The following is a 1,115,934-nucleotide window of genomic DNA, read 5'->3' as shown; positions in this document are numbered from 1 at the left end:
CCCTTTCACTTCCTGTCATATCTCCAGGAAGTGACAGGAAAATTAAGTATTTTTTTCTTTAACAATTTTAACACTATCTGTAATTTAAAAGAGAAGTTATTGGCTTTAAATTCACGTTGACTGCAAAAGGCTAACCTCTGAATTCTTTAATTAGGCTAGGCTCAAAAGAATAAGAGGAACAATAATATTATAACAATAATAATATAATAAATATCCCCCATAGTGATTCGAAGTGGACTCTGATGCTTTAAGAATTTCAGTCAACTACCATGGTGCTCTTGAGAGCTCAGGTGGTTCATTCCCTCTTCCTATCAGTGTGTATCTGCCTGCCTATACGAGGTATGAGTAGATGGATACACTGAAGTCTGCAGGAGTCCTGCATGGTATCCGCGATCTGCGATCTGCTGATCACTGGTAAAAAAAAAAAAAAAAAATTACTGAAGTTCTTTCAGAATCCGCTTGCTTAAAATAAGTTTGAGGCCAAGACCATCCCCCCCCCCCCCCAAAAAAAAACCGGAGCCTGCAAAGTAGCGCACCCTCTTTCAGTTGATTGATTTAGTAATTGCAGGTTCCTGCAAACATCTCTCTGCCCTTACATCTTTATGGGCTTTCAGTTGCAAAACCAGAGGAAGTAGCATTGGACTGCAAAGTGTACTTATTAGTCTGTGAATGAATGTGGCTGTGCACAGCTGCACAACATGTGAAATTGACAGTGACTGCTGGGTAGTTCAGCCCCTTCACACTGTCACAAGAAAGGAGGGGGCGTACGTGCGTGCACTCTGCACCATGTTCTATGTTATACCCTAAATAAGGGTGTATCGTCTAACACAGTGAAAAATGTGAACTTTGTGTGACTCTCTTCCCTGTACTCCTGTTTTAGTGATGCATACTAAATCCCTGTACTCCTGTTTAGTATTGTGTACTAAATTATATTTTTTGTGTCCTAATTTGGGAATCTGTAGAACAAAACAAAACATTTTGTTTGTCACTTAATTACAACAAGCAGCAGTTTAGCTAAAGCTGTTACAGAAAACACTGTCACTTTCTAAGTGTAAAGTGGGAATCAGTTTTTAGATGCTGTTCAAGTAAGCACAATATCAGACTTCAGCTACTGTTGAATTTTTCATGCAAATTAGACTAAATGCACACACTCAGATTTTTGGATATAAAATTCATATGAAATACACTGTGTGTACAATGAGTAAGTGGCTTTAACATTAGACCCATGGGAGTGCTAGTTGAGAGAGCAACCTCAATAGAAACGTGTGCCAAAAAAGTCAAATATCTATGGATGGCTAGACAATACATGATATTTGCAAGCCATGTAACTGATTTAAGATTGCAGCATATAAGCAATGATGGAAATGGCTGAAAACAAAACCTTTCCACATTACTTTTGGAAATTTAACATTGCACTTACTCAGGAGCTGGTCCTAGAGCCAAGCTGTAGAGAGCAAGTAGACCTGTAATTTGTCTATGAACTATGATCACTGCAAAATAGTACATTGTGTTATCCTATTGTAGTTTAGGTGCTATTACCTTGTCAGAACCATTGACGTATCTCGGCATAGTGCCTACATATACTGTCAGAATGTTTATACTGAAATATAAAATATTGTATGTATGGAAATATGTAAATCTGTGCTTTGGGAGAATTACAATTTCCTACAATATCCAAAATTATTTTATCCGTGCTATTTTGAGGACCAGTAACACAAATGAATATTTAAACTATATATATTTATTAACTAAAGATATAGTGCATAATTTAAATCTGGTACAATTCGTGATAAAACAAATAATTGATATACTTCTATAATCGGAGATACATGATGGTTAAATGTTCAGATAATATTTACATTATATGACAAGGTAAATTCACAGCTCTCATTTAAATCATCCTGGTATATTTAATATCTGGTAACTTGTAAGATAACCTTCCCGTGATTTCCACAGACTCTAGTAAATAGCTTGTGTTTACCATGACGCTGTGTTATCTCTTCGGAAACACAAACAGATCTCTTGCTTACTACTTATATGTGTACAGATCAAAGACCATTTTTGTACGCCAGCTCTGCAATGCAGACAAGCTTATTTTAAATTTAGAGAGAATTTATTTTCACAGACATCACCCTAAAACCATTGTACAACTGTTAGCATTTAGCTTTTTAAAGACAAACATAATGTGTGTATGTCTTCTACTATTTGGAATTTAATTATTTCATACTGCAGTTAAAAATAACCAACTCCCAAATTATCTTTGCCAAGTATATTTAAATGGTTTTAGTTATGTGTATGTAAAAACCTTCATTACCAAAAGGTAAATAAACAAAATTATACATTACCAGTATTTAAGAGTTCTTTCTGTTTGAGATGCAGGGTCCCCCATGAGTGACCTATTTCACCCCCTACATCTTTGCATTCACTCTCTCCTTCCAAAGGTAGAGAGATAGCCTTCAGAGATAGTGAGAGCTCTCCCATCAGCGACCCTCCAAGATTCCTTCCAAAGAGATAAGATCACCTTGTGCTCTCTGCAACTCCTTTTAACACTCCCAAGAAGTGGGTGTGCATCTCACTTTACTACGTCACTGATGATGTCATATGATGCTATGTTTAGGTAGGCTGCTATAGCAACCAAGGATGTGGCCATCTTGATCAATGCCAATATTAACCTGTAGGGACAGTGTTGTATAAGGAATGACTCCTATTTTACTGGGTCACCGAGGCCGCATAATAATTTATGATCCCTTTTGATCTAAACCTTGAAAAGCACAATAGATTGTCTGATGGTGTCAACAATTGTCAAGTTTCAGCAGACAATCCGGCTATTTCCCGATTTATGATTGAGATAAGGTTTATGATCAACACTAATGGTTTGGGAAGTTCCCTTGAACTATGCCGGAATTTAAGTTAAGCAGTTGCTAATACTTTGAAGCTATGATAGGATATTATACTTGGGACCCTTGTTACAAGGATGTCTATGTATTAAACAGGTTTATATATGGACATATAATTAATACATAGATATACCGTGCAGATGTATTTATAAGGAACATTATTTTAAATAGACGGTACCACAGTAATTATGAATCGGACCCATGGCCTTAATATATGAAGACAATACCAGTTGTTTGGTGTCATGCTGTGCATGGCATTTCATTTTGTTTATCTTACTGGGAGTCCAAAAATGTTTGAGTTACAACCTGGGAGATGGCACAGCCAGACTCCTTACAACCTAAGAACAATGTCTAGTCATGCCTTGGAACCCAATTTAAACTTTAACAGGGAAAATGGCTGTCCTTCTGTTCGTAATATACATGAATAGGAACGAATGCAAAATATACAATATGTGACTTTATATGTATTCTTTTAACCCCAAATGTTCCAACAACCTATTGTTGCATTATTTTATACTTTTTTTTAATCCTGTGCCTATTAGATAGTCATAGACATTGCATAAAGGATGTGTTTTGCTGAATCCATTTTTAACAGGGTCTTTTCTCTGAGAACAAAGAGAAGTTGATAAATAATGCCATAACATCCTTACTCTCCCAAGAAGGAGACCAAGCAGCATCGAATCCAGAGCTGGAAAGCCAGTTCCAGGCAGTCAGGCGATTAGTGGCTTCAAAAGCTGGATTCCTGGCCTTTACTCAGCTACCAAAGTAAGTAGATAATCAGCTTGTCATGATAAAAATCCGTCTTCTGCTGCCGTACTTACTGCCAGAAGCCTCACTTAATGGCGTAGGATGTGTTATTTATTATTTAATATGTTGGTCTTCAGAACATCACTCAGCTCATCCTACAGAGTTTTCCCCTTAATGTACAAATCCTGGCGGTGTGTGTTTGGGAGTCAGTATTTTCTGTGTCACGCCAGCATACAGAAAAACTTTAATGGCACTGCAGATATTGATGTAGTTGCTATAAATAATCTATAGATGGATCCTGAGTTTTCAAGGTTACTCTTGATGGTCACAAGTGTCTTTTTTTCCCTGTGGAATAAAGTGTATGTAAAGGCATAACCTTCTTCTTTCTTTTTTTTTATAGTTTTGCATAGAGTGAGAAAGGGTCAGACCCTCTGTCAAGTTTTTGTTGTCTCTGTTGGAAAATAGACCCCTGTATTTTGCTGCCAAACCAACTGCTAAGGCCTGTGCTTGCAAGCTCACTGAAAAACATCACAAAAGGTCCAGTTTATTTCTAGTCTATTCACCTTGTGACTCAAGCCCTGATGAAAGGGGCGCTCTTGGACCCATGAAGCAAAGAGTCGAGAGTCGGGCTTTACCTCTTCATATGCAATCCTTTACTATATTTAAAGCGGATCTCCGCCGGAAAAAAAAAATATTAAAAGCCAGCAGCTACAAATACTGCAGCTGCTGACTTTTAATATTAGGACACTTACCTGTCCTGGAGTCCAGCGCAGTCTGCAGCAGGGGACGAGCGATCGCTCGTCACTCTGCTGCCCCCACCGCCATCCTCAGTGAGGGAACCGGGAAGTGAAGCATTGCGGCTTCACTGCCCGGTTCCCTATGGCGCATGCGCGAGTCGCGCCGTGCTCACTGGTCCCCGCTGTGTTCTGGGAGCCGTGTGTTTCCCAGAACACAACGGGGGGGGGGTGTGATATCTGACGTTCTGCCCGCAGTCTACCCGCAGACTGTGTGGCCGCAAGTGGGTGAAAATGCCTGTCTTAGACAGGAAGTGAGAAATTCAGACAAAGAAAAAAAAACATTTAGAAGGGAAAACAAAGGAAAAGGTAAGTGAACCAACAATGCACTAGCTTAAAGAAGCTGTAAAGGTAAACACATTTTTCCCAAAATAGCTTCCTTTACCTTAGTGCAGTCCTCTTACCTCATCCTTCGATTTTGCTTTTAAATGTCCTTTTTTCTGAGAAATCCTCACTTCCTGTTCTTCTGCCTGTAACTCCACACAGTAATGCAAGGCTTTCTCCCTGGTGTGTGTCTCCCTGAGTGTCGTGCTCGCCCCCTCCCTTGAGGGGGCGAGCAGGAGAGTCAGGACGCTCTCTACGTTGCAGATAGAGAAAGGAGCTGTGTGTTAGTGGGCATCCTGACTCTCCTGCTCGCCCCTCCCCCCTCAAGGGAGGGGGCGAGCACGACACTCCACACCAGGGAGAAAGCCTTGCATTACTGTGTGGAGTTGCAGGCAGAAGAACAGGAAGTGAGGATTTCTCAGAAGCAATAAGGACATTTAAATGCAAAATCGAAGGATGAGGTATGTGAAGGAGGACTGCACTGAGGTAAAGGAAGCTATTTAGGATTTTTTTTTTTTTTACCTTTACAAGGAACCTATTTAGAAAATAAAAAACAAACCTTTACAACCCCTTTAACTTTGTGTGGCTGAAAACATGTCAGGATATATGAGTTCTAAATAAAATTGTTTTACAATATTTTACTTCTGATAAGGATTAGCAAATATGCGCCCATTCTTGAAGCGGTAATAAATCCAAAAACAAAAATACTACTTTAAAGCAGTAATATTGAAGTAAGTATACAGTGACAAAAAAAGTATGTGAACCCCTTGGAATTAAATGGTTTTCTGCAGTAATTTGCCATACAATAGGACTGATACCCATTCTGCCATTATAGAGAAGTCACATAGCGTGCTCTATAATTATGGCCAAAGTTTCCTTTAAGACTTCATCCCCAATGATTGTTTAAATTGGCATATACTTGTCAAAAAAAGGGAAGAAGACCAAGTGCTTCACATAGTGTAAAACTGAATTAACCGTAAATCATATGCACCCACAACGTATAGGGAATTAAACCGCACTGTCACCAATACAATCTAAATCGACCACAAAAACTTTCAGGGACACTTCTGGGAATGTGTTGACGACACGGCATGTAGCTCCAACCAATTTGTTTAGTCACATATGACGTCTTCCAGGGTTAATTTAAATGCACATCTGTATACATGTAGTGATCATTTACCACTTTGAATTTGCTCACTATAATCGCCACAGTATGGCGCGATACAGTGTTTATATACAGATTTCATATGCATTTACATTTTATGTTGGTGTGTACATGCATATTGATTGCCACATGGTTTTTCATATTTGAGGCAGTTTTTTATTCTAGTTATTTGTACCATATTTAATCCATAATTTACATGGTTTCTGCCTTTTTCCTTTCCCTCTGGGAGATTTTTCCAGGTGATGTGGATCACAAGGTGGTTATTTGTTTAGCGTGGTTGGTGGGAAATAGTGGGGATAGGTGGGAGGAAGAAGGAAGGAAGGTCATGGGGTATCGGAGCTTATTTAGAGATTTTACTTCTAGGTACAATAAATGACTATTTATTTTTGATAGATGATTTAGTAGCCTTAAGCAGGTGTTGTTTTTTTCACAATTCTTTTTTTTTTTATATAGTCAATAAAGACATGAGGAATTAGAATTGTTTGTGTAATATTAGCTTAAAGTGGTAGTAAACTCTTGGTACTAAAAATCCATTGAGAGGCAGGGTTTTTATAACAGAAGAGACCCTAATTGTCTCTTCTGTCATAAATGCCCCACCTGCCTGTCAGCAGGTGATGTGATCTGAGCCACACATGTGCAGCTCAGACCACATTTACAGCCCGCTCTGTGAGTTGCGGAGTTGTGACTCATGTGCGCATTCGCAGGAGTGACGTCACATGCGGCACTGTCATTCAAGCGGCTGAAAATTAGGAACACAAAAGAAAGACTGGATGAAAATAGGAGCCGCCCGAGACCCGGGCGTGTCCACCTAAAATAAAGTTACCATGGTCTTCTATTTAGGATTTCAACTTATTGATGTTGGGAAACTAATAGGTAGATTCACGTAGATTGGCCTAACTTTAGGGCGGCCTAGCCTAGCCTTTTTAGGCTACACCGCCGTAAATTAGTTAGGCTAGTAGTGATTCACAATCTACTTACCTGCTAATCTACGACGGTGTAGCCTAAAACGAACGGGCGTAAGGGCACCTAATTCAAATGACTTGAAGGGGGGCGTGTTGTATGGAAATGAGGCTTGATCTCACGTTTTTTTTACGTTTTTTGACACTGCGCATGCGCCAGGCGACTACATTTCCCAGTGCGCATTGCGGCTAAGTAGGCCGTACGGTGTTACTATCGGGTATGTTTGTAAAGAAGTGAATCTGACATTGGCCAAATATTCTCTGCAACTGAACCTTTTGACGTGAAAAAAAAGTGATGGATTCCCCACCGGTAAACGTTTGGAGAAAGTTACATTTACTGCTTTATAAATCTGCCCCTAAGATTGTAATTACTGTTTTGGCTCTATTTATTGCTTTGTATTTGTGCAACATTGTTTTATGTCTTTAATGTTAAGGTTTCGGGAGCGTCTTGGAGTAAAAGTAGTGAAGGCACTGAAGAGGAACAATGATGGTGTTACCCATGCTGCTATTGACATGCTCTGTGCACTTATGTGTGTAAGTTTAGCCCATCCTCTGTCTATTGTCTTATATCTTAAACTGAAAGAATACACTAGTGATGATGGTAAATGACAAAAGCAAAAAGATATATAAAGAGGTTTTCTTTTATTTTATTTTTTCTCCATTTCCAGAGTGAGAATGAAAGATGCTGAGTTTACAGTTATTTTTCTTATGCCCTCTAGTTTTCAAACAGCTAAGCACTTATTTCCATCTCTATCCACTCTTTCCTGCTACTGATTGAGTGACACAGGACTGTCAAGGTTGAGGTCCCTTTAACACGAGGCTCTAATTGACAGCCTGGCTTCACATTTATCTAGTTATAAGCTGAATAATATTAGGTACGAGTTTCTGTAAACATCTCTTCACATGAAAAGTGTTAAAAAAAAAAAATGGTGAGGCTGTTAAAGGCCTCATTTTATGCAGACAAAGTTGGGTGCGTTTCAGGAGCTAGGTCTCTATTTTTCTGTCTGCAAAGTTCTATTTACTCTTATTTATATGAAGGATTTGGCAGTTGTTAGAATGTGACCTGCAGATCACAAGTTCCTATCATGTGAAACTTCCCCCCCCCCCTTTTTAATAGTCTTATTTAACCAGTTTGTTCTACAAATGTCTGTATGAAGATAATCTCTTTTTCATACCATTATGATCAAGTGTGACATTTGTGCATTTAAAGGCGATCAGTGGGTTTCGCTAAACCATAAGGTTTTTGACTAATGTTTTTTGATTACTTCTTTTGCAGCCAATGCATGACGACTATGACCTAAGGCAAGAGCAACTGAACAAAGCATCCCTTCTCTCTTCCAAAAAGTTTCTGGAAAACTTACTCGAAAAATTTAACTCTTATGTGGTAAGAAGATCTATAAGATGTATGCTTTTGTTTTTTCTTTTTTAAAATAGAATTTCTTTAGAAAAAGGAAACTGGAGTATAATAAAAATGAACATTGTTATTCTGGGTTATGGTGGACCCAGGAGAATTAAACAACCCAAAGGTTTCTTAAATGTAGGGATTTCATTACAAGAAAGTCCCAATCTCATTCCTGGATATAGTTTTTTTTTTTTTTTACATTTATGGAGAATATAGTGGAAAAGCAAATTCAACCTCTTGGTTAATTAGAGCACTCAAAACGCCAAGAAGTGGAAAAATATCAAGCTGCAGTTAGAGTTCTCACAGTTAAAGGCCTTGAGAAATTAGAAGCTGTTTAATAAATCTGATAAATCAACCCTGCCTATAACTGATATGTCACATCTAGCTGGAATGGGCCTATTATAAGGGCATACTTCCTTTCTCTCGAAAAAACCTCATCGAATTCCTGGAAACCTTTTTAAGTTCTCAATGAGGGTTCCTCCAGTGATTGTTAGGGGTTCCTAATGAGCCATTTCTGAACCCCTAATGAGCAATTTCTGCCTCTAAGATAAGTAACCGATTTATTATAGCCATTTGTGAGGAGGGATCCTTCCTACTAATGACAAATGTAAGGAATATTTTTCCTACTGACCATCACACTAATGTACTATGAACTCTAGATATAGTAATTGTTAGCAGGGATTACTTAAAACCCTAAAATTATTTCAAGGGTTCCTCCTTGTTCAAAAGGTTGAGAGACTGCTGTCTAAACTTTTGCATTGATAATGATGTTATAGTAGCATTTTTCAGCTAAATGTGAATATCTGCATGACTGCAAGGGCTCACTGAGAAGGCATGACCGGTGGGGAGTGAGCTGTCGGGATGCTTGACCAGTGACTATCTGATTGACAGAAGAATCTTCCATCCAACTCCTTCAACTTTTATATCAAAGTTTATCAAGCTGATATAGCTTACATTTCGAGGCCCAATTTTAGTTTGGGGCTCAGTGGATTTGTTGGCTTACTTTAATTTTTAGTTTGTTTTGGGTGCTGAAAACCCAGTACCGAGAACAACCTGGTGCCAACAACTGACACTTTGGAAATGTAAACACATACAGTGGCCATCATGACTAATGATAATTTCCCCAATAGGTGCACAGATGGCAACAAAACCTCTTTCTGCACATATATTCAAAACTAGAATTATTTTTTTAGGCTAGAGTTCTTTTCTAAGTAAAATGCGCTGTCCAATAACTGCATTATTGTATTTATTTATGTCAGCATTCACCTGCCTGCATAGTGATTAATCATTGTATCAGCCTGTAAGAGCACCTCTATGCTAACCTGTGTCCATGCGCACACAGGCATTTACAGGCTTATTATAAGAAGTGTGTTTACAGGCGGGAAAAGCCCATCAAACGCTCATTCAGGAGAGGGGCTGAAGAGCAGAATAAAAAAATGCAGTACACCCCTAAATTTGTGTAAACGCTTGATGGATTTAATATGTCAGCATTGATGTCAGGATGCTCCAATACCAGTACCAAGCATTTGTACCCAAATGCTCCCAATACCGAAACCAATACTTTGCGGTGTGATTTGTGTCAATACAAAATGAATGAGTGCCAATCGCACTGCAAAGAATTGCATACGTGTTTAATGGCAATGTGGTGGGATTTCTGTCTGAATCTCATTCGACTTCCCCCAAAATGTTAGAACTCACAGTACATATCTGTCCAAATGCAAATTATTCTACATAGGTGGAAAAACAAACCAAAGAATTGGAAAAAATACTGCGCTGAACTAAAACAAGTGATTGAGAAAATGTCTGCCAGTACCAAAAAATTGGTATATGTTTGTTTTTGAAACATTGTTTTTCACTCACGTATTTTGCACATATATGTTGTATATTTTCCCAATTTTTTTATAGATATTTTGAGTATCCTCAATATTAATTTTCGAGCGCTGTACCTCATATTTAAACAATCTTCATAGGTGTCCTGGTCCACCAATTAAATCAAATCATGGTTGCTGCATGTGGCTGCTGCAGGTCTGGAGGAGATATAGAGGCGATCCGCCCTCAAGCTGACATCAATAGGACCCTATACCCACGGTGTTCTGGAACTTCTCCTTCAGCCCTGTGAGCACTTCCAGCGGCCCTGATTTGCTATTATCGGCGGATCGGGACACCTATGTAGATTATTTTGCATGTGGCCATATATGTACTACGAGTTCTAAGCAGTGGGGAAAATCGCATGTGATTCTTTGCAGTGCATTGATATTAGTATCGGTACTTGGTATTGGCAAGTACTTGACCAAAAGTATCGGTACTTGTACTTGCTGATAAAAAAAAAACGATATCGGTGCAACCCTAGTCTAAAGCCAACTTGAATGTATTTATTTCTTGATTTTAATCAAAGTGTAGTCAAACTTGATGAACTGACAATATAAATTGACAAGTGTGTGTGTGTGTGTGTATATCTATATAATGCATACACACATTAAGGTCCATATACAGTATCTCAAAAGTTAAGTGCGTACACCCCTCACATTTTTGTAATTTTTTTATTATACCTTTTCATGTGACAACACTGAAGAAATAACACTTTGCTACAATGTAAAGTAGTGAGTGTACATCTTGTATAACAGTGTAAATTTGCTGTTGCCTCAAAATAACTCAACACACAGCCATTAATGTCTAGAGCCAGCAGTTTTTAGAGCTGCTGAAAAGAAACAGCAACTCCGATTGTAGGCGAGCGGGAAAAGGGGTGATATGGCAGCTGGTAAATTGGGCATATAATTGTAGACACTTTTTTTGAAACCAAAACATGATTTCTCTTTAAAATTTGTAGTTCTTCCACACGGATTGTGACCTTTTGTTTTGGTCTTTATTTGGTGTATAGAGTTACGGGACTGGTGCTCTGGTTATCAGCTCACTCCTGGATTTCCTCACCTTTGCGCTGTGTGCCCCATACAGCGAGACAACAGAAGGGCAGCAGTTTGACATGCTACTTGAGATGGTGGCATCAAATGGTAGAACACTCTTCAAACTTTTTCAGGTATTGCTTCATTTTCTTTTTAAAAAAACTACTTGTATTCTAATCCATGCTGTTTATTGATTTAGTAGAAGTGTAGCATTTCTGTGGGCTTACAGACACTGATGCCATTTTTAGGATTAATGTTATTAATGTCATCACTGCCATAATCTGGTTCTGAGATTAAGACCAAAATTACCCCCAGGGTAAAATACATACAGGGATTTTAGAAATACTGAGTAAACACACCACATAACAAAAATGTTTTACCAATAAAGTTGTATTGGGCATATACTGTATTTATTGGCGTATAACACTCACTTTTTTACCCTGAAAATAGAGGGTAAACTGTGCCTGTGTGTTATACGCAGGGGGCTGTGGAAAGTTTTTTTCCCTGAAACTTCCCTCTTAGGCTGCATTCACACCTGAGCGTAGGGCGTTCGGTCGTTTTTTCGGGCGTTTTTTTTCGCGCGTATTTATGCTTATTTGCGCGTTTGCATACAGCGTCGTGCGACGTTTTTGTACTTTGGCGTTTCTTATTTTAGCCAATAGGAAAAATTATCATCTTTTCATCACTTGTTGCTATGTTGGTAGATTTTTTTTAATCTTCTGCATGGGCGACAAGTTCTATTGATTAAAGCGACGAAACGCCCTTAGCAAACGCCCGTTGTCGCGCGATACGCTCAATACGCACGTTTCCCATTACTTTCTATGATGAAAAAAAAACGCTCAAACGCCGCTGTCGCGCGATTCGCGCGACAAAAAAAGGTCCGGGACTTGTTTGAGCTTCGCGCGACAGGCGTTTGGGCGTTTGGGCGTTCAGGCGTTCAGGTGTGAACAGTCACCATAGGGAATAATGTTAATTCTCCCCTCTGGCGTTTGTGAGCAGTGCGCTTCAGGCGTAAAAACGCCTAGGTGTGAATGGGGCCTTAAAGTTAGGGTGCGTGTTATACGCCTGTGCGTGTTATACGCCGATAAATACGGGTACATACAATTATACAATAGGTGCTAATATCAAAATATGTCATATCACATCAAGTATAATACAGCATAGGTATTCACTCCACTGGTAATACTAACCAGCAAAAATGCATGCATAGGTACAGTGAGCACCACTTAATCATATGCATTCAGTACCTAAAATGGAATAATGAGAAAGATAGCTGAGCCAGACCCTGGGGAAAAGAAAGGAGGAAGAAAAACCCAATGTTTCAGGGGTGTAAGAACCCCCTTTCTCAGAACCTCCTACCTAGGGGTGCAACTGATCACAGTTGATCCGTGATCCGAACGGGTCACCCCCTTCGGATCGGAACACACTGTGATCCGCAGATTGCCGCCACTCCGTAGCTAGGACCAAGCCGCAGCCTTTCCTAATGTTATGGCCGCGGCTCCGGAGCTAGGCCGAAGCCGCGGCCTTTCCTAACGTTATGGCCGCGGCTTCGGCCTACCTCCATAGCCGCGGCCATAATGCTAGGAAAGGCAGCGGCTTCGGCCTAGCTCTGGAGCTGCAGGAATTGCATTAGGAAAGGCCGCGGCTTCGGCCTAGCTCCGGAGCCGCGGCCATCTTGGTACACCCGGCGGCGGTCCTCCTCTGTTTACATCCACAGAGGAGGAGCCCGCACTCGTGGGACACACGCTGGGAGTGTCTGTACTGCCCGAGGGGGGTCTCTTGCCCTGAGAGGAGGGGGGGGGGTCTCTTACCCTGAGAGGAGGGGGGGGGGTCTCTTGCCCTGAGAGGAGGGGGGGGTCTCTTGTACTGAGAGGAGGGGGGGTGTCTGCACCGAGGGGGTACTATAGTTGGTGGGGGTGAACAGTGGGGGGGAGATGTGTATATTACAGTGGGGGGGGGGGGTTTGCCGATCCGAAAAATGATCCGATCCGTGACTCCTGATCCGAGGAACAATCCGAACCGTGAGGTTTTTGATCCGTTGCACCCCTACTCCTACCTAACTTACCAGCTGAGCACATGCTCTTCCAAAGGATGGCTTGTTAAAAATTCACAATCCAAAATATAAACAAAATGACCATGATTAGGAAAGGAGCCATGTGTACAGCAGGTAAGTGTAGTAGAAGAAGCAATTTGCACCCGATTTTAGACACTGTACACATGTTTAATACAAATATATATAAAAATAAAGCCATAAACAATACATTTAAACCGCAGAGGGAAAACCCCTCTCTATACCTGGACATTTACCATGCAATCAGACAATTCAATCTCTGCACAATCTTGCACGGGTTCATACAGACTGAACATTATGAAGACTAACCTATGCAATTCTATCAGTTAGCAACTTATCAGGCCGTTCAATCTGATTATACAGTGTATGGCCAGCTTAAGTTTTGTTTGGATTTTTTTCCCTGTTCTTGGCTGTGTAAATTATTTCGAATTCCGAAATTACAATAAGTACAATGTCCGCATGGATATGTACCTCCATGGTGTCTAATAAGTGCGTAACCAATTAATGACTTTTTCTAATATTCCGTGGTCTCTTTACAAAGGGGGGGCTCTTTAAATGCATCTGTCTATTTTGGATTGCTACTCGGAACATGCCAATGTTTCTTTATAATTTGATGCACCTGGGGAGAACGAGATGAAAAGGTTAATATTGCTGATTATATGCCTCAATGTTTCTTTGCTGCAAAATTTCAGACGCTAGTTTCTAGGTTTTTGGAATGCTTTCTCTAGTGCTTCCTGTAGTACATGTTTCTCATAACCTCGATTTATATGAAATCCTTCAGCATCCTACCTGCCTGATCACACTACATTGTATCTGAGCATGCTATTCTCTGTGAATTCTTATAAACGGACTATATGGCAACCCACATTTTAGATCCTCTGGAAACATTTTCTATGCAAGTATGTATTGCTGTCAGTATGTGTTTGAGTGTTTACATTAGTGTGTACACCATTTTCCTGTTTCACAAGAACATCCAAAAAGCGTGCATCTGCTTTACTGTGTTCCAAGGTGATGAGATCGTGGGGTGACATTCATCCAGCTGTGCCCTTAAATCTGCCTCTGTACTATGCCAGATGAGAAAGATATCATGTATATACATGAGCAATATAAGGGCATGTCCCAGGTACAGTGGATTGCCATATACATAACTCTCCTCAAAGTCTGCCATAATAAAAAAAACTTTGCATACCTAGGGGCTGCATTGGACCCCATTGCTGTGCCTTGGCATTGCTGGTAACAAACCACATTGAAGTAAAAGTAATTCTTTGTCAGAATTTTCTAAAAGCTCTAGAGAAAGAACTCATATTGAGTGGTAGAGACCTACCATTCAGCCCTTCCTTGCTACGTATGCAACACCTCTTAGGTAGTGTTCCTATATGGCTAAGGTAAAAAAAAATATGGTGCTGTATAGCAGTAATTGATATATACTTTCCACCCTGGGAAGCTGAACCTGCAGCGGTGCGCCAAAATAAAACGCCTAAGTATACAAGAAAGTGCATGTGAAAATGCATCCCATTATTAGTGTGCAAGATTTTGTTTGAGTATAGTTCAAATTTAGCATGCTGTGTGTTTATATGCAGACTTTTCTGATATGACTGTGAGGTTTATTTACTAAAGCTGGAGAGTGCAAAATCAGACTCACTTCTGCATAGAAACCAATCGGCTTCTAATCTCAGTTTGTTCAATTATGCTTCAGTAATAAAACCTAGAAGCTGATTGGTTTCTATGCAGAAGTGAGCCTGATTGTGCACTCTCTAGCCTTAGTAAATAACCCTCTATGTATATTTAAAGTGGTTGTATACCCTCCTAAGCTACTCTCACCTACAGGTAAGCCTAGATTAAGGCTTACCTGTAGGTGTTTGCAATATCTCTTAAACCTACACGGTTTAGGAGATATATGCAGAAAGGAATGCGCCGTAGACAACGGCGCAGGTGCACTGACCGTGCAGGGCTTGTTTTCTGTAGATGCCAGTCCCACGCGCATGCGCGGGAGTGACGTCAACGCCGCTCCGGCCAATCACAGTGCCGGAGCGACGATAACAGGAAAGAAGCTCTGAGGGGACATTGCGGCGGCGGTGGTGGACAGGACCGTGGAGGACTTCGGGAGCTTCGTTCTCAGGTAAGTGACACATAATGAGCTAGTATGATGTGCATACTAGCTCATTATGCCTTTCTCTTGCAGGTTTTGTTTTAAAAAAAAATTAAAAAATTTGACGGTTTACTTTCACTTTAATTGCACTGACTATGTCAGCCGTTCTGTACTATGTACTGCTCTGTGCAAAATGTTGTTTTTTTATGGTGAAAATTAGTCTGTTATAACACACACTTATGTTTTCTTGTAGCATCCGTCGATGGCCATTATAAAAGGAGCTGGTTTAGTAATGAAGGCTATCATAGAAGTAGGTATTTTAGTAGTTATTGAGAAATGCAACAACTTTTCAGTCTGACATTGTTATGATACAGATATTCAGTTTGTTTTTCATTACTGCTGAATTTCATGGGTCTCTAAGAGCCATGTCAGATAGATAGATGATTCTGCCACTGGCAAAAACCTCACCAGTGGTAAAATCGCCCACCTCCACGAATGAAGTGTTTTCCTACATCTGACATAGCCCTAAGGGTCGGTTCACACTACTGCATCTTTAAAATCGTGCGATTTTATCGTGATTTCGCAGCCACGATTTCAGGGAATGCCAAGTCTATAGAGCTGAATTCGCATCGCACACGAATCAAACTTGCACAGGACACTTTTTTAACGCAGCTTAGAGTCGCAACGCATTGGTGTGAACATCACTCATGGGAAAATATGTTGGTAAAATGACTTGCGAATTTGAGCAGTCGCAATGGATCAAATTCGCAATCAGTGTGAACCGGCCCTAATACAGAAGACAGGTTGGCTTTTATACGTTCAGCATCCCAATCATGAAATACATGTATCAAGTTGAAAAGGGCCACAATTCAAATATTATACCCATAACTTTTTTAATTCATAACCGATTTATAGCATACTAAACATTGCACTAATTCAAGTGGTAATTGCTGGAAGAAAAACAAATCCAGTTTTTAAATATTTTGCTTAACCACTTCATTACTGGGCACTTAAACCCCCTTCGTGCCCAGACCAATTTTCAGCTTTCAGTGCTGACGCATTTTGAATGACAGTTGCGCGGTCATACAACACTGTACCCAAATTATATTTTTATAATTTTTTCCCACAAATAGAGCTTTCTTTTGGTGGTATTTGATCATCTCTGCGATTTTTATTTTTTGCGCTATAAACAAAAAAAGACAGAAAATTTGGAAAAAAAAACACAATTTTTTACTTTTTGTTATAATATCCCATTTTTTTTTTTTATGTTTTTCCTCGGTTTAGGCCGATACGTATTCTTCTACATATTTTTGTTAAAAAAAAAAAATCGCAATAAGCGTATTTGATCGGTTTGCGCAAAAGTTATAGCACCTACAAAATAGGGGATAGATTTGATTTATTTTTTATTTTTTTACTAGTAATGGCGGCGATCTGCGTTTTTTTTTTTTTTTGTCAGGCCCGCGATATTGCGACGGACATATCGGACACTTTTGACACAAATTTAAGACCATTCAAATTTATACAGCAATCGGTGCTATAAAAATGCACTAATTGCTGTATAAATATGACTGTCAGGGAAGGGATTAACCACTAGGGGGTGAGGAAGGGGTTAAATGTATTACCTGGGTGTGTTCTAACTGTGTGGGGGAAGGGGACTGACTGGGGGAGGTGAACGATGCTGTGTCCATATGTACAAGAGACACAGATCGGTCTCCTCTCTCCCTGACGGGACGTGGAGCTCTGTGTTTACACACAGAGCTCCACGTCCCTGCTGTCACCGAAGATCGCGTGTACCCGGCAGACATGACGGCCGCCAGGTACACGCATCGGCTTCCCAGCGATGCGCCAGCACAGTGTTTACCCGCTGCGCGCCCCCCAGTGGCGCTCGCGGGTAATGCACAGTAAAAGACGTCCACTCGGCACTTGAGAGCCGCGCTGTAGACGTCTTTTGTCTATAGCGCGGATCTCAAGTGGTTAATAGCAAAAGTGCCTTAATTGTCAAATTGTTTTTTTTTTTTTCCTTTTTTTTTTTTTTTAAACTTTGAGCAACATACTGAGAATAAATTAATTTGTTATGTGTATGCAGTTACTTCAATATTCCTTTTTTGTTTTTTTAAGGAAGCCGACAAAGAAATTGCAACAAAAATGCAAGATCTTGCTCTCTGTGAAGGTGCCTTACCTCGACACTTGCACACTGCCATGTTTACAATAAGTGTTGATCAGAGAATGCTTACAAACAGGTGGGTAGAACTGAGGAATTTGTTTGTTTTTAACTGCCTCTCCTGCTGTTTGTGACTGCAGAGAGTCATTACACATTGCACTTCCCTTTCAAGTAGATCTGATATAGAGCATTTTCTTTTTGCATTCAGAACTCTCTGCACCCCAAACCACCACTAGACAGTGACATGTAGCAGAAAAAGGAAATTGCTTATAAAAGGACATGGAATACTTTGATGTACCAATTTCCAAGTATCTAGTTTGTCAGGTGACTCGAGCGTGGAGCTTAGTCATTTTTCCATATTTTATTTTTTCATTTTTCCATATTTTTTATTTTAGTAATACATGCAGATCTCCCATCTTCTGGAAGGTCATGTGATATCCTAGGGCATTCTGTTTGCAGCAGTCTTCAGTACTCAAGGAAGCTGTACATGTGTAATGATATCGGCATTGCTTTCTGCAGTATTGTAATTCAAGCTAAGGCTGACATGGTGATACATTAAGCTACATTTTACTGTAATATCTTACATTGTGTACGTTTTTTATAAAAAAAAATGTATATATAAAACTATTGTTTTTCTCCATTTTTATTTACATTGGACTGTGTTTTTCAGACAGTTGAGCAGACACTTAGTGGGTCTTTGGACAGCAGAAAATACAACATCTTTTAATTTGCTCAAGCGCATTTTGGTAAGAGAAGTTATTCTAACTTTGTGTATGAACGGTTCACTTCAGATTCTTTTGTGAATTTTACCATGGTATTTTGGTTATATATTATGGTCATATTTACTGGATATAGTTAGTATATTGTCTGAAAATGCCTTTGACGACTTGTTTTTTTCAACTTCCCAGCCCACAGGTTTGCTAATATACCTGGACAGTAAGGATCCAGTACCAGAAAAGGATATTGATCGAATGCATATCAGGGATAATTTAAAAATTGCAACTGTAAGTTTTTATCGCACATTTCATTTTAATTGTCGTGTAGCTCTGTTGTAATAAAATTGCAACAGGGCTCAAGGTTTCAGAGTGATAGAGAGGATCCAATTAGTTTCAATTATATAGAGCGCACCTCATCCCGTAAAGTAATACGTGAGAACAGAGAAGGTAATGGGATTATAACGGGGCTAAATTAAATGAATTCTAAGTATAACAAATACATTTTAATGATTTATTAAAATATCATGAGAAATTATACATCGCATGACACAGAACTTAAAAACATATGTAGTATATCAAACATAGAATTTCAGGGTCGCTGGAGGTCCCAATAGGAGTGGATAGCTGATCAATTAGGATGGTATCACCCAATATATTTCGCCTAGTACAGGCTTCCTCAGGGGTTAGACTAAGACCAGTAGTGGGTAGCCAGCTCTACCAACAATAAAAAATATAGCATGTAAGACAAAATCACATACAATATTATATATTTAGGTATTTAAACCGAAATTGTTGGCTTTCTTAAAGAAGACGAATGCTGACCTGCCGCCCCGGATGGGGAGAAAACAATCTCTAGTCCTGCCAATAATTGGGACACCAATGTGTTCCACGCCCAAATTGGGTGTGGGACCCTAATCCCCAAGGTATTGAAGCCGTGTAGGGGCAGAGGCTCAGCCATAGGAGGAGAGAAGGAGACCCAGCTGTAGGGAACACATAACATCTAATGAGTATTGTGTTCCAAAGTTATTATTCAGATATATGTTTGTGAAAGATCCACACTTACTATGTTTAATAGTTTGTGGACACCTACGGAGACAGCCAGAAAATCCAGATCTGACGGTTCACACGCAGGGATGGAGTGTATCTAATCATCCAGCTTTACAATATAAGGAGAGGCACATAAAGGAGTAAAAAAGAAAAAAGAGGAATATTCAATCATTGTTGATATATTTGGGTATGATGAAACAGACAGATCATGCCATGTAGTATCATTAAGCCATTAATTAATTGCTTATCAAGAAAGAAATAGTAGGTATATATTGTATCCAGGCTAGGAAATAGCACAAGGCTGGTCAGATAAAGATGAAGAAAATGAGGAGCTGATAGCGCTATACTAAGTAGGAAATGGCATGAGGTTGATACCTGAGCATGACATGGATTTGGAGAGGCTGTCCCCGTGTTCCAGTGCAGCAAAAAGGATGGACAAGGCTGGCTCCTTAAATCTCACCCCGCACGCCCGAGCGTCTGACGTCATCGGGCGTGCGCGGACACAGCAAGGCGTTCATGCGCATGCGCCAGTGCAGACTGAGTCCACATAGCCTACAAACCCCAGGATCCTTAGCGATGGTACAGCATCAATTGACGCGGATCCCTGACGGCATAGAACGCCCGCAAAAACAGCAAACGGGCATTCAAAACTGAAGCCCTTGGGTGTCCATACGGCTGAACAAAAACGCCCCTAGTGGTCACAGCATGAATAGCAAGGAAAAGTAGATAAATAATCTTAAACTGGAATCCCTATAAATTGGCAGGAAAAGGTAGCTAATACAAATGATATGGTAAAAGCCTTAAAACTGTGCAGAAGATGGAAATTGAATCATCACCTTAATCAGGGATGGCAGGGCAGCATAGGGTCCTCATATAAGCGAAAGCAAAAACCCAGAAAAAGCAAACAATTCATTCATTGAAAGACATGTTCAATACTTTTTTCATAAGTTGAAAACCATTTTTTTTTGTGCCACATACAAGCAGCTAATTAAACAATCAGGTTAATTTCTAGAACATATGAAAAAAATCCTCATAATAGCCCCATAAATACAAAGGGATAGGGAAGGGGAGAAACATTACAAGAAAATTCCCTGCCCCTGTCCTCTGCTATTTCTTGTAATGTTTCTCCCCTTCCCTATCACTTTGTATTTATGGGGCTATTATGATGATTTTTTCATATGTTCTAGAAATGAACCTGATTGTTTAATTAGCTGCTCGTCATTCCCTATATCAGGGAACAGACGATCAGTGTCACTGCCACACAGAAGAACGGGGAAGGTGTGTTTACACACACCTCTCCCCGTTCTTCAGCTCCTTAGACCCGATCGCGGGATACCGGCGGAGATCGGGTCCGCGGATGCGGTCACAGAGCTTCGGACCGGGTAGCGCGCGCGACCCACTGCTGGGCTCTTAAAGGCACGTGCCTGTGCCTAGCCGTGCCATTCTGCCGACGTATATCGGCGTTAGGCGGTCCTTAAGTGGTTAATATCAAAGATGGGGCATTGTTTACTCCCATTGACACCAGGACAATATTTACCCACACTGGCCACAGTCTAGCCCCCCTAAAATCTGGAGGACAGTAAACTGGCCCTTCGTTTAAAAAGTTTGGAGACCCCTGGTGAATATGTAAATCTATTGTGTTGCAGCAGTAGTGAGGGACAAATGTTTAAGGTGTTAACCGTTATGGGTTGTCCTGCAAATATTAGTTTTGTAGTGAGTTAGTTTCATCTCATAATATAGTTCTAAAGCAAATTATTCTTGTTAATGATTTACTGTCCCCATGTATTATGGTAGGATCACACCGAAACGTGAGAAAGGTTAGTTCCGTGTGCGTTTCCTGCGCAGCACTCAAAACATACTGCCTTTTCTGATCTGCTGCAGGTGCCAGTGTAGTAATAAACAGCACCCCAAACGAGGATTGTAAATGCAGTTAGTTTGCAGGCACCAAATTGCATTGTACCGCAGTAGCTTGTAATTTCGCGCGGCAAGTTTTTTTTAATAGTAGTGCAGGCGCTATTTTTTTTTCTGTCTCCCAGTATGATTTCCGCCAATTCAAATGGGTTGCAAGATCTTTTCGCATGGGAAAGCGCAAGCACACCTGTGAATCTAGCCTTGTAATTAAAAATTAGTTTATATACGTATTTATTTTTTTGTGTATGACTGCCTTTCATTAGGACCAATATGGACAATTCAACAAAGTCCCTGAGTGGCAAAGGATTGCTGGAAAAGCTGCTAAGGAAGTTGAAAAATTTGCCAAGGAAAAAGTTGACTTGGTGTTGCTGCACTGGAGGGATAGGATGGGAATAGCACAAAAAGAGGTATGTTGTGGTATAAATGTGAAAGGTTGTGCTAAAATGAAATCTTTAAATCCATTTTGCTGCTAGGCTCTATTTACATCAGTGTGATGAAAACCAAGTCCTTTGCCATGTTCAGTGACAAAATACTGGATTATGGGTGAAGTTAAACGATAGGAGTCTGTAATCAGTGAGCACTGTTTAAGTCTACCATCCTGGAGGCAACCTGAATTTGTCAGGAAACTTGCTAAGAGTAAACAGAAGAAAACAAAACAATATGGTTCACTAAAAAGGTATGTAGGATAGTAAGGAGAAAACAAAACTTATATACGAGATTCATTAAAACAAAGTGTAGATGATAGAGAAGTGTGTAAAAATAAATAAAAAGAGGCCAAACACATTATCAAGTGCTGCCAATCTATTAATAAAGGAAACAAAAGGTACATCAGTGAATAGTAGAAAAAAATACAATGGGATCCTAAAATAAAAAATGGACACTTACATTGAGGGAGACCTGGATGTAGCAATCAATTGCTTCTTTTCAATCTTCTCAGAAATAAATTGCACTAAAAAAAACAATTTGCGGGACAATATTGGTTCTAGTAATGATGATTCATTTTCAGGTGGCAGAGAAACTGGCTCATTTTAAAGCTTAATAAAGCAAATGGGCCCTGATGGTATTCATCCCAGAATTTTTAGAGAACTTAAAGGTATAGTTGTTGGACGATAAAGAGATCTCTTTAATCAATCTCTTCTAACAGGAGAAGTTCCCCATGACTGGCAGACGGCTAATATTGTACCTATCCACAAGAAGGATATAAAAATAGAATTTGGCAATTACAGACTAGTGAGTTTAACATCACTTGTAGCCAACTTAATTGATGACTTAAAAACACACAATTTACTGGAACCAAAGCAGTATGGCTTTACTGAGGGCCGATCATGTCAGACTAACCTGACTGAATTATTTGATTACGGTATATTGCCAAATTTTTGGATCAGGGTGGAGCTTAACCCCCGGACCATATTGCTGGTCAAAGACCAGAGCACTTTTTGCGATTCGGCACTGTGTTGCTTTAACTGACAATTGCGCGGTTGTGCGACGTGGCTCCCAAACAAAATTGGCGTCCTTTTTTCCCCACAAATAGAGCTTTCTTTTGGTGGTATTTGATCACCTCTGCGGTTTTTAGTTTTTGCACTATAAACAAAAATAGAGCGACAATTTTGAAAAAAAAAATATTTTTTTACTTTTTGCTATAATAAATATCCCCCAAAAATATATAAAAAACACTTTTTTTCCCTCAGTTTAGGCCGATACGTATTCTTCTACATATTTTTCGTCAAAAAATCGCAATAAGCGTTTATGAATTGGTTTGCGCAAAAGTTATAGCGTTTACAAAATAGGGGGTATTTTTATTAATATTTTTTTTTTTTACTAGTAATGGCGGCGATCAGCGTGTTTTTTTTTTTTTCGGTACTGCGACATTATGGCGGACACTTCGGACACTTTTGACACATTTTTGGGACCATTGGCATTTTTTTAGCGATCAGTGCTATAAAAATGCATTGGAGTACTATAAAAATGCCACTGGCAGTGAAGGGGTTAACACTAGGGGGCGGGGAAGGGATCAAGTATGTTCCCTGGGTGTGTTCTAACTGTAGGGAGGTTGGCCTCACTAGTGGAAATGACCGATCTTCTGTTCATACATTGTATGAACAGAAGATCAGCATTTCTCTCCCTGACAGGACCGGGAGCTGTGTGTTTACACACACAGCTCCCGGTCCCCGCTCTGTAACGAGCAATCGCGGGTGCCCTGGCGGCGATCGCGTCCGCCGGGCACGCGCACGGGGGGTCGAGGGCGCCCCTAGTGGCCTGCGCGAGAGCCAACGTTATATTACGTGCTCTCGCGCAGGGGAGCTGACCTGCCGCCGTAAAACGACGGCGACTGGTCAGCAAGTGGTTAATTTCAGCAAGGCACATAATGATTTCATTAAAAAGAGGGACGATTGTTTAAAAAAAAAAATTAGGGACCGAACTGTTGGGTTGTTTAGTGGATTTTCAGGTGGCTAAAGGGTAAATACCAGAGTGTGGTTGTAAATGGGGTTCATTTGGAATGGAGACCCGTCTCTAGTGATATACCACAAGGCTCTGTACTAGGCAATGTTCTATTTAATCTAAAAATATATATGTAACTAAGGGTTTGGTTGGCAAGGGATGTCTTTTTGCTGATGATACAAAGGTGTGTAATAAGGTTGATATCCCTGGAGGTGTATGGAACATGATTTGGCTCTGTTGGAAGATTGGTCAAAGCATTGGAAACTACAATTCAGTGTTTCTAAATGTAAAAAAATAAAATCTCTTGATAGACTACACGATTAGGGGTACAATGTTGGCCAACACAACAGAGGAAAAAGATTTAGGAAGACTTGTTTCAGATGACTGCAAAATAAGCAAACAGTGTAGCTAAAAGCAAATAGATGATCTCAAACTAACAGGAGAATAGTTCAAAAAGAATCTTGGTATTATTTTACTGAAAGAGTAATCTTTGGAATAGACTTCCAGCAGAGGTAGTGAGTCGGTGAACATTAAGTGAATTCAAACATAATCTATACTCAGACAAAATATATATATATTTTTTTAATATATAAATATGAACAGAAAATTAAACAATTGGGTAGACTCCATTTAACCTCTTTGCTCTTTTTTGTGCTGCCACTCTTCTGTGTTTCTATGACTCAAATGTTGCTCTATAGATCCCTGTTGTCGTGCCATAAAAAGAGCCAATCTGTGCATTTGATCTTTGATGTAAGGGATACTTGCATAAATTGGGATAGGGCTGTAGCACTGTCTCGGGACGGTATAGTTATATAGGCACAACAGCAGTATTCTTAGGTCCTTGAACAGCCTATCCTGATCCTTAATAAAAAGGCACTGATATTTTCTGGTATAAACAATGGGAGAGTACTTCTAAGAGTAGACAACTGTATATCAAAAACCATATACCGTATTTATCGGCGTATACCGCGCACTTTTTTCCCCTTTAAAATAAGGGGAAAATCGTGGGTGCGTGATATACGCCGATACCCGCTTCCCGCACTCAGTTTGAATGCCTGCACCGACATATACCGAGTGCAGTACACTCGGCTACATTCGGCCAGGCTCGGCTTCGCTCGTGCTCACGCATAAATGTCAGAGCGTGAGCACGAGCGAAGCCGAGCCTGGCCGAATGTAGCCGAGTGTACTGCACTCGGTATATGTCGGCGCAGGCATTCAAACTGAGCGCGGGAAGCGACGATTCGATGGGGAGACAGCGCGGGAGAAGCCGGGAGGACACCACCGAAGCCGCAGACGGACGCCGCGCAAGACACCAAAACTGTAAGTACTAAAATGTTTTTTTTTTTTACAGGAATTAGGGGTGCGCGCTATACGCCGGAGCGTGCAATACCCCGATAAATACGGTATATGGTTCTGCTCACAAGTGTAGAAGGTGAGCTGATCTGTATCGTGCCTTACATCTCCTCCTTGATACAGGACTGTGACCAATGGTTGTATATTTTTAGAGATGAGAAATATCACAGATGTGTCATCCCTACTCGTTAATGCTGATTTTTCCAAGTTTTGGTGGGTCCTGGTTGCAACATAGTTCCTAACTCGGCCTGCTGGCCCCAACTATTACACTGTAGATGCTAAAGTCCACAAATATTAAATATCATCAGGCTTGGGTAGGCTGATTACTCATCTGTGTGGTATAAAATGATAATGCTAGCAGCAATTCTTGGAGGAATAATACAGTATCTTACAAAAGATTTGATTTATCTCCTCTGTATCTACAGTATCTGACAAAAGTGAGTACACCCCTCTCCTAACTATTTTATTATATCTTTTCATGTGACAACACTGAAGAAGTTACACTTTGTGCTACAATGTAAAGTAGTGAGTGTACAGCTTGCATAACAGTGTAAATGTGCTGTCCCCTCAAAGTAACTTGACACAAAGCCATTTAATGTCTAAACCGTTGGCAACAAAAGTGAGTACACCCCTAAGTGAAAAATTTCCAAATTGGGCCCAATTAGCCATTTTCCCTCCCCGGTGTTATATGACTGGTTAGTGTTACAAGGTCTCAAGTATAACTGGGGGGCAGGTGTGTTAAATTTGGTGTCATCACTCTCATACTGGTCACTGGAATTACAACATTGGCACCTCATGGTAAAGAACTCTCTGGGGATCTGAAAAAAAAATTGTTGCTCTACATAAAGATGGCCTATGCTATAAGAATGCCAAGATCCTGAAACTGAGCTGCAGCATGATGGCCAATACCATACAGCGGTTTAACAGGACAGGTTCAACTCGGAACAGGCCTCGCCATGATCAACCAAAGAAGTTGTGTGCACATTCTCGTGTCAAATTCAGAGGTTGTATTTGGGAAATAGATGTATGAGTGCTGCCAGCATTGCTGGAGAGGTTGAAGTGGTGAGGGTCAGCCTGTCAGTGCTCAGACATACGCTGCACACTGCATCAAATTGGTTTTCATGGCTGTCATCCCAGAAGGAATCCTCTTCTAAAGATGATGCAGGAGAAAGCCTGCAAACAGTTTGCTGATGATAAGCGGACTAAGGACATGGATTACTGGAACCATGTTCTGTAGTCTGAGAGGACCAAGATAAACGTATTTGGTTCAGATGGTGTCAAGCGTGTGTGGCGGCAACCAGGTAAAGTGTACAAAGACAAGTGTATCTTGCCTACAGTCAAGCATGTTAGTGGGAGTGTCATGGTATGGGGCTGCATGAGTGCTGCTGGCACTGGGGAGCTACAGTTCATTGAAGGAAACATGAATGCCAACATGTAAAGTGACATACTGAAGCAGAGCATGATCCCCCTCCCTGGGCCGCAGGGCAGTATTCCAACATAACGACCCCAAAGATACCTCCAAGACGACCACTGCCTTGCTAAAGAAGCTGAGGGTAAAGGTTATGGACTGGCCAAGCATATATCCAGACCTAAACCCTTTTAAAGCATCTGTGGGGCATCCTCAAACAAAAGGTGGAGGAGCGCAAGGTCGCTAAAATCCACCAGCTCTGTGATGTCATGGAGGAGTAGAAGAGGACTCCAATGGCAACCTGTGAAGCTCTGGTCAACTCCGTGCCCAAGAGGGTTAAGGCAGTGCTGGAAAATAATGGTGGCCACCATTTTCATTTACTTTTGTTGCCTAGCGGTTTAGACAATAATGGCTGCGTGTTGAGTTATTTTGAGGGGACAACAAATTGACACTGTTATACAAGCTGTACACCAGGGGTGGCCAACCAGTGGCCCGCGGAGCCCTTTGATGTGGCCCGCGGAGCCCTCTGATGTGGACCGTGACCTCCTGCTTTGGAATGGCGGGTTGGCAAGCCCAGATCACAGGTTGCCCACCCGCCATACCGCAGCATTAGTGTTGTGAATGAAGCTGGTGGTAGAGGACGAAAGCGTTTGTAGAGCAAAGCCCCATAAGCCGATGCGTCCTCTACAGTGCCGGCTTATGCCACAGGCGGAGTCTATGGCAAAGTTCAGCAAACCCACAGGATAAACATAGGTGCACTACGCTGCACTCGCGGTGTGGGTAAACCGCAGCACGTTAGTGTGAAAGCAGTTTTGGGCCCTTTTCACACGATCAGCCCGACCAAATAGGACCCTCAATTCACCTCTTTAGAGCGACAGATGTCCGTTTACGCCCACCTACCTAAAATCTGAAAAACAGAGGGGAATTCATCCCCTTCGATCTGGGTCAGTGGGGCTATAGAGTAGCCGTGACCTGTCATCGGCCCGCTCTGCTCATTTTGGCCCGCGACTGATTACCTGATTGCCCCTGCTGTACACTCATTACTTTACTATGTAGCAAAGTGTAATTTCTTCATTGTTGTCCCGATACCACTTTTTTAGGACCGAGTACGAGTAACGATACTTTTTTTCAAGTAGTCGCCGATACCGAATACCGATACTTTTTTTAACACTACAACTATTCAAATGAAAGCTGTGATGTTCCCGCACGCCGTTTAACCCATGCGGCGGCTTTCGATGCGGCGGGGGGGGGGGAGTATTCTATTTAGGTATCGGGGGTATTTGCCCGAGTACGAGTACTCCCGCAAATACTCGGTATCGGTCCCGATACCGATACTGGTATCGGTATCTGGACAACCCTAGTTGTCACATTAAAAGATAAAATAGTTACAAAAATGTGAGGGGTGTACTCACATTTGTGAGATCCTGTATATCTGGTATTTATACTTAATGGGAGAAAAAAATGCTTTTAAGCCACCAGCATAATCATGTAATCTATTTTCTCTTATGTAAACTTGACTATATGGCATTGTTTTCCTTTCATATTTTTTACTCTTTCATTATTATTTTTTTTAATTATTTTAATCAACCATCTCAGGATAGAAATCTGGTGAGTAGATTTATTTTTTCTTATCGTGTTTGTGTTGTGTGCTTCATGTATTTAGTTCTGCCAGTATTTTATTAAAAAGCATTGCGACTTCTGTGTTAATTGGTGGATTCTATATCTGTTTCCTGAAATTTCTCACTGCATTAATCAGTCTAGATCAGTCTAGTCAGCTCTAAATGGCGGTTTATGGCATATATGAGCCTTAGCCAAACCAGTGTCTCATAGCACATGTGAGGCCCCGTACACACGTCCGAGGAACTCGACGTGCCAAACACATCGAGTTCAGTGTGGAAGCCGCCGAGGATCTCGGCGGGCCGACTTTCCTCATTGAACAACGAGGAAATAGAGAACATGTTCTCTTTTCGGCCCGACTCGTCGGCTTCCTCGCTGAAAAGTGTACACACGACCGAGTTTCTCGGCAGAATCCAGCTCCGACCGAGTTTCTGGCTGAATTCTGCCGAGAAACTCGGTCGTGTGTATGGGGCCTGAGTCTTATCTGCTTGCAGTATATGCAAGTTTCAGCCGTGACCAACTGGGTACTGCACATGTGAGTTTTAGTTTTGCTGTTGTTGTAAAAAGATTGTGACTTTTGTTCTCACTACTGTAGTAGTCTGCCACCTGGAATTAAAGCAGAGTTCCAATGACATCTTAATTAAAAAATGTTTTTAAACATTTGCTAAGGTGAGAACATTTACATATAACACTCAAGTCTTTTGGCAACTTCATCCCCCGATGTCCAGTTTAATATAATAAATAAACTTTTATTATTGTTTCCTGGCCATTCCCATATTTCTTGTGGGCATGTGAAGCCCATAAGTTTGTTTCGGTATACTGTGCAGCATTCTCGTGCATGCGCAGTAAATGTCTCACGTTGCCATCACAACGGGCAGCGGCATCGTAAAAGTTCCTGCCCCGTTGTAATGGCAACGAAGATAATCAAAACACTAACAGACGGAAGATTTCCTCTCTTTTTAAAAATGGTGCCAAAATCTGCCTTTTCTCGCGTCACTTCCGGTTTTAAAGTAACACGATTCTAGCCCTCGGCGATGCCCACTAACTCCTGGGAAATGACACGCATCTCCCAGGAGCAGTAACAAGCAGAGGCGTCGAGGAAAGTGACGTCAGGAGCCGCAGTGAGGAAGGGGAAGATTTGAAGGGACCACATAGTGACACACAAAAAAAAAAAATATTTCTCTGTATAATTTTCTGCACAGTAATGAAAAAATATTTTTATGGGTTGAACTCCGCTTTAATGTAGCATATGGAACTATGTTCTCGAACAGAGCTCTCTGATCTATACCACTTTCTCACTTCCTCTGGTCCACAGTCAGCTTCCTTTCTGCCTCAATTCATCTCCAGCATCCCTTCCCACAGAACATGCCTCGTACAGACGAGAGGATATCCGCTGGAAACGGTCCGCCGGACCGTTTCCAGCGGATAAATCCTCTGGCGGATTTGGATCTGATGGCTGTACACACCATCAGATCGAAATCCCTGCGGAATACATCCGCGGTGACGTGGCCGCGACGATGACACGGCGACGTGCGCGACCCTGGAAGGTAAATACTTCCACGCATGCGTCAAATCATTACCACACATGTGAGGGATGGGAGTGGACAGACTGATCTGGTGAGTCTGTACAGACGACCGGATCAGTCCGCTGGACTGGATTCCAGCGGATAGATTTCTTAGCATGCTAAGAAATTTTTATCTGCTGGGAATCCGTCGGCTGTATTTTTATCCGCTGGGAAATGTCCGCTAGGCCGTACACACGACCGGATCTATATTCTGGAACTGATCCGCGGATCAATCCCAGCGGATAGATCCGGTCGTGTGTACGGGGCCTAAGAGGATCTTCACCCTAGAAAGAAAAAATGTGAAGTTAGCTGCTGTCTTTAAATAAAAGCACACTTACCTGTCTAGGGATCCAGCGCTGTCCTCACCCGAGCCAATACTTGGTCGGTCTTTCGATCCCTGGCTCCGGCATGTTAACCATGGAAAGCCATCTGTGACTCCTTTTGGCTTCACAGCCAGTTTCCACTGAGCATGCGCAAGCAGCGATGCACTTTGATTTTTCCCAGAAGGCTGCTGGCAAGGAGGGGGGCGGGCAAACCGACCCGAGCTGAAATGGGAGTGGTTACATATCAAAACTAGGTACCGTTATCTGCCCCCACCCCCCAAAAATGGGCCAAATGTGGTAGAGAAGGAGGACATTAGGGAAAGCGCAGTCAGCAACAGCTCTACCTCCCCAACCACAATCCTGTTTCCATTTGCCTATGTAGACCCAAACCCTCTCTCTCCCCCCTCTGTTTCTGCATCTTCTTTCTTTCCTTGTGGTCACCGATCAGCTCCCACATTTATTTACTTGCGATCTGCTCCATATGGTACTGTCGGCAAGATGAAAATAATCTGCTAAGGGATGGAGCTGCTAGTGTCAGCTGGGGTAACTGGCAATGTTATGAAAGCTGCGGCAAGAACATTTTAGAACTACATTTTGTTTGTGTTTTGTATTCAGAATTTAACCCAAAAGCCTGTTATCCTTCGAAAAAGACGACAGAGAATAAAAATTGAATTTAACTGGGAACTTTTCTACTACAGGTAAATTGTACTACATTTAAAGTGCTAAACAATTTAGATGAAGTTATTTTCCAAAAAATATGTATTTGTTATAAATATGTATTTGTTCTAGATATCCAGTAAACTTTGAATGTGGAAGTCTGCTTTTAATATTAAATTATACTAAGCGCTTCTAAGCTGAACAATGTAGCTTAAGCTGAATGTAATTTTCAGGAAAACAAACTTGCAATAATGTTCTACATGACATATACTGTACATCAGGCATACACACAGCATAAAGCCTCTTGCACAGGGCATCATGATTTATTGGTGTTTACTCAGGAACTTGTGACGCCTGTGCTCCAGGGACCAAAAAATGTGTGTAAAGACCTGGGTAATGCTGAGCATAGGCGAGTAAAGGTGCGTAAGCGTATGAGTAAAATTCTTCTTCATTGCCTGTATTGTAATATACTCGCTTATGCTGCGTACACACGGTTGGAATTTCCGGCAAAAAAAGTCCGATGGGAGCCTTTCATCGGATATTCCAACCGTGTGTATGCCCCATCGGACTTTTTCTGCCGGAATTTCCGAAGGACTTGGATAGAGAGCAGGTTCTCTATTTTTCCGACGGAAATTCCGATTCTGAGTTTTTCCCGTTGGAAAGTCCGGCCGTGTGTACGCGGCTTTAGGCTTCTTGCACACTGCAGCTTGAAAAAGCTCAGTACATTGTTTTTTTTTTTTTTTTATTTTTTTTAATTTTTAAATATATTTATTGAAGGGCAGTACAGTACAGGTTATTGCCTCCAGAACATCCTGGGGCCAGTATTAAATACATACAATGCATACATACAATGCATGTCAAGGTATTCATGTCAGATAAACAAAACAACCCATGGGAAAAGACTAGGTTACCCACCCACTTCGTATACCAACCAGTACATAAAAGCATGTATCCCCTCAAAGTGCACTTATCTCTATTACCAGTCCCGACACCCCCAATGGGAACAAACTGTGTCGGGGACAGGATAAATCTGTAGATCCAGGAGATACAGTCTAAAATACTGAACTCATCTCGCGGCTCCAGAATAACAGAAGTCTCCAGAGTCGCTCGAGAGCTCCAAAGTGAGGGGATTAATACTAACATCTAGTAGCTCCTTCTTTCCCGAGGAATCCTGACGATACCTACCGAGCAATACAAAAACTGCAGCCCACTGTTTGCAATGTGCCTGTACACGCAGGCATGTAAAGAAGTGCTGCGTATTCTTGAATGAAAAAAATAATTGAAAAATCTGAGCATAAATATTCATGCATTTTTCCTAGGATTATATTGTGTGCATATACGAGCAAAACAAATGCCTGAAAAAACGTCCAAAAAACGGGTAATAGGCTAAAAAAAATAATAATAATTCCTGGCACCTGTAAAGAAAAAAGCATAATGAGATAGTATGCACCGCATACTAGCTCATTATGAAATACTTACCTTGGAACAAGGCGTCGGTACCGCTGCCCGTCAATGCCGAGGGAGATGGCATTTCCCCTCGGCGTGTCTTCCGGGTATCGTGGCTCCAGCGCTGTGAGTGGCTGGAGCCGCAATGTCGTCACTCCCTTATTATAGGCTTACCTGTAGGTAAAAAAATACCCTATACAACCGTTTTAAACATCAGTATGGTGTGCAAGAGGCCTTTATACTCGCGTAAACATATTGGGGCCTCTTGCACATGGTACTGATGTTTGAACATCTGCTTTCTTGGACATATTTTTTGGTGCTGCTTTTGCGCGCATATGTGCACTCGCACAATACATTCTTAGGGAAAATTAATTAATACGTATCCCCATATGCACGCATTTGCATGTACCTGTGCAAAATACTGATCAGGAAAGCAGATTTTTCCTTATTTTTTTTTTACTCAAAAATGTGTTTGTTGTTTTATGGTCCTGTAACCAATAGGCTGCATTTTATATCAGTAAAAGCTTTTTCTCAAGCTGCAGTGTACAAGAGGCCTAAACTAGTAAACACACAAGTAAATTACTGCCTCCAAATATAAAATGTTCTATTTATGTTTTACTGCTCTGTGCTAATCAATGTATTACTGATCTTTACTCAGCTGTGTACAATGTAGACAACAATGCATTTCATTTTAGATCAGTAAAAAGCATTTGTTTTACTCCTGTGTGCAACAGGCCTAAGTCCTATGACTTTTTCCTATGTACAGAATGCCCAGTATGTTGAATAGCCAGTTTCCATGATTTTTTGTAATGTAGGCATTTCACCATAGGGGATTTAAAGTGTAAGTTCTTTGGCATAGTGTTTTGTGGTTGTGTGATTTGTACATTTTCAAATTGGTATTATGATTACAAATTTAAATTCTAGATTCCATCAGGATCATGCAAGGTCAAATTTGATCTGGAATTATAAAACCAGGGAAGAGTTAAGAGACACACTTGAGGCTGAAATGCGAGCATTTAATGTGGACAGGGAGCTTGGAAGCTCAACCGTGATCTCTTGGAACCACCATGAGTTTGAGGTAATATTGTGACCCACTTGCTGAACATCTCTACGTTTGGTGGCGGAGTAGTATGGATTATTTTTATAAAGCAAGTAAGCATATACTTGGCTTACTAATGTTGTGTTAATTGAGAAAATTTAAAGTGTTTGTAAAGCTAAAAAAAAATCATCATGTTCCTTGTTCTTTAACCACTTGCTTACTGGGCACATATACCCCCCTCCTGCCCAGGCGAAACTTCAGCTTCCGGCACTGCGTTGCTTTAACTGACAATTGCGCGGTCGTGCGACGTGGCTCCCAAACAAAATTTACGTCCTTTCTTCCCCACAAATAGAGCTTTCTTTTGGTGGTATTTGATCACCTCTGCGTTTTTTATTTTTTGCGCTATAAACAAAAAAAGAGCGACAATTTTGAAAAAAATTCAATATTTACTTGTTGCTATAATAAATATCGCAATTTTTACAAAAAAAAAAATTTTTTTCTCAGTTTAGTCCAATACGTATTCTTCATATTTTTGGTAAAAAAAAAAAAAATCGCAATAAGCGACTGGTTTGCGCAACAGTTGTTATAGTGCCTACAAAATAGGGGACAGAATTAATATTTTTTTTAATTTATTTTTTACTAGTAATGGCGGCGATCTGCGATTTTTATTGGGACTGCAACATTATGGCGGACACGTCGGACACTTTTGACCCATTTTTGGCACCATTCACATTTATACAGCGATCAGTTTTATAAATATGCTCTAATTACTGTATAAATGTGACAGGCAGGGAAGGGGTTAACACTAGGGGGCGAGGAAGGGGTTAAATGTGTAGCCTAGTGAATGCCCTAACTGTAGGGGGAGGGGGGTGACTGGGGGAGGTGACCGATCTGTGTCCTTATGTACAAGGGACACAGCATCGATCTCCTCTCCCTGACAGGACGTAGATCTGTGTGTTTACACACACAGATCCACGTCCTTGTCTGTGTAACCGCCGATCGTGGGTGCCTGGCGGACATCGCAGCCGCCAGGCCCGCGCATCGGCGCTCGCGCGCTCCCCAGTGGCTGGAGGCCGTATATAGACGGCCTCCCGGTGCATTGCCACGAAATGAGATTTGCCATCGGATGAGATGGTCCGCCTCCATCACATCCTATTGGCTCACTCCTGTCACGTGACATATTTAAACGTCAAGTATTGACGCGAACATCAGTCTCAGCTAGGCTATGATAGGGAGAGGATCTCCTCTCCCTGTGATATCTAAAGCTGCACGGAGCTGGTGCACGGAGCTATTTGCGTAGTGCTGCGCCTGCGCACTACTACTTTACCTGCACCCGATGCTCTACTTTCTGTTCCCCGTTCCCTGAGCCTTAACGGGGGACGGGGAGTAGAGCTGCGGTCACGGTGTGTAGTTAGCACTGGCGGGAGGCACGCTGACAGCGCTATCGGGCATTGGGATCCCGATAGCGCTGTGGATCTATCGCGCTCGCGGGGAGGCATGACAGCGCTATCGGGCAGAGGGATCCCGATATCGCTGTAGATCCCGAAGTGACATTGTAATGAAGGAGAACATTTATTAGCCTGACATTGTAATAAAGGAGAACATTTATTAGCCTAGTAAATGTATGAGCTTCTGTGGCACGATTCTGCTCTCGGAATCGGGCCACAGAGGCCATGTGAGCTCCGTGCACCAGCTCCGTGCAGCTTCAGCTATCACAGGGAGAGGAGATCCTCTCCCTATGATAGCCTAGCTGAGACTGATGTTCGCGTCGATACTTGACGTTTAAATATGTCACGTGACAGGAGTGAGCCAATAGAATGTGATGGAGGCGGACCATCTCATCCGATGGCAAATCTCATTTCGTGGCAATGCACCGGCAATTGGGATCCACACTGTGGCCGTACAAAGTCGTACGGCCGGCAGGAAGTGGTTAAGACAGGATAAACTGTACAGTAATCTTGCAATATTATGTATTACACATAGTGCAATATCTGGTTGATCCTGCCTGTTGCTGTTAGTAAACTGACCATGCTAGTCATGGCTGCCGATCCATGACAGCACGGTCAGTTTATGTCCATCATCTAGCTTTCTGTGCACCTTCTCAGTATCGCCCTCTTTTCCCATCCCTCCCCTGCCGTATCCGTGCTCTGTGCAAAGCCGATCATCTCCCTGCCTCTCTGGAGAAAGGAGGAGAGAGGGAGATACAGACATGCACAGAGAGCCAAATCACATTCCTCTGCTGATGATCAGCTCCTCCTACTGGAGCCCCTCTGCTCAGGAATGATAATAAAAATAAAAACACGTGACTGCTCAGAATCGGTGCTTTATAAAGTTATTGATCAATTTTATTAGAAAAAAAAAAAAGACAGCGTTATTGCTATTAGAAATATTTCAAATGTGCTGCTATGTCCTTTTGTAAGATATGATATACAGAACAGATCACTCATTCCTAAAGCCCAACTCCCAGATAAAATGTACAGTTTTAAAAAGACTTGATGAGAAGTAATACTTTTTTTGTCTAGTTTTTATTTCTGTTTGCAATCTTGTTATGGAAAGATGCCCTTGTTTCCTGGCCCTGTGACAATAGGACAAGAAATGAGGTGAACTGTAATAATAACCCGAGGTTATAACCCCTCCTACATTTTACTGAAAGGGGTGTTTCTATCCATAACAAAAGGGTTATGCTGCCATCTTCAGGTGATTGGACAATGGCAAAAGAATCCCTCTCTAGGCATAATTCTTCACAGTTAGGCATAGCTTTGCTTTTTTTTTTTTTTTTTTTGCTAGTGTATTAGGTAATGGCCATGCCGGTGCCATCTCTGCTCTTGATACATATTTTCCTGCTAGAATTTTTTCAGGTGTCTAATTTGCGTACAGGAGACTAGCTTATCAGGATCTGTTGCCTATGGCTTATTGCCAAGAGGAATAGTACCTGAAGTCTGCTTTGAACACGCTGGGATGACTTGTTATGTTATCATTCGACGCTGGACCCTGCATTGCAGGACCCTGTACGGATTCTCTATTGTCTGGGGGATTGGTTAGGGTGCTTTACAGGTTCAGGGGGTAATCATCAGCTGGGGGGTTGTGTCCCTGTAAGCCGTAAGGCTCTATTGACATACCTGCAGAGATGGGTAAAGTTTGGGGTCTTGCAGAGTACTAGGGGAGGGGCCGAGAGAGATGTTCCTAGTCAATAATGCCTTTGTTCTTATTCATAATTCCTGGCTGCTCTTGTTGTTATGCTTGAATCACATCTTGTCTTGGGTGGAACGTTGTCCCTGCTCTGCCCGCCGACCACTTTACTAGGATAAAGAATTGGAAGTCAGATATTTTCAGCCATTGACTGACTCTGTGGAAGTGGGCACTTCACCCAAAATTGTTCAAGGAACTCTGCAGAAGAGGGAGAACCACGTATGTAGATCTTATGGTGTCCAGGACCAATGCAAAGCTTGGAGAGATTAATATCCAATACCGTGGACCCTGAGCATTTGTGGTGGATGCTCTGGTGACACCATGAGATCAGTGCTCTATGCCTTTTTATTGTTAGAGCTTTTACCATGTTTGCGTCATAGGATTCAGGGGGAAGCCATTCCAGTGAATCTGATCACCCCGTCCTCGCTCAGGAGAATGTGCTATTCAGACATTGTAAACTTGTCAGTGGACGAACAATGGACTCTTTTGGATCAACCCATTCTCCTGTCATAAGGACTGCTGCATGAGCTTCTAACCTGTACTGTTTTGGTTACTTGGGTCCTGTTGGCTTCTTGCTGTTACCCCCCCCCCCCCCCCCCCACCAATATTCTGTCTTTTGAGATATCCTGCATGTCCTAATGGATATGAAGATACTTTGTCCTAGGATGTACTACATGGAAAGGATTTGCAAGTAAACCAACAGTTAAAAAAAAATTCCAGTCTGTTTACTGACTGAACAGATTTTCCATCACTTTCTCTTTTCTGCTGTGGAGATGCAATACAAAAAAAGCTACCTTGGGCTTTGTCCTCCCTTCCTTTTGTTTAAAAGAGAAAAGGAAAATACTGTTTTGTCTGTAACTGGACTTTAATTTATTTAACCGCTTGCTGACCGTATAACTTGCATATATGGCGGCAAGGCGGCTACCTAGTTCGTGATCCTGCACTTCCGGGTCTGGGGCGTACACGTGCCGCTGCGCGGCCTACTCCTGCTATAATTATACATCGTGGGAGCGGATCGGCCGTTACGGCGGAATCTTATGTCTGCCGGCACCCACCGATTCTTTATACAGGAACACAGCAATGTAAACAAGTCAGATTGCTATTCTTTTAGTACAGAAGATCTGGATCCTGTGTTCCTGTATACAGAGGCAGACCAGCAATGTAAACAAGGCAGATTGCCATTCTTTTAGTACAGAAGACCTGGATCCTGTGTTCCTGTAAAGCAGGAACACCGATCCATGCCTTCCACTAGTAAAAGCACCTCCCACACTACACTGAAACACCAGCTAGGCACACAGTTAACTCTTTGATCGCCCCTGATCTTAACGCCTTACCAGTCAGTGTCACTAGTACAGTGACAGTGCATATTTTTTTTAGCACTGATCACTGTATTGGTGTCACTGGTCCCCAAAAAGTGTCTGTGTCTGGTTTGTCCGCCGCAATATCTCAGTCCCGCTGTAAGTTGCTAATTAGCCGCCATTACTAGTAGACGCTATAACTTTTTTGTGTAAATCAGTCAATATACCCTTATTGGGATTTCTACCAAAAATATTTAGGAGGATACATATTGGCTTAAATTTATGAAGAAATTATGATTATTTAAAAAAAAAAAATTGGTTGTGTTTTATAGCAGAAAGTAAAAAATATTGTATTTTTTTTTTTTTTTTTTTTATATATCTCAAAAATTAAACCACAAAGATGATCAAATACCACCAAAAGAAATCTCTATTTGTGAGGAAAAAAGGACTTAAATTGTATTTGGGTACAGCTGTACAATTGTCAGTTAAAGTAACGCAGAACAGTATCGCAAAACAATGGCTTGGTCATGAAGGGGGGTAAATCTTCTAGAGTTCAAGTGGTTAAACCCTCTAGCACAATTTAAATAACAGAAATGATACTCCTGTGATCCAAAGTCTCCCTAATTCTGCCTCAGAAATAGACTTTAGTATACTTCATGTGATAATGCATACTACTTTGTCACAAACTTTGCACTTTTTGTATTTTGGAGATCTTAATTAAACTTCTGGCACGTTGCTGAGTGTGTGCATTATGTTTATTTTTGTGTGTGTGTAGAATTATGTATATGTGCAGCAAAGCAGTGATGTATAATTTTATAAAGCACAAGTTGACATATCCTCTGTCTTGTATTAACCTGGTGTGTCTTTTTGCCAGGTAAAATACGAGTGCCTCGCTGATGAGATAAAAATAGGAGATTACTATTTACGTCTTCTTTTGGAAGAAGATGAGAATGAAGAAAACAGTGTTATAAAGCAATCGTAAGTACCCACATGCTGGATATTTTTAGTAGTTGTGTATTCTGATTCCAGAAATGTCCATATAAAGCCTATTTTTGCATGTTTTGCTGCAGGAATGAATTTTTCAATGAACTCTACCACCGTTTCCTCCTCACTCCGAAAGTGAACATGAAGTGCTTATGTTTACAAGCCCTGGCCATTGTTTATGGCAGATGCCATGAAGAAATAGGGCCCTTTCCAGACACAAAGTACATCATTGGAATGCTCGAGAGGGTAAATTTGTTTCTTGTGATAATGCAAGCAACAATCATAGCATTCTTATTCCCATGGTCCTGAACCTGGCTTGAAACTTCTCTTGATGAATTGGACAGACAATGAGATATTACAGGCTGTTTCATTGTGGAACCTTCAGATACATCTTGTGGGATTGCTGAAAACTGTTTGTCCGGAGCCAACCAATTAATTTGTTTACATGGCTATTCCATTGGGAAAAAAAACTATGGCTCCATGCACACTGGAATAAAAAAGTTTGCTTCTACAAGAGTTTTGTGTTCTGCCTGTAGAAGAAACTCAATGTTATCCTATGTGTCCATACACATTAGGACGTTTACAGGCATATTTTTGAGAACAACGTTTAGAGGCAGGAAAAAAAAACCTTCTCATTCGCGTTTCTGACAGAAAAAACGTAAAACTCTCCTAAACTCATCTAAACTTTGTACAAAAAATGCTCTATATGGACGTTTTTTACTCCAAAAAGAACAGACGTTTTTTTAAGCCCAGTGTGCATGGAGCCTATGAAGTGCTCCTAAACACAAGCCAATAGAGTTCTTTAAAAACATTTGCTATGTCTTTTAATACCTTCTTTTTTTTTTTTTTTTTTTAATACCTTACCCCTAACAACTCCCATTTGTTATTCAAACCTCACCTTTTTTTCATTTTCTTTCCCTTTACTTTGTATTTTTTCTTCTATTTCCTTTTGCCCCTGCTCTTCTGCAATTTAACGTTATACCACCATCACAACTTTCAGCCCTTAGAAATTACACAATAAACTGTTTTCAAGAACACAAAGTTTTACTGCGAAGTTACAAAAATTACAGAGCACCATCTTGTGCAAATTTTTTTGCCAATATATTGATGATATAGGTTACTTGTTGGAAAACACTGAGTACTTGATTCCAGAATATATACTTTATCCACAATCTAGAACTGTACCGGCGGTCCCCGCGGTAACAAACAAGATGGGGACTGTAGGCTTGTTCTTAAGTTGAATCTGTTTGTAAGTTGGAACAGGCACATTTTTAAGTGCAACTCCAGCCAAAAAAAAAAAGATTTTTAAGCTTTTTGGATAACATAGGGAAGGGTTAACACCTCTGTAACATTTTTTTTTGCTGTCTGTTCAGAAGATTGCACCTCACTTTCTATCCCAATGACAATTGGATTTAGAAAATTTTGGGTTGTGGAAACAAGGTACCTTTTTCCTATAATAACCCTTATAGGAGTGAATTCCCCTTCCTAGGGTAGATTTCTTCTCACTTCCTGTTGTCTCCCTCCATTTGTAAGTAGGAGTCGTTTGTAAGTCAGGTGTTTGTAACTAGGGGACTACCTGTAATGGTAAACATACTATGTTCAAAACGCAATAAAAAATTTAAAATAGGAATAAATCCTGTTAATTTTAAAGTGTAGCAACATCCGCAAAGTGTCTACTTTTTATGCTCCGTTACTGGACATTTTGATGGGCAAAGCTCTGATACTTTTTGAAACTTGGCTGTTTCTTCAACTTTTTGACTTTTAAAGCTAAAGCCCCAATAACAATGTAGACGGCTATGGCAAGCTTTGGGATTTTTCTTTGCCAAAGTAAATTAATTATATATTTGATCTGTTTTAAATGGAAAATCTGTTTCTTTAAAAGTATATTGCAATTTGGCATTTGCTTAATTTTTTTTTCTTATTTTAGTGCACAGACAGACTAGAAAGGGACAGGCTCATCTTATTTTTAAACAAGCTGATTCTTAATAAGGTAAGTGATCAGTATTTGGTGTTGAATATTAAACACCTCTGAGCTTTCTTAATGCTATAATGTTGACCTTAGGGCTAGTATCGATCAGGCTTTGGTGGCCAAATACAGCATACTTTTGACATCGGTCTGAGACACCTGAGATCTTTTAGGATTCATTGACAGCTGCCTTTGACCTGCAAGTCAAGGAGAGGAAGGGGCGAGGTGACGGAAATTATTCTCCAACCGATACAAATGGAAAATATTAGCTCAGTCTGATGGCTTGGGTTCCGCAGCTCTCCAGAAAACCTTCCTATGTAGAAGGCAGCCAGCCAAGGGGAAATAGGTTGGGCCCTGGAATGTGTTGGTTGTATTTTTTTTTTCATTTTGGTCATTTGTGGAATAGTGTTTTTTTTGGTTGGGGTACATGTTCAACCTGCATTTGACCTGCTTCAAACTCTTTTTGCAATAACATAGACGTGCATGGGGAGAGAAGCCGTTCTGGAGCAGATAAAACCCATCAACACTGATCCTGTTAAGAAAGAAAAACCTCTCGGGTGTGGAAATCTTCAGAATAAATGCTTCCCCCAGGACCACAGGTGCAGGCAATGCATATGAGATTGCAAAACAAAAGAAAGGATTCTTCTGGACAGCCGCACTCTGAACAAAAGTTGCCTTTATTGTAAAAATCCAAGATGGAAAAACAGCACTACATGTCACAGCATACCGGCAGAGTTGACGCGTTTCACACTGTATTTAGTATTTAATCATAGCTATGATTAAACACTAAATACAGTGTGAAACGTGTCTGTCCTGGCAGTATGCTGTGACATGTATTGCTGTTTTTCTATCTTGGGTTTTTACAATAAAAGCAACTTTTGTTCGGAGTGCGGCTGTCCAGAAGAATCCTTTCTTTTGTTTTGCAACACTGATCCTGTTGAAGTTTTGTTTAAGGTTTGGTGAGTTTTTTGTAGCTTTTGAAAAGCAGAACTACTTTACAATTTCTTGACAATCTCTTGAGGGAGTTTGTTGATCGGTTCCCATCCTTTTTGTTGGATTATTTCCTTTTATAAAATGCAGTAGGAGGAGATTGAACACACAAATGTTATATGTAACATATGGACAAGAACAGACACAGGAACTATGTCTGAGAGATCTTGCTTTTAGAGTATTTTGGTTTTACAAAAAGCCAGGCAGTGCCCCAGCCTATGACTTTCCACGCATAGTAAGCTGCAGATGTAATTCTAAATAGTGTTAAATAGTTGTCATATGGAACAAAGTGTTTTTGGTAAAATGCAAAACTAATGGGCAAAGAAAAGTTTGTACAAATAAGGCATTTTGAGCTATGACAGGGTAATTAGTCAAGTAACAATGCGCTGTGTACGGTTAGCAGTCCAAAGGCTTGGTACACTAAAGGCTTGATTACACTAATGCTACAGACGTTGCTGCTGTAAAATACAATTGTTATTAGGGTTGTCCCGATACCGAGCATTTGCCCGAGTACTTGTACTCGGGGCAAATGCTCCGATACTTCACCCGATACCTGGGCAGTCAGGGTGATCAGTGCTGTGGAGGAGTTGCAAGCACTGGTCACCCTGTATAGATTTAAAAGTCTGACAGCCACAGCCGGTCCTTTCTCTCAAACCCCCGCCGCGGCTTTCATCGGTGATCTGTGCTTCTCTACCACACACGATCACTGCTGACTGTCCCCTATCCTCCTCCAGTCCACATCCATCCTTCTACATGCTGCTCCATGTCTCCCTCCGTGCATCTGTCCCCCTCCATGCTGCTCCCTGTCCCAGTCCATGCATCTGTCCCCCTCCATGCTGCTTCGTGTCCTAGTCCATGCATCTGTCCCCCTTCGTGCATCTGTCCCCTCTTTTCTACCCCTCCGTGCTCCAGTCCCCCTCGGTATCTCAGGATGGAGAGCGGAGGTAGGAGCCGGTAAACCCGACTCCTTCGTTTTCCGAATGGACAGAGTCAGTGATCACTGACTCTGTCTATTCACATAACTGAAAAATTGAAACCTCCTGTGATTACGATGTCTCCGTTAATGAATGAAGAGAAGCCGCTGTCTTCTCTCCTTTCATTTTCAGTGCAGCAGAGGCTGCTGAGAAAGGGGAGATGTCAGAGATCTGTTAAGACCCCTGATATCTCACCATAGCCCCCCAACAGGGCTGATAAAAAATAAATAAATTGCAATAAATAATAATAAAAAATAATAATGATAAAAAAAACACACTGACACTGTCTCCCCCCCCCCCCCCCAAAAAGAAGAAAGCATTGTAAAAAAATAAAAATAAAATGTAAAAAAACATTTATGAAAAAAATACTGACACATGTGCCACTTTCACATAAGATTAAATTAAAAGTATCGGTATTCGGTATCGGCAAGTACTTGGGGGAAAAAAAGTATCGGTACTTGTACTCGGTCTTAAAGTGGTATCGGGACAACCCTAATGGTTTTGATTATAGTTTAAAGAAGCGGTCTCTGACCTTTTCCTTCCCTTCCAGAAAAATGTGAGAGATGTGATGGACTCCAATGGAGTTAGGATCATGGTTGATCTCCTTACCTTGGCACATCTTCACACCAGCAGAGCTACAGTTCCACTTCAGGTAAGCAGATTATCTTTAATGTTTTCACAGTTTTTTAGTATTCTTTACTTTGTTTAAATTAAAGCTGCCCAGTTTAGCTGTGGCCATCTGAATTTCGATCAGCAAGTGGCCGTCCCCGCTCAACAAGTAAATTTCTGTCAAAGGGACATGCTGGAAAACAGCTTAAAATAAAACAAGCTATGGCCAACTCAAGACTTATGTCACACTGGTGATTCTGTAGCATTGATTTGTATCCACTACAGATTAACCTTTTTTTTTTTTTTTTTTTTTTTTTTTTTTTAGGGCATTTTCAACATGTTGCACCCCAAATATAGATGTAACCTTGTGCAAAAAAGTGAATTTGGCCTTTAACCAAACACATTGCAGGTGTAGCTTTTTGGTGAATGTGTTCTTAACAATGATTGATTCGTCTGCAGCAAGCGCTTGGTGAATTTCATATTTAAAGGATATCTCCACATTTGAACCGGGAAAGACAAAAACTCTTCCTAACAGCCTCCCCTTGTTCTTTCTCCTTTGCACTTATTTGTATTTGTTTCCAATCATCCCCTGGCCAATGAGGGTCCTTTCTTCCCAGGAGTAAGAGGAGACTCTTTGGTCAGCACTATCATATGACTGCACTGACCAGTGACTGGGGGCCATTGCACAGATTATGCTCCTGGGGCTGTAAATTAAGTTTTCAAGTGTACAGACCTGTACACTGCCAGTTGTGGGTGGTAGATGATTGAAAACAAAGATGTGCAGGCAGGCTGTTGCAAAGAAATTGTTATTTTTTCAGGTATGAAGGTGGACATACCCTTTAACCACCACAGTATCTGATACTTTCACCTCCTTCCTGACCAGGCCAATTTTCGGCTTTCGGTGCGCTCACAATTTTAATGACAAATATGCAGTCATGATTAAGGTAGAAGAGGGGAGGGAGGGTGCTGCGATGTTATAGAAGAGGAAATGTAATACCGCTGGAGGGCTCTGTGATGGGGGGGATCTGTTATGTAGGGGTCTGTGATATGGGGGGATCTGTTATGGAGCGCTCTGTGTTGAGGGAGTCTTTAATGCAAGAGATCTGTAATGGGGATCTGTTATGGAGGGCTCTGTGATATGGGGGAGCTCTGTGATATGGGGGAGCTCTGTGATATGGGGGAGCTCTGTGATATGGGGGAGCTCTGTGATATGGGGGAGCTCTGTGATATGGGGGAGCTCTGTGATATGGGGGAGCTCTGTGATATGGGGGAGCTCTGTGATATGGGGGAGCTCTGTGATATGGGGGAGCTCTGTGATATGGGGGAGCTCTGTGATATGGGGGAGCTCTGTGTTGGCGGGAGCTCTGTGATATGGGGGAGCTCTGTGTTGGCGGGAGCTCTGTGTTGGCGGGAGCTCTGTGTTGGCGGGAGCTCTGTGTTGGCGGGAGCTCTGTGTTGGCGGGAGCTCTGTTAATTGGAGCTCTGTGTTGGCGGGAGCTCTGTTAATTGGAGCTCTGTGTTGGCGGGAGCTCTGTTAATTGGAGCTCTGTGTTGGCGGGAGCTCTGTTAATTGGAGCTCTGTGTTGGCGGGAGCTCTGTTAATTGGAGCTCTGTGTTGGCGGGAGCTCTGTTAATTGGAGCTCTGTGTTGGCGGGAGCTCTGTTAATTGGAGCTCTGTGTTGGCGGGAGCTCTGTTAATTGGAGCTCTGTGTTGGCGGGAGCTCTGTTAATTGGAGCTCTGTGTTGGCGGGAGCTCTGTTAATCGGAGCTCTGTGTTGGCGGGAGCTCTGTTAATCGGAGCTCTGTGTTGGCGGGAGCTCTGTTAATCGGAGCTCTGTGTTGGCGGGAGCTCTGTTAATCGGAGCTCTGTGTTGGCGGGAGCTCTGTTAATCGGAGCTCTGTGTTGGCGGGAGTCTGTTAATCGGAGCTCTGTGTTGGCGGGAGTCTGTTAATCGGAGCTCTGTGTTGGCGGGAGTCTGTTAATCGGAGCTCTGTGTTGGCGGGAGTCTGTTAATCGGAGCTCTGTGTTGGCGGGAGTCTGTTAATCGGAGCTCTGTGTTGGCGGGAGTCTGTTAATCGGAGCTCTGTGTTGGCGGGAGTCTGTTAATCGGAGCTCTGTGTTGGCGGGAGTCTGTTAATCGGAGCTCTGTGTTGGCGGGAGTCTGTTAATCGGAGCTCTGTGTTGGGGGGGGGGGGGGGATCTGTGTTATGGAGGGCTCTGTGTCGGGGGAGTCTGTTATGGGGGGTTCTGTGTTGGGGGGGGAGTCTGTGATGAGGTGATTCTGTGCAATACTAATAAGTTTGTTGATTAAAATTGTTCTTTATTTTAAATATTGTATCGTTGTTTACCTGTTTTTGCACAACAAATAAGATGTGTGCATAGGAATTTGTTCATATTTTTTTTCAAACTATAGTCTGGCCCTCCAACAGTCTAAGGAACTGTGAACTGGCCCCCTGTTTGAGGACCCCTGGTATATACAGTGATCCCTCGGTTCACGAACAACTCGGTTCGTGAACAGAAGAGTTCACAAAAACTGGCCTTCATGATGCTGTTTGTTTACTCAGGTTCTCTAACAAACCTCAGAGGGCTTCACAAAATTTATACTGAGATTAACCACTTGACAACCGGGCCTATTTTGGCACTTCTTTACTTCATGTAAAAATCACAATTTTTTGCTAGAAAATTAATCAGAACCCCCAAACATTATATATATATTTTTAGCAGACATCCTAGGGAATAAAATGGCGGTCATTGCAACTTTTTTTCCTCGCTTGGTATTTGCGCAATCATTTTTCAAACACCTTTTTTTGGGAAAAAAAAACGGTTTCATGAATTAAAAAATAACAAAACCGTAAAGTTAGCCCATTTTTTTTGTATAATGTGATAGATGATGTTACGCCGAGTAAATAGATACCTAACATGTCACGCTTTAAAATTGCGCACACTCATGGAATGGTGCCAAACTTCGGTACTTAAAAATCTCCATAGGCGACGCTTTAAATTTTTTTACAAGTTACTATTTTCGAGTTACAGAGAAGGTCTAGTGCTAGAATTGTTGCACGCGACGTCACATGTGGGGTTTGAACGGCGTTTACATATGTGGGCGGGACTTGCATGCGTGTTTGCAAGCTACCGGGGATAGGGGCGTTTTAAAAAAAATATATATATATTTATTTATACTTTTTATTAAAAATAACACGCAATTTATTGTATGGTACTTACAGGAACATACAGGCAATCAGGCATCAAAACACATAAAAGATCCGTGGCTCGTAGCGTACTTGTATCAGCCAGCCATGTTACTTTTACCTACGGGCTTCACTATTGCCGTTTCTTCTCTGCATTTTTTTTGCTTTTATTGATGAACGCAATGCATACCTTTTGGATCTTTGTGAATTTTGGGATGATCTTTCACCATTGATGTCGCCTGTGTATAACCGTTTTTCACCTATACATCCTGTTGGGAGCGAGACTGCCACTGATCTACACTTTATTTGATTTCATGCCCATAATGGTGTTTTTTCTGGTAAGCAGATTGTTTGCACAGTGGTGTGGTGTGTTTCTGTTGTCTGCACACTGAAGTTTGGTGGAGGTCCTAGATTTCAACTTCGTTGATGAACACATTCACTTTGGACTTTTTTCATTATATTGATTTAATTTATTTATATTCACTGGAGCGCTGCACTATTGGACTATTATATTTTATATATATATATATATATATATATATATATATATATATATATATACACACAGCCATGAGGCCAGATAAGCAATCATTTCTGACAGTTCTCAGCTGTGATTGGCTACTGTGATTGAACCTGTACCATGTGATCAGTACTGTACATGTGATCGGTCACACTCTGGTGATCTGCTGCACCGGACACGGCTGTTCCCGGACCACACTGCTGCGGGCCCCCCCAGTGTTTATGGGTGCAGTACTTTGCAGGCTGCTGTGTAAAAAGAATGAATACACACTTTTGTTTTGATCTTCATGAACATATTGAAATACTTTTTGTTCACCTGACTAAATTTTTTTGTCCCAACTGTAGTAAGGAATATATTCAAAGCCATATACATTTTTTTTTTTCTTCAGAGCAATGTTATTGAAGCAGCTCCTGATATGAAGAGAGAAAGTGAGAAGGAGTGGTATTTCGGTAATGCAGACAAGGAAAGACGTGGCCCTTACAGTTTTGTTGAGGTAAAGTATAAAAGATGATTTCCAGATAATACATTTGGTGACTAAAAAAAGAAAAAAACTAGGGAATAATGTATGTAAAGGTTCCCATTTATTCACTTGTTCTGCAATGATGAAAACATTGAATCACTTATTTTAAGGATTTAGAAAGTACAACAGATGCTGGCGTTGTAAAGATTACACATAAACAATAAAGTGACAGAGGCAGTAGGTTGAATGTGATATGTGCATGGGATGACCATTATATTGTAGGACGCAACTAACTTTAATGAAATGCAAAACGCAAGAAAGAGAGGGAGCCTAACTTGGAAACAGAGAAAGACCTGGAGGGAAAAGGGATCAGCTGGGTTTGGTGAGGAGGGGTTTAGGGCCAGGATTCTCAACAGTCCTGCATGAATTGAAGGAGGTGGCGGTCAAAGTCGGCTGGTAGGAAGTATGTAACCCATGTTTTCCAGACACTGTGAAACTTGGGCATAGTGACTTGCAACTTGGTTGTTGGCTTTTTACTTTTTTAAGTAATAACCAGTGTAACTAGTGCCCTGTACACACGACCGTTTTTTCCGACGGAATTCCGTTTAAGCTGTCTTGCATACACACGGTCACACCAAATTCCGACTGTCAAGAACGCGCTGACGTACAACACTACGACGAGCCGAGAAAAATGAAGTTCAATGCTTCCGAGCATGCATAGACTAGAATCTGAGCATGCATGGTTTTTAGTACGTCGGAATTGCATTCAGACGAGCGGAAATTCCGATAAATTGAGAACATGTTCTCTATCTAATTCCGTCGGAAAAAGTCTGATGGGGCACACGGACGGAATATCAGATGAAAAGCTTCCGTCTGACTTTTTCCATCGGAAACTCTGCTCGTGTGTACAAGGCATAAGATTTGACCTGTCACATGTAGATTTTTGTAGAGCCATGCATTACCAATGGTCTGTTTTGTGGCCATCAGAACGCGTGTCGTGAGTGTAACTTGGTGTAAATATGGATTCACAGGAAGCAGTTATTGGAACAGAATATGTAAAAAAAAACTATACTTGCAACCCATAATTTTTGGACAGTAGAGCAAGGGATGTTTCTCTGGTTCTAATATGTTTCAGGAACATGCAGAATTTGGGTAACCTAATACAGTCACCATGGAATATGTAAATGCAAATGTTGACTGTTCAAGAGCATCATGGGAGGTGTGAATGTTTTCAAAATCGCCCTGTTGGAATGTACATGGCAAACAAACAATTTGCGATTCTACTACCCTTAAGTTGTAATCCAAATATGAGATAAGCACCTGTGCCAAACTACAGCCTCCATAAGCTGTTTGAACCAGACATCCAATTTCAGCTAAAGTGGGCTTTAGTTATAGCATGAAGTTTGGTGTATTGGATCATTTGCTTCTGATGGAAATGTAATTACTTGGTGTGGGAATTATTATGCAAAATGCATGGACATCAATATTTGTATTTTTTATGGACATTTGGTTGTCTTGGCGCCATTTTCCTTTTCTTTTTAGAAGTACATTGGTGGAAGGTAATGTTTTTGTTTTGTTTTTTTGTAATAAGGTGGGGTTTTCACACACAACATTGGTGCTTGGGTGGTGATGTTTCAAACAACTTCCAGTTGACACTTCCACCTGCCCTTTCTGCCGAGAATCCAATAAGCATGTCTGCTCCTCGCTACCTGCTTCTCCAGAGACAGACACAGAACACCAGTCAGAGCCTAGGTTATAGAGGCTTCTTTCCTGGGCACACAAATACCCTCTCATTCCATCTCCATTTCGTAAATACTCAACAGGGGTTCCCTTTGCTTAGCAATGGTGGAGACAAGGCGTATAGGAGTTGAGAAAAATAGCGTAATACTCGAACTATAGATGGCACCAATCAAAATGATTGGAGCCAGATCCCATAATAACATAACTCCATTTCTCTCATTTTAGTTCTCTCACAGGCAGACAACATATGGCCTATCTGACTAAGTCTGGTTTTACTGCAACTATGCCTGATTTCTTTGGGGAAACTCTTCCCTTCTGAAGTCCTCGCTCTTCAGGGCCCAAAAGTTCATTTCTGTCTCTTCCCTACCTGCTCCTCCTAACCTCTTCAAAAAAGATATTGTGGAGAGTGAGGTATACACAGAAGAGGACCGAGCAGAGGAATCTTCACCTTCTCCACTCAGACACAAGCTAAGGTTTCAAATAATATGCTTTCTACTCTGATCTCACATATTGATGTGATGCACACTATCCTTTTTTTTTTTTTTCTAAAAACAAAAACAAAAAAACACCAGAATCTCCTCGGTCTACAAAAGCTCTTCTTGACACTTTAAGACTGGCAAAAATTAAAAAGACCTTTCCTCTACTGATGCAAATTAAAGCGGGGGTTCACCCTAAAAAAAAAAAAAAAAAAATATTTTATTTTTTGGCGCCGTACTCAGTTTAATCCCGTAGTTAAGTTTCAGACTCCCCGCGGGGAATGGGCGTTCTTATGCAGAGGGAACATGATTGACGGCCGGCTATGGCGCGTCACGCTTCCCGAAAATAGCCGAAATAGGACTTGGCTCTTCACGGCGCCTGCGCAGTCAGCTCCTAGTCTGTGCGCAGGCGCCGTATAGCGCCATGAAGAGCCGAGTCCTACTCCGGCTATTTTCGGGAAGCGTGACGTGCCATAGCCGGCCGTCAATCATGTTCAATCATCAACGCCCATTACCTGCGGGGAGTCTGAAACTTAACTACGGGATTAAACTGTGAGTATGGCGCAAAAAAAATAAATAAAGGCATACTGTAGCTCACGCTAGTATGCTCGATTTCATGGTAGAAACTTGTTTTTTAGGGTGAACCACCGCTTTAACTGTGCCTTGCATGAGGACTGGCCAAATCCTGAAAAGTTGTCCAGAAGTACTAAGTTATATCTAATGTAAAGGGATTTATGAAAAATGGTCTGTTCTGGGGTTGTCTCCACTTGTCAGACTGTAGCTTATTAGACTGGACAGAAGAATAGAGATCATAATCTAGGTTTGAAGATCCTGTTCTCCTAGAATAATTGCAATTTATGCCTATGGCACTGCTATTTTGTGTTGTTGCCCTGGAGAACGTCATTCGCCAGGTCTCTAGGATAACACCCCTGTCTTTGCACATTTTGTCTTTTGAGCCTGCGTCTAAGAAGTGTCTTTTACATTTGGTAAATCATTTATAAATTTTTTAAGGACTTCACTTTGTGGAAATTACTTCTACCCCACTAAAAACAACCTAAACCTACTACTACGGCTTACTACCGCTTTTCACCGAAAAGGGTTCCTTCACTTTTCCCTGACATTCTCCTCTAAGTCAGTGTTGAGTGCATCCTCTTACGTTGCAACCCTCCAGGCCTACTCAGAAACGCTCTTCACAAGGACTGGGCACTGCCACTCTGGAGTGGGGCTACATCTGTTGGCCTTCGCGCCTGTCTGGATCAGAAACATTCTGGATGCAATCTGTTGTTTCCAGGGGCTACAAAATAGAATTTCTATTCATGTCTCCCTCCTCTGTTTCTACTCCAATCTGCTAGCTTCACCTCAAAGACTTGTGGGCTACCCTGAATCAACTTGAGGCACTTGAAAGGGTTCAAAGGGTTTTGCTCAAACGTATTTACTGTTCCATACCGAACAATAGTTCTGTGTAATGATATCACTACTATGGTGGCAGTGCTCAGCAGCTGCAGGGCTTTGGGATGTCTACACAAGCGAGTCTTTTTAAAAGTTACGTGCACGTAATCTTATAAAAAGATGTTTGCTAAAATGACTGGTCTGGCAACAGGGTCTCTTTAAAAAGGCTTAGCCCTGAAAGTAGAAGAGAAGAATGTGAAAATGCTGCAGCATGTCCTTCTTTCATTCAGCTGTATTTAAACTTTAGGGCTAAACTCTTCATTTTCAATATTTGCCCTGGTGCTTTAACTTGCTTTGATTTGATACTTGGTTGTTTTCCTTTTAATACTGAGACGTCTTGGGTTCTCCCGACATTGTTTTGTGGCAATGTTGTGTAATTAAAGAGGGGGTATCACTGGATAAAAAAAAAAGCTTGTTCAACACCCCAGAGGACTTTGTATGCATAACATTTCTCCCCATTTAAATGATGTCTGATAGCTAGCCCCTCCCACTTGCTGAGATATCTGACCACACTGATCAAAGGAGAAAAAATTCTTACTGACAGCTCAGCAGAAGGAGGGGGCATGACAGGCAGTGCACACAGAGCCGGACCCATGTCCTGAGCTGGCAGACAGAAAATCATTCTGCTTTGCAGGACTGTCTCCTTATCTGTCCTGTTGCAAGAAGTCCAGTCTTGTTATCTGGGGCACAGAGAGGGCAGAAACGGTGTCGTCATGTATTGCAAATGAAGAAGAGCATTTATTCCAAAGAGGCTAGTGTAGTTGCCAGTGTGTCCTGTTGTCAGCTTGTGTTTTTGTGAATGAAAGTGCTCTTCTGCAGCCACAATCATTCACAAAACAAGCTGACAGTTTACAGTTTCTGAATAGCAAGCACCAGGTCCAAACTCTGTGTGCATTAAACAGAAGAAATAAGGAGGCATGGTGCTGATGGCTGAGCCCGTTTTCCCACCATAGTTTTAGGGTTCAGGGGGAACTACAGCCAGTAATGACAGAAAATAAATATTTTTTTATACTTGACATCCGCTGCTCAGATTTTAATGGGACTGTGATGTGTGCAGAGGGAACCCCTGGGAGATTTAACAAGCTTTTTTTTTTTTTTTCTTCTACTTAGAATACTACTTCTTTAAGGAGTTGCTCCTTATAGATCCCTTTATAAAAAATATATATATATATTTGTGCAGCAAGGATAACGCAGTCTTATTTTGATAGATGCAAGAATTCTGGAACAATGGAGTACTAACCTCGAAAACGCGCTGCTGGGCCCAGGGAATGGATGGTTGGAGACCTCTGCAAGTCATACCCCAGCTGAAATGGTGTTTGCTGGCAAGCGGTCAAGCTGTCCTAAATGAAACTGATTTGGCCACTTTAATTTTAAATATGCTTATCACTATGTGTTCATACTTTCCAAGCCGGTAAGCCGCTGCAGATATTGTACATTGTAATCGTTTTAGAGAATTTATTTCATATTTTTGTCTGTTTACGTGTGCATTGTCATTTAGCAAAAAAATATCTTTGGGGATAAGGAAGCTGTTTGGATCTCAGGTCATTTTGATTACTCACATAAATGTAATGTGTGAGCTTTCCTTGTTTACCATTGGGAACCCAATTCTGCAATTATGTTGACCAAGCCAACCTGTGCACAAAAGCGACATAAAGGACATGATGCAGTGCAAAGCTTAATCTTTGCAGAATACTTGTATTCAGTACACCTTTTCTTTTTCAATACTTTTATTGTTTTTTTTAAGAAAAAATAACAGTAATAGGCTGTACATAGCATAAAACTATACAAAATGGGTTGGTAAAATAGTTCTAAAGAGTTACAAACATGGATAAGGTGGGGACTCGTGTAGGAGAATACAAGGTGTGAGTGTCTTAGGTACTAGATTGTAATCATAATTTAGATGTTAGCTAAGTAATATATAGTGAGGTTTTGGGGAGATAATGGCGTTATTAAAAAGTTATATTATGCTATAGTGGGAGTAAGTATGAAACAATGTGATTGGTGTAAATTGTTTAGTATAATAGGAGTGAGAGGAGGGAATGAGCATATGACAGAAGTAGGAGGATATAGGAAAGAAGAGAAAAAGGAAGAGGAGGGAGTATAGAGGGGTAGAGATTGGAGATAGAGAAGGGAAGGAGGAGCCAGGAGAAAGTGGTAAAGGTGGGTGGGGAAGGGACTAGGAACAGAAAGAAAGTTAGGAGTTCAGATTGATACGAGAGTTCGATCAAATGAGGGATTAGAAAGTATGTGATCCAGGGTCCCAAATTTTGGTGCACTTTAGGTCGGTTGTCCTGTTGAATGGCCTTCAGTTTTTTCCACAACATGCAAAGGTGCATTTGTAATTTTAAAAGAGAAGTATGGTCAAAGCTCTTTTGGCCATACTTCTCTTGTGGGTCACAGGAGTACATTTGTGCTTTTCTAAGACCCGATGTCAGAGTTAATGTCAGAGCCACTTGTCAGGGTCCATCCAGATTCCTGAGCTCTGGTGAACTCCATGCCCGAGAGGGTTAAGGCAGTGCTGGAAAATAATGGTGGCCACACAAAATATTGACACTTTTTGGGTCCAATTTGGAAATTTTCACTTAGAGGTGTACTCACTCTTGTTGCCAGCGGTTTAGACATTAATGGCTGTGTGTTGAGTTATTTTGAGGGGACAGCAAATTTACACTGTTATACAAGCTGTACACTCACTACTTTACATTGTAGCCTAGTGTAATTTCTTTAGTGCTTGTTTGAAAAGATATAATAAAATATTTACAAAAATGTGAGGGGTGTACTCACTTTTGTGAGACACTGTATGTATTTTATGAGTGTATTTAGCAGTTTGCCGGGAGTTTAAACGGTCTGTTGACAGTTATATCCGTAGTATCGCATTTATTTAAGTCTCCTGAAAGTAGTCATTTTAAAAGTAGTTAGATCTCTCAATAGCAAAGAGATTTAATTGCCCTATAGCCCTAGCCTCAATTATTCGGATGACTGATGTAGAACCTACATGCAACAAAGACTGACTGAGTAAAGTCAGAATTCTGTGTATTTGTTCCGGGTCAGTAACTGATTTGCTTTAATTTCATGGGTTTGTTTTATTTAGTGATCAAGACAATGCCATTATTAGACCTTTACCGAAGGTGAAACGACTGCTGACTGACAATACTTGCCTTCCCCACATCACACAGGTCAGTAATACGTTAGCTGTGGATCATACCAAAGATAAGTCTTTCCAGCTTGCTTGCTGTTATGGGCTAAGTTGCTGTAAACCATCTTCCTGCCAAAAAATATCACTTATGCCGCGTACACACGATCGGTTAAACCGATGAGAATGGTCTGATGGACCATTTTCATCGGTCAAAACCGATCGTGTGTGGGCGCCATCGGTTATTTAAACATCGGTTAAAAAAAGCCAACTTGTTTTAAATTTAACCGATGAATTCCTAACCGATAGAAAAAAAACGATCGTTAGTAGGGACGACCATCGGTTAAAAATCCACGCATGCTCAGAATCAAGTCGACGCATGCTTGGAAGCATTGAACTTCGTTTTTTTCAGCACGTCGTTGTGTTTTACGTCACCGCGTTCTGACACGATCGTTTTTTTAACCGATGGTGTGTAGGCACGACTGACCATCAGTCAGCTTCATCGGTTAACCGATGAAAACGGTCCATTGGTCCGTTCTCATCGGATGGACTGATCGCGGGTATGCGGCATAACTGTTTAACTTTGTTTTTGGGGGGTTGAGGAGGGCTGTACTGCAGTCTCCTACCTCAGCTGAAACCATTCATTTTTGTGTCTCTCATAGCTTTTGCTTACGTTTGACCCAATCCTGGTAGAGAAAGTCTCCATTTTGCTCTATCACATCATGCAAGACAACCCCCAGCTGCCTCGTTTCTATCTCACTGGAGTCTTCTTCTTTATAATGATGTATACTGGCTCCAATGTGCTTCCTATAGCCAGGTAAGTGGGTGAAGGACTGTTTACTTCCAGTATATACTTTTTTTTATTATTATTTATTTATATGTGTGTGTGTGTGTGTATGTATGTATGTATGTATGTGTGTGTGTATATATATATATATATATATATGTGTGTGTGTGTGTGTGTGTGTGTGTGTGTATATATATATATATATATATATATATATATATATATATATATATATGTGTGTGTGTGTGTGTGTGTGTGTGTGTGTGTGTGTGTGTGTGTGTGTGTGTGTATGTGTATGTGTATATATATATATATATATATATATATATATATATATATATATATATATATATATATATATTTAATATGGTTTGTGAGGGGAAAAAAAAGACGAGGAGACACCATTTCAAAATATTGCAACTGAAGAATGCTTGTTGTTCATGCATTGATTGTAACAAATACATTTTAACCAGCTAATCCTCCATTAGATATATCTTGCCTATTTTAACACCCATTTAAAATAAAAAAACGCCACCCAATATAATTGTGTTATACTGTTAAGCCCCATTTGATTGATTCAGTATCTCATTTTCATTTATACAGTTATACTTCTTTTAAATTGGTTTCATTATATGGTCTGTTTATATTAAATCATATTGTCACCCTGTTAAATAGCACAACATTGTTTTCAAAGGGTTTTTGTATTTCGTGGTAATGTATTACTTACTGCTTTAGGGTAGGTTGTTCTCCAAACATGTATAAAGTATGATAATAGGGACACTGGAATGACAGTTTCTCCTTTTTCATCGTACAATAGTCTTACTAGGTATTCCCAAAATTTCTATTTTCTTTTTTTTCTATTTTACAGCCTGTTTTTTGGTGGTTTTACTCCCATCCAGTGTTTTGATTTAGGATATTTTGTTCCCTCACTTTCTATCTAAAGGTTTAACCCCTTCCCACTGACATAACACTTATGAGGTGTCACTTGATGGGGCTTTTTTCTGTGGGGTCGCATATATAACGTACCTGCCTTTGTGCTGGGAGCGTGCTCCCAGCACAGAGAACCGGGGTCTCCCACTAACGATTGGAAACCAAAACTCCAGATTTCTGGTTACCTTATCACTGTGATAACTTCTGATTGGATATCACAGTGATCGGTCACTGTGCAGCCTGCCCTTGTGTTTTTCTCTCTGTGAATGGATAGGAAAGATAGATTGTATCTTTCTCCTGCAGGAAAGGAAAAAGTGTGTAAAAATAAATACATTATAACAAAAAAATAAAGACCTGAAAACAAGCTATAATCCACCTGGATGCACAGAGTAGTTGTGATGATATGTAAGATTTTACTAACACATGTCAAGGTTGCAAAATTGTGCTTAGGCATTAATATTTGTTTTACCCTTGAAGGGACGAGAAGGGGTTAATTAGACAAAAGGTGAGGAGAAAAGTTGCAGCAGGGGCAGAAACTAAAATAAAAAGCCATTGGTGCCCCAGCCTTCCTTAAATGCTAGCCATAGACCTTAAATTGTTAATTTGTGTTTTCGTGAGAGCAAACAATTTTGCCATGATGCTGTGCAAACTGTTCGCTATATATATAAATCCTGTGTAATAATAATGTAATCGCTGTATTGTGATTGAAAACAAACAAACTGTCCAAATGACAGGTTTTCAAATTTTTTTTATAGTGTATGGGCACCATCAAAAAAGTGTGTATTTTTTCTTTCCGTGTTGCTGTTGGACTTTTTTTGGCACTTCGTATCTGGTAACATTACAGTAGGACATGAAGTGAGGGTATATTTCTCCAGCCAAACTACCAATAAAAACATTTGATGAAATCACGTGATTCTAAATCCTAAATCTTTCCAGAATTTTTAAAAATTTTATTATTGTGGGTAGTTCTCCCTTCCTTATCAAATGACCGGTCCTTGTATTGTAGTTGTATTGTGTATATAAAAAATATATATATATATTTTTTTTTTAGTTTTGGAGAGTGGAGAGGGATTAAAAATGCATTTCCATTTGTATTGCTCTCTGTCCCCCTGTTGAGGAGATTCACCCTCTGTATTTGTCCTGTTTACCATTATCGTTGAAAGTGAATGTAAATGAAAATACCCACATTTTAGGTTGTCCCCAGAAAAATAATAGAGGGACACTATTTTTTATATTTTTTTTTAATCAAATTTTTCACATTAACAGGGTAATAATACGAGGGTTAATGATAAGTCTTCATATGATATACAGTGACATAAAAGAAGTATTAAAACATGAACTCGGAGGATATTCAGCCACAAAAACAAAGTCGCGTAGTCAAATGAGTCCTAAGCATACACACACATTTTCTGTGGGTAATAACATCAACTAAACATAGGGGGTTTCTAATCCGAGCGGGGCCACCAAAAACTTTAGAAAACCCATGTGTTGTATGAGGAACGGGAAGTGCGAGAGAGATGGGAGGATAAACCAGTACAGGTCATCCCATTACCCGGTCACCCCTAAAGGGATCTAACTGTGAGCGGGAGGGAACCCTTAGCAATTCTAATTGGTATTTAGCCAGGTATGGTTCATCAAGAAATAATTATATGGTTTCCCTTATACTTTAGGATATCTCTCCAGTGCATATGGTGGTGACAGACTCTCGCCTGGCCCTCCAGCGTTTTACACTGTATGAGAGTAGTAATAGGGAGCGATATGTGGATAGCCTGTAACTTGGATGTGAGATCAAGTATTGAAGTAAAGGTTGAGTATAGGGACGATGGGGAGGGGAGGTAGGAGTGATGTATGTCTTACATTGCTTGGTGGACAGCAACCCGGTCTTCCCCTGCTGGGGGCATAAGAGCGACTTGGGGGGCGTCGGCCACCATGGAGTCTCTGTAATATGTCCAGCATGCCCATGTGGATTGGGGGGACACTAGTTATAATGACCTGGGGGTCCCCACAGAATGCCCTTAATTTGCAGGGATTTGCTCCCACTTCTCATTTAATATGGGACAGGAAGTAAAGGGAAATCTACGCAATGGGACACAGATGGCAAAAAAAAGAAAAAAAACTGAAGCCTCGTACACATGACCGAGGAACTCGACGGGCAAAACACATAATTATCCTAGTCGAGTTCCTTGTTAGGCTGTCTCGGAACTCGACAAGGCAAGTTTCTCCATTCCCGTTGAGGAAATAGAGAACTTGCTCTCTTTTTGGCTCGTCGAGTTTCTCGTCCGTTTCCTCTACGAAAATTTACACACGACCGGTTTCCTCTGCAAAAAAATATCTCCCAGCAAGTTTCTTGCTGGTTTTTGCCAAGAAACTTGGTCGTGTGTACGAGCCCTGATAGGGTATAACCCTTCCTCCCTTGCTCTATCCAAAATGAAAAAAAAGTTTTGCCTATAGTTCTACTTTAAAGCGTTTGCAACTGGTGTACAAGTCTGGGATTACAAGTGTAGTCCTCTCTTTTGGCTCGCTTTGGAATCTCTGAGAAGTATGTTATGTGTTTCAACCCCAGCATGTATCAAAAACTGATTGATTTATATTTTTTATGTAGCTGTAATATTTTTTATTTTTCTTATGATTCGTTATAATGAGATTTTAATTAGGCTTGAGCATGCTGAATGGTGTTACTAAATGTTGTCTCTTGTGTTTTCTTTTTTAATTATGTAATTATTTATTCCTCTTTTATAAAGGTTCCTGAAGTACACTCATACAAAACAAGCTTTCAGATCAGAAGAGGTCAGTATTTGTTATGGAAATGCTCTGACTTTTGAAAACGTGTTAGTAAATAGGACATTATTTACTTAAAGTGTTACTAAACCCAGGACTCTGCATTCACTATATCTGGTCTCCCACAGTACACAGAAATGAACATATTTTGGTATATATAAACTGCTAAATACCCTTTCTCATCGGCAGTATATAGCAGTCTTGTGACTTCTATCAGTGTCCGGCCGAGCACTGGTTAAAGCTTTTGGAGGAGTTTTCATTCTCCTGTGACCGTTTTATGAGGCTGCATGACTCCTAACTTTCTGTCTGGACAGTGCTGATTGGCCCTGTGCTGCTCATATACACCCTCCCAAAAATAAAAATTCTCTAGCAATACACGCCAAACTGAGCACGTGCAGAGTTCCCTCAAGACTCTACTAGCAGTTGGATTGGGGACAGTAGGAGTAGGGGAGCATCAGAGAAGACAGGATCAAACACATTGGGCCAGATTCAGGTAGATCCGCGCAATATTTGCGTGGGCAAAGGGCAACGATTTTTGCTCTGCGCCCACGCAAATATTTTGATTTGCCCGCGATTCACGGAGCAGTAGCTCCGTAAATTGCGCGGGCGCTATGCTAAATAGCCCGGCGTAAGGGCGCCTAATGTAAATGATCCCGCCGGGGGCGGGAATCATTTAAATTAGGCGCGCTCCCGCGCCGAGCAAACAGCGCATGCTCCGTCGGGAAACTTTCCCGACGTGCATTGCGGCAAATGAGGTCGCAAGGACGTCATTTGCTTCTAAGTGAACGTGAATGGCGTCCAGCGCCATTCACGAATCACTTACGTAAACGACGTGAAATTTAAATTTCACGAGCGGGAAGGGCGGCTATACTTTAGCATTGGCTGCCTTTGCTATTAGCAGGAGCAACCTTGCGCTAAAGTCGCCGTACGGAAACTCCGTATCTTGCGTGCGCAGGGCCCGCGCAACTTTTGTGAATCGGTGGTAGTATGCAATTTGCATACTATACGCCGATCACAATGGCCGCGCCCCCTAGCGGACAACGCAAGAATGCAGCCTGAGATATGAAGGCATAAGGAGGCTTATACCTGTCATATCCTAGGCTGCAGTCCGCTTAGCGATGTTCCTGAATCAGGGGCATTCGCTACGCGGGAGCAAAACAGCGCAATAGCCTCTTGAATCTGGGCCATTGCGTATGATTAACCCCCTTAGGTTCCACAGTGAGTATAACGAGCATGATTTACTGCACATACAGACTGGTTTTACTGTTGTGGGTTTAGTAACACTTTGAGGGTTATTTACTAAAGAAAAATCCACTTTGCACTACAAGAGCACTGAAAGTGCACTTGGAAGTTGAGTCGCTGTAGATCTGAGGAGGACATGCAAGGAAAATAAAAAACAGCATTTTAGCTTCCACATGATTGGATGATTAAATCAGCAGGGCTTCCCCTCATTTCAGATCTGCCCCTCAGATTTACAGCGACTGCACTTCCAAGAGCACTTGCAGTGCAAAGTGGATTTGCCTTTCGTAAATAACCCCCTTTGTGTTTTAGAAATAGATCCTTCTGTCATCCCAACAAAATGATAGACCACACTCAAATTCTTGCTTAGACTTGTAGACTTATAATAAATATTGGATGTATGTCAGAGCATGATCATCTTGTAATCATAAGACAGTTGTCAAGCACAATCTCATCCATACAACACTGGAAATTTCCTGAAGGGAGTAGGCAATGTGTTAATTGTGTTTGCTGCTGTTTCAGTGTCCAATTTTAAGCTGGAAGCTGGGGCAGATCTTAAGCTGACCATACAGTATACAATTATTCAGTTTTAATTTAGATTTACCGTCCACTATATAGTGCCTGCTTGTGTGTGTACAAATGAAAGTGTTTGTTTGACCTCCTATTATATGGTTTTGATAAATTTAAAGGAAAGTTGTGCCAAAATTGTATAATGTATGGCCAGCCTTGGACCAGTCTATATTACTCACCTACAGTGTGGTCTGGAGAGAGTACAAGGCCTGACTGTACTGTTTGGCAGTTGTGCTCACAGCACTGATAGCAGAGAATTGGAAGTCCATCCGAAACTTCACAAGTACCTCCATAAGCAACACTGGCACTTTTTGCTAATGCACTTAACATTGTGCAATGTTGGTTTGTTCTGCTATATTGGTTGTCTTCATAATTGAATGGCAAACCTGCAAAAACAGAGGCCCGGATTCAGAGAGCAATTGCGCCTGCGTAACCATAGTTACGCAGCGCAATTGCTTACTTGCGCCGGCGTTACGAATGCTCCTGATTCAGGAACATCGTAACGCCGACTGCACCCTAAAATCTGCGTGGCATAAGGCTCTTATGCCACGCATATCTTAGGCTGCATTCTTGCGATTGCCGCTAGGGGGCGCTCCCATTGTGCTCAGTGTATAGTATGCAAATTGCATACTAACAACGATTCACAATGTTGCGCGAGCCCTGCGTACGCAAGTTACGTCATTTCCGTACGGCGTGTTTAGCGTAAGGCTGCCCCTTCTAATAGTAGGGGCAGCCAATGCTAAAGTATACCCGTCGTTCCCGCGTTGCGAAATTTGAGTTTCACGTCGTTTGCGTAAGTGTTTTGTGAATGGCGCTGGAAGCCATTCACGTTCACTTGGAAGCAAATGACGTCCTTGCGACGTCATTTGCCGCAATGCACGTCGGGAAAGTTTCCCGACGGAACATGCGCGCTACGCTCCGCGCGGGAGCGCGCCTAATTTAAATGATTCCCGCCCCCTACGGGATCATTTACATTAGGCGCCCTTACGCAGGGCAAGTTTACACAGCGCACACGCAATTTACGAAGTTACTGCTCATTGAATCGCGGGTAGCGCAGGAAATTTGCGGGGGCGCAGGGCAAAAACGCTGCCCTGCGCCTCCGTAAAAAAGGGGCAATTCTACCTGAATCTGGGCCAGAGTTCATCTGCAGGCATTGCTGTGATCAAAATCTAAATATTAAAGCAATGATGAAAGTAAGGAGTTTAAGGAGACAAATTAACCAAATGATTCCCTTTAGCGTATAAGTACCTGGCAGTATATAGTTTATATCAAGTACGTTTTTTGGGGGTTTATATTAAGTCTGGCTCTTGGTGATTAATTAATCACATTATTGTATCCATTGGTAAAAATACATTTCTTGTTACAGAGCAAAGGGCCTGATATATTTCAGCGGAGTATACTTGGCCATATTCTTCCTGAAGCTATGGTGTGCTATCTGGAAAATTACGAGTCTGAGAAATTTTCAGAAATATTTCTTGGAGAATTTGATACTCCAGAGGCTATATGGAGCAGTGAGATGAGGTCTGCACAATTTTACTACAGAAAGTTTTGTTGGTTTTTTTTTTTTTTCTTTCTGTATGTAATAATCCTGGGAATTGTACCTAACCATGTATAGTAACAGAATATTTTTATTTTATTTATATTTTTATATATATATATATATATATATATATATATATATATATATATATATATATATATATATATATATATATATATATATATAGTGAAACTCCTCCGTTTTAGGGATCCTCCATGGTTCACTTATGTATGCTTCTTCCTGTTATTCTATTTTCAGACGTCTCATGATTGAGAAAATTGCTGCCCATTTAGCTGACTTCAGCCCTCGACTTCAGAGTAACACAAGAGCACTTTATCAGTATTGCCCTATTCCAGTAATCAACTACCCTCAACTGGAGAATGAGTTGTTCTGCAACATATACTACCTGAAACATTTCTGTGACACGCTCAGGTTTCCTGATTGGCCCATCAAAGATCCTGTAAGTCATGTTTACCCAATCTGTTTTAGTTCTGTGTGTTCTTAGTGCTCGTTCACAGTACCGCGACTTGGGATCCGTCTTGTGTCGCCCGACATGAGAAATTACATTAAAGTGAATGAGAGCCGTCTTAATGCACACTACTGAAGTCGCTCCGACTTCTGAAAAGGTTCCTGTACTACTTAAATTTTAAACATTAGATTAAGGCTAATTGTGGGAAGCACAATCGGGTGTTTTTTTTTTTAAATCAATGCAGTACTTACCGTTTTAGAGATAGATGTTCGCGGCTTCCGGGTATGATCTTCGGGACTGGGCGTTCCTATTTGATTGACAGGCTTCCGACCGTCGTATACAGCGCGTCACGAGTTGCCGAAAGAAGCCGAACGTCGGTGCGGCTCTATACGGCGCCTGCGCACCGACGTTCGGCTTCTTTCGGCAACTCGTGACGCGCTGTATGCGACGGTCGGAAGCCTGTCAATCAAATAGGAACGCCCAGTCCCGCAGCCCATACCCGGAAGCGGCGGAGAAGATCTATCTCTAAAAAGGTATGTACTGCATTGATTTAAAAAAAAACCACCCGATTGTGCTTCCCACAATTGGCCTCAATCTAATGTTAAAAATTATTTTTTTGGGTGAACCCCCGCTTTAAAGGTGACTTCTAGGCAACTTGTTTTCAATGGAAGTCGCCTCCAAAGTCAGATCAGTGTCTTAACTGAAGCAACTTTACAGAAAGAGAAAATGGTTTTCTCAGGCAAACCCCTCCCACAGAGCTGATTATTGTTTGAATGGCCACTGGCAAAGTTGCCTGTCCTGGAGGTGACTCGAAGTTGCCTCGCAAAGTCGTCCAGACTTTCATGTCGCTGTAGTGTGAACCGGCACTTATAGTGTTTGTATTGTTGTTTTGGTACTAAAATTGATATGAATGACACAAATGTTATTAAATGTTTTCTGCACAGGTAAAACTGCTAAAAGACACCTTAGACGCATGGAAAAAAGAAGTGGAGAAAAAACCTCCAACAATGTCAATAGAAGATGCTTATGAAGTTCTTGGCCTTCCAAAAGGGCAAGGACAGTAAGTTACAAATGTTAAATCTCAGTTGTATTGTGGAACATGAAGGTGTTATGTGTTTGCAGGGCTGCCACCAATCAAAAAATAAATTCTCCCTGATACTAATATGAGATGTCTCTGTTCATGTTTTAAAGCTTAACTTCAAGCAAAAGATTTTTTAGTTATGGATAGAGCAGGGATTCATTGGATACTGTCAGCTTTTATTGCTCTTTGTCCGTATTGGGGAGATTTATTTGGACTTTCGTCAAATGTTTTCAACAGTAAGAAAGGCACAATTTTAGTGAATGAGGTTGAATTGGGGGTTTCAATTACTGACAATGCATTTATTGTTACCCGTTTCTTACACCCCCATTTCTTGTATGGGCTTCTAGGGGACCAAAAGTTGGGAAAAATCTTCCCGATGGACTCGCAGACCAAACTATAGGCAATTTTTTAACATTGATATAATGTCATGCAATTGGTTTGGCAGAACCAACTTTCATGCCGCGTACACACGGTCGTTTTTTGTGATGAAAAAAAAACACGTAATTTTTTCTCATGAAAAAATACGTTTTTAAAACTTAATTTTAAAAAAAAAGAAGTTGCCTACACACCATCGTTTTTTTCAAAATGCTCTAGCAAAGCGCGGTTACGTTCAGCACGTACGGCGGCACTCTGTTGCATTCAAGCTCGCTTCATAACTTGCTTTTGAGCATGCGTGGGTTTAAAAACGTTGTTTTAAACGTCGTTTTAGCTACACACAGTGATTTTTTATGACACAAAAAACGACATAAAAAATTGAAGCATGCTCGAATTTTTTTTTTGGTCGTTTTTCAGAAGACATAAAACAACGTTTTCCCCACACACGGTCATTTTAAATGACGTTTTCAAAAATGACGTTTTTTTATCACAAAAAACGACCGTGTGTACGCATTAGTGTTTCACTTTGTTCTTTTATCACATTTTCCAAGCATTGGGAACTTGAAATAGTGTGTTATGAGGGAGAGTTTCAGATCAGTGTGTTGATATACTGTAGATATTATATCTTTAGATAAAGCATAACAAATTAATTTATCACATCAATGAAATTATCCAATAAATGGCTCAGCTTCTTTAGTATGTTCTTTTATTGTAAAATGACACATTATTTAAAGAACAAAATACATGTTAATACTTATTTTTTTTTGTTCTAGGCAAGATGAGAGCAAAATCAGGAAAGCATACTTTAGACTTGCACAGAAATATCATCCAGACAAGAATCCCGAAGGAAGGGTTTGTATTTTATTTTGACCTCCTGCATCTAGTATAAAACCTCTATACTGCTAACCTATCTTAACTACTACTGCTCTCCTACTTGTATCGCCTTATGGACCATGGTGATTTTTACATTTCAGCTATAGATCAATTAATTGAGCTATAACTTTATAATTACTTATTATAATTTTCTTCTGCAAAATGATATATATATATATATTGTAAAAAAAAAAATCTGGACAAAGATTTTTAATGGTTCCACTGTAAATGTTCTCCAAAAATTACTAATTGTTTTTCCTTAAAGTGGTTGTAAACCCACTATTTGGACTTTTACCTACAGGTAAGCCTACAACATGGCTTACCTGTAGGTAAGGATAATATCTCCTAAACCTGCACGGTTTAGGAGATATTACCCCCGCAATGCGGGCGGCGCATGCGCAGGGGGGACTCCACGGCTGAAGGACCGGCATCGCCGGACCCTGCCGATTTTAAATCTCCCGCGCGCACGCGCGGGAGTGACGTCATCGCCGCTCCAGCCAATCACAGCGCTGGAGCGGCGATACCCGGAAGCCACGCCGGAGCAAGATGACATCCTGCTCGGCGTGGACCAGGTAAGTGGTACACACCTCGTTCCGAGGTAAGTATTTCATAATAGGCTAGTATGCGATGCATACTAGCCTATTATGCCTTTTGCATTGCAGGTTTGGGGGGGAAAAAAAAAAGTTTATGCGGTTTACAACCGCTTTAACTGATTACCTTTTAAAAACCTTTTGTTATGCATGATGTTTAAAATTATATTGGGGTTCATGTACATTTTTTTTTTTTGCAGGATATGTTTGAAAAAGTTAATAAAGCTTATGAGTTTCTGTGTACAAAGTCAAGCAAAATTGTGGATGGACCAGACCCAGAAAATATCATTTTAATTCTTAAAACTCAGAGCATACTTTTCAAGAGGCATAAGGAAGGTAAAATCCTGCATCTAATTTGTTAAATATAGATTTAATATAGATGCAAAAAGCGTGTGAGTGTGTATGTATATGTGTGTGTGTGTGTGTGTGTGTGTGTGTGTGTACACACACTCACAGGCACTCAAGGTGGTGGAAACAATCCCCAGAGACTTTGGCCATATCAACATGATAGCATCACACAGTTGTTGCAGATTTGTCAACTGCACATTCAAGATGCAAATCTCCCGTTCCACCACAAGCCAAAGATGGTTTGAGCTTTGTGACATGGTGCATTATCCTGCTGGAAGGAGCCATCAGAAGATGAGTACACTCACTGTAGTCATAAAGGGATAGACATGGTCAGCAACAATACTCAGGTAGGTTATGGCATTTAAACGATGCTCAATTGAAACTTAGGGGCCCAAAGTGTGCCAAGAGAATATCCCCCACACCATTATTCTACCACCAGCAGTCTGAACAGTTAATACAGGGCAGGATGGATCCATGCTTGCATGTTCTGACCCTGCCATCTGAATGTTGCAGCTGGAATCGAGACTCCTCAGACCTGGCAACGTTTTTCCAATCTATTATTGTCCAATTTTGGTGATTCTGTGCAAATTGTAGCCTCGGCTTTCTGTTCGTAGCTGACAAGAGTGGCATCTGGTGTGGTCTTCTGCTGCTATAGCCCATCTGCTTCATGGTTCGATGTGTTGTGCATTCAGAAATGGTATTCTGCATACCTTGGTTGTAATGAGTGGTTTGTTCGAGTTACTTATGCCTTTCTACCATCTGTTCCCATTCTCCTCTGACATCAACAAGGCATTTTCGTCCACACATCTGCCACTCGGCAGATATTTTCTGTTTTTCGGACCATTCTCCGTGAACTCCGTGAAGAGATGGTTGTGGGTGAAAATCCCAGTAAATCGGCAGTTTGTGAAATATTCAAACAAGCCCGTCTGGCACCAACAACCATGCCACATTCAAAGTCACTTAAATCCCCTTTCTTCCCTATTGTTATGCTCGGTTTGAACTTCAGCATGTTGGTTTCACCACGTCCAGATGCCTAAATGCAGGTAACTACACTATAGAAATTCCTCTCATGCTCTGCAGAGAAAAATGTCACTGTTCCCCATCCATTTTCACGCAGATTTCCAAAGCCGCTGTTCGACACATATGGTTCGGATGTGGATTTTCAGAGCCAGCGGCCACCAGTGTCTTTAACAATAGATGGTTGTTAAGAAGCGGGCCAAGAAGCCGACTGCCGCGTCTTTAACAACCAATGACTTATCAGCTGTCAGGGGGTTCCCCATTAAAGAAAGAAACAAATACAGTTATCACATCTAAGAATTAGTAAGCTGCAAAAGTGTTTGCTTTTGGGTTTATTATGGCTTTAAATCGATTGGGGTTTTTAAGCTGACATGAAAAATCCTCTTGCATGGTCTTAAGGTCTTTTATGTTATACATGCTGTAAAAATGTTGTGACCATTGAACAATTTGTTAAGAATTTTTTTTTTTTACTTTTCACGTTTATTAGACCTTCAGCCTTACAAATACGCTGGCTATCCCATGCTCATCAAAACCATCACCAGGGAGACTTCTGATGATCAACTCTTCTCTAAGTTGTCTCTGTTGCCAGCCTCCACTGAGCTGGCATTTCACACAGTCAACTGTTCAGCCCTTAATGCAGAAGAACTCAGGAGGGAAAATGGCATAGAGGTACAATATTATTATACAACTGTAAACTAAATCAGTTAACCACTTCTGCACTGCTGTGTTGTAGAAAAACAGTGGGGAGGTGAATGTATATGCCTGGAGAGAAAACAATCAGTTGGCCAGTGTGCCTGTGAATGCCAATGATTTGATCAGTCATTGAAACAGCCGAGATCAGCCATGATGTACAGTGCCAATCAGAGTGACACTCTGTACCTTGTGACTGCTGTGAACCAAAACCAGTCATAGCCATCACAAATGTAAACACTAGTAGTGTTAACAATACTTCAGCCTGTTTACAATGTAACAAACAACCTTCCTTCATTGTGAAAAGGCTGAATGTTGGTATACACAGTAGAAAGGAAGATGGAATGTGAACATGGGAGATGTTAAAGTGCAACTAACCACCAATGATTTTTTTACGGTGGTGGTGGGTTTAAAGTGCCCCTGACCGGCAATGCTCAGATTTTTTGGGGAGGGAAGGAGTCTGGGTGTTAAAGTGCCGCTGGCCATCAATGATTGTGGGGTTTCTTAAATTAAAGGTACATTTGGGTAAAATTTTAAAGGACTCTGACAACAAATGATTGTGAGGTGGTTGTTGTTTTTTTTTTTTTTTTTTAACCCCGCTGCATATTAAATACCTGTAAAATGCTATCTGCAATAATTTATATCAAATTTGGATACAGTGTTGCATGGTCAAGTAGTTGGCAGTCAAACTATCACAGCCATAAAAATGGCCTGGTATTGAAGGAGCTTTGAACTTAATAAGAACGTTGTTTTTTTTAAAAGTGTAGTTTCCTCTCCTTTTTTTTTTTTCTAATAATTTTATACTTCACACTGAATCACTGATTCTATACCAAATAAATAGATAGATGTGTTGAAAATGACATCCGATCAGATTGTAACAAGTGTGTTTACAGGTCTTTGATTGCTATAATGCTGAATTGATGATCAGATTAATGAAAACTGCTTTTAAACATGAACTTCATTTGAACATTGTTTTAGGTACTACAAGAGGCTTTTTCACGCTGTGTTTCAGTGTTAACTGGATCAAGTAAACCAGATGACATGGCTGTGCAGGTAACAGAAAATTAACACTAAACCTCTACATTGTAGTGTTCTAGTTTCACATAAGGGCTCAAGTACGCAGGGCAGTTGAAAACGTTTTCTGAACGCTGGAAACATAACAGCTGGAAACCGACGGTGAAAAATGTCAGTTATACATACCGAGTTTATGCAAGTTTAGAAGCGATTATGAGCATTTCAGGTTAGAAGAGTTATTTTAAAGACAACTTCAGGAAACCCTTCCAAATGCCCACAATACATGAAAAACAATTAAATGAATAAACTATTACATCCATTGTGTGAGAGAAGAGAGCAGCAGCAGCAGAGAGAGCGGTGTTCTATGTATATAGCCATTTTATTTTTTGTGTTTTAAACATGGATCACATCATAAGCATGTGTGAGGAAATTCTCCTGATGTTGCTGAGGCTCCAAAGACGTAGAAAAGCATGTGACCGCACCAGAGTCTGTCGCTACTGGTTCATCCTTTGATGCAGGCTATAGCATGTGGTGAAAGTTTTTTTTTTCAACATTTTTATATGTTCAAAAATTATCTGAAATGTTTTTCCCTTTAAAAACGCTTATAAATGCAAACACGCATAGACGCTGTTAAAAGCATTTGGCGTTTGAAATGATGCTAAACGACAGTCCTGAACGTGATTTTTCTGCTTTCCAAAAAAATGCCTGTAACCGCAACTGCCTCTAAACTCCTATAAACTACGGAGTAGCGTGGAGACTGACATTATTGGTTGCTTTTGATTATTGCTGTATTGTTCATGTATATAAGGTCAAGCTGTCTTATAAATGTTAAAGGGGAAAAAACTGTGCTGTTTTACACACCTCACACAAGCTGCAACTCAAAGTGAAATACACACAAACAAATACAAGGAACAAAAGAAGCTGCGCTTCTGCATAAATATACAAATAAAAACAAGTTCATGGAGATCAATCGGATGAATCCGATCGAATAATAAGCAAGTCAATCAAACTAGATCAATGGGTGAATGAGCACTAATATTAATCAGCACACATTGTAGTCCATTAGTCTTCCAAGAAAAAAAAAATGTATGATGAGACACCATGTGATGAATCTTCAGTGATTTAAGAAACAGTGTGAATCCACCACCACATAGAGTGCAAGCTTACCAGCTGCACAAGCTGTCTAAGCTTGTGGCTAATACCAAGCCAGGGCCTCTGATCTTCCCAACACCTCTGGTGGTCAGCAAGCCAAACGTTCCTGCAGACTTGATGTAAATCCAGCGGTCAGCAGACAGCCACAAGGATGACCTCAGTATGGGAGTTATGAAAGTCGAAAAAAGTAAGGATAAAAGAATCGCCATCTGTAAAAACTGGTGATATTTATTGTATTAAAAACCTATGCTAACAAATACAGGATGCACAAATAGAAGTGCCTTTAAAAAAATCCGGCTTGCAAATGGTACAAATAGTACAAACACACCCATACAAACGGGACGTGAAACAGCTCGGTGACGTCAGCACGTTGCTCCTCCCTACACGTTTCGTTACTAAGCTGAAGTCATCCATGGGTCTTGTAAATGCCTTCCTTCAACAACCTTCTTAAATATTTTATTCCAGGACCTTCAGTCCTAATGAACTCCATAATTTGTATCAAAATGTTGTTTTTTAAATTGTTAATATATTGTATAAGGCAAGTTATTTTGTTTGACTCTTCAAATATTTATTATCAGGTGTGTGCACATATATGCAAGTGTTACAGTGTTGCTGCTCAGTTTGAAGAATGCAGAGAGAAGATTATAGAGATGCCAAATATCATTAAAGACCTCTGCAGAGTTTTGTATTATGGCAAGGTGAGACTGTACTACTTTATCCTATTAAACGCTCTGTCCAGGCTTAATAAGCTTCAATGTCTCTCACTTCTTATTTCTAAACAGGCCAGAACAGGGGTAGGCAACTTTAGATGGGTGGCGATCTACTTGAACAACATGGGAGAAGTCAAAGCTCACCGGCACAGTGTCGCCCAATGTTGCCTCCTCACCGCCTGCTTTAAACCTATATTTGCCATACTACTCTGCTGCAATTGTGTGCTTTTCACTGCAATTATTGGTTTAAACCAGGCAGTAAGAGGCAGCATTTTGCCTCCTCACTTAGGATGAGCTCCAGCGTGTTCGCATAGTACACGTGCAGAGCCCGCCAGGAAGTCTGCACGGCGCTGTGCTAATCACAGCCAGGGAGACATTTCCAGATGCTCGGCTGCAGAGATCGGGAAATGTCTCCCTGGCTGTGATTAGCGCAGCGCCGTGCAGACTTCTTGGCGGGCTCTGCACGTGTACTATGCCAACACGCTGGAGCTCATCCTTACTCCTCACCAGTAAAACAGTCGGATCACCTTTCAGAGGAGCAGCATTGCCTACTGCACTTGTGAATGAGCCCTTGGTTACATTTGGCGACTGCACCCCCAGGGTTCGTTCACACATGAAGTTGGGGGGGATGAGAAAGCTTTGCATATGAGCCACTATCTTACTACCCGCAAATTCTACCACCTTTAGATGCTGGGTACAATCCTTGCTTGCATTCTTATTGCTTTCAGCAGATGATAACGACCCATTCAAGTGAGTGGAGCCACTCTGGAAATGCCCTGCAACTATGTGCAATGCACGCAGTTGCAGCTTGCTAGTGTGGAATCAAATGGGGTTAAAGCAGGTTTTGTTGTGAGGAGGCAATACAACTCCTCCACACCATCTATTTTAACCTCATGGTCTCTCTACTCCACAAGGTTGCAGGGTGCTTGCAAAGCGCCCCCATTCACTTGAATGAGTCAGACTTAATGGGTGCTACACCTGCCAAGCATGGGGTATATAATTCCTGCTATGGCCGTGACATGTGTACACCCCGACCAGCTAAAAACAGGGCTCAACTATGAGGGTTTTAGAATATCAAAAGGCAATGCTTTAAAGCCTTTATAGGTTACAAGTGTAGAGTTACACAGGAAGTCTGGTGCTAGAATTATTGCTCTCGCTCTGACATTCGTAGCGAAACCTCACCTGTGTGGTGCGTGCAGGACCTGCGTGCGCATGAGCACAGGGGAGCTTTCATTATTATTATTTTTTTTTTTTTTTTTTTTTTTTTTATTGTATTTACATTTTTTTTACTGTATCCCTATTTTTAACTTTATTATTATCAAGAGGGATGAACCCATATCTCTCCTATGGTCTACAAAGCATCTGATTAAACTGAGATTGGTTTAACCACATGCTATACAAGCCGTTAACGGCTTGTCAACAAACAAACTGAAACCAGCCAGAAGTGACTAAATCCTCATCGTTTATGGTTTCTGGCAGCACAGATGAGAGGCGGGAACTCCCATTCCTGACACTTTTCTCCGTGAATGCGATCCAAGCGGCCACATAGTTACTAACCCCCCCCAGTGGGTTGGAAGAGCCAGGTAAAGTCATCACAAGGGGATCCGCCTGTAAAAGTGATCAAGCCGCCCTATTGCCTGCTCTAAAAAAAAAAAAAAAAAAAAAGTACCAGGATCATGGTATAACCACTTCAACCCAAGACTGTATCTATATATATATATATATATGGCCTACGAGCTGGAGGTGGTTAATCTGTGGATAAATATTTAGTGTATTTATTTTTTCACTTTTTTTATTTTTTTTTAAGTGTGGGGGAAAAGGAGAGGGTATACAGTAGTTATGGTTAGTAGAGAACTAATCTAGACCCGATGCAGCTGTCCCGCAGCAGATCATTTCCAGTCAGCCTGCAATAGATCGATAGCAGTGATACACTGCTGTAGGGATAGGCTGCACAGATCAGCTCTGCCTGAGCCTGCATATTATATTTCTGATCTAAACAGGACAGACACATTCTGTTTACCTTTGCTTTTGACGCATGTGGTCTGTGGAAGCATTCGAAGCTCAGGAATTGATCTTTTTAGTTCCTGGAATTGTTGCTGGATACCAATTGTCACCAGCTGGCTGTTGAACGCTAGTATAGGGTAGGGGGTTGTGTGCCAGCAGAAAAAACCTCCGCTTCCACTCCGTCAGACATTCATCAGAAGTAACAATCTGGCAGTTAAATTTTTTTTTTTTATACTGCAGTCAGATTGTAATGTGTATGATCAGTTTTACAAAAAATCGTTTCAGGTTGTTTTATGCTGTCTAGGTCCTGTTTGGGAATATTTTCATTTACTCCCTGTATTGGGGATGCAACAGGAAAATAGGAGAAAATCTTCCCAAAATTTGGGGGAATTACCATCTTAAGGCAGTTGTCTCCAGGACATTTGCACCCACTGGAAGATTTTTACTGTTGGACAACTTTGAAATTTAGCATTTATGGTACTTTCTGTTTCGGTGACATTGGTCACCAGGACAAATGCAGGGGTGAATCTCTGTAGCCGAACTGCTAAATAGAAAATGTGTTCAATGGGGACCAGAGGCTTGTAAAGAGTTTTGAGAGACGACATTTTTATTTTTTAATGCAAATGTGGAATTGGGCTTTAAATTGGTTTCCAAATACTGATGAATTATGGGTATTTCTCTTGTTACTTTAGTGTTTTCCATTTTCTTGAAATCTATTTCTGACACTGAAATGCAAAGTATTGTGCACTTTTTTTTTTAAAGCAAATTTACTACGTGACATTAATATCACTGAAATAATGTGTTTTATTCACCATAAAAATATATTTGGTTTTGTTCCCAGAGAGTCCAAAGATTAGCAACCCAGGCCGTAGAATGCGTTAGTTCCTTTGCTGTGGATTACTTTCTTCAGACACACTTGTACCATGCAGGGATTTTGTGGCATTTACTTATTTATCCTTTCAACTATGACTTTACCTTGGAGGAGAGTGGTATTCAAAAGAATGAAGACACTAATCAACAGGTACTTTTATATAATGTGGCCTGTTCAGAAAATGATTTACATTAATTGTGTTTTTAGAAGCAAATGCGTGTACTTTTATTTTTTTTTTTACATTATCTCTTTGGCCTCTGATTAGTGCATTATTTTTGTGTGTATAACAGGAAGTTGCCAATAGTCTCGCCAAGCTCAGTCTTCTTGCAGTTAGCCGATTAGGTGGTTATTTACCTGGAGAGCTGACAACGCCAGAAAACCCAACAATACAGAAGAGCTTGGCTGGGATGCTCACCCCTTATATTGCTCGGAAGCTGTCTGTGTCTTCTCCTGCAGAGGTATTGTATAGTACATGTCTGTAGAAGCATCTATTGTCTAATAAGCACCGTTCTATGGATTATATTGCACATGAGTTGTATAGGTCAACTTTTCCATCATTTTCTCCAAGCAGAACTTGTAGACACACACCCTGCTTTAACTGTCTTGCACTGCTTTACTATTTATTTGTATTATCGTTGTTTATTTTTACACGGTTTGTGATTAGCTCAATAATAAGCTTTGATAGCATAATGTTGGTGTGTTCCTTTGTCACACTGTTCCTGAAAATGATGGGCAATTCCTTTGCATTTTGCAATAGCTGCCTGAGTCACACGTAGATTTTATCTAAACTTAGGCCTCTTTCACACGTACCGATCCCGCTCCGTTTTATCCCCGCTGAGCCGGCAGATGACAGGGCGGTCCCTGCACACTGTGCAGGGACCGCCCTGTTAGATCTCCGCTCTCCTCTATGGGGGGATCGGATGAACACGAACCATCTGACCGTGTTCACCCGATCCAATCCGCAGACGGATGAAAAAATTGGATTTTCCTCTGTCTGCAGAAACGGACCATAGCGGGGACCGATGAGATCGGGTGTCAGCGGATGTTCATCCACTGACACCCGCTATCCCATAGGGATACATGTATGTCCGTATTTCATCTCAAAATTAATGGATGAAATACTGTCCGCACGTGTGAAAAGGGGCCTTAGAACTGTTGTTGATGTTTTGCAAATAGATATTTTTAGTAATTGTTTTTAAATAACAAACCTGCTATACATACCTGCTCTGTGCACTGGTTTTGCCTCCTTCTGGGATCCCCCACCATTGTTCTTGGTTCCTTCTCTTCTCTGAGTGCATGATGGCAAGCTGCTTGCTGTGGGGACACTCGTGAAGGCTTGATCGCGAGCCTTCTCACAGGTGTTTACTGACAGAAGCAAGACCAAATGGATCCTGCTGTTGCCAAGTCTCCTGTGAGAAGAGGTGCTGCAAATGGGCACAGAGCTGCATTAAGATCAGGCTCAGCGTAAGTGTTTAAGGGGGGTGCGCCGGGGGAGTAGTTTTTGTTTTGTTTTTTTACCTTAATGCAGAAAATGCATTAAGGTAAAAAAGAAAAAAAACGTACCTTTTAGCCCAGGTTCACACTGGGCCGTGGGAATGAAGCCGTGCAAGTTCAGCTGAACTCGCACAATTTCACTCCCGCCTGTCAGTTCCGATTTCTGTGCAGATGTCAATATAAATCGCGGGCCGAAATCGTAAAAAGTAGTACAGAACCTACTTTTTGAAAATCAGTGCAGTGCCGCAGATGCGGCGTTGCACTGATTAGGACGGTGTAATTGCCGACAAATGCCGCCGATTTGACATGTCAAATCGCATGTCAAAATGCAGCAGTGTGAACAAGGGCTGGCAACCACTTTAACTGAAATAATTAATATTTATGTCATAGCTTTGACAGAGTCGATCACATCACTTTGTATGTAAGCATGTTACATTTTGTTTTAATTTCAGATACTTAAAATGCTGAACAGTAATTCAGAAAGCCCATACCTGATATGGAACAATGGCACAAGAGCAGAGCTGCTGGAATTTCTTGAATCTGAACAAGAAAGCATGACACGAAGGGTAACACACATATATACACATAAGCATATAAAAAAAAGGCAATTTTTCAGACAATATTAGTGGTCATGCAAAAGTAAAAAAATCTCAGGAAAGTCTAGTCTATAGTGCAAGGTTATATGTTAGGAATAGATCTTTTAAAACATGTCTCCCTAAATAAGCAGTATCATCTTGCAGAGAAAAAAGAAAAAACGTTGCTTACGTCGGGTCACAACGTATTTACATAAAACACGCCCCCATCACATCGATTTGAATTGCGCGCCCTTACGCCGCCAAAGATACATTACGCCTCCGTAACTTACGGCGCGCATTCTTTGAGGATTCGAAAAAAATAAAATAAGTTACGGCGGCGTAGTGTATCTTAGATACGCTACGCCCGGCTGTAATATGCGCCGCTGTACGTGGATCTGCCCCTTTATTTTTATTTGCTATGTTTTATAGCAGAAAGTTAAAAAAATACATTTCTTTTTTTTGCTTATATCATAAAAAATAAAGAATGCAGTGGTGATCAAATACCACCAGATGAAATCTATATTTGTGTGAAAAAATCTGTATATAAATTTCATTTTGGTACAGCGTTGCATGACCGTGAAATTACCAGTTAATGTGCCGCAGTGCTAAATAGCAAGAAATGGCCTGATCATGAAGTGGGTAAAACCTTCCGGAGCTGAGGTGGTCAGTCAGCTGCTGGCTGGGTTTTTTCCCACCCGCGGCACATGTAAACAGAAAACGCAGGATGCTGGTGACATCAGCACCGTTATACGGATACATGCCCATATTTAGCCAGTGACATCGTCTAAGTATGGCCATGTTTCCATATAAGGGCTCTGATGTCACCAGCATCGTGCCCCTTTGTTTACGTGTGCTGATGGGCACGGAATGACACGACGCACAACTGAATGGAGTAAGAAAAAAACAAACATGATTTGAATGTTAAGGGAAAAGAGAGTAGCCGCTCCAGGTGGGAACCCAGATGAATATCCTCCGTTGCAGACAACTCAGGTGCAGGCAATGCACTTAGCAAAGCAGGAACAAAGACTGTCTCTGGACAGCCGCACTCTGAACAAATTGTAGCCTTTGTTAAAAGGACAGCACTACAAATCACAGCAAAATAAAATAAAACCCGACGCTGACGCGTTTCACACTGAAATTAGTGCTTAGCCATACCTAAGACTAAGCACTAGTTTCAGTGCAAAATGCGTCAAAAGTCGGGTTTTATTTTATTTTGCTGTGACTTGTAGTGATTTCCTTCTTTTAATAAAGGCTACAATTTGTTCAGAGTGCGGCTGTCCAGAGACAATTTGTGTTCCTGCTATGATTTGAATGTTCTGATAGAGGGGAGTTTAAAGGACACTAAAACATCTCTAGCCTGTATCATCTTATCGAATTTTGTCCTGCTTAGTTACAGGTCTTTGACCTTTAATCATGGATTGCCTTAAAGCTGGCCATACCCTATACAAACTGAACGATTTCTGTACAGTCTTTTAGACTTATCAAAACTTTATAATATGAGGACAGACCTAACCAATGCTTAAAATGTGTATCCAATCAGGCAGGCCCTCATACTGCACAGTTGATGACAGATCTGAAGGCGATTGTATAGTGTATGGGTCACCTTTTTGGTCTTTCAAGTTTAGTGCAGCATTTGTTTGTCTATGTGGCTTCCTGTCTAGCTACTTTATACTAACACTTTGTTTACGGTATACTTTTTTTTGGTCTGTTTCTGACTTTTTTCAGGGAGAATGTGATAAAGGCTATGGAGCCGACTTTGTTTTCGGTGATCATGCCAAGGAGCTCATTGTCGGAGAGATTTTTGTACGGGTATATAATGAGCAACCCACATTCCAACTGGAGGTGAGTTCTTCTTGTCAACTTAAGATGGTCAGTAAACAATATCGGTATGTTTACTGAGATGACATATTTTAACTAGAAAAAAATCATTCCATTGTAAAATATAACATACAGGGAAATATTATACAATATTCTGTGTAGTGCCAAAAAGCTGTAAGTTTGTGAATTATTTTTAGTGATTATGATGTACACATTAAATCCCTTACATTTAATTTGTTTCCTTGTTTAATCTTTTTATTGAACAGTATATAATAACATCAATTTGAAGTTTACAGTAGCGGATGGGACTTGCACTCACTCTAGACACAATAAACAGAAAAATATACTGCACAAACAAATGGCATAATGACACATAGATTCATCAGTAATGTTCTACAGCATCAAATACCAGGAGCGTTAAAGCGGGAGTTCACCCATTTATTAAAATTTTTATTTTTTCCCCTTAGCTTCCTGCTCGTTCGGTCTAGGGGAATCGGCTATTTGTATTAAAATATGATCCGTACTTACCCGTTTTCGAGATGCATCTTCTCCGTCGCTTCCGGGTATGGGTCTTCGGGACTGGGCGTTCCTTCTTGATTGACAGTCTTCCGAGAGGCTTCCGACGGTCGCATCCATCGCGTCACTCGTAGCCGAAAGAAGCCGAACGTCGGTGCGGCTCTATACTGCGCCTGCGCACCGACGTTCGGCTTCTTTCGGAAAATCGTGACGCGATGGATGCGACCGTCGGAAGCCTCTCGGAAGACTGTCAATTAAGAAGGAACGCCCAGTCCCGCAGCCCATACCCGGAAGCGACGGAGAGGATGCATCTCGTAAACGGGTAAGTACTGCTCATATTTTAAAACAAATAGCCGATTCCCCTAGACAAAACGAGCAGGAATCTAAGGCTAAAAAGTGCCCTCTAAGGGTGAACCTCCGCTTTAAAGAGGAAGTAAACCCTCTTGTAAAAAAAATTATAAAAATGACAACCTGCAAGACCACTGCTGTAAAGTATAGGAGGGTTTAAGTCTGCTTTCTGACTGTTCGCAGACCAGCCTCTGCAGTGCCTAAAAATTGAACTGAGCATGTGCAGAGCAGAATGAAACCGTGTATTACTGGATATTAAACAGTATAGACACTCATTTTAAATGTTTTACATAGCTATAACTGCAAACAGGGCTGCTGTTAAGAAATCAGGGGGCCCCATACAGCCTACTTGATAGGTCTCTCTCTCTTCTTTTTTTTTTTTTAAACAGCCCCGTTGGGGGGCCTTTGGTGAAATATCAGGGGTCTAAACAGGTCCCTGATGTCTCACATTTAAAACAGAGCAAGGGACTGAGGAAAGAGATTCCCCAGTTTCTTTATTTGCAACCTCAGCTGCACTGGACGGTGAATGAATAAGAAGCGCTCTGAGGCTCCTTGTTTATTCACAAACTGAAGCATAGAAAACACAATTTACTATGCTTCAGGGATGAATGGACGCAGCGAGTGATCAGTGTCAATTGCTCACTGTGTTCACTCAGGAAAAGAAGGGGCTAGTTAATAAGACATATTCATCACATCTCTCTCAACATCCCCCTGTGTGCCATCAGCAGCTGCTGGGAGGAGAGGAGAAAAACTGGCAATGCTGCAGGGGAGGGGGGCACACAGGAAGGCCCAGACAGCAGGGGGGTGGGGATGCAGATAACTATCCTTCTGCAATGCAGTTGGAGGAAGAAAAAGGGGGAGAAGCCAGCAGAGCTTCAGGAGTTGGCAATAAGGCAGTAAAATCGTCGCTTCTGTTGGCAGGTGCCCAGACCCCCCTTTTGAACTGGCAGCGGAGGGGGGAGAAGGGAAAAAAGCAGAGCTTCCCCTTTTGGGTGGAGCTCCGCTTTAAGAGGGTGGACAGCGGCAGTAGGTAAACATGGTTGCCTATGCAAGTGACCAGGTGGATCCAACAAAACCCCCACCAAACGAATCAATATACTGTATAAAGCAAAGGGGTTACAGCACAGTAAGTATACACATATAGCAACTTCAGCCATCCCCTACACTTTAGCGTTGCCAACCTACACCATGCAGTAGAAATAGAGGTATGAATGCTCAGGTCCTAAGTGGCTTCATATAGACAACACATGTATATCTATCTAACATGCATTTTCTGTGTGTACAGGTCCCAAAAGCTTTTGCAGCAAGTCTGCTGGATTACATTGGATCTCAAGCACAGTACCTCCATACACTAATGGCGATGACCCAGACCGGCAAGGTGGAGTCTGATCAGCATGTAGACCGACTGCAGAGGGTTGAAATGGCTCTGGAAGCACTTAGGAATGTCATCAAACACAACCCTGGTAGGAGGGCATTTTTCTTTGTTTTTACGGACTGAGGCTGCTCTGGATAGTTTATTTTTTATTTTTAAATAAATGCTTCTAGTTATTGATCTAGGAAGCAGTAACTGTCTCTCTATCCTGAACTATAATGCTGAGATTGCAGTGCAGCTTCAAGTCTTGATATGACCACGCTTTACATGTGTGTGTGTGTGTGTGTGTGTGTGTGTGTGTGTATATATATATATATATATATATATATATATATATATATATATATATATATATATATATATAATTATATATATACACACACACACATACACACACACACACATTATATATATATATATATATATATATATATATATATATATATATATATAATGTGTTCTTGTAATTTAAGTTTTCTTTCTTTGGTGATGAAGGACTAACAAAACAATAGCAGCTTATTGCACAATGTTATTGCACAATGTGGCAGTTTCTAAAAAGGGGAAACAGTTTTTTTCTTTTTTTTTTTTTTAAACATGCTGGTTTGTTCGTCTTACTGAACTTTGTTAAAATTACATCAGACTTTCTAAACTAACAATGCTACCACATAACGGACACATTTTATTGACTACAAATCACCTAAACCTAGCTACTGAGCCCATGTTGGTATTGTACTGTGCATGCACAAACCTTTGTGTGAATGCCTGGCAGTACAAACATCAGTCGGCATACAAAATTCCATATAATGGTGCTTTGAAATGCAGAATTCAGTCGTATTGACTTTCCTATGGCAGCATGATGTACAGGATTTGTTGCATATGCTCTTTAACTTGATGTATGTGCAATTCATTGATTAGCAAACATTTTATCCTAATGTACATAGAGAACACAGGCTGGATATTAATAGGCCCTGGGTTATATACTGGTACCTTGAGGTGATGGGGCACGCCACTGGGCATCCCCCTATAAGCCTACCTCACTTTGAGTTTTTTTCCTAGTGTCCAAAGGTGAAGGGCCCTTTCTTCCTTATAGGAAAATAACTCTTTGCCAAGTTCACTTTTAGAGCATGTTACACTTATTTTTAGGGTCCAGTGCCTCCCCCCACCCCCAAATCATTCATTCACAGAAATTTGTACAAGTCCGGTCTGTTACCATTGTTGGCTTGTAGTTCAAAATGAACTACAAGGGTGCTGATGAGCGCCCTCATAGTTAATTGACACTTCCTCCAGCTTTTTAACAGCCTGCAGAGAGATACAGGCAAGAAAGCTGGAAGACATGTCTGCAGGAGCCTGACATAGCACCCGCAATCCACTGATCATGGGAGCAATGCTTTGCAGGCTCCTGATGATAAAATAATAAATTCAATATAATAATGCACATTCTTTTCATGCAAAAATATGTGCACTTATGTTTTTCCCAAAGGTGAACTTATCCTTTATTTTACCTTTTGGATTATTATTTTTTCGGGTGTTTTTTTTTTTTTTAGTGTGTGCATTCATTTGTGATTCTTATAGGAACACATGACATAAAAATTATTTTAATATTCATTTACAAACTGTGACTGCAACATTATGAATAGAACATCGGTGTACATTTGCCGAGATAGTTTCATGGCTCCCAATATCCTACATGGAAGAATATTTGTGTTTGCTTACATATGCTGCTATGCAATCCAGTTGTAACCATGTGTTTTTTTTTTTTTTTCTCTGATATTTATTATTTTTTAATCAGCCTTATTTTTATTTTTCAGGATCAGAAACTGAATGTATTGGCCATTTTAAGTTGATATTTTCTTTACTGCGAGTCCATGGAGCTGGGAAGGTTCAGCAGCTTGCACTGGAGGTAACTGAACACCATTTGAAGTAAACCTGTTGCTTTCATATTTCTCTCATGACAGATTTTCTTTAAAGCTGGTATTAAAGCCAAGACCATAAATATATTGTAGCTTACCAATGAATAGATGTGATGGCTGCATTAGTTTTCTTCTTCTTTTTTAGGCTCCCCCCCCCCCCCCTCTGTTTTCACCTGGTGATCTGGCCAGTAACACATTTCCTATATTAGCGTGTCACCACTCTGGATGAGGGAGCAACTGGAATACCTTTGGAGAGCAGCATTGTCAATCTGGGGGGGGAGGGAAGTGTTAGATATACTAGCAAATTAAAGCCAAACTCCAGTTAATAATTTTTATAAGCTATTACAGCAGTTTTGTTCTTTTGAGATAAAGGTTTTATATGAATAAATAAAAACAAAATCATTAGCACCACTGGCGGTGCGTCCATAGGGACGCAAGAGCGCCGCCCCCTCTGGCTCGCTCACAGCCAGTAAAATATATAGATTCATACACTGTATGAATCTGTATATTTTCTCCGCTGCCGTCCACTATTCAGCTGGCCGGAAGTTGAGCGCCGGTCAGCTGAATAACGGCAGCTGACTGGCTGTGTGGAAGTGCCTATCAGGGCCAGCGGCCCTGATATGCTGTCCGAGTACAGCCCTGAGGCTGTCGTCGGCTTCCTGAAGCTCATCCTTGGGGCGTACCGGCCGTACGTCGAGGATAAGACTGACAGGCGTCTCAGCCAATCAGGTAATCTGATTGGCTGAAGCGTCATCGAGGGCGGGACGAGGGACATCGAGGGACGTAGAAGCCATAAAGGTAAGTGCCGGGGGGGGGGGGGGTACTGGGCACAGTGGCTACAAGTGGGGGCATAGTGGCTACAAGTGGGGGCACAGTGGCGACAATTGGGGGCACAGTGGCGACAATTGGGGGCACAGTGGCGACAATTGGGGGCACAGTGGCAACAATTGGGGGAACAGTGGCAACAATTGGGGGCACAGTGGCGACAATTGGGGGCTGTGTTTGATGGCATAGTGGTGACAATTGATGGCACAGTAGCTGCGTTTGATGGCATGGCACGGTGGCTGCGTTTTGATGGCACGGTGGCTGCGTTTTGATGGCATGGCACAGTGGCTGCGTTTTGATGGCATGGCACAGTGGTTGCGTTTTGATGGCATGGCACAGTGGCTGCGTTTTGATGGCATGGTGGCTGCGTTTTGATGGCATGGCACAGTGGCTGCGTTTTGATGGCATGGTGGCTGCGTTTTGATGGCATGGCACAGTGGCTGTGTTTTGATGGCATGGCACAGTGGTTGCGTTTTGATGGCATGGCACAGTGGTTGCGTTTTGATGGCATGGCACAGTGGCTGCGTTTTGATGGCACACAGGCTGCGTTTTGATGGCACGGCACAGTGGCTGTGTTTTGATGGCACGGCACAGTGGCTGCGTTTTGATGGCACAGTGGTTGCGTTTTGATGGCACAGTGACTGCATTTGATGGCATGGCACAGTGGTGACAATTGATAGGTACAGTGAGGCTGCAATTGTTGTTTTTTTTTTTTTTTTTTTTTTTCGTTTGCGCCCCCCCAAAAATGTTGAGCACCAGCCGCCACTGATTAGCACCCCTTCTGGTGTTAAATGGTTTGTCTCATCTCGCTGATACAGTCTGTGGAGAGCTTGTTCTTTGGAAAAACAGACTTACTGGCCAGGTTACCAGGGGGAAAAAGGGGGCCTACTAAAGAAATCAAATACAGCCACCACATCTAAGAATTGGTAAGGTACAGGAAGTGTTTAATTTTAGGTTTAATGCCACTTTAATCAAAATGCCACTAGTACTACCAGTAAATACAATATGTCATTTTGGGTATATATACTTTATTTTTTTTCTTTGCTTTCCATTGAGCTACTACATGGAAATCTAGAAGCTCTGTGAATGATCTCTGATTTTTATCAGCATACATAACCTTTTTAATAAAGTCTTTTTGTTTGTGACAGGTGGTCAACATTGTCACCAGTAATCAGGAATGTGTAAATAACATTGCAGAAGCCATGGTACTATCCAGTTTGTTATCACTCCTGCATTCATTACCAACAAGTAAGTACTGCTGTAGCATTTAGAAGTCTGGCAGGCTACAAACTTAAACTAAAAGCGGATTAAAGTGCATCCGGAAAATATTCACAACGCTTCACTTTTTCCACATTTTGTTATGTTATGGCCTTATTCCAAAATTGATTAAATTCATTACTTTCCTCAAAATTCTACAAACAATAACCCATAATCACAATGTGAAAGAAGTTTGTTTGAAATCTTTGCAAATTTATTAAAAATAAAAAAACAAAAAAAATCCCATGTACAGAAGTATTCACAGCCGTTGCACAATACTTTGTTGAAGCACCTTTGGCACCAATTACAGCCTCAAGTATTTTTGAGTATGATGCTACAAGCTTGGCACACCTATTTTTGGTCAGTTTTCCCCATTCCTTTTTGCAGGACCTCTCAAGCTCCATCAGGTTGGATGGGGAGTGTCGGTGCACAGCCATTTTTAGTTCTCTCCGGGGATGTTCAATTGGGTTCAAGTCTGGGCTCTGGCCATACACTATACGAAAATTCGGCCGACATTCGGTCGATAAGAAAGATCTTTCGTTTTTCGAACAGTTAATGGGCACAAAATCGATAATCGTTTGAACGTTTTTGAGCCAAAAAAAAACAAGGAAAAATTTGGAAATTTTCTGCCGAACAAACGATAAATCGGAAGGTTAATGTGTTTCATGTCAACTTTCTGTACTAGGTATATGTAAAAAACAAAAAAACATTTTTTTTTTTTTATTTATGTCCACTGAACGATTTATTGGTCATTACATGATGGCACTATCGTTTGTGCTCATGACCGAACTTTCGTTTTTCGAAAGTTTGTTTGGACGATTTTTCGTGGAGTGTATGGCCAGCAAGTCTGGGCTCATTTACAGAGTTGTCCCTTAGCCACTTCTTTGTTATCTTAACTGTGTGCTTAGGGTCGTTGTCCTGTTGGAAGATAAACCTTTGCCCCACTTTGAGGTCCAGAGCAAGTTTTCATCAAGGATGGCTCTTCACATTGCTGCATTCATATTTCCCTCAATCCTGACTAGTCTTCCAGTTCTTGCTGCTGAAAAACATCCCCACAGCATGATGCTGCCATCACCACTTCCAGAGATGAAGATTGCCATTTAGGTCAGAAAGTTCAATCTTTGTTTCATCAGACCAGATAATTTTGTTTCTCATGGTCTGAGAGTCCTTCAGATGCCTTTTTGGCAACCTGCAGGTGGGCTGTCATGTGCCTTTTACTGAGGAGTGGCTTCCATCTGGCCACTCTACCATATAGGCCTGATTGGTGGAGTGCTGCAGAGATGACTGTTCTTCTGAAAGGTTATCCTCTCTCCACAGAGAAAGAGGAGCTCTGTCAGAGTGACCTTCAGGTTCTTGGTCATTTTGCTGACTAACACCCTTCTCCCCCAATCACTCAGTTTTGCCGGGCGGCCCACCCTAGGAACAGTCCTGGTGGTTTCAAGCTTCTTCCGTTTATAGATGATGGAGACCACTGTGCTTATTGAGACCTTCAATGCTGCAGACCATTTTCTGTACCCTTCCCCAGATCTGTGCCTCGATACAATACTGTCTGGAGGTCTACGGAGAATACCTTGGACTTCATGGTTTGGTTTGTGCTCTGACATGCACTGTTAACTGTGAGACCTTTTATAGACAGATGTTTGCCTTTCCAAATCATGTCCAATCAACTGAATTTACCACCGGTGGACTCCAATCAAGTTGTAGAAACATCTCAAGGATATTTTAGTGAAAACAAGATGCACCTGAGCTCAATTTTACGTGTCATGGCAAAGGCTGTGAATACTTATGTACATGGGATTTATTTATTTCTTTTTTAATAAATTTGCAAAGATTTCATACAAATACATACTTATGTTGTCATTATGGGGTATTGTTTGTAGCATTTTTAGAAATATAAGGAATTTAATTCATTTTGGAATAAAGCTTTAACCTAACAAAATGTGGAAAAAGTGAAGCTCTGTGAATACTTTCAGGATGCACTGTATTTATAGATACAGAATCACGCTCCACATTTTTTATTTAAAGATGTGACACAGATACAAACAAAAAGACAACTTCGCATTGCACAAAGATTGCTACGAGCGCATCAAGTACATCAATCATACATATCAATTGCATGTGAGTGGAGGGAGCTACTTGAGCAGGCTCACTCCTTTAGCTGAAGTCTAATACAGGGTAAACAAAAACTTCTGTGCCCATCACTTTTTGTCTTTTAATTGAAAAAGAGATATGGAAAAAGGGAGAGAAAGGGAGAGAAAGAGAAGGCGAGAGGTCGGGATCCTCCATCTAGGATCCCCCTCTCACAGTGCTTTCACTTGGAAAGATTCACCAGATCAGGCAACATTTGCTAACAAATAACAACATGTCTTTCAATGGGGAATTGATGCTTATTTTATTGCTCACCTATTTAAAACTTGGTTCTCATCACATTCGCCACAGATTTGCTGAAAATGTTTGCTTTGCCAGTCTGAAGTAGAAAATTGTATTTCACGTCAATGTTTTTCTCCATTTGGAGCTCTACTATTCAGGAGTTCTTAGAGTTAATCCTGCATTAATTTTAATATTTTCTTTCAATGTGTATGGTAGAGACCTGGGGCCAGATCCACAAAGAAGTTACGGTGGCGTATCTATTGATACGCTGGCGTAATTTCAAAATTCCTGCGTCGTATCTTTGTTTTGAATCCTCAAAACAAGATACGACGGCATCTCGGCTAGATCCGACAGGCGTACGTCTTCGTACGCCGTCGGATCCAAGATGCATTTTTTTGAGGGCCGCTAGGTGGCGTTCCCGTCGTAATCCGCGTCGAGTATGCAAATGAGCTATTTACGGCGATCCACGAACGTACGTCGGCCCCTCGCTTTTTTTTCGCCGTTTGCGTTCGGCTTTTTCTGGCGTATAGTTAAAGCTGCTATACTGAGGCGTACTCAATGTTGAGTATGGCCGTCCTTCCCGCGTACAATTTTTAATTTTTTACGTTGTTTGCGTAAGTCGTTCGCGAATAGGAATTTGCATAGAATGACGTCACCGTCGTAAGCATTGGCGGGTTCCGGTTTAATTTCGAGCATGCGCACTGGGATACCCTCAGGGACGGCGCATGCGCAGTTCCAAAAAAACGTTGTTTACGTCGGGTCACGACGTATTAACATAAAACACGCCCCCATTAGATCCATTTGAATTCCGCGCCCTTACGCCACGAGAGATACACTACGCCGCCGTAACTTACGGCGCAAATTCGTTGAGGATTCAAACCAAAGCAAAGTAAGTTACAGCGGCGTAGCGTATCTTGCATACGCTGCGCCCGGCGCAGATGTATGTGGATCTGCCCCCTGGTGTGGGACAATTTAGACATTTACTGGATACCTTGTTAAATGTAAAACATTCGTTTTTTTATCCAGGTCTTGGTATATGTTAGAGCTGCAAGATTAATCGTTAAAAAAATTGCGATCTCGATCCAACCACACTCACGATCCAAGTGCAGAGCAGTCAAAGACAAAAAAAAAGCTGGCAAAGTGTATCACAACATTGCATAGTGCTGAAAGATAAAAAGAAATATTGTATCATTTGGTTCTTTAAATTTAGATCAAAGGGTTGAAGTTCGGTCTGCAAATGAGGCAGGATAACCACTTAAAGACTACGCTTTTTTTCTGAAACTTGTTGCTTGCAAGTTAAAATCAGTATTTTTTCCTAGGAGATTACTTAGAACCCCCAAACATTATATATATATTTTTTAGCAGAGACCCCAGAGAATAAAATGACGGTTGTTGCAGTATTTTATATCGCACTGTATTCGCGCAGTGGTCTTTCAAACGCAATTTTTACACTTCAATGAATCAAAAAACATTAAAGTTAATGTGAAAGATGATGTTATGCAGAGAATCGTGATCTTTATTCTAAGCAAAAAAAATTGTGATTCTCATTTTATCCAGAAACGTGTATATGTGGAATTGGTCATATTCTGTATAAATGACTTGTGACATTTCACAGCCGATTCTTCATTTGTAAGCAGTTTCTGCATACACCAGCATTTTAAAACTGCACTGTTAATTCAGTTGGCTTAATTCAATCTCCATGGAAATGTGTCAAGACACATCTTGATTGTCCTAGAACAGGATGGGAGGTGTTGAAAGTATGTGGTACATTTAGCTTTAATAAGTTGAAAAACATCTTCAGTAATAAAGAACCGTTCACGTTGAGACAATCCAATGCTTCCAGATACATTCATTTTAATATGTTCTATATGGGGATTGCTATTTTGAGAAATGACTCTCAAATCAGTGCTGAAGGGCATGCATGCTGGACTCAGCTTTGCCTTTTTCATGCTTTATAAAAAAGAAAAAAGAAAAAACATAAGCAGAAAGAAAATTTAAGTTTGTATTCCAAGAGCTGATTTTATGCTAAACACACAGGATCAGCTTTGTGCCTCTTTCACATGGGCATACAAAATGCTTTTGCAGGTGTACAGCTTTGTTTTTGCTTTTTTGTTTGTTTTTTAAACGGCCATGCACATCAGGTGTTTAGATGATTATTTTAGAGGCATAATATATATGTGTGTATATATATATATATATATATATATATATATATATATATATACACACACACACACACTAAAGCTGCGTTCAGATAGGAGCTTGGGAGCATGATTTATGTGCATGACTGTATTCCAGTGGCTAGAGTGAATAAATATTCTAGCCAGTAAAATGCATTTATGCGCAACACCATACTCGCATAAACACGTGTGCATATGCAACATTGGAGGCATCTATACATACATACACATATATATATATATATATATATATAAATATATATACACACACAGACATACAATATTTCCTAACTTTAAAAACTGTGTACTTGAAGTGAAATGGATATCTAGTGGCAGACTAGGACAAAGCAACTAACTTTTTTTTTTTTAATACATTTTAGGTCGACAGCTTGTTCTTGCAACTCTGTATGCCTTAACGTCTAGTACAAAAATCATCAAAGAGGCTATGGCCAAAGGTATGTCGTGGGATACTTTCTACAGAGATGTTAGTCCATGGTATCCAGGTTTTGAAGATTTATTCCTGAAAATGTTCCTATTTTGAAAAAGTACCATAAAAAAAGTTTTTTCTTTCACGCCACTACACTCAACACCTTCCAATTTATTAATATTTTATTTGCCGTTTTAAAAATGTAAATTCGTTTTATATTAAATGTTCTTACTTATAGTAAGTAAGCATGACATAATTAAGTTATTTTTTTTTTTATATATATAATTTTTTGATTTAATCATTCTGTTTTTTTAGATGGGCCATTCATCACAATCATGTCTAAAAGTATTTTTTATTAATTTTTTTTTATTAAAACTATTTAAAAAATTACTGTTTATTGGAAAAGAGTCTGACTGACATGTTGTGTACCCTGGCTATAAGAAATGGCACACAGTTCCTCTAATTTATGAGCTTCCAGTGTGAGGCACGGTCTTAAATTTTACCTTGGTGTCTGTATGAGGTAAATGCTAGGGACATTTTTGTTTTATAGCTTCCAGAGACCCAAACATTTCATGGCAATCATTTATTGTTTATTGGAGTGAATGTATATATTAATGCTAGCGACCTACAGCACTACCAGAATATTCTTCACATTTTCATTCTTATTGTTATGCCATCTAAGAAATCTGTGGTCATTTGTATATCATTCTATTGCACTTTATTACAAGGAACTCTGGTTTTATATATAAAAAAAAAAAAGATTGTTTATGGACACCGTTTGAAATCCCAGTGAACTCCTAAAATAATACATTGTAATTAATTATCTAAAACATACATTTGAAGCTAGTGCTGGGACTTTGATAAAAAATGTTTGTTTTAACAGGAGCCCTAATCTACTTGTTGGACATGTTTTGCAATTCAACTCACCCCCAAGTACGAACACAGACGGCAGAGTTATTTGCCAAAATGATAACTGATAAACTTATTGGTCCTAAGGTGAGTAAATATATTACCCCGTATGAAAAGAGCTATTCTCAGTTTGTAAATATGATGTAGAATATATGTTGTCTTGGACAATGCCATATATGAATGCCTACATTCATATATGGCATGAGGGCATGGTAGAAACAACGGCTGTGCAGGAGACACAGAAGGCAGCCGTTTGCTGACACCAGCCTGTCGCTGGGTTCTCCCTGCTGGAAGCCAGCTGCTTCTCCCCCCAATAGCCCACTGCTTCCACTGTTACAGATGGAGAGAGAAGCGAGTAAGGAGGGGGAATCAGTGGGTACAGTGTTGTGATTGAGCTGTGCAGGGGACACAGAACCACGTTTTTTGCCAGGCACCCAGTATGGGGGATTCATGTTGGCAGAGTGGCAGGTCCCGGCTGAATCGGTGGATAGGAAAGGGGGTTATTTTTTTTAAATAAATTACTAGTCAGCAACTTGTAGGCTGCTGATCATAGCTATTCATTAAATTAGAGGACTATTCTGGTATATAGAAAAACAAGGAGGTAGGTGAAAAGGTTTCCCAAATCGATTAGCAAGGGCTCACAATCCCATTATAAGATACATATAAAACAAAAAGCACATATAAGGTAGAGAGAACTTCTCTTCCAAATATAGGGATTTTTACGTGAGATGCTAGTCGTAGTATTAAGGTAAGCACACCAAACACATAGTTTAGAAATATATCAAAAAAGTTTAATTTACATATGAAAAATTTTCATATATAACAATAGTTGTATGGATATGACCACAATAGTTACAAAGAGTGAGAATAGAATATAGTATACAGATTGCCGACTAGTTTCACACTATCGTGCTTCGTCAGGGCTTGCAACTTAATCTTTCTGAGTTTAGTGGTCAATTCCGTCAACAACTGAACCGAAACAAAAGTATAAGGACGCCTTCCAATAACTCCCAGCGGAATGGGAGACAGCAGAGCCGGGCAATAGCCAGTGAAAGCCAGATTCAGCTGACTGTAAATGTGCAGGTAACAAGGTGCTAGAATAACCAGCAAGTACCAAAATTTGGGTCTTGAAACCAAGATTGAGGCACGTGGGGGCTAACAACAGCTCTCCCAGAGGTCCAATACGGCTCCGCTGCCGGTTATGTATCCTATAACCCAAGATGGTATAAGTTCATGAGCTTAAAGCAGAGTTGGTAATGCAGCCAACGAAAGGCAATAATGACCTTGCCAGCTAGAAGCAGTTCCATTATGTTGTATGCCTTAGGTTGGTGGCACAAAAAGGGTAAAAGAAAGAATTGTTGCAGTCATGTATTCACTGAATATAGTAATTATAGTATACAGTTTTGCTGCGTTTTAAGGTATTAAATCCTCTTGTCTATTTTTGTAGGTCAGAATCGCTTTGATGAAGTTTTTACCTGGGGTATTTATGGACGCCATGAGGGATAACCCTGAAGCTTCTGTACATATATTTGAAGGAACCCATGAAAACCCAGAACTAATTTGGAATGATAATTCCAGAGAAAAAGTATCGACCACGGTTCGAGAAATGATGCTGGAGTAAGTGGGAAGTAGAGAAAAGCTGGTTTGGGTGATTTTATACAATCCACATGGTGCATATAATATGCATGATTATATACCGCATATGCTAGAGGTCACTTGTAGGAATTATCTTTTAAACAAAAATTCCAGTCTATAGGAAGACATTCCTCTCATTGCTAATAGCGAAAATTAAGCTGAAACGGCTATTAATGTGCAAATCAACTGTTCTCTTGGTCTGCCCTGCCATGCTTTAACATTAGTGTGGGTCAGTGAATGGATGTGCTGTCTCTTCCTGCCCCCATTGACATATTATATTCTGCTTGGGTGGAATGCTGATGATTAATTTCTAGCTTGCTGGTCCCATGTACAGTTCAGCTAACCACTGTAGTTTCCTGCTATAATTCTTGTTTAACCACAGAATAGTGTTGGTTAAAAAAAATGTCACCACCTTGTGGCCTCCATTAGTTGGTACTAACTAGGCTAATAGCTCTGTACAAATACTACATTTCCTATATATAGTCATACATGCATTATACAATAAACTACTATAGACTCAAAAGGTAGGTGTTTGTCCATTTAAAAGGTCAGTACTATGGTCAAAGAAGCGGGGGGGGGGGGAGAGAGTGTGTGTGTCCTCTGTTTCCAGTTCTACATCTTCATAGGCAGACATGGAGGATGTCTTTTTTTTTTTTTTTTTTTTTTTTTTTTTTTTTCTGCAATTGCATTAGGTTTTGTGTTTGGTCTGGCAATACCCAGTTAAGACTTAGGCTGCATTCACTCCTGAGCTTTTTCAGCCCATGAAACGCTCATCTCAAAAGTTCCAAAATGCCCATCAAGTAAGTTCTGTCGTCTAAAGCTCAAAAACATGCATGAGCTGCTTTTTGGGCAAATTACAGGAGTCTTTCTGCTTTTTACATTGGTGCCGCCCTTTTGACCTGTGCCAACTCGTGCCAAAATCACGCAACTTTCTGCCTGAAAACGAAGCGCTCAGGTGAGAATGCAGCCTTAGCAGTGTTTTTACCTTGTTTCACTGTTTAGTTCAGGAGTAGGCAACCTGTGGCGCTCCAGCTGTTGTGGAACTATATTTCCCATGCCATTGCAAGGTTGGCAGTTACAATTACTCCCAGAGGCATGATTGGGTTGGCAGTTACAATTACTCCCAGAGGCATGATGGGACTTGTAGTTCTGCAAAAGCTGGAGTGCCACATGTTGCCTATTCCTGGTTTAATTACTGACCCAGAACAAGTTTGTAGACTAGGAACTCCAACTTCATCACTACAGCTACATCTTCTTCTACACATCAGCTTTTTAGCTAAAGAACAAAATAAAATGCATGACTTAAAAATGTTAATGCTGTTCCACGACAGACACGTGGGATACCTAGTTCAGTTTAGAAGCTGTAGAATGTTTTCTTCAGTCCTAGAGCTGAGCTGCATTCTAGTTTCAGCTGTAGTCCAGCTCTAGAACTATCTACAGAGGAGAAAAGCTGTGCTTCAGTATCAGGTCTTAAATCTAGCTCTGAGCTGCAGAGCACTGCAAAATGGAGTTTGCACAATCAGAAATTCATAGATTTTTTTCCTTGACAGTGGCGTAATCGATTGAGAGTAAAGTGATTGTAAAGGAAATTTAAAAAGTACGTTGTACTTGATCTATGCAATTGTTTTGCATAGAGCAACCCTGATCCTCCTCTTTTTGGGTCCCCCGTTGGCGGTCTCGGCCCCTCACCCTTGCCGAATGCCCCCATAGCTATGTCGTTTGCTATGGGGGCATTCGTGCATGCTTACTCCCGAGTCGGCTCTCTGCGTCTATAAGACACAGAAATCGCGGCTCATCCCCGCCCTCTCCTCACTGCCTGTGATTGACAGCAGCAGGAGCCAATGGCTGATGCATCTTAGCCAATCAGGTGGGAGAGAGCCACGGCTCTCGTGCACCTTACTGGATCGAGATTAGGCTTAGGGTAAGTATTGGCTGCACACTGAAACCCTCATGCCTAATGTAAAAAACCTTCAGCCTTTACAAACACTTTAACCACGTCCCGCCCAGTCAATAGCAGATTGACGTCTGGGAAGTGGTTGCGTTATCCTGACTGGACGTCATATGCCATCCAGCAGGATAACAGCTGCCCGTGCGCCCGGAGGGGTGCACATAGCGGCGATCGGTGGTGCGGTGTGTCAGTCTAACACACCGCTACACTGATCTTGGTAAAGAGCCTCAGACGGAGGTTCTTAACCACGTGATCAGCCGTATCTGATCAGGATGTAAACAGGAAGAGCCATTGATCAGCTTTTCCTCTCTCGCGTCTGACAGACGCGAGTAGATCGGCGGTTCTCCTGAGAGGGGGGTCTGTGCTGATTGTTTATCAGCGCAGCCCCCCCATGAATCCCCCGTCCAGCACCACCATGTCACCCAGGACCACCAGGGAAGGGGTCAACATATGGATGGGTCAGGTATGTACCCCATGGTCATCCACATATGAAAAAATAAGCACAATAGATGCCAATCAGTACCCACGAATGGTCACTGACTGGCAACATTATTGTCAACATAAAAACAGTGATGCCCAGCAATGCCACCCATCAGTATCAGTGCCCATCCATGCCCACCTATTAGTGCCCATCTGTGCCACCTATCTGTGCCACCCATAAGTGCCCATAAATGCTACATACCAGTGCCACCTATCAGTGGCCATCATCAGTGCCACCTCATTGGTGCCACCTCATCAGTGTGGCCATATCAGTGCCGTCATTGAAGAAGAAAATGTACTTATTTACAAAACAAATTAACCGAAACAAAGAAAGACATTTTTTTTTTCGAAATTTTCGTTTTTTTTTATTTGTTGCACAAAAAATAAAAATCGCAGAGGTGATCAAATACCACCAAAAAAAGCTCTATTTGTGGGAATAAAATGATAAAAAAATTGTTTGGGTGCAATGTAGCACGACCACGCAATTGTCATTCAAATTGTGACAGCGATGAAAATTGGCTTGGGCAGGAAGGTGCGTAAGTGCCGCTATTGAAGTGGTTAAAGGAGTTGTAAAGGCAGAAGTTTTTTTATCTTAATGCATTCTACTTTACAATCACTTTTTAAAACTGTTGACTGGTTTTATTTAAATTAATAAATACAAATCGCTTGATTTTTTTTTTCCCCCCATCGTTTTAGGCACTTTAAGCAGCAAGTAGAAAATCCTGATGCAAACTGGAAGGTGAGTAGGATCAGCTGGATTTAAGGTCTCCTAATGCTGGTAAACTTTACAATGCAGCTGCTAATTTTTATTTCACTTCAGTAATATTTTCCCTGAAGAATGGTTCCCATATTTGCAAAGTTACACTTTTAAATGAATAAAAGCCTTTTAAACTGTACTTTACATTTATACTATATTATAGTCTGTATTTTCCCCCTTTATTATTAGCTGGGGCATTATTACGCGGAAGGTTAAACAGAACTCCCATTGTGTAAAACAAAACAATATATATTTTTGCTGTCTTTCTTACCAGCTCTTATGTCACAAATAATGTGTACAAGCCATCAGGGGCACAACACTGGAGTTGCCACATAACATAAGTTCACACATTGACTTTAGATGTGATGGTTTTCAGATGCCATGCCAGAAATACTAACTGGAGAAGGAGAGTAATCCACAAAAGTGGACACCTGTCAGGTGTCATCATCTATTCTCTGGACTAATGAAATAAAAATAAGGAATATGATATGGGCATGTTCTGAATTTGTGTGAAAAATATTCTGTCCTCCAGTTTTTATAAATAGGTCACTTAGGCAGCCCAAAAAGGAGTCTGTTGACTTTACGTGGATGGGGGAAATCCTCTCTGCTGAGCCATTTTATTCTGACAGCGGGGAGGCTTTCACACCACCAGATCACACTGATCGGTGTTGCTTTCTATAGCCTGCAATGCTGATCGAGTGGGGAAAATCCGACAGGAAGATTGTCCTGAAGCCAATCAATAGCATCTTATTCGCTTTAATTGTATTTGGGAAGTGTTATTTTGCCAATTTTTACATTTCATTGAGTGGTATTTCTGTCCCTAATCTTGAGAGATCATGGACCCCCCCCCCCCTCCGCTTCTCAACTTTAATGTGACATGTCATTTTCGGAGGTCCCCCCCCTCCGCTTCTCAACTTTAATGCGACATGTCATTTTGCTTAGGGGCCCAGGGAGGTCAGGATCGGCACTGCCTTAGAGCCGGTTCACACTGGGGCGACTTGCGATCCGACTTCATGTCGCCTCAAGTCGTCCCAAGTCGCGCTGTAGAGAAAAACAATGGAAGTGAATGGGAGCGGTGTACTACTTCAATCCGACTTGTAGGCGATTTGTACCCATTGATTTCAATGGAAGATGCCTCAGAAGTCGGATCACGGTCTTAACTGAAGCGACTTTCCAGGAAGATAACATACATTTCTCAGGCAAACCTCTCCCTTCCCCCTCCCTCTCCCAGAGCTGATTGTTGTTTTATTGGCCACTGGAAAGTCTCCTGTCCTGGAGACAACTTCAAGTTGTGTTGTAAATCGCCCCAGATCGCCCTGTGGTTCATGTTTAAGTCGTGTCGGAGTCGCCTCTGAAAGTCGCGCTGGAAGTCGTGTCGCCCTAGTGTGAACCGACTCTTAGAGCCGGTTCACACTGGGGCGACTTGCTATCCGACTTCATGTCGCCTCAAGTCGTCCCAAGTCGTGCTGTAGAGAAAAACAATGGAAGTGAATGGGAGAGGTGTTAATACACACGACTCAAGGCGATCCGACTTCAGAAAAGGTTCCCGTACTACTTCAATCCGACTTGTAGGCGATTTGTACCCATTGATTTCAATGGAAGTCGCCTCAGAAGTTGGATCACTGTCTTATCTGAAGCTACTTTCCAGGAAGATAACATACATTTCTCAGGGAAACATCTCCTGCACCCCTCCCTCCCCCTCCCTCTCCCAGAGCTGATTGTTGTTTTATTGGCCACTGGAAAGTCTCCTGTCCTGGAGACGACTTCAAGTCGTGTTGTAAATCGCCCCAGATCGCCCTGTGGTTCATGTTCAAGTCGTGTCGGAGTCGCCTCTGAAAGTCGCGCTGGAAGTCGTGTCGCCCTAGTGTGAACCGGCTCTTAGAGTTAAATTGAAGTACTTTAAAATGCATAACAACTTCCCAACTGGCCAGCCCCATCCCTCAGCAACATTTAGGAATTTTTTAAGCAGTATTAAACAAAATGTTGCAGCATTATTTCATAGTACCCTTTCAAAAGATAACCCTGACACTGAAGATTGGTAGAGCAGGGGGAAGACTAGTGTACCGATTAAGCTAATTTATGCATCTCCTAAAACCTCTCTGCTGATTGAAAACTCTGGTTCTTGGGGGCCCATTAGTTTTCACCTCCATCCCCCTGTACCCCTCATTTTATCCACACATGTTTTAGGGGGCTGAGAAAGCAATCGCTTTTACAAGCTGTTTATATTGTATTTACCTTTTACTTCATAATATGCAAAAGTCCACGTGACTTTAGGCCTCTAATATTCACCTCCATCTGTATGTACACAATATTTCATCCACACAATGTATTAAGGGCAGATAGAGTAAGGTATTTTAGAAACTGCAACTATACTGTCTATACTTTTGTTTAATATATGCATGCCTAAGTGACTTTAAGTGTAGTAGTCCATACAACCAATACTCTATACACAGTATTTTATCCGTAGAATTGTTTGAAGGAGGGGTGGATTAGGAGAATATAGAGTATCGTAGTTTGCAAACTTCAATTACATGGTCACCATTTGATTCCTTTCCATTATGACTGCTGTGTTACAGATTATGACCTTTCTAACACGCGTTTACCATTTTCTAGTTACCGGATGATTTTTGTATTGCGTTCGGAGAGGCCAATGGAGAACTGTCAGTGGGTGGCGTTTTCTTACGAATATTCATTGCACAGCCTGCTTGGGTGCTGCGGAAGCCAAGAGAATTTCTTGTGGCTCTTTTGGAAAAGTTTACTGAATTACTGGAAAAAAATAATGCTCATGTAAGATTCTTTATCACTGAAAAATTACGTTTAATCTTTAGCTAATACCATATTATGCATAATATCATTCATATACGGTAATAAATACAAAGTCCCAGATCGTTCTTGGTATTATAGTGGTAATTACAGAAAATATAAATTTCCATGAAAAAACAAACCACTAAATATGCATGCCTAAGGATTCTGTGTAGCCAGCCTGGTGATTACCACAGCTCTACTGTACTGCATAGTCAGAATGTTACGGTTATTATTTTATTATATGTTATGTTTTTTTTTGTCGTGTGTGTATGTGTATATATATATATATATATATATATATATATATATATATGTGTGTGTGTGTGTGTATATATATATATATATATATATATATATATATATATATATATATATATATATATATATATATATTAGTATGTTATTATAATCAAACCCTCCTTTGAAAGTCCTTTTACGTGTTGAATATAGGAAATAGTAGTGATGTAAATGGAAATAAACCATCAGTGCACAGTGCTCCTTTCACCCAAAGATGTTCACCGCGTGGGGGGAAACCTTCCCCTTTCGGGGATGCACTTACCAGAGGTAAGGATCAAACTGGGCATAGACTAATGTTAACCATCCATCATTGATATTGCACTATCCACCACTCAGCTTTGCTTCATATAAGTTTCGAGATCACTTTGTCATTTCCTGACTTTGTCTGAGGGCGTCCTCAGACGAAGTCAGGAAATGACGAAACACGTTAGGGCATGACTCGTATGGAATTAACGTATGTGTTCCACGGACCCGGAACCAGGAAGGATGCGAAAACATCGGTCACTCGAATGGCTTGTTGGTTTCCAGTAGGTCCAAACACATACAGTCAGTTATACATTGCCTGTTAAAGTTTCTTGTTTTTTGGAACCCACATATTTATAAGGGGGTACTGTTGGGGTATAATAAACTTTTAAACACTACTGCTCTATGTGGAATCTTTTCTTATATGTGATCTCGGACCTCGTATGAAGCAAAGCTGAGTGGTGGATAGTGCAATATCAATGATGGATGTTTAACATTAGCCTATGCCCAGTTTGATCCTTACCTCTGGTATGTGCATCCCCGAAAGGGGAAGGTTTCCCCCCATGCGGTGAACATCTTTGGGTGAAGAGAGCACTAATGGTTTATTTCCATCTACATCACTACTATTTCCTATATTCAACACGTATAGAGGACTTTCAAACAAGGGTTTGATTGGAGCGCTTGTGGACTCTGGGACTTCGTATAGTTTTTAGAGTTTGTTCAATAATACTGTTTTTCTTATGTTTATTTTGTTTTAAGCAGCTGCTGTATGTTTTAGGTACAACATCTTATTGTTTCATTTAATTTCTTGGTTGCTTGGTCCTGAGCGCTGAGTGGTGCTTTTTGTAGTTAGGGCAGTTTTACAGCCCCATTTTCGTTTTATGTTGTTATAATGTCACTGTTACTATGTTGTTTTTGCTGTGCAGCTTCCTGCTTCACCACCTGTACACTGAATGATAAATTGCTGTTTTTAGTAGCGCGGTGCCAATTCCAAGTATTGTGCAAGTGCTCCCATAACAAAACAAATGCCTTAAAGTCCACAGACTGTAATTGCCACCTTTTAAAATGAGTTCACATATGTGCAGGGCTATTTTTCCAGCAGTTCAGGTGCATATTTTTAAATGTTACATGTATGACACTGGAAATCGTAACTGAACCAGACTGATAATTGTACCCGACTTTAAAATCACATAGCGGCCGGCCTGCACGTGTGTGAACTCGTTCCATAGAAAGCCGGTTTGGTTCACATGTCATGCGAATCAGATGTGGTTTAAACACAACATATAATAATAATAATTTGATAATAAAATAAACAGAACCACATAAAATGTATTTAGTGTTCGATTAATATATTTACTCATTTAATAGTGTGTCGCATTACACTAACAATAGGTGTTGGTAATTGGTACCGGCGATTACGTGAGAAAAAGTATCAGTACCTGTACTCGGTCTTAAAAACTAACTGTTATTGGTGCATCCCTACTTTCCATTATACAAGCAGGACAAACAGGTATCGGTAAAGCTGATTTAATAAATAGATGTGAGAATCGCACAGATGGCTGAACAGTTTTTTAAATCTTTTGGCTGGTAAAACCATTACCGTGTAATGCATTTCAGCTGCATATTTAGCCAATTCCTAACAGTGTCAGAGTTGAAAGTTGGACAGTTTATAACATGGATTAGATCAGTTCTTCCAACATATAGAACAAAAAAGTTGATGCACAATTCTTTTTAGAGATCTTATGACCTAATGTATTGCAGCCTTTGTATAGAGTATCAATTATACAAGTAGTGATAATAAACCGCAGGAAACGGCATGGAAGTCCTGCTGAACTCTTAATTCTTCCCCACTGTAAAATGGCCATGTAGATCATGAAATCTGTCTCACTAAGAGCTGGTTCATCCCAGATGCAGTCCTGCACATTATTAATCTACATCAAAAACACATGAACACTGTTTTTAATGTATTCCACCAGTGCAGATCGTTGCAGTGCAGTCAACAAAAGTAGCGCATGCTGCATTTTTTTTCTGTATGGGATACGACAAAATTTATCAAAAACACACCAGAACATACATGTCCTCAACCCTGTTGATGAAAAAAAGAGGAGGAAACCACACCAGAACGCATAGTCCTGCAGAAATGCATCCAAAACACAAATTGTGGTGTGAAACGGCTCTTGGATAAGATACTGTACTTGTCATGTGAAATACAGTACAGACCAAAAGTTTGGACACACCTTCTCATTCAAAGAGTTTTCTTTATTTTCATGACTATGAAAATTGTAGATTCACACTGAGGGCATCAAAACTATGAATTAACACGTGGAATTATACATAACAAAAAAGTGTGAAACTGAAAATATATTTCATATTCTAGGTTCTTCAAAGTAGCCACCTTTTGCTTTGATTACTGCTTGGCACACTCTTGGCATTCTCTTGATGAGCTTCAAGAGGTAGTCACCTGGCGCAGCACCCCATCACTCTCCTTCTTGGTCAAATAGCCCTTACACAGCCTGGAGGTGTGTTTTGGGTCATTGTCCTGTTGAAAAATAAATGATGGTCCAACTAAATACAAACCGGATGGAATAGCATGCCGCTGCAAGATGCTGTGGTAGCCATGCTGGTTCAGTATGCCTTCAATTTTGATTCAATCCCCAACAGTGTCACCAGCAAAGCACCCCTACACCATCACACCTCCTCCTCCATGCTTCACGGTGGGAACCAGGCATGTAGAGTCCATCCGTTCACCTTTTCTGCGTCACACAAAGACACGGGGGTTGGAACCAAAGATCTCAAGTTTGGACTCATCAGACCAAAGCACAGATTTCCACTGGTCTAATGTCCATTCCTTGTGTTCTTTAGCCCAAACAAGTCTCTTCTGCTTGTTGCCTTTCTTTAGCAGTGGTTTCCTAGCAGATATTCTACCATGAAGGCCTGATTCACACAGTCCCATCTTAACAGTTCTAGAGATGTGTCTGCTGCAAAAGGTGGCTACTTTGAAGAACCTAGAATATGAAATATTTTCAGTTGTTTCACACTTTTTTGTTATGTATAATTCCACATGTGTTAATTCATAGTTTTGATGCATTCAGTGTGAATCTACAATTTTCATAGTCATGAAAATAAAGAAAACTCTTTGAATGAGAAGGTGTGTCCAAACTTTTGGTCTGTACTGTATATGAAAAATACTCCTGTAGTTAAAAATAGACACCCATGCTTAAAATGTATCAAACAATAAAGGTGCTGTAATTATTATTTCCCTTTAGGGTGAAACTTTAGAAACCGTGACCACTGCAACAGTTTGTCTGTTTAGTGCACAACCTCAATTATTGGACCAAGTCCCACCTTTGGGTCACCTACCCAAGATACTCCATGCAATGAGCCACAAGAATAATGCAATTCCAAAGTGTGCAATACGGGTCATCCACACAATGACAGATAATGAGGTAATTATATGCTTGGTCTTTAAAATACATACTGTATGCTAAGAAAGATGTATGTTTTTAATCGATTGGGATTTTTTTTTCCAGCTCTGTGTTCGATCAATGGCTTCACTTGAGACAATTGGACCTCTGATTTGTGGAATGAAAAAACGCTCAGACATGATAGGATTGGCGTGTGAAGCACTTAACAGGATGTTCCAAAAAGAGCAAACTGAGCTTGTAGCACAAGTAAGAAAACCTGTCATTTAAAAAAGTCTATAAAAGTTTACATATTTTTTCACTTTCATAATGACAGAGAGAAACCCCGTTTAATTTGAGCTAGTGTAAAAACATCTATGATGGCCTTCCCTCCGCGCTTTTCTATTGATCAGCTGTTTGTTGAAAGGCAGCTCTAGTGCTATTATTAAGCTGGCCAAACAGTAGTAGAACTTTGGAAATTTCAAAGCCAAATCGACTTTTGTTTTCTACCAAACTGATGAGAAAATATTAAGGCGCAATATGAAAAAGTTATCTTGAACAAGCAGTTGAACAACCCCAGTTAACATGGGTTACATTTGGTAAAGTCAGTTTTGTTTTAAAAATGAATGTTAAAGGCAAATAACATTTTAAAGTACTATCAAATGACATTTGTGAAATCATTGACTGTACAGAGAACATTCGAAAATCTACTAGTGTACGGCAAGCTTAAGTGTGTTCAGGATTACCTCATGTAAATCTTTGGAGAATAAATCTGGGCTCCACAGACATGTAATTGTGTCATTCGGTCCTTTAAAGGATAAGTTCACCTTTGGGAACAGGTTATATGTTCCACTCGTTTTTAGAGTGGAACATATAACCTGTTCCCAATGCTGCAGCCGCTGCCCGCTACCCTCCCTTCCTGTGGCAGTACAGGAAGAAGTTTCCTATACTAGCTGTCACTTTTTAAAATCCGCCCACATGGCAGCGTCATTCCTTCACACAGCTCTGTGTGTGAACGAACTACAAGCCCCAACATCCTTTTGCAGTTGTCGACTTGGACTTCTCAATGAATTACCCACAGCGCTGTGGAGCGCCATGATGTTCATTGATTTCCTTCTGTCGGTCTATCTGCCTGCCCATATGGGATGTACGGGTATACAGATATACTAACAGATTTAAAGGAGAGACCTGCATGGCACCAGCGATCTGCAATGCTTTACCGGCTCCATAAGAAAAAAAAATGCACTTTTTTTTTTTCCTGTTTGGAAAATTGTCTCTGGAGCTGTTCTCTGGATTTCCAGAACGAATGGTTTGTTTTACATTGTAGGTTCCCCTCTCTGGCCAGACCACCTGGTTTGAATACTGCTGGATACCTGCTGTATCTTCATCAAACATAAGCCTTTCCTTTCTGCATCAGGAGAGGTAGTCCAGTACCCATAGGAACGATGCCATGGGTCTTCGTTTTACACATGCTGGTGACCCCCTTGAACAAAGTTCTTCCCAGCTAGGAACAGCTGGGCATGGAGGAAAGGTTAAATCCCCAAGGTGCATCTCAGACTCTGCTGCAGGGGAAAGATGTTGGAGCAGGGTCACCTGTCTTCCTGCACCATCTGCAGGTGGAACCAACTAGTCTCCTGCTGCTGGTATTCCCCATCAGGAACAGGAATTGCCTTAAGGCTTCCGTGGGACCTGTCTGGGATTAGGGTCCTTTTTCTGCATGTGGTTTCCTTTTCTGGATTAATTCAGGCTAAAAATCCTGATAAGATTCCTGTCCCTTGTTTAGCAGCAGCCTCTGCTACATCAGTATTGTAACCTATCTGATTTTTTTTTTGTTTTAAAGTGTATTTTGTGCGTGGAGCCGGACTGCAGGAGTTGGGAGTAGGCAGGCCTCCCTCAGAGGCAATCTGCCACCTTTCTCCATGCCCCGGGTGGCAATGGCGTGTGTGTGAGGGGGTCCCTTTGAAGCCCAACGGGGCAGAGGGACTCCCTATAAGGGAGTGAGAGGATCTAGCCCGCTCAACCAGCCCCGTTAGTCCTTTGCCTCTCTTTTTTTAGAGACCGCGTGGTCAAAGTGCGTGCATGTTAACCCAATTTCGAGTGCGTGTAAGTGTGGTGGTTTTTGTGGGAGGGGGGTGGGCGTACTAAGCGCAGGCTTACCTCGCATAGCACACCCACCGGGAGCCGGGCTGAGACCACCAAACTCAATTCACATGTTGCCGAGACCGGGATCCGAACCCCTAGCTGCAGAGGTGAATGGCTTGTCAGTGCAGTGCCAATCGCGTTGAGCCACCGCAGCTCCTTGTAACCTATCTTACCAGTTATGGTTAGGTTCCAATTTTCATCTCCTGTCTACTCCTGTTGGGGTGTTTCCGATGCAACTTCACCCCTTTAGCCACGCTCAAATTGAATCCTGGTATCTCCTTTTCACACCCTTTGCATGGTATGTTTTCTAGTCAATTTCGGAGCGAGTCTTGCCTTGCTGAGATGATTGCCTGTTCTGACAATCTCTCAAGATATGAATTATTTTTTTCTTGACTTTTATGGGGTGAGTAAGTAAAAGCCATATAACTCAGACTCGCTTGGTTTACCTTTTCAAAGGCTTTTCCCAGATTCCTGGTCTGGTACTTGCTCCTGGGGACTTGATCCCTTTCTTTGTTAGCTGCGTTAGGTTGGGTTTTTTCGTTCCCTATCAGAAATATATTCATTCCACCCCTTGGTTGCCCGGCATCTCACTTGGTCTGTGTTTCCATGCTCCCTTCCTTACTGCATCATTCCTCTCTGGTTAGGGGGCATCTGTTTTTTTTTCTTGGGCATCATGTTGATCCACAGTGACTTTCCTCTGGTCATATTTGAAGGTTCCCTATCAGGCAGGGTGTTCAGACTTGTCAGTTGTCAGATTTGGTTGTTGGTCCTTCGTGCAGTCTGTCTCCAAATCAGTTTTGTTGGGTATTATTTGTATTGTTGCTGTTTGCCCACCCCTCGTTTGGGCTGTTGTCCCTCAGTGGGTGAGAAAGGGGGGAAAAAAGGGTTTTTGTATTCACCTAAAAATCCTTTTCTAATATCTTATCTACTTATCACTAACCTGCACATCCATAATATTGTACATAGTTCTCTGCACTCTTTTTTTACCAAGTTGATAATGTTTTTTTCTAGGCTCTAAAAGTGGAATTGGTTCCATATTTGCTAAGATTACTTGAAGGACAAGGTCTGGAAAACATAGAAAGTCCAGCGGCAACAAAAGCTCAGATAGTTAAAGCATTGAAGTCAATGACTCGCAGCCTGCAGTATGGCGAACAGGTAAGTGTCCTGGGAAGAGTTTAGATGAATCCTTTATATTTGACTGATCGCTAGTAGGGATGAGCTCAGGAGTGTTCAGATCCTAGTCCAGACCCACCTGAGTGATCCTGCCAGCAAGCGGTCGTCTGTATTATGCCAATCATCAGGGAATATCTTGGCCGCTTAGGATTGTACAAAAACAGCGATCACTTCCTGGAGGGCTTGATTGGGTAAGTTTGGACTAATGCCTGGTACACACGATCCGATTATCGGACGAATGATCGTCCGTTTTTTTTTTGTATGCTAATCTCACGTCGAATCTGATGAGTTTACTAAAGGCACAAAAATTCTCGTACGGCAGAATAAAAAATCAGAAGTGATGTCATGTGTTGTAATGCATTTGTTTTGCATTTTCGAACGACAGCTGTACTGATTAAACGAAAATCGTACGATCTGGCATCGTACGAAAAAAAAATTCCGTGCATGTCCGATAGAATAAAATCGGATGAACTGTCCTGATCGGCTCTCGGAAGCTCTGTACTAACGATCCGATTATCTACGATCGATTAGAAAGCGGCATTTTTCGTATGATTTTCGGATCGTGTGTATGGGGCTTAAGATCCAAACATGTCTGAGCTCATCTCTAGTCACTAGCAAGTAAAAAGATTATGAAAAGGCTCCTAATAAATGCAATTCACTTTCCCTTTGTAGGTGAATGAAATCCTGTCTCGATCCTCTGTCTGGAGTGCCTTTAAAGATCAGAAACATGACTTGTTCATTTCTGAATCACAAACAGCAGGATACCTCACTGGTAGGTGAATTGGTTACATAAATGCAGTATAGTGAATAAAAATACATGTGGACACTGAGGGTAGGTTTGTTGAGAAGGACGACGACAGAGGACCTAAAAGCTATGTGGAATTTTGGTGTGCCATATAAATGAATACAATATTTACATTTCTGTAGTAAAGTTAAGTATTCTAAAGCATGTAATTATGCTACACTTCTATGTTTTTGTATGTTGATTATCAAAGGTGCCGCTACGGGCTACACACCAGCTTATATTATTAGTTGCTGATTGTATTTCAATAGCCTGTGTCATGGCATCCACTCATAAGAGCCACAAGCAGCCTCAGCTGTTGGCTACTTGGTAACTATGATCTTTGTAGTTATTGTATACTGTATTTATTGGCGTATAACACTCACTTTTTTACCCTGCGTGTTATACGCAGGGGGCGGTGGAACATTTTTTCCCTGAAACTTCCCTCTTAAAGTTGGGGTGCGTGTTATACGCCGATAAATACGGTATATCGGCGTATAACACGCACCTTTTACTTTAAGAGGGAAGTTTCAGGGGAAAAACTTTCCACAGCCCCCTGCGTATAACACGCAGGCGCAGTTTACCCTCTATTTTCAGGGTAAACAAGTGAGTGTTATACGCCAATAAATACAGTAATTGTAAGAGTGTAATTTATATAATCAACTCAGTCTCTCTTTAGAGTGAAAATGCAAAAAATATATATTAATGCAAACTATCTAAATATCTATAGCCCATGTTTATCTTTTTTTTTTTTAAAGGGCAAGTATTTTATTTCTAAAAGATGGTCACCATTTATGAAACACAGTCCTTAAACTAACTAAATGCTATTCCGCTAGGGTTTACATCCACTTTTTTTTAATCCAAAAGTCTTTTATTGAGAACTAGAGATGATGCATACAATATAAATAACATGCAGTAATACACGCATTTGACAAATCAGTCAAAGTATCAGTCTGTCACACAGTACAAGGGGGTGAACAGATGAACATGTAAACATGAGATAGCAAGGTGACAAAAAACATCTAAATACACACGTCACACCTACATGTCCTCCTACGTCCCAGAAAATAAAAAAAATAAAAAAATTCCCACCACCCGTCTCCATTCACCAAACCCTGCCCACTTGCAGCAGTAACGTTCCCAGGTAAAGGGAGTGAGGGAAAGACACATCCCCCAAAGGGATCACTATGCATTAATACAGGTATCAGAGGATTTTAACCACTTGTCCCATACTTTTTCAAATTTGGAAGGGCAACCCCTGTGTGCATAAACCAGTTTCTTATAGGGCAAAAAAGCATTAACCTCTGCCAACCATGCCGATATCTGTGGAGGATCAGGCCGCATCCATCCCCTAGCAATCACCTTCCTAGCCGAGAAAAGTGCCTCATGCATAAACAACTTCACATATTTGTGAAGACACATCTTCGGCTGGAGTGTTACAGGAGAACCCATCTTGTCATGCAGGAGTCCAACTACCTGCGACCAAAATGCCTGCAATTTAGGCCAGGACCATAATAGGTGAAAAAAATTGGCTGCTGGCTGAGCACACATGGGGCAGACAGAGGAAGAGTCCCGTTTATATTTCGAAATTCTAAGGGGTGTGAGATACGCTCTGTGTAGTATGAAGACCTGGGTAAGTCTATCTGACAGTTTAGGGGAAACTAACCTACATGTGTCTAGAGCGTCGCTCCACTCGTCATCCGCCACCGGGCCCAAATCATTCTCCCACCGAACCTTCACAGCGTATGCCCCCACAGTTGCCGAGGGGAGCGACAGCATGGAGTAAAATTGTGAAATTAGCTTTTTAGGGTCAGGGTTTTTCACGGCCGCCATCAATGGGTTAGCGTCCAAGGAGATGTTGCCTAAAGGAAATTGTGTGTTATATGCATGACGCAACTGCAAATATCTAAGATGCATTTGATCAGGGAGGGCAAATTCCGACTGTAGGCTGAGCATAGACTTAAGTCTCCCATTAGCAACAACGTGGGACAAATAAATAATACCTCTAGAGCTCCACCATCCAGCATCTGGGATTTGTGCAAATTCGGAGATGGCCGAATTATGCCACAAGGGAGTGAAGGTGTTTAGGAGCGGTACTTGTAGTTTCTTGAAGGCTATGGACCACACTTTCTGGTACTGATACAGTAATGTTGTGCGGCCAGCCGTTCCACCCTCTCTCACATTTCCCCCTGCGATCACCACCATAGGATCCAACGCCCTCCCCACCCATCCTGGGCATAGGAGATGTACGAACCTATCCCTATCCGTCTTGTCTATATGAAACATTTGTGAGAGCTGGGCCGCAAGGTAGTATAAGTTGAAGTCAGGCAGGGCAAGACCCGCCAGGTCCGTTGGGTACTTAAGTTTATGCCACGGAAGTTTGTGCCTGTTGTTCCCCCAGACAAAGGGTTTCAGAATCGCTTCGATAGCCATGAAGTGCCTAAGGATAAGGTATACTGGGGAGTGCCAGAGCATGTACAGTATCTTGGGTAATAGGACCATTTTAATAAGATTCACTCTGCCCATCACCCCTAGTGGGAGACGTGTCCAGGTCTGCGTCTTCTGTTTAAGCATGGTGAACAGTGGGTCTATGTTAAGTGGGACATAATCCCCCGGGTCTTTGGTTGTCCTGATGCCTAGATATTTTATAACACTGACTCTCTGCAAGGGGAGCGAACCTCTCTCCCCCGTGGGAGGGTAGCTGTCCAGCGGAAGTACCTGGGACTTGTCCCAATTTATCCTAAGACCAGAGAACATGCCAAATCTCTCGATGAGGTCCAGTGCTGTGGGCAAAGAGCTGGTTGAGTCGTCAAGATATAGAAGAGTATCGTCTGCGTATGTACTAATCTTTTCCACCACCCCCCCCCTCTGTAGACCAACTATTCCCTCATGGGCGCGAATTGCAATGGCGAGTGGCTCCGCCGCCAGCGCATACAGCAGCGGCGACAGAGGGCACCCCTGTCTAGTACCCCTATGCAGAGAGAACCGGTCCGAGAGCCAGCCATTGGCCAGGACCCTGGCCACCGGTTGTTGATAGAGAAGCTGTACCCATTTAATGAACCTGGGCCCCATTCCAAACTTACCTAAGCAGGACCACAGATATCGCCACTCGACCGAGTCGAAGGCTTTGGCCGTGTCCAATGTCACTATTATTCTGGATCCCGACTTATCATGGGGGGCCTGAAGATTAATAAACATCCTACGGAGATTGAACGACGTGTTCCTGCCAGGCATGAACCCCGCCTGATCTCCATGGACTAAAGAAAGAATAACTTTGTTCAGGCGGATGGCAAGCACTTTTGCCAGCACCTTGACATCCACCTGAAGAAGGGAAATGGGGCGATAAGAGTCTGGACGGCAAGGATCCTTGCCCGGCTTGGGGATCAGGACAATAGTAGCTTCCCTCATGGAGGGTGGCATTTCAGAGTCCTCAAAAACAGAGTTATATAATTTTAATAGTTGTGGCGCTAATATCTCTGCATAGGTGGAATAAAATTCTACTGGTAAGCCATCAGAGCCTGGTGCCTTGGACGCGGGAAATTCTGCTAAGACTATTGTAATCTCCTCAAGGGTCAGGGGCTCCTCCAGCCCCTCCGCCTGGGCTTCTGTTAACTGTGGAACCTGTATCTCGTCCCAAAAGGTCTCCATCACAGAGAGGTCACCGGACACCGTGGTAGCATATAATGAGGTGAAGAATTCTCGGAACATCTCTGCGACCTGTGCGGGTGCATTCACCAGAGTTTTATCCGGAGAACGCAGAGAGATCACCACCGGTGGCCTTTCCTCACAATGCACGAGGTAGGCCAGAAGTTTCCCGGACTTTTCACCATGTTCGTATGACCTCTGCCTGAGGAAGAACAACTTGCGCTTGGATTTCTCGTATAGTAACTGATCAAGTGCTCTGGAGCACACCCTAAGGCTACCAGCCCTGCTCTCTGTGGGATCATTCAAAAAATCTCTTTCTGCCACCCCTAACGCATTCGTCGCACTATCTATTGCTGTTGCCGAATTCCGCTTAATTTGGTTAATGCGAGTAGTAAGGGTCATCCGGGCATGCAATTTAAAGGCCTCCCACACCACCTGTGGTCGCGCCGAGTCTACATTAGTCGAGAAAAATTGCCCCCACTCAGTCCCCATGTCATCGTCCTCTGGCAGTAGAGTCAGCCAAAAGGGGTTCAGCCGCCACGTTGTCGGTGGTCGGGCATGGGGCAAAGACAACGTAGCCCAGCAGGGACAATGGTCGGATAGTGACCTGGGTGAGAACCCGGTATCGCCCAGCCTGGGAAGAAGGGAACTAGAAAAAAATATAAGGTCTATGCGGGACATGGTCCTGTGGGAGGCTGAGAAGCACGAGTAAGCCCTTAGTGTGGGATGTCTATACCTCCATGTGTCAATCAAATTAAAGCCCTCAAGAAGGTGTGCAAATCTTGTTACCTGTGGGCCCGAAACGGATCCCGCTAGCCCGGGCGACCTATCAGCAGATGTATCCATTACATTATTAAAATCACCTAGCCAGACAGCAGGCGTGGCAGGGTGTAAGGCCATAAAATCAAGACCCTTAGTCAGTATATTAAATTGGAACGGGGGAGGAACATAGAAGGCTAATATGAGGACCATATCCCCATGCAGTTTTGCCCTTACGAACACAAATCTGCCCAGTGGGTCTATTTCCAGGTCTAGGAGTTCAAAGTGGACTGTCTTGGCAATCAGAAGGGATACTCCTCTGGAGTGGGTAGTGTGGACAGAGTGGTAAGCCCAGCCCACCCAGGGTCGCCTAAGCGCCCTCTGCATAGAACCTTCGGCGTGTGTCTCCACTAGGGCCACCACATCTGCCCTTAGTTTCTTCAATTGCCCAAACACTGCTGATCTTTTAATGGGATCTCTCAACCCCCTCACATTCCATGTGAGCACCTTTAATGAGGCCATGGATCAAAATAAACCCAAAATGAAACCCCTAAAAGCGGGGTGGTAGTGTAATGGGGCCGCACCCAGCCGGGTGTGCCCACACTCGACACCAAGGCATCATCACAGTGACTGAGTTGACTGATATGTAGCTGCATCAGTGACATAAAACATAGGTGGTCATCTCTTAACGACTTAACCCCCCCAACCCCGCCCCCCCCACCCCGCCCTGCACAAACCCCAACTGGTGCGGGCACCAACCCCTAACTGCCAACTTGGCACAAACAGCATGCAACCTGTGAAGGAAAGGTAGGTTAAAAGTATAGCATATTTATGTACACCGGCAATCAAACATCCGACTACCAGCCATATTGTCCAGCACAGGAAGCATGTAACAGCGCACGGGGCGAAACTTCGCTGCGGTGTGCGACTCGTTGCAGGACTCGGCTCACTAGCCAGAGTGAACTCGCTTTTGGAGAAGTCCCTCCGCCGGCCAACGAAAGGTAAACAAAGTTAGTTCAAGGTTGCATCAATATGTGGAAAAATAAAATTAAAAGTTCCATATTCAAAGTATGAACAGCCACACAGTCCATGCCCGTGTTTGCGGAAGTTTCAAGCGGGGAAGGGGGGGGGTGAGGGAGCAGGGACCTCATTACAAAGCAGTGTCAGTCTAGCGTGCACTCCCCCCCGCTTCATCGGATCCACCCCGGAACAAAGGGGGCGAATCACCTAAGTAACTCAAGAGGCTGGCAAACAAATGTGGGGACCCCCACCCACTCCCTCTCTCTGAGGGTATGCCGCGGCGGGCTCTGGGCCAAGGGAACACAAACATAGTGAGCAACGTCCATTGTGCAGTTCCCCGTCTCCAGAGCTGCAGCATGCGGTTAGGGTGTCCCATAGGGGGCCGCCCCAGAAGGGTACAAATAGAAATAAAGGGCAAATGGGTTGCGGGCGTGTATATTGCCACATAGAGAAAAAAATAAATAAAAAAGGGGGATAAAAAAGAAAAGTAAACATGAAGTCAATGAAAGCAGGCATACTTATCCACGATCATCCTGTCGTTCAAGCCACGCTATGACTGCCTCAGGGTCCTCAAAGAAGTGTACCCGGTCCTCCCCCTCCACGCGTAGTCGAGCTGGGAACAGCATCGCATACTTTATATGCTTGATACGTAGGCGTCGTTTCGCTTCAGTGAAGGTCTTACGTTTCCTCTGTACATCCGCCGAAAAGTCCGGGAAAACTGCCACCATCTTATTTCCGAATGGAATATTGCCCTTCTCCCTACTAAGGCGGAGAATGGTGTCTCTGTCTCTAAAATTCAGCAGTTTAGCTATGAAGGTGCGGGCCACAACAAACGTGGGTGAGAGCGCTTCTCTGCCATATCTGTCCGAGAGCAGGTTCTCCAGGAACGTCTGGGGGTCTCTCCCCTCTACCCCCTCCGGCAGGCCAATAAAGCGGAGATTACATCTGCGCATTCTATTTTCAAGTTCGTCTTGCTTCTGAAGAAGCTGATTGATTTGAACTTGCATGGCGTCAGAGGAGATCTGTAGGGGGGGGAGGGTGTCCTCCACCGCATCAATCCTGGCTTCGGCCTCCGTGACCCTGTCCCTCAGTTTCTGGAAGTCCTGCCTGACTAAGGATATATCCACCTTTACCTCCTCTATCCGTGAAGTCAGGGTAGTCTGGCAGGACGTAACCGCTTCCTGACACGCTGTTATAGCTTGAAGGAGTCGGGCTGTATCTGACTTCTGGGCCCCCACCTCCTCTCCACGTGCAGCGGCGCCATCTTGGTCTGCCGAATCAGTGTCTGGATGGCGGAATTGCGCTAGTTTAGCTATCGCACCGGAGGACTTCTTCGGCGGCGACATGCTCCCACAATGTGCCCTAGTCAGGGGGTGTCCACGGGGGTCCGTGAAGTAGCTTTAGGAACCGAGGATAACAAGATAGGATTTTCGGCCAGCGGAGCTCGGCTTACACGCGTCCTATCTCATGCCGCTCCAGGCCACGCCCCCCGCCCATGTTTATCTTTACATATAAAATAAATGTATTACAAAACTTGGCGACCATTCACACCTTAACGCGGTGCAGGAAACAACATTGCTTTTCAGGAGATTCTTTATGACGCCCCAAACACAGATTGCCAACGCAGTGTGTTTGCCTGCATCTGATTGCATGGTACTGTACGATGCAATCCAGTTGCAGTGCGTTTTTAACAGTAGTGCATGCAGTACATATCGTGAGATCCAGTGCATTCAAATGAATGGACTGAAAATCACGTCGCACTGAATGGCACAGGTACGCGCGCCAATGTGAAATGGCACTACAAGTAACTACGTGGTTTATTTATCCTGATCTATTAAACCAACAGAAAGAGTTGTGTTATACATTTCAAGTCGAATGGTTGGAGTGAAAGAAAAAAAACGATCTCTGTAAAGAAAAAAATGTAACACCTTTACTGCTGCCTGCATTGCCAAAGTGCACTGTGTGTGTTGAAGAGATAAGTGAAGAATGTTACGCATTCAATTCTTCCAGAAGTGGTTTCCTCTTCTGACCACTGCATTACTGCAGGACACCATAATGACATGGGGGGCAGCAGAACACCACTGAGGAACAGGCAGTAATTGCACAGTAATGCGAGGCTTTCTCCCTGGTGTGGAGTGTCGTGCTCGCCCCCTCCCTTGCACTACAGGAGAGTCAGGACGCTCTCTACGTTGCAGATGGAGAAAGGAGCTGTGTGTTAGTGGGCGTCCTGACTCTCCTATAGTCCAAGGGAGGAGGCGAGCACAACACTCCACACCAGAAAGAAAGCCTCGCATTACGGTGTGGAGTTACAGACAGGAGAACAGGAAGTGAGGATTTCTCAGAAGAAATAAGGACATTTAAAAGCAAAATCAAAGGATGAGGTAAGGGAAGGAGGACTGCACTATGGTAAAGGAAGCTATTTAGGGAATTATTTTTTTTTACCTTTAAAGCGAAACCTTCAGTCAAGTTTTTAACTTTCCATCTATTGAATCTTCTGCCCTTGTTGTTTTAAATTTGGATAGTAAAACATTTTATTTCTGCCAATAGCTACCTTATACAGCTCACTTCCTGTTTCTTGTCTGGTCATTAGCCTAGGCTTATGACCTCATGCTTGGCTCTCTCTCACTATGATGAGAGGGGGGGGGGGGGTGAGTCATAAGAGGGCCAATGAGAGCTGCAGAGCTGGAAGGTTTGCCTCGGTGTAAATCCAGGAAGTGAACAGGCAGCAGCTTCAGCTGCCCACCGTTAAAATGGCTGCAGTCAGACTCAGTGGAGGGAGATTTCTGCAGCATATTTGGCAAGTACAGAATCACAGTATATATAAAATAATATGCAAAGTGGTCGGAGGGAAGCTTCAGAATGGCAAAGCTGTTTTTATTACAAATTATGTGAGCAGACCTCTTTAAGTGATAGGTTCTTTAAAAAGCAAGTGGTTTTGTAGGCGTATTGTGGTAGTTCCCTGTATTCTGTTGCATGCTCCTGTATGTCTACATGTGCATGCTTATTTTCAGGAATGTGCATGCAGCTAGGGGAGTCTGTGTGGAAGGGAGCATATGGATGTACTTGTTCACTTCTCCCACCCACTTGTGACCAGGAGTTATTGAAACCCATGACCTCAGTGACTTTCAGAAAATCATTGAACCCTAAACGTTATTTCTGCCTCTTGTGGTAAGACTTGTGTCACAGACTCTATATTATGCCGCTGTCTGCAAAAAAATACAAGATCCTGTTACAACAGACGCTTACTTTTACAGGAATCCACTGATCAGCCATAACATTATGACCACTGTCAGGTAGTCAAGTGTACAACCTTGATTATCTCTTTACAGTGGGATACATTAACCATTTCAGCTCCGGAAGATTTACCCCCTTCGTGGCCAGCCCATTTTTTTGCAATACGGCACTGCGTTGCTTTAACTGACAATTGCGCGGTGTACCCAAATAAAATGTATGTCCTTTTTTTTCCCGACAAATTGAGCTTTCTTTTGGTGGTATTTTTTCACCTCTGCCGTTTTTATTTTTTGAACACTATGATTCCATGTTGTTGCTCACATATCTATGCAGTGTTGCCATGTTTGTATCGCGATGACTGATTATTTGCAGAGAATGGGGGGATTTGGATACTAGAAAATAAAATGGAGACAATCCATATCCAATTGGAGAGAGTTTGTGAAACAAGAACTTTCCCAAGAGATGGAACCCCTTTAAGTACCTGCCACTGTCTTTACCTGTTAAACCCTCTACTTCTTCCCTTAATGGAGGCGTTTGCATTCTTTTGTGCAACGTGACTTTCAAGTGCAGCACATATTGTGTAGTGTATGTGATAGATTAGCACACATGACCATATGTGTAGTCACTGGCAATTTCCACTGCTAGGTAAAATTTAATGTGCGCATACAATGTACCAGTAACAAATTGGCACATACACTATATTACCAAAAGTATTGGGACGCCTGGCTGTCCACGAGGTTTAGGAGTGTGTCTATGGGAATGTTTGATCATTCTTCCAGAAGTGCATTTGTGAGGTCAGGCACTAATGTGGACAAGAAGACCTGGCTCGCAGTCTCTGCTCTAAATCATGCCAACGGCGTTCTATGGGGTTGAGGTGCGGACTCTGTGCAGGCCAGTCAAGTTCCTCCACCCCAAACTCGCTCTTCCATGTCTTTATGGACCTTGCTTTGTGCCCTGGTGCGCAGTCATTTTGGAACAGGAAGGGGCCATCTTCACAGTGTTCCCACAAAATTGGGAGCATGAAATTGTCCAAAATGTCTTGGTATGCTGACGCCTTAAGAGTTCCCTTTAGTGGCATTATAGGGTCAAGCCAAACCAACATCATAAGCCCCCCCCCACCAAATGATTTGGACCAGTGCACAAAGCAAGGTTCATAAAGGCATGGATGAGCGAGTTTAGGGTGGAGGAACTTGACTGGCCTGCACCTCAACCCGATTAGAACACCTTTGGGATGAATTGGAGCAGACACTGCGAGCCAGGCCTTCTCATCCACAACAGTGCCTGACCTCGCGAATGCGCTTCTGGAAGAATGGTCAAACATTCCCATAGACCAGTGATGGCGAACTTTGGCACCCCAGATGTTTTGGAACTACATGATGCTCAACTACACTGCAGAGTGCATGAGCATCATGGGAAATGTAGTTCCAAAACTGGGGTGCCAAGGTTCACCATCACTGCCATAGACACACTCCTAAACCTTGTGGACAGCCTTCCCAGAAGAGTTGAAGCTGTTATAGCTACAAAGGGTGGGCCAACTCAATATTGAACCCTTCAGACCAAGACTGGGAAGCCATTAAAATTCATGTGGGTATAGAGGTAGGCATCCCAATACTTTTGATAATATAGTGTACTGTATTTGCCGGCGTATAAGACGACCCCCTAATTTTCCAGCTAAAATGTTGTTTTTGGTATATACATATACATATAAGGCGTCCCCCTTCCTACTAGTCATGCCTCACCTCACTGTGCCATTACATGCCAGACTGTGCCAATATTACATACCTCACTGTGCCATTACATGCCAGACTGTGCCAATATTACATACCTCACTGTGCCATTACATGCCAGACTGTGCCACTATTACATGCCAGACTGTGCCACTATTACATGCCAGACTGTGCCACTATTACATGCCTCACTGTGCCGCTGATACATGCCTCACTGTGTCACTGCATGTCTCGAACCCTTACTTTATCCCTGACATGCTGAATCTCAGACCGCGGCCGTCCATTTTCAAGCTGAGTGTAAGGTATATATGACACTACCCTCTGAAGTCCTGTACATCTGGAAACAGCCATTACCAACAAATGCTAGTTGCCAGGCTTCCATAATTTGCATTCCCAGCAATGGCAGGTGACCTATTCTTAGGACAGGTTTCCCTGTAGAACTATAGGCAAAACTTTTTATTTCCTTTTTTGGATAGAGCGAGGGTTAAAACCCCCGTCAGATTTTTCCGTCATCTGTGTCCCATTGCAGAGATGTACCTTCACTTCCTATCTCATAGCCAAACAGGAAGTGAGAGGAAATCACTGCAAATTAAGGGAATTCTTTGGGGACCCCCGGGCTACAAGAACTAGTGCGCCCGTTAGAAGATTTCCTCTATTACTTTTCTGGGGCCAACCCCAAAATTCAGTGTTTTTCTTATACTTTCAATGATAATGGTAAACAAGACAAATATAGGGTGGATCTCCCTAACAGGCTCACACACAGAAATAAAAACTGTCGGGTTCTAATCCCTCCCCACTCACCCAAAGCTTAAAAAATAAATAAAAGTTTGGCCTTTAAAATATAACTAAAAGTTCCGAATATATTGGTCTTCCTCACCATCCCGAGGTGTATTGGAGATTTCTCCTAATATTCTATTGGTAAACAATCAGTGTAGTCAGATGACGGTACAGAACGATCGGCTTTGGACGTTGCTCTGATTGGGCTTTCCATGGGCCCTAATTGTAGCATAGAAGAGTGCAATTGGTATTCTATACTTGCCTTTCCGAATTTCAGTGATTGTCTAGATTACAGGGATCGTCAAACTATGGCCGTCCAGCTGTTGCGGAACTACAAATCCCATGAGGCATTGTAAAACTCTGACAATCACTGAGCATGATGGGAATTGTAGCTCCTGAACAACTGGAGGGCCGTAGTTTGAGGGCCCCCTGGTCTAGAGCCTTTAATGAAAGACGACTCGCTAAGCTACACATTATGTGCATTTATTTCCTGACTGGTGAGGTGGTGCAAGTGCTTGTTGAGGCCATTTTTTGCGGAAAGCCCTTCTGCATATTGTAATCTTCTTCTTCCTAACCTCTTCCCTGGCTTTTCACTTTTCTTTTCTTCCTTCAGGTGTCTCTCCTTCCCTTCTTACTGGTAGCAGCCCCCTTCACCTCAGAAGTGGGCTTTAGATGCTCTCTTCCAAGCAGCTTGCTAACTGCTGTGTTGCTCTGTAACACCAGGTAGACCATCTATTTTGCTTGTTGCACCTGCTGAATTTCCTGCATCTTGTACTGTATGCAATGTTCCTGTAAAACCCTGCAACCTTCTAGGTGTATGACTATTTAATTGTACAGTATGGTATCAGGTAAGCTACAGCACATCGTTGGTGCTTTCTATGTTTGCATTTTGGAACTGGTGGCTTCATAATGGTAAGAACATGATTTGCAGAGTTTTTCATAAATCTACCATCATATGTGTTCCATTAGGTTTATATTGGAGGTAAAAGTGGTTGAAAATTTCAGACCTGAAATATGAACACCGCATATTCCTCTATAGTGTCTATTATCCCACTCAACAGCACTAAGTGTCATTTCTGTCTGCTGCTTTATTCCTCTGCTATCAGCATGAATCGCTTCTCATAAGTTTTAATGACACCAAGAGAAAAATGGTGACAGGGAAGGGATCTCCAGCAGATTGACAGCCTCGGCTCTGTATCCGTGTGGTTTGTGAAAGGGGGTGTGTCCCTTCCCTCCAATCAGCGCTCAGAGCTCTTCTCACTGAGTTCTGCAGAGTGTAACTTCAGCTCCCTGTCCCCTTTTTTCTGACCGCTCAGACAAGATTTAAAAATTCTGGACAGCTGTTGAGAAGAGACTACAGCAGGTAAACAGATACAACTTATGTAGGAGGATTTGTTTCATCTCTGTATCACCTGAGGCCAGTCACTTGACTGGGTATCTGTAAGGGTTTACAACCACATTAACCACTAGATGACCAGCTGCCGCAGTTATACTGTGGCAGGTCGGCTCGCCTGGGCAAATCGCTGTATGTATACGTCAGCCGCTTTAAGACCACTATGGGGCACGCACGACGGAGCTGATGCATGTTCCTTTGCAGCCGGGATGTTCGCCGGACATCCACAATCGCTCCTGAGAGACACAGAATGGAGATCTGTCAATGTAAACCGACAGATCTCTGTTCTGTCAGGGGTGAGGAGACGCATCTGTTCATACTAAGTATAAACAGCGATATGTCTTCTCCTTCAGGCATTGCCATCCCCCCGTTAGAATCACTCCCTAGGGCACACATTTAACCCCATGATCACCCCCTAGTGTTAACCCCTTCCTGGCCAGTGACATTTATACAGTAATCAGTGGCTATTTTGAGCTCTGATTGCTGTATAAATGTCAGAGGTCCCAAAAAATGTGTCAGGTGTCCGATCTGTCTACTGCAATGTCACAGTCCCAATAAAAATTGCAGATCGCCACCATTGCTAGTAAAATATAATAAAAATGCTATTTAGACGCTATAACTTTTGCGCAAACTAATCAATATACGCTTATTGCGATTTATTTATTTTTATCAAAAATATGTAGAAGAATACATATTGGCCTAAACTGAGGAAGAAATTATTATTTTTTTTATATTTTTTGGGGGATCTTTTTTATAGCAAAAGGGAAAAAATATTGTTGTTTTTTTTTTTTTAATTTACGCTTTTATTTTTGTTTATAGCACAAAAAATAAAAACCGCAGGGTTGATCAAATACCACCAAAAGAAATCTTTTGTGGGGGGGACATCAATTTTGTTTTGCTACAACTTTGCACGACCATGCAATTGTCAGTTAAAGCGACCCAGTGCCGTATCGCAAACAATGGTCATGAAGGGGGCAAATCCTTCCGAGGGTGAAGGAGTTAAAGAAAGTGTGCAGTAATAAAGTCCTTTAAAACATAATTTCTTTTGTTTTACCTACTACTGGTGTACGTTTTAGATGTCTTGAAATCCTCTTCCTAAAATTCCCAGCACACAAGACTGTAGGAGAGAGAGACAACAGTTGAGGCTGGTACACACGGGCCAAATATCGGCCAGCCAATATTCGGCCCTGGAAAACCAGCATCTAATCAGCGCTCGCAGCCAATAGGCAGTGTGTTCTGGCGGGGACAGGGGGGTGGCAGTCCCCCAGTCTAAACACAATAGTAAAGTGGAACACAGTAGTTCAGCGGGGAAGATCATCACTTAGTACAGCGACCTCTTCGTGTGTTTTTTTTTCATTCAGTCCACTCGGCAGGTAGCAGAAGTGACAACTGTAGTGAAGTAGTATAGTGGTTAGATAATTAATTAGTAGTTATTATAATGATCATATAAGTTTTATATTCCAGCAGCAACCTGACTCTTCCAGAGAGATGCACTTTTTATTGACTTCTAACACAGAACAAAGTCCAATACTTGCAACAGATGACAAAAATCCAACAGAGTAAATATAACTCGGAGTCCCATCTGTCCTAGATATGTGCCTTCATAATCATGAAATATGACAAGACAGAACTCCAGATTATATTCCCTATAAACTGAATGGCTGAGCAATTTGATTGGCCGTCTCCATTAGGTGTTTGATCTACCCTCTTGTCTTTCAGAGCGACAAATAATGACCCCCAGCCGGAAACAGTCATCAACTGCCCTAATTTGCATTCTTGCATATTAACATTAACAAGTCCCCTTTGATATGTACAATTAGATTAACAGATACCAATGTGGCCTGTACAATCTTTAACACCCTTTTGATGTGTAAAATGGGCTTGTCCTGGAATGCCTGCATGTTATGCATATAACACAATATATAAAATACATACACGTATATATTAATATTACAACAAGTAGGGGTAGGGGGAAGAGCGGTAGGGAGGCCAGTCCTGAGCTGGTACACCTCAAAAAATATGCAAAGTTGCATGATGCTGGGGATATTGGCTCAGGGGTGGCAGTACTGGAGCAGGCGCCCTCCCCTAGCTGCCAGGGGAGTGACAGCTCCAGTTAGGAGGGGGGCAGAGATACAGGAAGGGCTAGCTGGTAGTGGGGGACTCAATTATTAGGAGGACAGAGTGGGCAATCTGTCAGAAAGACCATGGTCACCGAACAGTATGTTTACCGTGCGCTCGGGTTCGGCACATCGCAGATTGGGTGGACAGATTATTGAGCGGGGCTGGGGAGGACACGGCACCAATGACAAAGTTAGAGGAAGGTGGAAAATCCTAAAAGATTATTTTAGGGACTTTGGGAAAAGATTGAGGAATAGGAGCTGCATGGTAGTTTTCTTCGAAATACTACCTGTACCACGAGCCACACCAGAGAGGCAACATTAGCTTAGGGAACTGAACAAATGGCTGTGGAATTGGTGTAGGAAAAAGGGGTTCTGGTTCCTGGAGAACTGGGCTGACTTCTCAGTCGGTTACTTGCTCTATAGTAAGGGTGGACTGCAACTTAATGGGGATGGTACAGCCCTATTGGGAAGAAAGATGGCCACAAAGTTGGAGGGACTTTTAAACTATGTATTGGGTGTGGGGTGGAGGGGGTTAGAGGAAGCAATAGCCAGCAGTGAGCAAAGGACAGAGGGCAATAGTGGAGTCAACAAGGATAATACAGCTGTAATTTCTAATCCTGGGGTGAATGCAAGGACAATTCTAAAACAAAGCATGAGGAAAATTAAAGCGGGAGTTCACCCAATTATGTTTTTTTTTATGTTTTCCCCTTAGATTCCTGCTCGTTTTGTCTAGGGGAATCGGCTAGTTGTTTTAAAATATGAGCTGTACTTACCGTTTTCGAGATGCATCTCCTCCGTCGCTTCCGGGTATGGGTCTTCGGGAGCGGGCGTTCCTTCTTGATTGACAGTCTTCCGAGAGGCTTCCGACGGTCGCATCCATCGCGTCACTAGTAGCCGAAAGAAGCCGAACGTCGGTGCGGCTCTATACTGCGCCTGCGCACCGACGTTCGGCTTCTTTCGGAAAAATCGTGACGCAATGGATGCGACCGTCGGAAGCCTCTCGGAAGACTGTTAATCAAAATAGGAACGCCCAGTCCCGCAGCCCATACCCGGAAGCGGCGGAGAAGATGCATCTCGTAAACGGTAAGTACAGATCATATTTTAAAACAACTAGCCGATTCCCCTAGACAAAACGAGCATCCATCTAGGGGGAAATAGTGTCATGTGCGGGTGAACCTCCGCTTTAAGGGGAAGTTCATATGTAGCCATACAATGCTAGGAGCCTAGCTAACAAAATAAAGGAACCAGAGCTGGTATTACATGAGGAGGACTTAGACTTTGTGGGAATAACTGAAACTTGATTTGACAGCTCACACGATTGGCTGGCAAATGTTCCTTATATTGGAAAGACAGGGAAGGTAGAAAAGGGGGAAGGGTGTGTGGTAGAGCCGAGCGACATTGTTAACGGGACGAGGGGGAGGTGGAATCAGTATGGGTAGAACTTAAGAGAAGAAGCAAGTGGAAATTAATAGTGGGGGTATGTTAAAGACCATGCAACCTGGAGGAGGAGCAGGACCTACTATCAGAGTTAGAAATGGCAGCGAGACTGGGAAATGTCATCGTAATGGGGGGCGACTTCAATTATCCAGATATTGACTGTGCAGAGGGGTCAGCGCACTTATTAAAGGCCGTCATTTCTTGAATGTCTTACAGGACAATTTAATGTCCCAGTTGGTGGTATCCCCAACTAGAAAGAACGCCCTGCTAGATTCATTAATTACGAACGATCCAAGTCTGATCTCAGATGTGGAAATACGGGACAATTTGGGAATCTAGCGTTCATAGGATGATCACATTTAACGTAAAACATAGAAAAAGGAGACACAAGGGTAGCACATGAACACTAATGGGTAGATTCACAGAGAAAGGCTTAAACTTGCAGCGGTGTAGCTTAGCCTGTTTAGGCTACGCCGCCGTAAGTTAGCTAGGCAAGTACATGATTCTCAATGTACTTGCCTGCTAATATACGGCGGCGTAGCCTAAAGCGGGCGGGCGTAAGGGCGCCGAATTCAAATGTGTTGGAGGGGGGTTTGTTTTCTGGTAATGAGGCTTGACCTCACGTTTTTTACGTTTTTTTTTTTTTTAATGCGCCGGGCGCCTACATTTCCCAGTGTGCATTGCGGCTAAGTACGCCGCACGGGCCTATTGATTACGACGTGGACGTAAACGACGTAAATCCCGATTCGCGGACGACTTACGCAAACGATGTAAAAAATTTGAATCTCGCGGCGGGAACGGCGGCCATACTTTAACATTGTTATTCCACCTAATAGATGGAATAACTTTAGGCCTGCTAATGCCTTACGGAAACGGCGTAAAACTACTGCGGCGGCCGGGCGTACGTTCGTGAATCGGCGTATTAAATCATTTAAATATTCTACACCGACCGCAATGGAAGCGCCACCTAGCGGCCATCCGAAAAATTGCAACCTAAGATAGGACGCCGCAAGCCGTCTTATCTTAGATATGTTTAAGCGTATCTCTGTTTGAGCATACGCTTAAACATAAGTCGGCGTAGATTCTGAGTTAGGTCGGCTTATCTACTGATAAGTCGGCCTAACTCTTACTGAATCTACCTATAAAGCCAATTTTTCTGAACTGCGAAAGTTACTACATGACATCAATTGAGACCAAATCCTAGATACAGTATCTCACAAAAGTGAGTACACCCCTCATATTTTTAAAAATATTTTATTATTTCTTTTCATGTGACAACACTGAATTACACTTTGCTACAATGTAAAGTAGTGAGTGTACAGCTTGTATAACAGTGTCAATTTGCTGTCCACTCAACACAGCCATTAGTGTCTAAACTGCTGGCAACAAAAGTGAGTACACCTCTAAGTGAAAATATCCAAATTGGGTCCAAAGTGTCAATATTTTGTGTGGCCACCACTATTTTCCAGCACTGCCTAAACCCTCTTGGGTATGGCATTCATCAGAGCCTCACAGGTTGCCACTGGAGTCCTCTTCCACTCCTCCATCACGGAGCTGGTGCATGTTGGAGACCTTGCGCGCCTCCACCTTCCACTTAAGGATGCCCCACAGATGCTCAATAGGGTTTAGGTCTGCAGACATGCTTGGCCAGTCTATCACCTTCTTTAGCAAGACAGTGGCCGTCTTGGAGGTGTGTTTGGGTTTGCTATGTTGGAATACTGGCTTGCGGCCCAGTTTGAAGGGAGGGGATCATTCTCTGCTTCAGTATGTCACAGTACATGTTGGCATTCATGGTTCCCTCAATGAACTGTAGCTCCCCAATGCTGGCAGCACTCATACGTTTATTTCCCAAAGACAACCTATGTATATGACGCTGAGCACTTAACTTCTTTGGTCGACCATGGCGAGGCCTCTTCTGAGTGGAACCTCTCCTGTTAAACCGCTGTATGGTCTTGGCCACCGCGCTGCAGCTCAATTCCAGGGTTTTGGCAATCTCCTTATAGCCTAGGCCATCTTTATGTAGGTCAAAAATTATTTTTTTAAGAATCTCAGAGTTCTTTGCCATGAGGTGCCATGTTGAACTTCCACTGACCAGTATAAGAACGATAACAACAAATTTAACCCATCTGCTCCCCATTCATAAGCTGGTAAGATGGCACAGGGGGCTAATGCTCCTTTGCAGCAGTCTGTGATTGCCTGTGTCCCAAGGGTTGCAGGTTCGATCCCGGCGGGATCGAACCTTCCGAGGACGGTAAAATGAGTACCATTGAGTTGGGTAATAATGACAACCATTATCAGCGCTTAGACACATCGGCAACGGTGTAATTGGCGCTATATAAGTGTAAGCATTATTATTATTATTCACACCTGAGACCTTGTACTCGTTTTTGTTACCAGTGGTTTAGACATTAATGGCTGTGTGTGGCGTTATTTTGAGGGGACAGTAAATTTACACTGTTATACAAGCTGTACACTCACTACTTTACAGTGTAAGAAAGTGTAGTTTCTTCAATGTTGTCGCATGAAAAGATATAATAAAATATTTACAAAAATGTGACGGGTGTACTGACTTTTGTAAGATACTGTACATTGGACACGGAAGAAAAATGGGAATGCTTTAGGAGCATATTCTGTCCAGTTCTGGTCACCAGTCCTCAGAAGGGATGTGCTGGAACTGGAGAGAGTCCAAAGAAGGGCAACAAAAATAAGGGAACTGGAGGACCTCGATTACAAGGAATGACTGCAAACGCAAAATGTATTGCTTTGCACAAAAGTTATAGCGTTTACAAACTATGGGATATATATATATATATATATATATATATTTTTTTTTAACTAGTAACGACTGCAATAGCATGACTGCGATATTACAGCGAACAAATCGTACACTGGCACTTTTTTGGGAACCAGTGACTCTAATACAGTGATCAGTGTTAAAAATATGCACTGTCACTGTACTAATGACACTGGCTGGGAAGGGGTTAACAAAAGGGTTAAATGTATGTGCCTAACCAGTGTCTTTGTACTGTGTGGGAGGTGCTTTTACTAAGAAAAGGCATGGATTTTAGGAACACAGGGTCCATGCCTTCCCTACTGACATAACGGCACTCTGCCTTGGCAGCATTTCCTATTGCGCCTGTTTCCCAGAAGTGCGGGATCACGTATATAATACGTGATCTGTCTGGCACACAGTGGCTAACCTGTAGCAGTAAAACTGTGTGGTCTTAAAGTGGTTAACCTCAGTTCTTTGACTTGGAACAAGAATGCATGGAGAATCGGTCACTTGATTCCCACTACCTGGAAGCTCAGAGTAATGTTGCCATCTGCAGTGGTGGAAGGAACAGTGAGGAAGTGCAGGCAATTATGATGCAGAATTGCATAAGAGTATGGTGATGAATAGTATGCGCACCACATCCCTGATGATCAACCTTTTCTGGTTTATCTGAATGGCATCCCAGGATTAGTCCGTAGGGTTCAATCTTGAGTTGGATCACTCTTTGCAGCTATAACGGCTTCAACTCTTCTAGACACACTCCTAAACCTTGTGGACAGTTTTCCGAGAAGAGTTGAAGCTGCTATAGCTGCAGAGGGTGGGCCAACTCAATATTGAACCCCATGGACTAAGACGCCATTAAAGTTCATGTGCGTGTAAAGGCGGGTGTCCCAATACTTTTGAAAATATAGTGTAGTTCTCAAAATAATACGCCTTTAAACAAAGATAAATAAGTATACATTCATATATTCACTTTACATAATGATGAACAGTGAAAGGGCGAGGGCACAGCTCTATGCGTTTTTTGCAATTTATCTTCCTCAGGAGAAAACAAATTGCTCTTCGGGATGTAGATACAGTTGTGCTGATATGTGTTAACATTGGGCGGGACATAGTAAGTGTTTCTAATGGTCATATGCTTTAACTTTGAAGAATAATCATCCAAACTTTTGTCTTTGTTTTTAAAGATATATTATATTCAGATAATGATACATATATCACAACCCTGCTGTCAGTCTGTGTGTAACTTACCTACTTTAGCTGTAGAAAGCAGGTTTCTCCTTCCCCTGGCTGAATTTCAAAGTTCTCTGACTTCCTGTTTCTTTTTTCCAGTCCTGATCCTACATGTCCCATGATCCTTTGTAGCTTGGGGGCAAACTATGGGAGTCGCCTGTACCAGTTTTTGTACCAGTTCTGGGAGTTGATGTGGGGGAATCTAGGATTACTGTGGGTGTTTCTGGGCCTTCATGTGGGTGGTGAAAGGTGTAAATGTGTCATAACTCCTCCTGTGCCATTCCTGTCTTGCAGCATGCCAATGAATATTGGCTTACTCCCAGAGTTCATAGGAAGGGCTATGGGATGAAGGTGTATCCTTCATATGTAAATGAATGAGTTCAGAGAGCAGGACTCTGAGAGGGTGGGTTTTGAGGGGTAAGAATCTTCCTGTTCACACTGGTCGGCATATTTAACTGAGCAGGATTGAAGTCTAATTGTGATCTATTCAATCCTGTCAAGCAGCAGCACAGCTAGCTATTGGAACAGGCTGTGTATGAAGGTGGTTCCTTCTTGAATATTGCTGTGATCTGTGAGGTTTGGACTCGTCCTGTAGGTGTGACTGGGTGGAATTGAATGCTAATTAAAATGAATTCAATCCCACCCACCAACAGAGCTGTTACATTTGCAGAGACAAAGACTAGACGGGAGTGTAACAGACTTTAGCTACTGCAGGAATTGGTTGTGGAAGGAACAGAGTCTATCCGCAGGATATGCAGAGTATCACATGGTACAAAGCCACAACTAAGCCCAGAATATCAGGGGATCTGCAGATGACAGAACAATGTGGTACAGAAGTATGATCTTTGCTGGGATTGATCATTGCATTCACTTCTGGTGAAAAGAACGTTGAAATTTAGCTTTGGTTAAACAATCAATTTTAAAAGTATTCTATACATCATTATTATTAATATTCAAGATTTATATAGTGCCAACAGTTTGTGCAGTGCTTTACAATGTAGAGGGTGAACAGCACAATTACAGTTCAATACAGAAGGGACAGGCGGGCCCTGCTCGTGGAGCTTATATTTTAAAGGGAGGGGAAGGTGGTACAAAAGGTAATCGCTGTGGGGGATGATTTGATGAGGGTGGCTCAGGTACAGTTTTTAGGTGGGTATGGGATAGGCTTCCCTGAATAAATTAGTGTTTAGGGATCTCCTAAAGATGGACAGGGTAGGGGCTGATTGGACATACTGGGGCAGGGAGTTCCAGAGGATCAGAGAGGCTCTAGTGAAGTCCTGGAGGTAAGCATGGGAGATGGTAACAAGTGAGCTAGAGAGCAGGAGGTCCTGGGAGGAGCAGAGGGGACAATTTGGGCGATATCTGCAGATGATGTTGGTGATGTAGCTGGGGGTGACGTTGTGGATGGCCTTGTATGTTGTGGTTGGTATTTTAAATTTTATACGGTGGGGTAGGGGGAGCCAGTGAAGGGACTGTCAGAGAGGGGTAGCAGTCACAGATCGTTTAGCGAGGTGTATGAGTCTAGCATCAGTGTTCATAATAGACTGAAGGGGGGATAGCCTGTGTTAAAGGTAGGCCAGTGAGGAGGGAGTTGCAGTAGTCAAGGCGGGAGATAACCAAAGGGTGAATAAGTTGCTTTGTGGTGTCGTTAGGAAGGCGTGAATTCTGGAGATGTTGCGGAGGTTAAGGCGGCAAGATTTAGTCAGGGATTGGAAGTGAGGGCTGAAGGAGAGGTCAGAGCCGAGGATTACACCCAGCACCCTGGCATGTGTGGTTGTGCCATTGATCTTAATGGTAAAGTCATGGGGAGGAAATATAACAAGTTCAGTTTTAGAAAGATTGAGTTTGAGAAAGTGGTGTGACATCCATACCGATATGTCATTCAGTACTTTTGTTATACGCAAGGAGATCGAAGGAGTGAGTTGAGGAGTGGAGAGATAGATCTGGGTGTCGTCGACAGAGGTGGTATTGGAAGCCATTTTTAGCACCAGAAAAAGTCCTAGATTCTTCTGTTTCTTGGTTACACATATGATGCAGGATTAAACAGCCCAGATAGACATTGTATACAAGCCATCAATAACCATATGAAGGAGGACAGAAAATGTTAATAGCCTGTATGGTCATGCCCAGAAGGCTGAACCTGAAGAGTGATAAACTGAGGTATGATGACCTAATACTCCATGTGTGTCATCTTGAGATACAGTAAAGCTCCAGATTGTGCAACAACTATGTCGGCTCTAACGCTGTAATATGTAGGCCGGAGCCTTCATTGAAGCTGCAGTGTTCATCTGCAATGGTATCTATAGTGTAACTGTCAGTATCTTTATTTATTTTTTGTTGTTTGTGCATTTGTACAATTTGTGTAATAATAAAAATAGGTTTTAAACCGTCTACCAATTAGAGCCTTCTATGTTTTAAAAAATGAAGGTTTTCAAAATTGGCAAGTTAACAAACACATGCTATCGCTGTTAAATCAGACCTGGGCATCAATTACCTCTGATAAGGAAAGTATTAATAAGAAGTAAATGTTTAAATAATTGTGTAGTTAATAAATTCTTTTTTTTTGGTTGTCTTAGGACCTGGCATTGCTGGCTACCTTACTGCAGGGTCTTCATCAAATGTTATGCCCAACAAGCCACCACCAGTGGACCATGAAGTAGGAGATCTGGGATAGACCGCGAAGACTATAAACCAATGAGGATGCAAATAGACCTAATCGCTAATTGTTGCACGAGGGATAGCGCCACAAGTCTTTCCCTCTTCCCCCAGGGTTGATTGAAAGGACTTTATTTTCTGCCTTCCTTGTTTTACAAAGAAAATTGTTATTCCTTTTTGTAATAAATATATTTTTATTTAGGGATAAAGAAATAAATACATCTGGGATGTGTGATTCTGACCTAGCATCGCTATGTATTATAAATTCTGAAAGCACTCTGTGATCAGCTGTCTGGTTACACAAACTTTTTGTTGTCTCCTTTTTTTTTGTATCCAAGCACATTCTGTTCCTTCTTTTCATTTGTTTACAAGACTGTGAATCAAAATAATAATCTCCCTCTGTTCGAAGTTTTATATTCCACGAATTGGCAAAGCTGTGGGTTAGAAGGAAGAAAAGTCTGAAGGGCATTCTGTTTCCGTTTTCTGCCATGTTTGTTGTGGTTGGGCTCACTGAACCAGTACCAGTTTCTGACAGTGTTCATTATTTGTGTCCTTTTACTGTTAATTAACACTATCCTCTCCAGACTGGAGAGAAGAGGATATTCCCGTGTACAGCATAGCTTTACCAAATAATAAAGTGAATATGAAAATGTCAGCCTGTTATGTAAGACCCTAGTGAAATAGTGACATGATTCCTACATTATTATCCAGTATATACAGCTTTCTATGAATGTACATTATACAGATCATACATTCGTGTACATAAAATTTTAAGAAAATAAAGGGAATTGACAACCTTCTTAATGTCATTTCTGTCAAATGCTGCAACATTTTCTAACTTTTTATTTCTAACAAGCGGGTTTTATTTATCGGTTTATATAAAAGTTGTTTAAAAGTATATTGAGTGACAAATGCAATGGAATCTCATGAGGCCTCCAAACCACCTCCAGTCTGGCTAATAATGACATTTCCCTCATAAATGTAAAAATTGGAATTTCTCTTCCATTCATGGACGGACACAGCAGCAATTGACCATAGGGTATTATCCTACCTTTCAGGAGATTGAGTAGGTAGAAAACAGCACTTCAAGTGTTAAAACACTTCTCTCAGTATAGCACCTCCCAGGGGGCGGGTCCCCCGGGTACATCTCTCTCTCTGCATCATGCAGCCCCAGTTTTTTTCTGCCTAGCGTAAGGAAAAGACATGGCTCCTCTGGGCCCATGTGCTATGGAGATTTTTTGCAATTTTTTTCCGCTTTTATTTTTTCCTGCATTTTTGGATCCTGGGATCTTCAATCAACTGCCGACTGGGTGACAGGCTGGATCCTCGATCCTTGTAGTCCCCCCCCCCATGTTCGGCCATCGAGCGTGTGCCGGCCTTTAGCTAAGCGTCCACAACATGCCCCGTTGCTCCAGGGGTGGCCGGTGAGCTATAAGCTCCAGGGCACACATATGACCGGTCTCTATGGCCGAGTCAGTGTGCCAGGCCGTCAGCCATGCCGTAACTGCGCAGACGTTGGGTCTGTCTGGAATGCCTCCAGCCGGTGGTAGCAGGATGGGTAAGTAGTATCCCCTTGCCTTGGCATGGTGGTTCGGCTGGTGCATTCCTGGGGAGGTCGATCGGGGGTCCACCCTACTTTCCTCTCTCCCTTCCTTCCCCGCATTCTCGGTGGCGGCCGTGAGATGAGGGGTCCGCCTGGGGGGCTCCGTCTGCTGTGGGGTGCTGTATGTCTCTTTATGATGCTGTGTGTGCGGGGGGGACCTGTAGGGTCTGGTACGTTTGCCGTGTTTTAGCTGTTTTTTGTCACTATGTGTTTTAAAAACATGTTTGGCCGCCATTTTGCCGGTGACGGCCGCTCTTATTGACGATCCGCGGCCATTTTCTTGTAGCCTGTATGCTGTTTTCTTGCATGTCGGTGGCTATCTTGGAAGGGATTTTGGCCTCTAGTGACCAGAATAACGTCGCAAATGCTCCCAGCACACTTCCTGAGGGACGGCACAGCACGGGCAGCGTTTCTAGCTTCTCAGCAGCACTACAGCCTGGTCGGGTGGTGAGTCCTCTGGGGGGTCACCTACTCTCTGTTGCGGCCGGGAGGGTGGCCTGTGGGTCTTGCCTTGCAGTACAAGGGTGGCATTTACAGTGGGTCAGCATGGCGTCCGAACCGGTGGCTTCTCCCCCATACATGCCAGTGTTAACCCTTAGTGCCCCTGTTCCTAGGCGGCCTTGAGGCATTTGTTGCCAGGATTGAAGCGGCGAGTGGCCAGAAGGGGGGTAAAAAGTGCCCCCTCCCTCCGCCTTCTTCTGGGGATGTCTCTGACACGGAATCAGGCCATGCTACTGCACCTGGCCCTGGTTCCGTTATGTTAGAAGATGCAGGCCTAGCCCACACGGACAGTGAGGATGACTCTGCTTCATGCTCAGCGCATGATAAGGCGTTTGTTGGAGCTCACTGCGGTGCGGGATACTCAAAAACTTGAGGATTTGGCGGAGACATCAGAGACGCAGGTCCCTTTTGGGTTCCGCAAGCCGCCCTGCACCGCGATAGTGGTTCCTTATCTGGACAAATTGTTGTACAAGGAATGGGATCGGCCGCAGAAAGTTTTTGCTGTTCCAAAATACTTTCTCCCATCACCTTCCAGGACGGCACCTGAGAGATGATGGCTCCTCCCTGCAGGAAACACAATCACATGACAGATTAAAAAGCCCCACCCATCCCCTTGTTCCCCAGTATTGATTGTGTTTCTCCAACACAGCGACATGTTTTTTTTTTTTCTAAAAACCTAGAGACCGGGGAGGGTCGAAGGTACCCCTGTGAGACAGGTTCTAGGGAGGGCTGAACTAACCTGTAGGCCTTTTGGTCCAACTCGCAGGTCGCCCCAGGTGAGCATCAGTGCTCTGTGCTGTGGGGATGCTGGTGATTGCTGTAAACCGCCACCATTTCAAATCGCTCTCTTTCCCGGGCAGAACGCTGTGCTCCAAGCCTCGCTCTGAGAAGGAGCAGGAACCGCATCACAGGAAGGGGGCGGTTCCCGGAGGCGCAACCCGGAAGTACCCGAGGCAGCGGTGGAGGGTCGGCTTAAGGAAAGCCTGTTTGGAGGTTTCGGCAGCCAAGGCCCAGTCAACCCCCATCATGGAAGAGGATGGGAAGACGGACACAACTGCTGGCAGATCCAGGTCGGGGTCGGTGAGTACTTATCCCCCTGGAAAGGGAGGAAGGTGGCAGCGAGAGTTCCCGACTTTTAGGGAAAGGCCAGAGCAGGATCTGGATCCCCTCTTGCTTGCTTCCTTCCTCCCCAGTACAAACCAGCAGTCTTAGGGGGAAGACAGAGTAATGGTTGTGCATTTCATGTCTTTTCAGAATCCCCCAGGAGGCCTCTGGCCAGTCTCCTGCTGCTACAGGGCATAGTTCCTCTCAGGCCTCGTACACACGACAGAGTTTCTCGGCAGAATTCGGCGAGAAACTCGGTCAGCGCCTGATTCTGCCGAGAAACTCTGTCGTCTGTACACTTTCGGCCCGATGGAGCCGCCGAGGAACTCGTCGAGGAAATAGAGAACATGTTCTCTATTTCCTCGTTGTTCTATGGGAGCTCTCGGCCCGCCGAGCTCCTCGGCGGCTTCAGGGCTGAACTGGCCGAGGAACTCGATGTGTTTGGCACGTCGAGTTCCTCGGCCGTGTGTACGGGGCCTAAGAAGTGTGGGAATTGTAAGGAAAAACTCCCTAAATCCTATACTAAACCCATCTTCTACAAATGTATAAATAATTTGTCAGGAAAGGAGGCTGCAACAATGATGAAGAGTTTTCTTGCATCCATGCAATCGGAAATGCTAGCAACAGTTGAAGCTTTCCGAGAGGCAGCTGGGCAGTCAGTACAGACTGATACAGAGGAACTTACCCCCAAGGAGGGCACTTCTTCCCAAGAAAGTCTATTCGCTAAGGGTCCAAGTGCCTTCTTCACACCTACACCTATACCCCCTCGTGGTCAGGCAGAGGATGAAGAAAGTGACGTAGTGAGTCTGACCAGGTCTAGACACAGCTCAGGGGAGGCAGACAGACTCCATTAGTCAGTCTTAGGAAGACATACAACTAAGGAGACACCTCTTTGCTGTAGAAGACCTTGAGAGTCTCCTCCAGGCCATTTATGCCACAGAGGAAATTCCCGAGACCCCTAAACCAACCTCGGTACAGGATAAAGTTTATAGGCGTCTAGGTGACACCCAGTCTAGGGTATTCCCTCTACACCGCTCCCTTAAGGAATTAGTCCTACAGGAATGGAGAGATCCTGAAAGGAGAATGGTCAAACAAAAGACCTGGAAAAGAAGGTTTCCCTTTTCCCAGGAGGACGAGGAAGTCTTTTTTTTTTAAGCTTCCTAGACTTGATGCGGCTTTGTCGCAAGTCACAAAATTGTCTGATCTCTCCTTTGAGGATGCAGGAAGTATCAAAGACTTGATGGACCGCAAAGCAGAATCTCTCCTTAGGAAGGCTTGGGAAGCTAATTCAGCAGCCTTAGCAGCAGCATGTGTAGCCAGGAACACCGATATCTGGGTGGAAACACTCACCGAGCATCTGGCTCAGAACTCGGAGGCTGAGAAGGTGGTAGAGTCCCTAACAGTCATCAGGAAGGCTATTGCCTACCTGGCGGATGCAGCAATTGAATCTGCAAGAGCATCAGCCAAAATAGCTCTCCTAGCTGAGTTAACCAAGGCTGCTATCTGGATCAAGGCCTGGGAGGGGGATGCGACATCTAAAGGTAAACTGTGTGGCATCCCCTTTCAGGGTTCTCCTCTGTTTGGAAAAGGCCTAGATGATGTCCTGGCTAGGTCATCAGAAAAAGGCAAAAAGTTTCCGGTGAAACCTAAAAAAGGTTTCAGAAAGACTTTGAGGCCCCCAGGGGCAAGCTAAACAGAAAAACAAAAAGGAACCCTTCAGGCGTTGGAACTTTGGTAAAGGGAATAAAAAGAACAACTTGCTTTTCCCTTCTCCCTAAGCCAGTGACAGTCTAAGTGACGCCAAGATCAGAGTGGGGGGGGGGGGTCGGCTGTCCCAGTTCTTACCTCAGTGGGTAAAGATGTCGAACAGCCCTTACATTTGCCAAATTGTTCAAGAGGGCTACCGTCTAGAATTCTTGGCAACACCCCCCTCTAGGATCACCCTCACACATCTTCCCAGGGATACCCTAAAAAGATCTGCTCTTTTGGAAGGGATACAGGAGCTAGCCAAACAGCTAGTGATAGTACCAGTACCGAAAGATCAACAGTGCCAGGGATTTTATTCCCACGTATTTGTAGTCCGCAAGCCGTCTGGGAAATACCGCCTAATAGTAAACTTAAGAAACCTGAACAAGTTTCTGCCATACAAAAAGTTTACTATGGAAAGTATCTATTCGGTAAGGAAGAACCTCATGAAGGAGGCCTTCTTGGTGACTCTAGATCTCAAAGATGCCTACCTTCATGTGCCGATTCACGTAGATCATCAGGCTTTCCTAAGGTTTTCTATAGTGATGGAAGGGGAAACCCTCCATTGGCAGTTCAGGGCACTCCCATTCGGGCTAACTTCCAGCCCAAGGATGTTTGCAAAAATCCTAGCGGAAGCAGTGGCTTTTCTGCACCTTCAGGGTATATCTCTTATACCCTATCTGGACGTACAAAGCAGTGTCAGTCCTGAAGAGTTTAGGGTGGATAATAAACACAGAAAAATCCTCCCTCCAACCAGAACAGGTCAAGGCCTTTCTGGGATACATAGTGGACACCAGACAGCAGAGGCTTTTCTTGCCAGAAGACAAAGTGGCAAAACTGGCCTCAGCAGCAGGGGACCTAATAAAAAAAAACCATGGCTCTCCAGAAGAGATGTTCAGAGAGTTTTAGGTCTCATGTCTGCAAGCATACCAGCGGTAGTCTGGGCCCAACTTCATGCCAGGACACGTAATTTATTTTTCCTGTCCTCTTGGGACAGACAGAGAGAGTCCCTAGACCAAAAAATTATGCTCATCCCCCAGGTCCTGGCTTCCCTGGAGTGGTGGACTTTTCACCAAAACCTGAAAGAAGGGCAACCATGGGCTCAGTGGAATCCAGTAAAGATTAGCACGGATGCCAGCTCTTGGGGGTGCCCACCTAGGAAAGAAAAAAGCCCAGGAGCAATGGGACAGCTCACAGGTCATCCAATTACAGGGAGCTCAGAGCGGTGGGGGAAGCCTTAATAGCCTTCCAGGAAGACATCAAGGGCAGAGAAGTCCAAGTAAGCTCCGACAATGCTACAACGGTAGCATACTTGGGTCAGCAGGGAGAGACCAGGTCCAATCCTCTACTAGAACTATCCTAGGAAATCTTGGAGTGGGCAGAAGGGAGAGTTCTCTCCATCTCAGCCATACACATAAAAGGGACGCGCAATATAGAAGCAGACTTCCTCAGCCGTCAGCAGTTGAAGCAGGAGGAATGGGAACTGAACCCGGAGGTATTTCAAACCCTGGTACAGTGCTTCGGAAATCCAGAAATAGATTTGTTTCCCAACCGTCAAAACAGGAATGTAAAAAGGTATTTCTCGATTTCCCAGGAACTACAGTCAGAGGGTCTGGATGCACTATCCCAGGCCTGGCATTTCAGGCTGGCTTACGCCTTCCCGCCTGTGATGCTTATTCCGCGGGTCCTTCAGATGCTCAGCAGGTCTCCCGGACAGATTCTTCTGATAGCCCCGTGGTGGCCAAGGAGAACTTGGTTTGCAAACCTAAGGTCCATGGCGGTAGTAGAACCGCTAAAGCTTCCGTACAGGGCAGATCTCCTCAGGCAGGGCCCAGTACTTCATCCAAAGCCGGAATTCTTTCAGCTGGCAGCTTGATTAGTGAGCGCCAGATTTTGAAGCGTAAGGGCTGCTCAGAGAAGGTCATTAGTACGCTTCTCCTGAGCAGAAAACCAGTAACTAGAAAAATGTATTAAAAAATTTGGAAGACCTTCTATTCCTGGGGTAAGGATAGACAGGTCACTTCAACCTCTATCCCAGTTATCCTGGACTTCCTCCAGGAGAGGGTAGACCTGGGGTTGAAAGTTAGTACCCTTAGGGTCCAGGTAGCAGCCCTCTCAGTCTATCTCGATCGAAGATTGGCTAAAGAGGACCTCATTAAACGTTTTTTTTGTTAGCGAGAGAGAGTTTCTCCAGTCCAAAAATATCGTTGTCCGCGCGGTCCTGCGATGTGGCTCCTTTTTTTTGCGCTATAAACAAACAGAGCGACATTTTTGAAAAAAACAATATTTTTTACTCTTTGCTATAATAAATATCCCCCAAAAAAGACCATTGTCATTTTCACAGCAAACAGTGCTATAAAAATGCATTGATTATTGTGAAAATGACAATTGCAGTTTAGGAGTTAACCACTAGGGGGCGCTGTAGGGGTTAAGTGTGACCTCGTGTGTGTTTCTAACTGTAGGGGGGCCGGACTTGTGACGTCACTGATCGTCTGTTCCCTGATATAGGGAAAGACTATCAATGACACTGCCAATGTGAAGAACAGGGAAGGTGTGTTTACACACACCTCTCCCCTTTCTACAGCTCCTGTGACCAATTGCGAGACTCTGGCAGCGATCGGGTCTGTGGGTCCCGCGGCCGAGAAGCTGGGCACCTAAAGAGGAGGTGCAGGTACGTGCTTGTGCCCAGCCGTGCCATTCTGCCAACGTATATCGGCGTTAGGCGGTCCTTAAGTGGTTAATAAATTTTAAAGCGGTAATAAACCCCAAACCAAAATGTAATATACTGCAGCTTACCAATCATTAAATGTGGTGGCTGCAGTAGTTTTCTTTTATGCTTTTCCCCCTCCCTCCCCTTTCACCTGGTGATCTGGCCAGTAACACACCTGGAGTGCCCCCGCTCTGCATGATTGACCACAAGGTTTACCATTCAACAGCAGCATTATTAGTCACGGAGGTATTAGATGAACTAGTAGCAGATTTAGATAAACTAACAACTACCAAACTCCAGCTAATGCTTTATGATCAGTTACAGCAGTTTTTTGGGGGACAAAGGTTTTACGTAAATATAATCCGATCATTGTAAGCACCCCTTCTAGTGTTAAATGGTTTGTTTCTTCCCTGTATTTGAGAAATTCTGCTGGACTTGCATCCTGGATCACTATAAAATAGAAGACAGTCTAAAAAAAAAAGACAATTAATGCTGTTTACTACCACTTTTAAACTGACAAGTATTTACAGCACTTCACTTTAACCACTTGCCGGCCATCGGTTTTATTACGCGAATCACCGTAGGTGTACATCTCTTCGTGCAAAAGATACAGTGGGCGTGTGGCTGGCAGCCGTGATGTCCGCTGGCCATCCGCAATCGCTCCAGAGAGCCAGAACGGGGATCTGTCAATGTAAACAAACAGATCCCAATTCTGTCAACGGAGTACAGAGTGATCGTCTGTTCCTAGAGATTAGGAACAGTGATCTCCCTGTACTCCTTGTCAGTCCACTCCCCCGAGGAAACACATTTAACCCAATGATTTCCCCCCAGTGTTTACCCCTTCGCTGCTAGTGTCATTTATACAGTAATCAGTGCATTTTTTATAGCACTAATTGCTGTATAAATGTCAGTGGTCAAAAAAATAAGTAAAAAAAAGTGTTCCGATCTGTCCACCGCAATGTCGCACTCCCACAAAACAATTGCTGATCACCGCCATTACTAGGGGGAAAAAAAGCCATAAATATATCCCTTTTGTAGACTGTATACATTTTGCACAAACCAATCAATATACGCTTATTGGGATTTTTTTTTTACCAAAAATATGTAGCAGAATGAATACATTTTTTTTATAGATTTTTTTGGGGATATTTATTATAGCAAAAATTAAAACAATTTTTTTTCAATTGTTTATAGCGCAAAAAATTAAAGCCGCAGAGGTGATCAAATATCACCAAATAAAGCTCTATGTGGGGGGGGGGGTTTAATTTTGTCTGGGTACGTCGTGGCACAACTGCGCAATTGTCAGTTAAAGCGAGGCAGGGCTAAATTGCAAAACAATGGCCTGGACATTAAGGGGGTAAATAAAACCTTCTGGGGCTGGAGTGGTTAATACAGGAAGATACAGCAAAAGGGAATGCAGAATTGGGTTAGGAGTCTATTCTCTTCTCCCAAAGCTGGAATTAAGATAAATTAAAATACTCTCAGAGCCCTTTTCCATTAAGAATGGAACACGCCAGGGATGCCCATTGTCTCCGATTATCTTTATTTTGACACTGGAGCCATTTCTCAGAACAATAAGGGCCAATTCAGACATTGGAGGTATCAGAGTGAAGGGAAGGGAACAAAGTGGCCGCATTTGCGGACGACCTGTTTTTTATAACCCGCCCAGCTCTTTCTTTGCCGCCATTAATGGCTGAAATTACCAAGTATGGAAGATTGTCTAATTTTTTTGCTTTTAGATGGACATATTCTCATATAAGTTACATCTCAGGACAAAAATACCCAATAGATTAAATAGGATATTTGAATTGAATTTTGTGCCCCTGGTCCGACAGATTAAATTAGATCTACAGAAATGGGATAAGGAGGTGTTTACGTGGTTTGGTAGAATCAACATAATCAAAATGAATGTAATGTCAAGATTACTATACCTATTACAGACCTTGCCTATTAAGATCCCGGTGGGATACCTGAGAGAGGTGAGAGTAAGACTGGCAAGGTTTGTATGGGCCGGAAAACCCACTAGAATTTGCAGAGATATTTTGATCTTACCAAAAGAAAGAGGTGGGGTAGGGCTTCCGACCCAGAGGGGTATTATGAGGCAATACATCTAGCAAGAGTGTTGGACTGGTGTGCACATCAAAAAGAAAAACCATGGGAACACATGGAACAAGCAATAGTGGAGGTACACCTGGAGGGATTCATTTGGCTAAAAAACACGATAATACCGCAAGCAGCAAAGCAATATCCGACAGTAGGAGCGACACTTAGGGTAGTTAAAGGATACTTAAAAAAGTTGAGACATCTAACTTGTTGAACCCGATGACTCCTATCCTGGGTAATCCAGAGTTTGAAATGGGACTAAAGGATAAAAGTTTTATGACTCTAAATCGACAGGGTAAAAATAGACTGATACATTTCACGGTAGACAATCAAGTAATGTCTAGAGAAGAGTTGGACTGTGAGTTTGGAGAAAGTTTAGACTTTTTCAGGAGAATGCAGTTAAATGCATTTCTCAGATTAATCTCTATGCGAACTAGAGAAATAACCACACCATCTAAGTTTGAAAACCTATGCTTGAAAGGAGAGTCAGTGAGACATGCAATATTGGCATTATATACTATGGTGATCGAGTTGAAGGCCCCACAGAACCTCGGTTACATACAGGCATGGGAAAGAGAGATGGGGGTCACTTTTTCAGAAGCACAAAAAAAATAAGATCTGTAGGTATACACATAAGGTGTCAATAGCAACGAGGTACCAAGAGGGAAGCTATAAGATTTTGAGCAGGTGGTATAGAACTCCAGAAATATTGAAATCGGATATATCCACAGACCTCTAATCTCTGTTGGCGGTGTCAAGAGACTGTAGGCACTATGATACACATTTTTTAGGAATGTTCAAAAGTAAGGAATTTCTGGCAAATGGTATTAGAAACAATAGAAGAAATTATAGATGTGTCACTTGGAGATAATCCAGCTGCCTTCCTTGCTCTTTGATATCCCTCTATCAGCGGAAAAGTTTAAAAATTCATTGCTGAGACAAAAGCATGCATTCCAGCTCTCTGGAAAAGTAATGTTTCTCCAAGCAAAGCAAAAGGATGGCAAAAATAGCGGAAGTACAACTAATGGAAAACCTTACTATGAGTTTGAAAGAGCAGGAAGACAAGCATCGGCAGATATGGGCTCCATACATCGCATACAGGGAGCGGACAGGATGAGGAGAGGAGAGAGGGTGGAGGGAGAGACCAACAGGAAGGAAAGAGCCAAGAAAGGGAAGAGGGGAGGAGACGGAGGGGGAGGGGTGGGGGGAAGTGTTTTTGGCTCCTTTTTTTTTTATGTTTTCTAATCTAAAGATTAAACCGATATTCTCGGTTTATTTCTTTCTTGGGGGGAGGGAAGTACGTAGTGGAAGGGTTAGAAGGAGAGCTAAATCACAAGGATATAACTAAGGATAGAGTTAAAATAATAAGGTCATAGATAAAGTAGAAACAGGAGATAGGAGAAATTAAATATGATTAAGAGTAAAATAAGCAGAATATATGCATAAAATGGTTTATTTGTAAAGATGTATGTGTATCTTTGTGGAAAAAAAAAAAACTTTAAAATAAAAGAATTGAAAAGGAAGATACAGCAAATGGCAAAGTTCACATCAATAGGATTACTGCACAGATCTGAAGAAAATACACAAAACATTAAAACCCAAATATACACTTGCCTTTTGTATTTAGACAATATGGGGCAGATCCACAAAGCGAGTACGCCGGCGTACTTTCAAATTTCCCGCGTCGTATCTTTGTTTTGAATCCTCAAAACAAGATACGACGGCATCTGGGTTAGATCCGACAGGCGTACGTCTTCGGATCTAAGATGCAATTCTTCGGCGTTCCGCTGGGTGGCGTTCCTGTCGTTTTCCGCGTCGAGTATGCAAATTAGCTATTTCCGACGATCCACGAGCAGCCGTCGCATTTTTTTACGTCGTCTCTAGTCGGCTTTTTTCGGCGTATAGTTAAAGCTGGTATTTGGTGGCGTACTCAATGTTAAGTATGGCCGTCGTTCCCGTGTATAATTTAAAAATTATTTTTTTTCGTTTGCGCAAGTCGTCCGTGAATCGGGCTGGACGTAATTTACGTCCACGTCACAAAAATTGACGTCCTTGCAACGTCATTTAGCGCAATGCACGGTGGGAAATTTAGGAACGGAGTATGCTCAGTTCGTTCGGCGCGGGGACGCGCTTCATTTAAATGAAACATGCCCCCTACTCGCCGCATTTGAATTCCGCGTCGTTACGCCGCTTACGCCACCGTAACTTACGGCGCAAATTCTTTATGGATTCGAACCAAAGCCAGGTAAGGTACGGTGGCGTAGCGTATCTCAGATACGATGCGCCGGGCAGATCTTTGTGGATCTGCCCCTATGTTCACATCTTGGACTTGAGCTTATAGAACAGGATAGGTGAAAAAAAAGAGATTTTTAATACAGCTTACCTGTAAAATCTTTTTCTTGGAGTACATCACGGGACACAGAGCGGCATTCATTACTATATGGGTTATATGGAGTACCTTCAGGTGTAGACACTGGCAATCTCAAACAGGAAATGCCCCTCCCTATATAACCCCCTCCCATAGGAGGAGTACCTCAGTTTTGTAGCAAGCAGTATGCCTCCCAAAATGGTCCTCAAAAAAGAGGGGTGGGAGCTCTGTGTCCCGTGATGTACTCCAAGAAAAAGATTTTACAGGTAAGCTGTATTAAAAATCTCTTTTTCTTTATCGTACATCACGGGACACAGAGCGGCATTCATTACTATATGGGATGTCCCAAAGCAATGCTTACAATGAGGGGAGGGAGAACATCTCCAAGACAAAAGGATTTAATTTAGAGATATACTCAAATCATAATAAATCCAACTTAGTTGAGAAAAATAATTTTAAATTTTAAATTTAACTCAAACAAGAGGAGCCCCCGGAATCCGAGGGTCTCAAACTGCAGCCTGCAGCACTGCCTGCCCGAAGGCAGTATCAGTATTCCTTCTTACGTCCAACTTGTAGAATTTTGTAAACGTGTGGACAGAAGACCAGGTTGCCGCCTTGCAAACTTGAGCCATAGAGATCTGGTGGTGTGCTGCCCAGGAGGCGCCCATGGCTCTAGTAGAATGAGCCTTTAATGATACTGGAGGAGGCAACCCTTTCAAGCCGTAGGCCTGAGTGATTAATTGCTTAATCCACCTAGAAATGGTGGACTTTGCAGCTGCCTGCCCCTTCTTGGGCCCATCCGGTAGAATGAACAGCACATCTGTTTTCCGGATCTTCTTTGTAGCTTTAAGATAGGCCTTCATGGCCCTGACAATATCCAAGGTATGCAGCAACCCTTCCTTTCTGGAAGTAGGTTTAGGGAAGAAGGATGGTAATACCAAATCCTGGTTCAAATGAAAACTGGATATGACCTTCGGTAGGAAGGAAGGATGAGGGCGGAGAACGACCCTGTCCTTATGAAAAACAAGATATGGTTCCTTACAGGATAAGGCTGCCAGCTCCGAAACTCTTCTTGCGGAAACTATGGCAACCAAAAATACTAACTTCCTTGTCAGTAGAACCAAAGGAATATCAGCCAACGGCTCAAACGGTTGTTTCTGTAAACTTGACAGAACAAGATTTAAATCCCACGGACAAAGCGGGGATTTAACTGGAGGTCTAATACGTAAGACCCCTTGAAGGAAGGTCTTAACCAGCGAGTGGGTGGCCAGCGGCCGCTGAAACCACACTGACAGAGCAGAAATCTGTCCTTTGATTGTGCTTAATGCCAATCCTTTATCCACTCCTAGCTGGAGAAAACTTAATACTCTATCGATGGTAAATTTGCGAGAAAGCCATCGCTTGGACTCACACCAGCCTACATAGGCCTTCCAGACCCTGTAATAAATCACCCTAGAGACCGGTTTCCTGGCTCTGATTAGGGTAGAGATTACTTTCTGGAGACAGACCTCTACCCCTGAGAATCAGGGATTCAGCTTCCAGGCCGTCAAATTTAGATGCCGTAAGGCAGGGTGGAGGATCGGACCTTGCGATAGCAGGTCTGGCCGTAGAGGAAGAGTCCACGGGTCTCCCACTACCATCCTTAAGATTAGTGAGTACCATGCCCTTCTGGGCCATGCTGGAGCTACCAGGATGACTGGTATGTGCTCCACCCGGATCCTGCGCAGCAGGCGGGGTAGTAACTGGAGCGGGGGAAACGCATAAAGAAGTTTGAACTGATGCCAAGGGCAAACCAACGCATCGGTTCCGCAGGCCATCGGATCCCTTGAGCGGGATATGAACCTGTCTAGTTTCTTGTTGAGTCTCGATGCCATGATATCCACGTCCGGCACTCCCCATCTTTGGCAGAGTGCTTGAAAGACTTGTGGATGCAGAGACCATTCCCCCGGCCATAGAGTCTGGCGGCTTAAGAAGTCCGCCTGAAAGTTGTCCACTCCTGGAATGAATATTGCCGATATGCAGGGCACATGAGCCTCTGCCCATAGGAGAATCAAGCTCACCTCTCTCTGAGCGGCTTGACTCCTGGTTCCCCCTTGGTGATTTATGTATGCCACGGCCGTGGCATTGTCTGATTGAATTCTCACCGGGAACCCCTGCAATTTTGACGTCCAAGCCCTGAGGGCTAGTCGAGCAGCTCTGAGCTCCAAGATGTTGATGGGCAACTGCTTCTCTGGCTTTGCCCAAGTACCTTGGCGAGTGCAACCATCCAAAATTGCTCCCCAGCCCGTCAGGCTGGCGTCTGTGGTCACTATCTTCCAAGCCACTGGGCTGAAAGACTTCCCCTTCAGTAGATTCTGAGGGTCTAACCACCAACACAGACTTTGTCGGACTCTTGATGAGAGCGGCAACGGGATATCCAAGGCCTGTGGCCTTCTGCTCCATGCTGACAGGATGGCTGCCTGTAGTATGCGAGTGTGGCTCTGGGCGTATGGTACCGCCTCGAATGTGGCCACCATCTTGCCTAGTAACCTCATACATAGGCGAATAGTCGGTTCTTTCTTGCTTAGAACCAGTAGGATTAATTCCTTGATGGCTTTTACCTTCCTCAGAGGTAGGAACACTCCTTGTTGTTCTGTGTCTAATCTCATGCCGAGATATTCCAACTGCCTTGTGGGCTGGAAAGCTGACTTTTCTCGATTTAGGACCCAGCCGAACCTCTCGAGGTATTGGACCGTGAGGGCCACTGCTCGCTCCAAGCCGGGAGACGAGTGGTCTATGACTAGGAGGTCGTCCAGGTATGCTAGGATCGTGACCCCTTGGATCCTTAGCTTGGCTAGGATCGGAGCTAGGACCTTCGTGAACACCCGGGGGGCCGTAGCCAACCCGAAGGGAAGCGCCACGAATTGGAAGTGACGCGAAGCCACCATGAAGCGTAGATATCTTTGATGTGGCTGATAAATTGGAACATGAAGGTAGGCATCCTTTATGTCTATGGACGCCATGAAGTCGTCCTTCTGGAGTGTGGCAGCTGCTGACCGCACGGATTCCATCCGAAATGAGCGGATCTTTAGATATGCATTTACCATCTTTAGGTCCAAAATTGGCCTGACATCTCCATTGGATTTTGGGATGATGAATAGGTTGGAGTAGAAACCCAGCCCCTGTTCCAGGACTGGTACCTCTACTATTACTTCCTGGGAAAGTAGATGATCTAATGCCGATCTTAATGCGGCTCCCTTTTCCGGATCGTTTGGAATCCTCGACTTCTGGAAATGAGGAGGAGGAAACCTTAGGAAATCTAATTTGTAGCCTGTGGCCACGGAAGACCGTACCCACTCGTCGGGAATGCTGGCTTCCCAAATCTCTGAAAAGAGTCGCAGCCTTCCCCCCACCTTCGTGGGTGGGGGCGCCCCTTCATAAGGTTGGCTTGGGGGCTGGTTTTGCTGGTTTGCGAAACCATTGCCTTTTGCCTCTAACAGCCTGTCCTTGTGATTTGCTGTTGAAGCCGAAGTTTGCTTTTGCAGGAGGCCGTCGATACTGCTTGGCATTAGAGGGCCCCTGCCCAGGGGAATACTGTCGTTTAAACGCAGGTCCCTGAACCTTCTTCTTAGTTGGCAAGAGAGTACTCTTGCCGTTTGAAATGGTCTGAATGTATTTATCTAGGTCTTCTCCGAAGAGTCGTCCTCCATGGAAGGGGAACCCTACCAGGAGCTTCTTGCATGGGGGCTCAGCCTCCCAGCTTTTTAACCATAAGAGTCTTCTCATATGGATAAGGGATAACGATAAACGTGACGCTTGCTGGATAGAATCCTTGATTGCGTCTACCGTAAAACATATGGCCTTAGGGACATCCGAAAATTTTTCTGCCTGCTGGGCCGGAATAAGTTTAAGCATCTGCTTAAATTGATCCGATAATGCTTGAGCGACCCCAATCGCAGCCACAGCTGGCTGTACTACTGCCCCTGCAGTAGTGTAGGAGTTCTTAAATATTGCTTCCAAGCGCTTATCAACTGGATCCTTGAACACCTGTATGTTTTCTACAGGGCATGTTAACGATCTGTTAACACATGAGATGGCTGCGTCCACTGCAGGAGTAGCCCATCTTTTGGAAAATTTTTCTTCCATAGGATATAGGACAGAGAACCTTTTAGGTGGTAAGAAGATCTTATCTGGCTTGTTCCAATCTTGGAACAAAATTCCCTCTAATAGAGGATGGATCGGAAACACAGCATTGCTTTGAGGCGCCCTCAGTGAGCCCAAAGCTGAAACCGTCGATACCTGGAGATCTGGTACTGGCAAGTTGAATGCCCTATGGACCAAGTCCGACAATCCTTGAATCCACCAGCTCTCCCTCAGGGAGACTGCCCCAGACTCCTCTGTATCCGGATCTTCGATCCCTGAACCTACTTGGTCCTTGTCCAAGAGGTCGTCCAATTCCCCTGAGGAAAGGACCTCCTCTTCTGAGGGTCCGCGCTCGGGCGACGGAGATCTATTCCGCTTACTGCCCCGCATTGCGGCTATCATTTTACCCATGCTTTTCTGCATCTCTTTTAAAGAGGTGAGTAATACCTCCTCCGTGACCATCTTAGGGTTGGACTGACCCGCGTCAGCTCCAGCCCCAGATCCCGATGGCCCCAAGGCTCCCTGTGGGGAAAGCAGCGGCATAGCTTTGTCCGAGACCTCAGACTCTCTGGGGGAATCCCCACCTCTTGTACCCTCTGACCCGGATGCCATGGTACAATACCGAGGTACACCTGCTACCTATTGGTATTTGGAACTATAAAAGTTAATTGCCCAAACACCTGTTTGGGGGATAAAAAATGCTTCCTCTCCCCTAGATGACTTTTTTTTTTTTTTTTTCGTTTTTGTTTCAAATCCAGGAAAGAAAAAACATTCTGTCCCCCTGAGTAGTATTGCAAAGAAAAACTATGAGATGGAAAAGAAACAGCCTATTTCTAGGCTTGAAAAAACAGTCCTCTGAAGACTGCAATATCCTTTCTGGCCACTGTGTGTCCTCGGCGCCCCGTGCTGCCGCTCTGGTCTTTCTCCTCAGTTCCAAAGTATTGAATGGAACAAACAAGGAAGGGCCGCCCCTTCCTTAAGCCACTGACCCGCCCTTCCCCCCCCAGCAATCTCAAACAGGAAATGCCCCTCCCGACAGGGGGGGGGTTTGGGAGGAAGGGACCTCTCTGTTCCAGCAAACTGCAGCCTGCAGCCTGGAACCATGAGGAGGTCAGCGTTTTGCCTGCTTTGCAGGCTCTGAGGAGGAAGACTGAATGGAGCATCGCCTGGAGGCTTGCAGGTAAGCACAGCTCTCTGACACACACATATATTTTTATATAACACAGGCCCCACTCAATGCTTTTCCAACACTACAAGGGAGGTCACATCTTATGGGGAATAATACATAGAGAGCCATCCTATCTTTATGATATGTGACTAGTTTGCCAGATGCAGTGCATAACTTTAGGCATGTCCCCTGTGACCCCCCAGAAAAAAACCTGCTAAGAACCAAGTTCCGCAAGTTTTCCCCTCACTTACCTGCTCCATGCCGCAGGACTTTGCCAAGCAAGAGGCCCAATCTTCCCCCATCTCCGTGGGGCTGTCTAGACCTTCAGGCCCTGGGTTCCTATGAAGGATCCACTGTCCTGGGCCCATATAGCACCCTGGCAACAGAAAACATTAGGCACCCAAAGGTTTCTAAGTTCTGGGCCCAGGGTCCAGCTCTCTAAAAAGAAAAGCATTATGGGCTATACCCCAAGGGTTTGGGGTCCGGTTACTGACCACTTTAGCGCTGAGGCTTTTTTGGACAGAACCGGTAGCTCACCTAATCCCAAGGATGCGGAGGCAAGCTAAACCATGACTAACACCTAAGACACTGGCGTAAAAACTGAGGTACTCCTCCTATGGGAGGGGGTTATATAGGGAGGGGCATTTCCTGTTTGAGATTGCCAGTGTCTACACCTGAAGGTACTCCATATAACCCATATAGTAATGAATGCCGCTCTGTGTCCCGTGATGTACGATAAAGAAAAATAAATTTTTTGAAGTGCCGAAATTTCACAAACCAAGATCTGCTGAATGCACTCAATAAAACATTAAATGTACATTTAAGTAACTTTTTTTATTATTATTTAATTTACATTAACATTACAATCAAGAGGTAGTATTTTTATGAACACAGAATGAATGGAAAATACCAGCCTTGTAAAAATATTTTTTAAAAAAATGGAAATTTATGTACAGAATACTGCAATTGTACATGCAGTAGGATCAAAGTAGCACAATTTCATCTGTAAAGCCTCTAGAAAGATATGGGTAAAAGACAGGTCAAACATAACAAACGTCTGTGATGCGACTTAAAGTGACTATTACAAATGCTATAAAACAAAAAAAGATTTCATTGTGGAAAGTACACACAAGTTCTTCTGTACATTTATATTAACAATGTCTGCTTTCAACAGACAGACATTTATAGGTATATACAAAGACAGACACAAAGCATGTTAGCTTGTCTATTGATAAATACCAAAACGTGCTACACACCCCTGAGATGTCAGTAAGCAAGGAGACTCACCAAAAGGCACAACACAGCTTATAGCTTGAGTGCATTACAGGGACAATCTTTTTGCCAACTCTTGCTAGGTCTTTATTTTTAGATGTATCTTACATTAAACCCGCATTTTTTTTAGTGTTGGACAGAGTAGGAAATTGTTGCTGCTTTCGTCAGGCTTTCAGTATTGTAAAAGGGGAACCCTTCCTAGGAGGAACATGCTTTTCTATGTGGTCACTAGGACAAAAAGAGACTAGTAATACTTCAGGTATAGAGCTATAAGAGTGGGAAAAGATTGCTGCTCCTCGTGTCCCCCACAGACACACTGCGACTCGTGTCCCCAGGTATGAGAAATCTCTCCAATAGGGAGGGACATCATAATGATTAAAAAAAAATAAAAAATAGAAGCGACAAATGTTTTATCTTTACCTACTCCACCTTTATTTTTTTTAAGAGGTGGAGTAGGTGAAGATAGAACATTTATCACTTTTTTTTTTTTTTAAACACTAGTAGAGTTACACTTTAAAGTGCACTTGTACCAAGACTATGGTCATTAAAAGTATTGACATATTCTTAATGTATTCTTTATTTATTTTTAAATTGCAAACAGGAAGGTTTTTGCAGAAGAGACATACTATCCCAATGCAATAAAGGCTCCTTACCTTTCTTTTTGCAATCTTATCTTTTGTGTATAGTGATCTGTGCAGTTCCGTGTACAATCTCAGCATCTGCCAGAATAAACTCCCGAGGGAGTTACAGCATCCTAGGCGAGCCACTTAAGATGGGGCCGAGTCCAACAAGAGTCAGGTAGAAATTAATGTCTTGCTGTTATTCACATTGAAGTTTATTGTACTGAAATGTAGAGCTACTACGTGACAGAGTATGCTTCTAATTCATAAAATTCTCAGATGGTCAAGTGGATTGCTATTCTATGCACATATTTACAGATATAAGACAACACATATAAATATAAATAAGGGAAATGTTAAAATATTCATCTTAATTCAGTCTGGACCGTTTTACATCAGTGGCATCACCAGAATTTTTCCTCTTTCGGGAATTCCCTGCCACCTGAAGGTAGGAGACTGCATCGGGAAGGCAGTAGTTGCTGGCAGGAGGCGGTGGGTCCTTAGAAGAAAGAAATACTTTTATACTGGAAAATATTCTACAACCAAGGACCAAACTATGAATAAGAGTGCTAGTTAGACAAACCTTCATGAGGTAATCCGCAATGTATTCTGGTTTCAAACAGTTTACTCCTTGTGCGGCAGCCTCTGCTACACTAACTCTGGCGTCTTCGGGTTTCAGTTTACCAAAGTCTGCAAACAGATGCGTTGTCTCTTTGAACAGAGATGACGAGTAGCCAACGAACACCTATATGTACATACAGAATGGAGAAAAAGAAAATGCGTCTTAACTTTTCATAGGAATTCAGAGAGATACAATAAATTAAGCCTTATTTACTAAAAATGTAAAACAAGAACACTGCGGTACACTTGCACTGCAAGATCACATGAGCAAGCAGATGTATTTGTGCATAGTGAATGGGATCCCTTATCCTAGCTACCAAACCGTACACTAACATTCTTAACTTTTTTTTTTACAACGGTTCTAAATAAAATGCACCAAGGAATTGGTGCATAAACGTTTAAACTGTAAAGAATAAAAAAAAAAAAAAAAGGACCACAAAAATACTAAAACGCACATGTGTCAGGGAAAAGGGAGTAGCTGCTCCAGGTGGGAACCCAGATGAATATCCTCCGTTGCAGACAACTCAGGTGCAGGCAATGCACTTGGCAAAGCAGAAACAAAGATTGTCTCTGGACAGCCGCACTCTGAACAAATTGTAGCCTTTTATTAAAAGAAAAACAGCACTACAAGTCACAGCAAGATAAAATAAAACCTGACTGCTGACGCGTTTCGCACTGAAACTAGTGCTTAGTCATAGCTATGACTAAGCACTAGTCTCAGTGTAAAACGTGTGTGAAAGGGGCCTTAGTCTTTTTTTTTTCTTTCAGTCACTTGTCAAGATATCAGTACATACATTAGCAGAACTACTGCCATAGCAACCCACACGGCACTATGAGGCCCAGAGCACCGGGGAAGGTGGGGGTGAAAACTGATCAGGAGTAAAACAGGATGAGCTGTTCTTTAGGATCTGTTCACATCTACCGTTCAGACACTATGCTAAGTTCTGGTATTACTCCCTGGCTATCCGTGTGTCTCATGCGCCAGGACAAAGTTGCAAGTGATCTCCTCCCAACATCCGCTAGAAATTTTCAGCTCTAATGTAATTCATCGGAGACAGCAGCCATGGGAGGAGACAGTGCAAGGAACCACGGCGCAGTGCGGGAGGTACTGACTACTACTAACTTCCATGTTTGCAAGAATTATGCTGGGGAGTAGTGATGGGCCTTGGGGGGTTGTGTGTACTAGTACAAGCATTGAATCTAGGGGGGTACAATTGTTAAAATTGCCACCAATTAAGCCTGGGAAAGGACAGAGGTAGGAGGGAAAAGGGTGTTTAAGTTACACCAGCTTCATTGGTGACAGTGTAATTAAAATCCCCTCTAGTATTTATATATAAAGCTTTTGTGCCAGGCTGACAATCTTGCTGCTAAGAGGCAATGGCTTAGTGCTGTTAGTCTGCAACAAGAAGTGCTGTTACTGGCTGGATTTACAAGGAAAAAACACTGCAATAGATTCACAAAAACATATCTGCTTAAGAAATCTGTATGACGTAAGACATTATACCAAACGCGCAAACATTTTAATGTAGACAAAATGAAACAGATACAGATTAACATACCTTGGCCCCCCCTGACTGGAGAAGACGTTTGAAGCCAGATTCTTTTGCCTGATCAACATTTAATATAACTTTCCATCCACTGAATGCTCCCTGTAAATAATCAAGAGGTTAAAAATCCATCCCAAGATTATGAAAAAGAAAAAGCAGGCAGCAGTCACTCACTCCTAAGCACTAGATCTTAAGGCTGCATTCACACCTGAGTGTTTCAAAGTCATGTGTTTTACCACGTTTTTGTTCAGGTCACCAATGTAAAAGGCAGGAAAACACCTGTAATCTGCCCCAAAGAAGCTCATGTTCTTTGTTGAGATTAGGGCGTTTTGCTTTAGGTGACAAAATGCTCAGATGTGAACAGGTGCCATTGAAATGAATGGGCTTTTGTTTGGTGGGCATTTTTCATGATTTTTGGGGTGTTTTACAAGCGTTTTTTGGAGCTGAAAACTCTCAGGTGTGAATGCAGCCTAAATGGTTAATTTCTAAGTGAACTGTATAATAGCATTTTTGGCTTACTTGTAAAAATCTATTTCTTGGAGTACATCACGGAACACAGTCCATCTTCATTAATCCTTACAAAGAGGGTTATGCTGCCTGCTACGGGTGATTGGACACTGGCAAAAAGGACAGGCAGTCCCCTCCAAGGCATAGCCCCTCACTTGTAGGAAGGGCTTCAGTTTTGTGACAAGCTGTAAACCCAAATACAGAGAGGTGGAATCTCTGTGTCCCATGATAACATTTCAAGAAAAGGATTTCACAGGTAAGCCAAAATTTCTATTTTATAATACATCATGGGACACAGAGCATCTTCAAATGTCCCAAACACTTGAATATGAGGAGAGGGCAACAAGCTAACAGGCCCCATAAACCAAACCAGAAGATCCGGGAAGAATCTCCCACAGTAGCCCAAATCACACTGCGACCAAAAGTAGCGTCCCCAGTGGCTCCAACACTAACCTGGTAAAACTTTGTAAAAGCGTGAACCGAAGACTAGATAGTAACTTTGCAAACTTGAACTACTGAAGCTTTATGACCAAAAGCCCAGGAAGCACCCACTCCTGTTAGAATGAGCGGTCACCGAAAAAGGTGGAACCTTTCCTTTAAAACCATAGGCTTGAGAAAATGGGAAACTCTCCCCCCCCCCCCCCCCCCAAAAAGGCAGACTTCACAGGTGAAGATTAGGCTTCTCCAGACACACTGATGACTAAAGCAGCAGCTGCCCCTGGTTTTGTTTACATTCATCGGTCAGCAGGGAAACCTGCTAACAGATGAAGGAGTCATCGGTTAAGGATGCAGCAGCTCAGCTCCTTAACTGATAATTGCTGCATTCTTTTGTTTAATTGTCAGCAGGGGAATCCCACTGACAGTTGAAAGAACCAAGTCGGAAGGCATCGGTTTTTAGTATTGGTGCATTTGCAGGAGTACAGGTACTCGATCAAATGCTTTGAATTGGCACAGATACTGATGCAACCCTACATAAAAGGTTAGGACAAAGCTTGTTCCAGACTACGATGCAGCACTCATACCTCCACAGTGTCCATCTCTTGTTTTATCCTTTGTAGCTTCTTCCTCCATCGCATTGCTGACTCTGCCAGCAACCGCTGCTGGGGGGTGATGCTACTGATAGCATTCAGTATCGAGTTGCTTCCCCACTCATAATCATCCTCCTATGGGACAAATACATGTATCCATCAATAACAAGAAATAAATATATGTTCCGATACTACCCAGAGTCAAGTTTTGTTTTATCATCTATTGTTTCTGTGTAACAATGTTAAACGATTTACTGCTGAGCTTTATGCCAGTTTAACCGTACATTTGTCTTTCTAGGTCATGTATGGATGGTTATCCATATTGTTGATTGTTAAGACAATGCTACATTAGTATGATACAAAGGTTATTTTGTTAAAACTACCAATAAAAATAAGTTATAAAAACAAAAAGGTTGCTTGGCAATGAAAATTAATATTTCCAAATATGCCAAGTCACAGCTACTGGACATACTTTTTCATTCCAAAGCATAACACAAAAAAAATTTTCACTCATGGTTAGTGTTTGGCTGAAACCATTTATTTTCAGTCAACTGTGTTTACTCTTTAAATCAAATGACCCTGATCAAAAGTTTACATACCCCAGTTCTTAATACCGTGTATTCCCCCCTTTTAAATTCAATGACAGCTTAAAGTATTTTGTGGTATTTGTGGATGAGGCTCTTTATCTTTCTCAGATGGTAAAGCTGCCCATTCCTCTTGGCAAAAAGCCTCCAGTTCCTGGAAATTCTTGGGCTGCCTTGCATGAACTGCATGTTTGAGATCTTCCCAGAGTGGCTCAATGATATTGAGGTCAGGAGACCGAAATGGCCACTCCAGTCCAGAACCTTTTATCATAGGCCTTGTTGACTCTTCTCCAAATGTAGCGTTTATGGTTGGGGCCAAAAAGCAAAATTTTGGTCTTCTCACTCCAACTGAAGGTTTGAGGCTTGTCTCTGTACTGTTTGACGTATTGCAAGCGGGATACTTTGCGTCATTTGCATAGTAATAGCTTTCTTCTGGTGACTTGACCAATGCAACCCTTTTTTTTTCAAGTGCCTCCTTATTGTGCATCTTGAAAACCACACCACATGTTTTCAGAGAGTCCAGTATTTCACCTGAAGTTAATTGTGGGTTTTTCTTTGCATCCTGAACAAATTTTCCTGGTAGTTGTGGCTGAAATTTTAGTTGGTCTACCTGACTGTGGTTTGGTTTCAACAGAACCCCTCATTTTCCATTTATTGCCTAGAGTTTGAACACTGCTGATTGGCATTCTAAAATTCCTTGGATATCTTTTTATATCCCTTTCCTGTTTTATACAGTCCAACTACCTTTTCCCACAGATCCTTTGACAATTCTTTTGCTTTCCCCATAACCAACAATCCAGAAACATCAGTGCAGCACTGGATGAAAGATGCAAGGGTCTGTCAGGAGTCCAGAAACTTGTTGACCATTTACACACACACACACACACACACACACACACTAATTACAAGCAAAAAAATCACAGGTGAGGATGGTTACCTTTAATAGCCATTCAAACCCTTTTGTGTCAACTTGTGTGCATGTTATCAGGCCAAAATCTCCAGGGTATGTAAACTTTTGATCAGGGTCATTTGGGTAGTTTGTTGCCATTATGGATTAAAAAACAGTAAGCACAGTTTATTTATAATAAATGGCTTCAGCCAAACACTAACCATGAGTGAAAGAAAAAAGTTTTTGTGTCATTCATATTCTCTGAAAAATGGCCAAGAAATCAAATTCTGCCAGGGTATGTAAACTTATGAGCACAACTGTATGTGTCTCTCTCCACATAAATTATATATTTATTAAGTACTCTGCAATACATGCACATTTTCTCATGTTTTGTCCCTTTAAACCCATTACAGAAAAATAACTGTTGTGCCAGAAATATAAAATAAAAACCAAAAATATCCACGCTAATGAATGATAGCGTTAACACAGCTTCTGACACAAATCTCCTTCCAAAAAGACAAAACAAAAACATTGGGACTTTTTATTAATTCATAGTGCTGCACTTTGTGATTTAGGAAATATAGAATGTTCCTATCTTCCTGGCTGAGCTGACAACACAGGAATTCTAAACAACATTCTGACAAGAATGAATTCTAAAATCCTAAGCATGCAGTATAAGCCCTCCATACTAAATTAGTAACAGATTATAAGGCACACAGACCCCTTCTCATCTCCATAAAAACTTTGTGTAAAAAGGAGACATCCGCTTACAAGATTTTTGGCAAAACCAACATGTAATGGTTTGCACTCATTGATCAGATATAATAAAACCCCTTTCAATTACATGTTGAGCAGACCAAAAGGGGGCAAATAAAAAGTTAGGGTTTGCTTATACCCCAACAGAGACCCTGTTGCCAATTCAGGGCAAAGTGACAGGGCAGAGTCCACTCTTGACCAGTTATACTCATATTCCTAGTGGTTCCCCGCCATGCTTTCTTCTGTTGCAGCAGCTGCAAAAATACCTTGTGCTTCCAAGTTATAGGGGGGCATTTGACCTCCCATCATCCATTAATAAATGTGAACACATCAAAATTGTTCCGTAAGGCTGGGTTCACATAAATGCAAATTGGACGCAGGTTTCTCCGCACCCAATTCACATGAAATGCGAGTGTGATCAGCTCCCAATGAAGCCTGTTCAGACATGTCCTTGGCGACCACAGTCTGGATTCAAAAGGGTCCTGTGCGTGTTTAGGTTCGGTTCAAGTGTGAATTCAGGAAAAAATTCAGACCTGAATTGCACCTGAATCGGTAAACAAACACGCACCGAACCCCAGGCATGAACCTGCGGCCACATATTTGAACCCAGCCTAAAAGCTCTGACACCTAGTATTTTACTGCTGCTGCAATGGAAGCAAAGTTGGGGGAAGAACTATGAAGATGAATATAACTGGTCAGGGGGATGGTTGGGCTTTAAAGCGACCCTGTCATCCTGGTGATGGAATTTAACTCAACATTATGATGCAAGAAAAAGTTTACAGACTCCTTCAGTTGAGAAAGCGTTACAAGACAGAGACGAACCTGAATGAAGCGTTTTGCAGCTCGGCAGGCTTCCAAATAAGATCTATGAAGCACCCATTTTCCAGCAGCCATTGAAGCAAGATATTTCTCATTACGGAGGGGTTGGCCAACAATGATGTGAGTGCAGCTTGGATCAAAGCACTGCTTATCTATTACTATTCCACCTAAAAAACAGAGAATGACAGCAGTAAAAAAAAAAAAAAAGTTAAGCCATTTAAAGGGGTTGTAAAGGTTCGTTTTTTATTTTCAAAATAGGTTCCTTTAAGCTAGTGCATTGTTGGTTCACTTACCTTTTCCTTCGATTACCCTTCTAAATGTTTTTTTTTCTTTGTCTGAATTTCTCACTTCCTGTTCCTCCTCAGAACAAGGACTGTTCAGACAAGGACAGAAAATTCAGACAAAGCAAAAATCATTTAGAATGGAAATCGAAGGAAAAGGTAAGTGAACCAACAATGCACTAGCTTAAAGGAACCTATTTAGAAAATAAAAAACAAACCTTTACAACCCCTTTCAGGCTTGTGTATGCTTGTTTGTAAAGACGACCAAAAAAAAAAGGGGGGGGGATTATTGAAATACTGAAGCAGACATTGGTTTACCTAGCTCCTCAATGAGCTGAGAGTAATCAATTCTTTCCTGAGGATTTAGGGAAGAAAGCTGGAATCTCCTTTCCTTTTTATCCTCTTCTTCCACTGCTGGCTTCTCACACTGTAAATAAAATGACACCAGTCACCAATTGTGCTCTAGCCTAACACAACCCAACCTGCATGCACTAGAGAGACATAAAAGTTGACTACAGAAATCAGAGACCATTTAGATGTGCCATCCTGATACCACTAGAGGTCAACCGATATGGGTTTTTCTCTGGCCGATGCCGATATTTAGAAATCGGGGCAGCCGATGGCCGATATATGAGGCCGATTTTTGCGGCCGATATATGAGGCCGATTTTTGGATTGGGATGCATTGTGGAGGAGGATGGATGGTGCTGGGCGTGGGTGGGAGATGCGTTGTGGAGGGGGAAAGATGGTGCTGGCTGTGCCTGGGGGATGCATTGTGGAGGGGGGTGGATGAATGGCGCTGGGCGTGGGTGGGGGATGCGTTGTGGAGGGGGATGGATGGTGCTGGGCGTGGGTGGGAGATGCGTTGTGGAGGGGGAAAGATGGTGCTGGCTGTGCATTGTGGAGGGGGATGGATGAATGGTGCTGGGTGTGGGTGGGGGATGTGTTGTGGAGGGGGATAGATGGATGGTGCTGGCGGTGGATGTGTTGTGGAGGGGGGATGGATGGATGATGCTGGCCGTGGAGGGGGGATGCGTTGTGGAGGGGAAGAGATGGATGGTGCTGGCTGTGGATGGAGGGAAGGGGGTGGATGGATGGAGCTGGCCCTGGGTGGGGGATGCATTGTAGAGGGGGGTGGATGGATGGAGCTGGTCGTGGGTGGGGGATGCATTGTGAAGGGGGATGGATGGATGCAGCTGGCCGTGGGTGGGGGATGTATTGTGAAGGGGGATGGATGGATGCAGCTGGGTGTGGGTGGGGGGGATGTATTGTGAAGGGGGATGGATGGATGGATGGAGGTGGCCGTGGGTGGGGGATGCATTGTGAAGGGGGATGGATGGATGGAGCTGGCCGTGGGTGGGGGATGTATTGTGAAGGGGGATGGATGGATGGAGCTGGCCGTAGGTGGGGGATGTATTGTGAAGGGGGATGGATGGATGGAGCTGGCCGTGGGTGGGGATGGATATATATATAAAATGAGTGTGTATACAGGAGAGGGGTGTGCTCTAACATGTACACACTGTTCCCTCCAGCACTGCCCATTGGATGACACTTGTGAGCTCCCACGTGAGTTGGAGTACTATGTACAATCACTAGAGAGCCGAGGCACCTATCAGAGATGATAGGAATACTGTACATTACCCCAGTCTCCAGCAGCACGAGAAATTAATCCTTCAGCCACGCTGCTAGTAGCCTGCGCACCGGCCCCGCCCCCCCCCTACCTCGGCGGGCTGTAGCAGAAAGCAAACTTGTCACAAGCCCGAGCAGCTGCAGTAGTTGTCTGCGCGAAGAGATCACAAAAGCTTCCTGCATGCTGGGACGGTGGCGGGATTACTGAACATGGGCTCTAGGCTACGGCTGGAGCCGTAGCCTAGAGCCCATGTTCAGTAATCCCGCCACCGTCCCAGCATGCAGGAAGCTTTTGTGATCTCTTCGCGCAGACAACTTGTACTGCAGCTGCTCGGGCTTGTGACAAGTTTGCTTTCTGCTACAGCCCGCCGAGGTAGGGGGGGGGCGGGGCCGGTGCGCAGGCTACTAGCAGCATGGCTGAAGGATTCATTTCTCGTGCTGCTGTAGGGCTGCTGTAGGTGGACTGGGGTTTAGCGTTGCAGCCGAAAATCGGCCGATTTTTTTACAATAATCGGCCGATGCCGATTTCTTAAAAACTGCCAAATATCGGCCGATATATCGGCCGACCTCTAGATACCACTACCGATTTCTCTTCTCGAGTATTTTTTAACCATGTATGCTACGATTGCCCCAGCATACAAGTTACATTAACCAAGAAAGAAGGGAAAAATGCAGTCCTACATGTGGGTCATTGACTTACTTAGATTGAAACAGTAGCAATCGGGTAAATATAGCCAACAAAATGATTGCCATTTTCGTTAAAGTGGAACTTTAAGTCAAAAATAAGGGCAAATAGGCAGAAATTTTAATACAGGAGAGACATGCTTTCTCTCTTCTGCATTAAAGTTACTTACCTGCCTGTCCACCCAAGTAAGTTGTGCGCACTCGCACAGCTCACTGTACAAATTCGGCAATGCTAAATCTCACTGAACACCCGAGCATGCGTGGGAGCGACGTCTCACCCTGCCAATGAAAGTACCCAGCAATCGAGATGTGAAAGTCACCTGCCCGCAGAGGGGCGTAAAGTTCCACTTTAAGTTTTATCAGGCAGGTAATCCAGGTCGACATGAGGATTAGCAATTGATCTGGCATAATCTGGAAGGGACTATATAGGGATAAATTAATTCATTATTACCGTTTTAAGACAAAGTAAACCGAGAATAGCTTATTAAAGCGCATCTGTCTTTGGGCCCTTCATTCTATGTACAGTCACTGGCATTTTTCTGCACCAGATCTTTACCAGCCACCATGAGGATATAGAAAACAATTGTTTCCTATGTTCCCAGCACAACATCGGTGTGCTGTATGTTGCAGAAAAGTGCAGACGAAAAAGTTCGTTTTTTTTTTTACAACTGTGTCAAAATGTACAATATGGATGAAAATGATCACACCAATTCTTACAGAATTAGAGAAAATTATTCAAATATGCAGTTGGCTCAATAATTGAAACAGTACCATTTCTTTGGGTTGAGGAGCTACAGGAGGATTGGCAAGTGGGAATGCAATGCTTGGAGCCTGTGGGGTGGGGATCAGGGGGTCCTCCTTAACTGGAGATTGGAGGTCCAGTCCTTTTTTTGAGGCATCTCTGGCTGAAGTATGCTCTAGCTCACATGCCTCTGAAATTTAAAGTAAAAAATAAATAAAAAAAGTTACACCAGTGATCAGGATACAAAATCTGTAACACTAGGTGCCAACTGCCCTTACCCATTTCGGCTATCTCTGTATCTGTTAAAGATTCTTTAAAATGAGAGGAGTCAGTAACTTGACCTTTCTGATGCAGCAAAGGTTCTGTGCACTGGGAGGGACTGTTAGGCCACTGTAAGTTGCTGGCCAGCTTGGCCCTCTCTTCCCTTGCAGTTGGGTCATCCCAAATAATTTGCTCATTTTGTGATGGTTCTGTATTCAAATCTGTTAAGGTCTGTCGAGAATTTCTAAAAGAGAAGCAGCACATTATTAGAGTAAGGCAGGTGCAATGTTGGATTTAGGATGTTTGCTGTAGGTTTGGACATTCTTTATGGTAACAGCAGATACAATGGACACTGCAACGTTAAAGTGGTTTTAAAAAGGTCAAAGGTTTTTAACCCAATAAACTCTCTTATGGTAAAAAATAAAAAAACAAAACAAATAAAAAAAAAAAAAAAACACACACACACACACACACACACGTGTGAAGCTCCCCGACTCCCCCGAGCCACGATCTGTGTGTCTATGGATGCACAGAGCCGGCTCAGGAGCAAACGCACACAAGTTCACACTTATAGCAAGCGGCCTGGCATGGTGGGCGCTCGGCGGAGGCAGGGAGCCAGGAGTGCCAGCGGGGGTCCCGAGGAGGATAAGGGCTTCTCTGTGCAAAACAATTTTACAGAGCAGACCACTTCAGCCCCGGAAGGATTTACCCCCTTAATGATCAGACCATTTTCTGCTATACGGCACTGCATTACTTTAACCGACAATTGCACGGACGTGCATTGTACCCAAATAAAATGCATGTCCTTTTTTTTCCCCACAAATAGAGCTTTATTTTGGTGGTATTTGATCACCTCTGTGATTTTTATTTTATACGTTCTAAACAAAAAAGAGCAATGATTTTTGAAAAAAAATAAAAAAAAACAAACACAATATTTTTAACTTTTTGCTATAATACATATCCAATACAAATCCCAATAAGCTTATATTGATTGGTTTGCGCAAAAGTTATAGCCTCTACAAAAATAGGGGAAAGATTTAGGGACTTTTAAATTTTTTTACCGTTTTTTGTAGTAATGGCGGAGATCAGCGATTTTTAGCAGGACTGTGACATTGTGGCAAACAAATCTAACCCCAAGTGACACTTTTTGGTGACCAGTGACACCAATACAGAGATCAGTGCTATAAAAATGCACAGATCACTGTATAAATGGCACTGGCAGAGAAGGGGTTAACACTAGTGGTGATCAAATGGTTGAGTGTTCCCCTAGGGACGTGCTCTCTAATGGTCAGGTGGAGCGGACTGACTGGGTAAAGAGAAAGATCACTGTTCCTGATCACTGGGAACAGCTGATCTCTCTCTCTCCTCCCCTGTCAGATTGCCTCTGCCTCTGTGAGGAGCAATTACAGGTGGCCGGCGGATATCGCGGCCGCCAGGCACATGCATCGGATCCCATGGCGCACTCGCCACCTGTATCTATTACATGAAACAATGTACAGGTACGTTGTTCCGCACAAAAAATAGGATTTTTATAACAGCTTACCTGTAAAATCCTTTTCTTGGAGTACATCACGGGACACAGAGAAGCATAGCATAGTAATTACTATGTGGGTTATAGAGTCTACCTTCAGGTGATGGACACTGGCACACCCTTAAGGCAGGAAGTTGCCTCCCCTATGTAACCCCTCCCATACCGGGAGTACCTCAGTTTTGTAGCAAAGCAATAAGTGTCCCAAAATCCCCATCAAGAGGGGCGGGAGCTCTGTGTCCCGTGATGTACTCCAAAAAAAGGATTTTACAGGTAAGCGGTTAGAAAAATCCTATTTTCTTTATCGTACATCACGTGACACAGAGAAGCATAGTAATTACTATGTGAGATGTCCTAAAGCAATGCCAAAATGAGGGGAGGGAGACCCCAAAATCCGCCGGGCGCCATCAGACGTGAGGAATCAAACTGCAGCCTGCAGCACACTGCGCCCAAAGATGCCTTCCTCACTCTCTTATATCCAATTGGTAAAATTTAGTGAAAGTGTGGACTGACGACCAGGTCGCGGCCTTACAGACCTCAGCCATGGAGGCTTGATGATGCACTGCCCAGGAAGTGCCAACCGCTCTAGTGGAGTGCGCTTTAACCTCAAACGGAGGAACCATTCCTTTCAATCCATAGGCTTGAGTAATGACCTGTCAAATTCATTTAGAAATAGTGGACTTAGACGCTGCCTGTCTGCTTCTGGGACCTTCCGGTTTCCAAATCTGAGCAGTAGCTTTAAGATTTTAACTGCTCTCAGTACATCCAGAGTATGCAATGATCTTTCTGTTGCAGAACTAGGTTCTGGAAAAAAGAAGGGGGAACCAGATCCTGGTTCAGATGGAAGTTTGAAACTACCTTGGGGAGGAAGGCCGGATGAGGCCGCAGGACCACTCTGTCCTTGTGAAGAATTAGGTATGGCTCTTTACATGAAAGGGCCGCCAACTCCGATACCCTTTTAGCCGAGGCTATGGCTACCAAGAACACCACCTTCCTGGTTTAGAGGACCAAGGGATTGTGAGCCAGAGGCTCAAAGGGTTGCTTCTGTAGGGCAGAGAGAACCAGATTCAGGTCCCACGGGCACAAGGGGGTTTTAATTGGAGGATTAATACAAATCACCCCCTGTAAGAAGGTCTTAACCAGAGAATGTGTAGCCAGTGGCCTTTGAAAAAATATTGATAAGGCCGAGACCTGGCCTTTGATGGTACTCAAGGCTAATGTCATGTCTGCCCCCAACTGCAGAAACTCCAGTATTCTGCCAATGACATACCTGCAAGGATGCCACCCTTTGGCCTCGCACCAGACCACATATGCCTTCCAAACTCTGTAATAAATAAGCCTAGATGCTGGCTTTCTGGCATCAACTAGTGTAGACACTACAGAATTAGAGAGACCCCTCCTTGAGGATATGGGTTTCAACAGCCAGACCGTTAAATTTAGAGACCGTAAGGAAGGGTGGAATACTGGCCCCTGGGTCCATGGATGTCCTATTAACATCTTTACAATCTCTGCGTACCAGGCCCTTCTGGGCCAAGCTGGAACGACCAGAATCACTGGTTTTCCTTCCGACTTTATCCTGCGAAGGAGGCGGGGTAACAATTGCAGCGGAGGAAACGCATAAATTAGGGAGAACCAATGCCAAGAGATCGACATCTGTTGTTCCCCACCTCTGACAAATTCCCCCGGAAAATGTCTGGGTGAAGAGCCCACTCTCCTGGGAGCAACTGTTGGCGACTTAAGTCTGTCAATTGTCTATTACCAGAATGAAATCGCTGATATGCACGGGACATGCTTTTCTGCCCAAATCAGGATCTGGTCCACCACTATTTTGGGCTGCACGACTCCTTGTGCCACAATGGTGATGTATATAAACATGCCACAGCTGTGGCATAGACGGATTGAATCCTGACTGGGAACCCCCGCAATCTGTCTGTCCATGCCGATAGAGATTCGGGCAGCTCGTCTAGCCCTAACAGGTTGATGGGTAGAGATTTCTAGGAGACCGACCACTTTCCCTGGAGAGATCGCTTCTCCAGGACTGCACCCCAGCCTAGCAGACTGGCATCTGTAGTCACAACTCGCCAAGATATTGGAACAAAGGACTTCCCTTTTAGCAAATTCTGGGGAACCAGCCACCAGCAAAGGCTGCGCCCGTGCACAAGGTGCTGCTGTCAGCCAAGAGCCAGCATGTGAGACTTTGAAAAAGCGTTTGATCGCAAAACATGTCAGTCACGGCTAATTTCTATCTCCATAGACTGCCACTGTAGTTGAGCCTTGTCCATGTCCTGCACCAGGCTCATCCTCACCTCATCTACGGGCATGTATCAGCATTGCTACCATCGTCATGCCTCCCATTGGTCCAATCATTGTTTTGGTTGACGTCATTGGAGCGCGCCTTGCTCCTCATTGGACGGCTTCCCGGCGACGCTGCACGTGCGTCAGGGACCCTTTCGCTGTAGCGCGGCTCCGGTTATCAGGCTTTGATACAGGTTTGCCTGTCAGCACCTGCATCCGTGCGAGTGTGGGTCTCATACCCTTCAGAATCATCTCGCCAGCTCTGGGTCCCCCAGGTCACGCGCTCCTACAACATCTTGCCGCAGTAGGTAGGCTGCCCTTTCTGACAGGTACTGTTGAGCCGTTACATTACACTTGCATCTCCTAATTGGATTTTGACGGTTATTGTGATGCAAATGTGACAGGATAACCCAGGTGATTCAGGACTGTTAACCCTTCCATCACAGACTCCTCAGTGGCATCCCATTGGATTATGCATTTAATTCATTAGTAATTTTATATTGATTTTATATATAATTTATTTTATATACATTATTGTGTGCCCAACATTATTGTGTGCCTAATTTTATGTAATATCTATGTCAATTGATTACGCTATAAAGTTTTATGTCTTTTTTCCATTGAGCGCTGCTTTTTTGTTGTTGTGCCAGCATGTGAGGGACCAGGCAAAACCGTCCAACAGCCACAGCCTTGGAGGAACCTTTCCCTGAAAAGACTATCAGCATAGGAGGTGGATGCCCCCAGGCAAGTACCCATAATAGGTAATCCTCACAATCACTGATACACACAGGACAAGTCATGTAAAAAGAGAGGCACAGACAGGCAAACCCAGGCAATCTAGCATAATGGTTTAAAGGAAGGAAACTTTCAGAACCAAGTTCTGAAGAACCTTCACTTACCTTATCCAACGCTGCAGGACTCTGCAAAATACAGGCAGTCCAATCTTCGCCCATCACGGTGAGCTGAGTCTGCAGACCTTCAGGGACCGAGGTCCATGGACAGGAACACCACACCCCTGGACCCGTAGCGCACCCCATCAGTAAACTTTTGGTATTGGGTATGACCAAGCACTGAAAACCCAGGATCCAGTCCTCAAATGAGGAGCATTACAGGCAAAACCCTGTTCTTCTCAACCGAGGCCCGGGTACTGTCCACTTTGGCTAAGAAACACTTTGGACGGATCCGGTTTCTGTGGAGGCTTTTTAAATCCAGCATGGATCCCTCCAGTAGAGCTCCTCAGAGCACATGTTCACTCGTGACCAACACCTTAGACACTGGTGAAAAAAAACTGAGGTACTCCCGGTATGGGAGGGGTTATATAGGGGAGAGAACTTCCTGCCTTAAGGGTGTGCCAGTGTCCATCACCTAAAGGTAGACTCTATAACCCACATAGTAACTACTAGGGGTGCAACGGATCGTCACCGATCCGTGATCCGAACGGGTCGACCCGTTCGGATCGGCACACCCCGCGATCCGCGGAGCGCTCCGGAGCCTAGGCCTAGGAAAGTCCCCCTAGCTCCGGAGCGGCGGCCATCTTGCTCCACCCAGTCTGCTTGCCAGAGCCCAGCGTGACACGCCTCCCCGGGGAGGCGTGTCACGCTGTGCACTGGGCTCTGGCAAGCACACTTGGAGAGGGAATGTCAGTGAAGCACTGGTGTGAGAGGAGGGAGGGGGGGGGGGGGGAGAGCACAGTAGCAATTAACAGAGGTGGATTAAAGAGGAAGTGAGGCTGTTTGGACAGGACTTGCTGTAAAAACATCAAGATTGTACTTTAAACAAGATTATTTACTACTGCATGTTATTTCTCCCCCAGTTCTGACAATGACTATAAAATGTGTGTGTGTATGTATATATATATATATATATATATATATATATATATATATATATATATATATATATATGTATGTATGTATGTATGTATGTATGTATGTATGTATGTATGTATGTATGTATGTATGTATGTATGTATGTATGTATGTATGTATGTATGTATGTATGTATGTATGTATATATATATATATATATATATATATATATATATATATATATATATATATATATATATATATATATATATATATATATATATATTTATTTTTGGACCGATGAAAACTGACCCTTTTTTTTTGTGTTTTTGCTGAACCGAAAATGATCCGATCCGTGACTCCTGATCCGAGGATCGATCCGATCCGTGAGTTTTTTGATCCGTTGCACCCCTAGTAACTACTATGCTTCTCTGTGTCCCGTGATGTACAATAAAGAAAGGAGGAGATGCCCTACTGCAGTATATATGCAGCGAGCGGTCTTTAAGTGGTTAAATAACAAACATGGTTACTTATCCACTTTGTGCAATGGTTTTGCACAGAGCAGCCCCGATCCCCCTCTTCTCGGGTTCCCTGCTGGCGCTCCTTCCCCCTTTAAGTACCCCCCCAGAAAGTCACTTGCTACGGGGGTACTTGTGCAGGCTTGATCCCTGAGCTACACTGTGCATGTCTTGACACACGGTGTGGCTCAGTCCTGCCCCCTCAGACCTGGATTTGATTGACAGTAGCGGGAACCAATAGCTGACGCTGCTCATACAGAATCCAGTGAGAAGGAATAGAGCAGCACCACTGCTCTACTGCACAGCTGTGGGGAAAGTTACACCTGAAAGTTTGTTTTTTTACCATAAAAAAAAGGGGGGGGGATTATAGCCAAAGCTTTCATGGCTGCACTTCTCCTATAAATCATAAAAATGCAGTTCATGCTGCACTCCTGTCATCCGTTTTCAGCTGACAGAGGGCTGAAGCACTCTGTCGGTTGGTGTCAGAGCAGGTCTAGGCTCTGAAAAGATCCCAACTTCATGGTCGAGATCCACCCAGGTGCCTGGACCGGCAGCAAATCACTCCTGCCCCCTCCACAGCACAGTGCTCTAGTGAGCACTGGAGGGGCAGACCAGAGAGCTGGTAAATGACAGTCACTGGCTCTCTGCAGGCCAAGAGCCAGTGACTGATCCCTCAGTTCTCGGTCTTACAACCAGCTGGGGATAGATGCAGCAGCAGACAACTGCATCCAACTAGGCAAGTATAATTATGTATAATTATATATATATATATATATATATATATATATATATATATATATATATATATATATATATATATATATATATATATATATATATATATATATATATATATATATATATATATATATATATATATATACACACACACATACACACACACACATACACACACACACATACACACACACACATACACACACACACACACACACACACACACACACACACACACACACACACACACACAGAAATAAACCCTTTAACCTTTTTTTACCTCTTCCCAAGACTCATCCTGCAGAGATGGTATATATGCTTGCCACTGAGTTTTAATTTTATCCATACAGGATGTAGAGGGAAATAAGAAAGACATCACCTTTGAAGGATCTTTTTCAAATCAGTGCATGTTCCCACTTCGAGGGCTGCATCCCACAGTTCAGAACCATTTTAAATAAACTTGCATGATTACATAATTTAAAGGGCAAGTTCACCTTTACAGAACACTCTGTAAGCTGACCTGGACCGTGGCAATCTCTGCTTCTAACCCCCGGGTATATCTGCGCCAGGAGTCTGGGGCTTAGAAATCCCCTGAGGACGAGGAGGGGGGCCTATGCAAATTCACCTTACAGATTTTTCTGTAAAAGGTGAACTTACACTTTAAGTTAAATAGAACTAAACATACTGGGGTACACTGAACCTGCATTTAACACATCTCTTAATACACATATGACGCCCACGAAAATGCAGTGCACATGATCCTAAGGATAACAATAAGTATTGTAATACATACTATATGGTATTACTGGCTTATATAAATACCTTCGCGCTTCCAATATTCTGCTCCTGCCAATACGTGTTGTACGAGCACCTTCCGGAGTACAGGGGGATGTATCAAACCCTGCTCTACTTAATGCTGATCTCTGCCCTTGAGCTTTCACCATAGATGTTGCAGACATCAGCTCTTGTAGTTGTCGCTGGAAATTTTCCCTCATCTCTAACGTCTGTGTGAGACCTTATGAGCAAAGGAAAGTGAAAAGTTTTAATTAGGGTTGCCTAAAGAAAACGAATACAAAGATAAAATAAAGCCTAAAGTGAAACTTCAACCTGCTTATCCCCAATATCTATCACATTTGGCCCAATACATTTTTTTTTACCTACTCCCATTCAGATTGCTTAGGCAATCAGAGCAGAAGTCCCCCCCCCCCCTCCCCATTTCTTTGCCTGCAGCCTTCTGGGACACATCACAGGCCTCAGAAGGCTGTGGGACCATTCAGTGATAAGCCGAAAGGAGTCACAGATGGCTTACCTTAGTAAACATGCCAGTGCCAAGGACCCAAAAACAGGCAAAGACGGGTGAGGACAGCACTGGATCCCTGGAGAGGCCGTCCTGGAAGATTCCTGGAAAAGGAGCGTTAACTGGCAATAACCCTGTTTTTTTCCCCCAGTCATCTTTCAGGACAGCTTACAGAGAGGACAAAATAGAACTACCTGATCAGGGTGGGACCACAGTATTAAGCACCTTCCTCCCGGCAGCCTGTTTCTGGTTAGAAAACAGGCCCAGTCGGTAATGTTTCACGAAGGTTTGGAAGATGGATCCGTTAGCGGTTTAGCAAATAAGGGGAGGAGAAGCGCCAACCTTTTTAGTTCAAGAAGTGGCCGCCATACTGTCGCAGTCACAAAAAAAAAAAAAAGACTTAGACTTATCGGTAACGGTATTTCTACGAACCTTCCAGGACGGCACACCCGAGAGATGAGGACTCCTCCCCACAGGAAACACAATCAATTGACAGCTTGTTATAAGTCCCCACCCTTCCCATGATCCCCAGTATGTAATAACGTAATCCTGAACTGTTCACAAAGGACATCGCTCCACATAGGTACTTACCACCTAGCGTTTAGCTTATCTTTCCCTCCACATAGGGCGGGAAGTAGGCCTGCCATCCTGGAAGGTTCGTAAAAATACTGTTACCGGTAAGTCTAACGTAGGTTTTCTCCTATCACCTTCCAGGACGGCACACCTAAGAGGATAATAAAGGAACCAACAGGCCTACTTTAGGGTGGGACCCCTGCCTGCAAGGCCTTTCTGCTAAATGTCAGATTTTGACTTGAATTTTTTTTACCTCCACTCCGTAGTGTGTGATGAAGGTATCCTAGCTGGATCATGTAACTGACCTGCAGGTCTGCTCCACCTATGCCCCTGCTTTCTCTTCGAATGCAGAATCTAGGTGGCATGGGCTCTTAAAGATAAAATCTGAGAGCCTGTGAATTTTTTAAGATAGAAAGATTGACTGTGTCAACATTCTAGCAATCGTGGTCAATAATGTCTATAACTGCTGTATAGGACCACCAAAAAGACTAATCAGAGATTTGTTCTGTGAAACAAGGAACTACTTTGATCAACAAAGAACATCTGGTTTTAAACCCACTAGTCTGTTCAGGAGAATGGTTTAGAAAAAGGCCTCCTGACAGACAATCCTTGTGGGTCCCCTTTTTATTTGTTTGCCATAGCCATGGTGAACCAAAAACCCACTTAAGGATAGTAGATTAAGGGAAGCTTATTCCCTGGGCTCAAAGGACTGGACAGGTATGTAACCAAGCAGGGTGCTTGGTGTGCTCCTGCACCTCCAAGGAGTGGTGGCTCCCCTTCAGTCCACCTGCCCACATCCATCCATCCGAATGCATGTGCCTCCATTGTGGGGACACTCATTGTCCAGTGCCAGGACCACAGATCACAGGGTGCCTTGGCTCAGCTCTGCGGCTCACGCATGCGCCCGCAAACACGTGCGGACAAAACCCCGGTCTCTAATGCACACTGTTTGACAGGTCAACCGGCTGCTCTGCAAGCTGGTCGGCAAGTAGGCCTGGTCTCCCCCTGGGCATTCCCCAGGCTTTGTTGTTATGCAACCAAGCATACCCAACTTCTGGTCTTCTTCCCATCTGAATGCTGACATGTCAGATGTGAAAGTGTTCTATATCCCCAGGCTCCTTATAACCCTGCGGGTAGATGCATTAAAACTATGCAGAAAGGAGCCTGGTAAAAACTGAGTGTAACTACCGCATTTATCGGCGTATAACACGCACAGGCGTATAACACGCACCCTAATTTTAAGAGGAAAGTTTTGGGGGGGAAAAAAACATTCCACAAACCCCTGCGTATAACACACAGGCACAGTTTACACTCTATTTTCATGGTAAAAAAGTGAGTGTTATATGCCAATAAATACAGTATTTCATAAATATCAGGTGTTTGAGACCATAATCCACTCCAAGCACCGATGAGTATCTCTTGGTACCAATGAGTGTCAAGTTAAGCAGATCCCTACTACAGGGAATTAATTCTATAGTAGGAGTAAAAGACGAATATTGGTTAGTCACATCCAGTTCATCCAAGGGGGTGACATAAAGGATACATACCGAGCTGTAAACTTAAATCGGATTGGGTGAACCAGTCAGATAAGGTCTGATGCTGCATCTTCAAGCAAAAAAAAAAAAAAAAAAAACTCCTATGAGCATATCCCCTTAGTTCCTACTAAAAAATGATGGGTGATTTTATGACCTTCTTCCGGTGTCCTATAACCCTACTCTACTGGGTTCAGGTCTAGGGAATGTCTCTGGCATGCCTGAATGTAAAGGACTGAATCTTTTACAGTCAGAAATCCTGTTCCTTCCATGTGCATGGAAAATAAGGTCTGAAATAAAAGTGACAAGTATATAATATCACAGATATACAGGTCATAAATCTTGTATTTCTGAAGGGTAGCAAGCTCAAGCTTTATATGGAATACAAAACAGGAAGACACACCCTGCCTTCACTGTTGTATTTTCTGATATACAGTAGGACAGAGAAGACACAAACCAAACTTAAAATGTTGTGTATTTCTAATACGTAATAAGATACCATATAACCTAAGCAAAGAGAAAGGACACAAACTTCAAATGTGTGCTTCTGATGCTTAATAGGTTAAGGTCATACATCCAACAGAAAGGACACTAGCAAATATGGTGTTTTTCTGAGAAATTAAACACAGAAGACACAGACACCTTCCACTGCTGTGTTTTTCTGATGTACAGCCAACTTAGGTAATGGATTCAAGACAGGAGGACAAGAACGACTTTGGTGTTGTGTATTCCTGATACCGAACGCAGTACGGTCATATAACCAACAGAAATTATACTAACACCTATTGTGCATTTCTGATTATCACGAAAATGCAGTCGCATAGCCAGTATGACAACAGAAAAGACACATGCGACCTCAGCTGTGTATTGCTGGTGCTAGACCGCGTGCAGTCATAACCGGCAGAGGGTGGCACTAACACACTTCTAACAGGGTATAGACACAAGACATAAATGTCACCAACAATAATTCAACAATGTGCATTTCTGATTAGCAACACTACACAGTCATAAGCGGCAGAAATGTCACTAGCAAAAACTCAATGCTGTGCATTTTTGAATAGCAACAGTGTACAGTCACCGAACCCACAGAAGTGTCACTCCCAGTAATACAATGTTGTGCGTTTTTGATTAGCAAACTTGTACAGTTATATGACCAACAGAAATGTTGCCGACAACTCAATGTGTTTCTTAATGGCAACCTTGTAGAGTCATCTAACCAACAGAAATGTCACTAGAAAAAGCAAACTCAATACAGTCCATTTCTGAAAAGCAACTGTGTACAGTCACGTAACCCACAGAAATATCACTACCAATAATACAATGTTGTGAGTTTCTGATTAGCAAACTTATATAGTCATATAACCAGCAGAAATGTTGCGATCAGTAACTCAATGTCATGTGTTTCTGATAAGCAATAGTTTACAGTCATGTATTTCCAACAGAAATTTCACCAACAGTAATTCAATGTTGTGCGTTTCTGAATAGCAACCTTGTAGAGTCATATGACCAACAGAAATGTCACTGAAAAACGTAATGCTATGCATTTCTGAATAGAAACAGTGTACAGTCGCATAACCCACAGAAATGTCACTCCTGACAATTCAATGTTGTGCATTTCTGATTAGCATAAGATAGTTATATAACAGAAAAGACACAAAACAAAGCTCCAATGTTGTGCATTTCTGATGTGTGGTCAGACCAACAATCTATCCTAGGCATAGCCTGAACTCCAGATACTAACCCTTCACCCACCAGTGAAGGAACATGGTAGTTCCAAATAATGGAATCTGAGGTGTGTGACTATACCACAGTAGTGGTAGCTGCTATTCTACTACTGCATAGGTCTGAGTAAGTGTAGCTGGCCCACACACAGGTGGGAGCGAGTCCAAGGTCTTAACGAGCACAGACCCAGAGATCAATTAAGTCTCTCAGGAAGAGTGATCACAATCTTAGGCTCCATTCACACTCAGGCGTATATACGCCTGAAGCGCGACGCCGCAGCAGCCCCTAATACGCTGGAGGGATGATTTTACATTGCCCTCTATGGAGATGGTTCACATCTCCACGCCGAAACGCCGCACGCCTGAAGCTCAAAACAAGTCCCGGACCCTTTTTTTCAGGGGGCTTCGGCGTTCGGCTTAGGAGATGTGGACCTGGGGTAAGGCTGCATTCACAATCGCGGCGTTTTTTCGCCACAAATCGCGGTACAAAACGCTGCAATTTTTGCCGCAATTCGCGGGACAAAACACTGCGATAAGGTACGCCAAGGTGTGAATGCAGCCTTAGCCTGGATGCAATCAGACACCTGTAGGGCACTAGGTCCCATTCAGAAGAGGCTTTTCCTGGGAGGATGTGCCTTCTCTAGGGATAAGCTCCTCTATGTCAGGACCTTGGGTTACTGACTGCCTGGCGGCTTCACAGAAGGCTTTGACTGTTGCCGGCATTTCCGTCTGCATAGATGAGAGATATCTTCTCATCATTGCAGAAGCCCCCTTCCCTGCTAAATTATTAATGCATTTTTAGCAAAAGGGCGATGGCGATCCGACTTCAGAAAAGGTTCCTGTACTACTTCAATCCGACTTGTAGGCGATTTGTACCCATTGATTTCAATGGAAGTCGCCTCAGAAGTCGGATCACTGTCTTAACTGAAGCTACTTTCCAGGAAGATAACATACATTTCTCAGGCAAACCTCTCCCTCCCCCTCCCTCTCCCAGAGCTGATGGTTGTTTTATTGGCCACTGGAATGTCTCCTGTCCTGGAGAAGACTTCAAGTCGTGTTGTAAATCTCCCCAGATCGCCCTGTGGTTCATGCTCAAGTCGTGTTGGAGTTTCTTCTGAAAGTCGTGCTGGAAGTCGTGTCGCCCCAGTGTGAACCGACGCTAAGACAAGAGATACAACACATATGCATAACATTGCTCTGTCTTCCCCTAAGACTGCAGGTTTGTACTAGGGAGGGGAAAATGGTAAGGTGAGAAGTGAAATCCAGTTCCTGTTCTAGCTGGCCCTGGGATCTCAGACCCCTGAAAGCCAGGACCTCTCACTCCCTTTCCAAGGGGGGTTTGTACTCACCGATCCCCAACCTGGATCTGCCTGCAGTCGCATTTGCCGTCCCATCCTCTTGTTCCATGAGAAGGTTGGCTAGGTCCTGGGCTGCTGGTACCGCTGGAGGGGCTGGTACAGCAAGCCGACCATTTCCACCGCCTTCCACACCACTCTCCACGCTGTCTCCCCCCCCGCGTCCTAACACTTCCGGGTTGCACTGTTTCTGCGGCGCCGCCCATTTCCTGTGATGCGGTCGTGTTCAGAAATAGGCTTGGAGCTCAGTGCTTCCTCCTAGGAAAAACCCGGAAGTGAAGAGAGCAGCTTAATGGCAGTGTTTTTGCATCACAGCAATGGCTCGCCCTCCCTGCGGCTCAGAGCGCTGGTGCACGCCTGGGGCGACCTGTGAGAAGGACAAAGCCTACAGGTTAGTTCAGCCCTCCCCGGCCTCCCTAAAACCTGTCTCAACAGGGGTACCATCAGACCCTCCTCGGTCTTTAAAACAAAACAAACATGTCGCTGTGTTCGGGAGAAACACAATCAATACTGGGGATCAAGGGGAAGGGTGGGGACTTATAACAAGCGGTAAATTGATTGTGTTTCCTGTGGGGGGGAGCCCTCATCTCTCAGGTGTGCCGTCCTGGAAGGTGATAGGAGAATTTTTATTTTTTTTTATTAAAAATGCCATAAAACTATCCCCTATTTTGTAGACGCTATAACTTTTGCGCAAACAAATCAAACGCTTATTGCAATTTTTTTACCAAAAATATGTAGAAGAATACGTATCGGCCTAAACTGAGGGGGAAAAAAAATGTTTTAGACATTTTTTGGGGGATATTTATTATAGCAAAAAGTAAAAAATATTGAATTTTTTTCAAAATTGTCGCTCTATTTTTGTTTATAGCCCAAAAAAAAAAAAAAATGCAGAGGTGATCAAATACCACCAAAAGAAAGCTCCATTTGTGGAAAAAAAAAAAAAAAAGGACTCCGATTTTGTTTGGGAGCCATGTCGCACGACCGCGCAATTGTCAGTTAAAGCGACGCAGTGCCAAATCGCAAAAAGTGGCCTGGTCCTTTAGCTAGATGCATATCACATGCAAAGCGTTGGACTCAAACCTCTGATTCACACAGTGCAAGTCTGAGAATGGAGGAGCTGACAATCAACAGAAACAGTCCATTCTCAGACTTGCACCATGTGAATCAGAGGTTTGAGCCCAACACTCTGCATCCGATGCATAAATCCTTCCCTTCTACCTCTTTATTCAGTGGGATAATACATCTTAAGACTTGGGTCAATAAGCCAACAAAGGCAATAACAAGCATTGGCTGTCTTGAGTCTCATTGAATTTGCCAAATGAACTACATTTGAATATCATCTGTGATTGGAGCTTGTGGTCATTCTCTCTGACCCCTCTACAAGAGAGAAGAGGGACAGTCATCAACAGCTAGTAGCACTACCACAAAGCAGCGCTTCCAACTTTTCACTCAGGAACAACCACAACCGCAGCGCATTGTGATTGAACTGTGCAGTAATCCAGTGTGAATTTTTGCCTCTGGAAAAGGGGGTGTCTGACCAGGTAGAGAAAGCTCTCACTGAGATCCACAACAAGCAGGCAGATGGATTTTATAATGAAGCTGTGAGACGATCTGAAGGGTTTTGCGTGTGCTCGCTGCATATTGGAATCAAGCTGTGCTTTTATTACACGCATTCCCTGATTCAGCACGTTTTTCTAATAGCATTTGGAGAAGTCATCGCACATTTGGATGGACTCTACCGATTTGAGCATGTATGCTTTACAAGGGCTCCTGCACAGACGCCCCCTTCACCTTATTGCTTTTTTTAAATATACGTTTAATAATTATTTACCTCCTTTAAAATCACTTGAAGCATTTTGAGCTTTGTCAGAGTTGCGTGTCGTATTAGGGGAAGTTTCAGCCATTTCAGGTTGTTCACCTTCGTCTGGCAGATTATTCTGCAATGTTGAGGAAAAAAATAAAAAATCAGTGTTACATTAAACAGCTGCAAGTCGCTACATTTACAATTCCAGAGTTTCAGATATCGCAAAATAAATTCTGGTAAAGAACAGATGTACCTCCTCTTTTAAGGTTGTAGAAAGTTTATTGCTGCTGTGTGGTATGTCTAAAACAGCGCTGATATCCAAGCTCATTTTTGGATTGTAGGTGTGAGGATAGAGAGTCTCAGCGACACGCCTCTGTTCTTCTGCACACTGTAATAATGAAATACTGAAAGCATGAATGAGAGCAGAAAGAGGGGAATTTTTTTTTCTTTTTTAAATTGGGCCATTTGGCCTAAACAAATAACTTCATCACACGTTTTAAATCAGCACTGATGTGAAGGGTCATCACACAATTTAGTAATCTACAAAAATAAAGGTTGAAAAGACCCCTAGTGAATGTAAATATAACAGTGGATATATTAAGTTGGGGAATAACTGCCAGTTAATTTTCCAGTTCCATTGCAGAGTTTAACCTACTATATGCTATATTTTATGTTCTGTGTGATCTTTTAACCCTTTCATGCCCAAGCCTTTTTCTGACACTTTAAAAGGGTTGAAAAGAGTGAAAACTCTAAAAAAAAATTGCAGACTTTGTGGGCATAACACGAGGCAGTAAATTATAAAATATATAGCTTTATTACAAAATGGTTAAAAAATATGAAATCAACAAAACACCACCCTTTACTTGACCAGTTCAACAGATACCCAATAGAGCAAAAGCGGATAAGAGTTTGTTAATTGCACAGAAAAACTATATATGTATATATGTTTCAATATATGTTTCAATAGATTACCGTATTTATCTTCGTATAGCGTGCACCGGGCATGACCGCAAGGGGAGCCGAGCCTGACCGAGTGTACTGCTCTCGGTATATGTCGGCGGCGGTGTTCAAACACAGCGCGGGAGTCGGCGTATATCGCGCACCCACGATTTCCCCTTATTTTAAGGGGAAAAAAGTGCGCGGTATACGCCGATAAATACGGTATGTCCATGGTCTCCTCCATGCTAGCTTGCCAATGCATTTTGCAACATTAATTGCTTCCTCAGGACATACTGGGTAGGTGCAGATATAAAAAAAAGGGTGAAATTCCTCCCAATGACCACAAGTGTAAGGAGCATTCTTCCCACCGACCACGACACTTATGTATCATGAGTTTTAGAAATTTTTAGCAGGGGTTCCCCGAGACCAGAAAGTTATTTCAAGGGTTCCTTTGTGTTGAAAAGGTTGAGAAAGAGCGCTCTAGAGTGACAAAACGGGCCGATAAAAGTGAAATAAAATAGGCCACTATAAACTCAGTACGCAGGATAGACGGGTTTAATTATATTTGTCGTAGATAATCATGACATCTCTCAAACCTGAGGCTAACCCTTTCATATTTCAAGCCGAATTGGCCAATCATGCAGGAGAAGCCTTCCAACGTTATATATCCGGTATTCCTTGTCTGGGGACTCTATAGTGGAGCCAAAACCCAACCCTGATAGGGCAACAGGTACCTGGGACGTCTCGATGAACAGGTGTCCCCGCCGGCCCACATATATATTTTAGAATTTACTGCCTCATGTTATGCCCACAAAGTCCAGATTTTTTTTTAGAGAGTTTTTACTATTTTTAACCCTTTTATATATCAATTGGATGTTGGCATGGTGGGGGTCTTCACTTTTTATTTTTCGGACACTAGAAACTAGAGGTGCGCATCTTCACTGGTCTCACGATTCGATTACGATTATCTGTTCAACGATTCGATTTGATTCTGCGATGCATCACAATTACTGACGAGTTCCCACTTCTGCTGCCTAGGCAGCCCTTCCTCCCTGCAATCTTCTGGGACACATTAAAGGTCCCAGAAGACTGCCTGGCTATCCAGGACAGTGCAGCGAGATATGCACACCCGGCTGTGAAGCTGTAAGCTGTCACAGCCGGATGCCCACAGTAGTATTGCCAGTGCCGTGGACAGGTGGGTGGGGGAGAGAATGGAGGGTTCGGGTGGCCATGTCGCTGGATTGTGGGACAGGCGAGTGTCTTTTTGCGCACACTCATGGAATGGTGATAAACTACGGTACCTAAAAATCTCCATAGGCAAAGCTTTTAAAATAGTTATCAACGGTTATTTTTTTACATTTTTTTTTGTTTTTTGCACCATGGCATTAGCTTAGAAAGGATGAGAGGGGATTTACATCCACTTTAATGGTGGGTGGTGCGCTTATGTTTGATTGTAAATGACAATGATGTATCTGGAAACAGTGTTGAATTGTATGTTTTTGTTTTTCTTAATAAAATCCTTTTGAAAAAAAAAAAAAAAAAAAGCTGTGGCAGCGAGGTAGACCAACATCTCTAACCACATCCAGAGAGTGGAGCGCCACCCCCCCCCCCCCCCCAAGGGTGTTTTGGAGCAGGACAAGAAGGTGTTCAATTACCTTAAAGTGTTTGTTAAGGCAAAAGTGTAAATCACTGCCAGCCCCTCCATTATACTCAGGCATACACTATGCAAGTCTTTTCTAAAAAAAATTAGCCATGTAAAAACCTTTTTAGCTGGAGAGGTCACGTGGCCGCTCAGCCCCTCCTGCAGAAGCCTTGTCTCAGAGATGTAAAGCGGTCACGAGTCTAAAAATGTATTTACATGACATGCCTTGTTATTAGAAAAAAAAAAAAGAAAAGAAAATACTTGCACAGTGTGGTAATGCCTGCCTATAATAAATGGGCTGGCAGTAACAGTAGGTTTTTGATTTCTACTAATAGTGGCGGGGGGGGGGGGGGGGGGCGAGACATAGACAAAGACACAGAGCTGACAGGCAGGGAGGAGGGGGTGAGCAGAAAGGACAGCTGCAGATGGATGACGGAGGGTAGTACACTGACCAGGGTTGTCAGGTCTCAGCAGCCCTGATTATCGTGGTCAGCGCAAAGAGAGGGATACAGGAAGTGGCAGCATCAGCCAGGTTTTTTTTTTTAAAGTTTAGAGGGGGCAGATTACACAGCACAAGCACTGTGCTGTGTAATCTGCTTTAAGGGAACAGGATCTGTATTTTTTTTGGGGGGGGGGGGGTGTTAACACTTTCTATTATCCAGTAGTCTCTGAATACGAATACTGTCTGTTCGGTAGGATCAAGAAATACTGCCTTGTAGAGCCATGGCAGTCTGGGTTCACCACACATGTGACAAACATCACTATCATGATAAAGGATAAAAAAATTATAAAAAAATAAATAAAAAAAATATATACAAAAACATCCATCCACAGGTATTACATATACATACAGTCATGAGCCAGTGCTCAGATACAATGTGAATGCCATTTCTTTCTTTAACAGACTTGAATTCTCGATTTGTGTCATTTTGTCTTCCTTGATAAATGAAGTGTGTTACACTTTCATCAAAGCACCATCTGGGTAAACAAAATCAACATTAGTCACACACACAAAAAAAAATAATAATAATAGTAGTTGTTAATTAAAAACAGTAAATTAAAATTAAGCTGGACTGCGAGTAAAACATTAAACACAACGTTGAAGCACGTGTTTGTATGAAAGGATTTTCAGTTCTTTCCAGCCATTATTGCGATTTATACACAAACAGAAGGGTGACACCACTGTTAACCTTGGAAAGAATTGGTTCCCCTCCATGAACACAACATGCTGACCAGACAATGAAAAAACCGCCTCACACTTGTAAGAAATTATCATGCCCAGGAAAATATATAAAGAATGTATATGATGTTTGTATGGGATTATTATATGGTGATAGATCATAACTAGTCCAAAGTATATGTATACACCTCAGGGGGAGACTAGCTGTTTATTTATCACAAGACTGTCTCTCAATGGACAAAAGCTTTTGCTGGAGCCTTCAATAGCCAAATTATATGCATGACAATTAGGTTTACCCTTCATATATGGAAGGTTGTGGAATACTGGTGGTGGCCATTTTCCAGACTCCTTGACACCATAGCTCATGTGGCTTTGGGATGCAAAGTTGGCTGTCCGTTTGTGTCAAGAGATAGACTAAAGAACTTGTAAATATTGAAAGCCAGGTTCAGACACCATGACTCCTGTAACACTGGTGGAGCTTCATAGCCAAGTAGACTCGAGTTCCAGCCAGTCACTTTCTTGAGAAAGATTGGATTGTGCAGTTGGAACCAATCAGAGTTTGCTCAATGAAGGTGAATGGAGGGAACTAGTATAAAAATAGCTTGACTAAGACTTGCTGAGGCAGGACTGGTACCGACAGGAAGCTTGCCTGGAGAGACTGGGAGGAGAGGATGGACTGCAGAGTTGACAGATGACGTGGCTGGAGTAGTTGACCTGGAGCTTGGGCTGAGAAAGAGCTTATACACTTTTAGGTTAGGCCCAAAGGGTAGTATATTGTTCTTTTGGAGTATTTTGCCTCTGGTCTTATAAGTACTTTATTTCTCTTCTCTGGTGCAGAGGTTGTATTATTGTATTTATAATCATCAGATGTTGCTGTTAATGTATGTAATGATTATGCCTCCAAAGTATTGTTTTATGTAATATTTACTTATCAGTGACAAAGCCGTTTAGGTTAATTCTTTGTGCAATATATATATTTTTTACCTACAGTGTGTGTTGTGCGTTTCATTGCTGACCTGCCCCTAAAAAGAACGGTACAAAGGGAGCGTTGATTAATAATATTGGATTTTTTATTAATGTCTGTATTATTTGTGTAATCACCCCCCCCCCCCCATTTTCTTACACACTGCTGAAGAAAACTTTGCTCTTTCTTCCCATCATCAAGTTTGTCTGCTCATGGACATTCTACAGAGCTCAACTAGCCCTAGTACTGCCGATTCCTAACCTAGTTTGCTGCAAAGCTGGCCATACACCGGTCAAAATTTGTCTGGTTCAGCAGGAACTGTCCAAATTTTGATCAGTGTGTGGCTAAGGCTGGATTCACACCTATGCAGTTTTAGTGCTTTTTGCATTTTGCAGATTTGCACTACAATCCATTTAACATGGTTTCCTATAGAATATGTTCTGTAGTGCAAATCTGCAAAATGCAAAAAGCACTGAAAATGCATAAGTGTGAATCCAGTCTAATCTTGTTCAACAGAAAATGATCAAAAAATCATGTTGGAATGGGACAGGTTAGAACATTTTCCTCAAGCATCTGCAGCTGCTGATCAGTGTATTCTGACAATTGTGGGTGCCGCAGTCATATTAATGTCCAGGCAGAAGGGAAGGGGAGTTCTCTATTCCCCTTGTTTGTGTGAATGGAAGAAATATTTTTTTTTTTTTTCATTCAGCAAATGTATGGTCCACTTAAAGGGATGGCAGAAGGCTGGTACCAAGACAAAATTCAGGTACTTATATAAAAAACAAACAATTATTTTACAGGAATACTGAATTCAATTGTGTTTTCACCTTTTCCGTTTAAAGCTTTGTATTGAACATTACAGACCTCTCAAAACAAGTATTATGCTGAACTGAATTTTATTTGCAGAGAAGAAAGAAAAAAAAAAAAAAAAAGGGAAAGCATGCACTCATTCACTGCCCCAGTCATAGAATACAAATATACAATCATCCCCCCAAGCTGTACCTGTACTCTGCTCCAAGAGAAGCAGCTACTGCGTTCAGTTCCCCTTGCTTTTTACTAAGCTTCTTGCTCACACAAATAACTACATCGCTGAGAATTTTGGGTTCCTCATTTACCTGTTAAAAAATAATAATAATAATAATAATAATAATAATAATAATAATAATAATAATAATAATGCAGAGTTGGCAATTATTAAATACAATGAATAAAATATTAAATGTAATTACCAAATGTGTTTTCTTTGTGACTGGTAAGAGAAAGTACTACAAAGAATTAATTAATAAATGCCACTGGGTCATTCAAAAGACTAATCCCCAGGAAGTTAAGGAATCTAATGCATTGCAAGGGCAATGAATACTGCTTGACTGCGCAAGGAAAAGATTTGATGGGCAGGAGCACCAATTCTGACCAACTGATCTGTCCCAAGAAGGTGTCAAACGCATTAATGTTTGGATGTGATTAGCAGATTAATAAAGGTCTGGGGTTCCTTGAACACAGCAGCATATCGTCTATATAAATTAGATTTTCTCTTGAATACAATGATAATAAAGTATCTAATCTAAGCCTTTGAATCATGGGCTTGTCTCAAAATTTGAATAGCTAAGAGTTCTACTGCCAAGGCAAAAAGTAGTGGGTGCAGAAGGCACCCCCTGTCTAGTACTTGAAACCGCATTAAATAAAAGTTCACCTTTAGTAACATGTTTCTAACTGAGCAGCCCTTGCTGATGACTGCTCCAAGTAGTTTACTGATCCTCCCTGTCATTCAGTAACTGCCTACCAATATGTGGTACAGGCAGACAGCTACAATGACAGCCTGCAGGAACCCGAGATTGCACCTGTGATCTGCTGGTGCAATGCTTTACAGGCTTCCATTTAAAAAAAAAAATCCAAATTTTTTACCTGCAAAAAGTTAGCAGCATGTAATGAGCCAGAACTTTGGTTCTCACCAGGTCATGTTGGCATAGGAGAGACACCCTTCTAATGTTTTTTTTTTTCTTCCCAGTAATACAAAGTCAATTCTTCCAAGCAAAACCTTTAGCCCAGTTTCACACTGGGTACGATTTGCTTCAATTTGAGATGCGATTTCACATGTGAAATCGCATCTCAAATCAGCGTCATTTGCCGGCAATTGTCGGCAAAGACACCGTCCTAATCGGTGCAACGCCACATCTGCGGGGCTGCACCGATTTCAAAAAGTAGTTCCTGTACTACTTTTTGCGATTTTGGGCCGCAATTTACATTGACATCTGTGCAGAAATGTGCACAGATGTCTCTTAAATCGCGGCCGAAATCGGGACTGCCAGAGGGAGTGAAATCGTGCGCGTTCAGCTGAACTCCCGCAGCCCAGTGTGAACCGGGGCTCAATGTATTGATCAAATAAAATCTCAGCATCAAAGTATGCATGTATGCCACTAACATAGGGTTAGTGATATTGTGATCATCAGTAGAGGGATTTGGATGAGGGGTTGGGAGCTGCTCATAAAAAGATGATGCAGTGGCTATGAGAAGCTAGAAACTCCCTGATAAATCCTATAACTTTAAAGCAGGACAGACCGCCGAGTGTTGGCGGGGATGCCCTGACAAGGGAAAGATGGCAGACCTATGGTGGACATGCCCGAAAATTCAAATCTATTGGGACACAATATTAATTAAAATAAAAAAGAGATAATGGGTAAGGAGATAAAGAAAGACCCATGGGTTATCCTTTTCCACGGTAGTCAAGAGGGCATTAAAAGATATAAGCAGTCCCTCTTACCTCACCTGCTTAACGCAGCAAAGAGGCTCATTCCAAGAAAGTGGCAGGAAACTGATAGTCCACAGATTTGGAACTGGATAGATGCAGTAGAGGAAACTTACAGGTTGGAAGAGTTAAAGGAGAGTATCTCAGAAACAAACAGCGACTTCAAGGAAAAATGGAAGAAGTGGTCTGACTATAAAAAAACATGGAGCTACGTAGAGAGACTGAGAGTTCCTTAGCCTTTGGTTACCTAGGGAATATAGTATCCCAGGGTATAGATGTACAAGTGGACCGTTAACAAAGTTAGGTAACCTTGTCTTGTAGTAAATAAATTTGCACATTATTGTTGATTTTTTTTTTTTTTTTCCCAATGAATCATTTCTACGTAAAAGGCAGCAGTTTCCTGGGAGCCACGACAGGGCGGGGGGGGGAGGAGGAGGAAAACGCAATTTTATCTGAGCTTTGATCGGCCTTCTCAGTTAAGGGGTGGATATTATAAAAGGAGTACTGATTAGAACCAGATACCTTGGCGGGAAGGCGACACACATATTTAATTCAATAAGCTCTATAAAAATTTTTTTTTTTTTTTTTTTTTTTAAAGCTCTATAGACAGAGTTATTGTTCACAAAAAAAAAAAAAACACATACCACATATGATGCAAACCGTAAACAGAGACGTAAGAAGCATCAAATCATGAGCTGGTCTCTAGAATTTGGTAAAAGCTGAAGTGGTTAAAAAAAAGAAGAAGCTAGAAACTCGATAGAAGAGTCGTGCTGCATAAAAATTATCAGAAAAAAAAAAAAAAAGGAAGGTGTCTAGGACACTAGCAAAAATGAGGCATTCGTGGAGTGGGAGGGGATATGCTAGGGCTGTTCTTTGTCTGCCAGGGTCCAATCACCTGAGATATTAATAAAAAGGAGTGCAAGCAAGGAGTCCCGGGGCTCATAAAATCTAAAGCACCAAAAGCTTTCATGTACTTCAGCTGGGATTTTTTAGGGGGAAATGTAACCTTTTGTGATTAGATTCAATCTGCAGTTCTGATTCTGAATTATTAACACCACAGACTGATGCTTGTGGTGTAATGTTTACTGTAAAATTATGCCGAATGGGGCACAATTATGGTCAAAGGTAAGAGTGGGAGGGGCAATCAAAGTCCTATATCATCTGCACAGAAAGTAGTTTTTTCATCAACTGTAATCATAAGGTCACTTAACACTCTCACCATGCAGAGACCTACTTGAAATGTACACAGTAAACATTTGAGCCGATAATTAAAATTCAAAAACACAAACTTGATCTTTCAGTGTTTTTTGCTTTAACATGCAACAAACTTATGCAATTAGTGTATTATATATAGATGTCGTCTCCTATGTTCAACTGCTACATAAAATAATAATGCAGGAAGAAGACTTACTGTTTTTTTCTCAACCATTTTTAACTGAGGACTAGCTGTAATGGCTGCATTTTGGCGGTTACTGTTTGCGAGTGCCAACTGCAAGTTCCTGCCAATCATTTCTGACAAAGGGGTGCTCTGCGTTTTATTCTTCTGGTTGAGACCACCTGGAGTTTCCAAAGCTGCCAAAGCATCCTGTTTGGATTTAAACACATTTTTATCTAAAACCAACATTCATTTTAAACTGGAATGTTTATGTGCATATACAGTTTCAGCAGAGCTAAAATATTAAGCGAAGCCAAGATTTTTTTTAACTTAAGTTAAAAAAAAAGGTAATCAGCTGGTAACATACAGAAAAAAATACTGAAAACAATTCAAATAGAGAGCAAGACATGTAGACCTGAAATATGGCACGTATCTAATTTCCAATGTTTTGCTGAATTTCAGGAAAACATGCGATTCACCACCAAAACAGAAATATTTGGCACGTCTGGATATCGAAGAGCATGTGATCGTACTGGGCCAATCACAAAGCAGTAGCACTTTTACTTGGGGTGAATCCATGGCCTTTAAGACTTGAGTAACTCAGGGCAGCTTCTTCTTGCACAGCCATCGGCAGCATCAAGAAGTGAATTAAAGTTGCGATGCTGGGGAAGGGGACATAAAAGGCCTCCCATTATCGCTACCATTATCCAGCAGCAGAGGAACAGTGGAGAGGACTAGAGACGACCATTGCAGCTGTATGGTAGGCACTTCTCAGCTTCTGGGATCCTCTTGAAACATTGCAGCAGTATCCTGTCACCGGGACCTGCACCTACAGACTCCTGAGCCTTCCCTGAACTTTTGTTTTTGACCTGCGCAGTCAGCTCTACACGGCGGGCGCAGTATAAACGGTATGTACGGCAAAAAAAATAAAAAATAAACAGCATACTGTAAATGTCGGAAGTATGCTGGATGGAATGGTATACAATTGTTTTAGGGTGAACCTCCGCTTTAATGCTGCAGCAAACGTATGGACCAGAGAGTATAATCAATCATTTTGGAAGCTGTGTGGAATACTGTATAAAGCTTATACAGACCCAATTATTAATTTAAAGGGGTCTGCACATCTGCGGGGTGCATTCACCTTTGGAGGTGTGAGTGCTGGTGGAAAGTTTACGAGATGTATTATAGTTAGTTTTAATGCGAACAATCACGGGGAAGGGACGAAGGAGACACAATATCACAAAACTGTTTGTTTGGCATTTAAAGTAATATTATTTGGGGCCTAAAGCAAGAATATGGACTTCGTTAGGTAATGTGGGTGTCATTTGTGTAAATTATTCTTTTATTGCACTATATTTTGGTCCAGAATAATTTTATTTGGTTCCCGTGGCAGAACATATTCTGGGGCAGATCCACAAAAGAATTACGCCGGCATATCTATTGATACGCCACGTAATTTTAAAGTTCCCGTGTCGTATCTTTGTTTTGTATCCACAAAACAAGATACGACGGCATCTGGGATCGATCCGACAGGCATACGTCTTAGTACGCCGTCGGATCTTAGGTGCATTTTTTCGGCGGCTGCTAGGTGGCGTTTCCGTCGAATTCCGCGTCGAGTATGCAAATTAGCTGGTTACGGCGATCCACGAACGTACGTCCGGCGCATTTTTTTACGTCGTTTGCGTTTGGCTTTTTCCGACGTATAGTTACCCCTACTATATGGTGGCGTACTCAATGTTAAGTATGGCCGTCGTTCCCGCCTCGCATTTTGAATTTTTTACGTCGTTTGCGTAAATCGTTCGCGAATAGGGATTTGCGTAGAATGACGTCACCGTCGTAAGCATTGGCTTGTTCCGGTTTAATTTCGAGCATGCGCACTGGGATACGAAAAAAAACGTTGTTTACGTCGGGTCACAACGTATTTACATAAAACACGCCCCCATCACATCGAATTGAATTGCGCGCCCTTACGCCGCCAAAGATACACTACGCCGCCGTAACTTACGGCGCAAATTCTTTGAGGATTGGAAAAAAACATAAGTTACGGCGGCGTAGTGTATCTTAGATACGCTACGCCCGGCGGAAATATGCGCCGAGGTACGTGAATCTGCCCCCCTGATTGTATCACACACATATATAGTTATACCATAACATGTTGGTTTGTATATAAAAGGGAAAGCACAGGTTCATGTTAACGTTCTGTAATCTTTGGTTAGGCTAAAGCCTCGTACACACGATCGCATTTCCAGCGGACAAATCCGTGGAATTTTGTTCGAAGGGCGTTGGCCGTGAACTTGGTATGCATACAGACGGCAAAACATTGTCAGCCGACATACACGAAACTACGTGTTTTTTCAGCTCTTTAGCACCACCCTTTGGGCAACTTCTGCTACTGTTGTCTTATGGTTAGCATTGGTTTGTACTTTGGATATTTATTTATTTTTTGACGGACTTGTGCGATTGGATGATTCGACAAGACACATTTGTTGTCGGAAAATTTGAAAGCATGCTATAAAACATTTGTTGTCAGAAATTCCAACAATTGTCCGGTGGATCGTAAAAGCAGTCGTATTATCCAACATCACACATTTGTTGTCGGAAAATCCGATCGGGTGTACGAGGCTTTACTGTAGCAGTTAATCATATGACATTTTCTAGCGATAGCAGAGGAGTGATCACATAAACCCACATGTTGTGTATTCTGCAACCTCCTCACTGTGCATGATGCCATCTGCAACAATGCAGGACAAAAACAAACAGTCTTGATAATTCAAATAAAATGCATTAAGTGAATTGTTTATGCATTTATTTTTTTTTATTGAGTACAATTTCATATAATTGCATTAACATGATAAAATGTTTTATAAATCTGTCATCGCACACGGTTACCTAAATTGATCATCAAAATAGCTCACAAGAACTACAAATCATCGGAAAAGCCTTGCCTATGGTGGTAAAAGAGTTAACATAAAATGCTTACTGTTAACCTCGTATGACTTATTTATAAAAAAAAAAAAAAAAGTAAAGTAAAATGAGCAACAAATTAGTTCTGATTAGAAGATTGGGTTACTGCATTTTCCCTGTATTAACCCCTTCCCGCTGACCGCACACATATACATGCCTCATGGAAGTGGGTCTTTTTCTGTGGGGCCCCACATATGCGCATCTTCCAGCACAGAGACTGGGCTCTTAAGAGCCCTGGGTCGCGTACCAAGGATCAGGATCCAGGACTCACAGTTGGCCATTCGCCATCACAGTGATCAGTCATCATGAACCCGCTCCTGTGTTTACTTTCTTTTTTTAAAGGAAAGGAAGATACACTGCATCTTACTCTCCTTGCAAAAGATGAAGCTGTAAATAAAAAATAAAATAAAAAAAATAAAAGATCAAGATTTGCCAGGGTTAGTATTGGGGTCAAACGGTCATGGTCAGCATATTTAGGGTACAATTTTTTTCAACTTTTAAATTAGAGCCGGTTCACACTGGGGCGACCTGGGATCTGACTTCAAGACGCCCCAAGTCGCGCGGTCGAGAAAATGAATGGAAGTAAATGGGCGTCGTCTTAATGTACACTACTGAAGTCGCTCCGACTTCAGAAAAGGTTCCTGTACTACTTCAGTCCGACTTCTAGGCGACCTGTACCCATTGATTTTAATGGAAGTCGCCTCCAAATCAGATCCCCGTTCACAGTGAGGCAACTTTACAGCAAGTCGCCCCCCCTCCCACAGGGAAACTCCACGCCAAATTTTAAATAAAAAACCGACATGGGTTCCCCTCCAGGGGCATACCAGGCCCTTAGGTTTGGTATGGATTTCAAGGGGAACCCCTACGCCGGACAAAACAACGTGGGGTCCCCCCAATCCATACCAGACCCTTATCCGAGCACGCAGGCCGGTCAGGAAACGGGGTGGGGACGAGCGAGCAGCCCCCCCTCCTGAACCATACCAGGCGGCATGCCCTCAACATGGGGGGGTGCTTTGGGGCGCCCTGTGGCTGATCGTGTGTGTACGAGGCCTTAGGCGACAAGTGCACATTGCGTCATGGAGGCAGATCTTTCACTACAGCCTTAAAGCTTGCCGCTTCTACAGGGCAGTAGCAGCACACAAGGTACATCAAAAGATTAAAAAAAAATTATGCAAACTATACCTTAACATCAAACGTTGGCTTGAAAAGTTTATCTCTGCATAGAAATTTTGAAGGCGTGTCAAGATGAAGGGATGGCTCCCTCTTTGGTAATTTAGTTTCACCACCAGGAGTTTGAATCTTTTTGCTGTGCCTTGAGAGTACAGACTGGAATGCCTTGCTCTGGAATCGATTCATATCCAATGGGGTCACTGCAGATTTCTTCAGGGCTTCTGGACAATTAGAGACGGGACGGTCCGGTGTATCCAATGATGGCCTTGCTACTACTGGCCTATATGTCTGACTTACAAAACTTTCTTCTTTATCTGAAAAATATGAAATGTGAATTTAAACAGTAAACAAAAGGCTTTTCTGGTAAAATTAGCCCTTCCAGTCTTCAAGGAAGCTGATAAGCCCATGAGAAGCCACAGAAGAACCCCCGATCTTGCTGTGTACCATAGCTATTCAGCGAGTTTAAAGTGGTTGTAAACCCTTACATATAGCCAGTGAAGTGACTGGCCTCAGGTCGTACACAGATGAAACAAATCCTCCTACATAAGTTTTACCTGTCTATCTATAGTCTTCTCTACATTCTTTTAACGTTCAGAATTTTAAAGCTTTTCGGAGAGTTAAACAAAAGGGGACAGAGACCTGAATTTACACCCTGCAGAGCTCAGAAAGCCGATTAGAGGGAAGAGACACACCCTTCTCCACACCGCACACAGGAACAAAGCTGAGGCTGACAATCTACTGGAGGTCCCTGTCACCTTTGTCTCTTGGTGTCAGGAAAACAGAAGTGACTCATCCTGATAGAGGAACAAGGTAGCAGACAGAAATTACACTTAGTTCTGTTAAATCGAGACAAGTACACAATATAGAGGGTTAGGCTTTGTTCATATATTTCATGTCTGAAGTTTACAACCACTTTAAAATTACTAGGTTTTACCTGCAGGTGGCACTGCAGATTAAACCTAAAACATGGCAAGAAAAAACAAATACTGGAAAATTCCTTGATGAAAAACTACACTTTGAGGCTTGCTCCATCACTGTAATAAGCTAGTTTTTTACTATCATAGTAAGAATAACCACCAACCATCAACACTGGCGTTCTCCACAAGAAACAGGCTCTCGTCTGCTTTTTTGCCAGTTCTGGCGCACTGTAGGAGCCAGGCCATAGTCACAGCAGGCAAATTCCACTTCTTTGCTGCATCATATTTGGAGCCCTCAGGCTCTCGAAGCACAAGATGAGTGCTGGCATACATTCCTTTTTTCGTATTGGCCTTTCTTACAAAAAATTCTTGGACTCTGCAACATTTAAAATGCCCAAAATTAAAACTATAGCTAATAAAAAAAGTGGTTATAATAAATAAATAAATAAATAAATAAATAAATAAATAAATAAATAAATAAAATACACACAAACATGCAACACCAAATAAAAACAATAAAAAAGTGTTAGTTAAAATGGTAAACAGTGGATATAAAAAGTCTACACTGTTAAAATGTCAGGTTTCTGTGATGTAAAAAAATGAGACAAAGTAAAATCATTTCTGAACTTTTTTCACCTTTAATGTGACCTATAAACTGCACTCCGTTGAACAAACTGAAATCTTTTTTTTTACCAAGAATATGTAGAAGAATATGTATCGGAGAAAAAAAAAATGTTTTTGTTTTTTAATTGGGGATATTTATTATAGCAAGAAGTACAAAATATTGCTTTTTTTCAAAAATTGTTGCTCTATGTTTGTTTATAGCGCAAAAAATAAAAACCGCAGAGGTGATCAAATATCACCAAAAAGAAAGCTCTATTTGTGAAAAAATAAATAATAATAAAAAAAAAAGAACGTAAACTTTGTTTGGGAGCCACGTCACACAACCGCGCAATTGTCAGGTAAAGCGACAGTGCCCAATAGCAAAAAGTGGCCGGTCATTTGGCAGCCAAATGGTCCAGGGCTGAAATGGTTAATGTCCTTACCTGCTCTGTACTACCTTGTACAGTGAGCTCCATATGCGCAGCTTACGGTACAAATTTGGCAATGCTGAATCTGACTGAACTCCCACGCGTGCACGTTCATATTTTTAGCCCCCAAGTGCATTACTTTATATTTTTCAACATTAAACCTCATTTGCCATGTAGTTGCCCACCCTTCTATTTTATTGTGGTCATCCTGTAAGGTTTCTATATTCTGCTGTGAAGTTATTGCCCTGTTAGCTTCGTATCATCAGCAAACACTAAAATTTAGTGATCAACCTCTATATCATTTATGAATAAATTACGGTAAATTGAATTGGTCTCAGGACAGAGCCCTGGGGTACCACACTTACCCCTCCAGACCCTTCTAAGTGCTCGCTAGTTATCCCCACTTTTTGGATGCACCACTGTAATCAGTTTTCTATCCAGGTACACACACTATTTTTCATGCCAACAAACCTCAGTTTGTAAATTAAACCACTTCAATACAGGGCACCTTCACTGATTGGCATTCTTGATGGGTCTGCACCAATAATTAATGCACCGATTATCAGCCCAGACCCCCCATCAAGAGAGCCCTGATGAGCATGCCTCTGCTTGCACCTTGTCAGTGTGAATGGAGGTAAAGACGATAAAATAAAACGGCACTTCCTAGTTACAATGTGACCAGCTGTGATTGGACACAGCTGATCACATGGTAAAGAGCCTATGTCATAGGCTCTTTACTGGGATCAGAGATGCAGTGTGTGAGAGCGACAAAACCTCACTACCGAACGCCTTATCCTGCTGGATGTCATGACAGAATTATGAGAGCCAGTGCAGTAGTAATTCATTTACTAATCATTTAGTAATGCAAAATAGATAATAATTTAAATGGACTATATTTATCGAACACCCCTAAAAAAGGATGTCTATGCCACCTGTCCATCGTGGCCTACATCCATTTAATCTTTAATTTATTTATTCATTTTTATACATTTAATCTAGTCGATTTACAAAATCATATGTAGTACCATTGGGGATACCTTTTGGTAGGTGTCCCTAGGGGCACTGTGGGAGGTTGTAACAGTATGATTGCACGGTTAGCTATGTAGATATCTGGAGGGTCTGCAGTCTTTCCATCTACCATCACCTGGGACCTCTGTGAGTGTGTATCCATACCATTAAGGCTGGGCATATGACCATAGGTAACACTATTATTATCATTTGAAATTATGTGGTTTTTAACTGGATTAAATGGTGTTTCATTTTTTGGATTCTAATAATCAATAATCAATTCTTTATAAATTATGTATTATGTGTCCTTTTTAAAAGTTAGATTTTAATATATATATAAATATATTTCTTTTATGCAATGGGTGTGCAATTCTATACTTGCACAAGGCTGGTGGCTCGCTCCACGTAATATACTTCCCCCCCAAAATTCCTCCTCTCCCCCCGTCCTCCCTTCCTATTGGTGGGTGGTAATCCAGTGATGACACCCTGCTGCATAGAGGCGACACTGAGTGGTAGCGTTGACCTTCCACCACTAGATGGCAATGGTCTAACTCTCCCCTATGGGAACGTGCCATCTAGCAGGGAATGAGACGCTCCAGTCTGCTGGCTCTACAGGCTGGAGCGCATTGTCATCGTATATGCGCCGCGCGGCGTTGATGACGTCATGCGCAGTGAAACACAGACCCGGCTGGAACGCACCGGGCTTCCTTCACGTTGGGTGTGCGTTCCAGCAGCCACTTCAGGCCACCTCGTATAGGAAAGGTAGGCATAGCACTGCAAGTGGGGCTCGTGTGGCACATGTGGGCATGCATATAGCCCCTTATTGGAAGTGCTGACGCTGAGACGCTCCACTACACTTTGGCACCTTACAGATTGGATGTAACCATGTACCTGGAGGCAGCAACTTGCCGAGTGCTCCTATTGAAAAGGCCAGTCATATTGTGGTGTATATATTGTTGTCATATTGTGGTATTTATTTGTATTTTTATTCCTGTATACATTGCTATGTCTAGTGCATTCTGGATGGTGTATTTACACTACTGATGGCTGGATATAGACATGGAGAGAGGGGAAGGGATAGGTGGTGGACATGTGGGTGGGTTCCCGGCTATGCACCACCTCCTTTATGGGAGGGGTGTTTTTTTCACTTACCTAAAGTTAGTATTTATTGAGACAAGTCCCTTGGTGAGGAAGCACTGCAGACCACTAAGCTCTGAGGAAAGGGGTTCTCCCCTGAAACGCGTCAGCCCTAGCCACGGTCACGGATCGAAACAATATCGTGTTATGCCGATGGTGTTGGTTCTTTGCTGCATTGTTACTCAAGGCCTGTTTTTAACACTCCCTTTGTGAGTATTATGATTTGTTTTTACTATTTTAATAAAATCCACCAATCAGTATCACACTAGGTCGGTGCGCCCTCCGTTTTTCTCTTTTTGTCTCTTTTAGTTCTATGAATTCCAACGATTCAGAGGAGGGCTGCAAGACTTTGGAAGATACTTTTTAATTGAGTTGCAATTGAGTTTCACCTTTTCTTCAAACACTTTTCCAAAAAATACCGGAGCGCAGGAGATTTGTCTTAGCGGACATGACATGTCAGTAATTGTACAAGCTGCAGCTTAAAAATCTGATCGTAGAGAATGAGCTACAACAAGTATGCAGCCCATGAAGACTGAAGTTCTAAACTCCTGTTCCCGATGTGACACAAAAAAGCCGTGAAGCTGGGATCTGGATGTAATGGGCCTACAAACAAATCAGCATGGCAGCCCTTATATCTGTCCTTGTAGATTTAGTTTATTAATCAGCCTTGCAAACATTTGCTAAATAAAAAAAAATACAATTTACGATTTACCGGAAGAAAATTATCTGTATACATTTTTAGTTTAGCGGTAATTAAGAACATATAAAACAACACACCACACATCTTTGTGGAAACACTACACCTCTGGCAATAAAAATATACTAACAGGGCCAGTGCAGCATAGGGTTGTCACAGAATGCACAGGACGCTAAAATTCAAAATGAACACAACACTGGCACATTCATTTATAATGGTAGGCAACAACCACAAGACACTTACTTGGCTCCAAGAAGACCTGCTAGGTAGACTAAGGAATCCCTTTCGGCTCCCATAAACTGACTGACAGACAGGACACAGTCTTTCAGAGGTGCGCTACCTTCTAGATAGGTCACTGGCGTGAAGAGAGCATTAGACTGAGGATCCAAAAGAATTTCTTGTTCTATACACATTCCCTGGAAGATGAAAACAGATCACACATCATAAAAAGTGTTGTGGACTGAAGAATTATCTAAATTTTAACCACTTGCCACCCAGGGCAATTCTGACATTTTTCTCTTACGTGTAAAAATCATATTTTGTTTGAAAATTATAAAGAATCCCAAACATTACATTTTAGTCCCCACTCCCCACCGATAAGAACAATCAAATGGCTGAACAGCCGCTATGATCTTTCGTATGGTGAAGAAGGGAATCGCTGGCTCTAAAAGATGACATCTGAATGATGCCTGTAGCTGCAGGCATCATTCAGATATCACCGCTCAAAGTCCATGACGTCTTATGATGTTACGTGGGCGGCAAGCGGTTAAACAGAATCACTGGGATACTGATTAATAACAACCGGATGTCAGCAGCAAAAATTAACTAAATTCTTAGTATATCAAATAACTTTACGAGTAAGTCCGCTTTTGTTGGAGGGGGAAAAAAAATACACATTCCCCTCTGGGTGATCTATGTATAATGCCTTTTTGAGTGCATCTTGATTTTAAAACACAAAAGAAAAAAAATGGATTTGTGCAATGTCAAATATACCAAGACTCAAGCATAAATTTTTGTCAACAGTCTGGCTGGATGAATTAAAAAATACTTTGTATGGCACTGATGACTCCTAGAGTGAGGGTTTTGGGGCAAAAAATAAATAAAAATGTTTGTGATGTCCTTCCTAAAAAAATAATCATGGGAGCATTAGAGTAGCATAATCACTTACCAGCCAAGCATTTGTGACAACTTCTCCGACAGTAGCCTCCACCTCACAGCCCAGTAAAGGCACCACGGCATAATCAGCAATGACTCTCTTATGGGTGGAGAGCACTTTACCAGCATTTGTTTTAATGATCTCTATGACACAAGCCTCATCTTCTTCAACAAAGCCCAACACCAGGAAGGATTTTCTGCTAAACAATCCACCCTCAATGATAGTGGAAGTTTCCCCCAGGCCACTTTGGCTGGGAAAAGAGGGTATGTCATCCTGCAGAGTCATTTGGGAGAAGTTGCTTTGCTTGGTAAGCTCAGGATTCTCTGGTTCAACTAGAAAGGAAAAAATAAATAAAAATGGGAGGGAATTCCTAGAATACTAGCAAGTATAAAAAACATACAGTTTCTTTTCTAAAATAAAATTCTATACATCTTACCAAATGTGGAATCATTTTCTGCATACTGGGATAGCAAGTCTTCATCAGCTTGATAAGTTCGTGTGGGGTTAGTTGCTTTTCGAACATTTGTATTGGTACTGCTTGCCTTCCGAAGAGATGGAACGAGAACTTGTTGTTGAGCAGGGTCCTGGATTTCAGCTGGCTTATAAGAAGAGTGGGGATATACCTCTTCAGGCTGCAAGGCACCCTTTGAAAAACTGTCCAGGAGCCATTTTATGGTTAATACATAAGGCCTGAAAAAAAAAAAAAAAAAAACATTTAATGTCCAACCATGCCATTTCAAATTGAAACAAATCAGGCTAAACTAGACTAGACTAGACAATTTGTCCAACTAAGGTCAGAAAATAATTACGATTCCTATGGGCAACAAGGATATTATACATTCCCTTTCATTTCGGTGCTTAACACTGGCGCTGTCACAGCCGGGTGTCCACAGTAAATATGCCGGCGAGAGAGGACACAGGGAGAAAACGGCTGGGGTGAGCACACCGCTGGATTGTGGGACAGGCCATTAAAAAAGCCAGCAGCTACAGTTTTTGTAGCTGCTGACTTAATTTTCACTTAAGAGACTAGAGCTCCTCTAACATCTGTGTGTTATTCTTCCAAAGTAAATTGTGGCATGTAGAGAATAAAACCTGGGCACAACCCTGACCCAAACGTTAATAATTTAATATATATATATATATATATATATATATATATATATATATATATATATATACATACATATATATACACACACACACACACACACATACATATACATATATATATTTTAGCAGAGACCCTAGAGAATAAAATGGTGATTGTTCCAATATTTTTTATAAAAAAAAACAGTAGACGGCCCAATTTCTTTGTTTAATGTGAAAGATGATGTTACGCAGCGTAAATAGATACCCAACTTAACATGCTTTAAAATTGCGCACTCGGAAATCTCCATAGGTGGCGCTTTAAAAATGTCTACAGGTTACCAGTTTACAGAATTACAGAGAAAGTATTGTGCTAGAATTATTGCTCTCAATCCAATGATCATGGCGATATGGTTTACATTTGCGGGCGCAACTTACGTATGCGTTCACTTCTGCGCGTTAGCATGGAGGGATGGGGCGATATATATATATTTTTTTTTACACAGTCTCTTTAAAAAAATGTTTTGATCACCTTTATTGCTGTCACAAGGAATGTAAACATCCCTTGTGACAGTAATAGGCAGTGACAGGTACTCTTTATGCAGGGACCTGGGGTCTATAAGACCCCAAATACCTACTTTGCACTTGAAAGCATTCGAAAAATGTCATACATTGCTTCCGGGTTACTAGATCTGAGACCCGATCAAAGCCAATTCAGACTTCATTTGGTTCTCCAGCCAGCCAGCCAGCAGACATGCCGGCCGGTCATTCAGGCCTCCCAATGGGATGGGTGAGTCGTGGAGAGAGGTAGGGGGGACGCCCCCTCCCGCTGCTTGTAATAACAGCCAAGCGGCTTCTTAGTCGCATCGATTGTTATAAGAAAGCCAATCGTCGGGTCAAATAAACAGTATCGGGGTGATGCGTGCATCTGCAGCTTTTTCAATAAAGGTTTGTTTTATATTTTCATTACTCTGTATGACTATTTAATACAAAATAACTGAGTGTCACAAAGCCCCAGTGCACCTCACCATTTCCCCTTTCCTTTGTGGACCATGTTGTACATGAACTGGGGGCGACACCCACCATTGGTTAATGTTGACTGTAAATGGGCTATTGAACTATAAATGTTTTTGGAACTGATGGCTTCAAAACTGGAGTTGCAAAGGTCAGGCATACACAAAAATAAAAAAAATGCACGGTGCCTACAGTGAAACATGGTGGTGGCAGTGTCTTGCTGTGGGGCTGTACGAGTGCTGCTGGTGTCAGGGAGCTGTATTTGATTGATGGAATCATGAATTCATAGATGTACTGCTCTATATTGAAAGAGAAGATGCTACCATCACTCTGTGCCCTTAGTCGTCGTGCACTTTTCCAACATGACAATGAGCAAAAACACACATCTAAAGGCCACTTTTGCATTTCTGAAGAAGAACAGGGTGAAAGTGATTTAGTGGATGAAAAGCATGTATTGAAAAAACGCAAAATGCACCAGCAATATGCAAACAAACATTTTAGGCCTGTGAAACAGTCCTAAAAGAGGTCGTTCTTGAAGAATGGAAAAAGATGTTGCAATGTGTCTCCAACTTGTTCATTCACTTGGTGCTGTCCTTACAAATCATGGAAGTCATACAAAATACTACATGCATCAACTAATTTGAGTAAAACTGAAGATTTTTTAATCCAAGTTCTATTATTAACCTTACTTTCATGTAATGCGCTAAACAAAAATCGTACTTTTCAAAAGGGGTGTACTCATTTATGCTGAGCACTGCAAGTATAAGCCTGTTTAATATTTTAATATAAAACCTTTTACAATCACGAACATTCGTATACATAGTTCATAGTAGGGATGTCTCGATACCGATACTAGTATCGATATCGGTACTGATACAAAGCATTTCTCAGAGTACTTGTACTCGGGGGGAAATGCTCCGATGCCTCAGCCGATACCTGGGCAGGCAGGGGAGTTGAAAGTCTTCTCCCCCTGTGCTGTGCTCTTTCCCCTGTGTTCCGTGCTGTGCTCTTTCCCCCCGTGTTCCGTGCTGTCCTCTCTTTCCCCCCCATGCTGTGCTCTCTTCCCCCCCGTGTTCCGTGCTGTCCTCTCTTTCCCCCCATGCTGTGCTCTTCCCCCCCCCCCCCCCCCGTGTTCCGTGCTGTCCTCTCTCCCCCCTGACTCGGTCCATTCATATAACTGAGCATCGTAACTTGTGTTTACGATGCTTCAGTTTATGAATGGAGAGGAGCTTTCCTCCATTCATTTCAGCTGAGGCTGCAGAGTAAGGGACTGGGGAATATGTGTCCTTAGTCCCTTGCTCTGTCTCAAAGGGGAGATGTCAGAGGTCTGTTATGACCCCTGATATCTCTCCAAAGACCCCCAACAGGGCTGATTAAAAAAAAAAAGAAGGACCACACACACTCACAATCCATCCCACCCCCCCCTAAAAAAAAAAAAAATAAACCCCACTGTAAAAAAAATTAATAAAAAAAATAAAAAAATACTGTCACATGGCATTAAAAAAAAGTATCGGTAATCGGTATCGGCGAGTACTTGAAAAAAAAGTATCGGTACTTGTACTCGGTCTCAAAAAAGTGGTATCGGGACAACCCTAGTTCATAGTATGCAGATTTACCTGTTTTTTCCCCTCAACTTATCACACATTCCTATTAAAAATACAGTCTTAAGTTAGAAGAGCATTCTAGGTCCATTTTCTAGTTCTCCAAATAAGGTAGACTTACAAACCTGTGGTCTGCTTTGTTCAAAAATTGCTTTAGATCCTCATCATTTTCACCAACGATTACATGAGTTACATCACCAGTGAGTTGATTAAAGCGCACTCCACCTCCACAGTTAATGAGTTTCCTCAACTTATCCAGTTTTCTTCCTCCAAAACCACACACATATATCTGTCAACAAATCTCAGAATTTAGAAGCCCATAGGTATATAGACAGAAGCTCGATTTTAAAACATTTTTTTTTTTTTTTTTTTTAGAAAACACCACACACACGACCCGCTTTCAAAAATCCCTGCACCCATATAAGATGGAAACAAAGGGGAGCCTGTAGTTAACAAAAAAAAAATCTGCCCTCCGGAATCTCAGGATTACAAAGAGTTTCCATTTTTCATATGTTTCCCAACACTTTACTAGCTACTTGTTCAGGTAGTGAAGCATAATGGGTTGACAGTAAATCAAAAGATCAGTCAACAGCTGCAGATACATATACTTTTCAAAAGGGTTCTTTAAGGATAAGTTCATCCTTGGGAACATGTTACATGTTCCACCTGATTTTAGGGTGTAATATGTTCCCAGTGCTGCAGCTGCCGCCCAGTGCCCCCCTCTCCCTGTGGCAGTAGGAGAAGTTCCCTATACTAGCCACCATTTGAAAAACCAGTGCGGCCGTGCGGGGCTCCGCCCACACACACACCCACGTCATTCAGACACACAGCTCTGTGTTTTTCAATTAACTACAAGCCCTGACAACTTTAGTTGCTGTTGGCTTGTAGTTCTCAATGAACTACCATGGTGCTCTCAGGGCATCAGCTTACCTGTAAGGGATGTACAAGCAAGCGGATACGACGAGTGTGCAGTAGACCTGCATGGCAATAATCTCAACCATATGAATCAATCAGCATACAAAATAAAGAAATATATTCCTACCCTGCAGCCATCTAGGAGATCTTCAGGGGCCTGTACAGAACTCAGATCCAAATTCTCTAGAGTGTCACTGGGAGGTTCCAGCCTGGTGCTCATCACAGAATTGAAGGCAGATTCATTAACACAGCTAGTACTTATATTAGAAATGTGGCTGACATCAGAAAGTGCACGGTCTGCAAAATATAAATCAACAGTTTATATAAAAAGAGTGCAGAGAAGTTACAACTATGGAACAGAATCTAATGTAGCTCTATATAGTAACCAGTCATCTTCTATAAAACCTAGAAGCTGACTAGTTACTATGCACCGCTGAACGGGGTGCAATACTTTGCAGGCATCTGTATATATATATATTTTTTTTTTACCTCCAAACATATGTGAATTTTATTATTTTTTAGTTCAAGAGACAGTTAGCCTTTAAAGATCAGTACAAGAAGACAGGGGGGTTGATTGAGTTTTGAAGTACACCTGCAGATATTTATCTAATGTATACTTACTATCAGGTTTGTTACTATTTCCTGTTGGAGTAGATGTCTCTGGCAATATTTTTTCTGATGGTACAGGTTCTGTCTTGTACATGCTTTCATCCTGACAGAAACGTTTTTCAATGCTGTCAAAGAACCACTGAATAGAAACACAATGCACATTCCATTTTCTTGCACATTCATATTTTTGACCTGTTGAAAGGATTAAAACCTTACTACACAATGTCCATGTAAAAGGCTACATTACCAGATACAATTTTATTGTTTCCATTTACACTTGGCAATCACATTCCATGTGGCAAATATAAAAATAAAATGACTCAAAGAAGAACCCCCAACCTAAAATAACACAATATAAATTATTAGTTCATAGCGAAGGTGTTCCCTTGTAGAGTACATGTGGAGTATAGGGCAAGTGTGTCTGTAAAGAGTATGTAGTAAGTAACCCAGGTATATACAGTCCTGTAACAAATCCTTGTGGAGAAAGAGTAGGAGAATGCCCCTGCGTACCTTATGAGGGCTCTAGGTGTAAATGGCATTAAAGTATGTGACCAGTGGTGTGATATAACACATGGTCATCCACCTGAGACCGAGCTCTGTGTGCTTGAGTTTGAGCGCCAAGTTTATATGTTTTCAAACATAGTCCCGTATTTACAGTAACAATCAGAGGCACATGGTGACCATCTTACCAGTTCATGAAGCTGGACTGTACATAAAAGTTGTCTTTAAGGACTGGGTTGCATTGTGATGGGCCAGAGTCCTGGACCTATATAGCTAACTCAACGTATTGCACCAAGTGCCCAAGCAGGATCCAGTCCTCAAAGCAACATTACAGGCTGCCCCCACGGCATGGGGTTTGGGTACAACTCCCAAGGTTTTACAGAGGTTGCACAGATCCAGTGCCTTGAAAAAGTATTCAAATTCTGAAATGTTCCACCTTTTGTCATGTTCCAACCAAAAACGTAAATGTAATTTATGGGATAGACCAAACACAAAAGTAGCACATAATTGTGAAGTGGAATGATAAAGGTTAAAGTTTCAAAATGTTTTACAAATAAATGTTTGAAAAGTGCATTTGTATTCAGTAGAGGTCGACCGATATGGGTTTTTCTCTGGCCGATACCGATATTTCAAAATTGGGGCGATATTTTAGGCCGATTTTTTTTTTTTCATTATCTCAGAAAATCTAGATTGGGGAGGAGGTTATTGTTTAGGGTGGAGAGGTGGAGTGCAGCTTATCAGTGTCCATCAGTGCCCACCAATGCAGCCCACCAGTGCAGCCTATCAGTGCCACCTCATTAGTGTCCACCAGTTCAGCCCATTAGTGTCCATCAGTGCAGCCCATTAATGCCACCTCATTAGTGCCCACCAGTGCAGCACATCAGTGCCACCTCATAATTATTAAAAAATAAAAAAAATCCACTGTTCACTTCCAAGTGCAGTCGCTGTAGATCTGAGGGGGGACGGTCAACCAAAATAAAAACCAGCATTTTTGCTTGCACATGATTGGATGATAAAATCAGCAGAGATTCCCCTCAGATCAACAGCGACTGCACTTCCAAGTGCGCTTGCAGTGCAGAGTGGATTTGCCATTAGTAAATCAACCCCTTAGTCCTTTTAGATCGAAGGAATGAACTTCTGTCTGTAAATGTGGCCAGCTTAACCACTTAAAGCATGGGTCTTCAAACTATGGCCCTCCGGTTGTTCAGGAACTTTTTTGGTTTTCATTGAGATCTATGGCATGCAATACAGCATGTGGCCAGAGGTGGGGGGGCACCGCAGAGACACGGTAATACTCAGAGACCGTTTGGCTGCATTTGGAAACCCTCGAAAAGGCTCGGGAACGGAGTACTTGTGAGCGTTTCCGAGTATTTCCAAACAGCTCCGGCGCCCATGCACCTCTGGCCAAATGCAGTACTGCACACCGCAGAGGCTTGAATCCTGCTCGTTTCTCGAGACAACACTCACAAACCGAGTCAGGATTTTTTAAAATAATTGCTTGTATTGCGAAACGCTTGTTAACCGCAATCCGAGGTTCCGCTGTATGTAAATATGCTTAAGCCAGTTACACGTACTAAAAAGTGGAGCCCTTACTTACCTTTTGCCTCTTGCACAATAAGATGTGTGGACTCATTCATCTTCAGCTGACCTGTATACTGTCCTCCATGTATAGCAGTCAGCCTCTGGACTTCTTTCCTATCCAGGCTGCTTAAGCCAGTTACACAGATGGTGCAACCAAGGAAAACCGGACATAAATATGGCTCCATGTCTACATCTTCGTAGCCAATAATCCTTCAAATAAATAGGTGCAAATGAACATGAGTAGGGTGCAATGAACAATATATCTGAAGAGATACAGCATGACCTGCTAATATATACCTCTCCTGTGACTTCTCCCACAGGGCCCTCACCCATGAAGGGAGAAGAATCGGCTTCTTTAGACTGGCTGCCACAAGGTATTTCTTGCTGCCCACTTCACCAGCAATCAGGTGGCTGACTGAAACATTAAGATCTCTATAGACACTTCCTCCCATTATCTGGACATAGAAATGAACCTCTTCCTGGAAAAAAAATTTAATTGAAATGTATCCCCTTGCAAGAGGAAATCGTTACCAAGAAATTATTGTGCTCAAAAGACTAGTTTGTTGTAAAACTTTATTTTTTACTTACCCTGGTTTCTTTATCAAGGCTTGTGCATGAAATTGTGACGTCAGCCATAGCCATATTGAAGACAGGATGCTCTGCTCGTGGAACACATCTTTGATGCTTCATGCAGAAAATTACAACCTGGGGTCCAACTATTCTACAACCAAGCTTAAAACAAAAAGAATTATAAAACAAAATCAGTGAAGTGCACATTCAGTTGTAAAAAGCTATTCATGTTACAGACTCAACAGAACACCACTTTACAATTGTTGTGTCCAATATGGCTGTTGTGAACAATGACGCTATCGTTTTCACCATGACTTTCTGCCTGGTTGGCATTGGCCACTTTTGGCACAGATGCACTCCAATAGAATATATAAAATATACTTATTTTTATTTTGACAACCCCAAACTTCCCCTTTAAGGATTGATCATCATCAACAAGTTTAGTTCTACCAATTATCATTAATAACCTGATATAGTGGGGGTTATTTACAAAAGGCAAATACACTTTGCACTACAAGTGCATTTGGAAGTGCAGTTCGTGTAGACTTAAAGTGGAGGTTCACCCGGAAATAAGATTTTTTACCCTTAGATTGATGCTCATTTTGTCTAGGGGAATCGGCTAGTTGTTTTAAAATCGAAGCTGTACTTACCGTTGTAGAGAGCGATCTTCTCTGCCGCTTCCGGGCTGCGGGACTGGGCGTTCCTATTTTGATTGACAGTCTTCCGACAGGCTTCCGACGGTCGCATCCATCGCGTCACGATTTTCCGAAAGTAGCCGAACTTCGGTGCTCGGGCGCAGTATAGAGCCGCACCGACGCTCGGCTTCTTTCGGGTACTCGTGACGCGATGGATGCGACCGTCGGAAGCCTGTCGGAAGACTGTCAATCAAGAAGGAACGCCCAGTCCCGAAGACCCATACCCGGAAGCGGCGGAGAAGATCGCTCTCTACAACGGTAAGTACAGCTTCGATTTTAAAACAACTAGCCGATTCCCCTTGACAAAATGAGCATCCATCTAAGGGTAAAAAAAAATGTATGGGTGAACTCCCGCTTTAAGGGGGGACATGCCAGGAAAATAAATAACTGAATTTTAGCTTGCACATGATTGGATGATAAAATCAGCAGAGCTTCCCCTCATTTCAGATCTACCCCCTCAGATTTACAGCGACTGTACTTCCAAGTGCACGTGTAGTGCAAAGTGGATTTGCCTTTCGTAAAAATAAATCACCTATTTTCCTGTAAGAGATATGCAATTACACAATACACAATATAGATTACAGACCTTAAAAGTTTTGCATAATGCTCAACAAGGCGTTCGTCTCCACTCTCATACCAACTTCCTTAATACTGCTTATACTGTACATAGTAAATGTATTAACATTGTTAACTGTTGAAGTTTATTACTGACTTCGTTGTGGAAGGCTTTATTGCTTTTTTTTTTTTTTTTTTTTTTTTTTTTTTTTACGACCTGTACCTACATCTTAACATTTCCTAATGTCAATTGACACTTTTTTCGGAGAACTCACATAAACAAAAATTATACATAAACCTGACAAATTAAATACAATATTCACATTATAAATCGCAGACTTCTACAATATGCCAATAATACAAACCTTTTTTAGATGGTTAAAGGCAGCACCACTAAAAGGATCACATACATAAAGAGATTTGTCTTTTTCTTTTAAAGTGAGGGCCTCATTTTCTTCAATTATCAGTAGATATTCATCTGACTGAAATGCCTTGATTTCCTGCAAAATAAAAACACTGTAAATAAAAACATGTGCATATACATAAACAGTTTACTAAACATATCTACATCAGAAAAAGAGAAAAGCAGGATTGGATTGCGTAGGTAAAAATTCTTGTATATCTGTAGGCAACAAATGCATTGCACACTCTGAGGTTTATTTACTAAAGCTGGAGAGTCCAAAAATCAGGTGCACTTCTGCATAGAAACCAATCAGCTTCCATAGATTAATTGACCAAGCTGAGATCAAGACCAAGCTGAGACCAAGCTGTTAGCAATTGACCAAGCTGAGATTAGAAGCCGATTGGCTACCATGCACTGTTGCACCAGATTCTGACTGCAATAGTTGTAGTAAAGCTACCCCAATGTGTTCGTTGGGTAAAAATGTAAGCCAACTTTCAAGTTATAGAATTCCATGTTAAAGAGAAGCTTCAGGCTCCTTCAAAAAAAAAAAAAAAAAGTCAGCAGCTACATTTGTAGCTGCTGACTTAGACCCCTTTCACACTGAGGAGTTTTTCAGGCGGTACAGCGCTAAAAATAGCGCTGCTATACCGCCTGAAAAACTCCTTCACTGCCTACTCAATGTGAAAGCCCAAGGGCTTTCACACTGAGGCGATGCGCTGGCGGGAGAGAAAAAAATCTCCTGTCAGCAGAATCTTTGGAGAGGTGAGAAGAGCGGCGTGTATACTGCTCCTTCCCATTTAAAACAATAGGACACCGCGGCAATACAGCCCGCAATGCGCCTCTGCAGAGGCGCATTGCGGGCAGTATTAACCCTATATCGGCCGCTAGCGGGGGTTAATACCGCACCGCTAGCGGCCGAATCCCATGGCAAATCTGACGGTATAGCGCCGATATTTTTAGCGGCGCTATACCGCCACCGCGCCTGCCACGCCAGTGTGAAAGGGGTCTTAATTTTTTCTGAAGGAGCACGAATCCTTAGGGCACTTATCTGTCCAGGAATCCAGCGGTATGATCACCCTAGCCGATTTCTAAATGTGATATCATGTGCTGGCGCCGCCATCTTGACCAAGGGAAATCAGCCGTGAATCCTTGCGGCTTAACGGCTGGCTTCCCTACTTGCCATGTGCAAAGTGCGCTGTGCTTTCTGAATGGGTCGGCTGTGGGGAAAGGAGGGGGGGACTGAACTTCTAGCTCAGTCGCTGTGAACTGAGCTGGAAGTGGGAGCGGTTTCCTGTCGAAGTTCATGACTGTTCTGGTTCTGACTGACACAATGTGGGTACTTCCACATAGTGCTGGAGCATACAAGCCCCATTTTGTTGCCTTTGCATTCCTATTGATGGGTGGGAGATAGCGCCAAGCTTCAACAATATGGAACTCTATAAGAGTTCTATCTATCCATCTAACTATCAGAGTGGCTGAGGATTTGGTCACAAAGGTAAAAAATGATTGACCATTGCAGGAATTGCAGGCACTAGGTGCTTGAACTTCATACATTCAACTTGTTTTGTTAGATGACAGGGTCTCTAAGCCATGTATATTTGTATATTCACATATCTATCCTAGATTTCAAATGTTTCTGTACTTCTTACCTCATGTGCTTCATTGAAGAACTTCGTATTGTCAGGCGAATTTACAAACTTCACATAAAAGGGCTCATTTTCACCTTTCGCCATAATAAACTAATAAACAAATGAAAAAGAAGTTAACTGATGGGGTACCAGGCAAAAACAGTCAAAATTCTTCACACCTGCTCAAACAGACAATACACAAGTGCATGGAAGCTGGTATTGGTAAACAAATGTGAATAAAACCCTGTAGCTAAGCCATGGTTTTACCATTACACTCTTCAGCTACAGAGGCAGCTGGGGCTGCACACATGTCATAGCACTTTATGGCCCGGCAGGAGTTATACCCTTTGTACCACCTGCCTATCGGGACCCATTTAAGTATATGGGGCTGCTCTGCAAGCACCTTGCCACTGCGGGGTCCAAGAGGTTGAAGAGGAAGGTAACTTCCATCTTTAAGTTTTACCTATGGGTAAGCCTTATTTTGTCTTATCTATAGGTAGTGTAAATATCTTCTAAACATGCACCGTTTAAGAGATATTTACTGTACATCAGGGTTTGACAAATTTGCTTGGAATCTAGGAGCCAGCTAAAAAAGTTAGGAGCCAAAAAACGCGCCCCGTCCCGCCAAGCTCACAGGCAGAAGCGAACGCATACGTGAGTAGCGCCTGCATATGTAAACGATATTCAAACCACACATGTGAGGTATCGCCATGATTGGTAGAGCGAGAGCAATAATTCTAGCCCTAGACCACCTCTGTAACTCAAAACATGCAACCTGTAGAATTATTTAAACGTCGCCTATGGAGGTTTTAAAGGGTAAAAGTTTGTCGCCATTCCACAAGTGGACGCAATTTTGAAGCGTGACATGTCCGGGCGCCAGGTCACGATTTCTTGTCGCAATTGCGACCGGGCGCCCGGATATTGTCGAGCCCTGTATTAGAGGTGCCAATCAATGCCTGCCAGTGCCTCCTGGCAGGCACCTAACATACAGACCCCATTCACATGTTCGGTTTCCGGGAACGCATGCGAAAATACACTGAAACTCGCATCACACTTGTGGTGTCATTAATTCGATGGTAGTGCACATTGCAAAAATGCACAGAGCTCACAACAAAAAATAAATTTTAAAAAAAAGGGGGAGGGGCTACTTTACCATGTTTTTCACATGCACGGAGGTCAATGAATGAGCTGCCCTTTGCTGTCAAATAACAAATATGGCAAAAAATTTTAGGTAAACCGATATATCGGCCGGCCGATATTTGTCCATTTTTGATAAATCGGCATCGGATGATTTTATCAAAATTAGGCCGATATTTTACACTGACCGCCTTTCCTCATCCCTTCTCCACACTCAGCGGCATTAAGCGGTGCGCTGAGTGTGAAACTGACAAGTGACAGAGACGAGAGAGAGAAGTTGGGGGTATATTACACCAGCCAATGGTATCTGGGCGGGCCGCTACGTGTATGTGGCCCTGCCCCTTTTCTAAAGCAGCCCAACCATTGGCTGGTGTAATTTAGCTGCTGGGTCCCGCCCACCCCCGACATCGAGCTGACAGTTCCTCTCTCTCTCTTTCTCTCTCTCTCTCTCCTCTGTTAGTTTCACACAGTTACACTCAGCTAAGTGTGAAACCTGACAGTGCCAATCAGTGCCATCCGTCAGTGCCACCGCCAATCAGTGCCAGCCAGTGGCATGTCAGTGCCAGCCAGTGACACCCGCCAATCAGTGCCAGCCAGTGGCATGTCAGTGCCAGCCAGTGACACCCGCCAATCAGTTCCAATTGCCAGTGCCATCTGTTCCAAACTAGTGTCATCTGTCAGCTCCAATCCAGTGCCATTTGTCAGTACCACCTGCCAGTGCCAATATTGCCATCTGTTTGTTCCAAACCTGTGCCAATCAGTGCCATCTGTCAGTTGCAAACCAGTGCCATCTGTCAGGTCCAAACCAGTGCCACCTGCTAGTGCCATCTGTAAGTTCCAAACCAGTGCCACCTGTACTGAGGACATCAAGTGTGTGCTAGAGTGACAGGCGTAAGCAGGAAGGAGTGGAGTGGGTGAGGTTGTTTGTTTGTTTTGTTTTTTAAATTGGTCTAAAATATTGACCACGAAAATCGGCATCATATATCGGCCGCCCCAATTTCTAAATATCGGCCAGATATCGACCACAAAAATCGGCATCATATATCAGTTATCGGCCACCCCAATTTCAGAGAAAAACCCATACCGGTCTACCTCTAAAAAAAAAATGTATGTAACAGCATTTGCAAAAGTAAGGCAGCCCAGGAAAGTGTTCACAAGAACCAGTCATGACAATCACAGAGGTCACTAGTGCCAGTCTTTACTTCTGGAAATGCGACCTGGCTCCTGGGCTGTACTGCCGGAGGTGTCTTGTCTCTGTACGCCCCCCACCACGTGGGTGCGCAGACTAGGATGCCATATCGGCCGGAAATTGAGTCTGCGGCTTTGCGGCCTTTTGGAGCGAGATGTTTAGGCTGGGGAACTGGCACCCTCTTGTGGTGGCCATGACAAACAGTCACTAAGGGCACTGAGTTTCTCGTTGTAGCATGAAGATCGATATCCTGTGAAAGACGATACCCCTTGCCACTACTGCGCATGCGCCAGGTTTCAGACCAAAGAAACCGAGCGCAGAGCTGCTCACAACGAATACAGCCAACTCGGATTAACCCCTCACACGCCGATCGATCTGCTACACAGAGGCAGAAACGAGTTCCATCTAGATGACAGCAGCTTTGGGACATGGCGAGGGCTCACAGCGGACACACAGGCTGGTTGCAAGGAGGGGATAGCAACAAGCTGTATAACATACACACAGGCTGGATGGGGGCACACCATGGATATCACAGGGTGGATGGTTGGCACAGGAGGCACACCATGCATATCACAGTGGGCACACCATGTAATTGTATAGCACAGGCTGGATGGTTGGCACACCATGGATTGCACAGGCTGGATGGTTGGCACACCATGGATTGCACAGGCTGGATGGTTTGCACAGAAAGAACCGTTCATCCACCTGCTCAGCAGGGATTATCTGAAAGATCCCCCCGCTGAGCAAGCGGATTCTGCTTAGCGGAAGCGCCCGTGCAAAAAAGGGACCTATGGTGGCATAAGTTACTGGATCTCCTATCGCCCCCACCTTGCTGCACTGTCCCTCCCTAGTGAGCTGATGCCCATCACATCAAGCCAAGTACACACGGGCCGAATGTCAGGCAACATTAGACGATTGAGAAAAACTGTCCGCAGGTCCGAAAGAAGCCAGCTGTCCGTCTGGCTTCTGTCAGGCGAGCATGCTGGAGAATCAGCAGCCGAAAGACTGGCTCCTAACTATTTTAGCTGGCTCCTAGATTCCAAGAAAATTTGTCAAGCCCTGTTTTATTGTATGATCTAGTATCGTACAAGAACAATTATCCCCGCGGATAATTTCCCCATGAATAATTGTGATCGGCTCTTGAAAGCGGTGTACGAACGATCAGATTATTGTACCATCGTTTCGAAAGCGGTATTTCTCATACGATTTTCTGATCGTGTGTACGGGCCATTAGGGGGACTGTTGTGTACATGGAGAACCACCATTGCATTTCGCACTACGTCATCCCCCCCCCAGAACCAGTGTGCCTAGTCATGCGATTTGACAGTCACAAATCGCAGCCTATTATCGGCAATGAAACTCCCACTTTGCGGTGCCGCACTGATTTGAAGAAGGGGTTCCTGTACTTTTTTTTGCAGTTTTCGGTGCAACTTACATAGATATCTGTACATGAAGTCGCACAGGTGTCAGGCAAGTTGTAGCTGAAATCGCACCAACCCATGGCTTTGAAATTATGCTGCGTGAAGTAACGCAATTTCAAAGTCACACTCGGGCCAGTCCACACCATAGAAAGCGCAGTGCAGATACTTTTCTGCATGTGTTTGACGCGTTCCAGTGCATTTTTTCCTCGCTGATCCTGTCTGGCTATACCCTCCCCTCTGCAAACTGACCACGAAAATCATGACACCGTGGTCAGTTTGCGCGATTCTGTCATCCGCAGCCTGCTACCAGCACCTGCCCCTCCCCCTCTATCTTCTAATAAATGGTCTTATCCCTCTGTACCATTATAAGATGTGTCCCTGTAATGTAAAAAAAAATCTGCCGATCTGTACCTGTATAAACACGGCTCCCGGCGCTCAGCTGATTGTCGGCTCACTCTCTCTCTCTCTCTCTCGCCCTCCTCCCCAGTTGACATCAGCGGGAAGCCTGCAAAAAAATAAAAAATAAAGTCTGAAAAAAAAAGCATTAAAAAACATAAAAAAACATGCCAATCAGTGCCCACAAATGGGCACTGACTGGCAACCTGGGAAAATCAGTGCTGCCCCAGTGTCCATCAGTGCAACCCCAGTGTCCATCAGTGCCACCCCACAGTGTCCATCAGTGCCACCCCACAGTGCCCATCCATGCCCAGTGCCCACCTATCAGTGCCCATCTGTGCCACCCATAAGTGCCGCCCATGAGTGCCCATCTGTGCCGCCCATGAGTGCCCATCTGTGCCGCCTATGTGTGCCCATCTGTGCCGCCTATGTGTGCCCATCTGTGCCGCCTATGTGTGCCCATCTGTGCCGCCTATGTGTGCCCATCTGTGCCGCCTATGTGTGCCCGTTAGTACTACCTCATCGATGTCCATCAGTGCCATCTCATCGGTGCCCATCAGTGCCCGTAATTGAAAGAGAAAAACTTATTTACAAAAAAATTAACAGAAAAAAATTAAAACGTAATTTTTTTTCAAAATTTTCAGTCTTTTTTTAGTTGTTGCGCAAAAAAAAAAAAAAAAAAAAAAAAAAAAAAAAAAAAAAAAAAACGCAGAGGTGATCAAATACCACCAAAAGAAAGCTCTATTTGTGGGGAAAAAAGGACGCCAATTTTGTTTGGGTACAGTGTAGCATGACCGCGCAATTGCCATTCAAAGTGCGACAGTGCTGAAAGCTGAAAATTCCCTTGGGCGGAAAGGTGCGCAAGTGCCTGGCATGGAAGTGGTTAAGCTTAAGGACATGTTTGTTCCAGTGTGTTTTACAGCGTTCCAGTACTGTCCAGTGCAGGAAAAATTCAGCATGTTCTACTTTTTTCTGGAACAGGAACACACTGGTGTGAACTATGCCATTGGAAACCATATAACCTACTTTCCATGCCTTTTTGATGCAGAACAAAAAACGCACTGGACTGCATGTGGTGTGAACCAGGGCTCAATGTCTTCTAGGTCCTATGCAGAGCGGCTTTCCCACGGGGGTCGCTCACTCCATACGGCCACCATTCACAGAATGCCCGCCTTGTCATTGTTTTACAATTACAAGGCATTCTCTGAGTGAATGAGGTGGAGAAGTGAGGCAGTTACATCACCGGCTCCATCTCATCCAATCAAAGAATGGCTTGTATTCAAAGAAAAAAATAAAATGCAAGGCATCCTGCGAATGGAGTGAGCGCCCCCTGTGGTCCGGGGTGCAATGGGGAAGCGGTTTGGCACAGGACCTGAAAGATGGCGGCTAGGACTGTAGTAGTGTCCAATAATACAGCAATTGTCAGCTTCCATAGCAGCGCCCCCTTCCCTGGGTATGAGAAATGCAGAATTCCATAGTGCCAAGCTGGACCAATGTACCTGTTTCATACAAATCATACCTGGAGGTCATCCCAGGACAACTAACAGCCAATAAGCATTTCAAATAATGCCCCCTCCTATAGGTGACCCATGGCGGGCACTAGAAGTGCCGTGTTGTAGAAATAGTCTGCCCATACCTTGTCGGTGCACCATAAGACACAGCAGAGCGCCCTGTACTATGGCGTCACTGTACTCAACAACGAGACAAGCTGCAACTCTATGTCCACAGCACTTCCCGGCTTCCTTCAGACCCGCCAAGCCCGAGCAACTCGCCAATAGCAGCGCGGGTTACAATTCGTCTTCTATTCATCAGACAGACACTGCCATTGGCGGATGCGGCAGAGCTGAATGGGCAGTCCCGCGCTGCTGAGAGGAGGATAAATTGCAGCCAGTGCGCCTGCGTGGATGGCTAGAGAGCGCACGCTGGTAAGAAGTAGCGGCGAGATGGAGTGTTAAGTGTACCCTGAAGGAAGCCTTCCATGAGGGAAAGAAGGAGGTTGCAACAGGGGCGCGTACCTAGAGAATTTGGCTCCAATATCTGCCCCCCCCCCTCACGTTAAAATGTAACAACACCCCACTGTGCCCCCTGCATACCTCTGATATCTCTTTGTTACTACTGTGTACTAGGGTGACCAGACATCCCCAGTTTCAGGGGACAGTCCCCTGAAGTCTGTCCCTGGTTTTGTCCCCAGATTGGATTTAACCACTTAAAGCGGTGGTTTCCCCTTAAAAACAACTTTTTTTTATTCCACTGCCCCCCCACATTACAATCGAATTAAGGCTATTATTTTTTTTTTGCTGCTGTACATACCTTGATACAGCATATTCACCCGTGCATCCGGGTTGCGAGTCCCGCGGGAGTGGGCGTTCCTCACATGCTGTTGATTGACGTTTTGCCCAAAAACGAGCTCTCCCCCCGTCGCGTAAGCCGCGTCACGATTGGCGAAAGGAGCCGAACGGCGATGCGCAGTATAGCGCCGACTCGCCGTTCGGCTCCTTTCGCCAACCGTGACGCGGCTTACGCGACAGGGGAGAGCTCGTTTTTGGGCAAAACGTCAATCAGCAGCATGTGAGGAACGCCAACTCCCGCGGGACTCGCAACCCGGATGCACGGGTGAAGATGCTGTATCAAGGTATGTACAGCAGCAAAAAAATAATAAGAGCCTTAATTCGATTGTAATGTGGGGGGGCAGTGGAATAAAAAAAGTTGTTTTTAAGGGGGAACCACCGCTTTAAGGACAGAAGGTGTTTTTCAGATTTGGCGTTTACAAGACTAAAACATTTTTTTTTGCTAGAAAATTACTTAAAACCCCCAAAAATTATATATATTTTTTTTTCTAACACCCTAGAGAATAAAATGGCGGTCATTGCAATACTTTTTGTCACACCGTATTTGCGCAGCGGTCTTACAAGCGCACTTTTTTTGTAAAAAATGCACTTTTTTTAATTAAAAAATAAGACAACAATAAATTTGGCCCAATTTTTTTATATATTGTGAAAGATAATGTTACGCCGAGTAAAATGATACCCAACATGTCACGCTTAAAAATTGCGCCCGCTCGTGGCATGGCGTCAAACTTTTACCCATAAAAATCTCGATAGGCGACGTTTAAAAAATTCTATAGGTTGCATTTTTTGAGCTACAGAGTAGCTCTAGGGCTATAATTATTGCTCTCGCTCTAACGATCGCGGCGATACCTCACTTGTGTGGTTTGAACACCGTTTCATATGCGGGCGCTACTCGCGTATGCGTTCGCTTCTGCGTGCGAGCTCGTCGGGACGGGGCGCTTTAAAATAATTTTTTTTTTGTTTTCTTATTTCTTATTATTGATTTTATAATTTTTTACACTGAAATAAAAAATAAAAAAATGTATCACTTTTATTCCTATTACAAGGAATGCAAACATCCCTTGTAATAGAAAAAAGCATGACAGGTCCTCTTAAATATGAGATCTGGGGTCAAAAAGACCTCAGATCTCATATTTAGACTTAAATGCAATAAAAAAGAAAACAAATTTGTCATTTAAAAAAATGACAACAAAAAAATTGTCTCTTTAAGATGCTGGGCGGGACTGACGTTTTGACGTCACTTCCGCCCAGCAAAGCTATGAGCACGGGTGGGGGCCATCTTGCCCTCACTCGAGTCCTCACACAGCAGGCAGCAGCACCCGATCTCCTCCACCGCTACCGACGGCTCCGGTAAGCGGCGGGAGCCCCCTCTCCCGCCACCGATAACGGCGATCTCGCGGCGAATCCGCCACGGAGACCGCCGTTATCGTTTACACGGCCGCCCACTGAAAAGATCGATACCTCGGTTGTGGCAGCAGCTGCTGCCGTTACCGAGATATCCATCTTTAAAAACAGGACGTACATATACAGTGGGTCAGTAAGTGGTTAATAGGGGGCAGGGGCAATTTCAAAGACAATGGCCCAGATTCAAGAAGCACTTGCGCCCGCGCAACCATAGTTGCGCGGCGCAAGTGCTTACTTGCTCCGGTGTAACGAGTGCTCCTGATTCAGGAACCTCGTTACACCGAATGCAGCCTAGGATGTGACAAACATAAGCCTTCTTATGCCTTCACATCCCAGGCTGCATTCTTGCGTTGGCCGCTAGGGGGCGCGGCCTTTGTGATCGGCGTGTAGTATGCAAATTGCATACTACCACCGATTCACAAAAGTTGCGCGGGCCCTGCGTACGCAAGGTACGGAGTTTCCGTACGGCGCCTTTAGCATAAGGTTGCTCCTGCTAATAGCAGGCGCAGCCAATGCTAAAGTATAGCTGCGCCTCCCGCTCGCGACGTTTAAATTTCACGTCGTTTACGTAAGTGAACCGTGAATGGCGCTGGACGCCATTCACGTTCACTTACAAGCAAATGACGTCCTTGCGACGTCATTTGCCGCAATGCACGTCGGGAAAGTTTCCCGACGGAGCATGCGTTGTTCGCTCGGCGCGGGAGCGCGCCTAATTTAAATGATTCCCGCCCCCGGCGGGATCATTTACATTAGGCAGCCTTGCGCCCGGCTGCTTAGCATATTGCCCGCGCAATTTACGGAGCAACTGCTCCGTGAATCGCGGGCAAAGCGCAATATTTGCGTGGGCGCAGAGAAAAAAATTTGCTCTTTGCCCACGCAAATATTGCGCGATTCTACTTGAATCTGGGCCAATCAGTGCAGAATTAAAATAAAAAAATTAGAATTACACACTCTCGCTCTGCCGTGCCTACTAAGGCACGGCGGAGCGAGAGTGTGTAATTCTAATTTTTTTTACCCTACTCAAAAGGGCCGGTTGTATCTGTAAGATTAATAGCTGGATTCATATAGAGTTACGCCGGCATATCAGTAGATACGCCAACGTAACTCGGAATCTGCGCCGTCGTTTGTTTAAGTGTATGCTCAAACTGAGATACACTTAAACCTATCTAAGATACGACGGCCTGCAATATTTACGCTGGCCGCTAGGTGCCGCTTCCGTTGAGTTCGGCGTAGAATATGTAAATGCCTAGATACGCCGATTCACGAACGTATGTACGCCCGTCGCAGTAAAGATACGCCGTTTCCGTAAGAGATACGCCGCGTAAAGATAAAGCTGCCCCCTAGGTGGCGTAGCCAATGTTAAGTATGGCCGTCCTTCCCGCATCAAAATTTGAAAATTTTACATCATTTGCGTAAGTCGTCCGTGAATGGGGCTGGACGTAATTTACGTTCACGTCGAAACCAATACGTCCTTGCGGCGTACTTTGGAGCAATGCACACTGGGATATGTACATGGACGGCGCATGCGCCGTTCGTAAAAAACGTCAATCACGTCGGGTCACCAAACATTAACATAAAACACGCCCCCCCATCCTCATTTGAATTAGGCGCACTTACGCCGGCCCCATTTACGCTACGCCTCTGTAAGTTAGGAGGCGAGTGCTTTGTGAATACAGTACTTGCCTATCTAACTTACGGCGGTGTATCGTAAATGCGATACGCTACGCCGCCTTAAAGATGCGGCGCTCTCTCTGAATCCAGCTACTTATGTCCAGAGCATCCCCTCACCTTACACCTTGTATTTTTCCCATTATCTGTGCCCTTTTCTGATGATCAAGTGCTGGTCGGAGCGGAGGGAATTTTTCTTCAGTTTTGGGCGCATGCTCATTCAGCTCCACTTCTGCCTTGGCTCAAATCCTGGCCAGCCACCTGCCTATCTCCTTGCCATCCCTGGCGGAGTGATCTTCCTACGCTCCCCATCCAGTAGTAGCCGGGGCCTGAAGAGTAAGACTTGAGAGGCCGTGAGGCGGTCGGCGACGGGCAGAGAGTCGCTGATTGTTGCCATTACTAGTAAAGAAAAAATATGTCCCCGGATTTCATTTAAAAAAGCTGGTCACCTTACTGTGTACCCCCTCTCCACAACTGCACCTCTGGACCCCTTTACATCACACAGCCGCCTAAACCTCTGGACCCCTTTACATTACACAGCCACCCGAACCTCTGGACCCCTTTACCAGCGGCGTTGCTATGGGGGTGCAGTGGGTGCGGGCCGCACTGGGTGACACCCGCCAGAGGGGTGACACCCGCCAGAGGGGTGACACCCGCCAGAGGGGTGACACCAGGGGCCGGGACTAGGCGGGGGGGAAAAGCGGAGCTCCAGTCTCGGGCGCAGCGTGATAGCGATTAGCGAGGGGAGCGTCAGTGGGCTACTACAGTGTGTGTCGGCATTTGCCGACATCTCCTGCGGGGTGTCCCCGGGTCTCCAGCGCAGTGATGGCTGACACTTTAGCAAGCTCCTATCTGTCACAGCCGGCTGCATGTTAGCAGTGTCAGAGCGCCGGGAGATCTCCTTCCCAGGTTCCTCCTCTGCTTTGGCGTGTCTTCTGATGGGACAGGAGGAGGAGCCTGGGAAGGAGATCTCCTGGCGCTCTGACACTGCTAACATGCAGCCGGCTGGGACAGATAGGAGCTGCTAAAGTGTCAGCCATCAATCACTGAGGACCCGGTAACTGATAACCGTTAAGTCTGGGCTGGGGGCAGGGATCTGAGAATTTGTGCAATAAGAGGAAGGATTTATGCTGAGAGGGATTAAGATTTTTTTTTTTTTTTTTATGGGAAAATCTGGAAGCGAGTGCCTTTGTATTGGGGTGGGGGTTGTGCTTGTAGGGGGAAATTGTCAGGGAGGGATTAAATAAAAGGATTTGTGCTTAGGGTGGCTTGGTTGGGGGAATAAGAGAATCTGGGCAATAAGAGGGGTTTAATACTGAAAGGGGGGAGATGTGGGGATGATTTGTGCTGAGAGGGGGATCTGTGCAAGGAGGGGGAGATGGGGGATGATTTGTGCTGAGAGGGGGGGTCTGTGCAGGGAGATGGGGGATGATTTGTGCTGAGAGGGGGGGTCTGTGCAGGGAGATGGGGGATGATTTATGCTGAGGGGGGGATCTGTGCAGGGAGATGGGGGGATGATTTGTGCTGAGAGGGGGATCTGTGCAGGGGGGAGATGGGGGGATGATTTGTGCTGAGAGGGGGGATTTGGGGGGTAAAATAATTTGTATAAGAAGGAGGGGTTTGGGGGTATTTATACTGGGAAGAGGGATATGGGGGGCATTTTGTTCTGAGAAGGGGGATTTGTGCTGAAAGGGGGTATATGAGGGTGATGACTTGTGCTAGTAGGGGGAAATGGAGGGGAAGTAATGTGCTGAGAGGGGGTATTTGTACTGGAAGGGGGCATATGGGGGTGAAGATTTTTCAGTTTTTGAACATATATGACAAAACCTTTTAGTATATTTAGTAGACCAAAACGGAAATGAATTGTTAGGGTTTACAAACATTTACAGTTTGTGAATATTTTTTTTATGTAGCACTACCCCCGGAGGAGCTGCTGGTTGTTTTTGGGTGGCAGGTTACCTCATGGCTCCTCCTCCATCTTAGGGGTGTATGGTGCATATAACAGTAACGGAATGTCCACGACAGGTGTCTTTTCTGTGCTCTTTATTACCCAGCCGGGTAAAAACAGTAAACTTGTGGTGAAAGGATAGAGTTGAGGGAAGAAGTACAGCAGATTCAGGCGTAGTATTGGGAAACAGTCCTGCTCCCACGTGTAACACTTTTTGTGCCACTCCTGCTTGAGTGGACTGAACAGGCCTCTCTCACTGACCTGGCAGCCAGAGTATCACTCGAACTTTAGGGAAAAGTCTCTGCCACAGACCCTCCTGGAATAAACTTGGATCTGTTGTGGAAAAGTCTCTGCCACAGACCCTCCTGGAATGAACTCAGGGAAAAACCTCTGCCACAAGCCCTCTCTGATTGCAATTACAGAGACGATCCTCCTTGATAGAATTACGCCTGGATCTCCTTCAAATAGTTGTTCAGGTACCGACTGAGTGGTTTGTAGAGACCCTATTGGATCGCCAGCCTCTCATTGCCTCTCCTCAGATGGACTCACCACCGAACAGCTATCTCTCTTGGGATCTTCAAGAATGGGAAACCAGTCAGCTACTGGGCTCAAATGTTCCGGACCAACATGGTCCCGTAACTAGGAACACCACGTGACACACGCGCCCTGGCCCGGTAGGCCATAATGCCGGGGCGCCGTGGTGCAGTCACCCTAATGGTGGGTGCTGCACTCGAAGAAGAAGACCCAGACTCAATGGCGTCTGCCCCATTAAATACCCTCCCCCAGCATGCACAGCAAGGAAACTCCCTCCTGATTGGCTGCTAGGGAAGAGCACTCAAGTCTCGACATTACTGTTGCCACCTGTCGTCCTGGGGTGGAACAACACCCCAGGAATAACAAAATGAGCCCACAGCACAGCCAAGCTGAGACAGAGACCCTGTTTTGAACACATTAACTGGATCAGGGTCAATTAACCCCCCTGGCGGTATTCCCGAGTCTGACAGGGGGTTACATTTTCGTGCTGCGATCGGTAACCCCGAGTCAGACTCGGGCTCGCCTCGCTGAATCCACAGGCAGTGTTTACTTACCTTGTCCCTGGATCCAGCGATGCCACCGCTCTGTGTGAGCGAACGGGTGCTCGCTTGATTCACACAGTGCCTCTGTGTGCCGCCGATCTCCGTTCCCTGCGAAGTTACGACGCACGGGGGTGGAGAGCGGTGCCAAATTCAAAAAGGTAAACAAACACATTACATACAGTATACTGTAATCTTATAGATTACAGTACTGTATGTAAAAAATACACACACCCCTTGTCCCTAGTGGTCTGCCCAGTGCCCTACATTATATAATAAAAACTGTTCTTTCTGCCTGCAAACTGTATATTGTCCATAGCAACCAAAAGTGTCCCTTTATGTCAAAAATGGTTTTAGAGCAGCTAAAAAACAGCGATAATAAATTATAATCACTTGCAGAATTGTGCGATAGCGATTTGTGGGGAAATTCGTCATAAAAAAGTAAAAGTAATGACAGCGACAATTCTGCAACTGAGCAAATTTCAGTGATTTTGAGTTGATTACATTATTGAATAATTTTTATTATAATTATATTATTATTTGTTATAATTATTTATTATAATATAATTTATAATTTTGTTACCCAGGATGCCTACTAGACTCTTGTTTGGTCAGATTTAAGTGAGTTATTCCTAAAAATTACAGGCCTACAATGTAAAACGCCAAATTTCCTTGCAAATAATGGTACCGCTTTTAGCACCTAAAATCTGAAATAATCATACCGCTAGGGAGGTTAACACTCTGATCCCCCTCTAAATTTAAATAGCACCGGTACTTGGAAGTAACCAGGCACTACATTTAGTTTACAAAAAACTGTAATGCCGCGTACACATTTCCGACAACAAATGTTCGATGGGAGCTTGTTGGCGGAAATTCCGACCGTGTGTAGGCTCCATCGGACATTTGCTGTCGGAATGTCCTACAACAAAAATTTGAGAGCTGTTTCTCATATTTTCTGACAACAAAATACGTTCTCGTAAAATTCCGATTATGTATGGACAATTCCGACGCACAAAAAAAACTGCATGCTCTGGATCATGTATAAGACAGAAGCTCTTGGTCTGGTAAAACTAGCTTTCGTAATGGAGATAGCACATTTGTCACGCTGTAATGGACTGAAAAGCACGAGCCTGAAAAGCGCAAATCGTCTCTCACCAAACTTCTACTAACACGACTGGTATTGAACTTCCCCTTAATAGTGCCGTCGTACGTCTTGTACGTCACCGTGTTCTTGGCGTTCGGAATTTCCGACAACATTTGTGTGATCATGAGTATGCAAGACAAGTTTGAGCCAACATCTGTCGGAAAAAAATCCATGGTTTTGTTGTCGAAATTTACGATCCTCTGTACGCGGCATTACACTGGTGGATAGTGCAGAAGGACCCCCTTAAATTTGCAGTCAATGGAGAGGTGTGCTCTTACATTGTTGGTCAGTGGAGAGGACGCCTTACATTGTTGGTCAGTGGAGAAGGTGCTCTCATATTTTTGGTTAGTAGAGAAGGCAATCTTATTTTGTTGATCAGTGGAGAGGACAGATTACATTGTTGGCCAGTGGAGAAGGCAACCCTTCATATTTGATTAGTAGAGAAGGCACTCTTATATTGTTGGTAAGTGGATAGGACACCTTACATTGCTGGTCAGTGAAAAAGGCTCCCTTACATTTTTGGTTAGTAGATGTCAGGAAAGGGCTCACCTGTGGTGGCACTATGGCTCCCCGTTCCAAAGGCTGCAGTTCCGGTGTCCACCAGTAGGTGTCTCTCAGCAGCCAGAAGCTCATATCATCAGTCATCCCCTGATGTTCTTTGCAGGAAGTATATTTAACCACTTAAGCCCCGGACCAATATGCAGCCTAAAGACCCAAGGTGTTTTTACAGTTCGGGACTGCGTCGCTTTAACAGACAATTGCGCGGTCGTGCGACGTGGCTCCCAAACAAAATTGGCGTCCTTTTTTCCCCACAAATAGAGCTTTCTTTTGGTGGTATTTGATCACATCTGCGGTTTTTAGTTTTTGCGCTATAAACAAAAATAGAGCGACAATTTTGAAAAAAAAGCAATATTTTTTACTTTTTGCTGTAATAAATATCCCCCAAAAACATATATAAAAACATTTTTTTTCCTCAGTTTAGGCCGATACGTATTCTTCTACCTATTTTTAGTAAAAAAAATCGCAATAAGCGTTTATCGATTGGTTTGCGCAAAATTTATAGTGTTTACAAAATAGGGGATAGTTTTATTGCATTTTTATTTTTTATTTTTTTTTTACTACTAATGGCGGCGATCAGCAATTTTTTTCGTGACTGCGACATTATGGCGGACACTTCGGACAATTTTGACACATTTTTGGGACCATTGTCATTTTCACAGCAAAAAATGCATTTAAATTGCATTCTTTATTGTGAAAATGACAGTTGCAGTTTGGGAGTTAACCACAGGTGGCGCTGTAGGAGTTAGGGTGCACCTAGTATGTGTTTACAACTGTTTGGGGGTGTGGCTGTAGGAATGACGTCATCGATCGTGTCTTCCCTATAAAGGGAATGACGCGATCGATGCGCCGCCATAGTGAAGGACGGGGAAGCCGTGTTTACACACGGCTCTCCTCGTTCTTCAGCTCCGGGGAGCGATCGCGACGGAGCGGCTATAAACAAATAGCCGCGCCGTGGTCCCGGATCGCTCCCCGAGCGGACCCGACCTCCGCATGTAGCGGGGGGGGTCCCGATCGGACCCCCCACCCGCTAATAGGCGAGGACGTACCTATACGCCCATGTGCCTGTACGTGCCATATTGTGGACGTATATGTACATGGGGTGGTCCTTAAGTGGTTAAAGTGGATGTAAACCCCAAAAAAAAATATTATTTTTTTGATGTCACAATGTAGAGTATAAGATTTCCTATCATCTGTGCCCAGTCTTGCCACACAGAGTTAATCCAGTGCTGAGCAATCCTCTTTTAATGTTCAGTGAAAATTAACAGAATTCAAGATAAAAACTTGCCAAATTATAAAGTCCGTTTCTCTGTTCTTTCTTTGTGTTACAGGTTATTTACATATCCTGGTAATATACAATGAACTTTGGATCACCTCATATTATGATAAACATAACATAACGTATGATAAACATGTCCAAGCTCTAGATATGTAAATAACCTGTAACACAAAGCAAGAACAGAGAAACAAACTTTATAATTTGGCAAGTTTTTATCTGGAATTCTGTTAATTTTCACTGAACATTAAAAGAGGATTGCTCAGCGCTGGATTAACTCTGTGTGGCAAGACTGGGCACAGATGATAGGGAATATTATACTCTACATTGTGACATCAAAAAAAAAAAAAAAAATTTGGGTTTACATCCACTTTAAGCCCTGTCTGTCCTTCTGTTGCCTTGGTGTTCTGTCTCCATGTGCCCCTGACCTGCGTTCCAGTGCTCCTGCATCCTGCTTCCTGTTCCTAGACCCTGATCCCGACCCTGCAGCCTGATCCCTTCCCACCTGCTCTCTGTCTTCTGTTACCCTCTCCCTGTCCTGTCTTGCTCCCAGCTCCCTCTACTTGATCTCCCGTATATGACCCTGGCTCTGTTACAACTACGCTTCTGTTACAACTACGCTTCTGTTACAACTACGCTTCTGTTACAACTACGCTTCTGTTACAACTACGCTTCTGTTACAACTACGCTTCTGTTACAACTACGCTTTGCATTCCCTGCTTGCTGCATCCACTTGGTTTGGGCATTTGTTTATTGTGTGTCACAAATGTTTTGGGTTATCTGGTTTGGTTTACACAGTTTGGTATATTGGAGGTGTGTTTACATTTATGTTGTTCTTTTACACTGTATTTGTGCCTGGTATTCTCTGTGGCAGTCACACCTGATCCTGACATAACACCAAGGCTAGTCCTGACCAGAAGTGACTGCACAGGGAAGCCATCTGGGCTATGCTTTGCGTGGCAAGATGCATCCTGGGGAGCTTATATACTTTTCTTTGCTGGTGACAGAGGAAAAATAATACTGCCGCCAGATATTGAAGGAATGGACCAGTGACCAGCTGCTAGAATGCATTTGTCTTGCTCATTCCTTAGTTGATCAGGGAAGTATGTTGTTTGGCGACGTGCAGCCATTGATTTAAGTTTGTGTGGAAATGGCTGTCCAGTACTTCTAAAGGTAGTGATGACTTTTCTTCCACCTTCAGTATGGGCCAGGTTGAATCACTGGTATGGTTATTGGAGGATTACTCGGCTTATTTGTTTGAGCACTATTCAGCATGTTCCCAACATCCATAGCTAGTGGAGTGTATTATCGCAGTGCAGTCTCTTGTCAGACAGGCAAAGTGTACAGTTGTGTGCAAAAGTTTAGGAACCCCTGACAATTTCCATGATTGTCATTTATAAATATTTGGTTGTTTGGATCAGCAATTTCATTTTGATCTATCAAATAACTGAAGGACACAGTAATATTTCAGTAGTGAAATGAGGTTTATTGGATTAACAGAAAATGTGCAATATGCATCAAAATGAAATTAGACAGGTGCATAAATTTGGGCACTCCAACAGAAAAATTACATCAATATTTAGTAGAGCCTCCTTTAGCAGAAATAACAGCCTCTAGACCAGGGGTGTCAAAATCAAATTCATTGGGGGCCGCATCAGTTTGGTTGCCCTCAAAGGGCCGGTTGTATCTGCACTCCACCATAGTGTTCAGTCTGAGCAGTCTCCAATAATGTTTTCTTGCGCTGCATAGGGATGCAGCGCAGGGCTCAGGAGTGCGCTGCGTAGGGAGCACAGGATTCAGAAGTATGCTATGCACAGTGTGCAACAACTGATTTCATCCCTCCTCCTGGGTTCTGACCTCACCGCCCCCCTCCAAAAAAAAAACCTCTAACATCTATGCTCTCTTCTTCCTACTATTAGGAGTGGGATTTTATAATATTTCAGTTAATGGAAGCTACATATGTCGTATTCACACTATAATACTTGTTGCAGCACTGTATAGTTGGGATCAATACCCAGTAGGGTTTTGTATTTAACCTTTTTGAAAATGTTGTATATATATTTTGGTATATCTATATATAAGAAGCATGGAACAATGATGGTGATGGCAATCTTGATGGTAAAACCAATAAGTAAATAAACAGAAATCCAGAAAAAGTATAAGATGGGTACTCTTACCGTATGGCGTGGACCCAAAACCTCTCAGAAATGGGTCAAATAGGCAAAGGTAAGAGTGATGGTATCTCCAGCACCTCCAAAGGTCGTATCTGGTATAATCCGGAAGTTCCTCCCATCGGTTCCCCGATATTTTCCAGAAATTCAAAGGCTCCAAATTTGATCACTGGTTCCCAGCAGCTCAATGTTGTGGACAGCAAGGGTCAAAAAAGGAGCAGTATCCCTCCAGGGATTTAGGACATGGCATAAAAAGGAACAAGAAAAAAAGGCCTCGACATAGCGCAGGTCAAAAAAGTAAACCATTCATTCTCACGTTAGAACCCCTTTTACAGCGCCTTAGAGCTAACCCCACAATTAAAGGAATCCAGATTGACAAGAGGACCTATAAAATTGTCGCCTTCGCGGATGATATTCTCCTATTTCTCAGAGACCCCCTAACGACCATCCCCAACCTGATGAAAGACTTTGAAGATTTCAAGGTACTGACCAACCTCCAAATCAACTTTTCAAAATCATCGGCCCTAAATGTAACTCTGCCTACGACTCTCTACGACCAGTGCAAATTAAACTTCCCGTTCAAGTGGTCCGCCCGCGCCATCACATATTTGGGGATCCAACTCCCTTCCTCTCTAACAGACCTATACTCACTTAACTACACCCCACTGCTCCAAAACATACTAAAGGACTTGAAAGAATGGTCCCCAAAACCTTTATCGTGGTTCGGTAGGGTAGCAGTGGTCAAGATGAACATACTCCCCCGGGTTCTCTACACTATGCAAGCCATACCCATCAGGCTCCCCCCGGCCTTCTACTCATCCTACAAATCGGCATGCACGAGGTTTGTGTGGCAGGACACCCGCCCTCGTTTAAGCTATGCGAGACTCACGGTCCCTAAATTGCAGGGAGGCCTGGGGTTGCCTGACTTACACAAGTACAACCTAGCCTGTGGGCTGTCCAGGATCGTAGACTGGACAACAAACGGGATGAGAAAGAACTGGGTAGACCTAGAGCAATCATTCTCCTCTCTGCCCCTACCACACCTGCCATGGATCGCAAAGGGCAACGCCCTACAAGGAGGGGGTAACCCCCTCATACGCCCCTCCCTACTGGCCTTCCGGACGGCCTGCGCCAAATACAAAATAGCAGACCGGACCGGTCCCATGACCCCCCTGCGACTGAATCCCAATTTCCCGCCGGGAATGAACTACCTTCTTAGCTGACGGCTGGCCCCACAAAACGGTAAGGGCAGGCCAATTTTATTCCGCAGACCGTCTTTTGCTGCAAACAGAACTGGCGACCAAAATGAGTAAGAGTGAGTTCCCTTTCTGGACTTACCTCCAGATTAGGCACTTCCTAGACAAAAAAGAGCCTGGTGTACAATGGTCCAGACCCTACACCCCCTTCGAAAACCTGTGCAACTCTACAACGCCACTGAGACATCTAATCTCAATGATATACGGTCTAATGTTCTCTTCACAATCACCTAAACTTCACTGGGCCAACCAGCAGTGGGAAAACGACCTCTCGCTGGAACTATCGGACAGGGACTGGGAACACATATATAGACTCGCCCACAAGGGTTCGATTAACGTCCAGACGCAGGAGAACGCCTACAAACTCCTCTCCAGATGGTACAAAACCCCACTCAAGCTACACAGAATTAATCCGGCACTCCCTAAAGTGTGCTGGAGATGCCATCTGGAGACGGGCTCCTTCCTCCACGTATGGTGGACGTGCCCCAAACTCCAACCCTACTGGACTGAGGTCCATAAATACATAACACATATCACCACCGATACTCTAGAATTCGCGCCTGCCCAATTCCTTCTCCATCATGCCAAATCGCGCCCGAGGAAATACAGCCGCTCCTTGGCCATGCACATGGTAAATGCCGCGCGTATGTGCATCCCACTTTTCTGGCTCTCCCCAAAACCCCCCTCTATGTCCGATTGGTTTCAACGCCTCCAAAAGATAATGGAGATGGAGGAACTGATCCATCAGAGTAACGACACGCCGGCAAAGTTCAACGAGACTTGGGCCTGCTGGCGGCATTTTACCCTGTCGGATGACTACAAAGCCATCATCTCAGGAGATCAACGCACAATGCCCTCTCAACCTCATGCGTCGATGAGCTGTGGCGGCTCGACCCCCCCCAACCCTCCCCCCTAACCCTCGAACCCTTAAGCAGGAACCAGGTCTGCCCACTAGACCCACCTCAGGTATTACCACACCCGGGGGTACACCTGGGAAGTTAAGGGCTTCCAGTTGCCCAACAGTTTCGCTACTTGCGTCAGTTGCCTAATGTTAGAAATACAGCCCACTGGCATCCGCTCTGTCCACTAGGCTTATGGTTAGGTTACGCCCAAGTATACTCTAATGCCTTGCTTATGTTGCATATGTGGAAGCGGCTGCGCCCGCAAGAATATTGTTTGCTTGACTGTTACATTGTTCTTGTAACCGCACTTATCCTGTCTGATGGACGAAAATAAAAAAAATTTTATTAAAAAAAAAAAAAGTAAACCAGAGGGATTTTATTAAAATTAAACACAAGGCAAAAAAAACAAGGGTAAAATATAAATGATTGTAAAAATTCAGCGATAGTTGCAATGGTGATCACTGATAAAAAAGGCGCAGAATAAGCAACAAGCATAGAACCCTATGCAGTTCGTCCCACAGGACTTCTACAGGGGTGTATCTCAGCCTGCTGCTTCTGCGCTTATATACTGTTACACTGATAATTGTCTAATTGCCAGATCATTTACTTCCTGACATGTGGAGTCAGTTTGCACCTCAAGCCTCCTTCTGGATAGCCACTCACAGCTTATCAAGCCGGATGTATCATCAAAAGTCATGGCAACCATTCTTGGAGGTATGTGTGCAAATAGCCAATCGGGATATAGTACTGGAGAGGCTCAGCGTCATTGCGTCAAAGTGCCCGCCCATCGACGCTCGGCAGCAATGCGTCATCGAATTCAGCCCATCACATCGAAGCTCGTGGTATAGACACCGCCCTATGAATCATCGCATCACCGCAGGCATCAATCACAGCTCGAGCCCATGCCTCAATAGGCTAGAGAGGCACACCCCAAAATATGTCTGAGCCGGCGGGGCGTGTACAGCCGAGACAACTCTCTTCTGCATAGCGCGAGACATATGCCGGATACGTCAGACGGGGGGGGGGGGGGGGTAGCACTATTGGACAAGCCTGGATCATGTGGTTATATTAATACACTTTAACCAATATTAGAGTGATGTATCTAAGTAAGAATAAATCCTCGCAAATTATAAAATAAATCAAAGCGGAATTCATATATCGCTCAATATAATAAGAGTCATGAATACGTGATAGTCTCATGGCCAATTATAAACTGGCCAGTAGGTGGCAGCAACACCTATAAAAATGTTACCAACAAAATATATAATGATAAAAAAACAGGTAAACAATAGTATAGAGAGAACGATAACTAGGTGGTGAACGGGAGAGTGGGCGTAAGGCAAACTTCTATGATTAACTTTAACCAATATTAGAGTGATGTATCTAAGTAAGAATAACTCCTCGGAAATTATAAAATAAATCAAAGCGGAATTCATAATTCATATTACTCAATATAATAAAGCCCCATACACACTATCAGTTTTCCTGCAGGTTTTTTTCTTCAGGTTTACCAAAACCATCTAATATGAGGTCAAACCTTAAGAGTTTCAATTTGAATGCAATCAGGCAGGCTCTTGCACTACATGGTTTTGGTAAAGCTGAAGAGAAAAACCTGCAGGAAAACTGATAGTGTGTTTAAGAGTCATGTATATGTGATAGTCTCATGGCCAATTATAAACTGGCCAGTAGGTGGCAGCAACACCTATTAACCACTTGACAACTGGGCACTTAAACACCCTTAATAACCAGACCAATTTTCAGCTTTCGGTGCTCTCACATTTTGAATGACAATAACTCAGTCATACAACACTGTAACCAAATGACATTTTTGTCCTTTTTTTCCCACAAATAGAGCTTTCTTTTGGTGGTATTTGATCACCTCTGCGGTTTTTATTTTTTCCGCTAATAATGAAAAAAGAACGAAAATTTTGTAAAAAAATGAATTTTTTTTCATTTCTATTATAAAATTTTGCAAAAAATGAATTTTTCTTCATAAATTTGGCCTAAAATGTATACTGCTACATATCTTTGGTAAAAAAAAAAAAAAAAAAAAAAAAAATTGGGTTATTATTTAGTCTGGGTGAAAGTTATAGGGTCTACAAGCTATGGTACCAATTACTGAAAATTGATCAATTTGATCACACCCGATGTACTGACAGCCTCTCTCATTTCTTGAGACCCTAACATGCCAGAAAAGTACAAATACCCCCCAAATGACCCCTTTTTGGAAAGAAGACATTCCAAGGTATTTAGAAAGAGGCATGGTGAGTTTTTAGAAGTTGTAATTTTTTCCCACAATTCTTTGCAAAATCAAGATTTTTTTTTTTTTTTTTTTTTTCACAAAATGTTCATATTCGCCGGTTATTTCTCACACACAGCATATGCATAACACTAATTACACCCCAAAACACATTCTGCTATTCCTCCCGAGTATGCCGATACCAAATGTGTGAGACTTTTACACAGCGTGGCCACATACAGAGGCCCGACATGCAGGGAGCACCATCAGGCGTTCTGGAGCACCGAGACCAATTCTGACATTTCTCTCCTACATGGAAAAATCATCATTTATTTGCTAGAAAATTGCATAGAACCCCAAAACATTATATATGCTTTTTTAGCAAAAACCCTAGAGAATACAATGGCGGTCGTTGCAACTTTTTATCGCGCACGTTATTTTCGCAGCAATTGTTCGAATGCGTTTTTTTGGAAATAAAACGGTTTTGTGCTTTTAAAAAAAAAAAAACATTAAAGTTAGCCCAATGTTTTTGCATAATATGAAAGATGAAGTTACGCCGAGTCAATAGATACCCAACATGTCACCCTTCAATATTGCACACGCTTGTGGAATGGCGCCAAACTTCGCTACTTAAAAATCCCCATAGGCGACGCTTTAAATAATTTTACTGGTTACATCTTTTTAGTTGGAGAAGAGCTCTAGGGCCAAAAGTATTGCTCTTGCTCCAACGTTCGCAGCGATACCTCACATGTGTGGTTTGAACACCGTTTTCATATGTGGGCGGGACTTACGTGTGCGGTCGCTTCTGTATACGAGCACGCAGGAACAGGGGCGCTTTAAAAAAAAAAATATTTTTATTGTTCATTTCACTTTATTTATTTTAGTTTGATACGCTTTTCCCCAAAAATAAATGTTTTGATCACTTTTATTCCTATTACAAGGAATGTAAACATCCCTTGTAATAGGAATATAGCATGACAGGTCCTCTTTACAGTGAGATGTGGGGTCAATAAGACCCCACATCTCACCTCCTAGGCTGGGAAGCCTGAAAAAAAATAAAAAAAAATAAAACGATCCTGGTTTCGATCGTAGCGGTGAGTCAGAAGAGGCACCAGAGGGAGAAGGGAGGGGAGACGTCCCCTTTCGCCTCCCGTAAGAACGATCAAGAGGCGGAACAGCCGACATGATTGTTCTTACGGTGTAGGGAATCGCCGGCTGAAAAAAATGATATCTGAATGATGTCTGTAGCTGCAGGCATCATTCAGATATCCCTGCACAAAGTCAAGGACGTCATGACGGCCGGCGGGCGGGAAGTGGTTAAAACGCATTTTTTTCCCAGAGTATTTTCTGGGTACTGCAGAGTATTAGCCGGGGTATTGCAGAGTATTGGTGTTGGGGTATTGCAGAGTATTGGTGTTGGGGTATTGCAGAGTATTGGTGTTGGGGAATTGCAGAGTATTGGTGCGGGGGTATTGCAGAGTATTGGTGCGGGGGTATTGCAGAGTATTGGTGCGGGGGTATTGCAGAGTATTGGTGCGGGGGTATTGCAGAGTATTGGTGCGGGGGTATTGCAGAGTATTGGTGCGGGGGTATTGCAGAGTATTGGTGCGGGGGTATTGCAGAGTATTGGTGCGGGGGTATTGCAGAGTAATTGCGCAGAGTAATTGTGCAGGGGTATTGCAGAGTATTGCCGGGGAGCAATGCAGAGTATTGCCGGGGAGCAATGCAGAGTATTGCCGGGGAGCAATGCAGAGTATTGCCGGGGAGCAATGCAGAGTATTGCCGGGGAGCAATGCAGAGTATTGCCGGGGAGCAATGCAGAGTATTGCCGGGGAGCAATGCAGAGTATTGCCGGGGAGCAATGCAGAGTATTGCGCAGGGGGGTATGCAGAGTATTGCGCAGGGGGGTATGCAGAGTATTGCGCAGGGGGTGGTATGCAGAGTATTGCGCAGGGGGGTATGCAGAGTATTGCGAAGGGGGGTATGCAGAGTATTGCGCAGGGGAGGTATGCAGAGTATTGCGCAGGGGGGGTATGCAGAGTATTGCGCAGGGGGGGTATGCAGAGTATTGCGCAGGGGGGGTATGCAGAGTATTGCGCAGGTGGGGGGTATGCAGAGTATTTCGTAGGGGGGGGTATGCAGAGTATTGCGCAGGGTGATATGCAGAGTATTGCGCAGGGGGGGGTATGCAGAGTATTGCGCAGGGGGGGGTATGCAGAGTATTGCGCAGGGGGGGGTATGCAGAGTATTGCGCAGGGGGGTATGCAGAGTATTGCGCAGGGGGGTATGCAGAGTATTGCGCAGGGGGGTATGCAGAGTATTGTAGGGGGGGTATTGCAGAGTGTATTGCACAGTATTGCAGAGTATTGTAGGGGGTATGCAGAGTATTGCAGAGTATTGTAGGGGGTATGCAGAGTATTGCAGAGTATTGTAGGGGGTATGCAGAGTATTGTAGGGGGTATGCAGAGTATTGCAGAGTATTGTAGGGGGTATGCAGAGTATTGCAGAGTATTGTAGGGGGTATGCAGAGTATTGTAGGGGGGGGTATTGCAGGGGGTTTCAGGGATGGCTGAGCAGGGATGGATGGATCTGTGACTGCAATAGTCACAGATCCATCCACAGCGCTGCTGACACCCGCGCTCCCCCCTCTCACACTGTACCGCTCGGTACAGAGAGAGGAGGGAGGAACCGGCGTCATCAAAAGACACCGGTTTGTTTACATGTGATCGCTCCGTCATTGGACAGAGCGATCACATGGTAAACGGCCGCTATCAGCGGCCGTTTACCGCGATTCGTGATCGGCCGGGTCCTCTGGACCCGGCGGTCACGGATGTTCCCGTGTGCGCGTCCCAGGGGACGCACGGGAGACGGACTCTGGGAGGACGTACATTGACGCCCTCCTAGAGTTAACCACCCGCCCTGTAGACGTATATTGTCTATAGGGCGGTTACCAAGTGGTTAAAATGTTACCAACAAAATATATAATGATAAAAAAACAGGTAAATAATAGTATAGAGAGAACGATAACTAGGTGGTGAACGGGAGAGTGGGCGTAAGGCAAACTTCTATGATTGATTAATCAAAAATGTAAATTAAAATGTGCCTCTGTTCCAGCCATGGCTGTGACCACCATTGTTTGCCTGGGGGTGTCGTTACCACCCCAGGCCAAGATTGGCAGCAGCTAAGCCAGGGTGATATTGGGTGTTCCTCCTCGGCAGCCAGTCGGTGGGAGTGATCGTCTCGCTGTGCATGCTGGGGAGGGGTAATTAAGGAGCAGACGCCATTGGACCGGGTCGTTGTCGGTCTGTCGTCCCACCACCTAGGGGCCCTCCTGGCTGGGGGTGCGTGCTCCTGAAATCCTGGCTCCGGATCTGTCTAAGGTAGGCCCAGTAGTCAGACTGGGTCTGCGCTTTCAAGGTGATCCTGTGCTGTCCGTCCTGGAGGGAGGAAGCTGCTTGATGAAGGACCTATCTTGGAGAGGACCAAGCAAGAGGTTGGTATCTCGGGTGAGGCCTGAAACTTCATCGAAAGATGCACCATACCCTGAGAGGCTTGATGGTGATCGCCTCTCAGACCTGAGTTCTACAGAAGTTAATCTGGAGCGATCCGGGTGCTGAATCCTGTGTTGGGGGATTCTGGACCGAAAGTGTCTCCTTTTTAAAGGAAGGTCTGTGGCAGAGACTGTACTCTATTGCCATTCCGGCTGCTAGGCCACTGAGAGTGACCTTACCTGGGTGAGCAATACCCACTCTGGCTAGAGTGGTGACGAGAACTGTTTGCTGGAAGCAGGCATGTTTACTAATTGAAATTATACACCTGAACCTATCTACCTGTTTACCCTTTCACCCCTTCAACCACTTCTTCTTTCTTCAACAAGTTCTGCGAATAAATCTTAGAAAAAGAGGTGTAAAGTGTGGACATTTTTCAACTCTTATCTGCTACCCTGGACGGCGAGAAGATAGAGGTAACATGCCGCCCGAAATACTCAGCAGCTCCTTTGGGGGTAGTGCTACATTACTATATACAAATGTGCACTCAGGTGCTTGCCTGTTGTTCAGCTTTAACCACTTAAGGACCGCCTCCTGCACATATACGTCGGCAGAATGGCACGGCTGGGCACATGCACGTACAGGTACGTGCTGTGCTATTGTCCAGCCGTGGGGTGTGCGTGCCCGCCACCCAGTCCGAAGCTCCGCGACCCGATCTCCGCTGGAGTCCTGCGATCGGTCCCCGGAGCTGAAGAACGGGGAGAGCTGTGTGTAAACACGGCATCCCCGTTCTTCACTGTGGCGGCGTCATCGATCGTGTGATCCCTTTTATAGGGGGACACAATCGATGATGTCACACCTACAGCCACACCCCATTACAGTTGTAAACACACTTCAGGTCACACATAACCCCATCAGCGCCCCCTGTGGTTAACTCCCAAACTGCAACTGTCATTTTCACAATAAACAATGCATTTTAAATGCATTTTTTGCTGTGAAAATGACAATGGCCCCAAAAATGTGTCAAAATTGTCCGAAGTGTCCGCCATTAATGTCGCAGTCACGAAAAAAATCGCTGATCGCCGCCATAAGTAGTAAAAAAAAAAATTAATAAAAATGCAATAAAACTATCCCCTATTTTGTAAACGCTATAAATTTTGCGCAAACCAACCGATAAACGCTTATTGCGATTTTTTTTTACCAAAAATAGGTAGAAGAATTCGTATTGGCCTAAACTGAGGAAAAAAAAGTTTTTTTATATATTTTTGGGGAATATTTATTATAGCAAAAAGTAAAAAATATTGATTTTTTTTTCAAAATTGTCGCTCTATTTTTGTTTATAGCGCAAAAAATAAAAACCGCAGAGGTGATCAAATACCACCAAAAGAAAGCTCTATTTGTGGGTAAAAAAGGACGCCAATTTTGTTGGAGAGTGTTACAAATGCTTTACCTAGAGAAACAGTTTTCGTACATGTATGTAGCTGCTTGCTTGAGACTACAGCTTTAGGCAATGTTTTGTCATTTAACGTAGCTTGTCATTGCAAGTTAAAAAGGTAGCTTTTTTTGTGAATTAGTGGTTGACTAGTGAGGAATGATTCTTATTTACTTATGCATGTTACATTTGAACACCTTGCCTATTACATGTGAATAAAGGTGTCCTTTTTGAAGTGAGCAAACATTGGCCATAATACATTCATTCATTTGTGAACCACAATCAAGAAACATGCAGATGAACATTTGCAGACATAAAATATTTCTAGGATAAAAAAACAGTGGGCCAGATTCACAAAGAGATACGACGGCGGATCTCCTGATCCGCTGTCGTATCTCTGAGATCCGACGGTCGGATCTATGCGACTGATTCATAAAAATCAGTTCCGCATAGATCTCCCTTAGATCAGACTGGTGTAAGTGACTTACACCGTCGGATCTTAGGCTGCAATCTCCCGCCGGCCGCTAGGTGTCGCCTCGGTCTTTTACGCGTCGGATATGCAAATGAGGAGAACCGCCGATTCAGAAACGAACGCCCGCCCGTCGCTTTTTTTTTTATGTCGTTTACGTTCGGCTTTTTCCGGCGGATAGTTACCCCTGCTATATGAGGGGTAGCTAATGTTAAGTATGGCCGTCGTTCCCGCGCCGAGTTTCAAATTTTGACGTTGTTTGCGTAAGTCGGTCTGGAATACGGATGGCCGCAATTGACGTTGCCGCCGAAAACAATGACGTCCTAGCGACGTCATTTGGAGCATGCGCACTGGGTAATTTCGCCGGGGGCGCATGCGCAGTTAAATCGGCGCGGGAACGCGCCTGATTTAAATTGTACACTCCCCCTAGCCGCGGAATTTGAATTCCACCGGGGGAGTTACGATCCGACGGTGCAATTTTCGAGGTAAGTGCTTTGTGAATACTGCACTGGCCTCGCTAAATTGCACCGGCGGATCGTAAATCACATAGATTACGCGGATCTAAAGATCCGCTAATCTATGTGAATCTAGCCCCCTGCGTTTTCACAGACCATGGGAAACACAGGTAGGGCGTACAGCCAGCCTTAGAAATAAATGGCTGTACGCTTCTGTACTCATGTAAACTCTGATGCACAAAAGCATTGGTATTCACCTGCAAATGCACATACTGTACGACATATTTTCTCAAAGTAAAATTTCCATGTTCGGCAAAGTACATTGTAGGCACATATCTGGACTAATGCTGATGTTCCTGACTGTGCATATGTGTTTGGGAAAATTTGTTGTGCACACATGGTGGATAAATGCCGGTGCACAGAAGCATCCTGGGTCTTTAGGCACCACTACTTCAAGTACCTGCTTAACCAAAGACAACACCATTACTAGCAGATACAACCCAAACAAATTACAGGGAGTCTTACCCAAGACAGGTCCCTACCAATGTACATTTATCAACTAAAGCACTTACAAGGACCTTGTACCTCGCCAGCTGCCATGACAGGCCAACAAGGGAAGTGGCCCAAAAATTTCCCAAGAACTTAACCACAAAAAGAGGAGGGAGAGTGAGAAGTTGTCCCAGAGCCTTAGTAAAAGTAAATGGGGTATACTCTGAGCCCCTGGCAATTACAAATGGTACCAGGCAGGGCTGCCCCTTGTCGCCCTTACTATTTGCATTGACATTAGAACCACTATTAAATAAGATTTGACAGAATAAAGATATAGTGGGTATTCAACTAGGGGGAATTGAATGTAAAGTCTCGGCTTACGCAGATGATATGCTTTTTTCCTTAGTAAAACCACAGGTATCCCTACCAAATTTAAAGAAAGAAGTAGAACTTTACGGGAAGATGTCAAATTTTAAAATAAATTATAGTAAATCTGAGGCGATGGGGGTGGCTCTCCCGGAGTTGTTAAAAAATGGTTTAGAACATAGCTTTAAGTTCAAATGGACGACTAGGGCACTGAACTATTTGGGAACACAAATGCCACCAGATTTAAAGGATACTTTTGAGGTAAATTTTAAACCATTACTGGGTACAGTTAGAACAATGCTGGATGGATGGAGTAGAGGGATGCACTCATGGTTCGGGAGATCTAATATTCTAAAAATGAGTGTAGTGCCAAAATTTCTATATCTTTTCCAAGCTCTACCAATTCAGATCCCCATGTCATACTTCAATCAAGTCCGGGCCTTATTTATGAAATTTATATGGGGGAGTAAAAGGCCTAGGATTGGTAGGAAACTATTGATCCTACCCAAAAAGGCTAGAGGAATATCAGCACCGGATATGTTAAAATATTATCAGGCTGTCCAGCTGGGAAGGATAGCTGATTGGAGCAGACATGGGGATTATAAATTGTGAATTACTATAGAGCAACAAATGTGCCCCGTACCATTTTATAGGGCAATATGGTGTTACTCAGCATTACCCCTTATAGTTAAAACCCACCCTACGATAGGTCCAACTTTATGGACTGGAAATAAAGTATGTCATAACTCGAAATTTTCTACTAAAAACTCCCCCCTATACCCGATAATAGGAAACCCAGAATTTAAGCCAGGCATAGAGTCTCAAATATTTAAGAAATTAAGAGAAAAAGGTAGATTCCAAGCCTCTAATTTTCTGGGAGAAAGGGGGTGGATAACAATTGGAGAATTATCACAAGGGGGAGGGCGATTCGAAATACCGTTATGGCAAGCACGGCAGGCACGACATTTTTTGGAGACTTTGGGTGATGCAGGAAACTATAAACGGGCACTTACAAAGTTTGAGGAGTATTGTGGAGGAGAGGAACCATTAGCCCACATGGTCTCCAAAATGTATACACTGTTGACTGCACCACCGGAAGACTTTAGAATGTCGAGCCTGGCCAAATGGGAAAGAGACTTAGGCCAAACCTTTTCCCCAATACAATCCCAAAATATTATAAATCTAGCGTTAAATTCTTCAAGATGTATGAAAATACAAGAATTAAACTATAAAATATTAACACGGTGGAACTATACGCCAGCGCGTCTAAATATATTCTTTCCTGAAATGTCAGATAGATGCTGGAGAGGGTGTGGGGAGAAAGGGACAATGTTACATACATTTTGGGGATGTCCAATAATACGACAATTTGGGGAAATAGTACGAAGAATTACCCAATCACTTACGGAACACCAGATTCCAGATGATGTTCTTCCTACTACATCATACAGAAATTTCTCTGAAAAGATATACAGGATCGATGATATGTCATCTGATAAATGCAGCAAAAAGTTGCATTGCAATAAAATGGAAAGACCCTGAAGCACCTCCAATATCTATGTGGCTTTAAAAAAAGTAAGGAAAATAGGAATACGTAATGGAGAAACTCCTGCCGAGGACGATAGATAAGAAAGAGCAAATTAAAATGATATGGGCACCCTGGGAATTATTTGTACAATCAGAGGAAGGTAAAAAGTTACTAGGGGAGTAAAATAAAGATTAGAGGTGGAGGAAAGGAGGGAGGGGAAGAGGAAAGAGAGGAAGGAAAGGGAGCAGGAAGGAAGGGGAGGGGAAAGGTAGAAAGGAAAGGAAGGGAAAAGGAAAGAGAAGGGAAACAAGAAGGAGGGATGATATCGCGCACCAGGGGGGGACAGCGGAGGGGGGAGGGTTGCTGTGTTATGTAGTTCTGTGTGTTTTTTTTATTATTTATATATATATATATATATATATATATATATATATATATTTTTTTTTCTTCCCTTCCGGTCCACGGGCATACACGGACGGAGGAGGAGAAGAGGTGGAGATGGGCGTCTTGAGGAGGGGATAAGGGGGGAGGGAATGAGGGGATAAAACAGGGAAGGAAGTGTGACAGAGATAAAAGAGGGAATTAGTCTAATATATAGAGAATATATGGATAATCAGGGTGGAGATGAAATACTTGGGGAAGTTTGAAATTTAGTTAAAAGTAGTAATAGTATTTTGGTTATCACATCTCTCCTCGGGGGAATGGATTGAAAATTGTTTGTGATATAGAATACTATAATTTCCCTCGGAAAAAAATAAGTTGTCCCGAAGCAGTCTCTCTCCTAAATGATGACCTCACCAGGATCCTCTTACTGGTCTACCCCTGCAGCCCCAACCCAATTTCTTCCACTCCACCAATCCAGTAGCTGTTCCCTTATTATTGACTTTAGAACCTGCCTAACAACTCCTACTGATGCAAAACCCCTTTTAACCTAAGTCATGGCGGCTCTTTGTCTAGGTTTCTTTTTCTTTACTCTGGGCCTTTTTTACTCATGATATCTCAGACACAGCTGCTCTGCAAGCTTGGTCGACTTCCTTTTTCTCTAAGGGCCCTTTCACACATACGGACCGTATGTCCGCATTTTCATCCGTCCATTTACGGATGAAAACGGGACATACATGGGTCCCTATGTGATTACGGGTGTCAGCGTATGAACATCCGCTGACACCCGTAATTTGTCCGCCTCCGCAAAGATCCGCATTTGCAGACGGAAGAAATCCTATTTTTTTTCCGTCTGCCGGATCGGATGAACACGGACATACGGTCCGTGTTCGTCCGATCCCCCATAGGGGAGAGCGGAAGAAACACAGGGCGGTCCCTGCACAGTGTGCGGGGACCGCCCTGTCAGCTGCCAGCTCAGCGGGGATTTTACGGAGGATCCCCGCTGAGCTTTGCGGACACGGAGCGGATCATTACTGATCCGCTCCGTGTGAAAGGGCCCTAACTGTCTCATTTCTTGAAAGCTTTACCAAATGTGTCTCTGTTTGCTCATTCCCTGACATTGTTTAAAGGGGTTGTAAACCTATGCATTTTTTCACCTTAATGTATCCTATGCTTTAAGGTGAAAAAACAACTTGCAGTGTCCAGGCCCCCCCCCCCCCCCCCCGTTTTATTTACCTGAGCCCCGAATTTCCGTGGGTGCATCCCTGCCATCCTTCTCTCCACGGAGTCCCGGCTTTGATTGGATAGATTGATAGCAGCACAGCCATTGGCTCATGCTGCTGTCAATCAAATCCAATGACGCGGGTGCCGGGGTCGGGCCGCCAAGTGTATGACTCAAGAGCGCGCCCGCAAGGTAACCCCCTCGGGAGAGAGATTCCCAGAGGGGGTTATCTAATGCGGGGAGGTGCCGTGAGAGCCACCGTGGGACCCCAGAACAAGATGATCGAGGCCACTCTGTGCAAAATTAGCTGAACAGTGGAGGTAAGTATGACATGTTTGTTATTTTTTAAAAAGCTTAACCTTTAGTGTCATTTTAAGTGGGAATGCTGAAGGCCCCACTAGACATACCCTATCTTTTATCTATAAACTTTTTCTCACAGAATCCTGCCTCCCAATAACATTTTTAGACCTATGAGAGAAAGATCTCAAACTCTGATGCCAGAGGAACATCCTAAAATGTTACCCCTCTCCTACAAATCCTCTGCTTGTAGTGAATATCAGGAACACTGGTACTGACCTCAAGCCCACCATATACTGTACACACTATACAGTATATACCCTTTGGTGCCTGAGACCTGTTGGTGATGTGTAGAGGGAAGGTGTGACATGATACAAATCTTTTTGTCTTGTCTGGCACTCAAACCTTCTGGAAATAGGTCCATTCCATAGTACAAAAGTTCACCGATCAACTCATACCATATACACTATAATTTTTCCCTCTACACCATTCTACTATTCCATTGAAGGCATACAAAAAATCTGTGGCGAGATAATTAATCAACATTGCATGCTCTTGTATCTCTACATTATGGAATTCATCCACTTCACTTTCCCTGTTGCTTTGGTTTGCACCAAAGAAATACAGTAAACTCTTGTGGGCTAATAGTTTCTAAATCTCATAGACTGAAGTGCCCGGTATTTCTGTAGCTGTGCATTGCATCAGTGCAGCCATAGAACACTTGTTGTGTAACGAGACAAACGAGACAGCTCTCTGGTGCGTAACGTGTCCAGTGCTGGGTAGTGTACTAGGGCAACCCCTCCCCTCCATTACTTTAATTATCTATTTTCTCACAGTTTCTCTTTACTATTCTCCCCCCCTTCTCCCCTGACAAGGCATGTATTTCCACAATATTTTCAAACCCAGTGGGCTCTGGTCCAATATTTCTTAATTGCAATTGTAGACTACAACTACATTTGTATTGAATGTAATGTCTGAGGTTATGTACCTTAACTTTGGTTAAGGAACCCTGCACCGTGTTATTTAGTCTACCAGTCCAACTTGGATATATTCTGTTCTTTTTTATGTTATTTTAATACAAATTTAATACCAAAATGGTAAAATGTTTAATAAACATTGAATGCATAAAAAATGAACAGACTTACTAGCAGAATCACTAGGTGAAAATAAAATAAAGAAAGCCTTAGAAAGGCTAAAAAAATCGAGCCTAAAGCCGCGTACACACGACCATTTTTAGTGTCCTAGAAAAAACAAGGTTTTTCTCTACGTGATTCTTGTCAAGCCTGCCTTGCATACACACGATCGTGAAAAAAAAATGCTCAAGAAAAGCGTGGTGACGTACATCACGTACGACGGCACTATAAAGGGGAAGTTCCATTCAGATGGCGCCACCCTTTGGGCTGCTTTTGCTGATTTTGTGTTAGTAAAAGTTTGGTGAGAGACGATTCGCGCTTTTCACTCTTCGTGCTTTTTAGTCTGTTACAGCGTGACGAATGTGCTATCTCCATTACAAATGCTAGTTTTACCAGAACGAGTGCTCCTGTCTCATAACTTGCTTCTGAGCATGCACGTTTTTTTCCAGTCGTTAAAGCCTGCACGCGACCATTTTTCACCACGTGAAAGACGACAATGTGAAAAACGACGAGAAAAATTAGAGCATGTTCTAAATTTTTAATGGCCATTTTTCACATCAAGAAAAATGCTCTGGAGCCCACACACAATCGTTTTTAATGACCATTTTAAAAAATTCAATTTTTCACGTCATAAAAAACGGTCATGTGTGCACGGCATAAGAATTGGTACGCTGCAATATAATAAATGTTAGCTTTTGGGTGTAATACTACTTTAAATGTAATGTAGCGCTACCCCTGAAGGACCCACTGACTTTCCCTTCACAGCGCAGAGGCAGCATACAGCAACAGTCCATCCACTCTGGCTCATTGAACAATTATTTTTAACGTTTTTTTGCTTGTAGAGCTTGTAACGGGGTAGGTCTTGGGGTGGTACATCCTAGCATCATAACTAGGAGGGTGCTACATCCAACCCCTCTAGAAATAGGCCCTGTCCTAATGGGCCAGAACAAACAAAAAAATAGCGCTTGTCATCAAGAGTATCTCATTATAACAGGGGTGGGAAAAAGGAAAATAACAAAGTAACAAGTAGAATGTGGCATTCCACACAATACACATTTTTTTAATGAAAATGCAAAAGGTTAAGTACAACACTTTTTTGTACAATCAAAATCAGAGACTTGTGTCCGGCCAAATAAGCAGCCATCCGGCGACAGGACTCTTACAGTAAGATTGTTACGGAACCATGAACCAGACGTACAACAAGAGATAAGTGAAAATAAGAAGGCTTTATTGAAAATCAAGCTGTAAAGCAAAAGTCCAAACGGATGGTGAAACCAGAGGTCGGAACCAGAAGGGTAGTCAGACGAAGCCAGGATCAGGAACCAGCAGGGAAGCCAGGATCAGGAACCAGCAGGGAAGTCAGACGAAGCCAGGATCAGGAACCAGCAGGGAAGTCAGACGAAACCAGGATCAGAACCAGAAGCAGCAGCAGTCTTAGAAGCATGTGAACACAGGAGGACCAAGCAAGGAACTGAAGCCACAGACTCCTATATATATATGAGCCAGGCATCCAGCTCCTCCCAGTGGGAAGGAGGAGCCGCAGGGTGGGAGGCTACAAGAAACCCAGAAACCAAGATGGCTGCCAGCACATGTCAAACGAAGGAGGACAGCAAGGAGGTAAGACCATGACAGTACCTCCCCCTCAAGGGCCCCTCCTCCGCGGAGCAAAAAACGGTTTCTGAGGGAAGCGTACGTGGAAGGCTCGGAGCAAGGCAGGAGCATGGACATCTGCGGAGGGAACCCAGGAACGCTCCTCTGGACCATAACCACGCCAGTGGACCAAAAACTGCACCCGACCGCGAACCAGGCGTGAGTCCAGGATATTGCTCACCTCATACTCCTCATGATTGCCCACTTGGACCGGACGAGGCCGAGGAAGTGAAGCGATTGCACACCAGTGGCTTCAACAGGGAGACATGAAACACGTTGGAGATCCGCATGCCAGGTGGAAGCGCAAGGGCATAGGCCACCGGGTTTACCCTGCGAAGCACTCGGAAGGGACCAACAAAGCGAGGAGCCAGCTTGGGAGTGGGCACACGAAGGTTGAGGTTGCGGGTGGACAACCATACACGGTCTCCGACCTGGTAGGAAGGAGCAGGCGCTCGTCTGCGATCAGCCTGGAGTTTCTGGCGCTGCGCAGAGACCTCAAGGGACTTCTGGATCTGTACCCAAGAAGCACGTAGGACGGAAAGGTGATCCTCCACAGCCGGAATATCCTGGGGAGAGAATGCCTCCGGTAACACGGCAGGTTGGAACCCATAATTGGCCATGAAGGGAGACGTCCCAGAGGAAGAGTTCACCGCCGTGTTCCTGGCAAACTCAGCCCAAGGCAGGAGGTCAACCCAGTTGTCTTGGTGATCGGAGACATAGCAACGAAGGAATTGCTCCAAGGCCTGATTGGATCGTTCTGCGGCCCCATTGGACTGAGGGTGGTAGGCCGAGGAGAAGGAGAGATGAATCCCCAACTGGGAGCAAAAGGCGCGCCAGAACCTGGACACAAACTGACTCCCCCGATCCGACACAACCTCCTTGGGCAAACCGTGCAACCGGAAGACCTCCCTGGCAAAAATCGTGGCCAACTCTTGTGCAGAGGGTAACTTCTTGAGAGGAACACAGTGGCACATTTTGGAAAACCGATCCACAATCATGAGAATGATCGTATGGCCTCGGGATGCAGGGAGGTCCACGATGAAATCCATCCCCAGGTGTGACCATGGGTGCTCCCCGGTGGCTATGGGTTGCAGAAGGCCCAACGGAAGGTGCCGAGGGGACTTACTCTGGGCACAAACGGAGCATGCCGCTACATATGCGGCGATGTCGGAACGTAGGGAAGGCCACCAGAACAGACGTGAAACAGCCCAGGACAGCTGATTCTTTCCAGGATGCCCCGCGGTCTTGGAGTTATGGTAGGTTCGCAACAACCGAGTGCGCAACTCCTCAGGCACAAAACATCTGCCGTTGGGTCTCCCAGAGGGAGCACCAGATTGAGCCGCCAAAATCTGCTCACCCAGGGGAGAGGTCAGGCTGGTGCGAATGGCGGCCAGGATCTGATTCGGAGGTATGACCGAAGTCGGAATCTATTCCTCCCTGGACAGCTCGGAGTACTGCCGTGATAAGGCATCCGCCCTGATGTTCTTGGAACCGGGTAGGTAGGAGACCACGTAATTAAAACGTGACAAGAACAGAGCCCATCTGGCCTGACGTGGAGTCAATCTCTTAGCCTCAGAAAGGTAGGTCAGATTCTTGTGGTCCGTCAGGATGAGAACCGGAACCACCGAACCCTCGAGCAAGTGCCTCCACCCTTTGAGAGCCTGCACGATGGCCAATAACTCCCTGTCACCAATCTGATAGTTGCATTCCGCGGGAGACAGTTTCCGGGAGTAAAACCCACAAGGAAGCAGAGGACCCTCTGGTGTTCTACGCTGAGACAGAAGAGCGCCTACTCCCGTCTCAGACGCGTCCACCTCGAGGACAAAGGGCAACCCAGGGTTGGGATGCGACAGAATCGGAGCCGACACAAAGGCGGACTTTAGGGCCTCAAAAGCTCGGATGGCCTCGAGCGGCCAGACCTGGGAATTACTGCCCTTCCTGGTCAGATCCGTGAGAGGCTTGGCCAGCATGGAAAAGTCCCTGATGAACTTCCGATAATAATTGGCGAAGCCCAAAAAGCGCTGCAGGGAACGAAGACCACTGGGCTGGGGCCACTGTAAGACAGCCGAAACCTTCTCAGGATCCATGGAGAACCCCTCAGCGGAAATGATGTAACCTAGGAAGGTTACCTGGGATCGGTGAAATTCGCATTTCTCAAGCTTACCGAACAGCTTGTTCTCTCGTAACCGTTGCAACACTCGTTTGACATCCAGAATGTGGGCCTCCATGGATTCAGAATATACCAAGATGTCATCCAAATAGACCACCACACACTGCTGCAACAGGTCACGGAAAACATCGTTGATGAATTCCTAAAAGACTGCGGGCGCATTGCACAACCCAAAGAGCATAACCAAGGATTCATAATGACCGGTCCTGGTGTTAAACGCGGTCTTCCACTCATCGCCCGCCTTGATCCTTACCAGGTTATATGCCGCCCTCAGGTCGAGTTTGGTAAAGACCGTGGCCCCTTTCAGGCGATCGAACAGCTCGGAAATCAAGGGTATCGGGTAAGCGTTCTTGATCGTGATGCGATTGAGACCCCTGTAATCGATGCCTCAACTCACCGCCCTTCTTTTTCACAAAGAAAAATCCAGCCCCTGCCGGGGACGAGGATTTGCGAATGTGACCACGGGACAACGCCTCCATCACGTACTCCTCCATGGCCTCATTCTCCGCAACCGACAGTGGATAGACCCTGCCGCGAGGAGGAACGGCACCAGGTTGTAACTCTATGGCACAATCATATGGGCGGTGCGGAGGTAGGGCAACTGCGCGTACCTTATCGAATACATCCCGGTACTCCTCGTATTCAGGAGGCAACAGAGAGTCCGAGGAAGTACACAGCAACTTGACAGGCCCATGGATGCACTTAGCCCCACACTGTGGTGACCATGAGAGGATCTCGGCCGATCTCCAGTCGAAAGTCGGATTATGCTTCTGGAGCCAGGGGTACCCCAAGACCACCGAGTAGTGTGGAGACGAAATAACTTGGAAGCAGACCGACTCTCTGTGAGCGACACCAATGGCTATCCCCACTGGAAGGGTCTCATGAGTCACGTGTGACGGCTGGAGGGGTCTGCCGTCTATCGCCTCTAGAGCCAGCGGGGAACCTCGAGCCTGTAGAGGAATGGAATTGGCGGCAGCGAACTCACTATCAATGAAAAAACCACCAGCACCAGAGTCCACCAACGCCTGGGTCGTCACCGAGCCCCCGACCCAGGAGAGGACAACAGTGATCAGTGGTTTATCGACACGGGAAACCGGGGACGAGGAGACTCCACCCAAGATCTGCCCCCGACAGGATCTCAGGTGCGAGCGTTTCCCGGACGGTTCGGACATGCCAACCGAAAATGCCCACCGAGACCACAGTACATGCATCGGCCGTCGCGTCTCCGGAGTACCCTCTCCCCCTCGGACAGGCGAGCAAACCCCAGCTGCATGGGTTCACCCCCAGACAAGTCAACACCAGGAGGCGTGGGAGGAGAGGGAGGCACGGGTGGGACAGCAAACGTAGACGCCAAACTGTTAGGAGGCCTCCGCAGGCGCTCCTTAAAGGAAGGTCTCTCCCTGAGTCTGGTGTCAATCAAAATCAGGAAAGAAATAAGAGCCTCGAGCTCCACTGGTAGGTCCTTAGCTGCAACCTCATCCTTCAAGGCATCCGAGAGACCATGAGAGAAAGCAGCGACCAGAGCCTCATTATTCCAACCTACCTCTGCTGCCAGGGTACGAAACTCAATGGCGTATTCGGCTACGGATCGTGAACCCTGTCTGACGGACATAAGGAGCTTCGCAGCAGATGCGGCGCGAGCCGGCACATCGAATACCTTCCGAAGAGAAGCAACAAAACCGGAAAACTCGGCAACCACCGGATTGTTGTTCTCCCATAAAGGGCTGGCCCAGGCCAAGGCCCTGTCCGAGAGCAGCGAGATCAAGAAGCCCACCTTTGATCTCTCAGTGGGAAAGGCATGTGGCAGCAACTCGAAATAAATGCCCACTTGGTTAAGGAAACCTCGGCACTGAGTTGGCTCTCCCCCAAATCGCTGTGGAAGGGGGGCAGAACCGGTCATACCCCGAAACACCGCAGGCGCAACAACAGGTGTCGGGGTAGACTCTGGCGCAACAACCGGAGCGGCAGTAGGAGCGGGCCCAGGAGAGACAACCGACCCATCGGCAACGGGAGCGACATGAGCCGTGCGTTCAAGCAGGGTTTGCAACGCCACGGCGAACTGACCCAACAGGGACTCCAGCTGATCAAGTCTGGCAACCAGCGTGGGTAGCGAGGATGGCTCTGTACCGTCAAAATTCATGGCTTGGTCCTAATGTTACGGAACCATGAACCAGACGTACAACAAGAGATAAGTGAAAATAAGAAGGCTTTATTGAAAATCAAGCTGTAAAGCAAAAGTCCAAACGGATGGTGAAACCAGAGGTCGGAACCAGAAGGGTAGTCAGACGAAGCCAGGATCAGGAACCAGCAGGGAAGTCAGACGAAGCCAGGATCAGGAACCAGCAGGGAAGTCAGACGAAGCCAGGATCAGGAACCAGCAGGGAAGTCAGACGAAGCCAGGATCAGAACCAGAAGCAGCAGCAGTCTTAGAAGCATGTGAACACAGGAGGACCAAGCAAGGAACTGAAGCCACAGACTCCTATATATATGAGCCAGGCATCCAGCTCCTCCCAGTGGGAAGGAGGAGCCGCAGGGTGGGAGGCTACAAGAAACCCAGAAACCAAGATGGCCGCCAGCACATGTCAAACGAAGGAGGACAGCAAGGAGGTAAGACCATGACAAAGATTTACCTATAAACACATATACATACAGTACATTAGCCAGTTTATCCAAGTATAGTTCTACTGCTAGCTAATATCAAATGGTTAGTACATCAATATTTCTAACATGTCATACTTCAGCTGAAGTGTAGATCTCTTATCACTTAGGAAAGAACAGAGTTAGCACATACAACATAAACATCACAGTCCAAGCTTCAAGCATTATCTCCACAGGAATAATCCTCCAACAAATCAAAACCATAGCACCCTAATATCCTAAATAATATTCTAGTCTACCAACTACATTACCATATACAGTCCTATAATATACTGTTTAAAGTCTTCACACAATTTTACAAGTGCAAACGATACACTTAAAGGCTTGAAGTCTTATTTGTAATAACCAGGGTTGGGTATTTGTACCATTTTCCCATCTGGACCCCAAATTTCTATGGACTGCTCCAGTACTCTGTGGCCAGATTTATAAACCACTATCTGATCCTTATGAATAGATCTTCTCAAGCTTCAATTGTTCTTGATGTCCAAAAACCTCTGCCAGAAGGTAGTGGAATTTTAAGTTTGGAAGAGGTAAAAGACACTAAGGAAATCCCAGATCTCGTCCTCAGATCAACTCTGATGTTTTACTTTGATTTCTTCCATTAATTTGGATGGCACTTACGGGTACCAGGTACTTGTATCTATTCTCTAGAGCCATATAACTTTGCACAATTCTCTGCAACCTAGAGGAACTGGGCAAACTTGGCGACTCACCCTTCCCCCCTCCCTCGAAAGAATATAGGGTTTTTTGGCTCTCCTAAGAAATTCCCTGTAAGCTTCATTCTAGGCTAGGGCTCTTCACTTCAACCCCTAGTTCCCTGAGCATGTGACCCAAGGGTAAGCTCTCAGCATCCTACATCAATGGATAGTCTTGTTCCTCCTTTTCCTCCTCAGGGGCAATCGCAGGGGTCAGCTGTGCTTCTTCTCAATCAAACTTAGGGGACCTGGGGTCAGACTCGGTCTCTTCCGTTTCACCCGGTGGGCTCATCTTTTCTCTCAGAACTCTATTTCCTGGAATAGCTGCAGATGCTGGCTTTTCCAAAGCAAATTCAGCCACGACCTCCAAGCCCTAGAAGTCAATTAAATGTGCTACATGCATATTTTCTGACTTTAAACATTCTGACAGGAGGATAGTGAAGGGCGATGGGATCATGCTACTACCCTCATTGTCCAATCACAGGCCTGGTGCAGGGAACTGATCTAGCTGTATTGCATACCTGTAGTAAAGAAAAGTCTGGTCAACAACCTGGCTATACTAACTAGCAAACTGTAAATTTCAGGTTTAGATGGATAGAAGTATAAAGCCCTGTACACACGATTGGACCTTTGTCCGACCAAAATCACATCAGAATTCCGACGGAATTTCAATCGGAGTAAAAGAGACATGGTCTCTATCTAAACTCCGATGGAATTCATCAGAATTACTCCGATAGGGCATACACACGGTTGGAATTTCCGATGGAAAAAGTCCGTCAGGCTTTTTCCATCAGAAATCCCGACCGTGTGTACAGGGCTTAACAGTTCACACATATGCATTTCAAATGTGAATTTAGACATTCTCCTGGAGTTAAAGTAGCTGAACAATGGATGCCAAGTTATCTGTTTCATTACTGAGGCAGCCAAGTTATACAGATCCTGTGGAGAATTAGATTCCGTCAGTGCCTTGCCTACATTTACTCTTCCATAGAATCTATGTACAGTGATTCATGCACGTCAGCAATTAAAGGGATGAGTTGGCAACTCTGAGCAAAGAGGAATTTTGATAGAAAGGTCTAAATAAATAACATCATTGCTCAATAATCTAACAAAATTACACTTGTAGGGAGCTAATAGTTATAATATAATTGTTACAAATGGCTGATTGTTAATGGGTATTAATCTAATCTTATCCTAATAAGTATTAATAGGCCATCATGAAAATATTTTTTATAATTATATGATATCAAAATGTTTGCTTGGCAAAATTAAAAATCATTCATATTAAAAACAGGCCAAGGATCAAGTCATTAATGATAACATTTTCCTTATTTTGTTTGCCCTTTATTTTGTCCAACTGTACAGAAAAATGGGACATTCACACTTCATCATAAGCAATTTTAGGCGATTTTTTTGTGTTTTTTTTGGTCTTGGACATTTTTCTTTTAGTCAATAAAAACCTAGGGCCAGATTCACATAGCTGCGCTCCGGCGTAACGTAACTCATTTACGTTACACCGCCGCAAGTTTTCGGCGCAAGTGCTTGATTCACAAAGCACTTGCCTGTAAACTTGCGGCGGCGTAACGTAAATCCTTCCGGCACAAGCCCGCCTAATTCAAATGGGGCGTGTATCATTTAAATTAGGCGCGCTCCCGCGCCGAACGTTCTGCGCATGCTCCGTTAGGAAATTTCCCGCCGTGCTTTGCGCGAAATTACGGCGCCCCGACGTATTTTTTGAACGACGACGTGCGTTACGTTGTTTCGTATTCCCGGACGTCTTCCGCAAAAAAAAAAATGTAAGATTCAACGCGGGAACGACGGCCATACTTTAACATGGATGGTGTAATTTTACACCACCTAAAGAGGACTCGTAACTTTGCGACGGGAAAAGCCGACTAGCGACGACGTAAGCGAATGCGACGAACGCGCGTACCTTCGTGGATCGCCGTAAACATCTAATTTGCATACCCGACGCAGGAAAACGACGCAAACTCCACCCAGCGGGCGCTGGAGAATTACACCTACGATCCGAAGGCGTACGAAGCCGTACGCCTGTCGGATCGAAGCCTAAAGCCGTCGTAAATTGTTTTGAGGATTCAAAACAACGCTACGACGCGGCAAATTTTAAAATACGCCGGCGTATCAGTAGATACGCCGGCGTATTTCAACTGTGAATCTGGCCCCTAGTTACTAGAGGGAGGAGAGGCAAGAAATCACACACAAAAAAGAAAAAAAAAACATATTTTGTATAAGTTTCCATGCAGTTTTCTGTTGTTTCCATGCACATCTGGTGGAGTCTATACTGTATGGGACAAAAACATGCAGTCTGCCTCAAAGAAGCCCATGTACTTTTTTTCAGCTTTGAGTGATAAGCTTTAAGAGACAACACTTTGCCCCGGATTCACGTACCTCGGCGCATCTTTATACCGGCGTAGCGCATCTTATATCCGCTACGCCGACGTAACTCAGAGAGGCAAGTACAGTATTCACAAAGCACTCGCTCCCTACGTTGCACCAGCGTAACGTAAATTGGCCGGTGTAAGCCCGCCTAATTCAAAGTAGGAAGGTAGTGGGCGTGATACATTTAAATTAACCGTGACCCCATGCAAATGAAGGGCCGAACAAACGGTGCATGCGCCGTCCCGTGGACGCTTCCCAGTGCGCATGCTCAGAATCACGTCGGATCGAACGCCTAAGATATGTCAAATCACTGAACGTAACCTACGCCCAGCCCTATTCACGTAGTCCTACGTAAACGGCGTAAAATACGACGGCTGTTCCGTCGTCCATACCTTTGCATGGGATGTGCCTCCTATAGGTGGAATAACTTTACGCCGGACGTATGCCTTACGTAAACGGCGTATACTACTGGGACGGGCGCAAGTACGTTTGTGAATCGGTGTATCTCGGTCATTTGCATATTCGACGCGTAAATCAATGGAAGCGGCCCTTGCGGCCAGCGTAAATATGCGCCAAGGCTCCGACGGCGTAGGAAACTTACGTCGGTCGGATGAAGCTACATTTCAGGCGTATCTTGCATTAGGAATCAGGCGCATAGATACGACGGCGCATCTGTGCACTTACACGGCGTATATAGAGATACGTCGGCGTAAGTGTTTCAAGAATCCGGGCCTTTGTGTTCTAAACTGTTTTACTGAAATCATGATTTCCAGCTAGATTTTTTGTTGGTAGACTTATGGCCACACGATCCGAAAATCGAATGCTAGTCGCATATCTCAAATGGAGAGGTTACTAAAGTCACAAAAATTCTTGTACGACAGAATAAAAAATCGGAAGTGGTGTCATGTGTTGTGGTGTATTTCTATTGTATTTTCGGACGACAACTGTACTGATTGAACGAAAATCGTACGATCTGGTATAGCATGAGGAACATTTTTGTGCTTGCGCCGTCGGATAATATTGGATGAACTGTCGTGATTGGCTCTTAACCACTTGACCACTGGGCACGTAAACCCCCTTAATAACCAGACCAATTTTCAGCTTTCGGTGCTCTCACAATTTGAATGACAATTACTCAGTCATACAACATTGTACCCAAATGAAATTTTCGTCCTTTTTTTCACACAAATAGAGCTTTCTTTTGGTGGTATTTAATCACCGTTGGGTTTTTTATTTTTTGCGCTATAAGAGAAAAAAGACTGAAAATTCTGTAAAAAAAAATAATTTTTCTTTGTTTCTGTTATAAAATTTGGCAAATTTAGTATTTTTTCTTCATTCTTTTGCATAAATGTGAAAGATGAAGTTACGCCGAGTAAATAGATACCCAACATGTTACCCTTCAAAATTGCACACGCTCGTGGAATGGCGCCAAACTTCGCTACTTAAAAATCCCCATAGACGACGTTGCAGGGTATTGTGGGGTATTGCGGAGTATTGTGGAGTATTGTGGGGTATTGCAGGGTATTGTGGGGTATTGCAGGGTATTGTGGGGTATTGCGGGGTATTGCGGGGCATTGCGGAGTATTGCGGGGCATTGCAGAGTATTTTGGGGTATTGCAGAGTATTTTGGGGTATTGCAGAGTATGGGGGCATTGCAGAGTATGGGGGCATTGCAGAGTATGGGGGTATTGCAGAGTATTGCACAGGGAGGGATGGATGACTGGATCTGTGACTGCATGTGTCACAGATCCAGCCCGCAGCAGCAGCAGCAGCTTCCGCTCTCTCCCCTCTCCTCTCTCACACTGTACCGTTCGGTACAGAGAGAAGAGGGAGGAACCGCGTCATCACATGACGCCGGTTTGTTTACTAGTGATCGCTCCGTCATTGGACGGAGCGATCACGTGGTAAACCGCCGCTATCAGCGGCGATTTACCGTGATCCGTGATCAGCCGGGTCCGGAGGACCCGGCGGTCACAGAGACTCCCGTGTGCGCGCCCCACAGGGCGCGCGGGAGCGCGATTCTGGGAGGACGTACATTGACGCCCTCCCAGAGTTAAGCAACCGCCTTGTAGACGTATTTCGTCTATAGGGCGGTTGTTAACTGGTTAAAAGCTCTGTACTAATGATTTGATTATCGTACGATTGCTTCCAAAGTGGTATTTTTCGCATGTTTTTTGGATCGTGTGTACGGGCCATTGGAGAGACTATGGGGGTTATTTACTAAAGGCAAATCCACTCTGCACTACAAGTACACTGCAAGTGCACTTGGAAGTGCAGTCACTGTAAATCTGAGGGGTAGATCTGAAAATGAGGGGAAGCTCTGCAGATTTTATCATCCAATCATGTGCAAGCGACTGAACTTCCAAGTGCACTTGTAGTGTAAAGTGGGTTTGCCTTTAGTAAATAATCCCCAATATTATGTAGCTAAATATTTCCCTGACTGAGTCACACATGCATGTTTGTACTTTAGACTTTTGTCCAACCGACTTGTTCACACACAATCGGAAAATCCGACAACACACAATTGTTGTCGAAAAATTTTAAAGCATGCTATCCAACATTTTCCCGTGGAAACAATTGTCCGATGGAGCATACAAACAGTCGGATTTTCTGACAAAAGCCTGTCATCACACAATTCTCGTCGGAAAATCCGATCGTGTGTACAAAGCCCGCAGTCATGCCCGCAGTCTGCCCAAGACTGTGTGCCCAGAAGTGGGTGCAAATACCTGTCTTTAGACAGGTATCTGCACCCCCCACCCCCCTGAAAGGTGTCAAATGTGACACCGGAGGGAGGGTTCCAATCAGCGGGAGTTCCACTTTATATAAAGGCTTGTGCACAACTGGGACTAAAAATGAGGTCTAGCTCTCAGGTAAGATGGACCTAAGAATGAAGCCTAATGCCGCGTTTCGGCATGAAAAAAAACAAAAACGTTTTTCCCAACTTCATGAATAAAGCGACGTTGCCCACACACGATCGTTTTAAAAAAATGCTCTAGCAAAGCGCGGTGACGTACAACACGTACGACGGCACTATAAAGGGGAAGTTCCATGCGAATGACGCCACCCTTGGGGCTGCTTTAGCTGATTTTGTGTTAGTAAAAGACGATTCGCGCTTTTCTGTCTGTTACAGCGTGATGAATGTGATTACTTTTACCAGAACGAGCGCTCACGAGCTGCATGCGCAGGTTTTTAACGTTGTTTTAGCCCACACACGATCATTTTTTACAACCCGAAAAACGACATTGTTTAAAACGTTGTTAAAAAATGCAGCATGTTTGAATTTTTTTTTTGTCGTTTTTCAGAACCCGAAAAATTATGTGAAGCCCACACATGATCGTTTTAAATGACATTTTTTTAAAACTTTGTTTTTTTCATGCCGAAAAACGATCGTGTGTACGCGGCATTAGGTTCAGAGAAAACAAAAAGTTTGTTTTCTTCATATCACACACAATTAATACTATATACATAATTGACTATTATTATATATAAATATATACCGTATTTATCGCGGTATAACGCGCTCCCGCGTATACCGCGCACCCCTAATGTTGCCCCCAAAATTCCTGTAAAAAAAAAAGTTATATGATTTTATTACTTACAGTTTTGGTGTCTTCCCAGCGTCCATCGTCCGGTCCGGCGTCCGTCTGCGGCCTCGATGGTGTCCTCCCGGCTTCTCCAGCGCGCGCCTCACGTCGACTCCCCGCTTCCCGCGCTCAGTTTGAACGCCTCCGCCGACATATACCGAGTGCAGTACACTCGGGTACATTCGGCAAGGCTCGGCTTAGCTTCGCGCTCACGCTCTGTGACGTTTATGCGTGAGCACGAGCGAAGCCGAGCCTGACCGAATGTACCCGAGTGTACTGCGCTTGGTATATGTCGGCGCAGGATTTCAAACAGAGCGCGGGAAGCGGCTATCGGCGTATATCGCGCACCCACGATTTTCCCCTTATTTTAAGGGGAAAATAGTGCGCGATATACGCCGATAAATACGGTACATATATATTTATATACACAGGTGCATCTCATAAAATTTTAATATCATCAAAAAGTTAATTTATTTCAGTAATTCAATTCAAAAAGTGAAACTCGTATATTTTATATAGATGTGTTAAAAACAGAGCGATATATTTCATTTATATGATGATTATGGCTTACAGCAAGTGAAAATTCAGTATCTCTGAAAAGTAGAATATTACATATACCAATAAAGAAAAATAATTTTGAATACAGAAATGTTGGCTTACTGAAAACAATGCACTAAATACCATATATACTCGAGTATAAGCCACGTTTTTCAGCCCTTTTTTTTAATGCCGCATACACACGATCAGTTCGTCTCATGAAAACGGTCTGATGGACCGTTTTTATCAGACGAACCGATCGTGTGTGGGCCCCATCGGTTTTTTATCCATCGGTGAAAAAACTAGGAACTTGTTTTAAAATTATCTGATGGTTAAAAAAACTATAGAAAAAAACAATCATCTGTGGGCACGTCCATCGGTTAAAAATCCACGCATGCTCAGAATCAAGTCGACGCATGCTCGGAAGCATTGAACTTAATTTTTCTCAGCACGTCGTTGTGTTTTACGTCACCACGTTCTGACACGATCGGTTTTTTAACTGATGGTGTGTAGGCAAGACTACATGAAAAAATCTGATGAAAAAATCAGACCTTTTTCATCGGATGAACCGATCGTGTGTACAGGACATAAGGCTGAAAATACCCCCCTCAGCTTATATTGGAGTCAGTGTACCTGAAATTCTTGACAGACTGCGTGCGTCCATTGTTTAAAAGTCGCGGTCTTCTCCTGGTCCCTTCCATGATAGGCGTTTCTCAGCAGACACAGTTCCGCCTATCGCGAATGTTCTCTTATCCTCGGACTCAGTTTCCCAGCAGACACTGTGTTCAGTGTTCCGCCAATCACGGACGTCCTCTTGTCTGAGGATGAAAAGATGTCCGTGATTGGCGGAACACTGAACACAGTGGGGTAGATTCAGGTAGCAATTACGCCTGCGTATCCATAGATACGCAGCGTAATTGCTAAGTAGCGCCGGCGTTTCGACTTTCTGTATTTTCGAATTTTGCGCTGTTTGCGTAAGTGGATCGTGAATGGCGCTGGACGCCATTTACGTTCCCGTCGAAGCAAATGACGTCCTTGCGACGTCATTTACCGCAATGCACGTCGGGAAAGTTTCCCGACGGAGCATGCGAACTACGTTCGGCGTGGGAACGCGCCTAATTTAAATGATCCACGCCCCCTACGGGATCATTTAAATTACGCGCGCTTACGCCGGCCACTTTTACGTAACGCCCCCGCAAATTAAAAAGCAAATGCTTCGTGAATTAAGCGTAGCGCAAGTAATTTACGGAGGCGTAGCGTAAAAACGGTACGCTGCGCCTCCGTAGTAGTGCGCAAAGATACCTGAATCTACCCCAGTGTCTGCTGGGAAACTGAGTGAAGTGTGCAAATGGGCATTGTTGACCCTCTTTTCCCCTGCTGCATTCTCACCCTAGGCTTATACTCGAGTCAATAAGTTTTCCCATTTTTTTGTGGTAAAATTACGTACCTCGGCTTATACTCGGGTATATACGATACTTGGTCCGCGCTCCTTTTGCATGAATTACTGCATGAATTACTGCATCAATGGGGCATGGCATGGAGGCAACCAGCCTGTGGAAGTGCTGAGGTGTTATGGAAGCCCAGGTTTCTTTGATAGTGGCTTTCAGGTTATCTGCATTTTGGGTCTGGTGTTTTCCTCTTGATAATTCCCCACAGATTCTCTACGGTGTTTAGGTCAGACGAGTTTGCTGGTCAATCAAGCACAGTGATACCCTGAAAAATGAAAAATGTAATCAGCATCTCCATAGGGAACCATGAAGTACTGTAGGATTTCCTGGTAGAGGGCTGCACTGACTTTGGACTTGATAATACAAAGTGGACCAACACCAGAAGATGACATAGCTCCCCAAATCATCGCTGACTGTGGAAACTTCACACTGACCCTTATGCAACTTGGATTCTGTGCCTCTCCACTATTCCTCTAGACTCTGGGACCTTGATTTCCAAATGAAATGCAAAATGTTCCACAGTCCGTGATGATTTGGGGAACCATGTCATCTGCTGGTGTTGGTCCACTGTGTTTTATCAAGTCTGAAGTCAGTGTAGCCTTCTACCAGGAAATTCTAGAGCACTTCATGCTTCCCTCTGCTGACCAGCTTTATGGAGATGCTGATTTCATTTTCCAGCAGGACTTGGCACCTTCCCACACTGCTAAAAGTACCAATACCTGGTTTACTGATCATGGTACTGATCATGGTGCTTGATTGGCCAGCGAACTCTCCTGACCTAAACCCTATAGAGAATCTGTGGGGTATTGTCAAGAGTAAGAAGAGAGACAACAGACCCAACAATCCAGATGAGCTGAAAGCCAAAGAAACCTGGGCTTCCATAACACCTCAGCAGTGCTGCAGGCTGATTGCCTCCATGTCACATTGATGCAGTAATTCATGCAAAAGGAGCTCCCAACAAGTATACTGGGAAAGACTGGTCTTTCCCAGTGACGTACGAGGGTGCGTCAGAGGGGGCGCTTCCCCTATATAAGAAAAGTCAAAGCTCCAGCGCGTCATTCCGCTGGGCTGTGTCCAGCGGAGAGTGGAGCTCGCCTGCTGCGCTCTGGACGGATGGATCTTCTCATCGCTGGACCGGACCGCTGATCACCCATCGCTGGAGAGATCATCCGTCGCTGGATAAAAGACAATGTTGGAGCAGGGAGCCGGGAACGAGTGGATTACCACCGCTGGATTTTTATTTATTTTTATTAATAAAGGATTTTTTTCTACGGTGTCTGTGTTTTTTTTTTTAACTATTTACACTTCCTTCATGAAATGGTAGAGGTACAGTGTACCCCATTACCAATTCACATAGGGGGGGGGGCAGGATCTGGGGGTCCCCTTTGTTAAAGGGGTCTTCCAGATTCTGATAAGCCCCCCGCCCGCAGACCCCCACAACCACCGGGCAAGGGTTGTGGGGATGAGGCCCTTGTCCCCATCAACATGGGGACATCCTCCCCATGTTGAGGGCATGTGGCCTGGTGCGGTTCAGGAGAGGGGGGGGCGCACTCTGTCCCCCCCTCTTTTCTGCGGCCGGCCAGGTTAACATGCTCGGATAAGGGTCTGGTGTGGATTTTTGGGGGAACTCCACGCCATTTTTTTTTTAAATTTGGGGTGGAGTTCCCCTTAAAATCCACACCAGACCTGAAGGGTCTGGTATGGATATTTGGGGGGAACCCCATGTCATAATTTTTTTTAAATTGACGGCGGGGTTCCCCTTAATATCCATATCAGACCTGAAGGGCCTGTTAATGGAATTTGGGGGGACCCCCGCGCTTTATTTTTTTATGAATGAATCATCTCTGTAATTGCCAGAGCCGACAATTCATTAGAGCCGCAAAGCCGGTTTTAAATGCCTTTTTTTCTTTCAGAAATGACACTTTGTGCAGGGACAGTTCTATGTACGGGAAACATGCGCTTTTTCACATGCTGACTTTACACCCCCCCTAGGTACGAAATTTAAAGTAATATTACACTTTTATTGTTTCACTTTTAGCATTATTAAATTCACTGCTCCTGAAAAAACGTCCGTTTTTAAAACTTTTTTTTTTCATTGATACATGATTTCCTGGGACAGGACCCCAAACACTTGTTAGGACAATAACTTGCATATTAACCTTTAAAATTAGCACTTTATATTTCTCCCATAGACTTTAACAGGGTGTTCCGCGGCTTTTCGAATTTGCAGTGAACACACCTAATTGTTCGTTGTTCGCCGAACAGGCGAACAGGCAATGTTCGAGTCGAACATGAGTTTGACTCGAACTCGAAGCTCATCCCTAACCAGCACATTCTTGTTCTAGTTTTTTTCAGAAATAGTAAGACAAAAGGATGGAATCTGTACAATGTGTGTCATCATTCACAGTCCAGAGGATGGAAATAAGAGGTCATCACAGAGGATGGGTGTGTGTGGGGCAACAGATGCATCTGAGACTTGGGTTGGAGGTTTCACCCCTGCTCACATTTTATTCAATTGCAAATTTTGTGTACTTATACGCCGATAAATACGGTAATTTATAAATATAATTATTACTAGTGTCATACAACGTTAGAATTCTTCTATAGCTTGTAGGCGGAACATTCGACCGGAAATGTATGATTGCGGCATTGTACAGTTTAGCTGCTCCGTCAAATCTTCTTAGAACATTCGACAGACACCATAAGCCTTCAATGACAGATTCAACCTTTTATTTTAAATAAATAAAAACAAATTTCGGGAGTAACTAAATACATGTATTTTTCGGACAAAAACAAAATTCCGAAACAAAATATTTCAGTGTACACATGTCTACTAATCACAGGCAGTGAGACATTTCTGCAGCCGTGCATTGGGACAATGTCTCACTGCCTGTGATTAGCGCAGCGCAGTGCCGACTTCCTGGTGGGCTTTTAGAACACGACGGAGTTTATCCTTAGTATGCTCCATCGGACAATTGTTGTCGGATTTTCCGTGGACAAATGTGGGATAACATGCTTTAAAATTGTCTGCCAACAATTACATAAAGGAGGTACACAAGTTCGTCAGACAATACTCCAAAGTACAAACACGCATGATCAGAAGCAATGCTCACAATAACACAACATTAGCAGAAGTTGCCCAAAGGGTGGCGCTAAAGAGCTGAAAAAACACATTGTTTTGTGTTTGTTGGCCAACAATTATTTGCCGTTTGTATGCAATACAAGTTCCTGGCCAACGCCTTTCGGACAAAAGTCCTAAGCTTTGTCCGCAGAAAATCCGATCGTGTGTATGAGGCTTACGATTTAGAAAGGCAGGTACATTGCTGCAGGTTAATGAAACAATCAATAACATTTGGAACACAGATCCTCTCAGTTGTGACCTTCTATTACTCTGCAAATAGTCATCAGTCACAGTCACAGGCTATCAAATGGGCACTTTGCCTAATCAAATGCATGTATATGTAACCTTTACATGTGTATAAACTTTCCAAATTGACACACATAAGAAGAGAAGTCAACAAAATGAGCTAACAAGGTTATTATTTTAAGAGCTTCAGTGGATGCAATCAAAAGCTCCGATTGCTAAAAAAAGAAACTTATCGTTATACAAACATGCATATTTGCATAGGGTGGACTTGCACGTTGGTGCTTATGAAGGAAGAAAAAGGAGTCCTCTATGCACCATCCATTTTGGGGAAAAGCTTAAAGCGGGGGTTCACCCGTACAGAAAACTTTTTGCCCTTAGATGGATGCTCGTTTTGTCTAGGGGAATCGGCTAGTTGTATTAAAATATGAGCTGTACTTACCGTTTACGAGATGCATATTCTCCGTCGCTTCCGGGTATGGGCTGCGGGACTGGGCGTTCCTATTTTGATTGACAGTCTTCCGAGAGGCTTCCCACGGTCGCATCCATCGCGTCACGATTTTCCGAAAGAAGCCGAACGTCGGTGCGCAGTATAGAGCCGCACCGACGTTCGGCTTCTTTCGGCTACTAGTGACGCGATGGATGCGACCGTCGGAAGCCTCTCGGAAGACTGTCAATCAAGTAGGAATGCCCAGTCCCGAAGACCCATACCCGGAAGCGACGGAGAAGATGCATCTCGAAAACGGTAAGTACAGCTCATATTTTAAAACAACTAGCCGATTCCCCTAGACAAAACGAGCATCCATCTAAGGGGAAAAGAGAAAAAAAAAACATCATTGGGTGAACTCCCGCTTTAAAGTGTTACTAAACCCACAACAGTAAAATCTGTCTGTATATGCAGTAAAGCATGCTTGTTATATTCACTGTGGAACCTAAGGGGTTAATCCTGTGCATTGTGTAAAAAGGATGTTTGAATCTGTCTTCTCTGATCTTCCCCTTCTTCCACAGTCCCCAATCCATCTAATAAAAGTACAGAGTCTTGGGGGCACTCTGAGCATGCTCAGTTTGGTGTGTATTACTACCCAGATAGCAAGCATAACTTGCCACAAATTTTTGACAGCGTTGAATTGTAAGTCTGTTAACCTCCCCGGCGGTATGATTATGTCTGGAATTATGTACCAAAAGCGGTACCATTATTTTGCATGGAAATTTGGCGTTTTACATTGTAGGCCTGTAATCCTTAGGAATAACTCACTTACCGTATTTATCGGCGTATACCGTGCACTTTTTTGCCCTTAAAATCAGGGCAAAATCGTGGGTGCGCGATATACGCCGATACTCGCTTCCCGCGCTGTGTTTGAACGCCGCCGACATATACCGAGCGCAGTACACTTGGCCAGGCTCGGCTCCCCTCGTGGTTATGCTAAAGGGGCCGAACGTGCCCGAGTGTACTGCGCTCGGTATTTGGCGGCGGCGTTCAAACACAGCGCGGGAAGCGGGGATCGGCTCAGAGACAGCGCAGGAGAAGCGGGGAGGATACCACGAAGGCCGCAGACGGATGCCAGACCGGACAAGGCCGCCGATGGACGCCGGGCAAGACACCAAAACTGTAAGTAATAAAAAACATCCCAGGTATGATAAAGTTTGAAACACAAAATCATAAATTATAATATAATAAATAACTATAAATAATTATAATTATAATAAAAATTATTCAATAATGTAATCAACTCAAAATCACTGAAATTTGCTCAGTTGCAGAATTGTCGCTGTCATTACTTTTATTTTTTTTGTGACGAATTTCCCCACAAAACGTTATCGCACAATTCTGCAAGTGATTATAATTTATTATTGCTGTTTTCTAGCTGCTCTAAAAGCACTTTTGACATAAAGGGACACTTTTGGTTGCTATGGACAATCTACAGTTTCCAGGCAGAAAGAACAGTTTTTTTTTTATAAAAGTACATGTAGGGCACTGGGCAGACCACTAGGGACAAAGGGGGTGTGTATTTTTTTACATACAGTACTGTACTGTAATCTGTCAGAACACAGCAGCTCAGTGGGGGGAGATCGATGCACTAACTTTTCATAGTTAGTACAGCGGCTCTGACCAGAGCTGGCAGTTTTTATTTGTTCAACCTGATGGGTTGAATGAAAAAAAAAACCTCATAGGCCCAGATTCTCAGAGAGCGGGCGCACATTACGCCGCCGTAGCGCAAATAATATACGCTACACCGACGCAGCGCAGAGAGGCAAGCATGGAATTCACAAAGCCAGTGCTCCCAAAACTGCGCTGGGTTTCTAAGGTGTAAGCCGGTGTAGGTGGATATGGGCGTGAGCCATGCAAATGAGGCGTGACCCCATGCAAATGATGGGCCGAGTGCCAGACAGATAAGTATAATGAACCGCGCATGCGCCGTGACGTGGACGCATCCCCGTGCGCATGCTCACAACCACGTCGGAACTGCCTAAGCTACGCCGGATCACTGCGTACGCCCTGAACGTAATCTACGCCCAGTCACACACGTCCAACGTAAATTACGCCGGCTTGGGTTCCCTGGTGCAGACCTTTGCATGTCTGCTGCTGGGTTACACCTCCTTTATGGGGCATAACTTGGGCGCACGTACGTTCGTGAATCGCCGTATTTTCCTCATTTGCATATTTGAATGGCTGATCAATGTGAGCGCCACCATGCGTCCAGCGTAAATGTGCGCCCAACCTACGCCGGCGTAGGCAAGTTACGTCGGCGGGATGAAGCCTGTTTTTAGGCACATCTTAGTTTGTGGGTCCGGCGCCGGCGAATATTTGCACTTACGTGGCGTATCTTGAGATACGTCGGCGCAAGTGCTTTGTGAATCTGGGCCATAATGTGTACCAAGCTTTATTTTAACCTGGTGATAAAAGTAAACAGGACAAATAGAGGGGGTAATTCTCCCTAATGAATGCATAGACAATGGCCCAGATTCAGGTACATTTGCGCGATATTTGCGGGGGAGCAGGGCAACGATTTTGCCCTGCGCCCCCGCAAATATTTTGCGCTGCCCTCGATTCACGGAGCAGTAGCTCCGGGAACTGCGAGGGCGCGCCGGCAAATTTGCCCGGCGTAAGCGCGCGCAAGTTAAATGATCCCGCCGGGGCAGGAATCATTTAAATTAGGCGCGCTCCCGCGCCGAGCGTACAGCGCATGCTCCGTCGGGAAACTTTCCCGACGTGCATTGCGGCAAATGACGTCGCAAGGACGTCATTTGCTTCAAAGTGAACGTGAATGGCGTCCAGCGCCATTCACGAAGCACTTACGCAAACGCCGTGAAATTCAAATTTCACGGCGCGGGAAGGCCGGCTATACTTTAGCATTGGCTGCCCCTGCTATTAGAAAGGGCAGCCTTGCGCTAAAGTTGCCGTACGGAAACTCCGTACCTGGCTTGCGCGGGGCCCGCGCAAGTTTGTGAATCAGTTGGTAGTATGCAATTTGCACAATACACGCTGATCAAAATGGGAGCGCCCCCTAGCGGCAAGCACAAGAATGCAGCCTAAAATCTGCGAGGCATAAGTGCCTTATGCCGCGCAGATTTTAGGCTGCAGTCGGTGTAACGAGGTTCCTGAATCAGGAGCACTCGTTACACCGGAGCAAGTAAGCAATTGCGCCGTGTAACTTATGGTTACACGGGCGCAATTGCTTCTTGAATCTGGGCCAATGATAAAATCTGACAGGTGTTCTAATCCCTCTCCACTCAATCCAAAACAAAAAAAAAAATTGCTTTTAGTTATACTATAATAAAATTATCTTTCCATAAAATCTGCAGGCAGCTAAATTTCCTGAAACTGACAAAAATGTTATGTTTCCTTATTACCCTGGCAGAAATGACGTTTATGTACAGAACACTACCAGAAATTTAATTTTCTGCTCATGTGGTTGGCTCACTGCTTTTACCACGGAAACTGGTTATGTGTACAGCACTGAGAACCTATAACTCAGCACAGGATGGAAGAGAAAGTTTGTACAATGGCCTCTTTCTATCTACAGAACAGAAGAAGGCAAGTGGTATTTTTTTTTTAATCCTTGCAATGTGCGTACATTTTTAATTTCTTTTTCCAAAAAATGTAGTTTCATTTTAAAGTAGACCTGTGATGGGAGAAAAATAGTGTCTGCCACTGGTAACCTCTTTCTGAAAATACTAGCTGCTTGGATGCCGCTAAAAACATTACTTGAGTCGGTCAGAGCTTTTTTTCTCAGAAAATAGGTGCAGGAACTCAACCACGACCCCGTTCAAATTTCACAAACAGTAGAAGGGTCTTAAAGGGGCATTAAATACCAGGATTGCATTACATACAGTGTGCAGAGTTCATGGGGTTACACACAGAGCGCAGAGCTGTCACTTGTAAACACAGAAACCAGACTTCTGTGTTTACAAGTGATTGTGGTGAGCGGGTACCAAAGGGTCTGAGCCAGAGGTGGTGGAACTCAGTTCCCCCAAGTTCCCCCTGAAAAAAAGCCCTGGAGTCGGTAGACCAGAGCAAGGCACCGGCAAGTGAAGTCAGAATGAAAACAATCCTCCTGACCTACATATTTATTTGGTTCGGTGACTTAAGGCCCGTAAACAGGATCAGATTTTTAGACGGGAATTGTGTGATGACAGGCTGTTGTTGGAAAATCCGACCATGCCATCAAATGCAGCCACTGTGCCATCAATTGTCGCCACTGTGCCCATCAATTGTCGCTACTGTGCCATGCCATCAATTGTCGCCACTGTGCCATGCCAGCAATTGTCGCCACTGTGCCATGCCATTAATTGTCTCCACTGTGCCCATCAATTGTTGCCAGTTTGCCCCCTCAAAAACTGCCAGTTTGTCCCTTAAAATGCTGCCAGATTGCCCCCCCGCCCCGGCTCTTACCTTTCTCGGGTCAGCCATCGTCCCTCCACAATCCCTCGATGTCTTCTCCCGCCCTCGATGTCGCTTCAGCCAATCAGGTTACTGGTAACCAGACCCGGTGAACCTGATTGGCTGAGACGCGTGTCAGTGTTAACCAGGGAACGCACACCCTGTGCGTCCCCTGGTTAACTATTTGGAAGCCGATTATAGCCCACAGGCTGTAATCGGGAAGCCTATCAGAGCCGCTGGCTTCCACTTCCAAAAACCAACCAACTACTGTTATTCAGATGTATTGTTGACTTCAGTAACGGATGCAGGAGAGAGAGGGGGCAGCGCTCCTGCGCCCACTATGGATGCACCGCCACAGATGGATGAAGATTGGGAACATACTGCAGGAGAATAAGATATAACAAAACAGTATAACATATATTAAAAACATAACATAATAAGATTATGTTTATCTGATTACAGGCATAATAGCAAAGTAGATAAAATGTAAAAAAAAAGACAATATATTTTCTTAGGACGAAATCTATTGTTCAAAATCTAACAACTACTGCATGATTTGAAATCAATAGGCCCAAAATAAAAAATTGCTGTATATTCACATATTCTCGTGTGCACATAAACTATTACAACATTTTGAATTTCCTGCTTTAATGTCACTTATTCATATTTTGATGGCTCTAGATGCCATGAGATCAGTTAACTGTGGTGTATTTTCCCTTAAGAGAGCTTGATGACGTTCATCAGGGACAGCGTTTCAAGCATTGCCTTTTAATAATCTCTATATGAACATGGCAATTACACTCTTTGCCATGTGCATATGGGGTTATTTAAAGCAAACCCTGTGATCTGTCAATGTAGATTCACTTTAACCACTTCCCGACCGCCGCATGTAGATATATGTCGGCAGAATGGCACGGACAAGCACATCAACGTACCTGTACATGCCTGCGTAGAAGTGGGTCGGGGGTCCGATCGGGACCCCCCCCCCCCGCTACATGCGGCGGTCGGGTTCCCGCGGGGAGCGATCCGGGACGACGGCACGGCTATTTGTTTATAGCCGCTCCGTCGCGATCGCTCCCCGGAGCTGAAGAACGGGGAGAGCCGTATGTAAACACAGCTTCCCCGTGCTTCACTGTGGCGGCGTATCGATCGAGTGATCCCTTATATAGGGAGACTCGATCGATGACGTCATTCCTACAGCCACACCCCCCCCTACAGTTGTAAACACACACACAGTGTACACCAAATCCTACAGCGCCCCCTGTGGTTAACTCCCAAACTGCAACTGTCATTTTCACAATAAAGAATGCAATTTAAATGCATTTTTTGCTGTGAAAATTACAATGGTTCCAAAAATGTGTCAAAATTGTCCAAAGTGTCCGCCATAATGTCGCAGTCACGAAAAAAATCGCTGATCGCCGCCATTAGTAGTAAAAAAATGTTTTTTATAAAAATGCAATAAAACTATCCCCTATTTTGTAAACGCTATACATTTTGCACAAACCAACCGATAAACGCTTATTGCGATTTTTTTTTACCAAAAATAGGTAGAAGAATACGTATCGGCCTAAACTGAGGATTTTTTTTTTTATATATATATATGTTTTTGGGGGATATTTATTATAGCAAAAAGTAAAAAATATTGAATTTTTTTCAAAATTGTCGCTCTATTTTTGTTTATAGCGCAAAAAATAAAAACCGCAAAGGTGATCAAATACCACCAAAAGAAAGCTCTATTTGTGGGGAAAAAAGGACGCCAATTTTGTTTGGGAGCCACGTCGCACGACCGCGCAATTGTCTGTTAAAGCGACGCAGTGCCGAATTGTAAAAACCCCTTGGGTCATGTAGCAGTATATTGGTCCGGTCCTTAAGTGGTTAATGGGCACTCCTGGATCTGCTTATACAACACAATTACCTTCCTTTCACTCCCTTAAGCCGTGTACACACGATCGGTTTGTCCGATGAAAACAGACCGATGGACTGTTTTCATTGGACAAACCGATCGTGTGTAGGCCCCGTCTGTCTTTTTTCCATCGGTGTTAAAAAATAGAAGATGTTTTAAATTTTTCCTATGGATAAAAAAAACGATAGAAAATTCCGATCGTCTGTGTGGAACTCGTCGTAGTGTTTTACGTCACCGCGTTTTGGCACGGTCAGAATTTAGTCTGATAGTGTGTAGGCAAGACTGATGAAAGTCAGCTTCATCGGATATCCGACGAAAAAATCCATCGGATTAGATTCCATCAGATATCCGATCGTGTGTACGAGGCTTTACTGCTCCTTTTGTTAATGGGAGTGAGGAGGAGCAGACCTTCTAACAACGTGAAGTTTACACAGGGCTAAGGACTCCAAATGTGACACTCCTTGGAGCCTATTTAGCCAATTAGCACTAAATCTCTCACGTGGGATGAAGGGTAGTGATTAGCATGTTTCCCAATACTTGAAAGTAGAAGGTATTTTCCCTCGCCTCCCTAGACAAATGAAGCAGAAGGGAAGGGAAGTATAAGCAGCTGTTGCCATAGCTGGACCATACAATAAAGTAAAAATAATTATTTGATCTCATATTATATTAATCCAGTTTTAATATAATAAGGTACAACAAACTGCAATGATAACATACAGGGCACAGTAACCTACAGGTTTTCATAAGTTGAAAGCACATCTGTGTTCATGTTTTCTTGTCATGAAAGGTCTCAAGGTCCAGCAACAGAAGCACCAGATTCATAAAAATTAAGAAAACGCATAATAGGGTTCTTAGTGAGTGCAAACAGACGTCATAGTGAAGCCCTGGATCTAGGGTTGCAAGTGCCTCATCCCTTTAAAACCAAACACATAGTAATTACACAGGTTCTGTGGCTGATTAACCACTTGCCGACCGCGCTATAGCAAAAATACTGCTACAGCGCGGTCGAGTTACTGTGACAGGACGTCCTCGTGCACTTCCGCGTTTGCGCGTCCCCTGGGGCGCGCTCGCGGAAGTGTCCGTGCTCGCCGGGTCTAGAAGACCCGGCGCATCACGGATCACGGTAAATTGCCGCGAATCACGGCTGTTTACCACGTGATCGCTCCGTCAAATGACGGAGCGATCACTTGTAAACAAACCGGCGTCATTTGATGACGCCGGTTCCTCCCTCTCCTCTCTGTACCGTTCGGTACAGTGCGAGAGGAGAGGAGGGGGGGGGAGCGCGGGGTGTCAGCAGTGCTGTGGCTGGATCTGTGACAACTGCAGTCACAGATCCAGCCATCCCTCCCAGCTCAGCTATCCCTGCGCAATACTCTGCCATACCCCATACTCTGCCATACCCCATACTCTGCCATACCCCATACTCTGCCATACCCCATACTCTGCCATACCCCATACTCTGCCATACCCCGTTACTCTGCCATACCCCGTTACTCTGCAATACCCCGATACTCTGCAATACCCCATACTCTGCAATACCCCATACTCTGCAATACCCCATACTCTGCAATACCCCATACTCTGCAATACCTCGATACTCTGCAATACCCCGATACTCTGCAATACCCTGCGCAATACTCTGCAATACCCCAATACCCTGCGCGATACTCTGCAATACCCCAATACTCTGCAATACCCAAATACTCCGCAATACCCCAATACTCTGCAATACCCCCAATACCCCAATATTCTGCAATACCCAAATACTCCGCAATACCCCAATACTCTGCAATACCCCCAATACCCCAATACTCTGCAATACCCAAATACTCCGCAATACCCCAATACTCTGCAATACCCCCAATACCCCAATATTCTGCAATACCCAAATACTCCGCAATACCCCAATACTCTGCAATACCCCCAATACCCCAATACTCTGCAATACCCAAATACTCCGCAATACCCCAATACTCTGCAATACCCCCAATACTCTGCAATACCCAAATACTCCGCAATACCCCAATACTCCGCATATATAATGTTTTGGGGTTCTATGTAATTTTCTAGCAAATAAATTGTGATTTTTCCATGTAGGAGAGAAATGTCAGAATTGGCCTGGGTGCTCCAGAACGCCTGGTGGCGCTCTCTGCATGTTGGGCCTCTGTATGTGGCCACGCCGTGTAAAAGTTGCACACATGGGGTATCGCCATACTCGGGAGGAATAGCAGAATGTGTTTTGGGGTGTCATTCGTGGTATGCATATGCTGTGTGTGAGAAATAACCTGCGAATATGACAGAAACAAGTTTGTTTTTTGTTTTTTTACAGAATTTTCGGTCGTTTTTCTTTTATAGCGCAAAAAATAAAAAACCCAGAGGTGATCTAATACCACCAAAAGAAAGCTCTATTTGTGTGAAAAAAAGGACAAAAATTTCAAATGGGTACAATGTTGTATGACGGAGTAATTGTCATTCAAATTGTGAGAGCACCGAAAGCTGAAAATTGGTCTGGTCAGCAAGGGGGTTTAAGTGCCCAGTGGTCAAGAGGTTAAGGTGGTAAAGGGGTTGTAAAGGCAATTTTTTTTTTGTTTTAAATAACTAACATGTTATACTTACCTCCACTGTGCAGCTCGTTTTGCACAGAGTGACCCCGAACCTGATCTTCTGGGGTCCCTCGGCTCCTGCCCGCAAGAACTAAACACCTTCATGTGAGCTCTCTCGCATGGTGGTTAGTTCTTGCCGGCGCGCTCCCGTTATACAGCCGTGGCGCTCCATTAATATTCGCTAATGTCTTCCTGTTTCTCCGTCTGGGCAATCAGGAAGCAGATCCTGAGACCCCATTGGCCGGGAGGAGAAGTGATGGCCGTGACATGGAGGAGACAGAGGGGGGAAGCCGCCTCTGCAGCAAGCAGATCCCTCTTGCCTTTCACTGCACACAACTTTTGTGTTGCCGACTCAGGGGAGGCAGTAGGATTCCTGTGTTCTAGGAGAAGCATGAGCTTAAGGACACCCACACATCGGAGATAAATAATTCACTGCTACTGGATTCTCTTGTTTGCCATATTGGACAATTTTGCATTTGCCGCGACAGGGGGGGGTCTGTGGTCAGGTCTGTCTGATGGAGCATGAGCTGTCACTGATAATAAGAGTTGGCACTCAATTTTTTAGCACGTAAAAATTATATATGTCAGGCTAGGTAGACTCAGCGCGGCACATTTATTGATTCTATATTTCTATATTGGGAATGCGAAATCTTATCAATGTTACCTTGAAGGAACATAATCTATAAGGTTTCGGGAAAACATTGAAAAAGTTTACATAGGAGTCTATTTAAAGCTAGCACAAAAGTGTGCTGTGCTTCTCATATGCAATAACAATTTTGGTAACTAACAATCATAACGGGTGTTCTTAAATAAATAGCAGAAGTCAATTTCAATTTGTGGAAATTCCAAATGAGGGAGAAGGACGCGCCATGAGCAGGTTCATACTTTTCATCCCAGAGCTCCAGGTAGTGTAGAAAACAAGGTACAGTAAGTATGTGTTGGGATTGGGAACAGTGACTCAATGTGTAGTCGTGAAAAACAAAGCAATAGCAAACGTTAATGAATCATGCACAGTCACGTAATTAATTGTAGTTTTCTGCTATCACGAAATTCACAGTACAAATTCAATTATTCCATAGATAGCGATCAGAAATGCATGCAATCAAACTCTTTAAAAATCGAGTATGATGTGTTAATTTATAATCTGTTAAAACTGCGCCCTGTTTAGCAGTTATGAAAAGTGATGGAAAGCACTTTTCAGCGGGATTGATAACATTCAGGAGGCAGGTAGCCAATGCACTAGTTAGCACAAGAAGATGAAACCTGGCAGCCTTCTGGACTTTGTGTGTTGATGCCAAGTGTGGAGCACATTCTGTAATTCCTTAAATCAGGGGTTTTGAGTTAAAATTCACAGAGGTCTAGTGAGTAAAATTTTCTTCTGGCAGAGGTCAAAATACCATGTTTGTGCTACAACGCATCACAATCCACCCTGTACATCAGTGTCTTCAGCCTACCCTTCAAAACACAGTCCCCTCTTTACATCAGTGTCCTAAGTCCCGCTTTCACATCACAACCCCCCTTAAAATCACAGCTCCCCCTTAAAATTAGTGTCCACAGTCCCCCTTTACAGCAGTACCACTGTGTCCTCATTTCCTCTTTACATCACAGTGCCCCTTTACATTACAGTCCCTTTCACATCACAGTCCCCCTTTACATCACAGACCACCTTCACTTTAAAGTCCCCCTTTACAGCAGTACCACTGTGTACTCAGTTCCTCTTTACATCACAGCGCCCCTTTACAATACAGTCCCGTTCACATCACAGTGCCCATTTACATTGCAGTGTCCCTTTACATCACAGTCCCCCCTGTACATCAGTGTGTCCAGCCGACCCTTCACAGCACAGTCCCCTATTTACATCAGTGTCCTAAGTCCCTCTTTCACATCATAACCCCCCTTAAAGGACAAGTCCAGCCTGAGCTTGTTTGGCTGAACTTCTCCTATGCAAAACAAATTGCACTCCTGTGACCCGTTTTTAGCTGAGAGCGGAATGAAGTCCGCTCTCTGCTGACTTCACAGAAATCAGTCCAGGCACTGCGTCATCTTGACAATGGGAGTCTGGATCCGCCAGGTGCCTGGACTGATACCCGTCTCACCCTCTCAGTAAGCTGCTGAGAGCCTGAGAGAGTAGCACCCCACCTATCCACAGCTCAGCGCTCCAGTGAGCGAGGAGAGAGCAGAGCGGAGAGATGGTGATTGACAGCAGCTCTCCTTTCGGGGATCTGTAAAAAAAACGAGCCATCGGCAGTGTCCGATGGCTCAGTTCTCAGTGTAGAGGCGCCGACACACTTGCTGAAGTTTTCCAACTTCTTCACCGTCCCCGGCTGACGAGAAGTCTGCTCTGATACTGACCTCAGCTTACTCACGGTGGTCTCAGGAAGCAAGGTGGATGGTCCTTTAGTGGCGACAGCTTCCCCTCCACCTCCAACCACAACTGGTTCCCAGGCTGGCAGAACTGTTACTTCTGGTTGGAGTTGGACTACAAGCCTGCAGTCCCAACCTTACGCTGCTTTGCCTACTTCTGGACAGGCCCTCAGATAGCCTAGCAGTCAGATGTCCCCAAGATAGGCCTTAGGTTTCTGGCCTAGTGAGTGAGTGAGAAACTTATATAGAGCAACAAATGCAAACTTAATCGTCTCAAGGCGCTTGGCATCCAGAGTTGTACAGGTCTTTCAGAAGAGGTGGGTCTTCAGTTTTTTCCTAAAAACCCGATGGTTTTCTTCCAAGCGGATGGTCGTGGGTAGAGCATTCCAGAGCCGTGGTCCTTGGACCGAGAATCTACGTTCTCCCTTAGATTTGTAGTGAGATTTGGGGATTTGGAGAAGGTTTTGGTTGGTTGATCGGAGCACGCGCTTGGTGACGTAGGGTTTTATTTTCTCGCTTAAATATTGAGGAGCTTTACCCTGTGTACATTTGTGGGTGAGGCAGAGTGTCTTGAATGTCACCCGGTCCTGTACGGGCAGCCAGTGGAGGGACCTCAAGGCCGGGGAGATTGGTTCCCACTGCTTTTTACCAGTTACCAGTCTGGCTGCCGTGTTTTGGACGACTTGTAGTCGTGAAATCTGGTATTTCGGTAGTCCTAAATAGAGTGAATTTGCGTAGTCGAGTCGTGAGTTGATGATTGTTCCAACCACTACTGCTGTGTCCTCTTCCGGGATGAAGGGGATGAGTCTACGTAGCATGCGGAGCAGATGATGAGAACCGCTAACGACTGATCCTATTTGTGCATCCATCGTCATGTCTGCGTCAAAGATGACTCCGAGACTTTTGACTTTATTGCTTGGCGCAATGGTTTGTCTGAGGATGGTGGGTGGTGTCCATGTGGTCCTGGAGATAGATTTCCTATTTGCATGAAGGGTGAGTAGCTCTGTTTTGGATCCGTTGAGTTTGAGGGAGCTTTCCGTCATCCAATTGTCGATCAGTGTAAGACATTTTCCTAGTTCATGAAATTGGTCTTTTTTGTTGGTGATTCGAAGGTACAGCTGCGTGTCATCCGCATAGGAGTGGTAGCACAGGTCCTGTTTGCTGATGATTTTGAGGAGCGGGCGGATGTAGATGTTGAAGAGTACAGGTGAGAGGGGTGATCCTTGCAGGACTCTGCATGTGATGGTCCGTGTTTCTGATGTGAAATCTCCAAGTTTCACGGTCTGAGTGCGATTTTCTAGGAAAGATGCGAACCACGGTAGGGCTGCGTCAGAGACTCCTGCTACTTCCTTGAGTCGCGCGAGCAATATGTTGTGGTCTACCGTGTCGAAGGCTGCACTAAGGTCCAGCAGCACTAGGAGACAGGATTCTCCGTCATCTGCTGCTTCGAGAGCGTCATCCCATATCTTGAGGAGAGCCGTTTCTGTGCCGTGGCCTGGGCGAAAACCTGATTGTAGGGCATCTAGTAGTTTGTGGTCGTCAAGATGGGGCTGAAGCTGTTGTACTACTGCTTTCTCCATGATCTTGGAGATGGTGTTCAGGCTTGTTACCGGTCTGCGATGGTTTGGGTCTTTTGGGTCGAGGTTGGATTTCTTTAGGAGGGGTTTTATTATGCCTTGCTTGAGGGTGCTCGGAACCATCCCTTTCCTGAACGATTGGTTTATGATGTGCGTTATGATGGGTGGCAAGATGTCCGTGCATTCTTTCAAGAGTTTTGTAGGGATGATGTAATTTGGTGATGTGTTGTCTCGGAGGCTTCCGATGATGTTTTTTGTGGTGTCGATGGTAATTGGGACCAGTTAGAAAATCATTGATCGTGGACTATTCATGTGGATTGCTTCTTCTTGCTGTATCTGAGTGGGGTTAATGGTTTTTTTCTGTTGCACTGTTTGCCGAATCTTTTCTATTTTGTCGATGAAAAAGTCAGATAATTCGTTACAGAATTCTTGTGTCTCACTTGCAGGGGGCTCCAAGCATGCGGGGTTCATAGTCTTAGCGACTAGTTTAAAAAGTTCCCGTGGACGGTTTAGGGCTTTTGAGATGGTGTTTGCAAAGTGCTCTTTTTTGGCTTTAAAGATTGCTTTGTGATAATTCTTGGTGAGGGTTTTGTACTTTGTGAGGTTTTCTTTTGATGGGTTCCTCCTCCAGGCTCCTTCAGCTCTTCTGCGATCCTGTTTCAGTAGAGTAAGAGTGTCGTTAAACCAGCCCGAGTTGTTTTTCCGGATGAGAGCTCTGCGTTTTGGAGCGACTGTGTCGGCTGTTTGCAGTAATGCTTTGTTTAAGGCGTTGAGTGTTTGATCCGTTGAGTGGTTCAGGTTTGGTACTTCTATTTTGGTCGCTAGTGTGGTTTTGAAGAGCTCAGAGTGTAGTTTCTTCTGCGATCTTGTCCAGTGTATTGTTGTTGGGAGCTTGGGTTTTTGAAGGATGGTGTCGATGGTTAATATAAATTTGATGGCGTGGTGGTCCGTCCAAGGTAAAGGTCTGTTGTCCAGAGTGTTAATATTCATGTTTTGTTTGAAGATGAGGTCCAGAATGTGACCTGACGCGTGTGTTGACGTCTTTATCAGTTGCTGCAGACCAAGTTCTTAGAGTTGGCCGATGCAAGCGGTAGCGATAGGATCCTGGGTTGAGTTAGCCCAGAGGTTGAAATCCCCAAGTAACAGCAGGTTTTTGGTTTTCAGGGTGTACGTCGAGAAGAATTCGGTGAAGGGTGTGAGGAGATGCGTCTTTGGTCCGGGTGGTCTGTAGCATAGTAGTATGTGGACGGTTTCCTCGGGTGTTGTTTGAAGTTGCAGGGTGAGTGTTTCCATAAAGGGCAGTGAGTTCTGTAGAGTTGGTTTTGTGAGAGCGAGGTGGGATTTGTAAATCACTGCTAGGCCTCCTCCTCTTTGTCCTGTTCTGTGCTCGGTTAGGATGCGATAGTTCTCGGGCACTAATTCTGCTAGGATGGGATTACAGTCGGGTGTTAGCCAACTTTCTGTGATAAAGAGGCAATCTGTGTTGTGTTGGATGATGAAGTCGTGGATTTCCTGTCTGTGCTTGACTGCCGATCTTGTGTTGATCAGGGCGCATTCTAAGTGTTGTAATTGGGGCGGTGGCTTCTCGTTTTTCAGTTTTGGTTGGCGGTAGAATCTTAGTAGTTGTTCTTTCCGTAGTGTTCTTTGCGTGGAGGTTGGTAGCGTTGAGGCCAAATTCCTTAGGCTGCGGAGAGTGTCTGCTGCGTACTTGATGATGAGCATGGTGGGAGATGGCTTGATGGTGATGTGATGGTACAGTGATCCAGCGAAGATGAAGATGGTGATCAGGGGAGCTGATATTCCCGGAGGTTCGGTCGGTGTTAGCTCAGTGACGGTGAAGCGGATCTGTGATGTTGCTGCAAGGATGATGGCCTGGCCTACCGCCCCCCTCAGTTGATCCAGAGGAAGGCAACAAACCCTAGCCGAGCTGGCCAATTACTGTAGCAAGGGAGAAAAATTCCTTCCTGACCCCTAGGCGATCGGAAAACCCTGGATCAACTGCTAAATGATACCCCGGATGGACTTACCTGGCAGGTTTTGGCTGGGATGCGATGGGTGAGCTGGGGAAGAAAAGTGTAAAAGGGGGGTGGGGAAAAGGAAGAATGGTAAAGAAGGGGTGCCAGAAGTCCTTTACTTACCGGGCTGTGTCCCTGGGCTACTCATCCAGGTATGAGTTGTCAGTGGACCCCGTGAGAGTTGTTCCAGTGCCTGTATGGCCTGAGCTTGCAAGGCTGGCTGGGTGTACCAAGATGGTCGCCGGGACCGGAGCTAGGCCCGAGCCACGGCCTTTCCTAGGCTCTGGTAGCCGAGGTGCGGCTAGTGGGCGTTGATTACCAGCCTCCGGGTATTCCTGGGACCTGTCTGGCTGGGGAACCTGTGGAAAAGGGAGAGATGATGCCTAGCAGCCTGGGGCACTATAACACATGTCCACGCAGACAACCGTCCAGGTGGCACAGAAAAAAAAAAAAAACGCAGATTGCCGCCATTACTAGTAAATAAATAAAAAAATGACATAAATCTATCCCCTATTTCGTAGACGATATAACTTTTGCACAATCCAATCAATATACGCGATTTTTTTTAACAAAAATATTTAGAAGAATACATGTTGGCCTAAACTGATGAAGAAATACATTTTTTATTATTTTTGGGTGGGGGGGGGGGGGTATTTATTATAGCAAAATGTAAAAAATATTTTTTTCTTTTCTCCAAATTTTCGCTCTTTTTTTGGTTTATAGCAAAAAAATAAAAAAAGCAGAGGTGACCAAATACCACCAAAAGAAAGCTCTATTTGTGGAAAAAAAAGGACATCAATTTTGTTTGGGTACAATGTCGCACGACCGCTCAATTGTCAGTTAAATCGATGCAGTTACATATCGCAAAAAATGGCCTGGTCATTAACCAATTGCCGAAATAAATGGGAGGGAAATATTGCGCTAACTAAGAAAAATTAAAACTAAAGCAGCTACACTACAATATGAGAAAATATTGAGCAGTTATGTAAAGAAAAAAATGTAGCGCTGTGGTAGCAAAAGGACAGTGATTTCTATTAGTGAATAATAAATTAATAAGCACTGTACTGAAACAGTGATAAAGTGTCAAAAAACAAAAATGGTGATGAAGTGAATATATGGACTATATTACTAGTCCATATATTCACTTCATCACCATTTTTGTTTTTTGACACTTTATCACTGTTTCAGTACAGTGCTTATTGATTTATTATTCACTAATAGAAATCACTGTCCTTTTGCTACCACAGCGCTACATTTTTTTCTTTACATTAACCAATTGCCGCCTGCCAGCCGTCAAATGATGGCTGGGCGGTGCGGGTCTTGTTCTGGGCGGGCATCCAGAACGAGTGTCGGATCTGTCCACCACAATATCGCAGTCACAATAAAAATCGCAGATCACGACATTACTAGTAAAAAAAAAAAAAAATCCAGAAATCTATCCCCTATTTTGTAGATGCTATAACTTTTGCGCAAACCAATCAATATACGCTTATTGAGAAAGAAAAACAAATTGGGATATTTATTAGAGCAAAAAGTAAAAAATATTGTTTTTTTTCAAACTTGTCACTCTTCTTTAGCGCAATAAATAAAAACCGCAGAGCTGATCAAATACCACCAAAAGAAAGCTCTATTTGGGTACAGTGTTGCATGACCACGGAATTCAAAGTGTGACAGCGCTGAAAGCTAAAAAATGGCTTGGGCAGGAGGGGGGTTTAAGTGCCCTGTATTGGGGTGGTTAAGGGGGCAAATCCTTCCGGTCCTTAAAGCGGTGTTCCACCCAAAAATGGAACTTCCCGCCTCCGGTGTCACATTTGCCACCTTTTAGGGGGGAGGAGGGAGCAGATACCTGTGTAATACAGGCATGTGCCCCCACTTCCGGGCATAGATCCCTCCGGTGACCTACGCCATGTCCAGCGCCTACTCCGCCCCCCCCCCCCGCTGTCTTCTGGGAGACACACAGTATTGTTACCTAGTTTTTAGGACATCTTCACTGGCGAAGTTTTTGGCGCTGCTACATGTTCTGAACCCTTGTTCCCGAATGCACAGGGCCCTAAACAGGTGTACCACTCGGTACAGTGCACAGCCCTGTTCATCTGCAGTTTGCCATAGACTGACAGGCTGCAGGCAGTGGTGCTGAATGCTGAACCTGTCGCTCCTGGGAAGAGCAGAAAGGCGCACTGCGCCTAGGTGACCCAGTGTGCAACAGGCCTTACTGCTTATGCAGAAAAAACTATAAACTTAACTGCAGCAAACTCTCTAACATTATCACTAGTCTTCTTTATGTTTCATTTGTAAAGGTCTATTAGTGGTTAATTTTATATAACAAACTATACAGTATATATCAAGAGTAACATACATGTGTGCTGATGAAAAAAAGACTTCCATTGGCTTCCTGGCAGACTATTACAGTACACAGCAACACAATGATAGCACTGACAACTATGATAACAAAATGTCAGTTTTTGATTTAGCTGTAAAACATTTATATGTTGTGGTAACGCATTCTGGGTGTGTCACCGGTGCAATTGTTTTTATCTTAGCTGACCATTAACTTTATGTAGCGCTACCGACGAAGGAGCCGCTTAAAGGGTCACTAAAGGTTTTTTTTTGTTTTGCTAAATAGCTTCCTTTACCTTACTGCAGTCCTGGCTTCATGTCCTCATTGTTCATTTTTGCTCTGATGTTGCTGTAAATCCTCTCTGTTCTGGACACTTCCTGGTTGTCTGTTTCCTGATCACCACAGTACTGGGAGATTTCTCACTGTGGTGACTAATCAAGGAGGTGTGATTACTGTGTGTCAGCACCAATCCAGTTTCGTTTTACAAAGCATCACTGCCCTCTATTGGCTCTTTGTCTCTGTACATCAGAGAACCAGGAAACAATAGCAAAAACAAAACTAAACTGCAGGTACATTATATGATTGTTTTCTATTTTTAATAATTTTTAAAAGGAATCAGTTAACTATTATGTCTCTATACCCTGTAAACAGTCATTTCAGCAAAAAAAAAATTGTTTCCTTTAGTGACCCTTTAAGTATGTTTTGTTCCGTATTCTGCCTCTCAACCCTTTACAACAATCTCAGCCCCCTCTGGCACACCTGGCAATAGTGTAAGTGCAAGGACCGATGAGAAACACACGTTATGATAAAACACAGAAATAGTCTTTACTGCAATATTTCTGTGACGACGAGTAACAAACAGTAACCATATATATTCAAGTAATAACTGAGATTAGGAGCAATATAACTAAATACCATATTCAGGCTGCTTTCAGGGGATTCAAAACCTGAGAATAACCCCAAGAGCAGAGGCAAACATTTTAAAAACAATAAATCACAAAATGGCAATCTGTACCAGATTGGCTAGCTTTACTCAGGTCGGCTCTATGAGTCCGGGCAGGAGGAGAGCAGAGAAATTACCCTCTTATGTCCCCTGACACCACAGGCCCAACTTTTAGCACTTTATTCAAATCAACATGTAATGGCTTAACTTCCTAGATAAACTGTCTTACACATACCCACTGCATATACAGAGCCCTGAATATGTGTATATGTCAGTATGGCACTTGTAGCTTCAGTCCTTTTGAAGAAAGATAAGGCTTTGTATCTTCAGCTAGCCACTTTCGTTGGTGCACTTACACTCCTGAATAGCAGCGCCAAACAACACAACTGGCACAGATTATCAAGTGAGGAAGGCAGGATCTTTCTCAGAAAGGTGAAAGGACAATGGTGTCTGTACACAGTGTCCCTGGGAATGGATGACCTTATCCTTTAGCCCTGTGGCAATACACATGTCAGCAAGATGACTAACAGTAATGATGTCTGTATAAAGTGTCCATTTAACTTCTTCTGTGGTGCAGTGTCCTTGTTTCCTGCAAATGGGCAAACGCCCCCTCACCCATTCCTGCAGTCAAGGCCCTAACGAATGTCCTGGAACAAGCAGGCTCTTCTAGCAACCTGACTGGTCACCTCACACAGAAACGCTTCACTGTCGGTGCAGGTGCGCCCGGACCTGCACCTGGGATCCCCCTCTCTCAGGCTGGATGTCCCGACTGGCGGCGGAACCCTAAATCGTGCAGTGAAATCACAGAGGGGGCAGTACCTCTTCCTTAGGTCTGATCTCTTCCTCTGCATTGTGCTGTCTGAAAATCCCTCAGCAAAGCAAGATGGAGTCTTTAGTTCCTTTTCCGCAAAGCATGCTGGCTCTTTCAGTTCCATACAGTTCAATCTGTATGGGTCCTGGAACTACAATTCCCTTTATGCTTTGCTGAATGGTAGCACTAGAGGGAAACCGTCTCACTGCAACAATGTTGCAGAGTGTCTTCTGATACTGAAGGTAAGACAGCCAGCTTCCTGCTACATTTATGTTTCATTTTGGATACAGTAAGGGAGGGTTAGAATAACCCATCCGATTTTTTTTGCCATCTGTGTCCCATAGACAAAACAGGAAGGCAGAGGAAATCCCTCCAAAGTGAGGAATTACTGGTTGCCACCAGAGCTAGTGTCCCCACTGAACGATTTTCCTTCTATTCCATGTGTGGGGACAGCCAACAATTTGTGATTTTCACTTACTTTAAGTCTTGCTGATATCAGTAAAAAAAGGCAACTTAATCTAATAGGATGCAGTCACTGCATGATAATTTATCACCAAGCTCAGTTTATTTTTTGTCAGCTTTTGTCAAGTCATTTTCTTTTGTTCAGCCAGCGGTTGGAAAAGAAAATGACTTGTGTATGGCGAGCTTTAAATCTATATGTGGGTGGTCCCCACTCAGCAGCCAGCACACCCATTTATAGACTGTCCATCACTCCTTAGCAGCCCCACACCTAGTGTATTGTTGCAGCGTTACTCCCATAGGAGCCGCTTGGTAATTTGGGTTCTCTGTTCTGCTCCTCGACTCCAAGAACAACCTCAGGCCCTCTGACACACCTGGTTAAATGAAAGTTACTGCAAGCACTTATGTGAACACAAGTATAGATACCTTTAAAGCGGGAGTTCACCCGGAATTTTTTTTTTAACATTAGATTGGGCCTAATTACGGGAAGCAGAATCGGGTGTTTTGTTTAAAATCAATGCAGTACTTACCGTTTTAGAGATAGATGTTCTCCGCCGCTTCCGGGTATGGTCTTCGGGACTGGGCGCTCCTATTTGATTGACAGCCTTCCAACGGTCGCATACATCGCGTCACGAGTTGCCGAACGTCGGTGCGGCTCTATACGGCGCCTGCGCACCGACGTTCGGCTACTTTCGGAAACTCGTGACGCGCTGTATGCGACGGTCGGAAGGCTGTCAATCAAATAGGAACGCCCAGTCCCGCAGCCCATACCCGGAAGCGGCGGAGAACATCTATCTGTAAAATGGTAAGTACTGCATTTATTTTAAACAAAACACCCGATTCTGCTTCCTGTAATTAGGCCCAATCCAATGTTAAAAATAGATTTTTTGGGTGAACCTCCACTTTAACTCGGCTGTGAATTAGTACCAGGAAATAGACATAAGACCATTTAGTGGTAAATGAACTCAATGTATTGGTAAGGTTTAGAAAAAGTATTTTTTACAGGTATTTATATAGAACCAACAATTTTACACAACACTTTACCTGTACATTCACATCAGTCCCTGCCCTCAAGGAACTTACAATCTAAGGTCCCTAACTCACATACATACACATACTGGGACCAATTTAGACAGAAGCCAATTAACCTACCAACATGTCTTTGAAGTGCAAAAGGAAACTGGAGTATCCGTGAAAAAAACACGGGGGTAACATGATAACTCCAGGCAGGAAAGGCTGTGGTTGGGATTTGAACCAACAACCCTAGTGCTGCCAGGCAAAAGTGCTAACTTGAACACACAGAAGGTAGGTTCAGATTAGGGGTCGACCGATATCACATTTTCAGGACCACTACCGATAACAATTTTTTTTCTGGCTGCCTTTAAGGCTAATAGCCTATATCAGGCGCGATATTCTGTAGATTTAAAGTTTTTATTTTTACACTGATCTTTTACATTTTTTTTTTATCACTTTTATTGGTGTCACAAGGAATATCCCCTGTGACAGAAATAGGCAGTGACAGGTACTCTTTATGGAGGGAACGGGGGTCTATAAGACCCCAAACCCCTACACTGCACTGTACTTTCTATTTTTTGAAACTGCCGCCTTTAGGATGAGAGTAATCCGGAATTGATGTCATGACAACGCTTCTGGGTTAATAGATTTGAGTCCTGAACAGAGCAATCGGTTTTGTATAGGTCTCTGACCAGCGGGCTGACATGCCAGCTAGTCGCTCTGGACTCCCGGTGGGACAGGAGACCCGGGCTGAGTAGCAAAGGGGGGGCATCCCCTCCTTCTACATGTGATAATGTGGCTGCTTAGCCACATTGTTTGTTATTATAAGAAAGCCGACCATCTGCTCTAAAGAATGGTACCAGGGTGATGCCTGCAGCTGCAGGAATCACCGATACAACAACTTAAAGTAATATCAGTAACATTGGTAAGTTGTATGAAAAAGGATGTGCTACTGACGCCAAGATGCAATTATATGTTTCCTTATTTAGTTTGCTGCAATCAAAGAGTACATACAGCCCTATAGGTTGGATTCATTCCAGGCCTCTCTTTCGTGTGACTGGAAGTGCCGAACAAGTTGTTTCCCAGCAGCCTCTATGCGTTTCGCATCATTAAATGCGTCATCAGGAAGCCTGTTTTTTAATTTCACTATATTTGTAGTCACAGAGATAAATATTCACTGAATTTGAGCACTAAGTTCACATGTTTTATACTTTCTATTTATTTATGTTGACATCATGAGCATGAGAGGAGTGGTATGAGTTAATATTACATAATATATACATATTTTTTGGGAGTAAGCGCAATCCACATATCAATTAACATTGGTAAGTTGTTTATGGATACTGAGTCTTACAAAAAAGTGGAATTGGATATTGCATAATAGGTAAAGGTCTCTGTGTAGCAACTGTAAAGGGACAGTCTTTAGTCCTAACTCTTCAGCTGACTAGCATTGGGGCCCACTTGTACCTTTGGTGAGAATTGTCCCAGTCAAGCCTGCAGGCAGCAATAATACTACTCCTTGCCTGTTAGTTCCTAAAGGGCTCAATCTCTCCAGCAGCAGATAGTAAATCCCCACAGCAGAAGCTCGCCAGTCCCACTGATATTGCAGCTCACCATCCAGTCACACACAGCGATAGGGGCGGAAAAATAGGGGTCGCAGAAGTCGCCATTGTGACTGGGCCCCATTCTGCAGGGGGCCTGTGTGCCCCCTCTCCCTGAGCAGTGGCTGCATATGGAACCGGGCTCCCTGATCCTCAGCCGATGCGTACATCGGCTGTGCAGGAGCTCGGTCACGCTGTGCTTTCTTTGAAAGGGAAAGCAAGTCTAGCAGTGTGTGCTGTGCTCTCTGCCTCCCCACTACAGTGCAGTACCCGGCATGGAGAGTGAAGGTACAGTGCTGCAGCTGCCAATTTTTAAAAAGGCTGTCTATATATGTTTGTATGCATGTGTGTGTTTATATGTGTGTGTCTGCATGTTTGGGTGTGTGCATGTGTGTGTGTGTTTATATGTTTGTGTCTGCATGTTGGGGTGTGTGCATGTGTGTGTGTGTTTATTTGTGTGCATGTGTGTATGTTTATATGTTTATGTGTACATGTTTGTGTGTTTTATATGTGTGCATTTAGGTGTGTGTGCTTGTGTGTGTGTTTTATATGTGTGTGCATGTTTATATGTGTGCCCACCTTTACACTCTCCTACTCTTCAGTCACACTGATCGTGTCCCATGATGAGTAACATCCAGTCAAAACTCAGGAAAGGCTCCACATGTCTTCAGCATGCCCAATCATGCTGAGGTGTGGAGCAGCCAATCCTGGGAGAACTGGTGAAGAAAGGAGGAGGGATGTGAAGCTGAAATCATAACACATGCCGTTCATGGGATAAAAAATTAAGATGTCAGTCACATCACAAAAAAAAACCAGCACAAATAAACACAAACAGTCCGCAATTCTGGTGTTTTGAAAACAACACAATGGCTCACTGCCATATACCAGTCCTACACCAGGGTTTTTAGGGTTCTAGCCTGCTTCGGGGTGAAACAAAACTTGCAGGAGTTTAGAAAACCATGTCTCAGTCGCCAGACAGTCCACGCTTTCTCAACTTCTCCACTCCACCTCCTGGGCAGGTGCTGACTCCTTCCTGCTGCTTTTCAAGTCTCCCCTGCAGGTGGGTTAACCCTTCCAGAACCAGAGTCCCAATAAACAGGGTTGGAGGCTCCTTCCCATCCAAAATCAACCAGAGCCTTTGAATTCTGGGTCCTAAATTAGGACTTTTCTGAGAGACCTGTAACTCAGTCCTCTCCAACTAGACCACCCCCAGAAACCCTCACCATGCATGAATGAGAACTCCCAAGTACCAAAAAAAGTCTCTTAAATTATCCCCTTTACAGGGACCACAGCCCAAACAGCAGGGAAAGAGCCTTTATGGAGACATCCTTTTAAACAAAGTGTCGGGCAACCGTTGTTTTAGGCTTCAGAGAAGCCTTTTTCGTCCTTGTCTTTCCAATTGACCATGACTGACTTCTTATCCTTGGTTAAGTCAGTAAATGGTGCAGCAATAGTAGCAAGGTTAGGGACAAACTGACGGTAGCACCCAAAGATGCCCAGAAATGTTTGGACCTGTTTCTTTGTAATGGGACAGGGCAAAGCTTAAATAGCCTCTACCTTGTTCTTCTGAGGTTTCACCAGACCCCCTACCCAAAATGTACCCCAAGCATCTCATCTTTTCCACCACGATGCTACATTTTTCTCCTTATTTAGAGAGTCCAATACAGCCTAAACTTTGGACTTACCTGGCAGGGGAGACACCATGATCATGAAGGTGGTTCTCCCAGGGCGAGGCTCGGGCTATTGCACTCTGGCCGAGCTGATCGTGGTGTCTTCCCTGTCGCTTCTCGGCCTTTTGGCTAGGACTAGGTGTGGTATCTGTCCTTATCAGTTGTCAGCGGAGCGCTGAAGCACCTCCTACATGGGGAGGGTGGATGCAATCCAATGACGTCATTTCACCTGGAAGGATGGTTTCAGCAGGGACTACGCCGTGCTGCCCGACAGTTACTGGGAGCCGGCCCATGGTTGAGTCTGAGCCATCTGGAAGGGTGCTCCTGGTGAGGATGGGTGCTGCGCTTGGTCTTGGTCTTTTTGCCGAGTTCTAGTCTGGCCTTCTGGCTGGCTGGTGTAAGTGCTATCTCTGTCAGCGATCCGGTTGGAGGAGCTGGTAATGCCCTGTGGTAAGACGGGGTAGAACCATGCAAATCCGCCGGGTTGACGGAGCGTCTGGAAGGGCTAGTGTGGTGTCCCAGTACAGGTATTTGCTGTAGGCCCTGTCAGATTGAGGCCCTCGGCTTGTGGGGTTTCCCCTGCAGGGACTCAGCTAGTTATGATGTGATTTATACTGTTATGGTTGATAATACGTTTATTAGGTGTGTATAGCTTTAAGAGGTTTAGTCAGCCATCTCATGTTCAGTCAGAGTGTATTACCATCTCATGTTCAGTCAGAGTGTATTAGAGTCGGGAGGACTAAGTGCTAGACAAGACCTTATTGTGTTGTGTTATACTATAGGTCAGTCTCTATGATCCACAGCTCTCAACCAATGGGCTTCAGTCTCATCAGGCCCTTATAAGGGATTGTACTTCCTGTTTAAGCCAGTCTAGACTACACACAGTTTCTGGCAGAGCAAAACACAGTCAGAGAAGCAGTGCAGGCCAGAAGCCTCCAGTTCAGGAGAAAATACAGCAAAGAGTGGAGTATCCCTAAACATTACAGAACCAGTACTTCAGCTCATTTATCGGATCAATCCGTTATTCCGGCGAAAAGCCTCAAGTCTACAGACACTTCAGTAAGTGTATCTATTTTTCAGCCTAGTTAAAGCGGAAGTAAACACATCTATTTGATAGTTTAAAAAAACAGTTAACATTCCCGGCATGCCGGAAATGCTAGATGTCACATTTGCTTGTGCTCTCAACCAAACTGTCAAACCATCCAATGGCTGGTTTCATAACTGATCACATGTGCAGCATCGTGGCAGTTGCAGATTAAACAGAGGCCAAGATGGCAGCTTCCTTGGCTGAAAACAATAGGAGGGTTTACTTCCACTTTAAGCATAGGCCCTGAATTACTAATCCGGCTTTTGCAGCCGAGTATATATATGATCAGCTAAGCTCAAGCATTATCAGCTGTGTAATCCTCTAGAGACTGCCTGCAGAACATTTTGACACTCTGTTTAAACGCTGTGAAGATTTTGACACCTGCCTTCATGCCAGTAAAGCCTTCGTTGTTTTAACCCCTGTTGTGGACTGTGTTATTACCATCCTAACTAGCGGGGATACGGAGGCCCCCGGAGCTGTAGTTTCCCGGGGTATTCCAAGACTACAGTGGCGTCACGTGACAGAGAGGGTTAATACCATCTGGCCCTTACTAAGGGTTAATACCACCTGACCCTGGGCTCCAAGCCCCAAGAACCAAGTAGCTAACCATCAAGCGCATGTGTGTGGCCGTGGGGCTCACCCTCCCCGGTCACCACACTAGTATTGGGGGAGGCTGCTATCTGAGCGGCAGTTCTCCCTAAGAAAACCTTGAAGGGCTCTCTAGCTGGCAGGGGTGGAGGGCTGCACTGGCCGGTCGGGGGGTCAGATATGGAACGAAAAGCCTATGGTGCATGTGCCCCTGGAGTGGCAGTCCAGGGGTGTCTGAAGATCACTGTGTGTGAGGGACACATTGATTTAAGATACCACGGTCACTGCACCAGATACACGCTTTTTTTTAACACCTGCCTCCTGGGCCGGGCCTTTTGGCTAGGACCGGAGGAATTTTTTATTCCTGGCCGGAGGGCCTGGTCATTGTTGATCACAATGACCACTTATTTTCACTCTCCTCTTCACTATCCCTTTCCTCCACTTTCTTTTATTTAAGCCTATGTTTGTCACGTTTTTGTCTTATTTTTGTTTGTGCACGTTTTGTTCACTATGAGATTATTAGGGTGCCGGTCCTCGGGCCAGCCCTGAACGTCTTGGGAGTAGGTGGACATGGCCTTCTGGCTTAGTTCACTTGCTCTCATGGGGTCTCCCTTCGGGGGAGCCCCACCTAGTACTGGGAGGGTTCTGTTTCGGCAGTCCCTCCGAGGAATTTGGGTCCGTGTCGGCTTCGGTTGCTCGGACCACAGTACCTCAGTCCCCGTCTGGAGCCTAACACCCCGGGGGATCAGGGTTTGGGTCCCTCTTCACAGGAGGACCACTTGACGTTGCACCCGTCTGCACGTTTTTGTGAACACTCTTTATGTGTGTGCACATTTTTTCTGCACCGGGTGGAGTTTTTGGGTTTGTTCAAATGGTATGATAGTGGGCAATATGCACAGGAGAGGAGTGTGGAGGGTAAGACAGTGAGAGTCTTTGGTGGGGCTTCGATGGGACTTCAGGGGAGCTTTTCCACAGACTTCTATGGAGGCTTTGAAGCACCACTAAAGCTACATGAGGTATAATTTTTGAAGCAAAACAAGGTGTAAACAAGACTGTAAGCTAACCATTTTATTTAGTGACAGGAGCTTTGACTAGCGTTCAGAGAGCTTTAACAAAGCGTGTCCGAAGCCTTGTTTTGAAGTAAGTGTAAAGTAGCCGTTCATGTGTTGGAAGCCGAAGGAAGTGTAATTGAGCCCTTACAATCACTTTAAGCAAACATTGTTTTAGTCTCCAGTAGGGGTGCAACGGATCAAAAAACTCACGGATCGGATCGATCCTCGGATCAGGAGTCACGGATCGGATCATTTTCGGATCAGCAAAAAAAAAAAAGACAAATCTTGTTACACCCACCAGAGTTTTAGATTTCACAGTTCTTCTCAACACAAAAACGGAGCTTATGTGCTTAAATACAGTGTTTGGAAATCCGACGGACTGTTTATTGCTAATGTGACAGAACACCTCTGATTTTCACATTTAAACAGTCCGTCAGATTTACAAATACTGTATTTAAGCGTATAAGCTCTGTTTTGTGTTGAAATAACTGCATCTCGCAATACTTATATGTGCAGCCAAGTGGAAGTCGCAGCCCCATGTACAAAAGTGGTGTCACCAGTTCCCTACTGTGACCTGAACTATCCCAATCATCAGATCCCTTTAGTGTCATTGATCGGCGGGCTGAGTGTCTAGTGAAAATCCCCCCTACGTGCTCAGTCCATACAGATCCCCCCGATCGCCTCCTCTCTCTTCTCTGGCAAGCAGCAGGGCGCCCGGTGCGGCGGCAGCAGTGGCTCCCCGTGTGGATTCCTCAAGGTGCAGCATGGAGCTCATCGCTGGGCTATTAGGAGTCAATGACATATTGAGCTCAAGTGCCCACAAACTTCCGAGGAGCAGCCTGCATCCCCCGCACCGGGTGGACCTTGATGGCCACCGCTTCGATAGCTAGGCTGAAGCCGCGGCCTTTCCTATGGACCGGGAGGCCCGTGGATCGCCGTGTGTGCACCCCGAAGGTGCTGATCTGTACGGATCAGTTGCACCCCTAGTGACAATACATGATGTGTTCCCACTGTCATATGGCATTCTTGTGCCACAGTGCTTACACACCGTCACGGTTTTATCCACTAACCTCTTTCCTTCATCATTATATTTGACAGGGAAACCAAAATGCTCCCATACAGGGGATTTAAATGATGCGGGGCATTCAAGCTCCTCCGTTCGCCATGACCACGCTGTGTGTGGACTGATCATGCACAATTTTTTTTTTTTTTTTAGAAAACAATCCTCGGATCACGTGTGTGCGGTTCGGATCAATCTTTTTCGGTTCGGATCACGGATCAATGACGATCCGTTGCACCCCTAGTCTCCAGACAGTCCATACTTTCTCACAGCTGTCAACGGCTCCACTCCACCTCACAGACAGGTGCTGACTCCTTCCTGCTTGTTTTAGGCTTCATTTCCATGAACGTTTTTACAGTCACTTTCTTTAGCCTTTTTTACAGCTAAAAAACGCCTGTCCATGGTTTTTTTTTTCGAGCTGGAGCTCAAAAACGCTGCGGTAGCGTTTTTTAACGTCTGGCGTTTTTACAGCTATACTCTGGAGCTTCAGAACGCACTGGTCTTGTTTTTTGTTTTGCAGTTTAAAAACGGCTCAGCTATCTACAGCTCAAAAACGTCATGGTGGGCATGAGGCCATAGACTAACATGGAGAGCTGTTTTTAAGCTGCAAAAAACGCTCAGAAAAGTGGCTGTAAAAACGTCCATGGAAACAAAGCCTTAAGGTCTCCCCTGCAGGGGGGTTAACTCTTTTAGGGCCAGGTTCCTTGTAATCAGGGTTGGAGGCTCTTTCCCACCCAAAATCTGTCCAAGCCTCTGAATTCCCAAATGAGGACCTACCAATCCTGAGAGAAGCATAAATCAGTCTTCTCCTCTTTTACCCCTGGAACCCCTCACCCTAGACGGGTAAGAATCCCGGAGACCTTAAAATGATTATTATTATACAGGATTTATATATCGCCAACAGTTTACGCAGCGCTTTACAATATAAAAGGGAGACAATACAGTTATAATACAACAAAATACAAGAGGATTAAGAGGGTGACCTGCTCAAAAGAGTTTACAATCTAATAGGGTGGGGCAGGTGGTACAAAAAGTGCTTATGGAAGTGGTAAAACATTAGTTGGAGGTGTAATAGGCTTCCCTGAAGAGATGAGTTTTCAGGGATCGCCTGAAGGTAGCAAAAGTAGCCGGACAGGTTGAGGTAGCGAGTTCCAGAGGATGGGAGAGGCTCTGGAGAAATCCTGGAGACGAGCATGGGAGGAGGAGACAAGGGAGCTTGAGAGTAGGTCTTGGGAGGACCTTTGGGGTCACCGGGTTTGCGGTGGTGTGGTTGATGCGCTCGCCGCATCGGCGTCACGTATCCCGTCCAGCAGGATGACGTCATGTTCCGGCGTCAGGGCGCTGGGCGTGTGTTTGTCCAATCTTGCCGGTCAGCGAGGATGTGAACTCTGTCCGTGAGCGGGTCCCCGCCCACTTCGGAGTCCCTCCCTGTCTGTACCGTGCTTACGTGACATTGGTGTCAGCCAGCGTGCATCCGTGCGTACGGCTATATCTGGCTCCCCCACAACACAGTTCAGCTGCTACTCCTTGGAGACGCCATAGCACATGACTCTACTCTACCACCTCCCTTTCCTGGCTGAGACTTTAGGATGCCTAATCAGGTTATTATACCCACCTTCTCCATACTTTGGCCTTTTCCCCGATTTGGCGATTTCATAATTTGACATACTATATATAAGTACAATTTTTCCTTTAGACTCCTCCTGGCAACCACCAGTGTCTCAACGCCGGTTCGAATACTAATACCACCAATTTGCTGTCTGTGTTTGTGGGGGGGCCATGTAGTGCGTCCTGCCGTTTTGCACCTGTATGGCACCTCAGCTCCCTTGATGGACTAGATTACTGGCGGTGGCTCCATACCCACCACTCTTATCACACTGTTTCCATGTAAGTACCCCAGATGGGCCTCACTACCTCATCTTTTATTTACTTAACCATCCAACCAGACCAAGTAATACTACGTTATTATTATATATCTTATAGATATCCCTAAGCATCAGCCCCTGATTAGTGTCCCATGTACACGAAACGCGTCGGGCAACAGGGATGCAGATATCAACAATCCTTTTACCTATAAACTTTATATTTTTTGGTCTCAATGGTTTTTTAACAATACCATTTTTTTGTTTTCATGATTGTTGCTGCCTAGATGATATTTGTACATATGGAAAACTCATTTTAATGTATTCATCCTACAATACAGACCACTATGTGACGCTTGGCTATACACTGTTGTACCCCTGTTGCCTGTATTACATATGCACATATTCTTTCTCTCGAATTAGGGATGGAGGCGCACTACATATGCGCCTCATTCAAAGTCCCGTCCTTTCTTTTGTTTATCCATAGAGATGACACACAATGCTGATCAGAGACCAGCCATGAGATGTGGCCCCTAGAGATGACACACAATGCTGATCAGAGACCATCCATGAGATGTGGCCCCTAGAGAGGACACACAATGCTGATCAGAGACCATCCATGAGATGTGGCCCCTAGAGAGGACACACAATGCTGATCAGAGGCCATCCATGAGATGTGGATCCTAGACATGACACACAATGCTGATCAGAGACCATCCATAGAGATGTGGCCCCTAGAGATGACACACAATGCTGATCAGAGACCATCCATAGAGATGTGGCCCCCTAGAGATGACACACAATGCTGATCAGAGGCCATCCATGAGATGTGGCCCCTAGACATGACACACAATGCTGATCAGAGGCCATCCATGAGATGTGGCCCCTAGAGATGACACACAATGCTGATCAGAGACCAGCCATGAGATGTGGATCCTAGACATGACACACAATGCTGATCAGAGACCAGCCATGAGATGTGGATCCTAGACATGACACACAATGCTGATCAGAGGCCATCCATAGAGATGAGTGAGCCATGCTGAACACACACACACACACACAGATCCCAGAGCCATCCCTCTACCTCCAGGGATCGAGCACAAAGCACGGAGGGGGATGGGAGGCAGACAGAGGGAAGGGGAGGGCCCGGCCAATGGAAGAGATAGAAGAGGCCATGCAAAAAGAAAGAGTGAGCTCCACACAAGGAGGAGGGGGAGGGGCGGAGCGAGCAACGACACCGCTTTCCTTTCCGATAAAGAAGCAGCAGTGCGATCGTCTGTGAGTGGATCGGATGGTGTGCTTCTTGCGATGAGATCTGCCGATCAGTGGGGGGCCATGGACGAGGATCGTGCCGGGGAGCAGATGAGACCTCTGCTGACTACGGTATGGAATGTGGGGTGTAGGGGGGAGGGGTGTCTGCCATGGCACAGTGATGTTCTGTATAAAGTTATAGGAGAGGGGCACAGGGCATGCAGATGCCACGTAAATCAGGAGATCGGGCTGGGTGATGATCGCCGTGTACACCTCTTATTGGAGAACTGTCACCTGGGTGACAATACGGCCCTCTGTCCGCAGGGGGGCAGTGGTACCCAGCCGGGGTTGCCATGGGTTACAGATGATCGGCGTCTTCTGTACGATCACTCACATGGTCGGGGGACCGGGGACACACATGGGACGGATGTCCTCCTCGTAGTTGGTGGAAATGAGTCAGACGGAAGTGGCGTCCTCCGATGTGTACAGGACGGGGCTGGATGTGCACATGGCTGGCAGCCGGCATTGTACTCGGCACAGCTTTGTCTCCTCTCATACACCTCACTGGGTGACTTCTCACTGCCGGACCCCTATACTATCCAATATTTATTAATGAATGAAAAGCTTCATAGTGATCAGGAATACAAAGACATTTCAAATCTCTTCAGCCAATCACAACCTTATACGACCCTGTCAGAGGCGACGTTGTGTTATCAATATGGTACGATATAGAACATTCTCAAAAAATTCCAACAATTTCCCGGGACAAGAGTCTAAATACCGGGAATGTCCCGGGAAATTTGGGACTGTTGGCAACTATGTATAGACTTGCACAGTAAGGTTACAAAAAATACCAAGTTATTATACAATATACATCATAAAAACCATAAATAAGTAGATGTTGGACCCCAGATGTTACTATACGTGGAGCATCCACTTTCTGACGCAATTTGGAAAAATGGATGTACAAAGTAGTTCCGCAGTATTACACACAGAGACTATTCTTCCAGTTGCAAACTCTACATCAGGGATCCTTAAACTACATCCCTCCAGCTGTTGTGGAACTATACATCCCATGAGGCATTGTAAAACTCTGACATTCACAGACATGACTAGGCATGATGGGAATTGTAGCTCCTCAACAACTGGAGGGCCGTAGTTTGAAGACCCATGCTCTACATGTTTCGCGGTTGCCCGCTTCTTCAGGAGTATATTATGTTAGAGCCAGGGATGGACTGGCCATTGGGACTACAGGGAGTTTCCCAGTGGGCCGGCTTCAGTGACAGCGGACCGCCGCCCCCCTCCGCTCCTCTGTCTCTCCCTCCCCGCAGTGCTCACCTGGGGGGAACAAATAAGCAGAGGGAGGACCAGAGGAGCAGGGGGGACGACAGAGGAGCATGGGGGAGATGGGACAGACAGCTGACTCAACAGCTATGGCCTGGGAGTTTCTCACGTCTGCCTAATCTTGTCCCATAAGGGGGGGGGGGGGGGGGGCACCGAACTGATTCTTTGCCCCGGGTGAAATAATGTCTAGCTTCCCCAGTGGTACTGCCTATAAGAGTACCAGTACCAGCCGTTCTACTCTAATAAAGTAGAACAGCTAGTGGCTAGTGAAGTGGGAGAGGGGGTGCGGGTGGCCGGGGGGGGGGGGGGTGCGGGAGTTGTCCGGCCGCCATGGGAGAGACCTGTCAAAGTGGGCCAGTCTGGATGAAGTCCAGGGCCAAATTTTTGTCCCAGTCCAGCCCTGGTTAGAGCCAATGATCCAGTCTCTTGTAGAAGTAATCCTAGTGGCTAAATAGCCCCTGGATTGCTTTTACAAGCATTATGAGGAGAGGGGACGCTTTCCCGGGATGTCCCGATCGACCATATACCCCGGTAAACTGGCGCCATTTTCAAAAAATGAAAAGCATTTCATTGCACTGGTGTGATCAAATGCTTTTAAGTGCAGGGGAGGGGTCTGTTGTCTTTTAGACCCCCCAGATCTCTCCAGCAAGAGTACCTGTCACAAGTATGTTTACATTTCTTGTGACAGCGATAAAAAAAAAAAAAATAGAAATTGTCCGTGCTCGCGCGCAAAGGCAAACGCACGTGGCAGTCCTGCACACGCAAACAGCGATCCTCCCACAGGTGAGGTTTCACGCCAACATCAAATCATGAGCAGGAATTCTTGTGTGTGTGTGTGTGTGTGTATATGTGTGTGTGTGTATATGTGTGTGTGTGTGTGTGTGTATATGTATTTGTGTGTGTGTGTGTATATATATATATATATATATATATATATATATATATATATATATATATATATATATATATATATATATATATATATAAAAATTTTGTGTGGGCTCTAACGCCAAGGAAAGCTCCTGATGCATACTTGCAAATGGCTGTCACATGATCAGAAAGCTCCCAATCACAGGGGTCACACGACCCAAATGCCTGCCTCCGTTTCCCGAGATTTGGAAGCTCTTAACCGTTTATCGTCTGCGCTATACCCGAATGGCGGCTGTAGCGTGGACCTTAATTGAGGGGCGCATGCGGCACGCTCTGTGATCATTAAGTCAATGACACTTGGCTGATCGCAGATTGACCCTTGCCACATGATCAGCTGGCAGTCAATGACAGCTGATTATGTGATGTAAACAAAAGATTGGTAAGTGTGTGTGTGTGTGTGGTTGTGTTTTTTATTTTTTTTTATTTTGGCAAAAAATAAAAAATCCCAGCAGTGATTTAAATGCCATTAAAACGAAAGCTCTATTTGTGAGGGGAAAAATGCAATTGTTTTTTATTTGGGTACAGTGTTGCATGACAGGGCAATTGTCATTCAAAGAGTGGTCTGGGCAGGAAGGGGGTTTAAGTGCCCAGTAAGCAAGTGGTTAAAGGGCAGGAAGGGGTTAAACTCTTCTTCAATTTTTGACAATACCCATGCAGGCCTGATTACATCTTTCTTTCTTTCTTTCTTTCTTTCTTTCTTTCTTTCTTTCTTTCTTTCTTTCTTTCTTTCTTTCTTTCTTTCTTTCTTTCTTTCTTTCTTTCTTTCTTTCTTTCTTTCTTTCTTTCTTTCTTTCTTTCTCTTTCTTTCTTTCTTTCTTTCTTTCTTTCTTTCTTTCTTTCTTTCTTCTTTCTTTCTTTCTTTCTTTCTTTCTTTCTTTCTTTCTTTCTTTCTTTCTTTCTTTCTTATGATAGGGTTGTCCAGATACCGATACCAGTATCGGTATCGGGACCGATACCGAGTATTTGCGGGAGTACTCGCGCAAATACCCCCGATACCTAAATAGAATCCTTTCCCCCCCCCCCGCCGCTGCCGCCGCATCGAGGGACATGGCTAGAGGGACATTGCTGCATATGTGAGGGACATGGCTGCATATGTGAGGGACATGGCTAGAGGGACATTGCTGCATATGTGAGGGACATGGCTAGAGGGACATTGCTGCATATGTGAGGGACATGGCTAGAGGGACATGGCTGCATATGTGAGGGACATGGCTGCATATGTGAGGGACATGGCTGCATATGTGGGGGACATGGCTGCATATGGGGGGGGACATGGCTGCATTTGGGGACACATTTAAAAAAAGTATCGGTATTCGGTATCGGCGACTACTTGAAAAAAAGTATCGGTACTTGTACTCGGTCCTAAAAAAGTGGTATCGGGACAACCCTAGTATATGATATGTTAACAGATAGTTTGTTTGCTTTGAATGGTGTTAAATTGCAAACTTTCAAGGCTTATTTGTTTGAAACCAGGCAGACGCTAACTTCTAGCAATAATGTGGCGTAACGAGTCCTTTATAACTTTCCAACTCCCCCCACCTAGCAATATCTTTCCTAATCGGAATAAGTTGGAGACCCCATCACAAGACCATTGATATCTATTTCTTAATTTTTAACAGAAATCTTTCCATGGGAAATATATGTGCATTTAGGCTCCATTTACACTTGTGTGATTTGTCATGCGACCTCAAACAAAAGGGAATGAAAGAGTCCAATGTACCAATCCTGGCGCACACGTTCCTGTAGGAGTGGCTGTGCATATAAACGGGTGCAGCATCGACCAACGGCTGGAACCGTGTCAAGTCAAGGAAAACCAAATGTCACGTTTTTAGAGCCATGCGGGACCCCTTCATCAGACATGTGTAGAATGAGTGGGCGCGAAGATAGCTGGGATTTGTAGTTTGGAGACAGTGGTGTATATGATCATTGTTGTGGTGTGTGTCTTTTTTTTTTTTTTTTTTTTTTTAAATGCACGCTACTCGGTTCAAAAGGAAGGTGTGCGGCGACAGGCTTCAACACCCCAAAAGCCAGTATTTGAAAGTTGCTTTTTAAAATGTACTGATTGGCAATGGGTGTAGTACTATATGCGGACTTTACTCTACAACATATGGATCATTTTGTACTGCTTTTATAATTGGAGCTGCACGGATTTGTGCCTTTTTTACCCACCTGGAGTTCCGATTTAATGTAGTGACCACCATGTAAAAGGGGTAAATGTATGTGTAGGAGCTAACTACATGATGTGAGCTTGGGTATGGGATCGCACATGGCCTTGTTTAACTACCGGACAATTTTTATGTCTAAAATAAGGTCACAAAGAAGTTAAGAAGGATCATCTTATGTGGATTGGGATTACAGTGTTTGTTGGGCATTTTAGGATATTGTTACTGACTTTTAAAATGCATTAGAAGGATTACCTGCTTGTTTAATGACATTTGCTTTAAGAAATAAAAGATCAACTGTGTTTTGATAATATACATTTTAACATGGTTCATGTCTAATATTGAAAATAATACACTATCTCAAGAGGTCAAGGCACATCATCCCAATTGAAAAGTTTAGGAAGGGGGATTTTTGTGGTGCCACACAGATAAGGCTGCATTCACACCTAAGCGACAAAACGCCCGACGCGGGACGCTTCTGTCGCTAGAGGGGAGAATTCCCATTGCCGTCTATGGAGATGGTTCACATCTCATAGACGCGCAACGCCTGTCGCCTGAAAAAAAGTCCCGGACCCTTTTTTTCACGCGACAGGCGCGTTTTCCCATAGACAGCAATGGGAATACTTTAGAAAAAAAAAAAAAAAAAAAGATACATTTGTAATCGCGGCAAATCTGCCGCTACACGCGTACGCGGCTGTCGCTTAGGTGTGAATGCAGCCTAACTAGTGTGTGTGTGTGTGTGTGTGTGTGTGTGTGTGTGTGTGTCACAACATTTTTATTTTAAATCAAAATATAGAAAAGCGTAAATAAAGTTGATTGACTCTTTTAGATACAGAAATATACATATAAAATCATCACAATGTTACAGGTAAACGCATAGGGCTAATTTTTTATTTATTTTTTATATATATTCACACACACGTTTTAAGTATTTGTGTACTTGAAATGTATGTAATGTGAAAATGATGAATAAAGAAAATTTTGAACACAAATATTTATTTTTTATAATATAATAAATATATATAGATAGATGGATAAATTATCTATCTCACAATACCCCCTACAAAAAACAAATGAATATTAATGATGGTAGTTATCTAAAAGAGCTACTCCTCCAATATGGAAAATACCCACCTTATAGCCCCCTTATTCTATACCCTCTAGATAGGAGCGGGGAGATGCATTGAGAGAAGAGAGACTGACTAGATCCAGAAATAGAGGAGAGAAAGGAAAAAAGAAAACAAAAAAAGGGAGGTGTCAGGGATGCACCACAGGTTAGTGAACCCTAAGATGACTGCTGCGATAAGAGAGGAAGTGTGAACCCAAGATCGCCCAGGGCGCGGAGTCTAAGACCCAGCTTTGTGTTCACCAGAGCCTCTAGTGGTGAGGATGGCCTTCGAGGCAGCTGGATCCAGATCGTGACCCCTGGGATCCCCTAAGGTCATGCTCCACAGAGAGAGAGGGGAGGTGACAAGCGGTAGTGATGGGTAAGCCAAGGTCGGGGCAACAGGTAGACAGGTGTAACTGAGGGACAGGCAAAGGTCAAGATCACAGGCAAACAGGAGAAGTCAGGGATGAGCCAAAAACGGTACACAGAGAGATAATCGTAGCACACTGCAGACAGGAACTTGAGCAAACACTGGTTGAACAACACTGCAGGCCTGTAGTGCAACAGTTTATATAGACTTCCTGGGTGGGGCCATACAGAAAGAATAGGAGATAAGAAGGTAACCAGAACAGAGTCAGGCCTCTTAGGCCCCATGCACACGAGACGCTGCTAAACTTGAGTTCAGAGGCATTTGGGCATTTTTTTTCAACTGAGGAGAAATTTTCCTTTCCCCCTTAACTTTACTTTTTGTGCTTGTTTACTCACACAACTAATATCTAGTGCAGGTGCCTAGAGACCTAGCTCTATAATATACCAGTCGTATGAGGTGTGTTATTTTTTTTTTTTTTTTTGAGTAACCTGTTTATTTTTAATATGAAACTAGCATGAAAAAAGACCCCTCTGTCCAATATTTTGTGTGTGAGGCTTTAGTTTTGATCAATGGCTGTAAGGGTTGGCTTTACAAACTAATAATGAATTTCTGCATTGGTCCGGGTCATACTGACTTCCTATCTGGAGTCAGTATGTGTAGGTCTGCCTTTTATTGTAAATTTTAACTTACTATAGCCTTTCTCTCTCTGGTTTGACCCCATATAACCTGTGCCATCAGTCGTCTTAATATGGTATAGGGCTAGTGGGGGGCAGAGTGTTTGTCTCTAAAGCCCCATACACATGGGCCGAATGTTGGGCAACATCGGCCAGTTTCTTTTTGGCCTGTGTATACTGCAGTCGGACAGACAGAAGTCAGCCAGCATAACCGAAGGGGACTACAATGTGCAATGCAGCACACAGGGGGTGTATGATATTCTAAAGAAATCGGCTACATCTAACCTGCACAGCTGATTATAATCAAAACAACGTGGACTTTATTTGTTACACCAGAATGACTAAAATACAGTATAACTATAAATCCGATACAATCTAGTTGCAAACTAAAGAATCAAAGTTTTATGTACTGTAATTAAACTGCGGGTAGCCTCCACAGAAAGTTCAAATTGGTTGCAGAATGGCTTTTACAAGAGCCCAGCTCTCTGTTTCTTGGAAATATAAAGGAAAAGGCAAAGTGCAGTGTTTCTCAACCTTTTATGGTGAGAAAGTGATGGGCACTAATGAGGCTGTGCTAATAGGGGGCACGCTGGCATGTATAGTTTTTTGTGTGGAGATTAGGGAGCCGCAGCAGGCATCTTCACACGTGGCAGGCAGGGCATCTGAGGTGTGCTGGAGAGGGGGGAAGAGCCAGGAGAACATGAAGCCGCCTAATGACCCTGGTGAGTCAGCCCTGGCTAGGGAAACATCTCCTGGGCAGCGCGATGGGCTCTATTGAGGACCGTTGAGCTGACACCCCCCAACCACACGGCGTAGACCGCTTCAGCTGGGGACTATGTGTGCGGGACTCCAGAGACTGAGCACTGGGCGTACCCCCTGCCCTTGGTGCAGGTACCATGAGAAACCTCTGCCTACTAGTGGGCACATGATGTGTTTACTATTGTTGGCAACTTGCCCCCTTCATCAACCTGGTACAATTGCATATGATTGTAGTGTGGAAAGCAAGGGGGTTGTGGGATAACATGCACCTCCATCCCTAAATAAGAAAGGGATTTTTGGGGGATTGAGTGAGGCACAAGACACGTGGTAGGAGAAATGTAAACCTTTTTAATTGGCATATAAACAAAGCATTGTGTGTGTGTGTGTGTGTGTGTGTGTGTGTATGTATATATGTATATGTGTGTGTGTATGTGTGTATATATATATAAATTTTTTTTTTTTTTTCTCACACAATGGCATACAAAAAATGTATGGTATGTACATGCACGAATCTGAAATGGCATAGTATCCCATGGAAGTAACCAGTATAAAAAAACAGTGCTTATTGATTGAGTAATGCATACAAATAGGTTTTAGGATGCAAATCAGTTGAGGTCAAACTATGTGTTGGGAACATGATGACATGGGCTTGACACGTTATTTGTGGCCAGTTGCCACTCATTGGAAGCGAACGCATAGCGTATATAAATGGTTCTAAAAAAGAAGTGTTGCAAGTCAGGATTTGCAAGAATGTCTATGCTGGGAGCTGAGGGAATGAACCCAAGGAGGAAGCAAGCGCACGACACACCCCAGGAGCACCCTCCAAAAGCAATAGGCAAAGGTGACAAAATTCCGATGTCTGTTAATATTGCACAGAGACATGCTCTGATACATCATGTGTAAGGAGAAAATGCATATGGTTGTAGTGTGGTGATGCAGCCTTTTGAGGGTTAAAACGGGCAATGAGGTGACGTATCGCCTGCCAACTGCAAAGGCAGCCACATGTGAGCAAAAAACCTAAGTAACTTTTATAGTACAGGGGTTGGACAAAGAATATGCAAACGCTACATGATTTGCGGGTGTGACAGTGGCGACATGTTTTGCGTTGAAAGTGGACGTGCTGTATCATTCTTTTTGGTTGCGCTGTGGGATGCGTCGCTTTCATTAGTAATAGTCATGTACGAGCTTAATAGGTTTCAAAGAGGGCAACTTGTTGGTACCTCTGTGACTGAAGTTTCCAGTTTATTTTGGGTGTTGTGAGGTAGAGTATCAAAGGTTATGACGGCATATACCGTTTCCAGGAAAACGTTGTCTGAGCATAAGCGCGGTCGACATGGTCAACTGACTTTAAGGGGGTTGTAAAGGTTCGTCTTTTATTCTCTAAATAGGTTCCTAGTGCATTGTTTCACTTACCTTTTCCTTCCATTTCCCTTCTAAATGGTTTTCTTTGTTTGAATTTCTCACTTCCTGTTTCTCCTCAGTAAGCTTTCCACCTTCATCCGAGCGGTGGAAAGTCATTTAGAACGGCTTACTGAACACCTTACTGAGGAGGAACAGGAAGTGAGAAATTCAGACGAAGAAAAAACATTTAGAAGGGAAATTGAAGGAGAAGATAAGTAAACAAACAATGCACTAGCTTAAAATAACCTATTTAGAAAATGAACCTTTACAACCCCTTTAATAAAGAAGGACATTGCACATGATTGTGACCCGGAGTTTTGCATAATTATTAGTATCAGATTTCCTTATCCACCATCCAAGACAATTTTGGATGCAAAAGGCGGTCCAACGCAATATTGGGTTGGCTAACTATTGTTTGTTCCTTTACCATGCTTGTTTCCTTTTTTTTTTTTTTTTAATCCAACCCCCTGTAAAGCTCCATACACACGGTCGGAATTTCCGATAGAAAAAGTTTGATGGGAGCTTTTCATCGGATATTCCGACCGTGTGTGCGCCCCACCGGACTTTTTCCGCTGGAATTTCCGATGGACTTGGCTAGAGCACATGTTCACGTGTGTGTGTGTGTGTGTGTGTCTGGTGGTTTTTTTCTTTTATTTTTTTTTTTCTTTCCACCATCTGAAGTTTTGCCTGGTCAAAAGTCTGACCGTGTGTACGTGGCATTAGTCTAGGTTCATACTAGCCAGTGCTTTGAAAAGTTGTCTATGGTGGATCGTTGTCAAGTGTTCAGGCGGGGATCGTACCACGTGTGTGTGTGTTCTTTGTTTTTTTTATTTAACCAAATTTCATTCTATAATGGGCTAATATTCCACAGCCATGAGCCAAATGTCAGATGTGGCCCCCTTGACTCAAATGGGATGAGTTTGACAGACGGGACCACCTGTCAACTCTGCTCTCTAAAATTGCCATGGATGTGGCACAATGCTTCGTGCCTGCTGCATGTCAACAGCCTCCTCCCGCTGTATTTTACACTCTGGTCTTTTATGCAGGGCACAGCTGCTATGATCAAATATATGACATGCGTGTGGGTAAGTCCCTGAACTCGCCCTATGTGTGTTTAGGCACCTGCACCCACGCGGATGTTGTTTTTGGGAGCTGTGTCCCAATAGACAACAATGGCGCTGGCGGCACATGGACAGACATGCAACCGCTGTTCCAGCAAATCCTGCACAGGTCACTCGGGTAATCGCCCTGTGTAAAATGAGGCCTTTAGGTGGACAGCCAGGGGGTAGTAAAACCATGGCTCAGCTGCCTGTTTTTTGCAACCCTTCCCCAGTCGCTGTGTGAAAGCGACCTAAGACAGACGGATGGCTTTCATGGTGTGCTATGCTTTCTAAGGAAAGTGGAGTATATTTTTCTGTGCCTTAGTAGCAATGTAAAAAACCTGTCTGAGCCAAATGAAGCTCTATTTAATCTGCTGGTTTATGAAAAAGCAACATACAGGCAAAAACGGCAGATCCATGGGGATCAGTAGGGAGAGTGTCTGTATTACCTAATCAGCGCTTAACTTGTGGCTTTGAAGTGCGCGGGGTGGCTGGGAACTCTGAGTTTGCTGTCTGTCAGATTGCTGACCCACCTTTTGCTTTGAGTCACTTTGTATATGGGGATTAGTATCCTAAAGATCAAGCAAATCCTTTATTGAAAGTAGAAGTCTCAGACCTGTAGATCAAGGGGCTGCATTGGCCTGCTTCCTGATGCCTACGTGTAACTGATCACTCTTCTGTGCCCTTTCAAGTTCAATTGAGCAATAGAAATATTTGCTTCCTTTTGTAGCTTGGAGTGGCCACACGGGCTTGGGATTTTTCATTAAATTTTTTTTTTTATCAGATGGAAGTGCGATTTTTTTTTTTTTTTTTTTTTTTTTTCGCGTCGAGATTCCCGACGAGAAACCATACACCCGCACGGTTTTCTCTGCAAAAAGCTCTCCCAGCCGCTTTCTTGCAGAGAAAACCGTGCGTGTGTCCGAGGCTTAAGAATGTATTCTGGAAATGGATGTGATCAATTTTATGATTGTAAGCTATAGTCGTGTCTTGGCTATTGACGGACCTACATTTTCTCATGTGGGGGTCTATTGATCACATGGGGGTGTCGAGTAAAGTTAAGTTATTCTTATTGGAAGAGATCATTTGGAAAATTGATCGTTTATCTGAGGGTGTATGCACAACATAAGATTGCATGATTTTACACCTCACTGGATCGGGTAAGTAAGGGGGGGTGCTGGGGAGATGCTGCAGCACAGAATGCATTAAAGCGGAGTTCCAACCACAATTAGCATTTTTGAGATGTATGTCCTTTCATCCTGCGTTTTTATAATATAAATCCGGTCACTTACTATTTTACAATCCGCCGCTGATCCGCATAGATATTCAAAAAAGATAGTTTATAAAACTATATCTACACCGTTGTCATTTTGCTTGTGGGCATTGTGAAGCCTACAGGCACTTCCTGGAAGTCTTGAATGGGGAGTGATAATTGGACAGCGCACTGCATCCTGGGAAATGATGACACACATTTCCCAGGAGCATTAGAGGGAGATGATGTCAGAATCCTAGGTGGTTTCAAAGGCAGATTTCGTGGGACCGCATAGCAACAGGCATTTCCAGATGAGTAAAAAAATGTATATATATTTTTTTCTTTTTGTCGTAAGCTACAGTTTAAAGCAAAATAGTTTTTTTTGATGGAACCTCCACTTTAAGGTAAAAGCCAAGGCTTTAGAAGCACTTTAAAGCGTATCTATAGTCAAATGTAAAATTGTATATTAATCTTCCCATTGTCAGTTATTTTTATCCTACTTCTATTAATTTGAATGATCTTGACGTTTGTAAACTTGCTTTTCTGAAGAATACCCACCCCTTTTCTTCCTAGAATTCTGTGACCTGTATTGACTATGCCCTATGGATGGGCACCTTTGTCACACATTTCAGAGTCTGCCTTTGGAACTGCAGAGGGGTTGAGGAGGATTTTCAGGAGGCGGAGTCAGTACTGAAATTGCAGCTTGCAGGCAGCACAGTACCATGGGGTATGTAGTCCTTCAAATCAAAAATAAACATCAGAGGAGACTCTCCATAGCATGTAGAGAATTGTGGAAAAGATGGCTAGCAAACGGGCAGCACTCATGAAAAGCTTACACCCCCCCCCCCCCCCAGTCCAGTACCGCCCCCTGTGCAGATGTCCTCTTCCGGATCCTGATGGGACCTTGCCACTGGACATTCTATATGCAGGCATTGACCTGGAAGCCCCAAGAAGGAAAGAAACAGAAGATAGGAAAACTGCGGCATCCTGTGCCTACGGCTTAATGGAAATATATGGTCACAGCAGACTTTCACTGTAGAACATCACCATTGTAATAGCAATACAAAAACAGTATTTTTACCCCTGAGTGGGACTGGCAGTTTGCATGTCTCCAGAAGTATGTTTGAAGGGTACATCAGAACTACAAATATATCAAAAGCTAAAACAAAACCAGCTTTTGCTGCAATATCCAACATCAATACAGATATTGAAACTCAGCAGTCCTCCATTCAAGTAGGGAAAGGTAGTCTTAAAGCCCCTTTCACACGGAGTCCGCCAGCTCAGCAGGAGATCTCTCGTCTGAGTCGGCGGATGACAAGTCTCTCTCTGCTCACTGAGTGGGGAGGGGCTTGTGCAGCGCTGCAGTCTCCTATAGAGAGAACTGATAAACGGATATGCTGTGAGTTTTCATCAGATCTGATCTGCCGTGGACGAATGGCGACGTATCGCCATCTGTCTGATTTTTTTAGCAAATCGGATGTCGGTGGACATGTGTCCACTGACATCCGACGCTCCATAGAGAAGTATGGAGCGCCCGTTCAGGTCAGCTAACAAATATGATAGGCGGACCTGGACGGCCGTGTTAAAGGGGCCTAAAAGTCGTGCATCCCTGCAGGCCATGTGTCCTGGTTGGAGCTGAGGCTGATATATACCACCTTTTTCAGGGTTTTGCGGTGATGGGTGACAATTGGGAGTTCCTTTCCCTACTAGATGTGTTTAGCTCTGTCCTTGTCGGCACTCTTAGCGTTTGTCATGCAAGAGGACCTGGTGGAGCCTTGAGCAGCACATGATGAACCTAGGACTCAGGGATAAGCAATTAGCGGACCTCCAGATGTTGCCAAACTACAAGTCCCATGAGGCATAGCGAGACTCTGACAGCATCAAGCATGACACCCAGAGGCAGAGGCATGATGGGACTTGTAGTTTGGCAACAGCTGGAGGTCCGCTAATTGCTTATCCCCGCTAGGTCATCCTGGACTCGCTTTACCCTTTAACTGGACAGTGAAAGCTGAAGCGGCACATTGATGTGTCCCTCTCGTTTCCCCTCTTATTGGCATGTTTCTTGTCAGCACGTGAACTGAATTGCTTTGTACCGTTTCTTCCACTTTGACTTCGGCCTTGCTGTGGAACAAGAAAAAATATTTTCTGGACAGCCGCACTCCAAAAAATCGTTGCCTTTATTTGTAAAAACAGGAAAAGCGCCACAAGCCACAGCAAAACTGAACAGCTGATGCGTTTCACACTACACATAGTGTTTAATCATAGCTGTGTGAAACGCATCAGCTGTTCAGTTTTGCTGTGGCTTGTGGCGCTTTTCCTGTTTTTACAAATCAAGGCAACGATTTTTTTGGAGTGTGGCTGTCCAGATTTTTTTTTTGTCTTGTTCTGCTATATGCATTGCCTGCACCTGTGGTTTCTGTGAGGACTATCACAATTTAGACTGTACAAGGACTGCATGAGGTGAGTTCAGGTGTGTGGGGTTTGTTTTTTGTTTTTCCACCGCCTATATTTTATTTTCTAAATGGGTTATTTTAAGTGAGTGCATTGTTGGTTCACTTACACTTTTTTTTTTTTTAAATAAGCACTTTGGTGTGCAGTGTAAACTGCACTGATCACCTAACACATCAAATATGTGTTCATATGGAGAACCTGGCTTGTACACCTGTTAGTAGTGTTGTCTTGTACTGTATACTGTATGTCTGTATTTGGACTTTAGTCCATTTTCCACTGTTAGTTTCCATAGTTCAGAGCAGATGTTTAGAGTTTCTTTCTGTGAATTCATATTCTGAACAAGATGTTTGTGGCTTCCCTGAGAAGGAACTGGACCTTCAGAGAAATATTTCCCCAGAGAGATCACAAAGCACAGGAATAGCTCCTCGGGAATGCTGCTGGCATAACCTCCCCCTTATTTTATTTTTTATTTATTTTTTAACTTTTTCTGGAACCGTTTATAAAATGGTAAAAAATGTATCAGAATGAAAGTTGGTAGGAAATGGAAGAAACCTTTTTTTTTTAAGAAAGTATTTTCTATTTTAACATTGTTTTTACAATTGAATCTGTGGAAAAATGACTACTGGAGCGCAAAATATTAAATCTAATTGGTGGCCCCATAGAATATGCAAACATCCAAGTTGCGCTACTTAAGTCCAACTGAAAATCGGATTGCAGGCAAGCTTGCACACCATATTTCTTCTACAAAGACCAGGCACCCCTGGCCAATGCCAGGATAAGGTCACCCAGCGCCCACTGCAAAGATGCCCTGGTCCCTTAGGGTACCCCATCCCTGAAATAAACCAAAGGCAGACGTCCCTCCTGCCCAGGGCCGCCATCAGGAATTATGGGGCCCCTTACACAGCTTCAGGCATGGGCCCCCTGGAGCAGAGAACCGGGGGGGGGGGGGGGGAGGGGGGGACATTTATTAATGCAATACGTACTAGCACATTATGACACCCTTACCTGCACATGGAGCCCTCTAGCGCTGTCAGATTCACCCCACGGTCTACCTTCTGGGTTTGCGGTCTCTGGTCTTTTAAATTTCGGGAGCTGTGATGACGTCACTCCCGCATGCAGCCATCGACGGCGCTCTGTATTCAACGGCGTACTGTGTGTGTGTGTGTGTGTGTGTGTGTGTGTGCCCTGAATGCAGAGAATCACTGACGTCCTAGGGTATTGCCAATGTGAATATCTTCTAAACTGTGCACGTGCATCCTACAGGTAAGACCGATTTGTAAGCTTACCTGTAGGTACAAGAGAAAAGACTTTACTACCACTTTAAGCTAAATCATACACTGATGGAAATGTCAGTTTAGCAGGGACCAGCCAAATTTCAGCGTGTGTGGCTGTCCCTTCTCAACAGAAGTCTATCATTTGACCCACTTCTATAAATGGATATGTTGGTAAAACTTTCCTTGCTCAGCAGCTGTGGCAGCGTTTGGTGCCATTGTTGGAATACAATGTCCTGGTAGGGGGGGGGGATTCCTCCAGTCACCTTGTTTGTGTGGCTGGAGGAATCTGTTTAGGTCAGGTTCACATTTCAGCGATTTTTGTCAAATCTCATGCCAAAACGGCGGCTATTGCCTGCAATGGCACCTTCCGAATCGGTGTGACGCCACATTTGTGGCACCGCACCAGTTTCCAAAAGTCGTTTCTGTACTACTTTTTTGGTGACTTAAGGGTGCAATTTTAATACACATCTGTGTAGAAATCCACAAAGATGTCTCTGAAATCGCCTCTGAAGTCGAGACTGACATGCATGCAGGAATGGAACTAATTTTGTTCCCACTGTCTGTGTGAACCTGGGCTTAACTATGTATGACCAGCTTTATAAAAATGCTGATGCCATCAGTGTAGTTGTGATTTAGAGCTGGGCGATTTTGGGCCCCCAAAAAAATCTGCAACTTATTTTTTTGGTGTGTTTGTTTTTTTTTTTTTTTTTCCTGATGGACACAGTGCCGGTTTTTAGGCGAGGCCGTGGCTTCGGCCTAGTCTGCCGCCATCCTGGGAAAAGGCTGCGTGCGACGTGCGGCCTTTTCTCAGGATCGCAGCGACCTGTGGGCAGGATTTATATTTAATGTTTTTGGTTTAGACGAGGCCGCGGTTAAAAAAAAATCAATTTGGTCAAAATCAGAATCTAGGTGTTTTTGTCAAACTGCAAGGTAATCGTGAAAATGTGACACTTCTGAAATGCGCTTTTAAATCGGCCTTCTTTAAAAGGCTGCTATTGAGTTATACAGTGAGAAACGAGCATTATGGGCATACGGAGAACATCCAAGAATGCTGAGAAGGTTTATGACTTTACCACGTGCAGTACCAGTCAACTCTTATGCAAACACTTCTTCAACCTCACTGTGAACCCATCGCTACGGAGATCATAAACAAATCCTTGTGCGCACAGAAACATTTGAACATTTACAGATAGAACTTTGCTAAATTTAACATGGAAAATTGCAATAAATGGACTTCTTTTATACACGTAACGTTCGCTTGCTCAGAAAAACATTATTCTGGTTGATTTATATTCACGCAAATTTAAAGGTTTAAACAAATAGAACAGGAGTTGGATATGCTGTATACTAGATGGGCTATCCTCTTATCACTGTAGATGGAGTAAAAGTTTAATCAATCACGATGATTGTGTGTGTGTGTGTGTGTGTGTCCAAACGTTGCTTGATGACGTGTAACCTCCGAGATTTGCATTGAAGATTGAGATTGCATCTCCTTTTTTTTTTTTTTTTTTTTTTTATCTATGTCTGGTGGTAATGACGGAGAGCCACATCAGATGTAATCCTATAAAAGGAACATTAATATCACGGTAGAGGTGTGTGTGCGTGCGCACATTCATTTATAACATCAGCATTGTATTTTTCTGACAAACGATATGTTTGCCAATCCAGTATACGCTTGCTTGAAAAATCTCCTTTTGTGTCGTGGGTTCTAACTGGTCTGCTGGCCATCGTTCTGCAACTCATTGTCTCCCGTGTTTATGTCCTATTTCTAAGGACTACATATCCCATGGTACTTTGCCTGCAAGCAGTGATTCCTGTACCACTTCCTCATGGGTGTGACTTGGATATACCGACAGCACCCGGACCCCAGATGACTGTGCAGATAGTGTGGGTGTACCGTGTGCATGAACACCATCACCCCTCCTTCCTTCACAGCTTCCTCTGCTCTTGCCACACCAGAACCCCCGACTTCCTTTCAAGGGGGGCACTGCCCTACGCTCTCATCCCCAATCCATCCACTTCCCTCCACTAAATGAGCTGCCCCCCAGCTCTTCTATATGCAAATAATGCTGCCATTCATTCATATGCAAATCATGCATTGGTATAAATTTGAATAAGCTGTGGGCACAATATAATGAGGGCAAGAATGACTACAGTTGGAGTGAGAATTGTGACAGATGAAGGGGATGTGTTTTGACTGCCAGCAGGAAAAAGCTGCTGGACAGGGGACAGCAGGATTTAAAGAGGTGTTCTGACTTTGGGGGGGGGGGGGATACTGTAGCTACTGACTTAATATATGGGCACTTGCCTGTCCAGTCCACGATGTCGGCACTCTAGCCGATTTTCGGATTGGCTGTCGGATGCTGCTGTCGACCAGCTCCACGAATGGAAACCGTCCGTGAAGCGTTTCGTCTTCACGTCTGGTTCCCTACTGCTTGGGCACTGTGCTTTCTAATTGGCGCAGAGGAAGGAGGGGGGCGAACAAACGGGTCTCCCTTTTCCCTCCTCCACCCCCCCCCCAAAAGGTGCCACTGGAGGGGGGGGGGGGGGTGGTGGCAAATAAGTGGAGGTTCCACTTTGAGGTAAAAAAAAAAATCGTGCCCTTCCTGCACAATCTTAGACTGTTGGGTGATTGGATACAGTAGATTAAGGTGAGGTAGATTAGTAGAAAAGAGGTGTCATGCACTGCATAGGAAAACCTTTTATAATGAAAAGCCCCACCCCTAAAAATGTGGTGTGTGTTTTGGGGGGGGGGGGGGGAGTTCTGACAAAGGACCCTCCCGGGAAGGAAGCAATTTGAAGGAAGGGTGTGTGTGTGGGTATTTTTTATATATATATATACCTTTTTTTTTTTTTTTTTTTTTTTTTTTTTTTTAATCCTGAATAGGGGCTTTAAAAACGTAAGATGCACATTCAGAAATTTCCTATAAATGTAATTGCAGGATTGTCAATGCCAGCGTGAATGAAGCCTTGAGCCCCACAGTTTGCCATTAATACAAGATGAAACCTTTTTGTTCCTGTTTATAAATGACATTATGTTACTAATTTATGTAACAGTGTTTCTTTGGTTGCTTCCATCCATCGTCTAAGGACCTGACTACAGCAACCAGGGACTACCAGACTGCTATGTTCCTATGCAGAATTCCTAGGGGGAAATGAATGTTTTTTCCTGCAGTATAAATATCTAGGATGCCTCCCTGTTCTCTTTATTTGCAGTCATTTGTTTGCTGAGCTTGCAGTTTGGCCGGTCCTAGTCTGTGATCCGATACACCTGTACATCCTGCATCTGGCTTGTGGTGTGAACAAGTTCTTGTCAATTCGAATTTTACAGACAAAACTTTTACTACACTTCCTCTTTCCAATGATCTCATTTCATGGAAACGCAATAGAATGGTACGCACCCAATTTCTAAAGATTACCAGGTGTAGCCAAACAAATCCTGTTTTTTTTTTTTTTACAGTAAATTTTGTTTGAAGGTCGTGCTATTTCCACCCTATGACAAAAATATAGTTGATGGTAAGGCTCCATGCACACTGAAGCTGATAAACTGCAGTTTATTGGCGTTTTGGCTTTTTTTTTTTTTATTTTTTTTTTTTTTAAAGCCCATAAACTGAACTCTATGTTGGGCCTATGTGCCCATGCACACCTGGGCGTTTTTTTTAGTGTTAATGAGCTTCGGAGTTTATTTATTTTTTTTTTTTTTTCTGAACACCCGAAATTTGTAATGGGATGTCATATAAAGCTGAATCCCTAGTATGCCATTCTTTACATACCGTATAAGCCGAGTTTTTCAGCACATATTTTTTTTATTTTATTTTTGTGTGCTGAAAACGCCCCCCTCGGCTTATACTCAAGTCACCTTTTTGCGCCTGATCTCCCGGACTTAGGGGACCCGGTGCCGGCCGTAGGCCCCCTGGACCCTAAACTTGGCACACATATAGCCCCACTCCTCTAAGTGTGCAAAGTTTTGTGTCTGGGGGACCTACGGCCCGGGAGCATCGTTGTGTGTGTGTGTGTGTGTGTGTGTGTGTGTGTGTGTGTTTTTTTTTTTTCAAACCCGGGCACCCCTTCTATATACTCTCATTAAATGTAAGTCTAGTCATGGGCACAGGTGAGGCATGGGCACAGGTGAGGCATGCAAATGGACACCCTAGGCTTATACTCGAGTCCAATAATTTTATTTATTTTTTCCTTTTTTACTAAAAAAATTAGGTGCCTCGGCTTATACTCGAGTATATACGGTAGTTGCTGAACAAATGTAAGACCCCTTTCACACTGGGGCGGGAGGCGCGGTGGCAGTATAGGGCCGCTAAAAATAGCGGCGCTATATCGTCGGATTTGCCACGGGATTCGGCCGCTAGCGGTGCGGTATTAACCCCAGCTAGTGGCCGATAAAGGGTTTATACCGCCCGCAATGCGCCTCTGCAGAGGCTCATTGCGGGCGGTATTGCCGCGGCTTCCCATTGTTTTAAATGGTAAGGAGCGGTATACAGGCCGCTCCTCTCACCGCTCCAAAGATGCTGCTGGCTGGAGATTTTTTTTTTCTCTCCCGCCAGCGCATCGCCTCAGTGTGCAAGACCTCACTTTGAGTAGGCAGTGCAGGAGTTTTTCAGGCGGTATAGCAGTGCTATTTTTAGCGCTGTACCGCCTGAAAAACTCCTCAGTGTGAAAGGGGTCGAAGTATTGGATCGGAGTTGGCCGTGAACTTGTCTTGCATACAAACTGCAAAGAATTGTCAGCCAACAAACTGCGTGTTTTTTTGCTCTTTTGTGCCACCCTTTGGGCAACTTCTGCTAATGTTGTGTTATGGTGAGCATTGCTTCTGGGCATGCGTGTTTTGTTACTTTGAAAATTTTGTCCGGAAAATCCGACAAACCCAATTGTCGGACAATTTTAAAGTTTGCTATTCCACTTATGTCGGTGGAAAATCCAAGAACAATTGTCCGATGGCGCATACAAATGGTCAGCGCATACAAATGGTCGGATTTTCTGAAAACAGCCTGTCATCGCAAATTTCCCATTGGATAATCCGATCGGGTGTATGAAGCTTTAGTGGGATCCCATAGGTGTGTAATGTACATACTTTGGTCAAAGTTGGATCAGTGAATGATGTAAAAAAAAAAAAAATTGTCGTTCCTGGAATTCAGCTCTAAATTGGTTGTATACCATCGCATATACCCAGTGAAGTGAACAGCCTCAGATGATCCTACTCACTGTAGGTTTTACTTGTTTATCTGCAGTCTTTTCCTCCCCTTTAAAAGTGTAAAACCTCGTACACACGATCGGATTTGATGGAAAGTGTGGTGACGGGCTGTTGGAAAATCCAACCGTTTGTATGCCCCATCAGGCAATTGTTGTATTTCCCGACTACAAATGTGGGATAGCATGCTTTAAAATGATCAATAAACATGTGATGTCAGATTTTCTGATAATGTACACAAGTCCGTTGGAAAAAAAATCCAAAGTACAAATACGCATGCTAGGAAGCAATGCTCACCATAACACAACCATAGCAGAAGTTGCCCAAAGGGTGGCGCTGAAAAAACACGTAGTTTCGTATTTGTTGTCCAACTTTTTTTTTTTTTTTTTTTTATGCAATACAAGTTCATGGACAATGCCCTTCGGACAAAAGTCCTACGCTTTGTCCGTGGAAAATCCAATTGTGTGTACAAAGATTAAATCTTTTATCTGACATGAGCACAGAGGGGGTGCAGAGGCTGCTCCTAAACGCTTATGCCTCAGACAGTTTGTGTGCATGGAGGGCTTTTAGCGACAGTTAAAAAAAAAAAAAATCAAATAAAAAATCAAACGTCCCTAAAAGCGGCTCAGGCCTCTACACTGCTGCTGGTAAACATACGTTTTTAGACGCTGGTTTCTAGCTGAATCGTTCAGGAGAGGTTAAACAATGTCCCGTTTACATTAAGCCTCGGAGGAACGAAGCACCATAGAGAAACACTTGGCAGGCACAGTGATCTGTGTGAAAGAACCAAAGCATGCACACTTCAACGGTAAGCATCTGCAGGCACATGTAACTTCTGCAGTGTTGCCACCAGTGTTCATTCTCCGACACCTGTGTGAGGGGGAAAAAAAGTTTGTGTGTGTATGCGCAACTCGCTATATGTCTTGGCTGCCTAGTTGCATAAGAATGGACACAGGCAGCTGTGGCTCGGCTCTAGTGCCCCCATAGCAAGCTACTTGCTGTGGGGGCACTCAAAAGGAGCACCGAAGTGGGACCTGAGAAGAGGAGGGTCTGGACTGCTCTGTGCAAAACCAACTGCACAGAGCAGGTAAGTATAACATGTTTTGTAAAGTATTTTTTTTCTCATTAACGATCAATTTAAAGTGGAGGTTCATCCAAAAACTCAATTTTTAACATTAGATTGAGGCTCGTTTTGTCAAGGGGAATCGGGTGTTTTTTTTTAAATCGAAGCAGTACTTACTGTTTTAGAGAGCGATCTTCTCCGCCGCTTCCGGGTATGGGCTGCGGGACTGGGCGTTCCTATTTGATTGACAGGCTTCCGACGGTCGCATACAGCGTGTCACGATTTTCCGAAAGTAGCCGAACGTCGGTGCGCAGGCGCCGTATAGAGCCGCACCGACGTTCGGCTACTCGTGGCGCGCTGTATGCGACCGTCAGACTGTCAATCAAATAGGAACGCCCAGTCCCGAAGACCATACCCAGGAGCGGTGGAGAAGATCGCTCTCTAAAACGGTAAGTACTGCTTCGATTTTTAAAAAAAACTACCCGATTCCCCTAGACAAAACGAGCCTCAATCTAATGTTAAAAATTGTTTTTCGGGTGAACTCCCGCTTTAAGTTACTGGTAGATCAACAGGTGTTTTCTAAAGAAGTATATAAAAGTTATATATAAAAAAAAAAAAAAAAAAATCCGACTTTGTTCTACCTTCTAGGTGCTACAGAAAATTCACACAGGAATTTTTTTTAAACAAATTAAGCATTAAAAAAAACTAGAACAATTTTAAGGTGCAGGCTTGTAAAACTTTTTTCTATGGGTTTCATTATTTTTTTATTTTTCACCAAATAGGCATACGTTTTTGTGTTGGTAAGTCACTCCTGGCACTTTCCAATTCTCATTTTAAAACTCCCAGCTTCTTTAGCTCGTAGGATTTCTATATCTGCTGTTGGCTCGAAACTTGTTACCGATCAGAAGGGTTTCTGAGATAGATCTCTGAAGATGTCTCTTTTTTTTTTTTTTTTTAAAGGGGTTGTAAAGGTTCGTCTTTTATTTTCTAAATTGGTTCACTTACCGTATTTATCGGGGTATAGCGCGAACCCCTAAACTTGCCCCGAATTCCTGTGTAAAGTTTTTTTTGTACTTACAAGTTTTGGTGTCTTGCACGGCGTCCATCGTCGGGTCCGGCGTCCATCTGCGGCTTCGGGTGTCCTCTTCGTCGGGTCCGGCGTCCTTCTGCGGCGTCCTCCCCGCTCGTTTCCCGCGCCGAGTTTGAATACTGCGCCGACATATACAGAGCACAGTACACTCGTGTATCGTCGGGCAGGCTCTGCAACTCTCGCGCTGACGTCCTGTACGTCCAGAACGTCAGCGTGAGAGGACCCGAGACTGCCCAACGATACACGAGTGTACTGCGCTCGGTATATGTGGGCGCAGTGTTCAAACTCGGCGCGGGTATCGGCGTATACCGCGCACCTACGATTTTGCCCTGATTTTCAGGGCAAAAAAGTGCGCGGTATACGCCGATAAATAGGGTACCTTTTCCTTCGATTTCCCTTCTAAAATGTTTGAAATTCTCACTCATGTTTCTCCTCAGTAAGCTTTCCACCATCATCCAAGCGGTGGAAAGTCATTTAGAACAGCTTACTGAACACCTTACTGAGGAGGAACAGGAAGTGAGTAATTCAGACAAAGAAAACAAAGAAAAAACATTTAGAAGGGAAATGGAAGGAAAAGGTAAGTGAACCAACAATGCACTAGCTTAAAGCAACCAATTTAGAAAATAAAAAACAAACCTTTACAACCCCTTTAAAGGTTAACACCATAACACGTTTGTGAAAGTGCAAGAAGTTGACTGCATTGACGTTGGAGTTTTTGCACATTCCTGCCTTGATGAAGATTACCACAACAAAAGCCTTCCTGTCCTCACTCTCCTTCATTTCTTGTCCTGATGTCAGAGATCAAGTTTAGGGAAATTTTTCCCCTCTGAGGTCAGACAAATTAAAGCATGGTTGAGTTTCTAACTTCTCCCCACTCTATCAAAAAAAAATAAAAAAATAGTTTGGAGTTGGGCTTAATCATCAAAGTATAACTAAAAGGCAGATCCTTCTCCTTTTTTTTTTTTTTTTTTTTTTTTATACTGTCTCTGTCCCTGTTAAGGAAATTTACCCTTTTTGTCCTGGTGACTTTTATCACCAAGACTGAAGGTGATTGAATGCAAATCCCACATTTTCAGTTGTCCTCAGAAGTGGAATAGAGGGGAAATCTTCCAATGGAGACACTAGTTCAGATGACAACCAGGAATTTTCCGTAAAGGTTTGTTTTTTATTTAATAGGTTCCTTTTAAGGAAGTGCATTGTTGGTTCACTTACCTTTTCCTTCGATTTCCCTTCTAAATATTTTTTTTTTCCTTTTTGTCAGAATTTCTCTTTTCCTGTTTCTCCTCAGTAAGCTTGCCCCCATCATCCGAGCCGTTCTGGCTGGGGGTTAGTCAGCCAGAACCGCTTACTGAGGAGTAACTGCTTCCTGAGAAATTCAGACAAAGAAAACAAAGGGGGGGGAAAAAAAAACATTTAGAAGGGAAATCAAAGGAAAAGGTAAGTGAACTAACAATGCACTAGCTTGAAGGAACCTATTTAGAAAATAAAAAACTAACCTTTACAACCCCTTTTTAATTGGGAAGTATTTCCTTGTGTGGCTATGGGACAGGAAGTGAAGGGAAATCTCCCCAATGGGACACAACGACAACAAAACTGATGGGTTTTAATCCTCCATTGCTCTATTGGAAGGTTTTGGCTTTAGTTCCACTTTTATCTTTTGACTACTTTCTAAGCCACACTTTCTAAGCAAAGAGCCTGTTTACTGTTTGTTAGACTTTAAGTGACAAGTAGAAATGTCCTGGCAATTGGGGGGTAAACCGTGCCCCATCTTTAGTACTAGGGGGAGGAATAGTGCCCCATCACTGGTGTTGGTGGAAGAAATGGTGCCCCATCGGATCCCATGGAAGGAATCGTTCTCCATTGTTGGTGTCAGGGAGAGGAATAGTGCCCCAAGGGCCAAATAAAGGCAAGCAAAGGGCCCCATTGGGTCCTCAAGTCGCAGTTTAGAAACCCCTGTTCTAAGCTATGTAATTTCTGCTTTATAACCTGACAAATATAGGTCATACTTTGACTGGCCACAGTAAAATGTGATTTTTATATATATATATATATATATATATATATATATATAAAATGTTGTTGTTGTTGTTGTATTATTATTATTATTATTATTATTGTGGTGTTCAGTTCCTTGTATGACATTAACCTATTTAATTTTATTTCTGTGACCTTGTATGGCATTAACCTATTTAATTTTATTTCTGTGACCTTGTATGACATTAACCTATTTAATTTTGTTTCTGTGACCTAACTGTGGGTCTTGGGCAACGTCTGACCTTGACCCAAGAAGTTCTTGGGTTTGTTCTGTTCAGCATGTTCTGTTCATACTTCAATGCACTGAATGAAAGAGATTCATCTGGGAGATAATGAGTAGGCCTTGTGATCGCAACGCATTTTATTCGCCTGTTTGTTTTCACTCTGATGGTGGAAGTTGCCTGATGGCTGTATTGACTGATTACACCGTGCGACTAAATATAACATAGCAAGGAGCTAAAATGTTGATAAGTTCTAGGAAGAATGTTTTACGTCAGATGAAGCAGCCATTGTCCCTCCTCCCCATTTGTTTCCAAGGAAAATGTCATCTGGCATGGTTTATGTCTTGCTTAGATTGTGGAAGCGAATGAGGTGTAGGCTGAGGGCCCTTGTCTGTTTAGCTGAGGAGAGGAAATATTTGGATACATTTTTATCTTAAAATGTGTGCAGAACATATAGAGACGCATTCCTAGAAAATTCCTTCTGAAGTAGTGTACAGAGGAAAGGGTTTTGGCCGTCTAAAGTCCAGCAGAACCTCTTTAGCGTTCCTTGACCCCTTTGAGACGGCAGGTAAAACAAACCTTTTTACCTGAACCCAGTTTTCCAACATTGGCGTGTTGATAAACGTGTGTGTGTGTGGTGTGTTTTTTATTTTTTATATACCGTATTTATCGGCGTATACCGCGCACACTTTTTTTGCCCTGAAAATCGGGGCAAATCGTGGGTGCGCGGTATACGCCGATACCCGCTTTCCCGCGCCGAGTTTGAATACTGCGCCGACATATACAGAGCGCAGTACACTCGTGTATTGTCGGACAGTCTCGGCTCCTCCCGTGCTGACGTCCTGGACGTAAAGGACGTCAGCGCGAGAGTAGCCGAGCATTGCCGACAAGACACGAGTGTACTGCGCTCTGTATATGTCGGCGCGGGGAGGACGCCGCAGAAGGACGCTGGACCCGATGAAGAGGACACCCGAAGCCGCAGAAGGACGCCGGACCCGACGCAAGACACCAAAACTGTAAGTACACAAAAACTTTTTTTCCACAGGAATTTTGGGCAACTTTAGGGTAGGGTTGCCACCTCATCCCTTTAAAACAGAACACATGAATTACACAGGTTCTGTGGCTGATTTAATGCAGGTAAGGCACCAAATGAGTCTAATTACCACCTTAATTGGCCACAGAACCTGTGTAATTCATATGTGTTCTGTTTTAAAGGGATGAGGTGGCAACCCTACTAAATACGGTATTCCACTACTTCCTGGTTTCTGGCCTAGGAAAATGATGTCCAAAATTACCTCAAAAGAAAATGGGCAATGAAATAGATTGAATGAATGAATATGTATATGTATATTATTTATTTATTTTTTCAGTTTATTTCTTTGCCCACAAAATCCCATTTTCTTTTTGAGGTTTTTTTTTTTTTTTTTTTTTTTTTTTTTTTTTTCTGATTCATTAGGGATGGTGACAATGTACATTAGTAATACATTTTCAGAAAAATGTATGTCCTACATCCCCAGGATTCTTCAGGAGGGATTTTCTCCGCTAAGCACCCCATTCTGCCTGCATGCCTGAGCTAAGGGCAGATGATTCCAGGAAGTAAGTGCTACATGAATCTGCCCCTACTCAAGATGGCCAGAAATGCTAAAGGATGTTTTTTTTTCAAAGTATTTTCTAAGGAAAACATGTCATGTCGGGACGTGGATGGATGGGTGATTTTGCTTTGACTATTAAAAATGAATCGACGTTTTTTGTTTGTGGTGCTCGGATGGATGCATTGTAGTTAAGTATTGCTTAACTGCAGTAAAATTGCCTTGTCAGCTAAGACTGTATGGTGTGTAAATCTCAAAATTGCGTTTTTTGTTATTAAGTACTGCTCGATTTTGTTCTCATAGCCATTTAGTAATGTGCATTTAAAATGGGACTTTGAAAAAAAAAATGTTCATGTTTTTCAGCCTTGGAGGGGGGGGGGGGGGTGGGGTGTTTCGAAATAATGGCAATGATCACATTTTTTATGTATTGTGAGCTCTTATGGGGAATATGCAAAATAGACATCTGCTTATTGACTGTGTATTCAAGTTGTTGTTCAAATCCTGTGTTCCTAATTAGAAATTCCAGTTCTATATTCAGATCTTGTTTTTCCTGGCTTTCGCAAACTCCCCCCCCCCCCCCCCTTTCTGCTTTAATGTCCCTATTGCACTGAGGGATTCTACAGCCGTGGACAAAAGTTTTGAGAATTACACAAATTTATTTACAAAGTCTGTTGCCTCAGTTTTTATGATAACATTCTGGAGCATATGCAAGTTATGAAGAGTGATCAGATGAACATTTCCACTGTATCTGTGAAGAAGGCTTCAGGGCTCCCAAGAAAGTTCAGCAAGCACCAGGATCATCGCCTACCGGCTGCGGGATCGGGGCATCGCCAGTGCAGAGCTTGCTCAGGAATGGCAGCAGGCAGGTGTAAGTGCATCTGCACGCACCGTGAGGAGATGACTTTTGGAGGATGGCCTGGTGTCGAAGGGCAGCAAAGAAGCCACTTCTCACCATGAAAAACATCAAGGACAGACTGATATTCTGCAAAAAGTATAAGGTTTGGATTTCTGAGGACTGTGGGTAAAGCCAAATGGATGGAAATGATCACACTCTCCGGGATAAGCTTGTGTAATTGTTGGGCAGCACATGTGTAGAGGCATAGAATGGGATGCTTATGAGCCGACGTCCCAGAACGAGTGAGCTGTAATTGCAGGAGAGAATTTTCAGAAATCAGAACCATCTGAGTCCCAGCCAGGGCATAAAGGTACAAAACTGCAGGGCAGCAAAAGCATCTTCAAACTTCTTTTGGCCCAGAATCCAATGCATCAGAAAGGCACCGGTAATATCACAATTCCTTTCGGCGGGGCTAGGCCTCAAACTTGTTCTTATTGCTGTCTGTGCCTTCGGTTGGCTTCACAGCTATTTAATTTTGCACTACAGAACGTGTTCCATAGGAAACCATGTTAAATAGTGGAAGTATGCAGTGGAAAAAGCACCAAAAAAAATGCATAGATGTGAATTAAGCCTTAGGCTCCATTCACATCTCTGCGACAAGCAACGCCGCGTACGCGGTGTATTTTGCCGCGGATAGTGTATCTTCTTCTTTTTATTTATTTATTTTTCTTTTCACAAATTCTTCCCATTGCTGTCAATGGGCGAACGCCAATGTCGCCTGGAAAAAAAGGGTCCGGGACTTTTTTTTCAGGCGTACGGCGTCTGAGATGTGAACCATCTCCATAGACAGCAATGGGAATTTCCCCCTCTAGTGGCACAAGCGTCGGGCGTTTTGTCGCCTAGATGTGAATGGAGACTTACTGTCCCAAGGATGACCACAATTTGGCATTTGGGCGTCACAGTAGGGCTGGGGAAAAAGTTGATTTGAATCGAGTTGCGAGGTCAAATCGATTCAGATTTTGACCAAATCTATATTTTTTTTTTCATTCGGACAGACGCTCTGCGGACTAAGCCTAGTCTGCGCCCTTTTCCCAGGATCGTGGCGAGCTGTGGGCAGGATTTTTTTTAGGCGAGGCCGTGGCTTCGGCCTAGTCCGCGGTCTTTTCCCAGGATCGCAGCAGACTAGGCCGAAGCCGCGACCTCGCCTAAAAACTCCTGCCTGCAGCTCCTTAGGACCGGCACTCTGTCCTTCAGGAAACAAACTTGATTCGAATCGTGAATCAAGGGTGTGTTTATTTTTATTTATTTATTTATTTATATCGCAGATTTTTGGGGGCCAAAATCGCCCAGCTCTACGCGTCGCAGCAAAGAAAATATCATATAATCCCAATAGAAAACTGAATGTATAAATGTGTGAAATTCTGAGACCATTTTTATTTACCCTCCATTATGTAGACATCCAAAAGTCCTGAGACTTCTGGTGGGTGCCGCCATCTTGGATGTGATATTGACGGTCTAAACAGACTAGCAGCGGTGACTCAGTGATGCTCAGTTGTATTTCCTCTTCCCTCTATTCCCTGATGCTACATAAAGTCTGTATACTTGTGTATCTGCGATGGCCAATTTGAGGCACTGCTGCCACTGACTGCTGGTCTCGGGAGATCTGGAGTGGAATTTCAGTCATGTTGCTGCTCAGTGTTCTCCTTGCTGGAGGCCCTGACATGGAAAAACCCATCTCTGTACAAATAAGGCATGGTAAATCACTAATGAGAAAATGATCAGCTGTAGGGAGCTCATGGGTTATACTGGTCATTTGACCTCTGCTGGCCTCCCTTTTTATTTTTTTTTATATATTTTATTTTTTTGGGCACATCATCCACTTTTTTTTTTTTTTTATATATTAATTGATCCTCCACTCTCCTGGCAGAAGGGACCTTCTCATGTTCTAGCAGTTTTCTGTTCCGCTGTGTAATCCACGTCTAGTGAGAGGCTATGGTCTCTACATCAGTCTTGATGATGTCAGAGAACCTTAGTCTAGACCAGAGGTGGGCAAACTGCGGGCCGTATACGGCCCGGCGGACCTTTTAAATGCGGCCCCCGGGCGGATCGCTAGAAATCTGAATTTGAAGTCTGAATTTGCAGCCAAAAGAATTGCTCTTTCCCGCCCCCCGCTGGTGCAGCCGAAGAAACCCGTGGGTGTTAGCCGCGCCTCCTTTCCCGCCCCCCGCTGATTCAGCCGAAGAAGCCATTGGAGCTGGCCACGCTTCCTTTGCCGCCCCACGCTGACGGCATTCCCAGCCGCCCGCCACCACGTGGAGTGAGTGTCCCCGAATTCAAAAAAGTCCCCCAATTCCCGCCAAGTAATGACCCGGTCCCGACTCCTCACCTCACACTGTGCACACTGCACAGGCTGCTGTAGGAGACCCGAGACGGCCGAGGACTGCAGGCAGCAAAACACTGACAGGACAGAGATTTCATCATCATCATCATCATCAGGTACTTGCTTGTGGGGATGCTGGCAGCAATTTATGGCACACTGACAGCAATTGATGGCACACTGGTGGCACACTGGCACCAATTGATGGCACACTGGCAGCAATTGATGGCACACTGGTGGCACACTGGCAGCAATTGATGGCACACTGGCAGCAATTGATGGCACACTGGCGGCACACTGGCGGCACACTGGCAGCAATTGATGGCACACTGGCAGCAATTGATGGCACACTGGCAGCAATTGATGGCACACTGGCAGCAATTGATGGCACACTGGTTTATGTATGTCTTAGTGATTGATTAACATCACCACTTCATTGATTTGAAATGGATACCCTTATTTTTTGTATGATTTTTGCTTTTGCTCATCACTGCCACACGCATGCAGCCATGCATTGCACGTGTGTGGCAGTAATGAGCAAAACTAAAAATCATACAAAAAAAAAAGCTATCAATGAAGTTGTGATGTGAATCAATCACTAAGACAATAAGACATACATAAACCATAATTTATGACACGGCATACATTGTCGTTTGGCAGGACTTTATGGGGACAATGTCTGCAGTCTCTGATCCTCTCTAGTATCATGTCCGCAGTCTCTGATCCTCTCTGGAAATTTTCACTAATATGAGTCACAAATAGTGAAAAATGTTCATTGTTTTGGGAAATTTTGTTTAATAAATTAAATTTTTTTTTCTTGTAAGGCAACCTCACTTTTTTTATTGTTTAACTATAACAAGTACTCATACCAGTTGTCCAACAATGAGATTTACTGATTTTTATAAAGAAATACAATTGATTTTATGCAGTATTGAGTTTAGCCTTTTGGCCCGGCCCTCCAAAATATTTTTAGTTTCTCATGTGGCCCCATCGAAAAAATAATTGCCCACCCCTGGTCTAGACTGTTGGCGTACAGGGGAGAAGAGGCTGGTGTAGCAGCGCAGAGGAGCCTGTAGGAGTGGAGGATCAGGTAAGTCGTTTTTCTAAGTCCCACAGACATAAACCAGTATTCAACCCTTGCAGTTCAAGCATCGCTCCACTACAAGTAGGGTTTTTCTCTTTCCCTGGAATTCAGCCCTAAAGGCCAGTAATATTTTCCATTTTTTATTTTTGTGTGTTTTTTTTTTTTTTTTGTTTTTATATTGGGTACGCAAGACCTGACATACAGTAGATTAACATGATCTCAGTCAGCTGGTTGACTGTCCATCCATGCAGATGCACATTGTTAGGTAATTTCAGCTTGCTTGCTCCAGATTTAGCTGAAGTTTGCATCAATGGAAACCACTCGGGAAGAAAACAATGATATTATTTCTCATGATAAATCTGCTCTTTGTGTGTATTTAATTCAAGAGATTAAAACTGAAAATGCATGCTGAAACCTCACACCGGCAGACTTCTATCCTGTTTGTTTGGGGGGAATCTCCAGATGTTCAGATGGTTCAGTGTTTAATCTTGGCTTTGTTTAGTTGCCAGCCACGGATGCGATCTGCTCCTGTCGCACGGCGGAGGAACACCTGTCAATTGCTGGTGTCAGCGGTTTAAGCAGAAACTTCACAAAGTAGTTTTAAAATACAGACATCCTGTGAATGTTGTCAGACTAGCTGGTAATGAAATGCAGTTTCAGGAAGCTACGGTATTTGTGTAGTTACTGCAAGGGCATAGGTTGGGGGGATGTAACAAGTTTATTGAACCACTTAAAAGCAATTTAATGGGGTTTTTTAATTATTATTATTTTTTATATATATATATATATATATATATATATATATATATATATATATATATAATCATACTTCCCTAGGTGGATACAGCATCGATCCATTGTTGCATCTGTTCCTTAAACACTGATAACTGAGTGATTCAACACTGCCTATTGCTTTGTTCTCTCTGCTCTACCAAGACCGGCTTGGGCTTTCAGTGGATCCCAACTTTGTCGCAATCTTGCCCAAGCCTGGACCGACTTTGTGATGTCGGCTGACAGCGGGCTTCAGCCTACTGTCTGCAAAAAATGGGTCACTGGAGTACAGAACAAACCACATCCCTGTGATCCACAGGAAAAGTACAGCCAAAACAAGCACGGCTGTCCCGACGGATGGGACAGCCGTGTGACGTCATCACAATCCACCGCTCAGACGTGGCTGTGTGTGTGTGTGTGTGTGTGTGTGTGTATACAACAAAGGCTATCTTCCTAGCACTGGGGTCAGTGCTTCTCTTTTGAGTTGTGTTCCCCTTTCTTTTCTTTATTTTTTTTCTTTTTTTAAAAAAAAAGATCATTTTTGAATAAGCAGAGAGCACTATGTATATTTAATTGCATTTTGCATGAACCACGCTGTTGCCAAACATACGAGAGGGACACCTCACCAATACAAGCAATGAGCGGGAAAAGATTGTAATAGCTTGGAGGCAGGATCCATCTCTTATGTGGGGAAAGCGCATCTGACCTCCTGTTCATTCAGAGGTGCAATAATTGAGGTGAGCGGCCTATACTAATGGTGATGGAGACGCTACAGTGGATGCACAATTGATTTACATCTAACGGCACCCTGATCACTACTGAGGAAACTTTCCCTGTCCAGTGGTGTGTTTTTTTTTTTTTTTTTTTTCTCGGTCTTGGATTTTGTACCATTTGAAAATGGGACATCTTGTGGTTTTCTTCATGCATTTTGGAATTTTATGTATGCTGAACCATTGGACATTACCCATATGAATTTAAATGTATGTTAAATTTTTTAGCGCTGCACTATTTTATTTATTCTACAGTATAACAATGATCGACTTCTAAATGGTCACACACTGACTGGAAGCCCTTTTGTGGACTATGTCTTTCCTCGCAGCATGCACAGCCGGTGGCCTCGGTCTTTATCTCACTGCTGGATACACTCAGGCATTTGAGTGACAGTGGCGTCATTTGCGGAGTACCGAGACTGAGTAATGATCATTACAAATACACTGCTCTAAATTTAGATACAGCATTGCAAAATGAAAAAGTAGCCAGCTATAACCTTGGTTTACTAAGAGGCAATATTCTACCTATCGATCGATATTTTAAATCTGCATATAGACGGTCACATGACTGTTTGTGTTCTTCAAGTACAGTACTGTAATTCTAAAACCACACTTGTCCATTTAGTGATAAAGTGTGTGTGTGTGTGTGTCATGAGGGAACAAAGTGCTTCCATACAGGGGTATTGCGGCATGGGTTTCTAAAAGCAAAGCCATAGTCAGCTTAAAGGGGTTGTAAAAGTTTTTTCACCTTAATGCATTAAGGTGAAAAAGCATCCGACAATACCGCCCCCCCCCCCCCGTTTTACTTACCTGACCCCTCGAAAGTCCCACACTCGCCCCCAACATCTTCTTCACTGCTCAGCCTGGCCGTTGATTGGTTACAGTGGATGGATTGAAAGCAGCGCAGCCATTGGCTCGCTCTGCTGTCAATCACAGCCAATGGCACGGTGGGGGCGGGGCCGAGTGATACAGTCGGTGGCCATAGCCGCGCACTGTATCGCGGGAGCACGATGCAAGCTCGCTGGCATGAAGGTGTTGAGTCCTTTTGGGAGGAGCCGAGACAGCCGCGGAGGGACCCCAGAAGACCTGGTTCGGGGCCACTGTGCAAAACGAGTTGCACAGTGGAGGTAAGTATGACATGTTTGTTATTTAAAAAAAATAAAAAAAAATTCTTTAGTGATCCTTTTTGAAGCAGTAGTAAATGTCACTGCGGAGTGACGTCATTGCGGCTTCAGCCACTCACCACACCAGAGCCCGTAAGCAAGATCGGGGGAAGATGTCGAACCTCTCAGCGTGCCACTGGAAGGGCTTTGTTCTAAGGTAAGCATTTCATAATGTGCTAGTATGCGATACATTCTAGCACACTATGCCATTTTCTTGTCTTGCAGGTTTTTTCTTAATTCTGCAGCGGTTTACTACCGCTTTAAATATTAAAAAATAAATATAGACCCCTCAGAATCCACTTCAGATCAACATTGTACAGCAATATTTTAGCATGTTTTTTTTTTTTTTTTTTTAGGCTTGGTTCACACTGGTGCGATGCCGGAATCACGCGATTCCTGTGCAGGTTTTCACATCGCATCAGACTTTCAGGCTGTTCACACGGACCTCTGCGAACCGCTACGAGTGTCCATATAAAATTAATGAGGCCACCAAATCGGTTTGCAGAATGCAGCGTGAACTGTGGAATCGGATTGCATGGGTCTGAACACTCCATGTGATCCGATTCCAGGGCGGCTCAAAAAAAGGGGCTCTGAATCATTTTGGTGCAAATGCGATTTTCAGTCATACAAATTTAATGGCTGAATTTGCATCGCACAGACAACTCGTGTGATGTGCACAGAAATGCGGTGCGAATCATATGAGATGCCTGGCATCGCATACGTTTATCGCATAAATGTATAATATTAATGATGATGATAATAATTTAATAATGATAATACTACAAATATTAAGTGTAAACACAGCCCTAGAGTAGATCTTTTATCTTTTATTTTTTCATTCCCTGCCCTACCTTGAAATATGAAAAGTATAAGTAAAATATCTGCAATTCTAATCAAGCATAGGCCCCCTTATGACCCACCTGTTAAAAACTGTATACTGCTATGAACTTTGGAGGCATTTTGTATAATGGTAAAAAATGTGTAATATAATATTCAGGTAGAGTGTGGGTATAAAACATGTAAAGCGGTGTCATTCTTTCCACTTACTGAACATTGGTTTGTGTTACAGGAAATTTACATTTTGTTAGAGGAAGTTAAAAATGCAACCCAAGAACGGAACAAAACACATGTTGGTGCTTTCACTTAAGTGATTGTAAAGTCTTGTTTTTGTCCTATAAATATAACACTATTATAGTTACCTGCTCTTTTGAAGTGGATTTGCACAGAGCAACTCAGTTCCTCCTCTTCTTGGGTCCCTCTTTAGTGCTCCTGGCCTCTCCCTCCTGTTCAGTGCCCCCTACAGCAAGCGGCTTGCTATGGGGGCATCGAGCCGAGTCACAGCTCCCTGTGTCCATTCAGACTTGGAGCCCCACCCCATCTCCTGATTGGCTACTGTTAAAGTCAGCTAGCCAATGGCTCCGGTGCTGTGTCTCAGCCAATCAGGAGGGAGAATCTGGAACAGCTGAGACACTCATGGACATTGCTGGATAGAAAGGGACCTCAGGTAAGTGTGTGTGGGGTGGGCTGCTGCACACTGTCTTAAGGCTTATCTTCATGTGTTAAGATAAAAAACCATCTGACTTTACAACCTCCTTTTTTTTTTTTTTTTTTTTTTTTAAAGCAATATTGAACCCAAAAACAAAGATGTATTCTGTTGCACCTTACCAGTTCTTAGAAGTACTGTAACCACCAAACATTCTATATATATATATATATATATATATATATATATATATAATCATATTTATTGCGGTATAACGCGCTCCCGCGTATGCCACGCACCCCTAAAGTTGCCCTCAAACCTGTGGAAGAATTTTTTTTTACAGTTTTGGTGTCTTGCGTGGCGGTTTTGTCGGGTCCGGCGTCCTTCTGCGGCTTCGGCTGTCCTCTTCGTCGGGTCCGGCGTCCTCCCGGTCGTTTCCCGCGCCGAGTTTGAATACTGCGCCGACATATACAGAGCGCAGTACACTCGTGTATTGTCGGCAATGCTCGGCAACTTTCGCGCTGATGTCCTGTACGTCCAGGACGTGAGTGCGGAAGGAGCCGAGACTGCCCGATTATACCCGAGTGTACTGCGCTCGGTATATGTCGGTGCAGTATTCAAAACTTGGCGCGGGTATCGGCGTATACCGCGCACCCACGATTTTGCCCTGATTTTCAGGGCAAAAAAGTGCGCGGTATACGCCGATAAATACTGTGTGTGTGTGTGTGTGTGTGTGTGTGTATATTTTACCTAGTCAGCCAGTCTGTTACTTACAGGCTTACCCCACTTTTAAGTACACAATGGGATTTATTTACTATAGCTTGAGAGTGTAAAATCGGGCTCACTTCTGCATAGAAACCAATGAGCTTCCAGGTCATGGTATCAAACCTTGGATGTTTTTTCCGACGGAATTCCACTCAAGCTTGGCTTGCATACACACCGGTCACACAAGTTCTCTGAACTGTCAAGAACGCGGTGACGTACAACACTACGATGAGCCGAGAAAATTAAGTGCAATGCTTCCGAGCATGCGTCAGAATTTTGTGCGTTGAATTGCTACAGACGAACGGAATTCCCGTCTGAAAATTTGAGAACCTGCTCTCAATCTTTTGTTGGCGGAAATCCCGACAGCAAAAGTCCGATGGAGCATACACATGGTCGGAATTTCGGACCAAAAACTCACATTGGACACATTTCCGACCCGTGTGTACGCGGCACAAGTTTTTGTTGGATTGCACGAAAAAAACTGACTGCTCTGTTTGGAGACCCTGTACTAACTAGGCAAGGTTAGTCCTGCGAGCTGCGCTGTTGTGTTCTGAGAGGGGGTCAGTGCACAACCCCCCAGAACACTATGATTAGCGCTCCCGGCCATTGGCTGAGATAGCTGATTGGGAGTCGGTCGGCCCAACATACACACAGGGTGTGTGTATGTTTGGGGGGCCCCCCCCTCCCTGTTTTGGTGTGCAGAAGGGAAGCTGCTTGCACAGGATCTGAGCAGAATGTGGAAGACTGTGTATCTCTGTAGTAGCATTGACTACTACAGTCGTTTTTTCAGTATCCCCAGCAGTCCTTCAGATATGATTCCATAAATTTGCAACTATCATTTTATGCTTTTTTTTTTTTTTCTCTACCGTATTCCATTTATAAGCGACACATTTTTATGAAGGTTATTATACCCTTGGGCATGGATTTATAGGGAATGGCCTCAGTACCCCTGTCAAAGCCCTCCCACCCCACCCAGCCGAAATCTATATGCAGCACCATAGAAAAGTATATGTGTCCTTTGCAGCTCTTGGGTCATACTATGCACCTGCTGCCTTCATACGGCTTGTATCTTCCAACATGTCACTATTGACTTCTGAAACGTTTAGGTAGCGACAGCTGATTACTGTGCGTGTGAGCATGCAATACCATTTTAGGGACAGTGAAGCATTAAAGGTTGTACAACGATTACCTTTAAAGCTGAACACTAGATAGCGGTGTATTTTAGTACACCTTGCCGTTTACGTGAGTATTGCATAGGTCTGCGAAGAACACTATATAGTGAGGATGCTGCCAATCACTAGTGCAAACATTACCACTGAAAGCAAACCTCCTGGCTAGCTGGAGACGGTCATTTTTCTTATGTATTGCTCACTATAATGATGGGCAGTCTCACTGACCAAAGATTGGGACTAGGTGCATCTTTGAACAGGATGGGCCAGATTCAGGTACATTGGCGTATCTTTGTGCCGGCGTAGCGCATCTCATATGCGCTACGCCAACGTAACATTGAGAGGCAAGCTGAGTATTCACAAAGCACTCGCTCCCATATTTGCGCCAGTGTAACGTAAATGGGCTGGCGTAAGCCCGCCTAATTTAAAGTAGACGGGTAGTGGGCGTGATGTATTGAAATTAACCGTGACCCCATGTAAATGAATGGCCGATCGAACGGCGCATGCACCTACGCCCAGCCCCATTCACGTACGACTTGCGTAAACAACGTAAAATACAACGCTGTTCCCGCGCCCATACCTTAACATGACATACCCCTGCTTTATGAGGGGTAAACTTACGCCGGGCGTACACGGCGTAGCTTACTGCGACGGGCACAAGTACGTTCGTGAATCGGCGTGTCTAGGTCATTAACATATTAGACGCGTAAATCAATGGAAGCGCCCCTAGCGGCCAGCGTAAATATGCACCCAAGTTACGACAGCGTAGGAGACTTACGTCGGTCGGATGGAGCCAGAATTCAGGCGTATCTGGTTTCAAGAATACGGCGCATCCTAGAACTTACGCGGCGTATCAACAGATACGTCAGCGTAAGTTCTCTCTGAATCTGGCCCATAAAGTGTATTAAAAAACTATTTTAACTCATTCAATGAATGCAAGCTGAGATAACATGCCTGCATTGATGAAGTCACACAATTTCACAGTAACCATGAGAAGGAATATTCCTTTATCCCATTGTTTTGCTAATCTATGTACACTACAAACTGTATGATTGAATCGCTTCTGATATCGCTGTTTTACTAACCTGACGGCTTATTATTCTAAATGGGGAAACCCTAAATTTGTTTGCAAATATTAAAGATTCTAACTACCAATGAAAAATAAGTCCTTGCATGTAAAGAGCACCTGTCATTTCAAATCCATCGTGGCAGCGCCTGTTGGCGGGCATCCACTCACATGCTGCCGCCACATCCCTCGCCTTGTGTCACTGCCGCATCACCAGCCATCCCATTAAAGTGAATGGAACTGTCGAGGAGCGACTGCAGGACAGATGACAGTTGCTCTTTAAATTATAATTTAAATCGACTTGATTTAAATCAAATCCACCCAGCCCCTAACTAAAATTTAGTAGAACCAATTGCCTTCAGAAGTCACCTAATTGGTAAATGGCGTTCACCTGTGTAATTTATTCGTAGTATAAAATACAGCTGTTTAGTGAAGCCCTCATAGGTTTGTTGGAGAACCTTGGTGAACAGATGAAGACCAAGGAACACACCAGATAGGTCAGGGATAAAGCTGTGGAGAAGTTTAAAGCAGTATTAGGAGATATAAAATCCCAAGCTTTGAACATCTCACTGTTCAATCCATCATCCGAAAATGGAAAGCATATGGCACAACTAGAAACCTACCAAGAAATGGCCGTCCACCTAAACTGACAGGCTGGGCAAGGAGAGCATTAATCAGAGAAGCAGCCAGGAGGCCCATGGTAACTCTGGAGGAGCTGCAGAGATCCACAGCTCAGGTGGGTGAATCTGTCCACAGGACAACTATTAGTCATGCACTCCACAAATCTGCCTTTTTTTCTTTTTTTGTGGCAACATAGCCAAAAAGAAGCCCTGTTTGCAGTTTATGAGAAGCCATGTGGGGGACACAGCAAACATGTGGAAGAATAAAATACATTTTATGTGTGTTTTTTTGTTTTTTTTTTGTAACATGACAAAATGTTGAAAATTTCAAGGGGGTATGCATACTTTTTCAAGGCACTGTAACTTGCATGCATTTTTATTTATTTTTTATTTCCTCCTTGGAGCTTTCTTTTTTAAATTGTCCCTAAATCGTGCTGCTAAACTCCCATTCTCTCTGTGCCCCCTTTTGCTGCCAAAAGGCACAATGGGAATATAGCAGCATGGAAAGGGGACATTTGAAAAGAAGCTCCAAAGAGAAATTGCAGAAAAAAATAAATCGATTCGTGTGTTTATCTAAATTATAAAAATAGATTTTTTTTTTTTATATTATTTATTAATACTTTATTTTTTTTATATATAGTAAGGGGGTTTGCTCGGTAGCGGGGGTGTGTGACCCCCTGGATGGGTTCACTACACACTGAACGATACAGAGAAACAGCCGAAGACGGTTGAAAACAAAGATTTTGGTTTATTCTTCCATCTTGCTGGAAACAAGTGCAAGCATCCAAACAGCATAAACAAAATCAAACATAAAATAAACCCTGGCCACTTGGGGCATCTACCTTCACCACACAGGAACCTATCTATGGAGTCTGGCACAGCCTACTGCTGAGCAGACACTGCTGGTCATACAGCAGAAAAACAAATTGTCTTTTTGATTTTTATCACATAGAAAAATCAACAGCACCTCACCTCTTCAGAAGTATCTCTGTTCACTGCTCTCCTTGACTCAAAAAGCCTCAGGATGCAGCAATCAGTAGTAATCCTCTGGATTACTTATAGAGGCCTTAATTGCCTCATGCTGAAGTTTTCCAACGCCCTTAAATCTTTCTAATTGGTATATTGTCTAAACAAGGCAGAAATGTATCTCGCGTCTGTGACAACACCCACAGATTTACCTAAGTTCCTGTGTATATATATATATATATATATATATATATATATATATATATATATATATATATATATATTCCTTAAATCTGGTTTAGAAAACTTTTTTTTTTTTTGTGCATACCCCCTTTCATGAACAAAACGGCAAACTAATTTCCATGGGCAACACCTACATTTTTCTTTCCATATGCTCTTTAACACTACTGAGTATTTACAGTGTATAAACCCAGATGATGACTCCCTCAAGCAGCTGTGAAATGATGAAAAGAGATCAGACAGCTGTAATTATAGCATAACATAAGATTAGTTGTAGAATGGGATTGAACATATTTACAGTAACCGAGATAACTGAGAGCTGTCGCCTAAAGCAACAATTCAGGCACCGGTGCTCACCATCTGACCGGGGACAACAGTCTTGCATATCTGTTCCCCATAATACCATTCTATAGTTTTTCCAGATGGACGGCGACTATGAATTTTAGAAAAAAAATAAACATTTTTTCCATGGCAATCATACAGATTTTATTCTTCTACCGTGTTTCCTCGAAAAAAAGCCCTAGTCTTCTATAAATTGTTTCAACAAAAGACCCAGTAGGGCTTATTTTCAGGGTAGGGCTTTTCATGTCCTGTCTTCTCTCCCCATTTCCCTCCCTGCCTGTTAAAAATCCCCAGTGGAACGGAGTTAAAAGTGCCTGTAAACTCATAAAATACACTGCATTACAGCCCTATACAATGTCAAGTGTGCAGATACCTTCCTTGGCGTTTCCGTGACCCGCCTGATCGGTCTTCCACGCTCCGAGCACTGTAGAGGGAGGGGGGCCCGAGATCCCCTGCTGGCAGAAGAGGAGAGCAGCGGGGATCAGCTGAGCGGCGCCACAATGAAGGTATTTACCACAGAAACATACACAGTCTAAACCACACAACCCTTCCCAGCTAGGGCTTATTTTCGAGGTAGGGCTTATATTGCAGCCCTCCCTGAAAATCACAGTAGGGCTTATTTCTGGGGTAGGTCTCATTTTTTGGGAAACACGGTATAGGCAGATTGGAAAAATTCTAGAAGTAGTAGTAGTAACTTCCATTTCCTCACGTTTTTTAAGTGTATCTATAGCCGAAACTTTATTTGTTAGAAACCCATGTTGGGCTTTACTGCTATTTTCAATGCTGGGGACAATGGTTACCAGAAAAGAAATGAGTGAAAATCTGCAACTGGGAAATGGGCAACAATGAAAAGCTGACTTCCAGCTTTCCCCTATTTAACGTAAAAACATTTTTCACTTCAGTCTGCCATTGCCAATCTTCCTCCTGTCGGACAAGTAAGTAGGGTGAAATCCGGAGTCCCAGACAGCAGGAAGACCAGGTTCTTGTCTTTCTCCACTCTTTTTGAAACTAAGGGCCAGATCCACATACAAATGGACAGGCGCAGCGTATCAGAGATGCACTACGCCGCCGTATCTTACCTGGCTTTAAGTCGAATCCAGGAAGATTTTGCGCCGTAAGTTACGGAGGCGTACTGTATTTCTGGAGGCGGAAATCATATCGGCGATTAGGGGTCGTGATTCATTTAAATGAAGCACGTCCCCGCGCCGATTAAACTGCGCATTCGCTCCGTTTCATAATTTCCCGCCGTGCTTTGCGCGAAATGACGTCGCAACAACGTCATTTTTTGAACTTAGACGTGAGTTACGTCCATCCCTATTCACGGACATCTTGCGCAAAAAAAAAATATCAAATTTCGACGCGGGAACGACGGCCATTTTAACATGGCAAGTCTGTCTATACGCCGGATAATACTAGCTTTAACTATACGCCGGAAAAAGCCGACTAGCGACGACGTAAGAATGCGACGGCCGCGCGTACCTTCGTGGATCGACGGAAAAAGCTAATTCGCATACCCGACGCGGAAAACGACGCAAACTCCACCCAGCGGGCGCCGAAGTATTGCACCTACGATCCGAAGGCGTACGAAGTCGTACGCCTGTCGGATCTAACCCAGAACCTGTCGTATCTTGGTTTGAGGATTCAAACTAAAGATACGACGCGGGTAATTTGGAAGTAAGCCGGCGTATCAGTAGATACACCGGCGTACTAGCTATGTGGATCTGGCCCAAAGAGTCTTGGCTGTAGATGTAAGTAACTGTGCCAAGACATGGCTATAATGATGTGTTTTAAAACCCAAAACATTAATTAAAGGAGTTGACCCTCATGATGTTTCACCTTAATGTATCCTATGACACTGTTTGGGCTCCTTTTCAGTACCAACTGAGCATTGTTTAAATGGCACGGCCTACCTGAGTATTGTTGCTGACCATGTCCATCCCCTTATGACTACAGGGTACCCATCTTCTGATGGCTCCTTCCAGCAGGATAATGCACCATGTCACAAAGCTCAAGTCATCTCAAACTGGTTTCTTGAACATGACAATGAGTTCACTGTACTCCAATGACCTCCAGTCACCAGACCTCAATCCAACAGAGCGCCTTTGGGATGTGTGGGGAAAGGGAGATTTGCATCAAGGATGCGCAGCCGACAAATCTGCAGCAACTGCGTGATGCTATCATGTCAGTATGGACCCACATCTCTGAGGAATGTTTCCAACACCTTTGTTGAATCTGTGCCATGAAGGATTAAAGGGGAATAAATCCCTGATGGGTCTTACTTTCTCTTTATTCCCCCAGCAAAGTAACAGCACAATGGGCTAGTATGTCCTCAGCTTGCTCGGCCGTTCTCTGCTTAATTCAATGATGACGGCACTCCGTAAGCGGGAGCAGTTACGTGTTTCAGGGCTCTGTCCCTTTTGTTAAACTATAGGGAACCCGCCACTTGCCTGCCGATCTTTACCATTTGATGAGTCCTCCATGGATGACATGCGGATTCTTCCTCTACTATATGTGAGTGATCTATAGTGTGTGTGTGTGTGTGTGTGTGTGTGTGTGTGTGTGTGTGTGTGTGTATGACTTGCGAGCAAACCCTGAGTCATATATGCAAGTATCACACTCCCACTATAAATGTGCAAATAAACTCCAAACAAATAATGCTGCACTAGTGATAATAAATGTATCCACTCAGAGCCGGTTCACACAGGGGCGACTCGTCGGGTGACTCGGCCACATATGTAAATGGTTATCCTTGGAAAACATGGAACGACTTATTATGCAACTTTGATGTCCAAAGTCGCATGACAAGTGTGAATGGAGCCTGATGCGTACACACGATCATTTTTCAGCATGTCTAAAAAAACAAAGTTTTCCAAACTTTATCATTAAAACGACGTTGCCTACACACAATCGTTTTTAAAAAATGATCTAGCACAACGCGGTGACGTACGACGGCACTTTAAAGGGGAAGTTCCATTCGCTTTTGGGCTGCTTTTAGCCAATTCCATGTTGGTAAAAGACTATTCGCGCTTTTTTTGTCTGTTACAGCGTGATGAATGTGCTTTTACTCCATTATGAACGGTAGTTTTACCAGAACGAGCGCTCCCGTCTTATAACTTGCTTCTGAGCATGCGCAGGTTTTTTCAATGTTTTAGCCCACACATGATCGTGTTTTTCGGGTTGTAAAAAAAAAAAAAAAACGACATTGTTTAAAACGACGTTAAAAAATGCAGCATGTTCGAATATTTTTTTTTTTTTTGTCGTTTTTCAGAACCTGAAAAATGATGTGAAGCCCACACACGATCATTTTAAATTGCGTTTTTGAAAAACTACGTTTTTCATGCTGAAAAATGATCGTGTATACGCGGCATTATTGTCAAAGTTTAATTGAGCAAGCTGAATTTAGAAGCAGATTGATTACTATGCAGAGCTGCACCAGATTCTGAGGGCACCAGTTTTGGTAAATCTCCCCCCTCTGTGCCCTGCATTGATCTATGCTGCTCAATGAACATTGCGTTAACAAACCCTAATGCCTCGTACACACTGCCGGACTTTGGGGGGGGGGGGGGGGTAAGTCCGACAGGCTTTTCGCGGAACGTCCGGCCGTGTGTAGCCTCCATCGGACTTTTTTTTTGTCAGAAGTCCGACAGACCTTAGAGAACCTGTTCTCTTTTTGTCAGACGGGGCCATAGCGGACGTTTGCACTGTCAAAAGTCCGACCGTGTGTACGAGGCATAAGTCTAACTTTTTGTTCCTTTTTTTAACAATGGGTCATGTTTACACACTTTAACAAATGACTCAGACTATAGATTCCCTTTAAAGTATAGGAAAGGTTTTTTTTTTTTTGTAACATTACATTTTCAGTTCTGGGAGTTTCATTTTTGCCATTTAAAAGATTATCTTGTCTTTCCTGGCTCCTATTTTGGAATTCTCAATGGCTGAAAGCTGGCCATATCCCTTGAATCTTCAGTAGCGTGTGTGATGCAGAATGTGTGCCTGCCCTCTGCTTTCATTGGATGAAGATTCCAAGTGTAACAGCACCATCATAAAGCAGTCACGTACTCTGCTTCACAGTCCTACCCGGGCTGGATTGCATTACACAGCTTCAAGCCAAGGACATGCTCCACACTTAGGAAACCAGCATGGATCGAAGCCGCCCTCGTAAGGATATGATCTCCGTAAGGCTTGGTGCTTTTTTTTTTTTCCCTTTCTAAAAGCTAAGAAATTGTGATTGCAGGGCATGCTTGCCCAAAGATGGCATCCTCTGCTTCTGATTGCAGTCACTCCTATGTTGCTTTGTAGAGTATTATCATACATGGTACTTTTTCCTTTTAAAAATATTGCTTATTTTCTTTTACTTGGAAAAATTTTGTGTGGGTTTTTATTTATTTTTTTATAATTTTTTTATTTTTTTTTGGTTTGACAGACAAAGGGTATTTGTGACGTATTTTTATGTGCTGTAAGACTAGTTAAACAAGTTTGCTATCCAGCTCTGCCTTGAGGCTTAAATCCCGCAGCTAGAAGTGTTCTTTACGATAACTGTCATTATATTCAGCGGCTCTGATTGGCTGCCTTTGCTAAAAAGAACAGTTGTAATGAATTGATTCCCATTCAAAAACAACAGACCGATTTTGCCGGTAGCGTCTCGGGATGTTCTTCAGCATTCTTTTCAAACTGACACAGGCAAATAAAAAGTGCAAGAAAATGCCCCTGATCCGCTTTAGGTTTAAGCTAAGCTGATTCTGTGCTTCAAGGTAATCAGTTTACAGCTAAACGTCTGTTTGTTTTTACCAAGTGCGAGATGCTGGCGACTTCCCCATTTGATGTTTTCTTCATGCAAATGTTTAATTTGATACCACGATAGCATGTTTTTATTGGTGCCGGCTTTTTCTTTTTCTTTTTTTAACTGTCGCATGAATTACGATTTTGCTGATGGAATATTTTGCAGGTGGTTGTCTGGCAGTAGTGCTGTGCTTGTGTCTGGGGGAAGTCTGGTACGTGCGTCAGAAAGATAAATAAATGGAAGTTCAAGGAACTCCTTGGTGTTCACATATGCCCCATTCTAAAATATTCCCTGCCTGTTTTGTACGAGTGACTGTGACGTTTGTATTTTGCTGCTTGATCTAACTTTTTATTTTATTTACAACAAAGCAGGCCATAGAGTCAAAAACCGAACAAGAATTCTTGCCAATCGCCGGGTCGTGTTTTTTGTTTTGCTTCATTCGTCTGCCAGCTACGACACGCGAGTTTTGTACCTCACAAGTGCCTGATCTGGATATTTTTATTATTATTATTATTATTATTATTATTATTATTATTATTATTATTTTGTATAAAAAAAAAATTAAAAACCTTTTGCTTTTCGACAACTCTCTATGGCCGGCCTTAGGGCTTGTTCACACGGGCAGCCAGGGGGCAATAAAAATGGGCAATGAAAGAGGAATAAAGGCGTATTTATTTTTTTCCTACAAATGCGCCCTAGACATCAATGCAGTATTTTCTGCAAATATCACCTTAACCGTGGTAGGTTAAAGAGATATTTCTTGCACCTACAGGTGAGCCTTAATCCGCAAACCCAAAAGGAGGACCGGGTGAAGATGGAAGCGATGACAGCGTGCCGCTGGAGGGCTTTGTTTTCAGGCAAGTCTGTAATAATGCGCTAGTAAGCAATGCATACTAGCACATTATGACTTAAAGTGGTTGTAAAGGCGGAAGGTTGTTTTATCTGAATGCATTCTATCCATTTAAGATAAAAAGCCTTCTGTGTGTAGCAGCCATTCCAAGAACCCCCTAACACTTACCTGAGGTACCTCCATGTCCAGTGATGGCCACGAGTGTCTCAGCTGTCCGATTCTCCCTCTTGATTGGCTGAGACACAGCAGTGGTGACATTGGCTGCTGCTTCTGTCAATCCAAGTCAGTTATCCAAACAGGGGAGAAGGGACAGGACCGTGTTGGGACTCCTTGTCTGAATGGACACATAGAGCTATGACTTGGCTCTGGGGTCCCCATAGCCAGCATCTTGCTGTGGGGGCGCTGAACAGGAGGGAGGGGGCCAGGAGCACAGAAAAGGGACCTGAGAAGAGGAGGATCTGGACTGCTCTGTGCAAATTCGCTGCACAGAGCAGGTACCGTAAGAAAAACATGTTTGTTATTTTTATAGGAAAACATTAGACTTTACAATCAGGTACAATCAGTAACTGCTCAGGGCCCAATTGTTTTTATAATTTTTTGGTGAGGTTTACTACCGCTTTACGCTAGCCATACTTTCATTTAACACTGAGCTTAAAGTACTATATTTTTTTTTTCAATGATCTGACATCATCATTAGGCGCCGAGATTTGAGCATGCTGAGCTGCCGCCCTTTACTTTGCTCAGTGTGGGATGAGGTCACTCCTCTGCACATGTAAAGGAGTTCAGTCTTCTGGTACACAGGATCTGTGCCAGAATGTAATCTGAGCTGTGCTGGCACAAACAGGTGGGTTTATTTTACTGCAGAAAAGACCTGGCATGTTTTTTCTGCAAAAAAAGCCTGCTTTTTAAAAATGAGTCATTGGTTCTGCCTTAAAGGGATTGTAAAGGGGTGTGTGTGTGTGTGTGTGTGTTAATAACACAGGGCTCGCAATTGCGACAATATATTGTGACCTTACGCCCGCCTGTAATTGAGGCCTCAATTACCCGCCGTCGCGGGCCCTCCGCGATCGCGCGGTGGGGGCGCACGGAGACAAGGAACGATGCAGCCATGAAAAAGTAACCATAGAATCTTAAAGCGGTTGTAAACCGCATAAACTTTTTTTTTTTTTTTTTCAAACCTGCAAGGCAAAAGGCATAAACGGCTAGTATGCACCGCATACTGGCTGATTATGAAATACTTACCTCGGAACGAGGTGAAGAACACTTACCTGGTTCACGCCGAGCGAGATGGCCTCTTGCTCTGGCGTGTCTTCCGGGTATCGCCGCTCCAGAGCTGTGATTGGCTGGAGCGGCGATGACGTCACTCCCGCGCGCGGGAGATTTAAATTCGGCAAGGTCCGGCGGCTGCCGGTCCTTTCGCCGTGGATTCCCCCCTGCGCATGCGCCGCGGCGCATTGCGAGGGGAATATCTCCTAAACCGTACAGGTTTAGGAGATATTCTTTATACCTACAGGTAAGCCTTATTATAGGCTTACCTGTAGGTAAAAGTGAAAAAAGTGGGTTTACAACCACTTTAAAAGGTTGTGATACCCTCAAGAACTGGTACAAGCATAAAAAACATAACACAAGGATTTTCTGAAGGTCCCACTGATGTAAGGTGTTGCAACAACGAACTCCGGGCATGGTCCTCAGGAGTAACAAGGGTCCCCCTACCCCCGTCACCCCGATAAGGATCATGCTATGCCAAAGGCGCGGTCCCCCCGCAACCCCCAGGACCCAACCAGGATGTAGGCTGACCAGGTGGGAAAGGGGAAGGAAACAATAGTGTTATCATAGCTATGTGAAGATATTCCCCTCCAGTGCTATGGAATCGGTAGAGCCTAAACAGTCACCTGTGTAGGTTACAAGAATAACATAAACGAAAACAAGGATAGATAGAGAGGAGATAGGGGGGGGAAAGGGAAGAGGAGGGTGGGATAGGGGTAAGGGGACAAGGGGAAGCAGAGTGCCCAGTTACGGGCTTAGTACTGTGTAGCAACTGTGTGGATACCAGCACATTTTTATTTTGTGCAAAAATTCCCCCCTCGAGTCACCTTTTTGCGCCTGATCTCCCAACTTTGGGGACCTGGTACCGGCCAGCCGTAGGTCCCCTGGACCCCAATCTTGGCACACATGTAGCCCCACTCTTCCTCTACAAGTGTGCAAAGTCTTTTGTCTGGGGGGCCTATGGCCGGGGAGCACCGATTTTTTTTTTTTTTTTTTTTTTTTCTTTTTTTTTTTTTTTTTGTTTAAAATTAGGTGCCTCGGCTTATATTCAGGTCGACTTCTTCTACTCGAGTATATACGGTATTTGTTTCCTTCCAAATAAGCTAGCCCTTTGAGTGCTGGCTCTAATATCCGTTTTTTGCAGGGGACTCCTTTTTCCTTGCAGGGTCCCAATAAAGTAGAACTTTATTTTTTTATATATATATATATATAACATAGAGTGGAAAGGAATTAGAACACTTGTCAGTTTAATTGCTGTCCATCCCCCCCCCCCCCCCCCTGTTAAGGAGATTCCCCCTCTAGTCCTGATTACCATTTATCATTGAAAGTAAAAGAGAACCACAAATTTGGGTTTTCTCTCCAGAAAGGTAATAGAGGGGAAACCTTCCAATGACACTAGTTCTAGGGGTCCCCAAGAAATTCCCATTTTTTTTATTTTAAGGTATTTCCTCTCACTTCCTGTTTGGCTATGGGACAGGGAGTGAAGGCAAATCTCCACAATGGGTCATGGATGGCGAAAAAACAAACAAAAAACAGACGGGGTTATAACTAGGGGTGCAACGGATTGCGCCCGATCCGTGATCCGAACGGGTCGACCTGTTCGGTTCGGAACAGAATACGATCCGCGGAACGCACCGCCGCCGCGGCTTCGGCCTAGCTCTGGAGCGGTCGGCCATCTTGGTACACCCGGCGGCGGTGTGCGCTGACGTCATCACCCCTCCCTCTGCTCGTGGATCTTCTATTCTGCAAGAGCGCGCCGCATACTGTCTGCAACCGAGTACAGTGAGACTGAGTACAGTCAGTGAGTTGAATGTTGGCTATATTACAGTGGGAAAATGGCTATTATTTCAGTGTTACTGCAGTGTTTACTAGTGTGGGGGCAATGTTGGACTGGAACAGTGATGGTTATGGCGAGTGGGGGACAATGGTGGACATTACAGTGAGTTGGATGTTGGACTGGCTATTATATTACAGTGATTACTAGTGGGGGCAATGTTAAACTGGCTATTATTACAGTGTTTACTAGTGTGGGGGCAATGTTGGACTGGAACAGTGATGGTGATGACGAGTGGGGGGGCAATAGTGGACATTATAATATAGAGCCATTGGCCCAGCTAGAGCCCAGACTTGAATCCGACTTTTTTTCATAAATCATTCTTTTTATTTTATTTTTTTTGCTGATCCGAAAATGATCCGATCCGTGACTCCTGATCCGAGGATCGATCTGATCCGTGAGTTTTTTAATCCGTTGCACCCCTAGTTATAACCCTTCCGTGCTCTATCCAAAATGACGAAGACAAATGTGTCTAAAGTTCTACTTTAAAGCGGAGTTCCACTCAAAAGTGGAACTTCTGCTTTAAGCACTCCTCCCCCTTTACATGCCACGTTTGGGATGTCATTTTTTTTTGGGGGGGGGGGGGTTGGGGAGAAATGGGGGCTTCGTTAAGAGTGGGACTTCCTGTCCCACTTCCTACTTCCACGTACCGGCCACCTAGGCGACTCCTCTAGGCGATCTCCTGGGACACGTGACGGTCCCAGGAGATCACCTGTCCTCTCCTAGTGCGTGCCTGGCCGTGAAGCCGAAAGCTGTCACGACCAGGTGCCCACAGTGTGAATGGTGGTGCCGGCAGAAAGGGTGGGGGGGAGCAACGCTCCAGGCGGCCGCATCGCTGGACCATGGAGCAGGTAAGTGTCTGTTTATTAAAAGTCAGCAGCTACACTTTTTGTAGTCCAAGGGAGGGGGCGAGCACGACACTCCACACCAGGGAAAAAAAGCCTTGCATTACGGTGTGTAGTTACAGACAGAAGAACAGGAAGTGAGGATTTCTCAGAAGAAATAAGGACATTTAAAAGCAAAATGGAAGAATGAGGTAAGTGAAGGAGGACTGCACTAAGGTAAAGGAAGCTATTTGGGGGAAACATATTTTTTTTTTTTTTTTTTTCCTTTACAACCCCTTTAAGCAAATTTACTGTATATCTGTGTTCGTGTTAAAGGAAATATCACTTTAATAAACTGCAGGTTAAACTTAAATCTATTTCCACATTTCATTAGTGTGTTTGCATCATAACTATGAATTTGTCATCCGTTTTTCTATATGAATTCCAGTAAACTCTTACCAGCTGTTCGCCCTAAAATTTCCTGTTTGGTTTGACCCAGTTCTGCCCCTGTTGCTCATGTACATGTGTGTTATGATTACATGGTTGGGGAAGGACACGTCTGAGACAGTGCGGGTGTGTTCTGACGTCTCAATGCAGACAGTTGTAATGAGTGTTAGTTAGATGAAATTCTAGGTGCATGTGATCATCATCAAATGTTCTGTACTGAAAGCTGCCTGTAGTCCTTTAGGCCCGGTTCACACTGATGTGAGTTCATAACGAATGTGATGCGTCAACTTGTCATGTCATCCATAAAGTCAGTGTTTTCAATGATGGTCCTTCACATACATGTGTTTCGATTCCTCTACGAATGCGATTTAAAAAAAAAAGGGTCTTGTGCGAGTTTACAGTGTTGCGTTGCAAATTTTAGACATCAATGTTAATTGTTCTGGAATCGCATTGATGGTTCACATGTGCGAATTCCACCACACTACTCTCCACAAACACCAGGAAATAAACAGGAAGTTAACACTTTTTTTTTTTTTTTTTTCAAAGCTTTTAGTTTTAAAGACGTTCATTCGCTTTTCTAATCGTTAGTAGGGTCAAATTGGGAGTGGAGATCAGCTGTGTGTGTGTGTGTGTGTGTGTGTTTTTTGTTTTTTCGATCAGCCACGCAAGCAAAGTAGATGACGGAATCCTCCCTTCTGTGTCATTACTGATCCGCCCCGTGTGAAAGGGGCCTTAGTCTTGACTGACCACCTTAAACACACCTTGAAGTTTCTGAGGCCACATGGAAAAATGTGTTATGGCCAGATGAGACTTAAAATGTTGTTTGGCGCCAATTTCTCACCTTATGTGGCTCCCAACTAAGGAGAGGCCGGCCATCCTGTGCCCTACTTTGTCATTGTCTTTAGACATCTGGGATAGACTTTCCAGAACTCACAAATTTAGGTCACCCCATACCCTGTTGGCGCCTTTTTTGCAGAACAAAACTTTCACCCCGGGTCTCACCCCCCAAGCATTTAATTGGTGGACTAATAAAGGTCTTATGCGGATAGCAGATTTGTGCGATCATAAAGGTATGTTGTCCGAGAGGGTCATGATTGACAAATACCATATGCCTCCAACAGAAGGTTTTATAGGTTCACTCAGCTTACCCACTACATACGGACTTTGGCCCGTAAGGGCGACTTATCTACCTCTACACCCATGGAACAATTATGTAGACAGTACGACAAGATTAAAGGCCACATATCTGTTGTATATTCTATATTGTCGTATGTGGCGGCTAAGTTGAGCTATATGGTCCAGTGGGAAACCGATTTGCAGGAAACCATTGAACTAAAAGACTGGTGTGAAATGGCAGAGATGGCTTCCCGATCCCTCATCAATACTTCTATAATAGAAGCCAACTATAAGGTTTTGCTGCGTTGGTACATGGTGCCAGCTAGGCTGGCAACTTTCGTACCAGGAGCTACTCCGTACTGCTTTAGGGGATGTGGTCAGCTTGGTACTATTTATCACATCTGGTGGACATGCCCCAAGGTGAGGAGGTTCTGGATTAGGGTGTACAACTTTATTTACTCCCTCACCCGGATAAACCTGCCCAAGTCGGCGAAGCAGGCGCTGTTGGGAAGTGGGGGGGTCGAGGCCCCTAAATCTGGCAGGCGACTACTGATATTTATTTTTATTTCGGCCAAAAGCACCATTGCCAGAAACTGGAGGTCAGCTGCTCTCCCATTCGAACAGCTTAAGGGCAAATTATCCTGGCTGATGTTAAATGAGAGGTTGTCGGCCCTAACACAAGATAAAATGAATTTTTTTTTCATCAGGTGTGGGATCCTTGGATTGGTTACCTCACTAATGATACCAGTGTGCGTGGGACTTAGTTATAATTTTCAGTTCTGTAGCTTGGAAATGCCGATCCGTGGTTCCTCCCCCCCCCCCTCCTCCCCCTTCGCTTCTTACTTTTCTCTTCTTTTTCTCTTTCCTTTCTAATTCTTTCCTTTATATCTTATTTTCTTTCTTGGACTTCTCTGTCCTTATTGCCTTTGTAAATTGTTATTAACATAACCGGATTCAGCCCATGCAGGGTTTGCTGGCTCCGTCCTCTTTCCTGCCTTATACGCATTGTGCGATCATTGTCGGTCACCGATCGACCCGAAGTTGAGGGAAAGAATTGTTTGTTGCTAGTCTATGTGAGCTCTATTAGATTATGTATTCTATTTTTGTTTTTCTTTTACCAATGTTTTCATGATATTCCAACTAGGAGTTTAGACGTCAGGGCCCTTGATATTGAAATCTCATTTGCTATTATGATTGTACAATGACTAGATACGCTTCTTGTCTGTTAATATCATTCCATCTTTTCTAATAAAAACATTGGAACATAAAAAAAAAAATGTTTGGCCTCAACACCAAACAATATGTCTTGCAGAAATCCAATACAGCTCACCATCCAAATCAGAAATGGCACCATTCCTACAGTAAAGCATGGAGGTGGTAATGTTCTGTTTAACCACTTGCCGGCCGGCTAATGCCGATCTACGTCGGCAGAATGACATGGCTGCGCAAAGCAATGTGCCTGTACGTTTCTTTGCATTTGCCACCGTGCGCACGAGTGCTCTGTGACTGTGCCTGCAGTACCCACGGGCTCTATGTCCGCCGGTGTCCCACAATTGTGTAAACAAGGCATTTCCCTGTTCTGCCTAGTGACAGGACAGTGATCTACTGCTCCATTTCATCGGGAGCAGTGATTACTGCCGTGTCACTTGTAGCCCGGGCCCCCACATTTTAGAATCACTCCCTAGGACACACTTGACCCCTTCCTTGCCCCCTAGTGGTTAACCCTTCCCTGCCAGTGTCATTTACACAGTATTCCATGCGTTTTTTTATAGCGCTGATCGCTGTATAAATGACAATGGTCACAAAATAGTGTCAAAAGTGTCCGATGTGTCCCCCATAATGTTGCGGTCATGATAAAAAAATCGCTGATCGCCGCCATTACTAATAAAAAAAAAAAAAAAAATACCATAACGCTATCCCATATTTTGTAAACGCTATTACTTTTGCGCAAACCAATCAATATACGCTTATTGTCTGCAGGGAATTTCCTTTTTATTTGTTGCCTGTGTTGCAAGAAGTAAATGGAAATCTCCTCAATGGGAGTTGGCAAAAAAATTGATAGGGATTTTAACCCTCCCCTAACTTTATACAAAGCGCAAAAAAGATTTTGGTTTACACTAATATATATATATATATATATATATATATATATATATATAATATATAACACAATTTTGAGGGGACTAGGGTAGAGGGATTATATATATATATATATATATATATATATATATATATATATATATATATATAATCCCTCTACCCTAGTCCCCTCAAAATTGTGTTATTTATATATATATATATATATATATATATATATATATATATATATATATATATATAATATAAATCCCTCTACCCTAGTCCCCTCAAAATTGTGGAGTGTGTATGTGTGTGTGTGTATATGTATGTATATATATGTATATGTATATGTATATGTGTATATATATATATATATATATATATATATATATATATATATATATATATATATATATATATAAATTTTCATTCATTCTTTTTGAATTTATGAACATTAGGGGTTAATTTCTGTAGAACCTAAAAAACATCTCCCAGTCCTTGTATTTCTGGGAATTGTTTCATCATGTAGTCACCTGTTCAGGGACTGTCCGTAGGGTAGACCCACATGACTGGGTATTCCATCAGCATACTTGGACCTTGCACTGTTTGTTTTTTACTTTAGTATTTTGTCTGTTTTCTTGAACAGCAGAATATAAATAACAGTATACATGAACAGACCTGGACAAATGTCACTAAACGGTACTTCTTCCAAATTGAAACACGTAATACATTTTATATACATAATAAAAAAAAAAAACTTGTGTGCTTTGTGCAGTATTTAGTGTACCTGACCAGACTTGCTTCAGATGTATAGCTAGTTTTAGGTTACCGGACAAAATATCCTGAAGCGTGAGAACCGGTATCCAGTTCACAGGCTTGTGTGAAATGTGCTGTGGTCATAAATTCTGGTAGGATAGCATGCTACAATGTTGTGCCTATGTACGGCTAAACTTTTGTCAGTTTTATGTCCTAAAATGCTTCATCTTGTGTTAGTTGGTAAGTTACTTAAAGGACAGCTGTAGCAAAAGTGTGGTTGTCCTTTAAAGTAAATTCTACTACTAAAATCTTAGTTACATGGTTGGTAGGGTTGAATAAAGACAGCTGTGTGTGTAAATCATTTCCCATATCCCCCTATATTGTTTTCACTAAGATGCACGTCCAAGAGTCTTTTAAAACTATACATATTTCCTGCTGTCACCGATTGTGGAAGAGTGTTCCACATCCTTACTGCCCTGACGGTGAAAAAAAAACATGCACAGTTAGACAGTTGAATTTGGCCTGATGTTTGGGTGGTAAGGTGTGAGCCTGGTTATCACGTATACAACTTTATTTATACTAGGGTTGTCCTGATACGATACTAGTATCGGTATCAGGACCGATGCCAAGCATTTGCCCGAGTACCTGTACTCGGGCAAATGCTGCCGATGCTTCCCCAGATACTTGTACAGTCAGCGGTGATCACCGATTTGTATAGATTTAAAAGTAATTTCTCCGCTTCTCTCTTCACTCCCCCCCCCCCCCCCCCCCCGCGGCTTTCAGCTGCTTTAAAATCAACGGTGATCGGTGCTTGTAACTCTCCCACACACGATAACTGCTGACTGTCCCGTGTCCTCCTCCAGCCCCCCTCCGTTTTGCTGCAGTCTCTCTCCCTCCGTGTCCCCCCTTGGTGTTTCCTTCTCCCTCCGTGTCCCCCCTTGGTGTTTCCTTCTCCCTCCGTGTCCCCCCTTGGTGTTTCCTTCTCCCTCCGTGTCCCCCCTTGGTGTTTCCTTCTCCCTCCGTGTCCCCCCTTGGTGTTTCCTTCTCCCTCCGTGTCCCCCCTTGGTGTTTCCTTCTCCCTCCGTGTCCCCCCTTGGTGTTTCCTTCTCCCTCCGTGTCCCCCCCTTGGTGTTTCCTTCTCCCTCCGTGTCCCCCCCTCGGTGTTTCCTTCTCCCTCGGTGTTTCCTTCTCCCTCCGTGTCCCCCCCTCGGTGTTTCTCTCTCCCTCCGTACTCCTCCTCCACCCCCTGGAACTGTCAGGATGGAGAGCGGATGTAGGAGCCGGTAAATCTGGCTCCTTACTGTTCCGAATGTACAGAGTCGGTGATTACTGACTCTGTCCATTCACATAACTGAAACATCGTAAACTGTGTTTACAATGTTTCAGTTTATGAATGAAGAGAAGCGGCAGTCTTCTGTCCATTCATTTTCAGCGCAGCTGAGGCTGCTGAAAAAAGGGACTGGGGAATCTGTGTCCCTAGTCCCTTTCCCTGTCTCAGAGGGGAGATGTCAGAGGTCTGTTAAGACCCCTGATATCTCACCAAAGCCCCCCAACAGGGCTGATTAAAAAATAAGAAAAAAAAATTGCAATAAATAATTAAAAAAAATAAAATGTAAATAATAATTAAAGAAAAAAACACACTGACAATACACTCTGGCCTAAAAAAAATAAATATATATCTCCCTGTAAAAAAAAAATGGTAAAAAAAAAAAACACCACTGTCACGTGACATAAAAAAAAAAAGTATCGGTACTTGTACTCGGTCTCAAAAAAGTGGTATTGGGACAACCCTAATTTATACTTACTGTTTGCTTAAAAACGCATCTCATTCAAAGTCCCAAAAACTCCCCTCTCTTTTAACCAACAGGGATGGAGGCGTATGTTTTTCATATGCCTCATTTAAAGTCCCAATCCTAGTTTTCTTTACACTTCCGGGAGACGGGCCACAGCAAATTCGGCCCCCTCCTTCCTCCGCCGCCGGACCAGTTAGAAAGCTCTTCATGCATGCGCAGTAGCGAACTAACTGAAGCCGAAAGGCTTCACTTCTGGGCAGAGGTGGCTCTAGGCTTTGTGAGGCCTTAGGCAAAACTTGACATGGGGCCCCACTCAAGCCCATGATGGGGAAAAATAATTCAAGGACAAGAGCCTCTTCCCCACAACCCTGGCTGGTGGTTGTGGGGGTTTGTGGGAAGGGGGCTTTTTTGAATCTGGAAGTCCCCTTTAACAAGGCGGCCCCCAGATCCTGCTCTTTAATAACTAAGGGGCGGGGGCCACCTGGTGATGTTACCTGGTGAACCCGAACCTTGAGACGTCATTGACCCAGCATGCCCTCAGTCATTGATGTCACAAGGTGGTGGTGTCACCGATATTCACTGGTTGTCAGGGACGCTGGAGGGCCCCGCTCCTGAGTCAGGGCTCTTAATGCTGCCTGAGCACAGCAGCGTTAAGGTCCCCTGTCACTCAAAACTGGGGTGATGCATTGGGTAAGTTAGGCTAATTGCCTAATTAAAGAGCCGCCTCTGCTTCTGGGTTTCCGTTACCAGGAATGATGGTGGCTGCACCCGACAGCCTATCCGGAGATTGGCTGTGGTGCTGACATTGCGGGCTCCCTGGACAGGGAAGTGTCCATATATTAAAGTCGGCAGCTGCAGGATTTGTAGTTGCTGAATTTGACAGACTGACGGGCAGGGATTTTATAACAAGAGACCGTAGAGTTCATAGATGTTAATGCCCCCCCACATCCCCACCATGTGCCCTGGTGATGTGACTCCCGTGCGCATGTGTGGGAGTGAAGAAACAAAGTAGATATTTGCCAGCACAAAGTGGCATCCAAACAGGTAGTTTTATTGCATAATCACAAGAATGGTGCAACGTTTCAGAGTCACTCAGGGCCCCTTTGTCAGGCATGGCAGTGAAGTCCCCACAGCCCAGCCATTCAAGTGGCTAAAGAGGCCCTACTTCCTCTTTCCTCATCTAGGCAAGGATGGCATTGCTCCCCTGTGTCCACTTCCAATGAAATTTATTGGTGCCAAAAACACTTGATGTTTGTAGCTCAAACGAAGCTCATGTGCTTTTTCATGTTGTAAGCTTTAAGCGACCATACGCTCAGGTGTGAACGGGCACAATGGGAAACCATTGAATTTTGAATGTCGAGCATTTCGAAGCTTCAAGCTGAGCTCTAAGCGGTTCCTTGCCGTTCTGGACAGATGTGCTTCCTTGGGTGTAGACCGATGTGTTCAGAGTTGGATATCTGTGTGAAATGCATGTGCAGAGCGGCCACAGCTGTTGGCATACACCTGTAATCCCAGCCCCAGGAATCCATTGTATGCCCCAAACACCCGTCTTAAAGAGGCCTACAATTCCTGTGACTTTCTGGTATTTCTGTAATGTGCACCCCTCCTAAAATGTTCCAAGCACTAAGAAGTTTGTTCAGTCTGCCAGCTACAACCATGTATTTCACCATCTGTTTTTTACCTTGTTAGCGTCGGTCTGATCACATACTATACTTATCAATCATAGTTGGTTTATATCTTCGTGTGGAGGATTAGATGATGACCCCAAACCTTGGCACACACTGTGAATGGCTTATGGTGTAAAGCTTTACTCAGTCATAGCTGACAGTGTGAGTTTTTCTTTGTCCCTTTTCCTGCCCCCTTGACAACTGTTAAGACTAATAAAAATTGGATATGTATCGCCTTCCAATGAAAAATGGAGATCAGTACGTTCATGAATCTCGCAGTTCTGGAACATAAAACCTAGCAGCTCATATTTGTGTGTAGCCAAAATGTGCTAAATTCACACTTGACTTTGTGTTGGAGACAGCTGGTTATTTTATTAAAGTGGTTGTAACCCTTAACAAGCAGGATACACAGCATAGTGCTTGTGCTCTCATGTGTCCCTCTCTGTTTTAAAAAAAACCTGGTTGATCCTGCCAGTTCCTGTGTCCCCCCTGTCTGTGCTGACCATGATAATCATGGCTGCTGATCCCTGATTACCGTGGTCCGTTTACATGCCTCTATCAGCCCGCTGCTGTCCTCCTCCCTGTCAGCTCAGGAGTCTGTAACGTAACTGGTGCAACATTCTGTAATCTGCTCTGTCATAGGATAATATATATATATGTGTGTGTGTGTGTGTGTGTGTGTGTGTGTGTGGTTTTTTTTTTTTTTTTTTTTTTTTTTATATCTCATTCTGCAAATAAAACTCTTGTTGTCCTAGAACACTCCCTCCCCCACTGTGTCTGTGGGGGGGGAAACCATGGTTCAAGCTGGACTACAAATATGTCCGCTTATCTTCATCTCTATTAACTTGGGGATTAGTAGTTTACAGGAAGATATGGTTTGTGCTTACTCTTCAGCCATCGGCTCCTGTTTCTGTTAATCAGATCCTGTGATGGGGGTGGGTCCGAGCCCTGCTTATCTGGGTCTATGGACACACGCATCGCTGCTTGGGATGGATCCTGCTTGAGTGCCCCCATAAGTGGCTTGCTATGGGGCCACTCATTGAAGAGAAAGCAGGAGCGCTAGAATCGCTTTAACCGTTTGCCGACTGTATATATACAGTGTCAAAGTGGCTCCTCTGCACAGGCTCATGTAACTGTACCAGATGCAGTGGAAGCCAGTCAGTGGGTCGGGCATACGCAATGTCCGCCGGTCGTTCCCGAGAGAGACAGAACGATGGTCTACCTATGTAAACAAGGCAGTTTGCCTTTCTGTGAGAAGGGGAGGTAGTAATCCTGTGTTTCTGCTAAGCAGGAACACAGTTCTCTGCCTTCCCACAGTTTTAAACACTCACCACACAGTTGGTAAGCACTCCCTAGGAACACATTTATCCCTTTGATCGCCTGGTCATGAAGGGGGGTGTAAAACTTCCTATAAAAGTGACGTCAAATATAAACCATATGGCAATTAACCGCTCCATTATATGTATTTTTTTTCTGTGTATTTAGTGGTTTGCCTGGAGATCAGCTTTAAATGCCATCCCATTATTTGCTGCTCCAGAGGCAGGTTCTCTTTAAGATTGGTACACAAACTGCCTAGATTTTTTTTGCATTAGTCTTGCATATCCATACGGAAATGCCTGCCTATATGAATAGTATTGTTAATACTGTAGCCAAGCTATTTTTTTACTGGTGGAAAAAGTCCTGCTTTGATTTTCTATGAATTTTGTTCTAGCCTTAGTGATGGGAATTTTTTGGACGGTGCGTCACTACTCCATACAGTACCGTACTGTGCTGGCAGTCCAAAGTGTTCAGCGCAGAGCCCGCGAGGCAATATTGTTTTTATTTTTACACTTAGAGAACAGATCTCATCTAATCATATGCCAGTTATGAATGGTCTCATTTGTTAAGATAAGCTTGGTGGTTGCCAGTGGTTTATTCTTGGAAGGTCTCCTGCGTTCCTTTTCATTAAGTGAAATATAAAGTAACATCAAGATTTACAAGGGCATGCCTGTCTGTAATGTTATCCTAGTAGACATGCAGCTTCCATGTGAATGGAGTTTTTTTTTTTCTTTGCCTGGATGCTGGCACAGGGGTCACCATTCTGCAAATCTAAAGTGTAAATTAATTGATGCCTGCAAGGTATAACAGATGGGTCATTACAGGTGCAGAAAGACATGTTGGCCTCAAATGTAAAAAAAAAAATGAGCTAGAACATTTACAATGGATTTAGCAATCATGGCATAGAAAGACTAGCAAGCCACAGTAGCCATTTGTATAACCTCAATGAACGACATTACTAGTGTGTGCAAGGCCAGATTTCCATGGCCGTAGGCAAACCCAACCCATGTTTCTTGTGCTCTTGTATACAGTGGGGTGGATTCAGGTAGCAATTACGCCGGCGCTACTAAGCAATTACGCTGCGTATCAACTTTCTGTATTCAGAAAGCTCGATACGCCGACTGTAGCCTAAGATACGACTGGCATAAGGCTCTTATGCCGTCGTATCTTAGGCTGCATTCTGACGCTGGCCGCTAAGTGGCGTTCCCGTAGTTGTCAGCGCAGAGTATGCAAATTGCATACTCACGCGGTTCACAAACGTACGCGCGCCCGACGGTCGTGTTTTACATCGTTTGCGTTCGTCGCTTTCGTCGTAAGGCTGCTCCTGCTATTAGGAGGCGCAGCCAATGGTAATTATAGACGTCGTTCCCGCGTCGCGATTTTCGAAATTTACGCTGTTTGCGTAAGTGGATCGTGAATGGCGCTGGACGCCATTTATGTTCACGTCGAAGCAAATTACGTCTTTGCGACGTCCTGGCGACGTCATTTACCGCAATGCACGTCGGGAAATTTTCCCGACGGAGCATGCGCAGTACGTTCGGCGCGGGAATGCGCCTAACTTAAATGATCCACGCCCCCTACGGGATCATTTAAATTATGCGCGCTTACAACGGCCCCTTTTACGAAACGCCGCCGCAAATTACGGAGCAAATGCTTCGTGAATGAAGCGCTCCCAATTTCCGACAAAAGTTCGATGTGAGCTTTTGGTGAAAACTCCGACTGTGTGTAGGCTCCATCAAACTTTTCGGAATTTCCGACAGCAAACATTTTAGAGCTGGTTCTCAACATGTTCTTGTTGGAAATTCCGATCGTCTGTATGCAATTCTGATGCACGAAAAAACATGCATGCTCGGGAATCATTGAACTTAATTTTTCTCAACTCACTGCGTTCTTGATGGTCGGAATTTTGTGTGACCGTGTGTATGCAAGACAAGTTTGAGCCAAAATTCAGTCGGGGGGGGGGGGGGGGGGGGGATCCACGATCGTGTGTACGCGGAATAAGATGTCTGGATTATAAATTATGATGAAGTGTGGCCGATGGCTATATGGGGGAAAAGGGCCTCTGCCACCCATAGGTGCAGGCTTGCTGTGCGTAATGTAAGAATGCCTGTTATGGCCCATACTTTAACTTCCTTTGAAAAACCTCACTAGAAAATGCACGCTATTTTAAAGTTGGGTGGCTTCTAAGGAACAAAACGGGCATACTTTGCTAAATTAGACCTATTATGTACACTGCATGGTTCTATGGGTTCCCAGGCAATGCTCAAATTCCTTTCCACAAAAGAAAAACATGATCTCAAAGCTAGGTGAATGTATTTGGGTGTATCGCATGCAATCCAAAACCAGTTTTCATTATTTTTGGCCCTTCTGAGAGGATTAGTCTATTCACCAGAGGAAAACTTTGCATTCTTTTACCCTAGACCAGGGGTATCAAACTCCATTTCATTGTGGGCCGCATCATGGTTGTCCTCCAAAGGGCCAGTTCTATCTGTCAAGGTCCGTAAACACGATCGGATTTTCCGACGGTAATTGTGTGATGACACGCTGTTGGGAAATCCGACCGTTTGTACGATCCATCAGACAATTGTCAGATTTTCCGCCAACAAATGTTGGATAGCATGCTTTAAAGTTTTCCAACAACAAATGTGTGTTGTCGGATTATCCAATCGTGTCTTTGGAAAAAAATCCAAAATACAAACCTGCATGCTCAGAAGCAATGCTTACCATAACACAACATTCGCAGAAGTTGCTTAAAGGGTGGTGCTAAAGAGCTAAAAAAAAAAAACACTTAGTTTAGTTTCATGTTTGTTGGCCGACAATTTTTTGTGTGCAAGACAAGATCATGGCCAACGCCATTCGGACAAAAGTCCTACGCTTTTGTCGGTGAAAAATCCGATCGTGTGTACCAGGCTTTAGACGAAACATTTATGCAGATCCCCCCCCCCCCCCTTTTTTTTTTGCTTAAGTTCAGAAACTCAACCAACCAACCCCCAACCCACCGAACTGCATTGAACGGTGGTTGTGGCCAAATGTGCACTTGCAGTGGGAGGATCTTATTCACTTCAAGACCAGACCGAATTCTGCCATTTGTTGTTTACAAGTTAAATCCAGTATTTTCTGCTAGAATTTTTTTTTTTTTTTTTTAGCAGAGACCCTAGAGAATAAAATTGCGGCCGTTGCAACATTTGAGCAGCGGTCTTTCAATCGCAATTTATTTTGGAGGGGGGAAAAAATGCACTTCAATGAATTGTAAGAAAACGAAACGGTAAAGTTAGCCCAATTATTATTTTTTGTATAATGTGAAAGATGTTACAAGTAAGTAGATGCCTAACAGATCACGCTTTAAAATTGTGCACACCTGTGTAATGGCGACAAACTACGGTACTTAAATATCTCCATAGGCGATGCTTTAAAAATGTAACGGTCATCTGTTTAGAGTTCGAGGAGGTCTTCTAGAATTATTGCTCTCGCTCTAACGATTGCAGCGATACCTTACATGTGTGATTTGAACACTGTTGACATTTGCAGGTGTGACTTGTGTATGCATTTTTCATTGGCACGTGAGCACTGAGAAATGGGGTGCTCTAAAATTTTTAGGTGTATTTACAATGTGTTTTAAGGTGCAGTTGTGGTGCATTTTCAATAGAAGTGAGTGGAGACAGTTGCAAAACATTAACGCTTACTAAACTCTGAAGACAGCGCTATTTTTGCCCAGCCGTAAAGCAAAGCAACTCCAATGCTGCAGTGTGAACACCGCCATCCTCTCCCCGTTGTAACAATTTTGTGTGGCTCAAATCGGGAGGGGTTAAAAAAAAGACCCAACCACCTATGGTCAACGCCTGTGTGATGGAGCCCTAATACAAGTAGACCAAACCTGTTGACTTTTTTTCTATATACAAATCAAGAAAATCAAAATGCATGTGCAGAATTTCTTTTTTTATTGATTCCTTAATGGGCATTTTGCTATTTTATTTTTTTATAATCTCATTGATCAGCTGTACTTGCAGAGGGCAATTGAATGTTAATACATAAACCTGAATGTGGGAAGTTTATGCTGACTTGGCGTTGGTAATACATGCTGAGCTTAAAGCGGGGGTTCTCCCTAAATTATTTTTTATTTTTTTTCTAGCATGTCATTCAGCATAGTAGCTACCATAGTAGTGAGCTACAGTATGCCTTTATATATTTTTTTAGCGCCGTACTCCCTGTTTAATCGGGTTGTAAAGTTTCAGGGGAATGGGCGTTCCTATGCAAAGGGCTCGTGATTGACGGCCGGCTATGGCACGTCACGCTTCACGGAAATAGCCAAAATAGGTGTTTGCCCTTCATGGCGCCTGCGCAGTCAGCTCCGATGTCTGTGTGCAGGCGCCGGGAAGAGCCGAGACCTACTCTGGCTATCTTCAGGGAGCGTGACGCGCCATAGCCGGCCGTCAATCAACTTCCCTCTGGATAGGAACGCCCATTCCCCGCGGGGAGTCTGAATCTTCACTGTAGGATTAAACAGTGAGTACGGGGCAAAAAAATAAAATAAAGGCATACTGTAGCTCGCGCTACTATGCTGAATGACATGGTAGAATGTTGTTACTGAGGGTAAACCACCGCTTTAACATTTTTACATACCAACACCTACTGAGTGTTCTCGGATGACATGGCCAGAAAAAATTGTGAAGAAATACACCTGAGCTGTCCAAAAAAAGTCTTTACACTAAATAAAAAATATGGATGCAGCCTTGATTTTCCTGGTACCCTTCAAGTAAGGGGTTGGACATTCAAGAGTGAGCCAGTGTAGTCCCTACAAAAAATTAGCCCATAGTCCTGATTGTGGCAATCCTCAATCTTCCAAAAATTAATAGGGCTGGTGGTGACTTTGCAGCACTTGACCCTGTGTTTTTAATTCCCACTATCTGAATAGCTCCAAGTACCCCCCCCCCCCCCCCCACACACACACACACACACACTTAAAAGGGGCACTAGTAGGAAAAGTTGCTTTCAACCACAAAGTGCATGGATGTTTTGAATAAACTATGGGACATTTGATTGTTGTCTCCTCTGAGCTAGGACTTGCTGTATATCAACCTACAGATGGAACAGCACCGGCATGGTTTCATAGTACCAATATGTCTGTGAATGTTCTCATTCATCCAGGTCGTGGTATAGCTAGTAGTAGTTGATCACATTCAACTGGGCTTGTTGTGTAACCTATCCAATGTGTAAATGTTGAGGTTTTTTTTTCTGACACTAGTTCGAACTGATGCAGTGACTTGGATAAGCCATGCAACATCTTCAACATTCGAGAACCAATTGAATGCAACTAAGGCTGGACATACAAAGTTAGAAACTTGACCAGCTTAGCCAGAACCGGTTGATTCAAACCATGTATGGACAGGCTGAATGTACCAAGTTGATCGATCAACTTGGGTATAACCAGCATGCAAGATCTAACATACGACTATCGTTAGCAGGTGGTATAGCCACTGGCAATAATCGTGGTCTTCTGGCGAGGATGGCTTTGAACTATACATATACAGTTGTGCTCAAAAGTTTACATACCCTGGCAGAATTTACGATTTCTTGGTAATTTTTCAGAGAATATGAAAGAAAACACTTCTTTCACTCATGGTTGTGTTTGGCTGAATCCATTTATTATCAATCACATGTATTTACTCTTTTTAAATCATAATGGCAACAAACTATCCCAATTACCTTGATCAAAAGTTTACAGAATTGTCAAAGGATCTACGGGAAAAGTTAGTTGAACTGTATAAAACAGGAAGGGGATATAAAAAGAAGGAATTGAGAATGCCAATCAGCAGTGTTCAAACTCTAATCAAGAAGTGGAAAATGAGGGGTTCTGTTGAAACCAAACCATGGTCATGTAGACCAACTAAAATTTCTGAAAAAAATTGTTCAGGATACAAAGAAAAACCCACAAATAACTTCAGGTGAAGTACAGGACTCTCTGAAAACATGTTGTGTGGCTGTTATAAGATGCACAATAAGGAGGCACTTGAAGAAAGATGTGCTGCATGGTTGAGTAGCCAGAAGAAAGCCATTACTATGCAAATGCCACAAAGTATCCCACTTACAATAGGCCAAACAGCACAGAGACAAGCCTCAAACCTTCTGCTACAAAGTCATTTGGAGTGATGAGACCAAAATTTAGCTTTTTGGCAACATCCATAAATGCTACATTTGGCAAAAATGCCTATGATGAAAGGTCCATCATCCCTACTGTGAAACACGGAGGTGGATTGTCTGTTTTTGGGGATATGTGAGCTACAAAGGCACATGAAATTGTTGCCAAGTTGAATGCAGTATGTTATAAAAAAATACCGGAGAAACCTTTCCAGTCATCGGCCAAGAAGCTGCACATGAGACGTGTTTTGGATCATTGTCATGTTGGAATGTCCAATTACAAGGCCAAGTCGACCTGTCATTTGGCTACAGCAGAATAAAGTGAAGGTTCTGGAATGGTCATCTCAGTCTCCTGACCTCCATATCATTGAGCCAATCTGGGGAGATCTTAAACATGCAGTTCATGCAAGGCAGCCCAAGAATTTACAGGAACTGGAGGCTTTTTGCCAAGAGGAATGGGCAGCTTTACCAACTGAGAACATGGAGCCATTGATGTTAAAGCGGTAGTTCACCACCCCCCCCCGACACATTTTACCATCGAGACAGGCATTGTAGCGCGAGCTACAGTATGCCTGTCCCGATTTTTTTTTAACCCCGTACTCACCTTGTAGTCGTCCATCGTAGATTCCGGCTCCCGCGGGGAATGGGCGTGCCTATGGAGAGGGAGGATGATTGACTGCCGGCCCTGGCACGTCACTCTCCCCGAAGACAGCCGGAGTAGGTCTCGGCTCTTCACGGCGCCTGCGCACAGGCTATGCGCACGCGTCGTGAAGACCGAGCCTATTTCGGCTATTTCCGGAGAAGCGTGACGCGCCAGAGCCGGCCGTCAATCATCCTCCGTCTCGATAGGCACGCCCATTCCCCGGAATCTTCGATGGACGACTACAAGGTGAGTACGGCAGTAAAAAATTCGTGACAGGCATACTGTAGCTCGCGCTACAATGCCTGATTTTAAGGTAAAATAAAAAAAAAGTTTTTTTTTCCCGTCGATAGGGTGAACCCCCGCTTTAAAGGGGGCAATACACGGTATTAAAGAGGAAGTAAACCCTCCTTGTCAAAAAATAAATAAAGACCACCTGCAAGACGAAGGCATAATGAGCTAGTATGCATAGCATACACTAACCATGAGTGAAAAATGGCCAAGAAATCATAAATTCTGCCAGGGTATGTAAACTTATGAGTAAAACTGTATCGGTTTGTTTTTTCATAGATGTTTTAATGCTAGAGTGCAAGTTATGATCAAAGCATCAATAAAAAGCCTATGTATATGTATGTGTGTGGTATGTATGTATGTATAATATACATATATATATATATATATATATATACATATACACATACACATACACGTACTTTATCTGTCTATGATGCCTTGGAGCCAGAAAGAGGTACAATATTATATCGTTCTATAATTTTGTTTTAGGAACCATGGTAATAACTCCTACTTTACAATAGGAGGCCACCTTTACTGGCTAGAATGGTAAAGAATCCTTGGGTCGGGTTATGTGGAAATTTCCCTGCTCGGATTATGAGCTTGCAAATGTCTTGTGCTTGTTCTCCAAGCATGCTATCAGATGTGTGCTATATTTGTATTAATTGGCCGCACATTCTCCCAGTAACTGTATGACTTGTGACTATGTTACTACACGTGGTAGCAACTGGTGCAAAGCGCTGTGTTTTCAACCCTATTTCACCAGGATTGACCTGCTGCTGACCATATGTTCAAGATGACTTGCAAAAGCTGGCTTTGGTTTCTTATGTAGTTAATGAAGCCATACTTATGTCTCTGTGATGCCTCTTACACACGACCAGTTTTCCCATCAGGAAAACTGCCATGACCGCTTTTGGCCAGGAAAACTGGCCGTGTGTATGCTCCATGGCAGTTTTCCCAACAGGAAAACCGCCGGGAATCGCGGGAGGAAAAATATGAACACGTGTGTGTGTGTGTGTGTGTGTGTTTTTTTTTTTGCGGTCTTTTTCCACTGCGGTGGAGCATACACACAGCCGGGATTTCCAGCCAAAGCTCTCACCACATTTTTCCTGACGGGAAAACCTCTGGTTTGTACATAGGGAAAGTGACCGATTGGAACCGGTGATGACTGTCTTGTCACACACAGCCCACCCCCCCTCCTACAGTAAGAAACACTCGCTAGGGCACACTTAACCCCTACAGCGCCACCTAGTGCATTTTTATAGCACTGTTCGCTGTAAAAATGACAATGGTCCCAAAAATGTGTCAAGTGTCCAATGTGTCTGCCATAACGTCGCAGTCACGATAAAATTATTAAAAATATTGAAATATTTTTTTCAAAATTGTCGCTCTATTTTTGTTAGCGCAAAAAAAACTAAAACGCAGAGGTGATCAAATGCCACCAAAAGAAAGCTCTGTGCGGGGGAGAAAGGACGTAAAATTTGTTTACACTTGCAATAAATGCATATGACATTTGTATTTTGATTTGAGTAGTTATTAAACAAGATGACTGAATTTCCGTCTAGCAATATGACCCGAATCAAGAGATTTTTATTTATTTTTTTCCTCCACAACCTTTTGATGACACGCAGTTGTACGCTTCTGTTTACTGACTCTGTGCCAATTTAACAAGGTGAAATGCGATTTGTATGGGGGCGAAAGTGCCATCAGCTAAAATAACACGTGTGATGCCAGAGCATATTTCTAGAAGTGCCAAAGATGAAGTAACTTTCCTGCAGGAGCCATGCCAATCGTACTGGAATAAACCCTGGGGAAATGTTGTATAGAACGATTACAAAAGTCTTTGCTTTTTTCAGTGAGTGACAAGTGACATGGCACCATTTACACCCAAAGTCACTGCCTCTGGATAACTTGCATTAAACTGTGTACTTAACCTGGGTGTAGTAATTGATCAGGTGTTCTCTCTGACATCATATACCACCCACTATTGTACTGTATTTCAGTTTCATGAACATTGCAAAATGCAAACACCACCTACCCAAAGACAATCTGCCAACTAATTGTACAGAGCAGATAGAATGTCTGTCTGATGTCGATACCGATCGCAATAAAACCAGTCACAGGTTTAGAGTTCTTGCACACCTTTGTGATAGCCAGATAAGTTTTAGCTGAAGTTTCAATCAGTAACAGTTGTCACGCTTCCATCAGACTGATTCTTTGCTTTTCCCAATGGATGAACATGAGCGAAAATCTTTACGATTGGCTCTCGGTGCTTTTTAAGGACTTAAGTAACTTGTGTCCTTATGTTCGGCTTCATACGGTTTCCTTTTCTTTCTTTTCTTTGTTTTGGATGGAGTAGGACGCTGTCTGTGGATCAATTGGGGAGATCTTTTGCCTGTCGTTTGTCCTGGTGGTGGACATTGGGACAGAATTGGGGGGGGGGGGGGGGCCTTGCAACATTTCTTCAAGTGACCAGATATGCGCCTCTTGTATATCTTTTTGTGTTTGTGATTTTGGGACAGGAATTTAAGGAAATCTCCCTAATGGGACACAGCCAACAAAAAAAAAGAATTCACTTCCTGTTGTCATTTTGAGTCTGGAAACAAGGGAAACCTCCATAATGGGACACACAAAAAGAAATGTCCACAGGGATTTTACTATTACTTACTCTTAGGTTGGATTCACCTTTTTTTAGGTTATGCTTTTAGGCTGTGTTAAAGGAAAAAGTGTGGGAATTGGGAAAAAAAAAAAAAAAAACAAGCCTACATATTCACTTCTGTGGCTGCAGCAGTGGTGTGATGCTGCAGCTGTCCCCTGTCCGCACTAAGACCGAGAACTGAATAATCACGTGGCTGCTGATTGCTCAATTCTTGGTCCTCTTTGAGCAGAGAACGGTGACCATCAGTCACCACTGTTTGCTCTGCCCCTCCAGCATTCATTGGAGCATTGGAGAGGGGGTGGGAGCGGCTGACTCGGGCTCAGTAGTGTGCGGAGAGGCAGAGCCAGCTATAGGTCAGGTATGTGGGACAATGTTGGGATCCATCCACAGCCTAGACTGGCTCTGTGACATCAGCCGATTTTAATTCTGGATCACAAGAGCAGTTCTATGACCCAGATGAGAAGTATGACTGAAAAAGATTTCCCAATACTTCTCTTTTTAAGGCAGTCTAATATATATATATATATATTATAATTTTTTTTAATGGGTTTCCAGCAGGGCTGTGGAGTCGGTAGATAAATGTTCCGACTCTGACTCCTCAGTTTTATGTACTTCCGACTCCGACTCCTCTGTATTAATATGCGAATGTATTTTATACATTCCTTGAGGGAAAGAAACGCAACCTACCACAGGACTACTGGCTGGGAAGCCAACAGTCTACTGTATTGCACAGTTTAAGCAAAAGACAAACACAATGAAAACAATCAAGTGGCTGGATAGTAGCAGCAGGCATAAACATCAGGAACAGGATCTTTACCAGTTCAAAAATACAAACCACATTATTTGGTTGTTTTAGAACAAAAACAAAGCTTATCTATAATGAACCAAAAACAAAATCTGTAAAACCTAGAAATGGTTTATATTAATCTTGAAATGTAGCTTAGCAAATGCAAATCAATTCAATGTAGAGTTCTAAGGAAGAGAATTGCCTCTGCCAGATCCTCTTTCATAGAAGCTCTTAAGTCAGACTGAGCCTAGGTTCACACTGCTGCGAATTCAAAATTTGCCGCGATTTGCTGCGATTTTGCCGCGATTTCGGCCACCATTTAATGTAAATCGCGGCCCGAAATCGCAAAAAGTAGTACAAAACTACTTTTTGAAATCGCAGATGCGGCGTCGCACTGATTAGGACAGTGCCATTGCCGCCGATTTGAGATGCGATTTGACATGTCAAATCGCATCTCAAATTGTTCCAAATCGTACCCAGTGTGAACCAGGGCTTTATTTTTAGGGCTGAAAATAATCTTTCGACACTGACTTGGGTGGGTGGCATTGCAGTAACTATTCTGGCCACATCACTAACGATCTCTGGATAAACAAGGATGGCTTCTTCAACAGTAAGTTTTGATGAGCGATCATACTTTTCAACTTCTTTTAGTGCTTTATAAAACTCCTGTTGGAATTTTTTTATTTGGACACTTACTGGTTCTCTAACATGCATTCCCTGTAAAAGCAGAACACAACACTTCGGAAAGTATAAGTATTGCAGCTCCTAATTGTGCGTTGCGTGCCATATAGTGAAGCACATGAAAAGCATGCTTCTTCACGGTCACTTAACGTGTTCGTTTTGCGGTTACGTGAGGCACTGCATGCATTGGTCTTTATTCTTACAGTAGAGAAGTCATTTAATTATAACTTTTTGTGAATTGGGACATTTAAACTTTTTTTTTTTTTTTTTTTATTCCAATCTAAATTTAGGAGTCGGAGTCGGTGCATTGTTTGCCGACTCCGACTCCAGGTACCCAAAATTTCCCCTGACTCTGACTCCTCGACTCCGACTCCACAGCCCTGGTTTCCAGTGTATTCATAATCGGACCTGATCATTTTTTATATTTTTTTTTTTTTTTTTTTTATTGTATTGTGGAGCCATTCAAAACAAATATCCCTGCAATGCAGTATGTGTGGCAGTAAGGCCTACTTTAACACCATGCATGAATACGCCCTTACAACAGAAGTCTCTAATGGTAATGCACTTAAAATCTTGGTCAGGGCCCTTTTGCTCTTTCTTTCTTTCTTTCTTTCTTTCTTTCTTTCTTTCTTTCTTTCTTTCTTTCTTTCTTTCTTTCTTTCTTTCTTTCTTTCTTTCTTTCTTTCTTTCTTTCTTTCTTTCTTTCTTTCTTTCTTTCTTTCTTTCTTTCTTTCTTTCTTTCTTTCTTTCTTTCTTTCTTTCTTTCTTTCTTTCTTTCTTCCTTCCTTCCTTCCTTCCTTCCTTCCTTCCTTCCTTCCTTCCTTCCTTCCTTCCTTCCTTCCTTCCTTCCTTCCTTCCTTCCTTCCTTCCTTCCTTCCTTCCTTCCTTCCTTCCTTCCTTCCTTCCTTCCTTCCTTCCTTCCTTCCTTCCTTCCTTCCTTCCTTCCTTCCTTCCTTCCTTCCATCTTTGTATTCAGAGCCAGACTAAAACATTTTTTTTGCTTAGCAAGGCATAGAGCAAGAAAAGGAATTTCTCAGGATCAACATATATGGTGGTGGTTCTTATCACCTGACTACTTTTTAGTAAATCTTGGAGAGAGGAGTCTCGCCAAGTAATTAGGAGAGGATAAGGATAACCACCCCAAAAGCACTTTCCATATGTAAAGGTATCGGCTTATATAGTGATATCCTGACTGTTCTTTTTTTAAACTTGTATCTTTAGCTTCTGGAGTATGCACATTTGTAACCGTGGGAATTTCCAGCCACCCATATACATAATATGTATATGGGTGGCTGGAACTTAAAGGACCCTGGTGTCACATTTTGCCAAGATGTGGTTTTTGCAAATATGGCGATTCAGAGACCCTAGTATCCGATCATGAAAACCCATTTTTTTTTTTTTTTTTTTATTTATTTTGTCTGTCTAAATTGCTTTCCTATGATTTTAAATGTTATGAAAGTGTGTGTGTGTGTGTGTGTGTGTGTGTGTGTGTGTGTTTTTTTAGTTTTATTTGACTAAACTCCTCTTCCCCTTTTTTTTTTTTTTTCTCAGGGGCACGATGAGGAAGCCGTAGTTGATCTGGGGAAAACCAGCTCTACAGTTAACACCAACTTTGAGAAGGAAGAGCTAGAAAGTGAGTATCACTGTGTTCAGCTTTCTTTTCTGCATGCATTGCTAGGTCATTAATCCTTCAGATCATTTTGTCTCTTTGAAGTGTGCGGATAATACAAGAACGGTGTGGGAACACAAGCACGGTTTCTTAAAGCAGCTTACCAACTTGTGTAATATGATGTGCCCTCTGTCCTGATGCCATACCCTTGGAGAGTGTCTTCTCAGTCTGTTTGCACCAGCAGATCTGAATCGAACATAAAAGGAAAAAAGTAATCTGGATTACACTGTAGTCATTGGCAGCAGCTGTTTGAAGGATCTGCATTGTATTTTTATAGTCCTGAAACTATTTTGTGGTTATTCCTTTACTGAGTCTGCAGATGCACAAACAACTGACTTCTGTTTCTTGGAAGCCCTCGCCACATCTTCCAGTCTGCTGCATGACACAATTTCCGTTTTAGTAATTTTCACTTTACAGGCTGTATTCCCAAGCTACTAAATATGCTAGGCCCACATTGACATCGCTGGGTAGCATTGGCTGAATTTATACAGTAGAAATGGTTTTAACAGAATATTCTATAATGTGCCTCCTTTTATAAAAAGTGTAATTTGCTGGTGCAAAAGGATTTTTGGTAAAAAAAATCCATCTATTAATCAATGTTTAGCTTTATTATTGATGTAGAATAAGTTTGGGGAATCTGTCTTGGGTAGAATTGTTTGGGCATACAAAACGAAAGAATCGACCATCAAAAATTGCCATAAGGGCAAGGGATTAAAGACTCATATGTAAAGATCAGAATTTAGTAGGCATGTCCTATTTATGCATTGCTATTCAGGGCATTCAAAGTCTATTTAAGCCCTACCCCCACCCACCTATACTTGCCTTCACACCGTCGGGGCTACAGCAAAGTATCTGGTGCTTCATGATACAAAGGAGCTTGTGACCTTCTCTCATGATGCAGTACTTGGGGGGCCGAGTGGCCAGTTGACAGATCCAAACGCTGTCATTTGAGGAAACGGGTGACAACATCCACCTTGTACAAGGCTGGCCATACACGGTTTGAATCTAGGCCGGTTCAGCAGGAACTGGCCAAGATTCAAACAGTTAATGGGCAGGCATGATTGTGCCAAGTTGATCGTACAACTTTGGTACAACCAGCCTGCCGAATTATCTTGCAATTACAGCTAGCGGCTGCTATAGTCACTAGCAATAATCACTGTCTTCTCCCGGCAAGGACAGCTGCCCCCGCCGGGAGCCGACAATTGCTCATCAGTAGGGATTCCCCTGTCAGCACTGTCTGTGTTGATGGGGGAAAGATGTGAACTGTGTATGGCCTGCCTAAGATCCGAAACAGAGCTTACACAGGACTGCAGATGAACAGATAGGTGGGGGAGATGAGATCAGGTTAAGTATAGTTGGGTCATGTGATGGTCTTTCATTGAAATCTGTGCAACAAATGAAGGGTAAGGGAAGATTCATTTTCATAGAAACTTAGATCGGAAAAGTGCTTCTCCTGTTAAGTCATCTTGGTTTTAGGACACTGTCTTTGCAACCGAATGAAGGGTGTTTTTAGTTGGCCAACAAAACGACAAAGGGCGCACCACCCTAGTGCGTTACCAGCTATACCATTTATTAAAATGTTAAGCGCTGAAAATTCTGCTCCCAAAGTCAAATGAGTATAAGGCACATAAAATGAACCATAAGGCGACTCTAACTATAGCCTCAATTTGTAATTCTAGATAGGCACCAAATAGAAACAAGGCGTTACTAGATTTACTGATTACCAACAATACAGACCTAATCAGGGATGTGGAAATACAGGGCAATTAAGGAAACGGCGATCACAGGTCAATTGGCTTCAGTTCAAATCGCACAAATGGGGAAACACAAGAGGAACACAGACACTGAATTTCAAAAGAGCCAACTTCCCTAAACTACGAACCTTGCTAGAAGATATAAATTGGGATAAAAATCTTTAGAAACCGAACACGCAGGAGAGATGGGTTTACTTTTAAGAGCATATTAACCACTCAACTACCGGCTGCCGTCAATTGACGGCGGCACAGTAGCTCAATTGTTCTGACAGGACGTCATATGACGTCCTCGTCTTTTAAAGCCGATAGGGGGCGCGCACCCGCCGCGTTACTGGGAACACGATGCGCATGACCGGCGGCCGTGATTGCCCAGTGACTGAGCAGGACCGTGGATCTCTGTGTGTGTAAATAGAGATCCACGTCCTGTCAGGGAGAGGAGACCGATGCTGTGTCCCTTGTACATAGGGACACGGATCGGTCACCTCCCCAGTCAGTCCCCTCCCCCTACAGTTAAAATCACTCGGCTACACATTTAACCCCTTCCTTGCCCCCTAGCGTTAACCCCTTCCCTGCCAGTCACATTATACAGTAATCGGTGCATATTTATAGCACTGTTCACTGTATAAATGTGAATGGTCCCAATAAAAATGTGAATGTGTGAAATGTGTCCGCTATAATGTCAGTCCCAATAAAAATCGCAGATCACTGCCATTCCTATTAAAAAATAATTATAATAAAAAAAAAAATCATAATTATGTCCCCTATTTTGTAGGCGCTATAACTTTTGTGCAAACCAGTCACTATACGCTTATTGTGTGTGTGTTTTTTTTTTTTTTTTTTCAAAATTGCTGCTCTTTTTGTTTATAGTACAGAAAATAAAAACTGCACATGCGATCAAATACCACCAAAAAAAAGCTCTATTTGTGGGAAAAAAAAGGACGTAAATTTTGTTTGGGAGCCACGTCGCACGACCACGCAATTGTCAGTTAAAGCGACGCAGTGCCGGAAGCTGAAATTTCGCCTGGGCAGGAAGGGGGTATATGTGCACAGTAAGCAAGTGGTTAAATAAGAGCATATTAAGTCAGTGCATTAGCCAGTGCAACCCATTGGGAAATAAATGTAAATAAGCGAACAAAAGTCATGGATGGCTGAACTCTAATGTAAAAATGCATATGAAAGCAAAGGAGAGGGCCTTCAAAAAATACAAGGCTGAGGGATCATTATCGGCATTCAGACTTTACAAAGAATTCAATTAGATATGTAAGGGTGCAATTAGGGCGGCTAAGAGAAAAAGACACATAGCTGAGGAGAGCAAAAAAAAAATTCTTTAAGTATATAAACGGTAAAGGACAGACCATTTTGGCCCCATAAAGAATATGAAAGGACATCTGGTTTAAAGGATGGGAAGATGAAGGTATTGAATTTATTCTTCACAAAGGAATCGTGGGGGGGGGGGGGGGGCTGGGCTGGGCTGTCTTCAGTAACCAAAACTGCAGTGTTTGTCCTTATAACACCTCATAGGAAGCACCCTCATGGATAAAAGAGAACAGAATTAGAAATAGACTTGGAAAACTTAAACTTTAAATTACCGGAAAAGATGGTTTGCACCCCAGGGTACTTGGGGAACTCGGTCAAGTAATTGCCAGAACATTGTTCCTAACTTTTTTACTGACTTGAATGGTACCAGCTGATTGGAGAAAAGCCAATGTCGCACCAATATTTTAAAAAGGGCCAAAATACATCCCTGAGAATTAGACCAGTTAGCCTAACATCAATAGTATGCAAGCTCTTGGAGGGGATGATAGGGGAATTTATACAAGATTGTAGTAATGAAAATGGTATCATTAGCAGTTATCCGCATGGTTTCATGAAGCATCGTTTTTGCCAAAACAATCTAACATTCTATGAGGAGGTGAGCTGCCATCTAGATAAAGGAATGCCCAAAGACGTAGTGTTTCTGGATTTTGCAAAAGCATTTGACACCGTTCCCCATAAATGTTGTATTCTATAACTACTGTACAAAGTAAGGTCCGTTAACATGGACCATAGGGTGAGTACATGGATTGAAAACCTGGCTACAAGGACGAGTTCAGATGGTGGTGATAAATGAGGAATAATCAAAATGGTCAGGGGTGGGAAGTGGAGTCCCTCAGGGTTCTGTGCTGTGACAAATCCTGTTTAATTTGTTCATAAACAATCTGAAAGATGGGGTAAACGGCTCAATCTCTGTATTTGCAAACGACACTAAGCTAAGCAGGGCAATAACTTCTCCGCAGGATGTGGAAACCTTGCAAGAAGATCTGAACAAATTAATGGGGTGGGCAAATACATGGCAAATGAGGTTTAATGTAGAAAAATTAAAAATAATGCATCTGGGTGCCAAAAATTTGAATGCAATCTACTCACTAGGGGGTGAACCTCTGGGGAAATCTAGGATGGAAAAGGACCTGGGGGTCCTAGTAGATCAGTTTAGCAATGGCATGCAATGCCAAGCTGTTAACAAAGCAAACAGAATATTGGCATGCATTAAAAAGGGGATTTCTCTCACTCTACAAGACTTTGGTCCAGCCTCATCTGGGGTATGTCGTCCAGTTCTGGGCACCAGTCCTCAGGAAGGATCTACTGGAAATGGAGAGAGTACAGAGAAGGGTAACAAAGCTAATAAAGGGACTGGAGGATATTGGTTATGAAGAAAGGTTGCAAGCACTGAACTTATTCTCTCTGTAGTAGAGACGCTTGAGAAGGGAGATGATTTAAATTTACAAATACCGTACTGGTGACCCCACAATGGGGATAAAACTTTTTTGCAGAAGGGAGTTTAATAAGACACGTGCCAACTAACTAACATTTTGAAGAAAATAAGTTTAACCTTAAACTGCGTAGAGGGTTCTTTACTGTGAGAGCGGCAATGTGGAATTCCCTTCCACAGGCGGTGGTTTTCCTCACGGGGCATCGATTTGTTTAAAAAAAAACTGAACGACCGCAACATACAGACATATGCAATGCTGACATATAATCACACACATAGTTTGGACTTGTGTCTTTTCAACCTCACCTAATATGTAACGCCCAAGGCTACCTCTCTGCCATTTCATTTATATAGTGCTAGTGGTCAGATCACTAGCACTAATTTTCATCCCTGCTGAACCAGACTAATTTTGATCAGTCTCTGGCTAGCTCCAGTATGAATGTGCACACATGGGTACATAAAGACATGGGTTGATGATTTTTTTTGGTAAGGAGGAACTCCGGTGGCCTGCACAGAACCCTGACCTCGGCCCTAGTAAACCAGATTTGGAATAATTTAGAACCCCATTATCCGTATTTGTTCCCATTCAGCCAAAAGTGCATTTGTGAGGTCAAATTCCCACACTCCAAAATCACGTGGAAAGCCATCCCAGAAAAAGTAGAGGCTGGCATTGCCATAAAGGATAGCCAACTCAGATATAAAAAATGATTATTATGAGGGTAAAGGTGATGAACTGGCCAAGCATGTCTCCAGAACTAAACCCGATTGAGCATCTGTGGGGCATCCTCAAATGGAAGGTGGAGGAGCGCAAGGTCTAACATCCACCAGCTCTGTGATGTCATCATGAAGGAGTGGAAGAGGACTTCACTGGCAACCTGTGAAGCTCTGGTGAACTCCCTGCCCAAGAAGGTTAAGGCAGTGCTGGAAAATAATGGCCACACAATATTGACACATTGGACCCAATTTGAACATTTTCACTTGGGTGTGCATTCGCTTTTGTTGCCAGCGGTTTAGACCATTAATGGCTGTGTGTTACTTTGGGGGGGGGGGGGCAGCACATTTACACTGTTATGCAATCTGTACACTCACTACTTTACATTGTAGCAAAGTGTAATTCTTTCAGTGTTGTCACATGAAGTTATATAATATTTACAAAAAATGTGAGGGGTGTACTCACTTTTGTGAGATACTGTAGATACCAACAAAGAAGAGCAACATTGGGGAGAAACTTAATTTTATCAGGTAATCAGTGTCTTAGCCGTGGTTTAAAGTACATCTGTCAAGAGAGCAATACTGAGGCTGCCATTGGGGGACTGATGAGCCTTTAGTAGAGGGCGTAGGGCCATATTGATTTTTATTGATTTTTGCTATGAAAGTTTTGTGTTTTTTGCTTTTAGATGGGTGGAATAGGGAGTAGGACACCTGTCGTGTTTTTATTGCTGTCCGTGTACACTTGAGGGAGCTTCTCCCTATTGATCCTCCCTCTCTTGCCACCATCAAAGAATAGGAAGGAAGGCTAGGAGGATGACTGCCAAAGATTCCCTCACTTTGGGTATCTTCTCACTTCTTTAGGCTAAGGGAGAGGATGTGAATGGGAAAACTCCCAACGGGCCACAGATTGCAAAAACCTGCTGGGACTTTTAATCTTCCATTATTAAAAATGCAAATTCCCCTTTTTTAGTTCTATTTGGCTAACTGCTCATTCATTTAGGAGCCCAATTAATTTTTTATAGCGGGGTGAAGGTCCCTCTCAGTTTTGGAAGGAAGTGTTGGAATCCTTTTTTTCTGCTGTCTGTTTCCGCTGAGAAGTTTCACCCTTTCTTTTTGTCATGGTGACCATTGTCTCTGGTTCCTGTCAGTGTTTTCAGTGATTTTCTCTTTGCCCAAGCCAAAAGGGGCATCAGCCCCATATTTGATCCTAAAGCCATTTGTGTTCATCCATGCCCACAAGTTCTGGATACAGTCCCAGAGAATGGTCACTGCCTTTCGCTATTGGGGAGGTTCCTGGCCTTGGTGAACATAAATGATGATATCTTCACATACCTATCTTTCCTGCATCTTGGCACTTTTTCCTATTCGCTGTAAGGCCCTACCACTACCAAATTGTGGCTTTCCCATTTTGCCTCTCCTCTGCTCTTCAGGGGTTCACCAAGGTGCTGGTTCTGGTCTTGGCTCCTCTGTGGTCATAGGGTGTTCTTAGTGTATTGCATGATTTTCTTCAGGAACAGTCATTGATGGAGGGCAATGTGTGAGCCGCATTGCAAATGCTGCAGTACTCAAATTTGTATTCAGAATTCATTGACAGCCTGAAATTCTGGGATTATTCCTGGATACCCTTTTGTTGAGAAACCAAGTGGGGGGGGGGGGGTGTTTATTGCCATAATCACAGGGGTAGTTTGCATTTCTGGGCATTTGTCCTTAAGCACATAAGGCCCTAAGTGCGTGTACCCCTCCGTACAACATTCAGTCCTTCCAACCACAACATGGTTTTGACTTGCTGCAGGCAGCAGAGCTGGGCACTGCACCTCTGCTTTCTGGGTACACTAAATTGCTGGGATGCCTCCATACAGGCCCGGATTTGCTTCTTTTGCCGCCCCAAGGCCAGGTCCTTCAATGCCCCCCTCCCCACCATCACATGGGGGGGGGGGGGCGACGCACGGGGATAAGCGACTGGTGTTAGTGCTTCAATCATTCCGGCACCATGGTTGTTATGGTGTCAGGATGATTGAAATGCATTATTTCTTTCATTACATTGTAATATAAAATTTAATAGTTCAACTCACAAAGCAGAATGAGTGGGAGCCCTGAGTATGTCACCTGCCACCGTCGCTTGTCACCAGATGGGAATGTCACTTGCCACGCTGCCTGCCACCAGATGGCAATGTCACTTGCCACAGTGCCTGCCACCAGATGGGGATGTCACTTGCCACACTGCCTGCTAGCAGAATGGGGTTTGCCACAGTTACCTGGCTGCCACCCAAAAAGTACCAGTTTGTCACTAATTGCATGTAAAATCAAGCCCCCCAGCATTGCAGAGTACTTGCAGCCAGGTACAACACTGTCGGCCTCTCCTCTCCCGCGCTGGGAAACTATCTGTAGGTGAATTGTGAAACCGAGGCACATGAGACTCAAGTGAGAGATGAGAGTGAGGGCGGGCGGTGAGAGATGACCTCATTCGCTCTCTTCTGTGTCGCGCAGCCTTCACGCCCCTGTAAGGGCGGAAGTTGAAAACAGCAGTGTGGGCAACGAGAGAAGATTTAATCTCTCTTCACTGCCGCATTGGCCCGCACCACTGAAAAATTACTTGTCTCCTCCACCGCCCCTGCACACAGTGCCGTCCCGAGGCCTGGCCTTGTAGCCCTTGTGGGAAATCCGGCCCTGCCTCCATATGCAAGAGACCTTAAGTGTAAATTTGTTGCATCTGGTCATGTCATTGGCTCCCAATTTCAAAATATGTCGTGTGTTTTTTTTTTTTTTTTTAATCAAGACTGCAGTTTATTCTGTGACAGATGGGTGTGTTTCCCAACCGCTTGAGGAAGTTTTTATTTCAGACCTAAATCAATATTCAGAGAACAAAGCCCATCAATTCATGACTAAACACGGACTAGTGCAGGGAAGGCTTTAATGCAATAATTAGACACACTCCCATTTTCTAAATAACAGCCCACGTAGCTTTAAGCTCTCATTGTTGTTAGTGGCCTGTGTAGCCTCACTGTATATACATTTTCTCAGCTCTGACTTATCACTTGCAACATGCATGACATTTCCTGCCCTCCTAGTAATGTCTAAGTTTTAATCTGCTTAGGAAATTTCCTTTTGGTGAACACCCTTATTTCAATTTTCCTATAATTGTTCTCTTGGGATTTAGTGTGTGTGTGTGTGTGTGTGTGTGTGTGTGTGTGTGTGTGTGTGTGTGTGTGTGTGTGTGTGTGTGTGTGTGTGTGTGTGTGTGTGTGTGTGTGTGTGTGTGTGTGTGTGTGTGTGTGTGTGTGTGTGTGTGTGTGTGTGTGTGTGTGTGTGTGTGTGTGTGTGTGTGTGTGTGTGTGTGTGTGTGTGTTTTTTTTTTCCTCCTTCGCTGTGTGGATTTAATTATAGTTGAATTATTAAACTGTATTTAGGTTTAGATTACCTGGTACACACGATGAGATTATCGGACGAATGTTTTTTTGCATGCTAATCTTCTATCAAAAAATGGAAGCGTTTACTAAAGTTACGAAAATTCTTAGGCCTTGTATACACGAGAGGATTATCCGCTGGAAACTGTCCTCCGGACCGTTTCCGCGGATGAATCCTCTGGCGGATTTTGATCTGATGGTTGTACTAACCATCAGATCGGAATCCATCCGCGGTGACGTGTCGCGCCGTCGCCGCGATAACGCTGCGACGTGCGCGACGCTGGAAGGTAAAGACTTTCCACGCATGCATCGAATCATTACGACGCATGCGAGGGAGGGGATCGGACGGATTGATCCGGTGAGTCTGTACAGACCACCGGATCAATCCGCTGGACAGGATTCCAGCGGATAGATTTCTTAGCATGCTAAGAAATTTTTATCCGCTGGAAATCCATCGGCCCAAAAAATATCCGCGGATAAATATCCGCTGGGCCGTACACACCACAGGATCTATCCGCTGGAACTGATCCGCAGATAAATACCAGCGGATAGATCCTCTCGTGTGTACGGGGCCTTATACGACCGAATAAAAATTCGGAAGTGATGTAATGTGTTGTAGTGTATTTGTATTGCATTTTAGAAGGTTAACTGTACTGATTTTAAACGCAAATCGCACGATCTGGTATCGTATGGGAAGAATTTTCTTGCTTGTCCCTTTTTGGACGAACTGTCGTGATTGGCTCTCGAAAGCTGTGTACAAACCATCAGATTATTGTACGATCGCTTTGAAAGCAGTATTTTTCATACAATTTTCCGCTCGTGTGTACGGTCCATTAAGCCCTGTACACGCGACCGGGATTTTCCAGTGGTATAAAGTCCACGGGAAAACCGAGAACCTGCTCTGTAAGTTTCCCTGTGTACACGCGGCCGGGTTTCGGGAAAACTGCGGGGAGAGCTTTGACCGGGAATCCCGGACGTGTGCATGCTCCCTCAGTGTTTCCCCATAGGAAAACTGCCGGGTTTCAAACCGCCGGGAAAATAGAGAGCATGTTCTCTATTTTCCTGCTGGGATTCCTGTCGGGAAAACTGCGAGGAAGCGTACACATGGCCAGTTTTCCCGGCCAAAAGCTCTCCTGGCAGGAAAACCGGTCGTGTGTACGAGGCTTCAGTGTTCATGAATGAGTTTATTACCTGATCCAACCAGTCATGGCAGACTCTATCAGTACCATGACCTCTGCTTACACTGACTGGGTAACTAATATTGGAGGAAGAATAACAATCCACTGTTAGATGTTCTGTCCCAGAGATGAAGGTTATGTCAAAGTGTCTGCATAGTGCATGAATGTGCAAGCTCTGCTGATAACATGGATGTCTATAGCATATTTATTCTAAGGAGAACATTTGGTGACCAGATCTTCCAAATCGCAAAAACAAACAAAAGATGTCCTATAGCCTAACACTTGCCAGCCTGCAAAACAACCAAATTGACCCAGTGAACAGACCTGCAAATATATGCATAAGCCGCAGGGCCCACGTCAAGGCTCCTCCTTATACTCCAAATACCCTATCCTCTGGTTACAGATGGCAATTGCAGCCAGTCTGACCCTTGCTTTCTATACATGTTTAGATTTTTTTTTTCAACCGAAAATGCATAAAAAAACTTCTCTGCACCATTCATATAGTTCTGTATGATCTAAGGTTTACCAATATGCTTGCTGTATTTGCAAGGGTATAAGGCGACCCCCCAATTTTACAGTTTCTTTAAGATTTTTTGCCTGTACTCATCGTATAAGACGACCCCCCCCCCCCCTTCCGACTCTTCACATTTCTTCCTTCTGGAGCCATATTCTTCTTCATTCTTGCTGGGGCCATATTCTTCTTTCTTGCTAGAGCCAATCACGGCGAGTGATGTATTCTATTTATGAATACAAAGCCTGCTTGGATTGGCAGAGGCTGTAACATCAGCCTACGCCTCTCTGACTCTCAAAATCAATCCGAGCAGGCTACTGTATGTAGCCTGCTCGGATTGGCAGAGGTTGTTACTCCAATCCGAGCAGGCTCTGTATTCACATGAATACATCGCTCACCGGGATTGGCTAAGCGGTATATACTGTATGTAGACCAGTGGTTCTCAACCTGGGGGTCAAATGATGATTTGCCAGGGGTCACCAAATCCTGGGCTGTTCCTGAAGCCCGCACCGCTTCCAGCTTTTATGCGGCTGCCCAGTAGGGCTGTCCCTGGAGCCTGTGGCCGCTCAGCTGGGCTGTTCCTGGAGCCCACGGCCACCCACTTGGCCTCTTTGCAGTGGCCCATTCAGTTCTCAGCATGGCTGGGGGGCAGAGACTAGAGGTCCGCTGACTGGTGAGAATTGTGATGTGGGAGGGGCTGAAGGAGACCCTGTCTCCTGATTTCAGCATTGGTGTCACTGCTATGAGACTCCACAAAGTCGGGGACACAGTGGGTAACACTACCTGTGATTATAGTTCCCATTAAAAGTCCCCACTACAGTTCTCAGATCAGCCGATGACCTTGATCAAAAGCACCTAAGTTGGCTGTTCACAATTACCCCCAGCATTGCCACTCATCCCATTCCCCCCCCCCCCCACCAAGGAGTAAGAGAAGGAATAAAAATGGAGAATACATAGAAGGGAGAGGAAAAGAGGGGAAAGAAGAAAGATACATGGAGAGAAAGAATAGGGAAAAAAAACAAGAAAGATGGCTAGAGAGAGGAATGGGGGAAAATAAATTAGGACAGGCCAGAGATAAAAGGGAAAGAAAGGAGAACAAAGAGAAAGTGATACATCCTAAAATGTACTATGAGGTTTTAATACTGTACGAGTGGAAGGGACTCACGGAGTGCTAAATTTTCGTGGGTTAGGGTCGCAAATTACTTGTCTTGGGTGCTGACAACCCACGCTACGAAAATAATTTTACTGTTGGGGGTCCCCACAACTTGGGAAATTTTATCAAGGGGTCACGGCACTAAAAGGTTGAGAACCACTGATGTAGACGAAGCTACATACAGTATTACCGCACATCCAGCAGGCATCCGAGCAGCTGACCCGGCGTATAAGAAGACCCCTGATTTTTGGCCAGTTTTTTTTTAAAGTGTAAAAGGTAGTCTTATACGCCAGCAAATACAGTATGTTGCAGGAAGTCTTTTTTAAATTGTCCATTCTGTAGTTGTATCTCCTTGATTGGTCTTGCTGCACTTTGCTGGATACACTGTAGGCAGAGTTTTTGAATGTTACTATGTAGACTTGTCTCTCTGTATGTGTCATTTTTATCTATGAATTCTGGAAACTTTTAAAGTAATTGCAAAAAACATTCTCTGTACATTCAAAGGTTTGAGAGTTTAAAAATAGTTTAAAACATTGGATTTTGGGAACTAAAGTATTTTACTAATTGAAAACCGCATTCACTGTTAGAAATTTGTTGGTTCAAGAAAAAAAATGTCCATCCTGCTCCTTTTTAAATGTTGTCCCTGCGGTTGGAAACAAACGCTGAATTTTATCCACCAATAATTACAGAATGAAATGAACGTTCCTAAAACGAAAAATTTGGACAAATTCCACTACTGTAGTGTGCGGCGAGCTTGAGATTCTTGCTCTTGAGAGATAGCAGGCAGTTACTAATTAGTTGCTTGTTAGCTTACGGGTTTTATATAGTTCTGTCTGTAATTTACATGCATTTTAAATGCACTCTGACTACATACTAAGTGCTGGTGAATTTGTATCTTTATGAATGGAGCAGTTTTACATGTGCCAGCCTGAGCTGCATTTTTGAAATTGCAGCATTTGTGTTTGTCTTGGTGAAAGGAAATGGCTTTGATATTATGAGAGACTGCATCAACACTCATTTTGTGCTCTTTTGATTTGTGGAGATTGCTTATTTTTTTTCTGACTTTGAACTTTCACTTGATGTATTCATTGAAATAAAGACAACAAAAGTCATTGAAATGTCGTGCTGAATACAGATGGATGTATTCAGATATCTAAAAAAAAAAAGTACACACGTAGATTAGAGTGTGGGATGATTTTTTATTAATAAATATATATATATATATATATATATATATATATATATATATATATATATATATATATATATATATATATATATATATATATATATATATATATATATATATATATAGTGTATTAGTTTATTATTCCTATATAAAAAATATACACCCTTTATTTATGTTTTAAGTACAGGTTTCCACCAGTGAGTGGCCTATAAAGGCCACTCCATCTCCACGCCACTGAATATTGAGGTGTGTTTTTTTTGCAATAAATATAGTTGGAATATCCTAATACTTCTTTTTTTTTCTATTTTTTTCTTTTAGGGCACAGAGCTGTTTATATTGGTGTACATGTTCCCCTTGGCAGACAGACTAGGAGAAGGCACAGACATCGGGGCCACAAACATCATCGGAAAAGAAAGGAAAAAGAAGAAAATGACAAAGATGACGGCCGGGAATCTCCAAATTATGGTACGTGTGGAAGTCTGTGCAGCAAAATGGTTGATATGTCATCTGCTTTATACTATTCTCTCCAGGTGTAATGGTACACGTTTGTGGTATTACTCCTAGGGAGCGGACTAGCCCTCCATGTAAAATATCACAATGTCAAGTTCTATTATACTCGTTGTGACCAATTTATGCTTTGAATTGCCTAAAACCTGAAAGATCCAAAATCATCCAACGCTTAAACCAGGGAATGTCAGACATGGACTGTAACGGGAGGGCCGTGGGACCCAGAGGCTCTTGCAGGGTGTGGGGTACTCCTGTTTCAGCTTCACCGATGACTCTTGTGTCTTAAGTCATCCTATGTCCACTAGGGGCATAGGATGACTGAGAAATGATATCTTGGACTACATGAGATGGGGCAGTAATGTAATCCACAATATATTCAAGAATGTCTAGAAGAACTAATTACAGGTTGTTGATTCTGAACCTAACAGGTCAATAGAAGAGTGATTCATTCAATGTGGGAACACAGACGGTTAAGGGGGTAATTAAGTCTGCTACTGTCATGTAAACTAACCTTAGTCTGGCTTCTAAAGACCTTTCATTGTGTTATGCTAATTGACACTGTATTGTGCGAATTTCTATTGATGATAGATGTGTATTGTGAGTTAGCATAGTCTAAAGGTCAGATGTCTGACTTATGTCTACTAAAGGAATGTGTATTGTATAGCAGGTGAGAGAAGCCGGAGTCATGATGTCTGACTTGTCAGCTGTAGCTAATTGGCTCATGTGGATTGTGTCAGACCTGGTGCCAGAAAGTCTGACTAAAAGATGTGTATTGGGTTCATTGTATAATGTTGTGGGTGGAGTTCAGTCATTGTTCATTGGGGTTTCTAACTGTATATAAGAAGCCTGAGTTTCCCATTAGTCTATTCGTTTGACCCTCAAACAGAGCTGTGTCTCATTATTGGGGTTCGTCTGCTGGATTGTGGAGTGTCGATAAGCTGTCATAGGTTGGTGGAATGGAATATTGTAAACGGCGTTAACCCCTGATCGTTACATGGACATAATATCAGGCATGGATAATATCCGGCTTATCAGACATGGCTCTACCATATAGGCCAGGTCTCCTCATCCAATGCCGGGCATGAGAGGCTTATGTTTCGGGGAACAAGCCCCCTTGCTCAGAGCTTAAAGCGTTATTAAAGGGGGTATAAAATAATGTGCCCCCCACATGTTAAAGCCATAATGTACTAGTATGCACCGCATACTAATACATTATCACAGTTACCTATAAACGGACCCCTCCAGCAAAGCACTGTCAGGGCTCTCCCCCTGATGCTTCCATTGTAAACTGGTCTTCATTCTGGGTTTCACATCTCCTGGCACTTGATAGGCCGGACCAATGTGACATCACTCCCGTGCATGCATGTGGGGGTCACATTGCTGCAGCATGCAGAGTGGATGGTAAATGTGATCTCAGATTACATTATCAGCTGACAGGCTGGAGGGACATGTATGCCAGAAGAGACCTCCTAGGGCAGTGGTTCTCAACCTGGAAGTCGTGACCCCCACGGGGGTCAAATGACGATTTGCCAGGGGTCACCAAATCCTGGGTTGTTGCTGAAGCCTGTACCACTCTCCAAGCCTTTTCGCGGCTGCCCACCTGGGCTGTCCCTGGATCCTGTGGAAGCCCACCTGGGCTGTCCCTGGAGCCTGTGGAAGCCCAGCTGGGCTGTTCCTGGAGACAACAGCCACCCACTCAGCCATTTCACAGCCACCCATTCAGTTCACGACATGGGTGGGGGGCAGAGACTAGAGGTCAGCTGACCGGTGAGGAATGTGAAGTGGGAGGGGCTGGAGGAGACCCCATCTCCTGATTTTGGCATAGGTGTCACTGCTGCGAGACGCCACATAGATACAGTGAAGCTGGAGACAGTAACGGCACTACCACTCATCCCAACTCCCCACCAGCACTGCCACTCATCCCCCCCCCCCCCCAACCAAGAAGTTGGAGAAGGAATAAAAATAGAGAATGCATAGAAGGGAAAGGGGGGGGGGGAAAGAAAAAGGAAGAGAGAGAGAATAATAGAGAGCTAGAATGATGGCTAGAGAGGCATGGGGGAAAAAACAAGAATTTAGGATGGATAGAGAGAGATAAAGGAGAAAGAAAAGAGAACAAAGAGTGGTACATCCTAAAATATACCATAAGGGGTTTTAACACTGTACGAGTGGAAAGGACTCAGGGAGCACTAAATGTCCGTGGTTAGGGGCGCAAAGTACGTGTCTTGCCTTGGGTGCTGACAACCCACGCTATAAAAAATAATTTTATTGTTGGTCCCCACAACCTGGGAAATTTTATTAAGGGGTCACGGCCCTAGAAGGTTGAGAACCAATGTCCTAGGGTCTAAAAATTCTTAAATGTTGCATTCATTCATTCATTCATTCATTCATTCATTCATTCATACATTATCTCACAAAAGTGAGTACACCCCTCACATTTTTGTAAATATTTTATTATATCTTCTCATGTGACAACACTGAAGAAATTACACTTTGCTACAATATAAAGTAGTGAGTGTAATTTCTTCAGTGTTGTCACATGAAAAGATATAATAAAATATTTACAGAAATGTGAGGGGTGTACCCACTTTGAGATACTGTACGTACATACATAAAAACTACTTTAGACCGTCATTGGGTCGTAAAAACGTCTCTGTACACATTGTGCAATCACTTCATTTCACACGTCTACTACAACATACACCTGAAGAATTTTTCTAAATGTATCCACTGCCATTAAATGACTGTTGACCCTGCATGATTTGTGAAGAGCAAAGTACAGTGGATATAAAAAGTCTACATACCCCTGATAAAATGCCATCAGGTTTTTGTGATGTAAAAAAAAAGAGATAAAAAGATACTTTCTGAACTTTTTCCACCTTTTCAATGTGATCTATAAAACTCAATTGAACATCAAACTGAAATCTTTTAGGTGGAGGGAAGTAAAAATTAAAAAATTAAATATGGTTGCCTTGGTGTGCACACCCTTAAACTAATACTTTGTTGAAGCACCTTTTTGATTTCATTACAGCACTCGGTCTTTTTGGGTATGGGTCTATCAGCATGGCACATCTTGACTTGGCAATATTTGCAAACTCTTCTTTGCAAAAACTCTCCAAATCTGTCGGATTGCGAGGGCATTGTGCACAGCCCTCTTCAGATCACCCCACAGATTTTCAATGGGATTCTGGGCTCTGGCTGGGCAATTCTAAAACTAAGCCATTCCTTTTGTTGATTTGGATGTGTTCTTTGCGTCATTGTCATGATGAAAGATGAAGTTCCTCTTCATGTTCAGCTTTTTAGCAGAAACCTGAAGGTTTTGTGCCAATATTGGCTGATATTTGGAACTGTTCATAACTCCCTCTACCTTGACTAAGGTTCCAGCTGAAGAAAATGGCCCAAAGTATGATGCTGCCACCACCATGCTTTACAGTGGGTATGGTGTTCTTTTGGTGATGCGCAGTGTTTTTGCACCAAACATATCTTTTGGAATTCTGCCCAAAATGTTCAACCTTGGTTTCATCAAACCATAACACATTTCCCCACATGCTTTTGGGAGACTTCACATGTGTTTTTGCAAAATTTAGCTGGGCTTGGATGTTTTTCTTGATGAGAAAAGGATTTCGTCTTGCCACTCTATCCTATAGCCCAGACATGTGAAGAATATGGGAGATTGTTGTCACATGTATCACACAGCCAGTACTTGCCAGACATTCCTTCAATGTTGCTGTAGGCCTTTTGGCAGCCTCCCTGACCAGTTTTCTTGTCTTTTCACAAATTTTGGAGGAATGTCCACTTCAGGTAATGTCACCGTTGTGCCATATTTTCTCCACTTGATGAATTTCTTCACTGTGTTCTATGGTATATCTAATGACAAATTCTTTTGTACCCTTCTCCTGACTGATACCTTTAACAATGTGATCCCTCTGATGCTTTGGAAGCTCTCTGTGGACCATGGCTTTTGCTGTAGGATGCGGCTAAGAAAATGTCAGGAAAGACCTACTAGAACAGTTGAACTTTATTCAGGGTTAATCAGAGGAACTTTAAATGATGGCAAGTGTGTACTGAATCCTATTTAACATGAGTTAAATAAATGTGATTGCTTAATTCTGAACACAGCTACATCCCCAATGTGCAATCACGTTTTTTTTTTTTTTTTGTACTTTGTCTAATTTTTTTTTACATCACAGAAACCTGACATTTTAACGGGTGTGTAGACTTTTTATATCCACTGTATGTGACCAGGGCCCAAAGAACATCAGAGGCAGCAGGGCTGGACCAATCGCCTGGTTTGGAGGGACCCTGCTGGAATGAGGAATAAGAAAATGTATTGAACCTTATTTATGCAACCCTGACTAAAGCCAGCCATACACGGTTCGAATTTCGAAATAATTTTCTTTTGGAAAATCGCATCAAAGAATTTTCGTACGAATTTCGCACCGTTGGTGAGCTGCAGCAACAGCTGATTTGTGTGTGGCAATCAAATTTGAGGAATCAGACATGTTGGATGTTTTTGGGGAAAAACAAAAGATTTTCGAATCAATGGGAGAATCGTGCGAAAAATGTAATAGAAAAAAAAAGCGCATGTGCAAGAAAAGAAAATTCCTGGAGAGAAAAGAATATTCCCGGCAACTAAAACATTTTTCTGTAGCCACATGAAGGCTTGGTCGGCCGAATTTTGAAAATCAAAAGTGGCATCATCGGATCACAAAAAATAAATAAAAAAAATTCTGATTTTGAAAATAATTTTTTTTTTTAAATTTGACCATGTATGGCCTGCTTAAAGGAACACTAAAAGTTCGTTTTTTATTAGATCAATTGATTGCTGTAAGCAAGAGCATTTAAATATCACTTGCCTCGTTTTTCCTTTTTGATCTCCAAAATACAGTAATCCAGGTTTGAAAATGCCATTTCCTGTCTCTCCTTTTCTTGCTTTCCACCAGCATCTGAGCCGTTTTGCATGGTGGAAAGCAGAATGTGCTCACCCCCTCCCTATGACTACAGCCCTGCCTGAAGATGCTCTCTTATCCCTCACAGGCATGCAGGCTAAGCCTAATGGGAACTGTAGTTCCCATTAGGCCGTGATGTAGCAAGAATGAATGCGCACCGCAAACCAGGAAGTCAGTGTGAATAATGATTCAGGAGTGACGGAGGTGAATGAAACGGCTCGATTTCAACAGGTATCAAACTAGTTATAATGCAAAACATTACTTTTTACTTTATCAGCTACTGTCAGACTTTACAACCCCTTTAAGCAAGTATATTTTACCCCTTACAGGGAAGGGGGGCACTGCAAGGGTACATTTTTGATGAATTTCTAAATTTTTCTCTGGGAATGCTGCTTCTGATCCTCATACTCCAGTGCTTTGTTGGCATTGTAAATGCCACATCTCTTTCCATTTATCACAAGTGCCCTCAAGGAGACTTGTATTGTTGAGAAGAGGGGGAGGCGACATATCAAACCAGGGCTCATTTACACTCGCGTTTGGGGAGGTGGTAAAAACGTGACTGAACCACATTTTTACTACTATCCCTTAAGCTGCTAGGTCAGTGGTGTAAGTGTGCCTGAAGAAAGATTTATCCCCACTGTTGCACTTGAGGCAGTTTCCCGCCAAACCTGACCTGTTTAGTGGAATGCAGGTTTTATAATGTGACAGGCGAGGCATGATGTTGCCGCCTCACTACCTGCTTTAAACATTGCAAGTGTTACTAAGCCCTTACTAAGGGCTGCTTCGTACATGCATTGAGTTGAACTCTGTGCAGTAGGTCTGCAATCCAAAAGGCACCAGTACGTAAAGTGAAGGTTAGACTATGAAAACGGAGGTTGTTGGTACAATGTCGATCTGACTGTATATCTATTTCTGTAACTTTTATTGGCCTTTAACTTTCCAGTTACTTTCTGAATGGCTTCTTTTCACACTGCGAAGAGCTGCCACAAGTATTTAATTTGGAAATGTTGGAAAATCTAGTCTAAACAAAAAGCTTACCCACAGCTTGTTGCTCCAGGCCTGGGAGTCCGCCAAGTCAGTGTTATAATCTACTGTTAATCCTGGCTGCCACAGATACATATTATGATGGCAATTAAACGGTATAGAGAATGACAGATCTCTGCAACAACAGATTTGCTGTCTCTGCTGTGTGTCCATCATTTAAATGGATGTCTAGCACAGTTTCAGAGTATAATGGCCTCCAATGGGGCCACTACTATGAAGAGACACACTGTTTTATTTTCAATTTAACTGGTTGGAATTAAAGCGGGAGTTCACCCGAAAAAAAAATTTTTTAACAGTAGATTGGGCCTAATTACGTGAAGCAGAATCGGGTGTTTTGATTAAAATCAATGCAGTACTTACCTTTTTTGAGATGGATGTTCTCCCGCCACTTCCGGGTATGGTCTTCGGGACTGGGCGTTCCTATTTGATTGACAGCCTTCCGACGGTCGGATACAGCACGTCACCGAACGTCGGTGCTGCGCTATACGGCGCCTGCGCACCGACGTTCGGAAACTGGTGACACACTGTATGCGCCGGTCGGAAGGCTGTCAATCAAATAGGAACGCCCAGTCCCGCAGCCCATACCCGGAAGCGGCGGGAGAACATCTATCTCAAAAAAGGTAAGTACTGCATTGATTTTAATCAAAACACCCGATTCTGCTTCACGTAATTGGGCCCAATCTACTGTTTAAAATTAAATTTTTTGGGTGAACCTCCACTTTAAGGATCCGTATTGTTTCATAAATAATAACCTGGTGTTGTCGATTGACGTGAGGCCGGACAAGTCCCTAAAAATACACCGTTACTGAAACCAATAGGCCGAGATCTCCGCTAACACTAAATTTATAGCTGAAGCAATATCTAGTAACCTATACAGAGCTGAGCTTGTGTAGGATATAATTTCACTCTTAACAGAAATCAATCAGAACTTCACTCCCTCAATCAACATTTACTATTTTTTTAATCATTCTGCTGCTAGGAAAGTAGAACGTAATTTACTTGTGTTAAACTTTTGTTTACATTTATTCAGTGACTTCCTGGTTTCCAGGCCTAGGTAAATGATGTCATATATCCCAGAAGTCCTCAGGAGCGGAGGGAGGGTTCTCAGCTCAGCCAATGCCTGAGCTAAGGGTGGATACATTCCAATAAGTAAATGCTACATGAATCATCTGCCCTTACTCAAGATGGCCATAGCCAAAAATGCCAGGGGGGTGTTTTTCAAAAATGATATCTCAGCAAACAAGACATGGAGACTGGGGGGGGGGGGGGGGGGGGAGAGTTTGCTTTAAATATTAAAAATGAAATGGCGAGCGAGTGGAAAGTTTAATTGATCGGATCATCAATTTTGTAACAGACCTGCTAGTCCTGCTTTAATGTAACTGAAAAGGTACGAATATATTAAAAAGGTTTAGCTGCTGCGTTGAGTTGCCATAAACTATGGGGTTGATTTACCAAAACAGAAGAGTGCAAAATCGGGTGCAGCTGTTGATGGTAGCCAATCGGTTTCTAACTTCAGCTTGTTCAATTAGGTTTTGACAAAATTACTGGAAGCTGGCTGGTCTCTCTGCAGAGCTGCTCCAGATATTGCACTCTCCAGTTTTTGTAAATCAACCACTATGACCCCAAGACAGACTCTATGCGTGTTTTTTTTTTTTTTTTTTTTTTTTTTTACGCTGAAGATAGTTTAAAATGACAAGGAGTCCTAAACTCCTGCCATAGTGCTGATCTATAAGGATATAGATGCCTCCTGCATGTATCCTTACCTGTCAAAGTTTCCCCTCTGTCTAGTATAAAACCTGAAAAACTGCAGATTATGTGGAGGGATCTGTTGTCTGGAGCTCTGTGGGTGGAGTTGTGATGTCAGACTCCCCACCCTCCTCTACACTCCCCTTGTCAACATGCATTTTTTCCTATGTATTCCTTACACTAAATTCTGCTATGGTCATTAAATAAACAAATCAAAATCCAGAAAAGTAACCACATGACTTCAGAAAAGGAGTGGGGGTGGCAATTACAAAATAATACCCGTCTCCATGCTAGTGCATGAGATATGTAAATAACCTGTCACTCACAGCAAGGGGGCGGAACGGACTAAGGCTTTTCTCTGTAAGTCTGTTTTATTTCACTAAACAATAAGAGGATTGCTCAGAGCTGGATTAATGCTGTGTGGCAAGACTGGGCACAGATGATAGAAAATCTTATACTCTACATTGTGACATTAACCACTTAACCACCAGCCGCCGTCTACAAACGGCGGCAAGGTGGTTGCTTAACTGGGGGTCGCCGTTCTGAAACGGCGCCCACCAGAAGCAGTAATGCGCGCCGCCTCGGGCGCGCACACAGAAAATTCTGTGCGCGCCGGGTCTATGAGACCCGGCGCTACACAGATCACGGTAATTGACCGGCAACGGCGGTCTTTTACCATGTGATCGCGCCGTCCAATGACGGCGCGATCACAGGTAAACAAACCGGCGTCATTTGATGACGCCGGTTCCTCCCTCCTCTCGCTGTACCGATCGGTACAGTGTGAGAGGAGAGCGCGGATGGCAGCAGCAGTGTGGGATGGATCTGTGACTATTGCAGTCACAGATCCATCCATCCCTGCTCAGCCATCCCTGCATTAACCCCTGCAATACTCTGCCTTCCCTGTGCAATACTCTGCATTAACCCCCTGCAATACTCTGCCTTCCCTGTGCAATACTCTGCATTAACCCCTGCAATACTCTGCCTTCCCTGTGCAATACTCTGCATTAACCCCTGCAATACTCTGCCTTCCCTGTGCAATACTCTGCATTAACCCCTGCAATACTCTGCCTTCCCTGCACAATACTCTGCAATGCTCTGCCTTCCCTGCGCAATTACTCTGCAAAACACCCGCGCAATACTCTGCAAAACACCCGCGCAATACTCTGCAAAACACCCGCGCAATACTCTGCAAAACACCCGCGCAATACTCTGCAAAACACCCGCGCAATACTCTGCAAAACACCCGCGCAATACTCTGCAATACCCCCGCGCAATACTCTGCAATACCCCCGCGCAATACTCTGCCTTCCCTGTGCAATACTCTGCATTAACCCCTGCAATACTCTGCCTTCCCTGCACAATACTCTGCAATGCTCTGCCTTCCCTGCGCAATTACTCTGCAAAACACCCGCGCAATACTCTGCAAAACACCCGCGCAATACTCTGCAGTACCCCCTGCCAGTACTCTGCAGTACCCCCTGCCAGTACTCTGCAGTACCCCTTGAGCAATACTCTGCAGTACCCCCGCACAATACTCTGCAATACCCCCGCGCAATACTCTGCAATACCCCCGCGCAATACTCTGCAATACCCACGCACAATACTCTGCAATACCCCACGCACAATACTCTGCAATACCCCCCACACAATACTCTGCAATACCCCCGCACCATACTCTGCAATACCCCCCACACAATACTCTGCAATACCCCCCACACAATACTCTGCAATACCCCCCACACAATACTCTGCAATACCCCCGCACCAATACTCTGCAATACCCCCCACACAATACTCTGCAATACCCCCGCACCATACTCTGCAATACCCCCGCACCAATACTCTGCAATACCCCCGCACCATACTCTGCAATACCCCCGCACACAATACTCTGCAATACCCCCGCACACAATACTCTGCAATACCCCCGCGCAATACTCTGCAATACCCCCGCGCAATACTCTGCAATACCCACGCACAATACTCTGCAATACCCCACGCACAATACTCTGCAATACCCCCCACACAATACTCTGCAATACCCCCGCACCATACTCTGCAATACCCCCCACACAATACTCTGCAATACCCCCCACACAATACTCTGCAATACCCCCCACACAATACTCTGCAATACCCCCGCACCAATACTCTGCAATACCCCCGCACCAATACTCTGCAATACCCCCGCACCATACTCTGCAATACCCCCGCACCATACTCTGCAATACCCCCGCACCAATACTTTGCAATACCCCGGCCAATACTTTGCAATACCCAGAAAATACTCTGGGGAAAAAAATGTGTTTTAACCACTTCCCGCCCACGTCATATGAGCTCCTTTACTTTGTGCAGGGATATCTAAATGATGCCTGCAGCTACAGGCATCATTCAGATATCATTTTTTTCAGCCGGCGATTCTCTACACCATAAGAACAATCATGGCGGCTGTTCCGCCTCTTGATCGTTCTTACGGGAGGCAAAAAGGGACGTCCCCACTCCCTTCGCCCTCCGGTGCTTCTTCTGACTCACCGCTGCGATTGAAGCCAGGATCGTTTTTTTTCTTGTTTTTTTTCAGGCTTCCCAGCCTAGAGGTGAGATGTGGGGTCTTATTGACCCCATATCTCACTGTAAAGAGGACCTGTCATGCTATATTCCTATTACAAGGGATGTTTCCATTCCTTGTAATTGGAATAAAAGTGATCAAAACATTTATTTTTGGGGAAAAACGTGTCAAACTAAAATAAATTAAGTAAAATGAACAATAAAAATAAAAAAAAATATTTAAAGCGCCCCTGTTCCCGCGTGCTCGTATACAGAAGCGAATGTGTACGTAAGTCCCGCCCACATATGAAAACGGTGTTCAAACCACACATGTGGGGTATCGCTGCGAACGTTAGAGCGAGAGCAATCATTTTGGCCCCAGACCTCCTCTGTAACTAAAAACATGTAACCAGTAAAAACATTTAAAACGTCACCTATGGGGATTTTTAAGTAGCGAAGTTTGGCGCCATTCCACAAGCGTGTGCAATATTGAAGGGTGACATGTTGGGTATCTATTTACTCGGCGTAACTTCGTCTTTCATATTATGCAAAAACATTGGGCTAACTTTAATGTTTTTTTTTTTAAAAAGCACAAAACTGTTTTATTTCCCAAAAAAATGCGTTCGAAAAATGGCTGTGCAAATACCATGCGCGATAAAAAGTTGCAACGACCGCCATTGTATTCTCTAGGGTCTTTGCTAAAAAAGCATATATAATGTTTTGGGGTTCTATGTAATTTTCTAGCAAATAAATGATGATTTTTACATGTAGGAGAGGAATGTCAGAATTGGTCTGGGTGTTCCAGAACGCCTGATGGTGCTCCCTGCATGTCGGGCCTCTGTATGTGGCCACGCTGTGTAAAAGTCTCACACATGTGGTATCGCCATACTCGGGAGGAATAGCAGAATGTGTTTTGGGGTGTAATTTGTGGTATGCATATGCTGTGTGTGAGAAATAACCTGCTAATATGAAACTTTTGTGGGAAAAAAAAAAAAAAAAAAAAAACCTTGATTTTGCAAAGAATTGTGGGAAAAAATGACAACTTCAAAAAACTCACCATGCCTCTTTCTAAATACCTTGGAATGTCTTCTTTCCAAAAAGGGGTCATTTGGGGGGTATTTGTACTTTTCTGGCATGTTAGGGTCTCAAGAAATGAGAGAGGCTGTCAGTACATCGGGTGTGATCAAATTGATCAATTTTCAGTAATTGGTACCATAGCTTGTAGACCCTATAACTTTCACCCAGACTAAATAATATCCAAATTTTTTTTTTTTTTTTTACCAAAGATATGTAGCAGTATACATTTTAGGCCAAATTTATGAAGAAAAATTCATTTTTTGCAAAATCTTATAATAGAAATGAAGAAAAATTCATTTTTTTACAAAATTTTCGTTCTTTTTTCATTTATAGCGAAAAAAATAAAAATCGCAGAGGTGATCAAATACCACCAAAAGAAAGCTCTATTTGTGGGAAAAAAAGGACAAAAATTTCATTTGGTTACAGTGTTGTATGACTGAGTTATTGTCATTCAAAATGTGAGAGCACCGAAAGCTGAAAATTGGTCTGGTTATTAAGTGGGTTTAAGTGCCCAGTTGTCAAGTGGTTAAAAAAAAAATTGGGTTAAGAAAAAAAAAAGCTTCTGTGTGCAGCAGCCTACCTGAGTCCATCTCTGTCCAACGATGTCCACAAGTGTCTTGGCCGCCTGAGACTCTCTTCCTCCTGACTGGCTCAACAGCGGCGCCATTGGCTCTCCAATCAGGCGATAGAGGGGACGGGCCGGGCGCCACATCTGAATAGATACAGGGAGCTGTGACTCGGCTCAGGTGCCCCCATAGCAAGTTGCTTGCTGTTTGGGCACTCGACAAGAGGGAGGGACCAGGAGCACAGAAGAGTGACCCGAGAAGAGGGGGGGATCTGGGCTGCTCTGTGCAAAACCCCTGCACAGAGCAGGTAAGTAGAACATGTTATCTTTATACGAAAAAAAAAACAAGACTTTACAATCACTTTAAGGATTTTTACCTTCAAGGTGAAAAACCTTCTGTGCTGCAGATTGGCTCCCGCTGCCGCCAATCAAATCCAGTTACACAGAAGCAGTTGGCAGGGCTGAGACCAGCCATCTGTGTCAATGGACGGCAACGGGAATTGGGAGCTTTGCCTGGGGGCACCGGATGAAGAGGAGGGGCCTGGAGCACCGGCAGGGGACCCCAGAAAAAGAGGATTAGGGCTGCTTTGTGCAAAAACATTGCACAGAGCAGGTAAGTATAGTCTTTGTTTTATGAAAAAAAAAAAACTAAACTAAACAAAGCTTTAGTATCACTTAAACCTGTATGCATGCGTGCAAATTTTCCAAAAAAAAAAATGTTATTCTATAAGGTTGCCAGGATACATACAGTGCCTTGAAAAAGTTTCCATACCCCTTGAAATTTTCTACCTTTTTTTTTTTTTTTTTTTTTATCATGTTACAACTAAAATGTATTTTATTGGGACTTTATGTGATGGACCAACACAAAGTGCCACATAATTGTGAAGTGGAGGGAAAATGATAAATGGTGTGCCATGCATTTGTATTCAGCCCCCTTTACTCTGATACCCCTAACTATAATCTAGTGGAACCAATTGCCTTCATAAATCACCTATTTAGTAAATGGAGGCCACCAGTGTAATTTAATCTCAGTATAAATACAGTTGTTCTGTGAAGCCCTCTGTTGGAGAACCTTGGTGCACAAACAGTATCCCAAAGGCCAAGAAGCATACCAGGAGGGTCAGGATTAAAGTTGTGGAAAGGTTTAAAATAGGGTTGGGTTCTATTGAAAAAAACTAAAAATATACCAAGCTTTGAAAATCTCATGGAGCACCGCTCAATCCGTCACTAATGCAACTTAAAAGGTGAAACTAATATATGAGACTCATTAAATGCAAAGCAAGATAGTTCAAGCCGTGATTTGTCATAACTGTGATTATGGCTTACAGCTCATGAAAACCCCACATCCACAATCTCAGAAAATTAGAATATTGTGAAAAGGTGCAATATTCTAGGCTCAAAGTGTCCCACTCTAATCAGCTAAGCCATAACACCTGCAAAGGGTTCCTGAGCCTTTAAATGGTCTCTCAGTCTGGTTCAGTAGGAATCACAATCATGGGAAAGACTGCTGACCTGACAGTTGGTTGTGAAGAAAACCATCATTGACACCCGCCATGAGGAGGGAAAGCCTCAAAAGGTAATTGCAAAAGAAGTTGGATGTTCCCAAAGTGCTGTATCAAAGCACATTAATAGAAATTTATGTGGAAGGGAAAAGTGTGGAAGAAAAGGGTGCACAAGCAGCAGGGATGAGCGCAGCCTGGAGAGGATTGTCAGGAAAAGGCCATTCAAAAGTGTTGGGGACTTTCAGAAGGAATGGACTGGGGCTGGAGTCAATTACATTGCATTAGTGAAGTAAATGAACTTTTGAACGATATTCTAATTTTTCGAGTTTCACCTGTATCATTTTCATTCCAGTTCACAATTGTGTGCCACTTTGCTGGTCTATTGCCTAAAATACATTTTATGGTTTTGGTTGTAACATGACAATGTGGACATTTTCAGGGGGTATGAATACCTTTTCAAGGCACTGTATCTAGAAATGCAGACAAATGCATATTTTAATATTACATATTTTTTTTGCCTAGTTATAATAAAAATACATGACACTCATTTGCTGGAAAACGTTAGGAAAGCATATAGCTTCACATGTGTTGCGATTGTGTGTGACGTTTTCTATTGCAGTGTTTATTGTCACTGAATTTATACACAAAGCTTTTTAAAGCATTGTTTTACTACTTGTACAGATACCCCATCGCAGCGCGTGCAGTTTATTCTGGGTACTGAGGATGATGATGAAGAGCACATACCACACGACCTCTTCACCGAGATGGATGAGCTTTGCGTTCGGGATGGAGAGGAATGTGAATGGAAGGAGACTGCAAGGTGAGCTCTCTAAGCTGGTCTGTATGACCTCAGCCTATTCTATAGATAAGGCAGAATGGTATCTCGGGTGTCTTGGTTGCTATTTAAAGGACGCTTGCCACTTTTCTATGGAAAATGATCCCTACCTTCAGACCACTTTGTGTAGTTACATGAAATTATATTGCTTCCAATGCGCTCAGAAGCACCATTTGGGCCCCTTTCTTGCTGCTCTCTACATTTGTGGATTGTGTCGGTCCTTTTTAATATAATAGATGCCACAAAATACTGTTTTTCACAGAAGATGGCCGATTCTGTGGTCTACATTGACAGAACTGATCTGAGTTTTAAGGACCCTTTCACACTACTGCGAATTCACTGCGATTTTTGATGCGATTTCAGGGAATGCCTGTGTAAACTTGAGGTTTATGAACCTTAACTCGCATGAAAGTCGGACCAAAGTTGTACAGGGACTACTTTGAAGTTGGCACGACTTGAAGCTGAACAATTTATGAATGGTTATAATTTTGCAGTCTCAAGTTGCACAAGTGTAAAAGTGGTCCAAGTATTTTTTTCTAATTTTCCGTTCAAGTTGATATCTGCATTAAATGTTGGTCATGTTTGGGCAGGAAGTGTAAGGGCAGACTACTGCTTATTTGCAGCACTTGGGTCCTGCTTTCAGGACCCCTTTCTAATAGTGGGCTTTTTTTTTTTTTTCCTTAATCCTGTCATTCTTGTGCGGCTTCACTATAATTTCTCCAGTTTCTATTAATTCAGGAAACATGCTGGTAGGTTAAAGCTGAGCTCCAGTCGTTTTTGTGTTTAAAAAGTCAGCAGCTACATAAACTGGCATTTCAACTGTGGGCACCCTCCTGTGACAACTTGTGGCTTCACAGCCGGCTGTCCATTGTGCATGCACACGTCGCGCTGCGCCTCCTGAATGGTGTGGCAGGCTTCTAGGGCCTTGACATGTCCCAGAAGAGACTGCAGGGAGGTAGGCAGAGATGAGAATTTCAGCTTGGATTGCCAACCCCCCAAAAATAAAAATAAAAAATATATAAAAAAAATCCTATGCCAAATGTGACAGAGGAGGAGTACTTAAAGCGGAACTTCCCCTTTTGGGTAGTGCTCCTCTTTATTATATTTGCCCAAAATGGTATGAATTTGTCTGCTTATATGAATGGTATAGAGTAGACCATTCCTCTGAGTGCTGAGAATTTTAAGTTAAGTGCTCTCTCGGAAAAAAAACTACTAAATTATGGCTGCTAATACATGTAGTATTCAATGGCTTTGGCCTAAACTTACATCTTCAATATTTCTTATGCAAACTGTACTTGTACATTTTTTTCCTTTTACCAAAGAAGTGCACAAGAATCATATGATGACTCCTCCTCCTCCCCACCGCTTATTAATAGGTTCCCTTGTGTGATAACAATCCTTAATTCCGCCCTCCGCTTAATGTAACATAATGACTGAAATAGATAAGATGAGACCCAAAACAGAAACAAGAATTAAGAATGCGCACAGTAAAACATGTAACACTCTACTCCTAGTTTAAAAACGTATTCTATTCAAGTATTTTGAACTCCAAAAATACCTTCTGTTCTCAGTCTGCTTCAAATCTTCAAATGCATTTATTTTTGCTGCTTTAGAGAACCTTGGGGAAGACTTCCCGTCAGAGCAGGGGTCCAAACCAGTGGCCCGCGAAGCCCACTGATGGGGGGGGGGGGGGGGGGGGGCACGGCCTCCTGCTCTGGGATGGCAGATCCCAGCCCAGATTTCCGGTCACTGAAAAAGCGCTGGCTCCTGTCATAGGTGGCGTTGGTATCCGGTGATACCTGAATGGAAGACTGTTATTAAAGCGGTTGTAAAGGAAACATTTTTTTCCCCCTAAAGCTTCCTTTACCTTAGTGCAGTCCTCCTTCACTTACCTCATCCTTCCATTTTGCTTTTAAATGTCCTTATTTCTTCTGAGAAATCCTCACTTCCTGTTCTCCTCTCTGTAACTACACATAGTAATGCAAGGCTTTCTCCCTCTATACATTAAAGAGGTTGTAAACCTTCTGTAGTGCAGAATCCCCCCCAGAGCCCCCCTTTTTACTTGCCCAAACCCAATCGTTCCAGCGACGGGGACAAGCACAGCAGCTCCAGCCGCCGTCTCGGGTCCTTATTGGATTGATTGGCTCCCACTGCTGTCAGTCAAATCCAGTAATGCTGGGGCCGAGTCCTGCTGTCTGTGTTAATGGACTCGGGAGCTCACCCGCACGGGTACCCCCATGGAATACGGCTCTCCAGGGGGCACTTGAAGAGGATACGCCAGGGGCGCTGAGGGACCTCTAAAGAGGACGATCGGGGCCACTCTGTGCAAAATTCTTGCACAGAGGAGGAAAGTATAATGTGTTTGTTTTTTCTAACTAACCTTTAAGATTAAAAAAAAAAAAAAAATTTGTGGGCAGCAGACCCCTCTAATACTTACCTGAACCCCATCTTGATCCAGCGATGTTGCACGAGAGTCTCGGCTGCCATTGGCTCCCACTTTTGTCAGTGTGCCAATGAAGAGAGGGGAGGGGGGGAAGCTCTGTGTCTGAATGGGCTTGACTCAGCTCAGGTGCCCATAGCAAGCTGCTTGCTGTGTGGGCACTTGGCATGAGGGAGGAGCCAGGAGTGCCAGCAGGGAACCCGAGAAGAGGAGGATCTGGGCGGCTCTCTGCAAAACCAACTGCACAGAGTCGGTAAGTATAACGTGTTTGTTATTTTTAAACAATATAGAGAAAGCGGGACTTTAGCATCACTGTAAATTTAGTCATCTGCTAGTAGCATACAATGTGTTTTTTATGAAGAATGTGATCTTTTGATGTCAATAATAATAATAATTTGATTCATTGTAAATATTTCCCAAATTAGTATAGGTATAGAATCAAATTGCAACCTAATTTAGCATTTTGATTTTTGTTTCAGATGGCTGAAATTTGAGGAAGATGTTGAAGATGGTGGAGATCGATGGAGTAAGCCTTACGTGGCCACACTTTCACTACACAGCCTCTTTGAATTGAGAAGTTGCATACTCAATGGCACAGTGATGTTGGACATGAGAGCCAGCACCATAGAGGAAATTGCAGGTAATGCATGGTGGAAGAGTTCCTGATTTGGGATCAAAAGGTTTATTAAGGCTGGGTTCACACTTATTGGATGTGTTTTTCTGCATCCAATTTGCATGTCAGGAGAGTGTGACCAGCTCTCAATGTGACCAAGTCTTGCATCCCTGGGGCGGCTGCGGAATGTACTGCAGAAGGGTACTTTGGCTCAGTTTCAGGTCCGAATTCAGGCAAAAATTTGGCCCCGATTTGCCTGTGAAGAGGGACGCACCGGACTCCCTTGCTGTGAGCCACTCCACAAACTGTGTGAACCCAGCCTTGAACTGCAGATAATTTTGCAGAGGATATTTTAATGATTTAGACTAGGTCCACACTGATGCGAATTGGATACAGTGTTCTTCGCATCCAATACGTATTGCGGGAGATTGTGACCGGTTCCTAAAGGAGTCAGTTCACACAGCTTTGGGGCGGCCACGGTCCGCATCGGAAAAGGGTCCTGTGCATCTTTGGTTCTGTTTTTCACCTGAATCGGTGTACAGGGATACAACCAACACCAACATGATCTCCCCTTCTTACATTGGTGCTCTTTTTACTGTGAAAACGATGCTTCAGTTTATGAATGGCGAGGAGCCGCTATCTCCTGTCCATTCATCTTCAGTGCAGCTGAGGTTGCAGAGAAAGGGACTGGGGGAATCTGTGTCCTCAGTCCCTTTCCCTGTCTCAAAAGGGAGATGTCATGCGTCTGTTAAAGCGAAGTTGCGGCAAAAAAAAAATTAAGTCCGCAGCTACAAATACTGCAGCTGCTGACTTTTAAAAGGACACTTGCCTGTCCAGGGCGCCTGCGATGTCCTCACCGAAGCCGATCTGTCACTCGGCTCCGGGTGCAGGCACCAGCATTGCTAGTAAGAGAAGCCTTGCACCTTCACTCCTGGTTCCCTTCTGCACATGCGCAAATTGAATGGCCCCTGCTGTGTTCTGGGACCTGTCTATTTAAGACACCTGATATCTCTCCAAAGCCACCCCCTAACAGGTCTAATAAAAAAAAATATATATTTTAATAAAATTGAAAAGGTTAAATTGTAAAAATAACCCTAGTTCCAAAGGTAACAGAGTTTACTGGAAATTCTAGTTCTTATGCCGTGTCATCACTTCAGATGGCTGCTTTCCAGTTCCTCAAGCACTAAAATTAAATTTGATCTCGGAGGATTGAAATGTTCCCTACATGTAGTACATTCTCTGGGCTTTATTGCATTATGTGTACATAAGACTTTACTTCCCTGTTTGCATGCAGCACTGAATAGGACTGTTCATTGCTATATACTGTACTATATTATGGTAGTCTGGTCAATACCTGACTGCTATTTCAGGGTAATGTATTAAATAGTTCTGATATCTCCTATCTATATTCTGACTGTGGGTCACGAGACAGAAAATAGGAAAAACTCACTTTTTTTGTAAAAATGTGGTGGGGTTAGAGTGTGTGTGTGGGGCAGATCCACGTACCTGCGCGCAATAATACGACGGGCGCAGCGTATCTAAGATGCACTACGCCGCCGTAACTTTTTTTTTTTCGAATCCTCAAAGAATTTGTGCCGTAAGTTACGGCGGCGTAGTGTATTATTGGCGGCGTAATTGCGCGCCATTCAAATCTCTGTGATGGGGGAGTGTTTTATGTAAATACGTCGTGACCCAACGTAAGCAACGTTTTTTTTAAACTGCGCTTGCGCCGTCCGTGGGGGTATCCCAGTGCGCATGCTCGAAATTAACCCGGAACAAGCCAATGCTTCCGATGGTGATGTCATTCTACGCAAATCCCTATTCGCAAACGACTTACACAAACGACATAAAAATTTCAAATTTCTACGCGGGAACGACGGCCATACTTAACATTGAGTACGCCTCATAACGGTAGCTTTAACTATACGCCGGAAAAAGCCGAACGCAAACGACGTAAAAAAAAATGCGCCGGACGGACGTTCGTGGATCGCCGTAACTAGCTAATTTGCATACTCGACGCGGAATTCGACGGAAATGCCACCTAGCGGCCGCCGAAAAATTGCAGCTTAGATCCGACGGCGTACTAAGATCTAGCCGAGATGCCGTCGCATCTTGTTTTGAAGATACAAAACAAAGATACGACGCGCAAAATTTGAAATTACGCGGCGTATAAAGAGATACGCCGGTGTAATACTTTTGTGGATCTGCCCCTGCCCCCCACAGCCTCCACTAATACCTACCAGACCCCCCCTCTCGATCCAACAATGTGCACGGGAGCCTCGGCCATCCCAGGTCTCTCTTCCCTGTCAATCACAGCCAGTGAGCCAATGAGGAGAGAACAGATGGTGGGGCCAAGCCATGGCTCGGTGTGGACGCATAGAGCGGGATTTAGGAGAGCATGCACCAGTGCCCCCCTATTGGGGTACTGTTCAAGGGGGAGGACCCAGGAAGAAGAGGATTGGGGCTACTTTTTGCAATACCCTTGCACAGTGCAGGAAAGTATGACATGTATGTTTTTAAAAAAACAACAACAAAACACAGAACCTTTTAATATCACTTTAATTGCATTGGCAAGGAGTTCTCCAAGGTGCTTGGAACAACCTACCTACCGAGTTCCTTCAAAAGCTCTGTGTACAAGTACTGTATGTATCTAGAACTGGTGAAAACATTGATTTGAGTTTTTTTCTTGCTGTCTTTATCTCCACCAAGGAGTTTCTGTATAGGCAACAGGTAAACTTTCTTACCTGATTTGAGGTCTTTCCACCAGTAGTTGTGGTTATTCCTTTGAGAAAAGGCAGAAGGATCTCAGAACCTGGAAAATCGGTTGTACTGGGCCTCTACATTAGTATATTAGTTTGCATGTTTTAACGCGTTTTTAATGGGAATTGAATCTTAACTATAATAATCCTGTGGCATTTTGTTATTACAGATATGGTGCTGGACAACATGACAGCGTCAGGACAGCTGGATGATTCCATGAGGGAATGTGTCAGAGAAGCTCTCTTAAAAAGACATCACCATCAGAACGAGAAGAAGCTGAGTAACCGTATCCCACTGGTGCGGTCCTTCGCTGACATAGGCAAGAAACATTCTGATCCTCACTTGCTTGAACGAAACGGTGAGATAAGTTGTCACAAGCAGCTTCATCTAACCTATTTCGCTGAGATTTTCATTTTAAAGCAGCAGCCCCGCTTTTACTTATGATTTCTAAAAATTCGGCTTTAAATCATGCTTAAATCTAATGCTGGCATAAATAACGCATCTAGATCTGCTATAATCCTTTCATCTGCTAAGAAATCATCCATTTACTTTTGTAGCAAAATCATTTTTTTGGGATTGTTGTGCGCGCAACACAATACATGGTTTCCTTTGAAACTGCCGCACAATTTAGGGGTTTTATTTGCACTTATTTTTTTTTATCTGCCTTGATTGGCTGCTGCTTTATTTTACTTTTTTGATTTGCCTTTTACATGTTGTGTTGTGAATAATTCTGAAAATGCATTCACTGAATGATGTATTTACTCGCATATGATTGGTGATTTGTCCATCCATTTGTTTGAAACAGAATTTAATTCTTTAGGGTAGACAAAGAACAAATTGAACATATCATTGAGTTTGATTAACTCAACATGAAAGTTATATACTGATATTACCAATGTATTAACACACTGAAGTACAAAGTGACCTAGAAAATGCTTTTTTTAAAGCCTAATTCAACCTTTGGTTTACATCAGCTAAATACGTATGGCGAACCTTGGCACCCCAGATGTTTTGGAACTACATTTCCCATGATGCTCAACTACACTGCAGATTGCAAGAGCATTATGGGAAATGTACTTCCAAAACATCTGGGGTGCCAAGGTTCGCCATCACTGATCTAGGGGCACATTCTTAAGCAGCCCATAGACCTATGCGATTTTTCTTTCCTTTCATCATGGGTGAAAGGAAAAAAAATCCCTCCCACAGCACTATTGTGTTGTCCTGTTGGGTAGCCTTCCCGGCTGGCAGGACACAATGATTACTGCTAGCAGATATAGCCGCTGGCAGTAATCGAATGTAAAAATTCCGATAGCCTGCCCATGTATGGATCGGATCATGGCCAGTCCCTGCTGAACAGGCCAAGATTCGATCCATCTATTGCCAGTTTTGCAGTTTGCTTTCTTCAGAAAGATGCCACAGCCAAAGTAGAAAAGTAAAACAAAAAAGGCGCCTCTAAGTGCAGAAGTATAAAACTGCAGAAGTCAGACGCCCCCATCTCCCCTACTAAAAAGAATATGGGGCCTGCTCTGCAGTATAGGGACAGGACTTTTCTACTTTGGATCCAGAAAAATGTCTATATCCAGGGCGCTCCAAGCATTTGAATCCTGGCAGATAAAGTCTGTGTTGGAGAGGGTAGCAAATCTTCACACTCTTTAGGCAGCACTCAGGGAGACAAGCGATCTCTAATGGAAACAGAAAAACAAACAAGGCGCCTCTAAGTGCAGAAGTATAAAACTTTTAATATCCCCTAAAGGGGTTAAAAACACTTACAAGATAGTGGATGAAACAGGCATGTAGCAGGTAAGTGCGTCCAGGAGATGTTCCAGTGGCAGGGCAGTCCCAGTCTGTGATGGTAAAGCTTCCAGGAAAGTCCACAAGATAACAGCCAACTTGTGCTGTGGATGTTCAGAGGACACAATAATGCTGGAGTCTGGGGATGATGTCAGAGGAAGCGAGACAGAAACCAGCATGGAACACAAACAGGAAGTGGACAGGAAGTGTGTCATAGAGACGGGACTTGTTTCGAAACAGCCAGTGACCTGGGACTGCCCTGCCACTGGAACATCTCCTGGACGCACTTACCTGCTACATGCCTGTTTCATCCACTATCTTGTAAGTGTTTTTAACCCCTTTAGGGGATATTAAAAGTTTTATACTTCTTCACTTAGAGGCGCCATGTTTGTTTTTCTGTTTCCATTAGAGAGTGCTTGTCTCCCTAAATGCTGCCTAAAGTGTGTGAAGATTTGCTACCTTCTTCAACACAGACTTTATCTGTCAGGATTTAAATGCTTGGAGCGCCCTGGATATACACATTTTTCTGGATCCAAAGTGGAAAAGTCCTGTCCTTATACTGCAGAGCAGGGATTCTTTTTAGTAGGGGAGATGGGGGTGTCTGACTTCTGCAGACAGGTCACTGCTTGGCAAAAAGAGCAAGGGCGTCACCCTCGCAGGGACAGGCTTCTATGCTTGGGCTGTAGCTACTTTATAAATAAAACAAACTGAGACATTGGATGCCTTTTTTTTTTTTTATGCACCTGCAATGGGTTTAGCAGAATTTCACAGAAGGTTCCATTGGGCTCTAAGGTTAAATCGCAATTGCTTAAAATTTCAGACCTTTGTGTAAAAGTCAAAGCCGCTTCTGGGAGTCTTAAGCTGGCCATACATTATACACTGTTTCTTCAATTTCCTTTTGATTTACCTGTAATTATGTAGTACAAGGGCCTGCCTGATTGCATACAAATGCAAAGGGTTTGACCTCATATTATATGGTTTTGGTAAATCCTAAATGAAAATTCTACAAGCCCTACTTTGGTATTCCCGTTAAAGGATATCCATTTACTCCTGAACCCTGACTATGGCTTTAATTCAGGGCAAAATGACATTGTGTAAAGAACAAAATAAGTGCTTCTAGGTATGTAGAAGCATGTGACCCGCCCCATGTCATATTAGAAAGGTGACCTCACTGATCCATCTTTATTGCAACACCAATGGACACCTGGTACTTCAGTGGTAGCTGTCACAGGGAAAATAAGTAATGAGAGATTGCTGGAGAGGTATCGGGGGGGGGGGGTTGGGGAAGGAAGGGAGGGGAATTGAGTCTCTAGACACACTGTCGCTTTAAAAAGAGTCTTACCCAGGGCTGTTATTAGAAATTGCGGGGCCCTGTAAAGACTACCTGCCCCCCCCCTCGATATTAGCAGATACAAATACAACATAATTTACAGAATTCCTGCTAAATCGAAAACTGAGATAATAAAGAAAAATGAAGATGAGATGAAAAAGATATACATGCTGGACAGTTGGATCTCTGGGATCAGAGACAGACATTGCATGCGGTCCAGTGCGTTTTTTTTTTTAAGCATCGAAAGTAGGTTGCAGTTCCAGAAAAATAAATTGGAACATGCTGCATTTTTCCTGGACTGTACTGGAACGCTGTAAAATGCAGTGGAACACATGTCATTTTTGAGGTTAAGAAAAAAGAGGGGGCAGAATTGCACTGTAACGTGTCAAAATCGCGCATCTGGAACCCTTCTGGACTGCGTTTTCTATGGTGTGAACTGGCCCAGACGGAGAGAAACAAAGTTACAGAGATAACAAACTCACTAGCAGAGCTAACATTGGAGCTAGTAAAAGCTTGCAGCAGGGAGAGGGAGTACACCAGCTTTCAGGAGTTTTGCATCCCCCTGCCTGTGTGGGCCTCTGCACTCAGGCCCCCTACAAGAGGACCGGTGGCCCCTCAATCAGCGGCTCTGGCTATACCCATGAGAGACAAAGCAACAGGTGTGCTTCAGTGTCCCCTTCCCCAGTAGTACATACTCTCCTTTTTTCTTTACTCCCCTGCCGCCCTGCTCAGCTTTAGGACTGAGGAAAGCTTTGAATTGCTCTAGTTAGAGCTCACCCATAATTGTTCTCTCCCCCACACTCATCTGACAGTACTGGTGTATATGGAGAGTAATGCTGGCCATACACTCCACGAAAAATCGTCCAAACTAACTTTCGAAAAATGAACGTTCGGTCGTAAGTGCAAACGATAGTGCCATCATGTAATGGCCGATAAATCGTTCAGTGGACATAAATAAAATAAAAATTGGTTCTTTTTTTTTTTTTTACATATACCTAATGCAGAAAGTGTCCTTTTTTCGGCTCAAAAACGTCCCAACAATTATCGATTTTGTGCCCATTAACTGTTCGAAAAACAAAAGAACTGTCTGAACGACCGAATTTTCGTTGATTTTTCGTATAGTGTATGGCCAGCATTGGTACACCTGATCCTCTATAACCTGAAGTACCAGATATTTTCTTGGCTGTGCTGCTCTGGTTTGCTTTGAAGTATATGTGAATGCACAAATGCAAAAGCACATATTAAATTGGATACCATATTCCGATTAGCATGTTTTAAAAAAAAAAATCAGTTTCTTCTTTTTGCTTTTTTTTTTTAATTTCTAGGTCACCTGACTGTACAGCTTTATTTCATGCCTTCTTTCGAAAAGCAGGGGGTGGATCAGCTTCTGGAGCAGGCAGGCAATTTAACCTTTAGCTGAGAGTGGCTGAAGTTTAACATTAAAAGCTGCCGTCACTTACCAAAGCGGTGCTGGGTGGGTGGCCTGGCTATTAAATGGTCTACAGGAGATGAAGGCACTAAAACTAAAACTAGAGTGTAAAAAGTCCATGACATGCCCATAGATCTTTTTTTTCTTTCAAATGTATTTAGGACGTGGCACATTGATTATGATCCATGTATCCACATGTCCACTATGTGTGATCATACATCCTATTCTCATTTAAAACTAGAGTGCAAAATCTGGTGCAGCTGTGCATGGTAGTACCCAATCGGCTTCTAACTTCAGCTTGTCGAATTTTTAACCGACCGACATAGGAGACAAGCTCATTGGACTCTTGTAGATGATTTATTTTGCTGATTTTCAAACGATTTTTGTAAACATGTTCCATCTTATGCTATAGACATCTGATGTTTATAAATGTTGTATCTTTTTTTTTATACTGAAATATAATAAAAAAATATATTTACCCCCAAATTTTTAAGTTTTGACAAAAAAGAACTGGAAGGCTTTTTTGTTTTTTGCAGCAGAGCTGCACCATAATTTTCACTCCCGTTTTTAGTAAATCAACCCCAGTGAGTCAGCATGGTGTCCTGTAGCTCTTTGCCTCAAGCCTTGGGACACACACAGGCCAAGAAAGCACAGATCTGCTGACATGCTGGGTGTGGTCAGTTTACAAATAGGAAAAATGTGGACTGGCAGGATCACCAGGGTATTCCAAGGAAATGAGCCACTGAAAATGTCCGATTATTATAAACATTTACAAGGGCAAACACACACATATCCAATAAAAAATAAACGACCTGTCAGGTGACTTATAATATTAGATTGTTCTGACGTCCTGCCAGTAATGTCCTGACCTAGGATGCAATGTCAGTTCAGTGACTGAGCAGAGATGGATTTGGGATAATTGACTATTGACCTCGAGCATTAATGAGCTTTTCACATTGACAGATCCTTCTGTGAACTGTGCACTGAACGCTAATACCGAACGAAATGGTGAATTACTGTATTTGCCACTGCAAAGTTTGTCATTTTGTGTATTTATTGTTTTTACATTTATGTTACTGTATAAATCGGTGGTCTCCAAACTGCGGCCCAGGGACGGATGCGACCCTTTGCTTGTCTTTTTCTGACCCTTGGGGCACTTTACCTCCTACTGATACAAGACACTATTCCTCTCCCTAACCCCAACAATGGGGCATAATACCTGATATTGACACCATCAATGGGGCACTATTTCTCCCACTGACACCACCAATGGGGCACTATTTCTCCCACTGACACCACCAATGGGCCACCATTTTCCACTCCCAATTGCCACAGTCCGGCCCACCTAAAGTCTGAAGGACTGTAAACTGGCCCTTTGTTTTGAAAGTTTGGAGACCCCTGGTATAGATCCACAGCATTGGTGTCTTTTATGTCCAGTTTCCTTCCTTCCTTTTCCCTGAACTAAGCATGCAATTTGACTACATAACAAAAATTGTACAAAAAATGTAAAAAGGGTTGTATAAATCATAGCAAAAACACTGTTTTATTTTCTTCTCTTGTCTTACCTCAGGGGACGGCCTTTCAGCCTCCCGTAATTCATTGCGTGCTGAATCTCGCTTATCCCTTCTGCTCAATTATATTCTGCCTCCCTCGAGAGTTGGAACCCCAGCTGGCTCCCGGCGTACAACCCCTGTACCAACCCCCCAAAACACCCCGCCTGGCAGCCCTAAATTTGATCGGCTGCCTTCCACGAGTTCTCAGCAGAGTGACTGGGTCCCATTGATGCAGCAGTGTACTGTTGATGATATCCCCACCGTAATAATTCACCCACCTGATGAGGAGGATGAAAATCGGGAAGCCTTGGACCCAAAGAAAGAAGACTTTCATGATTTTGATCCAGGCAATTATTATTCCACTTTCTGTGTGGTGCACCTTGCTGCTGAATCACTCACAATGGAATGCTTTTGAGCACAATTGATTGCTTGAGCATATGTAACTGACATCCTTTATTGATTACAACTCACACGGTTGCTTCAATATGCATGCATTTTATCATTTGGAGTTCAATCATTAAGTTCATTTCTTCTGGAGAATTTTGTTGCACAGAACCCATTGCTTTGTTCATAGTGGACATATACCGCTATGCAAGCAGGCTGCATCTGTAAACTCAACCAATGTTCAGTCTGCCCCTTTCTTTGGTCTATAAACATACTGAAGCCTTAGGATCTACAGATAAATATGTATCAAACAATATTCAGAAGGAATCTTCTGGGGTTTTTTTTTTTTAAGGATGGACTACTGATGAAAGTGTATATTCATCTGAACTCTTTGAGATGGAAGTGAAGTGAATGTTGCATATGTGCACCTTAAAGGTGCTCAGCCAGTAGTTGGCCACTAACAGAATGTAACGCTGGCCACAACAGATGGGCCATTTTTTTTCATTATGCCAGTGGGCTAAATGGGAGAAAAAAAGCCCTACAGATTCTTCCATACACACGAGCAAAGTTGATCAACACACTCCCCATTTGAACATTGTTGGTCTGGCAGCAGGACTCTTCACTGTCAGAATACACTGACAGCAGCTGATCGACAAACATTGTTCCAGCAATTGACTTATGTTGAATAAGAACATAGATCGTAGTTTTGCCAGTCCTGGTTAAACCGGCCGAACATCGATCCAACTATGGCCAACTTAAAAGTTAGTTGGTTTTTTTTTTACCTTTAAAGTAGAACTATAGGAACATTTTCATTTGGATAGAGTAAGGGAGAGTTATAACCCCAGTAAGGCTTATTTTTGCCATCTTTGTCTCATTGGGAAGATTTACCTTCACTTCCTGTTCCATAGCCAAACAGGAAGTGAGAGGAAATCCCTAAAAATTAAGGGAACCTCTTGGGGACCCCTAGATTGGGAGATCTAGTGTCTCCATTGGAATATTTCCCCCTATTACTTTTCTGGGGACAGCCCAAACATTTTTTTTTTACTTTCATGAAAATGGTAAACGGGACAAATGAAGATGGTAAATCTCTCTATGGGGGGCACAGACCGCAATAAAAACTGACGGGTGTTCTAATCCCTTTCCACTCTATCCAAAGCAAATTCCTTTAGTTCTACTTTAATGCATTCTGAGTTAGGGTAAAAAAAACCTTTAAGTGTAGCTCCCACCGCAGACCCCCCCTAAATACTCACCTGAGCCTGATCTCAGTCCAGCGCTATGCACTCCTGCAGCAGTTTTCTCCCCTCTCCTCACTCACAGGCTTGGCTGAGAGCAGTGGCAACCATGGCAAAATCTGAGAGTAATGGGCAAGGCTGTGTGTCTGATGAAGTGCAAACAGCCTGACTTGGGAGAAAACCTGCATTAGTGGGCCCATAGGAAGTAGCTTTCTATGGGGGCACTCAGCGGGAGGAGCCAGGAGCATTGGCAGGAGACCCGAGAAGATGAGGATTGGACCTGCTCTGTGCAAAACCATTGCACAGAGCAGATAACTATAGGATGTTTATTTAATGAAAACAAAACAAAGGCTTTACAATCACTTTAGACCCCTTTCACATGGGGCGGATCAGTATTGATCCACCTCCGTAAGCTCAGCGGGGATCGCTCCGCTGATCCCCGCTGAGCCGGCGGATGACAGGGCGGTCCCCGCACACTGTGCAGGGACCGCCCTGTCTTTTTTCCGCTCTCCCCTATGGGGAGATCGGATGAAGATGGACCGTATGTCCGTCTTCATCCGATCGACAGACGGAAGAAAAATTTGGGTTTTCTTCTGTCTGCAAAATCGGATCTTTGCGGAGGCGGACGATTATAGGTGTCGGCGGATGTTCATCCGCTGACACCTGCAATCACATAGGGACCAATGTATGTCCCTTTTTCATCCGCAAACGGATGGATGAGAAAGTGGACATACGGTCCGCACGTGTGAAAGGGGCCTTAAGGAAAGTCTCCCAAGTGAGAGTCACAGATGGGATTTAAAATCTGACTGAGGTTCTTTCCCTTCTCTAGCCTGTCAAGTGTCAGAATTGGTTAAGCTGCCATAGATTCTAAATTCCAGTGGTCAGCATATTACACTATTGGGTTTCATTAAAATCTAGGGGGAATAAGGTATTAGGCATACTATCTGCAGTGCACTTCTGAGATATAGAGATCAGGCTAGTTTGGTCCTCAAACCAAAGTTCCGAAAAAAGGGGGGCTACTGGACTATCTCGGATCTCACCTCTTTAATTTGTACCGATAGTCCAGTAGCCCCCCTTTTTTTGGAACTTTGGTTTGGAGATCAAACTAGTCTGATTTCTAAATCTCACATTTTTTGGATGAAGGTACTATAGATCTAGAACACATTACATGTGTTTCTCAGAGGCTATATCGTAGTTGCAGTGCACTTCTGTTTTATATTTTATAGTGGGCATCGCTGGCGCTTGATTAAAGCGGGCTTTGCAGTCTGTAGTAAGTAACTCTTATACTTTTACTGCCATACCCCAACCTCATCTAAAAGTACTAAGCTAAAAAGACCAGAAAAAGGAAAAAAATACCATGGATTCTGACAGCTTTGCCCAGGTGAAGGCGACGCAACTGAACACTCTTACCAGAAAACGGAATTCCCAAATCTTGCATGACTCCATTGTAAGAACACTGGGCCAGATTCACAGAGCAGATACGACGGCGTATCTCCTGATACGCCGTCGTATCTGTTGTTCTATCTATGCGACTGATTCATAGATCCGACAGGTGTAATTGTTTTACACTGTCGGATCTTAAGATGCAATACCGCGGCCGCCGCTGGGGGGAGTTCGCGTTGTAAACCAGCGTTGGGTATGCAAATTAGGAGTTACGGCGATCCACGACGTTTTTTTCGCGTTCGCTACGTCGCCGCTAGTCTAGTTTCCCGTCGCAAAGTTTTTTTTTGGTGCCTTAACTTTACACAGCAATCGTATTGCTGTATAAAGTATGGCCGTCGTTCCCGCGTCGAAATTTTAAAAATAACGTCGTTTGCATAAGCCGTACGGGAATACGGAATTATGCTACGCCCGTCGCCGTTCGAAAAAATTACGTCACTTCGCGCAAAGCACGGCGGGAGTTCGGAAACGGAGCATGCGTGGTAGGTCCGGCGCGGGAGCGCGCCTAATTTAAATGGCACACGCCCATTTGAATTGGCCCGCCTTGCGCTGGAGGCCGCCGGCGTAGTTTTTATCGCAAGTGCTTTGTGAATCAGGCACTTGCGATGAAAACTTGCAACTTGCGGCGGTGTAACGATACGTTACGCCTCCGCAGTTCTATGTGAATCTGGCCCTATCTCCTGCACTGTGCATAAAAGAATTGTCACAAGATTTGGAACCTTTGGCTTTCCCGGGATCCTGCAAGAATGCTGAGTGATGTCACTCTCGCATACTTGGAGTCTAGGATGAGTGTTTACGTTCTTTTTCTTTTCTTTGGCCTAGCAATTTAGGATGGGGATTTGTGGTGGAACTACAGTATAGGATTTAATTGTTACGATATGCAGGGTTCCCTTTAAATACTAGTTATCGCCTTTTGACTGCAAGCATTAATGCCTAGCGGTCAGTTACAAGCTTTCATGTCCTTTCCTTTTGTTCTCTTGCCAGGTTTGGCAAGAAACATTTAGACAGCAAAGCATATTTTAACTTTAGTGAAAGTTCCAGTACACCACCTGCATTTTGAAGTATGCAGTGCTTTTAATAGATGTGCAGTATACACTAGCTTGGGTGCGTAATGCCAGCTTAATTATCAGTGTTTTTTTTTTTTTTTATTGCCCATCTTTAGCAAACCTTGCAGCCTTCTTTCAGATGAGCGTAACTTGGAATGCGTGTGATGCTTTGCTTACTGTACTAACCACATTACATCTGTGTGTGTGATTTCACTGGGCTGTCACCACAGGGTCATAAAGCAGCTAAATGTTCATGATGTGGTCCTCTCAGGTAATGCCAGAATCCTTATAAGCCATGCACATTCTAGGAATTCTGAATTGCTTTCTATTGTTACTAAAGTACGGTATGTAATCCATGTACCCTATGTGCCTGATCTTTTTATATCCTGACATGTCCCGTTATTGTGAGAAGCGATTGCTGCATTACATACATATCCATTTCTAGTAATTATAATGAAGAACTTACCAGTATATTGTTTAATAATCCATATAATGTACTGATTATCTGGGAGGACCACTGGACATTATTGCAAGCACCACGCTTGGTGTGTAGCGGTAACGCATGCCTGGGTGTATCCGCTTTTTTGCCTAATAAATGTGTTGCTTTTGATGGATACAGCAATTGTTCAGCCTTTTCAGTCGACTAGGAGAGCATGGCACCATTGTTTGGCTTAGTAATAGCTTTTTGCTGTAGAGTAATACTGGTTAGTCTGCTAGATGTTTCTCCCCACAGGAACACCTGAAGGATATATGAAGTCAGCATATGATTCTGCTTACCAGCAACTAAGCAAAAATTTAAGTTTTTTGATGGAATATTCTTTAACGCCCAAGTGTTTTATGCTTTTTTTTTTTCAATCTGTTTTAAGGTTTGTAGTACAAACCTCAAACCATTACAGTAGACAGAACATTAGCGAACTTCCCTTTTTTATTTTTTTCATATGTTATTTTCCATCTAGCTAGGTCCATGACTACCACTGCTGTCCCCCTTTGGGGGAACTTGAGATACAGAGTTGGGAAACATTACACTACAGCAGTTCGGCTCTATTTCTTTCCATTAAGTAATTTGACGTTTTTTTCGGGATTACTTAAATTGCCACTCAAAGCTTTTGGTTGGATTCATTTTTAAAATCTGGAGGACAAAATATGCTTTGACATCAAAGGTCAAGCCCACCAAATCAGGGATATGTATGCTGGTGGACCACGCCACTGAGACCTTTCCACTTATGAAGTCCACCACTGCCCACCCTTCCAGGATTTTTCATTTGTTTGTGACAAATAAACAGGAAGGAGACCAAAGCCCATTGGCGTGGCCAAGACCAATGGACACAATTTGGGTGTAGAAATCGGATCACCAGACTTCTTAAGAGTTCTAAAAATCAGGTGGATCACCAACAGCTACTAAAAGCTGAACAAATCTGATTTGATTGGAGCGATTCACAATCAGTCCAATTCCAGTCGTTCAACCTTTTAGGTTAGAAAACAAATAAAAGGATTTTTCTGGGTCCCCATATACATTCAGTTAACTTTTTAAGTAAACCTCTAAAACTGGCCTTATTAAGATTGAAGACATATTCAAACAGACCATGTCACCAGATTAAAAACGTTCAGGTAAAAGCACAGAAAAATCAAATATCTTAAATGCTTACGGTACTTAAAAAAAAAAAAAAAAAAGTTTCCCCTTTTTCTATAAATAATTTTTGTATTTACTATTCACATTTGCATGTCCTAGCTCTCTCCTCTCCTCTCCTTGGAGAATTTAATTATTCTCTGTCCAGGCCCAACTCCTACTGCCCGTTGCCTATCTCCCTACAAAAACTTGTATATAGCTGTTGGCGGAGTACAGTAGAATGTCACTCAAGTGGCAACTCTGAGTTTGCTGGGGCTGTTGACCCCACAAATGGTGGCCCCCGGTAGCAGTCTTTTGGATGTATACACAAGGGATGCTTTTACAGAAAAACAGCGTAAAATACATTAAATGCGCATATAATTTTATAGGAAGATTTTTGCTGAAATGATCTGGCCTCCTAAACTTTTTTAATATTTCTCAAAAGGTAATTTACAATTTTCAAAGGACAAGTTCACCTGTCATAACATGTTACACCCATTTTCGTGGTGCAACATGTTATGAATGGACTGGTCCCCACACCTACATATTCGCCAGCACACCGTGGATCGTACAGAACGTCCAAAAATGTATTGCAGTGAAAACATCACAAGAATTGCAACGTTTCGAAGTCGCGCAGGACCTCTTCGTCAGGCAAGTGATGCGTGCCTGACGAAGAGGTCCTGCGCGACTTCGAAACGTTGCAATTCTTGTGATGTTTTCACTGCAATACATTTTTGGACATTCTGTACGATCCACGGTGTGGGGGCGAATGTATGTATGATTGTTTTTTCAGTTCCCAGCTGGTGATCGCTTCAGCACCCATTTTTGCACTTATTGGCCGTTTCTCCAGGAAGGTGTGCGATTGGAATATTGACTAAGACTGGTCCCCACACCTCTCGCTGTGGCAGCTAGCGGGGATCTTCTCCGCCCCTGCTAGCTGTCAAAATGTAAAAGAAACCGTGGCCGTGTTGGGCTCCACCCACCTGGCCGCATCACTCCGTGCTCTATGAACTACAAGGTCGGTAGCCTTTGCCGCTGTTGGATTTTAGTTTTCAGTGAACTACCACAACGCTGCGAGTGCAACGGCAGTTCATTCTTCCTGTGAGCATGAATTGGCTTACTCGTACGAGGAAGCCCATACACTGACAGACCTGCATGGCACCAACGATCCGCTGATCACTGGTAAAATGCTTCAGACTACTACAACAAAAAACAAAATGTCCATCTTATTTTTAGATTATTTTTTACCTGCAAAAAAAATTTGTGAAAATGTGAACTTTATCCCTTTTTTTTTTTCCTAAGAAAATGTCTATGTACATTTCAACTGCAGATTATAAACAGGAAGCCATGAGGAATGTGTGGTCTAAAAATATAAGCTCAGGGCATTCTATAGGAACAGAAATGTACAGATCTAGAATTCGAAGGCCTCGTACACACGACCGAGTTTCTCGGCAAATACCAGCAAGAAATTTGCTGGGAGAATTTTTTTTGCCGAGGAAACCGGTCGTGTGTACATTTTAGTGGAGGAAACTGTCGAGAAACTCGACGAGCCAAAAAGAGAGCATGTTCTCTATTTCCTTGACAATAATGGAAAAAATTGGCTTGTCGAGTTCCTCAACAGCCTGACAAGGAACTCGAAACGATGTGTTTCGCCCGTCGAGTTTCTCGGTCGTGTGTACGCGGCCTTATAGTATAGTTTGTTACCAAGCTGTGTATAGCTATCACGGCTGCTATGTTTGTGCTAAGTAAACTGAATGTGCTGGAAGTAAATATCTCACTGAAAGAAAGAAAAGAGTATCACATCACTGAATCACTTGTATGGTTACAGGAATCTGCAGCATAAAACTCGTCTGAGTGACAGTTTGCTTACATTGACTTTTATGTGGTCAGAGCTCCTGCTTTAGAACATTATGTGTAGGCTATTGAAAATGGTATTACTTGTGTGCTTGTTCACTTGACTTTAAATGCTTGATTATGTCATTTAAATTTTGTGCCAAACTAACCACTCACAATACGTCACAATGTTCACTGGCGCACCCCAAGATAAATATAGGCACCTTTCACTAAAGACTGTAAAATTGTCCTCACTTCAAGTCAAGTGATGTCCTAGAGAGAACACCTTTCTGACTCTATGTGCTTGTTTGTAGGGCTGCTATCTTCTCCACAGTCAACCCCTGCAAACCTGGACGCTAGTAGATTATCGGAGATCAAGCGGAACGGAACCGGAGGAGGCAGCCATGAAAATAGCACAGTTGACTTTAGTAAGGTATGAGAAGTTTTGTAGGAAAACGAAATGCACCGAACAGTCTGATTTGTCCAATTTAGCCATTCATTGCTGTGTAGAAATAGGCCAGACCTACTTTGGTTTGTAAACGGTAACTTGTTGAATGATCTTGTTGCATAGTGTAAGGAGCAAGCAATGTATAGAACCCTTTACCAATGGTTTTTGAGAACATCACAAACTAATACAATTTATTTCCAGCTCAAATAAACTTTCTGACTCTGCTTTGAACACTTTGGGGTTGATTTAGGCCAGGTTCACATCAATGCGAATTGAGTGCGGCTTAAACCGCATCCAATTCGCAGAACATTTTAAAATACATTGTTTTCAATGAGGCTGGTTCACATATGTGCGATGCATTCGCACTGCGCATTGCCGCCAAACCATGTGCGTCTTTTAGGCATTGCGGTGCGGCTCAGGTGCGAATTCAAGCCCATTATCTTCTATGGGTACGCAGCTGATTCGCAGATGTGTTCAGTTCTCTTCAGGAATTTATCTTATTCAGCTCAATACACTTCTCCCCCACTCTCCTCTCACCAGTAACTTCTCCCAGGTCTCCAAATTTGCATCTAAAACGTTGCTAATCTGCTGAACACTTCTCTTATCTCTCTGCAGAGATAAGAGAGCTGAAATTCGCACCGCACTAGTGTGATTCTGGCCTTACACTATGCACTTTGCAAAGTACAGTTGCACTGTGCAAGAACAGTTGCTCCAGAGCTTGGTAAATGAGGTAAAGCTTCACATTGCAAAGAGTACCAAATCGCATGCAAGGGGAAAAAAAAAATTTTTTGCTTGCACAGGATTGGATGATGGAAGTCAGCAGGAGCTCTCCCTCATTTACTAAATTCTTGAGCAATTGCACTTGCAAAGTGCACAGTGTCATTGCCTTTTAGTAAATCAATCCCTCTGTATCCAGCCCCCTGTAACCTCTCAGGGAAAAGAGAAATCATCCTTCATTTGCTTGCATTGTCTTGGAAGATTAGAGCCATTCATAGATGTTCGATGACTGATTTTATAGGGTTGGTTCACTAAAACAGGAGAGTGCAAAATCCTGGTGCAGCTGTGCATTATAGCCAATCGGCTTTGAACTTCAGCTTGTTCATTTAAAGGGGTTGTAAAGGTTTGTTTTTTATTTTCTAAATAGGTTCCTTTAAGCTAGTGCATTGTTGGTTCACTAATCTTTTCTTTTGATTTCCCTTATAAATTGTTTTCTTTGTCTGGATTTCTCACTTCCTGTTCCTCCTCAGTAAGCTTGTTCTGGCTGACTAACCCCCAGCCAGAACGGCTCGGATGATGGTGGAAAGCTTACTGGGGAGAAACAGGAAGTGAGAAATTCAGAAAAAGAAAACAATTATTTAGAAGGGAAAGCAAAGAAAAAGGTAAGTGAACCAACAATGCACTAGCTTTAAGGAACCTATTTAGAAAATAAACAAACCTTTACAACCCATTTTTGTTTTTGTTTTTTTGGTTTCTATGCAGAACTGCACCAGATTTTGCACTCTCCAGTTTTATTAAAACAACCACTTTTATTTTATTTTTTTCTTTCAGTAGACTTCTTGCCTACGTGTTAATACAATGAGCGAACCAATCTAGTTCACGACCTGGTCAATCTATTTTGTTCCTCAAGAATTTGCTTGCTAAAGTTACTTTTCGATATCTGATTATCTAATTAATCTGTCTATTATTAAACATTCACCGCTCTGCAGTCAAAATGTTAAAATATAGGCTCCACCCCGGTCGAGAAGAAAAATCTTGACTCCATGGTCTAGCTAGTTTCATTGTATTTTTTAAATTGTTTATTATATAGAATTTGACTTTTCAAATGAACAATTATTTTAGGGTACAGCCATGATGTTTTGTAGGGTTTCTAAGGGGGGCACAGCTGTAACTTCTCCCTCCTGTGACGGCCTCTCTCTATTTGAAATTCTCTGATGCCCCGTTCACATTGGCACGATTTGACATGTCAAACTGCATGCCAAATTGCTGCTTATTGCTGGCATCAGCACTGTTCCATTTAGATTTATTTTTTACATACTTTTACCAGCACAGTACAGCATCATCATATGACTGGTGTGGCAGTAATCGGAACATTGACTGGTGATGAGATGTTGAGAGAGAAGAAAAAAAACACATGGCAGACACAATGATGCACATGCCGCCCTGCCGCAGCATATGTTCTGCAGCGGGTCGGCAAGTGGTTAAGCGACTCTCTGCTACTCCCCATCCCCAAAATTCCTTTGCCCCCAACTCCATCATCCTTAACCCACACATGCCATATTTTTTATTTTCACAGGCAGCTGCTTGTTCTGCAAATGCATGAAAAGCTCCTTAATTTCCGTGGAGGGGACATGCACCTTTGGGGTGCACAACCTCTATGGGAATGGGTAACGATATCCTGCATATACAAAGTAGTAGTACAGTTATCCTTAAAGGGGTTGTAAAGGTAAAACAATGTTTTTCCTAAATAGATTCCTTTACCTTAGTGCAGTCCTCCTTCACTTACCTCATCCTTCCATTTTGCTTTTAAATGTCCTTATTTCTTCTGAGAAATCCTCACTTCCTGTTCTTCTGTCTGTAACTACACACAGTAATGCAAGGCTTTCTCCCTGGTGTGGAGTGTCGTGCTCACCCCCTCCCTTGGACTACAGTAGAGTCAGGACACCCACTAACACACAGCTCCTTTTCTCTATCTGCAACGTAGAGAGCGTCCTGACTCTCCTGCTCTCACCCTCCCCTCTCAAGGGACGGGGCGAGCACGACACTCCACACCAGGGAGAAAGCCTTGCATTACTGTGTGGAGTTACAGACAGAAGAACAGGAAGTGAGGATTTCTCCGAAGAAATAAGGACATTTAAAAGCAAAATCGAAGGATGAGGTAATTGAAGGAGGACTGCACTATTTAGGGGATTTTTTTTACCTTTACAACCCCTTTAAAGCAATAAGTTAAAGCTGGGGTTCACCCTAAAAAAAAATTCTAACATTACATCCAGGATACTAACAACATTTACAGTATGCAGGCCTATCGCTGGGTTAGATGATTGACGTCTGGTGAAACAGTTCCCATGTCGCACAAGGCGCGTCACCAGATTCCCGTAAATAGCCGAGCTGCGAGACGGCGCTATACGGCCCCTTCGCCCACCGTGTAGAACTGACTGCGCAGGCGCCGTATAGCGCCAACTTGCAGCTCGGCTATTTACGGAAATCTGGTTACACGCCTTGTGCGACATGGGAACTGTTTCACCAGACGTCAATCATCTAACCCAGGGATAGGAACGCCCAGTCCCGCAGCATACGGAAGCCGGGGAGAAATAATCACAATATAACGGTATGTACGGCGATAAAAAAAAGACCTGTATACTGTAAATGTTAGTATCCTGGATGTAATGTTCGAAAATTGTTTTTAGGGTGAACCCCCGCTTTAAACTCTCTTGTCCTTTTTAAGTCTCCTAGAAAATACAGCCCATCAGTGGAATGTCAGACCTTGGTGGCTATAGCCTGTATAGGGGAAAGCTTCTATAATGTTCTTTTGCAAGCTTGTTGCGCTCTCTTTATGTACTAAAATTGGACCATATTTTTTCTATATCTGGCACAACATTTATGACCGTGTGTATCATTGTTTTTGCTTGGCCTCCTGTTCCCCCTCGACGAGCAGGATTATGACTCCTGGCACTGTAATTGTGGCACGTTTGTAACGGGACGCAAGAGGTCGGCTGTAAGTTCCTGCAGATAGCCATGTCAATGGTTTTCTCCAGTACACATCACATCGCCCACCAAACTCATTTGTGCTGTAGCCCCTGCTATTATACACATATGATCAAATTGTTCATTGGACCCATTTTGACCTGAACAAACTTTATACCTTAGACATGGTTTTTCTATGATCTTCATTGGCTAAATTTTAAAAGAACCGTACATATTGTGTATAATATCAATTTTGTGTTTTTTATCCTTTAATTTTAAATCACGTAATTTATTTAGATATTGTATAGTTAATGTATTTTTTCCCATATGTGTAAGAATGTCTGTCAGTGTAAGGCATTTTTTAAGTTCTTGTGCCTTTTTTTTTTAAGCATGTATAAATAAATGTTTTTTTTTTTTTTTTTTTTTTTTTTTTTAAAAAAAAAAAAAAAAAAACGTTCATGGAAATATTACTTTCTAATCGATTTTTTTGGGGGGATAATTTGCTTAATCTTTTAAAACATTAGTAGGTATGTAAAATGATATTTGAAAAAGCATTACATCTGACAGACTTCTCCTTGGTGAAAACTGTTTTCCACCACAAATTTATGTTTCAAATATTTTCATGTGCTGTGCCAGAGTCGTCCTGTTCTCATCCACAGGTACCTATTTTATGAAATCTTTGTATGGAAAGTTAACCTCCCTTTTTTTGCCATAGGTTGACATGAACTTTATGAGGAAGATCCCTGCTGGAGCTGAGGCATCAAACGTTTTAGTGGGAGAAGTAGAGTTTTTAGATCGGCCAATCATTGCCTTTGTGAGGTTGAGTCCGGCAGTCCTTCTGTCTGGACTCACAGAAGTACCAATCCCAACTAGGTGAACAATGTCTGGTATCTTAACTCCAGCCTTACCTTTTTTTTTCTTTTTCTTTTTCTTTTTTTTTTACACCCACATTAAAGCAAGTCCTCTCTTGTGTTCAAACTATATAAAACTTTGAAGCTTCAGCTGCTATTTTGATCCTGCCTTCATTTTCTCACTGAATTACTTCAATCATCAGTCACCTCTCCTCTTGATCTGTACTGTCGTTGTCTGCCTCTCATAGCTATTGGCTTTCGCTGCCATCAATAAACTTGTTCCTGAGCATTAAATGAAAGACTAGATCCCCAGCATCCCTTTAGATTCATGCTCAAGCAACCAATTGCTAGATTGCACAACTCAAATCTGCTGCACCCAGTGGTCAGCAGGAAGCGTATACATACCGTATTTATCGGGGTATAGCACGCACCCCTAATGTGGACCCGCAATTCCTGTAAAAAAAAACATTTTAGTACTTATAGTTTTGGTGTCTTGCGCGGCGTCCACCGGCGGCCTCGTCGGGTCCAGCGTCTGGCTGCGGCTTCGGTGGTGTCCTCCAGGCTTCTCCCGCGGTGTCTCCCAGTCGAATCGCCGCTTCCCGCACTCAGTTTGGACGCCTCCGCCGACGTATACCGCCGAGTGTAGTACATTCGGCTACATTCGGCCAGGCTCGGCTTCGCTCGTGCTCACGCTCTGTGACGTTTATGCGTGAGCACGAGCGAAGCCGAGCCTGGCCGAATGTAGCCGAGTGTACTGCACTCGGTATATGTCGGCGCAGACATTCAAACTGAGCGCGGGTATCGGCGTATATCGCGCATCCACGATTTTCCCCTTATTTTATGGGGGAAAAAGTGCGTGGTATACGCCGATAAATACGGTATATAATGAGGTCCAAGGCTGCTGCTGTGCCATTTACAGGAGCCGGTTTGCCCCAAAGATGATGATGACATAAGATCTGACCCTTTTAATCACCCTCAGCATATGGTTTCATCCAACCCCTGTAAATGTTACTTGTGATGAACAGCTTGGTCTACTTGTAAAGCTAAAGAAAAATATAAATGAAGGCATGGGAAATACAAAAAAAGGAATGTAAATTGAATTCTGTCATTAAAAGTGGTAGTAAACTCCACATTTTTATTTTTACCTACAGTGAGGGAAAAAAAGTGTTTGACCCCCTGCTGATTTTGCATGTTTGCCCACTGACAAACGATCAGTGTATAATTTTAATAGTAGGTTTATTTTAACAGAGACAGAATAACAACAAAAATATCCAGAAAAATGCATTTCAAAAAAGCTATAAATAAGTATGTGATCCCCTATCGGTCTGCAACGTTTTCTGGCTCTCAGGTGTCTTCTATACAGGTCACAAGCTGAGATTAGAACACTCTCTTAAAGGGGATGCTCCTAATCTCAGCTTGTTACCTGTATAAGACACCTGTCCACCAGTGGCGGCCCGTCCATAGGGGCGCCCGGGCGCCGCCCCCCATCCCACAGTCAGTAAAAAAAAAAAAAAAAAAAAAATTTTTTTTTTAAATCTGTCCCTTTAAGAATTTTTTTTTTCCCAAAAAAGGGCCTTATGGGCTCTATGTCCGCGCGCCGGACGCCGGGAACAGTCCTGTAGGAGTAGCGCCACGTCTGTGCAATCACGGGATTGCAGACGCGGCGCTACATTGGCACAAAAAATATGCCTTTGTGGCGCTCTCCATCGCGCCATTTGCTTCCGGCGCGATGGAGTGTATAGTTATGGCCGGGCGGGTGCATACACTGTCTGTGTGCACCCGCCCGTCTCTGTGCTCGTTCCGACGTCACTTGAAAAACAGGAAGTGACGTCGGGGCAGCTCGAGCTCAGTGCGCCCGACCGTGGACGAGGTAAGCTTGCCTGTCTCTACTTCGGCGGCCGCTTCACAGCCGCATCCAACCCCTCCCGCGATTTCCACAAAGTATGTTCGTATTCGGCGGCCGGCCCCCCCTTCCCCCCCCCCCCCCGCTTATTCAAAGTTTTTTTTCAATTGATTATTCGGCGGCCCCCCCCCCCCCCCCCCGCTTATTCAAAGGCTTTTTATTGCATTTAATATTCGTCATTTTTTTTATCTAATATTCGGCGGCTGGCATCCACCCTCCACCCCCCCTGCTTAATCCAATTTCTTTTTTATATACAATGCCAGGCAACAACCCCCCCCCCCCCCCCCAATCAATGTTTTTTTTTATTTAATATTAGTTAAATATATTAAGCTTATTAACAGTTTATTTTTTATATTTGATTCAATTTAGCATTAAGTATAAAAAAAGTTTTTTTTTTAATAACTGGGGGGGAGGGGGGGGTGGTCTGGTGGGGTAGTGTTACCGCCCGCTGTAGTGTTACTTGTGCTGTAATGAATTTTTACATAGAAAAGAAATGTTGTTAATAAATGGGTAAATGAATTATAAAAAAAATATTTTTCCAATAACGGTTATTAAAAAAATCTTTTTTTTATAATTCATTTACCCATTTATTAACAACATTTCTTTTCTATGTAAAAATTCATTACAGCACAAATAGCGGGCGGTAACACTACCCCACCAGACCACCCCCCCCAGTTATTAAAAAAAAAACTTTTTTTATACTTAATGTGCAGGGAAAATATCGGCCGTCAACACCACCCCACCCCCCGCTTGCAAATTGTCCTGCGACTTGGGACTGGAAAGTTGCAGGATGAGTTGGACCCGATGATTTCCAATGAGAACTGTTCATATCTGTGCAACTTTGAAGTAGTTCCTGCATTACTTTTGTCCCACCTTGATGTGACTTGAGGTCCATAGACCTCCAGAATACATAGGCATTGCTTCAAGTCGCTGCAAAATCGCACCAAAAAATTGTGGCAGAATCTTGCGACTTTCAGGCTAATGCAGTCTGAAAGTTGCACAATTCTACTGCAATTCTGATGTGACTTAAAGCAATGCCTGTGTATTCTGGAGGTCTATGGACCTCAAGTTGCATCAAAGTGGGACCAAAGTAATGCAGGGACTACTTTGAAGTCGCACAGATATGAACGGTTCTCATTGGAAATCATGGGGTACGACTTGTCATGCAACATTTAAGTCCCAAGTCGCAGGACAAGTAATTCCTGCAGTCTCTGGTAATCTTGTGCAGTATGTCCGCAGTCTCTGGTAATCTCCTGCAGTATGTCCGCAGTCTCTGGTAATCTTGTGCAGTATGTCCGCAGTCTCTGGTAATCTTGTGTAGTATGTCCGCAGTCTCTGGTAATCTTGTGTAGTATGTCCGCAGTCTCTGGTAATCTTTTGCAGTATGTTCGCAGTCTCTGGTAATCTCCTGCAGTATGTCCGCAGTCTCTGGTAATCTCCTGCAGTATGTCTGCAGTCTCTGGTAATCTTGTGCAGTATGTCCGCAGTCTCTGGTAATCCTGTGCAGTATGTCCGCAGTCTCTGGTAATCTCCTGCAGTATGTCCGCAGTCTCTGGTAATCTCCTGCAGTATGTCCGCAGTCTCTGGTAATCTCCTGCTGTATGTCCGCAGTCTCTGGTAATCTTTTGCAGTATGTCCGCAGTCTCTGGTAATCTCCTGCAGTATGTCCGCAGTCTCTGGTAATCTCCTGCAGTATGTCCGCAGTCTCTGGTAATCTTCTGCAGTATGTCCGCAGTCTCTGGTACTCTTGTGCAGTATGTCCGCAGTCTCTGGTAATCTTGTGCAGTATGTCCGCAGTCTCTGGTAATCATGTGCAGTATGTCCGCAGTCTCTGGTAATCCTGTGCAGTATGTCCGCAGTCTCTGGTAATCCTGTGCAGTATGTCCGCAGTCTCTGGTAATCCTGTGCAGTATGTCCGCAGTCTCTGGTAATCCTGTGCAGTATGTCCGCAGTCTCTGGTAATCCTGTGCAGTATGTCCGCAGTCTCTGGTAATCCTGTGCAGTATGTCCGCAGTCTCTGGTAATCTCCTGCCCATTTCGAGTACTTCATTACTAACAGTGTCATATTTTAGTTTGTTTGCACCGATCTGTAAGGCTGCGCTATATACCATGATTTGTGATGCTGGGGCTATATACTCTGTGCTGTGACACTGAGCTGTATACTCCTGACATTGAGTGGAATACAGGGGACGGAGTGGTGGATTCTATAAGGGGTGTGGCTTATGAGAAGTGGGAGGGACCAAATGTGGAAGGGCGGGGTATTGCGCCCCCCCATCATAAAACTTCACCAGCCGCCACTGCTGTCCACAGAAGCAATCAGTTTCCCATCTCTACACCATGGCCAAGACCAAAGAGATATCCAAGGATATCGGGAACCAGATTGGAGACCTACACAAGGCTGCAATGGGCTACAAGACCATGGCCAAGCAGCTTGGTGAGAGGGTGACAACAGTTGGTCCGATTATTCGCAAACAAAAGAAACACAAATAACTGTCAATCTCCCTCGACCTGGGGCTCATTGCGAGATCTTACCTCGTGGAGTTTCAATGATCATGGGGAACGGTAAGGAATCTGCCCTGAACTACACGGGAGAATCTAGTCAATGCTTTTAAGGCAGCTGGGATCATAATACACCGTGAGGGACTGAAATCCTGCAGCTCCCGCTCAAACGCATGTACAGGCCTGTATGAAGTTTGCTAATTAACATCTGAATGATTGAGAGGAGAACTGGGTGAAAGTGTTGTGGTCAGATGAAACCAAAATCAAGCTTGTATGCTGCCTATGACCCCAAGAACAACATCTCAACCATCAGACATGGAGGTGGAAACCTTATGCTTTGGGGGTGTTTTTTCTGCTAAGGGTACAGGACAATTTCACTGCGTCAAAGGGCTGATGGATGGGGTCGTGTACTGTCAAATCTTGGTTGAGAACCTCCTTCCCTCCAGGCATTAAAATGGGTCATGGATGGGTAAAGCACACAGAAAAGGCAACAAATGAGTGGCTCACGAAGAAGCACATTAAGGTCCATGAGTAGCCTAGCCAGTCACCAGACCTTAGTCCCATAGAAAATATGTAGAGGGAGCTGAAGGTTTGAGTTACCAAACATTGGTCTCAAAACCTTAACGACTTGGAGAGGTTTTGCAAAGAGGAGTGGGACAAAATCCCTCCTGAGATGTGCGCAAACCTGGTGGCCAACTACAAGAAACATCTGATCTCTGTGATTGCCAACAAGGGTTTTGCCACCGAGTAAATAAATCATGTTTTGCGAAGGGGTCAAATCCTTTTTCCACTCATTAAAATGCAAATCCACTTAACTTTTTTCAAATACATTTTTCTGGATTTTTGTGGTGTTCTGTCTCTCTGTTAAAATAAACCTACCATTAAAATTATTTGTAAGTGGCCAAATGTACAAAGTCAGCAGGGGATCAAATACTTTTTTTCCCTCATTGTACAGGTAAGCTTATAATAAAGCTTACCTGTAGGTAAAATGAATATTGACATAGTGACATCACCGGTGCTTGCTCTCTGAAGGAACGGCATACCTGTGCCGTTCCTTTAGAGATGTGGCTGAGACTCCTGCGTAAATGCGCAGGAATGACATAATTGCGGCTTGGCCATTCAATTGGCCGCAGCCTGCGAACCCAAAAGGTAGACCAGGTGAAGATGGAAGTCTCTGCAGCAGTGACAGTGTGCCGATGGAGGGCTTGGTTTCAATGTAAGTCTTTTTCATAATGTGCTCCATCAAGTTCAATCAGTAAAACCTATTGAATAAATCAAAAACCTGCATATACAGAATCGTCAACCCACAGTTGATCCAGAGGGAGGCTAAACCCTTATAAAGCATGATCCAATTTGGAAAATATTCTGCTAGGCAATCAAATATTCCTTGGATTAACTTTCTACAGTGTTATTACTTATGAATATTAATAGCCATTAAGCGTAGCAAGTTGCATCAGTTTTATTGTCACCTTTGAGAACATTCCAGCTTTTAGTGTGGGAAAGGAGTGAGACCCTTCCGCTCCAGCGCAAAAGGAATCCATGTGATGTAAAATCAATTGAGCAATTCACATTTCTATTATGTGCCTTCCCAGTCAAGTGGACTTTTATCAGCAGCTGTAATACATAAATCAATATTCCATTGCCTTTGCTTTATTCAACGTGTCCAAGTAATGAACTAATTAAATGATGCCTAACTATATTCCACTGTTATTCACTGCCAAGTAGAGTACATGTCCCAGTAATTGGCATTTGCATTAACACTGGCATCCACACTGGTTAGCAAAGTCTTTGAAGTCTAAGTACATTTTACAAATGTTGGCTTTGCGGAGTATACATTATATAAACTATTGCCTGAATTACCATCTTTCTCTTTGATGTGTGATTACAGTGCGTAATCGGCATGCTGGAAGACCATTATCTGACCAGGATCCAATCGGTGTTGGCAGCCAATAGCTGTCAGCGCTGATCAGTTTATTGTGGTGGTAAAGGCACAGTGAGGGAGATTGCCACACTAACATCGCTTGTTACTACAGAGATCTCTCCCCCCCCCCTCTTTTTTTTATTATTCCCATTCATGCTGCTGGGTTGAAATAAAATAAAAACTTCTAGTGTGCACCCAGCTTACGTATAGCAGTTTCAGAAGTAGGAAAGCAATGGTAGCTTCTTTTTTTTTTCTTTTTTTTTTTTTCCCCCCCCATTAGTACAGGTTTGCTTTAAACATGAATGGCAGGCTATACCAGTTTATAATCCTACTATGGTTTATAATTGAAAAGCTGCTTAGGTCTCTAAATATAGCTTGTTAACAGTTTGTCTCAGTTTTCGAAGGTAGACGGGTTGCCAATAAATTTGTTGGTCTCCTAAAACGGACACCCGATATAATTCCTCGTTTAGGACTGCTCTGCTTTAGGATCACAGGGAGTCAGTGGGGCATGCTTTATGTACTCCACTGACCTGCTATAACATGCTGAGGAGCAGAAGTGGGCAAGGACTTCATTCAACATAGGGGACATCTGGTTGAATGAAAGATTTTACCATCCATTTAGGAAGAGATTCTTTCATTCTTTACAGTGAAAGTAGTTAGTTTTGTGCAGACAAATAATGAAGCAATTGCTCCAACTTTATTGAGGAATTTGCCCTCTAACTTTTGTAGTGGCAGAAGCTCCTGTTGAGTAGACAAATGCCCTCAGCTGGGTAATTATGTGCTGGTTAACCAGTGTCCTCAATGCTCACCCACCGATTGGTTCTGCAAGGTTAGTCTACGTGAAGTACCCCTGCAGACGCCTCCTCCCAGCATCGCTGAAAGAAGATGAGATTTCATTTTTTGCTAGTGTCCTTTTGTGATGGACCACCTTTTCCCTGTGGAGAAGTTTTTCTATTAACTAGTTTCCTTATTTTGGATTCTTTCAATCATCTCTTCACTGCCCCCCGTTTTTTTTCTGTTCTATTCTTTATAAATAAGTACATACAATGTATATACAGAGATATAAAAAAGATATAACTATTTATTAAAGATGTAAAAGATCTAAAAATACCATAAGGACGTAGTGCCACTTAAACATACTTAAATGTCTGTATCTGTAATGGCATTAACTTAATCTTCTGTAATTATTACAACTTCTTTATATCTACCTGAAGAACAGGTAACTACTTTTTTTATTTTTAATAGGCATATAGAAATAAGAACTTTGAAAGAACCAATGTAGGCACAATTACTGCCTTTTACTATAGCTTTAAAAGCAGTGGTTTGGGATCAGCATAACCTTGGTAATACCGAAACCAGACTCCATACTGTGAGGACAACCTACAGTGTTGCTTCGGTCACTGGATGCTGCTAGTGTGCTCACCTTGTCGCTGAATGAACTGTGTGTAGTTAGTTGGAGGGTGCTATACAGGTCCAGGGCCCTGGTCCATTTCTATGGATCCCAAACCCTAAAGACCCCCCTTTTTTTTCCAAATTTAACTAACTCTAAACCTACTCTCAGCCACATTCTAAGCCTAATCTGTCTATCTAGACTCGTAAAAATGTCTATACTTGCCTATTCTGCGTTCACGCCAGTCCCAGGCTGAGCTATCGGCACTGGCTTCAGTGTGTAGGACAGACAGCCGACAATGAAAGCCCCCATAGTAAGTGTAGGGGTGATGTCACTACCCAGGCATTTCCCAGCCTCTGTTGGCTTTCTCCTGCTCCAACTGGACCGGAGCAGCTTCAAAATAGATAAGTATAGTGATTTTTTTTTATCTTTACAGGACTAGATGGATTAGGCTTAGACTGTGAATAGGTTTAGAGTTAGGTTTTGCCTTTACTTGCACTTGTTTATGGTTGTTGAGCACGTGAGTCCTAAAACTTTTTTTTTTTTTTTTTTTTTTTTACCGAGAAATGAAATCACACTGGGGTTTTGCTACAGTTAAGTTGTGAATAGTGTATAACTTAATTCTTCAGTAAGATACTCTCATCTAATACCCTCTCTCATCTAATACCCGCTCTATCAATGGGTTCAGTTTAACTGTTGTATAAAAGTATTTTCCGTTCCTTTCTCTTGAAATATACATGACTTGCATTTTATTCTCATCTAATTTCATTCAACAGGTTTTTATTTGTATTATTGGGTCCAAATGGAAAAGCTGCTCAATATCATGAAATTGGAAGATCAATAGCTACTCTAATGACTGATGAGGCAAGTCTTATTTTTAGCATTGTGTATGCTTTTGACCATATCTATTGAATAATGCCTTATATCTTCTTGCTGGATGCCATCATGAATCTAAACTTTGTCTAGACTTGCCACAATCTATACCAGTAAATAATTTAGGGGCCTTTTTCTCCTAGTGTCCATATAAGAGAGAAGTCAGTCTTTCTACATATTGCTAAATCTTATGGATTGCATTTCTCTTTGTGTTTAAATTTTGTATGTACACATAAGCTTTTGTTTCTACACAGACATACATGTACAGACAATATGGCAATATTTTCCTTCTTGATTGTGCAGTTAATTTTTATTATTTTACTAATAAACATTAATGATGTAGGCACTATGTTGCCTAATGTGTTAGCACTGCAAGTTGAGCCTCGTCCACACGCTCGTTTTTTTCGGCAAGAACCAGCAAGAAAACTGCTGGCAGAGCAAACTGAGCGTGTGTACGAGGCTTTCAGGTTTCTCGTCTGGAAATCTGGCCAGAATCTCGACGAGAAAAATGGAGAACCTGCTCTCTATTTTCTTGTCGAGATTCTTGTCGGCCTGTTTCCCGTTGAGAAAACCGAGAGTGTGTATACTTGTTTCCGTGGAAACCTGCGCATGCTCAAAATGACTTTGATGGGGTCTTAATTGGGGATGCATCGAAATTGTGGCACTTTGCCAAAAGAGAAAACGCGCCGATAACGGAGCCCAAAATGGGGCGGGCCCCATCCCTGGTGCTGCCCAGTACGGGGGTGTCGTTCTGGAGCGTCCCCGTCCAGTCCTCTCCTCCCCTCCCTCCCTCCCTCCTCAAGGCGGCTGAAAGCAAAACCGTGCTCTATATGGAGGAAAGCTACCAGCACACCGCGTTAAAGAGGAAGTCAACCCTGATGGGTTTTACTTCCTCTTTTGCTCCCTGCAAATGAAAAGCATAATGGGCTAGTATTCATCGCATACTAGCCCATTATGTGAAACTTGCCTGCAAAAGAATCCAGCGATGTCCATGTGCAGGCTGCGTCCTTCTGGCCTTTCCTTCCTTTCTCTGTGGACACAAGCTCCGACTGATGGTAAAGCATTGCACTAGCGATCAGCAGATCACTGATGCCATGCAGGTCTCCTGCAGACCTGTCAGTGTATCCGCTTCCACAGCGCCGTATTAGTTAATTGAAAACTACAAGTCGACAGCCGCAAAGGTTGCCGGACCTTGTAGTTTTCTATTTACAGAGTGCTGCTAATGAGTGACGCGGCTGGGTGGTTACATTTTTACAGGTAGTGGGTGGAGAAGAACCCCACTAGCTGGCACAGCGGGGATCGGGGAGGAGCAGGGGCCATTCATAACATGTTACACCCCGAATATTGGTGCAGCATGTTTTGAAGGGTCAACATATGCTTTTAAGTCCGGAAAAGTCAGACCCTGTAAAATGATTGGTAAAAGTAAATCACAGTGGGGCACAGAACAGACTAAATGGAAATTCTCTTGGCATTAGTTCAAAGATTTGGGAATGATGTAATTATTATTTTTCTGTTTCCTTTACAGATATTCCATGATGTTGCCTACAAAGCGAAAGACAGAAATGATCTTTTAGCAGGAATAGATGAGTTCTTAGACCAAGTGACGGTCCTACCTCCTGGAGAGTGGGATCCAACTATACGCATTGAGCCACCAAAAAGTGTTCCTTCTCAGGTCAGTGTTATGCATTGTTGGTTTCGGCCTAACCGAGGTTGCTGAATGTGGATGACAGGTAATCACTGGGAAAAATTTACCTAAGCAGGCAGCATTTCTAAAATGCGGTATATTGTGCAGAGTGCAGGTATTTTTTTTTACAATGCATTATACCATGTCCTACCAATATAGCATACAATGTCACATCTCGTAAAGAATTTGCAAGAGTTGCATGTTGTGTATATGTATAAATAGATCAAAAAAATATCCCCATTTATTTTCCATGACCACAAATTATTGCAAGCTGTCTCAAGGAAATATTAAGGGACAGTGTGTGTATGTATGTATGTATGTATGTGTATCTATATCTCTGCATATACATAAAAACAAATATTGGTAAAAATGGTCAGTGTCCATAGTGCTTTTGAATGCATAAGTCAAAACACTATAATAGATATATCTCATTCCATAGAGTATTTGCCAGCACATCCTCTGACTGACTGTCTTTTCTAGTTTAAAAGATGCAGCCTAAAGTTGGCAATAGGTGGATCGAAATTCAGCAATTTTTTTTTAGGGACCAAACAAATGTTGATCTATCTATGGTCGGTTCTGTTGTTTCCATATATCTATATGGATAAATCTGAATGATAATTTTCTTATACCACTGCATTTTCTTTCAAAGCAAAAATGTAGGACCTACTCTGGTCTTAAAATGACCATTCTTATCCATGGATTCCAAAAAGTTTATTGGTATATTGGTCTGCACACCTGAATCCACTTTCCACAAGTTAACCTTTAAAAAAAATATATACAAATTTTTTTGCAGATAAGGAAATGTACAATTACTTTTTTTTTTTTGTTTTTGTTTTTTTTTTCTTTCTTTTAGGAGCCTGGCAAGCATTGCACCAGAGATCAGCAGATTGCTGGTGCCATGGAGGACTCCTGTAGACTAGGTGTAAGTTGTCTGCCTGTACATGGTACGGGCAGGCAGTTACACCATGACAGGAAGAATCAATCAACTACGAGAGGGCTCAACACTGCCGTGGTAGTTCGTTGAGAACTACAAGATGACTGGCACATAGAATGTCAGGACTTGTAGTTGATTTATTCAATGAATGACACAGCCATGTGGGCGGAGCCCCACACAATCACGCTCTTTCCAAAAAGTGACAGCTGGTACAGGGAACTTCTCCCCGTACTGCTGTTGCACCAGGTGCTCGGATCCCCAAGCAGCTGCAGGAGCATGTTATATGTTCCACCCTAAAAACGGATGAAACATGTAACATGTTCCCGAAGGTGTTCCACCCTAAAAACGGATGAAACATGTAACATGTTCCCGAAGGTGAACTTCTCCTTTTTATTGGCGAGTGTTCTGTTAACTCCTGTCCCTGCTCATATGCTCAAATAGCTTATTTGACCGACTGCTTAATTCTTTTTCCCACTTGTACAGGAAAAACGCAAAATCCCAACCATCCCAAATGGTTCAACACCAACAGGTGAGACGTTAAAAGAGGAACAACACCATGCTGGACCAGAGCTCCAAAGAACTGGAAGGTGTGTATCACGCTCTTCATTTTTATATTGGCCAACTGCAAGTGCTGAAATGTTTGAATAGTTGTAGAAACTGTCTCCATGTAGGTTTCTCTGTGGCACTGGCACTCATGAGCATGGACTTGAGTCTATAAAATGTTTACGGTGGCCTTACTAGAGAAAACTTCAAGGATCAGTTTAATGCCACTGTAATGTTATTTATTTAAAAAAAAAAAGGTTAATATGTTGTATGGCACTTCATTTATTAGTAATCAGTAAAGTGAATATATAGTATATAAAAATGTATCCAGTAACATTTTGAGCATTACACACTGTGTGAGTAAAAACCAAACTTCCTTGCCCTGTTAATGTTTAACAGGAGCAGAAGGTTCAAATGTTGAGTTTGGACTTTTTATTGCAAAATGTGCCTTTTTTCAAAGTGACATGATTCTGGTGGCCTTTTGTCCCAGTAATATTCTTTACGCCCGCTGCTTATCAGAGGGTTTCAATGTTTAAACTACTGCTAATGGAAAATCCTCATGCTTTTCTAGGTTTTATTGTTGTAAGGGGAATAAAATGATAAAGCTCATAGAAAACAACTGACGCACATAACATTATGGCTGAACAATTAGAGAGGTACATCATCGTTGACTACAATAATAATCAAAACATGTAGGCAAGAAACACACAAAGGGGCCAAAAAAATATTTCCTGTTGTCCACAGAAACCAATCAGTCACTTTGTCGGTTTCAAAACAAGACTGGAAGATGATTGGTAGGTGTGGGCAATGTATATATTTTTTCTCCTTTGCTTATATTTGATTTAGATTTTCAGATTTGTTTAAATAGCATTTTAAATAAAATTTTATACATTTATACCAGGATGAATTGATCATGGTAAAATTGAAAGAATTTCTAATCGTAAAACAGTTTCTGCTGTATAGGACTGTAAATAGCACTTCTGTTTCTGCCATTTTAATTTTGTTTAAACATATGAAGTTGAGTCTAATCTGTCAAATTCAGAAGGCCATTAAGCATTAATAATATATTACCGTATATACCGAGTTTTTCAGCCCTTTTTTTAGGGCAAAAAATACCCCCCTCGGCTTATACTCGAGTCAGTGTACCTGAAGGGCTGTGAGCGCTCATTGTTTAAAAGTCGCGGCTTCCCCCTGGTCCCTTCCGTGATAGGCGTTTCCCAGCAGACACTGTGTTCGGTGTTCCGCCTATCATGGACGTTCTCTTGTCCGAGGATGAAAAGACGACCGTGATTGGCGGAACACTGAACACAGTGTCTGCTGGGAAACTGAGTCCGAGGATGAGAAGACGTCCGTGATAGGCTGCTGGGAAACGCCTATCACGGAACAGGACCAGGAGGAGACTGCGACTTTTAAACAATGGACGCCCGCAGCCTGTCAAGAATTTCAGGTACACTGACTCGGGCACAGGAAGGCTGCAATCGGCACAGTGTGGTTGGGCACAGTGGTGGCAATGGGCACAGTGAGGTTGGGCTCAGTGAGGTGGCAATGGACACAGTGAGGTTGGGCACAGTAAGGCGTGCAAAGGGGCATTGTTGACCCTCTTTTCCGCTTACAGTAGTTGCTGCATTCTCCCCCTAGGCTTATACTCGATTTAATACGTTTTCCCAGTTTTTTGGGGGTAAAATTGGGTACCTCAGCTTATACTCGAGTATATACAGTACATTGTATTCTAGAATGATTCTTAGTTCAGTATCTCAGGAGATTGCTATTGGCAAAAGGTCCTTTTATTTCCATGTTTCATACATCAACTCTCATAAGCCTGGATGTAAAAAGACAGATTACTTGGACATAAATTTTACATCGTTTGAATTTTCTTGAACTCCAAATACTTCATAAATTTTTATTTTTTTACCGGATAGGGTTGGCCTGGTAAAATTCATGTTATTACTAGGGCCAGCTGTCTTTTTGGAATGTTTAAAAATTAATTGCCAAGGAGGAAGCTCCATATATTACTGGGATGCGTTTTTTGGTCTCGACACCATAAGCTTTCAGTGCTCTTGGCATGTGACACTGATAACGGGAAATCTAATGATTATAACTCGAAGAGGGTGGGCATTGTATGAGTGGTACTGCATTGTAAATCGTTTTTGCAAATAGGTTTTTAAGCTATAATAACCTCTACAGGTTTGTTTTGATAAACCTAGAAAATCATGACGCTTTCCATTTGCATAATTGTCCATTGCATTTCAACATCCATTTGTAATTTTATGCAAGTTTGTAAATGATTTCATATGACTGTTTAACGCATGTATAGTATTGCATAAATGTTTATTTGTTACAGTTATTTCTCTTTTGGCAGTTTAGAATAATACATTAATTGGAATTCAGTAGCTAGTCCCCTTTTTTATTAATAGAGATATCCCTGGATTGATATAGATATTGTCAAAATTTATGAAAAAATTGTTAATTTTATGTTTGGCCAGATTATTTCAATTTGAAGGGCCTGTTTATGGTCCGCTAACAGAAGGGGCCTAATGTCCAGGACCCATGGGGGTTTATTTACTAAAATGCTGTGCATAGTAGCCAATCAGCTTCTAACTTCAGCTTGTTCAATTAAGCTTTGACAAAAAAAAAAAATAGAAGTCGGCTGACTGGTTTCTATGCAGAGATGCACCAGCTCTGGTATGCTCCAGTTTTAGTAAATCAATCCCATGATGTCTAAAGATAGAAGCCCCATTCTGGCTACCCATTCAGTGCTTTAAGAGGTTTGGGGTAACCTCCAGCTGCTAATTGCAGCCTAGCTTTTGTTGGTCTCATTACACTCAACAAAAAACAAGTTTTCGTTGCCATTGGTCATTGCTAGTCTTTGCACTAGTGTTGCCAAATATTGCAATCTCGGCAGTAGCAACTATACAAGTCCAAGGGCTAAATATTAAGAGTTGAAAGCCCTGGCCATCATACCCCTTCTGTTCTGCTGTGTCTAGGGAAGGGATTGCAAAAATCTTTTACTGTAGATGGTTAGCTCCTTTTTTTTTTAAATAAGAACTAGTTAGACTCCTGCAGTGTACAGATTGACGAGTTTCATCTCACCTATTTAGGCTTTTTGGTGGTTTGATGCATGACATCAAAAGGAAAGCACCTTTTTTCTTGAGTGACTTCAAGGATTCATTAAGCCTGCAGTGCCTGGCCTCCGTTCTTTTCCTATACTGTGCCTGTATGTCTCCTGTAATCACTTTTGGAGGTCTCCTGGGAGAAGCCACACAAAACAGAATAGTGAGTACAAAAGAAAGATTGGTAGTGCCCAGGCTTTTATTAGACCTTCTCAGGAAGTTGTCCATGTGCATTTTTCTCACGTGTTCATGCTTGATCCAAAGAGTCTACCCCACAGTATTTGAACTTCCCCCGCTTACAGCTCTGACACAGTTTGGGGGAGCCCAAGTGAACAGAAGATGCAGAGTTTGAGGTAAAACAGTTGTACGTCAGGAGGTCTTACAAGACATGGGCCCAAAGCGATCTCCAGAGTCCTACGCCAGGCAACGTTTTTTTTTTTTATTTGCTTCTTTCCTTGTTTTTAGGTTTCTGTTTGTTACTTGAATAAGGTAAAATGCTTTATTGTAGTTCTGTTTTGTTTTCTAACGAATAAGTTAAACTACCTGGATTTTATTTCTGCAGCATTGATCATGTATATGCACTACCTATGCTCATTATGAAAACAGCCGACTTGTGAGACCTTGCCTCTGATTAACCCAAATCTTGCCCCAGTCTGGCCGAATTTGGTGGCAGTGACCTGCCTTTTCATAAGCTTTCCTCCTTTAAAGCTAAATTCTATGTATGATCTTTAACGCATAGTTATATTGGTTCAGCTTGGACTAATGTAAGTACCATATTTTCTGGCGTATAAGACGACCCCCTAATTTTCCAGGAAAAATTTTGGTTTTGGGATATACTCACTGTATAAGACTACCCCCTTCTTACTAGTCTTTCTGGAAGCTGAGGGGTAGCCAGAACCGCTGACAGAAACAGGCTTTTTCAAATCTCAGTGCCATTACATTGCATGCCCCCACTGTGCCATTACATTGCATGCCCCCACTGTGCCATTACATTGCATGCCCCCACTGTGCCATTACATTGCATGCCCCCACTGTGCCATTACATTGCATGCCCCCACTGTGCCATCACTTGCCCCCCACTGTGCCATCACTCGCCCCCCACTGTGCCATCACTCGCCCCTCACTGTGCCATCACTCGCCCCTCACTGTGCCATCACTCGCCCCTCACTGTGCCTGAACTTGCCCCCACTGTGCCTGAACTTGTTGCCCCTCAGTGCAATCACCGCAAACACTCACTTTTTTTGCCGGCAGTGACAGTCTCCGTACTGCGAGCGCTAGCGTCAATGATTTGAAAGCCGCGCCTTCTCTTCAGAGTTTTCTGTGATAGGCGGAACACAAATTTTCCCAGCAGCGCCTCTGTTCTATGTTCCGCCTATCAGACGTCTTCTCATCTCGTCCGAGGATGAGAAGGCATCTGTGATATGAGGAACACAGAACAGAGGCACTGCTGGGAAGATTTGTGTTCCTCATATCACAGAACACTCTGAAGAGAAGGCGCGGCTTTCAAATCATTGACGCTAGCGCTCGCAGTACGGAGACTGTCACCGCCGGCAAAAAAAGTGAGCACGGAGACCGTACCTGGCATATAAGACGACCCCCGACTTTGGATGCATGTTTTTGCATCCAGAAAGTCGTCTTATACGCCGGAAAATACGGTATGCTTATCTCATACACGAGGGAATGCTGTGGAAGGGGACAATTTCTGTAATAGTTGCTACTACTGCTGTGATCACTGCAATCTTCCAGGTCCTGTGCTGAGCTGCTTCCTTCTGTTAAATAACCACAGAAGGTCGCTTGCTTAGCACTTCCACCATTTACAGAACTCCTTGTAATTTTTTTCAATGATTACAAGGTGTTCTCTGATTTGGATGAGGTGGAGATCATAACATCACCTGCCTCTCCACCTCACCCAATCTCAGAATACCTTGTATTCATTAAAATACAACAAATTTTGTAAATGGCAGCAGTGTGAGATGGGCGACCCTCTGTAGTCACTATGCAGAAGGGAAACTCAGAGGATTGTTGTGATCTTCCACAGCGACAAGCACTACTACTGTGCTTGTCATCTTCCACAGCGACCCTTCAGGTATGAGATATGCATGTGTATGTTGGTCTAAGCTGGACCAATGTAACTATACAATAAAGGTCATGCCTAGACTTCAGCTTTATCCATGGTTCAATGTCACTAATACTAATGGAAATGCTGTGCGTTCTCATGATTTTCAAATCGGCTGTCTCCATTGTGTGTGTATAGTGGACAAGTGCACATTATAATTATGCCTGTATAGTCCAATATCAAGCACTTTCTTTTTCTTCTGCTACTTAATTTTAGCAATTTATGCAAAAATGTTGAAGACCAGTTTTTGTTGTATTTAAATGTATCAAATGTAAGTTGCCCCTACTGGTATTAACTCTTGTTTATTGGCAGATATTGGTATTTTTGTAAGCAGTTAAACTTTGATTGCCGCAAAGTAATTTTACTTTTAGACCGCAGATCTTAGGGGCCTTTCACACGGACGGATAGAATGGTGCTTTTAGCTGCGGAATTTCTAGTTTTCTACCGCAGCTAAAAGCACACAATGCTTTCCTATGGCCCCATTCACACACAACGTTTAGCTGCGTTTTCGTTGCATGCGGTTTGGTGCGAATAGAATTGAATGCGTCCAGGTGCGATTTAGCGCAGCTATATGCACTTAACCGCAGGTAATCGCAGTCTTTTGTGTCAACTGCGGATAGAACAGGAAGAACATCATAATAAAAAATAAAAAAAAGGGTTGCTATGGAAATGACTACCGCAGCTAAACGCGGCCGCATGTAACCGCACGTAATCGAAATGTACAAATGCAGCTACTCGCAGAGCCCAGAGCCTTAAATTTCACTGAAAATTGACATGCTTTTAATTGCGGCAAAATTGCCGTCCGTCTGAAAGGGGCCTAACACTGCTGGTGCAAAGATGTATATTAGAAATTCAGTTCTGAAGTTAGATTATATTGCAAGTTCAATTATGAAGGTACAATAACCCTTCAGGGTTAATTTGGATAAACGGAAGTCTCACTTCCTGTTGCATAGACGCAGGAAGTTGATGCTAAATTGTATTTGGGTGTCCAAAAAACAAATGGACCTGATAAAGATTGTTTTTTCAGAATCTTCTAGAAATATGCAGTTGAATGTAAATTTCTGTCTGTGTATAATCTTTTGTGCAGTCATGTCTGTACTGTTCATTTCAATTTTTACTATGACCTGCACAGGCTGAGTCACAGATGAGAAAGTGTACATGCTATGTTTGCAGATTATGAGCTGTGTGTTGACATGTGGATTGTGGTTGCTTGATATGACTTCCTTTTTTTTTTTTTTTTTTTTTTATACCTTTTTGTCTTGTGTTTGTACCTCCTTTTATGTGAACTTTTGTTACTGAACAAAAAATGCAACCCGTTATTTTTGTTTCTTCTGAACAGAGTGCAATAGAGTCTCTCTTAGGAGCATCACTAACGGGCATTGCCTATTCTCTATTTGCTGGACAACCCCTCACCATATTGGGAAGCACGGGACCTGTCTTAGTTTTTGAAAAGATTCTTTTTAAGTTTTGCAAGTGAGTACGATTTAGCATTTGTCTGCTGCTCAGCATATTAACTGCATGAAATCCCGAGCAATACTTTGGTTTTATCACAGCACATCAATTAAAGTGGAACTCTGAGGAAAATAAAAATTCTGCTTGGCAGAGGGTCTCATCCTAAACTACAAGGGTTATATGCTTTTGGGTACCTGTACCAGAGACATTTACCTCTTTTCCATCACTTCCCCAGCAGCCTGTGCTCTTCTCTTCTCCCTGACTCTCTGCCTTGTGGGTGATCCCTTGGATTCCTCATGTACAATGCAGGGCTATTGGCCCTGTATTATATGTGATGGCGTCAGACTGCCTGCAACCGCCAGAATGCTGAAGAGATGCTGTGGGGCCGGTCTTATAGCATGAAATAGCAGGTAATGTATATGCAAATCTCAACTTTTCCTATAAATGTTGAGCTTGTCCCTAACTTCCTATTGATCACCGCAATCAGGAGTCTTGAGGAGTGTGACCAAACTAATATTTATTATGTAGGAAACTTTTATCTCTGGATCTGTTAATCATTTGGACAAACAGATTTAAATGACAGTGACCCCAGGCTAATACTTCTGTTCTGTGAGTGTTTAGAATAAGTTGCCCATTTTGTGGCAGATTTATTTTACCCATCATTTAGTGAAATAAGCATCTTCTTTTGCATGGATTATCCAGTTTGCATGTTGTAATCGTCATATATGTTAAAGTGGTTGTAAAGATTTTTTGTTTTTTAACCTTCATGCATTCTCTGCTAAAAAGAGAGAAGACTGGAGAATAGCCCTGTGTCAGGAACCAAAAACTAGGCAGAGACAAAGTGCAGTTAAAAGCACACCTTTAATAAAATGACAAAAATAACACAGTTCAGGAAAGTAGTCAAATAACAGAGGCCAGTGTTTTGATGCCAGAGAGGGTAATCCGATGAGCTGGGGTCAGGAAACCAGAAGTCGGCATAGTCGGGAGCAAAAATCAGGAATTGGAGGGGAAGTCAGCTGGGCCAAGTCATACACAGGATCAAAGGAAGGACAGCACTTGGATCATAAACCACACAAGGGCAAGGAGGAAATGAGCTAAGCTGCTTAAATGGCAAAAAGCAGCTGTAGGCTGGACTAATGAGGCAGGTTACTGTTAACCAGGTGAGCCACTGTGGTTGCAACGAGTGGTTGATAATGAGACTTCTGAGCACTGAAAGAAAAGAGCTGCTCATTAACTATCAGGAACCCAGCTCTGACACCCTGGTTGCATGTAAACCGCCTAACCAGTGAGTTTTTGGAGAGTCTTCACGCTTAAGCCTGGTACACATTGGTACCATCCAAAGTTAGTACAACAATCTCCCCCGCTGAGCTTTGTGTTCTGACAGGGGGATGGCCCCCTAGCCAGAACACTAGTATTGGCTGAGAGCGCTGATCGGGATTCGGGTCAGCTTCTTGTTTTCCAGCATGCTCGTCTGCATCGTGCACACGGGCTGAATGTTGGACATTTTTTTTTTACCTGCCCAATTTCTCCCAACAATCTGCCCGTGTGTATGGGACTTTACTGTTATGTCTGCCGGACAAGAAGTGAAGGGAAATCTCCCATTGGTACACGAAAGTCAAATAAAACTTGAAAATTTAACCCTTCTCTACTCCATCCAAAACTAGAAATACGTTTTGCCCTTGAATACATATTAAAGACCCATTTGCACAGTTGTGTTGCATCAGCATGTTGCCATTCTGTAATTGCACCCTCATTAAGGGGACACAAATTCTCTATTGTGCTGCTTTGATGCATATTTGTAATTTTGTTTTTCTGTTTTTGGCATCTTGGTGCATTTGCAGCCAGTGTACACTGATGTCTAGTGCCTGTCCTATTGCCTGTAACTGTAAACTGATACTTTAGGTGAACCTAAAATCAAAAAGTGAAGCTTTGCCATGGTGTAGGTGTATGTTAGTTGTGCATAAGCAGTAACTGCAAGAATAACCCTTTTGTCTAAAATTCCCCCTATTAAATGACATTTGTAAATGTGCCTAGATGCCACTGTGCTGACCGCCTCTTTGCTGTATATGAGTTGTGCATTTAGGGCAATGCTTGCTTCTGAGTCTCAGGAGATTTGGAATGAGATTTAGTGATTGTTCTCATTGTTCTCGCTGGAGTCTCTGCCTTGAGGAAGCAAAGCCCTGCCTATACCAAGACCCACAGAGACATAGTCCGGAACAAGACATGGTAAGTCTGTAATGGGGAAAGATAAGCTGCAAGAAGACCAAAGAAAATCAATAAATACCGGTGACTAGTCCTTTGCTTTCTGCCTGCATTTTTTTTACAATTTCCAAACTGTTGTTCATTAACACTGCCTATGTATAACTTATACTGTACATGCTACTATTTAATTACAACTTGCTTTTAAGTAGGGTCCTTCTTATATTTTTTTTTTTTTTTCATTATTTTCATAGAGATTACAAACTGTCCTACCTGCCTTTGCGCACTAGTATCGGCTTGTGGACTGCGTTTCTCTGTTTAACATTGGTGGCCACGGATGCAAGCAGCTTGGTCTGTTATATTACACGGTTCACAGAAGAAGCATTTGCTGCGCTCATTTGCATAATCTTTATTTACGAAGCGCTAGAGAAGCTGTACCACTTGGCAGAGAAATATGTTTTCAATATGCACAATGATCTCGACATGCTGACAAAATACTCGTAAGTCTAAAAAAAATGAATTACTGTCACTCCTTACTACTCAGTTGTTGCATCTGATTTGCTAAAATAGCCGCAGTCTGTTCATTGTATCTGTGTCTATGTAGCAAGGCTCTGATCTTGGCCACATGGCTTTGTAATCTTGACTTCAGTTTGGTACCCTTGGGTACACTTTTTGGACAACGCCTTCACTATGTTCTATGCCTGCATAAAAATGAAATGTGCGAAGATCATGACACAAAATGCAAATGTACATCCCATAGAGTACTGTTGTATTTAAGAATAATTTAGTGGTTTATAATAATTGTCATGTATCTTTGACATTTGTTTAGGGCCTATTCACACTCAAATATTCTCACAGTAAGGCCCCTTTCACACTGGGGCGGGGGCGACGCCAGCGGTAAAGAGCCGCTTTTTTTTACTGAGGTTTTCGGCCACTAGCGGGACGCTTTTAACCCCCGCTAGCGGCTGAAAAAGGGTTAAAACTGCTGGCAAAACGCAGCTGTAGGCGGTTCGGCAGTTTGGCTGCGCTGCCCATTGATTTCAATGGGCAGGGGCGGTGGCGGAGTGGTGTACATACCGCTCCAAAGATGCTGCTTGCAAGCGTTTTTTTTTTTTTTTAACGTCCTGCCAGCGCATCGCCTCAGTGTGAAAGGACACTGAGACTGCAGGGGAGGCGTTTTTAAGGCACCTTACAGGTGCTGTTTTGAGCCCAAAAGCGCCTGAAAAACGCTCCATTGTGAAAGGGGTCTAAACGCATATAGCCAGATTCAGGTAGATGTGCCTAACTTTAGGCGGGCGTAGCGCATCTCATATACGCTATGCCGCCGTAAGTTAGAGAGGCAAGTACAGTATTCACAGAGAACTTGCGTCCTAAGTTATGGCGGCGTAGTGTAAATGGGCCGGCGTAAGCTCGCGTAATTCAAAGTAGGCTGTAGTGGGCGTGTTGTATGGTAATGAATCGTGACTCCACGTAAATGACGCGCCTAACGAACTGCGCATGCGCCGTCCGTGGACATATCCCAGTGCGCATGCTCAAAATAACGTCGCAAATAGTCAATGCTTTCGACGTGAACATAACCTACGCCCAGCCCCATTCTGAATCGGCTTACGCAAACGACGTGAAATTCGGCTGTTCCGACGTCCATACTGAACATTGGATGCGCCATCTTTTTGGTGGTTTATCTTTACGCCTGCAAAACGCCTTATGTAAACGGCGTAGCTTACTGCGACGAGCGTACGTACGTTCGTGAATAGGCGCATCTTGCTCATTTACATATTCTCTGCGTAAATCGACGTACACGCCCCTGGCGGCCAGCGTAAATGTGCAGCTAAGATACGACGGCGTAGGAGACTTACGCCGGTCTCGTATCTTGACAACAGAGGAGCGGATCTCAATTTGAGCATACGCTTAAAGATACGACGGCACGGATTCGGACTTACGACGGCGTATCTACTGATACGCCGTCGTAAGTCTTTGTGAATCTGCCTAATACATTTCAGGCAGAAATCCTATTTATGTGGCAGTTTAGTGTGTTTTTTTAAAGGAAAACTAGAAGGGCCGATTCACACTTGTGTGTTGTGATATGCGTTCCTTGGTGGGAATGGGTCCTAAAAGAAGCAGGATGTCTAGCCTAAAGTCCCCCCCCCCCCCACCTTAGTACTTACCCGAGATCCCCCTCAATCCAGCGATGTCCACAACGGCATCGGTTCTCCAAGGACTCTCCCTCATTGGCTGAGACATGAGCAGGAGCCACGAGCTCCCGCTGCTGTCAATCACAGCAAGACCGCCAATGTAGGGAGAGAGGGCGGGCAGTGGCTCTGTGTCTGAATGGACTTGCAGAGCTGCAGCCTGTTTGCTCTGGGGGCACTGGACAGGAGGGAGGAGCCAGGAGCACCAGCGGGGGACCCAAGAAGAGGAGGATTGCGTTCTGCTGTAAAACCGCTGCACAGACCAGGTAAATATGACATGTTTGTTGTTTTTTTTGTTTTTTCAAATTTTAATATCCCTTTTAATAGTGAGTTTGTCATGTCATTGTTAAAGGATACGTTCTGTGACAGCAGTGGGGGGTCCTCTCCCCCATAGTCCCTGTCACATTTTAAAATCTGCACAGCCACGTCAGTCATTCACAGGGTTGTGCCAATGAGTAAAGTACAAGTCTCCTCTTCCACCATGGCAGATGGCTTTGTAGTTCTCAAACTTTGTAGTTTGCCAGTGTGCCAATCAGCACATCCTAGTCCTTTCTTTCTCCCTTAAACTGAAAGGCTGTACAGAGGTATGGGCAGAAGCTGGAGGAAGATTGTGCAGGAGCCTGACATTGCATCAGCAATTCACTGACCCACTGATGCAATACGTTTCAGGTTTCTGTAGAAAAAAAACATAAATGCTCTTCTATTAAATGTATTTTATTAATATTTTTGTTTACCCGCAAAAATATGTGCATTTTTTTATTTTTGGGTAAACTTGGCCTTTAAACCTTAATTTATGCATTTTGACTGTTACTTAGGTGTGTTTGTGCAGAGCCAGTCAACCCTGACAACAAGACTCTGGCCTTCTGGAGTGGCAACAATATTACTGTCAGTGACATGCAATGGGATAACCTCACTGTCTCCGTAAGTCTCAGTACTGCTTCATAAGCATAAGTGCATGTGTGTGTTTTATTTTATTTAATATATATATATATATATATATATATATATATATATATAAATTATATTTTGTATTATTATATTTAAAATATTACCACTGCAGTTTTGAGATAAATACCGACCCTCTGTAAAAAAAAAAAAAAAAAAAAAAAAATACTCATGTTTAATCCTGGTATACAGGTAGATTCCTATACCAATCTAAGGGTGCACTCACACTGGGGCTAGTTAATCTGAACAGTGTTGGATTAATCTGTCTGAGTTGGATTCCTTCCGCTGGTCTGCACTCACATTGTACTGTTAGGAATTATTCCTGGGCACACTACTTTGCTAACCAGACCTTTGATTGATGCTTCAGTACATTGGGATCTATGGAGAGTTCTGTACTCTGACACAATTTGCATTCACACTGGAACAGACTGTATTGGACCACAAGTGAACCACACTGGGTACCATCTCTATGTGGTCCCAGGAGTGGTATGCCTAACCTATCCTGGCCGCATTTATAAGCACTTCCACTATACAAATAAACAGGCCCAAGGGGCTGATTCACACTGGTTCAGAATGCCAGCGTGAGTACACCCTAAAGCTTCGTACACTTTTTTTTTATTTTTTTTTTAAACCCAGTGGGCTGACGGAAAAAAGACTCAGAAGGAGCCGATGTACTAACTATATTATGTTAGTACAGAGCTCTGTCCTGCTGACCTATTGTATTCTGACAGGGGGACAGCCTCCGTGCCAGAACACTCTGGTCAGCGCTCTCAGCCATTGGCTGAGAGCACTGGTCGGGAGCTGAACAGCAGACTTTTTTCGGTCATACCCCTTTGATAGAAGCCAGCTGGATTCTGTCAGCCTGGCTGCAGTACACATGGCCTGAATGTCGGACGGTTTCTGTTGAACTGCCCGATGCCGCTCAACATTCGGCCTGTGTGTACTAGGCTTAAAGGGGAAGTCCAGCCTGAGCTTCTTTGGCTGGGCTTCCCCTATGGGTCACAGGAGTGCAATTTTTTTTGTACTCCTGTGGCCCGTCTTCAGTAGAGAGTGGTCAGAAGTCCGCTCTCTGCTGACGTCACTGGAATCCAGGCACGACATCCTCACGACAAAATCTGGATCTGCCAGGTGCTTGGACTGATGCCTGTTTCAGCCTCTCAGCAAGCCGCTGAGAGACGACGGCCGATCCCCCGCCCCTCCACAGATTAGCGCTCCAATGAGCATGGAGGCGAGCTGCTGATTGACAGTCAGCAGCTCTCCACTTGGACCTGTGCGAACTGAGCCATCGGTGATGTTCGATGGCTCGGTTCCCAGTGTAGAGACACCAGGGGACTGATGCTGCATCCACCTAGGTAAGTATGATGGAAAATAAAAAAAAGTCTTCTCTTAAAGGGGTTGTAAAGGTAAAAAAAAATCCCTAAATAGCTTCCTTTACCTTAGTGCAGTCCTCCTTCACTTACCTCATCCTTCCATTTTGCTTTTAAATGTGCTTATTTCTTCTGAGAAATCCTCACTTCCTGTTCTTCTGTCTGTAACTCCACACAGTAATGCAAGGCTTTCTCCCTGGTGTGGAGAAAGCCTCTTGAGGGGGCAAGCAGGAGGGTCAGGACACTCTCTACTTTGCAGATAAAGGAGCTGTGTGTTAGTGGGCATTCTGGCACTCCTGCTTGCCCCCTCCCCCCTCAAGAGGCTTTTCTCCACACCAGGGAGAAAGCCTCGCATTACGGTGTGTAGTTACAGACAGAAAAACAGGAAGTGAGGATTTCTCAGAAGAAATCAGGACATTTTAAAAGCAAAATGGAAGGATGAGGTAAAGTGAAGGAGGACTGCACTAAGGTAAAGGAAGCTATTTAGGGGGAAAAAAGTTTCCTTTACAACCCCTTTAAGGCCCCTTTCACATTAGCGGACCGTTCGTCCGTTTATTACAAGTCCGTTTATGGACTTGTAATGCATTCCTATGGGATCGCGTCCGTTAGCGGATGGAGCATCTGCGAACGTCTGCAACCATCCGCGTCCGTCAGGATCTGGTTTTTCGGACGGAAGAAAACCCTATTTTTTCTTCCGTCCGGCGGAACGGTTCGGATGAAGACGGACAGACGGTCCGTCTTCATCCGATTCCCCATAGGGGAGAGCGGAGGAAAGACAGGGCGGTCTCTGCACAGTGTGCGGGAACCGCCCTGTCTGCCGACAGCTCAGCGGGGATTACGGATGATCCCCGCTGAGCAGACGGACACACACGGAGCGGACACAAAAACGGTCCGCTCCGTGTGAAAGAGGCCTAAGACTTGTGGAAAAGATAACAAAATTAGCATCTGAGATTGATCAGTTTCTACCTAGGCTTAAGCCAGCCAAAGACGAGTTTTACTTACCGTATAAGCCGAGTTTTTCAGCACATTTTTTTTTTTTTTTTGTGTGCTGAAAATGCCCCCCTCGGCTTATACTCGAGTCACCTTTTTGCGCCTGATCTCCCGGACTTTGGGGACCCGGTGCCGGCTATCCGTAGGTCCCCTGGACCCCAAACTTGGCACACATATAGCCCCACTCTTCCTCTACAAGTGCGCAAAGTTTGTTGTCCGGAAGGCCTACGGCCAGGGGAGCACCGATTTTTCAAAGCCAGGCACCCCTTCTATATACTCCCATGTTAAATGTCAGTCTAGGCATGGGCACAGTGAGGCATGCACATGGACACAATGAGGCATGCAGGGTGACACTCTAGGCTTATACTCCAGTCAATAAGTTTTCCCATTTTTTTTGTGGTACAATTAGTTGCCTCGGCTTATACTCGAGTATATACCGTACATTACAAGAATACAGTATGTGGTTTACAAATGGTACACTGTGACTTTCAGTTTATATTGAGTTAATATGGTGTCATGTCTCCATCTAGCAAAGTGGAAGTAGAGCAGGGTAAATATTACTAGGATCAGGAATACGCTTTAAAGTGGAGTTCCACCCATAAATATAACATTACATCAGTAGTTTAAAAAAAATGTCATTAGTCCTTTAAGAAAAATTTTTTTTTTTTTAGATGCCTTCAAAGTGTTGTTGCTAGGCAGAATAGTTAATCTTCCCTCTTCCTGCACCTAGGTGCTTAAGCTTCACCGCACAGACTCCTGGGAATGTAGTGGGTGTAACTTTCCAGGAGTCTGTGCACTCCCCAGTCTCGAAGAATCATGTGACTTGGACAGTACAGGTGCTGAAACCTGATCTGAAAACTATTACATTGCTTGTGGCTGAAATCCAGGAAGTCATACAGTCTGGCTTCATGATGCCCACACTTAAGATGGCCCCAGTCAATTTCTATTTTATAAAATGTCTAAATGCTGTATCAACCTAACAAAACGGACCTTAGTTTATAGACTAACTTTACTAGAATACATTAAAGCGGGGGTTCACCCTGTTAAAAAAAAAAAAAAATGTTTTTTTTTATTAGACCATTACATTCGGCATCGTAGCGCGAGCTACGGTATGCCGGTCTTACATTTTTTATCCCCGTACTCACTGTGCTATGGCTCATTGAAGATTCCGGGGAATGGGCGTTCCTATGGTGAGAGAAGGTGATTGACGGCCGGCCCTGGCACGTCACGCTTCTCCGGAAATAGCCGAAATAGGCTTGGCTATTCACGGCGCCTGCGCATAGCCTGTGCGCAGGCGCCGTGAAGAGCCGAGACCTACTCCGGCTGTCTTCGGGGAGCGTGACGTGCCAGAGCCGGCCGTCAATCATCCTCCCTCTCCATAGGCACGCCCATTCCCCGCGGGAGTCTGATTCTTCAATGATCGATAGCACAGTGAGTACGGGGATTAAAAATTTAAGACCGGCATACCGTAGCTCGCGCTACGATGCCGAATGTAATGGTATAATGATGTGAAGGAGGGTGAACCACCGCTTTAAGCTTGTGTATTACAGGGGTATTTATATTTAAAACGTGAAATTGTGGCCGGAAATCCGCTTTAATATCAATGTATTTCTTTTCTCTTCAGGATTGTATTGCACATCATGGCTCGTTTGTAGGTTCTGCCTGTGGTCATCACGGTCCTTATATTCCCGATGTTTTCTTCTGGTCCCTCATCTTGTTCTTTACAACATTCTATCTCTCATCTTTTCTGAAACAGTTCAAGACCAAAAATTATTTTCCCACCAAGGTAACCATTTCATGTACAATTCAGCCTCATCTCACTAGTAGTACATTTAGGGACATTTCCTACATTATACATGAACTATGCGCACTGTAAGCTGTTGATTCTGTTTTAGAGATAAAGTATTGTGTACTTTTAGTGAGTACATAGTTTGAGTTATGATTACAATGTTTGCCTGACAGCTGAACTCCAGGCACACAGATAAATACACAAAGGAAATGTATACTGTATGTGGGAGCTGTTTTACCTGCCTAAAGAACTTGCGTTTCTGGCCATCCAGCTCTAAGATTCATACAGTTTTGCAAAACAATGCAGCTCGTCTGGCTAGGCTGAGAACCTGTTTTTTTTCCTCTGCTGAAGTTACGTTACAATACGCTTGTCTCTCTCCCATCCTATGACTGGACAGACAAAAGGGAAGCGGCAGATCGATGGGTTCATCTTGATCCTTCTGCTCTCTCCTGTTAGCATTTCTTCTGTAGCACAGGAGCACAGCTGGTTGGTTCCATGAGCTGATTCTCCCTCTCGGAGCTCTTCTGTACAGAGACCAATTACTTACATTATTTAAGAAAAATACACTAAATTATGTGTTAATGGATACCGAGTTGCATTAATTTGTGTCCCTCTCTCTGCCCGGAGTTCAGATTTAACTGCTGTCTCATTCTGGGTGGATGTCATAGGCAGTGGCAGCCCCGCGATTAGGGGTGCATGGGTGCCGCCCCCCACCCCATCCACTGTTCAGCCCCCTGATCTACATGCAGGGACACTGGACCATGGATTCAAATTGGGGGCCTAAAGCACATGGTTAGAGCCAGAAGCTCTAATAGGCTTCAAAAAGAGTGGTGTCTCGGGGGCACAGAGCTTTGCGCCCAGTTATGTTACATGGCAAATGAATATTCACTATTCTCACACTGATCCTCCTCCCGGCCCATAAGGAAGCAGGTCTGAGACCCGTCACCCAATTGACTGAAAGGACAGGTGATCCTATTGGACACCTAGGAGGAGGATCATGCTAGGACACGCTGCCTGCCTGCCTGCTACAAAGATTGGGTAAGTGCAGGGCCTTAACACCAAGTGTAGGTCAAAAACACCAGCCGCCACTGGTCATATGATGTCCTGCCTCACATGCCTCACTTCATGCTGTAAATATTTCCTAAACTTGCACCGTTTAGGAGATATTTACTGTATGCGCTGCTGGCGACGTCATCGGCGCATGCGCACTGGAGGAACGGCCTGCCTGTGCCGCTTCTTCAGGGCCTTGTGCAATGACCGGTGGCTCCCATGTGCATGTGTGGGAGTGATGTAATCGCTGGTCCGGCCACTCGGAGCCCAAAAAACCCGGAAGTAACTCTGGGAAACATGTTGGCCCTGTCAGCAGTGTGCCGGCGCCTCTTTAAGAATACAGTACCCATTGGTCCTTTTATACTACCATCTCTTGTATTTTCACAGGTGCGATCTACAATTAGTGATTTTGCCATCTTCCTCACAATAGTCATTATGGTGGTCATTGACTATCTTGTAGGTGTTCCTTCTCCAAAGCTGCATGTTCCTGAAAAATTTGAGGTAATTAACAACAAAACCTTTTGTACAGTAGGTGACCACTTTGAATAATGTCTGTCTTCAGAAATTCTTTATTAACCTATGGTTTCCATATTATTATTTTTTTTTATTTATTTATTTTAGCCCACATTAAAGGACCGAGGATGGTTTATAGGTCCTTTAGGAACGAATCCTTGGTGGACTATACCAGCTGCTGCTATTCCAGCTCTGCTTTGCACCATTCTAATCTTCATGGATCAGCAAATCACAGCTGTGATCATTAATCGAAAAGAACACAAGCTGAAGGTATTCTCGCAACCCACCTTTGTTAAGTGTTATGTTAATGACATTGGTATCGGGACCCTGATCTGTGGCAAGTCACATGTGGCACCTGGCACCCTTTGGTGTTGAATCCTTTAGCTTCTTAGCAGGTGCTCAGTAATGTAACTGATAATAGAACTATGACCATAGCAGCATGTGAAATTGTTATGGGACTGGGCAGTTTAGGAGTTCCAGAATCGTCTAACTGATAATCAGAGCATGGATTACCGATTTAGTGTCCTGGTTATCAGTGCCCCCTATCAGTACCGCCTCATCAATGCCCATTAGTGCAGCCTCATCAGCGCACATCAATGAAGGAGAAAATTTTATTTTTGCAAGATTTTGATTGAACAAACTGAAGTTGGAAGCGGATTGGCTACCATGCTCCAGATTTTTCACTCTCAAGTTTTAGTAAATCAACACCCATGTCTACACACGGCCAAGATCATAAAGACTGTTTCAAGGGGCATCTGAATTTACATGATTTGGCATGTTTGTCAGAAAGTAGATTCTGACCCTTCACTTTTTCACGCGTTGGTGTACGAGTACTTGACACATGTGTTAAGACAGCTCATTAATTTCAGTAGGCTGCTAAACACACCAAAAGGTGCTAGAAAGCTGAGCAAACCAACATAAATTGGGGTCGATTTACCAAAAGTGCAAAATTTGGTGCAGCTCTTCATTGTAGCCAATCAGCTTCGAACTTCAGCTTATTCAATTAAAGTGATACTAAAGTCTTGTGGTGTTGTTTTTTTTTTTTTTTTTTTTTTTCGTTTTCCTTTTAAAAACAATACACATGTTATATTTGCCTGCTCTTTGCAGTGGTTTTGCACAGAGCAGCCTGGATCCCCCTCTTCTCAGTCCCTCGCTGACATTCCTGGCCTCTCCCTCCTGTCGAGTGCCCCCACAGCAAACGGCTTGCTATGGAGGCACCTCTCTACTGATTGGCTAACTGACAGCAGCAGGAGCCAATGGCACAGCTGCTGTATCTCAGCCAAACAAGAGTGTGCTGTGCATACTAGCTCATTATGCCTTTTCTCTTGCAGGGTTTTTTTTTTTTTTTTATATAGGGTTTACTACTCTTTTAAGGTTTATATATTTTCTTCAAAGTAAGGAACAATACTACTTAAAATTAAATATATAAATCAGAAAGGTAGAGGAGTTGGGGGAGATTGAGGGTTTATATCGGTCACATTCAGGACAGGCAGACTTCTCGTTTACTGTCAGACTTGATAAGCCAGTCTAGAACTGTTATTATTATTATTATTATTATTATTATACAGGATTTATATAGCGCCAACAGTTTACGCAACGCTTTACAACATCAGGGAAGACATTATAGTTACAATACAATTTAATACAGGAATGATCAGAGGGCCCTGCTCGTTAGAGCTTACAATCTAAAAGGGAGGGTGAAGTGGAACAGAGGGTAGTAGATGTGGGGGGTGATCAGGTGGGCAAAGTTAAAATACAGTTGTTGGATGTGGGTAGGATAGGCTTCTCTGAAGAGGAGGGTTTTCAGGGATCCTCGAAAAGCTAAATGAGAAGGAGATAGACGGATAGTTTGGGGTAAGGAGTTCCATAGGCTGTAATAACAAATTGCATTGACATAAACCAGAGCGGATATATGATGAGATTGGTATTGTTTTCTTTCTTTTACAGAAAGGATGTGGCTACCATCTTGACTTGTTCATGGTTGCTGTCATGCTGGGTGTATGCTCCTTAATGGGACTGCCGTGGTTTGTAGCTGCAACTGTTCTATCCATCAGCCATGTTAACAGCTTAAAAGTGGAATCTGAATGTTCTGCTCCAGGAGAGCAGCCAAAATTCCTGGGAATCAAAGAGCAGAGGGTGACAGGTCTTCTGATCTTTGTTCTGATGGGACTGTCTGTATTTATGACCTCTGTTTTAAAGGTAAGATGGCATCCTGACCTATTCATAGCAGCATTCATGTACATAAATGTTTTGGGTGTCTTTTTCGTTTGCGTTCTTTTGACAAGAGATATTGCCGTAAGCACACTGAGTGATTTATTGTATAAGTGTATATATTTATATAATAGATACGGCATATACTTGTAAAGATAAGACTGTAGCATTTAAAGCATTTTACATCTTGAAGGTAACACGCATTACTCATGCTTATTGTTGCATTGGAACTGCTTAAAATACCGGACAAGGAACAAAAGCTCAAATACAAGCACCACATATTTTGTCTTGTGTGCTGTGTCATCGTTAGTCATGGCTCATCTTGTAAATTCCCAGTCTATCCAGACTGCTAACAATGGCACTGCCGGCCGGTCACACAGGCTTTTGCTGTTTGGCGTCCTTTCTTGTGTTGCATTTATCAATGGAAATGAATCAAATAACATGTTGGCCTTTAGCCACAACTCCAGACAAAACTTTTTTTTTGATTAGTTGGAACACGGCGTAACTTTTTTTATTTTTTTATTTTTCGTCTGTCATTTGGATAAATCTCCTTACCGTCTGTTTATGATGGGTGTCGCAGAACAAAGGGCAACCCCTTTTCTTCCCCTTCTTTAAAGTCTGAATGTTAGTTAAGCTCTATTCACATTTGGTATCTCAGGCAGAACGCACTACAATCTCAAAATGTATGTTCGGCTGTCATTCATTTTCAATGGCACCTAAAACGTGGTGCGGTTTTGCCATAGGGTGAACACAATTCAAAACTACCATTCAGGGACACCCTCCGCTCCCAAAAATCAGTTTGCTGTAACGAATCACAGCACAGTGATTGGACACAAAAGGCGGGATTTATGATTTCTCCCATCACCTGCAGGGGGCGAGATTGTGCCCCTGCAGGCATTCCCGGCCAGGAAAAATACTGTCATTGAGTAAAGCGGTGATGTGGCAGCCTTTTTTGGGGGCATCAGATTGGCCTGGGTGGTGTCTGTGTCAGTTTCATTCCGGGACACTGTATTGTCCTGGAATGAATGTGCCCGGACAGACCTGCAAAATGCGGGACTGTCCCGGGCAATCCGGGACACTTGGTCACCCTATTTTGCCACGATAATCGAAGCAAACTGCAATGCGTGAATCTTGTTGCCCATAAAGAAGCTTCATTGTTTTAGATTCCATTGAAATTAAGTGCCACCTGAACATGTGGTTTGCGATTTGTAGTGCGATTTGAGATCACAGGCAGAATCAGTGACTTTTGCTCAAGATCCCAAAACGCCAAATGTGAATGGAGCCTTAAGGATGCCATAGACTGCTTATTCCTGCTGGATCAGCCTAAATGCAAATCATTGATGGCCCTTTCGGCACCACTTGGTTTTATAAAAATCAACTATTTTTGAAGGAGTTGGGTGAGAATAGTCTGCTGATTACCACCTGCATCCTATCAAATGCAAGGATGCTGTTCAATTAAGGCCTCTTTCACACGGAGCGGATCCGTAATTGATCCGTGTGTGTCCGTCGGCTCAGCGGTGATCCCCGCTGAGCTGTCGGCGGACAGGGCGGTCCCCGCGCACAGTGCAGAGACCGCCCTGTCTCTCCTCCGCTCTCCCCTATGGGGAATCGAATGAATACGGACCGTCTGTCCGTATTCATCCGATCCGTTCCACCGGACGGAAGCAAAATAGGGTTTTCTTCCGTCCGCAAAAGCGGATCTTTGCGTACGCGGATGGTTGCGGACGTTAGCGGATGCTCATCCGCTAACGTCTGCAATCCCATAGGGATACATTACAAGTCCGTAAACGGACTTGTAATAAACGGACCGTTTGTCCGTACGTGTGAAAGGGCCCTTATTCTGAGAGCCACAGTAGCCAGGTGTCAGAATACAATAGCTGTCCGAGAGATTCCATTAACCCTGTTTAGCATGAATGGAGGAATCTATTAGATTCCAGCGGGCTAAATGAGAGAAATCTAGAAGTGTATGGCTATGCTTATGTAAAGCTTTGTGAATTGTGTCCCCTTGTATACCCATTGACTAAGGTACCGATTTTTGTGCTTCTTGGTAAAGTCTCCTTTTTTTTTAACTATAATATTGCAAATTGCAGTTAGACTTTTAAAAGTATAATCAATTACATCAATAGAAGGCATATATATTTTATAAATCGGTCATTTTTTTTTTTTTTTTTGTAGTGTATTGCTTTCCTTATTACCTTTCCTTTCCCCTCTCTTAGTTTTCCTTATGTTTTCATACTAAGGTATTATATGTTACAGTACAACTAATGTTGGACTTTTATTTTGTCTGGAGTTAGCCCATTACCAAGACTTTATACAAGCGAAAATAATACATATTTTGTAACAGTACCAGAATAAAAGTATTTTCAGGCAGAACTTGTAGTAAACTCTGTAGGTTACGGTGATACATTCCTGCTAACTTTTTGTGTATATCATTACAGTTTATTCCAATGCCGGTTCTGTATGGCGTTTTTCTATATATGGGAGCGTCTTCACTAAAGGGTATTCAGGTAAGTCTTCCATATACAGAATTCTGACAAATATTTATAGCAAAATAAATGTGCGATGGTGTACAAAGCCCAGCAGCTTGGGGAATGTATAGCACATCACACAGTGCAGAACTGGTACATTAGCGCTAAGCACTGGAAGCGTGTGGGGTAGTGGTGGTGAGTGGATAGGGACACATACTTTAAGGCTGGCCATACATCATACAATTGTCTTGTACAACTTTGCTTCAAATTTACCAAAACCATATAATATGAGGTCAAACACTTTCAATTTGTGTGCAATCAGGCAGGCCCTTGCACTATATAGTTGAAGGTAAAACTAAAGGAAATTGAATATGAAAATTGTATAATGTATGGCCAGCTTATGTGTCAGTGTCTATATACCTGCATGTCCTGTGGCAGTGTGTCTCCTAGGGGTGGTGTCAACACTGGGACTGGAGGTCTGCAGGTAGTGTTTAATCAAATGACCTATGCACTGCATGTGTGGACATGCACAGGTTACCATTTACCGTCAGCCAATGCTCTCCAGTGCCATTGATTGTATTGTAGAAAGCACAATTAAAGGGAACACTTAAAGTGGAACTTCAGTCAGAAAATTATTTCCTGATAGATAACTTCAGACTGGCCCCTTTTGAAACTATAGCTATGTAAAAAAATACATGCACAGTCTCGCTCTGCTCTACACATGCTCAGTTGCTCTCTTTTTTTCTCTGCACTGTGCCTAAAATTGGCTTTTCGATTAATGCTCCTTTTCACATTTGTGCGACTTGAGATCTGACTTGTGAGACCCAAAGTTGCAGGAAAAGTGAAATTCAATATATTTCTATGAGAGCCAGTCACCACTACTTCAGAAAAGGTTCCTGCACTTTGGTCCAACTTTTGATGCGACTTTAATCCAGAAAATGTAAAGTGAGATCAAAGTCACACTGGAAATTACACGAGCCTTGGACCCCTTTCACACTTGGCCGCTTTTCAGGCGTTTACGCACTGAAAATGCCGCCTGTATAGCGACTCAAGCCACTCCAGTGTGAAAGCCTGAGTGGGGCGGTGTGCTTGCATTACAGGAAAAGTCCTGCAAGCGGCATCTTTGGGGCGGTGCAGGAGTGGTGTATACACTGTTCCTCCACCACCCCTGCCCATTAAAATGAATGGGCAACGCTGCCAAAGCACCTGCAAAGTGCTCCGGCAGCGCTGCAAAACAGACACTATTAACCCTTTCCTCGACCGCTAGCAGGGATTAAAAGCGTTCCGCTGGCGGCCAAAAGGCGCCACTATAACAGTGGTAGAGTGACGCGAACGCCCACACCACCCCAGTGTGAAAGGGATCTTACTGTTGCTGATGGGGGAAGAAAGCAACAGAAATGACACTGTGCGGAGGGAACAGAGATTAGGGAGAGAGGAATAAAGCAGGAGAGGTGACAGGACAAACTCTGCTAAAAATGTAAATATCTTAATAGAAGAAAGTGACATATAGTTTTGAGACCGAGCAGAGGGGGAGCGTTCTCAGTAAGGCCCCTTCCAGACGACGCGGACTCCGTCGCTACTGATCTCCGCTGAGCTGGCGGATGACCAGCTCCACTCTGCTCACTAAGCGGCGAGGGGCTTGTCGGGCGCCGCTGTTTCCTATGGAGCAATCTGATGAAAACGGACAGCATGTCCGTTTTCATCAGATCTCACCCCGATCCGCCATGGACAGATGGGGACGTATCGGGACATTTTTAGCGGATCGGGTCAGATGTTAGCGGACATGTCTCCACTGACATCTGATGGTCCATAGAGATGCATGGAGTGGCCGTTAAGGTCCACCGTCAAAACTGACAGGGGCCTAAGGAAGCGACTGCTCTGGGCTTCAGCAAAATGGTGACTTCCAGCAAGCAGAAACAAGAAATGCTGGAGGCAATTTTGAGCAGACACAAATTTTGGTAGCATAATTATTAATGTGCAATGTATGTTCTTTTGTTAAAGAATATTAATTGTTATAAAATGTTATGGGTAAAGTTCCCCTTTTTAACCATGCATGTTTGCACCACATATTCTTGTGACTTGTCTACTTAACAGCCAAGTCCTGTATCCCCTGTGCAGAATAACGTGAGATACAGATTATTGCTTCACATTACTTCTCTTCTTTCCATGTCTACTTGCAGTTCTTTGACCGGATAAAGCTTTTTGGAATGCCAGCCAAACATCAGCCAGACCTCATCTACCTGCGTTATGTCCCCCTCTGGAAAGTGCATGTGTTCACTGTCATACAGCTCACTTGCCTGGTTCTTTTATGGGTCATCAAAGTATCTCAAGCTGCTGTTGTGTTTCCCATGATGGTAAATGGTCATATTCAACATTTTAAAATGATTTCTGTAAAACATGAGTTTGCTGCTTAATTGACTATTGCTTTCTTTTTTCTATTCATATTTTACTGCTACTTCCAGAAAACAAGGGAATGTATTCCATTTGTATACAGTACAATTAATGCATGTTTGTATTAGTTCAGCTTTTCTTTCACTCTACATAGTCCATCTGGCCAAATTGGTTATTAAATGATTATGGATCCACTTTAGGAAGCAAAAAAGAAATGTAATGAACTTTAAAACCACTAGATAAAGAACACCTTTATGTCCAGATATTTAAAAAAAATATATATGCATGTAGGAAGCAAAACAAGTTAACATTCAGTTGAAATTCATATATTTTTGCAGTGCCTTGGAAAAAGTATTCATAAGCCTTACAATTTTCCACATTTTGTCATGTTAAAACCAAAAACGTAAATGTATTTTATTGGGATTTTATGTGATTAACCAACACAGTGGCACGTTATTGTGAAGTGGAAGGAAAATGATAAATGTGTTTCAATGTTTCTTACAAATATGTAAAAAGTGTGGCGTGCATTTGTATTCAGAAAAAGGAGAGCCTTAATCGGAGAAGCAGCCAAGAGGCCCATGGTAACTCTGGAGGAGCTGCAGAGATCCACAGCTCTGGTGGTAGAATCTGTCCACAGGACAACTATTAGTCGTGCACTCCACAAATCTAGGCTTTATGGAAGAGTGGCAAGAAGAAAGCCATAAGAAGTCCTGTTTGTAGTTTGCAAGAAGCCATGTGGAAGAAGGTGCTCTGTTCAGATGAGCCCAAAACTTAACTTTTTGTCCTAAAATCAAAATGGTTTGTGTGGCGGAAAACTAATGCTGCACATCACCCTGAACACACCATCCCCACTGTAAAACATGGTGGTGGCAGCATCTTGTTGTGGAGATGCTTTTCTTCAGAAGGGACAGGGAAGCTGGTCAGAGTTGATAGGAAGATGTATGGAGCCAAATACAGGGCAGTCTTAGAAGAAAACCTGTTAGAAACTGCAAAAGACTTGAGACTGGGGTGGAGGTTCACCTTCCAGTAGGACAACAACCCTAAACCTACAGCCAGAGCTACAATGGGATGGTTTAAATCAAAGCATGTTCATGTGTTGGTGGCCCAATCAAATTTTGGACCTAAATACAATTGAGAATATGTGGCAAGACTTGAAATTGCTGTTCAGACTCTCTCCATCCAGTTATTTTACTAAATTATTTAAATTTACTCTAGATGTGCAGAGCTGGTAGAGACATCCCCAAAAAGACTTGCAGCTGAAATTGCAGCGAAATGTGGTTCTTCAAAGTATTGACTCAGGGGGGCTGAATACAAATGCACACCACACTTTTCACATATTTATTTGTAAAAAAAATATTGAAAACAATTTTTTATAATTTTTCTTCCACTTCACAATTATGTGCCACTTTGTGTTGGTCTATCACATAAAATCCCAATAAAATTGATTTAAGTTTTTGACTGTAACAAAGTAATTGCTCTTTTGTTGAAGCACCCTTGGTGGTTTTGGTGACCTAAGAACAATCATTGCTGAATGAAGAAATCGGTGTGTCTGCCTGTCTGTGCACTGTTGTAGGTGTATGCACATTGCACAACTGGCTAAACAGAATAAAAATCATTTGGCAGGTACAACAGTATATGTGTATACCGTTTAAAAGTGTATTGGCTAGAGTTCTGCTTTACCACACTATTGGAGGCAATGTAATTGATTGTGACTTGGAAGCCAAGAGTAGAAGGTATATTCTACATTAAAGCACTAAAGACATCAACACTTGCACTTTAGGCTGGGTTCACACTATTGCACATGCGGCACACAGCAAGGGTCCGGTGTGTCCCCGTTCATCGTTTCAGGTCCGATTTCAGGCCAAATTTTTGTCCTGAATTTGGACCTGAAACAAGCCAAAAGACGTACCGGAACAGCAGCTGAGATATGTGAAATGGCTCCATTGAGAGACGGTCACAAACTCCTACCATGCGAATTTAATGCAGGGAGACCCGCATTCCAATTTGCATAGGTGTGAACCCAACCTTAATAAAAGGGCCATCGTTACTGCGTCTTTATTTAAAGAGAACGTGTCCATTCTTATGCATTTCATAGACACATAGAAGAGTGACGGCAGAAATAAGACCAAGTGGTTGAGCAATGTAGACCTTCTCATAGCAGGTTGCTGATCCCAGATTATCTGTGGACAAGCCATTTCTTGCTGTAATATAGAGGGTATGTTGCACTACAATGTTTTACATTTTCCATGCTTTCTGTTTAAGGTCCTTGCTCTGGTATTTATTCGTAAATTATTGGACTTCTGTTTCACCAAACGTGAGCTAAGCTGGTTGGATGATTTGATGCCAGAAAGTAAAAAAAAGAAAGAGGATGATAAGAAGAAAAAGGAGAAAGAGGTAGTCTTTGGTTTTCCTTCTCTAATATATTTGTCATTTAGTAGCATATGATTTTTATTTTGAGGACACCAGTGTTCTGCCCAGGTACTCAATTCAATGCTTTTTTCCTTGAATAGAGATGCATTTTAACACTTATGACTGCCTACTTGCTATGCAGCTTTAGGGGCAGATGCTAGAACAGTTAATGCGGTTTCAATTACAAGGCTGTATGTCTGGCCCCCTTTATATTGCTGGAGGTGTTCCAATGAGCTGTAAACCCACTTTGACAACTTGCACCTACAGGTAAGTCTAGATTAAGGCTTACCTGTTGGTGCAAGAAATATCTCAACCTACACAGTTAAGGCGATATTTGCAGAAAACACTGCCCCGATGTATACGGTGCGCACTGAGTGTCCCGGCATAATGAATGGGATTATGCCGATCCCGCGCGCATGCGCAGGAGTGCTGTCATCACCGATCCGGCCAATCACAGCACCGGAGCGGCGATACCAGGAAGAAGCTCCGATGGGACATGGCGGCGGAGGGGAACGAGAAGCACTTTAAGGGCTTCGATTTTCAGGTAAGTGCCACATAATGAGCTAGTATGCTATGCATACTAGCTCATTAAGACTTTCTCTTGCAGGTGTTTTTTTTCTGGATTATTTTAAGAGGGTTTACTTTCTCTTTAATAAAGTGTTATAGTGAATGCAGTGTCCTGGGTTTAATATCTGGTCTCCCACATTACACACAACACTGAAATTCAATTATTTTAATAAATTATAAGCTGCTAAATGCCTTTTTCTCATCAGCAGTATATAGCAGTCTTGTGACTTCTATCAGTGTCCAGCCGAGTTTTCATTCTTCTCTGACTGTCCTATGAGGCTTTAGGACCCGTGACCCTCTGTCTGGACAGTGCTGATTGGCCCTGTGCTGATCACATGCACCCTCTACCCCCCCCCAAAAAAAAAAACTCTCTAGCAATACACATTGAGCTCGGCACTCCTAGGGCTCAGTGTTATCAGCAGATGGATTGGGGACAGTAAAAGAAAACGGCTTTTTTACACAATGCAGAGGATTAACCCCTTAGGTTTCACAGTTAATATAACAAGCATGCTTTACTGCATATACCGACTGACTTTACCATTGTGGGTTTAACTTTCACCTTAAAGTAGAATTCTGGACAGGACTATGGACAATTAAATATTTACTTACTGACCTCAGTAGCGACAGGCACGATGTAACAAATCACTTTTAAAGCTGAAGTTTAGCTAAACGCCCCCCACCCACCCAGTAGCCTCGTGTGGGACCTTTAACAAAGCACAGCGCGATTTGCGTATTTCCTGATTTGAGATGCTGGAGCCTGGACCCAAAGCCGATAGAAGTATTGGCTCGGATGAAGACCTTGCTGGATCCCTGGACAGGTAAGTGTTCCTATATTATAAGTCAGCAGCTACAGTATTTGTTTTTTTGGTGGGGGGAGAGAGACTGGAGTTCGTCTTTAGGAGGATGTGTTTCTGCATGCACATTTTAGTGCGTTTTTGATGTGTTTCCAAATGCATTCCAAGTGCTTTTTTTTTTTGTTCCAATGTACTGGGGTCTGGTGCGTTTTTTGACACGTCCTAGTGCATTTCGGTGCATTTTTTAATGCATTCCAGTACAGTCCAATGCAGCATGTTCTACTCTTGCCATTGGAGTCAATATAACCTACTTTCAATGCGTTTGTGATGCAGAAAAAAAAACCTCACTGGACTGCATGTGGTATGAACTGGCCCTTAAAGCAGAGTTCCACCCAAGCACTTCTGCCCACATTTGGCATGTCATTGTTTTCTCTGCCACCTAGGCGGCGACTCCTCTCACCCTAGATGGCTCCTCCCTGCCAGCAGTCTTCTGGGACTAGGCTGTTCCTGAAGCCTGCAGCCTTTTTACAGCCATCTAGCAGGGCTGTACCTGGAGCCTGTGGCCGCCCAGCTGGGCTGCTCCTGGAGCCCTTGCCTGCCCATTCAGTTCACAGCATGGCTGTGGTGCAGAGACTAGAGGTCAGCTGACTGGTGAGAAATGTGAAGTGGGAAGAGCTGGAGGAGACCCTATCTCCTGATTTCGGCATAGGTGTCACTGCTGCGAGACACCACAGAGCTGGCGACACATTCAGTAACACTACCTGTGATTAGAGTTTCCATTTAAAGCCCCCACTACAGTTCTCACATCAGCAGATAATTTTGATCAAGAGCATCTAAGCTGGCTGATCAGAACTCCTCGCCAGCACTCCCCCACCCCCCCAAGGAGTAAGAGAAGGAATAAAAGTAGAGAATACATGGAAGGGAGAGGAAAAGAGGGAGAGGAACAAAGAAAAAAGGGAGAGAAAGAATAAGTGAAAGAACGGGAAAGATGACTAGAGAGAAGGGTGGGGGGACAAGAAATTAAGATAGATAAAAGTGAAAGAAAGGAATACAGAGAGTGGTACATCCTAAAATGTACCAGAAGGGGTTTTAATACTGTACGAGTGTAGGGGACTTGGGGATCAATAAATGTCCGTGGGCTAGGGGCGCAAATTACTTGTCTGGCCTTTAGGTGCTGAAAACCCACGCTACAAAAATTCTACTGTTAGGGGTCCCCACAACTTGGGAAATTTTATCAAGGTGTCACGGCACTAGTAAGGTTGAGAACCACTGCTCGAACACTACATAATTACACAATTCTCATTATAAATTAAGCTCCACTGAAAGTAACGTGCAGTTTTTAATTTTAAAACACAACCGCATAGGGCTAGTGTGAAGAAATGTGGAACATCATTTTCTACCCCACCAGTTCCTACTTGCTTTGTAATTCCCCCAGGCAGCTCCTAGTCCTCTTCTTCATTCACGTGGAGAAACCTCCGTTCAGTTCTTAGCCGCTTCAGCTCTTTGGTGAAATGTAGTTGCACTTTAGATTTTAAAATGGAAAAATAAATTTAGTTTCTTTTAGAAAAATGCAGCATACTGTGCTTATATCTTGCTAATACTGTGCGCATAGAAGTAGAGTTTTGCAAAGGAGCGAATTGGCTTTTTGACCATCCTTTTCCTCTCTCCTTTACAAAACGAGAAGATTGACGATGACTCACCAGAGGTAAGTCAATAGAAGTATTAAATGGTGTGCACACTTTGTGGAGTACGCTGGCTGTTTTATTGTATAAAATTATTGGCCTGATTTGAATCCAAGAGTTGAGCTTGTTGTTCTGAGTGGCATACAGTATATCTAAACCTACCATGGTGATGGCACATTGGATGCGAATTGTGTTCAGTACCTCTCAGGACCTGTTATTTGGGTACTATTGTTGGAAAATACAAATGACCGCTATTGACCTACAGGCACAGAAACTTTCATACTTACTGTCTATCAGCATAGTTTTGTTTCTTGATTGAATTTTTTCAGTATGAAGTGACAAATGCCTCATTTAAAATCTACAGATGCAAATGTTATAAAATGATAGACTATGATAAATGGAATGGTGATACAAACTTTCTGATCTTGTCTGCAAATGATAAATTGGGTTTCAAAGAGTTAGAAGTTCTTTAAAAAAAAAATGATATATAGTCGTATTGTTGATTTAACTGAAGTGGTAATTACATTAGTTTTACTAATGATTGATTCTACTGGTGTTTTTAAAAATGCCAAATTTTGTATTTTTTTTGCCCAGATAGTTTTTTTTTATTAGGGTTTGTCATTGCGTTCACAGACTTGGCTTTAACCCCAAGAAATTGATGTAGAAATGCTCAAATTCTATTTGTTTCTGAAGTGGTCTGTGTGGTAGGTAAGGAAATTGCTGTATTTATTGGCGTATAACACTCACTTTTTTCACCCTGCAAATCGGTTACAAATAGTGTATACGCCGATACTGCAATTTGGGCTGCCTCGGAGAGAACAAGGAGGGGAGCGGGACAAGCGCTGTCAGATAGTATGTATACAGCGAGAATCTCCTGTTTACACAGCGGCCTGTGTAATAGGAAGTCCCGGCTCCTGGGCCGGCATTGGACCAGTGTTCTGTCTATCATAGAAACTGGTCCAGGAGGTGGTACTTTGTATTAAAGAGGCCGCAGAGTAAACAGGAGATTCTCGCTGTATGTAATCTGACAGGGATCATCCTGCCCCCCTCCCTGAGATGGGCATTGATCAGGCTGCATTCATGGCAATGGGGAGGCTGCAGATAGGCATTAATATTCATTGATGGGTAATGGTGAGGCTGCAGATGGGCATTGATCAAGCTGCATTGATGGGCAATGGTGAGGCTGCAGATGGGCATTGATCAAGCTGCATTGATGGGCAATGGTGAGGTTGCAGATGGGCATTGATGGGCAATGGTAAGGCTGCAGATGGGCATGATCAAGCTGCATTGATGGACAATTGTGAGGCTGCAGATTGGCAATGGTGAGGCAGCAGATGGGCGTTGCTCAAGCTGCATTGATGGGCAATGGTGAGGCTGCAGATGGGCATAGATCAAGCTGTATTGATGGGCACTGAACCTTATTTTGCTTTTAAAGTTCTTTATTTAAAATAAAAAAAAAATCCTGAAACTTTCCTCTTAAAATGAAGGTGTGTGTTATATGCTGATAAATATGGTAGTTATCAGTCCAATTTGCAGACTATCCATCTACAATAAAGGAAAAACAAAGGTTCCTGCCCTTAAGAAATTGGTGTGCGGCTGATTGAAAACGGGTCTTCGCTAATCAGGCCAGCACATCAGCTATGCTGAAACTCTCAACAGGTCAGGGGGAAAAACACAAATGCCACTCGAAAAAGGAACAGAGGGCGCACCAGCCTTGCGCATTACCGTTGCAACAATTTTTCAATATTGCAAGAAGCTTAAAAACATACTCCCAAATGAGTGATAAAACCAAGCAAAATGTATAAAGTCCACCATCCAGCAAGATCTGCTGGCCAGTACCAGTTGTGGGATGGAGAGTCCAAAGAAATCGGACGGGTTTCCTGGGGTGTCCACTCTTCTCCAGAGCTCATCCATCTTCAATGCCCTTTGAAATTTAAAACCTGTAAAATCAGTTACAAAAGAAGCATTCAAAGGCATAGTAAGCATGTTTATGTAGAGTAGTATTTCCTCTCTCGCTATCCCTTCTCCCCACCTCTCTCTCGCTATCCCTTCTCCCCACCCCTATCTCGCTATCCCTTCTCCCCACCCTCTCTCGCTATCCCTTCTCCCCACCCCTCTCTTGCTATCCCTTCTCCCCACCCCTCTCTCGCTATCCCTTCTCCCCACCCCTCTCTCGCTATCCCTTCTCCCCACCCCTCTCTCGCTATCCCTTCTCCCCACTCCTCTCTCGCTATCCCTTCTCCCCACCCCTCTCTCGCTATCCCTTCTCCCCACCCCTCTCTCGCTATCCCTTCTCCCCACTCCTCTCTCGCTATCCCTTCTCCCCACTCCTCTCTCTCTATCCCTTCTCCCCACCCCTCTCTCGCTATCCCTTCTCCCCACTCCTCTCTCGCTATCCCTTCTCCCCACTCCTCTCTCTCTATCCCTTCTCCCCACTCCTCTCTCGCTATCCCTTCTCCCCACCCCTCTCTCTCGCTATCCCTTCTCCCCACCCCTCTCTCTCGCTATCCCTTCTCCCCACCCCTCTCTCGCTATCCCTTCTCCCCACCCATCTCTCGCTATCCCTTCTCCCCACCCCTCTCTCGCTATCCCTTCTCCCCACCCCTCTCTCGCTATCCCTTCTCCCCACTCCTCTCTCGCTATCCCTTCTCCCCACTCCTCTCTCTCTATCCCTTCTCCCCACCCCTCTCTCGCTATCCCTTCTCCCCACCCCTCTCTCGCTATCCCTTCTCCCCACCCCTCTCTCGCTATCCCTTCTCCCCACCCCTCTCTCGCTATCCCTTCTCCCTCTTCCACCCCTCTGTCGCTATCCCTTCTCCCCCCCCCCCTTACTCTTCCCTTTCACTTGTTTTGCTGACAACCAAGTTGGTAAAAAAAAAAAAAAAAACTGGCAGAGGTTCAACAATCCTCCTCTATTCAAAGCAAAGACAAATAATAAGAAATAAATATAGGCTATACTTTATTTCACATTCAATCTAGAAAAAAAAATCGGCTTGTGAACTACGTTTTATTATACTGGTACATACTTTTTAAATCTCCTCTGTATCCAAATAGATCCTAGAGCTTTAACGAGCAGGGTCCTCTGATTCCTCCTGTATTTAATCGTATTGTAACTGTACTGTCCTCATGTTGTAAAGCGCTGCACAAACTATTGGTGCTATATAAATCCTGTATAATAATAGATATTCAAAGAGATTAATAGAGATGTGGCAAAACTGTCGATACTGCTGTTGAAGTTCCTTGCACAAGTGTTTGCAGCCCTCTGCAGGTCATTATGACAACCAGCCAAATGGGTAATGTAAAATCTGTGCAAGCACAAAACTGGGTACTGGTTGGGATTTACAAAGGTTTTTCTGTTCTTTCTTAAGCAGTATATAGCAATGATTCACACATTATTAAGAAAATGGCATAGAGAATAGTTCAAAATTTGTAACATGTATTTATTGTCATTTAAATTGCCTGCTCTCTATTTAGTAATTGAATGACCTTTAGTATCTAGCATGATGGCTTAATCATGTATGTCACTAAAATAGAGTTCATAACTGCTGCATTACTAGTGTTAATGAGAACATTGTTTTTCAAAACTAGAAAAAAGAAAACAAATATAAATACAGTACCTTGCTGAGAATGATTATTCACTTTTCCGCAGGAAGCGGAGAGAATGCGCCAGGTGGAAGACGGTGATCAGTTGGCTTTTGAAGCCACGAATCTTCTCCAGATTCCAGTCAAAAGCTTAAAGTACAGGTACGAGGTTGAGGATCTTGTTTGCATGGTTTTATATTCTTTTGGGCTTGTATACAGTGATGTATATAAAGAGACTCTTTTTTACCTATAAAAAACCTCCCTTGTGTAGACGTCCAAAAGCGGCTGAGACTGCTGCTGGGCATCGCCATATTGAATGTGATGTTTGCAGCCCAAGCAGAATCAGAGCTGTCACTCAAATGACAACCTGTAGTAAATTTTTTAGCACATTGCAAGTAATTAAACATTTTAAGATGCCTAATCCTGTGCTTTTACCTACAACTTTTTCTGTTAATGGCGGGGTCTCTAACATTTTTGCTGCTCTCAGCACACATTAATATTGCACCCAATTGCTTACAAGCCCCAAATATGTTTTTTTTAACACCTACTGCAGTATGCTACAAATCGTGAATGATAAAACCAAGCTGCACTGCTTGAAGCACGATTCTTTATTGTAAAGAGCTACTATAGTCTACAATCTGGCTCCTGTAAAGCTGGCCATACACAAATTAAATGTCATCCGACTCCTGCTGAATCGGCCATAATTAAAGCCCTCGCTGGCCAAGTCGGCACAACCCAGCTCCACAAACTTTGCTTGAAAAATTGGAAAAGGGTGTAAAATTGTCGACCGGATATTGTCTGCATACTACTAGGGCAGCACAGTGGTGCAGTGAGTAGCACTTTCGCCTAGCAGCAAAAGGGTCGCTGGTTCGAATCCCGACCACGACACCATCTGCCTGGAGTTTGCATGTTCTCCCTGTGTCTGCGTGGGTTTCCTCCGGGTACTCCGGTTTCCTCCCACACTCCAAAGACATGCTGGTAGGTAAATTGGATCTCATCCAAAAAAAAAAATTGGCCCAGTATATATATGTATATCTGTGTGTATGACTGTGTGTCCCAAGCGTGTCACGATCCTACGGGGTAAAAATGACCGCACCAGCCAAGCAGACTCTGGCTGGAAAAAAGCGCCCAGAGGCGATTCAGTTCGCATGCGTTGCGCTATACAAGTCATTCATTCATTCATTCATTCACTAGATGCAGTCACTGTTTAGGTATTCAAGCAGCCATGGGTGTCTTGCAGCACAAGAAGCCAGTAGGTTGTGCTGCTGTGCTCTTGGCCTAACAAAACATGCTTATAGCAGAAGAGAGCAGAGTGGCAGAGAGATGAGATCATCATTCTGTTCATTCGCCTTTTACTGTCCAGTCACATGATGGAGAAAGGAGAAATCTGTAAGCGTATCAGTAAAAAAAAATCCAGGCACAGGGCTGTTGTATCTTGCAGAGCTGTGTATATTTCAGAACTGGGTGTGAAATGTTTTGACGGGTGAAATGGCTCTCATATACTCTATGGGCCAGATTCACGTAGATCGGCGCATCTTTGTGCCGGCGTAGCGCATCTCATATGTGCTACGCCGACGTAACCCTGAGAGGCAAGAGCAGTATTCACAAAGCACTCGCTCCCTATGTTGCGCCAGCGTAACGTAAATTGGCCAGCGTAAGCCCGCCTAATTCAAAATAGGAAGGTAGTGGGCATGATCCATTTAAATGAAGCTTGACCCCATGCAAATGAAGGGCCGAATGGCACATGCGCGCGCATGCTCAGAATCACGTCGAATTTACTCCCTAAGATACGACGGCTCAATGCCTATGACGTGAACGTAACCTACGCCCAGCCCCATTCACGCACGACTTGCGTAAAATCCGACGGCTGTTCCGTCGTCCATACCTTTGCATGGGATGCGCCTCCTATAGGTGTTTTAACTTTACGCCGGACGTATGCCTTACGTAAACGGCGTATACTACTGCAACGGACACAAGTACGTTCGTGAATCGGTCGTATCTCGGTCATTTGCATATTCGACACGTAAATCGATGGAAGCGCCCCTTGCGGCCAGCGTAAATATGCGCCCAGGCTCCGACGGCGTAGGAGACTTGCGTCGGTCGGATGGAGCCAGATTTCAGATGTATCTTGCATTGAGACTCGGACGCATAGATACGCCGGTGCATCCGTGCACTTGCGCGGCGTATCAGTAGATACGTCGGCGTAAGTGCTTTCTGAATCCGGGCCTATGTATTTGATCTGTGTGTTTTAGCTGTTTGAAGCTGAGATTCAATTTTGTTCTCCGTTCATAGTCCTAAATGGAAAGAGAGTCTAGTTGAGCTGAGTTCTGTTGAAGCCTCTGTTTAGTTTGACTGATCGTGGCACTTTCTCCTTTATGCTGCTCTGCAAGCGATTAAAAACAGTAACTCCATTAATGCTCGTTTAGGGTAAGCTACTAACATCAACTTATGTTTATTCTCTAGCCTTGATCCATCAGTTGTAAACATATCAGATGAGATGGCAAAAACCGCACAATGGAAGGCTCTTTCAATGCATCCTGAAAATGAAAAATTATCCAAATCTAACCAGAGGTAGCTATCTCACTTTAACGTATTGTCCAATTTTATCTTTGTCGAAAGCATCAAATAAAATGCAAATAAGCAGGTTTTGTGCCAAATCCCAATGTATTAACAATCCTAGATGTTTTACTTGTTCAGGTTTAATTCTCTACTGTTTAGGAGACTTCCTGCAGACATTCGTGCATGTAATGACATGGTGTCACTGAAACAGGAAATGAGGGAAACAAATGAAACCTGCTTGTTTGCATTAATTTCTGCATATTAGTTGCTCATGTAAACAATGGCAAGAGCTGTATAAATGAGAGGTATCTCTAAATGTTTTTCATCAGTTGTAATTGAAAGTTTTAACACTATTTAAAAATGCTCACTATCAGGCACTTATAATTAAAGAGTCTTAGACTTTGTGTGATGCAAACATTGACATTTCAGGCCAATGTGTAACATGGAAAGCGCTTTGGCTTATCGCTTATTCTCTGCTTACTAATGCAGTCGGATCATAAACCTCAGTTGCAGCCTTGGATAAAAAAAAAAAAAATATTCACAGATATGCCTGTTATGTGATTTTTACACTGTAATTTAGATGTAGTGCTTTTAAAGGGAACCTGTCAGGATAGAAATATGTTCAGTTTGTTTTTGAAGGTACAACCTCCGAGACCTGTCATTCTTGTTCATTCTTCATTACAAGAAGGGACTGACCTAGAACAAGTAGACTCCTGACCTGCTTGCTTATTCTGGGTTAACCTCCCTGGCGGTGTGATTATGTCTAATTTTTGATGCTGAAAGCGGTACCATTATCTTGCATGGAAATTTGTTTTTTTATATTGTAGGCCTGTAATTCTTAGAAATAACTCACTTAAATCTGTCCAAACAAGAGTCTAGTAGACATCCCGGGTATGATCAAGTTTGAAACAGAAAATCATTATTTATAATATAATAAATAACTATAAATAATAACAAATAATAAAAATTATTCAATAATGTAATCAAATCAAAAACACTGAAATTTGCTCAGTTGCAGAATTGTCGCTGTCATTACTTTCAGCGTTTGATGATGAATTTCCCCACAAATCGCTCAATTCTGCAAGTGATTCTAATTTATTATCGCTGTTTTCTAGCTGGTCTAAAACCATTTTTGACATAAACGGACACTTTTTTTGGTTGCCATGGACAATCTCCAGTTTCCACCCAGAAAGAACAGTTTTTTATAATATAAAACTACATGCAGGACACTGGACAGACCACTAGGGACAAAAGGGATGTGTAATTATTTGATATAGTATACTGTAATCTTACAGATTACAGTACTGTATCTATACTGCATTTTTACGTTTTTGAATTTGGTGCCGAACTCCGCCCCCGTGCATCCCGCCGCTCGGGAATGGAGCTCGGCTGCACTCGGCAGTCACCAGTGTGTGTGAATCTAGCGAGATGACAGCTCGCGCACACACAGCAGGGACACATCGCAGGATCCAGGGACAAGGTAAGTAACTTCCCCTGTATCCTGCAATGCGATCCCGAGTCTGGCTCGGGGTTACCACTTTTGGTATGTAAAATTCACCCCAAGCCAGACTCGGGGGGGAATACCGCTAGGCAGGTTAATGTCTCACTAAGTAGTGGTGGTACAGGGGTTGATTTTATTAAAACTAAAATGCAAAATCTGGTGCAGCTCTGCATAGAAACCAATCGGCTTCTCCAGGTGTTTTTTTTTTTTTTTTTTTTGTCCAAACTAAACCACTTGTAGACCACCCTATTGCTGAATGATGCCGACAGCACAGACGGATAGTTCTTGGAGGCCATCATATGATCGTGATGGGGGGCTTGCTCCGGACACTGCTGATCACGGATGTAAATAGAAGTCCGTTATCGGCACTCTTTCCTCTTGCTGACTGCATGAGGAGAACCAATTACCAGCTTCTCTAAAAGTGTACACTGAAAATCAGGGCACTGATTATCCGTGTCCTGGTTGTTAATGCAGTCCAAATGGTGCCCACTGGCACAGCCTCTGCTCACAACAGTGAAGAAAAAAAATAGTTTGCAAAATTTCATAACGACCTATGAACTTTTTTTTTTTTTCAACATTTTTGCTCTTTTTTTTATTGTTTATTTAGCAAAAAAGAGAAAACCCAGTGGTGATTAAATACTACCAAAAGAAAGCTCTATTTGTGTGAGAAAAAAAATATATAAAAATTGTTTAAAGTGCGACAGCTCTGAAAGCTAAAAATTGGCCTGGTCTGGAAGGGGATACAAGTGGCCAGTAAGGAAGTGATTTGAACAAGCTGAAGTTAGAAGCTTGCTACAATGCACAACTGCACCAGATTTTGCACTCAATAGTTTTAGTAAATCAACCGCAGAGTATCAAGAACTATCCCAGAGCATGGACATTTAAAAACAGGTCAGCGCCTTTTGCTTTTTCCATAATTATCCTCTCCCTAGGAGCACATACATTCTTTACTTCCCCCTACCTTATTCAGCAGGAGAAGCCATTCTATGCAAGCCATGCATACTGTAGCTTAAACCAGGCCTAGAATCTTTCCACGTGACCATACTAATGATTGGCGTAGTGGGAAGTAAAGGAAAGGTGCATATGCGCTGCTGCGGTGAGGGGAGCTGTAGCAAGCAGCAGTAAAAACATGATGATAATTTGATTTATTTGAATTTTGGCAATCTGCACACTTCACTTTTATTTGCACAAGCGAGGATCATATTCTTCTTTCACTGGGTAAGAAAACAGGGCTAATGCAAAGCTGTTTTTGACAGGTTGTAAAAAAAGTGATGTCATAAAGTGATGGTAAGTGAAAGAGTCTGCTGCAACATAATGGGACATGTATAAAAGTGCTCTGAAAAAACTCTTTGTCATTTTTGTCAGGGAATTAACATCTTTAGAACCATCATCTGGAATCTGTATATAGCAAAACATTTAATACTCTACTAAGCTTTGCAACCCTTTCTTCAGAATAGATGTTCATTTTATGGTGCTCTAGTACCCCTTACTGATGGTACCATATGGTTAAATGTTTGCCCCTCTGCATATCATCAAGGAGATCTGAAGAAGAGAAAAAAAAGCTTTGCTCCATAATGCCAAAGGAAATGTGCAGTCGGCACAATGTAGCAAAGGGCATTGACAAAAACACAAATGATGCAAGATCTGAAATCATTGTACTGCCTATTGGCTGCTTTGATCATTTGTTGTATTTTCAACACTTGTAGTTTTTTAATATATATTTTAAATGTAAACTATATTCTTTGATCACACACACACAGTATATCTTTTATACATGTCCCTTGTGTCAGCCAGAAACACATGCACACCGCACGTACAGTATGCATTGTCTTTGCACACGCATGCATTTGTTGAAGTTTTTGAGTGTGCAGAGATGTGGCGTGTATCACTTAATATTTCTCAGATTTCAACTGTTGAGTAGAAAACGTGTGTTGATGGTTACTGAATTAAATTGCTCCACCTTGGAGCCAAAGGAAAGGGGAACACCGACAGCTTTGTGATACACTGGTGAGGTTGGTTATAGCCCAGTAACCCTGTTACTTGTTAGTGAACCTGTCATATAACATAGGAAGTCGCACCTTCAGAAGAGCAAAACCAGAGACCAGCAGGAATAACATTTACAGAAAAGATTCCCAGAAGGTACAGTACAGAGACCCTCCGATGCATCACACAGGAGGATATTAGAGATGCAGTTTTATTGTGCCCTTTGTGGCATATTAAAAAATAAAATATGCATGCCAAATTTTTTGTTTAGGACTTTGTAAGGGAATTTCAAATGTGAACTCTTGCTTATGACCCTTCCATGTAGAAACTTCCTAGGAACCCTCAATATATAACTGCAACCGTGTTCTCGGATTTTAGCTTTAGTCCTCAAGGTGAGGGCCAGCCTTGAGCTTTTTCCATTCTGATGTCATGACTGATATTGCATTTTACAGACAACAGGCATGCAGCAACTGATCATATTCTGTTTTTGTTCAGTTAACGTAACTTTCATTAAATCTGATTGTGTGCTGTGGGTCAGTCAGTTTTCTATATCGTCACTGCACTTTGCACGGTCTTAAGAATATAAAAAGTGTAGTACGAGTATAAAAAGGAGGTGGGAGATCCCCCATGTTACTACACAGACAAGTTTAAAGCAGGAGTTCACTTTAAGCTTGTTGAGGTACCTATTAAAGTACAGTATAGCTATAATGATTCTAATTACTTATGCATGTTTCCCTTCTGTTCTGTGCACCTTCCTAACATTTTAATGTTTGCAACTTACTAAAAATGTATTAATACAGCCTCTTCCTTTCTCTGGAATGCCTATGCTGCTTTAGTACAATTTTTATACCTTCAAATATGAATTTTAACACCTGTTTTCAGTTTTACATCTAAGGAATCTGTATACTTAGGATCTGTTTATTTTTGATTTTTTTTCACAGCCCTGACAAACCAGTTAATGTAAAAATCACACTTGATGATGGCTCTCTCCGCAAGTACGTGGACGCCGAGACCTCTGTATAGAACCAAATCAAGAGGAGCGTATGTGTTTTGTGTACGTCAACGAGAGAATGAACGAATGAATGTACATGTTTCCAATGACTATCAAACCATCAAAGTGTGAAAACATTTCCAAAATACTGTGTGTGCACCTGATAAATTATTAGCACTGTAAATACTGTATAGGATCTAAAATGGGCGGTATCCAACTGTAATAATATGCCACAGAATGATCACTCAGCAATTATTTATTCAATAGGAGTTTTTATAGACTTTTTTTAATTGATTTTATTGTATATTTAATTAGCCTGTCATTCAGCAATACTGTTTAAATACCTGCCGACTTTCCATTTGTCATTCCCAGAATTTCCATAGAAATGTTTTCCCATGTGGATGTATATTTTTAATGCTTTTTTTCGTATATATTTTTATAAGTTTCTGTAATTTCATATGTCGCCCACTTCATTTGCTAAATCCATTTACAGAAATGCATTAAGGGAAAATTCTAGCAGACTAAATAAACCTCCGTAACACAAATAAAATTACTCTTTTAAGATAACCTCATAAGGTTATTGCGTCCTTCTAAAAAAAAATGTAGAACACTTTATCACTGCAACTGTACACTACGCTATAGCCAACAAAACCCATAGGTATTAGCATTGAGGAATTTTAGTAACATTAAATTTAGAAAGTTTCTGATCACCCAACCACACCCTGCAATATTCTTGGTAACTAAGGGGTTGATTTACTAAATCTGGTGCAGCTCTGCATAGAAACCAGCTTGCAGGTTTTTGTTTTTTTGGTCAAAGCTTACTTGAACAACCTGAAGTTGAAGCCGATTTTTCACTCTCCGGTTTTAGTAAACCAACCCCTAATGTACAGCTTTTGTGTTGTCTTCAAATGTATGAAAAGTATGCTTTCAGTAAAAATATATAAATTCTTAGCATGGTCGATAGATTTCTTTATCAGGCAGAAGTCCCTCCAAGTCCTTTTGCAGTTAGTTATGCTATGTAGACTGCTCAGGTGTTCTGTTGTAATCGTAAGCATCAAACGATAGGTGTCTAATGTCTATGGGCTTAAAAGAAGCTAGGACGGAAATACAGGGGCTGCCATTTCTCAATTGTTTTTGAAAATTTAAAGTAGACCTAAATTTAAGCAATCTTGTCCTTCAAACAATGCAAGACAGGTCAGTTGTAAATTATATATGTCATTACTTACAGTAGAAGGAAAGTCTGAAATCTCCCAAGGTTTAAAATTTGCCCCCCCGCTTATATACATGCTGCATACTGTTCGTGTAAATACCTTCACATAATCGCATAGCTCCAGATATCTGTGTCAATGAGTGGCTCAACAACAGGGCTGAATTGCACCAAGCTTCGTCGCGTCACCCAATGGCTTCCACTGCTCCCTGTTTGTTGACTGGGAAGAGAATTGCCTTCAGCAAGACGAAGCTGTTCATTGTTCGCAAAAAATGTTAAAAGGTATTTACACCTGAGGTTTTGTTGTATGTATATAAGCAGAGGGAGGCAGCATTTCAAACATTGGTCTGTTGGCCTTTCCTTCTATTTTAATTACTGTATTTTGCAGTGTCTCTTTTGTTCATAAACAATGACCTCTGATGACCCTGTTCATGCAATTCAGTAATTTAAGTGACATTAAAGTATCATTTTTTTTTTATATATAATATGTCATACCTGCTCTGTGCAGTGGTTTTGCACAGAGCAGGCCTGATCCTTATCTGTTTGGGTCCCCTGCTGTCGCGCCTGGCTCCTCCTCTTTAGCCAGTGCCCCCAATAGCAAGCCATTGCTCTGGGGGCACTGGTGTGTATGCTTTCTCCCGAGCTCCACTCTGAGTCCATAAGACGCACAGAACCGCCCAACGCTTTCTCCTCATTTGCTCACTGGATGTGATTGACAGTAGCAGCAGCCAATGGCTCCCACTACTGTCTCAGCCAATGAGGACTAAGACCTGGGAGAATCTCAGATCTCGTGGACATCGCTGAATCGAAAGGGAGCTCAGGTAATTATTCGGGGGTTGGCTGCCACTGCACGCAGGAGGTTTTTATCTTCCTGCATAGAATGCAGGAAGGTGAATAACCTTTAAAAACACTTTATGAACAGGAGTGGAAGAGTATGCTATTGAACTTCTGAAGAATGGAGTGTGCATAGGCACCAATGCATGTTTGGAAGTGCACTGCTGCTTCCAAGAATTACATGTTAAGTCTTTTTTTTTTTTTCTGATTTGCCACATTAAAACAAATGATTTTTTTTTTTTTTAGCATTCTTTAATGAGTTTAGGTTCACTTTAAGCTTCATTACTGTCATTGTTTCCTTCAATTTACTACTCGACGACCCAGAGTAAGCATGTGCATATGCGGTATCTCTAGAACAAATTTTGCACATGCTTTAAGATCAGTGACCCACCACTTAATGAAAACACAAGAACCAAATCTGTTAAGCGAAGACATATGGAAGACCACTAGTATGTTAAACATAACGTTTGATTGAGGCAGCCCCTGGATTTTTTCTTATCACAAGTTTATTTCAAAGTGACAGGGTTACTCAACTCTTGTCATACAACACTTTAAAGTGACTGTCTCTTTATAAAAAAAAAAAGGTGCAGACAGCTAGAGTTGTAGGCACTTTTTCTGATTAGAGCTGCCTGCTAGTAACTTTATTCATTTTTTTTTATTAAAGTGATTAAAGTCACTTTAATGAGTTGTACTAATAGGCAATGCTAGCTAAACGTTCTGCCATCAAGATGCAACTGCATTTTTATTAAATATGTGTTCTCTGTAGAAAATGCAGGTGTAAGTAAAGCTTGATTCATTTGTCACCACTGGGGACACCACAGACCTTCTGTGTAGTAGTACACCAGTCTTTAGTAGTGTACAGGTGGTGTATTGTCTTCATGGTGGTTTATGTGTGAATCCGTAGATGCCAGAATATGTATACAAGGCCTGGTACATCAGGGCTCATACAAGCCATAAGTAATTTATAGTGATTTGCTTAACTCTAGTTTACCATGTATTTCTTGGATTTTCACAAATCCATACTTAACAGACACATTAACATTCTACAATATGAGGCTACTAAAATGTCCCTTTAAAATGCAGTGATGACCTATATTGCTATTTTCTAAAGCTTGATGTGAGCCCAGGGCCCATCTCAATGACGTAACTCAGGTGTTTTGTGCAATATGCCGCAACAGTGCTTAGTAGGTCCCAGTAAAGGACCATTTATGATTTCTTGCCAAATTTGCTGCAAAAAAAAAAAAAAGTTGCTGTGGCAGTTTAATTGTGCTGTTGTGTGAAATTATTTTGTAGGTTGCATAGGATGGTGCTGTGAAATATATATAGTACCCTGTCAGTTTAGCCATGATTGTTTTGTATTTCAACTAATGTGAGTTTGACAATTTAAAGGGCTGTTTTTACTACATTTGAGACATTTTCCTTGACGTTTGAGCCTGACCAATAAGTGCATATTCATAAAGCAGTGAATCTTCCTGGAGCATGTGTTTTTAGGTGATTGGCTCACGTTTAGAAAGTTTTGCGTAAGCCACATTCACGGTTTTGTAAATATGCACCTATGTTCTGCTTAAATGCTTTCATGCGGGAAACACCTCCCACTCCGTTTTAAAGCATGGGGTTACTATCTGAATGATGTAAATTAGTTCATCTATTGTCCCTAGCACAAACCCTTAATTGTTGAAAGGAAATTTAGTTTGAAGGGATGGTGAATATTCCAGTGTTGTATCATTCATGCTTTAAATAATTAAGGCGAGCAACTGCCATCCCTTGAAATGGATTTCAAGGTACATTTTTTTTTTCTCTAGTTTTTATATGTGCTGTACCATATATACTGTATATTCAGACATGACGTGTAATGAAATCTGGCTTTCTCCTTATTTTTCATTTATGGTTTCTCAATAGAAGACCATTATTTTGTCCCAGTAAGCCCAAGGCTTTCTCGTTGTTTAGTCCAGGGGTAGGCAACCTTGGCCTTCCAGCTGTTTTTGAAACTGCAAGTCCCATAAGTCTTTGCAAGACCCTGACAATCACAGGCATGACTCCTAGAGGTGGAGGCATGATGGGATTTGTAGTTTCACCACAGCTGGAGTGCCAAGGTTGTCTACCCCTGGTTTAGTCAATGCCAGTTGTTTTTGCTATCATATCCATCAGGCAAATGGCTTTTGAGATTATACAGTCCTTTCATAACCTAGAGAGGTTTTGATCAGCGGTTCACTTTTTTTTTTTTTGTAAATGAAGCCAGGTATGGAATGGGTTATATAGTCTATATTTCAGATGGAGCCTTTATCATTGTTGATAGGGAAAAAGTATTTTCTAGACGCTGTTGGACATGTGCTCCTAGAATACTGTTTAACTACTAAGTTCACACTTTTTGCAGATAGACGGTTGCCTTTGTTCATGTATGGTGGATTCCAGTTCTAGGCTGGTGTTTGAGCTTCTAGTACATATCACTATGAAGCTGCATGCTATTTTTCAGGAACGCTAATGTGCATCTCTCACTGCCACCATTACGATGTTAAGTGATGGCCATCAGCTGTTAGGTTGAGATAATGACCTCATACAAGAAATCTTGAACAGTGTTACTAAATTCAACTCTATACAAACATGTTGAAACAAAATGTATTTGATTTAGTGTAATAGGTGTTCTCAGAGCAGCATAAAATAGATGTATTTTAGATTCATGTTTTCTAGTATCCACAATGTACTTCATCTTCTTAAGCTAAGCTTCCAGATATGCCTATTTGGATGATGGTGTGCTCTTGTATTTTTAAATCTGCACGGTTATGGCAATGGTTTACATTTCAATAATGAACCATATCATTTTCCATATGGGCATTTTAATGTTATTGAAATGTTGCTCATTGGCCTGTATCTGTGCATTTGGAACAGCCATTTGTAGCACTCAAATGAGAAAGTTAGCCTATAAAACACAGAACCCAATAAGTTCAATATTGAGTAATTCTGTTAGCCCAGTGAGTGCAAACATCTATGGTATGCCAAGTGCTAGAACCCCAAGACAGTCAGTTGCAGCTTACGCTAATCACATTTTGGGTTACTACATTTAACCCTTGTTGAATTGCCCCAAATGTCTCTGATGTCAAAAGCATCTTGGTTAAAAAGGTTTTATTTTGTTATTTGTGGACCGTTCTCATAAGCTGAACACAGTCAATTTATTCTTAGATCTGTTTGAAAGGTTCCAAACTCAGAATGTTGTATAGCATAAGTTTGTTGTCTGGTGGTGAGTTTAGGGAGGGGGGTTCTTCCTTTTTTTTTTTATTATTATTTTACCAACATCTATCTTCTTTTATTACTAGTGTTGTTTTTATAGGGTTATCAGTAGGGAAATGCTAATAAAAAAAATATTTAATTTTGTACTTTTATTTCATGCATTGTGTCAGCATTTCTGATTTAAAAAAAAAAAGCAAATGTGTTTATTACATTTTTGTTTTAGCTGTGTCAGATTTGTAATAAAAATGAATGAGTTATTATTCGTATGTGTTAACATGTAATTTTGACAAATTGATATGCATCGTGATACTATGGCACATACTTGAAGTATCTTGATTATGGGTCTATGACAATGGCCCTCAGCCAAGAGCTTGATAGAGTACACTGTGCCACTTTGGTTGAACATCTTGTACCTAGATTGGCACAGTGGTCACAGCCCTACAAAGACCTTAATTATGAAAAGGTAGATGTGGCATTTAAATTACACTTGCCCCTGTTCCCATGTTTTGATTTGCTGCTTAAAAGGCTCATTGCTTTTTTGGTATCCTTGGCAACTGAAAAATATTACACTGACACAATACATTTTTATAGGGTCATTAAGTAAATGAACCTAGACGTGCAGTGGGGCTTTTATTTTCAAACATAAGATTGCAGGAACAAGTGCCCAGGGTTCAGTTTGTACTGAGCACCACATGTAATTTTCTCCATTCCATCTGTTAAAGGAGTTGTAAAGGCAGAAGGTTTTTTTCTTATCTTAATGCATGCTATGCATTAAGATAAAAAGCCTTCAGTGTGCAGCAGCCTCCCCAGCACACCTTAATACTTACCTGAGCCCCATCTCTATCCAGTGAGGTCTACGAGTCCCTCTGGCGACCGGGACTCTCCCTCCTGAATGACTTGGACACCGCAGCGGCGCCATTGGCTCCCACGGCTGTCGATCAGTCAGTTAGCCAATCAGAAGAGAGAGGTGGGGCCGAACACCAGCTCCGTGTCTGAATGGACACACAGAGCTGCAGCTTGGCTCGGGGGGGTGCCCCCATAGAAAGCTGCTTACTGTGAGGGCACTCAACAGGAGGGAGGGACCAACAGCAGCAAATAGGCACCAGAGAAGTGGAGGATCCAGGCTGCCCTGTGCAAAACTACTGCACAAAGGAGGTAAGTATAACATGTTTTTTTGTTTTGTTTTTTTAAACAAGACTTTACAATCACTTGTGGAGTTCCCCTAAATGGTCTCTGTAAGTAGACAACAGTGACGTTGATCTACTAAAACTGGATAGTGCAAATCTGGTGCAGCTGTGCATGGTAACCAATCTGCTTCTAACTTCAACTTGTTCAATTAAGATTTGACAAAAACATTTGAAAGCTGATTGGTTTCTATGCAGAGCTGCACAAAATTTAACATTTTCCAGTTTTAGTAAATCAACTCCAGTTGTCCAAGGATGCTCTTGACACTTTTTTGGGGGTTTTTGAAGTTGTCTTTTATCAAACATTGTGTGACCGCCATTACCTAAACTGTGTTGGCTGTACTATTGAGACGGTGATTAAGAAGCAACGTGCAATGGTTTAAAAGCAACTTGGCCAGTTAGCTTAGCTGATGAAGTCTACAGATTACAAGTGACAGTTTATTTAAAAAAAATGTAAAGAAATTGGGTGACAGGTTGTATAGCCAAGGAAGATTCACCCCCTCTGCGTTGAACGTTCAATAAATATTACATGATAACACAGGTTCTCATAAACTGAAGTGTTGTAAAATCTTCCTTTTTTATATGAATAATTACTGGTATTTAGTTTATAGGTTTTAAGTCCCACTGTTGGTAATAATTAAAAAAAAAAATTAAACAAAAAAGACTTCACTACCGTAAGTTTATTTTGTACATTTTTCAAGGATGAAAATTGCATTGAGAAATGTTTGCGTCTGTAATAAACTGGGTGCGTTTATTGTAATGGGAGCTTGAACATTTAACTGTTTTTCCCTAGCTAAGGACAAAACAATGTACAGTTCTTTACTATTTTCCATGTTTAGTATCTTGGATAAAATTGTGTTTTGTCTTCCATTGTTCAGTGACGTACCTGAACATAGCCAGATTTTTAGTATTTATTATACTGAATACCTTTTAAGAGCACAGCACCAGGTTTTTTTTATGCCTGTTTTTGTATTGAAGATGGTGTATTGTTTGTGTTTTTTGTCTTCTTTTGTAACAAATCCAAAGCAAGTTCTGAAATCATAAATTATATTTTGTTAGTTTTTACAAGAGATATGTCTTGTTCTACCTGAGATGTGAAACCCTGCCTTTTTAATTTGTTGAAAACTTAGGAAAATGCAAACTCTATTTTGTAATGTTCAAAAAGAAAAAAGATTGTAAGCAATAAAAGATTAATGAAATTTCAGCAAGTGGTGGTGTTTTTTTTCCGTTTTTTTTTAAGATTTCTTTTTTTTTTTGTCTACTAACTTAGATGAAGATGCAGAAATGTATGCATCCTCGTTTTTATATGGCCGATAAAATCAATAATCATACGGATTGTAAAAAGTTTAGGTTGATTTACAATCTTGTTTGCATTAAGTATAGGTTGTATGGTTAAAAAAAAAATGGACAATCAGAATGTTGATTAAAAGATGAGAATGCAAGGAATTATGCGGCCAGCGTTCAGATTTAATTCAGGTCTACAAGAAAAAAATGTTCTAACTTGTCCAGTCTGTTTATCCGACTGATATTTTTCTTTGCCTAACAGCAACTTAGAAAAAAGTTCTTCAAAATGCCCTGTACTTGGGAAGGAATACTTGTCTTTCCTGCTGCTTGCGCTTATTGTAGCGAGTAATTCCCGACTGAAGTTTCTTCCAAGACCAGCACTTTTAGGAATGTTAAATTTTTGGTTTCTGCATTTGTAATTCTATCCCACAAGTAACGAGACAAGAACTTCTGAATTTACTGACTCTCCCAGTGTGTGTTTATTTCTGATCCATGAGATAGCTGTGGCCATAAAGCAGTGCAGACAATGATCCAAGGCCTGTCAATTTTATTATAAAATACACAGAATTTAAAATGTTTAATGTATGAGTACTAATCCTATATGGCAGGAGAACACCATAAACTGGGGCTCCTGCCATCCGTGCACCATAGTTGGCCAAAACATAAGACAACCGTGGGATGGACAAAGAATGCACAGATGAGTCTCACCTGGAAGCAGACAGTAAACATGGGTGCACAATAGAGGCCCTGTAGAGGCCTGCCTGGCTGGGACCTGGGATGGATCAGTGTGACTGAAAAGTGTATTTCCTTTTATATCAGGAAGCGTGGGAAAAGGCCTCCCGATCCCCGATGGCATGTGTTCCGTATGTGCCCCACCCTGCGCCATGTAACCATCTCCAATGTCGCACGCCGGAAACCCACCGGCGCTCACTGATGCATTGAGCGCTGGAGAAAACCCATCTGGCACCTATGGAACAAGGGGCAGGGGAAAGCACCACTTCCGCCAAGAAAAAAAATCTCCTCTATGCCACTCGTTCGTGAAAAGGTCTGACAATTGACTTACGTGTGCCATGCAGACCCTCAAGGTCAAACAATGTGGAAAAAGGAGAGGGATCCCTAAGAGGCAAATGTTGCCACACAAAAGTACAACATGTGTAGTTTAGTCTTGCACAAATGAATGATCACACATTGGGAAAGATTACAACGAATACGATGCAGTAATTCAGTATATACACATGCTATGGTAAACAATAACAATACAACACTATATAAACACCCAGAAGATGGCAGAGATTGGCATATAGTAACAGAGTATTACTTAAAATAGCCGATAACAAAATGGTAAGAAGAGAGTATCTAAGAATCCAAGGATCTGTCAGATCTCAAAATAAAGTACAAGATGTGAACTTATTTTTTAATGCCCCCTGAAACTAAGGGCCAGATTCACATAGCCCGGGCGCAGCGTAACGTAACTGGTTTAAGTTACACCGCCGCAATTTTTCCAAGTTCGTGCCCGATCCACAAAGCACTTACCTGGAAATTTGCGGCGGTGTATCCTAAACCCGTCCGGCGCAAGGCGTGCCCAATCGAATGGGGCGAGTCCCATTTAAATTAGGCGCGCTCCCGCGCCGGACCTACTGCGCATGCTCCGTTTCCTAACTCCCGCCGTGCTTTGCGCGCCGTGACGTCATTTTTTTGAACGGTGACGCGTGTAGCGTACTTCCGTATTCCCGGACGGCTTACGCAAACGACGTTGATTTTTAAATTTCGACGCGGGAACGACGGCCATACTTTAAACAGCAATACACTTGCTGACTAAAGTTAAGGCACCAAAAAAAAAGTAACTTTGCGACGGGAAACTATACTAGCGGCGACGTAGCGAATGCGAAAAACCATCGTGGATCGGCCGTAACTTCTAATTTGCATACCCGACGCTGGTTTACGACGCAAACTCCCCCCAGCGGCGGCCGCGGTACTGCATCCTAAGATCCGACAGTGTAAAACTATTACACCTGTCGGATCTTAGGGATATCTATGCGTAACTGATTCTATGAATCAGTCGCATAGATAGAAACAGGGATACGACGGCGTATCAGCAGATACGCCGTCGTATCCCTTTTGTGAATCTGGCCCCAAGCGCTCTAAAAAAAAATGGGGGAAATTAATGGCATCATTCAGGCCAGGAGGGGATGTTGCTTCCAGTTTGTGGATCCACCTCAGTTAGCATTGGAGCAGAATCTTGTTCCAGCCCCCTCCCTGCAGGCTATGGTGTAAAAATGTAATTTTGGGGAAAGTTCCCCTTATGAGTTGTAGCAACATGACTGCCCCATTGCAGGTCAGGGTTGCACGTTTTCATACTCGGAATGTGGCAATAGGCTCTTTTCCAAAATTCCTGTCTAGTCTTACCTACGTAAAGCACTGCTGCTGGCTTGTTCATAAATGAGTGCTGCACTGACCCGAAGTTGGCGGGGGAGAGAATATTTTGGATGTGTAGCGCACTCCCCAAACGGGCCGCTGGAAGTAGACAGGTTCTCTCAAAGTAGTAGAAGGGCTACCTGCCACAGACAGTTCCAACAACACCAGCTCAGTCTAGGGGATGTCTTTTGTGAGTTTTATTTGCAGAAACTTGAACAGGAGTTGATTTAAGGGTGCAGGATGCTCCAAAACTTTAGATACAATTCTATTGTTACAGCCTTTGGTGGGGATATGAGGGTATAGGCAGATAATCTGTTACTCCATGTGAGCAGTGTCAGTCCTTACAGCAACCTCTGGCACTTGCAACCCCAAGCACATGCACACCTGGGATCCATAATCAAGTTTTGCTCTCAACATCCAAGGACAGCTGTTGGTGACCCAGTCTCCATGCTATACTCTCCAGTAAGGAAGGAAAGGGTCCCTCTCCAGGCCAGTCTTCACAGGTAATACCCTCCAGCAAATGTCTCTCAATCAGATCTCCTTCAGTCTCTCGGCCACGCATATTCTGATGCCCAATTAAATTCAAAGTACATAAGCTGCGATCCTATGCAGTTTTGCATAAGACATAATGCCATTGCCGCAGTTTGTATGTTCAGTCTACGGTCGAATCCAGAGCATCTGAGGATAAAGAGCCTTCTACAGAGAACAGGACCAGTGAGATCTGCAATTTGCCTGAAGATTCACGCTTTGGAGATCTGCCATTATGGACTCTTTCCTGTACAGGTATGTTGGGGCAGCTACAAAGCCTGATTTGTAGATTCATTTACGGAAAGACTGGTATCTGTGTCTGTCTGCTCTGCTGAGTTATCTATGTAAAGTTCATGAAACCTTGTCTTTGCCTGATTTTAAAGTTGCTAAAGAGGTGTAATGCAAGTAACCGACACATAATCTAGAGCTTGGGTCAGTTAAACACACTGGGGTATGGAGACGGCAGCACAAGATAATGTGGTACAGAAAGCAGCAATTGGTTACCAAGGGTAACAAAGGTTTCTCCAGCAGCCTGGCATAAGCGTGTACATGTGCCTCCTGCCATTGTCAAGCTACAATTACCCGTTTATATTATATTTCCCATTATATTTCATATTGTTACGTTTTTTAGCAGTACAACCCTTACTGAAAACTTGTATCAAAAGCAGCTTTACCACTTGCCGACTGGCTCACGGACATATACGTCGGCAAAGTGGTTCATTCCCGCGAATTGACGTACCCGTACACTGGCTCCTTTAAGAGCCACACATGGCAGGCAGGTGCGATCGCCATCCACCACCCACGATCGTGGGCATGAGGGTCAGAAAGTGGATTTGTGTATGTAAACGCACAAATCCTCGTTCTGACAGGAGCGAAGGGACAGATCTGCTGTTCTTGGTAATTACGAACAGCGATATGTCTCCTCCTCCACTCAGTCCCATCCCCCCCACAGTTAGAAACTCACGAGGGAACACATTTAACCCCTTGATTGCCCCCTTCCCTGCCAGTGACACAGTAATCGGTGCATTTTTATAGCTCTGATCGCTGTATAAATGTCAATGGTCCCAAAAAAATTTAAAGTTTCTGTAGGTTCACTTTCTGACCCTTCTAGGCCTTTAGTTTCTCATCCATCCTCTCACCATTTCATGGGCGTCCGCAGAACTTTTTTTTTCAGGGGGGGTATCATTTTAACCACTTAGGGGCTGGAAGGATTTGCCCCTTAATGACCAGGCCATTTTTTGCAATACTGCAGTGCATCGCTTTAACTGACTATTACACAAGTACTCGTGCGACACTGTACCCAAACTAAATTTATGTCCCTTTTTCCCCACAAATAGAGTTTTTTCTTTTGGTGGTATTTAATGGTGGTTTTTGTTTTGTGCTATAAACAAAGACCGACAATTTTGAAAATATATATATATTGTTTTTATATATTGCTATAATAAATATCCCCAAAAAAATGTAAAACAACAAATTTATTCCTCTTTTTTTTATTTATTTTTTTAACTAGTAATGGCGGTGATCAGCGTTTTCTTTTAAGCAGGACTGCAACATTGAAGTGGACAGATCCAGACACCTTTGACACTTTTTTGAGACCATTGACATTTATACAGTGATCAGAGCTAAAACTAGCCACTGATTACTGTATAAATATTATTGGCAGGGGAGGGTTTAACACTAGGGGGTGATCAAGGGGTTAAATGTGTGTCCTAGAGAGTGTTTATAACTGTGGGGGGATGGGACTGCCAGGAGGAGACGGATTGCTGTTCATAATCAGTATGAACAGCAGATCGGTCTCTCCTGACAGAACAGAGATCTGTCTGTGTTACATTTGACAGATCTCCGTTCTGTCTCTCTCAGGAGCGGGCACGCATATGGGCTCCGTTGTCGCTCCACTTAGAGCTCTTAAAGCGGCCGAAGTACAGCTATGGCAATGCATCCATGGGAGCCAACCTGCTGCAGTATAACTGTAGCTTCTGGTCCTTAAAGCGGAGGTTCACCCAAATAACATCTATATCAGACAAAATTCTTTATACCTCTAACATGTACTATTGGCATTTTTTTTTTAGGCTGCACATACCTTATAATCTATATTTGCAATCCGGCTTATGGGTACTTCTCCCGCAGGAGTAGGCGTTTCCAAGCTGAACCGCAATATAATCTGGGAGTTCGCCCAGATGCGGCTGCTGGGGGGAAAGCACTTGGCGATGGCTCATGTGGTGATGTCACCCATAGGTTCCCATGTCAGTTGTTCTTGGTTCCTCCTCCGAGGAGCCATCATGATAATGACCCCAAACACACCTCCAAGATGACCACTGCCTTGCTAAAGAAGCTGAGGGTAAAGGTGATGGACTGGCCAAGCATATCTCCAGAGCTAAACCCTATTGAGCATCTGTGGGACATCAAAGGAAGGTGTTGGAGCGCAAAGTCTAACATCCACCAGCTCCGTGATGTTGTCATGGCGAAGTGGAAAAGGACTCAAGTGGCAACCTGTGAAGCTCTGGTGAAATCCATGCTCAAGAGGGTTAAGGTAGTGCTAGAAAAATAATGGTGGCCATACAATATAGACACTGTGGGCCCAATTTGGACATTTTCACTTACGTGTACTCACTTTTGTTGCCAGCAGTTTAGACATTAATTGACTGTGTGTTGAGTTATTTTGAGTGGACAGCACATTCACACTGTTGTACAAGCTGGACCCTCACTACTTTGCATTTTAGCAAAGTGTAAAAGATATAATAACATAGTTACAAAAATGTGAGGGGTGTACTCACTTTTGTGAGATACTGTATATGGCCACAATACCGCTACACTAGCATGATCTTTCGACAGAAGTCGATCTGCTGAACGATTTCTGTCTAACTGGATGGGAGAAGGCCAAGCACAGATTAAAATTTGGCTGGTCCCTGCTGAACTAGCATCAGTTTGTACCCACCCTTAGGAGGACTGTTATGGTAGTGGTATGAAGGGGGTGGGTAACTAGGAGGGTGGGGGCTCTGTGGGGTGCATTTACCTTAAGCTGGGCACACACTTTTTTTTTTTTTTCCCGTTCAACCAGTGGGCTGAACAAAAAAAAACAATTCTTGCATCCACGCAATTGAGGTGGATGCAGGGATCCTCCTGCTGTATTCTAACAGCTGGACTCCTGTGTCATGAATACACAGATCAGCGCTTTGTCAAGACTTTGTCAGAAACCAATCTAATGATCGCCTTCTGTTGAACTGGTAGGGCTCCACACAGATCGAAATTTAGCTGGTCCCTACTGAAGTGGTTGATTTTTTGTCTGTGTGTACCCAGTTGTCATGGTCAGGAGAAGCATGGTGCCATGGTCAGGAGAATGATCATGCCATGGTCAGGATAAGGTTCATGCCATGGTCAGGAGAAGGATCGTGCCTTGGTCAGGATTAGGTTCGTGTCATGGTTTGTAGAAGGTTCGTGCCATGGTAATGAGAAGGTTTGTACCACAGTCAGGAGGTTCGTGCAATGGTCAGTAGAAGGATCGTACCACGGTCAGGAGAAGGATTGTGCCACGGTCAGGTACCCAGTTGTCATGGTCAGGAGAAGTATGGTGCCCTGGTTAGGAGAATGATCATGCCATGGTCAGGATAAGGTTCGTGCCATGGTCAGCAGGAGGTTCATGCCATGGTCAGAAGAAGGTTTGTGCCACGGTCAGGAGAAGGTTTGTGCCACAGTCAGGAGGTTCGTGCCATGCAGGGCAGCCATCAGAAATTTTGGGGCCTCTTACACAGCTTTAGGTCTGCCTCCTCCCCACCCCCTGGGCCTGACCACAAACATTCCTCAAGGCCCGCCCACTGTCTGTCCCACCAAATACACCCACTGGCCATCCCACCAACTCCTTCAGTGCATCCACTTTTATTTAAATACTCTTACAACCCAATATATCCTCCATCCCATGTCCTCTTCGGCCCCGTACACACGTCCGAGGAACTCGACGGGCAAAACTCATCGTTTTGCTCGTCGAGTTCTGTGTGAAGCCGCCGAGGTTCTCGGCGAGCCAACTTTCCTCATTGAACACCGAGGAAATAGAGAACATGTTCTCTATTTGGCTCGACGAGGAACTCGTCGGCTTCCTCGGCCGAAAGTGTACACACGCCGGGTTTCTCGGCAGAATTCAGCTCCGATCGAGTTTCTGGCTGAATTCTGCCGAGAAACTCGGTCGTGTGTACGGGGCCTTACTCCTCCACTCCCATATCCTTCATCCCATGTTATCCTCCATCCCATGTGCTCCTCTTCCAGTCCCTTCTCCCCCATCCCATGTCCTCCTCCTCCATCCCATGTCCTCTTCCTTCTCCAGTCACATCTCCTCCGTCCCATGTGCTCCTCTTCCAGTCCCTTCTCCCCCATTCCATGTCCTCCTCCTCCATCCCATGTCCTCTTCCTTCTCCAGTCCCATCTCCTCCATCCCATGTCCTCTTTCTCCTCCACTCCCAAATCCTCCATCCCATGTCCTCCTCTATCCCCATGTGCTCCTCTTCTAGTCCCTTGTTCCCCATCCCATGTCTTCTTCCTCCTCCAGTTCCATCTCTTCCATCCCACATCATCCTCCTTTTGCAGTCCCATCTTTGCCATCCCATGTCCTCCTCTTCCTTCATTCTAGGTCCTCCTACTCCATCCCATGTCATCCTTCTCCAGTCTCGTCTCCCCTCTATGTTGGTCTTCTCTCGCAGTGTCCTCCCTCTGTAGTTGTTCTATCCCTTCTGTGCCGTCAGTACAGCCCCGATCCAGTTGGTGTAATCCCTCCAATTTCAATATGTAGAGGAGAGGGGTGTGGAGAGTATGACAGTAGCAGAATAGGTGAGGATTTATTTTAATGGCAGCATGTGAGGTGACCAGGGAGTGATGTTGGGTAGATAAGGGCCTGAGTGATGTCCATCAGCTGGATGTTTGAAGTGGTCTGGGGGAGTAGGGGGCTGAGATGTGGTCAGATATGTTTATAATAAAAAAAAAAACTGACTATTGTGCTCATCTGAAAAAAATAAATCCCGATAGTCACGTGACCATAACGAACACGCGTCAGAATGTTCAGGCACCAGAAATGATGTCGGCGAGCTCGCTGCTCGTTTTTTGTTGTGAATTGTGTGTTATATTGAAATGTGAGTACTTTCGCTTTTATCCGCAATAAATTCATTTTGAAACATACTACACCATCGAGCCCCCCTTTTCTTCTTCTATTACCCACCCATTGAAGGCATGCCAATATTGGCCATAATTGGCAGCAAGTTTGGGCATCCAAAGGTGGGCATACACTACCGCACCTGATCGGGAGGTCGTGACTATCTGGACACACAGGGAGCTCACCTTTAAAGATATATTTACATGCTGTTACCTTACAGATGTGAGGTAAGGGGACACCTGATGCACTAGTATATTGCACTGAAGATAAGGAGTCACTTTCTGCACTTTTTATTTTTGCACAGAAGATATCATCACGTATTTTGCACTATACGAAGAATCGTGCGAAATTCGGTCTTTCAGACAGTGCGTTCGTTTTTCGAACAGTTAATGGGCACAAAATCGATAATTGTTGGGACATGGTTACATAATCAGGTTGAAAAAAGACACAAGTCCATCCAGTTCAACCACAAAAAAATAAACAAACAAAATAAAAAACACAGGGACGTTTTTGAGCCAAAAAAAACGAAGGACAAGTTTGGAAATTTTCTGCCGAACGAATTAAAAATTGAAAGGTTAATGTGTTTCCCGTCCGAACTTTCTGCACTAGGTATATGTAAAAAAAATGAACCAAATTTTTATTTATGTCCACTGAACGATTTATTGGTCATTACATGATGGCACTGTCGTTTCCGCTCATGGCCGAACGGTCGTTTTTCGAAAGTTCGTTCAGTCGATTTTTTCGTATAGTGTATGGCCAGCATAAGTCACTTGATTATTTGCATCATTGCACATTGTCACGTTATTCGCACACTCATCAGTACAGCTACGGCTGTTTATATATAGCATATATTTAGCACATTGTCACTTTTTTGTGCATGGATTACAGTTTATTTGCTATGGCTATTCATGTTTAGATTTATACAGCGCAGCACTATTCCTTTTTTTTTTTTCATTTATCTTTGTGGTTCTGGTTTAACCCTTTTGGTGCTTGCAGCAGTTTAGTTACTAGTGGCACGGGGATGCCTATTCTATGTCTTATTGTGCTCATCTATCTACTAATAAATAAAAGTTACATAATACAAAATTGGTACTGAAAGAAAACCTCTTCCTGTTAGAAGATGTAAATGTATATCTGTATACCCCTAGCACTCTGTATGTCCAGATAATGTGAAACGAATTTATAATTCATTTAGCTCTATGTTATCCAAGTTCTGAGTTTGCAACATCAGAAGTGTGAACTCACAACATAAACACAGAGTGACATGAATGGTTAGAAATGGCATTGCCAGCATTGTGTGGACAGAGTGGTGGGAGGATGTTGTGTGTTAGCTTGGGAGAGATCTGTGACACTCGCTGTGTCTTCATTCTCTGCTCTCCTTATCACTGCAATACACACAACACCTACTACATGTCGGCTTTTCTTTCTAGTGTGAGCAGCCGTGGGACAGCAATGGAAATCGGAGTTTCCTCCTATGATCCTGTGTAGGATTACAGCTCTCTTGCCCGAGTAGGATTACAAGGTGTGCGCCTGTCTGGCCACGCCCCTTCTTGTCACTAGGCAACTCATTGTTTACAGCGTTACCAGGGAGACCGGCAGCCGGGACCCGCAGAGCGGCCACCAGCACCGGAGAGCAGCATGTGAGTAGAAAGGGGCGGGGGGCTGTGATCCGGGGACACAGGGGGGAGTCCGGCCATGTGCTGGAATCTGATGTGTCACCTGTGATGAGTAATGTCATTGTCACTGCATGGGAGGAGGAATGGTGTGATATCTTCCTGAATGTGATGGGACTCGATTACATTGTCAGCAATAAAACAACACGGAGGTCTGTCTGCAGTATGATGATGGCTGGTGTGTACATTGTGTATTGCTTTCATCTGTCACTTTGTGTCACAATCACCATCAGCTGATCTGTAGAAGACACACACACACAGACACAACACACACACAGGGGTCCATATGATAGGATTGTCTTCTATGTGTCTTCATCACACCACAGCGCTACATTCAGGTGATCTGCGCTACATTCAGGTGGGCTGCTCTGCATTCAGGTGGGTTGCTCTGCATTCAGGTGGGCTGCTCTGCATTCAGGTGGGCTGCTCTGCATTCAGGTGGGTTGTTCTGCATTCAGGTGGGTTGTTCTGCATTCAGGTGGGTTGTTCTGCATTCAGGTGGGCTGCTCTGCATTCAGGTGGGTTGCTCTACATTTAGGTGGGTTGCTCTGCATTCAGGTGGGTTGCTCTGCATTCAGGTGGGTTGTTCTGCATTCAGGTGGGTTGTTCTGCATTCAGGTGGGTTGTTCTGCATTCAGGTGGGTTGTTCTGCATTCTGGTGGGTTGCTCTGCATTCAGGTGATTTGCTCTAAATTCAGGTGGATTGCTGTACATTCAGGTGGGTTGCTCTGCATTCAGGTGGGTTGCTCTACATTCAGGTGGGTTGCTCTACATTCAGGTGGGTTGCTCTGCATTCAGGTGGGCTGCTCTGCATTCAGGTGGGTTGCTCTGCATTCAGGTGGGTTGCTCTATATTCAGGTGGGTTGCTCTGCATTCAGGTGGGTTGCTCTACATTTAGGTGGGTTGCTCTACATTCAGGTGGGTTGCTCTACATTCAGGTGGGTTGCTCTGCATTCAGGTGGGCTGCTCTGCATTCAGGTGGGTTGCTCTGCATTCAGGTGGGTTGCTCTAAATCCAGGTGGGTTGCTCTGCATTCAGGTGGGCTGCTCTGCATTCAGGTGGGTTGCTCTGCATTCAGGTGGGTTGCTCTACATTCAGGTGGGTTGCTCTACATTCAGGTGGGTTGCGCTGCATTCAGGTGGGCTGCTCTAAATTCAGCTGGGTTGCTCTAAATTCAGGTGGGTTGCTCTAAATTCAGGTGGGTTGCTCTACATTCAGGTGGGTTGCTCTACATTCAGGTGGGTTGCTCTGCATTCAGGTGGGTTGTTCTGCATTCAGGTGGGTTGCTCTACATTCAGGTGGGTTGCTCTACATTCAGGTGGGTTGCTCTGCATTCAGGTGGGTTGTTCTGCATTCAGGTGGGTTGCTCTACATTCAGGTGGGTTGGTCTACATTCAGGTGGGTTGGTCTACATTCAGGTGGGTTGCTCTGCATTCAGGTGGGCTGCTCTGCATTCAGGTGGGTTGGTCTACATTCAGGTGGGTTGCTCTAAATTCAGGTGGGCTGCTCTGCATTCAGGTGGGTTGTTCTGCATTCAGGTGGGTTGTTCTGCATTCAGGTGGGTTGCTCTGCATTCAGGTGGGTTGTTCTGCATTCAGGTGGGTTGCTCTGCATTCAGGTGGGTTGCTCTGCATTTGTACACATCACTCATGTCAGAAGCAATCGCCCAGCCATGACAATTCCGGATCATAATTTGCTTTATATGTTAATTTCCTATGATTGCCATCTCTGTCTAGTGTCCACAATGCGGTATATTTCCTGAAATACCGCAGTCAGAAAAGTACTGTATTAAGGCCACCAGATGGAGATGATGATCAGAGAAAATCAACATAATAACCACTTCGATACAGGGCACTTTTACCCCCTCTCCTGACCATGCCAATTTTCTGTTTTCAGTGCTGTCACACTTTGAATGACAATTGCGCGGTCATGCAACACTGTACCCAAATACATTTTTTATAATTTTCTAACACAAATAGAGCTTTCTTTTAGTGGTATTTAATCACCACTGGGGTTTTCATAGTTTGTTATAAAATTTTGCAAACAGGTAATTTTTCTCCTTCACTGATGAGCACTAGAAGTGAGCTTCGAGTTCGAGTCAAACTCATGTTCGACTCGAACAGTGAACAGTTTGCGGTGTTCGCAGCAAATTCGAAAAGCCGCGTAACACCCTGTAAAAGTCTATGAGAGAAATCTAAAGTGCTAATTTTTTTCGAACACCGTTAAAGTCTATGGGAAGTCTATGGGACTTGAACATGAAAAATCGAAAGTGTTAATTTTAAAGGCTTATATGCAAGTTATTGTCATAAAACGTGTTTGGGGACCTGGGTCCTGCTCCAGGGGACATGTATCAATGCAAAAAAAAGTTGTAAAAACGTCATGTTCTGATACGAACCAAACTGGGGGTGTTCGGCTCATCTCTAATGAGCACTGATAGGCTGCAGTAATAGGTGGCACTGATAGGTGCTGTTGATGGGCACTGATCAGGAGGCACTGATAGAGGGCACTGAGAGGTTTCACTGATAGGCAGCACTGATGAGGCGGCACTGGTGGGCACTGATAGATGGAAATGATGGGCACTGATGAGGCTACACTGATAGGTGAATGGAGTCGCTCTTTCAGGGTGCTTTGCAGGCGCTATTTTTAGCTCTATAGCGCCTGCAAAGCGCCTCAGTGTGAAAGGGGTCTTAAGGATAAGTTCACATTTTAAAAAAAAAAAAATGAATGCACATTTTTTTGCCAGTTACGCCTCCGCAACTTAGACGGGCAAGTGCTGTATTCTCAAAGCACTTGCTCCGTAAGTTGCCGCGTAAATGACGTCCAGCCCCATTCACAGACGACTTGCGCAAACAACGTAACTTTTTCTAATTTCGACGCGGGAACGACGGCTATACTTAACCTTGGTTCGCCGCACTTATGCCACCATATAGCAGGGGCAACATTACGCCGGGAAAAGCCTAACGTAAACGTCGTAACTTTACTGCGTCGGCCGCGCGTACGTTCAGGAATTCGCGTATCTAGCTAATTTGCACACTCGACACGGAATTCGACGGAAGGGCCACCTAGCGGTGGAAAAAAAAATGCAGTTTAGATCCGACGGCGTAAGAGACTTACGCCTGTCGGATCTAATGGATATCTATGCGTAACTGATTCTAAGAATCAGTCGCATAGATACGACGGGTCAGATTAGGACTTACGACGGCGTACATGGCGCTGCGCCGTTGTAAGTCCTTTGAGAATCTGGGCCAATGTTTTTTTATAAATAGACCCCATAGACTTGAATGAAGTGACAATTTTGTATATGTTATCACCTCTCATAGGGAACCATTGATTTGGACATGTCATGTGACTTGTGCTCTGGAAATCAGAGCGCATGTCGGATCAGTGTGGACACTAGCGTCATTTTTGTCTGCTGCTAGGTTATTAGCCAATTCCTCCTACTTATGTCTGCATTATGTTTTCAGTTACACTGGGGGGGAGAACACAATAATGTTCTGTAATTTTTGGTCCATCAGCAAAACATAAAGCCCGACCCAGACAATGTACGGCTTCCGTGGTTTGGGAAAACTAGCTTTTGCCTGCAATACAATTTCTTCCAACTATAAATCCTGTTCTACCAGCAGTTAGAATTTTACCCTTAGAGAGCTGACTTGTTAAAGTGGTTGTAAACAAATCCTCCTACATAAGTAGTACATTTTCATCTGCAGTCTTCTCTACATCCATTCTAAGTGCAGAGTTTATAAAGCTTGTCTGAGTAGTCAAAAAAAGGGGGTGGAGAGCTGAAGTTTCTCTCTGCAGAGCTCAGTGAGGAGAGCTCTGAGAGCTGATTGGAGGGAAGGGACAACCCCCCTTCACAAAGCACACAGGAACAGGGCTGAGCCTGTCAGTCACCTGGAGGTCCCTCCCCTGTCACCTTTTTTTATCTTAGTGTCAGGAAAACTTGTCAGAAGTGATTCATGCTGATAGCAGAAGATGGAAGCAGCAGGCAGAAATATTACTGTTACTAATTGAAATAAATACACACCATAGACAGTTCATATTTCATGTATGAGGTTTATAGCCACTTTATAACTATGTTACATATTTACCTTTTTGACAATTAGCAGGTGTGTTGGGTGAGCTAAGCTAGATAACTGTATATGGTCCACTTCCGATAACCTCTTTGCTCCACCTTCAACAAATAAAGCTTTCCTTTCAAATAACTTATCCCGGCTTAAATAAATAGTTTGTGACGAAGAAAGTGACAGTACTGTGTTTACACTTCCGTCTCCATTCAATGGGGAGTTTGCCAGCAATTACAATAACAGAACAAAGCATGTGAAATATGTTTGTGTACGGGACTCAATGCTTACATCACACCATATAAACCCAGACGTCACACTGGCAGGTCTGTTCAAAGAGGCACTGCAAACAACAGAATGTTAAGGAAAATGCAGTACCCAGGGGCAACCAATCATATTTCAGTTAATTTAACCACTTAAGACCCGGACCAAAATGCAGGTAAAGGACCCGGCCAGTTTTTGCGATTCGGCACTGCGTCGCTTTAACTGATAATTGCGCGGTCGTGCGACGTGGCTCCCAAACAAAATTGGTGTCCTTTTTTTCCACAAATAGAGCTTTTTTTTGGTGGTATTTGATCACCTCTACGGTTAAAATTTGTTGCACTATAAACAAAAATAGAGCGCCAATTTTGAAAAAAATTCAATATTGTTTCCTTTTTGCTATAATAAATATCCCCCAAAAATATATAAAAAATGTTTTTTTCCTCAGTTTAGGCCGATACATATTCTTCCACCTATTTTTGGTAAAAAAAATCGCAATAAGCGTTTATCTAGTTGTTTGCGCAAAATGTATAGTGTTTACAAAATAGGGGATAGTTTTATTGCATTTTTATTAATATTTTTTTTTTACTACTAATGGCGGCGATCAGCGATTTTTTTTCATGACCGCGACATTATGGAGGACACATCGGACAATTTTGACACATTTTTGGGACCATTGTCATTTTCACAGCAAAAATGCTATAACAATGCATTGTTTACTGTGAAAATGACAATTGCAGTTTGGGAGTTAACCACTAGGGGGCACTGAAGGGGTTAAGTGTGACCTCATATGTGTTTCTAACTGTAGGGGGGAGGGGCTGGACGTGTGACGTCATTGATCGTGTTCCCCTATATTAGGGAACACACGATCAATGACACCGCCACAGTGAAGAACAGGGAAGCTGTGTTTACACACAGCTCTCCTCGTTCTTCAGCTCCAGGACCGATCGCGGGACTCCAGCGGCGATCGGGTCCGCGAGTCCCGCGGCTACGGAGCTTCGGACCAGGTCGCGTGCCGCGGTGCGCGCGCCCACGGCTGGGCGCTTAGAGGACGTACAGGTACGTGCTTGTGCCATTCTGCCGACGTATATGTGCAGGAGGCAGTCCTTAAGTGGTTAATTAATATGGAACTAATCTAAAAAAAAAGGGGAATATTTTCTATGATATATGATATCTAGAAATCTTATTGTCGCGGTCCTTTGAAATTTGACCAGAAAAACAAAAGTGCACTTTCTAGTATATGAGTGTGCCTAGGCATTTCTTTACCCACAGATTCATAGCTATACAGTGGGAAAAATAATTTGATCCCCTGCAGATTTTGTAAGTCTGTCCACTTACAAAGAAATGAAGGGTCTATAATTTTTTTTATCATAGGTGTATTTTAAATGATAGAGACAGAATATCAACCAAAAATCCAGAAAAAAACACATAATACAAATGTTATACATTGAGTTGCAGTTCAGTGAGTAAAATAAGTGTTTGATCTCCAAGCAACCAACAATAATTCAGATGAGTCCTGTCAATTTAAGAAGGTGCTCCTAATGATAACGGGCCATATTCTCGTAGATCGGCGCATATTTACTCAGGTGTAGCGCATCATAGTTGCGCTACGCCGGCTTAACTTGGAGAGAGCTCTCCCATATTCCCGTACCACATGCGTCCTACGTTGCGCTCGCGGAGCTGAAATGTGTCGGCGTAAGTAGGCGCAAGTGACGGTAGGAGGGATGTGGGCGTGAAGAATGCTAATGAACCGTGACCCCATGCAAATGATGTCCAGACCGAACGGAGCATGCGCCGGACGTGCCCCGCCCTCTGCGCATGCGCAAAACAACAGTAGGCGTAAATCCCTGCTGAGTTGGGCCGGCCCAGTGTATAAATGCGTCACCACATGCGCCCAACGAGTGCAAAGTGACTCCATTGATTCTGTTGGTGGAGATTTTTCTCTTTAGCTTTGCAATGCCTGGACCCAGGAAGGAAAGGCGAAAAAAGAATTTCAGCCAAGATGAGAGGGCCATCGTAGTCTCTGCCATGGAGAGATACGATTCAAGACTCCATGGTGCTGACAGTGGCAGCACAAGTAAAACCAAAAAGGAGGAGATCCTTAGGAAAGTGACTGCCCAGGTCAATGCCTTAGGCCATGAGGCAAGGACCCCCCAGGAAATTCAGAAAAAAATGAATGACCTGCGTGGTGTGGTCAGGAACAAGATGGCCATCATTGCAAAGCATGCCAGGGGCACAGGAGGGGGGCCACCCTGTTCTACCCGGCTCACTCAAGAGGAGGAAGTGATTGCCCACTGCCTTCGGAGGGAGCAGGTGGAGGGCCTGGAGGGCCATGACTCAAGTGAGCCACCCATGAGGACAGGTAAGTGTGTTTTATCTTCTGGTGTGTTGCATGTGTGGTGGGGGTGGTGGGTTATGTGACAAGTGTGTTGGTCCACCAACATGTGACTGTTTTGTGTCATCCACAGGTGAGCAGGATGAAGCGGGGCCATCCAATGCTGCCAGTGGCCGTCACAGACCATCATCCACTGAGCAGTCTGCTTCTGTGACTGACCTCCTGGGAAGCCAACAGGCCTTGGTGGAGGGGAGTGGTCAGTCCTCCGCGCAGGAGGTTGTTGAGGAGGAGGTCCATGAAGAGGAGGTCCAGGAAGAGGAGGTCCAGGAAGAGGTGGTCCACAGCGAGCAGGAGGTCTTCCTTTTTTTGGAGGAGTCGCATGTGGTGGCAGGACCATCACAAAGCCCCCGCATATCCAGCCCCTCAGGGTCCTCCAACACCCTCTCCAGTCCCTCCCGTCCCATCCCCCTCATCTCCAGCCCCTCCAGGTCCTCACTCTATGCAAGGGGCCCAGCCACTCCTGTCCCCAGGAGGGCTACCCACAGGACAAGGGGTGCGGCAGAAATGCTTCATGAGAATCTGGCCAGGCAGCAGGACCAGCAAACCCGTCATATGGGGGAAATCTTGGTGGAGTTGAGGCGCCTGTCCGACAGCTTGGCCTCCTCGGGAGCAGTACCAGATGCTCTGCAAGATGTGGCTGGAAACTGCGCAGCCACAATCACCAGCCTGGGTGAGCTGCAGACTACAACTGCCGAACTTGTGGGGGAGGTCAGGTGCCTGCGAAGGGCTGTTCAGGCCCAGACAGCTACCCAGGAGTCATTGCTCACCCGCATAGCACTAGCTTTGGAGGGCAGACAGGCAGGCAGGGAGGCACCTGGGAATGTTCCTCCACCTGGAGATGTTCCTCCACCTGATGCCCCAGCTCCCCCCAGGCAAGTGAGGGCCAGGAACCTGGGCACCAGGCGTAGCCCGCGCCGGGGCAAGTGATTATTTATTGTTCATTTGCTCTGGTTAAGAGCTTATTTTATTATTTGCTCTGGTTAAGAGCTTTTTTTTTTAGTTTGGGTGCTGCACACAGGCAGTGTTGCAGAGTACAGTGTGAATGGTGTGTGAATGTGGGGTGGTGACATTCCTGCCAGTAAGGGGTGTCACCCTCGGGCGCTGGTGATAAGTTCTCCCCAGGTCCGTATGAATGACGTATGAATGGACAGCAACATCATTGGGGCCTTGACGCGGCGTTGCTGCTCCTTAGTACCGTGCGGTGTACTTCGGTCTAATCCAATGTTCTGTGCATGTGGGGTGTGTGTTAGGGACCACAGTGGTGTGCATGCGTGCATTTTCTGTGTGCCATGTTTAATGTTTGTGTTTAACGTTCAAAGATTCGCTCCACGAGACATCTCCTGACTGCTGTACCATCAGCAGACGGGGTAGCCTCGGTTAGGGGGGGACATGGTGGTTGGGGGGTCAGGTCATCACGTAGGTCAATCTGCAGGCCCTTTCTCACTGCGAAGTTGTGCAGCACGCAACATGCAGCGATGATTTGGCACACGAAGTTGGGGGAATACAGCAGGGTACCCCCAGTCTTATCCAGGCATCGAAATCGTGACTTAAGGAGGCCAAATGTTCGCTCAACCACTGCACGGGTGCGTGCGTGTGCTTCGTTATATCTTCTCTCTCCTGGTGTTTGCGGATTGCGGAATGGAGTCATGAGATGAGGTCCCAGGGCATAGGCAGAGTCACCTGGAAGGGAAAAGACAGGAGGATGTTAGTCATGCATGTTCCCCTCGTGATGTCTGCATCATGGGGGGGGACAGTCATACCTGACACCCATGTCACTCACCAACCAGCCAGCTGTCCCCATACACATTCTGCTCAAATTGTCTGGGGATGTCACTTTGCCTGAATATAAAGCTGTCATGGCTGGATCCGGGGTGTTTTGCACGGACGTGCCATATGAGGCCATGTGCATCCACGATCACTTGGACATTGATAGAATGCCAATGTTTTCTGTTGCGGTATATGTGCTCGGTCTCGTGGGGGGGCTGTATTGCCACATGGGTACAATCAATTGCACCCACAGTGCGTGGGAAACCATCAATTAGGCAGAAATCTGTCATTGCCTTCAGCCGCATGTCCTCCTGGGTGGGTCTGATTATGTGGTGCGACATGCGTCGGAGTATTGCGGGGACAACTTGGTGCACGCATCTACTCATGCTGGTTTGGGATATCCCAACCACGTCTCCACTGGTTCTTTGAAAAGAGCCTGTGGCAAGAAAATGCAATGTTGCCAGGACCTTCACCAGTGGCTGCACTGCATGGGATCGTTGTGTTGGGCTGCTGATGTCATTCTTCAGGGCTCTGGTAATTTCAAGTATGGCATCAGGGCTGAATCTATAACGGTGAAACACATCCACATCAGCCATGCCAAAGAGGCTAATGCGCTGTGGGTAGATCCTCTCACGTGCCCTCCTCCGTGCCCTCCTCCTTCTAAGTGCCTCTTCCTCCTCACACACTAGCAGTGCTAAGACCACGCCTGCCCCTGGCATGTTGGCATACGAATGTGTTGTCCGCAAAATTTGGTTGCTCAGCTCGTCCGGGATGGTGCTGCTGTATTTGCTTTTTTCAAGCTAACTTACTCAGGTCTGGAGCAAAGTTAACCGAGCTTTATAAGGGGTAACTTTCAGCCAGACAATCGTCTTACGCGCACAGCGCGTAGCCTAAGCCGATCGCGCGTAGGTTCGGGAATCAGCGCATCTACATCATTTGCATATTTGAATACTAATTCTATGGCAGCCTAGGATGCCATCAGCTGAAATATACGCCTACGCTGCGTAAACTTAAACTAGTTAAGACGGACAGGAGTAGCCTGATTTCATAGATAGGACGGCGCATCTTTACACTTACGCCGCGCATCTCCATATACGCCGGTGTAACTTGTTTGAGAATATGGCCCAACTTGTTTTGTGTTGGAGCGATTATTTGCAAATGTGAGAAAATAGAAAATACCCATCAATCGCTGTCCGTCTGGAGCTCCATGCCAGATTTCGCCTCATGGGGTAAGGATAATCATGAGAAAAGTGAGGTATTAGCACAGAACTACATGGGAGGAGCTTGTGAATGATCAAGGCAGTTGGGATCACAGTCACCAAACAAACCATTGGTACCACAATACGCCGCCATAAATTGGAATTCTGCAGCGCCCACAAGGTCCCCCTCCTCAAGAAGGCACATGTACAGGCCCATCTGAAGTTTGCCACTGAACATCTAAGTGATTCTAAGATTCAAAGAAAGATTGTGAGAAAGTGTTGTGGTCAGATGAGACCAAAAGTAAGCTATTTGGCATTAACGTGACTCGCCATGTTTGAAGAAAGAACAATGCTGACTATGACCCTAAGTACACCATCCCTTCAGTCAAGCACGGAGGTGCAAACATTATGCTTTGGGGCCGTTTCTCTGCTAAAGGTACATGCTGACTTTGCCACATTGAAGGGCCAATGGACGGGTCATCTATTGTAAAATCTTGGATGAGAACCTTCTTTCCTCATTCAGAACACTGAAGACAGGTCTTTCAGACTGACAATGACCCAGTATATAGAAACACATTAAGTTTATGGACTGACCTAGACAGTCTCCAGACCTTATTGAGGGCGCTGAAACTTTGAGTTGCCAAGCAACTGCCAAGAAACCTTAAGGATTTCGGGAAGATTTGTGAAGAACAGTGGACCAAAATCCCTTCTGAAATGTGTGCAAACCTGGTACCCAACTACAAGAAAAGCCTTACCTCTGTGCCAACAAGGGTTTCTCCACCAAGTCAGGTTTTGCTAGAGGATTGAATACTTATTTTACTCACTGGACTGCAACTCAATTTATAACAAATTATAATTGGGATAAAATCTTAGGAACAATGAAAAATTTGTATGCTTTAAGAGCATATTAAATAAGGGCATTAGCCAGTGCATCCCAATGAGAAATACATTTAAAAGAGCTAATAACAGTCCTGGGTGGCTTAACTCCAACGTAAAAATGCATATAAAAGCAAAGAAGAAGGCCTTCAAAAAATACAAGGCTGAGGGATCATTATCAGCATTCCAAGTTTACAATGAATGCATCAAGAAATGTAAGGGTGCAATCAGGGTGGCTAAGATAACATGAAAGGCGCATAGTGGAGGAGAGAAAAAAATATCCCAAGCAATTCTTTAAGTACATAAATAGTAAGAAGGGGAGGTCAGATCATATTGGTCCAATAAAGAATGACGAAGGGAATCTGGTTACTAAGGATGGAGAGATGGCAAAGGTTTTGAATGTATTCTTCTCCTCTGTCTTCACGAGGGAATCGGGGGGCTTCAGTAACCAAAACTGCCATGTTTATCCTCATGACATGTCACTGGAAGCACCCTCATGGCTAACAGAGGACAGAAATAGAATTAGACTTGAAAAACTTAACATTAATAAGTCACCAGGACCAGATGGCCTTAAGGAACCCAGTCAAGTAATTGCCAGACCATTGTTCTTAATTTTTACGAACAGTCCACGGACTGGAATGGTACCAGCTGATTGAAGAAAAGCCAACGTAGCACCAATATTTAAAACAGGACCAAGATACATCCCTGGGAATTACAGACCATTTAGCCTAACATCAATTGTATGCAAGCTCTTGGAGGGGATGATAAGGGACTATATACAATATTTTAGTAATGACAATGATATCATTAGCAGTAATCAGCATGGATTTATGAAGAATTGTTCTTGCCAAACCAATCTATTAACCTTCTATGAGGAGGTGAGCTGCCATCTAGATAAAGGAAGGCCCGTAGACGTGGTGTATCTGGATTTTGCAAAAGCATTTGATACAATTCCCCATAAACCTTTACTGTACAAAGTAAAGTCCTTTGGCATGGACCATAGGGTGAGTACATGGATTTAAAACTGTCTACAGGGGTGAGTTCAGAGGGTAGTGATAAATGGGGAGTACTCGGAATGGTCAGGGGTGGGAAGTGGAGTCCCCCAGGGTTCTGTCCTGGGACCAATCCTATTTAATTTATTCATAAATAACCTGTAGGATGGGATAAACAGCTCAATCTCTGAATTTGCTGACAATACTAAGCTAAGCAGGTCAATAATTTCTCCGCAGGAATCCTTCCAAGAAGATCTGAACAAATTAATGGGGTGGGCAACTACATGGCAAATTAGGTTTAATGTAGAAAAAATGTAAAATAATGCATTTGGGTGACAAAAATATGAATGCAACCTACTCACTGGGGAAAGAACCTCTGAAGGAATCTAGGATGGAAAAGTACCTGGGGGTCCTAGTAGATGACAGGCTCAGCAATTGCATGCAATGCCAAGCTGCTGCAAGCTAAGCAAACAGAATATTGGCATGCATTAAAAAGGGGATGTAAAGGTTCGTGTTTTTTCATCCGACGATTACTGCCCCCCCAGCCCACGTTTTACTTACCTGAGCCCTGGAAAGTCCCACGTCGCAAACATGCTTGATCGTTGCTTAGGCTTCTTGGCTCGTCATTGGATAGATTGATAGCAGCACAGCCATTGGCTCGTGCTGTTGTCAATCAAATCCAATGACGTGGGCGTCAGGGGGCAGGGCTGAGTCCTGCAATTTGCAGCTATGGTTTCAAAATGCAGGACTCAGGAGCGCTCCCGCAAGGTAACCCCCTTGGGAGAGCGCTTCCCAGAGGGGGTTATCTGAAGTGGGGAGGAGCCGAGAGAGCCGCCTATGAACCCCAGAACAGGAGGATCGGGGCCACTCTGTGCAAAACGAGCTGCACAGTGGAGGTAAGTATGATATGTTTGTTATTTAAAAAAAAAAAATGAACCTTTACAACCACTTTAACTCCAAAGATAAAATGATAATTCTCCCACTCTACAAGACTCTGGTCCTGCCACACCTGGAGTATGCTTTACAGTTCTGGGCACCGGTCCTCAGGAAGGTCGTGCTGGAACTGGGGATAGCCCAGGGAAGGGAAACAAAACTAATAAATGGACTGGAGGACCTTGGCTATGAGGAAAGGTAACAAGCATTGAACTTGTTTTCTCTTGAGAGGAGACGCTTGATAGGATTTCAGTGTACAAATATCATACCATACCTCCCAACATTTTGAGATGGGAATGAGGGACACCTACAAGCAAATGTATGTAGGCATAGGACATTCCCCCTGCCACACCCCCTTAAAGGAGAATTAACAAAAAAAAAGGTTAATTAAATGCACAAGGGACTTTTTTTTACCACTACTTTTCCTTTATATTGGCTTTTAAGATTTACAAATGCAGCAATTTAGAATTTAGAACTGGGAAACACTTTTTGAAAGATAAAAAGTACATTTTATATACACATCTACAGATCAGACCTAAATGAGGGACACATGAGGAGGAAAGAGGGACAGAGGGACATTGCTCAAAATCAGGGACATTTGTAAGCTATGCCATACTGGTGATCCCACAATAGGGATAAAGCTTTTCCACAACTGGGAAATTAATATGACACATGGCCATTCAGTAAAATTTGCGTAGAGACCTTAAACTGCGTAGAGGGTTCTTTACTGTAAGAGCGGTTAGGATGTGGAATTCTCTTCCACAGGCAGTGGTTTCAGTGGGGAACATAGATCATTTAAAAAAACTATTAGATAGGCACCTTGAACGACCACAACATACAGGGATTTACAATTTAATACTGACATAAAATCACACACATAGGTTGAACTTGATGGACTTTTTCAACCTCGCCTATGTAATACTATGTAATAACATTTGATTCATGTGTTTTTTTATGTATTTTTGGTTGATATTCTGTCTCTATCATTTAAAATACACCTATGATAAAAAATTATAGACCCTTAATTTCTTTGTAAGTTCGGAAAAATCTGCAGGGGATCAAATGATTATTTTCCCCACTGTACATATGCAGTGAGAGAACTAAGGCACTGCTGCCTCTAACTGCTAAAGTAGGACTCAAATTTGGTGTCGCCACTACAGTACCATGTTACTCACTGTTCTGCTTGCTAGAGGTCCTGACATGAGGAAACAAAGCCCTGTCTTGGATAGAAGTGATTGAAAAGGTGGGAAAACCTTGTCCAATCACTACTGAGGGGTCTTTGTTTTGCTGATTGTACCATCTAAAATGGCCGAGCCTGAATTCATTGTCCTGCATGGCATTTTCTGATACTAGTTTTAAGTTACATTGACTTTATACAAATTTGGTAAATTTTTTCGATGCTAAAGATTTTGCAGATTAACTCTTGACAGCACGCCTTTTTTTAAACTTTATGCTACAGGTAAGCCTATATTAAGGCTTACCTGTAGCTACCCAGGATATCTCCTAAGCCTGCACAGTTTAGGAGATATCCTCCTGTGTCTGCATGTGCCGAAGTCATCACAGGTGTGCTAAAAGATTAAGTAATGAGACCAGCTGGGGGTGGGATCTAAGAGTGTCCCAAAAGGCAGATGAGTGGGATAGTGTGGAAGCCAGAATCGTCAGGACCCTGTGTCCCCGGGAAGAAGCCAACTTGGTCTTTATGGATGTAGAGTCTAATAAAGGCGGCTATACGATCGGCAAGGATCTTAGTCAGAATCTTCAAATCATTATTTATTAGGAGATAGGCCAGTAATTACTTACTGAGCTCAAGTCTTTAGCCGTTTTGGGGATGACCAAAATAAATGCTGTATTAAGCGATCGATCTATGGGAGATCCTCATCTTAGCATGTTAAAAAAAACAAGCCAGGTAAGGGGACAGCGTCGAGACAAAGGTTTTGGAATACGAAAATGAAAACCCCTGCGATGATCGAGCTCTCAGATTTTTAATAACCTGCGCTATCGGAGCCTCTAATTTTGCTTAGTGTCTGTCCTCTAAGTCTGGTTGACCTGGATCTCATCCAAGAAGCCATCAAGTTCATGTTGATTAGGGTTAGTGTTGGCATTGTATCATTTTTGATAAAACTTATGAAATGCCCCCATGATACATTGTGGATTCTGTGACAACGTGCCCCCAGCTATCCTAATTTTAGGTGCCGTGGAGGTCTGAATCCTTGGGGATAATTTTCTCATGAGCATGGATCCCAATTTGTCCCTTTGGTGATAGAACCAGGCACTGCTCCAGCGTATACTTTTCTCTGCCTTGGAAGTGAGTCCAGTTTATCAAATGGGACAGATTTAGGTCGACCTTGTGTTTTCTAGTCAGTGTCAAAAATTCCTTCTCTAGTCTGACCAAATCCTCTGACTTAGCTCAGTGAATCTGAGAGACTATTTGTATGAGTTTGGGCTGCTCACAAAACTACGATCAGGGGAAAAGGGTTTCCAGGGAGATCCCTGTAGTATAATTTAGTAGAAAGTATTCCCTGATAGCCCCTTCTATCTCAAGGACCCTCATTGGGTCACTAAGGATGGACTCGTTGAGCCTCCAATTTCCCCTACTATTCTGGCCTGATGGGCGCTGGAGGATCAAACACACCGCAGAGTGATCCGACCAGTGTCTCTAATGAAGGATTTAGTGACTAGGGGGATATGAGCTGTAGAGATAAAGATGTTGCCTATCCTAGCAAAGGAATTATGAGGACTAATGAGGAGTAATGAGTGTAATTGCGCATTGTCAGATTGATTTCTCTCCAAACATCCACCACAACCCCTGCTCATGAATCATTTTGGCAATGCAAAGGCTTAGTTTAAAGGGGCGTGTAAGTCTGTCACCCAAACGACGGGACTTATGCAGGCCCTGATTGAATGCCACATTAAAGTCCCCTCCATAGAAAACTGTGCCCTCCAGCAAGGGTGTCAGAGTCTGAAACATTGAATGAAAGAAAGAGGCCTGACCCTTATTGGGGCATAGTAGGATATGAAGGAGTAAATTTGGTTCTCTTAATCAGGATATACCTCCCTTCATGATGATTATGTTCTAGTAATAGGGAAAACTTACCATTGTTTGAGAAAATAATTGCTACCCCCTTAGTTTTGTCCTCAAGGAAATTTAGTGTGGATGAATAAAGGGCAATGCCGCTTGGGGAAATGTGTCTCCTGAAGGAGTACCACATCTATTTTTTGTGTGTGGTATTGTTGCAGAGCCTTCCTTCGTTTCATTGGAGAATTTAGGCCTTGAACATTGTGGGAGATCACCTGCAGAGGAGTTTTAATTAGATCACTAGGAGCCATTGAGCATGAGGGAAGGAAAAGCCAGTGATAAGATAGAAGTCACTAAAATCCACCAAAGGAATGTTCCAAGGGCTCCAAGGTCTGGGAGTGTGTCCTCTACCGCGGTGACCTGCCCAATTGCCCCGGTCACTAGAAGTGAAATAAGGTTAGGCGAAGTGTGAGAATAGGAAATAAAAATAAATGCACCATGGGGAGAAAAGGTGCAGGGGGAGGGTAAGGTAGAATAGGGGAATGAGGGAAGGTAGAGGATCTAGGGGACTGGGGACAAGAGGAGGAAGTAGGAAAATAACCAGCTCAGTCCTGGGGCCTTTATAGGGCCAGGGAACCCATCTATATAACCTAGAATGAGATACCAACAGAGTGCGGTGAGTAATTACAGCTTCTCTGTAAACCAACAATACACAAAGATAGTGTTTACCTAAAGTAGAAATAGAACACCCAAGGCAATGCGAACAAAAGGTGCAGGTAACTCCCCAAGAAAAGACTCGTCCCCCTGTGTGCTCTGCATGAACACCTTGCTTGATTAGCCCAAGTGGGTCAATGGTTCCATAGGCCAAATGGAACCCAAAAATAAAGCTCACATGTTCGCTACGTTGGCTGAAGGCGAACGTCTTCTGTTGAAGCTTGTACTCCTACAACTGGCATCAAAGGCCAGTAGAAGGAGCCGATGCTCCAAGCTTGTAGCCAATCCTGTGCAATGTTGCCGACTGTCTACCCACTTTGGTTTTATTGGACTTCATGGTGACCACAGGACATACTACAGACCTCCCTTCACCTCTACAGCCCATGGATACAGTGCAAGGACATTAGGAGAGACCTGAGTGACACCCCACTACAGATGAGCATTTTTTAAACCTGTATCTTGTAAGCGTTTTGTATCTTGAGAATTCCATTGTTTACACTAATACTACACTCAGGTGGTGCTTCTTGTCTTTCCTCCTTTGATTCATTCCACAGAGCCATTCATTTATTATATGGACTCATGGACTCTAAGTTCAAGTTTTAGTAGTACTGCTTATGGACTACAATATTGTCTGTTTTGAATGTGCTTCATTACTATTATTTATTCATTGTCTTTGCGCCAGCAATTACTGTATTTTCTGCATTTGTATTGTATGCATACTCAAAATCTTGCCAAAAAATAAAAATAATTGGAAAAGAAAGCAATAGATAAATGTATATTTACACATATAATGTATATCAGTGGTCATCAACCCTGTCCTCAGGGCCCACTAACAGGCCAGGTTTTTTGTATTACCTTGGGGAGATGCAGACTAGAATACTGCAATCACCGAGCAGCAAATGATATCACCTGTGATGTATTTCAGTTATCTTGCAAACCTGGCCTGTTAGTGGGCCCTGAGAACAGGGGTGATGACCACTGCTGTATATGATGGTAAAATTGGTCTTTAAAAACTGAAACCCAGGCCCCAGTCCAACACTCCCCCAACATCTATTTTAAAAAGATTCACAGCATACATACCATGCAAAGCCCAAATCCCTCGTCCCCACCCCCTTTACTGACCGGCCGGTCTGCGTGCTCGGATAAGAGTCTGGTATGGATTGTCGTTTTTTCGGCATAGGGGGGGTTCCCCTTGAAATCCATACCAGACCTAAGGGCCTGGTATGCTCTTGGAGGGGGAACTCATGCCGGGTTTTATTAAAAATTTGGCATGAAGTTCCCCCTTCTGGAGGCGACCCAAGTCACGTTGTGATTCATACTCAAGTCGTGTTCAAGTTTCCTCCCAAAGTCGCACTGAAAGTTGTATTGCCCCTGTGTGAATGGGCTCTTACTTGTATGTTTAGTCTAGACGCAGACAATAAAGAGGTAAATACTGAATTTACTCCTCGCTCCAGCAGGTGCTACAACCAGTTGCTTGCAGCTTGCTCTGTATGCTGTGACCACCTATGGTGGCATGCCAGCCTCCTCAGTGTACCCTGCAGTGTGCATATCATGATGATGTAGGAATTTAGCCTTGTGTACAGGGTGTAGGAATTTAGCAACAGAATAGTGAGCTACTCAAGATGAGGATGTAGATTTGCACCCCACAGTAATTCACCTGTTTAGGAGCTTACAGTCAGAATTTTTATGCTAGACAGGCTTGTGCCCCTCTTTTGGCATAAGGGATAACTACTGCAAAACTGAAAAATGAACATAAGCTTCATAACAGCGACATAAATATTATAGAAGCTATTAGTTAGGCTTGTTATACTTACAACATACTTGCCATCTGACAACAAACACTTTGCTGGTGTCAGGATTTGATATCTGAGTTATTAATATCTACAATAAAGCTGTGATTAAGCTCTGATAATTAGTTTAATATATTTGTAGTAGTTCTTTCTAATGCCAGCTGTTTCAACTTAGTGGTGGTTAAGGCGTTTTCCTGGATATGTAAACTCCGGTGAGCAAATATTTTGTAATTTGTTGGCTATGTCTGTGCTTGTGTTCATAATACGTTTACATGGCTCTTATCCTGTGCTATTTGCCTCACCCTACAATGACCATGTGATATCAATGTGTTTTTAGAACTTCTGATTACATGTCCATTTTACTGAAGGGCAGGTAGAGAGAAGTGCCCTTTGTGTCAAGAAACGAGACACAAGCTCTGTTCTCTGGTTCCAAATGAATTAATACTTTAATGGTAAACTTAGCTTTCTTATATACAGTTACAAAGCATGCTGCAGTAGGATGTAATATTTCAAGATATCCTGCAATACATGAATTATCATTACTGTCCCATCTCATGTAATCCGAGATATCATTTCTCAGTCATCCTATGCCCCTATTGGACATAGGATGACCCTAGACCCAAGAGTCAGTAATGAAGCTGGCACAGGAGTACCCCGCATCCTTCAAAAGTCTCTGGGTATCACAGACCATTCCGTTACACTTACGTATTATAAAGGATGATGAATATTTCATTGGATACAATTTTTTTTAAAGAATTGAAAATATAAACGGCACACGCTGGGTTCAATCAATGAGGTTGCCAGTCAAACAAGAAATGGGTATCAGGATATACAATTAATGCAAGTTTGAGACAAACATTTATAAGGAACAGGTGTTCATCCCGTTCAGCCAGAAGAGATATACTGGGACTGGGATGGAGGTCCCTAAAAATATATGATAATAAATACAAATAATAAATTGTACCCAAATAGGGCTAAATAGTATATATATATTATATAGAAAGAGTAATAATTTGCTACAGTAACAGTTTATGTGTTAATAAAGGATAATGAAAGGTTATATATGTATATGTACCTGATTATATGAGATCCGCAACAGACCTAATAATGTCCGCTGTCAAACAGTACACTGTATTACTACAGGGATAGAAAAAGATCTGCCATTACTATAGGGATTAATCTAGCCTTAATATTAACCTCTAATTTTTCAAGTATTTGTAGAACTATTTAAATTAATATTATATAAAAAAAAGGAAGAGGGAGGGGGGCTAGTTTCAATATATACACTATATCATCATTGGATTGAATTATGTTAAGGAACAAAAAATATATATCAATATAATGATATTTTCTGTTTAGAATTTGTTCATATAGAGGATAACATAAACAAATACATTTAGGTAACTAAATCCAAATTAGGGAGTATCCAAGCATAGAGGTGATGGTTTAGTAAACGTAAAAGCTATGGGCTAGATTCAGCATTGAATTACGCCGGCGTATCTATAGATACGCCACGTAAATTTAAAGCTGCGCCGGCGTATCTTCTTTCTGTATTCAGAAAGCAAGATACGCCGGAATTAGGCTAAGATCCGACTGGCGTAAGTCTCTTACACCGTCGTATCTTAGGGTGCATACTTACGCTGGCCGCTAGGTGGCGCTTCCGTCGTTTTCGGCGTAGAATATGCAAATGACCTAGATACGCCGATTCACAAACGTACGTGCGCCCGGCGCAATTTTTTTACGTCGTTTGCGGAAGGCTTTCCCGGCGTAACGTTGCTCCTGCTTCTATGAGGCGCACGTAATGTTAAGTATGGACGTCGTTCCCATGTCGAATTTTGAATTTTTTACTTTGTTTGCGTAAGGGCTGGACGTAATTTATGTTCACGTCGAAACCAATACGTCCTTGCGGCGTACTTTGGAGCAATGCACACTGGGATATGTACACGGATGGCGCAAGCGCCGTTCGTAAAAAACGTCAATCACGTCGGGTCACCACCCATTTACATAAAACACGCCCCCCTCATACTCATTTGAATTAGGCGCGCTTACGCCGGCCCCATTTACGCTACGCCGCCGTAACTTAGGAGGCAAGTGCTTTGTGAATACAGCACTTGCCTCTCTGATTTACGGCGGCGTAGCGTAAATACGATACGCTACGCCGCCGTAACAATGCGCCGCCCTACCTGAATCTAGCCCTATATCTATAGAAATCAACTAAAGGATAGTGTTGCATAATATCATTAAAGCAGGTAATATAGACATGGACTTACTTGACAGGATCAACCTCACAGTGATAAAAGGTATTTTAGCTAGACTACCCAGAGCTTTGAAGTATATGTCTGGGTAAAAGAAAAGAAAAAATCATATGGAGTACATCTCTACAATACATGCATATTTCCCCATATTTTGGGTCATTGGTTTGATTCCCGACCATGACGGTACCTTCTTGGAGTTTGCATGTTCTTCCTGTGCTTGCATGGATTTCCTCAGGGTACTCCAAAGACATGCTGGTAGGTTATTGGCTTCTTTCTAAGTTGCTCAAATATATATACACAGCATGTCCTCTCTTCCACTTTTCGTTACCACGGGGCTATCCTCCACCTTCACTCCTCACTCACCAGATAGATTGACCCACTTATCTGTGGGTCAACTTACACTCATAGAAAAGGGATTTCCACCATTTCTCCTCTCCACATCCACCAGGGACATCCACCACTCCTTCAATGGCTCAGGGCTGGTCACTTTTATTATCTTAGTAAGAGGTATATGAGCCCCAAAAGATAGGAAAATGGTGTCAGCAGAGGCACCCGAATGTGGAGGAGAAGCTGAGAAATAGATTCTTCATTGATTCTAAATTTATTGCTCACAGAATAGTATAAAACACTGTTAACGTGTTTCGTGGCACTACACTGGCCACATCCTCAGGATGATGCATAAAACACTTTAAACAGCTGTGATCTGTTTCTTGTGCTGTTTGTAAGTGTGCTCCTTGCTCTCCTTCTTCCTCTCATACACTCATGCAGGCCACTGAAAAATATAAATATCCTTTTTATTTTAAAAGCACATAGATCCAATAACACTTAAATTTCCCAGTGCTGTCTCCCAGCACCCAGATACTATGCTTTATTAGTGCCGGTCCCAGCTCGACCCCTCAGCCTGGTGCGAGCTCGGGCCATGTGCTCTGTATATATATATATATATATATATATATATATATATATATGTAGCACTGTCCCCGTATGGCTTGCTGTGTATTGACTCCTTAGGCCTCCCTCTGATTATCTGCAGACAGTTGCTGGGGTTTTTTTCACTTATCCCTCCTTACTCCTGTTTGCTTGTTACTCAATAAACAGTTCAGGGTATTTGTTTTTTTATATTTATTGTGGAACTTGGATGGGAGAAGGGAATAGCGGGATACTCCAAATGAAGTATTCAGAGTAGATACGGACAACTCTCACTTGACCTCACCGAATTACTTGTGATAGCAGACACACTGGTTTTACCATACTGCCACTTGTATGGAAGAATTAAGTCTTCTTGCTCTCTCTAGCAGCAGACTTGATGCAACTATTTTATCTTCAGGACACTGTCTAGCATCCCCTTGACTGATACCCGTCCTCTGACTTTTCTTGCTGAAGGGCTGGCCCTCACAGGACAGGTCCCATGACACAGATCTGTACTCACAGTAGGCAGAATCAGATCCTTCCTGATATCTCCCTTCCAGTCAGCTCTGCAGGACCTCTGAGTTCAGCTTCTCTCTGACTTTCAGGCCCTTAGGTCGACTACCCAAAGCCACATGACAACCTCTGCAAAGGAGGGGCAGCCGCCCCCTCCATCTGGGACCCCGCTATCTAGCCAAAGACCCCGAGCACATGTGCCCTTGGCATTTATACAGTCACCCAGCATGCAACAAGGCATTTTCCTCTGCCAATAGCCAGGACTGTACCAATGCCTGTGCCCTCACTTGTCAGGTTTCCTCCCACTGACCAATATGCCTCCCTATTGGGCCAGTGTGAAACATTCAGACAAGCTGAGCTGCACCTGAGCACCATGAGCAGACCTCACCAATAGATCCTGCTCCCTGGTAGGCATAGAGCACTTTAAATTTGCCCAACAATCTTCCTGTTAAACAGAAATACCCCAAACTATACTCTCTTCTAGCACCTACCTAGGATAGTGCTACATATATATTTAAATAGTAGTCTGATTACACTAGGGGTGATCTGATACAGCAGTAGATAGTAGATAGGGGATAGCATGGGTGAAAGTGGTTTTTATAGTGATTTACCTCTCTAAGTTGGACCTGGTATGTGTATGCATGCATGTGAGGTATGGACCTTAGACTGTAAGCTTCTTGACGGCAGCGATTGATGTAAATATTCCATAAATGTAAAGCATTGTGTCATTTGTTAGTGTCTTTTCAGCCTTTAAACGGTTCTTCAGTCCACTGTGTGGAAATTAAAAGTCAGCAGCTACAAAAACTGCTGACTTTTAAAAAACATCCACTCACCTGTCCAGGGAACCCAATCGGGTTTCGTCACTGCTCTTCAGTGCATCGGCATCATAACTGTGGGCAGCCAACTGTGACTGCTTGCGGCTTCACAGCCAGATGCCCACTGTACATGCGCGAGCTGCGCTGTGCCTTATGAATGGTCCTGCAGTCTCCTGGGACCTGTGACATATCCCAGGAGGCTGCAGGGAGAGGAGGATGGAGGCAAGCTCAAAACCAGTTAGTTACTCGCTCCCCACCCCCCAAAGAAAATATGCCCGTTTAGACAGTGGATGAGGAGGAACAACGAAACTTCCCCTTTTGGGTGCAGTTCAGCTTTAAGCATTTTTTTTTTTTAGCCAATAGAAAACTAGTTACTAGGCAAGAAAATGCATTTTGCGTTCCTTTGCACAATCTTTTCAGGCTCTCCCATTAAAGTCTTTTTGGCCCAAAATATGCGACTCTACTTTAAAATACGCTCATGTACTTTTTGGAGCAATGAGATTCCAGCAACATTATACTTAAGTGTGAATGGACACCAACTAAATATAATGGATATCCTAGTTTTGAGCTTTGAAGTACTTCCATGCTTTAAATGAATGACTGTCCTGGCTACCCAACTACAAAGTGAAAGATTGCTCAGACTACCCAATTACAGAGAGAGACTGCTTAGAGTGCGACTCTTAAGTTATGGAAACTTGAGAGTCCAGGCTGAGTTACAGAAAGAAAGACTGTTGAAACTGACACTTCACATAGATAAAGAAGCCTGGACTACTGAGTTATAAAGATGGACTGCTGAACTGCAAAGCGAGAGACTCACCAGACCACCCAGCTACTTAGAGAGACTGTTTAGACTGCAGCATTACAGAGAGGGAGACAGAGAGAAACTGATCATGGCAACTTTGCTCAACCATTCTCCCCTAGGAGAGCCCTTGAAGTCATTTCAGGTCTCAGGGAACTCCTGCTTACATGTATTTTTATCTACAGCTCACAAAATATTAAAATGATTAGTAGGCTGTGCATTTTGATATTAAATCTTCCTTCTCTATAAATGAATTTTGTTTTTCAGCAATAATCAAAAAACAAAGATTAATAATGGACAGAAAAAAGCACTGTCAGTAAAAACAGTATGGTTTGGATTGGTGGAAATAGGCAAGGCCCCTTTTCTTTATAGGTCAGTGGAGAAATGCCCCCCTGCCTACTCTGGTGGTCAATGGGTGAGGTGACCCTGTTACCATGGTGGTCAGTGGGAGAAGTGCCCCTGTTACATTGGTGTTTGTGGTCAGTGGTTAAAGTGCCCCCTTAAATTGGTAGTTAGTGGGTCTCTTACAATGGTGATTGGTGGTAGGAAGAATTCCCTATTACATTACACTGGTGGTCCGTGGGATAAATGTCTGCTTACCTTGGTGGTCAGTTGAAAGAATGCCGCTGTTACTCTGACCCCTGATGTCTCGCTTGCCCTACATTGATCACGCTCCATTAGCTTCATCCCCAGCCAGCGGGAGAGAAAAGTGACAGCAGAAACCAAAAGTGATGTTTTACCATATTGTTTCCAGGTTCTTACTAGCTAGGATAAATCAGCATATGGATGTTTTCTGGTCCCCCCTCTCCCAGGGCTGGACTGGAACAAAAATTTGGCCCTGGACTTCATCCAGACTGGCCCACTTTGACAGGTCTCTCCCATGGCGGCCGGACAACTCCCGCACCCGGCCACCCAAGCCCCCTCTCCCCTTTCACTAGCCACTAGCCGTTCTACTTTATTAGAGTAGAATGGCGGGTACTGGTACTCTTATAGGCAGTACCAGTGGGGAAGCTAGACATTATTTCACCTGGGGCAAAGAATCAGTTTGGTGCCCCCCCTTATGGGACAAGATTAGGCAGAAGTGAGAAACTCCCAGGCCATAGCTGTTGAGTCAGCTGTCTGTCCCCTCCCCCATGCTCCTCTGTCATCGTCCCCTGCTCCTCTGGTTCTCCCCCTGCTTCTTTGTCCCCCCAGATGAGCGCTGCTGGGAGGGAGAGGAGGTGAGCGCTGCTGGGAGGGAGAGGAGGTGAGCGCTGCGGGAAGGGAGAGACAGAGGAGTGGAGGGGGGCGGCGGTTCGCTGTCACTGATGCCGGCCCACTGAGCCATCGGCCCACCGGGAAACTCCCTGTAGTCCCAATGGCCAGTCAATCCCTGCCCTCTCCTCACTACCCAGTGGCACTTGCCATTCTGGTCCCAGTTCTGTAGAGTCCAGGAAATGTGACAAGAGTGCATGAGAAGTGGGAAGGGATGAATGTTTCTGACGGGTGTGCAAGTAATAAAGCGACTGTACAGCCACCCAGTTGCTCCCATATACATGTTGCTGATGTATGACATGTGTTGGTGCCCCCCCGCCAAGATTTTCTCTCATTAAAAAAAAACTCAATGCTTGTGTTGTGAACTCAGAAAATGTACTTCTGCACAATGTTTATAGATACAGAGATGAACGAGGGCTTGTTTTAAAGTGCTCTTACTCTTTGTTCAGAATATGTAAATAGTTTAGTAGTGCATTATCTGGGAACTTTAAAACTTTCACAGGTAAGCTTGAACTGTTATAAATATTTTAAGATAAGATGGATAATTATTTTTTATATATTTTTTTTATCTGTTTATATTTTATTTAGGACTCACAATTTCAGGTCAATGAACTAAGGTCTGATAATGCCGGATCAGGATGAAAAAGGGAAAAAAACGGAAAGGGCAACTGAAAAGAAAAGTCATGGAGCATCATCAAGGTTTGTCAAACCAAAATTGATGTAGACCTAAATTCACAGAACTATTTCCCAAAAGAAAGCTCAAGTTTGAAATGTTCAATAAATGTTTTCCAAGAAATTGTTTTCTATTCTGCAATAAAGGCTTTTCTGCAATGAGGGCTTCTTACATTCCTGCACACACGTGCATTTCAGTGTACAGTCCCATCATGTACTGATTTAGATAAACTCCCTTGCAGAGTTATTTCATCCTAGTCTGGTTCATCAAATTGCGGGGTAGAAGATGTTGGCCCCCGGCAAGGGATCTTGTGGACATCAAATTACTGGAGCGGAGATGAGTATAGTTCTGCCTCAAATTCTCAAAGTGATTGTAAAGGAAGAAGGTTTCTTACCTTACTGCATTCTATACAGCAAGCTAAAAAAAACTTCTGCATGCACCTTCCCCCACAGTTCCTTCTAAATACATACCTGAGCCCGATCTCGATCCAGCGATGTACACAAGAGCTGAGGCTCTTTCGGCTCCCTTGCTCCTAATTGGCTCAGATACAGCAGCTCCCACTGCTGTCAATCAGAGCCAGTGATGAGGGAACAGGGGGTCTTTTGGACACACAGAGCTAGGCTTGGGAGCGAGCATGCACAAATGCCCCCATAGCAAGCGGCTTGTTATGAGGGCACTTGATGGGGAGAAGGGGCCAAGATTACCGGCAGGGGACACAAGAACAGGAGGATTGGGGCTGCTCTGTGCAAAACCATTGCACAGAGCAGGTAAGTATAACTTTTGTTATTTAAAAACAAAAAAAAATTACCTTTAATATTACTTTACTCAAGTATACCAATGTTGTTTTCTGCAGTGTTTTCAATTACATTCTGCCTACTAGCACATGGACAACAAATTTGCAATCTAGCTCATACACAATGTATTCTACATTCAAGGCATGTGTCTGATATGCCCAGACCTAAACCCTATTGAGCATCTGTAGGGCATCCTCAAAAGGAGGAGGAGCACAAGGTCTCTTATCAAATACCACCAAAAGAAAGCTCTATTTGTGGGAAAAAAAGGACGTCAATTTTGTTTGGGAGCCACGTCGCACAATTGTCAGTTAAATCGACGCAGTGCCGAATCGCAAAAAGGGGCCTGGTCCTTTAGCAACAAAATGGCCCGGGGCTTAAGTGGTTAAATAACTCAATTCTTTAACCCCAAACTCGTGTTTCACCATGTGCTCAGCCACTTCCACTAAATGTGTAAAATTGCTGCTCACCAAAGGTTGAGACCTCATACGATAGTAGAGGTCAAATGTGCTCATTTACCCAGAATCTCACATGTTGCTTGGACGAGTGGCTCCATTAACCCTCCTCTTTTTCCAAGCTTCTCAACCAATTAGCACAAATCACTACTTTATTTCTTTTGCAGGGAATTGAATTGCGGATCAGAAGAATTACTACTGGCCAGCAGATATCTTGATTGTTGGTGCAGATACTGCTGGTCAGTAATTCTTCTGATCCAGGAATTTGCTTTCCTGCAAATAAATAACGTGGTGATTCGTGCTAATTGGTTAAGAAGGTTGGAAAAAGAGGGAGAGAGAGTTAACGGAGCAACTCGTCCAAACCACATTTGAGATTCTGGGTAAATGAGTGCATTTGGCCTCTTGTATCATATGAGGTCTCAACCTTTGGTGAGTACCAATAATATTACCAATTATGGTATTTTATATAATTATTAATTCTCCTGTACACCATTACTCTATAACTCTAATATAGACTTTGAGAGATGATACCGCTCTAAAAACTGCTGATCCCTTGGCTTTGCTTCCGTCCCACTAAACCAAAATGTTGCTGGCTATGCACAGGTGCATTGGATAGAAGAAGATCTTGGACTGCCGCACTCCTTAAAACGATGTCTTTATTGTACAAATAAAATCCAAAAAACAACCAAAGCGATGCAGTCAAAATGAAGTGAACAACAGGAAAAGGGTGGCTGACATGTTTCACATCACATGATGCTTACTCATAGCTGATACTAATACAGACTTTGTTAAACATCTTTAGCTGAGGAGATACTCTGAGATTTTTTTTACAGCCTCTAATAGACTATGTGAAGATACAGGGTTAATTTCACAGTGCTGGCTGGATCATTATCAGATGCTCCCAAGGCAATAAATCCACTTCCAGATGGGATGGAAGGCCTTGCTGCTTGATACACTGAGAAAGCAAGAGAGATCTGTAACTAGCGATGACAATGATCCTGAAGATTCCTCTAATGCCCTGTACGCGGAATTTCAGTCGGAAAAAAGTTGGATGTTTTTTCCGATGGAATTCCGCTCAAGCTTGGCTTGCATACACACTTTCACACAAAAGTTCTCTGAACTTTCGAGCATTAAATACACGGTGACGTACAACACTATGACGAGGCGAGAAAAATAAGTTCAATGCTTCCGAATTGTCTCCGAACGTGCATGTTTTTTTTCCAGTCGGAATTCCATACAGACGAACTGATTTTCCGATAGGATTTTTTTTCGTCTGAAAAATTGACAATCTGCTCTCAAACTTTTGCTAGCAGGAATTCCGACAGCAAAAGTCTGATGGAGCATACACACGGTCGGAATTTCCATTGAAAAGCTCACATCAGACTTTTGCTGTCGGAAATTCCGCTCGTGTGTATGGGGCATTAGGCATCTGATGTCAGCTCTTATAAACTGGAGAATTCTCAGTGGGCCAGGGTCAGTGTCAGTGTCAATAGAAACTTCTCCAACCCCTAATGACATAGTACTCTATATCATATATGTTGAGTTCACATACAACAAATTTTTTCATGTTTATTTGCCCCAACAGCTTCCTTACTGGAGCCTCACTCCTACCCCAAGCCACTTTGCAGTCGTGTGAGCTGCCTTGACTATAATTTTACCATTATTTGTTATACTTATATATACCTGTATTTGTCATTCAGTCAGCTTCTTTGAGCCTAGGAGGACCTTATATCTCAGGCATAGGTTACATAAAAGGCATTGGCTTCTCTCCAAGTGAGAATTAAGTCCCAATCCTCAAACCATTAAAGTAAAATCTTCCCAAGGAAATCGTTCACACAGAAAATAATATTCCTCCCTCAAAAACAAATAATAAACATATTGCTTTAAATCTTCTCAGTTTTGATGAGCATTTGAAATGTTTACATGATAATATTTGAATTGATGTATCAGCTCAGCATTTTTTTTTAGGAAGTCCTTTGATGTGAAGAGATTCTGGTCTCTCTTAAATGTCCCGGCAAGCAAGCAGCAGGTAATTTTTTGTGTTTGAGTTTGTATTTCTAGAACCATATAATATAAATAAATCAATATTGAGAGTCAGTATTTTGCACTGTGGCAGATTGTATAATGTGCGATATGAGTGGCCCGGCTGGTACCCAATGCTTCAGGAGGCTTATGGCTGCCTGGTATTGGGCATTTCTAGGGGCTCATGATTTGATTTCCACCAGATAATGTTTAGTTTCCCATTCACACTGCTCATGTGAGTTGTCTTAGGCCCCGTCGACACGACCGAGTTTCTCGGCAGAATTCAGCCAGAAACTCGGTCGGAGCTGGATTCTGGCGAGAAACTCGGTCGTGTATACACTTTTCAGCGAGGAAGCCGACGAGGAACTCGTCGGGCCGAAAAGAGAACATGTTCTCTATTTTCTCGTTAGTCAATGGGAAAAGTCACACTGAACTCGATGAGGAACTCGATGTGTTTGGCACGTCGAGTTCCTCTGTCGTGTGTGCGGGGCCCTACAGTGATAAACTCTAGGTCAAGCCACCTCTATATTGTATAGCAGCTTGCTAATGATTAGAAGACTTGCAAATTTCCCTCTAGTTCCAAGAAGTCCATTGTGTTGTCTTGTCCCATGAATAGAGAATCAGCCAGTAACAGGGCCGGAAAACAGAACAATTTTATGGTACGATATAGGTATGTGTGCTTGCATCGGCATAGCTGCCAACTTATTTGGAGACACAACTTTTTTGCAATAGAGAATATGCTATTGGAGCTTGTTTCCATGGGACATGGGGGTGTGGAACATTTTACAAAATTGGGGGAATGGTCTGCCAAAATAGGGAAAGCAACTGTGCACAGGACTTAAGGGAGGCAGAGCATCAGTGAACAGAGGTGAGTTTTGGGGAAAGGTAATTCTGGAAGGCTCTCACGTGATAGGAAATGGTAAGTTTCAGTTGTAGGTCCCTAAAGTGAAATGAGAATTATTATCTATGGTGGTTAATATCTATGGGATGGGGGATTTATACCACTTGACTAAGATGTTGTTAAATTATTATTAATATCATACAGCATTTATATAGCGCCAACATTTTACTCAGCGATTTACAACAAAGGGGCAGACAGTATAATTTCAATACAATTTAATACAGGAGGAAACAGAGTGCCCTGCTCATAATAATTTACAATCTAAAATATAATATGTACATATTATATATCATGTAAATAAATGTAGGTTATACCCTTTCTGTTTAATTTATAGAATGATATTGCTGGTTTCTGCAATATATTTTTGCTCCATGATATATTAAATGGTTTTAATTGATATATTAAACATTTGCTGTGCAATATAAAGGTTAACCCAATAACATATTATTGGTGGGTGACATATTATTACTGCTTCATAATATATTGCTGCTGTGTCATATAATGTGATGGTAGGAAATACAGTTGTGCTCAAACGTTTGCATACCCTGGCAGGAATTGTGAAATGTTGACATTAATATTGAACATATGACTGATCATGCCAAAAGAAAATGTCTTTTATTTAAGGATAGCAATCACATGAAGCCATTTATTATTTTTGGATGCTTTTTAAATCATAATGATAGCATAAATCACCCAAATAGCCCTGATCAAAAGTTGACATACCCTGGAATGTTTGGCCTTGGTACAGACACAGAAGGTGGCACATACAGGTTAAAATGCCAATTAAAGGTTAATTTACCATATTTGTGGCTTTTTCAATTACAATTAGTGTCTGTGTATAAATAGTCACTGTTAGCTCTCACATGGATAGACACGGAGCCATGAGGTGGTAGAAGAGAACAGTCAAAAGACCTGCATAACAAGGTAATGAAACTTTACAAAGATGGAAAAGAATATAAAAAGATATCCAAAGCCTTGAATATGCCAGTCAGTACTGTTCAATCACTTAATAGGAAGTGGAAAATGTGTGGATCTCATGATACTAAGTCAAGGTCAGGTAGATCAAGAAAGATTGCAGCCACAACTCAGGATACAAAGAAAAACCCGGATACAACGTAGACAAGTGGGGTGACCCCTGCAACAGTCCCCTGTAGCTCCTCTTCCACTATTTCCCTCCAGGATTTGTCAGAACCGTATAACTCCTCTGGCTTCCCCTCCTTAACTTAGTGTGGCAGGGTTTTCCACTAGTGACCATCTCAGGTCTGGTTTAGGTTCTTCGATTGCTAATCCTTTGCTAGCAACTCCAGAGGTCTCACGTTCCAGTACAGCTGGCAGATCCTGGTTTTCTCAGCATCTCAATCACGGCTTCTCTACCGTGGCCCTGGGAATAGCCAGATGTGGATTCAAGGAGGGCAGGCTGAATATTTTCTCTTCCTCAATAGGTTCTATAGCTTTCAGGTCTGATAAACATCTGAGTATCTACCTAGGTGTATCCAATCATCCAGTCCACACCAAATATGATTGGAGTTATAGTGTTATTCAGTATATTCAACAAAAAAGTCACCACACTAGTCACAGTGACTCCATACCCACGTTTGTTGAAAATGACTTCCCACACCCGACAGGCGGCCATTTACATCTGAGTGTCTGTGTCTGTGTCCGCTGTACGGTGTGAAGAAATGCTGTAAATTAAAAATGCTTTTAGAAATAGAAGTGTTATTAGTTTATTTTTATCAATTAAAAATATGGAAAGTAAATGAACAGAGAAGAGAAATCCAAATCTTCCGGGTTTGACATAGCACGCGTTTGGCAACAGATTTCAGCCAATGATATTGCCTAAAATCAGCTGATCAGCTGTGTCCAATCGAACGCAGAACTCTGTGTACATAGGAACAGAGGGCCAGATTCACAGCGGAGATACGATGGAGTATCACAGATACTCCGTCGTATCTCTCAGAGTATCTATGCGACTGATTCATAGAATCAGTTACGCATAGATAGCCCTAAGATCCGACAGGTGTAATTGTTTTACACTGTCGGATCTTAGGATGCAGTACCGCGGCCGCCGCTGGGGGGAGTTTGCATCGTATTCCAGCGTCGGGTATGCAAATTAGCAGTTACGGCGATCCACAATGGATTTTCGCGTTCGGTACGTCGTCGCTAGTATAGTTTCCCGTTGCAATTTTAGGCGTCGTTTGACCTGCCCTAACTTTAGACAGCACACATATGTGCTGTTTAAAGTATGGCCGTTGTTCCTGCGTCGAAATGTAAAAAAAAATTTGTCTTGCGTAAAACGTCCGGGAATACGAAAGTACGCTACGTACGTCGCACGTCGTCGCCGTTTGAAAAAATGACCTCACTTCGCGCAAAGCACGGCGGGAATTTCGAAACGGAGCATACGCAGTAGGTCCGGCGCAGGAGCGCGCCTAATTTAAATGGCACACGCCCATTTGAATTCCGCGGGCCTACGCCGGAGGCCGCCAGCATAGGTTTTCATTGCAAGTGCTTTGTGAATCAGGCACTTGCGATGAAAACTTGCGGCGGTGTAACGTATCTACGATACGTTACGCCTCCGCACTTCTACGTGAATCTGGCCCAGTGATTTGCCTGTTTCTTCTCCATGGAAAGCAGGGGGAAAAAAAAAGGCCAGATCAGGAAGTAAAAGCAGCACATATTGCACACATTACACATTGTTAGGCACACAGTTAACTCATTGATTGCCCCTGGATGTTAACCCCTTTCCAGCCAGTGTGATTAGTACAGTATTATCACTGATCACTGTATTAGTGTCACTAGCGACATCAGTGTCAGTTAGCGACCCTCCCAGATAGTGTCTGTTAGATTGCCCGCCGCCCTATCACAGCCACACTATAATTTGCTGATTACTGCTATTACATTATAGTGTCTGTAGCTGCTTTAATTACAGTATATATACCATAGTTTGTAGACGCTAGAACTTTCACACAAACCAATTATTATACACTTGTTTTTTTTTGTTTTACCAAAGACATAGCAGATTAGATTTTGGCCTAAATGTATAAAGAAATTCGATTTTTTTATTTTATAACAGAAAATAGAAAATATTTTTCTTTTCCAAAAGTTTTGGTCTTTTTTTTGTTTATGTGATAAAAAAAAAAACAGTGGTGATCAAAAACCACCAAAAGAAAACTCTATTTGTGTGAAAAAATGATATTAATTTGCGTACAGTGTTGCATGACTGCACAATTGGCAATTAAAATAGCACAATGCTGAATAGCAAAAAATACAGTGGTCGTGGAGGGGGTAAAACCTTTGTGAGGTCTAGTGGTTACTTTTGTAGACTTGTTAACATGCATTACATATTTTTTAATGTTTGATCGCTGACTCACAAACAATGAACATAAAAAAGCAAAAACTGGGTTGAGCTTGTCACTAGTGGAAATGTGGGTGGAGCTTGTCACTAATGAAAATGTGGGTGGTGCCTGTCACTATTGGAAATATTCTAGCAGGGCCTGTCACTATTGAAAATGTGGGCGGGGCCTGTCACTATTGATAATGTGGGTGGGGCTTGTCACTGTTGGCAATGTGGGTGGGGCTTGTCCGTACTGGAAATGTGGGCAGAGCCTGCCACTGTTCAAAATGTAAGTGGGGCCCGCTACTATTGGAAATGTGGCCGGGCCTGTCACTATAGGAAATATGGACAGGGTCTGTCACTGTTGTAAATATGGGCGGGGTTTGTCATTATTGAAAATGTGGGCAGGGCTTATTACTATTGGAAATATGGGCAGGACCTGTCACTATTTAAAATGTGGGCAGGGTCTCAACTATTGGAAATGTGAGTGTGGCCTGTCACATTTATGAAGATTTTTTTTTTTTATTGGATATGTTTTATAACACAACAATGTTATTTTTTTTAATTTTCATCAATAAAAATAAAGCTCTATTTGTGTGAAAAAAATCATACAAATTTCTTTTGGGTACAGTGTTGCACAATCGTGCAATTACCAGTTAAAGTAATGCAGACCTAAATAGCAAAAAATCCTCTGGTCATGGAGGGGGTAAAACCTGTCAAAGCTGAAGTGGGTAAAATGGACCAACAGAGCCCAGGAAATGTAAACAGTGCAGGCCGGGTACATCCTAGCCACAAACATATTAAATTTAATTATAGACATCTTAGGACGGGGTCCCTACACTTGTTTTTGTGGAAGTTGATTTTCCTATAAAAATCCTCTTTCAAGTTGTTCTTTTTGTCTGCTTTAATTAGATTTATATTCCCAAAACTCACATTTTAACGTACATTGCTTTGTACAAATAAATTATTCCACAGGGACAAATTACCGTAGTTGGTAAACACAGTGCTATGGTATTAACCTAGGACTTATTTTGCAATTTGTTTATCTACCAGACGTGGAATAATTGTCCTGCCATACTGGCGTTGCACAATCTTCTAATAGCTGCCACTTTATAACTACTGTATATATTCGAGTATAAGCCGACCCGATTATAAGCCGAGGCACCTAATTTTACAACAGAAAATGGGAAAACTAATTGACTTGAGTATAAGCCTAGGGTGTCCATCTGCATGCCTCACTGTGCCTCACTTTGCCTCACTGTGTCCAGTTGCATGCCTCATTGTGCCCATGCCTCACTGTGCCCATGCCTCACTGTGCCCATGCCTCACTGTGTCCATGATTAGACTGACGTTTAACATGGGAGTCTATGGAAGGGGTGTCCGGCTTTGAAAAATCAATGCTCCCCAGCCGTAGGTCCCCCAGACAACAAACTTTGCAGACTTGTAGAGGATAAATTGGGCTAAAAGTGTGCCAAGTTCCGGGTCCAAGGGACCTATAAACCGGCCAGTACCAGGTCCCCAAATTCACCAGAGAAATTACCGTTTAACATGGGAGTCTATGGAAGGGATGCCCAGGTTTGAAAAATCGGTGCTCCCCGGCTGTAGGTCCCCCGGACAAGAAACTTTGCACACTTGTAGAGGAAGAGTGGGGCCCAGTCCCCAAAGTCTGGGAGATCAGGTGCAAAAATGTGACTCAAGTATAAGCCGAGGGGGGCATTTTCAGCACAAAAAAATGTGCTGAAAAACTTGGTTAATACTCGAGTATATACAGTTAATTTTTAACCCTCTTTTATCATGTAGAGGTGTTTATCTATTAATGATTGGAGACATTTTACATGTCTGCTGCTCAGACGGTGTCACTGTGCAGCTTACTCTGCTTTTTAAGTGACATAAAAAGACACAATTTTACAATAAATCACTGTTAAAGCTTATAGAAACAAAAGTTGGGCTCATAACATCTTAATCATCTTGAAGTTCCACTGTAACAAACTGCAAGCATGTAGACTTTTATTGCAGAAAAAACATCCAATGTCTCTTCTGCAATTAAATGCCCCTACCTGCCTGCTTCCTGTCTTCTCCGGTGCAATAAACTGAGCTGTGCATGCACAGGAACGTTGGAAAGGTCAGTAATAACCTTTTTTTCTGCTTTAAGGCCTAAAACTTATATGGGTACCATCCCTAAATTAACTTCAATCAATGTTTGACCCAATAATAAGGTAAGTATATCAAGTGGGACTTTAAAGGCGAAGTCCAGCCTGAGCTTTTTAGGCTGGGCTTCTCCTCTGGGTCACAGGAGTGCAACTCGTTTTGCACTCCTGTGACCCGTTTTCAGCGGAGAGCGGTCTGAAGTTTGCTCTCTGCTGACGTCACTGCTATCAGTCGAGGCAGCGCATCATCCACCAGCTGCCTTGATTGATGGCAGTCTCAGTGTCTCAGCGAGCCGATGAGACAAACCTGCTCCCTGCCCCTCCATGGCTCAGCACTCCAATGAGCGCAGAGATGTAGAGAACCAAGCATTCGGCAGTGTTCGGTGGCTCGGTTCTCAGTGCAGAGATGGCGGGGGACAGATCACCTCCCCAACCACCTTCTGGGTGCCTCCTTTCAGAGATTGGCTGGAACATGATAAATATTCATACTGGTGATTTTACTCTGATTTTACTCTCTCCGCCCTATATTCTGGAAGCTTCATCCAGAAGCAGGTGGGAGGAATCAAACACTGAACTTAGGAAACCCTGACCAGACAAAAACAGTAGATTGCCTCTTCACTTCACTACAGTGAAGCCAAAAAGGAATTTAGCTTAACAGCCTAACTAGAGGAGGGTGGCACAATTTCTTTATATATATATATATACATAGACAAATGTGCTACTAACACACAAACAATTCTAATTTCTCTTGTCTTTATTGAACACACCTGTTAATGCTTTAAATATAAAAAATGCATTAAATAAATGTTTTCGCTTTGGACGTAAACCCTCCTGTTTTTTCACCTTAATGCATCCTATGCATTAAGGAAAAAAAACATCTGACAATTACCCCCAGCCCCCCTGTCTTACTTACCTAAACCCTGGAATTTCCCACACCGAGGACGCGCTGCATCTTTGCCCGGGGTTCTCGGCTCCTAATTGGATAGATTGATAGCAACGCAGCCATTGGCTCCTGCTGCTGTCAATCAAATCCAATGACACGGGGGGTGGGGCCGAGTCCTGCATTCTATGCTATGGACACGAGAGGGCAACCACAAGGTAACCCCCTTGGGAGAGCTCTTCTCAGAGGGGGTTATCTGATGTGGGGAGGAGCCGAGAGAGACGTCGGGGGACCCCAGAAAACAGTGTTCGGGGCAAATCTGTGCAAAACGAGCTGCACAGTGGAGGTAAGTATGATATGTTTGTTATTTTTTTTACCTTTAGTATCACTTTATGACCACTTTAATACTGTATAAAATAGAAAATCTGAACCTCTAATTTTATGAGATTCACTACATGCCCAAAAGTTTGTGGACACCAGATTATCACACCTATATACATTTTTGGAAATTCCATTCCAACCATGGACATTGATATGGAGTTGCTGTGACAATAATGAGGTTTGATGAACCCCAAGCTGAGAAAGGGGATGGGGAGTCATTCTGAACACAGTGTCACCCTTAGGCCCCTTTCACATGGGGCAGATCAGTAATGATCCGCCCCGTGAACCTCCGCTTGCTCAGCGGGGATCGCTCCGTTGATCCCCGCTAAGCCGTCGGATGACAGGGCGGTCCCCGCACACTGTGCAGGGACCGCCCTGTCTTTTCTCCGCTCTCCCCTATGGGGGAATCGGATGAACACGGACCGTCTGTCCGTGTTTACCCGATCCGATCTGCCAGACAGATGGAAAAGTAGGTTTTTCCTCCGTCACACTTTGGCGGATCGGAGCGGGTCGGATGTCAGCGGGCATATCACCGGTGACATCTGCGGCTCCATAGAGGAGCACAGAGCGCCTGTTCAGGTCTGCCAAAAAAACTGGCAGGCCAGTGTGAAAGAGCCTTTTTTGTTACAAAATCCAGCAACATATCCTCAGATTGAACCATTACAGATATAAAGAAGGCTGTTTTACCATTCCTCCAGTGTCAGCTACATTTTGACTCAATAGTATTTTCTATGTGTAGCTTCCAGCTTTAAAAACAACTGGTACACCAAAGTCTCAGCAGAAGTTTGGAAAGGCACACACATCCAAAACCCATTGGCAAGAGTCCACCGAGTCTGTAGAGCTTGAAAAATTCAGGTAAGTAAAATTTAAGGTATTTGGTAACTTGGATTTAAAAACATTGAATTGGCTCTGACTAATTGTCTCTTTTACCATTTTTAGTGTTTATTTCAAAAATGAAAGGAATTTTAGCCAACAGTCTCAGCACAGCCTGTTTCTTGATATCTTTATGGCACTAATGAAGAACAGGCTGGGATGCAGGTAAGGAAAGGTTAATTTCTTGTGCACAGTGATTTGTTTCATTTTTAAAGGCAACCTACCATGAGAGAAACATGGAGACTCCCACTGCTAACCTCTCCTTCAGAAAATGTTAGTTGCATTAATACTTTAGGGTTGATTTTAAAGGCAAATAGGCTGTTTACTTTGCAAAGAAAGTTGCACTTTGCAAGGGAATTTGCACCAGAGCTTAGTGAATGAGGTGAAGCTCTGCTGACTTCCATCATACAATCATGTGCAAGCAAGAATGTTATTTTTTATTTTATTTTTCATTTGATTGTAAATGTTAAATTACTTTGTTTTCCACACATGTGGTTAGGTTATTAGATTTTGCATTGCTCTAGAGCAGGGGTCTCCAAACTTTTCAAAGAAAGGGCCAGTTGATTGTCCTTCAGACTTTAGGAGGGGGTAGAAAATGTCCCGGGCCCAGCATTGGTGAGAATAAATATGACCTCAGGGTTTGCAGTCAGTAGGAGAAGGAGTAGTGCCCCAATTAGTAGGAGTAATTGTATCCCATCATTGGTATCAGTGAAAGAAATTGTGCCCCCTTGTTGGTGTCATTGGGAAGAATAGTGCCTCACATCAGTGGGAGGAATAAACCCCCAAGGGGCCGGATAAAGGCTAGCAAAGGGCCACATCTGGCCCTTGGGCCGCAGTTTGGCGACCCCTGCTCTAGAGCAAGGGTGTCAAACTCAATTTCATTGTGGGTCGCATCAGCATTATGATTGCCCTCAAAAGGGCCAGTTGTATCTGCAAGATTAGATGTCGCATCCCCTCCCCTTACATTAGATGTCAAAAGCCACCACTCCATCAGAAGTTGAGTCCCCCACTCTCCCTTACATCACAGTGCTTCTCCCTTATGCTGCTGCTGGGAGGAAGCTGGATGCATTACTTGAAAGCAGAAAGTAAGGGTCTGGAGGAGGATCCGAGGAGTCCTGGAGCTCACCTGAAGCTGCAGGAGAGGTGTGAGGGCCGCATGCAATGAGCTGGAGGGCCGGATTCGGCCCGCGGGCCTTGTGTTTGACACCTGTGCTCTAGAGAACAGAGACTGATTTGAATGGTTGTATATATTATGTTAGAAGTGTTAGGCCCTGTACACACGAGAGGATATCCGTTGGAAAGGGTCCGCCGGACCGTTTCCAGCGGACATTTCTGCTCCCGATTTTGATCTGATGGGCTGTATACACCATCAGATCAAAATCCCAGCGGAAAACATACGCGGTGACATGGCCGCGTCATCGCCGCGATGATGACGCGGCGACGTGCGCGACCCTGGAGGGTAAATACTTCCACGCATGCGTCAAATCACTTTGACGCATGCGAGGGATGGGGATCGCTTGGACTTATCCGGTGAGTCTGTACAGATGACCGGATCAGTACGACGGACAGGTTTCCAGCGGATAGATTTCTTAGCATGCTAAGAAATTTTTATCCGCTTAAAAACCAGCGGCTGGAGAAATGTCCGCCGAAAAATGTCCGCTAGGCCGTACACACGACTGGATTTGTCTGCTGGAACTGATCCGCGGATAAATCCCAACGGACAGATCCGGTCGTGTGTACGAGGCCTAATGTGTATAATCATACGAAACAGTGACTCGAGCAGGCAGTTTTTTGGGTTTTGGTGGCTGATAAATACTGTAAGAATGGTCAACAGGCTTTTGTGCTTCTGCCGAAGAATTTGGTTGTTGGATTTTGACACAATTTTTTTGTAAGGTTGTTTGTGTCCATTCGTACTCTCTCTCCACAGCCTTTTCAATTTCAGTTAAGCAGTTTTGTTATATTTTCCTAACCCCTTTGCGCTGGCCGTACACAAATATACGGCCCCATCGGCGCCTGGTCCTTAGTAGCAAGGGGTCGCATATGAATTGCTGCCAATATACCTGTGCTGAGAGCATGCGTGCTGCAAGCACGCTCCCGACACAGTTACCGTTGCCTAACCGAAAGCTCCCGATCACCCCTTACGAGCGGGAGTTTCGGGATCATGTGACCTCTGTTACAGCCAATCACGGCACTCATTTGGTCTTGACCTGCCTTCAGTATCATAAGCATGTTAAAGGGCTGGGAGGCACTGGTGCTAAGAGGTTAAATCCAAGACTCGATTCACTATATATCTGGTCTCCAACAGTAAACAGAACATGGAAATGCAATTATTTTAGTAAATATAAACTGCTAAATAAACTTTCTCATCAGCAGTATATAGCAGTCTTGTGACTACTATCAGTGTCTGGTTAAAGCCTGTAGGAGGAGTTGTCATTTTCCTCTGACTGTCCTATGAAGCTGCAGGACCCCTGACCCTTTGTCTGGACAGTGATGATTAGCCCTGTGAAAATCCCATGCACCCTCCCAGAGAACAAAACAAAAAACTTGCTAGCAATACACACCAAACTGAGCATGTGCAGAGTGCCCCCAGTACTCTTTACTATCAGCAGATGAATTGGGGACTGTGGAAGAAGGAGAGGATCAGAGAAGACAGGATCAAACAGCCTGTTAACACAGGGTGGGAGATTAACCCCTTAGGTTCTACACAATGCAGAGGATTAACCCCTTAGGTTCTACAGTGAGTATAACAAGTATGCCTTACTGCATATACAGACTGATTTGACTGTTTTGGGTTTAGTAACACTTTAAGTTGCTCTTTTTCTTAATTAATTCCATTGTTGTTCTCAGTCTTGCATAGCATTCCATCAGACGTATGAATTTAAAATGAAAATAGCTTTTCCTTGTGGTGTAAGATAGTATGTCTTCATATAGTGCATAGTAATATGATTTATAGGAATACATAAAAGATAAAACAAGGTCTGTGAGCAAAATGTGGCCTCTCTGGGGTGTGAAATGTGCAGCTGTGTGGAATTCTGAAAATATCTACATTGCTGAAGTGTTAAGATTCCAAACATTCTCTTCTAGTTTTCTGTGTCTTTCACATCTTTCCAAATCTGAATACATTTTATTATCCACATTGGCCATCCTCCCAGACCAGCCATTAATAATCTCAGATATACACGGTATCACAGCCCACATTGAGATCCCACACATGCTGTGTTTCACTAGGCTTCAGATGCTTTTTGGCATGTTAACAATGAAATATTACATAGAAACAAAATAATGCACAATTATTATAAATATGTGTACTCAGATATGAAAAAATGCAAATTAGACAAAAAGGCTAGATCTGAATCATGTATTATTTTTAAATAAATGGTGCTACACAATTTATATTGCGTTTAAGCAGGAATGTGTGTTTTGTATGTAACATGTTTATAAAGTATATGGTTTCTATTACAGGGAATGGATTGACAGAGCTCCACCTGTTCATTTGCTTCGAGTGTTGATCTGTTTACGGCTATTAATTCGGGACCCATTCTTTCAGGTGCATTCATTATAAACACATTTTGTGTATTTGTCTTTCATGGAGAATGCAGATGTGAAGTGACATCTCTTTGGTCAATGCTACAAAACCTGATGGTTGTTTCTTAGGCTGCGTACACACGGTCGAACATGTCCGCTGAAACTGGTCCGCGGACCAGTTTCCGCGGACATGGCCGACCATGTGTACGGCCTAGCGGACAGGTTTCCAGCGGACAAAAGTTTCTTAGCAAGCTAAGAAACTTGTCTGCTGGAAACATGTCCGTCGGACATGTCCGATGGTTAGTACACCTAATCGGACATGTCCGCTGGTTATGACGTGTAACCAGCGTCCCGAAATCCCGCGCATGCGTCGAATTGATTCGACGCATGCGTGGAAGCATTGCACTTCCGTGTTTGAGAATGTCGGTGTCTTCTACGTCACCTTGTTCTCTGTCCGCGGGGATTTTGGTCTGATGGTGTGTACACACATCAGACCAAAAGCTCCCAGGAGACATGTCCGATGAAAACGGTCCGCGGACCGTTTTCATCGGACATGTCTCCTCGTGTGTACGGGGCCTTAAAGAAAAGTTTCACTCAAAAATGGAACTTCCGCTTTTCGGAATCCTCCCCCCTCCATTTGGCACCTTTCAGGGGAAGGAGGGAGCAGATACCTGTGTAATTCAGGTATTTGCTTCAACTTCCAAACATAGGTCGCCACGGCGACCTACGCCAGGTCTGGCGCCTCCTCAGCCCCCCCGCATAGGTCCCAGAAGACAGTAGGGACCAGTGGGATCGTGGCGCAGCGTGACTCACGCATGTGCAGTAGGGGACAAGGAAGTGAAGCCGCAAGGCTTCATTTCCTGTTCCTTTACCGAAGATGGCGGCACCACCACATGAGAGCCGAGGGACAGATCGGCTTCAGGTGCCGACATCGCGGGTGCCCAGGACAGGTAAGTGTCCATATATTAAAAGTCAGCAGCTGCAGGATTTATAGCTGCTGACTTAAAGGGGTGGTTCCCCCTAAAACAAATTTCTAACAATACATTCGTAAGACCCGTTACACTGCGGGTAGGCTGGCTTTTGTTTTGTTTTTTTAGTACATACCTCGATATTGCCGTTTCGTCCCTTGGCGGTGGGCGTTCCTAGTTGATTGACGTTCCTCCGACGGGCGCATACTGCGCGTCACGACTTTCCGACAGAAGCCGAACGTCATTGCGCAGGCGCCGTATAGAGTCGACTCTATACGGCGCCTGCGCAGCGATGTTCGGCTTCTTTCGGAAAATCGTGACGTCACGTATGTGCCCGTCGGAGGAACGTCAATCAACTAGGAACGCCCACCGCCAAGGGACGAAACGGCGGTATCGAGGTATGTACTAAAAAAACAAAACAAAAGCCAGCCTACCCGCAGTGTAACGGGTCTTACGAATGTATTGTTAGAAATTTGTTTTAGGGGGAACCACCCCTTTAAAAAAAAAAAAAAATTGACGGAACTCCACTTTAGGCCTGGTTCACACTGGTGCGTTTTGACATGCGATTTGGCATGTCAAATCGCATGTCAAAACGGCGGTATTTGACGCAAATTGCCAGCAATGGCATCTGAAATGGCATCTGCGGCGCTGCACCGATTTAAAAAAGTAGTTCCTGTACTGCTTTTTGCGATTTGGGCCCGCGATTTACATTGACATCTGTGCAGAAACCTACACATCTTTAAATCGTGGCCGGAATTGGGACTGCCAGCGGGAGTGAAATCGTGCAAGTTCAGCTGAACTCGCAAAACTTCACTCCCGCAGCCCAGTGTGAACCTGGGCTTAATGTGATCCTGTCGTAAGCCTCATACCTCCTAATTTTCTAAAATGAGGAAGAGAGACACCTTTTTGCACACAGCATGTAGGCAAATGACACATCTCTGCCATCTAACATGCAGAAAATAATTGGATAAACCAAAAGTCCTTTTTTTTAACCTCTATTTTTCCTTTATATTGGCTCATCAAAATATAGTAATATAGAGTAGAGGTTGGATAAAAAAAATTCTGTAGTAAAAAAAACACATTACATACAGCAGGTAAAAGAAAAATTTATATTTTCTAGGTAAATATATTTCTAAAGATGATATTGACATGAAATTTTTAGCACATCGGTAATAACCCATGCAATTCATACATACATAGAAACCAAAATAAATACGTTCAGAAATTGAGCTATGTGTAATTACATGCCAATACATCCAACATCAACCCATAACGGCACAGGCAATCTCCCCTTCATAAATATAAAAAAAGTAGTGCTAAATGAAACAATCATTAATAGTGCAATAATAGGACTTGTGTCCGAAGGGCGTTGGCCAGAAAATTGTATTGCATACAAATGGCAATGAATTGTCGGCCAACAAAAATGAAACTACGTGTTTTTTTTTAGCTCTTTAGCACCTTCTGGTAATGTTGTGTTATGGTGAGCATTGCTTCTGAGCTTGCGTGTTTGTACTTATACAACATTTGTCCGATGGTGCATATAAACGGTCAGATTTTCCAACATCAGCCTGTCATCGCACAATTCCCATTGGATAATCCAATTGTGTGTATGAGGCTTTAGTCAGGTCCCTTTGATCAGGATACTCCCAGACATCAGGCATGTGTCCCATCAGGATAATTCCATCCTCGTATAGGATATGGCGGAAGACAAAAAATATACGCTCATAGTGTAATCCAAAAATGTATTTAAACATGATTGCAAGCAAAACAATACTTGCAGACAAGGATCCACTTCAAGGTACAGAAGCTGGTGGTGAGACTGGCTTCTGTTGAACAGGGAGCTATACACATGGGCCCGGATTCAAGAAGCAATTGCGCCTGTGTAACCATAGGTTACACAGCGCAATTGCTTACTTGCCCCGGCATTACGAATGCTCCTAATTCAGGAACATCGTAACGCCGACTGCAGCCTAAAATCTGCGTGGCATAAGGCTCTTATGCCACGCATATCTTAGGCTGCATTCTTGCGATGGCCGATAGGGGGCGCTCCCATTGTGCTCAGTGTATAGTATGCAAATTGCATACTAACACCGATTAACAATGTTGCGCGAGCCCTGCGTACGCAATTTACGTTGTTTCCTACGGCGTGTTTAGCGTAAGGCTGCCCCTTCTAATAGCAGGGGCAGCCAATGCTAAAGTATACCCGTCGTTCCCGCGTCGAGACGTTCGATTTTTACGCAATTTGCGTAAGTGATTCGTGAATGGCGCTGGACGCCATTCACGTTCACTTTGAAGCAAATGACGTCCTTGCGACGTCATTTGCCGCAATGCACGTCGGGAAAGTTTCCCGACGGAGCATGCGCTCTACGCTTGGCGCGGGAGCACACCTAATTTAAATGATTCCCGCCCGCTACGGGATCATTTACATTAGGCGCCCTTACGCAGGGCAAGTTTACACAGCGCACACGCAATTTACGGAGCTACTGCTCCGTGAATCGCGGGTAGCGCAGGAAATTTGCGGGGGCGCAGGGCAAAAACGCTGCCCTGCGCCTCCGTAACAAAGGGGCAAATCTACCTGAATCCGGGGCACGGGCTGAAAGTTGTCCGGTTCCTGCCAAACCATCCATTTGCAGTCAATTTTCTTCCCATGTGCACCCGACATAACACAGAAACATAAAACAGTGATGGTAGAAAAGATTCCCTTTGTCCCTTTTTCAATTTTATTTATTTATTTTTTATTATCCTTTTTGTCTGAGCATAGATCTGTGTTAGTCCCAAGTATGTTTACACTCAATTACTGTTCTATATTCATTAAAACATGCTTGGGACAAACATATATCTTTACTCAGACCAAAAGATTAAAACAAACAAGCAAAAAAAAAAAAAGGCAAAAATAAAATAAAAAGGCAAAAACAAAAAAAAAGCAACTAACCAATAAAGCAGTAGACTCGGATGACCACTTCTGGAAACCTCTTATGCATTTTTCACTATAAGTTTAGTTTGATTTGCTAAGGTTTACTTTAAGTATATAAGACTACACATTGCTAACAACACATTTTTTCCGATGTAGGGGGTGCTTCACCAGATCAATGGCATCAACACTCTTACACAGGTATATGTTTTATATTTTTATCTAATTAAATAAATATATGGTATTGAGAACATAACAGATTATCAGATGTGATCATTTATTGATCTGATATCAGTAAACTGAAAAATGGGGACTTTTAGCTGCTTATCTACTAAGTCAGCTTCTGTTTTTTCATGCTATGTGTTTTTTACAAGTTATTTTATTGTAACCTGACCATACTTATGTTATAAGGAAACTTTAAGGCCGGGTTCACACTGTAACCACATGCGGCTCACAGCAGGGGTCCGGTGCGTCCTGGTTCACTGGTTCAGGTTCGATTTCAGCCCAAATCTTGAAATGAAATCCTGAAATGCACCAAAAAAGCACACGTTTTTCCGGCACACTGCTCCGGACCCGCTGCGGAGATATGTGAACCGGTTCCATAGAGAGCCAGTCACATTCTCCTGCTATGCGAATTGAATGCGGGGAATTGAGCATTCAATTCGCATAGGTGTGAACCTGGCCTACTGGTTTGGGTTCATTTTATTTATTTGTTCTTTTATGTTTATACCATAATAACATGGCGATATGACAATGGTAGTGGTAATAACATCAGCACCGATCTTACCTGTTATCACTATTTAAAGCGGGAGTTCACCCGAATTTTTTTTTTAACATTAGATTGATGCTCATTTTGTCAAGGGGAATCGGGTAGTTTTTTAAAAATCAAAGCAGAACTTACCGTTTTAGAGAGCGATCTTCTCTGCCGCTTCCGGGTATGGTCTTCGGGACTGGGCGTTCCTATTTGATTGACAGGCTTCCGACGGTCGCACACATCGCGTCACGAGTAACTGAAAGAAGCCGAATGTCGGTGCGGCTCTATACGGCGCCTGCGCACCGACGTTCGGCTACTTTCGGAAAATCGTGACGCGATGTATGCGACCGTCGGAAGCCTGTCGGAAGCCTGTCAATCAAGAAGGAACGCCCAGTCCCGCAGCCCATACCCGGAAGCGGCGGAGAAGATGCATCTCTAAAACGGTAAGTACTGCTTCGATTGTAAAAAAACACCCGATTCCCCTTTACAAAACGAGCCTCAATCTAATGTTAAAAAAAAAGTTTTTTTGGGTGAACCTCCACTTTAAATTGTATCTAAAGCCAAACCTTTTTTTCTCCTGACAGCCATGTAAGGAGGGGATATCTGATTACTTTGGAGAGATCTCTTTCTTACTGCTGTGTCCCTCATACCAGAAGTGGGAAAAACTGACAGAAAAAAATATCAGACAGTCTTTAAGGGGTTGTAAAGGTTAGTTTTTTATTTTCTAAATAGGTTCCTTTAAGCTAGTGCATTGTTGGTTCACTTACCTTTTCCTTCAATTTCCCTTCAAAATGTTTTTTTTCTTTGTCTGAATGTCTCATTTCCTGTTTCTCCTCTGTAAGCTTTCCAGCATCATCTGATTCGTTCTGGCTGGCGGTTAGTCAGCCAGAACAGCTTACTGAGGAGGAACAGGAAGTGAGAAATTCAGACAGAGAAAACAAAGAAAAAAAACAAATTTAGAAGGGAAATCTAAGGAAAAGGTAAGGGAACCAACAATGCACTAGCTTAAAGGAACCTATTTAGAAAATAAAAAACAAACCTTTACAACCCCTTTATGCATTACTTACTCTATCAACTTTATAACAAATTTTGGCTTTACATACACTTTAGGGGCCATTGCACACTAGGCAGCAGAAAAATTACCAGAACTGTTGGCAGAACGAAAGCAGCATAAAGACACTCCCATGGAGCATAATGTATGCGCCTTTGGGTGTGTTTGCGTTGATAAGCGTTTTTTCCCCACAGCACTAGAATCTACTGATACTCCGGGGTACTTTCAAATTTCCTGCGTCGTATCTTAATTTGTGATTCACAAACAAGATACAACGGCATTTGGCTAAGATCCGACAGGCGTACGGCTTCGTACGCCTTCGGATCTTAGGATGCAATACTTCGGCCGCTGCTGGGTGGAGTTTGCGTCGTTTTCCAGCGTCGGGTATGCAAATTAGCTTTTACGGCGATCCACAAAGGTACGCGCGTTCGTCGCATTCTCTTACGTCGGTTTTTCCCATCGTAAAGTTAAGTGTGCTATTTAGATGGTGTAAAATTACACCATCCATGTTCAAGTATGGCCCTCGTTCCCGCGTCGAATTTTAATTTATTTTTTTTGCGTAAGTACGTTACGCACGTCACCATTCAAAAGCACGTCGGGGCGCCGTCATTTCGCGCAAAGCTCAGCGGGAAATTTCCAAACGGAGCATGCGCAGAACGTTCGGCGCGGGAACGCGCCTAATTTAAATGGTACACGCCCCATTTGAATTACGCTACGCCGTCGAAAGTTTACACGCAAGTGCTTGGTGAATCAGGCACTTGCGCTGAAAACTTGCGGCGGTGTAACGTAAAGACGATACGTTACGCCGCCGGATTTGTACATGAATCTGGCCCTATGTTTAGGTCATGTGTTTTTTCTGCCCGAAATCTCCTCTCAAAAACACATTGATAGATTGTTTTATTTTTTAGCCTGTACAAAATCTACTCTACAAATATTCTGTAAATGCCCAGTGTGCACGGACACAGGGAAATAGATTTGCTTTTACAATAAAAGAAATAAAAGACGCCAGACGCCTGTATAAGAAGCATTTTTTATGCCAAGTGTGCACAAGGCTTAAAACTAAATTAGTTATCCCATAACAGTTACTTAGTTCAACTTTAATGTTACTACTCCATCTGCTGGATATATATATAAATGCTGCCTTCCCAGTTCTATATTATGACATACTCTCTTCTTTTTAATTTTTAGTACATGCAGACAACATGTAATACATACCTTTCATCTGGTGAAGATGAATTTAATATTGACAAGTTGGTCAATATGACCTGTAAGTATAATTATTACAAGTGTAAGTAGTAATATTTATATGCATTCATTGTAAATACTTCCCAAATTAAATGTGATGGGGAAAGAGGGACAGCATTGTATGAAGGCAAACGACACACCCCTGCCTAGGGTGACCACAATTCAAAACTACCATTCAGGGACACCCTCCCTTCCCAAAAATCAGTTTGTGCTGTAACGAATCACAGCACAGTGATTGGACACAAGAGGCGGGATTTATGATTTCTCCAATCACCCGCAGGGGGCGAGATTGTGCTCCTCCAGGCATTCCCGGCCAGGACAAATACTGTCATTGCGTAAAGTGGTGATGTGGCAGCCTTTTTTGGGGGCATCAGATTGGCCTGGGGGGTGTCTGTGTCAGTTTCATTCCGGGACACTGTATTGTCCTGGAATGAATGTGCCCGGGACAGACCTGCAAAATGCGGGACTGTCCCGGACAATCCGGGACACATGGTCACACCACCCCTGCCATGCCCACTGCTACGCAGATCGGGAAGAATTAATATGCAGAAAATTATTGGATAAACCCAAAAGTCCTTTTTACCACTAATTTGCATTACTACTGACTGTAAACACATATAAGAAGTCAGAGGCTGTATGAACTGTTTAGCCTAGTATAAAAGTTTTGGTAGCTAAATAATACATTAAGGCCCCTTTCACATGTACGGATCCCGTGAAGCTCCGTACATGTCTCATCCGCTTGTTCAGCAGGGATCGCTCCGTTGATCCCCGCTGAGCCGGCAGATGACAGAGCGGTCCCTGCACACTGTCCCTGCACCAAAAACGGATGGATATAATACAGACATACTGTATGCATGTGTGAAAGGGCCCTAACAAGGTCAGTACCCCTAGGCCAGAAAGCAAGACAAATAAGGAGGGACAGAGGGATTTTGTATGAAAAGAGGGACAGTGCTTCGAAAAAAAAAGGACAGTTGGGAGCTATGGTTTGATATATTGCTCTTAAAGTAACTAGGTGACCAGTCCACTTTACTTTTGCAATTGCAAACACTTGGTATGGGAAGGCATCACACCTTGTATGTTACTATTTACAGCCTACAATGCTAATCCCCATATTGGGAATTGTTATAAAGACTTATGTGCTTTTAACATCATAATGATATGTACCCTTAATATTAAATGTTCTATTTTATTTTATATTATTGGTATGTCACGTAATCTTTCTCCTTTTTGTAGATATTTTTCAAAAACTTGCTGCCGCAAAAGAGCAAAGAGAATGGATAATTCAAAGTGGAGCACACAAAGTAAGGCACCAGCTTTCTTGTGTTCAATTTAATAGCACAGCAATACATCAGTATATTTACTGTAACTACAAAAAACAATAAAACAACTGTTATATATATATATATATATATATATATATATATATATATATATATATATATATATATATATATATATATATATTGGAAAAAAATAATTTGATCCCCTGCAGATTTTGTAAGTTTGCCCACTTACAAAGAAATGAAAGGTCTATCATTTTTATCATAGTATTTTAATTGATAGAGTCAGAATATCAACCAAAAATCCATAAAAAAAAATGTTTTTAATTAATAACATTTAATAAAAAATTATATAAATAAATTGAGTTTCAGTTCAGTGAGTAAAATAAGTATTTGATCCCCCTACCAACCAACAATAATTCTAGCTCCCACAGACTGGCTACAGTACACCCTCAGGACCCTTTCAGACGTGCGGACCGTATGTCCGCTTTTTCATGACAGGGGAAGTTCGATTCCACTGGCACAACCCTTGGGGCTGCTTTTGCTAATCTCATGTTACTGCGTGTTAAGTAAAAGTTTGGTAAGAGACGATTTGCACTTTTCAGTCTGTTACAGCGTGAAAAATGTGTTATCTCCATTACAAATGCTACTTTTACCGAAGGTGCGCTCCCATCTCATACTTTATTCTGAGCATGCGCGGGTTTCTTAGCATACACACGCTCGCGTTTCTCGTCGAAAACCAGCCCGACGAGGAACATGACGAGGAAATTGAGACTCTCGTTGAGGAAAAAGAGAACTTGTTCTCTTTTTTCCTCGTCGAGTTCCTCGACAGTTTCCTCGATGAAAAACGTACACACGACCGGTTTCCTCGGCAAAAAAGCTCTGCCACCAAGTTTCTTGATGGATTCGGAAAACGGTCGTGTGTACGAGGCCTGAGTGAAATTGCTTTTTAACCGTTAAAAAAATACTGTATAACAATACTACACTACTGAGATCTTTATCATCCTTTCCTATGTCATGAGTATGACGTATTGAGTCTGGGGATTGCATTGGGAGGGTGGAGGAGAAGTATAAGAGAGACCATCCATCCATACCTCAACTATTCTGGTTTGACTCAAATAATCATTTGCTGTCGTAATAAATCTGGAGATTGCATTGTGAAAGTAGAGAAGGAGTAAAGGAGAGACCACCCATCCATCCATATCTCTGTTATGCTGGTTTGACTCAGTGAGTCGTTTACTGTTGGTCATTTTACTTTGTAAGTGGGCAAATCTACAAAATCTGCAGGGGATCAAACAATTATTTTCCCCACTGTATATACTGTGTGTATATAGTGTTAAGTGTATATATATATATATATATATATATATATATATATATATATATATATATATATATATATATATACGTACGTAAAGAGTATATTTGATATTTACTTACAACTGCAGAACTGTCAGAAACCCCAAGGGGATCAGGAAACCTATAGGTCAGCTTTTAAAGAGCCTGTCTCCACTCTCCACTATGCAGGATGGTCCAGGTAGTCATTCACTGTTAGGTTGTTGAGTCCCAAAAACTATAGGATAACTATAGGAAAGAGACACCTATTAAGTAGAAAAATAAACTGTTGGATTGAACTCCACATTTCATAGAGTATGTAGTTGCATATTTTTAAAGGTAAAAAAATGGGGAAGTGTGCATACATTGCATGGATGTACTGAATATATATTTTTTTTTATTTTTGCCAGACATGCATTTTAAGTTTAATACTTATTACTTATTAAACATGCAAACAAAAGCTGTATATACTTTTTTTCAGACTCTGATCAGACTTTTAGCTGCTAGAGACAGTAATGTACTGCTGGGTGCTCTGCTTGCTCTTACCAGTTTGGCTGAAAGGTGAGTTCATTTTAAAATGTAACTTGCATTACATTTCTTCTTTTTGAACTACATGTGTGTTCACTTACAAGTATTGGACCTGTTGTATTTAATTGTCATTTTTTTCCTTCTATTCTATATCTTGAGGACTGGGCATGAATACAGTACCTTGAAAAGGTATTTATATCCCTTGAAATTTTCCAAATTTTTTCATGTTACAACCAAAAATGTAAATGTATTTTTATTGAGATTGTATGTGATAGACCAACACAAAGTGGCACATATTTGTAAACAGGGCTAGACTGGGGCAAAAAAGGCCAAAAGGCCAAATTGCCCCCACATCCATTATTGTATCTCATGATAGGGCGAGAGAGAGGGGGTTTAGAGAATGGGGGTGAGAGGGGGTGGGTGAGAAAGAGAGAGGGGTGGTACGTGTAAGAGATAGGGAGTGAGTGTAAGAGAGAGGGGATGAATGTAAGATGGAGGGATTGAGTGAGAAAGAGGGGGGTGAGAGAGAGGAGAGGGGCTGAGAGCCAGAGGGGGGCTGAGAACCAGAGGGGGGCTGAGAGACAGAGGGGGTCTGAGAGACATAGGGGGGTCTGAGAGACAGAGAGGGGTCTGAGAGACAGAGAGGGGTCTGAGAGACAGAGGGGGGTCTGAGAGACAGAGGGGGGTCTGAGAGACAGGGGGGTCTGAGAGACAGAGGGGGTCTGAGGGACAGAGGGGGTCTGAGAGACAAAGGGGGAATGAGAGACAGGGGGCTGAGAGACAGGGGGGGCTGGGAGACAGGCAGGGACAAAGAGAAAGGGGGGGCTGAAAGAGGAGGGCTGAGAAAGACCACATAGCACTGTCCCTATCTGCAGTTCCTCCTCTGCTCCCCCCGCAGGCTCTGTGTTTGGGCAAGTTTGTGTAGGATACCGGGTACCTAGCAGTGTCAGCTCAGAGTCTCCCTCTTGATCTGGGGGTGCTCTCATTGCTCTGCTCCTTCCAGCGACTCCTCCACCTCCCACCTGTCCTCTTCCTCCGGGCCCCATATCAGTCTGTCCTCTGACCCAGGCTGCACTGTTCTTGGAGCAGAGAGGAGGTGGAGGAATCGAGGTTCTGGGAGTGCCGGGTGGCCGCGCCTGCTCCTGTTCGCCTCTTCGCTGGTCAGGGAGGGGGTGAAGTTCTTCTCCCTCCTGGACTCTCACATCTAACTACTCTCCTTGCTGGCCACCTTTCCCGAATCCCCGCCACTGTTTGCTGTCGTGCTCCCGCTACCGCTAAACTCTGCATAAAAAAATGGCCCACCGAGCCATTGGCCCAACGGGAAACTCCAGGTAGTCCCGATGGCTAGTACATGCCTGATTGTGAAGTTGAAAGAAAATGATAAATGGTTTTCATTTTTTTTTTACAAATAAATATCTGAAAATAATGGTGTGCATTTGTATTCAGCCCCCCTGAGTTAATACTTTAGAGAACATCCTTTCGCTACAATTACAGCTGCAAGTCTTTTTGGGTATGTCTCTACCAGCCTTGCACATCTAGAGAGTGACATTTTTGCCCGTTCTTCTTTGCAAAATAGCTCAAGCTCTGTCAGATTGGATGGAGAGCATCTGTGAGCAGCAATTTTCAAGTCTTGCCACAGATTCTCAATTGGATTTAGGTCTGGACTTTGACTGGGCCATTCTTACACATAAATATGCTTTGATTGAAGCTCTGGCTGTATGTTTAGGGTTGTTGTCCTGCTAAAAGTTAAACCTCCACCCCAGTCTGAAGTCTTTTGCAGACTCTAACAGATTTTCTTGTAAGATTGCCCTGTATTTGTCTCCATCCATACTTCCATTAACTCTGTCCAGCTTCCCTGTGCTTGCTTTCTTGTAAGATTGCCCTGTATTTGTCTACATCCATCTCCCCATCAACTCTGACCAGCTTCCCTTTCCCTGCTGAAGAAAATCATCCCCACAACATGATGCTGCCACCACCATGTTTCACAGTGGGGATGGTGTGTTCAGGGTGATGTGTAGTATTCGTTTTCTGCCACACATAGCATTTTGCTTTTAGCCCAAAAAGTTCAATTTTGGTCTCATCTGATCAGAGCACCTTCATCCAGATGTTTGCTGTGTCCCCCACATGGCTTCTCGCAAAGTGCAAACGGGGCTTCTTATGGCTTTCTGTCAACAATGGCTTTCTTCTTGCCACACTTCCATAAAGGCCAGATTTGTGGAGTGCACAATTAAAAGTTGTCCTGTGGACAGATTCTACCACCTGAGCTGTAGGATCTCTACCATAGTTACCATAGGACTCTTGGCTGCTTCTCTGATTAATGCTCTCCTTACCTGGCCTTTCAGTTTAGGTGGATGGCCATGTCTTTGTAAGTATTGTAGTTGTGCCATACTCTTTCCATTTTCAGATGATGGATTGAACAGTGCTCCGTGAGATGTTCAAAGCTTGGGATATTTTTTTATAACCTAATCCCGCTTTAAATATCTTCACAACTTTATCCCTGACCTGTCTGGTGTGTTACTTTGCCTTCATGATACTGTTTTTATACTAAGATTCCCTAACAAACCAAACCTATGAGGGCTTCACAGAACAGCTGTATTTATACTGAGATTAAAGTAAACACAGGTGGACTCTATTTACTAATTAGGTGACTTCTGAAGGCAATTGGTTCCACTAGATTTTAGTTAGGAGTATCAGAGTAAAGGGAGCTGAATACAAATACACCACATTTTTCAGATATTTATTTGTTCACAACAATCATGTGCCACTTTGTGTTCGTCTATCACATAAAAACCCAATAAAATACTTTTATGTTTTTGACAAAATGTGGAAAATTTCAAGGGGTATGAATTATTTTTCAAGGCACTGTGGGCCAGATCCACAAAAACCTGGCGTAACTTAAAAAATCCCATTTAAGTTACACTGCCTTAAAGTTTCTACCTAAGTGCCTGATCCACAAAGCACTTATCTAGAAATTTCAGGCTGTGTAACTAAAATTCCGCCGGCGCAAGGCGTTCCTATTCAAATGGGGCGAGTCCCATTTAAATGAGGCGCGCTCCCGCGCTGGCCGTACTGCGCATGCGCGAAGTTACGTTACGCCGAGTTTTGAGGATCGCGACGGCTTAAAAAAGTTGCGTCGGGAAAAAAAAAAAAAAAAATTACAGCGTCGCTCGGCATGCATTCCTGAGAGGGAGAACTCCATGCCAATTTTCAAAGAAAAAAACGGCATGGGTTCACCCCCCAGGAGCATACCAGGCCCTTAGGTCTGGTATGGGTTGTAAGGAGACCCCCCTACGCCGAAAAATCGACGTAGGGGGTCCCCCTACAATCCATACCAGACCCGTATCCAAAGCACGCTACCCGGCCGGTCAGGAATGGGAGTGGGGACGAGCGAGCGCCCCCCCCCCTCCTGAGCCGTGCCAGGCCGCATGCCCTCAACATGGGGGGGTTGGGTGCTCTGGGGCAGGGGGGCGCACTACGGGCCCCCCCACCCCAGAGCACCCTGTCCCCATGTTGATGAGGACAGGACCTCTTCCCGACAACCCTTGCCATTGGTTGTCGGGGTCTGCGGGCGGGGGCTTATCGGAATCTGGGAGTCCCCTCAAATAAGGGGGCCCCCAGATACCGGCCCCCCACCCTAAGTGAATGGATATGGGGTACATCGTACCCCTATCCATTCACCTGTAGGCAAAAAGTTAGTTAGTAAACACACAACACAAGGCTTTTTAAAATATTTTATTATTCTGCTCCGGATGCCCCCCCTGTCTTCGTTATTAGCTCAATTACCAGGGGGGGCTTCTTCTTCCGCTCTCCGGGGGTCTTCCACTCTCCGGGGGTCTTCTCCGCTCTCCGGGGGGGCTTCTCCGGACTCCGGGGGGCTTCTTCCATCTTCTCCCCTCTTCCGCTGTTGACTCGGCGAACCCCGGTTCTTCTGCAGATGTCCGGTGCCTTCTTCTTCAGCGCTGGCTGCCTGCTATGTTTGTGTGTTAGCTCAATTAGTAACAGGCAGCCGGCGCGGTCTTCTGTGGCGTCAGGGTCTTCTCTTCCTTTCTTCCGATGTTGCCTCGTTGCCTGTTGTCGCTGTAATGATGGAAGCGCGCCTTGCATCCCATTTATATAGGCATCACCGTCCCATCATGCTCCGGTAGGTACCCACGTGGTGGGTGCACGTGGGTAGGCACCCACCACGTGGGTACCTGCCGGAGCATGATGGGACGGTGATGCCTATATAAATGGGATGCAAGGCGCGCTTCCATCATTACAGCGACAACAGGCGACGAGGCAACATCGGAAGAAAGGAAGAGAAGACCCTGACGCCACAGAAGACCGCGCCGGCTGCCTGTTAGAAATTGAGCTAACACACAAACATAGCAGGCAGCCAGCGCTGAAGAAGAAGGCACCGGAGAGCTGCAGAAGAACCGGGGTTCGCCGAGTCAACAGCGGAAGAGGGGAGAAGATGGAAGAAGCCCCCCGGAGTCCGGAGAAGCCCCCCCCGGAGTCCGGAGAAGCCCCCCCGGAGAGCGGAGAAGACCCCCGGAGAGTGGAAGACCCCCGGAGAGCGGAAGAAGAAGCCCCCCCTGGTAATTGAGCTAATAACGAAGACAGGGGGGGCATCCGGAGCAGAATAATAAAATATTTTAAAAAGCCTTGTGTTGTGTGTTTACTAACTAACTTTTTGCCTACAGGTGAATGGATAGGGGTACGATGTACCCCATATCCATTCACTTAGGGTGGGGGGCCGGTATCTGGGGGCCCCCTTATTTGAGGGGACTCCCAGATTCCGATAAGCCCCCGCCCGCAGACCCCGACAACCAATGGCAAGGGTTGTCGGGAAGAGGTCCTGTCCTCATCAACATGGGGACAGGGTGCTCTGGGGTGGGGGGGCCCGCAGTGCGCCCCCCTGCCCCAGAGCACCCAACCCCCCCATGTTGAGGGCATGCGGCCTGGCACGGCTCAGGAGGGGGGGGGGGGGGCGCTCGCTCGTCCCCACTCCCATTCCTGACCGGCCGGGTAGCGTGCTTTGGATACGGGTCTGGTATGGATTGTAGGGGGACCCCCTACGTCGATTTTTCGGCGTAGGGGGGGTCCCCTTACAACCCATACCAGACCTAAGGGCCTGGTATGCCCCTGGGGGGAACCCATGCCGGTTTTGTTTTTACAAATTGCCGTGGAGTTCTCCCTCGGGAAAGCATACCAAATGCCGTCGCTGGAATGGGCTTTTACAAGGTGTGACTAGTTTACACTTTGTAGAACCAGCCCTAATTTTACACTTGCAAAATAACACTTACGGCGCAAAAAGGAAGCTGGAAAGCTTTGTGGATCGCCTTAAGTGCTAATTTGCATACTAGAAACGGCATTTCGACTCTAAATGCCCCCAGCGGCGGATGCGGTACTGCATCCTAAGATTCGGCAGTGTAATTCAATTACACATGCCGGATCTTCTGCCTAACTTTGGAAAAAGCCTTTTGAGGATCGTTTCCAAAGTTACACACAGACTGAACAGCAGTTAAGTCGGAGTATCTCTTTTGTGGATCTGGCCCAGAATATATAAAGTATATAATAACCCTGACATCATTGGGCTAATTCGAATACGCAAAGCAAATTGTAATGGTGATGTGTCAAAGGTAGCTATAGTAGCAAATCTATTCTTTTGCTGTTCTGACTACCGCATGGAAAAAAATCAAGTTATTGGGACTACAGAATTGCACTTTTATTGTCATGTTATCGAATGTTATCCTACCTTTTTGAATATGTTTGCATATCTAGCTTTACATCCTTGTCAACATACTAGAAATTATTTGACCAACAAAAAAGAGTTGAGAATTGCAAACAATCATCTAAAAAAGTCAGTGCAGGAAAGGTTGCACACTAATGACCTCGGTCTTTAAAGACTATCTTTACGACTAAGCCCAATCAGGGCAAAACAAGTCAGAGGGGTCTGTCTACAGGCAGGGACTGTCAGCAGTGGCGTATCGTGGATTGTCAGCACCCGGAGCAAGGCAAGTAATTTGCGCCCCCTAACCTGGAGACTTTTAGCACTCCCCGAGTCCCTTCCAACAATACAATAGTACTGACCAACCTGATTCCTTTAATAACCATTACACACTACACTGACCACTATACAATACTGTCCACTACACTAAGGCCCTGTACACACGATCAGTCCAAACTGATGAAAACGGACTGAAGGTCCGTTTCATCGGTTAACCGATGAAGCTGACTGATGGTCTGATATGCCTACACACCATCAGTTCAAAAACCGATCGAGTCCAATGCGATGACGTAAAACACAACGACGTGCAGAGAAAAATTAAGTTCAATGCGTCGACTTGATTCTGAGCATGCACGGGTTTGGAACCGATGCTTTTGCGTACTAACCATCGGTTTTGACCTATCGGTCAGGCATCCATCGGTCCAATTTCTAAAGCAAGTTCTCTTTTTTTGGATCGAAGGACAACTGTCCGATGGGGCCCCCACATGGTCGGTTTGGACCGATGAAACTGAACTTCAGTCAGTTTTCATAGGTTTGGTCCGATCGTGTGTACAGGGCCTCAGAACTATACTGTCCACTACACTGACCACTATACTGTCCACTACACTGACAACTATGCTGTAATCTATACTATACTGTCCACTACACTTCACTGACCACTATACTGTCCACTACACTGACCACTATACTGTCCACTACACTACACTGAAATACTATACTGTCCACTATACTGTCCACTACAATGACCACTATACTGTCCACTATACTATACTGTCCACTACACTACACTGAACCACTATACTGTCCACTACACTACACTGACCACTATACTGTCCACTATACTATACTGTCTACTACACTACACTGACCACTACACTGACCACTATACTGTCCACTATATTGTCCACTACAATGACAACTATACTGTCCACTACACTGACCACTATACTGTCCACTATACTATACTGTCCACTACAATACACTGAAAGACTATACTGTCCATTACAATGACCACTATACTGTCCACTATACTATACTGTCCACTACACTACACTGAACCACTATACTGTCCACTACACTACACTGACCACTATACTGTCAACTATACTATACTGTCTACTACACTACACTGACCACTATACTGTCCTGCCTACAGTATTCCTATACTGACACTACATACACGGCGCTGCTCTTCTACACTATCTCTCTTTCTCTCTCTCTCTGACTGCTCCCTCTCCCCAGTCCATGTCCATCCCCAGTAACATGACTCTCACGAGGGAGTCTCACTGACCTTCTTGTCCTGGCCTTGGCCTGGAGGATAGGAGGAGAAGACAGCGGCAGCTCACATTTTTGATTGCTTGTCTCCCCGGCGCTCTGGCTGCCATGTTCAGTGTCTGGGCACTGTGATTGGGCATATGCGGGTCATGTGCAGAGGTGGCACTTCAGGAGCAACCGTGATCGCGGACAGGCCAGTTGCACACCTCACATGACCCCCATATGCCCAGTCATAAGGCACCGGACACTGAACATGGCGGCCGGAGCGCCGGGGGCACAGGGACTTAAAATTAGGAGGAGACAGCCAGTGGTGACACACACACTAGCGTGAAATTTTGCGCCCCCCTAAATGTCGCACCCAGGGCCACAGCCCCCTCCGCCCTCCCCCCATGCTACGCCACTGACTGTTAGTGTAGATGTTCTGAATAAACTTATCTTTGAGGACTGACATTAATACAAGGGTTCTTCAAAAAGTTTCTGCACTTTCTTTTAAATGTTTCTCAGCCATCTTCACGACAGCGTGACAACTCTTACACTAAACTGCTAGATCACCTGGCTTGCCAGACAGACTAGTCACATGACACTCTCAGACACGACCAATTACTACTCCTCTCGCCAACAAAAATATAAACGAAGACCCCTCATATGTGTCATTTCTAGTATGGACTTTAGATTTGCCAAAACAAGGACTAACTTTCATGAGCAGCTCCTTTTTCATCCTTGACCGTGGAGGTTGAGCGAACATTCAAACAAAGCTCCATATGGCAAATGCTGAACCATCTAAAATAGTTTTTATTTTAAAATGTTATCAATGTTCATTGGCAAAAGAAGTCGCAAAGATTTTTAACCGTTAGGAAAACATAGGAAAGTTGCATAAGTATTACTGTATTGCAAATGCATAGTCACTTTCTTATGTCAGATTTATTCCTGTGTGGTGCAGAATAACATAAAGCAAGCAGGACTTTCATTTGTTGAATTACACAAAGTGGACAGTTTGAAATTCAATTGTGCTCAGTGGGTAATATATTAGATTGTAACACTTTTTGGCATATTCATTTACTGTTTATTAATTACTGATTTTTTGTATTTATTTTTTGTTTACGGTCTTTTTAATTGTGTTACTATGCAGCCCAGAATGCAGATCTGCAATAAGTGAACTCAGCTTGGTTGAAAGTCTTATGATTATATTACATGAATACGATCTGCTTTCTAGAAGGTTAGTAATAGAAGACATGTTTATATTCTGCAGGCACTGAACTTCACTAAAATCTATTTTATTTGTATATAAAATTCATATATAAATTCTATAGCCCCGAACAAGCTTACAGTCTTATACCCCAGCATCTTTAATACAACACATTAGATGTAGTTTTGGAAACAAATTATATATAATGCCCTTTTTGTCTTGGATTGAGTTTTTGTGTCTCCCATTGGGAGATTTACCTTCACTTCCTGCCCTGAAGAGAACAGGAGGTGATAAGAAATCTCTCTAACAATGATTGCTAGAATAAATATTGTAGAAAGTGTAATGCTCACTAACTTGGGCCAAATACAGCAATAATAACTTGACAAGGGTTTTAACTTGTCTACCCTGTCTAAGGCCTGGTTCACACTGGCGCGACATATGCTCTGAGTTTGATGGGTACAAATCAATGGTTCCCTATGAGAGCCATCTTAATTGGTCTGACACAAGTCGGTTCGACTTTGAAAAAGGTTCCTGCACTACTTTGGTCCGACCTTGGTTTGTTTTCAGCCTATTCAATATCATTGAAGCCGGATCAAAGTCGGATCCTCGTCCTAACCATCCAACTTGTGACATTTGACATGGTGATTACAGCAGCAGAAAAAGGAATTTATGTCACACTGGGATTGTTTTGATTGGTAAAAGGACAAGTTGAACTATCTCAAAGTCAGAGCAGAATAAAAATCTATCGATAAACAGAACCGCGGTTCTCTTGAAAGGCAAGAAAGCGGTGACGCCATTGCGTACGACGAGCATGCGCTTGTCACATTCGATGCCGTCGCCGCCATCTTACTTTACCCTACCTATGCAGTGGAAGCTACCGCGCATGCGTGGAAGTCATTTCGAGCATGCATGGGTCTCCACGGCGACAGGTAAGTATACACAGGCCCTATCCACATCAACATGGGGACAGGGTGCTTTGGGGTGGGGGGGTCACAGGGCACCCCCCTGCCCCAGAGCACCTACCTCCCCATGTTGAGGGCATGGGGCCTGGCGCGGTTAAGGGGGGGGGGCGCTCGCTCGTCTTGAGTTTGTGTTGTTCACGCCCTAGATTATTCATTATTCTAAGCATTGTTATCAGGCTATATTAAAGTTTGGCTAAATAAGCCAGTAGCCTCCCAACTTTATTGCCAAATTATACGATTTTTGGATAGCATAAAACACATTTCATTTAGTCTACTGTAGTAGTAGCAAGAGTTTGGGGAGATTTAATAAAAATGACGCACACAGAATCTGGTGCGGATGTGCATGGTAACAATCAGCTTCTAGATTTTATTGTCAAAGCTTAATTGAACAAGTTAGAAGCTTTTTAGTAACTATGTACAGCTGCACCAGGTTCTGTGTGCACCAGTTTTAGTAAGTCTCCCCATTTTTATTCTATTGTGTTGAACAATGTGTTCTTTTATATTGCAGTCGGCTTGGGACAGCTTTTTCAATAGAAGCTATTAATGTTTTGCAGATTGCATTTTTCATTTAAGTGTACTGAGGGTTTAGCAAAAGCTGTACACATGTTAATACATCTACATACACCTGGTTGGACTTAACCTTTTATAAGCCAGAAGATTTTTAAAACTGCTGCAACTCCTGGAGTTCTTCTTTAAGCAGTACATAATGGCCAGATAAATCGTTTTTAAGATCCAGAATCTCCAGTTACACAGACTTTTAGAATGGAGCCCTGCTCTTAAGTAGACAGAATATGTAGCAATAATAGATTTGACTGCCGATGTGTTTTTTTTTTTTTTTGAGCACTAAGGGCCAGATTCACATAGAACTGCGGCGGCGTAACGTATCGTAGATACGTTACACCGCCGCAAGTTTTCATCGCAAGTGCCTGATTCACAGAGCACTTGCGATGAAAACTACGCCAGCGGCCTCCGGCGCAAGGCGGGCAATTCAAATGGGCGTGTGCCATTTAAATTAGGCGCGCTCCCGCGCCGGACCTACTGCGCATGCTCCGTTTCGCAAATCCCGTCGTGCTTTGCGCGCCGTGACGTTATTTTTTCGAACGGCGACGCGCGTAGCGTACTTCCGTATTCCCGGACGTGTTACGCAAACGACGTTCATTTTTAAATTTCGACGCGGGAACGACGGCCATACTTTAGACAGCAATACGTTTGCTGACTAAAGTTAGGGCACCTAAAACGACGACTAACTTTGCGATGGGAAACTAGACTAGCGGCGACGTAGCGAACGCGAAAATCCGTCGGGGATCCGCCGTAACTGCTAATTTGCATACTCGACGCTGGTTTGCGACGCGAACTCCACCCAGCGGCGGCCGCGGTATTGCATCCTAAGATCCGACAGTGTAAAACAATTACACCTGTCGAATCTTATGGATATCTATGCGTAACTGATTCTATGAATCAGTCGCATAGATAGAAACAGAGATACGACAGCGTATCAGGAGAAACGCCGTCATATCTCTTTGGTGAATCTGGCCCTAAGACCTTGGAGCCCATCACATGGAGTTACTGAACACAGATAATATGGGGTTTGTATCTCTTAAGAAATTTGAAGACTAGAGATAGCTTGACTTTCAAGTTCACAAACAGTTTTGCAAGAAACAGTTTTGAGATTATGATAAGTTCTATACAACCAATACAGATAAATATCAGAATTTTATGTACTGTATCCACTGCAAGAGTTAGGATTAGGGATGAGCTTCGAGTTCGAGTCAAACTCATGTTCGACTCGAACATTGCCTGTTCGCTTATTTGGCGAACAGCGAACAATTTGAGGTGTTCGCGGCAAATTTGAAAAGCCGCAGAACACCCTGTAAAAGTCTATGGGAGAAATCTAAAGTGCTAATTTTAAAGGCTAATATGCAAGTTATTGTCCTAAAAAGTGTTTGGGGACATGCATCAATGCAAAAAATACTTAAAAACTGCATTTTTTTTCGGGATTAGTGAATTTAATAATGCTTAAAGTGAAACAATAAAAGTGAAATATTCCTTTAAATTTCGTACCTGGGGGGGGGGGGGGGGGGGGTGTACAGTATGCCTGTGAAGTAGCGCTTGTTTCCCGTATTTAGAACTGTCCCTGCACAAAGTGTAATTTCTGAAGGAAAAAAAGTCATTTAAAATCACACGCGGCGATAATGAATTGTCGGCTCCTGGCAATTCAGAGAAAAGTCATTCATAAAAAATAAAAAAAAAGCGTGGGGGTCCCCCCAAATTCAATTACCAGGCTCCTCAGGTCTGGTATGGCTATTAAGGGGAACCCCGCATAAAATTAAAAAAAAGATTACGTGGGGTTCCCCCCAAATATCAATTCCAGACCCTTCAGGTCTGGTGTGGATTTTAAGGGGAACTCCACCCCAATTAAAAAAAAAATGGCGTGGAGTTCCCTCAAAAATCCACACCAGACCCCTTATCCGAGCATGTAACCTGGCCGGCCGCAGGAAAAGGGGGGGGGGACGAGAGAGCGCCCCCCTGAACCGTACCAGGCCACATGCCCTCAACATTGGGAGGATGCTTTGGGGGTCTGTGACCCCTCAAAGCACCATGTCCCCATGTTGATGGGGACAAGGGCCTCATCCCCACAACCCTTGCCCGGTGGTTGTGGGGGTCTGCGGGCGGGGGGCTTATCGGAATCTGGAAGACCCCTTTAACAAAGGGGACCCCCAGATCCCGCCCCCCCTATGTGAATTGGTAATGGGGTGCATTGGACCTCTACCTTTTCACTAAGGAAGTGTAAAGAATTGTAAAAAAACACACACACACCGTAGAGAAAGTCCTTTATTAAAAAAAATAATCCAGCAGTGGTAATCCACTCTTACGTGACCCCGCCCCCCTCTGATGCACCCGCCTGATGCCCCGCCCTCACCTACATAAGAGCTGTACCACAGGCTGAAGCCACGTCATTCGCCGGGCTGTCTCCGATTGAGACAGGTGGCGATGCCTGTGCTGGATCCCAGACTTGGATGAAGAGATCTTCTCATCGCTGGACCCCGGCAGAGAGGACATCACCCGTCACAGGATACCGACAGCGTTGGAGCGGAGACCGAGAGTGGATTACCACCGCTGTTTTATTTTTTACTTTCTCCACGGTGTGTGTGTGTGTTTTTTTTTTTTTACAATTCTTTACACTTCCTTAGTGAAATGGTAGAGGTACAATGCACCCCATTACCAATTCACATAGGGGGGCGGGATCTGGGGTCCCCTTTGTTAAAGGGGTCTTCCAGATTCCAATAAGCCCCCTGCTCGCAGACCCCCACAACCACCGGGCAAGGGTTGTGGGGATGAGGCCCTTGTCCCCATCAACATGGGGACATGGTACTTTGAGGGGTCACAGACCCCCAAAGCATCCTACAAATGTTAAAGGCATGTGGCCTGGTATGGTTCAGGGGGGGGCGCTCTCTCATCCCCCCTCTTTTCCTGTGGCCTGCCAGGTTGCGTGCTCGGATAAGGGATCTGGTGTGGATATTTGGGGGAATTGCACGCCATTTTTTTTAAATTTGTGGTGGAGTTCCCCTTAAAATCCACACCAGACCTGAAGGGTCTGGAATGGATATTTGGGGGGAACCCCACGTCATTTTTATTTTAAATTTGATGCGGGGTTCCCCTTAATATCCATACCAGACCTGAAGGGCCTTGTAATTTTTTTTTTTTATGAATGACCTTTCTCTGAATTGCCGGGAGCCGACAATTCGTTATAGCCGCGAGTGATTTTAAATGACTTTTTTTCCTTCAGAAATGACACTTTGTGCAGGGACAGTTCTAAGCCCGGGAAACAAGCGCTACTTCACAGGCATACTATACACCCCCCCAGGTACGAAATTTAAAGGAATATTTCATATTTATTGTTTCACTTTAAGCATTATTAAATTCACTGCTCCCGAAAAAATGTCCGCTTTTAAAACTTTTTTTGCATTAATACATGTCTTCTGGGGCAGGACCCAGGTCCCCAAACACTTTTTAGGACAATAACTTGCATATTAACCTTTAAAATGAGCACTTTAGATTTCAAACGTTCGAGTCCCATAGACTTTAACAGGGTTCTAAAGTTCAAACAAACTTTTGGTCTGTTCGCAGGTTCTGGTGCGAACCTAATGGGGGGGGGGGTGTTCGGCTCATCCCTAGTTAGGATGTAGAGTCAATGCACGCTCTTGCAAAGTGCTTATTGAACAATAAGTAACCATAACTGTGAGAGAAAGTTAGGTAGGTGACCTGTTATCATCAGATAGCTGACTGCAGATGGGGCAGCATGCTGTCCCCTGATGGTAGGCATGTAAACGTGGGATGTATTACAGTGGTTCATAATTACTGTAGGAGAAATGAGGAGCTGCGCAGATTCTCTAGTAGTGTTACAAGAACAGTATGTAACAAAATGAAGCCCAGACCACCAGTGGTGAAAGTGGTCTACGTAAGCTAGGCACATTGTAATACTGTAGTTTAGTGTTAGTGGCAATGTAACTCTTGATGGGTTAGAAGGTTAAAGAAGAGATTCAGAACTTAGCTGACTTTCCTAGGTTGCTGAGGATTGTCCATACAGCCATGCAGCAACTTTTTGTGGTGTAGTGAAGGACAATTATCTGTCTACTACAACTGTATGGCAGGATAGCACATTTAATATGACTGTCTTCTGTCTCGTAAGTTGCTTCTTGACAGCTAAGAAGGGGTCACTTTGGCATTGTGCAGTATGCCTGATGAGAAATCAAGAAAGATTACAATGCCATTATTATTAAAGAGGATCTCTCTCGTAGTGCTTGTGCCATGAAGGATAGCAACTTTACCCCTGAAATTCAGGATTCTGGTAATAATTGGGCCAAGGATTAATCCCCAGAATTAAATGTCTTGGCAGGGCCATCTTTAATGTTGATTGGACCCTGGGCAAAATATTTCCCCCCCCCAAAAGCAATTTTGCTCTCCACCTGCTCTGGGACATACAATAAATATTAGCTAGACTCAAAATCAGTTTACTGTATCAGATCAGGCAGTGATTGCAATTGGTTGCCAGAGGTTACAGCATATCATTACCACTTACTGACTGGTTGCTAGAGGTTACAGCACACATTATGGCTCACTGATTAGTTGCTAGAGGTTACAGCACATGATTTCTTCTTGTTTGGTTGCTAGAGGTTTCTGTACAGTAATACTGCTCACTGATTCGCTAGAGGTTACAGCACATCATCTCATCACTGCAGAGGGGCATGATATACATATGAATGCCGCCGCTATTTACATATGAATGCTCCTGTTATTTACATATGAATGACGGTTATTTACATGTAAACACAGGGTCTGCAGGTGAGTCATCTGTACACAACAATAGGGCAGAGCTGGGCAGCATTAGTAGAAGCACTTCACACTGAGCTATCAGGACACAGCACAGGACTAAAACTTCAAGGGACAAGGGAATTTAAACTGGGATAGTTGGCAAGTATGAGGCAGCTGCTTTGGGCCCCACAACAATGTCAGGGCCCTCTTGCCCTGCCTTAAAGATGTGCACATTCAATCCCAAAAAAGAGCCATTGTTCAGGGAAAAGTTCAGGGGTTGTCCCTAAAGACTTTTCAGAAAATTCAACAGAGATTGTTCCTTTTGGAATGCTTTTCAAGATTATCCAACTTATTTTTGTAGGTTGTCATGTCCCTGTGGACACTGCAATATCACACCAAAGCCTTCAGTGCTAGTGCCCGACCTGGAATGGCACTCACTAGATTATGTTGACCACTTAAGCCTATACTTATGGAGGTCTCTCAGTGCTGTAATCACTGGTCCACAGGTCAATAGACAATGGTCAGTGTGCTTCATGTCCATACAGTTAGTATAGAGAGGGAACCGAAATTGCCATCACGGTGTAGTACTTTTTATTAAAAAACACTCAATTATAAATAATATAAATAAATGAGTGATGGTGCGCTAAGATCAATGGAGACTCACTAGTGCCCATCAATGCAGCCTCAACAGTGTCCATAAATGCAGAATCACCAGTGCCCATTAATGCAACCTGATAAGTGCCCATGAATGCAGCCTCGCCAGTGCCCTTAATGCAGCCTGATGAGTGCCCATCAGTGCCGTCTGATCAGTGCCCATCAGTGCTGTCTGATCAGTGCCCATGAATGCAGCCTCACCAGTGTCCATTAATGCAGCCTCATCATTGTCCATGAATGCATCAGCACAGCCTTACCAGTGCCTATCAGCTCAGAGATTAGAGAGAGGAGAGCCACGGATTACACAGAGCAGGCATCTACCACTTACTCGACGGTCGCTGTCATATGAAGTCCCACCTCCTGGACCGGTTCCTATGATAGACATCACACATCCCAGCATTGGACCAGTGTGCTGTCTATCATAGGAGCCATCCAGGAGGTGGGACTTTGTATGGCAGCTGGGTAAGCAGGAGATCCCTGCTCTCTGTAATCCAGCAGCGCTTGCCCCCTTCCCCTCAGCCTGTCCCTGGGCAACCCCCCTGCGTCTGGGCGTAGCACATCCAGCGCATCAGCCCAGGATTGTCCCTGCCTGGCCCACTTCTCCAATTGGCTTTTTTTTTTAAATATCGGCCTAGAACACGCACGCGTTATTTGCACTCTATTTTCAGGGGGAAAAAGTGTGTGTTGGATGCCGATAAATACTATAATATATAAATAAATATATAAATAAATATGATAAATGGTTTTGCTGTCTGTTTCCCCTTTTAGCATGTTTCACTTCCCATTCTGTCTAGCACAAATCCAGTAGAAATCAGGAAAAATCTTCCAAAATAGTAGACAAAAACAATATAAGGCTCCTAACCTTGCTTTGTATCTAATACAAAGGTTTGACTGGATTTTGACTTAACACTTGTAATGTTTAATTGTTTGTTCATTATATCTTACTCAAACTAGCAGAAAGAATTGTAATTAAATGCTAAAGAATGCATCGTCCTTTAGTATTATACTACTGACATAATGTATATTTTTGTCAATTTTTCAGACTTTCAGCAGAGCTTTTACGACTTCTTTGTTCAGAGTCTGAGGTAAAAGAACAAGTCAAAGTTTATGATGGTGTTCCCACACTGCTTAGTTTGCTTCACTCCGATCACCTAAAGCTTCTGTGGAGCGTGGTTTGGATATTGGTTCAGATCTGTGAAGACCCTGAAATAAGTGTGGAGATCCGTACCTGGGGAGGAGTCAAACAGCTGCTCCATCTTTTAAAGGGGTATGTGGAGATTTGTTTTTTTACAGACTTGTACATTAAATAGAAGGCACATAAAATGTCACGCTTTCAGTATGAAATACAAATGATCTGACTTGTCATCGCAATGCCCAGCCTTTATTAAAATGGCTCTTATTTTTTATCTTCCCCTACTACTGTTCATTGTCGTGTATTCATCAGTACAGGAACCACTGACTATTCAATGACAAAGTTCTATCTGTTGTCAGTCAATTTTGCTACCTCATGCAGAGCTCCCTTTACACCTCATGATAAAGTGAAATCTACTAGAGCAATTTCCGTTGAACCTTAGCTGCCAAATGACCACAGTTTGTAACCCTGGAAATCTCTTCAACCACAATCTGATTTAAAGGATAACCCCACTTTTGTGGTTTTCCCCACACAGCAAAGCAAATAGAAAAAAATATATATCATATACAATTGCGACGCAAGTCATATTGGTATTGAATATTATTAAAAATTACTTTCCTTTTAAATCTGCAGCTCGGTAATTCGGTAATTTTCTGTAAAATGTAATGCAATATGGCTACCTGGAGGTTCTGTACACAGAATGTGTAAAGAATGCCCTCCAGATATGTAATTTCCTGCTTCTGCGATTGGCTCACTGACTTTTCCAGAAGTCTGTACTTAGATACAAGTCAGAATTCAGGCATCTCCTGAATTTCATTTTTGGTGTGATACTTCCAATAGAAAATCAGGTCTAACGGGATGCAGACCTTGTAGTTTTCCTCATTAGAGCCCTACAGGTGCACAGCTGGTTGATAATTATGAAACCACTCCCATTAGACTCCCTTAACACAGGGGCACAGACAAACACACAGGGATTTCTTCAGAATAACAAAAGGTAGGAATCTGCAACAAAGTTTGTTAAAATCTCTGCAATGTACATAGATCACCCAGAGGGGAATGTTTTTTTCTCAACAAAAGTGGAGTTACTCTTTAACTAATATGAATATGGGAAACCATTTTTAAAAATACTTAAAGCTATGATAATTAATAGTACGTATTATTATAGTAGAGCATGGGGGCCAACCCAGATTTACTAACAGGGCACATGTTTTTTAAAACTTCATATATGACATAAACTTCTTTTAGAAACTAAAACAATTAATATTTAAACAATATGTAAACTTTACTAATATCCAAGTAATCTCCCTGGCTGTAAAAAAATGTGGGCAAGACTAGGGTTGCGAAGAACCTGAGAAGTCTTAGTACAGGTATATATATATAAAAAAAAAAAACACTCTATGATGCAAGTAGCTAGCCATGGCATACGGTGGCCATAGTCAGGTTGTGCCTAACAGTGGGAGTGGCATAAAAAGAGATCATTAAACTGAATCTGAGCCTAGTCGTTATATAAACTGCACATACGCCACAGTCCTTGTACTCACAAAATACTCCAAATTATTGTGCCACAAGTGACAGTTTCATAGACACACATAAACTTTAGGACAAAGGTTACATTTAAAAATAATACAAATTTCCAATTACATATGCTTTTTTGCAAAAATCTATCACTTTGTCTAACTGAAACTGCCTTAAAGAAGAACTTAATCAAAACCAGCAACTCTTGCATTCTGCGCAGATATTTTTTGAATTCAGAGACAAAAAAAAAAACAGTCACCTAACTGGCATGGTTAGCTAAAAGCCAATTTAGCACATAGGAGCTTTTTGGGATGTATCGGGTACTCTCTTTACTACTCGTGACCTAATTAACGCCTGCTTCATGCAATATTATCAGGACCTCTATTCTTCCTGTCTGCAGTATGGAGTTTCTGTGGTATCAGCTTCTTTCTGCGCCATTTTTTCCTTCTCCTTCGCCCAGGAGAAACCTAATTCTGCTAGTTCCTTGGAAGAGGTTCAGGAAACCATAGGGCAGCTTCAGGGTAGTAAGACTCCGGGGGCATATGGGCTTTCTACGGAATTCTATTTCCTACGTTTTGAACTCCTGCCTCCTTGGCTCGCCAATCTCTACTCACGTTATCTCTTTTTGGACTCCCTGATTCTATGGCAGAGGCGAATATTGTGTTGGTACATAAACCTGGAAAGGACGCTCAGGACTTTGCCTCTTATAGACCAATTTTGTTGCTAAATGTGGACGCGAAAATACTTGAAAAATCCTAGCCACTCACCTCCCTAAGGTGTTGGACGATTTGATTCAATTGGTTTTATGCCTGGGAAGGGCACCAACATAAATGTTAGACACCTTTTCTAAATTATTCCACCCCTCATGATAATATGAGTACTAGAGTCATGCTGAAAAGGCATTTGATTCAGTGGCGTGGATTTACTTATGGCAGATACTGCGGATATTAGGCTTTGAGCCTACCTACCTACAGTGGATTCAGCTTCTCTATAAGTCCTCCGATCCCCGGGTTTGTACCAATTCTACATTGTCTGACTCTGCTGCAACGGGGTACCCGTCAAGACTGCCCCCATTCACCTAGTTTGTTTGTTCTAGCCCTTGAACCCTTGGCGATCTTGATAAGAGATATGAGAACTATCACTGCATGCTGATGATGCCCTGTTATATCTACAGGACGTGAGTCCTTTGTTGGCAGCCCTGGAACTCTTTAACACCTTTGTTATAATTTTGTATATTGCCAAGAATATATACAGAATGTGGTGGTAACAATCTTGTGTCTTTCTATATAGTACCGTATGTGCAATTTAACCACTTCCTTACTGGGCACATATACCCCTTCCTGACCAGGTGAAATTTCAGCTTCCGGCACTGCGTCGCTTTAACTGACAATTGCGCGGTCATGCGACGTGGCTCCCAAACAAAATTGACGTCCTTTTTTCCCCACAAATAGAGCTTTATTTTGGTGGTATTTGATCACCTCTGCGGTTTTTATTTTTTGCGCTATAAACAAAAATAGAGCGACAATTTTGAAAAAAAAACAATATTTTTTACTTGTTACTATAATAAATTGCCCAATTTTTTTAAAAAAAAATAATTTTTTCTCAGTCTAGGCGATACGTATTATTCTACATATTTTTGTTAAAAAAAAAAAAAAAAAAATCGCAAGAAGCGTCTGGTTTGCGCAAAAGTTATTGCGCTTACAAAATAGGGGACAGAATTATTATTTTTTATTATTTTTTTTTACTACTAATGGCGGCGATCAGCATTTTTTTTCGTGACTGCGACATTATGGCGGAGACATCGGACACTTTTGACACATTTTTGGCGCCATTCACATTTATACAGCGATCAGTGCAATAAATATGCACTAATTACTGTATAAATGTGACTGGCATTGAAGGGGTTAACACTAGGGGTGAGGAAGGGGTTAATGTGTAACCTCGACGTGACAGCCGAGTGAGATCCGAGAAGAGATGACAGCTCAGTGATTTCCGGCGGGCGCTCGTCCCCCTCCTTCCCCTCCGAGGTATGCTATCGGCCTATAACGCGCACCCACGATTTTCCCCTGATTTTATGGGGAAAAAAGTGCGCGGTATACGCTGGTATATATATATATATATATATATATATATATATTATTATGTCATTATATATATTTTTTACCATTGTATTCTTTGTTTGGGAATTCAAGCTACTTCATTCATTTCCCATGGCAATTATATATATATATTTTTTCACTTCAGTGAGTGATATATCACATAGCGCTGCATTTGTATACAGATTATGGGAGTGTAAATATGCTTAGCGGCTGTGGATTGGTTCTCTTTTGTTTAAAAAAGTTTTTGGACCCTCTTCATTGGTAGCTCGCAAGACATCTATCCATACACAATATCCCAAGAGCTGTCTGCCACCTAGTTTTCCTCAGGTATATGCTCAATGAGGGAGACAAAAGATCTTTCTCCAGACCAGGAATTCAGGACAGTGCTCTCCATCGTAAATCCATTAGTATTCTTCTTCAGGCTCTCAGCAGCAGCCTCATGAGAACTGGAACTCTCCCTGGAAGGAAAGAACACACTGGAAATGTCTTCCAATTATTTATCACCTCCCAGTCACCTTATGGATGCCTCCTTTCAAGGATTAGCCGGGTCATAATAAATATTCATACTGGTCATTTGACTGTCCCTGCCCCACATTCTAGAAGCTTTTTCCAGAAGCAGGTGGGAGAAATCAAGCACCCAGCTAGCAAACCCTATACCAGACAAACACAATCAATTACTGCTCTACTGAATGCAGTAAAGCCAAAAGCTAAATTTAGCCTGGCAGTCCAACTAGAAGAGGACGCTTCATCTATCTATCTATCTATCTATCTATCTATCTATCTATCTATCTGTCTGTCTGTCTGTCTGTCTGTCTGTCTGTCTATCTATCTATCTATCTATCTATCTATCTATCTATCTATCTATCTATCTATCTATCTATCTATCTATCTATCTATCTATCTATCTATCTATCTATCACTGGCCTTTCTATTTGGGTAAATAGTGTACTTTCTATAGAGTTGCATGCACTGAGATATCATTCATAGTTATTTATGAAGAATTCTCGGTGAAGTCTCATGCTTGGCAGCAAGTCATTTGTACTATATCATTTTAAATTATTCCAGGGAACAGTATCTTGTTTCTGATCGCTCTTCCATTGGGAGCTTGTCAAGTGCGAATGCTGCAGGCCGAATCCAGCATCTTTATTTATCTGAAGATCTGAGCCCAAGGGAAATACAAGAAAATACTCTTTCACTCCAAGCAGGTATCATAACTTGACATACATATGTTTGTGCGTGCAGTGAAAAATAGCCAACTTGTCTTTTTATTCTTTTTTTTTTACAAATATAAAAAAAAATTACTTACCTAATTTTTTAATAGAATAAATGTTTTTCTTGTCAATAATTTTTTATTGAATGTGACATATCAAGGTAACAGCATCAGTACAGTAAATTTAATAGTAGACTAAAGTATCCATACGTGAAGATGATTACTATAAAGTCCATGGTAGCAGCAATGCAGGTAAAGATTAATTGAACAAAGTGATTGGCTACCATGCACAGCTGCACTATACTTTTCACTCTTAGTAAATCAACCCCAGCGTGTGACAAGCATTTGTGCAAAAAAAACAGACACAAGGCCCAGAGGGCCAAGTATTTTGTAACAGAGCTCTAACTATTAAGCCTCGTACACACGATTAGTCCATCCGATGAGAACGGTCTGAAGGACCGTTGTCATAGGTTAACCGATGAAGCTGACTGATGGGCCGTCACGCCTACACACCATAGGTTAAATAACCAATCGTGTCAGAACGCGGTGACGTAAAACACAACGAAGTGCTGAAAAAAACAAAGTTTAATGCTTCCAAGCATGCGTCGACTTGATTCTGAGCATGCGTGGATTTTTAACCGATGGTCGTGCCTACTAACGATCGGTTTTGACCTATCGGTTAGAAATCCATAGGTTAATTTTAAAGCAAGTTGGCTTTTTTTTAACCTATGGTTAAATAACCTATGGGGCCCACACACGATCGGTTTTGACCGATGAAAACGGTCCTTTAGACCGCTGTCCTCTGGTTAACCTATCGTGTGTACGAGACCTTACTCATCATTATCAACATGGTAAAAAATAAGGAAAAGTCTTTTATGTATCCTTTGCCACGCAAATCACTCTAGAGCTACATGGGGTGGAAGTGTCTAGTAAGTGTTACTGTAAATATTGAAACTTTCTAACATTGCTGCAGAAGTGTAAAAGACAAGGGAATGTGGGGGGAGGAGGTCCACCATGAGAACAACCCATGAGGAAACGAAAACTGGCAAATCGATACCTTACAAAAGGAACAGGAACCTGTTAAAGTTCACCAGAAGATTGAATTCTAGCCCCCGGAGACCAGATTTGATCAAAATTAGGCTAGATGTTGAGTACCACGGCCATTTTTTTGTTTTGAGCTCCATACCACATATTTTTTTGTTTTACCTGGGCAGTTTTTGGCCTTGAGTACCCCCTAACTTTTGCCAGGGTTTGTCTGACTGCTGTAAACAAGAACATCAAGAGAAGAACTTGACTATTAGTACATTCAGGTGGTTTGAAGTTCAGCAGAGCTTCTTTGGGTGTCTTTTGTATGTCTTTGCTTATGACCAACTGGTCATTACATCATCTGCTAAACACCAGTCTAGTATCGTTTGATTTTGGGCCAATGATCCCACCAGATATATAAAAGATTTCCTGGTATGTGGCAACCTTGGAAGCATTTGTCAGACATTGTGGGTGAAGAGTTAACCAGACATTGGGTAACCATGTACCACCAAATTAATAGTTTATACTTAAATTCAACAGCTGTGCTATTAATGGAACAATGTTCTGTGTTTTGCCATATTTGACGCTAGTCCTCTTTATCCAGGTCCTCTTCCAGGGCTCCTTCCCAAATGGCCATATACGAATGTGTACAAGATGCTTTCCCTTCCAAAATGAAAGCATAAATGGTCATGACAACACCCTTAGTAGAATAAATGTTTTAAAGGTTATTCTCATTGGAAAAGGCCATTTGGCTGTCACAAAAAGAGAAAAAAAAACATTGGCATTCAGGTGGCAGCGGGCCTTCACCGCTCTGTGAAAAATGTTCCACTGACACAGCTGTAAATGACCCCTTAAGCCCCGTACACACGATTGGAATTTCCAATGGAAAAAGTCAGACGGATGTCCGTATGCTGAATTCCATCTGAGTTTACATAGAGAACATGTTCTATTTTACTGCGATGGAATTCTGATGTGAATTTGGTCGGACAAAGGTCCTATTGTGTGTACAGGGCATTAAAGTATTATTCAGCTCACATACAAATCTTAATAGAAGAACCGGACTGTCAGTTTAAAAACAGTAATAGAAGCACTACTTGAAGCTTGCTGAAGCCTGGCTTGTTTTAAAGTGAAAATCATCTATCTCATTAAGACTTGTGTAAAATGTTCCCACACTGTAAGGGCCCTTTCACATGGGGCGGATCCGTATTGATCCGCCCCGTGTGTGTCTGTCGGCTCAGCGGGAAACCGCCGTAAATCCCCGCTGAGCTGTCGGCGGACAGGGCGGTCCCCGCACACTGTGCGGAGACCGCCCTGTCTTTCCTCCGCTCTCCCCTATGGGGAATCGGATGAATACGGACCGTGTGTCCGTATTCATCCGATCCGTTCCGCCAGACGGAAGAAAAATAGGGTTTTCTTCCGTCTGAAAAAGCGGATCTTTGTGGACGCGGATCGTTACGGACGTTAGCGGATGCATCATCCGCTAACGTCTGCAATCCCATAGGGATACATTACAAGTCCGTAAACGGACTTGTAATAAACGGTCCGTTTGTCCGCCCGTGTGAAAGGGCCCTAACTGTTTCTTTAAAGGCTGTTGATACAAAGTTACTGAACGCTTCAAAAATGCCTGCACACTGACTGCTCTTCTTGAAACGTGGTTGAACAAGGCTTAATGCTGATGATAATAGGATTAAGAACTACTTATTAATAAATATTAATAGAATATCTCCTTTCATAGATACAACATTAACATTTTCTATGACAAAAAAAATTATAATCTTGTGAAAAAATTTGCCATATAAGGCTCAATCATGGGCTGCTGATAAGGAGGTACCACTGGTCAGTTCAACAGGAGGGCCCAGGCAGCTGGCAAGCAGAAGGAAAGGGTACCTGGACAGGAGGGGTGGCAAGGCCAGAATTTACTGGAATTGATCTGTGTAGTTTTCCCCTGCAACAGTCGAAATCCAGCTTCCCAACCTCTCCCTCCTGCCAGCTTTAAGCTGCTGCAGGGGGAGCTACCTGTGATCAATTTCAGCAAATGCCACCTCCGCCGCACCTTCTGTCCAGGTTCCCCTTCCTTCTGCAGCCCATGCCCCTCTATGTGCTCCCCTGGTCCTCTGCAGCACTGTTTTCTTCCCCTCCTCTCCCTCCCGCCAGCTGCTGCTGTGGGGCGATTATTTCAGGATGGAGAGCAGGGAAAGGGGCCAGTAAATACATAATTTCTGCATTCAGATTGCTCTTCAGACAGCTGATGAGGATGAGTCATTGTTTTACCTCCTCACTGCCTGTTTTAACCCCCTAAATACTGGACAACCTTGCTGCAACCACGCTTCTTGTACGCGGTTGCAATGCGATAGGGGTATAATTCCTGCTGCGCCCATGAAGCAAAGTATCTTGACAGTGGCATGTGTACGAAGAGAAGAGAACAGACGCCTCCAGGTTAGAGCTAATAGCATTTAATAGATAACAGGTGCAATTATCCACTTGCATCTAAGTTATGGAAATCCAGCACATGTCCACACTGATGTGGCGTCCGTCAGACGTAATGGCGTTACTACAGCTTTCCTTGTCCGGGGGAAGGTGATGCCGTCCAGCAGGATTTCCAGGAGGCTGGGGAGCTGTGGCCAAAGCTTGGTGGAAGCTGCAGGCCGATGTTGGAATGCAGCGTCGGGTGTGGTGACGTCACTGTGCCCGACGCTGCATTTCAACATCGGCCTGCAGCTTCCACCAAGCCTTGGCCACAGCACTCCAGCCTCCCGGTAATCCTTCTGGACGGGATCACCTTCCCCAGACAAGGAATGCTGAAGGAAAGCTGTAGTAACGTCATAATGTCGGACAGACGCTACATCAGTGTGGACAAAGACATGTGCTGGATTTCCATAACTTAGATGTAAGTGGATAATTGCACCTGTTATTTATTAAATGCTATTAGTTCTAACCTGAAGGCACCTGTTCTCTTCTTTTTGCATATCCTGGAGTCTGCTCTCAACTTCCCTCTAAAGGCTTTCTCTGGTCTATGGACTATTGCAATCGTATACAGGTCTTTTCCCGTTTCTTCTCCCCCTCCCCCCTAATTTTAGTCTTAACCATTTTCCATTCATATGAAAAACTCAAAAATAAGGACTAGATTTGTGGACTTGTTGTTATCATACATACCAAGTGACAGCGCCACTATCCCCTGTGTGCCAAGTGTACAGGCTCTGCGGCAAAAGGGGGAGCTGTTGAACGGAGTAAAAACGCAGCTTAACCATGCCCCCCAATTGCAAGTGTAAATGAGCCCTTAATCAGTCTCTGATGTTGGTTGTTAGGCACCTAACAAGTTTATATGTACTAGGATCTGCCTAATTAGGGAATATTTATTTTCACTTTGGTGAATCCAGGAACATTTACATATATATATATATATATATATATATATATATATATATATATATATATATATATATATATATATATAAATAATAAGCTGCGCAAAGGATGCAATAGTATCCGAATGAGCCAATACAATCATTGGACATAAGTGTATGAATAAATAAAAAATTACAATAATTATAATGACACAACACAGATGGGAGCCCTATCTGTGAATTAATCGAATGAAATCCCCCAAAAAATGAGCAAATAAATGTTCAGGTATATTCAGAAAAACATTGGTTTAGCCAAAATGCTTGAAGATGTGAAGTCTTCCTCTAGGTGAATTGGTGACATCAAACCAGAGCAGACCAAAGAAAAAGTGACATGATAGAAAATAAATCCTCCACCTTCTAAATGACTGCCTCTTACCGAAGATGAAGATTCCAACTAGATATCTTCTGTTGGTAGATGGCCAATAACCCAGCCAGGGTGTCTGTGCGACAGGAAATCTCTTTCTTCGGCAATGTGTCAATTCTAAGCCACTCACAAACGGTCACATATGATTACAGCCAGGTAATCCAGTAATATTTATTAAAATACATTAAAATTACACTTACAGTGTGTAGATAAAAATTTGCATGTGAAATTGAATGGCCGGCTAACTCAGCCTGTTCACTCCGGGACTCTTGTTGTGTAGTGGTGACGTCAGCACGCTGCTTCTCCCTGGGAGAAGCGTCGTGCGGCGTGCTGACGTCACCACTACACAACAAGAGTCCCGGAGTGAACATTTCCACATATGCATGTTAAAGCTTATATGAAGTTTTAGTGATTGGGTTTGCGTACTATTTAATGTTTTCACTGATTGTGAAAATAACATCACATTTGCTAGGTTATAAATGTAGTGACAAGTATAGTAAATCATATTTCCAATTGTTGAGGATATATGGGTAAATATGGGTAAATGTTAGTGAATATTGCACAGCTCGGTGATCCTGCAGGTGTATCTTCCAAGTGAATTTATTTTATAAAGGAGGTGAAAGATTCACTGGTCAATGTACTGCTTTATAAGTAAGCTACTAACTGCCTATATTTGCATTAATCTGTTTGAAAAGATGGCAAGTGTTATATATAATACAAAGGTTTTGTAATGTTCTCTCGTTTTAGTTGTTTTCTTGATGGAGGTCATGTTTATATAGCCAGTTACTGCTAATAGCTGAGTATATATTTTATGGCAGTATTTAATGGTGGCCTATTGACATAGCTAAGACATTGATGGGATTAAGGGTTTTATAATTCATTGTTTCTTATAGATAAAGTGCTGAATTTGTAATGTGTTCTTGTCTTCTTAGAAAAGCCCAGTCATATCGTACCTTAACTGAATGTAAATGATGTACTGACTGAACCTCTTGTCTCATTCTAGCCTGCTGTGCAGCTCTTACTGAACTTGTGCTCAATGACACCAATGCTCACCAAGTGGTTCAGGTAGAGTAACATTTCTTGCTCAATCTAAGTGTGTGTTCATCCATTACACAGCTATAAATGTAACACTTATGAGGGTTGTGCATGAACAGTATATTCTATTAACCTATTTTAGGTTTGTGCCTACTAATATGGGTTTTACGTTAGAAGAAATAAAAATGCTGAACAGTCTTATTTTTTTGCTATATGAGGCAAATCCTGAAAAAAAGTCCCCAAAATTAGAACCTCTCCTGTATTTTTCCCAGCCGCTAATGAATTTTGTCTGAGGTCAGAACTGTGGGAGGAGGGTCTTCCTATGCTCTGTATCTGTGAAATTGAAGGCTGAGGGTGATAAATTAGATCACTAACTATCATGGAGTCTGCAGATTTTACAGTTACTTAAATAATGTATTTTTTGGGCTTCACAGATTTTCTTGTTGCTGAATGTCACCTACATTTGCAAAGACAATTATAATACAGTAAAAAAAGAGCATTTTGCAAGACAAGCACATTTTTTTTAATACATTTTGTCTTGATATACAAGTAACATCATGTCACAACTGAGAATGAAAGAGAAGAGAGGCGCCTATCAGGGCTGCTGATAGGGGGGGACCACCAGTCATCCTGTAGGGGGCCTGTGCACACAGGGGGGCCCAAACAGCAGGGAGAATTAGTGCGGTTGGGCAATTAAAGAAGTATGCCCTGTGCGGCTCTCTGCAGCAGCTGAAAGGCAGTTTCTCCCCCTCTTGCCGGCTTTCAGCTACTGCAGGGAGAGACACAGACACAGGGCATTGTTCCTGTAATTGCTTCCCCCGACACTGATCCCTCTTCCTGTCCTGCCTGCTTCTGATACCACCCCCCCATATCACTTTGCTGCCCCCCCCAGTGTTTTTGGCTTCCCTGTCCTGTAAAAAAAAATAACAAATTGTAAAAAAATAATAGTTACATTTTAAAAAATTGTAAAATAAAATAATTGTAAACATTTTTTTTAATAAAAATTCTAATTTTTATAAAAACAAATTAAAAAAATATCAAAAAAGGGCTAATTCACACAGGTTCTCTGTTATGTTTGTGTTCGCTGTACCGAGCCCCATGATTTCTAACAGCAGCCCTGGCGCCTATACAGTATATAGCAATATGGTTACATTTAATGAAGGTACAACATTTAGCAACTCATATGGTTGATGATTAAAACAGGCACGTCTAAGTATGCACGCATCTGGGGTAAAGCTGTCCACATAGACCGTCCCCCACACCATCATTGACCATCATTCCACGCTGTGTTCCACGAGCGGTTCAAGCCTCGCTTTCAGATCGCTCTACTGCAGGGTAGTCTTCCCAGTCACGATTGCCGACTGACAGTGGTAAGAGCCGGCCATGCTGGGGATAGTTTATGTGGACAGCTTTACCCCGGATGCCTGCATACTTAGATGTGCCATGTGAGTTGATAAATGTTGTACATTCATTAAATGTAACCATATTGTTTCACAAATGCCGCGTACACACAATTGGAATTTCTGATGGAATAATCAGACAGACTTTTTCCATTGGAAATTCCGACCCTGTGTATGCCCCATTAGAGAAATTCCATTGGAAATTCAGACGAATTCCATCGGAGTTTAGAATATAGAACATGTTCTATTTTACTCCGATGGAATTCCATCGGCATTTCGATGTGCTTTTGGCCAGGCAAAAACCTGATCGTGTGTACGCATGCGGCATTAGAGGCGTCTCTTTTCTCTTTATACTCTTTATACTCTGTAGCTCCTGCTTCTAATCCCCTTGTGGAGGCCGCTATTTGTGGATGGACATTTTATGGTTATACAACCTATCACACTGCTATAATCTTTTTTATATGGACTATAAACTAAAGGACCTATGAATAAATGAGGGGGACGAATCATTTGAGTTTCCATTATTTCTTATTGGAAAATTTGCTTTGATATAAGAGTGCTTTGGATTACAAGTATGTTTCTGGAACAAATTATGCTCACAATCCAAGGTTTTACTGTATTTGAAAGTATAATTCTGAGTAAAGGCAGTTACAATTAACTTTATCTCTATACTAACAGCACAGTGTGCTGATACTTAAAGGGTAACTCCACTCTCGTGGAGCAAAAAATAGCAAATAAAGAAAAAATAATATAGCGTATACAATTGTGATACAAGTCATACTGTAATTGAATGTTATTAAAAATTACCTTTCCTTTTCAATCTGCAGCCACTGTAATTTTTTGAGACTGCATTGCAATATGGCTACCTGGGGTTGTTCCGTACAAAGAGTGTGTACTGACCACTCCCCAAAAACCTAATTTCCTGCTTGTGTGATTGGCTCACCAATTTCCCCAAAAGTCTGCCTAAGTCAGATTTCAGGAAAAAATGACATTGTTGGTGAGCTATTACCTGTAGGAACATGTCTAAAGGGATGCAGAACCAGCAGATTTCCTCATTAGTGCCCTGCAGTTGCACACCTGATAGATAACTATGAAACCACTCCCATTAGACCCACACATCACAGAGGCACAGAGAAACATACAAGGATTACTTCAGAATAACAAAAGGTGTGAATCTGCAACAAAGGTTGTTAAAATCCTTGCAATAAACATAGATCACCCAGAGAGGAATGTTTTCATCTCAACAAAAGTGGAGTTACGCTTCTTTCTTTGGCCATGGGGCGGCCATTGATGATGTTGCTGCTGTGCATGGGAGCTATATTACCCTAGCACCTGTCTTCACTCTCGCTCTCTCAACATCTTACAAATGCAGGGCGTTCACACTGAACTGCACATGCATCACTCTCAGTGTACAATTTAAAAAATATATATTATTATATATTTTTCTTCTGTCAATTTAAAAAAAAACTGCTTTTTTTTAGGAATGTGTCTAGAGGTAAAATGATGAGCCTCTGATAAAAGTAGTCAAGTTCTTGATCAGTAAAGTTGAGCTTAGAGTATCTGTCACAAATCTGTATCAGGGGTTTTCCAGTAAAAGACACCATGCTCATTTCCTGAGTTGCATGCTAGTTCTATTTAATAAGTATTATTTCTTCTCAACTCCCACCCACAAACACACAAAACATGACACTGTCTACCAGTATCAAAATACCTTTGTGTCATTTTAGCAAATAGTAACATACCTACATTACATAATGTGTTCCCTTTTTGCAGGAAAATGGTGTTTACATTATTGGTATGCTGATTTTACCAAGCAGACAAAATGATTGTATTAGAAGCAAGTCTATTTTGTTACAGGTAATAACAAAACATGCTTAAAGGGAATGTGTTCTGTGTCTTCTGTGTCTTTTTAATATATTTTTTTTATATATTTATTTTGGTGAAAAGTAAAAAAAAATGTATGTTTTAAAATAACTTTTATTTTTTAAAGTTATATGAAGTACTGCATATTGATATTTTGTATACTCATTTTGAACAAGCAGCTGGTAATTTAGGATCCTCTTCACATTTTTTAGGCTCCTTGTTTCTTTGGTGTAAACCTCTTATTTACATGACTCAATAGCTCAAGCTGAAATTTACATACTCAAGTGAATTAAATGAAGGGAAAAGACCAGATGCAACAGGCCTAGGTGCACTGCAAACTCCAGCGCAAAACGATATACGTCGGCACAATGGCACGTCCCCTTTAAATCATGGCTTAGTGGGCACATACGCCCCTCGTGTACTCCGTGCCATGGGACCCGCGGACTCAATGTCCGCCGGTGTCCTGCGTTTGTGTCACAGAGCTGCAGAACGGGGAGATGCATGTAAACAAGGCATTTCCCTGTTCTGCCTAGTGACAGGACAGAGATTTACTGCTCCCTGTCATCGGGAGCAGTGATCTCTGTCATGTCACTTTTTAGCCCATCCCCCCACAGTTGGAATCACTCCCTAGGACACACTTAGCCCCTTCATCGCCAGTGTCATTTACACAGTAATCCGTGCATTTTTATAGCACAAATCACTGTATAAATAATAATGGTCCCAAAATAGTGTCAAAAGTGTCCGATGTGACCGCCATAATGTCGCAGTCATGATAAATATCGCAGATCGCCGCCATTACTAATAAAAAAAATATATAAAAAAAATGCCATAAATCTATCTCCTATTTTGTAGACGCTATAACTTTTGCGCAAACTAGGGTTGTCCCGATACCGATACTAGTATCGGTATCGGGGCCGATACTGAGCATTTGCGCGAGTACTTGTACTCGTGCAAATGCTCCCGATGCTTCACCGATACTTTTTTTTTTCAGAGAACGGGTGGAGAGGGGGCGGAGAGCGGGTGGAGAGGGGGCGGAGAGAGCTGCTGCCGCTGTCTAGTCCCCAAAGAGAAAGCCAAGCCCTCCCCCCCGCCGCCGCCTAGTTGATCAGCGTGGGGAACATTACAGCTTTCATTTGAACAGCTGTGTGTTCCCCGCTGCGCCTCGTCATATATAGCCCCTCCCCCTTGTCCCGGCACGTTGATAGACTGATCACCCATCGGATTGGATGGGAGAGTGCAAAGTCTGGTGCAGCTGTGCATGGTAGCCAATCAGCTTCTAACTTCGAATCCTGGAAGCTGAGTGATTTCTATGCCGAGCTACACCAGATTTTGCACTCTCCGGTTTTAGTGAATCAACCCCATAGTGTCAGATAGAGATGTTTTCTTTTGGGCAAACTAGGTTCCGCTTACTACAAAGTCACGTGGTAACCCATTACATATATGTCTATAACCCAGCTTGAATCATGACCCATAGTTTAAAAACACTGCCTCCGAGGTAGTTTAGTTTCTGTTTCATATCTTCTTACCAAATTCCCAATCCTCTGGGATGCTATCTGTACCCTGTTGCCATAATCACACATACAGTGACATCATGTAGCACCACTGGTACCTATCTCAAACTTTAGGAATCATTGCCATAGGTAAGAATGGAGAAATGAAGACACCTGTTTATCTTCTTGACAATAGGCAAATATTGAAAAATTTCCAATGGACACAATGCTTCCTTTAAAGGAGTTCTCTGACCTAAAAGTTTTAACCCCCGCTGTGCCCGGGCTGTAAAAAAATAGAAAATAAACTGTCACTTACCTGCCTACGATCCCCCGTTGTTCCGATATCGCCGTCCCGTTCTCCGGTCCCGGTCTCTTCCACTTCCTGGGGGTCGGTGACTCATAGTGCGCTCAGCCTATCAGTGGCCGCGACGGGACATTGCTGCGGCCGCTGATAGGCTGAGCGCACTATGAGTCACCGACACACAGGAAGCGGAAGGGGCCCGGGACCGGAGAACGGGACGGCGATATCGGAACAACGGGGGATCGTAGGCAGGTAAGTGACAGTTTATTTTCTATTTTTTTACAGCCCGGGCACAGCGGGGGTTAAAACTTTTAGGTCAGAGAACTCCTTTAACCTCCCTGGTGGTAATCCCAAAACCAAAACATAACACAAAACATAACACATACAGCACACTGTAATCTTACAGATTACATTACTGTATGAAATCATTTCATACCCCTTTTGTCCCTAGTACTTTGTCCAGTGCCCTGCATGCACTTTTATATTATATACACTGTTCTTTCTGCCTGGAAACTTGAGATTGTCCATAGCAACCAAAAAGTGTCCCTTTACGTCAAATGTGGTTTTAGACCAGCTAGAAAACAGCGATAATAAATTAGAACACTTTCAGAATTGAGCGATAGTGATTTATGAGGAAATTCATTTTATTATTATTATTATTATTATATTTTTATTTTATATAATTATTTATAGTTATATATTGTATTATAATTTATGATTTTGTGTTTCAAACTTTATCATACCCGGGTATGATATTACTAATAAACTGCACATGCCTACAAGTTGGAGTTAGAAGTCGATTGGTTACCATGCACAACTGCCCAAGAATTTGCACTTTCCAGTTTTAGTAAATCAACCCCAGTGTGTAAGGTTAATCAGATGACAAGCCAATCACATTTCAGGTTCCCTCCATCCATTTACCTGCCTCTGCAATGGCAGTTCTTATATTTCTAAGGTGACAGATTCTTTTTTTAAAATATAATTACAGTACAGTAAAACCTTGGTTTGAGAGTAACTTGGTTTGAGAGCGTTTTGCAAGACAAGCAACATTTTTTAATACATGTTGACTCGATATACAAGCAATGTCTTGATATAAAAGTAGCTTACATGTCACAACTGTATATAAAAGAGAAGAAAGGCACCGCTAAGTGTAGCAATATGGTTACATTTAACCTCCCTGGCGGTATGATTATTTCAGAAAAAAGGTGCTGAAAGCGGTACCATTATTTGCAAGGAAATTTGGCGTTTTATACTGTAGGCCTGTAATTCTTAGGAATAACTCGCTTAATTTTTTTTATGACGAATTTCCCCACAAATCGCTATCGCACAATTCTGCAAGTGATTATAATTTATTATCACTGTTTTCTAGCTGCTCTAAAACCATTTTTGACATAAAGGGACACTTTTGGACGATCTACAGTTTGCAGGCAGAAAGAACAGTTTTTATTATATATAAGAACATGTAGGACACTGGGCAGACCACTAGGGACAAGGGGGGTGTGTATTTTTTACATACAGTACTGTAATCTATAAGATTACAGTATACTGTATGTAATGTGTTTGTTTACCTTTTTGAATTTGGCGCCGTTCTCCGCCCCCGTGCGTCGTAACGTCGCTGGGAACGGAGATCGGCGGCACAGGAGGACACTGTGTAAATCGAGCGAGGTCCCGCTCGCTCACACAGCGCGGTGGCATCGCTGGATCCAGGGACAAGGTAAGTAACTTTGTCTCTGGCTGCAGCGTGGCGAGCCCGAGTCTGACTCGGGGATACCGATTTTGGTATAAAAATCTTACCCCGAGCCAGACTCGGGAATACCGCCAGGGGGGTTAATGAAGGTACAGCATTTAGTAACTCACATGGTTGATGATTAAAACAGACACATCTAAGTATGTAGGCATCCTGTTAAAGTTGTCCACATAGGCCATCCCCCGCACCACCATTGACGTCATCCCTTCCACGCTGCGCTCCATGAGCTCTTCAAGCCTCTCTTTCAGATCGCAATACTGCAGAGTAGTCATCCTGGTCACGATTGCAGACTGACAGCGGTGAGAGCCAGCGGTACGGAGGATGGTCTTTGTGGACATATGATATGATTTATTAGTCAGTTTAGCACATACATGTGATTTTTTACAATTAGAAAGTTGCGCTGATCACTTTTTTATTCATTACCAATTTTTGTGCACCGTGTACACTTTAGGTCTAGCAGCAATTTTCCACATTATTATTTAGATTAGATTGATTCACTTGATAGCGCGAAGGACAAAACTTTCCATTGAAATACAAGTGCTTTGGATTACAAGCATGTTTCTGGAACGAATTATGCTCGCAATCCAAGGTTTTACTGTATTCTATGAATTTACCATATTTAAAAACCTAAGAATTGTACTTGTTTGTTTTACTTGTTTCCTTTGCCCTAACTACTTATAATTAAGATGATTTATTGTACACTGCAGTATCACTAATAAGTTGTAGTACAAGCTTCCAGATGGCAGAAGATCCCTACTACAAAGATGTACAGCCAGATGGCCCAAGATCATAGACTGAGCAAAATGAATACCATCGTTGGCATCTACTCATTATTGTGCAAGTCCTGCTGAGTCCTACTGTTGTGGTGGCAGAAATGCTTTAGCTTGACTGCCTTTTGTTTTTATCTTACAGTGTTATGCATTCCGAGCCTTGAGATTTCTCTTTAGCATGGAAAGAAACCGAGATCTGTTCAAAAGGTAGAGTATGGATTTATAAAAAAATATCTTTCCAAAATAATAATAATAAAAATAAAAATATTCTATAAATAAAATGTTATTTATGTTTAGGAGATCTATACTAGACAAAGGCAAAATAGCATTTTATACATAATAGAATAAAACTGATACTCCCTACAGATTAAATATGTTCAATAAATCAATATATGTACGGCTTTAATGTCAGGCATTTGGATTAGTAGTTTAGATTTGACTCTGATTTCACTTGCCTCAGGCCTCGTACACACGACTGAGTTTCTTGGCAAAAACCAGCAAGAAACTTGCTGGGAGATATTTTTTTGCCGAGGAAACCGGTCGTGTGTACATTTTCGTTGAGGAAACTGTCGAGAAACTCGACGAGCCAAAAAGAGAGCAAGTTCTCTATTTCCTCGACGGGAATGGAGAAACTTGCCTTGTCGAGTTCCTCGACAGCCTCAGGCCTCGTACACACGACCGAGTTTCTCGGCAAAAATCAGCAAAAAACTTGCTGGGAGATATTTTTTTGCCGAGGAAACCGGTCGTGTGTACATTTTCGTCGAGGAAACTGTCGAGAAACTCGATGAGCCAAAAAGAGAGCAAGTTCTCTATTTCCTCGACGGGAATGGAGAAACTTGCCTTGTCGAGTTCCTCGACAGCCTAACAAGTAACTCGACGAGTGAAACGATGTGTTTCGCCCGTCGAGTTCCTCGGTCGTCTGTACGAGGCTTAACAAGGAACTCGAAGAGGAAAACGATGTGTTTCGCCCGTCGAGTTCCTCGGTTGTGTGTACGAGGCTTCATTCTTGCTCTGGGTTATATTCCTTTTAATGTTTTTTTTTTCTGTTCTGTGTTTGTTAGGTTTTTTCCACCAGATTTGTTTGAGATGTTTATTGACATTGGTCATTATGTTCGAGACATCAGTGCCTATGAAGACCTTGTGTCTAAATTGAATTCACTACCAGTAAGTGATATACTTTACATGCCATTTTAAAAATAAATAAAAAATCAAATGTTGTTATCACAAGAGCGAAAAAAACTGTTTTTTTATGCAATTTCCAGGAAGATGAACTGAAGCAAGTGGCTGATGGCATTGAAGGTATCAATCAGAACAAAACTCCCACAAAATTTATTGGAAACTATGCAATTCTAGATCACCTTGGAAGTGGAGCATTTGGGAGTGTATATAAGGTGATTTTATTTTACAGTGTTTGTAAATCTGATGGTTGAAGTATAATCAATATTTTTGTATAGCCTTTGCATTTCTCTTTGAGAGCTAAGCGGACCTTGATCAATACATATTTGTGAGAATTAAGGCTGTGTAAGCTCAAAACATGTTCATAGCTTGCCTTCAATGTTTTATAAGGAGGATTTAACAGGGTTATATGTAAGTTTATTGTTAATTCATTTTCTTCTGTATGCTCAGTAAAACATATGGATGCTCTCCGAGACCTGTATTGATGTAAGCTGCACATTAAAGTCAAGGCTGTTAAATACATGGTTACCCAGGGCATTTGTCTTGGACCCATAGGGACCCCAGCCACCACCAACACACTTTCAAGAAAAAGAAGATGGAAATGAAAGTGAACCTGTCCTTTGCCCAGCTCCACTTTCTTACCACCCAGCTCCCTCATTGCACCAGGAGCATAGAGAAATACATAAAAGACAAAAACAAAACATTCCATAGCTCAACTCACCAACCAGTATACTGACCAACCAGATTAACCTGTCCAACAGTCTGCGTTAAAAAACAGGGGTTTAGTTAGCACGCATTTGCGAATGCATGCGTAAGCTGCAAGGCCTCTTCATGGCACCCTCTGTATAGCTTGCAGTCCTAAACACTACTGAATTCATGAGCATCTCCACAGTAGGAGCACATGCATTCAATGGATAGATGAGGGGTAGGTGGGCCTGGAGGCAGCCCAATCCCTCTTAAAGGAACAGGAGCACACTGGACACACAGCCATAGCACAGTGGCAGCAAATGTGAAATACCTAGTATTGGGTGCTGGGAAAATCACAGATTCACCTTAAAGCACATTTGTAAAACATAATCTTGCAAAGATGGGGTGGAAGGGGTAATCACCATTTGGTTTTTCTGATGGCACAAGCTTAAAGCGGAGCTCCACCCAAAAGGGGAAGCTCGGCTTGTTTTCACCCCCCCCCCAGACTGCCATATTTGGTACTTTTTGTGGGGGAGTGGGTACCTGGTTTTGACAGATACCCACTCTAACTAAAAAGCCATAAGGCTTCACATCCTGTTTCCTTTACTTGCTTATCCGGCACCTGCATCCGAGGCCGATTGAAGAATCGGTTTGGGTGAGGACATCACTGGATCCCTGGACAGGTAAGTGTCCTTCCATTAAAAGTCAGCTGCTACAGTATTTGTAGCGGCTGACTTTAATTTATTTGGGGGAGAGCCTGGATCTTCTCTTTAAAGCGGAGTTCCACTAAGTTTTATGTTTATTAAAAGTCAGCAGCTGCAAAAAGTTCTGTCCGGCACGGGCATCACAAGTGTGGACATCCGGCTGTGACAGATTGCGGCTCCACTGCTGGGTATGCACTATGCATGCGCGAGTCACGCTGAGCTTCCTCAATGGCCGAGTAATCTTCTGTCCCAGAAGACTGTAGGGAGGGAGGGGGAGAGGAGAACTTCTGCTCGAGTCGCCTAGGCAGCCCGGGCATAAGTGGGAGCTGGGTACCTGTCAAAACTAGGTACCCACCCCCCCCCCCAAAAAAAAATGACATTCCAAATATGGCATGTAAGGGGGTGAGGAGTCCTTAAAGCGGTAGTTCCACTTTTGGGTGGAACTCCACTTTAAGTGTATTTTGGAAGTGTCATATTTAAAGCTAAACTCGGCAGATAAAAAAAAAAAGAAACTACCAATGCATACAGGTATGTGTTCATACCTCTTTCAATCCCTGTGCAACAGTGCTCAAACTGGGAGAGGGGGAGCAGCACAAGGGACCAATTAGGCACGTTGTGTCATGTATAAATATTCATAAGAAAAGAGCAGAAATTAGATAACCAATCCGTTTATTTTTTTGCTGCCAAGTCACAGGGTGAAGGCACGAACAGAACCTAGCTGTATTACTTAAAGCGGTGTTCACCCTAAAAAAATTTTTTTTTTGTCTACCATGCCATCCAGCATACTAGCGTGAGCTACAGTATGCCTTTATTTTTATTTTTTTAGCTGTACTCACAGTTTAATCCGTTAGTTAAGTTTCAGACTCCCGCGGGGAGTAAGTGTTCCTATGAAGAGGGGAACATGATTGACGGCCGGCCATGGCCGAAAATAGCCGAAATAGGACTTGGCTCTTCACGGCGCCTGCGCAGTAAGCTACTAGGCTATTTTCGGGAAGCGTGACGCGCCATAGCCGGCCGTCAATCATGTTCCCCTCTTCATAGGAACGCCTACTCCCCGCGGAGTCTGAAACGAAACTAATGGATTAAACTGTGAGTACAGCTAAAAAAATAAAAATAAAGAAATACTGTAGCTCACGCTAGTATGCTGAATGGCATGGTAGAAAGTTGTATTTTAGGGTGAACCTCCGCTTTAATATCACTAGAAAAAAGTCAGGTCTCCAGGTTTGCTCTGCCTCTGCTGTCTGGCAAGGTTGTGTAAATCTCAGGAATGATTGGATAGAAATATATATTTTTTTTAGCAATAGACCAGTTCTCCTATATATGTTCTTCATCTGTATATACATTTGCATGCCCAAAGTTCCGTTTTTTAGTTATATATTTGTAGCGCCCCCCTTACTTTCAGTAAAGGCACTACGCTAAAGTTAGTGGGGAATGAAAGAGATCATTTTCTCTCATTACGAATTTGTGTTAAATTTGGCTGTCGCTAAATCTGGATTGTTCTGTGGGTCAGACTGCATTCTAGGGATGTGGTACCATCCCTGGGCGGCAGGTTGCGCCAGAGGGGTCCAGGCTTTTCCTCAGCAGCCAATTAAAGGAGTTTTCCCTTGCGGGGCATGCTGGGGGAGAGTATTTCTGTGGCAGAGGCCGTTGTTCTTGGTTCTTCGCGGGTTCCTGGTTCCAGGTGCGGCACCCACCTTTAGGGTGTGCGCACATCGTGGGCCCCACCACTAGGGCCTACCTGGCCTGGGGTCGCGCGCAACGCGGAGTTCCTGACTCTGACCTCCTGGCCCGGAGCAACTGATGCCACAGAGGGGCCCCAGTGACTGACTGGGTCCCCCTTCTACTGAGGACATCCCAGGCTGTGTGCCATTTGGTGGGGGATCGGCTTGAGGAGAACCCGGAGGCAGGTTGTCCAAAAGGGCTGGAACAAACCATCGGGGATCTGATGACCGGGACATTGACAGGTACACTTCCACTGTCAACCGGTGGCCCTAGTGCAAATTTACTGGGAGGATAAGCTCAACCATTTAGCTCATCCAAGTTCTAGGCCTGTGGCAGAGGCTCCATCAGAGCCAGGTCTGTGGCAGAGACCTGCTCCTCCCAGCATCCTTAAAGTGACACTTAGGCTGCCAGGCTTGTGGCAGGGGTCTGTCCAGGGGCACTTCACCCACTCTGGCTGGAGTGGCGACGAACTGTATTACTATTACTGAAAGCAGGATTGCTTTCCTCTTCATCCAAGCCTGATACCGCAAAGTTCTTTACCTCATCAACCTTTTCTGTCCTACCTCATGTTGATGTTGGTCGTGTTGGGCCGAGAAATAAAGCATTCAGAAAACCTATTTCACTGATTGGACATTCGTTTACTGCTCTACTCACTGCTATCACCCTAGACAATGATTAGAGGTAACTTAATAATAATAATAATTTTTTTAATTTGATTGACTAAAATGTATTGAATAAAAAGTATTATTATTATATTATTATTTGTTATTATTTATAGTTATTTATTATATTATCATTTAAGATTTTGTGTTTCAAACTTTATCATACCCAAGATGTCTACTAGACTCTGGTTTGGACAGATCTAAGTGAGTTATTCCTAAGAATTACAGGCCTATGTCTAACATCTGACATAGTCATACCACCAGGGAGTATAAAGTCCCAGAACCTTTGTTATTTTTGCTTGTATGTACTAAACAGGGATGGAGACATGTAGCTTGTTTTTTCTATTTCCACATATATACTGCCCTCTCCTTCACACAGGGAAAAAAAGGGCTAGTAATTGTAGCAGATCTGAGAAAGGGCTGGTTCACGCTGATCTGACATGTTACATAGTTACGGTACTTGTGCCAGTCCCACGTTGAAAATGCTTCCTGCACTACTTTGGTCTGACTCTGGCACGATTTCAACCCATTGATTTAAATGGAAGCCAGGATCATCGTCTTAACTTATCTGACTTGTGGCATGTGACTTGTGCTCTAAAGGATCTTGAGGGAGAACTTCAGGCCAAAATTGAAAAATAAATGGCGAGGGGTCCCTCACAAGACCACACCAGACCCCTTGAGGGGAAACACCACGCAAAAAAAAAAAAGGCCATGCCAAATCCATACCAGTCTCTTATCTGAGCATGCAGCCCGGTAGGTCAGGAAAAAGGGAGCTTTTGGACAGGGGGGCTCTGCGCTCTGTTGATGGGGACAAGGACCTCTTTCCGACAACCCTGGGCGGTGGTTGTGGGGATCGGTGGGCAGCGGGCTATCTTCCCTGTCGACCCCGTCCTATTTCGACGCTGGCTCCCACCGTTCTGTCTGCCAGTTCTTATATAGCCATGGGGCATGATGTCGCATTTAGACCCCACCCCTTGTGAAGTCACTTGACAAAGAAGATAGCAGCGGCAGAGAAGACAGCAATGGAAGAGAAGACAGACCAAAGGTGGTCTGGTATGATCTTGGGGGGGGGGGGGGGGCACGCCTTTTTTTGTTTTTTAATTTTGGCTTGGGATTCCCACCTAAAGATTCATACCAGACTCAACGGGCCTTGTATGGTGAGATCAAAGTCGGATCCCGCTCATTGACGTCACATGAAAGTCGGACATGAAGTTGCAGGTCAAAGTCGGATGGGAAGTCATACGACTTTCGTGTCGGATCAGTATGAACAATACCAAAAGATAACAATGAATTGAATGACTTATATATATATGCAAAAGGAGTCCTATTAGTAACAAAAATGTTTGGTGTTTTGCTTAGCTATATATATATATATATATATATACCTTTGCTGGTTGTAGGAATGAATAGTCTTTTAACCTTGTTTATCTTTCTATCCTTATCTCCCAATAGGTCAGAAAACGCAGTGGTCAGAATCTCTTAGCTATGAAAGAGATTAATCTACACAACCCGGCATTTGGTAAAGACAAAAGGGATCGTGATAGCAGCGCTGAGAACATAGTATCTGAACTAACAATAATCAGAGAACAGGTATGTGTATCCCTAAGGGGAACCTGTCAGCATAGAAATATCGGTGTCCCAATACTGACCACATCTTCCGGGTGATTCACTGGGATTAATTTACTAAAGGTAAATAGATTGTGCACTTTGCAAGTGCAGTTGCACTCGTTGTTTTCCCCCACAGCTTTGTAAATGTTGCAAAGCTCTGCTGATTAACATCATTCAATCATGTGCAAGAAAAAATGCTGTTTTTTTTTTTTTTTATGTTTTTACCTTGTACCTGATTGAGTAGTCTTTACAAAGTGTACCACATTTACATTTACTAAGAAAAATGAGTGCAACTGCACTTGCAAAGTCAATAGTCTATTTGCCTTTAGTAAACCCATCCCACTGTCTTCTAATCGTATGACTAAGGGTGACAGTCGTAGACCTTGCACTTTCAAATATAAGTCAAGTAATGCTCTTATATTTCAGTCCTGACACTTACCCTTTAAGTTTATCCTTTTCCTTTGGACTTGTTGAGCTACTTTAGACTAAATCCAGCCATAGATGGTTCGATTCTCGGCCAGTTCAGCAGGGAATGGTAAAGGTTCGAAGCATGTATGGGCAGGCTAGTTGTACCCAAGTAGACTGATCGATCACCTTGGGTACAACCAGCCTGTCTGATTTTTCATAGCTGCTTGCAATAATCACTGTGTGTTCTCCAGGTAGGGTCGGCCCCCTGCCACCCTGCTAAGAGAACACAATGGTTCCATGGGAGGGATTTCACCAACAAAACTGACTGTGTTGATGAGGGAATCAACCGATTTTAGAATAATCACACCATCTATGGCCCGCTTTACAGTTTTCTATCAGTAATGTTGACAAATGAAGCAAAACTCTAGATATACTATGGGCTAGATTCACAGAGAGATACGACGGTGTATCTCTGACTTAGGCTGGTCGTATCTATGCGCCTGATTCATAGAATCAGTTACGCATAGATATGCCTAAGATCCGACAGGTGTAACTGTGTTACACCGTCGGATCTTACCTGCAATTTAAAAATGGCGCGGGGGGCGTTCTCGCTGATTTACGCTGAGAAATATGTAAATCAGCGAGATACGCCAATTCCCGAACGTACGCGGACCCGACGCAGTGTTGTTACGACGTTTCCGTAACGGTTTTCCCGGCGTATACTTACCCCTGCTTCTATGAGGCGCAGCCAATGTTAGGTATAGCCGTCGTCCCGCGTCATTTTTGAATTTTTTTACGTCGTTTGCGTACGCCGATTCAGAAACCCGCGCGCCGCAGGTTATGCTCACGCCGAAACCACTGACGTCCTAGCGACGTCAGTGGGAGCAATGCACGCCGGGAAATTTCACGGGCGGCGCATACTCATTTAAATCGGCGCGGGGACGCGCCTGATTTAAATAGTACACTCCCCCTAGCCGCTGAATTTGAATTCTGCCGGGGGTTTTACAATCCGCCGACGCAAGTTTGGAGGTAAGTGGTTTGTGAATTACCCACTTGCCTCTCAAACTTGCGGCAGCGGATCTTAAATCACATAGATCATGCGAATCTAAAGATCCGCTGATCTATGTGAATCTAGCCCTATATGTTTAAAATACGGGTGATTTACCAATATCACTCAGGCTGCATCCTACATGTTTCGCCCAAAAAAAACATCTCGGGTCTGTGTCTATGTTACCATTGTCAGGGTGAGCATGTGCTGTATTTTATTGTCCAGGCAAACAAGTACATAAAGGCACACATGTGAAAGTCCAGTTTATCTCAGTGGAATGTAAATGATCTGTGTTTTATTCGATATCATTTGTGTTTGTAAAAAGCATGTAAATTGCATGCTAAGATCGCAGGAATTGGATGGAGATCAGAGCACAGCCACATCCACAAGTATCAGAGCACAGCCACAGCCACAAGTATACATTACATATTTAAACAAAGTGTAATACTGACTATTTTTCTTTTTCTTTAAATGTCATGGGGACATTTATCAAAACTGAAGCAGACAGAATCTGGAGCAGCTGAGCATGGCAACCAATCAGCTTCTATATTCAGCTTGTTCAGTTAATCTTTGAAAATGAAAGGTAGAAGTTGATTGGTTCCCCGATTCTGGTTGCTCCAGTTTTGATAAATACCTCACAATGCATCCTGAGTGTAATTATGTTAACTGTTTATTGTTTTATATATGGTTGCTTTCAGTAACTGACAAAGACTTCCCAATTTATACCATTTTACAGCTTTGCCACCCAAACATTGTGCGATACTATCGAACCTTTCTAGAAAGTGAGTAAAGTTGTACTATTTCTTAAGTATAGCATACAATTGCTAATACTGGCTTTATATTCCCTATAAACTCACTCTTAAAATTGTCTGTTTTTCTTCACCATTTGAGATGTTATATTTAATATTGTAATATGGTTTTGGATAACATTATAGAACTTGTAGATTTTCTCAATTTATCCACATTTGATATGCCTTCAGCATTTTTCATAATTTTGTTGGTGATTGGCTGGGAACATATTGTAGTCACAGTTATGAAAAACATTGCTATGCAGCAACAGTTATCTTTGATAATAAAATTGGAACTATCATGAACTATCATTGATATGGTATACAGGCCATTCTAAAGTATGGTCACTGTCATTTTTGATTTTGGTATAAATTTTAAGCAGGTACCCCACATAAATATCAAGAAACCCCCCTACCAAAAATCCAAAGCATATCCTTACCTAAGCAAGCAGCCTGAGTGCACCCGCCCCCCACCCCCCTCCGGCACAGTGGTTGTGGGGATTTGATTTGTAGGAAGGGAGCTTATCTGTAGACCCCCTTTAACAATAGGGACCTCCCATATACCTCCCCTCATGTGAATTGGTAAGGGGTGAACAGCACCCACCAACCCACCAAAATAAAAAATAAAACAACTGCCGACACAATACTCTCCCGATGACTGCTCACCCATGAATGAAAGCTCCAGTGGAGTATAAACAAAAGGGAGGTGACATTGACCAGAAATGAAAATGACCATATTTGGACAATGATGAGAATTTCAGTAAATTAATGGGGTCATGTGATGTCACTAGTTGATAAGGACATTGTAAGGACAAAAAAAAAGAAAGTCTGGCTCATACCAAAAAAGGCTAAAAGTGTTCAGGAGAATGCCCCAACAAGAAAAGTTCAGTCTGAATTTGTGTTTGGACTGAACCGGGAGCTCATCCCTAGTTCTCTTTTACATCACTATTCCAAAGTGTTGTTAAACATGTCATAACTTAAACATGAGTGGAATCATCCTGTCTTCAATGTCCTTCTCCAATTCCAACTCAGCAAGAGTTCAGATAAGTTGAATGTATAACAGATTGTGAACTACAAATCTTTCCTTGAGAGATATATACCTCCAAATCTCCCAAGCTGTTCAATTCATTTTCTTTGACACTCTGCATAAATAGAATAGGGAGATATTTAACATTTTTCTGTTGAATTCAGTTTGGTGGTCCATCACCTGAATGAAACTTGTGTAAAGTAATATAACTCCAAATGTGCTTTCTGTGCCATAGATGATAAGGTGTACATTGTTATGGAGCTTATTGAAGGGGCATCTCTTGGTGAACATTTCAAGTCACTTAAGGAGAAAAAGCAGCAGTTTACAGAAGAACGACTCTGGCACATATTTTTACAGGTAAGCAGAAATTGGTCATGGCTATGATAGTAGCTTAAAGTGTTTATAAAGGTCATTTTTTCTTAAGTAACAAACATGTTATACTTACCGGCTTTGGTTTTGCACAGAGCAGCACCAATCCTCCTCTTCTTGGGTCCTCTTCAGGTGCTCTTAGCTCCTCCCCCAATTGGCTTGCAACGAGGGCACTCATGCAGACATGCTCCTAAGCCGCGCTCTGTGTGTCCATTGAAATAAACAGTGCATCTCTCCCCCTGCTTCCTCCCAACTGGTTGTGATTGACAGCAGCAGCCAATGGCTCCTGCTACTGCCTCTGAGCCAGTGAGGAGAGAGAGAGCAGTGATGGGAACCAGAAGTGTTCCGTCTGCCATTCTTCCTGTGATTCAGAGCCGGAATTAGTTATACAGCCATTATATCGTACAGCTATGGAGCATGAAACGGTCCGGATGCCATTTTTATGGAGACACGGTTGTGTCTGGTTCAATATAGGACTGACACCATCCCAGAGGATTAGAATAATCCGACCCCAGTGAAATGAACACTCACCAGAAAGGATGGCTGCCATTACAGCAGCAAACACTCATTTAGTAAGTATAGATCATCCAGTAATATAGGCTGTCCAGCGACGCTCCTCAACAGGATAAGGCTAAGAGTGTAATAAGCTTTATGTTTTACATAGACATGTATTTTTATACTTTTATGTATTTATGAGTGGCGGATCCATACTGCTCTCCGGTCGGCATATTAATATTGCTGTGATAATATTTTTTGGTTCCTTTTCCAATTATTTATTTACCTCTTTCCGGCAGGAACTAGATTGTTTGATATGACAGGAGACACCGCTATCCTAGTCCTCTGGGATGGTTTCTGTCCTATATTGAACCAGAGACGGCCATGTCTCTGTTAAAATGGTGTCCAGGCCATTTCCTGCTCCATAGATCTACGATTCAATGGCGGTATAACTACTTCCGGCTCTGAATCACAGGTAAAATGGCAGACGGAACACTTCCGGTTCCCATTTTATGTTAATTGATCACTGTGAGTGGAGCAGATTTGTGAAGCTACATAAATATGTCCAATGTCTGACACTAGAGGATCCCTTGATAACGCCCTATTGGAGGAAATGCGTCGGAGAGGAGATTCTAGTGCTGACGTCACGCCACTGTCCGATTCTGGGTCGGCAGCAGCACTGAATGTAAGGATTGTTTGTTACATTCTTGTTTCTAATGTGGATGAAACTGAAATAAAGCTACTACACTATGAGGATTTTATCTGTCTCCTGCCAATTTATTTATCTACGCCTTATCCTGTTGAGGAGTGTCGCTAGACAGCCCATCTTACTGGATGACCGATACTTACTGAATGCGTGTTTGCTTCTGTAACAGCAGCCATCCTCTCTGGTGAGTGTTTATTTCACTGGGGTGTTTTGGCTGATCTCAGAGCACTTCATTGGATTGCTTTTCATCACTTTAAGATATACCAGTTGATGTTATTGTACACTAATACACTGGATTTGCTTTCACATCTTTCATCCTTCTATAAGCTTTCATGGTTCTGCTGAAAGGACTTTTTTTGCACTTTATTCTTTTCGCTTTTTATCACTGATGGTCATGTGTGTAATTGTTTGGCTCTACACAATTTTTTTACAATTGTTTTAGAGTTAGATATTTTACTTATCTGTTCAAGCGGCCACTTCTTTACAGCACAGAGATACATATTTAAAAAAAAAAAATCCTAGACCTAAGCTTTACAGGGAACCTTGACTCTTGGTCATGCCAAGATTAAACCCAGCCCACTCCTAAACTAAGCCTCAAACCATCATTCAACTGGTAAATGCCAAGAGTGCTAAAGCCAAATAAAATTTCTAGCATTTGACAGTTGAATGACAGTGGGTAGGGTTAATGTCTGGGGCTGGGGTTTATTTCTCAACAAAGTTAGATTTTTAGGCCATATGTACAGTTTGAGTCTAGAATCCAAGGGGGGTCTGCAGGGAACAGTTATAAGACTAAAAAAGCAATTGGGCATAGTGCCTCACACACTGTTAGGGGCTCAAATGCTTCCTATTATAGTTTAACCATGACAAACAAGGGTGTTCATTTGCTGCAGCCCTAATGAACAAAGAATCAAAATAATATGGGAAATACAGGACAGCTGTGACCCTATCTTTGGTTCTAGAGTGGATCCTGAAAGTAGGGAAGGTCCTCTCATCCCTGAGCAAAAACCAGTAGGTAAGTGTTGTCTGAAAATGTGTCCAGCATGCTCAAGTTTTCGTGTTTAGTTATAGATGGGAGGTGAAGAAGGATTGAGTCAAGGAGAATTCTACTGGTAGTAGGGAGACCTCCACCACCGTTGCATGCACTCCTTGCCAAAACCGCAAAATCTCCAAGCAGGACTGCCAAATGTGAAGCAGTGAGCCTTCTTCCTGCTCACAACACCAATAGCGATTTGAAATCCTGTGAGATATTTTATATAACATGTACCAACGTGACTTAAGTTTGTATCCATTTTCTTGGATCAAAACATTAATGCCCTGTACACACGATTGGTTTGTCTGATGAAAACGGACCGATGGACCGTTTTCATCGGACGAACCGATCGTGTGTGTTCCCCATCGGTTTTTTATCCATCGGTGAAAACAAATAGAACCTGTTTTAAATTTTTCAAAAAAAACTATACAAAAAACAATTAAGTGGCGCTGAAAATGATGATATTAAACGTGTTATAGCAAATGTGAATCAACAACACATTACAATGTGAACAAATGAAAAGTCCATATATGGTGAATCAAAGGAGCAGTGAGTCACTGAAAAATACACTGCTGGTAAATGATCTCCTATGCTGGACGATTCTATACACCACGGTGAAATGAAATGCTTGAATCTGTGCAAAATTAACCACCACCAGGAGGGGAGGCTTACCGGAAGTATTGAACCCTAATAAGCATACGCTTAGAGGGTCAATATAGACTATATGTAAGTTGGTGGAACCACATCAATCGGATCTGGATATACCGATAAGGCGATGGCTTGATAACATCACTTTAAACCAGAGAAGGGGGAGTGACAGCGTCTTGATGGTAACTCCCAAGGGGTCAGATCATATCCAAGGTACATAAAAGAAAACGAGGTCGCATAGTGTGATACCGTAAAATTGATGAAATTTATTAACGGTTAAAAACACTTACAGTTTCGATGAAAACAAAGGGCATCAATAGAAAGTTGTGCATGGCAGCAGCAGAGTCCCGACGCGTTTCGCAATAGTTTGCATCATCTGGGGTAAACTCTGCTGTTGCTACCATGCTTAAATATAAGATATGACCCCATCAAACCATTTCCTGGGCGTGCACCCAATCCGAGATCACTTCCGGGTTGATTTGTCATGTGATGTAACATATATATGGGGATAGTGTAAAAACAAAATTAAAAGGCTAAAAAGCCAGTATGTTTGTATATTACAATGATAAAAAAATTTGAAAAGTGAGAAAACTTTTACAAACCTCAATCCTGGACACAAATAGGTTTAATAGTAAGAGTCCATGATGATCACGTGATGTGTCATGTGAGAGATTGACCTTTCATACTGGCCAATAGATTACATGTGTAGTGGCTCCACGTAAGGATCAAAAAATAATTGGCATAAAAAGGTATTGACATCAAAAGGATTAGTGGGGGCTGGAGGACGCAAATCTGCCAAACCAGACATGACTGCAACTGTCATGAAAAAGATAAAACCCCCAATATGCCTTGTACGGCGCCTACAGAATATGCTGTCTCCATGGGAGGTTATGTGTGCGCTGTATGTGGAGGCGCTGGGCGGAGCGGGACGTCAGAGTCATGACTAGCGTCACCTGACCTCTCACGCTGCGCTCCACGATGCGCTCCACAAGGTAAGACCGCGCTGACGACATGTAACAGCGTGAATGCGCCGTGTCTGATACTGACAGTGGGCGGAACGGGACGTCAAAGTGACGATTCACGTCACATGGCACCCTGCGCTGCGCTCCACCTTGCCTTCCAATAAACGGAATGCAGCTGCACGCACGCCCAACTCACGTCTCAAAGCAAAGTGCACACCAGCTGACAACAGACGCGACCCGCTGTGCAGTGCGAAATGCAAGACAATGGCCCCAGTGTAAAAGAGATCTTATATCTAACAAGAATTAAAAACACAACTGAGTGGGACAAATCCTTAATAATGGGTATATAAATTATAATAAAAATTAACAAACTCAGATTGATCCGGGAAAATTTTTAAAACTTATGCCTGTTAAATATAGCTAAATCAGCAGGCATATAAAGATAAAAATATTTTTGTATATTTATGTATGTAATGATCTCCTGTCCACAAATTAAAGGGTATAGAAGATATAATGATATAAATCCTGGAAATGATCTCTGATTGAGCGGACTTCCAAATACATAAATATCTTTATACAAATAAATGATGTTCTTGCATGTATTATTCCCCACACATATGTAATGTATTGCTACATATATTCAATGAATTAAAAACAGAAAGAAAAGAATATATTGGTACATAAATTAGGCTGTAAATCTCAAGATGAGCCAAAAGACATATATTATATAATAATATCTAACACAAACCTAGGACTTATTAATAAATTAGTTAATGTCCCATTCTACATTGAGCCCTGACGGTGTGTGTGTGCCAAGTTCATAAATCCAAAAAGTCTCCAATTGTGATACCCCACGAGTTTTGGGGGCACCCCTCCATGGGGGGACAAACTGATCTATTACAAGAAACTGGGTACCGATTGGATTTCTGGCATGGTGTGCTTTGTAGTGTCTGGGTACTGTGTGGTGGGTGTCCCCAGCTAAAATGAGAGCTATATGCTCTGCCACTCTTACAGAAAATTTGCGAATGGTGCGGCCAACATATTGTTGGCCGCAAGGGCAAGTAATGAGATACACTACATATTGAGTAGCACATGTACAGGACCGTTTGATCGGGTACACTTTCCCTGTAGTCGAAGAACGAAATTCCAGACTCTTAGTTCTTCCAGAAATATTATATTGACATACTGTACATCTTTTGCATGGATGGTAACCAGTAAGCTGATGGAAAAAAGTCGGACGTGTAGGGGGGTTAATAATATTGGGAGCAATCTTGCTCTGGAGTGTCCAAGAGAAAAACAAAAGAAAGAAGCGCCTCTGAGTATACTGCTTTTAATTTAAAACATAAAAATATATCCAGCACTTACATCAAAGTAGTATGGTGCAGTCGTGGAAGCTGGCGTGCATCTATGGCAGACAGTCCGCAAAGCGTGAGAGATGGGCAGCCGGAGAGAGCCGGGGAGAGAGACGGCTAAGTCCTAGTTGTTATGCCGCTGCTGGGCAATGGAATCATCAGCTGTTGCGTGACGTCAGGTCGGACGGAGGCTGAGGGGGACCACAACGCGTTTCAGAGCCTGCGCACGGAAAAGACCAGCGCGCTCCTTTTTCAAGTGTGGCTCTCTCCGGCTGCCCATCTCTCACGCTTTGCGGACTGTCTGCCATAGATGCACGCCAGCTTCCACGACTGCACCATACTACTTTGATGTAAGTGCTGGATATATTTTTATGTTTTAAATTAAAAGCAGTATACTCAGAGGCGCTTCTTTCTTTTGTTTTTCTCTTGTATACACCGAGCTGGCTTCGCTCCCGGATAGCAGCCCTGAACTACTGCCTTCAACCACATCAGTTCCTCATTTTCATTTTCATCTACCACAGCCTTTTTAGGCATTTTTGCTGGGACTGAACCTATCATGGATTTTTGAATAAGAACTATCATACTGCATATCCCCAATGTGTTTTTGTGATTTTTATCTTAAACCAATCGATTCTTTCAATCAATTTTATTTTTATTATTTTTATTAATTTTTAACCCTTTAGTTGATTGTTGTGTGCAAACACCCTGAGCGCTGTACTCCATCCATTTGTTGCTCTGGAGTGTCGGTGTTCCCCTAAATATTACATACCAACGGACAGCTGCCATCATCCCTCATGGCTTAATTCCATCCCTAGGAGTCAATTTCTTAGGCTACGCAGGAACTGTTCCAATACAGATACCTTTTGCATACAAGCAGATGTTCTTAAGAAAAGGTTTATCGATAAAGGATACAACCCTACATCAGTTGAATCTGACTTTCAGACTGTTTTGGAGACTGACAGGAGCTCTCTATTGGAATATAAACCCAAACGAGAGAAAGATGACAATTTCAAATGGTCTCTACTTACGTAATTTTCAACCCAACATAAACAGATTAAGTCTATTGTATCCAAACATTGGAACATTCTAAAAAACTACCGTGTTTTAGGGACAGTTTTGCCCGAAAGGGCTAAAGTAATATTTAGGGGAACACCGACACTCCAGAGCAAGATTGCTCCCAATATTATTAACCCCCCTACACGTCCGACTTTTTTCCATCAGCTTACTGGTTACCATCCATGCAAAAGATGTACAGTATGTCAATATAACATTTCTGGAAGAACTAAGAGTCTGGAATTTCGTTCTTCGACTACAGGGAAAGTGTACCCGATCAAACGGTTCTGTACATGTGCTACTCAATATGTAGTGTATCTCATTACTTGCCCTTGCGGCCAACAATATGTTGGCCGCACCATTCGCAAGTTTTCTGTAAGAGTGGCAGAGCATATAGCTCTCATTTTAGCTGGGGACACCCACCACACAGTACCCAGACACTACAAAGCACACCATGCCAGAAATCCAATCGGTACCCAGTTTCTTGTAATAGATCAGTTTGTCCCCCCATGGAGGGGTGCCCCCAAAACTCGTGGGGTATCACAATTGGAGACTTTTTGGATTTATGAACTTGGCACACACACACCGTCAGGGCTCAATGTAGAATGGGACATTAACTAATTTATTAATAAGTCCTAGGTTTGTGTTAGATATTATTATATAATATATGTCTTTTGGCTCATCTTGAGATTTACAGCCTAATTTATGTACCAATATATTCTTTTCTTTCTGTTTTTAATTCATTGAATATATGTAGCAATACATTACATATGTGTGGGGAATAATACATGCAAGAACATCATTTATTTGTATAAAGATATTTATGTATTTGGAAGTCCGCTCAATCAGAGATCATTTCCAGGATTTATATCATTATATCTTCTATACCCTTTAATTTGTGGACAGGAGATCATTACATACATAAATATACAAAAATATTTTTATCTTTATATGCCTGCTGATTTAGCTATATTTAACAGGCATAAGTTTTAAAAATTTTCCCGGATCAATCTGAGTTTGTTAATTTTTATTATAATTTATATACCCATTATTAAGGATTTGTCCCACTCAGTTGTGTTTTTAATTCTTGTTAGATATAAGATCTCTTTTACACTGGGACCATTGTCTTGCATTTCGCACTGCACAGCGGGTCGCGTCTGTTGTCAGCTGGTGTGCACTTTGCTTTGAGACGTGAGTTGGGCGTGCGTGCAGCTGCATTCCGTTTATTGGAAGGCAAGGTGGAGCGCAGCGCAGGGTGCCATGTGACGTGAATCGTCACTTTGACGTCCCGTTCCGCCCACTGTCAGTATCAGACACGGCGCATTCACGCTGTTACATGTCGTCAGCGCGGTCTTACCTTGTGGAGCGCATCGTGGAGCGCAGCGTGAGAGGTCAGGTGACGCTAGTCACGACTCTGACGTCCCGCTCCGCCCAGCGCCTCCACATACAGCGCACACATAACCTCCCATGGAGACAGCATATTCTGTAGGCGCCGTACAAGGCATATTGGGGGTTTTATCTTTTTCATGACAGTTGCAGTCATGTCTGGTTTGGCAGATTTGCGTCCTCCAGCCCCCACTAATCCTTTTGATGTCAATACCTTTTTATGCCAATTATTTTTTGATCCTTACGTGGAGCCACTACACATGTGACCTTACATGTTTTTAATCTATTGGCCAGTATGAAAGGTCAATCTCTCACATGACACATCACGTGATCATCATGGACTCTTACTATTAAACCTATTTGTGTCCAGGATTGAGGTTTGTAAAAGTTTTCTCACTTTTCAAATTTTTTTATCATTGTAATATACAAACATACTGGCTTTTTAGCCTTTTAATTTTGTTTTTACACTATCCCCATATATATGTTACATCACATGACAAATCAACCCGGAAGTGATCTCGGATTGGGTGCACGCCCAGGAAATGGTTTGATGGGGTCATATCTTATATTTAAGCATGGTAGCAACAGCAGAGTTTACCCCAGATGATGCAAACTATTGCGAAACGCGTCGGGACTCTGCTGCTGCCATGCACAACTTTCTATTGATGCCCTTTGTTTTCATCGAAACTGTAAGTGTTTTTAACCGTTAATAAATTTCATCAATTTTACGGTATCACACTATGCGACCTCGTTTTCTTTTATGTACCTTGGATATGATCTGACCCCTTGGGAGTTACCATCAAGACGCTGTCACTCCCCCTTCTCTGGTTTAAAGTGATGTTATCAAGCCATCGCCTTATCGGTATATCCAGATCCGATTGATGTGGTTCCACCAACTTACATATAGTCTATATTGACCCTCTAAGCGTATGCTTATTAGGGTTCAATACTTCCGGTAAGCCTCCCCTCCTGGTGGTGGTTAATTTTGCACAGATTCAAGCATTTCATTTCACCGTGGTGTATAGAATCGTCCAGCATAGGAGATCATTTACCAGCAGTGTATTTTTCAGTGACTCACTGCTCCTTTGATTCACCATATATGGACTTTTCATTTGTTCACATTGTAATGTGTTGTTGATTCACATTTGCTATAACACGTTTAATATCATCATTTTCAGCGCCACTTAATTGTTTTTTGTATATTTTCACACTTTCTTGTTTCACTAGATTGTTTGTGGCTGCTCATCACACTGATAGCGCAGATTTTTTCTTGTTTTTTGCAAAAAAAACTATAGAAAAAAACGATCGTCTGTGGGTAAGTCCATCGGTTAAAAATCCACGCATGCTCAGACTGAATTAGGAGACGGGAGCACTCGTTCTGGTAAAACTATCGTTTGTAATGGAGATAGCACATTCGTCATGCTGTAACAGACTGAAAAGCACGGAGACTGAAAATCGCGAATCACCAAACTTTTACTAACACGCGGTAAAACGAAATCAGCAAAAGCAGCCCAAAGGGTGGCACAGTTGGATTTGACCTTCCCCTTTATAGTGCCGTCGTACGTGGTGTACGTCACCGCGTTCTGACACGGTCGGATTTTTGACCGATGGTGCGTAGGCAAGACTGATGAAAGCCAGCTTCATCGGATATCCGAAAAAATCCATCGGATTAGATTCCATCAGATATCCGATCGTGTGTACATTGTCCTTTATGCACCAAAGCATTATTGTTATCTATTCATTATCTGATAACTCCCGGCCAAGATCCTTCTCTCAGGAAAGGCATGCTGTCCCCGACTTTGCCTTGTAGGTGTCAAACTGAAATTGGTAAATGGAAAACATGACATGTCATTGCAGCTGCCATCATCTGATAACATAAGCTTAGTTAGGTTTTGACCGGACTTCAAATTTAAGTAGTGGATGTGTATGGATCATTTCTGGAGAGTAAGGATATCGTTCAGTGATACTTTAATTACACTTCCATAGACTGTAGCAATGGGGTTTTTCTATTTTTGTGTATATTGAGCAAATACACATATCAGAAACTTTTAAAGGGAATATCATTCTAAATATAACTTTCTTCTTGATTCCAGTTATGTTTAGCACTGCGATATTTACACAAAGAAAAATGGATTGTACATAGAGACTTATCACCAAACAACATCATGCTGGGGGAAAGAGATAAAGTAACTGTCAGTAAGTATCCATGCAGCAAAATATAAATATATTGTATTGTTTATTGGCCAGCCTAGTAACAGCATATCAGCTGTCTACATGGATGGAATTTATTATATCTGGGTGCATTGTTCTATACAGTTAAAAAAATGCAAACAGAAATTACAGCAGGGGAACACCTAGGTTCACAAGTCATGCAAAATGAAATCAATATAATTATCTCACTTCCTTATCTCACTTACTAGTTATAGCTCTTAATATAATTAAACTAAAAATGCAGCAAACACAATATTAAGATGTGTTTTAAACACATCGGGCCAGATTCATGTACATTTGCGGCGGCGTAACGTATAGCATTTACGTTACACTGCCGCAAGTTTTACGGCCAAGTGCTTGATTCACAAAGCACTTGCCTGCAAAGTTGCGGCGGCGTAGCGTAAATCCCTCCGGCGCAAGCCCACCTAATTCAAATGGGGCGTGGATCATTTAAATTAGGCACCGAACCGACTGCACATGCTCCGTTTTGAAATTTCCCGCCGTTTTTTTGCGCGAAATGACGTCGCACTGACGTGATTTTTTAAACGTCGACGTGAGTTACGTCCTTTCCTATTCACGGACGACTTACGCAAAAAAAAAAAATACATTTTAATTCGACGCGGGAACGACGGCCATACTTTAACATGGCAAGTCTAATGATAGGCCAAGAAATAGCAGCTTTAACTATACGACGGGAAAAGCCGACTACCGACGACGTAAGAGAATGCGACGGCCCCACGTACCTTTGTGAATCGCCGTAAACAGCTAATTAGCATACCCGACGCGGAAAACGACGCAAACTCCACCCAGCGGGCGCCAAAGTATTACACCTACGATCCGAAGGCGTACGAAGCCGTACGCCTGTTGGATCGAACCCAGAAGCCGTCGTATCTTCGTTTGAGGATTCAAACTAAAGATACAACGCGGAAAATTTGAAAATACGCCGGAGTATCAGTAGATACTCCGGCGTATTTCTTCTGTGAATCTGGCCCATCAATCCTTTGAAGAAAAAAATATTTTGTAAATTAAAGTGTACCTATAACCTTTAACGCATGCTAAGTGATATTTCAAACGCATGCATGCTATGTAATGTATAAAGCGGGGTAGACATGAGCCTGAATGTCGGGAGACATCGGCCGGTTCATAAAAACATTGCCGTCATCTGCCCGTGTGTATGTCGGACATATTCCGTTGGACATGCATGCTGGAAAACCAGCAGCTGACCGACTCTGGATTAGCGCTTTCAGCCAATGGTAGAGAACGCTGATTGGAGTGTTTTGGCTGGGGGGCTGTCCCCTGTCAGAACACAACAGCTCACCAATGAAGAGGAGGTGCCAGGAGCGCCACCGGGGCACCCCAGAAGAAGAGGACCGGTGCTGCTCTGTGCAAAACTCTTGCACAGAGCAGGTAAGTATAACATGTTTGTTTGTGGGGAGCTGGATGTAGAGCCAGAGTGGGAGACTGTGGGAGTTTTGTGTCAAGTCGCTACAGCCAGGAGGGCGGGCAGGATTTGCAAATCGGACTTGCTGGGAGCAGTAGTCCATCAAGTACATTTATTCTTCTCAAGTAAATCGGTTGCTACCACAAAGGGGTACTGCAGACCCTGGCCTGCAAAGGACTATCAAGTAGGGTGACCACATTTCCAAACTACCATTCAGGGACACCATCTCTTCCCAAAAATCAGCTTGTGCTGTAACGAATCACAGCACAGTGATTGGACACAAGAGGTGGGATTTATGATTTCTCCAATCACAAGCAGGGGGCGGGAATGTGCTCCTCCAGGCATTCCCGGCCAGGACAAGTACTGTCAGTGAGTAAAGTGGTGATGTGGCGGCCTTTTTTGGGGGCGTTAGTTTGGCTTGGGGGGTGGCTGGGGCAGCTTCATTCCGGGACACTGTATTGTCCTGGAATGAAGGTACCCGGGACAGACCTGCAAAATGCGGGACTGTCCCGGGCAATCCGGGACACATGGTCACCCTACTATCAAGTAAAGACACTGGGACTTATTCAGAGTGAGGCCTAGTCATGGTGTGACGGGAGACTAAAGTTGGAGAGTGAAGTAAGTGCTCCTAAGTAGTGTGCTGGGGGAAGTGTGCTCAAGAAAGCGCTGTCAAGTTTAGAGTCAACCATCTTTTGTTCTACTTATGCCCAGTACACACGATTGGAACTTTTGTCTGACAAAATTCACATCGGAATTCCGACAGAATTCCATCGGAGGAAAAGAAAACATGTTCTTTATGTAAACTCCGATGGAATTCATCGGAATTTCTGATGGGGCATACACATGGTCAGAATTTCTGATGGAAAAAGTCTGTCTGACTTTTTCCATCGAAAATTCCGATCGTATGTAAGGGGCATAAGAAGTGTGACGCAGCTACTTTTATTCTGCCAAGCAATATTCATCCTATGGGCATCCCATGTCCCTTTTCCCCAACCAAGTTCAATCCCCTAATAAAAACAACAAAAACAAGCAAGAGACTGTTCATTGAGTAAGAAGTGTGTCTAATGGATGTCTGGGAGCAGGGTGAAATGTGTGGATGCTGTAACATTTGATCCTAGAGGGTTTAATTACATTTAAAATAAGGGCTAGCTATATCATCTCATAAGAACTAAGTTGATCCAAAATTTCATTCTGCAGTTGTAATTGTCCAGTACAGTCTTGAATCTAATTGTTTGTTGTGGAGTAAAACAGACATTTCTTATTTTAGGCACTTTAATAAATGCTATTTGATTGTTGATCCCTGAATTCTCTTGCGTTGCTCTGATGCACATGAGTGCTCAGCCTGCAGGTTTTAGATTTTTAGAATCGTTCTGCAGATTGACAGATTTGCATATCATTGTATAGGAAAATGTTATATGGTCCCTGGAAAATGGCAGAATGCATATTGATTCACAGACTAAAGAAAACCTGTCACAAAAAATAGACGGCTAAATATAAGCTAAATATGAGCTACAATTATAATTATACCATATTGTTTTTTTCTGGGTTAAAAAACAAATTGTAATTAATTATTCTGACTCATTTTGATTAATGTTATGCATTTACAAGACTATTAAACTCAAAGGCCCAGATTCACATTACGCCGCCGTAGAGTAACCACTGTACGCTACGCCAACGCAGCGCAGAGAGGCAAGCATGGAATTCAGCAAGCCAGTGCTCCTAACGCTGCGCCAGCGTGGCGTGGGTTTCGAAGGCGTACGCCGGCGTAGGTGGAAGTGGGCGTGACCCATGCAAATGAGGCGTGACCCCATGCAAATGATGGGCCGAGCGCCAGACAGATACGTATCACGAACTGCGCATGCGCTGTGACGTGGACGCATCCCCCTGCTCACAACCACTTGGGAACAACTGCCTAAACTACGCCGGATCACTGCGTACGGCGTGAACATAACCTATGCCCAGCCAGACACACGTCCAACGTAAAATACGCCGGCTTGTGTTCCCTGGTGCAGACCTTTGCATGTCTGCTTCTGGGTTGCACCTCCTTTATGGGGAATAACTTTACGCCGGACGTACAACTTACGCGCACCTCGCGTAGCCTGCGTCGGGCGCACGTACGTTTGTGAATCGCCATATTTCCCTAATTTGCATGTTTGAATGGCTAATCAATGGGAGCGGCACCATGCACCCAGCCTAAATGTGCGCCCACCCTGCGCCGGCGTAAGCAAGCTACGTCGGCGGGGTGTAGCCTGGTTTTAGGCGCATATCTGTTTGTGGGTCTGGCGCACAGATACGACGGCGCACATTTGCACTTACATCGGCGAAACTTGTTATAGATCGGCGTAAGTGCTTTGTGAATCTGGGCCAAAGTATACATAGGGTTATATACAGCTGAGTAAGAGTTATAGATGTAAGTTTTGGGAGCAAAATCAGAAAGGGAGATATTTCTGAATAGTCATAGTTTACTGATTATAATACTATTTAATTGCATGCTTGAAAAAGAGCATGCGTGCTCTTCAATAATGGCTGCTAACATATCTGAGGGTGGGTTTCTTAAAGTCTTTTTTGTACTGTAAATATGATCTTTGTTTTACAAATACATATTTAATATATGATTCCCTGAGCACTATGGTCTAGCTTAAAAAAAAGTAGAAGAAATAAATTCCTTTCACATGCCTCAGGTGGAGCCGTCTTATAAGGGAGAAGTCACTCTGACTCATTCACTTGTGTATGTACATTTCAGCTTATGCTATTAAGCTCTGTAAAAGGCAGACTTTATAAAACAGGAGGAAACAGGATAACGTGGAATTTTCATAAGCACTACTTTTTATTCATCGGACAAAAATGTAGCTAAGCTGTATTAAACCCCAAAACCCAAAAAGTATTTTATTGCAGCTTAACCACTTGCTTACTGGGCACATATACCCCCTTCCTGCCCAGGCAAAATTTCAGCTTTCGGCACTGTCACACTTTAAATGAAAATTGCGCGGTCGTGCGACCTGGCTCCCAAACAAATTTGACATCCTTTTTTTCCCACAAATAGAGCTTTCTTTTGGTGGTATTTGACCATCTCTGCAGTTTTTATTTTTTGCGCTATAAACAAAAAAAGAGTGACAATTAAAAAAAAAAAAACACAATATTTTTTACTTTTTTGCTATAATTGATATACCATTTTTTTTTTAAAACATTTTTTTCTCAGTTTAGGCCGATACGTATTCTTCTACATATTTTTTTTTTACTAGTAATGGCGGTGGTCTGTGATTTTTTGTCAGGACTGCGATATTATGGTGGATACATCGGACACTTTTCACGTTTTTGGGACCATTCACATTTATACAGCCAACAGTGCTATAAATATGCACAGATTACTGTATAAATGTGACTGTCAGGGAAGGGGTTAACACTAGGGGGCGAAGAAGGGGTTAAATGTGTACCCTGGGAGTGATTCTTACTGTGGGGGAGGGGACTGACTGAGGGAGGTGACTGATCTGTGTACTTATGTACAAGGGACACACCATCGGTCTCCTCTCTCCCTGACAGGACTTGGATCTCTGTGTTTACAGAGATCAATGTCCCTGCTCTGTCACTGCCGATCACGGGTACCTGGCTGACATTGTGGCTGTTATTTTTAAGCTGCAGTTCAGCAAAAATGACAGTTATAGGGTTGAGACTAACCATTTAACACTGACAAATGAATTTTTAATTTTCGAATTTCAAATTTTCGAAATTTTTAACTTTCGAATTTCGAAATTTTCAATTTTCAAGTTTTTCATTTTCGAAATTTCGAATTTTCGAATTTCGAATTTTTTACTTTCGAATTTCGAAATTTTAAATATTCAGCTTTTATTTATTTCCCATTATCCCAAAATAAAAATAAAAATTCTGTAATTTCTTAAAAAGTGTTAGCAGGAGTTAGAATTTATTTTTTTAGCTAGGTCCATCTAAATCTGCTAGTGGCACCCAGGAATATGCAATTAGCGGACCTCCAGCTGTTGCAAAACTACAAGTCCCATCATGCCTCTGCCTCTGGGTGTCATGCTTGTGGCTGTCAGAGTCTTGCTATGCCTCATGGGAATTGTAGTTCTGCAACAGCTGGAGGTCCGCTAATTGCATATCTCTGTGCTAGTCCATCTAACACAACCCTCTCCCCAGACTGACAATGCTCCTGTCTAAAAGTTTTGGTTGATCCTCCAGTGGATTGGAAATACCCTAGGACGTGTGTTACTACTAGCTGGATCACCAGGTGAAAATAAATGTTCAAAATTAATATACATTTCTTATAAAAATTGTGTCATTGTGTGCAATAGATATAAAGCTAGACCACACTTGCATACAGTGATTTAAAGCCCTGAAGTATTATTTGTTATTACAATATGAATTGTTTTTATACTAGATGCATTGTTTAATGCTGTCATATCTCTTCATCGGCTAGTAAAAATCAAGGACTTCTTATTGCCCAAAGGTAATCAATTTACACCATGTGCACTTCCACTGTTCAGACACAGAAAATTAATATGTAGAATGGGGCTTATATCTATTCCACAATGAATTACATTTATTGAACACTAATTTTAAAAGGTACATGATTTACAGCTGAGGCTGTATGCATATAAATAAACATCCTTGATATCTCCACCTAGAGTTGTGCTCTAGCACATAGCATGATGCATAAATAAGTTGTAAAAGGTAGATGTTTTTTTAATCTTAATGCATTCTATGCATTAAGATAAAAAACCTTCTGTATGTAGCAGCCCCCCTCAGCCCCCATAATACTTACCTGAGCCCCATCGCTCTCCAACGATGTCCACGAGTGTCTTAGCCATCAGGGACTCTCTTTTTAATTGGCTGAGACACAGCAGTGACGCCATTGGCTGCTGCGGCTGTCAATCAAAGCCAGTTAGCCAATCAGGAGAGAGAGGGGCGGGCCGAGCTGTAGGTCCATGTCTGAATGGACACAGGGAGCTGCAGCTCAGCTTGGGTGCCCCCATAGCAAGTTGCTTGCTGTGGGGGCACTCAACAGGAGGGAGGGGCCAGGAGCACAGAAGTGGGACCCGAGAAGAGGAGAATCCAGGCTGCCCTGTGCACATAGTAGGTAGGTATAAAATATTTGTTATTTAGAAAAACATAAAAAACAGCAGGGTTATTTACTGAAACTGGAGCATACAAAATCTGGTGTAGCTCTGCATAGAAACCAATCAGCTTCCAGGTTTTATAGTCAAAGCTTAATTGACAAAGATCAACTTAGAAGCTGTTTGGCTAACATGCACAGCTATACCAGATTTTGCACTTTCCAGTTTTAGTAAATCTCCCCCAGTGTATCTACCAAGACCATACTATGAAAATAATAATTTAATTCATGATACTTAACCACTTCAATATTGGCCCATAGTCATTTGACGTTCACAGAGGGAATCTCCCATCCTGGGTGGACGTCATATGACGTCCTGATCTTTGTGCAGTGATATCTGAATGATGCCTGCAGCTAGAGGCATCATTCAGATATCATTCTTTAGTGGCAGCGATTCTGTGGACCATAAGAATGATCATAGCGGCGGTTCCACCGCTTGATCGTTCTTATAGGCGGCGGGAGGGGACACCCCCCCCTCCCGCCGCCATCCGGTGCTTCTCTATGACCATCGGAGGCCCGAGCGCGATGTGATGACGTCACGACCGGGTACCCGGAAGTAAACAAAGCCGCGATTCCGGCTAGTAAGCAATACTAATCATGAGATCGGTGAAATTTTTTCACGATCTCATGCTTTCCAGCCATAAGGAGGACCTGTCACACACATTTCCTATTACAAGGGATGTTTACATTCCTTGTAATAGGAATAAACGTGTTAAAAAAAATTAAAATAAAGTGTAAAAAAATAAATAGATAAGTAAAATAAAAAAATAATAATAAAAAAATTAAAACGACCCTGTCCCCGGAAGCAAACGCACACGTAAGTCCTGCCCACATATGTAAACGCCAGTCAAACCACATATATGAGGTATCGCCGCATGCGTTAGAGTGCCAGCAACAATTCTCGCACTAGAACTCCTATGTAAATCTAAACTGGTAACCTGTAAAAATTTTCAAAGCGTCGCCTATGGAGATTTTTAAGTACCGAAGTTTGACGCCATTCCGTGAGTGTGCGCAATTTTAAAGCGTGACATGTTAGGTATCTATCTACTTGGTGTAACATAATCTTTCATATTTTACAAAAAAATCGGGCTAACTTTACTGTTTTGTTATTTTTTCATTTATGAAACCATTTTTTTTTTAAAAAAAAGGCGTTTGAAAAATTATTGCACAAATACCGTGCAAGCTAAAATGTTGCAATGACCGTCGTTTTATTCCCTAGGGTGTCTGCTAAAAAAAACATATATAAATGTTTGGGGGTTCTGCATAATTTTCTAGCAAAAGAATGATGATTTGTACATGTAGGAGAGAAGTGCCAGAATAGGGCCAGTATTGAGGTGGGTATAAAAGCCGGTTTAGAAGTCATTAACTATATTAGCTGAAAGGATTGTTCTAGAACTGTGTTCCGTATATAGTATACATTGATTGCATGACAAAATAGTATCTTAACCACTTAAGGACTGGACCAATATGCTGCTAAATGACCCAAGGGGTTTTTACAATTCGGCACTGCGTCGTTTTAACAGACAATTGCGCGGTCTTATAAGTAATACCATCCTCTTGACCTCAAGTTCTTTTAATATCCAAGTGATAATAGTAAATTGGTTACAAATATATTCTGGAATGAATCTGCAGCTGCTTTATGCTGCGTACACACGACCGTTTTTCATGATGAAACATTTTTATTTTTTAATTGGTCGTTAAAATCGTGTGTAGGCTCCAGAGCATTTTTCACGTCGTCGTTTTTCTCGTCGTGAAAAACGGTCCTGTGTACGCTTTAACGACGGGGAAAAAAACACGCATGATCAGAAGCAAGTTATGAGAAGGGAAATTTGCATAATCAGCCCAAAGGGTGGCGCCATTTGAATGGAACTTCCCCTTTATAGTGCCATTGTACGTGTTGTACGTCACCGCGCCGGACCATGAACGCAACTAATGCCCATTGGGGAAAAAAGAGGTTTGGGAGGGTGTGACAAGGAGGCAGAAAAACACAGTAAAATAATCTCATGAAAAAACAAATATGACAGGGTTATTAAGCATTAGATGTATATGTATTATTTTTGGAGAATAAAGATATTGTTTAGTGTCGCTGCTTTCAGGGACATGTGGGAGCTAAACCATTGGACTGTGGCCTGCAATATGTTGAAACATCTGGCAATAAAAAACACTGCTGTAGTAAAGTATTATACGTGAACACTTTTTTGTATTACAAATTGTACATAATACTTTTTCAGTGCTGCCATTCTCTTGTCTTTCCACTATGTGGCACTGTTGTTCTTCTGTTGCATCATTAGCAGTTTATTGTGGTTTGAGAAGCATGGACTTCTTCTCACCCAATCATTTTTCACAAATAAGAAGTAACCATGCTGTTAGTGAGCTATGTACTTTCCAGCTGGGTTTGATATGCTTTAGTACAGTTTTTCCAGTTATTTACAGTACTTAGTTTGAGTGTTGTATTAATATGCATTGGCTTGAACCAAAATATGAGAGAAATATGTGGTAGCATTACATAACAGTATAAAGCTAAAAAATTCAGCTCTATTACTATACTAATTCACATTTGCTTGAGTAATGAAACCTACTGTATGTGATGTGAATTTTCTACTTAATAGACATTAAGTAATTAGTAGCATTGGCCCAGATTCTCAAAGGACTTACGACGGCGCAGCGCCATGTACGCCGTCGTAAGTCCTAATCTTGCCCGTCGTATCTATGCGCTTGATTCTTAGAATCAGCTACGCATAGATATCCATTAGATCCGACCGGTGTAAGTCTCTTACGCCGTCACATCATAACTGCAATTTTTTTTTGCCCGCTAGGTGGCGCTTCCGTCGATTTCCACGTCGAGTATGCAAATTAGCTAGATACGCGAATTCCCGAACGTACGCGCGGCCGACACAGTAAAGTTACGACGTTTACGTTAGGCTTTTCCCGGCGTAGTGTTGCCCCTGCTATATGATAGCATAAGTGTGGCGCAACAATGTTAAGTATGGCCGTCAGTCCCACGTCGAAATTTTAAAAAGTTACGTCGTTTGCGTAAGTCGTCCGTGAATGGGGCTGGACGTCATTTACGTTCACGTCGAAACCAATGACGTCCTTGCGACATCATTTGGAGCAATGCACACTGGGATATTTTACGGACGGCGTATGCGCAGTTCGTTCGGCACGGGGACGCGCTTCATTTAAATGATACACGCCCCCTACCCGCCAAATTTGAATTCCGCCGGGTGATTTACGCTACGCCGCCGCAACTTTACAGGCAAGTGCTTTGTGAATAAAGCACTTGCATGAAAAACTTGTGGCGGCGTAACGTAAATCGGATACGTTACGCCGCCGCATAAATACGCCAATCTACCTGAATCTGGGCCATTGTCTTTAGCAATGTTTTTTCCATGTTTTTTCCATAATTTTTTCCATGTGTTGTACAAAATATCTTGGCACAGATTCTCAAAGGCGTTACGACGGCGCAACACCATTTGCGCCGTTGTAAGTCCTAATCTGGGCCCTTATGTTTAGCCTTGAGTATAGGAAACAACATATTTATTTGTTAAAAGGGCTTTCCAAGTTTTTTTCAACCATGTCTATGTCATACCCTGTCTTATATTATGTGCCATCCCCTAGTAATATTAATTAAAGAGAAGTATGTCCAATACTTTTTATGGTCATACCTCTCTTTTGGGTTACAGGAGTGCACTTACTTTTGAGCCCACTGTTGAGAGATGCCACAGAGCCCCTCCATGCTCTGGAAGGATCCCGACAAGCCGATGAGAGTCTGAGCCAGCTGCTCCTGCCCTGCCCTCCCCACCCCAGCCTCTAGAGAGCATTGGAGGGCAGAGCCGAGAGCGGTGACTGACAGTCACCGCTCTCTGCTTAGATTAGGGTGGACCAAGAACTGGTGATCAGCAGTCATGTGATCACTCATTTCTCAGGCTTACAGCAGGTGAGGACAGCTGTAGCATCATAGTGATAGAGATGAGTATGTTTATTTTTTGATTCCCACATTTCTCCTTTAAAGCATATATAGGGTCAAAATGTAAAACCATATATTCATTATTTCTAGCCTACTCCTATTAATCTGAATGAACTTAATGTTTGTAAACTTAGTTTGTAAAGATCCCTACACATTCACCTCTTTTATTCCTGTGACACGTATTCACTATGTCCTGTGAGTAGGCACTACTATGTCACACATTTCACAGAGCCTGCCTTCTGAATTACAGAGGAGCTGAGTGGAGGAGTTTCAGGAGGTGGAGTCAGTACAGAATCACTGCTTGCAGACACCAAGGTACCATGGGATATGTAGTCCTTCGAAATAAAAAGTAAACAGCAGAGGAAAAGCTGCAAAGGCATGTAGGGAATCAAGGAATTTGTGGTGAGAGATGGCCAGCAGGCAGGCAGAACTTACAACATGTAATAAGATATATCAAGTAAGCTTAAATTGTATTGTCAACATTACCTATTGTTTGTATTGCTATTACTGATGTTGTAAAATGAAAGTACAGCAGGTAAAATAAGTATTGAACATGTCAACACAGGTGCTATTGAGGTGACATTTTCACCACATGGCGGCAACAACCCATGCAATCCATACATACAAAGAAATGTGAATGGTCCCAAAATAGATGATGAACCATCTTTTTGAACTTTATATACTATTGGACATTCTCATAGTAACCCAGTGGAAGGAACCAAGTGTTTATACAGCTTATTTTCAACTTTTGGCTACCACATATATTTCCTTTTCAATTTTGTACACTTGGGCCCAGATTCTCAAAGGACTTACGACGGCGTAGCGCCATGTATGCCGTCGTAAGTCCTAATTTGACCCGTCGTATCTATGCGTCTGATTCTTAGAATCAGTTAAGCATAGATATCCATTAGATCCGACAGGCGTAAGTCTCTTACGCCGTCGGATCTAAACTGCATTTTTTTTTGACCACTAGGTGGCGCTTCCGTCGAATTCCACGTCGGGTATGCAAATTAGCTAGATACGCGAATTCCCGAACGTACGCGCGGCCGACGCAGTAAAGTTACGACGTTTACGTTAGGCTTTTCCCGGCGTAAAGTTGCCCCTGCTATATGAGGCGCAGCCAATGTTAAGTATGGCCGTCATTCCCGCGTCAAAATTTTAAAAAGTTACGTCATTTGCGTAAGTCGTCCGTGAATGGGGCTGGACGTCATTTACGTTCACGTCGAAACCAATGACGTCCTTGCGACATCATTTGGAGCAATGCACACTGGGATATTTTACGGACGGCGCATGCGCAGTTTGTTCGGCGCGGGGACGCGCTTGATTTAAATGATACAAATTTGAATTCCACCGGGTGATTTACGCTACGCCGCCGCAACTTACGGAGCAAGTGCTTTGAGAATACAGCACTTGCCCGTGTAAGTTGCGGCGGCGTAACGTAAATTGGATACGTTACGCCGCCGCAGAGATACGCCCATTTTACAAGAATCTGGGCCTTGGTTTTTAGTATTTGTTTATTTAGAGGGTTTACTACTCTCCTTTTTCCTTTTTCGGATTCACGATCATATATGTCTCAATTGAATTTTTGACCACCATTTTACTAGCGCAGCTTATTTGTATTCCATATACAAATAATTATTATATATTGTTTTTAAGGTAATTTACTATATTTTCAAAATCTGTACTCAAGCAGGTGGCTTAACGGAGAAATTACTGAAGTTTGAACTTTCAACAAGTAATTTCACAGAAAACAGATAAATAATAAATTAATATCTTATTTATTTATTTATTAAAGTGCTTAACTTACGTAGTCTTACCCGAAAGCCTCAATGCACATGATAAAAGACATAAAAAAAACAACATACCAGAATAAAAACACACATCGTAAAAAAACCTAGGTGTCTGTCCGGCACACCCCATTAAAATTAGGTGTCTCTAAAAGCTTCCACAAAAGTACAGTTTTCAATTCCTTTCGGAATTTCAAAAGGTCATCCTCCAGTCTCAGTTTCAGAGGCAGGGAGTTCCAAAATTCAGCTCCTTGTACTTCACTCATTCTCCCTCCGCATTTTTTCTTTTTGAATTTTGGAATCTTCAATTTGGCCAGATTCGCTGATTTCAAGGATCAGGTAGGTGCATACTTATAAGAATTTTTCCCTCAGGTACTCTGGACCACATCCACGCAATGCCTTATGTACAAGACATCCAGTTTTAAACAGAATCCGTTCTTTCATTGGCAGCCAATGTAGGGCTCTAAGGGATGGAATGATGTGGTCACGACGACCAACACCCATCAGTAGTCTCGCTGCGGCATTATGAATCAACTGGAACTTGTAGATAGTACAAGAAGGCAAGCCCAGGTATAGAGCATTGCAGTAGTACAGTCGACTGATGATAATGGCATTGACCATGGCGATCTTATCAGAGTCTGCGATATAGCGAAAAGTCGACCTCAGGAGTCTCAGGTGGAAGTGGCATGAGCTGACCACCTGATTTACCTGGGGGCACAAGTTCAACCTAGAGTCCCTGACCTGAGTTTCCGGAATCGGAAAAGGTTTAAAAGAATCCGGCCAGAATGGAAACAAGTTGGAATACGCCTGGGTACTGAAGATGATACATTCAGTCTTGGTGCCATCTTACAACATATAGCATAATAATATATGATTTATCTTGAATATAACAGTACCTTTTCTGCTGGCAGCAGATTCTCATTCTCCCTCTTAAAGGGGTTGTAAAGGAAACATTTTTTTTTCATAATAAGCATCCTTTACCTGCAGACATTCCACTTTTCACTTCCTCATTGTTCGTTTTGCTCAGAAGTTGCTCTATTTCTTCTCTGTTCTGTTCACTTCCTGCTTGTCTGATTTTACTGACCACCGTGAAGGGAGGCTTTACTGCGGTGGTCAGTAACGTGCTCACCCCCTCCTGGGAACTACATCTGTGCGGCAGGACGCTCTCTACGTGTTAGAGTCTTCAAGGAGGTGTGAATTACTGTCCGTGCCGCAATTTATACTGGGAAATGTAGTTCTTACATGAACGAGCGATGCAAACCAGGAAGTGAATGAGAGAACAGAAACTAGAATGCCGGAGGTGAAATAGATGAAGGAATTTAATAGGTATTTACTCGTTTTTTAACAGAATCGTTACACTATTCTGTCTGTCTACCTTGCAGACATTAATTTTAGGCAACATTTTTTTTCCTTTACAACTCCTTTAACTATAGACATCCCACACTAAGGGCTTACTCGTGCTTCTCAGCCTCCCACAGGACCATGTCGCGCATAGACCTTATATTTTTTTCTAGTTCCCTTCTTCCCAGGCTGGGCGATACCGGGTTCTCACCCAGGTCACTATCCGACCATTGTCCCTGCTGGGCTACGTTGTCTTTGCCCCATGCCCGACCACCGATAACGTGGCGGCTGAACCCATTTTGGCTGACTTTACTGCCAGAGGACGATGACATGGGGACTGAGTGGGGGCAATTCTTCTCGACTAATGTAGACTCGGCGCGACCACAGGTGGTGTGGGAGGCCTTTAAATTGCATGCCCGGATGACCCTTACTACTCGCATTAACCAAATTAAGCGGACTTCGGCAACGGCAATAGATAGTGCGACGAATGCGTTAGGGGTGGCAGAAAGAGATTTTTTGAATGATCCCACAGAGAGCAGGGCTGGTAGCCTTAGGGTGTGCTCCAGAGCACTTGATCAGTTAATATACAAGAAATCCAAACGCAAGTTGTTCTTCCTCAGGCAGAGGTCATACGAACATGGTGAAAAGGTCGGGAAACTTCTGGCCTACCTCGTGCATTGTGAGGAAAGGCCACCGGTGGTGATCTCTCTGCGTTCTCCGGATAAAACTCTGGTGAATGCACCTGCACAGGTCGCGGAGATGTTCCGAGAATTCTTCACCTCATTATATGCTACCACAGTATCGGGTGACCTCTCTGTGATGGAGACCTTTTGGGACGAGATACAGGTTCCACAGTTAACAGAAGCCCAGGCGGAGGGGCTGGAGGAGCCCCTGACCCTTGAGGAGATTACAATAGCCTTAGCGGAATTTCCTGCGTCCATGGCACCAGGCTCTGATGGCTTACCAGTAGAATTTTATTCCACCTATGCAGAGATATTAGCGCCACAACTATAAAAATTATATAACTCTGTTTTTGAGGACTCTGAAATGCCACCCTCCATGAGGGAAGCTACTATTGTCCTGATCCCCAAGCCGGGCAAGGATCCTTGCCGTCCAGACTCTTATCGCCCCATTTCCCTTCTTCAGGTGGATGTCAAGGTGCTGGCAAAAGTGCTTGCCATCCGCCTGAACAAAGTTATTCTTTCTTTAGTCCATGGAGATCATGCCTGGCAGGAACACGTCGTTCAATCTCCGTAGGATGTTTATTAATCTTCAGGCCCCCATGATAACTCGGGATCCAGAATAATAGTGACATTGGACACGGCCAAAGCCTTCGACTTGGTCGAGTGGCGATATCTGTGGTCCTGCTTAGGTAAGTTTGGAATGGGGCCCAGGTTCATTAAATGGGTACAGCTTCTCTATCAACAACCGGTGGCCAGGGTCCTGGCCAATGGCTGGCTCTCGGACCGGTTCTCTCTGCATAGGGGTACTAGACAGGGGTGCCCTCTGTCGCCGCTGCTGTATGCGCTGGCGGCGGAGCCACTCGCCATTGCAATTCGCGCCCATGAGGAAATAGTTGGTCTACAGAGGGGGGGGGGGGGGGGGTGGTGGAAAAGATTAGTACATACGCAGACGATACTCTTCTATATCTTGACGACTCAACCAGCTCTTTGCCCACAGCACTGGACCTCATCGAGAGATTTGGCATGTTCTCTGGTCTTAGGATAAATTGGGACAAGTCCCAGGTACTTCAGCTGGACAGCTACCCTCCCACGGGGGACAGAGGTTCGCTCCCCTTGCAGAGAGTCAGTGTTATAAAATATCTAGGCATCAGGACAACCAAAGACCCGGGGGATTATGTCCCACTTAACATAGACCCACTGTTCACCATGCTTAAGCAGAAGACGCAGACCTGGACACGTCTCCCACTAGGGGTGATGGGCAGAGTGAATCTTATTAAAATGGTCCTATTACCCAAGATACTGTACATGCTCTGGCACTCCCCAGTATACCTTATCCTTAGGCACTTCATGGCTATCGAAGCGATTCTGAAACCCTTTGTCTGGGGGAACAACAGGCACAAACTTCCGTGGCATAAACTTAAATACCCAACGGACCTGGCGGGTCTTGCCCTGCCTGACTTCAACTTATACTACCTTGCGGCCCAGCTCTCACAAATGTTTCATATAGACAAGACGGATAGGGACAGGTTCGTACATCTCCTATGCCCAGGATGGGTGGGGAGGGCGTTGGATCCTATGGTGGCGATCGCAGGGGGAACTGTGAGAGAGGGTGGAACGGCTGGCCGCACAACATTACTGTATCAGTACCAGAAAGTGTGGTCCATAGCCTTCAAGAAACTACAAGTACCGCTCCTAAACACCTTCACTCCCTTGTGGCATAATTTGGCCATCTCTGAATTTGCACAAATCCCAGATGCTGGATGGTGGAGCTCTAGAGGTATTATTTATTTGTCCCACGTTGTTGCTAATGGGAGACTTAAGTCTATGCTCAGCCTACAGTCGGAATTTGCCCTCCCTGATCAAATGCACCTTAGATATTTGCAGTTGCGTCATGCATATAACACACAATTTCCTTTAGGCAACATCTCCTTGGACGCTAACCCATTGATGGCGGCCGTGAAAAACCCTGACCCTAAAAAACTCATTTCACAATTTTACTCCATGCTGTCGCTCCCCTCGGCAACTGTGGGGGCATACGCTGTGAAGGTTCGGTGGGAGAATGATTTGGGCCCAGTGGCGGATGACGAGTGGAGCGACGCTCTAGACACATGTAGGTTAGTTTCCCCTAAACTGTCAGATAGACTTACCCAGGTCTTCATACTACACAGAGCGTATCTCACACCCCTTAGAATCTCGAAATATAAACGGGACTCTTCCTCTGTCTGCCCCATGTGTGCTCAGCCAGCAGCCAATTTTTTTCACCTATTATGGTCCTGTCCTAAATTGCAGGCATTTTGGTCGCAGGTAGTTGGATTCCTGCATGACAAGATAGGTTCTCCTGCAACACTCCAGCCGAAGATGTGTCTGTTGGGTATTTTCCCCAATCCAGAAGGCAACAAATATGTGAAGTTGTTTATGCATGAGACACTTTTCTCGGCTAGGAAGGTGATTGCTAGGGGATGGATGCGGCCTGATCCTCCGCAGATATCGGCATGGTTGGCAGAGGTTAATGCTTTTTTACCCTATAAGAAACTGGTTTATGCACACAGGGGTTGCCCTTCCAAATTTGAAAAAGTATGGGACAAGTGGTTAAAATCCTCTGATACCTGTATTAATGCATAGTGATCCCTTTGGGGGATGTGTCTTTCCCTCACTCCCTTTACCTGGGAACGTTACTGCTGCAAGTGGGCAGGGTCTGGTGAATGGAGGCGGGTGGTGGGATTTTTTTTTTTTTTTGGGACGTAGGAGGACATGTAGGTGTGACGTGTGTATTTAGATGTTTTTGTCACCTTGCTATCTCATGTTTACATGTTCATCTGTTCACCCCCTTGTACTGTGTGACAGACTGATACTTTGACTGATTTGTCAAATGCGTGTATTACTGCATGTTATTTATATTGTATGTATCATCTCTAGTTCTCAATAAAAGACTTTTGGATTAAAAACAACTCCTTTAACTGTGTGAGAAAAACATGGGATTGTGGGTAAATCTTATACTCATAAACACATGTTTTTTCCTTGTAGTTACGAGGACTGGGTTGGAAGGGAGCATTTGTCTTTTAGGGACATGCCCCTTCTATGACACTCGAGTGAGAGGCGTGCCTCCACTGCAGCATTTTTTTTTGGACAGCTGGGTCCAATGGTACTTTACTATTGGTCCAAGCTGTTTATTGAGCTCAGTGCCTCTGACAAGAAGTGAAGAGAGGCACTGTGAGCTCAACCTCTCAATTTACTGCAAACAGAGTGTATCAGCTTGTATTTAAAGTGGCCACTCTGTATATAACTTATGACAGGCTGTGCAGGGAGCTCCATATCTCTGGAACCATAGGTCGTAGGAGCCCCAAATTTGGGGTCTCTGTGACCCCAGGTTGCCGAACTACGACCCTCAAATCTCGATTTGTATTATTTTATGTTAATCCCTGTTGTGCATGGACCCTCTAACTGCCCCGGAATAGACAGATCTCACACTGGGAACGATAGATAATTATCATCGTCTAGGCTTTTTTTTTTTTTTGGAGATTCTGTGTATAAGCAGTGAAAAAATTGTTTGCTTTTCTAAGGAGGAAGGAAAACAACTCTAAATTCGTTTTTGGATTTTTTTTCTACAGTTTCTATGAAAGATACAGAGCCCTTCTACAATGTAACCATGCTCATTATTACAAGCTTTCCAACCCCTTTACCATCCAGTTAGTTCAGAAATGCTTGAAGAAATTCTGAAACATTCGTTCAAACAATTTCAGTATTTTCGAATATCTACAAAACATTATGTAATTGTTGGCATTTTTATCTAAAACCCAAAAACTTTTAATTAGAAGACTGTGCATGCCTTGGCATCAAATTCTCATACTGATCGGCTCAGTGTGAGTTCTCAGCAATTTGTTGTTTATATGAGTTATTCGAATTCAATATATACAGTATATATATAAAATGTAAACATTATGCAACATATGTTAACCCTTTTCATGATGGGGAATAGAACAAATCCTAATGCCTGAATTTTGCAACTTTGACATGTGTTAGCAAAATTGTGCATATCATTGCACTACTGTACATAGTGATCCAGGTGGATTATACCTTGCTTGCTTCAGGACAAATTGAGCTTTCATTTTGGAGGTAAATTGTAATGGATATCTCATGATTTATTTTTTATTATCAAAGAAAAACTGTCTCTAAACAGTAAAAATTTTTTTTTTATTTAGTTGTTTATTTCTTGCTATTACCGTAGCCTAGACTAAAACGGTACCTCATGCCAATAAGTAAGATACGTATTGTGAAACTAAAAAAGCTGCTCCCCTAAAAGTGTAGAATTATTATACTTTGAATAGTGAAAAGAAGAAATGTGGGCGCGCTAGTGAAACCTATACCTGTTGTGTTGACCAGGGCCGCTGATAGGGAGTGACCACCAGCCCTCCTGTAGGGGGCCCCGACACATAGAGGGGCCCAGACAGCAGGGAGGTTGGTGGAAAACAATGCCCTCTGTGTCTCTCACCCAGGTTTCTCTCCCTCCAGCTGGATTTTAGCTGCTGGGTGAGAGACATGGAGGGATAATGAACCTGGCCAGCCGCCGCTGAGCTTCTTCCCCTGCCCTGAGAGGGGGTTGTGCTAGGAGGAGGGATTTGTGGGAATGTGTACTTGGAGAGGGATTGAAGAAAGAAGATTTGTGCTGGGAGGGGAGATGCGGGTGATTGCGTACCAGGAGCCGATGAGGGAATTCGGGGCTAATAGGAGGGATTGGGGGAATTGTGCAGGCAGGGGAGATTTGTACTAGGAGGGGGAATTGGGGTGTCATTTTTGTTTCTATTACTAATGATTTTCATGTATGTTTTTGTGAAAATATTGTATAGAATACCGTCAGGTGTGTGTGTGTGGGGGGGGGGGGGGGCTGGGCGTCAGGTAGGCTGTACGGGGCCCCATGATTCCTAAGGCCTTGTGCACACGACCGGATTATCCGATGAAAACGGTCCGCCCGTTTCCATCGGATATGTCCGCTGACGGATTTTGGTCTGATGGTTGTACGTGTCGCGACGTGGCCGCGCCATCGCCACGACGATGACAAGGCGACGTGCGTGACCCTGGAAGGTAAATACTTTGACGCATGCGTCGAATCACTTCGACGCATGCGAGGGATGGCGGTCGGTCGGACAAGTCCGGTGAGTCTGTACAGACGACCGGATTTGTCCGACGGACAGGTTTCCAGCGGACAGATTTCTTAGCATGCTAAGAAATTTTTATCCGCTGGAAACTGTCCGATCCGCCGGACAATTGTCCGCTCGGGCCTACACACAACCGGATCTGTCCGCTGGAACTGGTCCGTCGGACCAGTTTCAGCGGATAGATCCGGTCGTGTGTACGGGGCCTAACAGTGGCCCTGGTGTTGACAACTGAAATAGGAAGACATCAATAACATACACAATATAAACTAGTTCAACCTTTTAGATCATAAAAAAACATTAAATTGCAAAGTGCTGAGCCATAGTGAAACTTGTAAACCAAATTAAATTGAATAAACGTCCTTTAACCACTTCCGCCCCGGAAGAATTTACCCTCTCCCTGACCAGAGCACTTTTTGCGATTCGGCACTGCGTCGCTTTAAATGACAATTGCCTGTACACATATAAGCGGCGTGGTACCCAAAATAAATTGACGTCCTTTTTTCCCCACAAATAGAGCTTTCTTTTGGGGGTATTTGATCACCTCTGCTGTTTTTATTTTTTGCGCTATAAACAAAAAAAAAAGAGTGTAAATTTTGAAAAAAGCAATATTTAAAATATTTTGCTATAATAAATATCCCCCAAAAATATATATATATATAAAAAAAAAATGTCTTTCTCAGTTTAGGCCGATATGTATTCTTCTACATATTTTTGGTAAAAAAATAAAAATCGCAATAAGCGTATATTGATTGGTTTGCACAAAAGTTATAGCGTCTACAAAATAGGGGATAGTTTTATGGCATTTTTATTAAAAACATTTTTTTATTAGTAATGGCGGCGATCAGCAATTTTTATCATGACTGCGACATTATGGCGGATACATCTGACGCTTTTGACACTATTTTGGGACTATTGTCATTTTTACAGCGATCAGTGCTATAAAAATGCACTGATTACTGTGTAAATGACACTGGAATGGAAGGGGTTAACACTAGGGGGCGGTGAAGGGGTTAAGTGTGTCCTAGGGGGTGATTCTAACTGGGGGGGGTCTGGGCTACCAGTGACACTACAGTGATCACTGCTCCCAATGACAGGGAGCAGTAGATCACTGTCCTGTCACTAGGCAGAACAGGGAAATGCCTTGTTTACATAGGCATCTCCTTGTTCTGCAGCTCTGTGACATGATCACGGGACATCGTCGGACAGCTCACCTGCATGGCGGGAAATTCAAAGTGACGTACAGGTACTTTTCCAGCCGTGCCATTCTGCCGACGTAAATGTACATGCGGCGGTCGGCAAGTGGTTAAACAGTTCATGAAATCTTCAATGATGTGTCTTTAGTGAGACATACTGTGAGAAACCATCACCAACTTGTAATGTATCCAAGTTGTTTGTTTCGATATATTGCAAGTTGGTGATGGTTTCTCCTTTTCTCTATTACCATAGCCTACCACCAAAGCACAACCTAAAATAAATTCTCCTGCTCCTGACGATCACAGCAATACCACATATATGCATATTTTTGTTGTTTGTAACTGTAGCGGGGCTCAGAAACAATAGTGAGCATTTTACTTTTTTTATTCTACCTAAAACACACTGACACTAACTGACACTAAGGCCCTTTAAACATGGCCGGGAATCCCGTCAGGAAAAAAACGTCGGTTTTCCTGACGAGATTCCTGGCAAGCTTGTCTTGATGAGCACAGTGGCTGCGCTTGATGGGCACAGTGGCTGTGTTTCATGGGCACAGTGGCTGTGTTTGATGGGCACAGTGGCTGCATTTGATGGGCACAGTGGCTGCATTTGATGGGCACAGTGGCGGCAATTGATGGGCACAGCAGCTGCCTTTCATGGGCACAGCAACTGCAATTGATGTGTTTTTTTTTTCAGTTTGTTTACGCCCCCCCCAAAAATTTAAAAAACAGGCGTCACTGTTTACATAAAAAAAAAGCATTTTTTTTAAAAATAACTTTTCAATGCTTTGTACCATTGCTGACAGCTAAAGTGTACACAAAACAGTTGCGGTATGCAGGGCCGCTGATAAGCCAGTACAACTGGCCCTGTTGTACTGGGCCCGGCCAGCAGGGGGGCCCGGGCAATCTGACAAAAGAATGCATGCAAAATAGAAAAAAAAAAATCTCCAACCAGTGCCCCTCCTGCAGCGGTGCACAGGGCCGATGTGCAGAGTCCTCCCTCCTCTCCCTCCCTCCGCTTGTGTAACTAATCACACACAGATCTCTGTGTCATTGAGCTGGGGTCTAAACTGTTCGGCGGCCGTCCACTGTAACAAGATCATGATAGACGGAACACTGATCCAATGACGGGAAATTCAATCAGTATTTCTTTTGGATAATCAAACTTATAACTGGCTGGAGAAAGATAAATATCATTTGAAGACAAACCTGCACTTTAATTCAAGGCAGGGTCTGGGGAGGGGCCAGGGGATTTCTATCAGCGGCCCTGGCGGTATGTATCAGTAATTGGCATCAGCAAGTACTAAAAAAATGGTATCGATGCATCCCTAGTCATCATAATATTTCTCTCATGAGTTTTACATTTTTCATACAAGTTCCTGTATATTTTCCGGATTTTTTAATAAGGTAGTGCAAAATGCAGTGACTATAAGCACACTAAATCATATAAACCAATTAGACATCATTTTTTACTTCTAGAACACATAGGGCTAGATTCAGGTAGCCCTGCGTAACATTGTGCGGGCGTAACGTATCTCCAATACATTACGCCGCCGTAAATTAGGGCGCAAGTTTCGTATTCAGAAAGAACTTGCGCCCTAAGTTACGGCGGCGTAACGTATGTTCTCCGGCGTAAGCCCGCCTAATTCAAATTTGGATGATGTGGGAGTGTTTTATCTAAATTTAGTGTGACCCCACGTATTTGACTTTTTTTTACGAACGGCGCATGCTCGTAATTCCGCCGAAATTCGTCAATGCTTTAGATGTAAACGAAACTTACGTCCAGCCCTATTCGCGAACGACTTACGCAAACGACGTAAAAATTTCAAAATTCGACGCGGGAACGATGTCCATACTTAACATTGCGTACGCCTCATATAGCAGGAGTAACCTTACGCCGGAAAAAGCCTAACGTAAACAACGTAAAAAATAGCGCCGGGCGGACGTACGTTTCTGAATCGGCGTAACTACCTAATTTGCATATTCCTTGCGTAAATATACGGAAGCGCCAACTAGCGGCCAGCGTAAATATGCAGCCTAAGATACGACGGTGTAAGACACTTACGCCAGTCGGATCTTAGGGAAATCTAGGCGTAACCGATTCTAAGAATCAGGCGCATTGATACGACGCCGCAACTCAGAGATACGACGGTGTATCTGGAGATACGCCATTGTATCTCGTTCCTGAATCTAGCCCTCAGTTGGTGTACTAGCCTAAAGGTACATTGTATTAGTTATAGGAATGACTTTCAGTCCCCAGCAGGCATGAAAGGTTTATCTTTTGTGCAAAGTCAGTAAAAAATTTCTGGCTACTAGTTCAGTACTAGTACTAGTTTCCCATGATAAAGTATAGACATGTACACTCATAGGAGACAAGTATGTGCATCTATATACTTGTCTGTAGACAAGTTTAATGTTTAATGAACAGGTCGGTGAAGCATTTCTTCTTTTTTGTAGACAGTGGGGCAGATCCACAAAGATCTGCCCCGGCGCATCGTATCCGAGATACGCTTCGCCGCCGTACCTTACCTGGCTTTAAATCGAATCCATAAAGAATTTGCGCCGTAAGTTATGGCGGCGTATTGTATCTCAAACTGCGCATGCGCCATCCCTAAATTTCCCGCCGTGCATTGCGCTAAATGACGTCGCAAGGACGTAATTTTTTTTAAACATAGACGTGAATTACGTCCATCCCGATTCACGGACAACTTACGCAAACAAAATAAACGCGGGAACGACGGCCATACTTAACATGGCAGGTCTAACTATACGCCACGAAATACCAGCTTTAACTATACGCTGGAAAAAGCCGACTAGAGACGACGTAAATTAATGCGCCGGCCGCTCGTACGTTCGTGGATCGTCAGAAATAGCTAATTTGCATACTCGATGCGAAAAACGATGTGAACGCCACCCAGCGGACGCCGAAGAATTGCATCTTAGATCCGAAGGCGTACGAAGACGTAAGCCTGTCGGATCTAACCCAGATGCCGTCGTATCTTGTTTTGAGGATTCAAAACAACGATACGACGCGGGTAATTTGAAAGTACGCCGGCGTATCAGTAGATACGCCGGCGTACTCGCTCTGTGGATCTGCCCCAGTGGATTTTTTTCTGATAGATATTTTTCCAACAAGGAAAGCATGCACAACCTAAAAGCAGTTCATTCAGATTTTATTCATTATTAGTTAAAGTGTTACTAAAGCTAGGACCCTGCATTCACTATATCTGGTCTCCCACAGTACACAGAACATGAAAATGCATTTATTTTAATACATTTAAACTGCTAAATACTTTTAATCATCAGCAGTATATAGCAGTCTTGTGACTTCTATCAGTGTCCGGCCGAGCACTGGTTAAAGTTTGTAGGAGGAGGTTTCCTTCTCTTCTGACTGTTGACCCCTGACTTTCTGTCTGGACAGTGCTGATTGGCCCTCTGCACATGCACCCCCCCCCCAAAAAAAAATTATAATAATCTCTAGCAATACACACCAAACTGAGCATGTGCAGAGTGCCTCCAGGGGCTCTGTTCTATCTGCAGATGGATTGGAGACAGTAAAAGAAGGGGAGGATCAGAAAAAACAGGATCAAACAGCCTTTGTTACGCAATGCAGAGAATTAACCCCTTAGGTTCCACAGTGAGTATAACAAGCATGCTTTACTGCATATACCTGTACAGACTGATTTTACTGTTGTGAATTTAGTAACACTTTAATGGCTACAGTGGTAAAATAGTATTGATGCTATCGGTCCAATAGATAGATTTACTTCAGAATGGTTCATCCTAAAAATATAGGGCTAGATTCAGAAAGAATTTACGTTGGCGTATCTATTGATACGTCGCGTAAATTCAAAGCTGCGCCGGCGTATCTTCTTTCTGTATTCAGAAAGCAAGATACCCTGAAATTAGGCTAAGATCCGACTGGTGTAAGTCTCTTACGCCGTCGTATCTTAGTTGCATATTTACGCTGGCCGCTAGGTGGCGCTTCCGTCGATTTCAATTTCAATACATTTTTATTGAGATTTTAAGTAGGGTTACAGCAATTACATAAGCATCAAAAATGACAAATGCCCCTAGGGGCGACTCACACCATTTTGCGAACATAGCAGAAAATTACAATGAAAACAATAATAACCAATCCCGGAGAGGTAATTCAAATATTAGGACTGCCTGAAAAGCAGTCTAGAAAGGGTACATTAAAGATCTAACAGATGTGTAGTAACAATACCCTGTAGAAAAGGGCCCGGACCTAAGGGTAGTCTGGAACCTAAACCCTTAACACCCCACTTGGGAACCTGCTGTGCTAAGAGCAAGGCCCCCGACTCCCCCAGCCCCCGTCCCAATCCCGCATTACTCACACTAATGCGGGTAAGACATATAAAACAACCCAAGGGTAACAGGAGGAATACCCCCCCCCCAAAAAAAAAAAAAAAAAAAAAAATATTAAATATCTGAGAACCGTAACCCCGCAATAATCATAGGTAGTCAATAATACACAAATCGACAGGGATAGTAAAAGAGGTAAAGAAAGAAGGAAAGGAGAAAAAGAAGAAAGGGGATAGGGGTAGGGTGAGGAGGGGAAGTATGATGCCTAACTCTAATCAGGAGTTCGGTCAAACTTATTCAGGTTCAGGTGCAAGGTGAATACCAACATAATCAGCCCAGGGAGCCCAAGTCTCATGGAACACCTCGGAGGAATTAGCCAGTATGCTGGTTAATTTTTCTTGAATCATGATCCATGAGATTTTCTGTCTAACTACCGAAATGAGCGGCCTGGGCTGTTTCCAAGATTTGGCAATGGCAATTTTGGTGCCAAGTAAAATAAAGTGGACCAGCTTTTGTGTAGATCTAGAAAGCTGTGGGACATGGGCATTCAGTAAGGCAACATTGGGAGTCCTAGGGATCTGGTATCCTGTTACTCTGTAGATCATGTTGAAAATGATTCTCCAAAAGGAGCGGATCCTAGGACATTCGCACCATATGTGGGCCATGGTGCCCCGAAGCTGACACCCCCTAAAGCAAAGGGGATCTGCATTAGAAAACATGGCGGCCAATCTGGATGGAGTAAGGTACCATCTGGTAATAACCTTAACGCTTGCCTCCATTAAGGAGACGCCCTGAATGCCCCGGAATGATCTGAAGACAGCTTTGTGCCAATTCTCCAAGCTAATGCTGCTTTGAAAGTCAGACTCCCAAGCCTCCATATAAGATGTTTTAACTGTTGGGTGAGTGAGGGCCGAGTAGATCACCGAGATACCTCCTCTCCACCCCATGGCTTGTCCGCACCAAATTTCATATGAAGTGAAGTCAGGGGGTAGGGGTCTGGACTTCCAGATGCTATGTAGAATTTGTGAAATTTGTCTAAAGTGGACCTTCTCTGATTCAGAAAGTTTCAGAGTATGAATACAGTAGTCTAGGGAGATGGGACCACTAGAAGTAAAATATTGACCTATCCGATATAGCCCCTTGTCCAGCCACCACTTAAACTCTGTGGATCGTAATCCTGGTGGGAAGTCAGGGTTATTAAAAATATGAGCTAAAGGATGGGCAGATGATGTTAGACAGGTGTTGTGTCTAAGGCGATCCCATAAGGCAAAAGATTGAGATAACACTGGGGAAAGGATAGGTGGACGGGATCTGGTGGGGGACCATAGGAGATAGTCCAGGGGAATAGTGGGAACAGCTTGCTTCTCAATATTGACCCAATCCGGTATATTGAATCTGGAGTATAAGGTGGAAAATTGTGCTAATCTAGCCGAGAGATAGTATTTGTGAAGGTCGGAAAGTCCCAGGCCCCCCTTGCTTCTATGACGAAAAAGCGTGTCCTGCGGTATACGATACCCCGATGTACCCCAAACAAACTTAAGCAATTTACTTTGAAAAGATTTTAGGTGATTTCTCCTTATTGGAATTGGGAGGGAGCGAAATAAGTATAGTATTCTTGGGAACAGAGTCATTTTAATTGAGTTGATCCTTCCCATCCAAGAGAGATTAAATTTAGACCACATAATAAGATCAGCCTCCAGTTTTTTATAGATAGGGGGGTAATTAAGGTTGTATAGAGTCTCTGCCTTGGCGGCTAGGGCGATACCCAGGTACTGGATAGAGGAGTCACTCCAGCTAAAATTAAAAGATTGTTTAAGGTCTAAAACTAATTGAGGGGATAGAGATATATTAAGTGCCTGTGATTTGGAGAAATTGACCGATAGGCCTGAAATTTTAGAAAAATCATCAAGAGTGCGGCATAAGTTGGGAAGAGTGGAGATGGGGGAGGTCAAGAACAGCAGGATGTCGTCCGCAAAGAGGTCACATTTGTGGGTTTGATCCCCACATTGGACTCCTGAAATATTAGGGTTCTGTCGTATAGCAATTGCCAGAGTCTCAATTGCAATGGCGAATATTAGAGGAGACAAAGGGCAACCTTGTCGAGTGCCTCTTCCAATTTCAATAGGTTTGGAGTAATGGCCTTTAATCCTGATGAGTGCTCTAGGGTTCGCGTAAAGGGCCCGAATAATACCCAGGAACCTGGTCCCAAATCCCCAAATCTCAAGTATGTTGAAGGTATAGGACCAGGACACAGAGTCAAAGGCCTTCTGGAGGTCCAGTGACAATAAGAATCCCTTCTGGGGGGTCCCTCCCGTCCAATTGGTTTGCAAGATTGACACCAGATCTATTGCTCGTCTAATTTGGTCTGGACCTTGTCTGCCGGGTATAAATCCTACTTGGTCCCCATGAACATATTGCCCTATGAACTCTGCCAATCTATTGGCTAGAATTTTAGTGAGGACCTTAAGATCATTGTTAATAAGGGAAATCGGGCGATAATTATTGACATCTTCTGGGTTTTTGTCCGGTTTGGGAATTACTGTGATAAAGGCTGTGTTAATCTGGGAATCAAAAGGGTCGCCCATGGCTTTAGAATTAAAAAACCTGGCCATATGTGGTGTTAGTATGTCCAAAAAGGTTTTGTAGTAAGGAAGCTTCCGTCGATTTACGCAAGGAATATGCTAATTAGGTAGATACGCCGATTCAGAAACGTAAGTCCGCCCGGCGCATTTTTTTTACGTCGTTTACGTTAGACTTTTTCCGGCGTAAAGTTACCCCTGCTATATGAGGCGTATCCTATGTTAAGTATGGACGTCGGGCCAGCGTCGAATTTTCCGTCGATTACGTCGTTTGCGTAAGTCGTTCGCGAATAGGGCTGTACGTAAGTTACGTTCACGTCTAAAGCATTGACGATTTGCGGCGTAATTGTGAGCATGCGCACTGGGATTCTTTCACGGACGGCGCATGCGTCAAATATGTGGGGTCGTAAGTAATTTAAATAAAACACGCCCACATCATCCACATTTAAATTAGGCGGGCTTACGCCGGACCACATACGCTACACCGCCGTAACTTAGGGCGCAAGTTCTTTATGAATACGGAACTTGCACCCTAAGTTACGGCGGCGTAACGTATCTGAGATACGTTACGCCCGCAGAAAATTACGCCGGGCTATCTGAATCTAGTCCACTATATTTAATGGCATGGCTGTTTTAAAGTTAATTTGTTTATGTTGCTCAGAGGGCTGGTCAGTAATGCCTTTTAGCATGATGAGCTGATTATAGCTTATATAACTCCCCTACACTCCATACACTTTATGAATAAAAATATTTTTTGAAGTGAAATTGTCTTTGCCATGGTTCGTATCCATTTCCTATGTAGTGGGAGGTAAAAGTACTTATTAACCACTGGAGAGGTCTTGCTTTATTCAACATGCAAAGGCTTAAAGCTTGTATTTCAATCATGTCGTTTTAAGTAAAATATTCCACTGGTAATAAGGCATGCACTTACATAGCAAATGCAAAAGAAACCTTTGAACTGAGATGAATAACAAACAAATTTGTTATTTAATGCAACGAAAATTATTATACACTTAACATATAAAAAAATAAAAAACACAGAAATACGTGAGCGTAGGGGGGTTTACAATAATGGAAGGAAACTTCCATGTAATCATACAGTCTTATATAGCTTATTACTCATCACCAAACTACCACCAGCTATCAGTGAGAAGGCATTAGATTCTGCTTTCATAACCTAACTACACACATAGTTATTTTAAAAGAAATGAAAGGCATTGTAAAGTCTCCAGGTTTTTCACCTATAAGCATTCTATGCATTAAGGTGAAAAACCTTCTGTGCTGCAGCGGCCCCCAGAGCCTCCCCTTTTTCTTACCTGATCCCGATCTGATCCAGGGATGTGCACCAGCCCAGCGACTCCATTCGCTGTCTCCATCCTCATTGGATAGATTAAAGGGGGTTGTAAAGGTTAGTTTTTTATTTTCTAAATAGGTTCCTTTAAACTAGTGCATTGTTGGTTCACTTACCTTTTCCTTCCATTTCCCTTCTAAATGTTTTTTTTCTTTGTTTTCTTTGTCTGAATTTCTCACTTCCTGTTCCTCCTCAGTAAGCTGTTCTGCCTGACTAACCCCCAGCCAGAACGGGTCGGATGATGGGGGCAAGCTTACTAAGGAGAAACAGGAAGTGAGAAATTCAGACAAAGAAAAAAAACATTTAGGCCCAGATTCTCAAAGACTTGCGCCGTCGTAAGTCAGAATGGCCGATGTCGTATCTATGCGCCTGATTCATAGAATCAGTTACGCATAGATTTGGCCAAGATACGAGCGGCGTAAATCTCCTACTCTGTCGTATCTTGGGGTGCATATTTACGCTGGCCGCTAGGTGGTGCTTCCGTTGATTTCCGCGTCGAATATGTAAATGAGCAAGATACGCCGATTCACGAACGTATGCACGCCCATCGCAATTAGTTACGCCGTTTACGTAAGACATACGCCGGCGTAAAGATAAAGCAGGTCTCTGGGTGGCGCAGCCCATGCAAGGTATGGACGTCGGAACAAGCGTATCTTTTTACGTTGTTTACGTAAGTCGTACGTGAATGGGGCTGTGCGTAGGTTACGTTCACGTCACAGGCATTGAGCCGGCGTATCTTTGGGCGTAAATACGATGTGATACTGTGCATGCGCGCGCATGCGCCGTTTGTTCGGCCATGCATCTACATGGGGTCACGCTTAATTTAAATACAACACGCCCACGACCTGCCTACTTTGAATTACGCGCGCTTACGCCGGCTGATTTACGCTACGCCGCCGTAACTTAGGACGCAAGTGCTTTGTGAATACAGCACTTGCCTCTCTAAGTAGCGGCGGCGTAGCGTAAATAAGATACGCTACGCCCGCACAACGTAAAGCCGCCCTACGTTATTCTAGGCCTTAGAAGGTAAATGGAAGGAAAAGGTAAGTGAACCAACAATGCACTAGCTTAAAGGAACCTATTTAGAAAATAAAAAACAAACCTTTACAACCCCTTTAAGCTTAAAAAAAAAACGTCCTGAAAGGGGAGGATGCACGAATAGGGGGCGGCCGTGGATAGATTCATGCTATGCATGAATTTATTCATTATTCCTCTAGGGGGTGGCGTGGATAGAGGGGGCGGCGCTCGGGCTCCCCTAATGGACAGGCCACCGTTGGTTTTGTTCCTTTGATCAGTTTATCTGCATGTCCTTTTGTAAGCATTGTAGTCACCTGCTTATTTTGTCCATTCAGAGTGTGCGACAGTAGACTTCCTCATCTACTTCTGTAAGGAAATTTTCTGATACACACTTTGCACAGGTCGAGCAAATGAGTCAAACATTCAGTGAAGCAACAGAGGCCATTCTACATCTGTTACACTAAAGGCCTGTACACACGATCGGATTTTACGACAATAGTTGTCTGATGGATGTGTTGTTTTGGATAATCCGACCGTGTGTACGCTCCATCAGACAATCGTTGGTGGAATTAATGACAACAGATGTTGGCTGTTCATGCTCACCAACTGTCTGACAATAAATCTGTTACATCGGATTATTCGATCGTGTGTACACAAATCCGTCCAACTAAAATCCAAAGTACAAACACGCATGCTCAGAACCAATGTTAAACATTAGGACAACATAAGGAGAAGTTGCCCAAAGGGTGGCGCTAAAGAGCAGAAAAAAACACATATTTAGGTTTTGTTGCTGAAAATGTTGTGCCGTCTGTATGTATTCCAAGTTCACAGGCAACGCCCTTCGGACCAAAATCCACGGATTTGTCTGATGGAAGTCTGATCGTGTGTACGAGGCCTAAGTCTTCTCCATTAAAATATTTGGCAAGGGTTTTAGAGCTTTCTTTTAATCATTGATAGAATCAGAAGACTAGTTTGAGCAGTATAAAAGAGCATTGAGCCCCCATCCACACTTGTCATGTGATTTGATTTACAAATCACATGACAACTTACACCCCATTGCCAGTAATGGAACCGCTCATATCGCCACAACTTATGTCACAGCGATTATGAAAAAAGTCCCTGCACTACTTTTTACCGATTTCATTGCGACTTGCATAGACTTTTGTTAAATGAAGTTGCAAGTCGCAGTGCAAATCACATTGATACGCGACTTTGAAATCGCGCTGAATTAGTGGAATTTAATAGCTGAGCCGGTGTAAACCAGGGCTAAATGTAATTCAATCTTTAAATTATAAATATATTATTTTGCTTACAGCAACTGATAGTTTACTATCACCTTTTGATACTCAAATGTCACCAAGAAAATATGAGCATAGGAAATAATCTTTAATTACAGATCCTAAACACTGAGCTAATGCTGTGCTATAAAAAAAAAACAGTCAAGGCATTTTTATTGAAATGCAGAGGTGATAAACTGGCCATCACTATGCACCATTCAATGCCTATACTTTAAATGAAGTACTGTGTTTATTGGCGTATAACACTCACTTTTTTACCCTGAAAATAGAGGGTAAACTGTGCCTGCGTGTTATACACAGGGGGCTGTGGAAAGTTTTTTTCCTGAAACTTCCCTCTTAAACTTAGGGTGAGTGTTATACGCCGATAAATACGGTACCCACTAATACTGACTAAGGAGCTGTGATTTTGGTCAATACTAGGGTTGTCCCGATACCACTTTTTTAAGACCGAGTACAAGTACCGATACTTTTTTTCAAGTACTCGCCGATACCGAATACCGATACTTTTTTTTAATCTCATGTGACAGCGGCACATGTGTCAGTATTTTTTTTTATCTTTAACAATTTTGTTTTTATTTTTTATTTTTATTAATAATGCGTTCTTTTTTTTAAAGGGGGGGGGGGGTGGACCGTGTCAGTGTGTTTTTTCATTTCTTTTTATATTTTCTACAATAATTTTTTTTATTCTTTTGTTTTTCTATTCTTTATTTTTTTTTAGCCCTGTTGGGGGGCTTTGGTGAGATATCAGGGGTCTAAACAGACCTCTGATATCTCCCCTTTGAGACAGGGAGAGGGAGTAGTGACACATGTTCCCCAGTCCCTTTCTCAGCAGCATTAGCTGCGCTGAAAATGAATGGAGTGAAGACAGCGCCTTTTCTTCATTCATAAACTGAAACATTTGTAAACACAGGTTACAATGTTTCAGTTATGGGAATGGACAGAGTCAGTGATCACGGACTCTGTCCATTCTGACAATTCCAGGGGGTGGAGGAGGAGCATGGAGGAGGAGCACGGAAGGGGAGGGATACAAGGCGGGATACACGGCGGGATACATGGCGGGAGAGAGAAACACGGGGGACACGGAAAGAGAGAGAGAAACACGGCGGGGGACATGGAGGGAGGGAGACAGACTGCAGCAAAACAAAGAGGGGCTGGAGGAGGACACAGGACAGTCAGTGGTGATCGTGTGTGGGGGAGTTACAAGCACCGATCACCGCTGATTTTAAAGCAGCTGAAAGCTTCGGGGGGGGAGGGGTGTAGAGAGAAGCGGAGAAATTACTTTTAAATCTATACAGCGGTGATCGGTGCTTGTAACTTCCCCACGCACTGATCACCGCCGACAGTACAAGTATCGGGTGAAGCATCGGGAGCATTTGCCCGAGTACAAGTACTCGGGCAAATGCTTGGTATCGGTCCCGATACCGATACTAGTATCGGTATCGGGACAACCCTAGTCAATACTATGTTTTTTTTTTTACAAAAGGAAAATCCACTTTGCAAGTGCAAACTACAAGTGCAAAGTGGACTTGAAAGTGGACTTGGAAGTGCAGTCGCTGTAAATCTAAGGGGTAGATATGAAACGAGCGGAAGCTCTGCTGATTTTACTATCCAATCATGTGCAAGCTAAAATGCATTTTTTTTCTTGCATGTCCCCCTCGGATCTACAGCGACTGCACTTCCAAGTGCACTTTCAGTTATATATGCAATTATAAGTGCACTTTGGACTTGTAGTTTGCATTTGTAGTGCAAAGTGGATTTGCCTTTAGTAAATAACCCCCTATGTGTTTTTCTCACTTATATGCAGTAGGAAAAATAATTATTTGATCCCTGCAAATTGTGTGAGTTTGGCCACTTACAAAGAATTGAAGGGTCTATAATTTTTATCATAGGTGTATTTTAAATGATAGAGACAGAATATCAACCAAAAATCCAGAAAAAAATCAATACAAATGTTACAAATTGAGTTTCAGTTCAGTGAGTAAAATAAGTATTTGATCCTCAAGCAAAACATGACTTAGTACTTGGTGGAGAAACCCTTGTTGACAGGCACAGAGGTAAGACGTTTATTGTAGTTAGTGACCAGGTTTGCACACATCTCACGAGCGATTTTGATCCACTCTTCTTTACAGATCTTCTCTAAATCCTAAAGGTTTCTTGACTGTCTCTTGGCAGTTTCAGCTCCCTCCATAAATTTTCTATAGGATTAAGGTCTGGAGACTGGCTAGACCACTCCATGGCCCTAATGTGCTTTGTCTTGAAGCCACTTTTTTGTTGCCTTGGTGGTATGTTTTGGGTCATTTTATTGCTGAAAGACCCATCCATGACCCATTTTCAGTGTTCTGGCTAAGGGAAGAAGGTGCTCATCCAAGATTTCACAATACATGGCCCTATCCATTGGCCCCTCAATGTGGCAAAGTCAAGCTGTACTTTTAGCAGAGAAACAGCCCCAGAGCATAAAGTTTCCACCTCTGTGCTTGACTGTAGGGATGGTGTTCTTATGGTCATAGTCAGCATTTTTCTTCCTCCAGACACGGTGAGTCCTCCTGCTCAAGAAGACACATGTACAGTCATGCCAATGAATATCTAAATGATTCAGAGAAGGATTGGGAGAAAGTGCTGTGGTCAGATGAGACGTCTGCTCTTTGACATTAACGCAACGTATTTGGAGGAAGAAAATGACTATAACCCTAAGAACACCATCCCTACAGTCAAGCACAGAGGTGGACACATGACGCTTTGGAGCTGGTACAGGCTGACTTTGCCGCATTGAAGGGCCAGTGGACAGGGCCATGTATTGTAAAATCTTGGATGAGAACCTTCTTCCCTCAGCCAGAATACTGAAGATGGGTCGTAGATGGGTTTTTCCAGCATGACAATGACCCAAAACAGAGCGCCAACGCAACAAAGGAGTGGCTCAAGAAGAAGCACATTAGTCAGTCTCCAGACCTTAATCCAATAGAAAATTTATGGACGGAACTGAAACTTTGAGTTGCCAAGAGACAGCCAAGAAACCTTAAGAATTTAGAGAAAAGTGAACCAAAATCCCTCCTGACTGACAACTCATGGGGTCCCCGGGCAATAGGAGCTTATGGGGCCCCCGGGCAATAGGAGATTATGGGGCCCCCAGGCAATAGATTATGGGGCCACACAGTATACACACATACAGTATACATACACACACAGACACACAATATACACATACAGTATACATACACACAGAATATACATACACAGATTGAAAAGGTAGTTGAGAGGAGGGGCAGCTATAATCTTGGGATTTTTAAAAAAACACAGATTTTTACGTACTGTTCCTGATTTTACTGAGGCTGATGGGGCCCCCTAGTGACATGAGGTCCTTGGGCAGTGCCCGAGAGCCCAAATGGTCAGTCCGCCCCTGCTGAGATGTGTGCAAACCTGGTCACCAACTACAAAAACGTCTTACCTTTGTGCTTGCAAAGAAGGATTTCTCCACCAAGTACTAAGTCATGTTTTGCTTGGGGATCAAATGCTTATTTTATTCACTGAACTGCATTTATTTTGTGTGTTTTCTGGATTGTTGGTTGATATTCTGTCCCTATTCAAAATACACCTATGATAACAACTATAGACCCTTCATTTCTTTGAACTTATAAAATCTGCAGGGGATCAAATAATTATGTTACCCACTGTATAGAATAAAGTGCATATATCTATCTATGTGTGTGTGTGTATATATATATATATATATATATATATATATATATATATATATATATATATATATATATATATATATATATATATATATATATATATATATATATAATTATTATTATTATTTTTTTCACATAAATGTTAGAACAATAATACTGCATTTACAATCCCAGACATTTCTTATCAATAAGATTACATTTGTTGAAGAGCCCTGACTTTTCTTTGAACTGCTACATTGATTTATGGTAAGAACATGTGAAGGCCACGGTTGTACTGTTTGCAATGGACAAAACGAAATGCAGTTTGACATTAGAAATAGTTTGACCTCTTCTCACTGCAATCATCCACAAATGAGTTAAGGCTCCTTTGAGTCTGGTTCTTTAAATATATATCCAAAGCTTACCTTAGATTTAAATTATAATGTATATCCTACCTGCAATATTGTGCATTTTACTTTAACTCTCTGTGTTCCCTCTTTTGTAGATTATGGATTGACTTGAGTCATTATATTTGTCACCAAGCTATCCTTTTTTCCTTGGGCAGGAAGTATAAAGCCTCGTACACACGACCGAGGAACTCGACGGGCGAAACACATAGTTTTCCTCGTCGAGTTCCTTGTTAGGCTGTCGAGGAACTCGACAAGGCAAGTTTCTCCATTCCCGTTGAGGAAATAGAGAACTTGCTCTCTTTTTGGCTCGTCGAGTTTCTCGACAGTTTCCTCGACGAAAATGTACACACGACCGGTTTCCTCGGCAAAAACCAGCAAGAAACTTGCTGGGAGATATTTTTTTGCTGAGGAAACCGGTCGTGTGTACATTTTGGCTTCAGAGCCATAGACAAGGATATCATGGGCATACGTGTCCTGATTATTTTAACTGGGAATCAAAGCATCTCATTTGGCTTTGCTTTGTTATCATATTATAAGAAATCGTAAATTGCTAAAGCATAAGCTCATACTCAAGATTCATTAGTCTGTGTTAGTCCCATTTCATAAAATCATTTAATTGTACTGTTCAGTGAAATGTACTGATTCTACTCAGATAAATGATCATAATGACCATTAGCTGTCCTGCTGTTTTCCCTGTTGCTCTAAAAAAACACACCTGCCATACTTTACACTGGCCGTGATTCTTGGACACAAATAGGGTCAAACATATACATTAACCACTTCAGCCCTGGAAGAATTTACCCCCTTCCTGACCAGAGCACTTTTTGCGATACGGCACTGCGTCGCTTTAACTGACAATTGCGACGTTGCACCCAAACAAAATCGATGTTCTTTTTTTTTCCACAAATAGAGCTTTCTTTTGGTGGTATTTGATCACCTTAGTGGTTTTTACTTTCTGTGCTATAAACAAAAAAAGAGTGACAAGAGGTTAAATGTGTCCTAGGAAGTGATTTTAACTGTGGGGGTACGGGTTAGCACTGACATGACAGCGATCACTGCTCCCAATGGCAGAGAGCAGTAGATCTCTGTCATGTTGCTAGGCAGAACAGGGAAATGCCTTGTTTACACTGTTCTGCAGCTCCGTGACACGATCGTGGGACACCGGTGGACATCGGGTCCACAGGTTCTGGGGGCACGGTCACGGAGCACATGGTGGGCTCCCACTATGCCACGATTTAAAAGGGATGTACCTGTATGCCCATTTGCACAGCCGTGCCATTGTGTCGATGTATATCGTTGTGCGCGGATCGGCAAGCTGTTAAACAGACCTGGCATCCAGTCACACTGAGTTCAGCTTTAAATGTGTGCATGCCAAGTAATGGTGGAGGCATTTATTAGCTCTCACAGAGATCCCAGTGCTCCCCTGATAATGTCTTTATCTGCATTTTTAACTGATTTTGACATGATACAATTGCATAAATCCTTGTGCCTTTGCGGTCTTGGTTGTATTAACAATTGTCTGACACTGAATAGCCCCCTGCTACATACAGCCTTTCACCTTGTGACTTGCTACAATGATACATTCTACTAGTGTAATTAACAGGGAAAGGAGCCTGAGAAAATGTATCCTCCTAACTGCAAAATACCGTTTGGGTTTGTGCCCCCCCCCCAAAAATAATTACCACTAGCCGCCACTGCCAAAGATTAAAAAACTATGCAGTTTTCAACCTAATCCAGCACCAGTGCAAGGGTGGCCATTGTAGGAGACATTTCTGTATAGCTTTATTTAAGATAGGATGTTGTATATTTTACTTTTTGATGGACTATTGTGATTTTCCTTTTGTGATCTTTCCTTGACCTCAACCCTATATGTGTCTTTTTATGCTTGCACTGTGTGTTGGTGGGTAGGTCTTTGAGTTTATAAGTCTGTTTACTTCCATGTTGTAGCGTCTTGAGAAAGGTGGACTGGGCTTCAAAGAAACATCGACAATAATATGATTTATCTTCTGCAATACTCATGAGTGCCTCTATACCTGTTTTGAATTTGTATGGATTTATTTGCGAGTAAGCATTTAGGCATTTACCCCACACATAGAGTGCAGTGGCTACACTTTACTCTATATAAAGTATATTTTTATATATTTAGTAGAAATTATTGTACTGTACTGTAGTGTATTATTATTGTGTTTTGCAAACAACGCGACCAAAAATGCAGCAAGCAAGATTTTTAACACCACAACGGAAGCCCAACAGACCAGTGTGAAGACACATGAATGCAAGTTTTTCTTGCGCTAAAGGTGTCAATAATGGGCAAAATTCATGAAATTAATTAAAAAGTTAAATATAATACAAATATATATATATATATATATATATATATATATATATATATATATATATATACTGTATATAAATAATTTAAAAAACTCTAATGTTCGTTTTCAGCCAAGTGCATCATGACGTTTCTGATTTGCCACCAAAATTTTTATTTGGTGCACCTCTAACCACAACTTGTGTTTGTAAAAAAGCTATTAGGCCTCAAACACACGGACGGACTGTCCGCTCGGAGATTTCGGTCTGATGGTTGTACACACCATCAGACAGAAATCCGCGCGGACACGATACGCAGTGACGTGGCCACGCCGTCGCCGCGACGATGACGTGCGCGGCCCTGGAAGGTCAATGCTTCCACGCATGTGTCGAATCACTTTGACGCATGCGAGGGCTTTCGGCCGAGCGGACATGTAAGGTGAGTCTGTACAGACGACCGAACATGTCCGACGGACAGGCTTCCAGCGGACATGTTTCTTAGTATGCTAAGAAACATTTGTCCGCTGGAAACCTGTCCGATCCGCCGGAAAATTGTCCGGTCGGACGTACAGACGACCGAACATATCCGCTGAAACTGGTCTGCGGACCAGTTTCAGCGGACATGTTCGGTCGTGTGTACCGGGCCTTACAGACAACGGCAGATGACTGTGAAGTTACATATATCTGTTGTTCAATTGGTTATTAAGATGCACCAAAAGTTGTACAACAGTTGGGGTATATATTACCAGATAATAGTTTTGCTAAACATGCAAATGCTTTGCAACATTAGGAATGTAAACACATCATCACATTGTAAAATATATATTTATATTTTAACTGGGTGCATATTAATAGTAACTGTATTTTTTATGTTGTAGCTGATTTTGGCCTTGCTAAGCAGAAGCAAGAAAATAGCAAACTAACATCAATTGTTGGAACCATTCTCTACTCCTGGTAAGATTCCCAGTAATTTTGTCCTTTGCTATAGATTACATTTTATCTGTTATTTAGCATTAGTCATGAATCTGCTAAGGAGGATTGTGTGGATGATAATAGGTGATGGAATAGGTGATGGAATGAGGAAAGGATCACAGAGCTCGCTGCCACAGCCTGTCTATGTTTTTGGAGAGCCAGATTTCCCTTGCCATAAAACAGCAACAACTGACAAACTTTGTTTCCAGCTCTGCTGTGTCTGATCGCTGGCTCGACCTGTACTAGGAGTAGATTGGGCAGTCACATAGAGTGCTATACCATGGTCCAGCGCCAGTCCACTCCTACTAAGAGGCCACGCCAGCACTCAGAAATCAATGTGCAGACAGTTGGTGGTCATTTTATTGCACTGCTTTTTCTGCGTACCACTGGAGGCATGGCTTTTAACATCTGATGGTACACATTGCTATCCACTGTAAATTTTATATTATATGGTAACAATAATTTGCATACATAGGATGCATTTACACAATATATGGTGACCTAAGATTTTCTGCTCAAGAAAAAAACAGATTACCATTAGGGCACATAGAAAACAGTTGTTTTTCTATGTGTCTTGTTCACACCACAACACTGGTGCGATGTGTGTACGGAGAAACGCAGACATGTTACATTTTTCCACAGTAAACTGAATGGCATCACAGTGTATTTAGGTACATTAATTAAAACAGAACTCAAACATGCATTTTGTCCAGAAGAAGAACGCCCCAATGTGAAAAATTCATAGGGTGAGATTGTTGACATTATGTTTACATTTGCTTTGGGGACTGCAAAGAGCAAGCAGAGCTAGGGCTTTACACCCGGTGCTGGATTAAGCACTTGTTTGTGTATTTTTTATCTTGTCCTTTACTGTTGAAAGCTTCTCCTATTTTTGAGCTTCACCTATTAGTGTTTTTAAGCTGTGCCTAAAAAAACATAACAAACCACCTCTTCTGATAAGTCCTCCCATTCAAGGAGAAGTATGGAGGTGGAGTAGTCCACGATCAGTAAAAGTGATAGAAGGCTTTGGTTGTTTTTGCTCTAAGGCAGGGGTGTCCAACTCAATTTTAATTGTGAGCCACAACTGCCTTATGGTTGGACTGGTTGTATCTGTAAGACTATATATATTCATCCAGGGCTTTTTTTCTCAGAGAATTGGTGCAGTAACTCAACCACGCCCCCCTCCGCCATACCGCATTGAACGGTCGGGTTGGCCAAGTTGCATTCACAGTGGGAGGATCGTAAAAGGGGCAGTAAATACCAGGAGTGTGTTATGTGCGGAGTTCGCGGGGTGCTCTGCGTACAGAGCGCAGATTTCAGGGGTGCCCTATGTACAGAGTGCAGAGTTCAGGGGTGCTCTATGTACAGAGTGCAAAGTTCAGGGTTGCCCTATGTGCAGAGTTCAGGGGTACCCTATGTACAGAGGGAAGAGTTCAGCTATTTTTCACAGGCTGTCCATATCTCATTTCCACCCCTCCTCCTGGGTGCGAGGGCCCCATGAAATGGTCTAGCAGGCCAAATTTGGCCTACGGGCCTTATGTTTAACACATGTGCTCTAAGGGGTCATCTTGGGTGGTTGCTAAGGAATACTGCAAAGTTGGGGTTTAACTTGCAGTTTGCCACTCAGATTGCACTGAGGTTAATTTGAATTGAGAAACAATTTGTAAACTTAATAGTAAGGTAAAAGTAATAGTAAATCCATGTATTCCCATTTTACTTACAGGTAAGCTTATAATAAAGCTTACCTATAGGTAAAATAAATGTCTCCTAAATGTGCATAATTTATGAGATACTCCACAGAGCAGCAGCCGATGATATCACTCGTGCATGCGCTCTGAAGGAACTGCATTTTGTGCATGATTGGATGATAAACACACCTTCACATTACTTACTAAGCTAAATGAAGGAACATTTATGATTTTAACAATTGGGTATTAGTAGAAATGTAAAGCTGATGCTTTACATTTAACCTTTATCATTCGTTATTTATTATTATTCATTATTTATTATTCTTTGTTATTTATATTAAAAAAATGTATAAAGAAAAATACATGTCATTTTAAATTGGCATTATTACTGTAATCCAGTATTTATATAGCCTACTCTTTATTTAATCTTGCCCACGGAGGTTTCCAACAAAGCAATCATCATATAACAATTGGTAGATGATCAAGAGATATTCCTAAATTTCAAAATTATGAACTGGCATGTTGAAAAAAAACATCTGGCAACACTTCATAGGCTGAAAATTATTTATTAAATGTATTACAAGAGTTGGCATTGCCATGTGACATATTTAATAAATAATTTTCAGTTTAGAGAGGCTTGCCAGATGCCTCTTCAAAATTTATACAAAGTTCGTTATGTTCCAAGCAGTTCTCTAGGAAGATTTAACACAATAATTTACATACTTACTGACAGGGAAATGTTCTCCAAGTACTGACCTGATCATAGCTTTCTTCATAAAATAGTCATTCAAACTGTAAGTCAAGCAGTATGGAAAGTAATGATGCCATTAACATCTGCATAAAAAAAAGGAAAGGTAGTAAAAATATATTTTACCCAACTAACTTTAGTATATGACATTTACAAAAGAATCACATAACTGATACGTTGTATAAGGGCTGATACAGTATATAAGATCATATTTGATTTTATACTTAAAATGTCTATATGTTGAATATGCTGCTTGGTAAGTGTAAAAATAAATAAATAAATGCTTTTCCCAGTGAAAAGTATGGCATTATCACAGTTTAACCACAGTTATGAATGGTAAAAGGAATATGTAATGTGTATATTTCTAGGGAAATGTATTGCTCATACCCATATTTCAAAGCATTTTAAATACGACAGCTGAGAGTTGTGTAATATGCTTTCCCCATATATTTTTCCATATATTTGCAAATGTATTCAAAGTAGTAAAATATCAAGATCAGGTTGGTAAAATGTGTTACACCACATTGCCTATACTGTTATACAGTATCAGTTGCAACAGTCTGGAAGTGCATGGCCAAATGAAAAGTAAAAAAAAAAAAGAAAAACAGCACAGTGGATAATCCTTCTCTTTATTGGACTATGTTAACATCAAGCAGTGTTTCTCAACCTTTTTTCAGTCAAGGCACCCTTTAAAATCATGAACAATCTCGAGGCATGCTCCAAAATTATGGATAGTCTTGAAGCATCCTTTAAAACTATGGAAAAACAATAATAGTGTTGTTAGTGTTACATAATGCAGCAATATCCACACACCCAGGACACCCAATGTTAAAGGTGCAAACTAGTACTGACTAGTATTCCAATGTTTCTCTTCTTCCTCAGTTTTTCTCCATCACTTCGCTTATGTAACCCCAAAGCTGATGGAGAGGGGCAGAGGAGGGTCAAACAAGGATGCTTTTCAGGCGACTAACATTCTCCTTATCAACTGATGTCATTGGTTGTTAGAAAGTCGGCAGCTAGAAGGTCCTAGTGGTGCCCAATGAAGACCTGTAGCTTTGTGTAACTAAAAGACAGGCTTCATCCACCGTTCGCCTGTATAACATTTTTAGGCAGTTTTTGACATTTTACCGAAGCACCCCCGAAGAATTCTCAAGGCACACCAGGCTGCCTGGACACCCTGGTTGAAAAAGGCTAACAGAGTATGTATACACATTTCCGACATTACGACTGTCACGTACCTGATGGTTGTGAGCCCAAATTGCAGAGGACTGCCTCCCTTACGGCTCCCACTCGTGGCCCCCTGATAGGGTAACAGTAGGCACAGGAGTAAGGAGTGGCACAGGTGCCTGGCAGGATCAACAAGAAGAGGAAGTGAATCAGTCCAGCAGAAGCTTCTTTGCAGGAACTGGAATACCGGAACTGGGTCAGCTTAGCAGACTGGATCAGCTCAGCAGACTGGATAGGCTCAGCAGGCTGGATAGGCTCAGCAGGCTGGATAGGCTCAGCAGGCTGGATCAGCTTAGCAGACTGGATAGGCTCAGTAGGCTGGATCAGCTTAGCAGACTGGATAGGCTCAGCAGGCTGGATAGGCTCAGCAGGCTGGATCAGCTTAGCAGACTGGATAGGCTCAGCAGGCTGGATCAGCTTAGCAGACTGGATAGGCTCAGCAGGCTGGATCAGCTTAGCCGACTTGATAGGCTCAGTAGGCTGGATCAGCTTAGAAGACTGGATAGGCTCAGCAGGCTGGATCAGCTTAGCAGACTGGATCAGCTCAGCAAACTGGACTGGAACTAGGAACAGACTGGAATCGTTCAGCTGGACCGGAACTAGGAACAGACTGGAATCGTTCAGCTGGACTGGAACTAGGAACAGACTGGAATCGTTCAGCTGGACTGGAACTAGGAACAGACTGGAACCGTTCAGCAGACTTGAGCAGACTGGATGGTCAGACAGGCCGGGTCGGTTATTGGGTGGACAGCGAGGTACAGAGGTGCAGACAGAAGGGTAGTCAGAACAGGCCAAGGATCAGGTGCAGGCGGATGGCTGGAATAGTCACAGGTAAGCCAGGGTCTTTCACAGGTTAAGTCTCAGATCAGGTTTCAGATACACAACGCTGTAGAGCAGACAGCAGGGATGGTGTGTGAGAGGCCGGCTTAAATACCCTGCCTGGCTCCAACAGAGGTGTGCACACGTGCATGCGCAGTTGCAGCCGCGATCGGGAACCGCAAAGTCTGAGTCGCCTGTTTCTGGCAGGATCTTCATGGAAACGACGTTACTCATGCTGAAAAAAATGACAACCTCAAATCTCAAAGGGTAGTTAAAAATAGATTCACTCATGAACATACCTCTAACCTACAGATTTGCCAACTCATGAACATGATAGTAACAAAGAAAAAATTGAGGATAAGGCACCTGTCACTTTACCACAAATCAAATCTTTTTAAAGATCACCAAAATATAGGCTCCCCATTTGATCTAAAGGGGCCATACAGAAATTACCATCTCTCCTTTTCTCATACTTACACCAATCCCAGTAAAGAATAGTTACGTCTTTATTCAAGGCATGATGTAAATTTGGAAATCTGTTAGCCTTTTCTATTTTAAAATGGTCCAACAAAGTAGAGATATTTTTTAAAAGAAGTATGTGAACATGCTGTTTGTTTTCTTTTCATATGGCTATAAATTGAGGATTTGGTTGGGTAAGGGTCGCGTACACACGATCGTTTTTCGGCATGAAAAAAAAAAAAGGTTTTCAGCATGTCCAAAAAACGAAGTTTTTCCAACTTCATCATTAAAAACGATGTTGCCCACACACCATCGTTTTTGAAAAATGATGAACAAAGTGCAGTGACGTACACCATGTACGACGGCACTCTAAAGGGGAAGAAAGAGGAAAGGTCTGGTGTCCCCAGTGACATACTTCCATCCCTGTTACATAAAGTCAAAACAAAAGGATTCGCCCGGGACTTTAAATGAAGTGGGTGACGTTTCCGCCAGTAAAAATAACAGTAATTGTATAGTATATAATTTACTCAAGTAAAATTGTTTACATGCGTAGAGTAAAAATGTTACATACATAACACCAACAATTGCCAATTGACTGTCTATGTATTGTTTCAATTGGCAATTGTTGGTGTTATGTATGTAACATTTTTACTCTACGCATGTAAACAATTTTACTTGAATAAATTATATACTATACAATTACTGTTATTTTTACTGGCGGAAACGTCACCCACTTCATTTAAAGTCCTGGGGCGAATCCTTTTGTTTTGCACTCTAAAGGGGAAGTTCTATTCGCCTTTGGGCTGCTTTTAGCTGATTCCTTGTTAGTAAAAGACGATTCACGCTGTTTTGTCTGTTACAGCGTGATGAATGTGCTTACTCCATTATGAATTGTATTTTTTTTTCATGCCGAAAAACGATCGTACACACGATCGTCTTTCGGCATGAAAAAAACGAAGTTTTTAAAAACTTAATTTGAAATGATTGTGTGTGGGCTTCACATCGTTTTTCGGCTTCTGAAAAATGACCAAAAAAAAAATTCGAACATGCTGCATTTTTTCACGTCGTTTTTTAAAATGTTGTTTTTCGTGTTGTTAAAAATGATCGTGTGTGGGCAAAGACGACGTTTTAAACCTGCGCATGCCCAGAAGCAAGTTATGAGACGGGAGCGCTCGTTCTGGTAAAACTACCATTCATAATCGAGTAAGCACATTCATCACGCTGTAACAGACAAAAAAGCGCGAATCGTCTTTTACTAACAAGGAATCCGCTAAAAGCAGCCCAAGGGCGAATAGAACTTCCCCTTTAGAGTGCCGTCGTACGTGTTGTACGTCACCGCGCTTTGTTCATCATTTTTCAAAAACAATGGTGTGTGGGCAACATTGTTTTTAATGATGAAGTTGGAAAAACTTAGTTTTTTGGACATGCTGAAAAACGAAGTTTTTTTTTCATGCCGAAAAACGATCGTGTGTACACGGCATTAGGGTTGGGAATATCAGTAGGCTTGTTTAAAGCTTTTGCAGTCTGCGTCCCTGTAGTCTATGTTTGTGTGCTTGGTATTCTATCAAAGCAAGAACATTATAAAAATAGTTTTGGATGAACTAATATATATATATACACTACTACTACTACTTACAAACATCCGACTTACAAACAACTCCTACTTACAAACTGAGGGAGACAACAGGAAGTGAGAGGAAATCTACCCCCAGGAAGGGAAATTCTCTCTTCTAAGAGTTAATATGGGAAACAGGTGTCTCCACTGAAGCTTTATCACCAATCCTTGGTTCCCTACTAACCCCAAATTTTCTAAATCCAATTGTCATTGGGACAGAAAGTGAGGCGCAATCTTCTGAACAGGGGCAAAGACAGCAAAACAAATGTTACAGGGGTGATAACCCTTCCCTATGTTTTCCAAAAAGCTTAAAAATAGATTTTTTTGGCTGGAGCTACACTTAAAAAATGTACCTGTTCCAACTTACAAACAGATTCAACTTAAGAACAAGCCTACAGTCCCTATCTTGTTTGTAACCCGGGGACCGCCTGTATACACAGCATCTATCTATCTATCTATCTATCTATCTATCTATCTATCTATCTATCTATCTATCTTTATATATATATATATATATATATATATATATATATATATATATATATATATATATATATATATAATAGTTCAGGCAGTGTTTATCTGGTGATAAAATAAAAAGCAATTGGTATGCTAAAGTGTAATTATTTTAGAATAATAAAACTCTACATGGTGGGATTTCATATTGAACACAGAAAATGAAGAACCAGGTGGACCTATAATTAGTTATCAATGTAGCCCCATTATATTGTATATAGTTGGTACCAGATATTTTTGCAATAACTAAAATGAAAAATAATTGCTCTTTTTTTTTTTCTCCACAGTCCAGAAGTTGTTAAGAGTGAACCTTATGGTGAAAAGGCTGACGTATGGGCAGCAGGATGCATCCTCTATCAAATGGCAACACTAACCCCACCCTTCCACAGTACCAATATGCTGTCTTTAGCTACCAAAGTACGCAGGTTTGCATTGTTTCCCCTTACAAGGGAGCTGACTGCTCTGTCCTAGTTTATGTATTTAAAAAAAAAAATATGAAACACTTCAAAAATGTGCGTGTCATCCTTGCGCTGGGGCCATGCAGTTGTTTGTCTTAGTTTATATGATATAGTGACAGCAATAATAATAAATGGTGCCATATTTACAGCACTTGCTGCCACTTACTTCGGGCAATGCTAATAGCAATATGTTTACAGTTTGTTGACTGCTAAACCGCTGTCACAAATATAGTATGATCTAAAAGAAGACAAGCCTAAATGTTTTATAGAAATGTACTGTAATATTATGCACCCATTCACACGTATGCACTTAAAAACACAGGCAATGTTAATGTGTGTGTTCAAGGGCATTTTACTTTATAGCGGTGTGTTTTTTTTTTATAAGAAAAAATGTACAAAATGTTTCATGTGTTTTTGTGCAGTTTATAATGCGTTAAAATTCACCTAAAATGCAGAGGTGTGAATGAGCTCTAGTGCTTCAATTATATCATTCCTCAATGCTGGTATGACATAAAGACCTTTTAGGCCTCGTACACACGACAGAGTTTCTCGGCAGAATTCACCGAGAAACTCGGTCAAACCCGGATTCTGCCGAGAAACTCTGTCGTCTGTACACTTTTGGCCCGATGGAGCCGCCGAGGAACTCGTCGAGAAAATAGAGAACATGTTCTCTATTTTCTCGTTGTTCTATGGGAGAAGGCTGCCCGCCGAGCTCCTCGGCGGCTTCATCCCTGAACTCACCGAGGAACTCGACGTGTTTGGCACGTCGAGTTCCTCGGTCGTGTGTACGGGGCCTTATACTTCTCAAAAATCCCAGCAGCAATAGGGTCTTCCTGATGGAATTATCAGATTACCTGCTTTACAGGGATTCAGCATTTTCACATTCAATGTTTTCTCTAGAATCTCATTCTAATAGTTTGTTTTATATATGTAAACATCAGTATACTTTAAAAATGTACTGCTATAACAAATCTAGTGTGTACAGCAACCAGAAATAGGGAATTTAGACTTGATTTTCAAAGCATCTGTATGCTTATAATGCATAAATGGCCATAACAGATGACTCAAAAGTGGAAGCTCCGCTTATCTGCTTCCTCCCCTCCTCCTGTGCCACATTTGACACTTTTCAGGGGAGGGGGAAACCTGTCAAAAACAGGTACCCTTTCCCACCTCCAGGAGACTGCGCCGTGGTGCCATACTTCAGAGGTTCGGCCCCCCTCTTCTTTCCTCCGCCACAAGGCCAATTAGAAAGCGCACTTAGTGTACTGGCTGTGTTAAATGGCGGCGGCAGCACCTGAGCTCCAACCACAAAATTGTCTGGGGTGCCGACATTGCGGGAACCCTGGACTTTTTCTTTAAAATTATTTGTAACTTTTAGATTTTTTTTTTAAATAATAAACATGTCATACCTACCTCCACTGTGCAGTTCGTTTTGGAAAGAGTGGCCCCAAATGCCGTCTACTGGGGTCCCTCGTGGCTCTCACGGCTCCTCCCTGCATCAGATAACCCCCTAGGTGAAGCGCTCTCCCGGGGGGTTACCTTATGGGTGCACTCCCGAGTCCAGCATTTGGCGTCCATGGCCGCCGAATGCAGCACTGCCCCCATTGGATTTGATTGACAGCAGCGGGAGCCAATGGCTGCGCTGCTATCAGTCTATCCAATCAAGAGCCAAGAACCCCGGGCAGAGAGACAGCGAGTCCTCATCGTGGGACATTCCAGGGCTCAGGTAAGTAATACGATTGGACTTGGGGGTATGTGACTGCCAGAAGTTTTTTCACCTTAAAGGGGTTGGAGTGTCGTGCTCGCCCCCTCCCTTGGACTACAGGAGAGTCAGGATGCTCTCTACATTGCAGATAGAGAAGGGAGCTGTGTGTTAGTGGGCGTCCTGACTCTCCTGTAGTCCAAGGGAGGGGGCGAGCACGACACTCCACACCAGGAAGAAAGTCTTGCATTACTGTGTGGAGTTACAGACAGAAGAACAGGAAGTGAGGATTTCTCAGAAGAAATAAGGACATTTAAAAGCAAAATCGAAGGATGAGGTAAGTGAAAAAGGACTGCACTAAGGTAAAGGGAGATATTTAGGAAAAAAAATTGTACCTTTACAAACCCCTTTAATTCATATGATGCATTCATGTGAAAAAACAGGAGGGTTTACAACCCCTTTAAGCCTTCAAATTCACCTAAAAAAATTATAGCATATGCTTAAAATCTATGCAAATACCATGCAACAGTAGGTATGGGTAAAATGCATACCGTATTTTCCGGCGTATAAGACGACTTTCTGGATGCAAAAAAATGCATCCAAATTTGGGGGTCGTCTTATACGCCGGTGACAGTCTCCATGCTGCGAGCATCAATGATTTAAAAGCCGCTCCTTCTCCTCAGATTGTCCTGTGATAGGCGGCACACAAATCTTCCCAGCAGCGCCTCTGTTCTGTGTTCCTCCTATCACAGATGCCTTCTCATCCTCGGACGAGATGAGAAGACGTCCGTGATAGGCGGAACACAGAACAGAGGCGCTGCTGGGAAAATTTGTGTTCCGCCTATCACAGGGCAATCTGAGGAGAAGGCGCGGCTTTCAAATCATTGATGCTCGCAGCATGTAGACTGTCACCGCCTGCAAGTCGATTCAGAAAAAAAGTGAGTGATTGCACTGTTCGCACTGTGGGGGGCAAGTTCAGGCACAGTGGGGGGCAAGTTCAGGCACAGTGGGGGCAAGTGATGGCACAGTGAGGGGCAAGTGATGGCACAGAGAGGGGCAAGTGATGGCACAGTGAAGGGCAAGTGATGGCACAGTGAGGGGCAAGTGATGGCACAGTGGGGGCAAGTGATGGCACAGTGGGGGCATGTAATGTAATGGCACAGTGAGGCATGTAATGTAATGTAATGGCACAGTGAGATTTGAAAAAGCCTGTTTCTGTCAGCGGTTGTTCTGGCTACCCCTCAACTTCCAGAAGGACTAATAAGAAGGGGGTAGTCTTATACGGTGATTATATCCCAAAACCAACATTTTTCCTGGAAAATTAGGGGGTCGTCTTATACGCCCAGTCGTCTTATACGCCGGAAAATACGGTACTTCAAAAAACAAAAACATTTTCACCAAGACTTAATTTTAATCATTTTATTTCTAAGGGATGGTTATACAGTGTTGTGAAATTGAACTGTCCAACTATCCCAACAATGTTTATGGAGCAATCTGAATCTTTTTCATATTTAAAAATTATAAATCTGTTTTGAATACAAATTTGTTGCTCTACGTCTATTGCCACTTGTAGAAGCTTTGAGTAAGCACAGTAGTTGTGCTTTATTACTTTCAATGCAATTTTCTTTTTAACAAAACTACTTATTTTAATGGACAATAGATATTATCCAGTAGATTAACTTCCCAATTATTCTATGAATATTTCATTGCTAAAGCATACAGTGCTTTGCTTGTATGAATTATAATATCACAGACACAACTTATTTAGTTCTATTAGTTAATGGGAGTTTCTTGGAAATATAAAACAGGATAATACTAGTATGACAGTTTGTAATGAAATTTTAAACATTGCATTATTTTTTTGTGTTTTAGAGGCAGTAATGTGTTCATTATGTGACATTTAATTTCAGTTTGTGCGATTCAACAATTATTTTTCTACTGTGGCTAACCTCAATGCAAGATTCAGCTCATTTTTCCACTATAAATGATAGCACTCACCTGTAGCAAAGTTATAACAGGGAACTCTAAGGACGTTGTGTTTAACCACTTCAGTCCCGGAGGATTTGGCTGCCCAATGACCATTTTTTGCGATTCGGCACTGCGTCATTTTAACTGACAACTGCGCGGTCGTGCAAAGTGGCACCCAAACAAAATTGACGTTCTTTTTTTCCCTACAAATAGAGCTTTCTTTTGGTGGTATTTTATCACCTCTGCGGTTTTTATTTTTTGCGCTATGAACAAAAAAATAGCGACAATTTTTAAAAAAAAAAGCAATATTTTTTACTTTTTGCTATAATATATATCCTCCAAAATATATAAACAAACACATTTCTTTCTCAGTTTAGGCCGATATGTATTCTTCTAAAAATATTTGTTAAAAAAAATTGCATTAAGCGTATATTGATTGGTTTGTGCAAAAGTTATAGCGTCTACAAAATATTGGATAGATTTACGGCATTTTTATTAATATTTTTTTTTACAAGTAATGGCGAAGATCCGCGATTTTTATCGTGACTGCGACATTATGGCGGACACATCGGACACTTTTGATGCTATTTTGGGACCATTGTCATTTATACAGCGATCAGTTCTATAAAAATGCACTGATTACTGTGTAAATGACACTGGCAGGGAAGGGGTTAACCACTAGGGGGCGAGGAAGGGGTTAAGTGTGTCCTAGGGAGTGATTCTGACTGTGTGGGGGCTGGGCTACCAGTGACATGTCATTGATCACTGCTCTCGATGGCAGGGAGCAGTAGATCAGTGTCCTGTCACAAGGCAGAACAGGGAAATTCCTTGTTTATACAGGCATCTCCCTGTTCTGCAGCTCCGTGACACGATCATGGGACACTGGCGGACATCGAGTCCGCGGATCCCACGATCACGAAGCTCGTGGCAGGGGCACGCAAGTGCCCGCACGGTGGCAAATTTAAAGCAACGTACCTGTACGTTGCTTTGTGCAGCCGTGCCATTCTGCCGACGTATATCTGCAGGAGTCGGTTGGCAAGCGGTTAAGTTGCCATTTGTCCCGATACCACTTTTTTAGGACTGAGTACAAGTACCGATACTTTTTTTCAAGTACTCGCTGATACTGAATACCGATACTTTTTTTTAAATGTGTCCCCATATCCAGCCATGTCCCCTCCATATCCAGCCATGTCCCCTCCATATCCAGCCATGTCCCCCCATATCCAGCCATGTCCCCCCCATATCCAGCCATGTCCCCCCCATATCCAGACATGTCCCCCCATATGCAGCCATGTCCCCCCCCCCATATGCAGCCATGTCCCCCCCCCCATATGCAGCCATGTCCCCCCCCATATCCAGCCATGTCCCCCCCATATCCAGCCATGTCCCCCCCATATGCAGCCATGTCCCCCCCATATATGCAGCCATGTCCCCCTTACCGTACATGCTGCCGCGCCGTGCCGATACTAGTATCGGTATCGGGACAACGTAATGCATAAAGCTATTACAATTTAGCATAAATGGTGGCCTTTAGGACTCTGGGCTGTATGTATAAAAGTACAAATATCTAAAAATGAAAGTGCTTGTGTTGCCCTTATCAAATAATTTTCTGGTCAACATAATTAGGTGTCTCTCCGACGCTGCGCCCTCATTAGCGAACAAGAGTCTGCAGTATATCAGTCAGCAAGGGTGAGGCACCATATAAAGCAAGAAAGTAGTGTCTTTAGTAATCCTGTTGGTGGCAATTGTTTCCACTGACATGAGCACTAATGTGACGTGGCCCTTAAAGTGAAACTTTATTTTTTCATCTCCCCCTAAAAGAAAAAAAAGGCGTCTCTGTAGTCTATATACATCTATAGTTAACAACAATATATTTTATTAAGCCCCCCATGGACTTTTTCTATTATGAAGTTCCAGTGAACTGCATTGCCATTGGCTTGCAATGACTAAAGCCCTTTACACACGACCGGGATTCCCGGCAGGATAAAGTCTGCTGGGAATCCCGACGGGAAAACCAAGAACCTGCTCAGTAAGTTTCCCTGTGTACACACGGCTGGGTCTCCCATTGGGAAAACTGCGGGGAGAGCTTTGATCGGGAATCCCGGCCATGTGTATGCTCCCTCGCCGTGTTTCCCCATAGAAAAACTGCCGGGATTGAAACCGCCAGGAAGGTTCTCTATTTTCCTGTCGGGAAAACTGCGATAAAGCATACACACGGCCGGTTTTCCCAGCCAAAAGCTCTCCCTGCAGTTTTCCTGGCAGGAAAAGCGGTCATGTATACGAGGCTTAATACGTTCATTTTTTTTTAACTGAAGCAGTTGCTATGTGCATTTGATCTCCTGAAAAATTATGCAATGTAAGTAAAGCCAGAAGAACAAATAAGAATGGGGGATACAAAAGGTTATTAAATCATACCTATGGTATTGATAAAGTATCCAAGGTGACAGTGACGGTTAATTGCTGAATCTGTATGCACCATTAATAAAAATTAACTCCAGGCGCAATTGAAAGCCTCTAAATCAGGGATCCTCAAACTACGGCCCTCCAGCTGTTCCTGAACTACACATCCCATGAGGCATTGCAAAACTCTGAAATTCACAGACATGACTAGGCATGATGGGAATTGTAGTGTCTGAACAACTGGAGGGCCATAGTTTGAAGACCCATGCTCTAAATGCTTACAGATAGCACACCCAGCCTGATCATTACTCCAGCTTTTGAATCCGACAGCCGTATTATTTTTTGTTGGCTATTTTATTTTCTTAGAAGACTTTTGCTTGTGATGCTGGGATACCCTTTTTGCTGCTTAAACACACAGAAGAGCTAACAAACATAAAATAATTCAGATGTTTCTCATAGCTACTAAATATATTCAAAGCTGCTTTGAAAGTTTAAATGTGACTGGTGATTCACAGAGAGAGGAAAAAGAAGTTGCATAGCACTGGCTTTAGGCAGAACATTTCTGCCACTCTCCTACTGGCATTACGAGGTGGTCTGTGTGTGCTGAGGATGAAGTAATTTACAGAGACTTTGTGTGGCAGCACCTTTAAAAAAAAGTGCATCTGCACTGCCTGCCAGTCCACTTAATGCAGCTTCCTATGATGGCACACTGCTTCTAAATTCTGATAATGGTTGCCACTATCATGTAGGCCATGACTGCTTGCATTAAGGTGAAATTTAGGAAAATGCTGCAGGGGGCATGGCTAGCATTGTCAGTGCTAATTCAAAAGGCTGTAGCTTATCAGTCAGAAACTGACCACACCTAGCCCTTCCCAATGCTTTCTGAGATGGCAGGACTGCCTCTTTTGCTGAAACCCTCCTACTGTGAGCTGCAGTGTTTGGTAGGGGGGAAAATGTGAGAGACAGATGAAGTAGAATTTTTACCAGTAGGGGAAGGTGTAGAAATTGTTCATTAAGCGACAAAGGGTCAGGAGGAATTCTGCGACAATCAGGTTATGCTGCTGCCTATGGGAGAATTGGACCCTGACAAAAAAAAAACACTTGTCAGCCACGTATAACCCCTCCCTGTTTCCTAATTTTTCAGTTTTATGTTAGTGTTCTAGGAAAATGCATGTCTTTTCTCCTCAGAGACACAAACCCATTTTACTTTATATGTTTTTAAATTTTAATAAGGTATTTTAGGGCTCACATTGCTTTTCGGAGCAGCTGTTCCTTGGCGACACATTGGGGGCTATACCCATTCCCCGCCATGACAAAGACGGGGGACCTGCCTGTACTCTGCTTTGGAACTCTCCAGACACCTATGTTAAAATTGGGTTGGCTTGGACAACTCAGATTTATGTTGGATATTATATTACAGTTTAGTGTTCTGTGTTAGCCACAAAGTGCTTTAGAGGTCCAGGGCCATGATATAACTGCTGCCATTATCTTGTCCCTGAAGACTCCCTTGGGAGAGAGCCTAGCTGGAAGGAGAAGACTGTCTGGGATATGACATATTTCACTGGGTCCTGCATTGGAATTCTCTAATACCTAGTCACCGGTGCTCTCCAGACACTTTTTCTATGCTTTCTCTGCAGTCTGATTATCGGCCAAAGAGTTCTCCACATATTCACTGACTGAAAGGTTCAAATGGCTGGAGGTGAACAGTCCACTGTGGCTGGAAGGTGTTGCCTCAAACTAACTTCTAGGAACAGAACACAGAGTGTGCACATGTGGCACTTTACCTAATAAGGTAGTACTTTAGCAGTGTTTAATCGGTTGTACGCAGACGATGTCCAGTTGGTCGTTGACAGCCTATCCGACCCTGCTCCTGGCCTGCAGCTTGCTTCCTGTCTATTAGACATCAAACAATGGATGGATCGCAACTCCCTTAGTCTAAATGCTAAAAAGACAGAAATTCTCATCTCTGGACGTATTGATCCAGCTGTCTTTTTGGGAAACTGGCCTACGAGCCTTGGGCCGTGTCCGGTTCCAGTGAATCAAGTCCGCGTCCTGGGGACAATTTTTGACTGTAATCTGAATTGGATACCCCAAGTCAATCAATGTATCCACAATGCACTGTATTACATCAGGTGTTTGAGAAAGGTCAAAAATTTGTTTTCTCAGTACCACCGGAAAGTCTTGGTTCAATCTCTCGTCAACTCCCGGATTGACTTCAACAATATTGTGTATTTGGGTATGCCTCTAAAGTGGCTGAGGAAAATCCAGCTCGTCCAGAACCAGGCCGCTAGACTAATCTCCGGCTTAAATAGGCGGGAGCATATTACCCCTACCCTGCGATCACTGCACTGGCTCACTGTGGTAGATCGCATTGAGTTTAAGGCTCTCTGTCTCGCCTATCGCGCTTATCATGGGACGGGCCCACAATACCTGAATTCCTTGATAACGCGATACACCCCTGCACGAGGACTTAGATCACTTACAGCTGGTCTCGTCACTTGTCCATCTGCTCGCCTGCTTACCTTCGGGGGTAGACGCTTTTCTGTGAGAGCAACGGCCCTATGGAATAGTCTCCCTGTTTCTATCCGGTCTCTCCCCTCCATTATGGCCTTTCGTAAAAGGATAAAAACTTGGTTTTTTGAGGGAAAAGCAGGCTGAGTCACGTTAGTTTTCCCTGTTGTTCCTTGGTAGTTTGCTTTTTTGTGCTCTCCTTTTTTCTTTTCCTTCTATTTTCTTTCCCTGACTTGATTTATCTATTTACAGGTATGTCTTCTGCGCTTAGACGCTTCCCTGACGGGTCAGTATTTGGCGCATTACAAATACAATAAATCAATCAATCAATCAATCAATCAATCAACCATTTATGTGGAAACCAACATAATAAAGGTAATGGGAATGGTACCCAATGGTTCCAATAAAGAAATAAGCCTCCAATTCTCAGCCCACATGACTAACTTATATACCTTCAGAGGTAGGGTTCTTTATTCCTAAAGAAGACATAGCAGTCGTGGTGGGAACAATCGTCAACTCCAGACTGGACTACGTCAATGCCCTCTATCTCGGACTCCCAAAGTACCAAATCTCTCGTCTGCAAGTGGTTTAAAATACGGCCGCCAGACTTGTGACTGGGAAAAAACCCTGGGAATCAATTTCACCTTCACTGAGAACCCTTCATTGGTTGCCAGTAAAAGACAGAATTGCTTTTAAAGCACTCTGTCTGACTCATAAGTGCATCCATGGGAAGGCCCCCCACTATCTATGCGAAAAAATAAAAGCTCACAACCCCAATCGCGTTCTGCGATCCACCAACCAAAATCTGCTCCAGATACCCAAAGCCAGATACAAGTCCAAAGGAGAAAGAAGGTTTGCGTTCCAGGGTCGCAGACTATGGAACGCTTTACCAACCAGCATTCGGTTGGAGGAGAATCACTTGGCCTTCAGAAGGAAGATCAAAACTCATCTCTTTTGATGTCAAACGAGACAGGAACAACGAGCGCCCAGAGGCGATTTAGTTCGCATGTGCTGCGCTATATAAGTTCTTCACTCACTCACTCACTCACTCACTCATAAAACCTCGTACACACGAAAACTGCCAGGAGAGCCTTTGGCCGGGAAAACCAGCCATGTGTATGCTTCCTCGCAGTTTTCCCAACAGGAAAACTGCCGGAAACCCGACGGGAAAATAGAGAACCTGCTCTCTATTTTCCCGCCGGGATTCCCGGCGGTTTAAAAAACCTCCCCACAGTGTTGCTGACGGGAAACCAGGCCGTGTGTACACGGGGAAACTTACCGAGCAGGTTCTCGGTTTTCCCGCCGGGATTTCCGGTGGACTTTATACCACCAGGATCCCGGTCGTGTGTACAGGGCGTCACAGCAGTGGAACCAAAAAAGGCTCTGTGGCTAACTAACAAAGTTACATAGTTACATAGTTAGTCTGGTTGAAAAAAATCCATGTAGTTCAATCAATGAGTACACAAAGATTTGCAGAGCCCATAGCTTAAAAGTCTTGATTAAAGAAAAATGATTCATACAAAAAAGACAAAAAATGGTTTGTAAAAATGATTAAAGAATATGTAACCCCAATATTTCAAATTCCTGATATGGGTCTGTTGTACCGTGTAATTGTGTTATAAAGAATCCGGTTCTCTTTGTATTTCTTCCTTTGTGTGAAATAACTGGTGTTCCTGCTAGTCCCCTTGCTTTCCTGGAAACCCACACAAAAAAGACACAGGGTGACGCTCCAGGCTCCTGTCGGTCCAAGCCTTCTTAACTGCCTCTGGGGAGTGCAGGCTAGGAAAGAGCTTGTCTCAGCTCAATGTATGGAAACAGGGAAAGGGGTGGGGGGGGCATGGCCTGGATGGAGTCTGGGCTGAGGCTACTCTTACTATCGCCACCTATGGGTTTTCTCAGATGTGTGGCACCTGGAATGACCCCTGCTTACCTATTTCAAACTGATCATACCGGGCATACTGTAAGGGCACATTCATTCCAGCGTGCTCAGTTTTCAGCTGTGCTGGAATCCAGTCCTCCAATGGTCAGACTTGTGATGACACACTCCCCTGCATAGCCATTCACTGGCAAGATCAGTGTAATGCTGTTTTTTTCACCCCCACCTCTTTGAGCAGCTGAGAACATGTGATTATGTGATCAAAAGAAAAAAGTACTTGTGTTGAGTTTTTTCATATCACTAATCGGGTTAGTGGTTGCCACTGGGATTGGAAGACAGATACTGTAATGCACTATAATAACAGAGCTTCTAACCCTCCTCTGTTTTGCAAAATATAGTGATTTGCTTTTGGAATTTCTAAGTAACATTTTTCTTCAAAAAGTAACAATTTTAATATTATTAAAAAAAAGGCAAGAGTTAAAAAATGATGAACTTAATAGCAACACTAAAATCAGTGGCCCAGATTCTCAAAGACTTATGTCCAGATACGCCATCGTAAGTCCGAATGGCCGCCGTCGTATCTATGCGCCTGATTCATAGAATCAGTTACGCATAGATTTGGCCAAGATACGAGCGGCGTAAGTCTCCTACGCCATCGTATTTTGGGGTGCATATTTACGCTGGCCGCTAGGTGTCGCTTCCGTTGATTTCCGCGTCAAATATGTAAATGAGCAAGATACGCCGATTCACGAACGTACGTACGTACGCCCGTTGCAATTAGTTACGCTGTTTACGTAAGACATACGCCGGCGTAAAGATAAAGCAGGTCTCTAGGTGGCGCAGCCCATGCAAGGTATGGATGTCGGGACAAGCATATATTTTTACGTCGTTTACTTAAGTCGTAATGGGGCTATGCGTAGGTTATGTTCACGTCACAGGCATTGAGCCGGCGTATCTTTGGGCGTAAATACGACGTGATACTGATTTTGCGCGCGCATGCGCCGTTCGTTCGGCCATGCATCTACATGGGGTCACGCTTAATTTAAATACAACACGCCAACGACCTGCTTACTTTGAATTACGCGCGCTTACGCTGGCCGATTTACGCTACTCCGTCGTAACTTAGGACGCAAGTGCTTTGTGAATACAGCACTTGCCTCTCTAAGTAGCGGCGGCATAGCGTAAATAAGATACGCTACGCCCGCACAACGTAAAGCCACCCTACGTGAATCTAGGCCAGTGTGTTCATCTTTTAGGACTCGAGGCAGCAGTTTTTGCTAATCTAGCAATAATTTTAACTTGCCTTGAGATTCTGTAAATGTTACATGCCAGTTATAAAGTATATCATTTAAAATGAAATGTTTTTGTAAGCTTTATTCTGATGACATAGAAATATAATTCGCATATTTAAAGCAAATTCACATACCTCAGCATTTTAACAGACATTCTGAAAAGTGTTTCTTTGCATTCACTATTTGCATCTTTTGAATGGTATTTGCAGTCAGCTGTTATATTGTGTTTTTTCTTCAGATAGTTTAACAAAGGCACATTGATTCTTATTTTTGTTGGGGTATCTCTGTAATACAATATGGTCCTAAGAAATGAATAGGTTGCCCAGACTGCCTTATTAGCAGATACATAGAATGGAGTTGATTTTCTGTTCACTTAACAGAGTTAATGTCTACGTCGCTTAGAACAGGTGTCTCCAAACTGCGGCCCTGGGGCCGGATGTGGGCCTTTGCTTGCCTTAATGCGGCATTTGGGGCATTTTTCCATCCAATTTAAATGGGACATAATTCTTGTTGCTGACACCAATGGGGCACTATTCCTCCAACTGACACCATCAATTCTTTCCATTAACACCAACGATGGGGCACTAGTCCTCCCACTGTCACCAAAGATATGGTATTATTTACTCCCACTGGACACCTGGACATTTTTCACTCCCAATGGCCCTAGTCTGGCCCCCCTAAAGTCTGAAGGACCGTAAACTGGCCCTTTGTTTAGAAAGTTATGAGACCCCTGGCTTAGAAAATAGGTTGAAGCCGTTTATTCACTAATCTAGGTGAACATACAGTATGCCTTTCAAAATAAACATGCAGTTTCCAAAGTAAACTCTCACTTTGCTAAGGGAACATTCTCTATTTCTTTTCGCTTTGGCATCTAATTCTGGCACAGATATATAGACTTGTGTAGGTTGATATGACTGGGGTAGATTCAGGAAAGAATTATGCCGGCGTATCCATAGATACGCCGCGTAATTCGAAAGCTGCGCCGCGTATCTACTTTCTGTATTCAGAAAGCTAGATACGCAGACATTAGCCTAAGATACGACTGGCATAAGTCTCTTACGCCGTCGTATCTTAGGGTGCATTCTTACGCTGCCCGCTAGGGGCACTTCCGTTGTTGTCGGCGTAGATTATGCAAATTAACTAGATACGCCGATTCACAAACGTACGTACGCCCGGCGCAATTTATTTACGTCGTTTACGTTAGGATTTTTCGGCGTAAGGTTGTTCCTGCTACTAGGAGGCGCACGCAATGTTAAGTATGGACGTCGTTTCCGCGTCAAAATTTTAATTTTTTACGTCGTTTGCGTAAGTCGTTCGTGAATAGGGCTGGACGTAATTTACGTTCACGTCGAAACCAATACGTCGTTGCGCCGTACTTGGAAGCAATGCACACTGGGATATGTACACGGATGGCGCATGCGCCGTCCGTAAAAAACGTCAATCACGTCGGGTCATCTATTATTTACATAAAACACGCCCCCCTTCCACATTTGAATTATGCGGGCTTACGCCGGCCCCATTTACGCTACACCGCCACAACTTACAGAGCAAGTGCTTTGTGAATACATCGCTTGCTCCTGTAAGTTACGGCGGCGTAGCGTAAATACGATACGCTGCGCCGCCATATCAGTGCGCGCCCCTACCTGAATCTACCCCATTGATATTAGGTAGCTATGACTGTAAAATAGGTACTCTAAAGGAATCAAACATTTAATCAATTCTAAACATAATCAAACATATTTACCTCTTACCCCTCTACAGCTGGCCATACACTATGCAATCTAATTGTACAATATCTGTATGATCTCCTTAAAAGGTAACAACACTTTTGTGGGGGAAAAAATAGAAAATATATATAGCTGGATTCACGTAGATGAGCCTAACGTTAGGCAGGCGTAACGTATCTCATATACGCTACGCGGCCGTAAGTTAGAGAGGCAAGTGCTGTATTCACAAAGCACTTGCATCCTAAGTTACGGCGACGTAGCGTAAATGTGCCGGCCTAATCGCTCCTAATTCAAATTGTGAAGAGGTGGGTGTGTTTTATGCTAATGAATCGTGACCCGACGTGATTGACCTTTTGAACGAACGGCGCATGCGCCGTCCGTGGACATATCCCAGTGCGCATGCTCCAAATTACGCCGCAAAGACTTATTGGTTTCGACGTGAACGTAAATTACGCCCAGCCCCTATCACTGACGACTTACGCAAACGACGTAAAAAAGTTAAAATTCGACGCGGTTCCGACGTCCATACTTAACATTGGCTGCGCCATCTTTTTGGTGGAATAACTTTAGGCCTGAAAACGCCTTGCGTAAACGGCGTATCTTTACTGCGACGGACAAGCGTACGTTCGTGAATAGGCGTAAATCAGCGTACACGCCCCTATCGGCCGGCCTAAATAGACAGCTAAGATATGACGGCGCCCGCGGTCGTATCTTAGCTAGATTTAAGTGTATCTCAATTTGAGAATACACTTAAATTTACGACGGCGCAGATTCAGAGTTACAACGGCGAATCTACTGATATGCCGGCGTAACTCTTTCTGAATCCGGCCCACAGTGTACACAATTTCGACACAAGTCATATTGTAATTGAATGTTATTAAAAATGACCTTTCCTTTTCAATCTTCAGCCCATGTAATGCTAAAAATGCAATGCAATATGGCTACCTGGGGGTGTTCTGTATACGGAATGTTACAGAATGCCCCCCAGAAACATAATTTCCTGCATGTGTGATTGGCTCACTGGTTTTCCCAGAAGTCTGCACTAAGATAAAAGTCAGATGTCAGGCATACCCTGTAACAAAAATGTCCTCATTTGTGCCCTGCAAATGCCCCAACTGATTTATAATTTTGAAGCCACTCCCATTAGATTTACTTTCCAACATGGACACAGACAAACACACAGGGGTTTCTTCAGAATAACAAAAGGTAGGAATCTGCAACAAAGTTTGTTAAAATCCTTGCAATGTACATAGATCACCCAGAGGAGAATGTTTTTTTTCTCAACAAGAGTGGAGTTACACTTTATGGTTGAACATACACTAAACAATCTGACTGTACAATCTCCATTATCTCTACCATTAACTATGTAGTACAAGAGCTGGCCTGATTTGATGTGGATTGAATGGATTGTTTGGGTTGATCCTTATATTACATTGTTTTGGTAAATATTGGGGAGACTGTGCATTCAGATTGTATTGGGTATGGCTGGCTTTGGATTTACCAAAACTATGTAGTATGAGGATAAACCTAAACAAACCTAAACACGTCCAGCCCTGCCCCCCCTACAGTTAGAAACACACATGAGGTCACACTTAACCCCTACAGCGCCCCCTAGTGGTTAACCCCTTCACTGCCATTGTCATTTTCACAGTAATCAGTGCATTTTTATAGCACTTTTCGCTGTGAAAATGACCATGGTCCCAAAAATGTGTCAAAAGTGTCCGATGTGTTCGCCATAATGTCGCAGTCACGAAAAAAATCTCTGATCGCCGCCATTAGTAGTAAAAAAAAAAATATTAATAAAAATGCCATAAAACTATCTCCTATTTTGTAAACGCTATACATTTTGCACAAACCAATCGATAAACGCTTATTGCGATTTTTTTTTTACCAAAAATAGGTAGAACAATACATATCGGCCTAAACAGAGGAAAAAAATGTTTTTTTATATCTTTTTTTGGGGATATTTATTATAGCAAAAAGTAAAAAAATTGCATTTCTTTCAAAATTGACGCTCTATTTTTGTTTATAGCGCAAAAAAAAAAAAAAAACCACAGAGGTCATCAAATACCACCAAAAGAAAGCTCTATTTGTGGAAAAAAAAGGACACCAATTTTGTTTGGGAGCCACGTCGCACGACGCGCAATTGTCAGTTAAAGCGACACAGTGCCGAATCGCAAAAAGGGGCCAGGTCCTTAACCTGCATATTGGTCCGGGTCTTAACCGGTTAAATAACAACATTTTATATTTTGAAATTATTAATATTATTATTATTATTTAGGTACTTATATATTTAAATAGATATGTGGGCATGTGCTAGGAATATGTATGTGTGGTTTTGTTGAGAAGTGTTTTATTGCTGCTGTAAAGAGTACCCGGAATTTTTTTTTTGTATGTATACAATGACAATAGTATATCTATCTATCACATTTGGTACATTATTATTATTTGGTACCTAGTTTTGATAGTTTGGCCTCCCTCTCTTTGCCTGAAGCCTTATGGGACTTATCACAGGTCCCAGAAGGTTGTAGGACCATTTACAAAGTGCGGCGTGGCTTACAAATGTGCGGTGGACAGCTGGCTGTGAAGCAGCAAGGAGTCACAACTGGCTTCCCTCACTAAACATGGGGGAGCCGGGATGACAGTACTGGATCCTTGGACAGGTAAGTGTCCTTTTATTAAAAGTCAGCAGCTACAATATTTGTAACTAGTGACTTTTCTTTTTTTCTTTCTAGGGTGTAGATCCTCTTTAATAAAGCCTGGAAATGTCCTTTAATGCTATATCTTGCAGTACACTGTAACATCTGATCTCTCTGTATAATGATTCACAATTTTTGTGTGCCTTGAAAAACCTTAAGTGTCTGTTTATTACTGTTTGTGCCACAGTGATAAAAGCAAAACCTTTTTTTCTTTTAGATTGTAGAAGCTGTGTATGTTCCTGTACCTGAGGGAATGTATTCTGAAAAAGTCTCAAATACCATTAAAAGGTAAGAACATTTATTATTTATATTTAGAACTCACATTGATTATTCCTGAGAAAGCAATATATATCAACATTCTACAAATTGTAAATAATTAGCATTAAATGTCTGGGATTAAAACAGATCCTGGATGTTTTTTCCTTTTTTTTCCCCTGACATGTGTGCAGGCCTTTTTCTCTCAGAGAATAGGTACAGGAACTCCTAATGTTTGAGTTGCCCCTTGACTCCACCCCCTACCCACCTCTGGGCAACATCCCTTGGTTCCACCCCCTTCCTACCTCCTAGCCCCTTTTAGAGAATACAGAACCAAGTATCATTTTATGGTGTTAAGTATATTGTATGAAAGTTGTTAATGGTAACAAGAAAGGCATAAAATAGACCAAGCAACAATGGACACCCCAGCGACAATAGATTCACTACAGCAACAATGGACTCCCAACAACCAGCATCAATAGACCCTCCAGCAGCCAGCAACATTAGACCCCTCCCTTAACAGTAGATTTCTCCCAGCAATGATTGACCCCTCCTGCAGCATAAGATCCACCCCTAGCAACAATACATCCCCCATCAGCAACAGCAGACATCCGCAGCAACAAGAGACCCTCCCCCTGCAAAGTCAGATCCTCTCTAGAAACAATAGATTCCCCAGTAGCCAACATCAATAGATCCTCCAGCAGCCAGCAAAAAAGACACCTCCGCCAACAGTACATCCCTCCAGCAACGACTGACCCTCCCCAGCATCATAAGACCCATCACAGCAACCATAGATCCCCACGAGCAACAGAAGAACTCCCCAGCAACAATAGGCCCTCTTCATTCGCAAAAATAGATCCTCTCCAGCAACAATAGGTTCCCCAGCAGCCATCATCAATAAACCCTCCAGCACACCCCCGCACCCCTTGCCATTACATACATTCAGTTCTGGAGGTGCCGGAACTGCGTTCCACCGCGTTCCCACTGAAAAAAAGCCCTGCATGCGTGTACCTAAAGTAATACTGTAAATCGATTATTTCTTCTACAAAAGAAAATCAATAACGTTGTTCAATGGGGTAATATCCATGAGCATTTTATAAACTTGTACTCACCCATTGCATTGTTAAGAGTTGTCAAGTTTCATGGCGGATTTGCTACCACTCATGACATGTTACCACATTTTATAAACAGCATATTTATTTGTGTTCCCACTGCATTATATGTGTATTTTGGTGAATTGTACCACCATACACATGCAAAGAAAATGTAGTATGTTAATGATAGGTGCTTTGTAACACATCATACTATATGAACAGCTTTTAATGTCCAGACTGAGAAAATAAGTAAAAAAGATACTGTAAGAGCTGAAGATTACGTCGCAAGGACGTAATTTTTTTTGACGTGGACATAAATTACGTCCATCCCGATTCACGGACGACTTACGCAAATGACATTTTTTTTTTCAATTAGACGCGGGAACGACAGCCATACTTAACATTGAGTACGCCTCAGAATAGCAGCTTTAACTATACACCGAAAAAAGCCGACTAGAGACAACGTAAAAAAATGCGACGGCCGCTCGTACGTTCGTGGATAGTTGGAAATAGCTAATTTGCATACTCGATGCGGAAAACGATGTGAACGCCACCCAGCGGACGCCGAAGAATTGCATCTTAGATCCGAAGGCATACGAAGACGTATGCCTGTCGGATCTAACCCAGATGCCATTGTATCTGTGGATTCAAAACAAAGATACGACGCGGGAAATTTGAAAGTACGCCGGCGTATCAGTAGATACGCCGGCGTACTGTCTTTGTGGATCTGCCCCACAATATGCAGATAGAATCACCACAATCAACTGTAAGCCTATGTATATATGTATTCTCTTTTTCTCTGGCATGTTGACAGATACTAGATTGATTATTCCCTAGGTGTTTGACATCAGATGCTGATCTTCGTCCAGACATTGTAGAAGTTTGTGCTTTGATATCAGATATCACGATGAGGTATATGGACAACTTATCATCAAGCCAGATTGCCTCAGAGAAAAAACTGGAAAGAGAAAGAAAGCGTGCACAAAAATATTTCATTGAAGCTAACAAAAATACAGGGACGTATCGTCACCGCCACCCTTCACTACCTTATGTGAGTACATTGCCTTCCTTTTAGAACCAAAGCTAATTTCCAGACATGTTTAAATGGGACTTTCTAATTCTCCTGTGTCTAAATATTCAACTGGGTTCACTCTGTAAAATAAGTGTTATCATTTAAAAGAAATTGCTAATTTTCCTCATCATTGTGTTGATTGGTTTTTAGGGTTTATATGTATTTAGTCTGCATCGTTTAAAGCTGTAAAGTGTGCGTCTTACAAACCAGTTAAATGTGCTTTTTTTCACTAATGAATAGTGTTGCTCACGAATATTCGCATTGCGAATATTCGACTCGAATATAGCATATTCGAGAAATCGCGATATATTTCGAATTTCGCGGTGAATATTCGCAATTCCGAATATTCGCATTTTTTCAATTTGATTTTTAAAACAGATCACATCCTATCGACGTCTAAAAGCATTGCTGGTATGATTAGAGACCCTGGGCCGAGTAGCTAAGCTGAGGCGATCCTTTTATGTTGCCAAATTGAAAAAAAAAAATTGCGATTTTTCGCTATTGCGAATGCGAAAATGATTGCGAATTTTCGATAACTGTGGTAGGAGAACTCTGATTGTCTCTGATGCAAAAGGGGGGGGCTTTGTGTATGTGTATGTTATGAATATTTGTATGTTTGATATTATTATTTTTTGTAAGAAGGAAAAAATTGCGCATACCTTAAAAAAGGGGAGAATACAGCAGCAACTCAAAAATGTTATACAACATAAATTAATACAAGACAGAAAATGGAGTCGCTCTACAAGAATAAAAAATATGTTTAGTGACAAGACATGTGGGCAAATTATTAAATAAGTAAGCGCAAATAACTTGTGAAATACACAGTGAAACAAATATATAAAGAAATATAGTCCCAATAATAGAAAAATAATCTTTCATAAAAATGTCTTTGATATGTGAAGTGAAAAAAAGTCCAAAGCATGCAGCATGAACGTGTTCAATCTTCAAGGTGTTTGATTGACAAACGGCTGTGACAGATGGATAGAGTAAAGAATCACCACCAATGCAAAACACTTTTTATTTTCTATTGTAAAATATCAAGAATATTCTGAGCCAATCAGAGTGCTCCTTCCGCATTTGCCGAATATTCGCAATTATTTTGTATTGTAAAATATCAAGAATATTCTGAGCCAATCAGAGTGCTCCTTCTGCATTTGCCGAATATTCGCAATTATTTTGTATTGTAAAATATCAAGAATATTCTGAGCCAATCAGAGTGCTCCTTCCGCATTTGCCGAATATTCGCAATTATTTTGTATTGTAAAATATCACGAATATTCTGAGCCAATCAGAGTGCTCCTACAGCATTTCTCGAAATTGCGCAATAAATATCGCATTCGCATGTTGCGATATTTCGATAAAATATCACGAATATTCTGAGCCAATCAGAGCGCTCCTCCAGCATTTCTCGAAATTGCGCAATAAATATCGCATTCGCATGTTGCGATATTTCGATAAAATATCACGAATATTCTGAGCCAGAGTGCTCCTACCGCAGTTATCAAAAAATCGCAATTATTTTCGCATTCGCAATAGCGAAAAATCGCAATCATTTACTTTCGATAAAATATCACGAATATTCGAATTTAGCGAATATATCTCGAATATTCGAATATATATTCGAGATATATCGCGAAATCGAATATGGCATATTCTGCTCAACACTACTAATGAATCCGGAAATCTTAAAGCGGTGGTCCACTCAAAAAAAAAAAAATGCCAAAAAAGCTAAAAAAAATATGAAAAATAAAAATTATACTTACCAGAAATGGCTGTTTCTTGGCAGATCGTCCTAATCTGCCACTTCCTATTCCACGGTGATCTTCTTTCTTCTCCTCCTCATGGTGCCTCCTGGGAAAAGGGGCACACTGTCTTCTGGGACCTGTGTGTGACCCAGAAGACAGTCGCCCATTCACAAAGCGCTGTGCGATTTGCGCATGCGCAGTAGGAAACGTGCCGCAAGACTTCACTGCTTGTTTCCCTTACCGAGTATGGCGGCGCCGACATACGATCTGAAGGATGGATCGGCCTCAGGCAGCCGACATCGTGGGCACCCTGGACAGGTCAGTGTGCTTATTAAAGTGTTTGTAGCTGCTGACTTTAAAAAAAATTTTTTACATAGCTGGACCTCTGCTTTAAAGAAAACAGAACTTTAAAGGTGGATGGTCTCTCAAAGAAACATTTTCATTGACATAAAAATCAAGCAGCTTTATTTAGGTTAATTTTTTTTATTTAACTGACAGAAAACTGACTGCATGGTGTGAACTAGAGCCATTGGAATACATGGAAAACACTGTGCATGCATTTTGTGCAGAAAAAAAGCTCTAAAGTGTTATTTTATCTCGAAAAAATGTGCCTCTTCCAGGACGGCAATGTTACAAACAATTTAGAAGATCTTTTATAGAGTTGAAAGCATGCAGATGGATATGACAGTATGTGTAGGAGAGGAGTACAGTGGGTATGGCAGGAGGCAGTATGTGTAGGAGAGGAGTACAGAGGGTATGGCAGGAGGCAGTATGTGCAGGAGATGAGTACAGAGGGTATGGCAGGAGGCAGTATGTGCAGGAGAGGAGTACAGAGGGTATGGCAGGAGGCAGTATGTGTAGGAGAGGAGTACAGTGGGTATGGCAGGAGGCAGTATGTGTAGGAGAGGAGTACAGAGGGTATGTCAGGAGGCAGTATGTGTAGGAGAGGAGTACAGAGGGTATGGCAGGAGGCAGTATGTGTAGGAGAGGAGTGGGTATGGCAGGAGGCAGTATGTGTAGGAGAGGAGTACAGAGGGTATGTCAGGAGGCAGTATGTGTAGGAGAGGAGTACAGAGGGTATGGCAGGAGGCAGTATGCACAGGAGAGGAGTACAGAGGGTATGGCAGGAGGCAGTATGTGTAGGAGAGGAGTACAGTGGGTATGGCAGGAGGCAGTATGTGTAGGAGAGGAGTACAGAGGGTATGTCAGGAGGCAGTATGTGTAGGAGAGGAGTACAGAGGGTATGGCAGGAGGCAGTATGTGTAGGAGAGGAGTACAGAGGGTATGGCAGGAGGCAGTATGTGCAGGAGAGGAGTACAGAGGGTATGGCAGGAGGCAGTATGTGTAGGAGAGGAGTACAGAGGGTATGGCAGGAGGCAGTATGTGCAGGAGAGGAGTACAGAGGGTATGGCAGGAGGCAGTATGTGCAGGAGAGGAGTACAGAGGGTATGGCAGGAGGCAGTATGTGTAGGAGAGGAGTACAGTGGGTATGGCAGGAGGCAGTATGTGTAGGAGAGGAGTACAGAGGGTATGTCAGGAGGCAGTATGTGTAGGAGAGGAGTACAGAGGGTATGGCAGGAGGCAGTATGTGTAGGAGAGGAGTGGGTATGGCAGGAGGCAGTATGTGTAGGAGAGGAGTACAGAGGGTATGTCAGGAGGCAGTATGTGTAGGAGAGGAGTACAGAGGGTATGGCAGGAGGCAGTATGTGTAGGAGAGGAGTACAGAGGGTATGGCAGGAGGCAGTATGCGCAGGAGAGGAGTACAGAGGGTATGGCAGGAGGCAGTATGTGTAGGAGAGGAGTACAGTGGGTATGGCAGGAGGCAGTATGTGTAGGAGAGGAGTACAGAGGGTATGTCAGGAGGCAGTATGTGTAGGAGAGGAGTACAGAGGGTATGGCAGGAGGCAGTATGTGTAGGAGAGGAGTACAGAGGGTATGGCAGGAGGCAGTATGTGTAGGAGAGGAGTACAGAGGGAATGACAGTGGGTAGTATGTGCAGGAGAGGAGTACAGAGGGTATGACAGGAGGCAGTATGTGCAGGAGAGGAGTACAGAGGGTATGGCAGGAGGCAGTATGTGTAGGAGAGGAGTACAGAGGGTATGTCAGGAGGCAGTATGTGTAGGAGAGGAGTACAGAGGGTATGGCAGGAGGCAGTATGTGTAGGAGGGGAGTACAGAGGGTATGGCAGGAGGCAGTATGTGTAGGAGAGGAGTACAGAGGGAATGACAGTGGGTAGTATGTGCAGGAGAGTATTGCACAAGGAATGACAGTGGGCAGTATGTGCAGGAGAGTATTGCACAAGGAATGACAGTGGGCAGTATGTGCAGGAGAGTATTGCACAGGGAATGACAGTGGGTAGTATGTGCAGGAGAGTATTGCACAAGGAATGACAGTGGGCAGTATGTGCAGGAGAGTATTGCACAGGGATTGACAGTGGGTAGTATGTGCAGGAGAGTATTGCACAAGGAATGACAGTGGGCAGTATGTGCAGGAGAGTATTGCACAGGGAATGACAGTGGGTAGTATGTGCAGGAGAGTATTGCACAAAGAATGACAGTGGGTAGTATGTGCAGGAGAGTATTGCACAAGGAATGACAGTGGGCAGTATGTGCAGGAGAGTATTGCACAAGGAATGACAGTGGGCAGTATGTGCAGGAGAGTATTGCACAGGGAATGACAGTGGGCAGTATGTGCAGGAGAGTATTGCACAAGGAATGACAGTGGGCAGTATGTGCAGGAGAGTATTGCACAGGGAATGACAGTGGGTAGTATGTGCAGGAGAGTATTGCACAAGGAATGACAGTGGGCAGTATGTGCAGGAGAGTATTGCACAGGGAATGACAGTGGGTAGTATGTGCAGGAGAGTATTGCACAGGGAATGACAGTGGGCAGTATGTGCAGGAAAGAAGTGCAGAGAGTATGACAGCGAGCAGTATTTCCAGAAGAGGAGTGTAGAGAGTTTTGCAGCAGGCGGTATATGCTATAGAGAAATTCAGACCGTGTGGCAGTAGGCAATATATACAGAAAAGAAGTGCAGATAATATAATGGCACAGTATATGCAAGAGAGGAGTGCTGAGAAAATGAGGGCTTGCCACCCATCTCTAGGGGTAATAGGAAAGATAGTCAAGAAGGACAGGGGGCACTAGGCGGTGTATGGTGTTGTTTAGAAGCAGTGATAAGTGGCACACCTTTGTACATTGATCACTACAGGAATGTTGGGTGTCATTGAATTTTTTGCTGATTCAGTCTGTTTTTCTCTCAGATTTCTACAATAAGGTTTTGTCCGCTGACTTCTACCCTTTCTGGGATCCCTCTGCAGCTATTGTGAACAGGGGGTGAGGTGTCTGGAGGTGCCTACCTTTCAGTGGGGGTTAAGGCAGCTAGGAAGGGATGTGTGTCAGCCAGGGATGAGGCAGTCAGGGAGGGATGTGTGCCAGCTGGGGGGGTAAGGAAGACATGGAAGGGTGTTTGTCAGTTTGGGGTGGGGATTGGTGAAAGGGCCAAATGGAGATGTCGGTCAGTGTGTGAAGCACCTGTGCAAAATGATGGAAAGCCTGAAAACATGACCTGTTGGGACGCCTTGAGGACTGGAGTTGAGAAACACTGGTCTATCATATAAAATCCCAATGAAATACAGTACATTTAAGATTTTGGTTGTAAGATGACAAAATGTGGAAAGTTTCAAGGGGTATGAATACTATTTCAAGGCACTGTATTCAGTCATGAAAGCAACAAGAGTATATTCTGAAATTCTATGTGAAGGTAATAAATCAAAAATGTGTGACAAAGTAATAGCAAAATTGGATATGGTGTGAATGAACAAGAGTGTGTGGAAACAGGTTACATACAGTAGTTATGTGTGTGTGTGTGTGTGTAGTGCTAAAGGCTTTAAAAGTATACAGTATGATATGTTGATAATAAAATTAAATGGGAAGGGAATAAATAACTATACAATAGCTATAGTTAAGTAAGTAATATATGCTGAATAATGAGTAACACAAGAGCGCATTGATGTGTTGCTGCAAATATACTGCACATGTGCATGTGTGATATATTTAACCACTTCTGCCCCAGTGGATTTGGCTACCCAATGACCGGGCCACTTTTTGTGATTCAGCACTGCGTCGCTTTAACTGACAATTGCGCGGTCGTGCGACGTAGCTCCCAAACAAAATTGATGTACTTTTTTTCCCACAAATAGAGCTTTGATCACCTCTGCGTTTTTTATTTTTTTGCGCTATAAACAAAAAAGCGACAATTTTGAAAAAAAATGCAATATTTTTTACTTTTTGCTATAATAAATATCCGCAAAAAAATATAAAAAAACAAATTTCTTTCTCAGTTTACGCCGATATGTATTCTTCTACATATTTTTGGTAAAAAAATCCCAATAAGCATATATTGATTGGTAGGGTTGTCCCGATACCGATACTAGTATCGGTATCGGGACCGATTCCGAGTATTTGCCGGAGTACTTGTACTCCCGCAAATGCCCCCAATGCCTGGTCGAATACTCGCCCCCCGCCGCCGCCACGCCGCATCCCGCCGCATCCCCGCTGCCGCCGCTTGGTTAATACGGGCGGGGGAACATTACAGCTTTCATTTGAATAGCTGTAGTGTTTCCCGCAGCGCCATGTATAGACACTCCCCCTTGCTCGGGTGAACTGTCCAATCCCGAGCAAGGGGGAGTGTCTATACGCAGCGCGGCGCAAAACACTACAGCTATTCAAATGAAAGCTGTAATGTTCCCCGCCCATATTAACCAAGCGGCGGCGCGGCACAGCAGCATGTAGGTAAGGGGGACATGGCTGCATATATGTGGGGGGACATGGCTGCATATGGGGGGACATGGCTGCATATGGGGGGACATGGCTGCATATGGGGGGGACATGGCTGCATATGGGGGGGACATGGCTGCATATGGGGGGGACATGGCTGGATATGGGGGAACATGGCTGGATATGGGGGGACATGGCTGCAATATGTGGGGGGACATGGCTGCAATATGTGGGGGCACATGGCTGCATCTGTGGGGGGACATGGCTGCATCTGTGGGGGGACATGGCTGCATTTGTGGGGGGACATGGCTGCATTTGGGGACACATTTAAAAAAAAGTATCGGTATTCGGTATCGGCAAGTACTTGAAAAAAAGTATCGGTACTCGTACTCAGTCCTAAAAAAGTGGTATCGGGACAACCCTATTGATTGGTTTGCGCAAAAGTTATAGGCTCTACAAAATAGTGGATAGATTTATGGCATTTTTTTAATATATTTTTTTTACTAGTAATGGCGTTGATCTGCAATTTTTATCGTGACTGCGACATTATGGCGGACACATCGGACACTTTCGATGCTATTTTGGGACCATTGTCATTTATACAGCGATCAGTGCTATAAAAATGTTTACTGTTTAAATGACACTGGCAGGGAAGGGGTTTACCACTAGTGGGCAAGGAAGGGGTTAAATGTGTCCTAGGGAGTGATTCTAACTGTGGGGGGGCTGGGCTACCAGTGACACAACATTGATCACTGCTCCCGATGACAGGGAGCAGTAGATCAGTGTCCTGTCACAAGGCAGAACAGGGAAATGCCTTGTTTACGCAAGCATCTCCCTGTTCTGCAGCTCTGTTACACGATCGCAGGACACCGGCGGACATCAAGTCCGTGGGTCCCGTGGGCACAGTCATGGAGCTCGCGGCAGGGGTGTGCGCGCCCACGCGACTGCAAATTCAAAGGGACGTACAGGTCAATTGTTGTGGGGGGAATACCTTCTTTCACCTTGTTTGTGTGAATGGAGAAATTTGTTAGGTCTTTTTTTGTTTCAGCCCCTTTAGTCATCCATGCACAGCTTAATGCAATAACATATTAATTTGGTACTGTAGTAGCGTTGTGAAACTGCATAAGAATAGAATGTGTGGGAATAAAGATGTGTGTCTAACTACTACATCAATAATTGATGTATTGCTATATGCATACATATGTGTGTGTAGTTTAAAAAAAAAAAAAAAAACATTTAAAAAAAAGCTAAAATAACGTACAAACAAAATATAAACAGTAATACAAATAAAAAATATTAACCCATTTACATGTAATAAATCTATATTAAACATTCTCAAATAAAGTCACATATCTTAGCTAATATTAGGTGGTCACATTTAGGTTTCTCAGGTATTAACATATTTATTCTATAAATCCTAATAGTTTCCATACAACAACATTTTTGGAATCTATCTAGACAATTCATTGTGGGGACAAAATAAAGTGCTGTCATTTTAATACTAGAATGGTCTTTGTTTTTGTATAATGCATACTGTCTAGAAACATTGGGTTAAAAGCGGAGGTTCACCCTAATAACATGTATATCTGACCAACTCCCTTATAGTCGTAACAAGTACTGTCCGCAATTAGTTATTTTTTTATGCTTTACGTACCTTGTAATCCATTTTTTTCAATCTACTTCTCCCCGTGGAAGTAAGCGTTTCTATGCCTAGGGGGATTGTCATCTGGGAGGTCGCCCAGATGATTGACGTCTGTTTGCCCCGGCAGATAAAGCCCCGCCCCCCTGTATTGCGTAGGCGCGCATGAGTTACGGGGCTTCCGAAAAAAGCCGAACATGCTGAGATGTGAGTCGGCTCTATACGGCGCCTGCGCTCTGCATGTTCGGCTTTTTTCGGAAGCCCCGTAAGTCGTGCGCGCCTATGCAATACGGGGGGCGGGACCTTATCTGCCAGAGCGAACAGACGTCAATCATCTGGGTGACCTCCCAGATGACAATCCCCCTAGGCAGAAACGCTTACTTCCACGGGGGGAAGTAGATTGAAAAAATGGATTGCAAGGTACTTGTACTTGTACTTGTTATGACTATAAGGGAGTTGGTCAGATATACATGTTATTAGGGTGAACCTCTGCTTTAATTTACTAAAAACAAATAGGCAGTTCATCCTGCAAAGTACATTTCCCTTAGCATATTGAATGTGGTGGAAATGCACTTTGCAAAGAATGTGCAAAGAAAAAAAAAATACTTTTGCGTGAAAAGGATTGGACAATGGAAGTCAGCAGTGTTTCACCTCATTCACTAAGCTAAGGGAAAGTTTTCCTACAAATTAAAATTTCCTTGCAAAGTGAACACTTATTTTCACCCATTATATTTTTGGAAACAAAATTAATATTAGATCATCGATTTCTTTAGTCTGGACTTTAGTTTTTATGCTGTTCTACCCACATAGCACACGGACATTCTAATATATTTATAACATAATCTGTGTTACAATCAAGAGGATTATAAAGAAACTAAATCCATATGTCTGAAGAAACTTTAGATACTCTGGGCCAGATTCACAAAAGAGAATCAGTTACGCATAGATATCCATAAGATCCGACAGGTGTAATTGTTTTACACTGTCGGATCTTAGGATGCAGTACCGCAGCCGCCGCTGGGGGGAGTTCACGTCATAAACCAGCGTCGGGTATGCAAATTAGGAGTTACGGCGATCCACGACGGATTTTCGCGTTCGCTACGTCGCCGCTAGCCTAGTCGTTTTTGGTGCCTTAACTTTACACAGCAATCGTATTGCTGTATAAAGTATGGCCGTCGTTCCCGCGTCGAAATTTAAAAATGAACGTCGTTTGCGCAAGCCGTCCGGGAATACGGAATTATGCTACGCGCGTCGCCGTTCGAAAAAATGACGTCACTGCGCGCAAAACACGACGGGAATTGCGAAACGGAGCATGCGCAGTAGGTCCGGCGCGGGAACGCGCCTAATTTAAATGGCACACGCCCATTTGAATTGGCCCGCCTTGCGCCGGACGTATTTACGATACATCGCCGCAAGTTTCCAGGTAAGTGCTTTATGGATCGGGCACTAAAACTGGAAACTTGCGGCGGTGTATCGTAAACGGGTTACGTTACATGGCCGCAAATGTATGTGAATCTGGCCCTCTATCACCACAAAACACAAACACATATACAAATAACTATGGGGGGAATTCATAAAGGATGTCATACAGGGAGTGCAGAATTATTAGGCAAATGAGTATTTTGACCACATCATCCTCTTTATGCATGTTGTCTTACTCCAAGCTGTATAGGCTCGAAAGCCTACTACCAATTAAGCATATTAGGTGATGTGCATCTCTGTAATGAGAAGGTGTGTGGTCTAATGACATCAACACCCTATATCAGGTGTGCATAATTATTAGGCAACTTCCTTTCCTTTGGCAAAATGGGTCAAAAGAAGGACTTGACAGGCTCAGAAAAGTCAAAAATAGTGAGATATCTTGCAGAGGGATGCAGCACTCTTAAAATTGCAAAGCTTCTGAAGCGTGATCATCGAACAATCAAGCGTTTCATTCAAAATAGTCAACAGGGTCGCAAGAAGCGTGTGGAAAAACCAAGGCGCAAAATAACTGCCCATGAACTGAGAAAAGTCAAGCGTGCAGCTGCCAAGATGCCACTTGCCACCAGTTTGGCCATATTTCAGAGCTGCAACATCACTGGAGTGCCCAAAAGCACAAGGTGTGCAATACTCAGAGACATGGCCAAGGTAAGAAAGGCTGAAAGACGACCACCACTGAACAAGACACACAAGCTGAAATGTCAAGACTGGGCCAAGAAATATCTCAAGACTGATTTTTCTAAGGTTTTATGGACTGATGAAATGAGAGTGAGTCTTGATGGGCCAGATGGATGGGCCCGTGGCTGGATTGGTAAAGGGCAGAGAGCTCCAGTCCGACTCAGACGCCAGCAAGGTGGAGGTGGAGTACTGGTTTGGGCTGGTATCATCAAAGATGAGCTTGTGGGGCCTTTTCGGATTGAGGATGGAGTCAAGCTCAACTCCCATTCCTACTGCCAGATTCTGGAAGACACCTTCTTCAAGCAGTGGTACAGGAAGAAGTCTGCATCCTTCAAGAAAAACATGATTTTCATGCAGGACAATGCTCCATCACACGCGTCCAAGTACTCCACAGCGTGGCTGGCAAGAAAGGATATAAAAGAAGAAAAACTAATGGCATGGCCTCCTTGTTCACCTGATCTGAACCCCATTGAGAACCTGTGGTCCATCATCAAATGTGAGATTTACAAGGAGGGAAAACAGTACACCTCTCTGAACAGTGTCTGTGAGGCTGCGGTTGCTGCTGCACGCAATGTTGATGGTGAACAGATCAAAACACTGACAGAATCCATGGATGGCAGGCTTTTGAGTGTCCATGCAAAGAAAGGTGGCTATATTGGTCACTGATTTGTTTTTTTTTGTTTTTGAATGTCAGAAATGTATATTTGTGAATGTTGAGATGTTATATTGGTTTCACTGGTAAAAATAAATAATTGAAATGGGTATATATTTTTTTTTTTGATAAGTTGCCTAATAATTATGCACAATAATAGTCACCTGCACACACAGATATCCCCCTAAAATAGCTAAAACTAAAAACAAACTAAAAACTACTTCCAAAAATATTCAGCTTTGATATTAATGAGTTTTTTGGGTTCATTGAGAACATGGTTGTTGTTCAATAATAAAATGAATCCTCAAAAATACAACTTGCCTAATAATTCTGCACTCCCTGTAGACACTTACGGTACCACAAATGCAAGTAATTCTTAGGCCCCATACACACGAGAGGATTTATCCGCAGATACGGTCCAGCGGACCGTTTCCACGGATAAATCCTCTCAAAGATTTCCGCTGATTTCGATGGGATGGAGTGTACACACCATCGCATTGAAATCCGCGCGGAAATCCTCTGCCGATGACGTGTCGCGCCGTCGCCGCGATTATGACGCGGCGACGGGCGCGACGCTGTCATATAAGGAATTCCACGCATGCGTCAAATCATTACGACGCGTGCGGGGAATCCCTTTGGACGAATGGATCCGGTAAGTCTGTACAGACGAGCGGATCCATCCGTTGGAATGGATTCCAGCAGATGGATATGTTGTGCAGCACAGCAAATATCCGATCTGCTGGAATCCATCCCAGAGGAGATTTCTCCGCGGAAACAGATCCGCTGGCGTGTACACACCATAGGATCTATCCGCAGAAACCCATTTGCTGGGATTTATCTGCGGATGGATTCTATCGTGTGTACGGGGCCTAAAGCAAACGACTGGCAAAAATGTTCCATTAAAGTGGATGTAAACCCACTCTCATCCTTTCTAAACTACTGCCATAGTGCTGATCTATAAGGATATACATGCCTCCTGCATGTATCCTTACCTGTCAAATGTCTCCCCTCTGTCTGTTATGAGACCCGAAAAACTGCAGATTCTGTGGGTGGATCTGTTGTCTGGAGCTCGGTCAGTTGAGTCGTGATGTCAGTAGACTCCCCGCCCACCTCTACACTCCATTTGTCAACATGCATTTTTTCCTGTGTATTCCTTACACAGAATTCTGCTATGATCACTAACATCCAGTCAAAATCCAGAAAAGTAACCACGTGACTTCAGAAAAGGAGTGGGGGTGGGAATTTAAAAATAATGCCTGTCTCAGACTAGTGCATGAGATATGTAAATAACCTGTCATTCACAGCAAGGGGGAAGAACGGACAAAAGTTTTCTCCTGTTTGTCTGTTTATCTCACTGAAAAAAGAAAAGAGGATTACTCAGAGCTGGATTAACTCTTTGTGGCAAGACTGGGCACAGATGATAGGAAATCTTATACTATACATTGTGACAGCAAAAAAATAAATAAAAATTTGTGTTTACATCCACTTTAAGGCTTTATTTAATTCTCTTGTTAATCTTATATACTTGAAACTTTAAATGTAATCTTCATGTTCTTTTAGGCTTAGGCCCCATACACACGGGAGGATTTATCTGCGGATACGGTCCAGCGGACCGTTTCCACGGATAAATCCTCTCAAGGATTTCCGCGGATTTCCATCCGATGGAGTGTACTCACCATCGAATCGAAATCCGCGCCAAAATCCTCTGGCGATGACGTGTCGCGCCGTTGCCGCGATTATGACGCGGCGACGTGCGCGACGCTGTCATATAAGGAATTCCACGCATGCGTCGAATCATTACGACGCATGCGGGGGATCCCTTCGGACGGATGGATCCGGTAAGTCTGTACAGACCATCAAATATTTATCCGCTGGAAATCCATCCCAGGGGATAAATATCCGCGGAAACAGATCTGCTGGAGTGTACACACCATAGGATCTATCCGCTGAAACCCATTCGCTGGGATTTTTCAGCGGATGGATTCTATCGTGTGTATGGGGCCTAAGGCCCCATACACACGAGAGGATTTATCCGCGAATACGGTCCAGCGGACCGTTTCCGCGGATAAATCCTCTCGAGGATTTGTGCGGATTTCCATGCGATGGAGTGTACTCACCATCGCATTGAAATCCGCGCCGAAATCCTCTGGCGATGACGTGTCGCGCCGTCGCCGCGATTATGACGCGGCAACGTGCGCGACGCTGTCATATAAGGAGTTCCACGCATGCGTCGAATCATTACGACGCATGCGGGGGATCCCTTCGGACGGATGGATCCGGTGAGTCTATACAGACCAGCGGATCCATCCGTTGGGATGGATTCCAGCGGATAGATTTGATAGCATGTCATCAAATATTTATCTGCTGGAAATCCATCCCAGGGGATAAATATCCGCGGAAACAGATCCGCTGGATTGTACACACCATAGGATCTATCCGCTGAAACCCATTCGCTGGGATTTTTCAGCGGATGGATTCTATCGTGTGTATGGGGCCTAAGGCCCCATACACACGAGAGGATTTATCCGCGAATACGGTCCAGCGGACCGTTTCCGCGGATAAATCCTCTCGAGGATTTGTGCGGATTTCCATGCGATGGAGTGTACTCACCATCGCATTAAAATCCGCGCCGAAATCCTCTGGCGATGACGTGTCGCGCCGTCGCCGCGATTATGACGCGGCAACGTGCGCGACGCTGTCATATAAGGAGTTCCACGCATGCGTCGAATCATTACGACGCATGCGGGGGATCCCTTCGGACGGATGGATCCGGTGAGTCTATACAGACCAGCGGATCCATCCGTTGGGATGGATTTCCAGCGGATAGATTTGATACCATGTCATCAAATATTATCTGCTGGAAATCCATCCCAGGGGATAAATATCCGCGGAAAACAGATCCGCTGGATTGTACACACCATAGGATCTATCCGCTGAAACCCATTCGCTGGGATTTTTCAGCGGATGGATTCTATCGTGTGTATGGGGCCTTAGAGTTAAACTATTAATTCAACTAATTTTCTTTTTAACAATTGATTTCCTATTGTTTTGGCTCTCCTACTACAAAAATGTGCTTTAGCATTCCAATTAATGTTCTTGATACTTAATTTTTGGGGAATCACACATTGATTATTAGTACATTTTTGCTCTTTTTTTTTCTGTATGTATATATTTCTGTATTTGTTCTATTTACCATATATATTTATCTCTCTGGATATTGATTACATAATTTTTTCTTAGGATGGAGGCCTCTATTTCAAAGTCTGACTCTTTTGTTCAATTACATTGAACTCTTTAAATTGTTCAAATGGAATATTTTTCTTCCATGGCTTTTAAATTTAAGTTATTTAAGTTATTTAAATGGAAATTACTATTTGTATTAACTGATGTAACATGGGTATTAGTATAAAGCGTTGCACCTGCTAATCCAGGTTAAGAAGATAACCAAAAAATGAATCCCGGTGTTATCATAATTACCCATAATAATCTCTTTCCACACACTTTTGTTCATTCCCTCAGTATCCGATTTTACTGTTACTATTTTTATTGTCACACATTTGTGTTTTATTCCCTTCACATAGGATTTTATTATGATTATAGTACTTACGCTTACTGCTTTTAGCATTTCCAGAATTTTCAGAATCCAGTGAAACAGAAATTCCAGCAATGATAAACAATTTGATAATAAACAGTTTTCATGGATCAATGGAGTAAGGAGAGGGAAAAGAGGTAGACGTAACGGAAATAGATATCAATATCAGAGACAATTATGGGAATAGTTACATGGGTTACTCTGGAGAGTGAAGGTAAACTGCCTCTGAAAGTTTTTTTGTAGAAAAGCAGATACATGAAACAGGACTGCGCTATCAAAGCGACCTGAGGAACACAGACAAATGGAGATTTACTGGAATGAGATGAGGAAGGAGAAACATCCCCAATAAGACAAGAGCATAAAGCCTCATACACACGACCGAGTTTCTCTGCAAAAAACAGCAAGAAACTTGCTGGGAGATATTTTTTTGCCGAGGAAACCGGTCTGTGTACATTTTCGTCGAGGAAACTGTCGAGAAACTCGACGAGCCAAAAAGAGAGCAAGTTCTCTATTTCCTCGACGGGAATGGAGAAACTTGCCTTGTCGAATTCCTCGACAGCCTGACAAGGAACTCGACGAGGAAAATGATGTGTTTCGCCCGTCGAGTTCCTCGGTCGTGTGTACGAGGCTCAAGAAATGCCACTGGAAATCCAAATAAAATCATCCTCCAATATGCAAGAAGAAAACAAGATGAAAATATGCAATTTGTGAACAATGAAATTGAATATAAATCACATAAAGGTGTTTGAAATGCGACTTACTTTTGTCACCACGTTAGATTATGTCTTCTTATATTGGAGGTTAATTTATTTGCCAGGAAATTGGCACTAACAAAAGAACATGTTAAAATTAAGGGAAATCAAAATAGACTAATAACAGAGGAGATCTCAACTTTGAGACTTCCCAAATTCCTACAAGGCTGGATTTGTTATCTATCTGCTCAGTAATTCGTTTCCAAGCTTTATCTTGTTTATATAAAAATCTTTAATAAACTCAGATTAAAAAAAAATCCTACAAACAAAAATGAAACATCAGAAGCTGAAGTATTGGAAACCTTTACCAATCTAAAACATAAAAATGAAACAACTCCCCTTTTGCAGGATATTTAGATATTCATTCCTTTGCAAAATGAGTAGAGGAGCTCCATATACTGGATTGATGATGATCAAATACAATTTATCTAGCAATGAAAGAATAACATTTAAAGATCTGGAATTCTAATCAGGAAATAATAACTAAAGCCCTGTACACACGATCGGTTCGTCTGACGAACCAATCGTGTGTGGGCCCCATCGGTTTTTTATCCATCGGTGAAAAAAAATAGAACCTGTTTTAAAATTTTCTTATGGTTAAAAAACAGATCGTCTGTGGGGAAATCCATCGGTCAAAAATCCATGCATGCTCAGAATCAAGTCGACGCATGCTTGGAAGCATTGAATTTCATTTTTCACAGCACGTCGTAGCGTTTTACGCCACCACGTTGGACACGATTGTATTTTTAACTGATGGTGTGTAGGCAAGACTAATGAAAGTCAGCTTCATTGGATATCCGAAGAAAAAATCCATCGGATTAGATTCCATCAGATATCCGATCGTGTGTACCGGGCATTAGCCTGCAGATAAAGGTGAAAAATCTAGTCCTAATAGATGGAAAGGAATATTTGATTACGGTATATGCTCGCCATTGTTGCAAAAAACTACAAATGATTGTATGATAATACCACAAACAAATAAATACAGCAATTGAATGAAGTTCTGAATGAAGCATAATATCAAAAATTTATTCTGGGGATGAATTCAATTTTTCTGTAAATAAAAACCCTACAAATTTGACATTTCATGCATTGCCCAAACTACACAAAGGCATGAAACACCACCAGAGTGTCCAGTGGTGTCAAGGATTCAAAATCTTACAGCAAATATGTAGATACAATCCTAAAAGCCACGTAGAAAAACACTCTTATCATACATGAAAGATTTGAGAGATTTTGTAAAAAGTTTGAATGATCTACCCATTGAGAATAATACTTTTTCTTAGCAAGACTTAGCGGGTCAAGGGATTATATAGTAACACTGAGCATAATCTCAGCATACAAGCCTGCACCTAATTTTTGGTAAAAAAAAAAAAAAATTTCCAACAACATTCCAAGTTTATACTGTATTTGCCGGCGTATAAGATGACTGGGCATATAAGACGACCCCCTAATTTTCCAGCTAAAATTTTCGTTTTGCGATGCACTCACCGTATAAGACAACGCCTTCCTACTAGTCTGTCTGAAAGCTGAGGGGTAGCCAGAACAACCGCTGACAGGAAAAAACGCTGACAGGAACATGCTTTATTCAGCTTTTTCAAATCTCACTGTGCCCATTACATGCCTCACTGTGCCATCAACATGTCTCACTGTGCCATCAACATGCCTCACTGTGCCCATCAACATGCCTCACTGTGCCCATTACATGCCTCACTGTGCCATCAACATGCCTCACTGTGCCACCCCATACCTCACTGTGCCACCCTATGCCATGCCTTACTGTGTCGTCAAAATTCCTTTACTGTGCCATACCTTTAGTCCTGTACTGCGGGCGTCCATTATTCAAAAGCCGCACCTCCTCCTCATGCTGTTCTGTGATAGGTGCCTGTGTTCCACCTATCACGGAGGTCCTCTCGTCGGAAGCCGAGGAAGACATCTGTGATAGGCGGAACACCGAACAGAGGCTCTGCTGGGAAACCAAGTGTTCCGCCTATCACGGAACACCACAAGGATGAGGCGTGGCTTTTGAATAATGGATCCCCGAGACAGGTACTGGCGTATAAGACGACCCCCGGGTTTTGAGGTAAGTTTTTAAGCCAAAAGGTCGTCTTATACGCCGGAAAATACAGTAGTTTTTACCTATTTAGTTTTGTTCTTAACATAATTATTTCCTTTTCGATGTATGAACAGCAAAGAGGTATAGCTGTGCAACCAACATTTGCAAATTTATTTTAGAAATGTGGAAGAAATGTGGTGTTTGGTGGGGAAATGAATGATTATACATTTTGTATACCATTATTTGGAAGATAAATGTGAAGATTTTTTTATAAAATAATAACATCATAGGAATGTTTTTTGAGTGAGGTGCAAAGGAAAATATGATTTTTTTTTGGACCTACCATCTATAGGTAGGTAAACAGAACAGAGTTTGCACAAACAAAAACATTTTTGCATTGTGAGAACCACTATCCAGTTCCCTTGAAGAGCGGCATCCAAGTAGGATAATTCATCAGAGCAAAGAGAAACTGCTCTGTCAAGGAAGAATTTGAATCAAAATGCAATTTACTGTGGAAAAGACCCAGAACAATAGAAAATCTTGAAAAAGACTTTAAAAATAGCATATTACTAGGAAAAAAATAAAAGATGGCAAAATGTATTGTTCATGAAGTACAAGAGCAAGAGCTGATTAGGATCACTGGAAATTACTTGTCGTAATCAAATAAAATATCTAAAAAACATATTTCAGAGATAAAAACCCACAAGACAAACGAATGCACATTTACTTTGGTACAAATAAACGAAGAAAGTGATACACGAAATTGGTCGTCAAAACCAACTTAACCAACTTAACTCTCACATTGTTACAGACATGCCAGTATATGCCTAAGGTAAAGGAGTTTATTAATCCAAAGCATTTTGGTGCTTAATTTTTTGGGGGGGTGGCAAACAAACCCGCCCACCCACACTTACCCCATCCAGGTCACTGGAGGCTTCCCTGGCTTCTCCTCCCGGCCAAACCAGTCGCTTCTCCTCCCGGCCAATCCGGTCTTAGGACCCGCTTCCTGTCCCGATTGGCCGGGAGGAGTAGCAGGTAGACAATAGTGAATGTTGATTCGCTAATGTCACAAGTGGGTGGGCTCGGGGTGCAGTGCTCTGTGCCCCAAGCCCAAATTTTTGAAGCCAGTTAGAGCCTCCGGCTCTAATCATGTGCTTAAAAAACCTCATAGAAATCCATGCGCCTGTTGCTCAACATGGAGATTAGGGGCTGGGCACATGGAGATTAGGGGGCAGCACCCCTGCGTATAAGAGGTTATAAAAAGGTGGACCTCCATAAACAACAGTGGACACAATTGCTGTTAAAATTGCTCTATGAGTATTGTCACTATACAGTCCACATAATGCACTTTATAGTAGAGCTGTATAGAAAAAAATCAACGATAATTAATATAGCAAAGGATGTAAAATGATATGTAAAATATATAATACGAGATGAGAGATAGTAAGATAGTGAGGTATAAGACAGAGATCATAGTTTCCCTCTATGTAGTCAGGGTGCAAAAAAAGTAAATATGTAAACAGTGAAAAATAATTGTTTTTAATAGTTGATAAAAGCATTTTTTATACTTTGATGGGAAAGCCATGCAAATAGTAATCTAATACAATATCCATTATAATTCATGAAGAAACCTTTAGTGCTTTACACGTATATAAATATTACAGTTTTTTTTAAACACTTTTGTTGATTTTCTTAATATTTCAAATTTTACTATTACCAGAACATTTACATTTATTATTATTATTATTTATTTATTGCTTTTAGCACTAGCATTTTTTATACTTTGATGGGAAAGCCATGCAATTAGTAATTTAGGGCCAGATCCTCAAAAGGGATACGCCGGCGTAACTGCTGCTACGCCGTCGTATCCCTGTTTCTAACTATGGAACTGATCCACAGAATCAGTTTTCCATAGTTAGGCAGAAGATCCGACATGTGTAAGGGACTTACACTGCCGGATCTTAGGATGCAGTACCGCATCCGCCGCTGGGGGCATTTCGTGTCGAAATGCCGCCTCGGGTATGCAAATTAGCACTTACGGAGATCCACGAAGCTTTTCAGCTTCGTTTTTTTTCCGTAAGTTTTAGTTTGCAAACGCAAAATTAGGGCTGCTTTTACAAAGTGTAAACTGTTTACACCTTGTAAAAACAGACCCTTCTGTCCAGCGACGCGTTTTTTTTTTTTTGTTTTGAATTTTTTTTTTCGCGCCGTATCTTTTTTTTTTCCCGACGCAACTTTATTGACCCGTCGCAATCCACAAAGCTCGGCGTAACGTAATTTCGCGCTATGCACGTCGGGAAAATGACATCACGAGCATGCGCAGTACGGCCGGCGCGGGAGCTTGCCTAATTTAAATGGGAATCGCCCCCATGAAAATAGGAACCCCTTGCGCCGGCGGAATTTAAGTTACACAGCCAAAAATTTCTAGGTAAGTGCTTTGTGGATCGGGCACTTAGGTAGAAATTTTAAGGCAGTGTAACTTAAATGGAAAAATTTAAGTTACGCCGGATCTTTGTGGATTACCCCCTTAATACAATATCTGTTATGCTTCGGGAAGAAACTTTTAGTGCTTTACACTTATAAATATAACATTTTTGTTTAAACACTTTTGTTAATTTTCTTCATATTTCTAATTTTACAATTACCAGAACATTTACATTTATTTTATTTTTTGCTTTTAGCACTAGCAATATATCCTTTATCATAAATGCTTTGCATCCTTTACCTTTAGCACTAACAATTCACTTCTTTATTTTTTTAGCTACTTTTAATATTTTAGAATTTATCCTGCTGTAGCTTTTCGTTTTATTTTGTTTTAATTATTAATGACTAACCATGGGATTGTGCTCCTATGGTTTATTTAGTGTTGTAGGAATACATTTTAAAGTGAAGTTCCACCCAAAAGTGGAACTTCCACTTAATCCACTCCTCGCCCCCTTACATGCCACGTTTGGCATGTCATTTTTCAGGAGGAATGGGACTTCTTGTCCCACTTCCTCCTTCCGCCCAGGGACCACTAAGGCGATACGTCATATCGCCTTTTAGTGGCCCCTCCCTGTAGGCGATCACCTGGGACACGTGACAGGTCCCAGGCGATCACCTGTCCAATCAGGGAGCGCTGCGCCGTTCACGCATGCGCAGTGGGTGCCCGGCCGTGAAGCCGAGCGGCATGTCGCTGGACCGAGGAACAGGTAAGTGTATGTTTATTAAAAGCCAGCAGCTACACTTTTTGTAGCTGCTGACTTTTAATAAACATAAAAAAAAGCCTGGAACACCCCTTTAAAGAAAGCTATATTGCCTTGGATAGTTAACCCAGCAACAACCTTAGATGAGCTACTCCATGTTGACGTGCAACCTTTAATTTAACGGATAAATTTCAAATATAACCATATTTTGTTTATTGGAAATGTTGTTATCCTGTACTGCTTGGGAAGGAATTATCTATTGACTGAATCATTGCAGATCCTTTTTTAGATTGGAAGTGCTGCCTCTAGAGTTTTTCCTGCCATAGTATACACTGTATGTTATCTCAGCCACATCCTAAATTTAGCACTGCATACCTAAATACATTTGCAAATGTATCGGTACTCTTGGTACCCCTGTGCTTTTATTTTTTTAGTACTACTTAATCCTGTTTTGAGAGTTTGACATGGTGACAACCTTTGAGGACTAATTATGAAGAATACAATCCTAGTCCTACTGTTGGACTACTTTGCTTCTGCTTTATTACAGGGGTATTTACTGCTGTTGACACATTTAATGGCTCTATGGTGATTAAACCAAGGTTAATAATTGTGGATATAAATGCTGGGGTATGGTGCAGATACTTATTTGAACTTGCAAAGACACCCAGTACGGTGTATGGAAACATCTGTAACATTAAATAACTAGTTGTAAAACGACGTCCGTCCGTCGCCTATTGCGTTCCACGCTGGAACGCGTTAGTGCCGAGCGCAATCAGCACTGTTTCTCACACACATGTCCTGCCGCTATAAATTCACTGCGGTACCAGTACACAGCATTCCTTTATTGTCGGCCGTAGCCTGGTGAAGCCCGGTCCACGCTACCATCAAACTACTGGTTCCTGTTACCCCCTATGAATTAACCCATCCCAAACCGGATCCACTCTACCATCAATACTTTACTTGCTGTGGGGACATCCAAACATATTTACCTGGAGCGGACTCTCACTACCTAAATTCATTGCTGACAACAAAACTCTTCTATTACAAAGAAGCCTCATCCTCTACAAACCGATAAGTACCTTTGAAACTATAAATTTAATGCTTGTGAATTACCCTGTTCTCATACTGCATATACCATATATATATATATATATTGAAAACAGCTGTGTTTAAATTACCACCTTGCTTGGAGATAGCCACTGTGGATTCATGCTACTATTGTAGGACTTGTCATACTAAATGTTCCTTGAGTACTCATGAAGATTATGGGCCAAATCCACAGCCAGCGGCGCAAATTAAGTGTCTGTAAACTTATGTCATTTAAGTTACGGCGCCCTAAGTTGGTGTCGTAAGTGCCGTATCCACAGCGCATTTGCGCACAAAATTGCGCCAGCCGTAACCTAAATTCCGAGGCGTAAGGCGAGGTTATGGCAAGTGGGAAGGAAGTGGGCGTGCTTCATTGTAATGAGCCGTGACCCCATGCAAATGAAGGGCCGGCTGTACTGCGCATGCGCGCACGAATCTGCTGCTCACTGCGCATGTGCAGAACTTTGCTGGGCGCAATCAGTGAGATAGGTAAAAGGCCAAGTGTACTTAGTTTGAGGATCGCCCTGTGCTTAAATAGCCCCAGTCAAACACACTTCCCTTGCAAAAGTATTTCCCTGTGTTCCCTTCCATGAGCAATTTGCTTCTGCTCTTAGTTTGTCAGTGTTTGTTGGTAAGTTGTGTGTGATAGAGAAGTGTTGGAGGAGTAGTAGATAGTAGTTGTTGTTTGTTTCTGATAAGTGTATTTTTTGTTTGATTGTTTCTGCTAAGTGTTTTTTTTTTTTTTCTGCTTGGATTTTGTGTTTGGTTTTTGTGTGTTTGTTTTTGACTTTGTAGTAGCTGTCTGCTTGCGTGTGTATTTGTTGTGTGTGTATTTTTGTGTGTTTGTCCTGTTTGTTTTCTTGTTGCTGGGTGGTGTCTGTGATGGCCCCCAAACGCAGGAAGCTGAATTTTTCGCATGTTGAAAAGCAAATCCTTGCCAGGTATATCATCCAATATGGAAGATATTTACATGGGCCTGATAGCCGGAACACCTCCCCGGCCCAAAGGAAGAGGATCTATGCCAAAATTACAGATCACATAAATGCGGCAGGGGGGGGAGACGAGGACCCCCGCTGGCATTAAGAAAAAGATCAATGATCTGAGGAGCGTGGTCCGCAATAAGGTGGCCAAGCTCACTGCGCATAGGAGGGGCACTGGAGGAGGGGGACCATGCCCCATCCGGCTGACTGAGGAGGAATGGGCAGTGGCCCGGTGTTTCGAGCCAGAGCAGGTGGTGGGCCTGCCTGGTTATCAGTCTGATGTTCCTGTGAGGCCAGGTAAGGTTTTTGTTTTTCTATTTGGTGATTAGCATGTGTGGGTGGGGGAAGGGAAGATTTGCCAAGTGTGTGGATCCTCAAACCTGTGATTGTTTGGTGTCCTCCACAGATGACCAGGAGATTGCTGGCCCATCAGGCCAGGCTGCTGCACCACCCCAAAGACAGGAGGCTGCTGAGAAGTCCCCAGGGGAGGGGAGTGGCCAAACCTCCCCTCATGAGGAGGCTGAGGGGGAGGAGGCTGAGGGGGAGGAGGATGAGGGGGAGGAGGAAGAAGATCTCCAGATTGGCCGGGAAATCCTTATTGCCACTGATCTCATGACATTTGAGGATACCCTTGAGGCTACCCTTGAGGCTCCCCCAGAGTCTCCCCCAGAGGCTACCCCAGAGGCTGGCACCAGTCAGGCCACCATCAGGGGTAGCCCCTCCCACTCCTCCCCCAACATGCCGCAACCCACAAGGGTCACTCTATCCCCTCCTCCCAGGCCACAAGCTGAGCATCTGCCGGCCAGTCTGCTGAGGGACAATGCCCAGCAGACCCGCAGTCTGGGTGACATCAAAAAAACTATGGCCAAGATGGAGCACAGCCTGGATGTAATGAGGGAGTCACTCAGTGATGTGGCCACCAATTCATTGGGGGTCATCACCTGTTTGTGGTCCCTGCATACCGCCACAACAGGCGTGGCCCAGAAGGTGACTGCCCTCACCCGGGCTGTGCAGGACAACACCCGGGCTGTGCAGGACAACACCCGGGCTGGCCAGGCCAATACGGCTGCCATCACTGTCTGCCTGAACAGGATAGCAGTGGCCTTGGAGGGCAGGCCAGCCGGAGGTCAGACACCAGGGGAGGCTCCTCCCTCCCCTGCTCCCCCCCCATGAAGATACTCCCTCCCCTGCTCACACCCCCCCGTGAAGATCCTCCAGGTGCCCGTGGCCGTGCCCGTGCCCCTGCCCGTGGGCAGCCCAGACGGAGCACTCGCCGCCGGAATTAAATTGCAGGGGTACTTTTGATTTCTTTTTTTTAATGATTTTGTTTATTATACTGTACTTATGATTTGGTTTATGTGTGTGAATGATGTGTGAATGTGGGGGGGTGGCATTCCTGACAAAATAACGGTGTCACCCTCAGTTTTGGTGGAGAAGGGATCCCCAGCACCAGGGAGAAGTGATCCCAGGTTCCTGAATGGTGTATGAATGCACAGTGACATAATTGGAGCCGTGGCGTGGCGTTACTGCTCCCAAGTACCAAAGGGGGGGGGGTACTTGGATCTAATCCAATTCGATGTGCATGTGATGTGTCTGTGCTAGGGACCACAGTGGTGTGCATTCATGCATTCTCATTGTGACATAATTCATGTGCGTTTCCAGAGAAAAAAACATTCTCAATGTGACATTATTCATGTGCGTTTACTGTGCAAAGCAACATTCTCATTGTGACATAATTCATGTGCGTTTCCAGTGAGAACAAATATTATCATTGTGACATTATTCATGTGCGTTTACTGTGAAAAGATGCCTTCTGCGAGGCGTCTCCTGGCTACTGTGCCCTCAGTAGACCGGGTAGAGTGGGTTAGGGGGGGATTGCCTGGGTGGGGGGTCAGGTCAGCACATAAGTTAATCTCCAGTCCCCTTCTCATGGCAAAGTTGTGAAGAATACAACATGCACCAATTATTTGGCACACAAAGTCTGGGGAATACAACAATGTACCCCCAGTCTTGTCCAGGCATCTGAAGCGGGACTTCAGCAGCCCAAATGTGCGTTCCACCACTGCCCGGGTGCGAATATGAGCCTCGTTGTAGCGTTGCTCTCCTGGGGTTTGGGGGTTCCTGAATGGGGTCATCAGATGTGGTCCCAGGGCATATCCAGAGTCACCTGGAAGGGAAAAGACAGGAGGATATTAGTCATGCATGTGCCCCTTGTGATGTCTGCATCATGGGGGGGACAGTCATACCTGACACCAATGTCACTCACCAATCAGCCAGCTGTCTCCATACACGTTCAGCTCCAAATCTCGAGATATGTTGGTCTGCCGGAATATATAGCTGTCATGGCACGAACCAGGAAATTTGGCACAGACATGCCAGATGGGGCCATGGGCATCTACAATCACCTGGACATTTATGGAATGCCAGTTTTTGCGATTCCTGAACAGGTGCTCTGTCTCATGGGGGGGGCTGTAGTGCCACATGGGTACAGTCAATGGCCCTGATGGTCCGTGGGAATCGGGCAATGTGATAAAAGTCCGCCATGGTCTTCAATCGCTGGTCCTCCTGGGTGGGCTTTTGAAATTGATTGCCCATGCGTCTTAGTATTGCAGGGACTACTTGATGGACACACCTGCTCATCGAGGACTGTACCATCCCAGCCAGACCTCCACATGTTCTTTGGAAAGACCCAGTGGCAAGGGTTGCCATTACTTTGATGTGAGGTGGCAGGGCATGGGATCGTTGGGTTGGGGTGTTGAGATCATCCTGCAGGATTCTGGTTAATTCCAGGATGGCTTCCTGGTTAAAGCGGAAGTTGCCATAGACCTCAGAAGCAGTCATGCCAAAGAGATCTTGGCGTGGGCGGTATACCCTCTCCTGTGCCCTCCTCCTCCTCCTCTGTGCCCTCCTCCTTCTCTGCGCCTGTAAAGTAGCGAGTGCCGTTATAATCATGGATGGGCCGGGCATTTTGGCAGTCAGATTGAAGTCCAGCAAAGATGTGTTGTCAGCTCTTCCTCAATGGTGTTGCTTCAGCAGACCTTTACAGGGCAGGTGTAAAATTAGGGCTGCTTTTATAAAGTCTAATTTTGCTCCAGGAAACTAACAGGTGCGCACAGGGCGTAATCTACGGCGCACAGGGCGTAATCTACGGCGCACACACTAAATTTTGTGGATCACCCTATCTCCCTCATTTGCATCTTTGCCTATCAAATAAAGCGGCGTGACTAGCGTAATTTGCGTCAGAGGATGCGCCGGTGTAATTATTTTAGGTAGGACGGAAAAACCGGATTTTTCGTTTTAAGGATCGGGCGCAAAGATACGCGCGGTGTAAAATTAGAAATCTCGAGTTAAGTCGGCGCATCTGCTTTGTGGATTTGGCCCTATATGTATATTTCACGCCTTAGTCTATATCTTAAAGGGACATAGATTCTTAAAGGATTCATATAATTAACAAGTGCCTCTCTCCAAAATGTATTATCCTAACACAGTACCTTCTTAAGCTATGTGCATGACATTTGTTAACCGTTGGCCACGTCATTCTACCCTGTATATGAAACATGTTCGCATATGCATTTTAAACTAGTGCTTGGAGGTATGCAATAATACCTCCTCACCTATTTCCTAAAAGCATTCCTCTCTGTGTGACAGATGATGTAATGAACCCCAAACTCTTCGCCTAAGATTAAGAGTGATGCCTGGGGTCCAATACTGAATGTCATACTACGTTGAGAAATGCATTGTCCCCTTTAAGATGATCTAACTCTCCGCAGTTGTGGTTCACTCTCGTTCACCATAGTTTGTGACACTAGTCCAGTAGAGTGTGACTAACTACTACTAGCTATCAAATCAAAACGTTATAAATGTTCTTTATAAACCATGCTTATTTATTTAAATCCATAGGCATCTAGTGAGTTTCTCCTAGCGCATATTTTTAACATAAGACATAAGTCTTTGATAACGCCCGGTGGGGGAGCGAAACACGTCAACATAGATTCCAGTTCCTCAGTGACGCCACGTCCAGCGAGCAGTGGAAAGCAGGCGAGATTGCAAGAGAACCAAGCTGCTTGCTGGATCGAGTAGACTGCCACATTTAGGATGATTAACAAATGTGTTTTTTACTCTGGAATATTGTAAGTGAGTCTTTAATTCTCTATTCAAATAAACCAAACAGTCTACACAATATGGATTCTCTCTCTCTTTTTGTACGAGTTGTAACTTCAAAGGAAGATATATAAGAAGTATCATCTCATCTCCCTGCTCACCAGCCTAAGCCTGATTGACACACATGCAGTATTGCTAAGGGGGTCCATTCCATCTGGTGAGTTAAAGAAAAAGGGGTGTGTGTGAAGCACTGATCACTGTGTTGGATACACTTTTCTGGCAGGCTTAAAGTGGAGTTCCACCCATAAATATAACATTACATCAGTAGTTTTAAAAAAAATTCATTAGTCCTTTAAGAATTTTTTTTTTTTTTTAGATGCCTTCAAAGTGTTGTTGCTAGGCAGAATAGTTAATCTTCCCACTTTCTGCACCTAGGTGCTTAAGCTTCCTAACCTACACCGCACAGACTCCTGGGAATGTAGTGGGTGTAACTTTCCAGGAGTCTGTGCACTCCCCAGTCTCAAAGAATCATGTGACTTGGACAGTACAGGTGCTGAAACCTGATCTGAAACCTATTACACTGCTTGTGCAGCACTAAGCATGTGCGAGATCTGCAAGGCTGAAATCCAGGAAGTCATACAGTCTGGCTTCACTAAAGATGGCCCCAGTCAATTTCTATTTTATAAAGTGTCTAAATGCTGTAACAACCTAACAAAACAGACCTTAGTTTACAGAATAACTTTACCAGAATACATTAAGCTTGTGTATTATAGGGGTATTTATATTTAAAAAGTGAAATTGTGGCCAGAACTCCGCTTTAAAGGAGTTGTAAAGGCAGAAGGTTTTTTATCTTAATGCATTCTATGCATTAGGATAAAAAACCTTCTGTGTGTATTAGCCCCCCCCAGCACCCCCCTAATTACTTACCTGAGCCCCTTTTCTCTGCAGCGATGTCTACGAGTGTCTTAGTTGTCTCAGACACTCCTTCTGAATATTTACACATTCCTTTACAATTAGTCTGATTTTTGTGTTGGCTGCTCACACTTTTTAAGGTTGGCGCAGTATATCATTATATATGTTTTGCTCCTTCTGATTGGCTGAGACAAAGCAGTGGCGTCATTGGCTACCATGGCTGTCAATCCAAAGCAGTCAGCCAATAGGGGGGTAGAGGGGGGGGGGCAGATCAGGGCTCTGTGCCTGAATGGATACACGGAGCTCTGACTCAGCTCGGGTGTCCCATGTAGCAAGCTGCTGGGGGAGGAGCCAGGAGCAGCAAAGAGGGACCTGAAAAGAGGAGGCTGTCCTTTGCAAAACCAACTGCACAGAGGTGATATGTATAACATGTTTGTTATTTATTTATTTTTTAAACAAGCCTTTACAATCACTTTAAGGTAACTGTGGGACTTTGCAGGGGGGCTAACAAAACTGTAAGTGCATATGGCTTTATAATAAGTGTTGGTGAAAAAACTTATATGGCTGTGTGTGTAATTGTGTGTGTGTAATTACCGTCATCCCTTCTTGGGTACTATAGATATGTTTACCTCATTGTTTGGGATTTTTAAGGCAATTCAGACAATATATATATTAAAATAGTATATGTTTTTATCACTTAAAATCAAGAAAATATTTTTTTATAAATTGTAATTACATTTAAAAATTATACAACATTCCAGAAGATTTTCCATCACATTAAACATAGTAGACATAGTAGTATTAATCATTTAGAAGCCATTAGAATGTATTTAAAGTGGTATTCACCAGCTACTTGCAGTTTTGTTTCACCATCAATTGTAAACTTGAAAGCACACAGATCTGTGGAAAATCTTCTGGAATGTCATATAATTGTTGAATGTTTTTACAATTTAAAAAAAAAATGTTTCTTGATTTTAAGTGATAAAATAAAAGTGATAAAATAAAAGATACACAGAAAACAATGAGGTAAACATATATATTATAATTAAGTGTTGTAGCACTTTTTTTTAAATAAAAGGCCATAGTTCTATTTTAAATAAATACAGGATGAAGGGTGAATATACCTTGAAACATCTAACTTCTGAGTTAAAAGTTTCACATTTTTGATTCAATGTGCTAAAGTTTGTACCTAAAAAGAGACCCAGTTGCTTTGAAAATGTTCAGATTTAATCTCTTTGCCTAAAGAGGATAAAGAGTGTCGGTTCAGCTTTATGTTAATTGAATAAAGCTTTAAAGCAATAGTAGTTTTGATTTGGTGTTGCAGAATTTTTTGGCTTGCAATTGTCGGAATTGTGCACTGATTGAGGGGCCTCATTTGTTTACCGGTCTGAAGGTCTGGGCCTTGTTTCCTTTTGTTCACCATACTATTTTGTAGGTAAAGTATTACTAAACCCACAACAGTAAAATCAGTCTGCATATGCAGAATAGCATGCTTGTTATACTCACTGTGGAACTTACGTGATTAATTCTCTTCATTGTATAAAAAGGCTTTTTGATCCTCTATGCACAGTTCCTCCTGCAGGGTCACTCTGGACAAGTTCAGATAAGACACAATGAGGGTAGTGCTGTTGCAAATGCTGAGTTTAGTCTCTATTGCTGGAGAGAACATTTTCTGTTTCAGTTGAGCTGTTCAGGTTACATGATATTGACATCACACATTTGGGCGTGTATACAGATCCTAAATGACAGCTAAGGCCCTCCCTCCTCCTCCATGCCCAGTAACTCAAACGGAACACAGTGGGTGGGATATCACATCTTGATTGATGGATGATCCGCCCCCCATAAAAGCACGAAGACACAGGCTGTAGTGGATTTCATTAGGCAGTGATTCCCATAAATGAGATAACATCACTATACATGTTTTTGAAGCATCAGTTACAGCCTGCAGACATGCACATTGAGGTCATAGATATTTATAAACTTTTAAAAATACATTTATTTCCCCATTTCTAAATTCATAAATAATACAGATCGTGCCAAAAATGTGTTATGTTTTCTATTTTCATATTTCTTTCTCTCTTTCTGTGCTTTTCCTCTTTTTCTCTCTCTCCCCTGTCATCCTCATCACACCCGGCACCCCAATGCAACATTGCTAACAACCTACCCCCTTTCATCTTCATCCTCATCACACCTGTCACTCCACTGCAACCTTCCTAATACACTACCCTTTGTCATTCTCATTACACCTGGCACACCACTGTCAGCTTGCTAACACCCTACCTCCTGTTATCCTCATCACACTTGGCACCTTAATGCCACCTTGCTAACATCACACCTGGCACCCCACTGCCACCTTGCTAACACCCGTCCTCCTGTCATTCACATCACACATGGCACACCACTGCCAGCTGGATAACACCCTACCTCCTGTCATCCTCATTACACCTGGCACCCCAATGCCACCTTGTTGACACCCTACCCCCTGTCATCCTCATCCTCATCACACCTGGCACCCCACTGCCACCTTGCTAACACCCTAACTCCTTTAATCCTCATCACACCTGGCACCCCCACTGCCACCTTGCTAGCACTCTACCTCCTGTCATCCTCATCACACCTGGCACCCCATTGCTGCCTTTCCAACACCCTACCTCCTGTCATCCTCGTCCCACCTATGACCAACTGCCAGCTTCCAAACACCTGCATTGACAAAGCATCTTATTTTAATGTTGAGAGAACAATGGTCTCTTCCCCACAAATGTGTTGTGATAGGTAACGTGGTCTGTGGACGGGGGCTTATTGAAATATGGAACACTATGTTAACAATAAAGATGCCACCCCAGGTAAATGATTAAAGTGTTACTAAACCCACAACAGTACAATCAGTCTGTATATGCAGGAAAACATGCTTGTTATACCCCTTAGTGGGGAACCTAAGGGGTTAATCCTCTGCATTGTGTTAAAAGGCTGTTCAATCCTGTCTTCTCTGATCATCTTTTTTTCACAGACTCCAAAAAACAACCGAATATTTACATTCTATAGAGACAGGTTGCACAGTTTGATGTGTATTGCTAGGGAGTTTTTTTTCTTTTCTTGAGAGGGTGCATGTGATCAGCACAGGGCCAATCAGCACTGTCCAGCCATATTCAGACAGAGGATCAGGGGTCTTGAAGCCTGATAGGACAATCGTGGGAGAAATAAAAAGTCCTCCTACAAGCTATCAGCACACACTGATACAAGTCACAAGATTGCTCTAACTGCTATATACAGCTGATGAAAAAAGGTATTTAGCAGTTTATATTTACTAAAACTTTTTGTCATGATCAGGTGTCGGGCTTGAAGACCAATTGCAATAGCAGTGGCAGGACAGGCATACAGACAGTCACTTATGGCAGATGACACAGGCTGCCATAAGGTGCGGAGTCTAAGTACTAGCTGGTTTTTCCCAGAGCTCCTGATGGTGGAGATGGATTTAGCTGCAAGCTAGTACCAGGTCGCGGTCCTCAAGTTTGCCCCACCAGGGTGTGAGCAAGCCAGGTCCAATAGCGGATAAACAGACAAGGATGAAACAGCAGCGTGGTCAGTAAACAAGCCAAGGGATCAATCATGAGTGGCTGCAGGTTTGGATCAAGCAGTAGAGTAGTCAAAGAACAGGCCGAGGGTCAAACACGGGTGGTTGCAGATTGGGATCAGGCAGTAGAGTAGTCCAGGAACAGGCCGAGAGTCAAACACGGGTGGTTGCAGGTTGGGATCAGGCAGTAGAGTAGTCCAGGAACAAGTCAAGGGTCAATAATGAGTGGTTGTAGGTACATATGGCAGCAGGAAAGACAACAGCAAGGCACTGGCAGGGAAGGCACAATAACCTGGCAAAGAGGAAGTGCTGAGACAAGGCTTTTATAGGAATTTCATGGGAGGAGCAAGGGGTTCAACAGCAATTAAGACACCAAGCTGAGTAGTCTAATGAATCACATAGGTTTATGCAGCAGATCAGGCAGGGAACTGTCCAGCATCCCAGATAGCTCATCTATCTATCTATCTATCTATCTTTTTTTTTTTTTTTTTTTTTTTTTCCCACTTCAGCTTTTACCAATTTCTAGAGACCAGCTCATAATTTGATGCTTCTTACGTCTCGGTTTGTGGTTTGCATCATGTGTGGTATATATTCTATGCATATTTTTTTTTTTTTTTTTTTTTTATTCCACCTTTAAATTATTAGTATACAAAACAGTATGTGGAACAGCCGCCCGCTGGGGCCGTGAGGTCCTGGCCCCACTTCCTTAGCCCTCCACGTCCCAGCCGGCCGTGAGGTCCTGGCCCCACTTCCTTAGCCCTCTACGTCCCAGCTAGACTGAACGGGGCACATTACCATATAGACAACATTTAGGAATTGTTTTCCCCCCCCCCCCCCTCCCCCTCATGGCTCCCAGGAATCTCCTAACTTTTCCCTAGAGTACAAGAACAGTCTAAAACGTTCAACAGAAAATAATAAGTATATGAATCGCACTAGAAAATGACCATAGAAGGGATAGATATAGTTTCTACTATAAAACTACTAACATACAACTCGTTAGTGTCGCACCCTGACTCTCTCCGCATAGCTCCATGTTTTTTTGTACTCCCTCCATTTTTCCCATTTCTCCCTATGTTCACCAATCGTCTCTAGGTGACTATCCTTTAACTCTTCCAACCTATACGTTTCCTCCACTTCGTCTATCCAATTCCATACGTGTGGGCATTCCGTCTCCTGCCACTTTTTGGGTATAAGTTTCTTAGCAGCGTTTAAAAGGTGAGGAAGTAAAGACTGCTTGTATTTTTTTATCCCCTCTTGGCTGCAATGAAAGAGCACCACCCAGGGGTCTTTCTTTAATTCTTCGCCCGTGATAGTTTTAATTTGACTCAGAATTATGTCCCAATAGGTTTGTATTTTTGGGCATAACCACCAAAGATGGGCCATTGTGCCTCTTTCTGAGCAGCCCCGCCAGCACTCTGCGGTCTGACCCGCTTTAAATTTGTTTGCTTTCTCAGGGGTGATATACCACCCTGAGATACACTTGTAATTTGTTTCGGCAGTTCGTATATCGATTGCAGATGAATGGGTTAGGTGCATAATCCTATTATAACTATTTGTCCCTCTTGTGATTCCTAACTCTCTTTCCCATTTATCTATGAAAGGTGCTTCACTCCGTGAACCTATCTTTACCAATATCCCATATAATTTAGTGATCGTGCCCTTTGAATTTTTAGATTTGCAAATCTTCTCAAGTGGAGTGAGCTCCGCCTCCGTCCGTAATGGGCGGGGGAGGTGCCGCACAAAGTGATGCAACTGGAAGTAATGCCACCTATCCAGATTCCAAAAATCCGTTTTGGATCTCAAATCTTCATAGGACATTATCTCTCCATCTTTAATAATATCACCTAAGTGAACAGTGTCTACCTTAATCCAATTCCCTCCAATTTTATTTTCGCCTGGAGCAAAATAAGGGTTTTCTTTTAGATTCATTAATGGGGAGTTGAATTTCCCTTCTAATTGTGTCAATGTCCTGTCCCACATTCTTAAAGTGTCCCGTGTTAAATCATGTATTTTGTGATCTAGTGCTCTGTGTTGTGCGGGGATCCAGATAATATTTTTCAAATATTTACTTGTTAGTGCTTTCTCAATTTGCACCCACCTTTTATCAGACCTATCCCGTGCCCATTCTACCGCGCGCGCCAAAACCGCCGCCTTGTAATAACTTTTAATGTCCGGAACTGCCAGACCGCCGAGTGACTTGCCCTGTTTTAGGGTGGAGAGGGATATTCTGTGTTTCTTATTTTTCCAGACATAGTTTAGTAGCAAGGCGTTAATGATTCTCAAAAATTGCTGAGGGAGAGCTATGGGGACTAATAAAAATTTATAAAGAATTTTTGGGACTACAACCATCTTCAGCATATTGATGCGTCCGATCCATGATATAGGTTTATTAACCGTTCTTTTTAATTCGCTCTTGATCTCATTTAGTAAGGGAACATAATTTATTTTATACATCTTCTGCTCTGTGTTGGCCAGTTTGATACCTAGGTACTTTAATTCTTTGGTCCAGGGGAATGCGCAGATCTCCTTGACACGACACACCTCCTTTTTGTTTAAATTAATATTCAAAATTTCAGATTTAGTTACATTGATTTTAAAATTTGAGATCGCGCCATATTGTTGCAAAACTTTAGAGAGCTTTGGGATAGAATTGGCCGGATTGGTTAAATAAAACAAAATATCATCGGCAAAAGCCGATAATTTATGTTCCTCCCCTTCTACTCTAACTCCGTTAATGTCAGGGTCGTTACGTATGGTAGACAGCAACGGCTCTAAAGATAGAATGAAGAGGAGGGGGGACAGGGGACAGCCTTGTCTTGTCCCATTTTTCATCTCGAATGGGTCAGATAGTGTACCATTAATTTTTATTTTTGCAGTGGGATGGTGATAGAGTGCTTTAATCCAACGGGACATCTTATTTCCTATTCCCATGGCATTAAGAGTCTCCATCATGAGCCCCCAGTCTACCCTGTCAAAAGCTTTTTCAGCATCTACTGACAGGAATAGTCCTGGGGGCTCATTCTGCCTTATGGTCTGTAGCAGGAGAATTGCCCTTAGACTGTTGTCTTTACCCTCTCTGTTGGGCACAAAGCCTACCTGGTCGGGGTGTACTAAGGCGTGCATAACCCCTTTGAGGCGCCCCGCAAGAATTTTGGCAAAAAGCTTAATATCTGTATTTAACAGAGAGATAGGTCTGTATCCCGAACAGAGAGAGCTATCTTTCCCTTCTTTCAAAATTATTGCGACCACTGCCGCAATAGCTTCGCTGCTGGTTTCAAATTCAGACCCTAGCCCATTAAAATATTTGCACATCCTCGGTATCAAAATGTTGCTATACCTCTTATAATACAGGGAAGAAAACCCATCCGGCCCCGGGCTTTTTCCGCCCGTGGTGGTATTTAGAGCTATTTTTATTTCTTCTTCAGTTATGGGGCGGTCCATATTGGAACTTTCCATCTCCTCTAATCTAGGAAGTCCTGCCCTGTCAAGGAAATCTCGAGTCTTTCCCTCCCTCTCCTCTGCCTGCCACCCTGGATGTTTTAATGTGTATAGTTCCTCATAATATTTTTTAAATGTTTCCGCAATTTCTCTGGTTGCGTTAACCATGGTCCCGTCTTTCCTTTTAATTTTTTCAATATAATTTCTCGCTTTCTTTTTTTGAGCCATTTTAGCTAGGAGCTTGCTTGGTTTATTACCCCAAAGATATCTCTCTTTGGAGATACATTTTAATTTATTTCTCGCTTCCTGTTCCATGATATCCTTGAGAGCATCTCTTTTTATAATTAGATTATGATAAATCTCTTTTGATGCCTGCGCTTTGTGTTTGCATTCTAGGGACTCTATTTCTTTAATCAGGGTGTTTGCTTTACTTTTCCTCTCTTTTTTTTTTTTAACGCCCTCCGCAATTAGAATTCCTCTGATGTATGCTTTGTGCGTCTCCCAAAGGGTTGCGCTAGTAATCCCTTCCGTGTCATTGATAAGAAAAAATTGTTTTAATTCCGCCTCCACCCTACATGCCCCTCCTTCATCGCGTATCAGGCTATCATCTAGGCGCCACAACGGCCGCTGTCTCTTTTGTATAGATAATTTAATTTTCATGGAGATTGGAGCGTGATCTGACACTGTCATAATACCTATGTCCGTCTCCGTAATAGAGTCCAGCAGCCTATGATCCGCCAGGATGTAGTCAATTCTGGAGTATGTTCCGTGGGGAGGAGAGTAAAACGTGTAATCATGTTCGTTTGGATGGAAAATCCGCCAGACATCAACTAGTTGGCAGTCATGAATCTTTCGTTTAATTCTTTGTAAATGCACATTTCTTGTCTCCCTCCCACGGAACGTGCTATCTTCTTTCGGATCGAAGACGAAATTCAAATCACCCATCAGGATTATATACCCCTCAGCGAAATCATTCAATTTCCCCAGAATTTTCCCTAAGTATTGGGTTTGGTGTACATTTGGGGCGTAAATATTTGCTAAGGTATAGACTATGTTATCAATCCTTCCCCTAAGAAATAAAAATCTCCCTTCTGGGTCTGTCATCCTTGCCTCAAGGGTGAACCCGAACCCCTTTGTGAACCCAATTGCCACGCCCCTAGCGCGTTTTGAGATGGAGTCCCCGTAAAACCAAGTGGGGTATGCAGGGGAAAAAAGCTTGATATTCGCGTCTATGGTTAAATGGGATTCCTGGATAAAGACAACGTCCGCTCTAAGTTGTTCAATCTCGGCAAGGACCTTTAGTCTTTTAACAACTGAATTTAATCCCTTTACATTATACGATAAAAATTTTACTTCTGTCATTTTCTATAACTAGATCATTTCCTGCTGAACTTTCCATGAGATTCCTGGAGCCATTTACCTATTCCCTCCCTGTTTTGGAGATGGAGAATCCTTCTCCTCTTCCTAACCCACACATCTCCCTCTCCCCTTCCTGAACCCCCACCCCACCCGCCTCCCTCCTCCCCCCTCCACCCAGGCCTAGACATCGCCTCTGAACCGTAGGGATCCTCGATCTCCCCTACCCGTCGGTTCTCATGTATGAGGTGGGGCCTCCCAACGCCCCGCCCTCCCATATTCCCCTCAGAGTATTCTTCTGGGGGTTGATCTTATATGGGTAGGGTTGCGGACCTGGCCTCCTTGCTCCTCCTCCCAATCCCCCCCCCCCCCCCCCCCCCCCCCCCCCCCCCAATCGCCCCCAGCCGGACCCCTCTCAACACCTAGAGGAGGGGTCTAAGTCATTTGACTATTCAACCCAGTCAGGAATCTCCAGCACGGGCATATCCAATTTGCGACAAAACCCTACCAAGTCCTCAGGAAATATCAACTTCGCTGAGACCCCCTCTTTGTGGCCTATCAGGCATGCCGGGAACCCCCATTGATACTTAATATTGAGCTGGCGTATCTGTTCTAGAAGGGGTTTAAGGTACCTTCTTCTGGCCAGGGTCTCCCAGGCTAGGTCCGTAAATATCTGGATCACAGTCCCGTCGTAGCATAGAGGGGGCTTTCTTCTCAATTTTGACCAGATCTCATCCTTATCTTCGAAATATCTGAACCTAACGATAATATCCCTAGGCCATTTGCCTCCTCCCTCTCTCATCTTTCCTACCCGATGTACCCGTTCTATTTTGAGGGGGCCCTCCATGCCATTATCTAAGAGGGGGAGAAACAGGTCGTTAAGGATTTTTCTCAAATCTTCACCTTTCTCCTCCTTGATGGATCGTATTCTTAGATTTTGTCTTCTATTCCGGTTCTCTTGGTCCTCTAAGCGGTATTGCAGCCACCTCTGGTTTTGTTTCATGGTCTGGTGTTGGTTTTTTAATTTGTTTAATTCTAGATCCTGTTTTTCCATTTTTTTTTCAACTTCCTCTACTCGTTCCAACATATGAAATAAATCTTTTCTTAATGTACTAATTTCTTCTCTTATCGCGTTTTCCAAACTCTTTAGCATCCCATCTAGTTCCCCCTTTGTGGGGATATGGGTGTCCGGTCTGGGGTCGTCCATTTGACTGACTTCATGTTCATATTCTATTGATGTGTCCACCATTGGGGTAACCGCCCCCCCTACTCCCTTTTTAGTTGTCCCGGTTTTTTCAGCTTTTTTTAGCGGACCTGTGCTCTTAGAACTCCCGTCGGGGGTCATGTAGTGTCTGATCGTACTAGTGGAGGGATTATCTTTTGGAATTTTCGGGGCGGCCCCCCTTGTAGATTTATTCATGCTGTATTTCTTTGTCCCTCTAATGCGCTTCCCCAGTTTGGACGATAGGTGATCACCCTCTCCCCTCTTTCTTTTTTTTTTGATGATAGTTTTTATTTTATTTTTGGGAGGGAAAACGGAGCCGGGGAGTGAAAGCTTCTACTTCAAAGAGTTTTACGCTAGGGTTCTAGGGGAACAGAAGGTCATCCCGTGTCGCTGGACCGTAACCAAGGGGGAAGCTCACCCACCTACTGTTTTAAGCGTGCTATCGATCTGAGCCTTCTAAGTGTAACCACTGGGGGACCTAGGGTGCTCTAGGACCCAGTCTCCAGAATGCACGCAGTTAAGAGAGTGCCACGTCTTGGGTTATTTATGCTATCCTCTCTCTCATAGAATTTGTCACCACCAGGTGGAGCGCTCAACTACGAACAACCTGGCAGGCTAAGTCCCGTTGCCCATTGACCTCGTCCTGAGGGAACGACAATGCCCCCTTTAACGTTGGTATCCACCCGGGCTGGGAGTACTGAGGAGTGCTTGGGCAACAGCTTGCTATGGTTGGAGTATGTCAAAAAATTTTATGTGCTTATGAGTGGATGCAGGTAGTTTAGTACCCTTCGAGGGTTTGCGCTTATAAGAACAGCCTCAGAGTCACACTCTCTCTCCTCTCACCGCGTTCTCGCCTTATTGTCCATCCATCAGATTCCGTTACCCCACGCACTGGGCTAAGAAGTTTATATGCCGTGGACTAGTGTGGATAAAATATATCTCATGGAGTCGAGCTTTCCCACAAGTAATCCGACCCTGTCACACTATAATTTCTCAGGGAAGGGCGCAAAGCATCTCGAGTTACTAATGCCTCTTGAATAAGTCGGCGCCTAAAAGCATTGGGCAGGGCCAGACCGCGGATCCCAAGGTATGCTTCACCTAACTAAACCCCCCTTCCCTGTACGAGCACCGTCAGCATTTATAGCGAAGTGACCTGTAATCAACTAATCATTGATGTGGTGGAGGAATTTATGTAGAGGGAAGTTGTAGCTTGGTTAGTAAGTTGTCAACTAAATACTTGAGTTGTTGGGGGGTTATTCTGATGTCATGCTGTCACATATGGCATTCTAACATGAGCAATAAGAAGACATAGGCAGTGATGGCATACAGCAGTTCTTACCGATCCCTCAGTTTGCAGATTGACCCGGTTGCTCAATTTGCCTATACAGGCTACTTCTGCGATACAGTGTATGTAACAAGCATGGATATTACCTGTGTGCTGTTCAAGGTTTATGGTAGCCGGGAGAGGCGTCGGAATCCGCGGGGGGGCCAAAAGCCAGGAGCACCCACCAAGATCTGTAGCTCCCGTTCCTTCCTCCCTATGCCGGTCGGACCGTTATCTCCTTCAGGGGGCGGGGGGGGGAGGAGGAGAGGGGGATCCCGATTGAGCAGCGGGGGAGAGCAGTTCGGACGATCGGCAGACTAACGGCTCAGCAGACTCCCTCTCTGCGTCGTAGCCTCTGCAGCTGGTACATCCTCCGATCTTCCGGCATCGTCCATCCACCAGGTCAGGTCCGTGGCGCGGGCTGCTCCTCCCTCGGCGTGCGTGCCTCACGTGCACCACGTCATCATGCTGCTTTGAGTCCGCATGTCGTGAACAGGTCTATCTATCTATCTATCTATCTATCTATCTATCTATCTATCTATCTATCTATCTATCTATCACACATTCTTTTAGTGTATGTTAATATTGTATGTCTATCTTAGTTTATTAAATTATAAATGCCCTCCAAATGGTATAGACCACACTATGAGAACAGTTTAACTATATAGGTCACCTTGAGGTAATTTTTCTACAAACATTATCACAATAATACGTTAAACATTTTGGAAGTCTCCATTTGTCATTTTAACTTTTCTGCTTGAATAAGAACAGTATCTTATTTTGCACTTGTTCATGCTTTGTTACTTGGAGAGTTTGACCTTAGGAAATTGTCAACAAATTGATTTTAACACTTTCTATTATTGGAAACATTTGAGTGCTTTGGCTCATGCATTTTTCAAATACATTTCTATTTTGCTATGAATCATTTTTCCTTTTTGAAGTAATTTCTTTTTTTTTACACTTTGAGTATCTGGTAGAGTAAAGGTCCCCAGTCTTTTTCAGCTGGAAAACCACATTCAGGTAAGTGGTGGCGAGATTCACTAGACATTAAATATAGAAAGTAATACAATTTATTACTAAATTGTTAGAGATTATATTCAATGTAAGAGGCAGCCTGTTCTTGTTTTTATGCTTTTAAAAATGTTACAATGTAGCAGTGGCCTTGCAGGTACTGAGTGGTTACTATGAGGAACAACAATATTAGCTGTGAACCCCATGAAACATTTTTTAAGACCATTTGAATATGAGAAATAGCTATTACGTTAAGTGTTCAATTTTTGTTCATTGTCAACGGGTACTAAAGAATACAGAAGGAATTTTTTTACATTGAGATTCATTTTTCTGATTCAGGAAGTAGAATAACGGATTCTACCCTCCACTAGAGGGTGTAACACATGTCAGAAAAAAATCATGTTAATTGCTTTATTAAAATGTATGTAATTAGGCTGTAGGTAAATGTATACAAAACAAAACCAAAGAAATTCCCAGCTCACTTACCAGCCAATCTGCTACCAACTAAATTATCCTGTCTAACAGTTTCCGTTAAAAACAGAGGTTAATTTAGGACACATTTGAAAATAAATGCGTAAGCTGTAAAGCCGCTCCAAGGCACCCCAATATTTCTACAGTCCTAACTCTTGTAAATTTATGAGAGCCTCCATAGTGGAAGCACATGCATTCTAATGGATAGATGGAGGGCAGGTGAGCCTGAAGGTAGCCTAGTCCTCCTTAAAGGCACAGGGGCACCCAGCACATAGCACAATGGCAGCAAACGTGTTCAGTGTGTCCTCTCACTAATATTACATCAGTAACAAACAACTGCCCACTGCCCCACCTATAACTAGCCTTCACAGCAAGGAGCACATGGAAGGGCAAAGCATGCAAAACAAATTCAAAGAAAATTCTTAGCTCAACTTGGCAGCCAATCTGCTACCAACCAAATTATCCTGTCTAGCAGTTTGCGTTAAAAACAGGAGTTTAGTTAGTTAACATTTACAAATACATGGATAAGCTGCAGAGCCGCTACAAGGCACTGCAATATTTCTGCAGTCCTAACTCTTGGAAATTTATGAGAGCCTCCATAGTGGAAGCACATGCATTCTACGGGATAGATGGAGTGTAACCCCGAAGCTGGGCCATCAAGTAGTTTATAAATTATGTCATTAAACCACTTAAGGACCAGGCCATTGTTTGCGATATGACACTGCGTCACTTTAACCGCCAATTGCACGGTCATGCAACACTGTACTGTACCTAAACAAAATGTATGTTCTTTTTCTCCCACAAATAGAGCTTGACAGAATGGGGATGTTTGTGTGTATTTACACACACATCCCCGCTCTGGCTCTCGTGCCCACAATCGTGTGTGGCTGGAGGACATTGTGGCCGCCAGCCACGCGCATTGTGTTCCCCCGCCATGCAGCAGGCCTGCTAGAGCTGTTTGAAGGGCCGACGTACATCTACAGCGATTCCCAGGGAACGTGCCGACCTGCCACAGTATAGTGCAGCTGCTGGTCGGCAAGTGGTTAAATTTTTTTTTTAATCAAATCAAATTGAGCCTTGTTCTTCTTTATTTCACTTGATGTCTACAGTCCTGCTTTAGACTGTTTTACCGAGGCATACAATTGAATTTTTTTTACAGCAAGGACAATTCTTGCTTTTACCAAGAGTTCCTCTATAAGGTTACAGGGTGAAGGCACCACCAAGACTACCTCTATATGATTACAATGTGAAGGCACCACCAACACCCAAAGAACAATTTTTCTGCACCTGTTACTTCTATCCAAAGTCTGCAAAAGAGACACCAGACTTTATCTAACAAAACTATTGTTATTCTTGACCTGGCTCGTTCACATAAGACTTGTTCACTGTGGTGCAAAATGTTTTTTTCCATCCAAAGTCTGCCAAAGAGACACCTGAATTTATCCGTTTATGACGTTTTTTACTAAATAAAGAAAGCTTACAGGGAAAATCAATTTAAATGTAATTTTAAAAAAAAATGTCAGTTTTGCTGTAGCAGGTTCTATACACGGTACTGATATAAGCGAAAAAAGAGAAAATTTAAAAAAACAAAATTTTCTGCTTTCTGTTTTAAAAGAGATCCAATAAAATCAAATTCGTCATACATTTAGGTCAAATTATATTCTGCTACGTCTTTTGGTAAAAATCCTGATAAGTGTATAATAATTGGTTTGCGTTATCATGGACAGATTATTATTATTATTATGGTACGTATATAGCGCCGTCAATTTACGCAGCTCTTTACATATACAATGTACATTCACATCAGTCCCTACCCTCGAGGAGCTTACAATCTAAAGTCCCTAACTCATATTCATATATTAGGGCCAATTTAAGCAGAAGCCAAATAACCTACCAGCATGTCTTTGGAGTTTGGACAGATGTGCACAGATGGTCATGTAGAGATGTGTAGAGATGTGTGCGCAGATGATCACGGACAGATGTTTGCAGATGATCACTAGGACATATGATTTTACAGGGACATATGTGGGACAGGTGTTTTTACTGTGTGGGGACACTGTTTTGGGGGACACTAGCCCAGTGATCAGTGTGTCTAAAGCTGTAAATAAGCTCATACACACTGATTACCAGCTGGCTGCAGAGATCCGCTCTCCGTCCCCTCAATGACAAGCTCTGTGTGAGGAGAAGGAGAGCTGATCGCCTAGCAACTGGCTCTCTATTTACATCACATTATGGCTGTGATTGGACACAGCCATCATGTGATCAGGAGGGCCAATCATAGAGCCCTCCTGCCGATCCGAGATGCGCAGTGTCAGGGTGACACGATCGCATTGGGATTGCACGGCTGCGTGCCCGTGCAGCCGTGCGAACCCGCTGCTTCTGAGGGATATCCAGGAACGCCCACTCAGAAGGAAGAAGTCCTCATCTGGTCATTTATGTGCAGTGTGGGAAGTAGTTAAAGAGGTGGTTCCCCCTTAAAAACAACTTTTTTTTTCCACTGCCCCCCCACATTCCATCACGATTTTGCACATATTTTTTTTTCCTGCTGTACATACCTTACTACAGCATATTCACCTGTGCATCCGGGTTGCGAGTCCCGCGGGAGTGGGCGTTCCTCACATGGTGTTGATTGACGTTTTGCCCAAAAACTAGCTCCCCCCCGTCGCGTAAGCCGCGTCACGATTGGCGAAAGGAGCCGAACGGCGATGCGCATGCGCAGTATAGCGCCGACTCGCCGTTCGGCTCCTTTCGCCAACCGTGACAGCAGGAAAAAAAAAATATGTGCCTTAATCGTGATGGAATGTGGGGGGGGCAGTGGAAAAAAAAAAGTTGTTTTTAAGGGGGAACCACCGCTTTAAGCATCATTAAAGTCACTGCTCCTTTAAAAACGATCTTTTTTAAATGTTTTTTTTTTGCATTAATACATGTCCCCCAGGACAATACCTGGGCCCCCATACCCTTTTTCTGGCCAACAACTTGCATATAAGCCTTCAAAATGGGGACTTTTGATTTTTCAAGTTTGGGTCCCATAGACTTTAATAGGGTTTGCGGTTCGGGTCTAAACTTTTGCGTTGCTTGTAAGTTCTGGCGGGATCGAACAGGGGGTTGTTTAGCCCATCCCTATTCAGGGGCCCTTCTATCCTGGGTACCCTGGAAGACTATGGAAGCTGCATAGGCTGGTATGGCTACAATTAGACTCCAGGACATTGTAGTTTTGTATTCTGTTATTCATTGTTAAAAGCATAAAACTGAATTAACATTTATCTGTTAAATGAGAAAGATTAAAAATGCAAACTTTCTAGACAGCCAGGGTCATAACGATGTACCTTAGAATGAAATCTCACTTGTAATATAATGTTAAAATAGAGAACAATTTTTACTAAACAATTGAAATCTTTCCAGTTAGACAGTGTTCATGAAATTGCTGCAATGCTAAACAAAATCCTATGCACATTTCTAAACTGTTATTGAACTGAACTTATTCACTTTTTAAAAAAAAAAAAAGGAGTACAACGTGCACGAACCCTTTACAACAAATAAGAATAGGTCCATCATTTTCTGTAAAACAAACCTGATTTTCTGCTGTCCCCTTGCACCGCATACCTATTTTAGCAATGCCATGTTAAATAGCCACCACTGACCACTTTGTTAGCTTTAAAGGACAAACTTTTCACCTTATTTTACAGTAAAGGCCATTACCAATAACTTTTCACCCTAATAGTATTGGTGATTTCGGTGATCTGTCCAATGCACCCTTGTAATGCATTATTTGCTATTTGGATGAATAGAAGCCCATTACATAGGATGAAATCATAGCCTAGCACACTTGGGAATTCACATGTCTTATTAACAGTAATTAGCTTTAGCACTTTAAAATATTTCCCAGACAACTGAATTTGTTTTGGATAATGAGATTAATGAAGAGTAAGAAAAATCTGTAAGAATTAAATGCATTTTTTTCATTATAGAGCCTACGTATTGACTGATGTTGACTGTCAATATTCAAAGATTTTCTGCATTCGAGACATATTAAAGTGCATTGCTGTGATACTTAATCGCCATTCTCGATAAGATAATACACATTTATGCAAGAAGTGCTTTGTGCCTTTAATACAATGAAAATGCTACACTATGGCTAGCATTAAATGTATAAAGCACTTCTGTTTCTGAGTGATTTTGGAAGCTGTTTCGTTTATGAAAAATGGTATGTTGGGGCTTATATTTTTATGAACATACTATACATGCTCTTTGTTTACTTCTGTAGTCATCCTTTTTATAGCATATGAATATCGCTCAGGTTCAGGAAATAGATTAAAATAGGTTCCCATAAAATAGGGGTTGCAGTGTATTTACAGTGGATCACCGTGTATTGCTAAGGGAACCTAATTTGTAGGTAACTGTAATCACACTATTAGGTAGATTCAGGTAGATGTGCCTACACTTACGGCTGCGTAGCGTAGCGTGTTTAGGCTACGCCGCCATAAGTTAGCTAGGCAAGTGCATGATTCACAATGTACTTGCCTGCTAAGTTACGGCGGCGTAGCCTAAAGCGGGCGGGCGTAAGGGCGCCAAATTTAAATGTGTGTAAGGGGGGCGTGTTTTATGTTAATAAGGCTTGACCTTACATTTTTTACCTTTTTATTCACTGCGCATGCGCCGGGCGCCTACATTTCCCAGTGTGCATTGCGGCTAAGTACGCCGCACGGGCCTATTGATTTTGACGTGGACGTAAACGAAGTAAATCGCTATTCGCGGACGACTTACGCAAACGACATAAAAATTTTGAAGCGGGAACGGCGGCCATACTTTAACATTACTATTCCATCTAATAGATGGAATAACTTTAGGCCTGATAATGGCTTACGGAAACGGCGTAAATGTACTGCGGTGGCCCGGCGTACGTTCGTGAATCGGCATATCTACTAATTTACATATTCTACGCCGACCGCAATGGAAGCGCCACCTAGCGGCCATCCAAAATATTGCAACCTAAGATAGGACGGCGCAAGCCATCGTATCTTAGATATGTTTAAGCGTATCTCTGTTTGAGCATACACTTAAACATAAGTCGGCGTAGATTCTGAGTTAGGTCGGCTTATCTACTGATAAGCTGGCCTAACTCTTACTGAATCCACCTATATGTTCCAAAACTGAACCATAATGTGGTTTTATGTTTTAGTAGCGTTACCAGTATTTAACCACTTACCCCCCGGACCATATTGCTGCCCAAAGACCAGAGTACTTTTTGCGATTCGGGACTGCGTCGCTTTAACAGACAATTGCGCGGTCGTGCGACGTGGCTCCCAAACAAAATTGGCGTCCTTTTTTTCCCACAAATAGAGCTTTCTTTTGGTGGTATTTGATCACCTCTGCGTTTTTTATTTTTTGCGCTATAAACAAAAATAGAACGACAATTTTGAAAAAAATGAATATTTTTTACTTTTTGCTGTAATAAATATCCCCCAAAAATATATAAAAAAACATTTTTTTTCCTCAGTTTAGGCCGATACGTATTCTTCTACATATTTTTCGTAAAAAAAAATCGCAATAAGCGTTTATTGATTGGTTTGCGCAAAAGTTATAGTGTTTACAAAATAGGGGGTATTTATATGGCATTTTTATTAATATTTCTTTATCGTACATCACGGGACACAGAGCGGCATATTCATTACTATATGGGTTATATGGAGTACCTTCAGGTGATGGACACTGGCAATCTCAAAAACAGGAAGTGCCCCTCCCTATATAACCCCCTCCCATAGGAGGAGTACCTCAGTTTTTACGCCAGTGTCTTAGGTGTTGGTCATGGTTTAGCTTGCCTCCACATCCTTGGGATTAAGGTGGGCTAACCGGTTCTGTCCAAAGGCCTCAGTGCTAAAGTGGTCAGTAACCGGACCCCAAACCATTGGGGTATAGCCCATAATGCTTTCTGTCACAGAGAGCTGGACTCTGGGCCCAGAACTTAGAAACCTTTGGGGGCCTAATGTTTCTGTTGCCAGGGTGCTATATGGGCCCAGGACAGTGGATCCTTCATAGGAACCCAGGGCCTGAAGGTCTAGACGCCCCACGGAGATGGGGGAAGATTGGACCTCTTGCTGTGCAAAGTCCTGCGGCATGGAGCAGGTAAGTGAAGGGGAAACTTGCGGAACTTGGTTCGCAGCAGGTTTTTTCTGGGGGAAGGTCACAGTGGGACATGCCTATGGTTTATGCGCTGCATCTGGCAAGGTGAGTCACATATCTTAGGATAGGATGACTCTATATGTATATATTCCCCATAATTGTGACCTCCCTGGTAGTATTGCAACTGGTGCTAGAAAGCATTGAAAAGGGCCTGTGTGTATAGTGACAATTATCTCAGAGAAGCCCCTAGGAATCTATTGAGGTTTCTTATGTTAAGGGAGTGAATGCTCTTACCTGCAAGCCTGCTCAGAGAGGTCCAGGCGGTTGCTGCAGAAAAATAATGCCGCTCTGTGGATCCTGGCCTGGACGGCAGGATCAGCCTCTGACCTCCTCGTGTGTGTACCCCTCCCCCCCCTCCCCCGCCGGCGGGCGCGCGCGTCCCCGTGATATGGGCGCAATTTCGCGCCGTTTTGCTGAAGGGGAAGGGCGGGCCCGTAGGTAAAAGGAAGGGGCGGCCCTTCCAAAAAGTTCCCAGCTCAGTGATGTGTTGGAACTGAGAGAGGAAGGACCAGAGCGGCAGAGTGGGGCGCCGAGGACACACAGTGGCCAAAGAAGAGTATTACAGTCTTCAAAAAGACTGTCTTTCACCCTAAAGATAGGGTTTCTTTTTCTTTTCAGCAGTTTTTATTGGCAAATACTACTAAAGGGGGACAGAATGGTTTTTCTTTCTTTGGTTTAAAAAAAAAAAAAAAAAAAAAAAAGATACAAACCAAGATTAATAAGGAAAGGCATTTTTTTCCCCAGAAAGGATTTTTTGGGCAACAACTATTTATTTTCCCAAACACCATTAAGTAGCGGGCGTACCTCGGTATTGTACCATGGCATCTGGTTCGGAGGGTACAAAAGGTGGGGATTCCCCCAGAGGGTCCGGGGTCTCGGACAAAGTCTTACCGCTACTTTCCCCAGAAGGAGCCTTGGTGAGACCATCGGGATCTGGGGCTGGAGCTGGCACAGGTCAGTCCAACCTTAGGGTGGTCACGGACGAGGTACTGTCCACCTCTCTAAAGGAGATGGAAAAAAGAATGGAAAAAATGATAGCCAAGGCTATGCGGGGCAGAAAACGGAATAGATCTCCGTCGCCCGAGTGTGAACCCTCAGATGAGGAGGTCCCTTCCGCAGAGGAATGGGAAGACCTCTTGGACAAGGACCAAGTAGGTTCAGGGATCGAGGATCCGGGTACGGAGGAGTCTGGCGCAGCCTCCCAAGGGGAGAGCTGGTGGGTTCAAGTTTTAACAGACTTGGTCCACAGGACGTTCAACTTGCCAGTACCAGATCTCCAAGTATCAACGGTCTCAGCTTTGGGCTCACTAAGAGCGCCTCAAACCAATGCGGTTTTTCCGATCCATCCTCTACTAGAGGAAGTTATGTTCCAAGATTGGGCCAAGCCAGATAGAATCTTTGTACCACCAAAGAGATTCTCTGCCTTATATCCTATGGAAGAGAAATTTTCCAAGAGATGGGCAGCCCCGGCTGTAGACGCAGCCATCTCATGTGTTAACAAGTCTTTAACATGCCCTGTAGAAAACATACAAGTGTTCAAGGATCCGGTTGATAAACGCTTGGAAACGCTACTTAAAACCTCCTTCACTACTGCAAGAGCAGTAGTGCAGCCAGCTGTGGCTGCAATTGGGGTTGCGCAAGCATTATCGGATCAAGCTAAGCAGATGCTTAAACTTATTCCTGCCCAGCAGGCAGAAGAATTTTCGGACGTCCCTAGGGCCATACGCTTTACGGTAGATGCGATTAAGGATTCGATCCAGCAAGCGTCACGTCTATCATTATCCCTTATCCATATGAGAAGACTCTTATGGTTAAAGAGCTGGGAGGCAGAGCCCCCATGCAAGAAGCTCCTGGTAGGGTTCCCCTTCCATGGAGAACGACTCTTCGGAGAAGACCTGGACAAATACATCCAGACCATTTCAAGCGGAAAAAGTACTCTTTTGCCCACCAAGAAGAAGTTTCGGGGGCCTGCGTTTAAACGACAGTACTCCCCTGGGCAGGGGCCCTCCAATACCAAACAGTATCGACGGCCTCCTGCAAGATCAAATTTTAACAAATCGCAGGGACAGGCTGGCGCAGGCAAGAAGCAGTGGTTTCGCAAGCCAGCAAAACCAGCCCCCAAGCCGGCCTTATGAAGGGGCGCCCCCACCCTCGAAGGTGGGGGGAAGACTGCGTCTCTTTACAGAGGTTTGGGAGGCCAGCATTCCCGACAGATGGGTACGGTCCTCCGTGGCTACAGGCTACAAACTAGACTTCCTAAAGTTTCCTCCTCCTCATTTTCAGGAGTCAAGAGTACCAAACGATCCGAAGAAGGGAGCCGCATTAATAGCGGCATTGAATCATCTACTCTCTCAGGAGGTAATAGTAGAGGTACCAGTCCAAGAACAGGGGCTAGGTTTCTACTCCAACCTATTCATTATCCCAAAGCCCAACGGCGATGTCAGGCCAATTTTGGACTTAAAAATGGTAAATGCATACCTAAAGGTCCGCTCATTTCGGATGGAATCCGTGCGGTCAGCAGTTGCCGCACTTCAGAAGGACGATTTTATGGCATCCATAGACATAAAGGATGCTTACCTTCATGTTCCAGTTTACCAGCCACATCAAAGATTTCTACGCTTCTCGGTGGCTCTACGTCATTTCCAATTCATGGCGCTTCCCTTCGGGTTGGCTACGGCCCCCCGGGTGTTCACGAAGGTCCTAGCTCCAATCCTAGCCAATCTAAGGATTCAAGGGGTCACGATCCTAGCATACCTGGACGACCTCCTAGTCATAGATCACTCGTCTCCTGGCTTGGAACGAGCAGTGGCCCTCACAGTCCAGTACCTCGAGAGGTTCGGCTGGGTCCTAAATCGAGAAAAATCAGCATTCCAGCCCACAAGGCAGTTGGAATATCTCGGCATGAGATTAGACACAGAACAACAGAGGGTGTTTCTGCCTCTGATAAAAGTCAAAGCCATCAAGGAATTAATTCTACTGGTTCTAAGCAAGAAGGAACCAACTGTTCGCCTATGTATGCGGTTACTAGGCAAGATGGTGGCCACATTCGAGGCGGTACCGTACGCCCAGAGCCACACTCGCATCCTGCAGGCAGCCATCCTGTCAGCCTGGAGCAGGAGGCCACAGGCCTTAGATATCCCTTTGCCGCTCTCATCAGGAGTCCGACAAAGTCTGTGTTGGTGGTTAAACCCTCAGAATCTACTGAAGGGGAAGTCTTTCAGCCCAGTGGCTTGGAAGATAGTAACCACAGACGCCAGCCTAACAGGCTGGGGAGCAATTTTGGATGGTTGCACTCGCCAAGGCACTTGGGCAAAGCCAGAGAAGCAGTTGCCCATCAACATCTTGGAGCTCAGAGCTGCTCGACTAGCCCTCAGGGCTTGGACGTCCAAGTTGCAGGGGTTCCCGGTGAGAATTCAATCGGACAATGCCACGGCAGTGGCATACATAAATCACCAAGGGGGAACCAAGAGTCAAGCCGCTCAGAGAGAGGTGAGCTTGATTCTCCTATGGGCAGAAGCTCATGTGCCCTGCATATCGGCAATATTTATTCCAGGAGTGGACAACCTTCAGGCGGACTTTTTAAGTCGCCAGACTCTGTTGCCGGGGGAATGGTCTCTACATCCACAGGTCTTTCAGACACTCTGCCAGAGATGGGGAGTACCGGACGTGGACGTCATGGCATCAAGACTCAACAAGAAGCTAGACAGGTTCATATCCCGCTCAAGGGATCCGATGGCCTACGGAACCGATGCGCTGGTTTGCCCTTGGCATCAGTTCAAACTACTTTATGTATTTCCCCCGCTCCAGTTACTACCCCGCCTGCTGCGCAGGATCAGGGTAGAGCACATACCAGTCATCCTGGTAGCTCCAGCATGGCCCAGAAGGGCATGGTATTCACTAATCCTAAAGATGGTAGTGGGAGACCCTTGGACTCTTCCTCTACGGCCAGACCTGCTATCGTAAGGTCCGATCCTCCACCCTGCCTTACGGCATCTAAATTTGACGGCCTGGAAGCTGAATCCCTGATTCTCAGGGGTAGAGGTCTGTCTCAGAAAGTAATCTCTACCCTAATCAGAGCCAGGAAACCGGTCTCTAGGGTGATTTATTACAGGGTCTGGAAGGCCTATGTAGGCTGGTGTGAGTCCAAGCGATGGCTTTCTCGCAAGTTTACCATCGATAGAGTATTAAGTTTTCTCCAGCTAGGAGTGGATAAAGGACTGGCATTAAGCACAATCAAAGGACAGATTTCAGCTTTGTCAGTGTGGTTTCAGCGGCCGCTGGCCACCCACTCGCTAGTTAAGACCTTCCTTCAGGGGTCTTACGTATTAATCCTCCAGTTAAATCCCCGCTTTGTCCGTGGGATCTAAATCTTGTTCTGTCAAGTTTACAGAAACAACCTTTTGAGCCGTTGGCTGAAATTCCTTTGGTTTTACTGACAAGGAAGTTAGTATTTTTGGTCGCCATAGTTTCCGCCAGAAGAGTATCGGAACTGGCAGCCTTATCCTGTAAGGAACCATATCTTATTTTTCATAAGGACAGGGTCGTTCTCCGCCCTCATCCTTCCTTCCTACCAAAGGTTATATCCAGTTTTCATCTAAACCAGGATTTGGTATTACCATCCTTCTTTCCTAAACCTACTTCCAGAAAGGAAGGGTTGCTGCATACCTTGGATATTGTCAGGGCCATGAAGGCCTATCTTAAAGCTACAGAGAAGATCCGGAAAACAGAGGTGTTGTTCATTTTACCGGATGGGCCCAAGAAGGGGCAGGCAGCTGCAAAATCCACCATCTCGAGGTGGATTAAACAGTTAATCACTCAGGCCTACGGCTTGAAAGGGTTGCCTCCTCCGTTATCATTAAAGGCTCATTCTACTAGGGCCATGGGCGCCTCCTGGGCAGCACACCACCAGATCTCTATGGCTCAAGTTTGCAAGGCGGCAACCTGGTCTTCGGTCCACACGTTTACAAAATTCTACCAGTTGGACGTAAGAAGGAATACGGATACAGCCTTTGGGCAGGCAGTGCTGCAGGCTGCAGTTTGAGACCCTCGGATTCCGGGGGGCTCCCTTTTGAGTTAAATTTAAAAATTTATTTTTTTCTCAACTAAGTTGGATTTATTATGATTTGAGTATATCTCTAAATTAAATCCTTTTGTCTTAGGAAGATGTTCTCCCTCCCCTGATTGTAAGCATTGCTTTGGGACATCCCATATAGTAATGAATATGCCGCTCTGTGTCCCGTGATGTACGATAAAGAAAAAGAGATTTTTAATACAGCTTACCTGTAAAATCTTTTTCTTGGAGTACATCACGGGACACAGAGCTCCCACCCCTCTTTTGGGGACCATTTTGGGAGGCATACTGCTTGCTACAAAACTGAGGTACTCCTCCTATGGGAGGGGGTTATATAGGGAGGGGCACTTCCTGTTTTTGAGATTGCCAGTGTCCATCACCTGAAGGTACTCCATATAACCCATATAGTAATGAATATGCCGCTCTGTGTCCCGTGATGTACTCCAAGAAAAAGATTTTACAGGTAAGCTGTATTAAAAATCTCTTTTTTTTTCTACTAGTAATGGCGGCGATCAGCGATTTTTTTTTCGGTATTGCGACATTATGGCGGACACTTCGGACATTTTTGACACATTTTTGGCACCATTGGCATTTTTATAGCGATCAGTGCTATAAAAATGCATTAGATTACTATAAAAATGCCACTGGCAGTGAAGGGGTTAACACTAGGGGGCGGGGAAGGGGTTAAGTATGCCTGGGTGTGTTCTTACTGTGGGGGGGGGGGGGGGGCCTCACTAGGGGAAACACTGATCTTCTGTTCATACAGTGTATGAACAGAAAATCAGCATTTCCCCTGCTGACAGGAACGAGAGCTGTGTGTTTACACACACAGCTCCCGTTCCCCGCTCTGTACCGAGCGATCGCGTGTGCCCGGCGGCGATCGCGCCCGCCGGGCACACGCACGGGAGTCGGGGGCGAGCGGGGGGCGCGCGCCTCCGGCGGCGCACGTGCGCCCCTAGTGGCGGCTAAAAGGCAGGACGTCCATTTATGTGGTCTCGCCTAGGAGAGCCACCTTGTGGACGTATAATGACGGTGCGGCGACGGCAAGTGGTTAAACCCATTCTGAATTTTGGCTGTGGGCTCAAGAGTTTAGGGACCATTAGAATATTTGATTAAAATCTTAAGCTTGGAAAAGCCTTTATACCAAAGCCTTTGTTCTGATGTATGGTTTAGAACAGGGATATTCAATTAGCGGACCTCCAGCTGTTGCAGAACTACAAGTCCCATGAGGCATAGCAAGACTCTGGCAGCCACAAGCATGACACCTAGAGGCAGAGGCATGATGGGATTTGTAGTTTTGCAACATCTGGAGGTCCACTAATTGCATATCCCTGGTTTAGAATGTGAGAATGTGTTGGTCAGCGCCTGCAGTTTGTAAGAGGTACAGTTCTGCACTGAGGGCAAGTATTGCAGCAAAAGCAAGTGGAAGGATGAAAACTGGATAGCCGCACTCCAAATCACTTAAAAATAAGTTGTCTTTATTTTTCAACCGTACACACAGTCACTGCAACCAACAAAAAAACAGTATGGCCGACGCGTTTCGCACTTACATTTAGTGCTTAGTCATGGCTTAGTCATGGCTCATTGCAGCAAAAGCCCACCACCAAAAGATCAAAAGATTAAAAGTCAGCAGCTATAAACACTGTAGCTGCTGACTTTTAATATTAGGACACTTACCTGTCCAGGGATCCCATGATGTTGGCACCCCAGCTTATTTTCCAATCGGCTTTTGGGTGTTGCTGCCGCCATTTGTTGTTAGGGCAACTGGCAGTAAATCCATTCCACTTCACAGCCGGTTCCCTACTGCGCAGGAGGGAGGCCAAACTTCTAAGAGCCCTAGCCGTGGTGAGGTCTCCCAGAAGTGGGGACAGGTACCCACTCCCCCCCGAAAGGTACCAAATGTGGCAGTGGAGGGGGGGGAAGCAAACAAGTGGAGCTTCCCTTTTGGGTGGAGCTCTGCTTTAATTGGCTATTATTTATTTCTGATTTTTCTGCGGTTCTTTTTTTAGGAACTATTGCATGTACTTTGTTTTCAGTACCAAAAGTCTTTAACTAACAATATACAGACTATATATAAGCTGTATGTATTTGTGTTTTTATTATAAACTATAAAATGTTAGTATTCAGCATCACACTGTTTTATTATATTGGAAAATAATGCAGCAATATAGTTTGCGGTAATCCCTTATTATTATTCTCATATTTAATCGAAATTCTCATCACTAAATAAACGTAAAATCAAGAAGCATATCCAGGCTTAATTTATAGTTTGATACAGAATATCATATTGCAATTATGAGTTTGAGATGTCTGGGAGCTCCGAGGAATAGTATACTAATAGGTTTACAGCTGTATTTGCTGGCCAACACAAAAATGTAAAATAAAATACTGTACAATAATACATAATAACTTAGTAAATATACTGTAGTCACTTTCCCCTCTTTCTTGATATGTAACATTTATACTTTATTACCATTGTACTATATTGTTTATAAAGTGGACCAAGCATAGGAAATAGCATTCTAACAATATATCCTCTGTGGTGCTTGCTTAACCACTTGCCTCCCAAGCTAATTCTGACACATCTTTCCTACGTGTAAAAATCATATTTTTTTGGGTATAAACTCAGGACCCCCAAATTTTTTATATATATATATATATATATATATATATATATATATATATATATATATATATATATATATATATATTTTAGCAGAGACCATAGGGAACAAAATGGCAGTTGTTGCAACTTTTTATGTCGCACAGTATTTGCGCAGCAGATTTTCAAATGTGATTTTTTGGGGGGAAAAAAACACTTTTATGAATAAAAAATAAATAAAAAACACAATATTTACCCAAATTGCTTTGTATAGTAGGAAAGATGATGTTGTGCCGAGTAAATAAATACCTAACATGTCACGCTCTAAAATTGCATTGGAAACATTCCATTGTGGAATGGGGCCAAACTTCGGAACTTAAAAATCTCCATAGGCTAAGTTTTGAAAATGTTTACAGGTTACCAGTTTAGAGGTACAGAGGAGGTCTAGTACTAGAAATATTGCTGTCACTCTAACCTTTGTGGTGAGACCTCCCATGTGTGGTTTGAATGTAGTTTACATATGTGGGCACCACTTACACGTGGGGACGGGTGCACTTAAGTTTTTGTATTGCTTATTTTTATTTTTTTACACTTTCCCTTAAATGTTTTACTTATTGATCACTTGTATTCCTATAACAAGAAATGTAAACATCCCTTGTAAAAGGGATAAGGCATGGCAGGTTCTCTTTATGGAAGGATCTGGGGTCTATAAGTCCCCAGATCTCTCCTCTATGCTGGAAAGCCTGAGATAAATAAAAAAAAAATCAAACTCAGGCTTTCCAACAAAAAAACTTCAGTGTTTACATCTGCCGGCACTGGAGTGACGTCATGACGTCGCTTCTGGCCTCCGAGGGCCATAGAGATGGCCAGGGACCATCAGGTCTTCGGTTAGCTCTATGGTGGAATTCTGCCGCCGGCGGGTTCATTCCCCGGCTCTCCGATCGCACAGGTGAGACCTGAGAAGCACCCCCACCGCCTGTAAAAGCAATCAAGCGGCAAAACCGCTTCTATGACTGTTTTGGGAATCACCTGCTTAAAACAAAGATATCTGGATATGACGGCGACTTGGGGGAAGTGGTTAAAGCGGTATTAAACCCAAAACTATTATTATTATTTTGTAGCCTAACAATCATTAGATGTGGTGGCTGCTTTAGTTTTTATTTTCTTTGGCTTCTTCCCTTCTGTTTTCACCTGCAGATCTCCAGGAACACACCTCCTGTATTAGTGAGGCCTCGTACACACGACCGGATCTATCCGCTGGGATTTATCCGCAGATCAGTTCCAGCGGATAGATCCGGTGGTGTGTACGGATTTCCAGCGGATAAAAATTTCTTAGCATGCTAAGAAATCTATCCGCTGGAATCCTGTCCAGCGGATTGATCCGGTGGTCTGTACAGACTCACCGGATCAATCCGTCCACTCCTCTCCCTCGCATGCGTCCTAATGATTCGACGCATGCGTGGAAGTCTTTATCTTCCAGCGTCGCGCACGTCGCCGCGTCATCATCGCGGCGACGGCGCGACACGTCACCGCGGATGGATTCCGCGCGGATTTCGATCTGATGGTTAGTACAACCATCAGATCAAAATCCGCCAGAGGATTTACCCGCTGGAATGGTCCGGAGGACCGTTTCCAGCGGATAATCCTCTCGTGTGTGTACGGGGCCTTAGACACAACTCTGGATGAATGAGAACATGAAACACAGGAGGCAGCAGCATTAGCAGTCTGGGGGGAGTAATACATGTGTTGGCAAATTTAAATACACTAACAAATTGAAACCAAACCCAACACTCACACTTTATAATCAGTTACAGCAAACATGTGTTGCTCCTTTTTGGATAAAAGTTTACATGAATAAATCACAGTTGATAATTTTACTCACCCCTGCCAGTTGACAATGGTTTGTCTTATACATGTAAACTGATACATTCTGCCGGAGAGCTTGTGCTTTGAAAAACAACAGATTTTCTGTCTGGATTACCAGATGAAAATAGAAGGAAAGCCTAAAAAAGGAAACTAATACAGCCATCACATCTAAGAATTGGTAAGCTGCAATATTATAAATGTTGGCTTTTAGGTTTAATACCACTTTAACTTTGCAAAAAAAGTATATACCGGTATGTGCATATGTGTACAAGAAAAAATATGTTTACAGCTGAGACCAGTTTTTGTTGTTGGTTGCAACTCAGCATGTTTTAATGCCAAAATGAAAAGGCAGACTGGATTTCTTGTTCAGTTGGTCATGTGATTTGTGTGGTCAGCAACCCCTGTTTTCCCCAGTGTCGGTTGCACACTGATCTATAGTTCTGAAGCCTCACAAGTCTTCAGAGGCTGAGAAGGCAAGATATAACCAGGAGGTATGTTTTTTGTCTTAACACTTCAAATAATCTAATATGGCAGATCCAGCACACACTTCCTACGGGAAGTATGTACAATGCACGCGTGGATTTGCCAGGCAGTGACAAAAGCAATTCTGGCATATATTCTAAGCGAAAATAGAGTATTTACAGATACATTTTTTTAACATAATTATAATGCAGGGTGCTCTTTAAACAACATAACATTTTGCATTTTTTGTCAAGTAAAGTTCTAGGCTTCTCTTTACCTGAACTTGTGTTTTCTTGCTGCTTCATTTAACCACTTGCTTACTGGGCACATATACCCCCCTCCTGCCCAGGTGAAATTTCAGCTTCCGGCACTGCGTCGTTTTAACTAACAATTGCGCGGTCGTGCGACGTGGCTCCCAAACAAAATTGTCGTCCTTTTTTCTCCACAAATAGAGCTTTCTTTTGGTGGTATTTGATTGCCTGTGCGGTTTTTATTTCTTGCGCTATAAACAAAAAAGAGCGACAATTTTGAAAAAAATACAATATTTTTTACTTGTTGCTATAATAAATATCCCAATTTAAAAAAAAAACACATTTTTTTTCTCAGTTTAGGCCGATACGTATTCTTCTACATATCTTTGGTAAAAAAAAAAAAATCGCAATAAGCGACTGGTTTGCGCAAAAGTTATAGCGCCTACAAAATAGGGGACAGAATTATTATTTTTTATTATTTTATTTTCTTACTAGAAATGGCGGCGATCTGCGATTTTTATTGGGACTGCGACGTTATGGCGGACACATCGGACACTTTTGACACATTATTTGCGCCATTCACATTTATACTGCGATCAGTGCTATAAATATGCACTAATTACAGTATAAATGTGACTGGCATTGAAGGGGTTAACACTAGGGGGTGAGGAAGGGGTTAAATGTATCCCTGCATTGTGTTCTAACTGTAGGTGGAGGGGGGGTGACTGGGGGGGGGGTGACCGATCTGTGTCCCTATGTACAAGGGACACAGATCGGTCTCCTCTCCAGAGACAGCACCGCTGTCTCTGTGTAAAACGGCAATGAGAGATGATCTCATATGTTTACATATGAGATCATCTCTCATTGACCGCACAGATCACATCGCAAACGGCCAGTCTGATTGGCCGTTCGCGGCGATCTGTAATTGCCTGTGTCCAAGGGACACGGCCAACACAGAGTTTGCCCGCTGCGCGCTCTGGAGCACGCGCGGGGAACGCCCAAAGGGGCGGACGTCAATTGACGTCCTGTTGGATTTTGGGATCCGCGCTGTAGCCGTCATTTGACTATAGCGCGGGTCCCAGGAGGTTAAATAAAAACCTTTTATATATTGAAAAGAAAATACATTTTCTACAGTCCGCACACCACACCACATCTGTGAATGTGTCAGTAACCCAGGAAAGAGAACATGGACAGTCCTAAGCTGCATTCACACCTGAGCATTTTGAAGCCTGAAGCTATAAAACGCTAGAGGGGAAAAAATACATTATTCTCAATAGAGATGGTTCACATCTCCACTCCAAAACGCCTGAAGCCGAACGCCTGAAGCTCAAACGCGAATCTGGCTGATTTGGGCGTTTTTGAATGTTTGTTTTCCCATAGAAACGAATGGAAACGCTTGATTCAAGCGTCTACCGCGACAACGGGCGTTTTGTCGCTTTAATCTGTTCTGTGAAATAGAACTTTCACCCAGGAAGAAGATAAAAAAAATCTGCAAACATAGCAACAAATATCCATGGACGTCCTCCCAGAGTTAAGGAACCGCCTTGTAGACGTCTTTCGGTGAGTAAGTGGTTAATGACCCAGGAAATGCAAAACAAACACAGAAAGTTACTAATTTTGTTCAGGAGATTTTGTGGTCATGAGTGGTGCAGTTTTCCTGTTCATGGCATTCTTTAGATGAACAGAGCTGAGCACACCTACTGTATGCTGCCCTGAGGCCCAGCCTCTGTCTCTTTTTCCCAACAATGTGCCATACCAAGGAGTAATAGGAGTAATAGGTCTAGCAGCCTACCTAAATGGTTACCAATCAAATTCCAGAGCGGAGCTTAGAACACTAATGAGACCATCATTGTTTATTGCTGGAGTTACATAATGGTACTCTAGAAAGATACACCCCCTCGCCTACCTATTAGTCCAGCCCTGGTTGCAGTGCTTGCTAGGATAACAATAGCACTTGCACTTGCTCTTCTCTTGGATAAATCAGTTTGGGATTTTTGTAACTTGCTCGTTAACTTTTTTGTAGCGAATTGTTTTAACTATAGAAAGGTATACTTCGATCCCACTAATGACTTCCACTAACACAGTATCAATCTACTAAAATATTTTAGGAATTGGTTCTTGAAATGCTGCCCAGAGGGCCTACACTTCAATAAAAATCCCATCATCTTTTTTTTTTTTTAAACTGTCACTAGCAAGGGAGCTTATTATGTCAGCATAATTGCACTGACATAGTTATGAGTCAGCTGGCAATTTCCCCATTTTCAGGCAGCTGAGCGCTCCTGTCCTGGAAATTGGATTGGACTGTAATTTAGCAGTATTTTACCAGATTCCTCGAGGATCCTAAATAATATTATGACTGAGGTTGGAAAAAAAGTACTTTAAAGAAAATTAACTGCTTGTTTTCCTTGTGCAGTCAAAGGAAAATAGATTGTACTATCCATTTTACTAGGTCAGCTTTTATACAATGCACAGAATCTGGATATAGACAATGACCAGGTGGCTTTCTTTTCACAGAGACTAACTTAACCACTTCCATACCAGGCACTTACACACCTTCCTGCCCAAGCCAATTTTCAGCTTTCAGCGCTGTTGCACTTTGAATGACAATTACGCGTTCATGCTACACTGTACCCAAACACTTTTTTTATACTTTTGTTCCCACAAATAGAGCTTTCTTTTGGTGGTATTTAACCAGTTCCCGACCCCCGCATGTACATATACGTCCACAATATGGCACGTACAGGCACATGGGCGTACACGTACGTCCTCGCCTATTAGCGGGTGGGGGGTCCGATCGGGACCCCCCCCGCTACATGCGGAGGTCGGGTCCGCTCGGGGAGCGATCCGGGACCACGGCGCGGCTATTTGTTTATAGCCGCGCCGTTGCGATCGCTCCCCGGAGCTGAAGAACGGGGAGAGCCGTATGTAAACACGGCTTCCCCGTCCTTCACTATGGCGGCGCATCGATCGCGTCATTCCCTTTATAGGGAAGACACGATCGATGACGTCATTCCTACAGCCACACCCCCAAACAGTTGTAAACACATAGGTGCACTAGGTGCACCCTAACTCCTACAGCGCCACCTGTGGTTAACTCCCAAACTGCAACTGTCATTTTCACAATAAAGAATGCAATTTAAATGCATTTTTTGCTGTGAAAATGACAATGGTCCCAAAAATGTGTCAAAATTGTCCGAAGTGTCCGCCATAATGTCGCAGTGACGAAAAAAATTGCTGATCGCCGCCATTAGTAGTAAAAAAAAAAAAATTAATAAAAATGCAATAAAACTATCCCCTATTTTGTAAACACTATAAATTTTGCGCAAACCAATCGAAAAACGCTTATTGCGATTTTTTTTACTAAAAATAGGTAGAAGAATACGTATCGGCCTAAACTGAGGAAAAAAAATGTTTTTATATATGTTTTTGGGGGATATTTATTACAGCAAAAAGTAAAAAATATTGCATTTTTTTCAAAATTGTCGCTCTATTTTTGTTTATAGCGCAAAAACTAAAAACCGCAGATGTGATCAAATACCACCAAAAGAAAGCTCTATTTGTGGGGGGAAAAAGGACGCCAATTTTGTTTGGGAGCCACGTCGCACGACCGCGCAATTGTCTGTTAAAGCGACGCAGTCCCGAACTGTAAAAACACCTTGGGTCTTTAGGCTGCATATTGGTCCGGGGCTTAAGTGGTTAATCACCTCTACGATTTTATATTTTTTCTGTAAAAAATTTTTGTAAATAAGTACGTTTTCTTCTTCAATTACAGGCACTGATATGGTGGCACTGATGGGCACCGATGAGGTGGCACTGTTGGGCACCAATGAGGTGACACTGATGGGCACTGATAGGCAGCACTGATAGGCGGCGCTGGTATGCGGCACTGATGGGCACTCATAGGCGGCACTGATGGGCACTCATAGGCACTGATGGGCACTTATGGGCGGCACCTTTGGGTGGCACTGATGGGTACTTATGGGTGGCACAGATGGGCACTGATAGGTGGGCACTGGGCATAGCTGGGCACTGAGAGGTGGCACTGATGGACACTGAGGGGTGGCACTGATGGCATTGCTGGGCATGCACATATGTGTTGTGGCCCCATTCATTCCTGTTGGGTGGCTGTACTTATCACAGCCTCTGTAGTTATGCAGAGTATGGCCATCCCCTAGAAATTAATGGTGCCATGGGATGCATGTGCGTTGTGAAATTACAAGAGATGGCTGCACATCAGGTGGTTCCAAATGCTGTTTTATTGAGTCACCTTGGTGACACCAGGGGACACCAACACACAATCTTGTAGACGCGTTTCACACAGTACAAAGTTGCTTAATCATTAATAATGATTAAGCACCTTTGTACTGTGTGAAATGCGTCTACGATATTGTGTGTTAGTGTCCCCTGGTGTCACCAGAGTGACTCAATACAATGGGATTTGGAACCACCCGATGTGCATCCATTTCTTTTCATTTTGATATTATGCACGGAGGCGATCCAGGGCGTTCTATCAGGCATACTAAACTTCACCTGGAGCAGCGAGTTCGCTTTCATTTTAATCATGTTTAGTGTGAAGTGGAGGCAGAGGTTTTCTGCAAATGTTGGTTCAGAGTTGAAGGTAAGTATGTTACTAAGTGGGCTTTGGGAGAATTTTTTAAAGGACAGCTTCACAAAAGCAAAGTTGTTCTTTGAAGCCTTGTACACACGGTCGTTCCAAACCGATGAGAATGGTCTGACGGACCGTTTTCATCGGTTCACCGCTGAAGTGTATGTGTAAATTATATCTCGCGCCAAAATTAAAATAAAAGTGAACTACAGCTGCAACCCAAAATAATCAATTGATTAAGGCGGTACCTATCCACGCACGGCATTTCGTCACTTCCTGTCCCGCTGGTTCCGATCGTCACCGAGGTGGAACGCACGCTTGAGACACGAGTACAGCGTCTAGGATCTACCATCCTACACAACGCGATTGAGCCTCAGTGCCGGGTTTGAGGCACCTCAAACAGTAAGCGGCCATTTGGCTCCCCTTTTATAAATTGTTATCCTTTTAATAAATGAGTTACACTATGTTTGGCACTATTCTATTTTACATGCATCAACTGGGATATTTCTGATCGCAAGAATTATTACTGCCAAGACGCATCTGATCACACAGGTCTGCATGTAAAAGCTATATATGTCTCCTTTTTTGGTATCAAAGTAAGGAGCATTACCATTCGGTAAGGAGCCATCTACATTCATTCACTTCGGGTGTATATCAGTCTAAATGGTGAAGGTGGATTACTACTGATTTGATCAGGAGCACGCATCTGTCTTTAATCACTAAGGATTGTTTATGGACTCTTTTCTTAACATCACTTCATGCATTTATTGGACTTATCTACTTCATTGAGATTATAAGTCATTTTTATTATGTTTGAAACAGGACTGGTCGGTATCAAATAGGCAGTGACAGTACTGCAACAACGGACTTTTGTACTAGATCATTTATTACCAATAGGTGTTGTAGTAATTTAGCACTTTATTTCATCACACTTGTTATAAGTATGGATTACTAATTTATTATTGTTAGCGCACCCACCCCCCACATATATCACCGCTGAAGTGGCCTGATGTGTGTACACACCATCGTTCCAAAAACCGATCGGGTCAGAACGCGGTGACGTCAAACACACGACGTGCTGAATAAAACAAAGTTCAATGCTTCCAAGCATGTGTCGACTTGATTCTGAGCATGCGCGGGTTTTGAACCAATGCTTTTCTGTACTAACCATCGGTTTGGACTGATGGGGCAGCGGTCCATCGGTTCGGTTTTGAAGCATGTTTTAAAATTTTGGACCGAAGGAAAACAGACCGATGGGCTATACACACGGTCGGTTTGGTCAGATGAAACTGAACCTCGGTCCATTCTCATCGGTTTTGTCCGACCGTGTGTACGGGGCCTAAGGCTTTTCTCCAGCTCATGAAAATTCCACTTCCTTTCATAGTTTTACAGATAAATTCTTCAAGACATGTTTTGTGGCCTGTTTTCTGTAATAAAATGTTGTAGGTTACAAGTAACTATTGTAAGCAACAGACAGCATTGATTTATGAAAGACATAAGATGTCAAACAAACCTAATTTCTTTTTATGACAAGGTAAGTTAAACCTTGGACAGAGGGGTGACTGTGGACGTGGTATACTTGGATTTTGCGAAAGCGTTTGACACAGTTCCCCAAACACTGCTAATATGTAAGGTAAAGTCTACAGGCTTGGAAAGATCAATTTGTAAATGGATAGAATACTGGCTAAAAGACAGAACCTTACTCTGATGGGTCTAGGTTTATCAGTGGTGTACCCCAAGGTTCAGTGCTGGGACCCTTACTTTTTAATATCTTTATAAATGATATTGGGTCTGTGATAAAAAGTAAAATTTCTGTCTTTGCAGATTACACCAAGCTATGCAGTGGAATAACGTCCTTACAGGATGTCTCAAATTTACAAGCCGACCTCAATGCTCTGTCTAATTGGGCAACTAAGTGGCAAATTAGGTTTAGCCCAGGTTCACACTGGGTACGATTTCCTTCGATTTGAAATCGCATCTCAAATCGGCGGCATTTGCCGCCAATTGTCGGCAATGACACTGTCCTAATCGGTGCGACGCCGCATCTGCTGCACTGCACCGATTTCAAAAAGTAGTTCCTGTACTACTTTTTGCGATTTCGGGACGCACAGATGTCTCTTAAATCGCGGCCGAAATCGGGACTGCCAGCGGGAGTGAAGCCGTGCGAGTTCAGCTGAACTTGCACGGCTTCACTCCCGCAGCCCAGTGTGAACCAGGGCTAAATGTTGATAAATGTAAATTTATGCTCTTGGGGGCTAAGAATATGCATGTGTCATACATACTAGGGGGAGTACAACTGGGGGAATCCATAATGGAGAAGGATCTGGGGGTTTCCTTAGATCATAAGCTCAATAATGGCATGCAATGCCAAGCTGCGGATTCCAAAACAAGCAAAGTCCTTTCTTGTATTAAGAGAGGTATGGACTCCAGAGAGAGAGATTGTCATGATCCGTGTTGTGGCTTCGGTCACCTGCTGGTGGCACTATTACTTCCAGCAACAAAGGGTGCAATTCTGGTGGCCACCAGCGGGTGTCTCCCTGTAGATGGACTCTTCATTAATCAAGCTGCACTTGATGTGAGCTGCTGGAAGTATATAAGTCCGCCCTTCACTGAGGTTCAGGGCTTCAGTATCCTTTCTGCTAACCTTGTTCCTGCCTGACCTGATCTGTTGCCTGAATATGTTCCTGATCCGCTTTCTGCCCTGTCCTGTACCTTGTACCCAGTGCCTGAGTCTCATCCCCCGATTCCAGCTTCCCCTTGCCACTGCTCCCTCCATATGGCTGCCTGTTCCCCCTTGTCTCTCATCCCTGCTTTGATTATGTATATATTCTCTTGTTTTTGTATATATTAGTTAGTTAGATTAGGTGTTTTGAGGGTTGCTGTATGCTTTGCTTGTTTTTGGTTTGCTGTTGTTTGGTTTGCAGGTATGCCTTTATCTTTAATAAATATATATATTTCTCACCTACTTTTGTGCCTGTTTCCTTAAGTGCAGCCCACTGATCTGTTTAAACCTGTGTTGAATGCCATGTGTTAGACATCCCTGACAGAGATATAATTTTGCCCCTGTCCAAATCATTAGTAAGACCTGATCTGGAAAATGCAGTTCAGTTTTGGGCACCAGTTCTCAAAAAGGATATTGGGGAGCTGGAGAAAGTGCAGAGAAGGGTAATGGAGGAGCTCAGCTATGAGGAAAGATTAGAAGAACTGAATCTATTCTCTCTCTTGAAGAGGAGATTAAGGGGGAATATGATCAACATGTACAAATACATAAGTGGTCCATATAGAGAACTTGGTGTCGAGTTATTCACTCTTCACGTCTAGAGAAAAAAAGATTTAATCTCTAACTACGGAAAGGTTTCTTCAAAGTAAGAGCTGTGAAAATGTGGAATAGACACCCTCCAGTGGTGGTTCTGGCCAGCTTAGTAGAGTGTTTAAAAAAGGCCTGGATTCTTTCCTAAATGTACATAATATAATTGGGTACTAACATTTAGGCTACTTTCACACTGGGGCGGGGCAGCGTTAGCGGTAAAGCACCGCTAATTTTAGCGGTGCTTTACCGCTATTATAGTGGTACTTTTTGCCCGATAGCGGGGCACTTTTAACCCACGCTAGCGGACGAATAAAACGTCATTGCCCATTGATTTCAATGGCAGGGGCGGTGGAGGAGCGGTGTATTCACCGCCCGAAAGATGCTGCTTGCAGGGCTTTTTTTCCTGTCCTGCAAGCGCACCGCCCCAGTGTGAAAGCACTCTCACACTGGGGTGGATTGAGAGGCACTTTTCAGATGCTTCACATGCGCTATTTTTAGTGCAAAAACACCTGAAAAGCGCCCCAGTGTGAAAGGGGTCTTATAGGTATAGTTGATCATGGGAAAATCTGATTGCCTCTTGGGGGATCCGGAAGGAATTTCTTCCCCTGCTGTAGAAAATTGGACAATGCTTTGCTGAGGTTTTTCGCCTTCCTCTGGATCAACTGTGGGTGAAGGATTGTGTATATGGGATTGCATTTCTTTTTTTTTTTGGTTGAACTGGATGAACTTGTGTCTTTTTTCAACCTGACTAACTATGTAACAATTGCTACGGTAATGGTACCGTATTTGCCGGTGTATAAGGCGACCGGGTGTATAAGACGACCCCCTAATTTTACAGTTTTTTAAGATGTTTTGCCTGTACTCACAGTATAAGACGACCCCCCCCTTCCGAGGCTTCCGACACTTCATATTTCTTCCTTCTGGAGCCATATTCTTCTTCCTTCTTGCTGGAGCTGGAGCCAAACACAGCGAGCGATGTATTCTATTAATGAATACAAAGCCTGCTTGGATTGGCAGAGGCTGTAACATCATTAGCCCACGCCTCTCTTACTCTCAAAGCCAATCCGAGCCGGCTACTGTATGTAGCCTGTTCGGATTGGCAGAGGTTGTTACTCCAATCCGAGCAGGCTCTGTATTCATTTGAATACGTCGCTCACTGGGATTGGCTAAGCGTTATATACTGTATGTAGCCGAAGCTACATTTAGTATTACTGCACATCCAGCAGGCATCCGAGCAGTTGACCCGGTGTATAAGACGACCCCTGCTTTTTGGCCATTTTTTTTAAAGTGTAAAAGGTAGTCTTATACGCCAGCAAATGTGGCCCATAGTAGACATACAATGGCCCTTCAAAAAAAATATTCAACTGAATATGTCCTACTGTTTCATTATGAATATGACATTCCTGGTGTAGAGGGCTGTTGGAGGACATGCGAGAATGTGCTCAAGGAGGGAACATCCTTTTTGTTTTATATTAACCTTTACAATTTTATCTACACACACCAACTGACAAAAAAATAAGTTTGCTTTGTGTTACTTGGACTACAGTTAATTTTGTGGCTCCTCTTACTGCACATACTTCTCCTATTGTTCATGTATTGGATTTTGTTTAGAGGTTGTCAGAAAAGAGAGAAATGTTTACATTTTGTAAATTATGATGCTCTATTGGACCCTTACCCTACTGTTGTAGGCATTGGTTCATAAATGCCTCTAAGGTAAGCCATGGCTGTATTCAGATGTAGATGTAGATGCCTAGTGAAAAAAAGTTTTTTTAAGATTTTCTCACAGAAACTAATGGTTTCATGGTTGTGATTTTGTATAGGACTTTATAAACACTGGCCCAGATTCAAGAAGCAATTGCGCCTGTGTAACCATAGGTTACACAGCGCAATTGCTTACTTGCCCCGGCGTTACGAATGCTCCTGATTCAGGAACATCGTAACGCCGACTGCAGCCTAAAATCTGCGTGGCATAAGGCTCTTATGCCACGCATATCTTAGGCTGCATTCTAGGGATGACCGCTAGGGGGCGCTCCCATTGTGCTCAGTGTATAGTATGCAAATTGCATACTAACACCGATTCACAACGTTGCGCGAGCCCTGCGTACGCAATTTACGTAGTTTGCTTACGTCAGGTTTCGCGTAAGGTTGCACATCCTAATAGCACGCGCAGCCAATGCTAAAGGATACCCGTCGTTCCCGCGTCGCAAAATATTTGAAATCTACGTCGTTTGCGTAAGTGATTCGTGAATGGCGCTGGACGCCATTCACGTTCACTTTGAAGCAAATGATGTCCTTGTGACGTCATTTGCCGCAATGCACGTCGGGAAAGTTTCCCGACGGAGCATGCGCTCTACGCTCGGCGCAGGAGCGCGCCTAATTTAAATGATTCCCGCCCCCTACGGGATCATTTACATTAGGCGCCCTTACGCATGGCAAGTTTACACAGCGCACACGCAATTTACGGAGCTACTGCTCCGTGAATCGCGGGTAGCGCAGTAAATTTGCGGGGGCGCAGGGCAAAAACGCTGCCCTGCGCCTCCGTAACAGATGGGCAAATTCTACCTGAATCTGGGCCACTGTATATTCCCTCTGTATTCCCTGCTTCAGTTTTTAGCTATGAGGCCTCGTACACACGAGAAACTCGGCGGGCGAAACACATTGTTTTCCTCGTCGAGTTCTTTTTAGGCTTGTCGAGTAACTCGACTAGCCAATTTTCTCCATTCCCGTCGAGGAAAAAGAGAACATGCTCTCTTTTTGGCTTGTCGAGTTCCTCGACAGTTTCCTCGCTGAAAAATGTACACACGACCGGTTTCCTCGGCAAAAAAAATCTCCCACCAAGTCTCTTGATGGATTCTGCCGAGGAAACCGGTCGTGTGTACGAGGCCTAAGAATCCTATTAGGAAGACAAAAGCTCCCCATAAAAGAATTTATATACAATTGATCCTTTTCTTTTCTTTTTTTTTTACTAAAAATTGCTGTGTGATGTCCAAATAAGTCTGTACTGTATAGTTTTTTATGGTTTATTTAAATGTTGAATTCATATTTTAGTGTATTTATTTGAACATTTTGAACACATTTTACATCTCTGTAGGCGCTAATGCACTTTGCAGTTTATATACTTTGGATACATATTTATAATCAAAGCAGAGTATGCAAGTGCGCATGAGGAGCATGTAAATAAAACAAATTTTACTGAAAATTCATGTGATTGGAATATTTTATTTATGGCCTAGCATTTTAGTGAAATATTTTAAACCCTACAATTCCACATAAAATTGTATGTATTTCTCCAGTGTATAATATAGCATGAGTGTCACTCTTAAAATTGAAGGCAAGAACCAGTAAGGGTTCAGCAGATTAGTTAAAATTTTCTTTATACAGCCAATCAGTTTATATTATATTATATATTTACCTTTAATAGATTAATTTGAATATTAATGCTTTTAGGCAGAAAGTTCCATAATCTTCTATCTTATGCCCCGTACACACCATCACTTTATGTGATGAAAAAAAACGACACTTTCTGTGAAGTAAAAAGTGACATTTTTGAAACTTCAATTTTCAAAGACGAAGTTGCCTACACACCATCGTTTTTCTCACAATGTTCTTGCAAAGTGAGGTTACGTTCCACCACGTTTTACCATTGAAGTAGCTTCTGGGCATGCGTGGATGAAAAAACGTCTTACAAAACGACGTTTTTTGCTACACACGGTCAATTTCTGTGAAGTAAAAAGTGCACTTTTGAAAAACGACACATAAAATTGAAGCATGCTTCAATTTTTTTTGGTCGTTTTTTACAAGACATAAAACGACGTTTTCCCCCACACACAGTCAATTAAAGTGACGTTTTTAAAAACGTCATTTTTTTTCATCACATAAAGTGATGGTGTGTACGCGGCATTAGGCTTTTAATGGAGACCGTAAGCGGTCCATAAAAACACACATTATACAGACATGACCCACTGTTGTCACTATCAGGAAACCAGCCCTGAGAACTGACATGCAGCCATTGTTGTAGTGTCTGCAGGAGATAAACACCAACAAAGGATTAACCACTTAAGCCCCGGACCATTACGATGGTCAAAGACCAGGCCACTTTTTGCAATTCGGCACTGCATCGCTTTAACTGACAATTGTCGTGCGACGTAGCTTTTTGACACATTTTTGGACCATTGTCATTTTTACAGCGATCAGTGCTATAAAAATGCACTGATTACTGTGAAAATTACACTGGCAGTGAAGGAGTTAACCACTAGGTGGCGCTGTAGGGGTCAAGTGTTCCCTAGGGAGTGATTCTTACTGTTAGGGGACGTGGCTACACATGGAACGTCACTGATAACCGTTCCCAATCACGGGGAACAGCCATCAGTGACAGTGTCACTAGGCAGAATAGGGGAATGCTTTGTTTACAAAGGCATCCCCCTGTTCTGCCTTTGCCGACTGCAATCGCGGGCCGCCCGGGGACATCGAGTTTCCCGGGACCCGTGAGCACGCTCACGAGGTACGCGGCAGGCACGTGCACTGGGTGGCAGATTTAAAGGGACATACTTGTACACCAATCTGCCTGCCCGTGCCATTCTGTCAACGTATATATGCGTGCGGCGATCGGCAAGGGGTTAAACGGGTAAAAACAAGCATTTTATTTTTAAAAAATGGCAGTTGTTTATGATACACCATGTTTTAGCAAACTTAATGCAATTCATTTAGAGGCTACATCTGGTTTAATCTTTCTGCACATAATTGGATACGCAAAGCGAATACAACTTTACTTTATCACTAAGCTAAGTGAACATTCTCCACTGTTTCTCCATTTTGTCAAATAAATTGAGAATAAACTTGTTAATTTGTTTTGAGCTGTATATAATACACAAGTCTGTTTTATTGTTTTGCTGCGAATACTGAATTTTTAGGGGAGTGTACCATCTGTTGACTTTAAAAAAATTGAATAAAATCTTAGTTAACATTTAAAAGGTGAAAGATTTCCTAAATGTTTTTACCTTTTTCTGATTGCCAATAATATATTATGCCGCGTACACACGACCGTTTTTCGGGTTGTAAAAAATTACGTTTTTTTTAATGTCATTAAAAAACGATCATGTGTGAGCTCCAGAGCATTTTTCACAATGTAAAAAAAAAATGGGCATTAAAAATTTAGAACATGCTCTAATTTTTCACTTAGTTTTTAACGTTGTAAAAAAATGGTTGTGTGTGGGCTTTAATCACGTGAAAAAAACGTGCACGCTCAGAAGCAAGTTATGAGATGGGAGCGCTCTTTCTGGTAAAATTAGCGTTCATAATGGAGTAAGCACATTCATCACTCTGTAAATAACTGAAAAGCGCAAATCGTCTTTTACTAACACAAAATCAGCAAAAGCAGCCCCAAGGGAGGCGCCATCCGAATGGAACTTCCCCTTTATAGTGCCGTTGTACGTGTTGTACGTCACCCCGATTTGCTAGAGCATTTTTTTCACGCAAGACCGGTTTAACGATCGGGTTGAAAAAAACGTTGTTTTTTCTAGACCATTCAAAATTTAATTTTTTACATCCCGAAAAACAGTCGTGTGTACGAGGCATGAGTCAAAATCATCAAAGGCAGAACTACTCACTTATTTAAACATATGTTTAAAGAGAATCTATATACTTATAAAATACATTTTGCTTTGTATTTGTATTATGATCAATGTTAAAAATATTTATTGGTCTTTTTAATTGCTTTTTAACCATCCAAAAACAAACATTAGTGTATTAATATTTTATGTTTACGACTTGTGCACAGTAGGTGGAGAGGGATCATTATGCAGCTTCTGTGCTTAATAGTAAACCCTACCTCCTCGTCCGAGCATATATGAGAATATCTTAATTCGTTTATACAGACTGACAAAATAAATAGTGTTAGCCTTTGGTTTTCTTTTTCACAATCCCACTATGTTTTTTAAGCTTAGTGCCATGGAAAAAAATGTTTATGTGTAAAATCGATCTTTTATACCAGTGTTTCTCAACTCCAGTCCTCGGGGCGCACCAACAGGTCATGTTTTCAGGATTTCCCTCAGATCAAACTGCTGTGGTAATTACTAAGGCAGTGAAACTGATAAAATTACCTGTTCACAATAATGGAAAGCCTGAAAACAAGACCTGTTGGTGCGCCCCGAGGACTGGAGTTGAGAAACACTGTTTTATACAAATAATGAAAAGATATATAAACCATCAGTTTACAAATGTGAAATCTTCCTTAAAAATGTAAATATATTTAAAGTGGAGTTCCACCCATTTTTTTATGTTTGTCTGTGCTGCATGCTCTAATCTCATAGTGTTCAGAATTTGTTGCTTGTAAATACCTTTATTTTGTAGTCCTTCATTACTTCCTCCTCCTTATTTGCCTAGGCTATTTGCAAGGGTTTCTGGGATAGGCATCGTGTTTCCCAGTAGTCCTTGCAAACCTGACTGAAACCTATTACATTGCTTGTGCACTGAGCATGTGCGATATATGCAAAGCTGAAATCCAGGAAGTCTGGCTTCATGATGTCCACACTTAAGATGGCCACGGTCTATTTCTAGATTATAAACTAAATGCTGTAACAACCTAACAAAACGGACCTTAGTTTACAGACGAACTTTACTAGAATACATTAAGCTTGTGTATTACAGGGGTATTTATATTTAAAAAGTGAAATTGTGGGTGGAACTCCCCTTTAAATAAAGTAGTTTTTTTTACTTTTTTTTGTTGATTTTTAAACTTGTGTTTTATATTTTATATTTTTTCTCCTAAGTAAGCAAAAACTTGCTTTACATATAATTATTCAAGACATGACAAAAGCTTTTATGAGCACTGTGGTTTTGCGAAATTATACAACAGAAACTGCCTAGTATTTGTTTTACCTTGTTCGAAACCTCAGAGACAGCCATTTAAGTATAGATCTATATTTGTCCCAAACATGTTTAAAACCATTTACTGTTGACTGTCTCACTACCTCTGCTGGAAGTTTATTCCAAGCATCAACTATCCTTTTAGTAAAATACTTTATAAAATTAGTTTTGAACTTTCCTCAGATAGTTTGAGGTCATGTCCACGTGTTCTTGATTTTGGTTTCATATTGAAAAAATTGCCCTTCTGAGCCTTATTCACCCCCTTTATGTATTTATGTATTTAAAGGTTTGAATCATGTCTCCCCTTTCCATTATCTCCTTCAGACGGTACATATTAGGTTCCCGAAGTCGCTCTCAATATGTTTTATCCCCCAGACCTTTCACATTTTTGTTACCTGACTTGTTCTATTTTATCAATATTTTTGTGTAAGTGAGTGAACTGGACACAGTATTCTAAATTAGGTCTCACTAAAGATCTATATCCTGCTGGTGATCCTTCTAGTGATGCACCCTAGAATTGTATTTGCTTTTCCCACTGGCCTGTCATACTCTTTGCTCATTTTGCAACCATTTGGAATAAGTACCCCCAAATATTTTTCCTCTGTAGTGCTGACCAACACTGTCCCCACAATGTTGTGCTCTCTCATGGGATTCTTTTTCCCTAACTGCATTATTTTACATTTAGCAATATTGAACGGCAGTTTTAACTGCTTTGACCAATCTTCCAGCAATGCCAAATAATTTTTCATATTACAGACACCTCCAGGGAGATCAACCCTATAACACACCTTTGTATCATCAGCAAATAGACATACCTTGCCCAACAAACCTTTGGTTATATCACTTACATTCGAGATTAAATAGAACAGGACCTAGTACAGAGCCGTGTGGTACACCACTTTTGACTGGTCTCTGTTCCGAGTGTTTACAACTACACTCTGGTATCTATCCTTTAGCCAACTGCATATCCACTGAACCACCCAAGAGTTAGGTCCTAGCTTGTACAACTTTTGTATTGGATCAGTATGTGGAACTGTGTAAAATGCCTTGCTGAAATCAAGATATGCTATGTCCACAGTACCATCCTGAACCTTAAACATTGATTTTATAGTCAAACAATTCAATCGGATTAGTCTGAAATGATCTGCCCTCAGTAAAGCCATGCTGCTTTGGGTCCAGCAAGTTGTGTATTTTTAAGTGATCAATGATCCCATGAAATTCATATGAAAATTCTCAGAACATTTAATTGTAGTTTGAAACATTTATTTAGCTTTTAGTATTTGATTTTGGAATGAATTTGTGGACATTTTTAAGTTATTTTAAGTTATTAGACAATTGTTGTCTGAGTTTATATTTAGATTAGGGCTTGTGTAAGTAATCTGGAATGCTGAATATGTTTTTTTATATTCTATAAGTGTAATCTGAGAATGGGTGTAAAATAGTTCTACCTTAGCAGAATTTCAATGCAAGTAACTTAAAGGAAAATTATTTTTTTTGCTCAAATGACTGTTTACAGGGTATAGAGACATAATAGTTAACTGATTCCTTTTAAAAACGATTAAAAATAGATAAAAAACAATCATATAATGTACCTTTAGTTTTTAGTTTCGTTTTTGCATGTTATGCCGCATACACACCATCACTTTATGTGATGAAAAAAAACGACATTTTCTGTGAAGTAAAAAACAACGTTTTTGAAACTTCAATTTTCAAAGACGAAGTTGCCTACACACCATCGTTTTTCTCACAATGTTCTAGCAAAGCGAAGTTGCCTACACACCATCGTTTTTCCATTGAAGCTCGCTTCATAACTAGCTTCTGGGCATGCGCGGATGAAAAAACGTCGTTTTAAACGACGTTTTTGCTACACACGGTCAATTTCTGTGAAGTAAAAGTTGACGTTTTGAAAAACGACACATAAAATTGAAGCATGCTTCAATTTTTTTTGGTCGTTTTTTAGAAGACATAAAACGACGTTTTCCCCCACACACGGTCAATTAAAGTGACGTTTTTAAAAACGTCATTTTTTTTCATCACATAAAGTGATGGTGTGTACGCGGCATTATTCTGCCTCTGTGCTGTATAGAGCCATAGAAAAGTGAGGGTTTGAAAACGAAACTAGAAGCTTCCAGTACTGTGGTCCAAAGGAAACAGACTACCAGGAAGTGTCCAGAACAGAGCAGAATTACAGCAACACCAGAACAAAAACGAACAATGAGGACATGAAATCAGGACTGCAGTAGGGTAAAGGAAGCTATTTAGCTAAAAAAAAAAATCCTTTAGTGACCCTTTAAGTAAGTGTTTTTTACCTTAATGCATAAATGTTTAGGCATTGATTTTGGTCCAGCGCTGGGCATGTTTTCAGCTCTTCTTTCCCCTTACTTCCATGTCTCACTGGCTTTGCCATTGGCTCCCAGTGCTATCAATCAAAGCCAGTGATGGAGTCGATCCGAGTCCCAGTATCTGTGCCAATGAAGCGAGCACGCATGAGGGCCCCCATGGGAAGCAGCTTCCCATGGTGGCACTGGACAGAGAGGAGGAGCCTTCAGCGCTGGCGGGGGATCTTTAGGGCTGCTCAGTGCAATTCCATTCTATTGCACAGCGCAGGTAAATATAGAGATGTTTGTTATTTTAAAAAAAATCCTTTACAACCACTTTGATGTGTCCTTTAGGAAGTAAACCATTTAAAAAGAAACTAGGGAAAAGTAAAATGTAGAATGCCTATATGAGAACTGTATAACCTGCCAATAGTAATTTTGGTCACACCCCCCTGCAACATTACACAGCTAGGAAGAAGACTCTGCTACTTCCTGATTCAGATTTACATTTGGCAGTTCACTGGACAGTTAACCAGTAGTATAATAATGCTGATAAAGTGGCCAATGAACAGGCAGGAGGTAGTTAAATGTCATGACAACCTAAAAAGTAGACTAATGAAATAAAGGTGTCATCTGCCTTGCTTGACTGGGTATGAACTACAATTACTAATACCAATTACAAATCTTTAGGTGGGTCGATCACATTTATGTATTTTTAAGAATGCAGAACTTTTTGGCCAGGTAGGTCAGGCAGATGTTGAGTAGTTGAGATGGGCATTGTTTTATATGGTCTTATTTTTTTGTGTTGCAACGGTGGGGGCTATGGCACTGTGATATCAGGGTGGGACAAGAGTGTCCATGGGTGTGTGTTTGTGTTGTTTTGGTTTGTTTTTTAGTAACTATACCTTTATGGCCCAGCTCATGATGGTCCCATCCCCCGCCACCATTTTTTGGTTGTGAGGGAATTGGGAAGTATTGTTCCTTATCATTATTTTCAGTCGGCCATGTCGACCTACAAGACACAATGTTTACTTGCCGTACTTCAATAATGTCTTTGTAGTGTGCTATATTGTTTGTTTTTGTGTTTATGAAAGATCATAAATAAACACCTTTCTAAAAAAATGAATGCCTGCACTGAACTATGGCTGCCATTGATGACCATCCTCTAAAAATGTTAGTTGCTTGGCTTTATCTGGTCCAAATCTCTCTCAGCAATCCTGAAACTTGTGGGCTTTTGGTCTGAGTTTCTGGATAATCAAATGTCTGGATCTCTGGCTCACTAACGTTATTCGCTGAACATCCAGTAAGCTCATTGACAGTGAACTCAGAATAATCCTGCGAGAGGAAGCTAGGATATTGAGAGTAGGGACATTCTTGTTACAAATGGAGGCAGTGGACTGGATTTTACAGATTAGAAGGCTGAAAACTCTCTTTTTCAGTAACATACTTTTTCTTAATCATTCTTGTGATGTGGTTTGGTCAAATTGTATTTTTCTATTTTAGATAAAATTTGCGCTAAAAGTAAAATCCATAAAATATAGGTGAAAAAATCTTCATATAAATCTCCATACAATAGTGTGACTAAACTGGTTCCTCAAAGAATTGTGAGTTTTGTAAAGAAACACCAGTAGCACTTTGCTTTCATACTATCGTCCTCTAATTGAAACTGTACAGAACCATACAGAACAGGGAGAAAGGAGTAGGGAGTAACTACTCTTATGCCGCGTACACACACGACCATTTTAATGGTCTAGAAAAAACAAAGTTTTTTCCGGCGTGATTTTTGAGCAAAGCACGGTGACGTACAACACGTACGGCGGCACTATAAAGGGAAAGTTCTATTTGGATGGCGCCACCCTTGGGGCTGCTTTTGCTGATTTAGTGTTAGTAAAAGTTTGGTTAGAGACGATACGCGCTTTTCAGTCTTCGTGCTTTTCAGTCTTCGTGCTTTTCAGTCTTCGTGCTTTTCAGTCTGTTACAGCATGGCGAATGTGCTCCATCTCCATTTCAAACGCTAGTTTTACCAGAGCGAGCGCTCCCTTCTCATAACTTGCTTCTGAGCATGCGTGTTTTTTTCACGTCGTTAAAGCCTACACACATGTTTTTTACGACGTGAAAAACGACAACGTGAAAAACTACGCGAAAATATAGAGCATGTTCTAAATTTTTAATGGCCATTTTTCACGTCATGAAAAATGCTCTGGAGCCCACACAGGATCGTTTTTAATGACATTTAAAAAAAATTGCATTTTTCACATCATGAAAAACGGTCGTGTGTACGCGGCATTACTTATCCAACTGTGTGTAAAATTAACCTTCAGCTATTGGACTTTGTAAACAATGAGCTACTTTCAGAAAAGTCGTTGGAAATAGTCTGGCAAACATATCAAAAGCATAAAAGACTAAATGTGAAAAATATTTTTTTTTTATTTATTTTTAGTCCTGAATGAATAAATGCAGAAAGTATAAAGAATTGGAATACTTGCCCTTAAAAACTAATCTGTCATGAAAGAATAATGGAGGCTTCTATTGCTAAATGCTTCTTTTGAGATTGCTAGTTTTCTGGTTGTGATGCAAATGTTTTGGCTTCAATGTTGTCTAATGCCCCATATACACGATCGGGAATTCCGACAGCAAAAGTCCAATGTGAGCTTTTGAATGGAATTTCCGACCGTGTGTATGCTCCATCGGACCTTTGCTGTTGGAATTTCCGCCAACAAAAGATTGAGAGCTGGTTCTCAAATCTTTAGACGGAAACAAATCCTATCGGAAAATCAAACGTCTGTAGCAATTCAGACGCGCAAAATTCAGATGCATGCTCGGAAACAATTCGACGCATGCTGGGAAGCATTGAACTTAATTTTCTAATTTAAATAGTATTGACATTTTTTGACACTCATTACAGCATTTTTTAGCTCAGTGACTTAAAAATACATAAAGCAGAACTGTAGTTTGTCTGAAAGCAAGCAGTCTTTGACATCTGAGTTTTCCCTCCACAGTGCTGAAAGTTCCATCATCCCCTTCGCTGCGCAGTCCACCGCTGCTGCCATCTTCTCCTCTGCTTTTTTGGGTCCTGTACCTTCTTTTTTGACCATTGGGTGATCACTGATTATAAAGCTCTTGCTCTTGTATGCACACTGGAGTTACATTGTTCCAGCAATTGTACTCATTCTTGGCACCTTACAACTGCAGGCAGTGAAACTGCAAGGAGCAAAGGCAAAGAGTTTTTTATAATGACAAAAAACATCCAAAGTTTGTTTTCTATCAACTAGCTTTGCCTCCAACAATTTTTTTTTTTTTCTTATACAGGGGGTCCCTGAGTTACAAACATTCGAGTTGCTAATGACTCCTACTAATGATCAGGGTGTTAGTGAGGAGCTTCACGAATCCTGCACTCCATCCTTAGCCATCCTTGCACATAAATGCTGAAAAACAATCTAATTACCTGCCTGCCTGTTCCTCTCCATACCCTGCTGTGTCCTGTGCCTGTATTGCGGCGATCCCGCTTACCCGCAGCCGCTGCCATCTTCCTGGCCTGTGCCTTGCTGGAGTGAGCCGTTCCTGGTCTGGTCTGGCTGCGAGTTAAAGGGCCCCCTCGTCATCCTGCCTGCCCATCCATAGGCCTGGTACGGTCCGGTGGCCTGCCGGGCTGCTAAAACCGCCCGTCACGGCCTGGTACGGCCTAGTGCGGCCTAGTGAAGCCTGGAGATCACCCGCTCTTTCCTGCACTGCTGTTCTGACTTAGAAACAAATTTGACTTAAGAACAAACCTACGATCCCTATCTTGTTTGTAACCCGGGGACCCCCTGTAGTTGAGCTCTGCTATAAGTCGAACATAGCCAGGCAACAAGCCTTTTTCAGAAGGAGGTCAGTTATGGTATCTCTCTCATTAGTTTCCCTTTAACCTCTTCACACCGGCTGAATGCACATATCGGGCCTCTCAGCGTTAGGGCCTTTACGCCAAGCAGCCACATATATGCAGCCCTGTTTAAAACACTTAGCGTGTAGCTCGGTAGCTGGTGGTTACTGGAAAGCTCCCGATGCAGACTAGCCATCGGGAGCTTTCCAATAATGTGACCACTGTGAAAACCAATCATGGCGGTCACATGCCCGTCGGAAGGGATTAAGTTGGGGGTTACTCAAAGCAAAAAAAATGTAAATCCAAATGCACATTATATTTTCTTACAATAGTTTACTGATGATTTGTGTTCTCCTGAGACAGGTATAATGTATGTTATGTATTCTTATATTAGTACATTCTCTGTAGTGTGGTATATTTGTCTATATCAGTGATGGCAAACCTTGGCACCGCAGATGTTTTGGAACTACATTTCCAATGATGCTCAACTACACTGCAGAGTGCAGGAGCATTATGGGAAATGTCGTTTCAAAACCTCTGGAGAGCCAAGGTTCGCCATCACTGGTCTATATCATTCTTACATGGGGTTGTGGCTCGTAGCATATATTAATTTGCTGTGCGTTTACTGGTCAAAGTAGCAGAAAATATCTGAAGATATCTGATCCATCAATGAATTTGTTCTGCCATTGAAGTCTACTTGATGTCTGACATTTATATTCCCCCCCCCGCCTCATAAAATGAGTGAGTGAAGAACCTAAGTTCAAATATTTGATCTATTTTACTGCATTTGTGTATACCAGCGGCAAGAAATTCTCTGTCTTTCTGAGTTCAAAATAATATTGTGTAACAATCTCAAGACATGTTTAAAATTCAAGTCTGTTTGATGGAAAAGGCTTCTAAGTTTGGCCCGTTGACTTTTATCATCATTTGGCTGTTTTTCAGTATGTAAATATAAAGGCATGCAAATTGTGACTCACTGATAATAGCTGTAAAATAAATAATCCTCTGAACTCTACAGAAACTTCTGTATTATAAGCACTAACATCTTCATAGGTTTCACCAGGAACAAAAAAGAAAGTAGGACAGAATTATATTCTAAGTAGGCCATCGTTTCTGGATGGGGGAAAGTGTAATGCACAAATGAAGATTTGTCTCAGTCATACAGGAGCCTTTAAATTTACTTTAATACAATGTACATAAACACACACATTCCATACTTTAATATATTGCTGTAAGGTACTGCAACAGACTGCAAAGATCTGAGATACCCTTACAGTTATAAATTTTTTCAACGCCCGACTACAAGTTAACAAGTTTCCATAAATCAGTTACATTTATTTGTTCATGATGAAATGTGGTAATGCTATCTGCAGTCTATCCATATCACAGTATTAGCCTGCAATTCAAATATTTGTCTTCTTACCCATTTTTCATCTAGTTTCAGGATCACTATGAAAAATCTAGCATAAGCAGTAGCAGCAGCAGCAGTGGAATAGCAAGTTGCAAGAGTGACTTTTCCGAGAGCGCCATCATCCCCCTGGGTCTTCTACAGCCACACGATAAGGAATCAGATGTGTTCTTACCAAATCAAAGCTATTCCATGGACAATGCTGCTAAAGGTGACACTTGCAGAAATGCACAGTACATGTAAATATATGCTGAATCCAGGACCATTGTAAGGGACCACTGCTGCCCTAGACACTTTGGAGGTTATTTATGAAAGACAAATCCACTTTGCACTACAAGTGCAAACATTGGGCCAGATTCACGTAGAAGAGCGCATCTTTGTGCGGGCGTAACGGATACTATTTACGTTACGCCTCCGCAACTTTGACAGGCAAGTGCAGTATTCACAAAGCAAAGTTGCGGCGGCGTAGCGTAAATAGGCCGGCGTAAGCCCGCCTAATTCAAATGTGGAAGATGTGGGCGTGTGTTATGTAAATTTATTGTGACCCCACGTAAATGACGCTTTTTACGAACGGCGCATGCGCCGTCCGTGAAAGTATCCCAGTGCGCATGCTCCAAATTAACCCGCAAAAAGCCAATGTTTTTGACGTGAACGTAAATGACACCCAGCCCTATTCGCGAACGACTTACGCAAATGACGTAAAACGTGAATAATTCAACGCTGTTCCGAAGTCCATACCTAACATTGGTACGCCTCATCTACGCCTCATAGAGCAGGGGTAACTTTACGCCAGAAAAAGCCTTACTTAAACGGCGTATCTGTACTGCGACGGCCGGGCGTACGTTCGTGAATAGGCGTATCTAGCTGATTTACATATTTCTAGGCGTAAATCATCGTACACGCCCCTAGCGGCCAGCGTAAATATGCAGTTAAGATACGACGGCGTAGGAGACTTACGCTGGTCGTATCTTATACAAATTCTGGCGTATCTGATTTGATTCTTTGAATCAGGCGCCAAGATACGACGCCTCACACTCAGAGATACGACGGCGTATCTGGAGATACGCCGTCGTATCTCCTACGTGAATCTGGGCCTACAAGTGCAAAGTGCACTAAAAGTGCACTTGGAAGTGCAGTCGCTGTAGATCCAAGGGGGACATGCAAGGAAAATAAAAAACAGCATTTTAGCTTGCACATGATTGGATGATAAAATCAGCAGAGCTTCCCCTCATTTCAGATCTACCCCTCAGATTTACAGCGACTGCACTTCCAAGTGCACTTGTAGTGCAAAGTGGATTTGCCTTTTGTAAATAACCCACTTTGTGTTATTTTATAGAGGCTTAACAATTTCATCAAAAAGGTTTGGCTTTATAATTACTTTAATTAAAATATAGCAATTAAGGCCACAATGGCCTTTATCTAATAAGCTTAATAAGCTTATTAACATATTGAAGAGAAAGGAGAATTAATTCATAGGCCTCGTACACACGGCCGAGGAACTCGACGTGCCAAACACATCGAGTTCCTCGGCCAGTTCAGCACTGAAGCCGCCGAGGAGCTCGGCGGGGCAAGAGCTCCCATAGAACAACGAGGAAATAGAGAACATGTTCTCTATTTCCTCGCCGAGCTCCTCGTCGGCTTCCTCGGCCGAAAGTGTACACACGGCCGGGTTTCTCGGCAGAATTCAGCCAGAAACTCGGTCGGAAGCTGAATTCTGCCGAGGAAACTGGTCGTGTGTACGGGGCCATACAGTATGACTTAAAGGATAAGTTCACCTCGCTAAAAAACAATACACATTTTTGCAGGTAAAAAAAAGTGCATTTATAATTTTTTGTATTAGGAGTCTGTACCTGAGATCAGCAAATCACAGGTACAATCTCACACTCTTGCAGACTGTGGGCCAGATTCTTGTACATCCACGTATCTCTGCGGCGGCGTAACATATCCGATTTACGTTACGCCGCCGCAACTTAGATGGGCAAGTGCTGTATTCTGAAAGCACTTGCTCCGTAAGTTGCGGCGGCGTATCGTAAATCGGCCGGCGTAAGCCTGCCTAATTCAAATTTGGATCAGGGGGGCGTGTTTTATGTAAATGTACTGTGACCCGACGTAATTGACGTTTTTCACAAATGGTGCATGCGCCGTCCGTGGAAATCTCCCAGTGTGCATTGCTCCTAATACGGCGCAAGGACGAATTGGTTTTGACGTGGATGTAAATAACGTCCAGCCCCATTCACGCACAAGTTACGCAAACGACGCAAAATTTTCAAATCTCGATGCAGTAACGACGGCCATACTTAACATTGTTACGCCGCACTTATGCCACCATATAGCAGGGGCAACTATACGCCGGGAAAAGCCTAACGTAAACGGCGTAACTTTACTGCGTCGGCTGGGCGTACGTTTGGGAATTCGCGTATCTACCTAATTTGCATACTCGACGCGGAATTCGACGGAAGCGCCACCTAGCGGCCAGCGTAAAAATGCAGTTACGATCCGACGGCGTAAGAGACTTACGCCTGTCGGATCTAACAGCTATCTATGCGTAACTGATTCTAAGAATCAGGCGCATAGATACGACGGCGCAACGCAGAGATACAACGGCGTATCTGGAGATACGACGTTGTATCTCAGTTGTGAACATGTCTGTGTAGCTGGCTACCCATACCTTGTACAGGCAAGGCAGTTATTGAATGACAGCCTGCAGTCACAATTAGAAGGGGAATCAGAGAGAGGCTACAGGAGCGGGAACATGTTACAAGTTCCACCCTCAAAAAAGGTGGAACATGTTACATTTCCCAAAGGTGAACTTATTCTTTAAAGGTAATTAGAGCAGTATTTAGGCTGCCACTGTCAACTTCTTTCTGAAACTCTTAGAACATTGCTACCCCAGCATCAGTTCACAGGTTGCTTGTAGGCTACAAAGAGCATTCTGACTATTTTCAACAGTTCCTTTATCTTCTATCAATGTCTTTAAGTGGCCATGTAGCAAAATATGTGAAAATACGTTTCTAGATCACTTTCTTCATTATCATTCATTGAGGGACACAAAATTCAGAGGCAATTGTGCTATACACTAACAAACAAAAAAAGCAGTGACCAGACTGGTATACCCCTCCCACTCCTTGCATGCCTCAGTTTTTCTTTCGCTAGTGTCCTAGGAGAATCAATGCCTTTTCTCTACTGGGAAAAGTTTAATCATTATTACTAGCCACAGTTTCTTTCTCAATATTTTTCTTTAATGAGCACTTCTCTACATGCTGTTTGAGATGGTTTCTGTATACAGCTATGTGGGTTGGCAGGTGTTCCATCAGGTGTGGCCACCTTCTGGGTTTTAGCCTGTGACAGTTTCACCACAATTATGCATGATTTTTGGACCAAGCTGCAACTTTGATTACTGACGCGCGGGAGGATATACTGTAAGTGAATCAAGAAGTACTTTATTAAGAAGTAGGATGGATCGTTGATCTGGCAACGTCCATCTTAATAAAGCACTGATGATTGCTGTGGAGAATGTGCAGTATTTAATGATACCATAAGAGACCTTCAGAGATTCTTTCTTTGGGCTCATTCTGGCAGCCCTGTACTACTGTGAAAACAGGTTAGTAAACTCCCATCTCATTTTTTGTATGAGTCTCAGTGAACTTGGGCGCCAGGGGAATCCCATCTCTGGATCAACATTCTGGATTTTTGAGTGATTTAGTGGACACTACAATGCTGAAAATCCCAACTGGAGGGTTTTCTATTTAGTTCCAGTCATATAACACCACAGCTGTGGCATACCCCAACCATCAGGGAGGAACCAGAGGTCTTGCTACAGCAAGGGTTGAAAAGATTCTGTCCTGGGCAGAACCTCATGTTCTAACCTTGTCCATGGTTTATATTCTAGGTATGGCAGGAGGCTTTTCCTGTATCTGGAAGAATGGGTCCTACAACTGGACGTTTTCAAAGACCTGTGTCACAGGTGGGGGATACTGGACAGGTTTGTCTTCAAGCATAGAAATAGCGAAAGCAATGGATGCCCTTGTGACTTAGGATTAATGCCTTTCCTCCTCTGATTCGCCTTGCTTGTCTGCTCCACAGAATTGTGGTGAAAGGCATTCTGGTATTCCATATAGCTCCAAATTGGTTTAAGTGGATGTGGTCGACTCCTAGCTGACCCTACACGGGTTCTTTCAGATTGTCCACATCTTCTGTCTCAAAGACCTATTCACCATCCTGCTTCACAGTGGCTGGCTTTGATGGCATGGCTGTTGAAGCCTAGTTTTTGAGGTTCAGGGACCTTTTTGAATTGGTGATTCTTAGGATGCTGAAAGCTAGGAAGTTCATTTCCTGCGGGGTCTATGATTGTGCTCAGAAGACTTACTTTGTTTCCAAACTTTGACCCCAGAAAATATTCTGTGGGATGAATTCTGACAGTTTTGCAATCAAACCTGGATCAACATTTGGCCCTGAGTACTATCAAGGCCCAGATCTCTTCAATTAAGACTTTTGTTCCTGGCATCTCTCATACAGCTCCTCCTGTGTGTGCCCCCCATCACTCCATGGGATGTGAGTTTGATTCTCTAGGCACTTCAAAAACACCCTTTTGGATCTGTTAAGGATATTTTGCCTTTGCAGTCTTATTTGCAAGGTTTTGTTCCTTGTCTCTATCACCTCTGCACCCCTCAGTGTCTGAACTGGCAGTGTTGTCCTGTAAATAATCCTTACTAGTCTTACACAAGGATAAGGGGGTGATTGAGCCTCCTTTCTTCCTTAAGTGGTTTTGGCCTTACAAGGACATTGTTCTTCTGTCTCCTTATCCAGCCCTTGTACATCAAATGGAGATCTCACTTCATTGCCTAGATGTAATTCAAACTGTGTGTCCATTGGAAAGACTGACTCTCTCCTTCTCTGTGGTTTAGACAGATAATCATTCAAGCTTATGGTCTTAAAACAGAACAAAACCCTTCTATCCTATTGCCCTGTACACACGATCGGTTCGTCTGATGAAAACGGACCGGTGGACCGTTTTCATTGGACAAACCGATCGCGTGTGTGCCACATCAGTTTTTTTCCCATCGGTGAAAAAAAAGAGAACCTGTTTTAAAATTTTCGTATGGTTAAAAAACCGATAGAAAAAAAACGATCATCTGAGGGGAAATGCATCGGTCAAAAATCCATGCATGCTCAGAATCAAGTCGACGCATGCTCAGAAGCATTGAACTTAATTTTTCTCTGCACGTCGTGCTTTACGTCACTGCGTTGGACGCGATCAGATTTTTAACCGATGGTGTGCAGGCAAGACTGATGAAGGTCAGCTTCATCGGATATCTGATAAAAAAATCCATCGGTTTGTTTTCATCAGACGAACCGATTGTGTGTACAGGGCATTAGGAAGCTGCCATCTTATCCTCTGTTTATTCTGAAGTTGTGATGTGATTAGTTATGACACCAGTCATTTGATGGCTTGAAAGTTTGGTTGAGTGCACAAGCAAATGTTGCAGTTATTCACAGCATGCCTTCAATTGAACTGTTTTGGGAAACAGTTAAATCAATAGATTTAATTCAGCTTTAAAGTGATATTAAAGCTTTAAATTTTTTTTAACAACTCCCAATGCTAAGGTAAAGACTTTCAGAATATGCCACTTCTTAATAAATTGAACTTCTTCTATCCACTAGTTCCAACAAGTGGGTTCAGTGCTAATGAAGCTTTCTCTTTTCAGAAATTGCACTTGTCCTATCCTCTAGTTCCAACGGGTGTATTCAGTGCTAATAAAACTTTTTCTTTCAAGGTGCCAACCTTATATGTGCACTCCCTGTGCATAAACACACTACCATGAAGTCTTAGGATGGCAAGATACTACCCTTTTTCTGTCCCTTCCCACTCCTCTCTCACAGCCAATACTGTAGATGCACTTTTCAGCATCAGGCAAATGTTGCCCAGTGGCCTCGCCGCCTGATCTTCTGTTCACACATTCTCTAAGTTTAATCAGGTGGATGTTCAGGCCTAATTTAATTGCATTGGGTATAATGTCTTTCAGGCAGCACTTAAAGCTGAAGACAGTCCTTAGCTTTCTATTGTATATAGTGGACCTGTTAGTCTTTTTATTGCTATGCTGCCACCTCTCAGTTGGACCTTTTTTTAGACATCCCATTTGTGGAATCCTGTGTCCCTCAAAGAACAAGGAGAAATTTTTTTTTTTTTATGGAGTACATTGAGAGACACAGGCCCCAACCCTCTCAGGTTACGGTTTGTTGGCTTATGTTATTTCTGTATTACAAAACTGAGGCATGCTGGGAGTGGGAAGGGTTTTACTGGGCTTGTCATTGTTTTTTTGTTTGCCAGGTTCAAAATCTTCCTGTAGGCAACAGTATCATCCTATTGTCTCTAAATCCTGTGTCCCACAATGAACTTCAAGAAAAGGAGGCTTAAAATCACAGATGGGTGTTACTTAAGGCAGTCTGCCTCCAAATGCAACAATGAAGATAAAAACAGAACACCAAGTAAAAGATTCCTCAAGCAGGATTGATTTGCTAATGTACCACCAACGTTTTGAATGCATGCTGACCCTCTTTTTGAAGGTGAAAACATTGTCCTTGTCTATGTCTTTCACCTTGAAAAAGAGGGTCACCATGCTAGCGAAATGTTTTTTTTTCTGTTATGGGACTTCAGTAAATCCTTCTTCACAATCTACTTCTCGGTATGCAGATTTTCTCTTCATTCCTGGATTTTGTACGATACCACACTTAAACCATATACCCACTCTTTACAAGGGTTAACTATGGATGTCTGTATAGTATGGTTTGATGAATTGCAAGCTCATGCAGCCTTTTTAGGAGTGCCCATTTCAGGCTTATATCCACCCAATAAGGCATTTTGATATTTATATAACTTTTCCCAAGAAGCACCTTTTGCATAGAGAAGTACAAAGACCTCTTGAAGACATCACTAGGTCTAAAATACAGTATATAATAAAAATGGTAAAGCTTTATTTAAAAATGTTATTGACATGTTGATAAGGGGGGAAAGGGTTAATCAGGGAAAGTTAAATATCTGCCTCTCACATAGATCAAGCATTGGCTCAGCTCGTAGCTGTACGATACGTAGTAAGAAGAACTCTGGATAGCCGCTCACCTGTAACCACCTTTATTACACAAACTGTCCGTCTTGGCAATCACAACAGCAGTGAGGGGAAACGACTGATGATGTGTTTCACACACACTAGCACTTACACTTACTCTTATATTATATTTACTCATGTTATATTATACTGTATATTATGTATGAAAAGGTGTATAATGCAGAGTGCTTTAATAATTTCAGGGATGGATTTACATTTTTTTTCTCTACTAGTTGAACTATTTTTCACCTCCCTCCCATGTCAACTGACTGCATTTAGTATTACAACAACAAGACAATTATAGTTAAACCAAAAAGTCTGAGACTGAAATATATAGTTTGCCCAACCTCTGTACACCTATTACCAACAACAAGAAGAGGAAGGAAATCTGTCACCCTATCTGTTAACAGTTCAGTTTTGCTGTATGGGCCTAAAGTGATTAAAATATTAGCATACACAAATGCACAAACTATGCAGGATATCAACAAAGAGGATCCAGCTGGATTGCACTGGCTGGCAGGATAGTTGTCTGGAAAATTTTATTATATATGGAAATGTATTACTAAAAGTCAGCAAAATGCTGCTGTAAGCCATGTTGGCTGTGCAGAAATGCAACCATGACTGTTATAATATAAACTGTATAGTGATTGTATCAGGAGATCAAGACCCACTGATAACCATTTAAATTTGGCATGTTTACAGTTGTAAATTACTGTAATAAAGTAACTTTCAGCAGTTTGGGTAAGCCTGAATATAACAAATTATATTAAGTTTATAGTAGAGTTAATCAAAAGAAAGTGGGTCCTTGTTAACTGCAGAATAAACTGAGTGAAATATGTTCGAAGATCAAAGTAACAACAGTAATCGTTATAGCCTTAAAAAGAATAATAACATAGATGAATGAAAGCATCAAGATTCAAAGGGGTCTTTCTGGCAGCTTGCCAAATACAGAGGCCTTTCAAGCCTTAAAAGCTCGCAAAGTTTGATATAATTGTATTACTTAATGCTAGAAACATTCCAAGATTAAACTCTATTTGCTGTCTGGCATAGGAGAGATTTAGCTCTATAAAACCTTCTGAGACCAATGGCTGTTAGACCCTGTGATAAGCAGTTACAAAAGGGCTAATGCCTTTAGAGGATAAGGATGCAGATATAATAATATGTTTTTAGTAAATGTTTAAGAATACTACTTTACCAGCAAAACTACACATTGCTTGTCCTAAATGGGCTGCCCTTCATATATGGACTACTTCATGAAGCAATTTAAGCTAAAAAATACATAATGGCTGACCCTGAGCATTATGGCTGGATGATCTCAATATGGTTGCACGGAAGGTTGGAAACAAGAGATGGTTGACTGTGGCCAACCATAGAGAAGAATGGAGGAGTAATAAAGGCAATTTTAATTGCAATACTTTCAATAAATGAAATCGTAAGGTTTTATAGACAGGGAAGAGCGAGACTTATGCCGCGTACACACGACCGGATTTTCAGTTGGAAAAACCTTGGATGGTTTTTCCGACTGAATTCCGCTCAAGCTTGGCTTGCATACACACGGTCACACAAAAGTTCTCTGAACTTTCGACCGTCAAGAACGCGGTGATGTACAACACAACGACGAGCCGAGAAAATGAAATTCAATGCTTCTGAGCATGCATTGATTTGTTTCCGAGCATGCGTCGGAATTTTGCGCGTCAAAATTGCTACAGAGGATTGGATTTTCCGATAGGAATTTTTTCAAACCGGAAAATTTGAGAACCAGCTCTCAATCTTTTGTTGGATGAAATTCCGACAGCAAAAGTCCGATGGAGCATACACACGGTCGGAATTTCCATTCAAAAGCTCACATCGGACTTTTGTTGTCAGAATTTCCGATCGTGTGTACGGGGCATTAGAATTAGGCACTAGTTTTGTCAGGATCACCAACTTCCTATTGAGAATGTAGAAATTGCATGTAGGATTCAGTGTAGTAATTTGGCTTCCTTCATTGGCACGTATACCATGGATCATATTTTTTTCTCTTTCTTCAGATGTATTTTCTGAACTTGAAGATGAGACAGATATGTCTTATAATTCAAGTTGTTCTAGCTACATTAAAGGACGCACCCAAGGTAAGATCAATGATTTTATATAACTTTCTGGAGCTGTAAAAAAGTACAGCCAATATGTAAGATGCAGTTACCCATAGCAACCGATTAGTTTGCTAACATTGTTTAATAACTACTTTATAGATGTATTAACTTCCCACAAGAATACATTCTTTAAGGTCATATAGCAAATTCTTATTTTTTCCTATTTTGGAGGTGAAATTAAAGTATAACTAAAATATTTTTTTTATTCTAGTTTTGGAGTGGAGAGGGATTAGAACACGTGTCAGTTTTTTTGCTGTCTGTTCCCTTGTTAGGGAGATTCACCATCTCTATTTGCCCTGTTTACCATTGTCATTGAAAGTGAAAGTAAAAGAAAATCCCAAATTTTGGTTTGTCAACAGAAAAGTAATAGAGGGAAAATCTTCCAATGGGGACTGGTGAGCTGGAGTCCCCAAGGAATTCCCTTAATTTGCAGGGATTTCCTCTCACTTTCTGTTTGGCTATGGGGCAGGAAGTGAAGGGAAATCTCTGCAATAGGACACAGCTGGTGAAAAAAATCTGACAGGGGTTATAACTATCACTCCAAAATTATAGAAATTACGTTTCTGGTTGTTTTATGGGTGTAATGGACTTTTAATGGTCCCCGAGGGTTATGAAAGTTCCTATAAAATATTTTGATATTTAATAAATATTTTCAATATTTTTTTTACATTTTTATCATTAATATTTAAGTAACGTATTTTTTTAAGATGCATGTGTAGTGCAAGCAGAAAGAAATACAATGACACCTATCACTGCCATGATTTTGTTTACCACTTCAGCCCCGGAAGAATTTACCCCCTTCTTGACCTGGCCATTTTTTACGATAGGGCACTGCGACGCTATAACTGACAATTGTGCGGTCATGCGACATTGTACCCAATCAAATTTGATGTCCCTTTTCCCCCAAAAATAGAGCTTTCTTTTGGTGGTATTCGATCACCTCTGCAGTTTTCATTTTTTGCACTATAAACAAAAAAAGAGTGCCAATTTTTTGCCTCAGTTTAGGCCGATATATATATATTCTTCTACATATTTTTGGAAAAAAAGTTGCAATAAGCGTATATTGATTGGTTTGCGCTAATGTTATAGCGTCTACAAAATAGAGGATAGATTTATGGCATTTTTATTATTATTTTTTTTGTTTACTAGTAATGGCGGCGATCTGCGATTTTTATCATGACTGCGACATTGCGGTGGACAGATCAGACACTTTTGACACTTTTTTGGGACCAGTGACATTTATACAGTGATCAGAGCTAAAAATAGCCACTGATTACTGTATAAATGTCATTGGCAGGGAAGGGGTTAACACTAGGGGGCGATCAAGGGGTTAGATGTGTTCCCTAGTTGTGTTCTAACTGTGGGGGGGAGGATGGGACTGACTAGGGGAGGAGACTGATCGGTGTTCTTACTTAGTATGAACACACGATCGGTCTCCTCTCCCCAGAAAGAACCGGGATTTGTGTGTTTACACACACAGATCCCGGTTCTTGCTCTGTCACAAGCGATTGCAGGTGCCCGGTGGTCATCGCACCCACCTGGCACGTACATCTGCACCTGGCAGTGCCATCCTGCCTCATTATAACTACGACGGCTGGTCTAGAAGCAGATAATAAACACATTATTGCTGTCAATCAAAAAAGCCATGTAGACACTATAAAAAATGTTAGGTTTATTAAGTTTGCCTTTGTTATCAAAGCTGTTAATCATGGCTAACATGGTGATCGCATGGCTTTCTAAGAAAAAAAATGCCATGTCATTTTTTTTTTTTTTAAAGCTAATTGTACCTAATCTATCCATGTTGCAAAATATGATGCTAATTTTACCAAGATTTTAGAGAAGGTGTTTTTGCAAAACAAACTTGGTGAAATCTCACACTCATCCCTAGTAGTGGGTCCTCACTACTGCAATATGTAGACAGCATACTGGTGTTTGATATACCAAAGAACAGAGACCACAATCTCAGTAATATATTATATTAAGAGATATATTCCTGAAGGGAAGAATGTATTTTAGAACACAATTTTCCCTAGTGTGCATATTATTTCAAGGAAATATTAAAATCTAAAAACAAAATTGCAGTACATTGCAGCTTACCAGTTCTTAGATGTAGTAGCTGCATTCATTTTTTTTGTGCTTTTTACCTTTATTTTTACCTGATAATCCTATAAAAAGACACACTTCCTAGCCCCGGATTGCTATGTTAATTTCCCCATAATGGCAGCAGCCTTGGTTGCCACCCAGGCGAAACTTTAAATGTGTCTTTCCCTACTTTATCTCCATTACTTGGGGGGTGTTAGTAGTTTACAGAACAAAGATAACATTGTTTTTGCTTCCAGTTCATCTCAAATGAAGTGACAAAGACACTGCATTTCATGCAAGATCAACAAGTATTTTCTGTACTTGCTGAAAATGTTCTTAGTCTGAAAAATGAAAATGAATGCACCACATTTAAGAACTGGTAAGTTGCAATATAGTGTTTTTTTTTTTAGATGTGCTTTCAATGCACATTTATTTGTGTAGATCACTAAATCTGTATTTGGGCTGTTGCTATAGTATTTTTACTCAGCCTGGAGTTCTCCTTTAACCTCCAATCTTATGGACTACCATTCCAAAAGAAGAAACATTTGGAGTAGCATACAAAACTGAATAGAAAGTCATTCAAATACTTTTGAAGTGTGCAAAAATTCCTCCCAGAAGACATAAACAGAGTAATATGCAAATCAGGAGCTTTATAAAGTTTAAGCAGCATGGGGCCAATTAATCAAAGTGGAAAGCTAGAGTACAATCATACATTCAAATTTATCAACTGTGACTATTTAATTAGAGACTGAGAATAATCTGTACATGAGAAGGACTGCTATAACAAATGTATGAACTGCACAGTCCCACTCTGTCACCAAACAAAGAAATTTATTAATATAGGAACACTAGGATATTCTTCATTTTAAAATGTTTGAAACCAGAGAATTTTTTTAAAAATGTTATTTACAGTGAATTATAGTATTAAGAGCGTCTGGGACACACTCACAGATCATTACATTGGATAAACAATACATATGTCACCAGGTCATGTAAAATGTGTTTCTATAAATAAGATTTAAGAGTGTAATCATGTCTTTATTTACACAGTAAGCATGCCAAACATTTCATGAAAATGAGCAGTTGTTTCCAATTTCGGATTTTTACCTGCTGCTTTTACTACACATTGCTTTTTTTTTCAATGAGGTTCAATGATTACAGTTTAACCAACAATTACTTTGAATTTCTAGAACATTGCAACACCGACAGTTCCAGTGAATTAAAACAGCAATTTACCCAAAATGGATTATTGCATTTGACATTAAGAGAGCAGAGTTTACTTCTCCACTGGGTTATTAAGGGTACACTGTAGGTACATTTTAACTTTGAGATGTTTACAGGTAGCTCAGCCTGCCCATCCACAAAGTAGAATGATTTCCATGGACTAGACACATTTTTTACATGTTTATATTCTTGACAACATTTTTTTAAATTTTGACTTACCTGTATATTCCACAGCTTGGAATAGCACTGGGTTAAAGGCTGGTACACTGGCAAGTTTTTGAGGTCTTTAGTGAGTCCTTGAGTGAGGTTTTTTTTAGTAAGCAATGCATAGTAACCCGAGAATAGAAGGAGGGTATACTGTGTCCTGTACTGTAATTCAAGATTTGGAATTTATAGGTAGTCAAAGTTTATTTTATCCTAATTGAGCAGTAAAGGGCACAGGTTGCGTAATCATAGACCCTGGAATGTCCATAAGTAGTGAATGGTGGGCAACAACTAGGCAAACAGAACTGTGCCAACAGGCTCAACAACAAGGGTCAGCAGACTGAACTTGGGAGTCCTGCTGCAAGAACCTTGCAGCCAAAGCTGCATTCAAAGAAGATTAAGTGTCCATCTAGTAGAACTTTCCAAGCAGTGAAGAGCAATTTTCTTTTGGGTGTTTTGTAGCAGGTTACAAAGATAGTAAGACTATGTCTTCTATGAGGTGGAAGACTCGGACCACCTTAGGAAGAAATTGAGGTTTTGGCATTACCTTGTCTTTGTGAAGAATGAGGAATGGGTCCCAAGAAGAGAAAGTCGATAGCTCATAGACACATTTGACAGACATGATAGCAACCAAGAACGTTGCAGGAGAGGTCATCTAAGGGGATTTCCCTGATAGGGGAACCTAATAAAAGCCAGACCTTAAATAACATTTTTGGAAAGGGAGAACAATGCCAGGGAAAAAAGAATGAACAAGGCCAAACATGTTCTTTCAGGCTGCTTAAGGCCAAGATCTGATTTCAGGAAGGCCAGAATGTGAGACACACAGTAGACTTTGGGTTTGAAGTGCCTGTGTTCACACCATGCAAAGGAGAAATTTCAAGTATGATTGTAGATCTTCATGGAAGTGCTTTTTATTTATTTATTTTTTGCTTTTAGCAAAGTAGAAACTACAGACTCAGAGATTCATCTTTCCCTTAAGAGCTTCAAAAACCATGCCATAAAGCCAGTGACTGAGAAGCACAATAGAGAAGAGGGCCCCGACACAGTGGGTCTCTTCTAGTAGTTTGTCTGTGTACCGGGTTCATCTAAGACAGTTTAGTGCAATGAAAATCACTAGTTTATTATTATTATTTTTTTTGGAGCAGGCGGTCCAGTATTTTCACTGGAAAGAAAGTCTGGCTCAGAGTGAGGAATTATGAAAGCATCTGATACCAGTGCTTGAGGATCCTTGCTCTTGGCCACATACAGAGGTAATCTGTTGCTGAATCTGAAGGCCAGGACATCCATGTGTGGCGTGATATATGGGGTTGAAAATATTAGGACTAAAGGCCCATTCCCTGTGGTCCAGGCAGTGATGGCTTAGGTAATCCACATTCCAGTTGTCTAGTCCTGGGATGTGGACAGCAGAAATTGATGAAAAGTAAGTTCATGAGATGATCTGGCTTGCTCCCTTCAAGACTGCATGACTTCTGCTGCCACCCTGGCGATTGATGTATGCCACAGGTGTGGCATTGTCTATTTGCACCCTGATTGGGTGTCCTTGCAGAAGGAGTTCCAGTGGTGCAGAGTGATCCTTATGGTTCTGAGCTTAACGATGTTGATGAGGAGCTTGGTTGCCACCAACCATATGCCCTGTACTGTTAGGTATTTGAACATACCTCCCCAGCCTGAAAAACTGACATCTGTGGTTATCACTTTACAGTGATATGGAAAGAATGACTTCCACAATTTGAAAGCCCTAGCTTCCCCAAGCTAGAGAATTCTTTGCTTGGCTGGACAGAAGCTTGGGTAGGTCAAGAGAAGGACCCTGGTTGTTCCATGCAAACATAATGTGTTTCAGAGGTCCCTAATGAAATTGGGCGAACAGAAGGGTCTCAAAGGGGGCCACTAAGAGATCCAGATCTCTCAGGGAAAATCTCTCAGAGGGGCATCTCTTTAACCTCAGTTCCAAAGTGTGAGTTTTATCGCTCTGCTGTTCCTGTGAACCTACTCTTTGCCTACCTTAAAGACTAGTAGTAAGCTGGCTGTTTACAAGTCACTGCTTATAGGGGGTTCAGGGTCTGAAAGAGTTACTGAAATGAAATTGAAAGTACTTTCTACTGTGAACTTAAATTAGTCCTAAAAATTGGCTGCTAGACCTGGGCACCATCATAGGGTAGTAGGTCACATACTCTGCATACCCAAAGGGGCTGAGTATACTTGCTGACTGTGGAGGAGCAGGAAGCTGCGATAGCGAGCAGGAGAGTATATGGGGTTGAAAGATACTCCTCAACATATACATTCTCCCTTGAAGTTTCTGCTTAAAATGCACAAAGCACTTAGCTGCACTCATGCTTTCATCTTCTACAGGGACACAGCCTCAGGAACACACACCTGGTTTATAGCAGCTCCTGTATCTGTATCTGCAAAACTTTATCCATACTGGCAATCTGTGATTACCCCAATGGGGATCCCCCGACTTAGCAATGGTGGATCACAGGCACAAGGGAGCTTGCAAAAAAGAATAGAATTGCATGCCTTCTGCAAATGGCCTACAGAGAACTTAAAGCGGTTGTATACCCGCTGACACTTTTTTTTGTACACCTGTAAGGCAAAAGGCATAATGAGCTAGTATGCACCGTATACTAGCTCATTATAAAAAAATTACCTTAGGTCGAGGCGTCGGTATCTCAGCCGGTCCACGCCAAGGGAGATGACATTTTGCCTCGGCGTGTCTTCCTGGTATCGCGTCTCCAGCGCTGTGAGTGGCTGGAGCCGCAATGTCGTCACTCCCGCGCATGCGCGCGGGAAACTTCTTTCCGGCAAGGTCCGGCGTCTGCCGGGCTTTCAGCCGAGAATCCCTGGTGCGCATGCACCGATGAATTCATCAGCTCATTGCAAGGGGAATATCTCCTAAACCGTACAGGTTTAGGAGATATTCTTTTTACCTACAGGTAAGCCTTATTATAGGCTTACCTGTAGGTACAAGTTAAACAAATTACTATACAACCACTTTAAATCACCACTTATGGTGATTGCTGTTCCCTTGTTTTCCAGTAATGTCCATTTACGTCATCCCTCCCCTCCTCTGAGTCTAGCTCCTCTGATGTGCCTGCTTTTAGAGATTCTGTTGACAGGCAATTTGAACACCTTGTAAGGTCCTTATTTGCAGATGCTGCCATGTCTATTTGCCAGACCTTTTGGCTGCTTTTCTGATTAATGCTCTCCTTGCCCGGCCTCACAGTTAAGGTGGGTGGCCATATCTTGGTAGGTTTGCAGTTGTGCCATACTCTTTCCATTTTCAGATAATAGATTGAACAGTGCTTCGTGAGATGTTAAAAGATGGGGATTTTTTATATAACCTAACCCAGCTTAAAAAATGTCCACACCTGTCTGGTGTGTTCTTTGACCTTCATGATGCTGTTTGTTCGCTAAGGTTCTCTAACAAACCTCTAAGGGCTTTACAGAACAGCTGTATTTATACTGAGATTACATTACACACTGGTGGACACTATTTACTAATTCGGAGACTTCTGAAGGCAATTGGTGCCACTAGATTTTAGTTTGGGGTATCAGAGTAAAGGGGGCTGAATACAAATGCATGCCACACTTCAAATCTTTATTTGTAAAAAAAAAAAATGAAAACCATTAAGAATTTTTCTTCCACTTCACAATTATGTGCCACTTTGTTTTGGTCTATCACATAAAATCCCAATAAAATACATTTACATTTTTGGTTGTAGCATGTCAAAATGTGGAAAATTGGAAGGGGTATGAATTATTCTTCAAGGCACTGCATATCTCTGCTGTTACCCTGTTTAGTGCGCGCATAGTCCCACGGTATGGTAAAATAAATTTCTAGAGTTCAGCTTTTAGCAAAAAGCAAGTGTCTCTACTTTGATTTTGATAACTGTCAGTAGGGTCAACCATGTTGGAAAGGTCTTTGGAAACCACCCAAAAAAAATAATAGTATATTGGCCCTCCAGATTGGAGGTTCTGCATTTTGCTAACAAACAAGTAACTGGTACATAAAAGCAAGGTTTTTAAAACATCATGTTTCAGAGTCAGTTCACACAGGGGCAACACGACTTCCAGCATGACTTTGGGAGGCAACTTGGACATGACTTGAGTATGAATCATCAGGCAACTTACAAGGCAACTTCAAGTTGCCTCCGGGACAGTACAAGGCAACTTCAAGTCGCCTCCAGGACAGGAGGCTTTCCAGTGGCCAATCAAACAATCAGCTCTGTGGGAGGGGGGGGAGGGAGGGGTTTGCCTGAGAAATGTATGTTATCTTCCTGTATTGTTGCTTCAGTTAAGACAGTGATCCGACTTCTGAGGCAACTTATATTGAAATCAATGGGTACAAGTTGCCTACAAGTTGCCTAGTAGTCGGATTGACTTCAGTAGTGTACATTAAGACGGCTCCATTAACTTCCATTCATTTTCTCAACTGTGCGACTTGGGACGACTTGGGGCAACTTCAAGTCGGATCCCAGGTCGCCCCTGTGTGAACCGGCTCTTACTGATATGACTATTTACATTACAATTATTACAATAACAATATATTTATTTTCATTGGGTTGTATTTAGTCATTTTAGGAACATCCAATTTTAAAGGAATCTCTTGTTTTTCATTCAGATCACCATTCACTGCTAGATATCTACAGAGTCTACAGTTCACTCCCCCTTTCCCTTTTTTCAGCATTGCATGGCTTATAACTAAATATAGTCAAGTAATAAATATTAAAACAAATATAAATCAAATGATGTAATAACAAGCAGTTTAGGAATCAGGTTTCTCCAGGAAAACTAGAAAAAAAAATGCTGGTTTTATACTATATTTCCATTTTTAGTATATTTCTTTCTATCTGGCACACATGGTGCTTACTAAAGCAATGCATTATTGAATTTATTGTGAAATTTAGACATTTCTAGCAAAACAGCAGTAAGATGGCTTGTGGTGTAACCTCGGAGAAAATTACAGTGATTTTCCAGTAAAGTGATTTGAAAAATAGGAAAGACATTTTTGTAATAAAAAGGGGTTAAGATGGAGTTTTCCTTTAAGAAAGAATTGATGAATGATATGTAAGGTGAGACTTTTGAGCAAAACGCTAAGAATGAAAATGTTGAAACATGCAAAAAAATATAACTGTACTGATTTATTCAATATTATATATGCTTTCATGGATATGGAAATTTCCTAGACAATGTAACGATGTGTGCAATTATCAAATGCAGCTATTGTATAATAAACTATCATTAAATATTTCAACTGTTATGGATATAAGAATATTCTGTTACATTATACAGAAATGTAAATATTATTAATAATGAATATGTGCTCTCCCAAGGTACACTTAAGCGAAGTGCTAGTGCTCCTAGAGGAGACATATCTCAAGCAAGGTATGTATGATCTCACACAATAAATTACAGCTGATGAACTTTATTTATTTATTTATTTATTTATTTACCCATTGGTCTCACAGAAATCACTGGTAAATCATAGATAAAATCAGTGAGTAACCATTTGAAAATGGCAATATTTCAAAGTACTGAATGTAATATTTGACTTATTATGAATTCCCTATATACGAATTGTACTGAGACCCAAACTGCTCATTGAAAAACAACAAATCAATAGTTGAGCAAACAGCAGAAAAAGAGAGAACAGACAGCAAATGCAAAAATACAAAGAAACATTTGATGGTGGAAATCAGGCAAATTTTTAAAACAACCATGTGCTATTTTGTTTATATATCGAACTCTATTATTTATCTATTATTATATATCTATTATACTGATATAAGAGGTTGTCTAGGAGCTCTGAGCCTTGTAAATTATTAATTTTTTTCTTGAAACGTTTATTAATATTTCTTTATTTTTAAACCTAGAATTAACCTATAACTCCTAATGTCAGTCCATTTTGCAATAATGATTACGATGGCGTATCTCCAGATACGCCGTCGTAACTCTGAGTGCGGGCCGTCGCATCTCGGCGTCTGATTCATAGAATCAGATACGCCTCAATGTTGCCTAGATACGAGCGGCGTAAGTCTCCTACGCCGCCGTATATTAGAGTGCAATATTTACGCTGACCGCTAGGGGCGCTTCCCTAGACTTCCGCGTTGAATATGCAAATTAGGTAGATGCGCCGATTCAGAAACGTACTTCTGCCCGGCGCATTTTTTTATGTTGTTTACGTAAGGCTTTTTCCGGCGTTATGTTACCCCTCATAAAGCAGGGGTAAGTCATGTTAGGTATGGATGTCGGAAACGTCGGAACAGCGTCGTATTTTACGTCGTTTGCGTAAGTCGTCCGTGAATGGGGATGGGTGTAGGTTAAGTTCACGTCGCCTAAACATTGAGCCGACGTATCTTAGGGAGAAAATTCGACGTGATACTGAGCATGCGCACTCATGCGCCGTTCGTAAAGCGCGCCATTCACGTGGGGTCACAAATCATTTACATACAACACGCCCCCTACCAGCCTACTTTGAATTACGTGGGCTTACGCCGGCCCATTTACGATACGCCACCGTAACTTAGTGCGCAAGTTCTTTGTGAATACAGTACTCGCCTCTCTAAGTTACGGCGGCGTAGCGTATATGAGATACGCTACACCAGCAGAAACTTAGGCCATTCTTTCTGAATCCAGGCCAAAAAGTTTTAATTATATTTGCAATATTTTTATGTTGCACGTGGAAATTTTCAAAAATAAACACAGAAGAAAGAAATAATTGTCTCTAAGCAAGATTTCAACCATTCTGCGAACATTTGTTCACACAGGGCAGCTTAAGAGAGATGTACAATTCTCATATTACCATAGATAACTATTGTTAGTGGTATTGCGTCATGGTCACAGATCTCCAACTGTATATATTTACTTTACAATTCCTGTTTTTCTAATGTAATATATATTTGAACAGTTAGTTACAGGGTTAAAATCAATAATCAAGAATTTGGATAGCTGTGGTAATTTACTGTATTTTTAGGTTTGCAACCACGTATACACTTTTGATTAGAATCTATTGATCGGTACAGTAACAGTTACAGTAACAATTTGCAATGTATCAAATGATAATTCAGTTTTTCAGAATGACAAATTGATGTTTACAAGTATTATATATATATATATATATATATATATATATATATATATATATATATATATATATATATATATATATACACACAAGTGTTTGATAAATATACTGTAAGTGGAAAACACATTTAATTAGTAAGGTAGTACAAAGACCACTGATGTATAAAATGCAGCAACTTTGCATCTAACTGGTCTTCACCTTATAGTTTAATTAGGATAAGGTGGATTCTGAATTGGTGCTATGGATAACTGCACTTTATACATCATTAGAGCTTTTTATTATAATAATTTGTAATGTCAAAGTTTTTTTTACTATTTATATATATTTTATTACTTTATTATCTTGTGTTATTCCTCATGATCCTAATTACAAATATAACATTTTCCAAACTAAAGACTCATAGCCATTTTGTTAAAGATATGCTCTGTAGTACCGAAAATAAATAAGTTACAGTTTATGTAGGTATTGGGTCTAATAAGGCCAATAGAGACAGATCATATTTTTAGATACGTTCAGTATATGACCTACAGCTTTGGGAGTCACCTTATTCCCTGTATTCTGGAACAAGGCTGTCGGTTTTGGCTCCTAGTCCCAGAGCAGAGGCCAGAGATGGGTTGAATCCATTTTAAATGTTAGAACAAGCATCTAGCTGCATCTGCCGGTTGCAATATGCAATGTCTATATCTATAGAAGTTTCTCCAAGTACAGTATGAGAATTTTTTCTCCCCTTTTGCCCCTTTATTAAGCCCTACCAGAAACTCAGTTCCACACTTTTTGTGTAACATATAAAACAACTGATCTTTAGTTATTAAAGTGTCTGAGGGAAGAGATTTTCTCAGGTGGTATGTTTTGACCAGGCAGATGCACTAAAAAAGAGATACACAAAAAATACAATTTTCAATGTGGTCATTGTGGGACAGCACAGACTTTCTGGGACAGTCCTTCCCTTGGACAAACCTCACTGATTTTAATAGCTTTCGATAATTTGAGGTTTAAAGCACAAGAATATAAGCAGCTCTGAGCAGCTGCCCACAGGAGTAGAGGGGGTAGCATCAGCAAATATGCTGCTCTGCTACATTGTGTACGTGGACAGGCAATCTGCTTGTCTCTGTACACTGCCTAAGGCTGGTACAACTTTCTTTTAGATTTACTGAATACTGTCACTGATACTTTTTTTATTTGCACTAACATACAATTTTAGATTTACCAAAACCATATAATAGGAGGTCAAACCTAAACACTTTCAATTGCTATGCAATCAGGCCGACCCTTGCACTACATACAGTAGTTGAAGGTAAATCTAAAGGAAATCGAATAAGAAAATGGTATAACGTATGGCCCTAGAGTAGGTATTATTATCTCCAGTTTCATTATCTACGAACTGGAGGTAATTACTTTTGAACTTGGTGGTTTGTAAAAGTAATGCTATTAACTGGTTCCCGACTGGTTCATGCAGATTAACTGATGCAGAATGGCTCCCCTGGGCTAAATCCCATATGGGTATGTCCTTCCCTTTACCAACCACCAGATGGCTCGCGCACAATCGCCGCTGGCCACACGTGATCACGGGCATGAGTGCCAGCACAGGGATTTGTGTGTGTAAACACACAAATTACTGTGCTGTCAGGGAAGAGGAGCCATATCATTTGTTCCTACTAAGTAGGAAAAACTATATGTCTCCTCTCCTAGTTAATCCTATCCCCATACAGTTAAATTACACTAAGGGAACACACAATTGACCCCTTAATTGCCCCCTTAGTGTTAACCCCTTCTGTGCCAGTGACATTTACACAGTAATCAATGCATTTTTATAGCACTAATCACTGTGGAAATGTCAGTGGTCCCAAAAAAGTGTAGAAAATGTCAGATATGTCCGTTGCAATGTCGCAGCCCCACTAAAAATCACAGATCACCGGCATTACTAGTAAAAAAATATAAATGCCATAAAAATGCCATAAATCTTTCCCATAGTTTGTAGACACTATAGGGCAGATTCACATACAATTGCATGGGTGCAGCGTATGTGAGATACGCTACGCCGCTGTAACTTACTTTTGGAAGCTTTGAATCCAGAAAAAATTTGCGCCATAAGTTACAGCAGCGTAGTGTATCTCTCGCGGCGTAACGCCGCCTAATTCAAATCGGCGAGTAGGGGGCGTGTTTCATTTAAATGAAGGGCATCCCCGTGCCGAACGAACTGCGTATGCGCCGTCCCTAAATTTCCCGCCGTGCACTGCGCCAAATGACGTCGCAAGGACGTCATTGTTTTGACGTCGACGTAAATTACGTCCAACCCCATTTACGGGCGACTTACGCAAACAAAAAAATATATTTTCAAATTAGACACGGGAACGACAGCCATACTTAACATTGCGTACGCCACCAAATAGCAGCTTTAACTATACGCCGAAAAAAGCCGAACAGAAACGACGTAAAAGAATGCGACGGCCGCTCGTACGTTCGTGGATCGTCGGAAATAGCTAATTTGCATACTCCACGCGGATTACGATGGGAACGCCACCCAGCGGATGCCGAAGAATTGCATCTAAGATCCGAAGGCGTACGAAGACGTACGCCTGTCGGATCTAACCCAGATGCCGTCGTATCTTGTTTTAAGAATTCAAAACAAAGATACGACGCGGGAAATTTGAAAGTACGCCGGCGTATCACTAGATACGTCGGCGTACTCTCTTTGTGGATCTGCCCCTATAACTTTTGCACAAACCTATCAATATATATTTACCTGAGCCCTGGAATTTCCCACAGTGGAGGCCCTCCCCGGGGTTCTCTGCTCTTGATTGGATAGATTGATAACAGCACAGCCATTGGCTCCCGCTGCTGTCAATCAAATCCAATGATACGGGAGCCAGGGTAGGGCCGAGTGCTACATTCAGTGTCTACGGATGCTTAATGATGGATTCGGGAGCATGCCCGCAAGGTAACCCCCAGGAGAGCACTTCTCCTAGGGGGTTATACGATGCGGGGAGGAGCCACGAGAGCCGCCGAGGGACCCCAGAAGTCGAGAATCGTGGCCACTCAAATTGAACTGCACAGTTGAGGTAAGTATGACATGTTTGTTATTTAAAAAAATATATATATCCCTTTAAGTCCTGTAGGTTGCAAGGTGGGGCCTCCTTGGATCTGACTTTTTTTCCAGTAGATCTTTAAGATCTGGAGAATTTGGAGGACAAGTCTAAATGGGCCAGCCTTTGTTCTCCATGTGCTTTAATGAGCCTTGGCCGACCCACCGGTTTGTCAGTTTTCCTTCTGTGGACCACTTTTGATAGGTGCTGACCACCGCAGACTGGGAACATCCCACAAGAGCTGCAGTTTTGGAGATGCCATAAACAATCGCTAGATGTCAGCATATAACAGAAAAATGGTAACCTGATACAGTTCAATAGAGCAACAGAAACAAAAACAATATTTATGGGACAGAACAACGTTATAAATCTGCAAAGGGGATTCTACCTAATTCTACTTAAAGTGGTATTAAACCCAAAAGAAAACATTTATTATTATTCATTTTATCAATTCCTAGATGTGGTGGCTGCATTTGTTTTCTTTTTAAGGCCTTATTTTCTTTATTTTCATCTGGTGATTCTGCCAGTACATTAAGTATGACGTTTCTCAACAAAACAAGCTTCATTACAAATGTAGAAGACTAGAGGATTGAAACAAACCATTTGCCACTGAGGAGGGTGCTTACAATGAACAGCAAAAATTACAAACAAGCAGGCCACGGAAGTCAATAAAATAAAGAATTAAACAAGTGAAAACAATCCCCCCTTACTGTATAAGTGATTCAAGCAAGGAAATCACTTATGCAACCTTAAATCATAAGACATATAAATCACATATCCACATGAATTTATCCTATAGATACAAGGTAGCGCTGTGTAACTTAAATCATATACATAAATTTGGTGCTCAGCATTGAACACAAATGGCCTATATTACTTAAAGTCCCTTAAAGTGATATAGGAGTGCTCAATACTCCATTCCACCACTATCATATAATGAACACAATATCATATAGTGCATTCCTGTGATGTGAGCACATGCAATGCACTTCAAACACCCTATGGTAGGTGACACACTCCCCTCTCTCCCTTACACTCACGACTCCAGTTGCTTATCTAAATGATAAGCATCAGCGCCTTTTGTACTAAAATGTAGCCTCCAACAGATCTGTTTCTTCATACACTCTCCCCTTAGTGAGCTTGTCACAAAAGCCCATGCAGAAGGAAAAGGAAAGACAATAGTGCAATTTTATAAAACCATCTTTTTATGAAAATCCAATAAAATGGCACTTACAAAAATAAAATATTTTTAAAAAGCATTGGCATGTTTTAACCATTGATCGAGTATTAGGACTTATTATTTCCAAGACCCCAATGTTTATCTGTAGGAGGGCCCTGAATTTTGGGCATTTGGTTGTTAAGAAGATCCTAACCCAGTTAGATATGACCCAGTTAGATATACATTTTTCCAGAAAGGAACAGTTTCTTTGCTTGCAGCAAGTACCAGGCATGTAAGATAGCTAAAAATAATGTGATTAAAATAAAATAAACCATTTTGTTTATGAGATTGGGAAGAAAAGGTTTGAGGTTTCTGAGTTCTCTTCTTGTGACACCACTCATATTGTCTACGTGCTGCAGTTCCCTTTGTGTCCTGCAGTACATGGGCTGGGCTAAATGCCCTCTTAACCTCCCTGGCCGTATGATTCTGTCTGGAATTACGTACCAAAAGCGGTACAATTATTTTGCAAGGAAATTTGGCGTTTTATACTGTAGGCCTGTAATTTTTAGAAATAACTCACTTAAATCTGACCAAGCAAGAGTCTTGTAGGCATCCCGGGTATGATTATGTTTTTTAAAACAAAATTATAAATTATAATATAATAAATAATTATAAGTAATTATAACAAATAATAATATAATTATAATACAAATTATTCAATAATGTAATCAACTCAAATCACTGAAATTTGCTCAGTTGCAGAATTGTCGCTGTCATTATTATTATTTTTTATGACGAATTTCCCCACAAATCGCTATCGCACATTTCTGCAAGTGATTATAATTTATTATTGCTGTTTTCTAGCTGATCTAAAACCATTTTTGACATAAAGGGACACTTTTGGACAATCTACAGTTTTTAGGCAGAAAGAAATTTTTTTATTATATAAAAGTACATGTAGGACACTGGGCAGACCACTAGGGACAAGGGGGGTGTGTATTTTTTACATACAGTACTGTAATCTATAAGATTACAGTATACTGTATGTAAAGTGGTTGTTTACTTTTTTGAATTTGGCGCCGTTCTCCGCCCCCGTGCGTCGTAACGTCGCAGGGAACGGAGATCGGCGGCACACGGGGACACTGTGAATCGAGCGAGGAGGTCCCGCTCGCTCACACAGCGGGGTGGCATCGCTGGATCCAGGGTCAAGGTAAGTAACTTGCCTGTGGATCCAGCGAGAAGGTAAGCCGCGCCGCTGCACACTCTGCACGTCCACCCCGAGTGTGACTCGGGGATACCGATCCTAACATTGGAAACCCACCCCGAGTCACGCTCGGGTTTACCGCCAAGGGGGTTAAGAAACATATTGCAGAGAATATTTATAAAATCAGTATGGGTTATCGCAATCATAGTGTATCACTACATTTTAGGCAAGTACATGGTAAGGATCCTGCGGGATTGCAATTTTGGGGGTAGATAGGGTGTTTCCCTCCTGGAGGGGTCAAATATTATCTGTGACCTCTGCAGAAGGAAACCAAGTGGATCTATCATCTAAACACAATGGTTCCGTGGGGTCTAAACATAGAGATTGATATTAATTGTTTTATAAGTAACTATTGATATCTTAAACTTTTTGTTATCTTGAATTATTAACCATGTGTAAGGAGGTAATGTAATTTGGCTTAGTGGTGTAGTTAATTGTGGGGTGAACTTTGTACGTGTCCTTTTAGGAAGTGTTGTGTTTTATGGGATTTATAATTATAAAATTATGTGAGGAGTTTCTTTTAATAGGTAAAATAAAGCTATTTCTCCATATGCACTATTTTAAGATGTATTTTGTATGTATTGTATTATTTTATATATTAATATGGTTTATTTTGATTTATTTTAAATAGTGTTTAGTATATTTGATGAATTGTGAATAAGCAATACGTATTGAAAATACTTATACTAATTACTAAAACTCTGAGGAGTATTGCTTAACTGATTGAAAAATATCAGATTTTATCATACACAATTTTCCTGTTTGAGAGCTTATTATAGTATAGGTGGGTAGGTTGAGATTCAGCCAATATTAGGTTGGATCTTAGTTATGCAGTCTCTTTTATGTCCACAAGATGGCGATTTTTGTCCATTTAAATACTATGTTTGGCGCTCACGGAGTTGAATGCTGAGTGGGGGTGGGTATACAATTAGTGTTGCAATGCCTTGTTGCCAACCCAGGGTCAAAACACATGGCAACCGGAAGTAACAACAGACCCCAGTCAGAAGTGATGTTCTACTGTCAATGAGTGAGGGGATCAGGTGAGACGCCATCTAAGCGGCATACTAGCGGTTTCTCACACATGTCCTTAGGACATTTGATGGGCTTTCCACCATGTTTTTGTCTCTTGTAAAACTGCAAGTACAGAAAAATATCTGTTGATCTGTCAGGAATTTAGTGAGCTCCTAACTTCCTGCAGTGATTAAACAATGCTGCCTCTGCTGCACCAAAATCTCAAGCAGCGTTGTGAGACATATTTTACCCTGCTGGACAACAGCACTACAGTACATGATGACAACACCACCTCCCCTTCTATCCATCTGCATCTGAGAATGGCAACAAGGATAAGGTACTGGGGATGAGGAAAGGGAGAGCTGTCCTGTAGTCCAACAGAAAAGAAGATTCTGAGCTGTAGAGTGTGAACTTGCATGTCTCTTACAAATCGCGCCAATTTGATTCAAAAAGAGATGTTTACTATAAACGTCACCACTGTCATAAAGAGATTTTTTGGGTTTCTGATGGTATAAAATCTTGGTTATAAAAAAAAATCACATGCGTTTTCTACCTTTTCTTTTTTTTTTTACAGGGAAACTACAGCAAATGCAGGCTCTAAATCAAGACCAGGTACTGTAATTATTCAGCTTTCTCAGCAAAGAAGTCCAAATCTTTCTGTTTCTTCCAAAGTAACATGAAGTTCAATCTCTTGCTTTCTTTTCTTTAGCTTTGCTACCTTTTGATCTTCTTCTGAAAGTTCCTTCACTGGTGTTCAGGTCTCAAACTAGGAAACTAGCGACTTCTTTAGGGACAGGATGGCCTGCACACAGCTTTCCTCCTGTGGTGTTCCACAGTCTGAAAAATCCTGGTATATTCTTTTAGTGTATTTTTCAGTTTCCTCTAGTTAGCCATACATGGTTAGGATGTTCAATTTCTTTTAATTTTTTTAGTAATGTTCATTCAATTTCTTAATGGTTAATGGGGACAAATCAAAGATTGTTTTGATGAGTTAAAAAAAAAAATTGAAGGTGAAGGATGGAACATTTTTTCTGAATGAACACAATTCTGGCTGTCAATGTGATCCTTAATTGGGGAATACATAATTATTGTAATGTGCATATGCAAGGGAAAGTTTCATCCAGAATTGGAATTTTCATGGTCATCATGAACATTCATTCTCTAAAACTATTGCGTGTGGTATAGAAATGTATATAAGAACATTATAAACAACAAATGTTTCTGTGTAGTGTATGCAAAATTAGATTTTTAAGTACGGTAGATTCTAAAATATAAATACATGTACAGTATATAATATATGTATAGCTACTACAACCCTATGGGATGATGAGCATATCATGTATATATAAATATACTTCTAAATATGCAATTTACCCTTACATTTAAAGACATTTTGTTTTGCATTATTATTGCCTTGATTTAATAAGCAATAAACTAAATCTGTATTTAATACATCTTTAAATTCAACTAGCAGGTTTAAGCTAAATATTAAAGTGCTTTTGAACAAAATTTATTAACTCACGACAAATGATTTTTCAGAACTTCATATGAATGTTTGAACAGAAATCTTACCGTGTATGGCTAGCCCAGTGTTTCTCAATTCCAGTCCTCAGGCCCCCCCAACAGGTCAGGTTTTCAGGATTTCCATTATTTTGCACAGGTGATTTGATCAGTTTCACTGCCTTAGTAATCACCACAGCCTTTTCATCTGAGGGAAATCCTGAAAACCTGACCTGTTGGGGGGGCCTGAGGACTGGAATTGAGAAACACTGGGCTAGCCCTAAACAGAGTCAGATAGACCTAATATATGATAATTCCAGGCTCACCTAAGAAGATCTATAATTACATCCTTATTTAGCTCAATGGACTCTTTCATGCTGGCAGTCAGGGGGTAGAAAAAAAAGGTGGCTGAGTCATGGTTTTACCACCTCCTGGCCACCCACTGGACATCTAACAATACAGCTTGACGTGGCTGTACTTATGTTGCGCCCATTTCAACTTTAACTTATGCTACAGAGTTTGACAGGTGGCATCGCCTGTCAGGTTTGCCCAGTGAGATTAGTAGTACTGCACCGAAAACCACAAACCACTTACTTGGCTCACAGTTGCGGTGTGTTCCCACAATGTAAAATTGGCATTAAGCATTTAAAAAAAAAAAAACTGGCAAAAGGAGGTGGCAGTTGTGCCTCCTGAATATCTGCCACTACAAATTGCTTTTCAGAGGGAAGTAAGATTACTGCCTGTCTGAAAGAGCCCTATCTGATTTTTCTCACATTGCCTATTCTGCTCTCTCTCTCACTATACTTCCAGAAGTTTCTAAAAAACAGGGGGAAGTAGCAGAACAGCAGCCTGTGAGAAAATGAACAACCTTAACTAATCAACCCCTGTTCTTCTGTTTACAAAGGAGCTAACTAAATTTGCCTAGCAGCCTACTCTGAACTAGGAGGTTACTACGAGTAGAGGGCATCTTGAGCTTTGACTGTTCGTGTCTTGCCAACTGCTGATTAAGCGACTTGTCTTCTAGTGCCTGAGTAACCATACAAAGTTGATTATATTTCTCTTGAACTGCGGGACTGTGTTATGTGATGCCGTTATTTACATATAGGAAACAGCATGTGTTATCAGTATGATGACTGGCAGTTTACAGAGCAGCAACTTTAACGGGTAAATTCACCTTTACAGAAAAATCTGTAAGGTTAACTTACACAGGATCCACTTCTCCACCCCCCCAGTTCATATGACCTGCTGACCTGATCCCTGCTATAGCCGCCTCACCGGCCTGGGGCTTAGGAATCCCAGCAGCTTAATCTCCTAAACGTACCCAGTCAGGAGGGATGTTTAGGAGCATTCTAATTGGTTGGCAGACTTCCTGAACTACCAATGTCTAGACCCAGGGGAGCAGCTTTTGCAGTTTAAGATCTTCCAGAATCTTTGTCAAAAGTTGGGGAAGCCAGATGTAGACATCCTGGCCTCCAGGTTCAGCAACAAACTGAAAAGATTTGTAATTAGGACTAGGGATCCTCTGGCCTTTGCAATAGATGTCCTGGTGATTCCTTGGACTCCATTAAGATTGATTATGCATTTCCTTCAATTAAGATTCTCCCTTGACTGCTGCGCAAGATAGAGACATACAGGGTTATCCTCATCACACTGAATTGACCTAGAAGGATGTAGTATGCAGACAAAATACTAAATATTAATGAGCGCTGCTTTCAAATATCCATCAGCTACAACAATAGATGTGATAAACCAAAGCAATCCTTTATGAGAAATTTGTGTCCAAATGTGATAAAATGCAAAAGATTGCTCCTTAAAATGACAACTACCATTTGTGCCTTTATCTCTAATGCCGCGTACACACGATCGGTCAAACCGATGAGAACGGTGTGATGGACCGTTTTCATCGGACCAAACCGATCGTGTGTGGGCCCCATCGGTTATTTATCCATAGGTTAAAAAAAGCAATCTTGTTTTAAATTTAAAAATCCACGCATGCTCAGAATCAAGTCGACGCATGCTTGGAAGCATTGAACTTCGTTTTTTTCAGCACGTTGTTGTGTTTTACGTCACCGCGTTCTGACACGATAATTTTTTTAACCGATGGTGTGTAGGCATTACTGACCATCAGTCAGCTTCATCGGTTAACCGATGAAATCGGTCCATCAGACCATTTTCATCGGAATGGACTGATCGTGTGTACAGGGCTTTAGAATCACATTCACCATATGCATCCTTCCAAATTATAGGAAAGTCACAACACACATATGGTATTAATCAAATTCTTGAAGACTCCCATCCATGTTCAACCTGGTTGGACTGATCATATATGTTGCCAGTAATAACTCGTCCAATTTTGTGACTAACGGGAACATATATCCCTAAAAAAAAAAGCTCCCATAGAGTAGTAACGCTGATAATAATAAAAGAAAGATCAAAAGAAAACCACTCACATTTGGAAAATACAATAATAGCATATAGTATTAATGAAGACTCCTGTACATCATCTAATCAGGTTGGACCGATCATATAGGTTGCAGATATTAGCTTTTCAAATCTTACAACTCATACTGTATATCCATCTTGACTCACCTTGGGTATATGTTCCCCCCAAAAAAGAGAAATAATTAACTTCCATAGAGTAGTAATATTGATATTAAGGCAAAATAATCAAAGTAAACCACTCACATTCAAAAAGTGTGTCAGTGGCACTACACTTCTAATGACATTAGGATATGATATGATCCATATATTTGGATTACTTCTGAATGTATAATTTTACATCAGGGGAAGTGCGTGCCTCTAGCAGTATCCTCCATTAGGATTAACTCTGATTAGGTTCATCACAGCAATTACAGTAGATCCTTATGCTGAAATGGTGGTTAATATATAACTGTAAAATAAAAAAATATCTTCCCATAGAGTAGTATTGCTGTATTAAAATGTAATCAAGATAAAATAACCACCGCTCACATTTTAAACCTACATAAGTGGCACTATACTCGCACAAGCATCAAGATGTAGCTGCTGGGTAGCCTCCAAATAGATAACCGTTATTGGGGGTATTCAAAGGTTCTCACCATCATCAGACACACCAACAGGACCTCAACAGCAAGCCATGTATGTGCCTGATGATTGCTTTGAGTGCATAGTCTGCTTTAACTATTTACATTCTGAGTCTCTAACATCTTGTAATGTATATTGTAAAAAACTTTGCAATTGGTGATGGTAGTTTCCCTGTATCCATGTGGGTTCCATTCCTGGTTTTCTGTAGTGTTCGTACTGTGCACGAAAGTGGGGCCAATGCGTATTCTATAAATGTGAACTTTCATCTATTATATACTGTGATTGGGCCTTGGATAAGTTGAAATTACATTACAGTGATGCTGCTTTTAACCCTTTTAGGTTTAAAGGCAACAAAAAATGTTTTCATTGTTTGTGTTTATTAAGGAAATTATCACTGTCACTTGGACTAGGGTCTCATTCATACTGGCAAAGGCAAACTTGCGGTTATTTGCTTTTATAGGACATTTCTAAAAGAATATAATTGTAACCAATTATATTTTAAGTGTACCAATGAGCATTTACCTGCACTTAAGTGCAGTGAGTTTATGCTGTGTTTGGAGAACATATTTTTTTGTGCATCCAGGTTCAAATTAGAAATGCAAGTAAATGTGGCTAAACCAGGAACATCTAAAAGCAGTAAAAAGTGATCTGTGAGGAATGAATGTTGTTTATACTAGGGATGTCCCGATATCGATACTAGTATCGGTACCGATAACGAGCATTTCCCGAGTACTTGGGCAGTCAGGTATCGGGTGGTGGGGGGAGTTACAAGTCTTCTCCGTGCTGTCTTCTCCCCCCCGTATTGTCTTCTCCCCAGTATTGTCTTCTCCCCCGTGTTGTCTTCTCCCCCGTGCTGTCTTCTCCCCCGTGCCGTCTTCCTCCCCTCTGTGCCTCTCTCCCCCCGTGCTGTCTTGTCCCCCGTGCAGTCTTCTACCCCTCCGTGCCGCTCTCCCCCGTGCGGTCTTGTCCCCCCGTGCTGTCTTGTCCCCCGTGATGTCTTGTCCCCCGTGATGTCTTCTCCCCCTCCGTGCTGCTCTCCTCCCGTGCCGTCCTCTCCCCCTCCATGCCGCTCTCCCCCATGCAGTCTTCTCCCCCTCCGTGCCGCTCTCCCACTGTGCAGTCTTCTCCCCGTCTGTGCCGCTCTCCCCCGTGCAGTTTCCCCCCCTCTGTGCCGCTCTCCCCCTGTGCAGTCTTCTCCCCCTCCGTGCAACTCTCTCCCCGTGCAGTCTTCTCCCCCTCCATGCTGCTCTCCCCCCGTGCAGTCTTCTCCCCCCGTGCCGCTCTCCCCCGTGCAGTATTCTCCCCCTCCGTGCCACTCTCCCCCGTGCAGTCTTCTCCCCCTCTGTGCCACTCTCCCCCGTGCAGTCTTCTCCCCCCTCCATGCAGTCTTCTCTGTGCCGCTCTCCCCCTGTGCCATCTTCTCCCCCCTCCGTGCCGCTCTCCCCCTCAATCTGTCAGGATGGAGAGCGGAGGTAGGAGCCGCTAAACCCGGCTCCTACCTTTTACAAATGGACAGAGTCAGTGATCACTGATTCTGTCCATTCACATAACTGAAACATCGTAACCTGTGTTTACGATGCTTCAGTTTATGAATGGAGAGGAACTTCTCTCCATTCATTTCAGCTGAGGCTGCAGAGAAAGGGACTGGGGAATCTGTGTCCCTAGTCCCTCTCTCTGTCTTAAAGGGGAGATGTCAGAGGTCTGTTAAGACCCCTGATATCTCACCAAAGCCCCCCCCAACAGGGCTGAATAAAAATAAAAAAAATAAAATTTCAATAAATAATTTAAAAAATAAAATGTAAATAATAATAATAATAATAATAATAATAATAATAATAATTAAAAAAACACACTGACACTACCCCCACCTCTAAAAATAAAATAAAAATCACTGTAAAAAAAATATAGTAAAAAAAAAAAAAATGTGTAAAAAAAATAAAAAAATTAAAATACCGCCACTGTCACATGACATTAAAAAAAAAAAGTATCGGTATTCGGTATCGGCGAGTACTTGAAAAAAAGTATCGGTACTTGTACTCGGTTTTAAAAAAGTGGTATCGGGACAACCCTAGTTTATACTTACAAGCTAACTTCTCCTTGGTCTAGAAACATCAAAAGCAGGATTGACAGTATGAATGAGGACTAAAGCTCCATGCACACTGGCATAAAAAACTTTTCTTCTACAGGAGTTTTGTGTTCTGCTTGTAGAAGTAGCTCAATGTTATCCTATGGGGGTTATTTACTAAAGTCAAATCCACTTTGGACTACAAGTGCAAAGTGCACTTGAAATTGCACTGAAAGTACACTTGGAAGTGCAGTCGCTGTAAATCCAAGGGGGACATGCATTGAAAATAAAAAACAGCATTTTAGCTTGCACATGATTTGATGATAAAATAAGCAGAGCTTCCCCTCATTTCAGATCTAACCCTCAGATTTACAGCGACTGCACTTCCAAGTGTACTTTCAGTGCAATTTCAAGTGCACTTTGCACTTGTAGTTTGCAATTGTAGTGCAAAGTGGATTTGCCTTAAAGGGTTTGTAAAGGATTTTTTTTTATCTTAATATCTTCCTTTACCTTAATGCAGTGCTGTTTTCATGTCCTCATTGTTCGTTTTTGCTCTCAAGTTGCTGTAATTCTTCTCTGATCTCCACACTTCCTGGTTGTCTGTTTTCTGATAACCATAGTACTGGGAGCTTTCTCTCTGCGGTCACTAATCAAGGAGGTGTGATTACTGTGTGTCTAAAACCCCTCAGCACCAATCAGTTTTGTTTTCCAAACCATCACTGCCCTGTATTGGCTCTGTGGCTCTGTACATCACAGAAGCAGGAAACAAAATGCAAAAACAAAACTAGAAACTGCAGGTACATTATATGATTGATTTTTTATCTATTTTTAATAATTTTTAAAAGGAATCAGTTAACTATTATGTCACTATACCCTGTAAACAGTCATTTCAGCAAAGAAAAAAAAAATTCCTTTACAACTCCTTTAAATAACCCCCTTTGTGTCCATGCACATTAGGATGATTACAGGCTTATTTTGAGTTTAACATTTAGAGGCAGAAAAAAAACCCTCCTGGATCGTGTTTCTGATTGGAGCTTGGAGGCAGAAAAAAACGTAAAACTCTCCTAAACGCATCTGAACTTTGTACAAAAAATGCTCTGTATGAGCGTTTTTTACTCCCGAGAGAACAGACATTTTTTTTAAGCCCAGTGTGCATGGAGCCTTAAAGTGGAAAATCCAACATTTTTAGTTGCCACTAGCCCTGAATGATGGGGGGAATTTCCAGTGTTGACAGCCATTTTTCTCACTTGACAAAGAGATCTCCTTTCCCTTTCTGTTGGGTTTACAGGGTAGAATGTAAGGGCTACTGCTTCCTTCAAAAACGTTTTTGGAGTTTAGATTTACTTGGTAATTTCCAAAAGTGATAATCGCTTTCATTTTTTTTTTTCATTTCAGTTAAAGGGTTCATTCACCTTTACCAAAAAAAAATGCCTATGCAGATAAGGGATGTCTATAGATAAAAACAAAGGGGCAGATCCACATAGATCTGCACCCGCGCAGCGTATCAGAGATACGCTACGCCGCCGTACCTTACCTGGCGTTCTTTCAAATCCTCAAAGATTTCACGCCGTAAGTTACGGCGGCGTAGTGTATTTCTGGCGGCGGAATTCAAATCGGCGATTAGGGGGCGTGTTTCATTTAAATGAAGCGTGCATCCGAAATGCTCGAAATGACGTCGCAAGGACGTCATTTTTAAAACTTAGACGTGACTTACGTCCATCCCGATTCACGGACGACTTGCGCAAAAAAAATTAAAAATTCAAATTTTGACGCGGGAACGACGGCCATACTTAACATGGCAAATCTAACTATACGCCGCAAAAAAGCAGCTTTAACTATACGCTGGAAAAAGCCGTCTAAAGACGACGTAAGAGAATGCGACGGCCACGCGTACATTCGTGGATCGTAGGAAATAGCTAATTTGCATATCCAATGCGGAAAATGACGCGAACTCCACCCAGCAGACGCCGAAGTATTGCATCTACGATCCGAAGGCGTACGCCTGTCGGATCAAACCCAGATGCCGTCGTATCTTGGTTTGAGTATTCAAACTAAAGATACGACGCAGGAAATTTGAAAGTACGCCGGCGTACTCTCACTGTGGATCTGGCCCAAACTGTGCAGCTTTGGCTAAAGTTGAATAATGCCACTTTCATACCTAATGAAGGCTGGCTGGATAACTCTCAGGACATTGCTAAGGATGTTGCTAAAAGAGGTCCAGCCATTACTGTTTGAACAGGCGAACTACGCCTTTAAGATTTCAGCTAAGATTTATTTCTGTTAACATTTCAGATAAGGTCTGAAGTTTTTATTTCATTTAAGTTATATTATAAGGTCTCTACTGTTTATTATAAATGTTTAATGTTTAGTGATATGCATTTAGGATTTTTTTTTCTGACATACAGACATCCATGCTGTTTGTCTTTGTTCATAGGGCTGTATTTAATAAATACTTTTTTATTTTTATTTGGCCAAGTGAACCTTCTTTATTTTATATTTCAATATTTTATTAAAGAAAAGAAAGGACAAAATAGTCAGCATACATAGGCCAATCTTCAAACATTTACAGTTTCCAACAAAAAGCAATTCTATTCAACACACAATATCAATACCTTGTGCAAAAAAATAAAAATAAAAATAAAGATAAAAACAAAACAAACCCCTATAGAAACCTGAATCCAGTCATAAGATCAAACGCAAGTAGGGTAAGGATCAAGGAGAAATACCATGTAGGACATAACATGGAATCTTTATACAATTCCTGAGAATCTTAAGGTCAAACAAGGTAACAAATAAATTCAAGTATAAATAGAGGAAGAGAGAGAGAGGGAAAGAAAGAGGAAATAAAATAAAAAAAATAAAAAAGTAAAAGTAAAAGAGGGTCAATCCAGAGCTCATTGGGGAACCGAAATATAATGGATCCACGGGTCCCAGATTTTATAATTTTTTTTAGAGTTATTATGGAGTATATGTGTGAGTTTGTCATTTACCATAATCCAATTGACCTTATTTTTAACATAGTCCAGAGGAATACCCACTTGTTTCCACTGACGGGCTATTGCTATTCTCGCCGCTAACAATATATGTGATTAATTTCATAGATGTCCTGGGCACCTCATCAGGGAATCTATGAAACAAGGCTCTCGGGGGATCTACGGATATTTGTCTCTACTGTTTAAAAAGACTTTAACACATCTATTATGAAAATGTTTAATATATATCTTCCTGCAGTTCCTACAACCAGGCCCATCAGAACAGGACAGGCAAAACAAGCAACTGTTTGGGGCCCCGAACTGGCCTGCCCAGCAGAGCACCGCCGCCACTTCCTATAAATGCTGCAGCCTGTAGCGTGGCCGAGCTTCTTTCCTAATTCCTCCTGCAGTCCGGCCGGGTACCGTAACCGCGTGGTACAGAAGATTCAGTTTCCTGTTCCCGGCCGGACTGACAGGAAGTGCACACACTCAGTGCTCACCTCCTTTCAGTCCAGCCGGGAACAGCAAACTGAATCTTCTGCAGCGCGGTATGCGGTAAGGGGGGGTAAAAAGAACATGGGGGGGAGCCGGGGAGGCAGTCAGAAGAAGTACTAGCTGAAGTTCGGCAGCAACAGCTTTATGCGGCGGTATGCGGTAGGGAGGGGGGCAGCAGCTGTATGCAGCGGTATGCGGTAGTGAGGGGAGAGGGGTTTAAAAAGAACATGGGGGGAGGCAGCCTATTTTTTTACACTTATCAACTAACTTACCCCCCCCCCCCCCCCGGTTCTCAACTTGAAACTCAGCAACACCCTCTCCCCCGCGTTCTTGCTTGGGGCCCCCAAATTCCTTCAAACTGCCCTGCCTACAACCTTACTTTATCCAACCAATTTATTTGAAGCATCTGTAGATATGAACCATAAACAAAATACTAACAAAAATGAATCCATAAATCTCCAAACCAAACCTGTCTGATCGTCATCAAACGTTTTGAATATTGCACACAGTAGCGCTGAAACACCCTTCTCTTTTAAATCCCTACTTTTTTAATTTCATAAAAACTTCTCATTCAAATGTGTCTTTAATATGCCATGTTTAATCTGACTACTTTGTCTTCTATGCCACAGCTTCTGCAGGCATTGCAGTATCACAGAGGAAAGTGCGACAGATCAGTGATCCTATTCAACAAATTTTAATCCAGCTGCACAAAATAATTTACATAACACAGGTATAATTATCTTGCATGGTTTAATGCTTACATAAACTAATACCCCAAACAGAGCATGTGCTGTTGGTGTTAAAACATATTTGAAGTGGAAAAACTCATTAAAGGAGTTGTAAAGGTTTGTTTTTTATTTTCTAAATAGGTTCCTTTAAGGTAGTGCATTGTTGGTTCACTTACCTTTTCCTTCGATTTCCCTTCTAAATGGTTTTTTTCTTTGTCTGAATTTCTCACTTCCTGTTTCTCCTCAGTAAACTTGACACCATAATCCGAGTGGTGGAAAGTCAATCAGAACAGCTTACTGAACAGCTTACTGAGGAGGAACAGGAAGTGAGAAATTCAGACAAATAAAAAAAAAACATTTAGAAGGGAAATTGAAGGAAAAGGTAAGTGAACCAACAATGCACTAGCTTAAAGGGACCTATTTAGAAAATGAAAAACAAACCTTTACAACCCCTTTAAGTCAACCACTAGGTTGATATTTCTATATAGGGGTGCCCTCGGATTCAAGGTACCAAGGATGCTGAAATAGGTAACGGACTTGATGTGCACCTTCCTTGAGACACCTGCATGTGGTCATCAGTGGTTTGAAAGCAGGGGCATATCTCTGAATTTTAGGGCACCATAGAAAAACTTAGATGAGGGTCCACCCGCTTACTTTCTGTGTTGCAGCTTGCAGATTCAGCAAATCTCTGTAATATTTGCACATTTACCTATATTTTATTGCTGTAAAAACCCTGCAAGTACAAAAAAATACCTGTGGATCTTCCAGAAATGCATTAGGCTCCTAAGTCCTGTTGTGGGCTGAAAACACAGCACGGTTTTGTGGACTTGGTGGTGTAAACCCAGGCCAGTTCTTTATTGCTAAACTATTTAAATTGTCCCACTCTTCCACCTCTACAACATGCTAATCATTCTGTAAAATTACATAAAAACTAGGTTTTTCTTCTTGAAATATCACAGAAAATGTGCACAAGATAAAGGACAGCTCTGCATTTCTAACATGATCTAGAGGTATTTCTTTACACTTATGAACAAATATAACAAAAACTTTTCAATGGTATATTCAACAGACTTAAAAGGAACACATTTTTTGTTAAGGTTGATGTGCGTATAAAAAGCACATTAACGATGCACCGTCCATTTAAGTCAATAGGAAACGTACCAAAAATGCACCTAGGGTTCATTTTTAGGTATGTTTTTGGGGTCACTATGCTGATTGTTAAGGAGCTGTGCTGAACCCGCCGGCATCTTTAACAACCAGTGAATAGCTGATTGTTAAAGAGCTGCCACAAACCGGCTTCCCTAACAATCAGCAGGGGTGTAAATAGTGCCTCCCCCGCACAGCCGCCTGCCCCCTTAGTGCTCACTAGCAGAGCCAGCTGTGGATCTGAGACGGCCTTTTCCGGCGTCCTTCCCTCAGGCTGATGCTTCCTGCTGTCCTGCCCTTTTTCTCTGCCTCCTCCCCTTCTGGTGGTAGCATCGCTCCTGCACAGGAGGAGATTAAGCATGCTGACCACTGAGGGAGGCATTTTCAGTTGTTGTTAAGGATAGCAGTGGGTGTGGGCTCTGGCAACCACCCCCTGACATTCTTAACAACCAATGAATAGCAAGTTGTTAAGGAGCCAGCACCCAGCTATTCACGTATGTGGGCTGTAATGTAACGTATTTAAAATGCACTATGGGCTTTTTTTTAAATACACAGTGCATTTTAGAAGCACAGCTATGAAAAAGTTACTGCGCTGTAGTATAAAAGAGGCCTAAGACTGAGGGGGAGTTTGGTGCAGAGGAACAGTTTAAATGTGTTCCCTTATTTGTCTCTGTTAACACAATGTTTCAGATTAAAGACTCAAAAAATTTACGAAAGGCAAATCCAATTTGCACTACAAGTGCAAAGTGCACTTGAAATTGCACTGCAAGTTCACTTGGAAGTGCAGTCACTGTAAATCTGAGGGGTAGATCTGAAATGAGGGGAAGCTCTGCTGATATTATCATCCAATCATGTGCAAGCTGAAATGCTGTTTTTTATATTCCTTGCCTGTCCCCTTCGGATCTACAGCAACTGTACTTCCAAGTGCACTTTCAGTGCAATTTCAAGTACACTTGTAGGGCCAGATCCACATATAATTGGATAGGCGCAGCGTATCAGAGATACGCTACGCCGCCGTATCTTACCTGGCTTCAAGTCAAATTCAGGAAGATTTTGTGCCGTAAGTTACGGCGGCGTAGTGTATTTCTGGTGGCGGAATTCAAATTGGCGGGTAGGGGGCGTGATTCATTTAAATGAAGCGCGTCCCCGCGCCGATTGAACTGCGCATGCTCCGTTTCAAAATTTCCGCAAAATGACGTCACAACAACGTCATTTTTTTAACTTAGACGTGACTTACGTCCATCCCTATTCACGGACGACTTACACAAAAAAAAAAAAATTCAAATTTCGACACGGGAACGATGGCCATACTTTAACATGGCAAGTCTATCTATACGCCGCAAAATAGCAACTTTAACTATACGCCGGAAAAAGCCGACTAGAGACGACGTAAGAGAATGCGACGGCCGCGCGTACGTTCGTGGATCGTCGGAAAAAGCTAATTTGCATACCCGACGCGAAAAACGACGCAAACTCCACCCAACGGGCGCCAAAGTATTGCACCTACGATCCGAAGGCGTACGAAGCCGTACGCCTGTCGGATCGAACTCAGAAGCCGTCATATCTTGGTTTGAGGATTCAAACTAAAGATACGACGTGGGTAATTTGAAAGTAAGCCGGCATATCAGTAGATATGCCGGCGTATCAGTAGATATGCCAGCGTACTCGCTATGTGGATCTGGCCCGTAGTTTGCACTTTAGTAAATAACCCCCTCTGTCATAACTTTTTTTCCTCAGAAATTTTTATAGGTTGCCTAACATTTTGATGGTGTTGCATGACCCTTCTAGAGACAAAACATGCTCCTTTAAGCATTAAATGCTTTTTAAAATCACCTCTTCACTCTTCTGTACCTTAATCTAATGTTGGTAACCAGTTTAAGATGGAACTCAGTGTTGACATGTAAAAGGACACAGCAACCTTTCGGTAAACAGGTTACTCTGAATCTCAACCTCAACTCAAATGCGGCTTAATGCACAATTGTTTCTTTCTTGGTATCTATGCTTGCAGTAGGTTAAGTCGTATTTCAGTATATGGACACATTTTATGATAGTTTATCCCTAGGGATGCAATTAAAATATATTACAGACTGATAAAAAACATAATGTTGTAAAAACATTTTCTCTTTCTCGCTATGTTTCTATAGCTCCCTCCAGCACTACATGATAACCTAAAAAGAAGAGTTGTTGAACGGTACAAGAAATCACTTTTCAGTCTCCAGAGCAATCCTTGTAACCTGAAAGCAGAGATGCAAAAGGTAAAGTAAAATATATTTATGTACAGCAAGCACTGGTTTTGCCAATTTGAATTATACTTACTGTGCTCATTCATATTTTAAGATATATATGTATGAATTTTGACTGGTGGGCATTGTTCTTGTCAATCAGTTGTTGGTCTGGTACAGGAGGGCTGGCTGTACTGACTTATTAGAGGCTCTGGTTGTAGCTCATGCATGTTTTAATGTGTGCCAATGTGCAATACAACATGTGGTATATGTTCATTCATTTTTATTGCCACTCTCGTGGGCATACACTTTGAAAACAAGTGCATCTCACCTTCCGTTCACCACAACGCATGCAATAAAGGACACTTTAAAAATTAGCCAGATCAGCGTTATGGTTACTGTAGGTTTATTGACGGCCCATAAGAAAATACTGGGCCCTAACATATGTTAAATCAGATTAAAGAGTCTCCAAACAAAATTATTCAGATGAGATAGTAGATCCAAATCTTTGTAAAAGGAAAAATTGGGTGCTTTATTCATACACTGCAGTGAAGAAATACAACACACACACTGATATCCAGCTCTACCGGGCCGAATGAAGAAGGAAATGTCTCTGACTTGTAAACATCAAGATTAACAATATATACTTATGAAAATATGCATAAGGCCTAGGCATGTTATAGGTGTGACTGTACAGTTTAGTCCAATCAGCATTCATATCATCTTAACAGCAAGGGAACAGTTAAGTAGGTAGTTACATCATGTGACTGATAGAAAGTGAACGAAAATATGGGCGTCGCCATGACAGTACTGGATCAGACCAGCTAGATAAGACATTCCATTTCTTGGAGCAAAAAGGGAGCAAACTGTTGCTTCTTATCTGGCAGTGAAGATCATCATGGACTGAAAACTCTGTGTCTAAAAAAAAATAAAACAAGCAAGTTCATTACAAATTCTTAAAGTGGTAGTCTCTCTCTCTTTCTCTCTCTCTATATATATATAAAACTCAACATTATCAGACCCCTATAATTCTCACATACAGCACTGTACCTTCTTAATCTGCTCCAATAGCTGTTTTAGCCACTTGGCGCCCACCTGCAATGTACTGTAGGCGAGCAGCCACTGTACTTTGCTGCCTACTCTCGGGTTTAGAGCGTGCGCATGTGCTTGTACACAGCCGGAGTGTGTCAGCAAGTCCCGGTCAGTAATTTATGGCCAGGACTTGCTGATCGACTGCCTGCAATCACAGCCCAGAGCTCTGTGTTGATAAGCAACACAGTTTATTGCTAACTGGACAGGACAAATGAAAGAGAACACAATCCTTTTTACAGCAGAATGGGGTCTTCAAACAAAGTGCAGCTCATGCCCTCAGCGCTGCTAATTTGTGTTGATGCTCTGGACAATGTACTTTGTCTGGTCTCTAGGATCATGCTGCCCTGTGTGCACATGCACAGGATTGTGTGCTTAAAAGCTTGGTCTGCTGAACCTGCGGACAGAAGACATCTTTTACTCATACCTTTTAAATGGTTAATGCCTGTTTGGTGAATCCCTTGATCAATTTGTGAAGGAAGTTACTGGTTACTGGAGGGGGAAAGGGTTTCAACCCCATAAAAAAAAAAAACTTACTACTACTACTGTATAGCTACTACCTCTTTCCACAGAAAGGGGTCCTTTTGTTCCACCAAGTGGTGTTGCTGTAGGGGGGTAAGAGGGGGAAATTCCCCCCCCCCAGGTTATTCTTTGCCCCCCACACTAAACTAGGCTGCCAGGCTGTTTCCTTTCTACAGAGCTTCTGCCCCCCCCCCAAAGCTCCTCCACTTTTCATGGAGGAGCATTGGAGTGAAACTTGGCCAGCATTTTCAGACTCCGAAGAGGCTAGAGTTAGATGCACTAGCTGGTCTGGATGGACTTCCCTAAAGCAGCACTCCTGCTAACACTTTTTAAGCACTTACAGCAACAGTTTCTTTTTTTTTCTTTTGGGATTAAGGTTTTACATAAATTAATGAAAGCTGACCATTGTAAGCACACCTGTTATAGTTTAATGGTTAACTATTTTGTTAAACAACTTGGTATGGTAAAGGAAGTTAAAAAATAACTGGTGAAAATAAAGGAAAACATGCCTAAAAAAATTAAACTAATGCAGCCACCACATTTGAGAATTGCTACGCTACAATATATAATTTTTTTTTGTTTTGAAGTTTAATACCATTTAGATGTACATATATATTTTTAAACTATCTAGAAAGAAATAAAAGATTTCCCAGGACACTTACCAGCCAGCCTGAAAAACCACCAAATTTACCTTGTCTAACAATTTGCTTTCAAAACAAATGGTTTGGTTTGCAAACATCTGCAAATACATGTGTAAGCCGCAGTGCACACGTCAAGGGGACCTCTGTGTATACTCTAACATTTCCAGAGCCTCCATAGTAGGAGCACATATATCAATGGATAGGTTAAGGGCAGGTGTGCCTGGAGGGAGCCCAACCCTTCTTAAAGGCACAGGGATGCGCATGATGTCCAACAATAGCACAATGGCAGCAAAGTCATCCAGTGCATCCCTGCACCAAATTCGACCAACTGTACAAAAAAATGGCAAACCCCACAACTTATAGCTAGCCTTTGCAGCGAGGTGCACATGGAAGGGCAATGCACATCGCAAACAAACAAAAGATTTTCCCAACACACTTACCAGCCAGCCTGCAAAACAACCAAATTGGCCATGTCTAGCAGTTTATGATTCATTAAAATGCAATAATACACTGAGGGCCAGATTCACAGAACAAATACGCCGGAGTATCTACTGATACTCCGCCTAATATTCAAATTTGCCGCGTCGTATCTTAATTTGTGATTCACAAACAAGATACGACGGCTTTTGGCTAAAATCTGTGGTGGCAAAATTAGGCCGTACGCAGAGCACAGCGCCATTTTGCCCTGTGCTATAAAGCACAGCATCCAGTCTTAATGAAATAATCCATATTTAAGCTAAATAGATTCACTCACCATCATTCTCTGCCATTCATACAAAGAGACACCACCACCAGCCTGTTCTCATATCATTCTGCCAGCATGACTGCCATTTCTGGCTCAGCCAAGCACCCTTTATTTACCCAAAACAGGAAGTGCTCACTGCACCCATTAAACACCTCCCTCATGGGAGTGGTTAACACATGATGTTCCACTGACACAGCTAACACCATATAAGGATGTTCCTTCTAACAGGAAGTCCCATAGAATACATGAATAGAATATAATACAATGGATACAATACAATGCATAGAAGTACATACAATGCTGCTAAAGGCTTATGGGCGTGGCAGGGAGTGCCCCCCCTGCCTCTAACCGATCATAAGCTCTCATATTAATCGCCTGATAGAATCCTAATCTGCGCCATTCCATAGAATAATGCATATGCAGATTATACCCTTATTAAGGTGGAAAGGAAGCTATCTACAGGCGTACGCTACGAATCGCAAGCCCTGCTGATCAGACAAGACCCAGATAAGAGCGCACATCTGTCCATAACCACTAGTGTGCCTGCGGAGTGAGCGCATCCCCTCCTCAACGATCGTCGGTGCTAAATGCACAGAGGGCCCCTTGTTAGCGGACATACGCCCACGCCGCAAACATCACACTCCAACCTCAAGACATTTTCTACTACCAGACGAGATTCAACCAGCCTCAGACTGCCCCAGTCAGTTCTATTTAGAGCGGGTTGTGACAGTACTAAGACTGGGTGCCATTATGACAATACATATTAAATACATCTTCAAATTTCCACCACAGTCCTCCCTTTTTGTCATATTGCTCCCACTTGTCCTTCCAATCTTGATAGTCTTCTTACACCGAGAAAGGAATCAGTCCTTATAGTCCATAAAAAGGAAAACACGGCTTGACATGTAGACTCTGTTCTTCAGGAGACATGACTTATAAGGAGGGCACAACTTGGTGAGCTGTAGTAATCGCAGATCGGTCTGGGGTCCTCTGTGTCTTGTAAATGGGTCCGGCTTCGGGGCGTCTTCATCAAGGAAAATGTGGTCATCTGCTCCGGCTCTGGTCACGCGTCCAATCAGGCAACAGGAGCGCCTCATCACGACATAGAAAGAATAGAAATAAAAACCACATGAGTATATATATTCCCATTTCCATCAACCACGATCCGCTGTAAAATAAAAATTAAATCCCCAAAGATTCCCAGACCCTTCAAAGGACTCCCAACCTTCACTTAGCTACAGCTCTGGCTCTGCCTTGCAGGGACCCAAACATTATCCATATGGGCCTGAACTCCAATTCCCAGGAACCCCCGATCCAGGTATAACAATCTTTACTTGTAAATTCCCAGAAATCGCCCTTGGACCGCGAGAACTTCCTTGTAGCTTCAACAGTCACATGAAACATTCCATCCTCAATAGGTGTGAATTGTTCAATCGTATCATAAGCTCAAGCCCCCCACCTTGTACATGCAGGAAACCATGCCCAGACCTGGTCGGGGTTGGTGCCTTCTAGCCGCCCCTGCCATTCCTACTTTCTCTTGTGCCATCAGATCCTCGCGATCGGCCACGATACAGGATGCTGGGACAGCTTCACCACCACACATGAACCTCTTGAATTACCTTTTAAGCTGTAGGTACCCAACCAACAAGAGGCAGAGACATAAAAACGAAAAACAATTCTACCCTCTAAAGACATCTCATTAAATTCTATTGACAAATGTCTGTCCGGAGTCTTCACTAGTTTGTCAATAATCCTCATACCAATCATAACGTCATAAATAGCATGTACCGCTGTCATCGCTGGGCACTAAAGCTCGGTGGAGACTCAGAACAGACCCCGCAATCCATCCCGTTCACTTTCTTAATTAGTCATAAAATAGACTTTAAATAATAACTTGGGATGTCTTTCATTGTTACCTCTGCTAAAATTTACTAAACAAACAAATACAAAATAAACGAAGATACTACTCATTTCTTTGATGTGGAGGAGCCGCTTCTTGCAGTGGCTGGCGTGGTCTCATCCATCAAGCTTCTTTACAAACGACCCAGTCACCTGGTTGGGAAAAATGAAAACCAATTACCGTGTCGGGGTCCAGGAGAGACTCCTGAACCCTTTTGAAGTTCATGTTACAGTGATCGCACTCACCCCATCACCTGAGAAAAGACGTGACAGCTGACGAGGGGAGTACGACCCTGGTTTCGGTTGACCTCCAAACAAACCTTATGACAATAACCCCGACCTCGGGACTGTGTTCACTGCGCAATCTGTGCGTGTCTCCCCGTCGCCTGTAATACCTTACTATCTCCTGTAATACCTGGAACCATTGGCAGGTTCATCTAAGATGGGAACCTACTTCACCAGACTGCTGCTTGCCGATTCAAATTCCATCAAAGAAAGACAGTCTTGGCACAAACTTGATTTAGAATTAGAAAGATTAGTGTTATTAGTTCGAAAAACTGTCACTTTTACATTTATTTATCCCCCCCTTCTTCCTCATTACAGACTGGAGGAAGAACAAATAATGAAATAGCCTATGATACTTTAACCTCCTTAGACTCGTATTTATCCATGTGTACAGCTGTCTATATACACCTGCTCTCTATGTACAGAAACTTCCAGAAGCTTCTTGGACCTGAAAAATACTTATAAGCAGAAATCATTACTCCATCCCTCATATTTATCCTGTAGAGAATGGCAAACAAAAATGACATTCCTGTAAATTTTCAATGACATTCTTTAAAAACTGATTCAAACGAAATTCTGTGTAACTCTTACTTTCCCCGTTTCTACAAAAATACTACAGCCGCGACGCATCGGAGGATCGCCGCGGTAAATTCAAACATATTCACGTTACTACATACAAACATTCATATACAAATGTGGGGGAGATATTCATAGTATCCAAAACAAAAATGAAAAAAACAAAAACCAGCCGTAAATCTGCCTTCAATTTCAGCAATAGACGAAAATACAATGGGAAAATATGAGAACAGCGTGAGAGCCTTGCATAGACAGCTATACAACGTTCTCCTTTGAGGGTCACCAAAGAGTGTACCACGCCTCCATCCACACTCATCATTACAGATTTCTGAAACCGCAGCGAAACCACATCCACTCCAGAGGGATACCCAAATAGTATCCTTGGCAATCTTTTAAAGGGGTCTAAAGGCCTTTGCCCCCAAAACTAGGCTTTGTGCACCGTGTAACCGTCTGACTGTGGGAAGCCTTCCTTCCCACGCGATTCAAATCGACTTATCGTCTTACCTCCCGCGTCCGAGAGAAACCGTTGCACCCATATCGGGGAGCACCGCCCGGTGCCTTCTTCTACGGTGGATTGACGGACTACAACCACTATCTGGTCCAGTCCCTCAACTAGAAAACCCTAACCGAGGCATCATCTCTATGGCTTGTTGTCCCAACCCTCCTGGCACAGAACTACAGAGTAACTATGCCAAATGATTTGTAAACAACCACTGATCAACCCCCAAATTAGGCCTCTACCCCTCACAGTGTATGCATCCCATACACTGCGTCGCCAGACTAAACCACACGGAACACTTACGCCCAGTTATCACCTGCAGAATAATGTGGCTTCTCTCTGCATCTAGATGTTACAACAGTAATGGTGAAGCCCTCCTGTTTGCTCCAAAATACCCAAAACTGTATTTATAGTATAACACTTCACAAAAACGACTGAAATTAAACTTTAAAACACTCTTTTAAACGCCAAAATATTTTCCGTTGTCCTTTCAGGACACAAGTCTCATTGTTAATCTTTCGGAAGACTTCAAAAACTCCTCCCACTGACTTCCTGCTTATATATAAATGCCGAAAAAGGACTTCCTGTTGTATGCTGGTTCAGGAAAGGTAAAACAATCTCCTCCCATCTGCAGAATAGGAGTTGATCTCCCCCCCTGACCCTACGATCTTCAAATACAAATGAATTGCCAAGGACCCCAAATATTCAATATTCAAACACCAACAAAATTCAGTGCATGCAAAGCAGTCTTTTCACCAAAACAACGAAATTCTTACACAAAAGCCTCCACTCTTATACTGCAAAGTCAGCCGGTAGGTTAGTCAGATCCTGTATACAAATTAGCCCTAGCACGCAAGCACTATTCAAAAGATAGCGCTTTAAACTGCATCTCAAAAATGGCCAGCAACAATGGCGCCATTTACGCTTGAACTGCGCCTCGCACCTGTCTGCCAAAGGACAGACCATACTACACAAAGGAAAACAAAAATCTGCCCCAAAGGCTGCGAAATTCCACTGCGGTCACATGGTATCACACCCAAAAGATGACCCACAGACCAAACAGACTGCACCTCACAAAATGGCCGCCAAAAAACCATCGCAGCAAACAAAATGGCTGCCAGATGCAGTTTTCAAAAACCTGCCTAGAATCTCTCCACAAAGACAACACATGGAACATCAAATATGAACATTAAAAACATTTTCTAAAAACAACCAACCAACAAGGCACACACACTTTAGGCTCCTTCAAATCGGACCTTTTTATGGTGGGAACCCCTCACAATGAGCACAGGGATGGTGGGAACCCCTCACAATGAGCCCAGGGATTCAACACTAGTCACCCCTCCCTCCCAGAGCCGCATTTGAGGCTGCTTCAAATCGGACCTTTTGCCAACACAGCACATTCAAAAAATTTCAGATACATGCGCAACATTAAAACAAAAACACTTTTCTCAAAGCTCATGTACAAACTGCGGCATCACCTTTCATAACAAGCCATTTAAGAAATTCACAAAGAGGTCACATTTAAAACCTTAAAAAAAACTCTTTTCATGCTAGCAGCCAAAGGAAATGCGATCCAAACAAAACAGCTTCATTGCAAACCATGCGCACACGTTCCTTCATCAGCCAAACAATTCAATCACAGTTCAGCCACACTCACAGGGACATGTCTTTTGGTCCCATACAAAGGTAAAAATCACAATTTATTCATTTCTATTCCTCACATAGATCATGAACATATTACACATGACTTTGCTCTAAAAATTGTACACTCAAGTAACACAGAGATCCAACACTGTCCGCCGCATGGTGGCCCAAACAAACTGCCCTTCCCCCGACCCTCATGGCCAGAGAAGCCATCTTTAAAAGCCATGCTGCTCAAACAAAGTCTCAGCCGCACACATGAGGACATTACATTCAAAAGATACAAAATGTCTCCCTGCACACATCGCAGGCTGAATAATGCCACCTCTATACTGACAAATCATCCGCAATATACAGTTTCCATATGCATCATAAAAATGTTATATCTAACTTTCAGAATCAGAACACTATCCGCCCCTCCCCCAAGCCGCATGGTCCACCACATGGTCAGAGAAGCCATGCCTGGCTAAACAAACCGTACACAAAAGGTAATTTTTCCAAGCAGTTTTAATCTGGTCAAACAATCAATTACTTACTTACAAACTGTTCAGCCACACAAACATTCAGACATTCACACATAAACATTCCAGTCCATGACAAAATCATACGATCAAATCCACTCTATTTCACAAACGCAAGCAATCATAACGCAAGCCATCATACACGTGTCCAATCGCTCGCACACACACACGTGTCCAATCGCTCGCACACACACACACGTGTCCAATCGCTCGCACACACACGTGTCCAATCGCTCGCACACACACACATTATTTCAAAAAGACAAGAAATTTGATCTTTTCGCAGAGCAGAGTCCCCCCACGCATCGGAACATAACCGATACCCAAAGGGGCCCAGTCTGCTCCTACCTTGGCCCGCCATCTGTGGTGGCAAAATTAGGCCGTACGCAGAGCACAGCGCCATTTTGCCCTGTGCTATAAAGCACAGCATCCAGTCTTAATGAAATAATCCATATTTAAGCTAAATAGATTCACTCACCATCATTCTCTGCCATTCATACAAAGAGACACCACCACCAGCCTGTTCTCATATCATTCTGCCAGCATGACTGCCATTTCTGGCTCAGCCAAGCACCCTTTATTTACCCAAAACAGGAAGTGCTCACTGCACCCATTAAACACCTCCCTCATGGGAGTGGTTAACACATGATGTTCCACTGACACAGCTAACACCATATAAGGATGTTCCTTCTAACAGGAAGTCCCATAGAATACATGAATAGAATATAATACAATGGATACAATACAATGCATAGAAGTACATACAATGCTGCTAAAGGCTTATGGGCGTGGCAGGGAGTGCCCCCCCTGCCTCTAACCGATCATAAGCTCTCATATTAATCGCCTGATAGAATCCTAATCTGCGCCATTCCATAGAATAATGCATATGCAGATTATACCCTTATTAAGGTGGAAAGGAAGCTATCTACAGGCATACGCTACGAATCGCAAGCCCTGCTGATCAGACAAGACCCAGATAAGAGCGCACATCTGTCCATAACCACTAGTGTGCCTGCGGAGTGAGCGCATCCCCTCCTCAACGATCGTCGGTGCTAAATGCACAGAGGGCCCCTCGTTAGCGGACATACGCCCACGCCGCAAACATCACACTCCAACCTCAAGACATTTTCTACTACCAGACGAGATTCAACCAGCCTCAGACTGCCCCAGTCAGTTCTATTTAGAGCGGGTTGTGACAGTACTAAGACTGGGTGCCATTATGACAATACATATTAAATACATCTTCAAATTTCCACCACAAATCCGACAGGCTTACAGCTTTGTACGCCTTCGGATCTTAGGCTGTAATACTTTGGCCGCCGCTGGGTGGAGTTTGCGTCGTTTTCCTGCGTCGGGTATGCAAATTAGCTTTTACGGCGATCCACGAAGCTACTCGCGTGCGTAACGTTGTTTTTTCCCGTCGCAAAGTTAAGCAATCTTTTTCATTGCTTAACTTTACACCAGCCATGTTAAAGTATGGCCGTCGTTCCCGCTTCCTTTTTTTTCGGCGTAAGTACGGCGTAAGTACGTTACGCACGTCGCCATTCACAAACACGTCGGGGCGCCGTAATTTCGCGCAAAGCACGTCGGGAAAATTGCGAACGGAGCATGCGCAGAACGTTCGGCGCGGGAGCGTGCCTAATTTAAGTACACACCCCATTTGAATTAGGCGGGCTTGCGCCGGACGTCTTTACGATACACCGCCGTAAGTTTACACGCAAGTGCTTGGTGAATCAGGCACTTGCGCTGAAAACTTGCGGCGGTGTAACGTAAACACGATACGTTACGCCGCCGGAGTTTTCTGTGAATCTGGCCCTGAGTGTATGCATGGAAGTTTATAGATATGGTATAAATAAATAATATTGATATGGAGATACTCTACATATATAAAGATGACAAAATCCTTTAAATAAATATGACATGCTTCTGTGCCTGATTTTTTGGTTCCAAATGACTAGTGGAAGGTAATCCATAATCATACTGCTTTTAGTGAGGACATACTGAATGTATTACATTTCATTTCCACCTGGCATGTCTTTGAATAGTTAAATATTAAATGAATTCTCTTTGTGTGAACATATATGACATGATTGTCCTTGTATCCAAGGACAGTGTTGTACTGATGCCTTTCACAGCTGACCTGCATAAATGGCATTGAATGAGTAGGGAAGCATACACACATTAACATACAAAGCCGAATACATTATCAGATATATCTTATTTTCAGACTATATACTGTAGCATTTCGAGAAAATGTCAGGACGGCCTACAATATTTATTTAAAATATTCCAATTAAAAAAAGTAGAAGACCTTTTTTTTAGAATTGTATGTGATATTGATATGTAATATAAAAGGCAAAATATTAATAAATTAAAATGACATATTCAATTTATTGCACATGTATGTTTACTTTTTATATGTCCTTACAAATGTGTGCCCATAAAGTCAATCTTTGTTTCACAAAAGATAAAAAACTCATAAATTATCCAAAGAGCCTTATGAGTAAACTAAAGCGAGAGCAAAAAAGAACAAAAGAAGCATTCTGGCTTGCTTTATGATGTTGAAACCTCAGACAAAGAAAATGTGCCTATTTCAGCTTGTGAAAAAAAGGCATGTTCTTTAACCACCTCATTGCCACCATGTTACACTCCATTCATTACCATTTTTCTATCTTCAGTGCTGTAATGTTTTTACCGACAACTACTTGGTCATGCAGTAGTGTACCCAAATACATGTTATATATTTTTTTTACACAAATAGAGCTTTCTTTTTGTGGTATTTATTATCCACTGTGTTTTTATTGATTACTATATTAACCACTTAAGCCCCAGACCATTTCGCTGGCCAAAGACCAACTCAATATCCATTATTAAAGGGGGCTCCCAGATTTGGGGGGCCCCCTTATTAAAGCGGGCTCCCAGATTCCGATAAGCCCCCGCCCGCAGACCCTGACAACCAACGGTTAAGGTTGTCAGGAAGAGGCCCTTGTCCTCATCAACATGTGGACAAGGTGCTTTGGGGTGGGGGGCGCTGAGCCCCCCCCCCCATGTTGAGGGAATGCGGCCTGGTACAGTTTAGGAGGGGGCCCTCGTTCGCCCCTACCTCTTTCCTGACCGTTTAGGGGTCTGGTATAGAGTTGGGGGGACCCCCACGCTGTTTTTCTCTTTCGTTCATGGGCGAGCCCTCTGGGTGTTACTTCTCTCTCTGTATCTCGCAGATCAGTTTTTTCTGCCTAGTTTCAGGAGACGACATGGCCCCTTCAGGCCCATGGCTTGGAGACTGTTAGTTCAAGATGCTGGATTTTTATTTTTTATTTTTTCCTGCGATCAACTGCTGACTGGGCGACAGGCTGGATCTTGGATCCTTGTATTCTTCCCAGTTTTGGCCATCGAGCGTGTGCCGACCGTAGCTGCGTGCTGGGTCGTCCACGACATGGCCATCGCTCTATGGGTGGCCGGTGAGCTATACGCTCCAGGGCTTGCATACCGGTCTGCAGGGCCGAGTCGCAGTAGCCTGACCGACAGTCATCTCCATTACCATGTGGAAGATGCACTGTCCAGGATGCTGCTAGCATAAAACCCCAGGAGGGTAAGTACTACTACCTTGCTTCGGCAAGAAAACAGAGCTGGGCATCCCTGGAGAGGTGAGTAAAGGGCTATATATATATTTCCCTTCTCCCCTCCTTCCCCTTCCCTCCTCCCTAGACTGCTGAGGTGGGGGTTGCCCTGGGAAGCCCCACCTGAGAACCATCATAAAGTATAAGTGCATAGATATTACTTACCTGTGCCCATGTTGTCAGCTGCTGCTTCCCTCTTTCAATGTAGAGAGCTGCATAAGAGATTCTGCTGCTGTGTGTACGTACCATGCTGGATTGTTTGTATACCATTTTCTTGTAGCCTCTATTCAGAGCTCGGCGGCCATACTTCTGGCTTCTATACACACTTCGGCGGCCATTTTCTTGTAGCCCCTTGGCCTCTACTCAGAGCTCGGCAGCCATACTTCTGGGGTCTATATGCACTACGGCGGCCATTTTCTTGTAGCCGCCCAGCGCTGGAGGTGTTGCTCACACGGCGCCCAAGGGGGGGCTGTACTGCGTCTCTTGGCCACTCAGCGGCCTGCGTGGTGCGCCCCAAGAAGGGCGCTTAGAACGGCTTCCTCCAGCAGCATCTCCCCATGAAACTGGGGCCTCTAGGTCCCGCTCGGCGGACATTTTTTTGTAGCCCATGCAAGTATTCCAGCACTGGTGGCCATGCTTTTGGGGCCTCAGTATGCCTGGCTCAGCAGCCAAACAGACACATGCTGCTGACTAGCAAACAAGCTGATAAGGAAAACAGCCTTGTAGATAGCAGCCATTCACCAGACTGACAGTTATATTCAGCGGACAAGAAGCAGCTCAGCTAAACTGCACTGCACTGCTGGTTCCAGTGTGGTGAGTCCTCTGGGGGGTACCCCTCATCCCTGCTGCAGTTAGGAGGGTGGGTTGTCCACCTTGCTTGGAAACCCTGTGTCAAGCGTGTGGGCAACATGGCGTCAGAAACAGACGTTTCTTTCCCTAAAAACACCTGAGCTGGCAATTGATGCCCCTGTACCCGATGTACTGGTGGACTCTAGGTCGGCAATCCTAGAGGCCTTCATTGCTAAGGTGCAATCAGCGTGTGGAAGAACGGGGGCTAGAAAGCGCCCCCTCCCCCAGCCATCCTCTGGGGACAACTCAGATACGGAGCCAAGTCTAGCTAACACTGCAGACCAAGGGCCAGATTCTCAGTCAGCGGCATATTTCTGCGGTGGCGTAACGTATCCGATTTACGTTACTCCTCCGCAACTTAGACGGGCAAGTGCTGTATTCTCAAAGCACTTGCTCCGTAAGTTGCTGCGGCGTATCATAAACCGGCCGGCGTAAGCCCGCCTAATTCAAATTTGGATAAGGGGGCGTGTTTTATGTAAAACTACTGTGACCCGACGTGATTGACGTTTTTGCGGAACGGCGCATGCGCCGTCCGTGGAATTTCCCAGTGTGCATTGCTCCAAAGTACACCGCAAGGACGTCATTGGTTTCGACGTGAACGTAAATGACGTCCAGCCCCATTCACGGACGACTTACGCAAACAATGTAACTTTTTCAAATTTCTACGCGGGAACGACGGCCATACTTAACATTGGTACGCCGCACTTATGCCTCATATAGCAGGGGCAACTATACGCCAGGAAAAGCCTAACGTAAACGTCGTAACTTTACTGCCGCGGCCGCGCGTACGTTCCGGAATTCGCGTATCTAGCTAATTTGCATACTAAACGCAGAATTCGACGGAAGCGCCACCTAGCGGTCAAAAATGCAGTTAAGATCTGACGGCGTAAGAGACTTACGCCTGTCGGATCTAATGGATATCTATGCGTAACTGATTCTAAGAATCAGGCGCATAGATATGACGGGTCGGATTAGGACTTACGATGGCATACATGGCGCTGCGCCGTCGTAAGTCCTTTCAGAATCTGGCCCCTAGAGCGTCCAGACAGTGAGGATGACTCTGGACCCAGGTCAGCTCTCTAGAAGGCTCTGGTGAGTGACCTTATCACCGCAGTGCGAGATACCCTAAAATAGAGGGGGCTGTAGAAGCAACAGAAGCGCCGGTCCCCATTGGGTTCCGTAAGGCGACCCGCACTGCTAAGGTGTTCCCTTGTGTGTCTTATTTAGACAAACTTTTATACAAGGAATGGGACAGACCACAAAAGACCTTTTATGTATCTAAAAACCTAGCGGTACGTTACCCACTGGAGGAGAGTTTCTTAAAGAAATGGACCTCGCCCCTCACAGTGGACCCTCCTGTGTCCAGACTAAACAAGCTGACCACCCTTCTGGTGGAGGGGACTCCTGCCTTCAAGGACCCGGCGGACAAGAAGGCAGAGTGAATATCCCGTAACCTATACACTGTAGTAGGTTCAGCGGTGCGCCCAACCATAGTTGGGTCGCTGGTGTCCCAGACACTCACGGAGTGGGCAAAGTTACTGCTCAATGGGTTACAAACACATCACACTTCTACCCACGAGGTAGCCCTAGCGGAACAGCTGGTACAGGGCCTAAAATGTGTGTGTGAATCAGCCTTGCACACTACTCCTCTGCTGGCCAGAGCTTCTGCTCAGGCTGTGGTGTTACGCCATCTACTGTGGTTGAAAAATTGGTTGGCGGATCAAGCTTCCAAGAAGGCCCTAATGGACCTGCCCTTTAAGGCGATAGACTCTTTGGAGCTTGCCTGGATGGCATTATTAAGGATGCCACAGGAGGTAAGAGCACCTTGCTCCCACAGACCTATAAGGGGAAGGAGCCATGTCGGCGACAGGGGCCCTTCTTACCGCACCCAAGCGTTTTTTTCGCCCGCCCAGCACTGCAGGATGAAAACCACAGGCCAATAAAACGCCTGCTCAGGGACGGAGACGTCCCTGGTTTCGCAAACCCAACAAACCCCTTTAACAAGACCATGTCCGCATGAGGGTGCGCCCCCACCCATCCCTCGGGTGAGGGGACGTCTTCGCGAATTCGCAACCCGCTCGGGTTCCCGACCGGTGGGTTTGCGAGGTAGTCTCATCAGGGTACAAGATAGAGCTCTTATCTTGCCCACCAAAAAGATTTTTTCCCTCCAACCTCCAGCTACTACCGGATCCTCGGACCTGCTGGAATGCGGGGTGGTTATCCCTGTCCTAGTACAGGAACGGTTTTAGGGGTTTCAATCTAATCTGTTCATTGTACCAAAGAAGGAGGGCATTCGTCCTATCCTGGACCTCTGGGCCCTCAATTTCTTTGTGAAGGTACAAGGATTCCGGAGGGCATCCACTCAGTCAATACTACCCTCCAGCCGGGGGACCTTCTGGCAACCATGGACATCAGGGATGCCTATCTACATGTTCCCATATGCACAAAGAATCAAACTTCTGCGTTTTTCGGTCGGGGAAGACCACTATTAATTTGTGGTTCCCCCCTTTGGCCTGACATCGGCACCAAAGGTGTTCACCAAGGTGATTGCCTCAATTATCGCCCTACTAAGACAACATGGCATCGCTGTTGTGGGCTACTTGGACGACCTGCTTCTGAGGGCCGCTTCAGCCTCAGAATTAGAAGTGAGCGTGTCTATAACTCAGACCCTCAGACACTTGGGTGGCTACTGAACATTCAGACGTCAGTAATGGTAAAGACTCAAGGCCTAGTGTATCTGGGATTGATCCTGAACTCCTCAGAGACAAAGGTTTGCTTCCCTGTGGAAAACTTGCAGACCCCTCGGGTTGTGGTGCGGTAGTTGACATCCCACAAGGGTCATCACTCCGCTTTGCATGTGAGTCCCGGGCCGCATGGTGGCCTCCTTCGAGGCGGTACCATAGGCGCTATCTCACACGCGAGTGCTACAGAAGGTAGATTCTGTCCAGATGGGACTAGTGCCCATCATCCCTGGATTATCAGATCCGGGTGAGCCACCTGGTCAGGCCCTCCCTGGTGTGGTGGCTGACCTCACCTGCACTTCTGTCCGGGAAGTCGTTCCTTCCTTATCACTGGATAGTCATCACGACGGACGCCAGCCTTACCAGTGGGGGAGTCTGGGGGGTTCAGTCGACCAGGGTCGCTGGTCTCCAGAAGACTCCCATTTGCCGATCAAGGTCCTGGAACTTCAGGCGATCAGGCTGTACCTCTCCACATGATAAGAGGCTACGAGGGCGTCCAGTCAGGATCCAGTCAGACAAATGCCACGGCGGTGGCATATGTCAACCATCAAGGAGGAACAAGTAGCTTGGCTGCAGCGTCAGAAGTCGCTGACATCCTAAGGTGGGCAGAAAGGAGCATACCGGCACTGTCGGCCTTATACATTCCAGGTGTGGAAAACTGGCAGGCGGACTACCTGTGTTGCCAGATGCTGGACCAAGGAGAATGGTCTCTGCAATCGGAGGTGTTTCAGCTCCTATGCCCAAGAGGGGGCACGCCAGACGTAGATGGCGTGCCACTCCTGGCGTCTCGACTCAATCGGAAGGTATTGAGGTTTGTGGCCAGATCAAGTGACCCATGGGCGGACGCGTTAGTGGCGCCGTGGAGTCAGTACCGGCTAATCTATGCCTTCCCTCATCTAAAGCTCCTGCCTCTTCTGCTTCGCAGAGTGGAGGCAGACAGGATTCCAATGATCCTAATTGCTCCGGATTGGCCTCTGCATTCATGGTATGCCGATCTAGTGCGGCTAGTAGCAGACGTCCATTGGCGTCTACCGCTGAGAGAGGACCTGCTGTTACACTGTCCCATACTGCATCCTGCTTTACAGTCGCTGGCTTAACGGCATGGCTATTGAAAGCCAGGTACTGAGAGACCAGGGCCTGCCAGATTCTGGGATTCCTACCATAAGGAACGCTAGGAAGTTAACCTCTAGGAGGATTTATTATCGCACTTGGAGAGCTTACTTAGCCTCTTTGCAAGGAAATGAAGTGGAATCCACGGACTTATTGGTTAAGGGACAGATATCTGCCCTGGCTGTTTTTCTTTCAGCGACCCCTGGCGACTCACTCTCTAGTGAGAACATCTCTATAGGGGGATCGGCAGGTGGCCCCTCCCGTCCGTCCTCCACTACCTCCGTGGGGATTTAAATAGCAGACGTACCTTGGCATCTACCGCTACGAGAGGATCTGCTGACGCAAGGTCCCATAGGTCATCCTGCCTTACAGTCAATGGCTTAACGCCCTGACCTCTAGGTGCCTCAGAACCACTGTTTGAGAACTTTAGGGAAGTTCCCTTGTTGACACTTTCTCAGAAAGTTGTCCTTTTGGTGGCTGTTATGTCAGCTAGGAGGGGTTCTGAGCTGGCAGCCTTGTGGTGAAAGGCTGCCTATCTGATCTTCCACAAGGATAAGATGGTGCTGTGTTCGCAGCCTTAGATTCTTCCTAAGGTCATTTTGACCTTCCATCTCAAGAAAGACATTGTACTGCCATACTTGTGTCCTCATCCGTCGAATCCTAAGGAGACGACATGGCATTCCTCGGACGCTGTCCGAGCTCCGAGAATATACTTGTCTGTTACTGCTCCGTTCCGGAGTTCAGACTCACTGTTTTGTTTCAGTGGCTGGTCCCAAGAAGGGCCCAGCGGTCTCTTCGGCCACCATTTCGAGATGGACCCGACTGATCCTGATCAGGCTTACGCCATAAAGGGTCGGGCGCCTCCCTATTACGATGCATTCGACCAGGGCAATGGTGCCTCTTGGGGTTTCTGACATCAAGTGTCTGTTACCTAGGTGTCTAAGGCGGCGACCTGGTCGCCCGGTCACACTTTCACTAAACTTTACAAGTTGATGTGAGTGTATCTTCGGATGCTTCTTCGGCTGCAAAGTTTTGCAGGCGGCTGTTTAGAGTTACAACTCCTCAGTTGAGGAGCTCTGTTTGGGGTGAAGTTTCATTTTTTTTTACTGTTCCCACCCCTCATTTTGACACTGCTTTGGGACGTCCCACTAAGTCAAGATTAAGGCTGTGTCCATCCATGAACGAAAGAGAAAATAGGATTTTATGCTCACCGTAAAATCTCTTTCTCTGAGTTCATGGACTGACACAGCACCCTCCCCTCCTTTTTATGTTTGTACTACTTTTTGACGAACTGATCTGCGAGATGCAGAGAGAGGGGTTACACCCAGAGGACCCGCCCCCTGGGCGGGGCTATAGGGTGTGTATGATAAGTTAACCTTTTAGATACGTTTCTGCCTAGTCAACTCCTAATGGAAGGCTAATACCCACTAAGTCAAGATTAAGGCTGTGTCCGTCCATGAACTCAGAGAAAGAGATTTTACGGTGAGCATAAAATCCAATTTTTGCAGCGTAGGGAGTGTCCCTTAAAATCCATACCAGACCAAAGGGTCTGGTATGCTCCTAGAGGGGGAACCCATGCTGGATTTTTTTTTTATTTGGCACAGGTCCCCCTCAAGATCATCAGAGCACAAGTTGCATGCCAAAGTCGGATCAGGCAAGATGGCGATCCGACATCAATTATATTTAATGGGCTGAAGTAGGATCAAAGTTGGACCAAAGTAGTACAGGGAGCATTTTCAAAGTCGGACCGAATTGTGTTAGACCAGTTAAGATGGCTCCCATAGGGAAACATTGATTTTCACACGTCATGCCACATGAACTCCCAATGTCAGCGCATTTGTCATACCAGTGTGAACGTGGCCAAAATGAAAAGTTTTGGATGAAATTCTACTAGTATACGGCCAAAATAACTGTCCCATAGACATAGCAGGAAATGAGTTCAAATCTCCCCATAGTGAAGACAAATACCCTCTTATGCCTTGTACACACGATCAGGCTTTTTGTATAGTGAGGTGAGGGGCGCTATATCAAAATAGTGGATGCGTGTCACAATGTGCGTTTGAGTAGTACACAGTGTAACTGTGTACCCAAATCTATGTGAAAAACCAAACAGATTATAGTCTAAACTCTATAAATACAATAGTGCCAAATGCTGTGGAAAATAAATAAAATATAAAAAAAAAAAAAAAAAAATTTTTTAAAAGAATGTCCAGCAAATAAATAGTTAAGTGCAAAATGGATCCAGTGTTGTATCAAGTCCAGGTGCAAAATGCAAATAATCCAATCCCAAATCGCAGGGAAAAGTGCAAATGCTAAAGTGCTTGTGAATCTTCAAAATAGCCAAAGTGCGAGAAAGAAGTGATCCGCCTTCACCTATAGGTCACCAGAATAATAATGGATGGCTCCTTACCACACGGTGTTGACCAGATTACTTAAAATATGGTCAATCAGGCTTGTTTTAAATGAGGATCAGCAGGGTCTCATTGGGTTCCAATGTCAGCGATTGCAGCAAATGGTGTACCAAGAAAGGAGAAGAGATACCACCATAGTGTAAAACCATTTAATATACAAAAGTTAAAATTACAATGCCAAATGGCCTCTTACTGTTGCTGGTGCCCGTTCCCGGCACTGAGGCTGTAGGTGGTGGGGATAGTAAGACAAGATAAGAGATGGCCGCGTCCTGGTCCACTAGCGTGCGTTCCACCGCTAGTTGTCCATCAACCAGTGAGGTATTTTTTTGATGAAAGCTGCAGATTAAAAAAAAAAAATACTCTTGATTTGACCTTAAATGTGAGATTTAAAAAACTCTTCTGGAGACCAGAACACCCCCCAGCACTGCCACTTATCCCAACTGCCCGCCAGCACTGCCACTCATCCTATCCCCCCCCCCCCCCACCAAGGAGTAGGAGAAGGAATACAAATAGAGAATACATAAAAGGGAGAGAAAAAGAGGGGGAGGAACAAAGAAAAAGGGAGAGAAAGAATAAGAGAAAGAACAAGAAAGATTGCCAGAGAGAGGGATGGGGGGAAAAAAATTAGAATAGAGAGAGATAAAGGGGAAATGTAAGGAGAACAAAGAGAATGGGTGGTACATCCTAAAATGTACCATAAGGTATATGTATATGTAGATATTCCCACCCCGCTCCAGTGTTCCACCTTCACGATTAAGGCCCTTTTGGGATAAAACACATTGAGAGAGTAGGAGCATGGTTTAGTAGAAAGTAATATGCTGTACCTGTAAAAAGTGACAAGAAAAATGTTTGAATATCAAGAAAAGAGAACAGACAGAAGTGTGAACTTTTCTGTTTAATGTGACAAATTGCCCATGTATAGGGATTTTACTTTGTAAACAAAATAGGCATTCACATTCCCCCTTGTTCATTGGAATATTTCATAAACGCTACCAATTACATTTTTGCCTTCCTTTATGTTATCATTATTCCACCCCATGGGAGAACATAGTGCTCCTATGTATCCCATAAAATGTCCTGTAATGTGATTCCAATAGTATTTACTGATCTCAGGAGCATCAGTGCCATATATTGCTAAATATTCTGCTGCCATAATTAATATCATCTGGTTGTCCTCTGAAGAACATGTTCAATCAATCTGACACTATTACTCACTCGATTAGCAAAGTCAGCAGCCCTTTTATTATTAATGACAGCTCCTTCTTGCTGTCTACCGGAGTTACCTAAAACGTATTCATTCATCAATTGCTGTGAAAATAATCATCTCATTTTCATTTAAATAAAAAGGCAAGATTTTTTAATTGGCATATATCAAGAAGCGAACAAATAAAATACTCATAAGAAAACAAGAAAAATGTAATTTGCAGAGCAAAAGGTTTTACTATAATATGAAGCCAATGCAATAAGAAGCGCTTATGATGGTTTTCTTTATATGACCTATATATCATAGTCAAATTTGGTAGTGCTAGCCATACATGTGTGAATCTGAACAAGTCAATGAAACTATTGTTTTGATAGGATGGAAGTGATCAGCTGTGTCTGAATTTTTCTTTTTAAGTCGGTTGTATGATGTATATAGCATTCAATTCTGAAATGCTCATTTTTGTAATTTCCCGTCGGTCTTTGATTTTAATCAGATAGATGCAATAAATTTACAGTTTGTGTTGCATCAGTCATTTCACCCGTTTAATTAAAGTGATCACTCAGCTGTCTGAACTCATGATTTACTAAAGGAATATAGGCTGTTCAGTGTTCACTATGGCAACTGAATACTCACTGAGCAAATGAGATTAAATTGTGTTTACTTCACAGATTCAATCATGAGCAAAACAAAATAAAAAATATTGTTTGCACAATATTGGGTATTGAAAGCAAAAAAAAACTTTCTTTACTAAGTTCAACGATCATTCACTTTACAAAGGGAACAGTTTCTACCCCTTTAGGAAATCAACTCACTGGGCTGGATTCAGATAGAATGGTCTATCTATCCGCCCGGCGTAACGTATCTCAGATATGTTACGCCGCCGTAATTTAGGGCACAAGTTCTGTATTCAGAAACAACTTGCGCCCTTAGTTACGGCGGCGTAACGTATCTATGTCGGCGTAAGCCCGCCTAATTCAAATGTGGATGATGTGGGCGTGTTTTATGTATATTAACTGTGACCCTGCGTATGCGCTGTTCGAGAAAAAATCCCAGTGCGCATGCTCGAAATTCCGCCGCAAATCGTCATTGCTTTCGACGTGAACGTAAATTACGTCCAGCCCTATTCGACGTAAAATTTTCGAAACTCGACGCAGGAACGACTGCCATACTTAACATAGGATACGCCTCATATAGCAGGGGTAACTATATGGCGAAAAAAGCCTGACGTAAAAAAAATGCGCCGGCCGGACGTACGTACGTTCTGAATCGGCGTATCTAGCTCATTTGCATACTCCTTGCGTAAATATACGGAAGCGCCACCTAGCGGCCAGCGTAAATATGCAGCCTAAGATACGACGGTGTAAGACACTTACGCCGGTCGGATCTTAGGGAAATCTATGCGTAACTGATTCTATGAATCAGGCGCATAGATACGACCCCGCACACTCAGAGATACGACGGCGTATCTGGAAATACGCCGTTGTATCTTCTCTCTGAATCTACCCCACTATCTTTCCACTCCTAAATAACCTTAACAGCATTAGACACAAAGATTAATCATGATCACGATGTGTCGCGATGAAATCAGACAGTTGGAAGAGCCAGTAACTATCAGGTTTCAGGTCACCTCTCACTTCGAACGCTGACTATACATCTTACAATCTCATTGTGCTGTACAGAGATGTTTAATCTTTTCTAGATTTACCAAAACTATGTACAATAAGGATCTTCTCAAATAATAAACAAATTCTGTATTTAATCAAGCAGGCCATTGCACTACATAGTTGTTGGTAGATTGTGTGTATAGCCAACCTAAAAAGGATCTGTACTGCAGAAACTGCGGCCAAAAAGGCAAGCATGGGTATAAAAAACGATGCATCTGTATTGCTTGCAGCCTCCTTGCAGATGATCTTTTCTCTGGTACTAACTTGCTCTATCTGATTTTGCACTGTCTCTGTGTGGAGGCAGTTACATTGGTAGAGGCAGGTTCATGCTTCAGATCCACAAAATGGATGTTACAGAAGCAGGGAGAGCCTTGCTGCGCAGTTGCTCTGGTGCAGCTTTTGCTCCAGTACTAAGCAGAACAGTGAGCAGCACAGTAGTGATGACAGTAAAAACAGTCACAGGCAGCAATACCAAAAACAAAAATAGACCAACAATTTTGAAAAAAATATATATACAGTAAGGCCCAGATTCTCGTAGGAGATACGACGGCGTATATCCTGATACACCGTCGTATCTCTCAGTCTGAGCCGTCGTATCTTGGCGCCTGATTCAAAGAATCAGCTACGCCAGAATTTGTATAAGATACGACCAGGGGCCTAGGACTAGGGGCGTGTACGCTGATTTACGCCTAGAAATATGTAAATCAGCTAGATTCACGAACGTACGCCTGGCCGACGCAGTACAGATACGCTGTTAATGTTAGGCTTTTCCCGGAGATCTTCGTTCTGTGTCTCTGCCTGATGATTGGCAGGTGGTAGCGGACATCCAGTGCCCAGCACCCTCAGATCGGCTTGTTCTGTGAGTAATCCCCCTGGGTAGAAGTGCAGAATCACACACACATATATATATATATATATATATATATGTATGTATACGCAAAAAAAATTAATCGCAGAGGTGATCAAATACCACCAAAAGAAAGCTCTATTTCTGTGAACATAATGATAAAAATGTAATTTGGGTACTGTGTAGCATGACCGCGCAATTGTCATTCAAATTGCGACAGCGCTGAAAGCTGAAAATTGGCTTGGGCAGGAAGGTGCGTAAGTGCCTGGTATTGAAGTGGTTAAAGACCATTTTTAACCAAAACATTTATGAGCAAAAGGTAAAATGTGCTTTTGTCGGTAGCAAAATATCTTTTTGTATTTGGTGAATTCTGAACTATTAGCATTTTTGTTCAGAAGCTCAATAATAGATTTACATACACTTGGACATAAGATTTATCATGAAATTTTGATTTTACTTTTGTTTCAGGTCTTACAGGGATCTCCAGAGCTTATAGAGATTTTTACCGATGACTGCCATGGACTTATGCAATTGTATGGGAAATCGTCACTCACTGATGACAAGACAGGTTTGCAATTAAAAAAACAAAAAAACAAACTACTAAGCATGCAGTCTAATAAACACAATTAGACACTAACCAGATCCTTAAAAACACAAGCTGCTTTTTTTTTTTTTAACAGTATGAAATGTTTGATCAGATTTGATAAATGTTCGCAGTAAGCCTTATTTGCAAACTTGTATTAATCAAAGCTGAATACAGATCAAAGAACAGCTGCTTTAGAACGCTACAAAAATTGGAAATCATAAACGATGACATAAAGCACGGATTTTTTTTTTTCAGAGACTGTACAAAGCTCCACTGGGGAGATGTTATCAATTCATACACAAACACTCCTACTTTGATCTGCTGTACCATCCCTCAGAATCTATTTGTGTATCTGCTACAGACCCAAATAATCTAGCTAAATGTATCTTTCATTAGTGATTCAGATATCTTTACCAGTTCCACTACTTGTTCTGCACGTACTTTCCTCCAAAAAAACAAAGGGGCAGATCCACAGAGATCTGCACCCGCGCAGCGTATCAGAGATACGATACGCCGCGGAATTCAAATCGGCGATTAGGGGGCGTGTTTCATTTAAATGAAGCGCGTCCCCGCGCCGAATGAACTGCGCATACGCCGTCCCGAAATTTCCCGCCGTGCATTGCGCTAAATGACGTCGCAACGACGTCATTTTTTTAACTTAGACGTGAATTATGTCCATCCCGATTCACGGACGACTTACGCAAAAACAAAAAATCTAATTTTGACGCGGGAACGATGGCCATACTTAACATGGCAAGTCTAACTATACGCCGCTTAATACCAGCTTTAACTATACGCGGCAAAAAGACGACTAGAGACGACGTAAAGGAATGCGCCGGCCGCTCGTACGTTCGTGGATCGTCGGAAATAGCTAATTTGCATACCCGACGCGGAAAACGACGTGAACGCCACCCAGCGGACGCCAAAGTATTGCATCTTAGATCCGAAGGCGTACGAAGCCGTACGCCTGTCGGATCGAACCCAGATGCCGTCGTATCTTGGTTTGAGGATTCAAACTAAAGATACGACGCGGGTAATTTGAAAGTAGGCCGGCGTATCAGTAGATACGCCGGCGTACTCGCTCTGAGGATCTGGCCCGAAATGTTTTCAGTCAAGCCTAAAATAGCATATTTATAAAACTGTGCACATAGACTATTTTAAAATGGAACCCTTTAAATTACCGAACAGACAAATAGCTGTCTTTGTAAATCTTGTACCTTTTATTTAGTTGCATCTATGGTATGATAAAAAGTCAAGTTATGCAAAGCTAAACTTCAGGCAAACTGGCACATACACAGATGAAATACATACAAAGAGAGTTATTTTACCTACCAAGATTTGTTTCTGCCCATCCAGTTCTTTCCTGCAGACCCTGTCATCTATGGGAGGCCTGGAACTTCTACATATAATAAGACAGGGCTCGACAAACCCCGGGCGCCAGGTCGCATTTGCGACTAGAATTAGCGACCTGGCGCCCGGGGCAGCACAGCTGGGGTATCCTGTCTTTGCGCGCACATCACCCCGACGCGATCGCGTTGGGCCACGCCGGCCGGTAATTGAGGCCTTCTGCAGTCCTGTACTTCGTTCTGGAATCAGGTTGCCCTCTAGTGGTGGCCGTTGGTATGACAAGACAACCAGAAATGCTAATGGAGCTTCCCCTGCCTGTTTTCACTGCCCGCCCATCTCCTTTGCTTTACTTAGAACCCCCAAACATTAAATGTACTTTTTATTCTAACACCCTAGAGAATAAAATGGCAGTCGTTGCAATACTTTCTGTCACACCGTATTTGCGCAGCGGTCTTACAAGCACACTTTTTTGGAAAAAATCCACTTTTTTAAATAAAAAAATAAGACAACATTAAAGTTAGCCCAATTTTTTTTTATATTGTGAAAGATAATGTTACGTCGAGTAAATTGATACCCAACATATCAAGCTTAAAAATTATGTCCGCTCGTGGAATGGCGACAAACTTTTACCCTTTAAAATCTCCATAGGCAATGTTTAAAAAATTGTACAGGTTGCATGTTTTGAGTTACAGAGGAGGTCTAGGGCTAGAATTATTGCTCTCGCGCTACCTCACATGTGTGGTTTGAGCGCCGCATTCATATGCGGGCGTTACTCACGTATGCGTTCGCTTCTGCATGCGAGCTTGACCGAACAGGGCGCGTTCCTGGCTCCTAACTTTTTTAGCTGGCTCCTAGATTCCAAGCAAATTTGTCAAGCCCTGTAATAAGATATCATTCAGCCTCTCAGATGGTGTAAGTACACTGGTGGCAATTACACAACTAAATAATGTAGCCACACAGGCAGAAGTGGTTTCCTACTACAAAACTCTCTTAGATACTATTCACAAAGGCTTTATACCACTGAGGGTACCTCTATGCTGCCACCTACATTATATTGTTAAAAGTATTGGGACACCTGCCTTTACATGCACATGAACTATAATGGCATCCCATTCTTAGTCTGTAGGGTTCAATATGGAGTTGGCCCACCCTTTACAGCTATGGCTTCATGTACACGGGACATTGTTTAACCTCTCCTGAATGATTTAACTTGACAGCTAGAAACCGACATCTAAAAACGTACGGTTAGCCACGTTACATACCGCGTTTAGCCGCGTTTGCATCTAGAACCTAGAAACCGACATCTAGAAACCTCCTAAAAATATGCTGCATTTGCATCTAGAACATTTGTTTATACAGTGAGGAAAATAAGTATTTGAACACCCTGCTATTTTGCAAGTTCTCCCACTTGGAAATCATGGAGGGGTCTGAAATTGTCATCGTAGGTGCATGTCCACTGTGAGAGACATAATCAAATTTTTTTTTCCAGAAATCACAATTTATGATTTTTTAACTATTTATTTGTATGATACAGCTGCAAATAAGTATTTGAACACCTGTCTATCAGCTAGAATTCTGACCCTCAAAGACCTGTTAGTCTGCCTTTAAAATGTCCACCTCCACTCCATTTATTATCCTAAATTAGATGCACCTGTTTGAGGTCATTAGCTGCATAACGACACCTGTCCACTCCATACAATCAGTAAGAATCCAACTACTAACATGGCCAAGACCAAAGAGCTGTCCAAAGACACTAGAGACAAAATTGTACACCTCCACAAGGCTGGAAAGGGCTACGGGGAAATTGCCAAGCAGCTTGGTGAAAAAAGGTCCACTGTTGGAGCAATCATTAGAAAATGGAAGAAGCTAAACATGACTGTCAATCTCCCTCGGACTGGGGCTCCATGCAAAATCTCACCTCGTGGGGTCTCAATGATCCTAAGAAAGGTGAGAAATCAGCCCAGGACTACACGGGAGGAGCTGGTCAATGACCTGAAAAGAGCTGGGACCACCATTTCCAAGGTTACTGTTGGTAATACACTAAGACGTCATGGTTTGAAATCATGCATGGCACGGAAGGTTCCCCTGCTTAAACCAGCACATGTCAAGGCCCGTCTTAAGTTTGCCAATGACCATTTGGATGATCCAGAGGAGTCATGGGAGAAAGCCATGTGGTCAGATGAGACCAAAATAGAACTTTTTGGTCATAATTCCACTAACCGTGTTTGGAGGAAGAAGAATGATGAGTACCATCCCAAGAACACCACCCCTACTGTGAAGCATGGGGTGGTAGCATCATGCTTTGGGGGTGTTTTTCTGCACATGGGACAGGGCGACTGCACTGTATTAAGGAGAGGATGACCAGGGCCATGTATTGCGAGATTTTGGGCAACAACCTCCTTCCCTCAGTTAGAGCTTTGAAGATGGGTCGAGGCTGGGTCTTCCAACATGACAATGACCCGAAGCACACAGCCAGGATAACCAAGGAGTGGCTCTGTAAGAAGCATATCAAGGTTCTGGCGTGGCCTAGCCAGTCTCCAGACCTAAACCCAATAGAGAATCTTTGGAGGGAGCTCAAACTCCGTGTTTCTCAGCGACAGCCCAGAAACCTGACTGATGTAGAGAAGATCTGTGTGGAGGAGTGGGCCAAAATCCCTCCTCCAGTGTGTGCAAACCTGGTGAAAAACTACAAGAAACGTTTGACCTCTGTAATTGCAAACAAAGGCTAATGTACCAAATATTAACATTGTTTTTCTCAGGTGTTCAAATACTTATTTGCAGCTGTATCATACAAATAAATAGTTAAAAAAAATCATACATTGTGATTTCTGGATATTTTTTTTGATTATGTCTCTCAGGCCCCATACACACGAGAGGATTTATCCGCAGATACGGTCCAGCGGACCGTATCCGCGGATAAATCCTCTCGAGGATTTCAGAGGATTTCTATGCGATGGCGTGTACACACCATCGCATTGAAATCCGCGCTGAAATCCTCTGCCGATGACGTGTCGCGCCGTCGCCGCTATTATGACGCGGTGACGGGCGTGACGCTGTCATATAAGGAATTCCACGCATGCGTCAAATCATTACGGCGCGTGCGGGGAATCCCTTTAGACGGATGGATCCGGTAAGTCTGTACAGACGAGCGGATCCATCCGTTGGAATGGATTCCAGCAGATGGATTTGTTGTGCATGTCAGCAAATATCCATCTGCTGGAAATCCATCCCAGGGGAGATTTATCTGCGGATAAATATCCGTTGGCGTGTACACACCATAGGATCTATCCGCAGAAACCCATTTGATGGGATTTATCTGCGGATAGATTCTATGGTGTGTATGGGGCCTCACAGTGGACATGCACCTACGATAACAATTTCAGACCTCTCCATTATTTCCAAGTGGGAGAACTTGCAAAATAGCAGGGTGTTCAAATACTTATTTTCATCACTGTATGTATATATATATATATATATATATATATATATATATATATATATTTGTAAAAATGAAAACGTCTGTAAACGAAACGCTGCTAAATGCGAGTTACAGCGTTTAGCAATGTTTACAGGCATTTAGCATTTCAAATGCCTCTGAACAACCGTCTGAACCCATTTCTTTGCGTTAAAAAAAAAGTTGCTAAACTTGTCTGCCTTGAAATGACTATGAACGACTCTGTGTACATGTACTGATAAGATAACATAGAGGACAGTTCAGGGGCAGCTGAAGAAAATCCCCAACTGCTCCTAAACATCTGTTTTTTTCCCCACAAGAAATCCTAAACATCTGTTTACCAGCAGCAGTGTACATGAGACCTATAACAGCTTCAACTCTTCTGGGAGGGCTGTCCACAAGGTTTAGGGGTGTGTCTATGGGAATGTTTGACCATTCTTCCAGAAGCACATTTGTGGGGTGAGGCACTGAAGTTGGGCGAGAAGGCCTGGCTCTCAGTCTCTGCTTTAATTCATCCCAAAGTGAGTATTGTTACTAGTACTATGATATTTGCCAATACATGCATGTCGTTATACTCTTTGCAATTTGGATATTATCCTACATATAATTTATCACCAGATATCTTTCTCTAGTGCACATCTTCATCCACCAAAAAAAGACAATTTGTTGAAACGCATCTCCATGTCCGCTCAGTTCAGTTGTACCTTACATGCATGGGGTTCATCCCTTTTGTACCTACTATATTGAAACTACTGTGTGACCTTTTATTCTAACAGTATGTTCAAAATGCTTTTTCCTCTTTTGAGTTTTTTGTATATTGTCATAATACATTTTGTAATTTTTTATCTTTACATCATTTTAATTCTCTATATTATTCCCTCAGTATCGTATAGTCCCAATTCCCCTCCATACCCCATTGCACAATAGCATAGGGATAGATACCACTCATATTTTTCCCGGGCCTAGGAACCTAGCTGCATTCATCGCAAAGGTGTTGTATTGGGTTGAGGTCAGGACTCAGACCAGTCAAGTTCCTCCACACCAAACTCGCTCATCCATATCTTTATGGACCTTGGGACCTTGCTTTGTGCACTGGTGTGCAGTCATGTTGGAACAAAAAAGAGCCATTCCCAAACTGTTCCCACAAAGTTAGGAGCACAAAATTGTCAAAAATATCTTGGTATGCTGATGCCTTAAAGGAGTTCTCTGACCTAAAACTTTTAACCCCCGCTGTGCCCGGGCTGTAAAACTATACAAAATAAACTTTCACTTACCTGCCTACGATCCCCCGTTGTTCCGATATCGCCGTCCCATTCTCCGGTCCCGGTCTCTTCCGCTTCCTGCGTGTCGGTGACTCATAGTGCGCTCAGCCTATCAGCGGCCGCAGCAATGTCCCGTCGCGGACTCTAAAAATTCTCTATATGAGCGTTTTTTACTTCCGAGAGAACAGACATTTTTTTAAGCCCAGTGTGCATGGAGCCTAAAACATGTTTTTTTATTTTTGTAGGAACTGCTAGTACCTTTGAATTTGACGGTGGAATAACCTATGAACAGCTGCAGGTGAGATAAATAATAAAGTGAAGTAATATTCTGCCAACAAATTTGTTCTGTATGTTGCTCCAGAACATATCCTAAAAATTAAAAGAGAAATATAGCCAAAGTTTTCTTCTCCCATGAATCAGTTGTTCTGCACTCCTGTGACCCATTTTCAGAGGACAGTGGGCTAAATCTGACAACTCAGAGCCAGTCCAGGCCCTAAAAAGATCCTGATCACGACTGGATCAGCAGCTAGCTCAGTCTCTCAGGAAACCCGAGCACTATTGCTAAAGGAGATGGAGGCATTTCAAACTACATTAGTTCCTAGACAAAGCCAGCCTGAGTTGAGCCAGCCCATACACCCCCCGCCCGAGTCAAGCTGAGCCACCGACCCGCAGCTCCATCCGAGCCAGTCGGCTGCCTCCCACCTGAGCCGAGTGGACTTGCCCCCCCACCCGAGTAGGCCCACCTCTACGCCTGAGCAGACCCTCCTCCCCACCTGAACCAGGCGGACTTGCCCAAGCCAAGCTGAAACAATTGCCCTCAGCTCGCCAAATGCAAGCAGGCGAGTGGAAATTCTGAGGGCTGGTTTAGGAAAAGCTGACAGAGAAACTAGGCACTGTCCTATGCTGTTGTTTACATCCATCATTCAAAATACATAAAAAATATAATAATACTACAATAAAATATTTGCACTTGTAGGTGATGTTCTAAACTCTGGCTTTGTTTTTATTTTAGAACATGATTGAAGAAATGTTAGAAGACAGTGGCTACTATAGTTTAAATTCAAACAGGTATGTGTCATATGGAAATAAATGAAAGCATTTTGCATCAATTTTAGAGGTCAACACATTTTTAATTATGTTTAATCTATGAGAACATGCAAGGAGTAGCCACATTCATGGAAGACTTGACCCAAGATTTATTTGGACATCATGCTGCCATAGTCATTCCATTTGTTCAAGCTCCACCTCTTGTGTCATGTAATCCTCTACTACAATACAATGTTAGACCCCGTACACACGAGAGGATCTATCCGCTGGAATTGATCTGCGGATCAGTTACAGCGGATAGATCCGCTGGTGTGTACAACCCAGCGGAAACAGAACTGTTTCAGAACTGTTTCCGCTGATTTTTTTCCCCTGGGATGGATTTCAAGCGGATAAAAATTCGAAGACATGCTTTCAAATCTATCCGCTTGAATCCATCCCAACGGATTGATCCGCTGGTCTGTACAGACTCACCGGATCAATCCGTCCGAATGGACCCCCCGCATGCGTCGTAATGATTCGACGCATGCGTGGAATTCCTTATATGACCGTGTCGCGCACGTCGCCGCGTCATCATCGCGGCGACGGCGCGACACGTCATCGCGATGGGATTTCGGCGCGGATTTCGATCCTATGGTGAGTACACTCCATCGGATCCAAATCCGCGGAAATCCTCCGTTGGACCGTATCCGCGGATAAATCCTCTCGTGTGTACTAGGCCTTAGAGGCATCATGCTATCTGCCTAAATGCTATCTGCCTAAATGCAGAACTATTTTCCAATGTACAAGACATTCACAAGAAGAAGGTGAAATAGTTTAATATTTTCTGAACTGTAAAGAGCCTTCTGACTTCACCCCAATTACCTCTACAGATCTAATTCTGTATTTACAATTTAATATCCACAAACAAGAGAAGTCCAGAAGAGGGGAAAAAATAAGGAAAAGGGTAATACAATTGGTAAATAGTACTGTATTTAGTGCTTAGTATTGTCCCTGCTGCCATAGGCTATGGCTTATGAGTACTCCAAGATCACTCAAGAGGGCTCTAAACAAGGTTTCAAGTCTCATAAGGTCAATGAGTGTTGTGCATTACCCTCCTAAGAAGAAAAGCCCTAGGAAAATATAAATATCTGGGAGGAGGTTGATGATGGTTATTCTAGGTAGGGCATATTGTGAGCAATTCTACCTGAACAGTCTAAAATTAAACTCCATCTCTGAAAAAATAACAAATCAACTACTTCACTTTGCATACCTCCCAACTTTTTTAAATGGGAACAAGGGACACTTATTAGCAAAAGTATGTAGGCATAGGACACCCCCTGTCACCGCCCTTAAAGGAGGATTATACAAAATAAAATGATTAGTTAAACCCACAAGTGTTTTTTTTACCACTACTATTCCTTAATACTGGCTTTTAAAATGTGGGAGTGTCTAGGTAGGGACTGTACTAACTAGACACAAAACAGTAGAGGGCAAACAGGGAAACATACCAAGTATAATAAACATGATGAAAGACAGGCTTCAGTGGCAGCACAAGACTGTCCATCATAGAAATGGACCAAGAGTCTTATTCCACTGGCTCACTTTATGATGCTAATTTCACGCCTCTATTGTCCAGCATTTCTGAAGATCTGAAATGGATCTCAACTATCTAGCGTAGGCAGAACGGCTGCCTTTAAAATGCAGGTACTCCCAAAGATACTCCCAACCGTTTAGAACATTCCCAATCCCTATCCCATTTTTCACAAAATGTAACTCCCTATTGAGGAACTATATTGCCCTTTCCTCACTACAATTGATGAGAACAAACGGTGGTATTGGGTTACCAGATTTGCAGGGCTACTATAATGCGTTCTTGCTAGACCAAGCTAAAAACTGGATTAAACCGACTAAGGATAAATTATGGGTTGACATGGAACAAAACTTTATGAAACACAAATACTACCTTGTAATTCTATCAGCATCCCTTATGTCCCCCAAGTAACTTCTCTGGTTAATTACCCCACAATTGAAGTCACTCTTAAAGCATGGCGCACATTACTCTCCCGCAAAAAGTACACAGAAAACACATACAACCTAAATATACAGGTCAAAACATATGAATGGCTAATTAAAGACTTTGATGCAAGAGATTGCCTTAAACGAGGTATAAACTTCACAAATATCTTACACCAAAGCAGCCTACCTAATTATAGATCAATACAAATCAGACACTATTACTCAACCACCAAATGCAAAGAAAGCATAGAAATTCCAAGCTCTATTTGGAAATTCCTCCAAGGGAAGTCGAACAAATCGACCCATGGAATTTCTTTCTTCTACAACTCACTATCTGGCCCCATATTAATGACTAAAACACCAGACATGCACACATGGGAAAAAGATCTGCAGAAAGAATTCTCCCTACAACAATGGTTGAAAGCCATACAATTGAACTTCAGTACGACTTCCTGTGTTGAGCACTGGAAAAATGTTCAAAAAACATATCGTAGGTTGTATATGACACCTTACAGGCTGTCAAAAATATTCAAAGCTTCCTCGAACAATTGTTGGAGAAACTGTAACCATATAGGGAACCTGTTCCATGTTCTATGGAACTGCCCTTACATAGTGTTCTTTTGGGAAAATATAGCTATAGTCCTTAGTGAAATCATAGGCCTGTACAAACCACTTACCCCAGAACTAGCACTCTTGAATATAGGACTAGACTCCTATCCTATTACAGTTAAAACAATGATCGGTCATGTATTATTCACAGCTAGGACAGCTTTAGTGAGTAAATGGAAAACTTCTGACCTCCCAACAAGGAGAGAGATATGCAACGGGGATCAATATACAATGTCAATATGAAAAGTTACTGGCATTCAAAAAACTTAAAGCACCCCAATTTATAAAAAAAGTGGCAAGCTTGGTTCCTTCACCCAAAAGCAGCTAAAGACATAAAACTTTAACATTATAGTAGTTGCAGCTAAATATTGATATCACAACTTATATACTGAATACTGTGCTATTTGACTGAAACGTTGGTAACTGTATTTTTCTTTACTTCTTCCCTTTGTTAAGTTTCTGTTGTTTGTGTTCAACATACTTTTATACTATTCAACAATATATTGCCGTTAACACATCCGAGGATGTGGTGGCTGTAACTTAACCTCTGTTTTTACCTGGCGATCTGGCCAGTAACACACCTCCGGTATTAAAGTGCCCCCACTCTGGATGAAGGAGGGGGCCCGTTTGGACAGCGACAGTCTGGGTGTGGGGGGAGGTGTTAGATGTACTAAAATATTTAAATAATGGAAATAAATGTGATCTTGCGCTAAAGAAAACAACAATACAAAACCACTCTAATGAAAATAGTGCACAATGAGTGACCATCAAATAAAATCTACAGGTGAGCAATAAATAACCATAAGTATATGCTGGTGCATAAAAACATCAATAGGAATGGATGATGGGAAGTACACTGTTATACATCAAGACAAATAGTCCTATATGATGGATGGCTATCTGGATAGGTGGGTGTCCCAAAGATGGTTCCCTTGGGGATATTCCAATGGGGGTGATGGATCGAGGAATTAAAAATAATGAATAAATACAGAATCCTCCGACTAGTCTCTCAGAACTCTCACCTCTATTCTAGAAGTAATTTGCATATAGTGGTAATCATATGTACCAGCTTTGAATGTTGCTCTCTCCCATTTCTCTTCTCCTTCTTCTCCAATGATGGATTTTAATATGGCCGTTACCTCCCGCCTCACCCGCGGGTCACCAGGTGTCTCCGTTATTCCAACGTTCCAAATGGAGGGGCATATGGATAGAAGAAAGAAGGGGGAAGAAGAGGCCTCCAAAAGTGTAGTACCGTTAAGATGATAACTTTATTAAGTGCTAAAAAGGTGGACTCTTACATGGGGAAAATAAATGGTGAGCAAAACAATGAATCGTCTTCGCACATGAATTACGGTCACTTCCGGATTGAGTCAGCCTCGTGTGCCCTACGTCGTTACGTCACGCACCTCATGACTTCTTCAGGAGCGTGACATAGGGCACGCGAGGCTGACACAAACCGGAAGTGGCCGCAATCCATGTGACCATGTCACCTTTATTTCCATTTTTCATATTTTGTGTACAGTGACCACTATTAGATTTTGCAGCTTTTAAACAGAATTTCACTCACATTCTATTTATTGACCTTCATCATTTACTCACAGTAGTGCGAAAGACACTTTCACTCACTAAAATATGTAAATACACTTACAAATTGAAGCCAGTTGAGACTTATAAGCAGTTACGGCAAGACGTTTTGTTCCTTTTAGGATAAAGGTTTTGCAAATAAAAGCTGATCATTGTAAGCACCCCTGTCAGTGTTAAATATTTTGTCTTATCCCTGTAACTGCAACATCTGCAGGACAGCTTATTCAACTGAAAAACAACAGACTTACTAGCAGGATTACCAGGTGAAAATAAAGGCTAAAAAAGAAAATTAATGTAGACATCACATCTAAAAGCTGTATAATTGTAGGATTGAAGCTGCAAATAAAAATATATTTTTGCTTTTGGGTTTAATACCACTTTAAGTGACACATGCTGCTAAATTTGGCCTTTTAGACATCATTGACCTATGGTCATGAAAAGGTTAACTAGCCCCACTGCAAAATGTATAGGAATCTTGACTAATGGGTCAATTCACTAAGAGTTAAATAACGGCTCATAAACTGCTGTAAAATACTGCATGTGGTAACAAGTGTGCAAGTGTTCAATTTATTGACAATTTTGCATTAAATACCGAAGGCAGTATTTGTTCGATTTAGCGGTAATTGCTGCATTATTTAATGCAGTAATTTACTGCATTGAGCTGGTTGCTAAGGAGCAGGCCAGGGAGGCCGGCCGCCACATCCTTAACAACGAATGACTCATCAGCTGTCAGCAGGTCACCTGCCGACAACTGAATGTAAAAAAAATCTAACAAAAAAAAAGGCGTTGGGTCCCCCCCCCTCCCACTGCATACTAGGTCTAGTATGGATTGTAAGTGGAACCCCACTCCAAAATAGGGGGTGGAGGGGACCCCACACAATTTTTTATTTATTTTTTCATCATTTTTAATTGTCTTTTTTTTTTTTACATTCAGCTGATGAGTCATCCTTTGTTAAGGATGCAACAGCTGGCTTCCCGGTATGCTCCTTAGCAACCAGCTATTTGTCTCAATATGTGATCCCGCTAGCAAAAACCCTAGTGGTAAATATTGCTTGCTTTTATACTCTTTGGTTCATTTGCGAATTGGACTTAAGAGTCTTTAAAGCGATATTTACCAGCATTTTTTTTTTTGCAGTAAATACTGCATAATTGTTATTCGTTTACATTTTTTTATGAATTAGACTTACTGTATGCAATAATTTATGCAAATTAGTCATTCATTGTGTTATTGCATCTGGTAAACGTTAGTGAATTGACCCCAATGTGTCTCAAAAACAAAAGTTTTCCTTAGAATACAGATTTCTGTAAACAATCAGGTTTTAAAATTCAGATTTATTCTGCTTTAATGAAATGTATTATATTACTCAGAATCAACTTTCAGCTGCAAAACTGATTTGGTGTTGTATCTTTTTACTTATTCTTACCACTGGCACCACATTTAAAGGACACGGTATGAAGTATAATTCCCATCTCTTGAAGAAATTATTGTAAACAATCCCTGAAACATTGTTGATAACATAAAGTCATTTATTTGAATGGATTGTAGAACTAGATCTTCATTTTCAGTATGTCATGTAAATATAGACACATTTAAAAAGATATAGCTTTTTTAATTAATCAGCCCAGCCAGTATAGATAGCTTACATTAGACAGAGGTCGTTGCAAACTTAGTTCTGCCATCTAAAAGCAGTTTCACTATTGAACGAATGTTGGCTTATCCTGTTTACAAAGACACTTAATTATATTTGGCTGTTATCATATCTGTGTTTTTCTAGATAATGCTCATTCCCAGTGGGGAACAAGAACATTTGAACAATAAAATGATGCCCTCCACTTTCAAAAAGAGCCTTGTGACTGCATTTCCCCTCCAAACGATACAATTGGTATACTAAAGCTGCTTAACCTAGAAGAAGATAATGTGGGCCGATATCAAGGCCACAGAAAAATCTTATGAAGACTTGTATGTGACTGTATTATTGGACGAGCTGTGCTTGTTTCAAGATGCTTTGCCTAAAAATGCTATATAAATCAAATACTTTATCTTTTATATAAAGTCTCTCTATGTCTCAGTTTCTCTCTGGTAGAACAGTGTATATAAGTGCTTTCAACTTCAAATGTATGATACCCAAACAGATGTAATGCACAGAGTAATAGCACAAATAAAGCTGCATTATTTTGACTGGAACATTGCATAATATCTATTTGTGCTATTTTAGCATTTCGTACTTTTGTGATGGAAACTTACTGTAGGCTAAATAAGCACAAAACTATTTTGAAACCTAACAAAGTAAAACAATTTTTTTTTTTGGAAAAATGTTTAAAAATAAACCACTTTATACCTAATTTATGAAAATATTTATGCCCTCGAGTACTTGGCCCACATTATAATTGCAATGTTTTTACATTACAATGTTATTCCTTTATTATTATTATTATTATTATTATTATTATTATACAGGATTTATATAACGCCAACAGTTTGCGCAGAGCTTTACAACATGAGAGCAGACAGAACAGTTACAATACAATTCAATACAGGCAGAATCAGAGAGCCCTGTTTGTTAGAGCGTATAATCTAGGAGAAAGGGTCAAGTGATACAAAAAGTAATAGCTGTGGGGGATGATATGATCTGAAAATAAAAGTACAGTTGTTAGGTGGGGCAGGATAGGATTCTCTGAAGAGGAGGGTTTTCAGGGACCGTCTAAAAGCAAACAGAGTAGGAGATAATTGGACAGATTGGGGTAGGGAGTTCCAAAGCATGGGAGAGGCTCGGGAAAAGTCCTGGAGGCGAGCATGGGTGGAGGTGACCAGGCAACTAGAGAGCAGGAGGCCTTGGGAGGAACAAAAAGAATAATTAGGTTGGTATTTTGAGACTAAAGCCCTGTACACACAATCGGTTTGTCTGATGAAAATGGACCGATGGACCGTTTTTATCGGACACACTGATCGTGTGTGGGCCCCATTGGTTTGTTTTCCATCAGTGAAAAAAACTAGAACATGTTTTAAAATGTTCCTATGGATAAAAAACTGATAGAAAAAAACGATCGTCTGTGTGGAACTCCATCTGAGAAAAATCCATGCATGCTCAGAATCAAGTCGACGCATACTCGGAAGCATTGAACTTCATTTTTCTCAGCACGTCATAGTGTTTTACGTCACTGCGTTGGACACGGTCAGATTTTTGACCTATGGTGTGTAGGCAAGACTGATGAAAGTCAGCTTCATTGGATATCCGACAAAAAAATCCATCGGATTAGATTCCATCAGATATCCGATTGTGTGTACAGGGCATTAGCTAGTGACGTAGCTGTGGCAGAGTTGTGGATGGCTTTGTAAGTTGTTGTTAGTATTTTGAATTTAATTTGTTTTGTTGAGCGTAAGCCAGTGGAGGGATTGACAGAGAGGCGTAGCAGAGACAGAGCGGTTGGTAAGGTGGAAGAGCAGCAGCATTTATAATGGACCGAAGAGGGGATAGCCTATGTAAAGGTAAACCAAATAGAAGGAAGCTGCAGTAGTCGAGGCGAGGGATGACCAGGGAGTGAACTATAAGTTTTGTGGTGTCATTGGTTAGAAAGGGATGTATTTTGGAGATGTTGCAGAGGTTTTAGGCTGGAAGATTTGGACAGTGATTAGATTTGGGGCCAAAAGGATAGTTTACAATCCAGGATTACACCTTGGCATGCAGGGATGGGCTGACAGTTGTGCCATTGATCTTGACAGAACAATTAGTGAAGGGGCATGTGGGGGAGGAAATATTATGATTGATAGATTGATTGAGTTTAAGGAAGTAGTGTGACATCCCGGCTGATATGTCTGTTGGTAAATTAGTCATACGTGAGATGACTGAAAGAGTGAGCTGAGGGGTAGAGAGATACATTTGGGTGTCGTCGGTGTAGAGATGGTATTGGAAGCCATGGGAGACTATTACCTGATCCAGGGAGGAGGTGTAGATCGAGAATAGGAGAGGTTGAAGAACAGAACCTTGGTGGACCCTGACAAAAAAGGAAGAGAAGAGGAGGAAGTAGAATTTTAAATAATGCCAAAGGTGTGGTCAGATAAGTAGGAAAAGAACCAGAGAAGAGTACAGTCATGAACACCAAAGGCGTGGAGTTTTTGAGGAGGGGGTGGTGAACTATATCAAAGGCAGCACAGAGGTCCAATAGTAGGAGTACAGAATAGTGTCCATTTAGCTTACATTTTCTAGCTTATTGTTTCTTTAATCAAGTCCTTAGACATAGTCATACATTTTAGATGGTGTTTCCTGCCCCATTAGGCCATCTGTCTTGCACCTCTTCCCCAGGCTAGTCTTAAAGAGGACCTGTACTGTAGAAAACGTGCCCAAAAAGGCAAGCAGAAGGCAAAGCACTAGTTACCAATTTCACTTGTGGGCTCCCTCAACTGGTCTTTTGCCCATGACTTGACTGTACCTTGTTCCACGCTATGTTTCCCTGATGACTTCTGATCTGGTGTGTGAATAATCAAGAATCAGCAGTAGAGGTAAATGAAGAACAGATTCACAAAATAATTAAGTAGAAGCAAGGAGATCCTTGCACTGCAGGTCCTTAGGGTGAAGAGCGAACTGAGCAAAGTTTGGTTTGCTGGATTTTCACTGAACCCAGTGGAAAGTCTGCAAACCCCATAGCAGGAAACCCCATTTAAGTTTATATGAGGCCAATCTTTATTTGTAAATCCAATCCTATTTTTTTGGTCATTTCTAAGGCCAATTTGCAAGCTTTTGTTGTAAAAAAAGAGCATTGAAGCTGGGCACTGCCGTGGGGGACATGTACAGTGTAAAAACATTTTAAATCTGTGGAGAGAGGTTCTTTTAATATGACTTATAAAGGGCAACATGCTCGGGGGAGGCCTTAAATCTTAACAAGAATTTGTGCCCCAGTATGCTGTAATATACAGTATTCAGTCAATGATGCAACCTGGGGTCACTGGCTGCTCTGCTTATACTGTATTACCACAGCAGCCAAAAAATAATTTACTGATTATAATACCAATTAAGGGCAGCATTGTCATTACTGTGGGTTGTCATGTCAGTGGGTCGCCAGAACCTTATGATTGATGCTACAGTAGGTGTTTGTGATATTGTGCTTTTAGCACGACAGCGTCGCGCTGATACTCGGCGACAGGGTGCCGAGATCTCGCCGACATCTCACACTCACTGGAATAGTGACAGCACATCCCAGCAAGCGCGTCATAGAAGCGACGGGAGATCCGACTTGGATTCCCGCCAATTCTACACGTGTGCGGCATTTGTTATGAATCCTGAGGGGGAAGTCCCCGCCGGATTTTAAATAAAAATCCGGCATGGGTTCCCCCCTCAGGAGCATACCGGGCCCTTAGGTCTGTTATGGGTTGTAAGGAGAGCCCCCCTACGCCGAAAAAAACGGCGTAGGGGGTCCCCCTACAATCCATACCAGACCCGTATCCAAAGCACGCTACCCGGCCAGCCAGGAAGGGAGTGGGGACGAGCGAGCGCCCCCCCCTCCTGAGCCGTACCAGGCTGCATGCCCTCAACATGGGGGGGTTGGGTGCTCTGGGGCAGGGGGGCGCACTGCGGCCCCCCCCACCTCAGAGCACCCTGTCCCCATGTTGATGAGGACAGGGCCCCTTCCCGACAACCCTGGCCGTTGGTTGTCGGGGTATGCAGGCGGGAGGCTTATCGGAATCTGGGAGCCCCCTTTAATAAGGGGGCCCCCAGATACCGGCCCCCCACCCTAAGTGAATGAGTATGGGGTACATCGTACCCCTACCCATTCACCTGCAAGAAAAGTGGTAAAAACACAAATAAACCACACAGTGTATTAAAATATTTTATTTTTCTGCTCCGGAGGCCGCCCCCTGTCTTCTTTATTAGCTCTTTTACCAGGGGGGGCTTCTTCTTTGACGTCTTCGGGTGGGTGGGGGCCGCCGTCTGGTTCTCTTCCACCGCCGGGGGGGGGTGGCTTTTAAAAAAGCCCCCACCCCCCCGGCGGGTTTCCTCCGGCGTCTTCGGCGGGGCTCTTCTTCTTCCGCTATCCCGACGGGTCTTCTCAACCCGCCGGGGGGGTGGGGGCTTTTTTAAAAGCCACCCCCCCCCGGCGGTGGAAGAGAACCAGACGGCGGCCCCCACCCACCCGAAGACGTCAAAGAAGAAGCCCCCCCTGGTAAAAGAGCTAATAAAGAAGACAGGGGGCGGCCTCCGGAGCAGAAAAATAAAATATTTTAATACACTGTGTGGTTTATTTGTGTTTTTACCACTTTTCTTGCAGGTGAATGGGTAGGGGTACGATGTACCCCATACTCATTCACTTAGGGTGGGGGGCCCCCTTATTAAAGGGGGCTCCCAGATTCCGATAAGCCTCCCGCCCGCATACCCCGACAACCAACGGCCAGGGTTGTCGGGAAGGGGCCCTGTCCTCATCAACATGGGGACAGGGTGCTCTGAGGTGGGGGGGGCCGCAGTGCGCCCCCCTGCCCCAGAGCACCCAACCCCCCCATGTTGAGGGCATGCAGCCTGGTACGGCTCAGGAGGGGGGGGGGGGGCGCTCGCTCGTCCCCACTCCCTTCCTGGCTGGCCGGGTAGCGTGCTTTGGATACGGGTCTGGTATGGATTGTAGGGGGACCCCCTACGCCGTTTTTTCCGGCGTAGGGGGGCTCTCCTTACAACCCATAACAGACCTAAGGGCCCGGTATGCTCCTGAGGGGGGACCCATGCCGGATTTTTATTTAAAATCCGGCGGGGACTTCCCCTTCAGGATTCATAACAAACGCCGCACACGTGTAGAATTGGCGGGAATCCAAGTCGGATCTCCCGTCGCTTCTATGACGGCTCTGTCTCCATCGCGGCAAGCCAGCTCGGCGCTGGCTCCCGCGATGGGGCTCGTAGGTGCTCAATCTCGCTGAGAAAGAGAGCGAGATTGACACAAAATCGGGTTCACCTACTGTAGATCTACATTGCTGGAAGACGTGATTGACATTGGATTAACTTTGGGGACATAATTTATATTTTACTATAAAATACTTTTTCTTTGATGTACAGTATGTGTTTTTATTTGCTATTATTTATTTTTGTAAATGAGTAGCAAGGGGTACTATGTACCTCTTACTCATTCATGTAGAGGGGAGGGCTGGATATTTCTGGGCCCTCTTATTCTAAAGGAGGCTTCCAGATTCTGATAAGTCCTCCTCACAGACACCATCATCGCCTCAGGCCAGAGTTGTCAGAAGTGAGCCAATCACACCCAGCAAGGTATATTTTATAACATTTTTAGGTGTGGCGCATTTAAAAAAGACCTGCATGATTTATTTTAGATGCACTTTCATCAAAACATGTTCTGTAGAGTTCACTAACAATGTGCCTAAAACACCTAGGGCCGCGTACACACGGTCGGTCCAAACCGATGAAAACGGACTGAAGGACCTTTTCATCGGTCCAAACCGATCGTGTGTGGGCCCCATCGGTCAGTTATCCTTCGGTCAAAAATTTTAGAACTTGCTTTAAAATTGAACCGATGGACGCCTAACCGATAGGTCAAAACTGATGGTTAGTATGCAAAAGCATCGGTTAAAAACCTGTGCATGCTCAGAATCAAGTCGACGCATGCTTGGAAGCATTGAACTTAATTTTTCTCTGTACGTCGTTGTGTTTTACGTCACCGTGTTGGACTCGGTCTATTTTTTAACTGATGGCGTGTAGGCACATCAGACCATCAGTCAGACTCATCGGTTAACCGATGACAACGGTCCTTCGGACCGTTCTCATTGAATATACCGACTGTGTGTACGCGGCCTAACACTTGTCAATCCTGAAGAGCAACTACCCACCGACATGATCATCCACTGCAACATGATGCTGCCCTGTTGCTACTCCCATTGCAAATAGCAGTCCCTGAACAGCTTTTGAATGTGAAAAAAATGGCTGAGGATTCTAAGGAACATCATTGACTACATATGGCCATTTTTGTTCAATGACCTCACTCAGGATCTTTGCTGGCTTGTTTACAATCTGTAACAAGCCAGTCATTTTTTTTACATTTGTTTTGAGTTCCAATCCAACACCCCAACATTTGGTAGCCATGGATACTTCTTGGTGTAATAAGAACACCCACATTGTTAGATTATGACCATTTATTTGTAGACCTTTAGCTAAAACAAACATTTTGGTTTTTAATAATTATTGTTAACCTAGCTACTAATCATCTGCTGCTGTTGACTCCTTGAAAAAGTAGATTTTCAAACTTTTATTTCGCTTCCATCACTTAATAAAACCTTAAGATCTTTTCAGTTAAGCAATGGAGAGGCCGATGGGGCACCAGTGATTTGTGCTGTGTAATTTGTCCCATTCTATCATTTAAACTGTCTGGATGATCTTGCGTGCCCTCCCCTTGGTAAACTGACCATGTTTATCATGGCTACTGAGCCCTGATTACTGTGGTCAGTTTATATGCGTCTGTCACCCCGCTGCTCTTCTCTCCCCCCCTCCCTGCTTGTCAGCTCGTCGCCTCTGATCTGCTCGCTGCCCCTCCCCTCCTGCAGCTAAAATAACTTTATGTTCATACAAATCCCCTGTGTTAGATAACGTTATGTGCTCCAGTGTATGTGCTTTATAAAAAATATGCTGATTTGTACCTCATTTCAGAGCGCTCCTCGGCTTTTACGTGATCGCCCGCCGCTCTCCTCCCCTCCTCCCGGCTGATGTCAGAGGGGGTTCTCAGCCCTCCTGCTGTAGTTGTCAGATCAGGAGAGAAGATCGGCGGGCAGTCACGTGAGCGACGAGTGGCGCTAAGAAATAAGGTACAAATCAGCATATTTTTTTATAAAGCACGTACACTGGAGCACATAACGTTATCTAAAACAAGGGATTGTATGAACATAAAAAGTGGCTTTACAACCTCTTTAACTCAAAATCAAGGATTTGCTATATTATAGGGAACATCTAAATATGTTTCTCAGCTAATCCTATAAGAATGGTTTAAATGACATCTCATGCCAAAATCATGCTGGCATTGTTTTCACACTATCTCAGATCTTGGATAGGTCATATGTAATAAATCATGCAAATGGCTTGTAAATTAATGTTTATGCTTAATATTGCTTTGTATTTATTTCCTGGCATGCTTACTTATCACTTGTGGCTGTTCCTAATAGTTTGTTGTAAACTATACAAATTAGCAGAAATATCTAAATGATATGGATAGCTTAAAGGAGAAAACATGATTTTTTTTTAAATCACTTTAAAATGTATTTAAAAAAAAAAAAAATTCTATGACATAGTGTGGCACAGTTAAAACACCCCGCCACACTTTTTCTTTTTTGCTGTCTCTGTCTCATTGGGGAGATTTTCCTTCACTTCTTGTCTTTCTGAGATGCTACAGGATATGAAAGAAAGTCTTCCCAAATCAAGGGTAAATCCTTTTTTTGACAATTGTCCCCAGGAGCAGGTGTCCCCATTAGATATCCCCTTCAGGGCAGGAATATAAGTAATAATGCAACAGTACAGATGTGCTGAATATGCAGTTAGTTCAGTAGTGAATAGCAAGAACCACAAGCAGATCTGCAGGGAGAGTGGGCTTGCTGGTACTGGTGGTGCACTGCAGCAAATGCAGGTAGACCAACAATGAGACCGGTGCATTGCAGGAGCCGGTCAGAGCAGATCGAGTTGTAATGGTGAGTCAGATACCAGAGGAGGGTCAAGCAGAAGTGTAGTCTAGAGAAGCTGGGCCACGCATGTGTAGATCACAGTTTAAATAGTATACAATCACAGTCCAAATGGTATACAGTCAACAGGAGAGAGCAGAGTTAGAGCCAGTGGGGTTATATATACGGTAAAACACAGTGCAGATACTAGCTCACAAGAGCAAGCAGTGTAGAATCCAATATCATAAGCACTGGTTGTATGTACAACAGGTGCTGTAAACATGGACAGCAGGGAGCTGGCCAATCACTGTCGCTTCCAGGTAAGGACTGTCTCAGGTGAGATTTTCTCATTCTTACAGGGACAGCCTGAATCCTGGTACTGACATTACCCTCTTCTTGTGTGTTGGCAACGACCATACTAGTTTAGGTAGAGTGGGTGAATTTTTCTAGTGGTGGCACAGAGAATAATAAAAACCTAACATAGGTTCTAACCCTTTCCAATACATCTAAAATGAAAACAAACAGTTTTGATATAAGCAGCCCTCAAAATTTGCATATGCCTGCTCGCATTTGGCGAGTGAGTTTATTAGCAGTGCGAGTATGGACAGGGCTTCCCCTCCTGCCGTGCACACACTCGCAGTGCGGCCAGTACAATATGTATTCTACAGCTGACCTGCCAGCGACGCACTGCTCCACTTTCCTTGCCGCTTGGGACCGCCCCTCTCCACCTCCCACATACCCCCACACTGCACAGGCTAGCAGCAAAGCAGAGCATTTGCAATAAAGTGTACCAGAGCCAGACCCGCCCCTCTCCACCTCCCACACATCTCCTGCACAGGCTAGCAGCAGATTTGTGAAAAGAATGGACACCGATGCTGCTTGGGACCACCCCTCTCCACCTCCGCTTGGGATGCCCCTCTCCACCTCCCACAGACCAGCAGCGTTGCCCCCAACTGTTAAACTGTACCAGCTGCCTGGGACCGCCCCTCTTCACCTCTGCTTGGGACTGCCCCTCTGCACCTCTCACAGGCCAGCAGCTTTGGTCACAACTGTTAAACTGTACCAGCCACCTGAGACCGCCCCTCTCCACCTCCCACAGACCAGCAGCGTTGCCCACAACTGTTAAACTGTACCAGGCACCTGGGACCACCCCTCTTTACCTCCGCTTGGGACTGCCCCTCTGCACCTCCCACAGGCCAGCAGCTTTGCCCACAACTGTACCAGCAGCCAGGGACCACCCCTCTCCACCTCCGCTTGGCAACACCCCTCTGCACCACCCACAGGCCAGCAGTTTTGCCCACAACTGTACCAGCCGCCTGGGACCGCCCTCTACACCTCCCACACATCCAAGGAGTGCACAGATGCCTGAATCCGTGGCTGCAGGACAATGGTATGTTATAATGAGGCAGTCTGTTGTGATGTTCTGGAGGCATTGGGGGATTGAACAAGAAGTTTGCTGGGAGTAATGGGGGAATTGGAGAACTGAGTACTTGTCATTCAAAGTGTGACAGCGTTGAAAGCTGAAGATTAGCCTAGTCAGAAAGGGGGTAAAACTGTCTTGTATTGAGGTGGTTAAAAGTACTATATAATATTTAACCGCTTCCCGACCGGCTGCCGCAGTTAAACTGCAGAAGGGGCTGTACGATGGCCCTTTAAGACGCTGTTGGAGGTGCACACGTGTCCCTGCGAAGGCTCGTGACAGAGCAAGAACCAGGATCTGTGTGTGTAAACACACAAATCCCGGTCCTCTCAAGGGGGGAGGAGACAGATCGTGTGTTCATACTAAGTATGAACACTGATCGGTCTCCTTCCCTAGTCAGTTCCACCCCCCACAGTTATAACACACCTATGGAACACAATTAACCCCTTGATTGCCCCTTAGTGTTAACCCCTTCCCTGCCAGTGACATTTATATAGTAGTCAGTGCATTTTTATAGCACTGATTGCTGGATAAATGTCAATGGTCCCAAAAATTTGTCAAAAGTGTCCAATTTGTCCGCCACAATATCGCAATCCCGATAAAAATCGATGATCGCCGCCATTACTAGTAAAAAAAAATAATAATAATAAAAATGCCATAAATCTATCCCCTATTTTGTAGACACTATTGCTTTTGCGCAAACCAATCAATATACGCTTATTGCAATTTTTCTTACCGCAGAGGTGACCAAATACCACCAAAAGAACGCTCCATTTATGTGAAAAAATAGGGCATACATTTTGTTTGGGTACAGCGTCACACGACCGCACAATTGTCAGTTAAAGCGATGCAGTGCCGTATCGCAAAAAATTGCCTGGTCAGGAAGGGGGTAAATTATTCCGGGGATGAAGTGGTTATGGATAAATCACTGAACATTGTAAAACATAAGGGGTCAGCCTCATTCAGAATGGCAGTGACATACACACATTTATATGTGCTTATTGGATATTTCTAAATGTATATAGATGTATGTAGTGATTTTAAATGGTATAATTCCCACTGTGTGTTTATTTGCATTTAGATGCATTTGGGTTTCTTGCATTTAGAGAAAATAGAAATCTGTGTGTCCGGGGGCAGATCAGACACCCTGAATCTGTCTAAACACATATAAATGCATGTACATTTAAATTCATTTAAATGCAGGAGAAAGTGATCCGGGAAGTATAACGTTTGTTAGATTCCTTTGCATTTAAATCAAACAAATGTAGGGGTCTAGTGTTAATCTAAGCCTTAATGCAGCTAGTTGTGGTTGATATTCAACAGGTGTTATAGAAAAACAGCCATGGGCTACAGGAATGCCTTTGAGGCAAAGTAATTCTCTAAGTAAAATAAAAAATACAATACATGTTAAGTTTTTATTATAACCATAAAGGAGAAAAGAATAAAAGACAAAGTATTCCCAAGTTTGAAGGTTAAAAATATGGCTTACAAATTCACAGCTGTTCCCTGCAGTATGTGTGCAAATGACTGGAAAGGAATGAACTGTAATAAAAAGGTTGCAAAATTACACAAAGTAAATGTAAATGCAATGTATTTATAGATTACATTTTTTAACAAAAAAGCTAACTTTTAAATACAATGCATTTCTATGTAGAGGTTGGGGCCTCAGGTGGAGGAAAGTTTGTGAAGCTAATTAATAAAAGGTAATACTCATATTTTAATATATGTAAATACATGGGAAACAAATGTAATATATTGCAAATTTCCAGTCTTTAGATATGATGGCAGTGTTAAGTTTTCTTTCTTTTATTTTTCTCTCACATTAAAGTGTTTGTAAACCTTTATTTTATTTTATTTTAAAAAATAACAAACATGCCCATACCTACCTGCTCTGTGCATTATTTTACACAGAGCAGCCCTAGCAGTCCTGATCCTCTTCTTCTAGGGTCCCCCTGGGGGCACCTGTGCGGGCTCACTCTTGAGTCTTCCACTGCATCCATTGACATAGACCCGCCCCCTGCTTCCTTGTCACAGGTATTGATTGACAGCAGAGGCAGGCAATGGTTCCTGCTGCTATCAATCTGTCCTATAAGGAGAGAGACAGCAAATGGAGCTCCTGCACATTGCTGGATCGGATCAGGCTCAGGTAAGGAAAAGAAGGGGGGGAGCTGCAGTACAGAAGATTTTTCACCTTAATGCATATAGGTGAAAAACCTTGATGCTTTACAACTGTTTTAAGTGTCCTTTTACACGGGCGGTCCGCCCGGCAGTCTCCACTTTGCTCAGTGGGGAATAAATCCACTGAGCAGGTGGATGACAGGTCCATCTCTGCTTACTGTGCTGAGACGGACCTGTCAGAGCTCCGCTCTCCTCTATGGGGAGATCGGAGGAAAATGGACTGCCTGTCCGTTTTCATCCAATCCCATCCGTTCCGGATGGAAAGTAGGGTCACTACCCATCTGGATTTCACAGATAGGATCGGATCAGACAGCAGCGGGTGTCAGGGGACATGTCACTGCTGACATCCACCGATCCATAGGAGTGAATGGAGGCTCCGATTAGATCCGCCTGAAAAACTGACAGACGGATCTGATCGGAAAGCCCGCGTGAAGCTAAGGCTAATGCCCTGTATACACGATCAGAGTTTCCGTCGGAATAAACTCTGATGGGTTTTTCCTACGGAATTCCGTTCAAGCTGTCTTGCATACACGCAGACACACCAAATTCTGACCGTCAAAAACGTGTGACGTACAACACTACGACGAGCCTAGAAAAATTAAGTTCAATGCTTCCGAGCATGTGTGGTCTTTTCTCCAACAAAGTTCCATACAGACAAACGGAATTTCTGATAGAAACATGTTCTCTTTTTAACTCCATTGGAATTTCCGACGGAAAAAGACAGATGGGGCATACACACGGCCGGAATATCCAATGAAAAAATTCCATCTGACTTTTCCATCGGAAATTCCAATCGTGTGTACGAGGCATAAGGGCTAAGTTCACTTTTTTATTTTAAATAATAAATGCTCATATTTCTGCAGGATTTTTTTTTTTTCAGAGGAGCCTGCAGAGCATTGCATCCACGATCAGTAGATTGCAGTTGCAATGTCTGACCCAGGAAGACACTGCTTCCAGATTTCCGGCCCATACCTCAGTATGGGCTGTCAGTCTAAAGGCTGGAGGCTGGAGGTGCTCATTCTAGCCCTGACATTTTTTTTTAGAACTACAAGCCACATGCCACGGTGACAGTTTCATCATTGACCAATTCCTGGCGAAGACAAGCACAGGCGCACAGAGTTTGACATGCGACAGTGGGAGTGGAGAGTGGATCCCAACCTGATGTCATGGGGTAAAGGATCAGGGGGTGTGGGGGGCAGAAACTGTAGCATGTTACAAGTTAAGTCCAAAATATTGATGTAACATAGTCCAAAAGGTGAACTTAGCCATTAATAGTAATCCTGCCAGTAATACTTGTCATGTCCTAGGGAGACAAGGCTAGCCCACATGACAGTATATAGGAGCAGTGCTGTCATCCTGAAACACGACTACAGAACATCTTCCCGTTTAACCTTCTCCATATCATGGGGGGGGGGGCTGTTTTGAGTTGCAGGTAAGGTTTATAACACTGCTTGGTATTTCAGTGCAGCACAGGCTGTAGACACAGGAAGGTAAGAGCAGCCAAGATATCTTACAGGTACTTTTGAACAGGTATTTTCCTGTACTTTTAGTATTTTCAAAGAGCCAAACATGCGGAAAAATGCTTATTTTGTTGAGATGTAGTGCATTTTTTTTATTTTATCTTGACATTCTGTACATTTGAAGAATCTTTCCTTTGCTAGTTTCCTGTGTTATCTGAGCACAGCACCATTTCATGGTCATCTGGGGAACTATTGCTCCTAACAGTTCTGATTACCCCGTTAGTGGAAGTCCAATGTCCCAGTATGGCAATTAAGTTGGTAATTATAGTGATTTAATTAAAAGCCTTGTGCTACTATAGCAGTTACTGGTGATATTTTGTACCCTTATTCTTTAAGTGTTCCCTTATGAGTGATAAATATTTATACAGGCACATGCTGTGTAAAAGAATATAGATAACTTATATTATAAGAGAAGGGAACATATAACAGTACCAGTGACTGGTCTCATAGCAAAACTTAATATTTTAAAGAATAAATATTTTTTGGTACATAAAAAAGTTTAAAGACAGAGACAGTACAAAGGTGGCTGATTTTAAAATGTACAGTGCTTCTGGAAAAAATTCACAGCGCTTCACTTTTTCTACATTTTGTTATGTTACAGCCTTATTCCAAAATGGATTAAATTAATTATTTTCCTCAAAATCCTACAGACAATACCCCATAATAACAATGTGAAAGAAGTTTGTTTGGGATCTTTGCAATTTTTTTAAAATTAAGAAAAAAACACATGTACTGTACATAAGTATAATAAAACAGGTAAAGGCGCAACAACAATGGAGCTCATATATGTCCCAGTAAAAGATATATCAGCAATAAAATTTACAATAATTAATACAATTAAGTAAAAGGAAGTGATCTAAATGATCTGTCTGTAAATTAATACAGTCTTTAAAGAGACTATGTAAAAATGACGAATGCCAAGGTTAAAAGTCCAAAGAATGCAAGCAGGGCAGCCATCAAAAAGAAATAGAAACCATATTCCAGGAACTGAAGAAAACACAAGCAAAGAGGCGCCTCTGGGTGCAGTCGTTTGTAAAAAGTGGGCTTTAATCAACATAAGGTAATCAACTCACATTTGTAAGAAGGTAACAGGCATGGTAAATGTGATGTCACAGAGACGTTCCCGGATCTTCAGCCGAGTGGGTCTCCAGATGACTACTGTGTCCCTTCCGACAGATCAAAACAAACTTGGAACACAAGGAAACAGGCTTGGAGGGCAAGGAAATAGCCGGCTGCGCGGGATGACGTCATCAGAGGTGGACGCGTTTTGTGAGCAGGCGCACTTGGATGTATTGGCAAATCGCGCTCCTTTGTCAACAGACCTGTTGACAAATGTGAGTTGATTACCTTATGTGGATTAAAGTCCACTTTTTACAAACAACTGCACCCAGAGGCGCCTCTTTCCTTGTGTTTACTGTACATAAGTATTCCCAGGCTTTGTCATGACACTCAAAATTTTACTCAAGTACATCCTGTTTCCACTGATCATCCTCAAGATGTGAACTCCAATCAAGTTGTACCTGTGGTAAATTCAGTTGATTGGACACGATTTGTAAAGGCACACACCTGTCTATATAAGGTCGCACAGTTAACATCGCATGTCAGAGCACAAATCAAGCCATGAAGTCCAAGGAATTGTCTGTAGAACTCTGATACAGGATTGTATCAAGGCACAGATCTGGGGAAGGGTTATTAGTACTTGAGAGTTATTGGGGATATTTGATCCCATTATTTGACCATATACATAAAAGATCTTGTCCCAAAGGGGTTTGACGCATAGGCAAAATCACGGTGCCCAGTGAGGCATTGGAGAACCAGTAAGTGGGAGAAATGGTTGGTAAAAGTTTGTGTAAGGTGTTCAAGCTTTTTTTAACAGTCATTTAATGTAAATTTTCCTCTGATTCAGTAGATCCAGTTAGTTTGAAGGGAAGAGCACAAGCCTTCTCAACTTTTGTCAAGGTATGTTGAACTTTCAGTTCAAGCAATAGGTTCCACAAGTACTTGCAGCCAATCTGCTAGCAGTACACCACCAGTTGATTTCAGCACGCAAATTTTGCTACCCCAGTTGCTGAACCGTTAAAAATTCTGTCCCAGCCATCCACATGCTCAGCATCTAAATGCTAGCTTGGTCACTGCTGCCTTTTCAGCTGGTAGACTCTGCCCCCTTTCGTGAATTTGTGGAATGCGCTGTACCACAGTGGCAGGTTCCAAAACTGCATTTCTTTTCACGCAAGGCCATCCGGCTATCTATCGTCATGTAGAAGGCAATGTTTTGGCCACATTGGACAGGGCGGTCAGCAGCAAGGTTCATATTTCTGCTGACTCATGGTCCAGCAGGCATGGGCAAGGACTTTACCTTTTATTCAAGGCACACTGGGTAACTCTTCTGGCAGCTGGGAAGGATACAGGACAGTGTTCAGTGTTGAGGCTTGTTCCACCACCATGCCTCCAAAAAGCTGGTGGTGATTCTGCCACATCTGTATGCTCCCCTCCCTCCTCTTCTTCTTCCTCTATGGCCTCTTCTTCAGAATTGTCCACCAAACCACCAGTGCTCCATAAGCACTCAAGGGGCTACGCAAGCAGTCAGGCTAAAAGATGCCATGCAGTGCTTCAGTTGGTCTGCCTAGGGGACAGGAGCCACACTGGGTCAGAGAGTCTGTCAGCTCTGCAGAGGCAGGCTCAGAGGTGGTTTACGCCATGGCAGCTTGAGCCAAGAATGGTTGTATGAGACAATGGCACCAACCTTCTCTCTGCCCTCCAACAGGGACACTTGACCCATGTTCCATGTTTGGCATGTTTGTCCTGAATTTGGTGGTGCAGCTTTTTTTGACTAGGTACCCAGGCTTACAAGATCTCCTGAGGCAGGCCAGAAAAGTCCATGGTCATTTCAGCTGGTCATACAATGCCAGTGCTCGGCTGGCTGACATTCAAAGGGAATGCAACCTGCCCACAACCACCTAATTTTTGACATGCCCACCAGAAGAAACTCAACATTGACAATGCTGCAATGACTGCACACGCAGCAGAGGGACATCAATGAGTACCTGTGCGATTATGGCACCAGGACATGGTCAGGGGAGTATGGCTTTTTGTCGCCACACCAGTGGCCACTGATCAAGGATGCATGCACTGTCCTCTTGCCATTTTAGGAGGCCACAAGGATGGCGAGCAGCAACAAACACACAGGAAGAAGAGGAGGAGGAGGAGGAGGAGGATTGTGTCAGCATGTATGTAGAGGATAACACGCAGCAGTCTTCTGATGGTTTTCAGTCCCCAGAAACCCGTAGAGTTGTACGTGGCTGGTATCAGGATGATTGAAACACATCATTTCTATTATTACATTGTAATATAAAATTAAATAGTTCAACTCACCATAGTGCAGAATCAGTGGGAGCCCTAAGCATGTCACTTTTATGTCACCTGACTTCAGATGCAGCTTGCCACGTGTCTCGTCACCTCCTTTAAGATGAAGCTTGTCACTTGTCACGCCACCTGCCTTCAGATGTAGCTTCTCACTTGCCATGGTGCCTGCCACCAGATGCGGATTGTCACTTGCCACATCACCTGTGACCAGATAAAGCTTGTCACGCCACCTGCCACCAGATGCAGATTATCACTTCCCGGGTCACTTGCCACGTCGCCTGCCACCAGATGTGGATTGTCACTTGCCACGTCGCCTGCCACCAGATGCGGATTGCCATTTGCCAGGTCGCCTGCCACCAAATGCGAATTGTCACCTCAACGTCACTTGCCACCAGATGGGGATTGTCAATTGCCACATGATTTGCCACGTAGCCTGCCACCAGATGTGGATTGTCACTTGCCACGTCACCTGCCACCAAATGCGGATTGTCCCTTGCCATGTGACCTGCCACCAGATGTAGCTTGTCACATCACCTCCCACCAGATGCAGATTGTCACTTCCTGCATCACTTGCCACGTTGCCTGCCACCAGATGTGGATTGTCAATTGCCACCAGATGCAGCTTGTCACATCACTTGCCCCCAGATGCGGATTGTCACTTACCACGTTGCCTGTCGCCAGTTGAAGCTTCCCACTGTTGCCTGCCACCAAAAAATACCAGATGCAGCTTGTCACTTTTTAAATGTAAAGGCAATTTGGTGGCAGGCAACAGTGACAGCAGAGAATGAGGCTTCTCTCCCCAGCATGTGCATTGGCTGGGTCCCAGAGTGAGGGTGGGCAGTGAAAGGTATTGTAATCTCTCTGCTGCCTGCGTCTGCAAAGCGAGGGTTAAACTGTGGTAATGAAGGGTGGGCACTGAGAGATGATGTCATCTCGTCCACCCGCCCCTCTCATGCCGCCCACTGGCTCTCTCATGCCACCCACTGGCTCTCTCATAAAGCCCGCTCTCATGCCGCCTGCTGGCTCTCTCAGCCGCCCGCCCCTCTTATACCACCCACCCCCTGGCTCTCTCGCCTGGCTGCAGAGAGGCCACGGCCTGGTGGTTTGCAGAGAATATGCTGGTGGAGGTAGTTTAGCATCAGACAATTTAGCAGAGTTGATAATCTTCAATCCACAAAAATACTGTGTATTGTCAGTCCTTGACAGAACATAGGAGCTAAATGTATTTCTGCCAGATCTACAGGCATTTTTCTCTTTTTGCAGGGCTTTTAAAGGAATTAACATAAGAAAAAATGCATGCATTGCTTGGATGCACTACATATATTGTTTTACATTGATTTATTGTCTGTTATTCCTGCCAGTTGACTTGTTGATTTTCCATTTTCTTTATTATGGTATATGGACATAATTAGCAGGTTACTGATTGTTAGACTGATGATTGCTGGTCTTTAAGCATCCTTTGCATGCAGAGTATTTCAATCAGTAATTGACTTATGGCAAAAAGAAAACACAGCCTCTGCATTTTAACAAAGTTATTTGGAAATCGGAATGAACAATTTGTCCATTACGAAGCTGAAAGTAATTCTGCAGGATGGATCAGTAGTGAAAACCATGAACTCAAAACAGGGGCAACCCATCTATGTGAACAAGCATTGCTTATTATCCTCTTTTAGAGCATCTGAATGTCACATTTCACTACAAAGGCCACAAGAGAGACACTTCATCAGATAATTTTGTCCATAGTGGTCATTCATTATGTGATAGTCATTTTACTTCTGCAGTGAATGTATAAAAGTAATGGGCAAAGAAGGTTAAATAGATAATGACTGCGTTTGAAAGAGTTTAGCAAATCTAAAAATAGATAGCAAGCAAGGTGATTGTGACCTACCCATTGTTTTTCTGCTGGATTGTTTCTTTTTTTAGAAGTGAGTGCCAGAATCTATTTATTAATTAATCCCAGTGACAGTATTGGCATTTGGCGCTGTACAGTAATGGATAACCAGCACAACAGATCCCATTTAAGCATGGGGTTGGGTAACTAGCAGATTCAGAGCGTTTTTTTTCCGGACCAATGAAGGTAATCCAACAGATTTGTTTTTAACCACGTCAGCCCTGGAAAGATTTACCCCCTTAATAACCAGGTCATTTTTTTGCGATATGTCACTGCGTTACTTTAGCTGACAATTGCGTGGTTGTCCCACAAATAGAGATCTCTTTGGTGGTATTTGATGCTGTTTTGTTATTAAACAGTACTGGGAAGGACTGTTGATGGATCTATTGAAACAGAGTGGTTATCCTAAATTGAATGAACCAAAGGCGCATACGCTAGTCTATCTGGCGAGTGGCCATTTCACTAGGTGGAGGTACAGTCACATACCGTATTTATCTTCATATAACGCGCCCCGGCGTATAGCGCGCACCCCCAACCTAGAAGGAAAATTCCTGGAAAAAAAAGAAATACTTACAGTTTGGATGCCCCTCGTCGGTGTCTTGCCTGGCGTCCATCGCGTCCATCGGCGGCCTTGTTCGGTCCGGCGTCCTTCTGCGGACATCGTGGTGACCTCCCCGCTGTGTTTTTCAGACGATCCCGCTTCTGGCGCTGTGTTTGAACCACCCAGCCGACATATACCAAGCAAAGTACACTCGGGTATACTCGGGCAGGCTCAGCTCCTCTCGCGTAAAGGACGTACAGGATGCACAGGACGTGACCACAAGCGGAGCCTGCCGGACTATACCCGAGTGTACTGCGCTCGTTATATGTCAGCGGAGTGGTTCAAACACAGTGCAGGAAGCGGGTATCGGCGTATATCGCGCACCCATGATTTTGCCCTGATTTTAAGGGCAAAAAAGTGTGCGGTATACGCCGATAAATACGGTATATGGTGAAAGTAGAAGCACATAATCACAGGCAAAGGACGTCATGAAAAGAGTGCCAACTCACTGGGACATCCATTGTACTTTTGCTGCATTTGCACTTTAATTTTTACTTTGATTTATGGACTAAACTTATTGAGAAGCACACAGGAATATCTGCACTTGCTATATTTGGCACATGCCCTTTGTATGTTGACCATAGTTTGTTGTTTAGCTCATTTGCACTTTATGTATTTTATTTGGCGAACGCACTTTGAATATTGACCATAGTTTGTTGCTTAGCTGCTTTATAGATATAGGGTACATAAAGCTTGAGTTGGCATTTTTTCTAGTAGTAAAACCCTGGTTTGAAGTTTGGGTATGAATCTAATTGTAGTCACGGAGAGGAATACCCACTGAAATAGAGCACAGAGTATACATATCTCCATATCTTCACTTATATTTTTCATTTTTCATTTATATTAGGAGCAAGAGAGGAGTGGTATGAGATAATATTATTTAGGAGTTAGCGCAATCCTCACACCAATTCATATTTTCAACATCCAACCTTAGGGCGATATGTTCTTTCTGATTGCAGCAAACAAAACAATTATATATTTAATCGTTTCTTGGCGCTGGTAGCACATTTTTTTTACATGGGATTTTCTTTTGTTTTCACTTTCGATGATAATGATGAACAGGAAAAACAGAGAGGGTGAATCTCCCTAACGATGACACAGACAGCAATAAAAACCTGTAAGGGGTTCTAATCCCTTACCAGTCTTTTGAAAACAAAATAAAAAAGTCTTACCCTTAGCTATACTTAAAGCTAAGCCCCATACATTAACAGACAAGAGCCCCTAAGCCACATTCACGCCTGCAGATGGGCCCAACAGGGGTTTCAGTGATTAGCTGCGATAGGCAGCCCTATGGAAGGCAATGGGAGGTTGCCAGCTCCCACATCTAATTGTGAACTCTCACATGTAATAGCTATGCAGCAATCACATGCAAGTAATCAGCCCTGATCACAGATTGAAATCAAATGTCCAGGATTTAAATTTGCCTTCAATTAGTGAGTTTAGGACAAATTTGTGGCCTGCTCTCAATTAAAGGAAAGTGTGGGACTGAAAGCCATGGACATTGATTTACTAAAGGAAAATAGACTATAAGAGATAAGAGAATGTGCCCCAGAACGTATTGAATGAGGTTGAGTTCTGCTGACTTCCATCATCCAACCATGATCAAGCAAAAAAAAATTCTCCCCTCCAATGTGACATGGTATCCTTTGCTAAGTGAAACTTTATAACGCCACATACAGCTTTAAGACATCCGCTATGTTCCCCTTGAAGCCATATAAAAAGGCCCCTTTTCCTGCATTGGTGAAGGCCTCTTTCAGCTCTGCCAAGTTTTCTCTGCCATTTATTTGACAAAAATTTGAAAGAGTCTGTAAAATGGCCACAGCTGACTAGCATGCAATGCCAAGCTGCGGTTTCCAAAGCGAGCAAAGTCACTTTCTTCTATAAAGAGAGTTATGAACTCCAGAGAGTGACATATCATTTTTAGACATGTGCACACTGAAATTTTTTGTTTCGGTATTTCGTTTTTGTCCGAAAAATACATTTATTTCGTTAATTCCGAAATTTGTTTTTATTCATTTTGTTTAGTTAAAAAATGAATTCTTCGAAAATCCAAATTAATTCAGGTCGAATCTGTCATTGAAGGCTTATGGTGTCTGTCGAAGGTTTTAAGAAGGTTTGATGGATCAGCTAAACTGTACGAAGCAGCAATCATACATTTCCGGACGAATGTTCCGCCCACAAGCTATAGAAGAATTCTAATGTTGTATGACTAGTAATAATTATATTTATAACTTATTACTACTAGTCAACCAACATTCAAATTATTTTATAGCCTATGGGCCGGGCATTTAACCAGAAATGTATTATTGTGACGTCGTACAGTTTAGCTGCTCTGTCGAATTTGCTCAGTTCAACACCATATGCCTTCAATGACAGATTCAACTTTTGTATGTTTTTCGCTGCTTCATCGAATCTTCGTCATTTATGTCAAATGATCTACCCAAACACTGTCTCTATAATGTCAAATCTTTCCTCTCTATGTAGAATAATCTTGGACTAATAGAGTTAGGGTTAGGCACATTCGACCGCAGATTCGATAGACACAGATTGCTATGGTCAGCGTCATGTCGAATCTCCTATCTATATCGAACTGTTGTAGTAACGAAAACAAAAATAAAGCATTTTTTTATGTTTGATATTTTGGATTTCGGATTCTGCGCGTTCGTTTTAGTTTGGTAAAATGACAACGAAATTACCTAAAATACATTCGGACGAAAACGAATGCACATGTCTAATCATTTTACCCCTGTACAAATCATTAGTAAGACCTCATCAGGAATATGCAGATCAATTTTGGGCACTAGTTCACAAAAAGGATATCGGAGAACTGGAGAAAGTGCAGAGAAGGGCAACCAACCTGATAAGAGGCATGGAGAAGCTCAGCTATGAGGAAAGATTAGAGGAACTAAATTTATTCTCTCTTGAGAGGAGAAGATTAAGGGGGGATGCGATGAACATGTACAAATATATAAGCGGTCCATAAAGTAAACTTGGTGCTGAGTTATTCACTTTACGGTCAACACTGAGGACAAGGGGGCACACATTACGTCTAGAGGAAAAAAGATGTAATTTCCAAATACGGAAAGGTCTCTTCACAGTAAGAGCTGTGAAAATGTGGAATAGACTCCCTCCAGGGGTGATTCTGGCCAGCTCAGTAGAGTGATTTAAAAAAGGCCTGGATACTTTCCTAAATGTACATCATATAACTGGGTACTAATATTTATAGGTAAAGTTGATCCAGGGAAAATCCAATTGTCTCTTGGGGTATCAGGAAGGAATTTTTCCCCTGCTGTAGCAAATTGCTTTGCTGGGGTTTTTTGTCTTCCTCTGGATCAACTGTGGGGGAAGGATTGTGTATATGGGATTGTATTTTTTTTTGGTTGAACTAGATGGCCCGGATTCACATACAGCGGCGCATATTTATGCCGCCGTAGCGTATCTCCTTTACGCTACGCCGACACAGCGCAGAGAGGAAAGCACTGGATTCACAAAGCCAGTGCTGCCAAAACTGCGCTGGGTTTCCTAGGCGTAAGCCGGCGTATGTGGAAGTGGGCATGAGCCATTCAAATGAGGCGTGACCCCATGCAAATGATGGGCCGAGCGCCAGAGAGATACGAATCGCCAACTGCGCATGCACCGTCCCGTGGACGCTTTCCTGTGCGCATGCTCACAATCACGTTGGAACTACTCCCTAAGATATGCCGGATCGCTGCCTACGGCGTGAACGTAACCTACACCTAGTCATATTCACGTCCTACTAAACTACGTAAAATACGTTGGCTTGTGTTCCCTTTGCATGGATGCTGCTGAGTTACACCTCCTTTATGGGGCATAAGTTTGCGCCGGACGTATGACTTTATGCACATTGCGTCGGACGGACGGACGTTCGTGTTTTGGCGTATCTCCCTCATTTGCATATGTGAATAGAAAATCAATGGGAGCGCCAAATACGACCAGCGTAAATATGCGCCCACTCTACGCCGGCGTAGGCAAGTTACGTCGGTCAGATGAAGCCTATTTTCAGGCGCATCTTAGTTTCTGAGTCAGGCGCACAGATACAACGGCGCATATTTGCACTTACGCGGCGTATCTCGAGATACGTCGGCGCAAGTGCTTTGTTAATCCAGTCCGATGTGTCTTTTTTCAACCTGACTAACTATGTAACTATTTAACATTAATAGAGTTTTCCTTTTTTTTTTTTATGAATCTGACAAGCTCAGGTCAATTAAATTTACTAAATTTACTTACCACCAATCCCTAATCCTGAACCCAAAACTGTTCTCTTCATCTCCTTCAATAAATGTTTATTTACTATCAAAGCTGGTCTGTACATGCAAATATAATTTTATTTAAAACATCAGGCTTACAAACTTACAGTACTTTGGCTGCTTCCATCTGTTGGTATTGTTATCCTTTTTCTCCATCACCACTTAGGGCATTAGATATAACGCTTAATATTTTTTCAACATCATTTAATTAAAAGACAAGAAAGATGTTGCAATCAAAATATTTAAAGAAAAAAAGACAGTACAGAAGAGACAATAAAATAAATAGAAAAAAATATGAAAAATACTTGGGGCCAGATCCGCATAGAAATGGATAGGCGCAGTGTATCAGAGATACGCTACACCACCGTATCTTACCTGGCTTTAAGTTGAATCCAGGAAGATTTCGCGCCGTAAGTTACGGCGGCGTAGTGTATTTCTGGCGGCGGAATTCAAATCGGCGATTAGGGGCGTGATTCATTTAAATGAAGCGCGTCCCTGCGCCGATTGAACTGCGCATGCTCCGTTTCGAAATTTCCCGCTTAGCGCGTAATGACTTCACAACAACATAATTTTTTGAACTTAGACGTGACTTACGTCCATCCCTATTCACGGACGACTTATGCAAAAAAAAAAATTCTAATTTCGACGCGGGAACGACGGCCATACTTAACATGGGAAGTCTATCTATACGCCGCAAAATAGCAGCTTTAACTATACGCCGGAAAAAGCCGACTAGAAACGACATAAGAGAATGCGACGGCCGCGCGTACGTTCGTGGATCATCAGAAAAAGCTATTTTGCATACCCGACGCGGAAAACGACGCAAACTCCACCCAGCGGGCACCAAAGTATTGCACCTACGATCCGAAGGCGTACGAAGCCATACGCCTGTCGGATCAAACCCAGAAGCCATCATATCTTGGTTTGAGGATTCAAACTAAAGATATGATGCGGGTAATTTGAAAGTAAGCTGGCGTACTCGCTATGTGGATCTGGCCCTTGGTTTTCCTGGTCTATATGTAGCATAAAGCAGGGTCTGTGTGTACTGCTGTCTGATCAGAAGATCTAACAATCAGTTTTTGTTGAATGGTCATGTTGGAAAACCAACAGCTGCAAGCATTGATCTGTGTATTCTACCGGGGGGGGGGGGGAGAGTCCTCCCTGTTAGAATATAGTAGTGTTTCAGGGGAGATCCCTGCATCACATATCATTTGTCTATATCAGGGGTCTCCAAACTTTCTAAACAAAGGGCCAGTTTACTGTCCATGAAATATTGCCCCAAGGGCCACATAGAAGCTAGCAAAGGGCCGCATCTGGCCCCCGGGCCACAGTTTGGAGACCACTGGTCTAGATGCAAGGTTCTGTAAAAAAAAATTCAACCTACTGGTTGAAAAAATAAAATAAAAAATTGAATACCGTTCCAGTGTATCAGATCATTGCTACTCAAAATGTTTCCTTTGGAATGTATTTTTTATTGTGATGGAAAAGGAGAGATTCAGAGCTGCAATTGCACCAGATTTTTGTGGAACTTCTAGAGGCCCTCCCCCACCCACATAACACAGCTTAGGGGTGAGAAATTGCATTGCTGATGTGTTTTTTATTACTTAATTGACCACACCCATGTCACTTTTATAATTATATTAATATTTCCAAAAAACATAATTAGGCACTAGGGGTGAGCTTCGTGTTCGAGTCAAACTCACGTTCGACTCGAACATCATATGTTCGACTCGAACATCATATGTTCGTCCATTTGTCGAAAGACGAACGTTACGGGCCGTTCGCGACAAATTCAAATGGCGTGCCACGGCCCATAATTCACTGCGGCATCGCAGTGCATTGCTGGCTGATGATTGGCCAAGCATGCACTATGATCCGCATGCTTGGCCAATCACAGCTTGCAAAAAACGGAGAGCCATAATTTGCCAAAGCCAGGGTGGCTTTGGCCAATTGTGGCTCAGGGGGTTTAGTACTGGAAGTCGGCCTTGTGTAGTGTGTTGCAGTGTTTTACAGAGAGAGACAGAGAGAGAGAGTGTAATTTTTTGCAGTTAGATAGAGCAGGCAGGCCAGTCAGTTAGAATTACAGTGTTTAGAGGATATATATGCATCCCAGGTGTTGTATATATATTTATACACTGTATTGAGTTTAGCTAGATCCGCTCTTCCTAATATATTCATAGGCAGGTGATTGTGCTAGCTGCAGTATTTTCACGTGGTGTACTGTCTGTGTCCTCTGCACAGTGTGCACCTAAAGCTACGTGGTGTGTGTACTGTCTGTGTCCTCTGCACAGTGTGCACCTAAAGCTACGTAAAGCTTGCGTTTCTCATATTAATTCCTCGTGGCAGGGATCTGTCATATTAATACCACAGGCAGGGGATCATTCTGCAAGTACTTTCACATGGTGTACTGTCTGTGTCCTCTGCACAGTGTGCACCTAAAGCTACATGGTGTGTGTACTGTCTGTGTCCTCTGCACAGTGTGCACCTAAAGCTACATGGTGTGTGTACTGTCTGTATCCTCTGCACAGTGTGCACCTAAAGCCACGTGAATACAATTGCTGTTGTTGTCAAATTAATATCACAGGCAGTGGCTGAACAGCAAGTGTTTTCACTGCGCCCATTCCTGCGCCTACCAACAGTAACTGTGAGGGCTTACAGTGTTGTGGCACCACAACCAACAAAGGCCCAATTTTTTTGCCCCTGTTCAACATGGGCATGTAATTACAATTCTTGATCTAATATTTCACAGCAGGGCCCATTCCTGCGCCCACCAAGAGTTACTGTGAGGACTTACAGTGTTGTGTCACCAGCACCAGCACCAAAAGCCCAATTTTTCTACCACTGTTCAACAATTCTTGATATAATAGTTCACAGCAGTGCATTCCAGCGCCCACCAAGACTAACTGTGAGGGTTTACAGTGTTGTGGCAACACCAACACCTAGGGCCCAAATTTCTGCAGAGTATATATGGCAGACCCCTACTTTCAAACATCCAACTTACAAACGACTCCTACTTGCAAAAGGAAGGAGACAACAGGAAGTGAGAGGAAATCTACCCCTAGGAAGGGAAATTCTCTTCTGTAAAAAGGTGTCTCCTGTCCACTGATGCTTTATCACCAATCCTTGTTTCACTTAAATACCCACATTTTCAAAAAAACATTTGTCATTGGGACAGAAAGTGGGGTGCAATCTTCTGAACAGATGAGCACAGACAGCAAAACAAATGTTACAGGGGTGATAACCCTTCTTTATGTTTTCCAAAAAGCTTAAAAATAGATTTTTTGGCTGGAGCTACACTTTAAAAAAACTACCAGTTCAAAATTACAAACAGATTCTACTTAACAAAAAATCTACAGTCCCTGTCTTGTTTGCACCATCTGTATACTGCTGTTCAAAGTATATAGGGCCAAAGGGGCTGATAATGACCTGGGGGGAGGGAGGGGGGAACCCATGCTATTTTTTTCAATGATTTTCATCCATATTGCAGGGACCAGACATTACATTAAAGCCGCAGGCAGTTTTAAATGACTTTTTCCTTATCGTAATATCATTTTGTGCAGGGACAGTTCTAAACACAGGAAACATGTGCCACTTCACAGGCATACTATAGACACTCAGCAGGTACGATATTTAAAGGCATTTTTCAATTTTTTTTCACTTTAAGCATCATTAAAATCACTGCGCCCGAAAAAACAACCGTTTTTAAAACTTTTTTTCACATTGATACATGTTCCCTGTATCCCCTGTGTTCCCCGGGTCCTCAAACCCGTTTTACGACAATAACTTGCATATTAGTCTTTAAAATTAGCACTTTTGAATTTGAACGTTCGAGTCCCATAGACTTCAATGGAGTTCTAAAAGTTTGCGCGAACGTTTGGTCCGTTCGAAGGTTCTGGTGCGAACCGAACGGGGGGGGGGGGTGTTCGGCTCATCCCTATTAGGCACACAAATTTTTTTTTACACAGGATTAGAGACTAATCATGATGTTTCTCTTATACTATTTATGTAGTACCTATGCAACCAGTATTTTCTGATACATTTGGATATATTCATGTTAATAATATAGTGTTCCCATGTCAAGTTTTATAAAAGATGTTTGGATTTTGATATGTGTGTGTTTGGAAAGGCCATGCCAAGGTCAGGGAGTGCAAGACTCAGTTGTATTTATGACGGTCATACAATGTATAAAGAGCATTTGTTTTCCCAAGTTTTCCTAGTTTTTTGTTTGTTGCCATTAATCTCTATTGACCAGCTAAATAAAGTTTTGCTTAGTTATCAGTAATCGGAACTGCCAATCATCCTAATGGATGCAGACTTACCAGACTAGGTGGACACACTTACCATAGAGCACATAGTTACATAGTTACATAGTTAGTCAGGTTGAAAAAAGACACAAGTCCACCCAGTTCAACCACAAAAAAATAAACAAACAAAATAAAAAACACAATACAATCCCATACACCCAACTCCATACCCACAGTTGATCCAGAGGAAGGCAAAAAACCCCAGCAGAGCATGATCCAATTTGCTACAGCAGGGGAAAAAATTCCTTCCTGATCCCCCGAGAGGCAATCGGAATTACCCTGGATCAACTTTACCTACAAATCTTAGTACTCAGTTATTTTATGTACATTTAGGAAAGAATCCAGGCCTTTCTTAAAGCAATCTACTGAGCTGGCCAGAACCACCTCTGGAGGGAGTCTGTTCCACATTTTCACAGCTCTTACTGTGAAAAAACCTTTCCGTATTTGGAGGTGAAATCTCTTTTCCTCTAGACGTAAAGAGTGCCCCCTTGTCCTCAGTGTTGACCGTAAAGTGAATAACTCAACACCAAGTACACTGTATGGACCTCTTATATATTTGTACATGTTGATCATATCCCCCCTAATTCTCCTCTTCTCAAGAGTGAATAGATTTAGTTCTTCTAATCTTTCCTCATAGCTGAGCTCCTCCATGCCTCTTATCAGTTTGGTTGCTCTTCTCTGCACTTTCTCCAGTTCTCCGATATCCTTTTTGAGAACTGGTGCCCAAAACTGAACTGCATATTCCAGATGAGGTCTTACTAATGATTTGTACAGGGGCAAAATTATACCTCTGTCTCTGGAGTCCATACCTCTCTTAATACAAGAAAGGACTTTGCTCGCTTTGGAAACCGCAGCTTGGCATTGCATGCCATTATTGAGCTTATGATCAACTAAAACCCCCAGATCCTTCTCCACTACAGATCCCCCCAGTTGTACTCCCCCTAGTATGTATGATGCATGCATATTCTTAGTCCCTAAGTGCATAACTTTACATTTATCAACATTAAACCTCATCTGCCACTCAGTCGCCCAATTAGACAGAGCATTGAGGTCGGCTTGTAAATTGGCGACATCCTGCAAGGACGTTATTCCACTGCATAGCTTGGTGTCATCTGCAAAGACAGAAATGTTACTTTTGATCTCAGACCCAATATCATTTATAAATATATTGAAAAGTAAGGGTCCCAGCACTGAACCTTGGGGTACACCACTGATAACATTGGACCATTCAGAGTAAGAATCATTAACCACGACTCTCTGAATTCTGTCTTTCAGCCAGTTTTCTATCCATTTACAAACTGATATATCCAATCCTGTAGACCTTACCTTACACATGAGCCGTGCGTGCGGAACTGTATCGAACGCTTTTGCAAAATCCAAATATATCACGTCCACAGCCACGCCTCTGTCCAGGGTTTTACTTACCTCTTCATAAAAGGAAATCAGGTTTGTCTGACAACTTCTGTCTTTCATGAATCCATGTTGTCTGCTGCTTAAATAGTTTTTTTCCAGCAAGAACTCATCCATGTGGTCTTTTATTAAACGTTCCAGTATCTTCCCAACTATAGAAGTTAGACTAACAGGTCTATAGTTACTTGGTAAAGACTTTGTTCCCTTTTTAAATATAGGCACCACATTGGCTCTACGCCAATCCAGTGGTACTATTCCTGTCATTAATGAGTCCCTAAATATTAGATACAGTGGCTTTGAAATGACAGAACTCAACTCACCTGGAACAAGTAGATAGGAGAGAGGGGTTTATGGGACTTTAACCACTTAAGGACCTTGCCTGTTTTTAAAACTCGGTGTTTACAAGTTTAAAACAGTTTATTTTGCTAGAAAATTACTTAGAACCCCCACACATTATAATTTTTTTTCTAACACCCTAGAGACTAAAATGGCGGTCATTGCAATACTTTTTGTCACACCGTATTTGCGCAGCGGTCTTACAAGCGCACTTTTTTGGGAAAAAAAAACACTTTTTAAATTAAAAAAATAAGACAACAGTAAAATTAGCCCAATTTTTTTATATCGTGAAAGATAATGTTACGCCGAGTAAATTGATACCCAACATGTCAAGCTTCAAAATTGCGCCTGCTCGTGGAATGGCGTCAAACTTTTACCCTTTAAAATCTCCATAGGCGACGATTCAAAATAAGAGGGGGAATAGATGAGGGGCAAAAAGAAGGGGGGGGGGAAGAGAGGGAAAATTACAAGAAGAGGGAGGGAAAAGGGGGAATCAGATAGATATTAAGAGAAAAAAGGGGGGAAGAAAATGAAGAAATTGGAAAGAAACGTAAGGAAAGCACTCACATGGGCCACATCTGTAAAGTATTAAAGAAGGGAAACAATATCTAACGAGTGGACATTGATGGTCAGACTTTAAGGCCAAGGAAGTAGGTTAAAAAAGTTTAATTTGATAGCATATAAATACAAAAACAAATACAGAAATAATACAAAAAATTATTATTATTATTAGCCACTGTATATTCCTCAGAAGTCGCCAACGCACGTTTCGCCGTGGGGCTTCTTCAGGACGAAGACGAGGAATGCATGTTTAGCAGAAAAACAGATTTGTGTATGACATATGGTCCTCAGCGGAAGTATCCATAGGGCATATACGATGCACAGTAAACGACAGTATACGTCGGAAGTGCAGTTTTGGCAGAGATTTTCATGCACAGCACCAAGAATCTTTGGTGACCAATAAAGGTCAAGCGAATGGTCCGTGGATTGCAGGGCTAGAAAATCCCAGGCAGACTGCACAGCTCAAAAAACGCTGCTCCATGGCCTCCTGTTTTGACTGCAGTGTATGTTTACTAGCGGCGTTACCGGCTTGAACATTTGCATTCACATGTTGTACATGTTGACTACTATCTGCTGTCCCAGTAAGCCTGAGACCATTCCAATTAGTCTTTTTGAGGAATATACAGTGGCTAATAATAATAATAATTTTTTGTATTATTTCTGTATTTGTTTTTGTATTTATATGCTATCAAATTAAACTTTTTTAACCTACTTCCTTGGCCTTAAAGTCTGACCATCAATGTCCACTCGTTAGATATTGTTTCCCTTCTTTCTCCATAGGCGACATTTGAAAAATTCTACAGGTTGCATGTTTTAAGTTACAGAGAAGGTCTAGGGCTAAAATTATTGCTCCCCTGCCCTAATGATCTTGGCCATACCTCACATGTGTGGTGTTAACACTGTTTTCATATGTGGGCGCTACTCACATCGCTTCTGCGAGCAAGCTCGTTGGGACAGGGGTGTTTTAAAAGAAAAAAATCTTATTTATTTTTACACTGTTTTAAAAAAAAAAAAAAATTGGATCACTTTTATTCCTCAGATCTCTTATTTAGGCTAAAATGCAATAAAAAAAATTAAAAATTGAAAAAATTACAAAAATAATATGGCCCTTTAAGACGTATGGACGGAATTGACGTTTTGACGCTGCTTTTGCCCTGCTATGCTATGCCAACGGCTCCGGTAAGCGACAGAGGGCCGTGGGAGGACCGCGGGTGAACAATGATCTCGCGGCAAATTCACGGCGCAGGCCACCATTATCGTTTACAGGACTGGTGCCTGAAAATATGGATATCTCAGTTGTGGCAGCAGCTGCTGCCGTTACTGAGATATCCCTCTTCAAAAAAAAGGACGTATATAGTCGTGCGCAGGTCCTGAAGTGGTTAAATGAGGGAACTCCATGTCAAGAGAGAATAGGAACATAAGCATGAAGTTACAGTACATGATTTATTTATTACACTCTTGAATACATATCAGATATTTTGTATCAAATAGATAGGTAGTCACAAGACTTACTCTAAATATACTGCTACATAGCATGCAATACAAATAAAATATAGACATGACAGATATACATGGTAAAATAAAGCAACTGAAGAACATATGTAATAGAGACAAGTAACTGTTGGCATCTAGTGGCACTCTACGCATTTGCTGGCATTTCAGCCATTCATCAGGAGTGTTATAAAGTGATATACTGGAAAGAAAAATAGATAAGGGTAAATGATAATGCTTTAGGAATAGGGGAGGACAGGGACTATGTCCCAACAAGGTGGAGACAATTGGGAGACTTACTGTACAGCCTCAAGGCCAGGTCCGGTATCTGCCAAGGACAGTGGGGGTACGGGCATGATGTCTCCCCCGGGGTTGAGACCGGGGAACCCTCCAAGGACAGAGAACAGTGCCCAGAGCATAACACGGTGGCCACAGCTTGATCCAAAATACTATGAGTGCTTAGTGTTCCTAAAACGAGTATGTAAAAAAAATATGTTAATAAAAAAGTGTAAAAAATTGTAGCAAAATATCTATGTGCATGTGCATATCTATAAGCATGAAGTTACAGTACATGATTTATTTATTACACTCTTGAATACATATCAGATATTTTGTATCAAATAGATAGGTAGTCACAAGACTTACTCTAAATATACTGCTACATAGCATGCAATACAAATAAAATATAGACATGACAGATATACATGGTAAAATAAAGCAACTGAAGAACATATGTAATAGAGACAAGTAACTGTTGGCATCTAGTGGCACTCTACGCATTTGCTGGCATTTCAGCCATTCATCAGGAGTGTTATAAAGTGATATACTGGAAAGAAAAATAGATAAGGGTAAATGATAATGCTTTAGGAATAGGGGAGGACAGGGACTATGTCCCAACAAGGTGGAGACAATTGGGAGACTTACTGTACAGCCTCAAGGCCAGGTCCGGTATCTGCCAAGGACAGTGGGGGTACGGGCATGATGTCTCCCCCGGGGTTGAGACGGGGGAACCCTCCAAGGACAGAGAACAGTGCCCAGAGCATAACACGGTGGCCACAGCTTGATCCAAAATACTATGAGTGCTTAGTGTTCCTAAAACGAGTATGTAAAAAAAATATATTAATAAAAAAGTGTAAAAAATTGTAGCAAAATATCTATGTGCTCACATAAGGGGACTGCATGGGGAGAGCGTATGAAACAAAATCAAACAAAGGTAGGAAAAAACATACCAAGAAGTGGTAACTAAGCTCCCAGCGAAAAGGGTGACCTGGGTGTAGGATCGGTGTGTGGCTCCTTGTGATTGAGTCAAGCAAATGAACCATTGGCTGCTCCAAGGCTACTATATACCTCCATTCCCAGGCGGGGCCCCGTCAACGTCATGCTTTATTGGCCACTCTGCACAAGGGAGGCGGGGAGGGGATTTCCAGCTGCATGTGGTGGAGCCATCAGCAGTGGGTCCCCGCCCATCTTGTGCATGGCCAGAGATGGAAAAAAAGACATCAATTGATGTCCATGACGCCGCTAAAACAGCGTTAAAGCATGACGCTGATGCGCAGGTGGCCAGGTCCCGCCCCCACCAGTGGGTGTCGGGGGAGGTCTGGCCCGCTGTGCATCGCAACCCCGGAGCCAGAGAAAACACCTGACTGAACCGGATGTTGTAATACAAGTGTGAAAGGTGCATTGGGGTGTCATTATAAATAAGTTACCATATATAATATATGTTACGGGATCACCATTCTCTTATAGTTATTCCTATTCATTGTTTTTTCACAATTTTTTTTACCATTCAAATGTAAAGTTCCTTAATTTTCTCAGTTTTTTTTGTTATTTTGCAGCAAAACATTGGTTCTCTATCTCATGATTGCTGTGATCAATCACAGAATCACACAATGTAAATGGCTGCAGTTATCAGGCAGCTTTTATTTTTCTCTCACACACTAATTGGTATTTGAGAGGACAGAAAGCTTCCTTACAGCCGACACCCAGTAGTACCATTGTGATCTGGTACTAAAACAGTGTCATCCGCCCCTCTTCTGTTGTTCACCCCTCGGCCTCTACAGTATATGTCACCTCCATCATGTCTCTGATCTCACCTGTATATTAAAACATCTGCTTCCTTTTCCTGCACATCTGCACCCCCTCATCTCCATCCTCCCACTGTATGTGTCCTGCACAATAACCCCTTCATCACGTGAGCCCTCTGTGTAAGACTTATACATTTTGTGTATCTAGTACACCATTACCAAGTTCCATGTTTTAGCCTCCTCAATAAGGATGAGCTCTGGCGTGTTCAAGCACCCCATGTGCAGAGTGCGCCAGGAAGTCGGCAATGCACTGCGCTAATCACAGGCAGTGAGACATTGTCCCGATGCACGGCTGCAGAGATTGGGAAATGTCTCACTGCCTGTGATTAGCACAGCGCAGTGCCGACTTCCTGACGGGCTCTGCACGTGGGGTGTGCGAACACACCAGGGCTCAGCTTACTTCTCAATAAGTGCATGTTTGTTAATTTCCAAAATATTGTGGCAAACAAATCAGATCACCTTGAGATGTCTACTTTCCAAAATATGGTTTCATACTGTCCTGGCAATTTTATTTGCTATGGTAGGTAAACAAGTTTTTTTTCCCCAAATTTGGTGTGTTTTTTTTGTTTATACAGTAAAAAATATTAGTGATTATAAAATAAACAACCAAAGAATGTTATATCTGCCTATAACAGAAAAAAAATATATAAAATAAAATTCATCTGGGTACACTATTGCATGACCAAGTAATTGTCAATTAAACAACCACAACCTTGAAAACTGGAAAGTGACCTGGACAGGAAATGGGTGTAACATGCTGTTCCTCAAGTGGTTAAACTTTGTATTTAACAGTTCCCTGGAGTTAGTGATAATTTTTAGGATATATCTATGCGTATTTCCAGGCCTTCAGCAATTCAGTCCCTGTGGATTTTCACATTACATCCGCTGTTAGTTGGTCTCAAGTGCCTGCTGCTTTTTCAGTAAAAGAATCCATTCTAGAATGACTTCTATTAGGTGCCTTTGACAGTGTGACCATTGGTTTCAGACAAAACAGAACAGAAGGAGAATGTTCTGTTCCTGAGCACACTATATATCCTTCGCACCAAGGCAAAGATTTCTTCAACTTGTCATCTGCTTTTCATGGCGCTAGTTTAGATTCCCATAAAAGATAGAGATGTCCTTTCCCTGCACATCTCTGGCTGTTAAAAGTACAAGTTTGCAGGTAAATCATACTTACTTGAAAGTTAGCCATAACTTCCGTCAAAGGGATAAGACTGAGAGTTATTGTATGCCATAAGTCATCTACATAACAAGTAAATTCAAAACGGTTTGCTTAAGTAGCATAAAGTCAGCTAAAATATTGTTAGATGTAAGATGACAAGTAGCAGTTTGCCCTCTTGCACTCTCCTAAAATAAATGCATTAAGCCTGTAGGTTGGTCATGGAAATGGCTGTCAGGACTATTGTTGTATAGTAGACAGTGCCAAAGGGAGAAATAGTTCCATCTGACTTGACAGTTTAATTACTAAAAGCAGGGCAGCCCAACCACATCTAGTTTGCAGTTTCCTCCAGCACAATGTAACTATTTCAGGGTAAGTAAATTGACATTAAGGATCTACGCAAGTCTTGAATATCTCTTTCTTTTCTTCCCTGACAAAACAAAAAAAAAAAATTAGTAAAGTAATGGACAATCAACCCGTAGAGCTAAAATTGAACGAACCAATTTGCCTAAGACCGCTTCAAATATATGAAGCCTTTTTACATAGACTGATCAAAGAATTGCTTTTCTTTGTGTCAGACAGTACGCATATCACAATGTTAATAGGATATATGACACTGGCAGAGAAAGGATGTCACAGGTAACCAATTGGAGGACTGTAATTGAGGAAAATTGAGATTTGCACTAACGGGGAGAGCCTGCAGTCAGTTACAGCTCACTCCTTTAGATGCTGTTGCTGCTTAAACAGCGTACGTGAGCGAAACACTGGCCTGTCTGGCTTAAAACAGACCTGAGTCAGGCTGTCTGTGTGTGAGCATAATAAATGTCCAGTCTAGAGTCTGAGACAACCTATTCAGAAGAGAGGCTGGGACTGAATCAGATTTGTTTGAATGAAAAAACATGTCGTGTAACAAATAGCGAGGGGGCTGAAAAGTGTTTATAGCATCGTTGTGCAGGAACATCCACTGCATGGGGCGATCTTCTAATAAAGTGTAATTAACCTCCCTGGCGGTATGATTCTGTCAGAAAAAACATGCTAAAAGCGGTACCATTATTTGCAAGGAAATTTGGCGTTTTATATTGTAGGTCTGTAATTTTTAGAAATAACTCACTTAAATCTGACCAAACAAGCTTCTAATAGGCATCCCGGGTATGACATTTTTTTAAAAACAAAATTATAAATTATAATATAATAAATAATTATAAATAATTATAACAAATAATAATATAATTATAATAAAAAATATTCAATAATGTAATCAAATCAAAATCACTGAAATTTGCTCAGTTGCAGAATTGTTGCTGTCATTATTTATTTTTTTTTATGACGAATTTCCCCACAAATCGCTATCGCACAATTCTGCAAGTGATTATAATTTATTATCGCTGTTTTTTAGCTGATCTAAAACTATTTTTGACATAAAGGGACACTTTTGGTTGCTATGGACAATCTACAGTTTGCAGGGAGAAAGAAACGTTTTTATTATATAAAATGACATGCATGACACAGGACAGACCACTAGGGACAGGGGGGGTGTGTTTTTTTTACATACAGTACTGTAATCTATAAGATTACAGTATACTGTATGTAAGGTGTTTGTTTACTTTTTTGAATTTGGCGCCGTTCTCCGTCCCCGTGCGTCGTAACGTCGCAGGGAACGGAGATCGGCGTCACACGGAGGCACTGTGTGAATCGAGCGAGGACCCACTCGCTCACACAGCGCGGTGGCATCGCTGGATCCAGGGACAAGGTAAGTAACTTGTGCCTGTGGATCTAGCGAGGCAAGCCCGAGTCTGACTCGGGGTTTCCGCTCGCAGCAGGAAAATCTAACCCCGTGTCAGACTCGGGAAGACCGCCAGGCAGGTTAAACCCATAGTTTTAACTGTTTTTCAAAAACAGTTGCATTTAGGGCATGTTGTGAATGATAACTGTCACATGTGCTCTCAACCAAACTATCAAGCCAACAAATTGCTGGTGTCATAACTCATCACATCTGCAGCACCTTCATTATCATTATACACATAGGTGTGTACAGCCTATTGCATCAAGGTGTGCACCCCAAAGCTCAAATACATATGTATGTGTGTGTGTGTGTATATATATATACTGACAGTGTTAGTAGAGCAATGGACAGTGTCAGTAGGACAGTGTCAGTAGTTTTTATTTTTATTCATTTTTACAAATTTTTTTTTTTAAATACTTATAAAGCACTCTCTAGCTGTGTTGCTAGAGTGCTAGTGTTTTTTTTGTTAGAGTAGGTAAATTCAGGCTTTGCTGGCAGCCAAGCCTGTGTGTCAATCTGGGTCGAGTGAGTGACTCAGGGAGGGCTGGTATGACTCACAGGCAGCATCTCTGAGACCTGCCCCGACTTTTGAAACATGCAGAAGGTTCTAGATGGATGGGAGTGGAGGGGAGGAGGAGCTGCCTGGAGTATTTATTAGGGCCCTAACCAATCCCCAACAGATGGGTTGGTAGTGGGCAGGCCCCCTCAAATACTCAGGGTCTACCCAGGTGGTGGCAGAGTAGAGTTTGATGGAAGATGAAGATAGAGTGTTAGGCTGTCAGAGGCCTTTGAGAGTAGCCCCTCTAGTCTAGGGGGGGGGACTCAGGCCTGGGCTTGAGTGTGGAAGGGACCACTTCTCATAACCCATAGAGGGATCCTGACCAGGCACGGGAGCAAGGAGAGGACAGTGGGTAAACACTGTCGGGCAAATCCCCAGGGAGAAAGATAGCCAGCAGGGCTGGTGAGTGTTATGCGATACACACGATCATTTTTCGGCTTATAAAAAACAAATTTTTTTTTCCAACTTCACCATTAAAACGACGTTGCCCACACACGATCGTTAAAAAAAAATGCTCTAGCAAAGCGCAGTGACGTACAACACGTACGACGGCACTATAAAGAGCAAGTTCAATTCGGATGGCGCCACCCTTTGGGCTGCTTTAGCTGATTTCATGTTAGTAAAAGACGATTTGCGCTTTTCTGTCTGTTACAGCGTAATGAATGTGCTTACTCCATTATGAATGGTAGTTTTACCAGAACGAGCGCTCCCGTCTCATAACTTGCTTATGAGCATGCGCTGGTTTTTCACGTTGTTTAAGCCCGCACACGACATCGTTTAAAACGTTGTTAAAAAATGCAGCATGTTCAATTTTTTTTTGTCGTTTTTCAGAACCCGAAAAATGATGTGAAGCCTACACACGATCATTTTAAATGACATTTTTTAAAAACGTCATTTTTTACATGCCGAAAAAATGATCGTGTGTACGCGGCATCACAGTAAGAAGACTGAGAGGCATGCCTGAAGGGACTGGGTGCAAGCAGTCTGAAATGGATGTAAATTCAGTCTGGGAGGACTGTGGAAAAGTAGGCAGGAGGGCTAGTGAAAGGAGAAGCTGCAGCTCTGGCAGTGCTTGAAGAGGAGATGTGTTTATATACTGGATGTATGCAGTTGTTTCCCTGAAGAATTCCTTGTTGATCAAGTGGGCATCCCATAATAAGCCTATCCCCATCCAAGTTTAATCCTCTTAATAAAATACAAAAAAAAAATCTGTGACTCTTGACTTCTTGACTCCAGAGTGTGTTTTTTTAGATCCTCAGAGAGTTATATGCCATGAGGTGCCATGTTGAACTTCCAATGACCATTATGAGAAAGTGAGAGCGATAACACCAAATTTAACACACATGCTCCCCATTCACACCTGGGACCTTGTAACACTAGCGGGGCGCATGACACCAGGGAGAGAATGGCTAATTGGGCCCAATTTGGACATTTTCACTTGGGGTACTCACTTTTGTTGCCAACGGTTTAGACATTAATGGAAATGTGTTGAGTTATTTTGAGGGGACAGCAAATTTATACTGTTATACAAGCGGTACGCTCACTACTTTAGCAAACTGTAATTTATTCAGTGTTCTCACACGAAAAGATATAATAAAATATTTACAAAAATGTGAGAGGTGTACTCACTTTTGTGAGATACTGTATATATACTGTATATATATAGTGGATATATAATGGATTATTAACCTGATGCATTTTTGCGGAATTGCCCCACTTCTTCAGGAGAGATGGGGGAGATCCTTGAATAATAACACTTAAAAACCTTTGAAAATACCTTGTAATTCCAGATATGGGAAAATGTCACCTTCTCTCCTTCCTCGATTTAATTCAGTATAGCAGAGTATATTTATCATTCTTCGTGTGGAGCTTGACGCTTCTTAATAAATCCCACTTGGTCAGGAAGGATATATTAGTGTTGGTAGAGTGTCTATTAATCTCATTGCCAGTGTTCTGGCATATATTTTAATGTTGGAATTTAGGAGGGATATTGGTCTGTAATTACTAGGGAGGCTATGATCTTTATCTGGTTTAGGGATAATTGTTATAACTGCCTGAAGCATTTCTGCAGGGAATTTACCATATGATATGGCTAGATTAAACACATTGACTAAGTGACTAAGTGGGGGGCTATCTGCGTTTTAAACTTCTTGTAGTATTCATTAGGGAAACCATCTATGCCAGGGGTTTTGGCCAAAAGTAGGTTTTCTATAATCTTTAACACTTTGTTTTCGGTGAAAGGAGTACGTTAGGGATGTAAGATGCGAAGACCAGAGGTGTATTTAGGTTTTGTGCTGCCCTAGGCCTGACTAAACTCATGCACCCCCTAATTTAAATACGACCCACCCTTCCTGTCAAGGACACACCCCCTTACTATTTAAGACCCGCCCTGTCATCATACTGCGTGAGATTACCAGAGACTGCGGACATACTGCACGAGATTACCAGAGACTGCGGACATACTGCACAAGATTACCAGAGACTGCAGACATACTGCACGAGATTACCAGATACTGCGGACATACTGCATGAGATTACCAGATACTGCGCACATACTGCACATTGCACAAGATTACCAGAGACTGCGGACATACTGCATTAGATTACCAGATACTGCATTCGATTACCAGATACTGCGGACATGCTGCATTAGATTACCAGATACTGCATTAGATTACCAGATACTGTGGACATGCTGCATTAGATTACCAGATACTGCATTTGATTACCAGATACTGCGGACATACTGCACGAGATTACCAGATACTGCGGACATACTGCACAAGATTACCAGATACTGCGGACATACTGCATTAGATTACCAGATGATACTGCGGACATACTGCACGAGATTACCAGAGACTGCGGACACACTGCACAACATTATCAGAGACTGCGGACATACTGCACAAGATTACCAGAGACTACGGACATACTGCACAAGATTACCAGATACTGCGGACATACTGCATTAGATTACCAGATGATACTGTGGACATACTGCATGAGATTACCAGAGACTGCGGACATACTGTACAAGATTACAAGAAACTGCGGACATACTGCACAAGATTTTCTTTACTGACTTGGGGGTGGGCGGCGCCTGGGCGCCCCCTATGGACGGGCCGCCACTGTGCATACACGTGTTTAAATTTGTCCTGTTTGATTTCTTCAAATACATGATATACATCCCTCGCTCAGCCTCTCGTCTCATCAATTTGTACCTGCTAAGTTCTGAGTGCTGCCTGAAGTTTGTTTTCCTCCACAGTCCACCATCATTCTCCTCTCTCTCTCGCTCCTCCTCCTCTCCTCTCCTCCCGTCCCGACCAGAGCAGATGCTATGATATGATGCTGCGTGGAGGCTGGTAGGTGGAGCATTAGGCTCCACCTCCACCAGCTAAACAACGTGCATGCCGTGCACCAGATGTATGGCCCTATTGATCGTTCCATCTATGGGGGCGGCACTGGCAGTCGCTCCCCACAGTATGTGGCGTGCTCCCGTGACACACAGAAAGGCAGCCAGCCATGGGAGGCGGCAGCTGGAAGCTCCGTGGGAAGCAATCTGAGCGGGTGGCTGCCTCTGAGTTGGGAAGACGGGTGGGGGGTTTTCATGCGGGGGGCGGCGAAACGCAAAAGTGCCGACCTATGCCTAGGCCTTGTCGGCCTAGGCCAAGATACATCTCTGGCGAAGACGTCAAAATGGGCAGCTTGTTAATCATTTAACCCCCCTGGCGGTATTCCCGAGTCCGACTCGGGGTTACATTTCTGTGCTGCGATCGGCAACCCCCGAGTCAGACTCGGGCTCGCCTCGCTGAATCCACAGGCATGGTTTACTTACCTTGTCCCTGGATCCAGCGATGCCACCGCGCTGTGTGAGCGAGCGGGTCCTTGCTCGATTCACACAGTGCCTCTGTGCGCCGCCGATCTCCGTTCCCTGCGACGTTACGACGCACGGGGGCGGAGAACGGCGCCAAATTCAAAAAGGTAAACAAACACCTTACATACAGTATACTGTAATCTTATAGATTATAGTACTGTATGTAAAAAATACACACACCCCTTGTCCCTAGTGGTCTGCCCAGTGTCCTACATGTTCTTTTATATAATAAAAACTGTTCTTTCTGCCTGGAAACTGTAGATTGTCCATAGCAACCAAAAGTGTCCCTTTATGTCAAAAATGGTTTTAGAGCAGCTAGAAAACAGCGATAATAAATTATAATCACTTGCAGAATTGTGCGATAGCGATTTGTGGGGAAATTCGTCATAAAAAAAAAAGTACATGACAGCGACAATTCTGCAACTGAGCAAATTTCAATGATTTTGAGTTGATTACATTATTGAATAATTTTTATTATAATTATATTATTATTTGTTATAATTATTTATTATATTATAATTTATAATTTTGTTTTTAAAAAAAAATTGTACCCGGGATGCCTACAAGACTCTTGTTTGGTCAGATTTAAGTGAGTTATTCCTAAAAATTACAGGCCTACAGTATAAAACGCCAAATTTCCTTGCAAATAATGGTACCGCTTTCAGCACCTAAAATCTGAAAAAATCGTGCAATTAAAAAATGGTAAAAGGCATACCTAGCTGTTCGAAAGTCTTTCTCCAGCTGGGAGGAAGGAGGCATTTTGTTGGAGATTCAAGATCTCTCAAAGTTTGCGTAAGGTGGTTAAAAGTCTGTGAATGCTGTGTTTTGGTGTGTGCCCCAATTTTAAAGAATATGCCTTGCATAAACACTTTGGGCCAGATCCACAGACATTTACACTTGCGCCGCGGATCAGAGATACGCTACGCCGCCGTACCTTACCTGGCGTACTTTCAAATCCTCAAAGATTTTGCGCCGTAAGTTACGGCGGCGTAGTGTATTTCTGGCGGCGGAATTCAAATCGGCGGGTAGGGGGCGTGATTCATTTAAATGAAGCGCGTCCCCGCGCCGATTGAACTGTGCATGCTCCGTTTCGAAATTTCCCGCCGTGCCTTGCGCGAAATGACAACGCAACGACGTAATTTTTTTAACTTAGACGTGACTTACGTCCATCCCTATTCACGGACGACTTACGCAAAAAACAAAATATTCTAATTTCGACGCGGGAACGACGGCCATACTTTAACATGGCAAGTCTATCTATACGCCGCAAAATAGCAGCTTTAACTATACGCCGGAAAAAGCAGACTAGAGACGACGTAAGAGAATGCGACGGCCGCGCGTACGTTCGTGGATCGTCGGAAAAAGCTCATTTGCATACCCGACGTGGAAAACGATGCGAACTCCACCCAGCGGGCATCAAAGTATTGCACCTACGATCCGAAGGCGTACGAAGCTGTGCGCCTGTCGGATCGAACCCAGAAGCCGTCGTATCTTGGTTTGAGGATTCAAATTAAAGATACGAAGCGGGTAATTTGAAAGTAAGCCGGCGTATCAGTAGATACGCCGGCGTAGTTCCTATGTGGATCTGCCCCTTTGTGTGCATTCCACATTGTGTGGTGATCAGTGCTGTCAGTGTCGTTAGTGGAGAAATACAAACCTTGTGCATCTGAGATTTGTTAGACATATTTGGGATCTGATAAAAAGGTAGCATTTGATCTCCAAAAGGGGTGGAACTATCTATTGATTGCTCTGAGACACTGATTATTATTCCCTTTCTTTTATGATGCAGTGCTAAAAAAAAAGTAAATCGCCAGGCTCAAGGACTGTCGCGTGGGGGCAGGGAAGAAGTCTGTCACAAAGTTTGCAAAAGGCTTTATATTCAGTATTCTGGTAACAGAGCAGAGCAGTATCAGAGCATGAGGATGGTTTGTGTTAGCAGAAGTGGGGAGGGCTATTCAGAGTCACTTTGCCCCAATTTAATCTAAGGTGCAAATAAATGATTGTTTTTTTTCAAATATGATTTTCAGTGTAATAATCTGTATTTTTGAGTAAATTTAGCTGCTGCTGATTTTTTTTTTTTAATGCATGTTACCAAAATTAATGTACTGTTAGAAACTATACTTCCGTGATAAAACGTATTAAACACTAATTGCAGCATTTCCAAAAATTATACTTTACAACGAAGTATGCAATATTATCAAATTTCTGCATATAAAGTATAATTTATTCTAAACAGCCAAAATGCAAAATGCAGAGATACTCCACAGTCTGAATGATATTTCAAGGTTGAACAAACTTGTCACAAAGACAGAAGAAATCTCTAGAAGAAAGTTAAACCTGACCTAAAATCTACTAATATACTGTATACGTAAAAGAAAAAAAGTTATTTCAGGTAAAATATCGAAAAACCTGATGGTCATTAAGCAGATAGATTGGAATTGTGTTAGTCATTGTACTATCATATTAAGAGACAAAGTTAAAACCAAACAATATAAGAGGATTACAGTTCTTGGATAGGAAATGTCAGTTCCAAAGTGTTTCTACATTTCTGCTGAGCATGTAATCAGACTTGTACCACATAGCACATAACCAGTATTCATTTAACCTCTCTCACTAAGCCGGTTATCTGCCCTTTTCCAACACTATTTCAATTTAGAAAGAAAGAAAATGATGCTATCTAGATAATATAACCAGTATATAGTGTAAAATTACAATTTGGTATTAGTCATAGATGCAGGGGATTAATGTGAACATAGTAGGCCATTCAAAATGGCAATGTATGAACAAAGTGTGAGTCACAAGTCATTGTCCTATAACAATAGATAACAACATAGATGCACCAAATACTCAGTATCCCTGTTTCTATTCTGGTGGTTTTATGGATGTATACTCATTTCTTATTTATAATAACTATAACGTGAACAGCGCTACAGTGTTATCACCCCAGTCACAAAAAAAAAAAAAAATTGAAAATAAGGTTCTTAAATCAATATAAAAGACAGAGGGAGCTCAAAGGCCAACGCTGCGCTAGAACCAATATACAAAATTGTACCACAAAAAAGCTAATTAATATTAGTGGCAAGAAAAAATCAGCCAGCATCAAAAAGTCCAGTACACAAACTTCCAATAGAATATATAAAAAGTGGACGCAGTGCTAATGATTAATAATGAACAATAAAATTTGATAAAAGTGAAAAAGAAAAGTGAAAAAAGAAAAACTAAGGCAGAGTCCCATCACATAAAAAAGTTCATAGGTGTCTATTTAGAGTCCATCCATAAAAAAAAGAGATAGAGCAGTGAATGTGATCTTCACACAGTTTATGTATGGTGTATCCGGCTCCTCACACCCGAGGTGGTATAATAATCTGCTTTCCAGACGGCGATGACTGACTCAGCAGTCTCGCCCAGCACAGGGATATAACGGTCTCCCCAAAACCTAAATGGTGTTCTGAGCTTCCAGATAATAATTCCTAGTATCGCCAGCTAGTGGATCATATTGCTCAGAAGTATAAAAGAAAAAGCTCCCATAGTGTAATACGTCCAAAAATGTGAATCAATTTAATAAAAGATAAGTATTGCACTTACAATAAAGAAGTTCAAAAGCCAGCAAATCATGCAATGTGATTATGTAGGTATCGCAGTGTCTCCATAAGCCTCGCTCTGCTTCTTGTATCAAAAGAGCCTGTCCACCACCTCGGAAGGAAAAAATGTAACAAAAATGTACCAACGTCACCATCAGAGACTCCATCCTACGTGTTTCATCATAAATAGGACGTCGTCTGGGGTTTGGCCAGGTGTCGTCGTCGTTACGCTGAGTGGTTATAAAAGCCTCCGGCACCATTTTGACTGTTGGAGGCGTTGTGGTAAATATAAGAAAGGAGCGGCATCGCAATTTTACTTGCTGGCCACATTAAAGGATCACTAAAGGAAAACATTTGTTTTGCTGAAATGACTGTTTACAGGGTATAGAGACATAATAGTTAACTGATTCCTTTTAAAAACGATTAAAAATAGATAAAAATCAATCATATAATGTGCCTCTTAGATGCAAAAACAAAACTGAAAGTAGTTTAGTCTTTGCATGATATTTTATGCTTCTGTGCTGGACAGGGCCATAGAGAGTCATGGCTAGGAAAATGAAACTAAACTCTCCCATGACTTTTTTCATACGGAGCCAGACAACCAGGAAGTGTCCAGAACAGAGAGGAATTACAGCAACATCAGAGCAAAAACGAGCAATGAGGACATGAAACCAGGACTGCAGTAAGGTAAAGAAAGCTATTTAGCTAAAAAAAAATTCCTTTAGTGACCCTTTAAGGGCTGAATAAATAAAGGCAGGAAGTAGCGGAAAACAAATTAAAGTTCTGCCATCTAGTGGCAGTATAGTAAAACTCAAAACTCAAAAAGATGATAAATGAAAGTGGAAGGCCTACGAGTCCGAAGAAAGGAAGAGGGAGGCTGAGGAGGAAATGCAGAATCTACCTCTTTTTTTTTTTTTTTAAATAAGCCCATATAAATGAGGCACTAGATGAAACTAGCCAACTGAATATGTTTACATATAGGGGCAGCTGCACCGCATGGTTCCTGGAGCCAGTGTGTGCTTCACTCAGCAGATGGGACGTCAGAACCAGAAGTTCCATGCCTATGCATTTCATCATACACCAGCTGTCTTTAGGAAACCTTCCTGAAGCATCTAGTGTATGAGGAAATGCGTATTCATGTTGAATGGGGTCCTTCTAAAATGCAATGCATTTGAAACTGCATTGCAATGGACAGGAACACAATACTGGTTACTAAATGTGTTTTTAAGTGTAAGTGGTCATTATTAGCCATCAACGAATATGATGGGTAACTATTGCAGCGTTACCTGGGTGAGTTGAAATTAAAAAAAGAACACCAGTAAATTACCTGAGGGTTTGTATATCTGCCCTCTACTCAGTTAGAGATCAAAATCTGCCTAGCCTATTGCGCAAACAGAAACAGTTGTTGTGAGTGACAAAAGTAAGAGAAGAAGAGAAAAAAGGAAAATCAAAGATGAAGCCCTCATTAGACAAGCAATAATGCACAAATATAAACTTGGACCCCTCAACCAGGCAACACTGTCTGAAGGGGCTAAAATAGATCAATTGATAGGGGAGGAAATAGATAGTTTTGTATGTGGTGCTGCCACAGCAACTTGATGTTGTGTTTTATTTTAATTGGTATGTTCCTCTGCCCCCTCTTTTGCCTCCAATAAAGAGGAACTCCATGTTTCACCACACTTTAAAAGCTGGATGTGCTGTATAAACTGTATGTAGCTGCGGCTACATACAGCATACCACACTGTGCTCCAGGTGTGAGCCAAGACTTCCTTTCTTATACCCGGAACACAGAAAAGTATACTGCAGTAACGCCCAGCCACTCAGAGCAAGCAATGTGTTCTAACAATGAATACAAAGCTTCTTCTGATTGGCAGAGAAGCGGGCTGATGATGTCACAACCTCAGGGGAAGCTTTGTATTCATTGGTGGAATACATTGCTTACTCTGAGCGGCTGACTATTCTGTGTTCTGGGTATGAGACAGAAAGTCTCAGATAGCATCTGGAACACAGTGTGGTATGCTGTATGTAGTCATAGGCGTGCGCACAGGGTGTGCCAGGTGTGCCTGGGCAGCCCCTAATCAACCTGTGCTAGGCAGATTCCTCCTGCTGCTTGGCTGCAGAGAAAGAGACTGGGGAATCTCTGTCCTCAGTCCCTTTCTCTATCTCCAAAGTGAAACATCAGGGGTCTGTTAGACTCCTGGGGCCAGATTCACAGCGGACTTACGACGGCGTATCTCCACGTACGCCGTCGTAAGTCCGAATGTGAGCCATCGTATCTATGCGCCTGATTCTTAGAATCAGTTACGCATAGATTTGGCCAAGATACGAGTGGCGTAAGTCTCCTACGCCGTCGTATCTTGGGTGCAATATTTACGCTGGCCGCAAGGGGCGCTTCCGTAGATTTACGCGTCGAATATGTAAATTAGGTAGATACGCTGATTCACGAATGTACTTGCGGCCGCTACGCCATTTACGCAAGGCTTACGTCCGGCATAAAGTTACCCCTGCTATATGAGGCGTAGGTAATGCAAAGTATGGACGTCGGCAAGCGTATCTTTTTACGTCATTTACGTAAGTCGTACGTGAATGGGGCTGTGCGTAGGTTACGTTCATGTCACAGGCATTGGGCCTGGCGTATCTTATGGAGTAAATTCGACGTGATACTGAGCATGCGCGCGCATGCGCCGCTCGTTAGGCGCGTCATTTACGTGGGGTCACGATTCATTTACATACAACACGCCCCCTACCAGCCTATTTTGAATTAGGCAGGCTTACGCCGGCCAATTTATGCTACGCCACCGCAACTTACAGAGCAAGTGCTTTGTGAATACTGCACCTGCCCGTCCAAGTTGCGGAGGCGTAGCGTAAATAGGATACGCTACGCCCCCACAAAGATACGCCAAATTAAAATAAACTACTGACATCGACCACTGGCACTGTATATTGATTGATAGATTGAGATATATATATATATATATATATATATATATATATATATATATATATATATATATATATATATATCTCAATGTACAGTACACAGTGCATGTGTGTTTGAGTATTGGGGTGCCCACCCTAATGCAATAGGCTGCGCACACCTATGTATGTAGCCATAGCTACATACAATTTATACCGCACATCCAGTGGCATCACAGGTTAGTGAGGGACATAGTTGTAACTATGTAAAGTATGTGGAAAATTTTTGTATTAGGCTGCCATGTGGATATTAGTTAAATCAGCATGCAGCCATACTGTCTGTGCAGAAGGTATGTTACATATAGAAGGTATGTCATTACAAATATTGACAATTGAAACAGAACACTTGTGATTTTTCCTACTTTGCTGCTGCAATTAAGAAATATATTATGGCTCTCATGGTATAAGATTTCAGTGATCTGCTGTGATTAAAATGGACTTCACTCTCTCATTAACCATTGATTATTTTTAGAGAAACAAATTGTTACCCCAGCTCCAATGTCAATATAAAAGTCCACGAACTGTGATCCGGTGCTCTAGCCAGGACAATCAGGCCCCACAGATACGACACTGACACGTTATGGCTAAGAAGCCTTCAAAGCATTGATGAAGGCTTCTTAGCCGAAACGCATCAGTGTATAGCCTGTACCAAGAGCATCCACGTTGCCAGCCTTCCTGTTTTAAGTATTGATTATTTTTAATAATTATGCTGCTAGCATTAGCAAATAGATAGGAAAGTATTTTATATTTGCTTGTTTTCAATATTTTTTTTACATTTCTTCAGTTATTTACTGGTTTCCAGGCCTAAGGAAAGTATGTATCCTAGGAGTCTTTAGAAGGGGAGAATGGGATTTTTCAGCTAAACACAACCTCATGCCTGAGCTAAGAGCAGATGGATTCAGGAAGTAAATGCTACATAAATCATCTGCCCTTACTCAAGATGGCTATGGCCAGAAGTGCTATTTTTTTTTTGCAAAGTGAGAGTTCTCAGCAAAATAATGCATACAGACATAGGATGGATAGGGGAGTTTGCTTTAAATATAAAAAATGAATTAAATAGTGTTTTAGGTTTGTGGTGATCAGATACAGTGTAGTTCCGATTTAAGCTCCACTCCCAAACTGCATAGTGTGGTAGATAGGCAAAGCGCAGATAAGCACAGAGGCAAAACTTTAATGGATGTTAGAGACTGGGCTTTAAAAATGTTTTCCCTTGCACAGAAAGAAGATAAAATTCTAATTGCATTAGTTGATCTCAACAGTTTTCTTTTAAAGCAATATCTTGCTTTTTTAATTAGCTTGGAATTAATGATTACAATGATATTAAAAAAACATCAAACACTTTGTCCAACATAGGGATGTGCCTTTCAAACAAAAAGTACAGGTTTTGGACAGAAAATACAAATAATTTATCTGTTTGATCTTTGTACAACTTTGCCTAAGGAGGTGATGGTGTGCAACGTCACTGTTCTGAAATTCACAGTGCTGCCCTGACATCTTTACCCCAGTAGTTTACACCTCCGGGGATGTAATTCCACTTAACACCTGTCTCAATAATGTGATTAACAACAATCACGTCTTGATTTATGTACTTCAACTAACACCTGTCTCCAGTGCATGACACTATTGTAATTATATTATTCATTAAATGGCAGTTTCTTCCAAAAATAGAATTAAAGAAGTCACATGGATGAGTTTTGGAGCATTTTCAAGAGTACTCTGCGAGTCCACCTGTGTTTATTTGACTACATTATTTGTAGCAATCTATACATTTATTAAAGAGGAAGTAAACCCTTGTTCTTTTGTTTTTTTTAAATACCCTGCAAGATATAGCCATAATGCATACTAGCTCATTATGATCGACTTACCTGAGAACGAAGCCCACGAAGTTCTCCTCCGTGCCCTCCGCCGCCATGTCTCCGGCGATCTTCTTCCTGTTATTGTCGCTCCGGCGCTGTGATTGGCTGGAGCGGCGATGACGTCACTCCCGCACATGCGCGCATTACCGGCCGATCCCCGCGCATGCGCAAAAATTCAGCATTAACCTCGAATTTTCCAGGCTCAAAAACGGCACTCTCGCATGCACCATAGACATCGGTGCTGTGTTTTCAGCAAATATCTCTTTAACCGTGTAGGTTAAGGAGATATTTCTTGCACCTACAGGTAAGCCTTAGTCTAGGCTGTAGGTGCAAGATGTGTGGTTGGGTTTACAACCACTTTAAGATAGACACATGTTTAGGGGACCTGGTTCCCGCCGCATTCGCACTACAGCGTTTTGAATCGCAGACAGATTTGCAGCGGATCTGCCTGAGATTCAAACCGCTGTAGTGTGAATGCAGCAGAAACCAGATCCCCTAAACGTGTCTCCCTTAATAAATATATAGATCGCTACAAAGATTGGTGTCCTCTACATGTATCTCCTTTGAATATAGGCATTTTCAATTTCGCTAGAATAGACTTTCTCTCAACTCGATGGGAGTAAGGGCAGTGTCAAGAAAAATGGAAGTAAGGGCAGTGTCACCTGGCTTTTTAATTTTTTTTGCTTCAAATAGGTTTTTTTCATTCTCAAACAAGTCTATGGGAATGCAAACCATTATTTAGGCAGGTCAAATGCAGATCAGAAGAAGGTCAACTGCAGATCAGATGTAGCTGTTTATGAATTCTCAATGATCTCAGGAGAGTTTGAAACTGATGTTAAACTGATGCCATCGACACAAGCTTAAAGCCTGGTGAAACAGACCCTAGGAGGCCACTAATTCCACAAATGATGCAGGTTTCTAAAAATGTTTACTAAGATATCAAGAGGTACTCAGGCATTGTGTGGGGTTTTTTTTTTTTATTGGTTATCCAAAAAGATTACTTGTAGGCACTTCTATAAAAGCCTTTAAGTTAGGTTGGGAATTTTGGCTGATATTACATTTTTTGTCAATGCAGAGTTAAAAGAAGTACTGCTGCATGTATATATTTACATCTTACAAACATTTTGACAGCATCAAACACAGACTGAGATCCATACATAAATGATTCTGAAGGACATTATTATGCATTTTTTTCCAGTCTGTAATTACTGAAGTGCTTGGCAGTTTTCATCTTTAAAAAAAATCTATTTGCAATGACTCTAATAAAACCAAATATATATGCACTTTAAACATGGATGGACCGCATCACCCTTGTTAAAATGACCATATTGCCGAAGATACGCTATCTATTCCGGGTCTTTCCTATCTCCGTCCCATCGTACTATTTACGGATCCTACAACGTCGTTCACTCCGCTACATTTGGGGCAGGTATTGCCAGAAACATCCTCTTTCTTCCTAAAATCAAAAGGGACAAAGGAATTCCCAACTTTACCAAATACTTCCAAGCCGCACATTTAGCCCAGCTGCCCAAATAGCATGCGACACAGGAAACACCACTGTGGGTCACAATAGAGTCTGTAGATTGCGACCCATTATCAGTAGCCAACCTACTATGGTTTTGACCATTAGATTACAGATCCATGTGGAATCCAATCACCCATCATAGCTTAACTATCTGGGATAGACTCAAAAACAAATTTGGCTTCCAATCCCCCCCCCCCATAACCTACTCTTGCCATACCTCCGCAACCTGGCTTAGCAACATGCGTGGATTTCCCTCACGTCATTCAATAGATGTCATCATCCAACCTTATTGGAGCATACAAGTTTACCACACCTGATACATTTAAGTCATTTCCATCCCTATATGAAACTCATGGTCTCCTGAACACAGAACTTTTCCGCTATCTCCAATTAAACATTTGCCTCTGCAGAGACATGTCCTTGCCAGCAATGTCAACATTTGAGCGCACATGCAACAAAGATCCACATGCCCACGGTCTCATTTCCGACTTCTATGCTCACCTACTAGACCCTCCACCCCATACTTCACTTCACTATGAAACTAAACAGGAGAAAGATTTGGGGCTCCAACTAGACGTCAAAGACTGGTCGGATATATGGAAGCCACCAAAGCGGCCTCTCAAAACAGTTTAGCGTTGGAGACATGCGTTGGTCCCTGCCCAGATTTCCAAACACTTGAACACATACTCCCCCCACTGCTTTCGTGGCTGCACAGAGGCAGGCACCCATCACCACACATTCACTTATGTCGGAGGTATTTCCCATTCAGATTTGCCAACAGTAGAACATTTCTGATCTCATTGCTCTTTGTGTTCTGGCTTCTTAGAAATTCCTGTCGGACACCATGAGATACAATTTCTTTGGACTTGAAGGGATGGTCTCTAAACCAACAAGCAGTTCAGTGGATCTATAAACAAAGAATGTCTTCAAGATCACAACCTTCTGTATTACATGTAGCTACTGGGAGACCAAGAGATGAAGACTCACCTGGGGGTCTCACCGTCAGTGTTTGAAACCCTGGTTCACCAAAGGTACCTACTAAAAACCTCATGTATACTAGAACATGGGATATTTTGCAGAATTTAGAAGGATTAAATCCTTTGTTCCCTGCAATAAAGATTAGAATTTTTCTGCAAGTAAGCCTGGATATGAAATTAAGTGGTTGTTGAGTCTCGGTCATTTCCTAGAATCCAGTGGATGTTGCATATCGTGGTAAACCAATGCCGAAAGGTCTATGCAATTCCCCCTTTCAGGAAGATTGTCCTTTCATCTTGGGACTTACAAATAGCGCTAAACATGTTGTCTCGTATGCAATCTTCTATTTTTTGTATGTGCATTTGCCAAATAAAAACCTTTAAAAAAAATAAAACATGTTGTCTCACTCTCCATTCTTCTAGATGAGACCTACTCAATTTGTTCAGTAACACTAAAAGCAGTATTTCTTATGGCTGTCATATCTGGGAGAAGGATCCCAGATATCCAAGCATCATTTGGTAATCTACATTACTGCTATCATTTTCCAAACAGGGTAGCTTAAAGGAACACTAAAGGTTTGTTTTTTATTAGATCAATTGATTGCTGTAAGCTAGAGCATTTAAATATCACTTACTTCGTTTTTCCTTTTGACCTCCAAAATACAATAATCCAGGTTTGAAAATGCCATTTCCTGGCACTCCTCTTCTTGCTTTCCACCAGCATCTGAGCCGTTTTGCATGGTGGAAAGCAGAATGTGTTCACCCCCTCCCTATGACTACAGTCCTGCGTGAAGATGCTCTCTTATCCCGCACAGGCATGGAGGCTAAGCCTAATGGGAACTGTAGTTCTCATTAGGCCGTGATGTAGCAAGAATGAATGCACACCGCAAACCAGGAAGTCAGTGAGAATAATGATTCAGGAGTGACGGAGGTGAATAAAACAGCTCGATTTCAACAGGTATCAAACAAGTTATAATGCAAAAACATTACTTTTTACTTTATCAGCTACTGTCAGACTTTAATTTAAGAGGAACATATTTTTGTCTTTACAACCCCTTTAAATCTCTTACTCAGCACCATACAAAGGTCTGCAAATCTTTCCTTCTGGGTCTGAACATCGTCCCAGTCATATCTGAGTCACCACAAGCATTATAGGTGGGCTAAATGTTGAAAAAACACATGGAGGTGGCCCTTCTTTCAGAATGTCAGACATTGAGCTCTTCGTGCCTGGCAGTGTCAGAAGAGAACTTTCACTGTCCACTAGGACAATTGCATTGTCACTGGTTAAGGTAGTCTGGTGGGCTTATATGGTGAAGATGAGACAATCCATCAATTGAGTGCAGAACGCCATTTACCAAAAGGGGTTGTGTGCACAGAGGTCAAGAATCATTCTGTATAATGACAACCAAGTCCATGTATGGCACATTTTGTAACCTATTGCAAACCATTTATAGCCTGTCTAGTTGTTTAAGCAACTTTGACAACACAGCTTCAGTTTTAAATGAATCAAATGATATGTTGATTAAAAAACTTCAGCTTTACCCTCCCTTGTGTTTGGCTTGCGATATCCCATATGTGTAGTCTGGTGGTATAATATGGCAAAGATGAGCCAGTCCATCAATTGGGTGCAGAACCCCATTTACCAGAGAGATTGCGCGCTCATGGGCAAAATTCAGAGGTTGAGAATTATTCTGCATGATGACAATCAAATCCATGTACGGCACATTTTGTAACCTATTGCAAACCATTTCTAGCCTGTCTAGTGGATCAAGCAACTTTGACAACATGGCTTCAGTTTTAAAAAAAATCTAATCATATGTTGGTTAAAATACATCAGCTCTACCCTCCCTTGTGTTTGGCTTGCTACATCCCATACGTGACTGCTGTCATGCTTGTGTCAGGAAAACGAGAACATTTTATACTTGGTATTTTTTTTCCTTACACGTAAGCATGACAGCATACAGGTCCCTCCTTGGGCTTTGCATTGAGTATAGTTACGAGAATTACGCCTTGTGGATGGTGACTCATTTATATAGTATAGCTGGTCCTGTGATTGGACAGGGAGCGGAGCCTGTACCCATACGTGTATGCTGTCGTGCTTAATGCGTCAGGAAAGGAAAATACCATGAAGTAAGTATACAATTTAATAAAATACCCCACCATTTTTGAAGCAACTATATGTGAAGTATTGTGTCCCTTTTTAAAAAGAAGTGGATTTACACATTCAAGTACTCTGCAAAACTCAGAAAAATATGCCAGTGCTTTCTAAACATAATGAATAAAATCCACTTTGAGTATTAAAATGTGATTTTAGATAACAGCATACACGTCCAACTTTGACAATATTAAACAAGCAGCTAGGATGACTGCAAGCATAAAGCTTTCTGAGCTTTGTCACTTCAGGCATGCTGAAACAGAAGAATATAGTTTTCTTAGGTAACAGAACAATGTAGTCTTGTATCCAATTTGTTGGGAATGATTTTTTTCCTTTCCCAATCTATATCTTTAGATCTAAAAAGTATGGCATCTTGACAAAGAAGCATTTTTCTTTTCATGACTAATATTTCTATATCCAAAATAACACTCCATCTCCCAGGGTATTTCCTGTCACCACAGCTAAAAAGTCTTCATAAAAGGTGAAACAAGAAATTTCTCTTTTTCCTTGTCTCTTGCGTGTTCTACTTTGATTATCATTTGTCATAGATAGCAGCTATGGGGAATAAAATCATCTTTCAGAGAACACAATCAAGGTTTTTAGATACAGCGCATTAGGTTATACATGCACACACCAACCACAGCAAATTATAATACAGAGTCTTAATTAATTCAAAACTTGTGTTTATTACCAGTTTCTATAAAGAACATATTAATAAGGGTAAAACATGCTGGAACAACTCAATTCCATTATTTCAATGGCCTGGGGACTTGAAAAGAAACCAATAACTAGGAATCAAGTGAGCAAGGCAATGAAATTGTGGAAACTGGTCCACTTTTAATTGGGGAAATGGACCAATCAGGAGGGAAACGCTTAGTCACAATCCCTCTATGTGATGAGCTTGCTTGAGAGGATGGATAGAATTTATTCACAGGAAGCTGGTGCAGAAAGAGTCTCAAAAATACAGGAGGAAGGCGAGTGAAAGTTAGAAGATTGGACAGTGAGAGAAGCAGCAAAAGATGGATAGAAAGACCCTGGGAGAAGGGGATTAGGTAAAATCAGAAGAATGAAGGGCCTTCTGCTGCTACATCAAAAGATGACCCACAGTCAGCAATAGCAGAAATTTGGATAGGTGGAGAATAATGTTTATAAAATATGAACTCTAGGGAAATATTGAAATAAATAGTTGAAATGCATATATAAGAACAGGATTACCTGCCAAATAATCTGCAACTCTAGTCAGCCAGTATTGAAATTCCAGTGCCCCTGATCACAAAACGTTTTACAAATTCCGCATTTATTAACTAATAGGAAATGGCTTTTTGTTTAAAAATATACACTGAAAATTAAGGTGACCCTTTGCTTTCAAGGTATAGGGAACCCTAATCACTAAAATCTGTTATAAACTTTAGCATGTTAATCAGTGTTGCCAACCTACCAGATTGAAATTTACTGCCATGACACCCCAAATTTACTATCACAGTCAAGTTTTTATTAGCATTTCTAAAAGTTACAAAACTATAGTTTTAAATTGAAATGTCAGTATTTAGGCTACAAACAAGTACAATATGCAATTTGCATGTGATTTAACTACTTCCAGACCGCCCACCGTTAAATACCGGGGTGATGGCAGCATATAGCTGCCATCACCCTGGAACTTTTCTCCACAGCGGGCGGTCTGATTTAAGATAAAAGTGGTCTCCATGGCAGATTCACAGTGAGATCACTTTTATGGGCGGCAGGAGAGGTGCCCCCCTCCCGCTGCATTCTGGTGGTCTCCACCGCTTACCAGAGCCATTGGAAGTGGAGGGGATGACCCAGTCCTGTGACCTGATGGCCAGGAAGTCGAGTAAGGGCATAATGGTCCCCACTCAACTCTCTGCCCTTGGAGGACCAGAGTGACATCAAATACCACTTCCGCCCAACGGCCTTAAAGGAACAATTTTTTTTATTGCTTTTAAAGCGGAGTTCTACCCACTATTTCCACATAATTCGCTTCAGACCTAACAATGGGCAATGTATTAATTTTTTTCCCTGTGCGTACCTTGTTTACAAGGCATTCTTTAGCACTTCCTGTGTCTCCCCTCTGTGGCAATGTACGCAATATCCTGCTGCGCACTGGCTCCTGGGAGATGTGTGTCATAATTTCCAGGAGTCAGTGGGAAAGTAGTTAAGTACACAGATGAAATACAAATAAGGGAGTTGTTTTACCAACCGAAGTATGTGTATTTTTGTTCACCCAGTCCAGACATTTACACAGCTCTGTCACTCAACATGGCTCTGTCTGGTAGGAAAGGAGACCAGGTTCTTCTCTTATCTCTTTTTAGTTCAATAACACACACAGGTCCCGCCCGCCTGTAACTGGACAGTGAAATGAGAAGCAGCAGACAATCCATGTGTTTGGTGAGCCACATTTCCCTTCTCTGACCCTTCAAGGTTTCCCATCTAGCAGTGGTGGCTGGTGCTTAAATTTTTTTGGAGGGTTTCGGCAAAAACTAACACCAACAACCCCCCACGTGCGCGGGATACAGACGGCAACAGTGCTTTGTGCTCCAAGCCTACCCTTTTTTAAAGTCTATTAAATCCTCTGGCTCTAATCAGCTTAAAAAAACGCTGGAATCTGGGGGGTGGGACGTACGTATGGATGGGGGGTGGCGCCCCTGAGCCTTTAATGGAGCGGCTGCCGGTGACATCTAGTTACTTTGAAATGTTGGCAACTATAATACTGTAATTGAATGAGTTAAAGCAGTACCTGCCCTTATCTTTCCCCTAGTTTTTCTCAGTGGCTTGTCCAATGTTTCAATCAAAAACAAAGAGCAGTTATTTAAAAAAAAATCATTAAACGGTATACTAAAAAATGTTTTGGTTTTCCTTTAAGTCTGTGGGTAAGTCCTTAAGTGTTTTAGTGACAAAATAAATTATGTTAATTGCAGTCCAGATCTAGATTTTATGTAAAAGTAAATGAACTTATTTTTGACATATGTTTGCTACACCCAATATGATTCATATAATAAAACAAAAAAAAAAAAATCAAGTATATGTGTTAACTAATGAAAATTATGTTTTTCAGTCTGGTGGAGAAAACATTTTTATGATGTTTTTACTTATTCATAAGATTTGTCACTTCCAGTAATCAACTATTCCAAACACATCACTGCCCCTACAAACTGACACATTCACTTCAGCAATTTAGCATATTCTGATTCACTTGAGTGCACACAGATGAGATATCTTCATCTGATGTGTAAGACAACGTCTCTTCTGTAACCTTTAAAATCATCAGAATAACTTTTAATATGTAAATTGGGCTGGAAATTGTTTTGATACATCTATACAATTGCACCAATAATCAGCCCAGCTAGTCTGAATCTGAAACTTAGGAACGAGGCAATGCACTTATTATTTTGAGTAGTAAAAGTGAATAGTTAGGAGCAACATTGAAAGTTTTAATTTCTCTAAAACTTCAGTGAAAAATCATAAGATTTTGGTGAAAGTTTGCTATTTTAGGAAAATATTTGTTTGTTTCCTTACAGGAAAATGCAAGTCCCCTGCCCCCTGTACAAATCATTATAGTTTATATAGGCAAAAATGTTACTGGTAAGGAAAAAAAGGTTAAACTATATACTTGCCTTACCTCTATCTTTCTCCTGAGGTGTCTAGGCAAGGGTGTCATTATGATACTTCTGGTGAGATCCTGGGAACAATGAGAATCTCAAATCTTGTGAAAGGCTTTCTTGCCCTGGACTGGCATGTCTTTTTTTTGAAGTAATAATTCCATATTGTGCACATGGAAGTAAAGGATTAGGTAAGAATTCACTTCTTGCTTTACAGGTACATTTTTGGCCATATAACTAAGAGATTTTTATATGTTGAGGGGGGCCTTGAAATAACACGTGAACCTTTAAAATTACTGCAAGTTCTACTTTAAAAATGCAATGGGCTTTAAATAGCTCCAGAGGGTTACAGAAGCTCCTTTCAACTATTCTAAATGTATTTTTGTTCCAAAAAACAGATCCTAAGTAACCTCATAATTTTAATGTTTTCATGAAAAAAAAAGGGACAGAACACAAATGACAATCAAATAAACATAAGAATCACAAATACAAAAAAAAACACTAAAATAAACTACCACAAATATCCCCCCACCCCCCCCACACACACACACTAAAAAAATATTTTTTTTGTGTGAAAAGGTACCTTCAACTTTGAGATGTGGAAATAGACTTCCTACATCTCAAAGTTTAATGTAATATTTCTTAAATGGTATCTATAGTATTGGCAATAATCTTTGAATTTACAATGAAGGCACATTTACTGTAGTTAAAAAATGCAGTGGTCCATTTCTGTGAGAACTAATTATATAATTAATAATGAACTTCTAATAAAGGTTATCTGAATGATCTAACATGAATGATTAAAAAAAATAGTGATTTTCAGGCAAACGAAAATCGAAACGATTTTTAAAATAAAATGTGCTGTGTAACAAATGGTTAACTCTTATGAGGTGTATGCCACCTCCGGGTTGGTTCCCTTTCTTTACTTTTTACAGATTCATTCATGCTGGGAAGTATAGCTCCCACTATAGCTCTGGCATAGCGACGGCTCTCATACACATAAGCCATACTTCAATTCTTTCAAAAAATGCCTTGTATTTTGTGAATGATTCACCCCTTTCTCAGCATAAATGAAAGTGTAATTTAGTAAGGTAAGGGCAGAGATCCTAGATATGGGTAACTATAAGTAACACAGCACATTTTAACAAAAAATATTTGCCTGATTCCTGATTTACAGGAAGTTTGTTCAACGGTCAACCTTGATTCTTTGCCATCTGCTTGTGGTTTCTGTAGTGCACATCTGCCCTAATTAAGAATGCTTAAGATGATTTCTGGACAATCAGGCTAATGAACTGGTTATTCTGTCTGCTCATCTGGTGAATTCAGTTCAGTTTGACTTGTGTTTGACTTGTGTTTGACTGTTCTTGCACTGAAGTACAGACATGGCTCATAATTAGGCACTCCTGGTTTAACAACTCACTAGCCTGCTCACCTTGAATGCACTTTTGTATTAAAAAACCTAACGTTTGTCTGGGTGAACAATGTTTACAAGTATGAGACAAGCATATATACCTCAAATGCATAGCATTATTCTTTTGAGATTGTGTTTTTCAGTAAATCCAGTAAATAAGGTGAAACTAAACGGTTACTGTATATTGTATGTGGAAGTTACTGATAGTATTTACACAAACAGTGCATTTAGAAAGTATTCAGACCCCCTTCTCTTTGTTCAGCGTTATGTTTCAGCCTGATACTACAGTTTAAATTTATTTTGTTTCATTTAATCTACACTCAGCACCCCCATAATGACAATGTAAAAACAGAATATTAAAAATGTTTGTAAATATACTAAAAAGAAAAATCTGAAATATCACATGCATTTAAATATTCAGACCCTTTACTCAGTACTTTGTTGAATCACATTTGGCAGCAATTACAGCCTCGTCTTTTTAGGTATGATGCAACAAGCTGTGGACACCTGCATTGGCAGATTTTCTGCCATTCTTCTTTGTAAATCCTCTGAAGCTTAGTCAGGTTGGATGCGGACTACCATGTTTTTTTCAGGTTTTCTCAGAGATGTTCAATAGGGGTCAAGCCAGGCTCTGGCTGGGCCACTCTAGGACATTCATAGAGTTGTCCCTAAGCCATTCCTGTGTTGTCTTGGCTGTATGCTTAGGATCATTGTCATATTGCAAGGTCAACCTTCCGCCCAGTCTGAGGTCCTAAGCACTGTGGAACAGGTTTTCCTTTAGGATATCTCTGTACTCAATGCTCATTGCTCAATTCAGCTTTCCCTCAACCCTGACTAGTCTCCAAGCCCCTGCTGCTGAAAAACACCCCCATAGCATGATGCTGCCACCACAATGTAAGACTGTTGGGATGGTATTGGGCAGGTAATGAGCAATGCATGCTTTCCTCTAGACATAAGACCGTACACACGGTCGTTTTTCGTCATGAATTTTTTTAAAATTTTGTTTTTCCAATTTCATCATTAAAAACGATGTTGCCCACACACCATCATTTTTGAAAAATGATGAACAAAGCGCGGTGACGTACAACACGTACGACGGCACTCTGAAGGGGAAGTTCTATTCGCCTTTGGGCTGCTTTTAGCTGATTCCTTGTTAGTAAAAGACGATTCGCGCTTTCTTGTCTGTTACAGCGTGATGAATGTGCTTACTCCACTATGAATGGTCGTTTTACCAGAACAAGCGCTCCCATCTCATAACTTGTTTCTGGGCATGCGCGGGTTTAAAACGTAGTTTTTGCCCACACACGATCATTTTTTACAACACGAAAAACGACATTTTGAAAAACGACATGAAAAAATGCAGCATGCCGAAAAAGTGAAGCCCACACACGATCATTTTTCATGCCGAAAAACGACCGTGTGTACGCGGCATTAGAATTGAAGCCAAAAAGTTAAATCTTGGGTCCATCAGACCAGATGATCTTGTTCCATATAACACACTGTATATTTTATATTATATTATTATATTTATATTCTTAAAATGCCAATGATTTATTTATTTATTATTTGTAAAATCATTACAATATATGATGCACGCCGCCAAACACGCCTTTTTTATAAATACAGATTTATAGTACATAACAATTCTGTAAGTATGTTTCAAAGCATATTGCTGTATTTTATTATATAATATTATAGATGTTCAGAAGTTTTTTGGCAGGGGGGAATTCCATGATTTGCCCCATATAGCCCATTTCTTCATGTTCTGTGAAAATGTATTTCATAACCACCAAACAGGGAGCCTGGGGACCACCAAACCATACCACAAAGAAGGAAATAAAAGGTTGTGGTTCGCTCGCCGCGTCACTGGGAGTCCGATGCACATTCCCCGTGCCCGCGATGTCTGCCGGGCACCCGCAATTGCCCAGTAACTGAGCAGGACCGTGCTGTCAGGGAGAGGAGACCGATTGTGTGTCCCTTGTACATAGGGACACCGATTGGTCACCTCCTCCAGTCAGTCCCCTCCCCCCACAGTAAGAATCACTCCCTAGGAAACACATTAACCCCTTGATCGCCCCGTAGTGTTAACCCCTTCCCTGCCAGTCATATTTATACAGCAATCAATGCATTTTAAAGCATGGATAGCTGTATAATTGTGAATGGTACCAAAAATGTGTGAAAAGTGTCCGATTGCACAAACCAATTATTGCGATTTTTTTTAGCAAAAATATGTATATATCGGCCTAACCTGAGGATTTTTTTTTTTAAAAAAAAGGGATATTTATTATAGCAAAAAGTAAAAAATATTGTGTTTTTTTCAAATTTGTGGGGAAAAAATTGTAAACATTTCATTTGGGTACAGTGTTGCATGACCGCACACTTGTCATTCAAAATGTGACAGCGCTGAAAGCTTAAAAATGGCTTGGGCAGGAAGGGGGTGAAAGTGTCTGTATTAAAGTGGTTGACATGAAATCACGGCAGAGAGTATCCAGATATGTTGACCAAGCTGAAGGCACAGGAGATCTGATGCAAGTAGCTTAAATAGCCAGCAGACTGATTGACAAGCAGGATATGATCATCAGGTGAGTCACTGTGGAATGAAGAGTATTGGCAATTAACCGACAGCTGACCAGCCTGAGCTCTGTGATGGGAGGCCAGCCCTGAAAATTACTTTTGGCACTTAAAAATCCCCCTTTTCCATTATCTCTTCCACTTGAGGAGATGTGGGTACTTACTTTCTAATTATCAATTCATATGGGGATAGTGCCAGACATTTTGATTACAGCCCCCCCCCCCACACCCAATTACTCAAAATAAATTGGAGTTGTAAAAAAAAAAAACACATTTTGATGAATGTGGAATATAGCATTAACATTGAATAATGTTTCCATACAAATTTGGAGGGGGAAGCATCTTTCACTGCAACCTATCTGCAAAACAGTTTACCATTATATTCAATATGCTCCATATGCTTCATGCTCTGTGGTATGGTAAGAACCCAACAAAGTTGACCTTCCACAGTACCCTAGGGTGCAGAGGGAAAATCTGTTTGATGGTCCTTTCAGAGTTCCAGTGTTGGCTACCTTTGCAGTGAATTCATATACTTTCAACCATACTTTTAGAGTTCCAGTGCTGGCAACTTTTTTAGTGGATTTCTTAAGTTACTATATACATACAGTATGTATATATATATATATATATATATATATATATATATATATATATATATATATATATATATATACACATGTGGTCCCTGGGTTACATACAAGATAGGGTTTGTAGGTTTGTTCTTAAGTTAAATCTGTTTGTAAGTCGGAACAGGTACATTTTTTAAGTGTAGCTCCAGCCAAAAAAAATATTGTTTTGTAATGTTTGTTTTGCGGCCTGTGCCCCTGTTCAGAAGATTTCACTTCACTTTCTGTCCCAATGACATTTGAATTTTGAAAATTTTGGGTTGTTGTGGAAACAAGCCTTGGTGATAAAGCATCACTGGAGGTACCCTTTTCCCATAATAACTCTTACGGGAGTGAATTTCAACTTCCTGTTGTCTTCCTCAGTTGGTAAGTATGAGTTGTTTGTAAGTCGGATGGTTGTAACTAGGGGACTGCCTGTATATATATATATATATATATATATATATATATATATACCATGTTTCCCCGAAAGTACACTCTACCTAAAATAAGCCCTAGCTGGATTATCGGGGCGGGCTGCAATATAAGCCCTACCCGAAAATAAGACCTAGTCAATCTCCGTAAAACAACTTTTTAACCACCTTAGTACCGCACGCCATCAAATGACGGCGGGCGGTATCCTCTCTTGTTCTGACAGGACGTCACATGACGTCCTGTCATTAGAGGCACGCGATGGCCGCCGGGCACCCGCGATTGCCCGGTAACTGAGCGGGGACGTGGAGCTCTGTGTGTAAACACAGAGCTCCACGTCCTGTCAGGGCGAGAGGAGATCGATCTGTGTCTCTTGTACATAGAGACACAGATCGGTCACCTCCCCCAGTCACCCCCCTTCCCCCACAGTTAGAACACTAAGCAGCACTAACATTTAACCCCTTCCCTGCCCCCTAGTGGTTAACCCCTTCCCTGCCAGTCACATTTATACAGTAATCAATGCATATTTATAGCATTGTTCACTGTATAAATGTGAATGGTCCCAAAAATGTGTCAAAAAATTTCCGATGTGTCCGCTATAATATCGCAGTCCCGAAAAAAAATCGCAGATCGCTGCCATTCCTAGTACAAAATAAATAAATAAAAAATCATAATTATGTCCCCCTATTTTGTAGGCAATATAACAAACCAGTCACTATACGGTTAATGCGATTTTTTTTTTTTTTTTTAACAAAAATATGTAGAAGAATACGTATCGGCCTAAACGGAGATAAAAATTTTTTTTTAAAAAAAATGGGATATTTATTAGAGCAAAAAGTAAAAAATATTGTGTTTTTTTTCAAAATTGTCACTCTATTTTTGTTTATAGTGCAACAACTAAAAATCGCACAGGCGATCAAATACCACCAAAAGAAAGCTCTATTTGTGGGAAAAAAGGACGTCAATTTTGTTTGGAAGCCACGTCGCACGACCGCGCAATTGTCAGTTAAAGTGACGCAGTGCCGGAAGCTAAAATTTAGTCTGGTCAGGAAGGGGGTTTATGTGCACAGTAGGCAAGTGGTTAAATGCTTGTTATTGTTTCCCTTTTGCTGCTATATATAGGACAAACTTGTTTGCACCCACCGCTACCCCGCCGCAGGTCCTCTTCTCTCCTCCCGGCTGATGTCTGCTGCTGCTTCCTTGTGCGCGTGTCAGCCAGGGATCTCGGCTATTCTTTTTCTTCCCCTCCTCCCACCAGATGTCTTCAGCGAACTGGCTCTTCTTTTTCCTCCTCTCCTCCCACGGACGTCTGCGCCCCCTCCCTCTTTAGTGCACGGAGCGGGCTGACGTCATCACAGCCGAACTTCTTCTTCTAATCATCAGAGAAGAGAAGAGAGAATAATACCGGTAAAAGCTGTTAAACAGGTACTTTTACCGATATACCGTACCAGTATAAAACTGCACTGAACCACAGTACCAGAATTAATTGTCTAAAAAACGCACAATGTAAAGGGAAAAAACTGACTCTTGACCTGATAAGGGGGTGGGGGGGGGGTGGGAGAACTGAGGGGAAGACAGGACAGTCAATTTTTATATTTTAACCGTTTTTTAGAACATAGAGAGGGATAAATGACACAGCACAAACACTGTGTTGTTTATCATGCTTTAAAGGAACAGGATTTTTCTTAAAGCAACAACCAGCCAGACAGACTTGAGACTTTTGCGCACTTTATGCGTACCGTATACGGTATTAATACAGTACGGTATTTTGATCCCCAGACAAGGTGAGTTCAAAGAGAAAGAGCTATTCTGTCGAGTACAAGAAAGGAATCGTGGAGGACTCCCATGGCAAGAATCTTACCGCTTTCTGCAAAGAGATGAAGTTAGATCTCCGAATGGTCCGAAAATGGCGAGCAGAGTCTGGTAACCTCAGTCAAAAGGTGGACGAGGGAAATGCTAAGAAGCGCAAGTGTGGATCAGGTCGCCAGCCATTATATCTTGAGCTGGAAGATGTCATCTGTGAATGGATTGCTGACAAGAGAGCAAAGGCTTTGGTTGTGCGCAGGGCTGATATTCAAGCATTTGCCCTTGAAATGGCACCACAATTCGACATATCCCCAGAAGATTTCAAAGCATCACACTACTGGCTGGATGGCTTCCTTCAGTGATATGAACTGTCTCTAAGAAGATCGACAACACTGTTCAAGCTGGAAGATAATGAAGTTGTTAAACGTGCACTTGCATTCAAGTTCTTTGTTGATGGCATAGACTTTTCTAAATACCAACTCTCCAACATGATTGCGATGGATGAACCTGCAGTGTATATGGGCCAAGGATATCAAACGACAATTGATCAGAGGGGAGCCTCCTCAATCTACGTTCCCTCCACTGGTTATGAAAGTGCACGTGTTACTTGTGTTTTGGCAATTTGTCTGGATGGAACAAAAGCCACACCTCTAATTATCGCAAAGGGCAAGAAATATAAGATTGAACGTGTTTCAGGCATTTATGTTCTTGAAACAGAAAAATCCTGGTGCACACAAGCAGTTATAAGAAAATGGATTGATTTAATGCTGCCACTTGTTCTGAGAGGTGGCCAAAGAGGTCTGCTAGTCTGGGATTCAGCCAGCACTCACCGCGCAAAAGACATGAAGAACTTCCTTGTAGAGAGAAGAATAGATCTAGTAATGATTCCCGCAGGAATGACTGCTTATCTCCAAACTCTTGATATTGCAATAAACAAACCATTCATGGACCATTTGTGCATGGAAATCAATGAATACACTGAAAATAGATTGGTCAGAAATCAGCGTGGAAACTATGTGAAGCCTAAACTGCTAGAGGTCGTGACATGGGTGAAGAATTCATGGGATAAAATCACTGACAGCTGTGTTGCCAAAGCACTACGAGCAGGCTACATGGACAAGAAGTACTCGTTTAAGGAGAGCTATATTGCTTTACATGAGAGATTAGGCCCAATGGTTCAAAAGGAAATGGAGATGCAAGAAATTCAGGCTGGTAATCAGGGTTTGGAGAGTTATGATGATATTCCAGAAGTAGATGACATGATTGTAATTGAATAAATGTTGTTTAGGGAGAGCTACCGTACCATATATTGCTGTAAATGAGAGATTAGGACCAATGATTCAAAGGGAAATGGAGATGACTGCACCGGTATTTGAATAAATGTTGTTTAAATGTTGTTTAATGTACATACCGTAAATAAACAAGCCCTGCCCTGAAAATAAGTGTGTGTTATTTTGTGACTAAAATTAATATAAGACCCGGGCTTATTTTTGGGGAAACACAATATATATATATATATATATATATATATATATATATATATATATATTTTACAAATCCCTGATTCTGAGTAAAAAACCTCTACACTCTAAATGTCTGAAGATCCTAAAAGCAGTGGAGCCAGGAAACACTTTAAGAAATGAGCTTGCAGCATTCAGAAGACAGAACACACATATATATATATATATATATATATATATATATATATATATATATAAAAATATATATATTACACATAATTAGCAGGAAGTTAGAAAAAAATACAAGGTTATGAATCACAAATAACATTTTACTGATACACATACATGTTGTAGCACAACACTGCTCCATAGCCCCCAGCTGCCTCTCATTTGTAGGGACTGTCTCTCTTTGGGAACCAAATCCTTCTGTCCCTCTATCTACCTCAGTTATCACTCTATTTTTTTTTTACTTATATAAATATTTGTATAACTACCAAACATGGTATACTACACCAAACCATTCATCCAGCCTTCAATTTATTGCATTTCTTTTATTGAAAAGCAAGTGTTATGGAAAGTAGTGTGGCATTAGCTTTGTAGAAGCAGTGGCATATCTAAGGTATGGCAGATATGGCCATGGGCGCCATCTGAAGGGGGCGCTTGTGAGTGGCTGGGCAGCAAGGCACTTACCAGGGCATACTAGCCAACATTACCAGGCTATGGCCATCCTGGGTAGTTTTTTTCCCGAAAAAAACATTTTTGTTCTAGGCAGGGGTTTACTTGTCCTAGGCATCCGGGTTTACTTCCTCTTTAAACTTTCTGTAATACACATATTGCTATTGTGGTGTAGGATCTGGGCCCGCTGTCCTTCCATCCTTCTTTCTTCCCCTCTTTAATCTCAGACTCTAACGACACCCCCTTTAGGTTATCTTAGGCCCCATACACACGATAGAATCCATCCGCTGAAAAATCCCAGCAAATGGGTTTCAGCGGATAGATCCTATGGTGTGTACACTCCAGCGGATCTGTTTCCGCGGATATTTCTCCCCTGGGATGGATTCCAGCAGATCGAATATTTGCTGACATGCTAAACAAATCTATCCGCTGGAATCCATCCCAACGGATGGATCCGCTGGTCTGTATAGACTCACCGGATCCATCCGTCCGAAGGGATCCCCCGCATGCGTCGTAATGATTCGACGCATGCGTGGAATTCCTTATATGACAGCGTCGCGCACGTCGCCGCGTCATAATCGCGGCGACGGCGCGACACGTCATCGCCAGAGGATTTCAGCGCGGATTTCAATGCGATGGTGAGTACACTCCATCGCATGGAAATCCGCTGAAATCCTCGAGAGGATTTATCCGCGGAAACGGTCCGCTGGACTGTATTCGCGGATAAATCCTCTCGTGTGTATGGGGCCTAAGAGACGGGTTTCAAATGTTTTGACAGGGGCGCAGTTTCAGTGCTTGCCATAGGCGCCATTTTTTACTAGATACGCCTCTGTGTAGAAGTCATTTGGTTTGAATGAGTCCTCTGTTCTACCACAACTCCTTAAACTGCTCAGTTCTTACTGACACACCTGGTTATAGACTGAAGGCCACTCACTCCTGTGTAATTGAAATTAGTAGATTACTACTCTACAGCAGCACACAGAAAATAGGCCACAGGCAATCAGTGATGGATAAAGTAAGTATTATATAGCAAAGTAGAATTGACACCATACACATATTAATAAACATACTAATCAACAAATACTTTAGATTAACTAGTGGGAAGCTAGCGTCACCTACGACCATTGACCTATACCGTAAAAGGATAAACCCCACTAAACTATTATGCACAGCATTAGTAAAAACAGCATCAACCATGAAAGCATGAATGGAACAGAAAAGTCTCATCATAACCCTTGGCAATGAATATTCAAAATGTGTCTCTGAATGCACTTTGAACATACAGCCCGTTAATGTGTGAATGTACACGGTTCTAACAAAGGGAAACCCCTGGAGGTAACTGAAAAGTACCTGGCTCCTAATTGTCAGTGTTGGCCAGCTTTTGTTGGGGCCCTTCTGTAGGTGGTGCACATGTAGCTGTCTCTTTAAGATACAAGGGATAGCTGAGGGGCTGTTAAGTAAAGGCAATCTCTATTGGCAATAACTGTAGGCAGTAAGAAATTAGGCTAGGTTGTTCCTCTAGCCACTTATGATATGAAACTGATCCATTCCCATACAATTGGCAGTCGATAATCCCAAAAAGCTCAGGTCCTCATTTGCTGTAAACATATGGCACAAGGTCTCCCAGCTCCAGGAATCCAGTCTTCATATGATCCTCAGTGGCTCTGGCTCAGCTCTCCCAAGGTCGATCTCTCTTTTAGTGGGAGCACAGACCCAGACAGCACAGACCTCCACGCTTTCTCTCTCCATGTGACACAACTTCCATCCCCGGTAATTTGCCTGGGAAAAGTTCTGTCTCTCTCCTCCTCTGAAGTGCAGAGGTTAATGAGTATTTAGGTCTGCAGCTTCACTAGCCCCCATAGACTTTTATTGTGCTGTGCTCCTCTGAGAACTATAGTTCCTATGATCCCTGGCATCTGTATAGCAGGTTCCTCCTTTCTCCTGATTGGTTCAAGCACACTATTGCCAGGAAGGGGGGATAAAGGGCAGGTAAGCATGGGGTGAGAGGCAGCTGCTGCACAGTACAGTGACAATGGGGGAGAAGGAAGCAAATGAGGTGAGGCACATGCAACTGGCAGCACACCCGGCTACACTATTGATGAAAAAATCACTTAGGTTTTAAACAATCATTTCATGCTCACAAATTCTTTAAGGGAGCGTGGTCTTGCCATCAAACTGTGTGCTAAAAGCCCATCATTGCCATGTTTAAACATTGAGAGGCGTGCTGCTATGTGATAATCATATTTTTCTGATGTTTCTTTCCTAATAATTATGATCCCAAACAGTAACTGCTCAGTGTTGATAAACAGACAAACAACCAACGGAATAGAGGAAATCATTCTGAAACTGTATTTTTGATTGCTTTGTATTCCTGTTTCCTTTCTGTTTATTTACACCATGTTCTGCTGAAGACAGTTCTGTTTATTATTCGCAGTACAGAAAGCTTGGGCAAAGCTGTCTGGATCAGAATATATATCTAGTGTTAGAATGAGCTATGGTTACTAAATTTCAAAGAAACTGCTATACTTTCCTGCCTGGCTCTGTAGATATAAACATAACCAGCCCAATTGCACAATGTACTTTTCCACTTTACAGCTACTGCAGCAATGTTTAATTATTGTAATATTTTACTCACTAGAAACGTTTTAACTGTTTTTTTACAATAAAGTGGGACTTCCAATATTTTGTGACTGTGATCATGGGATTACAGGTGACTGCTACCAAAAAAATCCAGGTACTTACTCTACATTTAAAATAAAATTAATATTAGAACAGGGCTCGACAAATCCCGGTCGCCAGGTCGCCATGGCGACTAGAAATAGCGTCCTGGCGACTTGGCTTGGAAGGTGGGCACCATTTGGTGGTGAGCCGTTGGTATTACAAGTTATTACCACCATATGTGTGAGCTGGCGCCATCTGGTGGTGGCCGTTGGTATTACAAGTTAAGCATTACAAGCTAAACAGCAATTCTAATGTCATTTTTCACTATTTTTCACTATTTTCACTGCCATCTTCTTCCCTCTAATTAGAACCCCCAAACATTATATATATTTTTTATCCTAACACCCTAGAGAATAAAATGGAGATCGTTGCAATACTTTCTGTCACGCCGTATTTGCGCAGCGTTCTTACAAGCGCACTTTTTTGGGAAAAAATTACACTTTTTTCAATTAAAAAATAAGACAACAGTAAAGTTATCCCCATTTTTTTTAATATTATTAAAGATAATGTTACGCCGAGTAAATTCATACCCAACATGTCACGCTTCAAAATTGCGTCCGCTCGTGGAATGCCGACAAACTTTACCCTTTAAAATCTTCATAGGCTACATTTAAAAAAATCTACAGGTTGCATGTTTTGAGTTACAGAGGAGGTCTAGGGCTAGAATTATTGCTCTCGCTCTACCAATCGCGGCGATACCTCACATGTGTGGTTTGAACACGGTTTACATATGCGGGCGCTGCTCACATATGTGTTCGCTTCTGCGAGCAAGCTCGTCGGGACGGGGTGCGTTTTCTGGCTCCTAACTTTTTTAGCTGGCTCCTAGATTCCAAGCAAATTTGTCAAACCCTGTATTAGAATACCTAACTACAGTATATCACATATTTTTATTTTCAAAACTGATCTCCAGAGTAGAAAAAAAAAAAAAACTCCCACACCACACCTTTAACTAATCTATACTTTTTTTTTTTAAATGCCCCAAACTTGTACCTGAAATTGCAGTCATGGGATAGACTGGGTTTGTTAAACTGATGACATCTTTCTTTACTTGTCACCATTATATTTGTATCTTATGTCCTTCTTTATATATTGCAGTGAATATGCTGTACACAGACAACTACAAATCTCTTGAAGAAGCTATATACTCTTAGCAAAACATGTCAAGAATTATGTTTCTGTTCAGTAGTTATGTTTCAATCAATATTGCCTTGATCTAAATATGCAATTTCAATCCAAGATTGTTATATCTTTTTAAACAGATGTATTAAATACAATTGGTTACTTTTACTATACATGATATTGTTTTTTTATTGTTTCAAGCACCTTAAAAGTCCCCTCGTTCCAATTCCTACCCCTTTTTTCATTAATTCCATGATCACATATTAAAAGTAAACAAAATATTCAAATTATTATTATTATTATTATTATACAGGATTTATATAGCGCCAACAGTTTGCGCAGCGCTTTACAAATGACAAACAAGTGTTCTGAGACTTTTCATACAAATTTTCCTAAGACTTTTCCTAAGAATTTTAGTTTAAAATTATATTCTATCTATAGCCAGTTTTAAAGACAGCAGCAGTACCCCAATTTACTTTCATTTGCTTGACATCAGCATAAATAAAGGCTTTTCAGGTGTCTTGACCTGACCATTCAGCTTCCTCCACTAATTCAGTTGGAACCCTTAAAGAGGAAGTAAACCCTCTCGTTAAAAAAAAAAACACCCTGCAAGACAAATGCATAATAAGCTAGTATGCATAGCATACTAGCTCATTATGAATTACTTACCTGAGATCGAAGCCCCCGCAGTGGCCCTCGTTCGCCTACTTCGATGCCGCCATCTCTCCCGGAGTGACTTCCGGGTATCGTGACTCCGGCGCTGTGACTGGCTGGAGCCGCGATGACGTCACTCCCGCATATGCGCGCGGGTGCCGCCACTAACAGCATGATCGCTGTTAGAAACGGCACGTACAAGGGGGACTCCACTGGGGACACCTGATGTAAGGAGGGTCTTCACTGGGGACACCTTATGTAAGGGGGACACTGCTGGGGGACACCTGATGTAAGGAGGGGCTCCACTGGGGGGATAACCTTATGTAAGAAGGGGCTCCACTTGGGAAACCTGATGTAAGGGCGATTCCGCTGGGGACACCTGGTGAAAAGGGACTCTGCTGGGGGCATCTAATGTAAGGAAGAACTCTGCTGGAGCACCTGATGTAAGCAGGACTATGCTGGGGCACCTGATGTAAGGGAGACTCCACTGGGGACACCTGATGTAAGGAGGGACTCCGCTGGGGACACCTGATGTAAGGAGGGACTCCAATGGGGACACCTGATGTAAGGAGGGACTCCTGATGTAAGGAGAGACTCTGTTGGGAATGCCTGGTACATGGAGGTACTCTGCTGGGGACACCCGATGGCATCTGGTGGCAGGCGACATGGTAAGTGACACACTCAGGGCTACCACTGATCCTGAATTATGGTGGGTTGAACTATTTCATTTTATATTACAATGTAATAATAGAAAAAATGCGCTTCAATCATCCTGACACCATAACTACTATGGTGCTGGGATGATTAAATCGCTAACACTAGGTGTTTGGAGTATCTTTATCTGCTGATTGTTCAACTTTCTGAAATACACATATTTCTATTGTGGTGTAGGATCTGTGCCTGCTGTCCCTCTATCCCTCTTTCTTTCCTTCCTTCTCTCTCTCTAGCTCTCTCTTTCTCTCTTTCTTTCTCCCTTCATCCCTCGTTCATCTTAGACTCTAACCACACACCTGTTGAGTCACGCCCACTTTTCGCTGATGCACGCTTCGCACACCGCATTTTTCTTTCCCTGCTACGTCACACCTACAAACTAATGACCCACCCCCCTATAATAAGTCTCCACCTACAAAAAAGTGATTTACAATGTTGCTAACTATGGGTGAGGCTCTAGGGAAAATAATAGCGATGCATAGCTCTACTTTGTTTTTCTACCTCTTCTTAATATCTATCTAAAATATGTATTTATATATCTATATATAAATAAAATACATATTTATTTATTTTTATTTAAAGGTTTTACCAGTATACAGAAAAGCACTTAATATCCAGGATGAGTAATGCACTCAACAGAGGCATATCTTCAATTATTTTACTTTGCCAATATGCCTGTATTCTTGGCCCTCCCAGGAAATCACCAGCTAGTATGTATTTACTCATTTTATATGCATTTAAGGGGAAAGACAGGTAGCAGCAAAATGTAAGCAAAGAATCATATGGCCATAGGCTACCTGACTTTCCTCAAATCTGGACTGCTTGAAAAAAAAAAAAAGAAAAAAAAAGAATGAAGAAAGACAGATGTAAAAGGACTGATAAGGGTGCTTCATGTGAGGATAGAAACTGGTGAGTGTTGCTGATCCACCTTTTTATTCCTCATTCACCTCCACCAATTCTTCCTCCTTCCTCACCTTCTCCTCCTTCACCCCTTCCCCACCTCCACCTTTTACTTCTCTGTCTCCTTCATCAGTTCCTTATCTGTTTCATCCTGCGATGCCATATTTCTTCTAACAGGAACAATCTGTAGTCCATCTTCATGTGGATCATTATTTTTTTGTCTCCGTCACTTCCTTAAATCTTCTTTTAACACTAAAACATATGAGAGAGGCAATCTGGAGACTGTCATCCACTGTCATAGATTGAAGGTTGTGTTCTGTTTGCAGCGGGCTGCACTTGTAGTCTGCTGTATCTGGTGATGAGTTGATGATCTCTCATAATAAGTAAACATTGACTATAGCAGTAGTTCTCAGGGTACAGTGACATGAGGAGAAAATTGTGCCTTTGAATTATACCTGGCAAAGAACTGCTGCAAAAAGTCTATCACAAATGTTTGTAATGCAAACTGCATAAAAATATTGGCGAGTAGAAAGGATTCTGCAAGGGAAGGTACGCAATTGGATTTTTCTGGGCCTCCATATTTGGTGGGAGACTCATCTCAACCCCCTTCAGTCCTCTTATTTGGCATTCTTATTTTTTCATTACAGGCATTTATCAAGCTCTTATGCAGCTCTTTACATACTGTACATTTAAATCAGTTCTTGCTTTAAGGAACTTACAATTTAAGGTTCCTATCTCACATGGATACATAAATACTTACAAGTGTCTTGCAGAGAGTGTCCTGGCTGGAAATTGAATTGAGAACCCCAGTGCTGCAAGACTAAGCCACTTCCTTTGAGTGTATCTCTTGGGCCAAGATGGTAAGAATAAATAGCAGCAAAAATTAGGCATATAATACTTCAGCAATAGGCTGCCCATTTAAGAAACATAAATAAAAAAAAAAATATACCAGGAAAGTCTAAAAGGAGAGGTAGGGTTGCTGACACATGGTGGTATTTGGTAGTGAGCTTTGCTAATGTGATATCTGCCTTCATCTCCCTCTCCTTCACCTCCTTCTTACTCTCCTCCTACTCCTCCTCCCCTTCTGCTGTTACCTCTCCCCCCCTTTACATTTACCTCCATCACTTCCTCCCCCACTTCCTCTATTTGTGTGATCATGGCGCGAGGAGAGGTTATAGAGGTTTTAGAGTTCTATGGAGAAAAAAAGTGCTTACTGAATCACACATGGTAAAAGACTAAAGCCTCGTACACACGATCGGACTTCAAAAAAACTTTTCCTTGGATTTTTGTCCGAAGGGAGTTGGCCGTGAACGCCCATAGCATACACACGATCAACAAACAAGAACGTAGTGACGTTTCAACGTACTGACGAGAGTTCAAAAGAGGAAGTTCAATTCTCTGGCGTCACCCTTTGGGCTCCTTCTGCTAATCGAGAGTTAGTAGAGGTTTCGTCTGTGTGGATTCGTGTTTTTTAGTTTTGTGCAATTTTGTTTGTCTCTGAACGGCCATTCGTTAAGCAGACATGTTTCGCAATCTTACGAGAAAGCGTGCTGTTTATGGGCTTGGAGTTCTGGCTATAACTCTAGCTCGGTCCAGGTCCAGGAGTAGGAGGAGGACTGTTTGGACCAAAAATTGGTTGCTTCATCGGCTCTGGGAGTCATATTTGCAGAGACTTGTTGTGCCATTATTCAAGTCCTGCAGAAGGACTATGTTCGCGTAAGTTATTTTCTGTAATGTCACATTCTATCTACTTCATGTTTTATTATGTTTTATTATGTATTTTTCTTACATCATTCCCATTATTGTAATTTGCTGTGAATGTCCTCTTTTTGCATATTGAATCTTTTTCTTGGCCTACATGCATATTTGCCTTCACTAACCTCCCCAGCATGCTACCCTGGGCACATCCACACCTAGCATATTAAAACATATTTTTTAGTTTTTCTATTTTTGGCTTCCCTTAACAACCCTTAAACCGTGTCACATTTGTATTGTTGTCCTCAAATTCATGCAGAGTGCAAGAGATTCTTTTTTTGGGGCGCACAAACTCCTTTGTAAACCTCCCCTCCCCAAAATGCTGAATCACCTGATACAACTACTTTATTTGCTCACTTAGCAAAACATATATGCAGTTTGACCCTTTTGTTGTTGTAAGATTTCTGCCAGAATTCTCCATAGCATGTAGTCGCTAGCATGTAGTACACTATTCATTTGTGGTCTCCATTTTTTTAAATGTTAAATTCTGCATGTTAAAATCTGCTTATTATGATTTGTTTTTTTGTTTTTGTATATATTATGTCACTTCTTATCTGCCCACTGGGCTGCCAATCTTAAAACAACGGAGTGGCTTGAAAAATGTACCTTCATTTGTTCCCTATTTTGGTCACATGGAACTGGAGAGGGTTATTACCAGTCCCAAAACTCTACCCATTCAATCTCATCCCCATAAAATTATTGTAATGTACCACCAGAGGGAGTGAGGAAGCATATAAGTATAACTTTTTAACTTTTTTTATCAACATACTGCTTTAAAAAAAAAAATGTTATCTTGCCCCTAGAGTGTATGTGTCAAAATAGCTTGCAATTTGTATGTGCTCAAGTAGTAACAAATTTTTCTTTGCTTGACTCCACAGTTTCTTCCAACCCCCAGCAATGGCAGGATGTTGCGGCCAAGTTTGCCAATCTGTGGAGGTGCCATTGATGGCAAACATGTCAGGATTGTCCCACCACCTGACTCAGGATCTTATTATTTTAACTATAAGGGCTTTTGCAGCATAGTTCTGCTTGCTGTTGTGTCAGCGAACTATGAGTTCCTGTATGTGGATGTGGGTATGAATGGGCGCCACTCTGATGGAGGTGTCATGATGCATACGGAGTTCTACGGTCATCTACAGAATGGCACCTTACATTTGCCACATGCTCAGAACAATGTGGAGGGCCTCAATTTTGTTTTTGTGGCAGATGAGGCCTTTGCTCTTGGGGAACATCTTCTGAAGCCCTTTCCTATGAGGAACCTCACCCCTGAGCAACGCGTTTTTTAATTATCGCCTCTCTCATTCCAGAAGGGTGGTGGAAAATGCCTTTGGCATATTATCGAGTCGTTTTAGACTTTTTTAACTGCCATCAACTTGACAGAATATAAGCTCAACCATGTAGTGTTGTGCTGCTGCATCCTCCATAATTTTTGAAATGCTAGCAACTACATTGGCACCGGGCATACAGATGAGACAGACAAATCTTTCACCGCTCCAGGTGAGCCTCACTTATCATTAAGGGCTGTTGAACCACCAGGGTGCTGGCGATGCTGATTGTAGCAAATAGACGAAAAAAACTCTGGACTGCCGCACTCCAAAATGACTAAAACAAATTAGGTCTTTATTTTCAAATGCACATGCACATGCAAATGCAAATGCACATGCATTCACCGCAAGCAAAAAGGTACAGTATAGGCCGACGCGTTTCACGCTGTACTTCAGCGCTTAGTCATGGCTCATACAGATGACCCCTCAGGTTTACGGCCAGCTGAAGAGGCAGTGATGCCAACTCTGGAAAGTGCTCGTGCTGCTGTCTCCTCCCAGAATGCCCGTCTTGTCCGGGACCAGTATATGAACTACTTTGTGGGTAGAGGGGCAGTGCCTGTAAAATGTATTTTTGTTTCTTATAAAAATAATTGCTGGACCTACTGTTGTCTGTGTTTATTATTCTGTTTGCAAATGTCATTCTAATTTTCTCAATTATTGCAAACCAAGCAGATGTTAAAATCTTGCCTTGAGCTATGTAGTGTATTATTTTGTGCTGTGGCTCTGCTACACACATTTTCCAATACACTGTCAATGTAACTACACCAAATTATCAAATATAATGGTATTGGTCATAGAAGTAAGAAGCCACACATTGTTAATTAAAATATTTTTACTTCCAGCACATTCAAATGTGCGTTCTTTAGTGTTTTAGAAAAAAACAACATCATTATTTGTGTATGAACATTTATATTTTCCTTATTTTCTATTTTTATTCTGGCTAAACATGCATCTTTTAAAACAGAGCAATATACATCGCCAATTCTTAAAAACTTTAAATTTCAAAATTTTTACATTAAAACGCCATATGAGACATTATTAATATTATTCTCAACTTGGGAATATCTTGCCTTCCTCAGGTGGTATGAGATCATCACTTTCCTTGACAAATTTAGAAGAGGCCTAAAACTAAAATTTCCCTTATGATACCCTGCCTAAAATGTGTGTACCTACAAAAAAATATTAGTAAAAGTGTTGTTTATTTACGAATGTGCATTTGGAAGTGCATTTGCTGTATCTGAAAGGGGCAAATATGATACCAAACATACATTTTTAAATCATGCCCATGATTGGATGTTACAATCAGCAGAGCTTTCCCTCATTTAGGCTAAATAATGAACAGCGACTGCACTTTCAGTGTACTTGCAGTGGACTTGTAGTGAAAATTTAGAATGATGTTTTTAAAAAACACCCACTGTGTGTTGTATGGATATTAAAATCACCATGTAGGCAAAAAGTCTCCTAATTTTGGACAAGTGATCATGAGGGAAATTGAAGGTTTGTGTCCTCATTTCTGTGGTTCTTCACATTTTGTCTTTGAAAAGACAAGAAAAAAATTATTAGCCCAAAATGTAAATGTAGGACCAGTTCACACCAGATGCAGTTCCGTTCAGTTTGGTGTGCTTTTTTTCTGCCCAATGTATTGCATTGGCTCTAGTTGTATCTAGTTCACATTATGCAGTCAGTTTCTGCACCAGAAACTGACCGGAAACTGACTGCATGTTGTGAACTAGAGCCAACTAGAGCCCTTGGAATACATGGAAAACACTGTGCATGCACCAAACTGAAAGGAACAGCCTTTGTTGTGAACTGGCCCATAGGACAGTGTTTCTCAACTCTCCTTCTCCAGGTACATTACCAGGTCCTATTTTCTCTATTTCTAGCTTTTGCCACAGGTGCAGTGTTCAATTTTTATAGTTCAAAATGGACTTTATTAGGTTTATACTGCTTACAAAAAATAAAAAAAGGACCAAGCACCTAGAGAAGGGGAATGGAGAAACACTGACCTGAGACACTTAAAAAGCACATATTGTAATTTTGTGTGAATTGTCATGCGATTTTAAAGGTAAAATCGCATGAAAAGTCACAACATATGGCAGTGTTCCTTGATACTATGAAATCGCAGTATTTCAAAGGAAGTAGTGCGATTTCGAAATAACATAAATCAGAGCCTCTGCTTCAAAGTATAGTTAAATAAAGTCAAAACTCAAAAGAAAGACAGGAGGTAACAATTTAAATAAAACGTATGCTCAAAATTTTTTCGGTCGTAATAATCCCGGATTCGTCTCTGAACACCAGTGGCAGCCTCCTTTAGTTTTTCTAGCTTAGTCATTGCCTGCAGCATATCAGCACTGATCCGACCAATAGTGCATCCTGGTAGTTCGTGGCCTTGGAAGAAGATAAGAAAAAATAATGGGAATGATGGTCAAGTGGCTGAGGCACCAAAAAGATGGGCACATTATTATTCACTGCTATTTTCTGCAAATACTTCTGCAAACATCTGATAAACTTGTGGCCAAAATGAAGGCAAACCTGAATTCTCACAAATTCATGACTGCTTTTATCGAGCAATACAGATCGCACACCTGTCTGTGGCAGGTCAAACATAAGGACTATTCTAATAAAAATAAAAGGCATGCAGCAATTGTTCAACTGGTGGAATTGGCGAAGACTGTGTACCCCAGGGCAACCGAAAATATGATAAAGACCAAAATTGGGGGCCTGAGGAGCATGTATAAAAGGGAGATCAAGAAGAGCAGCAGCAGAAGACATTTACGTGCCAAAGCTGTGGTACTTCTCCAGCCTGCATTTTTTGAGGGATCAAAATGTGCCACGCAAACATCTCCCCACAATACCCTCCACATCAGCAGAGGCCACCGATACTGAGGCAGATCCTACACAGGATGAAGAGGAGGAGGAGGAGGAGGAGGAGGAGGAGCTCAGCTTGACCCAGGTATAAAAAACAAGATAATACGGCGCTAATATTTAAACCTGTGAAAAATATATATGTGAAATATATCTTAAAAAGTTGAAGAAGCGAACGGAGGCTTGAGGAAACGCCATCCCTTCCATACCATATCCCACATGCGAGATTCCAAAGTTTTTGCTGTAAGTGCACACCTGTTTTTATTAAAGCTCAATGTTTACACAGTAATGCACTATGTGGTTTCCTACCATTCTTTATTTTTTATGAACACCAATGTTTAACTGGAGCGGATTTGAATGGGATTCTATCTTTTGGAGTTATCAATATTGGTGATTCATAGCAGTGTCTGGAATAGTCTTTTCAAGGAAGACTTTAAACATCCTTATGCTGAATTAGACCGTTGAAAGCCCGGTCTTTGTCTCTGGTAAGGAGATTTCATTTCCCACACATTGGGTGACCTTTTTGGTGGAGGATCCCTTTCCTGATTAATCACAGATGCTCACCTTAATTGGACTTAATTTGCACTGATTTTTTATGGACTATTTCTTTGTCACTTCATTTATTTATATGGTTGGATTTGTCACATTGAATACCATATTGTCAATTCTTTTATCAAATTTTTGATCATTCTTTTGGTCATTTATTTTACATTTATTTTTATGAATGTTGCATTCAACTTTTTAAGATATATTTCACATATATATTTTTCACAGGTTTAAATATTAGCGCCGTATTATCTTGTTTTTTGTTTCTTTGTTTACTATGGTATTTTAGTATTAATACTGGCAGCTTTTCACAGAAATTAATTTTTTTCACTGTTAATTTATTTACACGTTAGCGCAGTGTTTTTTTCTGTCTATACAGAGAAATCCCTTTCCATATTTTGTTGACCCAGGTATAGCATTATCTAAAAAATTGTAAGTCAAATATACATTGATGTTAATGTGTTGTTATGATGGCTCAAAAATTATAAAATAAACAAAGTGAGTTGCATATCAAATAGACAGTAGTGAAAAAAATAAATTTGGACAAGAATGAGAAATGCTGGAGGCATAATGATAGGCTTTGTTTTTTGGACACATTCAAGTTGTAAAAGTAATGAGCTGAAAAGTGTTTACACAAAAACTAAAATGATGCTCCTTTTTCAGACACAGGAACTTTGTAGTCAAGAAGAGGCCGGGATCAGCAGCCAGACAACTGAGTGCAGAATCCCTACCCTGCGCCCTCCTAGCAAAGGGGCCAGGAAGAGACACCACCTGGATGAGGCCACAGCTGAGTTGCTTACTAGGGCCACATCTGTCATCACCACATCACCCGATAGTGCTGAAGGCTTTGGCTGTTCCACAGCTAATAAGCTCTGCGAGGTTGATGCGAATCAAAGGGAGCTATGTGAGGGGATCATCATCCAGCTCCTGAGCAAGGCCAGGAAATGAGAGCTAACCCCTAAATCACATGTGTGTGATTTGGACCACACACCTCCACCTCCTCAACAACAAGCCTACCCACCCCAGCCAACCTACCCACCCCAGCAATCCTACCAACCCCAGCCAACCTACCCACCCCAGCAAGCCCACCCACCCCAGCAAGCCAACCCACCTCAGCAGCATGGGGGTCAGTGGCCAAATCAGACCCAGGATCCCCAACAAGGCCAGTGGTCTGGGGAGTTTAGGGGCTACTAATTTTTGATTTATTTTTTATTATTTTATTTAGCTTTTCTTGGTTCTAATTTTTGTAGGATAATTTGCAGTGTTGTTTTCAAAATTATAATTTTGATGACAGAGAATATGTCTATTATTTTTGGGATTTTATTTATGTTGTGAATGCACAAGAAACAAATTTTCTCAGCTGATGTGGATAGAAGTGTGGAGAGCGATGAGCCTGGTTCAGTCTGGTATGACAAAAATCACAGCCTGTTGTAGTACCACAGCCTGGGGACATATATGTCTTCTGCTGCTGCTCCCAATCTTTTGGAGTCCACGACATTCTTGTGTTCCCTCTATTGTAGGTACTCCTCAGGTTCCCAAATTTGAGCTTAAAACATAATTGATGTATGCCCTGGGGTACAGAGGCTTTGCCAATTCCACCAGTTGATCTATTGCTGCCTTCCTCTTGATTTTGATATGCCAGTCTTGCGCTTATTAATATTTAAATAAAATTAACATGAACAAAATTATTTGATTATGTGTTGAAATTATAATGACAGTTTGTGAGTAGGCAGGTACTTTTATAAAATTAAAGGAACACATATAGAGTAGTTGGTACTTTGAGCATAAAAAATATAGGGGATAATGGGGTTGTGCTAACGTGACCCACAAAATAATATAGAAATATGTTTGATTCATATAACCAAAAAACACTAATCCAAAGTAAAGACATTTGTTTTTACTCCGTCAGTATTACCAGCAAAGCAGCTTTTAGTATTATGACATTATAAAGAAGAAGAGAATGTGCGCTGCATTTCTTGACGAATGTGATATCTCCAATACGAACGCTAGTTTTACAAGACAGAACGCTTCTGGCTGGTCCTTGCTTCTGAGCATGTGCGTTTGTACTTTGTACAAAAGTCCGATGGCTTGCTGTACACACGGTCGGACTTTGCACCATCTGACTTTTGTTGCCGAAAAGTTTGTCCGTTTGCAGAGCGAACTTTTGTCCAATGAAAACCGAAAAAGTTTGTCCGATGGAGCGTACACACGGTCGAATTTATTTGCAAACTTGCTAATTTTGAAGTTTGTTGGCAAAAAGTCCGACCGTGTGTATGGGCCTTTTGGAATACTCCCAATTTACTTAAAGAATCAGACGCAGCTGTGCATAGAAACCAATCAGTTTCTAGGTATTAGTGGAAAAGCTTAATTAAATAAACTGAAGTTAGAAGCTGATTGGCTACCATGCACAGCTGTACCAGACATTGGGTGCACCAGTTTTAGTAAATCAACCCCACAGCCTCTTTCCTCCAATTCCTCCCACAATAACATAGTTTTACCCATTACAATTTTAATTCATTTTAGTAATTATTTACAGATTTTCTTCTTTTTATGTTTTATTATTTTTATAATTTTTATTTTTCTAATAAATTTGTGTTCCCCTATGAGGCCAACCCTGTCTTGAGAAGGAAAACACAGGTCATCAATGCAAACTGGGTGAAAATGTTGTCAGCTGTCAGGCCTCGTACACACGACCGAGGATCTCGACGAGCGAAACACATCGTTTTGCTCGTCGAGTTCCTTGTTAGGCTGTCGAGGAACTTGACGTGCCAATTTTCTCCATTCCTGTTGAGGAAAAAAAGAACATGCTCTCTTTTTGGCTCGTCGAGTTCCTCAACAGTTTCCTCGTCGAAAAATGTACCCACGACCGGTTTCCTCTGCAAAAAAAAAAAAAGCAGCAAGTTTCTTGCTGGTTTTTGCCGAGAAACTCGGTCGTGTGTACGAGGCCTAAGAGGGAACCCAGTTTAAATGTTCATTTTCATGCTGTGGACCCACACTTTTAAATTGAGGATTTGCCTTATCAAAATGCCACCTTATGGGTCTTTTAACCCAGTTGACATCAATTCAAAGGCCAAGCAATGTATTCTAGTTACTACTTTTTATAGTAAATTGCTACTTTATTTCACCAGGTTTGATAACTGCAAACACCCAGCAATCCTTGCAAAATCCCGAATTAGAAAATTTTTGAATAATCACTTTCTGAAGAGAACTCAGGAAAGTAGGATATATCTATCGTTTGGAGATATTTGGATAACTAGGAGAGTGCTAGATACTAAATGGCGAAGGTTGAATCTGTACTGCAAACTTTCCATACGTCTTTCAGTTCAATATTCTTATACAAGGTCATCTTGGATAAAGGCATCATGCTTGTTAAAAACTATAACATAATGTATTACCTAATATTACAAAGAGGTGACAGAAGGCTTCTCTCTTTTGAAAAGATGGTTTTGATATACAATGTGAATGACTTCACCATCATTCACTATCCAGGACTAATCCTTGGTGACTTTGTTTTGTAATGCTCCTAAAGTCATAGATAAACACATTTCTCAGTCAAAAGATTAAAACTAAACCTGAGTTTATTAATGCCTCAAAAATTTAAGGAACTGAAGGCTGATTCTTGGATATGATGATATATGCACTTCCATGTTTCAGAAAATATTTACAATATTGTTGCAACCTTATGTAAAAATAATTTTCCTAATGACTTTTATCCTACACCCCCGGATTGTGCACTTTACATACCATTTTTATAATCTACAGGTGCATTAATAGAATGGATCAAAGACATTTATCTACTATGCCTACATAATTAATCATTCTTCTGCTGTTACATCCTGAGTCATTGGAGAAGGGATTAATCTAATGGAACTATACATTTATAACCCATGCTTATCTCCAGTGGTATCATTAAGTGTTGTTCAATAAAGAATGTAATAATAGGGTTGACTTACCTTTATCTGCTGATCTCTAATTAGAGGAAGCAAATCACACTCACATTCCATTCACAGCTTTTATCTCATGACAGCAACAGGGACATTCATGATGCACAATATTTCTGCATGGTATCTCCATACAGTGTTTTGTATACTCATGTGCATATGAATACATTAACAAATGTTTTAATAATTTATTTACTATTTCTACTATTTACTAGGGCTCATGTGTTAAGAAGGAACATGCTAATAGAAGGAGAGAGCATAGTGACATTCAAAGTGTGAGAGCACAGAAAGCTGAAAATTGGTCTTGGAAGGAAAGGGGTGAAAGTGCCCAGTATTGAGGTGGTTAAGGACGCAACAGCTGGAGGCATCCTGAACAACTAGTAAACAACATGGTTGTTAAGTAGAGGATAGCCGCTGTATCCTTATCAACCGATGAGTCATCAGCTGTCAGTGGGCTTCCCTGTTGAGAGCTGAATGTAAAAAAAAAAAATTCCGGCAATGAAAAATTAAGAAGTAATATGATGTGGGGTCCTCCCAAACCATACCAGGCCTTTCGGGTCTGGTATGGATTTTGAGGGAAACCCCCACGCCAAAATAAAAAAAAATGGCATGAGCCCCTCTCAAAATCCATACCAGACCGTTATCCCAGCATGCAGCCTGGCAGGTCAGGAAAGGGGGGGCGAGCAAGCGCCCCCCCCCCCACCTGAACCATACCAGGCCACATAAATATATAAACGAATAGAAACAAAAATGCTATGCTACCTATGAAGGCTCCCGCCATTTGTCTTCTTCGCCGTCTGACAGTTCTTAAATTACCAGGGCATGCTGGGTTGGTGACATCACCAGGGGCAGTGTCACCTAGTGATGTCACTAGGTGGCACTGCCCCTTAGTTATTTAACCTCTTGACAACTGGGCACTTAAACCCCCTTCCTAACCAGATACATTTTCAGCTTTCGGTGCTCTCATATTTTGAATGACAATTACTCATACATGTATGACATTAGTCATACAACATTGTACTCATATGAAATTTTTGTTATTTTTTCACACAAATAGAGCTTTCTTTTGGTGGTATTTATTTACCACTGGGTTTTTTTTTTGCGCTATAAAAGAAAAAAAAAATATTTTTTCTTCATACATTTTGGCCAGAATTTATACTGCTACATATCTTTGGTAAAAATAAGTACAAATTGGTGCATATTATTTGGTCTTTGTGAAAGTTATAGAGTCCACAAGCTATGGTGCCGATATCTGAAAATTGATCACACCTGAAGTACTGACGGCCTATCTCATTTCTTGAGACCCTAAGGCCCCTTTCACACCTGCGGACCGTATGTCCGATTTTTTATCCATCCGTTTGCGGATGAAAAAGGGACATACATTGGTCCCTATGAGATTGCGGGTGTTAGCAGATGAACATCTGCTGACACCCGATCTCGTCCGCCTCCGCAATGATCCGATCCTGCAGATGGAAGAAAACCCTACTTTTCCTTCCGTCATCGGATCGGATGAACACAGACATATGGTCTGTGTTCATCTGATCCCCCCATAAGGGAGCGCGGAGAAAAGACAGGGAGGTCCCTGCACAGTGTGCGGGGACTGCCCTGTCATCCCCCGGCTCAGCGGGGATCAACGGAGCGATCCCCGCTGAGCATACGGAGCATACGGAGGCGGATCATTACTGATCTGCCCCGTGTGAAAGGGGCCTAACATGCCAGAAAAGTACAAATAACCCCCAAATGACCCTTTTTTGGAAAGAAGACATTCCAAGGTATTTAGAAAGAGGCATAGTGAGTTTTTTGAAGTTGTCATTTTTTTTTCCACAATTCTTTGCAAAATCAAGATTTTTTTTTCTTTTTTTTCCCACAAAATGTTCATATTAGCAGGTTATTTCTCACACACAGCATATGCATACCACAAATTACACCCCAAAACACATTCTGCTATTACTCCCGAGTATGGCGATACCAACTGTGTGAGACACATTGTGGCCACATACAGAGGCCCAACATGCAGGGAGCACTATCAGGCGTTCTGGAGCACCCAGGCCAATTCTGGCACTTTGCTCCTACATGTAACAATCATAATTTATTTGCTAGAAAATTACATTAAACCCCAAAACATTATATATTCTTTTTTAGCAAAGACCCTAGAGAATACAATGACGGTCATTACAATCTTGCACAGTATTTGCGCAGCATTTTTTTGAACGTGTTTTTTTTTTTTTAAATGTTTCGTATCGGTGAGTCGGTAGAAGCACCGGAGGGTGGCGGGAGGGGGGACGTATTGCGGGGTATTGGAGTATTGCAGGGTATTGGAGTATTGCAGAGTATTGCAGGGTATTGCCGAGTATTGCGGAGTATTGCAGGGTATTCGAGTATTGCAGAGTATTGCAGGGTATTGCAGAGTATTGGAATATTGCAGAGTATTGGAGTATTGCGGAGTATCATGGGGTATTGCAGAGTATCGCGGGGTATTGCAGAGTATCGCAGGGTATTGCTGAGTATCACGGGTTATTGTAGAGTATCGTGGGGTATTGCAGGGTATTGCACAGGGTATTTGCAGAGACTTGCACAGGGTATTTGCACAGGGTATTTGCAGAGTATTTTCAGGGTATTGCACAGGGTATTTGCAGGGTATTGCAGAGGGTATTTGCAGAGTATTGCACAGGGTATTTGCAGAGTATTGCACAGGGTATTTGCAGGGTATTGCAGAGTATTTGCAGAGCATTGCACAGGGTATTTGCAGAGTATCACGGGGTATTGCAGGGTATTGCACAGGGTATTTGCAGAGACTTGCACAGGGTATTTGCAGAGTATTGCACAGGGTATTTGCAGAGTATTGCACAGGGTATTGCACAGGGTATTGCACAGGGTATTTGCAGGGTATTGCAGAGGGTATTTGCAGAGTATTGCACAGGGTATTTGCAGAGTATTGCACAGGGTATTTGCAGAGTATTGCACAGGGTATTTGCAGAGTATTGCACAGGGTATTGCAGAGTATTGCACAGGGTATTTGCAGAGTATTGCACAGGGTATTTGCAGAGTATTGCACAGGGATGGCTGAGCACGGAGGGATAGATGGCTGGATCTGTGACTGCAATTATCACAGATCCAGCCCACAGCACTGCTGCTGCCTCCGCTCCCTCCCCCTCACCTCTCACACTGTTTCTATCGGTACAGAGAGGGGAGTGAGGAACCGGCGTCATGTTTACAAGCTATCAGCGGCAATTTACCGCAATCCGTGATGATTCCGGGAGCGCGCCCCAGGGGGCGCGCGGGAGCAGGATTCTGGGAGGACGTCCCAGGGACAACCTCCCAGAGTAACTCGACCGTGCTGTAGACGTCTTTTGTCTATAGTGCGGTCGGCAAGTGGTTAAATACTGTCAAATGACGGAGCTAGCAGATGACGGGAGCCTTCGTTAGAAGTAGAGCTTTTTATTTATTTATTTTTTGGGTAGAGTGCACTCGGGGCGTCCAAAGGTGCCCCAAGTCTTTTGTAGTTCTAGACACACCCCTGTATTATACCCAGGCCATACAAAATGACCACCAGCCCCATAAAGTACATACTACTCCACTCCAGGGCTGTTTTCGATTTTTTGATTTGCCTCACATCGGCGCGACTTGACATGCGATTTGACAGGTCAAATGGCATTTCAAATCGGAGCCTATTTCCAGCAGTAGAAGGGTTCCAATCACTTTGCCCGACTTTGCGGTGCCGCACCGATTTCCGAAAGTAGTTCCTGCACTACTTTTGGCGTCTTCGGGGGCAATTTCAATGGACATCTGTGCATGAACCCACACAGATGTCTTTCAAGTTACCCTCCGAAGTCGGACTAAAAAGCAGCTTTGAAATAGTGCGAGTTCAGACGATTTCAAAGCCGTGTTCAGTGTGAACGAGGGCTAAAACAGACTGTTTGCAAGTGCTCCTTGAAAAAAGTTTAGAAGCAGTGTATTTTGCACCTTGTTATGTTAATTGAATAAGCCAATTTTATTTACTCTCAAAATGTTTTCAGTGTATCTGCAGGCCTTACTTTGTCTAAACAAAGAGAAAAAACACTACAAGACATACAAAGCGACTACAAGGTATACTGTACCGATTATAGTGACTACACTCTTTTTTGGCCATGCCCCCAAGTACCCTAATTTAATTTGGTATTAGCTTTTTGCAGTGCATCAGAGGGGGCATGCTTCACAGAAGGGGGCATGTATCACAGAAGGGGGGCAGAGGGACAGGAGAGGGGGCTTGCATCACAGGAAGAGGGCAGAGGGACAGGATAGAGGAGAACCTCTCCAGCATCATGTCATCAGGCAGCGGTGGGTGGTGGGGTCTGTGTAGTCCCAGTTAGGGAGGTGAGCACAGGGAGGTGGAGAGGTGTTCATAGGCCAGGGTACAGTGGTCAGGGTGCAGAGGGTTTCAGGTAGGTGTCTATCTCTAACAGCTGCTGAGATCCTTCTGCCTAGCTTCTCTCAGCAAGAAAGCTGAGCCACTTAAAAGGATGAGACCTGTGCCCCCACACCTCACCTTCGATGCCAGCTCCCCCCTCCTCCTCCCCGCTGCCTCCAGTCTGGTCTGACTCCCTGTCAAGGCAGCAGGGTAGGCAATCTGAATGTATAATTCATCCATCCACCTGGGGGCTGGACTCCCCGCTGTTCAAACAAGGAGCACTCTTCTTCTATCTGGGACTGGCCTCCGTTGGTTAGGTTTGCAGAGGGGAGGCCAGTCCCAGATAGGAGCAGAGCGCTCCTAGTTTGAACAGCGGGGAGCCCAGCCCCCAGGTGGATGGATAGATTATACATTTAGATTGCCCACCCTGGAGTCAGACCGGACTCAAGGCTGTCCCATCTTAGCGCTCTAAGGAAAAGGTCCAGACAATGTTTCAAAAAACTCAATGGAGAGCCACCTCTGCCGCCCCTCTCAAGTGCCACCTGGGTCCCATTTACCCACCGGGACCATGGTAGGGCCGGCCCTGCCTGAGAGGGCTGTGTTGTGCAGTAGAGCTTTTTTGGATGTAAAGTAAAACTGATATCATAAACATATTTTATCTGTGTATAAAGCTGTTTGCCTGGAGTTCAGCTTTAAATACAGGCTTGTAAAAGCTCAAAATGTTAGAAAAATAAAAAGATTTCTCTGAGCAGTATGGCATTCTGTGTCAATAAATTATACAAGAGTACATTTTCAGAAACATCTGGGATGATAAATGAAGAGGAGTAAAATGGGAGTTTATAGAATACAGTAAACCATAAAAGGAAGAATAATGGTTAAGATAGTGGGAAAAATGTTTCAAAATGTTAAAAAATGAAAATATAACAAACATATTTCACATTTAATAGTCAAGGGGAAAAAGGATGAAATGTATACAATGACTAACAATAATTAATATGAAATAATAGTTATACATTGCGAAGTTAAAGTTTATCTTTACGTTATTTTGAAGAGAAACTACACTCAAAAACTGAAGATTTACAATGTGATAGTAGTGTTAATTTTGTCTGAAAAAAAATGTGGCTTAACACTGTACTAAGAGGTACCAGCATTTAAGGCCATATGATTAGTATGGGATTAAAGAAAAATCCTGGATCGCCGCACTCCTCAAAAAACGATGTCTTTATTCAAAACATAAAAAAAAAAAATGCAAATAGAAAAAACAGCCAAAATTCATGCAGTCAAACAAGAAGTGGACTAGGAAAAAAGAGCTGACATGTTTCGCATCATGTGATGCTTACTCGTAGCTGATATGATTAGTGTTAATAAAAAAACAAATAGCGTATCTGTAAAAAAATAAATACAAAAACTACAAACAATACCCCATAATGACAATGTTAAAGAAGTTTGTTTGAAATCTTTGTAAATTTATAAAAAACAAAAAAAAGAAGGTATACAGTGCATCCAGAAAGTATTTACAGCACTTCACCATTTCCACATTTTGTTATGTTACAGCCTTATTCCGAAATTCATTAAATTCATTATTTTCCTTAAAATTCTGCAAACAATACCCCATAATGACAATGTAAAAGAAGTTTGTTTGAAATCTTTGCAAATTTATAAAAAACAAACACAAAATATAAACAATTATAAAACAAAGAAGGTATACAGTGCATCTGGAAAGTATTCACAGCACTTCACCTTTTCCACATTTGGTTATGTTACAGCCTTATTCCAAAATGAATTAAATTCATTCTTTTCCTCAAAATTCTACAAACAATACCCCATAATGACAATGTGAAAGAAGTTTGTATGAAATCTTTGCAAATTTATAAAAAACAAAAAACACTGTCATGTCCCAGGGGGCAGCACAGTGCAGGAGGCAGTGGATCGGTCTCGGGAAGGAAAGGACACATTATTACATCCATTTTTTCTTTATGCTCAATAAAAGTCGTTTTGATTTTTAAAAAAAAAGTGGTTTCTGCAGTGGATTTGCCGCGAGACCATTGGTAATGGCGGAGGCAATCCGGACCTGTCCCTAGCCTGAAATGGAGACGAGTGAGGGGAAGATGGCCCCCGCCCGTCTCCAAGTCATTGCAGGGGGGGAAGCGACGTCAAAACTTCACTTCCGCCCATAGCTCTTAAAGGGATTTTTTTTTTTTAAATGACAAATTATTATTTATTTGTAATTGCATTTTAGAGTATATATGAGATCTGAGGTCTTTTGGACCACAGATCTCATGTTTAAGAGGACCTGTCATGCTTTTTTCTATTACAAGGGGTGTTTACATTCCTTGTAATAGGAATAAAAGTAACACAATTTTTTATTTTAAAGAACAGTGAAAAAATTTAAAATAAAAGGTAAAATAATTAAGAAATAAATAATAATTTAAACGCGCCTCGTCCCGCCGAGCTCGCGTGCAGAAGCGAACGCATATGTGAGTAGCATATGAAAATGGTGTGCAGACCACACATGTGAAGTATCGCTGTGATCGGTAGAGCGGGAGAAATAATTCTAGCCCTAGACCTCTTCTGTAACTCAAAACATGCAACCTGTAGAATTTTTTAAACATCGCCTATGGAGATTTTAAAGGGTAAAAGTTTGTCGCCATTCCACAAGCGGGCGCAATTTTGAAGTGTGACACGTTGGGTATCAATTTACTCAGCGTAACATTATCTTTGTAAAACAAAAAAATGTGCGCTACCACATAAATATCCAAAAAGAAAAAAGGTGTATTATAAAGTATAAAAACTTAAATAAAATAAATAAGAGAATATCTAAGGAACAAATGCAATCAAAGTCCCAAACAAGCAATTAGGGATCCAAAAATGATCAGAGCAACTTCACAATCCCTGGTATCCACAATTACAACAGAATGACAACTTGTCTGCAGGTAAGATTTTCTGCTCATCAAAGAAAATAAGGCAATCGCCGCCACTTACCGGATCTGTTTAATTAAAAGAAGTGTATTTTTTCCCCAAAAAGTGTGCTTGTAAGACCGCTGCGCAAATACGGTGTGACAGAAAGTATTGCAACAACCGCCATTTTATTCTCCAGGGTGTTAGAAAAAAAAATATATATACCGTATTTGCTGGCATATAAGACGACCTCCTAATCCTCCAGCTAAAATTATTATTTTTTGGAATATACTCGCCTTATAAAACAACCCCCATTCCCCCCTCACTGTGCCATTGCCTCACCTCACTGTGCCATTGCCTCTCTGTGCCATTGCCTCACCTCACTGTGCCATTGCCTCACCTCACTGTGCCATTGCCTCACCATGCCATTGCCTCACCGTGCCATTGCCTCACCTCACTTTGCTGATCTTCATTCCTATATGCCTGGCAGAGTGAGTCAGACTGCGGGTGTCCATTTTTTAAAAGCCGCGCCTCCTCCTCATGCTGTTCCGTGATAGGCGGAACACTCAGTTTCCCAGCAGAGCCTGTGTTCAGTATTCTGCCTATCACAGATGTCCTCTCCTCCGAGGACAAGACGACGTCTGTGATAGACGGAACACTGAACACAGGAACACAGCCTATCACAGCCTATCACGGAACAGCACGAGAAGGAGGCGCATCCGGCGTATAAGAGGACCCCAGATTTTTGAGCCATATACACCCGGCAAATACGGTATATATATATATATATATATATATATATATATATATATATATATATAAAATGTTTAGGGGGTTCTAAAAAAACAGTTTTTAACGCGTAAACACCAAATCTCAGAAATAGGCTTGGTAATGTAGTGGTTAAAATAAAGATTTTTTTCATCTTTAGCAGTGCATTATAACATGCATTTTGCTGTGATGGGTCTCCCCATGCATTTTAAACTGTTTCAGTGTTGGAGTTTTGTTTTTGCCGAAAAAGACTAAGTAGCTTATAATACTCCAGCATCCTTGGAGCTGTTTTTGTAAGTGTTACAAATTGGTGATCAGAAGGAATTTTACAGAAGCAGCCTTCATCCCCTCATTCCCCTAGGTCAGGATCACCAGCCATCACAGTAGAGATTCATTTTTTATTGTGTGAAATTCTTTTAAATTAATTTCATAATTTTTGTTATTGTGCCAACTTAGTGCCAAGCATACTTTTTTTCATTTCTTCCTTGATGTGAGAATCTAGAGACACGAGCATTAGAGTTAACATTTCTGTTACTTTTACTCCTAGGAAGTCATCATTCAGCAGTGAAACTATTGCAAACTTGATGATGCAATTAACTTTTGTCAGTTAAAATTTGAAATCTCAGGAAACATTTTTAGAAATGAGAGAGCTCAAAAAACAATACCTGTGGGATAGCAACATATAATGCAGTTGAAAGACATTAAATGTGGGAGATTTACTAAAACTGGTGCACTCAGAATATGGTGCAGCTGGGCATTGTAGCCAATCATCTAACTTCAGCTTGCTCAATTAGGCTTTGACTATAAAATCTAGAAGCTAATTGGTTTCTTTGCTGAGCTGCAGCAGATTTTGCACCATGTAGTTTTAGTAAATAACCCCCACTATAATGTTAATGATTATCTCAAACTACATTGCAAGCACAGCTGCAGCATCACAGAGAGTTTAAACTTCAAAAAAAGCCAAATGCAGGGTCAGGAATTAGAGGTTTTAAATACATTTAAAGTATAAAATAATCATATTGCTTTATCCTGATTATGTTTTAATCCCTTATTAATGTCAATTCTATTACATAATCTGCCCCAAGGTTATGCATATTTAGGCATACCAAAAATGCTATGAATCATTTTCTTTATAACTTTGGACTGTCATTGAGGCACCTGTTTTATCTGGTCACGTGAGCCCTGCTACTTATGTTAAATCTAATTTGGAACCTTTGATCTTTCATGAGCATAATGTTGCCATTGTTGTATATTAAAATATACAGCAATCACTCGAGCTGTTTTACATTCCCAGCAACCCAACAATGAAAATTTTCCTTTTGATTTCTTTTTAAACAGCTGTTTCTTATTAATCTAATGACATAGTTAATTGACTGCTTTTGTATTTGTTTTTATTCTACATCCATTTAAATTAACATTGTTTTAAATTATTAGCAGTACTACAAAATATCATTGTTTTCAACCTGAAATAACAGTATTAAATAGATGTTTTGGGGTTATTTAGTCAGTAGAGACTGCTAAATTGAAAGTTCACTTTGTTTAATAAAAAATGGCAGGCTATGTTCACTTTGAATACCCAATCGAGCACAAGGGAAATGAAACAAAATTATTGGTATTTATACCTTTAAAAATGAATGTATATAAGCAGAGTAGGCAAAAAGGGTTGCTAAAAATAGCATTCTAAAATAGGATGATATTCTCAATATTTAGCACCTGTAACAAGTGCTTTAGTCATCATAGGGTTGTGTTGCTAAATGCTAATGCTACGTTGCATGGGAATATATGCTCAGGGTTTTTTCTGGACTTTTTCGGAAAACACTGTGGGGTTGATTTACTAAAGGTAAATAGGCTATTCACTTTGCAAGTGAATTTTCTCCAGAGCTTGTTAAATGTTGTGAAATTTCACTTTGCCTTTAATCCACCATTTTGAGTGACTACACACATCAATTATCTAATCATGTGAAAAGAAAATTCCTGTTTTTTTAATGTCATATTCAGATTGGGGGGTATATTCGAAATTAACTCAACTACAATTTACTGATGATTTCAAAACCTTAAAGGGGTTGTAAAGGTTCGTTTTTTATTTTCTAAATAGGTTACTTTAAGCTAGTGCATTGTTGGTTCACTTACCTTTTCCTTAAATTTCCCTTCTAAATGTTTTTTTTTGTTTGTTTTCTTTGTCTGAATTTCTCAATTCCTGTACACACGATCAGTCCAAACTGATGAAAACGGACTCAAGTTCAGTTTCATCGGTTCACGATGAAGCAGACTGATGGTCTGATGTGCGTACACACCATCAGTTCAAAAACCGATCGAGTCCAACGCAGTGACGTAAAACACAACGACGTGCTGTAAAAAACGAAGTTCAATGCTTCCAAGCATGCGTCGACTTGATTCTGAGCGGTTTTGAACCAATGCTTTTGCGTACTAACCATCGGTTTTGACTGATCGGTCAGGCGTCCATCAGTCCGATTTTAAAGCAAGTTCTAAAACTTTGGTCTGAAGGACAAAAGTCCGATGGGGCATACACACGGTAGGTTTGGATTGATGAAACTGAACTTCAGTCCGTTTTCATCAGTTTGGACTGATCGTGTGTACGAGGCCTAAGGCCCCGTACACACGGTCGGACAAAACCGATGAGAATGGACAGAGGTTCAGTTTCATCGGTCCAAACCGACCGTGTGTATAGCCCATCGGTCTGTTTTCCTTCGGTCCAAAATTTTAAAACATGCTTCAAAACCGAACCGATGGACTGCTGCCCGATCGGTCCAAAACCGATGGTTAGTACAGAAAAGCATCAGTTCAAAACCCGCGCATGCTCAGAATCAAGTCGACGTATGCTTGGAAGCATTGAATTTCATTTTATTCAGCATGTCGTGTGTTTGATGTCACCGCATTCGGACCCGATCAGTTTTTGGAACGATGGTGTGTACGCACATCAGACCATCAGGCCACTTCAGCGGTGAACCGATGAAAACGGTCCATCGGACCATTCTCATCGGTTTGGAACGACTGTGTGCACAAGGCCTAAGTGATTCAGGTCTATTTTAAGCCCAACAGCAAGAGAAAGAAACCAGGCGAAGACAGCCTTGGGCAGAACCCTTTCTTCAGGTTGCAGGTGGCAAATATGAAAATATTTTTTTTTTACTTTTTATATTCTCCAGATTGAAAATAATTTTATAGTAATGAGCACAAGTAAAGAAAGTGTAATGATTCAGTTTAATACAATTCAATCCAAATCCATAAAAGATGCAGGAGATATAAAAACTGTTAAATACAGTAGTTTAGTTCTTTAACAAAAAGCTAAAATATTAGTTTAAAAACATATATTGAGCAATAGTTTGAAAACTAAAGTTTTACATTTGCTGTATAGGAACAGCGGGGGTTATTTACTAAAGGCAAATCCACTTTGTACTACAAGTGCAAAGTGCACTTGAAATTGCACTGAAAGTGCACTTGGAAGTACAATCGCTTCCAAGTACAGTCGCTGTAGATCCAAAGGGGACATGCAAGGAACATAAAAAACAACATTTTAGCTTGCACATGATTGGATAATAAAATCAGCAGAGCTTCCCCTCATTTCAGATCTGCTCCACAGATTTACAGCGACTGCACTTCCAAGTGCACTTTTAGTGCAATTTCAAGTGCACTTTGCACTTATAGTTTGCACTTGTAATGCAAAGTGGATTTGCCTTTCGTAAATAACCCCCATTATTCTTACTCATAATTTTAAGTAAATCTCTAGTGTCCTTAATTCAAGTTGCATTTGAGATCTGGTTGAGATACTTCTGAGGTCCCTCTAAGTTTATTCACAGGGGCCCCTAACCTTCATTTGGTTTCCTTCTAAGCTCAATCAATCTGCTTCAATTGCAATCAAACTAGCTTGTGTGGGGAATAAAGTCAGTTCTAGCTTAAACAATAGCTTGTGTAGACAAACCCTATGATATATAAACTTCCCCTGGCATGTAAGTAAATGCAGGCCTTTTATGCCTGCAAATAGATACCCGCACTTTCTTAGAATTTGATAAAAGCCCTAAAACCTCTTTTATACAAATACGAGGTGCGCCTACACATTTGTTATCTGGCTTTACCCTTTCCCATGTCTCCTATCACTGTCATGGGTGGCATTAGGGACCAGAATTGAGTTGTGGGAGCACCAGGGACAGATTTCCAGATGATGTAAAAAAATAAATCAGCTCAGGTTTCAATGATCACCTTATCTCCTGCATTGTCCCTCGAAGTAATTTAATTCCACCACAAGATGTTGAATTCTTCTAGAAGAATTTAGAACATACTGTGATTAGATATGTGCAGTTCGTTTCGTTTTCGAAATTCGAATTTCCGAATTAGAATAGTACCGAATTTAAACAAATCTGAGATTTGAATTCGGACGAAATTTGAATAGTTTTCTAATAGTTTTCCAATACTTTTCAAATTCGAATTAGAAATCTTTTCGAATTCAAATAGTTTTCAAATATGAAAACTTTTCAATCTCAAATAGTTTTCCAATTTTCAAAGAGAATAAAATAGAATAGTAGATAAAGGAATAGAGTAGAAATATATATATATATTTATTTTTGGAAATTGGAAAGTTTTCAAAATTTGAAAACGTTTCGAATTCGAAAACTATTTGAAAACTATTTCAAATTGATTTGAAAACTTTTCAAATCGATTTGAAAACGAATAAACAAATCAAATCCCGAAAACAAACTAAACGAATGAAACAAATTTAACCAAACAAATGTATGTAAATAACAAATCAAAATGAAACAAAAATTATTTTTTTGTTCTGCACATGTCTAACTGTGAGTGCCTAACTGGCCTCTGAGAACATAAAAAAAAGGTAATACCGAGAGGTACCTCATAGAGGGGAGGGAGTTAATTCCGTGACAGAGAGAAGAGCTTGGCTTTAAGGTTTTAAGGCTTCTGTGGTGCTGTGCGATAACTGACACAGTATGTATGTAGCACGACCCCCTTAGGAGTTACTGAATAGTATAGGATCTGTGGGCCAGATTCACAAAAGGGATACGACGGCGTATCTGCTGATACGCCGTCGTATCCCTGTTTCTATCTATGCGACTGATTCATAGAATCAGTTACGCATAGATAGGCAGAAGATCCGACAGGTGTAATAGTTTTACACTGTCGGATCTTAAGATGCAGTACCGCGGCCGCCGCTGGGGGGAGTTTGCGTCGTAAACCAGCGTCGGGTATGCAAATTAGGAGTTACGGCCGATCCACAACGGTTTTTCGCGTTCGCTACGTCGCCGCTAGTCAAGTTTCCCGTCGCAAATTTACACTTTTTTTTTGGTGCCTTAACTTTAGTCAGCAAGTGTATTGCTGTCTAAAGTACGGCCGTCGTTCCTGCGTCGAAATTTAAAAATGAACGTCGTTTGCGTAAGCCGTCCGGGAATACGGAAGTACGCTACGCGCGTCGCAGTTCAAAAAAATTACGTCACGGCGCGCAAAGCACGGCGGGAGTTTGGAAACGGAGCATGAGCGGTAGGTCCGGCGCGGGAGCGCGCCTAATTTAAATGGCACACGCCCATTTGAATTGGCCCGCCTTGCGCCGGAGGCCGCGGGAGTAGTTTTCATCGCAAGTGCTTGGTGAATCAGGCACTTGCGATGAAAAATTTGCGACTAAAGCGGAGACAGCAGGCGGGTTGAGAGACAGCGGTAAGTTTAGGCAGCGGCACGCAGTGATAGAACACATGCGGAGAGCCTGAGGTAGTGGCTTTGCAGGGGGGGCTCCTTCTCTCCATGGTCGCGGCTCTGATCAAGTTCGGCACAGCCGAGCAAAGTAAAGCCGCCTCCCCCTCCTCCTTTATGTCTACACAGGGGGAGGGGACCGACCAGTGCTGTGCATGTCCCGATCATCTGAGGTACATTATGGGACTGTAGGGGGGTCTGTATTGTTAGAGGGGTATGCACTGTAGTGGGGGTCTGCACTGTAGGGGGGTCTGTATTGTATGGGGGGGTCTGTATTGTTAGGGAGGTCTGTATTGTGGGGGTCTGCATTGTTAGGAGGGTCTGCACTGTAGGGGATCTATACTGTAGGGGGGTCTGCACTGTAGGGGGTGGGTCTGCACTGTAGGGGGTCTGTGTAACATACAAGCGTCCAGAGCTGAAGGGGATGTGTAATGTAAAGGGGTCCAGAGGTTCAGGGTGCTATGTAATGTAAAGGGGTCCAGAGGTGCAAGGGGCTGTGTAATGTAAAGGGGTCCAGAGGTGCTGGTATTGTCATCTGTGACAGATGACCATACCAGCCCACTGCCAGTACCATGTGATCACTGTGGCCAGTCACAGCAGATCAGATGTCAGTTGTACACAATGAAAGACCTTGATTAATGCCTATTTATTGTGTACTATTGTTATGAGCTCTGTGATTGGTCACAGTGATCACATGGTACAGACACACACAGTCCATCTGTACCATATGATTAGTCATGGCCAATTACAGCTAATCACAATAGTAAACACTATCATAGTGTGTAAAAAAAAGATCCTGATCACCTCCACAGACGAACACAGAGTAACACAGTGTTAATGGTATTGCTGTAGTTACTGGGCCAGATTCTCAGAGGAGATACGACGGCGTATCTCCAGATACGCCATCGTATCTCTGAGTCTGGCCGGTCGTATCTATGCGCCTGATTCTTAGAATCAGTTACGCATAGATATCTATTAGATCCGACAGGCGTAAGTCTCTTACGTTATCGTAACTGCATATTTACGCTGGCCGCTAGGGGCGTGTACGCTGATTTACGCGTCAAAATATGTAAATCAGCTAGATACGCGAATTCGCGAACGTACGCCCGGCCGACGCAGTAGAGTTACGCCATTAACGTTAGGCTTTTCCCAGCGTATAGTTACCCCTGCTATATGGTGGCGTAAGTGCATCGTAACAATGTTAAGTATGGCCGTCGTTCCCGCGTCGAAATTTGAAAAGGTTATGTCGTTTGCGTAAGTCGTCCGTGAATGGGGCTGGACGTCATTTACGCTCACGTCGAAACCAATGACGTCCTTGCGGTGTACTTTGGAGCAATGCACACTGGGAAATTCCACGGACGGCGCATGCGCCGTTCGGGAAAAACGTCAATCACGTCGGGTCAAGCCTGATTTACATAACACACGCCCACCTCTTCACAATTTGAATTAGGCGGGCTTACGCCGGCCTATTTACGCTACGCCGCTGCAACATTTTTTTGAGAATACGGCACTTGCCTGTAAAAGTTGGATAAATAGGATACGTTACACCCGCACAAAAGTTAAGCCATTCTACGGGAATCTACCCCATAGTATGTAAATATATATATATATTTGTATACACTGTCACCAGTTAGTGTCCCTGATCCCTGTCACACCAATTATATGATAATACTGCTTTGCACTGATGACAGTATGTAAACAGTTCTTAAAGTGGAGTTCCACCCATTTTTTTATGTTTGTCTGTGCTGCATGCTCTAATTACTTCCTCCTCCTTATTTGCCTAGGCTATTTGCAAGGGTTTCTGGGATAGGCATCATGTTTCCCAGTAGTCCTTGCAAACCTGACTGAAACCTATTACATTGCTTGTGCACTGAGCATGTGCGAGATATGCAAAGCTGAAATCCAGGAAGTCATACAGTCTGGCTTCATGATGCCCACACTTAAGATGGCCACGGTCTATTTCTAGATTATAAACTATTTAAATGCTGTAACAACCTAACAAAATGGACCTTAGTTTACAGACTAACTTTACTAGAATACATTAAGCTTGTGTATTACAGGGGTATTTATATTTAAAAAGTGAAATTGTGGGTGGAACTCCCCTTTAAGATATTGTGAACATTTTTATTTATTTCCTTTCTTTTTTTATTTTCCAAAAAACTGTGACAAAAAAAAAAGCTTTAAAAAGCTTGGCATGCCGCTTACTGAATATCTTTGACTGTCTACTTTCTAAAAAGGGGTCATTTGGGAGCTATGTGTACTGTCCTGCCATTTTCAGGCCTCAAGAATTGAGATAGGCCATAAGTACATCAGGATTGATTGATTTTCATATATATATATATATATATATATATATATATATATATATATATATATATATATATATATATATATATATATATATATATACACCATAGTTTGTGGACTCTATAACTTTCCTACAGACTCAATAATGTACACAGATTTGGGTTATTTTCATCAAAGAAATTTAGCTGTATATATTTTGGCCTAAATTTATGAAAAAAGATGATTTATTTGCAAATTGTTATAACAGAAACGACAACTCATTCTTTTTTTCCAAATTTTCCAAAAACTTTTTTTATTTATTTATTTAGCAAATATATATATATATATATATATATATATATATATATATATATATATATATATATATATATATATATATATATATATATATATATATATATATTTGCAGTGATTAAATAACAACAAAAGAAAGCTCTATTTGTGTGGAAAAAAAACTGCTAAAAATGTCATATGGGTACAGTGTTGCATGACCGCGCAATTGTCTTTCAAAATGTGACAGTGCTGCAAGCTGAAAATTGGCCTGGGCATAAAGTGGGTAAAGTGCTCAGTATTGAAGTGGTTAAAACATAAAGTCAGTGTTTGTAAACATAAAGTCAGGACAAGTACAGTTTTACTATAGTAAATCAAGTAGCAATGCACAGCAATAGATTTATGCAAAATGTAATTTGGAGCATCTGTTTGAAACTTTTGAATGTATAGTTAGTTTTATAACATTGAATAAATTATTAGAATTTTTAAAGCCACCTGACTGATGCATAAACCCTCAATGTGGATTTTTATTGCCAGTAATCAGTTAACATTAATGACCATACCGACTGCTGAAATAGGCAACTCTTCTACAAATCTACATAAAGAAAATCAATGCATTAGCTTTAGTTTTTAATTGAAAAGTAAAAGGGACATTGGTGAATTACTACTCATTAATTACTTCTTATATTTTGGTCTTCTCTCTTCTAACTTGCAGAGAATTCAGCCAAGATGCTTCCTGCTTAGCATCTGTTGCTCCCTGTAGCAAATAATAATCACACCCTGTCATAGTATTGTTTCAGTTTCAATCTCTTTGTGGTGCTTCCCTCTTCCCAGATGCCAGTGACAGCATTGAAGGTGTTTGCTGCTTGGATGTTAAAGTCTCATTAACCCACGCAAGCCCACCAAATTTAACTCAGTTACCATTTGTAATTAAATTACTACTTTCTTTATGCTTTAAATTATAATTAAACCATATTCTTATATTTCTGTATCATTCATGCTGTAAACTGTTCCCTGCTGAGGTTTGTTAGTTTTGGTTGTAGGAGACCAGTGCTGTGCTGCTTAGGCCTCATGCACACTTGAGGTTTTTGGACGTTTTTACAGCAGCTGTTTTTGGCAGTAGACGTTTTTTTTTCTACAGTCAATAAACTCTCCATCATGTTTTCCTATGTCCATACACACATCGGCTGTTATCAGCAGTTTTGGGCAGTGGCGTTTTTGAGCAGTAAATAAAAAGAAAAAAAAAACGTGTGCGTTCTGAGAGACGTTTTTCAGCTGTAAAAACGCTCTATGCTGATAAACGCTCAAAAACGTCACTCACCAGCGTTTTTTAACGTTTTTGATCAATTGAAAAAAAAAAAAAAATGTTCTTCAACAAAAAAACGCTAAAAAAAGCTAATGCGGAAAAACGCTAATAAACGCTAAAAAATGCTATTGAAAAACGTTGAAAATCACAGTAGACAGCAGCTAAAGAAGAAGATTAAAAAAAAAAAAAAAAAAAAAAGTAAGGGACAAACCATCAGGGGTGGGGGGTGGAAGAGGGTGGGTAATATATATATATATATATATATATATATATTAACCGAATTAAAAGAGAATATGAAAAATAACTAATATAATGAAAAAAAGTAAAAAATATACAAAATAATATCTGAAATACCACATATGATGCAAAACCAAAAGTAGAGACGGAATTATGAATAAAATCATGAGCAAGTCTCTTGCTGTGGTTAAGTCTGAGGTGGAAAAAAAAAAAGAAAAACGTTGAAAAAAGCTGAACGTCCAGTGTTTTGGCACCCATGTTTCATTCAATAAATGTTTATTTTAAAAACATAAAAAATGTGAGTACCACTTATCCAAGCACACATGCAAAATAAAAGTTGAGAACGGTTAAAATTTAAATTAAAATAAAAAGTTAATTGAACAATAGCTGCTGCTATAAATCAGTCCATCATTATAAATCTTATGCCCTAACATTTATGTTATCCAAGCATTAGAAGCCCTCCTCCAGCCCCATCAGCACTGCGTATTTGACAGTTCCTATTAAAGCGGGGGTTCACCCTAAAAAAAAAATATGTTTTTGTCTACCATGCCATCCAGCATACTAGCGTGAGCTACAGTATGCCTTTATTTTTATTTTTTGGGCTGTACTCACAGTTTTATCCGTTAGTTACGTTTCAGACTAGAGTAGGCGTTCCTATGAAGAGGGGAACATGATTGACGGCCGGCTATGGTGCGTCACGCTTTCCGAAAATAGCCGAAATAGGATTTGGCTCTTCACGGCGCCTGCGCATTAAGCTCCTAGTCTGTGCGCAGGCGCCGTATAGCGCCGTGAAGAGCTGTGTCCTACTCCGGACATTTTTGGGAAGCGTGACGCGCCATAGCCGGCCGTCAATCATGTTCCCCTCTTCATAGGAACGCCTACTCCCCGCGGGGAGTCTGAAACGAAACTAACGGATTAAACTGTGAGTACAGCCAAAAAAAAATAAAATAAAGGCATACTGTAGCTCACGCTAGTATGCTGAATGGCATGGTAGAAAGTTTTATTTTAGGGTGAACCCCCACTTTAAGGATAGTTCATATATATTTTACCGTTGTGTGTGTGTGAGTATACATTTGGAAACATCTAGTGTATGGTCCTTGGAATTGTGCTGAAAGGCCCTGTGGCATTGTACATCATCACTCCCTACATATATTGTACTTACCAGAACTCCAATAAAACAAGCCTTATATCATTAGGCACTTCATCCTCGATATCTCACACACACAGCCAAATCCTTCTCTCAGCGCAGCTCGTCTCACACAAAGACAAAAACAAACCCCATAACGGTGCTTCTCCAGGCTCTCCCGTGCCATCGGGGGCCCGGAGAGAGAATCGGTCGGCGAGGATCGGTCGGCGCTGCTGGAAAGCATAGAGATGACTGATGACGTCACGCCCGGTACCCGGAAGTAAACAAAGCCGCAATCGCGGCTGTCGACATGTGATCGGTGTTTTTTTTTTCCACCGATTTCATGCTTGTAAGCCTGGAGGAGAGATGTGGAGTCTTATTGACCCCACATCTTTCCGTAAAGAGGACCTGTCACACTGATTCCTATTACAAGGGATGTTTACATTCCTTGTAATAGGAATAAAAGTGATAAAAAAAAAATGTCAAAAAAAGTGTAAAAATAAAAAAATTAAGTAAAAAAAAAAAAAATTCAAAACGCCCCTGTCCCCGTTATCTTGCGCGCAGAAGCGAACACGCATGCAGGTCCCGCCCACATGTGTAAACGCAGTTCAAACCCCACATGTGAGGTATCGTTGCGTGCGTTAGAGCGTGTGCAACAATTCTAGCACTAGACCTCCTCTGAAACTCGAAAATAGTAACCTGTAAAAAATGTTAAAGCGTCACCTATGGAAATTTTTAAGTACCAAAGTTTGGCGCCATTCCATGAGTGTGCGCAATTTTAAAGCGTGACATGTTAGGTATCCATTTACTCTGCGTACCATCATCTTTCACATTATACAAAAAATTGGGCTAACTTTACTGTTTTGTTATTTTTTTATTCATGAAACCGTTTTTTTTTTTTAAAAAAAGGCATTTGAAAAATGATTGCGCAAATACCGTGCGAGAAAAAAATTGCAATGATGGCCATTTTATTCCCTAGGGTGTCTACTAAAAAAAATATATACTGTTTGGGGGTTCTGATTAATTTTCTAGCAAAGAAATTTTGATTTTTACATGAAGGAGAGAAGTGCCAAAATTAGTCCGGTGGTAAAGTGGTTAAAATATATCAAAACATTTCTTTTTTTTTTTTTTTTTTATTGTCAAAAATATTTTATTGAGTACAAAGGTGTAATACACATTACAGGGAATACATTAAATACATCGAAAATAGAGAAGCTCAAATATTCTTATTCCAATATGTAAATATACAAAGTAAATATTTGTGGACAAAGTATGGTATACTATTTAGTCACTAATGACATTAAGATTATTAAGTTTAGAGGTTTTATGTAGTTATTAGTAACTACTGACATATATATTGTCCTCTGTGAAGCAAAGAGTTATTAACAATACAAAGGGAGTTTCAAAATCATAATAGTAAAATATCAAATAACAGAGAAAAACGAAAAAAGAAATTAATAACAATAACTATAAGAACATAAAATGGAGAAAAAAAGAGAGTACTGGAACCATAAGGGGGGCCCGCGTGGTCGAGCCAAGAACCACCGCTCCAATCTAAGAGATGTTGAACAATGGCATATATAACACACTGATTCAGCTACTATGGCAGTAGTACTCTATTGTCCAAGGTTGCCATAAGATATGCAATCCAGGGCTGCCACATCCTCTCAAACTTGGGGATCATGTCCAATTCAATAGCAGCGATCTTGGCTTGGGTCATGGTACAATTCATCTTACCTATAGCTTCATGTAGAACCAATTTAGGTGATTTCAAAGATTTTGCTAGTGTCTGTTTGGCTGCTGTGAAGAGTTGCACCAGCAATTTGAATTGAGTATGTGAAAAAGAGTCTGGTTTTAAGTTGAGTAGTGCCATTGCAGGATCAGGGAGGATTGTTTTCCCTAGTAATTTGATTACAATTTTAAATATACCTTTCCAAAATGTTTGTGCTTTAGGACATGACCACCAAATATGAAGATATGTGCCCAAATCTGTACACCCTCAAAAACATTGTGGCGGATAGATCTGCACATATTTGGCTACACTGGCTGGTACCAGGTGCCACCTAGTCAGTACCTTGTAGTTGGCTTCACTAGCTATTATGTTGGGGGAAGCTGTTTTAGTTGTTGACCATATTTGGTTCCATTCTGAAATCTGTAGTGTACGTTCCAAGTCCGTCACCCACTTCCCAACATAAGATGGTTTATCTCTACAGAAATGGATCAGCATATGCGAATATAATAGTGGATATTGCACCTCTGGCATGGGGGTCTTTTTGACATATGTGTTCGAAACTGGACAGTTGTGTCAGTGAAGTTGTAGTGTTCAATATAGGTGTAAAAAAGTTTTTAATTTTTAAATATCTAAACAACTCTTGCGGAAGACCATATTTTTCACATAGGGATGGGAAGGTGATAAATGACGAGGCATGGAAAAATTTGTATATATATATAAGACACCCCTGAATGCCCGTTCTTTAAAGGATTTAGGGGATATATCCATGCAGGATAGAAAGCTGGGGTTTTATAAAATGACAGTAAAGGGTTGTGTAGGGATTGAAGTGAATTATGTGTCTTGAATCTATCCCAAAGGGAAATTAAATGTTTAGTTATAGGGTTTCTTAGTTTTTTACGGTCTTTTGGTGACATCCATAATAAGTTAGATATTGGGAAAGGATCAAACTCAATGGCTTCTATATACACCCATAACAGGGTTTCTTGGTATTTAGTAAGACTAGCTACGTGTGCTGCTCTATAGTAATAGGCAAATTTAGGGCATCCTAAACCGCAGCTAATTTTGGGGAGATAGAGTGTATGCATTTGTATCCGTGGTTTGGAGGATCCCCATATAAATGACAGTGATTTTCTTTGTATTATTCGCAGATAATAAGCTGGAATGGAAATTGGTAAGACTCTAAATAAATATAAAAGTTTCGGTAATAATGTCATTTTGACAGCGTTTAATCTTCTAAACCACGATAGCGGGAGATGGGACCATGATTTCATCAGATTTGATAACTGTTTCAGAATTGGTGGATAATTAAGTGAGAATAAGTCCGATAAGGATGATGTGAGATGTATCCCTAAATATGGAATTGATTTGCTATTCCATGTGAAAGGGAGGCCATTTTTTGCAGATATCAATTCCAATTCAGAAAGGGATATGTTTAGCGCTAAACATTTTTTAGGATTTATGGATAGACCAGAGTATGGGGACGAGATTTGGGCCAGATACTTGGGGTGATGAAAGAAATACAGTAAGAGGATATCATCCGCAAATAGACAAAGTTTGTGCTGATATCCACCAAGTTCAATACCAGTTATAGTGGGGTCAGATCTAATCTTTTGTGCCAATGGTTCAATGAGTAGGGCAAATAATGAGGGGGATAAAGGACATCCTTGACACGTGCCTCTCTCTATGGTAAAGGGGTCTGATTTATATCCTGCATACTTAACGTGTGCTTTAGGTTTGTTGTATAACCCAGTTGGTGAAGTTAGGGCTGAAGCCCCATTTCTGCAGGGTATAATTCAGGTAGGGTCATGAGACAGAGTCAAAGGCTTTTTTAATATCCAATGAGAGGAAGCAGGTTGGGATTCTGTGCGTCTTAGCAATATGAGCCAAGAGGACTTCTCTGCATACGTTGTCCCCCGCTTGGCGTGAGGGCATGAAGCCGACCTGGTCCTTGTGTATGAGAGTGCCGATAATCTTATTAACTACTAGCCGACCAGCCGGCGGCAGGTCGGCTCTCCTGGGCAAGAGCCCGTAGCTGTACGGCGGCTCTTTGAGCGGCCACTAGGGGCGCGTGCGCACCGCCGGAGGTGCGCGCGGCCCCGCTCGCCCCCGACTCCCGTGCGTGTGCCCAGCGAGCTCGATCACCGCCGGGCACCCACGATTGCTCGTTACAGAGCGGGGACCGGGAGCTGTGTGTGTAAACACATAGCTCTCGGTCCTGTCAGCGGGGGAAATGCTGATCTTCTGTTCATACAATGTATGAACAGAGGATCAGTGTTTCCGCTAGTGAGGCCACCCCCCCCACAGTAAGAACACACTCAGGGACATACTTAACCCCTTCCCCGCCCCCTAGTGTTAACCCCTTCACTGCCAGTGGAATTTTTATAGTAATCCAATGCATTTTTATAGCACTGATCGCTATAAAAATGCCAATGGTCCCAAAAATGTGTCAAAAGTGGCCGAAGTGTCCGCCATAATGTCGCAGTACCGAAAAAAAAAATCGCTGATCGCCGCCATTACTAGTAAAAAAAATATATTAATAAAAATGCCATAAAAATACCCCCTATTTTGTAAATGCTATAACTTTTGAGCAAACCAATCAATAAACGCTTATTGCGATTTTTTTTTACGAAAAATATGTAGAAGAATACGTATCAGCCTAAACTGAGTAAAAAAATGTTTTTTTATATATTTTTGGGGGATATTTATTACAGCAAAAAGTAAAAAATATTCATTTTTTTAAAATTTGTCACTCTATTTTTGTTTATAGCGCAAAAAATAAAAACCGCAGAGGTGAAAAAATACCACCAAAAGAAAGCTCTATTTGTGGGAAAAAAAGGACGCCAATTTTGTTTGGGAGCCACGTCGCACGACCGCGCAATTGTCAGTTAAAGCGGCGCAGTCCCGAATCGCAAAAAGTGCTCTGGTCTTTGGGCAGCAATATGGTCCGGGGGTTAAGTGGTTAAGATGGGCTGCTAATATTTTGGCTAATATCTTAATATCTATATTTAGCATGGAGATGGGGCGATAATTTGTGCTATGGGTGTCATCAGATAACGGTTTTGGAATAATACAAATTGTAGCAAATAGTGATTCTTGTCTAAAAGATTTATTTTGTAGGAAGTCATTAAAAGCTTTTGCTAATAGGCGGTAGATAGTGTCAATGAAGGTTCGATAGTACAAAGCTGAGAACCCATCTGGACCAGGCCTTTTATTTATTTTTAATGTTTTGATTGCTGCTATCACGTCTTCACCAGTAATGGGTTCTTCTAGTGACTTTTTTTGAGATTCAGACATCTGGGGAAGATTAATATTTGAAAAGAAAGAGTCAGCCACATTTATATTAAGTTTATTTGTCTCTGTGTATAATGTTTTAAGGTGAGTACTGAATTTTTTTACAATTTTGAGGGGATTACTGGTGTATGCGTTGTTGGCCAATTTAAGTCTTATAGATTTGAAAGATTTATTGATGAACTTCAGCGCTCGTGCTAAGAAAGTACCTGTTTTATTGGATTTCATATAAAATGCATGTTTGGTACTGTGTAATGATTTGTTGGCTGATTCTGAAAGGAATAGGTCATATACAAGACAAGCTGTATCTAGGCGCACTTTTGCTTTGGGAGTGGGGTTATTTTGAAAATCTATGTATGATGTATTAAACTCAGTTTCTAAGTGTCGTGCAAGTGCTATGCGTTCTCTTTTGAGTACCCCTAGTTGTTGTTGGAGTACTCCTCTTAGAACCGGTTTGTGAGCTTCCCAAAGTGTGAGAAAAGAGATTTCAGTATTTGTATTATGTTCTAGGTATTCCGTTAAAGCCTTCTCAATTGGAAAGCGATATGAAGGATGTTTAAGTAGTACATCTGGCAGGTACCAGGTGCGGTCGTGTGCTCTAGGTAAAATAGATGCTATTGAGGTAAAGACTGCGTTGTGGTCTGACCAGGGGATAGGGATTATATTGGAGGCTATCAATTCAGGCACCATACCTATCGTTACAAATATGTGATCTATACGGCTGAATGTTTGGTGTGGGTTTGAGACATATGTATAGTTTCTTTTCGTTGGGTTGAATTCTCTCCAGGAGTCGATTAGTTTGTATCTATTGAGAAGTTGAGCGAGGGATCTACTGGCTTGATAATCTGGGGGGGAGGACGGGGTTTTGTTCAGAAACGGTAGGAGGACATGATTGGAGTCTCCACATACAAATAGTGAACCCATTTTATGTGAATTAATAACTTGGAAGAGGTGTGAAAGATAGGGTAAAGGTTGGTGGTTAGGAGCATAGTATGAAACCACAGTTACAGCTGTGTCCATAATATACCCTGTTAAAATTAGGTAGAGACCCTCTGGGTCTTTGATTTCAGAATGCTAAGTAAATTGTGTGTTACTGTGGAATGCAATGAGTGTGCCACGTTGTTTGGTGGGTGCCGAAGCGGATATACTTGTGGGTATGAGGTACTATAAAATTTAGGAGTGGAGGCTGGAGTAAAGTGAGTTTCTTGTAGACACACAATATGTGCTTTTTTGGCTTGAAAAGATCGGAAAGCTTTCGTCCTTTTTTGCGGCACATTGAAACCTTGGACATTAAGGGATATAATATTTAAGGGGGCCATGGCAACCAAAACAGCAAACCACCCTTACCAATTGTTCCAGGGTAGTGACTACTCAGCTCCATCCACACGGATTTAGTTAAAGTTATTAGGAAAGAAAATCCAGTACAATCTGTCATAAAAAGGGAATAAAAAACAAAAGAAAAAATAAAAGTCATTATTCCCAGACACGGGTCAGGGGGCCTTCGTCTAATCCCTGCATATTTCCGCGAGAACCAGAGGAAAGCAAGTGGAGCAGGGGCGGACTGACAACTCATAAGGCCCCTGGGCAATAGAAGATTATGAGGCCCCCGGGCATACAGATGGCCACCATGCCAGGAGGCAGTGCAGAGGCGGGCAGATAAAATCTCAGGATTTTCACAATCAAAAGCATGTCGGTATCAGACATATCAGGGACAGATGTTAAAAAACACAGATTTTTACATACTGTCCCTGGTTTTACTGAGCCTGGCAACCCTGATGGGGCCCCCCAGTGGCATGGGGGCCTCGGGCAGTGCCCGAGTGCTTGAATGGTCAGTCTGCCCCTGAAGTGGAGGCACATGTAACATCCGTGCACAGGGAATACGCTTTTTTAAGAAAAAAGAAAAATCCATAGCCCAAATGTATGAAATTATAGGTCTTGACTATGTATGTTTAGTAGGATCGTGTGTTAAGTGTATTGGACGTTCCTCTGTGTAAGAGGAGATAATAGAGTATAACTTGTGGAGGAGTCAGAAAGTTCATAAAGTGGGCTGATACTAACAAAACCTGATATTTCATTAAAGTAATATCACCAAGATGTGTATTAACCAGTGGGACTGTAATTGCTTGATTATTATATGTTTCAGATAAGCGGAACAAAATAAACTTAAACTTATAGTTGTAGGAACAATTTTCAACTCTGGTAACTTTATAAAAATACCTATTAGAAAAAGATTCAGTAACAGTTTAACTGCAATAAAGGCCATATAAGCCAAAAAGGGTAATGAACAGAGTCAACAAGCTTATTTTAGCTATAAAATAAGTTTGCATCAATATTGTATGTGAAAATGAGGCAAAATTGATAAATAAAAGTAAAAATACTAAAAAAAAAAAAAAATATTGTGAAACAGAGCAATGGATCCATTAATTAGGCAAGTTCCATTAACGTTTTTTAATAAATGAGGACCAGAATTGCCTCTAAAGTTAGATAGCTTAATACCAGGTCAGAGAAAATTTTGAAAATTATGTAGAGGATGTTATTTAAGCAAAAAGAAAAAAAATTTGCTAGCTAATTTCCATTTGATTTATCATTAGCTCATTTCAATCTTATATAAGATTAAGGCAAATATAGTAAGATAAAAATAAAAAATAAATACAAATAAAATTATTGCAAGATGGAAAGTTTGTTCCATAAGTCTAGGTAATTTTCGTAAAAGTTTTATAAATGTATTGGGGTTAACAATACCCCCAAGGTTTGGGATGGTTACTGACAGGTCAGAAAGAATGTGAAGAAGGTTGATTCAGCAGTTGTTGCATTGCTGTTTTACTACAGGATGCTGCTGCAGCCGTATCAGTTAGAGGGGTGTCGTCGTAGAGTTCTGTCAGTCCATCGAGTCATCTTGGCCTTGGGATGAGGGTGCGAATCGTCCTCTTTTGTGTGAATGGGTGTTTCCATTTCTTGCCTCCGATTGAGATGCATTATGTAAAGAAGATGCTGAGGCTGATCTTCTTTGTGTAATCGTTGCTGCAGCATTCCTATCTATCAAATTGAGGTCCTGGAGAGCTTGTTGGAGCTCTTCAGCTGTTCTGCAGGAGATTCTGGTTCCATGGTGTGTGAAACGTAAGACAAATGTGAAACCCCATTGGTATTTGATGTTGTGGCGTTGGAGTTCCATTAACTGTGGCTTCATTGCCCTTCTTTTAGAAATAGTTAATTATGATAGATCTGCAAAGACCCGATAATTGTGCCCTTGGAAAATTCGATTATTTTGTTCTCTGGCTGCATTTAAAAGTTGCTCTTTTGTCCGGTAGAAATGGAATTTTGCTATTATTTCACGGGGAGGGCCATCCATTTTTTTGGGCCCTCCCTTTAACGGCCCTGTGTACTCTATCTATCTCCAGTCTTTCAATTGGTATACCTGGTTGCATAGCGCTGTTATTGTTGCTTGTAGGTCTATGACAGATTCAGGTATACCTCTGAAGCGCAAGTTAGACCTTCTGGTGCGATTTTCAAAGTACTCTAATCTGTTCTGGAGTGTGATATTTTCTTCTTTCAGATTTTCCATTTCTGACAGGTAATCTTGTGTAGTATTTTCTATTTCTTCTACTTTAAATTCCAGTGCAGCAGTGCAGTGTCCCAATTCTCTGATTTCCTTTGTTGGGATGGTAGTAATTTGCTCTGAGGTTTGTTTCAGTGCTTTGTGAAGCATTTTTTCTAATTGTTTTAAAATATTTGAGGGAACCATTGTTTCTTGTGACGATATGTGTGACAGGGAGATTTCAGCCTCTGAGTCAGAGTCTCCTGAGAAAATAGTTTCTGACTTTTTAGGCTTGTTCCTCTTCTCTGAGGTGAATTTGCCTGAGGAGACTGGAGCTTTTTTCTGTGAGGTACTCTGCGCCTGTGTGCCACTATTGGGGCTCTTTTTAGTTTTATTGCGGGCTCTTCCGTTTACGATTTTGTTTCAAAAATGTTCCCCTCACCTCTTGGATACTTAAGACCTCTGTTCCGACAGTTTTGTGTCGGCGGGCTATCTCTATCCAGCGGCTTTCTCCCCCTCACGGAGCAGAGCTCTAGTCAGACATGACCGTCCCACTAGCCTCCGTGCATGCACCTCGTATCAAAACATTTTTATGCTTTGATACTTGGGTCTCTATAGTGGATTTACCTGCTACCATGCTTTGCCTTGGAAGATCATTTCTCACAGGACATATAATTTAAATTCAGCCTTATTTTCACTTTGTGTGCTAACAAAAGAAAGGAGAAAAATCTGTCAAAAATAGTTACATGTATTTTTACATTAATACTTGTCTTGCCTTATAAGCCTTCTGTAATCTTCTGGACAGCGGCTGCAAATCAGCCTTTGTCATATTGAACAGTGCTTCTGCTGTCCAATCAGCATATTGTAGTGCACTGATGAAAATATATTGCTTAATCCTAACTTGTAAATGTGAGGTAACCAACTTGATTATGCTTTCTGGCAGGATTGCTTGGATCGCAAGAGTGGCTGAACAAAATTACAGTTAGACAGCTGAAATATATCATTCCAACAGTTTATTTGGCTGTTTGCCTAATTTCAGCATTAAAGTGACTTAGTATGGGGTGAAAAGCAAAAAAAAAAAAACGAATGCAATGTAGGAACCAAAATGTAAACATACTTTCCCAATGCTTTCCCACCACCCTGAGAATCACTTTGCTCTATCCCAGGGATGATCAATGCAAGAGAAGTCACAATCAGGGGTCAGGCTCAAAGACCAGTTGCTATAGCAGTAGTGGAACTACCCCTGACTAGCAGGATAGGTATAAAGGCAGTCACCCTGGTGGATGATGCGGGCTCACTGATGCAGAGTGTTAAGTAATAACATGTGTTCACCAGAGCTCCTGATGGTGGAGATGATCTTTGCTGCATGTTAGTACCAGGTCGCAGTCCTCAGGATCGCCCCACCAGAAGGTGGGTAATCTGGGGTCAAGCAGTTAGGGTTCAAACAGAAGTGTAGTCATCAAACAAGCCACAGGTCAGTAATGAGTAGTTGCAGGTTGGGATCAGGCATAAGCATAGTCGACAAACAAGCCAAGGGTCGATTGGTAGTGAGTGGTAGCAAAATATGAAGTGAAGCAAGGAAGACAGGACCAATACACTGCCTGGAGAGAGGACAATAATCAGGCAAACTGGAAGTACAAAGACATTGTTTAAATCAGGAAGTTCATGGAAGGAGCAAAACGTTCAGGATTCAAGACAAACAAGGTTCAAGACAGGGTCATTCAAGGAATTATCCAATGAGCTGTCCAGCATTCCAGGTAGCTCAGCAAGAAGAGACATTGCCTGACACAGAAGAGGTTCTGGCTTCAAATACAGGCCCTGACAGAAAATAAGCATCTTGACTATCCCACTGAAATTTCGAATCCCCGGACCAGTGAAGCGGCTTTTTGTTCCACAGCTGGGGGTTGTGGCAATCTGGTACAGCGGGACTGGATGAGGAGGGATTCCAGTGTAAGGTCAACTTACTAATTTTTGGCAAAGGTGCAGACTTTTTTCAGATTGGAAAGTTTCTGTAATCACTGATGGTTTATATTTTCCACATAGAAAAGTTATTATTTAGTTAGAATTTGCCCCTACAATCCTTCCTTCTTTACTACTCTATTCTGAACAGCAATGCAGTACTGCAGCAAAAGCAGTGTTACAGAATATCTGTGATGTCATCTGTTACTATATTTAAATCTGTTTAAGAGCATTAACTAAAGCTTAATGAGGGCTGTGTTTTGTCTGCACAGGTGTTGCATGCATTCTCATGCAGGCAGTCCCATTCATGCCAGATGGGACACAGCAGCTGCACGAACATCACTGCTCCCAAATTGACATTGGTGTGTGTGCAAGTGCAAACCATTTTAGAGGTACAGGGGTTAGGTGGAGGGGAAATGCAGCCATCTGGCATACGAATGTCTGTAAATTTAGGGACCCAGTGCTTGACCTAAGACCAGAAGATCTGGAGTTTGTTGTGGGACCAGAAGATGTAGAAAATAGTACCCTCTTCTTCCTAAAATCTCCAAATTGGAAAGCATTGCAGATATAGTTCATGTCTTGGGAACCCCATCCTATTCAGATATGATCTTGTATCCTGTTTCCTGAACACAACATGAAACTAATGCCTTATAAGTCATTTGTATAATTCTGTTTAGTTGTTGGTCAGTAAAGGTAGTGTGAAGATTGCCTTCCCACTGCATGAGATATTGTGGGGGTATTAAGTTTGGTGAGCAAAACAAAATATGATATGACTGGGAGAGGCTGTGGAGGATCGCCTCCTCATCTAGGCATAGTTTCTCAAAGAGCATTGTCATCTTTCCACAAATGCGGTAAATAAAATGTTGCAACATTGACCAAATTCTCACAAGGGACTGCTATTTGCTGCCTTGGAAGAAATGCATCACCCTCTATTGATGGTCTCTGAGAGTGGATAAAAAGGACCCACCATGATTTCCAGTACAAAGTTGGAGTGTGAAATAACTGGAGATAACCCAGAGGGATGTGCATCCAACAAAACCAAAGATCATTTCACTAATGTTAGCATTACCCCAATTTTCGGGTGTCTAAGAGGATGTTAAGAGATTTCTGTCTGCAGCTAGGGAAGACCTCCCAGGATGCAGTCAGACAAAGAATGTTCAAACTGGACCCACCATTTGATCAGATTCAGAATGCACCAGCTCAGGATTTGTGACATATGTGTTGTTTTGTGCTACTTGAATAAATATAGAAGACCATTGCCACCCTGAGTTTTGGGCCTGGTCAGGTTGCTGCTGGACTCTATGTGGCTTCCCTGCACGCAGGAATGTTCTGAATTCACTATACAGTTGCTTCATAAGTAGCTTGGAATGTGTATCAGAAGTGTTTGGAATAAATAGAATAGGTGGGGGAGAGTGGTCTATAAAAACATACACAAGAGGGCGCAAACACCTAGTGCATTCCCCCCCCCCCCAAACACCATTTATTAAAATCACACAATAGTAATATACTTACAAATATGCAAATATAATCAAGCATATCAAGTAGACAGATCGTGCAGGTGAGACGGGTGTTTCATCTGGTACCACACGGTGGAAAAGCTTATGCGTTCCAGGGGATAAACCCCCTTCCCCAGAGCTCAGGGGGAGAGTGGTCATCTTCAGTAGTGTTGAGCAGAATACGCCATATTCGATTTCGTGATATATCTCGAATATATAGTCGAATATTCGAGATATATTCGCTAAATTCGAATATTCGTGATATTTTATCGAAATGAAATGATTGCGAATTTTCGCTATTGCGAATGCGAAAATAATTGCGAATTTTCGATAACTGCGGTAGGAGCAATCTGATTGGCTCAGAATATTCGTGATATTTTATCGAAATTTCGCAAAATGCGAATGCGATATTGATGGCGAAATTTCGACAACAGCGCTAGGAGCACTCTGATTGGCTCAGAATATTCGTGATATTTTATCGAAATTTCGCAAAATGCGAATGTGATATTGATGGCGAAATTTCGACAACAGCGCTAGGAGCACTCTGATTGGCTCAGAATATTCTTGATATTTTACAATACAAAATAATTGCGAATATTCGGCAAATGCAGAAGGAACACTCTGATTGGCTCAGAATATTCTTGATATTTTACAATAGAAAATAAAAAGTGTTTTGCATTGGTGGTGATTCGTTACTCTATCCATCTGTCACAGCCGTTTGTCAATCAAACACCTTGAAGATTGAACACGTTCATGCTGCATGCTTTGGACTTTTTTTCACTTCACATATCAAAGACATTTTTATGAAAGATTATTTTTCTATTATTGGGACTATATTTCTTTATATATTTGTTTCACTGTGTATTTCACAAGTTATTTGCGCTTGCTTATTTAATAATTTGCCCACATGTCTTGTCACTAGACATATTTTTTATTCTTGTAGAGCGACTCCATTTTCTGTCTTGTATTAATTTATGTTGTATAACATTTTTGAGTTGCTGCTGTATTCTCCCCTTTTTTTAAGGTATGCGCAATTTTTTCCTTCTTACAAAAAAAAATAATATCAAACATACAAATATTCATAACAGAAACATACACAAAGCCCCCCCCCCTTTTGCATCAGAGACAATCAGAGTTCTCCTACCACAGTTATCGAAAATTCGCAATCATTTTCGCATTCGCATTAGCGAAAATTCGCAATTTTTTTTTTTTATAATCGGCAACATAAAAGGATCGCCTCAGCTTAGCTACTAGGCCCAGGGTCTCTAATCATACCAGCAATGCTTTTAGACGTCGATAGGATGTGATCTGTTTTAAAAATAAAATTGAAAAAATGCGAATATTCGGAATTGCGAATATTCACCGCGAAATTCGAAATATATCGCGAATACTCGAATATGCCATATTCGAGCCGAATATTCGCAATACGAATATTCGTGAGCAACACTAATCTTCAGTGAGCTACTTCTATCAAACCAGGATTGTAATTTAACTGACCATGCAGCAAGGTTTCTAGGTAAAGATAACTGACAGAGGTTTTAACCATTCCCCATTCTAGCCAATAAAAAGGTCTGCACATCGGCTGCAAAACATGTGAATATCTCCTAAACAGTGCATGTTTAGGAGATACATATTTTTAGCTAGATTCAGGTAGCTGGGCTCATCTTTGAGGCGGCGTAGCGTATCGTATTTACGCTACGCCGCCGTAAGTCAGAGAGGCAAGTGCTGTATTCACAAAGCACTTGCCTCCTAAGTTACGGCGGTGTAGCGTGAATGGGCCGGTGTAAGCGCGCCTAATTCAAATGAGGATGAGGGGGGCGTGTTTTATGTAAATTACTCGTGACCCGACGTGATTGACGTTTTTTACGAACGGCGCATGCGCCGTCCGTGGACATATCCCAGTGTGCATTGCTCCAAAGTACGCCGCAAGGACGTATTGGTTTCGACGTGAACGTAAATTACATCCAGCTCCATTCACGGACGACTTACGCAAACAACGTCAATTTTTCACATTTCGACGCGGGAACGACGGCCATACTTAACATTGACTAGTCCAGCTATTTGTTCGACTAACTTTACGCCGGGAATCGCCTTACGTAAACGGCGTATATTTACTGCGACGGGCAAGCGGCGTATCTAGCTGATTTACGCATTCTAGGCGTAAATCAGCGTTCACGCCCCTAGCGGCCGGCGGGACTAGACAGCTAAGATACGAAGGCGCAGGCCGTCGTATCTTAGCTAGGTTTAAGTGTATCTCAGTTTGAGAATACACTTAAACATACGACGGCTTAGATTCCGAGTTACGACGGCGTATCTACTGATACGCCGGCGTAACTCTTTGTGAATCTAGCCATTTACCTATAGGTAAGCTTTACTATAAGTTTACCTGTAGGTAAAAGTGACAAAGCGGAGTTTACTACCGTTCTAATCAATAGAATGGGCATAATCATGACAGATCTTTAAAGAATTATCCTTCAGTACTTACTGTATAATGTGAATACATTTTTTTTGTAAAAATGAAAACACGTGAGCCTATTTAAAGATCACTGGAACATTACTTGACAAAAAGATGATTTTAAATGTAGTCTTCATAGAATTTGAATGTTTGACATGACACGTGAATAGATAGTCACAATGACTTGGTCAACATCTTTCTAGTTCAGCTGTCAAACACTGTATATGAATAAAAATGTTCATTAAAATGTAAATGAGATTGTGCTATATTATTCATTTTTAACTCATCGGTACTCAATCATCTTCAAGACAGAAGTCTTTCATTAGCATTACATGGATTTTTTATACCTGATTGTGCTACAAAATATGCATTATCTGGGTCTGTACTGCTCATGTAAAAAAACAGCATTGTAAACGCAGATAAGCAGATAAAAAAAGATAGTTAAATATATCCATATTTTTAGCTTTAAATCGTTTTTCAAAAACTGTGTGTTGGGCTGGTGATTGTATATGTCAAAAAGCTCAAAATATGGTGATTCCATGTCTACAAAGCATCCTTCAAACTAAAATATTACTGAATACATTTGCCCCAACTTAGGATAGTCCAGTGGATGACACCAAAAATCAAAAGATAATAAAGCAAATAACTGTTAGTTTTCAAAAATAAACATAAATCTTATTACAAGAAAACTTAAAAAAAAAAAAAAAAAAAAAGTATTCAGAAACAGCATTATGTCAAAAAATGTAATAAACAAAGTAAGGAGAAAAATGAACGGAGAAAACCAAATAGAAAGACAGAAAGACAGAAATTTTAAAAACACTTCTTAGGGGCAGATCCACAAAGAAATTACGCCGACGTATCTATTGATACGCCGCGTAATTTTAAATTTTTGTATCCTCAAAACAAGATACGACGACATCTCGGCTAGATCCGACAGGCGTACGTCTTAGTACGCCGTCGGATCTAAGCTGCAATTTTTCGGCAGCCGCTAGGTGGCGTTTCCGTCGAATTCCGCGTTGAGTATGCAAATTAGCTATTTACGGCGATCCACGAACGTACGACCGGCCGGCGCATTTTGTTCACGTCGTTTGCGTTCGGCTTTTTCCGGCGTATAGTTAAAGCTGCTGTTATGAGGCGTACTCATTGTTAAGTATGGCCATCGTTCCCGCGTACAATTTTGAATTTTTTACGTCGTTTGTGTAAGTCGTTCGCGAATAGGGATTTGCGTAGAATGGCGTCACCGTCGTGAGCATTGGCTTGTTCCGGGTTAATTTCGAGCATGCGCACTGGGATACCCCCACGGACGGCGCATGTGCAGTTAAAAAAAAACGTTGTTTACGTCGGGTCACGACGTATTAACATAAAACACGCCCCCATCACAGATATTCGAATGGCGCGCCATTACGCCGCCAAAGATACACTACACCGCCGTAACTTACGGCACAAATTCTTTCAGGATTCGAAAAAAAAAGCACAAAGTTACAGCGGCATAGTGTATTTTAGATATGCTGCGATGGCGCAAAGGTACGTGGATCTGCCCCTTAAAGTGTTACTAAACAGTAAAGCATGATTTTTATACTTAGTGCCGAACCTAAGGGGTTAAAAAGGCTGTTTGATCCTGTCTTCTCTGACCCTCCCCTTCTTACACTGTCCCCAATCCATCTTCTGATAAGGCTGCATTTCATAGGCACTTTGGTAAGGTTGCATTTCATGGGCACTGACTCTGGTCAAGCTGCATTCCATGGGCACTGACTCTGGTCAGGCTACATTTCATGGGCACTGACTCTGGTCAGGCTGCATTTAATGGGTACTCTGGTAAGGCTGAATTTCATGGACACTCTGGCAAGGCTGCATTTCATTGGCACTCTGGTAAGGCTGAATTTCATGGGTACTGACCAGGCTGAATTTCATGGGCATTCTGGTAAAGCTGAATTTCATGGGCAGGCTGTATTTCATGGGCACTGGTCAGGCTGCCGTTAATGGGCACTCTGGTAAGGCTGCATTTCATGGGCACTCTGGTAAGGCTGCATTTCATGGGCACTGACTCTGGTAAGGTTGCATTTCATGGGCACTGACTCTGGTCAGGCTGCATTTCATGGGCACTCTGGTGATGCTGAAATTCATGGGCACTGATCAGGCTGCATTTCATGGGCACTCTGGTAAGGCTGTATTTCATTGGCACTGATCAGGCTGGATTTCATGGGCACTCTCGTAAGGCTGAAATTCATGGGCACTGATCAGGCTGCATTTAATGGGCACTCTGGTAAGGCTGCATTTCTTGGGCACTCTGGTGAGGCTTCATTTCATGGACACTGGTCAGGCTGCATTTCATGGGCACTGGTAAGGCTGCCTTTAATGGGCACTGGTCAGGCTACATTTAATGGGCACTGGTAAGGCTGAATTTCATGGGCACTGATCAGCCTGCATTTCATGGGCACCAGTAAGGCTGCATTTCATGGGCACTGGTAAGGCTGCATTTTGTGGGCACTGGTAAAGCTGCTTTTGGTGGGCACTGATAAGACTGCATTTTGTGGGCAATGATCAGGCTACATTTCATGGACACTGGTAAGGCTACATTTCAAGGATGCAAACATAGTACAAAGGAGACTATGTCCAGAGTCTCTGACCGTGATAATGTGATAATGACATTGTCAAAAAGGACCGGAGCATGGGTGACCTTAAAATGATGCCCCCCCCCCCCCGGAAAAAGTTCTGTGGAAGCCCATGTGCCCACCCTACCAATGTTGCTTAAAGAGTTGCTGGTATTTCTGGTCAGTGACTGGGGGAAAGTGTCACCAGTGCCAGCTGATGCATTTTATAACCCTCAGAGTGGGAGTGGTGCAAAATGAAATCACTAAAGCTGACTCTTAGGCCGGGTACTAACGAGCAAACATGTACGATGAAACCGGTCCGTCGGACCGTTTTCACCGTACATGTCTGCCAGAGGGCTTCTGTACGATAGCTGTACTAACCATCGTACAGAAGTTCGCGCGTAAACATGACGCGGCAACGTGCGAGGGACGGCGGGCGCTCGGACATGTACGGTAGATCTGTACTGACGACCGTACATGTCCGAGCGAGCAGGATTCCAGCGGACGGTTTTAAAACACGTCCAGGAATATTTGTCTGCTGGGAAAAGGCCCGGCGGGCAAATGTTTGCTGGAATTCGGCCCGCTCGCGCCTACACACGACCAAACATGTATGCTGAAACTGGTCCGCGGACCAGTTTCAGCATACATGTTTGGTCGTGTGTACGGGGCCTTAAGTGTAGCAGGGAAACCTTTGACGTACACATCTGATTGAGTGCATAGTGATGTGAAAGGCTGGATGCTATATACAATAGCGGCTGTCAGATATGTCTTTGTTTATAAATGGAGCTGACATGGTGAACACATGGCTCTGGAAGAAAATTAAACCATGTGACTTTTTAAACTAATTTCACTGGTTCACAATGTGAAAATTGAGGCTAAGGTGAGATATGTAAATTTGCTGTTTCAACTAAATAACTCATATCAGTCCTACAGGCAAAGCTAAGGGGAAGGAGCTGCTCAGTGCTCTACAAAGCTTTCAAGGTACCTGAGAGAGGTAATGTGGCCATAAAGGTTAATTATACTATTTCCATACCCTCAAATAACAAAGTGTGGGAGATGTGAGGGAGGGTGTGGGGACTAATTGATGTGTAACACACTCCTTAATGAACTAGTAAAGAGTACTATGGATCTAATGTCAAATTCATTGCCAAAAGTCAGAAATCAATGGTTATATCACAATTAGTGGCAGCATTCTGCTACTAAAAAAGAGTATTTCTCTTATATGCTACCAGCTTCCAATTGCAGTCACAAGTCCACTTCATTCCTTTGCCTTGCAGCTCTTATGCCTCATACACACGGTCGGAATTTCCAACGGACTTAGATAGAGAGCAGGTTCTCAATTTTTCAGACGGAAAAAATTCCTATCGGAAAATACGTTTGTCTGTATGGAATTTTCGACGGGAAAAAAACACGCATGCACGGAAACAATTCGATGCATGCTCGGAAGCATTGAACTTATTTTTCTCGCCTCGTCGTAGTGTTGCACGTCACTGCATTCTTAACGCTCAGAGAACTTTTATGTGACCGTGTGTATGCAAGCCAAGCTTAAATGGAATTCCGTCGGAAAAACCATCCAACTTTTTTCCGACGGAAATTACGCACGTGTGTAAAGGGTATAAGTCTTAATTAAACAAATCAACATATAAAACTGTAGCGTTACCACTGTAGGGCCTGCTGATATTATCTGGTTCTTCCCTATTGTACAATGACGGCTGGGCGGGACTTCTCTTGATCTGGGAGGATGTCATATAATGTCCTCCCATTCTTGCCATGCTGGCACGCCGTCAGGGGCACGCAGCACGGCCATCTGTAGTGAGCCGTGTCCGTTGGACACAGCCCTTCAACAAACAAGGTAAAAAGCCAATCACAGCTGATCACATGTAAAGAAATGTTGGTTATCAACATTTCCTTTCCTGAGAGTCACCCAAAGGACTGAATTATTTGCTTTTGCCATTATATATATTTGGTATAACATTTACATGTTTTCACTTTTTGGATACACTGTTTTCTTACATATTTTTTGTACTTACAGTGCACCATCAGATGTGGCACACATTAGTAATTGGAGTCTTGCTCTTTAGAGTTAATTTATATGAAGCTTTGTTGATTGAACACCGCATTTAAACGTTTTTTGGTGGAATTACTCACTCTGGACACTTGCCTTTGATATACATATATGTGTTTTTTCACACTGATACCTGCTCCCAGCACAATAATGTGTAGTTTGATCCACCTTTAGTGGTCAGTTTTATTATTAGCTGGTGGGCAGCACCACTTACCTCTTTATATAATTCTAACACACACATATTAAATATTTATTAAACAAGTTGTAATCAAGGTTACCGAGGAAGACATAGATGGGGTAACAGATAGAAAGACATTTTAGAGGTTTAAAGCAGACTTCAAAAATTGTTTGTGTGGTTGGGGTTTGTATGTAGAAACCTTATCTTAAACAAGGGCTAAATTTAGCTAAGCTAGATGGTAACTAACCTGGCTAATTTATAGTCTTTGTGATCATTTGGGTTTTCTCTTAAGCCTGGTTTAACTGTAATTCCTCCCTTCTGTCAATAGGTGTCACTGTTGCCTTTGGCATACGTTTAATGAGCTACAGTGAGACTGTTACCAATATGCATATCCCTTTGATCCAATCAGTAGGAGTTTCAGGCTACTAAGCATGCTGGGAGAGCATATATATATTTGGAGGAGGTCAGGTGTTTGGGGTCCTCCCATCCAGAAATTGGTCTAGTGTGGATGTGTGAGGAACAGCTGCACTGGGTGAGGCCTGGAGTCTAAGACCTGGCCATGTGCTTGAGGCTCTGCCAGAGAGAGCTTGTTTGCTGCCTGGGGTAGTGGGAGAGGCTCTTGAAAGAGCCTTTTGTTGCCTGAAGAGAAGGTTGGAGTTCTGAGATTAAGTAAAAGAGGTTTCCTTCATGAGCCAGGGACTGTGGAAAGGCTGGAAAAGCTTCAAGATAGACTCATCCAAGGAAACCCTGCACAGTGTTGTGAGATTTTGGTTGCTATAGGAGACAGCTGTTGCTATGTAGGTACAGACCATTGAGTACAGGCCTAAGGCCCTTGTTTTGTATTGCTGTCATTTTGTCTGTTTTGTTTTCAGAGCCTGCTGATCTGTCCTAGGGTGTCCTGTGCCCTAACCCTCTCCCTGCATTTTTCTGTTGTGAGCAATAAACTCACTTTTGTTCATCCAAAAAGTGACTGGTGCTCATCTTTTCTGCAACCTTTCACACCCACCATGCCTAAGAACCAGCACCCTGAGGTAAATTGTCAGCCCTCCCTAATGCTGGGAGTCAGGGGGGCGCTACAGGTATATATTAGATAGCTTAAAAAATATGGCAATGACAGGACATTAAAGTTTCCTTCAAACAAAATATTACTGAACACCCTTGCCCCTATAAGGGAATAATCCAAAGGATGACACCAAAAATCTAAAGATAATAAAGCAAATAACTTTAGTTTATAGGAAAAAAAAATACAAATGTTATCGTAAGAAAATATAAAGAAAAAAAAGCACAAAACACTAATGTGAATAGTAACTATTCTAAACTAGGGATGAGCCGAAAACCCCCCGGTTCGTTTCGCACCAGAACAGGCAAAAAATTTGTTCGAACACCTGAACACCGTTAAAGTTTATGGGAAACGAACATAAAACATCAAAAGTGCTAATTTTAAAGCTTAATATGCAAGTTATTGTCATAAAAAGTGTTTGGGGACCTGGGTCCTGCCCCAGGGGACATATACCAATGCAAAAAGAGTTTTAAAAACTGACGTTTTTTCGGGAGCAGTGATTTTAATAATGCTTAAAGTGAAACAATAAGAGTGAAATGTTCCTTTAAATTTCGTACCTGGAGGTGTGTATAGTATGCCTGTAAAGTACCACATGTTCCCGTGTTTAGAACTGTCCCTGCACAAAGAGTCATTTCTAAAGGAAAAAAGTAATATAAAACTACTCGTGGCTATTAATGAATTGTCGATCCCGGCAATACAGATCAAAGTCATTGAAAAAACGGCAGGGATTCCCCCCACAGTCGGTTTACAGGCCCTTCAGGTCTGGTATGGATATTAAGGGGAACCCCGCCACAAAATAAAAAAAATGGCGTGGCCCCCCCAAAAAAAATCCATATCTGGTATGGATTTTAAGGGGAACCCCGCCACAAAATAAAAAAAAAAGGGCGTGGGGTCCCCCCAAAAATCCATACCAGACCCTTATCCGAGCATGCAGGCCTGGCAGGCTGCAGGAAAAGAGGGGGGGAAGAGAGAGCGCCCCCCCTTCCTGTACCGTACCAGGCCACATGCCCTCAACATGGGGAGGATGTCCCCATGTTGATGGGGACAAGGGCCTCATCCCTACAACCCTTGTCCTTGGTTGTGGGGGTCTGCGGGCGGGGGGGCTTATCGAAATCTGGAAGCCCCCTTTAACAAAGGGGACCCCCAGATTCTGGCCCCCCTATGTGAATTGGTAACGGGGTACATTATACCCCTACCATTTCACAAAGAAAGTGTAAAACATTTTAAAAAATAACACAGACACAATTGGAATAAGTCCTTTATTAAAAATAAAAAAATATGAAATAGAAATACCATTCCAGAGATACAATCCAGTCTGTCCAGTGTTGTTCTCTATGTCCTGCGGTGATCCGATGTCCAGCGATGCTGCAGTCTGCAATCTCCACTCCACATGAAACCCCCCATGACGTAAGAGGGGGCGGGGTCTCCTCATGTAATTGGGTATTCCCCGCTTTTTAATAATAAAATAAAAACCTTAATAGATTTGGAAGTTGCTATAGGTTAAACAATAAAGATTTTGTGTAAACATGTATATTTCTGTGACTGTTTCTAGGTTACTAGCTAGCAATGTAGAAATACTGGGCCAGATTCACGTAGGGCAGCGGCGGCGTAATGTATCGTAGATACGTTACACCGCCGCAATTTTTCATCGCAAGTGCCTGATTCACCAAGCACTTGCGCCTCCGGCGCAAGGCGGGCCAATTTAAATGGGCGTGTGCCATTTAAATTAAGCGCGCTTCCACGCCGGACCTACTGCGCATGCTCCGTTTTTTAAATCCCGCCGTGCTTTGCGCGCCGTGACGTAATTTTTTTGAACAGCGACACGCGTATCGTAATTCCGTATTCCCGGACGGTTTACGCAAACAACGTTATTTTTTAAATTTCAACGCGGGAACGACGGCCATACTTTACACAGCAATACGATTGCTGTGTAAAGTTAAGGCACCAAAAAAAACGACTAACTTTGCGACGGGAAACTAGACTAGCGGCGACGTAGCGAACGCGAAAAACCGTCGGGGATCGCCGTAACTCCTAATTTGCATACCCGACGCTGGTTTACGACGCAAAAATCCCCCCAGCGGCGGCCGCGGTATTGCATCTTAAGATCCGACAGTGTAAAACAATTACACCTGTCGGATCTTATGGCTATCTATGCTTAACTGATTCTAGGAATCAGTCGCATAGATAGAAACAGAGATACGACGGCGTATCAGGAGATACGCCATCGTATCTCATTTGTGAATCTGGCCCACTTCTCATGATAAGCTTTTATTTCCAGTCTAATGCATGGTCACCTATCGCTTCCAATAGCCAGCGATGCCATCATTCCAGGTTATGCATTACTTCACATAGCCAGGCCTTTTTGCCAGCTTCCAAATGTTAACAGCCTCTGACACAGCAGTGAGCTTTCCTTGTGTGCTGCTTATAAAGGTCATTGTGCTGCTGTCAATGAGAAAGGTCATTTCAAGCTCTGCTTATATTTGACATGTACTATATTGCCATGACAAGCTGAATATTTTGCAGTTTGTAAACAAATGATTTTTTTTTGTTTATGTCTCTGAAACCCTTGTGCTAAGCATGATTTACATCTTAATTTGTATGCGCTGCCAAATGGTCACACAGAATGAAATTGAACATGAATTAAACATTACCATAAACATATGGTAAAATATTTAATAGAATGAAATAAAAAAAGCAATACTGAATAATGTGCAGATTATACCATAAAGGTCTCCCGAAACATGGCTGCCATAAAAATCTATAGACAATAATTGACAGAAAGCTCTTGCTGCAATTGTGATTTTTCATTTGAAGGATTTGCAGCAATAAGAAGGAAGGTCCAGTTTTACCTAATTTTGGCATACTAAAAAAAACTGTTTACGATGTTTTTTTTTTTCAACTTGAGTTTGAAGTGTTATTACCCATTTGTTGTCATAGTATTACAAAATGATTCAGTACTGTTAGAATACAAAAATATATTTGTAGCAAGGCAAATTTTTTTAATTTTGGATCTGCCTCATTCTTTTGTTAAACACTATAGACAGGCATCTGTTGAGGAACATACAAAGCAATGCCTCCTTTTGTGCCAGACGAAAGAGCAGATTATTTTGAAAAACAAAAATAGGATATATAACCACAAAATAAAAATAAAAAAATATATATATTTTTTGTTGCTGAGAACCCTTTTGATTTATGTGTTTGGTTTCCAGCACCAATTGAGGTAGCCACAGTGTGGAGGACTGGACTAGAGGGAGAGAAGGAAATTGGCTGCCAGGCCAGTAGACATAATATATGTTGGGTTAGTGGTCCTAAGTGGATATTCCCCTTTTCAAAACTTAATCAGTGCATATTCAATGACCGCTGTATTACTTGTTCAGAATTGAAGCTACACCATCTGGTAGTGGGAAATCCTCCATTATTGACTTATTTTGTGAATCTGAGATGTCATATGAAGTAGGGCCGAAACAACTAATCGATTAATTGACAACTAATCGATTATGAAATTAATCGATTACAATTTTCATAATTGATTAATCGGCCAGTAACATAATGGGGTTAAAACAACTAAAATTAGCCCTTTATAGTACAAAAAAGCAAATCGCTACTGTAAATATTACTTTCACTGTCCCACAGTAGAAAAATGAACCCCTTAGGCCTTGTACACACGATCAGTCCAAACTGATGAAAACGGACTGATGGTCTGATGGTCTGATGGACTGATGGTCTGATGTGCCTACACACCATCAGTTCAAAATCCGATCGAGTCCAGCGCGGTGACGTAAAACACAACAACGTGCTAAAAAAATGAAGTTCAATGCTTCCAAGCATGCGTCGACTTGATTCTGAGCATGCGCGGGTTTTGAACCGATGCTTTTGCGTACTAACCATAGGTTTTGACCGATCGGTCATCAGTCCATTAGTCCGATTTTAAAGCAAGTTTTAAAACTTTGGTCTGAAGGACAAAAGTCTGATGGGTCATACACACGGTAGGTTTGGACTGATGAAACTGAACTTCAGTCTGTTTTCATCAGTTTGGACTGATCGTGTGTACAGGGCCTTACAGTAGCGATTATTTGCTCTTTTTGTACTTATTTTTATTTTTTTAACCCCATTATGTTACTAAACATCTCAGGCCGGGTTCACACCTCTGTTTTTTGGTGCTTTTTGAAGAAACACACTGCAGTTCAGTTAAATGTTTTCCTATGGGACACGTTCACATCCATGATTTTTTTTTCAGCTGCTGCGTATTTGGAAAGGGCAATGACTTTTTAACGCAAAACGGTGCTATTTTTATTTATTTTTTGGTTCAAAATGGGTCCAGTACCCATTCCAGTACCCATTCAGCCAAAGTAGGCACTACTTCCAATTTCCAATGTCTAGTAATTATTATTCTAGCTGCTGTCACAAAGTGACCAAATGTATTGCATTTGGCATTTCTAACTGAACTTGGCAATATGGACAATAATACAATCTGGGGGTGTTGGGGATAAAAGTCCATGTCACTTTACAATAGAGTTGTAAAACAAACCTCTTAGTCAAGGGGCACTCAGCCCATATATGAAGCATAATACCCTCTTGATTCCCACACCACCAACACAAACTAGATGTAGAGGGGTAAAGACAGTGTAGAGTAACTGGACACCTGTACCATTGTGACGGAATTAAAAAAATCTCTTGTACTACGCTAGCTATGGAGAGCTTATGAGACAGTATACATGCTGAACCCACAGTTTCCCTTGGCGATAGTGAAACCAATCTAAAATCCACTTGAGCCCCGGAAGGATATACTCAGTTCCAGACCAGGCCATTTTTTGCAATACAGCACTGCGTCGATTTAACTGACAATTACAGGGTAAGGCGACATTGTACCCTTACAAAATGTATGTCCTTTTTTCCACACAAATAGAGCTTTCTTTTGGTGGTGTTTGATCACCTCTGCGGTTTTATTTTTTGCACTATAAACAAAAAAAACGATTTTTTAAAAAAAAAAACACAATATTTTTTGCTATAATAAATATCCAAAACATAAATAAATGTAAAAAAAAAACAACAAATTTCTTCATCAGTTTAGGCCAATATGTATTCTTGTATATAGAAATGGGATATGCTACCTAAACACGTCAATATTACAATATGCATCTGCTCCAAATGTAAGACCATACATTCAAAATAGAACAAAAAATATAAAAGAAGGAGCTGCGCAAAAGATTGAACAAATACTGTATATATACCGTGATGTGAATCAAACATTAAAATAATGTGAATCAAAACCTAAAATAATGAATAAAAATCTGATAAAAACCATGCACAAATCATTCAAACATGCACCAAAAATAGAATCAATCCATATAAAAGTGTCCAGCCAATAGTAAATTGATGAAACGGTCCAATGATTAATTCTGAGAACTCAGTGCAAGCTGCAATGGGTAGAAAAAAGAAGGGTGAGCCTCAATGTTGCACCATAAACACACGTACACCATCACCGTATGAATTTTATGCTTACCAGAGGGCAAGCTGTACCAAGCCCATTAAAATGATCACACTCCTGGTCTGAAGGAACTCAGTATGCCAACAGTATGCCAAACAGCCGCGGAGATCAGCGATCATAACCCAAGGATAAAAAACACTCACATAGGCCCGGAGAAGCGTGCATCTTTGTGCAGGCGTAACGTATCCTATTTACGTTATGCCTCCGCAACTTTGTCAGGCAAGTGCAGTATTCTCAAACCAAAGTTGCAGTGGCGTAGCGTAAATAGGCCGGCGTAAGCCCGCCTAATTCAAATGTGGAAGATGTGGGCGTGTGTTATATAAATGTAATGTGACCCCACGCATGCGCCGTCCGTGAAAGTATCCCAGTGCGCATGCTCCAAATTAACCCGCAAGAAGCCAATGCTTTCGACGTGAACGTAAATGACGCACAGCCCTTTTCGCGAAGGACTTACACAAACGACGTGAAATGTGAAAAATTTAAAGCTGTTCCGACGTCCATACTTAACATTGCTACACCTCATCTACGCCTCATATAGCAGGGGTAACTTTACGCCGGGAAAAGCCTAACGTAAACGGCGTATCTGTACTGCGTCAGCCGGGCGTACGTTCGTGAATTGGCGTATCTAGCTGATTTACATATTTCTAGGCTTAAATCAGCGTACACTCCCCTAGCGGCCAGCGTAAATATGCAGTTAAGATACGACAGCGTAGGAGACTTACGCTGGTCGTATCTTATACAAATTCTGGCGTATCTGATTCTTTGAATCAGGCGCCAAGATACGACGGCTCAGACTCAGAGATACGACGGCGTATCTGGAGATACGCCGTCGTATCTCCTACGAGAATCTGGGCCATAGTGTATTAACGCTTAGGCTCCATGCACACAGAAGCTAAAAAAAAGCTATAAAAGTATATAGTAGCTTTGCAGGGAGCCTTTCAAAGTTTTTTAGCGTTTTTGCAATAGCGTTTATTAGCGTTTTTCAGTGTAGCGTTTTTTTTCTCTTTTTTTTTTTTATGGATAAAAAAACACAAAAAAACGCTGGCCCCAGAGTTTTTGAGCGTTTTTTGAGCATTTATTTCGCATTTATTAGCGTTTTCGGCGTTTTGCGTTTTTGTTGCGTTTTTCCCCGCCGAAAAATGGAACTTTGAAGGCAAATTTCAGGCGTTCAGAAAAAAGCCAATAAACTCCACAGTTCATTAACGCTAAAAAACGCCCATGTGTGCATGGGCACATAGGCTAACATAGAGTTCAGTTAATGGGCTTTTTAAAAAATGCCAAAACGCCAATAAACTGCAGTTTATCAGCTTCTGTGTGCATGGAGCCTTAATGAGAGGGTTTAATGACTAAAAAGGTACACTTACAAAATCGGAGATAAAAACATTCATATACAATAGAAAGCCGGCCGGCATGCAGATTCCCGTCCAAAGCGATGACATCAGCGCGTTAGCCTCCCGACCTACGTTTCGCTATAAGATAGCATCGTCTGGGGAACAGCCCCAGACGACGCTATCTTATATTGGTTTATATTGTTATTATTCCTGTAGTGTGCCACTAGTTTGGTAATCTCTCTGAAGTTTGATTTCTTTCCCTGTACTTAAAGGGGTTGTAAAGGTTTGTTTTTTATTTTCTAAATAGGTTCCTTTAAGCTAGTGCATTGTTGGTTCACTTACCTTTTCCTTTGATTTCCCCTCTAAATGTTTGTTTTCTTTGTCTGAATTTCTCACTTCCTGTTCCTCCTCAGAAAGCTGTTCAGTAAGCTGTTCTGGCTGACTTTCCACCGCTCGGATGAAGTGTGAAGTTTACTGAGGAGAAACAGGAAGTGAGAAATTCAGACAAAGAAAACAAACATTTAGAAGGGAAATCGAAGGAAAAGGTAAGCGAACCAACAATGCAATAGCTTAAAGGAACCAATTTAGAAAAAAAAAAAAAACCGAACCTTTACAACCCATTAAAATTGTGGAATACCACACAGCACACCCTGACACAATAAACACCAGGTTAAATTGAGTTATTTTATGAATTAAATTCAGTCAATAATGGTAACGTTATACATGTTTGCAATAAGGAACTTATAACACATCACTGCAATACAAAATTGTCATAAAGGTGACTGGGCCCAGATTTCACCACATGTACAATTTAACCACTTAACCCCCAGGCCATTTGCCACAAATAAACCTTTCTTTTGGTGGTATTTGATCACCTCTGCGGTTATTATTTTTTACGCTATAAACAAAAATAGAGTGACAATTTTGAAAAAAAATGCAATATTTTTTCATTTTTGCTATAATAAATATCCCCAAATATATATATAAAAAAACATATATTTTTTTTCCTCAGTTTAGGCCGATACGTATTCTTCTACATATTTTTGTTAAAAAAACTAAAAAAGACGCAATAAGCGTTTATTGATTGGTTTGCACAATAGTTAGGGTGTCTACAAAATAGGGGACAGTTTTTTGGCATTTTTATTATTATTATTTTTTACTAGTAAAGACGGTGATCTGTGATTTTTATCGTGACTGTGACATTATGTTGGACACAACGGACACTTTTGACACTATTTTGGGACCATTGTAATTTTTACAGCGATCAGTGCTATAAAAATGCACTAATTACTGTAAAAATGACACTGGCAGTGAAGGGGTTAACCAGGAGGGGGCGCTAAAGGGGTTAAGTGTGTCCTAGGGAGTGCTTCTAACTGTAGGGGGGTGGGCTGTGTGTGACATGACAATGATCACCGCTCCCGATTATAGGGAGCTGTGATCAGTGTCCTGTCACGAGGAAGAATGGGGAAATGCTTGTTTACATCAGCACTTCCCCGTTCTTCCTCATCGTGAGACTATCGCGGGTATCCCCGTGGACATTGAGTCCGCGGCACGCACAGTGGGCGCACAAAATACACCGACAATGCCGCTCTTAAAGGGCCAACGTATATATATAGATTGATCTGCCCAGCCATGCCATTCTGCCAACGTATATCAGTGTGACACAGTCCGTAAGCGGTTAATTTGAGTTATAAAATAACAACCCAGAAAGTAGACAAGGCAGCAAAGGAAAAAAATATGTAAATATAAATTCAAAAGATTAGGCAAGGTGGTCCTGTTGAGTCCAAACTAGCCTGCGGAGCTTTTGTTGTGATAAATAAAGCAACCAACAATAATATACAGTAAATGGTGTGACAAATACCAGTATTATTAGACAAGATGGAATAGTCTCCAGATATTTACTTTTGCTAGCTTAGATGGGGCCCTTTCTTGTGGTACAATATACAGGTATTGTTGGTGAAGTTTGGTTATCTCTTTCAGCTTTCAATTTGTAAGTAGTTTTTAAAAGTAAAGGTGTTCAAAAGAATTATCTTAAGAAGGAAAAAAAAGATTATTATTGAACTGAGGTTAGTTGAGGTAAGTTGAAAGGTTCCACGGAATGAGAAAGTAAAAATTATTCCAGCAAATTGACCTAGGATTAGTGAGGAAATTATTTTCAAAGATTTAGTACACAAATGTAAATGTCACACAAATTTCAGTCTTTACCACTTGACCAAGGTCTCCATCGATGGATGGCCCTTCATTATGACTTAAACTCTAGGTTACCTTAGTTGAGGCTGAAACACCAGGAGTGGAAGATGACTAGAGATGTTACTCTGATGTCCTGAGAAGCTTTGGGAGAATGCTGATGCTAATAAAACTACTCCTTATTACTGTAAGCTGCATTAATGGCTGCCAATACTGCCAATGGAAACTATAGACTGAGGGTGCTGGCAGTAGCTGCAAATCATCTAAGGTGACTGGCGCAATGCTTGTCTGCAGTAACCAGCCAAACACTTGTCTGAAGTGACTGGCAGATATTATAGACCTTTCCAAATGGCTAGCGGTTCTCCCCAGAGCAGCAGAAGACTCCCTATTCAGAGAGGTACTTAAAAACAGAAGGTTCCCACAAGCTCAGAGCTTCAGGTCGGCATGTCCTCTCCCTCCCCTCATCTCATGCTTCACTGAGAACCTTCTAGAGATGCTCATTGTTTTTTCTTTCCTATGCCTCTCCCCTGGCCATAAAACCCTATGAGAGCTGTAGTTTCCTTTTGGGGTGGTGCAGTGTGTCCATCAATACCAGAACTGTGCCTTTCATCCACCTCCCCTCTGAAGTGTCTCTTCCCCACAATCCGACACCAGCCAATAAGGTGAGGTGACACAAACTGTTTACAGAGATTGAGCTAACAGTCTTGCTGAGACTTATTGTCACACAAACATTTCTAGAAAGTTCAGTTGCACCTAGGTTTATAAAATATAATTAATAAAGAAAGACAGATAAATAGAGATATACATGTTTAATGAAGGTATTGCATTGCATTGCAGGGATGTTTACATATTTCTTGTAATAGGAATAAAAGTGGAATAAAATAGGAATAAAAGTGATAAAAAAACGCCCCTGTGCCCGGTAGCTCGCGATCAGAAGCCAAAGCGCATGTAAGTCCCACCCACATATGCAAACACCATTCAAACCCCACATGTGAGGTATGCGTTAGAGCATGGGTCTTCAAACTGTGGCCCTCCAGTTGTTCAGGAACTACAATTCCCATCATGCCTAGACATGTATGTGAATGTCAGAGTTTTACAATGCCTCATGGGATGTGTAGTTCCGCAACAGCTGGAGGGCCATAGTTTGAGGATCCCTGCGTTAGAGCGTGTGCAACAATTCTAGCACTAGATCTCCTCTGTAACTCGAAAATAGTAACCTGTAAAAAATGATTTGGTAGTAAACTGGTTAAAGGAAAGCTATAATGGCTTTTTATGAGCCTGTAACTTGGGGAAACCAATCATATGCAAAATAACAGAACATTATATCAAATCCTTAATATACATTTCCTTCACCCAGGAAATTTCCTTCACCCCTCCACCCAGGAAAGGTATTGGTATGGATTGCGGGTGCTGTTTTTGGGAGAAAAGCTGCACAAGTAGCAGACAGCCGAGTTAAGCAGGCTAGTCTGGGCAGAGATGTGACTGGACAAGAGCTACAGAGCCCTCTGGTGGCATGTATCCCAAGCTTGCCCTTGGATAGCGGATGACAGCCCAAAGGAAGGCTTTGGCTACAGCGGCCTGATAATGTGTACTTTGTGAGCTTGGGGCCAGGAAGTCTGACCTGAAGTGGGGATATATGATTAATCACAACATTCTCCAGGTGGCCAGTTATTTAATTAATCCAATCTTTATAGTACATGTTAGTTGTTTAGCTATAGTAATTACATTACTGTCTACAGTTTGTTTTGTTAGGATAATATGATCAGGAGGGGGATGTCCTATATTATGTGTGAGTTTGTTCAATAAACGTTCCAGTTTCATACAGGAGGGATCAGCTATAATATCTGGTATCTATGCTCAGACTGGAGGAAGCAATATACTGACGAAAGCACCAAAGCTGGGTGCTGAGACAGTTCCAACACAGAGACCTGCCACATTATCTGTACCAATACCAAGACCAAGGGAGAGTCTGTGTGAAATTGTTTGTAAGTATTTGATACAATTTGCTATTTTGTTGACACCAACATGCCAGCAAACCTATAATAAATAAAATAAAGAGCTGGAAATGGAGGGTTATGATGCATAATCAAACTTTATAAAAATTGAACATTTGAATAGTTTTTCTGCCAAAGTTCAGCATCATGAGGGCCCCTGGATCCACCCTATAGTGTCTAAGGAATCTGTCCGAATCGCAATCTGTCCGATGGTAAAACAAACAGTTTCTCTGAGGACGCTAATAGGGAAGTGGCCTGAAGATAAGTATTTAGGACCCAGGAATTTCAGGCCATGCAGAGAAGATTCTGTGTGTGCTGGAAAGGCCACCTTAGGTATAAAGTGCTGGAGGGGTCTGAGCATGCACTGTCTGGAAAGAATAGACTGTATTATTCTACTGCCCCCAAGTGCTTACAGCTCTGAGACTCTGCCACCTGAAGTAATTATGGAATAAAAAATAGAGTTTTGGATTTTGCTACGCTATTGTAAGTGAACTCTAATACAGAAAGTGTGGTACTGCCCAGATCATCGAATGAAAACAGAGAGAAAAAAAAGACTAAAAAAAGAAAGTCACTGCAACCACCACTTATAATAATTGGTAAGCTGTAATATATTCAATTTTTGGCTTTACCAACTCAATACCACACCATACATACTCTGTATAAATATGGCCTCATATTGAAGTGGTTATACCAGGATTGCGTTATTATGACTGAGAAAACTGCCTTTCATATTGAACTACTTTTTTGTTGAAGCATTGGAGAGAAAATCCAGAACCAGTGTGAGGTCACACTACACAAACATATCCCTCCTTGGTGGGGCACAGTTTTATTATTGTTATTGTTTTTATTATTTGCTGGAGTCCATGCCTTAAAAAAAAAGAGGGGCCTTTCCACAGAGTCTATGCAGCTATGTTATATGGTCACTGTTTGCTACAGTCTCCACATACCTCAATAAAAACCATGACCTGTTCCTTTGCTTTGAATACCCTAGCAGCCAGTTTTCATCATAAAAGCAATTTCAGGGGCCACAATCTGGGACTACCTACTGCTTAATTTCAACCTCACTATCATTGGCATTAAGGACGGTGTTTGTAGAATTTTTGCCCTAGTTAAAGCCTATCCATCCCCTTCAGGTGATTCTTCTCATTTCATCAATTAAGTTAATCTGCATGGATTTTTACCCCCATCTGGGTTCCTTAAATTATAGTGATCTTGCATGCACACAGCTTAAATGGTAATTGAGTACCCCATTTGTGAAGACTGAAAATCATCTATTTCAATATGTGACTCAATAAACTGTGAATGAAACAATAAATATTAATGTGCTTTGAAATCTTTGAAGATTTAAATGCCATTTATTAATGAGACTGTTTAACAATTCTTAGAAATTCATTCCTTTATGGTAAGCCAATTACTTATGTGAGAATTTAAATGTGGTTAATCCTTTCACCTCAAGTAAATTTAAATTAATTGTTTTTTTTTCCCAAAAAAGACCCAACAGACTAACATTTCTTTACACAATTTGCATGGGTTGCTTTGAATTTCAGAGGAAAGCCAAGAGCCTAAAATAAATTCAGTGATAACTACCACTGGAGCCACATGCAAAATACTTTACACATGCCTCTTCCTGTGAAATTTCTTTGTTTTATGAGGTAGAAAAAAAAGCAGTGTTATCTATGAAAGCAGATGTGTTGATAGCTTTTAAAAATACATTTTGTGAAATGAGGTAGGCTGGCTTAATGATTTTACAGCTACTATAACACTGTGCTTCAGTGTAGTAATGGGATTCTGGGAGTAGTGAAAGGGTAGTAAAGACTCTTTGCAGCAGTTTGTAAAAGGGCTTAATAATAATTATAATATTATATGTCTGGAAGCAATGGTGAGTTCTGAGACATTCAGTTACTTGGATATGACTATTTGGAGAGAGGGAAATAGACTGGTCATGAACAACTTTTTTAAAGCTACAGACAGAAATAGCTATCTAGCTCTACATCAACAGTGGTCACCACCCACAATGGCTACAAAAAATACTGAAGGGTCAATTTTTAAGAGTAAGGCCCCGTACACACGGCCGAGGAACTCGACGTGCCAAACACATCGAGTTCCTCGGCGTGTTCAGTCCTGGAGCCGCCGAGGAGCTCGGCGGGCCGAGTTCTCCCATAGAACAACGAGGAAATAGAGAACATGTTCTCTATTTCCTCGCCGAGGTCCTCGTCGGCTTCCTCGGCCGAAAGTGTACACACGGCCGGGTTTCTCGGCAGAATTCAGCTCTGAACCAAGTTTCTGGCTGAATTCTGCAGAGAAACTCGGTCGTGTGTACGGGGCCTAAGGAGGAACTGTATCAAAGGCAGGGATTTTTTCAAACAATCACAGGTATTGAATGAATGCTTTGTTGAGAAGGGATATTCAGTTCATGAGATTGAAAGGGTTATTGATAGTTATTGTCCCAAGGGTAGAGACATTGAAGGAAAAATTGTACAAGCAAATAATAGACATCAATGGGCTTTTAGTTTAAGATTAATGTGCAATATAGGACTGTTGAAGATATTTTGTAGGTAATGGCCCATACTTTTAATAGATATTAAGTATTAGGTACACATCTTCCCTCACAGCCAGCATTTTGGGGAGCCCCTCATTTTGGCGATAGAGTTGTCAAGATAATTTTGGATCCCCCTCTGAGAACTTTTACTGTTATGGATAGGACTGGCTTTTTCTCTTGTGAGCTCTGTAGGGCATGCAAAGTCAGAAAAGGAGGGATACTTTTCTTTCCAGGGCTATGGGTAAGCTATATAAAATTATTGAGTTTATTACATTTACAAAAAGAGTGCTTTGGTCAGCAGTACGTGGGCTGTTCAAAACGTCCACTTAGGAAATGTATCGCTGAGCATATTCAGAACATTTTGTTAGATCACAAGCATGAGTTTATTTATATTTTTTATTTGCGGCTATGTTCATCCCACTGTGCACCAAATAATGTGGTATTCATGGGTTACATTTTTTTAAATAAAAAAAATTGTAGCTCTGTGTTCATAAATAATATAAACATATTTAAAACATGTAAAATATATAAACTAAATCACTACGTGAAAAAGTGTTATAGTGATTAAACATGACAAAAAAAGAAGAGAAAAAATGTATGAAATTATACTAAATATATGAATGATCTCTAAACAAATATTCATAAGTGTTCATCCAAAATCCACACCTAAAGTGTGAGAAAAATCTAAAAAATCAAGTTCATAAATTGTAGTGTTTTTCCAGGAGTTCACACTGAAACAAACATTCGATCTTCTTAAAAAAACTTGAAATAATTCTTCCACCACACCACTTGTGTTTCTGTGATTCCTCACCCTTAAGGATTTGCACTCACCACAAGAATATGCCTTGCATTCTCATGCACGGCATTAAAAACTTAGTGAAGCAATTCCAACAGTGTTCAGTGAACCAATGCTCAACACATGTAAAAATAAAAAAGTGCTTGCAATAGTGAAGTACTATAAAACCATTTATTAAAACAGCACACATACATTCTTCAAATATTGCACTCACATCCTTCCAAGTAAAAGCAAGGCACTTCAAACAAATCCTTTTTAAGAAGCGAGAGTCTCGCAGCGGTGCACACAATATAGAGCGGTCACGGCGGACCCGGAGCTGAACCTGATATTCTCACCACCGCTTGCTTGTCTCTCTGCTCCTGGAACAACTTCACACACGGTGATCGGTAAATTAGGATGCTAAACACCACAGTTGATTGCTGTGTAGCTCTGCCCATATCACCATATAGTCTATTATTTTAATTTTTTTTATTAATATCAACCGGCATTGATTAATCACTAATTTTTGTCCTGTTTTGATCAGCTGCTGAAAATGTGGAGTTAATGTGCCATATTAGTTATATTATATAAATCCACCATGTTTTCTACAATATTATTATGTTTATGTGGGGTTAATCCGTCATGTTAGTTACTGTATATTTAAATCTGACCAGTGTGGAGTTAATTTAACATATTTGCTATAATATCCACTACGTTTGTTTTTTGTTATGTGATAAATTGTGGCAAATGTAGAGTTAATCTGTTATTTTAGTTAAGTTTTAATCCAGCCATTATGGGGTTAATCCATCATGTTTGCTGTAAAAGGAGGATACTGTTTCCACCCAAACCAACTCTTGGAAGAAGTTAAGATGTGGATGGGCGTGAACAGGGACCGAGTATACTGATTCACTGTATATACAGCCGTCATGGGAATTATGTCATATGTTATATAGTAAATTTCAAGAATTTGCCTGGTGAGTCAAATTTTATATGGAATAAAATATGGTACTGGCCATATCACCGAATTAAAACAGAGAGAAAAAAGACTAAAAAAAGAAAACCACTGCAACCACCACTTCTAATGATTTTTGGCTTTACCAACTCAATACCACAGCATACATACTCTATATAAAAATGGCCTCATATTGAAGTGGTTATACCAGGATTATGGTTGAGACTACAACATGTTCCCGGTACTATTTTTTACACAAGGCAATTACCTATTAAATAAAAGTGATCCGAATGACTATACAGCCACTGAGTTACTTTTACAGGCGGCAGAAGGGGGTTCCGGATCCGACTGGCAGCATCTGCACCGAGAAGAATGGAAGGAATGAAAGTTCCTTTCCCCCTTCTGTGACATCAGAATTTTGTCACTTCTCATTTTGGTTTTGGCTTAAACAGATGCTTTGGAGGCCAGTGGAGAGATATGCATTCCATAAAGAGGACCTGCCATGGACTATGCTATCACAAGGGATGTTGTTCATCCATTGTGATAACAATAAAGTTGATCAGAAACATTTTTAAAGTAAAGTGTAAAAAGTTTCAAATAAAATAAATAATTAAAAAAAAATTAAAGTGCCCCATCCCCTCCCTCCTGTGCTTACATGCAAATGTAAATGCAAAAGTGTCGCCTATGGAAATTTTAATGTACCGTAGTTTGTTGCCATGTCATGTATGTGAAAAATTTCAGAATTGGCCTGCAAGTCAAGTGGTCACTATTGTCATGTCTCTGGCAACCCTTGCTTAATTATTACATCGTCTGCTCACAGTAAATTAGTGTGATCAAGGGTTGTAAATATAATATAAATAATCAAATAACGTGGCATATATAGCATTTTTGACATTTGAGCAGATCATTGTTGCACCTCTTGTTCCAAAAGACAAAACAGTAATAATCACTAGACATGTGCATTCGTTTTCGTCCGAATGCATTTTCGTCCGAATTTCAGGTATTTTCGTTAACGTTTTAACAAACGGTAACGAAAGCACAGAAAACGAAAAACGAAAGATCCGACATAAACAAATGCTTTATTTTCGTTTTTGTTGCGGTCGAATGTGCCTAACCTTAACTCTATTAGTCCAATATTATTCTACATAAAGAGAAAAGATTCGACAGAGAGAAAAGATTCGACATTATAGAGACATGAAGAAGAGTTGACATAGAGAGAAAAGTTTTGACATAGAGAGAAAAGATTTGACATAGAGAGACATGAAGATTTGACATAGAGAGACATGAAGATTCGATATAGAACATTCGACAGACACCATGAGCCTTCAATGACAGATTCGACCCTAATTTGGATTTTCGGACAAATGCATTTTTTTAACGAAAACAAAATAAATGAAATCGAATTTCGGGAGTAACTAAATAAATGTATTTTTCGGACGAAAACAAAATTACGAAACTAAATATTTCAGTGTGCACATGTCTAATAATCACAAACAAAACAAAAAAAACAAATAAACCAAAAACAAATAATAATGACCAGCAAAGAAACAAGCTATGAAAATTGTGGTGGTCTCTTTTATTGGTGTTTAGTAGAAAATCGACCACTTATTTGTGCTTATTTATATGGTGGTCAGTGTAGTTGCCCCTTACATTTGTGTCCAGTAGTTTCATACTCTTGTACTATCCCATCTGTGATTCTGACAGATCTATGCTGAATGGCCCACAGCCCTGTTACATGTTTGCTTTTTTCAGCTCCAATTATGATAATACCTTTTATCAAACTTTAGAGGCTTTTTTTGTAATTGTAGTTTAATTTTTATAAATTTTTCATGTATTGATATTTTTAGCATTCCATTAAAGATGATATGGAAAAAGATGCCGTTCATTACAGCACACGAAACAGCCCCACTGACAAAATTTGTTGACCTGTCTTTCTAATTAAACATTGGCTTATTAAAATGAATGATAGTATTGGAACATTTAGACCCCTTTCACACTGAGGCACTTTGCAAAGCTTTGCAGGAGCTAAAAATAGCTCCTGCAAAGCACCCTGAAAGAGCCGCTCCTCACACTCCAGTGTGAAAGCCCGAGGGCTTTCACACTGGAGTGGTGCGCTGGCAGGACGCCTTAAAAAAAGTCTTGTTAACAGCATCTTTGGAGCGGTGAAGTGTGTCTTGTTGCCTTTGTGTCTTGTTGCCTTGCCCAGTCTTGCCATGGTATATGACCTTTGACATAAAACAGTCTTCTACAACCTCACCTTAGTAGCAGAGTTTGGCTGTTCTCCACCAAGCTTTGCATCTCCTACACAGCTGTTTTAGTTTAGGTTAATGACTCTGTTTCAACCTACGTATGAAATTGATGATCATTAGCTTCTGTTCGGTAATGGACAGTTTTTTTCAATGATTTTTATCTATATTTTTATCTTTATTGCCTGGATTCCACAATTCATTACAGCCACAAGCATTTTTTCCTTTTGAAATGTAATTTTGCTGTGGTATTGTTCTAAACACAGGAAAAATGCACTAATTTACAGGCCTACTAAGGACACCCCTCCGGCAAAATATTTAAAGGAATATTTAATTTTTATTGTTTTACTTTAAGTATTATTAAAATCACTGCTCCTGAAAAAACTGCTATTTTTAAAAACTTTTTTTGCATTGACACATGTCCCCTGGGGCAGGACCTGGGTCCCCAAACACTTTTTATGGCAATAACATGCATATAAAGTGGAGTCGCCACAAGTGTTAGTTTGCCGTCGCAAAGATAGGGCACCTTTTACAAAGTGTAAAATTACTACACCATGTAAAAGTATACCCGTCTTTCCCGCGTCGCTTTTGAATTTTTTTTTTAACATTTTTTTTTTCCCAGTGCAAGTCTTTTTTTCACGTCGCGATTCACGACGGCGCGTCGTAATTTCGCGCAAAGCACGCTGGGAAATTTGCGTCGGGAGCATGCGTAGTACGTCCGGCACGGGAGCGCGCCTAATTTAAATGGTACCCGCCCCATTTGAATTGGCCCGCCTTGTGCCGGACGGATTTAGGATACACCGCCGCAAATTTCCAGGTAAGTGCTTTGTGGATCGGGCACTTAGACAGAAAATTTGCGGCGGTGTAACCTAAATCGGTTACATTACGCTGCGCCCGGGCTACGTGAATCTGGCCCAATGTTCTCTTTATTCCGATGGAATTCCGTCGAAATTCCGATGTGATTTTGGTCGTTTAAAAGTCCAACCATGTGTACTGGGCATTACATTGTTTTTTTTTTAATTATTGCATGTCCCATTGCCATTTCTGAAAATACAGCACCTTATAGCAAAACTATGCAAAAGAAAAAAAAAGGAAATGAAAACAGAATAATGTATAATAAATGAGGGATGTATCTTGGCTAATGGCACAGCAAATACTGCAAGAAGAAGTTAACAGCCATGATCTTAGGCTTTCAATAGCTATCCTTTAAAATTGCATTATTATATGTATTTTTAAGGTTCCTTATCTTGCCCCTTGATGGAAGATTTGTGAACCGAATGTGCCTTGTGCTATTGTTTCTACTGAACACTGTTTTTTTTCTGTGTTTTCTAAGTAGGCTTTAGACAAACAGCAGCCAGACGCATTTCTCTGCATGGAACATGTTTTCTTTTGACATGGCATTTCTGTAAGTGCATTAACAGTTTCTGTATCCTAGCTGAGGTACTACCCAAAGGATTTTTCATCATGACTTTTAGTGGTTTGTGGTCAGTTTTATCTTCAAAATGTTTCCCATAAGCAAACTGATGAAATTCAAAAACAATGTTTTTTATAAACTTAAAAGGCATACATCACTGGACATGTTTAAAGCGGGTCTACAATGTAGCTTAAAAAAGTGTAGTTGCATATGTAATTAACTCATTAATGTGGCCTTGGTTTTCATCTTCCTCACAGATCCCTATTCTGTCTGCAATTATAAGGAAAATAATCTTTAAAGTGGAGTTCCAACCACAATTAGCATTTTTTAAATGTATGTCCTTTCATTGTGCGTTTTTATAATATAAATCTGGTCACTTACTATTTTACAATCCGCCGCCGCTGTTAAATGCCGTGGAGGCACGGGGAAGAGGTGACAGAGATAGAACAGAGGACATAGTGGACATATGCCTCTAACAGGTGTCATGCGATGTGTTGTCAAAAACCTCTTCCTATCCAGGCGTTGCTTCCAAAATATTCAGACATTGGATTACTTCATTATTACGATGTTTTATTCTTCCAACGATATGACAGCAAACAGATTAATGCTTACGTTGTTACAGCTCAGTCAAACATCATGGCAGGTAGGCATCACAAAGTTACAGAAGGAGGAAATAGATGGTACATCTTCTATGGTGGCTATAGAGCCTCTCCGAGCAGGTTGGTTTCCAAACTTCCATCTCATCAGCAGAGTCCCTTCCCCCGTCGGGTCAGGGGTGACCCTGAGGTCCCTGTGGGTCAGATGACCCTGAGGTTTCCTAGCTTGCTATGCTTACCACGTGTACATTTATACAGGTTTAACAGCTAACTAAGCACAATTGGCTCGTTTCCAAACAAGGTCGCGATGAGCTTTAACGCTCGCTATGTACATTTAAGTAACATCTCCTCCCCTATCCTTGACTTAGGACTTTTAAGAATAGATCTGGCCTACAACAGATGTAACTGACCTTGTTTGCCCTCAAAGCTACCATGTCTAAACCAAAATGATTCAGAGACCTTTAAAACATAATATCAATACATTTAAAATCTAACAATTCCCCCTTAATGCACTGTAATTAACAAATAAAATAAGTGCATTCATCTTAAATAAAGGTTTCTGATTCACTTTTTTCCAATACAAACAATACAATTTAACATTTCAGATATTGTACATAAACTTTTTCCAAAATTCGGAGATATTCCTGTGAAATATTTGATTCCATTAAAAAATTATAATTTATTATATTATTAATTAATTTTAATTTATTCTTCATCTAAATTAAGTAATATTAAAATTTTCTTCCTTTGCCTTCATAAATTTTACTTTGTATAACTTCAACCATATCATATAACTATTTTATCATAAAGAAGAAATAAATATATTTGATGTATCAAATTATATTACTCTATAATATTAATTAATAAATACAATGTTTTCATTTCTTTTGAAATTTCAATAACCAAATTTCTTCAGTATAAGTTTTTTATACATTATCCTATACACTGAACAATTATAAACATAATACATAATCTATTTGTTTGTGGATATATAAAAACATAACTTTCCCATTATTTGATTGTCGTATTTTTATATATTCTATCTGTCTTTCTATTTATATTTTTATCTTTTTTATCTATTTATTTTATTTTATTTATTTATCTAATTTATTTACCTATCCATGACCAGCAAGCAACTCTTTCTTTTATTTATTTTTCAATGTTCCATATTATTTAATTCAACAATAATTCTGTTTAGATACTTTAAAATCTTTTTCTTCCACACAAGCTTGTATGTTTTTAACTATATTAATACTTCAAATGTATACTTTGTTATACATACTTGTAATAACAAACTATCCATCCAACTTTCCCAAGTTATGTGTTCTATAAAAATGAATAAAAATTAATTATTCTATGTGAAATAATAATTTTATGTGTATCAATATGTATTCTTATAAAAGATTTAGAAACCAAAATATAACAACTATATTTCCATATTTCAAAAAATTCAAAAATTCCTATATTAGAACTACATTCCAACTCCCCCTTACATAATGATCAATCGATCAATATGTCACTTTTGATGTAAGTCCATATGAATAAATCATTGAAGTTCATCCAAAAATGTTGATCCTTGATAACATAATCAAAAAATAATTTTGAAAAAACTAGAAGTAATAACCAAAATAGAATTTTAGTTGTGCTTGTTTCATGGTCATGAAAGAAAACAAAAAATAAAATAACCTTCCCAATTGAAATCTGATATTTCAGTTGGCATTCCTATTGATATCCTTGGTACGTTCAGAATTATAATTCCTAACTTTAGCTACTGGAATAAATTATGAAACATACTCATAAAAAGTAGAAATCTTATTCAAAACATAATTTCTATTCAAATTTAGCAAAGGCCTAGCCATATTTTGTGAACAAACTTCTGAAATTCCTATACTTGTAATAAAACAATATTCAAGAAGTTTTATGACAAAAATGCTCTAATAATGAGTAGTTCAAAATTTCTTTCATTAGCTTAAACAAAAAATCAATTAATCAATTTGTCAGTCAATCTGTCAGGTACCTGGATATGCAAAAATAAATATTTTCATTTAAAAATAACTCTATCCATTATTGTTGGAATCAATTATTTTTACAATTAATTTTATCTTCATTATCAGTCTGTACTGAGACAAAATTTTCATCGTCCCCCTTTTTATTCTGTGACTAATTATATTTTGTAAAAGTAATATTTTTATCATATTATTGTATTTTTCTTTACTATACTTTACTTATAATAGCTTTAATTTTGCAAAAGAACATTTAGGTTGAATTTTCCTAAATATCTTATTTCAGAAAGAAACTTAAATCATGTTTAAGTATTTTTCCTTTTTAACCAACTTATACAGTATGGTTAATTGTAACCACATGCCCTGTCACTCTGACTGCTAAACAAACAAGTCTTAAGATCACTTTTTCAGTGTAGACAGATACTCAGAAAGTTTCATCTGTGCCAATATAAATATACAGTATTGTATATAGATATACATGGATTCTTCCCAATAAATATCCACTGAAAATGTGATAAAGTAACTTTTGCATAATTAACTTGCATAATTGTGGCTTATTACACTGCATAATTTTAGCTTCAACTGACCTTACTTTTTAACATCCAGTTGTCACTCAGACAAAAGCTTAATCAAGGCCTTGTGTTGACACCCTCATGTTCAAAAATAACACCTTAGTTCTTTAAAACAAATGGTGCAAAAACCCACGTATTTTTCAAAACAATTACTTAGGTTAGTAATACCTTATTAAATATTTTTTTCCATCCATGAACCTTTATTTCAGAAAAAAGTTTAAACACTTAAAATGTGTTTATATCCATAGAGTTGAAAAACTCTTGCCATGACTGACCATCTGCTTAGTAACTCGACCTCCATTTCTCTGTTAATGACACACTCTCAGAGAAAGATCTGTCACCGTCAGTCTTAGCTACCATTCACTATACAATTGTCAACCAATCTCATTTTATCGTTTTTACAATTTTTAACCTTTTTTTTAAATTTTAAAGCATATTTGGTTTGTACATCCGCTAGAAATCATGTACATAACGTTATAATATGACTTTTGATTATAATAATGACAAAAAATTAGTGGAACAATCTCATGAAACCCAGATTGACCCCTGCGCATGAACCGACCTGCGTTTCCTCGAGAAAATTACTCCAACCAACTCTTTATCAGAAATACTCAATTTCTCAAAAACTTTTAACAATAGTTTTCTCATCAATATTTGCTAATTTTGGATTGAACAAAACTTTCATATTTTAATATTTTTCCTGTGTAAACTTTAGTAATTTTGAACAATTTACTACCTTTAATTAAATAACCAAACCCAAGTTTGGAAACTTTTGTAAAAATTGCTCAATCCTCAACTTATTATTTTCTACAACCAAATCTGTAGGATTTTTGTTAAATACTAAATACCTTGTTGTTTACCATTAACTGAATTTTATACAGTTCTTACATAGTTTCCTACAGTTTATACAGTTCTTACATAGTTTCCTTTAAACTTCTGCCCCTGTATGTGCTTTGAATAACATGCAATAACACATTTCTGTTGTTTTAGGCTAAAATATTCCCGAACATATATATGCAGCATTAAACTTAATTTCCTTATTAAAGAACTTCTTACACTCTGGTATTAATTAATTAATTACCCCACTACTGTTTACATGCCTGCATATTATATATATATATAGAATATATAAATTCCCGAATATTACTGAGATATACTTCTGAACCTTGAGATTTTTAACCATCCCATGTTAACCCACTTATATAAAAAACATATTTACCCCTTGTTTAGAATGATTTTCCTGTGTACACTTAAAAAAACAAGAGATGCAATGTCCTTTAACTTTGTCTTCTTAACTTTAGTTTCTTTCGTTTGTTTGTTACATTGTCTATCTTTGGTGATTTTTCTTGTTGCATTTTCATGTTGCTGTATCTTCATACGTTGCTTTATCTTGGAAGAGTAATGTCCTTATTTTCTTTGAAGAATTAATTTTCTCTTGATCGTGGCTCGCCTTCTTATTTTTGTTCTTTTTCCGTTCCTTCTGGCTCATGTGTTAGTGTAAATGTTTATTTAAGCTGTAAAGTAGCCTCAAGTAAACAAATGTAAAGATGCGTGCGTAAAAAATAATGTCTTTCTCCTTTTTGTGTATGCGAAAGGAATGTATAATGTATAGTGTATTCTTGGACAGTTCAAACATCAAAATCCATAATAGCTCACTCAAAGTGTACATCTGCCTGTGTGACTACAATGGTGGCCTTAAAAAATAACGTGAAGCTTCTATTTGGCAGCTTTCTTCACGTACGTAAACGTCTACGATTTTTCTCCATAACCTGAAAGTCCTCAATGGATTTTCCATGATATCTTGAAACCTTCTGTCCAAAATAGCTTTGGCTCAGTAGCCCTGTGTAAGCCTTGTACGTTTTTTTTCTTCTGCTCGTAATCTACAAGCATTCTGACAGATGAGAAAACAAATAAAAACTCACCCTGTGTTTTAGAGCCTTCTCATCTTCTGTTGGAAAACAAACGCCTGTTTTGCTAGGTTCTGTGGTCGTATTTTTCTTCAAGGCTTGAAAGAACATTTTTGACTTCATTTCTTCATTTCCCCCTTGTCAAGGCTTTAGGAAAAAAAATGACCAGTCTGGCTGGCAATCGCCAAATGTTAAATGCCGTGGAGGCACGGGGAAGAGGTGACAGAGATAGAACAGAGGACATAGTGGACATATGCCTCTAACAGGTGTCATGCGATGTGTTGTCAAAAACCTCTTCCTATCCAGGCGTTGCTTCCAAAATATTCAGACATTGGATTACTTCATTATTACGATGTTTTATTCTTCCAACGATATGACAGCAAACAGATTAATGCTTACGTTGTTACAGCTCAGTCAAACATCATGGCAGGTAGGCATCACAAAGTTACAGAAGGAGGAAATAGATGGTACATCTTCTATGGTGGCTATAGAGCCTCTCCGAGCAGGTTGGTTTCCAAACTTCCATCTCATCAGCAGAGTCCCTTCCCCCGTCGGGTCAGGGGTGACCCTGAGGTCCCTGTGGGTCAGATGACCCTGAGGTTTCCTAGCTTGCTATGCTTACCACGTGTACATTTATACAGGTTTAACAGCTAACTAAGCACAATTGGCTCGTTTCCAAACAAGGTCGCGATGAGCTTTAACGCTCGCTATGTACATTTAAGTAACATCTCCTCCCCTATCCTTGACTTAGGACTTTTAAGAATAGATCTGGCCTACAACAGATGTAACTGACCTTGTTTGCCCTCAAAGCTACCATGTCTAAACCAAAATGATTCAGAGACCTTTAAAACATAATATCAATACATTTAAAATCTAACACCGCTCCGCATAGTTATTCAAAAAATATAGTTTATAAAACTATGTCCACACCCGTTGTCATTTTGCTTGTGGGCATTGTGAAGCCCACAAGCACTTACTTCCTGGAAGTCTTGGATGGGAAGTGATAATTGGGTAGCGCACTGCATCCTGGGAAATGATGACACACATTTCGCAGGAGCATTAGAGGGAGATGATGTCAGGATCCTAGGTGATTCCAAAGGCAGATTTTGTGGGACTGCATAGCAACAGGCATTTCCAGATGAGTAAAACCATTTTTTTTTCTTTTTTTCTTTTTTAGGTCTAATAAGCACAATAATGAAAAAAACATTTTGAGATGGAAACTCCACTTTAAGCCTTTGCCATACCTTATTTTTACTCCTGCCATTGGCTACAGCAATGATAGAGGTGGATGCCCACTCTGCTGCCCACCGCTCTATATTTGCTCCAGTTGCCTGCCCACACATTGTAGTTTAGTAAAAATTATAATAAGGTCTGCTGTTGAGAGGGAAGAGAGGTTTATAGGAGGGAAAATCCATAGCCTGGATATCAGCTTAAGGGCATCAGCAGAATTGTATTTTTTATCATTTATTTCTATTAATTTCAGAAAAAAAACATTAATTGGTGAATTTAACCACTTCAGCCCTGGAGGATTTGGCTGCCCAATGACCAGGCCATTTTTTGTGATTTGGCACTGCGTCGCTTTAACTTAAAATTGCACGGTCTTACGACGCTGCACCCAAACAAAATGTATGTCCTTTTCTTCCCATAAATAAAGATTTCTTTTGGTGGTATTTGAACACCTCTGCAGTTTTAATTTTTTGCGCTATAAATAAAAAATTGGCGAAAATGTTGAAAAAAAACCCCAATATATTTTACATTTTGCTATAATAAATATCCCCCAAAAATATATAAAAAAACATAATTTTTCCTCAGTTTAGGCCGATATGTATTCAACTGCATATTTTTGGTAATAAAAATTGCAATAAGCGTATATTGATTGGTTTGCGCAAAAGTTATAGCGTCTACAAAATAGGGATAGTTTTATAGCATTTTTTTTCTAGTAATGGCAGCGATCAGCAATTTTTATCGTGACTGCGATATTGCGGCAGACACATCGGACAGTTTTGACACTATTTATAAAAATGCACTGATTAGTGTGTAAAAGACACCGGCAGTTAAGGGGTTAACCAGTAGGGGGCAAAGAAGGGGTTAAGTGTGTCCTAGGGAGTGATTCTAACTGTGTGGGGGCTGGGCTACCAGTGACACGACAGTGATCACTGCTCCCGATGACAGGGAGCAGAAGATCACTATCCTGTCACTAGGCAGAACAGGGAAATGCCTTGTTTACAAAGGCATCTCCCTGTTCTGCCTCTCCGTGACACGATCACGGGACAACGGCGGACATTGAGTCTGCGGGTCCCGCAGGCACGGTCACGGAGCTTGTGGCATAAGCGGCAGATTCAAAGCAACATACCTGTACGTTGCTTTGCCTGCCTGTGCTATTCTATCAACGTATATGTACGTGAGGCAAGTGGTTAAAGTGTTACTAAACCCACAACAGTAAAATCAATGGCCCAGATTCAAGAAGCACTTGCGCGGGAGCAAGTGTGATTTGCGCCGCGCAAGTACTGATTTGCTCCCATGCAAATTTGCGGCTGATTCTGTAAACCAGTTAAGCCTGAAATGCGGCCATTTTCCCGCGCACGCAGCCTAGCTGCTCCGGCGCAATTTTCGGGCAATTTTGCGAGGGGTGTAAGTTGCGCCTTCATGGAATTCCCTCAGCGAATATGCAAATTAGGTACTGCCGATGATTCAGAAACATGCGCATGTGATGCGCATCTTGCGCTGGAAGCGCGCAAGCTTTTTTCCCCGGGCAAACTTGCTCCTGCTAAAAGCAGGGGCAAGTTAGCAAAAGATGGCCAAATGTCATCTGAAGGAGCGCGCAACTTCAGCAGCACCTAGACAGACGAGCTGAACAAGCAGAGCACCCACATTTTCGGGACCTCACATCTGTGCACCAACATGCCAGGGGCAGCTATGGTTCTTGATATTCTATTGACTGAGCCGACTCGTAGGAGGGCACGGGAGAGGATTTACAGAGGGCGCTACAACCTTTTTCAGATGAGTGATAATGAGGTGTATCGCATGTTTCGCTTCAGCCCTGAAGTCATCCTTGAGTTGGTAACAATCCTGCAGGATGACATCAGCAGCCCGACCCATCGGGGACAGGCAGTGCAGCCACTGGTGAAGGTAGTGGCAACCCTTCATTTTTTGGCAAGTGGCTCATTTCAGCGCACAGGTGGAATGGTGGCGGGGATGTCCCAATCCAGCATGAGCAGGTGTGTGCACCAAGTGATCCCTGCAATACTCAGACGCATGGGCACACAATTTATTAAACCAACCACGGCTGACCTGCGGCAGAAGGCAATCAGTGATTTTTATGCAATAGCCAGTTTTCCACGCACTGTGGGTGCAATAGATTGTACCCATGTGGCACTACGCCCCCCCCCGGCTCCTCGAGCATATCTACTGCAACAGGAAGCATTGGCATTCGATAAATGTGCAGATGATTGTGGATGCACATGGCCTCATATGGCATGTCCGTGCCAAACACCCAGGGTCAATCCATGATAGTTTTATTTACCGACACAGCCCCATCCCAACCGAGTTTGACCAGAACATGTATGGAGACAGCTGGCTGATTGGTGAGTGACATGGGTGTCAGGTATGACTGCCCCCCCCCCCCATGATGCAGACATCACAAGGGGCACATGCACAACTAACATCCTCCTGTCTTTTCCCTTCCAGGTGACTCTGCATATGCCCTGGGACGTCACATGATGACCCCATTTCGTAACCCTCAAACACCAGGAGAGGAAAGATATAACGAAGCCCATGCACGTACCCGTGCAGTGGTGGAGCGCACATTTGGCATCCTTAAATCTCGATTCAGATGTCTGGATAAATCAGGGGGGACCCTGTTGTATTCACCCAACTTTGTGTGCCAAATCGTCGGGGCATGTAGTATTCTCCACAATTTTGCTCAAAGAAGGGGCATGCACATTGATCTACGCACTGACCTTACCCCCGAACCACGCAACCCCCCCCCCAAGAAACACTACCGGATCTTCTGAGGGAAGAGCAATCCGGAATGGTCTTGTGGAACGTCTCTTTGCACATTAAACACACCCTGATCTTGTCACAAGTAGAATGCATGTATGCACACCACTGTAGTCCCTAGCACACACCCGACACATGCACCCCAAATTGGATTAGACCCAACAATACCCCATGGTATTAGGGAGCAGCAACGCCGCGTCAAGGCTCCAATTATGTTGCTGTCCATTCATACACCTTTCACATGGCAGAGGGTGACACCCCTTTTCCAGCAGGAGTGCCACCCCCCCCCATTCACACACCAGTCACACTGTAGTATACACTCCTCACCGTGTGTAGGGACTACAAATAAATATAAAAGCTCATATCCTGAGCATATATCAAAAATAAAATAAACTCATATCCTGAGCATATATCAAAAATAAAATAAACTCATATCCTGAGCATATATCAAAAAAATAAATAAATCATATTCTGTGCATAAAATAAATGTAGAAATATATTTTTTTTTGTTTTTTTCTTTGGGCCAAGGGTGCCCCGGCTCTGGCTCCTCAATCTCCGTGGCGCGGAGGAGGCATGGGGTTAGGATTGAGGGGGGGGAGGAGCATTAACCCCTACTTCCAGACTCCGCGCAGGTGGTGGCTGCATGCCCTCCATGGCGTTGGCCAGGCGGGCGAGGATGGTGTTGGTCTGGGCCAACATCCTCATTTGGCGGGTGGTGGTATCCCGCTGATGACGGCGGGTAACTCTCCCCTCCTCCCGCACTGCAGCGGTGTTGGCCTGCACAGCAGCGGTATTGGCCTCCACCGCAGCTGCCATCCTGCTTAATAAAAGCGGGTGTGGTCTCCTGAGCCACCAAGCAGGTGACTATGGCCTTGGAGTTGCCACTTATTTCCCCCAGGCTCTGTGAGACATGTTTGTCCCGGTCTGCATGCAGGGTGAGGGCATGCTGCACAGAGGTGGAGGTGGATGCCATGCTGTCCGCCAGACGACGAACCTCTCCCACCATGTCCCCTATATGGCGGGTCTGCAGGGCCTGCTCCTCCAGCAGACCGTCACGGAGGCTGGAGGATATATGCCTCGTTTTGGACAGAGCCTTCCTGGGAGGAGAGGCTCGGGCACGGACAGAGGGAGAAGGGGAGGGGTCCACAATGGAGGGGCTTGCCCTGGAGGGGCTTGCCCTGGAGGGGGATGACGTGCTGGGCTTTTGCTCAGGGATGGTGGTATCCTCCTGGAGGGAGCCAGAGTCCTCCTGGATGAGGAAAAAGGAATCCTCCTCCAACACAACTTCCTCCACCATACTTGGCCCCGGTAGGATCTCCTCCTGGACCAGCATAGACAGAATGTCCATGGGGCCTGACTGGACCCCTGGCTCTGGTATGGATGGGCTGGGTCGATCCGCAGTCGAAGACGGCCCAGCTTCATCATCATCATCACCACCTGTGGATGACACCAAAACGAAATATTTTGCTGGTGCAACACACTGCTCACATGTTCACTTCTACCCCCTCCCATGATGCACAGCAGATATGAAACAAAAATAACTTACCAGTCCCCAAGTTCCCGACAGTGGAGTCGTACCCTTCAAGTCCCTCCACCTGCTCCTGCACAAAAGTTTGGGCAATAAGCTCCTCCTCATGATTAAGACGGATCTTACATTGCGGTCCACCTCCCGTGCCACCGGTATATTTTCTGATAAGAGCCAGTTTATCCCGGACCCTGCGCCTCATATCGTTCAGTTTTTTCTGGATGTCATCCCAGGAACGCTCTTCATTACCCAGGGCATTGATGTCCAGGGCTATGGCTTCAAAGATAGCCCTCCTTTGGGCAACGGTGGTGTTTGCCCGCTGGGCACCATATAGAACTTCTTTATGTTGCTGGAGTGCAGCAATTAAGATGTCCATCTCCGCAGCCACAAAGTTTGCCTTCCTTTTTTTTGTTCCTTTGGGAGGTGCCATCTCTTCAAAATGGGCTGAATTTCCTTGCTCAGGGGGGGTTGGAAAAAGCAGGATGAAATTCAGCAAAGAACCTGCGCAAGTCTGCTCCTATTTATTTGCTCAGTGCAAGCAGCTGAGCAGGATTTGCCCTGAAAGTATGCTAGGCGCAGTTTGACGCATGCGCAGACGGCAGCGCTCTAACTGCGCATGCGCGCGCCCGGCGCAAACCTCTGCTGAGCCAAAAATCCTCATTTACATAGGGGCACACCCACTTTGACTTGCACGGCCTTGTGCCCTCAGCTTTGCCTTAAACAGGAGCAAATTAACTGAACAAACGATTCCTGAATCAGGTGGCAATTTGGCAAAATTGCCCCAGCGCAGAGAAATTCAGCTGAGCAGCTCATGTGTAAGTAATGGGCAAATCTACCTGAATCTGGGCCAGTCTGTTTATGCAGTAAAGCAAGCTTGTTATACTCACTGTGGAACCTAAGGGGTAATTCTCTGCATTGTGTAAAAAAGGCTGTTTGATCCTGTCTTCTCTGATCCTCCCCTTCATCCATAGTTCCAAAACTATCTCCGGATAGTACAGAGCCTTGGGGACAAGCTGCCCATGCTCATTTTGGTGTTTTGCTGTAGAGTTTTTTTTATTGGGAAAGTGCATGTGATCAGCACATGCCCAATCAGCATTGCCCAGACAAGGGATCAGGGGTCCTGCATCCTCATAGGGAAATCATGAGAGAATGAAAACTCCCTACAAGCTTTAACGAGACACTAATAGAAGTCACAAGACTGCTTTCACTGATGAGAAAAGGTATTTAGCAGTTGACATTTATTAAACTATTGCACTTCCATGTTTTGTGTACTGTGGGAGACCAGATATAGTGAATGCAGAGTCCTGGGTTTAGTAACACTTTAAACACTGGTACTTCCATAAACAAGGTTTTGAAATTGATGATAGTAATGGTATTCTGGCAGTTCACTGTGGCCACTGTTGCAGCACACTTCACTATAATTAGTCTATTTGTGGGAACACTTCATGTGATTACTCTAGGTGCTACTAGTGAAACCCCCCTCTCTTACTGACCCTCTTAGAGGCTCATAAGTGAAATAATAGGATTTTTTGTACACACTGTAAAATCCTTTTCTCTGTCGTCCATGGACGGACACAGCCTTCTCAAGTCTTGACAAGTCGGTTATGCTCCTGTTCACAGGAGAGGACTAGAACATGTTAGATAATTAAATACATGTTACTTTAACAGAGTTGAACGGTCCCGCCCAGGGGGCGGTCCCTCCAGACATAACCCTCCTCCCTGCAGCATGCAGCTTCAGTTTGTAACAATCAGTACAAACCTAAAAAGGAGGGGTGGGTGCTGTGTCCGTCCATGGACGACAGAGAAAAGGATTTTACGGTGAGTACAAAAAATTCTATTTTCTCTTATCGTCCATGGATGGACACAGCCTTCTCAAGTCTTGACAAGTGGGACATCCCCAAGCAGGTTTTTAAAAAAACGAGGGGTGGGAACAGTATCAGTAAAAACAAACAACTTCACCCCAAACAAGCAGAGCTCCTCAACGGAGGAGCAACTTTAAACAGCCACCTGCAAAACATTGCGGCCGAAGGAAGCATCAGAAGATGCACTCACATCAACCTCATAAAATTTGGAAAAAGTGTGAACGGACGACCAAGTCGCCGCCTTGCACACCTGTAAGACAGACGCTTGATGTCGGAAAGCCCAGCAAGCACCAATTGCCCTGGTCAAATGTGCCGTGACCGGAAAGGGGGGCGCCCACCCCCTAAGAGCATAGGCCTGTATGACGGTCTGTCTGATCCACCAAGAAATGGTGGCTGACGAGACCGCCAGGCCCTTTTGTGGACCAGTATCACGTACCTGGTACTGGAGGCCAATGGAGAGAGAGGGCTTCCCTTGCGGCTAAGTTCCAGACCCCCCTGAGGGTGAGAACAGGAAAGGTCAGGCCCAAAGAAGCATGGGTCACCTGCTGGACCGTATGCAGGGGCTTCTAGAGTACAGCTGGTGTGCTGGCACAGAATCAGCAGACAGGTGACACCCGTGAGGTGTTGCAGGATTCAGATAATACTGTGACTGGAGCGTGGTCAGAAGAAAGCCTAGGTCATGAACCGGGTTGGTATCAGAGCAGACGTGGTCGGGTGGATAGCCGGAGTCGAACACAGGAATCAAACAGGAGACAGGTCAGAGACAAGCCGGATCGATAACAGGAGATCACAAAGATAACACACTGGAGGAGCTGAAGATCAACCAGCAATTGCAGACACTAGCAGACTTCCTTATATAGGCCCATGTGACCTGCTGGTGAAGATACTGGGTCCTAACGTCCTTCGCCTGCCTGAGATGCTGGGTCCTAACGTCCTTCGCCTGCCTGAGATGCTGGGTCCTAAAGCCCTTCTCCTGCCAGAGATGCTGGGTCCTAAAGCCCTTCTCCTGCTAAAGATGCTGGGTCCCTGACAACCAGACACCGAAACAAAAAGTGAGTCAGATCTCCAAAATGGAGCTGTAGCAGACAGATACACCCACAAAGCTAAAGTATGAAGCGCAACCTCCCTAGGATGCGCCGGCCGAGGACATAAGGATGGAAGAACAATGTCCTCATTCAGGTAAAAAGGCCGAAACAACCTTCGGAAGAAAGGAAGGTTGCGGGCGCAACATTGCCTTATCCTTATGGAGGATCAAGTATGGCGACTTGCAAGACAAGGCCGCCAACTCAGAAACCCTTCTGAAAGAAGTAATGGCCACCAAAAAGGCCACCTTCTGAGATAGTATCAAGAGAGGAATCTCTCTGATGTTTTCAAAGGGAAGTTCCTGAAGAACCGAGAGCACCAGATTCAAATCCCATGGGGGAAGAGGTGGTTTAAGAGGGGGAAGTATATGACGAACCCCCTGCACAAAAGAACCCACCAGATAACGGGCCGCCAAAGCCTGCTGAAAAAACACAGCCAAGGCTGAAATCTGTCCCTTAATGGTGCTTAAGGCAAGTTTTTGATCTACTCCACGCTGTAAAAACAGCAGGACCCTGGAAACCGAATACGTCCGTAGACGCCACCCCATCTCTTTGCACAAAGAGATGTAGGCCTTCCAGGTGCGATGGATCTTCCTGGAAGAAGACTTCTGTGCCCTTAGCATGATTGAAATGACCGAGTCTCTTAAAACCTGGCTTTCAATAGCCATTCCGTTAAAGCCAGCGACTGTAAAGCAGGATGAAGCATGGGACCTTGAGACAGAAGGTCCTCCCGTATTGGCATCTGCCAGGGTACATCCGCCACCAGGCACACAAGATTGGCATACCAAGGACGCCAAGGCCAATCTGGAGCAATCAGAATCATCAGGATCCCCTCGGCCTCCACTCTGCAGAGCAGCTGAGGAAGCAACTTCAATGCGGGAAAGGCATAAAGTAGCCAATACTGACCCCACGGGCCACCAACGCGTCTGACACGTATGTCCAGGGATCTCTGGGCCTGGCCACGAACCTCAAAACCTTGCGGTTGAGTTGAGAGGCCAGGAGATCCACATTTGGTTTGCCCCACCTCTTGCAAAGGAGTTGAAACACCTCCGGATGCAACGACCATTCCCCCTGGTCCAGCATCTGGCGACTCAGTTAGTCTGTCTGCCTGCCAGTTTTCTACGCTCGCAAAGCGCAGAAACCTCTGGTGACTTGCGCAAATTGAGACATGCAAGTATGCGTCCTTGATGTTCAAGGACGCCAGAAAGTCCCCCGGATGGCGCGCAGCCACCACCGAGCGAATGGATTCCAATGCGGAACTTCCGTACTTTCACAAAGGCATTTAGGGCTTTGAGGTCCAAGATTGGACGGACCCCATGCTTTATCGGGACCACAAACAGATTAGAATAAAAACCCTGAAACCTCTCGTCCTGTGGAACGAGTAAAATTACCCTGCAACTTAGCAAGTCCTGCACTGCCCCCAGTAGGGCAGCCCGACGAGCCGGAAGGAGAGGGAGACTTGAGGGAAAGAATCTGTTCGGTGGATAGGAAAGAAACTCTATCTTGTACCCCGAAGAGACCACCTCGCAGACCCACTGGTTGGAGAGCAGGGAGGTCCACCGAGCTGCGAACCTGTGAAGCCGTCCCCCCCACCCATGAGTCGGGCGGGGGCAAGACTTCATGCAGTGACGGGTTTGGATGTCGGTTTGTTCGGCTTACGCACCCAGGGACGTTTCTGTCCCCCAGCTGAGCCTTTTGTCGGCCTGGGAGGGTTTACCTGTGGGCCCTGACTGAAGAAAATAGCGCTTCTGAGTGGGAAACAAAGGACCCGGCTTCTTCCCCTTGGTGGACTGAGGGAGGAGAGTGCTCTTACCCCGCAGTGACATCCTTGATAATGTTGTCCAGTGAGGTACCAAAAAGCCTCCCACCCTTGAAGGGTAAATCTGCCAGGGCTTTTTTGGATGCTTGGTCAGCAGACCAGCATTTCAGCCAAATCAGGCGGCGCAAAACTACCGCCGACACAGAAGCTCTGGATATCAAGGGGGCTGCATCCAGACATATACAAGGTCCTGGACCAACTGGTCAGCCAGTCTAATAAATTCGGGAGGGAGCTGATGCTCCTCCACAGTCTGGTGCAAAACTTTTGCCCATTCAGTGAGTGTCTGAGACACCAAGGTTGCAGCCACAATAGGCCGCAATGCAGACCTCAGCATGGTAAACATGGAGCGCGTCAGCGCCTCGGACCTACCACAATAGCAAGCTGCGCCATAGCACGACCACAACAAAATGGCCACCAATGGGAATTTTCAATGCAAACAACAGACTACAAAAAATGGTGCCGGCGCCGCCAACATTTTGGCGGCGAAACGTTGCAATGTGGATGAGAAGGCCTAAGGGGGCCTCCCTGAGGCAAAGCACATCCCCACAGAAAAATATGAGCCCAGACACCCCACAGTCCCCTGGTGGGAAAAGGAGCCCCCCACAGGTCCGCAGGTCTACAGGTCCGCCCCGGTGGCATCAGTAGAGCAGCAGAGGCAAATATGACAGAGAGCAGGGAAAGTTAGGATAGGAGGACCCAAAAACCTCAGGAATGCCCAGCCATATCGACCCGCAGAGGCAGGAAGGACTGTACTTACCCGTCTATGCGAGGACCCACTGGCGCATTCCTGACAGGCATACAACTGTGTTGGAGTAGCTATCGGCCCGGTCCACTGTAAGTGAGACAACACCACAGTCCAGTCATATGTGGACCCTGGAGCAGAAAACCCACCGGCCACCCCAGGAGTCATGGGGTATGTCGTGACAGACCCAGCCCTTAGCAATGGTGTGCTCACGCTTGCTGGCCGGACTGAGGAGACTACAAGGATCTATATATCCAGCCTGTCACTCAGCCGGCAGTTGATAGAAGATAAAATATAAAAATTAAGAAGAAGAAGAAAAAAAAATGCAGGTGTGCCTAAATATAGTAAGGTGGATATAGTAGGTACCTGAGTGTAATGAATATCCCAAGTATAAAAGTAATGAGACACAGCAGGCAATCTCCACAGGTGTGTGTGTCCTCGGTGAAGAGTGAAATGAAATCCAAGCCATGCCTGGCCTCCAATTTAACCCCGGAAGAGCCCAGAAGGCTCCGCCCCCAACACCATGTGTGGATGGCTGACATGTGAGCGCAGGAGGCGCCCACTGTCATAGGGAGGCATGCATGTGTGAATGCACCTCCATGCCATCAGATGGTAAACCATTCTTATGTTCACAGCCTATACTTTTTATGGACTAATGAGGTCTCTATGGATACATCACTACACCTATGCCATGCCTGCTCTCCGTTTGGCCCCTGGTGGGGTCCCTTTCTGACTCCGCCCCCTTAGCTCCTGGGTGAGGCACCTGCTGCCCCCGTCTTGGGGCCGCACACCTGTAGCCATGGTCAAGCTCAGTGGTGAGTATGGGGACCCACAACCCCTCCTACCCTGTGCCTTTACAACCAATACTGTGCCATATTGCCATACATATATGTCGATGTTTTCCTCCTAGGTACAGTGTTAAACACCCCTGAAGAGCGAGCTGGATCTTGCGAAACTATCCGGGTAGTATGATGCCAATGTACTCTGACCGATACTACATTTATGTACCAATGATTTTTGTTGGTGTTATCTATGCATGTAAAGAATTTTACTTGAATAAATTATATACTGTAATAACTATTGTTATTCTTACTGGCAGTAACGCTACCCACTTCATTTAAAGTCCTGGGGCGAATCCTTTTGTTTGAAATTCTACAAGTTGAACAGCTGTAAAGAGAGTGCTGCAGATAAACAGGTACAATGTATGTAGGAGGATTTGTTTAAATTCTGTGTATCATCTGATGCTTGTCACTTCATTGAGTATGAGTAAGAATTTACAACTACAGATAAATACAAGGTACTCACACCAGCAAAAATAGAGCCCCCACACAACAAAATACCACACCAGCAACAATAGACCCCCGGCAGCAACAACAGATGTCCCAGCAGACTGCATCATAGACCCTCCAGGAGGCAGCAACAATAGACCTTTCCCTTAACAGTAAATCCCTCCCTCTTCAACAATTACACCCCCCTAGAAAAATAAGTCCCCCCCACTAGCAACAATAGATCTACCCAGCAACAAGAGACCTCCGTGCAAAAATAGATCCCCACCAGTGACAATAGATCTTTCAGCAACAAGCTTTACTAGACCCTCCAGTACTCCTTGCTGGATGTGCCGGAACTGCGTTCCACCGCGTTCCTGCTGAAAAAAAGCCCTGTATCAGAGTAATCAGTATATGATATTTATTCTCTGACCTGCATAGCTGTATTTGTACTAAAATTATCTTTTAGGAAAAAATATTGCAGCCAATGGAATTTTAGTTGTCAGGTTTTGCTCGTCGAGTTCCTTGTGAAGCCGCCGAGGATCTCGGCGAGCCAACTTTTCCCATTGACTAACGAGGAGATAGAGAACATGTTCTCTTTTTGGCCCGACGAGATCCTTGTCGGTTTCCTCGGCGAAAAGTGTACACACGACCGGTTTCCTCGGCAGAATACGTCTCCCATCGAGTTTCTGGCTGAATTCTGCCGAGAAAACCGGTGGTGTGTACGGGGCCTCACGTTTCAGCTTCAGGCTGGAAAATTTTACATTAAACATTTAGGCTCGGTTCATACTTGCGATGCCGGAACCCTGGTATCCCGGCATCGCACACGGCTCGCACAGCAGTTCATACTACCATATGTAAACTGCTGGGAGTGTCAATACATTGTCAATGACACCCACTTTTCAGCTCGTATATCGCACTGCAAACTGACAGTTCAGACATAAATCGGTTCACACCCAAACAATCCGATTCTGGTGCGGAACAAAAAAAGGGTCCTGTGCGAGTTTGGTCCGAATGCAATGCAATATCAGCCAAATATGTATAGCTGAAATTGCATCGCATGGACATCGCATGTGATTTGCAGTGCAGCATGAATCACATGCAGTCTCGCAGAGCGCACTGGTGTGAACTGGCACTGAACCCACCCTGAAAAAAGTGTACGTAGCGCAGTCAACACCTGATCCAAAAAACACACAATTAAACTCAGGCTTAAAGAATAACATTACAATAATATAACAACAAATTATAACTTGCCCTCCATATGCTATACATGCTACCCCTTTAATATAGCTCAGATCAGTGGGAAACCTGGACTAGGAGCTGTGGCCTACATTGAGCTGGGGGAACATTGATTCTCTTCTAATAACAAGTGATAGGATTTTATTCATAGGGCCAAAAGATGTCTGCTTTAACCACTTAAGGACCCCTTCACGCCGATATACGTCGGCAGAATGGCACGGCTGGGCACATCCACGTACATGTACGTGGCTCTTTAAGCCCAGCCGTGGGGTCACGTGTGCTGCGGGCGTGTGCACGCGACCCGGTCCGAAGCTCCGTGACCGCGGCCGCAGGACTCGCGGACCCGATTGCCACTGGAGTCCCGCGATCGGTCCCCGGAGCTGAAGAACGGGGAGAGCTGTGTGTAAACACAGCTTCCCCGTTCTTCACTGTGGCGCTGTCATCGATCGTGTGTTCCCTTTTATAGGGAAACACAATCGATGACGTCACACCTACAGCCACACCCCCCTACAGTTAGAAACACAAATGAGGTCACACATAACCCCTTCAGTGCCGCCTTGTGGTTAACTCCCAAACTGCAATTGTCATTTTCACAGTAAACAATGCATTTTAAATGCATTTTCTGCTGTGAAAATGACAATGGTCCCAAAAATGTGTCAAAATTGTCCGAAGTGTCCGCCATAATGTCGCGGTCACGAAAAAAATAGCTGATCGCCGCCATTAGTAGTAAAAAAAAAAAAAAAATTATAATAATGCAATAAAACTATCCCCTTTTTTGTAAACGCTATAAATTTTGCGCAAACCAATCGATAAACGCTTATTGCGATTTTTTTAACAAAAATAGGTAGAAGCATACGTATCGGCCTAAACTGAGAAGAAAAAATGTTTTATATATTTTTGGGGGATATTTATAATAGAAAAAAGTAAAGAATATTGATTTTTTTTCAAAATTGTCGTTCTATTTTTGTTTATAGCGCAAAATATAAAAACCGCAGAGGTGATCAAATATCACCAATAGAAAGCTCTATTTGTGGGGAAAAAAGGACGCCAATTTTGTTTGGGAGCCACGTCGCACGACCGCGCAATTGTCAGTTAAAGCGACGCAGTGCCGAATCGCAAAACCTGGCCTGGGCCTTAAGCTGCATTTTGGTCCGGGGCTTAAGTGGTTAATAACGTTTTTTCTTTAGGTCAGGCTTGGACAAACTATTATTTACTATATGTGCCTAAAAGATCCTTTGTCTTGAGGTTTATGCATGTCTACGAGACTCTTGCTTGTGGCATAGTAATTAACGTGCATTTTGTGTGTACAAGAACTGTGGTATACATGTACAGGGCTCAAGCTCTATTTAACCTTCCATACTTCCACCATTTGACACAACCTAGCCACACCCACTGTTCCTCTACTTATTGTGCCCAAAGGTGCCAGTTGTATTTGACAATTCTAGCAATGACACTGGTTGCACGTTTAGGAACAAAGTTATGAAAGAAACTTAAGCCTATATTTTGTGTCTATGGCTTTATTTTCCTTATATCTGAAGATACCTTGCATTTTTCTGTCAACACTTTGATATTTTCTGTTTAAAAAAAAAAACCTCAACCCAGATAATGTGGCTGTGAATTGTTGTAACGCTCGGAAGAACACTTGATACGTAGTCCCGCTGGAAATCACCAGACAGTAACTGACTGGTGGAAGAAGCATCTGTTCCACAACAATTTATTGATGAAATCATGGACAACAGCAAAGTGCAGAGCGCTTAATTGTTTTCTTTCCATATATTTTTGTTGTTCTTTCGTTTTCTTTCCTTCTGGCATTTTTCATAATTTACATTCACAAACTGTTACAGAGAGCCTGGCGTAATTAGTCCTAAACATGACAGATGGGGTGATGATAAGGAAGTGGATGGACAGTCTCTTGGCTAATGGAGTAAGAAGAGCACATTGATACAGAGAATGCATGCCAATAACTTTGAACACTTGAGGCATTTGGATTTACTAGATTGAAAATATCCGTTGCTGTATCTGCATTGTTAAGTCTAGCCACACATTTTAAATAAGCAACCTCACCATGTCTAAAAGTATGTCTCTTAAAACGTAAGTGTAGCGCCCCCTTACTTTCAGTATGGGCGCTACGCTAAAGTTAGTGGGGAATGGGAGAGTTATTTTGGTCCCATTCACAATTCGTCAAATTTGGGCTGCTGTCATTCCTGAACTGTCCTGTGGGTCAGTCTGCACTCCAGGGGTGTTTTCCCACCCCTGGGTGACAGGTGGCGCTAGAGGGGTTCTGGCAGAACCACTTTTCCCCAGCAGCCAATTAGAGGAGTTTTTCCCTCGCTGGGCATGCTGGGGGAGGGTATATCTGTGGCAGATGCCATTCTTTCGGGGGTCCTCCTTCTTCTTTCTGCGGAGTCCATGTTCCAGGTGCAGCATCCACCTTCAGGATGCGCGCATCCACCGGACCCCAGTGATGGCCCTTTGGACCGAGGGCGCATTCTACGCAGAGTTCCATGTTCCTGAGAGGGGCCCCAGTGACTTACTGGGTCTCCAGCTACATTGAAAGGATCCCAGGCTGGGTGCCGTTCGATTGGGGGGACGGCTTGAGGAGAACCCGGAGGCAGATTATCCAACAGGGCTTGAACAAACCAATCGGGGATCTGGTGACCGGAATGCTGACAGGTATGCTTTGCTGTCATCCAGTGACCTATGCTTAAATCTACTGGGAGGAGTTGCTCAATTCATTAATCTAGCTTATCCAAAGTAATAGGCCTGTGGCAGAGGCCCTAGAGCCAGGTCTGTGAGAGAGATCTGTTCCTCCCAGCAACCTAAGTGACACTTCGGCTGCCAGATTTGTGGCAGGAGTCTGTCCGGGGGCACTTCACCCACTCTGGCTAGAGTGGCGACGAACTGAAATTGATACTACTGAGAGCAGGATTGCTCGGTTCATATCCAGGCCTGATGCTGCAAAGTTCCCTCTCTTACTTCTGTGGTGACCGGGGAGGGTGAGCCCCACGGCCACACACATGCGCTTGATGGTTAGCTACTTGGTTCTTGGGGCTAGGAGCCCAGGGTCAGGTGGTATTAACCCTTAGTGAGGGCCAGATGGTATTAACCCTCTCTGTCACGTGACGCCACTGTAGTCTTGGAATACCCCGGGAAACTACAGCTCCGGGGGCCTCCGTATCCCCGCTAGTTAGGATGGTAATAACACAGTCCACAACAGGGGTTAAAACAACGAAGGCTTTACTGGCATGAAGGCAGGTGTCAAAATCTTCACAGCGTTTAAACAGAGTGTCACAAGGGTTCTGCAGACAGTCTCTAGAGGACCACACAGCTAATAATGCTTAAGCTTGGCTGCTCATATATATATACTTGGCTGCAAAAGCCGGATTAGTAATTCAGGGCCTATGCTTAACTAGGCTGAAAAATAGATACACTTACTGAAGTGTCTGTAGACTTGAGGCTTTTCGCTGGAATAACGGATTGATCCGATAAATGAGCTGAAGTACTGGTTCTGTAATGTTTAGGGATACTCCACTCTTTGCCGTATTTTCTCCTGAACTGGAGGCTTCTGGCCTGCACTTCTTCTCTGAATGTGTTTTTCTCTGCTCTGCCAGGAACTGTGTGTAGTCTAGACTGGCTTAAACAGGAAGTACAATCCTTTATAAGGGCCTGTTTAGACTGAAGCCTATTGGTTGAGAGCTGTGGATCATAGAGACTGACCTGTAGTATAACACAACACAATAAGGTATTGTCTAGCATTTAGTCCTCCCGACTCTAATACACTCTGACTGAACATGAGATGGTAATACACTCTGACTGAACATGAGATGGCTGACTAAAACCTCTTAAAGCTATACACACCTAATAACCGTATTATCAACCATAACAGTATAAATCACATCATAACTAGCTGAGTCCCTGCAGGGGAGACCCCACAAGCCGAGGGCCTCAATCTGACAGGGCCTACAGCAAATACCTGTACTGGGACACCACAAACCCCACCACTAAACAGAAGTCGTCCTCGACGATTAAGGCACTGACGGATTGAGGAACGAGGTGACCTTGGGGCCACTAGAAGTCCTGAGGCATTTGTACACCAATGTCCGTTGCAGGTTCTTTGGGGAAAATAAACATATAAGAACAGGATCATATGATAAGTCCCGAGGCATTATACACATAAATGTCCCTTGCAGGCTTATTAGATAAAGTGAGATCATTATTTTGTGCAGGGTAAGTGGTTATCTGGGTCCCAGACAGAATACATGTCTGTTAAACGTTATCACTCAGTTTTGAACAGTATATTATTGTTAGATCACACTTTTAAGACTGAGCAGGTTTTGGATTGGGCTGCCGGAGGCTTTCTACCCAATGCCTTGGCTACTGGGGCCCTTAGGCTATTAGCTCTTCTCCCCAGAACACACTTTAATATTTGCTAGACATTTTTATTCTATGCCTGAAGTACACAATTAGACATTTCTTAGAGGATACCCTTTTCTTTTTGTAGTGCTTAAGTGAGGGATAGGAGACTTACTGGCCAGGTATGTTCCTATACACTAAATAAGGTAAGTAGGTAACTAGTGACATATTAGTTAGTAATGATGTATACTTGAGATGTATACTAACTGAGGTGTATGTAGTCTATCTACATATATTGTATGTATAATTAATAGATTAATCCCTATATCTTGCTGGGGGATTTCCGAAATTAGATCTGGTGGATCTACGCAACACCATTTCTGAGTTTTCGGGAGCACTGTTTTCTCCTTGAACACTTGCTTCTTCTGGACTGACAGCTGCACCTTCATCTTGGACAATGGAGGCCAGTGATGGCTCTTGACTTATGGAGCTTTCTCCCACATTAGAAGGTTCTGATGGGACTGCAGCAGGTGAGCGGATGGCTGGAGTAAACTCTGGAGCTTCTGGTGCCAAGACTGAGGTTGATGGAATGGAACTGATTGGCACATAACCAAAGAAGACGTTTTGGTCAGAAGGGAAGAGAGGATCATCTTCGAACATCAGGAGTGGCCTCTCAGGCTCAACTGGCTTGGTGGGCTGCTCTTGTGCTGGCTGAACTGGAGGTGGAAGACTTGGTGGTGCAGAAGGAGGCACCAACACAGGCAGGTTCCCTTTGTGACACAGCTTGATCCGGTTCCGGTGGACAACTTGTGGTACATATCCGGCTTTTTGAACTGAGTTGACATCAGAGTCCGGATAAGGGATGGGAATCATTGTGTATGGTTCAGTTTCCCAAAGGGAGTCCAACTTATGGGTTCTAGGATGCTTCTTCAGCCAGACTTTATCACCAACTTGCAACGGCTGGGCAGAGGCATGGCGGTTGTAGTCCTGTTGCTGCCTATAGTGTGCCTCGCCCATCTTTTTGTTGACTATCTCTCTCGCTTCCTGAATCCTTTTCTGATGTTCCGAGACCCACTCCGAAGAGGCTTGGGGGGAGTGGTTGAAAGGTGCTTGAAGTCCAAAGACCCTGTCTTTAGGCAGTTGGCCGTGTCGGCCCATCATGAGGTAAAATGGAGTGTAACCAGTGGAACAGTGGATGGTATTGTTGTAGATTTCCAACAGTTCGGGCATTAGTTGAGGCCACTCTTCAGGTCGGGATACAGAAGCCGCTCTCAGCATGTGGATAAACACCTGGTTGATTCTCTCACAGAGTCCATTCCCTTGCGGATGATAGGCAGTGGTCCTGAGTTTCTTACAAGCATGGAACTGGCACAATTCTTGAAACAGTTGGGCCTCAAAGGCCGGACCTCGGTCGGACAAGGCAGTTTCAGGACATCCAAGTATCTGTACCCAATGGGTGTAGAACATCTGGGCTGTTGTCTTGGCTGTTAAGTCTTTGACTGGCACAACCACTAGCCACTTGGAATAGTGATCCACCATGGTGAGAGCATATGAATACCCGGACCGGGTAGGTGACAGCTTGACATGATCCAAGGCGACCAATTGGTTGGGCCTCTCGCTCTGAATGGAATGGAGAGGTGCTCGTGCATTCTTGCGACCATTCTTGGTGATATTGCAGACTGCACACTCACTGCACCACTTTTCAACGTCGCTCCTCATTCCAATCCAGTAGAACCGGCGTCGGATGGTGGCTTCTGTTTTATGGACCCCAAAGTGTCCTGACTGGTCGTGGTAGGCATTCAATACCATGGCGGCATCTCTCTGAGGGATCAGAATTTGGTGTAGCCTTTCACCCGACACTGGGTCCAAGAAGTTCCTGCACACCATTCCTTTGTGCACAAATAGTCTTTTCCTCTGACGCCACAATCGCTTCAATTCGTAGTCGTTCTGGCCCCGTCGCAACCGGGGAGGTACCCTCCTGGTCAATAAATACTCCTGCAGATCTCCCATAGTCTGACTTTCTTCCTGTAGGGTCCTCCAGGTATACAGGTCTTCCTGGATTGTTTTAGACCCAGATTCACTCCCCTCGCGGGTGACGACCACATCCTGATTCACAAATCTTTGATAGAAGGGAGGCATCTCCACATCTTCCCACTTGTCCTCCACTGGGGGATCTTCGCCAGGAGACATGCGTGATAGCACATCTGCATTAATATTAGACTTGCCACTTCGGTACTTGATAGAGAAGTCATAGTTGGCCAGTCTGGAGGCCCATCTTTGCTCAAGGGCACCTAGTTTAGCGGTGTTCAGGTGAGCCAGGGGGTTGTTATCGGTGTAGACCGTGAATGAGGTGGCTGACAAATAGTCCTTACATTTTTCGGTGACTGCCCACACGAGGGCCAGGAGCTCTAACTTGAAGGAACTGTAGTTAGAATCATTCTTCTCAGCCCCTCGCAGATTCCGGCTGGCGTAAGCTATCACCCTCTCTTGTTTTCCCTGCATCTGGGACAACACTGCCCCGAGTCCTTCAAAGCTGGCATCTGTATACAGTCGGAAAGGCTGAGTATAATCCGGATAGGCCAGGATGGGAGGCTCTGTCAATAGATGTTTTAGAGCCTGGAAGGCCACCTCTTGCTCTTTGGCCCATTCCACAGGCAGCTTGCCATTATAGTTCCCCTTCGCCGTGCCTTGCAGGAGAGAGGTCAATGGCTCGGCAATTTGTGCAAAATGAGGAATAAAGCGGCGGTAATATCCTGAAAATCCTAAGAAGCTCCGAATATCCTTAACGGTGCGTGGGATAGGCCAATTCTTGACAACTTCGACTTTAGCTGGATCAGGTTGGACCCCTTCGGCACTGACGACGTGGCCCAGGTAATGTACTTGTGGCTTGAGTAGGTGGCACTTGGAGGGTTTGACTTTCAGACCATGCTGGATCAGTACTTGGAAGACGTCGGACAGGTGAGTCAAATGTTCCTGATAGGATTTGGAATACACAATCACGTCATCCAGGTAGAGTAGGACACTCTGGAAGTTAAGGTGTCCCAGACATCTCTCCATCAGCCGTTGAAAGGTAGCTGGGGCATTGCACAGCCCAAAGGGCATACTTTTAAATTCGAAAAGACCCATGGGGGTGACAAAGGCTGTTTTCTCCCTGTCTTCGACGGCCATGGGCACCTGCCAGTATCCGCTGGTCAGGTCCAGTAGGCCGCAGAACCCAGCGCGGTGAGTGACTCCTCAATCCGGGGAAGAGGGTATGCGTCTTTATGGGTGATGTCGTTCAATTTCCTGTAATCAACACAGAAACGGATGGTCCCATCCTTCTTCTTAACTAACACCATGGGTGCTGCCCAGGGACTCTGGCTCTCTTGTATTACATCTGCCTCCTTCATGTCAGTTAACAGTTTCTTGACGGTTTGGTACATGCCTGGTGCCACAGGCCGATGCCTTTCCTTGATGGGGGGTTTATCGCCGGTCAGGATTCGATGCTTAATCATGGAGGTTTTTCCAAAATCGGTTGGGTGTTTGCTGAAGGCACTCTGGCACTCCTTCACCATCTCGATGACCCCTTCGACTTGTTCTGGTGGGGTGAGAGATCCTCCTATTTGCAGTTGGCGCCACCAAGGTTCTGGAGAATTTTCGGTAGCCCCTGACACGGTTTGGGCACTCAGCTGTTGGGCCGCCTTCCATGAAGAGAGTATGTCACTGGAGTCCAAGAAAACAAGTTGGGCCACTGGAGTGTACTTTGGTAGGGTGGTGGCTACACCGGACAAATTAACTAGGCGGACTGGGACCCGTCCATTCACCACCGTCACTAGGCTCCTTGCAGCTCGGACCAAAGGAAAATCTTCAGATTGTATGGGCTCCAGTAAGGCCTGATAGTCCTGATTCCTTACACCAGGGCGCGCCCGACACCACAAAATTGTCTCTGTGTTCGGCTGCAGGGTCACGGGCCTCATGTCTTGGATCCGAACTTTACCGATTTCTCCTCTCCGGTTCGCGAACTTCTGTTCTGCTTTCAGAATTTTGAGATGGTGTTGCGCAGTCCTCTGACCTGAGGAAGACATGTGGGGGAGAGAAGCATGCAAGGCATCCAAAATATCACTGAAGCAATGTCTCATTATATTCATCCCCAATATAAACTCTGTGGCCCCTGGTACCGTGACATTAGTGACAATTATACCTTGACCTCTAAGTGTGTGACCTCTCAGCTGAATAGTGGGCTCCCAGTACCCATGTCTGGGAATTGGTTTCCCGTCCCCTGCCAAGACACTAAAATCCATATCATCTGGTTCACACAATGAATCGACATTCCAGTACCTATAGAATAGGCCCTTAGAGATGGTAGACACCTGCGAGCCTGTATCAATCAGGGCCTGCAGTTGGACACCATCTATGGTAACATTTACATAGGGGCAGGATGCAATGTATAAGGACTGTCCTGAGTATATTGGCTCTTCTGCTGGACCTGTGATTCGTTTTCCTGAGGGCCGGTCCTCGACCTTAGGGGACGCCCGTTTAAAGCCCAGCATTGCATCTTCCAATGACCGGGTTTGTCACAGAAATCACAGTAAGGCCTACTAGAGGGTCCCTAGCGAGGCCCGCTAGAACGGGGAGGAGGGGCAGGAGTAGGTCTCCTAGTCTCTGGAGGCTCTCTAAGTACCCGAGTGGTGTGATTAGCCAACTCCTTTACCGCTTGGGTAAGCTGGGCAATATCTTGTCTAACCTCTTGAATCTCAGTAATTGTAGTGGAGGCCAGGGTGACAGCCACGGGTGCGGGGGCTGGTGGTAACTGTGGTGCAGGGCACGTCGCCGCACCCATGGGTTCCGTTTTAGGGTCAGGATGCTCATCAGGGCTTGCCCCCTGCTCTATAACTTGAAGGGCTAGGCGCTTAAAGGCAGAAAAATACATATTGGGGTTCTGTACAGCTAACATCTTTAATTGCGCCTTGTCCCATTTATTTTGGACCCCTTCTATGAATCTATCCATCAATAGTTTGTTACCCTGGTCAGGGGTGATATTGTCCAGTTTCTGGACTGCCTCCAGGGCATTCTGCAAGGCTACTGCATATGCCCTTAGTGTTTCCCCCGGCTTTTGTCGCCTCTCGTACAGCCTGAGGCGGACCTCTGAGGGTGAGTGGGACTCAAATACCTGATGTAATCCCTCGAAGATCTGATCTACTGTAGTCTTCTCAGAAGTGGGCCAGGTACGGACTTCCTCACGTGCAGGTCCCTGCAACTGTCCCATGAGCAACAGCACCTGTTGGTTAGGGGGGAGAGAGTAGAGAGAGAAAATGCTTTGGAAGCTCTCCTGGAAATCCTTGAGGGAAAAGGGATCCCCTCTGTAGTTAGGCAACACAGGCTTCCCCGGGTAGAATGGGGGGGCCCCACTGTCATGACGTCGTACTGGAGGTGATCCCGGAGGGGTAGCTTGTGCAGGAGCCACAAGAGGATCTGGTACATCACCTGCATCTGGTGATCTTGGGGCTGACATGTTGTAGCCTTGTTTGAGTGCGCTGTCACTTTAAGAAACTTTGAGAGCGCTGTCTTTGGGTGCGCTGTCACTTTAAGAAACTTTGAGTGCGCTGTCACTTTAAGAAACTTTGAGAGCGCTGTCTTTGAGTGCGATGTCTTTGAGTGCGCTGTCACTTTAAGAAACTTTGAGGGCGCTGTCACTTTAAGAAACTTTGAGAGCACTGTCTTTGAGAGCGCTGTCTTTGAGTGCGATGTCGTTGAGTGCGCTGTCTTTGAGTGCGACGTCTTTGAGTGCGCTGTCTTTGAGTGTGCTGTCTTTTATTGCCGGACACGTTGCTATGGCTGCGCCCGGCAACTTCCTTCTTTTTTTTTTTGGTCCGGACAGCAATTGTTTCCTCCGTGCAACACAGAGTGGATTCTCTAGTTCCGGCTTGCACACTGAAGAGGCGTCACCGCTGGGGCTTGACTGGGCGGAGCTGCGACCGCTCCCGCGCGCGGGAAATGCTGGAAACATTTTAACCCCTTCAGGTACAGACTTTCTCCACTTAATAATGGCAGCTAACAGTCTTTCCTTCACCTCCCCCACCACTTGTATATGCGCCTCGCTGAGTAAATTACTTTCAATGACACAGTTCAGATTCTGGGGGGGGGGAGGACTTGCTTTAGTGGCTGAATGGTTAAGGCGTACACCCGTATCCTGTTCGTGACGCCAGAAAACGATGTGGTGACCGGGAAGGGTGAGCCCCACGGCCACACACATGCGCTTGATGGTTAGCTACTTGGTTCTTGGGGCTAGGAGCCCAGGGTCAGGTGGTATTAACCCTTAGTGAGGGCCAGATGGTATTAACCCTCTCTGTCACGTGACGCCACTGTAGTCTTGGAATACCCCGGGAAACTACAGCTCCGGGGGCCTCCGTATCCCCGCTAGTTAGGATGGTAATAACACAGTCCACAACAGGGGTTAAAACAACGAAGGCTTTACTGGCATGCAGGCAGGTGTCAAAATCTTCACAGCGTTTAAACAGAGTGTCACAAGGGTTCTGCAGACAGTCTCTAGAGGACCACACAGCTAATAATGCTTAAGCTTGGCTGCTCATATATATATACTTGACTGCAAAAGCCGGATTAGTAATTCAGGGCCTATGCTTAACTAGGCTGAAAAATAGATACACTTACTGAAGTGTCTGTAGACTTGAGGCTTTTCGCCGGAATAACGGATTGATCCGATAAATGAGCTGAAGTACTGGTTCTATAATGTTTAGGGATACTCCACTCTTTGCCGTATTTTCTCCTGAACTGGAGGCTTCTGGCCTGCACTTCTTTTCTGAATGTGTTTTTCTCTGCTCTGCCAGGAACTGTGTGTAGTCTAGACTGGCTTAAACAGGAAGTACAATCCCTTATAAGGGCCTGTTTAGACTGAAGCCTATTGGTTGAGAGCTGTGGGACACCACACTTCATCAACCTTTTCCTTCCTACTTGATGTTGATGTTGGCCGTGTTGGACTGGAAATAAAGCATTGGAAAACCTTTATTCATCGTCTGGACATTCTCTCAATACTCTGTTCTCCACCTGCACCCTAGACAACACTAAGGTAACTTAATACACCGATCCCAACAACAAAATCAGGGGCTCCTGCGGGGGTAGCGCTACATAAGTCTTTGTTTTTTAAAACTTTTTAGTGGGGGCTTAGATCTACAATTATATTATACTGTTGGAGATTCAGCATTTTTGGTTTCAAGGTTCAGTGCTCAAGATGACTATGCAACATGTTAATGAAGTGGTGAATTTACCACACATTATTCACTAAAAACTTACTACATCTTTATTCTTCAACACATCTAACAAAATTCACATGTACTCACTGCCATCTGTGTTGGGAAATATTACTTACTATAATTTATCACCTTTTATATAAACCCAGTAATTCTGAGGTTTTGAACATCCAAAGTAAAAGTATAAAGGCAAACATAATCTGCAATAGTTCCTGTCATACATAAACACAGTAATTCTGACATTTTCTGCACATTTAACACTGACAAAAACCTTTTTTTAGCACTAGAGATGAGCTGAATGTACCTGAGTTTGGTTTGAGGCAGGTTCAGTGAACAGTACTGATGTTTGGGTGCTGAATTCCTACCCTATTAAAGCCAATGGGAGTCGAATGTTAAAAAACAGTAATTCATATTTTCTAGGTGAGGGATTGTTAAACAAATGGCATAGGGTCTGGACACTGCCCTGGGGAACATGTACCAAAGCAAAAAATAAAAATGTAAAAAGATTCCATTTGGTTGAGAGCAGTGATTTTTAGAATGCTTAAAGGGCAACCTTAGAAATACAAAAGTTTATTTTTTTAACATGCCTGGAGTATTCTCTTAACCTGCTTATGAAGTGGTGCATCTGTGCAATATATTCAACCTACTACAGAAAAACTGACACTTAGAACCCTTTCACACTGGGGTGGTTTCCAGGCGCTATTGCGCTAAAAATAGCGCCTGCAAACCGACCTGAAACAGCGGCTGCTGTTTGTCCAGTGTGAAAGCCCCTAAGGCCCCGTACACACGACGACGGACCAGTTTCAGCGGACAGACCTGGTCGTGTGTAGGCCCGACCGGACAATTGTCCGGCGGATCGGACAGTTTCCAGCGGACAAAAATTTCTTGGCCTGCTAAGCAATCTGTCCGCTGGAAACCTGTCCGTCGGACGCGTTCGGTCGTCTGTACAGACTCACCGGACACGTCCGACCGACCACCATCCCTCGCATGCGTCGTACTGATTCGACTCATGCGTGGAAGCTTTGAACTTCCAGGGCCGCCCACGTCGCCGCGTCATCGTCGCGGCAACGGCTCGGCTACCTCTGCGTATTGTTTACGCGCGAATTTCTGTCTGATGGTGTGTACAACCATCAGACAGAAATCTCCGGGCGGACAAGTCCGCTGAAAACGGTCCGGCGGACCATTTTCAGCGGACTGTCCGTCCGTGTGTACGAGGCCTAAGGCTTTCACACTGGAGCGGTGCGCTAGCAGGATGTGAAAAAAAGTTCTGCTAGCCGCATCTTTGGAGCGGTGTGTATACCCCTCCCGCCCATTGAAATCAATAGGACAGCGTGGCTATACCGCCGGCAATGCCCCTCTGCAGAGGCGCATTGCCGCGGTATTAACCCTTTTTCGGCCGCTAGCGGCCGAATACCGCCTCAAATCCGACGGTAAAGCGCCGCTAAAAATAGTGGCACTTTACCGCCAACGCACCTCCTTCCCCAGTGTGAAAGGGGCCTTACAAAGAAAAAAAAATGCTTAAATTGCTGGTAAATGACAGCTCCCAGCTGCTTACGTCTGCTTTCATCAAAGTGGCAGGGGATTCCCATCATCAATACCATTCTCTTATCCTAGATGAGTGTCTGGTGTGGATGTTAAGCAGGACCCTATATAAAAAAAGTATAGTAAAAATACTTACCAGATACATACCAGATCCTTATCTTTGGGGATGAGAGTCTGGAATGGATGTCAAGGAGGACCCCGTGCAAAAAATGCTAAACCAAACTCTCAGGGCCTGTTATGAATGTTAAGGAATAATAGCTCCATATTTTTTATAAAATAAAACAAGAAAGAAAGCATGAGGTCCTTCCCAAAATCTATACTGAACCCTTATATAGGGTGACCAGACATCCCCGGTTTCCGTGGACAGTCCCCGGATTGAGGACACTGTCCCCGGACCAAGTCTGTGACCGGTTTGGATTTAAACAGGGGCTGGGGCAATTTTAAAGACAGTTAGTGCGGAATACAAAAAAAATATATCTGAATTACACACCTACACTCCACCGCAAAGCAGGAACAAAGATTGTCTCTGGACAGCCGCACTCAATGAAAAAATTGTAGCCTTTATTAACCACTTGCTTACTGGACACATATACCCCCTTCCTGACCAGAGGACTTTTTGCGATTCGGCACTGCGTCACTTTAACTGACAATTACGCGGTCGTGCGACGTGGCTCGCAAACAAAATTGACGTCCTTTTTTTCCCCACAAATAGAGATTTCTTTGGTGATATTTGATCACCTCTGCGGTTTTTATTTTTTGCGCTATGAACAAAAATAGAGCGACAATTTGGAAAACAAAATAATATTTTTTACTTGTTGCTATAATAAATAGCTCAATTTTTTTTAAAAAAAAATTCTCAGTCTAGGCCGATACGTATTCTACATATTTTTGGTAAAAAAAAAAAAAAATCGCAATAAGCGACTGGTTTGCGCAAAAGTTATAGCGCCTACAAAATAGGGGACATTATTATTTTTTTTTATTATTTTTTTTTACTAGTAATGGCGGCGATCTGCGATTTTTATTGGGACTGCGACATTATGGCGGACACATCAGACACTTTTGACACATTTTTGGCACCATTCACATTTATACTGCGATCAGTGCTATAAATATGCACTAATTACTGTATAAATGTGACTGGCATTGAGGGGGTTAACACTAGGGGGTGAGGGAGGGGTAGTGTTACTAACTGTGGGGGAAGGGGACTGACTGGGGGAGGTGACCGATCTGTGTCCCTATTTACAAGGGACACAAATCGGTCTCCTCTCTCCCTGACAGGACGTGGATCTGTGTGTTTACACACACAGATCCATGTCCTTGTCTCTGTAACCGCCGATCGCGGGCGCCTGGCGGACCTCGCGGCCACCAGGCACGCGCATCGGCATCTCAGTGATGAGGTGGGCACGCACGCACGCCGCCGGCGCGCTCGCGCGCCCCCAGTGGCCAGGAGGAGCGGAGGCCGTAAAAACACGGCGAGTCAGAGAATTACAACCACCCTGCGGCCGTATAATGTCGTACAGCCGTCGGGAAGTGGTTAAGCACTAGTTTCAGTGCGAAACGCGTCAGCAGTTGGGTTTTATTTTATGTTGCTGTGATTTGTAGTGCTGTCCTTTTTTTAATAAAGGCTACAATTTCTTCAGAGTGCGGCTGTCCAGAGACAATCTTTGTTCCTGCTTTGCTAAGTGCATTGCCTGCACCTGAGTTGTCTGCAATGGAGGATATTCATCTGGGTTCCCACCTGGAGCGGCTACTCCCTTTTCCACTCCACCGCACCTACTAGCTTAGGGGGTGTATTTTTTTCCTTTATCTGTGCCCCTTTCTGATGATCATATGCTGGTCGGAGCGGAAGGACCATTTCTTCAGTTTCAGGTGCATGCCCATTTAGCTCCGCTCGCATGTTCTTCTACCTTGGCTCAAGTGGAGTGATCTTCCTCCACTCCCCACCCAGTATTTTCCCAAAGAGTGAGACTTGTGAGGCGGGCAGCAGCAGCAATGGGCAGAGAGATGCAGCTGAGCTCAGCTGATGGTGTCCAGCAGCAGGAACAGAGGGGAAGAGGATCCGATCGTGGGGCTGCCAGTGCCTTCAAGGTTTCAACACAGGTGTGCTTTGGGGGTGTCTGTGAATAGACTACATTGCACTGTCTGTCTCTCTGGCATAATGGATGGTATCATAACTCACAGGTAGAAGGCACTTATTGGTCATAAGTTAACAAAATCAGCACTCAGCAGCCATGTTATGTGACACACTGTGACAGAGCCAGCCAGAGCCATGATAGAGTGCCTGCCTGTGAATTATCATAATTCTGATGATCGACTGATAGGAGATTTACTGCTACAGGGTGGTTGCGCTGTGCAGGATCACATATATACGTGATCCTGCATTTCTGGGTATGGGAGCCAATCAGAGGCTCCACCGGTACCCACTGATCGTTATGTACATAGGCAGAACGGTGATTTTCCTATGTAAACAAGGCAGATCGCTGTTCTGTCAGTATGGAAGACATCGATTCTGTGTTTCTGCAAAACAGGTACAGGGATCAATGCCTTCCCTTAGTAAAAGCACCTCCCCCCACAGTAAGAAAACACTTGTGCATATTTCCAGCACTGATCACTGTATTAGTGTCACTGGTTCCCACAAAGTGTCACTTACTGTTCGATTTGTCCGCCGCAATATCGCAGTCCAGCTATGAGTCGCTAATTGTCGCCATTACTAGTAGAAAAAAAAGTCCCCGGATTTAATTTTAAAAATCTGGTCACCTTACCCTTATATGCATGGAAATCCCCCATACACCAGTCATTCCCTACATGCACCCCTACTAATTCACAGAAAAAAAAAAGACTCAAAAAGTCCTACAATGTAATATTTAAAATATTATTATTTTACCACTTAAGCCCTGTGGTATTTGATCACCTCTGCGTTTTTTTTTTTTTTGCGCTATAAACAAAACTAGAGCGACAATTTAAAAAAAAAATTCAATATTTTAACTTTTTGCTATAATAAATACCCCCCCAAAAAAATAAATAAATAAATATATATGTATATATATAAAATCCTTCTTCTACATATAAGCAATAAGCGTTTATTGATTGGTTTGCGCAAAAGTTATAGCATCTACAAAATAGGGTATAGTTTTATGGCATTTTTATTAATATTTTTTTTTTACTAGTAATGGCGGCGATCAGCGATTTTCATCGTAACTCTGACATTATGGCGGACACATCGGACACTTTTGACACATTTTTGGGACCATTGTCATTTTTACAGCGATCAGTGCTATAAAAATACACTGATTACTGTGAAAATGACACTGGCAGTGAAGGGGTTAACCACTAGGTGGCGCTGTAGGGGTTAAGTGTTCCCTAGGGAGTGATTCTTACTGTTAGGGGGCGTGGCTACACGTGACACATCACTGATGATCGTTCCCAATCACGGGGAACAGCCATCAGTGACAGTGTCACTAGGCAAAATAGGGGAATGCCTTGTTTACAAAGGCACCCCCCTGTTCTGCCTTTGGCGACTGCAATCGCGAGCCGCCCGGGAACATTGAGTTCCCGGGACCCGTTAACACGCTCACGAGACACGCGGTGGGCGCGCGCACGCGCTGGCCGGTCAAATTTTAATGGACATTCCTGTACGCCAATCTGCCTGCCCGTGCCATTCTGTCGACGTACATCTGCGTGCGGCGGTCGGCAAACGGTTAAAAATATTATTATTCAATTTAAAAATATTATTTTAACAATTTAAAGGTCTGGATGTGTGTCTAAAACAAAAAAATTGGGGCCAGATCCACAAAGAAGTTACGACGGCGTATCTATTGATACGCCGCGTAACTTCTAGTTTGCTCCGGCGTATCTTTGTTTTGTATCCACAAAACAAGATACGCCTGAAGCTGGGCTAGATCCGACTGGCGTACGTCTTAGTACGCCATCGGATCTAAGGTGCATATTTACGCTGGCCGCTAGGTGGCGCTTCCGTCGATTTCCACATCGAGTTTTCATATTAGCTAGATATGCCAATCCACAAACGTACGTCCGGCCGGCGCTTTTTTTTTTGCGTAGTTTCCATAAGGCTTTTTTCGGCGTAAAGTTACCCCTGCTATATGAGGCGTATCCTATGTTAAGTATGGACGTCGTTCCCACGTTGAATTTTGTAAATGTTACGTTGTTTGCGTAAGTCGTTCGCGAATAGGGCTTTGCGTAGAATTACGTTCACGTCTAAAGCATTGGCATGCTGCGGGTTAATTTAGAGCATGTGCACTGGGATACCCCCACGGACAGCGCATGCGCCGTTAAAAAAAAACGTCAATTACGTGGGGTCAAGTCAAATAAACATAAAACACGCCCACATCTTTATGATTTGAATTCCGCGCCCTTACGCCGGCAGATTTACGTTACGCCGCCGTAACTTTAGAGGCAAGTGCTTTGTGAATACAGCACTTGCCTCTCAAAGTTGCGGCGGCGTAGTGTTACTACGATACGCCACGCCTGCCTAAAATTACGATCCGCTACGTGGATCTGGCCCATAGTCTCTTTGCACAGTTAAGCAATTCTATCTACAATGGAATCCTATTTCCATGCAGAGAACAATAAACTGTTGTATTGTAATAACAGAAATAGCATGTCAGGAAATAAATATGTAGACAGTTGGCAATTCTTATTTATAAATTCATTATTTTCTATAAATGAACATAACAAGCATGATGATATAAAAATTAACATCTAAAATGCAAACAAATAGATCAATGACTATTTATAGGGACTGACAATTCGATTTGTGTGCTGAGTCAGATCCTTCTACATTCTGTGAACATTCATTGCACATGTGCTGCCAATTCCCACACAAGCATTTCTACTGTGCAATAAAGTGCTTCTAATGGCTTTGTTTCCCTTAAAATAACAAACATGTTATACTTACTTGCGCTATGCTTACCTTCTGTGTGGTCCTCCACTGGTGTTCTCCACTCATCCTTTTTTCTGAGTGCCCCCTCAGAAAGTCTTGTGCTGGGGGAACACTTGTGCAGGCGCCCTCCCAAGCCAGGCTGTGTGCGTCCATAGACAAACACAACATGGCTTGGCCACCCCCCCCCCCCCCACTATCTCCTCACAGGACTTGGCAGACTTGATGGACCGTTGTCTTTTTTCAGCCATCACTTTTTCATGTTTCTATGAGAAGCGGAAAAGAGAGCAATGCTGCTGCAGAAGGGCACAGCGCTGGACTGTGGCGAGGAATCAGGAAAGTGTCTGGAAAAGTGATGGAGCAAGTAGTGGGCCATTTTTTACCTTAATACATGGAATGTATTAAAGTGGTAGTAAAGCCCCCCTGTGGGTACAAGGAATATTTTCCAAACGTGTATCGCTATCCCGGAAGGATGACCGGGTGAAGATAGAAGTCCTGTCAGCAGTGACAGCATACCGCTGGAGAGCTTAGCTTCAAGATAAGTCTTTCATAATGTGCTAGTATGTGTTACATACTAGCACATAGTGGCCCAGATTCTCAAAGGAAATACGACGGCGTATCTCCAGATACGCCGTCGTATCTCTGAGTCTGAGCCGTCGTATCTATGCGCCTGATTCTTAGAATCAGTTACGCATAGATTTGTATTAGATTCGACCGGCGTAAGTCTCTTACGCCGTTGGATCTTAACTGCATATTTACGCTGGCTGCTAGGGGCGTATACGCTGATTTACGCCTAGAAATATGTAAATCAGCTAGATACGCAAATTCACGAACGTACGCCCGGCCGACGCAGTACAGATACGCTGTTTACGTTAGGCTTTTCCCGGCGTAAAGTTATCCCTGCTATATGAGGCGTACATGCGGCGTACCAATGTTAAGTATGGACGCCATTCCCGCGTCGAATTTTGAAAATTTTACGTTGTTTGCGTAAGTCGTCCGTGAATGGGGCTGGACGTAATTTACGTTCACGTTGAAACCAATACATCCATGTGGCGTACTTTGGAGCAATACACACTGGGATATGTCCATGGACGGCGCATGCGCCATTCGTGAAAAACGTCAATCACATCGGGTCACAAGTTATTTACATAAAACACGCCCCCCCTGTTCCACATTTGAATTAGGCGAGCTTACGCCGACCTATTTACGCTACGTCGCCGCAACTTATGGAGCAAGTGCTTTGAGAATACTGCACTTGCCCGTCTAAGTTACGGAGACGTAGCTTAAATAGGATACGTTACGCCCGCTCAAAGATACGCCGCTGTACGTGAATCCGGGCCTATGACTTTACCTTGCAGGCAGAAGATTTTTTATTTATTTTTCCCAACTTTACTTCCGCTTTAAAGCGGGAGTTCACCCAATTAGGTTTTTTTTTTCTCTTTTCCCCTTAGATGGATGCTCGTTTTGTCTAGGGGAATCGGCTAGTTGTCTTAAAATATGATCCGTACTTACCGTTTATGAGATGCATCTTCTCCGTCGCTTCCGGGTATGGGTCTTTGGGAGCGGGCGTTCCTTCTTGATTGACAGTCTTCCGAGAGGCTTCCGACGGTCGCATCCATCGCGTCACTCGTAGCCGAAAGAAGCCGAACGTCGGTGCGGCTCTATACTGCGCCTGCGCACCGACGTTCGGCTTCTTTCGGAAAATCGTGACGCGATGGATGCGACCGTCGGAAGCCTCTCGGAAGACTGTCAATCAAGAAGGAACGCCCAGTCCCGCAGCCCATACCCGGAAGCGGCGGAGAAGATGCATCTCGTAAACGGTAAGTACGGGTCATATTTTAAAACAACTAGCCGATTCCCCTAGACAAAACGAGCAGGAATCTAAGGGGAAAATGTGTTCTCTATGGGTGAACCTCCGCTTTAAGGTGAAAATGTCTTGACTTTAAAACCACTTTTAAACGAACAGCACATTTGCTGATCGAAACACTTCCATCATCACATTTTCCCCAGTATGAATGTTGTGAATGTCACTAGTGCATATTCAGAAGAGAATTTCTGTGAATATCAGTTAATCCAGCATGGAGAATGTGTCTGGATTTTTTTTATTAGTTAGCCTTGTTTTATGCTAGTGCTGCTGCATAATCAGGTGTTTTTCAGTGTTTTTATGCACGTGAAGTTTTATTCTTCATGCATTTTTTGGTAGGCACAAAAGCCTACTGAAAATATGCTCAACACACATGTGCATGCGTTTTTCATGCCCTCCCGTTGCCCTCCCATTGAAGTCTAATGGACCAAGAAAGCACTATGTTGCAACAAAACTAGCACCTGTAGGTTTTCAGACATTTCCACTGTACCATGTCACATTGTTGTGAATGTGCACAATAGAGAATAATGTGATTTCCATTAACGTGCATTGAAGCTCATGGCCTTATGCCGCGTACACACAGTCGTTTTTCGGCATGAAAAAAAATGTAATTTTTCAGCATGTCCAAAAAACGAAGTTTTTCCAACTTCATCATTAAAAACCACGTTGCCCACACACCATCCTTTTTGAAAAACGAGCGCTCCCGTCTCATAACTTGCTTCTGGGCATGCACAGGTTTAAAACGTCGTTTTTGCCCACACACGATCATTTTTTGCAACACGAAAAATTACATTTTGAAAAACAACATTAAAAAATGCAGCATGTTCGATCATTTTAAATGACATTTAAAAAAATTACGTTTTATTTTCATGACGAAAAACGACAGTGTGTACGCGGCATAAGAGTTCAATTCAAGTCACAGAAAAAGCTAAGCTAGAAAAATATTGTCCTCATTTTCATAGTCCAACCTCAACTTTTCTGTTACATCGGGTATGTAATCTAAATATGACTGTGCACCAGAGTTTGACATGGAGCTCCTTTTCTTCATCTAAAATATAAATCTGTGTGACATAGGTGTGCGCAGCCTATTGCATTAGGGTGTGCACCCCAACGCTCAAACACACATGAATGCCACCTGCTGACACAGGAAGGGGGCTCTAGTGGTGGGAGACAATTGATTGGGAGCATGTTACAGTACACCCTAAATATGGGTGTGACGTGTTCCTAAAGTTGAATCTAGACTTTAATATAATGGGAGCATTTACACTGGCCACTGGCACCCCCAACCACCCACCTGATGCTGCTCCTGGATAATGCTAATGCATATAATGGGGTGATTAGGGTGTGCCCAGTGTGCATGCTTATGCTGTGTAAAGATAATAAAATGGAACTAAACTCTCTCAATTAACATTAACTATGTTAATCCTTATGTTGCTAGCATTAATAAATAGATTGGAAGGTATGTTATATTTTCTTTTTTTTTTATATTTCTTCAGTTGCTTCCTAGTTACTGAGCTAAGCTAAAAGAATGTCATACATGGATTTTTTTTTTCATCTGGAGGTAGACAGGAAGGGCTTCCCCAGTTAAGCACACCCTCCTCCTGCCTCCTTGACTGAGCCAAGAACAGATGGATTACAGGAAGTAAATGCTACATTAATCATCTGCCCCTACTCAAGATGGAAACTACTAGTCATTTTAAGGGGTGTTTTTCAAAGTGATTTCTCAAGAAAATAAAGCATGGAGAAAAGGATGGATGGGTTTGATTTGAATATTAAAAATGCATGGAATAGTGTGTTCAGTTTGTAGTTCTCAGTTACAGTTAAAGCGGTGGTTCACCCATAAAAACGACTTCCCCCTATTACACTGCCCCCCCACATTACAATACGAATATGCCATTAATTTTTTTTTGGCTGCTGTACATACCTGGGTACAGCTATTCACCCGTGTCCTCCGGGTTGCGAGTCCCGCGGGAGTGGGCGTTCCTACCATGGCGGTGATTGACGTTTTGACAAAAATATGAGCTCCCCCCCGTCGCGTAAGCCGCGTCACGACTGGCGAAAGGAGCCGAACTGCGATGCGCAGGCGCAGTATAGCGCCGACTCGCCGTTCGGCTCCTTCCACCAATCGTGACGCTGCTTACGCGATGGGGGAGCTTGTTTTTTAGTCAAAACGTCAATCACCGCCATGGTAGGAACGCCCACTCCCGCGGGACTCGCAACCCGGAGGACACGGGTGAATAGCTGTACCCAGGTATGTACAGCAGCCAAAAAAAAATTAATGGCATATTCGTATTGTAATGCGGGGGGGGGGGCAGTATAATAGGGGGAAGTCGTTTTTATGGGTGAACCACCGCTTTAAGTTATGCTTTAAAGTAGCATCTTCTTAATAGAGGCAGGCCTTTACTTCCTCATGTTAGAGTCTAAGGCAAGGGAAACAGTGAGCAGTATAATAGCGATATCAATAAATCTCACTCTAAAACTCCCAAAACTAGCAGTCAGAAGCAACAACGCAGATATACACACCCAGGAGCAAAATGCTTCAAGCGCACAAATTCAAATCATAGAAAATAAAAAAATAAAAATGATATTAGAACAATGAATCTATAAGAAAATGCCAGAGGACACACAAGGAATAACAAGCAGCAATGTGTATAGCTAGACTGGTGGCTGCTCAAGAACACATCTGCCAAAAGACTTGAGAAAGGGGTTCCCTAACCCAAAACTTGTTGCAACACGTCACATATGACATCATCGTGTCCGCCCAGTCATCCTCTGTAACTTCCTTGCTGTCCAAAGAGTATACCATCTTAGCTATACACATTGCTGTTTCTCCTTCTGGTTCTTCCTGGTGTTTTCCTCTGGTTTACTTCCTGGCTCCAAGTGTTTGACATCATACCCGCCTAAAGAAGCTTGCTGCTGTACTACTGGCCAACTGGAATGCTGCTACCTGCTCAAGGTTTTACAGATATGCCTTATTACAGTATGGGGCAGATCCTCAAAGAAATTACGCCGGTGTATCTCTTGATACACCGCGTAATTTCAAATTTTGCGCGTCGTATCTTTGTTTTGGTATCCACAAAACAAGATACAACGGCATCTCGGCTAGATCCGACAAGCGTACGTCTTAGTACGCCGTCGGATCTAAGCTGCAATTTTTCGGCGGCCGCTAGGTGGCGTTCCCGTCGAAATACGCGTTGCGTATGCAAATTAGCTAGTTACGGCGATCCACGAACGTACGTTGGCCCGGCGCATTTTTTTCCGTCGTTTGCGTTCGGCTTTTTCCAGCATATAGTTACCCCTGCTATTATGAGGCGTACTCAATGTTAAGTATGGCCGTCGTTCCCGTGTCGAATTTTTTATTTTTTTACGTCGTTTGCGTAAGTCGTTCGCGAATAGGGATTTGCGTAGAATGACGTCACCGCCGGAAGCATTGGCTTGTTCCGGTTTATTTTCGAGCATGCGCACTAGGATACCCCCACGGACGTCGCATGCGCCGTTAAAAAAAAACGTTGTTTACGTCAGGTCACGACGTATTTACATAAAACACTCCCCCATCACATCCATTTGAATTCCGCGCCCTTACGCCACCAAAGATACACTACACCGCCGTAACTTACGGAGCAAATTCTAATTCTTTGAGGATTCAAAAAAAAAATAAGTTACGGCGGCGTAGTGTATCTTAGATACGCTACGCCCGGCGGATTAATGCGCCGTTCTACGTGGATCTGCCCCATTGGGTCTATAGCAAACCCTGTTGTCTAGAAGAGATATACAAACTGAATATAATAAGAATATGATCAGACACACTGCAGTAAAAAAATAAATGCTCTTGAATGATTTAGCAAGGAAGCAGTTTTGATTCAGGGAACCTAGAGTCTTTTTAAAGCATAGGACCCAACAAAATGTGGGGAAGAGTTATAAATCACATGTGTCCTGTCACATAGTGACATATTTACTATAATGCTGAAATTCAGGCAGATATATGCTTGGGGGAGTGGATGTTCCCAGGTAGATTGAATTTTCATGCAGACCACCCTAGATAAAGCTCACGTCTGATCCTGAGCCTCTATGAAGGAAAGAACTGAAATCAAATTAATAAAGGGAAGGATGAGGGACAGTCAGGCTGGGAAGGAATGGTGTAGATGGTGCTGGTTGTCCTATAAACCATAAAAAAGGCTCTGTCTGGCTGGCTGCAGCTTATAATACACATTATGAGAGACTCACATTGTGCAGGAAAATCAGAGGAAACTATTTCAGCACCAGAGAAGCCTGTACAACTTTATAAAACTGAAGGTACAGCTGGAGTTAAGCTTTATCTCACCCCCCCCCCCAAAAAGAAAAATCAATATATTGCAGATTTTCACTCCTTATATAAGGCGGTTGCATTTATTTTCTTTTTTTCAGATCTCTTTCTTTACTCACTCGGTAATCCTGCCAGGGCTGATGTTAGCTATCACAGGACTCTGTTCAGCCTACCTGACAGGTCTCCCCCCCACAGTACAGGGGCAGGAGGGCACAGTACAGCAGGGGCAGGAAGGTACAGTATGGGGGGGCAGGAGGGCATAGTACAGTGGTTAGGAAGGTACAGTACAGAGGGGAGCGGGAAGGCACAGTACAGAGGGGGCAGGGAGGTACAGTATGGGAAGCAGGAAGGCACAGTACAGTGGTTAGGAGGGTACAGTACAGGGGGGGAGCAGGAGGGCATGGTAAATGGGGGGTAGAGGATTAGGGGGGCAGAAGGACACAGTACAGTGGTTAGGAGGGTACAGTACAGGGGGGAGCAGGAGGGCCCAGCACAGGGGAAGGGGAAGCAGACACAGTACAGGAGGGCAGGAGAGTACAGTAATGTATACTACAGATATGGTCTTCTCAAGCAGAGCTGCTTAGGGAAGCTGCTGTCACAGATCCTACCTATTCTGGCATGCTGTCATTGGGCTAAATCAAAACTAGAATAACAACTCCCCCTCTACCTTCCCCTCCAGAGTTTCTGGCTCTCTTCCGGCACTTTGTAGGGGTAAAGGAAGTACTCTGAGGTGGAGCGTCTTAAATCTGCTGCTGTTTGTGTGCGTGGGATGTGTACTGCACCAATTACATGGGATGAATAGGAGAGGAAGGTCAGCAGGGATTGGCGCAGTGCACATCCCAACCACACAAACAGCAGCAGTAATAAGATGCTCCACCTCTGGGTTCTTCCTGAAAAAAAATGGGGGAGGGAAGGGGCTGGAAACCATGAGGTAGGTGGAGAAAGAAGAGGGGATAAAGAAGTGGAAATGGGTAGGAGATTGGGGGTGGGTAGAGGAGAACTAGAGTGAAACTGGGGGGTACTGGTTTGTATATGGATACAGAAGGAGAAAGATTTGTGCTGGCATGGGGGAAGGGGGAGGAGATGCAAATAGATGGAGGTCAAGGGGCTGGAGAAGGATGGATTCTGGACATTTGCAATGTTTGTGTATATGGGACACACACACACACCTGTGTGAAGGTGAAGTGCCTCCAGAGAAGAAGACTGGGAGGGGGAGGGGAGTGAGGGAACTAGTGAGGGACTATTGTTGGCAAAGTGTCAGGAAGAGAATTTCAGTCAGCCGGGGAAGAGGCTATAAATTAGCATGGCTGCTCAATGTTGACAAACCGGCTGGCTGGGAGAAGGTAGCAAGGGCCTGAGAAGGAATCAGTGTGACAGGCAGAGACGAATGGATCTGTGTGGGGATGAAAGGGAGCAGGACAGGATAGTGCCGAGGCATGAAGCACGAATCCAGGAGAGGGAGAGAGCACTGAAGTCTGCTGCAGATGTGAAAAACAGATAACGTGACTGACCTGTAGCACATGCAAAAGATCTGACCAAAGTGAGGGGAACTGTTGGCAGTACAGTGACTGCTGTGGGGAAACTTTAAGGCCCCTTCATGCACCTAGGACCCCATGGCAGTTCCCAGAGGTGCCTGTACAGACAGCCCTAACTCTCACTCCAAACACATCCACCAAACACATTCCGCAGTGCCTTATGGGACAAGAAAGAGCTGGGATGCCCAGGCACACACAGGGGGATCATATGTGGCCTCGACAGGGAAGAGGATCAGTGTGGTAAGTACAGGAACGATGCCCTGTGTGTCTCTCCCTCCTGCATTCAGCTAACGTACACTTACAGTAGGGCAGCCCATGGAAATGAATGACCTGCCCTACACGCGGCATGGAAAATATGCCTGCACTTGGTCGTACCTGTATGTGTGAACCAAGCTTTGCAGTATAGGCACATCTGTCATTTAGCACTGGTAATGTGGCAGGGAACCATTGTCAGGCGGTGGGTCATCTAAGTGGTGGTGGGGAAACACTGTTGGATAGCAGATAATTGTGATTCTTAGTTAGATTCAGAGCTGTCGTAACTCTGAATCTGCGCCGTAGAAAATTTAAGTGTATTCTCAAATTGAGATACACTTAAATCTAGCTAAGATACGACTGTGGGTGCCGTTGTATCTTAGCTGTCTTTTTAGGGCGGCCGCTAGGGGCGTGTACGCTGATTTACACCTAGAATGCATAAATCAGCGAGATACGCCTATTCACGAACGTACGCTTGCCCGTCGCAGTAAAGATACGCCGTTTACGTAAGGCGTTTTCAGGTGTAAAGTTAGTCCAACAAAAAGCTGGCCCAGCCAATGTTAAGTATGGATGTCGGTCCCGCGTCAAATTTTGAAATGTTTACGTCATTTGCATAAGTCGTCCGTGAATGGGGCTGTGCGTAATTTACGTTTACGTCGAAACCAATAACTCTTTGCGGTGTAATTTGGAGCATGCGCACTGGGATATGTCCACAGACGGCGCAATGCGCCGTTCGTAAAAAACGTCAATCACATCGGGTCACGATTCATTAGCATAAAACACGCCCACCTCTTCACAATTTGAATTAGGCGCGCTTAGGCCGGCACATTTACGCTACGCCGCCGTAACTTAGGACGCAAGTGCTTTGTGAAGACAGCACTTGCCTCTCTAACTTACGGCGGCGTAGCGTATATGCGATACACTACGCCTGCTTAACGTTAGGCTCTCCTACCTGAATCCGGCTATAAAAGTGGATTTACACCTCTGGATAACGTGATTGATGATGGATATACATTGGGGGGATTTTTTGGGCTATTAAAGGACTTTTTTAGATGTGGGTGTGTTTATTTACCTTTCACTTTTTGGGATAATGTGTAATAACTAATGCAGCCCTGTACTCATTCTCCTGAGAGGGGGTGGATATCTTAGGGTGTCCTTTTATAATTGCTAAAAGTCCCCCTACAAACCCCCACGTTCCATACTGGGAGTGACTTACGGGGGGAAAGCCTTACCTTGCAAGGTAATCCTCCAGTGTTGAAAGGCATTTGGCCTGGGCAGGAGGCGAAGCTACATGCTCAATGTCCTCCTTTTCCTGATCACCTAGGCTTGCCTAAAAAGGGGCCTGGTTGGAACCCCAAGAACGTTGTTTTAAAGGATTTGTGTATTTTCAATGTTGCCCTTTAGGCTGCATGAAATTTGTTTGGATTGGTATATGCCCGTTTTGGCAGTGCCCAGCTACCTATGCCCTTTATTATCAATATCTCTATCCCATAGACTTCATTGGTGTTCAGCGCTAAGTTTAGAGTTTGTGAACTTTCTCCTGGTTTTGGCAAACTTGGCTCAAACAAAATCGAGCCAGATTCTCGTATCCCTATTCACCAACATCTCTTCCTGATAGCGATAGGTCTGAGCCATGCCTGCACATGTGTGTCATCTTGATGGCTTGTAGTCTACACTGGAAGCCCATATGACAGAGTGAAAACACAGAAGCACAATTGGGAGGGATTTGTCACACCATAGCAGGAAGTGCCTAAAAAAGGACCGCCATGGCATGATAATCGGATATTCTTTAACTAAAAGCTTCATATTTTAAAATATTAAAAACAACTTTTAAAATTACATTAACATTTAATCTATTTTAACACATGCTATGATTATTTACATCAAGCTGTGTCTTTTTAATGTTTATTTATAACACATTATAAAAGTTGTGTATTGCCTTTAGGTTTTACTCTTTAAATTCATGGTTTTCATGTCATAGAGTGGATATCCTATACATACTGCGATGTTATTGCCTAGAACACAGAACATTTAAGAATTCTAAGACTAATCCTGCTTTGGCGTTAGCAAATATTATCAGATCTGTCTAAATTTGAATGGGTCTGAGTCAAGAAAGGAAAAAATGTAGAAAAACTTAAAGAAGGACAATGCAAGACTAGAGTTTTCTTCTTTCCACAACATTAATTTTGACATGTCTGCGACACTATACTGACAATGCCAGCATTGCTGCTAATTAATAATTCTTTCTTTTTTTAGTTCCTTTGGGAAATGTTCCTTTCAAATGAAATCAGGGCTGAATGAACTTGGAAAATTGCTTGGGAGAATGTGTGGCTCATCACTGACACAAAGAGCCATGGGAGGATAAAAATTAACTTTGAAAAAATAACTTATACAGAAGGGTACTTGGAAATGGTTGTTGCTCTAACAGTAAAGTCTGAAAAAAATAGCAAGTTTAATGTATTCTACAGCCACCGAATTTAGCCTATTGTTTTTCAGAAAACAGATTCGCACCTTGCATCTTCCTTTGGAAAATGATGGATAATGTTGGCAGAGATTAAATAGAATAATTTAATGTACACATTTTGTAAATGTTGTTTAGATTTAGACGTGCGCAAAAGAGACAGCAATCATCAAGAAGATTTATGTTCCGTCAAGAACAAGTAGCTCTTTGGATAAACAAAAACACATGCTCCAGCTGAATTCCCCTGAGGAAAACAGATAAACACAAGAGAATCATTATCTGTTGCTACTTTTGTTTAATCGAGAATAAAAAAAAAAAAAACTTCACCAATAAAGTCGTTTTGGGAAATTAAAGGATAACGGCAGCAGTAAAGAAAAGTTATCATCACTGGTATAACTTGCTAGAAATATGTAACTGCTGCATGCCCTGGGAACCCTCAATACCTGGGCCCCTGCAGATTCTGACATGGGGTTGTTAGCTCTCATGGTATATGTGTTTATACAGTGTTTACCTCATGTAAAAAGTAAATTTTAGGGCTTTTCCTGACCACTTTTATAAAAAAAAAAAGCAAAAAGATGATAAATACATATCTTCACCCACAGGTGATTCTCACCATCAATACGGTAAACAATATTCAAGCTTCCTGGCTTTCTTTATCAGCCCTGTGGTTCAGGCCTCATGCCTTGATCTTCCAGACCATCTAGCAACCGTCCCAAGTCTTAATACACAAATGCTGTACCTCTTCCAGCTCTGTCTTTCCTTTACAGTTCCCAGCTGTTCCATCACTTATAGACTCTCTATGACTCAGGCCTCTGGCTTGGGGCACCTCTGACCCCCAGGTGAGACCCTGTCTCTCGGCATCTTTCTCTAAAACTCGGGCCTCTGGTTTGGAGTTCCTCTAACACCAGGGGGACACCCTGTTTCACAGGTTCTTTGCCTATCCTGTCCTAAACAGCACGGCGCAGATGTACCCCTCTTGTCTCCCTTACAATCACTGACCCCTTTGGAAGAGTAAGACACTGCCCTCTTATCCTGATACTGCTAAAATAACAGCACACAGATGTGCCACTAGTGGGCCTGTTTTTTCCAAAACCTAGCCCAGACTTCCTTATCACATAGTGGCATGGCCTTATCCTGCCACAGGGTATACATTTTGACATTTTCAAAAGGGCAGTTTTACAGCATCTGTTTTACTGAATTAGTACCGTAACTACAGATCACAGTGTTAATAGGGGAATCCCTCCCGCTGAGCCATTGTGTTCTTCTGGCGGGGTGGGGCGCGAGGGAAGCCATCACCTGCTAGGAGAACACAGTAATTACTGATAGCAGCTATAATAGCAGCTATAAAAGCCTCTAGCAATAATCGCATGTAAAATCCAGCAGGCTGAGTCTACCCCAGTTGATCAATTGATCAACTGGGGTAAATTCAGCCTGCCCATACATGGTTTGGATCTTCAGCGGTGCTGCTGAACCAGCCAAGATTCAAACCTTCTATGGCTGGCTTAAAGCAAGGACAGGTAGCAGTAGAGCCAGTATCATAGTCAGCACACTGCTAGGGACCAGTGCAGTGTGGATACAAGTTGCCAGGTAAGGCTGGGGGAGTAGTGCATGGAACTAACTCTTAGTTTTTAGTGTCTTTAGTAGCTCACCAGTTATTTTCAGCATCGCCTGATCTTGTTAGGAGTATAAGGCCTTGATATAAATTATTTGTCCTATCTCTACCACCATCATAGCAAGGAAGTGCAGAATGTAGTTATTTGGTAGTCAGGAAAAAAAAAAACAGCAGTAGCAGTGCTAAAAATAAAATAATAATAATAAAAACTTTATTTATATATGGCATATGGTTATTACTCTTGTGCACAAGTAGAACCTCTATCAGGTTTTTACTGCTGTCTTAATCCCTTTTAATCCCTATTACGGAGGCCCATTTTCACTCTCTAATTGTCCCGATCACCAATGGCACTGGGAATGAAGTGAACGGTAAATCCAAATTTCTGTGCTACTGTTAGCAGCTTTTCTAGACTGGAAACTTCACAGGAGGATCAACATCAATAGCAACTAAAAATCCTTAATGATACAGTTCTGAGACTATTTGCTTCTAAGTCCACCTTAATGTCCTATAGTAGCAGCATTGGCTGCTATTGCTATAGTTATGCCACTCATTAGGAAGGTTTTGAGTACTCCTGGCAAGTTCTACAGTGATGGATTTAACCATTAGTATGTCTAGAGCCCAAGAAGCTTTATTGGCTCTAAAGGAGGGTAAAACTAGGATACAGGTAAAATAGTTTAGACTCCTTACCAACTGTGATGAGGTAATAACCAAGGAAAAGACTGGGTTTAAATGAGTGTAAGTTAAAAATGTAGCCAATCAGCCAACGCAGCCATTTTACATTTTCATTTGCTATGCTGTGTTGAAAAAATTAAATAGCAGCTGAATAGTTGTTAAGGCCACCAGACAGAAAATCTCCCTAAATGCAACCCAAAAAAACAACCTTTTTTTTTAGTAGAGCAGCACCAAAATCGCTGCCAGTATTTAATTGCAGCTTAATCCCAGTTACAGATTCTCCCACCTGTCTTGTAAACCTTTTGTCACAACCTTGGGGTGGTGGTACAAAAACACATGGTTGCACTGCATTTTGAAAGGCAATCGACGCGCATTGCTCTTTAAAAGACTATAACTAGTGTAAAGGCCTCACTAACAGAGCTCTGGATAATAGTTTAAAAAAAAAGGGTTCTAATTAGGGTTGAGCGAACCCAAACTGTAAAGTTCGAGGTTGGTACCGGACATTTGGGTTTTTGGTACCCGGATCCGAACCCGAACAATTTTCTGTAAGTTCGGGTTAGAGTTCGGGTTCGGCAATGTGATGGCGCGCTGCAGGGCAGCCAATCAACATTTGTTTAACTCGTATGACCTAGAAGCCATCACAGCCATGCCTACTAATGGCATGGCTGTGATTGGCCAGTGCAGCATGTGACCCAGCATGTGACCCAGCCTCTATATAAGCTAGAGGCACATAGCACTCTGCTTTAGATAGGGTAGGGAAAGGCTGCTGCTGCTCTGAGGGAGAGAATTAGAAAGGAGTCAGACTGTCCTGCTTCAGAAATCAAATTACTCAGCGATCTACATAGCACATTAAGTCACTCTGCATTAGATACTTTGGGGAAAGGTTCCTGGTTTTGCTTGTAGGGAGAGAAATATATAGGAGTCAGTCCTGCTTCAGAAATCAAATTACACCAGCACTGCATATAGTTACATAGTTACATAGTTACATAGTTAGTCAGGTTGAAAAAAGACACAAGTCCATCCAGTTCAACCACAAAAAACAAAAAATAAAAAAACACAGTAAAATCCTATACACCCAACTCCATACCCACAGTTGATCCAGAGGAAGGCAAAAAACCCCAGCGGAGCATGATCCAATTTGCTACAGCAGGGGAAAAAATTCCTTCCTGATCCCCCGAGAGGCAATCGGATTTACCCTGGATCAACTATACCTACAAATCTTAGTACTCAGTTATATTCTGTACATTTAGGAAAGAATCCAGACCTTTCTTAAAGCAATCTACTGAGCTGGCCAGAACCACCTCTGGAGGGAGTCTGTTCCACATTTTCACAGCTCTTACTGTGAAAAAACCTTTCCGTATTTGGAGGTGAAATCTCTTTTCCTCTAGACGTAAAGAGTGCCCCCTTGTCCTCAGTGATGACCGTAAAGTGAATAACTCAACACCAAGTTCACTGTATGGACCTCTTATATATTTGTACATGTTGATCATATCCCCCCTTATTCTCCTCTTCTCAAGAGTGAATACATTTAGTTCCTCTAATCTTTCCTCATAGCTGAGCTCCTCCATGCCTCTTATCAGTTTGGTTGCTCTTCTCTGCACTTTCTCCAATTCTCCTATATCCTTTTTGAGAACTGGTGCCCAAAACTGAACTGCATATTCCAGATGAGGTCTTACTAATGATTTGTACAGGGGCAAAATTATATCTCTGTCTCTGGAGTCCATACCTCTCTTAATACAAGAAAGGACTTTGCTCGCTTTGGAAACCGCAGCTTGGCATTGCATGCCATTATTGAGCTTATGATCAACTAAAACCCCCAGATCCTTCTCCACTACAGACCCCCCCAGTTGTACTCCCCCTAGTATGTATGATGCATGCATATTCTTAGCCCCCAAGTGCATAACTTTACATTTATCTACATTAAACCTCATCTGCCACTTAGTCGCCCAATCAGACAGAGCATTGAGGTCGGCTTGTAAATTGGAGACATCCTGTAAGGACGTTATTCCACTGCATAGCTTGGTGTCATCTGCAAAGACAGAAATGTTACTTTTGATCTCAAACCCAATATCATTTATAAATATATTGAAAAGTAAGGGTCCCAGCACTGAACCTTGGGGTACACCACTCATAACATTGGACCATTCAGAGTAAGAATCATTAACCACGACTCTCTGAATTCTGTCTTTCAGCCAATTTTCTATCCATTTACAAACTGATATATCCAATCCTGTAGACCTTACCTTACACATGAGCCGTGTGTGCGGAACTGTATCGAACGCTTTTGCAAAATCCAAATATATCACGTCCACAGCCACGCCTCTGTCCAGGGTTTTACTTACCTCTTCATAAAAGGAAATCAGGTTTGTCTGACAACTTCTGTCTTTCATGAATCCATGTTGTCTGCTGCTTAAATAGCTTTTTTCCTGCAAGAACTCATCCATGTGGTCTTTTATTAAACGTTCCAGTATCTTCCCAACTATAGAAGTTAAACTAACAGGTCTATAGTTACTTGGTAAAGACTTTGTTCCCTTTTTAAATATGGGCACCACATTGGCCCTGCGCCAATCCAGTGGTACTATTCCTGTCTTTAATGAGTCCCTAAATATTAGATACAGTGGCTTTGAAATGACAGAGCTCAACTCACCTAGGATCCGTGGATGGATGCTATCAGGTCCAGGTGCTTTATCCACCTTTATTCTGTCTAAATATTTCTGGACCATATCACTTTTGAGCCATTGTGGATTTGGGGCTGTGTCACTCCCACCCCCATTTTGGACATGAGCTCCCCCATGCTCCATTGTATACACAGAGCTGAAGAAAACATTTAGTAAATTTGCCTTCTCTTTGTCCCCAGTCACCCACTCTAGATTATTTTGTAAGGGGCCTACATGCTCAGACTTCACCTTTTTACTATTAATATATTTAAAGATGAGATACTCTGCATTAGATACTTTAGGGGAAGGTTCCTGGTTTTGCTTGTAGGGAGAGAAATATATAGGAGTCAGTCCTGCTTCAGAAATCAAATTACACCAGCACTGCATATGTTACTGTGAGATACACCCTTTAGATACTTTTCTTCTATTGTGCTATTCAAAAAACATCCATTTAGGGCAAAAAAAAAAATTGCAGTGTTTCCTCCATATCTGTATGTGTGAGATAAACACTTTGGCTAGTGTTCTTCTATTGTTCTATTCAAAAAACACCCATTTAGGGCAAAAAAAATATATATTTTGCAGTGTTTCCTCCAGTGTTTGCAGTGTTTCCTGCATATCTGTACGTGTGAGATACACCCTTTAGATACTGTTCTTCTATTGTGCTATTAAAAAAAAAACATTTAGGGCAGTGTTTCCTCCAGTGTTTGTAGTGTTTCCTCCATATCTGTACGTGTGAGATAAACACATTAGCTACTTTTCTTCTATTTTGCTATTCAAAAAACACCCATTTAGGGGAAAAACATATATTTTGCAGTGTTTCCTCCAGTGTTTGCAGTGTTTCCTCCATATCTGTACGTGTGAGATAAACACTTTAGCTACTGTTCTTCTATTTTGCTATTCAAAAAACACCCATTTCCTCCAGTGTTTGCAGTGTTTCCTCCATCCCACAGGACTTGTCCGTACCTTGTGCAGAATAGACACGTATACCGGCCTTACCCAGCCATTCTTGTATTTCTGATCTTTCTCACTCTTTTGGGGTGTACCCTAATTTAAAAAATAAATAAATTAAAAACAAAAAGCTGTGTTGGCTACCTCGTCCTCCTCCACCGCCGCTTCCACCTACACCGCCACATCCACCGCCACCTCAACCTCCTACTCCATATGGACCTCGTCCTCCTAGGTCAAGATTATTATTTTTTTATTTCTATGTATTTTATGTTATTTTAAGTTATTTCCCTATCCACATTTGTTTGCAGAGTACTTGCCATGCTCTTACCAACATTTTGCTGCCATTTGCAGCCCTCTAGCCCTTTCCATTACTTTTTTAGAGACATTTTAGTAGTCAAAAGTTTGGGTCCCCATTGACTTCAATGGGGTTCCGGGTCAAGTTCGGGTCCCGAACCCGGACTTTTTTCCGAAGTTCTGCTGAACCCGTCAAACGCGAACATTCAGGTGTCCGCTCAACTCTAGTTCTAATGAGTGAGTGAGTGACTTATATAGCGCAGCAAATGCGAACTTAATCGCCTCAAGGCGCTTGACATCCAGAGTCGAACCGGTCCTTCAGAAGAGGTGGGTCTTTAGTTTTTTCCTAAAAGCCCGATGGTTTTCCTCCAAGCGGATGGTAGTGGGTAGAGCATTCCAGAGCCGAGGTCCTTGGACCGAAAATCTGCGTTCTCCCTTCGATTTGTAGCGGGATTCCCACTCTACACAAAACTACGAAAAAAGGTTTTGTCTAGACATGCAGCAAGAGATTGTTTATGCGAAAATGACTAAGATAGAGCTTAGGATGAGTGCACAGTCCAAAGTTACACAAAAAATATTGTGCAAAAATACTGAACTGACAGAATCAAATTTGAAATACTATATTTAAATCCATGTTATTTGGCAAAAAAATGAAATTTTAGCATAACATTTGTTTAACTTTTTTTTATAACTGTTTTTTGTATCTTGCAGGTTCGTATTATAACGTACTCTTCCATATTTTTCTTATATGTATATTGGCTACTGTGTATCACTTTTTCTATGCAAATCCCATTTGCTTTCTGTAAATAAAAAGCTGTGCACCTGCTTCAGCCCACTGGTGACCAAAGGCCAGAAATGATTCTCTTCACTGAGCAATAACTGCAGGACCCGTTCCACTTGACAGGCACCAGCTGAGACATGCACACTAGTAGGGTAATATGGATGCCAGAGCTGGCGTTAATACAAGTACATGTCAAGCATCCACTTTCACATTACAGTGCCTGTTCTAAAAGTTTAAATCAGCATTGATTTTCTTTGAAAGCATAAACTGTTGCCTGTTTGTTGAATGGTAACAATATTCATTTTGGTTGAAAATGGTACTGGTTGCGTTGTTTTTTGAAAAAAGTCGATTTATTAAACTGCTACAAAATGTACATTTCCTCTTACTCAGTTTTAGAAATAAAATGGAAAGAATGTCTTTAAAATGACACCGTTCCTGTCTGTAGGATCAGGGTAGGTGCCCGTTTACCCCTGTGCATTTGTTTGCAGTTTAACCCAACTTTTTATTACTGCAGGGACAATGAATTATAGCAGGTCTTTCATGAAAAATTAAGATCCTCTTTACTGACAGGTCTCCACAAATAGCTGACCCCGTCCAAAAAAAAAAAAAAAAACCCTCACCATTGCCTTGACTTTTCATACTTTTGGGAGGTGCCTCTTCATGCCACACAGCTGCCTCCTCGAAAATCTGGGCGTTTAAAACATCAGTGAGAATGCATTCCAACATATTGCAAATGTTATTTTTATGTTCTTCATATTCAGGAGAGTGGGAGCTAAAAGTAAAACACAGCTTACATTTCCATGAAAGGTTCACTTCCATAAATGTCTCATGTAACAATAGTGCTGAAGAAAGATTGAAAGTCCCTGTGTTACTCTCCTAATCCTTGTGAAGTTCCTTTGATTTTAGGTACTGACTGTCTACAGGATCTTGACAAAAGTAAAGTAAAGGTTATGCCCCACATGCTCCTATCACTATCACTCCAACATTCATAGCTTCCACCATCATCCCAGTTCCAAAGTACAGATGGGGCCTAGTATCAAAGGGATCAACAGGGCTACTGAGATCAATTCAAAGATTAACATGTATCTCAAGTTACATTTTTGTTTAGTTGTTGTATATGGGGGGGGGAACTAATGCGCAAAACCACTCTAACCAGGGCGCTAAAATCTAATAACCTACATATATAAAATTCGGATTAAATAACGTAAAATCTAATATATAAAATATAATATGTATAAATTATAACTGAGCAGCAGCCACAACTAAATAGTGCTCACGCACTGATGACAATTGAAAAATGGGGGGTGTAATGGCGCTTGCTACTTAATAATTATCTAGCCAGTTAATATTGCTCAATTAACAACATAATACCGTATATAAAAAGCAAATAAATCCAGATGTGAACCGTGAAAATTTTTCACTCCTTGTTCCTTAAAGTCCCACCAAGCATCAATAACAGTGAGGAAGGGGATGAATAAGTGATAATAATGAGATCCAAAATAAATTATTGAATAAATTATCAATCAATGATAAACTTCCAAAAAATATGTGAATAAACATCCATATACAGTGAAAAAAACGGTGAGATAAATGAATCCTTATAATGAGTGTAACCAACCGTCCACCAGAAAAAAATTATATAACAAGATGTGAATATAAGTCTCAATGTACAAACTCGTGCTAATAAGATAACATGGTAATGCCAGTGAATAATTGAAAATAACAAATAAAATAGGATCCTATGACTAAGTGGCGTGTACAGCCACGCAACACGTCAGGAAGGAGGAGAGCCATCGGTGACGTCATCTCCGTTCTCGGCCGCAAACTCCTCTTTAAGCTTTAAAGTCCATATAGGTTATTCAGATCAGACTCCAGTGCCATAAGAAAAATGCTCCTGCACTATTTTTTTGGGTATTATATTGTGTTTGTGTGCACTAAAATGTGCATATTTTACTGAAAATATAATGAACCTTATAGCAAATATCATGTCACATAGAAAACAGCAACTTCCGACAATTAATTTTATTATACCAAATTGGTGAGAAATTTAAAGATGCTGTAAGCTGGGGAGTGTTGCTTCAATATTTTGCATGAAATTTTTATTTTTTTGCCCTGTTCACACTTTCTATGGTGCCATTTTTTTCTTAATGACACCCCAAACACAACTAGCAAGTGCGCATTTTGTTGCTTGATAAAAACGCGCAAGGCTCAATGCCAAAAAAAGGTGCAGGAGTCACTCAGGTGCATTTGATGCATGCGGAGCAACCCATTCAAGTGATGTCATGTGACAAACGCAAAAAAAAAGGCACAAACAAATGTGCATATGTGTGACATGCAGGAGTGAATGGGGCTTTAAGACATTGCCAGCTAGTTTCCTTTGTCTTCTAATGGAGACCATCTAGTGTTCTCTGTTACTAAGATGCAGACAGATTCCCAAGGAAGCTGCTTAGCATCCTCTTCTGCTTAGATGCAGGCAGCTTCTCAGGGAAGTCATTTAGTGCACTCTATTGCTAGTATACTGGTGGCTCCTGAAGCAAGCCTCTTGTACTCCAATAGAGTAAATGGCTCTGTACTCTGTATACATGTAAACATTAGCACACATTTTTATATGTGTACAATATAAAATACAGTCAAAAAGCTGGACCTCAGATGCATTAACCCAACAAAAATATGTGTTGTAAAAACGTGGCCATGTCCATGAGTGCTAATGCTTATAAGTACAGTGGTAAATGAGGGCTTGTTTTAATGTGCTTTTAGGCTAGGTGTTTTATTGCTTTTTGCAGAAACTCACTACAGTCCATTTAACATGATTTCCTATAAGACACGTTCACATCTATGTTTTTTTCAGCCGCTGCATTTTTGGAATGGATCAGGGACTTTTTTCAAAAGCAAAATAATGCATTTTTGGTTCCATAGACTTCAATAGATAAGCTGCAGGAAAGCATGTACTGTGATCTTGCTGCAATTTGTGTTTTTTAAATGTACCCAAAAACAAATTGGGCAAAAAAAAATCATAAAAAAATTGAAAAGCATCAAAAAATGCATTAAAAACACATGTGCAAAATGTACGCAAAAAGCACTGCAAAAAAATCTAAGAAAACTGCATATATAGGTGTGAACTGAGCCCAATGCCTCATACACATGACCGGTTTTCCCGATGGGAAAACTGTCATGTTTGCTTTTTGTCTGGAAAACCGGCCGTGTGTATGCTCCATAGCAGTTTTCCAGACGAGAAAACTGCCTGCAAAAAAATTAGAACCAGCTCTATTTTTCCCGTCGTGATTCCCGCCGGTCTTTTTCCCATCATGAAAACCGCTTGTGTGTATGCTTTCCTAAGGAAAAAAAACGTGCATGCTCAGAATCAAATATGAGACAGGAGTGCTCGATCTGGTAAAACTAGCGTTCGTAATGGAGATAGCATATTCGACACGCTGTAACGGACTGAAAAGCATGAAGACTGAAAAGCGCGAATCGTCTCTCACCAAACTTTTACTAACACGAGAATCAGCAAAACCTGTCCAAAGGGTGGCGCCTTTTGAATGGAACTTCCCTTTTATAGTCCTGTTGTACGTGTTATACGTCACCGCGCTTTGGTCGGGTGGGATTTAGCATGAACATCTGTATGCAAGGCAGGCTGGAGAGAAATAACGTCGGGAAAACTTTGTTTTTTTTCCTGACAGGAAAGCCGGTCGTGTGTACGAGGCATCACTACTTGTTCAAAATTTGTAAATACTTTAGAATGCATTGTCTGGGCACAGGTTCACTTTAAGACCTCAATATAGAATTCAGTGTACTAGAAAGAGAACATATCATATTTGCACAAAACTAATATAATACTGCATAAAAAAAATGTCAGCAAACTTCATAGTAAACTTCATGAACATAGTGTTGTCTAAAAAAAGTTGCAGCACTTCATCAGAATTTTTAATCAATCTGCAGCGTTGTCGATGCATGCAGTATACAGATGAACTTTGCTTAGTGTTGACAGGGCTTTCTGTCAAGAAGATGACACTGCAACATACAGATGGAAACTAAACATGATCAATAAAGGTTTGGACAGTTCTGTGGCTTCTCTATATTTATTTGACATGAACCTTAAAAATGAACTGTTATCAAAACGTTAAAAATCTGTCAAATGATGTCATAGATAATTGTCTTATATTTCCTACTCTAAAGGTGGCCATAGGCAGCTTGAATCTTGACCGGTTCAGCAGGGAACCGCTGAGATTCGAACCATGTATGGGCAGGCTGAATGCACCCAAGTTGATTGATCCAACAACTTGGGGACAGCTAGCCATGTTTAACCATTTATTCCGGGTTTTTTTTGATGATGACCTTAATTTTCTTATAATCAGATCTAATTGGTAAGTGTCCTGCTATATATTGTTTACTGTAAACAAATACATATATATATATATATATATATATATATATACGCATCCACCATTAGCTGATGGGAGGCTTAATCCCCGTATTTCCAGTATAATGGATATCACCCTTCCCTCTTCCCTTCTATCCCTCTTTTCTTTGTCTTTTATTAGATGGTGATCATTTAGTGACGACTCTTCTCTTGGGTTCTAATGAGCATGGACATATTGGTGACATTTGGTAATCTATATCTAAGGTATTTTACCCCCAAAATAATTATTGTGATGCATACAGCACTCCTCTTCCATGTTTTGCCTCTACTTCCCCCATATGCTAACTCTATAATGTCCTCCATATTGTTTCATATTTTTATTTATGTTTTTTCCCCTCCTTATATTCTAATAACAGAAATAATAGAATAATAGAATACATAATAATTTATAATATAATCTGCTAGAATAATAGAATCTGCTAACTCTATAATGTCCTTCATATTGTTTCAAATTTTTATTTATGTTTTTTTTCCCTCCTTATATTCTAATAACAGAAATAATAGAATCTATTGTGATATATATACATATATATTGTATACACTTAGAGCCGGTTCACTCTGGGGCGGCACGACTTTGGGGGCGACTCGGCAAGGCGTCCTGAAGACGACTTCAGAGGCGACTTGCAAAATGACTTCTGTATAGAAGTCAATGCAAGTCGCCCCCAAAGTCGTACAAAAACCTTTTTCTAAGTCGGAGCGACTTGCGTCGCTCCTATTAGAGCGGTTCTATTGAATAGAATGGGACGCGACTTGTCAGGTGGCTGTGACGAGTCGCCCCAGTGTGAACCGGCTCTTATGGTTTATGTATGTTTTTTTAATAATATATTGCTTGTGTTGTTTATTAGTTTTTAGATTTGTTAATACTGAAACGTGGATCCTGAGGAAGCCCCTCTTTTGGGTGAAACACGTAGATCCAGTCACACCTGATCCATATGTTCTTAACCACGCTTTGACTGCATAAAATGGTCACAAAACATGTTGATTGTACCTTCTAATATGTTCTGATGCATATGTTTAACTGACTTTTGTATAAATAAAACTTGGTATGTGGTACTTATGTGATACTTTTGTGACACTTAAAAATACCCTTTTCCCATTACCTCCTCCTAGTGAGGAGATGTGTGGACTTACCTTATATTCACTACTTATAGCCCCCCCCCCCCCCATTTTCTGGTCTTCAGTAGAAGCTGGTAATGTAACCAGGTTCTCACAGGTTACAGAGTTGCATTTAGATGTGTTGCATTGACATGCATTTTTATGCATTTATGCACATTTGCGGTGTCAAAAATTGTTGCTTGATGTATTTTTTTCACTGCACTGCAACGCAATGCAATAGTGTGAACTACGCTCATTAGCTAACATTGATTGAAGGCTCTCTATGCAGTGGGAATGCATTCAAAACTACATCCTATTGCATGTAGTGTGAGTGGGCCCTTAGGCCGCATGTTTTGGGTGTTTGTTGTTTGACAAAAGCATGGCAAAATGTGCAACTGCTACCCGTGTTTGGGTTGCCAGTAAAAATGAATGGCACCACAAGTGCGATGCACATTTTGGCTTGTTTTTCACACGTTTCTAGGAACACACCGGATTGTGAATGGGGCCTTAATGTAAACCTGTAAATGTGGTACACAGGAGAAAAGTTATTGCAAGCTACAGAAAGTGTTTATGGTTATAGTGACAACATCCAAAATGCATTTTCAGAATCTTTTTTTTTTCCAATACAGAATATGGAAACTGTTCATCAGAATATATTTTCTGATCTTCATTGGAACTAACATGTGTCTGAACGTGTTAGCACATCTCAAGTCCAAAACGTATTGAACTTTAGTAATGGGAAATGTATTTCAAGCAGACCTAGGATCAGATATACAGTTCTCCTGTTAAGTACATATATCTTAAGAAATGTGTAAGTGTAACACATAAAGGTAATTATTACCTTTCACAGTACTTTCCCTTACAATGTCTTCATCTATTTTTCACTATAGAAGACAGGCACCATTTTTGCATTAACCAAGATCAGCAACCAAGATTCCCAGATGAGAGCTGAATGCTAAGGAAAGAATTGCTGGCAAGAAAAAAAATTGTGAAAAAAATTGGTGTGGGCTCCACCAATGCATACCAGGCCCTATGGCGGTGGTTCTCAACTCCTGTCCTCATGATCCACCAACAGGCCAGGTTTGCAAGATAACTGAAATACATCACAGGTGATATCATTTGTGGCTCAGTGATTGCAATATTCTAGTTTGCATCTCCCCAAGGTAACACTTAAAATCTGGCCTGTTAGTGGGTCCTGAGGACAGGAGTTGAGAACCACTGCCCTATGGCATGGAGTTCCCCTTCAAAAATAAATACCGGGCCTTATCCGGGCATGCAGCCTGGTAGGCCAGGAAAGGGGAGGCTAGCGACTGCCCCCCTCCTGAACCATACCAGGCCACATGACCTCAACATGGTGGGGGTGCTTTGGAGCAGGGGGGTTCGTCCCCCCAACGCACCTTGTCTACATGTTGATGGGGACATGGGCCTCTTCCCCACAAACCTGGCCGGTGGTTGTGGGGGACTGCAGGTGGGGGGGCTTATCGTAATCTGGGAGCCCCCTTTAACAAGTGGCCCCCAGATCCTGCCCCCTATATTAATGAGTAGAGGTACATAGTACCCCTACTCATTCACCAAAAAAAAGGTTTAGTGTAAAAAATAACAGTAGGCAGTTTTTGACAATACCTTTATTAAAAAAACAACAATGTCCCCGAAGTAAATCCATTGTCAATAAGGATACCTGCCACCACCGCCGAAAAATAATAAAAATAATGGTCCACTCCCACCAAAAGCTCCCGCCATCTACTAGCTTTGCTATCAGATAGTTCTGAAATAACTAAGGGACGGGGCCACCTAATGATGTAACCAGGTGATCCCGCCCCTTGTGACATCATCAGCAAGGGGCATCCCGCCATGTTGAGGGCATGTGACCTGGTATGGATTAGAGGTTAGTAGCCCCACCCTCCCAAGGGGGTCAGTTTGTGTAAGGGAGCTGTTAGGAGCACGTTGATCTGTACTGTCCATGTAGGGACAATGAAAGGCCGAGCCTGTAAAGTTGAAGCAGCAGGGAGCTGCAGGAGAAGCAGTCAGAGCTGAGGAAGTTTCAGTGTTTACTGCAGGAGTACTGGGACTGTGTTTTTTATGGTCTGGAGGACCAAGGCAGAAAGCCTATGCAGAGACGCTGCAGAGAAGAGTCATGAGGTGGAGTACTGTCTGTTTTGATTCAGTGATTGTAAGAACTTCTGCAAGGGAAATTATTCTGCTGTGAATCTTTACTCTCTTCAATAAAAGTGGACAGATAAAAACCCTAAAACAAACTTTGTGGAGTAGACTGGACTCAATGTTTGGCTCTACCAACAAGCTAAATTACCCCAAATCCTCACTATATATATATATATATATATATATATATATATATATATACACATACACACAAACACACACACACACACATGTGTGTTTAAGGTTTGAGATGCACACCCCAATGCAATAGGTTGTGCAAACCCATTAAGGCCCCATACACACGATAGAATCCATCCGCAGATAAATCCCAGCAAATGGGTTTCTGCGGATAGATTCTATGGTGTGTACACGCCAGCGGATCTCTTTCCGCGGAGAAATCTCCTCTGGAATGGATTCCAGCAGATCGAATATTTGTTGTGCTGCACAACGAATCCATCTGCTGGAATCCATTCCAACGGATGGATCCGCTCGTCTGTACAGACTTACCGGATCCATCCGTCCAAAGGGATTCCCCGCACGCGTCGTAATGATTTGACGCATGCGTGGAATTCCTTATATGACAGCGTCGCGCCCGTCGCCGCGTCATAATCGCGGCGACGGCGCGACACGTCATCGCCAGAGGATTTCCGCGCTGATTTCAATGGGATGGTGTGTACACTCCATCCCATCGAAATCAGCGGATATCTTTGAGAGGATTTATCCGTGGAAACGGTCCGCTGGACCGTATTCGCGGATAAATTCTCCCGTGTGTATGGGGCCAAAGAGTTTTTTTGGAGTTCATAGGGGCAAAATGTGGAGGGCTCAAAGAGGAAGTTAAATCCTTACTTAATTTCTGACAGATCAGGAGTTTTTTTCTTTACTTGCAATTCTTCAAAGAGACTATAATATAGAAATATAGAAATGTGTGGGCATTGCAAAGATTTAGTGCTTTTTTTTTAATTTGCAGACACTTTCAATTGATTATCTACGGAGCACATATGGAATTACTGTTAACACACTAATTCAAGTTTTATGTTTCAAAAACTTTTTATAGCTTTTTAGCAATGGAATAAGCTATTGCTTATTTTTCAGGCTTATCATCCCAGCAGAGCCCACCTGGAGTGCAACAACCACCACAGTAGTAAACAAATAGGCCGCTCAGACATCCCATCATTCATTTCAGAAAGTTCTGAGTTGATAGGTACATTACCCTAGGCATATCAGCCCTTGCTGTGAAAATCACCTCTAAACTTGCCTTCCAGTATAAATAGATGAAGGTACTAAGGGCTAGCATCAAAAGAAATGCATGATCAGATTTAATCAATCATTTAAATTTCTGTACTTAAAAAAGAGATTCTCTTTAGTCAGTTCTCTTGCCTGAACAATGATGAGATGCTATGTAGCTTTTGTAGAGTTACAAGAGCTCTTCAATAACTATCGCCTTCCACAAAAAAAAACAGAATATCTCTTGGGATTTAACAGGAATATATTCAAGTGCAATTGTGATATATCAGTATGCATGAACTCCAGCAAAACTCTTCAGTCTAAAAAAAATGAAAATTTCCTTTGTATTTTTTTTTAAGTATTACTTATTCTGTATACATTAAAATCACCATACGCATTAAGCGTAAATCATAGAAAAGGATGCACGAAAGTAGCACAAGAACACTAAATTTCAAACAAGCCAATTTTTCCAGTTTACCTAAACTGTGGTTAATACTACATGATATCAATTGGGACCAAATCCTAGAAACATTGGGGTAGATTCAGGTACATTTGCGCATTTTTTGCGGAGGCGCAGGGCAACGTTTTTGCCCTGCGCCCCGCAAATTTTCTGCGCTACCCGTAAATTGCGTGTGCGCTCCGGCAAAATGCCCGGCGTAAGCGCGCGCAATTTAAATGATCCCGTAGGGGGCGGGAATCATTTAAATTAGGCGCGTTCCCGCGCCGATCGTGGAGCGCATGCTCCGTCTGGAAACTTTCCCGACGTGCATTTAGGCAAATGACGTCGCAAGGACGTCATTTGCTTCAAAGTGAACGTGAATGGCGTCCAGCGCCATTCACGATTCACTTACGCAAACTACGTAAAGTTCAAATTTCGCGACGCGGGAACAACGGGTATACGTAACATTGGCTGCCCCTGCTAATAGCAGGGGCAGCCTTACGCGAAAACCGTCGTACGCAAACGACGTAAACTGCGTACGCAGGGCTCGCGTAACGTTGTGAATCGGTGTTAGTATGGAATTTGCATACTATACGCTGAGCACAACTTGAAGGCCACCTAGCGGCCATCGCAAGAATGCAGCCTAAGATATGCGGGCATAAGAGCCTTATGCCACGCATATCTTAGGCTGCAGTCGGCGTAACAAGGTTCCTGAATCAGGAGCATTCGTTACGCCGGCGCAAGTAAGCAATTGCGCTGCGTAACTATGGTTACGCAGGCGCAATTGCTCTCTGAATCCGGGCCATTGAACACAGGAGAAAAATGGGAATGCTTTAGGAGCATCTTAAAAAAAGAAGGGCATTCCAATGGGCAATAAATATGAGAGCGAAGGTTAAACCAGGGTGGCTAAACCATACTGTAAAAAGCCTCATTAAAGAGAAAAAAAATGTCCTTAAAAAATATAAAGGGGGTGGGTCATCGTCAACATTCCAACTCTGCAGGGAATACAATAAGAAATGTAAGAATGCAATCAGGGCAGCTAAAAAGACTATGAGAGACACATAGCAGAGAAGAGTAAAAAAATCCAAAGACATTTTTTGGATATATTAACAGTAAAAAAGCAAGCTCAAAGCACATTGCCCACAATAAAGACAAGGATGGGAGGTTGGTTACAGATGACACCGAGAAGGCAACTGTACTAAATGCCTTCTTTGCCTCAGTTTTTATGCAGGAAAAGGAGGGGTATACCAACCGCAACAGTACTGTTAGTGACACATCACAGGGCATACCCTTGTGGCTAACAAAGGCAAGAGTAATGGAAAGACTTAATAAACTTAATACAAATAAATCACCAGGACCAGATGGCTTACACCCAAGAGTCCTCAGAGAACTCAGTCAGGTTATAGCCAGACCATTGTTCCCAATCTTTGCGGACAGCAAACTGACAGGAATTATATCAGCTGATTGGAGAAAAGTCAATGTAGTGCCAACATTTAAAAAAGGGCAGAGACAAATCAGTCCGCCTAAGATCAATAGTAGGTAAATTATTGAAGAGGATGATAAGGGACTATATCCAAAAATGTACTGAAGAAAAGAGTATCATTAGTAGTAATGAGCATAGGTTTACGAAAGGTAATTAATGCCAAGCCAATCTGTTAACATTCTACAAGGAAGTGAACTTCCATTTAGAATAGGGAAAGGCCTGTGGACTTAGTGTATCTGGATTTCGGAAACACATTTGATACAGTTCCCCATAAAAGCTTAATTTGCAAGCTGAGGTCTGCAGGCATGGACCATAAGGTTTGTTCTTAGGGAAAAAATGGTTACAGGGGCGTGTCCAAAGGGTGGTGATAAATAACATGTACTCAGACTGGTCAGGAGTGGTAAGAGGAGTACCCCAAGGTTCTGTCTTGGGACCAATTCTATTCAATTTATTCATAAATGTCATAGAGGATGGAATAAATAGCACAATCCAGTTTTTGTGGATGACACAAAAAAAAGCAGGGCAATAACTTTACATCAGGATATAGAAATTGTACAGAAAGACCTGAACAAATGAATGGAGTGGGCAACTAATTGGCAAATAAGGTTTAATGTGCAGAAATGTAAAGTAATGCACTTGGGGAAAAAAACATAAATGCAAACTACTCACTAGGGGAGAACTGATAGGGAAATTAAGGATGGAGAAAGATCTGGGGGTCCTAGTACATAGGACCACACAATGAGACTGGAGGAGAAGCGGTTTAACCTTAAATTGTGCAGGGGGTGTTTTCATTGTCAGGGCAATAAGGTTGTGGAACTGTCTTACACAATTGGTGGTGGCAGCGGGGCGTATGGATATTTTTTAAAAGACTCTTGGATTTCTACTTTTTGTTATTAAAAAAGATCAATAAACTAATCTTTAGTGATAAATTTAGGCCAAAATGTATTCAGCTATATGTCTTTGGTTACAAAAATGTCAATAAGCATATATTTTTGGTTTGCGCAAAAGTTATAGCGTCTATAAACTAGGGTACATTTTCTGGAATTGACGCAGTTTTTAGTTTATGACTGCCTATCTAATTTCTTGAGGTGCTAAAATGGCAGGGCAGTACAAGCCCCCCCAAATGACCAAATTTTGGAAAGTAGACCCAAGGAAATGATGATGCTGAGAGGCATGTTGAGCCCGTTGAATATTTAATTTTTTTTTTGTTACAAGTGATTAAAAAATGACAAAAATAAATAAATTACTTAAAAGTTGTCACTAAATGATATATTGCTCAGACATGCCATGGTTATATGTGGAATTACACCCAAAAATACATTCCGCTGCTTCTCCTGAGTATAGGGATATCACATGTGTGAGACTTTTTGGGAGCCTAGCCATGTGCAGGACCCCGAAAACCAAGCACCACCTTCAGGATTTCTTAGGGGAGTACATTTTTGATTTCGCTCCTCACTACCTATCACAGTTTCGAAGGCCATAAAATGCCCAGATAGCACAAAACAGCCTAAATGACCCCATTTTGGAAAGTTGACACCCAAGCTATTTGCTGAGAGGCATGTTGAGTCCATGGAATATTTTTTTTTTTTACAAGTTGCGGGAAAATTACAAACTTTTTTTTACACAAAGTTGTCACTAAATGATATATTGCTCAAACATGCCATGGTTATATGTGGAATGACACCCCAAAATACATTCTGCTGCTTCTCCTGAGTATGAGGATACCACATGTGTGAGACTTCTTGGGAGTCTAGCCATGCACAGTTCCCTGAAAACCAATCACCGCCTTCAGGATTTCTAAGGGCGTAAAATGGTAATTTCACTTCCTCACTACCTATCACAGTTTCGGAAGCCATAAAATGTCAAGATAGCGCAAATTCCCCCCCCCCCCCCCCCCCCTAATGACCCAATTTTGAAAATAAAACACTTCAAGCTATTTGCTAAGAGGCATGTTGAGTCCATGGAATATTTTATATAGTTTGCCACAAGTTTCGGTAAAAAAAAACGTTTTTATTTATTTTTTACACAAAGTTGTCACTAAATGATATATTGTTCAAACATGCCATGGTTATATGTGGAATTACACCCCAAAATACATTCTTCTGCTTCTCCTGAGTATGGGGATACCACATGTGTGCGACTTTTTTGGCCGTGCACAGGACCAGAAAACCAATCACTGCCTTCCCTTAATGTTGTTAATGCACGATACATCACAAACAATTTCCAATTTTTTAACTAAAATATTTTTCATATTTTTTCATGTTTTTTGTTTCATTTCAGTGTTGCTGATCTTCTGCAGAGTCTTCAGGTCTACATGAATGCAATTCAGCAATGTTTAAATAGCATTTTTAGGGCCAGTTTTCTGATGGTGACAACAATGGTCCATATCTGCATAATATCTGCTAAAATGACTACTTGTTCCCATCAGAAAACCATGTGACAGGGTAACAACACAAGAGCACATTGGGAGACAGAGATAGGGTGATGTTATTTTATAATAGGAAGCACCGAAACAAGGACCTTTATGGCAGGATCACCAGATATTATTTCAATTAACCCTGTAGATTATGAAATAACTTACATTAACATGTTACACAATTGTATGGTTTTCTAGTGATTGGATGTACTGCTACTTTATCTTATTCTAATCTAAAGTTGAACGACTTGTGCTTCCAAAAAGTAAAATTTTGGGCATCTAGTAATAGACTGTGTGTACACTTGACCAGCAGCAGGGTTCTACACCCTATCTTAGGATCTTTGCAGTGCCCACAAGCTGTCATCAGCTGAAAATTCACCAAGATATTTTATCCTGACAAAAAACACTTCACTTTTATTAAGTGCAATAATAGATTTTAAAGAGTACATGCATGGTGCTGCACAATGTTGGCATACCTTTTTTTCATATAGTTTAGCTACTAAATGAAATTCTGAGAACTTATTGTGCTCCAAAAATAAGTGTCCATGTGTCATACTTTTATAGACAGATCAAAGTTTGGCCGGGAACTGCTGAACCAGCTGAATTTTCAATCCATGTATGGCCAACTTAAAGCGGTAGTAAACCCACACAGAAAAAAAACCCCCCTGCAAGGCAAAGGCATAATGAGCTAGTATGCAGTATTATGAAATACTTACCTCAGAACGAAGCACCCGCATTGGAGCACGGTCCACGCCGAGGAAGCTGACATCTTGCCCTCGGCGTGTCTTCGCGGCTCCAGCGCTGTGAGTGGCCGGAGCCGCGATGATGTCACTCTCGCGCATGCGTGCGGGAGTTTTCTTCCCGGCAAGGTTCAGCAACGCTGCCTGACCTTAAGCTGGGGCATACAGAGCGCATGCACCTCTGACGTCAGCGGCTGCATGCATAGAGAATATCTCCTAAACCGTACAGGTTTAGGAGATATTAATTTTACCTACAGGTAAACCTTATTATAGGCTTACCTGTAGGTAAAAGTGTAAAATTTGGGTATACAACTGCTTTAAGACAGGAAGTAACTATCATTTCCAGTTTACATAATAGGTGCAAAGTTAGAAGTAACAATGTAAAGCAGGTCCAGAGTACTTATGTTGCAATTTATGAGGGGCTCCCTACAGTAGCTGAACCATCCAGAGAATCTGTGTGTCATAGTCTTGGGTCAGGCTCAGAGACCAGTGGCTGTAGCAGTAAAGAAGTTCATTAGGTAGTCAGCTGGAAATGTACAAGCAGATCCCCCTAGTGGTTGACACAGGCTCACCTGAAGTGCGTAGTCTACACACTAACCAGTATTTACCAGAACTCCCAATCAGGGCCGCCATCAGGGGGGTACAGGCAGTACACCTGTAAGGGCTCGGAGGCCCCCAGGGCCCTGGATGGCAACCCCCCCTTTTTTTACTTATTTTTTTATTAAATAATGTATTTTTATATATTTTTTTACTTTTATATACATATATATATATATATATATATTTTGTATTATTATTATTAAAGAGCCCAGAGGTCCCCAGGGCCCCCGGATGGCAACCCCCCCTTTTTTATAAAAATAAATACATATATATATATATATATATATATATATATATATATATATATATATATATATATATATATTTTATTAAAGGGCTCAGAGATGCCCATGTGGCAACCCCCCTTTTTTTTTATAAATGTTTATTTTTTTATTTTTGTTTATATATTTATTTATAATAAAAGGCCCAGAGGTCCCCAGGGCCCGGATGACAACCCCCCCGTTTTATGTATTTTTTAGAAATGTTTATTTTTTTATATATATATTTTTGTTATTAAAGGGCCCAGAGGTTTCCTTTTTCTTTTTATTAAAGGGCCAAGAGGTCCCCAGGGCCATGGATGGCTACCCCCTTTTATTATATATATTTTTTTTTCCTTATTTCTTCTTTTTTTGTAAAGCCCCCCCCGCTTCTCAATTTGCAGCAGCCCCCCCCCCGCTTTCAGGTGGCAGCCCCCCCCCCCCCGGTTCTCTGCTCCAGGGGGCCCATGCCTATAGCTGTGTAAGGGGCCCCAAAATTCCTGATGGCGGCCCTGCTCCCAATGGTGGAGATGGGTTTTAATGCATGTTAGTTTTGACAGTAAAGGACCTCTAGCCTGGCTGAAGATCGTTTGCCCAGATATTTCTGTCTCATTAGGTGTGGCTTCTCTGAGATTTTTGTGTCCAGGAACTCAGGGAGTTGTGGGAAACAAGTTAAAAGGGGCCTGAGGTTGCATCTAAAATTAAGTTACAGCAGTTCTAAAAATCAAGCTCAGTCCACCCATTCCTACCTTCTGACCAATCCTGTTGATTCTTTTAATGTGCTGAGTGGACTGACTGACCAGTGACCAGTATGGAGACTCAGCTAAGAGGTGACAGGATGGGTAAAGGCAAGTTTAACTACTATGGAAGTTGGGATTTGCAAATACTTCTCACAGTCAATAGCTCCGGATATGCCGGTCATTTTGGCATTTGGTTTTCTGTTCAGTTTGAATTGCTCATGTTTGTGACAAGTCCACTTTAAAAAAGCAAAACATTTTTGTTTTAATTTAAGTGTGGCCTTTAATCTATTGCAATTATTTAACTTCAAAATTGAATGAGAATATTTTAAATAAGCAGTATATTTTCTTAGATAATTGACAACTTGTAGACTCCTTTATAAAAAAATGTTTTGAGAGTTGAAGTGGTCTATAAGAGACGAGGCAGGAAATCCTTCTGTCGTTGATTTCTGATGCTATTCTAGGTTAAGATCTCAATAAAGGTGCATGCACTAATGGCTAATATGCCTGTCTATATTGCAACAGAAACTGATAAGCCATAAATAATCTGAATCCATTATAAATCCACTCTGCTGAATGAAATACCAAGGGAGAGGCTTTCCCTCATCTTCCCCCCGGCTTCTGGCTAATAGCTGTTGACAGTAAGAGTTGTTACACTTAAAAGTAGATATTTTTATCTTCTACTATGTGCACAGTACTTGGAGCTTCTCATTGCAGGCTTCGCTCTGAATTGGCTTTTTAGTAAGTAAATACAATATAGGAGATTTAAAGGAGTACAATATAACTAAATAATAAAATTCATGCCATCTATCATTTTCAGTGCATGTAGTGCTACAGAACATAGTCAGAGAATGTGGACAATAGTAGATAACCAAAGACTACAGGCAGGTTGCTACCATTACAGTCTCTTTACAAATCAGTGCTCCTACACTGAGATTTTATATTTCTCTAAAGCTAGATACACATGGGAAGTCTGAATGAAAAAAAAAACCTGGAGGGGTCACTGTACTAACTAAGCAATGTCAGTGCATTGATCTCCCCCACTGTGCTATTGTGTTTTGACAGGGAGACTGCCCCCTCCCTCCTACCAGAATAAACTGATCAGCGTCCACACCAATTGGCTGCCAGTGCTTATTGGATGCTGGTTTTCCAGCATGCCCATTCGACAGAAGCCAGTCATCAAAAAAAATTAGACTTTAACCACTTTAGACCCGGACCATTATACAGGTTAAGGACTTTGCCGCTTTTTGCGATTCAGCACTGCGTCGTTTTAACTGACAATTGCGCGGCCGTGCGACGTGGCTCCCAAACAAAATTGGCATCCTTTTTTTCCCACAAATAGAGCTTTCTTTTGGTGGTATTTAATCACCTCTGTGGTTTTCATTTTTTGCGCTATAAACAAAAATAGAGTTACAGTTTTGAAAAAAATTCAATATTTTTTACTTTTTGCTATAATAAATATCCCCCAAAAATATATAAAAACAATGTTTTCTTTAGTTTAAGCCGATACGTATTCCTCTACTTATTTTTGGTAAAAAAAATCACAATAAGCGTTTATTGATTGGTTTGCGCAAAAGTTATAGCGTTTACAAAATAGGGGATAGTTTTATGGCATTTTTTATTAATATTTTTTTTTTACTAGTAATGTAGATGTTTTTCGTGACTGCGACATTATGGCGGACACATCAGACACTTTTGACACATTTTTAGGAACATTGTCATTTTCATAGCGAAAAGTGCTATAAAAATGCACTGATTACTGTGAAAATGGCAATGGCAGTAAAGGGGTTAACCACTAGGGGGCGCTAAGGGGTTAAGTGTTCCCTAAGGGAGTGATTCTTACTGTAGGAGGCCGTGGTTGTAGGTGTGACATCACTGATCGTCGTTCCCTATAACAGTTCCCTCTCCCCGTTCTTCAGCTTCTGTGACCCGATTGCGGGACACCGACGGCGATCGGGTCCGCGGATCCCGTGGGCGAGGTCACGGAGCTTCAGACCGGTTTGCGAGTGAGCCGGCGCACGCGCAACCCACGGCTGGGCTCTTAAAGGTGATGTACAAGTACGTGCCTGTGCCCAGCCATGCCATTCTACCGACATATATCGGCGTTAAGCGGTCCTTAAGTGGTTAACCACTTGCTGACCCCCCACAGTAAATATACTGCAGTGGGGCAGCACATGCAGGCACAATCACATACATGTACGTGATTGTGCCTACTCGGGGGTTAGGAGCATGCAGTGCGCCCCTCTTGTGACTGCTGTGTCTGGTAATCGATAACTGGGTATCACGTGATCGCTATGATTGGGCATAGAGATCACATTATAACAATGTAAACATTCTGTCATGAATGGATTTTCGTTCATGACCAGCTTGCTTACTGTTGTGATCGGTGATTGGCCCTCAACAATCACATGGTACCTGGCTACCTCTACCATGTGATTAGCTGTAGCCAATCACAGATTATAACCAAAAGCAAGTTGTTAATGAATGGCTAACCCATTCATGACAGCTAAAACTATTGCTCATACAGTGATATTCACTGTATAAATAATAACAGTGTAAAAAAAGGAGTACCATAAAACTAAATGGGGTGGGCAATACATGGCAAACACGGTTTGATGTGGAAAAATTTAAAATAATGCATTTGGGTGGCAAAAATATAAATTCAATCTACTCGCTAGTGGGAGAACCTCTGGTGGAATCAAGGATGGAAAACAACATGGGGGTCCTAGTAGATGATAGGCTCAGCAATGGCATGCAATGCCAAGCTGCTGCTAACAAAGCAAACAGAATATTGTCATGCATTAAAAAGGGATTAACTCAAGAGATAAAGCGATAATTCTCCCACTCTACAAGACTCTGATCCGGCCTCACCTGCAGTATGCTGTCCAGTTCTGGGCATCAGTCCTCAGGAAGGATGTACTGGAAATGGAGTGAGTACAGAGAAGGGCAACAAAGCTAATAAAGGGACTGGAGGATATTAGTTATGAAGACAGGTTACGCACACGGAACTTATTCTCTCTGGAGAAGAGAAGCTTGAGAGGGGATATGATTTCAATTTACAAATACCATACCGGTGACTAGGGATGAGCCGAACACCCCCCTTGGTTCGCACAAGAGCTTGCAAACAGGCAAAAAATGTGTGCGAACACACAAACCTTGTTAAAGTTTATGAACATGAAAAATATAAAGTGCTCATTTTAAAGGCATGTTATTGCCATAAAAAGTGTTTGGGGACTCGGTTCCTGCCCTAGGGTACATGTATCAATGCAAAAAAAAGTTATGTAATTTTATTAATGGTTAAAGTGAAACAATAAAAATAAAATATTCCTTTAAATATCATGTCTGGGGGGTGTCCTTAGTCTGCCTGTAAAGTAGCGCATATTTCCCGTGTTTATAACTAGGGACGTGCCCAATGTTTGAGTCGAAATAGCAAACAATTTGGGGTGTTCGCAGCAAATTCGAAAGCCGCGGAACACTCTTTAAAATTCTATATGGCTTATATGCATGGTATTGTTACAACAAGTGATTGGGGACCTGGGTCCTGCCCCAGGGGACATGTATCAATGCAAAAAAAGTTTTAAAAAATTAAATTTTTTTGGGAGCAGTGATTTTAATTAGGGTTGTCCCGATACCACTTTTTTAGGACCGAGTACAAGTACCGATACTTTTTTCATGTACTCGCCGATACAGATTACCGATGCTTTTTTTAATGCCATGTGACAGTTTGACTGATGGGTACTGATAGGTGGCACTGACTGATGGGGACTGATAGATGGCACTGATAGATGGCACTAACTGATGGGCACTGATAGGTGGCACCTATGGGCACTGGCACTGATGGGTGGCACTGACAGGTGGCACTGATGGCACTGATAGGTGGCACTTATGGGCACTGATGACACTGACAGAAGGCTGGCACTGACAGGTGGCTGGCACTGATGGGCGGCACTGACAGGTGGCACTGATGGCACTGATAAGCAGCACTTATGGGCACTGATGGCACTGACAGGTGGCTGGCACTGATAGGTGGCATTTATGGGTACTGATAGGTGGCTGGCACTGATGGCTGGCACTGTTAGATGGCACTGATGGGCAGCACTTATGGGCACTGATGGCACTGACAGGTGGCTGGCACTTATGGGCAGGCACTGAAATGCAGCAATAAATGACATGAGGAAAGTATTTTGAAATGCTATGCTGCAGTGCCCATCTTGGTACACCCTGCACTCAGCATCAGTAAGTATCAGTAGACATTTTGGTACACCCAGCCTGAACTATATGGACTGGGTGTAACAAGATGTCAGCTGCTGGCTTACTGTGGCAAAGTGCAGGGTGTGCCAAGATGGGCATCGGGATGTCCAAGCTGACGGCGACCGCTCCGCCCACTGAGGCCACCCAACCACTCCGCCCGATCCGCCTACTGACACTGCCTGCCCTCTCCGCCCACTGAATCCGCTCTGCCCACTAAGGCGGCTCGAGCCGCCTACTGATGCCACCCACCCTCTCCGCCCACTGAGTCCACTCGCTGCCGACCAAGTATCGGGTCAGGCATCGGGAGCATTTGTGCAAGTACAAGTAATCGCACAAATGCTCGATATCGGGACAACCCTAATTTTAATAATGCTTAAAGTGAAACAATAAAAGTTAAATATTCCTTTAAATTTTCATACCAGGGGGGGTGTCTATAGTATGCCTATAAAGTGGCAAATGTTTCCAGTGTTTAGAACAGTCCCTGTACAAAATGACATTTCTAAAGAAAAAAAAAAGTAATTTAAAACTACTTGTGACTATAATGAATTGTTGGGTCCTGGCAATACAGATAAAATTCATTGAAAAAAAACGGCAGTCCATTACCAGGTCTTTTGGGTCTGGTATGAATATTAGGGGAAACCCTGAATCAAAATAAAAAAAAATGGCGTGGGGTTCCCCCCAAAAATCCATACCAGACCCTTATCCGAGCACGCAACCTGGCCAGCCGCAGAAAAAGCGAGAGCGCCCCACCCTCCTGAACCATAAAAGTGGTTATGGGGGTCTGCGGGCGGGGGACTTATCGGAATCTGGAAGCACCCTGTTAAAAACCACAGTAGACAGCTTGGGACAAGTCCTTTATTTAAAAGGAAAAAAAATTCCAGCAATGTAAATCCATTCTCGAGCGAAGGATACGGAGAAAAAAACCACAGACTCAATCCTACATTCATGGGACCCACCTGCAGAATGACGCTCTCCGGCCGTGACACCTCTGATGCAACGGGGAAATGCCGGGGTTACACAGTGACATGATTTTGGCTAGTGCATGATTTTTAAATAGTGAATAACTTAAAGGGATTGTAAAGCTACATTTTTTTTACCTATATCTGCATAGATTGGGAATCTATCTGTAATTTCTTTTTGTTTTACCTGTTATATAGATAAAGTTTTTTGGCACTTCCTCTTTTTTCTATTGCCTTAGCCTCCGTTCATTGGAGCGTGCTCCCTGACGAAAAGTCATGTGTTAATAGGAACTACAAATACTACTGCCTCCTGTGCCTGTGAACGCAGACAGCATCTCCCTGCAGGGATGTAGTCCCAAGGCATGTCTGGTAAACCTCAGGCAGAATGGCTCGGATAAGGGGGCAAACTTATAGGAGAACAACAGGAAGTTAGAAAATCAGACACCTAAAAGAAGCATTTAAAAAGGAAAATGAAGGAAAAGGTAAGTAAACACACAGTACACTACCTTAAAGGAACATGATTATAAGAAAAACAATTAACCTTTAGTAATCACTTTAACCAGAGGCCCTATGTGTGGAGAAACAAGGCACTCATTTATAAATTACACACAAAGAGCATCTCTGTAAGGAAATCAATCTTAGAACCTAAGAAATGTAGGGATAAGAATCTAGGGCCAAATCCTCAGCCAGGCGGCGTAACTTAACTTTCAGCAGTTAAGTTACACTGACTTAAAGTTTTTACCTAAGTGCCTGATCCACAAAGCACTTACGTAAAAATTTCAAGCCGCGTAAGTTAAGTGCCGCCGTCGTAAGGCGTTCCTCCTCTCCGGGGGGCGTTTACAATTTAAATGAGGCGCGCTCCCGCGCCGGCCGTACTGCGCATGCGTGTGACGTCATTTTCCCGACGTGCATCGCGCGAACGTAATTGACGCCGGGCGGCTTTGTGGATTGCGACGGGACACTAAAGTTGCGACGGGTGAAAAAAAGACGCGCCGGGAAAACAAATAATTATAAAAAAAAATGACAGCGTCGCTCGGCATGCATTCCTGAGGGAGAACTCCATGCCAATTTTCAATGAAAAAAACGGCATGGGTTCCCCCCCCAGGAGCATACCAGGCCCGTAGGTCTGTTATGGGTTGTAAGGAGACCCCCCCTCCGCCGAAAAATTGACGTAGGGGGTCCCCCTACAATCCATACCAGACCCGTATCCAAAGCACGCTACCCGGCCAGCCAGGAAGGGAGTGGGGACGAGCGAGCGCCCCCCCCCCTCCTGAGCCGTGCCAGGCCGCATGCCCTCAACATGGGGGGGTTGGGTGCTCTGGGGCAGGGGGGCGCACTGCGGGCCCCCCCCACCCCAGAGCACCCTGTCCCCATGTTGATGAGGACAGGACCTCTTCCCGACAACCCTTGCCATTGGTTGTCGGGGTCTGCGGGCGGAGGCTTATCGGAATCTGGGAGTCCCCTTTAATAAGGGGGCCCCCAGATACCGGCCCCCCACCCTAAGTGAATGGATATGGGGTACATCGTACCCCTATCCATTCACCTGTAGGCAAAAAGTAAAAGTTAATAAACACACAACACAAGGCTTTTTAAAATATTTTATTATTCTGCTCCGGATGCCCCCCCTGTCTTCGTTATTAGCTCAATTACCAGGGGGGGCTTCTTCTTCCACTCTCCGGGGGTCTTCTCCGCTCTCCGGGGGGGGTTTCTTCTTCCGCTCTCCGGGGGGGGCTTCTCCGGACTCCGTGGGGCTTCTTCCATCTTCTCCCCTCTTCCGCTCTTGACTCGGCGAACCCCGGTTCTTCTGCAGCTCTCCGGTGCCTTCTTCTTCAGCGCTGGCTGCCTGCTATGTTTGTGTGTTAGCTCAATTTCTAACAGGCAGCCGGCGCGGTCTTCTGTGACGTCATCTTCTCTTCTGTTCTTCTCCCCTCTTCCGATGTTGCCTCGTCGCCTGTTGTCGCTGTAATGATGGAAGCGCGCCTTGCATCACATTTATATAGGCATCACCGTCCCATCATGCTCCGGTAGGTACCCACGTGGTGGGTGCACGTGGGTAGGCACCCACCACGTGGGTACCTGCCGGAGCATGATGGGACGGTGATGCCTATATAAATGTGATGCAAGGCGCGCTTCCATCATTACAGCGACAACAGGCGACGAGGCAACATCGGAAGAGGGGAGAAGAACAGAAGAGAAGATGACGTCACAGAAGACCGCGCCGGCTGCCTGTTAGAAATTGAGCTAACACACAAACATAGCAGGCAGCCAGCGCTGAAGAAGAAGGCACCGGAGAGCTGCAGAAGAACCGGGGTTCGCCGAGTCAAGAGCGGAAGAGGGGAGAAGATGGAAGAAGCCCCCCGGAGTCCGGAGAAGCCCCCCCCGGAGAGCGGAAGAAGAAACCCCCCCCGGAGAGCGGAGAAGACCCCCGGAGAGTGGAAGAAGAAGCCCCCCCTGGTAATTGAGCTAATAACGAAGACAGGGGGGGCATCCGGAGCAGAATAATAAAATATTTTAAAAAGCCTTGTGTTGTGTGTTTATTAACTTTTACTTTTTGCCTACAGGTGAATGGATAGGGGTACGATGTACCCCATATCCATTCACTTAGGGTGGGGGGCCGGTATCTGGGGGCCCCCTTATTAAAGGGGACTCCCAGATTCCGATAAGCCTCCGCCCGCAGACCCCGACAACCAATGGCAAGGGTTGTCGGGAAGAGGTCCTGTCCTCATCAACATGGGGACAGGGTGCTCTGGGGTGGGGGGGCCCGCAGTGCGCCCCCCTGCCATAGAGCACCCAACCCCCCCATGTTGAGGGCATGCGGCCTGGCACGGCTCAGGAGGGGGGGGCGCTCGCTCGTCCCCACTCCCTTCCTGGCTGGCCGGGTAGCGTGCTTTGGATACGGGTCTGGTATGGATTGTAGGGGGACCCCCTACGTCAATTTTTCGGCGGAGGGGGGGTCTCCTTACAACCCATAACAGACCTACGGGCCTGGTATGCTCCTGGGGGGGAACCCATGCCGGTTTGGAATTTACAAATTGCCGTGGAGTTCTCCCTCGGGAATGCATACCAAATGCCGTCGCTTGAATGGGCCTTTACAAGGTGTGACTAACTTTACACTTTGTAAAAGCAGCCCTAGTTTTACACCAGGCAAACTAACACTTACGGCGAAAAAACTAGGCACAAAAGCTTTGAGGATCGCCCTAAGTGCTAATTTGCATACTAACAGAGGCATTTCGACTCGAAATGCCCCCAGTGGCGGATGCGGTACTGCATCCTAAGATCCGGCAGTGTAAGTCCCTTACAGATGTCGGATCTTCTGCCTAACTTAGGAAAACTGCTTCTGAGGATCAGTTCCAAAGTTAGAACCAGAGATACGACGGCTTACGCCGGAGTATCTCTTCTGTGGATTTGGCCCCTAGTCCTTAGATTGCCACATTTCTCTTCTACAGATCCAACGCTATATTAAGAAGGGCATCTTCTGTTCTCTTAGCTCCAGTGATTGGAAACATATGAAGAAGCTTCATTTTGAAACACTACTACAAAAATCAAAAGCAGAGACAGGTAAGCCTTTTTAAAGTGATATAAAAAATAACCCCACACTACTAAATCCACCAAATAAAAATAAAAAATTAAATTGAGAACCAAAATAGAAACAAAAACCTTTCTAAAACCAAAAGCAGCTATTACCCAACTGTGTTATTATTATACTGCATATAGAAACAAAATCAACTAATAGTAAAGCGCTCTCAGCTTAATTATTCAAAAAGTGACATGTGCAATAATCAGTACACCAATCAAAGGAATAAAATTAATAGAATCATATGTATACATGTAATAAATAATACATAATGCATCACAAAATTGTGCTCTAATATCAAGATCAATAAATAAATAAATGAGCAGTCCATAAAGAAGTCCCATCCACCTTAAAGTGGTTATAAACCCTAATTTAAAAAAATATGAAAAAAAAAAAAACTACAAGACAAAGGCATAATGAACTAGTATGCATGCATACTAGCTCATTATGTATTATTTACCTTAGATCGAAGCCCCTGCAGCCCTCCTTGTCTCCCCTCCGGCCGCCGACATCTCTCCAGGGCTTTCTTCCGGGTATCGCGGCTCCGGCGCTGTGATTGGCCGGAGCCGCGATGACGTCACTCCCATGCATGCATGCGGGAGCCGCCAGTAACGGAACATGGACTGAAACAACGGCACATAGGTGCCATTGCTTCAGTTTGCCCCAGTGCGCATTTGCCGATGACATCGGCACATGCAGGGGACAGGGGATATCTCCTAAACCTTGCAGGTTTAGAAAATATCCTGTGTAGCTACAGGTAAGCCTTAGTATAGGCTTACCTGTAGCATAAAGGGGTTGTAAAGGGTTTATAACCATTTTAAAATGATAATAAACATGTTATACTTACCTGCTCTGTGCAGTGGTTTTGCACAGAGCAGCCCAAAACCTTAACTGACTTTGAATGACAGCAGTGGGAGCCAATGACGCTGCTGCTGTGTCTCAGCCAATCAGGAGGGAGAGTTCTGGATGGCCAAGACACTTGTGCACATCGCTGGATGGAGATGGGGCTCAGGTAAGCATTAGGGAGGCTGAGGGGGGCTGCTACACACAGAAGGTTTTTTATCTTAAAGGGGTTGTAAAGGCAGAAGGTTTTTTTGTTATCCTAATGTGTGCAGCAGCCCCCCTCATCCCCCCCTAATACTTACTTGAGCCCCCTCTCTATCCAACGATGTCCACGAATGCCCTGGTTGTTTGGGAATCTTCCTCCTGATTGGCTGAGACACAGCAGCGGTGCATTGGCTCCTGTTGCTGTCAATCAAACTCAGTCAGACAATGAGGAGAGAGAGGGGGCGGTGCCTAAGGCCGCCTCTGTCTAAATGGACACACAGAGCTTCAGCTCGGCTCGGGTGCCCCTACAGAAAGCTGCTTGCTGTGGCACTCGACAGGAAGGAGGGGCCAGGAGCTCCAGCCAGGGACCCGGGAAGAGGACAAATCGGGCTGCTCTGTGCAAAATCACTGCATAGAGCAGGCAAGTGTAACATGTTTGTTATTTTAAAAGAAAAAAAAACAAGACTTTACAATCACTTTAATGCATAGAATGCATTAAGATAAAAAAAACTTCTGTGTGCAGCAGCAACCCCAGCACCCCTTAATACTTACCTGAGCCCCAATTCTATCCAGCGATGTTCACCAGTGCCTCGGCCTCCCAAGACTCTCCCTCCTGATTGGTTGAGACACAGCAGCGGTGCCACTGGCTCCCATTCAATCAAAGTCAATTAGCCAATCAGGAGAGAAAGGGGTTGGGGCCAAACTGGGGCTCCATGTCTGAATGGACACACAAGGTTCCCCTATAGCAAGTTGCACTCAACAGGAGGGTGGGGCCAGGAACTGCGAAGAGGGGAACCTGGGCTGCCTTGTGCAAAACCATCGCACAAGGCAGGTAAATATGACATGTTTATTATTTTTATAGAAAAAAAAATGACTTTAAATCACTTTAAGATCACTGTGCAATTTTTGTGCAATCGCTATATAAAAATCTGGAAGATATCTTTAAATCCATGTGCTTTTTTCATATCACTACACAACACACCACTGCAGTGGCCTTCACCACCCCTTTTTGGGTATCTTCTTACCTGGTACTGTGGACCCCAGGGTATATAGATTGGGTCACATGCGCTTAAAAAGTTAAGCTTCTTTACATTTTATTGGCATTCCTTTTAAATGTATATTTGTTGACAAAGTATAACTGTGAATGTGATATAAAAGGATGGCATGTCAAAATAGAGTAGCAACAGGTATTACAAATAATCAAGCAAAAACTGAACAAAAAACAAGGCATTAGCTGCAAAGATTTAAATAGAACTGTTATGTACTAGGAACATCAGAACTAATGCAGATTTCACTCTACCAAGTGCTAAGGAGTATTTCTTTCACTTGAATACTGACCTTTTTTCACATTTTTAACAAAGAACTCGAGCTGAAAAACATTTTAGGCACATTTTGTGTCATGTCTTTTTTATTTTTATATTACCTAAAACATTTTTGTTCAGAATGGTAATCATTTCCACACGATTAATTGTATTAAAATTATAAAAATAAATAATAATAAAATCTCTTTCTCTCACCCGCTAATATGATTTAAAATGTTAATAGCACAGCGGTGTAGTGGGTAGTACTTTCGCCTAGCAGTAAAAAGCGTCAATGGTTTGAATCACAACCACAACACTACCTGTCTTGATTTTGAATGTTCTCCCTGTGCCTGCATGGGATTCCTCCGGGTACTCTGGTTTCCTGCCACACTCCAAAGACATGCTGGTAGGTAGTTGGCTTCTGTCTAAGTTGGCCCTAATATGAGTATGTATGAATATGGACCTTAGATTGTAAGCTCCTTAAGGTTAGGGACCGATGTGAATGTACAATGTATATGTAAAGCGCTTCGTAAATTGATAGCGCTAAATGAGTACCTGAAATAATAATAGAGCAACATTTTTCTTCTATTTTCTCCTTCATTATATTGATACTGAAATTAGTAATTGACATTTTAGTTTTTATTCGATGGTGGCAGAGAAAGTTACTTTTTGGATTTGTTCAAACCCCTCACAGTTTTGTTGATGAGATGTCTGCTCTTGTGTTTCTGGATCAGCACCCTATCATCAAGAAATATAGAGAGGGAATACTCATTAGTGGTGTCTACATCTTTTAAACTTCCTAGGTACTTACTCACCTGGTCCTACAGGATTTTTTCTCACTGGCTAAAATGTCTTACATTCACGTTTCCCAGTGAGCAAGCAGTGATGGAGCAATATATCACTGGTTTGACCAACAAGGAAGGTACATTATAAAAGAAGGCAATCGTTCTCTCTGCTCTGTTAGTGATACTGTTTTTAATGAGCTAGTAAAACAGGCAAAGATTTGAGTACTGTTAGACCTTCATTAGAACATGGATTTTCAGAGGGCGGTCAGGATTGAAGGGCAAGTGCTGCATAATGTATTCATTAAACTTGTGTGTGCAGTCTGTAGATGCTAATCAAATATCTATTCTTCTTCATCTCCTGTAGGCTATGCAGGAACAGATGAAGATGGTTAGATGGAAGACTAATGTAGAAAAAAAAGGCACATTAGAGAAATGTCCTACAAAGAACATAAGGTAGAAGATCATTATTGATTATTTTATTTTTTTCACATAATGTATATAATTTAAAGCTAAACTCTAGACATTACTCCCTCATACACTGGTCATTAATTAAAACCTTATGACTAAGCAACTGCCGTTGTAAAATGTGTCAAAGTTCCACTTAGACGATGGTCATAGATGGGCCAAATTTGTCATTGTGTACCATCAATTATATGATAATGGTGAACTGAAATCATTTGTTCAGTTGAAGAGAGATCTGGATAGCCCAGAGACATGGGCCTTCCAGTTCACTAGACTGAAACACGCTGCCCCCGCTCAGTTTCGGGACGGGGACAGTATCTCTTGAAAATTCCAAATTAGAAGAGCTCCTTGCGGCTCCTGATCGCACTAAATCGATCTCTACCTACTATAATACGCTCACGGAAAAAGTAAACCCGAAGGAAAGGAAACTTAGGGACACATGGTGGGATATTATACCAGAACTTACAGAGGAACAGTGGGAGAATGTGTTGGCCTCATATGTGCCCACGGTTATCTCTGCGAGGGATAAATTGATACAACTCCGATACTTACACCAAATGTACTATACCACGCTTCGGCTCAATAAAATGGGGAGGAAAGCTGACCCAATGTGTCATAAATGTTTAGAAGCAAAAGGATCCTTTATTCATATGGCATGGGACTGTGATAGGGTTCGACCATTGTGGTCGCAAGTGACTCAGTTCATTGCGGACACATTCGATCTACCAAACATCTGTAGCTGGGACTGCTGGGCGTCACAGAAGATGAGGTCATGAGTAACAATATGAGACTGCTACTAAGACTACTCTTTTATTATGGTCGAAAATTAATTGCTCTTCACTGTCAAGAGGGATCCTCTCACGCTGATTGCTTGGAAAAGCCTGGTCAATGCCAATATTAATATGTATAAAATGACGTATGATTCTAGGGGATGTTCTAAGAAATTTAATAGAGTTTGGGGAAGGTGGATCAACTTTAGGGACAATGAAAGGGGGAACTGTCAAGTACTGCGGAAGGGGACTGTGGGGTGGGGAACAGCACACATTACAAGAGTTTATGAGGGAGTTTACCCTCGATGTTTGTTGGACTATATGACCATTGTGTTTCTTTTTATAGGAGCACATGTTATGACTATTTTATAGGAGCACTATGTTATGACTATGTTTTACTTTTACAAAAACAAAAGAAAAGGGCTAAATGTACACGTAAACAGCACCAAAGAGACAAGAGATCTCTTTACACTGCTATAATGATGAATGCTCATCAGATTGTATTTTGTTTGTCACATTTCTTGACACGTACAGTATGTACATTTGGCTAATAAAAAACTTAAAAAAAAAAAAAAAACGTGTCAAAGTGTTAGCTGTGTTCACCAACGTATCTGTGCTTTGACTTCCAAAAAACTTCTTGCATTGCTACTCCGAAGTTCTATTTTTTCCCTGATGTTTGTAATCCTTATGTTAAAATGTTGAATGTTTAAAAAAAATAAGCTAAAAGCCCCTTTTAAAATCAAGATTGTGGTATTACAACTTGGATAATTTGGGATCTATTTTGCATCCCACAAGAGTTGTAAATACCAAATTGAAGACCGTTTACATGAAAAATACAAATTAGAATATTGTATTTTTCATTATTTCTACACCACATGAATGCATCATTCTATTTTCACTGCGGATGAGAAGGATTCTTTTTCACTTGTCCATGTTGTGACCTGGTTGACATGCACATTTGCACCTCTTCAGACTTATGAGGATTATACAGCATCATGACCTCACACAGAGGCAACTGGTCTACAGAGGGGGCACAGACTACAGCACTTAAGCATTCTCCATGCAATTGATTTTCAAGCAGTCTTTCTGCAACAGTTGTATATGGTATACTGACATGGAATGGGTCATGTGATGTTTTATCCAAGGCCACTGGCATCAAGTTATCTGATGTCTCTTCAAAGGGCACTTAGATATCAGTGACGTTCTTTCAACCAATTTGCTGACAAACTTTTGCAAGTGATAATTATATTTACCCCAGTGATCAAAACGGCTTGTTTACGCTCAAAGACAAGATTTTTAGAATATTTATGCAGTCTACTTCAACAACTGCATCAAGAAAATTAATGCAACCAATTTGCATATTTCAGAGCTGCCGGATTTCACGGCTTAGTTATCACTGCACAACCTAATGAGGACTTTTTTTTTCCTTAAGTAAATATATTATGTTTGGGAAAAACTTATTAAAACTGGAAGATAGCATGGAACAAAGTAAAAAACATCACTAGAAATGTTCTCTTCAGGATAATGCTAGCTGCTTGCTGTCATAGTACTGACTAGATTGATGTTCTTGGTTTGTTGTTGTTTTTTTTTTTTTTTTGCTATTGCGTGTTAACGTACAGATGCTGTATCATTTTTCTATTTTTCACATCAAACAATGCTTCTCTGTTTACTGCCAATGTAATAGCCTGCCAAACTGCTATAAAAAAAGCATGGTTCATGAATTCCCATTGTGCTTCGACAGATTTCTCAAGGGAGAGGACAGACAAAGCTGTAAGTACTATATGGTGAAAGGGTTACACTAATACAAAGCATTCAGCTCTGCTGTGTGTTCCAGAAAAGCATATTCTGTGGTAAACTCTAAATCAACCACTGGAAGATGTGAATAATTGTGTTTATATCAGCTGCAAGTTCTTCAGACACCTATTATAAAATAAAATTTAAATAATTAATGGAAACTGAAAAATGCAGAATTAAGGTACAAAAAAATTATAAATATGAAAACATCCAGAAAAGTCTAAGGCCGTCCAAAGTCTAGGAGAAAAAAAAAAAACAATAGGCAGGTATTACATAACATAAGGCTGGAATAAGTCTAGAGACCAGGTAGCCAATGCACCTAAAAGCTCACAGAAATTAGCCCATGTAGAGTGGAAGGTAGATCCGTGAGTTAGCTACAATGTCGCTAGTTTCATACATAGGCCAATCTGATACTATGCAGGAGAATATCGAGAAAACTGGAATACATGCTTTCCAAGTCATCCTATTTGTGGAGTGTGATTTACAATTCAAGCAATTGGGATTTGTGGAATTCCTCTAGATCAGAGGATTCAAAACACTTATTGCGAGAAGAGATTTGTGTTTCACCTACAAAGAATCATAATAACCTGATCTGACAATTTGCAGAGCTATCTGCCCACTTTGTAGAGTCTTTTCAACTTCTATCAGTGGAACCACATTTTCTCCATGTTTCTATTAAATCCTGCAACCTTACAAATTGGAGCATTTCTATTAATATTAATACATAATAATAATAATAGAGCCAAAAGATCCTTATGCCATTCTACAATATACTCATATAAATATATCTGTAACCAAAAAGCACAGAACCCATCGAAATCCAAGGAAAAAAGTGGCAATTACAAAAACGTTTTAAATTGGGTAATATAAACAGTATAAAAATACTGATGCACACAGTCAAACATAACTATTTTTTCCTATTTTAAAAACGAATACAGCAATAAATCATCGACCCACTCAATAGAAGATTATTAATAGACGAGATTAAAAATTACAAATATGATGCAGTCTTTCACCAGCATTTACATAGAGGGTTTCGGTTTTACTGAGTGCCCCTGGTTGCATAGTTTTATTACCTGTTGATCGTAACACTACATCTGTTATTTTTACACTTCCTTTAACAGGACAACCTATCCAGCCAAAGTGGCAGATGCAATAGTCCCGGAAAAGCACATAATATTGACAAGGGTGCTTATGAGGTAAGCTTTTATTCATATAGTCCAATCCTTTTCTACAAATCAAATGAAAAGTTGATGAGTGTTATTGAGTGTTAAAATGTGTTAATTGTTTAGTTTGTTTGACCCCTACTTAAAACTACATCCAGCTAAGACTATCCTTCCACAGGGTGGCAATGCTGCAGTAACTTCAGTGTTGTCATAGATCTACTAGCAGGAGCAACAGATAAAACAACTATGTTATGGGAGGACTCAGTCAGAATATACAAAAACTACTGTGTTAAAATGAGTAAAAGAGTGAAACATACAGTATATGTATTTTGGGAGATTATGCACATAGTTTCATTTTAAAGTACACCATTGACTTTAGTCAATAGAATTTTCTAGTTCCCAATGTATGATTATGGTGAGATCACTAGTTCAATGGAAGTCCTTAGGCCCCGTACTCACGACCAAACATGTCTGCTGAAACTGGTCGGCAGACCAATTTCAGCAGACATGTTCCGTCGTGTGTACAGCCGCGCGGACAGGATTCCAGCAAACAATTGTCTGACAGACCGTTTCTGAGCAGACAACTGTTTCCCGGACTTGCTTTAAAACAGTCCGCTGGAAACCTGTCCGCCCGGACATGTACGGTCGTCTGTACAGACCTACCGTACATGTCCTGCCGCCCGCCATCCCTCGCATGCGTCGAATGACTTCGACGCATGCGTGGAAGCATTTTCAAGGCAGGCCGCCCACGCCGGCGCGTCATTGTCGCGGCGACACCGCGTCATCGACGCGTCGACACCGCGGACACGCCCCGCGTATTGTTTACGCGCGGTCTTCTGTTCGATGGTGTGTATAGCCATCGAACAGAAGTCCCCGGGCAGGCCCCGGCCAGACATGTCCGATGGAAACGGTCTGCAGACCGTTTTCATCGGACATGTCCTGCCGTGAGTACTCGGCCTTACTGTTGCTCAGATGAGCATACATGTTACAACGTATTTCTCTCTTTCAGCACACGGTCTTCTCCAAATGGTATTTTCCTCCCCCTTTCAATGTTCAACTGTTTCACTCACCTCCTTCTCTCCAAGATTTGTTGAAACCCCCACTTAATATGGAATTGGAATGAACATTTGGTTTCCTTGGTTCTTAGAAAACCAATGGCAGTTAGAAATGATATTGGTTTATTGAAGCTAAACCCTACTATTCAGCAAGGACACTACCATCTTAGCCTCCAATTAGAGCTGCAGTTTTCATGGTGCTATAAACTGGACCAGCTATTACACCAGCCATTTGAGGGCTTAAAATATTGGTTGAGAGCTGACAAAAGCACATTGGCAATTGTATTATCACCAGAGGCATACACTGCACATGTGCTGAAAGGAAGAATGTAAAACACTGCAGAAGTCAACAGTGGTATATTTGTGTATTGATTTAATAACATTTATTGATCATTTATAACCTTAGATTTATTTCGAGAAACAATTAAATTGGTGGGCTTAATTCCAGTTTAAATAAATAAAATAATGAAACCCACTGAAGCACAGATAAAATCTTTGACTTTCAAATTATGGCTAATTTCCCATACATAACTATCTACAAAACCACAGACCGCGTGGTCAAAGCCATAAACAAAGGGAATAAAGATTATAATTTTCTGGAATCTAAGCAATATCTAATCTGTAAAACAAATTTTGGAGCAAAACAAAGTAGTAAATTAGCCAAAATGTTATGTTCCAGGTAACTGATTTTCTTTTCTACTCCAGTTTCATAAAACAACCTACTGCAATCTGTTGTGTTCATTTGGCAGGCAAAGCAATTGTCCAAAATCAAAGTCAACATCTAAGCATCTAATCTAATAAGCATCTAATGTCCATCGACAACAACAAAGGAAAAATGTCATGTTGCATTTGACCCTCTTAGTTAAAATGATCTCCTAATAACACCACCTTCAAATCTGTGAATTTGCCAGAGCCCAAGGATATGGCTAGTACTTCTGGATACTGGGTTATATGTGACATTCTCCTATTCCTTTCAATGGAGTGCTTAGTCTTGAGATGCCAATCCTAAGTCCTGAATACTGTGATATGGGACGGGAAGAGAGGGTAAAGCTTCAACACAGAACTTGCACAGGGATTAGAGTCTGGGCACCTATAGAAGAATAGAACAGTGGGTGAAAGCTGAGGAAGTAAGTATCATGGGGTGGGTGGATTATCTTGAGTTACTTCACATTAAATAGTATGCTACAGTATATGGGGCCAGATTCAGGTAGAAGTGCGGCGGCGTAACGTATCGTAGATACGTTACACCGCCGCAAGTTTTCATCGCAAGTGCCTGATTCACAGAGCACTTGCAATGAAAACCTACGCCAGCGGTCTCCGACGTAAGCCCGCGTAATTCAAAGGGGCATATGCCATTTAAATTAGGCGCGCTCCCGCGCCGGACCTACTGCGCATGCTCCCTTTTGAATTACCCGCCGTGCTTTGCGCGAAGTGACGTCATTTTTTCGAACGGCGACGCGCGTAGCGTAATTCCGTATTCCCGGACGGCATACGCAAACGACGTGAATTTCTAAATTTCGACGCGGGAACGACGGCCATACTTTATACAGCACATACGTGTGCTGTGTAAAGTTAAGGCACCCAAAACGACGACTAACTTTGCGACGGGAAACTAGACTAGCGGCGACGTATCGAACGCGGAAAACCGTCGTGGATCGCCGTAACTCCTAATTTGCATACCTGACGCTGGTTTACGACGCAAACTCCCCCCAGCGGCGGCTGCGGTACTGCATCCTAAGATCCGACAGTGTAAAACAATTACACCTGTCGGATCTTAGGGATATCTATGCGTAACTGATTCTATGAATCAGTCGCATAGATACTCTGTGAGATACTCCGTCGTATCTCGGCTGTGAATCTGGCCCATAGTTCTTTCCAAAGCTATAACTTTATGTAAGTTGTTTTATACTGTACACTGAGGAAACATCAATAAATGATCACTTTGCTTAGAAAGTGAGGGGCCAGGTTTTTTTTTTTTAAATATGACTTCACATCTATCTTCGTGTCTAAGCACCATGGCAGAAATGTATTTATTTAGTCTAAATATGATATTGTTTAAATTATATGGTACCAAAATAGTGGTATAAGCAGTGTTTGGTAAAGGAAACAGGCGCAACTAACTATAAAAAGAAGAAGAGGCTTGGCTTTAGTATAGTGTTCTGCATGAAAGTGTTATTCAGATGATGTAGAAGAATTATTAATGTGAGAGGACAAGTTAGCCACCTTGGACAAGGTCAGTTTAATAAAGGATACTAAACTCTGATTCCACTGTGTAAAATAGATAAGATGATTACAAGTGGAAACAATAATATAAAGCAGTTTATATAAAAAATAAACCCGATGCAATATCAGTCCTCCCCTTTTAATGGCTATCTATGTAAAATCTAATAAACCAGATTCACCATGCTGATTAAAATAGATTTATCTAGTTCAACATCAAAGGACAATTTATTAGCGAAAGTAAAACCATTCTATAACATAACCATAATTCATTTACATAAAATATATATATATATATATATATATATATATATATATATATATATATATATATATATATATATATATATATATATATATATATATTTATAATAGCAATAGACTTTAAAATCTAAAGTTTTTTTAAAAATTTCTGTTTATTAAAGGTTTTATGCACATACAACAAAAAAGAAAAGCAAAAAATAACATACCTTGGCACATCTCCAAGGTTAATTGTCGGCCAACATGACGGGGAACATAAAAACGATGCCATCGCAGATGGCGTATTTACAACAAAAACTCCCGCGGAACTCCCCCCCCCCCCCACCCCCCTCTACTCAGTTCCCTTCCCCAACCAGCCTTAACCCGAGACAACTTCAGCAGAAACAGTCCCCTCTGTGGTATGTCACAAACAGCAGCCCCGAAACACCTGGAATAAGTCCACTGGCCAGCTTTTATACATACTTATTTATACATTAGCCAACTGTCCTTTACCCAACCGTGTGGTCTGATTCATACCAGGCCCTCCACACCTTCTCGAATTTCCCAACACATCCCCGTGATAGGTACGTTGCTTTATAGTAGGGTAGCATAGCGTTCACCAAACCTTTCCAAAAAGCAATTTCAGGGGCCCCTGAATTCCTCCATTTGAGCAAAATGGCTTTCTTCCCATAAAACAGTAAGATACTCAGTAATGTTCTGTGAGCCCTAGACTGTACCACCTCTTCCACCAGACCTAGTAAACAGACACTGATTTCCCGTGGGACCGGAACCCCCAGCACCTCTGCAATACAGGCCGTGACCCCAGTCCAGAACTGTTGGATCTGGGGGCACGTCCAGAACACATGTTGCGCATCAGCAGGGGAAAAAGTACACCTCCAGCACTCGGCTGGCACCGATGGGTATATCCGTGCCAATCTGGCTGGGGTATAATATATTCTATGTAAAAATTTAAACTGGATTAGCCTGTCCCTTGCTGCCACTAAGTATTTGATTAAAATCTAAAGTTTAATCAGCCACCCTTTTTTTTTAAATGCTTTAAGTGACATATGGGGGTTGATTTACTAAAGGCAAATCCACTTTCACTACAAGTGCACTTGGAAGTGCAGTCGCTGTAGATCCGAATCCAAGGGGGACTTGGAAGGAAAATAAAAAACAGTATTTTATCTTGCACATGTTTGGATGATAAAATCAGCAGAGCTTCCCCTCATTTCAGATCTACCCCTCAGATCTACAGCAACTGCACTTGCAGTGCACTTGTAGTGCAGAGTGGATTTTTTCCCCTTTGGTAAATCAACCCCATTTTTAAGTTGTAGGTTGGGTTTACTTCTTGATTTCAAAGAAATAGCTTTTTGATATTGAATGAAATAAATGTTATAGCTTGGTGATCCTGGTATATCAATTAAATAAACCTTAATAAAATAAAAGATTAATGTGCAAAATCACGATAATATTATTTTGAGCATGTAGCAAGTGAAGTCCATAAATCAGGTGATGTGCAAATAAAATTTTCAAAAGAATATTAAAAAAAATATTATTAGATATAAATTAAGCATGTAGCAAGTGAAAAAATCCATGAAAATGATCCACCAGTGTTAAAGATCCACAAAAAATGTGACAATCCCTCCACCAAAGGTCTCACAAGGTACTTTCACCTCCTGGCATAGACCCCTGTATTACCAGGAAGTCATGCAAAGCAGATATTGAGACAGATCAAATCCTCAAAAGGAATCCTCCAAAACGTTGCTTAAATTCCAAAGACAGCTTATTTCCTTTAGGCTCAGCAGGCAAAATATGTATATAGGAGACAGAAGGAATAATCGAAGGGTTCTCCGCTTAATATAAGACACAGCAGGTGACGTCATGGGCAGCTGCTAACCCCCGTACGCGTTACGTTCAACACAGTTCTGTGTTGAACGTAACACGTACGGGGGTTAGCAGCTGAGCATGACGTCACCCGCTCTGCTGTACAGCCCACGAGTTTACTACATGCTGTTTTTTTATAAGATTGTTTGTTAGTAGCCTGTATTTTAAATAAATGCCTGTGTCTTATATTAAGCGGAGAACACTTATATTATTCCTTCTGTCTCCTATATACATATTTTGCCTGCTGAGCCTAAAGGAAATAAGCTGTCTCTGTGGAATTTAAGCAACGTTTTGGAGGATTCCTTTTGAGGATTTGATCTGTCTCAATATCTGCTTTGCATGACTGCTTTGCACAGTACCTTGTGAGACCTTTGGTGGAGGGATTGTCACATTTTTTGTGGATTTTCAACACTGGTGGATAATTTTTATGGATTTTTTCACTTGCTACATGCTTAATTTATATCTAATAATATTTAAAATATTCTTTTGAAAATTTTATTTGCACATCACCTGATTTATGGACTTCACTTGCTACATGCTCAAAATAATATTATCGTGATTTTGCACGTTAATCTTTTATTTTATTAAGGTTTAAATTTTTGCGCTGCACTTTCTTCCTGTATAAATTTTGTCACTAGAATTTTGTGTTATTCTAATAGTGTTCAGCTTGCATAAAAGTTTTTTTTTTTTTTTATATTTCTGATTGCACCTTCTGTTTTTCTTGTATCAATTAAATAAAGGCAAAAATGTTATACCAGACCAATTCATCCTTAAAACACAATCACTGGGTACTCATACTACTGTATATAGACAGTTGTATGAATATGATTGTCATTGCCATGGTATGCCTGGCAAAAGGCATGATTTCAATGCCAAGTTCCAATTTCATAGACTCCATATATATATATATATATATATATATATATATATATATATATATATATATATATATATATATATATATATATATATATATATATATATATATATATATATATATATATATATATTTATATATATATAGATATCTCATTAAAGTTTTTAGAAAGTAGTTATGATTTCATACTATATCTTTTTCTTTCCAGTAATTAAAGATTCTAAGTATTATAAAAATGTTTCTACCATCTCAGGCTCCTGCTGTGTACCTAAGCTGTGCTTATGTTCTGGAAGCAATGGAAGCCGTACTTACCGTTTTAGAGATACATCTTCTCCACCACTTCCGGGTATTGCAATCCTATTTGATTGTCAGTCTTCCGTCAGGCTTCCGACGGTCGCATCTATCGCGTCATGATTTTCCGAAAGTAGCCGAACGTCGGTGCGCAGGCACCGTATAGAGCCGCGCCGACGTTCGGCTTCTTCCGGCTACTCGTGACTAGATAGATGCGACCGTCGGAAGCCTGTCAGAAGACTGTCAATCAAATAGGAACGCCCAGTCCCGAAGACCATGCCCTGAAGCGGCGGAGAAGATCGCTCTCTAAAACGGTAAGTACTGCTTAGTTTTTAAAAAAAACTACCCGATTCCCCTTGACAAAATGAGCATGAATCTAATGTTAATTTTTTTTTTTTAGGGTGAACTCCCGCTTTAACGAGTTTATACATTTATGGAGCAAATTGCAACATTCACAGCTTAAAGTGCAGTGTTGAGCGGAATACGCCATATTCGATTTCGCGATATATCACGAATATATAGCCGAATATTCGAGAAATATTCGCTAAAATCGAATATTCGTGATATTTTATCCAAATGAAATTTTTGCGAAATTTCGCTATTGCGAATGCGAAAATAATTGCGAAATTTCGACAAGTGCGGTAGGAGAACTCTGATTGGCTCATGCTGAAATCGAATATTCGTGATATATTATCGAAATTTCGCAAATGCGAATGCGAAATTGATTGCGGAATTTCGACATCTGTGGTAGGAGAACTCTGATTGGCTCCGATGCAAAAGAAGGGCGGAGAAAGTATTCGCTAATATTCTGAAATCGAATATTCGTGACATTTTATCCAAAAAACAATATTGTGAAATTTCGCTAATGCGGATGCGAAAAATGATAGCAAAATTTTAACAACTGTGGTAGGAGAACTCTGATGCAAAAGAAGGGCGGAGAAAATAATCGCGCAATATTCCTATTGCCGAATATTCGCATTGCGAATATTCGGCAATATAAAATGATCGCTTCAGCTACTCGGCCCAGGGTCTCTAATCATACCAGCAATGCTTTTAGACGTCGATGGAGATCACTAGGATGTGATCTGTTTTAAAAATAAAATAGAAAAAATGTGAATATTCGGAATAGCGAATATTGGCCGCGAAATTCGATATATTCGCGAATACTCGAATATGCCATATTCGAGCCGAATATTCGCAATACGAATTTATGTGAGCAACGCTATTAAAGTGTTATGCCCTGTACACACGATCAGTCCATCCGATGAGAACGTCCGAAGGTTAACCGATGAAACTGACTGATGGTCTGATGTGCCTACACACCATCAGTTAAAAAAACGATCGAGTCCAGCACGGTGACGTAAAACACAACAACGTGCAGAGAAAAATGAAGTTCAATGCTTCCAAGCATGCGTCGACTTGATTCTGAGCATGCGCGGGTTTTTAACCAATGCTTTTGCGTACTAACCATCGTGTTTGACCTATCAGTTAGGCGTCCATCGGTTGAATTTTAAAGCAAGTTCTAAATTTTTGGACCGAAGGATAACTGACCGATGGGGCCCACACACGGTCGGTTTGGACCGATGAAAAGGTCCTTCAGTCCGTTTCCATCGGTTTTGACCGACCGTGTGTACGTGGCCTAAGAGACCAAAATAAGCGACCTGAAATCGAATGAGCCCTAGCCATAGCCTTTTGTGTTTTCCTGCATGTTAGTGGGCAGGCAGCTCAAGCAGAACAGCACCTTCTCTGTGTTCCTAAAACAGTGATCAACTACAGAAATCCCTCACTGATAATTCTGTTCTTTCTCATACACACTTTAGCATTATTGTCTTAATGGACGTGAATGTCTTCTAAGGCTTGATGGCATTGAGGACTGCACGATTAAAAATGAAGCATAAATGTGCAGATGAATATACCAAACGGATATAAAAAAATAAAAAAAAACATACAAATGTGTACTTTCTCCTTAAAATTAAACCAGAGCTGTGATATTGAATAGAACTATGCTGAATACATAGTTGTTTTTTTTCTGTGCATGAATCAGGTACGTAGTTTACTTTAATTTGTATGCAAATGACTTATGCTGAGTACTCTTATCTTTCATTGTAAAAGAGTGAAATCAATTTGCAAAACAAATTTCTCTTTATTTCATACTTACACTGTCTATGCATTGATTAATGTATTAGGGATTTAGGAATCATTTTCTTCAAATTACATTGTTTTTTTTTACCATCTCTGAGATCAAAATGTTTATGTTTTCTTTATGGAAGTGTGCAGCACGATAAATGCCCGTGTAATCATGTTTTATTTAATTGCATAGCATCAGATATTTTTATTACCATTTTATCACTGTGCAGTCATGAGCAAAATACGTTGATGTATCTCTCCAATTCTAAATGCCATCCCGGAGGCTCATTTTTTTTATCTTTCTGATACAAAGTGACCTAGCAGCAATAAATCCTTACACAGAAAAAATCTTGCGGTGCACTTCTTTTATATTAAGTGTATTATATTTTTCCTTTTTCTTTTCTTTTTTTCATGTTGTTGCAGAGGTGTACGTAGGATGGCACAATCACTGTTTTGTTGATACAAGCAATATCCTTCATTTGTGTGAGTAGTACTTAACAAAGAATTGATGGCGTTATCAATCAAGAGAAGCTAAAAACATAAAGCAGAGATTTGTAATTTTACAGCAATGCTAAAGTTCTTTTGAAAAGTGCTGCTGCAAAACCATATTTTTACTGTTATTAAAGCCTTATTGTGAATAAAAATAAATGGCAATACAGCCACTAAGATTTTACTGGCGGCAAAACCCGCAAAGGTGGTTTACTAGACTAGGAAGAAATACTGTATGTAAGTCTGCATTATAATCGCACCAATATTTTTTAAATAGGATATAAGGACAGTTCTCAAAAATCTCATGTTCATTCCATGCTAGAAAAGCCCATTTTGTTTTCTCTACTCCCATACAGATGATTCTGAAACTTGTGATTCTCAAAGATCACCCCTGAAAAATTCCAAAAAGTTGAAACCAATTTTATTTTTAAAATAATAAGGCAAGAGAAAGTTGTCTAGGTCAAAACTGTTGCACTGTGTTAATGCATGTACATTTAATCACATTAACATGCATTGCGATAAGGCAGTCTAATCATTTTAAGGGGCTGCCTAAGGCACCCAAAATGCACAAAAAGGTGTACGCAGATTTTTTTTGGCAGCATATCGTATATCAACTCAAATTGGTGCATTGCACTGCAACGCAAGTACGCTGAGAAGGTGCATTGGAGTGCAGTGCCACTATGTTAATAAGATTAAAGCAGAGTTCCGGCCCTTTTTTTCTATTTTTTTTAACCCCTGTGACATGACAGTCACCGCTCGCACATTATAAACTGCATTTGTTGTATATTATATAGTTCTGATTGCGGGCATCTGATGCCTGCTGGGACTCTCTTCTGAGTTTTAGGTGCAGCTGGCTACCCAGCATGTACCTCCCGATCCTGCACATGTGCAGTGGGAACTAATCATGGCCCACTGTGTGTCTAGCAGGTTGCCATAGCGATGGCAGCATTGAAGAAAGTTCCTACCCTGTTGTTATGGCAACCTGTCAATCAATCAAGCAACCTGGAAGATAATTTCCGGTTGTGAAAGGGTCTCACGTAAAAACTATATGGTTGATTTACTAATACTGGAGAGTGCAAAGCCTGCTGCAGGTCTGCATAGAAGCCAATCAGCTTCCATTTTTTTTCATCAAAGCTTAATGGAATAAGGTGAAGTTAGAAGCTGATTGGGTACCATGCACAGCTGCACAAGATGTTGCCCTCTCCACTTTTAGTAAATCAGCCCAAATGTTTCCTTGTTTTCTCCGGAGTTTGTAATTTCTAGATTAGGGTCTGAAGACCGGAAGCTTCAATGAGATTTTGGTGGGAAGAAGCCTCTACCCCTGTAGAGGCTCTATCCCATAGAGAGGGTGGGAGCCCTCTTAACTCCTATGCACAGACCTTCTGTCTGTTAGGTGGAGTCCTCCTGACTCCTGGGCCAAAACGCCTGTCTGATGGGTGGAGCCATCTCCAACTGAGAGCCCTGAGCTCTAACTCTGGGACAAATTTGAACCCTGCCTTTCCAAAAATCAGGCATAAACTGCTAATAAACACAGTGACACAGGCTTGCCTTTCTACATCAGTCAGAATATCAAGATTGATACATTTTAATGATATGTAGCATAGCTTGCAGACTCTATAACCTTCACACAGACCAAATAATATACACTGATTTGGGTTATATTTACCAAAGAAATGTAGAAGTATACATTTTGGCCTAAATATTCAAAGAAAATTTACTTATTTGAATGATAACAATTTTGTATGGGTACAGTGTTGCATGGCTGAGTAATTGTCATTCAAAATGTGAGGGCACTGAATGCTGAAAATTGGCCTGGGCACGAAGAGGGTATACAATAAGTGCCCAGTAGGCAAGTGGTTAAAACGTATATACAAAGCAACCAATTTTCATATCATGCCAGTCATTATCTACATACGGTATAATTGTGAGTTCATTTGTTAGGTTTAGATGTGCATTAATTATTTTATATTTAGCTATTTATCATATCTGTCATTGTCTGTATTTGCCTGAAGGGTGCGATGCTATTCCAGATCTAGCAATGTTTTTTTTTCACATCCTTTAGAGATATGCCTGAACCCTGCCTCAATTCTATAAGCTCCAACAACAACCACTCATAGTACCAGAATCAAGAGACTACAATATGGAGGTACAGAATTGAAGAATACATTGTGAGTTTGTAGCTGGCATTCAGAACTCTTCTTTTCATTTCAGTAGGCAGCACACACACTGTGACTCTGATTTGAAACATCTGCTGATTTTTTTATTTATACATAGTTTAGCACAGGGCCAGCTGGATGCCTGCTGCTGTACAAAACATGGAATACCTTAGTAGATCTTCTACATTAAAATATTTAATGGTGTGGAAAGGATGAGGTGCGAAAAGTATAAACAGAAATAATAGAGTATAACAAAGCTTCTGCAATTTTCCTTTGAGAGAAATGGTTTCTTCTTTTTTTAAAAAACAATCAAAACAAATAAAAAAAAACAGTAAACTTTAAAATCTACAAAATGTATTACAAACATTGAGTCATGGTCAGTGGTACATACTGGAGCCTGTTGCTCTTTAATAATGGTACACACGCCACTTAAATATGCTCACACTCACTGTTACAGAGCCCTTACGGGATATAAAATAAATGTGTCGGAGGCTCTCCCTGTTAACATCCCCAAGGATGAAGTTAAATAATGACTTGTTTTCCTTACGCTTGGAAATCTACCGCCTTAAAATATTTGGTGGTCTATATTACCCCAACTTTCAGTACAATGTATCAGAAAAACTTCCCCCCTCTCTATCAGCTGACCAGGTCAACGGTGCAGCAATGGAAGAAGCATTGTATCTTCCTCTTATGCCGCGTACACATGACCGTTTTTCGGGTTGTAAAAAATGAAATTTTTAATGGTCTAGAAAAAAACTACGTTTTTTTCAACCCGATCATTAAAACTGCCTTGCCTACACACGATCATGAAATAAAAAAATGCTCTAGCAAAGCGCGGTGACGTGCTTACTCCATTACGAAGGCTAGTTTTACCAGAATGAGTGCTCCCATCTCATAACTTGCTTCTAAGAATGCGCGTTTTTTTCACGTCGTTAAAGCCCACACACGACCATTTTTTACGACGTTAAAAACGACAACGTTAAAAACGTCGTGAAAAATTAGAGCATGTTCTAAAATTTTAATGCCCATTTTTTTACATCGTGAAAAATGCTCTGGAGCCCACACACGATCATTTTTAATGACATTAAAAAAAACGTCATTTTTTTACAACCCGAAAAACGGTCGTGTGTACGTGGCATTAGAGTGTATTGCTTCCATTAGGTTGTCTATTCTTCCCAAGCTTCTGTATTTGTTTCATATGCTGCGTACACTCAATCGGAATTTCAGCTAGATTATTGGATTTGTGTACTACTTGTTTATTTTGTTTGTGCAGTGATCTTTTCCATTGTTCATTACAGTGAGAGATGTCTTTTCTTTAATTTGTCTTGTATACACTTCGTTTGCAGAACAAACCAATTCTTTTGGGAAAACAGATTGTGGTGGGCACTGGGACCTGAAGATGATCGTGTATAATCTTGTTTTACATATAAAAATATTGTTTTTTTATTAATAAAATCCCTGCCATTAGACTGCAATAAAAGAGGAGAGATAAAACAGTTTTTATCTTGAAATTTAAATGAAAGTGTATTACTTAGGAGACAGAAACCACATATAGTTAACAGTGGCTGTACAGTATGTAAGCAGTTTTGTTAGGTCTCAATGAAAGCGAGAGAGACAAGGTGGGTTTTATTTTAAAATAAACATAAGAGTGTGTTATTTAAGAGATAATAGTCACAAATATTTCTCAGTGATTGGGCAGTATGTAAGCAGCTTGGTTAGGCTGCAATAGAGGATGGAGAGGATATAAAGCAGGTTTTATCTTGAAATTGAAACAAAAAACCTTTGCTCCACAAATAAACTATTTTGTGAATAAATAAATCTAGAATAGCTGCTCCCCTGAAAGTGTAGATATAACTAACTTAAGTGAAAAGAAAACGTATTAAGGGGGTGCTGGTAATACAAATGTGTTACCAACTATAATAGAGTGCCAGTAATATCAAATAAATAGTAATAAATCAGTGCAAAGTGCTAAATAGAAATGTGAACTGTAAACCAATGATAATTTAAACGTAATTTAAACAGCCCATATAATCTTCAGTGATGTATCTTCAATAGAACATATTGTGGGAAAAAAACATCACCAGTTGGCAGAGTATCCCAACACACACCCAATGTGCTCAATTAGGATGTCCTATTCACAAGACTACCATTTACTTAAAAAGAAAGGTGAATGGTGCTTAAATGGTGTAGTCTTGGGGCTTGCTTGGATGTTCTATATATCAGGAGACTTGTATTTATGTCCTTCTCTCCAACATGGTGACCCATTGAAAATAAGAGAGGGAGGGAACCAATAGCGTAATATTGTTTTAGTAAGTAAATAACAGAGTGCCTGCTTACATGTGTAGGTGCCTTTTGTCGGCACAAAGGATAACCCGCATATAACACTGGCCCTCAGTGTAACACGGATAGGAACGAAGTCAGCATATTTGATACCACCACTGGGCTTTGTGGCGACACTGCTTTGAGAAGGTGGTTTACTTTTATTCTATGCATCTCCTACTTTGCATGGCACACAGAAGCAAGGAGATCAGCTTTATTGTGTAGATTGTATCAAAAACATATTAAACCATCAATAAATATGTGTTGCAAGCCTGCTCACCTCTCTATGCTTCAATATGTGGGACATTATTGCTATACTAATAGGGAATGAAAAAAAAAGGTTGGCTACAACATTACTAAGCCTGTGAGAGGTTACAGCAGGGACAAACAGAAAAACAGAAAGGGCGGAAGTAAACTGCTCTTTATCCTCAGAAGCTAAGATGGCACCGTCTACAACCAAAAAGTAGGAATTACAAATCAACTGGAAAAAAGTAAGAAACATCCTTAGGGGGGAAAGAATAATGCAGAATGTTATTGAAAGATTTATCAGACTGTATTTATCAAGAAGGTGCATTTGAGAACCTGAGTTTACTTCCTCTTTAAAATTAAGAAGGAAAAAAATGTGACAAATTGCAGATCACTGCGGGACTTACTACAATAGCTTCTTGTATTGGACAGTGCTTTGAAAAACCATCCATAATTGAATTAAGATAGTCCTAAAATAGCTGATGGCATTCATTTTGTATACACTCTTTTCTGCAGAAGAATAGGATTTAAACCTGAGAGGAATTAGAGAAGTTTAATTTGAAAAAGCTGCTCTAAGCATGAATTTAGTATTCAGTGTCATAAAAGCAATTTAACTTTTGTGTTGATTTCATTTGTTAGATAGCTGAATGTAATTTGAGCACCTTATCAGTGTAAATTCATTTGTACCAGCTTTTCAGATTCTAGCTATAGTCTTATGTTTTCCTACCTGAAATAGGACGTTTTCCTGTTTAAATTAATTAGCTATCTTTTTGTTTAACTTTCTTTAATTAAAGTAAGAATTTCAAAGAATGCCATTGAATTTGCTTTGCTGTGAAGAAAGAAATGGGGATTGATTTTTGTTGCAGTGGAAAAGCCCAGCCAGTTTAAAATATACTTACGTTACATTTTATGTGCATTTGGGTTTACTCTATAAAACAAACAGCAAGGTGCAGAACTCAGAAACTCATAGAAACAAATTTATTTTTTCACTGACCTGACTCCCTGTGAATAAAAATCAGATTGGTTACAAATGCGTTACAACACTTTGCACATCAGCATTGGCTGTTGCCTTGCATAACCTAATACATCTAAATGCCTTAAGCATCTGGTGCCCCAGTAATGCTACCTGGTATATTTTGATATCACTTGAAAGCCCAACCCCAGGATAAAAGTAACACCCCCCCCTCCCCTTAATAACAACTTTTGAAATATTCATGTTTACTTGCCTTAAGCTGCAGTGATTGTCCAGTGCTGCATGCTTCTCCTGCTGGGCCCCCTCTTTCTGATGCCCAGGTGACATGACACCTGAACAATATGGACCATTTCCTTTGGCTGGCCAGTAAACTCTCAGTATTCAGAAAACTACCATCTTCAGACAAAAGCGAGGGTCACCCCTTTGTGCTATGCACCTTCTCTTACCCCCTTTTCTTCTTATCTCTCTACCCCTCCCCCCTCTTTTCCATCCCCCTCTTTTCCTCCTTCTTACCCTCCTCTCTCCCTCTCCCCCTCTCCCCCCTTTCTCCTCTCTGCCCCTAGCTTGTCTACATACTACCCTAGCATGTCTATATACTACCCCATCCTGTCTATTTACTACCCTAGTCTGTCTATATACTACCCTAACCTGTCCCTATACCTGCAGACCACGGCTGGTGCAAGGAAGCGAGTCAGTGCCGCCACTATTTGTCTTAAGGCCAGGTCAAGAGACGCAAGTGTGGGTCTGTGGACCACAGCTGAAGAAATAAGTGAAGAGTCAGGGTCAAAACCAAGGGGGGGGGGGGAATCAAAATTAGGTTTAGCCTAGGGTGTCGAAAATCCTTGCACCAGCCCTGAGTGGTAGAGTGGTTCTGTCATGAGACAAGTCTATCAACTAAAAATTCTACCTATCTGGCTTATCTGACTTCATCACTTATGAATTAAAAATCCAGAATTAGCCTGCTGTAAATTAGTGTCAGAACAAAGTTGGAATTCCTTTTCTGTACTGTATACTTTTAGGTCAGAGTCTTGTAAAGCACTAAAGTCAAAAGAGTATGAGAACTGGCTTTCCCAAACAAGGGGTCAAAATGGCAGCTTTCATAAATTTTTCATGACAGTTTAACTTTAAAGCGGAGGTTCACCCAAAAAATTAATTTTTAACATTACATTCAGCCGAGTTGTCATAATGACAATCGGCTGTTTTTTTTTTTTTTATCCCCGTACATACCGTATTTTCACCGTCACTTCCGGGTATGTCTTCTGCGGGACTGGGCGTTCCTAAATGATTGACAGGCTTCTGACCGTCGCATACTGCGCGTCACAAGTTGCCGATAGAAGCCGAACGTCGGTGCGCAGGCGCCGTATAGAGCCGCACCGACGTTCGGCTTCGTGACGCGCTGTATGCGACGGTCGGAAGCCTGTTAATCAGATAGGAACGCCCAGTCCTGTACAAGACATACCCGGAAGCGGCGGTGAAAATGCGGTATGTACGGGGATCAAATGAAAAAAAACAGCCGATTGTCATTATGATAACTCGGCTAAATGTAATGTTAAATTTTTTTTTTGGGTGAACCCCCGCTTTAAGGTTTACAAATGCGAGTGTCATTTAGGGATTCTCTCTTCATAGCTTTGGTTTGAGTTACTTTTTATTTTTTCAATGAACATCACCTGAAGAAGAAGTATGTTTTACAGAAATGTTTTTTCTTTTCCGTTATATTAAATAAATATATATATATATATATATATATATATATATATATATATATATATATATATATACATACACATTTCTTTGTTTTCCTAGTCTTAGCTTGGCCTTTCTAATCTCTTTCCCTTCTGTCCCAGCTGGCAAACCAGAGGGGCTGCTTCTTCTTCCAGTCATATGTGCTGGACAGTGGGACATACCATCTCTCTCTTTTCTATTACTGATTGAACAACTTTTAAGAAACTTCTCTTGAATCATTTGGGGTGATGATTATACAATAAGGGCCAGATTCACATAGAAGACCGGCGGCGTAGCGTATCGTAGATACGTTACACCGCCGCAATTTTTCATCGCAAGTGCCTGATTCACCAAGCACTTGCGCTGAAATCCTACGCCGGCGGCCTACGGCGCAAGCGTTTCGAATATACGCTACGCCGACGCTGCGCAGAGCGGCGAGCACAGTATTCACAATAGGAATAGGAAGCCTTTTTTCAGGCATATCTAGTTCTGTGGGCACGGTGCACAGATACGACGGCGCACATTGAAACTTACGCGGCGTATCTCGAGATACGCCGGCGTAAGTGCTACGTGAATCCGGGCCATAGTGTCTACAAAATAGGGGATAGTTTATGGCATTTTTTTTACTAGTAATGGTGGCGATCTGCGATTTTTATCGTGAGTGTGACTTTATGGGGGACACATCGGACACTTTTGACACCATTTTGGGACCACTGTAATTTTTGCAGAGATCAGTGCTATAAAAATGCACTGATTACTGTAAAAATGACACTGGCAGTGAATGGGTTTACCTGTAGGGGGCGCTGAAGGGGTTAAGTGTGACCTAGGGAGTGCTTCTAACTCTTAGGCGGTGTGGCTTGCCATGACACATCACTGATTGCTGTTCCCGATGACAGGGAACAGACGATCAGTGACATATCACTAGGAAGAACGGGGAGATGTTGTGTTTACACTAACATCGCCTCGTTCTTCAGCTCTGTGACCCGATCGCGGGACACCGGCGGACATCGAGTCTGTGTGTTCCATGGGCACGGTCATGGGGCACAGGGTCACTCGCGTGCTGCCGCCGGCTCGTGCGCAACCACGCAGCCTGGCAAATTGAAGGGGACATATATTTAAAGCCCATTTGCCCAGCCGTGCCATTCTGTCTATGGAAATCTGCATGTGGTGGTCCTTAAGCGGTTAAAGATCATGTTTCAGTTTGGATATATACTACATGCCCCAAGTATAGCCAAGTTTAAAAAAAAAAAAAAATTACAAAAAAGCTAAATATACCAATATTTTGCATCAGAGAATTAATACCATCTATGATTTTTAAATACCTAAGATATATAATTTCCTTGTTGTGTTTAGTGCCTTATATTTTAATTGTGGTCTTTTGGGCTGACGTTTACCTTACATATCTATCTATTCAGTCTCTGATGTTTTTTGGTAATGTAACATCTGCAATACCGTATAGCCATTAGTTAGACTGTCTGTCTCAGATGCACTGTTGACAAACCTTCTTCCGAATATATCTTAAAGCCCAACTAGTATGGAAAACTTCCTGCTGAATATAAAATGTTATTGCTTTCTAATTTGTTCTCAGACATTCTATCCACCGTATTAGTATTACTAAACTCTCTCTCTCTCCTTTAGGGCCCTTTCACACAGGGCGGATCAGTAATGATCCGCCTCCGTGTGTCCGTCAGCTCAGCGGGGATCGCTCCGTAAAATCCCTGCTGAGCCGTCAGCTGACAGGGCGGTCCCCGCACACTGTGCAGGGACCGCCCTGTCTTTCCTCCGCTCTCCCCTATGGGGGGATCGGATGAACACAGACCGTATGTCCGTGTTCATCCGATCCGCCAGACGGAAGAAAAATAGGATTTTCTTCCGTCAGAAAAATCGGATCTTTGCGGAGGCGGGTGATTACAGGGTGTCAGCGGATGTTCTTCCGCTGATACCCGTTTTCATCCGCAACGGATGGATGAAAATGCGGACATACGGTCCGCACATGTGAAAGGGGCCTTACTCTTTCTCATATATTTCCAGAAAAAGCTGCACATCATATTTGTATATAAACTTTACTGGCATCCAAGTCTTACACCGTAGGATTCAATAATGATTTGGTCATTTGTGAGATAAAGCACTGATGTGGACGAGAAGACCTGGCTTGCAGTCTCCGCTCTAATTCATACCAAATGTCTTCTATTGGGTTGAGTTCAGGACTCTGTGCAGGCCAGTTAAGTTCCTCCACCCCAAACTTGATCATCTATGTCTTTATGGACCTTTCTTTGTGCACTGGTAAAAATCATTTGGTGGAGGGGGTATCATGGTGTGGGGTTGTATTTCAGGAGTTGGGCTTGGCCCCTTAGTTCCAGAAGGGAACTCTTAAGGCTTCAGCATACCAAGAAGTTTTGGACAATTTTATGCTCCCAACTTTGTGGAAACAGTTTGGGGATGGCCCCTTCCTGTTCCAGGATGACTGCGTACCAGTCCACAAAGCTCAATTATAATAATAATAGGACAGCACTATAAAAACAAATCTAAAATGACATGCATAATAAAAAAAAGTCATGTGTCCAATCATGCTATTCATTAGTCCCAAAAAAATGTAATCCTCTTCTCATTTCTCCACTGTGCACATTAATGGATAACTAATGATCATCACTCACAAAAAAACATGACCTTCAAAATCATAGGCAGGTCACATAATTCAAATCCCCCTTCTATTAACGTATAGTATTATCCATAATAGATTTCCAACCTAATCTGATTTCAACATATTCTGCTCACCTATTTTGCTCACTCTAGAGTACTCTGGACTTCCCGTATATATTCCAAAGCCAGTGGTTCAGCAACATAAATACAGTATACTCAAATATAACAGAGAAGATCCATAGTGTAATTCACTTAATAAAAGTTATAAAAGCAAAGAAGCGAACAGCTCAAATTTGTTTAGTGTCTATAATGTAAAGCATTCTCAATGCATCAGCTGAACACTCGACAGCACAATTTCTCTTTCGGACCAAGATAACAGAGGCTTAATGGCCAGATCAATTATGGAGAGCAGCAGATACAGTCAGTATGATGACATCACACCACGTGTTTTGTCCGCCAGACAGAAGTGTTTCTTTTTTCTTTATGTATGTCCTTTTAGATAAATTGATAGTGCTGTCTTAATTTTATTAAAGCCTGAAGTAATATGCAGAACAATTCACATGTAAGTACAGCAAATATACAGGTGAAACTCGAAAAATTAGGATATCGTGCAAAAGTTCATTTATTTCACTAATGCAACTTAAAAGGTGAAACTTAAGCCTCGTACACACGATCAGTCCATCCGATGAGAACGGTCTGATGGTCCGTTGCCATCGGTTAACCGATGAAGCTGACTGATGGTCCGTCGCGCCTACACACCATCGGTTAAAAAAATGATCGTGTCAGAACGCGGTGACATAAAACACAACGACGTGCTGAAAAAACTAAGTTCAATGCTTCCAAGCATGCGTGGACTTGATTCTGAGCATGCGTGTATTTTTAACCGATGGTTGTACCTACTAACGATCGTTTTTTTCCCATCGGTTAGGAATCCATTGGTTAAATTTAAAGCAAGTTGGCTTTTTTTTAACCGATGGTTAAATAACCTTTGGGACCACACACGATCGTTTTTGACTGATGAAAACGGTCCATCAGACCGTTGTCCTCTGTTTAACCCATCGTGTGTATGAGGTAGACTCATTACATGCAAAGCAAGATAGTTCAAGCCGTGATTTGTCATAATTGTGATGATTATTGCTTACAGCTCATGAAAACCCCAAATTTACAATCTCAGAAAATTTGAATATTGCATGCAATAAATAAAACAAGGATTGTACATAGAACAATATCGGACCTCTGAAAAGTATAAGCATGCATATGTACTCAGTACTTGGTTTTGGCCCCTTTTGCAGCAATTACTGCCTCATTGCAGCGTGCCATGGAAGCTATCAGCCTGTGGCACTGCTGAGGTGTTATGGAAGACCAGAATGCTTCAATAATGGCCTTCAGCTCTTCTGCATTGTTCAGTGTCATGTCTCTCATCTTTGTCTTGGCAATGCCCCATAGATTCTCTATGGGGTTCAGGTCAGGCGAGTTTGCTGGCCAATCAAGCACAGTAATCCCACGTTCATTGAACCAGGTTTTGGTGCTTTTGGCAGTGGGGGCAGGTGCCAAGTCCTGCTGGAAAATGAAGTCAGCATTCCCATAGAGCTCGTCTGCGTAAGGAAGCATGAAGTGCTCCAAAATCTCCTGGTAGACGGCTGCTTTGACCCTGGACTTAATGAAGCACAGTGGACCAGCAAGATGACATGGCTCCCCAAATCAACACTGACTGTGGAAACTTCACACTGGACTTCAAGCATCTTGCAGTGTGTGCCTCTCCATTCTTCCTCCATACTCTGGGTCCTTGGGGGCAAATCCACAAAAGAGATACTCCGGCGTAAGCCGTCGTATCTCTGGTTCTAACTTTGGAACTGATCCTCAGAAGCAGTTTTCCTAAGTTAGGCAGAAGATCCGACATCTGTAAGGGACTTACACTGCCGGATCTTAGGATGCAGTACCGCATCCGCCACTGGGGGCATTTCGAGTCGAAATGCCTCTGTTAGTATGCAAATTAGCACTTAGGGCGATCCTCAAAGCTTTTGTACCTAGTTTTTTCGCCGTAAGTGTTAGTTTGCCTGGTGTAAAACTAGGGCTGCTTTTACAAGGTGTAAAGTTAGTCACACCTTGTAAAGGCCCATTCAAGCGACGGCATTTGGTATGCATTCCCGAGGGAGAACTCCATGCCAATTTTCAATGAAAAAAACGGCATGGGTTCCCCCTCAGGAGCATACCAGGCCCTTAGGTCTGTTATGGGTTGTAAGGAGACCCCCCTCCGCCGCAAAATTGACGTAGGGGGTCCCCCTACAATCCATACCAGACCCGTATCCAAAGCACGCTACCCGGCCGGCCAGGAAGGGAGTGGGGACGAGCGAGCGCCCCCCCCCCCCTCCTGAGCCGTGCCAGGCCGCGTGCCCTCAACATGGGGGGGTTGGGTGCTCTGGGGCAGGGGGGCGCACTGCGGGCCCCCCCACCCCAGAGCACACTGTCCCCATGTTGATGAGGACAGGACCTCTTCCCGACAACCCTTGCCATTGGTTGTCGGGGTCTGCGGGCGGAGGCTTATCGGAATCTGGGAGTCCCCTTTAATAAGGGGGCCCCCAGATACCGGCCCCCCACCCTAAGTGAATGGATATGGGGTACATCGTACCCCTATCCATTCACCTGTAGGCAAAAAGTAAAAGTTAATAAACACACAACACAAGGCTTTTTAAAATATTTTATTATTCTGCTCCGGAGGCCCCCCCTGTCTTCGTTATTAGCTCAATTACCAGGGGGGGCTTCTTCTTCCACTCTCCGGGGGTCTTCTCCGCTCTCCGGGGGTCTTCTCCGCTCTCCGGGGGTCTTCTCCGGACTCCGGGGGGCTTCTTCCATCTTCTCCCCTCTTCCGCTCTTGACTCGGCGAACCCCGGTTCTTCTGCAGCTGTCCGGTGCCTTCTTCTTCAGCGCTGGCTGCCTGCTATGTTTGTGTGTTAGCTCGATTTCAAACAGGCAGCCGGCGCGGTCTTCTGTGACGTCAGGGTCTTCTGGTCTTCTGTTCTTCCTATGTTGCCTCGTCGCCTCTTGTCGCTGTAATGATGGAAGCGCGCCTTGCATCACATTTATATAGGCATCGCCGTCCCATCATGCTCCGGTAGGTACCCACGTGGTGGGTGCCTACCCACGTGCACCCACCACGTGGGTACCTACCGGAGCATGATGGGACGGTGATGCCTATATAAATGTGATGCAAGGCGCGCTTCCATCATTACAGCGACAACAGGCGACGAGGCAACATCGGAAGAGGGGAGAAGACCAGAAGACCCTGACGCCACAGAAGACCGCGCCGGCTGCCTGTTTGAAATCGAGCTAACACACAAACATAGCAGGCAGCCAGCGCTGAAGAAGAAGGCACCGGACAGCTGCAGAAGAACCGGGGTTCGCCGAGTCAAGAGCGGAAGAGGGGAGAAGATGGAAGAAGCCCCCCGGAGTCCGGAGAAGCCCCCCCCGGAGAGCGGAACACCCCCGGAGAGCGGAGAAGACCCCCGGAGAGTGGAAGAAGAAGCCCCCCCTGGTAATTGAGCTAATAACGAAGACAGGGGGGGCGTCCGGAGCAGAATAATAAAATATTTTAAAAAGCCTTGTGTTGTGTGTTTATTAACTTTTACTTTTTGCCTACAGGTGAATGGATAGGGGTACGATGTACCCCATATCCATTCACTTAGGGTGGGGGGCCGGTATCTGGGGGCCCCCTTATTAAAGGGGACTCCCAGATTCCGATAAGCCTCCGCCCGCAGACCCCGACAACCAATGGCAAGGGTTGTCGGGAAGAGGTCCTGTCCTCATCAACATGGGGACAGGGTGCTCTGGGGTGGGGGGGCCCGCAGTGCGCCCCCCTGCCCCAGAGCACCCAACCCCCCCATGTTGAGGGCATGCGGCCTGGCACGGCTCAGGAGGGGGGGGGCGCTCGCTCGTCCCCACTCCCTTCCTGGCTGGCCGGGTAGCGTGCTTTGGATACGGGTCTGGTATGGATTGTAGGGGGACCCCCTACGTCAATTTTGCGGCGGAGGGGGGTCTCCTTACAACCCATACCAGACCTAAGGGCCTGGTATGCTCCTGGGGGGGGAACCCATGCCGTTTTTTTCATTGAAAATTGGCATGGAGTTCTCCCTCAGGAATGCATGCCGAGCGACGCTGTCATTTTTTTTTATAATTATTTGTTTTCCCGGCGCGTCTTTTTTTCACCCGTCGTAACTTTAGTGTCCCGTCGCAATCCACAAAGCCGCCCGGCGTCAATTACGTTTGCGCGATGCACGTCGGGAAAATGACGTCACACGCATGCGCAGTACGGCCGGCGCGGGAGCGCGCCTCATTTAAATTGTAAACGCCCCCCGGAGAGGAGGAACGCCTTACGACGGCGGCACTTAACTTACACTGCTTGAAATTTTTACGTAAGTGCTTTGAGGATCAGGCACTTAGGTAAAAACTTTAAGTCAGTGTAACTTAACTGCTGAAAGTTAAGTTACGCCGCCTGGCTGAGGATTTGGCCCTTGGTTTCCAAATGAGATTGCAAAATTTGCTCTCATCAGAAAAGAGGACTTTGGACCACTGAGCAACAGACGGATGTGTTTTTCTTTAGCCCAGGTAAGACGCTTCTGACGTTGTTTGTTGTTCAGGAGGCTTGACAAGAGGAATACGAAATTTGAAGTCCATGTCCAGGATCCGTCTGTGTGTGGTGGCTCTTGATGCTCTGACTCCAGCCTCAATTCACTTCTTGTGAAAGTCCCTTTTCCTGACAATCCTCTCCAGGGTCATCCCTGCTGCTTGTGCACCCTTTTCTTCCACACTTTTCCCTTCCACATAACTTTCTATTAATGTGCTTTGATACAGCACATTGGGAACATCCAACTTCTTTTGCAATTACCTTTTAAAGGGTTTCCCTCCTCATGGAGGGTGTCAATGATGGTTTTCTGAACAACTGTCAGGTCAGCAGTCTTTCCCATGATTGTGATTCCTACTGAACCAGACTGAGAGACCATTTAAAGGCTCAGGAACCCTTTGCAGGTGTTATGGCTTAATTAGCTGATTAGAGTGGGACACTTTGAGCCTAGAATATTGCACCTTTTCACAATATTCTAATTTTCTGAGATTGTAGATTTGGGGTTTTCATGAGTTGTAAGCCATAATCATCACAATTATGACAAATCACAAATCACTGCTTGAACTATCTTGCTTTTCATGTAATGAGTCTATCTCATATATTAGTTTCACCTTTTAAGTTGCATTAGTGAAAAAAATGAACTTTTGCACAATATTCAAATTTTTTTGAGTTTCACCTGTATAACATTCTGACCTTTAACATACTACATGTTTTAATAGATCCTAATATGCATGTAGACATATGTAATAGAAGCGCTTATTCTTATGTGCTGTAAGACCAGTCAGACAAGTGCAAGATGAGATCTAATTGGTGCTTCGGGATAGTGACCTTAAGAATTAGTGCTCTTTGTTTAACCACCTCCATACCGGGCATTTTCACCCCCTTCCTGCGCCAGGCCAATTTTTAGCTTTCAGCGCTGTCACACTTTGATTGAGAATTATGCGGTCATGCGAAGTTGTACCCAAATTAATTTTGATAATTTTTTTTCCCCACAAATAGAGTTTTCTTTTGGTGGTATCTGATCACCTCTGCGTTTTTTTTTTTTTGCGCCATAAACAAAAAAGGAGCGACAATTAAAAAAAAAAAATCACAATATTAATTACTTTTTGCTATAATAAATATCCAATTTTTTTTAAAAAAACGATTATTTTCCTCAGTTTAGGCCGATATGGCCAGGGTTGTCGGGAAGAGGTCCTGTCCTCATCAACATGGGGACAGGGTGCTCTGGGGTGGGGGGGCCCGCAGTGCGCCCCCCTGCCCCAGAGCACCCAACCCCCCCATGTTGAGGGCATGCGGCCTGGCACGGCTCAGGAGGGGGGGGGCGCTCGCTCGTCCCCACTCCCTTCCTGGCTGGCCGGGTAGCGTGCTTTGGATACGGGTCTGGTATGGATTGTAGGGGGACCCCCTACGTCAATTTTGCGGCGGAGGGGGGTCTCCTTACAACCCATACCAGACCTAAGGGCCTGGTATGCTCCTGGGGGGGGAACCCATGCCGTTTTTTTCATTGAAAATTGGCATGGAGTTCTCCCTCGGGAATGCATGCCGAGCGACGCTGTCATTTTTTTTTATAATTATTTGTTTTCCCGGCGCGTCTTTTTTTCACCCGTCGTAACTTTAGTGTCCCGTCGCAATCCACAAAGCCGCCCGGCGTCAATTACGTTCGCGCGATGCACGTCGGGAAAATGACGTCACACGCATGCGCAGTACGGCCGGCGCGGGAGCGCGCCTCATTTAAATTGTAAACGCCCCCCGGAGAGGAGGAACGCCTTACGACGGCGGCACTTAACTTACACTGCTTGAAATTTTTACGTAAGTGCTTTGAGGATCAGGCACTTAGGTAAAAACTTTAAGTCAGTGTAACTTAACTGCTGAAAGTTAAGTTACGCCGCCTGGCTGAGGATTTGGCCCTTGGTTTCCAAATGAGATTGCAAAATTTGCTCTCATCAGAAAAGAGGACTTTGGACCACTGAGCAACAGACGGATGTGTTTTTCTTTAGCCCAGGTAAGACGCTTCTGACGTTGTTTGTTGTTCAGGAGGCTTGACAAGAGGAATACGAAATTTGAAGTCCATGTCCAGGATCCGTCTGTGTGTGGTGGCTCTTGATGCTCTGACTCCAGCCTCAATCACTTCTTGTGAAAGTCCCCCTTTTCCTGACAATCCTCTCCAGGGTCATCCCTGCTGCTTGTGCACCCTTTTCTTCCACACTTTTCCCTTCCACATAACTTTCTATTAATGTGCTTTGATACAGCACATTGGGAACATCCAACTTCTTTTGCAATTACCTTTTAAAGGGTTTCCCTCCTCATGGAGGGTGTCAATGATGGTTTTCTGAACAACTGTCAGGTCAGCAGTCTTTCCCATGATTGTGATTCCTACTGAACCAGACTGAGAGACCATTTAAAGGCTCAGGAACCCTTTGCAGGTGTTATGGCTTAATTAGCTGATTAGAGTGGGACACTTTGAGCCTAGAATATTGCACATTTTCACAATATTCTAATTTTCTGAGATTGTAGATTTGGGGTTTTCATGAGTTGTAAGCCATAATCATCACAATTATGACAAATCACAAATCACTGCTTGAACTATCTTGCTTTTCATGTAATGAGTCTATCTCATATATTAGTTTCACCTTTTAAGTTGCATTAGTGAAAAAAATGAACTTTTGCACGATATTCAAATTTTTTTGAGTTTCACCTGTACAGTATAACATTCTGACCTTTAACATACTACATGTTTTAATAGATCCTAATATGCATGTAGACATATTTAATAGAAGCGCTTATTCTTATGTGCTGTAAGACCAGTCAGACAAGTGCAAGATGAGATCTAATTTGTGCTTCGGGATAGTGACCTTAAGAATTAGTGCTCTTTGTTTAACCACCTCCATACCGGGCATTTTCACCCCCTTCCTGCGCCAGGCCAATTTTTAGCTTTCAGCGCTGTCACACTTTGATTGAGAATTATGCGGTCATGCGAAGTTGTACCCAAATTAATTTTGATAATTTTTTTTCCCCACAAATAGAGTTTTCTTTTGGTGGTATCTGATCACCTCTGCGTTTTTTTTTTTTTTTGCGCTATAAACAAAAAAGGAGCGACAATTAAAAAAAAAAAATCACAATATTAATTACTTTTTGCTATAATAAATATCCATTTTTTTTAAAAAAACGATTATTTTCCTCAGTTTAGGCCGATATGTATTCTTCTTCATATTTTTGGTAAAAAAAATCGCAATAAGCGTTAATTAATTGCATTGCGCAAAAGTTATAGCGGCTACAAAATAGGGGATAGAATTATAGCATTTTTGTTATTATTATTTTTTTTTTACTAGTAATGGTGGCGATCTGAGATTTTTGTCAGGACTGCGATATTGTGCCGGACAGATCGGATACTTTTGACACTATTTTGGGACCATTCACATTTATACAGCGAACAGTTCTATAAATATACACTGATTACTGTATAAATGTGACTGGCAGGGAAGGGGTTAACACTAGGGGCGATCAGGGGGTTAAATGTGTTTCCTAGGGAGTGATTCTAACTGTGGGTGGTGGAGACTGACTGGGGGAGGTGACCGATTGGTGTCCCTATGTACAAGAGACACACCATCGGTTTCCTCTCCCTGACAGGACGTGGATCTCTGTGTGTACACACAGAGATCCACGTCCCTGCTCTGTGAGAAGCAATCGCGGGTACCCGGCGGACATTGTGGCAGCGCACGCTCTCCTCACTGCAGGGAATCCCCGGACGTCATATGACATCCGCCTGGAGGGACGAAAGGTTCCTGCGGACGTCATATGACTATACGCCGGGCAGGAAGAGGTTAATAAGAACATTGGTCTTAGGAGAGAGTGTGAGCATTTCAGAACACATCAATTGAACTGATTTAAGGGTATCAGGCCCTTTATCCATTAATGACAATGGGGGTTATTTACGAAAGGCAAATCCACTTTGCACTACAAGTGCAAATTGCACTTGAAATTTCACTGAAAGTGCACTTGGTAATACAGTCGCTGCAAATCTGAGGGGCAGATCTGAAAAGTGGGGAAGCTCAGCTGATTTTTTTTCTATCTAATCATGTGCAAGCTAAAATGCTATTTTTTTTATTTTCCTTGCATGTCCCCCTCGGATCTACAGCGACTGCACTTCCAAGTGCACTTTCACTGCACTTCCAAGTGTACTTTCAGTGCAATTTCAAGTGCATTTTGCACTTGTAGTTTGCACTTGTAGTGCAAAGTAGATTTGCCTTTAGTAAATAACCCCCAAAGTCTCTTAATAGCACCCCCAAGCTCACCTTCTCATGCTCCCTAAGCAGAGCTTTTTTTCCTCAGAAAATAGGTGCAGGAACTCAACCACGAACCGTTCAGATTTCACAAACAGTAGAAGGGTCTTAAAGGGGCATTACATACCAGAATTGCATTACATACAGAGTGCAGATTTCAGGGGGTTACAAAGCTGTCAGTTGTAAACACAGAAACCAGACTTCTGTGTTTACAAGTGATTGTGGTGAGAAGGCATCAAAGGGTCTGAGCCAGAGGTGGTGGAACTGAGTTCCCCCTGAAAAAAAGCCCTGTCCCTAAGTACTCCAGCTGAGCTGTTGCAATACATTTTTCCAGGCAGGAGAGAGCATTTGACCTCCTCCCAGCATGCAATGCTCAGGCCTAAGCAGAATAACATCATAAGTGTCCGATGTGTCCGCCATAATGTTACAGTCACGATAAAAATCGCTGATCACCGCCATTACTAGAAAAAATAATAATAATAATAATAATCCCCTATATCCCCAATATACTCTTATTGAGATTTTTTTTTACAAAAAATATGTAGAAGAAAACATATCGGCCTAAACTGAGAAAGACATTTTTTATATATATATATATATATATATATATATATATATATATATATATATATATATATATATATACCGTATATATATTTTTTTGGGGGATATTTATTATAGCAAAAAGTAAAAAATATTGCTTTTTTTTTCAAAATTGTCTCTCTTTTTTTTGCTTTTAGTGCAAAAAAAAAAAACGCACAGGCGATCAAATATCTCCAAAAGAAGGCGCTATTTGTGAGAAGAAAAAAAATTGTCAGTTAAAGCGACGCAGTCCTGAATCGCAAAAAATGGCCCAGTCATTGGGCAGCCAAATCCATTGGACAACTGAAGTGGTTAAACTAGCAATGCTACACATTTGTTTTCAATAAAAATAAATCCAATTTACTGAGTTGTATGAATATAAGTGATGTCACTTAACAGTGTATCTCACACATAAAACAATATGTCACTTCCACACTATCCAAAACGATTTAAAATAAATAATTTTCTGAGCACCAGAAACCAAAAAGACCATTCAATTTGTTTATATTATTTAAAGCGGGGGTTCACCCAAAAAAATAAAATTTAACATTACATTCAGCCGAGTTGTCAGAATGACAATCGGCTGTTTTTTTTTTTTTTATCCCCGTACATACTGTATTTCACCGCCGCTTCCGGGTATGTCTTCTGCGGGACTGGGCGTTCCTAATTGATTGACAGGCTTCCGTCGCATACAGCGCGTCACGAGTTGCCGAGAGAAGCCGGACTGCGAGTCGGCTCTATACGGCGCCTGCGCACCGACGTTCGGCTTCTTTCGGCAACTCGTGATGCGCAGTATGCGAGAAATCTCTCTGAAAAACGCCCTCTAGTATTTCTGGCTGTGGCCATCTTGAGTAAGGGTAGATGATTCATGTAGCATTTACTTTCTGGAATCCATCTTCCCTTAGCTCAAGCATACAGACAGGAGAGAGTGATTAGCTGAGAAAACCCCTCCTTCTCTTCTGAAGACTCCAGGGATGCATGACATCATTTGCATAGGCCTGGAAACCAGGAGGTATTTGAAGAAATTAAAAAAAAAAAAAGTTTAAAAGCCGCGCCCCCCCCCCCCCCCCTAAGAAAATTGGGCACCAGCCGCCACAGATTGCAGTAATAGAGCAGCCTTTCTGATGAACACCCCTCATGCCATAGGAGTGCAGTCTTTTTTGGGGGGAAACAAATGTTCCTTGCATTCTCTCTCCTGTGGCCTATGATGAGCTCAATGGCTGTGACAGGCGAGAGTACACACTGTGCGCATGCATCCCAAAAGAACAGGATAGCACTCCCTCATGCAGTAATAGGGGGTGCACGATAACTTAGGACAGAGCTCTTTAGGTTTGCATGGGATTTGATTTTAAATTTGATTGTGGACTTTGTTGCTTAAACTGGAAGGGAGCCCTGGCTGGTAGGTAGGTTTAGCACTGCTATGCACATAGGAGACAACATAGTTTGTGTACACTTCCCAACAGAATATCTTTTTTTTTATGGTTTTACTGGGGGTCACATGACCCCCCAGTAAAACAATTTGTTTCCATAATGCTCACACTACACAGGGCAATTTTATCGCTCATTATTCCTGTCTAATAAATATATTATTAGACTACTTTTAAAACCGATCACATTTAGGCTCAGTTCACACTGGTGCGATGCGGGAATCCCTGCGAATCCATTGCAGGTTCCCGCATCCCAGCCGACTCGCAGGCAGTTCACACTGCCATATGCGAACCGCTGAGAGTGTCAATACAAAGTTAATGACACCCTCAGATCGGTTCGCATACCGCAGTGCAAACTGTCAATTTGGACATGAATCGGATCGCATGGGTGTTCACATTTCTGATTGATTGCAGGACCCAAAAAAAGGGTCCCGCGCGACTTTGGTCCGAATGCAATGCAGATTCACCCATACAATCTGTATGGCTAAATTTGCATCGCACAGATATCGCATGTGATTTGCACGGCAGTGCGGTGCGAATCACATGCGATGTCGCACATCGCACAAGTGTGAACCCAGCCTCAAGATTGTGACTCAAGACTCAAAAAATGTATTGTCATTTTACAAACAAAAGACTGATTTCAATGACATTCAATCAAATGGATAGTGATCTAATTTAGTTTTGGTAAACATAACTGCTGATTACTGCAGGTTTTTTTAATGATTGAATAATTTCCATTTTCTGTACTTTTTTTTCAATCAACACACACCTATTTGCTATACGTAAAGTAGAACTTGGTTGTTCACAAAATGCAAAAGATACATACTGCCTTGTAGTCATGTATGCTTCCCAACAGCACACATAATAATTCAGCATTCTGATGTCAATTTAAAGCTATTATGGTATATTAGATATACTTTTGAGAAGCAATTTACGAGTGTCATATTCACATAATTCATATCCTGTTGTGTAATTCTAAATTGTGGCTGCCTTTGGCAATACTCTAAAGTCATGCTGCTAAAAACATACCAGTCGTGGGTGCTTGTATTCTCTGAGATCCATTTCCTCCTACACAAGTTAGTGTATGAATGACTCCACACATCGCTGTTTTGGAAAGCTAAAGTCAACTTTATTGTTCCAGCAAATCAGAGATTGTGCCACACCAGCAGCTCTTTCTGATGTGTTCTTCATCATAGAACCAGAGTAGGGGGCTACGCACCAGTAGGGATGATGTGTGTCAGAAAGAGTTGCTGGTGTGAAGTGGAGTGTTCTCTGATGTGCTGGAACAATGAAATTAATTTAAGATTTCCAAAACACTAGTGTGAGGCTTCATTCATACCTGTGTGGCTGTGCTTTAAATTGTCTTTCTACAATGCAGTTGAAGTTGGAAAACATCCCCTGAAGAAGACATGTGGTGTGACGATACGCGTAGGGACCAGGAGCACTAGATCCTACACGCTCTGACGGCAGGGAGACAAGTTTGCCGCTCGTTTGTGTTTTGGAACTGTCCCTTCGTTTTAATGTGAGTTTTATTCCATTTTTTCATTAAACTTTATATGCGGTATTGCATTATGCGTCTCCTTCTCTTTCCTCCTACCCAAACCCTCTGAGCAATACAATTGACACTACGTGGCAAGGCAGGAGTTGGAAGAAACAGAAGAGAGACACTCTGCAATATTCAGGAACACCCAGGAACACAGACAGGACTAGTGTACAAACTCAGTGTTCGTTGGAGATAGGCCCACTATTCATGGCCTTCATGTGAGTGCATGCATATGTGATCAATTTTTTTTTCCAAGTACTCTCACAGGATTACGCTATTTTCCCTTTGCTATTTTTCCTTGTTTTATGCCTATCTGATGTGGAGCCCTCCCCCAGCTACATACCAGTCTTGCTGCATCATTTAGGATACACCTGTGGTATTTTGAGCTGTCCGTGCTATAGCTCTGAGGTGAGCATTTAGGTACCACAAGAGGTGTCTGCACTGAAGCTTGCTCCCCCAAACACTGAATTCTGGCTTTTCTTGGAATCGCCATTCATTAGACTTTAATCGACTTTATCTTACACTTGTGGGCTTTTTTCACGTATATGTGTATTCATTGGACATTCTATATAGCTTTTTGTTTTCGTTTATGTTTGCCTTATGCTTGCTTGAGCATTTTCACTATTGCACTGTTGGTTCACATTGTTGCTATACTTTGGTATACCTTATACCCACATACTTTTAGAGTTTATTGCCCCAAGCGGTCACCTTACCCAGTTGGTGGGTCTTATATCACTTTTTGTTTGCCCAACTAGACAGCGCGTCACTATCACCTATTCACACTTTTCAATTTTCTGGTGAGGACAGACTATCAGGTGACTGCAGCAGTGCCCCCTAGCTTTAAGTACCGATAGCGCAAGAGCCCCTCCACTTTCAATGGAAAACATTTGCAGGTTATCAGGTCACTAATTCTAATTCAAAACATAGTATTTGCTTACTACAGTAAGTACTGGATCGTCAGACTTTTTAAATGCCCTTTAGCTTTGCACTAGTATGCCAATTCAAATGTGTAAATTGTTCACTGATTGAAATATTGTATGCTCAACATTATGAATGTGGAGCTACATAGCTTTGTTTAGAACACATAAGTGTTTACTCAAGCTGTGAGGCAGGTCATACCTTGTGCAATTTTCTTTCCTGCAACCCTGGGTTGGGAATCCCTCCCACAGCGTTTCCCCACCGGCAGAAATTTGCACATTTTGTTTTGTGTTTGAGCATGTTTTATTCAAAATGACACTTTTTCACTCCTGATGAAGCACCTTTATGTTGAAACATGTTGAGTTTCGGGGTTGAGGTGCTTACTTTTTGACGTCCTTTGTATTATCAGGGGTAAAATTTAAAAAATAGTCTGGTGTAGGAGGCACTCATTAGTATGATCAAGTTTTGGACATAAGGGAATGTTTCTCTTCATGGAAAAATGTATTTGAATATTCCTCTGCATCCACCTGCAGGTTCAGGATTTTTGCCAACAAACGTTATTTTAGCTGTGTATGAATAAAAGTTATGTTTTAGAGCTTGGTGGATTCTGTGCGTTGATTTGTCAGTTATGATTTCCACACAGCAGCCTGTAACTAATTTGGTTCTGAATAGTCAGGTAAATGTATAGGCTTATAGGAATATTTTCTGTAAATGCATGCATGAATTTTATATGCCTTCCCAGTAGGGATGAGCCGAACACCCCCCCCCCCCCGTTCGGTTCGCACCAGAACCTTCCAACAGCCCGATTGTTCGCACGAACATTTAGAACCCCATTGAAGTCTATAGGACTCGAACGTTTGAATTCAAAAGTGCTTATTTTAAAGCCTAATATGCAAGTTGTTGTCGGAAAATAGTTTGAGAACCCGGGTCTTGCCCCAGGGAACATGTACCAATGGAAAAAAAAGTTTTAAAAACTGTATTTTTTTCTGGAGCAGTGATTTTAATGATGCTTAAAGTGAAAAAAAAATTGAAAAATTCCTTTAAATATCGTACCTGCTGGGTGTCTATAGTATGCCTGTGAAGTGGCGCGTGTTTAGAACTGTCCCTGCACAAAATGAGATTACTATAAGAAAAAAGTAATTTAAAACTGCTTGCGGCTTTAATGTAATGCCTGGTCCCTGCAATATGGATGAAAATCATTGAGAAAAATAGCACAGGTTTTCCCCCCCCCCCCCCCCCCCCAGGTCATTACCAGCCCCTTTGGCCCTATATACTTTGAACAGCAGTATACAGGTGGTGCAAACAAGACAGGGACTGTAGGTTTGTTGTCAAGTAGAATCTGTTTGTAATTTTGAACAGGTACTTCTTTAAAGTGTAAATCTATTTTTAAGCTTTTCTGAAAACATAGAGAAGGGTTATCACCCCTGTAACATTTGTTTTACTGTCTTTGTGCATCTGTTCACATCAGGACACTGATGATCAGTGCCCTGATTACAGTACAGCCCCAGAAGTGCCCATCAGTGACACCAATCACTGCCTATTAGTGATACTGCACTTAGCCGCAAGGGGAGCCCTCTTGGCATTTCGGCCTTCAACCAGGTACGTGACAATATCAGTGCCACCTATCAGTGCCCATCAGTGTGGCATATTAGTGCCTCCTCATCAGTGCCTCCTCATCAGTGCCCTTTAGTGCCACCACATTATTGCCCATAAGTGCCGCCTCATCAGTGCCCTTCAGTGCAGCCTACCAGTGCCCATCAGTTCTGCCTCATTACTGCACATAAGTGAAGGAGAAAAATTACTTATTTACAAAATTTACTGACAGAAACTAAGAAAACTTATTTTTCAACATTTTCAGTCTTTTTTAGCAAAAATGTTTTTTGATATTAAGTTTTCTGACAAACTTTTCAATATCCAGGAAAACATTAAATTTGTCAATATTTTTATTGGGGGCGAACTTAAGACCTTTTGAAAGGACCACAAGTTCGGCCTCTGAGAGTTCAACTTCTGCCAGATTAAATATCCCTTCATCTAGTTGTCCCGGGGTCTTTTTCTTTCTGGCTCCCCCTCTTTTACCTCTTGGTCTAATTTTTCTATGGTTGTCTTGGTGGTGGCTGGGGGAATTTTGTAAGGTTCTTTCCATCCCCTCCATTCCCCCCCCTGTTTGTTGGTTCTGTTGTTGTTGTGCAGGTCTACCTCTATGTCCACCTCTGAAGTGACCTCGCGGTGGTCTGGGGGCATAGTATTGTTGGTTCTGCTGATAATATGAATTAGGGGGGTCCATAGGTCTGTAATCCAAAGGAGCAAACTTATTGTGGGTGGGATTCATGTAGGGGGTGGAGTGATAATCATTAGATGGTGGGTAATGACCCCCATACGGAGCATCACCACCTCCTGTATGATAAGAGTTTTTAGATTGGGATAGAGTCCTAGGTTTTTTGGGGGTGTGAATTTTTACTTTAGGTCTGAGCGTTGCCTGAGTAGCCGTGTTTGAAACTCCATCATTCCTCTCTGTGGAAGTGTCTGTTGCTCCGTTGGAGTCCCCAATAAAAATATTGACAAATTTAATGTTTTTCTGGATATTGAAAAGTTTGTCAGAAAACTTAATATCAAAAAACATTTTTGTCAGCAGACCATCAATCCACCTCAACCATCTTCTACTGTTTACCAACACAGTGGGTTGAAGAACAATTCTGTTTTCAACCCTAACAAGGGCACACACCATCACATAGAGGTGTTTAAGAATATGGTTCAGGATAAAGTTAGGGAAATAGAGGTTAATAAAGCTATTAGTAATAATCAAATGGTGACAGAAGGAATTAAAAGACTGGAACACAATAAAAATATAGTAGTCCATCCAGCAGACAAGGGTGGAGGGGTGGTGCTACTCAAGAAAGAGGACTACTATGGAGAAATCCAACGCCTCCTGAGTGACACCACCACCTACCTGCCCCTCCCAGGAGACCCTATGATCAAATTAAAAGATGAACTCTCATGTTGGGTGAACGATGGAGTGTCCAAAACTATATTGACCCAGAAAGAGGCACTGTACTTAGTTCCTAAGGTTCCACGCACTCCGGTGCTGTATATTATCCCTAAAATTCATAAACATAGGACTAAACCCCCTGGTCGACCAATATTAAGTGGGATCGACTCGCTGTTTGCTAGAGTAGGAGAGTATTTAGATATATTCTTTCAACCCATGGTATTAACAGGTAAAGCCTATCTAAAAGATAGTAGAGAACTTATCAAGTCTCTGGCCTCTGTCACAGTCACAGATACTACCTGGTTGGTAACAATAGATGTCGAATCTTTATATACCAATATTGCGCAGTCTGATGCCATTGTGGCTGTGAGAGAGGCTTTTTGTAATAAATCCACATTACCAGAGACTCAAATTGTTTTTTTGATCAAAGGCCTTTTATTAGCTATGGGCAATAATTATTTTTGGGCGCAAAACCAGTTCTATAAACAAATTAAAGGGGTTGCTATGGGGGCTCGCTATGCCCCCAGTGTTGCCAATTTAGTCCTTGATAAATGGGAGGAGGAAACTATATTTAAAGAACCTGAAAAGTCTTTGGCCTACTATAAACGCTATATAGACAACATTTTCATGCTATGGGAGGGGTCCCAACAATCTTTGGATTTTTTCATATCTCAAATGAATAATAACAGATATGGTCTTAGCTTCACAGCTGAATTTAGTCTGGTTACCATAAACTACCTAGATCTGACCATCATGAAAAAAGATAACAAAATCTGCACCAGAACTTTTTTCAAATCCACCGACAGCAATGGCTATGTTCCAACTACCAGCTGTCACCACCCCAAATGGTTAGGAGCAGTCCCCAAAGGACAATTTATGCGCATTCGTCGTAATTGTGATGACATCAATGACTTCGAACAACAAGCAGACATGTTAACCAATAGGTTCATTGCCAAAGGTTATTCACCAACTAAGCTGTTGGATATTAAAAAAGAAATCAGAGCTATGGACAGAAATACGTTGCTTGAATCTAAACCTAGACCCATTCACCAGGGTGAAATTTCGTTTCTGTCTGGGTATCACAGACAATATAAAAATGTGGAAAAAAATTCAAAATTTTTTTTGCCCATCTTATTAAAAGACAACGATTTGGCCAAAATATTACTCTCTAAGCCTAACTGTATTTATCGCAAAGCCCCTGGTCTCAGGAATAGAATAGCAGGAAATGTCCCAGATCCTCCGGAAAGACCCCTCACTTTCTTGGACGGTTCTGGTTTCTATTACTGCACTCGTTGCAGATCCTGCAAAAAAAACAACAGGAAAGGTCGCAAAGTAACTAAATTTAGCTCAAGTGTCACCAAGCAAGAGTTTTCCATTAAACCTCTAATCACATGTCATTCCAAGTATGTAACCTACGTCTTGGAATGCCTGTGCACTTTTCAATATGTGGGTAGGACCACTAGAGAGCTCAAAATAAGGATTAACGAACATGTAGCAAACATCCTTAAAGGCTACCCTAATCATAGCGTATCCAAACATTTAGATTTATTTCACAATAGGGATCATGGGAAGCTTACTTTCTATGGTATTGACAGGATCACCAGTCATTGGAGGGGCACCCATCTCACTCGAGCAGTGTCCCAAAATGAGACTCGTCTGAGGACGTTGCGGCCACTGGGTCTCAATATTGAACTTGATCTAAATTGTTTTTTGAATAATGAATGATCAATATGGAGCCCTTCAGGATAATTTTTATATGTTAAGATTTAATAGTTGTTTTTTTCCAAGTAATTTTAATAACTATATTATTTTATTAATTCTGCTGATATCACTCATGTTCAAATATCAACAGTTGCGCTCCAGTGGAGCATGTAATGCTAGTTCCCTGTATTTCATTGCTATTGTATTTTAAACTGAGCGCGGCTTGTTACCACATCTCGTACTGTGTTTACCAGTTGCCTTTTAACCGAGATTGAGGCTTTCATTGGCTACACACTCTTGTCTTTGCTGTTTATGAGACCTATTTATATCAGGTCTTGTGCATGAGTCTAGTGCGCTTCCTGATGACGACATATTGAAACGTACGTCGAGGCGACACGCAGACCACGCACAGCATCTTCCTGTCCAGCTGGTTTCTCAGCCTTGCGAGGTGAAGCGCACGCTGTAGACCTTCCCAGCGCGTACATCGCTCTCTATTTTGACCTTTTCTGATCATCAAGCCTAAAGCCTCAGTGCCGGGATGCGGGCACTACTCAAGTAAGCCTCCACTCGGCATTGTGTTTGTTTTTAACATTTTAAATAAAACGTTATTATGCCATGGCGGTATCTCTCTGTTTTTATACCCCTATGATGCTTTAAGCCAGCTGACCTACAGGAACTTCAGGTGTCCACTCTTTGTCCATGGTGACAACAAGCTCAAATTGACCTCTTTTTAGCTAAATAAGTCAACTTCATGCGGTAAGGGGCCATCCTTTATGCACTATTGGGTGATATAGATCGGTGAAGGTGGAATCCTGCTTGTATCTCATCACATGCACAGTGAAAAGCAAGGAACAAATGAACACTTGTTATTCCGTTTATGGACATTCTGGTGTTTTTTCTTTGTGTTCACCGTTTTTTCTCTCTATGTACTCATTTCACGGATGAGATTATACTATCATTTTCTTGCACTATTGCACTTTTTTTCCATTGGCATTCATTGCACATGCACTTTATTGCGATTGTATATTATCATTGTTTTTTGGATTTTCACCTATGTACATTAGCGCCCCCTATCCTCTTTTTCACATTTACATTCATTTTTGAATTTTCTGGGGAGCAGCTTTTTCATTTTTTCACTTTTATTTTTGGCGCGAGATCCCTACCCTGTACCTGACCTGACACCATAGAAAAAAATCCTTTATTAATAAAAAAAAAAAAATAAAAATCCAGCGATGTGAATCCACTGTCTCCTATCCAGCGATGGATGATCTCTCCAGCGACGGATGATCAGCGGTCCGGTCCAGCGATGCAGAAGATCCATCCGTCCAGAGCACAGCAGGGGAGCTCCACTCTCCGCTGGACACAGCCCAGCGGAATGACACGCTGGAGCTGTGACATTTCTTATATAGGGGAAGCGGCCACCCGTCACGTGACCCCGCCCCCTCTGACGCACACTCGTACATCACTGGGAAAGACCCTGAAAGGGCCTGGTATGGATATTTGCGGGGAACCCTACGTCATATATATTTTTTTTTTTGACGGCGGGGTTCCCCTTAATATCCATTCCAGACCTGAAGGGCCTGGTAATTTAATTTGGGGAAACCCTCACACATTTTTTTTTTCTTTATGAATGAATCATCTCTGTAATTGAAAGATCCGACAATTCATTAGAGCCGCAAAGCCGGTTTTAAATGGCTTTTTTTCTTTCAGAAATGACACTTTGTGCAGGGACAGTCCTATGTACGGGAAACATGCGCTTTTTCACATGCTGACTTTACACCCCCCCCTAGGTATGAAATTTAAAGTAATATTACACTTTTATTGTTTCACTTTTAGCATTATTAAATTCACTGCTCCTGAAAAAACGTCAGTTTTAAAAACATTTTTTTGCATTGATACATGTTTCCTGGGACAGGACCCAGGTCCCCAAACACTTTTTAGGACAATAACTTGCATATTAGCCTTTAAAATTAACACTTTAGATTTCAAATGTTCGAGTCCCATAGACTTTAACGGGGTTCTAAAGTTCACACGAACATTTGGTGTGTTCGCAAGTTCTGATGCGAACCGAACAGGGGGGAGTTCGGCTCTTCCTTACTTCTGGGATGACAGCCATGCAGACCAATTTGATGCAGTGTGCAGAGTATGGTTTTAGCACTGACAGGCTGACCCCCCACTCCTTCAACCTCTGCAGCAATGCTGGCAGCACTCATACGTCTCTTTCCCAAAGACAACCTCTGGATATGACGCTGAGCACATGCACTCAACTTCTTTGGTTGACCATGGCGAGGGCTGTTCTGAGTGGAACCTGTCCGGTTAAACCTCTGTGGCCCCTTTCACACTGGGGTGGGAGGCGCAGTGGTGGTATAGTGCTGCTAAAAATAGCGGCGCTATACCGTCGGAATTGTCGTGTATTCGGCCGCTATCAGTGCAGTATTAACCCCCGCTAGCGGCGGAAAGCGGGTTAATACCGCCCACAATGCGCCTCTGCAGAAGCGCATTGCGGGCGGTATTACTGCGGTTTCCCATTGTTTTAAATGGGAAGGAGCGGTAAAGTAGCAGTATACATACCGCTCCTCTCACCACTCCAAAGATGCTGCTTGCAGGATTTTTTTCTCTCCTGCAACGCATCGCCTCATTGTGAAATCCCTCGGGCTTTCACATTGAGAAGGCTGGACAGGAGTTTTTCAGGCGGTATTTAGGCGCTGTACTGCCTGAAAAACTCCTCAGTGTAAAAGGGGCATAAATGTCTAACAAAGATCAGCTGTCTGATCACTGAATGGAATGGGAAGCTGAGGAATTTCCTTGAGCCATGGTTCATACTGATGCTACTTTGAAATTGCTCTACTTCACTTGAAGTAGCGCGATTTCATTGTAGCAAGGTCAGTAGCAAGGTCAGCGCGATTTCAGCTGCTACTTGATAGACATCTGTGTGGCTTCATGCACAGATGTCTATTGAAGTCGCACCTGAAATCGGCAAAAGTAGTGTAGGAACTACTTTTAAAAATCGCTGCGGCACTGCAAAATTGCTGTCGCACTGGTTGGAACAGTGCCATTGCCTCCAATAGGCTGCGACTTGTCATGAGATCTGAAAGATCAAATCGCATGACAAATCGCTTCAATGTGAACCTAGGCTTACTGATGAAATCATCTCAGTCTAGGCAAAGTTTTTTAAGGGATGATATTAATAATAAGAGTACAGCTTTTTTTTAAACAAAAATTATACTGCTGATGCATATTGTGACATGTCTGGAATGTATTGATGCAGTTACTGAATGGTCCAATTAAAAAAAAAAAAAAAAAGCAGTCTTAGCATAATAGAACGAAAGTTACCATTTAAGAATAATGGATTTATATACTGCATGTACTGCAATTTTCATGCATTAATTAATTGTGGATATGTCATTATATACAGGCTGGTCTATAAAAGCCTTGAGCAGGAACCTGTCAAGGGAGAATAAACCAATTCTCTTTCTGCTTACTATACATTTGGGGTATTCCATTTCTAGGTATTTGGAATGAATTTATTTCATACACCTTACTTAAAACAAAAGAGTGGTGACATATTTCAGTTCATCTTAGTATTGTCAGCACATCGCTGCTCTGCTTTTGGAACTATTCAACAGCTATAACAAGCAAAATGTTTTACTGAATTTAAAATTAAATTGCTGAGTTTCTAACTGCTACATTTGAAGCTGCAATTGTTCTTCGCTCACAATTAATCTAACTAAATAGGTTTTCATTTACTGTATCTGTAATTTTGCTTCTCTGTTTCATTACATTTTAATGGTCTATCACATCTTATTCACATAGGGAGTAAAGTGAAACAAAAACCTAATTTTAAAGACAGATTCTAATATGGCCAAGGCTGTTTATGGACACCAACGACAGTTTAATGTTTGCAGACAGCATAATCAACAGCTTTTTTCCTGTAAATGCACACATTGATAGCAGTGCTTTTATGTCTGCACCAACTATGGAGAACAGATTCTTACCTGAAAATTTCCAACCATACTTCCTCCACTGCTACTGCTCTGTTTATCTTTGTTGTCATTTCTGAAGCTACATTCCCATACTGGATATCATCTCTGGGCCAGATCCACGTACCCTGGTGCATATTTCTGTCGGGCGTAGCGTATCTAAGATACACTACACCGCCGCAACTTACTTTTTTAATCCTCAAAGAATGCGCGCCGTAAGTTACGGCGGCGTAGTGTATCTTTGGCGGCGTAAGGGCGCGCCATTCAAATGGATGTGATGGGGGCGTGTTTTATGTAAATACGTCTTGACCCAACGTAAATGAAGTTTTTTTTTCAACTGTGCATGCGCCGTCCGTGGGGGTATCCCAGTGCGCTTGCTCGAAATTAAAGCGGAACAAGCCAATGTTTACGACGGTGACGTCATACTACGCAAAGCCCTATTCGCGAACGAATTACGCAAACGACGTAACATTTTTAAAATTCGACGCGGGAACGACGGCCATACTTAACATAGGATACGCCTCATATAGCAGGGATAACTATATGCCGGAACAAGCCGAACGCAAACGACGTAAAAAAATGCGCCGGCCGGACGTACGTTCGTGGATCGCCGAATCTAGCTAATTTGCATACTTAATTCGACGGAAACGCCACCTAGCGGCCAGCGTAAATATACACCTACGATCCGACGGCGTACTAAGACGTACGCCTGTCGGATCGACCCCTCATTCCGTCGTATCTCGTTTTGTAGATATAAAACAAAGATACAACGCAGGAATTTTGAAATTACGCGGCGTATCAATAGATACGCGGGCGTAATTTGTTTGTGGATCCGGGCCTCTGTGTCCTAAAACATAAATGCATGTGTCTAAAATCTATAAAGGGGGTATCTGATAAGGAGAACTGTCTAGGGTGTGCCACATCCCAAAAGTGCAAATAAAGAGTAGGCAATATTTTGTTTCGGAATTTTGTTTTCGTCTGAAAAATAAATTAATTTAGTTACTCCTGAAATTTGTTTTCATTTATTTTGTTAAAAAAATGCATTTGTCTGAAAATCCGAAATTAATTTAGGTTGAATCTGTCATTGAAGGCTTATGGTGTCTGTCGAATGTTCTAAGAAGATTCGACGGAGCAGCTAAACTGTACGATGCCGCAATCGTACATTTCCGGTCGAATGTCCCGCCTACAAGCTATAGAAGAATTCTAATGTTGTATGACATTAGTAATAATTATATTTATTAATTATTATTACTAGTCAACCAACATTCAAATTCTTCTATAGCCTATGGACCGAGCATTTGACCTGAAATGTACGATTGTGGCGGTGTACAGTTTAGCTGCTTGTTGAATCTTCTTAGAACTTTCTACAGACACCATAAGCCTTCAATGACAGATTCAATGTTTGTATGTTTTTCGATGCTTCGTCGAATCTTCGTCGTTCATATCGAATGGTCTACCCCAACACTGTCTCTATAATGTTGAATCTTTTCTCTCTATGTCAAATCTTTCCTTTCTATGTAGATAGAATAATATTGGACTAATAGAGTTAAGGTTAGGCACATTTGACCACAAGTTCGATAGACACAGATCGCTATTGTCAGCGTCATGTCGAATCTCCTTTCTATAGCGATCTGTTGTAGCAACGAAAATGAAAATAAAGCATTTTTTTATGTCGGATCTTTTAGATTTCAGATTCTGCGCTTTCCTTTTCGCTTGTTAAAATGATAACGAAAATACCCGAAATTCGGACGAAAACTAATGCACATGTCTAATAACGAGAGAAATCCCCTAGCGTGGGACCTTGAGGGCACTACCAACACAAATAATATAGAGCAGGAAAGTAGTATAGGATATTTATTTTAAAAACATATAACTATTGCACATAAACGTGGATACAATATAGATCACAATGCAATGAAAGAAATGACTTCCTAAGCCCGACGGGTTTTGGAAATGTTGTCTCCTTCATCAGGGTTCTGACAGGAAATATAATAGATATGAAATTCAAAATGCAAGATAATCAATAAAAAATATATACAACCCTTAAGAATGGCACTGTCTATAAATGCATACAGCACTGAGGGTATTGATAACTTACATCATAATCATTTGCAACTACATAGAAGTATCCACAAGGTTTAAAAAGAGAATAATACTGTCACATAGAGTTCCCTATGCATCCCATCCACCTGGTTGGTATTGTAATCACAGAGTAGGTTGAAAAAGGGAATCACCAAAAAATCTATGGGGACATGGTCCCCAGGTATACCGGGAGGTACTACTGTATTCTGGAAAGCTCAGATAACTCAGTCTAAATATGTGTACTGAGGCCCAAAAGCGGAAAATCTAGAAAAGAGAGCATATAAAGTAAAATAGTTATATGTCAAAAACAGGGGGTTCAAGCTGCAATGGATGCTGTAGACCAGCTCAGCGAGAAATTGGCTGTTGAAATCAACATCGTCAGTAGAGGGGTCTACAGGGTAACAATGCGAAAAATACTAAATATATAGGAAAGAAAATCTCTATGTACCGGAGTGTTGATACTACTAATGTATCCTCAACTCCAGTGTAACTAGTGACAAAAAACATTCATAGGGAGTCTCCCCATATTACTCACTGAGATGTGTGATGCAGCATAAGCTTCCCCAAAGATGTCCTGGCCCCAGCCATGTCTGCTAAGTAATGAACTGGAATTTAAATAGCCCCACTGACGTGGCCACAATGTCTGCCTAATGTAGGTCAGCTGAAAATGGCCAGCCCTATCTAGATGACCAGGGAGGGCCCCCTGTGTCCTAACTCTAATGCCGCGTGCACATGATCGGTCCATTCGATGAGAACGATCTGATGGACCGTTTTCATCAGTTAACTGATGGTCAGTCGTGCCTACACATCATCGGTTAAAAAAACGATTGTGTCAGAACGCGGTGACGCAAAACACAACGACGTGCTGAAAAAAAACTTTCAACTTCCAAGCATGCGTCGACTTGATTCTGAGAATGCATAGATTTTTAACCGATGGATGTGCCTACAAACGATCGTTTTTTTACTCAGTTAGGTATCCATCGGTTAAATTTAAAACAAGATTGCTTTTTTTTAACCTATGGAAAAATAACCGATGGGGCCCACACACGATCGGTTTAGCCCAATGAAAATGATCCATCAGACCATTCTCATCGGTTTGACCTGATCGTGTGTACGCGGCATCAGGCTGCCTTAACTGTTCTACACACCAACCCCCAATTTTTTTTCAAAATGTTATAACCAAAAACTTAAATGTTTTTCATTGGAATTTTATGTGAAAAACCAACACAAAGGGGCACATTTAGGTCTGGACTTTGACTGGGCCATTCTAACACATGAATAGGCTTTTATCTAAACCATTCCATTGTAGCTCTGGCTGTATGTTTAGGGTCGTTGTCCTGCTGAAAGGTAAACAGACTGTAACAGGTTTTCTTCTATGACTGCCCTGTATTTGGCTCCATCCAGCTTCCCATTAACTCTGACCAGCTTCCCTGTCCCTGCTGAAGAAAAGCATCCCCACAACATGATGCTGTCACCACCATGTTTTACGATGGGGATAGTGTGTTTAGGGCAGTGTTTCTCAATTCCAGTCCTCAGGCCCCCCCAACAGGTCAGGTTTTCAGGATTTCCATTATTTTGCACAGGTGATTTGATCAGTTTCACTGCCTTAGTAATCACCACAGCCTTTTCATCTGAGGGAAATCCTGAAAACCTGACCTGTTGGGGGGGCCTGAGGACTGGAATTGAGAAACACTGGTTTAGGGTGACATGCAGTGTTAGTTTTCCGCCATACATAGCGTTTTGCTTTTAGGCCAAAAAGTTTAATTTTGTTCTCATCTGACCAGAGCACCTTCTTCCACATGTTTGCTGTATCCCCCACATGGCTTCTCGCAAACTACAAACAGGACTTCTTATGGCTTTCTTTCCACAATGGCTTTCTTCTTGCCACTCTTCCATAAAGGCCAGATTTGTGGAGTGCACGACTAATAGTTGTCCTGTGGACAGATTCTCCCACGTGAGCTGTGGATCTCTGCAGCTCCTCCAGAGTTACCATGGGCCTCTTGGATGCTTCTCTGCCTGGCCTGTCAGTTTAGGTAGATGGCCATGTCTTGGTAGATTTTCAGTTGTGCCATATGCTTTCCATTTTTGGATGATGGATTGAACGGTGCTCAGTGAGATGTTCAAAGCTTGGTATATATTTTTTATAACCTAACCCTGCTTTAAACTTCTACACAACTTTATCCCTGACCTGTCTGGTGTATTCCTTGACTTTCATGATGCTGTTGGTTCATTAAGATTCTCTAACAAACCTCTGAGACCTCGTACACACGGCCGAGTTTCTCAGGAAAAAAGCAGCAAGAAGCTTGCTGTTTTTTTTTTTTTTGCCGAGGAAACCGGTCGTGTGTACACTTTTCAACGAGGAAACCGGCGAGGATCTCGTCGGGCCAAAAAGAAAGCATGTCTTCTTTTTCCCCGATGGCAATGGGAAAAGTTGGTTCGCCTAAATCCTCGGCGGCTTCACAAGGAACTTGACGAGCAAAACGATGTGTTTTGCCCGTCGAGTTTCTCGGCCGTGTGTACGAGGCCTGAGGGCTTCACAGAACGGCTGTATTTATACTGAGTTTAAATTACACACACTGGTGGACTCTATTTACTAATTAGGTGACTTATGAAGGCAATTGGTTCCACTAGATTATAGTTAGGGGTATCAGAGTAAAGGGGCTGAATACAAATGAACGCCTCTTTTCAGATATTTATTTGAAAAAAAATTTGAAAACCATTTATAATTTTTCTTCCACTTCACAATTGTGTGCCACTTTGTGTTGGTCTATCACATAAAATCCCAACAAAATTAATTAAAATTTTTGGTTGTAACATGACAAAATGTGGAAAATTTCAAGGGGTAGGAATACTTTTTTAAGGCACTGTATAACCTTATATCAAGTGGTAAGACTAAATGACCCCATATGGACAAATGGGGAAAGAGACTGTGAAACTCAATTATCTATCCAAGAATGGGATGCATCAGCACTTTAAAAAAAATGTCATTAGCCGAGTAAAAAATAAATAAATAATTTTTACATACCTTAAAACGGTTGTTGCTAGGCAGACTTCCTAATCTGCCTTCTTCCTGCAGCGCGGTTGTTTTCCTCTGTAGCCTACACCGCAAGATTCCTGGGAATGTTGTGTCATGATTTCTCAGGAGTCTGTGCACTCCTATGCCCCGAAAAATCGCGGGATTTCAGTAGAGGAAATGACGCGAATGGGGCTGTTTACAGCGCCATTTTCAAAAAGGGCACAAAGCCCTTACTTTTCACTAGATCGGCGTGAATTTTTTTTATTAGTGTGGGGATTATGTTATTTACGTTGTCATAACAACGGGGCAGGACGTTCCTCCACCCGTTGTTATGACAACGGCACAAACAATCGCCGATACGAGCGGCGCTCTAATGCACTGGGCTTCAATTGCCCACACAGAGAATGGAAATGGCCACAGTGTACAGCACAGTAAAGGAGGCAAGTTTTTTTATTTATTTACAAAACGATGTGGTATGTTTAATAGATTACAATGGGATCTTTAGCTACATAACATTTAAATGGCCAAAAAATAAAAAATACGTGACCGGAGCTCCGCTTTAAGTATTTGCACAATAATACTAGGCAAGATTGTATTCCACCCCTAATAATCTACATTTGATTTATCCAGATTTATCACCAACCTGTTTGGTGGCTGCTCTTTCCCTGGCTCTTTTTTCCCATATTTTTGGTCAGGTGACGAACTAGCACCAATCTGGAAAAGAATGATCAGTGTGTAATCCAAGATTGTGGGAATATCAATCACCTTAACAATTGCTAATTACTGTACTCTTATTAAAAAAAAAAACAGCCCTTAAAACTTCAGTCTAGAAACTTTGCCTGGGCTGAGATAATTTCATCAGAGGAAGAAAATCTCCCTCTCAGTCCCTATCCAGTCCCTATCCAGTGATCAGACTGTAACACTGTACATTTGTAAAAAAAAAGGGTGAGAGGCTGCAACAGTTGACACAGATTGTCTCATGCACACACAAAAATTATATGCACTTTGCAATTGGTCACAAACTATTATGTGTACAGAGGATTGTCACACATTTGTATTTATTTTCACTTGCACATGAAATATGCACTGTAAATGTCCAATTCATATGAATGCAATTGTTTCAGGAATATGTTTAGTACTGGTCTTTTTAGGTTTTATTGTATATACATTATATTGTCAAAAGTATTTGGACACCAGCCTTTACATGCACATGAACTTTAATGATATCCCAGTCTTAGTCCGTAGACTTCAATATTTAGTTGGCACACCCTCTGCAGCTATACAATCTTCAACTCTTCTGGGAAGGCTGCCCACAAGGTTTAGGAGTGTGTCTATGGGAATGTTTAACCATTCTTCCAGAAGTGCATTAATGAGGTCAGGCACTGATGTGGACGAGTGGGCCTGGCTCGCAGTCTCTGCTATAATTTATCTCAAAGGTGTTGAGGTCAGAACTCTGTGCAGGCCAGTCAAGTTCCTCCACTTCAAACTCTCTAATCCATGTCTTTATGGACCTTGCTTTATGCACTGGTCCAAAAAAATTGGTGGAGGGGGGATTATGGTGTGGGGTTGCATTTCAGAGGTTGGGCTTGGCCCCTTAGTTCCAGCGAAGGGAACTCTTAAGGCGTCAGCATATCAAGGCATTTTGGAAAATTTCATGCTCCCAATATTGTGGTAACTGTTTATGGATGGCCCCTACCTGTTCCAACATGACTGTGCACCTGTCACGTACCTGGATCATGAGCCTGACGTGTAGCGGAGAGCCTCTCTTGCCGCACCGGCTTGCGGGCCCCTGAGTTTGAAACAGCAGCCACAGAAGCACAGTGACACTGGAGTGCCTAGGGTCAGTCCAGTGTCGGTGTATGAAAAGTAGATGAAAGATGGATAGCCGCACTCCAAAAAAAACGTGCAGGTTGTCTTTTATTCAAATAAACAGCAAATACATCACCGAATCATAAAACAGGAACAGGGGAACGGCCGACGTTTCGCACAAGATTAGTGCTTATTCATGGCTATACCAGTGTCGGTGTAGCTGGAGATGCAGCAGGCAAACCAGTAGGCTGGGTAGACCAAAACGGTGGGTGACTGGATTGCAAATGAAAGCAGGCAGGAACTGGTGCGATTTGCAGAGCAGAACTACAGCAGGCTGGAGGAACAGATGCAGAGTCAGGCAGGCCGGGTCAGAGACATACTGGTGGATCAGGCAGAGCAGCAGGCAGAGGAGAAGTCCAAAACAAACCGAAGTCAGGGTATAAAGCAGACAAGGTTAGTGAGAGCAAGCCGGGTCAAGGATCAGAAGTCAGCACAGATAATATGTTTCAGGACACACAGAAGCTGCAGACCAAACAGCAAGGAGTCTTTGGTGCACTCAGTTTCAATAGCCCCTCTGGCGCCAATGTTGGTGACAGGCGCCGTGAATGTGCGTGTCTGCCGTGCGATTCCTATTGCATGGCCATGCCTTCCCTGACATTGCCCCCTCCTACGGGCAACCTCTGGGTGCCCAACTGGTTCCTCTTCCAGGGGTGGCTATAGTAAAAAGCGCAAACTATGTCCGCGGCACGCACATTACTACTGGGCTCCCAAGAGTTCTGCTCCGGACCATAACCTTTCCATTTAATTAAGTATTGTGTTTGTTTGTATCGGCTGGGGACATACTGAAACACCTGGAAGTGCTAAGTGGCAGCAGCTTTCAGGCTCATTAGTGGAGCAAAGATTTACCATACGACCACTTGAAAGGTTGCATAAAACACATTCTATTTACAGGGTACTCCTGTTTTATGGATTTATGTTTTTTGTCCCTGTGGCAACACAGTAATTTTAAAGGGGTTGTAAAGCTTTGCGTTTTTTCACCTTAATGCATCCTATGCATTAAGGTGAAAACTTTTCGATGCTTGCCGGCCCCCAGCCCCCCGTTTACTTACCCGAGCCCTTGAAAGTCTGGTCTTTTCAGTTGTTCTCGGCTCTTCATTGGATAGATTGATAGCAGAGCAGCCATTGGCTTGTGCTGCTGTCAATCAACTCCAATGTCGAGATGGCCGGGGGGCAGGGTCGAGTCCTGTAGTTGGCGGCTATATGCTAAATACAGGACTTGGGAGCGTGCCTGCATGGCAACCCCCTTGGGAAAGCGCTTCCAGGGGGGTTAGCTGATGCATGGAGGAGCCGCCGAGGGACCCCAGAAGACGAGGATCAGGGCCACTGTGTGCAAAACGACCTGCACAGTGGAGGTAAGTATGGTATGTTTGTTATTTTTTTAAAAAAGTAAACCTTTGCAACCCCTTTAAGCAATTTTCTTTTCTGTCTATTTTTATTTTCTATTGCCTTATTTCTCCTTTTTTTTCTAATTCAATCACTGAAATGCTTAAAAGAAAGCTGAGAGAAACATTTGTTAAAGTAACCCTTCCATCCAATCAGAGCTGTATGACCACAAAGTGGGAGGTCAACCTTTGACTTTTGCTTACAGAATCAAGGTTTGCATGATAGAGCACTCTGAGTTTAGGGGTAACTGTGCCCTCTTGGTTAGAATAATCAAATTCCATTTTGAGCTCATTGCAGTCAGAATCTTAGAGGAAGTTATCTGCAGTTAAAAATAATTGGCTAGAGATATATTTTTCACAAGAAATCAGAGAAAGTTCACTCAGTGCAGTTGGTTTAATGCTTGTTTGCTGTGGTATCATTTACCTCCGAGATCATTAGGCACAAAGCAAGAAGTTTTTCATATCATAGTTTATGAAACAGATATAAATGTGTCCATTTATAAAAAACGATCTTCCCAAATTTTGCCACATTTTGTCTTGTTATGCCGCGTACACACGATCAGAATTTCAGATGAAAAAAGTCAGACGTAATTTTTTCATCGGATATTTCGACTGTGTGTGTGCCCCATCTGAGTTTTTCCTTCGGAAATTCTGACGGACTTGAAAGAGAACATGTCCTCTGCAGTTTGCACCTAAAGCTATTTGGTGTGTACTGCCCGTGTCCTCTGCAGTTTGCACCTAAAGCAACGTAGTGTGTGTACTGCCTCTGTCCTCTGCAGTTTGCACCTAAAGCTACGTGGTGTGTACTGCCCGTGTCCTTTGCAGTTTCCACCTAAAGCTACACAGTGTGTACTGCCTGTGTCCTCTGAAGTGTGCACCATAAAGCTACGTGGTGTGTACTGCCTTTGTCCTCTGCAGTTTGCACCTAAAGCTACTTTGTGTGTACTGCCAGTGTCCTCTGCAGTTTGCACCTAAAGCTACGTGGTGTGTACTGCCTGTGTCCTCTGCAGTTTGCACCTAAAGCTACTTGGTGTGTACTGCCCGTGTCCTCTGCAGTTTGCACCTAAAGCTACGTAGTGTGTGTACTGCCTTTGTCCTCTGCAGTTTGCACCTAAAGCTACTTGGTGTGTACTGCCCGTGTCCTCTGCAGTTTGCACCTAAAGCTACTTTGTGTGTACTGCCAGTGTCCTCTGCAGTTTGCACCTAAAGCTACGTTGTGTGTACTGCCTTTGTCCTCTGCAGTTTGCACCTAAAGCTACTTGGTGTGTACTGCCCGTGTCCTCTGCAGTTTGCACCTAAAGCTACGTAGTGTGTGTACTGCCTTTGTCCTCTGCAGTTTGCACCTAAAGCTACTTGGTGTGTACTGCCCGTGTCCTCTGCAGTTTGCACCTAAAGCTACGTGGTGTGTACTGCCTGTGTCCTCTGCAGTTTGCACCTAAAGCTACGTAGTGTGTGTACTGCCTTTGTCCTCTGCAGTTTGCACCTAAAGCTACGTGGTGTGTACTGCCTGTGTCCTCTGCAGTTTGCACCTAAAGCTACGTAGTGTGTGTACTGCCTTTGTCCTCTGCAGTTTGCACCTAAAGCTACGTAGTGTGTGTACTGACTTTGTCCTCTGCAGTTTGCACCTAAAGCTACTTGGTGTGTGCTGCCCGTGTCCTCTGCAGTTTGCACCTAAAGCTACATAGTGTGTGTACTGCCCATGTCCTCTGCAGTTTGGACGTAACGCTACGAGGTGTGTGTGTACTGCCTTTGTCCTCTGCAGGCCATAAATTTGTCTGGAAGGACAACAAGGAGAGGCAGAGAGTCACGAGGGCAAGCAGGCTCTGCATCTAGAGGCAACAGTGCTGGTCGTGGACATGGTGCATCCTCATCAGCACGTGGCCGTTGGACACGCTCGTCCTTGTTTTCGGCAGCTGGCCGTGTTGAGCCGCAACATGCCGAAGACTTGGTAGAGTGGATGACCAAGCCGTCCTCATCCTCCTCATCCTCTCTCACCCAGGCTCAGGGTACTTTGTCTGGCAAAGCAGCTGCCAAGGCGTCCTCTTCCCTCTGCTCAATGGCATTAGTCATTCCTTCCCTAGCCCCACCATGTCCTCCTGAGGAGTCCCCCGAACTGTTTGACCACAGTGTTGGGTACATGCTGCATTAGGATGCACAGCGTTTTGAAGGCTCCAATGATGGTACATAGCTAGAGGAAGGCAGTAACGTGAGCCCAGAGAGAGGGGGTGCCCACGAAGGACAGCAATCTGGCAGTCATGTTCCCCCAGCTGCAGCATACTGCCAGGTTTTCTACAGTGATGAGGAGGGAGGGGATGATGAGGTCACTGACTCTACATGGGTGCCTGATAGGAGAGAGGAGGAGGAGGCACAGGCACGTCTCCAACGAGGCAGGATGCCCTCCAGGGGCCAGCTTAAGGGCTGCACACCGACTGCATCACAACGCAGAGCTACGCATTTGCAGGGCGCTGCTGTGTCTCAGCGTTATCCCAAAAGTTCTTTGGTGTGGGCCTTTTTTGAGACGAGTGCATCAGATCGCACCGCTGCTATTTGCAACATATGTCTCAAGCGTATCTCGCGTGGCCAAAACATCACCTGCTTGGGCACCACATGCTTGACCAGACATATGTCGACCTGCCATGCAGTTCGTTGGCAAGCGTACCTCAAAGACCCACACCAAAGAACAAAGCGGACCTCCCCTTGCCCCTCATCAGCTGGGATCTCCAACCCCACTATACCCTCAGTCCTCTCTGAAGCCTGCACTGATAGGACTGAAGGTGTAGAATTAGGTGTGTCACAGCCTAGTACATGCAGGCAATCTACTATCGGTACACCGATGGCAGATTGTACCAGGCAAATTTCCCTGCCCAGCTGCTGCAGCGCCAAAAGAAGTTCTCTCCCAGCCATCCACATGCCCAGCTGTTGAATGCTAGCTTAGCTAAATTGCTATCACTTCAACTGCTGCCTTTTCAGTTGGTAGATTCTGCCCCCTTCCGTGAGTTTGTGGAATGTGCGGTACCTCAGTGGCAAGTTCCCAAACGCCACTTTTTCTCACAGAAGGCGATTCCGGCTCTCTACCGCCATGTGGAAGGCAATGTCCATGCCTCGCTGGACAGGGCGGTCAGTGGTAAGGTGCATATTACTGCTGACTCCAGGCATGGACAGCGACATTACCTAAGGTGCATATTACCGCTGACTCCAGGCATGGACAGGGACGTTACCTATCTTTAACGGTGCATTGGGTGACTCTGCTGGCATCTGGGAAGGACGCAGGACAAGGTACAGTAGTGTTGGAGGTTGTTCCGCCACCATGCCTCCAAAATGCTACTACTGGTTGTGACACACCTCTCTCCTCCACCCCCTCCTCTTCTTCTTCCTCTGTGGCCTCTTTTTGTGCTGATGTGTCCTCGGAACTAGCGGTGCTCCATAGGCGTTCAAGGGGCTACGCAGGTACGCAGGCAAAGAGATGCCATACAGTGCTTATGCTGGTGTGCTTGGGGGACAGGAGCCACACTGGGGCAGAGGTTCTGTCAGCTCTGCAGGGGAAGGCTCAGAGGTGGTTGACGCCACGCCAGCTTAAGCCAGGAATGGTGGTTAGCGACGATGGCACCAACCTCCTCTCCGCCCTGCGACAGGGACAACTGACCCATGTGCCCTGTTTTGCTTATGTCCTTAATTTGGTGGTACAGCAGTTCTTGGGCAGGTACTCGGGATTACAGGATGTCCTGAAGCAGGCCAGGAAAGTCTGTGTGCATTTCCAACGGTCATATAATGCCAGTGCTCGGCTGGCAGACCTCCAAAGGGAATACAACCTGCCCAAGAACCGCCTAATCTGTGACATGCCCACCAGGTGGAACTCTACGTTGTCCATGCTGCAGCTGCTGCACACGCAGCAGAGGGCCATCAATGAGTATCTGTGCCAATATGGCAGCAGAACTGGGCCAGGGGAGCTTGTTTTTTTTCCCCACGCCAGTGGGCCATGATCAGGGATGCATGCACTGTCCTGTCACCATTTGAGGAGGCCACGAGGATGGTGAGCAGTGACAGTGCATGCATCAGTGAGACTGTCCCTCTTATTCACATGTTGAAGCACACGCTGCATGGAATAATGGACAGGGCCCTTATGGCAGAACAGAGGGAGGAAGAGGAGGAATTGCTTACCTCTCAAGGCCCCCTTTATCCAGACACTGTTCCTGCTTGCCCACCTATCACACAGGAAGAGGAGGAGGAGGAGGATTGTGTCAGCATGGAGGTGGAGCTCAGCATCAGCAGCAGTCTTCAAGGGATCAATTACAGTCCCAAGGAACCCATGGGCTTTTACGTGGCTGGGATGAGGTGGCTGCAGATCATGTCGTCCTCAGTGACCCAGAGGACTCCGCACCGAATGCCTCAGCAAACCTAAGTTGTATGGCCTCCCTGATCCTGCAAATCCTGCGGAAGGATCTTCGTATTCGTGCTATCAAAGAGAGGGATCATTACTGGCTGGCAACTCTCCTTGATCCACGTTACAAGAATAAGGTTGCGGACCTTATCTTGCTGGCGCAGAGGGAGCAGAAGATGAAACATCTTTGGGAGGCGTTGCAGAAAGGTCTGTGCAATGCTTTCCCAGAGACTGGGGGGTTACAAAATCCAGGTCCTGGACAACGTGTTGCTGAGGCTTCGGTCAGTCACAGAAGGAGCGGTGGAGAAGGTGGCCATCTGACCGATGCGATCAGACAATTTTTTAGTCCGCAGCCCCAAGGTATGACCGGTTTCAGCAACCATCGCCAGCATCTGTTTTACATGGTGCGGGAATACCTAGGGGCAAGATCAGACTTGGACACCTTTCCCACCGAAAATCCTCTGGCTTACTGGGTCTTGAGGATGGATCACTGGCCAGAGCTTGCACAGTACGCAATTGAGCTACTGGCTTGTCCTGCATCCAGCGTTCTTTCAGAATGCACATTCAGTGCTGCTGGAGGCTTTGTAACCAATCACAGGGTGCGCCTCTCCACCGACTCGGTCGATCGACTGACCTTTATAAAAATTAATCAGGCTTGGATTACCACCAGCTAACAAGCACCTGATGCTGATGTAACTGAATAATTTTTTTTGAAATGTCAGATCCCTTCAAGACTGCCTATGCTGATGCTGAGTGACTATCCTGTTATGCTGAGTGACTATCCTTTTCCTCCTCAATGATCATGCTGATAGCTTGTAAGAACATTTTTGGTTCTGAGCACCGCCACCAGTGGCTAAGACCCAATTTTTCTGCCCCTGTTTAACAGGGGTGTGTAATTACAATTTTTGATGCAATAGTTTGCAGCGGGCTCATTCCTGTGCTCCAACTAGAGTATCTGTGATGGGTTGCAGTGTTGTGGCACCAGCACCAGTGCCTAAGACCCAATTTTTCTGCCCCTGTTTAACAGGGGCATGTAATTTCAATTTTTGATGCAATACTTTGCAGCGGGCTCATTCCTGCGCTCCAACTAGAGTTTCTGTGAGGGGTTGCAGTGTTATGGCACCAGCGCCACCACCACCAACAACTAAGGCCCAATTTTTCTGCCCCTGTTCAACAGGGGCATGTAATTACGAATCTTGATTTATTATTTCACAGCAGGGCCCATTCCTGTGCCCACCAAGAGTAACTGTGAGGGCTTACAGAGTTGTGGCACCAGCGCCAGCACCAAAGGCCCAATTTTTCTACCACTGTTCAACAATGGCATGGAATTACAATTCTTGATATAATAGTTCACACAGCAGGGCGTTCCAGCCCCCACCAAGACTAACTGTGAGGGCTTACAGTGTTGTGGCAACACCAATACATAGGGCCCAAATTTCTGCAGAGTATATACGACAGGCCCCTACTTTCAAACATCCAACTTACAAATGACTACTACTTGCAAACGGAAGGAGACAACAGGAAGTGAGAGGAAATCTACCCCTAGGAAGGGAAATTCTCTTCTGTAAGAGGTGTCTCCTGTCCACTGATGCTTTATCACCAATCCTTGTTTCACAAAAAAAAAAAAAAAATTCAAAACATCATTTGTCATTGGGACAGAAAGTGAATTGCAATCTTCTGAACATATGCACACAGACAGCAAAATAAATGTTTACAGGGGTGATAACCCTTCTCTATGTTTTCAGAAAAGCTTAAAAATAGATTTTATGGCTGGAGCTACACTTTAAAAAAGTACCAGTTCAAAATTACAAACAGATTCTACTTAACAACAAGCCTACAATGCCTGTCTTGTTTGCACCGCCTGTATAATGCTGTTCAAAGTATATAGGGCCAAAGGGGCTGGTAATGACCTGGGGGGAGGGGTGCGGGGAAACCCGTGCTTTTTTTCTCAATGATTTTCATCCATATTGCAGGGACCAGACATTACATTAAAGCCGCAAGCAGTTTTAAATTACTTTTTTCCTATAGTAATCTCATTTTGTGCAGGGACAGTTCTAAACACGTGCCACCTCGCAGGCATACTATAGACATCCAGCAGGTATGATATTTAGAGGAATTTTTTATTTTTATTTTTTCACTTAAAGCATCATTAAAATCACTGCTCCAGAAAAAACGACCGTTTTTAAAACTTTTTTTCCGTTGATACATGTTCCCTGGGGCAAGACCTGGGTTCTCAAACCTGTTTTCCGACAATAACTTGCATATTAGGCTTCAAAATTAGCACTTTTGAATTCGAACGTTCGAGTCCCATTGACATCAATGGGATTCTATATATTCGCGCGAACGTTCGGTCCGGGCAGCAGAGCCCAAGATGGATGTAAAAGGAGAAAGCACACTGGCTGAGGTTTTTGTGCTTAACAAGAGACAGATGTCTGAGGGTGTGCTGATGCAGAGAGTCAGCCCCTATTCTTGTACAGACTGGGTGTGGTGTTAATTGTGAATCTCAGAAGCTCTTCCCCCTGACAATATTGCATTGACTCTCAAAAATGGTGCACCCCTATGGAGACTTGGCTAGTAGAAGAAAGGTGTCATGCATGGCAAGCTGTCCCAGCATGGGTCATGCAGGCAAAGATGCTCCACATCGTGCAGAATTGAGATATGTGTATCCTAGTAATTGTGTTCTCCACTTCTTTTTATCATACATATTATTTTTTGGACTCTGCTTCCTTTTGAGCTTGGACGTTTTTTCTACAAGAGACTGTACAATTCCATCTTCATGCAGCAATTCTGTATGTTGCAAGATTGATTGGTTTAGGACCCCAGGCATCTTACCATATAGTGTTCTTTGTAAAGTAGTGGACTAATGCATAAACTTTCTTGTGCTCTCAAACTAGATCTGCTAAGGGCTAAGTATCATTTCTATACAATTGTTGTTCATTACTCAACATTGGGTGCATGTGTTCAGTACCACCCTCTGAGCAGTAATATCCCTTCCCTACAATAGTAGTAGACTTGTTTTTGTTGGCTATATAAATTGTAATATCTGGAATATAATATTAACACTATTAATGATCAAAATGTTCTGTTTGGAGTAATATATTGAATGCACAGTGATAACTGAATAAAGTACATACTACTATCACTATATCTAACTCATTTGTCATTTTTCAAATCTCAAATAAACATTATGTAATAATCTAAAGGCTACAATTTTTATGCCTGGAAAATTATTAATAACATTTTTATCCTAGGCTTTTAACTTTCGGAAGAGTTCATAGATTAGGCAGCACAATGTATAATATATTTTGTTTTAAAAGCATAATACATAATACATTATGGGTGAACTTTCAGAGAAAAATGTGCAATTGATCTTTCACAACACAGCATTGACTCGAAATGTTTTGCATGCTAATATCATTTAGATTTTTATGATAATAGTTATAAATAACAATACATTTTGAAAATATTTTATTATTTGAGTGTTTGGATGATGTTTCAGTTTTAGGTAGCAGAAGCATACAAAATGTAGGAATTAGGAAACAAACTTTCAAAGTAAAATTATTTAACTTACAGCCCGGAAATTTAAGAAAAAGTAAAGAAAAACAGTATACATTTCTTTGACTTAGCCGTATTTGCAACTTCTGATTTATCAGTTCGTACACATATTTTACTTTTAGTTTTAGTTTTCTTCAGTTTTTTTTTTATTTATTTTTTATTTATGCTATACTTTACCTCAAACTCCCAACCAGTTAAGTACTTATATTCTACAAATTCTGTCACACGTTTATTGTATGTCAGTGAATAGCAGATTAAGGCCCACATTATTCTTTAAATATTAACTTTAAAACCAAAACATCACATTTCCCCCACCTTGGCATGATGCAGAAATATTGTCCAACACAACCTGTACATACATGTCTATTCAAACTTACTGCACAAGTGCGGGCATGATAAGACAAGATATTGCTGCATCAAGGCTGTAAACATGGGTGGAGGGGGAGGGGGCTTTGCATGTAATGAGTCTATCTCATATATTAGTTTTACCTTTTAAGTTGCATTAGTGAAATAAATGAACTTTTGCACGATATTAAAATTTTTCGAGTTTCACCTGTATTATCAGTAAATAAACAATATCCAAGACATAGAAGAAAACAGAGAGAAACAACTTGATGAGCAAAAATTCTATGCAACATCTAGACCAGGGGTCTCAAACTCAAATTACCTGAGGGCCACAAGACAAGTTTTCATATGCCATGGGGGGCCGCATGCAAACTTTCAAACTTCAAAAACAACAGCACTGGTGTCAGCGAACACATTATTAACCCCCAGCACTGGTGTCAGCGAGCGCATTATTACCACCAGCACTGGTGTAAGTCAGGGTTTGACAAATTTGCTTGGAATCTAGGAGCCAGCTAAAAAAGTTAGGAGCCAGTAAAACGCACCCCGTCCCGACGAGCTCGCGCGCAGAAGCGAACACATACGTGAGCAGCGCCCGTACATGTAAACGGTGTTCAAACCACACATGTGAGGTATCGCTGCGATTGGTAGAGTGAGAGCAATAATTCTAGCTCCTCTGTAACTTAAAACATGCAACCTGTAGATTTTTTTAAACGTCGCCTATGAAGATTTTAAAGGGTAAAAAAGTTTGTCGGCATTCCACAAGCGGACACAATTTTGAAGCGTGACATGTTGGGTATGAATTTACTCGGCGTAACATTATCTTTCATAATATAAAAAAAAATGGGGATAACTTTACTGTTGTCTTATTTTTTAATTGAAAAAAGTGTATTTTTTTCCCAAAAAAGTGCGCTTCTAAGGCCGCTGCGCAAATACGGCGTAACAGAAAGTATTGCAACGATCACTATTTTATTCTCTAGGGTGTTAGGATAAAAAATATATATAATGTTTGGGGGTTCTAATTAGAGGGAAGAATATGGCAGTGAAAATAGTGTAAAATGACATTAGAATTGCTGTTTAACTTGTAATGCTTAACTTGTAATACCAACGGCCACCACCAGATGGCGCCAGCTCACATCTGGTGGTAATAACTTGTAATACCAACGGCTCACCACCAGATGGCTCCAGCTAAAAAAAAAAAAAAAAAAAAATGTTTTTTTTTTTTGCTCCCCTCACTTCCACCCTGCCTGCGGGCCATTTATAACTGGTCCGCGGGCCGCAAATGGCCCGCGGGCCGGTACTTTGAGACCACTGATCTAGACCCATGGTCCACTTATTTAAGTGTAAACAAGAGGTTAAAACACTAACAATAGACACAGATTTTGCATATAAACATATGGTACATTGATATCCAAAGGATGTACAATTACATAGTAAAATAGTTTATTTTATTCACAAAAAATGGATATCACTATAGATGCATGTACATCCATAATGTGAGGAGGGAGCTGCAGGTGATCACCATGGAATCATACTAACACAGAATGTTATCTAAATGTTATAAATATATCAATAAATAAATAAAAAAAAATGTATTTATATAATCTCCTCTAAATTACACAAGATGAGCCATCTGCCATCTAAGATGCTAGGCTTCATGGGTTGCTTGCGTCCTAGGACATTAGGACATTAAGTTGCAGAAGCTGCATCCTTTGTGCTTTACGCTATACATATGTAAATGTTAGCACAAACTTAACATACCGTATTTTCCGGCGTATAAGACGACTTTCTGGATGCAAAAAAATGCATCCAAAGTCGGGGGTCGTCTTATACGCCGGGTACAGTCTCAGTACTCACTTTTTTCCCAGCGCTGACAGTGTCCCATGCTGCGATCGCGATCGTGAAGGATTTCAAAGCCGCGCCTTCACTGCAGAGTGTTCTGTGATAGGATGAACAAAAATCTTCCCAGCAGCGCCTCTGTTCTTTGTTCCTCCTATCACAGATGCCTTCTCATCCTCGGACGAGATGAGAAGACGTCCGTGATAGGCGGGAAACATAACAGAGGCGCTGCTGGGAAGATTTTTGTTCATCCTATCACAGAACACTCTGCAGTGAAGGCGCGGCTTTGAAATCCTTCACGATCGCGATCGCAGCATGGGGGACTGTCAGCGCTGGGGAAAAAAAGTGAGTGTTAATGCACTGGGGGGGGGGCAACAAGTTCAGGCACAGTGGGGGCAAGTAATGGCAATGTGGGGGCATGTAATGGCACAATGGCAATGTGGGGGCATGTAATGGCACAATGGCAATGTGGGGGCATGTAATGGCACAATGGCAATGTGGGGGCATGTAATGTAATGGCACAGTCTGGGCATGTAATGTAATGGCACAGTGAGTAATGTAATGTAATGGCACAGTGAGATTTGAAAAAGCCTGTTTCTGTCAGCGGTTCTGGCTACCCCTCAGCTTCCAGAAAGACAGTAAGAAGGGGGTAGTCTTATACAGTGAGTATATCCCAAAATCAAAATTTTTCCTGGAAAATTAGGGGATCGACTTATACGCCGGGTCGTCTTATACGCCGGAAAATACGGTACATACAATTTATGGACAAGATTTTGACTAGGATCTCACTGCCAACAAGATCCTACATAAAATCACACTGCAATTTGCATCAACCATTACAGTTTCTTGCATAACTTTTTTGGCCCTAGATCATATTTATCTTTTAATGTTAAATTAAATGGATTTATAGGTTGCGCACAACTATTTCACCTTAACTCCGTAATTAATCTACAGAAAATCCTACAATTTTAAGTCTTTTTAAATTTATATACAATTGAAAACAAAGGAAATTCTTGTTTTCAATTGTATATTCTGAAGCAATAGTTGGTTTTCATGGAAAATGTGTATAATGATTACATTGTATATTATATTGCAGAGTAGGTTCTATTTTGATATCTATATGTGTTTATTGTTCTGAAAGTTTTTCGTATTTTGTTTACCTTGAACACATAGAATTTCTTTGAATGTGAGTAAGGAGGGTTGTACAGGCAAAAGCATAAGCTTCAAATATACAGTATATTACATAGTAAATTCCACTATTAATCGACTTGTATATGTTCAAAATTCTGCAGCCAGAATTCTGACTAGGTCTGGTGTGAGTGACTATATTACCCCTATCCTTTAGTCCTTGCACTGACTACCCGTCAGTTTTCGCATAGACTTTAAGATCCTTGTGCTCACCTATAAGGCTTTTCATGGCTTGGCACCCCATTATCGTTTTGCACTTTTTTCAACTTACTCACCTCAAATGTTGGTTTGCTGTGTGTCCCCCCTACTCACCTACACTCAATGGGGGACAGAGTCTTCTCCTGCTATGCTCCAAAACGCTGGGATTCACTTTCAAAGAACATCAGAGAGTCATCCTCTCTATATTTATTCAAATCAAATCTTAAATCTTTTTTCTTCAGATAAGCTTTCACTTAATTGTCCCTTTTCCTTTATGTTATCCTGTGTATTTCTCGTGTTTTCCTTGAAAAGTGCTTTGAGAAGCTACTATAGGTGCTATTTAAAAAAAAGTTTATTATTAATATTATTATTAATATTATATTAACCCCTTGCCGACCGTGCTATAGCCGAATGATGGCTACAGTGATGTCGCTCATTTTTAGGAGGGCACATATTGACGTCCTCCCGTGATCACGCCTCCTGCCGCCCCCTGAGGGACGCATCTGCAGAGATCTGTGATCGCTGTGTGCCTTGGACACGGCGCATCACAGATTGTAGTAAAGGGCCAATCTCAGTGGCCTTTTACCTTGTGATCGCTGTTCATTGACAACTGTTAACAAATATAAACACAGTGGGTCATCGAGGGGTTGACAGCTCTTCTTCTGTGAGAGAAGAACAGAGATCTGTGCTAGACAGTGAGTTTACTGTTTTTTTGTGCTTTAATGTGCCCATCAGTGTCACACAGTGCAGTGGATTAGTGCACATCCGTGCAGCCTCATCAGTTCATACCACTGCCCATTAGTACAGCCTTATTAGTGCTCATTAGTTCAGCCTCATTAGCACCCATCAGAACAGCCTCAGTGGCACCCATTAGAGCAGCCTCATCAGCACCCAACAGTGCAGTCTCATCAGCGCCCATCAGTGCAGTCTCATCAGCGCCCATCAGTGCAGCCGCATCAGCGCCCATCAGTGCAGTCTCATCAGCACCCATTAGTGCAGTCTCATCAGCACCCATAAGTGCCGTCTCATCAGCGCCCATAAGTGCTGTCTCATCAGCGCCCATCAATGCAGCCTCAATAGCACACTTAGTGCACATCAGCACAGCCACATTTGTACCTGTGTCCACACCATAGCAGTGTGTCACCACAGCCCACAGTCACCACTATATCTAAAAAAAATTACCAGTGAGGAAGCATATTAAATCCTAAGCATTTCCGACGAGAGCAGTAAGGAGCTCTCTGTGTCGGATTCTGTTTCTGATTACAAGCAAGTGTTAAGTATTGGGACACTAACAGAATCAGAGGAAGAGGAAAGTTTGCCCACCAAACTGAGGCATCCTGACGAGGAGCAGGCTACCACAAGTAGTGCAGTGGAATCCACCAGTAGTGCAGTGGCATCCACCAGGGCCAGGTACTAGAGGGGTGTCCCATCAGCCCCAAAGGGTTAGGGCCCATGCCAGTCTACCATATGCACTTCAAAATTCTCTATGACTTCCCCATTACTCAAGAACAGCAAACATCCCCCTTTTTACTGCCCAGCCAGGTGTTAAGGCCAACACTGTAAATGTTTAACCCACAGATGATTTATTACGTTCAGTTGTGGACCAGTGCAACCACCTCTATGCCCAACAATTTATCGCCAACAACCCAACTTCATATTATGCCTGTCTCTGTGATTGGAAACCATTAACATTGGAGGAATTTAAAATCTTTTTGGGCCTCACATTTAATACACTCTTACTGGTTTTATACACTCTTACTGGTTCACCACCCCATCCATCACATGTCAATTTAATCATGCATTATGCATTATGCCAAGCACAATATATTTAATGTTTATGCTGTTCCTCAATTGCAGTGATAACACCCAGTGCCCTTCCCGAAATGACCCAGCATATGATAAACTATATTAAATTCAGCCACTCCTTGATTTTAGATATACCAGACAAAAAGTTGCATGACTGAATAATTATCATTCAAAGTGCGAGAGCACTGAAAGCTGACAATTGGCCTGGGTAGGAAGGGGGTATAAGTGTTCAGTAGGCAAGTGGTTAATGTCTTGTGTATACATACAATGTGATTTACATACTGTATGTGATTAATCTTTGTAATTTTAGGTTGTAAACCTCCTTTTTCCTACTAAAGAAATCGACCATTGGCCAAGAAACCAACCAAGTTTTGCTCATCAAGTTATTTCCATCTGCTTCTGAAATGCTTGTTCTTGTTACATGTAGCTTTCTATGACCAATTTTGTGCCACGACAGGGCAGATTTCTCTCCCTCTATGTATTGTTCCTTGAATCTGTAATGCTCTTGTTTGTTTTGTTTTACTTAAAACCAAAAAAACAAATTTTACCAGAACAAAGGGACAAATTTAAGTATAACATGTGGTTGGCCTTTTGATACATATTTTTCCAGTAATAAAAAAGAATATCAATGTTATCTGACATTATTTGCTGACATCTTTGCTTTGGTAATTGAAAGTCGTTATTTCTGTTCAAATTGTATTTAATGCTTTGGAATGTTGGTATACTAAAACATAAAATGACCACAGAATGTCCATTTATATTACTTTTCATGCTGAACTAAGAATAATAATAATAATGATCCCTCAAAAGCATTGTGTGTGTAGAAAACTTCCGAATGAAAAATGTATGCAATTATGAATATGTATTGATCCATCAGCTTCCCTTATAACTATGGCTTGCAGTTATTCTTCTAAAGGTGTTGTCCATGTTGAATCCTTACTGTTCTTTAGTCAGAACAGAAGCTTATCAAGTATTCGGAAGAATTCCAGCATATTGTGGACTGCAATCTTTATCCTAAAATTATTGCAAAAATCCATCTAGATGTAACAATAGAGGATTATCTGTTGTAGTTGCAGTCAGTTACACAGCTTGTAAAAAATATGTGAATGCTGCTCTATCTGTGATCATAAAACAGCCGCTAGCACAACCTATGACAAACAGCCTAGACAAAATAGTAACACAAAAAGTGCAGCGCTGAAAATGAACAGGTCCTCAACAAGGACAGTAAAGAAAAAAGTTTAATAGCTGGATTCAGGTAGGGCGGCTTACTTTTGAGGCGGCGTAGCGTATCACATATACGCTACGCCGCCGTAAGTCAGAGAGGCAAGTGCTGTATTCACAAAGCACTTGCCTCCTAAATTACGGTGGCTAGCGTAAATGGGCCGGCCTAAGCGAGCCTAATTCAAATGTGGAACAGGGGGGCGTGTTTTATGTTAATCACTGGTGACCCGACGTGATTGATGTTTTTAACAAACGGCGCATGCGCCGTCCGTGGACATATCCCAGTGTGCATTGCTCCAAAGTACGCAGTTTCGACATGAACGTAAATTACGTCCAGCACGATTCGTGTACGACTTACGCAAACGACGTAAAAAGATAGGCCTGTTCCGACGTCCATACCTTGCATGGGCTGCGCCACCTAGGGAGCAGCTTTATCTTTACGCCAGAGTATCTCTAACGTAAACGGAGTAACTAATTGCGACGGGCGCACGTACGTTTGTGAATCGGCGTATCTTGCTCATTTGCATATTCGACGCTGCAAACAACGGAAGCGCCACCTAGCGGCCAGCGTAAATATACACCCTAAGATACGACGGCGTAGGAGACTTACGCCGCTCGTATCTTAGCATAATTTAAGAATATCTGGTTTCCAGAATACGCTTAAATTTACGACGGCGTAGATTCAGAGTTACGACGGCGTATCTACTGATACGCCACCGTAACTCTCTGTAAATCTAGCTATAAAACTTGTTTAGGTTCTTAAAACACATAAAAAATTATATAAATGAATGATAATATTCATTCTATAAGTACATATAGTATATACATATGAATACAATGCAAAAAAATTATGAAATTTATGATAATTAAACTTTGCTCAAGTCCATTTGTGATGACTGTAATAGCATGAGTGAAGTAATAATCCAAACAAGTGAAAGTACCGTAAATTTTACACAATAAGACGTACCTGACCATAGGACGCACCTAGGTTTTAGAGGAGGAAAACAAGAAAATAAGAGGAAGAGGAAGTTACTACACATTACTATTCACCATTCAGTTGCTAGAGGTTATTACACGTTACTGCTCACTGATTGTTTTTTAGAGGTTACTACACATTGCCACATTCAGTTGCTAGTGATTACTGCACACTAGGGGCCAGATTCACAGAGGAGATACGACGGCGTATCTCTTGATACACCGTCGTATCTCCTGTCGTATCTATGCGGCTGATTCATAGAATCTGTTCCGCATAGATAGCCCTAAGATCCGACAGGTGTAATTGACTTACACCGTCGGATCTTAAGATGCAATACTTCGGCCGCCGCTGGGGGGAGTTTGCGTCGTATTCCAGCGTCGGGTATGCAAATTAGCAGTTACGGCGATCCACAAAGGTTTTTCCGTTGTTACGTCGGCGTAAGTCTTTTTTTCCCGTCGCAAAGTTAGGTGTGCTTTAACATGGTGTAAAATTACTCCACCATGTTAAAGTATGCCCGTCGTTCCCGCGTCGCTTTTGAATTTTTTTTTTGGCGTAAGTACGTTACGCACGTCGCGATTCACAAACACGTCGGGCCGCCGTAAGTTCGCGCAAAGCACCGCGGGAAAATTGCGAACGGAGCATGCGCAGAACGTCCGGCGCGGGAGCGCGCCTAATTTAAATGGTACCCGCCCCATTTGAATTGGGCGGGCTTGCGCCGGACAACTTTACGTTACACCGCCGCAAGTTTCCAGGTAAGTGCTTTAAGGATCAGGCACTTACACTGAAAACTTGCGGCGGTGTAACGTAAACGGGTTACGTTACACGGCCGCAAATTTTCGTGAATCTGGCCCTAGATTCCTGCAATTCAGTGTCCCCCTCTGCAAGCTGCTCAGTCCTGTCACTGCTTTAATAATCCTCACTCCTACTGTACTGCTGACAGAAGAAGGGAGAGGAAATGGAATGCCCTACTCCGCTTGTGCTGCTGCTCGGAGAAGGGGGAGAACACACAGAGCCCGCTCTGCCTGGAGAAGGGGAGAACACACAGAGCCCGCTCTGTCCGGATAAGGAGGGGGAATAGAAATCCTGCTCTGACTGGAAAAGGAGGATGAACACGCTCCCTGTCACAGACACACAGACGCTCCCAGCCTGACAGGGAGAAGCAGGCAACCCACAGCTGAGGAGCCAAGCGGCTGGCTCTGTATTTGGCGGCGGCAGGGGGGGGGGCGCTGGTCTATATTTGCTCCATAAGATGCACAGGTATTTCCCCCTTATTTTTTTTGGGGGGGGGGGAGTGCGTCTTATGGTGCGAAAAAAACGGTAGATCTTCAGTTAACACAAACTTGATGATAGAAGAAAAGCCGCCACCACTGATAGGAATGAGGCTTACCGGATACAATGGACTCAGCAAGGCATGCACTAAATGAGTCTAAAAGGGCTGTGTGGTGACACTACACCAAAAACACGAAGACCTCAGCACTGGAACTGGCAAACATCAGAGTAAGATGGTCACACTTTCAGCTCAGCAATAAGTGGCATAACCATAATATTAACAATGGGTTCTGTGGCAGAGATATTCAGGTTCACCAAAAATAAGGAAAAGGTATAAAGCTGAAGGGGAAGTACAGTAGATGGGAAGAGCTTATGCTATTGGAAAGAAGATGACCTCCAGTCAACGAATGGGCCTGATTCAGGTTAAAGGTATGTTATACCGAAGCAGCCCCCTCCCATCAATTTATATTGTCACTGTTCTGCTGGTGCTTGCCTTGGCTCATGTTAGAAAAGTCAGGCATGGTATAGAGCTGTGCTGAGCAAGGCTGGGTAAAGAGCTGAGCTAGGGGTGCGGATGTAATGAAAGCTGAGCAGTGTAAGAGGAGTGCAGAGCAGGGTAGTGCAAAGCTAAGTGGTGCAGGAGGGATGCATAGGTGAACAATACAAGAAGGGTGTGGAAGTGGTGGGTGCAGAGCTGAGCAGTGCAAGAGAGGAGAAATGCAGATGGTTGTATAACTAAGCATCACTCTTCTATGTTATTGCTTGCCCTGATATTTACTGGGGTTATTGCTGTTATTTTAACATGGTATTCAGGTTTTTGGACTTTTCTACATCTGCCTATGATCAGGTAGAAGCCAGGGACCAGAGGTATAGAATAACACACTGCCTATCAGGTTCGTGCCGTACAGTCATGGGACGGCCAGCTCATTGATCTTCCTGTTGGTCTGACATTCTTTGAGTACACATTTTTGTTTGCATTACCCCAATAAACTAACTGCAGGAGTGGATCAGGAGTATTGTTAGTGGAGATTTTTATACAATTGCTGATATTGTTGAATGGTTATTTCATTGATTGGTTGAAAAGGACAAATATGCTGATTTAGGCCCCAAGCACACACGGGCCCAGATTCAGGTAGAGCCGCGCAATATTTGCGTGGGCAAAGGGCAACGATTTTTGCTCTGTGCCCACGCAAATATTTCGATTTGCCCGCGATTCACGGAGCAGTAGCTCCGTAAATTGCACGGGCGCTATGCTAATTTGCCCTGCGTAAGGGCACCTAATGTAAATGATCCCGCCGGGGGCGGGAATCATTTAAATTAGGCGCGCTCCCGCGCCGAGCGAACAGCGCATGCTCCGTCGGGAAACTTTCCCGATGTGCATTGCGGCAAATGACGTCACAAGGACATCATTTGCTTCTAAGTGAACGTGAATGGCGTCCAGCGCCATTCACGAATCACTTACGTAAACGACGTGAAATTCAAATTTCACGAGCGGGAAGGGCGGCTATACTTTAGCATTGGCTGCCCCTACTATGAGAAGGGGCAGCCTTACGCTAAAGCCGCCGTACGGAAACTCCGTACCTGGCGTGCGCTGGGCCCGGGCAAGTTTTGTGAATCGGTGATAGTATGCTATTTGCATACTATACGCCGATCACAATGGCCGCGCCCCCTTGCGGCCAACGCAAGAATGCAGCCTAAGATATGAAGGCATAAGGAGGCTTATGCCTGTCATATCCTAGGCTGCAGTCCGCGTAGCGATGTTCCTGAATCAGGGGCATTCGCTACGCGGGAGCAAAACAGCTATTGCGCCGCGCAACCTATGGTTGCGCGGGCGCAATAGCTTCTTGAATCTGGGCCAGGGAGTTTTTACAGCCACTTTTTCCTGGCGCCGGAACTGGCTTTGCAGCTTGTTTTTTCAAACGCCCTGTGTGCATGAGGACTTTATCTTGAAACACAGAAGAGTTTCCCGCTGCATATAGTAAAGTTAAAGCGGAAATATAACCTCTTATCTTTTACAACCAAGCAAACTACCATCTTAGGGCCTGATTCACAGCGGAGATACTCCGTCGTATCTCAGATACTCCGTCGTATCTCAGATACTCCGTCGTATCTCTCAGAGTATCTATGCGACAGATTCATAGAATCAGTTACGCATAGATAGCCCTAAGATCCGACAGGTGTAATTGTATTACACTGTCAGATCTTAGGATGCAGTACCGCGGCCGCCGCTGGGGGGAGTTTGCGTCGTAAACCAGCGTCGGGTATGCAAATTAGGAGTTACGGCGATCCACGACAGTTTTTCGCGTTCGCTACGTCGCTGCTAGTCTAGTTTCCCGTCGCAAATTTAGTTGTCGTTTTGGGTGCCCTAACTTTACACAGCACACGTATGTGCTGTATAAAGTATGGCTGTCGTTCCCGCGTCGAAATTTAAAAATTCACGTCGTTTGCGTAAGACGTCCGGGAATACGGAAGTACGCTACGCACGTCGCCGTTCGAAAAAATGACGTCACTTCACGCAAAGCACGGCGGGAATTTCGAAACGGAGCATGCGCAGTAGGTCCGGCGTGGGAGCGCGCCTAATTTAAATGGCACACGCCCATTTAAATTACGCGGGCTTGCGCCGGAGGCCGCCAGCGCAGGTTTTCATTGCAAGTGTTTTGTGAATCAGGCACTTGCAATGAAAACTTGCGGCGGTGTAACGTATCTACGATACGTTACGCCGCCGCTAGTCTACGTGAATCTGGCCCTTAGTCTCTATCTTTTCTGCAGGTGCCATGGTGCTGCATATGTGATCAGCTATGTAAAAGTTGTCAGGACACATTAAAAACTAAAATGCTATGCATTAAGGTGAAAAAACATCCGCTACTCACTGGCAACCCCAGCCCCCCCGCCCACCTGTGCCCTGGAAAGTCCCGCATTGAGAACGCGTTGGCTTCTCGGCTCTTCTCAGCCCGGTCTTCTCGGCTCTTCATTGGATCAATTGATAGCAGCGCAGCCATGGGTTCCTGCTGCTGTCAATCTAATCCAATGATGCAAGCGCCAGGAGGTGGGGTAAAGGTAACCCCCTTGGGAAAGCGCTTCCCAGAGGGAGTCATCTGAGGCGGGGGAGGAGCCCAGAAAACTTCCGAGGGACCCCAGAAGATGAGGTTTAGGGCCACTATGTGCAAAACAAACTGCACAGCGGAAGTTCACTGTCCCATAATTGACAGTGCTACCTTGGCAATGTGCCCGTTATACTTCTGTACCCTCAATCAACACCAATACATTGGAAGTTATTTCTTAGTGTGTCTTGGTTTTAAACTTGAAAGAAGCTTTTATTACCAAGATTAAATGTAATTAAACAAAATGTCAATAAATGAACTATTTAGCATCACTGCAAAGGAAGTACCTGCTTGTTTGCTGCCTCGGCAGCTGTTAAACATAATTAACTGGTTAGGCATTGATTGGTGTAACTGCCATCCTGAATCATGCATTATTGGGGTATTTAACAACGTTAAATCTGTTTTGGAATTTTACTTTCTATTGCACGAATGGTGGCGGCCTAAAGGACAGTCAGATTGACATGCTCCGTGTAACATTCAGTTATGTTAATGTTAAGGGCAACAGTGGTAGACATGATGGGGCACAAGTCTCTTCTTCTAAAAGGCAGCCACTTTTCTGTTGCCTCTAGGAACCAATTGCATACCACATTTTATTCATCTATGTTCCACTGTGAGAATGAAAGACAGAAACAGTTTTGTACCAATTATGTAGATTTCCAGGAAAATTATGCTGCTGAGCTTGTACATCTAAGTTAGGACCTTAAAGTGTTACTAAACCCGGGACCCTGCATTCACTATATCTGGTCTCCCACAGTACACAGTACACAGTACACAGATATGCAATAATTTTAGTAAATATAAACTACTTAATACCTTTTCTCATCAGCAGTATAGAGCAATCTTGTGACTTCTATCAGTGTCTGGCCGTGTACCGGTTAAAGATTGTGGGAGGAGTTTCCATTCTCCTCTGACTGTCCTATGAGGCTGCATTACCCCTGACCTTCTGTCTGGACAGTGCTGATTGGCCATGTGCTGATCACATGCATCCTCCCACCCCTCAAAAAATGCATTTGCAGAGTGCCTCCTGTACTATCAGCAGATGGATTGGAGACTGTGAAAGAAGGGGAGATCAGAGAAGACAGGATCAAACAGCCTTTTTAAACAATGCAGAGGATTAACTCCTTAGGTCCACAGTGAGTATAATAAGCATGCTTTACTGCATATACAGACTGATTTTACTTATGTGGGTTTAGTAACACTTTAAATCATTATATAGACGGCCAGCACGGCTGGACATCTAAACCTCAGATATGTACAGTATGGTCGCCCAGGCATCCAGGAAACATGTTTCTGTCTGTATGACTATACTGCTCATGTCTCTGTGCACATGCTTCTTGCTGTGTTAATATTGTACTGACTGTGTCTATGTTATAATGTTTCTGGATGTGTTTTAATAATGTAAGTATTGCAAAATAAGTTTTCCATATGCTATATGTGTTGAAGGGTAGCTGGCCTAAAGGAAAAAAATACGAAAAATCTGGCCCTGACAAGACAGAGAGTGACAGAAAAATCAAAATAAATACAGTAGTCATTGGATAAGAAATGGAATAGAAATCTTTAATTTGTTATATCTTTTTAGGTAGAGAGTTTCCCTTTTATTTCCTATTGTATTCCCATGAAAGGAAGAAAAGGAAAATCTCCCAAATGTGACACAAAATGCAAAAAAAAAAAAAAAAAAGACATGGGGCCAGATCCACAGCCAGCCGCCGTAACTTAAATATTCCCATTTAAGTTACACTGCCGCAAAATTTCTACCTAAGTGCCCGATCCACAAAGCACTTACCTAGAAATTTTCGGCTGTGTAACTTAAATCCGGCCGGCGCAAGGCGTTCCTATTCAAATGGGGCGAGTCCCATTTAAATTAGGCGCGCTCCCGCGCTGGACGTACTGCGCATGCTCACGACGTCATTTTCCCGATGTGCTTTGCACGGGAAAAAAATTATTTGAAAAAAAAAGACGGCGACGCGGGATAGAAGGGTCTACTTTTACAAGGCCTAAACAGTTTAGGCCTTGTAAAAGCAGCCCTAATTTTGCGTTTGCAAACTAATACTTACAGAGAAAAAACGAAGCGTAAAAGCTTCGTGGATCTCCGTAAGTGCTAATTTGCATACCCGAAGCGGCATTTCGACGAGAAATGCCCCCAGCGGCGGCCGAGGTACTGCATCCTAAGATCCGACAGTGTAAGTCCCTTACACATGTCGGATCTTCTCCCTATCTTTTGGAAACTGATTCTGTGGATCAGTTCCAAAGATAGAAACAGAGATACGACAGCGTATCAGTAGATACGCTGTCGTATCCCTTTTGTGGATCTGGCCCATGGATCTTAACTCTACCACTCTACCATGCCCCATTAAAAAAATTAATTACATCTGTCAATATATATATATATATATATATATATATATATATATACACATTAGATGTACTTAATCTAGACAAGAAGAGTTTAATGGTAGAAAAAACAGTCTGTTATTGTGTGCTACCAATGTGTAGATCTAAAACTAAGCCTAACACTGACTGTCAACATTGATTTATGGACTTTTAAGGATAATGACTGGTAAATCTTGGTATCCTTGTTTTGGAAATATACTAACAAATACCCTGGTGCTAGGACACGTTCACCCCCTTCCCTCCCAGGTAAATTTTCAGCTTTCAGCGCATGCAACATTGTACCCACATGATTTATTTTCCATTTTATCAGATATGGTGGTATTCAATCGCCACTGGGGTTTTTATATTTTGCTAAATAAACAGAAAAGACCGAAAAGGTTAGTTTCTGCTATAAATTTTGCAAATAAGTAATTTGTAGTTTTCACTAATGTGCGCTGATGAAGCGGCACTGATGAGGCAGCACTGATGGCCACTGATGAGTCTGCATTGATGGACACTGATGATGTTGCACTGATAGGCACTAATGTATTGATGAGCACTAAGAGCATGCACTGATGAGGCGGCACTAATGAGCACTGATGAAGTTGCTCCGATGGGCACTGATAAACTGCACTGATGATCACTAATGGGCACATATGAGGAGGCACTGGTGAGGCTGCACTGATGAGGTGGCACTGATTGGTACTAATAAGCTGCACTGATGGGCACTGATGGGACTTCACTGATAACCAGGGCACCGAGGATCAGTGTAACACAGTGGTGTAGTGGTTAGCACTTTCACCTAGCAACAAAAGGGTCGCTGGTTCAAATCCCGACCACGACACCATCTGCCTGGAGTTTGCATGTTCTCCCTGTGTCTGTGTGGGTTTCCTCCCACACTCCAAAGACATGCTGGTAGGTTAATTGGATCCTGTCCAAAATTGGCCCAGTATATATGTGTGTACGACTGTGTGTCCCAAGCGTGTCGAGATCCTATGGGGTAAATGACCGCACCAGCCAGCAAGACACTGGCTGCAAAAAGCGCCTAGAGGTGATACAGTTTGCATGTATAGCGCTCTACAAGTCATTCATTCATTGCGGGTGTTCCACCACTAGGTCCATGTTACATACAGTGGCGGCTGGTACTCATTATTTTGTGGGGCAAACCAACGCCAAGCCCCTCCCCGGCAGAAGATGGATGGGAAGGTGGCGATTCAACATCCTCCCCCCCCGCAGGAGATGAACGGATAGGTGGCTGGTGATCAATATTTTTTGTGATCAAACCAGGCCAATCAGGTCCTGGCAGGAGGAAAATCAGGAAGACAATAGCGAATATTAATTCGATATTGTCCCACAACTGCACCCTGAGCCTGCCCTTTTTTTTAAGTCAATTAGAGCCTCAGGCTTTAATCACGTGCTTAAAAAAAAAAAAACAGTGGGAATCCATGCGTCCGGCACCCTGCATGTAAATTAGGGTCCGGGCGCATGGATTAGGGGGGTGGCGCCCCTACGTCCTGTATGGACAGGTTGCCACTGGTTACGTATCTGGTTACGTATCTGATGGAAGTACCCAATTGCAGTGTCTTTCTTGGTTTTTAACCTCCTTAAAGCACTATTTCATAAAGATATTCTTAAAATCCTTGGCAGGCTCTTTTACATAGTAAAGCTAAAAAACGAACTAAACCCCAACAAAAATCATCACACCTTATTCTACTTGCAGCTCAGCTGATTTTAGAAGTTGGAAACAACAGACAAACTAGACACTAGACACTAGACAAACTAATGCTTACTAAATGGCTAACAAGCATTTTGGAGTCTAGACATCAAAAGTTCTGGCTAGTCAGGGAGCCCCAGATATTGTTTTTTATTCCAGATATCAGATCTGATGGAAGTGTCTGGGGAGGGAGTTACCAACCTCTTTTCCCTGGGGATCAACTGCTCTTGTGACCCAAGCAACTTGTCATTTGAGTACTCTTGTTTATGTTGCGCTTAGAAGACCCATTTTCTTCTTCTTCTTTACTTTTACTACCCTTTATTTTTTGTTTTGCTGATTTTTTATGTTTATTATGTGTTTTCTCTATCTTATCTCTTCTCTCATAGTCCAGTCCCATTGTCTTTTTAAATGTAACTTCAAAGTTTTTCAACCACCTATACATAAAGTCACTTTTATTGATTGTTGTTCTTTACTATGTAGTAGACCAGTGTTCTATCCTCAATAATAATGAAAATATGTTATGGCCGTACTCTTATGAGAAATGTAATAAATATATTAAATATGGCGTTCATTTTTTCTTTTAACAAAAAATGTATAACATTCTGGAATTTGACTCTAACCTTTAGTAAGGAAAATGTTTGACAACACAATTGTCTTGAAAGAAACAGCAATACATCATATATTAGGAGCTGATAGTCATCACCCTAAACATGTCTTGCACAGACTGCCTAAAAATTAAAAGAAACTGTTCAGAGGAAGATGATTTTGAAAATGATGCAAAAAAGTTAAAGCAGATATAACAAGAAAGTACTTAAAAAATGCCTTTGGATGTGGTACCCAAGATCCCTGAGAGGGTTAGCGGATGAAACATCTGCTCATACTTCAAGCACTGTCTTATGTCGGGTTCACACTGGTACGACAAATGCTCTGACATTGGGAGCTCATGTCGCATGAAGTGTGAAAATCAATGTTTCCCTATGAGAGCTGTCTTAACTTGTCCAACACAAGTCGGTCCAACTTTGAATATGCTCCCTGTACTACTTTGGTCCGACTTTGATCCTACTTCAGCCCATTGAATATAATTGAAGTCGGATCAAAGTAGGATCCTTGTCCTAACCATCTGACTTGTGACATCCGACATGGTGATTACAGCAGCGGTAAAAATAATTTATGTCACTCTGGGATTGTTTTGATTGATCAAAGGACAAGTCGTACTATCTCAAAGTCGGAGCAAAATCTTATCTTGTTCATTCAAGTCGGATGGAAGTAGGACCAGAGTAGGACTGATGTAGGACTGATGTTGCAGGGCAAAGTAGGATGATAGTCGCACAACAGTCGTGTCGTATCAGTGTGAACCCAGCCTTATAGTGAGAGAGAATGAGACCAGATAGAACCTTAAATGCACAAACTTAGTGTGCAAGTTGCCCAACTACATGAATAATATATGGGAATAAAGGATCTGGTGAACCATAAAGCACATGCATAAAGTTACTCTGTTTAGGAAAAGACAAGCAAAAGAGGGTTGTCACCACTTGGTATTATCTGTTGATATTCAGTTTTAATTAATGTTAACAGGTATATATAAAATTGATTTTTTAAATAGAAGCTGGCTGGTTGAGATATTATTTCATAGTAACTCCCTAATGGAAGCCGCGACAACCAAGTTACATTTTGTTTATGTTTGGTGTAATATTTTCTGTATGAACTCTATGTGCATGAATGTGCATTTTTTATGTGAACACCAGCTTCTTAGGCCTCGTACACACGACCGAGTTTCTCTGCAAAAACCAGCAAGAAACTTGCTGGGAGATATTTTTTTGCCGAGGAAACTGGTCGTGTGTACATTTTTGTCGCGGAAACTGTCGAGAAACTCGACGAGCCAAAAAGAGAGCAAGCTCTTTATTTCCTTGACGGGAGTCTCAAATTGGCTCGTCAAGTTCCTTGACGGGCTGGTTTTCGACGAGAAACTCGAGCGTGTGTATGCTAAGAAACCCGTGCTTGCTCAGAATAAAGTATGAGACGGGAGTAAGGCCCCGTACACACGGCCGAGGAACTCGACGTGCCAAACACATCGAGTTCCTCGGCCAGTTCAGCCCTGAAGCCGCTGAGGAGCTCGGCGGGCCGAGAGCTCCCATAGAACAACGAGGAAATAGAGAACATGTTCTCTATTACCTCGCCGAGGTCCTCGTCGGCTTCCTCGGCCGAAAGTGTACACACGGCCGGGTTTCTCGGCAGAATTCAGCCAGAAACTCGGTCGGAAGCTGAATTCTGCCGAGGAAACTGGTCATGTGTACGGGGCCTCCAAGTAGCATTTGTAATGGAGATAACACATTTTTCAAGCTTTAACAGACTGAAAAGTGCAAATCGTCTCTTAACAAACTTTTACTTAACACGCAAACACATGAGATTAGCAAAACCAGCCCCAAGAGTTTAGCCAGTGGAATCGAACTTCCCCTGCCGTTGTATGTGTTGTATGTCACCGCGTTTGAGAACGAGGAGATTTTGTCTTGACAGTGTGTACGCAAAGCAAGCTTGTCGAGTTCCTCGACAAGCCTAACAAGGAACTCGACGAGGAAAACGATGTGTTTCGCCCGTCGAATTCCTCGAGGCCTTATACAGAAGAATTGCTCATTGGTTAAATTATTTTTATGCAAGCTAATAGTGAGAGCTATGTTGATGTGTTCACTGGTTTGTTGCACCCCACAAGTGATCTAAACACTGTCAAATTATCCATATTGTGGGAGGATTTTAATAGCAACATTATGTGTAGATTCTGACTTTAAACTTAATGAAGAATATTGATTACACTCCATTAGCTGACTTTTCACAATTTTGAAAATATGAGGAATATTCCACTTTACTTTACCTACTGTACCTTTGTTCAAACACCATATAGCTTGGTCCTTGCATTATCCTTGAAAATACAAGCCCTGTTGCACCAGCTTTAACATTGTATAATAGCATGTTTATGGGCTCATTTAAAAGAAACAGTGTAAGGACCAAGACTTAAGTACAAAGTGAAGTATCTACAAAAATCAATCCGTATTGGTTTTGTCTTGGTCGAACTATAGTGAACTGTAAAGCCGCGTACACATGACAATTTTTAATGTCCTAGAAAAAACAATGTTTTTTTCAACGTGATTCTTGTCAAGCCTGCCTTGCATACACACGATCGAAAAAAAAAATGCTTGAGCAAAGCGTGGTGACGTACAACACGTACGATGGCACTATAAAGGGGAACTTCCATTCAGATGGCACCACCCTTTGGGCTACTTTTGCTGATTTTGTGTTAGTAAAAGTTGGGTGAGAGACGATTTGCGCTTTTCAGTCTTTGTACTTTTCAGTCTGTTACAGCGTGACGAATGTGCTATCTCCATTACAAACGCTAGTTTTACCAGAAAAAGTTTTTTTCACGTCGTTAAAGCCTACACATGACCGTTTTTCACGACGTGAAAAACAACAACGTGAAAAACAATGCGAAAATTAGAATAAATTAAATATTTAATGCTCATTTTTCACGCCAAGAAAAATGCTCTGGAGCCTACACATGATCGTTTTTTAATGACCTTTTTAAAAAAATTGCATTTTTCACGTCATGAAAAACGGTTGTGTGTACGCAGCATAACTGGTTGTTATGAGTTACTTTATTTTGCACTTAGTGCTTTTGCTCACTGCTTATCAATAAAGGTCATTAGTCTTTTTGTTGAACAATCTCAAAATGGTACATTATTTTGGTTTTAGCCCACACCTAATCTGTCTGATATACTTAGTATTTTTGTTGAACAGTCTCAAACGCTTGCTCACTTTGGCAAATCATCAAAGCACAACTCTGCTTTACCTATAGCAGACATCAAAGAAGATAAGTTGACTCTATTTGATTCTGAGCTGTTGTTTGCAGCATAATCACTCTATAGAACGTTGTGTTTTTCTTTAAATGAAAGCGTTGTACAAATTGTATATGGAATATTGATAGCAACTTGCATTATCCAAGCTTGCAACAAATATTCACAAGAAAGGGGAGTGTTACCCTAGCTAATTGAATATGGTGTAGTTGTGTTCACTTTAACCACTTAAGGACCGCCTAACGCCGATATACGTCGGCAGAATGGCACGGCTGGGCACAGGCACGTTCAGGTACGTTGCCTTTAAGAGCCCAGCCGTGGGTCACGCGCGCGCACCACCGGCGTGCCCACACGACACAGTCCGAAGCTCTGTGACCGCGCCCATGGAACCCACAGACCCGATCGCCACCGGTGTCTCGCAATCGATCACAGGAGCTGAAGAACCCGGAGAGGTGTGTGTAATCAGTGCACAGTAATCAGTGCATTTTATGGCACTTTTCGCTGTAAAAATTACAATGGTCCCAAAAATGTGTCAAAATTGTCCGAAGTGTCCGCCATAATGTCGCAGTCACGAAAAAAAACGCTGATCACCGCCATTAGTAGTAAAAAAAAATATTAATAAAAATGCCACAAAACTATGTGGCACTAATTTTGTAAATGCTATAAACTTTGTGCAAACCAATCGATAAACGCTTATTGCAATTTTTTTTTACCAAAAATAGGTAGAAGAATACGTATCGGCCTAAACTGAGAAAAAAATATGTTTTTTTATATCTTTTTTGGGGATATTTATTATAGCAAAAAGTTAAAAATATTGAATTATTTTCAAAATTGTCGCTCTATTTTTGTTTATAGCGTAAAAAATAAAAAACGCAGAGAAAAAAAGGACGTCAATTTTGTTTGGGAGCCACATCGCACGACCGCGCAATTGTCATTTAAAGCGAAACAGTGCCGAATCGCAAAAAATGGCCAGGTCCTTTACCTGCATAATGGTCCGGGTCTTAAGTGGTTAAATGTCTAATCATATGCAAATGAAATTTAGGTAAGGAAATAAGATTTTTTCTTTGCATTATCAGATGATTCAAGTGAACATAGCTTTAACTTATTCACTAAGCTAGGCGGTAAATATAGCTAAGTAAATATTCTCTACCCTTTTAGTAAATTGATTTTAATATGTCATTTAGTCATTAGTGCCAAAGCCACTAGTATGTTTTTCTTTCCAGTATCCTAAAAACAACAATGATGTTGGTAATGCCAGCTCCACCCAATCACACCCACATTCAGAAAAGCAAAACACCCTTTTTAGGAGTCAGAAAGGGGAATGATTTACTGCAATTTGGGCTGCAGCATCTTTACTTATTTAGTGAACAGTAGAAGGGGTCAAATTTGACATGTTTCACTTTCTTCAGCACACAGCATGGCAGAAATGACCGATGCTACTATTAATATATAAAAAAGTTGCTGCAGCTTGGGGTGTGAAGATTAATTTCCTTCTCTGCATGATTTACTGGAGTGTAATGAGTGTAATGAGGGATTTTTCAGTGAAGCCTGTGATGAGACACTCACCTTGAGGAGTATACATACACTTCTACTCTTCTGCGAAGGCTGTCCACAAGGTTTAGGACTTAGAAATGTGTACAGAGGCACATTTATGAGTTTAGGCACTGATGTTGGACAAGAAGGCCTGGCTCGCAGTCTCTGTTCTGATTCATCCCAAAGGTGTTCTATTGGGTTAAGTTCAGGACTCAGGCCAGTCAAGTTCTTCCACCCCAAACTTGCTCATTCATGTCTTTATGGACCTTGCTTTGTGCATTGGTGCGCAGTCATGTTGGAACAGAAAGGGGCCATCCCCAAACTATTTTCACAATTTTGGGTGCATGATATTGCCCAAAATGTCTTTTTATGTTGACGCCTTAAGACTGGAACTAAGGAGCCAGGCCCAACCCCTGAAAAACAACCCCACACCATAATCCTCCTTCACCAAATGATTTGGACGAGTGCACAAAGCAAACAGAGTCTTGATCTCAACCCAATAGAACACCTTTGGGAGGAATTAGAGCAAGTGCTGCAAGCCAGGTCTTCTCGTCCATCATCAGTGCCTGACCTCACAAATGCGCTTTTGAAAGAATGGTCAAACATTCCCATGGACACATTCTTAAACCTTGTGGACAGCTGTTAGGCCTCGTACACATGACCGTTTTCCTCGACAGAATCCATCAAGAAACTTGGTGGCAGAGCTTTTTTTGCCGAGGAAAACGGTCGTGTGTATGCTTTTCATAGAGAAAACTGTTGAGGAACTCGACAAGGAAAAAAGAGAACAAGTTCTCTTTTTTCCTCGACGGGAGACTCAATTTCCTCACTGTGTTCCTCGTCGGGCTGGTTTTCGACGAGAAACACGATCGTGTGTATGTTAAGAAACCCGCGCATGCTCAGAATAAAGTATGAGACGGGAGCGCACCTTCGGTAAAAGTAGCGTTTGTAATGGAGATAGCACATTTGTCAGGCTGTAACAGACTGAAAAGTGCAAATCGTCTCCTACCAAACTTTTACTTAACACGCAGTAACATGAGATTAGCAAAAGCAGCCCCAAGGGTTGTGTTAGTGGAATCAAACTTCCCCTGCTGTCGTACGTGTTGTACGTCACCACGTTTGAGAACGACAAGATTTGGTCTTGACAGTGTGTACGCAAAGAAAGCTTGTCAAGTTTCTCGTCAAGCCTAACAAGGAACTCATCGAGGAAAACGATGTGTCTTTTCCGATGAGTTCCTCGATCGTGTGTACGAGGCCTTAGAGCTGCAAAGGTGGACCAGCTTAATATTGAACCCTACGGACTAAGACTGGGATGCCATTAAAGTTCATGTGCATGCAAAGCAGGGCCGGCCCTATGATGGGACCGGGTGGTACCATGGGTACCAGGCAGCACTTTTAGGGGGGCAGCATACTGATGCCCGCCAGCTCCGCTACCCAAATAAAATTGATGTCCTTTTTTTCCCACAAATAGAGCTTTCTTTTGGTGATATTTAATCACCTCTGCATTTTTTTTTTGTGCTATAAATATATATATTTTTTAACTTTTTGCTATAATAAATATCCCCAAAATTTAGAAAAATAAACAATTTTCTTCAGTTTAGGCCAATATGTATTCTTCTACATATTTTTGGTACAAAAAAAAACAATTAGCATACATTGATTAGTTTGCGCAAAAGACATTGTGGCCGCCGGCAATTCACAGGTCCCTTCATACTCCTGGATACATGTATAGAGCCATGGCAGGTCCTTTTATACGCCTATATGCATGTATAGAGCCATGACAGGCCCTGTTTATACATCTATAGAGCCATGACAGGCCCTCGTTATACTCCTTTATACATTTATAGAGCCATGACAGGCCCTCTTTATACATCTATAGAGCCATGACAGGACCTCGTTATACTCCTTTATACATGTATAGAGCCATGACAGGTCCTATTTATACTCTTATATACATTTATAGAGCCATGGCAGGTCCTCTTTATATTCCTTTACATGTAAAGAGTCTCGACAGGTCCTCTATATACATGTATAGAGCCATGACAGGTCCTCTTTATACTTCTTTATACATGTATAGAGCCATGACAGGTTCTCTTTATACATCTATAGAGCCATGACAGGCCCTCGTTATACTCCTTTATACATGTATAGAGCCATGTCAAGTACTCTTTATAGTCCTATATACATTTATAGAGCCATGACAGGTCCTCTTGATATCCCTTTACATGTAAAGAGTAATGACAGGTCCTCTATAATGTATAGAGCAATGACAGGTCCTCTTTATACTCCTTTATACATGTATAGAGCCATGACGGGCTCTATACATGTATAGGGCCCTTTATTTATCATGATATAAATAATAAATGTGGGGGCCTTTTGGTTGGCGTGATTTTTTTTCTGGGGGGGGGCAGCATTTCATTCTTGGTCCCAGGCAGCACAATGTCTTGGGCCGGCACTGGTGCAAAGGCAGGTGTCCCAATACTTTTGGTAATATAGTGTATCTTCTTGTGGCACATTTTTTAATAGGATTCACCCCTTTCAAACTGAAAAATTACCTTTCAAAATTGAGATACTTTAGAAAACATTTTGTTAGATTATACCAACCTCCAAATCTTATATTGATAATTTCAGTATCTACAATGTATCAGCTTTATAAATGAATACAAATAAAATGAAAACACAGATATGGAAAGAAACATCAAGTATAACAAAAGTTAAAAGAAGAAATACAACACATAACATTATGTTAAGATTTTTTTTATTGATAAAAATGCATGAAACTTGCATTACTATAATTGTTTTAGTACATATAGCATGTGAAGGGCACATTAGAAATTGTTCCCCAAATATTATATCTTTCCTGCTGGGGAAAACGTATACTAGTAGGCTTTCTCACTATTTTGTGAGTTTTAGATATTACGTGGCTTAAGACACCGGTGATGTTTTCTTTTAGCAATTTTCAGGGCAGTATAAAAAAAAAATGTGTAAAGCTAAATATATTACTAAGAGTTTTTCCTTTCCAAATCATTTGTAAATGAAATGCATTGCACTTGACTCTGCACACCTGTCTCAAATATATCCGCATATCATATTTTATTGTGGTATGTGTATGACTTGTCTGCTCATACAAATCATCCTAATTGCGTAATGTGAAGGCAGCTTTTTTACAGAAGACATGGCAAAGCTGGTAAAAAGGAATAAGACTCCATGGGGAGTGTGGCCTCGTGCATGTTTTACTCTGAAGCCTCGTACACACGACCGAGGAACTCGACGGACGAAACACATCGTTTTCCTCGTCGAGTTCAGCCCCGTACACACGACAGAGGAACTCGACGTGCCAAACACATCGAGTTCCTCGTCGAGTTCAGGGATGAAGCCGCCGAGGAGCTCGGTGGGCCGCCTTCTCCCATAGAACAACGAGAAAATAGAGAACATGTTCTCTATTTTCTCGACGAGTTCCTCGGCGGCTCCATCAGGCCAAAAGTGTACAGACGACAGAGTTTCTCGGCAGAATACGGCTCTGACCGAGTTTCTCGCTGAATTCTGCCGTGTGTACGAGGCCTCCCTTGTTAGGCTGTCGAGGAACTCGACAAGGCAAGTTTCTCCATTCCCGTCGAGGAAAAAGAAGACATGCTCTCTTTTTGGCTCGACAGGATCCTCAACAGTTTCCTCATCGAAAAATGTACACATGACCGGTTTCCTCGTCAAAAAAAAAATCCCAGCAAGTTTCTTGCTGGTTTTTGCCGAGAAACTCGGTCGTGTGTACGAGGCTTGACACATTAATCAAATGTCAGCCAACACTTTGGCGTGCTCCACTAGGGTAACTTTATTATGGGAAAACCAGGGGTTGCCATAGCAGAGCTGTGTGATTGGACTGCCACAAATAAAATGAGCTGCAACATTTCATTTCTGGGTCTGGACTCATGTGAACCTGGGATCTTGGAAATCTAGATCAGTCCTGGCACTTTCATGCATGACACTGCAGGGTTGATTTTCTAAAGGCAAAAAGACTGTGCACTTTAGAAAGTGTAGTTGTATTTTGCAAGTGCAGTTGCTCCAGAGCTTAGTAAATGAGCAGAAGCTCTGCCAACTTCCATCATCCAATAATTTTTTTTATATGCACGTGATTGGATACTCTTTGCAAATTTAAGCCTTATCTCATTTACTAAGCTCTGGCGCAACTGCACTTTGCAAAGTGCACAGACTATTAGCCTTTAGTAAATCAACCACTGATTGTCTTGATGCGGACTTAATATTTCAGTAAGTGAGATTTTTTGATTGAATGAAATAGTGCATGTGATCTGTGTAATAACACCTTTTACACCAATCTTTGCAAGTAAACTGGGATTTTGCTAGACATGTGCACTGCCAAAAAATTAATTTGTTTTAGTTTCATTCAGTTTTTCAGGTCATTCGTTTAGATGCGGTATTCATTATTTCGATAATTGTAAAAATCTGAAATTTGAAAATTCGAGTATTCGAAAAAAGAACAAATATTTTAAGGAACGAAAATCCAAAAATTCAAAATAATAACTAATAAAAATTAACTATTAAAGTATTGGTATTGGAATTTCCTTTCAAATTTGGCTGTTAGTGAACGTAAAGTATACGCAATTATCCAAAGTTACGAATTATCTGAAGTAACGAATGCCACATCTAAACGAATGGAGCAGAACGATTATTGTTATTATTATTATTATCCATTATTATTATTGTTATTATTATTATCCATTTGTTTAGATGCGGTATTCGTTATTTCAGACAATTCGTAACTTTGAATAAATTCGTATTAGTTATGTTCACTAACAGCTAAATTGAATGGAAATTCCAATACCTACAATTTAATAGTTAGTTATTATTTTGGATTTTTAAATTTTTACGTTTTTTTGATTTTCGTTCTTTTGAATTTTTGGATTTTAATACGGATTTTCAAATTTTCGAATTTCAGGTTTTCGTTCCTTCGAACTTTCGTATTTTGGATTTTTGTTCTTTCAAATTTTCGGAAAAATGTGTTAAACGGTTTCAGTTCATTTGAATATTTCTAATTAACAAATTTGTCAAATTTAGACGGAAAACTAATTTGAAACAAAACGAATTGCACGTCTGTCTAGATTTTGTTGCAAACAGTGTCAACAGCAAGAAGGCATCTAACCAGATTTAAACTTTCATTGTGCAGTGAATTCTGAATGATTTCCATAGGAGAGCAGCACAAACTATCTTACACATATTTTCACCTTACACACCTTGATAAAACAAGCTATACATACACACCTTAATTTTTTTTGGTCAGAACACAGACTAAATAAGAGAAAGTATCAACGCTAAACCGAGTAGGAGTCTCCTAAACAGAGTCTTCTAAACAGGAGCCTCCACTGCCAGCTATTGTATTCAGCAGGAGCGGTGACTGAGCAGGGTTGACAATTATCAGTCCAACAGCATCCTATCAGATGATGCTTGCAGGTCATTAATACACACATTAAGATAAAAAAAACCTTCTGACTTTAAAACCACTTTAAGGTTGAATTTATCAATGTCTATACACAATATAGACAGTTTTTAGT

At 42.7% G+C, this 1,115,934-nt stretch overlaps 4 protein-coding genes and 1 pseudogene across 14 annotated transcripts in view; 4 read left to right on the top strand and 1 right to left on the bottom strand.

Moving 5' to 3' along the window:
* The window catches only part of DNAJC13 (DnaJ heat shock protein family (Hsp40) member C13), a 220,226-nt gene extending 91,952 nt beyond the window's left edge, over positions 1-128,274 (top strand). For 2 of the 3 annotated variants that reach the window (XM_040353030.1, XM_040353031.1), the window contains exons 12-57: positions 3,493-3,662; positions 7,321-7,420; positions 8,163-8,270; positions 11,167-11,322; positions 15,602-15,658; positions 17,467-17,588; positions 18,180-18,255; positions 18,418-18,513; positions 21,447-21,590; positions 27,980-27,991; positions 30,504-30,586; positions 32,916-33,069; positions 38,392-38,495; positions 38,588-38,747; positions 40,429-40,491; positions 42,982-43,083; positions 47,138-47,242; positions 52,083-52,285; positions 53,963-54,047; positions 54,667-54,821; positions 58,463-58,508; positions 61,675-61,829; positions 62,107-62,308; positions 63,262-63,377; positions 64,547-64,625; positions 65,437-65,572; positions 67,089-67,270; positions 68,270-68,344; positions 70,036-70,155; positions 73,013-73,192; positions 73,333-73,500; positions 74,989-75,102; positions 76,837-76,953; positions 79,079-79,256; positions 80,974-81,065; positions 83,049-83,148; positions 88,088-88,162; positions 89,018-89,130; positions 90,491-90,660; positions 93,803-93,845; positions 96,477-96,650; positions 100,475-100,654; positions 100,739-100,879; positions 103,763-103,906; positions 104,597-104,696; positions 127,397-128,274. In XM_040353030.1, coding sequence (XP_040208964.1) covers positions 3,493-3,662; positions 7,321-7,420; positions 8,163-8,270; positions 11,167-11,322; positions 15,602-15,658; positions 17,467-17,588; positions 18,180-18,255; positions 18,418-18,513; positions 21,447-21,590; positions 27,980-27,991; positions 30,504-30,586; positions 32,916-33,069; positions 38,392-38,495; positions 38,588-38,747; positions 40,429-40,491; positions 42,982-43,083; positions 47,138-47,242; positions 52,083-52,285; positions 53,963-54,047; positions 54,667-54,821; positions 58,463-58,508; positions 61,675-61,829; positions 62,107-62,308; positions 63,262-63,377; positions 64,547-64,625; positions 65,437-65,572; positions 67,089-67,270; positions 68,270-68,344; positions 70,036-70,155; positions 73,013-73,192; positions 73,333-73,500; positions 74,989-75,102; positions 76,837-76,953; positions 79,079-79,256; positions 80,974-81,065; positions 83,049-83,148; positions 88,088-88,162; positions 89,018-89,130; positions 90,491-90,660; positions 93,803-93,845; positions 96,477-96,650; positions 100,475-100,654; positions 100,739-100,879; positions 103,763-103,906; positions 104,597-104,696; positions 127,397-127,494 — 5,553 coding nt within the window. In that variant the 3' untranslated portion in view covers positions 127,495-128,274. Of the gene's footprint in view, positions 1-3,492; positions 3,663-7,320; positions 7,421-8,162; positions 8,271-11,166; positions 11,323-15,601; positions 15,659-17,466; positions 17,589-18,179; positions 18,256-18,417; positions 18,514-21,446; positions 21,591-27,979; positions 27,992-30,503; positions 30,587-32,915; positions 33,070-38,391; positions 38,496-38,587; positions 38,748-40,428; positions 40,492-42,981; positions 43,084-47,137; positions 47,243-52,082; positions 52,286-53,962; positions 54,048-54,666; positions 54,822-58,462; positions 58,509-61,674; positions 61,830-62,106; positions 62,309-63,261; positions 63,378-64,546; positions 64,626-65,436; positions 65,573-67,088; positions 67,271-68,269; positions 68,345-70,035; positions 70,156-73,012; positions 73,193-73,332; positions 73,501-74,988; positions 75,103-76,836; positions 76,954-79,078; positions 79,257-80,973; positions 81,066-83,048; positions 83,149-88,087; positions 88,163-89,017; positions 89,131-90,490; positions 90,661-93,802; positions 93,846-96,476; positions 96,651-100,474; positions 100,655-100,738; positions 100,880-103,762; positions 103,907-104,596; positions 104,697-116,477; positions 116,588-127,396 lie in introns of all 3 variants that reach the window. The other variant, XR_005749412.1, reaches the window with a different exon arrangement.
* An 18,462-nt stretch (positions 128,275-146,736) lies between these two features.
* TOPBP1 (DNA topoisomerase II binding protein 1) lies at positions 146,737-208,310 on the bottom strand. Of its 2 annotated transcripts, XM_040353029.1 has the most exons (29): positions 208,169-208,310; positions 206,548-206,641; positions 202,411-202,500; positions 200,724-200,858; positions 199,127-199,270; positions 198,836-199,017; positions 198,555-198,748; positions 196,469-196,648; positions 195,975-196,144; positions 195,058-195,221; positions 191,668-191,921; positions 191,244-191,563; positions 190,319-190,491; positions 186,367-186,578; positions 185,298-185,599; positions 181,188-181,361; positions 178,036-178,148; positions 175,741-175,867; positions 172,562-172,696; positions 172,336-172,441; positions 164,849-165,041; positions 157,157-157,383; positions 156,908-157,068; positions 154,143-154,251; positions 153,547-153,710; positions 150,490-150,630; positions 148,973-149,062; positions 147,376-147,537; positions 146,737-147,291 (listed from the first exon to the last, which is right to left on the bottom strand). In XM_040353029.1, exons 3-29 carry the CDS (start codon positions 202,492-202,494, stop codon positions 147,163-147,165), a joined length of 4,545 nt encoding a protein of 1,514 aa, XP_040208963.1. In that variant the 5' UTR covers positions 202,495-202,500; positions 206,548-206,641; positions 208,169-208,310; the 3' UTR covers positions 146,737-147,162. The 2 variants fall into 2 exon arrangements, with proteins under 2 accessions (XP_040208963.1, XP_040208962.1); XM_040353028.1 differs by lacking the exon at positions 206,548-206,641.
* A 70,162-nt stretch (positions 208,311-278,472) lies between these two features.
* On the top strand, positions 278,473-278,622 carry LOC120942178 (annotated as a pseudogene).
* A 6,700-nt stretch (positions 278,623-285,322) lies between these two features.
* Positions 285,323-464,911, top strand: SLC4A7 (solute carrier family 4 member 7). 6 transcript variants are annotated; one of them, XM_040353027.1, is made up of 27 exons: positions 285,323-285,500; positions 356,512-356,593; positions 369,597-369,743; positions 383,891-384,029; positions 386,964-387,124; positions 390,027-390,215; positions 395,978-396,307; positions 403,816-403,934; positions 407,602-407,661; positions 408,346-408,503; positions 416,971-417,058; positions 418,593-418,739; positions 420,169-420,272; positions 423,327-423,501; positions 426,794-426,927; positions 429,360-429,605; positions 432,110-432,215; positions 436,221-436,382; positions 437,823-437,936; positions 438,057-438,218; positions 439,896-440,147; positions 442,598-442,666; positions 444,808-444,981; positions 447,281-447,412; positions 454,120-454,214; positions 456,516-456,623; positions 461,037-464,911. In XM_040353027.1, the coding sequence occupies exons 1-27, from the start codon at positions 285,426-285,428 to the stop codon at positions 461,116-461,118; spliced, it is 3,810 nt and encodes a 1,269-aa protein (XP_040208961.1). In that variant the 5' UTR covers positions 285,323-285,425; the 3' UTR covers positions 461,119-464,911. The 6 variants fall into 6 exon arrangements, with proteins under 6 accessions (XP_040208961.1, XP_040208960.1, XP_040208956.1 ...); XM_040353026.1 differs by lacking the exons at positions 395,978-396,307; positions 407,602-407,661 and adding an exon at positions 459,369-459,399 and having other exon boundaries at positions 285,324-285,500; positions 461,037-461,125; XM_040353022.1 differs by lacking the exons at positions 395,978-396,307; positions 407,602-407,661 and adding an exon at positions 460,181-460,248 and having other exon boundaries at positions 285,324-285,500; positions 461,033-461,116.
* Positions 464,912-478,393: 13,482 nt separating this feature from the next.
* On the top strand, positions 478,394-804,996 carry NEK10 (NIMA related kinase 10). 3 transcript variants are annotated; one of them, XM_040353018.1, is made up of 37 exons: positions 478,394-478,537; positions 503,708-503,818; positions 507,007-507,067; positions 515,440-515,555; positions 515,640-515,738; positions 519,036-519,120; positions 523,137-523,178; positions 525,971-526,049; positions 527,261-527,328; positions 529,124-529,203; positions 537,564-537,650; positions 545,592-545,816; positions 550,361-550,500; positions 556,303-556,364; positions 559,508-559,591; positions 564,048-564,112; positions 564,967-565,069; positions 565,168-565,296; positions 570,309-570,446; positions 572,657-572,702; positions 573,971-574,092; positions 583,830-583,932; positions 622,481-622,556; positions 629,931-630,060; positions 646,494-646,564; positions 648,463-648,676; positions 727,557-727,737; positions 736,660-736,740; positions 745,605-745,656; positions 754,447-754,484; positions 754,582-754,722; positions 764,597-764,697; positions 767,986-768,096; positions 791,396-791,495; positions 797,822-797,874; positions 798,589-798,644; positions 804,587-804,996. In XM_040353018.1, the coding sequence occupies exons 2-37, from the start codon at positions 503,745-503,747 to the stop codon at positions 804,588-804,590; spliced, it is 3,417 nt and encodes a 1,138-aa protein (XP_040208952.1). In that variant the 5' UTR covers positions 478,394-478,537; positions 503,708-503,744; the 3' UTR covers positions 804,591-804,996. The 3 variants fall into 3 exon arrangements, with proteins under 3 accessions (XP_040208952.1, XP_040208953.1, XP_040208954.1); XM_040353019.1 differs by lacking the exon at positions 736,660-736,740; XM_040353020.1 differs by lacking the exon at positions 754,582-754,722 and having other exon boundaries at positions 478,396-478,537.
* The last annotated feature ends 310,938 nt before the right edge of the window (positions 804,997-1,115,934 follow it).

Source organism: Rana temporaria, chromosome 5, assembly GCF_905171775.1.
Source record: "Rana temporaria chromosome 5, aRanTem1.1, whole genome shotgun sequence".
Classification (NCBI taxonomy): Eukaryota; Metazoa; Chordata; class Amphibia; order Anura; family Ranidae; genus Rana; species Rana temporaria.
Note: the sequence above shows the minus strand (reverse complement) of the source record. Positions and strands in the feature narration are given on the sequence as shown.

Coding starts and splice junctions, on each gene's coding strand:
- TOPBP1 (XM_040353029.1), bottom strand. CDS start 202,494: ATGGCGAAAGGTGAAAATGAGCCCTTTTATGTGAAGTTTGTAAATTCG. Junction 191,564..191,667: donor AGAAAATGATTCCACATTTG/GTAAGATGTATA, acceptor TTTCCTTTCTAG/TTGAACCAGAGAATCCTGAG. Junction 175,868..178,035: donor TCTCTTGGAGCAGAGTACAG/GTACAGCTTGGG, acceptor TTGTTTACCCAG/ATGGTGCTTTGATGAAAGTG.
- SLC4A7 (XM_040353027.1), top strand. CDS start 285,426: ATGAGATCTGCCGATCAGTGGGGGGCCATGGACGAGGATCGTGCCGGG. Junction 408,504..416,970: donor GAAGTACCAATCCCAACTAG/GTGAACAATGTC, acceptor TTCATTCAACAG/GTTTTTATTTGTATTATTGG. Junction 426,928..429,359: donor ATTCTTTTTAAGTTTTGCAA/GTGAGTACGATT, acceptor TTATTTTCATAG/AGATTACAAACTGTCCTACC.
- NEK10 (XM_040353018.1), top strand. CDS start 503,745: ATGCCGGATCAGGATGAAAAAGGGAAAAAAACGGAAAGGGCAACTGAA. Junction 565,070..565,167: donor CTAAATTGAATTCACTACCA/GTAAGTGATATA, acceptor TGCAATTTCCAG/GAAGATGAACTGAAGCAAGT. Junction 754,485..754,581: donor AGGCTCTAAATCAAGACCAG/GTACTGTAATTA, acceptor TCTTTTCTTTAG/CTTTGCTACCTTTTGATCTT.